Genomic DNA, 1,083,779 nt, shown 5'->3' with positions numbered 1-1,083,779 from the left:
AAGTCAGGAGCCTCTGGCCTTTGTTAGTCTTGTATGAATTTTAATTTTAGTTTCTTGTGTATAATTCGGAGTTAAGTATGACATCCATTATCACTGAACTAGTATACATATTTTAAGGGGCCAGCTATAGGACGCCTCCGGGTGCGGGAGTTTCTCGCTACATTGAAGACCCAATGGTGGCCTTCGGCTGTTGTCTGCTCTATGTTCGGGTTGTTGTCGCTTTGGCACATTCCCCATTTTCTTTCTCAATTTTATTTTAATGTTCATTAACATGATTAGTGGCCATTGCATGGTGTTCATGAAGCGTGTTGTAGTTTATGTATTATATGTATAGATTTTTTTTTTCTTATTACTCTAAAAATTTCATTGCTTTGTTATCATGTTATTCAAATTGTAAGCATTCGTTAACAATAATTTCATTTGAACGTTTATTTACTATGATTATTCATCATGAGTCTTTGTCCTTTTATATACTTTTCTGCGAACTTTGAATTCATATTTTTGTAATAACAAAAATAAATCAATCTCCATGGTTGACTCAGTCCAAATAAATCAATCTCCATGGTTGACTCAGTCCTAGCTATACTTATCCTGTGATATTATAATACTAATCAACACAAAAGGTTTTGCATATAGGTGTTACACAATCATGATGACTTTATTCATAAGTTTTGATTAAAAAGAGTAAAATATAATTTACCAGTGAATTAAATGTTGACGTCAAGATGTATATTTGTTTTTTGTTATATTGTATATCTATAGATGATTATTGTAACTTCAAGCAGATTTCTCAATATCTTAGTTTTTGTCGAGCCTGCAACTTTTGTTGCAGAAAGCTCGACATAGGGATAGTGATTCGGCGGCGGCGTTAGCTAACTTTTTAAAAGCTTTATATTTTAGAAGGTGGAAGACCTGGATGCTTCATACTTTGTATATAGATGCCTCATGTTACGAAGTTTCCGTCAGTCACATGTCAAATGTCCTTGACCTCATTTTCATGGTTCAGTGACCACTTGAAAAAAAAGTTCAGATTTTTTGTAATGTTGAATTCTCTCCTATTATAAGTAATAGGATAATTATATTTGGTATGTGCGTACCTTGCAAGGTCCTCATGCCCGTCAGACAGTTTTCACTTGACCTCGACCTCATTTCATGGATCAGTGAACAAGGTTAAGTTTTGGTGGTCAAGTCCATATCTCAGATACTTTAAACAATAGGGCTAGTATATTTGGTGTATGGAAGGACTGTAAGGTGTACATGTCCAGCTGGCATTTTCATGGTTCAGTGGTTATAGTTAAGTTTTTGTGTTTTGGTCTGTTTTTCTTATACTATATGTCATAGGTCTACTAAAATTGGTGTATAGAATGATTGTAAGGTGTACATGTCTAGCTGACAGGTGTCATCTAACCTTGACCTCATTTTCATAATTCAGTGGTCAAAGTTAACTTTTTTAGTTTTGGTCTATTTTTTGAATACTTTATGCATTTGGTCAACTATATTTGGTGTATGGAAATATTTTATGATCTATATGTCAGTCGCGCAGGTTTAATTTGACCTCGACCTCAATTTCACGGTTCATTGCTCAGTGTTAAGTTTTTGTGTTTTGGTCTATTTTTCTTAAACTATAAGTAATAGGTCAACTATATTTGTTGTATGGAAGCATTGTTAGCTGTACATGTCTGCCTGGCATGGTTCATTTGACCTTGACCTCATTTTCATGGTTCATTGGTCTTTGTTTAGTTATCTTGGTTAATGTTAAGTTTATGACAGTTTTTAATAAAGCTTTATACTTGGGACTATCAACATAATATCAATGATTAGTAAAGAAGGCGAGACATTTCAGCGTGTGCACTCTTGTGTTATTAACATACCTGAACGGTACCAATTTTATGTTACTATTCACAACCATGTAAGTGTAATTTATCAGCCTGGCAATAGCAATCAAAATATGATGAATATAATTAGATGACAGAAAGCATGTATTTTTGTGGTGCCCTTGATAGCTTGCTGTTTGATGCGAACCAAGGCTCCGTGTTGAAGACCGTACTTTAACCTATAATGCTTTATGTTTACAAATTGGGACTTGGATGAGAGAGTTGTCTCATTGGCACTCATACCACAACTTCTTATCTATACTATTTAACGAGAAGACCTCATTTTGTGTGTCGCTTTTCTTCCTTCCACAATAAATTAATCATCATGCCTGTGTGTCCTATAGGTACCATGCATAATCGCATTTGTTATCATCGCTTATAATTATTCCGTTTGGGTTATTTTAGAAGAAAAACGATACATATCCAGAAATTAATGCCACTTTGCTTATTTGAATATTATACTAAAGAAATCAGATACGGGTCATGGAAATTATATTAAAATGATAGGGATTTTTTTTAAATGATTGTTTTTACTTAAATTTAAGTGATAGACAGGTTGCTGGGGCAGAAAATAAATATACACAACAATATACACTATTTAAACGAAACACAATGACTGTTGTTGCAAAAATCAAGGTTCCTGGGCTATTTCAAAAATCGAAACGAAAGGATTTCAACGTTGCAGTACTATAAAATACAGGCAAAAATGACTGAAACCTCAAATTTGCAAACTTCGTGTTAAAAATTGGCTAACAAGGAATTAGGAAATCAGGTTGCCGGTTAAAATTTGAATCTTGAATTTCCAAAGAATAAGCAAGTCATAACCTGGTATGTGTATTCGTTGAACTCGTTGAAAGTTAAAATGTCCCTATTTCAAGAAGAATAAACCCATGAAATCCTTGTTTTAAAGATTTGAATGATATCAAGCGAGTCCAGTTCAAACTATTATCACGTGATACAATTCTCATTTACATATTATGAATATTAATGAGCAAAAACACTACTAATTTCTGGCTATGAGTAAAGGCGTCCGGATATTGTTTCAGTCATCTGATGGACTTTTAAGTAATAGACTAGACTTCCGTTTACGACGGTTTATAATTACACAATCGTAACTACTCGGCCATTCTCGCTATGCAGTAGTAATCTCTTCTTGCAACCGGAAAGACTGAATAATTCCGATTGAAAATTACACGTTTTTTTCATGAGGGTCGTTATGGGGATACTTTCATGACGACAACGGTAAATATTCTTGCCAAATGACGTTAATGATATTTGTTGGTGTATGACGATAACATGTAAATTTTGTTTTAGACGATTAAACATCGACTGATTTTGACGAATCACGTTAATTTTGTCCCCAAATTACGGTATTAACGATAATTATTTTGGACCTCCGACAAATCACCATAAGGATATTTTGACGAATTATGGTAAATTTTGGACCAATTTGACGCTAATGGTGGCCGAAAATGTTATTGATGTAAAGTTAACGTTATGGACTTTGGCGCCCATAATTGGAAAATAAAATATCTTCTTTTTCTTCGATCATATAGAGATTATAACATATGTGTGTTCATAGTATATGGAAAATTAATAGACAATAAAAATAAACCAAAAGTTAAGGGAGGAGGGCTTAGATAAATTGCTCTGCTACAAGTTCTTTTGATATCTTTCCTGAATTTATCCAGTTATAAAAGCTTTTACAAATATTTACCATACAATGGTTTACATACTTTCAACTACGCTCTAAATGCCCGCGATTTCGCTGGTTTGTTCTAGTATCTATTAATTGAACCATGTTGTTAAGAGTACATTGTCTCTGTATTGTTTATAAATGATCAACTTATTTATTGTTGCCATGTATATAAAATGATTCTTCTTATGTATTCTATCAAGATTTGCATTGTATAATTTTATAAAAGTTACTCCAGTAATAAATATATTTAGTAAAACATATCTTTGTTACAGTCGTTTCATGACATGACAATTTATCGGTCTCACTAATTACTATACAAATCCTTGCTTTTCCTTTGTTTAGAACATATTATTTATCTTATAATTTGTTTTTTTAAAACAATGAATTATACTGTTAGAATCAAAATATTATATTCCATTATGCCCGCTCCATATATATCGCCATTCGTTTATTCATACTTTGACTTTGATGAAAACAGATACATACATTATCTCACGGGGGGGGGGGGGGGGGGGTAACTTCGATATTTTTTTGGTAGGGGTGTGCCATTTTTGTCTCAAAAAACGTACCCATTTTAATATAACATTCACTGAAATTCAGTACCTATAGTTATATAAATATTTAAGAAAGAATGACATATACTTATATACAATATTTAAAATATGACCCATGCTTATATAAGCACTAACTCATCATCACTCATAATTCATAAATATACCAGCTACCCTTAAGTTTTTATATATGAATTGACATCGTTTGGTGCACATATCGATAGCATATTTATATATGATATGTAGATCATACCCCAAATCAATATACAATTATCAAACGTAAATGCATTTTAATATAGGATATCATTAAAAAGGAGGGTCATTTTTATATAAAATCTCGCAAAATTATGACCCATATTTTTGGCATATCCCCGTATACCCAATAATAGGAAGTTACCCCCCCCCCCCCTCCCCCCCTGTACATTATCTTATACATATTCTTCATATTTAAAAATAAAAAAAAGAAGCTCAATCTCTTTCTTCTTCACAAATGTTAAATTTCTTAATCTACCAATATAATAAAACATTTTAATTAGACATATCTGCTCGTATATTTAAAAAAAACAACATTAAATACAAATTTTTTTATATCTTATAAAAAAAAATGTTTTCTTGTCGCTAAATAGTCTTCTTGTCTCTTGTTGTCGCTAAAATAATTCTTGTTGTCGCTTCTTGTCGCTTGTTGACGCTTGTTGTCGCTTCTTGACGCTTGTTGTCGCTAATTAGTGAGACCCCCAATTTATGAATATTTATTGTTTGGTATGGGGCATGGCACGACCCCTAAATCCAATCCCTACAGATCACAAGAAGGGTTTATTATTGAATATATATTGAGTTTATTTAAATTTGAGGTAAAAGGTATTGTTAAAAAGTCTTCTGCAATGAATCATGTTAAATTGTATTGAGGTATGTTGGATATAACGAAAAAGATAAAGAAATGTAGATTCGTCTGCCTCTTTGTGATCTTCATGATATCGTTATGAGATATATCTTGCTCCCGATGAACGTAATGTAATTGGTATAGATGACTTGAATTAGTAATAAAGTGTCCAAGTTTTTTTTCCTAACGATACAAGACAAATACTAGCCATTGTTTACTTGTTTTGTTTTAAAAAAAGTGTCCAAGCACTGTTTCCTATCGCTAAAAGATAAATTATAGCACTGTATTACTTACCATACTGTATTGGTAGAAGTGTCCAAGGTCAGTTTAGCGATACAAGATAAATACTAGCCATGTTTTAGAGTACAACCAGTTTTTGCGAACCTTACAGAGCACTTAAGGGCATACGATACAGTTTTGAATCTGTATTTACAAGTTGATGAAAATTTGCATATAGGCTATTTTTTACCTGATTAAATCAAATATGTCATAAAAAATATACCTTCATGTGCTACTTTTTGAGTAAAATGAGGTCGAAATTTTGTATATTTGCTCAAAATTCAGATTTGTGTCCGTATTTTTTTTGCTTTAAAAGACAAACACAAATTGTTTTTTGTTAAATAATCGGTAATTTCTGTATTTTATAAGTATCATTAAAAATTATGAAATTTTTATTCCGAAATAACTCTATATTTATCAAATGTTCATGAATAGAGGAAAAAACGTAATTTTTTGCTGCATGTTTATTAAAATTAAAAAAATTGCGCTATTTACAGTTTTATAAAATTTGGGTCACATAATGTCGTTGCAAAATGAAACAAATTGCTGTTTTAAAAAATAGGGGTCCATGCACTCGTTTTCAAATTAAATCAGTTTGAATGACAAAAATCAGTCTAAAAATGCATCTTTTCCCGATATGTCATAGCTTGACGTCGCGAAAATAACATTTTACGTTAGTAACGTCATCACCTTCCCTGTAACTGTATCGTATGCTATTAAGACCAAACCAGTTTAGACAAACCTAACGAAACACTTAAAGAGTATACCCATTTTTTGTAAACATTAAGAAGCACCTAACATTACACATAGTTTTGGTGAACATAAAGGACCACTTTAGAGTACAACCAGTTTTGGTGAACCTTCCGGAGCACTTTAGAGTTCACCCAGTGTTGTTGATTCTTAATGAGCACTTTAGAGTACACCAGGTTTTGGTGAACATTAAGGGGCACCTTAGAGTACAACCAGTTTTATTGGTCTTTAATAACTAATGTAGAGCACACCCAGTTTTGGTTAACCTTACAGAGCACTTTAGAGTACAAACAGTTTTAAAGAACCTTAAGGAATACATAAGAGCACACCCAGTTTTTGTGAACCGTAAGGAGCACTTAAGGAGTAAACCCAGTGTTGGTGAACCTTAAGGAACACGTTAGAGTACACCCAGTTTTGCTGAAACTTGCGGAACACTTTAGAGTACACCCAGTTTTTATGAACCTTAAGGAAGACTATAGAGTACATCCCCTTTTACTGGTCTTTAATGAGTACTTTATAGTACATCCAGTTTTGACAAACCTTAAGGCGCACTTTAGAGTACATACAGTTTTGATGAACAATAAGGACCACTTTATAGCACACCCAGTTTTGGTGAACCTTAAGGAGCACTAAAGAGCACAGCCAGTTTGGGTGAACCTTACTGGGCACTTTAGGGCACACCCAGTTTTGCTGAACTTTGGGGAGCACTTTGGAATGAATACCTCTGGTTTTGCTGAACTGTAAGGGGCACTTTAGAGTTCACTCAGTTTTGGTGAACATTATGAGGCACTTTAAAGCACACCTAGTGTTTGTTAACATGAAGGAGCACTGAAGATCGCCCCCACTGGTGGTTGGGTTCGTGTTGCTCAGTCCCTAGTGGAGCACTTAAGATCACACCCAGTGTATGTGTGGTTCATGTTGCTCATTCTTTAAATGTTCATGTTCTTTTTTGGAAAGTTTGCTATAGCTTGCTATAGCTACTTTCCTTAGGCGTCGGCCTTAACTTCCGGTGAGACAGACTATTGCAATGTTCTGCTCCAAGATAATGTAGTACTAGTGTTCGAATTCTGATTCTTGGATATTTTGAGTTGTTACTCTTTTCAAAAGATTACAGCTTGAATAAAAAAGGAATGAATGTTCACCCACAATTCAGATGAATTTAACTTCATTTTGAAAATAAATATCACAAACACTACTTTGCGGATCGGCCATTGGCTGAAGAGAAAATCAAAAGAAATCTACGCGAGACAGCGTTTCATTAACAAATATTTCATGAATGAACATTTTCCCGCACTATTTTTTTCTATGTACGATATTTACAGCTGTTTATTATTGAATAAGTAAAAGCCCGAGTGTACCGAAAGAGTCCGGTATGCGAGTACAAGTTGATATTTGACCAAGTTGTCGGATAATTGACAAGTGATGATGGTTTGATTTATTTTAACAATACACAGGTGATAGAATATAAAATAATCGATAATTATATGGCTTATGTCTCACGCCAAGGACGAGTAAAGGTAAATACCGGCTTTAATAGAAAAGTGCATCGTTTTTGTCAAACTGACATCGATCTGAAAGTTTTGATGCCAAAAATCATTTGAAAACTTTTAATTGCGTTATTTAAATACTAGCTGTTTCAAATTCCAATATAATGGTGGATATAAGGACCTTTACTCGTTCAGCATGCTCAAGTGGATCAAACTGAGAAGAGAAAAATATTGTCTTAATGACAATTAGTATCATAGCATCCGTATATTTTAAAAGCAACCGAGTCATCATATCAAGACTGAGATCAAGCTAAAGACAAGTGCTGTAGAAATTATTAAAATGATTTAATAACATTTGTACATGTTACTGACATGTACTAGCAAAATGGCTTTCTTAGTGCTTAACAATGCAATGGCGGATCCTGAATTTTTTATCCTCACACTTTATTCCTGGGGCAGTATGATTCTTTAAGATTGACCTATAATTAACTATGTGTCGTCCTTACACAGAGGCAATGATTACTAGTATATCAAATAAATGACTTAAAACAAAAATCTCAAATATCATTGCCTCAATGGTAATTACACAGCAGCAACTGAAATGTGTTACATGGTTATAAAGCACATCAGATCAACATTGTATGAATCTAGTGTATGTAAACTTTTCATTCCTGAGGTCATACTACTATTTTTATGCCCCCATCATATTGAGTTATCATCCTTGTTTTTTCTGTAAGTATGCGCATCCCTTACTTGTACGTACGTCCATACATCCCAACATTGATTTCTGTTCTCTTACTTTAGTTTGCCTGTACCAAATTTTATGAAGTTTATACGCAATGCTTATATTAACCACAAAACACAAGTCATGTTTGAATTTTGTTGGCGTCACTTTTACCATTCTAGATGTAAAGGGGTGAAATTTTCAGTATACCATATCAAGTATATATACCCTTATATATAAGTTTGACTTGTAGCTTTCTTCGGTTATACATTTATCAGGTGAACATAATACGGTCTTTAGATTTAGAAGTATAGATATATAAAACATGAATGTGTCCGTAGTACACGCATGCCCCATCTGCCGTGACTATCATTTTCTATGTTCAGTGGATCGTGAAAATGGAATCCGATACCGATACCGATACCAAGAGTATATTCACCTGTTACCTATTACCTTATCTGTACGTTTCTCATCTGACAGCTGAACCACCAAATTGTATTTCGGATTTTGCTATGTACACGGGTTATAATCACAGGGTTGACACTATTAAATAAATTCAATCATTGTCAAATTGTTCCCTATTTTAGTATTTTAAGCAGTAAGACTTTCTAAGATGATAATACGAATACTAAAAATCTGGACTTAAAATAAGGCGTATAGGTACAGTTTTCAATTTGTTAGCGGGCATGACATAAACCAGTGAATCAAAGAATTCAACTTTATTTATACCTAAATTAATAAATATAGGACAATGCTGTTGATTAAAAAATACTCCATTTCAAACCTTTTGTTTTCCGAATGATTAATATTACCAATAATTGATAAGTTTCAGGTCGACGGGTTCAATCAGAAAGATTAGAAAGCAGAGAAAACTGCATCTTATAATCGTCATGACTTTATCAGATGACAATCCCAATACTAAAATAAGGCTCGCGCATAGTTATATACTTTAATTCAGTCACGGACCCGCAATATGACGGGTGTGTTCTAAGTTTCAAATTGATTGGACTTCAACTTCATCAAAAACTACCTCGACCAAAAACTTGAACCTGAATGGGACAAACAGACGAACGGACGGATGAACGGTCGTACAGACCAGAAAACATAATGCTCATGAATGAGGCGTAAAAGGTGATTTTTTTTTAAATTGCAGGCGAGACAATGGATTAGTTTGAAAAATCAAAACTGTGATCAAATACATATTTGAAACAATACACGTCTATAACCTATTTGAAATAATACACATATACAGTTGCAAACTTTCCAGAGGTGCTATCCAGCACTTTGATTAAAGACTTTTGTTTGTCATTTGGTTACTACCTTTTTTCCATGAGTGGCGGATCCATAAATTGTCAAATAAGGGGGACTCCAGTCATGCTTCAGTGATTCCCTATTTAATCCATTATTTTTTTCCCACAAAATGAAGGCCAGCTCCTTGCCCGCTATCCTAAATCTGCCTTTGACCATGGCGTTGTCCGTTTGTCTCCTACTTGTAATTTTCTGTGTCATTTTGGTTTCTTGTGGAAGATTGTGTCATTAGCAATTATGAGTTATATTATATATATATTTGATATCTTTTCTTTACCATTGAGTTATCAGTTTGTTTTGACTTGTGAGTTTTAATATACATTTGGTATCTTTTTTAACCATGATATTGTCAGTTTATTTTGACTTGTGAGTTTTAATATACATTTGGTATCTTTTTTAACCATGGCATTGTCAGATTGTTTTGACTTGTGAGTTTTAATATACAATTGGTATCTTTTTTAACCATGGCATTGTCAGTTTATTTTGACTTGTGAGTTTTAATATACATTTGGTATCTTTTTTTACCATGGCATTGTCAGTTTGTTTTGACTTGTGAGTTTTAATATACATTTGGTATCTTTTTAACCATGGCATTGTCAGTTTGTTTTGACTTGTGAGTTTTAATATACATTTGGTATCTTTTTTAACCATGGCATTGTCAGTTTGTTTTTTTAATTATGAGTTTGAATATAGATATTGCCATTTTGTTTTGACTTGTGAGTTCAAATTTATATTAATTATCTTTTCCTTACCATGACATTGCCTGTTTGTCTGTGACTTATGAGTTTGAATATACATTGATATATTTTCTTCACCATGGGATTGTCAGTTAGTTTTTGACTTGTGAGTTTGAATATACAATTGGTATTTGTTTTAACGTAAATGCATTGTCAGTTTGTTTTTGACTTGTGAGTTTAAATCATTATTTCAGTGTATCTTTGCTTTACTATGGCGTTGTCAGTTTGTCTCCGAGTTAGAATATACATTTGGTATCTTTGCTTTCCAATGGCGTTGTCAGTTTGTTTCCGAGTTAGAATATACATTTTGTATCTTTGCTTTCCCATGGCGTTGTCAGTTTGTCTCCGAGTTAGAATATACATTTGGTATCTTTGCCATCCAGTTTGTCTCTAAGCTATAATATACATTTGGTATCTTTGCTTTCCCATGGCGTTGTCAGTTTGTCTCTAAGCTATAATATACATTTGGTATCTTTCCTTTCCCATGGCGTTGTCAGTTTATCTCCGAGTTAGAATATACATTTGGTATCTTTGCTCTACTATGGCGTTGTCAGTTTGTCTCCGAGTTAGAATATACATTTGGTATCTTTGCTTTACTATGGCGTTGTCAGTTTGTCTCCGAGTTAGTATATATATTTGGTATATTTGCTTTCCCATGGCGTTGTCAGTTTGTCTCCGAGCTAGAATATACATTTGGTATCTTTGCTTTACTATGGCGTTGTCAGTTTGTCTCCGACGTATGAGCTAGAATATACGTATGTTATATTTTTGTTTATCATAGCATTGTCAGTTTGTTTTCCAATGGCGTTGTCAGTTTGTCTCCGAGCTAGAATATACATTTGGTATCTTTGCTTTCCCATGGCGTTGTCAGTTTGTCTCCGAGTTAGAATATACATTTGGTATATTTGCTTTACTATGGCGTTGTCAGTTTGTTTCCGAGTTAGAATATACATTTGGGATCTTTGCTTTCCCATGGCGTTGTCAGTTTGTCTCCGAGCTAGAATATACATTTGGTATCTTTGCTTTATTATGGCGTTGTCAGTTTGTCTCCGAGTAAGAATATACATTTGGTATCTTTGCTTTCCCATGGCGTTGTCAGTTTGTCTCTGAGCTAGAATATACATTTGGTATCTTTGCTTTACTATGGCGTTGTCAGTTTGACTTCGAGTTAGAATATACATTTGGTATCTTTGCTTTCCAATGACGTTGTCAGTTTGTTTCCGAGTTAGAATATACATTTTTGGTATCTTTGCTTTTCTATGGCGTTGTCAGTTTGTCTCCGAGTTAGAATATACATTTGGTATCTTTGCTTTACTATGGCGTTGTCAGTTTGTCTCCGACGTATGAGCTAGAATATACATATGTTATATTTTTGTTTATCATAGCATTTTCAGTTAGTTTTGACTTTTGTGTTTGAATATGCATTTGGTATATTTTCTTTACCATAACTTTGTCAATTTCTTTGTGACTTTTAAATTTGAAAAATACATTTGGTATTTTTTCTGCACCATGGCATTGTCAGTTTGTTTGACTTGTGTGTTTCGATATACATTTGGTATATTTTCTTCACCTTGGCATTTTGTTTCAGACTCGTAATTTGAATTAACATTTAGTATAATCATGGCATTGTCAATTTGAATTTGACTTTTGAGTTTTAATATACATTTGGTATATTTACTTTTTTACCCTGGCAATGTCAATCTGATTTTGACTTGTGAGTTTAAATGTACATTTTGTATTTTTGCTTTACCATGGCATTGTCAGTTCGTTTTTGACTCGTGAGCTTGAATATACATTTGCTATATTGTTTTTACCATGGAGTTGTCAATTTGATTTTGACTTTTGACTTTGAATGTACATTTTGTCATTTTGTTTGTGACTTGTGAGTTCAAATATACATTTTGTATCTTTGCTTTACCATCATGGACCTTAATGTAGACCAATTTGAAAACAGGACCAACAATCAAGAATCTAAAGACACGGTTAGGTTTGGTATATAAAAAAAACAACAATAATTCATTTTTTGAAGAAATCAAACAAAGTTTAATTTTGGACCCTTTTGGCCCCTTATTTCTAAACTGTTGGGTCCAAAACTCCCAAAATCAATCATAACCTTCCTTTTGTGGTCATAAACCTTCTGTTAAAATTTCATAGAGTTCTGTTTACTCATACATGTACTAAAGTTATTGTGCGAAAACCAAGAAAAATGCTGTTTTGGGCCCTTTTTGGCCCCTAATTCCTAAACTTTTGGGACCAAAACTCCCAAAATCAATCCCAACCTTCCTTCTATGGTCATTAACCTTGTGTCTCCGACGTATGAGTTTGAATATATTTGGTATACATGTGGTATATTTTCTTCGCAATGGCATTGTCGGTTTGTTTTTGACTCGTGATTTGAATATGCATTTGGTAAATTTTTTACCATGGCATTGTCAGTTAGATTGTTATGCCCCACCTACGATAGTAGAGGGGCATTATGTTTTCTGATCTGTTGGTCCGTTCGTCCGTCTGTTCGTTCGTTCGTCCCGCTTAAGGTTAAACATAATACACATATAAAAAAAGAAGATGTGGTATGATTGCCAATGAGGCAATTCTCCACAAGACACCAAGTGACACATAAATTGATAACTATGGGTCACCGTACGGCCTTTATCAATGGGCAATGCCCATACCGCATAGTCAGCTATACAAATCCGTGAAATGACAATGTAAAACGAGAACACTAATGGCCAAACTTACAAAAAATGAACGAAAACAAATGACAACACCTGAATTACAGGCTCCTGACTTGGGACAGATACATACATACAGAATGTGGCGGGGTTAAACATATTGACAGGATCTTAATCATCCCCTAACCTTAGACAGTGGTGTAACAGTACAACATAAAACAAACTATTAAAAAATACCAATAACAACAATATTCAATGATCTTATTACAGTGACTTGGTAACCTTTAAGAATAAGTTTATATAAAAGATCGATAAGTCTACCAGGTTTAGTCAATTATCAGTACTGTTCAATCTACATATCTCGAGACGATCTTCAGAGCAATAGGGTTTGAACACAGGTTTCCATATCAACTGAGTTAACGTGGTTGTTATTTTTCCTGGCCGGCGGGTTCGTTTATGACAGAGTAAATAAAGGCAACAGTAGTATACCGCTGTTCAAAACTCATAAATCTATGGACAAAAAACAAATTCGGGGTAACAAACTAAAACTGAGGGAAACGCATTAAATATAAGAGGAGAACAACGACACAACTTTAAATTGTAACACACACAGAAACGGACTAAGCATTAGACAAAATCCTATGATAATAACAAATATAACATCAAAACCAAATACATGAATTTGGGAAAGATAAGTACCGTGACATGTCTTATAGTAATGTGAATTCACACTCAAAAATAAGAGAAAACAAACGACACAACGGAAACACAACGTTAAAATGTAACACACACAGAAACGAACTATAATATAACAATGGCCATATTTCTGACTTGGTACAGGACATTTTTAAAGGATAAAATGGTGGGTTGAACCTGGTTTTCAAATTGTATGGACAGTTTAAAGACTGTTTACATATATAAATGTTTTTTTTTCGTGAAATTAGTATGTGCAGAGAAAATAGATTCCTCTTAGTTTGGGGAAATTCGGCAATTGTAAAATGTGTTTGAGATACCGGTATTTTGGCATATACACTGGTATTAAAGAGATAATAGTAACTGCAATTACGATTATCCCAATATGGCGACGGTAGATATAGGTAAAATCTTTACACTCATTTTTCTTAAATGTAGCATGATTTTGTCAATAGTTACTCAGCTGCAAGGTTTATCTATACCAGTACATCATATTTGAATCGTAACGGTGCACTGGAATTGTCTGAGCGCTTTGAAAATTGCCGTTGAAAAATTCGGTATGATAATCGTAACTCTATGGTATTTTCCTTCTTTGATAATCGTAATTTTCTTTATCGGATAATAGTAACTAAAACATAATAAATGTGTCTTTCAGCATTTCAATGGTATTTTGTGTGTTAAAAATGCAAATGTCAAGTTTAACGATGACATAAACGCATATAAAAATAAATGAAGAAACTTACAGGTTAATATCTAGGACAAATTTACCTATATATATATATATATATATATATATATATATATATATATATATATATATATATATACAGTCATGGGACTAAAGTGAGTTCCCAGTAAAAAAAAGTCCTATCATTTCAACTTGTATATCTATTTATAACTGACAACAATATGCATAACCTTTTAGTTTAAACATATTTTACTTGCAAAAGTAGCAAAAGGGATTGGACACAAGTTATAACAACATTAGAGACGTCCTCTCCCAATATAAATATATAAACACAAAGTACATTAGATAATGGCGAAAAAAAACACAACATAGTAGTAATGCATGTAATACATACTTCAAACAAAAATTAGAAATAAAAAGAAAAAAGAAAAAAAAATACAATATAATAAGGAATAATAATGAAACAACTAGACTGAAGTGAAAGGTTGTAAAGTAGAAATTTAGAATGTTAATTGACTGCTTTAAATCTTTGTGTTATTCTGATATAAGATTGTACGGACTCAAAATGTCTTTGTTTTGCTGAAAAGAAAGGTCACCGTCACCAGCTAAAAGAAGCTCAATGGATATAGCATAACTTTCTAATTTTGAAAACAGTATTTCTCTGGCTTCGTTGTGAAGAGCGCACTGTAAAAAATAGTGTATACTATCCTCAACAGGGTGGCCACAGCTGCATGCGGGACTGGGTTTAATATTAACACGATGTAAATCTGAATTTAAAGAACTGCACATATTTCTCAAACGTGTATGAATGATATTAATTTTCTATCCCCACAACTAAAATAGGAAGGTGGCTGTATCAATTTGGACTTCATCTTTCGTTTAAAAATATTTATGTTTTGGACGTACGTATGTCGGGGGGAAGGCTATTCCATTCAAAAGTAGTGGATGGGAAAAAGGATTTTCTAGTTATGTCTAGTCTATAACCGGGTACTACATGATTATTACTGTTTCGCAAATCGTAGTTAGATACTTGACGAACAAGCGGGGGCATTAAATCACAGAGATAATCAGGGGCAGTCTCATTATGTATAGAATAGAACATATTGAGCATTCTGGATTTTCTTCTGTTCACAAGCAATTGCCAGCCAGTTTCAAAATATATAGCTTCCCGACTAGCAAACACGGGCAACCCAGTTACTAACCTCCCTGCTTCTAACTGAACATGTTCTAAATTGTCGGCTTCTTGTTGAGTACAACCATCCCATAACTCACATGCATATTCCATAACGGGTCTTATAAAAGTTAAATATATACGAACAAGATAATTTCTATTCAATACAATTTCAATTTTTTAAGAACATTTAATCTCGTGCTTGCACACTTTAAAATATTTTCTATATATGTATGGAATTTATCATTGGAATCAAAAGTAATCCCTAAGTGTTTATGATAGGAGAAAAATTCTACTAATTTGTTTTGAAATTCTATTTCAATATCATCTGGGGAAGTATGGCAGGAGAATATCATAGCCTTTGTCTTATTAGGGTCAGAGTTAATAAGCCAATCTTTAGACCATACTGAAATTTGTTCTAAATCGCTGTTTGAGACATCCTCTATAGTGAAAGGGTTATTGCTGGAATAAAAAAGAGATGTATCATCAGCAAACAATCGAGTTAGACTTGTCAAATTATCAGCTATGTCATTTACATAAAGAAGAAATAGTAGGGGACCTAATACAGAGCCTTGCGGAACTCCTGCATTAGTATTATCAAAAGGCGAATAGGCATTTGAAACGAAAACGCTTTGTTTTCTATTTGAAATATAACTTTCAAACCATTTATACAGATTTCCATCAATACCATACGCTTTTAGTTTTATTAAGAGGCCACTATGCCATACCCTATCAAAAGCTTTCGAGGTATCACATAATATAAGAGATGTTATACAGCGATCATCAAGTGACATGCATATCCTATATTAAATTTCTATTAGCTGGTGAACCTTTTGATATATACATGTACCTGTTAAAGATACGGAAAATGAAGCAGCTGTCGAGACAGCTATTGTGGTAAGTAGATATTTTGATTTTTTTCAAAGTTTCAATGTTGTGTGCGCGTTTAAGTCCGTTTTTGTTTGTTTTTTAAGGGGGGAGGGGGGGATTAGCTATATCCCATATCCCAAAAGTGCAATCCTTTCAATTCATTGCTCAAAATGAAAGTCACGTATACCACATTTTCATATGTCATATATATGTTTTGCCTCCAATATCACGTTTATATTAAAATTCTGCGCGAAATGAACAAAAGTTTCCGTCAATAACTTTATAACTGCATTATCGGATTTAACAGTTGATACCTTTATCGGTAGATATGAGTGTTCATATTTCCCTTTTCCTTATAATTCAATAAATATAGCCGTCCATTTTTTCCCCTTTGATTCCCTTTTTTCTATTTTATACTGATATAATATATGATTTTAAAAATTTACTTCAAATGTTTCGATCAAATACCCATGTATTTTAGGACGTTTCTTTAAACAGTGTGTATGGTAAAGGATCTAAAATAGTTACAGTTTATTGTTACTATTGTTTATTGTTACTTTTTTTTATTGTTACTTTTGTTTATAGTTACTTTTGTTTTTTGTTTTTTTGTTTTTAGCCTTACCTATAGTCTTAATACGAAGCACTTGACGGACTGAAAAAAACACACACAAATATGTATATTGATAAATTACATCAGAAGGCATAACATGTACATCATCACAGTCGGAACTTGTTTAATTACAAAGATTTTTATAGATTTTACAACAAATATTTTGTGCTTCAGAAAAATACATGACAATTAGGTTAGGCTAATTTTTGTTTTCATTTAATAGAAAATAACTTATTGTATGGCAAGTATGCAAATACAAAAATGTTCCTTGTTTAGTACCTTCAATATTTGTCTCTACAATATCTTCCATGCATGCATATGTATGCATCATACTTTTCATATACCGAGTATTTATGAGTTTTTGAATTAGTTTGTTTCTTATATTGCGGAATATGCGTTATTTTATTCTCCACTTTGCAGTCATTCTTTGAATAAGTATTCCTTGTAAGACAATTTAAAGCCACATCAACTTCAATTCTTCATTTTCGGGCTTTTGGCCAAACTATAAGAGAACACAAATCCATGTTTGTCAAAGAACTCCACGTTACTTAATTTCATAATACACAAAAAATCCCAACCTTTCTCTATTTTTATATAGCATTAACTGTTTAAAGGATGTCATATTGTTATAATTCAAAATTAAATTTGTGTTGTTTATAGTTATTTTCTGAGATATCGAAATTTCAGTGACAGTCATGAAGTAGCTAAAATGCCAAAAAAATATGGTATGATTAACAACGAGACAACTTTCCACAAGAGACCAACATGACTCAGATATTAACAAAAATAGGTCACCGTACGGCCTTCAACAATGAGCAAAGACCATACGGCATAGACAGCTATAAAAGGCTCCGAAATGACAATGTAAAACACTTTAGACGAGAAAACTAACGGCATTATTTATTAAAAAAACTAAATTTTATGATATACTAGTATGTAGATATAGGAAGATGTGGTGTGAGTGCCAATGAGACATGCAACTCTCTATCCAAATAACAATTTATAAAAAGGTAAACCATTATAGGTCAATGTACGGCCTTCAACACGGAGCCTTGGCTCACACCGAACAACAAGCTATAAAGGGCCCCAAAATTACTAGTGTAAAAAAAACAATAGCATAACATCACAACACAGAAAAACACACGTTAAAATATCAATTGGCAGACTTAACTCAATCAAAAAACATAAATTAATACACATATGTAGCTGTTTTCCTAAGAACTGTTAATAATATATGCATAAAAAGAAATGTCATAAGATGTTGGAACGTTTCGTAAATAATTCATCCACATAACTTCATTATATGCTATTAGATATATGTTTTAAGTGTCAATATCAATAAAACACTTTCCAGTTACGATTATCTTTCCATTTTTAAATACAATAATTACCATTATCTTTTTTTCCGAGTTACGATTATCATCCCGAATTTTTCGACGGCAATTTTCAAAGCGCTCAGACGATTCCAGTGCACCGTTACGATTCAAATATGATGTACTGGTATAGATAAACCTTGCAGCTGAGTAACTATTGACAAAATCATGCTACATTTAAGAAAAATGAGTGTAAAGATTTTACCTATATCTACCGTCGCCATATTGGGATAATCGTAATTGCAGTTACTATTATCTCTTTAATACCAGTGATATATAAGTATAATGTGTACGAACATATTAATATACCCTAGTCACCAATTTGGATCCTTTGTAAAGTGACCAAGGGATGACAATATATCTATTCCATAATCACACCTTGAGTTCCGGTGTAAAGTGACCAAGGAATGACAATATATCTATACCATAGTCACCCCTTGAGTTCCGGTGTAAAGTGACCAAGGGATGACAATATATCTATACCATAGTCACACCTTGAGATCCGGTGTAAAGTGACCAAGGAATGACAATATACCTATACCATAGTCACACCTTGAGTTCCGGTGTAAAGTGACCAAGGGATGACAATATATCTATACCATAGTCACACCTTGAGTTCCGGTGTAAAGTGACCAAGGGATGACAATATACCTATACCATAGTCACACCTTGAGTTCCGGTGTAAAGTGACCAAGGGATGACAATATACCTATACCATAGTCACACCTTGAGTTCCGGTGTAAAATGACCAATGGATGACAATATATCTATACCATCGTCACACCTTGAGTTCCGGTGTAGTGACCAACAATCTAATTAAAAACCGATCTCTCATCGCTCCTGTTTCTGATATGTCGCGTGGGAGATCTAACGAAACCGACTTTGAAGTCAAATGTGAGTGAACTAAAAGTTGTGAATTTATAAAGATATGCAAATGAGTTGACGACATATTAATAAGCCAATCAAAAAAAGTTAAACAAATTGTCTGCAAATCCATGTATTTACCAGACATTTCGAAATATGTTCAAAGGCTTTTGATATGTTCTGATTTGACATACATTTCAGCCGACAATAGACTAACAAAGTTATTCCTTTACAATACATTTGACAGGTCTCTGTAGATTAAAGGAAATGATGCTTTACACCCCCTATAAAGTTCTCGTTTTGAATTGGTTTACATACCAGGAAAATGTAGATGCACCTTACACTTTATAACCCATATAAAATCATTTGAATGATGATGCTTTGCTACCTAGACAAAGAAACACATTTGCGGATAAATTTACATCATAGAAAAATACATCACAAAGGTTTCCATTTGCAGAGGTATACAAATACATAAGTTTGCAAAAGTTTTGCGACGGTCATAAATATATATAAATTCTTAACTGCAAAATGGTTTGATTAGATGTTAATATATTTTATAAACCGCGGTCTCTCATAACCGCCCATAGGAGGGTATAGCACAAGAAATATTAATATTTACATCATGTAAAGACAAGATAAACTAAATGCAGCGGTTTATAAATATATTTAAATGTCGGTCTCTGAATACATTTACATAACATTTGCATACCTCTTCAAATCCGGGATTTCGTGTAGTGACTGTACAATTATATTAGAAGATATAATGAACATTCTTTGGTTATTCATCCTTAACCATGTTAAGCAAAGTAGTCTATCAAGATCTTAAATTACTAGCATTATGTATCTTTTTTATACACTTCTAGGTTTACTAGACAGTGCCTTAAATCAAATTCCGAGTGATGTTGAACTTTATCGATTAGCAGCAGGATGTGACGAAACCACAATACGAGAGTTGGCCATATATCTTGGTATGACTCTACAAGATTGGGATACACTTAGATCTGATAATGCTCGGATTGAGATTGTTAAGTATAGAATACTGGTCAACTGGCGGGAAAAATACTCAGGAAAATTTAGCAGTATATCCAAGGCTTTAACAGATATGGACTTACCGGTTCATACACTGTGTCAGGTAACTAGTTTAGATACATTGCACATACATTATTATACATAGATGCTTTTCCCACCATTTTGTTTAATTAAATATCTCGAAAAGGAGCTTGATAACTTTTCTGTATTTTTAGCTTATTTTGTTCCTTAATAAATGGTCTTCTGACTTATAGTATCAATCTTAAATTCTTGACTTTTTGTTATTTCATATCAGTATACCCTTAAGGAAGACTACTGATACCCTACTAAACATCCATTACAAAGAATTCAAAACTGCTGCAGTTTGATAATGTATAAGAAATGTAGAGGAAAATGTCTGAATTTCCTCGGGATCTTCCTTTGTTTCAATCAGTAGGCTCTTCGCAATTTCGTTGTTAATGGTCATATGCGGTTGGTCACAGTGGCTCCCTATCATTTAGTTTTCTGTTTGTCCTACATAATATAGTAAGGGTTACAACTTAGAACAAATGATTATATTTTTTTTTAATAGTTATTGTAAACACTTCAGTTCATTTTAGTAAAGATATGTACAAATATTTTATGAAAACAAATGTCTCCCTTAAAGCCCAGTATACCATAATTGATAGGTTTAGTTCTTTTATGATAATAAATATAACGAGTTATTCAATTTTGATTTACAATGTTCCGAATATGTAAAAAAAATCACTACACAATCTTACTATTTCAAAATCATCATGTGCTTGTAAGTTTAAGTTGTCGGGAAAATTATGGTTTTAATCGATACAGTTTTTGTTCATTGGACATTATAATGTGATTTTGAGTCTGACATTTTGGCTTTGTTTTACACTTTCTTATATCAATATCGTTATATATGATATGTGTATGTCAAAGTGAGCTCAAATAAATTGTTTTACTAATGCACATAGTATTACACAAAAGCCCACATAATAACATATGAATACATTTGATTCAATGAATATAAAATGGTTAGCCTGAATATGTTCAAGGTAATCATTCTGATACCAAAACCTTTGGCTTTGAATATAGTTAAGATTGATATGCAGTTATCATGGTTATGGTAGACCTCCAATCCCATCTATGTTGTATTTGCACAATACGTTTGTCACCTTGGAGACTATTTTAAAACAACAACTGAATTAACACATGAAAGTATCTAGGACTTTTAGTATTCCTTTTAAATATTTAAAGATCTGTTAAAAGAGAGATTAAACTATGTAAATTCATTGCTATGTCTATATAAAACAAGGATCTGTTAAAAGGAAGATTAAACTATGTAAATTCATTGCTATGTCTATATAAAACAAAGAGGGAGATTAAACTATGTAAATTCATTGCTTTGTCTATATAAAACAAAGATCTGTTAAAAAGGAGATTAAACTATGTAAATTCATTGCTATGTCTATATAAAACAAAGATCTGTTAAAAGGGAGATTAAACTATGTAAATTCATTGCTATGTCTGTATAAAACAAAGATCTGTTAAAAGGAAGATTAAACTATGTAAATTCATTGCTATGTCTTTATAAAACATAGATCTGTTAAAAGGGAGATTAAACTATGTAAATTCATTGCTATGTCTGTATAAAACAAAGATCTGTTAAAAAGGAGATTAAACTATGTAAATTCATTGCTATGTCTTTATAAAACATAGATCTGTTAAAAGGGAGATTAAACTATGTAAATTCATTGCTATGTCTGTATAAAACAAAGATCTGTTAAAAGGAAGATTAAACTATGTAAATTCATTGCTATGTCTTTATAAAACATAGATCTGTTAAAAGGGAGATTAAACTATGTAAATTCATTGCTATGTCTGTATAAAACAAAGATCTGTTAAAAAGGAGATTAAACTATGTAAATTCATTGCTATGTATTTATAAAACATAGATCTGTTAAAAGGGAGATTAAACTATGTAATTTCATTGCTATGTCTATATAAAACAAAGATCTGTTAAAAGGGAGATTAAACTATGTAAATTCATTGCTTTGTCTATAGAAAACAAAGATCTGTTAAAAGGGAGATTAAACTGACTTTTGTTAAGTTATCTATGAATGTTCTCCATTAAAATTTTCATACAAATAACGCGTTCACCTGGAAATTGAATACACTTATAACACTATATCCTGATCTCATTTTTCAACAATCAACAAAAGATGATAAATCAAATTTAGTCATTGTTGATACTGCTCTTGGCATGTATATGGTGCATGTATCGTCTTAGTATGTTTATGGTGTATGTGTCTTTTTGGAATGTAGATTGTGTATGTATCATTTCGGTATATATATGGTGTATGTTTTGTCTTGGTATGTATTTGGTGTATGTATCGTCTTGGTATATATATGGTTCACGTATTGTCTTGGTATGAATTTTTTATGTATCGTCTTGGTATGTACATGTATATTGTACTGTCTTGGTATGTGTTTGTGTATGTGTCGTCTTGGTATTTATATGGTTTAAATGTTGTCTTGGTATGTAGTTTTGTATGTATCATCTTGGTATGTATATGGTGTATGTTTTGTCTTGGTTTGTATATGGTATGCGTAATTGTCTTGGTATGTATTTATGTATGTGTCCTCTTGGTATGTAGATGGTGTATGTGGCGTTTTGGGTATGCACATGGTGTACGTATTGCCTTTGTATGTATATGGTGTATGTGTTGTCTTGGTATGTATATGTTGTATGTGTTGTCTTGGTATGTAAATTGTGTATGTGGACTTTAAATTTCAATTTCCTTGGAGATTGTAAGTCTTGTTAATTTACTTTTTTTATGGTAAATGAATTGTCATAATTGTATTTGTTGTAGGTAAAACGGGAAAGAAGAGCAGAGACAGGTATGTATGGATGTTGAATGGTAAACATGGTACACTTCATGTTTTTTCCTTCGAAATATAACTCGGACAATTACATTTCCATAGGTGTAAACTATATTCGTCTTGAAAACATGATATATGACCATTTAAACTAACCTATAAATGCAAGTATATAGTGGCTCAATCTGTCCATTTGATATCAAAAAGGCATGTTGTCGCTTTGTCTACCGATAATAAGGGAATATAAAACTGATAAAATCATTACAGCGGATTCCATTGAGTGTGTAGCCAAAGGTAATATCTTTGGTTAGCTTGCTTGTTTGCTGAACTGTGAAGTCATTGTTAGGTTAGGTAAACTACCCTACTTTATAAATAGACTAGTCCTACAGAAAACCAATCTATCTGTCTGTTGGACTATGCTACTTTGAAAGGAAGGTAGTATACCTCACCTAATAATGACTTCACGGTTCAGCTAACAAACAAGCTAACCAAAGATATTACCTTTGGCTACACACTCAATGGAATTCGCTGTAATGGGAATGATGACTTACTGTTTGAGTTTGTGTTGCATTCAAAATAACACATTGCAAGGCTTTTTGTCTGTAAATGTTTAACCCATTTTAGCTTACAAGGATTGGTATGCTATGCATGCTTTTGTCATCACTTGGTGTCCATTGTTGTACTCTAGTCGGTCTGTTTAATTTAAAAATAAGTCTCATTTAACCTGATTCTTTAGGAATTATTGCCACGCTTTGGTTAAATATTTCTCGGGTGTCTGGTTTAAAATTTGTTTACCTGGGATTTTTTTCATCATTAAATATGACCCCTGTTACGTCTTTTTTTGGGGTCATATTTATTGACCAATTTCATTGTTTGTATACTATATCATGTTGCTGTTGTTGCACACAATATATGCTTGAGTGTATTAGTAATAAACTTTGTGATATATAGATATTAAAAAATGTGGTATGAGTGCCAATTAGACAACTCTTCATCCAAGTCAGACTTCTGCAAAAGTAAACCATTATAGGTCAAAGTATGGTTTTTAACAATGAGCCTTGTCTCACATGGAACAGCAAGCTATAAAGGGTGTAAAAAAATATGTGTAAAACCATTCAAACGGAAAAAAACCAACAGTCTACTAATCTCTGTGAAAAAAAAAGGCAACGAGAAACACATATGAACCACTTTAAAACGCGACAATTTCTGAACAACATATTCCATTCTAAGCACAGGTGCAAATAATTGAAGCGGGTTAAAACGTTTCCATAGGAAACACCCTTCAAAATTATATGAAACAATCTTGAAACATGATAACATCACAACTTACAAAAAAACGCTGTAAAATATCAATACCATAACGCTGTTTGTTAGAAAGAGAACATGGCTGGTATGCCGTTTTTGACTAATACCTCAAACTAAGAGAAGAGTTGATCAACATTTCAATTACTACCGGCGGAATTGAATTAAAAATTGAACAGACCATTTTGGAGTCCTAGAAACGGAGTTATTACCCCTAGAAACTTGTTTATCCTTTTTTTTTTTCGTTTGTTAAATGTCAATAATGCAATAACAGTAAACATTTTATTAAACTGAACAGTGATAATACTTACGTTTATATTGAGATATAATTACATTAGATGTATGTTTCATTATAATATTTTATTCTGATTGGCTAACTGCACATCACGTGTTATTCCGTAAGCAGTTGCAATGCTCAATACAACTTTTCACTCATGATAACACGTGCTCCAACAATAAAGTGCACAGGTGAATTAAATAATAAAATATATAAAATTCGTGTTTTCATGATCATAGCTAAAAAATGTAATTATAAGTATTGAATGCTTCTTTTTGTAACTTTATAGGGTTGTAAAAGCGTTGACCGTGCGTACATTTTTAGAATGAAGCGCTTCCGCGCTTCATACAAAATGTACTTCGGTCAACGCTTTTACACCCCAATAAATTTACAAAAAGAAGCATTCAATTCTTAAATGTGAGTTGTTTCAATTTGTAATTAAGTCATTGTACATGGTTAAATAAAAATGCATAAGTCAAGAATACTTCACGTTGATGTGAAAGACTAAAGTACATGTTCACTGTTACACTATATAAGTGAGATAAAGCTTATTGTGATATTTTTCTGGTCTTATATAAATCATTTAAGGGTATAAATATAGCCTAATAAAAAAATATCCAGACATGCATTCATTCATTTGATTGATCCTGTAATTATGTTATAGGTGTGTTTATCTACAATTTTTTTTTTAATAAACATTATTTATTACACTAGTCTTGCAGGTAGGCGCCTAATAACTTTAAATGCAAAACTATATTTTCATTATTGAATATGCAATATTTGAAAAATAATCTACTTCAATTTGTATTTAAATTTCAGACATTCCTTTGGAATTTCTAGATCGTATACCGACGGATGAGATACTAGATAAACTAGCACCACAAATTGGTCAAGTATATTTTCAACTTGGCGCTGCCATCGGGTTGTCGATTGGAACCCTGGAAAATATTCAGAGCAATAACCCTAGAGATCTAGCAGCTCAGAATAGAGAGGTATTATTCGCATGGAGAGAAGACAGAACAGTAAAACCTACAATACGGGTACTGGTACAGGCTTTAGTTAACATTGGGAGAGGAGTACTTTGTTTACAGGAAGTTCTAAACAATGTGGATCCTAATACACTTGGAGAATCAAAAGAAGTGAGAGATAAAGGTGCAATATCGAAGAAGAAATTAAACAAATGTGCAATAGCTTGAAAGTGCACACCACAGAGTACAGTTAAAACAATAATGCAATATGGAGAAAAAGTCGACTACAGCTAAGGTGAAACCAACTAAAGTGCATTCCGGCTTAAATGTTTCTAAAATACCTACACTTTTGCATTTTACTAGCTTGTTCAATATATTCCCGGTGCTGCTGAGGACATATGCAAAGTCCTTGCCTGTCTAATTGTCCCTCCATTTGATACAACAATGTTAAGAGACTGTCTGACAGAAAGCTATCGGGACATAGGTATAGTCTTTGCCTGTCTGTTGTCCTTACATCTAATACAACAATGCTAAGAGACTGTCTGACAGAAAGCTTTCATACATGTTCTTTATCATTTATTTTCATGTATTTGTTTTCCGTCCTATATTGTTATTTTGATTTGACAAATGAATGAGTCTAAATACGATTTTTTGACAATGTTACACAAGGAATTTTGTTTTGGAATATGTTTGCTCCATTAAGACAGAATACATTCGTGTTTACTGTTCCAGGGTTATGTTACTTGAATGTTTGAAAATTTTGAAAATTTTGATGTTCTGGATAATTAACATGATTAATTGAGTTAACCTTTTTGTTATTGATTCATAAAATTCTGGAACATTGGCAAGCTCGTGCATTATAAAACATGTACATGTATTTCAGCAGAAGCAAGCAAGACTCGGCTGTGTATTTCTATATTTCAACAAATAGAGACCTGTTTGTGTAATAATCACTGATCAGAATGAAAATAAGAAGATAGTGTGTGATTCAATGAGAAAGCTATCCACCAAATGGTAAAATCATGTGAATTTAAGCAACTAACGCCTACTGTAACGCATTTATAAAATAGCAAACTCGATTTATTGTTAGCTAAAAAAAGTGTCTAACTAAAATTGTGAAACAATTCAAACTGATTTATGATAAAACAAATAACTACAATGTGGTTTTTAACGACCTACACTTCCCATGAGGGTGCAACATGGTCAGTGTTCCCCCTTGTGTAATTTTTAGCTCACCTTGCCCGAAGGGCCAAGTGAGCTTTTCCCATTACTTTGCGTCCGTCGTCGTTGTTAACTTTTACAAAAATCTTCTCCTCTGAAACTACTGGGCCAAATTTAACCAAACTTGGACACAATCATCATTGAGGTATCTAGTTTTAAAAAATGTGTCCGGTGACCCGACCAACCAACCAAGATGGCCGCCATGGCTAAAAATAGAACATAGGGGTAAAATGCAGTTTTTGGCTTATAACTCAAAAACCATAGCATTTAGAGGAAATCTGACATGGGGGTAAAATTGTTTATCAGGTGAAGATCTATCTGCTCCAAAATTTTCAGATGAATCGGACAACCCGTTGTTGGGTTGCTGCCCCTGAATTAGTAATTTTAAGAAATTTTGCTGCTTTGGGTTATTAAGGCCCCGCCGACGGCGGGTCGCCCTATAGTGATCAGTCTGTCCGTCCGTCTGTCCGTCCGTAACACTTTTGTGTCCGCTCCATATCTAGAGAACCGTTATGATTTCATACTTAATACTTAACATGATTATTAACCAACACCAGCGGGTGTGTCATGTTGTATGTACAACTTCCTAGGTCAAAGGTCAAGGTCAAAAACTTTGGTTTCAGTTGACAACCCCGTGTCCTGTGGTGAAGATCGTGTCCGCTCCATATCTAGATAACCATTATGATTTCAAAGTTTATACTTGACATCCATTTTAACAACCACCAGAGGGTGTGTCATGATGTATGTACAACTTCCTAGGTCAAAGGTCAAGGTCAAAAACTTTGGTTTCGAGTTGACAATCCTGTGTCCTGTGGTGAAGATCGTGTCCGCTCCATATCTAGATAATCGTTATGATTTCAAAGTATATACTTGTCATACATTTTAACCACCACCAGAGGGCGTGTCATGATGTATGTACAACTTCCTAGGTCAAAGGTCAACGTCAAAAAAACTTTGGTTTCAGTTGACAACCCTGTGTCCTGTGGTGAAGATTGTGTCCGCTCTATATCTTGAGAACCGTTATGATTTCAAATATTATACTTGACATCCATTTTAACCAACACCAGAGGGTGTGTCATGATGTATGTACCACTTCCTAGGTCAAAGGTCTGTCTGTCTGTTCGTCTGTCCATCGCTAACAAATTTGATCCACATTATATTTTGAGAGGACAGCTGTTATTATTTCATACTTTATACCTGACAAACATTTTCAACTTAACATATATATTAACCAACACAAGAGAATGTGTCATAATGTATGCATCCTAGGTCTAAGATCAGTCTGTCGGTCTGTCCATCCGTTCGTTGTTCTTAACAAATTGTGTCCGCTCTACCTCTCGAGAACCATTAATATTTCATACTTTATACTTGGTGGGTCATAATATATTGAAGGCATAATTCTAAAAATATGTGACAAATATCAATTGGGCAGCACCTTTAAACATATTGTTCAAACATCAATCCATATATCCAGAAGTCACCTTAGAGTAGTAAACAATGAGTTCACATCATGCAGTCATATCACTATTATACTATGAAAGTAAGATGAGAATATTTATCAGTTTTAACTTAAAATCTTAGATCAAAATCACACATGACACTATGTAATAACTTCAAATAATGCTTCATATCAGATTATCAATACAACTTATTTACCCCACGTTATTGACAGCGGGGCCCACAGAGATGGCTCCCATCTCAATGATATCTAGTTATCTTGAATATTATTATGGATAAAGATAAACTGTAAACAGCAATAATGTTCAGCAAAGTAAGATTTACAAATAAGTCAATGTGACCGAAATGGTCAGTTGACCCCTTTAGGAGTTATTACCCTTTATTGTCAATTTTTAACCGTTTTTCGTAAATCTTGGTTATCATTTACAAAAATCTTCTCCTCTGAAACTACTGGGCCAAATTATTCCAAACTTGGCCACAATCATCTTTGGGGTATCTAGTTGAAAAAAATGTGTCCGGTGACCAGGCCATCAAATCAAGATGGTCGCCACAGCATAACATAGAACATAGGTTTTTTTTTGGCTTATAACTCAAAAACCAAGGCATTTAGAGGAAATCTGACATTGGGTAAAATTGTTTATCAGGTCAAGCTCTATCGGCCCTGAAATTTTCAGATGAATCAGACAACCTTTTGTTGGGTTGCTGCCCCTAAATCGGTAGTTTTAAGGAACTTTTGCTGTTTTTGGTTATCTTGACTATTATTATAGATAGAGATAAACTGTAAACAGCAATAATGTTCAGCAATGTAAGATTTACAAATAAGTCAGCATGACCGAAATGGTCAATTGACCCCCTAAGGAGTTATTGTCCTTTATAGTCAATTTTTATGCCCCACCTACGATAGTAGAGGGGCATTATGTTTTCTGGTCTGTGCGTCCGTTCGTTCGTTCGTCCGTCCGTCTGTTCGTTCGTTCGTTCGTCTGTTCGTTCGTCCGTCTGTCCCGCTTCAGGTTAAAGTTTTTGGTCAAGGTAGTTTTTGATGAAGTTGAAGTCCAATCAACTTGAAACTTAGTACACATGTTCCTTATGATATGATCTTTCTAATTTTAAAGCCAAATTAAACTTTTGACCCCAATTTCACGGTCCACTGAACATAGAAAATGAAAGTGCATGTTTCAGGTTAAAGTTTTTGGTCAAGGTAGTTTTTGATGAAGTTGAAGTCCAATCAACTTGAAACTTAGTACACATGTTTCTTATGATATGATCTTTCTAATTTTAAAGCCAAATTAAACTTTTGACCCCAATTTCACGGTCCACTGAACATAGAAAATGAAAGTGCATGTTTCAGGTTAAAGTTTTTGGTCAAGGTAGTTTTTGATGAAGTTAAAGTCCAATCAACTTGAAACTTAGTACAAATGTTCCCTATGATATTATCTTTCTAACTTTAATGCCTAATTATATTTTTTATCCAATTTCACGGTCCATTGAACATGGAAAATGATAGTGGGAGTGGGGCATCCGTGTACTTTGGACACATTCTTGTTATTAACATTTTCCACTGAAACTACTGGGCCAAGTTCATTATAGATAGAGATAATTGTAAGCAACAAGACTGTTTAGTAAAGTAAGATGTACAAACACATCACCATCACCAAAACACAATTTTGTCATGAATCCATCTGCTTCCTTTGTTTAATATTCACATAGACCAAGGTGAGCGACACCGGTTCTTTAGAGCCTCTAGTTATTTATTGCAAAAGTGCATATCTAAAAGGTTGTCTCCCTTTATATAGGACACTATCTATAAGTACACATAGTATTAATAATGAAATTTGTATATATATATATATATGTTCACCATAATTTTAACATATAAACAAGCTGTGTTTTGATTGTGTGATTCTCATTATGATTTATCATGTATAGTTACTGTATTATAAATGTATTAAATTGTCAACATTTTTCTTTTTTTTTTCTTTTAATAATATATCATTAATGCACCTGTATTTTAATAACAAACCCACATTTGCTTGAAAATACTTTCAACCGCTAACATGTTAAACCCTACCATTTGCTGTATGTTTACGCCTGTCCCAAGTCGGGAGCCTGTACATACAGTTTTATATATATATATAAAGGACACTCCACAGCATCAAAAATATTCTTAAACTGAAAAAGTTGCAGATCAAAGATACGGAAGGGCATTTAAAAGTTGTCTTAAAGAAAAGCAGACAGTGCAATGGCTATGAAGAAAAAGAAAATGAAAAAACAAACATCAGTACACACAACTCCACACAGAAAAGCTAAGACATGAGAAACATCAACTTTATCAAAAAACGGGTGATCACATGAGCTCTGGAAAGGTAAGAATGTTCTGGTCCACTAGTGACACATGTCATGTTTTTTCTTGGCAAGCAAACATTTGGTGAAAATTCACATACGTTGATGTCACTGTCAAAGAAAAGAAATAGATTGTGACTTAGACAATTAGACCAACTCTTTACACGGATTTTCTTAACAATAACATGTATGTTATAAGTAATGACTTCAACTAAATCATGTTCAATACTGACAATAGATTTATTTATTGCAGCAAGCCTCTTTTAAGGCAGTTCATGTCATTAGTGGAATCCCTCTGATTTTAGGGAGTTCATGTTATTAGTAGAATAGCTAGTTCCACCTCTGATGTTTTGGGAGTTCATGCCATAAGTGGAATAGCTAGTTCCTCCTCTGATTTTATGGAGTTCCTGTCATAAGTGGAATAGCTTGTTCCACCTCTGATTTTCGGGAGTTCATGTCATATGTGGAATAGCTAGTTCATCCTCTGATTTTAGAGAGTTCATGTCATTAGTGAACTAGCTAGTTCCTTCTCTGATTTAAGAGAGTTCATTTCATAACTGGAATAGCTAGTTCCTCCTCTGATTTTAGGGAGTTCATTTCATTAGTGGAATAGCTAGTACCACCCCTGATTTTAGGGAGTTCATGTCATTAGTGGAATAGCTAGTTCCACCTCTGATTTTAGGGAGTTCATGTCATAAGTGGAATAGCTAGTTCCTCCTCTGATTTTAGGAGTTCATGTCATTAGTGGCATAGCTAGTTCCTCATCTGATTTTAGGGGGTTCGTGTCATTAGTAGAATAGCTAGTTCCGCCTCTGATTTTAGGGAGTTCATGTCATTAGTGGAACAGCTAGTTCCTCCTCTGATTTTAGGGAGGTCGTTAGTGGAATAGCTAGTTCCTCCTCTGATTTTAGAGAGTTCGTGTCATTAGTGGAATAGCTAGTTCTTCCTCTGATTTTAGAGAGTTCGTGTCATTAGTGGAATAGCTAGTTCCTCCTCTGATTTTAGGGAGTTCATGTCATTAGTGGAATAGCTAGTTCCTCCTCTGATTTTAGGGAGTTCATGTCATAAGTGGAATAGCTAGTTCCTCTTCTGATTTTAGGGAGTCCATGTCATTAGTGGAATAGCTAGTTCCTCCTCTGATTTTAGAGAGTTCGTGTCATTAGTGGAATAGCTAGTTCCTCCTCTGATTTTAGGGAGTTCATGTCATTAGTGGAATAGCTAGTTCCACCTCTGATTTTAGGGAGTTCATGTGATTAGTGGCATAGCTAGTTCCTCCTCTGATTTTAGGGAGTTCATGTCATTAGTGGAATAGCTAGTTCCTCTTCTGATTTTAGGGAGTTTATGTCATTAGTGGAATAGCTAGTTCCTCCTTTGCTTTAAGAGAGTTCATGTCATTAGTGGAATAGCTAGTTGCACCTCTGATTTGAGGGAGTTCATGTCATAAGTTGAATAGCTAGTTCCTCCTCTGATTTTAGGGAGTTCATGCGATAAGTGGCATAGTTAGTTCCTCCTCTGATTTTGGGTGTTCGTGTCATTAGTGGAATAGCTAGTTCCTCCTCTGATTTTAGGGAGTTCATGTAATAAGTGGAATAGCTAGTTCCTCCTCTGATTTTAGGGAGTTCATGTCATTAGTGGAATAGCTAGTTCCTCCTCTGATTTTAAAGAGTTCGTGTCAATAGTGGAATAGCTAGTTCCTCCTCTTATTTTAGGGAGTTCATGTCATTAGTGAAATAGCTAGTTCCTCCTCTGATTTTAGAGAGTTCATGTCATTAGTGGAATAGCTAGTTCCACCTCTGATTTTCGGGAGTTCATGTCATTGGTGTAATAGCTAGTTCATCCTCTGATTTTATAGAGTTCATGTCATTAGTGGACTAGCTAGTTCCTCCTCTGATTTTAGAGAGTTCATGTCATTAGTGGACTAGCTAGTTCCTCCTCTGATTTAAGAGAGTTCATTTCATTAGTGGAATAGCTAGTTCCACCTCTGATTTTAGGAAGTTCATGTCATTAGTGGAATAGCTATTTCCACCTCTGATTTTAGGGAGTTCATGTCATTAGTGGAATAGCTAGTTCCACCTATGATTTTAGGGAGTTCATGTCATTAGTGGAATAGCTAGTTCCTCCTCTGATTTTAGGGAGTTCATGCGATTAGTGGCATAGCTAGTTCCCCATCTGATTTTAGGGTGTTCGTGTCATTAGTGGAATAGCTAGTTCCTCGTCTGATTTTAGGGTGTTCGTGTCATTAGTGGAATAGCTAGTTCCTCCTCTGATTTTAGGGAGTTCATGTCATTAGTGGAATAGCTAGTTCCTACTCTGATTTTAGAGAGTTCGTGTCATTAGTGGAATAGAAAGTTCCTCCTCTGATTTTAGGGAGATCATGTCATTAGTGAAATAGCTAGTTCCTTCTCTGATTTTAGAGAGTTCGTGTCATTAGTGGAATAGCAAGTTCCTCCACTGATTTTAGGGAGTTCATGTCATTAGTGGAATAGCTAGTTCCACCTCTGATTTTAGGGAGTTCATGTCATTAGTGGAATAGCTAGTTCCACTTCTGATTTTAGAGAGTTCGTGTCATTAGTGGAATAGCTAGTTCCACTTCTGATTTGAGGGTGTTCGTGTCATTAGTGGAATAGCTAGTTCCTCCTCTGATTTTAGGGTGTTCGTGTCATTAGTGGAATAGCTAGTTCCTCCTCTGATTTTAGGGAGTTCGTGTCATTAGTGGAATAGCTAGTTCCTCCTCTGATTTTAGGGAGTTCATGTCATTAGTGGAATAGCTAGTTCCACCTCTGATTTTCGGGAGTTCATGTCATTGGTGTAATAGCTAGTTCATCCTCTGATTTTAGGGAGTTCGTGTCATTAGTGGAATAGCTAGTTCCTCCTCTGATTTTAGGGAGTTCGTGTCATTAGTGGAATAGCTAGTTCCTCCTCTGATTTTAGGGAGTTCATGTCATTAGTGGAATAGCTAGTTCCACCTCTGATTTTCGGGAGTTCATGTCATTGGTGTAATAGCTAGTTCCTCCTCTGATTTTAGGAGTTCATGTGATTAGTGGCATAGCTAGTTCCTCCTCTCATTTTAGGGGGTTCGTGTCATTGGTAAATTTTTAATTAATTAAAAATACTTAATTCCATCTCGGATGCTTTCGACATTACTCGTTACCTGTTTGTACAAAATTTATCGTTCGTAATTTAACCGCATTTGATTGGTTAATAGAAATACCTGTTCACTTCAGGTAATTTTTCATACAAATATTTCCTGGTCATTTCGAATTGTGTACTGGTCAATTCAACACGTTAAATTTATGGTTTGGTTTACTTCTATGTTGGTGAGTGCTCTATGCATTGTGGTGTCCGAGCTGATAGTTACTCAGTTGGTAGTTGACAGGATTGAATGTTCATTTTCTCCCAACCTGAATGATGCAGTTGTAATGCCGTACGATACACGAAAGGTTCAACGCATTAACTACAACTCATTACATAATACTGGTACTACTGGTGCTCTGAATTCTTCGTCAGAAGAAGACATTCATAGTTCTGGGCTGTTTTCTCCATTAGGTTCTCCAGGGAAAGTGACAAGTTCAAGGCCGATTAGTTTGTTATCGTCAACATATTTTCCGGCAGAGGGCGACATGGATGAAGTCAAAGAAATAGTGTCCGGTGGTCTCGATTCTTATGACGAAAAGGAAGACGAGAAGATAGAGGCGGAATTGGCTTTGGTTTTAAAAGAAAAGGAGCTGATTAAAAAGAAGATGCGTAGTCAAAATTTGAAGGAGCAGTTAAAGCGAGAGAAGGCGGAATTAGAAGAATTAAAGAAACATGACGAGGCGGTCGGTGGCATGGATAAAGGGAAGAAAGGTGATAAAAAGGAGAAAGAAAAGAGGTCACAGAAAAAGAAAGAGTCAGGTAAATCTTTAATAAAGCAAAACTTTGATATAAACGACTTAAGGTCCGACAAAAAATTAATAAAGGCTGTACATGAACAATTAAAGGAGTATCAGTTAATATCCGATTCAAGTCAAACTAGTAGTTTCAGTTCGGGAGACTCCGATAGTGAAAGTTCTGTTTTATCAAAAAAGAAAAGGAAAACTCGCAGTAAAAAACACAAACAAAAGTCAAAGAGTTCTGATATTATTTCTGAAAGTTCTCTTTCCGATAGCAAAGATTCAAGTTCCGAATCGGACAGTTATACAAGGAGCATAAAAAAGAAATACAGAAAGAACAAGAGAAAGTCGGGATTAGTGGTATCGTCTAGACAAAAAACAAAGTATCCACAGGACTGTCCGCAGTCAAAATTACAATTAGAATATGCAAACAAAAAAATAAAGTTTGAAGATTTGAAATTCCATCAATTTGTAGCGGGGGAGATGGAAATAATTGTATCATGTAAAAGCGACAAAGAAAAGAATGGTCGATTAACTTTATTAAAGAAAATTTCGTATTATTATGAATTATATGATTGGAAAGCTTTGTTACAGTTCTATGCTGCCTGGATACGTCGGGTTGAATCTGGTCAAAATAAGTGGTCTGATGATACTGCGGACATTGAGACTCCTTTATTGGCCAGTTCCGTCAGATCTAGACAGAATAGAACAGGTAATAAATCTTCTACCATTGTAAAAGCACCATCTGTTTGGTTCTGCTCTGATTTTCAGAAAAAGAAATGTTCTTTTTCAAGTGCTCATGATAAGGTCATTAAGGGGGTCACAAGGCATGTGCAACATGTTTGTGCGTCTTGTCTATTGAAGGATAACAAGCAATTGCCACATGCTGAGTTAGATCTATCTTGTCCTCATCATGAGTCATGACTACATGGCAGTAAAATTGATAATGTTTGTGCTTTAGATTGTTGCAATATATGTGAAGGTTCAACATGTTTAAAACATATTTTTGGTGAACATGGTATTGAAAATCTTGTGCATTTTCATAATCAAGTTAAGAGTTCAGGCGTGCCAAATGTATTTGGTTGTAAAATTCCTGTTTACTCAAAGCTGAATGTCAATTTTTTTAGGTCTATGTTATCTATGTATCATGATTCAGATATAGCTAATTTTTTAGAGTATGGGTTCCCATTGAGTTGTGAAGGTTCATGTTCAGGTTTATCTGAAGAAAAGAATCATGCTGGAGCCAGAAGTCATCCAGATGATATGAGAAAATATTTGAAAAAAGAGTGCACATACGGTAGCATAATTGGGCCTTTTTTTAGTAATCCCTTTAATACGGACATGGTTATTTCTCCATTAAATTCTGTGCCGAAGAAGGATACTCTAGATCGTAGGGTGATTTTAGATTTGAGTTTTGGTGTTGATGGTGAGGACTCGGTAAACAGTCATATTTCTAAAGATTTGTATTTGGGTAATCCTATCAAGGTTTCTTATCCTTCAGTTGACTCTTTGGTGGAGTTAATAAGGAGAAAAGGTTCTGGTTCGTTATGTTTTAAGAGGGACTTAAAGCGGGCGTATAGACAAATTCCAATCTGTCCTGGTGACTGGCATTTGGTTGGATTTTCATGGGAAAATCATATCTTTTTTGATCGGGTATTGTCCATGGGATTAAGGTCAGCGGCATATATTTGTCAAAGGGTGACTAATGCTGTTAGGTTTATATTGGACGCTCACTATGATTTACAAATTGTTAACTATCTTGATGATCTAGCGGGTTGTGATGTACAAGAGAAGGCATTTGACGCTTATGCTATTTTGGGTGAAGTATTGGACAACTGTGGTTTAGAGGAATCGATAGAAAAGGCCGCTCCTCCTTCTGCATCTATGGTTTTTCTTGGTATACTCTTTGATACAGTAAGTTGTACTCTATCTATTACTAAGGATAGGTTGGAGGAAATACTTTGTTTGGTTAAAAGTTGGTTGCAAAAGGAGAGATGCTCTTTAAGAGATTTACAATCTTTACTCGGTAAACTTCATTTCGTGAGTTCATGTGTTCGCCCTGGGCGACTTTTTGTTTCAAGGTTATTGGTTTGGTTGCGGACTTTCGGTGGTCAAAATATTACAAAGCGTGTACCCAAGTATATCAAGTTGGATTTAGTTTGGTGGAGCAAGTTTCTAGACATATATAATGGAGTTTCTATGATGTTTCTTATTGACTGGTCTAGTCCTGATTGTGTGCTTTCTTGTGATTCAACTTTGATTGGTTGTGGAGGTATTTGTAATGGGATTTATTTTCATACAGTCTTTCCAGCATTTATTCGCAGGCAACAGTTGCATATAAATGCTCTGGAACTACTTTGTGTTATGGTGTGTCTGAAAGTTTGGGCAAGTGTACTTAAAGGTTCTAGGATTGTTATTTATTGTGATAATTCTTCATCTGTCACTGTACTAAATTCTGGTGCTTGCAGAAACACGTTCATGCAATCTTGTCTCAGAGAAATCTGTTTTCTGACAGCTAGTCATGAGTTTCAAGTAAAAGGACGGCATTTGAGTGGTGAAGCAAATAGAATTGCTGACATGCTTTCTAGGTGGGATATGGGTCCCGGTGTAAGCACAGAGTTTTTAAAGCTGGCTCGTGTCAATGCGTGGAAAGAAATTGAATTGGATGATGATTTGTTTCATTTTACGTCACCTTGGTGAATTTTTCTTTGATATTGTTTATTGTAGATACTGAGCTATGTAAGTTACAGAAAGACACGGAGTTGTGTAAAAAATCTGCTTTTGCAGAAGGAACTTACAAGAATTTGAAAGTGCAGTTTGTTTCTTATTTTTTATTTTGCACATATTTTAATATGTCACCTTTGCCTACTTCTGTAAATACTCTTTGTCTATATGGGAAATTTTTGAGTAGGAGTTTTAAGAGTGTAGCTTCTATTCAAAATTATATTAGTGGTGTCAAGACTTTACATTTGCTATTAGGAGTTGAGTTTCCAACGGAAGATTGGTTTTCAATAAAGTTATTGTTTAGAGGTTTGTCTCGTCAAAATCATCATATGCCTCGCAGAGCTCTGCCTATTACTCCACAGATTCTTTTTCAAATGTATGAATTTTTAGATATGTCTAATCCGTCAGATGTCACTATCTGGTGCTGTTTTCTGTTTGCTTTTTTTCTTATGGTTAGAAAGTCAAATTTAGTTCCAACTTCGGCAAAGAATTTTGATCCGCATAAACAATTATGCAGAAAGAACGTTATTGTTTTTAGTGATTATTTGTTGGTTAGAATGGAATGGTCAAAAACCATTCAATTTGGTAATAGGAAACTGGAGTTACCATTGGTCAAGATAAAAGAGTCTCCGCTTTGTCCGTACAATGCGTACAATCGTATGTGCACTCTAATACCAGCCGATGGTGATAAACCCGCCTTTTTAATTCCACAATCTAAAGGGTATAAAACTTTATGTTATTCATTTTTTCAGAAAAGACTAAGGGACATTTTAGAAATGTGTGGTTTAAATTCTTCCAAATTTTCCTCTCATTCTTTTCGCAGAGGAGGGGCTACATGGGCTTTTCACAGTAAAGTTCCTTCCGAGTTGATACAATTTCACGGGGATTGGCGTAGTGACGCATATAAAGTTTATTTAGAGTTTGACTTACAGGACAAATTGTCTATTTCACGAGCTATGGCTGATGAAATTCTGAATTAATATTGTTTGTTTACCTTATCTTATTTTATTTTTTGTAGACTTTGTGTCAAAAAATAAGGTTTTGTTGCTGTCAGATTCCACTTGTAAATATGTCAATAATATTAACTGGCTGGATTGCTATATCTGGTGCTAATATATACACTTTTCAACAATTTGTAAAAGACAACAAATCACTTTTAAGAAAATATACACATTTGTTATTGCATGTAGGCACAAACGATGTTGGGAATGGTTTATCTAGTAAATTGATTATTCAATATTATAACAACTTAATTGATTTTATTTTCAATGTTTTTCCTTCTTTAAAAATAATAGTTTCAGCAATTTTGCCAAGACCCATAGATTATGATGACACAAAACAAACTGTAATAGACTGTAATAAAGCTTTGGCTAAGTTGTCTTTGAAGAAAAATATTTTATTTGTCAAAACTTATAAGCAATTTGTTCAGCAACCTGGATCAATTTATAAAAGTAAATGTTTTTGTAAAGATAGATTACATTTAAGTTATTTTGGTGTTTCAGTTTTAAGGAACTTTTTTATAGGTGTAGTTAATCATTTGTAATTATAGAATATTGTATTTACATGTATTTTTGGTCAAGATACTTTGTGGTTTTTAATTTTATTTTTCAGAAGATGATGGTCAAGAAAGCTGGGCTAGACCATTACTTCTACATCTGGTTTACCTGTGAACCTATATTAGTTTGCAGGATTCCAGTAGTTGTTGTTTGTATTATCAGGTATGTTTATATTATAAATTAATGTAGTTTTTACTTTAACACTGAACACTTTATAGTGGCCGTTGGTTTGGTGCATTTATATATTTTGGAAATTAATAATTATCAAGAATATGGACTTAAAATGAGAAATTATTTATGACATATGTATGATTGTAATTTTTTTATTTATGCCAAAATATGATTATCATTACTTATGTGTTGAGTTTTGTTTTATTACATCGAAATGGGAGTGGAGGGAATTGGTAAATTTTTAATTAATTAAAAATACTTAATTCCATCTCGGATGCTTTCGACATTACTCGTTACCTGTTTGTACAAAATTTATCGTTCGTAATTTAACCGCATTTGATTGGTTAATAGAAATACCTGTTCACTTCAGGTAATTTTTCATACAAATATTTCCTGGTCATTTCGAATTGTGTACTGGTCAATTCAACACGTTAAATTTATGGTTTGGTTTACTTCTATGTTGGTGAGTGCTCTATGCATTGTGGTGTCCGAGCTGATAGTTACTCAGTTGGTAGTTGACAGGATTGAATGTTCATTTTCTCCCAACCTGAATGATGCAGTTGTAATGCCGTACGATACACGAAAGGTTCAACGCATTAACTACAACTCATTACATAATACTGGTACTACTGGTGCTCTGAATTCTTCGTCAGAAGAAGACATTCATAGTTCTGGGCTGTTTTCTCCATTAGGTTCTCCAGGGAAAGTGACAAGTGATTTTCGGGAGTTCATGTCATTGGTGTAATAGCTAGTTCATCCTCTGATTTTAGGGAGTTCGTGTCATTAGTGGAATAGCTAGTTCCTCCTCTGATTTTAGGGAGTTCGTGTCATTAGTGGAATAGCTAGTTCCTCCTCTGATTTTAGGGAGTTCATGTCATTAGTGGAATAGCTAGTTCCACCTCTGATTTTCGGGAGTTCATGTCATTGGTGTAATAGCTAGTTCCTCCTCTGATTTTAGGAGTTCATGTGATTAGTGGCATAGCTAGTTCCTCCTCTCATTTTAGGGGGTTCGTGTCATTAGTGGAATAGCTAGTTCCTCCTCTGATTTTAGGGAGTTCATGTCATTAGTGGAACAGCTAATTCCTCCTCTGATTTTAGGGAGGTCGTTAGTGGAATAGCTAGTTCCTCCTCTGATTTTAGAGAGTTCGTGTCATTAGTGGAATAGCTAGTTCCTCCTCTGATTTTAGGGAGTTTATGTCATTAGTGGAATAGCTAGTTCCTCCTCTGATTTTAGAGAGTTCGTGTCATTAGTGGAATAGCTAGTTCCTCCTCTGATTTTAGGGTATTCATGTCATTAGTGGAATAGCTAGTTCCACCTCTGATTTAAGGGAGTTCATGTGATTAGTGGCATAGCTAGTTCCTCCTCTTATTTTAGGGTGTTCGTGTCATTAGTGGAATAGCTAGTTCCTCCTCTGATTTTAGGGAGTTCGTGTCATTAGTGAAATAGCTAGTTCCTCCTCTGATTTTAGGGAGTTCATGTCATTAGTGGAATAGCTAGTTCCACTTCTGATTTTCGGGAGTTCATGTCATTGGTGTAATAGCTAGTTCATCCTCTGATTTTATAGAGTTTATGTCATTAGTGGACTAGCTAGTTCCTCCTCTGATTTTAGAAAGTTCATGTCATAAGTGGACTAGCTAGTTCCTCCTCTGATTGAAGAGAGTTCATTTTATTAGTGGAATAGCTAGTTCCACCTCTGATTTTAGGAAGTTCATGTCATTAGTGGAATAGCTATTTCCACCTCTGATTTTAGGGAGTTCATGTCATAAGTGGAATAGCTAGTTCCTCCTCTGATTTTAGGGAGTTCATGTGATTAGTGGAATAGCTAGTTCCTCCTCTGATTTTAGGGAGTTCATATCATTAGTGGAATAGCTAGTTCCTCCTCTGATTTTAGGGAGTTCACGTCATTAGTGGAATAGCTAGTTCCACCTCTGATTTTCGGGAGTTCATGTCATTGGTGTAATAGCTAGTTCATCCTCTGATTTTAGGAAGTTCATGTCATTAGTGGAATAGCTATTTCTACCTCTGATTTTAGGGAGTTCATGTCATAAGTGGAATAGCTAGTTCCTCCTCTGATTTTAGGGAGTTCATGTAATTAGTGGAATAGCTAGTTCCTCCTCTGATTTTAGGGAGTTCATGTCATTAGTGGAATAGCTAGTTCCACCTCTGATTTTAGGGAGTTCATGTGATTAGTGGCATAGCTAGTTCCTCCTCTGATTTTAGGGTGTTCGTGTCATTAGTGGAATAGCTAGTTCCTCCTCTGATTTTAGAGAGTTCGTGTCATTAGTGGAATAGCTAGTTCCACCTCTGATTTTAGGGAGTTCATGTCATTAGTGGAATAGCTAGTTCCACCTCTGATTTTAGGGAGTTCATGTGATTAGTGGCATAGCTAGTTCCTCCTCTGATTTTAGGGAGTTCATGTCATTAGTGGAATAGCTAGTTCCTCTTCTGATTTTAGGGAGTTTATGTCATTAGTGGAATAGCTAGTTCCTCCTTTGCTTTAAGGGAGTTCATGTCATTAGTGGACTAGCTAGTTCCTCCTCTGATTTTAGAGAGTTCGTGTCATTAGTGGAATAGCAAGTTCCTCCACTGATTTTAGGGAGTTCATGTCATTAGTGGAATAGCTAGTTCCACCTCTGATTTTAGGAAGTTCATGTCATTAGTGGAATAGCTATTTTCACCTCTGATTTTAGGGAGTTCATGTCAGAAGTGGAATAGCTAGTTCCTCCTCTGATTTTAGGGAGTTCATGTGATTAGTGGCATAGCTAGTTCCTCCTCTTATTTTAGGGTGTTCGTGTCATTAGTGGAATAGCTAGTTCCTCCTCTGATTTTAGGGAGTTCGTGTCATTAGTGGAATAGCTAGTTCCTCCTCTGATTTTAGGGAGTTCATGTCATTAGTGGAATAGCTAGTTCCACCTCTGATTTTCGGGAGTTCATGTCATTGGTGTAATAGCTAGTTCATCCTCTGATTTTATAGAGTTCATGTCATTAGTGGAATAGCTAGTTCCTCCTCTGATTTTAGGGAGTTCATGTCATAAGTGGAATAGCTAGTTCCTCTTCTGATTTTAGGGAGTCCATGTCATTAGTGGAATAGCTAGTTCCTCCTCTGATTTTAGGGAGTTCGTGTCATTAGTGGAATAGCTAGTTCCTCCTCTGATTTTAGGGAGTTCATGTCATTAGTGGAATAGCTAGTTCCACCTCTGATTTTAGGGAGTTCATGTGATTAGTGGCATAGCTAGTTCCTCCTCTGATTTTGGGGAGTTCATGTCATTAGTGGAATAGCTAGTTCCTCTTCTGATTTTAGGGAGTTTATGTCATTAGTGGAATAGCTAGTTCCTCCTCTGATTTTAGAGAGTTCATGTCATTAGTGGACTAGCTAGTTCCTCCTCTGATTTAAGAGAGTTCATTTCATTAGTGGAATAGCTAGTTCCACCTCTGATTTTAGGAAGTTCATGTCATTAGTGGAATAGCTATTTCTACCTCTGATTTTAGGGAGTTCATGTCATAAGTGGAATAGCTAGTTCCTCCTCTGATTTTAGGGAGTTCATGTGATTAGTGGAATAGCTAGTTCCTCCTCTGATTTTAGGGAGTTCATGTCATTAGTGGAATAGCTAGTTCCTCCTCTGATTTTAGGGAGTTCATGTCATAAGTGGAATAGCTAGTTCCTCTTCTGATTTTAGGGAGTCCATGTCATTAGTGGAATAGCTAGTTCCTCCTCTGATTTTAGAGAGTTCGTGTCATTAGTGGAATAGCTAGTTCCACCTCTGATTTTAGGGAGTTCATGTCATTAGTGGAATAGCTAGTTCCACCTCTGATTTTAGGGAGTTCATGTGATTAGTGGCATAGCTAGTTCCTCCTCTGATTTTAGGGAGTTCATGTCATTAGTGGAATAGCTAGTTCCTCTTCTGATTTTAGGGAGTTTATGTCATTAGTGGAATAGCTAGTTCCTCCTTTGCTTTAAGGGAGTTCATGTCATTAGTGGAATAGCTAGTTGCACCTCTGATTTTAGGGAGTTCATGTGATTAGTGGCATAGCTAGTTCCTCCTCTGATTTTAGGGTATTCATGTCATTAGTGAAATAGCTAGTTCCACCTCTGATTTGAGGGAGTTCATGTCATAAGTTGAATAGCTAGTTCCTCCTCTGATTTTGGGTGTTCGTGTCATTAGTGGAATAGCTAGTTCCTCCTCTGATTTTATGGAGTTCATGTAATTAGAGGAATAGCTAGTTCCTCCTCTGATTTTAGGGAGTTCATGTCATTAGTGGAATAGCTAGTTCCTCCTCTGATTTTAGAGAGTTCGTGTCAATAGTGGAATAGCTAGTTCCTCCTCTTATTTTAGGGAGTTCATGTCATTAGTGAAATAGCTAGTTCCTCCTCTGATTTTAGAGAGTTCGTGTCATTAGTGGAATAGCTAGTTCCACCTCTGATTTTAGGGAGTTCATGTCATTAGTGGAATAGCTAGTTCCTCCACTGATTTTAGGGAGTTCATGTCATTAGTGGAATAGCTAGTTCCACCTATGATTTTAGGAAGTTCATGTCATTAGTGGAATAGCTAGTGCCTCCTCTGATTTTAGGGAGTTCATGCGATTAGTGGCATAGCTAGTTCCCCATCTGATTTTAGGGTTGTCGTGTCATTAGTGGAATAGCTAGTTCCTCCTCTGATTTTAGGGAGTTTTTGTAATTAGTGGAATAGCTAGTTCCTCCTCTGATTTTAGGGAGTTCATGTCATTAGTGGAATAGCTAGTTCCTCCTCTGATTTTAGGGTATTCATGTCATTAGTGAAATAGCTAGTTCCACCTCTGATTTGAGGGAGTTCATGTCATCAGTTGAATAGCTAGTTCCTCCTCTGATTTTAGGGAGTTCATGTGATAAGTGGCATAGCTAGTTCCTCCTCTGATTTTGGGTGTTCGTGTCATTAGTCGAATAGCTAGTTCCTCCTCTGATTTTAGGGAGTTCATGTAATAAGTGGAATAGCTAGTTCCTCCTCTGATTTTAGGGAGTTCATGTCATTAGTGGAATAGCTAGTTCCTCCTCTGATTTTAGAGAGTTCGTGTCAATAGTGGAATAGCTAGTTCCTCCTCTTATTTTAGGGAGTTCATGTCATTAGTGAAATAGCTAGTTCCTCCTCTGATTTTAGAGAGTTCGTGTCATTAGTGGAATAGCTAGTTCCACCTCTGATTTTAGGGAGTTCATGTCATTAGAGGAATAGCTAGTTCCTCCACTGATTTTAGGGAGTTCATGTCATTAGTGGAATAGCTAGTTCCACCTATGATTTTAGGGAGTTCATGTCATTAGTGGAATAGCTAGTTCCTCCTCTGATTTTAGGGAGTTCATGCGATTAGTGGCATAGCTAGTTCCCCATCTGATTTTAGGGTGTTCGTGTCATTAGTGGAATAGCTAGTTCCTCCTCTGATTTTAGGGAGTTTTTGTAATTAGTGGAATAGCTAGTTCCTCCTCTGATTTTAGGGAGTTCATGTCATTAGTGGAATAGCTAGTTCCTACTCTGATTTTAGAGAGTTCGTGTCATAAGTGGAATAGAAAGTTCCTCCTCTGATTTTAGGGAGATCATGTCATTAGTGAAATAGCTAGTTCCTTCTCTGATTTTAGAGAGTTCGTGTCATTAGTGGAATAGCAAGTTCCTCCACTGATTTTAGGGAGTTCATGTCATTAGTGGAATAGCTAGTTCCACCTCTGATTTTAGGGAGTTCATGTCATTAGTGGAATAGCTAGTTCCACTTCTGATTTTAGAGAGTTCGTGTCATTAGTGGAATAGCTAGTTCCTCCTCTGATTTTAGGGAGTTCATGTCATTAGTGGAATAGCTAGTTCCACCTCTGATTTTAGGGAGTTCATGTCATTAGTGGAATAGCTAGTTCCACCTCTGATTTTAGGGAGTTCATGTCATTAGTGGAATAGCTAGTTCCACTTCTGATTTGAGGGTGTTCGTGTCATTAGTGGAATAGCTAGTTCCTCCTCTGATTTTAGGGTGTTCGTGTCATTAGTGGAATAGCTAGTTCCTCCTCTGATTTTAGGGAGTTCGTGTCATTAGTGGAATAGCTAGTTCCTCCTCTGATTTTAGGGAGTTCATGTCATTAGTGGAATAGCTAGTTCCACCTCTGATTTTCGGGAGTTCATGTCATTGATGTAATAGCTAGTTCCTCCTCTGATTTTATAGAGTTCATGTCATTAGTGGACTACCTAGTTCCTCCTCTGATTTTAGAGAGTTCATGTCATAAGTGGACTAGCTAGTTCCTCCTCTGATTTAAGAGAGTTCATTTCATTAGTGGAATAGCTAGTTCCACCTCTGATTTTAGGAAGTTCATGTCATTAGTGGAATAGCTATTTCCACCTCTGATTTTAGGGAGTTCATGTCATAAGTGGAATAGCTAGTTCCTCCTCTGATTTTATGGAGTTCATGTGATTAGTGGAATAGCTAGTTCCTCCTCTGATTTTAGGGAGTTCATGTCATTAGTGGAATAGCTAGTTCCTCCTCTGATTTTAGGGAGTTCATGTCATAAGTGGAATAGCTAGTTCCTCTTCTGATTTTAGGGAGTCCATGTCATTAGTGGAATAGCTAGTTCCTCCTCTGATTTTAGAGAGTTCGTGTCATTAGTGGAATAGCTAGTTCCTCCTCTGATTTTAGGGAGTTCATGTCATTAGTGGAATAGCTAGTTCCTCCTCTGATTTTAGGGAGTTCATGTGATTAGTGGCATAGCTAGTTCCTCCTCTGATTTTAGCGTATTCATGTCATTAGTGAAATAGCTAGTTCCACCTCTGATTTGAGGGAGTTCATGTCATAAGTTGAATAGCTAGTTCCTCCTCTGATTTTGGGTGTTCGTGTCATTAGTGGAATAGCTAGTTCCTCCTCTGATTTTATGGAGTTCATGTAATTAGTGGAATAGCTAGTTCCTCCTCTGATTTTAGGAAGTTCATGTCATTAGTGGAATAGCTAGTTCCTCCTCTGATTTTAGAGGGTTCGTGTCAATAGTGGAATAGCTAGTTCCTCCTCTGATTTTAGGGAGTTCATGTCATTAGTGGAATAGCTAGTTCCACTTCTGATTTTAGAGAGTTCGTGTCATTAGTGGAATAGCTAGTTCCTCCTCTGATTTTAGGGAGTTCATGTCATTAGTGGAATAGCTAGTTCCACCTCTGATTTTAGGGAGTTCATGTCATTAGTGGAATAGCTAGTTCCACCTCTGATTTTAGGGAGTTCATGTCATTAGTGGAATAGCTAGTTCCACTTCTGATTTGAGGGTGTTCGTGTCATTAGTGGAATAGCTAGTTCCTCCTCTGATTTTAGGGAGTTCATGTCATTAGTGGAATAGCTAGTTGCTCCTCTGATTTTAGAGGGTTCGTGTCATTAGTGGAATAGCTAGTTCCTCCTCTGATTTTAGGGAGTTCATGCCATTAGTGAAATAGCTAGTTCCACTTCTGATTTTAGGGAGTTCATGTCATAAGTGGAATAGCTAGTTCCACCTCTGATTTTAGGGTGTTCGTGTCATTAGTGGAATAGCTAGTTCCTCCTCTGATTTTAGGGTGTTCGTGTCATTAGTGGAATAGCTAGTTCCTCCTCTGATTTTAGGGAGTTCATGTCATTAGTGGCATATCTAGTTCTTCCTCTGATTTTAGGGAGTACATGTCAATAGTGGAGTAGCTAGTTCCTGCTCAGATTTTAGGGATTTCAGGTCACTTTTGGAACAGCTAGTTCCTCCTTTAGGAGCATATGTCATTAGTGGAATAGCTAGTTACTCCTCTGATTTTAAGGAGTTCATGTCACTTTTGGAACAGCTAGTTCCTACACAGTTCAAGTCCCAATTGAAGCAGCATGTCCTTCTACGTGTTTAAGAGAGTTTGTGTTTCAAGCGAAGCAGCTAGTTTCTCCACAGGTTTAATGGAGTCCATGTTCCTTGTAGAGCAGCTAGTTCCCATACTGGATTGATCGAGTTCATGTCACTTGTGGATCAGTTATTTCCTCCACATGTTAAAAATAGTTCGTCACTTGTGGAGCAGCTAGTTCCATCATTTGTTTAAAGGAGTTCATGGCACTAGGGGATCAGGAATACATTCAGATGCTGATGCACGATTTCGAAAGGGGCCGACGTTTGGTGGGACATGCAAAACGTCTATGCGTTAGCCATATATGTAGTTCTATAAAAGAATCTGCTCCCCCCCTTAACCTCCCCTTTATAGATGGTCCACGTTCACAGTCTGAGTGGTCTGATTAATATAAGAAACAAGATCTACCAAAAAATCAATCGGCTGTCGACTCCATATTGCCCCTAAATGACAATTTTTACCCATTTTTTTGTGTGTAGAAACTATCAGATAAAGCAAAACTGTAAAACTTAAAACCATCAGATAAAGCAAAACTGTAAAACTATTAAAACTATCAGATAAAGCAATACTGTAAAACTATTAAAACTATCAGATAAAGCAATACTATAAAACTATTGAAACTATCAGATAGAGCAAAACTGTAAAACTATTAAAACTATCAGATAGAGCAAAACTGTAAAACTATTAAAACTATCAGATAGAGCAATATTGTAAAACTATTTAAACCATCAGATAGAGCAATACTATAAAACTATTAAAATTATCAGATAGAGCAAAACTGTAAAACTATTAAAACTATCAGATAGAGCAATACTGTAAAACTATTTAAACCATCAGATAGAGCAATACTATAAAACTATTGAAACTATCAGATAGAGCAAAACTGTTAAATTATTAAAACTATCAGATAGAGCAAAACTGTAAAACTATTAAAACCATCAGATAGAACAATACTGTAAAACTATTGAAACCATCAGATAGAGCAATACTGTAAAATTATTAAAACTATCAGATAGAGCAAAACTGTAAAACTATTAAAACTATCAGATAGAGCAAAACTGTAAAACTATTAAAACCATCAGATAGAGCAAAACTATAAAACTATTAAAACTATCAGATAGAGCAAAACTGTAAAACTATTAAAACTATCAGATAGAGCAATACTGTAAAACTATTAAAACTATCAGATAAAGCTAAACTGTAAAACTATTAAAACTATCAGATAGAGTAAAACTGTAAAACTATTAAAACCATCAGATAGAGCAATACTATAAAACTATCAAAACTATCAGATGGAGCAAAACTGTTAAAACTATCAGAAATTTTGATCATCAACATGGTTGTCATGGCAACCAAGCAGCTCCCTTAGAGGTGATATTTTACACTGAAAATATTGAATTTTTCAAGGTTTTATGATGTTGACAGAATTTTTATAGCTTCACAGGCAATATAACGACAACAAACTACTGAAAGAATAACATTTATTGAACAAAATTGAATGGTACCTATATCAGTTCTGATTGAAAAGATTTTTTTTTATCCAACTTCAAAAAGCATCTACTTGTGGATATTTTGATACCCATTTTTCAGTATTTTGTTCATGCGCAATATACTAAAAGCAGAGGGCTTGTGTCAAAAATACTATTACTTCATGAGAAAATGTTGTTTATGATATCCAAAAATGTAAAAAAGTCAACGGGATCTGACTAAACAAAATTTTCAGACATTTTCAAAAATTGCCTTTTTCAAAGGGAGATAATTACAAAAATCCATAAAAATTGATTTTTTTAGAGAGTAAAAATCTTGTTTTTATATATATATCTAAGATATTTGATATGTTGTTGCATAGTCAGTTAACTAATGTGATTAAATATCATAACCTTGAATGACCTTGACCTTTGACCTTAATTTCAAGGTGAAATCTTTTTTTTTGCCATTTAGTTTCTTGGGTCATAAATTAAAATAATTAGTCAAAGTCTTGTGGTAATTTTTAGTTACATCATGTTTTGGTAATGAAAATGTCTCAAAAGGATATACTTAATGGACTTTGATCTCAAGTTTTAACCAGATGCTCCGCAGGGCACAGCTTTATACGACCGCAGAGGTCGAACCCTGAACGGTTGGGGCAAGTATGGACACAACATTCAAGCTGGATTCAGCTCTAAATTTGGATTGTGATTAAATAGTTGACACAGCATAGGTTTCTGACACAGAATGAATGTGGTCTAATGAACTTAAAATATTTTTTTTGCCTTTGAGCAATTCACTATGCTGTTGAATATTAATCCTCTCAAAAAAATGTTTGAAGAAATTTTCTTTTTATTTATGAAATCTGAAATGAGAAAAATTTAACCCCCACCCCCATTTGTTTTCACATCCCCCTTTCCCTTTTTCCAAAACTGATCTCAATTCAAATTTCTAATGGAGTTTGCAACAATAACTACTCATTTAAATACATCATAAAATATTAAAATGTAAAATAAAGTGCTTGTTATCACTGAATGGTAAAGATTGTTTTAATTTATCAGTTGGTAGAAAAAGTGAATATACATTGTATATTGTATAAAACAAAGATTTAAGTTGATTCAACTACTATTCTGGACAAAGAAAGATAACTCCAATTGAAATTGCAATTAGATATTTCTTGCTATTGCGCAATACTGAGTATTTGAAAATATTTGCTATTGCACAATACTGTGCAATTGAAGATTTCTTGCTATTGCGCAATACTGTGCAATTGAAAATTTCTTGCTATTGCACAATACTATGCAATTGAAGATTTCTTGCTACTGGTGAATACTGTGCAATTGAAAATTTCTTGCTATTGCACAAAACTTAATATAATAATTTTGGATCCTGATTTGAACCAACTTGAAAACTGGGCCCATAATCAAAAATCTAAGTACATGTTTAGATTCAGCATATCAAAAAAAACCCAAGAATTCAATTTTTGTTAAAATCAAACTTAGTTTAATTTTGGACCCTTTGGACTTTAATGTAGACCAATTTGATAACGGGGCCAAAAATTAAGAATCTACATACACAGTTAGATTTGGCATATCAAAGAACCCCAATTATTCAATTTTTGATGAAATCAAACAAAGTTTAATTTTGGACCCCGATTTGGACCAACTTGAAAACTGGGCCAATAATCAAAAATCTGAGTACATTTTTAGATTCAGCATATCAAAAAACCTCAAGGATTCAATTTTTGTTAAAATCAAACTAAGTTTAATTTTGGACCCTTTGGACCTTAATGTAGACCAATTTGAAAACGGGACCAAAAATTAAGAATCTACATACACAGTTAGATTCGGCATATCAAAGAACCCCAATTATTCAATTTTTGATGAAATCAAACAAAATCAAACAAAGTTCAATTTTGGACCCTTTGGGCCCCTTATTCCTAAACTGTTGGGACCAAACCTCCCAAAATCAAACCCAACCTTCCCTTTATGGTCATAAACCTTGTGTTTAAATTTCATAGATTTCTATTTACTTATACTAAAGTTATTGTGCGAAAACCAAGAATAATGCTTATTTGGGCCCTTTTTTGGCCCCTAATTCCTAAACTGTAGGAACCAAAACTCCCAAAATCAATCCCAACCTTCCTTTTGTGGTCATAAACCTTGTGTCAAAATTTCATAGATTTCTATTCACTTAAACTAAAGTTATAGTGTGAAAACCAAGAAAATGCTTATTTGGGCCCTTTTTGGCCCCTAATTCCTAAAATATTGGGACCAAAACTACCAAAATCAATCCCAACCTTCCTTTTGTGGTCATAAACCTTGTGTTAAAATTTCATCGATTTCTATTCACTTTTACTAAAGTTAGAGTGCGAAAAATAAAGTATTCGGACGATGACAACGACGACGCCAACGTGATAGCAATATACGACGAAAAATTAAAATTTTTGCGGTCGTATAAAAATAAAACAAACAAGAATGTGTCCTCAGTACACGAATGCCCCACTCGCACTTTCATTTTCTATGTTCAGTGGACCGTAACATTGGGATAAAAACTCTAATTTGGCATTAAAATTAGGAAGATCATATCATAGGGAACATGTGTACTAAGTTTGAAGTTGATTGGACTTCAACTTCATCAAAAACTACCTTGACCAAAAACTTTAACCTGAAGAGGGACAGACGGACGAACGGACGGACGAACGGACGAACAGACGAACGGACGCACAGACCAGAAAACATAATGCCCCTCTACTATCATAGATTGGGCATAAAAATAGCTATTGAACAATTCATGTTATTATGTTTTACCTCTGACATTCACAAAATAAAACCCCATAAACTGAAGGTTAACATGAATTGTTACGGATAAAGATGGAAGGACAGATAAACAGAATGATCACTTCTAGTTTGAGTGGGCTCTAATTATTGATCAATATATGTAAACTCTATGCTGGAGGTGACAAAAAATTGTAAGATAAATTGATGCTTCAAACTGTTGTACTTTGGTCATGGAATACCAACATCAAGTCCAAACATTTACAATAAACATAGAAATTTCTTCTTATAATAATCTTCATGTCAATCGAATATATGACAAAATATTGAGGGTCAATGTCAATAGTTTACCATAAACAGCAAGCAGACTTGGGGTAATTGTAATTGTAATCGTTAATCAGCTGTAATTGATTACAATTTTTCAAGTAATCATTGTAATCATTAATCAGCCAAAAATCTGATTACATGTAATTTAATTTAATCAATTACTTTTCAAAATACCCTGTAATCCTGATTACTTTTTGATTACATTCAGATTACAATGAAAAAAAATCTTAAACTGTGTTTACGGTCAATAAATGAACAATTTTGTTATACTTATTTAATAAATATTTACATGTTAAGATAGTTTGCTTTACTTTATAAAGCAATTTAATTGATTTGTATACTTCAGTAAAAAATAAACTGTTACAGTATTGAAAAGTCATCATTTACTTTAAGAAAAGACATATAATACAATTAGTAAAATATGTTGTACTGGCCTTAGTAAAAGATATTGTACATATATTCACAATTAAAGATGTACATATATATATTTGATAATAACTATTATAACCAAGTAATATTATACTTTTCTTTAATTCTGAATTATGATCTTTTGTTAATATGGTGATTTTTGTCAACTTTGAATTTACAGGTAGGAAACCAATTTAGGTTTGTTTTTATTGCAATTTCCAATTGAGTATAGCTGTAGGACAATGTATATGATAAAAGATTAATCAGACATGTGAAAATTGATCTAATTAGCACAAACTAAATTAAAAGTTGGACAAATATCTTGTTCAAGATAAGCAAATTTTTGTATTTTCTTAAACTGGACATGTAAAATGCAATGATTTGTAGGACTTGTATTTTGTTAACAATTTGATTAAACAATTCTATTAAAATTTTACATAGTTTTTAACTGGTAACTTTATTTCATCCATATTTTAACTTCCATAAACTGCACCTTGAAATACATATAAAGTCTCAAAGAGGTCAGGAGACAAACATCAAACTCTTTATAATGCCATATTCAATTGAAGTCAAAATAATTCAGAGATCAATGCTGATAAAGTGTAATGGGTAATAACCAGTGACACAATGTTCATGTATGTATGTTGTGAACTTTTGTGGTTTATTAAATAGATGAAGTTTGAAGTTATCATTTTCTAATATATAAAACAAAATCCTGTCTAAAATGTGCTTTAGTTGTATCAAATGTTAATTCATTCATATCATTCAAAATGTTTGTTTTTTTAAATTCATTGTAATCAGATGTAATCATGATTACTTTGCTAATGTAATGATTAATTTAATCAGACACTTTCAGAAATGATGTAATCATTAATTTAATTTAATCGTACAAATGACAAAGTAATTGTAATTTAATTAATTACATTGAAAGTAATCGGACCCATCTCTGTCAGCAAGCCTTAATTTTGATTGATGATAAACTTCCTGTCTATGGTTGTAAAAGCAATTACCAAGTTTTGAATAAGGTCATAAAAATTATCCTGTAAATTTTTCGTTCTTGAATGCCATAATCATATCAAAACATATGTTTGAATTGAATAATAATGAGCTGCATAACCATTATGAAACATACTGTTAACACACAAGGCATTATATGAAAAATCAGACTGTAAAACAGACTTCATATATCATAAAACCAAATATAAAAAAATCCATCTAAAGATATCAGAGGAGACATTTACAAAATATTTTGTTACAGATGGAAATATTCGCCGACAAAGTCAATGCAACATAAAAAGGAAATATTCACTGAAGAACACAATGCATTTGCTAGTCATTACAATAGTTCACATATTTTTCAGCCTGATAACTATCACAATATAACCATTTATAAGGATGTTTGCTACTCTATTTCAAAATAACTAGCTTTTGAAAATACTAATATAAATTGAGAGGATATGAAAAAAGAAACTAAATAATCAGAATAAAATGAAGGGTCTGTGTGCTTTTTTTTCAAAATCTAAGCTGTTGAAAAATTTGGCAGGTAGTGAATCTATCTAGATTTTTCATAAATATAACATTGACACTTACTTTCTTTCAAAAAGTATGAAAACAATAAAAAAGGATTTTATAACATTTATAATTATGACTATTATAACTATATGTTTTAAAAATATGGACAGAAAATTAGGGGTTTGCAGGCAAAGTTTTTAATGGTACTACATGATTAAAACCAGAGAATTACGAATATTTTGCAAAAATTCAAAAATAAGAGGAGCAAACATCCTTATGAATTGTTTTGTCATTATTTGTTCAATTTGTCCATTATCTCTTTTTTCAGTAATGTTTTCTGATCTTCTTCTTTGGCTGCAATTATGTCACCCAGATCTGCCTTTCTATCCAGCTGAGCTAGTCTTGAAAAAAAGCTAGCAATTTGCTGACCAGAAAGAAAGGTTTTCTTGTCCAATTGACTAAGCTTCCTCATTTCTTCAGCTGCATAAAACAGGTCAACTTTCTTCCCTGTTCTTTTTCCTATATGTCGAACTGTTCTTTCATGTACTGCTTTTGTGCAGTAGAGAAAACTGTCTTTTTCCTTTTGCTTTTTAAAGCCCAACCCATTGGATTTATATATCACCCTCTGTTGAAATATTATTTCCACACTCTGATCTCTGACCATGCTGACCTGATGTTGATGATGGAAAACCATCATTGATCTTTTTGGAATAAATTGTGATGGCAAGATCTGTCAAACATTGTTTTTCAAGTTTGTAATCACAATTTCCCAACAGTAAATGGTTGTCTAAGTTTGATTTTGTAGAAAATTCCCTGACACAACCTTCTACAGGACACATAAAAATAGCCCTCTTCTTTATCTGAGTATTCATGTCAGTACTTTCATTCTCATCTGAAATGGAAAAAAAATAACATTTGTAATAAGTCTGTCAGCAGCATATGATTTCTGTTTTATAGAAATAAAAATATCACAAAGGGTCAAAGACCTATATATAGTTCTCTAAGTTCATCTTTTTTTTCTTAATGTTTGTTTTTACCGTGGCAGAAATTTACTTTGCTTGTAAAACTGGTATGCCTGTTTTGGACAATTGAAATTATCCTATTTTTTCACTTTTATCTAAAAATTTCATGTGATTTTATAACATAACAATTAAACAAGGTGTGACATGAAAAATATTGTTTAAGAAATTGTTTTCTTGTATTGACTTCAAACATGACATTCTTAGTTGAAACACACATCTTATGCACTGATTTATACCACTTGTCAATTCCTAATCGATAGGTAACTACCTCTAAAATGACACCAACATATGAAATTTGCAACCAAGTTTAAACAGATGTTCAGCGGTAAGACATGTGCTACGTGTAAAGCAGGATTTGGCTACTTTTCAAGAGCATTTGCAATCAATCCATTTTTTTGTGGAGTTCTTGCTGCTCAGTTTTTAGATTGTTGTGTTATGTCGATTTCTATTTTTTCCTTTCTAAAATGTTTTAGCATCAAAATTCATTTTGTTTGCTAAATAAAAGTTTGATTGTGTTCAATTGGTATCTATTACCCTCTTTCAAAGCTCTAAATATAACATACCTTCTTGGAATCTAGTAAGAGCAACATCTCTCCAGTCTAAAACAACAGAGAGTTCTTTATTGTTATTGCTTTTGAGTTGTGTCCATAGAATCGTTTTACCTGTGTGATAAAAATAAATGATGCATGTAACTCCTTATATCTAAGACCATTTTCAATTCTAAACAATACATTTTTCAAATTAATTCACAAATGGAAATCAGTTTGCTGGTTATGGAGAAATGTCCGATCAGGAAAAATGTGACAATAAGGTAAACATAAAACCTTGTTTTTGCTATTCTTAAAAAGTTATATAAAGTTTCAAAATATATTATCTTTATTTACAAAAATGATTTAAGAGGATGTGTATAAAATATACAAACTTGTAGTTAATGAATTGGCAATCATACCACATTTACTTATTTTATTCTTATAATGTTAAATGCCATTTTTGGTCCAATTTATCTGATTCAAATGCCTCCACATTAAGAAAGATTTCTCTACTATCCTGAAACTAAAAGTCTGACAAAAGGACAATCAAGTGTATATTCCCTTTTTTATAATGCAGATTTTAAAATCATGTGAAATCTTACCCTCTCCAATGTTATATGCTTTCCAAACAACTACAGCATCTTCTGTAAACTTTAAGTTGTGCAAAGAAGTAATCTCTGGAATGTTACTTTTTATAATATTGGCTCCACTATCAAGGTTGGTCACAGCATTCACAACTTTCACTTTATATTTCCCTTGTTGGTTCTGGTCAATTGCCTATTACAAAATTCATCAAAAATATAATTCAAGAGTAACTTGGGAATGTGTCTTTAAAACATTTATTAGTTTTCTCACAAAGGAGATTACTGTAGGATCACCAGCTGTATGTTGAAGTAAAATGGGAGGTAACTCTGGTAACGGTAATAAGGGATTACATTAAATGTATAAGCTTTTGAAACATGATACCAAATCTTATTATTTATATAAACTAGATACTTGTACACCAATAAATGATGACTGCAACACCATTTTTATATAATTGGATCAGTTATTTACTTTATAACAATTGACAATTAGTGATGACAAGTACATCAGAGAAGGAACAAGTGAAACTGTGAGCTACTGCTCACTGATGATACCCCCGCCGCAAGTGGATAATATTAATAGTGTAAAAATATGCAAGTGTTCGGTAAACAGGAAGTTGTCGAGTGATGAATCTGAAAACGCATCACACGGTATAGCTGACTTATAAAAATCCTGAAACCAAATTTCAGAAATCCTTGTATAATATTGTAGTTCCTGAGAAAAATGTGACGAAAATTTTTAACTTGGTTATCATGTGTAAAATCATACAAGTGTTCGGTAAACAGGAAGTTGTCGAGTGATGAATCTGAAAACGCATCACACGGTATAGCTGACTTATAAAAATCCTGAAACCAAATTTCAGAAATCCTTGTATTGTAGTTCCTGAGAAAAATGTGACGAAAATTTTTAACTTGGTTATCATGTGTAAAATCATACAAGTGTTCGGTAAACAGGAAGTTGTCGAGTGATGAATCTGAAAACGCATCACACGGTATAGCTGACTTATATAAATCCTGAAACCAAATTTCAGAAATCCTTGTATTGTAGTTCCTGAGAAAAATGTGACGAAAATTTTCAACTTGGCTATCATGTGTAAAATCAGACAAGTGTTCGGTAAACAGGAAGTTGTCAAGTGATGAATCTGAAAACGCATCACACGGTATGGCTGACATATTTAAATGTTGATACCAAATTACAGAAAGGGTGGATGTGTAGTTCCTGAGAAAAATGTGACGAAAGTTTCATGGGACGGACTGACTGACGGACTGATGGACGGACTGACAGACGGACTGACAGACAGAGGTAAAACAGTATACCCCCCCTTTTTTAAAGCGGGGGTATAATAATACAAACTGAAATGAATAATAGTATATTATAACAACCTGCTTCATTTGCTGTGCAGTAATAACATCATTCCCTTCGTTCACATATCTTTTTATTGAAGACTTGATGTGAGATGCCTTCCTGTCACAGGGACCTGAAAACAAAAATAAAGAAATTTTAAAATCTTGGCAATTCCAATGATGTCATGCTTTACATAATTTCTATCAAATTTTTAGAGGTTGGTTATTGTAAAATAGTAAGACAATAAAATATCTTAGTACTGCTTACTCCAATGTAAGAATAAAAAAAAATACATTATTACTATAGTGTTTTAAAATTACTGATAGCTGTTATAAAACTATCATAAAATAGGGTAAAAATTATAATTTGGCATTAAAATTAGAAAAATCATATCAGAGGTAACATGTGTACTAAAATTCAAGTTGATTGGACTTCAACTTCATAAAATAAACAGCTGCGCCATGAGCGCATGATACACTCGACGTCTTGTGTGGAAGTTTTATGCAATAATCATCAATAGTTTCTGAGAAAGTTTTAAGCAATAACCATTTATTGTTTTTGAGACATGGTGGGACATGTGAAACCCCCCAATCCTGTTTTTTTTTTACAAATATCACTAAAATAAAATTTTGAATCAAACCAAAAGCTAAACAGATCTTAATTAGATTAATATAACAAAGAAGTGTGTAAAGTTTTAAGCAATAATCATAAGTCGTTTTTGAGATACGGCGCGACATGTAAAAAACCCTCCCCCTTTTTTACAAAATACTCAATAACTCAAAAATGAAATTTTGAATCATCACCAAAAAGTATACAGATATTAAGATTAATAGAACTAAGAAGTGTGTAAAGTTTTAAGCAATAATCAAGAATCGTTTTTGAGATACGGTGCGATATGTGAAAAAAACACACCCCTGTTTTAGTTATAAAGTGTCGTAACTCAAAAAGTTTAAATCTTTTTTACATAAAAAAGTATACAGATCATTTGACCATCATAAAAAACAGCTATACTAAGTTTCATGAAATTTAGATAAGTCGTTCTCAAGTTACAGTGCGACATGTTTACGCCGGACAGACAGACGGACGGACAGACAGACGGACGGAACAACAGACGGACGGACAGACATCGAACATTTGTATACCATAATACGTCCCGTCAAAATTTGGACCGGCGTATAAAAACTACCTCGACCAAAAACGAGGATAAATGGAGCATAAAAAATCTTTCATATTCACAGGACTAAATATTACATTGAAAGCTGGTGACATCTTTCAGATAAGCATGTCAAGTTCTACCCCATCTGTGAAATGGATATTCTATTGAATGTTTTTTTTAGGGATTGAATGCCATTTCCTATTGACCACCTAGAAATCATCAGACACAAAATTTGCTTGCAAAAAATACTTTGAAATGGTCATTTTATTAATTTTTGTATTGACTGGTCTACATGTAAGTTGGACTATTTTGTCTACTTGATTCAGCTTTATATGTATTTTCTTTAATTAAACAGACAAATAAAAAATTCTTGTCTCACCTTTCCCATTTTGAGCTTCTGAGAAATTATAAGTGTCCAATAAATTCCCCAATCCACTGTGAAGCTGAGTCAAGGTTGTTGAAGATTTGTAACATCCAACAGCAAATAGATGGAACTTGTTTAAAGTTGGAAGCACTTTTACCAAATCAGTTACTACATCTACCATTATTTGAGAAGTTACATCTGCATCTTGGGAAATTGGATTTTCAAAGATATGAACGTGTGTGATACTATCAAATGTAACACCTTTCTTCATAAGTGACACACTGATATGCCAGTTAATTCCACGTTTTGCATACCAATCCACCTGACCTTCTCGATATTTTCTTGGCAAGAACTTCATTGCCCAGTCAAATGTTATTAAGGCCTCATTTTCATTCATCTTATCAGTTAAGTTACGCCTTGCTTCCTCTTGATTACATGCCCTAACAAGGTGTTTTTTCCATTCCTTGATGTCATCTATAGTTTTTTCAACCTACAAATATTTCAAAAGATTAAATATGAACATCAAGATGTAGATTTGGATCTAGGATACTTAGTGCACACTTTTACAATGAGTTACAGATCATGTTTGACACTTTTTTTAGTGAATAATGGCTCTTGGACAAAGAAAATTTCATGAAACTGTTTCATGTTTTGACTGATTTTCTATTTTATCCTGTATTTAGATGATACTTAAAATGTGTAAGAATATAATTATGTAGGCAAATGAGTTATAGATCTATGTTCACATACTGCTAAAGAAATTATATTCAACATACAATTTTTTATTTTAAAAACAAATACATTTTTATTTTATGTTTTACCAGAAAAAAAATCAAATTTATAGTCCGTTTAACTCACTATTAACTTTTTTGATTTTCTATGTGACAAACGATATATTTTTATTATAAAATTTATCTGAAGTAAAGTTTCCCATTGGTAAACTTCAACATTTCTAATTCTAATTATACATAGAGATGGATTGGAACTTACTGTATAAAGCACCGAATCTCTATTCTCCCATGTGTTGGCAATAACTTTTGTTAGCAACATATCAAACAGATCTGCCATATCTGAGCAGCTGTTACATTGGCTGTCATGCTCATGGTCACATACTCCTTTAAAGCATGGATCACTAGTGCTCAAAGCATATGGTGCACAATGGTCAGCAACTGTTGAAGTTAGCCTCACATGAATCTGAAAATTTAAAGCTAAACTATATGTTCATGATAATATTTTGTGTAAGTAAATGACATTTATTGGTTGTCTAGTGTCCAGTGGCATGAAATATGCATATAAAGGACTTCGTTATGATTAAAGAATAATCGCCATGCTTTGTACTAGACCATTAAACATTAATTAAGCCAGATTTTTAATTTTCTAACGCACAGGACAACAGTTTACGGAGACATGTCGAACAAATCAATCTCTGGGCCAGCAGTCTTTGTTTTTTCTCCAAAATGCTATGCGTTAAAAATGTAGAATTTTTTAATGTGCTAACACATAACAGAAAAGTTCACAAAAAGACATATCTCCTCACCTGGACCTGGACACATTATTCAAAATCAGGTTATCAGTCTTTGTTCTTTTAATCCTTGATGCATGTATAAAGCAGAGATACAGCAAATATCATTTTTTAAGTTTTTGGACTGACCCTGCAAGGGTTCGAACCCACAATCTCTTGTATTTATGGTGGGCAATCACTGCTGTGATTTTAAAATGACATAAGAAAATGCTCAAATAATTAAAAAAAAACACTTACTTTCATATCTGTTTTTAAGTACTACTTTGCCTCCTGAAGTCTTGCTTTCAGTGCTTGTGTATCCTCAGGTAATAGGACAACTAATTTCTCCAACTCAACAAAAGCCCTGCCTCCCTCTGTTATGTAATTGTCAAGTCCTTCCATACTTTTTCTCACTGATGCTGCACACTCATCTAAAAGTTTATATAGGGTGCTTGTGTCTGCAAACATAATCAACATTTTAAAGATGTTATTGATAAATCTAAATCAAAAGCACATCAATGTGAAAATATTTTTTAATCTAATAAAGCCCATTGTACACTGGTAATGCAGATTTAGAGTTAAATTTTACATGTTCTGCATATGCACCTTACATGTATTATATAGTCCTCTTGTGCATAGAACATGTAGAAAGACATATAACTGTAGTCTGTATACCATAACGCATCCTTTTGTGGCATATAAGACTACATAATATTTAGAATGACAGTAATAAATTTTATTTTTTTACCCTATGTGTCTCAATTGGTGTGTACCATTTTATGACATGACAATGTTCCATTTTTTATCAAATTATTTCCCACAATATTCAGAGGTCAAGACTTCACTGTTTTTCAAATGATGATATAACTATAAAGCATATGCGGATGAAATCTATGATACTTATTATATATATATATATATCAAGTTCAATTGTAGGCTAAATTTGAATTTACCTTTAAAGAGTTATGCCCCTTTGTGTCTACAAGCGGGACAATTGGGTATCTGTATTAAAAGGATTGACTTTCTTTAGTTTAGGATAAACTTACCTAAAGGTTTAACCTGATCTTCTTCACACAATTGGTTGTACTGTTTGATGATGGAAACTGGTGCGATGGATCGAACTACATTTGGTATATTTCTGATTTCTCCAGTTGATAATCTTAGAGTTTTATCCCCAAATGGTAGGTCCTTGATGATTTGATTAGATGTTATAAAATCTATAAAATGTTCTAAACATTTAGCATCAAACTTCTATCTCTGTTGTTTTGAGGGCTGAACTGGCTGTCCTGCACCTGACTTGTCTGTGTGTCTTTTAGCCTCATAGTACCTCCATTGTGTAATATTGGGAATCATCTATAAAAAAAAAATTGACATTTTTTTCTTTTCAGATATTTTTGTGAAATCACGAAGAGCAGAGCACTCACTTAGAAGTTTTGCCTATTTCCCTTGCCTTATCATTGAACTTATTCTAAAGTTTGTAACATGAAGGTTTTGCAACTATCACACTAACTAAACTGAAAATAATGTAGTCTCAGATGCATGATTTTTTTATTAGTTGAACTAGTGGCTTTGAACTAGCTGTTGATGATTTTGAGTACTCTCAGATCAGTACTTAGGGTCTTTTGTTGTTGGGATATATATACAAGTACCCGGTGATGTGCACTCTGTGTTTTTGTTAGATGTATGTTATTTGTATATCCATCTGATAAGCCTTTTTCAACTGATTTTTATACAATTATAAAAAAAATTTGTATACATTTTGTATTGGTAATGTTCATGTTGTCGTTTCAATGGGATTTTATTTTTGAATTATTGGGGTTCTTAAATGTTGAATGTAACAATGTACTAAGTTTTTGTATATAAACTAGACTGTTTGTTTTCTCATTTGAATTATTTTACTTTTGTCATTTCGGTGTCTTTTATAGCTGACTTTGAAGTATGAGCTTTGCTCATTGTTGAAGGCCATACAATGAACTAAAGTTGTTAATTTCTGTGTCATTTGGTCTCTTGTGGAGAGTTTTCTCACTGGTAGTCATACCACATATTTTTTTATAAACAAAATCAATGTTGTATGATATATATAGTCAGAAGAACCAGGCCTGACAGACATTTGCCCCTTACAATCTTTCCAAACACTAAATACAATTGACCTGTTGCTTATAGTATCAAATGTAATGTAACAAACTGTCAAATTTAACAAAAAAATTTCAATGACCAATGAACCATGAAAATGAGTTCAAGTCAGATAATACTTTACAGACAGACATGTACACCTTACAATATTAATTGTTCCATACACTAAAAACAGCTGACCTATTGCTTTAAATATTTGGAAAACCAACCAAAGCACAAAAATCTAACAATGATTGAATGAATAATGAAACATAAAAATGAGGTCAAGGACAGATGATATTAGATGTAAGACATTTAGTCTAAAATTAACCTTCATGGAATTCTATCTAAGAATAATCCTTACCTTTCTTAATGCATCATAGTTTAGTTGCTCAGTGAGGATAGATAAGACCTGTCGTCTGAACATCCATGTATCAGCCTTAGTGTATATTTCTAGAAGTGTCTTCATGGTATTGTCTTTCAATAATTCTGGATAAAGTTCAGCTTCTAGAAATGGTGCCTCACCTGGAAAAATTGTTTCAAAAACAGAGTTAAGGCACTGCCTAGCCTTGAGTTTATATCTCTGAATGGTTCTTGCACTAGCACTCTTCAAAGGTCCCTGGATCTTCTTAACTGGACTAATTCCAGACAGGCTTAAAAATTCATTAAGTTTGTCTAATTTTTCAATTACACAAACTAACGCTTCTGAAACCTGACTACCCCCTGCAAGTGACTGGTCTGTTTCCTGACTGAGGACTAAATCATCTATGAAACTCTTTCGCCTGCAATTTACATTGTACATTAATTGAAATTGATCACTGTAGTGTAAAAATAAGGTTGAGTGACTAATAAACTGATCTTTTTATAAAAAAAAAATCCCAACAAAAATGTATCCATAGTACATGGATGCCCAATTTGCACTGTCATTTTCTATGTTCAATGGACAGTGAAAATGGGATAAAAACTCCAATTTGGCATAAAAGTTATAATGATCATATCATAGGGAACATGAGTACTGAGTTTCAAGTTGATTGGACTTCAACTTCATCAAAACATCTACATGTACCTGGAACAAAATATTTAACCTGAAGTTGGACAGTCAGACAGACGAACGGACACACAGACCAGGAATCATTATGCACATAAATGGGGCATAATTATTGTTTTACACTTTCAGTTGTATGTTAAACATGTACATGTCATCAAGTGTTTTTTTTAAAGAACTGACATACTCCATGTTCCTAAATTCAAGAGGAAAGCTTCAAGTAACTTGACATAGTTTTAAACTTGTGCTATAATCTAAAACAGTAATACATTCAACTAGATTGACCTTGACCTATTTGTACCTAAATTAGGCTGTTAGTTTTCTCGTTTGAATTGTTTTACATTGTCATTTCAGGGCCTTTTATAGCTGACTATGCGGTATGGTCTTTGCTCATTGTTGAAGGCCATACAGTGGACTATAGTTGTTAATTGCTGGGTTATTTTGGTATCTTGTGTAGAGTTGTCTCACTGGCAATCATACAACATCTTCTATTTTCAGGGATGATTCCACTATATAGTTTAGGCCCGCTAAGCCGCCCTTAAATCTGACAGCGGCCCCAAACAAATGTTTGTGAATAATAAATTCCCAATTCAGGAAAATAAAATAAAAATCGGTATTTCCGGAAAAGTTTCAGGTCACCGATTACGGCAACTATAATTTTTCATAGTTTGTCGTCAAAACGTAGTAAAATCCGGATAAGAATGCTGACTACGATCGCATTTTTATTAACAACGATTTAATTATGTCAACGTAAGGTAAACAATTTAAGCAGCCGGATTTAATTGAATAAAATTTTATGGGAGTATTTGAATTAAAAAAAGTAGATCGCTAAGCAGGTTGATCAAAAACATGCTTTTTTTCAAAATTGGTGTCAAAGCAGACCTCGGCAAAGAACAAATTCAAATTTTGATATAACATGGATGAATAAATTTTAATGGGCGCCGATCTTCTAAAAGTAGATCGCCCAGCAGAGCCGGTTATGTAACTTGATTAAAACTTGTTTTGTAAAAGAAGTTTGCTCTATTTCCTCAAAAGACAAAAGTTTGAGCGTTTTTGAAAATAATATTGATGATAGACCATTCCTGAAATGAGCCCCCCCCCCCTAAAATACGATGTCATCTTTATGGAACTGTTTCAAAAGATATAAAAATGATCCAAATAATTTTAAAGTTCACTGGTGTCTGGTGCAATTGCTTTAAATATCTTATCAATTAAGTATATACCTTTTGTAATTGCTTTTCTGATTTCGACAATTGGCCAGTTCAATTTGAAATCCATTTGAATCAAGGTAAGTTTATAAAGATGATCTGTTGAAAAAATACCCAATGGATGATTTTTTCAATGGTTAATATGGCAAGCCGTTTTGCTATTTAATCTGACTTCAAGATATCTTATATAATAGTTCATAAGATATCTTATAAAGTTTGTAAGATATCTTATAAAGTTTATAAGATATCTTACATGATAGTTCATGAGATATGTTATAAAATTTATGAGATATCTTTTATAGTTTATAAGATATCTTATATTTTTCTTATAATCGATATTAGATATCTTATATCATATAAGATATATCATTAGAGACATTGTATAGAAATTATAAGATAATTCATATAATATATGTTATAATATTTTCTTAAGATGATATCCAATAAACTATATAAGGTATCTTGTATAAAAAATATTTATAAGATATTTCATATACTTAATGAGATATCTTATAAACTTTAGAAGATCTTATAAGTATATAAGATATCTAAGTATAAAACATATAAGATATCTTATTAAATGTATAAGATATCTCATATAATATATAAGATACCTCATATAATATAAGATATCTCATATAATATATAAGATAGCTTTAAAAAAATTAATTATATAAGATATCTCATATATTAAATGAGATATCTTATAAAAATCGTATATGTTTTATAAGATATCTTATATGAGATAATTTGAGATAATTTGAAATTCGAATAAATATCTAAACTGCTTGCCATAGGTTTATGTTAGCTGGTATATATGCATTGTTTACCATTGTTTACCAAAGTTAAGATGATAGTGCATCATGTGCAATGGTATTCATGTATTAACTTCCCTGGTTTGAATCCAATAACTTCTTCAATCAGTGTACAGATGGAAATTCATATACATTTTCCGTTTTTACAGGTCGGGAAAATGATATTATTTCGTTTTAGATTGTATGCATAACAAATTCCCAATTGGGATAAAAATTCCCAATTTGATGTTCAAGGGACCCATTTGAAAACACCTGGAATCATCCCTGATTTTTATAATTAACATATTTTTGCTTAACACTGTTACAAGATGAACATTTTTTTTATACAACTTTGTAAATAATCACAGATTTTAGTGATTTAACTACATGTTACATGTAGCTTGAAAAAATCAAGGATGATGGGGCTAGTTGTTTTTAAATAATAGCTCATTTGTAAAGCTAAATATGGAAAAGTATGACATGTTTGATCTGATACAATATAAATCATATCTTTCAAAAACATTTCATGGTATTTATCTTTCTTTTTCTCCTGTTAGTAATAGACATACATGTATGCTCTTCATCTGCTTCAACCTGCAAACTTTCAATAAAGAAATGCATTTACTTTTAATATCAGGCTCAAACTTGCAAATTTTTTGGTTGTTGAAGGCCTTACTTTGACCTATGATGATTTAGTTTTACAAATTGTGATTTGGATGGAGAGTTGTGTCATTGGCAGTGACGGGCACTCTTCCATTATCTAGTGTAAAGTGTGTATGACCATCATGTACATGTATATGTATAATACGCAAGAATTACAGCTAATTTCCTAATGCTTGTAGAGTAAAACTTTGGCTAGCTTGTTTGCTTTGTTTGTATAAATGTTAGCTCAAACATCGTAATTAAGATTGACATCTGTAGACAATATAGGCATGCATTATTAAAGCAGTACATATTATATTTAAATTTGATTGCAAGTAATTCAATTAAAATTGTCAGTATACAAACAAAGCCAGCAAGCAAACCAAACTGAAAGTCTTACCCTACATGCATTAGAAAATTAGCTGTAAAGCTTTTGTTTGTCAGAATTTAGATTTGTCACAGTTATAGTATTTGGATTCCTATGATTATAAAAAAAATCTATTGTAGGAAAAAATAAAAATATATGCCTAAAATGGCAAATATCAGTTTAACTACATGCATGACATGTCTGGACATTTATATCTTAAATATTTTGGTAGCTTGCATTGGACATAAAAAGTTTTTTGAAAGTATACAACTGTAAACATACATGTACATGGTCAGGTTGACTATAGCTATCTACTGTAGTTCTGCTGCTGAATTCTGGAACATTATCTGTCATTTCATGGTCAGATATATGTGTCTCTTGTCTCAAATATGGTTGCTGATCACCCTGGAAAAAATGTGTATATTTTAACTGACTAAGTCCCTCTAGCTATTTTTAAACATGTATATCATTGCAGTTTGACATCAATCTTGTAAAGTTTTATAATTGTATACCTGGCATGAAGTTTCATAGAAGAACTCACAAATTAGAATCATGTACTGTCTCTGGTGGCCATATTTTTTTAAAATTTGGAATTGTATCATTATCTAAATTTCATATTTTTTCTGACATGCAGTCTATATATTTATGTACAAAAATGTACTTTTAAATACTCATAGGCGTATCCAGGAAAGGGGGGATTTGGTTGATTATGTGGGGAATCACTGAAGCATGACTGCAGAGCCCCTCCCCCCTTACATGTAGGTCAGTTCAAGGGCTTATGAAAAGTTCTGGATCCGCCACCTGATACATAAGAATAAAAGTGATTCGTAATACCCAACAGTAATTCAATTTTAATATCCACAAACTTGAAGAAGGTGTTTCAACATATACAGTACTACTAGCATATTAGAATTCCTTGAATTAAAAGTGCAGTGAATACATGTACATGTATACTTTTTGTATACTGCAGACAGTAGTCAATTGTTGTTTACTTTTACAAGAGTTTCCTTGAAAACATAATTATATATGATCTTACCTGCACTATTTTAGATACAGCTAATTTATAAAAGATAATTCCTCACACTGAGCTTGTTTCAATAGACTTTTTCTGCACTTTGTACAAAGACCTGAATTTAAAAAAAAATAATATCATTGAAGTTGCCTCAACAAAATCATACATGCAAATATTGTCATGATTGTGTATTTTTGAAATGTACATGTAATCTGAGACTTCTAATCACATACCCTGGTACATATGTGTAAAAAAAAATAGATGCACCAGTAATATCGTATGATATATAATTTTTCTTTTAGACTTAATCAAGTTTATTAAGTTTTGTAAGTGATTAAAAAGGCCAATTGATATAAAATATGTCTGCTAAATGTACAATGTAACATGCTGAAATAATTTAACTTCTTTTCATTGATTTTTTTTTCATAAGGCATTGTGACTTTATACTGAAGTAGGTATAGTAAAAAATACTTTGGGGTAGATGAAGGCAAGCTAAATGCATATACAGGATGAATACATATGATTTGTAATGATGATAAACAATGCATGAATAAAGACCTACTTTAGACATGGTAGGCATTGACACACTGAGACAGATTTTATAATTTGAAAGTTTACTCCAAATAAGTAACATATATGGTATTAGCAAATGGCTGTTGGTTTATAAAATTTGTATTTCTAGTAAAGAAAAAGGCTATTGTGTCGTCCGATCACAAATGTTTTGCTTAGGAGTGTTGTCCAATGCAATATCATGGCATATGGGACCACCATAAAAAAACATTGTGATAGAAAGGAGGTGCACAATGACAATTGTATGCTTAAAACATGAAAGATTTTATGCAAGTTTCATTGAATTTTGTTTTTCTAGGAATTTGCAGATAAGAGAAAGTGTTATGATGACCCCCTTTTTAATGGTATAGGGATCGTTCGCCCTGATTACATGTTCGCCCTAGGTTCGTTCGCACTGAGTTTGTTCGCCCTGGTAATCTGTTCGCCCTGAGTTCGTTCGCCCTATTTTCATTTATGATATGTACAATGCATATGTTACATTAATGAAAGAAATATATATTTATATATATTAAAATTTATGTATATCTATTAAAAGTTAAATACAGAATAATTAATGAAATAAAATTCTTGGCTGCATTGTTACACTTTATTTTATAATTACTTTTAATTACTGTTGATTGAATTTTGATTGCTGATAATTTGAAATCTTTGATATCACTGATTGTTATATGAATTGTCTTTGATGGATTAATAATGAAAATAACATTTTTCTCAAATAAAATTTTTACGAAGTTATTGCCAAACTGTACAAGCCGTCCGACAACCCACTAGACAACGTTCAGCCGCTGCAGTAAAGAATTTTAGATCAATTAACACTTTGAACTTTGAACACTTTCTTATGTATAACTTTAGTGCTCCTAATGTATCATTTTTATTGATCAAATCATGTGTGGAAATGTAAAGTAAAAGGATGTGTGATAGTGATTTCCTAGTAACGTAATTACATACAGATACTAACTTAGTTCTCAATAGTTCGTAAATATTCGGCGAAATTGTATACTGACTTCAACATATTCAATTAAATACACACAACACAACACTATAATAAAAAATAAAAATCAGGGCGAACAGGTATCAGGGCGAACGGTCTCAGGGCGAAACGGAACTAGGGCGAAAAGTAACTAAGGCGAACCGAAATCAGGGCAGACGGACCCGGATTCCTTTTTAATGGTCACCCCATGAAAACAATTAAATAAATTTCGTACTTACCAGTTCCAACAGGTAAAACAATTCCAGTGCAGTGGCGGATCCAGCCATTTTAAAAAGGGGGGGTTCCCAACCCAGAGTAAAAGGGGGGGGGGGGGGTTCCAGCTATATGCTCCCATTCAAATGCATTGATCGGCCAAAAAAAGGGGGGGTTCCAACCCCCGGAACCCCCCCCTCTGGATCCGCGCCTGCAGTGTTGTTGAATATAGCAGAGACATATGTGTATATATGTCTCTGAATATAGTTTTCACTTGAGGAGATGATATATATCTTTCTGTTTTGCAGTTCTGGCCTGAATGGTAACATACAACACTTGGTACACTGCAGATTCTTTTCATACATCGTTTCTTGTATGCATTTCGAAATTCATGTACGTGTGAAGAACAAATTAATGTTCTTAAACAATAAAAACCCAGTTCCTGGTGAAATACCACATGAAGTCAAAAAAATAGATTGATCCTCGGTATTGAAAGTGTCAATAGTAAACAGTTCAGATGAACATTCCAAATGGGGAAAATCTGGCAGGGAAGATTTAGAAAAATTACAAGTTCTGCACTCATTCAACCCTGCCATCATGCATGGCAAATCATACAAGGGCTGTTATAAGTTATACCACAGTTTTTAAATACTACATGACAATCATCATCAACAGTTTTCTCTGTTAAATTAAATTAACTGGATCTATCATCTGCTGGAACTTTGTTTATGTTTTCCCGCCTATTTGTACTTCCAACAGGAGAGTTCCAAAAATTGTTAAAGGGAGACAACTCAAACATAATTTTAGAGCAAATTTGACAGAAAACAGGTTATTTTAAAACCAGTTTTCTCGAAATGTCTTGATGATCCCATTTTATTTTTTTTACAGAAATAAAACCATATTTTTAGAGAACAATTTCATATAACTGATATAGGCAAATGCCCTCTGCTTTTTTAAATATACTTTCATATTTCAAGATGGCAACATATGAGATCCATATGACATATATTGATATAAATTGTCTTTATTCCTTTCATGCAGACAAATCTTTTGAAAATCTTATTACATAGAACTGATTCAAAGATTGGTTTAAATTCTATATAGTTGTGTCTTTGTTTTAAGTCCGTATTTTGATCCCAAGATTGGTCTAATTTCTGTGTAGTTGTGTCTTATGTTTTAAGTCCGTATTTTGATCTCTAGATTGATTTAATTTCTGTGTAGTTGTGTCTAATGTTTTTTAAAAGTCCGTATTTTGATCCCAAGATTTGTTTATTAAATTCTATATAATTGTGTCTAATGTTTTAAGTCCGTATTTTGATGCCATGATTGGTTTAAAATCGATATAGTTGTGTCTAATGTTTTAAGTCCGTATTTTGATCCCAAGATTGGTTTAAATTCTATATAGTTGACGTGTCTAATGTTTTAAGTCCTTATTTTGATCCCAAGATTGGTCTAATTTCTATATAGTTGTGTCTAATGTTTTAAGTCCGCATTTTGATCTCTATACATGTAGATTGGTCTAATTTCTATATAGTTGTGTCTAATGTTTTATGTCCGTATTTTGATATCTAGATTGTTTTAATTTCTATATAGTTGTGTCTAATGTTTTAAGTCCGTATTTTGATCTCTAGATTATCATGTGTGAGCTAGGTGTAGAATTGAGAATTGAAACGGGGAATATGTCAAAAAGACAACAACCAGACCAAAGAGCAAAAAATAGTCCAAGGCCAACAATGGTTCTTTAATACAGAGAGAAAATCTTGCACTCAGAGGCGGGCTTCAGCTGGCCCCCGGCCCTAAATAATAATGTATACTAGTTCAGCAAAATGGACGCTACACTTAACTCCGAAACATACAAATAAACCAAAAAAAAACCAAAAAAAACACAAGACTAACAAAGTCTACAGGTTCCTGACTTGGGACAGGCGCAAAAATGTGGCGGTTTTAAACATGTTTTGTGAGATCTTAACCATTCTCTATACTTCTTTCCAATGTGGAATAAACAAATGCACAGCAATACGCACAAAGTCCGAGTTAAAAAAGGTAACTGAAGAAACTATAAGCAAAATTACAATGATCAACATGAAATAACAAAAGACTAATGGCAGTTACTGACATGCCATCTCCAGACGTCAATAAAACGGACCGACAGATTAAGTCCTCATATGGATTGCAGATGGTTAACCATCTTGGATTTTTGAGAAAATTCTATGCAAAATTGAACTAGTTAAAATATGTATGTTTCAAAGAGCAGAAACGTCTTAAGTATTGGTACATCTAGTATGTAAAAATTCGAGGAAAGTAAACATTTTGGATATAAGGCTGTTGACACACGAAAATAGTAATTGAAATAGCGATCATCTGGGATTTTAGGTCAACCCTATGTGGAAAAAAATTGTAAACATTGGATAGATCTATGTTATTTAGGTCTATCCAATGTTTAGATATTTTTCTGGTCCTAGGACAAACTAGAACTCGGGGAGGATGTCTTCTTGAATATTGGAAATGTCTTTGTAAACTAAGTTTAGTAGCGGTCTACAACTTGAAAATGGAACTGATCCTTTGTAATATAAGCTTAGAGTTAATAAACACCAGTAATAAATCATGGCAAACTATAGGAACATTATAATAGAAGTGGTAAACATATTTGATATTCGGCAGATCCTATGTTCGTTAGTATCAGGAGCAGTGATGAAGTTCGTACGTTGACCTCTAGATGCCCGAGGCCGTGTTCACACCAAACGACGTGTACAGTAAACATGTTTACATTTGGTTTAATGTAATGTACACTAGTTTCACATTAAATTTGTTCACATCTATACACCTTATTTCGCTACCTGTACATAAGATTTGTTCACACTTGTAAACTATATGTCATTTAAATGTTCATTACGTAGAACCGAATTTCGAACAACTTTTCTAGCAGTTAGGGAACGACCACTTGACTTTAAAAAAAAGGTGGGATTGATTTTTCGACAAGTTGATTAAAAACAAATCGGATCATACAGATGATTAGAATGAACAAATATTCTGAATCCAAAGTTTCCCCATACATTATAGTGTTAAATATTGAAATTGTACCATCGAACAAAAAACTAAATGTAAACTTTCGCGCGAGAAAAAAATCTGACTCAGAACACCCCCCCCCCCCCTTTGCCCCCCCCTTTTTTTAAAGTTAAGTGGTCTTTTTTAATAAAGTAATTTTGGATTATTTATAGTAGTTTGAAGATGTATCGATTACGATTATTAAAAACGTAGGCTGCATCAGCGTGCTTACAGACGAAGAAAAAGAATTGCGATGTTAAGGATCACTACATTTCTATCTTTTCTGTTTGTTTCAAATGGGATTTTTTTTCCTCCAAGGAGTATTTGGCAAAGGGAGGGGGTAATGTTTTTTTTTATTTCTAATTTTATTTTAACAAGTCTGAGATACTACACAAACAAACAATTAACCTCACCCTTTTTCAGTAATGCATTTACGAGTGAATCGGTGTTTGAGTAAAGACCAGTGGCAAATATTTCTGTCAGTGAGTACGTCCAGTCGATTCGGGAAGACCATTTCAAATGAATTGAGTGTTCGGCAATGCTGATGCATGGATGAGTCTTGATAAGGGGTTGTTAAGGCTACGTAAAGTGTTTTTTATGACAAATAAATATATCAAGTTTAGAGAACTTTATTAATAAGTGTTATAAGTATCAATTTTATATAAAAATCGTTTCTTTGTTAAATATACATGGGAAAATTAACGTTCTGAATGCCTATTTTGTGTACACTTAACCTACACAAGGCCTACATCGACTATCGACTGCATGTAGACAAAACATGATTTAAACTACATGTAAACATTGAGTTTTATCAATGGGAACGTAATTATGTTTAGTTTATGTGTGAGTTACACTAACACAACACCGAGTTTCGGTCAATGTGAACACGGCCTGAGTTTGTTTGGTTGTGTGGTTGCTGTCTTACTAACTTTCGCCAAACTTTTACTTGTATGTATAATATGTAACGGTCAACATCATCAATTTAATTCTCAAATCCTTGATTCTTGCATTTTGCGGGATTAACTTTCAATCAGTCATTGACTGTTGTTTAAAAGTCAGGGCCGTAACTACATTGAGGCAAATGAGGCAAATGCCTCATGTTGGAAATTTCAAAAAAAAAAAAAAAAACTGAAACAAGATTGTCTTAATTCATATCAACCTGAATTGTTTTCACGGAAAGTGTCTTGCAAGAAGCAAGTTCTCTTCATTCTCTGATGTCGCCCCTGCATGTTTTTCGTGATCCATGAGTCATCCATGTTTCTATTTTACTTTTAGTTTTCAGAGTTGATGGTCTATTGTTTGTACTTCTGTGTCCAGGGTTTGTCTTTTGTTCATTTATTGTCCTACTTTATAACTATAGTCTGCAGAGTGTTGATTTTCATTTGTAAAGTGAGGTTTTGCAATGTTGCATGTCCACCGATGTCCAGACATTGTGCGAGAAAATATTTTAAGAATATACAATGCTACTGGACATAGAAAAAAATGTCGTTTCTGCATGGAGAATTGAACTTGATATCAAAGAATACAAAACTGGCTCTTTTTTTTGTAGATAAATCTAGATAGCTGACATGGTTTAAATCAAAGTAAAACAACTAATTTCCCGGTATCAAATCATCTTTAAAAAAAAACGTCAATGTATTGCCATATGACCTTTTACATTGAAGGGTTAAACTTGCATGAAGTCGTTTTCAGACCCTTAAACAGAAAATAAAAAAAATATGAAGTAAATTAAACGTGCACATGACCTTATCTCACACAAAGTCAATGCATAGAAAAAATACAAATCCTCAATGGCCAAAGTTTATTTTCCTGTTCTTCATCTTGATAGTTGGTGGAGGGTCTTCAACAATAAAAGAATCATTAATACCGAAAAACAAGGTCAATATGGTCCTTAGTGTCGACTTAAGCAGTACTAGTACTTAAAGTATAATACTGCACTGTCACTATATTTAAATCTAGTCATAATTAATCACCAAAGTCTCAATTATGCACTGAATACAAGACAAGAACAGACAGACATAATGATTATGAGAATTTCGGTTTTTGCTAAAATATCCTACATATCGGTCTACTTTTAATGTTTTCCCTGTAAAACCTAAAAGTATTAAATACAATGAATCTATGTTTTTGCTTTGAGACAAGAATATTGTCGAAAGAAATAGCTAAAAATTAATTGCGTTTCAATGTAAGAAAGAGTCTGGGAAACGCTCGGAATGCACGATTTTGCGTTATTTTTCTCAGGGCTTCTGGGGCCTTCAGCGGCCACCAGACCTCTCGCCAAAAAATTTTCGCCTCGCTACGCTCGGCGAATATATTTTGCCTCAATATTAAAAGAGGCTAGTTACGGCCCTGAAAAGGCTAAAATGCTAAAATGCTAAAATGTGTTTCTTTCTGGATTTGAAGTACACACATGTATATGTATGCACAAGATTTATTTTTAAATTTATACAAAATATTTGTAAAGACAAGCTTTTTTTTTAAATTTCTCATTTCCTTTGTGATATTTCTTACTTTCACCTGGATATTTTAGAATTAGAAGTTGTCATTGCTCACGTTCAAGTTAACATTTCTCACTTTAAGCTTTATCGGTTGTTTATCTCAGGAATCCACGACAGCTTTATCTGCATTAGGAACGGAACACATCGTGTTACTGCACGGGTTGTTTGTCTCATCCATAACTGATCACTCTGTATTCGGAACACAATATACTATTGCATGGGAAGAACATAACAAATGCATTTCGTTCGTATCCATGACAACGCCCTCTGCATTAGGAACACATCGTGTTACTGTACGGGAAAAACCTCACAACTGCGTTCGGATTCATGACATCGCCATCTGCATTAAGTGTCTCATCCATGATAGCTCAATTAGTTGTGTTCCTGATACAGATGGAGGGTCATTGATTCCTGACACAGACAACCATGCAGTTAAATGATGAGAACACAATGGATCTGTCATGGATGAGACAAACAGCTCATGCAGTAACATGATGTGGTCCTATTAATGCAAAACCTTACAACTGCACTCCGTTTTGTCTATGACATCGCTATCTGCAAAAAGAACACATCGTGTTATTGCTCTCGTCCATGACAGCTCCATTGTGTTCTTAAAACAGATGAAGCTGTCATCGATGAGACAAACAACTCATGCGGTAACACGATGTGTTCTTAACGCAGATAAAATTGTCTGGACAAGATCAACAACACATGTGTTCCTAATGCGTGTGGAGCTGTCACGGAATCATGTGAGAAACAACCTATTTGCCTATTATTCTCTATTCTTTATTATTTTTGTCTTTTTTTTCTAATGCATGTGGAGCTGTCGTGGATGAGACCAACAACCCATGCCGAAACACGATGTGTTCCTTATACAGGGGATGCTCTCATTGATGAGACAAACAACCCACGCAGTAGAACGATGTGTTCTTAACACAAAAAAACATTACTATCTGCCATTACTATTATTTAGATGCATATATTTTTTTTCAGGGTCCTCACTAATTCTTTGATGGCCAAAATGAACATCAGCGGGAAAAATGGCAAAATTTCAAAGTTGTTCAAAATGATTCTTGGCAATTTTTTTAAATTCTACATTAGCAAGTAACTTGCACAAGTCACTGGAAAACAAATTTGACACCCCGTCCATCCTAACCAACTTCAAGACTACTTTTGACTTATTCATAATCATCAGAGTAACACGATGTGGTCCTATTAATACAAAACCTTACAACTGCACTCCGTTCTGTCTATGACATCGCTATCTGCAAAAAGAACACATCGTGCATGGGTTATTTCTCTCATCCATGACAACTCCATTGTGTTCTTAAAACAGATGGAGCTGTCATCGATGAGACAAACAATTCATGCGGTAATACGATTTGTCCCTAACGCAGATAAAATTGTCATGGATGAGATCAACAACACATGTGTTCCTAATGCGTGTGGAACTGTCGTGGAATCATGTGAGAAACAACCTATTTGCCTATTATTCTCTATTCTTTATCAATAATTTATTTTTTTAAAATTTTATTTGTCATGTATTCTGTCCTTTTTGCTCATTATTCTCTATTGTGTAAATCCAAACAGATCTCCATACAAGTGGGTTTGAATTGCACCACTGACTCATGCCATGGACTTGTTCAAAAACCTCAAGTCAAATTTATAAATGGAGGGACAACAAAGGAGTTCCTGTGTAAACCATATTGAATAAGTATACAACGTGTTCCATATGAAGATTGAGCTGTCATGTATGACCCAAATAACCCATAACATATAATGTGTTCCTTTTGGAGATAGAACTGTCATGGATTCGTGAAATATACAACCAATGCAGTAACACGATGTGCTTCTTATGCATGTTGAGCTATCGTGGATAAGACAAACAACCCATGCAGGAACACGATGTGTTCCTTATACAGGGGTGATCTCATGGATGAGACAAACAACCCATGCAGTAACACGATGTGTTCCTTATACAGGGGTGATCTCATGGATGAGACAAACAACCCATGCAGTAACACGATGTGTTCCTTATACAGGGGTGATCTCATGGATGAGACAAACAACCCATGCAGTAACACGATGTGTTCCTTATACAGGGGTGATCTCATGGATGAGACAAACAACCCATGCAGTAACACGATGTGTTCCTTATACAGGGGTGATCTCATTGATGAGACCAACAACCCATGCAGTAACACGATGTGTTCCTTATACAGGGGTGATCTCATGGATGAGACAAACAACCCATGCAGTAACACGATGTGTTCCTTATACAGGGATGATCTCATGGATGAGACAAACAACCCATGCAGTAACACGATGTGTTCCTTATACAGGGGTGATCTCATGGATGAGACAAACAACCCATGCAGTAACACGATGTGTTCCTTATACAGGGGTGATCTCATTGATGAGACCAACAACCCATGCAGTAGTACGATGTGTTCTTTATGCAGATGGAGCTGTCATTTATTCGTGAGACTAACAGCCTATACAGGAACACGATGAGTTGCTAGTGTAGATGGAGCTGTGGTAGGTTCGAGATACAAACAACTCACACAGTAATACGGTGTGTTCCTAATACAAATGGGGCCGTCATGGATTTGTGAGAAAATAATCCATACAGTAAAACGATGTTTACCTAATCTAATGCACATTCAGCTGTCATGAATAAACATACAACTAACTGAGTACCACTATGTGTTCCTAATGCAGTTTTATTTGTCACCAATGAGACAAACATTGTTTTTTACCTAATGCACATTCAGCAGTCATGGATGTGACAAACAACCCATTCAGTAACACGATGTGTTCCTTATACAGATGTAGCAGTGATGTGTCATGGAGCCATGTTAGACCTCATTGTATATTTTGGTGAAAATTTAGTTTTCAGCAAAAACACATACCGTAAGTTTAAGATATTTCATTTATTTAAAGTCCATTTCGAAGCTGCAGTATTAATTAAAAGTATTTTTGTTTTATATTCGTTCATTACTGTTAAAGGAAATCATTTTTATATTCTCGATATATTTAAGATAAGAATTTCAAATCTAACAGATATTTGTTTTGGCATTTGTCACTTTAGATTTTCTCTTTGTTAGGCATTATTTTTTATCAATTGAAGATGTTTAGCGACAAGCTAAGTGGACACAATTAGACATGTGTTTTACTAATTCTATCGTCCGGTAAATACAAACAAGTTGTTGTGTAAACAACATATGCCTAGGTATATCCTGGTCAATTAGGGTTCTTTGTCCTGTCCATCAAAGACATTTCCACGACCCTTTTTACCCCAAAACATCAGGGTAACTAAGATAACGAATCTGATTGTACGAACCTGAAACAGTAACGCAAAATCGAACTCCCAAAATTGGCATTATCGAATGCGCTTTAGATAATATAAGATCTACAACCAAATTCACTGTGTTTGTTTTAACTGTTTTCAGGTGAGTCAAGTATTTTTATTTATTTTTTTATTTAATTGCATCATGAAACTTCGTCAAGTTACATTTCCATTTCATTTAGTAAAGTTGAAGTTAATTATCTATGAGTTCTGCAAAGAGAGAAATTAAGATCAAATTGTTGTTTCTCGATCAGTGTAAATAGATGTATATATGTTCCAAAAAAGGTTGGTTTATTCTTCACAAACTTTCTGTACTCAAAGGTATTTTTTAACGCGTTATAGAATTAAGTTTTACGCTCGCATGTTGGAAATAATAATAATAATAATAATAATAATAATAATAATAATAATAATAATAATAATAATAATAATAATAATAATAATAATAATAATAATAATAATAATAATAATAATAATAATAATAATAATAATAATAATATCTTTATTTAAAGAGAGTCACTCATTTCGATTAAACCAATTTTCAATAAGGCTCTCTACATACAATGTTAACAATATGAATAAAACATAATAAACTACCAGGCGCGTAGCTGCATATACGCTAACACGCAGTTGCGTGCACATCGATTCGGCATCCAAAAAAAAAAGCCCTTTCCTCCATAGTGACGCCTTTTGACGCCACCCCCTTTACTCCATAATGACGCCTTTTGACACCTGTGTAGTACCTCAGTTGAAATACTTTGACTACAAAGTGTCTGCTTCAGACTATATAAAGTTTGTATCCAATATGAAGAGGATATTTAAAAGAATATCTGACTTGAATTTATTTGATGAAATATTTGTTTTTTGCAATTTGTTTAAACTTTAAAGCATATTTTTAGCATTTTATTGAAAAATCCTATGCGAATCAAGTATGCAAAAAAAAAATGTCAATGGAGGAAAGGGTTAAGAAAAAATGACAAAATTAGGAACATAGTATATAAGAAACTCGCATAATCTAATTTTCAATTCACATTTAACATGTTTATTCTGTGGTTTGCCAGTTACTCAGAAGTCAGTTTGATCGAAAAATGGGATCAACTCTTTTTATTATAATTATGGTTCATGTATCTGAAAAATGTGTAAATGTTCTGTTGTTGGAAATATAACAAACGAAGAAATCTCTGAGACATACGAAACTGACCTGGCATGTAATTTTGACGAATTCAATTGGGAGGTCGCTCGATGGCGAACACGTACGTTGATTTATAACACCTCGCGAGTGCTACCGTGGAGATATATCAAGGTACTCAGGGCCGTAACTAGCCTCTTTTAATATTGAGGCAAAATATATTCGCCGAGCGTAGCGAGGCGAAATTTTTTTTGGCGAGAGGTCTGGTGGCCGCTGAAGGCCCCCAGAAGCCCTGAGAAAAATAACGCAAAATCGTGCATGCCGAGCGTTTCCCAGACTCTTTCTTACATTGAAACGCAATTAATTTTTAGCTATTTCTTTCGACAATATTCTTGTCTCAAAGCAAAAACATAGATTCATTGTATTTAAGACTTTTAGGTTTTACAGGGAAAACATTAAAAGTAGACCGATATGTAGGATATTTTAGCAAAAACCGAAATTCTCATAATCATTATGTATGTCTGTTCTTGTCTTGTATTCAGTGCATAATTGAGACTTTGGTGATTAATTATGACTAGATTTAAATATAGTGACAGTGCAGTATTATACTTTAAGTACTAGTACTGCTTAAGTCGACACTAAGGACCATATTGACCTTGTTTTTCGGTATTAATTATTCTTTTATTGTTGAAGACCCTCCACCAACTATCAAGATGAAGAACAGGAAAAAAAACTTTGGCCATTGAGGATTTGCATTTTTTCTATGCATTGACTTTGTGTGAGATAAGGTCATGTGCACGTTTAATTTACTTCATATTTTTTTTTATTTTCTGTTTAAGGGTCTGAAAACGACTTCATGCAAGTTTAACCCTTCAATGTAAAAGGTCATATGGCAATACATTGACGTTTTTTTTAAAGATGATTTGATACCGGGAAATTAGTTGTTTTACTTTGATTTAAACCATGTCAGCTATCTAGATTTATCTACAAAAAAAAAAGAGCCAGTTTTGTATTCTTTGATATCAAGTTCAATTCTCCATGCAGAAACGACATTTTTTTCTATGTCCAGTAGCATTGTATATTCTTAAAATATTTTCTCGCACAATGTCTGGACATCGGTGGACATGCAACATTGCAAAACCTCACTTTACAAATGAAAATCAACACTCTGCAGACTATAGTTATAAAGTAGGACAATAAATGAACAAAAGACAAACCCTGGACACAGAAGTACAAACAATAGACCATCAACTCTGAAAACTAAAAGTAAAATAGAAACATGGATGACTCATGGATCACGAAAAACATGCAGGGGCGACATCAGAGAGTGAAGAGAACTTGCTTCTTGCAAGACACTTTCCGTGAAAACAATTCAGGTTGATATGAATTAAGACAATCTTGTTTCAGTTTTTTTTTTTTTTTTTTTTTTTGAAATTTCCAACATGAGGCATTTGCCTCAGTTGCCTCAATGTAGTTACGGCCCTGGTACTACGTCTGTTGAAAACTTGCAAATGTACGATCAACAATGAACAACGACAGGTTATCATCGCTAGCATTACTGCATATTCACCGGGAATTCAGTGTTAATATTGACAAAGTAATAGAGAAGTTCGTGTCTGCCTAGACCCGAAGAGCAGATTTTGGACAATTTTGAGTAATTTCGGTATCACAAAAATGTGTTGTTTATGTATTCAATTTACCATGATTTACTCTATTCAGAAGATTAATTAATAGTTTTCATTCATAAATTGTTTATAAGTCCTTTCTACATGTAGCTCCTCTTTTATTCGTCCTATGACCGAAAACCGAAAAAAAAAAAAAAAAAATCTGCATAAAAGGCTCGGCGGTAGTTGCTTGCACATCGCTTCGTTCTAGCTACGCCCCTGACTACTATTACACACATGTAAACAATAGACGTATATAAAGTAATATAACAACAACAACAAAAACACCTATGGTATACACCTATGGTATAATTTAAACTTATCGCTTGTTCATACTTTATACGAATTAAGGTCAGTTCCGCAATTAATAGTTATCCCATAAGGACGCGGTGTGTCAGTGTAAGATCATGCCGATGGCCGGAGGCCAGAGGGTGATCTTACACTGACACACCAAGTCCGAATGGGATAACTATTTTACATCCCAGCTGTTTTAGATTAGACGGAAAACCATTTATAATTCATAAAATCTAGTTTAGAACGCCACACAACCATTATTATATACTTTATATATTACTATATGATGTATACCCTTTATGACCCCCTAACACGATGAGTAGATATCAAACAATGTCAACTCGCCCCACTGGCCAATCGGCCCACACTATATCGCCACTTTATGAAAAAATCGCCCCACTCTTGTAACCGACTCGCCCAACTTTAAAAAAGTGTAAAATCAAATTGAACAATCAGTCTGACAACTCATTTATTTAACGAAAAGGGTTTAAACCCCACTGAGTAAAGGTCTGCCAACTCGCCCCAGTTATAAAAATATCTTGCTTCCTTAAGTATGTTAAATTTCTGATAGTTCGTATCCAGTCGTCCTGGTGAAGTGGTATGTGTCGTGGCTTGATATGCTAAAGGTCTTGATTTCGAATCCCAGCATATATACTGGATTTTTTCTACGTGAATTTTGATAGATAGTCTTCTCCGTATAATTAATTATAAGTTTTATACTGGATTTGACATTCCCGCCAAAATGTTACAGAACAAAGGAAAGCATGCATAACAAAGAAACTTAAACTGGGGTGATCTGGTAGGGGTGATCCGGCTCAGATCACCCCTGTTAGAACAAAGGAGCTGGGATGTAAGGATAAAATATTGATTATTTTAATAAACGCGTTATGCGTAATTTTCACATGTGCAGTTAATTTAATAAGAAATTATTTATCGTAAACTATTCTTATCGTTTAGTCCTATATTATTACGATTCATATCATATTGTTTCATATTTATATTATTTGAATATTCACGATTAGTTTGGTAATGCTAAGTTTGCCTCGATTTCGAATATTTCTCAACCAATGATCATTGTAGGAATTGATTATTTTTGGATTGATATATTTATAGTTTCAGTTTTTGCAAGCGCCATATATGCGTTACCATGTTTATATTTCGAAAGATACCAGATCTCAATACGTTCTTACATGCCCCTTGTCAAAATATTATATATACATGTATTTAATATTTTTATGCTGTTCAACACGTGCTTTATGCTCTGTTAGGTTCAAATAGTCGGTCTCGCATTATGCTCATATATTTTTAAGATTAAGTCGGCATCTTGCTCATATATTTGAATGCTAAATAAGCTTTTAGTTTATAAGAAATATTATAAGCATACGTGTTCGTAAGTTTAAATGCATATGCTCATGCATTTACATAAAGTTTGTATACTATAGATATTATTTGATCATTTATATTGGAAAATTATATGAATTATATGTTTCTATTATTTGTATTATATACTATTATATTGTTGTACCATAACAGGCACACGACAGTCCATATAACCCAGCACCCGACAAACCCGATAACAGTCAGAATCCGGCCCAATTCTGATAACTATAGAAGAAACAAACAAACCACGAAGTAACACGATATGATCCTGATACAGATGGAGCTTACATGGATTCGTGAGCTGAATATGCAAAAAAAATACAAAAGCATTTTGTCCCTCCTTAATTGATTAAATGATTGTTCTTTGCCACACGTCCAGTAGGAAATATTTCAAGCATATTCAGTGCGAGAACAATAGACTGGTTCTTCAGAAGGAATTAAGAGAACAATAGACAGGTTCTTCAGAAGGAATTAAGAGAACAATAGACTGGTTCTTCAGAAGGAATTAAGAGAACAATAGACTGGTTCTTCAGAAGGAATTAAGAGATGTCAATAGACTGGTTCTTCAGAAGGAATTAAGAGAACAATAGACTGGTTCTTCAGAAGGAATTAAGAGAACAATAGACTGGTTCTTCAGAAGGAATTAAGAGAACAATAGACTGGTTCTTCAGAAGGAATTAAGAGATGTCAATAGACTGGTTCTTCAGAAGGAATTAAGAGAACAATAGACTGGTTCTTCAGAAGGAATTAAGAGAACAATAGACTGGTTCTTCAGAAGGAATTAAGAGAACAATAGACTGGTTCTTCAGAAGGAATTAAGAGATGTCAATAGACTGGTTCTTCAGAAGGAATTAAGAGAACAATAGACTGGTTCTTCAGAAGGAATTAAGAGAACAATAGACTGGTTCTTCAGAAGGAATTAAGAGAACAATAGACTGGTTCTTCAGAAGGAATTAAGAGAACAATAGACTGGTTCTTCAGAAGGAATTAAGAGAACAATAGACTGGTTCTTCAGAAGGAATTAAGAGATGTCAATAGACTGGTTCTTCAGAAGGAATTAAGAGATGTCAACCAAGTTGCATGAGTCGAAGAAAGACAATGCCAAAATAAATTTAAAAGAAATACAACAATTTAACGAGCAGACAAACAACGATGCTCAATGCACAGGACAGAAAGCTGAAGATTGACCTACGGAAATATAATCAATTCCTTTTTCCACTAGCAACATAGGTTGTGGTCATGGAAAGTAAAATTTCAGTGATTATTTGCATTCGGTGACAATCGATAATAATAACTAATTTTCAAGTTTGGTTTGACCCTTCCATAGATCAAATCCATAATCTCCCGAAAGCAAGGTGAACATCTACCTATATGAAAATAAGGAAATGTGGCATGGTTGTCAATGAAATAACTATCCACTAAATTTCAAATGAAGTGGATGTAAGGTAAAGAAATTATAGGCAACCATATAGTACTCAACAATGAGAAAAACCCATACCGTATACATGGTATAGTCATCTATAAAAGGTCCCGACATGAAAAATATGAAACAATTAAATTGAGAAAAGTAACGGACTAATTTATACATAAAATTATACGAAGAACATATATGACAGATATGACCCAACGATTACCACTGAACTACAGGATCCGGACCTGACGACAGACACATGAAGCATTTGGCGGGGTTAAACATATTTATGAGCACTTAACCCTGTGGCAGGAGGTTTGTCACAATTGCGGAAAAGAGGGTGTCATTGTTTCTATGATAAGTGAACATTTCAATGGTCAATTAGTTGTACAACGATTAACCAACTCATGGTTTTGTCCATAAAACTTCCAAAGGGCTCACATAAAATATTCTGTTTGAAAACCTTGCCGTTGTACGCATGAAATCCTATTCTGGCAATTAAACAAGAAACGCTTAAATATCGATTTACTTGAAAAAACAGAGTTTTTTTTTAATTCGACCCTTATCTGCGTGGACACACTGTATATTACTGAATGCAAACAAAACCAGGACTTGAGTACGTCAGTAGTAATGTCGGTTCAGTTTTGCCCCGCACCCCCCCAAAAAAACCAACATTTGCTACTGACGTACTATAGCGCGGTAAGATTAGATGTACAGCAGTCAACATTAAATCACCATAAAAACAATCAAAGAAAGAAAACAAAGACAAATAGTATGGCACTTTTGGTTGAACTACTGATGCAAAAATATTCTGATTTTGACAAAACGCTTTTTAGCTAAGGAAAAAGCGAATGTATACTTGAAAAATAAAAAGAATAAAATGCTTCGTTTTGTTCTGCATTGGAATTAATATATATATAAACAGGTTTGTTCATCGTGTATAGATATAAGGTCATCGTGGCTATTCACACTATTTATGACGTATAACAATGATAAATTCTACTGTAAAGTATAGCCACCGATTAAGGTGTCAGACGGCATGCTCCTTACGCTAACCTCGCTTTCAATAACTGTTAGCCGTCTTTGGTAGAATAACATTTATTAATGATTTGTTAGTTTTTGTGCTTTTGTTAATTACTATACTAAAATGTTCAATTGTTCATCAACTATCAGAAATATATAACTCCCTGGAAAAAAGGAAACGAGTTGTTTTGTTTTTAGCAATTTTTCAAAAGCCTTTCATAAAGTTTGGCATTATGCATACAATGAAGGTTTAAAGTATAAATGGTGACATTTTGACTTAGTTTAAAATCTATCTGAATGATAGAAAAAGGTGTTTATATAACAGTCTTCTTCAAAACTTTGCAATATTTCAGCTGAGGTTCTTCAAGGTTCTGTTCTCGAATCCTTGCTTTTTTTTTTTTATAAAATATGCATAAATGATATTGCGGAAAAACTCAATTGTCACTGCAGGCTTTTTGCAGATCACACGTCTTCAGCACTGTGGATCGTGATACAATACAATTATATGGAACGCCACAGCTGCCTTATTCTTTGTTATTTTGTTTGTATTTACCTCTTGTTACACATGTGAATGTGAAGGAGTGTTTTTTAATAAAGCATATATAATTATATTATTTTTCTAACGATAATCATATCATTAAGGTTGATATATTATAACATGAAGCAAATTTTCTTTACTATCATGACATTTGACTATACTACTTTGTAAATTTGCTATATCACTAAGACAGATTTATATACTATAAAGACTTTTTGATATAACATGGAGCTGCCTTTTCATATAATTATGTCATTTTACTTTGTCATGCAGACATTCTTTTATTCTTCATGTACTATGAAGACATCTTGATTTTTTACTATATAATGTTGCGATATTGCTTAATCATATTGATAAATTATACAAAAAAATAAATGTATTTGTATATTCCCTATTATGTTGCTATTTAACAGTAATTGGATATAACTCAGCATTATGTTTTGTACATGTATACTTGAATACAGGAAATGTAAGTTGTTTTCCTTAATGGAGAAAGAACACCAATTTAGATAAAGCCATATCGCAACATTATATAGCGAAAAATCAAGATGTCTTCATTGAGAGCCGTGGTGTAGTGGTTAGTGCATCGGACTACTAATACATAGGTTCCTGGTTCGATTCCCGTCTGGGATGAAAATTTCAGAAACTGAGTTTTCGGCTCTCCCTTGACACCATTTGCGAGTATGTTCTCGAGGTAACGATGATAGTCCATCGGAAGGGGGCGATTAATGGCTGACCCGTGTTAAGAGAGAGACATATCTCTTGCACGTTAAAGACACCCTTGTAGATTTCGAAAAAGAGCAGGTTAATGCCGCTACAAGACAGCACTTGCACCCGCAAAGTAGAAAGGGATTAATATATGTTGCAAAACTTGTTTCACAATCCACTATAAATAAATATGTTTAATCTAAAACCAATTTAGACAAACACAACAGTTATTTATTTTTGTTGTTGACAAAGTGCATTTGTAATGCATCTTTAGGAATTATTAAGCAAATTATTAGTAATGGCAAATAAAAATAAGCTCTACGTTTTAAGATTTCAAAATCATCGAATTTCAAATGTTTCACAAAAAATGTGTTACCAATCTGACAGTGCCTTCAATTGAAATACCTAAATAATTAAAAAATGTAGCGTCAATTTTGCACAATTCCCAATCTTTGGGCAATGGAATAGAAGTTTTACAGTGAGATTATGGAAATAAAAATAACAAAAGAAATATTGAAAGTATGGTAAGAAAACATGTCAGACTATAGCTACGAAATTGGCTGGATCATAACATCCACGATTGATGCCATCTCGCCGCCCATTCAACTTCAACCGCCCAATTTTGTTTGGAGTTAATATTATGTGTATAAAAAATAAAATTGAGAAAGGAAATGGGGAATGTGTCAAAGCGACAGCAACCCGACCATAGAGCAGACAACAGCCGAAGGCCACCAATGGGTCATCAATGTAGAGAGAAACTCCCGCACTCGGAGGCGTCCTTCAGCTGGCCCCTAAACAAATATTTTCTTTTATTTTTTGTACATAGATAAGTCCGTTAGTTTTCTCGTTTGAATTGTTTTACATAGTCATTTCGGGGCCTTTTATAGCTGACTATGCGGTATGGGCTTTGCTCATTGTTGAAGGCCGTACGGTGACCTATAGTTGTTAATTTCTGTATCATTTTGGTCTCTTGTGGACAGTTGTCTCATTGGCAATCATACCACATCTTTTTTTTTATATGTTTACTAGTCCAGTGATAATGGACGTCATACTAAACTCCGAATTATACACAAGAAGCTAAAATTAAAAATCATACAAGACTAACAAAGGCCAAAGGCTCCTGACTTGGGACAGGCGCAAAATTGTCGCAATAGGCATATATAGAATTTTCCAACCCGCCCGACTTGTTTAAAACAGGTGGATTATCATCTAAAATTAGCTTAATGTGGCCATACTAGAATTTACTGAAAATACAGAATAAGAAAAAAAATTGGAAAAAATGTTATTTATAGAATTGTCTTCTGAAAGTATGACGAAATGGTCTTGTATTGTAATCAAAAAGTCGACTGGTATATAAATGACACCTCGAGGTGTAAGAAATTGACAGCTTGATATTATTATATGTCTTCATAAGATAGTTATATGAAAAACAATGCTCCAAAGTTATTGTAAAAAAGATAGTAACATGACATACTAGTATAGTGAGGTGACACAATAGTATGAAAAAGTTGCTCTATGTTATATATAAAGATGTCTTTATACTATAAAATGTTTTTTTTTTATAAAACCGCAGTTCCACTAGGCCACGATCGCACTTCGATCTGTGAAAAAAATGCAAATTTTGACGATCGTAGCGCAATCGTGTAGATCGCAGTAAGGTCGTAATACGGTCGTGATGAGGTCTTCAAGATCGTGATGAGCGTGGCATACTTTGAACATGTTCAAAACAATCGCGGTGCAGTCGTGGCGAAATCATGTAGAGCGCAGTACGGTCGTGGTAAGATCGCAAAGGTCGCTGTACCATCAAAGCGAGCGCGTAGCAAAAGCGTGATTCTATTCAGAGAGACTGCGCTACGATCTCACAGCGACGTTACTACGACCTCACTACGACTATCACGTTCTCACTGCGACCCATCTACGCTTCCACTACGCCTATACTACGTTTATACCACGCTGTTCAAGACCATTGTACGATTCTAACACGTCTATGCCGTCCTCATCACGCTCTTCTTACGACCTGACTACATTCATACTACGACCATCATGGTCATTGTCATTTTCACATGAAATATATAAAAGCTCTACAGATTTTGTTTGTCGGTATGAATTTTGGACCTCTTGTCCTTTTATCCAACGGCTCAATCATGCTTGAGACATCTGTGTCATCCCTGCTATCGTTCACTAAAACATCGTCATTTGAGATTGATTGACCAGCAATAATTTGTGATTCAGGTTGCATTGGTCGGTCCGAAATCTCTGCTAGATCAGGATTCGTTACAATCAGAGCTCCCTTTGCCTCTGCGTCTACTCCTACCACCACGCCCACGTGTTCTGGTAGATTTTGGTGGTATGACTGTGTTGTTTCCGATAAATCTACGTATCAATCAGAAATATAAGGAATGGGACAGTATTTATATGGAACACGATGTTGACATTATTGCTGAGAGCGTAGTATCTGTAATGCGGGAAAAGGGGGAAGAATCGCTGTTCTGTCAGGTTGTCTCCCCTTTCCCTCCACAACGTTAATAATATTAAAATCGAGGGACTGGCATCTTTCACTTGGGGACTACTCTGATTCGCTTTTATCTATACGGGGGTTTTAGCTTCTTTCTATCAATCTGGGGAATACTCTAGCTCACTCATGTTCAGGTCTATGTAATACCTTCTGCTGGCGTGTCCCTCATCGCGGACACTTTCTCCTTCCGAGGCCCGGCGCTGGTGAATAAAATACAATGATGTTTCAATTATTTATTCCAAACAGCTATCTACATTGAAGTGTGATATGTGATCATGTGATCTATTGATTTAATCTTTGTTTTAACTTATTTCTGATAATAAAAATCTTTTATAAATTTAATTTAAGTTTTAAATATCAAAGTTATTAAATCAAAAGACAAATTCTTACTTTTAAAATTCAATAGAAAATAGTTAACATTTAAACAATTTACATACCTGGTGAATAAAATACAATGATGTTTCAATTATTTATTCCAAACAGCTATCTACATTGAAGTGTGATATGTGATGTTGGGAAGTTGCGGTCTTCCCTTTTTAACCCCAACATCACGTGCTGATTGGAATTATTTTATTCACCTATGAAATTTAAGCGTCAATTTTGAATTTTCTAAAGTTACTTTTTATTGGTCAAATATTCTCTTTTTATGTTATAGATGTTTATGATTGACATATATTTTATTTAGTTACGTAAAAGCAATTAAAGGATTATCAAAATCTTTACTTACTTTACAGAATTATTAAGTGGACAATAGAAAACACTTTAGGGTTATTTTCCTATGGCAAATTACAAATATTTTTATTCTTTTAAAAGATGACAGTTTATTTAATTTATTTCTCAACGTCAGTTTAATAGCTATGATCAAAAGAACTCTAGAAATGAGATTAACTATATTATTTATAAAAAGACGAAACTATTTATAACTTAATCTTACGTCACCTACTTTGTCTTGGAACTTTAGCATGTAATATAATTCAATTTTATTTATTTATTAGTTTATTTCTCTAAATTTAATTTATTTTATTTTCCTTTTCCAACATACAATTTTCCATCATTATATATCCCTGTTGTTCGAAAAAAATTGCTCCCGCAATTTTATTTATCAGTTTATTTGGCATTATCAATTTTTCATTCATTTTATTGTTTTAAGCAACTGATGATGTATACTATTTATATTTTTAAAACGCTTTCCAAAGGACGAGATGTTTCAAAGCTTTTTATTTTGAAGATGGATTCTATTTATTTATTTTCAACGGTGTTGATTTATGAATAACAGGCATAATGGCGTTCCTTGTTCAATTTGTTTTTCTCATATTTAAGCAGTTTTTATCCTCTATGTATTTAATCAAATTACTAGGTGATAAGCCCACATTCTTGATAGTTTGCTCGAACTCCAAATCTACCTAGGTGTCATACCCATTTTTCGGCGTATGCCCGTTTTCTTTGGTAGTTTGCTCCGACTCCAAATTCTATCGTGAGTCATACCCTCAAAGTACATGACTTAAATACTTCTTCTCAACTACTATACTGCTTTAGTTCTTATTTTAGACAAGTTTTAAACAAAGTGTATAATTATACTCTACAACATTTTGATTACCTATCAAGTTTTTCAATTTATATCAAAATTAATCTTAAAGAGACTATTTATGTTTGCTTCAGTCACGTTTTTATATGGATGGCGAATCCATACATAGCACTTATTTTAAGGGTGTCATGAATACCCAACAATTCTTACGACTCCAACAACCTTTATTTCTCTTAAAGGGAAATTTACATATCAATTTCAACTCAAAATTAAAATAATCGCTGCAGCACACAATGCCAAACTTTCACATTTATTCACATTTTCTATCAGATGTTTAATTTATGTACGTTTATCTTTTGTAAGTTAAAATTTTAGGCATTATTTTATGGTTCTCATCTAAACAGAGGCATTTCTTTTAATCCTTTACAGTTTAATGAATATTAACCGCCTGAACTTAAACTTCCAAATAATACTACATTTTAAATTCTTTAATGTTCTATTTCATATTTTCATGTACGAATCTTTGTACTTTCATTATTTATCAACGACCATTGCTGTAACATTATTTGCCTTCCTTGTTTTCTTTCAAATTGATTGTTTTTTTTTCAACACATTTATTCATTTTATTTATCTCATTTACTTATATTTTCCATCATTGCTACTTTTATAGCATGTTATTCTAACCGCTGCCCATGCAGTATTCACTTATACAAAAGGATTTTGCAAATCAACGTTTGCCCATTAAGTAAGAGGAATTTAGACTTCACCTTAAATTTTACTCATTTAATTTACTTTGTTAATTATTATTGCTCTAACTAATCTCATAAGTTGTTTAAAAGCATTTCTGTCCTATTTCATAAAAATATTCATTATTTAAAACAAAATTTTAAAACTTTTCTTTACACTCATATTCAGATTTTTTTTTATGTCGATGTAAAGCCTATTTCTAAAATTATTTCCAGCTATATTACGTTAACTCACATATTACATATTCATTTTCCATTAGTTTTACTTACTTAGGGAGCTACCATTTGATTTTTATGGGGGGGCTAGGATGAAAAATTTTGTCCTGCATTTTTTTTTAGCTGTAATCTCTGTCCTGCCTTTTTATTTTTCACTCGGTTCGGTCCTGCCTTTTTTTTTTAGTTTATCCTGACTTTTTTTTACCTAAATTGTCGTCCTGACTTTTTTTTTTTGCAAGTGTCTCATCCTGCCTTTTTTTTTTACTCAAAACTCCTGTCCTGCCTATTTTTTTCAAATTTCATCCTAGCCCCCCCATAAAAATCAAATGGTAGCTCCCTTACTTCACTCTTTTTGAAGATTTAGAATTATATTTAAATTTAGCAATTTTTTTTAAATCACACATACCAATAATATTTACATATATATACAACATCAATTCACACAATATTTTGAAAACATTATCACAATGGTCCGATAATTTAGTTTTTAGTCCAGTTTCTGTATTGTTCCGATTTTTCTTCATGTCTTCTCCACAACTTTGAATAACGATAGGTTCCGAAAAGCTAATCCAAATAAAACAGGTATAATGGTCAAGGTTCAAACTTTGGTAAGATCGCGGTATGAGTGAAGTATAATCTAGGTAAGAAATAGTCCGAGATTACTCTGACGTTCAACGGCTGTTTTTCCAGACAAGCTGGGGCCGTGGGACGTCAGAGCTCGTCCCATATCAAAAAGTGGACATTTGCCCACCCAAAATAGATGCGCTGCTTCGTCGCTTCTGGTGCCGATTGAGGGCCTTGGAATTAAATAAATCGGGCATCAATCTGTTCATTTTTCATTTATCTCTTCATTTATGTAAGTTTCACCTACCTGCCAACCTTTATTTTTTTTATATTTTAACAGTTTTCACAGAGACCCATTGATTTCTGCATTTTGACTTTCAAGGCGGGGAGTAGTTAGTGACACTATGGTTTTAGCTTCTTTCCATTTGCTAGAAATTGATTACATGATAAATAATCAACAGGGGAACATTTAGAAGGTCATATCTTAAATGCATAATTTTCATAAACAACAGGGGACCCTGTAGACCGTCCAGGGGATCATGTAGAACGCCCTATAGTATAGACTTGAAAAACAATCAACAGGGATCCTATAGAACGTCATATTGTAGATAAATAATGTTGAGAAAACAGGGGATCCTGCAGACCGCCTAGGGGGATACTATAGAACGACCTATAGTATAAACATGAACAACAAACAACAGGGGGCCCTTTAGAACGTCATATAGTAGATATATAATGTTGAGAAAACAGGGGATCCTGTAGAACGCCATATAGTATACACTTGAAAAAAACAAACAACAGGGGATCCTATAGAACGTCTTATAGTAGATATATAATGTTGGGAAAACAGGGGGATCCTGCTGACCGCCCAGGGGATACTGTAGAACGCCCTATAGTATAAACATAAACAACAAACAACAGGGGACCCTATAGAACGTCTTATAGTAGATAAATAATGTTGAGAAAAGAGAAGATCCTGTAGACCAACCAAGGGATCCTATAGAAAGCCTTATAGTATACTATACATGATAAACAGCAGGGGAACCTATTGAAAGTATTATCTTAAATGCATATTTTTTATAAACAGGGTATCCTGTAGATCGCTCAGGTATTCTGTAGAAAGCCCTATAGTATATACTTGAAAAACAAACAACATGGGATCCTGTGGAACGTCTTATAGTAAACAATAATGTTGAGAAAACAGGGGATCCCACAGACCGACCAAGGGATCCCGTAGAAAGTCTTATAGTATATACTTGATAAACAAGCAACAGGGGAACCTATAGAACGTCTTATAGTAGATATATAATGTTGAGAAAACAGGGGATCCTGTAGACCGCCCAGGGGATCCTGTAGACCGCCTATGGGATCCTGTTGAACGCCCTATAGTATACACTTGAAAAACAAACAACAGGGGATCCTGTAGAACGTCTTATAGTAGATATATAATGTTGAGAAAACAGGGGATCCTGTAGACCGCCTATGGGATCCTTTAGAACGCCCTATAGTATACACTTAAAAAACAAACAACAGGGGATCCTGTAGAACGTTCTCTTAGCCTAGTAGATACATCAAAAACAAACAATAAGGTATCCTATAGAACGTTCTATAGTTTATATATAATTTTGAGAAAACAGGGGATCCCACAGACCAACCAAGGGATCCAGTAGAGAGTCCTCTAGTATAAACATGATAAACAAACAATAGGGGATTCTATAGAACGTTCTCTTAGCCTAGTAGATACATCAAAAACAAACAATAGGGTATCCTATAGAACAGTTTATATATTATGTTCTATAGTTTATATACTATGTTCAGACAACTGGGGATCTGGAGAACACGCCCTTTAGTATGTACATGATAAACAAACAATATGGGATCCTATATATATTTTTTCCCAAAATTACAGGGCCCATAAAGGGCATAGAATCAGATACAATTGATTTACATAATTGGTAACAACAACAATAATAGAGGCATATACATATATATTTGGAATATAAGCATTGGTATGAATCAAGCCAAAAACCACATATATATTGTGAATAAAAGAATAATAAAATTACATTATATATGTATTTATTCTCAAATTGTTTAATTGACTTATATTAGTGTCAGTGTTCACATCTGATCTCCTTAATTCAAAACAGTCACCAATATAACAGCCCAGTTTTTCCATAAGAGTAACATTTTCCTGGGTCAAGAGCCATAACAATTAAGAAGATTTATTTAAATTTATAAAATTATAACAATTGTTAGAAATGTCTTGGAAAAAAATCGTCCCTTTGAATATCATAAAGAGAGCATTCTAATAAAAAATGAAGCTCATCTTCAATTTTATCGAGTGAGCAATTAGAACAAAGACGCTCAGATCTTCCTACATGTTTTTTTGAATATCTGTTTTCTCAATTTTTAAAGAGTGAGCGCTTATTCTTAATTTACAAATTGACTGTCTTTTTTTGAAGTCCTGTAATTCTAAATATTTTTCTTTTTTAAAACAATGTTTTCCCTTTTTCGGAGTTAATTGTTTGAAATTTCAGTTTATTCCAAAATGTGAAATTACTTTTTCATAGTTTATTTTTACCATACTGACATAAAGAACCAATTGATTGGTCAAAATTTGGTAATTCACTCTCTCTCTGAATATAATCTATACTAGTATACCATGTATTTACATTAGAACTATGTAACTGTATGTTTACAACATATAAATGCTTCAAATAATAATCCTTCTTTCAAACGTTCCAGTCTATGACAATATTTTAACATTGATAAAATTATAGTAAAATACATAGGAAATCTACCAATCTCTGACATTACAGCTATATTACTTGACTTTCTGTTTACACCAAGAATATATTTCATGAATTTGGTATGAGCTTTTTCAGAAGAATCCTGACCAAAAACTTGTTCCTATAGAACGTTTTATACTATAGTAGATATATATATATAATATTCAGACAACAAGGGATCCTGTGGACTGCCCAGGGGGATCCTGTAGAACGTCCATTAGTGTATACATGATAAACAAACAATATAAGGGGTCCTATAGAACGTTTTGTAGTAGATATATAAGGTTCAGACAACAGGGGATCATGTAGAACGACCAGGGGATCCTGTAGAACGCCCTAACAGTAGCTTTATTGTAACCAAGTAACAATGGTTCCTATAGAACGTCCAGCTATAGTAGAATGGTCAGACAACAGGGGGTCAGATTACAGATTCGTTTCTTTAAACGCAGACCAGTTTAAACACCCTCTCACACTCCTGTAAAGCCTTAGTACGTGTAACATGTTTAACATGTGTAAGCTACATCTTTTTCAATTTGCCTACATAAAAATACTCTTTTAAACGGATAATAAAAATATTATTAACTCCATAGTATATCCAAAGCCATGGGACCACGTGCATGTGACATTTGCAGGTCTTTACAACATAATTAAGGCACTAAGTCCTAATGTATTTATAAAGGTTACTCGGGAACACGTGTATTTGTTTACTTTTAACACGTGTGTTTAAATCAAAACATGTTTATGTTTAATTTGATTGGACCATCAGTAAGTTATTACTGGTTTAAGTTATATCAATCATGATAACTTCATGCTAGAATTTTAGCGCTAAAATTATAATAAGATATCTAGAATTGTCATTCGAGGTTCGCCTATCCGACAGAAAGGTTCGTTTCCCAACCACCCACCACTTTTATTAAGACTTCATAGGAATGTGAATCAGTATGTTATGTAGAAAATAGTTAATAAAATACATGTATGTAAATCGAAATGATTTTTTCTTCAACTTATAGAAATTTTTTCTATTGTAGATTGTTTTTATGTGTGATGGCAGCGGTCGATGACAGCAAATTGGACATTTGTTTATTGTATATAATAAAATAAGCTTTCTGTGCTGTCGGGGCGAGCTGATAACCAAAAACTGTGTTGAGTTTTTACTTTGTAAATGCTTTATGTTCGTTTGAAGTATTGAATAAGAACATTACTGTTTATCATATCTATATGAAATGTATCAGGAGGATTTGTTTTTGATCGGTTATTTATTTTTGCAAACTAAGAGGACAGATTATTCATTTTCTGCACTATTGAAGCAAGATTTTTCATTTTCATTAAAGCAAGGGACTGATTATTCATTTTCACAACTATATTTTTGATATTCGAAAACATACAATTTTTTAAATGTTTTGTTTATAAATAATACATATAGTATAGTCAAGTCATTATGTAACATTTAATTAGATTAACAATCCCCCTCTACAGAAATGAATCTTTTAAATTCCCAACTGCATATACACAAAGTATTAAGTTTAGTTTAACTAGGCACTTTTAAAAAAAAATTTTGAAGGGTTTTGGAGCCACTGAAGGCCCAAGAAGCTATAGAACAAATGATGCAAAATCATGCTTTCTGGGTGTTCGGATGACCCTTTCATAATCTGAAAATGAAGTTTTGTTTTAATAATTTTTTGACAATATTTTGGTCTCAAAGCAAAATGTATAAATTCAGTGTAAGACTGAAGTTTCTAGGGAAAACATCAAAAGACCAATGTGCATGATAAAGCAAAAATGGAATTCACATAGTTAAGCCTGTGGCTGCTGTTTTTTTTTTTTAAACTCGTGATCAAGTTCATAACAAAATTACTAGATTACAAAAGGAATGCAACACTAACAGAATACAGAAGGGCAATCAATGAACAAAAGACAAATAAATAAGAAATATTGATCCCGAAAAATCAGGGCTATAAGTCTGAGGGAAAACAGAACTTTCTTCTTGCAAGGCCGTGAACACAATTTGATATGGAGACAAGCGTTTGGTTTTGAAATTTCCTACATGGAGTTACGGCCCTGTTCATGCTGTTAAAATAAAGGTGAGGTAAGGTTTCCTGAGACAATATACTTCAAGTTAAATGAAACCAATTTTCAGACATTTCAAGTATATTTAAATAATATTTATACTTTTGTTATTAAAAAATTTGGGAAGTGTTTCCCGATTTTTTTTGGGAAAAAAGATGAATTTATGAAGAATCTGGTGCCATCTCATACTTTCGATTAAACCTGCTGAGTTATTTATTTTCTATACATTGCAAGTCAGGTAATTTATTTTCAAACTACCACAGAACAAACCATTTATTTTTGTGATTATCAAGGCTGAGTTATCTATTTTCATTTCTGGACAAACGGAAAATATTTTGAAAGATAACTTAGTCATCAGCAGTCTAACAATGAATATTATTGCACAATTACAAATATTTGTAAAATCCCTTTCGGAACATCTGAGATCATCCCAAAGTTTTTAGTTTTCTATATTATGTGGACTGCTGTTTGTCTTCTCGTCGGTTACCGTTTTTCGCTATGGCTGTGTCGGTTTGTTTTTTGACCTTTGAGTTTGATTGTGCCTTTGGTGTCTTTTGCCTCTCTTACAAAATGTTACCCCTCCTTGCAAAGTAAAGACACGTACTGTACATGGAGGAATTTTTGTACAGTTAAGAATAATGTTGCCAATATATATTTGCAGAAGCAGAGTTATGAGAGTTAATCAGATCTGAACACACTTTTAGAGAATCGTGTAGCAGCCATGTGTTCTCGTGTATGGTCGAGAAGAGATCGAAGAGTGGTCGCATGTGGTCGCTAAGGGATCTAGTATTGGTAGAGTTGGTCTGGGATAAAATAATTATACAAGTCGCAGTGATCTGGAAGAGATCGGGCAATGGTCGAGTTAATCTGGAAATGATCGGACATTAGTCGAAATGATCGAGTACTGATCGGTAAAAATTTTATATTCCGACCAACTCGATCTCTACACGATCCTTTCCCGATCAATTCGACCGCTACTCGACGAATTCTGGATCTCTTCTCGAGTGAATTGCTTCTCGATCCTTACTCGAATGTTTTTGACGTGTCAAAAACTCTCGGGTAGAAATTCAGATCGATGACGAGCAAGGTCGACTATCCCGAACATGCTTGTCGATTGAGTCAGATCAGTCTCCCGATCACGTAATTCGGCTATAACGGGCTTGATCGAGTTGATCTGATCGACAGTGTGAACCTAGCTTAAACTAATATCAGATTATAGTATAGTAAAATGCCAAAATAGTATGAAAAGGTAGCTCAATGTTATATCAAGATGTCTTCGTAGAATCAAATAATGTCTTCGTGACAAAGTAAAATGAAAGAATAGTATGAAAAGGTAGCTAGCTCCATGTTATATCAAAACGTCTTTATAGTATATAGATTTATCTTTAGTTTGTGATATAGCAAATTGACAGACTAGTATAGTTAAATGTCGTAATAGTATAGAAAATTTGCTTCATGTTATATATCAACCCTTAATAGGTCCGTGTAACACTTATTAATTCAAAGTTTTAAAAAGTTTTGAAATTTTAGATTTTTGGAATTTTGATCAAAGTTTTAAAATATCAAAATTTCAAATTGTGTTAAAGTTTTGAAATTTTGAAATTTTAACCAAATTATCAAAATATCAAAATTCTAAATATCGTTTATAAATTTGATAGTTTAGAAATTTGACCAAACTTTTAAAATACTAAACCTAACGCGCAATTTTGATTATTTCACTTTTTGAAAGTTTGATTTTTTAAATGTTTGCTTAAAATATCAAAATAGAAAAGGGGCAATAAGAGGGATACCTGAAAAAGCGAAACGAAATAAAAGCGGAACGAAACGAAACAATATGAATTAAAAACATACTGATACTTAAAAGTTTATGTATGAAATAAAACGGACAGTTGAAAGCGGTGAAAAGTTGGATGAAAAAATTAATATTTCTTAAAAGAAGATAATTCATTTAAAAACCAGACGTACGGCGCTGATATTGACCATTTTACCTGTTGGTTTTTCTAGCACCCATATTTTAGGAGAAATAGGAGTAACAGTAAAAACTGAACAACTCGCAGTAGGTCAAATAGTATGGTTATGTTGAGCATGTATATACATTTTCTACTAAACTCTAAGCCATAAAAAGGCCCAATACACGATGTATTATCTCTTTTGATTTCATTTTTTTCTGTTTTGCTTTACGACTTCTTACTTTCTGCAATCATGTTGGCTAAAGAATATATCATTTCATGTACAGAATGAAAGATCATCTTAAACGTTTTTATCTGTTCTTTGTAAGTTGTTTGCCCTAAATATTCAGCTTTAAGCGTTCCGTAAGGAGGTCGATCAAGAAAAGCGCTTCATGATACTGAATGCATGGTTTAAGGTTGTGCTAGTCCACAGTATGGGAGGTTTTTAATATAATCTTTTTTCGCTTTAATTAAGACGGAAATAGGATCCAATATCAGCAAATTGGAGCCAAGATACTGTTACAAGGTATCTACAAAAACTCATCATAGATGGATACCGGAATATAAATTTTGCCGGTTTTTTCGCGCCAGACGCGCGTTTCGTTTACAAAAGACTTATCATTGACACTGGAACCAAATAAAGTTAAAAAGGCAAATAAAGTCAAATAAAATTGAAAAGGCCAAATAAAGTAAACTTTTAAATCCAACGTATAGCTCTGGTTTTGTAAAAGTTGAAACCTTTCATATCATATATAAACGTATACCATAAACATTATTTTCACGAGCATTCATATTTATGTAATAATTACCGCTGTACTACATTAAGCACCCAACTTGCATTCATGTTTATGTAATAGTTGCCGCTGTACTACATTAAGCACCCATCTATCCAGTTGTAGGTGTCGGCATTTTGAAAGTTGAAAATTGTGTTCAAAAGTTTTTATCAGCGATAAATGGTAATCGTCTGGGGAACCAACATTTAGATAGTCCCTGTTTTTTACTTGATACTACCACTAGGGGCTTCGATAATGGTACATTAAAATATTCTGATCCCTAATTCAATGATATAATATTCTGTGCCAGAAGAGGACAAAAGAAAAATTATCCATGCCTTTTAGTGTTAAATTTTGAACCAGACAAGTTGATTAATGGCGATGAAAAACTTAATAAAATTGTTAGCGCTTCGACAAAACAACCTCATCCCACTTTTAAAGTTACATGGTTGCTACCTTAAAGACAACGTTTGGACTGGTTATCATACACGTAGCTCCATTATAGGTTCTAAATCAACCACTGTTTTATTATAGTAAACAAAAGGAATAGATTTTTTTGTATTAAAGGATATTACTGTCCCGTATTTGCATTTTGTTATTTGGGTATTTATATTTGAAGTTATCGTACGACAATCGACTTTTAGCAAACTAAACGTTCACATGTACACCCAGTCAGAATGGGGCGTGCAAAGAGAAGCCACACTGCCAGCTGCATGATAGATTTTTTCCATTTTTGGCCGTACACCAATGTCACTCTCGAAAAACCAGTACAATGTTAAACGCAGAATTTGAAGTAAAGAATTCACATATGGAACGCTGAAACTGAAATTTGAAATTCAAGCAAAATAAGAACGAAACAATTAAAGAGGTGTTTGACCAAAGTGAAGTTAAAACATATTTAAATCCATCTATAAGGGCAACTTTGTCCTCGGAAGTTGAATCTTACGTTTCTTCGTAATTTGTATGTAAACAACCTATTTTAAATTATCGATTTTTTGTTGTTGCCAGTGACAAATATTTCATGAATGTTCTGGAACAAATTAGCAATAAATGCAACAGGGAGAGAGTGTGCATAATGAGGACATATAAAACCTTTCAATTAGTTTAATTGAGGTCTGGAGCTGGCGTATGACAGTAACTGCTAGCCTTATGTATAGTAGTCCTTTGTCATTTTATTATCATTGTCATGCATGTTAATTAGTTTCTTAGTTTGTTTCCTATTCTGACATAGGACTTGTATTTCCTATTGAAGTGCGTTTTACTGTTCGTATTACTGTGTGTTTTTTTATTCTTTATTGGCTAGAGGTATAGGGGAGGGTTGTGATCTCACGAAACATGTTAAACCCCGCCGCATTTGTTCGCCTGTCCCAATCCAGGAGCCTCTGTCCTTCTAAGTCTTGTATGATTTTGATTTTAGTTCATTGTTATGTTTCGGAGTTTAGTATTACGTCTATAATCGCTGAACCAGTACACTTTTTTGTCTAGGGGCCCGCTGAAATACGCCTAGCACAACTTTTATTGCGACGCTATATTTAAGTATTCCTTCCGTATCATTTCTTGGAACTGAAATACATCATAAAAGGCAATATATTATCATCATGCAATCGATAAACAAGAAAGGAAAACGTTTAAAGTTGTATGCCAGCCCACCGAGGCGCTTTTTCTGGATCTACCTTCATCAGGAACGTCAAAAAGGCGAATTATACTACATGGTTTACTGCGAGTTGGTCATTTTTCACTGATACTTCTAAATGTTGGGCACTGGGAACACAAAACAGCTTTGAATTATTTATCTCAAACGCTAACCTTATATAAGAGATTCAAATCAACGTAGTTGATTCCGGTTTAAATAGGTTTAATTATATTTTTTTTTGATAGATGCACAACCTTAAAATTTCAGGATACTGTTATCCCATGTGATGTCTAATATGTTTCATAAAAAAAAACCCGACTTCTTCTTTTCATTATTTATTTTGTTATTAAGAATGATTTGATATATTTCATGCTATCTATTTATAACTAAGAATAGTTCTTATCAGAGCAGTGATTACAGGTACCCCTCTTGTCGCCCCTTTATATTTTTGATATTTTAAGCAAACATTTAAAAAATTAAACTTTCAAAAAGTGAAATAATCAAAATTGCACATTAGGTTTAGTATTTTAAAAGTTTGATCAAGTTTCTAAAATATCAAATTTATAAACGATATTTAGAATTTTGATATTTTAATAATTTGGTTAAAATTTCAAAATTTCAAAACTTTAACACAATTTGAAATTTTGATATTTTAAAACTTTGATCAAAATTCCAAAAATCTAAAATTTCAAAACTTTTTAAAACTTTGAATTGATAAGTGTTACACGGACCTTAATAATATTGTGATAGCGATAATTTGTGTAAATTATGCATCTTCATTTGGAACTATATGAAAAGTGTATTCTTCATAAATCTGATACTTTTGAACTTTCACTGACAAACTGTTCGGTCATAAATTGTCATTATATATTGTTTAACTATTCATTATTTTATCGAAATCATTTTATTTGCAACATTTGTCCGTCAAAGTAATTCCATTATGATGTAACTATTTTTCTTTATAGAGCTTTTATGTATTTCATTTCGTTTGAAATAGGCGGGTTTTTCCCGTTTGCTATTTGTAGTAATTATTTATAGATGGGAACTAATATAACTAGTTCGGATACTGGTTTTGTAACAGTAAGTACTATTTATAAATTTGATGTTAGGTGCATAAGGTGGTTTTTACGGGTGGGGTTAATTGGTACTATATAACATGTATAAAGTTTGGCATTTAAATGTATTAGTATCGAAGGTGCTCGCAGTTACGTCAAATTAAAGTTGGTCACATAGGTATGTATGCAGTTGCTGCTGTGTTTATTGTACGTACAGGCGTTGGAGGTATTTGCCGAAGAAAAAGAAACGATGCGAAAGAGGAACAATGTTATATGTCATGTATTTATATATTGTTTCAATCGAAGAAATATGTACAATAAAGTAAAATAAAATATTGTATCGCAAGAAAAAATAAGATGTTACTGCGAGCACCTAATCCTATATCTGTGTTTGTCTTGTTTATAGCCTATTGAATTTAGAGATTAAATACTTTAAATTCGGACGAGCAGGGCGAGGGAGAATTTAATGTGTTATAAGTAATATGTCAGTATATTTTCTCAAAGTCGGAAATTTGATTCAAGAGAATTCTTTATGTAAATAATAGATAAAGTCACAGCTTTACATGGTTCTTTTAAAGTTTTCTTATGTAATGAATAATTAATTCTTTAGTCATTTCAATTAGCGCTATTTAGCCTAAGACTCAAGCGACAGACTTTTGTTATATTCTTCAAACTTGTATTAATTCGTTAAGTGCTAATTGGATTATTTCATTGTCATTCTGTAATCTCGTTTCTATTATGATATTGACACCATGTAAATTCTTGATTTAAATATGTTTTCTGAAGTTCTTACAGGCAATCGTATTGGCAACATCCACTCAATTTGTATCATTTTGCAAACTACATGTATTCCATCCTGAATCATCAAATTGTTAACTACTGCAAAGGACTTTTGTCTTATTCTACAAGTGGAGTTAAAGCGAGTATTCTCAGTCAATTAACTAGATCCTAGTCATTGTCCAATGTTGGCATCACCAACATCTGCAACCGGTCGTGGGTTGCGGCTCGTTATCAACTTCAAATCAGTAGCCGGTCTCCCGGTTACAATATGATTATCGTCATCATAAGGCAGATGTGTCGTTCCATACTAATAATATCTGCTAAAAATCATGAGCTAAGAAAATGATACAAAAAGTGGTTTATGTCTTTTAATCATAATGAAACATAAATTATGCTATTTTCGATTATTTTTACATCATAAACACCTATTGCTTCATGCAATGTCCATACTTGTTTATGATTTATAAGTATTTTTCTCTTAAAATTTATTGTAAATGAGTCGCAGGAGCTGACAACACATTTGCCAAGTACTTTTGATACGACCTTTTGGACACTTTAAGCGAAATAGACCACGATGCAGTTCAAAGCAATACTGAAACAGTCAGGTCCTACAAATGTGCATAATGACTGCAGTGGTAGTGGTAAGTGCTACACATTTGTGTGACCAGAGAAAAAGCAGATTCATTTATTATTTAGGACTTTAATATAAAATTCTCAATTTTGATATTTTAGACTTTAGTTTTCTGTGTTTTATAATTTATTTTATTTTATGTTCGTTACTATTTACATTTCATATCCAGGACTTAAATCAACATGCTTTGATTCTCAGTTTGGACATTGAGTGACATGTTTTACTCTGTACTCTGACAATTTACCTTTTTCATAATTATATGTTTTTAAATATCATAATCAGATTAGAAATTTAACTTTGTTCTTCAAGTTCTAAAAATAGTATAATCCTTGACAGTGAACAACATCAATCAAATTGACAGAAGTGTGTTATGTTTACATGGTTTATTCTTGTCTATAGCTATTTAAATTTGTATAAATAATTGTTGATAATTTAATGAACAAGATTTAGACTCGAGACTCTACACAGAACACTGTCTATCTAAAATAAAAGTATTCCGTGCTGAATTATGAATTATTCATCGCGTATTCCAGAGTTTCAGTAGTTAGTTTGCACCAAAGTCATGAGAGTTTCATATTCAGAGTTCCAGACAACCAACTCAGTCAGTCACCAAGCCTGTCACTGTCATTCAGAGTATTCGTTCGTTGTGTAACTAGGAGCATCACGCAGTTTCAGTAACAAGAGGCCATTCGGTCAGGCTCTTGTTACACAAATCCAACAAGTCACCCATTTCCCCGGTGACCGATGCATGATAATCGCATTTTTTGTTGTAGTAAGGTTGCTGTCTTATTTACATATACCCATATATCCTGGTGTGTTTAAAACAATAGGGTTCCTATTTTTTTTTTAATTAGGCATATAGCTAAGTTTTTGAACATTAGAAAAAAAGTGCATTTACTATGAAAGTTTTCAGTTGTTGCTAAAATCCAAAGTTTACTATGAACATTACATAATTTGTTATGGTCCAGTGATGACAAGTTGTAATCATGCATAGTAAGAACTCTTGCTGTCGTTTCACATTTTACGATCCAGTGTTCATAAGTTGAAATGATGCCTGGATTTTACAGTTCGACGACCTACTGATCTCTCATGATTTTGTTCTGGTCCAGTGGTCACAAGTTGTAAGCATACATGGAATTTAATGTGGGAACCAAAGTAATATGTTATGGCCAAGTCGTCACAAGTTGTAACCGTGCATGAATTTTACTCGTGGATTTTCTGATATCTTCAACATTTTGTGGTCCAATGAGAAAATGCAGTAATGGTGCATGGGTTTTACCGAAAGAATCATATTCTAGCTTGTATACAAATAGTCTCATACACAATAGTTATATTTATCGAAGTACTGTCGTACTTGAAACTCGAATGACCCCAATATCAAACATTGTAAGATTACGGTTGTTCAAATAGTTCTAAATAGTTTTATTTTTAAATTTATACCTCCTCCTTTTTCTTAACCACTCCTTGATCTAACCATGAAATATAAACTAATTATTTTTTTTTACAATATTATGTTATAATAGCTATTGTTTTAAGATCTTAATAAATTGTTCTTACGGAAGCGTAATTTACAGGTTTGGTTCATAAAGCTTAATCAGTAGTGGTTCCAGGGACTATTAAAAGGGAACATTAATTACACGTTGATAATGGGAGTGGGAAGGAGCTAAACTACAGTGGAGATCACTTCTAACCTCTCATTAGAACTGTCAGGAGAACTGTCATAGAACTGTTCTAACCTATCATAGAACAGTTCTACCTAGAACAGTTCTACTCTAGAAGTGTTCTAAGTAGAACTGTCAGAATCAGTTCTAGGTAGAACTGACTAAATCAGTTCTAGGTAGAACTGTCAGGATCAGTTCTAGGGTAGAACTGTCTAAATCAGTTCTAGGTAGAACTGTCCAAATCAGTTCTAACCGTAGAACTGTCAGCAGAACTGACTAAATCAGTCAGGACTGTAGAACAGTTCTAAATTGACGTCACTGCAGTAAGGGCACTTTAGAATTTAGAAGAAATAAATCACTTCCAATTACTTTGCTATATAAATATTTTTATAAGATTGCATAGGAAACATCATTATTTACGTTTCTCCGTCCCCCGTTTTTAACAGTCTCTTCATGTACATGTCATAAATATATCTCTGCATTTAATTCATGGAATTTTAATCGTAATTTACCTTGTTTGCCTTGGATTTACATTCATTTAAGATTCTGTTTTGACAAATGTTGATACGAAAATTGTACAGTGGATGAATTATGGGATATAAATGATAAAAGTGTTGTATTATAACGTAAAAAAACTATATACATTTGCACCATCTCGTCAATTTAGCCAGACTTATCCATAACGATTATAAATGATATCTGGGAGTCTGAAACTCAGAAAAAATATACTCATCTGAACATGAATGAAGCATTTGCCACTGGACGTTCGGCTACAAACAAAATCATGCATTTTTCTTTGCCTTCTTTCATTTGTCTTCAAATTATATTAACAGTATACTATTCCAAGAAGAGAACTTCCCATACATGTACTTTTTATTTTAAAATAAAGTATATGAATCAGTTGTGTGAGTGTTGGATGATGCCGTAAAATAGTTTTGTTTAAAAAAAAAACCACATCACAAACTAACTGACTTTTAAAAAAAGTCACTTTAGTGACTGTTCATTATTATGGATACAGAGAGAAAATAAGGGTGCGCTAAATTTTTAGATATGGTATAAATACACCTTACCGCTATTTGTCTGCCATTACTGGATATCGCACAGGTTCCCGTAAAAATTTGACATCATCAAACAAAATATCTGACGCCACAATGGAAAAGTGATTGTTGTACATGTATGCTTCAAAAGTTCAAGAGGCCGGGTCAGCCAGGATTAGCAATATAGGTGTATTGTGTTCCAAAGTTGGTGTCATTTTTATCATACGATCCGTCCTGACAGAAATATTATTGGTTTACAATGAGGCCATATATATTTACATGATAAGTGTAAATAAGTTCAGTTTTTGTTGATATGGTCAAATAATTTTGTTAAAACGACTCAGTCTGATACATGTATATCGAAACTACTGAAATTTGTTTACAATTCAATATTTTGAATAAAAAGAGGACTTGCAGGAAATTGCTGGTACTCTAAATTGATGTGAAATTTTTTTTTTAGCCAATGTGTTACAATATTGCTGTCATTTGAATTATACAATCCATCGTGATATGTAACTACATGTATAAGTGATTTACTATGCGGCTATATATATATATATATATATATATATAGCATGGGTTCGAATCCCGGCGAGGGAAGAACCAAAAATTTGCGAAAGCAAATTTACAGATCTAACATTGTTGGGTTGATGTTTAGACGAGTTGTATATATATATATATATATATATATATATATATATATATATATATATATATATATATATAATATATATACGAGTCTAAATTGAAAACTACGTTCAAACCTATGACTGCGTTGGATAAAAACCGCAATTTTTATACGTGTGCATGTCAAACAAATTTCGTTGTAGAAGGGTCTAAAAACAGCACAAACAACATTTTCCAAAAGGCAAAAAGAGTGAAAAGTATATTTAAACAAAACGCATTTGACTAACAGGTCGAACAACTGATGTTCTTTAACCCTGCTGACTGCCATTGGCGATTGCCAAATAAAATTGATCACAGGTTGTAACAAAATGGATCTTATTATAAATTTAATACGTCACAGAAAAAAAAATTGTTAACTTGTGGACAGGATGTTGTGCCACAAACATTCGGTGTCAATATTTCTTTAGTACACCATATCCGGATTTCGACAATAAATGTCTCTTCAGTGATGTTAGGGATCGAAACGGTATTTGGAAGGCCTTATAAAAAGCACCCTCATTTTTAGAGAAAGTACCCTCATTTTTAGATTAACTCTTGAATTTTAAGAGTCAATATATAGGATGAACGGATCATATAAACCGGAGGGAAAATATGATACATGCCCAAACAAAAAATATAAACGAGTCTAAATTGAAAACTACGTTCAAACCTATGACTGCGTTGGATAAAAACCGCAATTTTTATATATATATATTAAGATTTACATTATAAAGTGTAAATATGGTCAGTTTTGGTTGATGCTGTCACATATGGTCAGTTTTGGTTGATGCGGTCAAATATGGTCAGTTTTCATGGTTTTGGTTGATGTGGACAAATAATTTTGTTATCATCCATGAGTCAGTCTGAGATATCAAAACTACTGAAATTATTAAAGTTTACGATTCAAAATTTTGATTAAAAAGAGACATGCTGGCACTTTAAACTGATGTGAGCATAATTTTGTTTTCCAATGTTGCTTTCCTTTATCATGTTTATATTGAACAATCCATCCTGATATAAAATTATAAGCATGCGCAATATAAAATTCTACTCGGAACAATATTCCCCAATATTCATGCAATAACCCTATAATATAGATCATTTGTATTATAATGATTATACACTCCATCCTTACATAAAAATATTACAGATTTACTATGCGACTATAAGAGTTGTATAAAAAAGAGCAAATATGGTCAGTTTTGGTTGATGTGGTCAAATATGGTCAGTTTTGGTTGATGCTGTCAAATATGGTCAGTTTTGATTGATACAGACAAATAATTTTGTAACATGAATCAGTCTGAGGTATGAAAACTACTGATATTTGTTTCTGATGCGATATTTTGAATAAAAATAGGAAATGCTGGCACCCTCAATTAATGCGAAAAAAAAATTGGGGTCATTGATTTCCAATATTGTAGTTATTTATATACCACAGTCCCTCTCGAACTAAAATTATAACTGAATTGCTGTGCAGCTATATAGATTTACATAATAAAAAGCAAATATGGTAAGTTTTGGTTGATGCAGTCAAAAGATTTTATTACACGACTCAGTCTGAAGTATAAAAACTACTGATATTTGTTTATGATTCAATATTTTGAATAAAACAAGGACATGCTCATTGGAGGATCAAGGGGAGGGGGTCCAGGGGTTGGAACCCCACTTTTTTTTTTAACATCAATGCATATGAATGGGAGCATATAGTTGGACCCCCAGCCTGGATCTAGCTGCCCCTGCATGCTGGCACTATGAATTGATGTGATCAATTACATTTTTTTTTCTAAAATTGCTGTTACTTGTATATTACAGTCCCTCTAGACCTAAAATTAAAACTGAAGTACTGTGCACCTATATAGATTTGCAGAAAGAAAAAGCAAATAAAGTCAGTTTAGATTGATGCGGTCAAAAGATTTTTGTTAAACAGGTCGTCCGAGGTATGAAAACTACTCGTAAACAGATATTATATTGGTTATTGAGGTCCGATAAATTTGTTATGTGATAATGAGCCATCCTGACTCCCGGAATAACAAATGTAAAACAATTCAAATAATAATGCCCCCCCCCTAATACTAACAGCCTAATTTATGTACAAAAATTGAGAGAAAAACAAAATGTTTTGTAACACATCAACAAAAGAAAATCACTGAATTACATGCTCCTGACTTGGAACAGGCACATACTTGCAGAATATGGCGGGGTTAACAGGTTGAACATGTTCTCCAAGGCAGCAACCATTTGATTTTCGAGGGGGGGGGGGGGGGGGGGGGGGCTCTGGGTTTTTTTTCTGTACAAACTTTTTTTTTCGACTTCGGCGAAGAACAATCTATTTTTTTAGCGACAAACCGAAAACAATTTTTTTCTTTCAATTTTAGCATTACATATAGTGGCAGCTGAGGATGAAACAAACAATGTTTTTCTCAGGGTCCAAAACAAATTATTTTTTCACCAAAAACTGGACACAAACTTTTTTTTCCAAAAAAAAACCATAGCCCCCCCCCCCCCCCCCCCTTCCGAAAATCAAATGGTTGCTGCCTAAGTCTTGCCGATTATAAATCTGAAATAAAACCGGCAAAATAGCAAACTCTATATAATTTAAATCGCTTTTTTACCCAACCCATTTATAAATCAATTTTAGCCGTAGAATTTATAAATGAATTCTGGCCGTAAAATTTATAAAAATCAATTTTAGTCGTAGAATTGTAAATCAATTTTAGCCGTAGAATTTATAAATCAATTTCAGCCGTAGAATTTATAAATCAATTCTGGCCGTAGAATTTATAAAAATCAATTCTAGTCGTAGAATTAGAAATCAATTCTAACCGAAGAACTGTTCTAGAAGTAGAACTGACCAAATATCTGGTCAGTTCTAGCTAGAACTGTCAGGATCAGTTCTAGGTAGAACTGTCCAAATCAGTTCTAGGTAGAACTGACCAAATCAGTTCTAGCTAGAACAGTTCTAACCTAGAACTGACTAAAAGGTGTCAGGCTGACAGTTCTACGTACTGTTCTAGAACAGTTCTCCTGACAGATTTAATGAGAGGTTAGAAGTGATCTCCACTGTAGATATCTTGTTTGTTTTAATCGATTTCATAACATTTATGTGATAATCCTGTAGTTTTGGACTTGTTTTTCTCTATTCTTAATGTCTCGATATATAATAACACAATTTGATTAATATATATAAGGAGATATTCAGTAAAAGTAAGCGGACAAGCAACCCAATATATATATATAGAGAGAGAGAGAGAGATATGCGATATTGAAACACATCTTGGTTTGTTTGACATCAGAAGTTGAAATAAATTACATGCCTTAAGTGATCTAAAACACTCGACTGGTGGAAAATACTTCTGATTAGACCTTTTTATGCAAACTGTTTTTATTTTTTATTTTAATTGACACCATGTTATTCATGTGTTATTTGGTTAGCTACTCCATCCAATCAAACTGCCGCTAACAGAGCTTTTCCGTAATTTTCGTCTCTTAATCTAATAAGTGTTGGAAAAAAACTCATATGTAAGTTTATCTTACCTCCTATACATTTCTATTGGATAAAAGCTACCGCGTGGAGGCCGTGTATATATCATATGGGGTTAGAAGGCGGGGCGTATTCTAATAGGAGGTTAGTTGTGGTGTGATTTTGGAAAATTTAGAAGGTTTCAACCGACGATGAAATTGATAATGAACATTTGAAATAAATGCAGAATACACGTTAAAAGCTAACAAGTTGTTATTGTTGGCATTTGTTTTTATATAGACAAATGGAAGTACAAATGTAGGTTCTTAATATTGAAGACTTGATTACTTTGATAGACCACAAGTCTGAATGCCACATGTTGAGGTAGTCGGTAAGATAAATTCGTTACACAGTGCGCTAGTGACCTAACACGATATATATGGGTCAATACATTCCAAATGGGGTTCAAGCTTCGCTCTTACTCCATATGGAATTTACTGACCCCATATATATCGTATTAGGTCACTTACACACATAATATCTATGACAATGTTTCAATGAATGTATTTCCCCATAAGGCCATTTCTAAAGCAGCAATGCTTTATTTACCATTTTAAGAATGACTTATTCTTAACAGTTGACCGAGTTATAAATGCCCGAAGATAAAACTGCAATTTTGCAACTTTTTAATATTTATATCTTCATCTTTAAACGCAAAAATTATAAAAAACGACCTACATAACCAAACCCGAAATTCTGTAGTAAGTTATGTTGATTATTGTACAAAAATGTATAGCGACTTCATATTTAAACATTGAACGTATAGTAGCGAAGAGTATTCAACTTTATATGATATTGCACTTGTGCAAATATATCGTTAAATTATGGACGTCTTCAGTGACAAAAATAACTTTTAAACAGGTTTGTAGAATAACAAGGTTATTGCATTATTACTACACATTTTTATTTAGTCCCAAAGTTACATTATCTTAGGTTTTTTTTCCTTGTTCATGTTGTTGCTGTTTGGTTTGTTTTGCATTTTCGATACAGATCATTTTTGTAAATTATATGACCAGGTTGTTGGTCACCTCTGTCATATTAGTTAGTTTCTGGGGGAAACTAGCGGTAGTTGAGATAAAGTCCAAGTCGCTGGAAAGTTTACATATTTATTTCACATCCATATATTTCAAATATTAAAACATAACTGCCTCACAACATAAACACAAATATAAAATACAAATTCAAAAGACTGATTGACATACGGAAAATGAACCAATCAAATATCTTTTTATTAAATAATATTAATTCGCGTTTTGCCGAAAGCGGGGATTACGGATTAAAAACATGCTTCGTATAAGTTTGTCAAGAATGGCTTTCGGCAGTTATCACTTAGTGTCAAATTATCTATATTCTTTATTACAAAACCTTTTATCTTAAAGACGGATATAAATCTTTGATAATTAATCTAAATGAAAGGATTATAGTTAAGTGTAAAATACAAGTAACTTTTGAATAGCGTAAAATACAATAAACTAATAAATTATTAAAACGCAATAAGGACTCGGAATAATAATAAAAAGCATAGATTAAAGAAATATACAAAATCCTAAACGTGAACTTTGAACGAACAATTGTCGGGTCATATTACCCCGTCGGTCCCTATCTGATACTCCCGTATCAGCATGTGTAAATTATGAACGAATAATATTTCAAAATGCATACAGGATAAATTAAAAAGAGCAAAATTTATTTACATTATTTACAAGCGCGCTATTACGAACATTTGTCGTCTAAAATTTTCTCTCTCAAAATATCTTTAAAGGACCTGTAATTAAATCTAAGTGTGTCTAAATACCAACACGAATAAATCACGAATCAATATGTATAAAACGAAGAGTCTGTAATATTTTCCACCATGCATATAACATATGAACATGCACTGTGTCTCTCTCACAGAAATTCGATACTTGAATCTATATGGGAATATAAAATAAATCGGTAAATATATATATATAAGCATTGTCATTGCATAAAGTCATTGTTCTGTCAAATAAATCTGTTTTCACCACCAACTCTATTTCGGCCTGAAATAAACACTAAGAATACCACGGAGATTCTCTTCAATCTGAACTTTGTTTCTACATATTTTAAGTTTCAGGAACATTTGTCCGAACTATTTCTGTAGCACTATACGAATATTTATGTACAAATTTTTGTACTAATACAGTCAGTACATCTATGTGAATGTAACCATTTATCAAAATGTCGCTTATACCTGATAACTATTATAAACAAAAACGCAAAATGTAGATCATTTTGGTACTTGAAAAGGCATTGTATGGAATATCGCAATACTGATTGTAAAGTTAAAAATATAAATTTGTAAGTAAATAATATCTCAACATACTCATCTAAAAATATTATGACCAATTGGCTACGGATACAAAATGCTGGTAAGAAATAAAGGGGGGGGGGGGTCAAACTGTTGAACTTCAAATTGAGAATATTAGAAAATAGAACATAAGAACGAAATAAGTATCAAACTCAAGTGTAAAAATCTTTCTGATTGTAAACATGTTGTGTTTTAAAACTAAACTGCAGGTTCTGATGGAAATTTTAAGACACTCTATTGTCTGAATAAAGAAGTTCCTTTTTATACTCTAGTATATGCGAATGAACTTGTGTCGTGGTGTTGTTTGAAAAAACTGCATGTTTTGAAATAAAATAAAAGTTTAACAATGGTTTCTTTGAATGCAAAAAGCAGTTAAAAGATTTTTCAAGGTTTGATCGTTTCAGCATAGGATCGTCACTCCTATATTGAAACTCCTTTGAACACGAATTGGGTGACGAGTCCAAGTCATGATCGAAAGGGGTCGAAAGAAATGCCAAAAGTTTGGTACGACTGTACCCGTTATACCATTGTTAGAATTGTTAGAACATGAAAATAACACCAATTTTGTAAAAATTGCAGTTACTTGATGTATGAACTGTCACTGATGTTTGTCTGATAATACGACCACTAACTTGTGTAAAAAAACACTAGGTCCAAATTTACGACAAACATACTATGACAACCCAATATAAATTTAAATGTTGTTACATGTATAGTATTACTAAATTACTATTGACAAAACTGTTTGAGGGAAAAAAAATATGACTTTATTTTTTTGTATATGAAGTACTTGATTATGTTACTATCTATGAAATTGCGATGTAAAAAAAAACCGGGCTTGTACATTGTACAGTATGTAAGTTAACTTTTGCTATTTAACTTGAAAAATGATGTGCAATTGTAATGTCTAATTCTACAGAAGAATACGGAGGGAGCTATTTCTATCACTTTGTTTTACGTGCTTTTATACGTTTAGCCTGATCCTTGCGAACTTTAAAATCATGTCTTAACTCTTGGGGAATATTTTCTTCCGGTTCATATGTATTATGTCTATGACTATATCCTAACCATTTTATTTTGTAATGCATTTTTTTATTTATACGTTTTGCGTCCACTATCCGTTCTACTTGGTACAGATCTGGATCATCGTTAGTTCGGATATCATCGGTATTTCGTTGTACTTGGCTCTCTGGCTGTGTATCGGTTTGAACATTTTCGTCGGCATCTTGGGCATTTCCCTCTTCATCTTCATCGTCTGACATTTCGTCGTCAGTTGGAACATCTACAGTGTTTGTAGGCCTATCTTGTGGATCGTGATGTTGTTTTAACCTATTTGCGTTAACGGGTCCTTTGATTGGTACATCGTCTGAACAGCGCCGTAGTTTGTATGTATTCTTTCCGGTTACCTCAGTTATGTAATATGGACCTTGCCATTTGTTACAAAGTTTTCTTGAATATCCAACTGGCGTAGTCTTTGTATCCATCCAAACCTTATCTCTAATTTTAAAAGTTGCCTCTCTCGCATTTTTATCATGCTGCGCCTTGTATTTCTGCTGTGCTTCAAGTGAATTTTCTTTAGCTATCTCTCTGGCTAATAAGACATTGCTATGTAGTCCATCGATGAACAGTCTTGCGTCTAGTCCAACATTTGTGGGTGCTGTCAAAACTGTATCAATCGGCGTTCTGCATTCTCTACTAAACACCATGTAATACGGGGTATACTGTGTAGATTCTGTACACACGCTTGTGTTCATTGCATGAGCAATACTGGACAATTTATCTGGCCAATCTAATTGGTTTGCGGCGATGTATGTACGAAGTTTCTCTGCTATTGTTTTATTATTCCTCTCGCAAGTACTATTTGTTTGAGGTCTGTAGCTACTGGTTCTCATCGTTTTGATCTCGAATATATTACAAACCTCTTTTAATATATTAGACATGAAGTTTTGACCTTTATCTGTAAGAATTGCATCTGGCGCGGAATATCGGCATATCCATTGGTTGTAAAATATGTTGGCTACATCTTTTGCACCTGTATTCTTCATTGGAAAGATTTCTACATATTTAGAGAACGAGTCTACGATAAGTAAAACATGTGAATATCCATCTGGACTCTTTCTAAATGGTCCTAAAATGTCCATGTGAACCCGTCTGAAAACGTCTAGTATTGGAAGTGGCTGTAAAGGTGTCGGTCGTTTGTGCGCAACCGGCTTAGCTCTTTGACACGGTATACACGTCTGTACGTATTGTTGAATGTCACGGTACATACCAGGCCAATAGTACTTATATCTTATGGTATGATAAGTTCTTTCAATGCCACCGTGTCCACCAAGTAAACTGTCATGGTATGACTTTATGATATCGTCTCGTAGAGTTAAGGGTACTGCTAACCGTTTGACTATTCTATCCGCTCTGTGACCTTTTCCTTTCGGGTAGTATAAATGATATAATACGTCATCGTCTATGATATAATCTTGGGATTCAATAACGGTTTTTCTTGCTTGTCTGGTCTTGTCGGGTAGTTCTTTATCCAAAATATATTTAATGACGTCTTTGAAATTTTCATCTGTCCGTTGATCGTTTACGACTTTTTCTTTTGGACTTGTGGTTATTTCGCAAATGGACGCATATGGGTTTAACTCGATGAAAGAGGCTTCTGTTTGTGTTGACGATTCGGCTGTAGCTGTTGTAATAGTCGCTATTTCGGTATCGTATGGTCTTCTACTCAACGCATCAGCGTTACCATTAGCCGTTCCCTTTTTGTAAATTATTTCATAGTCATAGCTCTGTAGAAACATAGCCCATCTTGCAAGTCGGCCTGTGATTTTGTCCTTCGTAAGCTTCTGGGTGTGTAGAAGTGCTTCATGATCTGTATATATTGTGAATTTTCGACTAGCCAAATAAACATGATATTGTTTAACTCCTTCAACCAAAGCCAAATATTCAAGATCCCTGATACAATAGTTCTTTTCGGCTCCTCTTAATGATCGTCCACCATAAGCAATGACTTGTTCTCTGCCTTTGTGATCTTTTTGTCCAAGAATGTAACCAATAGCGATCTGTGAAGCGTCCGTGTAGAGTATAAAATCTTTTGAAAAGTCTGGAAACGCGAGTATTGGAGATGAGATTAAAAGTTTCTTTATTTCTTCGAATGCGTTTTGACAGTCATTGTCCCATATAAATTTTGCACCTTGGACAAGTAATCTGTGTAATGGGCTAGCTATTTTGGAAAAACCTTTTACAAATTTTCTGTAATAGTTTGCAAGTCCTAAAAATGCTCTCACGTCTGTTATATTTTGTGGAATTGGAAAGGTCTTTACTGCATCTGTCTTGGTTGTGTCAACAGCAATTCCATCTTTTGACAAAACGTGGCCTAAAAACTTTACTTCTTTTGCAGCGAAAGTACATTTTGTAGGTTTAAGTTTTAGATTGGTTTCCCGTAGCTTTTGGAATAGAGTCGTAAGGTGTTGTAGATGCTCTTCAAATGTTCTTGAAAAAACGAGTACATCATCCATGTAGACTAGTGCACTTTTCCAGTTTATACCACGTAAAGCTTCGGACATGACTAATTGAAAAGTGTGCGGACTGTTAGAAAGGCCGAATGGTAGTCGGTTAAATTCAAATACTCCTTCGTGACATGTGAATGCGGTTTTATGTTTAGTCTCTGGATCTAACTTTATTTGATGGAATCCATTGAACATATCGACGGTACTATAGAATTTCGCCTTCGCCTCGCCTAACATATCAACAATATCGTCCATTTGAACAATCGGGTGCACTTTTTTTGTCGTTAAAGTATTCAGGAGACGAAAATCAACGCAAAACCTATACTGGGGCGTGTTGGGTGTTGACGATGCTGAATTTGGACTCTTCTTTTGGACTAAACAAATGGGACTGACCCATTCACTTTGTGACGGTTCTATGATATCGTATTTTAACATCTCTTCTACATGTTTGCTGGCCTCTCCTTTAACGGCTGGTGATTGCCTGTAGAACCTTTGTCTTACAGGTTGTGCGTCGCCTGTTTCAATACGATGGGGATGGAGATCTGTACAACCAAGTTCGGATAAATTCATAGCAAAAACGTCCCTATTTGTACCTAACATTACCATTAGTTTTTGTTTTTGTTCTGTTGTTAAATCAGAGTCAGAAAAATTGAAATTTAAACTTTTAGCTATTTCGATGTACTTTGCTTCATTATATTTATTTTGTGTACCCTTATCTATTGAATTTATTTCTACTGTGTCATCAGTGATTTCACTTGAAATTGAGTCTTCTATAATTTCACTGAACTTGCCTATTTTTGTGTGTTTTGATAACCGTACTTTGGCATTTGTAGGATTAAGAACTTGTAAAAATGTTTTATTGTTTCTTATTTGTACAAGACATGTGGCACCTACAATATTCTGTTTACCAACCAATGCTGGGTTCGGTTCAATAATACCGGTTTTAGATTTTATTCTTTTGTCAACAGTTTGAACGGGGATAATGACTTCTGACCTACTGGGAATTACTTCATCGTTAACTAAAGAAATAAAGCATATACTATTGTCATTATTATCACCATTAGTAAGGGGAACTTCAGTAACACCAGACTGTAGAACAAGGGTTTTGTCATCAAAATTAAGCCTAGCTTTTTGTTGATCTAAGAAATCTAAACCAAGAATAATTGAATGTGCGAAATTTTCAAAAATATGAAAAGTTTGTTGCATGGTCAGACGACCTATTTCTATAGGGACTTCAATTGTTCCTATTCCTCGTAAAGATGCTCCGCTTGCTCCGGTTGCAAGAAGAGATGCCTTTTTAAGTGTAATTTTCTTATGCAAATTTGCATAATAAAAATCTGCCGAAATTGCGCTAATAGTAGCTCCAGAATCAACCATAGCCATACCAAAATGATTTGCAACCCGAATTTTAATTAAATTTGATGCTTTTGTGTTATTTAAACCTGTTGCCGAAATGAATTTTGATGGTTGCGCCGAAAAATGTTTTGGTTTTGATCTACACATGTTTGCTTTGTGGCCTATGGATTTGCATTTATTACATTTTATTCTAATAAAGCGACATTGAGATGGTATATGGTCACACTCACCGCATCTGTGGCATGGGTTACGTCTGCGTTGTCGTCTTGGCGTTCTTGTACGTTGTTCAACTTGGGCCTTGCGATCAGCATCCGAATAAATAAGTGGCTCCACCATTGTAGGGCTGGTTGTAAGTTGTTTTATTGTATTGCTGTGAACGGCACTAATTTGTTGAAACATCATATCTATTTTAGGTTTCAGTTCTGACATAATTTTGTCTTCGGTTTCCTTCTTCTCACATTTTTCTAAATAGTTAGAGTTTGCTTCTACTGACCGCAAGCGCACTTCTGCCTCTTCGACTGTTTCCGGCCATTTACCTAGGGACATAAGTGTAACAAGTTCTGGTTTACATCTATACTGCAGTTTCGTCAATTTGAATTGTTGTCCCACATCTTGGTCTTCAGACAAAGCGTTAACTCGGTTAATAAATTCTGCAACAGATTCTGTCTCTTTTTGTTTTAAATCTATAAAGTCCGAAAGTTTTTGAAAGTTCTGTCCGTATGAAATTTGGTACTTCTTCAGAAATTCGCATTTTAAATTTCCACGAGTATTTGTTAAATCTTCCGGTAATCCATTAAACCATATTTGTGCGTTTTCTTCTAGAAATAGTGGAAATGCATTACAAAATTTAGATTCATCGTAATATAACGAAACGAAGTTTTCAAATAATTTCCACCAACGACTTGGGTTTTCGGTAAAGTCACCTTTGAATTTAGCTAATAATTTAGTAGGGTCCATTTTGAAATCAGTTGAACAGATCTATATTTATATTAAAAGTTCATCATAGTTGTGATAGGAATATGTCCAATGGAAACGGAAAACACATTTTTCTCTTCTTTCGTCGTTTCATTTCCTCGCTAAAATTTTGTCTTTAGCACTTATAACGAAATGTTGTTAAATTTAAAAGTACATTTTGTCACTCGCTTGGCGTTTGAGGTACACTTCTGAGATCACGGGTATTAATCCACCACATATGACCAGGTTGTTGGTCACCTCTGTCATATTAGTTAGTTTCTGGGGGAAACTAGCGGTAGTTGAGATAAAGTCCAAGTCGCTGGAAAGTTTACATATTTATTTCACATCCATATATTTCAAATATTAAAACATAACTGCCTCACAACATAAACACAAATATAAAATACAAATTCAAAAGACTGATTGACATACGGAAAATGAACCAATCAAATATCTTTTTATTAAATAATATTAATTCGCGTTTTGCCGAAAGCGGGGATTACGGATTAAAAACATGCTTCGTATAAGTTTGTCAAGAATGGCTTTCGGCAGTTATCACTTAGTGTCAAATTATCTATATTCTTTATTACAAAACCTTTTATCTTAAAGACGGATATAAATCTTTGATAATTAATCTAAATGAAAGGATTATAGTTAAGTGTAAAATACAAGTAACTTTTGAATAGCGTAAAATACAATAAACTAATAAATTATTAAAACGCAATAAGGACTCGGAATAATAATAAAAAGCATAGATTAAAGAAATATACAAAATCCTAAACGTGAACTTTGAACGAACAATTGTCGGGTCATAATTACATAGATCTTTTCCGCAATGGTTTCATGTGTAGGGTTGAATCAGTCATATATCATAACCTTCCATTTGTCCTATTGGCAATGATACAAATATTTTAGATACTTCTGGATAACGAAGTAGCCTTTATATCTTCTTTAGCACACATAATTAAGTTTAAAAAGCCCATATCATGCATCAACAATGAAGTAACAGGACACATTTAATTGTAATTCGGACTTTTAAACTTGAGGCGTTATTGAAAAAATTCCTCATTTGTTACTTACCCACCAATATATGACGACGCATATTCTAGGTGAGTAGATTTTCTTTCTTTGCCTACAAGTTTAAATTTGACATTTTACTTAAGTTTCTTAAATCATAATTAAGACTGCTAAAAGTTATCAATCTTATTTTATCTTAAAACACAAGGCGCAAACTGTTGCGAGAAGGTCATGCAAACAATGTTAAAACATAAAAAATCCACCTGAAAGATTAAGTTGCAACAAAAATATATCCCTTCTAAATAAATAGAACTATACAGTTTTTGATAACACTTGTAACAATTTCTAAATTAATTGGATAATAAAAACAATTTTTTGTTTGTCTGTATGCGCACTAAATATTAGAGAAAAATAAAGATAGAGCATAGTGGAATAAGACTGAGGCAAAACTGGTCACAAACATATGTCCCTTTTAAATAAAAGTCGTTGGTTTGTGATGCGTTCTCCGTAATAACACGATTAAGAAATATATTGACGATATGAGTTCACAAATATTCATGTGTATAGTAATAATATTCCAAATAACAATGAAACAAGGATATTATAAAGGGCAGAATCAATTTGCGCCAATTGCAGTTTTGAAAAGGCATTAATTGCGCCACTCTCTTTTATTTTGATGGTATTAATTGCGCCAATAAAGGAAATGAAATTGCGCCACATTTACCTGTTAATATTTTTTACCTATATCATACATGTACCTGTACATGTTTTACCTGTATCAAGACAAAACAAGACAAATACTTTATTAAAGTCTCGCCACTTGTTACATATAAAATATATAGCTTTTTAAAACACAAGTTAACAACAAGAACCACTCTATAAAGAGTTTTGAGAGACTATAAAACAATTTTTTCTTAAAATTATAATGCAAATACAAGTCAAGTATCACGAGTATAAAATACATTTTCGCCGTTTATTAAAATTTCATAGCAGATTTTGGCAGTATATAATACCATATTTTCATTTGTAAAAAGAAATATGATTTTTTCATTATCAGTGTCCAGAAATAAGAACGTCACATTTTGAAAACTGCGTGTAAAAGAAAAGCAACCAATGTGTTGTCAGAGCGACCTTCAAAAATAATAAATTAAGAGATCTTCAAAATTGAAGAAGAAAATTTAGAAAAGAAAGATTTAAAATATGTGTGTCCGTCTTTGTATAGAGAGAGTAGAAAACTGCGTCCGGCTTAATCTAAAAATCGAGCAGAATTTCACAGAATATTGGATGATATTGGTGTTGTTACAAACAAAGATGATGACTTTGTATTGTGTAACGATCCAGAAAGCGGTATAATTTCATTCGGATGCGAGGCTAATTTGAAATTTCAGTGTACAATGTCAGAGGAATTTTTTGCTGTTGGTACCTAGTCAATCATTAAGTTGTTATATATAAATAAAAATATATAAAATTGGCGCAATTAGATAATTATTTTATTGGCGCAAATGATATCTATAGTTTTGAAAATTAGGTGGCGCAAAAGAGGTATTGGCGCAATTAAGTTGTGGCGCAAATGAGTTACTTTTTGGCGCAAAAAGATATCGCCCATTATAAATATGTCATCATTTCCTCGACTTAATTATTAATAGTTACTGACCATAGATATTCGTGTTTTAAAACAGAAGACGCTAATTGATTTGATCATATCAGTTTAAAAGATATACAAATTGCAATAACCATAAAATAAAATGTGAAGTAATGTCTACGTGTATTGAACCTAGTGACCAAGACATTTGTTTTTACGAGAATGATTATCGTCTCCGCGGAGGCGATATTAAGAATTGAACGATGGACAGTCTGCGGGCTGAAAGCGTCTTTCTATCTGATTGGAACATATTGCTGACTCTATCCAGGTCATATATACTGTTCCCAGCTCTATCATAGCTAACGTTTGTTGATTGGTTGGGACAATTCGAAACCTAGTAAATGTATGTTGATCCCGTTAAGTGTCGGAATTGAACTCTTTATTTTAGCAATGAGATTTTGCCTGGTTACCAATATATATATATGTTACAGTAAATAGGTGAAATTAGGAATTACACGTAATTACTAAACATTTCAGTAAATACCTGTAATCACTAGTCAATTTAGTAATTACATGTATTTACTAGTTGTCTCAGTGATTACAGGTATTTACTGATTTTTTTGGTCATTTTTACAGCTATTTACTAAGCTGATATTTTTGTTTAAAAATTAAAGACATAATTCAAGATATCAAATTAGAAAGTAAAGGGTATGGATTTTAGGGCTTTAAGGATCAAGGACTATAAGGCACATTAAAAGTGCATACTCTTCAGTGTTTGTGAATTGAAACTGGAAAAGGTTGTTTTATAAGTTTTGAAACTCCCTAAAAATCATTTTGAGCATACTAGACAATGATATCAATCCAAAATTGAGAAAAACATTTTTGAGAAATTTATAGGCAATTTAGCCAGCTATTTTTTAAGATAGACATTAGATTATGGCAAACTTGGTTAAATGATCTTGATAATTCTTAAAATCTCATAATTTTGTTATATTAAAATCTCCACCAGGCATACTCTGCATATCAACTTGGCCAATAACATAAGTTAAATTCCTTTTACAAAATAGGTTTAACTACGACTTCTTTTGTCAGACATTTGCGATGAAGCTGACATTCTTCACAAACAAATTTATACAAATTGATGGCGGTCACATTTTCATATTTCCGTGTTTTTATGAGTTCTTCAAGACCTCCAAACTTAAGCTTATATACCTCCAACAAAATTTTATCATCGTTTCTTCCTGTATAAAATGATCTTTTTGTGGATTGACAAAGTCAACTAAATGGTCCATCCCTTTTGTTTTACTTTCAATGTTGACATTCTTTTCCTTTTCGTCGAGCCTGCGTTTTTTGTCGCAAAAGCGAGACATAGCGAACCAACCTCACTAATTCCGTCGCCAGCGGCGTCTACAAATATTCGCTATGTGGTTATATTTTTTTAATTTTGATAAGTTTCTCAAATTATCATGGATTTCTACCAAACTTGAACAGAAGCTTCAGTTGTTTATGACCAAAAGATAAATTTCAAGAAGTAAATTTTGTAAAAATAAAATCAAGTTTTTCCATACTTTCCTTATAAAGGGACTTAGTTTTTATGCCAGTTAACATTACATTCACACTGTGGTTAAATTTTTTAAATTTTAATAACTTTCTCAAAATATCCTGGATTTCTACCAAAATTGGACAGAAGCTTGTTTATGATCATAAGATAATATCTAGAAATAAAGTTTGTAAAAAAAACTATCCGTATATTACTTATTTAAACGGACTATTTTTTCCAGTTAACATAACATACACTCTGCAGTTAAAGTTTAGATTTCATAAACCATCCTGAATTTTTAACAAATTTTGATAGAAGATTCTTACAGAACTAGTCAAAAGATAGTATCTAGAGGAAAATTATAAATATTTTTTTTCCTATTTTTGTTGGGCCTGCGACTCACAGCAAAAATAGGCGAGACACTGGGTTCTGCAAAACCCTTAAAATTTTGATAGCTGAATACTCACTGATTTTCTAATTAGTATTACCATAACTTTTGATCAGTTGACCATATTACAACATTGTTTTAACAGTTAGTAAATAGGTGTAAAAATTCATTTTAAAATCAGTAATTACTGGTAATTACTGGGCAGTTTGAGGAATTACTTGTATTTACAAAGTGCATTGGGAATTACATGTAATTCCTAAATTTTAGTAATTACATGTAATTCCTAATTTCACCTATTTACTGTAACATATATATATATCGGTACACAGGTAACACTTATCTATAAATAGCCGAATCTCCTGACCTCAATTCTTGTCAACACAAATGTGATTATTTAACCTACTATTTTAACATTCTATCCAGTCTCTCACTGCTACGTACATCTTATACACGAAAGCATATGCATAGTTATGGAAACATCGGTTTTTTCTTGCCTAGATTATTAATGTGCATACATGGTAAGATAATACAAAAGCAAGAAACAAAAAAAAAGAATAAAAGGGAGATGTTCAAACCAATTATTTTCATTTCAATATCAATTTAAACGGGAGTTTTTATCTCGGAAAAAAGGGGGGTGCGATCTTTTCATGGTAAAAGCACCTATATGTCTCTGGTAAAGGGAAAAAACCCACATAAATCAATATTTTTTACAATCAGTATTTCTACACATAGCTATGATGCAAGGTTACGCTATTTCATCATAGTTGATATTTTTTGGACAAATATGCAAAGCATTAACGACAGATTCAATCTTCACCCTTGAGTTAAATAAAACCTAAATTTCTCGACCTTATCAAATATGAAGATCAAAATAAATTCCTATTCTAACGGCTCACCCCTACCTCTCTCTACTACAAACGATTATTATTTTAGGTCCTCCGATCTTTAGAGCAGGGTTTGGCTGGGTTGAACATTGTCTAGCTCTCCCTAGTTTTACCTATCAAAATAGCAGACGACGAAGAACAGAAGACCAAATAATCGATGGGTAAATATATTATATAAGGAGAATATAAAACTACTCTTAGATGATGAAAGCAATTATACATGTATGCTATCATATTTCAGCAATGCTTAATTTCTATCAACGATTTTAAAGGAGATATGAAGTAGACGTAATTAATTAAGACAGCAAACCAATTAAACAACTAACAAAACAATTTATTTCTAAAGTTCAACCTACGGTCTTCTACAATGGACATGTCATCAGTGGCGGATCCAGAAATTTTCATAAGTGGGGGCCCACTGACTGACCTAAGAGGGGGCCCGCTCCAGTCACGCTTCAGTGATTCCCTATATAAGCAACAAAATTTTTTCCCGAAAAGGGGGGGGCCCGGGCCCCCTGGGCCCCCCCTAAATCCGCCTCTGGTCATTACAATATTTTTTTAAAGTCTTCAATCTTCCCATAAGATATATAGAATAGTTGTTAATACATGTACATGTAAAAAATTATCTTATTAGCAAAAAAAAAAAAAAAATGATGTATTACTTAAAAACAATATTCAGATTTAAGAACAAACTTCAAATAGTTGATTTGAGGTTTATTGACTATTTATGCAATATACATGCCAAATTAGAGAAAGTGAAATAAAAGAAAATTACAAATTTCAAAGACGAAGATACTTGTGTTCCTATATGTTTAAAATTTACTATGTTTCAATCTCTACACATTTAATGCCTATCATGAACAAAAAAACATTCAGGCGAAAGCGCCACTTTTTTTCTAGCACAAAGAAGTAAACAAATAACCAAAACACCATACCGGTATCTAAAAAAGATAAAAAGATACAAACGATTAAGACCCGAGTTATGACATCACCCCTACCATCCCAGTGTTGACACATTATCCCCAAACACAAGTAAAATTGTATTAGACTTTTATAAGTTTGCATACACTTTCCAATTTTATCAGCTAAGAAACGACTAGCTTTTTTATGTTGTCATTTGCCCACTCTAAATTGTTTCCTATTTAAGATTATTTTCCAAAAGTAACATCAACTAGAAGTAAGACAAACTGTATCCTGCCTATAAAAACCTTATGAAAAGAGCATGTTTTGATAGGATAGATGTACAAAAGCTTTAATGAATTTCACGATTACGTAATCACTTTTTTATGCAACTGTAATCCATTTTTGCCATGCATGTGAAATACATGTACAAAGTAGAAAAAAATTGTAATCTCCACAAATTTAATATACTCGTTCCATTTGCTTTGTAAAGCCAGGAATAGTGTTAGCCCTACTTAGCTGTAACTTCCGTTTACAAAAACTAACAAAACCAGTTATTTGAAATTTATCAATTGAAAAAGTGAAAATTTTGTTGTTGTTGTTATTTTTTCAATTCTTAATCGCGTATTTTTGTTGCCACTGAGAAAAAGTAGTTCGTTGTGACATTTGCTTTAGTAATCATATCTAAACTAATAGCGAAGTGAAAGTCACAATTCCGTTTCACATTGCACAGAGATTCACTTTTTGTCGTGTATCGAGTTGCGAGTTGCGAGTATCGAGTTGCGAGTTAGTAAAGTCGAGTTGCGAGTTACGAAAGTCGAGTTGCGAGTTAAGAAAGTCGAGTTGCGAGTTACAAAAGTCGAGTTGCGAGTTACAAAAGTCGACTTGCGAGTTAAGAAAGTCGAGTTGCGAGTAACAAAAGTCGAGTTGCGAGTTACGAAAGTCGAGTTGCGAGTTACAAAAGTCGAGTTGCGAGTTACGAAAGTCGAGTTGCGAGTTAAGAAAGTCGAGTTGCGAGTTACAAAAGTCGACTTGCGAGTTAAGAAAGTCGAGTTGCGAGTAACAAAAGTCGAGTTGCGAGTTACGAAAGTCGAGTTGCGAGTTACAAAAGTCGAGTTGCGAGTTACGAAAGTCGAGTTGCGAGTTAAGAAAGTCGAGTTGCGAGTTACAAAAGTCGAGTTGCGAGTTACAAAAGTCGAGTTGCGAGTTAAAAAAGTCGAGTTGCGAGTTAAGAAAGTCGAGTTGCGAGTTACAAAAGTCGAGTTGCCAGTTAGGAAAGTTGAGTTGCGAGTTACAAAAGTTGAATTGCGTAAAAATGTGGAAACGAAACTATTCAAATTTTTTGGTGTAACTTTTTAACATTTTGGAATGATGATTGCTTATAGAATTATATACAGTATCGTTTATAGTGGGTTTTTTGGGGCAGCTGCAGAGCCGGGCAATATTCGTTAGGGACCGCAAAATTAAAGTCTTTGGCAGTGACACTCAACATTATGTACGTTAAATAGAGAATAATACATGGCAAAATCCGTATCATATGTCGTATCATCCCGAGACATCAATATCAGCCCAAGGGCCTTTAGGCCCGAGGGATGATATTGGTCGAGGGTGATACGGCATGTGATACGGATTTTGCCATGTATTATTCGCTTTATCATATATTTCAACAGAAGAGTATTATCTTATATGAACTGTTTTCTGATCCATAGCACTGGGTTACCTTCAATTCTGCTTTTGTCTTGTTTCAAAGCCTTTTAAAATAACTGCTCAATTATTTATACGAAGCACCTGGGTTACCTTACAATCTGTTGTTTTAAAAATATTTTTTTTATTATTGTATTTATTTGAGTGTTTTGTATTTTTTATAGTTGCATTTAGTGTGCCAAAAAATATGTTGTGAAAACTTGATGTTCGTGACGTCACATACAATATGAAAACTTGACGTTCGTGACGTTACATACCAAACAATGACGTCATTCAAAAAATTGACCTATTTTGAGGAAATTTTTTCTTAAGCAAAAAAAACCCAAAAAACTGACTTTATGTAAAAAAAAAAAGGTATGCGATACGGGAATATGCGATACGGGGTATGCGATACGGGTTAAGCTATGACGCAACGTCAGATATTGCTACCATTTAGTGTAACAGAAAAATAACGTTAAATTGGAAACGCGCTTTATCTAATTCTTCCTGCTTTCCTTTTTGGGTAAATGTAAAGTATAACATACAAGTATAAATGCCATGAGAATCCAATCCAATATGATTTTATAATTAACATAGGATATTCAATTTTACTGCTAGTAATTATGTGTTTTTGGAGGAATATTGCTGCATTATATATTCAAACGGAGTATGATTTTATTCAAGCAGTGACATTCAATAGCTTATACTTATGATACCGAAGTTTTCTTACTTTTTGATCGTATTATAGATGTGTATTTTTGTAATTTGTGCATCATTTCGTTTTGTTGAAAGCAGGACATTTATATTCAGTGGAAGAAGGAACACGCGAATGCAGTTCATACCGTCCCTAGCATATTACGCTTGTGGCGACGTCAAATTATGATAACGGACAAACTTGCAAGACATTTTCATTAATCCGTATTTTTTATAGATAACCCTGTAATCTTAATGCTATTTGGTGTACCAACTTCAAATTCAAAAGTACTTTTTATTGGTATAGTTATCAAAGCCGAAAAATAATCTTCTCGAAATCAAATCTCTGTTTTTTTGGCCGTAAAAGTTTTGTGAAGGCATGAAAGTTTAACTCGGACATTTCCGCAAGACATTGTAAATCTATTGTTTTGAATTGAATATGTAGCTCCATTTATTTTTCAATTCGAATTTCGGGAGCTAACACTTCGTACAAAACGATGGTGCTTACAATTTAATGATTTATCTCTCAAAATTTTATTTTTGAACTGAAATGTTTCAAGTTTCCAAATTAAATTTCCGATGGGACATTTCCGTACATCATATTCTTTTGAAAATATGCATGCAAATTTTAAATGGAGACAGCCATGTTAACCAATACTGAAATATATCACGTCATACAATGTTCATGCAAAATTTCGAAGAGTTGCGTGAACATTTCGCGAATCGTTCGAGTTTTATGTTTCGAGTTTGTTACATGGGACAACGCTAAGTTAACGTTTTTCGGATAATCTGTGTCTTCCTAAGCCTAGGAATATTATATTTTTATTCTTTCTCTATCATAATGTGAAAATTTAAGAATCAATCTTTATTTTCATGTGTAATTTGAAATATTTATTTCAGCATTTCTATAAAATTTTTCCCGTCAAATATTTACTTAACGCTATTTTTCGTGGTAGTACCAATATCTAACGTTGCGTCTATGCGATACGGGGTATGCGATACAGGGTAGGTGATACAGAATGGAAAAACGAACCTTTATTAGATATAAAAAAATAGCTGTCATTTATCATTTATCATATATTTAGTACAAAATACAGCTATTTTTTATATCTAATAAAGGTTCGTTTTTCCATTCTGTATCACCTACCCTGTATTGCATACCCCGTATCGCATAGCTAAACCCGTATCGCATACCCCGTATCGCATAGCTAAACCCGTATCGCATACCCCGTATCGCATGGTAAAACCCGTATCGCATACCTTTTTTTTTTTTTTTACATAAAGTCAGTTTTTTGGGTTTTTTTTGCTTAAGAAAAAATTTCCTCAAAATAGGTCAATTTTTTTAATAGATGATAGGGTTATACTTAGATGTCTATGTTCTGAGATATTTACTAACTGTGACGCAACGTCAGATATTGCTACCATTTAGTGTAACAGAAAAATGACGTTAAATTGGAAACGCGCTTTATCTAATTCTTCCTTCTTTCCTTTTTGGGTAAATGCAAAGAATAACACACACGTATAAATGCCGTAAGAATCCTATCCAATAGGAGTTTATAATTAACATAGGATATTTAATTTTACTGCTAGTAATTACAATGTATGTGTTTTGGGAGGAATATTGCTGCATTATATATTTAACCCGAGTATGATTTTATTCAAGTAGTGACATACAATAGCTTATACTTATGATACTGAAGTTTTCTTACTTTTTGATCTTCTTATAGACGTGTATTTTTGTAATGTGTGCATCATTTCGTTTTGTTGAAAACAGGACATTAATATTTAGTGGAGGAAGGAACACGCGAATGCAGTTCATGCCGTCCCTAGCATATTACGCTTGTGGCGACGTCAAATTATGATAACGGACAAACTTGCAAGACATTTTCATTTATCCGTATTTTTTTATAGATAACCCTGTAATCTTAATGCTATTTGGTGTACCAACTTCAACTTTAAAAGTACTTTTTATTGGTATAGTTATCGAAGCCGAAAAATAATCTTCACGAAATCAAATCTCTGTTTTTTTGGCCGTAAAAGTATTGTGAAGGCATGAAAGTTTAACTCGGACATTTCCGCAAGACATTGCAAATCTATTGTTTTGAATTGAATATGTAGCTCAATTTATTTTTCAATTCGAGTTTTGGGAGCTAATACTTAGTACAAAACGGTCGTGCTAACAATTTAATGAATGATCTGTCAAAATTATATTTTGGAACTGAAATGTTTCAAGTTTCCAAATTAAATTCCCGATGGGACATTTTCGTACATCATATTCTTATGAAAATATGTATTCAAATTTTAAATGGAGACAGCCATGTTAACCAATACTGAAATATATCACGTCATAGAATGTTCATGCAAAATTTCGAAGAGTTGCGTGAACATTTCGCGAATTGTTCGAGTTTTATGTTTCGAGTTTGTTACATGGACAAGGCTAAGTAAACATTTTTCCGGATAATCTGTGTCTTCCTAAGACTATGAATATTATATTTTTATTCTTTCTCTAAACATAATGTGAAAATTTAAGAATCAATCTTTTTTTTTCATGTATAATTTGAAATATTTATTTTAGCATTTCTATAATAATTTTCCCGTCAAATATTTACTTAACGCTATTTTTCGTGGTAGTAGCAATATCTAACGTTGCGTCAGTATCATCTGCAAACAGTTTAATTTTGCTTGTAACTACATCTACTATCTCAGTCACAAACAATAAAAGCAGAAAAGGGCCCAAGATGGACCCTTGAGGGACTCCTTCCTTGACAGTATTCCAATTAGAAGAAGAAAAAAAACATTTACTCCAACCCTTTGATTTCTTTCAGAAAGATAAATTTTGAACCAGTTAAACAAATAACCCTTTGTTCCATATTTTCTTAATTTATACAGACGTCCCATGTGTCAAACGCGATCAAATGCCTTTGACACATCACAAAAAATAAATCTGACATCTTTCCCTTTGTCAAGATTTTTTACAGTTTCATCATATAATAAAAGTAACTGATTTATAGTAGAATCCTTGATACGGAACCCTGACTGTTGATCAGTTAATATTGCATGATCGTGCATATAGTTATGTAAAGACTTGATGTTTTTCTAAATATAAAACAATTTGTAGCAGAGATAGGCCTGTAGTTTGAAACACTGTCCTGATCTCCTTTGTTAATATTTAAAATTTGGAAATGTTCAGTCACTTCCTGGTCTGTTATCATTATGTCAGACAGCTCATAGGGTGCAAAAGGTGGGACAATAGGCACTTGCGGTTCTGTATCAAATCTTGATATTGAGAAAAAATAATCATTAATGGCTGTGGCTTTTTCAACGGGGTGAATAAGAATCCCTCCATTTACTTTAATGGAAGAATTTTGACTCTCTTTATTTTTAAATTTGCAAACACTCTTAGCTATTCTACACCACTTTCTGGGGGAGGGGATTTTTCTACTAGGGAATCAGTGTGCAAATTAATCAGGTACTAACGTTTTTCCTCTCTTACTGGATCAATCACTTCATTTCTAAGTTCTTTAAATTTTTTCCAATCTGAAACTAAATTTCTTGATTTAGCTTTTTTGTAATCACGGTTACACTTTCGCATTTTAGCTTTAATGCAGGTTGTGATCCAAGGTTTGTCCCTGGGTATAACCAGTTCTTTTCTTTTTTGACATGATGAACTTCTTGGTTAAAAATTATACCAATTATTTTATTCGTGTTATGAAGATTTTTAAAACATTCATTCCAAATTTTTCCTTGTAAATACATATTTGCTGATGCATAATCACCTCTCTCATAATCAAAGACTACTTTTGAATAAGCCTTTTGTCTAGTAGCAGTGGAAAAATTTATCCCAATAAGTGTTAGACAGTGATCGCTACACAAACTTAGTAGTATCATACTATTTCTTAGTATACTAAGATTATTCATATATATATAGGGTCTGATAGTGCTGCAGTTGAGGAGGTTATTCGAGTAGGTTCCTGAACAACATTTTCTATGTCATATCTTTCACAGCTTCTTGATGTCCTACTAGTCGGACTTCCTTTTAGTAAATCTATGTTCTAGTCACCAAGCATTATTACATTTTTATCAGTATCTATTACATTATCTAATAAGTTTTCAAAATGGTACAGATAGTAATTTAATAGGTGTATTTGGAGGTCTATAAAAACATACAACTAAAGAATCTACCAGTTTTTGTTGTAATGTTTAAAAACGATGAATGGAATACGAAAAGTAAACATTGATTCCGCTATTTTTTTTATTATCTTCTAAATCGATAAGTTCTCATTACTTTGCTGCAAATCCTCATCTTCAAACGCATTGACTGTTATTTAGCGCTAGTCTACACACATGTGTTTGTTTAATGACTTGTGATGCATATGAACCCAAAAAAAATGATTAGTAAATCCATCCGAAATTCCAATGAGCAAACTATTTTCTCCATGATTTTACAGTGTGTTATCCGCGCGAGATGCAGAATTTCCTTTACTATTCTATTTTTAGGATTATTTGTTAACGAAATATTTAAGAATTGAATGCTTCTTTTTGTAAATTTATTGGGGTGTAAAAGCGTTGACCGAAGTACATTTTGTATGAAGCGCGGAAGCGCTTCATTCTAAAAATGTGCGCACGGTCAACGCTTTTACAACTCTATAAAGTTACAAAAAGAAGCATTCAATACTTATAATTACATTTGTTGGCTATGATCATGAAAACACGAATTTTATATATTTTTTTTATTTAATTCACCTGTGCACTATATTGTTGGACCATGTGTTATCATGAATGAAAAGTTGTATTGAGCAATGCAACTGCTTACGGAATAACACGTGATGTGCAGTTAGCCAATCAGAATAAAGTATATTATAATGAACCATACATCTAATGTAATTATAAGGTAATAAGGTAACTTATGGTCAGACCTGTTCTTTTTATGTTGTAGTGTAAACGCACTGGATCAAATAAGATCGATCTCGTCCTTTAATGATACAATATTTTTAGTAGTATTGGACTTAAAAAATAAGTATCACATATAACTCTTTCAAATCCCGCAATCACGGGAATAACTAAATTCGGGTAAATAGATATAGGAAGATGTGGTGTGAGTGCCAATGAGACAACTCTCCATCCAAATAACAATTTAAAAAGTAAACCATTATAGGTTAAAGTACGGCCTTCAACACGGAGCCTTGGCTCACACCGAACAACAAGATATAAAGGGCCCCAAAATTACTAGTGTAAAACCATTCAAACGGGAAAACCAACGGTCTAATCTATATAAACAAAACGAGAAACGAGAAACACGTATATATTACATAAACAAACGACAACTACTGTACATCAGATTCCTGACTTAGGACAGGTGCAAACATTTGCAGCGGGTTTAAACGTTTTAATGGATCAAAACCTTCTCCCTTTTTCTGAAACAATAGCATAACATCACAACATAGAAAAACACACGATAAAATATCAATTGGCAGACTTAACTCAATCAAAAAAATGCATCCTTTGTCAAAAATTATTTTTGTAACTCGCAACTCGACTTTCTTAACTCGCAACTCGACTTTCCTAACTCGCAACTCGACTTTTGTAACTCGCAACTCGACTTTCGTAACTCGCAACTCGACTTTCTTAACTCGCAACTCGACTTTCCTAACTCGCAACTCAACTTTTGTAACTCGCAACTCGACTTTCGTAACTCGCAACTCGACTTTCGTAACTCGCAACTCGACTTTTGTTACTCGCAACTCGACTTTCATAACTCGCAACTCGACTTTCGTAACTCGCAACTCGACTTTCTTAACTCGCAACTTGCAACTCGACGATAAGAAACCCTCCATTGCACAACAGGACAACCTAAAATTAAGACATTTTAGATAGTAAGAACTTACCCAGGTCACACCCCGTTTGCAGTGTGAAATGAGGAGTATCTTCCTGCAAGGAATGCGAATGTATATTACACAAAAAAAAAACATTATTCTTTGATTGTCATTTCCAAAAGTGTCACAGATAACCACGGGCATGTTCAATTAAAAGTAGTCACGTTATTCCTTCATTGTTTATATCGCCATATTTTCAAATAGCATAAACTACATGACTGGTGCCAAAATTTGAGCAGAAACTCATTATCTTTCAGAGCAAGCGAGTTCATATCCGGTATTTGGTTGTATGTGTTTTTCTCAATCTTAAGTTGTCTTCGTCTACAATAGGACGGGGGCATGAATGTACTCATAGTCAACCAATTCGCACTGCTAGATAGAATTTGTATAACCCGTTTACAATCCAATGGTGGCTAGTTTTCAAAGTAATTCATTCTAAAATGGAGAATGGAAGTTGGGAATGTGTCAAAGAGACAACAACCCGACCAAAGAGCAGACTGAATGCTAGGTAGAATTTATATGACCCATCATCAAAGAATTGGGCTTGATTGTACTCTCAAGTCAATAATTCTCACTGCTGGATGGCTTTTGTATAAAGAAATAAGAAAATGTGGTATGAGTGTCAATGAGACAACTCTTCATCCAAGTCACAATGTCAAACGTAAACAAGTATAGGTCAAAGTACGGTCTTCAACACAGAGCTTTGGCTCTCACCGAACAGCAAGCTACAAAGGGCTCCAACATGACTAGTGTAAAACAATTCAAACAGGAAAATCAACGGTCTAATCTATACAAAAATAGAGAAACGAGAAACACTTATGAATCATATCAATAAACGACAACCACTGAACAGACTCCTGACTTAGGACATACAAATGCATCGAGTTTAAACGTTTTAACAGGTGCCAACCTTCACAATAACCTGAAACAGTAACTGTAACATTATAACATAAAAAAAACACTATAGAATATCAATTGAAATGGCGATAAAAAAATAAAAATAAAAAAAATAAAATAAAAAACAATTAATCACAAACTGCTCAGATTCTGAAAAGATCATATTTTGTGCTCAGCCAGTAAAGTCGAGCACATATTTTACTTGACTAGTTTCGACATTATCTCGACAGTACTTAACTGTACTTAACTGTACTCGACTTTGGTCTCGACTTTACTTAATAAGTCTGATTCAGCACTTAATGGTCTTTGTTGTACTTTTTGGCTCTATGACCCATCTAAAATAGTAGTAGCAGCAGACATTTACAAGTACATACCATTTGTCATAGCGACAACGTTTAGAATATTTTAAACAGTTAAGAATAACGAAGTTACATTTATATCTATTTGACCACGAATAATTTAAATAAAGAGAAACATCTCACGAATTGGCAATAAGTAACAGGATAGATTTTAATGTAGTTCTGATATTTAACTCGGATAGGTATTCAACAATATCATTATTAAATACTTACAAACCAATACTTGAAACATTTTCTAAATGTAGGTCGTTTATCTATTCTAAAATCGGACTCGAACTTCTTTTGCTGTGTCCTTTTTTATTCCACAGAGGCTAGAGGTATATGGTGAGGGTTGAGATCCCACAAAACATGCAAAATGCCGCCGTATTTTTGCGCCTGTCCCGAGTCCGGATCCTATGGCCATTGTCAGTCTTGTATGGTTTTTTTTTTTTAATTTTGGTTCATTTATATGTTTCTGTTTTTAGTGTGACGTCCGTTTTCTATGAACTAGTACACATTATTGTTTAGGGACCAGCCCAAGCCTGCGTTTCGGTGCATGATTTCTCGCTGTGTTGAAGACTCATTGGTGGCCGATTTCTGCTCTTTGGTGTGGTTGTTGACTCTGACAAATACCCTCTTTCCATTCTCAATTTTAACACACGGTCGTAAAAAGTCCACTTAAAAACTAACATTTCAACAAAAATGTCCCTTAACTAAACGACCTTATTGCGGTGCCAATACGTCGACAGAGGCATATTTCGATGGAGAGGTCATTATACTAAAAATATGCGGATGCTCTAAATAAATAAAAAATCAAAATAAAATTACATAAAGATTTTTTTTCGAATCGAATGTTTATGCTACATTCATAACATTACGGGTTTAAAAGATCAAGCTTTTCCTTACTTGTTCTATGCATTTTTTTCTTAATGTAATCACGGGGAGCACGTACAATCGCATTTTAAGCAGAGATAAGATATTGCTTTTGAAATGCCTCGGCCAATCAAAATTACGAAATTGTATGAAACGTCTATGTGATAAAATTATTTTTGAAGCTTCCTCTTTCGGGAATCTGATAATGATATGAGTTCACATACGTTCCACTGCTGGTGGAATTTTAATTACCCGAGGGTTTCACCAGTCCAGTAGTCAGCACTTCAGTCTGTGCTGACAAGAATTATCATTGATATGGTCATAATTATAAATTAACTGTTTACAAAAATTTTGAATTTTTGAAATACTAATGCCTCTCTAGCTACCTCGGAATATATTATCTTAGCTGTATTTGGCAAAACTTTTAGGAATGATGAGTTTATTCTTGTATATGCTAATAATAAAAAAAAAATGAAGATTATACAGGGCTATCATACTTATGTCATCATTTTTCAAACATAAGACTATTCGTATAGACACATTGTTTGTCTTTATGTCCTTTATCCATGATTCAGTCTGTCTTTCCTCGATTTGTGTTTGTATTACCCCCCCCCCCCCCTCCTTTTTGAATATTCTTACTTTTTTCTGTATTTTTATATTTTCTATGCTTCAATATTTTTTATTGTATTCAGTAAAAGCGACGAAATAAGTCTTACAAAATTATTGATTCTCGCATTAACCTCCCCCTTCTTTGGGATCTTCAGTCAGCAAATTTTTATCATTTACAAAATGTAGTGTAAACGGTTACTTTATAATAATTAGTCAAAAAGATATATTGTACTCTAGTCACGCTATTGTTATGGCATGATTTTTATGTATAGAATATATTGTCGCTATACAATAACAAAGCTTACAGAATAATCTATAATCTTACTTAATAATAGACTAAAAAAACTCCACCTGTGTTCTCTCAATAACGTCGTGCTTTTTCAAAGTATTTCATAAAATAAAATTTGAGATTAAGATCAGTATTCCGTGTTCATAGTAATAATCTTGAAATCATTTAACTTTGTTTCAGTAGGTTTTATATTAACAAAGACTTGTGAGGCGTCGAACAAAATGTTTTAAATATAGCTACAATTTGTCATGCGAAAATTGTAATGAATCTATCTTAAATATTTCTTTCGACTGTAGATAAAAATAAAAATGTGTGAAAAAAATTCTTCAAAATTATGTCCGTGTAGCGTCAACCACTTCAGAAGGCTAGGGGTGGAGAGTTAAAATATTTTGTTTGATTCTAAATGTATTTAAAGAAACAGTTTTAGAAGGAGAGTGAACAAAATAATTTGTTTTCATTGAAAATTCGACAAAGTTTATGATACCAAAAGTACTTTTATTAATTTCATTAGATTATTACAATCATTTGTGCCTTTTTCTTCAAATGTCTTATTTCCTATACTACTCAAGAAAACCAGGGGTTATTTTTAGTGGTACATCCATTCGGAAGGTCTCTTCTTTCTTATATGGCTTTTAAAGGTATGTCGAAAATTGGCATGAAGAAAGGTGATACATGTACGATTCAGGACATACCTGGTTTGTAAGAGGTTAAACTTAAGATAAAAAATTTAGAAAGCTATGAAAATTGCAAAATTTGGTTGAACAGATAGGGACTTTTAATTGGTGGTCTGACACCAATACCTAAACAGGGTGATGACCTTTTTTTTTAAGTGCGTAAAAGCACCATATTGCATTATTTTTTATGAACATTTATAGTACACGGCCGACACTCGGCTAACCGAGAGTTTGGTGGGTTAATCTATATTGAGTATGCGGCTATATGGGCGGTTGGTCTGTTAATCGGGTTGGTTATACGTCTGTTAAGAGTAAAATGCACAATTTAATGTTAAACTCTGTTAAATATACAGATTTTTTGGCAAATTATAAGAACCAAATCAAAAAAAGAAAAGTGTCTGACAAAATGATATATATCATAGAACATTTTCAACCTGTAAAAAAATGTCATAGTCTGCGCAGTTTTCAGTAAAACTAATAGGCGTCGCGCAAGTATGCAGTATTTATGCTTATACGTATAGCATTTTTTTTTAATAAAAGGCGAAACAAACAATTTTAGATATCTTTTAAAGGACACAAAATAGTACTTTGGTTCAAAAAAAAAAATTGGCATTAGTAAATATTTCATAATTGTAAAATAACGTGAATGATACATGTAGCACGTTTTAGGGAAAAATTTGGGAATAAAGTCAGTTAATGGGTTGGACAATTAAAATTGTGTCAGTTAAGAGTTATTTATCCACGACAATAGTTTTGCTACCTTTATATTTTCCCATTGAAAAAGTTAAGAATGAGATGTTCTTGAGTATAAATAAATGACAATATGTTGCAACAGTATCATTCTAGTAAGAGCATTTTTATTTTGATTTTCTTTGCATTTTATTGAAGGGTGTGTCACTTCAATATAGCGTGAATATGGCCACTAGAATATGCATGAATTTATGTGTCTGCTCAAAGTAGCACGTTTTAAAATCCGACTGGAAGTGTCTATGCACATGCTACTTGTCACTGAACGTTAAACCCTAATTCGTCAGCATCATCCAATTGATTCTTTTCTTCTATAACTTCATCATAAGTTTTTTTTACAAATCATTCTAAAGAAGTATATGGAAAGGAGCGATATTTGGTTATCTTAAATTTTACTTCATTTTATTCCGTTTAGTTCCTTTCTACATACGTACAGAGGAACTGCAGTTGTCCGCATATAAACGTCTAGCATTTATCACCAATTTGAGAACATCGCAATCCGTTACTGTTTCAACACCCAGGGATGTTTCATGTCTGTATTCATAAACAATAATATTTTTTCTCTCTCATTTTTTAGCAATGCACCACTCTCTACTGTCCTTATATATTATTCTATATGATGCGTCTCCATCTAGATTCTCGTGTATACCATGAGGGTCTAGATTGGGGATGTTGTTTATTTTTGTATTCTTTAAATTTGTTTGTCACTTTTCCCTAGATTTTATTTATTTTACTCATTATTCTTTCTCTATTCTTTATATTTTAGCATCTCAATATATTTTACTTTCTGTTGTTTGGTTACATTACGACGTTTATCTCTGATTTATATACTGGTTACCAATGTAGATGACAAATTGGTGTCATTCATAACAATTAAACAAAATCCACATGATATATGCGACTATTCTTGGATGAAATTTATATTACTTTAATATTACACTTTTTGAAACCATTTTTATCAATTTTCAATTTCCATTGTCTAAATTTTTCGTTGTTCATGTGTTGTTTCTGTTTATTAATGTTTGGCTAGAGGTATAGGGGGAGAGTTGAAATCTCACAAACATGTTTAACCCCGCCGCAATTTTGCGCCTGTCCCAAGTCAGGAGCCTCTGGCCTTTGTTAGTCTTGTATTATTTTAATTTTAGTTTCTTGTGTACAATTTAGAAATTAGTATGGCGTTCATTATCACTGAACTAGTATATATTTGTTTAGGGGCCAGCTGAAGGACGCCTCTGGTGCGGGAATTTCTCGCTACATTGAAGACCTGTTGGTGACCTTCTGCTGTTGTTTTTTTCTATGGTCGGGTTGTTGTCTCTTTGGCACATTCCCCATTTCCATTCTCAATTTTATTCATTGTTTATGTATTATTTCCGTATATTCAGTTAGCCACTCGTCTTGAGCCTACCCATTTGATCCGATAACACCCCATATAACAATGAATTATACTTTTATTGTCATTCATAACTCTTATCAGACCAATTAACAGACCGGGTTTTATACATCCGATCCATTAACAGACCAGGTTTTAAATAAAAATTGATTAATGTCACCAAAAAACAGATTTTCGTGTAGATTTTTCACACAATGATATTAATATGCATGGTTAACACACCTAATGCCTGTCTTTTTTTGACGTTCAAAATATTGCATACAAGTACATTCAACCAACGTGTCATTTTGTGTACATTTTGTGTGTAAAATGTGTATAAATTTATTGATGAGTAACCCGCCTTTTCATTTTATAGATCGTTTATTGAAGCTAGAAAAAAAATTACACCACTGGATTCAGTACATTGAATTTTTTTGTCAGACATAAATATTTTTTATGATAAAAGTATATTTAAAAAGTTATACAATGAAACATACTGAACGTGCAATGATTTTTTCGATAACACCTGATTATCAGACTTTAGCCAACCCGATTAACAGACCAACCGCCGATATAGCCGCATACTCAATATAGGTTAACCGACCAATCTCTCGGTTAGCCGAGTGTCGGTCGTGTAGTAGACGTGTTAGAAAATTCAATTCGATTTCTTTTGCTGACGTTGAATACGAAAACTACTATAGGCTATGAGGGGACCATCTCAAAAACCAAATACTTTTAAAATGAGTAAAGTTACCCGTATAGATGTGTTTGATATTGCACAGATGATTTTTAAATAATTAAAAAAATATATACCACAATAAGCAGACGAGGATCCGGCATGAAATCTGGTCGTTATTTATATATATTTATATTATTCTTTCTTATTTATTTTCTCTGACTGTTAAGGTCGTCTTATTGGATGTTGGATGTGTACTGATTGATATTTAAACCTTAGATACATGATTTTTTTTTCTCCGACTGCATGTTAATGTCGTCTTATTGGATGTTGGATGTGTCGACTGATTGATATTTAAACCTTAGATACATGATTTATTTCTCCGACTGCATGTTAATGACGTCTTATTGGATGTTGGATGTTCACTGATTGATATTTTAGCTTTAGTTACATGATTCTTTTTATTAGTTGTTATTGGCTTTAACTGACTTTCATTAACTTGGAGTACTCTAAATCTGTACTTTGTGTCTTTAGTTGGTTTTTTTTTTTGTGCTCTGTATTTATATTATAAGTTAAGCGCTTTCAACTGATTTTGAAATTTAGTCTAATATCATTAAACATGTTGTGCTATACATGTTACGACACTATATCAGATAAGGATGGGATACAAAAACATGAATTGTGTAATACTGCCACATTCTGTACTGTGAATGTCACGAGTCAGGATTCAAGCCTCTTACTAAGTGGTTGTCGGGTGTTTATTTTTTTTTTTAATTTAAATTTTTTTTTCTAATTGCGTAAACCCTCAGGGGTTTACGCAGTACATATTGGGCGATGTCCGTAGACTTTCGAAACACCGGATGTTATTCGGAATACTTCTGTTCTTTCTATTGCCACCTTTATATACATGCGCAAGATCTTGTCAACTGACCTAGCTGTTGAATAAGCATTAGCATCTTAAGTTGCTACAGAGATATGTTACTTATGATGCGAAATTTATAATGACGCAAGCTACTTTAATGAGCATTTGAATGCTTCCTTGCACACAATTACAAGCTGCTAATATTTACCTTACATATACAGTCAGAAACCCGGTTGAAATAGAACAAAATAATCGAAGCTCTTTGTTAGAGAAGGCGATAAATGCTTACTGTAATGTTTACTATAGTGACAAAAATTTTAAAAGTCAATAGAAACACACAAAATTACAATTTTCTTCTCAATTACGAAGTGTTTTATTTTAAAAACACCTCTTGCATTAGTTTTCAATTTTCAAAGTCATGTTTTTCTCTGGCTGTTTATGACGTCTTTACACTAAATCCATTGGATGTTGGATGTGTACGGATTGATATTTTAGTCTTAGTTGCATGATTTTTTTTATTAGTTGTTAGTGGCTTTGAACTAGCTGTCAGATAACTGCGAGTACTCTCAGATCTGTTCATTTTGTCTTTTTGTGTCGGGATGTATAAGTACCGGGCCACGTCCACTTGTATTTTTGTCTATCTGATGAGTTAAGCCTTTTTCAACTAATTTTTATAGTTCGTTCTTATGTTGTACTGTTATACCACTGTCCCAGGTTAGGGGGAGGGTTGGGATCCCGCTTACATGTTTAACCCCGCCACATTATTTATGTATGTGCCTGTACAAAGCCTGTAATTCAGTGGTTGTCGTTTGTTTATGTGTTGCATATTTGTTTTTCGTTCATTTTTTTACATAAATAAGACCGTTAGTTTTCTCGTTTGAATTGTTTTACATTGTCTTATCGGGGCCTTTTATAGCTCACTATGCGGTATGGGCTTTGCTCATTGTTGAAGGCCGTACGGTGACCTACGGTTGTTAATGTCTGTGTCATTTTGGTCTTTTGTGGACAGTTGTCTCATTGGCAATCATACCACATCTTCTTTTTTTATATTTAGTACAAAGTTAAGCAAAACAATTAGATATCAAGTCGACGACATGAGTATTTTTCAAGTTGGATGTAGAAAATGCATAACCTCCGATTTTTTTTTAAAATTTACTACGGACGGAAAACATATCAATCAGAAGACATCACAGTTGGGTTGGCAGCAAGGTCCCAATGAAAACATTGAAAAACGTGTTTATACACGAGACCATAATCCATATCAGCAGACATCACAGGTCGGATGGCAGCAAGGACCCAATGAACACAAACCTAGAACAGAAAGGCCTGTTCCAGTCCCAAGATGTCATCAACGGTTAGAATCGCATACATCTTCAACTATAATCAGACGTAGAATACATTCACCTGAAATTCAACGCAGAATACGTACACCTTCACCAGAAATTAGACGAAGAATACCTTCACCTGAAATTCAACGCAGAATACCTTCACCACAGATATTCAGGGAACCAGAATATTCCTTGAGAACACCAAACCCAGCATATACTTCTACAATGAACAGAAATATGTATACACCTAGACAATGTTCAAGGTATTGTTACGGGACGGGGGGTTGTCCCATAAGTAGAGGTATTTATATGAGGTTGTAACACTGCATGGTTACTATATTCTTGGTAAATTCTAATATAGAACTGACAACTCTGGTATCGAGTTACAAACTAAGTAATACTGGTAGCGTAGCTGGCAAAATGATCAAGACGATGGTAGCGTAGCAGACAAAACAGTTAAGGCACTGGTCTAAATATGGTAGCACAGAAACTGATTAACATTGACTTACTAATTACATGTACAACAGATAACAAGATTAACAAAGCTTCACAATTTATTGTTTACAAAACATTCAATACTATTCCAAGTATAAATCAGATGAAAACCCAACAGAACACTTAATAAAATATACAGAGAACCCCCTTTTTGGTACGTTAATCGTTTGTCAACATCGTAGTAACGTAGTAAAACATCTAGGTCAATTATGGTTTGGTCCATTTATTCAACGGGGATGCATACAATAGCAAGGTACATGCATTGCATCGACTGCGGCACTTTTGGTTTGCCTTGGTAAGTTCCTTGGTATCAGGAGTGACTGCCCTGTGAAGCATGTAAAGCATTTAGAGATCTTCCCGACAATTATATGTACACACAAGCTATCTGGAAAATATGCCAGGGATGCTCAGATAAAGAAGCTGGTCAACATGGAGCCACAGCCAGACCAACATCTGTTGAAGCAGCAATCGATCAGATAAAATGGTTTCAACATAACCACACAGCTATATTTGGTAAACCAACAGGTAGACGTGACCCAACACCAAGTCAAGATGAACCTAGTTATGATTATGATAGCGACTTAGCTGTTCATGCTATTGGTAAGACGGACACAAAGTCCGAATTGTCTAAACAAATGGAAACATTGCTAGAAAAGATGACTGCCATGGAAGCATTTCATAAACAGGAAATAAGAGACCTTAAACAACAGTTTCAAAAACAACAGTAGGCAAAACAGTTTCCTGCTCAAAATGAAGTCCAAACAGCAGCACAACTATTTAGCCAGCAAACCAACAAGCAAGGTAATCGCCAACAATGGCGTAACAGAGATAATAGGCAAGATAATCAGCGTCAATCACCATTTAGAAGGCGCTGGGGACCTATACCGCCTGAGAAATTAGCAAATATGGCTTGCTATTTCTGTCATCAGTTTGGACACATACAACGGGACTGTCCTGAATTACAGTCGCCGACAGGAAATAATTATACAGATCCTTTAAACCAGAAAGAGTCGGGCTAAAGGGCGGAACCCTGACTCAGTCCAAAACTAACCGCCTAACATTGAACACTATTTCAAATGATATAAACAAGACACCTGTTTCGGGAATTACCCCGTTAAAAACATGTGACAATTCAACATCTACAGATACTTTGTCTAATTCACCATTGCACAAAACGCAGCCTGATAATGATGTACAGCAAGTAATTGACCTTCAGATTTGATTTTAAACATATTTTATTCATTAAGATATGAAAAGGATTGAGCAACAGGCACAGCCTATAAAAGCTCTCTCCATATTACATGTACAAGGTATAATTCAATCACAACAACTGTATTTAAAATAATGCAATATAGTGGAACATGCATGCTACTTGTGAGCACACACGAGCAAATATATGTTATCAGTGTTACTTACTAAATGCAAAATATATTTAAATATATAGGCAATTAATCATCAGTTATTTAAAGTACCTTGAAACATGCAAATATCCTTTATAAGTCATTAGAAATATATATATGGCTTGAAAGAGACACTAAGCTTGCTTAGTGGAATAAATGAATTAATGTTGGAGTGTAGAAAAAAAATAAAAAATAAAAATAGATGAAACAAAAATTAAAGTAAGTTTCAAACAAAACGTTGAGTGTCACTGATATATTTCTGAACAGATTTAAAAATAGCAATATTCATATCATATGAAAATAATCTGTTTCCAAAAAGTAGTAATTCAATATTTATGTCAACATTATCAACAATGGAGTAAATGGAATCAAGAAGGATCTGTCTTACATCATTATACTTAGGGCAAATAAAAAAGAAATGTTGGTTATCCTCAACAGGTTGGTTACAGTTTGTGCAAACCTTCAGATGCAAGATCCTGTACATTTAGGAGGAACTATTGCCAATTAGGTTCAGCATCTATGCTTCGTTTCACTTTAAAAGTACAGGGAAAGTCAGTAATTTCGGTAGTAGATACCGCAGCGGAAGTAACAATAATTTCTTACAAAGTTTTTGAATCTTTCATTAAGAAACCACCCATCAAAAGAAAAACAACAATGCAGGCAGCAGGGCGTGGTATGCACATGGATGCATTTGTAGTGGACCAGTCGAATTGAAAATTGGTGAAAGAACATATAGGACAGATATTTATGTTGCGCCAATTGATGACATGCTATTAGGACTTGATTTTCTAGTTAGAGCAAAAGTAATACTAGATTGCAGAAAATTGGTATTTTTCATCAATGGAGAAGCATTACCTATGGTTCATGGAGATGTTGGACTGGTACCGCCTGTAAAAAAAATAGCAAGAGTTGCTAAAATTACCGTTCCACATAGGACAGTCATACCTCCTAATTCAGTTGTACAATTAGAGTCAGATTTGTCGGCCGAGTTAACAGATTTTAGATTTGAACCTAATAAAGAGATAGATTTGTTAATCCAACGTGGTTATTACAACGCTAGTGTTTTGCCATGTGTCAGTTTACTCAATGTAACAAATAACAAGATAGTTTTGCAAAAGGGAACTCTTTTAGGCGAAGCAATTGAAGCTGATGTAGTTGAAACGGGGCCAGCCCCGTCAGTAGCAACAACTGGAATAGCCAGAGATAACATAAAATTGAGAAAGGAAATGGTGAATATGTCAAAGCGACAACCACCCGACCATAGAGCAAACAACAGCCGAAGGCAACCAATGGGTCTTCAATGTAGCGAGAATTCCCGCACCCGTAGGTGTCCTTCAGCTGGCCCCTAAAATATGCATAATAGTACAGTGATAATGGACGTCATACTAAACTCCGAATTATACACAAGAAACTAAAATTTAAAATCATACAAAACTAACAAAGGCCAGAGGCTCCTGACTTGGGACAGGCGCAAAATTGCGGCGGGGTTAAACATGTTTATGAGATCTCAACCCTCCCCCTATACCTCTAGCCAATGTAGAAAAGTAAAACAATAACAATACGCACATTAAAATTCAGTTCAAGAGAAGTCCGAGTCTGATGTCAAAAGATGTAACAAAAGAAAATAAATAAAATGACAATAATACATAAATAACAACAGACTACTAGCAGTTAACTGACATGCCAGCTCCAGACCTCAATTAAACTGATTGAAAGATTATGTCTTCATCATATGAATATCAGGTACAATCCCTCCCGTTAGGGGTTTAGTATCATACTATCATAAAATATATGAGAAGAACATAACCCGTGTCATGCCAACAACTGTTTTTTTAGAAATAAATGTGTTTAGTTCCGATGCAAAGACCCTATCAGTGAATCAATGTTAAAGCCAAAATATGCAATCTTTAATGACCTGACAACAGTATCGTAACTATATCCCCTTTTAATAAGTCTATTTAAAGGTTTTGTTAGTTTCTGAGGAGAATACTGACATTTTTGTGCTTTATAAAGAATATTTCCATAAAATTTTGGATGTGAAATACCTGAACGTATAAGATGTCTGCATGTTGAGTTATATTTACGAATTATTTCCTTATACCGGTGATAAAATTTAGTAAATGTTTTGACCAGTTTGTGATATCGAAAACCCTGGTGTAATAATTTTTCAGTAATACATAAATTTCTCTCGCTAAAATCTAATACATTGTTACATACACGAGCGAATCGTACAAGTTGAGATATATAAACACCATAAGATGGTGACAAGGGAACGTCACCATCTAAAAATGGATAATTAACAATAGGAAATGAAAAATCATCTCTTTTATCATAAATTTTTGTATTAAGCTTCCCGTTTATGATATAGATATCAAGATCGAGGAAAGGGCAGTGGTCATTGTTATCATTAGCTTTATTTAAAGTAAGTTCTACAGGATAAATTTCTTTAGTATACATACTGAAGTCGTCATTATTTAGAGCCAATATATCATCCAAATATCTAAAAGTATTGTTAAATTTTTGTATCAAATGTTGTTTTGATGGGTCTTTGCTAATTTTAGTCATAAATTGTAACTCATAACAATACAAAAACAGGTCCGCAATAAGTGGTGCACAGTTAGTCCCCATTGGAATTCCAATAACTTGACGATATACGGAATCTCCAAAGCGAACAAAAATGTTATCAAGTAAAAATTCAAGTGCATAAATAGTATCAAAGCATGTCCAATTGACATAGTTCTTTTGTTTATTGCTACTAAAAAATGATCTAAAAGAGTTTGAACATATGTACTCGCATTCCGACTTTTTAAATGCCCAGTTAATTAGGGATGTGAATTTTTTCTTAATAAGAATATGAGGCAAAGTGGTATATAGGGTAGAAAAATCAAAACTTTGAACAGATTCAAAATCACCAATATATGCATGCAATTTATCAAGTACTTCCAACGAGTTTTTGACACTCCAAAAGTAATTAATTCCACTATTTTCAAAGGCCTTATTTGAACAATTTATTATCAGGTTTTTTATTGTACCAAGTGTACTAGTAAGTAAAACAGACAATTTAGTAGTTGAACAATGGCTGGAAGATGAAATAAATCTATATTTGTAAGGTTTTTTGTGCAGCTTCGGAAGCCAGTACATAGTTGGGACTTTCATTGTGTTTGGTTCTGCTTGTAAAGAAGTAGCTAAAAGTTTATGTTTGTCACAGATGTCGTTTTCTGAAAATGAAGTCAGTTGGAATGTTGGTGAATTCGTGATTTCCTTTTGCAGAACCTCTATATAAAATTTACGTCAAACAATAATGATATTATTAGCAGCTTTATCAGCCGGGACAAAAACAAATTCCTTGGCTAGTTCTGTTAGTTTATTTTTGATACGCGAAATAGGGTTTTTATAGTTTTTGTTGAGGGTAAAATGTTCTTTAAAATGTTGTATTCGAATATCAACTATCTTCATTACTGAATTAAAAAAAGAGTCCAAAGATTTTTTGTCAGCTTTTTCCCGTTTTACCCATTTCAAACAGTAGGCGCGGAGTGAGTCGTTGATGATATTACGACACTCATTCCAGTTAACAGTTGACGGGGGACGATATTTAGGTCCTTTACTGAGGAATGATTTTAACTCTCGGTCGCGAACGATGTTAAGGTCTCCTGTTATAACATGGGAAATTGGTCCATAGGTGTATTCTGAATTACTGCAATTACACGACATAGGTGTATTTTCAGTGATATTTACATCTTTACACAATTGGCTATAATTAAACACATATTTTCGGGTAGATTTCTTGTAAATATAACAAATGAGAGGGAGTTCAGTATTATCAAAATATCCAGGAATTTTGTCTTTAACGGAATGGTCGACACACTACAGGAACAGTTACAGAACATATTGGATAAATCCAGTACACTCACCAAAGACCAACAGTCCAAAGTTGCGAATTTACTTCATGAATTTGTTGATGTTTTCGCACTAGATGATTTTGACTTGGGAACATTTAGTCACGTTGAACATGAGATTGATACAGGTGATGCGCGCCCTATCAAACAACGAATAAGACCAACACCCATGTGCTTTGCACACGAAGAAGAAAGCCATTTAAAGAAAATGTTAGATGCAGGTATAATAGAACCATCTATATCAGAATGGGCATCTGCGCCAGTACTTGTGCGCAAGTGCGATGGCAACGTGCGCTGGTGTATAGATTACAGGAAATTGAATTCCGTGACGAAAAAAGATGTCTACCCGCTTCCTCTGATAGACGAATGTTTGGACACTCTGGCGGAAAATGAATGGTTTTCAAAATTGGACGCAAACAGTGCGTATTATTAGGTAAAAGTGAAGGACTCAGACAAAGAAAAGACAGCCTTCATCACTAAATACGGATTATTCCACTTTGTCCGAATGAGTTTTTGGTCTTTGCAATGCCCCAGGGACATATTCAAGAGTAATGAATCTCGTTCTCCGAGGTTTAACATGGAATGTTGTACTTGCCTTTCTAGACGATATTCTAGTAATGGGAAAGACATTTAAAGACCATTTACAGAATTTAACATCTGTTTTTGAACGTTTCAGAGAGTATGGGCTGAAATTGAAACCCAGGAAATGTGATTTCTTTAAAAATGAAATAGACTTTTTAGGCAGAACAATCAATAGAGATGGCATGGCCATTGGTAGTGAATATGTAGAAGTTGTTAAGAAATGGAAAGTACCTACGACAACCAGAGAGGTTGAACAATTTCTAGGCTTTGCCAATTATCATAGAACTTTCATAAAGAATTTTGAGGATCTGTCCTACCCTTTGTATCAATTGACCGGTAAGAAACCGTACAAATGGGGAGATTCAGAGCAAGAGGCTTTTGACAGACTTGTAGAGGCATTGATAACTAGGACCACACACAGTGCTATCGAGTTCTTTGATTTCTGATGACAATTTACTGAAACAGGACAATACCCAACATACATATGTGATTATAGAGAATAATGCTAGACCAGACAGTTCAATATCACAAGATGCGGACCAGAACGTGACTGGTCACGTGAAGGAGAATTTAGGTACATCTCAGGTCCAGCAAAAAGTATTTGACAGTGCAAATCACGATACAGTCAACCAGAACCAAAATGTTTGTCACAGTTCAGTGGAAATAGTCACTACACCACTTGGTATGTCAGCTTACGCGACATATTTGGACCTCCCAAATGTAAAGGCCATTACTGAGACAGGTATAGAAGCTAGCACTTATTCACCAGAACAATTACGAGATTATCAGTCTAAAGACCCAGACTTGGAGTTAATACTGGTATGGCTCAGGGACAAAACAGAACCATCAGAAGCTACAATTTTCAGATGCAGTCCAACAGCAAAGAAATATTGGATAAACAAAGATATGTTCTATTTAGATGGCAATGGATTGGATTCCAGGAATATTGAGAAATTTGGACAAGAAAGACAGAACACCAAGACTTGTTGTACCTAGAGATCTTGTTGAACAAGTGATATCATTATGTCATGATATTTCTGCTGCAGGTCATCAAGGTATGAATAGGACCACATTGAGAATTAAGGCAAAATATTAATGGTATGGTATGACACAAAAAATAAGAGACTTTGTTAAAACATGTAGTACATGTAATCTACACAAGAAGCCAAACAGAAAGGCGAAATGTCCGCTTACCCAGTTTCATGCAGGTGCACCAATGGAGCGTGTCCACTTAGATTTTCTAGGACCACTGCCAGAGACGAAATTTGGGAATGCCCATGTACTAGTTATGGTTGACCAGTTTTCCAAATGGATGGAATGTATTCCGTTACCAGCACAAACCGCAGAGCATACGGCAAGAGCTGCAGTGAACGAGTTTTTCTCTCGTTTTGGATTCCCATTTCAGGTTTTCACAGACCAAGGACGCAATTTTGAAAGCAAGCTTTTCCAATCCATCTGTGAAATCTTGCAAATGCACAAAGCGAGAACTACTCCGTACAGACCATCATCAAACGGACAAGCAGAACGTTGCAACAGAACCTTAATGGATGCCGTCTGTTGCTTCGTGTCTAAACAACAAGACAATTGGGATGAACATTTGGCACAGTTGGCAGGAGCTGTTCGATCGTCAGTTAACAGAAGTATTGGTTTTACGTCAAACATGCTGATGCTTGGGAGAGAGGTTAACCAGCCTGTTGATTTATTGTACAGTGTACCTAGTGTTAAAACAGATGAGTCACAAGATGAGTATGTGATGAGACTCCATAACATCTGCACATGAAATAGCGCGCAATACGCTAAAAACTACTCAGAATACCATGAAACGTGATTATGATGTACATATTCTAGAAAGAGAATACAAAATAGGAGATTTAGTTTATGTTTTAGACACAGCTAAAATTAAAGGTAGAGCGAAGAAATTGGACCCACGTTGGAAAGGTCCAGGACTTGTATGTGCTAAATTATCTTCGTATGTATACAAGATAAAATTACAAAAAAAATGTACTGACAATAAATCATGACCGTTTAAAGCCATGTAAAGACAGAGAAGTACCACCCTGGTTAAAACAGTGCCAGCACCGGTTACAGGACGGTGAGGATGTGACTAAGGCGACTAACCCAGACTTGTGCAGAAAACCAGATGATGGACTGTTTATGATAGTGTGATTTCTGCGATGAGTGGTACCATGGAGCTTGTATAGATTTTACACCAGCACTTGCGGACACTATGGTAAAGTTCCAATGTCCATGGTGTCAGGACTCTGGTACCGCAAGATAATTTAAAAGAAATGACAGGTTCAGTCAGCAGTGTATATAGGATGTACTAGATCAGATTCATGTGGACATAGGAAATCAGCTGTAAATTTTAATTGGAAATTAGACCATCAGCAAAATGTTTACAATATATATATATATATATATATATATATATATATATATATATATATATATATATATATCAAGGAATGATATGCTAGTTTTGACATGTTTAAAGTGAATCCGCAAAGCGACAACGGAGAAATTGTGAATTTTGAAAATATATATATCATTGGAAAATATATATGATATTTGGAGGTTATTTTTTTTTATCCCCGTGGTGTGACCAGACGGGTGGACTAAAGGAATATAGTGATATTCAAATAGGAAGTAAACTCACTCTTTTCAAAGTTGGGTTCAGGGGCGGATGCAGGAATTTTCGAAAGGGGGGGGTGCTAACCCAGGGAACCCAGGGCAAAGGGGGGGGTGCAAAACATATGTCCCGATACAAATGCATTGATCGGCAAAAATAAAGGGGGGGTGCGCACCCCCGGAACCCCCCCCCCCCTGGATCCCAGGGCCGTAACTACATTGAGGCAAATGAGGCAAATGCCTCGTGTAAAAAATTTCAAAAAGAAAAAAAATGAAACAAAAGGTTGTTTTCATATCAAATTGTTTTTCACGGAAAATGTCTTGCAAGAAGCAAGTTCTCTTCACTCTGTGGTGTATCCTCTGGATGTTTTTTGTTATCCATGTTTCTATTTTCCTTTTAGTTTTCAGAGTTGATGGTCTATTGTTTGTACTTCTGTGTTCCGGGTTTGTCTTTTGTTCATTTATTGTCCTACTTTATGACTATAGTCTGAGTGTTGATTTTCATTTGTAAACGTGGTTTTGCAATGTCCACCGATGTCCAGAGTTGTGCGAGAAATATATCTTAAGAACATGCAATGCTACTCAGTGGACACAAAAAAAAATTGTCTTGTCTGCATGGATAATTGAAATTGATATCAAAGAATACAAAACAGTTTGTTTTATTGTAAATAAAGCTAGATAGCTGACATGGTTTGAATTAAAGTAAGGTCACATATTTCCCGGTATCAAATAATTTGAAGAAAAAAATGGTATTGCCATATATCATGTATATATATGACCTTTTACATTGAAAGGTTAATCTTGCATTAAAGTCATAAGAAACCTCAAATCAAAAAAAAATAATGCATATGATTTTAATAACTCAATGGATAGTTTTCATTATAAAACTTATGTACATATACTTTTTTCTGAAGAAAATTCTTTAATTTATTCATATTTAGAAGAAGTTTACTTTATTTGAATAGCTTCCTTCCAGCAAGCAATTCCCCCGAGATATTTTCCGTATGCAAGGTGACCTCAGTGTGACCCATCTCGTAAAAATCCGGTGACCACAATACGCATGGATGTCCTTAAAATAAACTATTATCTGAATTTACATGTTAAACACGTGCTCAATTTCCATGCTTTTTTGTTTATTTTTCGTCAATTGTTGACAAACAGGTGACAATCGTTAAACTTCGGCTTCAAGACACGAACTTTAATTACCTGCCATATTTTCACAACAACACTGACCGATTGAAAAAAAAATTGACAATTATACGAAATTTACACGAAAAAAATGATAAATTCGAGCACAGAAGACTAAGTTTATGATGTTTGTATGCATTGGTTCAAGAATTGGAAGAACATTAGTTTTCACCGGTCACTCGTTTCTTATGACTTTAAGTCGTGTTGAGACCCTTTAACAGATAATAAAGGAGTATTGGGACATAATCGCACACAAAGTCAATGCATAGAAAAAATACAAATGATCAATGGTCAAAGTTTGTGTTCCTGCTCTTCATCTTGATAGTTGCCGGATGGCTTTCAACAATACTTTTAAAGAATCATTAATACCGAAAAAGATCGTAAAACAAGATGAAGATGGTCCCTAGTGTGGACTTAAGCAGTACTAGTACTTAAAGTATAATACTACAATGTCACTATATTTAAATCTAGTCATAAAAAAATCACCAAAGTCTAATCACAATACAAGACAATTCAAGAACAGACAGACGGATACGGTATTAATAATTATGAGAATAACGATTTTTGCTTTATCCTATATATCGGTCTTTTAATGTTGTCTCTAATACCTAAAAGTCTTAAATTACAATGAATCTTTGTTTTTACTTTGGGACCTGATTGTCGAAAAAAATATCTAAAAAGTAATTAATCCGTTTCAATGCAAGTAAGAGTCTGGGAAACGCTCAGAATGCACGATTTTGCTTTATTTTTCTGAGAGCTTCTGGGGGACTTAAGCGGCCCACAGACGCCTCGCCAAAAATTTTTCGCCTCGCTCCGCTTGGCGAATAAATTTTGCCTCACTATCACAAGAGGCTAGTTACGGCCCTGGATCCGCCACTGGGGTTGGGGCGAGTGTTGTGTTATATAGTATAATGGACGTGACATTACTATGTAGACAGTACGGTAGTTAGATATACCGCGTAGCCCGGTTCCCCGGATGATCCATTGATAACTACCCAACTCAAGGTAAGATCTCGGATAGTTACCAGGTAACGAGAGTTGGCGTATTGGCGGGATTGAGAACGCAAGTACTAAGACTTAACCAGAGCGTATCAGAGTATATTTGGTGAGTTAGTACAACTAAGAGCATTGCATGGTATTACTGATAATATGAGGCAGGCATAACCTGTGAATGGGGACGAACGAAGTCTGTATGTATTATTTTTTTTCTTTTACCTTAAACATGTAAAATAAAGGAAACGGAAATACCGTAACGTTCCCGATTTCGGTTCTGTTGTAAGGGATTTAGCTGTGACGTTGTTTAAGTTATGACGTCATATCCAATGTAAACAAAAGAAACGCTTCCATCAGGTAACGTTTTTTTTTCAAATCAAACAATTATTAAAAATGAAATTGTATTGAGTTCCAATCTTATATTTTACTAGACTGATACATATAATTTTCTTTTCAAAGTCTCATGCAAACAAGACAGATTTCTGCGCAAATGCGGGGAAAACCGGAACAGGAACTAGATCTGAAAAAAAAGTTAACGATTTTGAGTTCATTAGTAGAATGAAAAATTCGGGAAATTTTCCCGATTATTTTTTTATTTTTTTTTTATTGATTTTTCTACCGTAATTGGGGACTTCGTCCCCATAATATGAGGCAGGCATAACCTGTGAATGGGGACGAAGTCTGTATGTATTATTTTTTTCAATTCAATCACGTTGATAAAAGAAACCGAAATACCGTACGTAACTTTCCCGATTTTGATTCTGTTGTTAGGGAATTAGCTGTGACGTTCTTTAAGTTATGACGTCATATTCGATGTAAACAAAAGAAACGCTTTCATCAGGTAACGTTTTTTCATATCAAACAATTATTAAAATTGAATTTGTATTGAGATACAATCTTATATTTTACTAGACTGATAAATATAAATTTTTTCCAAGTCTCATGCAAACAAGACAGATATCTGCGCAAAAGCGGAGAAAGCCGGAACAGGAAGTAGATCTGAAAAAAAAAGTTAACGATTTTGAGTTCATTAGTAGAATGAAAAATTCGGGAAATTTTCCCGATTTTTTTTTTTTTTAATTGATTTTTCTACAGTTATTGGGGTACTTCGTCCCCATATTAATATTAAGTGATAATATGAGGAAGGCGCTACCTTAAATGCCAGCTTTATACTAAGACAATGTCCTATATATTGATTGGTTGTTGGTTGTTTAATTTCCAGTGGCAAATATTTCATGCATGTTCAGAACGAATGTCCTAGGGTACATTTAAGAGATAACTGTATTGTATTTGAAGCTTTAAGGACGTCCATCGGTAGTTTTACTGTCGCAAATTTAGTTTACCTGGCGACGCGGAGCGGAGACAGGTAAACGGGTATTTGCGACAGTTAAACTACTGATGGAAGTCCGCAAAGCTTCAAATACAATACAGTTATCTCTATTCTAATGCAAAACAAGTTTATAATTAAATTTCAATCATTATTTCAGTGTAAAATGTTCATTAAAGAAAATTCCGCGAAAAGATGTTATGTTCTTTGGTCCCTACACTAGATGACGTCATAGGTATGCTTTCGGCGTCAAACATAAACACCGGCCGTTTTCTGGCTTCTGTGCCGCTTCAGAATGTAATAAAATTTGATAAAAAGAAGATTTTTAGGCGCAACAAGTTTTTTGTTTTTTATTGTAAAAATAACATGTCAATACATCTTCTTCAATCTTCAATCTTTGTTGTGATGACAGAGTAATCTCTCTTGTAAATTATCCTCTCTTGTAAAATAATTATCACAAATGTAGTTTCTCCTTTGTACTTATATATTGTAGGTGGCGCTTTAAAAATATTATAGAATTATTGTATGAAGTGAAATAAATTTAAAAAATGGTTTATTAGGTTATTGAAATGGCATGAAAAATTAAAAATATAAAAAATTTAAAGAAATTTGTATCAAATTATCCACTAAAACGGTTTGTTTCCTCTATGTACTCCGCTAATAGTTGATTGATATTTTCTGCATTTGGCAAATTGATTGTTAATAAATTGTCTAGATCTGTTGGAATTTGTCCTGTTATGAAGTATATTTGATGAAATAATTTGTCTCTGGCATCTGAATACACAGGTCACATTCAAAAAGGTAGTGTTGTACATTTTCTTTTTGTTTGCAGTGATGACAGGTTTCCGAGTTGATGTGCTGGTTTATTATAAATTGGTATGCATTTAATTTAGAATAACCTGTTCGTAAACTGTTGAATATGTTGTACTTTTTTTTTGACGGGAAGTCTTTTTTAACTTTATCTTTAACTTTAGGATGAAATCTGAAATAGTGACGTCCAGTATCACTATTTTCCCATCTGCGTTGCCATTTTTTTGTAACAGAATTTCTAGCTGCTTTTTTTACATCTTGTTTTGTAAACACTATGTCATCAACGGCTAGTGTTTCTGCTTCTTTAGCAGCTTCTTTTGCCAAGGAGTCTGCCTCGTCATTTCCTTTTATGTTGGCATGTCCTGGTGTCCAGTTTAAGTTTATTAAAAATCCATGTTCGTTTAAATTTTTAGCTCACCTGTCCCGAAGGGACAAGTGAGCTTATGCCATCACTTGGCGTCCGTCGTCGTCCGTCGTCTGTCGTCTTTCGTCGTCTGTCGTCGTAAACTATTTCAAGAATCTTTACCTCTGAAACTACTGGGCCAAATACTTTCAAACTTTAACTGAATTTTTCTTAGGGTATCTAATTTATAAATTGTATCCGAACTTTTGATCTATCAACAAACATGGTCGCCATTGCTAAAAATAGAACATAGGGGTCAAATGCAGTTTTTGGCTTATAACTCAAAAACCAAAGCATTTAGAGCAAATCTGACATGATGTAATATTGTTTATCAGGTCAAGATCTATCTGCCCTGAAATTTTCAGATGAATCAGACAACCCGTTGTTGGGTTGCTGCCCCTGAATTGGTAATTTTAAGGAAATTTTGCTGTTTTTGGTTATTATCTTGAATATTATTATAGATAGAGATAAACTGTAAACAGGAATAATGTTCAGCAAAGTAAGATTTACAAATATTAAAGTCAACATGACGGAAATGGTCAGTTGACCCCTTTAGGATTTATTGCCCTTTAAAGTCAATTTTTAACCATTTTTCGTAAATCTTAGTAATCTTTTACAAAAATCTTCTCCTTTGAAACTACTGGGCCAAATACTTCCAAACTTTAACTGAATGTTCCTTAGGGTATCTAGTTTGTAAATTGTATCCGAAGTTGTGATCTATCAACAAACATGGTCGCCATTGCTAAAAATAGAACATAGGGGTCAAATGCAGTTTTTGGCTTATAACTCAAAAACCAAAGCATTTAGAGCAAATTTGACATGGAATAGTATTGTTTATCAGGTCAAGATCTATCTGCCCTGAAATTTTCAGATGAATCAGACAACCTGTTGTTGGGTTACTGCCCCTGAATTGGTAATTTTAAAGAAATTTTGCTGTTTTTGGTTATTATCTTGAATATTATTATAGATAGAGATAAACTGTAAACAGCAATAATGTTCAGCAAAGTAAGATTTACAAATAAGTCAACATGGCGGAAATGGTCAGTTGACCCCTTTAGGAGTTATTGCCCTTTATAGTCAATTTTTAACCATTTTTCGTAAATCTTAGTAATCTTTTACAAAAATCTTCTCCTCTGAAACTACTGGGCCAAATACTTCCAAACTTTAACTGAATGTTCCTTAGGGTATCTAGTTTGTAAATCGTATCCGAAGTTATGATCTATCAACAAACATGTTCGCCATTGCTAAAAATACAACATAGGGGTCAAATGCAGTTTTTGGCTTATAACTCCAAAACCAAAGCATTTAGAGCAAATCTGACGTTGGGTAATATTGTTTATCAGGTCAAGATCTATCTGCCCTGAAATTTTCAGATGAATCAGACAACCTGTTGTTGGGTTGCTGCCCCTGAATTGATAATTTTAAGGAAATTTTGCTGTTTTTGTTTATTATCTTGAATATAATTATAGATAGAAATAAACTGTAAACAGCAATAATGTTCAGCAAAGTAAGATCTTCAATTAAGTCAATTTGACCAAAATTGTCAATTGACCCCTTAAGGAGTTATTGCCCTTTAAAGACTTTTTTCACAATTTGTTCATCATGTTGACTTACTTTAAAAAATCTTCTCCTTTGAAACTGCTGTATCAATTTCAGCCAAACTTAGGCTAAATGAGTTTCAGAGTATCTAGTATAAATTTTATATTTTATTTCCTTGTATGTCAAGAAACATAGCTCCTATGGCTAAAATAGAACATAGGAGAAAATGATTATTTTTTTTGGCTTTTGAAGAAAATAGGACGATCCAAAAAACATTTAAATAAATTGAAAAGCCAAAATAATCATTGATGAGAGATTTAACCAAAAGAATTAAGGTGAGCGATTCAGGCTCTTGAGAGCCTCTTGTTTATTTTCCCTTTGATTTCGTTAATGGTTTGATGATAGCTGTCACTTTTCCAATTGAGAGTTAAGATACCTAATGCTGTCTGACTGTCCGAAAATAAAGTTAAAGTATTAATTTGCTCTTTTGAAAAAGATTCTATGTAATCCAGAACCATTTTTATTGCTATAAGTTCAGCTAGCAAGATTGATCCTTTGTTAGAGACAGGTCTTTTTAATTTTTCTTCTTTATCATTAATGTAAATTATAGCTCCTGCACCGCAGGGGCCAGGATTTCCTAAACATGATCCATCTGTAAAAGCAACTGCTGTGTTTGGTGTTTGAGATTGGAGTTGTTCCGAGATGATTTGTTTTCCTTCCTCTATTTGGGTTGTTGTTCTGGATTTTGAGCTGCCTATGTTACGCCAGTAGTCAGGGGCTCTAATGACTGATACTAGACCTTGGTATTCATACTGCGGTTCTATCTTGTCTATATCCAGGGCTTTCCATTGAAATGGAAGTAGAAGGCTGAATTGAAAATATAGGCGGCTATAACATGCGTTCGGCGAAGCCGGACGCCCACCAAGCTGTAAGCTTGGTGCCTTACGGCAGGGGGTCTGGGGGCCGCTCAAGGCCCCCAGAAGCTCTGGCATAAATAGAACAAAATCCTGCATTCTCGCAATCTCCTGGCACCTAATTTAATCTTTCAAATGACCATTTTTTATGTATGAAATTAAAGAAAGAAAAATAAAAACTCAAAGAAATTTCATTTTTTTTTATGTGTTTTTTATTTTCATTACCTTGTATGCTTTAAATTCATTTACTTTTAAAGGAGTTTTATTTAAATAATCATCCGGTTTGTTAGAAATCTTGATCGATCATTTATTTTGCATAACTACGTGCATTTGTAAACAAATGACCCCCCTTTTCTCTCTAAAGACTGTTACGCGTATTTAAATCATACAATTACTTCTCAAGCATTGACAGAAAATTGATATATCCTCTGATTTTCTCTTTTTTTTGTAAACTGTTCAATAAGTCGGATACATAAATCATTTGGAAATGTTATTTATTTGAAGTCGAGTCGACAATATTCTACTTTCGTTTTTGACCTTGATTCTCTGAACACCACGTGGGCTTTGAAAAATGAACTTCAAAAGATACTGTTTTCCAGATTCTGAACAATATGATCTACTACACTTTCTTTAATTTGACTAATATTATTCATTAACATAAGATTGTCATCCTATCTGATTGTCTTCACGTTTTAAAAGCCAAAAAAAGCCAACGAGTTAATGACCATCGGAACATCTCTATTGTTATCGTTCAATGACCACCGGAACGTCTCTCTTGTTATCTTTGAAAAAAAAAACCAATTTGTGAATTCTTATCTGGAGCTCTGAATATGTTATGGGAGTATTGGATCTTGTAAAAGCAGATCCAGGGGTGTGGAAATGCTATGCCCGACTCGCCCGACTCGTACATTTGAACAACCGGACAAGTAATTATTTTTGTCTTGGTTGCCCGTGGACAAGTAAAAAAATATATATAAAAAACAAAGTTCAATTCCAACAAAAATATAAAACTGATTTCAAAACGTATAAAAATGTTTAATTTATGTAAAAGAAACCAATGGTCAGCAAGTAAAAACATCAATGTTCATGACGATAAATATTACATAATACCGGAAATTATAGATCGATTACCAAAATAAATCAAAATAAATCAAAATAAGTATACGAACCCGAAAAAAATTGCATTGGCTTTGTCCATTGAGACGGGATCATCGATTAGGTTTTATCCATCATTTACCGGAAGTGTCATTTCTTTAAATTTTGTATTGAAATTCAGATTGATAAATACTAAATAAAAAGCTGGGCAAGCAAGACAAAAAGATTAATGAGTCGAGTAGAAAACCTAAAATGCAAATGCAGAACACAGAGTATTTAAAATAAAAAAAAGAGAATTTCAGACATTGTCAATGATTGTGGATATCTTATTGCCCCTGGATATCTAAGGATAGAAATTCGCAAAATAAATTAAGTTTTTGTCTTTATTTATTGATGAAAGGTCAATATTATTTGTTGTTGTTGTCGAAGTGGTAAATTAAAAGGGACGCTTTAATTTCTCATCAAGACAATAAGAATTAATCAAGAACAAGAGTGTCAGTTGAGAGAAACACCACAACATCAATAGTTTATCTATTATTTACTAGTTTACATTTCTTCAATTACTGTCCACTCCTCACATTGAGTATATGTACCTTGAGTACTGGCTACAATCTTCATTCAAAAACTGCTGCAAAATAATGTCCTTTACATGTCATTTCATTGGTTGGTTTGCTGTTAGGTTTCTGTCCCATTGATGTTAACACATTTCTTACTTTACTAATTTTTACACATATAGACAAATGGCTTTCATTTGTTTGTGAGGCACAACAGTGCTTAGTAAGAATCACATATTAGCTAACAAGAAATACTTCAATATTTATTGGGATCATCAGGGCAAGTAAATATTATTCCGGGCAAGTAAAATTTATAGTTTTACTTGCCCATGGACAAGTGCTCACTACAAATATTTCCACAACCCTGCACTTGCGCTTTGATTGTACCTATTAAAGATCAATAAAGGGAGCATTTTGTTATGTTATATGAATACCACATCAAAATTCATTTTATTATTTCAGACTGAAGGATTATTTGCAAGAGTGAGCTCTCTGACTCATTGTCACTATCATGTGTTGATCATTAAATCATATCTCTTCCCATACCACTAGGTTCTCCTATTCATGGACCTATATTCATTCTGAAGTAGTGGTGTGGTTTAAACCAAATACACCTGGCACCTTGTTTATAAAATAAACCTTTTTAATTTATTGATGGTCATGATGGTGTCGAAAAAAGATTTTACTATTTATTTTGATTTTTACATACATTGATATATGATCATGTAGTACTTAAAACATTTTAGTATAAAATCGCCTTTTTAGATTTTATTTAATTTTTACATCTTAACTTATTATTTTAACATATAGATCTTATTAAATAAAACCTCTTTTAATGTATTGTTTTGCCTAAAAGCAAAATCAAATGATACAAACTTTAATTTAAAATTTTAAAGTTAAGGTAAAACTCCATATCATGCATATGGAGGTGCTTCTAATTCAAGGAGGCTTAAACTAAGAAGAAACATTAACATTGGTTTCCTTCCCCTTACTTATTTTCCCCTGGTCAATGCCAGCATGTACAAAATAGTTCAATCAGAGACATATAATACAAGTATTATATGTCTCTGGTTCAATCAATGAATATTTATTTCATTTTGTATGATCAATAAAACAATCATTCATATTTTTGGGAATGTATAAGTCTTGAATTATTTGATCTATTAACATCTGACATCGATTTTTTCACTTGTCTCATCGGACAAGTAGTATGATGAATCTACTTGCCCGACACCTATTTCCACTTGTCCGGGACAATCGGACAAACAGTAATGTCGAGCCCTGTAATAAGGAAATAATTGCACATTATACCTTTTTATCGCACCAAGGGTAAATTATGAAGTTGTGATTGGTTTTACGCCGTCACATGGTGACCTCCTATGGATCTGTATGGGGTCAGTAAATTTCATATGGGTTCATGACGTCTGTCTATTTTTAATGGTGACCTCATCTATTGATGTTGTTGTATTTCATTGTTTATTTTCATACAAAACACAGCAGGAAAAGTCCCATGTGCGATAAACTTGTTATATCGTATATATGGTTCACTACTTACCCCCTTCGACCTCAGCCCCTTTGGATTTTACTAACCCTCTAGGGGGTTAATAGCGAAGCATATAACTTATAACTGTAAGTTTATTTTATTGAAACAGGGAGATAACACACACACATTGATATGTTTATAAGAAACATTCATAACAAGTACGAATGAAGTATTTTTTACAGAGATGCAAACAGTTTTTTTTTCCTGTCAGACATTGGGGCCTACAGGGTACGAAGTTTTGCCAGACCCATCACATTTCTGCCAGACCTATATTTTCACTCAAAATAATCTATGTAAAAACTTTGTAATATGTCTATAAATAACAATGAAATGTAACTGTTTCCTGTTAAGGGGTTTTCCGAATTTTCCCGCTAAAAAGCACATGGCTTTCAACAATTGTAAACAAAGCATTCAATTTTTGATCATGGATTACAGCTTTAATTAATTGAATTTGGATATAGATATTCAACTTAAGGTACAGTCAGGCAATGTTTTTACTTTTTTCTGGATTAAAACTAATTTGAAAGAAAAGTTTAAAAAATAAAATATATATTGTGAATATTCAGTGACCCATAGATTTTTTGAACTCTGCTACGGAGGTTAAAGTTACGTCATTTTTCAAACCAATGGTGTGTATTCTCTGTTAAATAACTGCGTTTGATATAAATATTTCAATAAATTAACGATGTCAAACATACGATTTCAAAACTGAAATTTATACTGCAAAAGGTTTTATTTTTATTTTTTAAGGAAGGATATTTGGAAGGTGTCCGGCTATAATAGTTATCATTAAAACAGTTTGAACTCCCGATTTCTATTATGTAATCGAAGCCTTGAATGTTGTTCTATCTAATCATGCAACGTGGTTGTAAATTCACAATTTTATAAACAAAATACATATATATTGGGCTTAAACAAGTAAATATGATTTATAGTTATTTTTCACAGATGCTTTAGATGACGACAGAACGTTACTTATAAATTAGGCTGACCTCAGAAGTACATTCATCAGTATTTATTTATTAGTATGTATTGTATAATATATGTTTTTTTAAGAGAACAAAACAAATCAATCCATAAAGACTGTCTCGATGATCTTCACGGTGTTGTGGTATTGTGTTCACCTTTAGTGTGGGAGGTGGTGGGTTTGAACCCTGGACAGTTCAACCAAAGACTTGAAAATTAATATTTGCTGCTTCTCCAAAATGAGGTAAATCAATACAGAGTCAGAGTAAGTAGTTTTCACATATGCCATACAGCCACTTCCTTTTTTTCACATCTGCCATACAGTCACTTCCTGTTTTCACATCTGCCATACAGCCACTTCCTGTTTTCACATCTGTCATACAGTCACTTCCTGTTTTCACATCTGCCATACAGCCACTTCCTGTTTTCACATCTGCCATACAGCCACTTCCTGTTTTCACATCTGCCATACAGCCACTTCCTATTGGTTGATAGTTTGAACAACACTTATTGTACAATGAAAATTTCTTTTTCTTGGCTTCTATCCCCAAGGGTGAAATATGGTCACTTGGTCTTCTCCCGACCGGCAGTAAAACGCTTGCTGAAGTGGGGCGTCCGTTTGGCTGTGCGGGATGTATCAAGTTCACAGTCACATCCGGTCATAAGGGGGACGTTAAATCCGATGCCTCGTGTAAAGAGAGTGCCACGCTCTTTGCATGTTAAGAACCCTTGCAACAACTCTTTGAGGGGTCCGTAGGTGGCCTGTTGCAAGGCAAAATTTCTGTCCCTATCCAATATACCCTCATTTTCCAGTGGCAGTCCAAATTTCCCCGACCATCATCCTAGATGGCCTCTATTACAACAACCTACCTATTGTATTTATTGTGAACTTGTTCTCGTCCTGAATATGCATGAAATATTTGCCACTGGACGTTAAGCAACCAACAATCAATCAATCAATCTTGGCTTCTATGGAAGGGAATGATTTTATATTTGATGAACAGCTTGAAAATGTTGATTTGTAGAATGTTAGCAATTTTTATTCCCCTTTTTAATGGGCATTATGTTTTTTGATCTGTGGGTCCGTCTGTTCGTCTGATCTTCCGTCCGTTGGTCCGTCTGTCCTGTTTCAAGTTTAAGTTTTTGATAAACTTGAAGTCCAATCAACTTGAAACTTAGTACACATGTTCCTTATGATATGATCTTTCTAATTTTAATGTCAAATTAGAGATTACTCCCAGTTCACGGTCCACTGAACATAGAACATTATAATGCGGAATGGGCATTCCTGTACTTAGGACACATTCTTGTTGTTTATGCTGTGCAACTTCTTTCTGTTACCCAATAGTTTGAAATTATTCAAATTCATTGTATAAAGAAAATGTTCATGAAAGTTCATGTGATGATTAACAATGATACACGTATCCCTAGACTAAAGAATAATGATATCAACAATTACAGTTTGTCCAACAGCCTTCAACAATGAGCAAAACACATACCATATAATCATCTATAATAAGCCTTGGTATAATAAAATGTGAAACATTTCAAAAGAAAAAACGAACAGCCTACTACAACAATAAAGGAAACACAAATATGGTACACAGCTTCTAACTACAGCCACTACGTTATAGGTCCTGGCTGTGGACTGGTCTAGTTGATTATTGATAATGTTTTAAGAAACTGTTACTTGATATTTTTTATGTTTCTTAAATGCCGACCTTTTTATAAAACCCAAATCTTGAAAAGATCTCAAAATAAGGAGTTGTGGTATGATTAACCATGATACAATTAATCCTAACCCATAGGAAAAAGATATAAACAATTACAGGTCGTTCAACAGCCTTCCACAATAACCAAAACTCAAACCATATAATAATTAGGAGATGTGGTATGATTAACTGATTAACAATGAAGCAATTAATCCTAGACCATAGGACAAAGAAATAAACAATTACAGATCGTTCAACAGCCTTCCACAATGAGCAAAACTCATACCATATAATAATTAGGAGATGTGGTATGATTAACAATGATACAATTATTCCTAGACCATAGGACAAAGATATAAACAATTACAGGTCGTTCAACAGCCTTCCACAATAACCAAAACTCAAACCATATAATAATTAGGAGATGTGGTATGATTAACTGATTAACAATGATACAATTATTCCTAGACCATAGGACAAAGATATAAACAATTACAGGTCGTCTAATAGCCTTCAACAATGAGCAAAACCCATACCATATAATCATCTATAAAAGCCTTGGTATGATAAAATGTGAAACATTTCAAAAGAAAAACGAACAACCTACTACAACAATGAAGGAAAAACAAATATGGTACACAGCTTCTAACTACAGACACTACGTCATAGGTCCTTGCTGTGGATAGGCACATACAGAATAAAAAAAATGATTGAATTTAATGTGACTGGTATAGTTGATTATTGATAATGTTTTGAGAAGCTGCAATATGATATTTAATATTGTTCTTTATGTGTGTCTTAATGCTGGTAAATAAAACTTTTGAAATTTTTAGATCTGCAAAAGTGCAGTAGATGTTCTGGTGTTCGATGGAAAAAGTCACACCCTGCTTGTAGAATACATTTGTACCTCATTTAGGTATGTGATTAGATTTTTAAGGTTTTGAGTTCAGTTCATTAACTTTAAATAGTGCAGAAAAGTTGAAATAAATGACTGTTTCAATGCTATAATATATTATTTGAATGAAATAAAAAGATAAAAATATTAAGTCAGTATTTTACCACTCATAGTGATCATGTTTCAATTGGCAATACCACAAATATCTCAATTATAACTCAACAGTACAATGTATATATTGACTATAATTATTCTTTTCTATTTTTAGGCTATAATGGTAAGTTGGAATGATGTAAGTTTTACTTAATAGTCTCCTTGTCATATATAGTTTTGTTCCCCATTAGGCCAAATAAAAATATATGTGTGGTTCCAGTAACCCTACCGTTACTACTTTTTCGGCTTAAAAATAGCCTACCCTAAAGATTTTATTGTCATTTTTCATTAAGCACTGTTAAAGTCAGAATGTTGCTCCCATAGACTCAATGTAAAAAAAAATCCCGGCCTACCTACCCTAACTTATTTTCAGATGTAACTGGAACCACACATACTTTTTTATTTGGCCTTAGTGTACAATTAGATACAAGTATGTGATAACTTGAGATAAAACTAGTAGAATTCTAACTGAACTACCAAACTACTTATTCCAAAAAAAAAAAAAAAATACAAAACTGGGACAAAGCAAGGTGAACTCAAAAACATTTCTACTCATTACACTGGTGACACAAACAGCATTTGAATCAGTATTCAGTAACTAAACAAAACAAACAAAAATGCAGTTTAAGAAATTTAGCGAATATTTTTCAAGTATGAATGTACATGATGTAGGAGGGGATGAACAGCTTTTGAGGGAGGTGGGAAGGGGGGGGGGAAGATTTATAAAGTGGGAGATCGTGTATTATTTATGTAGTACAGTACCTTCAGAATCCTTGTTTATTTGTAACTCTTTAGGTCTGTAGAGTTTTTTGAAAAAAATATTGGGACAATTTTCTACATAAAAAAAATAAAATACAGAAGTTATCTCCCCTTGCCATTGTTAAGTTCATGTGAGTTGAATACGACCTATCTATTTTATGGTATAAAGAGCTGACTGATGCAACACACTTTTTGTCTTGTTAGGTTACATTCTCATTGCTTTATTATATCCCACATCTACATTTATTCAGTCTACATACATTTATATATGTATCTCTTTAAGTAAGTTAATAGAGAGATTTCTACTAGCTGATATGAAAAAGGATGAGAAAGTACCTAGGGGCAAAGTGAACGAAACACAACTACATGTCTTTAAAAGGCAATTAAAGGACTTAGTGAATGAAAAACACAACTACATGTCTTAAAAAGGACAAAAGAAGGGGCAACTAAAGGACTAAGTGTATTACATGTCTTTAAAAGGACAAAGGTCAAAGTCCAGAAAATACTACAAGAAAGAAAAATCAAGGATATGCCAAATCTAGTCCATGATTCTATAAAAAAATTATTTTTTGAAGGTTAACAATTTTTGTCGAGGCCTGTGACTTGAGTCGCAGAAAGCTCGACATAGGGATAGTGATCCGATGGCAGATAACATCTTAAAAGCTTCATATTTTAGAAGGTTGAAGACCTGGATGCTTCATACTTTGTATATAAATGCCTCATGTTATGAAGTTTCCGTCAGTCACATGTCCAATGTCCTTGACCTCATTTTCATGGTTCAGTGACTACTTGAAAAAAATATTTTTTGTAATGTTAAATTCTCTCTTATTATAAGTAATAGGATTACTATATTTGGTATGTGTGTACCTTGCAAGGTCTTCATGCCTGTTAGACAGTTTTTACTTGACCTCGACCTCATTTCATGAATCAGTGAACAAGGTTAAGTTTTGGTGGTCAGGTCCATATCTCAGATACTATAAGCAATAGATCTAGTATATTCAGTGTATGGAAGGACTGTAAAGTGTATATGTCCAAATGGCATGTGTCATCTGACCTTGAACTCATTTTGATTGTTCAGTGGTTACAGTAAGGTTTTTATGTTTTGGTCTGTTTTTATGCCCCGCCTACGATAGTAGAGGGGCATTATGTTTTCTGGTCTGTGCCTCCGTTCGTCCGTCCGTCGTCCGTCTGTGCCTCCGTTCGTCCGTCCGGTTAAAGTTTTTGGTTGAGGTAGTTTTTGATGAAGCTGAAGTCCAATCAACTTGAAACTTAATACACATGTTCCCTATGATATGATCTTTCTAATTTTAATTCCAAATTAAAGTTTTGACCCCAATTTCACGGTCCACTGAACATAGAAAATGATAGTGCAAAGTTCCGGTTAAAGTTTTTGGTCGAGGTAGTTTTTGATGAAGCTGAAGTCCAATCAACTTGAAACTTAATACACATGTTCCCTATGATATGATCTTTCTAATTTTAATGCCAAATTATAGTTTTGACCCCAATTTCATAATCCACTGAACATAGAAAATGATACTGCAAAGTTCAGGTTAAAGTTTTTGGTCAAGGTAGTTTTTAGCTCACCTGGCCCGAAGGGCCAAGTGAGCTTTTCCCATCACTTGGCGTCCGGCGTCCGGCGTCGTTAACTTTTACAAAAATCTTCTCCTCTGAAACAACTGGGCCAAATTAAACCAAACTTGGCCACAATCATCATTGGGGTATCTAGTTTAAAAAAATGTGTGGCGTGACCCAGCCAACCAACCAAGATGGCCGCCATGGCAAAAAATAGAACACAGGGGTAAAATGCAGTTTTTGGCTTATAACTCAAAATCCAAAGCATTTAGAGCAAATCTGACATGGGGGTAAAATTGTTTATCAGGTCAAGATCTATCTGCCCTCAAATTTTCAGATGAATCAGACAACCCGTTATTGGGTTGCTGCCCCTGAACTGGTAATTTTAGGGAATTTTTGCTGTTTTTGGCTATTATCTTGAATATTATTAAAGATAGAGATAAACTGTAAACAGCAATAATGTTCAGCAAAGTAAGATTTACAAATAAGTCAACATGACCAAAATGGTCAGTTGACCCCTTTAGGAGTAATTGACCTTTCAATTTTTAAACATTTTTCGTAAATCTTAGTAATCTTTTACAAAAATCTTCTCCTCTAAAAGTACTGGGCCAAATTAATCCAAACTTGGCCACAATCATCTTTGGGATATCTAGTTTAAAAAATGTGTGCCGTGACCCGGTTAACCAACCAAGATGGCTGCCATGGCTAAAAATAGAACATAGGGGTAAAATGCAGTTTTTGGCTTATAACTCAAAAACCAAAGCATTTAGAGCAAATCTGACATGCGGTAAAAGTCTTTATCAGGTCAAAATATATATCTGTCCTGAAATTTTCAGATGAATTGGACAACCTGTTGTTGGGTTGCTGCCCCTGAATTGGTAATTTTAAGGAAATTTTGCTGTTTTGGTTATTATCTTGAATATTATTATAGATAGAGATAAACTGTTAACAGCAATAATGTTCAGCAAAGTAAGATTTACAAATAAGTCAACATGACCAAAATGGTCAGTTGACCCCTGAAGGAGTTATTACCCTTTATATTCAATTTTAACCATTTTTTCGTAAATCTTAGTAATCTTTTACAAAAATCTTCTTCTCTGAAACTACTGGGCCAAATTAAACTAAACTTGGCCACAATCATCATTGGGGTAACTTGTTTAAAAAATGTGTGGCGTGACCTGGCCAATCAACCAAAATGGCTGCCACGGCTAATAATAGAACATAGGGGTAAAATGCAGTTTTTGGCTTATAACTCAAAAACCGAAGCATTAAGAGAAAATCTGACAGGGTTTAATTGTTTATCAGGTCAAGATCTATCTGCCCTGATGTTTTCAGATGAATTGGACAACCCGTTGTTGGGTTGCTGCCCCTGAATTGGTAATTTTAATGAAATTTTGCCGTTTTTGGTTATTATCTTGAATATTATTATAGATAGAGATAAACTGTAAACAGCAATAATGTTCAGCAAAGTAAGATTTACAAATAAGTCAGCATGGCCAAAATGGTCAGTTGACCCCTTTATAGTTAATTTTCAACATATTTCATAAATTTTTGTAAATTTTTAGAAAATATTTTCCAGTGTAATTACTGGGCCAAGTTCATTATAGATAGAGATAAATGTAGCAACAAGAATGTTCAGTAAAGTAGGATCTACAAACACATCACTATCCCCAAAACACAATTATGTCATGAATTTATCCGTGTCCATTGTTTAATATGCACAAGACCAAGGTGAGCGACACAGGCTCTTTAGAGCCTCTAGTTGATGAAGTTAAAGTTACATCAACTTGAAACTTAGTACACATGTTCCCTATGATATGATCTTTCTAATTTTAATTCCAAATTAAAGTTTTGACCCCAATTTCACGGTCCACTGAACATAGAAAATGATAGTGGGAGTGGGGCATCCGTGTACTATGGACACATTCTTGTTCTTATTCTGTATGCAATAGGTCTACCATATTTGGTGTATGGAATGATTGTAAGGTGTACATGTTTAGCTGGCAGGTGTCATCTGACCGTGACCTTATTTTCATGGTTCACTGGTCAAAGTTCAGTTTTTGAGTTTTGGTCTTTTTTTTTAATACTTTATGCAATATGTCAACTTTATTTGTTGTATGGAAATATTTTATGGTGTATATGTCAATCGCACCGGTTTTATTTGACCTTGACCTCATTTTCACGGTTCATTGCTCAGTGTTAAGTTTTTTTGTTTTGGTCTGATTTTCTTAAACTATAACCAATAGGTCAACTATATCTGTTGTTTGGAAGAATTGTTAGCTGTACATGCCTTGACCTCATTTTCATGGTTCATTGGTCAATGTTTAGTTTTCTTGGTTAATGTTAAGTTTATGTGACAGTTGTGATAAAGCTTTTTATTTAGGACTATCAACATAATATCAATGATTAGTAAAGAAGGCGAGACATTTCAGCGTGTACACTCTTGGTGTTTTTCTTGATAATATAAAATGCATAAATCCCAACAATAATATGCTATTAAAAAAATTCCTCTCTGTCTGTTATTTGAAGGAAGGATACTACTGATTTATGTAGTCATTGCTAAACAGAAGAAAACATAATTATTACCTAATTTAACAGTAAGGACATTCATTTCAATATATTTTTATTACGGTTTACTTACAGAAACTTACTACAGCTGCTGGGAATAGAGATATAGAAGCCTTAAAATTATGTCTACAGAATGGTGCAGACATTGATTATCAAGATTAAATGTAATTTTTATGTTTTACTTACAGAAACTTACTACAGCTGCTAGAGATGGAGATATAGAAGCCTTAAAATTATGTCTACAGAATGGTGCAGACATCGATTATCGAGATGTAAGTATTATATTCACATTCAAAACTACCTTATTTTAATAATTCATAGAAAAATCATTTGAAGATACAGCCTTTTATGGTACATGAACAAAAATAGACACAAAACTACATGTTACTTAAAATTAAAGCACAGTGAAACAGTGAAAACTACAAGTAACTTCAAAATGTTGAATATTGTACATAAACACACGACAACAATTTACTTTAGAACTATAATAACAAAAGTATAAAAAATAAAAAAACAAGTTGCTTCAGAACATAACAGATTGTACATAAGCAGTATAAAACAAACAAAGTTCTACAAATTACTTCAGAACAGAACAAATTGTACACCAGCAGTATAAAACACACAACTACAAGTTACTTCAGAACATAACAAATTGTACATAAGCAGTAAAAAAACAAACAACTACAAGTTACTTCAGAACAGAACAAATTGTACATAAGAAATATTCATATACAATTTGTCATATCTAATAAGACTTTATTTACAAAATATAACACATGAGTAAAAAAATCAGAAAAAGAAGAGCCGCTATAAAAAAGAATTATTTAAAAAGTGGGACACCAAACATAAATAATATTTCATGGTAGAATTTGACATCAAAATAACAAATAATAATTATAGCAATACAAACAAAACATAACTTAATTACAATGTTCCCATTTCGCCTTAGTTAATTCTTATGTACCTGAAAATTTGTACTAAGGCAAACTGGGATTAATTTTATATAATTATTTTGACAGCTAAGGCGAAATGAGAATAAGCCGTTAATTAGACAGTTTTAATGAACAAATATTTGTAATAATTATATAAAGTGGGGTCTCATTTTACTCGTATTATTGTTCTGAATCAGAAAATATTCCTCCTTTTCATGTTTCTTAAAAAAAATATTTTTATTGAAATGATCAATTATACTGAATCTACACTAATTCCTGTTGTTTATCAGACAGTTTTAACGAACAAATATGTGTAATAATCATATAAAGTGGGGTCTCATTTTACTTGTTTTGTTCTACTGAATCCATTGATATAATTATTTTACACATTTCTTGAAAAAAATATTTTTTTAAGATATCAGGTTTTATGGAAGTCTTGACATTTCACAACAAAACATGTTTATTTATTGTTTATATAGAATATAAATACAAGTGTGACTGGTCATTTTATTCAGTTTTGACTACTGATTCATGTGATATATATTTTGTTTATATTTATTACACAACATTGTCCAGTTTATCAGACAAGTTTTGATGTCAGTTGTATTATTCCAGGGGTTTGGATGGACAGCATTAATGAAGGCTGCCAATGGAGGACACCTGGAGATCTGTAAACTCCTCATTGATACAGGATGTAAGATCGACATCACAGATGTATGTTATCTACTTAGTCTGATCACATTACTATTAATCTACACTAAATCATGTTGTTAATTAGACAATTTTAATGGACAAATATTTGTAATAATTATATCAAGTTGGGTCTCATTTTACTCGTTTTATTGTTCTGAATTAGAAAATATTCCTTTTTTTCATGTTTCTTAAAAAAATATTTTTATTGAAATGAATGATGATACTGAATCTACACTAATTCCTGTTGTTAATCAGACAGTTTTAAAGAACAAATATTTGTAATAATCATATAAAGTGGGGTCTCATTTTACTTGTTTTGTTCTACTGAATCCATTGATATAATTATTTTACACATTTCTTGAAAAAAATATTTTTTTAAGATATCAGGTTTAATGGAAGTTTTGACATTTCACAACAAAACATGTTTATTTATTGTTTATATACAATATAAATACAAGTGTGACTGGTCATTGTATTCAATTTTGACCACTGATTCATGTGATATATATTTTGTTTATATTTATTACACAACATTGTCCAGTTTATCAGACAAGTTTTGATGTCAGTTGTATTATTCCAGTATGGTGGACAGACAGCATTAACGATGGCTGCCATGAGAGGACACCTGGAGATCTGTAGACTCCTCATTGATACAGGATGTAAGATCGACACCACATCAGTATGTTATCTACTTAGTCTGATCACATTACTATTAATCTACACTAAATCATGTTGTTAATTAGACAGGTTTAATGAACAAATATGTGTAATAATTATATCAAGTGGGGTCTCATTTTACTCGTATTATTGTTCTGAATCAGAAAATATTACTCCTTTTCATGTTTCTTTAAAAAAATTTTTTTTATTAAAATGAATGAGTATACTGAATCTACACTAATTCCTGTTGTTAATCAGACAGTTTTAATAAACAAATATTTGTAATAATTATATAAAGTGGGGTCTCATTTTACTTGTTTTGTTCTACTGAATCCATTGATATAATTATTTTACACATTTCTTGAAAAAATGTTTTTTTTTTAAATATCAGGTTTTATGGAAGTCTTGACATTTCACAACAAAACATGTTTATTTATTGTTTATGTAGAATATAAATACAAGTGTGACTGGTAATTTTATTCAGTTTTGACCACTAATTCATGTGATATATATTTTGTTTATATTTATTACACAACATTGTCCAGTTTATCAGACAAGTTTTAATGTCAGTTGTAGGATATGTTGTATATTATTGATATTGATAACAAAGTATTGTACATTATAGTTACATGTTATTTGGTTATATTATAGAGCGATGGATACACAGCTTTACATTATGCTGCTAGGGAGGGATATCTACAGATCACAAGATGTCTGGTAGAACAAGGAGGTGCCAGTCCCTTGATTAAATCACATCAGGTAATATTTTATAGTATATGACCAGTGTTCAACTATTAAGTAATGAATCACTAAAATGATGTATAAGATATGGTTGGATTCTATTTAAAGGCTATAGTTAAAAGTCATATGATTATTTGAATTGAACTTAAGAAGTTTGCTGTAATTAAAGTCTGTGTAAACAAACAAACTGTCAAACAAAACTTACACCTGTCTGTTGTCATGACAATTATAACAAAGTTATGTGATAATATCAAAACAGTCTAAGCAATGCATTGCCATTCGTTCACCATGTGTTTATATATTTAAACAGATGCGAGGTGGGCAATGACAGATAATCTTTAAGATGGGTGAAACAAACTTAAACACTACTAGGCAATATTTATATGGATTCAATAAGGGGGAAAACATGCTTAATCATTTCATATTGTTGGCAGTAGGAAATTATTTAATGCAATAATTTGAAAGAGATGATCCTATGGAAATTTCTACAAATCTGTCTAGAGGCAGAGATAAATGTCATGGATGGGGTATACATATATAGGAGGGTGATATAGGAGGGTGTGGATGGGGTATACAGATATAGGAGGGTGTGGATGGGGTATACAGATATAGGAGGGTATGGAGGGGTACACAGATAGGAGGGTGTGGATGGGCTATACAGATAAATAATTTTCAAGAGTAAATCTCAAATAAAATCAAATTTTCCGTATTTTTCTCATATATCCCTGCTTAACATGATATATCTGTTTACAAATGGGTTTAGATAAATTGAGAAAGGAAATGGGGAATGTGTCAAAGCGACAACATTGCCAGTTGACATTACATTACATTCAGACTGTGATTAAGTTTTTAAAATTTTAATAACTTTCTCAAAATATCCTGGATTTCTTACAAACTTGGACAAAAGCTTGTTTATGATCATAAGATAATCTCCAGAAGTAAAGTTTGTAAAAAAATCCTTTTTCGTATATTCCTTATAAATCATGGACTTTTTTCCAGTTAACTCTACATACTCCATGTACACTCTGTGGTTAATTTTTTTAACCTTTATTAGATTTTATAAACCATCCTGGATTTTAACCAAATTTGGACAGAAGCTTCTTATAGTACTAGTCAGAAGATAGTATCTGGACGAAAATTTTAATATTTTTTTGCCATATTTGTTAAGCCTTGCAACTAACAGCAAAAGTAGGCGAGATACTGGGTTCAACGAAACCCTTACAATTTTAAATCTGGATTCATTGGTTACCTATCTCCAGCTAGGGGTTGAATTGGAGCTGAATTGAATGTCAAATGACTACGTATTCAATGAGGTCCAATTATTCACTTACAAGTGCACAACTCATCAACCAGGTTTCTCATCTTATTTTATTAATAAAAAAAATCCTATTTATTTTTAGCTCACCTGTCCCGAAGGGACAAGTGAGCTTATGCCATCACTTGGCGTCCGTCGTCGTCCGTCGTCTGTCGTCGTCTGTCGTCTGTCGTCGTAAACTATTTCAAGAATCTTCTCCTCTGAAACTACTGGGCCAAATACTTCCAAACTTTAACTGAATGTTCCTTAGGGTATCTAGTTTGTAAATTGTATCCGAAGTTTTGATTTATCAACAAACATGGTCGCCATTGCTAAAAATAGAACATAGGGGTCAAATGCAGTTTTTGGCTTATAACTCAAAAACCAAAGCATTTAGAGCAAATCTGACATGGGGTAATATTGTTTATCAGGTCAAGATCTATCTGCCCTGAAATTTTCAGATGAATCAGACAACCCGTTGTTGGGTTGCTGCCCCTGAATTTGTAATTTTAAGGAAATTTTGCTGTTTTTGGTTATTATCTTGAATATTATTATAGATAGAGATAAACTGTAAACAGGAATAATGTTCAGCAAAGTAAGATTTACAAATAAGTCAACAGGACGGAAATGGTCAGTTGACCCCTTTAGGAGTTATTGCACTTTATAGTCAATTTTTAACCATTTTTCGTAAATCTTGGTAATCTTTTACAAAAATCTTCTCCTCTGAAACTACTGGGCCAAATACTTCCAAACTTTAACTGAATGTTCCTTAGGGTATCTAGTTTGTAAATTGTATCCGAAGTTGTGATCTATCAACAAACATGGTCGCCATTGCTAAAAATATAACATAGGGGTCAAATGCAGTTTTTGGCTTATAACTCAAAAACCAAAGCATTTAGAGCAAATCTGACATGGGATAATATTGTTTATCAGGTCAAGATCTATCTGCCCTGAAATTTTCAGATGAATCAGACAACCTGTTGTTGGGTTACTGCCCCTGAATTGGTAATTTTAAAGAAATTTTGCTGTTTTTGGTTATTATCTTGAATATTATTATAGATAGAGATAAACTGTAAACAGCAATAATGTTCAGCAAAGTAAGATTTACAAATAAGTCAACATGACGGAAATGGTCAGTTGACCCCTTTAGGAGTAATTGCCCTTTATAGTCAATTTTTAACCATTTTTCGTAAATCTTAGTAATCTTTTACAAAAATCTTCTCCTCTGAAACTACTGGGCCAAATACTTCCAAACTAACTGAATGTTCCTTAGGGTATCTAGTTTGTAAATTGTATCCGAAGTTGTGATCTATCAACAAACATGGTCGCCATTGCTAAAAATATAACATAGGGGTCAAATGCAGTTTTTGGCTTATAACTCAAAAACCAAAGCATTTAGAGCAAATCTGACATGGGATAATATTGTTTATCAGGTCAAGATCTATCTGCCCTGAAATTTTCAGATGAATCAGACAACCTGTTGTTGGGTTACTGCCCCTGAATTGGTAATTTTAAAGAAATTTTGCTGTTTTTGGTTATTATCTTGAATATTATTATAGATAGAGATAAACTGTAAACAGCAATAATGTTCAGCAAAGTAAGATTTACAAATAAGTCAACATGACGGAAATGGTCAGTTGACCCCTTTAGGAGTTATTGCCCTTTATAGTCAATTTTTAACCATTTTTCGTAAATCTTAGTAATCTTTTACAAAAATCTTCTCCTCTGAAACTACTGGGCCAAATACTTCCAAACTAACTGAATGTTCCTTAGGGTATCTAGTTTGTAAATTGTATCCGAAGTTATGATCTATCAACAAACATGGTCGCCATTGCTAAAAATAGAACATAGGGGTCAAATGCAGTTTTTGGCTTATAACTCAAAAACCAAAGCATTTAGAGCAAATCTGACGTTGGGTAATATTGTTTATCAGGTCAAGATCTATCTGCCCTGAAATTTTCAGATGAATCAGACAACCTGTTGTTGGGTTGCTGCCCCTGAATTGATAATTTTAAGGAAATTTTGCTGTTTTTGTTTATTATCTTGAATATAATTATAGATAGAAATAAACTGTAAACAGCAATAATGTTCAGCAAAGTAAGATCTTCAATTAAGTCAATTTGACCAAAATTGTAAATTGACCCCTTAAGGAGTTAATGCCCTTTAAAGACTCACAATTTGTTCATCATGTTGACTTACTTTAAAAAATCTTCTCCTTTGAAACTGCTGTATCAATTTCAACCAAACTTAGGCTAAATAAGTTTCAGAGTATCTAGTATAAATTTTATATTTTATTTCCTTGTATGTCAAGAAACATAGCTCCTATGGCTAAAATAGAACATAGGAGAACATGATTATTTTTTTTGGCTTTTGAAGAAAATAGGACGATCCGAAAAACATTTAAATAAATTGAAAAGCCAAAATAATCATTGATGAGAGATTTAACCAAAAGAATTAAGGTGAGCGATTCAGGCTCTTGAGAGCCTCTTGTTTTGTATATATCTGATAGCTAATGCTCCTATAACAAAATTTAGGCTGATCAATTTTTGAGAGTACTCACTGATCTTCTATAGTTTGTACGCAGGTAGGTTAAGGCACTTTTAAACGTAAATAGGGGCAAAATATGATATTTCAAGAATAAAATTGTTTTAACAACAATTCATTAATCTTAGTTGTTAACACTTTCACTACTGAATTTATTTTTTTCGTGGGATTCCCTGGCCGAAATTTATTTGCACGAGCCGTTTGCCTGACCGGGATTAATTTCACATGTGCTTCAGCAAAAACGACCTCGTAGTTTTGGTCATTGAAAACTCGGGAACCGTAGCGAGTTGTATTTAGAGAGTTGTACGGTCAAATTTTAATAAAATGTAGATAAATATCATAGGTTGAGCGTCCGTAACCTTTTCATAGAGTGAGAAGCAGTTTACCTTAAAAACGCGTGTTGAAAACGTAAATTGATTGAGTCGGAAGATAATTTTTGTCATTGCCTACCGTATATCACTTTCACTTCCATTCGGCAACATTTCTTAAGCACACGTGTGTTTCAAAATTCTATTTCTATGAGTTACTGAATTATTTTCTTTCTAAACCCGTTTCCGTTTTCGTTTTCTTGGCAATAATACTTGTAAAGTTGTTAATCTATAGATACTGACGACTATTGAATGCTAACCACAGTAAAGAATATTTGTTTGAAACTTTTTAACACTTACTCAGAAAAATGCTCGAACTACTCGACTTTCAAAGCTCATAATTAACGTGTTTACACACTGATATAATATGGTTGTTAAACATTACAAACCTGTAATCGTATAAGACACTATACACCTCGTGTGCTAGCATTAACTTATCCAAAAATATATTTATTTCAAGCCTAAATATTTCGACATGTTGACATTTAATAAATTTTAGAATCACAATTTCCAGTTAAGATTTGACTAAATACCAAATTCTTGATATCGTCAGGTAAATATGCTACATATAATAACTCCATAGTTTTTACACATTTATTCTTAGGTCCTATTTTTTCCAGATCAACACAAATGGTTAAGCTCAGTCACTTGTTAAAAATTGAAACATGTCCAATATCACTACACAGAGATTTTTTGTTTACAAACACCTTTTGTGTTTCTCAATCAGAGGCGCATTAGGGATATAAGAGGGTGTGGATTTGGTATACAGATAAAGGTGGATCTGGATGGGGTATACAGATACAGGAGGGTGTGGATGGGGTATACAGATATAGGAGGGTGTGGATGGGGTATACAGATATAGGAGGGTGTGGATGGGGTATACAGATACAGGAGGGTGTGGATGGGGTATACAGATATAGGAGGGTATGGATGGGGTATACATATATAGGAGGGTGATATAGGAGGTTGTGGATGGGGTAAACAGATATAGGAGGGTGTGGATGGGGTATACAGATACAGGAGGTTGTGGTTGGGATATACAGATATAGGAGGGTGTAGATGGGGGTATACAGATATAGGAGGGTGTAGATGGGGTATATAGATATAGGAGGGTGTAGATGGGGTTTACAGATATAGGAGGGTAAGGATGAGGTATACAGATATAAGAGGGTGTTGAGGGGTCATAGAGATATTGGAGGTTGTAGATGGGTTACACAGTACTGGAGTTTGTGGAGGGGGTATACAGATATAGGAGGGTATGGATGGGGGATACAGATATAGGAGGTTGTGGAGGGGGTATATAGATATAGGAGGGTGTGGAGGGGGTATACATATATAGTAGGGTGTGGATGGGTTATACAGATGCATATTATTTCAAATGCGTAGAAAAAGCACAGGCATATTAAAATACACGCAAAGAATTACTAAACTACTCATCTAAACATGCCAGAACTGAAGCATAATTGAATAATTTACATTTAATAGATCATGTAAACAGACAGGTGCTAATTTATTAACTATATAAAAAGTTTTAATTGCCATTTATCTTTGTCTTTTAATATGCAGTGAAGGCATCTTAGCCTTTTCAAGCAACTGTTGATATGAGCTTGAATGATCTTCATACACAAACTTTAGTGCTCTTTCTTGTACTTTCTTTAATTTTTGGAAAATTTCTTCGGTACAACAGAAAAGGGCAGAAATTGAAATTTGACAAAATAAATGTATGGAAAATAGTAAGCTTACTTAGCTTGTTCAAATAAGTTCCCAAACGTTTCAAAATATTTAGTTGCTGCGATGCCTTTCTGCATATTTTACCAATATGATTATCAAAATTTGGCTGCTAATCTCTGTCCATGCCGAGTAGTTTGACAGTTGACTCACACGAAAGATCAGCACTTTGTATACATATACATGGATTTTTGTTATATGTCTTTTTCCCAACTGCTAAAACCTGAAATTTGTCAGGGTGTGGAGGGGGTATACAGATATAGGAGGGTGTGGATAAGTTATGCATATATAGGAGGGTATGGATTGGTTATGCAGATATAGGAGGGTTTGGATGGGGTATACATTTGTAGGAGAGTGGATGAGGTGAACAAATCTAGAAGGGTGCGAATAGGGTATACAGATATAGAAGGATGTTGATGGGGTATACAGGTATAGGAGGTTGTGACTGGGGTATACAGATTTAGGAGGGTATGGATTGGGTATACAGATATAGGTGGGTGTTGATTGGGTATACATATTTATAATTTAAAATGAAGACCCCAAGAATCCAACACTCCTCATGTAGACATTATAAAGGATGCATTTGCCAGTCTTCAAACTGTAAAGAAAATTACGAAGACCAAATGGTGACAGATGGAATTTTTATTCATATGCTTTATAATGAAAAGTAAAGAGCCCATTTAAAGTCCTCATTGAAAATAATCTGAATGGTAAGAATGAAAATAAAACGGTTAGCATCTGTAAAAATAGAATAATACGGTTAGCATCTGTAAAACTAGAATAAAACACTGCTACTGGTCTCACTTATTGTGAGATATACGTTACAGAAGCCTTCTTTGTCAGATGAAAGCAATATAGCGATTTATCCTGCAATTGGGTGTTCTACTATACAGATACAGCCCTACAGATATCGCTATGCTGTATCTGTATACTATACAGATACAGATATCGCTTCAAAGCTCCGCCCACTGCCGGACTGAGTATTGTATGAACCTGCGTGACCTCATGTAAGCTGGTTCTCGACTGACTACTACACTTTGTTTATAGACTGAAGCGTAATACAAGCGGATTCCAGTTTAGACCTCAGGATGTGTATTGCTATCGCATTCCAATGATGTAGCAATTGCTAATTAACGATTACTTTTATACGTTCTGTTTGTTTTCAAGCATTTTTTAGAGCAATAAGAACCTCACCAATTTTCTTATAACATACACACATGAACAACAGTCTTTTCTATCGATGTCTAAACTTGAATGTGTATGATTGTGTTACAAATACAACCATGTCAATTTCAGCATGCATGTTTAGCGAATGTCGAGTCTGAAGCGAAGGATAACTCGTACACTCCTGTTTCAAATTGGACAATGTTTTTTTATTTGTTTTTACTGTTGAAATTAAATGTTATGTTAAAATAGATAATTATTCACCTTGAGCTATGTATTATTGTTGACCATTCGAGATTCTTTTTTTGCGAACCCGTCTTCAGCTGAATGTGTGATTACTGTATATCGTATTACTACACGGGCCTCAAGGGGGTTCAAATTGAAAATAAATGCAAAACATGTGTTTTTGTGTCTTTCAAAACACAAATAATATACAGAATTAATTGCAGGATAAAGACAATAACTATTTAGTGTCTTTAAATATCAGCTGTATTTGTACTCGGCTCGAAACAGGTGTAATAGCTCGCTTAAAGCTCGCATACACCTTGTTTCCTAGCCTCGTACAAATACAGCTGATATTTAAAGACACTAAACAGTTATTGTCTATGTATCTGTATTTCAGGGTAAGATTCCTTACGATCTAGCAGCAACATTGAAAATGAGGCAGTATAAAGAGGTGAAGAAATACTTAAAGGTACATATATAGTGATAGATATGGTGTTGAATTACACATGTTTACACCTTAGAATGATTCAAGTAGAAAATAAGTTACAAAATATAAAGAAATATTTCAAATATTTTGCTTTGAGCATTCCTGATGAAGTTTAATCTAGAAAAGTGCTTCAAACGCATGAAATTATTTTACCTGTTTTTATACGACCGCAAAAATTTTTAATTTTTCGTCGTATATTGCTATCACCTTGTCGTCGTCGTCGTCGTCCGAATACTTTTAGTTTTCGCACTCTAACTTTAGTAAAAGTGAATAGAAATCTATGAAATTTTAACACAAGGTTTATAACCACAAAAGGAAGGTTGGGATTGATTTTGGGAGTGTTGGTCCCAAAATTTTAGGATTTAGGGGCCAAAAAGGGCCCAAATAAGCATTTTCTTGGTTTTCGCACAATAACTTTAGTATAAGTGAATAGAAATCAATGAAATTTTAACACAAGGTTTATGACCACAAAAGAAAGGTTGGGATTGATTTTGGGAGTTAAGGTCTGAACAGTTTAGGAATTAGGGGCCAAAAAGGGGCCCAAGTAAGCATTATTCTTGGTTTTCGCACCATAACTTTAGTATAAGTAAATAGAAATCTTTGAAATTTAAACACAAGGTTTATGACCATAAAAAGAAGGTTGGGTTTGATTTTGGGAGTTTTGGTCCCAACAGGTTTTTAGGAATAAAGGGCCCAAAGGGTCCAAAATTGAACTTTGTTTGATTTCATCAAAAATTGAGTAATTGGGGTTCTTTGATATGCCGGATCTAACTGTGTATGTAGATTCTTAATTTTTGGTCCCGATTTCAAATTGGTTTACATTAAGGTCCAAAGGGTCCAAAATTAAACTTAGTTTGATTTTAACAAAAATTGAATCCTTGAGGTTCTTTGATATGCTGAATCTAAAAATGTACTTAGATTTTTGATTATTGGCCCAGTTTTCAAGTTGGGCCAAATCGGGGTCCAAAATTAAACTTTGTTTGATTTCATTAAAAATTGAATAATTGGGGTTCTTTGATATGCCAAATCTAACTGTGTATGTAGATTCTTAAATTTTAGTCCCGTTTTCAAATTGGTCTACATTAAATACCAAAGGGTCCAAAATTAAACTAAGTTTGATTTTAATAAAAATTGAATTCTTTGGCTTTTTTGATATGCTGAATTTAATCATGTACTTAGATTTTTGATTATGGGCCCAGTTTTTAAGTTGGTTCAAATCAGGATCCGAAATTATTATATTAAGTATTGTGCAATAGCAAGAAATTTTCAATTGCACAGTATTCAGCAATAGGAAGAAATCTTCAATTGCACAGTAATGTGCAATAGCAAGAAATTTTCAATTGCACAGTATTACGCAATAGCAAGAAATCTTCAATTGCACAGTATTGTGCAATAGCAAATATTTTCAATTGCACAGTATTGCGCAATAGCAAGAAATATCTAATTGCACAATATTGTGCAATAGCAAGAAATTTTCAATTGATTGGAGTTATCTTTCTTTGTCCAGAATAGTAGTTGAATCAACTTAAATCATTGTTTTATACAATACACAATGTATATTCACTTTTACTACCAACTGATAAATTAAAACAATCTTTACTATTCAGTGATAACAAAGGGAAAGGGGGATGTGAGAAAAAAAATGGGGGGGGGGGGGGTTAAACTTTTCTCATTTCAGATTTCATAAATAAAAAGAAAATTTCTTCAAACATTTTTTTGAGAGGATTGATATTCAACAGCATAGTGAATTGCTCAAAGGAAAAAAAAGTATTTTAAGTTCATTAGACCACATTCATTCTGTGTCAGAAACCTATGCTGTGTCAACTATTTAATCACAATCCAAATTTAGAGCTGAATCCAGCTTGAATGTTGTGTCCATACTTGCCCCAACTGTTCAGGGTTCAACCTCTGCGGTAGTATAAAGCTGCGCCCTGCGGAGCATCTGTTTTTTTGTTTTTTTTTACATCACTGGGTCGATACCTCTGCTGGTAGACTATCAGTCCTTGAGCGTATCATCATCTCAGTAGTCAGTACTTCGGTAGTAACAGTAACATGATTAAAAACAAACCTTTCCAAAATTGTCCGTTTATAAATTTTGTAATTATAAAGAAACTAAGGTTTCAACTCTCTTAGGCATAGTTGACCTTAGATGGATATGACTACTTTTTATGTCCGTTTTAGCTCACCTGGCCCCAAGGCTCAGATGAGCTTTTCTCACCACTTGGTGTCCGTCGTCCGTCTTGAAAATCTTTTACTCTGAAACTACTGAGACAAATTTTACCAAACTTGACCACAATTATCATTAGGGTATCTAGTTTAAAAAAATGTGTCCGATGGCACCGGATGCCAACCAACATGGCTAACATGGCTAAACATAGAACAATCTGACTCAAAGGGTAAAAATGTTCATCAGGTTTAAATCTATCTTCCCATTAAATGTTCAGACAAATCAGACAACCCGTTGTTGGGTTGTTGTCCTGAATAAGTAAAATTTTAAAGAAATTTTGCAGTTTTTTTTTATTTTGAATATTATATATATAATTTTAGATAGAGATAACTGAAAACAGCAATAATGTTCAGCAAAGTAAAATCTACCAATAGGTCAAAATCATCAATTGACATCTTATTAGAGTTATTGTCCTATAAAGTCATTTTCTGCAATTTTTTGTAAACTTTTTTTAAAAATCCTCTGCTTTTAATTAAACTACTAGGCTAAATTAAACCAAACTTGTGCCTCAATTATTATTAGGATATCTAATACTATTTATTATGATTTTCAACTTATTTAAAAAGGTGATTTCCAAAACCACAGTAGATACAGGTGAGTGACACCGGCTCAGCCTCTAGTTTGGTCATATTGCTCTCCAACTGTCTTGGTTCTTGTACATTCTGACCTCGCATTTCAAATATTTGGCTTTGAGCATTCCTGATGAAGGTAAATCCAGAAAAACACTTCAGACGCATGCAAATATTTAACAAGTTGTTTTCTTTTTTATGCCCCATGTACCTAGGTGCATTATGTTTTTTTCGGTCTGTGTTTCTGTTAGTCCATTCATCACTCCGTTCGTCCGTTTGTCCGTCCGTCTGTCCCGCTTCATGTTAAAGTTTTTGGTCAAGGTAGTTTTTGATGAAGTTGAGGTCCATTCAACTTGAAACTTAGAACACATGTTCCCTATGATATGATCTTTCTAATTTAATGACATATTAGAGTTTTAACCCTAATTTAACGGGCCACTGAACATAGAAAATGATAGTGCGAGTGGTGCATTTTTGTTCTATGGAATCAATCTTGTTTCTAAGAGATTAAATGCTGCAAAACCAAGATACTTCTGGAGAGACAAACATCATATATTTGAGGTGCTATATTCCAAGCTTTACTGGCATTTAACTACGCTTAGCCGTCATTTTTTTCAATTCGGGAAATTATTGTTATGTGATTTCTTCAATAATCAACTAAATTAGCAGATGTCTTCTATTTCATTCAAGAGTGAAAGAGACTAGATCAAGATTTTAAAATTTCAATTGAAGAGATTCTTACACCGACAGTATTTTGATCATTAAATGCTTTGATAATTTTGTATTAGAATGCATAAAAATGGAGATAACTGTATTGTATATTTAGCTTGAAACTTTGTCCTACTTTAACAAATATCCTTTTACCTAGTTTATGTATGTTTTACCTAGATAATTTCTGCATCACAAGCCTTCTAACACTCAGGTTGTGAGTTTGAGTCCCTCACATGGAGGGTCAAAATTCACGCAAGTTATAGTTTTTCACACTTTTTTTCATCATGCTTGAAGGTATTGATTTGATATTTGGTATATAGTTTTGTCATGACAAATTACAGATCAAATTCAGATTTTGTTCCAGGCTGATGATTTTGTCCAAAGTTTTGGTCCTTGAAATTCACTCAAATAATCAGATTTTCGAAGAATTTTTTTTTTTTATGCTTCAAGATATTGATTTGATATTTGGTATATAGTTTTACAATGACAGGTTACAAATTAAGATTGCATTTTTGTTCAGTTCTGATGATTATTTTGCAGAGTTATGTTCCTTGGACTTTAAACATTCACGCATAATAAGTTTTACACATTTTTTTCTTTCATGTTTGAAGATGTTGATTTGATATTTGTTATATATATTATTAAGATTACAACATGACAAGTTATATATCAAGTTATGTATGTTACTAATTCATAACTTCAAGCGAACATAAATTATTTACAAAATAAACTCAACACCTTTGTATGGGATCAGCTCGCCTGACAGTGTGCAGCAAAGCTTTAATTTTATTAAAGACAAATGCAACGTAAAAAATGTTCATCAGTTTTACTGTCTGCCTAGGCCGCTGCAGGTAACAAACACAAAAACCAATCTACAAAAATAAAAACAATTTTCATTATGTACGAAAATACATATTATGAATCAAATAAAGATTCTGTTCTTACACACATTATTTTTCACATTAAAAAAAAATAACACAAATAAAATACATTAAGTCGGGTGGGAGGGTGGGAAACTTTACTGCACCAAAAGCGAACCTCGAATGACAATATCTTTAATTTACAAAACCGCCAAAAGTATAGCACGAAATATTTGAAATGACCTTATTCAAATATAATGGTCAGTTCTACCTCGACCAATGAAAAACATTTAACCTATTATATACTTTCAAACACGTGTAATTTCATAAACAAATACACGTGGTAATGTTTACATACCGGTGTTCATAACTTTAATAAATATATTTAACATTTTGTTTTAGTGCAATGAATGTTTAACCTGTAAGGGACTGTTTTGCTCTTCAATACTCTCAAAATGCTTATTTTCACTTTTATACGCCCGTTTACGTATCATGGTAAACTGTTGACTGTCTGTCCGTCCATCCTACCGTCCGTCTGTCGTCAACATGTCGGACATTAACTCAAAAACGCTTTAACCATTATGCATGAAACTTTAGTGAATTGTTTATATCTATTGACGTGAGCTCGTTTTCATTTTTTATAAATTTTGGATATACCGACTCCGATTTTTTGGGTTTTATTCCGTAAAAAAGGGGGGATTTTCCAGTTTTTGGACAATAACTCAAAAACAGTTTCATCAATTTGCAAGAAAATTTTGTGAATTGTTTATTTCTATCGACATGAGCTCCTGTTTGATTTTTATGAATTTTAGACTATACGTTTCCGATTTATGGGGTTTTATTTATTACAAAAGGGGGATTTTCCAGTTTTCCGACAATAACTCAAAAATGCTTTTGGCATTTTTTATAAAACTTTGGTAAATTGTTTATATCTATTGTTGTAAGCTCCCTTAGATTTTTATAAATTCAAGATTTTACGTTTCTGAGTTATTAAGATCTTATTCATAAAAAAGGGGTGATTTTCAAGTTCTTGGACAATATCCTTAAAGTGCTTAGAGCAGTTTTTATTAAACTTTTATGTCTGATTTATATCTATTAAGATAACCTCCCTTTAATTTTTTTTTTTATCAATTTCTGATATAACATTGATAAGTTATTGTTTGTTTATAGTCTGACAACAAATTTACTAAGTATTGCGCAATAGTACAGTGTATTGCACAACAGCGAGAAATCTTTAATTAAATATATAAATTCAATTCATATAACCAATTTCAAGTTCTTTGACTACATTTATTCAGAAACCTATGATATGTCAAATATTTAATGACAATCTAGATCAGACCTGTATCAAGCTTGAATATTCTGTCCATTTTTGCCCCAACTGTTCAGGGTTGGACCTCTGCAGGCGTATCCAGTTGTGCTCAGCGAAGCAGTTTATTTGTCTCTTATCTTAAAAAACTTACATGACTTAAAGATGTACCTCTGAGGAGCAAAAAATTTCTAGAATTAAACTGTTTTTCTTAACCTGATTTTTTGGTTTATAAGACTGTAACAAAATGATTGGTGAAGAAAAAAACATATATGGTGGTGCAATTCTTTTTTTGCTACAACCCTTTGAAAATGGCAAATGTTGATGATTTTCCCACTTTTCATCGATTTTTACCTATTTTTGGGCTATTATCGTGTAAAAAAATCACAGTTCCACAATTAAACTATTTTTTATACTCTCTATAAAGATGAAGTGGACCAATCTGAATAAATTTTACTTAAAAAAACTATAGGTAGGTGTTAATATAAGAAAGTTTTATCATATTTTGACGCTTTTTTGTCTAAAATTTACCATGCTGTCAATTTTGTATTTTTGTGATTTTTCTCTGTTTTAAGAACAAAATGCATATTATTTCAACTTTTTTGTTATAAATGATTGAAAAAATACATATCTAAGAAATTTGAAAAGACCAAAATGACATGGGATGTACATGATTCTTGTAAAATCATTTTTTGTATCCCTAAATCATTTTCTCAGAATTTTGGCTAAAAATACTGACTTGATTGGTCGTAAAATTTGAAAAGTGGATTACTCAAAAACCATTCATTGTAAATACATAATTTTTTCACAGAGTTATGTTAGATTATAATATTTTTGAAATTCATTGATATTTTCCACTTTAATCACATGTTTTGGAAATAATTCAAAAACGAGATTTCAACGAGACTGAAAAGTCAGAGGAATACATCCTTAATGAGATGGGTAAAAACTGTGTTAAGCAAAAGGGATCAGCAATACATGATCTACAATAATGTCAATGTGACCAAATACAATGGATCATAGGAATTATTGACCTTAATTTTTTTTTACTAATTTTAGTGCTGTTGTTCATTACTTGAAAAATATAATAGAGAAGTATAAACTGTAACAGCAAAAATAATCAGAAATGCAAGATTTATATAATTGAAAATACAACCTAAATAACTAGATGACTTCCAAATGAGTTACAGCCTTAAAAGACAAAACATGGTAAAAAAAAAAGAACACAAGAGTAAAATGCATTAATTGTCTTATATCTTGAAAACCACAATAGATAAAAAAAAAACCTCTCCGGACTGAAAATGCTCTGATTGTCAAGATCTATTTACCTAATAATCTTGTAACATAGCATCCAACTCTGAGCTTGTGAGGTGCATTTGTCTCCACGCTGATTTCTGCTCTTTGGTCGGGTTGTTATCTCTTTGACATATTCCCAATTTCCATTCTCTATTTCATTAACTGACCTGCCAAATGTTGTGGTTCTCTCAGGGCACTCAGTCTCCATCCACCAATGAAAACTGACTGCCACAATAAAGCCAATATAGTAGTGTTAATCATCAACAATCAATCAATCATTGAATAAAGTAATCAATACAATTTAGTGTTGGCAAGGCGTGCGATACAAGTTCTTTTGAGACTTTTGTTTATTTTATTCGTTTCTGCTTTATGTTAGCTCGCCGCTCACCTGGCCAATTGGCCAAGTGAGCTTTTCTCATCACTTGGCATCCTTCGTCCCTGCTTGCCAACCAACATGTCAGACATGGCTAAAAATAGAACATAAAGGTCAAATGCAGTTTGTGGCTTATATCTCTGAAACTAAAACATTTAGAGCATATCTGGCAACTGTTAAAAATGTTTTTCAGGTGAATATCTATCAACCCTGAAATTTTCAGAGGAATCAGACAACCCGTTGTTGGGTTGCTGCCCCTGAATTGGAAATTTAAGGACATTTTGCAGCTTTTGGTTATTATCTTGAATATAATAATAGATATAGATAAACTGTGAATAGCAATAATGTTCAGCAAAGTAAGATCTACAAATAAGTCAACCTGACAAAAATTGTCAATTGACCCCTTAAGGAGTTAATTCCCTTTAAAGTAAATTTTTAACCATTTTTTGTAAATTTTTGTAATCTTTTACAAAAAATTTCTACTGAAACTACTTAGACAAATTTAACCAAACTTGGCCACAATCATCATTAGGATATCTAGTTTAAAAGATGTGTCCGTTGACCCCCCCCCCCCCCTGTCAACCAACATGGCCGACATGGCTAAAAATAGTACATAGGGTTAAAATGCAGTTTTTGGCTTATATCTCTTAAACTAAAGCATTTGAGCAATCTTACAATTAGAAAAAATGTTAATCAGGTCAAGATCTATCGGCCCTGAAATTTTCAGACAAATCAGACAACCCGTTGTTGGGTGGCTGCCCCTGAATTGGTAATTTTTAGGAAATTTTGCAGTCTTTGGTTATTATCTTAAATATTATTATAGATAGAGATAAACTGTAAACAGCAATAATGTTCAGCAATCTACAAATAAGACAATATGACCTCTATTGTCAATTGTAGTTATTGCCCTATATAGTCAATTTTTCGAGAAATTTTGTAATCTTTTACACAATATTCTCTTCTTATTCTACTGGGCCAAATAGCATTAAACTTAGCCACAATTTTCAATTGGGTAGTGATCTTGATTGAAAAATGTATCGGATTACCCTGCCATCTAACCAACATGGCTGCCATGGCTAAACATAAAACAATTACATCCATAGGGGTTTACTATAGAAGAGAGGCGAAAGATACCAGAGGGACAGTCAAACTCATTGATTGAAAATAAAGTGACAACGCAATGGCTAAAAATAGTACATAGGGGTAAAATGCAGTCTATCGGAAAATTGTAAAAAAAACAATTTCAAATGGTCACTACTTGAAAACTAATTTAAATAATGATAAGGGGTCTTCAGTAAATATTGTAAGACTACAATGGGATGACCTGTTCTTGTTTAACTACATGGCCAAATTAAACCAAACTTGGCCTCAATCATTATAAGGATATCTTATACTATTTGTTATGATTTAAACCTTATTTTACATGATTTTCAAACCACTGTAGATACAGGTGAGCGACACAGGTACTTGATTGCCTGTAGTTGTTAAAACTATAAAACTTGGTCAAGCCAAAATGAACAACAAGACAGGTTTTGGACCACAGATTCCATTAAACACTAATGTTCTTGTTGGATTGTATTTTTTTGGTGGGACAACAAATACCTGCAAGGGTATTTTACAAATGCAAAAATAACCTGTACACTTTAAACTATATTTCTTTGTTTACTCTGGGCCAAACATTTTCCTGATAAATGTGAAAATTTGTTCAATATACATTATATAATGTTAAACATTTGTATTATATGTTATTTTTTTTAGTTTATATTTTAGAAATTTAATAGTTTTACAAGTGACATGAATGAAGATATATTTACAATGCATATTCCTCCTTTTGTAGACTGTCATGTTAGAGAAATCTTCAGGTGTGATGGATGGACTCGAGATAGAAGGTTATTTTCTTAAACTTTATTTCATTATTAGTTTAAACACTTTATATGCTATATCTCCGCTCTAGGAATTGTAGAATAACAATATATTTTCTGTACGAAGTCATGGCATTAAGTGCAATGTATTGAAGAGATTAATCACTATTATAAATAATAACAAACTAGTATAGGGAGCTATATCATTATCAGCTTTCACATATAATAAATACCTGACATACATGTAGCTAGTATTATCATGGTCTTCTGTAAGATGCTGTAGTACATGTTTATCCATACCCTGCAATCACAATCAATATTCTATTATGCTAGAAATATTTCCCCAAGAAAAAATGGTCTGGAGCTGGCATGTCAGTTAACTGCTAGTAGTCTGTTGTTATTTATGTATTATTGTCATTTTATTTTTTTTCTTTTGTTACATCTTTTGACATCAGACTCGGACTTCTCTTGAACTGAATTTTAATGTGCGTATTGTTATTCTTTTACTTTTCTACATTGGCTAGAGGTATAGGGGGAGGGTTGAGATCTCATAAACATGTTTAACCCCGCCGCAATTTTGCGCCTGTCCTAAGTCAGGAGCCTCTGGCCTTTGTTAGTCTTGTATGATTTTAAATTTTAGTTTCTTGTGTATAATTCGGAGTTTAGTATGACGTCCATTATCACTGTACTATTATGCATATTTTAGGGGCCAGCTGAAGGACACCTACGGGTGCGGGAATTCTCGCTACATTGAAGACCCATTGGTTGCCTTCGGCTGTTGTTTGCTCTATGGTCGGGTGGTTGTCGCTTTGACATATTCACCATTTCCTTTCTCAATTTTATTGTATAGATGACATTTCCCCAAGTAAAAAGGTAGGCATTGTATAGACGACACGCTGACACAATAGCTGTAAGAAACCATTAATTTTTGTCTCACTTGCAACAAAAGTTCTTTTATGTGAGACAGTCATGGAATCAGTGATCAAGGTTTTCCTTGTCAAGTCAATACCTCAGATACTATAAACAGTAGGTCGACTATATTTTATGTATAGGATGATTGTACGATGAACACGTCTGTCTGGCAGTTTGCAGCTGACCTTCACTTCGGTTTAATGGCTTATTGGTCAATGTTAAGTTTTTGTGTTTAATTCGTTTCTGGGATCCTGTAACCAATAGGTCAACTATACTTTGTGTTTGGGATGATTGTAAGGGGTACAAGTCTGTCTGGCAGGATTCCTCTGGCATTGACAACATTTTCATGGTTCAACAAATATATAAACCAATTGGTTGACACCTTATAGGAGTAATTACCCTTAATGACGATTTTCTACTAACTTTTGAGTTTTTACTTATTTCAATTTTTGCAAGGTGAGAGATTCAGTTAATTTTTCTAACTAATTTTTCTGTCTGTTGTGGCAGGTTTTTTGTTGTTCATGTTTGTTTTTTTCTGTGGTTTTTATTCAGTTGTGTACCCTTCATTGGGCCTCTAGGCTGTTTATAGGTAAATTCAGATTTTACCCGTGCTTGTTGGGCTTTTGCAACTTTGTTCCCAATAAAACCTTAGTCAGGCATTAAGACTTATTATACCCCACGCAACAAAGTTGCGAAGGGTATAATGTTTTTGACCCGTCCGTCCGTCAGTCCTTCAGTCCTGTTTCTTGTCATCACAACTCCTCTAAAACCACACAACAGAATTTTATGAAACCATTTTAGATTATAAGGACATACTATGTAGATGTGCATATCGACAGGAAATTATGATTTTATTTTTTTTCTAGGAGTTACGCCCCTTAAAACTTATTTGCCCCAATATACTACTTTAACAGTTTGTCATCGCAACTCTTCTGAAACCACACAACAGAATTTCATGAAACTTAGTAGATAGTAAAGACATACTATGTAGATGTGCATATCGACAGGAAATTATGATTCAGGTTTTTTTTCTAGGAGTTACGCCCCTTTGAACTTATTTGTCTCAATATATAATACTGAAACAGTTTGTCATAAATACTCCTCTGAAACCTCCCAACAGAATTTCTTGAAATCTTTTAGATTATAAGGACATACTATGTAGATGTGCATATCTACAGGAAATTAAGATTAATTTTTTTTTCTTACAGTTATTTTATTTGTCCGGTGACAATGTGGGGTATGTGAACGCGCTCGCTAAAGTTCTTTAATTTACTTATACCACTGTTTCCCTTTATCAATCGTGGTTTCTGGCTCATCTTGCTAAAACTTCTATATTATACTACATGTACTATGTCTTTTTTTATCCAAATTCAAGAAAATTTTCGGTTTATCACTATTCAGTGATGTTTTGGTAAAGGTGTTGGTATCATTAAATAGATAGTGCGTACTTGTGCGCTTTCTTTGGATTATATGAATATGGGCAAGTCTTAAAAGAAGTTTTTGTCGGACCAATAAAAATTCAATTTCTATATAAAAAAAAAAATAATATCTTAATAAGAATGTTAATAAATGGCTAAGATTGGCATCAAAATATATGTCATTCGTCTTTTATGTACAAAATGTACTACATATATATGTTCTTGAAAAAATTGTCATCTTAATATTTTGTGAAAATCGTAGATAAGGCTGTTTATGTGTGTAACGGCCTTATGAGATACAAAGGATATCAAAACTTATTGTTATCCATTTGTTTGATGTGTTTGAGCCTTTGATTTTACCATTTGATTAAGGACTTTCCGTTTTGAATTTTCCTGATGGGACAGTATAAATGTTAATAGACTTCAATGTCATTTGATCTTTTATTGAAATTTGCAATCATACCAAATCTTCTTATCTTTATATTGATCCAAGCTTAGTCAAGATAATGCATGACATGTGAAATATTGCCTTAAATTTAACAGTTAAGCACATCACTCGAAAGAAAAAAAACCATACATAGCAATTTTCCAAATTAAGAGGGAGCTTACTTCAATTAAACCCATCAACAGCCGAAACTAATCCTAGCTAAAGTAAAATAACAGAATCAATGTCTGGACGAACCTATGGACGGACAGACAGACATACGGACAAGGGTAAACCTTAACAACTTATTGGTCTTTGCTTTTAAATTTTCAAGTGTGCTATGATTTTGTGTCTTGAATTGATACCCCATATATTATCTATAAGAAATTATCATAATAAAGAAGTATTTGTCCTTTGTACATGTTGTAATCTGTGACATATTGAAATTGGTGAAAGAATTTAACAGAATATTGAAGACATTAAATCAGACTCTGAAACGCGCTAGTTAAGGAACAAAAGAAGCTAAAAATATTGGTAAGTTATGGAGCTCCTTTTTGAGATATTTGATTTTTTTTAAAATGGGAGGAAAATGCTGACTTAGACTTTTACCTTATATTAAGCATTGGCATTATTTGGGTCTCAAATTGTAAGAGAAAAGTCTAGAATCTTCTTACATTTTGGTAATGAGCTTTTATGAGCTTTTGAAGTCTTCTATGAAAATAAAAGTGGGTGATATGGGCCAAAATATTTTAAACTGGTTCATATGAAAAACCCCAAGGAGTCAGAACATCTGACACAAAATCATAAACCTGACCTGACTACATCATTAAGTAAAGCACATACTGTGGAATCATTTATTTTCGTGGGTACCAATTTTCGTGGATTGGGAAATCTTGTATTTTCTTGGATAATTAATTCCATGGTTTTTCAAAAATCTGCATATAATCAAACAGCAAATTTGTAATTCGTTGAACATTTAAATTCGTGGTTTCCCTGTACCCATGAATTCCACAAAAAATGGTATCCAAGGAATAATAATGAATCCATGGTATGTCAAGATATATATGATAGATAAATTGACAGTGAATCACTGGACACAATTACCTGTGAATAAGATATCATAGGCGGCTTTATTTTTGTTCCTCATATATTTCATATTTCCATACAGTGATAACAGATAAAGTCAGATAAACAAAAGAATAAAGTAAATAGGTCTTTCAAATATCTTTGTAGATAATAAAGTTCCAACTGAAATCAAATTAATGGCTGACAAAAGATCTGTACCTTTGTACCTCAAATTACTTGAGTCAGGCTCTGAGATAAAGAGAGACATACGTTTAGTAATAGTTGGGAAGAAAGGTGCGGGTAAGACCTCATTGGTTAAAAGATTATTCAACGAAGGAAAAAAAGGTGGTGGACTAATATCATTTTTTAAAAGATTGTTTGGAGGAAGTAGTGCAGATGTTACAAGCACAAATGGAATAGAAATTCATATGATAAAATGCAAAACAAAACCTGGTGATAGCATTTGGAATATATTAGAAGGTATGTATGGTATTCTAAACAGTTTAACCTTACTGTTTTTCCTTTCTCTACAACATACAGGTAGTTTAAGTCTATGAATTAACCATTACATCATTTTTTGTCGAGCCTGCGACTTTTGTTGCAGAAAGCTCGACATAGGGAAAGTGATCCGGCGGCGGCAGCGTTATCTAACTTCTTAAAAGCTTTATATTTTAGAAGGTGGAAGACCTGGATGCTTCATACTTTGTATATAGATGCCTCATGTTACGAAGTTTCCGCCAGTCACATGTCCAATGTCCATGACCTCATTTTCATGGTTCAGTGACCACTTGAAAAAAAAAGTTCAGATTTTTTGTAATGTTGAATTCTCTCTTATTATAAGTAATAGGATAACTATATTTGATATGTGCGTACCTTGCAAGGTCCTCATGTCTGTCAGACAGTTTTCACTTGACCTCGACCTCATTTCATGGATCAGTGAACAAGGTTAAGTTTTGGTGGTCAAGTCCATATCTCAGATACTATAAGCAATAGGGCTAGTATATTCTGTGTATGGAAGGACTGTAAGGTGTACATGTCCAACTGGCAGGTGTCATCTGACCTTGACCTCATTTTCATGGTTCAGTGGTTATAGTTAAATTTTTGTGTTTTGGTCTGTTTTTCTCATACTATATGCAATAGGTCTACTATATTTGTTGTATAGATTGATTGTAAGGTGTACATGTCTTGCGGGCAGATGTTATGTGACCTTGACCTCATTTTCATGGTTCAGTGGTCAAATTTAAGTTTTTTAGTTTTGGTCTTTTTATCTAATACTATATGCCATAGGTCAACTATATTTGGTGTATGGAGATATTTTATGATCTTTATGTCAGTCGCGCAGGTTTTATTTGACTGTGACATCATTTTCACGGTTCATTGCACAGTGTTAAGTTTTTGTGTTTTGGTCTATTTTTCTTAAACTATAAGTAATAGGTCAACTATATATGTTGTATAGAAGCAATGTTAGCTGTACATGTCTTCCTGGCATGGTTCATCTTACCTTGACCTCATTTTCAAGGTTCATTGGTCTTTGTTTAGTTATCTTGGTTAATGTTAAGTTTATGTGACAGTTGTAATAAAGCTTAGCTTTATACTTAGGACTATCAAGTTTGAACATAATATCAATGACAAGTATAGAAGGCAAGACATTTCAGCGTGTGCACTCTTGTAAGCAGTTAAGCTGCCTTATGCAAGCACCCTAGATTTGTATTCTACCCATAAAATGTTGAAATACGTGCCATTGTTATTATCTAGCTGGTTATTATGTTATTAATAACTAATTGGACACTTTTTTCATTCTTTTAATTCTAGATTACAAAAAATATGACCAGAAAAACCTTAAATGATCGGCGAACCACCCAAAAGTTTTGAAGTTGCACATAGGAAGTAGTGCTCAATAGATATCCTTATGTAGTTTATTTTCCCCTGTGCCTTTGGCTAAGATGTCAAAGAACAATTGTATGAAATATTTAATCGCCGAAAATCTCTAAAGACAAGTCGTTTATATTTCCCCAAATGACAAAAGTCGTAGTAATATTGTTTGTTGTCAATACGTATTAAACACGTCAGTAGTCTATTAATAATTATATAAGTTGGCGGCAATTTCAAATTCAAAGAAATTTACATACCTTTTTTTTTTGAGAATTCTGATGATAGAAAGGTAATTATTGTTAATCATGATATTCTTTTATTTGAGATGAGTGTTAATAAATTGAGTATTCACATTTGAATTTCATTCTTTTATATTACTTCGTTTTTCACATATAAATGACCTTGTCAAGTAATGCACCAACATATGCATGGTACGTGTTTACAATAGAATAAAACCGGAAATCTAGAAGGTCTTAGTAATTACCGACAAGAAGATTGTAGAGACAATAAGCGAAAAGTAGAAAAAAAGCTTAGGCCACTTAGCGACAGTAACAACGAATTTGCGACAAAAAGATAAATTTAGAGACAAGAAAAATTATACACTATTAGAATAATAAATTTATTACAGTTGATTATTTTCTGTTGTGTGAAGTTTAATATTATGTTACATTTAGTAGCCATAACGTTTTACGTTTCTTGACGCTTCTTGTCCGTAATTAGTGAGACCTTGTAAATATGTCAAATTTACAGAGAATGACAGTAGTATGTGATATATATGGATTTTAGACTCAGAAAGATCGTGTGATAATAGAAATTAGTCTTGCCCTGAAATGTTTTTTTCTCACTGACGCTTTAATCAAAGCTGGGTTCAAATGCAAATTGTGTGATCAATCAATAAAAAGTGAAAGGAAATATAAAAACAAAATGTCAAGCCATCAGTTGTTGTGGTTTCGGCTCAATGCAGAGGACAGGCAATCATTGAACAAACGGCTATCACCTGTTTGTCATCATTTACATATCTTTTATGCAGCCAAAAAGGTAACGTCTGTCAATATTTCGATATCAAACACATAGAAACTCGTCAACAGCCGTCGGTATCACCTATCATAGTCCAAGATTACTCTGACGTCCAACGGCTGTTTTGCCAGAAAAGCTGGGACTGGCGCTTGTCTGGCAAAACAGCCGTTTGACGTCAGAGTAATGTCGAACTACACCTATCAATGAGGGCACTGACATAGATATTTCTATGTTGGGATAGTTGAACTGTAAATTTGTGAATTTTGAAATAGATAGAACACGCTCCGATCCAAGCAATAATTTAAATGAATTACCCACAGGTCCCCCAATCTGTTAATGAAAAAAACAATAGAACTTCCTAAACAACCTAAAACAAAATCGTGTGAACAGGGCAAGGAGATATTGATAAGCCCAGAGAAACTGTTGTTTGACCTCATTGACCTGGCTAGTACTATAGAGTGTTGGTGGCCTTCAGAAACTTTAGAATCAGGGACAATTGTGCAGAATAAACTTCAAAAAGCTTTGCAGTTTGTGGTATATAGACAACATCCATATAAAAGACTGCAATTTACTATGAAAAATGTCAAAATCCTACTATCAAAATATAATCTATCCGATATAACAAATGTATTCATTCCAAGAGGTCATCTTACAATTCACAGTAGTAGCTAGTTTTGATGAGAACACATATCCTTCTGTTTGTCTTTTAGTTTTCATGCACAGCTCTAAAATAACAATAAGGAGGTGTGGTTAATTGCCAATAAGACAACTATCCACCAAAATTCAAAAGAAGTAGATGTAAGCAATTATAGGCAACCAAAAATTCTTTAACCATGAGAAAATCACATGTTTTGTTTAGGCCCATTCCAGAATTAATTGCATGGGGTAGGAAGGCACCTGTATTAAAATTAGATGGGTGGTATTTAAGAAAGATTGCTTGAACATTCAAATGAAATATCCAATTGAAATATATGCATGGTGGGGTAAAAAAAAAGTGCCTTCCTTCCCTCTCCCCCCCCCCCCATTACATTTATTTTTGGAAAGGCTCTTGGTGGAATTTAACCTTAAACATTGTCAAAAAAGGCTATTCATAAAAAAGTTACAAACTGAAGTATCAATTTAATAATTGTCATGTGTTTTGCATGCTCTTTACATTTGTGAAGGTCATTGGTATTGCCACATTTAAGAGATTTTTTTCAAATATTTGCTTCTGCAAGGTGAAATAGTCTACAGTTGTTTGCATAGAGTCAGAATAAAGTATTCAAATGGGATAAAAGGCCTTATGCATCAAAACATCAGTGTTTTTCCTTCTGATTCTGTTTGATAAAACTAGCATGTAACAATTTAAAAAAAAAAAAGGTATCGCTCGCTCCTCTTGCAGACGGTGAGACCACTCGCCTGTCAAAAACTCATTTTCAAGAATTTTTTAAAAACCAAAAAAAAAAATTCGCTCGCTCGCCCCATATTTTTTGAGCAAATGTCCGAAGAACTATTTATCAAATTGGTGTGGCCTTACGATATTTTTGGCCCATTTTAAAAAAGATATATCTTTCAAGAAGTATAAAGTCCAAGAATGTTTTTCCAAACTTTTATTTATACAAATATTGGTATAGATCTCGAGTAACATCATGGACTTAGAGGGGGCGGATCATTTACATTTACTAAAGTCAGGTTAATCAGACCTCACCTTTGATTTCGGTTTTCAGTAATGAGAACAGGACGTTAAAAAAAAATCAAACAGAATTTAGGGTGAGTCCCTGGGGGTCATCCCAACCCCCTTCAATTTGAAAATGTACTTTTATCTTGTAAACTGTCGTGATCCCCACCTCTAAACAGTATATATACTTGTATGGGACAATATAACAAATCAAATTAAAATAAATTTTGGGGGAGTCCCCGGTGTCATCCAACCCCCTCCTGTTTGAGAACTTGGAAATGGTCGAGATCCCCACCCCTAAACCATATATATTCATGTATGGGACAATAAAACAAATCAAATGAAATATAGGGGGAGTCCATGTGACACTCCAGCCCCTCCTGTTTGAGAACGTATAAACAGTCAAGATCCCCACCCTTAAACCATATATATTCATGTATGGGACAATATGAAAAATCAAATGAAATATTTGGGGAGTCCCTGGGGTCACCACATCCCCTCCTGTTTGAGAACTTGGAATCGGTCGAGATCCCAATCCCTAAATCATATATATTCATGTATGGGACAATAAAACAAATCAAATGAAATATAGGGGGAGTCTATTTGGATCCCCACCCCTAAACTATATGTATTCATGTATGGGACAATATAACAAATCAAAGGACATATCACCCACCCCCTCCTGGTTGACAACTTGTAAATGGTTAAGATACCCACAACTAAACCATATCTATTCCTGTTCGTCATTTCAAAAAAGATTTGAATGACATACAGTGTAAATCTCCTTGGTGTCGCATATGCATATCACTTTACTAGACCAAACCAATATGAACTGGACTTTGCCCAATGCCAGGCGACCATGAGAATGACGAATTATTGGGGCTTTGTTTGGGACACTTCGTAATGGCATCCTGTTACAATTATTTCTTGTTTATTATAAATTTTTATTGATGCAAAAAATGTGTCTAGGTTAATTGAATTTACTTTAATTATGTATTTAACTATTTCTTGGCCTATAATATTTTTCATTTATGGCTCAGTTTAAAGAAAACATATAAATCTTTCAAGATGTGTAAAGCCCAAGAGTGTTTGACCAACTGTTTTATAATCACCTGTCATTTTATTCCAAACTTGGTATGGAGTGACATCATGGACTAGGGGGTGAAGATGGGGGTCATTTACATTGATATATGAGTTGCTTTTGAAAACCTTGATGAAATATTAATAGACAACTTTCGAGTTCGATGCATTTCCGTCAAAAACTCTGGTTTTAGTGAACATCATTTGTGGGTTAAAGGTCGTCGTCACTTCTGTTCTCATGTTGAGCGAGTGGTTGGAAAACTATAAAGCTATATGTATTACATGAATTATTCGGCAAATTGAATTCTCAGAATTGTCTTTCTGCAATGCTGTCATTAGGGAATTGTGATTAAGTACCTACAGAACAAGTATTATTTCTAGTTTAGCCTGCACAATAACGATCACTAAGATGCTTGATGAACGTTAATAGTGCAGGGATACAGGCGATCCCCTCTTTCTGGTATCTGACGTCATAAATGGTCTTAGTTTTTTATGCCAGTTACATTACATTCACTCTGTGGTTAAAGTTTTAAAATGTTTAATAACTTTCATAAACTATCCTGGATTTGTCCAAACTTGAACAGAAGCTTGTTTATTATCAAAAGCTAGAATCTAGAACAAAATTTGTAAAAAAAAAAATATATGTCTGTTTTTCCGCATTTTACAACATTATAAAGTTAACATTACATACACGGCCTAGCCAAGATCAGATGTGCATTTCACATTGGGACGGTCTATGTTATAGGCTTGTAAAGACAAGAAGATAAACTTTACATAAGTAATACATCTTTGAACGGAAGAAGAGAATGTAGGGTTTCACAATAAATGTCAAATATCATGTATAAGTGTTACCGTTTTGAAAAAAAACACTAAAATACACACTGAAAATTATTAAAATTTCACGTTATGTTGTTTCTTATTTTTAATAAATAAATGGTAATTTAAGTGTTATCAATTTTTGTAAAATTACTTTACAGGAGTAGATTTTAAAAAGTGTCAGATTATCAGTCATAAAAAGCATACCTTATTTTACTTCAATGTTGTTTATTCCAGTTGCTGCATACCTTAAAAGATTAACTAAATCAATTGAAGAAAAAGTATTTCTCTCTCTTTTACTTTATCTTTTGCATTTCAGTATTAACAGCAGATGAGGAAGTGTCTCATACAAGACACTTGTACATAACAAGTATTAAATTCAATTATGTGTCTGCTATGGAAGTTCCCAACTTAAATCTTATTTATAGGTGATGAAAGTTATCTATTCAAATTAAAACCCAGTATTTTCAACATATATATAGTCACAATTAATTCTAACAGATTTTTATACGACCGCAAAAAATTTAATTTTTTGGTCGTATATTGCTATCACGTTGGCGTCGTCGTCGTCGTCGTCCGATTACTTTTAGTTTTCGCACTCTAACTTTAGTAAAAGTGAATAGAAATCAATGAAATTTTAACACAAGGTTTATGACCACAAAAGGAAGGTTGGGATTGATTTTGGGAGTTTTGGTCCCAACATTTTAGGAAAAAGGGGCCAAAAAGGGCCCAAATAAGCATTTTCTTGGTTTTCGCACTATAACTTTAGTTTAAGTGAATAGAAATCTATGAAATTTTGACACAAGGTTTATGACCACAAAAGGAAGGTTGGGATTGTTTTTGGGAGTTTTGGTTCCAACAGTTTAGGAAATAAGGGCCAAAAAGGGCCCAAATAAGCATTATTCTTGGTTTTTGCACCATAACTTTAGTATAAGTAAATAGAAATCTATGAAATTTAAACACAAGGTTTATGACCATAAAAGGAAGGTTGGGTTTGATTTTGGGAGTTTTGGTCCTAACAGTTTAGGAATATGGGGCCCAAAGGGTCTAAAATTGAACTTTGTGTGATTTCATCAAAAATTGAATAATTGGGTTCTTTGATATGCCGAATCTAACTATGTATGTAGATTCTTAATTTTTCGTCCCGTTTTCAAATTGGTCTACATTAAGGTCCAAAGGGTCCAAAATTAAACTTAGTTTGATTTTAACAAAAATTGAATCCTTGGGGTTCTTTGATATGCTGAATTTAAAAATGTACTTAGATTTTTAATTATTGGCCTAGTTTTCAAGTTGGTCCAAATGGGGGTCCAAAATTAAACTTTGTTTGATTTCATCAAAAATTGAATAAATGGGTTCCTTGATATGCCAAATCTAACTGTGTATGTAGATTCTTAATTTTTGGTCCAGTTTTCAAATTGGTCTACATTAAGGTCCAAAGGGTCCAAAATTAAACTAAGTTTGATTTTAACAAAAATTAAATTCTTGGGCTTATTTGATATGCTTTATCTAAATATGTACTTTTGTGCAATAGCAAGAAATTTTCAATTGCACAGTATTACACAATAGCAAGAAATATCTAATTGCACAATATTGTGCAATAGCAATTAATTTTCAATTGGAGTTATCTTTCTTTGTATAGAATAGTAGTTGATAATATATGTTGGAAATTTGCCAGACATGACTATGATGTCATTTTCTATTTTTATTTGCCAATATCTTTATGTAAATAACTTCATTGGAAATTTGCCAATATAAATTGTTGCTGATGAAGGCTTTTTTCCTTATCTTATCTAAAATGTTTTTAGATAATGTATGTTGGACATTTGCAAGACATGACTATGATGTCATTTTCTATTTTTATTTGCCAATAACTTTATGTAAATAACTTCATTGGAAATTTGCCAATATAAAATGTTGCTGATGAAGTTTTTTTATTGTTTTATATAATAAACAATGTATATTCACTTTTACTACCAACCAATCTTTACCATTCAGTGATAACCAGCACTTTATTTTACATTTTAATATTTTATGATGTATTTAAAAGAGTAGTTATTGTTGCAAACTCCATTAGAAATTTGAATTGATATCAGTTTTGGAAAAAGGGAAACAGGGATGTGAAGAAAAAGGGGGGGGGGGGTTTAAATTTTTCTCATTTCAGATTTCATAAATAAAAAGAAAATTTCTTCAAACATTTTTTTGAGAGGATTAATATTCAACAGCATAGTGAATTGCTCAAAGGCAAAAAAAAACTTTTAAGTTCATTAGACCACATTCGTTCTGTGTCAGAAACCTATGCTGTGTCATGATCAACTATTTAATTTTAGATTTAAAAAGTTTGAAGAAGAAATCTTTAATTGATTTGTAAAATCTTGACATTTGTTTTGTGTAAAAAAAAAATGTAATGTCAAAAATTTGATCACAATCCAAATTCAGAGCTGTATCACGCTTGAATGTTTTGTCCATACTTGCCCCAACTGTTCAGGGTTCGACCACTGCGGTCGTATAAAGCTGCACCCTGCGGAGCACCTGGTTTTTAACTGAAATTGTCTTGTCCGTAGACATTACCACAATATGTTTGTATCCGAATTTCCTTGTGTTCAGCCTAATTTGATAGGTAAAATGTATGTTATTTTTTCAAGAGAATGTCAAAATTGAGTTTTAATAATAGTTTGATTGTTTTAAACAGTCAGATATAGGAATTTCAATTAAAAGAATGTGTCTTCATTTTGACTTAATCAATAAATTATTGAGATATGTAAAGAATTATGGGTACATTTTTATATTTTACAAAATTTAAAACACACAGCTTAAAATTTAATTGGTAACTTTTAATCTTAACTTTAACAATCTTCTTTGAAAGCATTTAATTGAATATCAATAAAATGTCTTGTCCGTAGACATTATCAAAATGTATTTGTTTCCATTTTCATCGAAGTTAAGCATCATTTGATAAATAAACCTGATAAAATGTATGTTTTTTTTTCAAGAGAACACTTTCAGCTATATCAAAATTAGGTTTTAATAATGCATTTCATTAAATATGAATACAATGTCTTGTCCGTAGACAAAAAATATAAATTGTATTGCTAAGTTTGATGTTTATTGTAAGAATATGCATCAAATTATTTTAATGGTTTATACACCAAAAGAAAGGTTTTTTATGAAGTTTTGTTATTTAAAGATAAGTTTAGATACAGTTTTATCAGATAAGATTAATGATCAAAGAAAGCTACTGTTGTTCGAAATAACTGTGAGTTAAACATGTTCTTGTCAATTTTTTTTTTCAATTAAAATGTTCGATGTATTCAATAATTCTAAACATATTTTGTTGTCTTTGTCATTTACCAAAAATCTGACACTGGTGACCATGTCTTGAAGGCAACCATTAAAGAAAATTATACAGTTTTTAAACACCATTTATTTAATAAAAATATTAAATATTTTTTCCAAAAACTGCATGTAATTATATAAATGCTTCCAGTGTTAGCCTAACGATGGCATTTTTTTATAATTTAAACCATTTTTGAACCAAAATATCAAAAGAGTTTTTCCCTGAGGTGATACTCATTTTTGACTTTATGTGAAACACAAAATGCACATCTGATTGTGGCAAGGCCGACAGTTTGCAGTTAAAGTTTTCAATAATTTTTGTTGAGCCTGCAACTAACAGCGAAAGTAAGCAAGAAACTTGGTTCCGCGGAACCCTTTCAAATTTGTTTGTGTTTTTGTCTATTTAATATAGAACCTATAGACTAAATAAATCGGATCAATACTGAATTTCACAGTAGCAACTTAAAAACATGTAAAGGGGGTATTAGTCCCACTATGCGGAAGCTCTAGTCTTACCAAGTGATTACCGGGCTCTTGGTTTTAATTTCTTGGGAGCCTCTTGCCTCAAATAGTTTGACTATGTAAACAGCATATAGAAATGTTTTTTTTTTCAAATTTTTATATATTCCTTGTTATTTATCTTAGGGTGTTAACTCTATTCACTGTACAATCTTGTTCGAGATTCAAGAGGAAGAGAGAAAAAGCTGTTTTTTAATTTTAAGAATGACTTCCCCCTCCCTCTAACCTACATGGCATCAGTCACTAAGAATATAACAATAAAAAATCAAAAGAGATGTTACCAAGGGGTCAATGGAGTATCATAAGTCAAGAAATGCTACTATACAAGTAATAGTTATATTATTAGGAAAAATGTTTGAAAATATTTGAAATAAAATTAAAATATGCTCACAATACAAAGAGATATATCTACAACCAACCAAATGTGTTAGACAACTCCTTGTAGAAGTAATTGTTCTTTAAATATAAATGATTGAGTCTCACATGCACAAACATGAAATTTGGAGACTTATCATATCCCATTCTAGCAAATATTTTGTATATCTTTCAGTCAGATTAGTTTTGAAATGCCAACTCAAATACTTTATATTGGGTTGCAGCCGTACTTGACACCAATAATGATCAGATCATCCTTATTGATTTTAGGTCAATATCATAGACGAAATAGACCATTTTTTGTTCACATATGACACATACTGAAAGTTTGGGGCGCATATGGTGTTACCCCTGTCCGTCCGTCCTATTATGGGTATATAGTAATTCCACATAACTCCTCCTACAGTTTGAACGCTAGGAAGTTTTCACTTTGCTGGCTGGCTGCAGCAAAAGTACGTACTTGTAGAGGACTAGTTACCACACGACCAATTGTGAAATTATATCCATTAGAACTATAGTAACTGTTTAAGGATTTTTTGATGTCATTCTGTCTAAGATCAAGGTCAAAGTCAAACAGGCGACAAATTGTGCAGAAAACTGGTTTCCAGATTCTAAATCATCTTCTGTAAATTTGATTAAAATTTTACCTGGATGTAAGGTCACGTATAAAGGGAAAAGATTCCTATTACTTTAAAGGACATGTGACTATAATAAAGTTGCTTAATTATATATAGGAAGATGTGGTATGAGTGCCAATGAGACAACTCTCCATCCAAATGACAATTTATAAAAGTAAACCATTATAGGTCACGGTACGGCCTTCAACACGGAGCCTTGGCTCACACCGAACAGCAACCTATAAAAAATTACTAGTGTAAAACCATTCAAACGGGAAACATGTTAAAATATATAAAATATATGTATACATGTTGTTTCCGGATGCTTAATCAAATATCACAGATCACTTGAAATGGAAATCGATATTTACCTACATTTACAACATACCGTGTCCCATGGACACATTCCCTATTTATTTCACTTTTACTTTTAAGTCAGATAGACTTTAGGTTCTAGAGTATGTTAGACTTACATCATGTACATGTGTGGTTATGAATGTGGTGCTTTGTTTTATGCATGGGGATCTATTTAGAGATTCTTTGAGAGGCAGAAATGAAGATAAGGGTTCACAGTAGAACCTTTAAATTAAGAAACTTTTATTTTCGTGTTTAAATGGTTGTTACTTGAGCACCGTAAGTGATATGAGGTCATCAGTTATGATCAAAGTATTAAATGACATACTTAATGATTAAAAGGTCAATGGTTAATATGACCTTGACCTTTGACTATGATCCTTTTTTTCAAAATATCACAAAAAAAGATGGAACATGGTAGACACGACGAGACAGATCAAATGAAATATAGAAGGAGTCCCAAGGGATTATATCCAACCCTTGCTGTTTAAAAAGTTCAAAAATCTTATATAGTGTTGAGATCTCTTCCCCTGAACCATATATTTTCCTGTTTGACACATCACGATGCATTGAATGATAGATAGGATAAGTCATCAGGAGTCATCTCAACCTTTTCATTAGTAAATGTTTAAATATATTCTAATAATTTGAGATCCCCCACCCTCAATCATATATTTTCCTGTTAGTGATATCAAGAAGAATTGCATACTATAATGAGTCCAAGAGTAACATGTGTGACTTTGTTTAAAAGACTTTGAAACAGCATTCTGCTACAATCATTACTTGTTTTGAATGTGTCCATCGTGCACAAATGTTCACTCCTTTTACATCATTCTATCAAAACTTTTATCGATCCTACAACTGAATAAGGATTAAACCTTTCTGATTCTGTTAGATCTGCAGGATGTTTTATAGAATTATCGATTAATTTAAACTGAAAGGACAAATGTATTGTGGAGGTGCATTTTTTTATGTCTCTGCCATTAGGCGAAGACTTACGCAGTAAGAGTTTATGTGTTTCCGCAGTCTAACTTCAGTTTTTCTATTCCAAATTTTATGGAACTCCTACATAATGGTGAAGACCAAAACTTGCACACAGAGCTTGAATTTGGGTAGTGATTCGATTACCATTCTAGAGTTATGCCCTTTATTACTTGGAAAATTGCCATTTTTTTCGTTTCCGCTCTCTAACTTAAGTTTTCTTATTAAATTTGTTTATGAAACACAAAAACACAATGGTAAGAACCAAAACTAAGAACCGTGCGAGATTTATGCCCCTTTATGATTTTGGAAATTGTTTTTTTTTTCGTTTTCACCCTCTAACTTATGTTTGTCTCGTGCAAATTTTAGGAAACTTGTGCTAAATTCCAAAACACGCAAACAGAGTTCGAATTTGAGCAGTTAATTATTTACTGTTATCAAGTTATGATCCTTTTTTTACTTGGAAAATTGCAAAACTTGACCAGGGGCATTTGTGTCCTTAGACATATTCTTCTTTTACATTTTTTAACGAATAATTTATTTCCTATCTTTTTTAACACATTTTAAGTGAAAAAACATATTACATGTAGTTTCATTTTTTTTTTAAATTGTAGGCAACTATGAAGAAACTGAACTTCATGCAAGATTATTAAAACCATACGAAGAAAAAATAGCCAGTGAGGACAGCTCAGCCATCATTGAAGAAGCAGCCCACAAGACGTTTACAGACACCACTTCACCAACAGGTTTTGATGAATCAAAGGAACCAAGAACAGTATTTCAGCCTAAAAAACTTAAACCTCCAGTAGCCACTGAACATAAAACCCAACCTCCAGTAGACACTCAAATTATACGCCCTGTAGCCACTGAATATAAAGAAAAAACCTCAGAAGACACTAAATTTAAATTTTCAGAGGGAGCTCATGACACTATCAAAGACAACACCCTCATAACTATTTTGTACAGACGTGTTGATGAATCAACGGAATCAAAGACTTTATCTCAGCAGCCTGAAAAAATAAAACTTCCAGTAGTCACTCAAGTTGAACCTCCAGTAGTCACTCAAGTTGAACCCCAAGCATCTCAAGTAGCCAATATTTATCAAGAACAACAGCAAAACCTATCATTAGAAAAAGCTCATAAAGATATCAAATCCATGATGGAAAAAATGAAAGTTGATTTACATGACAAAGAGGAGTATGCCAATTTGTTATTATGGGATTTTGCTGGCGATGAAGAATTTTACCACACACACCAAACATTTCTGTCCCAAGATGCAATTTATCTGGTTATGACAAAACTTAACGAGGCTGATGACAAAAATGCACAAGGTAAGTATTGATATGATACATTTATATTTTTATACGACCTCAAAAAAATTCTTGCATTCGTATATTGCTATGATGTCGTTGTCTGCGCCAGCGTCGTCTAAAAACGCATTTGGTTTCCGGGCAATAACTTAAGTTTAAGTGTATGGATCTCTATGAAATTTTACCAGAAGGTTCAATACCATAGAAGATAGGTTGGGATTGATTTTGGGGATTATAATACCACCAGTTTTAAAGAAGTAGGGGCCAAAAACAAGCATTTTGTAGTTTCTGGACAATAACTTTTTTGTAAGTATTGATCTCTCTGACCTTGACCTACTTTCATGTTTCATTGGTCAGTGTTAAGGTTTCCTTGTTAAGTTCGTTTCTAAGAAACAATAAGCAATAGGTCAACTATATTTGGTCTATTGAATGATTGTTAGGTGAACATGTATTTCCAGTTTGGTTTATCTGACCTTGACTTCATTTTCTTGGATCATGATAAGTTCATGTGATACTTGTAGTAAAACTCTTTTTTTAGGACTATCAACATAAAATCAATGGTCAGTAAAGCAGGCGAGACATTTCAGCGTGTGCACTCTTCTTTATGTATGCCCCTGCCGTAGAGGAGGCCTCAGGAGGGGGCACTAGGTTTTACCCTTGTCTGTCCGTTAATACGTACGTACGTCCCAAAGTTGTTTTCCGTTCTTTAACTTAATTTAGCCTCAACCAAATGTTATGAAACTTGTAGACAATGCTTATTACCACAAAATACTGATGAAGTGTGAGTTTTGGTGGTGTCACTCTTACTATTCTAGAGTTATGTCCCTTTACAAATGGACAAATTGCTGAATTTTTCGTTTCCGTTCTCTAATTTAAGTTAGGTATGCCATGTATGCACAATACTTATTACCACAAAACTCAGATCAAGTACAAATTTGAGTAGCGTCACTTTAACTGTTCTTCATGGACACATTCCCCATTTATTTTTTTTGCAATTAACAGACGGCCTGGGATTAATTTCTTTTTACGTGATAAATTTGTAAACTTTAATAGATTGTTATGAAACTTGGAAATAAGCGAATCTTCAAGATCAAGAAAAAGCATTTAAAACAAAGTTCGATTTTTTTTAAATCCTGTATTTGATTGATAAATGGATAAAATCTTTTAGAGTCATTATTACACTTCTACACTGACATCAGCAATCCTAGGTGAGACACATGGTTCCAAGGAACCCTTTACAAATTCTTATATTACTCAGGGATGTTTCCAGGTGTTTTCAAATGGGTCCCTTGAATATCAAATTGGGAATTTTTATTCTAATTGGGAATTTTTTAAGCATAAAATCTAAGACGAAATAACACATTATTTTCCTGTAAAAACGGAAAATGTGTATTATTAAGTTTAACCTGTACACTGATGTTCATGTAAGTTGTAACATTTTGAATAATTCTGGATGGGCTACTGTTATTACATGAATATCATTGAACATGATGCACTAGTCTATTACTTAGCTATAGTTCCCTAGGCCTATTACAAAAACATATATTTCAGCTAACCTAAACCACTGGAAAAAAACTATTCATCAGGTATTTATTCAACAGCAGGAAATCTCTATAAATTTACCTTGATTCAAATGGATTTCAAATTGAACTGGTCAATTGTCGAATTTGACAACAAACTATGAAAAATTATAGTTGCCTTAATCGGTGACAGAAACTTTTCCGGAAATATCGATTTTTATTTTATTTTCCTGAATTGGGAATTCATTTTCACGTACATTTTTTGGGGGCCGCTGGCCAATTTAAGGGCCGCTCACCGACCCTAAACTATATAGTGGAATCATCCCTGATTACACCTGGCCATTTATGAAAATTAAATAGTTCATGTGTCCATTAACAAAATATTTTGCTATTGATGAGTATTTAATGACAGAAATGCACTTTCTAGATAATTCGTGAGCTTCCGGGGGGGTTAAATTTGCCCCTTGAACTTATCAGGAGGTTTTTTGCCATTGACCCTCTAAGGGCTCACAGGCCTCACAAATTTTGATTTTCTTGTAACATTCCTTTGGTCATACACTCTTTAACTTTTCTACATATTTATGTATATCCCTTAGTTTCATATGATTAGGTTGGAGTGTTCCTGATGAAGATATATCCCTTAGTTTCAAATGATAAGTTGGAGTGTTCCTGATGAAGATATATCCCTTAGTCTCAAATGATTAGGTTGGAATGTTCCTGATGAAGATATATCCCTTAGTCTCAATAATTAGGTTGGAGTGTTCCTGATGAAGATATATCCCTTAGTTTCAAATGATAAGTTGGAGTGTTCCTGATGAAGATATATCCCTTAGTTTCAAATGATAAATTGTAGTGTTCCTGATGAAGATATATCCCTTAGTCTCAAATGATTAGGTTGGAGTGTTCCTGATGAAGATATATCCCTTAGTTTCAAATGATAAGTTGGAGTGTTCCTGATGAAGATATATCTCTAAGTTTCAAATGATTAGGTTGGAGTGTTCCTGATGAAGATATATCCCTTAGTTTCAAATGATAAGTTGTAGTGTTCCTGATGAAGATATATCCCTTAGTTTCAAATGATGAGTTGTGGTGTTCCTGATGAAGATATATCCCTTAGTTTCAAATGATAAGTTGTAGTGTTCCTGATGAAGATATATCCCTAAGTTTCAAATGATAAGTTGTAGTGTTCCTGATGAAGATATATCCCTAAGTTTCAAATGATTAGGTTGGAGTGTTCCTGATGAAGATATATCCCTTAGTTTCAAATGATAAGTTGTAGTGTTCCTGATGAAGATATATCCCTAAGTTTCAAATGATAAGATTGAAGTGTTCCTGATTAGGTTGGAGTTTCCTGATGAAGATAAATCCTGTAAAGTGCTTCTGATGCACCTTAAAGTGTTGTTTCATTTATCTTGGGACATTTGCTTTATGGATTAATACATGTACACCAAATATCTTTTCTGTACAATTATATTCATAGGTTTGCCTCTTATCTTGTGTAAATTAAGTATAAACATGAAAAACTTTTTTCCTGCTTGAGCTGTCTTCAAAGATCTTGACCGATTTTTTCATTTTTTTTAAAAATATAAACGATGCTTGAAGATACTTTGCATTTATGTATTATTGGACGTAATTTGAAACTTCTGCATTCTACAAGCTTAAGAGAACCTTGATCTATCTTTGTACCCCTACTCAGAAGGAGTGAATGTATATGGATGTATATGGTGTATTTCCTATCGCTCTGTTAGTCGTCCCATGAAATTATAAGGTTCCAGTAATTTGGTATCCGACTTCAGTATTTATGTATGATATACTGCGTAATATATTTCACATTCATGATATACTGCATGATGTTTTTATAAGACCGCAAAAAAACTTTGCATTTGTATATTGGTATCACGTCGTGGACAACGTCCACATCGTCCTAAGACATTTGGTTTTCGTACAATAACTTTAGTATAAGTAAATAGAAATCTATGAAATTTAAACACAAGGTTTATGACCACAAAAGGAAGGTTGGGGCGTAAAGATTTTGGGGGTTATTGTCCCAACAGTTTAGAAATAAGGGGCAAAAAAGGGGCCCATTAATAAGCATTTTTCTAGTTTCCAGACAATATAACTTGTGGAATGGTGTATGGATCTCTGAAATTATACCACAAGTTTCCATACCACAAAGGGATGATAAAAATTGGCTTATGGCGGTTATGGCTCAAACCGTTAGGAATTAGGGGCAAAAAAGGTGGAAAACAAGGGTGTCCTGGTAAATGGACAATTACTTAAGTACAAAACATAAGTTAAAAGCAGTTTAAGGGAGGTAATTCAACCACAACATTTTGAATTTCCTCCCTTACACTGCTTTAAAATTATGTATAAAGAAATGTTGTATTGTCTTGAGGTGATTAGCTGTCAATTTATTTTTAGAAGTTACTATTTTAAATATGCTGATGCAGGCAATTTAATTTTAGCCATGATTATGTATGTCATTTTCTATTTTAAGACTTTTATGATGTATTTAAATGGGTTATTATGATTGCAAACTCCATTTGAAATTTGAATTGTGATTATGACCACTACTTTGAGAGAAAGATTTTTTTTTGGAAAAAGGGGGGGGGGACAATTTGTTCAGAAAATTTGGGGGGGTTGGGGGTTGAGGGGGGTCAATGAGCAACAGCATAGTGTATTGCACAAAAGCAAAAAAAAAGAATATAAATTCAAATCACATAACCATTTCAAGTTCTTTGACTACAGTTATTCTGTGTCTGAAACCTATAATGTGTCGAATATGTAATTACAATCCAAATTCGGACCTGTTTCAAGTGCGAAATTTGTGTCTATTTTTGCCCCAGCTGATCAGGGTTTGACCTCTGCAGTCATATCCAGCTGCGCTTGGCGAAGCAATTTATTCACATTCTTTGCATTTCAACTTTACAACTATGGAGCGCATTAATCCTCAATTTTTAATGCAAACTCATAGACAAGTAAACTTTGGCTCAAAATGATCTAGATATATTTCTCTTTCACCAAAAGTTTCATTTCTGCAAATTTGTTGGTAAGTTTAAGTAAACAAGGACATCAAAAGCACTATTTTGTGTCAGAGTAGGGCTACTTTTACATACGTTCTAAATTGGAGGGAGTAATTGGTGGTCTGACACCATAAGGGTAATTTCGAGTTTGCGGATCAAATACAATGAACAAATAATAATTCCAGGCAGTTGACAAAACACATCTATGATGATGAAATATAAATACAAGAATTAAAAACAAATAGATATATTGAAAATAACGAAAAAGCAGAAAATATTTTATACAGAAACTCAAAATTACTTCTGTTCACAAATTTTGAATTACATGTAAAAATCAGACTAAATATGACAGTAATTTTCTTTATTCATAAATAAATGTTGATATTACTTGTAGATTTTTATACGCCCGTCAAAATTATGGTATACAAATGTCCGGTGTCAGTCCGTCCGTCTGTCTGTCTGTCCGTCCGTCTGTCCGTATGTCCGGCGTAAACATGTCGCACCGTAACTTGAGAACGACTTATCCAAATTTCATGAAACTTAATATAGTTGTTTCTTATGATGGTCAAATGATCTGTATACTTTTTGGTGAAAATAAGATTTAAACTTTTTGAGTTACGGCACTTTATAACTAAAACAGGGGTGTGTTTTTTTCACATGTCGCACTGTATCTCAAAAACGATTCTTGATTATGACTTAAAACTTTACACACTTCTTAGTTATATTAATCTCAATATCTGTATACTTTTTTGGTGATGATTCAAAATTTCATTTTTGAGTTATTGAGTATTTTGTAAAAAAGGGGGAGGGTTTTTTTACATGTCGCGCCATATCTCAAAAACTATTTATGATTATTGCTCAAAACTTTACACATGTCTTTGTTATATTAATCTCAATATCTGTATACTTTTTGGTGATAATTCAAAATTTCATTTTTGAGTTATTAGTATTTTGTGAAAAAGGGGGAGGTTTTTTTTTACATGTTGTGCCGTATCTCAAAAACGATTTATGATTATTGGTTAAAACTTTACACACTTCTTTGTTCTATTAATCTAAAAATTTGTGTACTTTTTGGTGATTATTCAAAATTTTATTTTTGAGTTATTGAGTATTTTGTAAAACAGGGGAGGGTTTTTTACATGTCGCGCCGTATCTCAAAAATAAGTTATGATTATTGCTTAAAACTTTACACACTTCTTTGATATATTAATCTAAAGATCTGTATACTTTTTGGTTTTGATTCAAAATTTTATTTTGGTAATATTTAGTTTTTGTAAAAAAAAAAACCAGGGTGGGGGGTTTCACATGTCCTGCCGTGTCTTTAAAACAATATATGGTTATTGCTTAAAACTTTCTCATAAACTATTTATGATTATTGCATAAGACTTCCACATAAGACGTCCGGCGTATCATGCGCTCATGGCGCAGCTGTTTATTTTTATAGTGTGAACATTTTACTACAATTTCAAGAGGTAATTTATGTTCTCAGTTTTCAGAAGGGCCAATAAAAATCTAGAAGTTTCTTACTTTATTTTCACAGAGAAACTAATATATTATAATATATCAACTAGATATGATCTTGGACTATTATATTATTAGTATAATAGTCCCAGATATGATACACTTAAACAGCTTTGAATTTGAACTGTTTAAAATAATGGTACAATTAGTAATTAATGACCAATAGTTGAGACAACACACCCACCCACAGTGACACCCTCCCCACTACCAAAAAAATTATATTTCAATTAATAACATGAATAATATACAACTACAAGACAATTACATTTATTATTAAACCTGTTATACAACAGTGGTTTTGACAATGAAGCAAGCTAAAACTAACCTAACACCAAAAGCACATTACTTTTGTATCTTACTGAGTTAGGAAATATTTCAAGTAAAAGTAGGACCTGGAGTTTAGGTTGTGGACCTTTCAGTTTGGAGTGTTAAAGGTCCTGGACCTTCCCGTACCAAATGGTAATTTGAACCCCTGATGCTAATGCATGTGAGATGCTTTTAATGTGTAAACATATTACTGCAATTTTGAAGGGGTATATTTTTCTCAATATTTAAAGGTAAAAAAAAAGTAGCTGGAAGTTTCTTACTTTATTTTCACAAATAGTGCAACTATATTATATAATACCTGAATGTAAGCAAATCAAATGATATATAGGTGGCGTCCTTTGGGCCACTCTACCCCTCCTGTTTGATAACTTGGAAACGGTCGAGATCCCCACCCCTTAATTAACCATATATTAAAGTATAGGACAATATAATAAATCAAATAAAATATAGGGTTATGGAGTCAACCCCCTCTTGTTTGAGAACTTGGAAACAGTCTAGATCCCCACCCCTTAACCATATAGATTCATGTTTGTGACAAAATGAAAAATCAAATGAAATATAGGGAGAGTCGCTGTGGATCACCCCATCCCTCCTGTTTTAGAATTTAAAAACGGTCGAGATCCCCATCCCTAAACAATATATATTCATATATGGGACAATATAACACATCAGATGAAATATAGAGGGAGTCCCTTGGGTCACACCACCCCTCCTGTTTGATAATTTGAAAAACGTTGAGATACCCACACCTTAACCATATATATTCATGTATGGGGCAATATAACAATTAAAATGAAATATAGGGAATCCCTGGGGTCAACATACACCCTCCTGTTTGAGAACTTGTAAATGGTCAAGATCCTCACCCCTAAACCATATATACTCATGTATGGGACAATATAACAAATCTAATGAAAAATAGGGGAAGTCCCTGTGGTCACCCCACCCTTCCTGTTTCAGAACTTGGTAAGGTCGAGGTCCCCACACCCAAACAATATATATTCATGTATGGGCCAATATTACTAATTAAATTAAATAAAGGGGAGTCCTTGATGTTACCCTATCCTCTTCTGTTTGAGAACTTAGAAACCGATGAGATCCCCACCCCTAAAGCGTATATATTCCTGTATGGGACAATATAACAAATCAAATGAAATGTAGAGGAAGTCCCTATGGTCACCCTAACCCTTCCTGTTTGAGAACTTGAAAACCATTGAGATCCCCACCCCTAAACAATATATATCCATGTATGGGACAAAATAACAAATCATTTACATTTGCTTTTGGCAGGTCAGTCAGACCTCACCTTTGACCCCCGTAGTAGTGAACATTTGTCTGATTCATGTCTCATAACTTTTGTACTATAGAACACAAACTCAGTTTTATTTCCAGGGAAACCAGTCCATTCATACTTTTACATGTTCGTACTAAGTCAATTTGTACTAATAGCAGTCAACGAGAACCAACGTTAACTACCAAATAGAACAACTGCAATCATTGCGAACTTGTACCACTGCAGACTCACCATAAAAAAATTACATTGATATATGCATTGCTTTTGAAACCTTGATAACATAAAATTATTTGCCTTATTAATTAATTCATTAGATAAGCATAAATGTACTATATATGAATGTTCATGTTGAAGCACCACAGTTTTCAAATTACGTTTGCCTTGGTGTTTGGTTAACTGCCTTCAGCCCTTACAGCGCTTTGATTTATTAGTTGTTATTGGCTTTGAACTAGCTGTCAGTAACTGAGTACTCTCAGATCTGTACTTAGTGTCTTTTTGTTGTTGGGATATACAAGTACCCTGCCACGTCCACTCTGTGATTTTGTTACTTGTTTTTGATGTGTATCTATCTGATGATTTAAGCCCTTTTTTATAGTTCGTTCTCATGTTGTACTGTTACACCACTGTCCCAGGTTAGGGGAGGGATGGGTGCTTACTAACATGTGTAACCCCGCCACATTATTTATGGATGTGCCTGTCCCAAGTCAGGAGTCTATAATTCAGTGATTGTTATTTGTTGCTGTATATTATATTTGTTTTTTGTTTATAAATCAGGCCATTAGTTTTCTCGTTAGATTAGTTTTACATAAATTTTGTCATTTCGGGTCTTTTATAGCTGACTATGCGGTATGGGCTTGCTCATTGTTGAAGGCTGTACGGTGGCCTATAGATGTCAATTTTTTGTGTCATTTGCATTCTACAAGAGAACATTGATCTATCTCATGTATCTGTGTACCCCTACTCAGAAACAGTGAATGTTTACGGTGTATTCCCTGTCACTCTATTAGTCGTCCCTTGAAATTTTTATAAGGTTCCTGTAATTTGATATCAGACTTGCGTAATATATTTCACATTCTTTGCTCGTCAAATTCCTGTTAACAGAATAGTCATATATTTTTACACATACTGTTCATGTGTAATGAAATTTTCATATTTTTTTTTTGCGGGAAATACAAGTCAGAGATTTCTGGTATTGTAATCAGGCTTCATGTGAAAACGGGTAAATGAAAATCTCGAAAATAAATTCCACGAAAATTTATGCGGTATAGGTTAGTTTTAACAGCATAAATGCCAATTAAAGGGCATTGCACATACATGTATTTTATAAAATGACTGTCAAGTGTGTATACCCTTATCAATTAGTGTCAAATAGATTAAGAGTGTGAGGTACTTTATCAGGTAATTACCCTTATTAATTAGTGTCAAATTACATAAGAGTTGTAAGTCACTCTTGATAATTCTATAATCTTATTAGTAAGTACATCAAAGGGCCGGTCAATTTCGTAACTAATCAACCATGAAATTTAAAGAAGTGTGTATACCTGTGACAAATATTTAAGTTGCCTGTATTCCATTGATTAACTGTATCAGAATATAATCAATAAATAAGACCTCATTCTGGTAAAAGAATTAATCATAAAATATAGACACTTGCTTCTCAATTTTTACAGCTTTTTATCTGCAACAATTTCAGTTTCCCCCAAAATATTTAATTTAAGAATCCACCAAAATAAAAGCCGCAATTTTTTTTTGTATACTTTGTTGTCTCTATATATATATATATATAAATCGCAAAATTTTACACCCACGAAAAATAAACCTCTATACGGTATTTTGTGCGAGGTATTTCCCAATTTGTTGATTTTAAACTTCCTGTATAACACATACCTTAATACAGGTTTTCTTAAACATAATTATATATAATGACCATGCAAGAAATGTTTGTCTCATTTATCAGAAAATACAATTGATAGCCTCTGAAAATTTCAATCAACATTTACATAAGCATGCTAAAATATGTGAGGTTTTTTTCATATTTATTGCTTTTTAAATTTACACATGATAGACTATAAAGTGGCTTATACATTTGAATGCACCTGTCCTAAGTCAGGAGCTAGTTGTTCATCGGTTGTCATTTGTTGGTGTGGTTCATAAGAGTTTTTTGTTATACCTCTGTTTATAAAAAAAGTGGGGGTATACTGTTTTACCTCTGACTGTCCGTCAGTCCGTCCGTCCGTCCCATGAATATTTTCGTCGCATCTTTCTCAGGAACTACAGTACAAGGATTTCTGAAATTTGGTTTCAGGGTTTATATAAGTCAGCTATTATGTATGATGCGTTTTCAGATTCATCACTCAACAACTTCCTGTTTACCGAAATGCGCATCTGGTGCCAGAAAATAGGTACCGTTAATTTTATTTCTACCACTGGGTCGATGCCTCTGCTGGTGGACTATTAGTCCCCGAGGGTATCACCAGCCCAGTAGCCAGTACTTCGTTACTGGCATGAAAATACGGAATTTTTTGTGTTATTAAAATTTGCTGTTACAAAATATTAGAAATTATTATAAATTAAGGAATGTATCTCCCTCATGCAAAGTTCTGATTCCTTTCACGGATTTGGCTATACTTTTTGGACCTTTTGGATTATAGCTCTTCGTCTTTTATATAAGCTTTGGATTTCAAATATTTTGGCCACGAGCATCACTGAAGAGACATGTATTGTCTAAATGCGCATCTGGTGCAAGAAAATAGGTACCGTTAATTTTATTATACCGAACACTTGTATCATTTTACACATGAAAACCAAGTTGAAAATTTTCGTCACATTTTTCTCAGGAACTACATTACAAGGATTTCTGAAATTTGGTTTCAGGGCTTATATAAGTCAGTTATACCGTGTGATGCGTTTTCAGACTCATCACTTTACAACTTTCTGTTTACCGAATTATTTGGGCGGGGTATCAGTGAACAATAGCTCGCAATTTCACTTGTTTTTCCTTTTTTTTTTATAGATTAGAAGGTTGGTTTCCCTGTTTGAATTGTTTACACTATATATACATATATATATATATATATAGTCATTTTGGGGCCCTTTATAGCTTGCTGTTCGGTGTGAGCCAAGGCTCCGCTCCGTCTTGAAGGCCAAACTTTGACCTAAGGCTATAATTGTTTAAATTGTACACATTGTGAATTGGATGGAGAGTTGTCTCATTGGTACTTATACCACATCTTCTTATTTATATTATAGCAGGATATCATTAGTGAGCAGTAGCTCACAGTTGAAAGTGTTACTTAGTAATCTTATTTTAGAACAATTGAAATTGATGCAGCGGCCATTATAGGATGCATTTAAGATGGATTGAAACATTAACATTGATATACATGTTGCAATCACTATTTTGTAGAAATGTTTCAGTTGTGGATGAATTCAATACATTGCTACTGTAGACTTGATGATCAGCAAAAAAACCCTGGAAGTTTCACTGCTAAATTAGATGAGAGTTCTAAGACACTGGAAACAAATGTTCTTGATCCACCAGTGATTCTTGTTGGTTCACATAAAGACCAAGTCAGGCATTCAAAGGGAGAAAAGGTGTGTAAAGATCCCGTACAAATATATATACAATATAAATTTACCCATATCAAGTGAAAGCAGAAAGAAATTGTTATTACTGTTAAAACAGATTTAAGTATACAGGAATGAAGAAGACTTAAATTACCATGATGGCTGAACCATAAACTCAATATGACCCCATCAGTGGGAGGGGTAATTGTAATTCAATTTATATCCAATGAAACACATAATGGAATTGGCTGTCTATATTTTACTGGATCTAGATAATGTTAGGGTTGCAAGATATTTGTAGTGAAACCTTGATCTTAAATTCTTTCAACCTATCTGTAATCGTTGGTAAGGAAAGCATGAAATCTCAGGATCTGCACACCTGTTACTAACGGTAGATATATCAACAAATTAATTAAAAACTGCACCTATCGAACACAAGTCTTGATTATATATCCATAAAAAAAGATTCTCGATCTTGATATCTATATCACTAATGGAAAGCTGAATACTAAAATTTATGATAAAAGGGATGATTTTTCATTTCCTATCGTTAATTATCCGTTTTTAGATGGTGACGTTCCCTTGTCACCATCTTACGGTGTTTATATATCTCAACTTGTACGATTCGCTCGTGTATGTAACAATGTTTTAGATTTTAACGAGAGAAATTTATGTATTACTGAAAAATTATTACACCAGGGTTTTCGATATCACAAACTAGTCAAAACATTTACTAAATTTTATCATCGGTATAAAGACATCATTCGTAAATATAGCTCAACATGCAGACTTCTAATATGTTCAGGTATTTCACATCCAATTTTTTATGGTAATATTCTTTATAAAGCACAAAGGTGTCAGTATTCACCTCAGAAACTTACAAAACCTTTGAATAGACTTATTAAGAAGGGATATAATTACGATACTGTTGTCAAGTCATTAAAGATTGCATATTTTGGCGTTAATATTGAGTCACTGATAAGGTCTTTGCATCGGAACTAAACACATTATTTTTAAAAACAGTTGTTGGCATGACACGGGTTATGTTCTTCTCATATATGTTATGATGGTATGATACTAAACCCCTAACGGGAAGGATTGTGCCTGATGTTCATATGATGAAATCATAATCTTTCAGTCAATTTAATTGAAGTCCGGAGCTGGCATGTCAGTTACAAAAATGTAACTGCTAGTAGTCTGTTGTTATTTATGTATTATTGTCATTTTGTTTATTTTCTTTGGTTACATCTTCTGACATCAGACTCGGATTTCTCTTGAACTGAATTTTAATGTGCGTATTGTTATGCGTTTACTTTACTACATTGGTTAGAGGTATAGGGGGAGGGTTGAGATCTCACAAACATGTTTAACCCCGCCGCATTTTTGCGCCTGTCCCAAGTCAGGAGCCTCTGGCCTTTGTTGGTCTTGTATTATTTTAATTTTAGTTTCTTGTGTACAATTTGGAAATTAGTATGGCGTTCATTATCACTGTACTAGTATATATTTGTTTAGGGGCCAGCTGAAGGACGCCTCCGGGTGCGGGAATTTCTCGCTACATTGAAGACCTGTTGGTGACCCTCTGCTGTTGTTTTTTATTTGGTCGGGTTGTTGTCTCTTTGACACATTCCCCATTTCCATTCTCAATTTTACAAATATGTGATCTTTCAGAATAATGATGCTTAAGCCTGAAAAGTGGTCACAATATGCATATGGGTGTTGGGGTCAAAGGTCAACAATTACATATTTACAAATATTGTCGTAAATATAACTTTTGGGTTTATTTCAGGAATTAGAAATATATATAAAAATCATTATTCGATTCATAAAGCCTAAAGAAGATATCAAATTAAAAAAAAACTTTTTTTGTACCTTAAAATTCACTCTTTTCTTACAGAAATTATGTTTATTAATGGCTCCCTTTTGTTTCCATACAAGAATAACTTCGATTATAAATATATTAATTAAGGATATCACGGATATGTTGCCTAGTCTTCTTTTTAACTTTTTGTCATATATTCGGAATCCTCTGGTTTTATTTATGTACAATGTATAATTATAATGCAATTAAAAGTTTTGCCCTTTAACCCCTAATTTTCTTTTCATATTTGGACTGTATAAAGTTTACTAAACACATTTTGTAAATCTTAAAAATATACGTGTAATTTTTTCATAGTTTTTAAAAGAAAAAAGGTGCCAATGTTAAATGACTGAAAAATCTAGAGAAAATCTTTTCCCGCCAAATTTTGAATGGCTGATACATATATCTCAAAAACAAGGTCACAGACCTCTCACTTTTTTCTGCTTTTTAAGTTCAGTTATTTACAGTGGCGGATCCAGAAATTTTCATAAGTGGGGGCCCACTGACTGCCTAAGAGGGGTCCGATCCAGTCACGCTTCAGTGATTCCCTATATAAGCAACCAATTTTTTTTCCCAAAGGGCCCCCTGCCCCCCCTAAATCCGCCTCTGATTTATATACTATCAATTCATTAAGTCTTTTAAAAAGCTTGATATTTCGAAACAGAAGAGCCAACATTCTTAAGTCTTAAAATGACTTGCCATACATTTTGTAATTCAAAACTTTAACTCCTACGATTCATAAGAAAAGGAAATGGCTTTTGGATAGTCAATCATTGCTTACATCCACTTATTTTGAGTTGTGTTGGATAGTTGATTCATTTGCAATCATACCACATCTTCTTATTTTTATATGTTGTGTGCTTACTAACATAATTGTATTAATAAAGAAAACAAAAATTGTCAAAAAACTCACCATTGATACCGGGATTAAAATTGGTACACCAGAAGCACTTTATGTCTACAAAAGATCATTAGTGACGCTGGAATCAACAAAGTTAAAAAGGTCAAACAAAGTACGAAGTTGAAGTAGGTATATCCTATTTTTGTCGAGCCTTCGACTTTAGTCGAAAAAGCGAGACTAAGCGATCCTACATTCCGTCGTCGTCGGCGTCGTCGTCGGCGGCGTCCACAAATATTCACTCTGTGGTTAAAGTTTTTGAAATTTTAATAACTTTCTTAAACTATACTGAATTTCTACCAAACTTGGACAGAAGCTTGTTTATGATCATAAGAAAGTATCCAGAAGTAAATTTTGTAAAAATAAAATTCCATTTTTTCCGTATTTTACTTATAAATGGACTTAGTTTTTCTGCGAGGAAACATTACATTCACTCTGTGGTTAAAGTTTTTAAAATATTAATAACTTTCATAAACTATCCTTGATTTGTACCAAACTTGGACCGAAGCTTTTTTATGATCATAAGATAGTATCAAGAAGAAAATTTTGTAAAAATAAATTTCCACTTTTCCGTATTTTACTTATAAATGGACTTATTTTTTTGGCCAGAAACAAAACATTCACTCTGTGGTTTAAGTTTTTAAAATTTTTATAATGTTCTTAAACTATCCTGGATTTCTACCAAACTTAGACATAAGCTTGTTTCTGATCATAAGATATTATTCAGAAGTAAATTTTGTGAAAAAAAAATCACTTTTTCCGTATTTTACTTATAAATGGACTTAGTTTTTCTTCCGGTTAACATTGCATACAGTCTGCAGTTAAAGTTTATAAAACATTTATTAGATTCATAAACTATCCTGGATTTTTTACCAAACTTGGAAGCTTCTTATAATCAAACGACAGTATCGAGAGGGAAATTTTTATTGATGTTTTTCCTCATTTTTGTTGAGTCTGCAATTAACAGCAAAAGTAGGCGAGACATTGGGTTCCGTGGAACCCTTACGAATTTTTTTACTTGTATAATTGGATTTTTTTTCTTCTGTCAACAAAGGGGATCTTCTCGGTGGCTCCCTTGTATCACCTTCCAATTTTATCCACGATTTGTCTTTGTTAATTATTAACCTTTGCTATTTAGTCCTTTTTGTCGAGCCCTCGACTTTAGTCGAAAAAGCGAGACATATCGATCCTACAATCGTCGGCGGCGTCCACAAATATTCACTCTGTGGTTGAAGTTTTTGAAATTTTAATAACTTTCTTAAACTATTCTGGATTTCTACCAAACTTGGACAGAAGCTTGTTTATGATCATAAGATAGTATCCAGATGTAAATTTTGTAAAATTAAAATTCCATTTTTTCCGTATTTTACTTATAAATGGACTTTTTGTCCATCTGATGAGTTAAGCCTTTTTCATCTGATTTTTATGGTTCGTTCTGATGTTGTACTGTTATACCACTGTCCCAGGTTTAGGGGAGGGTTGGGATCCCGCTAACATGTTTAACCCCGCCACATTATTTATGTATGTGCCTGTCCCAAGTCAGGAGCCTGTAATTCAGTGGTTGTCGTTTGTTTATGTGTTACATATTTGTTTATCGTTCATTTTTTTTTACATAAATAAGGCCGTTAGTTTTCTCGTTTGAATTGTTTTTCATTGTCTTATCGGGGCCTATTATAGCTGACTATGCGGTATGGGCTTTGCTCATTGTTGAAGGCCGTATGGTGACCTATAGTTGTTAATAACTGTGTCATTTTGGTCTTTTGTGGGTAGTTGTCTCATTGGCAATCATACCACATCTTCTTTTTGTCGAGCCTTCGACTTTAGTCGAAAAAGCGAGACTAAGCGATCCTACATTCCGTCGGCGTCGGCGGCGGCGGCGTCCACAAATATTCACTCTGTGGTTAAAGTTTTTGAAATTTTAATAACTTTCTTAAACTATACTGAATTTCTACCAAACTTGGACAGAAGCTTGTTTATGATCATAAGAAAGTATCCAGAAGTAAATTTTGTAAAAATAAAATTCCATTTTTTCCGTATTTTACTTATAAATGGACTTAGTTTTTCTGCGAGGAAACATTACATTCACTCTGGTTAAAGTTTTTAAAATTTTAATAACTTTCATAAACTATCCTTGATTTGTACCAAACTTGGACAGAAGCTTGTTTATGATCATAAGATAGTTATCAAGAAGAAAATTTTGTAAAAATAAATTTCCACTTTTCCGTATTTTACTTATAAATGGACTTATTTTTTTGGCCAGAAACAAAACATTCACTCTGTGGTTTAAGTTTTTAAAATTTTTATAATGTTCTTAAACTATCCTGGATTTCTACCAAACTTAGACATAAGCTTGTTTCTGATCATAAGATATTATTCAGAAGTAAATTTTGTGAAAAAAAATTTCACTTTTTCCGTATTTTACTTATAAATGGACTTAGTTTTTCTTCCAGTTAACATTGCATACAGTCTGCAGTTAAAGTTTATAAAACATTTATTAGATTCATAAACTATCCTGGATTTTTTACCAAACTTGGAAGCTTCTTTCAATCAAACGACAGTATCGAGAGGGAAATTTTTATTGATGTTTTTCCTCATTTTTGTTGAGTCTGCAATTAACAGCAAAAGTAGGCGAGACATTGGGTTCCGTGGAACCCTTACGAATTTTTTATATTAGTTTTTCTGCCAGGAAATATTACATTCACACTGTGGTTAAAGTTTTTAAAATTTTAATAACTTTCTTAAACTATCCTGGATTTCTACCAACCTTTGACGGAAGCTTGTTTATGATCATAAGATAGTATTAAGAAGTAAATTTTGTAAAAAAATAAATTCATGTTTTCCTTATTTTAATTTTAAATGGACTTAGATTTTCTGCCAGGAAACAACACATTCACTCTGTGGTTAAAGTTTTTAAAATTTTAATAACTTTCTTATACTATTTCGGATTTGTACCAAACTTGGACAGAAATTTGTTTATGATGAAATGCTAGTATCTAGAAGGAAATTTTGCTTTCTTCCAGTTAACATTACATTCAGTCTGCAGTTAAAGTTTTTAAACATTTATTGAATTCATAAACTATCCTGGATTTTTACCAAACTTGGATAGAAGCTTCTTACAATCAAAAGATAGTATCAAGAGGAATATTTTTATTGATTTATTTCCTCGTTTTTGTTGAGCCTGGGATTAACAGAAAAAGTAGGCGAGACACTGGGTTCCGCGAAACCCTTAGAATTTTTTTGGTAATATCCTTCTCACGTGGCTCTGTACTTATACATCCCGCCATAGTGTTATTGTATTATAGTCCTTTTTTTTATGTATTCTTGTTTTTCATTTTTTGCTTATGTGCTTTGTCTATATGCCATTTTGTTTTTCATTGATGACATATTTGTTTGTTTTTATAGTGATTGGAATTGTAACAAAATGTTGACTGCTGTACCCCTATTTTTGATATGTTTTCCCATTTTGTTTGTTTGTTTTGTTCACACGTAGTTGTTAATATACCGGTAATGGAATTTTAAGCGACTGTCATACAAGTTAGAGGTTTAACTAGCTATGAACCATGTTTAATCCACCATTTTCTACATAAGGAAATGCCTGTACCGAGTCAGGAATATGACAATTGTTTTCCATTCGTTTTATGTGTGTGCTTTTGATTTTGCCATTTGATAAGGGACTTTCCGTTTTAAATTGTCATTGGAGTTCACTATTTTTCTTATTTTACTTTTTTCCAAAGTAAACATTCTTTTCATTTAAAGACGAATCCTTCTATTCAGATCTACCAATAATATCTTCTTTGTATTCTATTTTTACTTTAGGTTAGGTAAAAGCTTCAAAATAAGCAAATAAAAAAATGGGGTCACCGAATTCGTGTTCGATTTAAAACGCCATATTTTTCATGGAATTTTGAAAATCGGGACTTCTAGTCAATAGCAGTGTAATATTTTTTTAAAAGTCCGTATCCAATAAAAACTTGTTTGTTCTGTTAACCTAGTTGTTAATACAAACTATTTTAATAACATTACCATTGTCTGAGTGGAAAAAAATAACGATAAGTTGCTTTAATAGTTTTCCCGAATTTTTTATTGTGAAATATCAAATAAAAAAAAATAAGTTTAATAAAAATTGACCAATAATTTCTCTTTGAGTATTCAACAAAATAAGCGCTGTTTATATCTAAATAAAGTCATGAAATAAAAAGATGGGGTCACCGGAATGGAAATAAAGATATTTCTAAAAAAGGTTTAACAATTTGAATTGGCGGTAATACATTGCGCCAATTCTAAAACAACGTCGAAAGACGTTTGGCCGGTTTGGGGGATATTCTTACAAATTACGGACAACACAGATCTCGTAATTTGCTGTTTTGTTGGGTGTTTTTTTTTCAACTACAACAAATGCACATTAATTTACACATCATGATAGTACTTAGTTTTCAGTCAGTTTCACAGACACGTAATATAAATGCGGTGGTTGAAAAACAATGCAATGTACAGATGTACTCACGAATACTTCTATAAACAACATTTCTATTTATAGTGCTTACATGTCTGTCTTGGACAGAAATTCTTCTTAAAATAGTGAATACATTGTTTATATCATTTCATAGTTCAGTCAAAGTATATCTGAAAGACAAGACAGAACTTTGCCTACGATATCATGAATTCTAATTTCGGTTAAGAATTATGTTCCTTTTTTTTATGGCAATTACTTAAAATCAATAGAAATCTAAGACCCCGCTTCCACTAACAATAAAGATCGCCGATCTTTAGTAGTTCAAAAATGAGAAGGATCGATCTCCATCGGACTTAAAAATACCACCTCCTGGATTGCGTTCAACATCGTAGCGGATATATATATATATATATAAGTACGTCTGAGTCAGTGACAACTCTACAACAGATGTATCCATCGGATCGCCATCAATGATGGTGATACATGGCTGTGTACATAATGTATATACAACTCGTCTAAAACGTTTACATGGCTGTGTACATAATGTATATACAACTCGTCTAAAACGTTTTAGACGAGTTGTATATACATTATGTACACAGCCATGTATCACCATCATTGATGGCGATCCTATGGATACATCTGTTGTAGAGTTGTCACTGACTCAGACGTACTTATGAATATAATTATTTTCTGTGACTGTATCTTACATTAATTTGTAGGATCCTTTACTATAGATAATTTAGCTGATCTGTAACCATAACATCTTCATGCCTTATATATCATGTACTGTAGTACGCCGCTAGATTAAAACTGACGTGGAAAGGTAGCACATGGCCAGCGAAAGCTCTTTTTTGGAGAGCCCAGGTGGTCGTGTGGTCTAGCGGGACGGCTGCAGTGCAGGCGATTTGGTGTCACGATATCACAGTAGCATGGGTTCGAAGATCTAACATTGTTGGGTTGATGTTTAAACGAGTTGTATATACATTATGTACACAGCCATGTATCACCATCATTGATGGCGATCCGATGGATACATCTGTTGTAGAGTTGTCACTGACTCAGACGTACTTATGAATATATATATATATATGTATATACACAGGGCTACGTAGATTTTTGACTATTGAACGAGTAGCTAGTCTAGCTTTTATCAATATCTATGTAGCAGCTAGGCTAGCTACACGTTCAATAGTCAAAAGTAAGTAGCCCTACGAAATTGAACGCAACCCTGGGCCCGTATGCATAAAGCTACTTAAGTTAAGATTTTCCTTAGTAAACACTTAAGTTAAGGAAACTCCGCCCTTTTTATCTAAGTGGTATGCATAAAAAATCTTAAACTAAGTATTTCCTTAGTAAAATCTTAGTTGTTTCAAGTCACGCCCACAAAACTTAAGTGGTATGCATAAAACTCCTTATACTAAGAAAACGCATAAGAATTCACTTAAGTCTAAGGTACCTATAGAGCAACCTTAAATTTTCAAAAATAGTTAAAAATCAGTTGAAAGTATGATTTTTTTGCAGAACATTAATAGCATAGATACGATTTAATTGATTAAATAATTATATCAGTAATAAAATATTAACAATTCGTTTGTTTGCTGCTGAATATTAACGATCATCGTAATTTTCTTAAAATCACGTATAATCAATTGATCAAGTGATAACAGAGGGTAGATATAACAATTACGGTAATAATAAAAGACAATGGGTGACAAAACGCCGAAAAAACAATCCAGTGTTGTTGTTATGATTGTAAAGTGTACATTTTCGACTTCTGCAAGGTTTCAACTAACATCGAACTCATTATCATGCATCATTCGGCAATGTTTGTTTTAAGTTGGTTGTCCTTTTGAATATATACCTGAATGCTATAGCGCCGAGGTATTTCGTGTATGGTATACATGTCTATCTGCATGTTTCATATATGACAATGGTGATGTCAATTGTATTTGATATATTGAATGATAGTAAGATGTCTATGTCTGGTTGTCGGTCAGGGTTCATATACTTTTGTCCTTATGTTCCGAATTAATTGGCCAAGCATAACTTTTACATTTGTCAGTTTCTAAGGCACTGTAAGGATTGGAACACAATTATTTGGTGTACGGGATATTTGTAGAGATCTGTATGGCATGGTTCATCTGACCTTGACCTCTTTTTATGAACCAATGACAACCTTAAGCGCATTTGACACTTCTAGTAAAACCCTTGATATTATAGACGTTAAACAAATATACTATCATAAGTAAAGCAGACATTACAGCATTTGCGGTCTGGTATTCTACAGTCTGTAGTATATAGTTAAAGCAATCCACATCTGCGTTGTATATAAAGAACTTAAGAAAGTACTGTTGCACAAAATATTGGTTATCGTTCAATCTCAAATTACACATGAACGATGCCGTTTTTGCTGTAATTTTTTGTTTGATGGATAACATTTTAGTTTCAACGTTGCATATCCTTATTATTGGCTAAATAGTGTCGGTCTGCCTGAATTGCACTAGACCGATTCACAGAGCTGAATCTTTCACACTTATTAAGACACGTTTTTAGTTGTTTTTTATTTTTAACTTTCGAGTTAAAGTGTTGAATAGAAAAAAAAATAGCTTTAATGTTCAGCCTAATCAAAATAGTTACAGGCTTCAACCAGTTGCAGGTTTATCAAATGGTAGAAGAAATACTGATTTCTGATTACTAGTATTAAGTCTGGTCACGCATTTTCTTTAACGATCAAAATATTACGTTGCCTGATCTTTCACGATCAAGTTTGATGGAAATTCAACAAATTCAAGGTTTTCATAAACAAATTAACGCTTTTAAGGGAAGAACATACTTTAATTTTACTGTACTATCAGATACATCAAAGATTAAATTTCAAATATATCATGATATTCTGAAATATGAACATTATAGGTACAAAAAGCGTGTTATTTGTAATTAATTTCATAGACACGCATTGCGCCTTTTGTGTTTTTTCAAAAAGTACTTCATATTTTCTTTATCTTCTTTCACAGTTATGTTGGGAAAGTTAAACCATTTTGACAGACATATTTTTTTTCTTCGGATTTGTTCCGCATTTTGAAAATTAAGCGATTTTTTCAAAGATTCTGAACTAGAATGTACATTAAATGTCTTTCACGTTCCGTTACCAGAACTTTCACGATCGTCTCTCAATACTTGACCGCCGTTAGATATTCTTTCACGATCGTTTCTCTCGATAAACCGAATGACACCCGTGAATTCCATCCTACCCTTATTTCTCAATCTCGTTGTTGTGTATACCGAAAAGTACTCAGTTTTTAAACGCATGGAATTCATGCTATTATTTTTTTTTACTCTGTATTTTGCTTGTTTACACACATAACTTATAACGTTGATCTGATAAAAACACATCGTGGTATCAATTGTTAGTAAAAGAACAGTATGAAAAGGAAGAGAGAGAGATGAAGACTGCATGCACACAAAACCTTGTTTTCTGTGTGCGTGTGTGTGTGAGCGGAATCGGTTGAATTTTCAATTATTTGGTTTTATTCTAAAGATGTAAGTAATAGTTATCCCACGAGGACGCGGTGTGTCAGTGTAAGATCACCCCGATGGCCGGAGGCCAGAGGGTGATCTAACACTGACACACCAAGTCCGAGTGGGAAAACTGTTTAACATCCCAGCTATTTCATTTTAGACTAAAAACCATTTACAATTTATAAAATCTACTTTAGGACGCCACACAACCATTATTATATACTTTATATTTTACTATATAATAATATACCCTTTATGGCGAAAGTACATGTGATACATCCTCATTCTTTCAATATCCAAGTGGTGGTTGGTTGATTAGACAATAATTCTTATATGATTTGCATATCTATAAATACTTGAATTGCATTTGTCAATTAGAATTTTTCTCTAAGTTTACACTTCGATAAACCATATTTCCGAAACTACTTTTGTAACCTATTCATGCGTGATACACAAGCTTGCAGTGATCCCGGGATTTTCAGCAAATTGAGATTAAAAAACAATTGCATAACAGTTGTGACTATTCTAGTGCATATATAACAAAAAAAGAAATAAATTTATTGCACTAAAGCTTCGAAAATGTACAAAAATTAAATTTAATAAAATTCCGCGAAATTTCATGAAGGATTTGGCGAATTTACGTCATGGCAAAACACGACGTCATACGAATGGAAATTTTCAAGGTAATAAAAGATTATTTCGTTACGTGTACGCTTCAAATTCGGATAAAATTTAATTAAAATGAATATTTTGAGGTAGGTGCTGTTTCATTGAAGATTCCGTTGTATTTATCGGACATTTATGGTTTTTAGAAAGTCAAGATGGCGGCGTACTCCTTAGTTACGACTTGCCATTGTGCTTTTGATGGTAAATATATATAGTAGCCATCAACAAAAAATATGTTTGGCTGAAGAATTATAAGGATTAAACACATTTTTTCTAGAGGTTATTGATGTGTAAACCGGGGCTCTTACTCACAAACTCAACATTATTCAGTTTGTGAGTTAATCGCCCGGTTTACACATCAATAACCTCTAGAAAAAATGTGTTTAATCCTATAATATACGTATAGTGTCTTGAAATATGAAATTTATTTGTATGAGGCTTAGAAACGGTAAAAATGCGAGGTTTTACCGAGCATTTTCCCGTTTCGTGCCGAATACAAATAAATTATATATTTCAAGACACTATACGTATATTGTTTTTATACTGAAATCGATAAAAAAAAAAAAAAAATTAAAAAAATATGTAACAAATATTGTTAAAAAAAGTGTTTTGAATTTCCCTCTTGTGGTACCATTTTGGGGTATTTCCCTATGAGCGTAGTCCAGGCGGTAAGACGGAATTAGGAAGGGAAAATGAACTTAATTAATAACATTTGATAAATATGGTATATAAATAACCAATTTGAAGACATAAAAGTTTAAATTCATAAAAGTTTGACCATTGTTACTTTACGTTGTCATGGTCGTGACGTGACGTTGTTGATGAAATACAGTAGTTCCGGTAAGGAGGCAGGGCTTATAGGTTAGTTGAGGTCATTGACGTATAAAGCTAACGTTTATACGTATAGCTTTATCTGTATAGTAAAATAGCTGATTGCAGTATAAAGGGCTATATTTGGTCACGAAATACATATTGACTGTTTGGGTTGATGAGGTTCTTGATAAGCTCCCCCTCTCCCACCTATTAGTACCAAAATGTGGATAGGTTTTCATATTTAGATTTTGATATTGGTATTACATGTATGCATTTTTGGGTTGATGAGCACGAAACAACATTAGAAAAACATAAGAATTACCATGAGATCATGTTGACGGAACACACCTTAATTCGCTTAAGCTATTTACAAGGGAAAGGTCAATTAGGGCAAGTGGATAAGTATGTTTGTGCTTGTTATTTTATTACAATGGTAAAAATACGATTATAGATCTCAGATGATGATAATGTTGATTATAATGCTTCATTTTTGATCTCCAGAGTAGTTATAAAGGAAACAACTCCGCACTATATCCAGTGAGCTCCTATGCATACCGTTGTGCACAGTAGTCCACATTTTGGTTTCTGAAACGTATAGATATTATCTTGTATTCGGTTCTCTCCTCTTAGAGTTTTCTATGCCCATAACTTAACATGAACTGGATGCAAGATTATATTAATCACTGAGGATATGGGTAAAATCGGAAAGTTTTAAGACCTACCCAGTTGTGGATTTAAGGGTGAGAGGGGGTGGTGTAGGGAACAATTTGTTGATTATTTATGAAATCATTGGAGCTCTTATGCCAGTCAGTTGGCCCCATTCTTTATAAACATTTTTGGATCCGCCACTGTTAACCCATGCAGGGTCAGATCCAGCCATTTTTAAAAGTTGGGTTCCCAACCTAGGATAAAGGGTGGAGCGAAGGGAGGGGGTCCAACTGTATGTTCCCATTTAAATGAATTGATCGTCTAAAAAAAGGGGGGTTCCAACCAAAAGGACCCCCTTCTTTGACCCGCCACTGCCATGCAATTCGAAGTTGATAAAACGTATTTATGATACCTTAACCGTATTTTTCATGTGTTCTTATATATGCAGTGATATTTTGCTGTTAATGAAAATATTGATAATCACATTATTTTGTTGAGTATGCCTTGCCATGAATATATCAATCTACTCCCGTGTCTTAGTGAAGATTGTATGACTTTTTTGAAAAATGCCCTTGTATTTATATGGATTCGTGAAAAATTGATCCTAACCCTTTTTTGGTTTAAAAAGGGAAATGATAAAAATGTGTATTTCAAATTGAAAAAGATTTTTTAAAACCCAAAAAGATACATCGCGATAAACCCATCTACAATTCAAAGTGTTTTATGTAGATATGAAAATAAATCTGTGCATGATCAGTTTAAAATATTCTTATAAGTAACTGATTTCAGTGTTTTAGCCATATTCTCAAATGATTTGAAAGAACATGGAGATAAAAAAATGTAAACGACATTTTTGCGTCATCACGGCCGACACTCGGCTAACCGAGAGATAGGTCGGTTAATCTATATTGAGTATGCGGCTATATCAGCTGTGGGTCTGTTAATCGGGTTGGCTAAAGTCTGTTAATCAGGTGTTATCGTGAAAATCAGTGCAAGGTCAGCATGTTTCATTGTATTACTTTTTAATTATATTTATATCATAAAAACTATTCATGTCTGACAAAATGATTTGGAGTACTGAATACAGTGGTGTCATTATTTTTTTTCTAGCTTCAATAAACGATCTATAAAATGAAAAGGCGAGTTACTCATCAATAAATTTATACACATTTTACACACACAAAATGTACACAAAAATGACAAGTTGGTTGAGTTTACTTGCATGCAATCTTTTGAACATCGAAAAAAGACTGACATTATGTTTGTTTACCATATTAACATCAATATGTGAAAAATCTACACGAAAAACTGTATTTTGGTGACATAAATCAATTTTTGATAAAAATATGGTCTGTTAATGGGTCGGATGTATAAAACTCGGTCTGTTAATTGGTCTGTTAAGAGTTATGAATGACATTACAAGTATAATTTAATTGCTATATGTGATGTTATCTGAATAAAGAGATAGGCCAAAGATTAGTGGCTAGAATAAATGGAAACAACACAAGAACAATGAAACATAAGTTTAGACAATTGAATCTGAAAATTGATAGAAATGATTTTAAAAAGTGTAAAATCAAAGTACTATTAATTTCATCAAAGAATGGTCGCATATATCATGTGGATTCTGTTTCATTGATATAAATGGCACCAATTTGTCATTTACATAGTTAACAAGTACATACATCAGAGATAAACTTCGTAATGTTTTGATTTTTTTATCAAAAGAACTGAAATATGTTTATAATGCAAACAAATATAGACAAACCTTTCAACATCAACCTTTCTCTACACCACCTTGAAGGTCATTCGATAGAAAAACAAGCACGTTTGCGGACTGCGAGTCGGCTAAATGACTTACGATATCATAGGAATACATCATTACTCGAAAAATAAAATTAATATTATGCATTTATTGTGATTTACAGGAATATAAAATTGTCTTGTTGTTACACATTAAATCAGCACCCAACACTAATATGAAAAAAAACTTACTAATGTCTATTTCTTGTTTAGAACCACGGTTTAGAACTTGGTACAGACATTTCCTTAGGCAGCAGAAAATGAGAATGATGACTCGGTACAAAGGAAAATACATACCGGAAATAAACTTCTCATAGATACCAGGATTGAAATTTGATATTCGCGCCTTATATTTACGCCAGACACGCGTTTCGTCTACGAAAAACTCATCAGTGACGCTCGAAAAAGATGTTTAAAAGGCCAAAAACAAAGTTGAAAAGCATTCAGGAAATACAACTAATACCGGCGTCACACATCAGCGTATATATATAGCTCCGGCGTGTAAAAAATCATTTACGCTGCCAATATGCTTTAAGCGTGTATTGGGCGTACTAGAAGCGTACCTAAGGCTACGCGTTTATCTGGCGTTCAAGAAACGTATGTTGGCGTATGTTGTATGTTTTTTATGCTGCATACACATTTCCTCGGGTTGTAGCGTTCATCAAGAGTATTTACTTTCCTTCAGTGGCTAGAGGTATAGGGGGAGGGTTGATATCTCATAAACATGTTTATCCCCTCCGCAATTTTGCGCCTGTCCCAAGTCAGGGGCCTCTGGCCTTTGTTAGTCTTATATGATTTTTAATTTTAGTTTCTTGTGTATAATTCGGAGTTTATTATGACGTCCAATATCATTGTACTAGTATGCATATTTTTTAAGGGGCCAGCTGAAGGACACCTACGGGTGCGGGAGTTTCTCTCTACATTGAAGACCCATTGGTGGCCTTTGTCTGTTGCCTGTTCTATGGTCGGGTTGTTGTCGCTTTGACACGTTCCCCATTTCCTTTCTCAATGTTACCTTTGTTTTTCGACGTACTTCAAACTTATGCAACGCGCTTTGAACGATTGCTAAACGTTCCTATGGCGTGCAACTAACGTATACCGACTTTGTCAGTTTTCTCTGTACGTTTGATGCACGCTGGTCTATCCGCCAATGTGTGACTCCGGCATAAGGTAATCTATTCCTAAGGTAGAAAAGCCTTAGTATTTCAAATAAAACGCATGGAATTTAACCAGCTGAATTGCAACACATGACAGATTCATAGATGTTACAGACTTTGAAAAGACAAAAAAATAAGGCTGATTGATAACTTGGCGTAAATAATAAATTCATGCGAATTTGAGCGGCCAATCAGTCCATATAACGCTAATTTGAAATGACACACCTTTTTAATGAAATGCAGAGATTTTTTTTTAAAAAAAAAGTGCTCTTTCTATAAGGATACTGTTGCACCGTATTGTAATTTTTTCGTTATAAGTACATCTCATTTTTTTTCAATGTGAAAATGTAAACTCAAGGTAGTAAGACTATTGTCGTGGCTAAATAACTCTTAACTGACACGATTTAAATTGTCCAACCCATTAACAGACTGTATTCCCCTAATATTCATTAAAATGAGGTATTACTCAACTTATATAACAATTATGAAATATTTATCAATGACAATTGATTTTTTAGAACCAAAGTACTACTTTGTGTCCTTTAAATCATATATAAAAATGGTTTTTGGCCTTTTATCTAAAATATTGCTATGCGTACAAGCATAAAAACCACATACTTGCGCGACGCCTTTTCGTTTTACTTAAAATTGCGCAGACTATGCATTTTTGTTAATGGTGGAAAATGTTCTATGATAGATATCATTTTGTCAGACACTTTTCTTTTTTTGATGTGATTCTCATAATGTGCCAAAAAATCTGTATATTTAACAGAGTTTAACATTAAATTGTGAGTTTTACTCTTAACAGACGTATAACCAACCCGATTAACAGACCCACCGCCGATATAGCCGCATACTCAATATAGATTAACCGACCTATCTCTCGGTTAGCCGAGTGTCGGCCGTGGTCATTCTTCTGAAAGATAAATAGAAAAAATGAGATGTGATATGATTGCAAATAACACAAATTTCCACAAGAGACCAATTGACACAGGAAATATAGGCCTACGTACGGTTTTTAACCATGAGCAAATCTCATACCGCATATACAACTATAAAAGGTTCAGAAATGACAAATGTTAAACAATTCAAACGAGAAAATAACGGCTTAATTTATGAACAAGACAAAAATAAATGAAAAACCGATATGTAACACTTTAACAAACGACAACCACCTAATTACAAGCTCCTGGCTTGGGACAGGACCCGTTTCAGTGCTCGACTGATGCCGTTACTTATTCGTTCCTTATTTGCTAAATACACGTTGTAATACATTGAAACTTTTAAGAAAAAAATAATAGTTTTCTTAATTGATTGTTGGTTGTTTTACGCCACATTAGCACTATAGCTTGTCTCTGGTGTAAACTATGTTTTCTTAAAGGTTAAACATCCCTATTAGTGCATATGTACCCGTTTCAGCGCTAGACCGATGCCGTGTAACTTATTTGCTTATAATACGTGTGTTATATCTTTTCAAACTAATCTTTTCCATTTTTCTTGCGTCTAGTGCTAGCTTTTGGTTCTATTAGGTACTGTAAAATAACCCTATTAAGGCGTAAATACTCGTTTCAGTACTTGCCTAATGCACTGTTACTTATTCGTTCCTTATACGTGTGTTAATCGGTGCACATTTAAAAAAATATCTTTTCAATTGTATTTATTCATCATGTTACCCATCTCCAGCTTAGTCTTTCATGAATAAAAGGTCACATGAATACAGATTCAAATGAGGTTGACCTGCAGACTTGCAATGTTGTGGGTTTTTTTTTGTTTGTTGTTGCTTTTTTTACCAAAATTGAACCAAACTGAAACTGCAATTTATTTCTATATTCCGTTTTTGCATGTTTGAAACAAAACAAAATCGTGTTTGATTTGTTTGTCTTAATCGTAGCTTATACGCACCCCTTAAAGACATTATTATTATCAACAAGTAGTGTTTAAATAGTTTTAAGTATTAATTGTTTTAATTTTCTTCAAGATACCCAACAATTTAGTAGTGCCAAAGGCGAAAAATAAAGTTCAGTGGTTCGATGTTAAGAGGAAAAGAGTTCACTTCTATGTATTTAACTGCACACTAGGGACAGTCAGGGAACATTAAAACAATTAATACTTAAAACTATTTATTAAACACTATTTGTTGGAAAAAAAAAATAATAATAATAATATCATTAAAGTACATATCGAAGAATTAAGCAACAAAACTATAGAAGGTTAAAATTTAATAAATCTAACATAACAATAACACAACGTAACCGTAGACACATATATTATTGTTACTTTCGTAATTCATCGGTTCCTTACCCAACCCTGCATTCCGGCAATTAGTTTCCAATGTACCAATAACTTTTTAGCTCACCTGGCCCAAAGGGCCAAGTGAGCTTTTTTCATCACTTGGCGTCCGTCGTCCGTAGAGTTTAAACAAAATCTTCTCCTCTGAAACTACTGGGCCAAATTCAACAAAACTTGGCCACAATCATCATTGGGGTATATAGTTTAAAACGTGTGTCCGATGACTCGGCCAACCAACTAAGATGGCCGCCATGGCTTAAAGTAGAACATAGGGGTAAAATGTAGATTTTGGCTTATATCTCTGAAACCAAAGCATTCAGAGCAAATTTGACACCAGGATAAATTTATTTATTAGGTAAATACCGAAGTACTGGCTACTGGGCTGGTGATACCCTCGGGGACTAATAGTCCACCAGCAGAGACATCGACCCAGTGGTAGTAATAAAATTAACGGTACCAATTTTCTTGCCCCAGATGCGCATTTCGACAATACATGTCTCTTCAGTGATGCTCGTAGCCAACATATTTGAAATCCAAAGCTTATATAAAAGATGAAGGGTAATCCAAAAGGTCCAAAAAGTATAGCCAAATCCGTGAAAGGAATCAGAGCTTTGCATGAGGGAGATACATTCCTTAATTTATAATAATTTCTATCATTTTGTAACAGCAAATTTTAATAACACAAACAATCCGTATTTTCATGCCAGTACCGAAGTACTGGCTACTGGACTGGTGATACCCTCGGGGACTAATAGTCCACCAGCAGAGGCATCGACCCAGTGGTAGTAATAAAATTAACGGTACCAATTTTCTTGCACCAGATGCGCATTTCGACAATACATGTCTCTTCAGTGATGTTCGTAGCCAAAATATTTGAAATCCAAAGCTTATATAAAAGATGAAGGGTAAACCAAAAGGTCCAAAAAGTATAGCCAAATCCGTGAAAGGAATCAGAGCTTTGCACGAGGGAGATACATTCCTTAATTTATAATAATTTCTATCATTTTGTAACAGCAAATTTTAATAACACAAACAATCCGTATTTTCATGCCATATATATCTTATATGTATTATATTGTATGTATGTCATGTATATGTTGTAATTGTTGGAAATAAAAAAATTCAATAGTTAAAAAAATTTTTTTTACAATTTTTCATACTTTTTGGTAATCTTTTACAAAAATCTTCTCCTCTGAAACTAGGTAGACAAATTTAACCAAACTTGTCCACAATCATCATTAGGTTATCTAGTATAAAAAATGTGTGCGATGACCCTGCCCGCGAACCAAGATGGCTGACTTGGCTAAAAATAGTACGTAGGGTAAAATGCAATTTTTGGCTCATATCTCTGAAACCAAAACATTTAGAGCAAATCTGACAAGAAGTTAAATTGTTTATCAGGTCAAGATCTATCTGCCCTGAAATTTTAAAATGATTTGGAAACCTCTTGTTGGGTTGCTGGCCCAGAATTGGTAATATCAAGGAATTTTTTGCTGATTTTGGTTATTATCTTGAATATTATTATAGATAGAGATAAACTATAAACAGCAATAATGTTCAGCAAAGTAAGATCTACAAATAATTCAACATGACCAAGATGGTCAGCTGACCCCTTAAGGAGTTTTTGCCCTGTATAGTCAATTTTTACAATTTTTCATACATTTTGGTAATAATTTACAAAAATCTTCTCCTCTGAAACTAGGTAGACAAATTTAACCAAACTTGTCCACAATCATCATTAGGTTATCTAGTTAGAAAAATGTGTGCGATGACCCTGCCCGCGAACCAAGATGGCTGACTTGGCTAAAAATAGTACGTAGGGTAAAATGCAGTTTTTGGCTCATATCTCTGAAACCAAAACATTTAGAGCAAATCTGACAAGAGGTTAAATTGTTTATCAGGTCAAGATCTATCTGCCCTGAAATTTTCAAATGATTCGGAAACCCGTTGTGGGGTTGTTGCCCCAGAATTGGTAATTTTAAGAAAAAATTGCAGCTTTTGGACTGGTTATTATCTTGAATATTATTATAGATGGAGATTAACTGTAAACAGCAGTTGTGTACAGCACAGTATGACCTACAAATAAGTAACCATGATCAAAAATGGTCAATTGACCCTTTAGGAGTTATTGCCCTTTTACAGTGAATTTTTAAAAATTTTCATAAATTTTGTAAATTTTTGTAAATTTTTACAAAATATTTTCCACTGTAACTACTGGGCCAATTGCAAGTTCTTTATAGATAGATTTATTGAAAGCAGCAAGAATGTTCAGTAAAATAAGATCAACAAACATATCACCATCACCAAAACACAATTTTGTCATGAATCCATCTATGTCCTTTGTTTAATATGCACGTAGACCAAGGTGAGCGACACAGGCTCTTTAGAGCCTCTAGTCTCTTTAGAGCCTTTAGTTTATTATTGTTACAAATCAATGTAACCGTAGCCAGTGCCTACAAATTATTCAGCATTTTCAAAATTGTCGGTCAATTTTATATGAGTTTTTGTCCTTGAAATCCATTTTGATAAAAATAAAGAGATGTGGTATGATTGCCAATGAGAGAATTATCACCAAACTTCAAATAAAGTGGATGTAAGCAATTATAAGCAACCGTACGGCTTTCAACAATGAGAAAAACCCATAACGTATGTTTGACTATAAAAGGCTCCGACATGAAAAATATGAAACAATTCCATTGAGAAAACTAATTTATAACAAAACAATCTACGAAAAACAAATACGACAGACATAAAGCAATGACAACCACTGACCTACAGGCTCCTGACTTTGGACAGGCACTTAACAAGAATGTGTCGTGGTTAAACATGGTTGTGAGTGCTCAACCCTCCCCTAACCCATTTTACCCATTTTTGTGTATTTTTGTGAAAACATAATTGATAGAGAGAAATTGTATATAGAGAAATATATAATCCATGAGAGACCCTCATCATTAAACTTCTGTTGAGAGGACATAATCGATCTATTTAGTGGAAAGTGAAGTTAAAGGATAATTCTGGCTTCTTTTCATTCTTCCTGAGAAGGTCAGGTATGAATTACGCCTCATATGAATTAAGGAACAAGTTTTCGAGAAAAGGAACTTAGTTGGTTCCCATGGGAATGCCAATTATGTGTTGGAAAACATGTCCATCAAATCATTTTATGTAACAAATATGTCGTCAATCTAGAAATCAAGCATCTTGACGTCAGTTTGAGAGATTTTTTTTGTTTGAAACATTGATGGTTTACTGGGTAGAAAAGTCAAATGATTTAATACATGTATTATTCCAAGATGAACTAGTCTTAGATTATATGTACTTTAATGGGCAATAAATTGAGTTTCCAAGTGAATTGTCAATACCTATTTCAATTATCAAGCAACTTATGTAATGTAATTTACGCAAGAAAGGTAATTGCTTTCGGCATTATCTGTGGGAAGAACAAGCTATTTTTCATGGAGGTAGGACATAAGTCATACAATTTTGTGTTTTAATTTTTTGCAACATGATCATTTTAGCCATCTGTCAACGTCCCATATACAGTTGGTATTATAATCAAGTGCTTTTGAGGGCAATGAAGGACATTTTGTAGAAGACCTCACCAGTTATGTGATTTTTTTAATATTCAATTAGGTATTACTTTTGAAATCAACAGGTTAATATCCAAGAATACTGACTGTTTCCTTCCCATGAAAATTCAAATATAGTTACCTCATTATACATGTTATAACACTGTTTAAAATCATATGAAACTTCAATTTTTTTTATAACTAAATGGCTAGTTTTTATTTAAAACTTATGTACATATACTTTTTTCCAAATTTAGAAGAAATTTATCTTTTTTTATTATTGGCTTCCCAGACAATAATTAGCCGACATGTTTTTCGTATGCAGTTACCTCAGCGTAACCTTTCTCATAAAAATCCGGTGATCGCAATACGCAAGTGCGAAGTGGAAAACCAAATCGGCAGAGATAGTCAACAAACGTAAACATCGCTCCGTCATCAAAATAAACTATATCTTATTGTACATGTTATACACATGCTGAGCTCAAAATCCATGCTTCTTTGTTAATTGTTTACAAAGGTGACAATCGGTAAACTTCGGCTTCAAAACACGACCATTAATTAGATTCATTTTCACAACAACACTGACCAAGTGACATATTTTTTTGACGATTATACGATATGGATGCGTAAAAAATGATAAAATCGTGCACAGAAGACTAAGTTGATGATATGCATGCATTGGTTCAAGAATTGGATTAACATTGTTTTTCACCGGCCACTCGTTTCATATGACTTTAACAATGATAAATTAGTATTGACATGTTTTTTTTTTCAGTTTCCTGTGTCAGACCTATTAAAGAAAAACATTCTTTTATTACAGATAGGGATTGAATGCAAGAAGCAGCTTCAAAGCTATGTGAAAGATGTTTCAGATGATGCCTGTAGACATATACGATCTGAATACTTCATTTCAAATACAAAAGATGATGATGTTGAATTCCAGAAAATAAAACAGGACATCTTAAACTTAGCCAGAGGAATGAAATCGTGGAATAAAGAATATCCATTGAAATTTATTCAACTGGAAAAATGTCTTCAAGAGAGGAAGAGAGGGATATCAATTCCAATTATAACCTTAAAAGAACTTGAGCAAATCTCTCTTGAAACACCAATGCCAATGAATGCTGAAGAACTAATGTTGTTTTTGAAATTTCACCACGAAATCAGAGCTATAGTTTATTTTGAGGATCTTCCCGAATTCATCATCCTAGATACACAATGGTTGTCTGATGCATTTAAATGTATAGTTACCGCGGAGAAATTTCAATCAGATGTAAGCAGACATAGAATTAAGGAAAAATTGAAAGATTTAAATTTTAGAGGAATATTACATAGTGCGGTTTTAGATGATATCTTTAGAGATGAAAAAACAATTTTGTATAAATATGATCAACATAAAGATGATATCCTAAATATTATGGAAAAGTTTGATATTATTATACCTGCAACCAGAGAAGGTGCTGATGAAAAACCTTGCTACTATGTACCTTGCATGGTCAAATCAAAACCAGAAAATGACATATATGAGATGTTTAATGTAACCAACAAAACCTGTCAGAAATCCACCTGGTTATGTTTCAAGTTCAGGTTTCTACCACCCCATCTAATTAATCATTTGATTGCCTCACTGAGCAGGAAGTTTAAAGTTGCAGAGGTGGATGCAACTGAACAGGAGAAAAGTCCAATTGCTTTTTTCAGAGGTACTGTTGTCTTTGAATTACAGAAAGCCACAAAGTTAAGAAAACTAATTTTAATGGCATGTCCGAATTTTATTCAGATTCAGGTTTTGGAATTTAAAAAAGAAATTAAAAGAGGCATGTACAAATACATTGCTGCCTTTTTGACAGAGGAAATAATCAAGATAATAGATACAAGATTCAAGATGTCAAATGTAAAATTTGAGAAAAAGTGGAAATGTGGTCTTAACAAACCAGAGTCTGTTACAGGATTACATGATTTTAGTGAAAAACAGATTATAGAATATCATTGTGAGAAATGTAAAGCAATCCACAGGTTCACTGGTGAATGGTCAGATCTACAAAATGAATCACTATGTGTAAGTGAAATATTTGAATATTACATAGAAACATTTGATTGTAATTCTCTCCAGAGAAATTCATAAAAGACACCATATATGTTTATAAAGCATTAGACAATAGTGGCATCCTAAGTTTATAACAGATCTAAAAATACCTTTTAAATCTAAACCTTGCATACAAATGCCATACGGTTAAAACTTCTGTCTTTGATGTATCCACAACTCTTGATCTCCTTTTCAATGTTCAACATCTGCAATGACAATAATATTGATATTTAGTTTTTTCTGATTAGGTTATAATGATTCGTTTACCATTTGTGATAACTAACTATACCTTGCCTCTATGATAACAAAATTTCATTTCAGCCTGACATAGTTTACTCGATAAACATATACCATATGAGTCTATTTGTCGTAAACACAATATGTAAGGCTCTTAATCTTGTATTGTATCTAATTAACTATTTTTTTCGGATTCTGCTAATTAAAAGATAAATATCATTGACGTATATTCCAAATGTAGTAAAGTAAGTATTCCCACATTTAATTAACAAAAATAATGTAAGCTTTATCTTTGTAATAATGGTCATGTTTCAGTGACTTATGAAGTTTTAAGGTGGCTTAAGGGTATTATAACTATGTCCTAAAGCCCTTTTTTTCATATTTTAAACTTTGAAGTAATGCATCACATTTGTTGAAAGAAAAAAAAAAACAAGCGGGTCACCATTCATCTAAGCTACAAAATCTGCTGTCATAAAAGCATGTGAAGCTTCTGATATATTCAAATTCAAATTCAAAAAAAGTTCTGTAAATTTACCCATATTTCTAAATAGGGAGTAGATTACCTTAGCCGTATTTGGCACAACTTTTGGGAATTTTGGGTCCTCAATGCTCTTCAACTTTGTATTTGTTTGGCTTTTTAATTATTTTGATCTGAGCGTCACTGATGAGTCTTATGTAGACGAAACGCGCGTCTGGCGTATAAAATTATAATCCTGGTACTTTTGATAACTATCTTAATCAACCAGCTGAAATACAGATTAGTATAATAATATAATATAAAATGTAGGTCACCAATGAGTTCAAGTTTAGTTTAAACGCAAATACCTGAAATTACAGCTGGAAAGAGGAGCTGCTTCTGTTCTATATGAAATGGAAAAAAAATCGTCATATGGATATCAATACATGTACCTGTCATACATCATACTAATTAGACCAGCTAGTGATGAATTACAAATTTCACCAAATTTCATTTTTGAAATCTTGACGATTGTCATCACATGAATTGTACAAATAATTGAAAAAAGATGGAAATAAATGGAACACCTCATCGTTTAACACTGTTAATCAATCAAAACAATAGAAATTTTAATTTTAACAATATCTAATCTTTTTTTATCATGTTTATTGGATTTAGGTTAAAGATTCAGAAGTGTTTTCCCTACACTTTTTTTGGACCTCACAGTTGAAGTCCATACATGTTTTATTTAGCATTGTTAAAATCCAGACTATTGTCCTATATAGTTTATAAAAAATATTTGAAAAATGAAGAATAAATTTATGTACCTACCAGCCCTAATTTTTGTCCTTATATGACAATATGCACAGCGGGCGAGAAATATAATACCAACACACCATATGATTATGAGTCCAGTGGCATTAACCTAATGTGCATTGTACCTTGACTGCTTACAACATGTACAAAGTCTATACATATATTTTTTTATTCAAACATGCTGGATCTATGTGATCATTCCGGATTTGGACATAATGCAGAATTCTAAGTTGAAGACATATTCTGTGTTTTTATGACTTCCAGAAACTTTATACACTATTTTGATCACGTATTGCCAACTTTTGACGTGTTATTTGCCCTTAAATTAAGAAAAGATTGGTCAAACAGCTATTTTATTTTAGATATACACTTGTATAAAGTTAACCTTTGTAAATCAAAATTTATAATAAATTACTATTTATCAATTAACGTGAAAAAGAAATTTTTTTCTTAAAATGTCCTGTACCAAGTCAGAAATATGGCAGTTGTTATCAAATAGTTCGTTTCTATGTGTGTTGGCGTTTGTTTTTGTTGCACTTCGGTTTTCATGTTCCTTTGTTTTCCTCTCATAGTTGATGTGTTTCCCTTGGTTTTGGTTTGTAACCTGGATTTGTTGTCTCTCTATCGATGCATGACTTTTGAACACCTGTAAACTACTATTGCATTTATTTATTCCAATTCTTTTCTTAAGGCAAATAAGAGTACTAATACAATACAACTGTCATTATTTACCAAAATAATTTCTCTTGAAAGTGTGAGTATTAATTGGAATCAACTCCACTCTAATGCCAATCTTAACTGACCACAGTTAATATCTAATGTATTACGTAATTGAATACACAATACTATTGACCTCACTAGACCTTTTTAACATCTCTCGACAACGACTAATGACACCTACAGTTTACAGGTAAAATAGATGGGTCGTCTCAAAGACAAAAACCATCATGATTATCAATACGTAACATATTGGATTGACGGTTATATACTGTCTTGACTATATAGCTTCAGAATATATGTCAACCAAATAAATAAATAAATATACGTCTCTGTCATATAATATTCTTATTTTGTATGTATTTACATGACATTTCATGTTGAATTGTTTTAAAGTAAATACAGCACCCATTCTGCATCCTGATCCGCATTCTCTTCAATTTTATGATTATGAGTCTTTTATCAAATATTTGCCGCATGTAAACAACGATTAATTTGTTGGTGTAAAAGCTTTTATGAAATTTTCAAAAATTTATGAAAGATAATTACTAGACTGTCCGTACGTCCGTATCACACTTGTGAACACGACCACATTGGTATTTTTCAACCGATCTTCACCTTAGTTGATGTACATATTCAATTTCTGGAGGGATAATTACACATGTTGATTTTGAAGGTCTAAGGAAAATATCGCATCTAATTTTTTTTTTATCAATGGCGGACTTCTCCGTTTCAAGATATTTTGTTAGAGTTGATGTTTTTCCTGATAAATTTTGATAAAAAAAATATAATTGACTTCTCGTTTTAATGTTACAACATCCTAAGCAGTGCATTTTTTTTTACATACCTTCGTATGGCATTTATATTTCAAGTTGTTAGTTTATACTATAGAGCTTATTGACATTGCAAAATTAATATGGACAGTGCTAAGCAGGGGTTTGGAGACCAACGACTGATGTCCCGAAAACAACATACCTTGTCCCTTCGTTATAGTGTCCTTCCCCTGTTCCTGAAAATGACCTTTGGGTTTCTTACCAGAAGTTGATAAAATTTCGTTGATTTTATTTATACACTGTCACTGCTTTTATATTTTGTTTTGTTTTCATCGGGTCAGAATTTATTTCTCTATATCCAATTTCCGGAACAAAGTTTTGTACCTTTTTCAAGTTTTTTCGTACTTAAGATTTTTTTGTATCTCATCTATGACCATGCATAAGAGAGGTTTTCAATCAAAATAGGGAGAAATAATCCGCTGCGTTTCCCTGAGGACTGTGTTCTCCTTAGAGACAAAGTTTATTTAAATCGTCATCCTTTAGTTACACCTCAAAATAATCGTAAGCCATAACATTTGAGAGAAAGAACAGAAAATTTAATCGCGTGATTGGTGAATACAGAATTCAAGTGGAACAACAAATTGGTGAATTGAAAATATGCAAAGTATTCAGTAGATTATGAAGGCACACAAGACCAAAACTAACAGACATTTTGTAAACAAGTGCCGACCTTGTCAACAGACATAAAACATTGTTTAATTAAGTATTAACTACAATTAAACATTCTTAAGTTTGTTTTTTTTCATTTTCCAAATTCCACCAGGACAATATCGTTAGTAATGCGTAAAATGGTCTTTCGTTAACATATATACGAATAATTATTTAGTTATATGTTAAAACACGACTTGTGTTTTGGCAACTCAAATGTTACCTGTGCATACTATTAATAGATACTCGATTTATATAAATTTTGAGCGTCTGGAATAAACACGATACAGATCCGGAATACCGCTAAATAGTGCAGATTTTAGAGAAGTCGTCAAACATTTATTATCCGTCATTGAGCTTCGATGTGTGTCCCAATCTTTTCAAGGTATATGGAATTTATAAAAAAAAAACAAATCATGAGAGTTTTAATAAGTCATTGGCACTGACAATCTTAAAAAAATTGGATATTTTTTTTACATTTAAGGGTTGGTCTGACAGATGCCTCTGAATTAACTAATTTTTCATAAAATCTTCTTTTCTTTTTTGATTCGATGTCTTTTTAGAATGTACTCAAAGCTATCTAAGATAAAAATGAATAATATATATACAACAATGCAGATATATTCAATGTTAAATTTCGTCGTATAATCCAAAGAATTTCGACATGTCTGTGTTCTCGTGAGATTTACAAGAAACATGACCATAGGGAACTTTGACGACCACCCAAATCGTATGCTCTAGAAGTTTTTCTTTCAAATGATACCAAAATAAGCTGTGTGTTAGATAGGTGCATTAAAAACCTTAACGAGAGGCTTTTTCTCAAATCGGCGCTCGCCTATAATATTTCAGTTAATTATTTATTCTTCTGTGTGTCTTTAAAATGTAAAAAGAAAAAAAAGTTACTTGAGCCGGTGATTTCTATCTGATCAAAAATATCACTTTAAAACTTAAAGGTGATTAAATCATCAGAAAGAGACACCCATCGTACATTGCTTCGTCGTCTGTACTGTGGAAAACAAACAATATTATTTGCATGATCTTATTTCTTTTATTTTGAATGATTTATAGAACTCAATAAAATTAGTAAAGTGATTTACTTTAATTTGTATTAAGCATCACTGTTTTTCTTACCTGTTCGGGATTTTTCTTACCTATTCATTTAACCTTCTTTCAGATCTCGAAGGAAGAGTTTAATTTTACAAAAATGGGAATGATTGTGCTAAATATTCTTGCTGATGTTTTATATGATTTACTCAAACAAGATAAACCCAACCTGCCTCTTAGGAGTGATTGTGATATAACATACTTGTACAGTGAACACAGGAAACTTAATAAACATATTCCCAGTAATTCAAGTAACCGACGATCTGGACCATGGGGAGGGACTTGGCAAGATATACAGGTTACAGACATAGCTATTGGAGATGATATTGAGCGCATACGACTTACAAGAAATGAACTACAACACTCTAGGACATTTAATCTTGATGATAATCGTTATATTGGATTATGCAATATCATTGGTCATCTTTTAAAACGGTTTGATCAAAATATCAAACCAGTGAGTCTATACACAGATCGACTGAATGAAACATTAGCTAAGACTTGCTCTGATGAGGAAATCATATCAATTGCAAATGAAATATAAGATCTTGTAAGTATGCGATGTATAGTAAATTTCGAAGCCATGCTAAAAGTCTGTCCAAAATGAGAGAATGTTTTGACATATTTTACAGAATTTTGACTGACTTGAACTTTATGAATATTGACTCTTTTTTCAAATTTGTTAGTCTACTTTTTGTAATAATCGGATTGGTTACCAAATTTTCAGTATGGTAAGTGACACTTACTAGTCTTATTGATAGCCTATGGTGTTAAACAGTAAAGTACAGGTAGATATCAGCTCAAATAAATCCAACCTATCTCATTGCATTTAGTTTCAACCTTCAAGCACATACCATACAGACTGTCCACAACGTCTCAACATTAAATGTCTCAATAACATAGATAGTTTTATATGACGATGAATATGTGGCTATCTAATGTATGTAAAGTTGACATAAAAATGAAAAAAAAACAGAAGTAATTGACTTGTTCCACTGTTGTTTTTTTTTGGTTTTATTCAGCATGTTCAGTGTGAAGAATGAAATAAAGCATAATTTGACAGTTATAATTTTTATGGCGATTATTCAATGACGGTTTCCTTTGCATTTTAAAAACTACACAGGTTTTATTTGCTTGTATAAATGGATTTTTGTTTTACATTTTATCTCTAGCTGTCTATTGTTAAAGACCGCATGTTGATCACTAGATGTCTATCGTTAAAGACCTTATGTTGACCTCTAGATGTCTATTGTTAAAGACCGTATGTTGACCGCACCCATCCCTAGATTTTCCATGCAGTTCAACCATGAAAAAATAATGGAAAATGATGGAAACATCGTTTTTTTCCATGGATTTCCATGGAATTTCATGGAAAATATTCAATCACAGATGGAAAACTTATATTTGTTACTTATTCCATAATTTTCCATGATAAGATGGAAAACTTTACATGGAATTCCATGGAAAAAATACTTTTTGGATGGAAAATGAGATGGAAAGTAGACTAATAAAACTTTGTAGATGGAAAGGAGGATGGAAAGTGGGCTTAGAATATTTTTGAGATGGAAAAGAGGATGGAATCTTGACTTAAAATATTTTTAACATGGAAAAATTATAGAATCTTAACATAGAATATTTTTGAGATGGAAAGTCATGGAAAAAATGTACACACAAATTACATACATTAATTCTTTATCATCAATTAGACATGTGAGCCAGTGAAAGAAATGCCATCTGTTTTTCATTAGTCTTTGTGAAGAAGAGAGGAAGTGATATGACCATACAGTTTGAGACCAAATGTAGGGTAACACATGGATTTATACATTTTTGTGCAATTATTATTACTTAACATAAAAAATGTAAATAAACAATAAATGGATAATCTTTTATTAAAATATATATAAAATATTCAAGATATAGGTAAATAACAGTATTCAATTGGGGCACTTTTAAAAGAAATCAGATAACTCCTCATACAACCCCAAACACATTGAAAATTTGAACTTGCAATGGATATGCAGGCAACACACAAAGATGTCTCCTCTCCTGAACAAAATGTCAAATTTATATTGGACGTAGATTGAATAGTTCCGAATAGTTCTTGACATCTAATAGTGCAGATTTATTCTCTGATGACTTGAGTTGAGTGTTGGATTTAGGAGCATATTTTTTGGTAAGTACACTGAATTAGATTCTACCATTTTGAATGTGTCCAAGCTCCTTTAGTTCAACAATAACAGAATGAAAACACCTATAGTAGATTTTTCACTTATAATTATAATGATTGGGTATTAAGACAAGACAAACTGTATATAGTAAGTGTATTATAATAACTAATAATCCACGCATGAATTAATTTGATTATAACATTTAAGTGCCAGTCTTTGTAAGAATCAGGCAATTTAGGTAAAAATTAAAACATGATCAGAAAAAACCCACCGAGCTAATCATGCTATTTAAGGTGGTATGGGAGTCTAAAATAAAAATGATAGAATTTTTTCATACTTTGCCAAAACGTTGTATCTATTGATACATGTTGAAAAATATAATAAAAATGATAGGTCACCGCGCATTTTCTCAAGCTACAGGACGGGACAAAATGACACATTTTGTATGGATTATACAGTAAAAAACACCATTTTGTGATTAGAAACTAAACAAAATGATAGAATTGTGAAATACTTCAGGAAAAGATAGCTTTCAGACACTGCTTTGAGAATATCAAAAGAAAATATAGGGTCACCGTACGTTTTTTCCGGCTAAAATACAAAATAGGAAAATTCCATACAGAATCCTTCAGAAAATGCACTTATTTAGAGTTACCTCCCCTTAAAATGCCAATTTAAAAAAAAAAAAAATTAAAACAACCAAAAATAATTAACATTTGCAAAAATATCAATATTTAGAAGTTATATTCTTATAAATTGGTACTTTTGAATGAAAATGTACATTAAACATCTGCATTCCTGCATCAAATTTTGCAAACTTGATGGAAAATCTGGACCTTTGATTCTCTGTTTTTTACAATCCAAGATGGAGGAAGACACCCATACCACCTTAATACTAACCATCATCCTGGGTTAAAAAGTATTACTCTTTCGTTTGTGTGTGTCTGACAATATCAAATAACTTGGTTAGAAAATTGGTTGAATGATAGCAAATTACAGAGTTATCTCCCCTTATTCGTTAATTTCTAGTGCATTTCAACCAAATTGTATCTTCTATTACCAGAACAGAGAATGGAAATGAATGTTATTTTTGTGCATAACTACATATTTTGAACTGAAATCAATGTCAAATAGGGTGGGATTTTTTGGTCATGTTTTCACCACTGCCTGATTCTTAGGCAGACTGGCACTTAAGATCTATTGAAATTGATTGCCAATGAGAAATAGATCCATAAAGTTTAAAAAAAAGAGTATCTTTGCAGCAAACTGCAGATCAAAACTAAGTTCTAAAGATATGGACAACACCAATGCAGACATTTATATACAATAATTATGAAGAAAAAAATATTTAGGACAAAGACTAAAGTTTTTAACCAGTATTGTGTTAAGGACATTATTTAAAGAATATCTCTTTATTTATAACAGTAAAATTATTTTTAGGTATCATGAGGAAGAAATGTAACTCCAAATACAATGGTTAATGCTGCAAGATGGATCTACTGAAGCCTGGTGATGAATAAAGTGACATTTATAACCTTAATTTCTTGTTAAAAAGGCAGTGCAAACATATACCAATTTTGAAAGTTTTTGCTTGTTTGTTGTATTATTTATAATACATCAAATGAATTTGAATTCAAGGTTAAAATGATGGTTGAGTTTTATTGCTTATTACTGACTAGTGCAAGACTCAAAAGACCTTACCAAACCGAAAAAATCATGGCACCTAGTTTCTATACCTTCATTATAAGAGATATGGTATAGCAGGGTATGCTGCCAAAAGGTTCATTTGAGCAATCCATTGTAAATGGAAATGATGGAAATATTTCCATGAAATTCCATGGAAAAAGAAATTCTATGGAATATATTTCCATGGAATTCCATGGAAAACATCATGGAAAATATTTCCATGGAATTCCATGGAAAATGTTTTGATGGAAATATTATTATTTCCTTTTTTTCTCTTTTTATTTTCCATGGAAAACAGGTTCCAATACTCCATGGAATTCCATGAAGTTTTCCATGATAGATGATGGAAAATCTAGGGATGTTGACCACTAGATGTCTATTGTTAAAGACCGTATGTTCATCTCTAGATGTGTATTGTTAAAGACCGTATGTTGACCACCAGATGTCTATTGTTGAAGACCGTGTGTTGATATCTAGATGTCTATTGTTAAAGACCGTATGTGAACCTCTAGATGTCTATTGTTAAAGACCGTATGTTGATCTCTAGATGTTTATTGTTAAAGACCGTATGTTGACCACTAGATGTATATTGTCAAAGATCGTGTGTTGATATCTAGATGTCTATTGTTGAAGACGGTATGTTGATATCTAGATGTCTATTGTTAAAGACCGTATGTTGACCTCTAGATGTCTATTGTTAAAGACCGTATGTTGACCTCTAGATGTCTATTGTTGAAGACCGTATGTTGATATCTAGATGTCTATTGTTGAAGACCGTATGTTGATATCTAGATGTCTATTGTTAAAGACCGTATGTTGACCTCTAGATGTCTATTGTTAAAGACCGTATGTTGACCTCTAGATGTCTATTGTTAAAGACCGTATGTTGACCTCTAGATGTCTATTGTTAAAGACCGTATGGTGACCTCTAGATGTCTATTGTTAAAGACCGTATGTTGACCTCTAGATGTCTATTGTTAAAGACCGTATGTTGACTTCTAGATGTCTATTGTTAAAGACCGTATGGTGACCACTAGATATCTATTGTTAAAGACCGTATGTTGACCTCTAGATGTCTATTGTTTAAGACCGTATGTTGACCTCTAGATGTCTGTTGTTAAAGACCGTATGTTGACCACTAGATGTCTTTTGTTAAAGACCGTATGTTGACCTCTAGATGTCTATTGTTAAAGACCGTATGTTGACCTCTAGATGTCTATTGTTAAAGACCGTATGTTGACCACTAGATGTCTATTGTTAAAGACCGTATGTTCTTTTTTGCGTGAACCCCTGAGGGTTTACGCATATTTTTTAGTTAGAAATATGGTCTATGGAGGAATATTCGGAAACTTTCTTTCTGTTCATTCGGAACATTTGTTCTTAACTGTATTAGCTTCCTGCAATTAAGAGCACCTCCATACGGGGTATTCAATATATTTAAAACATGACAATAAAGAACTTTACACTGGTCGCTAACTCACTTATTTGTTATATGATAATAAAATAGATAGTTGAAAATCTATAAAGAAAAAAAAAACGAAATAGCTATCCATACGTATAATTTTTAAAGAATGATAATGATTCAAAACATGGACACATGTACCTCAGTCTTCCAAAAATTCATAAAACTAATTTAGAAATAATAAATGAGGCATTGCGAACTAGTCAACAAGTATGATACAATGTACATTTATTAATGTTCCTTACTACCGATCATCAATAGGTGTAACTCTCCCACGAGATGGATTGAGATTGAGAAATTAATTGACCTAATTATATAAAACCATTATTGAAGAGGCATCACTTTTGAATTCTAGATACAACAGATTTCATTAATAAAATGGAGTCACACAAGATAAAAAGGGAATGCTTTCTTATTGCCTTATGATAATAATGATGATGTAACGTAAATGTACACAAATATAATCATTGTTAATTTAAAAGAAATTCAGATTTACATCGTTTTAATATTAAACCCAGTCCCGCATGCAGCTGTGACCGACCTGTTGATGATAGTATACACTATTTTTGAGAGTGCGCTTTTCATAACGAAGCAAGAGAAATACTGTTTTCAAAATTAGAAAGATATGCTATATCCATTGAGCTTCTATTAGCTGGTGACGGTGACCTTTCTTTTCAGCAAAACAAAGACATTTTTGAGTCCGTACAATCTTATATCAGAATAACACAAAGATTTAAAACAATCAATTAACATTCTAAATTTCTACTTTACAACCCTTCACTCCAGTCCATTTGTTTTCATTATTATTCCTTATTATATTGTATTTTTTTCTTTTTTATTTCTAATTTTCGTTTGTAGTATGTATTACATGCATACCTACTATGTTTTTCCCGTCATTATCTAATTTACTTTGTGTTATATTTGTAGGACTCTATAGTGCGATGGTGACAGTAAAGTACGATGATCATGCTAAAGTGCGATGGTCTACGCTAAAGTACGTTGCTTCCATACGCTATTTAAGCGCGATGGTCCGGGAAAATATAGACGTAAAAACGTAGTTTGATTATGGCGTTAACAGTCGTTTATACAAACTAAAAGTTAAACACGCCGGAAGATATATACAAATATTTCATTAACACCTTTAAAACCAAATGTCAATGACTGAATTGATTTAAACCTGACCGTGCTTTGTCGGCTGAGGCAAACTCTGTTTTTTTTCTGTAGCTGTAAAAACTTATCATGCAGTCGACTATTTACTACTAGTATATAGATCCAAAATAGGATTCGCATGGATATAATGTATCCTGCTTTTGTTGGAAGCAAACAGATACATTTGAATCATTGTTTATGTTGCAGTTTACTTTGCACTTCCCGTTAAAATATTGTCGATTTTATTGGAAAGTTAAACGTCGGTAAAAAAAAAGTAATTGTTTTCATGCGTAAATTATAATTTTATTTAGTCGGCTAAAACATTATAGTTAGTATATTGAAGGAAAATATAACATGTTTGTGTGGTCACTATGAAAAAGAAGAAAAGTCAGAGAACATCGCCTCTCTCTCTCGTTTAGATTGTATATAAAGCTTAAAAAAATGTTACATATTCCGACAATAATCTAATTTTGTATTTGTGATTTACAATGACAACTGTATGAGGAGGTGTTCCCATTAGTGATAGACTGTGTGAACGACAAGCTACACCAATTATCTTTTGTGAAAAGACTATTTTTCAACCTCGATGTTTAAATTCCTCGAATCTTACTGTTTTGGTCCATCGCACTTTAGCGTGATATACCATCGTACTTTAGCGAACAAACAACCATCGCACTTTAGCGTGAGACACCAACGTACTTTAGCGTAGACCATCGCACTTTAGCGTGACCATCGCACTTTAGAGTACCATCGCACTTTAGAGTCCTACATATTTTTATTGGGAGAGGACGTCTCTAATGTTTGTTATAACTTGTGTCCAATCCATTTTGCTACTTTTGCAAATAAAATATGTTTACACTAACGGTTATCAATGCACACGAATATCTTTTAAAGATTCCCAACAAAAAGGTTTAACTGCATTTGTTAAATTATTTCTAAGAATCGATGAATTTGGGTTTAATGGACAGTTATACAAACAAGTTATACATGTAAGAGCGCCCATGGGTGGTATATTTTCACCATTATCAAATTTATGGCAATTTTTTGTATTTAACAACAAAAAGCAGACACGATAATATTAAGCAAAAACAAAAAAAAACATGCTCCTGATTTTGGACAGGTATATTAAGTATGCATGAAAAAGCAGCAAATTGAATGTATTAGCTGGATTCAAACTCATTTCTAATGTGGAACAGGGTTTTACTGCATGCACAAAACAAATGATTAGTAAGTATATTTATATCTTACTGGTAGGAATAAACATTCCACATTCCACAGCCTGTCCTTAGTAATTGTCGTCTGTTTATGTAGTTCATACGTGTTTCTCGTTTTTCGTTTTAATATAGATTAGACCGTTAGTTTCCCATTATAATGGTTTTATACAGTATATACAAGTAATTTGTGGGGCCCTTTATAGCCAAGGCTCTGTGTTAAATACCGTACTTGACCTATAATAATGGTTTACTTTTATAAATTGTTACTTGGATGGAGAGTTGTCTCATTGGCACACATCTTCCTATATCTATTTAAAATGGTTTTTTTTTTTACAGAAAAGTAAATAAAATGACTGAGGGACTTAGGTGAAATATCACCGTGGAAATATTACCTCTAACAATAAGAACCCTAGAAGTGTCATCCATTGGTACATGTAGTAGTTTGATCGTTCACGTTGGTAAAAATTAATATCGAAATAAAAACAACATTTATCTCCTCACTTTATATTTAACACCACTCAACATACCCAAATTGTTATGATTTACAATAAAAAGAAAATATTATCCTCTACACAAATGATAATGAAAACACTGAGATATAATTCATAATTCATTTGAAATAAGAATAAGCATAAAAAAAAGTTCTAAGGTTCACGTATTGACTTTTTTTTTTAAAGCAACTTGTTTTTCAGTTGTTGAAAAACTTATCGGAAATAATACTTAAGATATGGATTTTTTCTTTGTTACAAAATTTTACTTGTAAAAAATTGAAGGAAACATAATATTTTAATTTATCCTCTGTTAGAGAAGTGTGTACACAGCTGAAACACGTTAATATTAATAAACCAGCATGTTTAGATGGAATGTGTCCCATATTTTTAAAGCTTAATACCGAGATTACATCTCCATCACTGACTGTTCGAATAAACAAAAGAATAACATCTAATTTTCCCCGAAAAATTAAAGCATGCTAGAGTAACTGATTTACATAAAGGAGGACTAACAGATGATCTCTCTAACTATCGTCCAATTTCTATTTTAAATACCATGTCTAAGATTTTTGAAGGACATGTATCTACACAGTTATATGAATAATTGAATAATGAAATAAATATAACATATAGCTACGTCAGGTTTCAGACGAGATGTTTCATGTCAAACAGCCCAAACTTAACTAATTGACGAATGGTTAACACGTTTAGAAAATGGAGAAATAGGTGGTACTGTTTTATTGGATTGCAGTAAGATTTTTTATCTCTTTAACCATGCCATACTCTTAGAAAAGCTAAAATTTTACATATCGGTTAACATATAATAAATTTGATTAAATCATATAATTTGACTGTAAAACAACAAGAAGAGCAATACGCAAATAACAAATCTGATAAAACGTTTGTAAAATATGGAGTGCCTCACGGTTCTATTTAAGGTCCTTTTATATGTTTACTTAATGTCAATGATTTACCACTTCATGTTAAATAATCCAACATGGATTTATATGCTGATGATTCAATATTGCATTTTCATGATAAGGAAATTGACAAAAAATTAACAGCATATCATTGAAAACATGATTTAAATGCTGTTCAATCTTAAAAAGTTTGTGTAACAATTTCAGTATGACAATTAATGGACAAAAACCAAAGGTTATAAAATTAAGTTCAAAACAAAAACTATCAGAATTAAAAACCGAAGTTCTTTCCACCAAAAACAATGTATTTTAATATGAAAGTTGTAAAATTAAGTTTATAATGTCATTTCAATCGTCAAATGATAGCTTATTGTACGCTGATTCCAAAAATATATGGTTTCTATACAATATTTTTAAATAAGGGAGATAATTTGTTACTTCCGGTTTGAAAAATGATACTTCCGATAATATTTGAATATTTACTTGACACTGATTCCAAAAATATCTGGTTCTATATACTTTTATATTAATAAAGTACAAAAAATAGCTACTTCCGGTTTACACAGGATCAAATGGTTTGATACCTTTTGCCAAAAGTCTCATGGCTTTATCATGTATACATATAAGGTAAAAGCAAAGGTCAAAATCTAGAACATCAAATAAAGCTATGACCTTGAGATCAATTTCAAGGTCATAAACCAAGGACCTCAAATCAAAAGACCATAGGTCTTAATTATATTTGGTTACTGAGTTATATCACCATACGCGTATTTTTAAATACAAAAGGGGAGAAAACTCCCTTTTACGTTCAACGTACCCTTGGGATCAAAATTTACGTGTTACGACATGTCGCAACTAACAATTTAGGTTAAATAATTTGTTTTTATCTTATACGGCTTTTGGTAATAAGTGAAAATAAGCCAAATTCAAAAATAAGAATATGACCTTGACCTTTGACCATGACCTTATTTTCATTTTTTTGGACCAAGGACCTCAAATCAAAAGATCCTAGGTCTCCATCACTTATGGTTTACAAGATAGAAATGCATATCACTTATATCAAATGCATAAGGGGAAATAACTCTCATATGGAGCGTTCATATTGCTTCGGTCAAAATAGAACAAATCATGCGAAGGATATAATGAGCAATTTTATAAAATGAATTTGTCGTAATCTTTTACCGTTGCAAGGGAAAGTGGACACAAGAAAAACAGTGTTTGGGGAGATAACTCCTACAAAGAAAAGTATTCGGTTACGCAGGGTAAATTTGAAAAGCGCATAAACTGTTCGATATCATATACCAAATATCTAAGCGACATATTGCAAAACAAATATGTATCGCAAGAACAAAATTAGGCGAAAAAAAAAATAATCAGAAGAAAAACAATAGGTCTTTCCACAGAAAAGTGGAAAGACCTAATTATGTTTTACTATAAACGAAACAAGTACTGAAAATGTCCATGTCCAATATTCCTTCAAATTACTTGGAATTGACAGTGATGAAAGGAGAAGGTCCGGTAAGGACTGATTTTGGCCTCAAATTTCAGGTTCATCTGACGAAAGATTTTGACCACTTTTTAAACACTTAAGTGTCTATTTTACTTGATTTAATCAGTTTATGTGAAAGATTTTTACTAATTTAGTCATTAAAAACCATCCGATTCAAGCTCAAATATGGAAAATCTACCAAATATGCCGAAAAATGTCACTTTATAGATGGTTTTTGTCAAAAATGAAAGTGGCCGCATCCGTGCTCATCCAAAACCTTTAGATATGTTATGTATTATCATAAAATACAACTTACATTTCAATATTAAGGATGAACACGAATGCGGCCACTTTTGTTTTACACGGAAACTGTCTAAAATTAAACTAAAATAGCATGACTTAATGGTGCTACAACACGATATATGTGCATTGTATTGTCAAAAACAGCCCATATTTATATAGCAGAAGCATTCTTCTGTCCAATAAATAACTAAAAATCTGTAATTTAACAATTTTGTAAAACTGCTATATTTTGGGGCCAAAAAGGGGTCTTACCGGATCTACTCCTTTTAACTTGGAAAGAACATGTTAATCTTATATGTAAGATTATCTCATCTAAACTATCACTTTTGTATAAACTTAAAGAATATATGTCTATAAATAGAAGAAAACTGTTGTATAATGCATATATTCTCTCAAATATAGACTGTTGTAGCTCAGTTTTGGGAAATTTATTACAAAAAGATTCAGATAGAATTATAAAACTTCGAAAAAGAGTAGCAAGAGTTATACTTGAATGTGATATTTCTGTTCCATCAAATATTATGTGTTCTTTTTTATTTCATTTCAGAAAGAGTAAAATACCAACAATATTCTAATGTATAAAATTGTAAATGGACTTACACCTGATTACTTATCAAGGCTAATTATTAATGATGTTCAACACTACAACTTACGATCTGTCTCTAATAACACTGAATGTGTAGCTATGGTTAAATCTGTGTATTCGTTTGTGCAACTTCGTGTTAATTCTGGAGGTTTGCTGTCAAATTCTTTTGAAAATCGGCTTAGATTTGAAACAAGGAGAACTTTATCTCCACCGTTATTTTTATTTTTCAAAAACGATATAGTCAATGATTTATCTATATTGATACAACTGATGATGTCGTAACTGTGAACGAATATTTGATATACCTCATCTTATTTGCAGACGATGCCGTTTTGTTGTCGAGCCTGCAACTTTTGTTGCAGAAAGCTCGACATAGGGATAGTGATCCGGCGGCGGCGGTGTTAGCTAACTTCTTAAAAGCTTTATATTTTAGAAGGTTGAAGACCTGGATGCTTCATACTTTGTATATAGATGCCTCATGTTACGAAGTTTCCGTCAGTCACATGTCCAATGCTTTTGACCTCATTTTCATGGTTCAGTGACCACTTGAAAAAAAGTTGAGATTTTTTGTAATGTTGTATTCTCTCTTATTATAAGTCAGAGGATAACTATATTTGATATGTGCGTACCTTGAAAGGTCCTCATGTCTGTCAGACAGTTTTCACTTGACCTCGACCTCATTTCATAGATCAGTGAACAAGGTTAAGTTTTGGTTGTCAAGTCCATATCTCAGATACTACGAGCAATAGGGCTAGTATATTCGGTGTATGGAAGGACTGTAAGGTGTACATGTCCAACTGGCAGGTGTCATCTGACCTTGACCTCATTTTCATAGTTCAGTGGTTATAGTTAAATTTTTGTGTTTTTGTCTGTTTTTCTCATACTATATGCAATAGGTCTACTATATTTGTTGTATGAAATGATTGTAAGGTGTACCTATCTAGCGGGCAGATGTCATGTGACCTTGACCTCATTTTCATGGTTCAGTGGTCAAAGTTAAGTTTTTGAGTTTTGGTCTTTTTATCTAATACTCTATGCCATAGGTCATCTATATTTGGTGTATGGAAATATTTTATGATCTTTATGTCAGTCGCGCAGATTTTATTTGACCGTGACCTCATTTTCACGGTTCATTGCACAGTGTTAAGTTTTTGTGTTTTGGTCTATTTTTCTTAAACTATAAGTAATAGGTCAACTATATATGTTGTATAGAAGCATTGTTAGCTGTACATGTCTGCCTGGCATGGTTCATCTGACCTTGACCTCATTTTCAAGGTTCATTGGTCTTTGTTTAGTTATCTTGGTTAATGTTAAGTTTATGTGACAGTTGTATTAAAGCTTAGCTTTATACTTAGGACTATCAACATAATATCAATGATTAGTATAGAAGGCGAGACATTTCAGCGTGTGCACTCTTGTTTGGGAAATCACCTGATATTTTTCACCCGCTACTTAATAAACCGCATGATTGCCAAAACAGACTGCAATGGGCGAGACAGAGGCATATGAGCAGGGACAAACAGGCCATTATTTACATGCAGCCATTGCCTTGGACGGTGGAGATACCCATTATTAAGAGGGAAAAAGGTTTTAGTGCATATCAAATGATTTGAACATTACAGGTGACCTAATCAATTCACCTACTGCACTTACTAAATTAGTAGATTGATTGATTGATTGTTGGTTGCTTAACGTCCAGTGGATAAATTAGTAGATGAATGGTTAACAAATATAGATAATGGAGAAATAAACGGTGTTATATTTTTAGATTTAAAGAAAGCTTTTGATCTGGTTAATCATTTAATGTTATTGAAAAAAACTTGAATATTATAATGTTTCAAACTATTCACTAGACTAGTTTAAGTCATACTTTTTTCAACGAAGTCAACAAGTTAAGGTCAATAGCGTCATGTCCGATACTAAAAACATAAAAACTGGTGTACCACAAGGCGCTATCCTTGGCCCTATGTTAATTATTTTATATATCAATGATCTACCACTGAACAAAGAAAATTCATTAATAGATTTATATGCAGATGATTCTACTTTACATAGTAAAGATAATAATGAACATGAATAAAATGCTAACCTTCAAATGATATTTATATTATTCAAAACTGCATGGTGTTCGCAAAATTGTATGAATATAAATGCAAAAAAATGAAAATCAATGGTGATTGGTTCAAAACAGAGGCTTTAATCAACTGGAAACAGTTTAGATATCAATATTTCAGATAAAGAAATAGAGAATGTAGATTATTAAAAAATTCTTGGTTTATATATTGACAAAAACCTAAATTGGAATGAGCAAATAGATAAAATGTCATGTACAATATCAAATAGAATCAAATTATTGCAAAAGATAAGAATTCAAAGTATTTACCTAATGCATATACGTATTATTTATTTTAATGCTTATATTCTGCCATTGTTTGATTATTGTTGTAATATAACAAGTTATCAAAGATATCTGCTAGGGTTAAAGTAGAAGCTGACATAATGAAATCCTCCAGTTTATTGTTTGATAGTTTAAACTGGTTAAATGTAGAAAAACGAATTCAATATCAAAAAGCAATACTTGTATTTAATTCATTAAAGAATATGGTTCCTAACTATTTACAAGTTACAGATAACCAAAATGATAATTTACGTTCATCTGATGAAAAACGATTAAATCTTCCGAAAACATAGACAGGCATCTTCTTTTGAAAAAAAAAACATTTACATATTCTGGTTCTAAAATATGGAACAGTTTACCACAATAAATAAAGATGAGTAATACACTTGTATCTTTTAAAACAAGTTGTTACAAATTTTTCATAAATTGTGCAAATTAATATGCTTTTTCATTTATATCTATATTTAATTATTATATTGTTGTATATATATCATTATAATTACATTAGATGTATGTTTCATTATAATACGTTATTCTGATTGGCTAACTAGCAATCTCGTGATATTCCTTAATCAATTGCATTAGACAATGCAACTTTTCATTCATGATGACACGAGGTCCCACAATAAAGTGCACAGGTAAATGAAATAAAAACTTTATAAAAGGCGTGTTTTCATGATCCTATAGGAAAAAATGTAATTATAAGTATTGAATGCTTTTTTTGTAACTTTATAGGGTTGTAAAAGCGTTGACCGTGCGCACAAAATGTACTTCGGTCAACGCTTTTACACCCCAATAAATTTACAAAAAAGAGCATTCAATTCTTAAATAATAGTGTACTTTATAAATATGTTATTATTATTTTGAGGACTCTCAGGAAGATTAGTTTTAAATAGTTTGATTATCCTCTTGATGTATTTATTAATGTATTTATCGTACTGAACATTTTATTTAGACGATGAAGTTAGAAATGATTGAAATTTATCATTATATATGTAAATTCAGAAATAAATACGTACATTTATAATTGCAATTCTTGATCGTTGACAAATATGCAAAATCTAATTGAATTATGATACGATTGCAAACATTGAATGAAGAAAATCACTACTGGAAATTTAGAATGCGAGTTTTCACTATTTCGAACCCGATACAGACGCAATTTTCACAATTAAAATAATTTCTGAATTTACAGTTCATATTTTACAAATATTGCAATTTTTGAAATGATGAAAAATTATAAAAATAATCTAGTGTTGCGTTTTTAAAGTCTGCTAGTATATTAATGTTGTTCATTCATATGTATTGAAGAAACAATGTCAAGTTCTTATGATAATCTTCTAAATGAAAAAAAAAGTATCTTCGTAATCAAGCCGATAATTTTCTCGTTTGAATTGTTTTTACATTTGTCATTTCGGGGCCTTTTATAGCTGACTATGCAGTATGGGTTTTACTCATTGTTGAAGGCCATACAGTGACCTATAGTTGTTAATTTTTATGTCATTTGGTCTCTTTTGGAGAGTTGTCTTATTGGCTATCATACCACATTTTCTTATTTTTTTATACTCGTAATAACATAAACTATTGACACAAAGATGTGTCTCGCCTGTAAGCATAACACATGACAATCTGATGGAAAGCATTATTTTTTATTAGTTCAAAGGTAATGGACCATGAACTATAATAGATAACTAAAATAATGTACATCAACATACGAAATACGTCAATTACGCAGCAACCGGACGATAGAGATAACTATATTTATCAACATGCGAAAATTGAAATACTTTAATTATACAGCAACCTGACCACAAAAATAACCAAAATACATTAACATATTAGATACGTGAATTCGATATCAACCTGACGACATAGATAACTAAATACATCAACATACAAAATACGTCAATTCGACAGCAACTGACAACAAAAATAACAAAAATACATCAACATATTAAATACTTTAATTAGACAGCAACCGGACAATATAGATAACTAAAATACAGCAATTATGAAAGAATTTCAAAATAGTATACTATTTCTCCATCAAAGTTGAAATTGAACAAACAAAGAGGTAGGGCCATTTTCCCCTGATTTTTTCTCATTGATTATGTTGGTAAATCATGTTTTTAAATAGCCCGATAAATACTAATTATAGTACATGAAAATACGTCACATCATCTATGTTCATACCTTGGACAGGTATTCCTACAATAAACAAGGCCAAACTATATTGATTTTTTGGTTTATTAAAACTGATATTGAGTTTCTTTGTTAATGCCCATGAGAAGCATTCAAATGTGAATTATCAACTAATAGATATTCAAAATTAATATTAAAAAAAATGTTGCTTCAGTTAGCGTAATAATGTTGGTAGGTGATTTGTAGAGTATATGCTATTGCTGTTCTTGGAGTTCTATTCGCCGACTTTTTCAATTTAAAATTGTTCCTTGGTGGTTCCGGTCGGGTTCAGAACATCTTTTTCCGTAAGCAAGTTTGGATCTTCGAAGTCTAGTCACTTTTTCTTTGCATGATATACCATACCACGAAACCTGTCAAGAAGCCAAATAATATAAGACGTATTTAACTGGGATGCTGTTTTACTCAATCTGGATGTATCTATCTTTGTCCCGGTTTTTAAGGTTTTACCGTCCATATGAACCGGACAACATACTACGCCAGTTGGTATTAGAATACCATGTGATACAAGCACGTGTAATTTGGACTTTTCTAGCATTGTAACAAATGGGCCCTTTGATGTGATACATATGCAATACTTCGACTCCGACCCGAGTCCGACTACGAGTCATAGCAAGACAGTTTATATGACGGGGGTTATGTCAAAACAATAAAAAATAGTTTAAACCTTGTGCTGTTATCATTATAATACTAATTGAAAAGTTCGTTCGGCGATTTACAAAACTCTCACAAACTTCAACAATGGCTTTTAGTTTGTGACAAGGATGCCTTTAAAGAGTTCCCATGACTTTATAGCATTTCAAAACGCCATTTACAAATTCAACTGACAACGGACCTTCGGTATTCTGTTTTAAGGGTACGGAAATGACATTTATATAATTATGTGAAGCAATCCAAACGATAAACTAAAACGTATTCCCTTTTGATGCACAGTTCCATTTTTTTATATGGCTATATATTATAAGTTATATGGTTCGCTACTGACCCTCTATGAATCCATAGGGGGTCAGTAGTTAACCGTTTAACGAATTTAGCGCACGCTGTACTTTTTTTTGTTGAAAAATAAACAATAAAACACAACAACATCAATAGATGACGTCACCATAAACACGTCATGAACCCCCTATGAAATTTACTAACCCCCTACGGGCTCATAGGAGGTCACCACGTGACGTCTTTAAACCAATCACAACGTAATAATTTACCCGCAGTGCGATAAAATCAAATGAAGTTTTTTTTCCCCTGAAGCCACACCCACGTCCTCCATCTTCCATCAATGTTTATCCCACACACTACACAGTCCCGTAGTTTTGGTTCTTTCTGCTGTTTCTATATCATTTTGATCTTTGATTTACCGGAATAAGTAAGTAAACAATTTTTATCAGTTATCAAAAATTCAGTGTGGCTACCGATGTTGTTGTGTTTTATTGTGTTTTTTTCAACAAAAAAAGTACAGCTTGCGATAAATTCGTTTTACGGTTAGCTACTGACCCCCTACGGATTCATAGAGGGTGAATAAAATCCATAGGGGATTTTACTAACCCTCTATGAATCCGTAGGGGGTCAGTAGCGAACCATATAACTTATAGTGTCAGTCACAGTTTGTATCGTTTGTTCTCAATTTTATGTTTTCTTTTTAAGATTTTTGGTTTAAAGAAAAGCTAACATAGGACACCCTTTAAAAAGGAAATAATGTTACTTCAAAAATAAAAAATAAAACAATAGTATTACCCAAAAAAAAAATTCATCAGTTAGAATAGAGAACATATAGAAATGATCAGATAACACGAGCAAAAGATTGTTGTGAAAGTATAAGATTCTAAAAAATCTGTTATAAAGAGAGAATGAAAAGCGTTTTCTTCAACCCTTCAGAAAAAAAATAACAATTTGATAAATTTGATGAATGGTTTTGTCCTATCACACTGCAACGCAAAGATTTAACACGGTAAAATTAATTAGTGTACAAATAGTTTTGAGATCACCCCTACAGCTTACCTGTAGCATTTGTAGTCTTAGTCGTACTCGGAGTCGGGTAGTTATTGTAAATCTCCATTAGTCGGGTATGATAAAGCATTTGACTGGTTATGAGGGTAATAGCTTCGCCTTGTGCAATAGTTGGTATCTCAGGGACAATAAACTTGCTATAACCCTCATAACAAGTCAATTATAATATACTATTCATTGTTATAACGCTTTTAATTATGATTTAGCGAGAGAAACCGAACTAGGACTTAGTATATGGTTATAATGAAAACAATTTTAAAAAAGGAGTTTAACAGATAACTTAACAAATGTAATAGTTTCGAGATAACTTTTATTCAGTGTGGCAACCGAGGTAAGAAAACTATTCGGTGTGGCTACCGAAGTAAAATTCAGCGTGCACGAGGCTACCGATGTAAGCAAATTATTCACTGTTGCTACCGATGTAAACAAATTATTCGGTGTGGCTACCAAGGTAAACAAATTAATTTCTGTGTCTACCGATATCTGTAAACAAAGTATTCGGTGCGGCTACCAAATTGAACAAACAATTCCGTGTGGCTACCGATGTAAACACTATTCAGTGTGGCTATCGATGTAAGCAAATTAATCACTGTGTCTACCGATATCTGTAAACAAAGTATTCGGTGCGGCTACCAAATTGAACAAACAATTCCGTGTGGCTACCGATGTATACTAACTATTCAGTGTGGCTACCGATGTAAGCAAATTATTCAGTGTGGCTACCAAGATAACCAAATTATTCAGTGTGGCTACCTATGTAAACACTCCATTCAGTGTGGCTACCGATGTAAGCAAATTATTAAGTGTGGCTACCGATGTAAGCAATTTATTCAGTGTGGCTACCGATGTAAAAACAAATTAATTTTGTTTTTAACCTTTATTTATTGAATAGTTGTTATTCTACTGTTCTAGAATCACTGCATGTTGTACGTGTACCTGTACCAAGTCAGACTATGTTAACCATGTATTGTTCCTTGTTGTTGATCTTTGTTTGTATAACTGGTTTAACCCCTATGTATCTTGTTCTTGTACCAACTCAGACTATTTCAACCATGCATTGTTTCATGTTGTTTATCTTTGTTTGTATAACTGGGTTAAACCCACTACATGTACAGTTGTACATGTTGTTTATATACCAAACCAAGTCAGACTATGTTAACCATGTGTTGTTTGTTGTTGTTTATCTTTGTTTGTATAACTGGTTTAACCCCCCTACATGTTGTTCCTGTACCAAGTCATACTATGTTAACTATGTATTGCTCGTTTTTGTTTATCTTTGTATAACTTGTTGAACCCCACTAAATGGTGTTACTGTACCGAGTCAGACTATGATAACAATGTGTTGTTTGTTGTTGCTTATCTTTGTTTGTATAACTAGTTTAACCCCACTACATAGTGTACATGTACCAAGTCAGACTATGTTAACCATGTGTTGTTCGTTGTGGTTTATCTTTGTTTGTATAACTGGTTTAACACCACTACATGGTGTACCTGTACCAAGTCAGGATATGTTAACCATGTGTTTTTGTTGTTTATCTTTGTTTGTATAACTGGTTTAACCCCACTACATGTTGTACCTGTACAAAGTCAGACTATGTTAACCTTGTGTTGTTCGTTGTTGTTTATCTTTATTTGTATAACTGGTTTAACACCACTACATGGTGTACCTGTACCAAGTCAGACTATATTAACCATGTGTTGTTCCTTGTTTATCTTTTTTTGTATAACTGGTTTAACCCCACAACATATTGTACCTGTACCAAGTCAGGGTATGTTAAACATGTGTTGTTTGTTGTTGTTTATCTTTGTTTGTATGACTGGTTTAACCCCACAAACATGATGTGCCTGTACCAGAGGCGGATAAAGGCATTTTATAAATGCATAGGGTTCCAAACATTGATCGTCCGAAAAAAAGGGCTTCAACCCCGACCCCCCAAATATGAATAAGCCACTAAGTACGCAAAAATTCAGGTAGGCTACAAACAAAGAAGAAGAATTGAGATGTTTAAGACCAGTGGCAAATATTTCAATGTACGTCCAGTCAATTCGGGAAGACATTTTCAAATGAATTATGTGTTTGGCAATGATGATGCTTTGAGTCTGGATTAGGGGTTAAGGGAATGATCATTCAACAAAAAAGGGGGTCGTTTTTTTCCCATAAAAAATATTCTAAAATTGATGAATAAATATTCTATTCAATTAGAAAAAAAAATCTGAATCCAGAATTTCTCCATACCGTATAGTGTTAAATTTTTAACAAAATTTTTTGATTGCTAACTTTGAAAAACTTAATAAAATTGTTCGTGCTATGCGCGAAAAAAATTCTGTGCCGAACATAACAACCATAACCCCTTTCCCGCATGTAGTTAAATGGTTGCTTCCTAATAAGGCTAAAGTTGTTTTTTTATATAACAAACCAATTAATATATCGAGATTAAACAGATAATTCGGTAAAAAAAAAATATATAAATATCAACTTTATTCAAAAAACGTTTCTTCTTTAAATATACATGGTAAAATGCATATTCTAAATACTTTGTTTTGTGTACACTGAACCACACAAGTTCTGCAGAAGATAGATAAGATAAGATAAATTTATTTTATTTAAGTGTCACGTATTGATCTTACACAATAGTAAAAAATTCTACATTGACTTCCGACTGCATGTAGACAAAACATGCTTTAAACTACATGTAAACATTGAGTTTTATCAATTTTAGTTTACGTGTGAATTACACTAACACAACACCGAGTTAAGGTCAGTGAGAACACGGCCTATGTTAACCATATGTTGTTTGTTGTTTTTTATCTTTGCTTGTGTGACTGCTTTAACCCCACAAACATGATGTGCCTGTACCAAGTCATGGTAAGTTAATAAGATGTTGTTCGTTGTTTGCTATCTTAGTGTTTATACATGTATCTTTTGTCCGAAGAGTCGGCCGTTGGAAGTTTGGTGTTAATGGAAAATCCTGTTATCTATTGTCAGAAGAGTCTGATGTTGGAAATATAAAAAAGAAGATGTGGTATAATTGCCAATGAGACAACTATCCATAAAAGACCAAAACGACACAGACATAAAAAAACTATAGGTCACCGTACGGCCTTCAACAATGAGCAACAATGGGCCGTACGGTGACCTATAGTTGTTAATGTCTGTGTCATTTTGGTCTTTTGTGGAAAGTTGTCTCATTGGCAATCATACCACATCTTCTTTTTATATTATAAAGCCCATACCGCATAGTCAGCTATAAAAGACCCCGATAAGACAATGTAAAACAATTCAAACGAGATTAGTAACGGCCTTTTTATGTAAAAATAAAATGATCGAAAAACAAATATGTAACACATAAACAAACGACAACCACTGAATTACAGGCTGCTGACTTGGGACAGGCACATACATAAATAATGTGGCGGTGTTAAACATGTTAGCGGGATCCCAACCCTCCCCCAAACTGGGCCAGTGGTATAACAGTACAACATAAGATCAAACTATAAAAATCAGTTGAAAAAGGCTTAACTCATCAGATGGATAAAAATACAAGTGGACGTGGCCGGGTACTTATACATTCCGATACAAAAAGACACAATGAACAGATCTGAGAGTACTCGCAGTTATCTGACAGCTAGTTCAAAGCCACTAACAACTAATAAAAATGTTTATGGTAAATCCTGTTATCTTTTGTCCAAAGAGTTGGTTGTTGAAAGTAGCAGGTGCACAACTTCATGTCCCCCCTAAAGAAGAATCAGTGTTAGTTTATGGGCTTATACGTCAATTTTGTTTTCGAGGAGTTCAACAGCGAATTCAGAAGGTCTAGTTGACAACGGTGCTTTGCTTTTGGGCCAATAGGCATTTCATTTGCACCAAAAAAATCTTTTATTTGTGCCATAAACCATATTTAATTTGCGTCACAATGATACATTTTATACGTGCATATGATGCAGATAAAAATATATTGCACTTTTCAAAAATTGGCGCAAATGCAATGCACCCGTTGACAGAGACCTAGGCTTAGAGCGTTTTTTGATGACAAAATAGGACGATATCTTTACAAAGTAGGCGATAAAAACGTTTGTTATTCATAAGCAAATAATAGCACAACTAATTAGTAACACATTATTTTTCTTTAAATCAACATAATTAAGAAGATGTGGTATGAGTGCCAATGAGACAATTCTTCATCCAAGTCACAATGTATAAAAAGTAAAACAATTATAGGTCAAAGTACGGCCTTCAACACTGAGCATTCAATTTGGCTCACACCAAGCATCAAGCTATAAAGGGCCCCAACATGACTAGTGCAAAACAATTCAAATAGGAAACACCCGTATTCAACGGACATGCGATTGCAAAAACAGGACATGAGCTTGACTGAATTGTCACTGTCATACCTTATCCTGTAACACAATCGTAGGTATCAACAAATCAACACTTCATTATATTTTGGCTAATTAACAAAAGGATAAGTTATGGAATAAAAAAAATGAGATTTGTTCAAACAAATTGATTTAAGTTTAGGTTTCAAACTGTTTCTGCTGTTAAACATGTTAAAGCCTGATTGGAATTTGTTGCCTTATAAAAACATTGAGATCAAATATATTTTGGATATGATAGTCAATGACCAAACCATGTAAACCAGTGTAATTGGTTTTCCAAAACGGTTTTAGTTCAGGATTATATAAACAAAAAAAATATAGCTTAGGGTTTTGAACTATTTTTAAACCGGCTACAAAAACAAATAATCATGATTCATTTCATTTATCTTCTTCAAAACAAAGACTGTACGTGGTTTATTCCTATTTAGCATGTAGTAATGTTATTTATCGGAAGAGAGGGGCTGGAGAGAGAGAAATAAATTCTTTAACAAGACAATTATGCCCCAAAACGGACAGCAGTTTCTATACATTTCATATAAACAAAATCCGGATCCTTATGTAACAATTATCTGTACTTTTAATTTCATAAAAACAGGCATTAATATTCACGATTTGATTTCTTTTGTTTAAAGAAAGCAACTTGTTTACATTTTGAATACACAACACGGAAGCTAACAACGCGGACCTCGACAAAAGCACCCATCAATATTTACACATCTCCACCAAAGGCGCTTGGGTACATAATACATATCTTTGATGAAGGGATGTCATTGTTGGACAGACTAGATATTTTTGTAAGACAAACGTCTTTGGTAGAAAAAGAATTTTGTTGAACAGATGTCGTCTTTGTTGGACCTACCCAATTGAACACATGTTTTTGTTGGTCATATTAGATATTTGTCTGTGTTTGTAAGTATTGTTTGGTGTACATGTCTTTGGTGGACAGGTGTCTCAGTTTTTGTTAATCAGATGTCTTTGTTGGACAGATGTCTTTGTTGGAAAGATTCTTTTGTTGGTCAGATGAGTTTTTCCACACTGTCCCAGGTTAGGAGGAGGGTTGGAATCCTGCTAACATGTTTATCCCCGCAACAGTATGTATGTTTGAGCCTGTCCCAAGTCAGGAGCCTGTAATTCAGTGGTCGTCGTTTGTTGCTGTCTTACATATTTGTTTTTCGTTCATTTTTTGTACATTAATTGGGCCATTATATTTCTCGTTTGAATTGTTTTACATTTGTTTTTATTTTAGTTAAACATATTCATTTATAGTGAATTTGGAAACAAGTTTTGCAACTTATATTAATCCCTTTCCACTTTGCGGGTGCGAGTGCTGCCTTGTAGCGGCATTATTTTGGGGCCTTTTATGGCTGACTATGCGGTATGAGTTTTGCTCATTGTTGAAGGCCGTACGGTGACCTAAAACTGTTAATATCTGTGTCATTTGGTCTCTTGTGAAGAGTTGCCTCATTGGCAATCATACCACATCTTCGTTTTTATAAGCTATTGACATTATCTTCTAATTTCCGTGAAACTAACAAATATCGTCTATAGAGCTGTTAGTTTTAAAATAATTTAATTGAATCCGATTTGGAGACTGTACGGCATAGAGCTTGAAATATTGTTAAGTTTCCCGTCGTCTGTTAATTGATTGATTGATTTCTTATAACGTCCAGTGACAAACATTTCATGCAGATGTAAGACGAGAACACTGTGTCTGTGGCCAGGGATGAAGGCTAAACACTGAGCGTTGCTCGCTAACAAGATAAATGCTAGACACTGTACTCTGCCCACTGACAGGAGGACTGCTAAACACTGTACATTGCCAACTACAAAATGTAACTGGATGAATACTTAACACTCTACTATGCCCACTAACAGGAGGATTGATTAACACTGTAAGATGCCCATTAACCGGATGATTGCTAGACACTGTATGTTACCCACTAACAGGAGCATTGAATAACACTGTAATATGCCCACTAACAGGATGATTGCTAGACACTGTACGTTGTCCACTAACAGGAGGATTGCTAGAAACTGTATGTTGCCCACTAACAGGATGATTGCTAGACACCGTATGTTGCCCACTAACATGAGGATTGCTAGACACCGTATGTGGCCAACTAACAGGAGTATTGCTAAACACTGTACGTTGCCCACTAAATGTCTATTGGTTATTTGTGTTGTTGGATTGTTATCTCATTGACATATATCCCACACTTCCTTTTACTCGTACGTTGTGTTTTCCACTAAATGTCCCTTGGTTATTTGTCTTGTTGGATTGTTGTGTCATTGACGTTTATCCCACATCTCCGTTTACCCGTACGTTGTGTGTTGTCCACTAGATGTCTATTGGTTATTTGTGTTGTTGGATTGTTGTCTCATTGACGTATATTCCACACTTCCTTTTACTCGTACGTTGTGTGTTGTCCACTAGATGTTTTTTGGTTATTTGTGTTGTTGGATTGTTGTCTCATTGACGTATGTTCCACACCTCCTTTTATTCGTACGTTGTGTGTTATCATCCAGATGTCTTTTGGTTATTTGTGTTGTTGGATTGTTGTCTCATTGACGTTTATCCCACCCCCCCCCCCCCCTTACTCGTACGTTGTGTGTTGTCCACTAGATGTCTCTTGGTTATTTGTGTTGTTGGATTGTTGTCTCATTGACGTATATCCCACACTCCCTTTTACTCGTACGTTGTGTGTTGTCCACTAGATGTCTTTTGGTTATTTGTCTTGTTGGATTGTTGTGTCATTGACGTTTATCACACATCTCCGTTTACCCGTACGTTGTGTGTTGTCCACTAGATGTCTATTGGTTATTTGTCTTGTTGTCTCATTGACGTATATCCCACACCTTCTTTTATTCGTACGTTGTGTGTTGTCATCCAGATGTCTATTGCTTATTTGTGTTGTTGGATTGTTGTTTCATTGACGTATATCCCACAGCTCCTTTTATTCGTACGTTGTGTGTTGTCCACTAGATGTCTATTGGTTATTTGTGTTGTTGGATTGTTGTCTTATAGACGTATATCCCACACTTCCTTTGACTCGTACGTTGTGTGTCGTCCACTAGATGTCTTTTGGTTATTTGTGTTGTTGGATTGTTGTCTCATAGACGCATATCCCACACTTCCTTTGACTCGTACGTTGTGTGTTGTCCACTAGATGTCTATTGGTTATTTGTCTCGTCTGACTCGTACGTTGTGTGTTGTCCACTATTGTCTATTGCTTATTTGTGTTGTTGGATTGTTGTTTCATTGCCGTATATCCGGCCACACCTCCTTTTACCAGTACGTTGTGTGTTGTCCACTAGATGTCTCTTGGTTATTTGTGTTGTTAGATTGTTATTTCATTGACATACATCCCACACTTCCTTTTACACGTACGTTGTGTGTTTTCCACTAGATGTCCCTTGGTTTTTTGTGTTGTTGGATTGTTGTGTCATTGACGTTTATCCCACATTTCCGTTTACCCGTACGTTGTGTGTTGTCCACTAGATGTCTATTGGTTATTTGTGTTGTTGGATTGTTGTCTCATTGACGTATATTCCACACTTTCTTTTACCCGTACGTTGTGTGTTGTCCATAAGTTGTCTATTGGTTATTTGTGTTGTTGGATTGTTTTCTCATTGACGTATATCCCACACTTCCTTTGACTCGTACGTTGTGTGTTGTCCACTAGATGTCTTTTTGTTATTTGTGTTGTTGGATTGTTGTCTCATAGACGTATATCCCACACTTCCTTTGACTCGTACGTTGTGTTTTGTCCACTAGATGTCTATTGCTTATTTGTGTTGTTGGATTGTTGTTTCATTGACGTATATCCGGCCACAACTCCTTTTACCCGTACGTTGTGTGTTGTCCACTAGATGTCTATCGGTTATTTGTGTTGTTGGATTGTTGTCTCATTGACGTTGATCCCACACCTCCTTTTACTCGTACGTTGTGTGTTGTCTACTAGATGTCTATTGGTTATTTGTCTTGTTGGATTGTAGTTTCATTGATGTTTATCTCACACCTCCTTTGACTCGTACGTTGTGTGTTGTCCACTATATGTCTATTGGTTATTTGTGTTGTTGGATTGTTGTTTCATTGACATATATCCCACAGCTCCTTGTATTCGTACGTTGTGTGTTGTCCACTAGATGTCTTTTGGTTATTTGTGTTGTTGGATTGTTGTCTCATAGACGTATATCCCACACTTCCTTTGACTCGTACGTTGTGTGTTGTCCACTAGATGTCTATTGCTTATTTGTGTTGTTGGATTGTTGTTTCATTGACGTATATCCGGCCACACCTCCTTTTATCCGTACGTTGTGTGTTGTCCACTAGATGTCTATTGGTTATTTGTGTTGTTGGATTGTTGTCTCATAGACGTATATCCCACACTTACTATGACTCGTACGTTGTGTGTTGTCCACTAGATGTCTTTTGGTTATTTGTGTTGTTGGATTGTTGTCTCATTGACGTATATCCCACACTTCCTTTGACTCGTACGTTGTGTGTTGTCCACTAGATGTATATCGCTTATTTGTGTTGTTGGATTGTTGTTTCATTGACGTATATCCGGCCACACCTCCTTTTACCCGTACGTTGTGTGTTGTCCACTAGATGTCTCTTGATAATTTGTGTTGTTGGATTGTTATCTCATTGACATACATCCAACATCTCCTTTTACTAGTACGTTGTGTGTTGTCCACTAGATATCTTTAGGTTATTTGTGTTGATGGATTGCTGTCTCATTGACATATATCCCACATCTCCTTTTACCCGTACGTTGTGTGTTGTCAACTAGAGGTCTACTGGTTATTTGTGTTGTTGGATTGCTGTCTCATTGACATATCCCACACCTCCTTTTACTTGTACGTTGTGTGTTGTCCACAGAGTGGTCTATTGGTTATTTGTGTTGTTGGATTGTTGTCTCATTGACGTACATCCCTCATCTCCTTTTACTAGTACGTTGTGTGTTGTCCGCTAGATGTCTTTTGGTTATTTGTGTTGATGGATTGCTGTCTCATTGACATATATCCTACATCTCCTTTTACCCGTACGTTGTGTGTTGTCCACAGAGTGGTCTATTGGTTATTTGTGTTGTTGGATTGTTGTCTCATTGACGTATATCCCACATCTCATTTTACTCGTACGTTGTGTGTTGTCCACTAGATGTCTTTTGGTTATTTGTGTTGATGGATTGCTGTCTCATTGATATATATCCCACATCTCCTTTTACTCGTACGTTGTGTGTTGTCCACTAGAGGTTTAATGGTTATTTGTGTTGTTGGATTGTTGTCTCATTGACGTATATCCCACATATTCTTTTACTCGTACGTTGTATTTTGTCCATTAGACGTCTATTGGTTATTTGTGTTGTTAAATCGTTGTCTCATTGACGTATATCCCACATCTCCATTTACTCGTACGTTTTGTGTTGTCCATTAGACGTCTATTGGTACTGGCAATTGATTGATGAACTTCATGGTAAGGAAAAGGATGATAAAAGTGCATTAGTCGCACCATTTGATTGGTTGAATCATTTTAAAAATTTGACAGAACCAAAAGATGAGTTTAAAGAACGACTGCAATTTTTGGAGGAAAAGCTAAATATTCTTGAAAAAAGAAAGTGCTTTAATGAACTTGATAGTAGGATCTCTGAAACCGAAATATCTACTGCTTTGTCATCTTTAAAAATTAATAAAGCAGCAGGGTTGGATAACATCTCTAACAGTATGCTAAAATATGGTCAAACCTCTTTGTTACCTTGTTTACTAAAAATTTTTAATAATTGCCTCTCTTATGGAAAATACCCAGAACCCTGGACTATTGGCTACATATTCCCAATTCATAAAGGGAATGATGCATCTGATCCTAATAATTATAGAGGAATAACTATTACTGATGCTTTGGGGAAGCTTTTTAATAAAATTCTTGACACCCGTCTTTGCAAATTTTTAGATAAATATCAGATCATTAAAGATAGCCAAATTGGCTTCACAAGCAAAGCGCGACCATCTGACCATATGTTCATACTTAAGACCATTATCGATAAGTACTGTCATACTAAAGAAGGTAGAGTGTTTGCCTGTTTTGTTGATTTCCAGAAGGCCTTTGACACGGTCATTCATCCAGGTATAAAACTCAAGTTATTAAGCATTGGGCTGGGTACACATTTTTATAATATAATTAAGAGTATGTATGCCCAGAGTAAATCCTGTATTCGATTAAAGAATAGAGTTACAGACCTTTTTCCAACTAAGGTGGGAGTGAAACAGGGAGATAATTTGAGTCCTAATTTGTTTAAAATATTTATAAATGATCTCCCTGATTATCTAGAAAAGTCACCTGATCCAGTCTTGGTTAACTCAAAGCCAGTTCATTGTTTATTATATACTGACGATATTGTCATTTTTTCTTCCTCGGAAAAGGGGCTTCAGTGTAAACTTGATCAATTAAATAATTATTGTAAAGATTGGTGTATGAAAATTAATCTAAAAAAAACTAAGGTTATGGTATTTAACAAAGCAGGCAGGCATATAAAACATAATTTTTATTTTAATGACATGTTGATAGATTGTGTTCAACATTGTAAATATTTAGGTATAACATTTAGTGCATCAGGATCTTTTTCCTTTGCTCAGAAGGAATTGTACAATAAGGCATTGAAAGCATACTACAAGCTACGAAAGGACTTTTTATCACTGAATCCCAATATTAAAAACAGCCTCCATGTATTTGATCATACAATTAAACCCATTCTTTTGTATAGTTCGGAAATTTGGGGCTTTTTTAATCCTTTCAAAAAAAAATTAAATTCTCAGACTTCTACAGTTGATCAAGCTTATCCTAAACTTTTTTCAGATAGATTACATATGAAATTTTGTAAATTATTACTAGGTGTGGGGAAAAGAGCAACAAACCTTGCCACTCTTTCAGAACTTGGGAGATTTCCTTTACATTTTGATATCACCAAATCTATGATCAGATACTGGCACCGGCTTGAAAATTTGGGTTCATCCTTTCCCTTACTAAAAGATGCATATTTAGAGTCAAAGCTATTATTTGAATCAAAAATTCCCTCTTGGTATGGATCTTTAAACTATTTGCCAAAAAAAATTAATGGGGTTGACAGCCTAACCTTTGCAAGCAACTTTAGATTCAAAATTTTAATTAAAAAGTTTTTGTATGAGCACTATGAAATACAGTGGAGAAACCAAATGCACAATTGTGCTGATGGGAAGCTTTGTAGCTATAGCACTTTTAAGACTCATTTTGGTCTTGAAAGATACCTTACTATATTACAATCACCTAAGCAGAGGAGAAATTTCACTCGATTGCGTATTTCTTCTCACAGACTAAGAATTGAACAAGGTCGCTATCAGGGTACTCTCCGACAAGACAGAATATGTCTCAGGTGCACCTCAAATGAAGTTGATGATGAAAAACATTTTTTATTCTCATGTACATCATCACAAGATAAGAGAAATTATTTGAATTCCACTATTGACTTACTATGCCCAAACTTTAAGCATTTGATTCCTAGTCAAAAAATGATATGGCTTCTTAATGTAGAGAATCTTGATATTTTGATATCTGTCTGTGAGTTAATTGATGAAGATAAAATATAACTTTAAAGATAAATATTTAATCAGGCTTTCTGCACTAGGCACAAGGTTGGCATGGTGGGGTACAGGACACATCGTACAAGTTCTATTACCTTCTTGTTAGCGATATTATTATTTTTTTTTATTAAACTGGTAATATTTTATCTTTTTTGTAATTTGTGCACTTTGGCATGTCAATTAGCATTGTCCCTTGGTGCCTCTTGCAGTTGTGTCACTTTAAATAGTACTGACTCCTCTGCACCAGGCACGAGGATGACATACCATTTATGTGCAACTTCTTACAATATCTTACCATATCATTAATGTCCCGAAACACATTTTAATATGCACCCACCATGCCATATAGCACCGTCCCTAGGTGCCTCTTGCAGTTCAGCTAGATATATTTAGCCTACTCACAGTATTCTTTTTTGTTACTTTCCAGAGGTGTGCCTGAGACAAAGGTTTTATATATATACTAATATGTGATAACTGTTGTTTCTTATTTGTGTTTGTAACTTGTGTTGTTTATTATATTTGTAAAAGAATATTATATTACAATGATATTATATTATGCTCCTTGTGAGCCCATTTTATGGAAATAAAGCATCTATTGACTATCTATTGTATTGTTGGATTGTTGTCTCATTGACGTTTATCCCTCACCTCCTTATATAGACTAAGTACGTTGTTTGTTGTCCACTAGATGTCTATTGGTTATTTGTGTTGTTGGATCGTTGTCTCATTGACGTATATCCCACACCTCCCTTTACTCGTACGTTTTGTGTTGTCCATTAGACGTCTATTGGTTATTTGTGTTGTTGGATTGTTGTCTCATTGACGTTGATCCGACATCTCCTTTTACTCGTACGTTGTGTGTTGTCCACTAGATGTCTATTGGTTATTTGTGTTGTTGGATTGTTGTCTCATTGACGTTTATCCCACACCTCCTTTTAATCGTACGTTGTATGTTGTCCACTAGATGTATATCGGTTATTTGTGTTGTTGGATTGTTGTCTCATTGACGTATATCCCACACCTCCTTTTACTTGTACGTTTTGTGTTGTCCATTGGACGTCTATTGGTTATTTGTGTTGTTGGATCGTTGTCTCATTGACGTTTATCCCACACCTCCTTTTAATCGTACGTTGTATGTTGTCCACTAGATGTCTATCGCTTATTTGTGTTGTTGGATTGTTGTTTCATTGACGTATATCCGGCCACACCTCCTTTTACCCGTACGTTGTGTGTTGTCCACTAGATGTCTATTGGTTATTTGTGTTGTTGGATCGTTGTCTCATTGACGTATATCCCACACCTCCCTTTACTCGTACGTTTTGTGTTGTCCATTAGACGTCTATTGGTTATTTGTGTTGTTGGATTGTTGTCTCATTGACGTTGATCCGACATCTCCTTTTACTCGTACGTTGTGTGTTGTCCACTAGATGTCTATTGGTTATTTGTGTTGTTGGATTGTTGTCTCATTGACGTTTATTCCACACCTCCTTTTAATCGTACGTTGTATGTTGTCCACTAGATGTATATCGGTTATTTGTGTTGTTGGATTGTTGTCTCATTGACGTATATCCCACGCCTCCTTTTACTTGTACGTTTTGTGTTGTCCATTGGACGTCTATTGGTTATTTGTGTTGTTGGATCGTTGTCTCATTGACGTTTATCCCACACCTCCTTTTAATCGTACGTTGTATGTTGTCCACTAGATGTATATCGGTTATTTGTGTTGTTGGATTTTTGTCTCATTGACGTATATCCCACACCTCCTTTTACTCGTACGTTTTGTGTTGACCATTGGACGTCTATTGGTTATTTGTGTTTTTGGATCGTTGTCTCATTGACGTATATCCCACACCTCCTTTTACTCGTACGTTTTGTGTTGACCATTGGACGTCTATTGGTTATTTGTGTTTTTGGATCGTTGTCTCATTGACGTATATCCCACACCTCCTTTTACTCGTACGTTTTGTGTTGACCATTGGACGTCTATTGGTTATTTGTGTTTTTGGATTGTTGTCTCATTGACGTTGATCCCACACCTCCTTTTACTCGTACGTTGTGTGTTGTCCATTAGACGTCTATTGGTTAATTGTGTTTTTGGATTGTTGTCTCATTGACGTTTATCCCACATCTCCATTTATTCGTACATAACATTGCAATACTGAATGAAATTAACATATATAGTTAATATTTATCAGTGATCCCAGCAATAATTATCGTTTTATTTTTGTATTATATATCATTTGTAAATTTTTGACTATAGATTAATTATCAGAAAGTTTTCTCCCTTTTTAATTGTATCAAATAAAATATTCTCAAACATCATTTACGGAACTAATGGTTAAAACTATTCTGCAAAAAATTTATTTGCTTAAGTAAAATTCGACCTAATAGGTATTAGTAATTTCTAAAGTAAAATTCGACCTAATAGGTATAAGTAATTAATTCAGAGTAGGATAGTCGACCATATACACACTCGTACTGGTAGATTTCTATGTCTGAGGTAAGAGAACTAAACACCAAACATATTTCGGAAATTCTTTCGGAAATATAAAAAAAAAAAAAGAAAAATAGTAATTTTTAAGAAATATAGTCATACGAATGTCCTGACAGTATTATTTAATAATAAATAAAAACATCTCTTACAGTTTAACAGGAAAAATTAAAAGTTAAAAATTGGTATCAAACTGTATGTCATATTTCCATTGTCCTTGGCCTCTTTTTCGTGGTTCAGCGACTGCTTAAACATGAGTACTTACACCGAATTGTTTTTTTCTGATCGTGATTGAACTTATGTTAAAAGTCTGTAACATGAAAGTTTTACTGCAAGCACACGTATCACATGAACTTAACATTATCAGTGATCGATGCGAATGCAACAGACAGACAGTTATTCAATCATACCGTACACCATACAAGTATATAAATAGCTTACAGTATCGGAGAAACCGTACACCATACAAGTCTATAAATAGCTTACAGTATCGGAGAAACCGTACACCATACAAGTCTATAAATAGCTTACAGTATCGGAGAAACCGTACACCATACAAGTCTATAAATAGCTTACAGTATCGGAGAAACCGTACACCATACAAGTCTATAAATAGCTTACAGTGTCGGAGAAACCGTACACCATAAAAGTCTATAAATAGCTTACAGTGTCGAAGAAACCGTACACCATACAAGTCTATAAATAGCTTACAGTATCGGAGAAACCGTACACCATACAAGTCTATAAATAGCTTATAGTATCGGAGAAACCGTACACCATACAAGTCTATAAATAGCTTACAGTATCGGAGAAACCGTACACCATACAAGTCTATAAATAGCTTACAGTATCGGAGAAACCGTACACCATACAAGTCTATAAATAGCTTGCAGTATCGGAGAAACCGTATACCATACAAGTCTATAAATAGCTTACAGTATCGGAGAAACCGTACACCATGTCCAGGCAATTATTGTTATTCGTAATATTCCTCAAACTTGTAATATTACAACAAATAGTAACATTATAGCATTGTGTAATATAAGGCCTATATTACAAAAAAGCGTAATAATCAATATTACGAATATCTGTAATATAGTTTTTCTATATTACGAATATTTGTAATATACAATTAACCGGCTGTATTGGAAAATTCGACGTGTCTTACCATGACATAAAGTAGTCTTTCTAAAAGATATACATACGGTAATCATTTTTACATAAGCAGAAAATTTAGTTTTAAAGTCGAATTTTGTTTTTTTTACAAAATTAATGATTTTCTTACGAAATTTCTAACTTACATTTGAAGTTTGGACAAACTGGTCATTCCCACAATCTTAAAACTAATTTCCTACGAAAGAATTACATTTTTCCTTAACAGAAACGTTTTATATGTTGTGGTTTGAATGCTAGTATCACGTCGAAAAATCTTTAAAGAAACATGTGTATCGATTCCAAACCACATTTCAGTGGAGATAACTCTAGGTCGCTTAGAAGTGGCTGAAAAGTAAAAATCGTTGTCTCCCTTAAAATTGATCTCGTGCACTTGAAATTACAATGTGTGTTAGTAGCTGGTAAAAATTAGGACACAACTGATGAACCAAATTGATTTCAAGTCTTTTTTGGAATAATTAAAATAATATAACATATCACAGAAAATGAAATAGAGGTGCATGACATCTTGCACACGAGACGAAGACAATCATGTCCTATGTAATAATATAAATTTAAATTTTCCGCAATAAATGATATTAGGCATCGACTTTTTTTTTATTAGGGTGGGATATGTTATTTTTTAAAGAATTGTTCAAATAAAAGTTTCTATAATATAAAACTTGTTTCAGAACGGAAATAAGAAGGAAAAAAACTGTTTTATATTTAAAAAAAACTTAGATGAGGGCCTTGATTAGGATCTTCATATCTGTATTCTAGAATTTGTGTCTATTATTCTCGCCCGTTTGTTGCCAGGACGTCTGCTAATGCCTGCATTTTCCCATTGATAGACAGCGACTTAAATTTTATTCTTTTAATTTTAACACTCGATTTTTGAGAACAAAAAAAAAAGATTTTGTCCTATTATATATTCTTTAAATTTGGTCTATTTTCCTCTTTTCGGTAAACCCGTTCTGATCATAATTTATTTAGATAAGTGTTGTTCGTCACACTGAGACCCCATCATAAAGAAAAAACAAAACACACAAATAAAAAAAAAAAAAAAAACACACACACACACACCGAAATGAATGGAAGTTGTCCGAGTCGAACCAAACAAATATTTTAGACACAATCTACAGGCATGCAGGTGTAATAACTGATAATTTTGATAAGAGGTTCTTACTTCCCACAAAGCTACCTATGTCAAACAATATTTATTTCTGATTACAGTAATATGAACAATCGTTTTAGTTCAAAATCCCACAAACCGATTGATTCATCGAAGTTTTTACCACTGAGAATTTTGTTCACACATAAATTATACACAGTATTTTTTTTTCTCATAAATGTTATATCAAAAGTATAATTTAGATACTTATAACGTCAGTCAATCATGCAATGCTTCCATCAGTCTTTAAAAGGAAATATAAATGGCAGTACTGGAATATAGTGTGTTACACGATTGAAAGGGTAGAAAACAGGTTGGGGGACTAGGTATCATCCACATTTTGGCAAAAGAAAATTAATGACAAATAAAAAAAAAATGGAAATAAAAGAGGACATAGACTATTATACTATAGAATATATATTTTAGATTATAGAAGACTTTTAAATTTTTTGTTTGCTTTCCAATGACAAAGCCTTGATCCCTCACCTTCATTCTATTCTTAGTAATTTCTTACGTATACGCCGCTAATATTTTCGTAACTTGAATTTGTCCCTTTGTTTATAAGCGGTGCTACCAAAAAGAAAGTTGAAGATGCTGGCTGGTAAATTGTTTTTGAAAAGATTGGAGACGTTGTAAATTTTCTTTTAACATGGTCAGCACTCGTTTACCCAGCTGTCATTCTGTATTATTTCATTAAGGTTTGGAGAAAAACTGTCATAAAACATTTAAGACACAACAAAATAAGTATTTGTATTTAGAATAATTGTGTTCTATTACAAAATACGGAACAAAAATATTGATTTGACGACTTCAATAGCTTATATAAGTGTTTCTATTAATGAATGTTTTTACATATTGTGTGTCGAGAATGATATATGATTTGTTTTGATTTGTGTTAACAAGACTTGTAAAGTTAATCACCTCCCATAAAAACCACACAAAAAAAAAACGAAACAAAAAGAAACAACGGCATACCGTAAAACCTGATATGGTAAGATGATAGGGTATGCGGTATGGTACAAATGCTACCATGACGTGGTTAAAATGTATGTTACGATGATATTGAGGTATGGCATGGTCATAAAGAATATACTACAATACCAAAGTAAAATTAAAAAAATTGTATATTAAGAAAGTTTTAGTATAAACTAAACTCATTTCAGATCTCTATAATGTTGATAGCAGAGATTGAAATTGATAATAACTTGTTGAATCCATATTTCCTGTTAAACAAAATCGAACATCGGAATGGTAATAAACTGTGGCGGATCAAAAAGAGGGGTTCGGGGAGTTGGAACCCCCTATTTGTTTGACCGATCAATGCATTTGAAGGGGGACATATAGTTGGAACACCCCCCTTTTTGCCCTGGGTTGGGACCCCATCATTTTCAAATGGCTGAACCCGCCCCTGATAAATGTTGAATTCGGTATACTGCCGTATATATTCATGATTCACAAGGGTTCCTATGAAGCTTATATTTAACATATTATGTGCCCTAAATAAGGTGCACAGATAACTTTACAAACGCACGGTGGTATTTGTACCATATCAATTGTGTATACATGCTACGATTAGATTTGTACCTTATAACCATTATATTGACGTTACAATACCACATATCATACCATTACCATACCATGTTTTTCAGTATGCCCCCAAAAAATGCATCAGACTGATTAATAAAAAGAACTGATTATCGCAGCTTCATTTTGTCATTCTAAATACATTTTGACACATGTTTTGAATTTGTGATCACCTACTTACTTACAACAACATATAACAAGGTTATTGCAAAACGATAGATTTCAATAATTTAGGAGGGGCTCTTCAGCAAAGCAACCTTATGTTATCGATGCAAGATATAAAGTTTTAAATAATGACATCTTGGTTTAAATACAATATTGTTAAAATAATACACATCAATTATATCACTTGATTCTCTTAGTTTTAGTTTGGTTCGTGTTGCTCAGTCTTGGGTTTTCTATGTATTTTGTTTGGCTGTGAGTCTTTTTTTTTTCTTTTTTAGTCATAGGGTAACGGTTGTCAGTTTATTTTCGACTTTTTGAGTTTGTCTTTTTGGTGTCCTTCGCCTCTCTTTTATAACTTAACTCGTGTGTTATATGTGTATATAACTGTAATTTATGTTAATATGTTTACTAGTTAACCCTTTAAGTTTTACTTTTATCAATCATTATAAATTATTGTTTTTTTTTTTTTAATCCGAACTAAAAGAAATATTCAGACACTAGACTAGGTACATGTATATCTGTGATAAAAATTGTGCTATGCAAGAAGAGTATTGATTGATTGATTGATTGATTGACATTTAACACCACTTTCAACACTATTGTGCTATTTTGTGGCGATCAGATTTTATTGGTGGAGAAAGCCGCAGTGCCCACCGAAAACCACCGACCTTCTGTAGGAAAACTGACAATCCTAGTCAATTAAGATTGGAGTCGAGTGCACCTGCTCCGTGCGGGATTCGAACTCACAACCTCAGTGTTGACTGGCTAGTGATACAGTAGTTCGACAACTTAGACCACTTGGCATCAAAGCCCCCTACAAGAAAAATAAAAAAGATTTTTTTTTTGGGGGGGGGACGCATAACAAAGTGTTCCATAAGAATAATTTAAGAAAAATTCGTAAAGGATTCCGTGAAACCCTGTGCTTCGCCAACGATTGCTGCTGTCCGATTAAAAGTGTAATATCGACATAAAAGTGAGTCAATTTATCAGTAAAAAAAAAGACTTTAAAAAAAAAGTTTGTCTTCAGATGCTATTTCTTGGAGATTAGCTTATGGCTAAGTTTCAACAATCCATCAAGTATTACAAACTTATCTTGTCCGGACTGTCTGTATATATATATTAACTACTAAATTAATTACTTGTTAACTGCAAAACTAAGTCCATTTATCAGTAAATGACGGAAAATGAAAATACTTATTATCAAAATTTGTTCTGGATACTGTTCTTTGGTCATTAAAAAGCTTCTGTCCACATTTAATAAAATTTCGTGAAAGTTTTGCAAGATTATTGAAGACTGAAAACCTTAACCTAAGACTTAATCTGAATGTTAAGTTAAAACTTACTGTATTTTGGTCATTGACAGCTTCTTTCATTTCTTAAAATTCTGAGAAGATTTGACTTAGTTATTGATGACTGAAAAGATTTAACTTCAGTCGGACTGAATCTAAAGTTAAATGAAATAAAAATTAAGTCCTACTCAATTTATTAGTAGAATACGGAAAATGAAAATAAATGTTTCAAATTTTGCTCTGAAAACAGTTACTCTATTCACAAAAAATCTTAAGAGTAAAAATACTCTTAAGTCATAAATATTTCATTTTAACTTACGACCAATTTTAATCCTAAGATTTTCGGGGAAAAGAGTCGCTGTATTTTGGTCACAAATAAGCTTCTGTCAAACATTTTACAAAATTCCATGAAAGTTTTATAAACTGTAACCACAGACAGAAACTAAATGTTGACGCCTCTGACGCCGACGACGAAATGTAGGATCTCTATGTTGCTTTCGCGACATAATGCTGCAGGCTCGACAAAAATAAAACTGAAACTAGAGTTACATGTAGTGCATGATCACTTCTACCCCGCCCCGTAGAAACATAGAGATCATGATTTTGTTAAGTGGTCAAAAATATATCATTTACATATCAATAAATTTCAAAAAGGATTTTCTATTTATAATTAGGAAACCACAAAATTAAAAGAAATCTCAACAAAAAAGTACTGTTACAATAACTCTGGAATGGTAACATTCAAAGAAAACCGAACTAGTCATTAAGAAACCACAACATTTGGATTTTTCAAACGACGATTTGTTCACATTAACGACCGATTTAAGAATTGTAATGAGCTTTTACGAGCTATATACGGTTTATTTTCAATTATTAAAAGTTATTACGATGTATTAATACCAATATTCTACGATTTGATACGAGTTGTCACGAATAAATAAGAGCAGCTTCGTTCAGTGGCTCCCGGGCATGTTTTGATAATATATTATAGCTAGTAACGTATGTACATATTACGAAATTTTGCTATTCATCAAATCTTTTACGTGTTAGTTACGACCTGTCAATGTGTTGTTAAGAATAGTAACGAGATAGTGTTACGAGTATTTACGAGCCCATACAATTTTGTAGCTTGTATACTAATACCTTACCAAAAATCGTAAATAGTACGCGAGAATATACGCAGAGAGAACGTATCTATTAGTAGTATTAACTACGCATAAAGTGCTCGTGATATAAACTCGTAGCAATCCATAAAGCCGTCGTAACATGAACCGAAAGAAATCGTAAGCAACACTCGTATTAATATTCCATCAATAATTTGTAAAAATATCGTTTAAAAAAAGAATTACGAGTCATAAACGGATTGCTACGTTCTGTTGCGAGCGGTTAACGTACGATACCTTCAGAAGGTTAATACCGAAAAATCGATCCATGGACAATCGTGAAAAGATTTTTGTCATGAATAAAAAAGTCCTCTCCTTATGAGTGTCTGCGAGTTGTTGTGAGTTCTAACCAGTTATTTACGGGTACCAGCGAGTCATTCACGGATGCTTACAATCGACAACTAGCAAAGCGTAAGGACTCGTTAAAAAATCCGTGTATGTGAGGGGGACATTTAAAAGTTTTCGACGGTTCTCAAGGACGACGGAAGCACATTTTGATATTTTGACTAGATGAGCTAAATATAAGAATGACATAATATTGGTATGCAATTATTCCATGTACATTACAAGTCAAATAATTACTTCAATTGGAAAAAAGTAAGCAAGTATCTCCAAAAAATAACAACAATGTGTTAACCAAGCATATTAACTAAGGTTATACTTCCCTAAAGCAAGGAGCATTTTTGTTTGATAAATATTGCGGCACCATATATAAAAATTATCTAGGAGCTTATATCATGGAAAAGTCATATCTTTTAATTTACTTTGACTTACAATGTTAAATATTTGACCAAATACAGATTATATATACACGCGCTAAAATGTATTTGCATTTGCGACCAGGATATGTTTATGACATGTTCTATAATAGTATTATTTTACTATGCCGGACGAGCACGCGTACCATATTCAAATCATTATGTAAAAAAATGTACAAATACACCACAAAAGGCTAAAAAGGCACGGAAAAAGAGAAATAGGTATTGCTTTTCTGGCGGGGTTGGCAGCGACAGAGGAGGATGAGTCAACAATTCTTTAGTTTTCGGCGTCAGTCAGTTTGATAGGAACTACTTGAACAATGACATATTTTTACAAAGTTGCATTAGTATCAGATCATGTAAGCTACTTCGAGACCCAGTCCCCTATGTCAAGGTCAGGCGAATTTTAATTAATAAGCAATTTTCAATATTTAAGTTGCCTGCTTATATGAGTTTGATAGAAACGACTTGTGATAGATCACTGACATTTTCTATAAAGTTGCAATACTATCAATACTTAATAATTTAAAGACTATTTTGAGGCCCTGTCTCTAAGTCAGGGTGCAGTGGTTTTAAATTGGGAAGCAATTGTCAATGTTAGCTTCTTTTCTGCTAAAGTCAGTCTGATATATTATGAACTACTATATCGGGTTGTTGTCGCTTTGACACATTCCCCGTTTCCTTTCTCAATTTTACTTGTGATAAATGAATAACATTTTCAAAAGAGTTGTGTTATTATCAGTACATACCAGTTTGACGACTATTTCGAGGCCCTTTCCCCTAGGTCATTGTCAAGCGACTTTGAATTGATTTGATTCTAAATTTCTGCAAATAGGTGAAACCTTTCTTAGTGTAAAAAGTTTTTTTTACTATGAAGATAAAAAGTCTCAGGCTAAAGCTTGAACGTCGAACGCTGAGGAATTAAAGTTCGGCGCTGAAATTTAATTAGTCTAGCGTTGAAATTTAAACTATACCGCCGGGGCTGTATATTTGCTCTGAAGATGTTAGGATCAGCGCTGAAGAATATAAGTCTAGCTCCGACGATATTGAGATCAGAACTGAAGATATAACGTACAGCGCTGAAGCTGTAAACTCAAGCGCTGCAAATATAAAGTTGGTCGCTGTAGATATATTTAGAATTTAGCAATGGATATGGAAAGACTGGCGCTACAGATGTAAAATGTGCGGTGGAGATAAAGTTCAGCGTTAAAGATATAAACCTATGCGCTGAAATTGAAAAGGCTAGTGCTGGAGATTTAAAGTCTAGAGCTCGAAATAGGAGTATGGTGCTCTAAATGTAACGCAGTGGCGGATTTAGGAGGGGTCCGGGAGTTAGATCCCATTTTTTTTGGACGATCAGTGCATTTGAATGGGGACGAATGGTTAGAACCCTCCTTTATCCTGGGTTGGGACCCCACCCCCTTTTTGAAAATTGCTGGATCCGCCCCTGTAAGTTGTAACGTCTAGCGCTAGGTAATTAACTTAATTTTTTCTAAACTGCAATGTATATGTTCCAGACCATATGAGTATTTGGACCGTACGCGTACGGTCCGGACCGTATACGTATACTCGTACGGTCCAACCATATGCGTACGGTCGGACCGTATGACTATACGAGTACGGTCCGGTATGAGCTGACCATACATGTTATTCTATCATATGGGTAATTAATTAAATTGAAACAAGCATTTTAATTTCACAATCTTTATTTTACTAGTGATTTTAGTTTTACAAATTGTTATTGATCATTTATTACAATTGAAATTAAGTATTTGTTTAATTGTAAATCAGAATCCTATTTTGGTACTATCGCCCAAGGTTACACAATTCAAGTAACGTAATATTTTTTACATTTTCATGTATGCAGTTCATGCATGTTCTTTTGCATTTGCATTTTGTGGTAAAGTTGCTAAATATTCCAAAACAATTGACCTCCCACATGATATTTTCTTCCGATAGCTTCAATTTCAGTGATCATAATTCAATTAATGTATTACGGGGGTCTATTACTGATCGACATGCTAGATACAAGAGATTAAGATTTAATAAGGGGGAATTTAAAAAAAAGTTAAAATATAAATTTTTTGTTTCAATTACAATTGAACTTTTTTATATTAATTTGATAGATAAGTTATGTTGATCTGCTATATGCATTTGTATCTAATAAACCTTACCATCTTTTTTTAATATTAGTCAGACCGTACGCGTACTGGTCCCACGGCCGACACTCGGCTAACCGAGAGATAGGTCGGTTAATCTATATTGAGTATGCGGCTATATCGGCGGTGGGTCTGTTAATCGGGTTGGTTATACGTCTGTTAAGAGTAAAACTCACAATTTAATGTTAAACTCTGTTAAATATACAGATTTTTTGGCACATTATGAGAATCACATCAAAAAAAGAAAAGTGTCTGACAAAATGATATCTATCATAGAACATTTTCCACCATTAACAAAAATGCATAGTCTGCGCAATTTTAAGTAAAACGAAAAGGCGTCGCGCAAGTATGTGGTTTTTATGCTTGTACGCATAGCAATATTTTAGATAAAAGGCCAAAAACCATTTTTATATATGATTTAAAGGACACAAAGTAGTACTTTGGTTCTAAAAAATCAATTGTCATTGATAAATATTTCATAATTGTTATATAAGTTGAGTAATACCTCATTTTAATGAATATTAGGGGAATACAGTCTGTTAATGGGTTGGACAATTTAAATCGTGTCAGTTAAGAGTTATTTAGCCACGACAATAGTCTTACTACCTTGAGTTTACATTTTCACATTGAAAAAAAATGAGATGTACTTATAACGAAAAAATTACAATACGGTGCAACAGTATCCTTATAGAAAGAGCACTTTTTTTTTTAAAAAAAATCTCTGCATTTCATTAAAAAGGTGTGTCATTTCAAATTAGCGTTATATGGACTGATTGGCCGCTCAAATTCGCATGAATTTATTATTTACGCCAAGTTATCAATCAGCCTTATTTTTTTGTCTTTTCAAAGTCTGTAACATCTATGAATCTGTCATGTGTTGCAATTCAGCTGGTTAAATTCCATGCGTTTTATTTGAAATACTAAGGCTTTTCTACCTTAGGAATAGATTACCTTATGCCGGAGTCACACATTGGCGGATAGACCAGCGTGCATCAAACGTACAGAGAAAACTGACAAAGTCGGTATACGTTAGTTGCACGCCATAGGAACGTTTAGCAATCGTTCAAAGCGCGTTGCATAAGTTTGAAGTACGTCGAAAAACAAAGGTAACATTGAGAAAGGAAATGGGGAACGTGTCAAAGCGACAACAACCCGACCATAGAACAGGCAACAGACAAAGGCCACCAATGGGTCTTCAATGTAGAGAGAAACTCCCGCACCCGTAGGTGTCCTTCAGCTGGCCCCTTAAAAAATATGCATACTAGTACAATGATATTGGACGTCATAATAAACTCCGAATTATACACAAGAAACTAAAATTAAAAATCATATAAGACTAACAAAGGCCAGAGGCCCCTGACTTGGGACAGGCGCAAAATTGCGGAGGGGATAAACATGTTTATGAGATATCAACCCTCCCCCTATACCTCTAGCCACTGAAGGAAAGTAAATACTCTTGATGAACGCTACAACCCGAGGAAATGTGTATGCAGCATAAAAAACATACAACATACGCCAACATACGTTTCTTGAACGCCAGATAAACGCGTAGCCTTAGGTACGCTTCTAGTACGCCCAATACACGCTTAAAGCATATTGGCAGCGTAAATGATTTTTTACACGCCGGAGCTATATATATACGCTGATGTGTGACGCCGGTATTAGTTGTATTTCCTGAATGCTTTTCAACTTTGTTTTTGGCCTTTTAAACATCTTTTTCGAGCGTCACTGATGAGTTTTTCGTAGACGAAACGCGTGTCTGGCGTAAATATAAGGCGCGAATATCAAATTTCAATCCTGGTATCTATGAGAAGTTTATTTCCGGTATGTATTTTCCTTTGTACCGAGTCATCATTCTCATTTTCTGCTGCCTAAGGAAATGTCTGTACCAAGTTCTAAACCGTGGTTCTAAACAAGAAATAGACATTAGTAAGTTTTTTTTCATATTAGTGTTGGGTGCTGATTTAATGTGTAACAACAAGACAATTTTATATTCCTGTAAATCACAATAAATGCATAATATTAATTTTATTTTTCGAGTAATGATGTATTCCTATGATATCGTAAGTCATTTAGCCGACTCGCAGTCCGCAAACGTGCTTGTTTTTCTATCGAATGACCTTCAAGGTGGTGTAGAGAAAGGTTGATGTTGAAAGGTTTGTCTATATTTGTTTGCATTATAAACATATTTCAGTTCTTTTGATAAAAAAATCAAAACATTACGAAGTTTATCTCTGATGTATGTACTTGTTAACTATGTAAATGACAAATTGGTGCCATTTATATCAATGAAACAGAATCCACATGATATATGCGACCATTCTTTGATGAAATTAATAGTACTTTGATTTTACACTTTTTAAAATCATTTCTATCAATTTTCAGATTCAATTGTCTAAACTTATGTTTCATTGTTCTTGTGTTGTTTCCATTTATTCTAGCCACTAATCTTTGGCCTATCTCTTTATTCAGATAACATCACATATAGCAATTAAATTATACTTGTAATGTCATTCATAACTCTTAACAGACCAATTAACAGACCGAGTTTTATACATCCGACCCATTAACAGACCATATTTTTATCAAAAATTGATTTATGTCACCAAAATACAGTTTTTCGTGTAGATTTTTCACATATTGATGTTAATATGGTAAACAAACATAATGTCAGTCTTTTTTCGATGTTCAAAAGATTGCATGCAAGTAAACTCAACCAACTTGTCATTTTTGTGTACATTTTGTGTGTGTAAAATGTGTATAAATTTATTGATGAGTAACTCGCCTTTTCATTTTATAGATCGTTTATTGAAGCTAGAAAAAAAATAATGACACCACTGTATTCAGTACTCCAAATCATTTTGTCAGACATGAATAGTTTTTATGATATAAATATAATTAAAAAGTAATACAATGAAACATGCTGACCTTGCACTGATTTTCACGATAACACCTGATTAACAGACTTTAGCCAACCCGATTAACAGACCCACAGCTGATATAGCCGCATACTCAATATAGATTAACCGACCTATCTCTCGGTTAGCCGAGTGTCGGCCGTGGGTCCGCCCGTATGAGTATTTTTTTAAAGTACGCATACTGTCCAGACCGTACGCGTACGGTCCAAATACTCATACGGTCTGGAACATATATTAAGTAGTTATATAAAATCTACAGTCCGAGTTTATACCGTGTTCCCTCATCACACCATTTGTTAAAAATCAAATAGTAAAAATCCATAAGTATTTTGTTGTTTGATTGCTGTTTCATCGATGTACAACCCACACCTTCTTTTATTTGGATCTGAATTCTGAACAAAATTGAAAGAAATATTTTTAATATTCTAAAAAGGTCCTGTGCATGAGAGGTCACCTTAAACAAATAAGTTAATAAAGAAATTAGAAATACAATTGCGAGATCAAGTGATTTAGTTAGTCATCGTGGTTTTAGATGGCATTTCCCAGTACAAAGTCTTGTGTAATACCCATATCCTTTTACACCAAAACGAAGCGGGAAATATAACTGCTTTAACCCAACTGACATAATTATTTAGATGGAGAAAGAAGCGGGAAATATAACTTTAAGCTATACATAACATGCTGATTATGCATTTCTCACGGATATTTGATACAGAGAAGGTCGTTGTTTTATCATCACACCTACATTCCATCCTCTAGTTTCCGCCGTAATTTATAATTAATCTGACAGTGCTCGACATCATTTTAAAGTCACTGCTACACCGACAAAGGAGTTTGTTGCATTTTAGATATGACATAAAAAAAAAAAACACTTTTTATCAAAATAATATTGTATACAGTTACTATTTTAAGACAACGACCATCTTTTAATTTTATAAAGGAACCATGAAGTTTCTAAAAAATGAAAAAAAATACCAGAAACAAGAAAATTGACTAAAAAAGTTTGTTCCTGTGTGTTTTAGAAAAAAGGTTTTTTCCTTTAAGTTGGAAAATAATGTGTGTCCACTGCAAGTATAACCATATCCCCTAGACTTGCTACAATGCCCTTGAGTTTCTTTTATTTCTTTCTTACTAATTTATATGTTTACGTCTACTGATTGCCTTCCTCCTTGCAGATGTCAGTATAATGGAAATCTCCTATAGTTATAGCAGAAAAAATGTTAAAGGGGCAAAATTGAAAAAAAAAATAATTAGGAAGGGACATGTAGCAAGTCTACATACCCCCTTAAACAGATGAATTGTCAGGCCATTTATGCACTGAGAAGATTAGCCCATATATATAAATATGATTCCGTACTACAATCAGTATCTTCTAAGGGACGACATATTCAAAAGATAGATGTAGGATAAAAAAAAACTTAAATCAAAAATTTTGGGGTTGGGGGGTGGGGGGGTTAAAATTCTGCAATTTTTGTATATCTAAAATCGATTTTTACATAGGGCCTATATCCCTATTGTTAAATCAATTTTTCCCAAATCAAGTTAAGAAGGGGGGGGTGGGGGTGGGGGGGGGGGGAGGGTTGTCAGTGAAAAAACTATGTGAATTAAGTTTTTTTCTACATTAAACTTTTGATGTCGTCCCCAAGGAAGCTAATTTAATATAGCGCAACACATATTTTTTTAATTTCTTCCTAGGTTTGCGATTCCAATTCTTAATTAAAAGTTTTTTATATGTTATAATCAGAAACTAAATTTGATTTACATTTACATTCATGTCAGATATAATTTTAAGTTTTATAAATTTAACAAGAAAATAGATATTGTATAGGCAAATTCTAATTGAAAGGTCAAGATTTTGAAAATTTTGATTAACAAAAAGCTAGGGGTATAGTATTAGATTAGAGCAAACATAATGTCATACAATTGTAAAATTATAAGTCAAATTGAAACTGATATTTTTGCTTTAAAATAAATTATTTAGAATAAACATTTTTTTAAATTTTGATGTAAGAAATCGTTTGTTGTTTCAGAATACTACAGATTCTTTGTTTTTTTGAAAATGTTTGCGTTATTCCGCAAAAGTTTGCGTTAGGCAACAACCATTTTCTTATCTGGGAAGGGGGGGGGGCTGGGATTTTTATTATGTTCATAAAAAAAAATTCAGAACCTTCCTCCGATAATTTTTTTTTTCTTATTAGAAGGAAAGCAAAAAAAAATTTCCTATAATGTGGAACAGAAATACTCAAAACCATAAAATTTACATAAAATTCATTTAAATTTTTAATTGACGTAAAATGTAAAGTGCATGGCTCGGTCTGTATCCTGGCATTGGCTGTTGTCTCTGTTGTTTTTTTTAGCCCACTTTCTACATTATGATATTCTCTGAGTCCGTCATACAGGTACCACAGTCCTTGAATTTTAATACTGCAATTGAAATGGCCACCATTGTCATATGTAATGGCAAAGAGTGAGTAGCTCCAAATTATAAACATCCACTGTTTCCAACTATGATAATTGACATTCCATTGAAAAAAAAGGTATAAAGAATGATACAGAATGATACAAAGGAAAATACTACCAGTATACAAGTCTGTGTCATACACAATCAGGGCTACTTTAAAAGACTGTTTTAATATGATACCATATCTATCCCTGTTATAAAATGACCATCAAGGCAGTTAAATGTTCTTAAAAGAATTGGAAAACATCTATCTAAATTGGGAAGGTTAACTATTTATCATTCATATATTATGTCTAATTTCAATTATTGTCCTGTGGTTTGGCATTTTTGTGGGGAGGGTAATACTAAAAAGATGGAAAAAATACAAGAACGTGCCTTGAGGTTCATATATGAAGATTTTGATAGTGATTATGAAACTCTGTTGTTAAAATCTGGTTTACCTTCTTTAAAAATAAGACGCCTAAGAATGATGGCAATAGAAACTTTTAAAATATTACATAAAGAATCACCGGTGTATCTCCATGATATCATTAATTTTAAAAATGTATCTTATACTTTTAGAAAACAACAAACTGTTGAAATTCCACAGGTGAGAACCACACATTTTGGCCTTCATTCATTAAGATATGCTGGAGCTACACTATGGAATGAGTTGCCTGACACGATCCGTGCACAGACAAGCCTAAACCAGTTTAAAAGTATGATCAACAACTGGAATGGCAACTCATGCAGGTGTGGCTCCTGCAGATCTTAATACCTTTATTTTATTTTGTGTTAAATGTTTGTTCCATGTAGCTTATAGAAATTAGTTTGCTTTATTTATTTCATTCTGCTTTGCATGTGCTTATGTTTCAGTTTTAGTGCTTTGCTTGCATGTGCTATGCTTTTTATTTATGAACTTTTTACTAGCAATATAGCTATCACAATTTGTATGTCTCATATGTGTGTTTTATGTATCTTAATATGTGTGTTGTTATTGTTATTAATGTCGGCAAAAAGCTCTACAGAGCTTATGTTTGTATTTAATGTAACCCGACTTGAAATAAAATTTCTTATCTTATCTTATCTTACCATATCATCTTTATAATAGTTGCAGTTTTAAGTATGTCTTAATGTAGTAGCATACATGTGGGAGATTTGGAATGCTTTTAAATATTTCCGGATCAAACACTATTACAGGAAAATACAAAAAGTAATAAGGTATAAATATAAATCTTAGCTTAATCTGTAGACTGGACAGATGTTTATAATCTGCTGTTCAACTGTTGTTATTTTCACTATTCTCAAATTCAGCAGTGCAAATTTTTTTTTTCAAGCAGGTGACAGCATAATTTTTTTTTCAGCTACAGTGCAAAACATAATTTTTTTTTCGTTCAGCTAGACCATCAAAATATTTTTTTCAAAAAAAATCCCAGCCCCCCCCCCCCCCCCCCCCAGATAAGAAAATGGTTGTTGCCTTATAATGCAAAGGTCTGCGTTATATCTCAAATGTTTGCGTTTATATTTCGCAAAGATTTACCGTTAAGCGCAAAGGTTTGCGTTAAAACGCAAACATACATGTAGGAAGAAATATAAAAAAAAAAATGTGTGGCGCTAATACGCGTCTGTAATCTTCCGCCTATACATTATATATTTATCATAGGGAAATTTCTCAACTGGACATTCAGTTTTAATTTTTTCCACTCACAAGTTTTTTATTACCTTTTAGAATAAATAAATGTAGATTGTGCGCTTATCCCAGGGTTTAAGACACAGATCCAGAGTAACCAACAGTTATAAATAATATAACGCTGCATTATATCAAAGTCGAAATATAAGGCGTGGCGAGCGACTTTTAAAAAGAGTTCTTATATTCAGTCATTGGCTGAAAAAGTTCAACCTCACTGATAATTTTTTGCTCTATAAATTTAAGCTTTGGTCAAAAGCATATAACATTAGTAAACACAAGCTTTACAAAATTAACTATTTTCATGACAGTATCGAATCGCCGAAAAAAGGAGGACTGCTGTTCTATAATCCCCGAGAGTAGCAACTGACATACTTTTCCAAAATTCGCCAATGATAAAACTTCGAAATTGTTTTAAAAGAAACTAGGGTTCCAACTCCCTAAGGGATAGCTGAACTTACGTATATTTTGCTATTCTTTGTATGTTCCTTTTGGTCATAAAGCTCCTAGCATATGCTAATATATCTATACATTGTAAAATTGAGAATGGAAATGGGGAACATGTCAAAGAGATAAACCCGATCAAAGAGTGAGATCAATAGTGGCTTTGAACTAGCTGTCAGTAACTGCGAGAACTCTCAGATCTGTACTTAGTGTCTTTTTGTTGTTTGGAGGATGTACAAGTACACGACCACGTTCACTTGTATGTGTATAGTATTTGTATTTTTATCCATCTGATTGATGCCTTTTCCAACTGATTTTTATATTTCGTTCATATGTTGTACTGTTACACCACTGTCCCAGGTTAGGGGGATGGATGAGATCCCGCTAACATGTTTAACCCCGCCACATTCTTTGTGTATGTGCCTATCCTAAGTCAGGAGCCTGCAATTCAGTGGTTGTCTTTTGTTTATGTGTTACATATTTGTTTTCGTTCATTTATTAAACGTAAATTAATCGTTAGTATTCTCGTTTGAATTGTTTTACATTGTCATTTCGGGGTCTGTTATAGCTGACTATGCGGTATGGGCTTTGCTCATTGTTAAAGACCGTACGATGACCTATAGTTGTTAATTTATGTGCCATTTTGGTATCTGATGGAAAGTTGTCTCATTGGCAATCATACCACATCTTTCTTTTTAATATCAGCCGAAGACCACCAATGGGGCTTAGTTTGCTTTCAAAGTTCTGGTTCTGGCTGTTCCTGATAAATGTCAATGAATTTAGGTGCTGTAGATGAGACTTTAAGTTTTTAAAGGTTTATATGACCCTCTAGAAGACTTTTAGTTTAATGTGTTGCTGGATTGGTATCTCATCTGCGTATGTCCCACGTCGCCTTTTATACATACGTAAAATTGAGAAAGGAAATGGTGAATATGTCAAAGCGACAACCACCCGACCATAGAGCAAACAACAGCCGAAGGCAACCAATGGGTCTTCAATGTAGCGAGAATTCCCGCACCCGTAGGTGTCCTTCAGCTGGCCCCTAAAATATGCATAATAGTACAGTGATAATGGACGTCATACTAAACTCCGAATTATACACAAGAAACTAAAATTTAAACTCATACAAGACTAACAAAGGCCAGAGGCTCCTGACTTGGGACAGGCGCAAAATTGCGGCGGGGTTAAACATGTTTATGAGATCTCAACCCTCCCCCTATACCTCTAGCCAATGTAGAAAAGTAAAAGAATAACAATACGCACATTAAAATTCAGTTCAAGAGAAGTCCGAGTCTGATGTCAAAAGATGTAACAAAAGAAAATAAATAAAATGACAATAATACATAAATAACAACAGACTACTAGCAGTTAACTGACATGCCAGCTCCAGACCTCAATTAAACTGATTGAAAGATTATGTCTTCATCATATGAATATCAGGTACAATCCCTCCCGTTAGGGGTTTAGTATCATACTATCATAAAATATATGATAAGAACATAACCCGTGTCATGCCAACAACTGTTTTTTTAGAAATAAATGTGTTTAGTTCCGATGCAAAGACCCTATCAGTGAATCAATGTTAAAGCCAAAATATGCAATCTTTAATGACCTGACAACAGTATCGTAACTATATCCCCTTTTAATAAGTCTATTTAAAGGTTTTGTTAGTTTCTGAGGAGAATACTGACATTTTTGTGCTTTATAAAGAATATTTCCATAAAATTTTGGATGTGAAATACCTGAACGTATAAGATGTCTGCATGTTGAGTTATATTTACGAATTATTTCCTTATACCGGTGATAAAATTTAGTAAATGTTTTGACCAGTTTGTGATATCGAAAACCCTGGTGTAATAATTTTTCAGTAATACATAAATTTCTCTCGCTAAAATCTAATACATTGTTACATACACGAGCGAATCGTACAAGTTGAGTTTTAGCTAAACGATATTAAACTATTAATTATAATAATAAAAAAAAATATAAAAATGGTAGTAGACACCGTTTTTGCATGAACATGCAGGTACGATGGTAAAGCCTTTCTTAGCTTGATTGGTATAAAATCATAAAATTAGAAATAATTTTAAATGAACGGACAATCGTTATACTTTTCATAAAATCGTTACACTTTAATACATTTCAATAATCATGATAATGCATGTAAGAGAAATGAGACAATAGCGTAGTCAGGGGCGGATCCAGCTATGTTAACGTTCCAACTACATGTCCCCATTGCAAATGCATTGATTCTCCAAAAAAGGGGGAAATTCCAACCCCCGGACCCCCCCCCCCCCACCCCACCCCACCCACACACACACATTTTTTGGATCCGGTACTAGTACTAAACTATGATCTATCGCCATTCGTATGTACTTGTTAGTTTTCAGTTTAATACGATATTGAACTCAACCCAGTAGTTTGTCCGAGACCACCATTATCGTCCCTTGATTTTCGTTGTTCAATATAGTCCCTAGTGTTGACAGAGGGTTACTTGCCATTAATTTAATATATACCCCTTCCAAATCGATTTCTCCATGTTTAATGCCTTAAATTGCAAGAAGGGGGAGGGGTGAAATTACACTGTAAAAAAATTTGGGTCCAGAATTTTAAAGGAAAGTAGTGATTTGGTCCAGCTGAAAAAGGTTTAAAATTAGCACTTCGGAAGCTGTCAAAAGATTTCAAGACGCCACAAACATAAAATTGTCCATATTTTGAGTTAGAGACGATGAAGTTTTCTATAATGTTGATATAATTTGTCCCAAACGTAGTACAACACACTGTAAAAGTTTCTTTGAGAAAGCGCAGGTGGGATTTTTTTTATTTTCATTTATGTTCTAAAAGAAATGCACTACGAAATAATTGTGGTCTCGGACCAGTTTATATTAGATAGACTTCAAAGTACAAATAACCCCTACTTTGTATGGGATATAGAAATATGGATTCACCTAAGCCACGTTCAATATCGTAGCTGCTACGTAGTGCTACGTAGATTTTGACTATTGAACGTGTAGCTATAGACTAGCTGTTACATAGATATTGATAGCAGCTATACGTAGCGGCTCTGCTACGATATTGATCTCAACCCAGGCTTTCACATTTCTTGATCGGTGTAATATCCCTGGGTTGTGTTCAATATCGTAGCAGCTAGCATTGCTACTTTGTCTTAGATATCTTAATATATCTATGTTGAACGATATACTATATATGTAGGTAGCAAAATGGCGTCATCAATAATAACCTTCCCATCGCCATTTTGTATTCGCTTGACAGCATGATTGTGTTGGGCCAGGGTTAAGTTCAATATTGTAGCAGCTACATAGCGGCTACGTAGCTGCTATCAATATATATGTAACAACTAGTCTACAGCTACACGTTCAACAGTCAAAATCTACGTAGCACTACTTAGCCGCTACGATATTGAATGCAACCCAGTGAGAATTGTGAAAACTGCAGTGTTGAGTTCAATATAGTAGCAGCTACGTAGTGCTACGTAGATTTTGATTTTTGAACGTGTAGCTATAGACTTGTTGTTGAAAACATCTACGTAGCCGCTACGTAACTGCTACGATATTGAAGTACGGCATTTCCATTGGCTAATCGTTAGCGAATTTTAAAGTTTAAGACGATGATGTTTCGTCCATGGCAACGGACATATATGATTTTTTCAATAAAAAACAATAAACACTCACACTATTCATCGGACAATCTTCTTTTTGTCAAATTTAATTGAATTCTGAAGGGTACAAATTGTCTTAAAATGTCTGATGTTAAAGTTCGACGACAAAGGCTCGTGAATTATTATATTGAAATCAAACAAGTGAATCTGTGAGCTATAGACTGCTCACTAAGGATATCTCCGTCCCCTAAAAGTATAATGTCAGCAGGAATTTGTTGAGTGATGAATCTGAAAACGATCATGTAGCTGACTCATAAAAACCCTAAAACCATATATTTCAGAGATCCTTGTAATGTAGTTACTGAAAAAGATGCGACGAAAATTCATATTGACGGACGGACATACAGAGGTAAAACAGTATACCCCCATTGTTTTGAAGCGGAGTATAATAACTCGAGGTGATATCAAGCGATATCATAAGTATTACACATTTTATATATCAATATGTATAGAACACGGTGATTATACATAGCTTGAACCTAGTCTACGTCTGGTCGGAATGGAAACGTAATCTCCGAAAGGTTTCACAGTCTCCTCACGTTAAAGAACCTTTACAAGAACTCTTTGAGGGATGTAACAAAGTTATGACTATTTTATATTTTTCTTATAGTATTTATTATGATATATTTAATAACAGTTGCATTATGAATTTGTGTACTTGTATTTTCAAATTTGCAAAAGTATCACCTCCTCCAAAACATCTTAATATATACATGTAGTCTTATAAAATATGAATGTTGTTTAAATTTCAATATTGTATGTTTGTAATGATTGTCATGTTTGTCTTGGTAACACTCCAATATTTAGATTTTACACCAATAAAATGATTTTATTTGATTTGATTATGGTGTATTATCCATAATGAAACTTTTCATGCTATAATGTCTGTTTATATTAAAAATGATGCAATGTATATGTTCCAGACCATATGAGTATTTGGACCGTACGCGTACGGTCCGGACGCGTACGGTCCGGACGCGTACGGTCCGGCACGTACGGTCCGGACCGTATACGTATAATCGTACGGTCCGACCATACGCGTCCGGTCGGACCGTATGAGTATACGCGTATGGCCCAGTACGAGATAACCATTTATCACAATCTTTATTTTTAGTTTTATAAATTGTTATCATTACAATTACTTTTAGATGGATAAAATGAACAATTGAACGATTGACATTAAATATTTGTTTAATTGTATATCTGAATACTATTTTGGTACTCTCGCCCAAGGTGACACTTACTACCACAATTAATGATATATTTTTTACATTTACATGTTTGCAGTTCATTCATGTTCCTTTGCATTTGCATTTTTTTGTAAAGTTTCTAATATTTTAAAATTGTCGCCCCACATCATGTTAACTTCCGATATCGTAAATTTCTATGATCATAATTAAATTAATGTATTACTGATCGACATACTAAATACAAGATATTAATAGATTTAATAATCGTGAATTTTTTTATTAGTTAACAAATAAAGCTTTTATTCCAATTACAATTGAACTTTTCCATATTAATTTGCGAGTTAAGTTATGTTGATCTGTACATGAACTTTACATGCATTTGACTTGAGCAACTTCTTAATGATATTAATCAGACCGTACGCGTACGCGTACGGTCCGACCGTAGGAGTATTTTGAAAAAGTACGCATACGGTCCAGACCGTACGCGTACGGTTCAAATACTCATACGGTCCGGAACATATATATAATCATATATATGCAATTAGGACTCAACTAATTTTGTTAATGAAAATACTTGTATTTGTATTACACGTACAAATTACCTACTTAAAATTTATATAGTTTGAATTAATGCTGTGTATTGATATTAATCTATTTATGAAATAATTACCACCTTTGAATCAATGATTGATTGATCGAGTGTTGGTTTCTGAACGTCCAGTGGCAAATATTTCATGCATGTTCAGGACGAGAACAAGTTAACAATAAATACAATAGGTAGGTCTTGTAATTGAGGCCATTCGGGATGATGTCGGGGAAATTTGGACCGCCACTGAAAATGAGGATATATTGGATACTGGGGCAGAAATTTTGCCTTGCAACATGCCCCCTAAGGATCCCTCAAAGAGCGTGGCACTATTTTTACACGAGGCATTGAATTTAACGTGCCCATTCTGACCGGACGTGACTGCAAACGTGTACATCCCGAACAGCCAAACGGACGCCCCACTTTGGCAAGCGTTTTACTGTCGGACGAAGACCTAGTGACAATATTTCTATTCCTCAGTCACCGGGGGAAAAGGGGGGTGGGGGTGTCAACGACACACGACATGTGATATTTATCAATTATAATTGGAGTGACAGTTTAATTTGAAAAATGGTGTTTTCTTTAGTGTTGCAGATAACAAGTTCAGATATACCGCCAACATCATTTTAATTGCGATTGATTGATTGTTGGTTGTCCAGTTTCAAAGATTTTGATGCTAATTCTTAGGAAAAGATGTAGGACTGTAAACCATGATAAAAATGTAAATCAAGCATAAAGACAGAATGCGTTATGCTTGATTAAGATTTTTGTCTCGATAAATACTATATATACAGTCCTACATATAGTATTAATTCTATTTTTAAGGTTTTTTTTCGAAGTACTTTGGACTTGTAGATAGGTGATTATCTAACAAAAAAAATATTCCAAACCTGTAGCGTTAACTATTGTTCAGTAAAATAACTGAATTCTTATTAAGAGGATGTTGATTTATAAGCAACAGATTGGATTATGGTGTATTAAATCTAAGACTAGACATGCTAAATTTCTGGGCCATTTTTTATATTATACAATCATTGACATTTGATCGTGGTTGATACTTATAGATTATTACATGGCATTTTTCATATTGCCCTGGTATCAGCCCTAGACTCCCATATCAAGCCAGAGGGCTTTAGCCCGAGGGCTTGATATGGGTCGTGGGGCTGATACCAGGACCATATGAAAAATGCCATGTAATAATCTATTTATCACATATTTTTAAGCAAGAGAAAACAAATAGCTTACACCAAATTATGTTTGATATTTCATCAAAAATCAAAAAGATATTTAACGAAAATAAAATAAACAAGAGGCTCTCAAGAGCCTGAATCGCTCACCTGGTAAACAATGCCTTATTGAACATATTGAACCATGCCAGGCAAACATGTACAGCTAACAATTCTTCAATATTACAAATATATATGACTTACTGTTTATAAATAAAGAAAATGAGACCAAAACACAAACACTTCCAAATCCATTCAGTAGTTTCAGAGGAGAAGATTTTTTAAAGTTAGCAAATATGATGAACAAATTGTGAAAAATTGTCATTAAAGGACATTTACCCCCTAAGGGGTCAATTGACAATTTTGGTCATATTAACCTATTTGTAGATCTTACTTTGCTGATCATTTTTGCTGTTTACAGTTTATCTTCATCTATAATAATATTCAAGATAATGACCAAAAACTGCAAAATTTCCTTAAAATTACCAATTAAGTGGCAGCAGCCCAACAATGGTTTGTTTGATTCATTTCAGGGCTGATAGATCTTGACCTAATGAACATTTTTACCCCTGTCAGATTTGCTCTAAATGCTTTCGTTTTTGAGATATAAGCCAAAAACTGCATTTGACCCCTATGTTCTATTTTAAGTAACGGCGGCCATGTTTTTTGACGGATCAAAAATCGAAGCACCCACTTTGTGCAGGATAATCTAAGGAACAATCATTTTAAGTTTCATTCAAATACATCCAGTAGTTTCAGAGGAGAAGATGTTTGAAAAATTGTTAACGACGACGACGACGACGACGACGACGACGACGACGGACGCCAAGTGATGAGAAAAGCTCACATGGCCTTTTAGGCCAGGTGAGCTAAAAATGTATCACTGTGAGTTTAAAAAAGTTCGTATCACAGTAGGTAAACAACGTTTTGTGAAAAGTTTCAGAAATGATTAACAATAAATATATTAATTCTAAGAATTGCAAATATTAAACGACTTAAAAATGTTACATTACAAATGTTAAAAATGCTTAAGAAGAATCCTATATCGCTACTCATTCCAGTGTGGCGTCATTTATTTTATAAATTCTTTATGACGTCAAAATTTTACGGGAACTTTTGTGATTTTCACTGTTGATTTCTACTTTTTTCTTCTACAGCAGATTCGTAACTTTCTAAATTTCTTTTCATTGTGTTCAACTTGTTTACAAATAGTGTTTGATTGACAGTTTACCGGAAGTTAAACTCGGGGGCTTGATATGGATTTCGAGGCTGATATCGATATCGGCCCCGAGGGCTGATAACCAACCTTGACTTCCGGCTATTATTGGCCATGCAAACACGTACATATCAGTACAAAATATGTGATAAATACTGTTACAGAATATCAGAAAAATGACAATGCTGAGATTATCAAGTTACTGTAAAACTAATGTGTAAAATTAAAGTTCCTTTTCTATGTCTTTTATTCTTTTAAATACATAATGTGTATCAATAATCTATTGAAGTTGTCTCATCAGCTCATATAAAAAAGAAGATGTGGTATGATTGCAAATGACACAGAAATTAACAACTATAGGTCATCGTACGGCCTTCAACAATGTGCAAAGCCCATACCGCATGTACATTTTTTGATTTCTTTGGATGGTTATCAGAAAAACTTAAAACCTCTATTAACTAACGTTTATGTTTATACTTTACTGTTTTAACATGCCGGCATAACTGATTTCTTTGGATGGTTATCACAAAAACTTAAAACCTCTATTAATAACGTTTATGTTTATACTTTACTGTTTTAACATGCCGGCATAACAGATTTATAGCTTTACTTTGCCATTTCAAAACTGGGATAAGATACGAATTGTAAGCTGTTACATGTAGATTTTGTTTTCACTCTCAACGGCTTAGCAAGACTGTATACCATTGAAAAGTAAAAATTTTCAAAATACTTGACAAATCACAATACTAAATTACATCACTTCGCTCCTTTGATGAAACTGTTGCATAATTATACAAAAATTTCAACACTGAAATGTAATTACCTTTGGCGTTTTTTTCTGATGATATAAGTGCGAGAAATACTAGACGGTGCATCATTTTTAATTTTAACTGAATTGACCTGCGTAGGCGTAAAGGCAATAAAGCTGTCATTTCACTTATCAAGCATTTAACCACTTAACCATTCCACATGCTTGCATGATGTTGAACACGCGCGTCTTATCGATCAGTCCCTTTAACAAATACCGCTGCTATAAAAGAATAAAGCTACATTTGTACTTTCAGCTATCATTTTTAATCGTTTTAACTAATATTTATTTCTTCCGAATTATTTTTTAAAATGCACTTGGTCTTTGTTATAGATTGAATTTCTGTTATCAAAAGGTTTTTGTGGGAAGCTACTAAAGTTAAATTCAACTTTTTTTTTTATTGCAACAGGCGATACACGTATTTTAATTAATAAACGTCTCTTGATATTATATAGAATGTGATATGACTATTGTTTCTCCCTTTTCTATATATATTTTCTTCAAATATTACATCAACCCGTTTTATAGCATTGTTAATGGTATATTTTCTATCTAATTTTCTACGATGAATGTTTAATTATTTTGAGAATTAATGTAAGTTTGCGGGTGGCAATGAACATTACCCTTTCCTGGATCATGATATCTATATCTTTAACGGGAAGCTTAATTCCAAAATTTATGACAAAAGAGATGATTTTTCGTTTCCTATTGTCAATTATCCATTGTTTGATGGTAACGTTCCTTTTTCACCATCTTATGGTGTTTGTATATATCTCAACTTGTCCGATTCGCTCGTGTAACGTATTTGATTTCAACGAAAGAAATCTCTGTATTACTGAAAAGTTATTACTCCAGGGTTTTTCGATATCACAAACTAGTCTACATAAGTGTAAATTAGTATGCTGATCAGAGCTGGAACCGCTTGGGGTTTTGGAGCCTCTGGCCTTTGTTAGTCTTGTATATCTTTAATTTTACTTCATTTATATGTTTTGGAGTTAAGGGCCAGTCAATCAAGGACCACCTCCGGGTGCGGGATATTCTCGCTGCGTTGAAGACCCATTGGTGGCCTTCGGCTGTTCTCTTATCTGGTCGAGTTGTTGTCTCTTTGAAATATTCCCAAATTTTCATTCTCAATTTTATCATAATATTAAAATAGCTATTCGTTTATTTATGATTAAATTGAGATTTTAAAAAAATCTAGTTTAGACCTTCAACATATTCCTGTGCCAGTCCTTACCTCGCCAGTTTTTGTCTTAATATGATATTTAATCCGGAGAATATGGTAATGATGATAGATATTTGATTGTCTAATTTATGTTTAATTACAAATTAACCTTCATAATACTGAGGTAATTTGCATGTGTAATTGTTGAAAAATCCTACATTGATAAAAGCTGACTGACGACTTATGTCGCGTATTGTTTTAAAGTATTATGTTGAAACACTATAAATCAAACACTGCTTATCATATTTTCCGAAATCAATCCATTATATTATGCATTTATCTTTTTTAAATTGTGAACAACAGAAGTTATTCTTTTTAAATTTCTGATAAACAACTTCTCTCATATACATACAATAATGTTCCCTACAGTAGGTATATACTAAACCCTCTTCCGTTAATATTTGCTTGCGACCCGTCAGATACTGACAATATCAAATCAGATAATGATATACGCTGCATTACATGTAACCTTTTATTGGCAGATCATAACGAAAAGAAGTGTTATATTTGTTAATTTTACTTGCTTTGTTTATCTGTACTAATATGTTTACATTTTAACCCGCCAGGGTTTCATGTTTTGTAATAAAGATTATTCATTTGATAAATTTCCCTTTTTTAACTTGCCTGTGTCTGTCGAAACATAGATGTAGTAGTCGAAACAATCTATGATTAAAGGGAGATAACACTTTCTACTCGTCTATATTACAAATATTCGTAATAAAGGTAAAATTACTTGTTTAAGTAATATTACCCATCCAAATAATATTACACGAATAAATAATTGCCTGGACATGTACACTATACAATTATATAAATAGCTTACAGTATCGGAGAAACCGTACACCATACAAGTATATAAAGAGCTTACAGTATCGGAGAAATCGTACGCCATACTAGTCTATAAATAGCTTACAGTATTGGAGAAACCGTACACCATACAAGTCTATAAATAGCTTACAGTATCGGAGAAACCGTACACCATACAAGTCTATAAATAGCTTACAGTATCGGAGAAACCGTACACCATACAATTATATAAATAGCTTACAGTATCGGAGAAACCGTACACCATACAAGTCTATAAATAGCTTACAGTATCGGAGAAAAAGATCTAATTACAAAACGTCACATTTAGCAATGAACAATAAAAATGGTGTATGAAATGATTCCAATGTATATGTCAGTCTGGCAGGGTTAACCTGACCTAAATATACAAATAAAGAGATGTGGCATGCTGAGGGGGTATGATTGCCTATGAGATATCTCTCCATAAGAGACAAAATGACGTAGAGTTAAAACCACTATAGGTCACTATACGGCCTTCAACCGTGAGAAAAACCCACATCATATTTACGTTAAGCACGATATTGTGTCTCAAATGGTAACGTCAAATTTTTACGTTTTACAGCGATAATTGATCATTTGGGATATTTTTTTTTTATTTTGCTGTCAATTTTTGTTTTGCACATCAATATGGATACTTCTTAATGTTTGGTTGTGCATGGAATATTTCCCGCTGAAAGTAACTTTAGCAACAAACAACAAAATATAGTATATTTGGGCAATACATAGGTCTATAGTTGAAGATATAGACATATATATGATGAGTGCCAATGCGACAACTCTCTACCAGAGACCAATTGACATAAAACGTAATAAATGCAGTTTTGTATCAAGAGAGGATAAAAAGTAATCTTTTTCAAATTAGGGATGCGTAAAACTGCGATTTTTTTTTTTTTTATTTCTCTGCAATAAGATTCATATGTATAGAACTTGCAAGTGAATAAAAATTTGGCCTGAAGCGTGGCTATATACCTCTCCACATCACACTGTCGCTAAGCTTGTAATCATATGAGATGAGTTTAAATTTACTTTGTTTTTCTGACAACCGTTTCATTTCTTAATCTAATTGTACCGTTATTAAAGAAAGTAAAGTGAATTTTATAAGCAAGACCCGTTTAATTTGTAATTCCCGACAAACTTTTTATATTAAAGCAAACTATATATCTTCCTCCTTTTCAGATCTAAATTGGGGAAACATTTCCATTCTCAATTTTAAGTTTTACGCTTCCCTAATTTGAAAAAAGATTACTTTTTATCCTCTCTTGATACAAAACTGTTTCACAACTTAAGAACCTCATCTAAACGAACAACCCTAGTCATCGGAATTTCTTTTTTTACTTTGTTGTCTTGTTGATAGTAACTGACTATCAAAAAAAATTATCTGAGGAAATATATACAGATGATCCACCATAAATAGCGTACCCCGAATCGACAATTTAACGTTGAAAACGTATGAAAATCGTCCAGTGTACAAACTTGTCGACATAACAACAAGTAAAACACATATCGAGTCATGCACACAACATTAAACCTATAAAGCAAGAGTTCATATCAGTATATAACCATGCAGCACAAAAGTTCTTTAAGCATCGTATAAGTTAAACACATACTGATACATGCAATTACGAGATAAAAACAAAAGCACAAATAAAATGGTTTGCACATAGAAAGCACATTAAAAGCACATAAAAGTTTCTAAAATTAGCACAAAGCAGCAGAAGCACTATAGTAAAGATAATAAAATAAATTTGCCATGCTGAAAATAAAGCAACAAACCAAAAAAATAATGAACATAGATTAAGTGGTTTTGCAGGCAAAGCATTGGCATGTGCTGCCAGATCAAGAATTTATCAAGTTCTTGAATTGATTTAAAGATGATTGCTTTCGAAGCTCATCTGGCAGCTCATTCCAAAGCCTAGCATCCGCATACCTGAAAGATTGTAGGCCATATGCAGTTGTTCTTACATGTGGTAGATCTGCTGTATTCTGGTATCTGAAAGAGTAAGTGTTTTCCTTTAAGTGAATCAAATCATGAAGATATACAGGACAATCTTTATTTATAATTTTGAAAACTTCAATCGCCAAAGATCGCATTCTTCTTATTTTTAAAGATGGTAATTTTGATTTGCAGAGTAGATCTTCATAACTTGCTGAATGGTCTTCATAGATAAACCTTAGTGCTCTCTCTTGAATTTTCTCTATCTTTTTTGTATTTACCTCCCCACAGAAGTGCCAAACTAGTGGGCAGTAGTTAAAGTTATTCTTTTTAATACATTTAATTGTTTGGATGCTTTTTTACATATTATAGAGACATGTTCATTGAAATTTAGTTTAAAATCTATTGTTAAACCTAGAAGTTTAACGTTATCTTCACACTCTATTTCATTACCTTCTAATTTAAGTTTTAGGTTTTTGTCTTTAGTTTTTTTACCTACAGCTATTGCTTGAAATTTTTCTGGATTTGCTTTCATTTTATTTATTGAGAACCAGTTTATCAAAATTTTACTTTCATCTTCTAAAGTTTTAATTAATGTATCTAAATCGTTATCTACGTATGAAAGGGTGTTGTCATCTGCATAATTATAGAGGTCACTTTTAAGAATAAAATAGAAAATGTCATTTAAAAAAATATTAAATAATGTTGGCCCTAATATTGACCCTTGTGACACCCCTTTAAACATTGTTTACCAATAGCTTGAATTAGTACCTACTTTAACACACTGTTTTCTATTAGAAGCCAGAAGCCGTTGCATTTTTATATGTGGTGCGAGTGCTGCAAACATTCGATTTTAGTATGGTCTATGTATGTACTTTTGTGAGCATAATTTATACAAACGAAATATCATATAATCTTACGTTTTTAAACCTATCAATTTTAATGACTTAACATTTTTCAAAATCTGACCATTATGAACACTTTTTGTTTTTGCCAAAAAATAGCGTTGGTCGTTACAGGAACGCAAATTCAGTAATATTGTAACATTTTATATATAAAGTATATCATTCAATCGAATTTTCGTGGATATAACACTGTTTTGAAGAACACTGTCAATAAGCCAGCCACCCAACGAGAACGAGGGTATACGTCAATAAGACAGCCACCAAACGAGAACGAGGCTAGACGTCAATAAGACAGCAACCCAACGAGAACGAGGGTATACGTCAATAAGCCAGCCACCCAACGAGAACGGGGGTATACGTCAATAAGACAGCCAGCAAACGAGAACGAGGCTAGACGTCAATAAGACAGCCACCCAACGAGAACGAGGGTATACGTCAATAAGACAGCCACCCAACGAGAACGAGGCTAGACGTCAATAAGACAGCCACCCAACGAGAACGAGGATATACGTCAATAAGACAGCCACCCAATGAAAACGAGGCTAGACGTCAATAGAAAATTGTCAATACAATACTGGAAGTTTTGTTTCCCGTTCTGGTGTTCATTGTTCCGGTTGTCTTCATAACTAGTTATACATGGACCTGTTTCCTATCTATTATATTTATATTTATATATCTATATATTATCTGTTTTAATATCTACTGAAAGCACAAAGTCAGTAAAATACTTACGAGTACATGGTTGTTCTGGTGTAAAAATCAATACAACCCAACGACACATATATCTAAAGACACCAGCAACCCAAACGACACATACATCTAAAGACACCAGCAACCCAACAACATATATATCTAAAGACACCAGCAACCCAACGACAGATACATCTAAAGACACCAGCAACCCAACGACACATACATCTAAAGACACCAGCAAACCAACGACATATACATCTATGACACCAGCAACCCAACGATACATATATCTAAAGACACAAGCAACCCAACAACACATATATCTAAAGACACCAGCAACCCAACGACACATACATCTAAAGACACCAGCAACCAAACGACACATATATCTAAAGACAACAGCAACCCAACGACACATATATCTCAAGACACCAGCAACCCAACGATCCATATATTTAAAGACAACAGCAACCCAACGACACATATATCTGAAGACACCAGCAACCCAACGACACATATATCCAAAGACACCAGCAACCCAACGACACACTTATCTGAAGACACCAGCAACCCAACGACACATATATCTAAAGACACCAGCAACCCAACGACACAAACATCTAAAGACATCAGCAACCCAACGACACATACATCTAAAGACACCAGCAACCCAACGACACATACATCTAAAGACACCATCAACCCAACGACACATATATCTGAAGACACCAGCAACCAAACGACACCTATATCTGAAGACACCAGCAACCCAACGACACATACTTGTAAAAACACCAGCAACCCAACGACACATACATCTAAAGACACCAGCAACCCAACGACACATATATCTAAAGACACCAGCAACCCAACGACACATATATCTGAAGACACCAGAAACCCAGCGACACATATATCTAAAGACACCAGCAACCCATCGACACATATATCTAAAGACACCAACAACCCAACGACACATATATCTAGAGACACCAGCAACCCAACGACAGATACATCCAAAGACAACAGCAACCCAACGACACATACATCTAAAGACACCAGCAACCCAACGACACATATATCTGAAGACAACAGCAACCCAACGACAGATACATCTAAAGAAAACAGCAACCCAACGACACATATATCTAAAGACAACAGCAACCCAAGGACACATACATCTAAAGACACCAGCAACCCAACGACACATATATCTAAAGACTAAAGACACCAGCAGAGCCAAACGACACATATATCTAAAGACACCAGCAACCCAACGATCGACAAATACATCTAAAGACACCAGCAACCCAACGACACATATATCTAAAGACAACAGCAACCCAACGACAGATACATCTAAAGACAACAGCAACCCAAAGACACATATATCTAAAGACAACAGCAACCCAACGACACATATATCTAAAGACACCAGCAACCCAACGACACATACATCTAAAGACAGCAGCAACCCAACGACACATATATCTAAAGACACCAGCAACCCAACGACACATATATTTAAAGACACCAGCAACCCAACGACACATATATCTAAAGACACCAGCAACCCAACGACACATATATCTAAAGACACAAGCAACCCAACAACACATATATCTAAAGACATCAGCAACCCAACGACACATACATCTAAAGACAGCAGCAACCCAACGACACATACATCTAAAGACAGCAGCAAACCAACGACACATATATCTAAAGACACCAGCAACCCAACGACACATATATCTAAAGACACCAGCAACCCAACGACACATATATCTAAAGACTAAAGACACCAGCAGAGCCAATGAGATGTCATTATCTCTAAATCGTTCCGAGTCAAATAAAGAGATCAATATACAGTTTTAAACAATACACAAGCGTCTATAAAAAATGTCAAGCTCTTAATCGTTCTTAATCTAAATAAAGAGGTCAACATACAGCCTTAAACAACAGACAAGCGCCTATACAATATGTCCAGCTCTAAATCGTGCCGAATCTAAATAAAGGGTCAACATACTGTCTTTAACAATAGACAAACGCCTATACAAAGTGTCTCGCTCTAAATCGTTAAGAGTCTAAATAAAGATGTCAACATACAGTCTTAAGCAATAGACAAGCGTCTACACAAAAATTCAATCTCTTACATGTTATCATCCCGAGTCTAAATAAAGAGGTCAATATACAGTCTTAAACAATAGACAAACGTCTATACAAAATGTCAACCTCTAAATTGTTTCGAGTCTAAGTAAAGAGGTCAACATACAGTCTTAAACAAAAGACAATCGTCTATACAAAATGTCAAGCTCTAAATTGTCCAGAGTCTAAATATAGAGGTCAACTTACAGTCTTAAACAATAGACAAACGTCTATACAAAATGTCAACCTCTAAATCGTTTCAAGTCTAAGTAAAGAGGTCAACATACAGTCTTAAACAAAAGACAATCGTCTATACAAAATGTCAAGCTCTAAATTGTCCAGAGTCTAAATATAGAGGTCAACTTACAGTCTTAAACAATAGACAAACGTCTATACAAAATGTCAACCTCTAAATCGTTTCGAGTCTAAGTAAAGAGGTCAACATACAGTCTTAAACAAAAGACAATCGTCTATACAAAATGTCAAGCTCTAAATTGTCCAGAGTCTAAATATAGAGGTCAACTTACAGTCTTAAACAATAGACAAGCGTATATACAAAATGTCAAGCTTTTAATCGTTCTGAATCTAAATAAAGAGGTCAACATACAGTCTTAAACAATAGACAAGCGTCTACACAAAATGTCAAGCTTTTAATCGTTCTGAATCTAAATAAATAGGTCAACGTACAGTCTTAAACAATAGACAAACGTCTATACAAAATATCAAGCTCTAAATCGTTCTGAGTCTACTTTTATATATTTGGATGATATTTTGGCTCTCAATAATGACGACTTCAGTATGTATATTAATGAAATTTATCCTGTTGAACTTACTTTAAATAAAGCTAATACTAACAATGACCACTGCCCTTTTCTCGATCTTGATATCTATATTACTAATGGAAAGCTGAATACTAAAATTTATGATAAAAGGGATGATTTTTCATTTCCTATCGTTAATTATCCGTTTTTAGATGGTGACGTTCCCTTGTCACCATCTTACGGTGTTTATATATCTCAACTTGTACGATTCGCTCGTGTATGTAACAATGTTTTAGATTTTAACGAGAGAAATTTATGTATTACTGAAAAATTATTACACCAGGGTTTTCGATATCACAAACTAGTCAAAACATTTACTAAATTTTATCATCGGTATAAAGACATCATTCGTAAATATAGCTCAACATGCAGACTTCTAATACGTTCAGGTATTTCACATCCAATTTTTTATGGTAATATTCTTTATAAAGCACAAAGGTGTCAGTATTCACCTCAGAAACTTACAAAACCTTTGAATAGACTTATTAAGAAGGGATATAATTACGATACTGTTGTCAAGTCATTAAAGATTGCATATTTTGGCGTTAATATTGAGTCACTGGTAAGGTCTTTGCATCGGAACTAAACACATTATTTTTAAAAACAGTTGTTGGCATGACACGGGTTATGTTCTTCTCATATATGTTATGATGGTATGATACTAAACCCCTAACGGGAAGGATTGTGCCTGATGTTCATATGATGAAATTATAATCTTTCAGTCAGTTTAATTGAAGTCTGGAGCTGGCATGTCAGTTAACTGCTAGTAGTCTGTTGTTATTTATGTATTATTGTCATTTTGTTTATTTCTTTGGTTATCTTCTGACATCAGACTCGGATTTCTCTTGAACTGAATTTTAATGTGCGTATTGTTATTCGTTTACTTTACTACATTGGTTAGAGGTATAGGGGGAGGGTTGAGATCTCACAAACATGTTTAACCCCGCCGCATTTTTGCGCCTGTCCCAAGTCAGGAGCCTCTGGCCTTTGTTAGTCTTGTATTATTTTAATTTTAGTTTCTTGTGTACAATTTGGAAATTAGTATGGCGTTCATTATCACTGGACTAGTATATATTTGTTTAGGGGCCAGCTGAAGGACGCCTCCGGGTGCGGGAATTTCTCGCTACATTGAAGACCTGTTGGTGACCCTCTGCTGTTGTTTTTTATTTGGTCGGGTTGTTGTCTCTTTGACACATTCCCCATTTCCATTCTCAATTTTATTTTTTACAGAGTTTGTCTTTAGTGCCGTGTGGAGGCAGTAGAGTGCCTCCCCGTGCTTCAGGTTTATGCTTTTATAATATACTAGATTATGGAGTGTGTGTCCGAGCGAGAACTGCTCTAATGCATTACTTTAGGAATATTTATCAAAAAGTAGTATTTCAATACTCAGCCCCATTCTACTATTTAATACTGATAGCGTTTGACATTTTTAGCCGAACAAATTTATCCATTTTATATAACTTCAATTATTGTATGCTGGTTCATATTCTGGACGCCAATCTTTGCTCCTTTATTATATAATTCACTAACAAAACAATTATGAAGCTTAGAAATGGAAAATTACTAAATACTAAACTTGTTCAAAGGGTATCCACACGTCTCAATCTTCAAAATCGGTTATCTAAAAATACTACCATCGCTAACATTTTTAACAATAAAAATCGTGGTTACCCTTCTATCGATAAGTGTCATGCCAAAAAATGACTTACATGTCCCCGTCTTTCCACCAACAATACGATAAGGTCCACGTTTAATGGTCGCACATTTTCTTTAAATTTTGAAACTGATATAACTTGAAAAACAAACAGTATTATTTATTTACTCACATGAAACAAACCGGGGTGTGGTATTCAGTACGTAGGAGAAACTGGACGATATTTATCTAAACGCACTCGAGAACATCTGTATCGTTTTAAAAGACCCAATAAATTCAAAAGTATCATTTACCAACACCTTAAGAAGCACAACCATCCTTTTAAATATTTAGCAGTTCAACCTTTAGAAGTAGTAAATAAGCAGCCTGGTGAATCGCATTCAAAGTTTGTACGATCACGGAAAATAATTGAATTAAATTGGATTAAAAAATTACAGACAGTTTACCCTCTCGGTCTAAATGATAATATCATGGGAATTGGTAATATATCTAGAACCAATTCCGTTAACATTTTGGATATAGTTTCTAAAACTGTTCGTAAAAAACGTTCCCACGGTCGTAGAACAAATCGCAATCAAAGAAAATTTCGGGCCAATCATACCAATATTTCGGACCTAATTTCTATTTCAAAAAACAACGGCAGACATTATCTGTTAACAAAACTCTGTTCGTTACCGGTTAATAAGTTAAATAAAATTTTGGAGGATTGCAACACAATTTCATATAGCAGTCCTAAGTATGAAATTGTTCAAATTATTATGGCATATTGTTATTCTAAATTATTTCCCAAAATTGATCGCCCTGAAGATCATAAAAAACATTTTATTAAAATTAAGTATGTCAATAAAGGCTTTGATTTTGTAAATATTGCCGGTATATTTAACGACCATTCTGTTAAAGAACAAATTCCTGGATATTTTGACAATACTGAGCTACCTCTTATTTGTTATATTTACAAGAAATCTACCCGGAAATTTGTGTTTAATTATAGTCAATTGTGTAAAGATGTTAATATCAGTGAAAATACACCTACTTCATGTAATTGCAGTAATTCCGAATATATTTATGGACCCATTTCCCATGTTATAACAGGAGATCTTAACATCGTTCAAGACCGAGAGTTAAAATCATTCCTCAGTAAAGGACCTAAATATCGTCCCCCGTCAATTATTAATTGGAATGAGTGTCGTAATATCATCCACGACTCACTCCATACTTACTGTATGAAATGGATAAAACGGGAAAAAGCTGACAAAAAATCTTTGGACTCTTTTTTTAATTCAGTAATGAAGATAGTTGATATACGTATTCAACATTTTAAAGAACATTTTACTATAAACAATAACCACAATAAACCTATTTCTCGTATCAAACATAAACTAAAAGAACTAGCCAAGGAATTTGTTTTTGTCCCGGCAGATAAAGCTGCTAATAATATTATTATTGTTTGACGTAAATTTTACATTGAGGTTCTGAAAAAGGAAATCACCAATTCACCAACATTCCAACTCACTCCATTTTCAGAAAACGAAATCTGTAACAAACATAAACTTTTAGCAACCGCTTTACAAGCAAAGCCAAATACAATGAAAGTCCCAACTATGTATTGGCTTCCGAAGCTACACAAAACCCCTTACAAATATAGATTTATTTCGTCTTCAAGCCATTGTTCAACTACTAAATTGTCTATTCTTCTTACCAGCACACTTGGTACAATTAAAAACCTGATAATAAATTGTTCAAACAAGGCCTTCGAAAATAGTGGAATAAATTACTTTTGGAGTGTCAAGAACTCGTTGGAAGTACTTGATAAATTGCATGCTTATATTGTTGATTTTGAATCTGTTCAAAGTTTTGATTGTTCTACCCTGTATACCACATTGCCTCACATTCTCATTAAGAAAAAATTCACACACTTAATTAAATGGGCATTCAAAAAATCAGAATGTGAATATATATGTTCAAACTCTTTTAGGTCATTTTTTAGTAGCAATAAACAAAAAAACTATGTTAATTGGACATGCTTTGATACTATATATGCCCTTGAATTTTTACTAGATAACATTTTTGTTCGCTTTGGGGATTCCGTATATCGTCAGATTATCGGAATTCCAATGGGGACTAACTGTGCACCACTTATTGCGGACCTGTTTTTGTATTGTTATGAGTTACAATTTATGACAAAAATAAGCAAAGACCCATCGAAACAACATCTGATAAACAAATTTAATAATACTTTTAGATATTTGGATGATATTTTGGCTCTCAATAATGACGACTTCAGTATGTATATTAATGAAATTTATCCTGTTGAACTTACTTTAAATAAAGCTAATACTAACAATGACCACTGCCCTTTTCTCGATCTTGATATCTATATTACTAATGGAAAGCTGAATACTAAAATTTATGATAAAAGGGATGATTTTTCATTTCCTATCGTTAATTATCCGTTTTTAGATGGTGACGTTCCCTTGTCACCATCTTACGGTGTTTATATATCTCAACTTGTACGATTCGCTCGTGTATGTAACAATGTTTTAGATTTTAACGAGAGAAATTTATGTATTACTGAAAAATTATTACACCAGGGTTTTCGATATCACAAACTAGTCAAAAATAAAGGCAACAGTAGTATACCGCTGTTCAAAACTCATAAATCCATGGACAAAAAACAAAATCGGGGTAACAAACCAAAACCGAGCGAAACGCATTAAATATAAGAGGAGAACAACGACACAACATCGAAACGCAACACACACAGAAACAGACCAATCATCAGACAAAACACCACGAGAATAACAAATGTAACATGAAAACCAAATACATGAATTTGGGATAGACAAGTACCGTGCCACGTCTTATCTCAATATCTCAAAAATAAGAGAAAACACAAACGACTCAACGTTAAAATGCAACACAAAGAGAAACGAACAATATATAACAATGACCATCTTCCTGACTTGGTACAGGACACTTTTAAAGGGGAATAAAAGTGGTGGGTTGAACCTGGTTTTAAGGCATGCCAAACCTCGCACTTTAATGGCAAAGTTAAATATAACATTGAAATGACAACATAATATTACAGGACTACAATACAAATAAATAGGAGAACATATTAGACACAGAAAAACATGATTAATAGATAACAAAAAGCATCAGGTTTAAAATTCAATACGCCAAAAACGCGCCTTGCCCACACAAGACTCACCAGTGACGCCCAGATATAAAAGATCGAAAGTGAAAAAAGTACAAAGTTGTACAGCACTGAAGATCAAAAGTTGAAAAGGTTTCGCAAAATACGGCATTGTTTTTATGCCCGGGATAAGAACATTCTTATTATATAGAACAATTCATGCTATTGCAAACAGTAAATTTTATCAAATGAATATGAAAGAGATATACACAAAGAAACTAAAGTATTTACTAATTACAGAAAACTAAACCTGAATACATAACGCCTAGATATAAAAGATCGAACGTGAAAAAGGTACAAAGTTGTACAGCACTGAAGATTAAAAGTTGAAAAGGTTTTGACAAATACGGCATTGTTTTTATGCACGGGATCAGAACATCCTTATTATATAGAATACTTAATGCTATAGCAAACAGTAAATGTTAACAAATGAATATGAAAGAGATATACATAATGAAACTAAAATATTAACTAATTACAGAAAACTAAACCCAAGTTTATCACAAAATAGACACACATCCGAATCAGTCCAAGCGTCAACGTAATTAAAAAAAATTGTGACGTCACATACGATGGCGAAAAGGCAGAAACGTTATGCCACATTTGAATTTATGAAATTTAGAAACAGCATGACGTCACATATGAAAAACTATCATTCAAAAATGAGATAGAATTAGGATTGATTTAGAACTAAATACTGATAATTCATTTAAACAAAATGCATATTGCAATACTTATTAATAGCAATTAACAGTAATATATATATGTCCAGTTTGTAATGAATCCAACTTCAAACGTAAATAATCGTACAAAATTTAATATAATTAATAAAGAGGAGGTGGTTAATTTTTCTATACGTCATACCTAAATATATAATAAGAAGACGTCAACACATTTGACAAAATCTGATGAGAATTACAAATATAACATTAAACATGTAAACTAAATACATGAATTTGGGATAAACAAGTACAGAAACACGTCTTATAGTAATGCGAATTCACATTCAGCAAAACGGTCACAATCGGGAATAAGTCACGTTTGGTAATTAAAAGATTAGACGACATAATGACAAACCACAATCTACCATGTGGTAAAAATGTCCTTAGCTAGTTTGGTTAAAGAGACATTATATGGATCAACCAATTCGTGATGGTGTCCATAAAATTTACGGAGTGTCAATTTTAATCTGTCCTCCTCATAACTTTGTTGGAGCAGTTTCTGCGTAAGGAGCACACTCCTGTATATGAAGTCCGTATAGTGTGAACAAGCACGTGAATAACGTATCAATTGTGATATGTAAACACCATACGAAGGGGCAGAGGGTATGTTACTGCTGAGAAATGGGAAATTGATAATTGGGAAATTGAAATCGTCCCGTTTATCATAGATTTTTGTGTGAAGTCGTCCATCTACGTCAATATTGAGGAAAAGATCAAGGTATGAAGCAGTCCTTCTAGTATCAGTAGTATCCTTAATTTCAAGTTCACTGGGATATATGAGATGTAAGTATTGGCTGAAGTATGGGTTGTTCAACGATAAAACATCATCAATATATCGAAAAGTAAAATTAAAGAATTTCGCAAGGTGCTTTTTCTTTTTGTCTTTTAGAAGGTTCTGAATAAATTCTGCTTCATACGAATACAAAAACAAATCAGCCAGCAGGGGTGCACAATTAGTACCCATTGGAATACCGACTGTCTGTTGAAATATAAATCCTCCAAACTCAACAAATATATTGTCGATCAAAAAGTCCAGCATTTTAATAATATCATCTTCAGTATATTTTCTGGAAGATTCAGTGTGATTCTTCACAAAATATGAAGTATTGTACCCCAAAACAAGAAATTTGTATCTACGATTCCCATTTTTATAGAAAAAGCTCTGTTTTATGAGTTGGTGAAGTCGATCTTTCAACTGAGCATGGGGAATAGTAGTATATAGCGTAGAAAAATCAAAAGTTTTTATGTTGCTGCAAAATTGCAAAGATTGTGATCGAAGGTTAAGCAGTAGATCTTTCGAATTTTTGAGAATCCACATCTGGTTAACACCACTGGTAGAATATATCTCCTCACAATATTTTTGAAGCCCATCTTTAACTGTTCTTCTCATATATGTTATGATGGTATGATACTAAACCCCTAACGGGAAGGATTGTGCCTGATGTTCATATGATGAAATCATAATCTTTCAGTCAGTTTAATTGAAGTCTGGAGCTGGCATGTCAGTTAAACATTTACTAAATTTTATCATCGGTATAAAGACATCATTCGTAAATATAGCTCAACATGCAGACTTCTAATACGTTCAGGTATTTCACATCCAATTTTTTATGGTAATATTCTTTATAAAGCACAAAGGTGTCAGTATTCACCTCAGAAACTTACAAAACCTTTGAATAGACGTATTAAGAAGGGATATAATTACGATACTGTTGTCAAGTCATTAAAGATTGCATATTTTGGCGTTAATATTGAGTCACTGATAAGGTCTTTGCATCGGAACTAAACACATTATTTTTAAAAACAGTTGTTGGCATGACACGGGTTATGTTCTTCTCATATATGTTATGATGGTATGATACTAAACCCCTAACGGGAAGGATTGTGCCTGATGTTCATATGATGAAATCATAATCTTTCAGTCAGTTTAATTGAAGTCTGGAGCTGGCATGTCAGTTAACTGCTAGTAGTCTGTTGTTATTTATGTATTATTGTCATTTTGTTTATTTTCTTTGGTTACATCTTCTGACATCAGACTCGGATTTCTCTTGAACTGAATTGTAATGTGCGTATTGTTATTCGTTTACTTTACTACATTGGTTAGAGGTATAGGGGGGGGTTGAGATCTCACAAACATGTTTAACCCCGCCGCATTTTTGCGCCTGTCCCAAGTCAGGAGCCTCTGGCCTTTGTTAGTCTTGTATTATTTTAATTTTAGTTTCTTGTGTACAATTTGGAAATTAGTATGGCGTTCATTATCACTGGACTAGTATATATTTGTTTAGGGGCCAGCTGAAGGACGCCTCCGGGTGCGGGAATTTCTCGCTACATTGAAGACCTGTTGGTGACCCTCTGCTGTTGTTTTTTATTTGGTCGGGTTGTTGTCTCTTTGACACATTCCCCATTTCCATTCTCAATTTTACATAAAGAGGTCAACATACAGTCTTAAACAATAGACGAACGTCTCTACAAAATGTCAATCTCTGTTATATGTAATCGTCCCTAGTCTGAATAAAAATGTCAACATACTGTCTTAACTTAGATCAGAAGTAAATATTTTTTAGACAGAATATTCTTACACTTAGCCAGACTGAAGATTTTAATATGCTCTTTTCAAAAATATAATAAAAAGGAGGGGTCACCGTGCTATTTTTCAAGCTATGAGTCGTTGAAAATTGCCTAATTTTGGTTAGATTGTTCATGGAAAAACACATTTGTTTGCATAAAAAAAAATTATGCGATAGAGTTTTGAAATAAATTGTGAAAAGATAGGTTTTGTTATATGCTTTAAGAAAATGAAAATAAAAAATGGTGTCACCGAACTTGTTTTCTTGCTACAAGTAAAAAGAAAAAAATCCCTATCTGTCCAGTATAATATTTTTACTAAAAGAGTTATCTTCCCTTAAATGGCTCGTTTGAAAAAAATGATTCTTAAAGCAAGAAAAATGATATTTGTTTAAATATTTTGGATTCTACAAGATATTGTCAAGTTTTCTTTATATTATTAGACAGTCTAACCATTAAATTGCAAATCTGTCTTCAAATTTGCAGATTGAGGCAAATAACTAGAGCGATTTTTTACTGTGATTGTTCAATCTAGGATGGCGGTATACCATGGATCTATCTTTAACTATAGACAAGCGTCTATACAAAATATCAAGCTCTAAATCGTTCCGAGTCTGAATAAAGATGTCAACATCCAGTCTTAAACAATAGACAAACGTCTATACATAATGTCAAGCTCTTAATCGTCTCAAGTCTAAATAAAGATATCAACATACAATCTTAAACAATAGACAAGTGCCTTTACAAAATGTCAAGCTCTAAATCGTTCTGAGTCTAAATAAAGATGTCAACTTACAGTCTTAAACAATAGACAAGCGTCTATACAAAATGTCAAGCTCTAAATCGTCCTGAGTCTAAATAAAGATGTCCACTTACAGTCTTAAACAATAGACAAGCGTCTATACAAAATGTCAAGCTCTAAATCGTTCCGAGTCTAAATAAAGATGTCAACATAGTCTTAAAAAATAGACAAGTGTCTATAGAAAATGTCCAGCCCTAAATCGTACCGAGTCTATTTAAAAAAAGTTGTCAGCATACAGTCTTAAAAAATAGGAAAGCATCTATACAAAAAGTCAAGCTCTAAATCGTACCAAGTCTAAATAAAGATGTCAACATACAGTCTTAAAGAATAGACAAGCACCTATACAACATGTCAAGCTCTAAATCGTCCCGAGTCTTAATAAAGAGGCCAATATACTCTCTCAAACAATAGACAAGTGCCTATACAAAATGTCAAGCCATAAATCGTACCAAGTCTAAATAAAGACGTCAACATACAGTCTTAAACAATAGGCAAGCGTCTACACAAAATGACAAGCTCTAAATCGTCCCGAGTCTAAATAAAGATGTCAACATACAGTCTTAAACAATAGACAAACGTCTATACAAAATGTCTAGCTCTAAATCGTCCCGAGTCTAAATAAAGAGGCCATCATACTCTCTTAAACAATAGACAAGCGCCTATACAAAATGTCAAGCTCTAAATCGTCCCGAGTCTAAATAAAGATGTCAACATACTGTCTTACACAATAGGCAAGCGTATATAAAAAAAATGTCAAGCTCTAAATCGTCCCGAGTCGAAATAAAGAGGTCGACATACAGTCTTAAACAATAGACAAACATCTCTACAAAATGTCAATCTCTTACATGTAATCATCCCGAGTCTGAATAAAGATGTCAACATACTGTCGTAATCAATAGACAAGCGTCTATACGCAATATCAAGCTCTAAATCGTCCCGAGTCTAAAAAAAGAGGTGAACAAACAGTCTTGAACAATAGACAAGCGTCTATACACTCTGTCTCACGTCTACTAGTATACAAACAGGCTCTTATAATGGCTTAAACAATAGACAATCGTCTATACCAAATGTAAACCTCTAAAGGTCTAGGTAAAGATGTCAACATACAATCTTCATCAATACACTCTCTCTCACGTCTACTAGTATACAAACAGGCTCTCATAATGGCTTAAACAATAGACAATCGTCTATACAAAATATCAAGCTTTTTATCGTCCCCACTCTGTATAAAGAGTCAATATAGTGTTTCTAATTGGCAATTGAATAATTGTATTTTTCTCAATCAAATTCAACATTTAAGACTGCACGTGATGTCAATGACAACGCCAGAACAATGCACAGGAAAAACAAACGAAAAGCTTGATATAACTCCTTGTAATGGCCTGACCATTAAGTTTAACCGACGATTGGGCTCAAGCAACAAGACTATCAGGTGCTGATAATTTATTCTCAAACCAATCTAACAAATGGTAAAAAGCTGAAAATACAAATAAAATACAATTTTACAATGTGTTCAATAAATGTTATTAACCGGACCTACTCCTTTGCATAAAGGGGGGGGCACTGACTGCCTAAGAGGGGGCCCGCTCCAGTCATGCTTAGGTGATTCACTGTATAATCAACCAAATTTTTACAACAAAAGAGGGGGGCAGGGCATATCGCCTCTGATATAGTTTATTTTCAAAACCCTTACTTGAAGTGCAACGAAAATAGTATCGTAATATATAACTGATGCGCTCGATTTTGCACTTTTAAAAGAAGAACGGTTCCTCAGTATGGTGTCACAACCCCAAATCATCAAATGAGAATTAAGAACAAGTAAAACCTACTCTGACAAAACTTGTTCAGTAAAACAGTTCCTCAGTTTGGTGTCACACCACCAAATCATCCAATGAGCATTAAGAACATGTAAAACCTACACTGACAAAACTTGTTCAGTAGAATGGTTCCTCAGTTTGGTGTCACGCCACCAAATCATCCAGTGAGCATTACGAACAAGTAAAACCTACTCTGACAAAACTTGTTCAGTAGAACAGTTCCTCAGTATGGTGTCACACCACCAAATCATCCAATGAGCATTACGAACATGTAAAACCTACTCTGACAAAACTTGTTCATTAGAACAGTTCCTCAGTTTGGTGTCACGCCACCAAATCATCCAATGAGCATTAAGAACATGTAAAACCTACTCTGACAAAACTTGTTCAGTAGAACAGTTCCTCAGTTTGGTGTCACACCACCAAATCATCCAATGAGCATTAAGAACATGTAAAACATACTTTGACAAAACAAATGAAAACATAGTGCTTTGGACGTTGTTGTTAACTATTACTAGCAATAAGAGGGACATCAATGAATCTTTACTGAATGAGAATTTTGGAGGCCAAATTTACTTTTCTACGAATACGAATGACATGCAGCTTTAGGGTAAATATGTATTTAATAATTTGCTAACATGTAGTCGAGATTTTTATTTAGTATTTCAAAAAATAGAAGTTCCTTCATAATATACGTTCCAAGTGGAAGAAATATTCTATAGTATTATTTCCACTGGAACAATTTTTACAGTATTTGTTCCTTACGAAATAAGGGTATATATAGACAATTGTTCCCACAGGAACAGATATTATGACATTGTTTATAACAAAGTTTCCAGGAGAACTTATTTATTAAGGTGGAACAATAATACATGTACGTTGAGGTGTCAGACCACCAATTACTCCCTCCAATTTAGAACGTAGCCCTACTCTGACACAAAATAGCGCTTTTGATGTCCTTGTTTACTTAAACTAACCAACAAATTTGCAGAAATGAGACTTTTGGTAAAAGAGAAATATATCTAGACCATTTTGAGCCAACATTTTCTTGTCTATGAGTTTGAATGATTAAAAATTGAGGATTCATGCGCTCCATAGTATACTAACTTAAGATTTCCAGAAAACCAGGGGTTATTTTTGGAGTATCTCTCTTTGAAGGTCATTTATTTTGTTAGAAGGCTTTATATGTATGCTGAAAATTGGCATGTAGAAAGCTGATACATGTACAATTTAGCATATACATGTACCTGGTTTCTATGAAGTTAAACTTAAGGTAAAAATTTTAGAAAGCTGTGAAAATTGCATAATTTGGTTAAACAAATACGGATTTTTAATTGGTGGTCTCACACCTTGACTAAATACGACTTGGGGAATGTTATTGAACTCAATTACCTCTCCCAAAATATGTGAAAGTCTACACATTTATATACTTTATGAAAATAAGGTGAATGTTCATGATGCAAAGTTATTATAAAAACTATCCAATAAGTTTTCGTTTACCCATCATTACAAACCAGATAAAGTATAAAATTAGCTGTACTCTACTGTACTGATTCTTACGTGACCATTCTGAATAAGTCTGAATTTTACTGAAAATCACTTGGTCCCAATCTTGACCACACTTAACTGTATTGATTTGTACTCGACCATGATCTTGACCATACTTATAAATCTGATTTAGTTCTCGACCAGTCTGAAACATTTGTAATTTCGGGAGCCTGTATAGCTTGCTATGTGGTATGCTGGGGTTTTACTCTTTGTCATAGGCCTTACGGTAAATATAGTTGCTACCTCCTTCGTATTTGGTCTCTGATGGAGAGTTCTCTCTTTGACAATACCTCATCTTCGCAGTATTTTCATAATTATGCCATGCAATTATCTAAAGTCATGAAAAAATGATTGATTGTTTCTCCTAAATCTGTCGGATTTGTTTTTACCTTCCGGTCATTTTTTTTCAAAAATGATAATTATAAATAATAATAAATTTCAGGGCCGTATCTCACTGACATGGGGCTAATAAGGCAAATGTCTCAGGCGGGAAATTAAAAAAAATAATAAGTCGAGACAAAAGCTTGTCTTCATATCAAATTGTTTTCACGGCGAGTGTCTTGCAGGAAGCAGCGTTGAATTTCATTAGTATTAGTAATTTAAATTTTAAACGTGAGTATTATTATATTTAAGGACCTTTTGTCTAATTTTAAATTGTAAAAATATTAGAAATTCGTACAATTAAGACTTGGAAAAGATCTCCAATGACGGGTGAACGGTTGTGTGGTTTGGCAATTTAACATGTCCACCGATGTCCAATGCTGTTTTGAAAAGATACGAAGCTACCGGACATAGACAAATTGGTCGTTTTCTCATGGAAAATTAAACTTTATATTAAAGAATACAAACTGGCTCTCTTTTCTGTAAATAAAACTAAAAGTCTGAATAAGTTAAATTAAAGTGAGACAACCAATCTCCCGGAATCCAATCATTTAAAAAATAGAAAAATAATGTATTGCCATATTACTTTTTACATTGAAGGATTAAACTTGCATTAAGCCGTGTACAGGACCTTAATAGAAAATAAACGGGGATATATGATGAAGACATAAACTTTCAGTCAGTTTAATTCAGGTCTGAAGCTGGCATGTCAGTAACTGCTATAGTAGTCCTTATATAGTAGTCTGTGTCATTTTAGTCTTTTATGGATAGTTGTCTCATTGGCAATCATACCACATTTTCTTACTTACTTTAACCCCGCCTGATTTTTGCGCCTATCCCAAGTCAGGAGTCTCTGGTCTTTGTTAGTCTTGTATGTTTTTTTAAATTTTGGTTCATTTATATCTTTCGGAGTTTAGTATGACGTCCATTATCACTGAACTAGTACACATTTTTGTGCAGGGGCCAGCTGAAGCCCCACCGGGTCACGCGGCGGGATTTTCTTCTGTGTTGGAGACCCATTGGTGAGTTGTCTGCACTTTGGTCGGGTTGTTGCCTCTTTGGCATATATATTCCCAATTTCCATTCTCAATTTGATATGGTGTAAATGTGCTTGGGACAAAATCGCACACAATTCATTGAAAAAATACAAATAATTCCTGTTCTTCATCTTGACAGGTGCTGGAGGGTCTTCATTAATGATCGAATTATTCATACCCTACAAAAGGGTTAACACAGCCCCATGCCAGTGGCGGATCCAGAGGGGGCGAAGAGGGCGTACCCCCCCTTTTTGCTTGGACTTTAATTTTTTTTATTTTTGTAGAAGTTTAATGATTAATCAGACTAGACGACGTGAACTTTGCCATTTCCTGTGTATTTATTTTATGTGACAATTCTTTACTTATAAAGATATTTTCCGCTAGTATACTAACTGAAAGTCATGTGATTCACTATGGTGGAGTTGACCAGTGCGTCGAAAAAACGTCACTCAGTCATTTTAAAATTTAAATTACTGTCACAACTTGCTTAGGATGAGCATGACAATCTTAACACCTTCAATGACTATTTCGCCGAACTGATTTATTGAATACTTTTTTCAAGACCAGACTACAACCTGCTGCTGGAAGTAGCCTTAGTGTCTACATGTTTCGACCGTCATTCATATATTCGTTGTCTTATGATTTCAGACTCATTCGTAGCTCAGTTTGGTTGATTTGGAATCCGTCAGATCCCTTAATTTGTTGTGTAAAACATATCAACCAACAGGTTTTTTTTTAGTTTAAACATATTTTATTTGCATAAGTAGCAAAAGGGATTGGACACAAGTTATAACAACATTAGAGACGTCCTCTCCCAATATAAATATAAACACAAAGTACATTAGATAATGGCGAAAAAAAGAAAAAAAAACATAGTAGTAACCAACAGGGGCGTAGCTAGGTTTCAGATCAACTGTAGGCACAAATCGGTCGGGGTCTGGGGGCCGCTGAAGGCCCCCTGCAGGTCCAGGGCGGAGCCATGGTAGGGGGTTCAGGGGGGGCGAAGCCCCACGACAGAAAACGGTTTTCTACATTTTAATTGCATAATTTTGTGTACAAATATATCATATTTACTGGTTTTTATCATGATAATATTCATGAAGAAAAGTTCGAAGAATTATGAATAATATAACATTAACACATGAATTAACTTAGTACAAACAAAAATCTGAAAAACAGAATTAAATATTTGCAATATGAGGGTCTGGATGGGGGTCTGTTATTCTGTAAACATTTAATTTTCACCCCTTTTTTCTCTAATCATTAAAAAATTAACCCCTTTTTTCTCTAATCTCCATATTTTTTTCCCGTTATTCTCTAATCTTCATTTTTAAGGGCATTATTCTGTAATCATTTAACCCCAGCCAAACCCTCCAAGTGTAGATCAGACTAGCTTTAGATAAAGGCCCACAGAGGGTCAAAGGAAAGGAATTGGTTAAACAAATTTTATATTTCTGAACTTTTATGAATAACTTTCAGATACACGTAACAGTTTCATACACAAAGACAATGATACATTTACTCAAAGTCAAGTCGACGGTTTTTTTTCTGCCGATAAAATCAGTTAAACTCGCATCAACATCAACATTGAGGTGTCGGTGGATATGAAAAAGAAAGATTTGAAAGTCGCTCGTCTACCATTGTCGATCTCAGGAAGGATCTGACGCGTCTCATCGCGCTGAAGGATCTTTCACTAGTTGCCGATGAAACAGGCATTGTCAATAAAATCCAAATAATCCTATACACTGATGGGTACAAGTCGGAGTTTGTTACGTTAAGGACACAAAGAAATCTATCATAATCTGGTCTGTTGTCTTCAATACGCCAACGGGCTTTCCATCATGCTATCTCATCTTCAAATTTTGTTTTTTTCACCTAAATCCGGCGAACGGTAAGAGTTGTTAATTTTTTCTGCTATTTCTGGAGTCAAGTTCCCTAATTTGGCAATAATACGCATTAAAATTCAAATGTTTATCTTTTTTTATTATTTTTTTCCAAAGGGTGTATAATCGGCAAATTTATGTATAGGCACGTGCATGCCTAGTCGAGCCTTAGGTAGCTACGCCCCTGACCAAACATTTGGATACATATTGCTTGTTTGTCTTTTTTAGCTCGTCACGTGTCCGTCGTATTGTAAATTTTATCGAATAGCCCGGCTTATATCTTGTTTACAACAAGAAATCTGTGAGGTTATGATAACTTAACTTATAGGGGGGCTAGAGGGGGTCGCATCCCGATTTCCCAGTTTTAATATCAGAAAATCCCGAAATCCCGGACATATTTCCATAAAAATCCCGATCCCGATAAACAAGAAATCACCATTTATTTATTAAAGAGGTCCTATTTTAGGTAACGAATAAACACACGATATGAAACAACTTTTTAAGGTGGCCGTCCTGGTAAACTTTGAAAATTAAACCCTCTGAGTAATGTTGTTCTTAATCATTTGCTTTCAATTTGTGCATTTTGACCAATATATTCAGTACGTACATTTAAAACAAGTCAAGTTGGGGTATTTGTTTTCTTCAAAATTGCAGAATGCCATAAATATTTTTTATATGATATTTGATTATAAAGAAGACTGTGTCTGTGAAATTATCTGTGTAGTAAGGCCAAGAAAAAAATACATGTGTTTCAGGTAACATCCCCTAAAAAATTAGGATCGGTAGGAAAACAAAATAGTATTTTTTTACGTTTTTCACTGGTTCATGTGTTCCTGTTCCAAATATGACTCATGTCGTATTACTCTTAAAATACAATGATGAGTCAAATCTACAATAATAGTGATTTGATAATGTCTCTTAATTTGTCTAACCTTAATTTATAGACGTCAACAAATACAACAGCTTTGGTATATGTTAATTTTTCAACCCAAAGACTTGAACGCAAGTTTTTGAGGTCGAATGATTCACGAAACTTTTACGGATAGGAAACATAGAAATTAAGGTTGGACGAAGTTCTTGTATGAAGTATTTGTATTGTGCTACACATATATCCAGAAAGGAGTAGGTACAGTAAGACCCCTTTTTGACCCCGAAATATAGCAGTTTTACAAAATTGTTAAAATGTAAACTTTTAGCTATTTTTTGGAAAGAAGAATACTTCTGCTACATAAATATGGGCTGTTTTTGGCAGTACAATGCACATATATCGGGTACTAGCATCATTAAGTCATGCTAAATTACTGAAATCTTCACAATTTTAGCATTTGAGTTAAATTTTAGACGGTTTCCGTCTTAAATGAAAGTGGCCGCATACGTGTTCATTCTTAATATTTAAATGTAAGTTGTATTTGATGATAGTATATAACATATATAAAGGTTGAGAGTGAACACGGATGCGGCGACTTTCATCTTGACAAAACCCATCTGAAAAGTGACATATTATGGCAGTTGAAAGATTTTTTTTATATCTAAGCTTGAATTTGGGCGTCTTTAATAACTAAATCAGTTCAAATCTTTCACATAAACTAATTGAATCGACTGAAGTAGACACTTAAGTGTTTAAAAAGAGTCCAAAATCTTTCATCAGATGAACCTGAAATTTGAGGCCAAAATCGGCCCTTACCGGACCTACTCCTTTGCATAAAGGGGGGGGGGGACTGACTGCCTAAGAGGGGGTCCGCTCCAGTCATGCTTCGGTGATTCACTGTATAATCAACCAAATGTTTACAACAAAAGAGGGGGGACAGGGCATATCGCCTCTGATATAGTTTATTTTCAAAACCCTTACTTGAAGTGCAACGAAAATAGTATCGTAATATATAACTGATGCGCTCGATTTTGCACTTGTAAAAGAAGAACGGTTCCTCAGTATGGTGTCACACCACCAAATCATCCAATGAGAATTAAGAACAAGTAAAACCTACTCTGACAAAACTTGTTCACTAGAACAGTTCCTCAGTTTGGTGTCACACCACCAAATCATCCAATGAGCATTACGAACAAGTAAAACCTACTCTGACAAAACTCGTTCAGTAGAACAGTTCCTCAGTTTGGTGTCACACCACCAAATCATCCAATGAGCATAACGAACAAGTAAAACCTACTCTGACAAAACTTGTTCAGTAGAACAGTTCCTCAGTATTGTGTCACACCACCAAATCATCCAATGAGCATTACGAACATGTAAAACCTACTCTGACAAAACTTGTTCATTAGAACAGTTCCTCAGTTTGGTGTCACGCCACCAAATTATCCAATGAGCATTAAGAACATGTAAAACCTACTCTGACAAAACTTGTTCAGTAGAACAGTTCCTCAGTTTGGTGTCACACCACCAAATCATCCAATGAGCATTAAGAACATGTTAAACATACTTTGACAAAACCAATGAAAACATAGTGCTTTAGACGTTGTTGTTAACTAAAACTAGCAATAAGAGGGACATCAATGAATCTTTACTGAATGAGAATTTTGGAGGCCAAATTTACTTTTCTACGAATACGAATGACATGCAGCTTTAGGGTAAATATGTATTTAATAATTTGCTAACATGTAGTCGAGATTTTTATTTAGTATGTCAAAAAATAGAAGTTCCTTCATAATATACGTTCCAAGTGGAAGAAATATTCTATAGTATTATTTCCACTGGAACAATTTTTACAGTATTTGTTCCTTACGAAATAAGGGTATATATAGACAATTGTTCCCACAGGAACAGATATTATGACATTGTTTATAATAAAGTTTCCAGGAGAACTTATTTATTAAGGTGGAACAATAATACATGTACGTTGAGGTGTCAGACCACCAATTACTCCCTCCAATTTAGAACGTAGCCCTTCTCTGACACAAAATAGCGCTTTTGATGTCCTTGTTTACTTAAACTAACCAACAAATTTGCAGAAATGAGACTTTTGGTAAAAGAGAAATATATCTAGACCATTTTGAGCCAACATTTTCTTGTCTATGAGTTTGAATGATTAAAAATTGAGGATTCATGCGCCCCATACTAACTTACGATTTCCAGAAAACCAGGTTTTTTTTTTGGAGTATCTCTCTTTGAAGGTCATTTATTTTGTTAGAAGGCTTTAAAGGTATGCTGAAAAATTGGCATGTAGAAAGCTGATACATGTACAATTCAGCATATACATGTACCTGGTTTCTATGAAGTTAAACTTAAGGTAAAATTTTTAGAAAGCTGTGAAAATTGCATAATTTGGTTAAACAGATACGGATTTTTAATTGGCACGTGGTCTGACACCTTGATTAAAGACGACTTGGGGAATGTTATTGAACTGAATTACCTCTCCAAAAATATGTGAAAGTCTACACATTTATATACTTTATGAAAATAAGGTGAATGTTCATGATGCAAAGTTATTATAAAAACTATCCAATAAGTTTTCGTTTACCCATCATTACAAACCAGATAAAGTATAAAATTAGCTGTACTCTACTGTACTGATTCTTACGCGACCATTCTAAATAAGTCTGAATTTTACTGAAAATCACTTGGTCCCAATCTTGACCACACTTAACTGTATTGATTTGTACTCGACCATGATCTTGACCATACTTATAAATCTGATTTAGTTCTCGACCAGTCTGAAACATTTGTAATTTCGGGAGCCTGTATAGCTTGCTATGTGGTATGCTGGGGTTTTACTCTTTGTCATAGGCCTTACGGTAAATATAGTTGCTACCTCCTTCGTATTTGGTCTCTGATGGAGAGTTCTCTCTTTGACAATACCTCATCTTCGCAGTATTTTCATAATTATGCCATGCAATTATCTAAAGTCATGAAAAAATGATTGATTGTTTCTCCTAAACCTGTCGGATTTGTTTTTACCTTCCGGTCATTTTTTTTTCAAAAATTATAATTATAAATAATAATAAATTTCAGGGCCGTATCTCACTGACATGGGGGCTAATAAGGCAAATGTCTCAGGCGGGAAATTAAAAAAAAAATAATAAGTCGAGACAAAAGCTTGTCTTCATATCAAATTGTTTTCACGGCGAGTGTCTTGCAGGAAGCAGCGTTGAATTTCATTAGTATTAGTAATTTAAATTTTAAACGTGAGTTTTATTATATTTAAGGACCTTTTGTCTAATTTTAAATTGTAAAAATATTAGAAATTCGTACACTTAAGACTTGGAAAAGATCTCCAATGACGGTTGAACGGTTGTGTGGTTTGGCAATTTAACATGTCCACCGATGTCCAATGCTGTTTTGAAAAGATACGAAGCTACCGGACATAGACAAATTGGTCGTTTTCTCATGGAAAATTAAACTTTATATTAAAGAATACAAACCGGCTCTCTTTTCTGTAAATAAAACTAAAAGTCTGAATAAGTTAAATTAAAGTGAGTAGTCCTTATATAGTAGTCTGTGTCATTTTAGTCTTTTGTGGATAGTTGTCTCATTGGCAATCATACCACATTTTCTTACTTACTTTAACCCCGCCTGATTTTTGCGCCTATCCCAAGTCAGGAGTCTCTGGTCTTTGTTAGTCTTGTATGTTTTTTTAAATCTTGGTTCATTTATATCTTTCGGAGTTTAGTATGCCGTCCATTATCACTGAACTAGTACACATTTTTGTGCAGGGGCCAGCTGAAGCCCCACCGGGTCACGCGGCGGGATTTTCTTCTGTGTTGGAGAACCATTGGTGAGTTGTCTGCACTTTGGTCGGGTTTTTGCCTCTTTGGCATATATATTCCCAATTTCCATTCTCAATTTGATATGGTGTAAATGTGCTTGGGACAAAATTGCACACAATTCATTGAAAAAATACAAATAATTCCTGTTCTTCATCTTGACAGGTGATGGAGGGTCTTCATTAATGATCGAATTATTCATACCCTACAAAAGGGTTAACACGGCCCCATGCCAGTGGCGGATCCAGAGGGGGCGTAGAGGGCGTACGCCCCCCCCCCTTTTGCTTGGACTTTTTTTTTTTTTTTTGTAGAAGTTTAATGATTAATCAGACTAGACGACGTGAACTTTGCCATTTCCCGTGTATTTATTTTATGGGACAATTCTTTACTTATAAAGATATTTTTCGCTAGTATACTAACTGAAAGTCATGTGATTCACTATGGTGGAGTTGACCAGTGCGTCGAAAAAACGTCACTCAAGTCATTTTAAAATTTAAATTACTGTCACAACTTGCTTAGGATGAGCATGACAATCTTAACACCTTCAAGGCGACACTGGATTGAGCAAGAACATATTGACTTCTATTTCATTAGTCCACAAAACAGTAATACTAGTATATATTAGTACACTCTCACCTACGAAAACATGTTTAACTCGTAACGCCCCATGGTCGGCATCCTATTTTAAAATAACAGCTGAATAATGATCCCCAGTCAGTATCATCTCTAGATAGATTTAAATTCTAAGGTACGAACCACTTGATTTGAGGAGGCAGTCTGAGATTTTTGAGAGATAAAAGAATGACTCTTATTTTTGCATTAAACAAAAATTCTGGCCGTATCTGGATTGAAATCAATAATCTTGTCCATTTTTTTGATATTAGAAACGAATATCCAACAAACTTATTAAGCATTAAATGAACATAATAGATACAAACGGGCGTATTTTTTTGGCCGGGGTTTGCATGTCTGATCCGAATGACTATTTCGCCGAACTAATATATATTGAATACTTTTTTCAAGACCAGACTACAACCTGCTGCTGGAAGTAGCCTTAGTGTCTACATGTTTCGACCGTCATTTATATATTCGTTGTCTTATGATTTCAGACTCATTCGTAGCTTTTGGTTGATTTGGAATCCGTCAGATCCCTTAATTTTGTTGTGTAAAATATATCAACCAACAGGGGCGTAGCTAGGTTTCAGATTAACTGTAGGCACAAATCGGCACGGGGTCTGGGGCCGCTGAAGGCCCCCTTCAGGTCCAGGGCGGAGCCATGGTAGGGGGTTCAGGGGGGGGGGGGCGAAGCCCCACGACAGAAAACGGTTTTCTACATTTTAGTTGCATAATTTTGTGTACAAATATATCATATTTTCTGGTTTTTATCATGATAATATTCATGAAGAAAAGTTCGAAGAATTATGAATAATATAACATTAACACATGAATTAACTTAGTACAAACAAAAATCTGAAAAACAAAATTAAATATTTACAATATGAGGGTCTGGATGGGGGTCTGTTATTCTGCAAACATTTAATTTTCACCCCTTTTTTCTCTAATCATTAAAAAATTAACCCCTTATTTTCTCTAATCTCCATATTTTTTTCCCGACATCAAATTTATCAGTAAATAGCTTGAAATCTGTACTATCATTTTATAATAGACAATTAATAGGGAGAATACAGTATCGAAAATGTCCAACCCTTACACCTTTCAGGAAATACAAAATATACATGCACCACGCCAGGAATCGTTTTAAAAGTACATATTATACTTATTTCATGTTTTTTAGCCAAAAAAGGGTCCCCAAATTTTTTTGCATCGCTCCGCTCGCCGAATTTAAAAACTTTGCCCCCTTTCCAAAATCATGGATCCGCCCCTGCATGCGTCGATTTAACCAGTACTCAAAGTATTGTGCTGTGAATAAATTTCAAAGTCAATGGTGTATACATTCTGTATTCTGTAGCACTGGTTGTTAGTAAAACAACAATGGTGTATACATTCTGTATTCTGTAGCACTGGTTGTTAGTAAAACAACAATGGTGTATACATTCTGTATTCTGTAGCACTGGTTGTTAGTAAAACAACAATGATGTATACATTCTGTATTCTGTAGCACTGGTTGTTAGTAAAACAACAATGATGTATATATTCTGTATTCTGTAGCACTGGTTGTTAGTAAAACAACAATGATGTATACATTCTGTATTCTGTAGCACTGGTTGTTAGTAAAACAACAATGGTGTATACATTCTGTATTCTGTAGCACTGGTTGTTAGTAAAACAACAATGGTGTATACATTCTGTATTCTGTAGCACTGGTTGTTAGTAAAACAACAATGATGTATACATTCTGTATTCTGTAGCACTGGTTGTTAGTAAAACAACAATGATGTATATATTCTGTATTCTGTAGCACTGGTTGTTAGTAAAACAACAATGATGTATACATTCTGTATTCTGTAGCACTGGTTGTTAGTAAAACAACAATGGTGTATACATTCTGTATTCTGAGGGGGGATAGGAGGGGTCCTGATCCCGAAATCCCGGGCTTAAAAACCAGAAATCCCGAGGTCCCGAATTTAAATAAAGTAAATCCCGACCTCCCGAAATCCAAAAAAAAAGAATTCCCGAATCCCGAAAGGGTCAATCCCGAAATCCCGAGCTTAAAAACACCTGATCCCGGAGTCCCGATAAAGGTCCTATCCCCCCTCTATTCTGTAGCACTGGTTGTTAGTAAAACAACAATGGTGTATACATTCTGTATTCTGTAGCACTGGTTGTTAGTAAAACAACAACTGGTTGTTAGTAAAACAACAATGATGTATACATTCTGTATTCTGTAGCACTGGTTGTTAGTAAAACAACAATGGTGTATACATTCTGTATTCTGTAGCACTGGTTATTAGTAAAACAACAATGGTGTATACATTCTGTATTCTGTAGCACTGGTTGTTAGTAAAACAACAATGGTGTATACATTCTGTATTCTGTAGCACTGGTTGTTAGTAAAACAACAATGATGTATACATCAAAATAATAAAACCAATCTACAGAAGGTCATATAACCCAAATAATTAGTCATTCATTTTACCAGCAAATAACTTTCTTAAAATTATATAAAACTAAAGTACTTGTTACAGAATAGTAGGGTCGATATATACAGTAACATTCATTACAGTTCAAAAATTTATCTGATATTTCAGTTTTCTATCTCATCTTTAGATTTTCCGGAAAAAAAGTCCCGAATCGAGTTGTATATTATGCTCACTAGTTTCGCGCCCCCTGTCAAAATAGGTTTGTGAAAGAAATGGCAAAGCAGACGGTTTTGGTCAAACATACTCAAAGATATGACCAAGATATTGTGAGAATGCATAGAAGTAAGTTATTAAGGTAAGACGTGCATTTTTAAAATGTTGAAAATGCATCTGAACGAGGGGTACAAGTCAAATCGGCACCTGGTCAAATCGGCACCTTCTTCTTCTTTCCTCCACTATCTGGAGTACCACTACTTTTGTAGTGTAGCACGATAAGCAACTGTGAGCATGTGCAGGCAGGGCCGTAAATTACATAGAGGCATGTAGGCAGTTGCCCTTAATCAAAAAAAGATAAATATCATGCTCACTGACAAAAAAAATTAAAAAATTGGAGGACAAAAACACTGAAAAAAATAGACGTATTTACACTTGTATGCAAATTTGTCCGACATTACGTAAAATCACGCAGGTTCCCGTAAACTTTGACATCATAATTTAAATTATTTGACGTCACAATTTAAAAGTGATTGTTGCTTGACGTCAAAAGGTGATTCGGATTAGATCTAAGGTCATTCGGAGGCAAGATTCAGCTAAATACCAAAAGTGAAAATACGTTTATGGTTAAGATCATGCATAATTTGTATAGGTGGCACGGTAGTATTTGCATTCCAGAATTTAGGTTGCTCTTTTGTGTACCCTACTTAGGTAAATGTATCTAAACAGTGTGAATGGACAAAAAATACAGTATCAACTGAACATACTTTCCCAAACTGAGGGATGAATCAGGTGTAGAAAAATATGAAATAATTTTACATACAGATGAAAATGAATTTTTGAGAATTTTTAAAAATTTTGTATTCACTGCACCATAAAAGACCTAAAATTACTAGTGGCCTTAGGTTTCTAAAAATAGCAAAAAAGTAAACGGTCATGATACATATTCAAATTCATTTCTGAATAGTAAAATGAAAGTACTTCAGTTAAGTGTGAATGTAGATTTTTTTGCAGTGTTAGAAAGTGGTGAAAATTCTAAAAAGGCTATCATTATCCCTATGGGCCAGGAAATACTACCGTGCCACCTTTATAAGGGGGATATATATTTTTACACTAAATCAATGAAGGAACTTTTTTTACCTATGCAATTTGTAAGTTTAACAATAAAAAGTTGATTAAGGGCAACTATGATAAAACAAGCCTTAAATTCCACCCCTGAGAGTAAAAATTGCTGATTCAGCAAATTTTGCCTGATCTGTAGGTAATAATGTAAAAATTTTCATAGAAAGTAGAACTTCATTATTTTTATGTAACTTGCAATACATTTTTAATTATAAATGCTCGCTTTAACTTTTCGCATTGTCTGACACATGTGCAACCACTGAAATTTGAGACGCGACATTCTACGGTTGCATGTTCATCCTATTATTTTCACCGAAATAAATAAATTGCATAATTTCTTATTTTTTTCAACATAAGTACAGCTATACTAGCTTTTTTAAGGTTTAATTAGTAGTTCTGATGTTACATAACACCAGTAGGAGCTTTTGGGGAACCAGTAAGTGGTTAAGGGGTCCTTACTTATTCATTTAGCTCTCATATTGGTATGAAATAGAGATAGAAATAGGGGTTTCTGTACATTGAATAGACATTATTTTTGACAAAGAATGTATTTATGATGCTATATCAGCAAGATTAAATGGTTTATTCATTTTCCATGCAAATGCCATTAGTTCAATGTTAAGATTTTCTGACAGTGAAAAGCACAATAAATGCAAATTGATTATGTAAGGGGACATAATTTCACTTAATGCATACATGAGAAATAGACAAACAGTCAACTTAGAGATGTATTCTAGTACATGTATTGTCAAACAGGTTACGGAATAATAGTTAACTGCAATCTAAAGACTCTTGTTGAATTGCCCTCATAATCTGAAAATGTTTAAAGTAATGTAAGGCATGCTGTAAAATGTGGAATGGACTTTAATATCAGTTTTCATGATTTGGTGATTAAACTGTTTCTTTTACTCAGATTAACCATAAACAGAGTTGGCAATCCAATAATTCCTCCTAAATCACCATGTTTGACTTCTGTGTTGATTTGAAACATAATATATTTGGGGCTTAAATTAAAAGATTTTTTGTTTGCCCTTTACCGACCGACCCTATAAATTCGTTCCGCCTGAAAATCTTTTATTTGTATTTATCAGCAAGATTTTATTTTATTTTATTTTTTCGTTCCTACCAAAAATCTTATATTTGTATTTCCCGCTCAAAACTTATTTTACCGGAATCCTCGGGTTTTACCTTTATCGTATAACGTCTAGTCCGTTTGGTATCACGTGAGCGTTTGACATGAACACTTGCATTTAGAGTTTCAAAGCATTTGTTTGAAATCGATGTTGAACGCTTTGAAATCGTGATATGATGTACGTTACTCTGTATCTTTAAACTTGAAGAGCAGGGTTCATTTACAAAACTATCAACGTGTGTACAAACTATTTTGTAAACGGACGTTGTATTCTATGTAGGGATGGCCTTTTGCAAGGACGTATAACTAACATACGTCCTTGGCCTTTTTGTGATCCGTAGATCAGGATGATTATGTTAACGATGCCTTTGCCAGTATTGCTATATTCATTATATCTGACATGAACCAAAGGTGACAAACGCCTTTAAAGTGGAGAATATTTGGCAGTAAAATCACCCAAGTTTTCCAGGAAGCAGGACAAGTCGCCCCACTGGCAAGTCGCCCCACACCTAGTCGCCCCACTTTTTCACCAACTCGCCCAACTTTTTAAAAAATCGCCCCACATGTTAAATAATGTTTAATATTACTCCTGCCTACTCGCCCCACTTAATGGAAAACGGTAATATTTAGATATAAAATTAAAATATAAAAACTCGCCCCACTTAAAAATTTTAGTTTAAGTTTAATTATTTTATTCGTAAGTGGGGCTAGTTTGTAGCCTTTAACTCTATTCATACTTGTACTATTCATAAGTGGGGCTAGTTGACATTCCCGTTACCGAAATATTAATACTCACTTCTTACTGCTATATTAAAAAAAGGAATAATATAAGAAGTTTCTATAAGGTTTTCAATGGGATAGCAAATAAGTGGGGCGAGTTGGCAGGAGTAATATTTACGGAATTTAACTTATATACAACGGGATAACATCTTTTTCCATAAGTGGGGCGAGTTGGCAGGAGTAATATTTACGGAATTTAACTTGTATACAACGGGATAACATCTTTTTCCATAAGTGGGGCGAGTTGGCAGGAGTAATATTTACGGAATTTAACTTGTATACAACGGGATAACATCTTTTTCCATAAGTGGGGCGAGTTGGCAGGAGTAATATTTACGGAATTTAACTTATATACAACGGGATAACATCTTTTTCCATAAGTGGGGCGAGTTGGCAGGAGTAATATTTACGGAATTTAACTTATATACAACGGGATAACATCTTTTTCCATAAGTGGGGCGAGTTGGCATTACTACATTCATCCTGGTTAATAATATGATATAAATCTAGATATTATCGTTTTCTTTCAAGTGGGGCGAGTTGGTAGGAGTAATATTCACGGAATAACATCTTTTTTCCATAAGTGGGGCGAGTTGGCATTAATACATTTATCCTTGTTAATAATATATTAATCTAGATATTATCGTTTTCTATAAGTGGGGCGAGTTGGCAGGAGTAATATTTACGGAATTTAAGTTATATACAACGGGATAACATCTTTTTCCATGAGTGGGGCGAGTTGGCTTTACTACATTCATCCTGGTTAATAATATGTTAATCTAGATTTTATCGTTTTCCATTCAGTGGGGCGAGTTTTCAGGAGTAATATTAACGGGATTTAACACATTTCACAAGTGGGGCGATTTTTTAAAAAGTGGGGCGAGTTGGTGATCCAGGTTGGGTTGTTTTTTTTAAAAGTGGGGCGAGTTGGTGAAAAAGTGGGGCGACTAGGAGTGGGGCGACTTGCCAGTGGGGCGACTTGTCATGGATTCGTTTTCCATACATATCATTTATAAATGCAATGTAAAATACGTGACAATTGAGTTTCAAGTCTTGTTGCATTTTTATTGGCAACATAGGCACAACCGAAAATTTAAACACTCTAGGGACTTTTTCTACTAGTAATGTATGTCTGCCTGGGCATATTTTACCAGGACAATATTAACTCTTACAGAAAACCTTTAGGTAGAGGTAAGCGAACAAGGTACGTAGTACAGAATATTAGTGCAAGTTAAAACTCTTCAAAGTTCCAGGCATATAAACGTTGAAAATATATTTTGATATTTGAAAACAAAATAGTAGTGCATATGAATTAACTTCACATTCTACATGATATATTTTTTTCAAAACTTCCTGGGACTATTATACAAATAGTCCCAGAAACTTTTTAGCAAAAGCAAAACAGACAAAAATGACATTATGAAGATTTTGTATCTATAAAATAAAATAGTATACCTACCTGCCTACCAATGACAAAAAATATACCGACCCAAGTTATTTTTTTTGGGGAAAAAATAAAATATTTTACCTACCTACCTACCCTGTTTCAAAACATAGGGTCGGAAAAGGGCAAAAAAACAATATTTTAATTTAGGCCTGGGTTTTGTTCACTTCTTAAGTAAAAATGGTGAGATGGAAAAAAGTGAAAATCTGCCAGATGGGGTAGGGATGTAATGTTTCATTTTTTTTTGGTAAGAAATGAGTGCAGACTAGTATTCTTTATTGTAATATGTTCCAAAGTAAGAAGTCTATGCATCATAGGTGTCATGACTGGTTTCAAGTTTGTTATGTCTTGGTTAAGGTGGCACGGTAGTATTTGCATTCCAGAATTTAGGTCATGTAGGTTGCTCTTTTGTGTACCCTACTTAGGTAAATGTATCTAAACAGTGTGATTGGACAAAAAATACAGTATCAACTGAACATACTTTCCCAAACTGAGGGATGAATCAGGTGTAGAAAAATATGAAATAATTTTACATACAGATGAAAATGAATTTTTGAGAATTTTTTAAAATTTTGTATTCACTGCACCATAAAAGACCTAAAATTACTAGTGGCCTTAGGTTTCTAAAAATAGCAAAAAAAGTAAACGGTCATGATACATGTACATATTCAAATTCATTTCTGAATAGTAAAATGAAAGTACTTCAGTTAAGTGTGAATGTAGATTTGTTTGCAGTGTTAGAAAGTGGTGAAAATTTTAAAAAGGCTATCATTATCCCTATGGGCCAGGAAATACTACCGTGCCACCTATAGCAGTGGTAGCTACTTCAGAAAACGACCTCCTTTCGTAGAGAGCATAAGGTAGGGTAGATAACTCCAGGAAAAAAATGACTTTAAAATTGCTTAGGTCATCACTCTTATTACGCACGGGAATCACGACGGTTGTTATACCTATTATCATTTATTGAACAACTTATTTGGACTTGAAAGGATATTGCACGAATATAAAACAATATTAATATAAATACAGGTAAAAAAAAAATTTAAAGCATGTTATTTGAGAAAAAGCGATTTCTTATGGAGAGTTTTTGCGGAAGAAGGTATGATTTTTTTTTTAAAGTTCAAAAAATGTAATAAAGAATTGATTATACCTTAAAGTACTTTTATTTTTCGTATATATAGGGACCAATATTCTTTGATGTAATAATTTTGACCAAAAAATGGTGTGTTAGTATGTGGGGAAAAAAAATCATTTTGAGTATGAAAATTTTGTCCCCTAGGCCACATTTAAAAGAAAGTCTGTTTCCTCTCCCCCGGGTCTACCCTTTGTAAACAGACCAGGAAGGCAGGTTCTTTTTTAACTGGATGTGATTGTCATAGCATGGTCACATGAATGGTTTGACTTGTCCAGTCCAGGCCACTTATCAGTTGTTTGTGCTCAATTTGAGTGTATTTATTTAGATTATCAATCCTTCTGCTTTCAAGCACTTTCCAAAAATGGAAACAAATTATTTTCAGGAAAAAAATAATTTCGATTTTTTTGTGGAAAATAATTTTTTGACCCGGGGGCTTATTTTTGACCCGGTTGGGGGGAGGGGAAACAAACATATTTTTAATTTTGGCCCTAGATCTATAGTCATTTTTTTTTTTTTTTTTCAAAGAATGATAAAGATTGCCCAAAAGGTTTTTATGGAGAATATCATTCAATGATGAAATCCTGTTTTCAAAATTTTATATAAAAACTTTGATATTGACAAAAGGAGGGGAAAAAAAGGGGGGGTGTAGTCATTCAAAACCTAACTGTCACCCTTAACTCATAATGAGGTCTCTGATTACAATCCTTTCTTTTACCTTACAGATTATCAAATATGATTAGCCTAATTGTAAGCTTTGCCTAAGCGTCACATAGATATATCTTTGCAGCAATCAAGGATCAATATCAATGATTATCATGAGTACAATTCAAAGCCATGATCAATTGTCCTAATTGTTTAATGATTTATTTAAAACTAAATGATCAATCTTCCATAGGCTTAGCCATAATATTACTAACTAGATACATGTAGGGATGTACATGTATATTGCAACAATTGACAACCACATATGAGTCATGTAAAGTTTTAATATACTGCAACAAATTACAACTTAATGTACTGTAAATATATAATGCAACAGATGACAACCAGAGTAAAACATTTATTAATTATATAGAGAATCACTGACGCATGACCAGAGCAGGACCCCTCTGAGCCAGTCAGTGGGTGCGGCACATAAAATTAGTTGATTTGCCACTTACAACTTCATGTAGTGTATATACATCTGTATACTGCAGCAAATTATACAAAATGGGATTCTTTCTCTACACATCACATTTAACAACACATTCACATTTTCTTAAACTAAATGAATGCATTTCTCAGAACATTATTGATGTATTGCCCTTATCATGATTATGCACTTCTCTTTTGAATTATATCACATAGAGATAATATACAATTATGGCCCGTTGAAGAGGTGAATATCCAAAATTGTAAACACGAGAAGGTTATTTCATTGAGGGCGCAGCACGAAGTGAAATAACTTTTGAGGGTTGACAATTTTGGATATTCATCGATTCTAAGGGGCCACGATTGTTTTATTATACCGAACTAACAGTGGAAGTGCATTTCGAACACAGACTGACGTTTGAAAATACATTTGTGTTCGATTTTCTCGAATATACAACAAAAGTAGAATCTTTTTGTAAAATATTGATGGCCCTGAAAAGGACCGTTTATAAGAGACATCATCGGCTGCTGCCACTCTCAGCTCTATAGATGTCCAATGCCGTATTTCCTCGTCTCTCGATGGGCTTCCAGTGTAACGTGAACGCTGCCATTTTGTTTATTTACGTTTGTGACATCATTTTTATGGGAGGTAACTCAAGTACAAATAAACAAACTCAAAAGGTTATTCACCGGTGAATAATTCTTTAGGGTTATTCGTCCTTCCTTCAATTGAATGAAAATTAACTGAATTATTCCATGTCACGTGATTACGTTTCACCCAATAGAATTGTTTGCAATATACGTAGGGTATAATAACACATGTTATTGCAGGTAGTTCCAAAAGCACATAATTATACAAGTAATTTTGAAAACAAACCAGAATTCTAATTGATAATATACAATTACTGTCTTTTGGTGAGGTAAATGTGTGGTTTTATTGACTTTTACATATTTACCGAAACAAAAGACAGTAATTGTTTTATTCCATATTCCGGTAGAAATGTATGTAAAGGAAAATATTTACCAAAATCAATTGTACATCAAACGTTTTTTTACCAAAATTATACACGTAAAATCACGCGACGTTTTGCGCGGTGAATATTCTTTTTCGCAGGTGAATATGCTTATTTATTCAAAATCCAATTCATATAGAAAAACCTACTAAAGTTTTAGCAATATGGAATAAATGTATTTATACTTTATTTGCAGTTGCCAGACTATAAACAACTTTATTTGTTTTACAGAGAATCAAGTTTAGAAGACCACATATTTAGATACCAGAAATTTACATTTATTCTCGCTGTAAAGGTTAGTACATGTACTTTAAGCTTTTACTTTTTTAATTATAAGACTAGTGAAACTAGCATGCAATGTAATTATATGCTGTATTTGCTTTCACATATTCATAGATATTTCTTATCTGTTCAAAGTAAGTAAAATTTGAATTCTTAAACACACTTATTGCCTACATTTAGTAATTGTTTGCAGATGCCAGACCCAAACAAAGAGTTATTGTTATTCAATATGACCCTAACTATTTACCTTAAGATACAGGAAATTTATATTTAATCTTGCTGTTGAGGTAAGTACTTAAATTTTTAGGGTTTTTAATTGTAAGATTATCATGACTATTCAATGGATAGATAAGTTAAACTAGCATGCAATGCAATACTACTTTATTTGATTGGAACCAAATACAAAGAATCCATCCTAACACACCAAAAAAATAAATACATTGAGTTACCTCCCTTTATCAATGAAGATCTGCATATATTCATAGATTTTTTTTTAACTGACGCAAGTTAAATTTAAATTCTTAAACACACTTATTACTTACTTAATCCTCTTCATCCTTTGATGCACATAAGGCAGACAAAACACAGTTATTGCATACATTTAGTAATTGTTTAATGTTGTTTGCAGTTGCCAGACTATAAACAAAGAGTTATTGTTCTTTAATATGTACTTTTTCAGATACTTAATCCACTTATTTATGTCCCACCTCACCTATGATAGTAGAGGGGCATTATGCAGTGGCCGATCCAGCCATTTTAAAAAGGGAGGGGAGGGGGGGGTTCCCCAACACAGAGTAAAGGGGGGTTTCAACTGTATGCTCCCATTCAAATGCATTGATCGGCCAAAAAAAAGGGGGGTTCCAACCCCTGGAACCCCCTGGATCCGCCACTGTTATGTTTTCTTGTCTGTGGCTCCGTTAGTGCGTTCGTTCGTTCATTTGTCGTCCGTTCATTCATCTGCGTCCATTCAGGTTACAGTTTTTGGTCAAGGAAGTTTTTGATGAAGCTGAAGTCCAATCAACTTGAAACTTAGTACACTTGTTGCTTATGATATGATCTTTCTAATTTTAAAGCCAAATAAGACTTTTGACCCCAATTTCACGGTTACTAAACATAGAAAATGAAAGTGGGAGTTTCAGGTTAAAGGGGCACTAGCTGTCAAATTCATGGTCACCTATTTGACTCAAATTCTCATATTTGATTTATAACAATGTAAAACATTTATCCAAACTATCAAAAGTCTAAAATTAACAGTTTACAGAGCATGGGGTAGTCAGATAATAAATAGGTTCGTTTCATGTGTATTTTAGTCCAGAGGCCATCTTATTACCTATCGAATTGACCGCAGATGACCAAATAAGAGATGTAAACATAAATAAAGATATGACTAGATTAAACCAACACGTGCAATTGGATTTTTATAGGTCTGTTTGGTTTTATTTTATAGATTAAAAATAGAAGTTTTTCATTGTTTTTAACCATATATATAAGAATGATTTTATGTGCATCGAATTAGCAATCAAATTATTTACCGTAGTTTCACTTTCATTGTTGACATTCTTTTTCTTTAAATAACCAGTACACGTACAATGCATGCGTTGTCAGTCTCTAGCTGTGGTTAAATTGAAGTTCACATGAATACGAATTTAAAGGGGTCGACTCATTCACTTGCAAGTGAATTTCTAATTATCCATGTTTCTTAGGCCAAATAAAAATATATGTGTGGTTCCAGTAACCCTACCGTCCCTACTTTTTCGGCTTAAAAATAGCCTACCCTAAAAATTTTAATGTCATTTTTCATTAAGCACTGTTAAAGTCAGAATGTTGCTCCCATAGACTCAATGTAAAAAAAAACCATAAAATAAAAAAAAATCCCTACCTACCTACCCTAACTTTTTTTCAGATGTATTGTAACTGGAACCACACATACTTTTTTATTTGGCCTTAGCGTAATTTGACAAAATTGAACCTTTTTGCTGCAAAAAGCGAATTTTTATTTTACTATTTCACTTTCATTATTGATTGAACAAAAAAAATATCAAACTTTAGATTTTTTATATATCTCGTAGCTAGTGGCCCTTTAAAGTTTTTGGTCAAGGTCGTTTTTGATGATATTGAAGTCCAATCAACTTGAAACTTAGTACATATGTTCCCTATAGGCTATAGTACAATCTTTCTAATTTTAATGCCAAATTAGATTATTACCCAATTTCACAGTCCATGGAACATGGAAAAGGATAGTGCAAGTGGGGCATCCGTGTACTTTGGACACATTCTTGTTACAAAATAAAGAAATGTTTTTTTTTTATTGTTTAAAATAAAATAGTGACATTCTAGAAACTTAAACAGGTTTTCTTTTGTGAATTAAATGGACAAAATATTGATAATAAATATTGTCATGATGGTCAGATGTACTACTTGTACAAGTTATTTTTATGCCCCACCCACGGAGGGGCATTATGTTTTCTGGTCTGTGGCTCCGTTCGTCCGTCCAGGTTAAAGTTTTTGGTCAAGGTAGTTTTTGATGAAGCTGAAGTCCAATCAACTTGAAACTTAGTACACTTGTTGCTTATGAGATGATCTTTCTAATTTTTAAGCCAAATCAGACTTTTGACCCCAATTTCACGGTCCACCAGTGATCGGGAAGGTCGTGCGCCCTGCGCCTATAGCGCATATTGACCAGAAATGGCGCATAGAGTGACAAATGTAAGCGCCCACGTGGCGCACGATATTTTTCACATCGTTTCGAAACGTTTAGATATCGTCAAATGGATTTCCGATCGTTTGCATGCCGCCATGTGTGTGTACACAACTGTATAATGTTCCTCCAATCATAGGAGCACCTATATACATTTTTGGGACGTCTCGGTTGTTTTCCTATGGTAATAGAACCATGAAGTTTAACGTCTCGGGTGTTTTCCTATGGTAATAATAGAACCATGCGGTTTAACTGATATCCCAAAAAACGTAATTAACCATCATTCATGATATAATTTTTTATAAAGAACTTTAAATTTGTGAAATTTGGCTATTACAGACGAGATTTAACTCTAATGATAATCTTTTAATTTAGTTTAGCTTGCTATTATTTCGATTGAAAACCCCCGAAGCCTTTTTATGAATATAGTTTTTGTCTCCATAAAAGGCGCTTAACTGTCCTTGCCTTTTTTTGGTCTTTGGCTCGTTTTGACATTTTGTAAACATGACTTTAGCGAATTATTGTTTTGTTCTATCAATTAATGGTACTCTCTACTGTTATTCTTGTCGTCGTGATAAAGTAATAATAATAATACAAGAAGTGCAGAGGAAGTGCCTGAAATGTCTTCTAATACGGAACGTCTGAAATAAGTATGATATCGACGATGACCCAAATTTATTGTTAAAAAACCCCCAACATAAACATGAACAAGTCAAGGCAACAGTACCAGTTTAAACATTGTAAATAAAGGTTATCTTTAATATTGTCCGTTTTGCAAGAAGTTATTGTATATTCATTGAAATTACAGAATCACAGGAACAATATCCATGATATTATTTAAAATCATAAAGATAAGTTACAACACCTCTTTGGCAAAAAATAATGATACTTTTTATTTTTTTTACAGAGGTCAATTCAAATGGCCCACTCATTTGACAACATGGCCCATTATTTTTTAAAATGGCCCATTGAATTTATTTTTGAGGGGCCCTGGGCCCATAGTGAAAAAAACCTTCCAGATCACTGTCCACTGAACATAGAAAACGAAAGTGGGAGTTTCAGGTTAAAGTTTTTGGTCAAGGTAGTTTTTGATGAAGCTGAAGTCCAATTGCAATCAACTTGAAACTTATGATATGATCTTTCTAATTGTAATGCCAAATTAGATAATTACCCAATTTCATGGTCCATGGAACATGGAAAAGGATAGTGCAAGTGGGGCATCCGTGTACTTTGGACACATTCTTGTTATTTACTTGAAGAAGTAAAACAAAATATACACATTTAAGTTAATTATAATCTTTAAATAATCTCCCCTTAATTTAAAAAAAAAATCACTTGTATATAAAGAAAATTTTTCTTACAGCCCCACAAATATTCTCAAGTTTTGCGATGTAAAATCATGCCTTTAATGATTTTTCCCAGGTTAGCTTATAATTGTTTATTAGAGTTCAATGTTTCAAGATAAGAACATATGGATGGACCCATCTTTAACCTGGGTTGGAACACCCTTTTAGAAATGGCTGAATCCGCCCCTGCCGTCTGTCATATGTCCGTTGTCCTTGACCTCATTTTCATGGTTCATCAGTCAATGTTTAAGTTTTTGTGTTTTGGTCTGTTTTCCAAATACTATAAGCATTAGGTCAACTATATTTAGTGTATGGAATTATTGTAAGGCAGTGCTCTAGCTAGAAATCAAAAGGGGCAGGGTGCCAGTGGAGGGCAGGGCACTTTTTATATAAGAAAAGGCACTGCTAATTTTTTTGTCTACGTTTCTGTGTGTATCACGAGTTAAGGAATCTCTTTTTTTTTTTTACTGTATATGTTGGTTTTTTGTCGAGCCTGCAACTTTTGTTGCAGAAAGCTCGACATAGGGATAGTGATCCGGCGGCGGCGGCGGCGGCTACGGCGGCTACGGCGGCGGTGTTAGCTCACTTCTTAAAAGCTTTATATTTTAGAAGGTGGAAGACCTGGATGCTTCATACTTTGTATATAGATGCTTCATGTTACGAAGTTTCCATCAGTCACATGTCCAATGTCCTTGACCTCATTTTCATGGTTCAGTGACCACTTGAAAAAAAAGTTCAGAATTTTTGTAATGTTGAATTCTCTCTTATTATAAGTAATAGGATAACTATATTTGGTATGTGCGTACCTTGCAAGGTCCTCATGCCCGTCAGACAGTTTTCACTTGACCTCGACCTCATTTCATGGATCAGTGAACAAGGTTAAGTTTTGGTGGTCAAGTCCATATCTCAGATACTATAAGCAATAGGGCTAGTATATTCGGTGTATGGAAGGACTGGAAGGTGTACATGTCCAACTGGCAGGTGTCATCTGACCTTGACCTCATTTTCATGGTTCAGTGGTTATAGTTAAGTTTTTGTGTTTTGGTCTGTTTTTCTCATACTTTATGCAATAGGTCTACTATATTTGTTGTATGGAATGATTGTAAGGTGTACATGTCTAGCGGGCAGATGTCATCTGACCTTGACCTCATTTTCATGGTTCAGTGGTCAAAGTTAAGTTTTTAAGTTTTGGTCTTTTTATGTAATTTTATATGCCAAAGGTCAGCTATATTTGGTGTATGGAAATATATTATGATCTATATGTCAGTCCCGCAGATTTATTTGACCATGACCTCAATTGCACGGTTCATTGCACAGTGTTAAGTTTTTGTGTTTTGGTCTATTTTTCTTAAACTATAATAAGTAATAGGTCAACTATATTTGTTGTATGGAAGCTTTGTTAGCTGTACATGTCTGCCTGGCATGGTTCATCTGACCTTGACCTCATTTTCATGGTTCATTGGTCTTTGTTTAGCTACTTGGTTAATGTTAAGTTTATGTGACAGTTGTAATAAAGCTTTATACTTAGGACTATCAACATAATATCAATGATTAGTAAAGAAGGCGAGACATTTCAGTGTGTGCACTCTTGTTTTAAATAAAGATGCATTTTAACTAGTCTTTATTTCATTGTTTGTGTAGTTATGAATTATATAGTATATCTTCATCAACATATTGTGTTTTTATAGTTTAATTTCACTCTACCCATTGTCAAAGAATTTTTTTTTTTATCTATATAAGAATTTCAGCTTTTTATACCAAACTAGAACACACCCGTGATATCACGGGTCCGTGACTGAATTAAAGTATATAACTATGCGCAAGCCTTATTTTAGTATTAGTATTGTCATCTGATAAAGTCATGCCCATTATAAGATACACAGTTTTTCTCTGCTTTCAAGTCTTTCTGTTTGAACCCGTCGAACTGAAACAATAATATTAATTATTTGGAAAACAAAAGGTCCTGGAATGGAGTATTTTTTAATCAACAGCATTGTCCTATATAAGTTATAGATAAAGTTGAATTCTTTGCTTCGCTGTTTTACGTCATGCCCACTTACAAATTGAAAACTGTACCTATACGCCTTATTTTTAGTCCAGATTTTTAGTATTCGTATTGTTATCTTAGAAAGTCTTACTGATTAAAATACTACAATAGGTAACAATTTGACAATTTAGTAGTGTCAACCCTGTGGTTATGACCCGTGTATATAGCATATTAATCCTTAATACAACGTTTGGTGGTGCGCCTGTCAGATGCAGAACGTACAGATAAGGTAATAGATAACAGGTGAATATACTATTGGTATCGGTAGCGGACTCGACCCGGAACTTCTTAATTATTGGCAATATTAATTACGTGGAAAACAAAAGGGCCTGGAGTAGTGTAATTTTTAATCTACACCTTTGTACTATATTAGTTATATATAAAGTTGAATTCTGTGATTCGTCGTTTTTACGTGATGACGGCTGACAAATTGGACCTCGTAATTTTAGTATTATAGATATGTCCAAGATTTTGTGTATTACTAATTTATTAATGTTTAGAACATGGATTGCTAAAAGTATAATTATCAAACAGAAATTGCAATATATTTTTTTAATATGTTTAAAGACAGTTAATATCCTTAAGGTAACATTATTATGTTATTATATATTCAATTGGTTCTTTATTCCTTTTTTTGAAACTAGATAATATTTTTAGAGCACAAATTTGTAATAAGCTAAAACAGGGGAAGTAACTCCAAAATTAATTTCCAACACGTTTGCGTTAATTAAAAACTGTGCTTGTCGCTAACAAGTTGAGATGGAAAGCATTTCTGTGAAGGCATAGTTTTATTTTGATGACTTAAATTCAATTCTAAAGTCATGAAAGTCTTCATTTATACACTCTTCCATTGTGACTTGGAAATCGAAAATGCGGACCCAAGCTAAACACTGGCACATTCATCAAATGTATGACAAAAAGATACATTGTCCTAATTAAATTACCTAGATATTAACACCTTTGAAGTCTTTATCATTGTAATTGATTGTAATGACATGATTAACCTGGGGGCAATCACACAGGTGTCATATATGTAATTAACTTGGAGATCAGAAATCGATGAAACAAAAGGCAATTTTACCAAAACGGCACAAGAGAATTTTGGAAAAAGACGTCAGGGCAGAAGGGCGCAGATGAAGGCACCCAGGGCGCGGCTGAGGGCACCCAGGGCGCTGCGCCCTTCTTTTTTGGGCTAGCGAGACCACTGTAAGGTGTACATGTCTGTTGGGCAGGGCAGGTATATTCCGAACTTGTCCTCATTTTCATGGTTCATTGGTAAATGATAAGTTTTTGTGTTTTTGATCTGTTTTTCAAATACTACAAGCAGAAGGTCAACTATATTTAGTGTATGGATTGATTCTAAGGTGTACATGTCTGTCTGGCAGGTATAATCTAACTTTGACCTCAATTTCATTGTTCATTGGTCAATGTTAAGCTTTTGTGTTTTGGTCAGTTATCATAAGCAACAGGTCGATTATATATTAATAGAATTTTGGATAGATCTCTGTGCTTGATGTATATATTTCATGTAAATGCTTTCTTTCAATTTTTTTATTAAAGTTGCTCAACTTTCATGACTTATATTTATCATGTTTATATATACATGATATATATCTTTTTAATCAGAAACAATGAATTTCATTAACATTATAAACAGAATAGTTTTTAAATTGAATTTAATTTCCTGTTTAATATAAAAAGAAAATTTAGTGCTAGATTTTTAGTTGGTACTTTATTACCAGAGGAAAAATATAATTGTCTAACTATAAATAATGGAACATTGTAGTGCCACGAGCGATCAAACACTTCATGCACTTTTCTTTTCAAGTCTCACCGCTTCTTTTATTTTCAATTTCAGTTTTAAAAATAGAAGTCTCTACATGCTCTATGATTCTAAAGTAGTGTGAGCCCTGCAACTACAAAGTTTGTGGTTTTTGGGATACAATTGCTTTCAAGCAATCTGTAGACTTATACCGGTGGCTCAGAGCAATTTCCCTTACGTCAATCGTTTTATTCTAAACATTAAGGAACATCTCAGATTCTTATGATTGTCTTGCTTTAAAAGGTAAAAATAAACAAAGGGATTGAACTTAATCAACTTTCCTATAATGTTCTTTTCATAATCTTCATGTTTGATAATTCCCTTGACTTCGATGCGTGTTTTTAACAACACGGAAAATCAGAATTAAGCAGTATTTATATTTAGTGAAGTTATAAATTTAGAAACACGTCAGAGGGAATTCCCAGTTTTGATAAAATGCGATAGTTCTCTGAATACCTTTAAATCTATTTCTGTCATATAAGAACTGAAGTGGAGTTTTTCTTATATGTTATCGTTATGAAACTGATATTTGAGATTGTACTTCCATAAAGAAATTGAGAACCATCTTAGGTCGTTTAATAAGCATTTAATATATCTTGCCCCAGGGTTTGATTTTGAAATTATGCGCATGCGTATAGTTTTCTTGGCTTTAAGGGGTTTTAGATTGAATGGTTGTTCTGGATTCCCCACTCAATTAATTAATTTATAATTCATGGGGTCTTTTCTATGTATGTCTGCTATTGAGGGTTATTGTTGTTGCATAATTTTAAATCATATGCATCATTTAGATTAAAATAAATATATTCCACATCGTAGAACACCCCTTCAGGCGAAATGGAGTCTTCCATATTATCGTTTCGTGTTGTCTCCCTTCCGGCAGTAACTTCATGAATTCTGAATATAAACAAGACGTCGAGTATTAGCTGGTTCTGTCAATAAACATCGAATTATATTAAAAACGAATGCAATTTAAACAGATAAATGTGTACGGAAAGGAGCCATGATGACTGACCCAAAGGAAATTAAATATTTAAAGAGTTAGGAATGGGGTTCCTCCTAGAATTAACGTAGGAAAAAGGTGATAAGATACGAATTGAAATCTACATCTACATCATACGACGATCGATCAGCACATTGATGACTATACGTCGGCGCATCGCTAACAGACACTTAATAAAATATAATGTAACCAATGAGTGAAATAAAATACCTTCTCTGACATCTCTCACTCTGAGTCAGTCAGTGACTGCTGTGGAAAGTAAACTTGGTATTGATAGTACAAAAATAAAACACAATAGACCTAATTACATTGTTCATACACTTTTATCCGGGTTTGGCTATTTTGTAAATATTTTACATGTCTGTTTGTCATTTGAATTAGTTTTGAAAATAATATTATCCAGCTACATGCATACATGTGTCAATGAAACAATGGCAATCGGATCCCTCAGAGCAATCTGCTCTTTGATTCTCTAGATTGATCAACCAATATGGCCTCCTAGTCTAAAATAGAAGACTGGCAGAGCTCCAGATAAGAATTCACAAATTGGGTTTTTAACCCACCATTTTCAAATATAATTGGGTGAAAAAGTTTTTTAATTGCATGATCAATTCCAATTCACCCCTCATGTTAATATCAAATTGGGTTTTTCACCACGAAGCTCCTTAATGCATTTGTAATGTATTGGGTTTCTCATCAACACAATATTGAATATTTAGGCAATAGCAACCCCAGATTTTTTCCATCTTAAATATGTTTCTTTTTTTGTTTAGCTGTTTTAGGGTTAGGGTTATTTGATAGCTGTTTTATTTGGTTTATTGACTGAGGAGCAATTGTAGGTTTAATTTGTGTTCCGTTTCAAACCTTCTGCCAATTTTGTATTTTCTCATATAAACTAAAAAAACGGATAGGTGTATTCACAGGCACTCGTCTTATACCTTTATTTAATAAATTCTGCATTTGTGTGTATTCATTAATTAACAGTAAAATGAAAAAAAAATAGTATATAAACTCTAATTATACTTGAACGGTTTTGTTTTATTCCAATTTTCATAAATCTGGGTTTAGTTGTCTTTTATTAGAACTTTTGGTTTCTGATGCTTTATCATGTCATAATTGATTAGGCCTTTCACTTTTTCGGTCTGATTTCGTTTTTGAGGAAACCCTGCCTGTTTTTATTAGCAATGTTCTCGTTAAGGTACGCACACACGCCCGTGTGTTCGATGGACACTTCCTAAAAACACTGGCTGAGTCTTGTTATCATCATAACTTTTCCTCAGCTTTTCAAAAGAAGCAGAAAACATGCTTCTATACAATATTTTTACCGGACATTCACTTTCGTTTTAATTCAATCTATGTTATGATAAATCCTGAGCAATGCGAAAAAAATATGACTACATGACACACGCTAATTGGATAAATGCCGAGAAGATCGAAATGTTTTCAAAAACACGTGTACCCTTTGAGCAACGGAAAACTCTAACAGGGACCCATTTCAGCTACTTGATGCAGGGATCTATTTTTAGAACGAAAGGAAATTTCCAATTATAAATATTATAAAAATAGTTTACGCGACGACTGTAAACAGATAAGGGTAAATAACGCAAATAGTAGCCAATAAAAGAGTTGAGAACTCATGGTTTTGGCATATTAGGCCTAAATTAAAATATTGTTTGTTTGCCCTTTTCCGACCCTATGTTTTGAAACAGGGTAGGTCAAAGGTAGGTAAAATATTTTATTTTTTTCCCAAAAAAAATAATTTGGCTCGATATATTTTTTGTCATGGGTAGCTAGGCAGGTAGGTATAATATTTTATTTTATATTGCAAAATCTGCATAATGTCATTTTTTTGTCCGTTTTGTTTTTGCAAATAAGTTTTCCGCTGGGACTATTAGTTTTGAAAAAAAATATATAAGAGATAACTTTGTACTGGTAAGATAATGTCCGGGCAGACATATATTACTAGTAGAAAAAGTCCCTAGAATGTTACAAATTTCGTGTGTGCCTTTTTTCCCAATAAAAATGCTATAAGACTTAAAACTCAATTGTCACGTATTTTGCATCACATTTATAAATGATCTGTATGGAAAACTTGGCGATTTTACTGCCAGATATTCTCCACTTTACAGGGTTTTGTCACTTTTGGTTCATGTCAGATATAAATAATTTAGCGGCATCGTTAACATAATCATTCTGATATGCGGATCACAAAAGGCCATCCCTACATAGAATACAACGTCCGTTTACAAATTAGTTTGTACACACGTTAATACTTTTGTATCAAACAAACTTTTTTGTAAATGAACCCAAGGTACAGAGTAACGTACTTCATATCATGATTTCAGAAAGCGTTCAACATCGATTTCAAACAAATGCTTTGAAACTTCAAATGGAAGTGTTCATGTCAAACGCTCAGGTGATACCAAACGGACTGGACCTTATACGTAAAGATAAAACCCGAGGATTCCGGTAAAAAAAGTTTTGAGCGGGAAATACAAATATAAGATTTTTGGTAGGAACGAAAATATAAAATAAAATAAAATCTTGCTGGTAAATACAAATAAAAGATTTTCAGGCGGAACGAATTGACAGGGTCAGTCGGTAAAGGGCAAACACACAATATTTTAATTTAAGCCTTATTGGGTTTTCCTTTGAATTAATTGGGTTATTGAACCCTGCAATGGGCAATTGCATTGGGTTTTTATTATTTGTATTGCGTGATCACGCAAATACGCAGCTTATCTGGAGCTCTGAGACCGTTCTCCCTATGATTCTAAAGTAGTATGTCAGGCCTGCAACTACAAAGTTTGTGGTTTTTCTCCAGATTGATCAACCAATATGGCCTCCTAGTCTAAAATAGAAGACCGTTCTCCCTATGATTCTAAAGTAGTATGAGCCCGGCAACTACAAAGTTTGTGGTTTTTCTCCAGATTGATAAACCATTACGCCTCCTAGTCTAAAATAGAACATTGAGCATATAGAGGTCAAACTAATATTTCTAAAATAATAACAAACCACACCGGTAGCCAAAGAGGGGGACGCAAAGTTCCCCTTTTGTGGAGAACAAAAGTATAATTAAAAGACTTATAAAGTTGAGATTCAGATTAAAAAGGTTGACTATTAACATTACAGTGACACAACACAAAAATAACTCCCATTAGACAGTCTGTCTAATAATACAGTGACTTGACACAAAATTACTCCCATTAGACAGCCTGTCTAATAATACAGTGACTAATGACACAAAAATAACTCCCATTAGAAAGCCTGGCTTACAATACAGTGACGTGACAACAAAATAACTCCCATTAGACAGCTTGGCTTACAATACAGTGACGTGACACAAAAATAATTCCCATTAGACAGCCTGTCTAATAATACAGTGACGTGACACAAACATAACTCCAATTAGACAGCCTGGCTTACAATCTAGTGACGTGACACAAAAATAACTCCCATTAGACAGCCTGTCTAATAATACAATGATACAACACAAAAATAACTCCCATTAGACAGCCTTGCTAATTACAGGCCTTCATGCTATTATGAATTTGTCCTAAAACTCTTACACTGGGCTATGTATGGTACTAAGGTTATATCTTACACTGAGCTATTTATGGTACTATGGTAGGTTATATCTTACACTGAGCTATTTATGGTACTATGGTAGGTTATACCTTACACTGAGCTATTTATGGTACTATGGTAGGTTAAACCTCTTCTTTTTTCATTCATGACAAGTTACTTGTCACAAGTATACACATTCAGAAATAGTTCAACTGATATTTATATAAATGTGAAGAACTGAAATTGAGCTATTTTATATTTTCAGTTTAAAGATCTACTGTTTGTTTTATTTGATTCAAGTCCAGTCAATTTATTACTTAGTAAAGGTAATTTAATATTATAGTCAAATTGTATTGGATTGTTAAGTTTTTTATTTTATCGAATGAAATTCAGAAATATCATGAATATATTTCAATTGTAAATGTTAGAATTCTTAAAGGGGTGATAATCAAGAGATCACTGGTTCATTCTAAGTAGCATTTCACCAGTGCTTTTTAGCTCACCTTGCCCGAAGGGCAAAGTGAGCTTTTCTCATCACTTGGCGTCCGTCGTCCTTCGTCGTTAACTTTTACAAAAATCTTCTCCTTTGAAACAACTGGGCCAAATTAAACCAAACTTGGCCACAATCATCATTGGGGTATCTAGTTAAAAAAATGTGTGGCGTGACCCGGCCAACCAACCAAGATGGCCGCCATGGCTAAAAATAGAACATAGGGGTAAAATGCAGTTTTTGGCTTATAACTCAAAAACCAAAGCATTTAGAGCAAATCTGACGAGGGGTAAAATTGTTTATCAGGTCAAAATCTATCTGCCCTGAAATTTTCAGATGAATCCAACAACCCGTTGTTGGGTTGCTGCCCCTGAATTGGTGATTTTAGGGAATTTTGCTGTTTTTAGCTCACCTGGCCCGAAGGGCCAAGTGAGCTTTTCCCATCACTTGGCGTCCGTCGTCCGTCGTCCGTCGTCGTCGTTAACTTTTACAAAAATCTTCTCCTCTGAAACTACTGGGCCAAATTAAACCAAACTTGGCCACAATCATCATTGGGGTATCTAAATTAAAAAATGTGTGGCGTGACCGGGCCAACCAACCAAGATGGCCGCCATGGCTAAAAATAGAACATAGGGGTAAAATGCAGTTTTTGGCTTATAACTCAAAAACCAAAGCATTTAGAGCAAATCTGACATGGGGTAAAATTGTTTATCAGGTCAAGATCTATCTGCCCTCAAATTTTCAGATGAATCCGACAACCTGTTATTGGGTTGCTGCCCCTGAACTGGTAATTTTAGGTAATTTTTGCTGTTTTTGGCTATAATCTTGAATATTATTATAGATAGAGATAAACTGTAAACTGCAATAATGTTCAGCAAAGTAAGATTTACAAATAAGTCAACATGACCAAAATGGTCAGTTGACCCCTTTAGGAGTTATTGACCTTTATAGTCAATTTTTAACCATTTTTCCTAAATCTTAGTAATCTTTTACAAAAATCTTCTCCTCTGAAACTACTGGGCCAAATTAATCCAAACTTGGCCACAATCATATTTGGGATATCTAGTTTAAAAAATGTATGGCGTGACCAGGTCAAGATCTATTTGTCCTTAAATTTTCAGATATATCGGACAACCCGTTGTTGGGTTGCTGCCCCTGAATTGGTAATTTTATGGAAATTTTACTGTTTCGGGTTATTATCTTGAATATTATTATAGATAGAGATAAACTGTAAACAGCAATAATGTTCAGCAAAGTAAGATTTACAAATAAGTCAGCATGACTGAAATGGTCAGTTGACCCCTTTAGGAGTTATTGCCCATTATAGTCAATTTTTAACCATTTTTCGTAAATCTTAGTAATCTTTTACAAAAATCTTCTCCTCTGAAACTACTGGGCCAAATGAAACCAAACTTGGCCAAATTCAGTTTTTGGCTTATAACTCGAAAACCAAACCATTTAAAGTAAATCTGACCATTAGTAAAATTGTTTATCAGGTCAAGATCTATCTGCCCTGAAATTTTCAGATGAATCGGACAACCCGTTGTTGGGTTGCTGCCCCTGAATTGGTAATTTTAAGGAAATTTTGCTGTTTTTGGTTATTATCTTGAATATTATTATAGATAGAGATAAACTGTAAAAAGCAATAATGTTCAGCAAAGTAAGATCTACAAATAAGTCAACATGACCAAAATGGTCCAAAATGGTCAGTTGACCCATTAAGGAGTTATTGCCCTTTAAAGTCATTTTTTAAGAATTTTCGTAAATTTTTGTAAACTTTTAGAATATATTTTCCACTGTAATTACTGGGCCAAGTTCATTATAGATAGAGATAATTGTAGCAAGAAGAATGTCCAGCAAAGTAAGATATCCAAACACATCCTGATCACCAAAACACAATTTTGTCATGAATTTATCTGTGTCCATTGTTTAATATGCACATAGACCAAGGTGAGCGACACAGGCTCATGAGAGCCTCTAGTTTTAAAATTCTTTTTAAGGTGGTACCTAACACTTTAACAAAATTTAATTTGGCTCGTTTAATTTTCTGAATATTTTGACAAATTATTTACTTTGACCCTTTGACAAAAATAAAAATTTCAAAAAATTTGAACCAACCGTTTAATCAGAAAAATTACACTGGTTATATATATATATAGCAGTTTGACAAACACTTATTTTGATCATTGAGAAGCTTGATACTCCCTTATAAACACAACGTCATTAAAACATTCTGCTGATTTTACAGAGTTATCTCCCTGTAGTGTCAGGTACCACCTTAAACAGGATTAACATTTTGCACTCATCTACTTTTGTTAAATAAATTGGAAACAAAAAATAACATGACATAATTTATACAAAATGAAGTGCATTTGTTAGTGAAAACTAAACATAACATTACAATCATTACAATGTGAGTTGCTTAAAGAGTAAGAATTTTGAAGAAGTCACTTGTGGTGTAGGAATGACAGATTGGATGTTAATGTCAATGAGACAGCAACCATTCAATGAAAGAGGTCAACATTGTATTCAACCATTAGAAAGTATCTTTAAATTAGAACTATCACTGAATTTGTACTTACATTAATGAGCAACACAAGTGCCACATGTGGATCACCTAAGATAACCCCTAACTTTTGATGGGTTTCCTGGCACTCAGTCTTTAATTTTTAGCTCTCCTGGCCCTAAGGGCCAAGTGAGCTTTTCTCATCACTTGTCGTCCGTCATCCGTCGACATTAACTTTTTACATTTTGAACTTATTTTAGAGAACCACTGAATGGAATGAAACCAAACATGGCATGCATGTTCCATATGAGGTGCTGACCAAGTGTTGTTACTTTGTAGCCGATCCATCATCCAAGATGGCCTCCAGCGGGGGACTTAGTTTAACATAGCCCTATGGGAAATGCATGCAAATGACTTCTTTAAGAGAACCACTGAATGGAATGAAACCAAACATAACCTGAATGTTCCTTATGAGGTGCTGAACAAGTGTTGTTACTTTGTAGCCGATCCATTATCTAAGATGGCTGCCATCAGGGGACTTAGCTTAACATAGGACCCTATGGGAAATGCATACAAATGACTTCTTTAAGAGAACCACTGAATGGAATGAAAACCAAACATGTCATGAATGTCTTATGAGGTGGTGACCAAATGTTGTTACTTTTTAGCCGATCCATCATCCAAGATGGCCGCCAGCGGGGGACTTAGTTTAACATAGGACCCTATGGGAAATGCATACAAATGACTTCTTTTAGAGAACCACTGAATGGAATGAAACCAAACATGACATGAATGTTCCTTACAAGGTGTTGACCCAGTGTTGTTACTTTGTAGCCGATCCATTATCTAAGATGGGTGCCAGCGGGGGACTTATTTTAACATAGGACCCTATGGGAAATGCATACAAATGACTTCTTTCAGAGAACCACTGAATGGAATGAAACCAAACATGTCATGAATGTTCCTTATGAGGTGCTGACCAAATGTTGTTACTTTGTAGCCGATCCATCATCCAAGATGGCCGCCAGCGGGGGGACTTAGTTTAACATAGGACCCTATGGGAAATGCATACAAATGACTTCTTTTAGAGAACCACTAAATGGTATAAAACAAAACATAGCATGAATGTTCCTTATGAGGTGCTGACCAAGTGTTGTTACTTTGTCGCCATTGCAACATCCAAGATGGCTACCAGTGGGGGGACTTAGTTTAACATAGGACCCTATGGGAAATGCATACAAGTCTTCTTCTAAAGAACCACTGAATTGCACTGAATTGAATGAAATCAAACATAGCATGAATGTTCCTTTCCTTATGAGGTGCCGGCCAAGTGTTGTTACTTTTAGCCAAATTTTATATTTTTTTATATGATTTCAAAAACCCAAGTAGAATCAGGTGTCAGAGTGATACAGGCTCTTGAGAGCCCCTAGTTAATTTTGTCTTTTGTGTACTGTTGTTTGTTTTTTTTCTTTTTAGCCATATTTTTATTTTGAACATCTATTATTTGTATTTATTAGATCCGTGTCCAGTCAATGTGATCCTTGTACAGTCAAGTTGTTATTATAGTCAATGTGATCCTTGTACAGTCAAGTTACTATTATAGGTAAGTGTACTTATATGTGAACTATATAAGATCAATTACTATTGAAATTTGTTTCAGATGTAAAATGTTCAAACTCTATAGGGGGAGATAATGTAAAATGTTCAAACTCTATAAGCATGGTAAGGGGAGATAATGTAAAATGTTCAAACTCTATAGGGGGAGATAATGTAAAATGTTCAAACTCTATAAGCATGGTAAGGGGAGATAATGTAAAATATTCAAACTCTATAAGCATGGTAAGGGGAGATAATGTAAAATGTTCAAACTCTATAGGGGGAGATAATGTTAAATGTTCAAACTCTATAGGGGGAGATAATGTAAAATGTTCAAACTCTATAAGGGGAGATAATGTAAAATGTTCAAACTCTATAGGGGGAGAAAATGTAAAATGTTCAAACTCTATAGGGGGAGATAATGTAAAATGTTCAAACTCTATAAGCATGGTAAGGGGAGATAATGTAAAATATTCAAACTCTATAAGCATGGTAAGGGGAGATAATGTAAAATGTTCAAACTCTATATGGGGAGATAATGTAAAATGTTCAAACTCTATAGGGGGAGATAATGTAAAATGTTCAAACTCTATAAGCATGGTAAGGGGAGATAATGTAAAATATTCAAACTCTATAAGCATGGTAAGGAGAGATAATGTAAAATGTTCAAACTCTATAGGGGGAGATAATGTAAAATGTTCAAACTCTATAGGGGAAGATAATGTAAAATGTTCAAACTCTATAAGGGGAGATAATGTAAAATGTTCAAACTCTATAAGGGGAGATAATGTTAAATGTTCAAACTCTATAAGGGGAGATCAGGTAACTGTAAAATGTTCAAACTCTATAAGGGGAGATAATCAACATATAGTTTTTACATTCAAAATACCATACCACCAATGTTTTTATAGTAAACATGGTAAACAAGACACAAAAATGTGATGACATCATTACAATGTCATTTGTCTTCAAATATAAAATTGAACTTGTGCTATAGAAAAATAAAGTGAGATGAGCAACCCAACAAAGCAAGAATGGAGATGTGTACAGGTTAATATATAGTCAACGATTCAAAAATAACCTCATATGATAAGGTCTTCATTTTTATGAAGCGGGCCATTAAATTTAGGATTTAATTGCACATTATACCTTTTTTTGTTTGGTTTTGTTTAATTTGGTTTAACGCCGTCACATGGTGCCCCCCTATAGATTTGGTTAGTGAATTTCATATGGGTTCTTGACCTCTGTCTATTGTTAATGGTGACCTCATCTATTGATGTTGTTGTATTTCATTGTTTATTTTTATACAAAACGCAGCAGGAAAAGTCCCATGTGCGATAAACTTGTTATATCGTATATATGGTTCACTACTTACCCCCTTCGGCCTCAGCCCCTATGGATTTTACTAACCCTCTATGGATCCGTAGGGGGTCAATAGCGAACCATATAACTTATAACTGTAAGTTTATTTTATTGAAACAGGGAGATAACACACACACACATTGATATGTTTATAAGAAACATTCATAACAAGTACGAATGAAGTATTTTAAGTCATACTTCAATTTTACATATATATCGGGCTTAAACAAGTAAATATGATTTATAGTTATTTTTCACAGATGCTTTAGATGACGACACAACGTTACTTATAAATTAGGCTGACCTCAGAAGTACATTCATCAGTATTTATTTATTAGTATGTATTGTATAATATATGTTTTTTTAAGAGAACAAAACAAATCAATCCATAAAGACTGCCTCGATGATCTTCACGGTGTTGTGGTATTGTGTTCACCATTAGTGTGGGAGGTGGTGGGTTTGAACCCTGGACAGTTCAACCCAAGACTTGAAAATTAATATTTGCTGCTTCTCCAAAATGAGGTAAATCAATACAGAGTCAGAGTAAGTAGTTTTCACATCTGCCATACAGCCACTTCCTTTTTTTCACATCTGCCATACAGTCACTTCCTGTTTTCACATCTGTAATACAGCCACTTCCTGTTTTCACATCTGCCATACAGCCACTTCCTTTTTTTCACATCTGCCATACAGTCACTTCCTGTTTTCACATCTGTAATACAGCCACTTCCTGTTTTCACATCTGTAATACAGCCACTTCCTGGTTTCGCATCTGTCATACATCCACTTCCTGTTTTCACATCTGTCGTACAGCCACATCCTATTGGTTGATAGTTTGAAATTATACAACACTCATTGTACAATGAAAATTTCTTTTTCTTGGCTTCTATGGAAGGGAATGATTTTATATTTGATGAACAGCTTGAAAATGTTGATTTGTAGAATGTTAGCAATTTAAGCCCCTTTTTAATGGGCATTATGTATTTTGATCTGTGGGTCCGTCTGTTCGTCTGATCTTCCGTCTGTTGGTCCGTCTGTCCTGCTTCAAGTTAAAGTTTTTGATGAACTTGAAGTCCAATCAACTTGAAACTTAGTACACATGTTCCTTATGATATGGTCTTTCTAATTTTAATGTCAAATTAGAGATTACTCCAAGTTCACGGTCCACTGAACATAGAACATTATAATGCGGAATGGGCATCCGTGTACTTAGGACACATTCTTGTTGTTTATGCTGTGCAACTTCTTTCTGTTACCCAATAGTTTGAAATTATTCAAATTCATTGTATAAAGAAAATGTTCATGAAAGTTCATGTGATGAATAACAATGATGCATGTATCCCTAGACTAAAGAATAATGATATAAACAATTACAGTTTGTCCAACAGCCTTCAACAATGAGCAAAACCCATACCATATAATCATCTATAAAAAGCCTTGGTATGATAAAATGTGAAACATTCAAAAGAAAAATCAACAGCCTACTACAACAATGAAGGAAAAACAAATATGGTACACAGCTTCTAACTTCAGCCACTACGTTAGAGGTCCTGTCTGTGGAAAGAGTCACACCCTGTATGTAGAATACACAGCTTCTAACTACAGCCACTACGTTATAGGTCCTGGCTGTGGACAGGCACATACAGAATTAAAAAAAAATCATTGAATTTAATGTGACTGGTCTAGTTGATTATTGATAATGTTTTAAGAAACTGTTACTTGATATTTTTTATGCGTTTCTTAAATGCCGACCTTTTTATAAACCCTTAATCTTGAAACGATCTCAAAATAAGGACTTGTGGTATGATTAACAATGAAGCAATTAATCCTAGACCATAGGACAAAGATATAAACAATTACAGGTCGTTCAACAGCCTTCCACAATGAGCAAAACTCATACCATATAATAATAAGGAGTTGTGGTATGATTAACAATGATACAATTATTCCTAGACCATAGGACAAAGATATAAACAATTACAGGTCGTCTAATAGCCTTCAACAATGAGCAAAACCCATACCATATAATAATTAGGAGATGTGGTATGATTAACAATGATACAATTATTCCTAGACCATAGGACAAAGATATAAACAATTACAGGTCGTCTAATAGCCTTCAACAATGAGCAAAACCCATACCATATAATAATTAGGAGATGTGGTATGATTAACAATGATACAATTATTCCTAGACCATAGGACAAAGATATAAACAATTACAGGTCGTCTAATAGCCTTCAACAATGAGCAAAACCCATACCATATAATAATCAGAAGATGTGGTATGATTACCAATGATACAATTATTCCTAGACCATAGGACAAAGATATAAACAATTACAGGTCGTCTAACAGCCTTCAACAATGAGCAAAATCCATACCATATAATAATTAGGAGATGTGGTATGATTAACAATTATACAATTATTCCTAGACCATAGGACAAAGATATAAACAATTACAGGTCGTCTAACAGCCGTCAACAATGAGCAAAATCCATACCATATAATAATTTGGAAATGTGGTATGATTAACAATTATACAATTATTCCTAGACCATAGGACAAAGATATAAACAATTACAGGTCGTCTAATAGCCTTCAACAATGAGCAAAACCGATACAATATAAAAATAAGAAGATGTGGTATCATTAACAATGATACAATTATTCCTAGACCAAAGGACAAAGATATAAACAATTACAGGTCGTCTAATAGCCTTCAACAATGAGCAAAACCGATACAATATAAAAATAAGAAGATGTGGTATCATTAACAATGATACAATTATTCCTAGACCATAGGACAAAGATATAAACAATTACAGGTCGTCTAATAGCCTTCAACAATGAGCAAAACCCATACCATATGATAATTAGGAGATGTGGTATGATTAACAATGATACAATTATTCCTAGACCATAGGACAAAGATATAAACAATTACAGGTCGTCTAATGGCCTTCAACAATGATCAAAATCCATACCATATAATAATTAGAAGATGTGGTATGATTAACAATGATACAATTATTCCTAGACCATAGGACAAAGATATAAACAATTACAGGTCGTCTAATGGCCTTCAACAATGAGCAAAACCCATACCATATAATAATTAGGAGATGTGGTATGATTAACAATGATACAATTATTCCTAGACCATATGACAAAGATATAAACAATTACAGGTCGTTCATCAGCCTTCAACAATGAGCAAAACCCATACCATATAATAATTAGGAGATGTGGTATGATTAACAATGATACAATTATTCCTAGACCATAGGACAAAGATATAAACAATTACAGGTCGTTCAACAGCCTTCAACAATGAGCAAAACCCATACCATATAATAATTAGGAGATGTGGTATGATTAACAATGATACAATTATTCCTAGACCATAGGACAAAGATATAAACAATTACAGGTCGTCTAATGGCCTTCAACAATGATCAAAATCCATACCATATAATAATTAGAAGATGTGGTATGATTAACAATGATACAATTATTCCTAGACCATAGGACAAAGATATAAACATTTACAGGTCGTCTAATGGCCTTCAACAATGAGCAAAACCCATACCATATAATAATTAGGAGATGTGGTATGATTAACAATGATACAATTATTCCTAGACCATATGACAAAGATATAAACAATTACAGGTCGTTCATCAGCCTTCAACAATGAGCAAAACCCATACCATATAATAATTAGGAGATGTGGTATGATTAACAATGATACAATTATTCCTAGACCATAGGACAAAGATATAAACAATTACAGGTCGTTCAACAGCCTTCAACAATGAGCAAAACCCATACCATATAATAATTAGGAGATGTGGTATGATTAACAATGATACAATTATTCCTAGACCATAGGACAAAGATATAAACAATTACAGGTCGTCTAATGGCCTTCAACAATGATCAAAATCCATACCATATAATAATTAGAAGATGTGGTATGATTAACAATGATACAATTATTCCTAGACCATAGGACAAAGATATAAACAATTACAGGTCGTCTAATGGCCTTCAACAATGAGCAAAACCCATACCATATAATAATTAGGAGATGTGGTATGATTAACAATGATACAATTATTCCTAGACCATATGACAAAGATATAAACAATTACAGGTCGTTCATCAGCCTTCAACAATGAGCAAAACCCATACCATATAATAATTAGGAGATGTGGTATGATTAACAATGATACAATTATTCCTAGACCATAGGACAAAGATATAAACAATTACAGGTCGTTCAACAGCCTTCAACAATGTGCAAAACCCATACCATATAATAATTAGGAGATGTGGTATGATTAACAATGATACAATTATTCCTAGACCATATGACAAAGATATAAACAATTACAGGTCGTCTAATAGCCTTCAACAATGAGCAAAACCCATACCATATAATCATCTATAAAAAGCCTTGGAATGATAAAATGTGAAACATTTCAAAAGAAAAAATCAACAGCCTACTACAACAATGAAAAAAAACAAATATGGTACACAGCTTCTAACTACAGCCACTACGTTATATAGGTCCTGTCTGTGGAAAGAGTCACACCCTGTATGTAGAATACACAGCTTCTAACTACAGCCACTACGTTATAGGTCCTGGCTGTGGACAGGCACATACAGAATTAAAAAAAATCATTGAATTTAATGTGACTGGTCTAGTTGATTATTGATAATGTTTTAAGAAACTGTTACTTAATATTTTTATGTTTTTCTTAAATGCCGACCTTTTTATAAAACCCAAATCTTGAATCTATCTCAAAATAAGGAGTTGTGGTATGATTAACAATGAAGCAATTAATCCTAGACCATATGACAAAGATATAAACAATTATAGGTCGTTCAACAGCCTTCAACAATGAGCAAAACCCATACCATATAATAATTAGGAGATGTGGTATGATTAACAATGATACAATTATTCCTAGACCATAGGACAAAGATATAAACAATTACAGGTCGTTCAACAGCCTTCAACAATGAGCAAAACCCATACCATATAATAATTAGGAGTTGTGGTATGATTAACAATGATACAATTATTCCTAGACCATAGGACAAAGATATAAACAATTACAGGTCGTCTAATGGCCTTCAACAATGAGCAAAACTCATACCATATAATAATTAGGAGATGTGGTATGATTAACAATGATACAATTATTCCTAGACCATAGGACAAAGATATAAACAATTACAGGTCGTCTAATAGCCTTCCACAATGCGCAAAACTCATACCATATAATAATTAGGAGATGTGGTATGATTTACAATGATACAATTATTCCTAGACCATAGGACAAAGATATAAACAATTACAGGTCGTCTAATAGCCTTCAACAATGAGCAAAACCCATACCATATAATAATTAGGAGATGTGGTATGATTAACAATGATACAATTATTCCTAGACCATAGGACAAAGATATAAACAATTACAGGTCGTTCAACAGCCTTCAACAATGAGCAAAACCCATACCATATAATAATTAGGAGATGTGGTATGATTAACAATGATACAATTATTCCTAGACCATAGGACAAAGATATAAACAATTACAGGTCGTCTAATGGCCTTCAACAATGATCAAAATCCATACCATATAATAATTAGAAGATGTGGTATGATTAACAATGATACAATTATTCCTAGACCATAGGACAAAGATATAAACAATTACAGGTCGTCTAATGGCCTTCAATAATGAGCAAAACCCATACCATATAATAATTAGGAGATGTGGTATGATTAACAATGATACAATTATTCCTAGACCATATGACAAAGATATAAACAATTACAGGTCGTTCATCAGCCTTCAACAATGAGCAAAACCCATACCATATAATAATTAGGAGATGTGGTATGATTAACAATGATACAATTATTCCTAGACCATAGGACAAAGATATAAACAATTACAGGTCGTTCAACAGCCTTCAACAATGTGCAAAACCCATACCATATAATAATTAGGAGATGTGGTATGATTAACAATGATACAATTATTCCTAGACCATATGACAAAGATATAAACAATTACAGGTCGTCTAATAGCCTTCAACAATGAGCAAAACCCATACCATATAATCATCTATAAAAAGCCTTGGAATGATAAAATGTGAAACATTTCAAAAGAAAAAATCAACAGCCTACTACAACAATGAAAAAAAACAAATATGGTACACAGCTTCTAACTACAGCCACTACGTTATATAGGTCCTGTCTGTGGAAAGAGTCACACCCTGTATGTAGAATACACAGCTTCTAACTACAGCCACTACGTTATAGGTCCTGGCTGTGGACAGGCACATACAGAATTAAAAAAAATCATTGAATTTAATGTGACTGGTCTAGTTGATTATTGATAATGTTTTAAGAAACTGTTACTTAATATTTTTATGTTTTTCTTAAATGCCGACCTTTTTATAAAACCCAAATCTTGAATCTATCTCAAAATAAGGAGTTGTGGTATGATTAACAATGAAGCAATTAATCCTAGACCATATGACAAAGATATAAACAATTATAGGTCGTTCAACAGCCTTCAACAATGAGCAAAACCCATACCATATAATAATTAGGAGATGTGGTATGATTAACAATGATACAATTATTCCTAGACCATAGGACAAAGATATAAACAATTACAGGTCGTTCAACAGCCTTCAAAAATGAGCAAAACCCATACCATATAATAATTAGGAGTTGTGGTATGATTAACAATGATACAATTATTCCTAGACCATAGGACAAAGATATAAACAATTACAGGTCGTCTAATGGCCTTCAACAATGAGCAAAACTCATACCATATAATAATTAGGAGATGTGGTATGATTAACAATGATACAATTATTCCTAGACCATAGGACAAAGATATAAACAATTACAGGTCGTCTAATAGCCTTCCACAATGCGCAAAACTCATACCATATAATAATTAGGAGATGTGGTATGATTTACAATGATACAATTATTCCTAGACCATAGGACAAAGATATAAACAATTACAGGTCGTCTAATAGCCTTCAACAATGAGCAAAACCCATACCATATAATAATTAGGAGATGTGGTATGATTAACAATGATACAATTATTCCTAGACCATAGGACAAAGATATAAACAATTACAGGTCGTTCAACAGCCTTCAACAATGAGCAAAACCCATACCATATAATAATTAGGAGATGTGGTATGATTAACAATGATACAATTATTCCTAGACCATAGGACAAAGATATAAACAATTACAGGTCGTCTAATGGCCTTCAACAATGATCAAAATCCATACCATATAATAATTAGAAGATGTGGTATGATTAACAATGATACAATTATTCCTAGACCATAGGACAAAGATATAAACAATTACAGGTCGTCTAATGGCCTTCAATAATGAGCAAAACCCATACCATATAATAATTAGGAGATGTGGTATGATTAACAATGATACAATTATTCCTAGACCATATGACAAAGATATAAACAATTACAGGTCGTTCATCAGCCTTCAACAATGAGCAAAACCCATACCATATAATAATTAGGAGATGTGGTATGATTAACAATGATACAATTATTCCTAGACCATAGGACAAAGATATAAACAATTACAGGTCGTTCAACAGCCTTCAACAATGTGCAAAACCCATACCATATAATAATTAGGAGATGTGGTATGATTAACAATGATACAATTATTCCTAGACCATATGACAAAGATATAAACAATTACATGTCGTCTAATAGCCTTCAACAATGAGCAAAACCCATACCATATAATCATCTATAAAAAGCCTTGGTATGATAAAATGTGAAACATTTCAAAAGAAAAAATCAACAGCCTACTACAACAATGAAAAAAAACAAATATGGTACACAGCTTCTAACTACAGCCACTACGTTATATAGGTCCTGTCTGTGGAAAGAGTCACACCCTGTATGTAGAATACACAGCTTCTAACTACAGCCACTACGTTATAGGTCCTGGCTGTGGACAGGCACATACAGAATTAAAAAAAATCATTGAATTTAATGTGACTGGTCTAGTTGATTATTGATAATGTTTTAAGAAACTGTTACTTAATATTTTTATGTTTTTCTTAAATGCCGACCTTTTTATAAAACCCAAATCTTGAATCTATCTCAAAATAAGGAGTTGTGGTATGATTAACAATGAAGCAATTAATCCTAGACCATATGACAAAGATATAAACAATTATAGGTCGTTCAACAGCCTTCAACAATGAGCAAAACCCATACCATATAATAATTAGGAGATGTGGTATGATTAACAATGATACAATTATTCCTAGACCATAGGACAAAGATATAAACAATTACAGGTCGTTCAACAGCCTTCAACAATGAGCAAAACCCATACCATATAATAATTAGGAGTTGTGGTATGATTAACAATGATACAATTATTCCTAGACCATAGGACAAAGATATAAACAATTACAGGTCGTCTAATGGCCTTCAACAATGAGCAAAACTCATACCATATAATAATTCGGAGATGTGGTATGATTAACAATGATACAATTATTCCTAGACCATAGGACAAAGATATAAACAATTACAGGTCGTCTAATAGCCTTCCACAATGCGCAAAACTCATACCATATAATAATTAGGAGATGTGGTATGATTTACAATGATACAATTATTCCTAGACCAAAGGACAAAGATATAAACAATTACAGGTCGTCTAATAGCCTTCAACAATGAGCAAAACCCATACCATATAATAATTAGAAGATGTGGTATGATTAACAATGATACAATAATTCCTAGACCATAGGACAAAGATATAAACAATTACAGGTCGTTCAACAGCCATCAACAATGTGCAAAACCCATACCATAGGATAACTAGGAGTTGTGGTATGATTAACAATGATACTATTATTCCTAGACCATGTAGACCATAGGACAAAGATATAAACAATTATAGGTCGTCCAACAGCCTTCAACAATGAGCAAAACCCATACCATATAATCATCTATAAAAAGCCTTAGTATGATAAAATGTGAAACATTTCAAAAGAAAAAATCAACAGCCTACTACAACAATGAAGGAAAAACAAATATGGTACACAGCTTCTAACTACAGCCACTACGTTATATAGGTCCTGTCTGTGGAAAGAGTCACACCCTGTATGTAGAATATACAACTTCTAACTACAGCCACTACGTTATATAGGTCCTGTCTGTGGAAAGAGTCACACCCTGTTTGTAGAATACACAGCTTCTAACTACATCCACTACGTTATAGGTCCTGTCTGTGGAAAGAGTCACACCCTGTATGTAGAATACACAGCTTCTAACTACATCCACTACGTTATAGGTCCTGTCTGTGGAAAAAGTCACACCCTGTATGTAGAATACACAGCTTCTAAGGCCTAAATTAAAATATTGTTTGTTTGCCTTTTCCGACCCTATGTCTTGAAACAGGGTAGGTAGGTAGGTAAAATATTTTATTTTTCTTTCCCAAAAAATAACTAAGCTCGGTACATTTTTTGTCAAGGGTAGGCAGGTAGGTATAATATTTTATTTTATAGATACAAAATCTGCATGATATCATTTTTGTCTGTATTGCTTTTGTTTAAGTATGCTTTTGCTTTTAAGTATAATAGTCCTAAGAATTTTAACTTACTAATATTCTGTACTACGTACATGTACCTTGTACACTTAACCTGGACCTAAAGTTTTTCTGTAAGAGATAACTTTGTCCTGGTAAAATATGTCCGGGTAGACATACCATGCATACTTTGTACATTACTAGTAGAAAAAGTCCCTAGAGTGTTTAAATTTTCGTGTGTGCCTGTGTTTCCAATAAAAATGCTACAAGACTTGAAACTCAATTGTCACGTTTTTTACATCGCATTTATATATGATCTGTATGGAAAAACTTGGCGATTTTACTGCCAAATATTCTCCCCTTTACAGACCTTTGGTTCATGTTAGATATAAATCAGAATATATCAATGCTGGTCAAAGGCATCGTTAACATAATCATCCTGATCTACGGACCAAAAGCCATCACTACATAGGATACAAAGTCTGTTTACAAAATATTTTGTACACACATTGATAATTTAGTATTGGAGGAACTTTTTTTGAATGAACCCAGCTCTTCAAGTATAAAGACACAGAGTAACGTTTGTTAAATCATGATTTCAAAGCTTTCAATACAACATCCATTTCAAACAAATTTATGCTTTGAAACTCCAAACGCAAGTGTTCGTTCATGTCAAACGCTCACATGATACAAAACAGACTAGACCTTATACGGGAAAGATAAAACCCGAGAATTCCGGTAAAAAAGCTTTGAGCGGGAAATACAAATATAAGATTAATTTTTGGTAGGAACAAAAAATAAAATAAAATAAAATCTTGCTGGTAAACACAAATAAAAGATTTTCAGGCGGAACGAATTTATAGGGTTGGTCGGTAAAGGGCAAACAAACAATATTTTAATTTAAGCCTAACTACATCCACTACGTTATATAGGTCCTGGCTGTGGAAAGAGTCACACCCTGTGTGTAAAATACACAGCTTCTAACTACATCCACTACTTTATATAGGTCCTGTCTGTGGAAAGAGTCACACCCTGTATGTAGAATACACAGCTTCTAACTACAGCCACTACGTTATTTGTCCTGTCTTTCGACAGGCACATACAGAATAAAAAAAAATGATTGAATTTAATGTGACTGGTCTCGTTGATTATTGATAATGTTTTTATTATACAATTACTGTCTTTTGATGAGGTAAATGTGTAGTTTTATTGACTTTTGAAAAACTGATATTCACTGAGACCAACAGCCGAAGTGAATATCAGTTTTTCAAAAGTCAATTAAACCACATATTTACCGAAACAAAAGACAGTAATTGTTTTATTCCATATTCCGAGAGAGATGCATGTAATTGCAATTATTAACCAAAACCAATTGTACATCAATCGTTTTTTTTTACCAAAATAGTGCAGGTAAAAGCACGCGACGTTATGCGCGGTGAATATCCTTTTTCCGCAGGTGAATATGCTTATTTATTCAAAATCCTCATTCATATAGAAAAACCTTCTAAAGTTTTATCAATATGGAATAATTAATACTGTTCTTTATGTGTGTCTTAATGCTGGTAAATAAAACTCTTGAAATTTTTAGATCTGGAAAAGTGCAATAGATGTTCTGATGTTCGATGGAAAAAGTCACACCCTGCTTGTAGAATACATTTGTACCTCATTTAGGTATGTGATTAGATTTTTAAGGTTTTGAGTTCAGTTCATTAACTTTAAATAGTGCAGAAAAGTTGAGATAAATGACTGTTTCAATGCTATAATATATTATTTGAATGAAATAAGAAGATAAAAATATTAAGTCAGTATTTTACCACTCATAGTGATCATGTTTCAATTGGCAATAACACAAATACCTCAATTAAAACTCAACAGTATATATTGACTATGATTATTTTTTTCTATTTTTAGGCTATAATGGAAAGTTGGAATAAGGTAAGATTTACTTGATAGTCTCCTTGTCATTTATAGTTTTGTTCCCCATTAGGCCAAATAAAAATATATGTGTGGTTCCAGTAACCCTACCATCCCTACTTTTTCGGCTTAAAAATAGCCTACCCTAAAGATTTTATTGTCATTTTTCATTAAGCACTGTTAAAGTCAGAATGTTGCTCCCATAGACTCAATGTAAAAAAAAACAACATTAAATAAAAAAGATTCCCTGCCTACCTACCCTAACTTATTTTCAGATGTAACTGGAACCACACATACTTTTTTATTTGGCCTTAGTGTACAATTAGATACAAGTATGTGATAACTTGAGATAAAAACTAGTAGAATTCTAAGTGAACTACCAAACTACTTATTCCAAAAAAAAAAAAAAAATACAAAACTGGGACAAAGCCAGGTGAACTCAAAAACATTTCTACTCATTACACTTGTGACACAAACAGCATTTGAATCAGTATTCAGTAACTGAACAAAACAAACAAAAATGCAGTTTAAGAAATTTAGCGAATATTTTTCAAGTATGAAGGTACATGATGTAGGAGGGATGGACAGCTTTTGAGGGAGGTGGGAAGGGGGGGGAAGATTTTTAAAGTGGGAGATAGTGTATTATTTATGTAGTACCTTCAGAATCCTTGTTTATTTGTAACTCTATGTAGGTCTGTAGAGTTATTTGAAAAAAATATTGGGACAATTTTTCTACATAAACAAAATAAAATACAGAAGTTATCTCCCCTTGCCATTGTTAAGTTCATGTGAGTGGAATACGACAAATCTATTTTATGGTATAAAGAGCTGACTGATGCAACACACTTTTTGTCTTGTTAGTTTACATTCTCATTGCTTTATTATATCCCACATCTACATTTATTCAGTCTACATACATTCATATAATTATGTATCTCTTTAAGTAAGTTAATAGAGAGATTTCTACTAGCTGATATGAAAAAAGGATGAGAAAGTACCTAGGGGCAAAGTGAATGAAACACAACTACATGTCTTTAAAAGGCAATTAAAGGACTTAGTGAATGAAAAACACAACTACATGTCTCAAAAAGGACGAAAAGTAGGGGCAACTAAAGGACTAAGTGTATTACATGTCTTTAAAAGGACAAAGGTCAAAGTCCAGAAAATACTACAAGAAAGAAAAATCAAATATGCCAAATCTAGTCCATGATTCTATAAAAAAATAATTTTTTGAAGGTTAACAATTTTTGTCGAGCCTTTTTCTAAATCACTGATTCAAGTAACATTATTTCCATAAAGGTTTCAAGTTAGAGTTGTCTTTCTTTAATAATCACCTATTTAAGTAGTACAAATTAATCACTAGAAGAAGTGATTAAATTTTAATGTAGCTTTAAATATAGAATACTAATGATCCAGGGGGTCGTTATGTTTCTAAACTTATCAGAACCAACATCTGTGTTGTCTAGATGACCAGGTCATTTCAGGTGATGACCTTGTACTGAATCTAGGATAATGACATAAAAATCACTTGTTTAAGTATCAGACCTCAATTTCCTTCCCAAAAATCACTTCTTTAAGTATCATTCTTTTAATAACCACCACTAATTTCAACACCCCCGAACAGTGAAATTTTTATCGCGAACAGTAGAATTGTATTACATAATCTGAAAGATGAAACCTTGAACTTCACAGGAAAAATACTCCCACTGCTGGGAAAAATCTTTTAAGAAAGTATCAGTTCATTATGTTAAGCCATTATTATAGCATTTTTTCAATTAAAATAGAATTTTCAGCTAAATGATAGCATCAAAGGTATAAACCTTGCTACTTAAAAGAAGCAAAAAGTTCATTTTTTTTTAATTTTACTAATTAAAAGATATTATTTAAACATATGTTTTTAAAATTTTGAAAAAACTACAAAATCCCAATTTGTGACAAAACCTGAAATTTGCTACTCAAATAAGTGATTTAAAAATCACTTACTTGTGTAAGTCCCCTGACTTGAAGACCTGGATGCTTCATACTTTGTATATAAATGCCTCATGTTATGAAGTTTCCGTCAGTCACATGTCCAATGTCCTTGACCTCATTTCCATGGTTCAGTGACTACTTGAAAAAAATATTTTTTGTAATGTTAAATTATCTCTTATTATAAGTAATAGGATTACTATATTTGGTATGTGTGTACCTTGCAAGGTCTTCATGCCTGTTAGACAGTTTTTACTTGACCTCGACCTCATTTCATGAATCAGTGAACAAGGTTAAGTTTTGTGGTCAGGTCCATATCTCAGATACTATAAGCAATAGATCTAGTATATTCAGTTTATGGAAGGACTGTAAAATGTATATGTCCAAATGGCAGGTGTCATCTGACCTTGAACTCATTTTGATAGTTCAGTGGTTACAGTATAAGGTTTTTGTGTTTTGGTCTGTTTTTTTGCCCCACCTACGATAGTAGAGGGGCATTATGTTTTCTGGTCTGTGCCTCCGTCCGTCCGTCCGTCTGTGCCTCCGTTCGTCCGTCCGGTTAAAGTTTTTGGTCGAGGTAGTTTTTGATGAAGCTGAAGTTCAATCAACTTGAAAATTAATACACATGTTCCCCATGATATGATCTTTCTAATTTTAATGCCAAATTATAGTTTTGACCCCAATTTCATGGTCCACTGAACATAGAAAATGATAGTGCAAAGTTCAGGTTAAAGTTTTTGGTCAAGGTAGTTTTTGATGAAGTTAAGTTACATCAACTTGAAAATTAGTACACATGTTGATATGATCTTTCTAATTTTAATTCCAAATTAAAGTTTTGACCCCAATTTCATGGTCCACTGAACATAGAAAATGATAGTGGGAGTGGGGCATCCGTGTACTATGGACACATTCTTGTTCTTATTCTGTATGCAATAGGTCTACCATATTTGGTGTATGGAATGATTGTAAGGTGTACATGTCTAGCTGGCAGGCGTCATCTGACCGTGACCTTATTTTCATGGTTCACTGGTCAAAGTTCAAATTTTGAGTTTTGGTCTTTTTATTTAATACTTTATGCAATATGTCAACTATATTTGTTGTATGGAAATATTTTATGGTGTATATGTCAATCGCACAGGTTTTATTTGACCTTGACCTCATTTTCACGGTTCATTGCTCAGTGTTAAGTTTTTATGTTTTGGTCTGATTTTCTTAAACTATAACCAATAGGTCAACTATATCTGTAGTTTGGAAGAATTGTTAGCTGTACATGCCTTGACCTCATTTTCATGGTTCATTGGTCAATGTTTAGTTTTCTTGGTTAATGTTAAGTTTATGTGACAGTTGTGATAAAGCTTTTTATTTAGGACTATCAACATAATATCAATGATTAGTAAAGAAGGCGAGACATTTCAGAGTGTGCACTCTTGGTGTTTTTTCTTGATAATATAAAATGCATAAATCCCAACAATTATATGCTATTCCTCTCTGTCTGTTATTTGTAGGAAGGATACTACTGATTTATGTAGTCATTGCTAAACAGAAGAATACATAATTATTACCTAATTTAACAGTAAGGACATTCATTTCAATATATTTTTATTACAGTTTACTTACAGAAACTTACTACAGCTGCTGGGAATAGAGATATAGAAGCCTTAAAATTATGTCTACAGAATGGTGCAGACATTGATTTTCAAGATTAAATGTAACTTCTATGTTTTACTTACAGAAACTTACTACAGCTGCTAGAGATGGAGATAAAGAAGCCTTAAAATTATGTCTACAGAATGGTGCAGACATTGATTTTCAAGATTAAATGTAATTACTATGTTATACTTACAGAAACTTACTACAGCTGCTGGGAATAGAGATATAGAAGCCTTAAAATTATGTCTACAGAATGGTGCAGACATTGATTATCAAGATTAAATGTAATTTTTATGTTTTACTTACAGAAACTTACTACAGCTGCTAGAGATAGAGATATAGAAGCCTTAAAATTATGTCTACAGAATGGTGCAGACATCGATTATCGAGATGTAAGTAAAATATTCACATTCAAAGCTACCACATTTTAATAATTCATAGAAAAATCATTTGAAGATACAGCCTTTTATGGTACATAAACAAAAAAAGACACAAAACTACATGTTACTTAAAATTAAAGCACAGTGAAACAGTGAAAACTACAAGTAACTTCAAAATGTTGAATATTGTACATAAACACACGACAACAATTTACTTTAGAACTATAATAACAGAAGTATAAAAAATAAAAAAAACCAAGTTGCTTCAGAACATAACAGATTGTACATAAGCAGTATAAAACAAACAAAGTTCTACAAATTACTTCAGAACAGAACAAATTGTACACCAGCAGTATAAAACACACAACTACAAAACTTCAGAACATAACAAATTGTACATAAGCAGTAGAAAAACACACAACTACAAGTTACTTCAGAACAGAACAAATTATACATAAGAAATATAAAACACACAACCACAAGTTACTTCAGAACATAACAAATTGTACACCAACAGTATAAAACACACAACTACAAGTTACTTCAGAACATAACAAATTGTACACCAACAGTATAAAACACACAACTACAAGTTACACCAGAACGTAACAAATTGTACACCAACAGTATAAAACAAACAACCACAAGTTACTTCAGAACATAACAAATTGTACACCAACAGTATAAAACACACAACTACAAGTTACTTCAGAACATAACAAATTGTACACCAACAGTATAAAACACACAACTACAAGTTACTTCAGAACATAACAAATTGTACACCAACAGTATAAAACACACAACTACAAGTTACTTCAGAACATAACAAATTGTACACCAACAGTATAAAACACACAACCACAAGTTACTTCAGAACATAACAAATTGTACACCAACAGTATAAAACACACAACTACAAGTTACTTCAGAACATAACAAATTGTACAACAACAGTATAAAACACACAACTACAAGTTACTTCAGAACATAACAAATTGTACACCAACAGTATAAAACACACAACTACAAATTACTTTAGAACATAACAGATTGTACACCAGCAGTATAAAACACACAACTACAAGTTACTTCAGAACATAACAAATTGTACACCAACAGTATAAAACACACAACTACAAATTACTTTAGAACATATCAGATTGTAAACCAGCAGTATAAAACACACAACTACAAGTTACTTCAGAACAGAACAAATTGTACATAAGAAATATAAAACACACAACTACAAGTTACTTCAGAACATAACAAATTGTACACCAGCAGTATAAAACACATAACTACAAGTTTCTTCAGAACATAACAAATTGTACATAAGCAGTAAAAAAAACCCACACAACTACAAATTACCTCAGAACATAACAGATTGTACATAAGCATAAAAAATATTTTTATTGAAATGATCAATTATACTGAATCTACACTAATTCCTGTTGTTAATCAGACAGTTTTAACGAACAAATATTTGTAATAATCTGATTTATCATATAAAGTGGGGTCTCATTTTACTTGTTTTGTTCTACTGAATCCATTGATATAATTATTTTACACATTTCTTGAAAAAAAATATTTTTTTAAGATATCAGGTTTAATGGAAGTTTTGACATTTCACAACAAAACATGTTTATTTGTTGTTTTATATACAATATAAATACAAGTGTGACTGGTCATTTTATTCAGTTTTGACCACTGATTCATGTGATATATATTTTGTTTATATTTATTACACAACATTGTCCAGTTTATCAGACAAGTTTTGATGTCAGTTGTATTATTCCAGGAGTATGGAGAGACAGCATTAATGTATGCTGCCCAGGGAGGATACCTGGAGATCTGTAGTCTCCTCATTGATACAGGATGTAAGATCGACATCACAGATACAGTATGTTATCTACTTAGTCTGATCACATTACTATTAATCTATACTAAATCATGTTGTTAATTAGACAAGTTTAATGAACAAATATTTGTAATAATTATATCAAGTTGGGTCTCATTTTACTCGTATTATTGTTCTGAATCAGAAAATATTCCTCCTTTTCATGTTTCTTAAAAAAAATTATTTTATTGAAATGAATGATGATACTGAATCTACACTAATTCCTGTTGTTAATCAGACAGTTTTAATGAACAAATATTTGTAAGAATCATATAAAGTGGGGTCTCATTTTGTTTGTTTTGTTCTACTGAATCCATTGATATAATTATTTCACACATTTCTTGATTTTTTTTTTTTTTTTAAATATCAGGTTTTATGGAAGTCTTGACATTTCACAACAAAACATGTTTATTTGTTGTTTTATATACAATATAAATACAAGTGTGACTGGTCATTTTATTCAGTTTTGACCACTGATTCATGTGATATATATTTTGTTTATATTTATTACACAACATTGTCCAGTTTATCAGACAAGTTTTGATGTCAGTTGTATTATTCCAGGGTGGATGGACAGCATTAATGAAGGCTGCCTATGAAGGACACCTGGAGATCTGTCGTCTCCTCATTGATACAGGATGTAAGATCGACATCACAGCAGTATGTTATCTACTTAGTCTGATCACATTACTATTAATCTACACTAAATCATGTTGTTAATTAGACAGGTTTAATGAACAAATATTTGTAATAACTATATAAAGTGGGGTCTCATTTTACTCGTATTATTGTTCTGAGTCAGAAAATATTACTCCTTTTCATGTTTCTTAAAAAAAAATATTTTTATTGAAATGAATGATGATACTGAATCTACACTAATTCCTGTTGTTAATTAGACAGTTTAAATAACAAATATTTGTAAGAATCATATAAAGTGGGGTCTCATTTTGTTTGTTTTGTTCTACTGAATCCATTGATATAATTATTTTACACATTTCTTGAAAAAAATATTTTTTTAAGATATCAGGTTTAATGGAAGTTTTGACATTTCACAACAAAACATGTTTATTTATTGTTTATGTACAATATTAAAACAAGTATGACTGGTCATTGTATTCAGTTTTGACTACTGATTCATGTGATATATATTTAGTTTATATTTATTACACAACATTGTCCAGTTTATCAGACAAGTTTTGATGTCAGTTGTATTATTCCAGGGTGGATGGACAGCATTAATATGGGCTGCCAGGAGAGGACACCTGGAGATCTGTAGACTCCTCATTGATACAGGATGTAAGATCGACATCACAACAGTATGTTATCTACTTAGTCTGATCACATTACTATTAATCTACACTAAATCATGTTGTTAATTAGACAGGTTTAATGAACAAATATTTGTAATAATTATATAAAGTGGGGTCTCATTTTACTCGTATTATTGTTCTGAGTCAGAAAATATTCCTCCTTTTCATGTTTCTTAAAAAAAAATATTTTATTAAAATGATCAATTATACTGAATCTACACTAATTCCTGTTGTTAACTAGACAATTTTAACGAGAAATATTTGTAAGAATCATATAAAGTGGGGTCTCATTTTGTTTGTTTTGTTCTACTGAATCCATTGATATAATTATTTTACACATTTCTTGAAAAAAATATTTTTATTAGATATCAGGTTTAATGGAAGTTTTGAATTTCACAACAAAACATGTTTATTGTTTGTTTATGTAGAATATAAATACAAGTGTGACTGGTCATTTTATTTTGTTTTGACCACTGATTCATGTGATATATATTTTGTTTATATTTATTACACAACATTGTCCAGTTTATCAGACAAGTTTTGATGTCAGTTGTATTATTCCAGGTGTATGGATATACAGCATTAATGTATGCTGCCAGGGAAGGACACCTGGAGATCTGTAGACTCCTCATTGATACAGGATGTAAGATCGACATCACAAATGTATGTTATCTACTTAGTCTGATCACATTACGATTAATCTACACTAAATCATGTTGTTAATTAGACAGGTTTAATGAACAAATATTTGTAATAATTATATCAAGTGGGGTCTCATTTAACTCGTATTATTGTTCTGAATCAGAAAATATTACTCCTTTTCATGTTTCTTAAAAATTTTTTTTTTATTAAAATGATCAATTATACTGAATCTACACTAATTCCTGTTGTTAATTACACAGTTTTAATGAACAAATATTTGTAAGAATCATATAAAGTGGGGTCTCATTTTGTTTGTTTTGTTCTACTGAATCCATTGATATAATTATTTTACACATTTCTTGAAAAAAAATTTTTTTTTTAAATATCAGGTTTTATGGAAGTCTTGACATTTCACAACAAAACATGTTTATTTGTTGTTTATGTAGAATATAAATACAAGTGTGACTGGTCATTTTATTCAGTTTTGACCACTGATTCATGTGATATATATTTTGTTTATATTTATTACACAACTTTGTCCAGTTTATCAGATAAGTTTTAATGTCAGTTGTAGGATATGTTGTATATTATTGATATTGACAACAAAGTATTGTACATAATATTTACATGTTATTTGGTTATATTATAGAGCAATGGAGAAACACCTTTACATTGTGCTGCTAAGGGGGGACATCTACAGACCACAAGATGTCTAGTAGAACAAGGAGGTGCCAGTCCCTTGATTAAATCACATGAGGTAATATTTTATAGTATATGACCAGTGTTCAACTATTAAGTAATGAATCACTAAAATGATGTATAAGATATGGTTGGATTTTATTTAAAGGCTATAGTTAAAAGTCATATGATTATTTGAATTGAACTTAAAAAGTTTGCTGTAATTAAAGTCTGTGTAAACAAACAAACTGTCAAACAAAACTTACACCTGTCTGTTGTCATGACAATTATAACAAAGTTATGTGATAATATCAAAACAGTCTAAGCAATGCATTGACATTCGTTCACCATGTGTTTATATAATTATTTAAACAGATGCGAGGTGGGCAATGACAGATAATCTTTAAGATGGGTGAAACAAACTTAAACACTACTAGACAATATTTATATGGATTCAATAAGGGGGGAAAATGCTTAATCATTTCATATTGTTGGCAGTAGGAAATTATTTAATGCAATAATTTGAAAGAGATGATCCTATGGAAATTTCTACAAATCTGTCTAGAGATAAATGTCATCTTGTCATAATTTATTTATTTCCTTATTTGAACAATCACTAAAAACTATGAAATGCTGTAAAAAAAATATATATACAGATCTAGGTGTACATGCCGGGGTATACAGATATAGGAGGATGTGGATGGGGTATACAGATATAGGAGGGTGTGGATAGGGTATACAGATATAGGAGGGTGTGGATGGGGTATACATATATAGGAGGGTGTGGATGGGGTTTACAGATATAGGAGGGTGTACATAGGGTATACAGATATAGGAAGGTGTGGATGAGGTATACAGATATAGAAGGGTGTACATGGGATATACAGCTATAGGAGGGTGTGGATGGGGTATACAGATATAGGAGGGTGTGGATGGGGTATATAGATATCGGAGGATGTGGATGGGGTAAACAGATATCGGAGGGTGTGGATGAGGTATACTGATATAGAAGGGTGTGGAGGGGTATACAGGTATCGGAGGGTGTTCCCTAAATTCCATTCTCAATTTTACTTAAAAATGTTTATTTATTGTGATTTTAAATAATTCCTCATAAATGTGTATGTTTCAGTTAAAAATGTTTAAGAATGCAAGTTCTTATTATTGCGATATTTACCTAGTCACATTATTCGCATTCAATTATTTCTGAATTTACAGTACTGTACATGTATAAAGTTTGAGTGGTTTACAATAGGCAATATATGTGTAATGGAACTTTACGGAAGAAAAATAAATAAGCGAAGACAATGATAGAAGTCTCATCTGTGTCTTATTTTGATAATGGAAATGGCAATACTTTATGATTACATGTATCTGTATATTTAACAGGACTGAAAGTATGTTTTTTATCCAAATACAGTCTAATCATCTATTAATGGAACATACTTGTACAAGTTTAACTTTTACTGGGATTCATGTTTAGTATCAAATTGTTGCTTTTATATATGTTTATTTTCTTTAAATATTTCTTTATGAGTCCTTGTGCATGTTTCGTGTGTTTTACACCAATCAAGTTTGATTGAGCTATTGATATATTTTTGTCTTTTTTTTTCTGCATTGTCTACAGAGTTTGAACTTGTCAATTGCTGGTATTCATTGATATCTACATGTCATGCATGTATACTTAAAAGCTAGTCACTCATGTTGACCGACACTCTTTGCCTTATACATGTAGTAGATTCTTTTAAATATATTGCAAGAATATAAAAATCCTAAATTTAGCTGTTGAATGTACATGAAACTATCCGTAACATTAGAATTAAAAGTACAAGGTACCACCTTCTATTGAACAATCTGCATCTCAAACTTTGAACCTGTATTCACCACTGCATGTTTCATTTATCATTATTTACATAATTTTCTAAGGATTTCTCAGGGTTGAATTTTTTTTCTGGTTTCTTTTTTATTGAATTTTGTACTGCAGCACCCTCAATTGTTAAAGGCAGTACAATTTTCAAGACGAGCATTTCAGCTAAATGACTATGTTGTATGAAATTTGCTCATAGTTGTAGGCCTTACACTGACCTTGAGTTTTTGACTTTTACGTCATTTAGTCATGTTAGTTGCTTACTCATGTTTGGGAGAGTTGTCTCATTAGCAATGAAACCACATTTTTTTAATTTTGTATGTACCCATACATGTACATGATATCTTATGCCCTTTCTTATTCTGATACATGTATATGTTAATGTCACAGAAAAACTCTCAAAAACATGATTAATATTGTCTGATTGGCAATCATACCACATCTTCTTTTTTATATTTACTATGTCACATTTTATGTCCCAGTCTCTCAACATGCTCAAGCTAAAGCTTATGTTGTTCTTATTTGGTTGTTGTCTGTCATTATTTGTTTATTTGTGTATTAAAGGTAGCATAACTCATGTACAAATGTAATTGTATGTATAAATGCAAATGATAAAGAGTTTTACTTATTGTTGAAAGCGGTACAGTAACTTATAAAAATTGTGATAAACATGATGAAAGAACCAAGAACTTTCATAAAAATCTGTAATCAAACTGGCCTAATTACTCACGAAATTGTAATGAAAGTACAGTGCATAAAAATAAATATTTAATCAAATTAATGTTTTGATACACACGCTTGACAAAAAATTAATGGATGAAGTTACTGTTCAAATGTTGATACTGCTGTTCTTATGAACATAATGTAAAATTACAGATATCTATAACAATTAGCCCTTTTATGTTGATCTTCTGTTCGTAATCAACTGCACATGTAATTTTTCCACTATACAGGTACAACATTGTACAACGTACATGTATATGTGCATAAATTCTTTTTAATCAAATTGTACTTGTTTAGATTAATCTCTGTCTGACATGTCTGTGTTCATGTTGAAAATAAGAACTGTTCATCTTTGATTATCCTTTACTAGTGTTGGATAATCGGTTGAAATTACCAACCGATTATCTATTACAATCGTTTGACAGCAACCAACCGACTATCGGTTATATTCGCATCAGAATACTTTGCCCTTTTTTTAAATGAAATCATGCATTTTAGTCTCATTGGTCATGTCTAATGTGCATATTCCATTTCATTGCAGAGTTTTATATGTTAATATTTGATCTTCTGTTTCCTTTTCATATTTTATTTAGCAATTATAAAAATGAATTAATTAGAATCCAGATTTAGATTGAACATATTTTATCTCATAATTACAACATTAATTACCAAGAGTGACACTAACTTTTCTAAATTTCAATGGTGTAACTCACATTATAATTTCAATAACTTAGCAGTATAAACATTTGAATGTTTCACAGTAAGAAAAGATATGTATAAAGTATTTTACTTTAAGAAATTTAAGATTAACAGAAAAAAATAAAACAATGCATTTGCATTGAAATATATACAGTAAACAAAGAGGATCCAGCCAATGTCTGTTAATTCGTGTAGAATGTTTTTTTTTCACTTTATGATCATCATTTTTCTGTCAATTGTGTCAAGCGAGCGTCTGAACTTATAATTGCAAAAATGCGGAATTATTACATAGTTGAACCGTATCCGATCCGTGATTCTAATGTATTTCAATGGCGGACAAATTTAAGAAAATTTACAAACATAAACGATGTTTGACAAGCAATTTGGGAAGGAATATGACGCTTTTGACGCTACTAATGGATAAAACATTAATAAAAGGCAATTTGCGACACGCTCTAATGAAGTAAGGAAATTATTTTGTCTAAAATCTGAAGGATTTCATGTACGCTCTCAAGTAACAAGTATCCGGAATGGAGAGAGTATTTCATACAAAGTTATTTATTTTAAAGATCAATCTGTATATATATAGTCAATACTTTTGTCACGTTTTAAAGGGGAAAAAATGGTTTTGTCTTTAATTATAGGATGTTTGACATTGTTATTGTCATCCACTGATATTTTTTGTTGCAATTTGTTTGACTGAGCAAATAAAATTCAAACCGCAAACGGACCGGAAGTTGAAAAAAGTCCGGAAACTATAGAAACAATCGATTGAACAAAATCCCAATCGATTATCGACATCGTGAGGCCCAACCAACTGATTTCCGACTTATTCCGATCATCGGAACAACACTATCCTTTACAGTTGTGGAACAATCTCTACGAGGCTGCTACAAGATATTGAATTACTTTATAGACTTGAGGGTTTTTGCTTTACACATGTTTCCATTTGTAGGTTCCAGGGATGGGGTAATCGTAATTTGTAATCGTAATCGATTGTAATTGATTACATTTTTTCCAGTAATCGACAGTAATCTGTAATCGAAGACATTTTCGATTACATGTAATTGTAATTTAATCGATTACAACAAAAAATATAATGTAATCATTGATTACTTTTCGATTACATTTCGATTACTTTAGTAAAATAGTTTGATGAAATATAACCTATTTTAAATGAAAATATGTATGTATTCTATATTTATCACTTTGTAGTACAGATGAAATAGAATGTATTGATATGACTTAAAGAGTTTTATATCAACTGCCTAATTTTTATTTATTGTCTCAAGCTGCATTATGTTCAACCACATCCCCTACCAAAATTTTGAAACAAAAGCATGCATGTGCTTGTCAATAATTCATGACCTTTTATATTAATATAAAAAATAAATTTGAAATAAGAAAATAGATTTAAAATAAGTAATGTTAGGTTCTGTACTACACTAAAGTAGAAAGGTAGTAAGCTTATTTCTTTAAAATTCCATAAAGCATAGAATAGATAAACAGTTGAATTCTTATAATATTATGATATACATATATATCAAAATTGAGAAAGTACACAATGAACGAATGGCTTTGCATTGAATTCATTTTAGAAATAGATACATTTATCTCTCTTTGACACTATAAATATATTTTGTTTGTACATGTAATTTGATTAGACAATAAAAAAAAGTCTTAAAAAACTTCTTGTCTTTACTAATTATCAAATGATCAATCTCTTCTAATCAATAAGATAAAGACTTTGTTTTTAGTTCAATAACTGCAAAAATCAATGTCTAATTAATTAAGAGGGATATTAACATTATTTTGCCCCAGGTTATAAATTGTACTCCATTAACAGTTTTATAACCTATAATTAGGGTGGTTATCCAAACAACAGGATTAAATTATGGATCTAATTATTAATTTTGATCTTTAAAATTAGGTGAACAAATACATTATTCTATCTTATTATTTTTTTCAGAGAAAACTTCCAACCTTGTAATTAACTATGCAAAAATGTACCTGTCTTTAATAAGTTAAAACAATAAAGCTAACTAAGTCAGTATAAAAGAAAAAAAATTGAGAGAAAAACTTTGATATAAATAAGTACTTAATGTCAGCTCTCATTCATGTTGAAAGAAAAAGTTTTTTGTTAATTTCTGATCCTCAGTAACAGATTCCTTCTAGAAAACAACTACCAACTTATAATTTGGAAACAATGCTTCAAATACTGATTTTGTAATATTTCCACTATACAAATGTTGAAGGATGTAATTGCCAGTAATTGAAAAGTAATGTAATTACTTTTGATAAAGTAATCGAGGGCAATCAATTACATACAAAAATCTGAGTTATCGATTATTAATTGATTGCACATAAATCACTCATGTAATTAATCGATTACATTTGTCAGTAATCGTGCCCATCCCTGGTAGGTTCCGTTAACGTTAATTTTACAATTTAACAGTCAATTAGCCATATCTTTCACTTTCTGCATTCTATTAATGGAGGGTTTTCTTTCTGTCCAGAAAAAACAGGCAAGAAAAGATGGGTGTCAATAACTGTGTCCTCCTTTCACCTTTAAGCTGAGTCTTACTAGTATTTTTAATCATTTTTAACATGCTGTTTGACATCTTCATGATCACACTGTGGAATGTCTGGTTGGAAAGTTAACTTTATTCCATTTCAAAAAGTTATGTTGCCCTAAACACATTGTTGTCCATGTTTTCTGGATGACAATAAAATATGTGTTGAAAAAGAGGAATTTTGACACAAAGCTTGTGGATTACCAACTGTTCATAGATCCTGCAGTCAGGTATTGCATTGTACATGTAAGGCTTATCTTTTGCACTTTTGTTCTCATCATTGTCATCTTGAACCTGTAATAAAAAAAAGTAACAATTGACAATTGTGTACACAAAAAAAAAATCCAGTAAGCAGTATAACAGTATTACTGATACAAATATTTTTCATATACATGATATATATATAAACATGAAGGACTTATATTGTAATCCAAGTTTTCATGCAAAAGTTCTGTGAAAAAAGATGTGTTAAAAACTTAACAATATCCACCTAACATTTTTGTAAAAGATTCATAAACTATCTATATTTTTAACAAGTTTTTGCAAAATAAAAAAAAACTCCGCCACATTATGTATGTATGTAAATATATGTTCCTGCCTCGTTTGAATTGTTTTACATTGTAAATTCAGTGTTTTTGATAGCTGACTATGCGGTATGGTCTTTGCTCATTGTTGAAGGCCCGTATCATGACCTATAGTTGTTAATTTGTGTGTCATTTTGTTCTCTTGTGGAGAGTTGTCTTATTTGCAATCATACCACATCTTCTTTTTTATATAGTTAATTTAATTTAATTCAAACCAAAACAAATTTAAATTATATGCTTGTTTCCAGCCTTCAATTTGAAACAAAAGTTTCAGGTAGGTAATTCGCCTTTTCCCGAATCTATATATAAGACCTGGGGTAAATGGTAATCTTATTGTTCGTAGACCAAAATGAAAATAAAGCCACATCATTGGATGGAATTCAAATATTTAGTATGTGTTAAGCCAATCACAACTTTTTGGTGAACGCTTTTAAAAATATTACCAAGAATACATAAGATTCCGAAACGACAAATCTATTTTATGTCTTATTTTTTTTAAATGATTATACAGGTACATTGCAGAACATTGAATCTTCTAACTTCAAAGCCCATACCAAATTAGCATTAAACACCATATAGTAACCCAGTGTTCACGTTCCGCAGGGTCTCTCAGTGGTGGATCCACAAATTTTCCCAAGTTGGGGCCCACTGCACTGACTAGTTACCTAAGAAGGGCCCTGCTCCAGTCCTGCTTCAGTGATCACCTATATAAACAAATAGATTTCCTCCAGAAAAGGTGGACCCAGAAGGTAGGCTGAATAATTATAATTTTAATTTTCCTTTTTAGGCCACACCAATTTAATGTCTTGTTCTACGGATTTTTGGACTCCAAAAGTTGGGGCGAGCGAGCGATTTGAAAATTTTAATAAAAAAATATTTAATTTGCAATTTTTGTCGAGCCTGCAACTTTTGTTGCAGAAAGCTCGACATAGGGATAGTGATCCGGCGGCGGTGATAGCTAACTTCTTAAAAGCTTTATATTTTAAAAGGTGGAAGACCTGGATGCTTCATACTTTGTATATAGATGCCTCATGTTACGAAGTTTCCGTCAGTCACAAGTCCAATGTCCTTGACCTCATTTTCATGGTTCAGTGACCACTTGAAAAAAAAGTTCAGATTTTTTGTAATGTTGAATTCTCTCTTATTATAAGTAATAGGATAACTATATTTGATATGTGCGTACCTTGAAAGGTCCTCATGTCTGTCAGACAGTTTTCACTTGACCTCGACCTCATTTCATGGATCAGTGAACAAGGTTAAGTTTTGGTGGTCAAGTCCATATCTCAGATACTACAAGCAATAGGGCTAGTATATTTGGTGTATGGAAGGACTGTAAGGTGTACATGTCCAACTGGCAGGTGTCATCTGACCTTGACCTCATTTTCATGGTTCAGTGGTTATAGTTAAATTTTTGTGTTTTGGTCTGTTTTTCTCATACTATATGCAATAGGTCTACTATATTTGTTGTATGGAATGATTGTAAGGTGTACCTATCTAGCGGGCAGATGTCATGTGACCTTGACCTCATTTTCATGGTTCAGTGGTCAAAGTTAAGTTTTTGAGTTTTGGTCTTTTTATCTAAAACTATATGCCATAGGTCATCTATATTTGGTGTATGGAAATATTTTATGATCTTTATGTCAGTCGCGCAGGTTTTATTTGACCCAGACCTCATTTTCACGGTTCATTGCACAGTGTTAAGTTTTTGTATTTTGGTCTATTTTTTCTTAAACTATAAGTAATAGGTCAACTATATATGTTGTATAGAAGCATTGTTAGCTGTACATGTCTGCCTGGCATGGTTCATCTGACCTTGACCTCATTTTCAAGGTTCATTGGTCTTTGTTTAGTTATCTAGGTTAATGTTAAGTTTATGTGACAGTTGTATTAAAGCTTTATACTTAGGACTATCAACATACATGTAATATCAATGATTAGTATAGAAGGCGAGACATTTCAGCGTGTGCACTCTTGTTTTAGGTCATGTACAATGTAGGTGAAGCATGAAAGATAAAAGGCGAACGATTATAATTTTTTTTTGTAAACATAAAATATTAGATTTTCTAAATATTAAAACTTGATTTAACACTTGTACTCTGACATTTCTTTAATTCATGAAGTGTTTTACCCTGTACACCAAGAAATAAATGAATAATTAGATGTGGTCTATGTACATGTTTGTGTGCCAAAGAGACTTTAACCATGTTAATGTTAACACATATCATTTACTTTTATATTATTCAGAATGTGTGGACCCCTCTTTTAGAAAAGTTGTTTCAAATATGATGTAGTTCTCCTCTTTTTAAGTAAAAAATTCTCAGCTTTTCCAAGGATTTGTATAGTAGCACTATACAAATCCTTGGTTTATTCTATTTTTCTTTTCTATAACAATAAAATAACCCCTGACTTTAGGGAGGGTTCCTCCCAACCTGATTATAACAAATTCAAGTCATTGTTCTGCCTTTTACACATACTAGGGCTATGACCCCGACTAAACAGCAAGCTATAAGGACATAAGCAACCCCAACATTACTAGTGTACACAATTCAAACAGGAAAACCAACAATCTAATATATATATACAAACTGAGAAATAACAGGCTATGAACCACATCAACATACTACTGAACAACAGGCCCCTAAATCAATCCTGACAGGTACATAAACAAGCAGCGAGTATGGGTAGTTTTGTTCTGCCAGCATACAATATATTTGCAATATATTTGCAACTGAAGCCAACTGTTCTTTAGAAGTTCTGACAACGAACATATTTTGATGTGGAATGTAAGTAAGGGGAAGGCAACCGACATACAGGCATGTTTTTCCTGTTATATATTTATATTGGAGTACTCCACACTTGAGCAATCTTACTAATAAACCAACAAACGTTTAGTCTATACTAATAAGTTAGTTTAAAAGATATACCAGACTACCAACGGGACAAATATTCACCAAGATGATTCATTATTTTACCTACTATCATTTAGGGGAACGAAACTTTGTTATGGATCTCAAATTAGCAATAAAAGCGTAAGGAATAGTCCAAATTTTGAAATGAAAAATGTTATATATCTTGATTATCATAAATCAACGAAGCAACGAATAAACAGTTAAAAGTAATTTTGGGTTGAATGATTGTTTAAAGAAACCAATGATTTATCACCAAGTGGATTTTTTTAATGCATTTTCTTTGACACTATGTTATGGGCGGGTTGAACATTCGAAAGCATGCCCATTCCTTATGTCTATATCTAAATATAAAACCTGTAAATCGGAAGATTTATTAAGTTCGTCCATGTTTGTTGTTCGTTCAATTCTTATTTAATCAATTGATTAACATGCTTGATCTGGTTCATGTGAATACATACCATATAGTGTTGGTTGTTATCAATGTTGAAAGGCCTTTGATGACCTTTTCTCACAAACTTCAAAATCAAGTATTCGGAAAATATCATCGGGATTTTTAACCAACAAAACTTGAGATAAACTGTCATCGATATGACAATAAAATCGAAAGAATGACTAACAGTATTTATAAACACGACACAGAGAACTAAAGACGCAGTAACACGAACCTTACCTTTATTAGTAAGTTTCATAAAAAAGGATCTGAATTAAAACTACAAAAATTAAAACAACAAGGGATGAACATCATCATGTAGACTTAAAGCGTTGTTAGTATCAAAATACGTAGTTTCCTGTGTTATGCGCTAACCATCAAAAGTGTCCTCAGTGGACATAGGCTATGCTTTTCTAACACAAACAAGAAGTTAAAAATAATGTTTGCATTACACCGTGTTAATTGTATCTATTCTTTGGACTGTAGAATTTCTTACCTGAACATTCTTATCTGAAATGTAAAACACATACCTTCAATGTATGAAAATAGGTATCAGAAAAAAACTTTCCGATGAATATTGTGTAAAACGATTTTTTGTGTCTGACGCAAATATAAGATATCAAGATTGTATCTATAATGAGTTTATTAACTGCAGATAATATTCTGTAATTGTATTGACTTCATTTTAATCGGCTTTCATAGCCGATTTTACGTACTGGATGATTTTATTGTTAAAGGCTGTATAGTTGCCTAAATTTGTTTATGTTCACTTCATTTAAACTTTGGTTTAAAGTTGTCTCATTGGCAATCATTCCACATCCCCTTGTTTCTATACTGATCAGTATATCTAAAATACAGTCATCTAGTGTCAGTATGAATCAAAAATATCTAGAATAAACAAAACAACAAAACAAAACAACAAAAACAAACCATCATTTATCATAAAGTTTGAATGCTTTTTTAGTGTTATCGCAAAATAAAAATTACAGTAAATTCTTGTAATCCAAGTTAACAAAACTAAAATTAGGAACATCGTCTTAAGTTCAAAAGGAGCAACACCGGTTGCGTAAATTGAGCGTCAATGTGTTTTTTGACAAATATTATAAATCAGTTTTATTGGGAAAAAATATTCTAAAAAAAGGGGATAATTCATTTGTAACCCAGCTTACTGTTCATGTAATTTGGATATTTTGTAAACTTACTTTTGATTGAAACAGTGCATGATGTGACAGCTGAAGTACTTCTGCAGACGTATTCTCCACAATCAATTTGAGACACGTTTTTAATAGTCAACCAATGTTCTTGTCTTCCTTTATTAGCTGTTTTCATTAGCTTTCCATCCTTGAACCATTCTACAGTCGCATCAACATTTAAACTGCATTTTAATTTGATAGTAGATTTTTGGTTTGCAGAGATATCTTGTAAAGAACTAGTAAATTCAGGAGAAATCACTGAAATTACAAAAAGTTATAACTAGAATGATGTTCGAATAATTAATGAGGGAATCGATAACGATAACGAAGTATATTTTAAAAATTCTTCCTATTTGTACTAACTATATGAGATGAGGGACAACGATTTAGATTTTTCATTATTACTCTGATCATAGAAAATCTTATAAAACTACATACTGTAAGGACAATCGAGCTTATGCACATACAAGCACAATCTTCAAATAATCTAAATACTAAACAATTTGGTCTTGATTCAAATAAAAAAAAATATGCAAAATATAGAGCAAAGACAACAAAAATATAGCTATGGCCTCATTCGTTCCGGTCTTACATTGGCTATGCCTGTTGCCCAATCCAAATCATTTTATTTGAAAAATATTCTATTTAAACTATATCTAGGTAGGCAAAAAGAGCTTTGAGATTAAACCTAGTCGACTGCTTTTCTTAAAAATTTGTCTGCATTACGTCTTTTAAGTTCTTTTTGATAGACATAACCTTGTGATTAGATCTCGGACTCAAAATAGTAAAGTAAAAATAAATTAAAAAAAAGATGCCATGATAGTTAACATTCTTTCTTTGCTTTAAAAAATACTTTTTTACTAGATTCTGTTAATGCAGTAATTCTTTTGAAGTGATTGATCTTTTCACACGTGCAATGTGCTTGTAGTAACAAGTATTCAGGTGCATATAAACACACAAAACATGATATCTCTTCTTTTTTCATATATCGAAAACATTTCATAATTGTTTGAATTAATGCGACTCTCAAGTGAGAGGTTTAGCTAGATATAAAACAAGGATCAATCCATCCTTTTCTAAATGAGAAAATGTCTGTACCAAGTCAGAAATATGGCAGTTGTTATCCAGTCATTTGATGTGTTTAAGCTTTTGATTTTTCCATTAAATTAGGGACTTTCCGTTTGGAATTTTCATCGGAGTTCAATATTTTTTTTATTTTACTTTTTGTTACGTTCTTTTCTGAAGAGAACGAACGGAACCCCCATCATACTGAATAGTACAGGCTTAACCTATTCACATATTTGAATAAATAATAAAAAAATGTTTTTCTTTAAACACTTTTAAAAATGTTCTACCAGTGGATTTTTCAAAACGATCTTAAATAAACCGATGATTTATTGTATATTTGTCCTTTTCTTATTCGCACGTGTAACGATCTGGCCACCGATGAGACCAAGCGCTTCAAACTACGGGAAGTTACTGGCGTTGTTACAATAGACTTGCTTATGTTTTTCGTCCACACTATTTCGCCATTTGATTTGACAGTCTTTTTATATAACTTAACTTGAGTGATTTACCATTTGGTAGTTTTGTATTCTTTTTTATACGATGCCTTTGTTCTTCGATGCACATGTCTAATTTTATAAGGTTTAAATCTTGACCCAAGTAGTGAACCAAGTATTAAATATGTATTTATGTGTATACAATACCATGTTTTGATTTATAAAAAAGAATAGATTGCATCTTTTAACATATATCTTGTAAGACATTATTTATGGGCTTTTACATCTGAAGTGTGATTTCAAACTTGAAATCCCTTAAAATTTTTATTTTGTCTAATTTGTTTAATTGGTTTCTATTATCAGAATAATTCAAAACACTGGTATTGATAAACTTAGTCAATTTGGATATAGAAGACGAATGACTTCAATATAAACAAATTAAGCGTTTGAGAGGCTCAATGAAGGGTATACCATGATATTAAACATTAATATGACAAAACATTATCTTCCGAACTTTATAAAAGCTGTAATTGTATAGCTAATTTTTTTTCTTTTACACTACCGGCACGTTCAAATGTTGTTTTCCTATAACGATTGCTAGAGATAATCTTAATTTAGTGACTATTTAATAAGCACAAGAAATGTTTGCATGGGAGTAAAAGACATTAAAGTCAAGGCTATTATATTCAAAGTTTCAACAGAATTTAAACCATTAACCATAGACGGATCAACAAAAGCTTTCAGTAATTTATAGCAGTACCTGGAATGAACCACTTTGTAAATAAACTCATCATAGATGATACCCTCGGGGAAATAAATCTCTACCAACAGTGGCATCGACCCAGTGATTGCAAATAAACTCATCATGGATACCAGGATTAAAATTTTATATTTACGTTAGACAGCGTTTCGTCTACATAAGACTCATCAGTTACGCTCGAATCAAAAAATGTTTAAAAGGCCAAATAAAGTACGAAGTTGAAGAGCATTGAGGACCAAAAATTCCTAAAAGTTTTACCAAATACAGCTAAGTTGATCTCTTCCTGAGGTAGAAAAGCCTTAGTTTTTCAAAAATTCAACGTTTTGTTAACAGTTAATTTATAATTATGAATATATCGATAATGACTCAAGTAAACACAGAAGAACTGACAATTGGGCTTGTAATACTCTCCGGGGAATAAATCTCCACCAGTAGTGGCATCGACCCAGTGGTTGCAAATAAACTCATCATAGATACCAGGATGAAAATTTTATATTTACGCCAGACGCGCGTTTCGTCTACATAAGACTCATCTGTGACGCTCGAATTAGACTTATATATTTGATTAGTATTTTAAGCTGCACATTCCTGTTAAGGAAACACGTAAAGTATATGTTCACAAGCGTATCTATTTGTCTAAATTATTTGTTTATTTATATTTTCACTTATTTATCTATTAGATTTGTATCTGAAAATCTTATTTTTTAATTAAAAATCTGATGTTATACGCGTATACCTAAATAGGATCGATGATACTATAATGTAAGCGTTGTAATGTGTTCACTATTGTGACAACTATCAAACTGATGTCAAATTATTTGGATTTAAGCTGAATAGAAACCAACTAAATGGGGTTTAGATAGCTAATAGTATAGAAATTTAAACCTAACGTAACCGTGAATTTCCAATTAAGAAAGATACCAAAATGGTAAAGCGATGTTAATCTCCTTTTTTTCATATATAATATTAAAAAAAAGGAGATTAACATCGCTTTACTATTTTTGGTATCTTCCTTAATTGGAAATTCACGGTTACGTTAGGTTTAAATTTCTATACTATTTATTTATAAACAATACATAGCCGGCCAAGAATGATTTCATATTTCATTTAAAAATCACGAATAACTTCATTAAGGATTTTCATATCCCAGGCATAGATTACCTTAGCCGTATTTGGCACAACTTTTTGGAATTTTGGATCCTCAATGCTCTTCAACTTGAGTCTTATGTAGACGAAACGCTCGTCTGGCGTACAAAATTATAATCCTGGTACCTTTGATAACTATTTATTCAAATACTTTATTTTTTGGATATGATGGCATAAAATGTCGATAAATATTCTGCATTTTTTGCAATTCTGACACGTTTTATGCATTTCATGACATTTCGTTCTCTATAAGTCAAAATTAGATTATTGTTCTTGCTTTCATTGTGATGTCATGAGAAAAGACAAACATGCCTGGTGACGTCTTATACATGTAGCAAGACCACATCTTTTTGCAGATTATTTGAAAGAGCGGAATAAGTTTGCCTACATATTGTTTAAAAATAAGTAGAAAACGGATTCCACCGTCATGTCTTGGTTAAAACGATTTGTTTCCACTGTCGACATTAAAATTCTAAATATATAAAACGCTCGTCGAACCTTTCATTATAAATTTGAAAATAATTTGTCTCGAGTGGAGAAATATCGTATCACACTCGATGCATTAAAAACGATTTTTTTGTATCAATAATCACCAAATATAAGTTTTTACAATTGGGTGCTATCATTCTGATAAGTTAATTTTAATATGATAGCATGATGGATAACAGTTTAATATGGCGTATTTTCCAATTAATCAAGTTTTGACAGAATAAGTCACATTTAGAAATATTGTGTGTTTGTGAATGTAATCAGATGACCTGAAGTTTTTAAAATAAGCGAATCAAACAACAGATACATGTAATCTAAATCAATTTTGTAAAAATAGTCATCATTTTAAATAAGATAATATCAATATGTGTACTCATCCGATTGTCAACAAATGTTATGAACCTATTGGCACATTCTTGAAATTAGGTGTTACAGTCTTGCAATTCCTTGTTAGAAGCTTACAATACATTGTAAGGGACATTGGGGTCATACATATCTATTCATATTGTTTATATATATGCCCCATCGTGATGTCAATCGTAAATCTATGTCCGTACAAAATTATTCGGCCTCAAATCTGTGTCCAATTTTCAATCGTGACGTCATTCGCAAATATGTGTCCGTTAAAAAAGATAAGGCCTCAAATCTGTGTAATGTTTTTGATCTTTTTCAAGTTTGTTTTGCAATGCGCAAATTATGTCTGTCTAATAAGTTCAGCCTTATAGGGTTTTTACAGTCGCTTGATTTTTAGTGATATATGTATGAATTTTTTTTTTTAAATTTCAAACATATATCACTTAAATTCAAGCAACTGTGTTTTTTTGTTTTATTAAGTCATTTCCCATAATTCAATATTAAGTTCTCCATGTGTGTGCAAGATATCAAGTATAGTAAACGTTTAAGTAAATCCGGTTAAACTATTTCGCTGGTATTTATAATATTGTTTAAAGTACATTCTTAAATGATTTTTGTTTTATCATGTCATTTTTCCATGAAACTACACATATTTATTTTACTTAAAAGAAAGTAAAGAATGAATATTTGTTTGCAACTTCAACGTACTTCGTTTTGTCTTTGAATTTGTTTATATCCCTGTTTCATTTGTCATTCATATCACTTTGTGATATCTATATTTTGTTTTGAATACTATTATCAAAAAATCATTTTAAATTGCTAAAAAAAAGCGTGTTTTATATTTTTAATTGAAATTTTGTGAATCACAATAGAACATATATCAATAGTTTAATTTGGTCTTAGCTGATATCTATTTGGTTCAAATGTAAAACTTGTACTTATGTCTTTAATAAGAATCATTCTTTATGTTTTGGCATATTCCTTCTCTCCAGAATTTTTACGTCATTGTTACAGCACTGACAGTTGACGTTTAATTTAAATAGTACAGTACAGCCTGTGACATCCTCTTAATTATGTCCACCCTCTTGCATGGTCAACATCCAATGGTGGCCATTTATTGGGGTATTCAATCTTCAGATGTTGGCCATTTATTGGGGTCATAAAACAAAGGTTGATGTTAAATTTGTCTAATTATGTTACCTGTTGAAATCAATCAAGGTTGAAGTTTTCAGCTTGTATGTTTCATTAAAATTTACCTGTACAGGTTACTCAGGTTTCTTGTTAAGAATGACAGATTCAGATTCAATATTTTATTAAAGTCTCACCTTTTTTTGAAAATGTAGAATAAAATATTGTTTTATTCTTTGTTAATTTACATTATTTATTGATTTATCTGTCTTTAAATTTATTCAAATTTATTTTTTTTTATTATTTTTTTTTATATTCATTTTTGTATGTTTTTTATGTCATTATCCTAGATTCAGTACGTACAAGGTCATCACCTGAAATGACCTGGTCATCCTAGACAACACAGATGTTGGTTCTGATAAGTTTAGAAACATAATTAGTCCCTGGATCATTAGTATTCTATATTTAAAGCTACAATTAAATTAAATCACTTCTTCTAGTGATTAATTTGTACTACTTAAATAGGTGATTATTAAAGAAAGACAACTCTAACTTCCAACCTTTATGGAAATAATGTTACTTGAATCAGTGATTTAGAAATCACTTATTTAAGTAAGTCCCCTGACTGATGAAGTGAATCTTATGAAAAAAAAATTGTCTTGCTTTTTTAAACAACTATGAACTAATTAAATATGTTATCTTTGGTTTGGCTAATTTCTGTCAGTTATTAAGGCTAAAATTTGACAAAAGTACACTTATATAGATGGTGACACTTTTATGGTCTATTAATTAAATCATTTTTTTGTGTGTACATTATATTGTTGAAATTGCTGGACTGGCATGATACATGTACATATTCTTGGTATACATTTGGAAAGAATATTTCCCTCAACCCAGGCCTTTGAGATAAAGTTAATAATTGCAGGGACTTGAATGAATTAAACCTTTTTAAAGACCTTGATGAAAAATTAAGAAAAATATAAGAATATTTTTAAAAATAGATTTAAGAATAAAAACCTTGATAAAAACTGTATATACTCAAATGTGTCACTAAAGTAGAGAGTTAGTGGTCATAATTTAGAAATAGAAAATAGTGGACAATATATAATTCCTAGAAAGGATAGAATATGTAAACTGTGCCACTTGCTGGACAATGGAAAACACTCCTTCCTTAATGGTAAAATTAACAAATGAAAATTGTTTACCTTGTCATAATAAAGTCTCTTAAGAACAAAAAATGAAAGAAATGCTAAACCTCAATATATGAAGTCAGAACATGCTTAAAATATTGGCTCCTTTATAAAATAGTCATAAATTAGAACTGAGGGCAGAAACCTAAAAAAAACCATTCCATGTGTTAATTTCTATTTCTTTGCATTATAATTGGTTTTTTTTTGGTCACAAACTAAATACAATATGTTTATATGACAATAAAAATATTATGAAATATTGTTGTAATGAATATTTCGGATATATTTATTCAATAGAGAAATAATGAATTGCCTTAATTTTATATAAGTCCTAAAAACATTTTTTTAACATTTGTAAAACAGTGTTGAGTGCAGATCAGTCTATCTACAATGATCTAATTATAAACCATTTTGAATTAAGAAAATTAATTTGAATAACACCTTTTTAATCGAAAAAGGCAGGCATTGGGAAAGTTTGCATTATATTAGAAGATGATATTCATTTATTCTTCTTACAATAAAGTACATGTAAAAAATAACTTTTAAAATTGATTAAAAGCTATTTAAAAGGTATATTGTCAAACAAATAGTCATGAGTCAATTAAAAAAGAAATATATAAAGCTATTTGTTCAAATAGTTTTATTATTTCATTTTGTTTTTGAATTTTTTGCCATACTCACATTAAATATGACAAACACATATACATGTATGTATATTTTACCTGAGACATATGACCTGTCCATTTTAACACTTCAATGCACCCAAGATTTCCCCTTATCCATGACTAGTTTATGATTAATACCTTGTGTATTGATTAAGCAACAGGGGGTATAATAATGGACATAAAGGGCCACCATGGTGGACATAATGTTAAGGGCCACCATGAATAAGATAATGTCACAGGTAGTACTGTACCTTCAACTTGATGCTTTCTCGTACAACAGGAAATACTGTACTTTGCAAACAGTCGTAAATTGCTTCATATTTTCTATGGTCCTTCATGTGGTTTTCGCTTATCATGTGAATAAGTTGCTCTTTGTCCAAACATTTCCTAAGATTGCTATTTAAATCTTGAGATTTTTTGTATATACATTTAGATTGTTGATCATAAATGTAAAGCGAAAAAAAACTGTTTTACTATTCTTTCCGAAAACAGCACTTTCAATTCGTCAACAATTTAGATTTTTTCTCCACGTTGTTTATGTTCGTCTTTGGCCTTCACAATCAGTACCATGTGAGGCATAGCCGCCCAAAACGCTTCTGGATTTGGGTCCTTTGAAATACCTTTTTGCGCTTATAAGATATATTGCATCCCTCATTTGGAATAGTGGCCATAGATTTGAGTAAATACAGGACATATATGTGAGACAATACAGGACATAAATTTGAGACAATAAAGGACATAGATTTGGGACAATAAAAGGCATATATGTCTTGACGCAATATTAAAAAGGACATAGATTTGCGGAAAGGACATAGATTTGAGGCTTGACATATAATTGAGGCTAACATATATATTAAAGCCTCGGACCTTTGTTAGTCTTTTATGATTTTAAATTTTAGTTTCTTGTGTATTATTTGGAGTTAAGTATGGCGTCCATTAACACTGAACTATTATATATATTTGTCTAGGGGCCAAATGAAGGACGCCTCCGGTTGAAAGACCTATTTGTGACCTTCTGCTGTTTTCTGTTCTATGGTCGGGTTGTGGTCTCTTTTACATATTCCCCATTTCTATTCTCAATTTTATTTTGGTATAAGTTGAAGGCAGACAGTATACTTCTAGAATTGGAGCCTTCACCAGTGAAGGTGACAATTGTTTCAAGGCCGCTTCATGTCGTCGTTATATTAGCTATGCTTCATGATATCATTGATAGAGTCGTTCTGTCATTTATCATGTTTATAAATAAGCTTTTGAGCATATTTCAACAATATTTCCACTTTCTGTTCCTCAAAACTATTTCACCATTTCACTTGACATTTTTTTTATGCGGCCATCATATTTCATGTATATACAAGGATTTAAGTGATCTACTATCTGGTAGAATTCGTACTATTTTATTTTAGATGCCTTTGTTCTCCTGTGAACATATCTGATTAAGTAGGGTTTTAATCTTGACCAAGGTAGTGATCCAAATGTTGAATATGTATATATGTGTATACAATGCCTTGTTTTGATTTAAAAGAAAAAAAATCAAATCAAATCCCTTAAAATCTAGAGTTTGTCTATTTTGTTTAATTGGTGCAGTAATAACAATTATGTGACCTACTGTTAACGAAATATTGAAATAATTCTAACCTCTGGTATTGATGCACTTAGTCAGTTTATATATAAAAGACGAGGCATTTTAGAGGCTTAATGAAGTGTGTACCATAGCATTATACAATATAAAGACGAAATTTCATCTTCCGAACTTTATAATAGCTGTAATGATATAGCTTAATACTTTTGTTAAAGGTGCAGCATGAACAATAACGTTACTTTGAAATGTTGCTTCCCTTTTAAGATTGCTAGGGATAAGCTGTGGACTATTTAGTTAAACAATAAATTTTTGCAAATTCACGAAAAATAAATTCGAATGTTTCCAAAAAAAATTAAACAAAAAAAAAACAACATTAATCTTGAAGGACCAACAAAAGCCTTAGGTTATTCATAGCGATTCCTGGTGTGAACTAATTTGTGAATTCAAAGTATGTCATACTCTACGTAATCAGTGTTTTTGTAAGCAGCACACAAGTGTTAAAGACATCTGTAGAGTATGAACATTAACTTGTGTATTTATTTATCTTGATATCTATTTATCTATTTATATTTTTTTCTATTTTTCTATTCATCTATGTATTCACTTATATATCTATTACTATCATTGTTGTTATTTAATTTGTATCGAAACCATTTCAAAATACTTATGTTTTCGCTTTTTACGCCTTGCTCCTTCTACGCCAAACAGTAACTTTTCTGGTACATGGTTTAGAGCCATTTTTTATAATGCAGATCTCGTAATGCCTTTTGTAACAAGTAAAATAAGAGAAATTTAGTAAAAGTGAAACATTACATTTTTGAATGAAATGTAACTTTGAATTACGATATGATAAAATGCATACTGCTAAGAATAACACTTACTCTTAAGATGACTTGCTCTTCTGCCTGCTGTTCTCTTAAATACAAAATAGATTAACATTGATTAACTATTTTTGTACCTTTTTTAATTGGAAATTTACAGTAACGTCATGTTTAAATTTCTGTCTATAGACTATACTATTTATTAATAAACTTTACATAGACAACCAAAATAAAGATAGTTTATTTCATTTACAAAATAACGAACACAATAATTCAAAAACTTTATTCAAAAAATTTGATGGTATTACATAAACTGTCTATCAATTTTCTTTATTTTTAGGATATAGGGATATATACTATATACTATACAAAGATTTTTGGTACGTTTTTCCACTGGAACTAATTTGAGTTTTTATAAACTTGTGCCTCTTTATTGATTTGGTTCATTTATATAATAGTGTGATGGATTACAGATCAAATGAAGGCAAAAGAAGTATACCGCTGGTCGAAATTCATAAATCGATAGGGAGAAAACAAATCCGGGCTACAAACTATAGATGAGGGAAACGCATCAAATATAAGAGAACTACGACACAACAGAAACACAACATTAAAATGTAGCACATACAGAAACAAACAATACTATACCATAGGCCATTTTCCTGACTTGTTCAATGAACAAACTTTTGACAGAAAAAGGCAAGTCATTCCAAAAACTTGTTCAAAAGTTTACTGTGGAATGTTTGCCTTTATGACTAAAAAGGACTTCAAATATCATAATCTAAAAGGAATTGGGAATCTCAATTTCTTACCATCTTAACTACATTCTTAAAATGACAGCAAATCATAATCAGAAACTGAATCTCTTTCCGTCTTACCTTAGATTATTTATTAAAAATTTAGACATTCGTGTAATTTGTGTGTGCTATGTGCAATCATCGATGACGATATCATCATTTAACTCTAATTCTTTGAAGGTGGTCATATGTAATCTTAGCAAAGCTTTCAAACAAAGTTAACAGTTTTTTTTTATTTCAACATAGAACATGTAGAATTATATATGTGCAAATTCAACATTCCCTCTAAAGAAAAGTACCCACATATAAAATTAAACATTATGACAAATTCAGTTAATTTCAAATAAGTATCTAAAATTATCTGAAAGTGAGTAGTGTAATTAGTTAATCTAATAATAATTGAAACTTGCATATTGATCATGGGAGTTTTCACTGCTTTTTTTTAAAATAAGAAATCAACTACAAAAGCCTCAGTGAATTCATAAGATCTGAAGTTAAAAAAGCAAACCAAACAACAAATAATCTGTTAAAGCAGTCATCATAATAGATTAAATAGCATGTGTAATCCACCGATCGAGATAAGCAATGGTTGTAAACTCTCAATGATTTTTATTTATCCAGATAGCAAGACTATACTAAAGAACAATCGGGATTCTGGAAAACTATCAATAATAGTAAACTCAGATCGGAGTCGATCAAACATTGACGAAGTGAGATTCAATCTGACAGCCAAAGTGTTACCAAGCTAGTTATCAATTTTAAGGAACTGATTTTTTTTCTTCTGACCTATTTATACCTCTCTATCATTGAGGTCGTACTATTAAATCATCATGGCTCTTTGTGGTGATACAATTTGTAGTTTATTCCTGTGATTTAAAAATGATGGTGTGAATCATCTATTCACTTACCATATTCGATATCACATTCAATTATCCTCCATGAAATGAAACGGCCTGTTTTCGGACAATTTATTCATATATTTCTTGTTGATTCTTTGTGAATCAAATAACTATGATATATTTCTTGGTGAAAGATTAACGAGTTCATAGGCACTCAGCATGATTTTTTATTTTTTTATGAAACTCATTCAATTTGGTATATCGGGATATTATTTTATATTCTATATATTTGCTGGTTGCATATCCACAAATTATAATCTCAAGGAAAAATTTCAAAAGGCTTTTATATTGTAAAGCACATTGGTTTCATAAATATTAGTTCATATAGTTTGGCATGACTTTAAATTGACTTCAATATAGATAATATACTAGTAGAATTGGAGCTTTCGTCAATATATGTGATGAATGTTTCAAGACTGATTCGTGTCGCTATGCTTCGGGATATCATTAATCAAGTCGTTCTGTCATTTATAAAGAGGATTTAGGAGCATATTTTACACTTCATTCTCACTCATCTTATAACTCCAATCCATGCAAAATTATGTTTAAAAAAACCTGCTATCTCAATCTTCATTGAAACCGAAACAAATTTAAGTTTATCATCTCTTAAACTGACATTCGGACATTATGGGTTTATTTTTAGTTCAAATTTGTTTTTGATTTGATATGTTTTGTCCCTTACAAATAAAGATTTAGTTTAAAAATAACACTGCATTATACCAACAATCGTTCTTCTATTTTATTAAGTAGAAATCAAAGGTGACTGGTATCATTTGTACTTAAAATGGAAATTATGGATTGCTTTGTTAATTTGGTTTCAATTTATAATCGTTTTGTCGCTCATTTTTATATTATACAATCCATTCCGTTCCAAATTAAGGTTTGACAATTTGTACACATTTTTCTGAGGCTGTGTTTCATTTCAATTTGAAAAGCATCACATACTGTTGGAAGTAAATAATTAACATATTATTAATCCTTAATTTTTTTTATAAAATTGAGAAAGGAAATGGGGAATATGTCAAAACGACAACAGCCTAACCATAAAGCAAACAACAGCCGAAGGCCACCAATGGGTCTTCAATGTAGCGAGAAACTTCCTCATCCGTAGGCGTCCTTCAGCTGGCCCCTTAAAAAATATGCATACTAGTACAGTGATAGTGGACGTCATACCAAACTCCGAATTAAACACAAGAAACTAAAATCAAAAATCATACAAGACTAACAAAGGCCAGATATCTTGTAATCTATAATTAGCTATAGTTTTACCTAGGTTTAAAAGTATCGTACTTATTGTCATTTCTTTTAGGTTCACTAAACATGTGTGTATGAAAACTTCCTTGTTTTAAAATGGAAATGGTATCTCAACATATATTCTGTTTTCTTGTCTTATTAACTAGTGTGGTAAGTCAAACATTCTTTATATAATTGAATGCAAAATTAAAAGGTAAATACTAAATAAAAACTACACTAATGTGTATAACTCATCAACAGCATAAAAAAATTAATAACAACTTAACTTTCGATTACCAAAGTAGAATTAGGAGGGAAAACCCATTAACACTGATATAACCAAACGATTTATTATGTCAACTGATCTAGAGGTGACGATACAGTCTGCGCCATAAATCAAGATTTCCTAATTTTAGCCATTGTAAAAAAAAAATGATAATCATGTATCTGTGACAAATAATATTCATCCGTATTGAATGTAGACTGTTTGACGTAAACAGCTGTAATCACTGATGAGGTTCCCAATGTTGGCTAGCTTCTCTCCTTCCTAAGGTCAACTATTGCAATGAGAAAAGAGACGAAAAATTAAATTAAAAAAAGAAGTCATTATAGAACACATTAAAAGCAAATTTAAATGTGAAACTAATGCGTAAATTTTAAAAAGAAATATTTAAATTTAATATTCGTTTAATAATTTATGACAACGATAAAGATTTCAAGTCATATGGACTTGACTTCTCCTTTGGTTTATCAATCACACCCTTTAGAATGCTTTAATTTTGTTTTTTGTGTTATGTATATACATGGTCATACTCGAATACAAAAGTTCCATATGTTCTTTTTGTGAGTATACATTCAGGATCTGAGGGATTCTGATAGATTTCGAAATGGTCAAGTGCAATCAGACACTAGAGGAGTGAATTAGGAATAACAAAGCCTCTATGTCATGTGTTGCAGTTACATGTAGTATGTTTATACAGGGTTAGGTAATTTCGAAATATATATTAATACTTTTTTCATGTAACATTAGGTTTTTCTACGTATTCAACTTTTGTATTTTCGTTTCAACCGTACAAGGAAATTTTTCTTCATGCTAATCGTTATTGGATTACACTTCATGGACTAAGCTATGCTTCAGTTATCATCCATTAACTAATTTTTAAATCCACGATGTTTTAACAAAAAATTACATAAACCCGTTTTATCTAATTTATTTTATTGTATTTGCGTTTGTTTGTATGTCAGTTTTGTAAGGAAGAATTCAAGTATGTGTAATTCATGTTAAGATCCTTTCTAAAAGAGAGACAAAGGATACCATAAGAGACATTCAAACTCACAAGTCGAAAATAAACTAAAATGTCATGATTAAAAAGATAATAATAAGACAAACAAACAGCTGTTCAACAAATACAACATAGAAAACTAAATTGAGCAACAAGAACCCCATCAAAACATCGGTTGATCTCTTGTAAACAGTCGTTCTGCATGCTGATTTGTTTAGTCTGTAGACTTCGGGCCAATAAGAGCTTTACCTTATCTTAAAATCTTAGATCCATTCCGTTCCGCTTCAGTTTGACGTTTTGTACAAACTTTTACTGAGCCTTTGTTCTATATCACGTACTGTTAGAAATAAAAAAAAAATAACATATCACTTTTCTAACCATGCATTTCTTTGGAAATAGTATACAAAAGTTGAATGATAAGTTCTAGATTGGCATATATTTTCGAAGTTTTATCGTCCATCAAGAGGACTAAGATACCTAAAGACTGATTAACATCATATATGCATATCAATGATGAAAAGTTCACCACCAACGCTTCACGAGCGTTAGTACAATAAGTGTATCTGTAGATTCGGGTGTGGGTGTAACTAATCTTCCAAACCAAAGCCTTCAATTTTGTTATATACTGCTTCTCTGCAAATGAAATCAAAAGAGGGACGAAAGATACAAGATGGACAGTCAAACTGATAAATCGAAAATAAACTGACAACGCCAGGGCTAAAAATGAAAAAGACAGACAAACATTACTAAACATGACACAACATAGAAAATTAAAAAATAAGCAACACAAACCCCACAAAAAATAAGGGGTGATCTCAAATGCTCCGGAAGGGTACGCAGATCCTGCTCCACATGTGACACCCGTCGTGTTGCTAATGTTATAATTAATCCGGTAAATAGTCTAATTCTGTAGGTCATTTTCATTAAAGGGAAGGGGATTGTAGTTACCACGTGAGGAACATATCTGATATCATTTGTGAAACAGTTATTCCATAACGGTCAACCAACTCGTGATGGCGACCGTAAAATTTACGAAGTGTTGATTTCAACTTCACCATTTGGAACCCTTGGTTTAATAGCTTCCTTGTGAGCAGCAACCCTCTATCAAGAAAATCATGATAGGAAATGCAAGCACGGGAATATTGTATCAATTGGGAGATATATACCCCGTATGCAGATGTTGCTGGAATGTTGCTACTTAGAAATGGAAAGTTCACAGTTTGAAAGCTGACATCATCTCTTTTGTCGTAAAGTTTTATTTTCAACCGACCCTCATTGTCAATTTCTAGATGTAAGTCAAGATATGAGGCCGACTTAACTTTATCTGTTGTATCCTATATATCTATTTCGATTGGATAGATGCCTTCAACATAGTCACCAAACTTTGAATTATTTAGTGAAAGAACATCATCTATATAGCGGAAAGTAGAGTTAAAGAATATTGCTAACTTCTTATATTTCTTCCTAAGAAGTTCCTGTATGAAGTCAGCCTCATAAGAATAAAAAAAACAAGTCGGCAAGAAGAGGGGCACAATTCGTTCCCATTGGCATGCCGACAGTCTGTTGAAAAACACGTCCTTCGAACATAACAAATATGTTGTCAATCAAGTCATGTCATTTTCAGAGAATCCTTTAAAGGTAGGATTTGTCCCTCCCTAAGACAAGATACTGTATCTACGTTGGCCATTCTTTTTTTATGAAACAGAGCAACACCAACTATTTCAATTTGTCCTTTAGTTTGAAATGTGGAATACATGTGTAACGTGTAGAAAGGTCAAATGTTTTTTATACTATTCCAAGATGAAAGAGAGTTAGATTGTATGTCCTCTAAAAGATCTTTGGAATTTTTAAGTATCCATAAATGATTCACGTCACCTCAAGAATAGGTAGTTTCACAAGCATTCGCCCTAATCAGAAATATGAGATTTAAAAAAAAAATCCGCTTATCTTGATGAGTCATTATCTGGATTGCTCAACGCCGAATAATTGAAATCCATGGATATAAAACTCTTAAAAAGTTGAAAAGCTATATATACAAGTTTAAGTTCAAGCTTAACGTGTTGCTACAGTATTTATACGGAGTTTAATTTCTAAAATACCATGATATGTTTCCAGTAATTCATCAATCGATAATGGGTACAATGTACACTGTAAAACTAATAAGCATTTTGAAATTATTTTTCTTTAAATTTGCACTTTTATTTTCCTTTTTTATTGACAATGTTTGAAATAAATATTTTTATACATAGTTATCTATAATTAGCATTAGTTTTACCTAGATTTAAAAGTATCGTACTTATTGTCATTTCTTTTAGGTTCACTATACATGTGTGTATATAAACTTCCTTGTTTTAAAAAAAAAAATGATAGCTCAACATATCTTCTGTTTTCTTATCTTAACAACTAGTGTGGTAGGTCAAACATTCTTTATATAATTGAATGCAAAATTAAAAGGTAAATACTAAATAAAACTTACATTGATGTATATAACTCATCAGTAGCATAACAAAAAACTTTACTTTCGATTTCCAAAATAAAATTTAAAAAGGGAATCCCATATACACTAACAAAACCAAACGGTTTATTATGTCAACTGATCTTAATATGACAATGCAGTTTGAGCCATCATCAAGATTTTCTAATTTTAGCCATTGTAAGAAAAATGATAATCATGTATCTGTCACAAAACAATAATCCGTACTGAATGTAGAATGTTTGACATAAACAGCTGTAATCACTGAATTTATTGTTGCAAATATCAGTTTAGCTGGGAAAACTCAATTTGCGACAGTAAAATCTACGTTTTACGAAAGCCAAGCTTCAAATACACTACAGTTATCTGCTAAATACCACTTGGATAAACTTGAATGATGGGGGGGGGGATGGTCTACATGTCTACTTTTTCATTGTTAGGTAATTGGCCGCTTGGGAACAATGTATTTGTATGAGCTATACCCATGTAACTTACAAGTTAAAATTCAAGCTTAATGTGTGGCTACAGTATTTATATTGAATTCAATTCCTAGGATTCCATGATATGTTTGAAATAAAAATTTGTATACCTGGTTATCTATAATTAGCAACAGTTTTACCTAGATTTAAAAGTATCACATTTATTGTTAAATATTTAAAGTTCACCATACTTCCTTGTTCTAAAATGATGCATTTCGGAATGAAAATGGTAGCTCAATATATATTATGTTTTCTTATCTTAACAACTAATAGGTAAATACTAGATGAAACTTATACAATTAGTTATCAAAGGTACCAGGATTATAATTTAGTACGCCAGACGCGCGTTTCATCTCCGTAAGATTAATCAGTAACGCTTCCATCAAAATAGTTATAAAGCCAACAAGTACACAGTTGACTAGCATTGAGGACCCAAAATTCCACAAAGTTGTATTTAACTCGTATATAACTCATCAATAGCATTCAAAAAACAAGTCCATAAACACTGACAAAACCAAACGGTTTATAGTGTCAGCTGACGGCATCTAGAGGTGAAGATTCAGCCTATGCTATAAATAAAATATATATCTGTCACAAAAACCATATTCCTTACTGAACGTATTTTCTTTTTATACTATAACTACAGATGCAGCTACCAATTTTGGTAGATCGTACTTCGCTAAAATTTAATGCAATGAGAAAAGAGGCGAAAAAAATAAGTAAAGAAGTGAGTAATAATAAAACATATTTAAAATCTCATTCAAATAATGTACTTTTGCTTTGTCTTCAAATCTTCAAAAAGAAACATCATTCAATGTAGATGAGTATCAACTTTTGTTATACAGGGATAAAGACGAAGTGTCATCTTGACATTTTCTCTGTGGTCATCAAACACGTCCTTTGGATGGATTTAACATTGTTTTATGTTTTTGTGTTATTTATATTTTTTCTCAAATACAAAGGTTCCATGTGTTTTCGATATGAGTTAGTTTATTCGGGATCTGCGGGAATCCGATATGATTCTAAATGTGTTGTCCATTCAAACACTAGAAGAGTAAATACTAAATAGGAATTTTGGATCCTCAATGCTTTACAACTTTGTACTTGTTTGGCTTTATAAATATTTTGGTATGAGCGTCACTGATGAGTTTTATGTAGACGAAACGCGCGCCTGGCGTACTTAATTATAATCCTGGTACCGTTGATAACTATTGAGAATATAGAAAAACCTTTTTGGAATACCATCAAAACAAGACTAAAAGATAAACGTAGTATTCATACAGACAAATACAAGAATACTATAAAACGTCATTAAGATGAGATAAGCAACTTAAAGACCATCTTGTTTTATTTTTGAAGTAGATACGGACTATCTATCAACACGGTCTTGGTAAATGATGTATTATAGTTATACAGTGCACACTAGGGGAACAGAAAATAAAAGTAAAAGCAATGTATCGGAATAGTCAGGGTTTTTTCCTGCAAGGTTAGGCAGATTTTGGGACAATTGAAATGTGATGGTTTAACAGGATGTTTGAATACTCAGAAATAGATAATTACGAAATATATATAATTAATTTCTTAAGACAACAATAGGTCTTCCTACACATTCAATGTTTACATTTACATCACAATCGTACAAGGAAATTTTTCCGTAATGATATTAATCATAATGTGAATATACTTTAAAAACTAAGCTATGTTTCAGTCATTTTCTTCAATCACTAATTTTTAAATCGACGACGTCTGAATAACAAATAACAAAAACATGTATATAGTATTTATTTTGTTGTGTTTGCGTTTGTTTTATTTTGTAAGAAAAATAGACCCGTTTGTGTTCTGTCCTCTATGAATGTTGGTGTTGAAAACTGTTTTGTTATTCTGTAAACCTTGGGAGAATTAGAGCTTCACATAATGTAGACATAAAAGATTTCTTGAATACTGTATGCTGACTTCAAATGGGTTTTTTATGCTTGTCATGGATTTGATTAGCAATGTTTTGGTTGTATTACAATTATAATTATCTCTTTTGCAGTACACGGTTGACGTACCAAATGATCTGTTTCTTAAATATACATTTTCCGAACTTTTTTTTTTACTTTTCAATCATTGGCGTGATAACCTATTCTCACTTGATCTGCATTTATGTTAGAATATTGATTATTTTTGTATGTAAGTAATACATTAGGCTGTCTTGTAGGACAAATTGGGCTAAAACTTTTTATACTTTTAATAATCTTGACCATCATTTTGTTTTGCTCCATAATACCCTTGTCAATTAATTTCTATAGTTTTGCTGTTAAACAACTTTCCCGGGTAATCGTACCACATCTCCTTATTTCCATATACTACTACTTGAAGGGGTCAATATTCGGATGAATCTTACATTTTTCTCTATCTGACTTATTATGCATGTAGTAATCTTTAATATTAAAATAACGAGGTCCAATTTGTCAGCCGTCAATGGGTAAAAACGCCAAATCAAAGAATTCAATTTTATATATAGCTGATATAGGACAATAATGTTGATTAAAAATTACACCACTCCAGACCCTTTTGTTTTCCACATACTTAATATTGCTAATAATTAACAAGTTCCGGGTCGAATCCGATACCGATACCAAAAGTATATTCACCTGTTACCTATTACCTTATCTGTATGTTCCGTATCTTACAGGCGCACCACCAACCGGTGTATTTCGATTTTGCTATGCACACGGGTCATAATCACAGCGTTGACATTACTAAATTCATAAATTCCATCATTTTCAAATTGTTCCCTTTTGTAGTATTTTAATCAGTAAGACTTTCTAAGATGACAATACGAATATTAAAATCCTGAAAATTAAATTTGGCGTACAGTTTTCAATTTGTTCGCGGGCATAATGTTAAACAGCGAATCAAAGAATTCCACTTTTATAACTAATATAGGACAATACTGTTGATTAAAAATACTCCATTCCAGTACCTTTTGCTTTTCAAATAATTAATATTACCAATAATTGATAAGTTACGGGTCGACGGGTTCAAACAGAAAGATTTTGAAAGCAGAGAACTGTGCGTCTTATAATCGGCATGACTTTATCAGATGACATTCTCAATACTAAAATAAGGCTTAGGCATATTTATATACTTTAATTCAGTCACGGACCCGTGATATCACAAGTGTGTTCTAGTTAAATATAAATTTTGCAAATTATCTTTTGACTTCTGCATTATCGGTCTGATAACCTATCCTCACTGGGACTGCATTCATGTTTGATTTTTTGTATTACTAATTATCTTTACCACGACTTTGTGTTATGTCTTGCTACTCTTCTGTTTAAAGTCGTAGACATATATTTATTGTGTGTTTTTGTCAAGTTTAACAATAAACTCATCATAGATACCAGGATTGTATTAACGAAAGACGCGCGTTTCGTCTACAAAAGATTCATCAGTGACGCTCGAATCCAAAAAAAAGTTATAAAGGCCCAATAAAGTACGAAGTTGAAGAGCATTGAAGACCAAAATTCCTAAAGGTTATGCCAAATGTAGCTAAAGAAATCCATTCCTGAGGTAGAACAAGGTGCATATAAAGGTATATTTTGAATTCATACCACATCTTCTTTTCCCTTATTGAACGCTAAAATCTATTAAGCATATATTGCTCATGAAATGTAGATAGGGAATTCAGGAAAGCACATTTTTGAAAATCCTTGTATGCTACAATATATGGAACGCCTATTCATATTTTTTCTATCCCATTTAGAGCAATCGAAACTATTCCATCGTATATAGTAAATTAGAAATAGAAAAATTATTGGTTTTAATTTATACTTTCTTTCCGATTTTTATTGTTACTGAACATTTGAGGTACGTGCTTAAACAGGACAAAGGTTATGTGCTTATTCCCCACGTTTGACTATACGTTTGTGTATCAGTCTGACATTTTTACGTACTTTTCATTCGAGTTTATTTCAATATGAAAAACATCACGTATAGTCAAAAGTTGGGAATAAGCACATAACCTTTGTCCTGTTTCTAACCATGCATTACATTAGGAAAACGGTCATTACACTGTAAATAGCTAAATTTAAAAGTTGAAGCTGTAGACTGGAACGTATTACGTAGGCTCTGTCATTCATCGACAGAAATAAGATATCTAAAGGGTGATTAACAAATAATTCATTCCAATTGATGAGGAAAACAAAGAGACCCCAAATTCAACAAAACAAGTGTGGTTTGGGTGTGGAAGACTATAAAAAAAACATGAATTCAAGGAAAACTGCATGCAGTGTAATAGATAACCATCAAATCCAAAAATAAATCTCCAATATAATATATTGTACATATGAAAAATTTGTGGATTTCAGGAAGATTGCATAAGAATTTGTAATTTGCTTCTTCTTCTTAAGAGAACTCAAACGTTGATCTGAAACAAACACATGTGTGGTTTTGAATTGACATGGATTATTGTGGACAACATGAAGGTTCGTGACGGGGACTCCTGTTTATATGATAACTGTTTACTTTTCAGCTCAATTGAACAGTCAGGTTTCAACGTCCACAGTACGTTGAAATTCTAGTTCAATGTGTTGATTGAATAAAAATAAAAGAGCAGATTTCCAATGTCCCCCGCCTTGCACTTATTGAGTAGTTTGAAGGGACATAACTCTTTTAATAAAATCGATCGTCCACCAGAACTTGCTGATATTTACCTATAGTATATTTCTTATAAAAATCTGTAAACATTTACCGTGAATGCGATAACGAGCCCATTTTCCATAAATTTAATATTCCCAAGTGACATGTATCTTTTTAATATAACTGTAGGTAGTTTTTTATTTTAACGGCAATACAATGAAGAGGATCTTATGTGATCATTATTCCATCTGTCAAAAACATGAAATAGCATATTTCTGATGTTGATATGATCGGACGGACATTTTGAATTTTATCTGTCAAGTTTGTATCAGAACTTGCAACTGCCGAAAAGTGCATAATCCTGTTTTCAGATCTTTTCTTTTATATTTATATATGAACAGCAGCCTTTGCCATTTTGTCTCAGATCTATTTTATCTGCGATCAGTTTATGAAAAAAAAATCTAATTAGTTTAAATATCGTTTTGGGTTAACCCACAAAATGGCTGTTAAAAAGTAAAATAACAAAAGTACCGCATTCCGAGGAAATTCAAAACTAAAAGTCCTCAATCAAACAGCAAAAGCTCAAAGAAAATAAACGAATTGATAACAACTGTCATATTCCTGACACTTGGTACAAACATTTCCTTATGTAGAAAATGGTGGATAAAACATATATGTTTCTTTACCTTGCTTCTATATGGATGTATCGTTGATTTTGTATTTGTACAAAATATCAAACAAACAAGAATAAAATTTAAACATTTTTTTTTTATATTTGCTTTAAATAGATAATAAACTCCTTTTAAGATTGAAATTGACAACAATTTCAGGAAAAGGAATAATATGATGTACTACTGTTTTTCAGATCCTGATAAAAAGTGTTCAACAGTGTGATGATACATCAATGAACCAGTCGTGCTGTTTTCCAAACCTTTTTCTTCAAAAATATGTCGACGCCTGCCCTGATTTGTTTTACATTTTGATGAATAACTCAAAAGTTGCATGCTCTGAAAAAGGGGATATGAATAACATTTCAAGTATGCATGAAACATATTCTGGTGAACCATTTTGTAGTAAAACATGTCCGGATAATTTTCAAGTTTGGGTTGATAAATCGATATCATTTTGCATGTTTTGTGCTGGCGGTTGTGATTTCAATGTATTGGCAAGATATAGCAATGATACAAAAAAGGATGATTCAAAAGAATCACACAAAGCAACGATAGCAATAATTTTGTCTGTTATTGCTATAACGTTCTGTGCAATAATAACAGCTATATATTGTTTAGTCAAGAAAATGCAAAGATGTCGACAAAGCCAAGAAAGATGCAAAAAGGTAAGTTATATATACATATTACAATATATGTATTCATGTTTTGTTGATCTGCATAGCAGTATTTCACACTTCAGGTGGTACCTAACAATTTCACTAAAATTAATTTGGCTCGTATAATTTTCATAAAATTTTGTCAAAGTTAATACTTTCACAAAAATATAAAAATTTTAAAAATTTTGAACCAAACGTTTTGTCAGAAAAATTACACTGGTTATATAGCAATTTGACAAATACCAATTTTGATCATTGAGAGGCTTAATATTCTTTTTACAACACAACGTAATTAAAACGTTTAGCTGACTTTACAGAGTTATCTCCCTGTAGTTTTAGGTACCACCTTAAGACTTAAAGTTTACAGTATGTGCAAGATGATAATCTTTAGCTAAACTAAACCTGAGAACGCCATGACAGTTGTGAAAAATCACTAATAGCAAAAAAAACCTAAAATATAACGTTTTGAATGTGCCTTGGAGTTCGGTATTTGTATTATACCTGTACATGTATACTACATGGAAAGCTGAAGACTTACAAACACCAACACCATATTAATCCTGCAGTAAACTAAGACACCATCTCTTAATATAGTTTAAAGTAGAAATCATGGTTAATTCAGTTAGATTGACTGTAAATGGAATTGTTTTGCTTAGAATCTATTGTTTCATATGTTTGATGCACTCATTTTACCTATTGTTTTGTGCAAAGCTTCAATATTCATATTTTTCGTTTACTCTCATTTACAAGTTAGTTTGGTCATACTTTTAATTATATCATCTTCACATGATTATAACAGTTAGATTTTGAATGCAGAAATTATACCTACTGAAAAAAAGTAGTGTTAGCAAACATTTCAACGATACTATTTATAGTTATTTAAGTAGACTAGATATATTTTTAGATTTATAGATGTGTAAGCGATTAAACGTCCACGTATGACACGGATGTTTCCATATAAATGTGCAGCATTCTAGTGTTGACAAATGATCAAAAAGAATAAAACAAAACTTTCTTTATGAAGTTCATTGATTCTACGAAAATGATTATATCTTGTCATGACTAATCCACAGTGATTATGAATATAATACGGAATGCATGTCTCAACAGTTGTTCTTATGTGTCCTTTCATGTCTTCAGAAAATAATAATCGTATAAGATTATAAAGGAACGAATATAGTTAATTCACTAACAAAATAACATAAAACTCAGGGGGAAAAAATTACTACCTATAAAAAATAATTTGAGCTTTTATCTCACGAATGTCATTCGGTTTATAGAAATAGTATCTTGAAAATAAGTTTTAAGAATCTTACTTCACAGCTTTTTATAGCAATCAGTTGTATTACCAAAAGACGAAATATTCGAGAAAGAAAGAAAATGAATGCTAAAATGATTCAACATTGTGATTTATATCGGAGACAAATAAAAGTTAAAACTACAAAAGTCAGATGGCTCATCAATATTTCAATTAATTTTAAAATGTACACAGACATGATTCTTTTCTTACTTAACTGATTTCTTTACCCATGTCGTTATTTATTACTGTTTCAATGAATCTTTAAATTAGTTTTCAAAAGCATAATCAGAAATATGGGAATTTTTTTAAAAGCAATACATTTTATATTTTTTTTTACGTGTAAGATCCGGTACCATAATGCAATGTTTGATTATCTGAACAGAATTGCAAATGATATGATGTTGCTCATTTGTTTTGTCAAATATTGGTAACCTTCAAATCAGTGACTACTTGTATGATGATTTATTTTTATAATGGGCAAAGTAAACACCGGTCTTGCATTACTTGTTCTTGTTTTCTTTTTTGTGAAAAATGCTTTACGTGTTAAATTCAAATGATTAATGGGCTATTGTCCTCTCTTTTCAGAGTGATCATGTCAAAGCTGTAACAGGGAATGCAGATTACGTAAATATCAGATTGGAAGTTCATTCAAAGGTGAGGTGTAAACTGATTATCATTATTTATATATTTTTTTAAACACAAAAACGCTTTCCAATAAATCTACATGCAATCCTATGATCGTCTAAGATATACAGAATTTACCACAAACAAAGATTATTAGTAAGACCATGTGTCTTTATTATCTCATTTATAAGTGTTTTAACCTGAATAGCTTTAAGATACCAAGAGGAAATTGAAACTCACTTATCTAATACCAAGCACGTTGTAGTTCACAAACATACAGTGTTTAAAAAAAAGAATCTTACACTTGATAAACTGCAAGACCTAGAAATTTCAAACTTCTGAAGCCGACATTAAGTCTGTCACAAGGCTCGTCCAAAAGCCTACACGACTGCAAATTTAGCTTGCCGTTAAAAACGATTGCACCGTGTCTCAGAAGGTTAACAAACAAGAAGACTCGGTAAACTGAAATAAATTGTTTTACATTGTCATATCAGAGCCTTTTATAGCTGACTATGCGGTTTGGGCTTTGCTCATTGTTGAAGGCCGTACGGTGACCTATAGTGGTTAATGTCTGTGTCATGTTGGTCTCTTGTGGACAGTTGTCTCATTGGCAATCATACCACATCTTCTTTTTTATATGAACAGCATTGGTAAGCGTATTAATGGTCTATTGAATTCTATTTATCGAAGAAAAGTTTCATTGTCGTTGGAAATATAACAGTATTCAAACTTGTACAATCTATTTTACAATGAAATGTTGAGGCAAAATCAACAATAGGTCTGTTGAGGAACGATCGTTTAAAAACTAATCCATTAATTTTTACGATGAGAATGATAGAACAGATGCGAACTTTATTTTCAAAAGACTGCCAAACTTTTGAATTTATGTCAGATAAAATCGCTTATCATATGAATTGGAAAGATTAAATAAAGATTTGTTTTAGTTTGTAACGCATCCAGTCATTTTCACAAAAGACAACAAAATCTATTAGAAAGTAAAATTATAACAAACATGCATATATATATATATATATATATATCTACCGAACTCCAAGGAAAATTCGAAACTGAAAGTCCCTTATATATGACATAAAAGCTAACAGCTATATGTCATCGTTCGGTCTTCAACAATGAGCAAAACACATACCGAATAGTCAGCACAAGTCTAAAACAATTCAAACGAAAAAACTAAAGGCCTGATTTAAGTCCAAAACAATGAGCTAAATAAACAAATACGATATACAGCAACAAAGGCCAACAATTGGATCACAGGCTCCTGACTTTAGATAGGCACATACAGAATGTGACGAGGTTAAACTATTTTGAAAGGCCCAAACCGCCCCTTAAATTGGATAGTGGTGTAAGAGTACAATCAATTAAAAAGGGCTTAACTCATCATACCGATACAAAGCGTATACTTATACATCCACCTCAACAAAAAGACCAAGATCTGAGAGTATTGAAAGTACTCTCAGTTACTGACAACTACTAGTCAATAACAGCTAATAGAAAAAAGCATGCATCTGAGACCAAAATCAGTACACATCAAACATGTGGATTTAGTGTAAAGAAGTCATTGACAGTCAGTGAATATACATGATCTTGTGCAAGGTATCGACGACATGTTGTGTGCACATCTATATCAAAAATAATAATTTATTTAGGTTTAATTAACGGATAACAATGTACTTTTTTAAGCAAGAAACAACTACAAATAAAAGCAAAGTGCAAATTAACTACGAAAATGTTGGCTTGGATGTGAAAACAGAAAGAATAGGAAATTATTATGGAAAAGATCCAACTACTAAGCCAAAGGTTCGTATTAAATAAACACGATACAGTGCAGTTTATTTTCATATATAGAAATGTTTTTAAACTTACAATTATAGTAGATATGATTTGTATTTGTTAGAACAATGTTATGTAATTTTGTTTTTAATCTTTGAACTGCCGACAAGACAAAAGTGTCAACCATTTTAGTATCAGTAGTCAGCACATCAGAGTTGACATGAATTATCGATGTTGTGGTTGTAATTATAGATTTATTGTTTACAAATCTTTGCTTTTTTTACTAAAACAAAAGGGAATAAAGTTGTCGGTATCATTAACGAAGTAAACCTCGTTTACGGTACAGAACTCGCCGACACGCTTTATCAATCATTTCCATAAATAAATTCGAAGCTTCTAAGATTACTTTATTTAACTTTTTACACGCATGCTTTCAAAGCATTGTTGAAACCGACTTCAGGTTCCAAGGCTTAACGCAGGTCTATCAATAATGAGTTATCCTTAATTATATGTTCACATAAAAAGGGAAATGCCTATGGATACATCAATGTTTTTATATATCTTCAAGGAAAATGTGTTTCATCTTTGACTTTGTCATTGCAGACCGTAACAGAGGACTTGGACGAAACAGAACAGAACAATATGGGTATTCAGAACAATGGCTACGAAATGATTGATGAATCTACAGATGAGTTTAGTAAAGAACATTATGAATTGCAAGAAGATGGAAAACAATATGAAAATATTGAAAATGAACATAGTTTGTATGTCAATCGACAATTTTTAGATGACCTGAATAAACCTGAAAACTTACAGAATAAAAATGGATGTGAATGTTTAGTTGAAAGCTCAGCTAAATATATAAATGCCGTAGATACGAGTAAAATTATTTTAGATTCATGTGGAACATTGAATGCTGTACGAACCGGAACACTGATTATAGGACAAGTTGACAATTTGACCGTCAAAACATACGAGAGTGGAATGCATGTAGAAAAAGATTAAACTTCATTATCTTTATTTTGATTTTGAGGTTTGTAATTATTAATTTTTGTATCAAAATAGAAAAAATACATTTTTATAAACAGAAAGGTAAGTTGAAACAGAATGTATGATACATTCACTTTTCCGCTACTTGAATTCCAAAATCACAACATTTTTACTATAAATAACATCCTTCCAGTGCTCACATGGTATTAGTCTGTTGGACAGCAATATCTAAAATTTTTAAATTTTGTCTTTCAGAAAATGCCTCAATAACATATTTTCGTGAATTTGTAATTAATTATTATACATGTGCAGCAGCTTTATAAAAAAAATGTGTACTACAAAAAAGTAAAACAAACAAACCGAACTCCTAGCAAAATCCAAAACGGAAAGTTTCTTAACAAATGACAAAATTAAGCTAAAACACAACAAACGAATGGAAAACATCTGTAAAATTCCTGAATTTGTAAGGTTTTTTTCACAAAAATATTTTTGGATTAAACCTGTTTACATTGCTAGGTAAACCTCTCACGTGTATGACAGCCGTATCTAATTTCTTTTCTTTTAACATGTTTAAAACAAACTGTATTTTTTAATTGTGATATCGAGTGTAAAATTTCTGTTTGGGTAAATTTGCTGCTTATCATTTGTTTTAATTACAAACCATGAGTGTTATAGCCATTTTGGGTTAATTTGCACATTTCAAAAATTAATGAATGGATGTCTCAGTAAATGCTTGTTGTTGATATTTGTGTTTTTAACGCCACTTTTCAGTACCGCTTTTTGGGCTATTTCATGGCGGTATAAAGCTTTAAGATTTCTTATGAGTTTTGTTAGATACGCCACTTTTTTTGCTCTTTACGGAAAAACAATGTACTATATAGCAACTTTTTCTAAGAAAACTGATAACCTAATTATTCAAAAAGATTGTTTTCTATTAAAGAATAAATTTGATTTACATGATATTAAAAAATAGACAGAAAGAGTACATGCAAAGTTTAAATATCTTCATTAAAATCAAAACTGTATTATTAAATGCATTTAAACAAATCTGTTATTACATTTATTAAGACCATCGAGAATAAGTTTTTTTAAATGTAAACCAGAACAAATAATATTAGTCAATGATAACAGTAAGCTGGAAGCCTACAGGAGAATAAATCAACTAAATAAAAAGATTTCAGCTCTACCAATGAGGTAAAAACAGAAGCATTTAAAACTAAATTTAAAATCTCCAACTAGGGTCAAAGCTGACAGGGGAATCAAAATGATAATGCTAATAGTAATGTAATTTATAATGATAAAACATGTTTTATGTGAATGTCAACGATATGCATACTCGCTAACAAACACTTTTACTGACGAATGGAACTAAAGGGTTGTTTATATGTCTCAGGAGTAAAAGATTTCATTGATGTTAGTTTCATAACAATATAGCATGCTAATTTATTGCCACATTATTATTATAAATTGCTTTTTTAATAATGCTGTATGTTAAGCTAAAAGCATTGTGACATGTAGTTGGTATGTGTATTTTTATAGTCTCTTGCAACTCGCACCGTTTTAAGTTATTGTGTAATTTTATTTATTATATTGAACTTTGTACTATGTTTGAATAAAGTATTTTTGTGTTCTTATTACGTACGTAGAAAAAATGTAAATAGATATGAAACTTAAATCAAAATTAGAAATGTTAAGATTCTTGTTTCAGTACAACTTTTTTACTTTGCATATATTATTTCTGTCATTACATGTACAACGGTATATTGATATTGACACAAATGTTTTAAACTTTGCATATCCGATAACGCATCATCAAACGACAGCAAGATACCAATTATGTTTGCCCACACAAGAGTCATCGGGGATTCTAAAACAATTACAAAATGAAGAACACAAAGCACACTGTGCCATATCTGTCTTTGGATATAATTATAAAACTTAGTTTTCGATAAAAAAAATAGCAATTTACGTATACGGTACAATTTTTTCTTAATTATCTGTTTAAAAGTCTCATAGTCTCCGAAATATATGATTTGGCTTTGCAACTGTTTTGATTTGAGCGCCACTGATGAGTCTTATTGTGAATGGCTAAGCACGTCTCTAGAGCACCAAAGAATAAGACTTGTATCTTTGATGAGCTTTTACAAAAAATAACATTATCGATGATATTCAAGTCAATACAGTGTTTACAACTGAGCTGGTGATACTTTAATAAAAGTGTTGACTAAGGACGCTTATAAAATATTCATAAAAGTTTAATGTCAAACAATTGTATATGTAAAGAAGATATATTAACTAGATTTTATGAAAATAGAAAAATGTGGTATAATTGTAAATGAAAGAAATTTCAATCAGAGATCAAATGACGTAAAATTTAACAACTATGTGTCAGCGTGCGGCCTTGCTAAGAACTAAGCAACACGATCCCCAAACATCTGGGAAGAAAACATGCACTATAAAAATGTAATTGGATCCTGCTTTATCTGTAGCACACATCGTGTAAGTACAAACTTATCGGTGATAAGACTAATTTGGTAAGTCACGTGTGAGGAAAAGACTAACTGCTTTAGTTTTTGAGAAATTAGTCAAAAAATTATGTTACCCATATTTTCTATCACCAGCGGTCATGTTTCTAAATTAATTAGGTGAAATTTGGTTACAATTGGCCCAATAGCTTCAGTTGAGAGAAAATTAATCAAAGATACAAGAATTGAAATTTTGTAGTTATGCCAGACGCTCGTTTCGTCTACAAAAGACTCAACAGTGACGCGCAAATCAGAACAAGTTAAAAAAAAATAAAAAAAAAATATATAGTTCGAAGTTGAAAAGTAAAGGACCAAAAATTCCTAAACAGTTTGCCAAATACAGCTAAGGTGATATACATCTGAGGTAGAAAAGCCTTATAGTATTTAAAAAATTCAAATTTATGTGAACAGTTAATTTATAATTGACCATGTCAATGACAATTCATGTCAACACAGAATTGCTGAATAGTTTTATTTAAGTTTACGACGGCAAACGTACGGATGACGGGTGACAAATTATGGCAGATCTTTAAATGACCAGGTGATCCAATAAATTTGATAAAAAGATATAAATAAAATGATATATCAAACTTCTTAACAGAACTTCCTGTATTTTGTCAAGTGCATCTCTAGACAATTAATGTCTCTTAAGTGATGCTACGGGTCAAAATTTGTAAATCCCAATTCTAATACAAAAATTTAGTACTTATTTATTAAGAGCAGTATCAATAGTACAGCAAATTACTTTTAAAAGTCTATGCACGAACTTTAAAGCGAAATTATGTTACGATTAAAAAGTTAATTATAAATAACGATACAGTCAAAAAAAAAATATCTGCACCTGTCTATACTGAGAAATATTTGTGAAAAAACGGCCATTTAATTTTCAGCTTGTCATATTCACATGAAACGAAGTCTTTATACTCCGATTCCCGAATTTTTTCCTCCAAGCTTTTATTGTTTAGTTTTGAAAACCGATCACGCCATTCGTAAGGTACTGAAAACACTAGTTCTTCTATTGGCAAATTATTTCCGTTTTTGAATTTTCGAATTTTCTTTTGGAATTCAAAACAGAATTTGAAAAAATCTTGTTCTAGTTCCGTTTTCATAATCATTACAATTTCGCTACCGAATATTTCAGAAAGAAATCGTTCTTGTTTATCTGTACTGTCATTGCCACACGTGTACTTTCCTGCTCTTCTAAAGGAAAGGTTCCTAAATGATCTTCTTAAGGATCTTCTGCCAAACGTTCCGTACTTGGACTTTGGTTCATTTGTGTTCGGATTTTCAATAAAACCATTTAAAATAGCTCCACGCATTACTGCCAATCCAGGATTTCCGGGGACAACTATATCAAGACCTTTAACGCTACTCCTCAGTTCATTTATTATTATAGATGACTCTGCGAATCCCCCAACAGCAATAATTGTTTTCACGTTTTTCATTTCTTCATAATGAAATAACTCATTCAATGCTCTTATCAATCCGTCAATTGAGTTGTCATAAAATGATCGAAATACATTTGTTGGAATCGCTAACTTCTGTGTTTTATTGTATAATAGAGATGCAGGAAGCCTGATCAGAATCTTTTCGACTTTGTTTAATTTTTCAGTTGTAAACTGTAATTTTTCCTGTTCGAAATTTTCCATTAAGAATAGATAGTCATCAGGATTGTTCACCCTTAAATCTGTGAAACCGTCTCCAAATAGTCCTAAACAATAGTCCTCAAAACATTCATTGACTTTCTTGCTTCCCCACTCTAACCCCATCACTTTCTGTACCTTCCCATGCCCTTTTTGGTGTACAGTTATATCTATCGTTCCACCTGTACAAAATAGTTATTATAATAAACAATAATATTTTTTACCTTACACCTTACTTTCTTTTAAAAACAAATCCTCGAAACATGACAGAAGACCATCACTTACAGGTTTAAACGTTCATATAAGCTCTGTAACAAGCATCGGTTGAACCAAGTTTTATTTTGTAACTGAACTGTCCTACGTTTAATATTCTGAAACTGGCTTATAAATTACATAAAAGAGCAAATAATAAAACAACAAATGTACAATGTATTGACAAAACATCTAACGTTCAAGTAATAATGCTATATGAATAGCTCTAAATGTGCTAAATGTAAAAATGTTAGTCATATACTACTGGGTTGGTGGCGATACATGATAAACTCATCATAGATACCAGGACTAAATTTAATATACATGTATACGCCAGATGCGCGTTTCGTCTACAAAACACTCATCAGTGACGCTCGAATCAAAAAAAGTTAAAAAGGCCAAATAAGTACGAAGTTGAAGAGCATTGAGAACCAAAATTCCTAAAAGTTTTGCCAAATACAGCTAAGGTAATATATGCCTGAGGTAGAAAAGCCTTAGTATTTTAAAAAATTCAAAAATTTGTAAACAGTAAATTTATAAATATAATCATATCAATGATTATATCAAAAATGATGCGACTTTACATAATGTTTGTTCTGCTTTTTATTGCCCTTATTATCATTTTTTCCATGTTACCTCCTAGGTCTGCTACCAAAAATGTATAATTTGAAGGAAGTTCTGACAAAAATGCTGCACCATCAGAGCTTTGCTGTATATCAAGTTCCTTCTGGCCACAGTAAAAAGCAGCAGCTTCTGCTTCAGGTAGAAGTTTCAATTGATGTTTTGGAATACCAGCCTGGAATGTGCAGATTTTTAGTCGATCTTTTTACACCGTCTAACTTGTATAGGCAGTTAAATTATATTTTTTAACATATCAATGATAATTCATTACTATAATTATCTTTTGTACTCTAGCCTTTCATTTTTGCTAATGTGCTATGTCTATATGGATTTTTGTGCTTCTTTGGTACATTTTAAATGGCCCTGTACTGTTACATCACGTCATTGTGTTATTGTGCTAGTGTAAATTTTGTATTCTTGTTTTTCATTTGCTCTAATGTGCTTGTATATATGCCTTTGTGTGCTTCTTTGTTACATACTCATTTGCTTTAATAGTGATTAACATTTTAACACAATGTTGACTTCTGTGCCCCTTTTTGTGACATTTTTACCCATAATGTCTGTTTGTTTTGTTCACACATCATTGTCAATATAATTGAATTTGATGCGACTGTCTTACCATTAAGAGGTAAAACCAGGTTTATTTTACCATGTTCGACATAAGTAAATGCATGTACCAAGTCAAAAGAATAACAGTTGATTTGTTTGACTTTTTGATTTCGCTTTTGAATAGGGACTTTCCGCTTTAAAATTTCCTCGCAGTTCAGTATTTTTGTGATTTTACACTTTATCATACATTAAATATGCATATGTGTATCACCATATAATTGTATTGTTTCTTCATTTACAAGAACTAGTAAAACAAGCTTAACCAAACTGTACATATAATACCAGATATGCCGTTTTTCTCATGAAATTGCGAGCTGTTAAGCTCCAAGTAACTGGAACTGTCAGAACCCACTGAATGAGACTGTCATCAAAATTAGTAAGCCTCTGGTTAAGACTGGATAGGAGATCTCCTTTGAGATATTTTATAATTTCCATTACAACATCAACTGCCCGCATTCTATTTTTCCGTCGTATATCATACAACATGAATGTATCATCTAATACTGCCTATATTTTATGATTTAAAAAAATATATATTAAATTTTACAATCACCAAGAATGATATTTTTGATATATGATAATTGTATAAGTAATTTAGCAAAATTCAAGTGATATACAATTACATGGATGTAAATATAGACAACGCAATTTCCTATAGGAACTCCCTTTACGACTAAAACTATGCCACTTTTACTATGAAGTTTCGTAAAAAAATATATACTAGAACGGAAAATTGATATGCACTACTCATTTTTATTCAAAGGTCAAAACATAGGGCTGTGCAGCATATTTTCAACATGTATATGACCCCGAACTTCTAAGTGTTTAAACCTATACTTTAATTCTGTACTAACTCTTCTTTCACTTTGGTCTTTCCGCAGAGGTCAAAATTTGCCGCAACCATGTGTTTATAAACTGGTAACATTCCCAAGTAATGTCTCTATGACTGAGGTAAAACTTAGACACCATATCTGGGAAATATTACGTAAACAAAACAAAATATCTACAAATGTTATATATCTCCCCAAAAAGAGGCGGGGTATGCGAAACGCTGTATTTTAGTGCAACCTTTAATAAACAAGTATTGCTAGAAAGGGAGGGAATACACGATGAATGTGAGTCACTTGCATTCTTATGAAGAGATAACTGGTATTTTTTTCTGAAAAAAAATTGTGAACGGTTGTAAAAGCACATATTTTATCTTCTTTTAAAAAAAAAACTTGTATTATATTTGCGTCATACATTTCTTTCGCTGTAACAATAAGAAATGGTACATCAATGTGAAAAGATGGTTTTGACTTGTCATAAAGTTTTAGTTTTTAATGTGCCGTAATAGGATTTGCAATCTAAATTGTATATCCGTTATCGGTTGTGCTCATACCACCGTGTTCGTCGTTATACTACTTCGTCAGTTAATAGTATTTGGTTTTTAGTTGGATTATCGATCTTCGCAAGTGATGGATTTATCCATTTTGAAGTCGACATTTAGGAAAAGCAGATGATTTTTAGCCATAGATTTATCTTCACCAACCCGCCCACCTTCCCTTAAATTAGTAGATTACATGCCAAACAAAATTTGACTAGGTTCTTGGGCTATAACAGCGAAATTGATGCGTGATAGGGTTAATTAGCTCTAAATATACTAGTAAGTAAAAGATGAAAATACAAAAAATAAGAAGTGCTTGTATTATATCTCCAAAAAAACACATCAATGATGGACGTGAAGTTAGCAGCTGGTTCGTTATTCGATATTCGATATTCAATATCCAACCGACTGCTAGCTCGATATTCAAATTTAGTTGAAAATCATAAAACAATATAATATTTGATAACATTAAAAGCATGCTTTTCATAGTTGAAAGGAGTAAAAAGATACATAGGAAATCGTTTTATGACCCCTTCAAGTAGTCTTTAACTCTCGTTGTCCTCAAATATAAACCCTTATCAATGCTAAAAATTGACAAAATTGCAGGACAAAGGGCACAGGGCAATGGCTAGAGCCCCTGATATCTCAATCTGACTAATATTAAGACCTACCTGATACCGCTTAAATGACGGTGACCCCCCCCCCCCCCTGTTCTTTCAATGTCAATAAAATTCGACGAATTCATAGACTCTGTATATATAAAGATTGTATCAGAAGGATTTCCAAGAATAATACCATCTTCGATATCTACGGAGGGCTATAGAAGACAGATAATGTATCCAAATTCCTTTTAGGCACGTGTGTATCTACCTATTAACTAAATGTCTGCATAATATAAGAAAAATTGAGAGATCAGGGGGCTCTCACCATTGCCTTATGCCCTTTGTCCTCAAATTTTGACAATTTTTTGCTGAAAAGTGACAATCTAAGCCCTCCGTAGATATCGAAGATGACATTATTCTTGGAAATCCTTCTAATACAACCCTTATATATACAGTCTATTATCTAGATGAGTTTTATGGACATTTAAAAACCAGGGGCGTCTCACCCTCATCTAAGCGGTTTTGGGTAGGTTTTCACTATAAACTTCTTTTCGGACTTTCCATAGATGTTTCTGTTTATATTCAAAATGTTTCTAGAGTTATCGATGTTTCTTTTTGTTGTAAGAAATATCATATATTAAATTACATCTTTGAAGTCATTTCATTGATAAAATCTATATTACTTAAAGACAACTATGTAACTTACAAAGGGTTTATATTCGAGGGCAACGACAATTTAAGATAGCTTGGGGTCTTAAACAATTTCCTACGAATCTTATCAGTTCTCTTAACTATGAAAACTATGCTTTTAATGTTATCAAGTATTTAATTTTATTATGATTTTCAACTAAATTTGAATATCGAACTGGCTGCTAGCCGGCGGTTGGATATAGAATATCGAATATCGAATAACGAACCGACTGCTAACTTCACATACATTAGTCAATGAGTAATGAAAACATTTTTTTCGTTGGTGATGTAGGACATTTTGTTGGTAGACCTTGAGTAATAAAAACTCAACGCATATTTTACAGTGTATTCTTTATCTTAGTAGCCCTCCGTAGATATCGAAGATGACATTATTCTTGGAAATCCTTCTAATACAACCCTTATATATACAGTCTATTATCTAGATGAGTTTTATGGACATCCACTTTAAAACTCCACTGCTTATATGTAATGTTGTGCAACACTTTAATTAGACTTTTTACCGAATTAGTAATAACATAAGCAACACGATGGGTGCCACATGTGGAGCAGGATCTGTTTACACTTCCGGAGCACCTGAGATCACCCAAAGTTTTTGGTGGGGTTCGTGTTTTTTAGTCTTTAGTTTTCTATGTTTTGTCTTCTGTACCATTATTTGTCCGTTTGTCTTTTTTTTTTTTAGCCATGGCGTTGTCATTTTTTTTTTTCAATCTATGAGTTTGACTGTCCCTCTGATATCTTTCGTCCCTCTTTTAAAGTAATTAGTCTATAACTATGGGCGGTTTTCTTAATCTTTAAAATACATAATGACTTACCTGTTTTGATATTTCCAACTTAAAATTTTGGAAGAAATACCATTTGTCTAACGATCCACTTTTTACATATTCATGAAAATGTTCTTCTGCTTCATATCCAAAAGTGTGGAAATGTTTCCATTCATCAAACAGAACTGATGTTGGAGCCTTGTGTCTCGTCCATCTATCAACACGCCAAGCCCTTGTCTCTATATGCTTTGTCTTTCCTTGGAACTCATCCTTACTCATGTATGCATAACCACTGAAGGTTGTTCCGAAATCAATCGTGCCAACAAATAATGGTAAATCGTCATCCTATAAGAGGAAAAAAAAGAAAGAACCAAAACTATCGAAAAAAATAGACTAAGGAACAATTTCGTTGATCTAGTACACATTTTTTGTTAAAGAGCCAGCTGAAGCCCGCCTACGAGTTCCGGTGTCCTAAAGCCATTCTTCCCCCATGCTAATGTTTTCGATGGGGGGGGACTGGATTGATCCAATGTTCCCCCTTATAACAGAAAAAGCTAATGTTTACCCTTTGTAATTATAAAACGTCTGCGACGTCAGACTGATTGTTCCTTAATAACGAAATAACTACGAACGATTTTTGTTTGTATGAGACAATGCTACAGTTCATATAAAAGTAGGCACGCAGAGACAGACATTAATGGTGAAAACATGTCTTTTAAGTATGGTTGCGAACCGACAGTTTTTCAACCGGAGATAGATCAGACTATTTAATTTTGAAGGTTTGCTTGCATCATTGAATTAAAAAGTTTACTCTTCATACTAGCCTGTTGTCAGAAAAAGCTAAACCTGTAACATGAATTGTTGTGGCGAAACATATTAAACTCCTTGGGTGATAATGAACCACACCGAAAACTGTTTGTCATTTCAAAGCATGAGTGTATTAGTATGTAGTTTACACCTACATGTAGTAAGTTGTCAGGTAAAATGCATGTAAATGTCAGTATGTTAAAGATTCGGACGATCAAACAAAACAACACAATACAAAGCAATTACAGAAGGGTAAAAATAAAGACGGACTGATGGACATATAGGCACTTTTTGATATCCCAAACTAGTCGAAACATTTAATAAATTTTATCATCGGTATAAGGACATCATTCGTAAATATAGCTCAACATGCAGACTTCTTATACGTTCAGGTATTTCACATCCAATTGTTTATGGAAATATTCTTTATAAAGCACAAAAATGTCAGTATTCACCTCAGAAACTGACAAAACCTTTAAGTAGACTTATTAAGAAGGGATATAGTTACGATACTGTTGTCAGGTTATTAAAGATTGCATATTTTGGCGTTAATATTGATTCACTTATATGGTCTTTGCATCGGAACTAAACACATTTATTCAAAAACCAGTTGTTGGCATGACACGAGTTATGTTCTTCTCATATATGTTATGATGGTATGATACTAAACCTCTTACGGGAAGGATCGTGCCTGATATTCATATGATGAAATCATAATCTTTCAATCAGTTTAATTTAAATCTGGAGCTGGCATGTCAGTTAACTGCTAGTAGTCTGTTGTTATTTATGTATTATTGTCATTTTGTTTATTTTATTTGGTTACATCTTCTGACATCAGACTCGGACTTCTCTTGAACTGAATTTTAATGTGCGTATTGTTATGCGTTTACTTTTCTACATTGGCTAGAGGTATAGGGGGATGGTTGAGATCTCATAAACATGTTTAACCCCACCGCATTTTTTCGCCTGTCCTAAGTCAGGAGCCTCTGGACTTTGTTTGTCTTGTTTTATTTTTATTTTAGTTTCTTGTGTACAATTTGGAGTTTAGTATGGCGTCCATTATCACTGAACTAGGATATATTTGTTAAGGGGCAAGCTGAAGGACGCCTCTGGGTGTGGGAATTTCTCGCTACATTGAAGACCTGTTGGTGACCTTCTGCTGTTGTCTTTTCTATTGTCGTGTAGTTGTCCCTCTGACACATTCCCAATTTCCATTTTCAATTTTATTTACAGTATGGTAGAAATATAGACCGGCTGGTAGTGTAAACATGTAGAAAGATTAATAGACACATACTCAGACTGGTGCAGATTGATGGATTCATACTCAGACTGGTGGATTTGTTGTTAGACTGTTGGAAATGTACACTGACTGGTAAACATGTAGATAAACTATTAAACACGAAGCATGTGGACATGAAGACAGAATAATAGTCACAAAGACGGAAATTCAACACAACAACGAAAACCCAAAGACATTCAAATATTAACATATGATTCCAGATATACAGTGCTATGTTATAGAAACAATTCTTACCCGAGGTTTCTCTTTCATTATTATATCAACGTCTTCTGGCGTATGGCTTTGTGTCTGGTGTTATATATAACAATAGAAAAAATAATGTTTCGTTATTTGCATCAAAATAAATAAAAACATGCATATTTGATTAACAAATTATGTTATCAAACATGGAAAACCATTTCAATCATTTTCAATCAAAAATAGTCAATGACATACAAGGTTAGCTTTATTTGAAGGACCAGGGGCCTTTAGAATTCCAGAAAAATGTGTATCAAAATCATGTCAAATCCGATGTGACTTACGACTGGGTTGATGATACCTTCAGGGACTTACAGTCGACTAGCAATTGTATTAACCCAGTGCTGGCAAATAAAATTTATATCATAGTAATTTCGTGCTTCTTACGTGTTTTTTTTTTTCTCCTTTTTTATTTGCTTTGTTATGACCGCTTACACCCAAACATTTGAAATCCAAGGAATTGTAATACGCAAGATGCACGAAATTACTATGGTGAAAAATATCCTACGGATGATATATCCGACAGATTGTGTACCTTATTTTCTTAAAGCTTTCTGATCTATCATCATAGAATTCAAGACCAAAGTGTTAAAAATCATGTGTATTCTGATTTTATCTTGATTTATCTTTGGTTGTTTCTTAAACCAAAAACGAGAACCAGGGTAAACATATTACCCTCGGTTACAATCAAATGTGTAAACCACACTTGTTCATACATTTTATCTAAGCCTATGAAAGCTGAGAGTAGAAAATATTCGTCCAAAATATACTTTTGACATGCTTTTTAGCAAAACAATATCTTACCCGATTAGTATTATCAAGTTGTAATTCATTGACTTCCTGTATTTGGCTTTGTGTCTGGTATAATATATAACAATACAGTAAATATTTTGAATCACAAAAACATTGTGTCCTCATTTACATCAGAAAATAAATTATAAGTTAGATATTAAAATTACATTATATCGGATAAAACATGTCGAAAATAAATTGTACTTTTTTTAATATTAATCATTGACCTTTTTTTTTTACATTTTTGACTCAAAATTCATAATTTGATTATTCTTTAACATTAAATACAGAGTTAAAATGGTCTTACACTGGAAAGGCAGCAACCATTGCCCATTGCTATTTCCTACAAAATAAAATACTTAGTAGTGTATATGTAACTTAAATTTTGTAAAGACATTTCTAATCTTTAAGTATTGTTTGAACAATCTAATATATGTAGCTTATGATCACAGGGTTATCAACAAGGAGTTATCAAATGAAAAGAAGGAGAGTTAAATTGTTTGTAAAACTTTAAAATAATTGATTTTTCTCTTTCTGAATATATCCTATACTTGATTGAATAATATATCGTGAAAACATAAGTTAACACTATAGTAACTTATAAAATTAGATTCGTGTCGTGGCATGTGCTTTAAATGTATTGATGATTTTGATGAAGCATATGTTTTACTCGATAAATACGTCTGCTTTGTTAAAAAAACATATACTAGTATATACTTATAATACGTCATAATGCTAGAGAGTTTTTGGAAATGCGTGTTTTGTAGACGATGTTAACAAAATTAACAACTTTTATATGTCATCGAAAGGCCTTCGACAATGAGCTAAGCCCATATCTCATAACCAGCTATAAAAGGTCCGAAATTACAAAAGTAAAAAAATCAAACGAGAAAACTAAAGGTCAACTGAATGTTCCAAAAATTTACAAAAAAAACAAGTATGTAACACAAAACAAACGACAACCCTTGAAATACAGGACGGGCACATACAGACAGAATGTGGCGGGGCTATACATGTTCATTGGATCCCACCTCTCCTTTTTTACCAGCTGGGAAAGTGTTGTAATGTACAACAAAAATACATGACAATCGTTATTTTTCTTTCATACCGAAAAACGTAAACAATTTGTTTTCTGTAGCAATTTCTTATGCCAGGCATAGATTACCGAGGCCGTATTTCGCAAAACTCTATAGAATTGTGGGTCTTAAATACTCTTCAACTTTATACTTAATTGGTTTTCTAACTATTTTGATCTGAGCGTCAACTATTTACACCACTAGCTATAGGTCGATGCCACTGCTGGTAGACGTTTCTTCCCCGCGGGTGTATTACCAGCCCTGTAGTCAGCACTTTAGTGTTAACATTAATATCAATTATACGGTCATTTTTGTATATTAACCGTTTGCAAAAGTAAGAATTATTCAAAATACTTAGGATTTTCTTATCCCAGGCATAGATTACCTTAGCCGTGTTTTGTGGTACTTTGGGTCCTCAATGCTCAGTTAATTTATATTTTCTAACTATTTTGGTCTGAGCGTCACTTATGAGACTTACGTAGACGAAACGCCCGTCAGACGTCTCAAATTATAAGCCTGGTACCTGTGATAACTATTTACAGAGCTAGAGATTTGTTGTTCGCTTACTTTTTGTTTTGTCACACCAGGATCGAACCGCTAAGTGATGCCTGTGTGCATGGTCTCTTTTCAAAGCAATGGGCAATGATAAAAATGTATGTAATATAATAAGAAGATTTTCATTGAGACTACTATCCGGCAGATTCAAGCAATTTTCTTTAAAAATTGTAACACGATGATGACTGCTGTACTCATATTTTGACTATTGTATTTGAAAATGCCTGTACCAAGTCAGGAATATGACAGTTATTGTCCATTCGTTTTTGATGTGTTTTATCATTTGATTTTTCCATGTGATTAGGGAATTTCTGATTTGATTTTCCTCTGAGTTCAGTATTTTTGTGACTTTACTTTTTCTAAATAACGTGGATTAAAGCACATATTGGTCTCTGTGTGTCTTTATATATTGATGGCATCACAAGGTACCATGTTTCATGCTTGTATCAATATACGTTATGTATTTAGTTTCGGTTAAACATGTTAAAATAAAGCAAAATTAGCTTTAAGCTCGGTGAATGCTCCGTTGTTTGGGTTTTTTTTTTCAGGTGCGAGATAATGTTGGTGATGCACTAACCATTACATTGAATACGATGACTTTATAAAGTTCATTCAGAAACTCGTCGTGTAGAACCAACTATTATTGCATGACAAATGAAAAAAAGTGTTGTTATACTCAATAAAATTTTACGTTCCAACGTTCATAGTTTTAGCATACTTTCAATCGAATTTTTCTTAATAAATTTAAATCTTTGCAATACTGTGGATCCTATTAGGATTAATTTGAAATGAAGATATAATTGATTATCATTTTCTGAAACAAAAACAAAATTTATTAAAAATACCGAAGAAGAAGTTGTAGCTATTATATATTTTCATGTTGATCAAAATACAATAAATTTAATGGTTATTTTGTATTTTTTAATTAAGATTGTTTCTTAATTGGATTTTTGAAAATAATTATTATTTTAAACAAAAACCATATCTAATTGCAAAGAAAAACCGAAGATATACTCATCAACAAAAGTAATGATACACAAATTTAAATTGCAATTGATCATAAATAATTATGCAATGAAAAAAAAAATAACAAAAATACCGAACTCCGAGGAAAATTGAAAACGCAAAGTCTAAAATCCGCTTGCAAAATCAAAAGCTCAAACACATCAAACGAATGGTTAACAACTTACAGAATTTGGTGGAGCCATTTTTTAGGCAGAAATGGTGAATTAAACCTGGATGTATAGCTTCATTGTAGCCTAAACCTCTCACCTGAATGACAGTCGCATCAAATTCCATTATCTTGACAACAATGCGTGAACAAAACAATCAGACAAGATAGGTAAAAATGTCTAAAATAGGGGTACAACAGTTAACATTGTGTTATGATCTTAATCACATTAAAATCAAACAAAAATGTAACAAATAAAAACACATAAAGACATATTGACAAATCACATAAGAAAAACAGAAAGACAAGAATAAAAAAACTTCTACCATAGCACAATGACGGAAGTTATATTAACAGAGCCACGTCATATTTAACAAAGAAACCCAAATAGGCATATAGACAAAGCACATGAGAAAAAAGGAAAGACAGAATAAAATTATTTTACCATAGAATAAGAACACATTGACATGTACAGAGCCACGTCAAATAGATATCACCAATATTCGAATAAACAGTTAAAGTTAAACATGTTATATGCATAACAACAAATAAAAGAATGCTATAACATAATGAAGATAATAAACAAAAGTAAAAATCTTACCAAGTAGGAAATTGGAAATATTGTATGTCTGAACACAGAGTAGAAATTTTTTTTTCGGAAAATGATGACAAAAATTTCAAAAGAATTTGAGAATGTATTCAAAATCTTATCCGACCATGGATTTGTTTCAAGTTTTCGGGTCTAACATCGATTGTTCTTAAATTTGTGTTTGTAAGAATGGTTGTTTTTAAAAATCAATCAAATTATCGATTTTCCTATAAATAAATGAATTGGATAATAAAAGAAAAGTCTTTATAAATCATATATTTTAGTATTGATTAGTACAAAATTTCTTTGTAATGACAGATGCATCTTTTTGTATTCTTTCGATGGTTGACTAGTATATTTAATCGGTTGAAAAGTAAGAATTACCTGTTATGACAATTGGATGTTAGTTATTTTCACTTATATATTTCATATAAAACAAAGAAAAAGAAAACACGATATTAGAAAATCGCTTAAGAAGGTGGCGAACCAATAGCATTGCAAGTATGATAGACATCCAGTTCAAAAGTGTTCTCTTAGTACATATCTTGATTTTGAACTCGCTGTTTTCACATGGGTACATACAATAGGGTCCTTTTTTTAATCGAAAATTGTTCGAAGCTGACATATTGTAATCTATAGACAATTGTGGACCGAGAATGTGTGTTGGAAATTGTTTTATACATTCTGGATGTGTTGCACTACATTATAATGCTAAACATTTAGAGTGTCATTTGTTGACAAGAGCTGTTATTTGTAAAAACAGGAAGGAATGGAAAAGGAAAAGATTATTGTTTGCAGACATAAAAGATTGGACTATGGTCAGACAATCTTTCTTTTTAACAACTATTTTCCGAGGCAAGTAGTGACGACATAAAAAATTCAATGAAGGATAAAAAAAAAACTAAATTCAAATAGTTTGGGGGTGGGAGTCAAATTTCCTGCAAGTTTTGTTTAATTGACATCGATTTTATATATATCCTTATTGGTCAATCAATTTTTCCCAAATTAAGTTAATAGAGGGGGTAGGGGGTCAGTGAAAAAAAACTATATGAATTAAGTTGTTTATCCTACATTTAACTTTTGATGTAGTCCCTTAATTGTCTTGTGTAACATAAGCAACACGACGGGTGCCACATGTCGAGCTTACCCTTCCGGAGCACATGAGATCGCCCCTGGTTTTTTGGTGGGGTTCGTGATGTTTATTCTTTAGTTTTCTATGTTGTGTCATGTTGTTTGTTTTGTCTTTTTCATTTTTAGCCATGGCGTTGTCAGTTGTGCTCCGGAAGGGTAAGCAGATCCTGCTCCACATGTGGCACCCGTCGTGTTGCTTGAATAATTTATCAAGGAGCCAGATTAATATAAGGTATAGAACCACTAATTCAGGCCCGGTCAGAAAGAACATACAAGAAAGTAGTACATATCTTAAACAAAGTAGTTCCTACGCATAGCTGTATCTTTGCCAATAGCGGGTATATTTGGTTAATTGTGGTAGTCTATGAAAGCTTGGGGACTTGGGATCACTGTACAAACCTTGTTGAAAGATCTGTTTGAATAATAAAGAAGTATATGAAATTTTGATAGAAGGGCACATTTGACCGGTTGTTCAGATCAGACATTCCTGTTTTTGTACTATCAAACTTCAGGGAACCAGAACGCTCTAATATGCAATTAAAGGTATGTTGATTTTTGCAGCACAAGTCAGGATAAGGTACAGTTTTGATAAGAAATAACTGACACTTTATTTGAACTTAGAACAAAGTAGCCATAATTTCTTGAAATTGCAGAATTTAACATAGAAAGCAATGGGGCTATAAATTAGTTGCTTTATACCATTTGTTGTTTATTTCTGAATCCCTATTGTGAATGTGTTTATAATTTTACTTGTATTTTTCATAATAAAATATTGTTTACACTAACTGTCTTTCGGTATCTAAGACAGGTCTTATACAAAGTTATATAAAAATTTCTTATAATTACATTGTATTGCTACTGTATATATATATTTAAGATATAACTATAATATTTTTTCTGTCTATGAAGAAATAACATAAAAAATGTGGTGCACACTGAATAACGCGCGTACCGGGTTAAATAGTGTGCACCACATTTTTTATGTTATTTTGAATAGACTGACAAAAATATTACAGTTATTTCTTATAATTTAATTCCAAATTCCAATGAAACCGGCATAAATCATTGAAAAAAAAACGTTGATGACGTCATGGTCACATGACAAATTGTGTCTATGATATGATAAACAAAACGACGTCAGCCAATCGGAAGACGCGTTACATCCAAAATTAAATTATATATCCGTATTTACTATTATATAGTTCCACAAATATAATGTAAAGAAATTACAAAAAAGACAAATCGTTTATAACAGAATGAGACATTGTAGGACGACACAACAGTTCAATCAATTTTTATCTGTAATACTTCTATCAGAGAAGAATGATCAATCTTTTAAAACGATAATCTATAAGGCCCTCTTACCTGGTAGTTACCATGATACACTATAATCTATAAGGCCCTCTTACCTGGTAGTTACCATGATACACTAAACCATTGTGTAGTTGATTGTATTATTTTGTCTAATAGATCTTCCACTCATACAGATCCTGAACATTTGGATTATTCTTTTAATGAACAAGACGTTAAAAAAAATTGTAGTTGAATCCTATTAATTTCGTTAATTAAAATTGTATACTATGTTTTGATTCATTTGAATATATAAAAAAAAGTTGCTATCGATTTCTCTCTCCCCCCCCCCCCCCCACACACTGTACTGCTACCAAATTGTTTAGAATTTTTTCTTATATTTTCAAAACTATAATCAATGAATCTTGTTCGTCAAATCACTACTTCATGTCGATTTGTCGTGCAATGAACAATAATCCCGGTCTAAGAAAATAGATTATAAAATATTCCCCTATACTTAGTATTGATAATTATATATATTTCTACTGTCATTAAAATATGGCCAGTAAGCAACATCATTAAAATTTTTAATTGTTTGAAAATATCTCAAATGGTTCTATTCCATTATCATATATATCGTCTTGTTAAATCATTTTTAAAAGAGCAAAAAATCAGTTTACATAATTTTCCATAATCAATCTCATTGTCTACTTCAAATATTTTCTCGAATGTTACAAAACATTTAGACGTCATGAATATGATGATAATGGTGGTCATAATGATTTGGTGTTTAACGTCCATTGGCAAATATTATTACACATGAGGACGAGATGCTTGTTTATGTGATATATATATGCTTTGTAAAAGACAAACACAATGAGCCGAATTTTGAACAGATAGTTTACACAGGATAAGTCCATTCGTCTCAACTCGGCCGATTCCGTACCCTCATCTAACATATCATATTACAGCCGAGGGATAGAAGGAGAGTATCGGATTCTCCCGAGGATTGCCGACTGAGGATAAGTCCACAGGAAGACATGTCATATTACCCAGACATATTATTCTGACTATGGATTGACCAAACTTTACTCTCATCACCGAATGCTGCCTGGTTATAGTTGAATTTGTGAAAATTGCCCCTCGAGCATGAAGCAAGCATTCATTTGAAATTTAATTTCGAATATTATAAAAGCAAATTTAGATAAAATAATATCATGTTTGTTCATGTCAGAAACACATATACATGTAGTAGTATTCAACATATGTATCTGATTAAAGTCCATACATAAGTATAATAAAAAAAAAATATCGACGAGGAAGGGTCTAAATATTATTTTTGATATTTCAAAATCCTCCGAAAAAAATCTCAGTGCTAAATAAGCAATCAGTTCTTTATTCTAATGGTAGAACATTGTATGTTGGTGCCACTTTAATACTGTATTTACGCGTTTTTATTTAGGGGACATATTATAAGTCTTGATGACATCCAAATTGATATTTATTTCAATTAGGTCCATGCCTTCAAAATGTTCTAGATTTTTTATTCCATTAATTGATGATACAGCGTGGATATTAGTTTTATTAACTTCTAAATGTATACAATAAATCTAAACGCTTATCTCCTTTGACAGATTTGAATTGTTAAAGCTTCGCAACAAATCATGAACTCGTTGTTGTAAAAGTAATATCTTTTGAAACTACATCGCATTTAAAAGTGCCGTTGAAGGTGAATTATCTGTTTTAGGATAAACTCAACTAGATAAGATGTCCCCCATTATAACTCTCTTGCAAACAGAATAAACTGGAAACGACGGGTCATCAAAGCCAGTATAAAGATAAGTGTACCTTCAAGTCATAATTGATATTGCAAATCTTCAAATGCAAAATTGTTATTACTCGTAATTGCTTAAATGGGATTGCATGATCGGAACACCTTTAAATTCATTATATGATCGGTTACATAAAAGTCTCGCTTTATAGACCGCTAATCATGGAATTGCTACCCTGAATATTGTTGTTTTATCCAATGAAATGGAAGCTTAAAAGACAATAGAAACTATTGTGGGAACGAATAGCATAAAGTAAAAAGATGTCAACTGATAATAAACCTTTTAAAACAATTTTCAAACTTACTGTATAAGAAGGAAAAAGTAAAATCACAAAAATACGGAACTCCGAGTAAAATTCAATCGGAAAGTCCCTTATCACATGTTTAAATCAAATGACAAAACACATCGAACGATGAAAAGAGGGAATTAAGTGCACACAATCTCCGTTTATAGATGAAAGTGTTTTAACAATATAAAGAAATACAAAATGGGCTTCAAGCTACGATGGTTTTATTTCATTGCTGTATCACACTGTTTTCCATTTGTTATGAGCATTGTGTGCAAACCCGGGATGATTTTTTGTGAAATTGAAAACTGGGCTTCGTGGGAACCATGCAATTCTACTTGTGGACAAGGGCTGCGAAAAAGACAAAAAATTATTTGTTGTCAAAATGATTTACTTACAAAATGCTTAGAGAGTTGTGGCATAACAAGAAGTTGGTGGCACGACAATGTCACTGAATTCATGTCTTGTGGGACATGTATGATTCAAGGAATATTCCATCTCTCTAAAAATAATTGCAATTGCAGCTCGGATTTTCGAGGTTTGTGTTTTAATTGTTGAGTATACATTAAGTTTATGATTTTCTCTGTATCTATAACTATCTTGTGGGAACGACATATTATCTTAATGGGAAGAAAAAGTATTTTGAGGGATCAACACATTTATTATTCTTTCATGGCCGCATTCTGCCACCGTACATACTCAATCCCCCTTTCAATAAAGTATTTTCTTTTATTTAATGTTCGCGACGAAACGCCTAATATTGGTAATATATAGAGACAGGTCCTATAATACTAATGTGTTTCAATACGTGTATATTGCGGACTTATTTGATCAAATTAGTTATTATACTAGACGACTGTTGATAGCGGTCATTTTATCAAGCGATCAATAAAGATGATGTCTTTAAAAATCAAGCAGAAGGCAAGGAATTAAAATAAAGGCTGTGTGTCTGAAAAACACACATGTGTACAATTTCAATAACATCGATTTACCTATTTTTTTTTCTTGCAGAAATATAATTCGTTAACTAAATGACCGTAACTGTTGAAATTGACATTGCAAATCAAGACCTAGAACCAATTTAAAAACTTAAAATTTTAAAATATGGACCTTGTTGCCATATTAATCCAGGAGACCTTAACGTTGCGCAAGATCATGAAGTCCTTAAGTGCACGTTTATAATGCTTGTCTTGACCCAAAACCATATAAAAAGGAGCAGGTCTAGTAAGACCTTTTTTTGTCTCCAATATATAGCAGTTTTACAAAATTGTTAAAATGTTAACTTTTAGTTATTTATTGGTAAGTAAAATGCTTCTGCTACATACATAAGGGCATTTTTTGACAATACAATGCACATATATCGGTTACTAGCATCATTAAGTCATGCTAAGTTACTGAAATCTTCATAATTTTAGCATTTTAGTTAAATTTTAGACGTTTTCCGTCTTAAATGAAAGTGGTCACATTCGTGTTCATTCTTAGTATTGAAATGTGAGTTGTATTTGATGATACTACATAACATATATTAAGGTTGAGGATGAACACGGATGCGGCCACTTTCATTTGTGAAAAAAAAAACCATTTGAAAAGTGACTTTTTTTGGCATATTTGATACATTTTGCATATTTAAGCTTGAATTGGAACGTTTTAAGTTGTTCAAATCTTTCACATAAACAAATTGAATCAACTAAATTAGACACTTAAGTGTTTAAAAGGTGTTCAAAATCTTTTGTTGGATGAACCTGAAAATTTACGGCCAAAATCTACCCTTACTCCTTTAACATTGCTAATAGAACAAGTTGTACAATTTAACGGAGCATACTAAAGATAAACGATTTTTTTTTTGTCTTGATAGATTATGTGATATCTAAAACATCCTTAACACCTTTAACCACGGCGTCCAGGTTTACGAAATTACCAAATCTGAACTCACATAAATGTGTCAGTAGATGGACACCATGGGTGAACAAGGACAAACCTTGGGTCAACAAAGACAACATGAATGTCGATATTGGAGAATCAGATCACGAATTTCTGACACCCGAGGAACTGGAAATATTTTGCCCTAGAGGAAACATAACAAAAGTGGAATGTATGGTTGACAGTGTACATCCCATCCCATACTACAGTACTGGAGATATTGTAAGGTGTGACAAACACCATGGATTAGTATGTAACAACGCAGATAATTTTCCTGTACCTTGCAATGATTACAAGATTAGATATTATTGTATATGTCCAGTAGAAACAAGTAAGTAGGGCCGTAAAAAAGAATATAATGGTTTGTTCTAACCATACTAAATATCCAGAAATAGGTGGCTTCTAAAAATCTGTTATTGGCTTGATGTGAAAGGTTTTTTTTTAATTAGATAGGCATAATTACTTAAAAGACATCTCATACTACAATTTGACTTTGTCGAAAAAAGATATGCCTAATTTATACAATACAATTTGAGAAAAGCATATTTGACAGACGTGAATAGGCAACCACTGAATGACAGGTACATACATAACTTGGCGACGTTAAACATGCTATTAAGCGCAAAAAAAAGTCTATTTATCACAAATCAGTAAAACACGGTAAAATTAAAAAGTAAATGAGAAATTTTGCTCTGGAAAGTATCTTTAAATCATAAAAAAAGCTTTTGCTACCATCTGATATTTGAATATAAAATTACAGATTAAAAAAAAATTACTTATGGATAAACTAAACATAATATTTAGGTTTTTTTTTATCTATAAGTCTTATTATTTTCCGATTTAGTAGTGGAACAATGGCTTAAAGACGAAATAAATCTATATTTGTAAGGTGTTTTGTGTAGTTTCGGAAGCCAATACATAGTTGGGACTTTCATTGTTTTTGGTTCTGCTTGTAAAGCGGTAGCTAAAAGTTTATGTTTGTTTTTTGAAAATGGAGTCAGTTGGAATGTTGGTGAATTGGTGATTTTTTTTTGTAGAACCTCAATGTAAAATTTACGTCAAACAATAATAATTTTATCAGCAGCTTTATCGGCCGAGACAAAAACAAATTCCTTGGCTAGTTCTTTTAGTTTATGTTTGATACGAGAAATAGGTTTATTGTGGTTATGTTTAAGAGTAAAATGTTCTTTAAAATGTCGAATACGTATATCAACAATGTTTATTACGGAATTAAAAAAAGAGTCCAAAGATTTTTTGTCAGCTTTTTCCCGTTTTATCCATTTCAAACAGTAAGTACGGAGTGAGTCGTGGATGATATCACGACACTCATTCCAATTAATAGTTGAAGGGGGACGATATTTAGGTCCTTTACTGAGGAATGATTTCAACTCTCGGTCTTGAACGATGTTAAGATCTCCTGTTATAACATGGGAAATGGGTCCATAAATGTATTTGGAATTACTGCAATTACATGAAGTAGGTGTATTTTCACTGATATTAACATCTTTACACAATTGGCTGTAATTAAACACAAATTTCCGGGTAGATTTTTTGTAAATATAACAAATAATAGGGAGCTCAGTATTATCAAAATATCCAGGAATTTGTTCTTTAACAGAATGGTCGTTAAAAATACCAGCAATATTAACAAAATCAAAACCTTTATTGACATACTTTATTTTAATAAAATGTTTTTTATGATCTTCAGGACGATCACTTTTAGGAAACAGTTTAGAATAACAATATGCCATTCTAATTTGAACGATTTCATACTTAGGACTGCTATATGAAATTGTGTTGCAATCCTCTAAAATTTTATTTAACTTATTAATCGGTAATGAACAGAGCTTTGTTAACAAATAATGTCTGCCGTTGTTTTTTGAAATAGAAATTAGGTCCAAAATATTGGTTTGATTTGTCCGAAATTTTCTTTGATTGCGATTTTTTCTACGACCATGAGACCGGTTTTTTCGAACAGATTTAGAAACAATATCCAAAATGTTAACAGGATTGGTTCTTGATATATTGCCAATTCCCATGATATTATCATTGAGACCGAGAGGGTAGACTGTCTGTAATTTTTTAATCCAATTTAATTCAATTATTTTCCGTGATCGTACAAACTTTGCATGAGATTCACCAGGCTGCTTATTTACTACTTCCAAAGGTTGAACTGCTAAATATTTAATAGGATGATTGTGCTTCTTAAGGTGTTGATAAATGATACTTTTGAATTTATTGGGTCTTTTAAAACGATACAGATGTTCTTGAGTGCGTTTAGATAGGTCCAGTTTCACCTACGTACTGAATACCGAATCCCGGTTTGTTTCATGTGAGTAAATAAATAAGACTGTTTGTTTTTCAAGTTATATCAGTTTCAAATTTTAAACAAAATTAAATGTGGACCTTACCGTATTGTTGGTGGAAAGACGGGGACATGCAAGTCAGTTTGTGTCATCACACTTATCGATAGAATGGTAACCACGATTTTTATTGTTAAAAAAAATAGCGATGGTTGTATTTTTAGATAAGCGATTTTGAAGATTGAGACGTGTAGATACCCTTTGAACGAGTTTAGTATTTAATATTTTTCCATTTCTAAGCTGTTTTTTGTTTGTGAATTATATTAGAAAGGAGCAAAGACTGGTGTCCAGAATATGAACCAGCATACAATGAATTAAGTTATGTAAAAATGATAAATCTGTTCGGCTAAAGATGTCAAACGCTATCCGTATTAATTACCCCGAAAAGATAGGGTATATCGGGGTAGCGACTGACGTCTGACTAAATAGTAGAAAGGGGCTGAATATTGAAGTACTACTTTTTGATAAATATTCCTAAAGTAATGCACTAGAGAAGTTCGCGCTCGGACACACACTCCATAATCTAGTATATTATAAGAGCATAAACCTAAAGCACGGGGAGGCACTCTACTGTCTCCACCCGGCACTAAAGACAAACTCTGTAAAAAATGAAATTGAGAATGGAAATGAGGAATGTGCCAAAGAGACAACAACCAGACCATAGAGCAGACAACAGCAGAAGGTCACCAACAGGTCTTCAATGCAACGAGAAATTCTCGCACCCGGAGGCGTCCTTCAGCTGGCCCCTAAACAAATATATATGATGTCTATATGTATTATATAGTTGATGGTCTTAGATGATGTATGACTAGGATGTCCCAAATGCCTGACTAGAGTGCTATGAGGGTATGACTGGGGTGTTAGATGTTGACATTATATATGTAGGTGTAAAAGATACAATAGAACAATTATTACAAAGATATGATGTTTGTTGGATTATGTAGTTTATGTTCTTTGATGGTGTATGACTAGGATGTCAAAAATGCCTGACTAGGGTGTAACAAAGGCATGACTGGGGTGTTAGATGTAGACATTATAGGTGTAGGTGTGATTGATACGATAGGACAATTATTACAAAGATATGATGTCTGTATGTATTATATAGTTGATGGTCTTAGATGATGTATGACTAGGATGTCACAAATTCCTGATTAGGGTGTTTCAAGGGCATGACTGGGTCGTTAGATGTAGACATTATATATGTAGGTGTAAAAGATACAATAGAACAATTATTACAAAGATATTATGTCTGCATGTATTATATAGTTGATGATGTATGACTAGGATGTCACAAATGCCTGACTAGGGTGTAACAAGGGCATGACTGGGGTGTTAGATGTAGACATTATAGATGTAGGTGTGATTGATACAATAAGACAATTATTACAAAGATATTATGTCTGTATGTACAGGCCTCGACAATAACGCTTGTCCGATTGTCCGGTACCAGAGGTAAAAAAGGTCGGACAAGTAAAAGCTATACCAAGCTTGTCCGATGGGACAAGTAGAATCATTCTGCAGAAAAAAAATTAATCCAACTTTGATGAACAAAGTATAATTATTAACAAAAAAACAAGAAAAGAAGATTTGTTTGACATCTTTCCTTTTTAAACTGAAACTAATTGAAACTTTTTATTTCTCTAGACCTCTCAGACTTGCAATCGATAATTTAAAACTGGTTCTTTGTCAAGTACTTTAAACAGGTAAAAAGCACACTTTTCTCGGAAACCAGTCTTACCGATCCCATTCAACCATGCGCTTTTTAGATAAGGTAACTTTAAAAGACAGTTCGTCACCAACTCGGAAATGATTCGGCTCCAAGTTTAATAGACAGTTGGGCACCGTCATGACCGTAGGAGACATATTTCATAGACATGATTAATAGACAGTTTGGCAAGGCAGCAGACATCTCTGGACCAAGACAAATCAGAACCTCTTTTCCTACCTTATTTTGTTGCTTTATAATAATTAATACCAATGTCAATATGTATTTTTTAAATAAGAATTTAAGGAAATTATTTACCAAAAAAAACATCAAATCATGTTTGATCTTTATGTAGAAAAAACAATACTTGCAATGCAGTGACCTATAGTTGTTAATTTCTGTGTCATTTGGTCTTTTATCTCATTGACAATCATGCCTCATATTCATTTTATTGATTGCATTTGAATAAACTTTTTTCAACTTTTAAAAAAATAGGATAAAAATCCAATAAGTGTTCATTAGAGGCCAATCAGATGGTGCCTCATGTGCAAAGTATGATGAGACTTTAGCATTGATAAAAACTAGAACCTTAAGTCCTGTGACACAACTAAATTCAGTTGTTCATGGCTAATATCTTTTAAAAGTATTTCAAAGGATATAAATCAAATTCTGTTTAACTTTTTCTTAACTCATTTTGTTCCTTGAAGTAACTTGAAATGCAAAAAAGGTTATTATTAAGATTTTTTTGGACAAGTTACAATTTCATTTGGACAAGTAAGTTTTGATATGTACTTGTCCTACTGGACAAGTTGAAAAAAAAGTTATTGTAGAGGCCTGTAATGTATTATATAGTTGATGATGTATGACTAGGATGTCACAAATGCCTGATTAGGGTGTTACAAGGGCATGACTGGGGTGTTAGATATAGACATTATATATGTAGGTGTAAAAGATACAATAGAACAATTATTACAAAGATATTATGTCTGCATGTATTATATAGTTGATGATGTATGACTAGGATGTCCCAAATGCCTGACGAGGGTGCTATGAGGGCATGATGGGGGTGTTAGATGTAGACATTATATATGTAGGTGTGATAGATGCAATAGAACAATTATCACAATGATATGATGTCTGTATGTAATATATAGTTGATTGTGTATGACTAGGATGTTCAAAATGCCTGACTAGAGTGCTATGAGGGCATGACTGGGGTGTTATATGTAGACATTATACATGGAGGTGTGATAGATACAATAGAATAATTATTACAAAGGTATAATGTCTGTATGTATTATATAGTTGATGGTTTTAGAGGATGTATGACTAGGATGTCACAAATGCCTGATTAGGGTGTTACCAGGGTATGACTGGGATGTTAGATGTAGACATTATACAAGGAGGTGTGATAGATACAATAGAATAATTATTACAAAGGTATAATGTCTGTATGTATTATATAGTTGATTGTGTATGACTAAGATGTCACAAATGCCTGACTAGGGTGTTACAAGGGCATGACTGGGTGTTATATGTTGACATTATATATGTAGGTAGTTTAGATACAATAAAACAATTATTACAAAGATGTGATGTCTGTATGTATTTATATATAGTTGATGGTCTTAAATGGTATATGACTAGGATGTCACAAATGCCCGACTAGGGTGTTACAAGGGCATGACTTGGATGTTAGATGTAGACATTATATATGTAGGTGTGATAGATACAATAGAAGAAGTATTACAAATATATGATGTCTGTATGTATTATATAGTTGATTGTGAATGACTACGATGTCACAGATGCCTGACTAGGATGTTACAAGGGCATGACTGGGGTGTTAGATGAAGACATTATACATGTAGGTGTGATAGATACAATAAAACAATTATTACAAAGATATGATATCTGTATGTATTATAAATAAAAGGATAAGGGGGCTACCCTGATATAACAAATTCGAAAATGAAGTATTGCCGGATGGCCAAACTAAAAAATTCTCCACGTGGGCAATAATACCAGAGGAAGAGGTGCTTATTGCCTTAAAAATGGCCCATAGTACTTATACCCTAGACCCGTACGAGTTTGTCAGAAGAGGGTTCAAAGGGGGATATGGTACCTTGTTTACAACGAATTCGAACTGAACTATTGCCGGCTGGCCAAACTAAGAGATTCTCCACATCGACCATTATACCAGAGGTAGAGGTGGGTTTTGCCTCTCAAATGGCTCATAGCACTTATGCTCTAGACCCATACGAGTTAGTCAGGAAAGGATAAGGGGGTACCCTGATATCACAAATTCGAAAATTAGTTATTGCCGGCTGGCCAAACTAAGAGATTCTCTAAGTGGGCAATTATACCAGAGGATGAGGTACCTATTGCCTTTAAAAATGGTCCATAGCGCATATACCCTAGACCCGTACGAGTTCGTCAGTAAAGGGTTTAAAGGGGGGATATGGTATCCCGGTTTACAACGAATTCGAACTGAACTATTGCCGGCTGACCAAACAAAGAGATTCTCCGCATCGACCAATATACCAGAGTTAGAGGTGGGTTTCGCCTCTCAAATGGCTCAAAGCACTTATGCTCTAGACCCGTACAAGTTAGTCAGGAAAGGATAAGGGGGTACCCTGGTATATCATGAATTCGAAAATGAACTATTGTCGGCTGGCCAAACTAATAGATTCACCACGTGGGCAATGATATCCAAAGAAGAGGTGGGCATTGCCTTAAAATGGCCCATAGCACTTATACCCTAAACCCATACGAGTTTGTCAGTAAAAGGTTGAAAGGGGGGACATGGTGTCCCGGTTTACAACGAATTCGAAATGAACTATTGCCGGCTGGCCAAACAAAAAAGATTCTCCCCATCGCAGGCCTCTACAATAACTTTTTTTTCAACTTGTCCAGTAGGACAAGTACATATCAAAACTTACTTGTCCAAATGAAATTGTAACTTGTCCAAAAAAATCTTAATAATAACCTTTTTTGCATTTCAAGTTACTTCAAGGAACAAAATGAGTTAAGAAAAAGTTAAACAGAATTTGATTTATATCCTTTGAAATACTTTTAAAAGATATTAGCCATGAACAACTGAATTTAGTTGTGTCACAGGACTTAAGGTTCTAGTTTTTATCAATGCTAAAGTCTCATCATACTTTGCACATGAGGCACCATCTGATTGGCCTCTAATGAACACTTATTGGATTTTTATCCTATTTTTTTAAAAGTTGAAAAAAGTTTATTCAAATGCAATCAATAAAATGAATATGAGGCATGATTGTCAATGAGACAAAAGACCAAATGACACAGAAATTAACAACTATAGGTCACTGCATTGCAAGTATTGTTTTTTCTACATAAAGATCAAACATGATTTGATGATTTTTTTGGTAAATAATTTCCTTAAATTCTTATTTAAAAAATACATATTGACATTGGTATTAATTATTATAAAGCAACAAAATAAGGTAGGAAAAGAGGTTCTGATTTGTCTTGGTCCAGAGATGTCTGCTGCCTTGCCAAACTGTCTATTAATCATGTCTATGAAATATGTCTCCTACGGTGCCCAACTGTCTATTAAACTTGGAGCCGAATCATTTCCGAGTTGGTGACGAACTGTCTTTTAAAGTTACCTTATCTAAAAAGCGCATGGTTGAATGGGATCGGTAAGACTGGTTTCCGAGAAAAGTGTGCTTTTTACCTGTTTAAAGTACTTGACAAAGAACCAGTTTTAAATTATCGATTGCAAGTCTGAGAGGTCTAGAGAAATAAAAAGTTTCAATTAGTTTCAGTTTAAAAAGGAAAGATGTCAAACAAATCTTCTTTTCTTGTTTTTTTGTTAATAATTATACTTTGTTCATCAAAATTGGATTAATTTTTTTTTTCTGCAGAATGATTCTACTTGTCCCATCGGACAAGCTTGGTATAGCTTTTACTTGTCCGACCTTTTTTACCTCTGGTACCGGACAATCGGACAAGCGTTATTGTCGAGGCCTGCATCGACCAATATACCAGAGGTTGAGGTGGGTTTTGCCTCTCAAATGGCTCATAGCACTTCTGCTCGTTTCACGTTCTACTCATGTTGTGTGGACAACGTGAATATCACGTGATTCTCATGTTAAAATCACGTTGGAAAATATTGCCTGTGTAGAATGGTGTTTTGATGTTAATTTTAAAAAGACAAAAAAGTATAATTTTTAACAAGCCAGGAAAATTTTCAAAATGCTATTTACATTTTGGAGGTAAAGAGATTGAATGTGCAAAATTATATAGATATCTTGGAATCACATTGACATCTAGTGGTATTTTCAAGCAGTGTAAAGATGATTTATACAAGAAATCTTTAAAAGCATGTTTTAAGCTATACAGTGATGCTTGTCATCATCTAACCCTAGAATTGCCACTTTTTTACATCTTTAAGATCATTAAACCCATACTATTATATATGGCAGTGAAATATGGGTAATGTTTTGTACTAATTCAGCTGCTTGTAAAAATGATAATGATTATTATATATTAGAAAAGTTTTTGGTCAGGGTTCTTCTGAAAAAGCTCATAACAAATTTATGAAATATATTCTTGGTGTAAACAGGAAGTCAAGTAATAAATCTGTAATGTCAGAGGTTGGTAGATTTCTTATTTATTTATGGTACTCTTGTATAGATTATGTCGTACTTGACTTTCAGCCTATGTCGTCTGGACTTTAACTGGCTTGGTAAAAACGAAGAATTCCAAAATAACTAGATATCATTACAACTGAAATCTCATGGCAACTCTTATAATACAATTTCAAATAAATGTATACAATATATTTCACAATATATAGTTCATCATACATAGACATGATAGATAATATTGTCAAGCTGTAATATATAAAATGTTTCTTTTGTATAACGTAATACGCAAATATTTCTTTTCTGGAGATCAATCCTGCATCGGTACGATTTCAAAATACACGAAACAACAACTATTTTCTTTATGTCAAGGTAAACCAAAGCGACAAACAAAGATTTCTCTAAATTTCGTTGATTATTAAATATAAGCAAATAACAGAATTATGCTTTACTACAAATAAATTATGCTCCGATTTCACAAATCTCTTGTACATACAAATTCGCATGGAATACTGAATATTTATAAAATAAATAACATTTACGAAATTAATGTTTACTGCATATTTTCACTTAAAAATTATCTATATTAATCGTAATGTAATAAACTAAAAACGCTCATTTTAAATAAATAAAACTAAATAAACAAAACTAAATTAGAAAGTAAATGTGAAATATAATTTTCGTAAAAGGTATGCTTTAAAATATTAAATATCAATTACCTGGTAAAAACGAAGAATTCCAAAATAACTAGATTTTATTGAAATCTCATGGCAACTGACGAATAGCCTCAAACACAAGCTTAAAAGGGTCGTTGCTCACGTGCTTTGAGATCGGGTTTCTTCGTTTTACCAATGAAAATTCTCGTTACATAATTTCGTAACTGACCACAACATTTTAATTGGTCACTCATAATTTTGTCTTGTCAACCAAGCTGACACTTTAATCTTAATTATTGATTTTCGTATACCTATGTTGCGACAATCTTAGTAATTTTGACAATAAGCCTAATTGCCTACACTCTTTCTTTTATTCAAAATATAGCATGTATAATTAATGAATGAATAATTATCAATATTTGTCAAACATCTGTAAAATCTATTTTCTTTTAAATTGTCCATTTTTACAAATTCATTTTGAGAATAAAAAATAAAATATTTAATAAAAGAAAGTTTGCAAAAATTCCGAATTTGGAAAATAGGAAATATAACAATTATATTCAGAGAGAGATTGAATTACCAAATTTTGACCAATCAAGTGGTTCTTTATGTCAGTATGTTAAAAATAAACTATGTAAAAGTTATTTAACATTTTGGAATAAACTGAAGCACCAAACAATTAACTCGGAAAAAGGGAACCTTGGTACTTATTTTTCAATAAAAAATTGTTTTGAAAAAGAAAAATATTTAGAACTACAGGATTTAAGATAAGACAGTCAATTTGTAAATAAAGAATAAGCGCTCACTCTTTAAAAATTGAGACAGACAGATTTTCAAAAAAACATATAGATAGATCTGAGCGTCTTTGTTCAAATTGCTCACTTGGTAAAGTTGAAGATGAGCTTCATTTTTGATTAGAATGCCCTCTTTATGATATTCAAAGGGAAGATTATTTTCAAGACATTTCTCACAATTTTTTAAATTATATAAATTTGAATAAATCTTCTAAATTTTTATGGATCTTGAGCCAAGAAAATGTAACTCTTATGGCAAAACTGAGCTGTTATATTTGTGACTGTTTTGAATTAAGGAGATCAGGTATGAATATTGACACTAAGTCAAGTAAATAATTTGAGAATAAATGCATACATAATGTAATTTCATTCTTTTATTCACAATATATATGAGGTTTTTGGCTCTGATTCTGACCAAAGCTTATATATAATAAATATATATTTATATGCCCCTATTATTGTTGTTGTTATCAATAATGTAAATCAATTGTATCTGATTTTATGCCCTTTATGGGCCCTGTGATTTGGGAAAAAAGATATTCTATTCTATTCTATTCTATTCTAATGACTGACTTTCTATCTATAGCCTTGTTATTCTAATGACTGATGTTCTAGATATATCTATAGCCTTGTTATTCTAATGACTGATTTTCTATCTATAGCCTTGTTATTCTAATGACTGATTTTCTATGTAGCCGTTATTCTAATGACTGATTTTCTATGTAGCCATGTTATTCTAATGACTGATTTTCTCTATCTACCCTTGCTATTCTAATGACTGATTTCCTATCTATAGCCTTGTTATTCTAATGACTGATTTTCTATCTATAGCCTTGTTATTCTAATGACTGATTTTCTATGTAGCCGTTATTCTAATGACTGATTTTCTATGTAGCCGTTATTCTAATGACTGATTTTCTATGTAGCCATGTTATTCTAATGACTGATTTTCTCTATCTACCCTTGCTATTCTAATGACTGATTTCCTATCTATAGCCTTGTTATTCTAATGACTGATTTTCTATCTATAGCCTTGTTATTCTAATGACTGATTTTCTATCTCTATTTATAGCCTTGTTATTCTAATTGTCTATTGTTTTAGATGTCTCTGTTAACATGGTTAAAATGATCTTAACTTGTCCAGACTCGGAGCAAGTTATATCATAAAACTTTATCTAGAAATTGTCTATTGTTATAGATGTCTCTATTAACATGGTAAAATGGTCTCAACTTGTCGAGACTCTGGGCAAGTTATATCATCAAACTTTGTATAGAAATTGTCTATTGTTGTAGATGTCTCTGTTAACATGAGTACGGTTATCTCAACTTCTCCAGACTCGGGGGCAATTTAGATCATAAAACTGTGTATAGAAATTGTCTGTTGTTATAGATGTCTCTGTTAACATGGTTAAGATTATCTCCACTTGTCCAGACTCGGGGCAAGTTAGATCATAAAACTTTGTATAGAAATTGTTTATTGTTGTAGATGTCTCTGTTAACATTGTTGAAATGATCTCAACTTGTCCAGACTCGGAGCAAGTTAGATCATAAAACTTTGTATAGAAATTATCTATTGTTTTAGATGTCTCTGTTAACATGGTTAAAATAATCTCAATTTGTCGAGACTCTGGGGCAAGTTAGATCATCAAAATTTGTATAAAAATTGTGTATTGTTATAGATGTCTCTGTTAACATGAGTAAGATGATATCAACTTATCCAGACTCGGGGCAAGTTAGATCATAAAACTTTGTATAGAAATTGTCTATTGTTGTAGATACATTGTATCTCTGTTAACATGGTTAAGAGTATTTCAACTTGTCCAGACTCTGGGGCAAGTTAGATCATGACACTTTGTATTGACATTGTCTGTTGTTGTAGATGTCTCTCTTAACACGAGTAAGATTATCTCAACTTCTCCAGACTCGGGGCAAGTTAGATCATAAAACTTTGTATAGAAATTGTCTGTTGTTATAGATGTCTCTGTTAACATTGTTAAGAATATCTCAAATTTTCCAGACTCGGGGCGAGTTAAATCATAAAACTTTGTATAGAAATTGCCTATTGTTGCAAATGTCTCTGTTAATATGGTTAAGAGTATATCAACTTGTCCAGACTCGGGGCAAGTTAGATCATAAAACTTTTTATAGAAATTGTCTGTTGTTATAGATGTCTCTGTTAACATGGTAAAAATGATCTCAACTTCTCCAGACTCTGGGGCAAGTTATATCATAAAACTTTGTATAGAAATTGTCTGTTGTTATAGATGTCTCTGTTAACATGGTTAAGATTATCTCAACTTGTCCAGACTCGGGGCAAGTTAGATCATAAAACTTTGTATAGAAATTGTTTATTGTTGTAGATGTCTCTGTTAACATGGTTAAGATTATCTCAACTTATCCAGACTCGGGGCAAGGTAGATTATAAAACTTTGTATAGGAATTATCTATTGTTATAGATGTCTCTGTTAACATGGTTAAGATCATCACTACTTGTCCAGACTCGGGGCAAGTTAGATCATAAAACTTTAGATACGAATTGTTTATTGTTGTAAATGTCTCTATTAACATGGTAAAAATGATCTCAACTTATCGAGACTCTGGGGCAAGCTAGATCATCAAACTTTGTATAGAAATTGTCTATTGTTATAGATGTCTCTGTTAACATTGTTAAGAGTATCTCAAATTTTCCAAACTCGGGGCAAGTTAAATCATAAAACTTTGTATAGAAATTGTCTATTGTTGCAAATGTCTCTGTTAATATGGTTAAGTACCTGAACTTGTCCAGACTCGGGGCACGTTAGATCATAAAACTTGAGAGCCGTGGTGTAGTGGTTAGTGCATTGGACTACTACCACAAAGGTTCCTGGTTCGATACCCGTCTGGGATGAAAATTTCAGTAACTGAATTTTCGGCTCTCCCTTGACACCATTTGCAAGTATGGTCTCGAGGAAACGATGATAGTCCGTCGGAAGGGGACGATAAATGGCTGACCCGTGTTAAGAGAGAGCCATATCTCTTGCACGTTAAAGACACCCTTGAAGATTTCGAAAAAAGAGCAGGCTAATGCCGCTACAAGGCAGCACTCGTACCCGCAAAGTGGAAAGGGATTAATATAAGTTGCAAAAACTTGTTTCCCAATCCACTATAAATAAATATGTTTAAACTAATCATAAAACTTTGTATAGAAATCGTCTATTGTTATAGATGTCTCAATTTGTCGAGACTCTGGGGCAAGTTAGATCATCAAACTTTGTATAGAAATTGTCTATTGTGGTAGATACATTGTATCTCTGTCAACATGGTTAAGAGTATTACAACTTGTCCAGACTCTGGGGCAAGTTAGATCATAAAACTTTTTATAGGAATTATCTATTGTTATAGATGTCTCTGTTAACATGAGTAAGATGATCTCAACTTCTCCAGACTCGGGGCAAGTTAGATCATAAAACTTTGTATAGATATTGTCTATTGTTGTAGATACATTGTATCTCTGTCAACATGGTTAAGAATACTGTGAAAGTACTTTTATTCGTGGGGTACCAATTTTCGTGGTTTTCGTGGATGACTTTATCCACGAATTTAAGTGTCCAACGAAATAAAACAACCATTATCCAAATCAAGTCATGGAAAGATCCCCATCGGTAGGTTTGACTATTGATATGATCTATAGAAATATTGAATAACGCCAAATCTGAGAATACTTTAATAGCAGTCACAGAACTACAACCGTATGCAGGATTATACCCATTTAATCTTTAATAAAGTAAACTGTACAACAGTTGATCTTTTTATTCTCATAAAAGATATTTTTGATCGACGAACGTCAGATTTCCGGTACTGATATGCCAGTATGATAAAGTGTTCATTTTATATCCTCATAGTTCTCGTACATATGGGAAATAATAATTTCATGCTGGGCTTGATTTTGATAAGAATTATTTGACAATTCAATGTACGTTTAAAGCATTTGTTTATGTTACTGTTTTCTTTAGGTGACATATTTATGGCCTAATTAACACCTTTGATGGTCTTTAATCTGTTGATCACTTTATCATGGGTTAATTAGTGTTATCACTACGATTTACACGGGTCAATGTTTACTTTGCAATTTCCTTCAATCAAGACTATTTGTAACCTTCGTTTCTAAAGGCTTTAGTTTTTCAATTATTTTTTTTATTGGCAAACTAAAATCCACGAATTTAAAAACCCACGAACAAGTTAATATTGATCAAACCACGAAAATTGATACCCACGAATTAAAGTACTTTCACAGTATTACAACTTGTCCAGACTCTGGGGCAAGTTAGATCATAAAACTTTTTATAGGAATTATCTATTGTTATAGATGTCTCTGTTAACATGAGTAAGATGATCTCAACTTCTCCAGACTCGGGGCAAGTTAGATCATAAAACTTTGTATAGATATTGTCTATTGTTGTAGATACATTGTATCTCTGTCAACATGGTTAAGAGTATTACAACTTGTCCAGACTCTGGGGCAAGTTAGATCATAAAACTTTTTATAGGAATTATCTATTGTTATAGATGTCTCTGTTAACATGAGTAAGATGATCTCAACTTCTCCAGACTCGGGGCAAGCTAGATCATCAAACTTTGTATAGAAATTGTCTATTGTTATAGATGTCTCTGTTAACATTGTTAAGAGTATCTCAAATTTTCCAAACTCGGGGCAAGTTAAATCATAAAACTTTGTATAGAAATTGTCTATTGTTGTAGATACATTGTATCTCTGTTAACATGGTTAAGAGTATTTCAACTTGTCCAGACTCTGGGGCAAGTTAGATCATAAAACTTTGTATAGGAATTATCTTTTGTTAAAGATGTCTCTGTTAACATGGTTAAAATGATCTCAACTTGTCCAGACTCGGAGCAAGTTAGATCATAAAACTTTGTATAGAAATTGTCTATTGTTGTAGATATCTCTGTTAACATGAGTAAGATTATCTCAACTTGTCCAACCTCTAGGGCAAGTTAGATCATAAAACTTTGTATACGAATTGTCTATTGGTATAGAGGTCTCTGTTAACATGGTTAACATGATCTCAACTTTTCCAGACTCTTGGGCAAGTTAGATCATAAAACTTTGTATATTAATTGTCTATTGTTGTAGATGTCTCTGTAAACATGAGTAAGATTATCTCAACTTGTTCAGACTCGGGGCAAGTTAGATCATAAAACTTTGGATACGAATTGTCTATTGTTATAGATGTCTCTATTAACATGGTAAACGTGATCTCAACTTGTCCAGTTCGGGCAAGTTAGATCATAAAACGATCGACCTTCTTTTAAGTAAGTTTGTTATAAACACTGGAGTGAAAAACAAAACAAATAACAATTGAGTATTTTGTCAAGGGGGGGGGGGGGGGGGGGGGGGGGGGGGAGGACGATCGTTCCATTTAGCATAAGTCTGTCATTAATACAGATAAGGATGACAAAATTCAGTTGATTATCTGGTTAGCGGGAGGGGGAGGGGCGGAGAACGATCGACCTTCTTAGCACATAATTATGTCTGTTATAAATACAGATAAGGAGTGAAAAAAACCAGTTGAGTATCTGGTCAGCGGGAAGGGAAACGAATGTCGATCCACCTTCTAAGCATAAGACTGTTATAAATACACATAGGATTGAAGAAAAACAGTTGAGTTTCTGGCCAGCGGGGCAGACGATCGTTCTTGAAATTTTCAGGTACAAATCGCACAATTTGGAGTATAACACACAGTCTTTTCTTTGTTTGGTACTCGTTGGCATTACCTGAAGAATATCACTTTGATATCTAGACATTTTCATATGAATATACAAGCAACAAGGTATACAATAATTACCAGAATTGGTAAATTAAACAGTCAATGTGTGTTACCTCTGAATAAAACCGAAAGGCAACAAGAAACCCCTTCATCACTGGCTAATAGAAAATTTACAAATAATAAAAATTAAAGGTGCGAATTACAGAGTGACGACGGATATGTTTTATTTGTCATATTAACCAAAAACCCGGCCGATTTCCCTCGAAATTAAATAAGACTTATCACCTGATTTATACTTACATGAGCATAACGACGGGTGCCATATGTGGAGCAAGATCTGCATACCCTTCCGGAGTACCTGGCTCTCTCAGTTTTGTTGGGGTTGGTGTTTTTCAGCCAATATTTTTGCATGTTTTGTTTTGCTTGTCTTTTCTTTGGTGAATAATAGGGTAATACGTTCTTAAACTTTATGAGACTCCTGAACTGGGAAAAAACCTGTTGTCCGTCCTAAAATTGTCTAGAGGACTAATCTACAATGTAGTAGCAGCAAATTAAAAAATTTTCTTACCGTAAGTAGTACATGCAGGTTTTACATTTGGAATGTCAAATACATTTGTTACATCTGAAAGAATATTTCGATTTTTGTTTCCATTGAATAAATCTAGTAAACAAACCGCGATCGCAAGTCATTAATAATTCGAAAAGTTTCAATTGCCATTGTTCTCATTCTTCTGACTTGCATCTCTTTTTATAGTTAATGATCATAGAAGCTAGACAAGACATCATACACAAAACATAGTGCTCTTTCTTGCACTGTTTTCAATTGCTTTTGGAATTTTTCTGTGTGAAGAAATGCCATGCCAAAGTTGACATTACTAAAGACCAATTATTAAAAAATGGTTCATTTGCACAGTTTGTTAAATAAAGTGCCTAAACGTTAGAGCATATTCATTTGATCGGATGCCTTCCTGCAAGTCTTACTTATATATAGAAAAATTCAGGACCCTAACTACTCAGATCAATGGACCCATGCTATACAATTCAGGACCCTAACTACTCAGATCATTGGACCCATGTTACACACTCATGACCCTAACTACTCAGATCATTGGACCCATGCTACACAATTCAGGACCCTAACTACTCAAATCATTTGATCCATGCTATACAATTCAGGACCCTAACTACTCAGATCATTGGACACATGCTACACAATTCAGAACCCTAACTACTCTGATCATTGGACACATGCTATACAATTCAGGACCCTAACTACTCAGATCATTGGACCCATGCTACACAATTCAGGACCCTAACTACTCAGGTCATTCGATCCATGCTACACCATTCAGGACCCTAACTTCTCAAATCATTGGACACATGCTACACAATTCAGGACCCTAACTACTCAGATCATTGGGCCCATGCTACACATTTCAGGACCCTAACTACTCAGATCAACGGACCCATACTACACAATTCAGGACCCTAACTACTCAGATCATTGGGCCCATGCTACACAATTCAGGACCCTAACTACTCAGATCATTGGGCCCATGCTACACAATTCAAGACCCTAACTACTCAGATCATTTGGCCCATGCTACACAATTCAGGACCCTAACTACTCAGATCAATGGACACATGGTACACATTTCAGGACCCTAACTACTCAGATCAATGGACACATGCTATACAATTCAGGACCCTAACTACTCATATCATTGGACCCATGCTACACAATTCAGGACCCTAACTACTCAGATCATTCGCCCCATGCTATACAATTCAGGATCTTAACTGCTCGTAGCAATGGATACATGCTACACAATTCAGGACCCTAACTACTCAAATCATTGGACACATGCTACACAATTCAGGACCCTAACTACTCAGATGAACGGACCCATGCTACACAATTCAGGACCCTAACTACTCAGATCAATAGAACCATGCTACACAATTCAGCACCCTAACTACTCAGATCAATGGACCCATGCTACATAATTCAGGACCCTAACTACTTAAATCATTGGACACATGCTACACAATTCAGGACCCTAACTACTCAAATCAATGGACACATGCTATACAATTCAGGACCCTAACTACTCAGATCATTGGACCCATGCTACACAATTCAGGACCCTAACTACTCAGATCATTCGACCCATGCTATACAATTCAGGATCTTAACTGCTCAGAGCAATGGATACATGCTACACAATTCAGGACCCTAACTACTCAAATCATTGGACACATGCTACACAATTCAGGACCCTAACTACTCAGATGAACGAACCCATGCTACACAATTCAGGACCCTAACTACTCAGATCAATGGACCCATGCTACACAATTCAGGACCCTTACTACTCAGATCAATAGAATCATGCTACACAATTCAGCACCCCAACTACTCAGATCATTGGACACATGCTACACAATTCAGGACCATAACTACTCGGATCAATGGACCCATGCTACACAATTTAGGACCCTAACTACTCAGATCAATAGAACCATGCTACACAATTCAGCACTCTAACTACTCAGATAATTGGACACATGCTACACAATTTAGGACCCTAACTACTCAAATCAATGTACCCATGCTACACAATTCAGGACCCTAACTACTCAGATCAATAGAACCATGCTACACAATTCAGCACCCTAACTACTCAGATCATTGGACACATGCTACACAATTTAAAGATGCAGATAAAAATATATTGCACTTTTCAAAAATTGGCGCAAATGCAATGCACCCGATGACAGAGACCTATAGGACGATATCTTTAGAATAAGGCGACACAAAAACGTTTGTATTAATAAACAAATAATAGCACAACTTAGTTACACATTATTTTTCTTAAAATCGACATAAATAAGAAGATGTGGTATGAGTGCCAATGAGACAACTCTTCATCCAAATCACAATGTATAAAAAGTAAAACAATTATAGGTCAAAGTACTGCCTTCAACACGGAGCATTGGCTCACATCGGGAAGCAAGCTATAAAAGGCCCCAAAATGACGAGTGTAAAACAATTCAAACAGGAAACACCCGTATTCAACGGACATGCAATTGCAAAAAAACAGGACATGAGCTGAGCTGTACTGAATTGTCACTGTCATTCCTGCTCATCCTGTCACACAATCGTAGAAATCAACAAATCAACACGTCATTATATTTTGGCTAATTAACAAAAGGATAAGTTATGGAATGAAAAAATGAGATTTGTTTTAAAAAATTGATCTAAGTTTAGGTTTCAAACTGTTTCTACTCTTAAACATGTTAAAGCCTGATAGGAGTTTGTTGCCTTGGGTATAAATAAAATGAGATCAAACATTTTTTGGATATGTTAGTCAATGACCAAACCATGTAAACCAATTGGTTTTCCAAAACGGTTTTAGTTCAGGATTATATAAACAAAAAAGAACATAGCTTAGGGTTTTGAACTATTGTTTTTGAACTGGCTACAAAAACAAATAATCATGATTCATTTCATTATCTCCTTCAAAACAAAGACTGTTTTCAGTACGTGGTTGCCTCCTATTTAGCATGCAGTAATGTTATTTATCGGAAGAGAAATGAATTCTTTAACAAGACAATTATGCCCAACAATGAGTTTCATTAACGAATCCGTCAGTCTTTATACATCTTATATAAACAAAATCAGGTGAAATCATGGATCCTTAAATAACAATTATCTGACTCTTTAAATTTCATAAAAAAAAACAGGCATTATTAATATTCACGATTTCATTTCTTTTTTTTTTTAAAGAAAGCAACTTGTGTTTATTGTGAATACACAACACGGAAGCTAACAACGCGGACCTCGACGAAAGCACCCATCAATATTTACATGTGGAATACACATCTCCACCAAAGGCGCTTGGGTACATAATACAGATTTCATATTAGTAATTTCTTAAAATATTCAATGTTCTATGTTATATATAGGCTGGGTATTAATCTTCGTTTCAAATCTTTTATGTATTGAACTAGAATATTTACTTTTAAGATCAATAGGAAACTAATATATAAATAACTATCTTATCAATAACCCAGTACGTCCGTCCCACATAGAGTATATTATGGCACGCCGTTTTTATATTTATTCAAATTTGAAGATATCTTATTTATTTAACAAGATATCTTATTAAGTATTAAGATATCTTTAATTTTTATAAGATATCTTATTTAATTTGAAAGTAAATAAGATATCTCTATTAGTTTATAAGATATCTCTATAAGTTAATAAAATATCTCTATTAATTAATAAGATATCTTATAAAGTATATAAGATATCTTACTTCTTTAGAAAGATATATTTTAAATACATACTTTATAAGATATCTTACTTCTTTATAAAGATATATTTTAAATACATACTTTATAAGATATCTTATTAATTAATAGAGATATCTTATAAACTAATAGAGATATCTTATTAACTCATGGAGATATCTTATTGAGTAAATAAGATATCTCTATTATTAACAATATAAAAGATATCTTATATAGTTAATAAGATATCTTATATAGTTAATAAGATATCTTATAAATTAATAGAGATATCTTATATTTTAAATAAGATATCTTATATATTTAATAATATTATTAATTCGTATATTTTAACAAATTTGATTCGTTTAGGGATAGTCACATGTTAAACTATATTTTCGAAGGCATATTGACCTGCAAAAATCATATTGCACGGTTATTTTTAGAATATCTAAAAACCAATATACTTTGTGACGTCATGTAATGAATTTTAGGATATTGTTTAACGTTTTGAAACACATGATATCTGTGATCGATTATTTGACGAAAAAAATATTCAAATACATAAGATGTCAAAAAAAAAGTAAATGAAATAACATCTAATATGTTGTTATTGTCAAGGAGACAATGTCATATCTTTAAAATTCCAACAAACCTAAATGACGATTTTGATACATTTTTGTACAAATATGGTCAGAAATTAATAATATAACAAATATAGCCTTTGTATGAGGTCAATAAGGATATATCGACCCAAAGAAGTATATCGACCTCGGACTTCGTCCTCAGTCAATATACTTCTCTCAGGTCAATATATCCTTGTATCGACCTCATACAAAGGCTATATTTGTATAAGATGTCTTTATAAACATTTTAATAAGATATCTTATTTAATATATAAGATATCTTATTTAATAAATCAGATATCTCAATTAATATATAAGATATCTCATTTTGTTATTAAGATATCTCAATTAGTTTATAAGATATCTTATTTAACTAAATAAGATATCTCGAAATTGATTAAATATAATAACGGCGTGCCATATTATATGGTTTGTCCGGCTAACTCCTCCTACGATTTATAAGTTTTTGTTGGTAAGCTGCCTTTGTAAGACAGATATCTTTGTTGGTCAGATATCTTTGTTGAAGAGATGTCATTGTCGGACAGACTAGATATTTTTGTAAGACAGACGTCTTTGGTAGAAAAAGAATTTTGTTGAAAAGATGTCGTCTTTGTTGGACCTTTGTCTTTTTTAGTCATATTAGATATTTGTCTGTTTTGGTAAGAATTTTTTGGTGGACATGTCTTTGGTGGACATGTCTTTGTTGGACATGTCTTTGGTGGACATGTCTTTGTTGGACATGTCTTTGGTGGACATGTCTTTGCTGGACAGATGTCTCAGTTTTTGTTAGTCAGATGTATTTGTTGGATAGATGTATTTGTTGGTTAGATGTCACTAGTGAAAAGATATCATTGTTGGACAAATGTCTTTGTTGGTCAGATGTCTTTGTTGGACAGATGTCGTTGTTGGACAGATGTCTTTGTTGGTCAGATGTCTTTGTTAGTCAGATGTCTTTGTTGGACAGATGTCTTTGTTGGACAGATGTCTTTGTTGGACAGATGTCTTTGTTGGACAGATGTCTTTGTTGGTCAGATGTCTTTGTTGGACAGATGTCTTTGTTGGACAGATGTCTTTGTTGGACAGATGTCTTTGTTGGACAGATGTCTTTGTTGGTCAGATGTCTTTGTTGGACGGATGTATTTGTTGGACAGATGTATTTGTTGGTTAGATGTCACTGGTGAAAAGATATCATTGTTGGACAAATGTCTTTGTTGGACAGATGTCTTTGTTGGACAGATGTCTTTGTTGGTCAGATGTCTTTGTTGGACAGATGTCTTTGTTGGACAGATGTCTTTGTTGGACAGATGTCTTTGTTGGACAGATGTCTTTGTTGGACAGATGTCTTTGCTGGACAGATGTCTTTGTTGGACAGATGTCTCTATTGGACAGATGTCTTTGTTGGACAGATGTCTTTGTTGGTCAGATGTCTTTGTTGGACAGATGTCTTTGTTGGTCAGATGTCTTTGTTGGACAGATGTCTTTGTTGGACAGATGTATTTGTTGGTGAGATGTCTTTGTTGGCCAGATGTCTTTGTTGGACAGATGTCTTTGTTGATCAGATGTCTTTGTTGGACAGATGTCTTTGTTGGACAGATGTCTTTGTTGGACAGATGTCTTTGTTGGTCAGATGTCTTTGTTAGTCAGATGTCTTTGTTGGACAGATGTCTTTGTTGGTCAGATGTCTTTGTTGGACAGATGTCTTTGTTGGTCAGATGTCTTTGTTGGACAGATGTCTTTGTTGGACAGATGTCTTTGTTGGTGAGATGTCTTTGTTGGCCAGATGTCTTTGTTGGTGAGATGTCGTTGTTGGACAGATGTCTTTGTTGGACAGATGTCTTTGTTGGTCAGATGTCTTTGTTGGACGGATGTATTTGTTGGACAGATGTCTTTGTTGGTCAGATGTCTTTGTTGGACAGATGTCTTTGTTGATCAGATGTCTTTGTTGGACAGATGTCTTTGTTGGACAGATGTCTTTGTTGGACAGATGTCTTTGCTGGACAGATGTCTTTGTTGGTCAGATTTCTTTGTTGGACAGATGTCTTTGTTGGTCAAATGTCTTTGTTGGACAGATGTCTTTGTTGGACAGATGTCTTTGTTGGACAGATGTCTTTGTTGGACAGATTTCTTTGTTGGACAGCTGTCTTTGTTGGTCAGATGTCTTTGTTGGACAGATGTCTTTGTTGGACAGATGTCTTTGTTAGTCAGATGTCTTTGTTGGACAGACGTATTTGTTGGGTAGATGTCACTGGTGAAAAAATATCTTTGTTGGACAGATGTCTTTGTTGGTCAGATGTCTTTGTTGGACAGATGTCTCTGGTGGACAGATGTCTTTGTTGGTCAGATGTCTTTGTTGGTCAGATTTCTTTGTTGGACAGATGTCTTTGTTGGTTAGATGTCTTTATTGGACAGATGTCTTTGTTGGACAGATGTCTTTGTTGGTCAGCTGTCTTTGTTGGACAGATGTCTTTGTTGGACAGATGTCTTTGTTAGTCAGATGTCTTTGTTGGACAGATGTCTTTGTTTGACAGATGTCTTTGTTGGTCAGATGTCTTTGTTGGACAGATGTCTTTGTTGGTCAGCTGTCTTTGTTGGACAGATGTCTTTGTTGGACAGATGTCTTTGTTAGTCAGATGTCTTTGTTGGACAGATGTCTTTGTTGGACAGATGTCTTTGTTAGTCAGATGTCTTTGTTGGACAGATGTCTTTGTTGGACAGATGTCTTTGTCGGACAGATGTCTTTGTTGGACAGATGTCTTTGTTGGACAGATGTCTTTGTTGGTCAGATGTCTTTGTTGGTTAGATGTCACTGGTGAACAGATGTCTTTGTTGGACAGATGTTTTTGTTGGTCAGATGTCTTTGTTGGACAGATGTCTTTGTTGGTCAGATGTCTCTATTGGACATATGTCTTTGTTGGACAGATGTCTTTGTTGGTCAGATGTCTTTGTTGGACAGATGTCTTTGTTGGACTGATGTCTTTGTTAGTCAGATGTTTTTGTGGGACAGATGTCTTTGTTGGACAGATGTCTTTGTTAGTCAGATGTCTTTGTTGGACAGATGTCTTTGTTAGTCAGATGTCTTTGTTGGACAGATGTATTTGTTGGCTAGATGTCACTGGTGAACAGATATCTTTGTTGGACAGATGTCTTTGTTGGTCAGATGTCTTTGTTGGACATATCTTAGTTGCATGGACAAACTATACTATTTGGTTCTACGTGTCTTTGTTGAACATGTGTTTGTTGGACAGACTATATTTTTTTGTTGTACGTGTCTTTGTTGTACATGTCTTTATTGGACAGCTATCTTTGTTGAACATATGTCTTTACTAAGCAGAAGTCTTTTTTGGACAGAAGTCATTTTTTGACAGATATTTTTGGTTGACTTATGTTTTTATTTGACAGATATCTTTCTTGGACAGATTAAATGCCTTTTCATTGAACGTTGTTTGGGTGCTTCTCGTTGGCGTATTCTCTTCGCTTATAAAACTATAGTTATTTTTGCAACGAAGCTCATTAAAAAAACGCCAAGCATCTGATGAGTTTTTAAATTGATTTTTATAGTTCGTTCTTAATATGTTGAACTGCTACACCACTCTCCCAGGTTAGGAGGAGGGTTGGGATCCTGCAATATGTTTAACCCCGCCACATTCTGTATGTTTGTGCCTGTCCCAAGTCAGGAGCCTGGCTGTAATTCAGTGGTCGTCGTTTGTTGCTGTCTTACATATTTGTTTTTCGTTCATTTTTTGTACATTAATTAGGCCGTTAGTTTTCTCGTTTGAATTGTTTTACATTTGTTATTTCGGAGCCTTTTATGGCTGGCTATGCGGTATTAGCTTTGCTCATTGTTGAAGGCCGTACGGTGACTTAAAGCTGTTAATATCTGTGTCTCATTGGCAATCATACCTCATCTTCTTTTTTATAATCTATTGAGATAATTTTCTAATTTCCGTGATACTAACAAATATCGTCTAAAGAGCTGTTAGTTTTATAATAATTTAATTGAATCCGACTGTACTGCATTGAGCTTAAAATATTGTTTAAGTTTCCCGTCTTCTGTTGATTGGTTGATTGATTGATTTCTTCTAACGTCCAGTGACAAACATTTCATGCAGATTAAAGACGAGAACACTGTGTCTGTGACCAGGGATGAAGGCTTAACACTGCGTCTGTGGCCAGGGATGATTGCTAAACACTGTACGTTGATCGCTAACAAGATAAATGATTGACACTGTACGTTGCCCACTAACAGGATGAATGCTAAACACTCTATGCTGCCCAATAACAGGATGAATGCTTAACACTGTACTATGCCCTCTCACAGGAGGATTGCTAAACACTGTATGTTGCCCACTAACATGAGGATTGTAAACACTGTACTATGCCCACTAGCAGGAGGATTACTAAACACTGTACTATTCCCACTAACAGGAGGATTGCTAAACACTGTACTATGCCCACTAACAGGAGTATTGCTAAACACTGTACTATGCCCACTAACATGAGGATTGTAAACACTGTACTATGCCCACTAACAGGAGGATTGCTAGACACTGTACTATGCCCACTAGCAGGAGGATTACTAAACACTGTACTATGCCCACTAACATGAGGATTGTAAACACTGTACTAAGCCCACTAACAGGAGGATTGCTAGACACTGTACTATGCCCACTAGCAGGAGGATTACTAAACACTGTACTATGCCCACTAACATGAGGATTGTAAACACTGTACTATGCCCACTAGCAGGAGGATTGCTAAACACTGTACTATGCCCACTAACAGGAGAATTACTAAACACTGTACTATGCCCACTAACAGGAGGATTACTAAACACTGTACTATGCCCACTAACAGGAGGATTGCTAAACACTGTACTATGCCCACTAACAGGAGGATTGCTTAACACTGTACTATGCCCACTAACAGGAGGATTGCTAGACACTGTACTATGCCCACTAACATGAGGATTGTAAACACTGTACTATGCCCACTAACAGGAGGATTGCTAAACACTGCACGTTGCTCACTAACAGGATGAATAATAAACACTGTACTATGCCCACTAACAGGAGAATTGCTAAACACTGTACTATGCCCTCTAACAGGAGAATTGCTAAACACTGTACTATGCCCACTAACAGGAGGATTGCTAGACATCGTATGTTGCCAACTAACAGAAAGAATGCTAAACACTGTACTATGCCCACTAACATGAGGATTGTAAACACTGTACTATGCCCACTAACAGGAGGATTACTAAACACTGTACTATGCCCACTAACAGGAGGATTACTAAACACTGTACTATGCCTACTAGCAGGAGGATTACTAAACACTGTACTATGCCCACTAACAGGAGGATTGCTAGACATCGTATGTTGCCAACTAACAGGAAGAATGCTAAACACTGTACTATGCCCACTAACATGAGGATTGTAAACACTGTACTATGCCCACTAACAGGAGGATTACTAAACACTGTACTATGCCCACTAACAGGAGGATTGTAAACACTGTACTATGCCCACTAGCAGGAGGATTACTAAACACTGTACTATGCCCACTAACATGAGGATTGTAAACACTGTACTATGCCCACTAGCAGGAGGATTACTAAACACTGTACTATGCCCACTAACAGGAGGATTACTAAACACTGTACTATGCCCACTAACAGGAGGATTGCTAAACACTGCACGTTGCCCACTAACAGGAGGATTGCTAAACACTGTACTATGCCCACTAACAGGAGGATTGCTAAACACTGTACTATGCCCACTAACATGAGGATTGTAAACACTGTACTATGCCCACTAACATGAGGATTGTAAACACTGTACTATGCCCACTAACAGGAGGATTGTAAACACTGTGCTATGTCCACTAACATGAGGATTGTAAACACTGTACTATGCCCACTAACATGAGGATTGTAAACACTGTACTATGCCCACTAACAGGAGGATTGTAAACACTGTGCTATGTCCACTAACATGAGGATTGCTAAACACTGTACTATGCCCACTAACAGGAGGATTGCTAAACACTGTACTATGCCCACTAGCAGGAGGATTACTAATCACTGTACTATGCCCACTAACAGGAGGATTGCTAAACACTGTACTATGCCCACTAGCAGGAGGATTACTAAACACTGTACTATGCCCACTAGCAGGAGGATTACTAAACACTGTACTATGCCCACTAACATGAGGATTGTAAACACTGTACTATGCCCACTAACAGGAGGATTGCTAGACACTGCACGTTGCTCACTAACAGGAGGATTGCTAAACACTGTACTATGCCCACTAACAGGAGGATTGCTAAACACTGTACTATGCCCACTAACAGGTGTATTGCTAAACACTGTACTATGCACACTAACATGAGGATTGTAAACACTGTACTATGCCCACTAACAGGAGGATTGCTAAACACTGTACTATGCACACTAACATGAGGATTGTAAACACTGTACTATGCCCACTAACAGGAGGATTGCTAAACACTGCACGTTGCTCACTAACAGGATGAATAATAAACACTGTAATATGCCCACTAACAGGAGAATTGCTAAACACTGTACTATGCCCTCTAACAGGAGAATTGCTAAACACTGTACTATGCCCACTAACAGGAGGATTACTAAACACTGTACTATGCCCACTAACAGGAGGATTCCTAAACACTGTACTATGCCCACTAACAGGAGGATTGCTAAACACTGTACTATGCCCACTAACAGGAGGATTGCTAAACACTGTACTATGCCCACTAACATGAGGATTGTAAACACTGTACTATGCCAACTAGCAGGAGGATTACTAAACACTGTACTATGCCCACTAACAGGAGGATTACTAAACACTGTACTATGCCCACTAACAGGAGGATTGTAAACACTGTACTATGCCCACTAGCAGGAGGATTACTTAACACTGTACTACGCCCACTAACAGGAGGATTGTAAACACTGTACTATGCCCACTAGCAGGAGGATTACTAAACACTGTACTATGCCCACTAACAGGAGGATTGCTAAACACTGTACTATGCCCACTAACAGGAGGATTGCTAAACACTGTACTATGCCCACTAACATGAGGATTGTAAACACTGTACTATGCCCACTAGCAGGAGGATTACTAAACACTGTACTATGCCCACTAACAGGAGGATTACTAAACACTGTACTATGCCCACTAACAGGAGGATTGTAAACACTGTACTATGCCCACTAACAGGAGGATTGCTAAACACTGTACTATGCCCACTAACAGGAGGATTGCTAAACACTGTACTATGCCCACTAACCTGAGGATTGTAAACACTGTACTATGCCCACTAGCAGGAGGATTACTAAACACTGTACTATGCCCACTAACAGGAGGATTGCTAAACACTGTACTATGCCCACTAACAGGAGGATTGTAAACACTGTACTATGCCCACTAGCAGGAGGATTACTAAACACTGTACTATGCCCACTAACAGGAGGATTACTAAACACTGTACTATGCCCACTAACAGGAGGATTGCTAAACACTGTACTATGCCCACTAACAGGAGGATTGCTAAACACTGTACTATGCCCACTAACAGGAGGATTGCTAAACACTGCACGTTGCTCACTAACATGATGAATGATAAACACTGTGCTATGTCCACTAACAGGAGGATTGCTAAACACTGTACTATGCCCACTAGCAGGAGGATTACTAAACACTGTACTATGCCCACTAACAGGAGGATTACTAAACACTGTACTATGCCCACTAACAGGAGGATTGCTAAACACTGTACTATGCCCACTAACAGGAGGATTGCTAAACACTGCACGTTGCTCACTAACAGGATGAATGATAAACACTGTGCTATGTCCACTAACAGGAGGATTGCTAAACACTGTACTATGCCCACTAACAGGAGGATTGTAAACACTGTACTATGCCCACTAACAGGAGGATTACTAAACACTGTACTATGCCCACTAACAGGAGGATTGCTAAACACTGTACTATGCCCACTAACAGGAGGATTGCTAAACACTGCACGTTGCTCACTAACAGGATGAATAATAAACACTGTACTATGCCCACTAACAGGAGAATTGCTAAACACTGTACTATGCCCACTAACAGGAGGATTGCTAGACATCGTATGTTGCCAACTAACAGGAGGAATGCTTAACACTGTACATTGCCAACTAACAGGATGAATGCATAACACTGTACTATGCCAACTAACAGGAGGATTGATTAACACTGTACTATGCCCACTAACAGGAGGATTGCTAGACAATGTATGTTGCCCACTAATAGGAGGATTGCTAGACACTGTATGTTGCCAACTAATAGGAGGATTGTTAGACACTGTATGTTGCCCCTTACAGGATGATTGCTAGACTCAAAATGTTGCCCACTAACATGAGGATTGCTAGACACCGTATGTTGCCCACTAACAGGAGGATAGCTAGGTACTGTATGTAGCCCACTTACAGGAGTATTGTTACTTGCTAGACACTGAATGTTGCCCACAAACAGGATGATTGCTAGACACGTATGTTGCCCACTAACAGGAGGATTGCTAAACACTGTACGTTGCTCACTAACAAGAGGATGGATTGCTAAACACTGTATTTTGCCCACTAGATGTCTTTTGGTTATTTGTGTTGTTGGATTGTTGTGTCATTGACGTATATACCACATCTCCTTTTACTCGTACGTTGTGTGTTGTCCACTATATGTCTATTGGTTATTTGTGTTGTTGGATCGTTGTCTCATTGACGTTTATCCCACACCCCCTTTTATTCGTACGTTTTGTGTTGTCCATTAGACGTTTATTGGTTATTTGTGTTGTTGGATTGTTGTCTCATTGACGTTTATCCCATACCCCCTTTTACTCGTACGTTGTGTGTTGTCCACTAGATGTCTATTGGTTATTTGTGTTGTTTGATCGTTGTCTCATTGACGTTTATCCCACACCTCCTTTTACTCGTACGTTGTGTGTTGTCCACTAGATGTCTATTGGTTATTTGTGTTGTTGGGTCGTTGTCTCATTGACGTATATCCCGGCCACACCTCCTTTTTTCTCGTACGTTGTGTGTTGTCCACTAGATGTCTATTGGTTATTTGTGTTGTTGAATTGTTGTCTCATTGACGTATATCCCACACCTCCTTTTACTTGACTAAGTACGTTGTGTGTTGTCCACTAGATATATATTGGTTATTTGTGTTGTTGGATCGTTGTCTCATTGACGTATATCCCACATCTCCTTTTACTCGTACGTTTTGTGTTGTCCATAAGACGTCTATTGGTTATTTGTGTTGTTGGATTGTTGTCTCATTGACGTATATCCCACATCTCCTTTTACTCGTACGTTTTGTGTTGTCTATAAGACGTCTATTGGTTATTTGTGTTGTTGGATTGTTGTCTCATTGACGTATATCCCACTTCTTCTTTTACTCGTACGTTGTGTGTTGTCCATCAGACGTCTATTGGTTATTTGTGTTGTTGAATTGTTGTCTCATTGAGGTATATCCCACACCTCCTTTTAATCGTACGTTGTATGTTGTCAACTAGATGTATATCCCACATCTCCTTTTACTCGTACGTTTTGTGTTGTCCAGTAGACGTCTATTGAAATTGAGAATGGAAATGGGGAATGTGTCAAAGAGACAACAACCCGACCAAATAAAAAACAACAGCAGAGGGTCACCAACAGGTCTTCAATGTAGCGAGAAATTCCCGCACCCGGAGGCGTCCTTCAGCTGGCCCCTAAACAAATATATACTGGTCCGGTGATAATGAACGCCATACTAATTTCCAAATTGTACACAAGAAACTAAAATTAAAATAATACAAGACTAACAAAGGCCAGAGGCTCCTGACTAGGGACAGGCGCAAAAATGCGGCGGGGTTAAACATGTTTGTGAGATCTCAACCCTCTATTGGTTATTTGTGTTGTTGGATCGTTGTCTCATTGACGTATATCCCACATCTCCTTTTACTCGTACGTTTTATGTTGTCCATTAGACGTCTATTGGTTATTTGTGTTGTTGGATTGTTGTCTCATTGACGTATATCCCACATCTCCTTTTATTCGTACGTTGTGTGTTGTCCATTAGACGTCTATTGGTTATTTGTGTTGTTGGATTGTTGTCTCATTAACGTTTATCCGACACCTCCATTTATTCGTACATAACATTGCAATACTGAATGAAATTAACATATATAGTTAATATTTATCAGTGATCCCAGTAATAATTATCGTTTTTATTTTTGTATTATATATCATTTGTAAATTTTGGACTATAGATAAATTATCAGAAAGTTTTCTCCCTTTTTAATTGTACCAAATAAAATATTCTCAAATATATCATTTACGGAACTAATGGATATGAGGATAACGTCCAGTCATTTTCGAAGCAGTATGCCTGGTCTTTCATTTGGGATAATTTAGTTTGATAGTTGAATCGCAGAATAGTATTTCAAGTTAACTTTTGTTCGTAAAAATAGTCTATGTCATCGGCTAAGGCAAACGGAGAGGAGTAATACATGTTTCATCTGAAATTGAACCTAGTGGAGTGATGGCTTCTCATTTGACTATAGCAACTAACAGCTAAAAATCGTTTCTTGCGACATTGTAAACGACGTGATAAAAAAAAATCTATTTGTAATAGATCTATCGTGATAAGTCCTAAGCTTATGAATTCCCGTTTCTATCTAGGTTCAAATACTAATTTTATTTTCATTCAGCAAAGAACAAAGATCCAATGTTCCCCGCCATGCACAATACATGTCATATTTTATCTATCAAAGGGCAAGGAACAAGGGAATGATAACTAAAAAAAAACCTTTTATTTCTTTTTCTTTTTTATTTTCAATATCTAAAGAGAAATAAAAGCTTCACAGCAAATGAAATGGGATTTCCATTACAATTGATATTTCAAAGGGTCATTACTGATTAAAAATATTTCATTACGAATTATTTTCCAAATTGTCAAAGACATTGCTTATGATATGAGTTTCACTTAATCTGACAAGAATTGTACACATGAGAGTGCCAACAAGACCGGACGATCGGACGCCCGGTATTTTTTTGTCTCCTGCATGCGTTTAGCTCAGTAATAAAAAAAAAACCAAGGTTGTAGACTCAAATTCCTGGAAAGAGAAGTCACTTCAGTTCCTATATTCCGAAGTTCCTAAATTATACAAAAGTGCCGCTGTAATGGGGTCCGTTTAAACGGTTTTTGATATGTCAAATAGAAGATTGGGTGGGAAACTTTACATCAAATATTTATGAATTGAATGATGGTAGTTTCAAGGAAACAATAAAATTTGGTTAAAAATATAAATATATGAATTGGTGGGTATTTTGAATTTAAACAAAAATCTAACTAGTGTCGGATTCTGGGGGAGTACATGTGCTTAGATAAAAAATATTTTTCTGCAAAAAAAAGGTCGAAAACATTTTTCGGCTCGCTCCGCTCGGCAAAACATCCACATCATTTCAACCCTGGCTACGCCACTGGAAACCGTACACCATACACGTATATAAATAGCTTACAGTATCGGAGAAACCGTACACCATACACGTATATAAATAGCTTACAGTATCGGAGAAACCGTACACCATACACGTATATATATAAATAGCTTACAGTATTGGAGAAACCATACACCATACAAGTATATAAATAGCTTACAGTATCGGAGAAACCGTACACCATACAAGTCTATAAATAGCTTACAGTATCGGAGAAACCGTACACCATACAAGTCTATAAATAGCTTACAGTATCGGAGAAACCGTACACAATACAAATCTATAAATAGCTTACAGTATCGGAGAAAAAGATCTAATTACAAAACTTCACATTTAGCAATGAACAATAAAAATGGTGAATGAAATGATTCCAATGTACATGTCAGTCTGGCAGGGTTAACCTGACCTAAATATAAAAATAAAGCGATGTGGCATGCTGAAGGGATATGATTGCCTATGAGATATCTCTCCATAAGAGACAAAATGACGTAGAATTAAAACAACTATAGGTCACTATACGGCCTTCAATAATGAGAAAAACCCACATCATATTTACATTAAGCACGATATTGTGTCTCAAATGGTAACGTCAAATTTTTACGTTTTACGGCGATAATTGATAATTTGGGATATTTTTTTTTTATTTCGATGGCAATTTTTGTTTTGCACATCAATATGGATACTTCTTAATGTTTGGTTGTGCATGGAATATTTCCCGCTGAAAGTAAAACCCCATTTATTTATTTACTTTTTTTTTTCTCACATGATTTTATAATATTTTGCTGAAAATGTATAAAAATAAAATATAAAATATAAAATAAATGATTGTTTAGCTGCAACAGACACCAAGGGACGATGCTCTAAGATTGTGATCTTAAAAGCTCTAACAATCCCCCTCGTATCTGATGCAGAAAAACAAACACAAATGGAAAAAGTTTATGTATATTCACAGCAAATAACATATACTGCAGTAAACAGGTATTGAGAATAGTGTAGGTTTCCCTACTGCAACAGACACCAAGGGGCGGTACTCAATGAGCTGTGGTATTTACACAGTCCTCCTCGTGTCTGAAGCAGACAAGAAAGCCACATAATTAACAATTTTTTTAAATAAATTTACATGCAGCAGTGAGAATAGACTTATCTTCTGTGTTCATAAGCCATATCAGTTTATCTCTTGCGTTAAGAGTTAAAAAGTTGGGGCAACTTTTAGTTATCTCTTGAAATTGATGATTGCGATCATCATTAAATTTAACACATTGGAATAAAAAATGATATTCATCCTCCACATCTCCGGAGTTACAACGAGTACAAGTTCTGTCATTTAGGAGAGTACCCTGATACCTTCCGGACTCAATTCTTAAGTGGTGTGAGGAAATTCTGAGCTTTGTTAAACTTCGTCTCTGTTCAAAATTCCCAATAAGGGAAAGATATTTTTCTCTTCCAAAAACTGATTTAAATGTAACATAAGTTCTAAGTTTACCATCTGAATGCTTTGCCAATTCCACAAGTCTATAAAATATGATTTTAATTTTTTTTTCATATTAGTTTTGAAGCTATTAATTTTTGGTAATGGTGAAGATAGATGATTGATGTCTGGGATCATTTCAAGAATTGACTTCATAGAGCCATACCAAGATATTTTTTTGAATGAGAAAGATTCTTTGATGTTACATAAGCATCTTTAAGAAGAGAAAATTGGGAATCAAGATTTTCCAAGCGATACCAGTAATTTAACATGGATTTAATCATATCATAGTATAGTGGGAATCGTCCTAGCTCGGATACAATTCCAAAATTCATGGATTTTTTTATGAACACCTAAAACCAGTTTACAAAATTTTATATGTAGTCGCTCACATTTTAAACTGGAATAGATTTTTTCAAATGGTAAAGTTCCATTTCTGATTCTTGCTGAGAATGGATTAAAAGTTCCCCATATTTCAGACCCATATAGGAGTATTGGTTTTATGGTATGATAAAATACATGTAAGCTGGTGCTTATGCTTGGATTAAGTGATAATAAATTCTTGTACAATTTATAATAAGCCTTCAAGGACTTTTTATACAGTTCATTTTGAGCATATGAAAATGACCCTGATGCACTAAAGTGCAAACCAAGATATTTATAATTATTAACACTATCAATCAGCATATTTTCATAAGTAAATTTTTCACAAATGTGTCTGCCTGCTTTGTTGAATATCAGAACCATACAAAATGTGGAGGGATTAAACATGTTAGCGGGTGTCCCCCCTTTAACCTCGGACAGTGGTGGATCAGTACAACACAAGAACAAACTGTACAAAACAATAATTGGAACAGGCAAATATAGAATGTTGCGGGATTAAACATGTTAGCTGGTGTCCCCCCCTCTTTAACCTCGGACAGTGGTGGATCAGTACAACACAAGAACAAACTGTACAAAACAATAATTGGAACAGGCAAATATAGATTGTGGCGGGAGTAAAAATGTTTGTGGGCGCCAAAACCTCCCCTAACCTGGTACATTGGTGTAATAGCACAGCAGAAGAACAAACTTTAAAATCAGTTCAAAAAGACATTAACTATTTAACTCATCAAATCGATACAAGCACTCAAACAACTAACAAAAAACACTAAAGACACAAAGTAAAGATCTGACTTATAAAAAAACACTAAAGACACAAAGTAAAGATCTGACTTATAAAAAAACACTAAAGACACAAAGTAAAGATCTGACTTATAAAAACACTAAAGACACAAAGTAAAGATCTGACTTATAAAAAAAACACTAAAGACACAAAGTAAAGATCTGACTTATAAAAAAACACTAAAGACACAAAGTAAAGATCTGACTTATAAAAAAAACACTAAAGACACAAAGTAAAGATCTGACTTATAAAAAAACACTAAAGACACAAAGTAAAGTTCTGACTTATAAAAAAAACACTAAAGACACAAAGTAAAGATCTGACTTATAAAAAAAACACTAAAGACACAAAGTAAAGATCTGACTTATAAAAACACTAAAGACACAAAGTAAAGATCTGACTTATAAAAAAAACACTAAAGACACAAAGTAAAGATCTGACTTATAAAAAAACACTAAAGACACAAAGTAAAGATCTGACTTATAAAAAAAACACTAAAGACACAAAGTAAAGATCTGACTTATAAAAAACACTAAAGACACAAAGTAAAGATCTGACTTATAAAAAAAAACACTAAAGACACAAAGTAAAGATCTGACTTATAAAAAAACACTAAAGACACAAAGTAAAGATCTGACTTATAAAAAAAACACTAAAGACACAAAGTAAAGATCTGACTTATAAAAAAAAACACTAAAGACACAAAGTAAAGATCTGACTTATAAAAACACTAAAGACACAAAGTAAAGATCTGACTTATAAAAAAAACACTAAAGACACAAAGTAAAGATCTGACTTATAAAAAAACACTAAAGACACAAAGTAAAGATCTGACTAATAAAAAAAAAACACTAAAGACACAAAGTAAAGATCTGACTTATAAAAAACACTAAAGACACAAAGTAAAGATCTGACTTATAAAAAAAAACACTAAAGACACAAAGTAAAGATCTGACTTATAAAAAAACACTAAAGACACAAAGTAAAGATCTGACTTATAAAAAAAACACTAAAGACACAAAGTAAAGATCTGACTTATAAAAAACACTAAAGACACAAAGTAAAGATCTGACTTATAAAAAAAACACTAAAGACACAAAGTAAAGATCTGACTTATAAAAAAAACACTAAAGACACAAAGTAAAGATCTGACTTATAAAAAAAACACTAAAGACACAAAGTAAAGATCTGACTTATAAAAAAACACTAAAGACACAAAGTAAAGATCTGACTTATAAAAAACACTAAAGACACAAAGTAAAGATCTGACTTATAAAAAAACACTAAAGACACAAAGTAAAGATCTGACTTATTAAAAAAACACTAAAGACACAAAGTAAAGATCTGACTTATAAAAACACTAAAGACACAAAGTAAAGATCTGACTTATAAAAAAAACACTAAAGACACAAAGTAAAGATCTGACTTATAAAAAAAACACTAAAGACACAAAGTAAAGATCTGACTTATAAAAAAAAAACACTAAAGACACAACGTAAAGATCTGACTTATAAAAAAAAAACACTAAAGACACAACGTAAAGATCTGACTTATAAAAAAAACCCACTAAAGACACAAAGTAAAGATCTGACTTATAAAAAAAACACTAAAGACACAAAGTAAAGATCTGACTTATAAAAAAAACACTAAAGACACAAAGTAAAGATCTGACTTATAAAAAAAACACTAAAGACACAAAGTAAAGATCTGACTTATAAAAAAAAACATCTATCGAAGGCAAAAATATCAAACAGTACACACCCAACATCTACTAATAGATTAAGTGTTAATAAAAGACGAGAAAAAAACATGATCTTGTGAAATGCTAACATATAGATATCGGTAGAATCCTCTCATTTTCCTGGTTCATTGGTCAATTTTAATGTTTTGTGATTAGCTCCGGTTCTTATGTATATACTATAAGCAACAGGTCAACTATATTTGCTGTATGGAAAGATTGTAAGGTGAACATATCAGTCTGACATGTTGCATCTGACCTTGATCTCATTTTCATGGTTCATATTAGCATGTGTTAAAGACTTAGTCTCTATCTTGATTTTTTTTAAGTTGATAAATTCGGACTTCTTTGGCACAACTCCTTTGAAAGGTTTTTTTGCATAAAACGGGCATGATAATATGACATGTTTTTCATCTTCTATTTTATCATTACACATAAAACACACTCTTTCTTCTACATTTTTATTTTACGATTACCTTCATAATTTCTTTACCTTGATTTAATATTTGTAGACCTACATTCAAATATGCCATCTACATCGTCCATGGCAGAGTCATTTCATACAATATAAGTACCCCTCCTCAAAAAAAAAAAAGACAAACTTCATGGTTTTGTAATGGAAATCCAAAATATAGATTAAATGAAGAAATACAGTAAAACAGGAGGTTCAAAAGTATATATTGTGAAAATTTCAAAAGATTCTGATACGAAATGCAAAGTTGTGACTGATGGAAAACGAACAAACTAACAAACAGATGCCTGTGTCATAATCAGTAGAAACAAATACAAATAGCTGAGAGGTTCACAGCAGACTGCTTATAACCCTCAAATAAAAAGATATTGTAAGAATCAGCTTTGCCTCGGTTGGCAATATGTTGTTCTAGGGGTATTAATCTGCTCTACATCCCTATCATCTGTAATTGACCTGGGTTGACAAGGTTTTTCTAGGGTTAATAATCTGCACTATTACCCTTTTATCTGTTATTGATCTGCTTTGCCTCGATTAACAACGTTTTTCTAGGGTTAATAATCTGCAGTATTACCCTTTTAATATCTGTTACTGATCGGCTTTGCCTCGGTTGACCACGTTTTTTCCCGTGGTAACAATCTGCTCTTTTACCTTCTCATCCGTTATTGATCGGCTTTACCTCGGTTGGCCACGTTTTTTCTCGTGGTAACAATATGCCCTATATTAACCTTATCATATATAATTGATAAGCTTTGCCTCGGTTGACAATGTTGTTCTAGGGGTAACACTCTGCTCTATAACCTTATCATCTGTTATTGTCAGATTTGACTCGGTTGACAATGTTTTTTCTCGTGATAACAATCTGCTCTATTACACTAGCTATAATCTGTAATTGATCGACTTTGCTTCGGTTAACAATGTTTTTCTATGGGTAACAACCTGCTCTTTTACCCGGCCTTTAATCTGTAATTGATCGACTTTGCTTCGGTTAACAATGTTTTTCTATGGGTAACAACCTGCTCTTTTCCCCTACCATCCATTATATAAATATAAAAGTGTCTCAGTATTAAGACGGTCACTTTTGTTTGTTTGTTCTTTTAAGTGTTACATGAAATGTGATCTAGATATCATACCTAAGAGAGGTACTTATCAAGTATGAATCAAGATATCAAATGTTAAAGAAAAAATAGTTGTCTATTTATTCTTACAGTTTCTATAGATTTTCTCTTCAGCTTTGCTAATAACTGGAGTGCATGTGTAACACGATTCGCTTCTTTAATTATTAGTCCTTTAGAGTGATATCATTGGTATAAATAAAACGAGAACTAGGCTAGACGTCAATAAGACAGCCACCCAACGAGAACGAGGCTAGACATCAATAAGACAGCCACCCAACGAGAACGAGGCTAGACGTCAATAATACAGCCACCCAACGAGAACGAGGCTAGACGTTAATAAGACAGCCACCCAACGAGAACGAGGGTATACGTCAATAAGACAGCCACCCAACGAGAACGAGGCTAGACGTCAATAAGACAGCCACCCAACGAGAATAAGGTATACGTCAATAAGACAGCCACCCAACGAGAACGACGCAAGACGTCAATAAGACAGTCACCCAACGAGAACGAGGCTAGACGTCGATAAGACAGTCACCCAACGAGAATAAGGTATACGTCAATAAGACAGCCACCCAACGAGAACGTGGAAAGACGTCAATAAGACAGCCACCCAACGAGAACGAGGCTAGACGTCAATAAGCCAGCAACCCAACAAGAACGAGGGTATACGTCAATAAGACAGCCACCCAACGAGAACGAGGCTAGACGTCAATAAGTCAGCAACCCAACGACAACGAGGCTAGACGTCATTAAGACAACCACCCATCGAGAACGAGAGTATACGTCAATAAGACAGCCACCAAACGAGAACGAGGGTATATGTCAGTAAGACAAAACATTGTTCCGGTTGTCTTCATAACTAGTTATGCATGGACCTGTTCCCTATCTATTATATTTATATTTATATATCTATATATTATCTGTTTTAATATCTGTTGAAAGCACAAAGTCAGTAAAATACTTACGATTACATGGTTGTTCTGGTGTAAAAATCAATGCAACAGCAACCCAACGACACATATATCTAAAAACACCAGCAACCCAACAACACATATATCTAAAGACACCAGCAACCCAACGACACATATATCTAAAGACACCAGCAACCCAACGACACATATATCTAAAGACACCAGCAACGCAACGACACAAATATCAAAAGACACCAGCAACCCAACGACACATATATCTAAAGGCTACAGCAACCCAACGACACATATATCTAAAGACACCAGCAACCCAACGACACATGTATCTAAAGACACCAGCAACCCAACGACACATGTATCTAAAGACACCAGCAACCCAATGACACATATATCTAAAGACACCAGCAACCCAACGACACATATATCTAAAGACACCAGCAACCCAACGACACATATATCTAAAGACACCAGCAGAGCCAAAAAGATGTCATAATCTCTAAATCGTTCCGTGTCTGAGTAAAGAGGTCAACCTACAGTTTTCAACAATAGACAAACGTTTATACAAAATATATAGCTCTTAATCGTCTGAATAAAGATATCAACATACAGACTTAAACAATAGACAAACGTCTCTACAAAATGTCCAGCTTTAAATCGTCCAGAGTCTAAATAAAGAGGTCGACATACAGTTTTAAACAATAGACAGACATCTCTACAAAATGTCAATCTCTTACATGTAATCGTCCCGAGTCTGAATAAAGAGGTCAACATACAGTCTTAAACAATAGACAAGCGTCTAAACAAAATGTCACCTCTAAATCGTCCCGAGTCTAGATAAAGAGGTAAACATACAGTTTTCAACAATAGACAAACGTTTATACAAAATATATAGCTCTTAATCGTCTGAATAAAGATATCAACATACAGACTTAAACAATAGACAAACGTCTCTACAAAATGTCCAGCTTTAAATCGTCCAGAGTCTAAATAAAGATGTAAACATACAGTCTTAAACAATAGACAGACGTCTAAACAAAATCTTAATCTCTTACATGTAATCGTCCCGAGTCTGAATAAAGAGGTCAACATACAGTCTTAAAGAATAGACAAGCGTCTATAGATACAAAATGTCAACCTTTAAATCGTCCCTAGTTTAAATAAAGAGGCCGACATACAGTCTTAAACAATAGACAAACGTCTATACAAAATGTCAATCTCTTACATGTAATCATCCCGAGTCTGAATAAAGAGATCAACATACAGTCGTAAACAATAGACAGGCGTCTATACAAAATGTCAACCTCTAAATTGTCACGAGTCTAAATAAAGAGGTCGACATACAGTCTTAAACAATAGACAGACGTCTAAACATAATCTTAATCTCTTACATGTAATCGTCTCGAGTCTGAATAAAGAGGTAAGCATACAGTCTTAAACATTAGACAAACGTCTATACAAAATGTCAACTTCTTAATCGTCCCGAGTCTCTAAATAAAGAGGTCGACATACAGTCTTAAACAATAGACAAACGTCTATACCAAATATCAATCTCTAAATCGTCACGAGGCTAGGTGTCATTTTGGTCTCTTGTGGAGAGTTATCTCATTGGCAATCATACCACATCTTCTTTTTATCAGAGACATATATATATGTCTCTGTTTTTATACATTAAAAAATAGACAATCGTCTATATAAAATATTAAGCTTTTTATCGTCCCCACTCTGTATAATAAAGAGTCAATATAGTGTTTCTAATTGGCAATCGAAAATCAAATTGTATCTTTTCTCAATCAAATTCAACATTTAATACTGCACGTGATTTATATGACAACGTCAGAACAATGCACAGAAAAAACAAACAAAAAGCTTGATATAACTCGTAATTATTTAGTTGTAGCATATTAATGTTATCAGTGGCGTAGCTTGCATGTATGCTCAGATGCTCAAGCATCCACATCTTTTTGACAAATTTTTTTTTTAACAAATATATAATACAAGAGTTGGCAGCATATACACATGATGGTATCCGAATGTAACAAGGGTGAATGAGGATATGAGAATAGCGTCCAATCATTTCCGAAGCAGTATGCGTGGTTTTTCCTTTCTGTAAACAAGATGGATAAATCCTGGGACTATTATACTAAGTATAACAGTTCCAGATCAATCGCAGAAAGTGTCCTCGACTTTTTCGTAAAAAATCTACTTCGTAGCGCGTCGAAGGCTACGGCAAGCGCAGATAATGATGATGAAACGCAGACCTGCGGACAAGTTTGGTCTGAAATTGAGCCAAGCGGAGCTATGACATAGCAATGCTACTAGTTTAATAAACATCTGAAACATCATATCCTGATATCGTTTTCTGGGCACGAAAGACGAAGTGATAAGAACTTTATTTGTAATGAAGTGTTTTTATTCCTGGGCTCATGAATACCTTTTCCCATCTAGGTACACATATTAATGTTGTTAAGAATTGCAAGCTTCTTTTTGTAACTTTATTGGGGTGTAAAAGCGTTGACCGAAGTACATTTTGTATTCCGCGCTTCATTCTAAAAATGCTTTTACAACCCTATAAAGTTACAAAAAGAAGCATTCAATACTTATAATTACATTTTTTTAACTATGATCATGAAAATACGAATTTTATATTTTTTTTATTTACTTCTCCTGTGCACTTTATTGTGGGACAACATGTTATCCTGAATGAAAAGTTTTATTGAGTAATGCAATTGCCTAAGTAATAACATGTGATGTGCAGTTAGCCAATTAGAATAAAGTATTATAATGAAACATACATCTAATGTAATTATTGTTCAATAAAAGATCAGAGTTCCAATGTCCCTTGCGTTGGACATATGTTATCTATCCAAGATACAAGGGCAAAAACTAAATATAGCACTTTTTTCTTTTTTTTTTTTATATCTTGAGAGAAATAAAAGCTTCCGAACAAATCCAATGGGATTTGCATTATTAACACTGGACACTTTAAATTTGCAAAACACTCATTTGCAAATCCGCCGCCGCCTCAAATAAGAGCTACAGTGTCATGTATATAACCAAAATGTGCGAAATTACATGGGATTCAATAATTTCATTGGTTTTCTACTGTTACTATTATATTTATTTTGCTATTTGATTTATAAAAACATGGGATTTTCAATATCCCATGGGACAGGGCAAAATCCCATGGGATTTTTTTTGGTCCCATGGGATAATTGTAGTCCCATGGGATATTTGTTGTCCCATGGGACAAAAAAAATCCCATGGGATTATTATTATCCCATGGGATTTTTAATATCCCATGGGACAAAATAAAATCCTATGGGATTCAAATTATAAATATATAGATATAAATATACAGTATGTGTATTTTGCAATGAATGCTGTTTGGTAGTAAAAAGTTTTAAATGTATACAAGTTTTTTTTATATTTTATTATATATATATATATATATATATATATATATAAATTTTTTTTCATTTTGTCACAAACATTTTTTTTATTTGTTAATATGACAATAAAGATTATAATTCTGATTTTGGAATGTATAATAAAATTTAAGGTCAAAGAGTAAAGTTCTTTCACTGAAACAAAATGATGACATGTTTGAATAAATGAAAAAATATTGTTTTGAAATCTTTGTCTTGTTTATTTTATAATGAAAAATAGAACTGAAAAAAAATACTTCATATTCTGACTGAATAGTTTACTCTTTTCATGAAGTAATGTTTTCTTTGTTATAGTTTCATTGCAATACATGAATATGCAAACAATTTGAATTATATACCTTTGTGGTGTACATAATATTATGCTTATATTTGCAAATTTATAATTTAAACACTTTTTGTGTTAAAGTTTTAGTTTTCTTTTTCGCTGCTTGCTATGTACAATTATTCAGTCCACTATATAAGAGTCAAGTCAATAAATTAATTCATCCACTAGAATATTCCTGCAATTCTTAGACAAAACATTTTTCAATCTGTTCTTCAAAGATCCTCCTCGGTACATCTTTATTGGATGGAGCGATTCAAATGAGAAGACAAAGCAGATTTATTTGGACAACAACATACTAATATTTTTTTCATTCGTTCCTTCTTTCAATTGATAATTACATTGTTGCATTTACATGATCAAGTTCTTGAGCATCTATGATCGTGATGATATGACTCCTTTTTGTTTATAGTCATTATGTTGAAATTTCCTTTTTCTATTAAATGTAGAAAAAAACATTCCATTTCAAATTAATAAAAAAAGTCGCACTGTTGAGAAAAATATCATCTTCCAAGTTTTCTGTTCAGTATTGATCTGTTGAATGATGACCATGAAGACCGAGATGTCTGACCTACAAATACACAAAACTCAAAAATTATCAGTGAAGAGAAATACAGCAATAAAATGACTATTTTATCATGTTTATGAACATTTTAATAAACTTTCATTTAAATATCTATTGTTAGTACTCTTATTTCAGTGCTTTGTGTCTATGATTTACATATTACTGGTTATTGTTTGGTTCCTTGTTGCAATCTTTTGAGTTAAGCCCATTGCAACAAATTTTTACTATTTGTTCAAATGTTGTGCTGTTATTAAAAACCACTGTCCGGTATAGCGTTTGCTCATTGTCAAAGGCTGTACATTGAACTATTTTTGTTAAATTAAGGGGGCTCACAGGTTTCAATCAATTTTTTTTCTTAATACATGAAATATAGGGTTACGCTATATTTTTCTATAAATGAACTTTATCTTATACTTTATAGAAAAATAGAAAAATTAAATTAAAAAAATGGGGACACCATTCATTCACACTCACAATCTGCCTTTGAAAGAAGCATATATATATACATTTTTGTAAAGGTACTTTTTTTTCTGTTGAACTAATAGGAGAAATAGAGGTAATTTTGAAATGAAAAAAGAACTTAATTACAGAAATCGCTTAAATTTTACAATAGTTTAGTTTAAGTAAAGTTAGTTGAAAATGATAATAAAAAATATAGGTCACTGATGAGCTAAAAAAGATGTTACAATTCTCATGCCAAAAAATGGCATTTCTTCACCAAAGGGAGATAATTTGGAGCTTTTTCAATGATATATACATTTTAAAAGTTGTCTGGGGCCAAAACAAATTGATTTTTTAGAATGATTTCTGTACCATATGAAAAAATAAAAAACTAATAAAGTTATAAATAAAATTAGTTATGAAAAAAAAATATTTAATATTTTTCTGAAATTTTTATACCCTCGAGCCTCCTTAAACATTGTTAAATGTCATTTTATCTCTATTGGAGAAAAGTCTTATTTGAAATCAGACTGCTTCTTATTTTTATATCAACCCAGCCATATTATGCCTGTCCAATATCAGGAGCTTGTACATAGTTCAGTGGTTGATGTTGGTTCATATCCGTCGTTTTTGTTTTTCATAATATTTTGTTTTTTTATAAATTAGTCTGGTATATTTGAAGTTTGAATTGATGCTTTGTTTCAAATTTTGTTAGCGTTGTCTTTTATAGATTACTATATCATGCATGTATAGGCCATAGGGTATGAGTTTTTTCATTACTAACAGGTCATCATTGGCCTCTAATAAGTAATTACAATGCTTACATCCACTTAATTGAACTCTGATGGATAGTTTTCTCATTTATCGTACCACATCTTATTTTAATAAATATTTAATCATTAAATTTACTCAAGGGCTAAAACTTTTTTCAACAGTGGACTTACCATTTAGGCTTTGTTGACCTTTGTAAATCTATTTTTGTTGATAATTTCTTCTGTTTATAGTTTCCCTTTTATATCTTTAATATTCTTGCCCTACACATAAAAGGGTAAATAATATCATTTAATGACAAAAATAACTACTAATACATAAAAAGTAGGCAACTGAAAATTTTGCCTCATTTGTATATAACTTTGACTTGATTCTCATTCTTGCTGTTTAATATTATCATTGTTTTATGAAAATGAGGTCTTAGTAAAATTAACCTTGGCAAACAGATATCTTCTTTTTTTATATGACACCTTCCATTCATTTCGTACAACAAGTAGACCTATGCTTATAATATCTGATAAAATGACAAAACCAAGAAAACTTAGCATTGACCAAAGAACCATAAAATGCGGTCATGGTTTTATGAATCTGCCAGAGAGACATGCACACCTTACAATTGTTACATATCCTACAAATATAATCTAAGTACCTGTAACTTTAAGCTTAATTATGATAAACAATGCAGTGTTTCATTGACCAATGAAAATGAGGTCACGGTCATATAAAATATGACAGACAGACATGTGCATCTTACAATCATTCCGTTCACTAAATAAAGTGACCTTATTGCTTACAGTATCTGGAAAATAAACCAAACCACAAAAGCTAAACATTTTCATAGTTCCTTATACCCTGTCACATTCATAATATATGTGCCTGTTCCAAGTCAGGAGCCTATAATTAAGTGATTGTCCTTTGTTTATGTGTAACATTTAACTGTTTTTCCATTTTTTGTACATAAATTAGGTTGTTAGTTTTCTGGTTTGAATTGTTTTCATTGTCATTTCTGGACCTTTTATAGCTGACTATGCAGTATAACTGGGAGTACTCTCAGATCTGTTCATTGTGTCTTTTTGTGTAGGGATGTACAAGTACCCGGCCACGTCCACTTGTATTTTTGTCCATCTGATGAGTTAAGCCTTTTTCAACTGATTTTCATAGTTTATTCTTATGTTGTACTGTTATACCACTGTCGCAGGTTAGGGGTAGGGTTGGGATCCCACTAACATGTTTAACCCCGCCACATGATTTATGTATGTGCCTGTCCCAAGTCAGGAGCCTGTAATTCAGTGGTTGTCGTTTGTTTATGTGTTACATATTTGTTTTTCGTTCATTTATTTATATAAATAAGGCCGTTAGTTTTCTCGTTTGAGTTGTGTTACATTGTCTTATCGGGGCCTTTTATAGCTGACTATGCGATACGGGCTTTGCTCATTGTTGAAGGCCGTACGTTGTTAATGTCTGAGTCATTTTGGTCTCTTGTGGACAGTTGTCTCATTGGCAATCATACCACATCTTCTTTTTTTTTTATATTTGTTCATTGTTAAGGCTGTAGGATGACCTTGAGTTGTTAATTTCTGTTTCATTTGGTCTCTCATGGGGAGTTGTCCAATCATACCCCATCTTCTTTTTTTATATTGTCCTATGAACTATGAAAATAAAGTAAGATGAAACTTCTCAGTCAGACATATGCACCTAGTTGACCTTTTGCTAATTTGAAAATAATAAAATAGAGAAACTGGCCAAAAAAAACAAAAAGGTAACATTAAGCAATGAACCATAAAAATGAGGTCAAGATTGAATAAAACATGCCAGTCTAACATGTACATCCCTAAAAATTTTCATACAACAAATATACTTGACATGTTGCATACAATATTAGAAAACCCGACCAAAACACAAAAACTTAACAATAACCACTGAACCATGAAAATGAGGTCAGAGGATAGAAAACCAGATAAATTGACACAAATCCCTGTGATAAGACAAAATGTGCCATAATATTACCAGTAGTCCAAATGATAATAAAGTCTTGCATGGCTATTCTGTTCTGTTCTGGTTTAGAAAATCCCTCCTTCAAAGGAGCACTTCCCACAATGACGAATAAATGTTTATATATATATATATACCTAAAAGACATACTAGGTACGACTTGTGAGATAAGTGTTAAAGACCCTTACGCTTGCTTGGCTGAAGGTTTTTAATTATGAAGACGAGTTCGTACCCCATGAAGAGCAAAGCAAAGCTTCCTTGTTATGTATTCTACAGTGCAGCAGGCATCCATGCATTTACATTTGCAACCACAAGCACATATAAAACTACTACATGTACTAGGGTCCAATATAAAGTTAGTGTCTAGCTATTTCAACTTTTTTCTTGGACTCTGTCATAGTAAAAAAAAATCCTTTCAAGGTGTAATAATTGTTTGTATTACAAAAAGAAGAAACCTAAATCTTACTTGTTAGTTGTTATGGGCTAACAAAAAAGATTTATTTAAAGTTGGTTATACATACAATACAACATAAGCTCTAGAGCTTTTATCCAACATACATATATGACAAGCACAATACATAAAACATTAAGTTCATCACTGAGATACATTGTAGTAGTCTCAGATAGAGGGAGACGGGGTCAACCAAACCCCTATTCAATCTGAATGTAGGACAGAAAGTCACAGGACAAAAAGTCACGGTCAACAAGTCACAGACAAAAAGTCACAATTCAGTTTAGAGATTATTTTTCTTTGAACAAGAAAATACTTTTTTTTGTATTTTTCTTGAAGTTTTATATAAGAAGCAACTTAGTAATTAAAATTTATTCAATAAATATCAATAATATAATAATCAAATAATTGTTATGAAAACAAAATTTCAAAGTGGCTTGGTACAATGTACTTAAATGGCTTCAAATTGCCAATAAATATGGCCCCATAAATATGGGCGATATCTTTTAGCGCCAAAAAGTAACTCATTTGCGCCACAACTTAATTGCGCCAATACCTCTTTTGCGCCATCTAATTTTCAAAACTATAGGTATCATTTGCGCCAATAAAATAATCATCTAATAGCGCCAAGTTTATTTATATATAACAACTAAATAATTGACTAGGTACCAACAGCAAAAAATTCCTCTGACATTGTACACTGAAATTTCAAATTAGCCTTGCATCCTAATAAAATTATACCGCTTTCTGGATCGTTACACAATACAAAGTCATCAAAGAAAGTCATCATAATAAAAAGAAAATATTTCAAGATCTTTTTCATATATATTCAAACCAATTGTCAACAATTTGTTTGTGACTTTTTGTCCTATCAAATTTGTGACTTCATGTCCTGTGACTTTTTGTCCTGCGACTTTCTGTCCGTTTACCTTCCATCTAAATCAGTAAACTGAATAATTGTTTTTTGCAGTAGTCCGGGTAACGAGTCGATATCTGTTATTAATCATGCAAATTGCGAGTCAACACTTACACACCTTTTTTCAGAATGTCAGCTAAAAACAAAGAATCACTAGTGATAGGGGAGTGTAACCGATGAATTGATCCTGAATCAGATAAGATTTCCCAAGTATTGATTACGGAGAACCTCTTTATTTGATCACACTCACCGGGAGATTTAATAATGAGGCTACTAAAAACATTTCATTTTCCCATGTTCGCTGTTTTTCGCTATAATTATTTAAAGCTGAATAAAGCTATTTGAAAAATACATTAATTTGTGTTTTTTACTGCTACAAGATATTTGAATAAAATCACGCGAATAAAATGCTAATTACGCACCAGTTGCTGAGCAGAGAATCATTCTAAGCCAGGAACAGTATATACTACCACCGTGTATAAAAGCCTAAACAGGATTCTACACGTACCACTACAGATACAGATACTAACTGTTAACAGTAAGAATAGAAATTCCCTGTAAAAAGACAGTCAAATCTTAACAGAACTGTAACTTAATGATACATGTATATCAAGTTCCAACACCTCACCCAGCACCCTGGCCCAGCACACTGAGTTAGCAAACTGGTGTGTGTCAGTCTTATAATATAAAACTGTGTAGGTTCATATCGTTAGATTTATCGTTTGTTTGGATATTTTTAAGATCGTTGTAAAATTATATATCTTAAACTTTGTTAAAATACTATTTTAAATTGTTCAATTCGCATGCGCGGATCCTAAAAGGGGGGGTCCCCCTTTTTTTTGGACGATCAATGCATTTGAATGGGGATATGTAATTGGAACCCCCCCCCCCCTTTTGTCCTGGGTTAGGAACCCCCCTTTTTAAAATGGCTGGATCCGCCCCTGATTCGTTATATTTCATAATTTTGTCAAAGTGTACTTTTTAAAGTTTTAAATTTTAAAGATATAAAAATGAATATATATATATATATATATATATATTCCATTTTGATTTGAGGAAAATCTGTTTGAGCTGTAATGACATGGTCAGTCAACTGATTTGTTGCAAAGCTGATTACAGGTAATTATAACATACAGCAATTTTCCATTACGACAGTGCGTGTACTCTCCGGTGTGTATAACAAGGATCAGTGTCTCATAAGTCATTTTTTGGCTGGATATTGATTGTTATTTGTATGTATATGAATATTGTGTGAATGATTTGTTTCAATCAATATGTGACACTATAATAAACAATTTTATTCTGTATTCTATTATTCTATAACGTAAAGTTTCTAGAGAACATCCTGTCTTACGTGTAATACAGATTGATGACATTACACAAAATTTCTTTTGTTAAATGTGCTTAGGTATCTGTGTCTATTCCCTATTTCAACACCACAAATTTTTCGAAGAAAAAAAAAATCAAAAAATAAATTATATGAAATAAAGAAGAAAAGTAGCAAATATCAACTTCAGTAACTAGTAACTGCGCATTGAGTAATCATAATTTCAATATTGCATGAACCAACAAATGGAAGTTTTTAACGACCTTGACTGGCTATACAGCCCTTGCACGGTCGGTAATGAACCAACCCTTGACAAAACGTATACATGTAGGCCTATGTAAAAGTGTAAAAAGACCAATTCCTATTGGTTATATTTCACACTAGGACCTTAAATAACTAGAACTAAGCAGTGGTTGATCGGTGTGTAGAAGTACCGCAAAGGACTTCTTAGTGCACTAAGAAGAAAGTTTTTGCACTAAGGACACTAAAACGATGTTTTAAGACCACAAAGAACATGGATATAAGAGGATATGAGTATATAACTAAGAAATAAAAAGTTTGGTATCAATAGATATTATAATTTTGAAGTAAAATTACTTTTTCAATCAGCGCGTGCCACTCGGCACGTGACCAACGGCTTATTGCAAATTCCCAATCATCAAGTTCAATCAACCATATCCAAATAACAATCGTCTTCTGATCGTTACTAACTGATTATAGTTAATGATATTTGTTGAATAAACATAACGGATTAGGGTGTATTAATTTCAAGCTGATGAAAGAAAAATAAAAAAATGAATTTTGTGTTTACTTTGCCTTTTGTTTTATTTTGCTTTGAAGGAAATTGCTAAGTAAACTTTTTTTAAGAAGCCAGTTTTGAGATATAAATTGAGAAAAAAATGCTTCTGAGATACCTTGAAAGACATTTGAGAGTAAAACATGTTCTTCAAAACCCGATTATAGAAGTGATAAAGAAAGACTTCAAGAGGTAAATACCAAAAAGAGAATAATCATATTAATCTGTCTTCTATAAAAGCTACATTTATTACGGATGTCATTGGTTTTTATTGTCATTCTCCGCCATATCAAGGCCGTAGCGCATGTCTATTTAAAGTGAGGCAAATCGCCTGGCGGAGCGAGGCGAAAAATTTTCGAGCCTTTTTTTTAGGGGTTCGGGTGCCTGAACTTGTGACGGGAGAAGCTTAATTATTTCAGCACTACTATTTATAATAAAAAACAAAAAAAATATAACAGAAATGCAGTTTTTTTTTATTAGCTAGCCTAGTAAGTAACAAAACAAGTTTCAATATTAAAGTTATTATAATCTCTGTTGGTCAACCAAAACCTTCCGATTCTCCTGTGACCTGTACTATCGAAAAGCTTCAACACACGTTCTTATGTATATATATGCCCAACACCAAGTTATAAGCTTCTAAAAGACGAGAACATGTTATGAGCATGATCAATTAGGATACATTTATTGTACATAATCATTAACCATAAGAATAGGTACAGAGAAGACTAGACCAACATTGTTACTTAACCGGATTTTTGACGTTCTAGTGACACACGTGATCACAAGTTATCTGTTTAAAACATTCCTCTGGAAGACATGTCAACCCACCTGGACACATTATTGTACCAATTTTTAAGTCATTGGTTTGACCTTGTTTCGAACCCACGTGACGACCTACCGAACTAGAATCAATGGAACACGTTAGCATACAACCAGACAATGCTGATCATAATCAGAAAAAGAAATACGAAAAAAAATATTTTCAAACAATACCAAAAATATATTTCATACTTTTATTAAAGATAAATAAAAATCACGAATTGCCTTTTACATTAAAGACTTCCATAGAAAAGGTGCTTCATTATTTTGTTTAGATTAATTATAAATAATTATTATATTGTTGGTCAATGAATTAATTTACCCATTAGCATTTGTTGTTCAGTGAGTTGATAGTGTAAACATTGGTAACTATCGCGTTATCGATTCAAAAAATAAACCAAGGAAAGTAATAAGCCAGCATACTTATAGGGGGCGTTTATACTCATGAGTTACCCTTTTCATCTTTTTTTCTCTTTAAAGAATCCTTCTTCAACCAGTTTTATAACGACATTAAGATTTGTTTCAATTTTTTTTAATTTTTTATTTGTATTCGGAACACTTATTTTTTTTACCGTCACCGCTATGGTAAAAGCTGCAATCGCTGCTGCAGATTGGGCACACTGTATGAAGTGTGCCGGTAGATAATTTGAAACTCGAAAGTCGCATATTGATAATGTAAAATACATGATTAAAAAAAATGCAATTCTAATGTTTGGTCGTCGTTTCAAAAGTGAGACATTTGCCTCATTTGCCTCCATTACGCTACGGCCCTGCATATGTGTATTTTGTATAATTATAAAATTCAATTATGTTATTAATGTAACACTGATGCGTTTTAAAAATAATATAAACCGTATATTCTTTAAGGATCTACTTGGGTGAGGTTTAGAATTTGTGTCAAATGACCCCAAGAGTGACTGGGGAAACGAAACATGATCACTTGGATTTCTCCCGATCGGAAGTAAAACGATAGCTATGGGGGGGGGGGGGGGCGTCCGTTTGGCTGTGCGGGATGTATCAAGTTCGCAATCCCGTCCGGTCAGAATAAGGACGTTAAATCCGATGCCTCGTGTAAAGACGTAAAGAGAGTGCCACGCTCTTTGCATGTTAAGAACCCTTGCAACAACTATTTGAGGGGTCCGTAGGTAGCCTGTTGCAAGGCAAAATATCTGCCCCTATCCAATATACCGTCGTTTTCCAGTGGCAGTCCAAATTTTCCCGCCCATCATCCCGGGTGGCCTCTATCATAACAAGGCCTTCCTGTTATATGTATTGTTAACTTGCTCTCGTTGAAAATGCATGAAATATTTGCCACTGGATATTTTAAATCTCAAATATCTCGACTAGAAGGTCCATGACCTATCAATATTATTAGGTTATTTTATCCTTAACATATGCTCTAACATCTTATAGTATCAATTTTAAATTCTTGATTTATTAATTTTAACCTTACCTCACCTAAATGTATCCTTAAGCTGTATTGCTTCCAAATAAAACTCTTATAATCTTTTATTAGTATTTCGGTTGAACAAAATTACTGTTCTATACCTAACTAAAATTTGGCCCAGATTTCAGATTTCAGAGGAGAAGATTTTTGTAAGAGCTAACGACGACGGACGAAAAGTGAGTTACAATAAGAATAGAAATACATAGAAGTAAAAAATATATCCGCCAGAAATACAAAAAACACCATATAACTGCATTGATCATGTCTATAAAAATATTTCAGGTCTGTTAAATCATCACTATCAATCAAGCATATAAAAAAAAAAACAATTTCTTCTACTTAGAATATTTCATCAGGTCTTGTCAACCACACCAAAGCAGTACTTTTAAAAAGATCTATAAACTTATCATCATCAGATAAAATACTAAAATCACCATTACTTCTTTTAACTTCATAAAATAAACTTTCACGTAAATCTGCACATAAAGGACAGTCTAATATAACATGTTTCGCATCTTCAATTTTACATGTGTAATCAGTATACAAAGTGGATTCGGTCATGGTTGAGCAAACATGAATTTCTATCGATTACACAGGTGACAGTCATCTGATTGAGGCGCGTGTCGATAAAACATAAAATAACTTTCTAATTACAAAAGATATGATCATAAAATTTGAAATTATGTATTTTTACAAAGTCTATTTCTATATGTCATGTCCTTTGTGACAGTTGTATCATTCCATCAGGTTCCTAGTGCACATTTTTCTTCTTAGTGCACTAAGGAGGTCCTTTGCGGTATTTCTACGGACCCAGTGGTTGATCCAGAAATTTTCACAAGTGGGGACCCATTGACTGCCTAAGAGGAGGTCCCTGCCAGTCATGCTTCAGTGATTCCCTATATAATCTCCCTTTTTCCAAGATTAGTGTGTGGGGGGTGGGGCTGGAAAAAAACCTAAATCCGCCTCTGCTAATTGGGAAGTCATTTTGTCACACACATATAAATACCTATTATGTACAAAATGCTTCAAATATATGTATAAATAATAATGGTACGTCTAAAAACCGTTAAGGATCTCCTCGGTGCACGCAAGACATAAAAAGTCACTTAGGACATGTATTTTAGTGTTGAGGGTATTCATTCGATTCATAACTTATTTCATAATCTTGTAATTTTTGTTTTGATAAAATTTGAGACATAAATACATGTATTGAGACATATAGTACATGTATTATATGTCTCTGATAAAATAAACCCAACTTTAAAGAAGTTATTTAAGTTTGAATCGGCTGTCACCTGTGTTTTGCATTGGGATGCCAAAACATTAATGTTATTTACAAAAATGCCAAAACCTGCAAATATATTTTAGGCAAAAAGAGACATTTATAAATCGATGATTTTTACACTAAACGTTTTTATAATTTGTTATAGAAATATTAATAAGTACATGTACATAGTTTTATCAAGGATTTGTATAGTAACTATACACATCCTTGGTTTTATAAAGTCCTTCATTGCTTCAACGTTAACCCCTTGGTGAAATTTAAATGGCGAGACGATAATTAATAAACTATCTATCTATCGACATGCGCCGTTATTTAGGATTTTAGAATACGTCACAGATGACCGATGATCATTTTCAATACCAATCATCATTTGAATTTTGTCAATTGATCTTTAATGATTAGGACTGATTGGTGATGGCAAAGAATGTGTCTCTGTTGATGGTTATAAACACATAGAAGTAAACTTTACAAAAAAAAGTTTACTTGGAAAAAAATATAAAATTATATGAATATGCTAAATAAATTTTTCTTTGGTATGTAATAATCGAAGACGTTTAGAAATATGAAAAATCTTCACATAGTTGGGAAATTTTCTATTCAAGTTATATCGTTTAAAAACGTTAAGAAATATAGATCTTTTTCGATGTACAATTTGGCCCGCTTGGAGATCTTAATAATTGTTTGCATACTTTCGTCTATTTATATTGCTGAAATTCTTTAATAAAAAATTTGTACAAGCTCTTGCTATAATATAATGAAACTCGTCGCCAATATCACCATAAATACTTAGAGAACAGATACAATCTTATCCTAAATAGTTTGCCATCTAACAATTCAAAAAGAAATTTTGAGTCGAAACTGAAGTACCAAATCTTTAAAAAGAATCACCTTTTTTTGTAACAGTATAGACGTCGAAAATTAAACTGTATATATATATTTTTTTCTTCAAAACTCCTGAAATAATTTAAAATGATCTTTAGACAGCTTTCATATGCAAATCTTTTTAGAAGTATGTGAGCGTATTACCCCCCCCTTTTTTTCCTTCTATAAAATTTATTTGTAAACGATTTTGTGTCTTAATTTGTGTTTGCTAATTAACTGCAGTTCATGCTGTCAAAAGTAAAAAATGTCTCCTTGTGTATAAGTTATTGATAAAAAATTATTTGAAGCCGCCAGAAGAATAAATCATTTCCTGAACTTAAATTCATTTATTTGTAAATAAAGACAATTTGCCTAAAACATATTCTCTCATATATTAAACAATTGTAAAATAATTAATTCAACGACTTTCTTTTACTTTTTACTTTTCTTCTTCAGTTTTTTTTTACCCATTGCTCTTCAATTACTGATCACAAATTTTTCGGATGCTTTTTATCCTATTTTCGTATCGAACTTACATGTTAGCAGTTGAACGGAATTAAGTACATTTTTCAGGAATTTACAACTTAAATTTTCAACAACAAAATTCCACACTTTTTTACTGGTATTTTTTTTTCCTGTTTTGAAGGCGCCACCAGTGACCCCGTAGCACACATAACCAACACCTCACATGGCGTATTCACGATGTTGAGGTATTGACATACAATCACAGTTATCAATATACAGCAAGTAGGTAATTTGGTGTTGAATGCCAGTAGGTCAGAATTTGTTAATTGAATTTTACCTGCAAAAGGGTCACTAGCTGTCAAATTCATGTTCATCGATTTTAATCAAATTCAGAGGAATTTACCCAAGATTAATTTTACGGCGGCTTATTTTATTTTGGATTAAAAATAAACACAATTGACAAGTTTCCTTCCCCTGCATTTTCGATCGCACATGTAAATAGCACGTTGGTCTCAAATAAGACACTGATACATTACAACACTTGCCGTCAGTATTTGAAAATATTAATTAAGAAGGTATAGAAAATTAATGCACGCACACTATTATCCACCACAGGCTTAAATCGTTAGTCCGCAAACAACGAGGGTGATAAAAAAAACCAGCACTTTGAACACAACCACCGGCATGCTATGAATTTGAAAGCTTCCCAAATTATCAACTATCAAGTTCTACTAACCATAGAAAACTTTTGTCCTTCTTTATCAAAAATGAAATTTAAATCAATTTATTCATATATTTGACCGACTAGAATTAATTGGGGGAATTTAAACCAATTCCTATTGTAAGTGATAAAACTATCAGATCATATCAGGGTGATTGAAATGAGGAAAGGGGGGGGGGGGGGTGGTGATCAGGTATTTTGGGGGGAAGAAAGAAGGGAGGATGAGTCCCTCGGGGAATAATCCCCACCCCTTCAATTTGAGAATATGCTATTATCTTGTAAACGGTTTAGATCCCCACCCCTAAACCATATATATTCTTGAATGGGACAATAAAATGAATCAATTAAAATTAAAGGGAAGTCCCTGGGGGGTCACCCCACCCCATTCAATTTGAGAATGTGCTATTATCTTGTAAACGGTTTAGATCCCCACCCCTAAGCAATATAATATATTCTTGAATGGGACTATAAAACAAATCAATTAAAATTAAAGGTTAGTCCCTGGGGGTTACCCATCCCCGTTCAATTTGAGAATGTGCTATTATCTTGTAAACGGTCCAGATCCCCACCCCTAAACCATATATATTCTTGAATGGGACGATAAAACAAATCAATTAAAATTAAAAGGAAGTCCCTGGGGGTCACCCCCGTCCCGTTCAATTTGAGAATGTGCTATTATCTTGTAAACGGTCAAGATCCCCACCCCTAAACCATATATATTCTTGTATGGAACAATAAAACACATCAAAAGAAATATAGGGAGAGTCCATGGGGGGTCACCCCCACCCTCACATGTTTGAAAAACTTTTAAATGGTTGAGATCCCCAGTGGTTAAGTGAAAAAAATTCCGGATCACAGGGGGAGGATTCTAGGGGTTGGAAGTTCAACTTGGAACCCCTCCTTTTTTTTGGACACTCAATGCATTTGAATGGGAACATATAGTTGGAACCACCCCTCCTAAATCTTGGGTTGGGAACAGGGAACCCCCTTTATAAAATGACTGGATCCATCCAGGCATACCATCTACCTAGCTATTAAGGCTTTAAAAATATGAAATAAATCAAACAAGGAAATTGGTGTAGGCAACTGTTTTGAGTTTAAAAAAAAACCTAAGTTATTAACAATGTTAAATTTTGTGTGCATTTATTTTTGCTTATTTTCAATAACAAATAAATAATGGACAGAATTGCGTGATTGATTATTGTAATTTACGAAAAATCTGCATACATGTTATAAAATGGGAAGTAGAAACTGGGAATTTGTCAAAGAGACAACAACACAAGTGACAACCAAAGAGCAGACAACGACCGAAGGTCACCTATGGGTCTTCAATGCAGTGAGGAAATTTTGGCACTGGTCTTCAGCTCATAAATATGTCTCAGAAATGAGAACGATATACAGCTCTCATTTGCATTAATAAAAACCTCACAATATGTTCTGAATATCAGAATATACAGTATTGCAAGATACTCTCATATTGTACACATGGAGCTGAGAAACTGTAAAATTAATCATGCTAATTAAACATTTAAATCCTCGGAATCAATCTTAATATGCATACTGTTGTACAAAGGAATATAAGTATGCAAAAGACATATATATGTATATATATATATATATATGGTCTTCAAAAATAAGAGTATCAATGCTATTAATTTATGACAAGATCTTAATCAAGTAATTATTTTGGTTTGTTTAAATATTTAGGAGGTTAGTATGACCTCCTTTTTTGTGATGATGTTTTCCTTTTAAGCTGGGAAAAATTGTTTGTATCAACAAAATTAAAAACACAAAGTTAATCTAGAATTATGTTTTTATCATTTTTTTATGTTTAGATCATGTAGATTGTCAGCAAGATGAAAAGAAAAAAAAAATATGCAGCTCAAAAGTCAAAATGTGGATAAGCTGAGGTTCAAGGTCCTACTTTTGCAGATTTTCATATTTTGCATGAATGAATTTAAAGTTTATACCATGGACAGCAGAGAAAGAAAAAAAAACTTTTCAATTTTCCTGCTTCTGAAGGATAAATGTAAAACATCTTGTTTTTGGTAAGTTTTATGCTCTGTTTTAATAGTGTTTGTGCATTCATCTGTCCAGTCCTTCCTCTAAATTGTATCCTCTTTAATTTCAGTAAGTAGCCTGTGGATTTACATATATATACTCAAAATTTAGTACTAATATTAAGGGATTTTAGCATGACATCCTGTCGAATGCTTGTTAATCATGTTTATGTTCCAGAACATATGAGTATTTAGACTACGCGTACGTCTGCCCAATTTTAAGAAGTTGGTCAAGTTTATTAGAAACAAATATACATTACAGATCAACATAACTGAAATCTTTAATAGATTAATACAAAAAGTTTAATTGCAGTAGAAATAAAAATACATGTTTGGTTGAGCTCTGGTATTAGACAGTACAAGTACCGGGTATACTCAAATGGTCTGATTGTATGCATATGGTCGGAATGTAAGAGTATACTTATATGTTTGGGACCGTAAACGTACGGTCCAAATACTTATATGGTCTAGAACATTTATACATGTCTTAAAATTAGTATCTGACAAACACGTTGGTGTTTGTGAACTTGGTAATAAGTTATTCTATAGAAATATAATGTTTTCAGATTATAAAAATAAAAAATATCCCATATTTACTTTTAATAAAGAAGAAGATTATTGATGTATGTATAACTGTAAAATGAGACAGCAAGCCAACAACACAAAAAAATAAGTATAAAACAATATATTTTTTTGTATCAATGTTATAATTTCCAATATGTCCGAAAATTTCAAGGTATTTTTACATTGAAATAAAACACAAATTGAACTCTGTCAGAACTTCAAAAGCTTAAAGATATATTGTTTCTGTTGTCTGCATTTTGTATAATATATTGAAATTCTAGTGAATAATGGAATATGTTATTATAACTGCCTAAAGTTTTAACATTGATCTTTATATATGATATATTTAACTTAGGAAAATACCCAAATGTTATAAAGCAGAATAAATTAATTGATTATTATATACCGGTAGTATTAGAATAGGAAGATGTGGTATATTGCTAATTTGACAACTCTCCATCAGAGACCAAAGGATGTAAGAGGTTAGCAACTGATGACATTGGACAACCTTTAGCAATCAGTAAAATCCATACCGCATAGCTATTTTTATTAAAAATCATATTATTGCTACATGTATGCAAAAAATTTTATATAATACTTCAGATTTTATTGGTTCTTTTTCAGAAGGATTGAAATTCATCATCTAGAATAAATGGAGAAAACATAGAAACAAGACCAGAATAAATTCAAAGACAAAAGTTGGATCAGCTATTATTTTCATCACTCAGTCAATGATTTGAAGTTCTTTTAAATACCAAAGATATTGAAACCACAATAATGTCAATGTTCTGTGCGCTGAATGACCAAAAAGTGGACTAAAAGATCACACAATGCTGGATGATAAGAAACTATTAATGTTTTGTGTGGAGGGATATTGTGAAAAAAATAGATTTACTTAAATAGCTACTGTAAATTCAAGAATTATTGTGAGGGTTTATATTTGCAAAAATTGCAACACAGATGTAAACGCAATAATTTAAACTCCCATTTAGAAATATTTTATATGAATTAAACTGATCTCAAAATCGTAAAAAATTAAAATCTCATATTAGTCTTAAATGACAAAAATCCAATAATAAATGCACACAATAATTTCTGAATTTACAGTACTAGTATGTTCAGCCTTATATTAGAGTTTTTCATTGATTTCAAATGGTAAATAATAGTGTTTCAAGAAAGTATTTTATATTTCATAAATAAACATATATTGATACTTACATTATCTACTTTGTTGTTTAAAAGTTTAGTTTTGAACAGTTATAGAACAATATGTTGAATTAACATTTCCAAAGAAAAAAGATATTCAATTAAAAAGATTCATCTTATAACAATTTACTACCAAATAGGATACATTGTAACATACACATTACTGTATATTTATATCTATATATTTATAATTTGAATCCCATAGGATTTTATTTTGTCCCATGGGATATTAAAAATCCCATGGGATAATAATAATCCCATGGGATTTTTTTTGTCCCATGGGACAACAAATATCCCATGGGACTACAATTATCCCATGGGACCAAAAAAAATCCCATGGGATTTAACCAAAATCCCATGGGATAATGGTAAATCCCATGGGATTTTGCCCTGTCCCATGGGATATTGAAAATCCCATGTTTTTATAAATCAAATAGAAAAATAAATATAATAGTAACAGTAGAAAACCAATGAAATTATTGAATCCCATGTAATTCCGCACATTTTGGTTATATACATGACACTGTAGCTCTTATTTGAGGCGGCGGCGGATTTGCAAATGAGTGTTTTGCAAATTTAAAGTGTCCAGTGTTTATAATTTATATTTCCAAGGGGCATAATTGGTTAAAAATATTTTATCAGGATTTATACTCTCGTGTGTGAAAAACATTGCTGCATGATGATGTAAGTTTTACAAAAATCTGGCAAGAATTGTACACATTTAATTTACAGCGCTAACAAGACCGGACGGATCAACGCTCGGTATTTCTATATCCCCACGCGGCAATATGAGTTAAGACAAGTAATCAAAAACCCCGTTGGGAGGCTCAAATTCCAGGATGGGAGGGGGTCACTTCGGTTCCTATATTCCGGAGTTCCATATACAGAAGTACCGCTGTAATGGGTTTGTTTTCGAAATGTCAAATATATTAAGATTTGGTGTGAAACTTTCACATCAAATATTTCTGAATTTAATGTTGGTAATCAAGTTCGAGAAAACAATAAAATTCTGTTGGAAATATGATGTATATTGATGGCTAATTTGAAATTAAACAAAAATCTAACCAGTGTCGGATTCTAGGGGAGTACACATGCATACAGGGACAACGTCCGAAAAATATAATTTTCTGCATAAAAAAGTCCCAAAATCTTTTCGTATCGCTCCGCTCGGCGTATTTTCGCATCCACATCATTACAACCCTGGCTACGCCACTGGTTATTATAAGAAAAGAATGCTTCCTTTTATTTTATTTTATAAGGTTGTGAAAGCGTTGATTTGCGCACATTTTTAGTATGAAGCGCCAGTGACTTTCTCATACAAAAAGTGCTTCAGTAAAGAACAAAATAGTTCCCAGAAAATTAAAGGGAAACTTCGCAAAAAAATCAAAAATTGATATTATGTTCATTCTGTATAAAAATGCTCAAATTCATAGATATTAAAGTTTTATTCCGCTAGATAAGCGATCACCATCGATTTTAAATTTAGAGTATCAATTCTCTGCGATCCGCCATTTTGTCTTCTTTCCCGATTAATAAAAACGATATGTCTATAAACCACAAAGAAACAGAACTACAGTAACCGATGTAGTCGTAATTGCGTGTCGATATCTTGTCAATCGTACGGTTGTTTTATCCGACTAACTAACTTGATACGAAAAATATTCTTACTTTTTTTAAATTACCATGGTCTGTTGTTTTTAAACTGTTGATATTGGAATTAGGTGAAAAGTCTTGATATTGGAATTAGGTGAAAAGTCAAAGTTGAAATCATAAATAAGTGTTCCGTGAAAATTGTTTTCGAAAATCTAATTTGTTCATAATTCTTTAAAGTAATAAACAAATATATTTTGATCTTCCCTCATCTGATCACCAGCATGGCTAAAGGTATTACTTCCAAAGGTATTGTGAGGGGTGTGAGGTGACACGTCCAGGTATTCAAGCGATTTCCTGTCGGGCTTGCAAGTGCATGCATCGTTTCACTTCTGCAGGTATTGATCAGTGTACACGGCTGATAACTTATAACTTTCCATTTGAACTATCAGATGAATAATATACAACTCTGTCTTACTTGTCATTACTAAACTCATACGCTTGTTTATAAATAACATTTCTGGTGTAAAGAATATAATTCATAAACATATAAATAATACCCAAAAAATAAGATTTGATGAAATTAAAATCTATTTAAATATTTTTTCCAACGGTGAATTTGGGAAAATGTAATATATAGTCATTGTCAATAGTGAAGGACAGATTGGAACAGACCAGAAATATTGATTTAAAAAAATGTACGCACTTGCCGACGATTCGTTTATACGACTGGATAGAAAGTTACGGAACTATAGCGCAATTTAAAATATATACATGTATACATTGAACATAAGAAAAAAACATATATTTTGAATAAATAGGGGTAAAAGTGTTGTAAATAGACTAGTCCACGTATGCCAACAGTATGTAATCATCGAATGTCGATAGACTATTGTATACCAGAAGAAGAAGAGAACCAATTTGATTTAAATACAGGTCGATGTATAACTTTTGCTTTGGTTCATTGAAGCTGTGGACCTAGTAAAATCACAGATTTATATTTCAATAAGATTGTTCTCGAACAAAGGAAGTAATTCGTCATCACAATTGTTATATATGCCACTGGACGAACACTAATTATCCCCAGGGAATGTGAATATTTTGCTGGGAAACTTTTGAGTATCAAAGTTTCAAATTAATTTCGGGATTTATTTTCTTTCTTGGTATTCAATAACAGAAAAAAGAATAAATTACTTGTTCGCTAAATAGGGGTATTCTTGTCAGATAAAAGACTTTTAGTTATATTTAAAAAATAGGGAAATATGACATTAAATTGGTTCTGTCTTTTTTTTAAACATCGTTAAAAAGATGTGTGTCTAAGGTAAACGCCACAAGAACCCTGTAATACTAGTACGAGAGTATAGCATGTAAACATTCCTTCTCAATAATATGGTTGCATTGAAAATCTTTTCATACAGATTGACAACTCATTGTCCGATATGCATGTAATATTTGCCACATGACGCCCATAGTTCTTTCTACCATCATCATCTTATTCTGTGATATTGCTGTAAACATCGATGGTTCACACCCAAACAAAATGGGAGTAATGGACCTTCAGAGCTTCTCCGTGTTATACACTTGTGAAATATATAGACGAAATTTCTGTATTGAAATGAATCTACATCTCACAAACAGGATTTTCAAATAACGATTGTGAGTAATCACCTTACAAACCAATATAAACGTATGGCAAGATATAAACATGAAGGAATTTAGTTTTTGTCAGACGCAAGAACTCATCACTATATATATCATAAACGTATACGTATATATATGCATACAGTTTCAAATATTAAGAACAAGCGGTCGATGTCGATAGTCTGTTTTCTAACTGTTCAGAGTTAGACATGTCACTTGTTCATTTTTGGAAGCCTTCATATTCCCCGTCTAACGATGGGAACTCTTTCTGATTGTGTTGACTATAAATGCTTGTATGGTAATTCTGTCGTTTATCTGTACAAGCGGTTGCATTTCCTCTCCTTTCCCAACAAACAAACGAACGAAACGCCACTAGTCTGATTTCTCTGGAGCTCATCCTCAATGGCTCTTATACGTCAGGAAACCTACATGTATACTAATAATGATTGTTTCAAGAACAACGATGTATGGACGAACTATTATAAATTCGTCAATATCAGTTATGCATGACTAAAATATAACTTTTATTACAACTACTGTATTACTTATTTGGATTAATGACGGCTATCATGTTCAACATTGCACAAATATTATCATAGAATTAAAAAAAAAAATCCTCAAAAATCCTCAAAAGAAATAATGCCTTAGCTTAGATAATTGATATTCTTTTCACAAAAAGTTCGTGTAAATCATTGTCAAATGAATTTAATTATGTAAGAATAAAATGTTAAAAAGAAACTAAAAAAAAATCATGCATGTTGTATGTTGTATTTTTTTGTCAATTAAAAACTTGAAAATTGCAATAGTTTTATTAGCATTTAAACACAGCCAGATTTGAATACAAGTTAAGAAATTCCGGTAAAGTCAATGATATCAAACAGATGTACACTGGTATATCAAATTGGGTAATATTGCATTTAGTTTTTATAAAAGATTAAAACTACTATTTTTTGCTTCATATTTGAATCTTTACGCCAATTGCCGCTAAGAAAGTAATCAAAAATTGTTTCCTTTTATTTTTATACACTTTCGGAATTACGAATCTGAATTTTATTTTCAATTAATTTACAAAATTTAATTATTGTATCTTTATTCTCATCGTGTATTAAATCTTAGTGTATTAACATCGTGACAGCATACTCTTTCTAATCCTTTCTCTTTATCCTTTCCAAATAACAACATTTATACCTGTGTACACTTGAACTCACACCTGCGGCTAAATAGCTACAAGGTAAACGAATTGACCTCAAGCCGAGAAATATACAGTGACCTTTACAAAATAATATACACACTCTGCTCACACATTAGTTGCATTGAAATGATTATCAAAACAATAACGGTAAATAGAACTGAAATATTTTCAGTTCAATATCAGTAAAAATGTTCAATAAATATTTTATGAAAAAAATCTCAACAATAATTAATTAAATTTATTCAAAAACATTTACTAGAGATAATTTTATAGGAGTTTAATTCAATGAATACAAAACGGTATGTGCATATTCATTTTCGTTCATTCTTATATTGTGTTCATAACTTCGACCATTCGTCAGCTGTGCGCTTTTAATTACGTATATGTTCGATAAGCTATAAGAGTTAAACAGATTTTATTTTTTTCCCAGAATTCAATAAATCGGGCTAATACGTCACGACCCACTCGAGAATTCAACCAAAAAAGTTACAAATACTTGATTTTCTCCGTTATTAGAAGGAATATAAATTTAAAACTTTGCAAATGTGTTTTTTATGTTAAGATGAACATAATTAGATGATAAGTAAAAAATCGCGGAATTTCCCTTTAACTTTGAGTACGGCATTGATCAATTGTTTAACGCCACTTTAAGCACTGTGGACTATTTCGCGGAGGTATTTTCTTATTGGTAGGGGCAGCTTTTACTGCTTTTAGGAAAACTGACATTTTGTGTTACTAGTAATTCAGATTGGAGTCAAATGTATCCGTAATGTGCAGGGGGTTGAACTCAGAATCACAGTCGGACTACTTAGACCACAAGGTCACGGAGACCCCGCAAGCCCCAGTAACACATCAGGTATGTACTCGGGTGCTCCTGAAGGCACAGGTGTTCCTGCTACAAATATGACTCTTGTCGTGTTACTCTTAAAATACATTGATGAGTCAAATCTACAAAAATAGCAAAAGGAAGAGAGTTTAGTCACCGATAAAACATTCCTTAAACGCTGGGAAATTAAACTCTTCATTAGTTTTCTCGTTCTCCTGCGGGGACGCTACTGGTCATAAGTGCACAAGAACCGTGACAATCTAGTAAAAATGAAAAGAAAAATTAAATTTCGTACAAATGTACAGATATATCATGTTAGCATTTCCCTCTTAACGACAAATTCGACATTTTGCTTTAAGAATTATGTGTTAAATAAATTTGAAATGGCGCTATGCAAATACATGTATTTGCGTACAAATCTCAATCGATGAGTCAACAGTACGTGAGTACTTTTATTATTGTCTCGTTTTCACTACATATATTCACTTCCTGTAAAACTTTCATCACTAATCGAACTCTTCCTTCAAACCGAGGCCTTTCAAGGCAATAAGGCGTTTTTTTCTTCTAACGAACTGTCCAGAACGGTAAGTATGATTAATTACATTGTATATATAAATATATATGATCATTTTCCCTCACTATGTTCAGATTTTATTTCCACTTTAAAGAACGATAATTAAAGGGCTTTTCAAGCAATGGTAAAAAAGAAAAATTAAGAAATGTACTGTTTTCAAACGTTTCTAAAAAAGCCTTAACATATGACTTTTAAACATATACATAATGAAATAAATATTATAATGATTTTTAAAATAAACAATATCACAATGAAATGGACAACCGGAAGATTTCATTAACGACATTATGTCAGGAAAAGAATGAATTATTTTGTTGAAGCCTATCGGATAAGGCAGAAATCAAGCCTTAAGCTTATAGTTCTGAAAAATATCAAACCCCTGTCAAAAACTGTATAGGAACATGATTTTCAAAAGAATTTTTAAGTTATAATAATTTGTTTTACTTCAATTCATGAGAAAAGAGCTAATTCCTAGAAAACGGAAACCTCTCATCATACATGTAGTAACATTGAGGAAGACGGAAATTCGAAATTAAGATTTAAACTTTGAACTGTGCTATAATCATTAAAACGGAAATATATGTACCAACAAAATATCAATTTTTAGAAAGGTCTATTTATTGGTGATTGGCGATTTTCGCCTATTTAATGTGGTTTCTACACGAATGTGTATCTCTTTTAAAAGATCACTTTAAATTAGTTATATTTCAGAAAATTAAACATAAATCCATAACTTTATTCCATTTTTAGTTATAGTTTAACGAGCCAAAGTTGTATGCAAAATGTTACCAAAATCTGTGACATACATGTACCTCATTTTAAATACTGTATGCCATCAGTATTAATTGAATGTATTGTTTATAAAAACTACCGACAGAGTGTTATGCATTAGTATTTGTATTGTGCATTGCATAACAATGTATTTTCAACATACTATTCAGTAGGTAAACAAGAACTGAATGTTGAAAGATATTTACAATGAAATAAAAAATAAACGCAGTATTTCGCTAGACAAACTAGCTTCACCGAGCGTGCATCTATCCAGGTGAAATCGGATGCAGATAAGAAACTGTTGTAGCTCATTGTACATGAATTTTGCTGCCTTGTAAATAATTCAAATTAAGGTTGGACGAAGTTCTTGTATGAAGTATTTGTATTGTGCTACACATATATCCAGAAAGGAGTAGGTACAGTAAGACCCTTTTTGACCCCGAAATATAGCAGTTTTACAAAATTGTTAAAATGTAAACTTTTAGCTATTTTTTGGAAAGAAGAATACTTCTGCTACATAAATATGGGCTGTTTTTGACAGTACAATGCACATATATCGGGTACTAGCATCATTAAGTCATGCTAAATTACTGAAATCTTCACAATTTTAGCATTTGAGTTCATTCTTAATATTTAAATGTAAGTTGTATTTGATGATAATACATAACATATATAAAGGTTGAGAGTGAACACGGATGCAGCCACTTTCATCTTGACAAAAACCGTCTGAAAAGTGACATATTATGGCATATTTGAAAGATTTTTTTTATATCTAAGCTTGAATTTGGGCGTCTTTAATAGCTAAATCAGTTCAAATCTTTCACATAAACTAATTGAATCGACTGAAGTAGACACTTAAGTGTTTAAAAAGTGTCCAAAATCTTTTATCAGATGAACCTGAAATTTGAGGCCAAAATCGGCCCTTACCGGACCTACTCCTTTACATAAAAGGGGGGGGGGGGCACTGACTGCCTAATAGGGAGCCCGCTCCAGTCATGCTTCGGTGATTCAACCAAATTTTCACAACAAAAGAGGGGGGCAGGGCATATCGCCTCTGATATAGTTTATTTTCAAAACCTTACTTGAAGTGCAACGAAAATAATATCGTAATATATAACTGATGCGCTCGATTTTGCACTTTTAAAAGAAGAACGGTTCCTCAGTATGGTGTCACACCACCAAATCATCCAATGAGAATTAAGAACAAGTAAAACCTACTCTGACAAAACTTGTTCAGTAGAACAGTTCCTCAGTTTGGTGTCACACCACCAAATCATCCAATAAGCATTACGAACAAGTAAAACCTACTCTGACAAAACTTGTTCTGTAGAACAGTTCCTCAGTTTGGTGTCACACCACCAAATCATCAAATGAGAATTAAGAACAAATCATCAAATGAGAATTAAGAACAAGTAAAACCTACTCTGACAAAACTTGTTCAGTAGAACAGTTCCTCAGTTTGGTGTCACACCACCAAATCATCAAATGAGAATTAAGAACAAGTAAAACCTACTCTGACAAAACTTGTTCAGTAGAACAGTTCCTCAGTTTGGTGTCACACCACCAAATCATCCAATGAGAATTAAGAACATGTAAAACATACTTTCACAAAACCAATGAAAACATAGTGCTTTGGACGTTGTTGTTAAGTAAAACTAGCAATAAGAGGGACATCAATGAATCTTTACTGAATGAGATAAAGTATAAAATTAGCTGTACTCTTCTGTACTGATTCTTACGCGACCATTCTGAATAAGTCTGAATTTTACTGAAAATCACTTGGTCCCAATCTTGACCACACTTAACTGTATTGATTTGTACTCGACCATGATCTTGACCATACTTAAAAATCTGATTTAGTTCTCGACCAGTCTGAAACATTTGTAATTTCGGGAGCCTGTATAGCTTGCTATGTGGTATGCTGGGGTTTTACTCTTTGTCATAGGCCTTACGGTAAATATATAGTTGCTACCTCCTTCGTATATGGTCTCTGATGGAGAGTTCTCTCTTTGACAAAACCTCATCTTCGCAGTATTTTCATAATTATGCCATGCAATTATCTAAAGTCATGAAAAAATGATTGATTGTTTCTCCTAAACCTGTCGGATTTGTTTTTACCTTCCGGTCATTTTCTTTTCAAAAATGATAATTATAAATAATAATAAATTTCAGGGCCGTATCTCACTGACATGGGGGCTAATAAGGCAAATGTCTCAGGCGGGAAATTAAAAAAAAATAATAAGTCGAGACAAAAGCTTGTCTTCATATCAAATTGTTTTCACGACGAGTGTCTTGCAGGAAGCAGCGTTGAATTTCATTAGTATTAGTAATTTAAATTTTAAACGTGAGTTTTATTATATTTAAGGACCTTTTGTCTAATTTTAAATTGTAAAAATATTAGAAATTCGTACACTTAAGACTTGGAAAAATCTCCAATGACGGGTGAACGGTTGTGTGGTTTGGCAATTTAAAACACTGTGCGGGACATATTTGCCATTCCAGGATTGGCAAATCTGACTTTGTCGGTTTACAAGATATCAAAAATATTTTTTGTCCAAGTGATAGATAATCAAAAATATTAAATTTCCCCATATGTCCCAACATGTCACCGTTGTCACTGTTGTCACCACAGCTGATTAAAAGTACATTTCCCATGGGAAATTTAAAAATTTACCATGGAAATATTGAAAGTTACCATGGGAAAAGTAAACGTTCCCATTGGAAAAAGTAATTTTCCCATGGGAATTTTAAAGTTCCCATCGGAACTACAATTTCCCATGGGAACATTGGTAGATAGTTTCTTCCCATGGGAAATTCTAAATTTCCCAAGGGAATTTTTCTTCCGATGGGAACTAATTTTTCTTTCCATGGGAACACCTTTTTCCCTTGGGAACAGTTATTTTTCCCATGGGAACTAAAATTCTTCCCATGGGAAGATATATTTTTTTTCTTCTTCAGAATTTGTAAAAGAGCTGTGAAATATCGCAATGGACTGACAGTCACTAGTAACAATGACTGGAACAGTTTAACAAGCATTCCATTTGATAAAATGGTGTTATTTCAACAAATTAAAAGTATTTATATCATTCTTTTACACTCAAAAAGTCTTTTATTATCGTTGAATGATTGATAGAAATTCTACCGTCCAGCGGCTGATTTTACAATTTGAATCTCTCACCTTTGTGTTCGGTCAATAGCATCGGTGTATTTCATGTAATATTGTTCGCTGAACTGTCAAGAATCAGAGCCATGCTAGCGCTTTTGTATTTCAGAATTTAATTTAAGAATAAAAATTATAATTCTGTTTTAATCTATATACATGGGGAATCACGAATCGTGATTAAGATTATTTTCTAATTAAAACCCTATAATTTCATGAAATTGACATCATAATTATTATTAATGTACTTATTCTCTTTCGTCGACGTAACTCAATATGCGTGGTTTTCGTCACTAGAAGTGCACTTATTTTTTAAAAGTTTATTTCATTCATTTGGTCAAATTTACTAATCATTCTAATGCAATGGTGTTACTCGTCTACACAAAAATCTTTTATTTTCTATTCATTTTTGACAAACTTTTGTAAGTCTTGTTAGATTTTTTTTTATGATCTCTCGGGTAAATATCAAAGAGAATCCAGAGTTTTCCATTTCCAAGGACGAATCAGGATTAAATATAATCTTTCTGCTATATTCACTTGTACTTTACTCGTAGGCTTTCTTCGTGTAATTTATAGTTTAAAGGAATTATTTGATGAGTTTAACTGTTGATCAACTTTAAAGATATTAGGGTTTGACTAACAGTAGTCCGTAAAAATTCCTTCTTTCTATAGTTAAAATGTTCTACAATTCATATTTGTAATGGTACTCGTCACCAATGTTGTTTGTGTCACAGAGACGGCAGATTATGTTTTCTCTCTTTAAATCCTGCCACCTTCCAGATTCAATCGGCAAGTGGCGACTGACTGCCACATCTATATGTGAATAATATATAAATGAATTTAGTAAGGTAAATATGTCATTATGAAAAGTAGTCATCTAATTATTAATTCTTTTTAGAAAAACGACAACATTAAGTTTAATGCAATTCTGTAATAACAGCAAAGCATTCTTGTTGAAACTCAGTGGTCTTTGGGTTTTTGTTTGATACATTTTGACACCCATTTATCTCAAACTGTGCATTATAATATTAGACTAAATCATACCGTAGATCAGACCGTAATTATCAAAAACATTTTTCATAAATGATATCCACTTAGTTTCTATTCCGTTGTTAGCATTATCAGAGACATATATACACAAGTGTATATATGTCTCTGGCATTATCAAGGATTTCGAAATATTTGTAATTTGCAAATCTTTTAAATTTGTATTTTTCCTCACTAGGTACGTGAAATAATGCATAAAATTTATTGAAAAATTGCATTACGGGCATATTCTATACTTCTATACTTCTAAGTTTGAATTAAGAGTCTAAACTTTTTTAAATATTGGATACGCAACAAATCTCTGTAAAGGCATTTGATTGGGTATTAGTTAAAGTAGGCGTGGTTTTCGGTAACTTTCCTCCAATCAACTGGCCTATTCGACAAACCTGTGTGCGCTGATGCGTGTAAACTGGCTATTGTAACGGCACGTGTCTTACATCGGAATCTGTCGTGCGTGACCAATGTTTATTGTATAATTTCTTGTCATGTGGTCAAATTATCTGACATGCACGTTTTAAAGGTTGAAACTTAAATTTGCCTTTTGAAAGATTATTAGCAGTGCCGATACACGGTGTATTTTAAGTGTTTAAGAAACACCAAGGATTTGTGTAGTAAGGAAACACAAGACTTTTAATAATAAAAGAAGGATGCATATTAACAGAGAATATAATCAGGGACTATTATACTAAAGTATTGTAGTCCAAGATATAAATTTACGACATATGTATATTACATGGCTCAGATATTAACAATACCGTGTTCTGGAAAAAAATTAAATGTCCGAGAATTTGAATTACCTAATAAGGGCATCTCGATCACCTTCGACAAAATATTATTGCATGAATGGTAAATCGCTGATTTATAATAGTAGAAGTGATTTGTGACTGTTATAAGTAGAGACATCTATACGCTTTCTGGTGTACGTTTATAATGAACACACTATACATGTTTCTTTGGTCCGTGTAACACTTATAAATTCAAAGTTTTAAAACGTTTTGAAATTTTAGATTTTTGGAATTTTGATCAAAGTTTTAAAATATCAAAATTTCAAATTGCGTAAAAATTTTGAAATTTAGAAAGTTTAACCAAATAATTAAAATATCAAAATTCTAAATATCGTTTTTAAATTTGATAGTTTAAAAATTTGATCAAACTTTTAAAATGATACTAAACCTAACGTGCAATTTTGATTATTTCACTTTTTGAAAGTTTGATATTTTAAATTTTTGATTAAAATATCAAAAATAGGAAAGGGGCGAAAAGAGGGAAACATATACACACGGCACCTATTTAAACCGGCATCAAAAAGGCCAGAGGCTCCTGAATTGGGACAGATGCAGGCCCACAAATGCACATGTTTCGTGAGATCACAACCCCCCCCTCTACCTCTAGAAAATGTAGAATGAACTAACATTCACACAGTTAATTAAACACACTTTAAAAGAAATCCAAGTCCTATGTCAGAATAGGAAACATAAGAAAGTAATCAAAATGACAATGTTAATAAATTAACAAAGGACTGCCATATATATATAAAGCCAGCTCCAGACATCAATTAAACTAATTGAAAGATAATGTCTTCATCAAATGAATAACAAACACAAATCCTCCCTGGTGTATTTATTGCTATCATTCATGAAATATTTGTCACTGACAACCAAAAATCGATAATTCAAAATAGGTTCTTTACATACAAATTTCCAAGAAACTCAGGATTCAGCTGGCTCGCGCAAAGTAGCCCTTATAGATGTATTTTGGTATGTTTAATAGATAAAGGAAGATGTGGTATGCGTGCCAATGAGACACTCGACATCCAAATAACAATTTATATAAGTAAACCATTATAGGTTAAGGTAAGGCCTTCAACACGGAGCGTTGGCTCACACCGAACAGCAAGCTATAAAGTGCCCCAAAAATTACTAGTGTTAATCATTCAAACGGGAAAACCAACGGTCTTATCTATATCAAAACGAGAAACACGTATGAACACATAAACAGAAGACAACCATTGCACATCAGATTAACTTCATTTTAGCGGAACACCTCTTCAATTGATTCGGTTCTTATATATACTTCACTTTCAAATATTCAGTTTTCAGTGTTCTGTAGGTGAATGCTTTACTTGAAATTCAGCATTTTACAATGTTCTGGTTTTTCGAGAGCAACATTGGTGTATGGCCAAAAATGGAAAAATCCATCATGCAGCTGACAGCGTGGCACTCTCTTTACACGTCCCATTCTAATTGGACGTACCTGTGTTCTTTTACTTTGATTAAAGTTGATTATCGTTCGATAACTTAAAAATGCATAAATAACAAATACGGAAAAATGATATCTCTTGATACCAAAAAAAAACCCTTTTCCTTTTATGTGCTATTTAAAAACAGAGGTTGATTTAGAGCCCCCAATGGAGCTACGTATATGAAAAATGCATATATTTTTTACAAGCATCAGTCCAAACGTTATCTAAGGGAGCGCCCATTTAACTCCAAAAGTTGTTTTATTGAAGTAAAAAAATCGTGCTAAGCTCTTAAAATTTAATTTATGAAGTTTTTTTTATCGCTATTGATCAAATTATTTGGTTCAAAATTTAACACTTTAAGGTATGGAAGGGAATATGGATTCAGATGATATTTGTTTTGTCCTCTGCTTGCACAGATTTTTCCCCTATCAAACTGGGGTTCAAAATATTTTTATGTACCATTATTGAAGCCCCTCGTGAATGTATCCAAGTAAAATAAAATAAAAAAAAAGTGTCACCTTAGTGACAATATTTATATATCAGATTCCCAAATAAGATTACCATTTATCGCTAATATAAAATATTCAAAATATTTTTTTTAATTTTCAAAATGCCGACGCCTACAAGTGGATAGATGGGGGCATAATGTACAGCGGCAACTTTTACATTAATATGAAGCCTGGACATAATGTGTATGGTATACGTTTATGATAAATATGATGAATGTGTTCAGCTTTTACAAAACCAGAACGATAAGTTGTATGTTAACGTTTCTTATTTTTTTACCTTTTTAATTTAATTTGGTTTTATTGGCTTTTTTTAAACTTAATTTGATTCGAGTGTCTTTGATTAGTCTTTTGTAGACGAAACGTGCGTCAGGCGCAAATAAAAAAAAATACACCCGGGCAACTATCTATGAAGAGTTTATGTAGAAACCTTATAAAAATTTCCTGACTCCAGGCTACCGATAATTGATTTTACTCTTAATTTCGGCGTAATAAGATAGCGAAAACCTCCCACATTCCAGATACCACAACGTTCATTGTGACACCATGAATTCAGATTTCCTACCGTACAAATACTTAGAACTGAAATTATTGATACAAGGCAATATACGATCGTCATGCAAACGATCAAAAAATGAAAACAAAACGTTAAAAGTTACGACCGAAGCGCTTTTCTGGATCAGGAACGCTCAAAGCTGAATATCTAAGGCCAACAATTTATAGCTGACTATGCGGTATGAGATTTGTTCATTGTTGAAGGCCGTACGGTGACCTATAGTTGTTAATGTCTGTGTCATGTTGGCCTTTTGTGGATAGTTGTCTCATTGGCAATCATACCACATTTTCTTTTTTATAATTAATAAAGAAAGGAAATTGTTGCTGATTAAAACGTTAAAGATGATCATTAAAGATTTATTCATCTACCGACATGATTGCAGAAAGTAAGAAATAGTAGAGAAAAAAAGAAAAAGTTGAAATCAAATAAGATAATACAACGTGTATTGAACCATTTTATTGCTTAAAGTCCAGCAGAAAACACATATATACTCAGCCTAACCATACTATTTGACCTACTGCGAGTTAATCAGTTTTTACTGTTACTCCTAAAATATGGGTGCTGGGTAAATCATCATGTAAAATGGTCATTATCAGAGCCGTGTGTCTTGGTTCAAAATGAATTCTCTTCTTTTGAGAAATATTTATTTTGTCATCCTATTTTTCACCTCATAGAACTGTCCGTACCTGTGGTTTTATTCTATACATTAACTTTTATGTATCAGGATCTTTTCATTTCATTCTGTTTCGTTTCGTTTCACTTTTATTTCGTTTCCCAGTTTACAGGTACCCCTCTTTTTGCCCCTTTTCTATTTTTGATATTTTAATCAAAAGTTTAAAAAACCAAACATTCAAAAAGTGAAAAAATCAAAATTGCACGTTAGGTTTAGTATTTTAAAAGTTTGATCAAATTTCTAAACTATCAAATTTAAAAACGATATTTAAAATTTTAATATTTTAATAATTTGGTTAAAATTTCAAAATTTCAAAACTTTTACACAATTTGAAATTTTGATATTTTAAAACTTTGATCAAAATTCCAAAAATCTAAAATTTCAAAACTTTTTAAAACTTTGAATTGATAAGTGTTACACGGACCGAGAATACAGCATCGAAAATGTCCAACCCTTACACCTTTCAGGAACTACAAAATATGCATGCACCACGCCAGGAATCGTTTTAAAAGTGCATATTATACTTATTTCATGTTTTTTAGCCAAAAAAGGGTTCCAATTTTTTTTCGCATCGCTCCGCTCGCCGAATTTAAAAACTTCGCCCCCTTTCCAAAATCATGGATCCGACCCTGCATACGTCGATTTAAGCAGTACTCAAAGTATTGTGCTGTGAATAAATTTCAAAGTCAATGGTGTATATGTTGTGTACAAGATGTAAGTTTGTACAAATTATAATTTGTACAGGGTTTTTGTACAAGTTATAAGTTTTTTTACACCTTCCTTCTTGCAACAGGTGATACAGGTGAATCTTATAAAATGTACCAGTGGAATGTTTTAAATTCAAAATATTATACTTCAACCTAACATTTAGTGCTATTCTCCTTGTCTTCAAACTGGAAACGAGGAAACCTGAATGGTTTAAATTCTGATTTATTTTTTTTCCTTATACAATATTCATATCCATACAAAATCTTTGTGTGGTCTTATAATGTTATTGTATCAATGCTCAGTATTAGACTGTATCATAAAGTTGTGAAAATACGACAGAAATATGCGAAGCAAAAGACTGTGTGCTCGCATCATCCATTTGTGTTCAGCAGGTCATAAAACACTAATAACTTGTACAAAAAATCTGTACTTGAAATTATAATTTGTACAACATTACAACTTGTACACAACATATACATCAAAATGATAAAACCAACCTACAGAAGGTCATATAACCCAAATAATTAGTCATTCATTTTACCAGCAATTAACTTTCTTGAAATTGAAATTTGAATAAAACTAAAGTACTTGTTACAGAATAGTTGGGTCGATATATACAGTAACATTCATTACAGTTCAAAAATTTATCTGATGTTTCAGTTTTCTATATATCTCATCTTTAGATTTTCCGGAAAAAAGTCCCGAATCGAGTTGTATATTATGCTCACTAGTTTCGCGCCCCCTGTCAAAATAGGTTTGTGAAAGAAATGGCAAAGAAGACGGTTTCAGTCAAAAATACTCAAAGATATGACCAAGATATTGTGAGAATGCATAGAAGTAAGTTATTAAGGTAAGACGTGCATTTTTAAAATGTTGAAAATGCATCTGAACGAGGGGGTACAAGTCAAATCGGCACCTGGTCAAATCGGCACCTTCTTCTTCTTTCCTCCACTATCTGGAGTACCACTACATTTGTAGTGTAGCACGATAAGCAACTGTGTGCATGTGCAGGCAGGCCGTAAATTACATAGAGGCATGTAGGCAGTTGCCTCCTATTGCGGGCTCACTGACAAAAAAATAAAAAATTGGAGGAAAAAAACACTGAAAAAAATAGACGTATTTACACTTGTATGCAAATTTGTCCGACATTACGTAAAATCACACAGGTTCCCGTAAACTTTGACATCATAATTTAAATGATTTGACGTCACAATTTAAAAGTGATTGTTGCTTGACGTCAAAAGGTGATTCGGATTAGATCTAAGGTCATTCGGAGGCAAGATTCAGCTAAATACCAAAAGTGAAAATACGTTTATGGTTAAGATCATGCATAATTTGTATAGGTGGCACGGTAGTATTTGCATTCCAGAATTTAGGTTGCTCTTTTGTGTACCCTATTTAGGTAAATGTATCTAAACAGTGTGATTGGACAAAAAATACAGTATCAACTGAACATACTTTCCCAAACTGAGGGATGAATCAGGTGTAGAAAAATATGAAATAATTTTACATACAGATGAAAATGAATTTTTGAGAATTTTTTAAAATTTTGTATTCACTGCACCATAAAAGACCTAAAATTACTAGTGGCCTTAGGTTTCTAAAAATAGCAAAAAAAGTAAACGGTCATGATACATATTCAAATTCATTTCTGAATAGTAAAATGAAAGTACTTCAGTTAACATGGTTAAGTGTGAATGTAGATTTTTTTGCAGTGTTAGAAAATGGTGAAAATTTTAAAAAGGCTATCATTATCCCTATGGGCCAGGAAATACTACCGTGCCACCTATAGCACTGGTAGCTACTTCAGAAAACGACCTCCTTTCGTAGAGAGCATAAGGTAGGGTAGATAACTCCAGGAAAAAAATGACTTTAAAATTGCTTAGGTCATCACTATTACGCACGGGAATCACGACGGTTGGTTATACCTATTATCATTTATTGAACAACTTATTTGGACTTGAAAGGATATTGCATGACGATAATATATATATATATATAAAACAATATTAATATAAATACAGGTAAAAAATTTTTTTAAAGCATGTTATTTGAGAAAAAGCGATTTCTTATGGAGAGTTTTTGCTGAAGAAGGTACGATTTTTTTTTTAAAGTTCAAAAAATGTAATAAAGAATTGATTATACCTTAAAGTACTTTTATTTTTCGTATATATAGGGACCAATATTCTTTGATGTAATAATTTTGACCAAAAAATGGTGTGTTAGTATGTGGGGAAAAAAATTCATTTTGAGTATGAAAATTTTGTCCCCTAGGCCACATTTAAAAGAAAGTCTGTTTCCTCTCCCCCGGGTCTACCCTTTGTAAACAGACCAGGAAGGCAGGTTTTTTTTTTTTTTTTTAACTGGATGTGATTGTCATAGCATGGTCACATGAATGGTTTGACTTGTCCAGTCCAGGCCACTTATCAGTTGTTTGTGCTCAATTTGAGTGTATTTATTTAGATTATCAATCCTTCTGCTTTCAAGCACTTTCCAAAAATGGAAACAAATTATTTTCAGGAAAAAAATAATTTCGATTTTTTTGTGGAAAATAATTTTTTGACCCGGGCGCTTATTTTTGACCCGGTTGGGGGGAGGGGAAACAATCATATTTTTAATTTTGGCCCTAGATCTATAGTCATTTTTTTTTTTTTTTTTCAAAGAATGATAAAGATTGCCCAAAAGGTTTTTATGGAGAATATCATTCAATGATGAAATCCTGTTTTCAAAATTTTATATAAAAACTTTGATATTGACAAAAGGAGGGAAAAAAGGGGGGGGGTGTAGTCATTCAAAACCTAACTGTCACCCTTAACTCATAATGAGGTCTCTGATTACAATCCTTTCTTTTACCTTACAGATTATCAAATATGATTAACCTAATTGTAAGCTTTGCCTAAGCGTCACATAGATATATCTTTGCAGCAATCAAGGATCAATATCAATGATTATCATGAGTACAATTCAAAGCCATGATCAATTGTCCTAATTGTTTAATGATTTATTTAAAACTAAATGATCAATCTTCCATAGGCTTAGCCATAATATTACTAACTAGATACATGTAGGGATGTTCATGTATATTGCAACAATTGACAACCACATGAGTCATGACATACTGTAAAGTTTTAATATACTGCAACAAATTACAACTTAAGGATGTTCGCTACTCTTGTTTTTGACTTTTTGTCAGATATTCGGAATCCTCTAGTTTTATCCATGTATAGTCATTAATTAATTTGCCCACTAACCCCTACTTTTCTTTACAGAATCTTATTACACATAGTTTAAAAAGCCATTTTTGAAAATATTATAAAATCCTTGTTATTTTTCCAATGATTTTTAAAGTGAAAAGGTTCCAATGTTAATTGTATGAAAAATCTAGAGAGAATTATTTCCCGCCAAATTTTCAATGGCTTATATCTCGAAAACAAGCACACGGACCCTTTATTTTTTTCTGCTTTTTTGGCTCCTTTATTTATATACTATCAATTTATAACAGTCTTTTAAAAAGCTTGTTCTTTTGAAGCAGAGTAACAAACATCCTTAATGTACTGTAAATATATAATGCAACAGATGACAACCAGAGTAAAACATTTATTAATTATATAGAGAATCACTGACGCATGACCAGAGCAGGACCCCTCTGAGCCAGTCAGTGGGCGCGGCACATAAAATTAGTTGATTTGCCACTTACAACTTCATGTAGTGTATTTACATCTGTATACTGCAGCAAATTATACAAAATGGGATTCTTTCTCTACACATCACATTTAACAACACATTCACATTTTCTTAAACTAAATGAATGCATTTCTCAGAACATTATTGATGTATTGCCCTTATCATGATTATGCACTTCTCTTTTGAATTATATCACATAGAGATAATATACAATTATGGCCCGTTGAAGAGGTGAATATCCAAAATTGTCAACACGAGAAGGTTATTTCATTGAGGGCGCAGCCCGAAGTGAAATAACTTTTGAGGGTTGACAATTTTGGATATTCATCGATTCTAAGGGGCCACAATTGTTTTATTATACCGAACTAACAGTGGAAGTGCATTTCGAACACAGACTGACGTTTGAAAATACATTTGTGTTCGATTTTCTCGAATATACAACAAAAGTAGAATCTTTTTGTAAAATATTGATGGCCCTGAAAAGGACCGTTTATAAGAGACATCATCGGCTGCTGCCACTCTCAGCTCTATCTATGTCCAATGCCGTATTTCCTCGTCTCTCGATGGGCTTCCAGTGTAACGTGAACGCTGCCATTTTGTTTATAAATTTACGTTTGTGACATCATTTTTATGGGAGGTAACTCAAGTACAAATAAACAAACTCAAAAGGTTATTCACCGGTGAATAATTCTTTAGGGTTATTCGTCCTTCCTTCAATTGAATGAAAATTAACTGAATTATTCCATGTACGTGATTACGTTTCACCCAATAGAATTGTTTGCAATATAGGTAGGGTATAATAACACATGTTATTGCAGGTAGTTCCAAAAGCACATAATTATACAAGTAATTTTGAAAACAAACCAGAATTCTAATTGATAAATGTATTTATACTTTATTTGCAGTTGCCAGACTATAAACAACTTTATTTGTTTTACAGAGAATCAAGTTTAGAAGACCACATATTTAGATACCAGAAATTTACATTTATTCTCGCTGTAAAGGTTAGTACATGTACTTTAAGCTTTTACTTTTTTAATTATAAGACTAGTGAAACTAGCATGCAATGTAATAATGCTGTATTTGCTTGCACATATTCATAGATATTTCTTATCTGTTCAAAGTAAGTAAAATTTGAATTCTTAAACACATTTACTGCCTACATTTAGTAATTGTTTGCAGATGCCAGACCCAAACAAAGAGTTATTGTTATTCAATATGTACTTTTTCAGATACTTAATCCACTTATTTTCTTCAGCTAAGCAATTTGAATTATAATTGATAAATGTATATATATTCTTTATTTATTTTACAGAGAATCTAGTTTAGAAGACCTTTACTATTTACCTTAAGATACCACAAATTTATATTTAATCTTGCTGTTGAGGTAAGTACTTAAATTTTTAGGGTTTTTAATTGTAAGATTATCATGACTATTCAATGGATAGATAAGTTAAACTAGCATGCAATGCAATACTACTTTATTTGATTGGAACCAAATACAAAGAATCCATCCTAACACACCAAAAAAATAAATACATTGAGTTACCTCCCTTTATCAATGAAGATCTGCATATATTCATAGATTTTTTTTTAACTGACGCAAGTTAAATTTAAATTCTTAAACACACTTATTACTTACTAACTTAATCCTCTTCATCCTTTGATGCACATAAGGCAGACAAAACACAGTTATTGCATACATTTAGTAATTGTTTAATGTTGTTTGCAGTTGCCAGACTATAAACAAAGAGTTATTGTTTTTAATATGTACTTTTTCAGATACTTAATCCACTTATTTATGCCCCACCTCACCTATGATAGTAGAGGGGCATTATGCAGTGGCCGATCCAGCCATTTTAAAAAGGGAGGGGGGGGGGGTTCCCCAACACAGAGTAAAGGGGGGTTTCAACTGTATGCTCCCATTCAAATGCATTGATCGGCCAAAAAAAAGGGGGGTTCCAACCCCTGGAACCCCCTGGATCCGCCACTGTTATGTTTTCTTGTCTGTGGCTCCGTTAGTGCGTTCGTTCGTTCATTTGTCGTCCGTTCATTCATCTGCGTCCATTCAGGTTAAAGTTTTTGGTCAAGGAAGTTTTTGATGAAGCTGAAGTCCAATCAACTTGAAACTTAGTACACTTGTTGCTTATGATATGATCTTTCTAATTTAAAGCCAAATAAGACTTTTGACCCCAATTTCACTGTCCACTGAACATAGAAAATGAAAGGGGGAGAATCAGGTTAAAGTTTTTGGTCAAGGTAGTTTTTGATGAAGCTGAAGTCCAATCAACTTTAAACTAAGTACAGTTGTTGCTTATGATATATGATCTTTCTAATTTTAAAGCCAAATTAGACTTTTGACCCCAATTTCACGGTTACTAAACATAGAAAATGAAAGTGGGAGTTTCAGGTTAAAGGGGCACTAGCTGTCAAATTCATGGTCACCGATTTGACTCAAATTCTCATATTTGATTTATAACAATGTAAAACATTTATCCAAACTATCAAAAGTCTAAAATTAACAGTTTACAGAGCATGGGGTAGTCAGATAATAAATAGGTTCGTTTCATGTGTATTTTAGTCCAGATGCCATCTAATTACCTATCGAATTGACCGCAGATGACCAAATAAGAGATGTAAACATAAATAAAGATATGACTAGATTAAACCAACACGTGCAATTGGATTTTTATAGGTCTGTTTGGTTTTATTTTATAGATTAAAAATAGAAGTTTTTCATTGTTTTTAACCATATATATAAGAATGATTTTATGTGCATCGAATTAGCAATCAAATTATTTACCGTAGTTTCACTTTCATTGTTGACATTCTTTTTCTTTAAATAACCAGTACACGTACAATGCATGCGTTGTCAGTCTCTAGCTGTGGTTAAATTGAAGTTCACATGAATACGAATTTAAAGGGGTCGACTCATTCACTTGCAAGTGAATTACTAATTATCCATGTTTCTTAGGCCAAATAAAAATATATGTGTGGTTCCAGTAACCCTACCGTCCCTACTTTTTCGGCTTAAAAATAGCCTACCCTAAAAATTTTAATGTCATTTTTCATTAAGCACTGTTAAAGTCAGAATGTTGCTCCCATAGACTCAATGTAAAAAAAACCCATCAAATAAAAAAACTCCCTACCTACCTACCCTAACTTTTTTTCAGATGTATTGTAACTGGAACCACACATACTTTTTTATTTGGCCTTAGCGTAATTTGACAAAATTGAACCTTTTTGCTGCAAAAAGCGAATTTTTATTTCACTATTTCACTTTCATTATTGATTGAACAGAAAAAATATCAAACTTTAGATTTTTAGCTCACTTGGCCTAAAAGGCCAAGTGAGCTTTTCTCATCACTTGGCGTCCGGCGTCCGGCGTCGTCCGTCGTCGTCCGTCGTCCGTCGTCGTCGTTAACTTTTACAAAAATCTTCTCCTCTGAAACTACTGGGCCAAATTAAACCAAACTTGGCCTCAATCATCATTGGGGTATCTAGTTTAAAAAATGTGTCCGGTGACCCGGCCAACCATCCAAGATGGCCGCCATGGCTAAAAATAGAACATAGGGGTAAAATGCAGTTTTTGGCTTATAACTTAAAAACCAAAGCATTTAGAGCAAATCTGACATGGGGTAGAATTGTTAAACAGGTGAAGATCTATCTGCCCTGAAATTTTCAGATGAATCGGATAACCTGTTGTTGGGTTGCTGCCCCTGAATTAGTAATTTTAAGGAAATTTTGCTGTTTTTGGTTATTATCTTGAATATTATTATAGATAGAGATAAACAGTAAACAGCAATAATATTCAGCAAAGTAAGATTTACAAATAAGTCAACATGACTGAAATGGTCAGTTGACCCCTTTAGGAGTTATTGCCCTTTATAGTCAATTTTTAACCATTTTTCGTAAATCTTAGTAATATTTTACAAAAATCTTCTCCTCTGAAACTACTGGGCCAAATTAATCCAAACTTGGCCACAATCATCTTTTAGGTTAGTAGTTTGAAAAATGTGTCCGGTGACCCGGCCATCAAACCAAGATGGCCGCCATGGCTAAAAATAGAACATGGGGTAAAATGCAGTTTTTGGCTTATAACTCAAAACCCAAAGCATTTAGAGCAAATCTGACATGGGGTAAAATTGTTTATCAGTTCAAGATCTATCTGCCCTGAAATTTTCAGATGAATCGGACAACCCGTTGTTGGGTTGCTGGCCCTGAATTAGTAATTTTAAGGAAATTTTGCTCTTTTTAGCTCACCTGGCCCGAAGGGCCAAGTGAGCTTTTCTCATCACTTGGCGTCCGGCGTCCGGCGTCGTCCGTCGTCGTCCGTCGTCGTCCTGCGTCCGTCGTCGTTAACTTTTACAAAAATCTTCTCCTCTGAAACTGCTGGGCCAAATTTAACCAAACATGGCCAAAATCATTATTAGGGTATCTAGTTTAAAAATTGTGTCCGGTGACCCGCCCAACCAACCAAGATGGCCGCCATGGCTAAAAATAGAACATAGGGTTAAAATGCAGTTTTTGGCTTATAACTCAAAAACCAAAGCATTTAGAGCAAATCTGACATGGGGTAAAATTGTTTATCAGGTCAAGATCTATCTGCCCTGAAATTGTCAGATGAATCGGACAACCCGTTGTTGGGTTGCTGCCACTGAATTGGTAATTTTGAGAAAATTTTGATGTTTTTGGTTATTATCTTGAATATTATTATAGATAGAGATAAACTGTAAACAGAAAAAATGTTCAGCAAAGTAAGATCTACAAATAAGTCAACATGACCAAAATGGTCTGTTGACCCCTTTAGAAGTTATTGCCCTTTATAGTCAATTTTTAACCATTTTTCGTAAATCTTAATTATCTTTTACAAAAATCTTCTCCTCTGAAACTACTGGACCAAATTAAACCAAACTTGGCCACAATCATCATTCGAGTATCTAGTTTACAAATTGTGTCCGGTGATCCGGCCAACCAACCAAGATGGCCGCCATGGCTAAAAATAGAACATAGGGGTAAAATGCAGTTTTTGGCTTATCACTCAAAAACCGAATCATTTAGAGCAAATCTGACTGTAGTAAAATTGTTTATCAGGTCAAGATCTATCTGCCCTGAAATTTTGAGATGAATGGGACAACTCTTTGATAGGTTGCTGCCCCTGAATTGGTAATTTTAAGGAAATTTTGCTGTTTTTGGTTATTATCTTGAATATTATTATAGATAGAGATAAACTGTAAACAGCAAAAATGTTCAGCTAAGTAAGATCTACAAATAAGTCAACATGACCAAAATGGTCTGTTGACCCCTTTAGGAGTTATTGCCCTTTAAAGTCAATTTTTAACCATTTTTCGTAAATCTTAGTTATCTTTTACAAAAATCTTCTCCTCTGAAACTACTGGATTAAATTAAACCAAACTTGGCCACAATCATCATTGGGGTATCTAGTTTAAAAATTGTGTCCGGTGATCCAGCCAACCAACCAAGATGCCCGCCATGGCTAAAAATAGAAGATAGGGGTAAAATGCAGTTTTTGGCTTATCACTCAAAAACCAAAGCATTTAGAGCAAATCTGACATGTGGTAAAATTGTTTATCAGGTCAAGATCTATCTGCAACAACAAAAGAAAGAGTTTTTCACGACCTCAGCTGGCTATACAACCCTTGCACTGGTGGCAAAGTTGGGGGGGGGGGGGGGGGGGGGGTTACGCAACAACAAAACAACTTCACAACTTTCTCATTACTTTGCATTTCTTGTTAGATAAATTTTACAAAAATTCTCCCCTGAAACAACTGTCGAATTTAAACAAACTTGGTTTAAATCACCACTAGGATATCCAGGGACCACTGTGTATGATGACCCTGCCTGCCCACATGGCTGAAATAAAACATAGGTTTCAAATGCACTTTTTAGTATTATATCTCTGAAACTAAACGACAGTACAACAGTTGCATTTATCATGCAACAATTGTAAATAAAAATATCAGGTGAGCGACACAGGGTCCTTGGACCCTCTAGTTGGTTATTATCTTGAATATTATTATAGATAGAGATAAACTATAAACAGCAATAATGTTCACCAAAGTAAGATTTACAAATAAGTCAACATGACTGAAATGGTCAGTTGACCCCTTTAGGAGTTATTGCCCTTTATAGTCAATTTTTAACCATTTTTCGTAAATCTTAGTAATCTTTTACAAAAATCTTCTCCTCTGAAACTACTTGGCCAAATTAATCCAAACTTGGCCACAATCATCTTTTGGGTTAGTAGTTTGAAAAATGTGTCCGGTGACCCGGCCATCCAACCAAGATGGCCGCCATGGCTAAAAATAGAACATGGGGTAAAATGCAGTTTTTGGCTTATAACTCAAAACCCAAAGCATTTAGAGCAAATCTGACATGGAGTAAAATTGTTTATCAGGTCAACATTTATCTGCTCTGAAATTTTTAGATGAATCGGACAACCCGTTGTTGGGTTGCTGACCCTGGATTGTTAGTTTTAAGGAAATTTTGCTGTTTTTGGTCATTATCTTGAATATTATTATTGATAGAGATAAACTGTAAACAACAATAATGTTCAGCAAAGTAAGATTTACAAATAAGTCAACATGACCGAAATGGTCAATTGACCCCCTTAGGAGTTATTGTTCTTTATAGTCAATTTTTAACAATTTTCATAAAATTTGTAAATTTTTACTAACATTTTCCACTGAAACTAATGGGCCAAGTTCATTATAGATAGAGATAATTTTAAGCAGCAAGAATGTTCAGTAAAGTAAGATGTACAAACACATCACCATCACCAAAACACAATTTTGTCATGAATCCATCTGCTTCCTTTAATATTCACATAGACCAAGGTGAGCGACACAGGCTCTTTAGAGCCTCTAGTTTATATATCTTTAGCTAGTGGCCCTTTAAAGTTTTTGGTCAAGGTCGTTTTTGATGATATTGAAGTCCAATCAATTTGAAACTTAGTACATATGTTCCCTATAGGCTATAGTACAATCTTTCTAATTTTAATGCCAAATTAGATTATTACCCAATTTCACAGTCCATGGAACATGGAAAAGGATAGTGCAAGTGGGGCATCCGTGTACTTTGGACACATTCTTGTTACAAAATAAAGAAATGTTTTTTTTTTATTGTTTAAAATAAAATAGTGACATTCTAGAAACTTAAACAGGTTTTCTTTTGTGAATTAAATGGACAAAATATTGATAATAAATATTGTCATGATGGTCAGATGTACTACTTGTACAAGTTATTTTTATGCCCCACCCACGGAGGGGCATTATGTTTTCTGGTCTGTGGCTCCGTTCGTCCGTCCAGGTTAAAGTTTTTGGTCAAGGTAGTTTTTGATGAAGCTGAAGTCCAATCAACTTGAAACTTAGTACACTTGTTGCTTATGAGATGATCTTTCTAATTTTTAAATTTTTTTTTACAGAGGTCAATTCAAATGGCCCACTCATTTGACAACATGGCCCATTATTTTTTAAAATGGCCCATTGAATTTATTTTTGAGGGGCCCTGGGCCCATAGTGAAAAAAACCTTCCAGATCACTGTCCACTGAACATAGAAAACGAAAGTGGGAGTTTCAGGTTAAAGTTTTTGGTCAAGGTAGTTTTTGATGAAGCTGAAGTCCAATTGCAATCAACTTGAAACTTATGATATGATCTTTCTAATTTTAATGCCAAATTAGATAATTACCCAATTTCATGGTCCATGGAACATGGAAAAGGATAGTGCAAGTGGGGCATCCGTGTACTTTGGACACATTCTTGTTATTTACTTGAAGAAGTAAAACAAAATATACACATTTAAGTTAATTATAATCTTTAAATAATCTCCCCTTAATTTAAAAAAAAAATCACTTGTATATAAAGAAAATTTTTCTTACAGCCCCACAAATATTCTCAAGTTTTGCGATGTAAAATCATGCCTTTAATGATTTTTCCCAGGTTAGCTTATAATTTTTTACTAGAGTTCAATGTTTCAAGATAAGAACATATGGATGGACCCATCTTTAACCTGGGTTGGAACACCCTTTTAGAAATGGCTGAATCTGCCCCTGCCGTCTGTCATATGTCCGTTGTCCTTGACCTCATTTTCATGGTTCATCAGTCAATGTTTAAGTTTTTGTGTTTTGGTCTGTTTTCCAAATACTATAAGCATTAGGTCAACTATATTTAGTGTATGGAATTATTGTAAGGCCTAAATTAAAATTTTGTTTGTTTGCCCTTTTCCGACCCTATGTTTTGAAACAGGGTAGGTAGGTAGGTAAAATATTTTATTTTTTTCCCAAAAAAAATAATTTGGCTCGATATATTTTTTGTCATGGGTAGGCAGGTAGGTATAATATTTTATTTTATATTGCAAAAAAACATGAAACCCTGACGGGTTGAAATGCAAACATAGTACATTGTATACACAAGTGACAAGAAACATAATATACAAAATCTGCATAATGTCATTTTTGTCTGTTTTGCTTTTGCTAATAAGTTGATGGGACTATTAGTATAATAGTCCCAGGAAGTTTTGAAAAAAACATATCATGTAGAATCTGAATGTGAAGTTAATTCATATGCAAGACTACTTTGTTTTCAAATATCAAAATATAGAGCTGTGCCACATATTTTCAACGTGTATATGCCTGGAACTTTGAAGAGTTTTAACTTGTACTAATATTCTGTACTACGTACCTTGTACGCTGACCTCTACCTAAAGGTTTTCTGTATATTATAAGCGATTACTTTGTCCTGGTAAAATATGTCCGGGCAGAGATACATTACTAGTAAAAAAAGTCCCTAGAGTGTTTAAATTTTCGTGTGTGTCTGGGTTTCCAATAAAAATGCTACAAGATTTGAACTCAATTCTGAATCTGAATAAGTACGTTGCAGGGCCAGTATATATGGCATCAGTGGCAATGGGAGAGAGGCGCTGGAAAATTAATCCAACGTTGTGAGAGCAACCGAAGTTTAAAGCTCTCAATTGTCTTAGCACAAACGAGATTGTCTGGTAGTCTATTCCATTCGGGTACGTATTCTACATCGCAATTTATAAATGATCTGTTTGGAAAACTTGGGAGCTTTTACTGCCAAATATTCTCCACTTTACAGGCTTTTGCCACCTTTGGTTCATGTCAGATATAAATAATACAGCAATGCTGGTCGAAGGCATCTTTAACATAATCATCCTGATCTAAGGATCACAAAAGGCCATCCCTACTGTACATAGAATACAACGTCCGTTTACAAAAAAGTTTGTACACACGTTGATAATTTTGTATTAAACGAACTGTTTGTAAGTGAACCCTGCTCTCCAAGTATAAAGATACAGAGTAACGTACGTCATATCTAGCTGCGAAAACGTAGCTCTATTGTCCTTTGATTTTTTTTTTTTGCCATAGATCTATGGTCCGCAAATATCAAAAATCATCAAAAGGACCTAAGTAAGAGCTACGTTTTCGCAGCTAACGTCATATCATCATGTTTTCTCAAAGCGTTCAACATCGATTTCAAACAAATGCTTTGAAACTCTATATGCAAGTGTTCATGTCAAACGCTCACGAGATACCAAACGGACTAGACCTTATACGGTAAAGATAAAACCCGAGGATTCCGGTAAAACAGTTTTGAGCGGGAAATACAAATATAAGATTTTTGGTAGGAACGAAAAGATAAAATAAAATAAAATCTTGCTGGTAAATACAAATAAAAGATTTTCAGGCGGAACGAATTGACAGGGTCGGTCGGTAAAGGGCAAACAAACAATATTTTAATTTAAGCCTAAGGTGTACATGTCTGTTGGGCAGGGCAGGTATATTCCGAACTTGTCCTCATTTTCATGGTTCATTGGTAAATGATAAGTTTTTGTGTTTTTGATCTGTTTTTCAAATACTACAAGCAGTAGGTCAACTATATTTAGTGTATGGATTGATTCTAAGGTGTACATGTCTGTCTGGCAGGTATAATCTAACTTTGACCTCAATTTCATTGTTCATTGGTCAATGTTAAGCTTTTGTGTTTTGGTCAGTTATCATAAGCAACGGGTCGATTATATATTAATAGAATTTTGGATAGATCTCTGTGCTTGATGTATATATTTCATGTAAATGCTTTCTTTCAATTTTTGATTAAAGTTGCTCAACTTTCATGACTTATATTTATCATGTTTATATATACATGATATATATCTTTTTAATCAGAAACAATGAATTTCATTAACATTATAAACAGAATAGTTTTTAAATTGAATTTAATTTCCTGTTTAATATAAAAAGAAAATTTAGTGCTAGATTTTTAGTTGGTACTTTATTACCAGAGGAAAAATATAATTGTCTAACTATAAATAATGAAACATTGTAGTGCCACGAGCGATCAAACACTTCATGCACTTTTCTTTTCAAGTCTCACCGCTTCTTTTATTTTCAATTTCAGTTTTAAAAATAGAATTTCTCTCTACATGCTCTATGATTCTAAAGTAGTGTGAGCCCTGCAACTACAAAGTTTGTGGTTTTTGGGATACAATTGCTTTCAAGCAATCTGTAGACTTATACCGGTGGCTCAGAGCAATTTCCCTCACGTCAATCGTTTTATTCTAAACATTAAGGAACATCTCAGATTCTTATGATTGTCTTGCTTTAAAAGGTAAAAACAAACAAAGGGATTGAACTTAATCAACTCTCCTATAATGTTCTTTTCATAATCTTCATGTTTGATAATTCCCTTGACTTCGATGCGTGTTTTTAACAACACGGAAAATCAGAATTAAGCAGTATTTATATTTAGTGTAGTTATAAATTTAGAAACACATCAGAGGGAATTCCCAGTTTTGATAAAATGCGATAGTTCTCTGAATACCGATAAATCTATTTCTGTCATATAAGAACTGAAGTGGAGTTTTTCTTATATGTTACCGTTATGAAACTGATATTTGAGATTGTACTTCCATAAAGAAATTGAGAACCATCTAGGTCGTTTAATAAGCATTTAATATATCTTGCCCCAGGGTTTGATTTGGAAATTATGCGCATGCGTATAGTTTTCTTGGCTTTAAGGGGTTTTAGATTGAATGGTTGCTCTGGATTCCCCACTCAATTAATTAATTTATAATTCATGGGGTCTTTTCTATGTATGTCTGCTATTGTCAGGGTTATTGTTGTTGCATAATTTTAAATCATATGCATCATTTAGATTAAAATAAATATATTCCACTTCGTAGAACACCCCTTCAGGCGAAATGGAGTCTTCCATATTATCGTTTCTCTTTTCCGGCAGTAACTTCGTGAATTCTAAATATAAACAAGACCTCGAGTATTAGCTGGTTCTGTCAATAAACGTCGTATTATATTAAAAACGAATGCAATTTAAACAGATAAATGTGTACGGAAAGGAGCCATGATGACTGACCCAAAGGAAATTAAATATTTAAAGAGTTAGGAATGGGGTTCCTCCTAGAATTAACGTAGGAAAAAGGTGATAAGATACGAATTGAAATCTACATCTACATCATACGACGATCGATCAGCACATTGATGACTATACGTTGGCGCATCGCTAACAGACACTTAATAAAATATAATGTAACCAATGAGTGAAATAAAATACCTTCTCTGACATCTCTCACTCTGAGTCAGTCAGTGACTGCTGTGGAAAGTAAACTTGGTATTGATAGTACAAAAATAAAACACAATAGACCTAATTACATTGTTCATACACTTTTATCCGGGTTTGGCTATTTTGTAAATATTTTACATGTCTGTTTGTCATTTGAATTAGTTTTGAAAATAATATTATCCAGCTACATGCATACATGTGTCAATGAAACAATGGCAATCGTATCCCTCAGAGCAATCTGCTCTTTGATTCTCTAGATTGATCAACCAATATGGCCTCCTAGTCTAAAATAGAAGACCGGCAGAGCTCCAGATAAGAATTCACAAATTTGGTTTTTAACCCACCATTTTCAAATATAATTGGGTGAAAAAGTTTTTTAATTGCATGATCAATTCCAATTCACCCCTCATGTTAATATCAAATTGGGTTTTTCACCACGAAGCTCCTTAATGTATTGGGTTTCTCATCAACACAATATTGAATATTTAGGCAATAGCAACCCCAGATTTTTTCCATCTTAAATATGTTTCTTTCTTTGTTTAGCTGTTTTATTTGGTTTAGGGTTAGGGTTATTTGCTAGCTGTTTTATTTGGTTTATTCACTGAGGAGCAATTGTAGGATTAATTTGTGTTCCGTTTCAAACCTTCTGCCAGTTTTGTATTTTCTCATATAAACTAAAAAAACGGATAGGTGTATTCACAGGCACTCGTCTTATACCTTTATTTAATAAATTCTGCATGTGTGTGTATTCATTAATTAACAGTAAAATGAAAAAAAAATAGTATATAAACTCTAATTATACTTGAACGGTTTTGTTTTATTCCAATTTTCATAAATCTGGGTTTAGTTGTCTTTTATTAGAACTTTTGGTTTCTGATGCTTTATCATGTCATAATTGATTAGGCCTTTCACTTTTTCCATCTGATTTCGTTTTTGAGGAAACCCTGCCTGTTTTTATTAGCAATGTTCTCGTTAAGGTACGCACACACGCCTGTGTGTTCGATGGACACTTCCTAAAAACACTGGCTGAGTCTTGTTATCGTCATAACTTTTCCTCAGCTTTTCAAAAGAAGCAGAAAACATGCTTCTATTCAATATTTTTACCGAACATTCACTTTCGTTTTAATTCAATCTATGTTATGATAAATCCAGAGCAATGTGAAAAAAATATGACTACATGACACACGCTAATTGGATAAATGCTGAGAAGATCGAAATGTTTTCAAAAACACGTGTACCCTTTGAGCAACGGAAAACTCTAACAGGGACCCATTTCAGCTACTTGATGCAGGGATCTATTTTTAGAACGAAAGGAAATTTCCAATTATAAATATTATAAAAATAGTTTACTCGACGACTGTAAACAGATAAGGGTAAATAACGCAAATAGTAGCCAATAAAAGAGTTGAGAACTCATGGTTTTGGCATATTATTGGGTTTTCCTTTGAATTAATTGGGTTATTGAACCCTGCAATGGGCAATTGCATTGGGTTTTTATTATTTGTATTGCGTGATCACGCAAATACGCAGCTTATCTGGAGCTCTGAGACCGTTCTCCCTATGATTCTAAAGTAGTATGAGGCCTGCAACTACAAAGTTTGTGGTTTTTCTCCAGATTGATCAACCAATATGGCCTCCTAGTCTAAAATAGAAGACCGTTCTCCCTATGATTCTAAAGTAGTATGAGCCCGGCAACTACAAAGTTTGTGGTTTTTCTCCAGATTGATAAATCATTACGCCTCCTAGTCTAAAATAGAACATTGAGCATATAGAGGTCAAACTAATATTTCTAAAATAATAACAAACCACACCGGTAGCCAAAGAGGGGGACGCAAAGTTCCCCTTTTGTGGAGAACAAAAGTATAATTAAAAGACTTATAAAGTTGAGATTCAGATTAAAAAGGTTGACTATTAACATTACAGTGACACAACACAAAAATAATTCCCATTAGACAGCCTGTCTAATAATACAGTGACTTGACACAAAAATAACTCCCATTAGACAGCCTTGCTAATAACAGGCCTTCATGCTATTATGAATTTGTCCTAAAACTCTTACACTGAGCTATGTATGGTACTATGGTAGGTTACAATGTATATCTTACACTGAGCTATTTATGGTACTATGGTAGGTTATGCCTTACACTGAGCTATTTATGGTACTATGGTAGGTTATATCTTACACTGAGCTATGTATGGTACTATGGTAGGTTATATCTTACACTGAGCTATGTATGGTACTATGGTAGGTTATATCTTACACTGAGCTATGTATGATACTATGGTAGGTTATACCTTACACTGAGCTATTTATGGTACTATTGTAGGTTATATCTTTCACTGAGCTATGTATGGTACTATGGTAGGTTATATCTTACACTGAGCTATGTATGGTACTATGGTAGGTTATACCTTACACTGAGCTATTTATGGTACTATGGTAAGTTATACCTTACACTGAGCTATGTATGGTACTATGATAGGTTATACCTTACACTGAGCTATTTATGGTACTATGGTAGGTTATACCTTACACTGAGCTATTTATGGTACTATGGTAGGTTATATCTTACACTGAGCTATGTATGGTACTATGGTAGGTTATATCTTACACTGAGCTATTTATGGTACTATGGTAGGTTATACCTTACACTGAGCTATTTATGGTACTATGGTAAGTTATATCTTACACTGAGCTATTTATGGTACTATGGTAGGTTATACCTTACACTGAGCTATTTATGGTACTATGGTAAGTTATATCTTACACTGAGCTATTTATGGTACTATGGTAGGTTATACCTTACACTGAGCTATTTATGGTACTATGGTAGGTTATATCTTTCACTGAGCTATTTATGGTACTATGGTAGGTTATATCTTACACTGAGCTATTTATGGTACTATGGTAGGTTATACCTTACACTGAGCTATGTATGGTACTATGGTAGGTTATATCTTTCACTGAGCTATTTATTGTACTATGGTAGGTTATATCTTACACTGAGCTATGTATGGTACTATGGTAGGTTATACCTTACACTGAGCTATTTATGGTACTATGGTAGGTTATACCTTACACTGACTGACTGAGCTATGTATGGTATGTTATATCTTACACTGAGCTATGTATGGTACTATGGTAGGTTATATCTTTCACTGAGCTATGTATGGTAGGTTATATCTTACACTGAGCTATGTATGGTACTATGGTAGGTTATATCTTTCACTGAACTATGTATGGTACTATGGTAGGTTATACCTTACACTGAGCTATGTATGGTAGGTTATATCTTACACTGAGCTATGTATGGTACTATGGTAGGTTATATCTTTCACTGAGCTATGTATGGTACTATGGTAGGTTATACCTTACACTGAGCTATTTATGGTACTATGGTAGGTTATATCTTACACTGAGCTATGTATGGTACTATGGTAGGTTATACCTTACACTGAGCTATTTATGGTACTATGGTAGGTTATATCTTACACTGAGCTATGTATGGTACTATGGTAGGTTATACCTTACACTGAGCTATTTATGGTACTATGGTAGGTTATATCTTACACTAAGCTATGTATGGTACTATGGTAGGTTATACCTTACACTGAGCTATTTATGGTACTATGGTAAGTTATACCTTACACTGAGCTATTTATTGTACTATGGTAGGTTATATCTTACACTGAGCTATTTATGGTACTATGGTAGGTTATATCTTACACTGAGCTATGTATGGTACTATGGTAGGTTATATCTTACACTGAGCTATGTATGGTACTATGGTAGGTTACAATGTATATCTTACACTGAGCTATGTATGGTACTATGGTAGGTTATACCTTACACTGAGCTATTTATTGTACTATGGTAGGTTATATCTTACACTGAGCTATGTATGGTACTATGGTAGGTTATACCTTACACTGAGCTATTTATGGTACTATGGTAGGTTATATCTTACACTGAGCTATGTATGGTACTATGGTAGGTTATACCTTACACTGAGCTATTTATGGTACTATGGTAGGTTATACCTTACACTGAGCTATGTATGGTACTATGGTAGGTTACAATTTATATCTTACACTGAGCTATGTATGGTACTATGGTAGGTTATACCTTACACTGAGCTATTTATGGTACTATGGTAAGTTATACCTTACACTGAGCTATTTATGGTACTATGGTAGGTTATATCTTACACTGAGCTATGTATGGTACTATGGTAGGTTATATCTTACACTGAGCTATGTATGGTACTTTGGTAGGTTATACCTTACACTGAGCTATTTATGGTACTATGGTAAGTTATACCTTACACTGAGCTATTTATTGTACTATGGTAGGTTATATCTTACACTGAGCTATTTATGGTACTATGGTAGGTTATATCTTACACTGAGCTATGTATGGTACTATGGTAGGTTATATCTTACACTGAGCTATTTATGGTACTATTGTAGGTTATATCTTACACTGAGCTATGTATGGTACTATGGTAGGTTACAATGTATATCTTACACTGAGCTATTTATGGTACTATGGTAGGTTATATCTTACACTGAGCTATTTATTGTACTATGGTAGGTTATATCTTACACTGAGCTATTTATGGTACTATGTTAGGTTATATCTTACACTGAGCTATGTATGGTATTATGGTAGGTTATACCTTACACTGAGCTATTTATGGTACTATGATAGGTTATATCTTACACTGAGCTATGTATGGTACTATGGTAGGTTACAATGTATATCTTACACTGAGCTATGTATGGTACTATGGTAGGTTATACCTTACACTGAGCTATTTATGGTACTATGGTAGGTTATACCTTACACTGAGCTTTTTATGGTACTATGGTAGGTTATACCTTACACTGAGCTATTTATGGTACTATGATAGGTTATATCTTACACTGAGCTATGTATGGTACTATGGTAGGTTACAATGTATATCTTACACTGAGCTATGTATGGTACTATGGTAGGTTATACCTTACACTGAGCTATTTATGGTACTATTGTAGGTTAAACCTCTTCTTTTTCATTCATGACAAGTTACTTATCACAAGTATACACATTCAGAAATAGTTCAACTGATATTTATATAAATGTGAAGAACTGAAATTGAGCTATTTTATATTTTTAGTTTAAAGATCTATTGTTTGTTTTATTTGATTCATGTCCAGTCAATTTATTACTTAGTAAAGGTAATTTAATATTATAGTCAAATAGTATTGGATCGTTAAGTTTTTTATTTTATCGAATGAAATTCAGAAATATCATGAATATATTTCAATTGTAAATGTTAGAATTTTTAAAGGGGTGATAATCAAGAGCTAGCTGGTTCATTCTAAGTAGCATTTCACCAGTGCTTTTTTTTAAATTCTTTTTAAGGTGGTACCTAACACTTAAACTAAATTTAATTTGGCTCGTTTAATTTTCTTAATATTTTGACAAATTATTTAATTTGACCCTTTGACAAAAATAAAAATTTCAAAAAATTTGAACCAACCATTTAATCAGAAAAATTACACTGGTTATATATATCAGTTTGACAAACACTTATTTTGATCATTGAGAAGCTTGATACTCCCTTATAAACACGTCATTAAAACATTCTGCTGATTTTACAGAGTTATCTCCTTGTAGTGTCAGGTACCACCTTAAACAGGATTAACATTTTGCACTCATCTACTTTTGTTAAATAAATTGGAAACAAAAAATGACATGACATAATTTATACAAGTGCATTTGTTAGTGAAAACTAAACAAAACATTACAATCATTACAATGTGAGTTGCTTAAACAGGTCGAGAACTCTAGATTTTCTGACGTCAGAATATATTTGCATAGTAATTTCCAAAACACAAGGCTTATATGGCCTTGAAAAACTGACCAATCGACTCAATGAACTACAATGCATTGTTGGCTACTACGAGTAAACTAGTACTTAAAACACATGGAATTAGTGGGAAAACAGTCAATTAATATATTGTCTGGGACTCTCATTACCAAAGTTTTTATTCTGCAAATATATTTAATGTAAAATATATAACGTAATCTTCAATTTGCATGCTCAGATTAAAAAAATATTGTTTATTGGCTTCACGATTCGACTTTCTTTTTCGCCTCGCAAAAGTAGTTGAACCGGTTTTGTGCATTGTTATGAATTGAACCTGCATTGATTTCACGACATGACACAGTGAAATATCCAATGAAGTGACCACTGTCCAGTAAGAAAATCATTTGAGCTCTTTTAAACCTGTATAATGTCATTGCAAAATCATTTCCTATAAAAACACGAAACTTTCATTGAAACACTTCTTTCTGTACTGAATGTGTATTTTTTTTTATCAGGACCTGAACTAATAGTAAGAACATCATAATATTCAGTATGCTAAAAAGAAGTGTTATGAAAGCGGCAGGGGCGGGTCCGGTCATTTTAAAAGGGGGGGTCCTAACCCTGGACAAAAGGGGAGGGGGGGCCAACTAAATGTCGCCATCCAAATGCACTGATCGTCCGAAAAAAGGGAGTCCATCCTCCGGAACCCCCGCCCCCTGGATCCGCCACTGAGCAGGTACGGTATATAGCTCAATACATTTTTTATAGTTTCATCCATCGATAATATCCGTTTGTTGCTAATTTTATCACAAAATATACCTCAGAGGTTTTTTTATCGTTCGGCTGCTGTCCTGTTGACATATGTAAAATATATCCAATATTAAAAGTCTCTGGATCATAGTGGGTGCCATATTACCTATTATTTTTTTTCTAAAACGTGCTTTGTATATAGAAATAAGAAGATGAGTCTGTATGAGTGCCAAATGAGACATCTTTCCAACAAAGACATAATTTAGTAAAGTAAGCAGTCATAGGTTCAATGCTGAAAAGTAAGCCATTAATGACCCAAAAATTACTTGTGTAAAACAATCCAAACCAAAAAAAACAAAAAAAACAAACGGCCCAATTAAATATATAAAAGGACAAGAAATCTATCCCATCAAAAAAAAATATATTGTATAGGAGCCTGTATTTCAGTGGTTGTCATTTGTTTATGTGTTACATATTTGTTTTTCGTTCATTTTTTTTTATATAATTAATGCCGTTAGTTTTCTCGTTTGAATTGTTTTACATTGTCATATCGGGGACTTTTGTAGCTGACTATGCGGTATGGGCTTTGCTCATTGTTTAAGGCCGTACGGTGATCTATGAATGTTAATTTCTGTGTCATTTTGGTCTCTTGTGGACAGCTGTCTCATTGGAAACCATACCACATCTTCTTTTTTATTATAAATCCAACGCTGCAATTTTCACAAAACATATCAAATTTTCCACCATGTCGCATATACATATGGATAAAATCATTACAGCTTATTTCCTAATGCATATGTGGAGCAAAACTTTGGTTAGCTTGCTTGCTTTGTTTGTATATTGTACAAAATATAAAATATACAAGTTAAACTATGCCTATATATATATATATATATTGTTTAAAGATGTCAATCTTATTTTCAAAGGTTGTGTAAACAACTATACAAACAAAGCAAGCAAGCCAACCAAAGTTTTACTTTGCATGTTTAAGAAATCAGCTGTAATGATTTTATTCAGTTTGGCAAAACTCTGAGCCCGTTAAAAGAAGAACAAACTGAAACTACAGTTGCTGACTTCACTACCTTCAACAAAAAGGGAACAGTTTGGAAGTCCCATATACTGAAATGTGACCAACAAAAATACTTATAGGTTTTGTTAACACTGCCATGTATGTAAATAGTTCTTCGCCTTTTTTACGAACACAAAATTCAAGGATCCCACATTTGCCTTTAATTATCGAAACGAACATTGCTGTATTCTTGAATATCAGCACCGGCTGCATTTTATCGACGGCTTACTTTACACCAGTAAGTTTGTCTCATGGGTAATTGTGTTTTTTCGCTGTTATTTCGTTGCTACTGGTGGACAAATACATGAAATGTCTGTGCCATCATCAATCATGTTAATGGCTATATATCGGGTAATTCAAACCCTTTTTTCTTCGCAAAGAAACAACTCTTCGTTAACCTGAGCATGGAAGTAATACTTTATATCACGAACTATAAAGGAGGATACACAAAATGAAAAACTACGCGAATTTGTGAATCCCGCATTACAGGAAAAAATGTGTTGTATTTCAGTAAATAACACGTGTTCTTGGTTGATTGTAAACACGTAGTAGTCCATCATGCATTGTGACTCATTTAGTGGATTGGTCAAAAACCTAGGTAAAAATAAATTGCGTCACATGTAAATAAACAATTACATGTGCGAGAACATAAGTATGCTAATTTATGCATTTCCATATAAGGTAGTGGTCCCGACCTGTTAAAGAGTAAGAATTTTTAAGATGTCACTTGTGGTGTAGGAATGACAGATTGGATGTTAATGTCAATGAGACAGCAACCATTCAATGAAAGAGGTCAACATTGTATTCAACCATTAGAAACTATCTTTAAATTAGAACTATCACTGAGTTTGTACTTACATTAATGAGCAACACAAGTGCCACATGTGGATCACCTAAGATAACCCCTAACTTTTGATGGGTTTCCTGTCACTCAGTCTTTAATTTTTAGCTCACCTGGCCCGAAGGGCCAAGTGAGCTTTTCTCATCACTTGTACTCCGTCATCCGTCGACGTTAACTTTTTACATTTTGAACTTCTTTTAGAGAACCACTGAATGGAATGAAACCAAACATAGCATGCATGTTCCGTATGAGGTGCTGACCAAGTGTTGTTACTTTGTAGCCGATCCATCATCCAAGATGGCCTCCAGCAGGGGACTTAGTTTAACATAGGACCCTATGGGAAATGCATGCAAATGACTTCTTTAAGAGAACCACTGAATGGAATGAAACCAAACATAGCATGAATGTTCCTTATGAGGTGCTGAACAAGTGTTGTTACCTCTGTAGCCGATCCATTATCTAAGATGGCTGCCAGCGGGAAACTTAGTTTAACATAGGACCCTTTTGGAAATGCATACAAATGACTTCTTTTAGAATTCCACTGAATGGAATGAAACCAAACATGACATGAATGTTCCTTATAAGGTGCTGACCAAGTGTTGTTACTTTGTAGCCGATCCATTATCTAAGATGGCCTCCAGCAGGGGACTTAGTTTAACATAGGACCCTATGGGAAATGCATACAAATGACTTCTTTTAGAGAACCACTAAATGGTATGAAACAAAACATAGCATGAATGTTCCTTATGAGGTGCTGACCAAGTGTTGTTACTTTGTCGCCATTGCAACATCCAAGATGGCTGCCAGTTGGGGGACTCAGTTTAACATAGGACCCTATGGGAAATGCATACAAGTCTTCTTCTAAAGAACCACTGAATTGAATGAAATCAAACATAGCATGAATGTTTCTTTCCTTATGAGGTGCCGGCCAAGTGTTGTTACTTTTAGCCAAATTTTATATTTTTTTATATGATTTCAAAAACCCAAGTAGAATCAGGTGAGTGATACAGGCTCTTGAGAGCCCCTAGTTAATTTTGTGTTTTGTGTACTGTTGGTTTTTTTTTCTTCTTTTTAGCCATATTTTTATTTTGAACATCTATTATTTGTATTTATTAGATCCGTGTCCAGTCAATGTGATCCTTGTACAGTCAATGTGATCCTTGTACAGTCAAGTTGTTATTATAGTCAATGTGATCCTTGTACAGTCAAGTTACTATTATAGGTAAGCAATGGTAAGTGTACATTATATGTGAACTATATAAGATCAATTACTATTGAAATTTGTTTCAAATGTAAAATGTTCAAACTCTATAGGGGGAGATAATGTAAAATGTTCAAACTCTAAAAGCATGGTAAGGGGAGATAATGTAAAATGTTCAAACTCTATAAGCATGGTAAGGGGAGATAATGTAAAATGTTCAAACTCTATAAGCATGGTAAGGGGAGATAATGTAAAATGTTCAAACTCTATAAGCATGGTAAGGGGAGATAATGTAAAATGTTCAAACTCTATAGGGGGAGATAATGTAAAATATTCAAACTCTATAAGGGGAGATAATGTTAAATGTTCAAACTCTATAAGGGGAGATCAGGTAACTGTAAAATGTTTAAACTCTATATGGGGAGATAATGTAAAATGTTCAAACTCTATAAGGGGAGATAATCAACATATAGTTTTTACATTCAAAATACTATACCACCAATGTTTTTATAGTAAACAAGGTAAACAAGACACAAAGAATGTGATGACATCATTACAATGTTATTTGTCTTCAAATATAAAATTGAACTTGTGCTATAGAAAAATAAAGTGAGATGAGCAACCCAACAAAGCAAGAACGGAGATGTGTACAGGTTAATATATAGTCAACGATTCAAAAATAACCTCATATGATAAGGTCTTCATTTTTATGAAGCGGGCCATTAAATTTAGGATTTAATTTCACATAATACCTTTTTTTGTTTGGTTTGGTTTGGTTTAACGCCGTCACATGGTGACCCCCTATAGATTTGGTTAGTGAATTTCATATGGGTTCTTGACCTCTGTCTATTGTTAATGGTGACGTCATCTATTGATGTTGTTGTATTTCATTGTTTATTTTTATACAAAACGCAGCAGGAAAAGTCCCATGTGCGATAAACTTGTTATATCGTATATATGGTTCACTACTTACCCCCTTCGGCCTCAGCCCCTATGGATTTTACTAACCCTCTATGGATCCGTAGGGGGTCAATAGCGAACCATATAACTTATAACTGTAAGTTTATTTTATTGAAACAGGGAGATAACACACACACATTGATATGTTTATAAGAAACATTCATAACAAGTACGAATGAAGTATTTTTTAGTCATACTTCAATGTTACATATATATCGGGCTTAAACAAGTAAATATGATTTATAGTCATTTTTCACAGATGCTTTAGATGACGACACAACGTTACTTATAAATTAGGCTGACCTCAGAAGTACATTCATCAGTATTTATTTATTAGTATGTATTGTATAATATATGTTTTTTTAAGAGAACAAAACAAATCAATCCATAAAGACTGCCTCGTTGATCTTCACGGTGTTGTGGTATTGTGTTCATCTTTAGTGTGGGAGGTGGTGGGTTTAAACCCTGGACAGTTCAACCAAAGATCTTCACGGTGTTGTGGTATTGTGTTTACTTTTAGTGTGGGAGGTGGTGGGTTTAAACCCTGGACAGTTAAACCAAAGACTTGAAAATTAATATTTGCTGCTTCTCCAAAATGAGGTAAATCAATACAGAGTCAGAGTAAGTAGTTTTCACATATGCCATACAGCCACTTCCTTTTTTTCACATATGCCATACAGCCACTTCCTTTTTTTTTCACATCTGCCATACAGCCACTTCCTTTTTTTCACATCTGCCATACAGTCACTTTCTGTTTTCACATATGCCATACAGTCACTTCCTGTTTTCACATCTGTCATACATCCACTTCCTGGTTTCGCATCTGTCATACATCCACTTCCTGTTTTCACATCTGTTGTATAGCCACATCCTATTGGTTGATAGTTTGAAATTATACAACACTCATTGTACAATGAAAATTTCTTTTTCTTGGCTTCTATGGAAGGGATTAATGATTTTATATTTGATGAACAGCTTGAAAATGTTGATTTGTAGAATGTTAGCAATTTTTATGCCCCTTTTTAATGGGCATTATGTTTTTTGATCTGTGGGTCCGTCTGTTCGTCTGATCTTCCGTCCGTTGGTCTGTCTGTCCTGCTTCAAGTTAAAGTTTTTGATGAACTTGAAGTCCAATCAACTTGAAACTTAGTACACATGTTCCTTATGATATGATCTTTCTAATTTTAATGTCAAATTAGAGATTACTCCCAGTTCACAGTCCACTGAACATAGAACATTATAATGCGGAATGGGCATCCGTGTACTTAGGACACATTCTTGTTGTTTATGCTGTGCAACTTCTTTCTGTTACCTAATAGTTTGAAATTATTCAAATTCATTGTATAAAGAAAATGTTCATGAAAGTTCATGTGATGATTAACAATGATACATGTATCCCTAGACTAAAGAATAATGATATAAACAATTACAGTTTGTCCAGCAGCCTTTAACAATGAGCAAAACCCATACCATATAATCATCTATAAATAGCCTTGGTATGATAAAATGTGAAACATTTCAAAAGAAAAAATCAACAGCCTACTACAACAATGAAGGAAACACAAATATGGTACACAGCTTCTAACTACAGCCATTACGTTATAGGTCCTGGCTGTGGACAGGCACATACAGAATAAAAAAAAATGATTGAATTTAATGTGACTGGTCTAGTTGATTATTGATAATGTTTTAAGAAACTGTTACTTGATATTTTTGATGTGTTTTTTAAATGCCAACCTTTTTATAAAACCCAAATCTTGAGACGATCTCAAAATAAGGAGTTGTGGTATGATTAACAATGAAGCAATTAATCCTAGACCATAGGACAAAGATATAAACAATTACAGGTCGTTCAACAGCCTTCCACAATGAGCAAAACTCATACCATATAATAATTAGGAGATGTGGTATAATTAACAATGAAGCAATTAATCCTAGACCATAGGACAAAGATATAAACAATTACAGGTCGTCTAATAGCCTTCAACAATGAGCAAAACCCATACCATATAATAATTAGGAGATGTGGTATGATTAACAATGATACAATTATTCCTAGACCATAGGACAAAGATATAAACAATTACAGGTCGTCTAATAGCCTTCAACAATGAGCAAAACCCATACCATATAATAATTAGGAGATGTGGTATGATTAACAATGATACAATTATTCCTAGACCATAGGACAAAGATATAAACAATTACAGGTCGTCTAATAGCCTTCAACAATGAGCAAAACCCATACAATATAATAATTAGGTGATGTAGTATGATTAACAATGATACAATTATTCCTAGACCATATGACAAAGATATAAACAATTACAGGTCGTCTAATAGCCTTCAACAATGAGCAAAACCCATACCATATAATAATTAGGAGATGTGGTATGATTAACAATGATACAATTATTCCTTGACCATAGGACAAAGATATAAACAATTACAGGTCGTTCAACAGCCTTAAACAATGGGCAAAACCCATACCATATAATAATTAGGAGATGTGGTATGATTAACAATGATACAATTATTCCTTGACCATAGGACAAAGATATAAACAATTACAGGTCGTTCAACAGCCTTAAACAATGGGCAAAACCCATACCATATAATAATTAGGAGATGTGGTATGATTAACAATGCTACAATTATTCCTAGACCATGGGACAAAGATATAAACAATTACAGGCCGTTCAACAGCCATCAACAATGAGCAAAACCCATACCATATAATAATTAGGAGATGTGGTATGATTAACAATGATACAATTGTTCCTAGACCATAGGAGAAATTTATAAACAATTACAGGTCGTCCAACAGCCATCAACAATGAGCAAAACCCAAACCATAGGATAACTAGGAGTTGTGGTATGATTAACAATGATACAATTATTCCTAGACCATATGACAAAGATATAAACAATTACAGGTCGTTCAATAGCCTTCAACAATGAGCAAAACCCATACCATAGGATAACTAGGAGTTGTGGTATGATTAACAATGATACAATTAATCCTAGACCATATGACAAAGATATAAACAATTACAGTTTGTCCAACAGCCTTCAACAATGAGCAAAACCCATACCATATAATCATCTATAAAAAGCCTTGGTTTGATAAAATATGAAACATTTCAAAGAAAAACGAACAGCCTACTACAACAATGAAAGAAACACAAATATGGTACACAGCTTCTAACTACAGCCACTACGTTATATAGGTCCTGTCTGTGGAAAGAGTCACACCCTGTATGTAGAATACACAGCTTCTAACTACATCCACTACGTTATATAGGTCCTGGCTGTGGACAGAGTCACACCCTGTATGTAGAATACACAGCTTCTAACTACAGCCACTACGTTATATAGGTCCTGTCTGTGGAAAGAGTCACACCCTGTATGTAGAATACACAGCTTCTAACTACAACCACTACCTTATTGGTCCTGTCTTTCGACAGGCACACACAGAATAAAAAAAAATGATTGAATTTAATGTGACTGGTCTAGTTGATTATTGATAATGTTCTGAGAATCTGCAATATGATATTTAATATTGTTCTTTATGTGTGTCTTAATGCTGGTAAATAAAACTTTTGAAATTTTTAGATCTGGAAAAGTGCATTAGATGTTCTGGTGTTCGATGGAAAAAGTCACACCCTGCTTGTAGAATACATTTGTACCTCATTTAGGTATGTGATTAGATTTTTAAGGTTTTGAGTTCAGTTCATTAACTTTAGGCCTAAATTAAAATATTGTTTGTTTGCCCTTTTCCGACCCTATGTTTTGAAACAGGGTAGGTAGGTAGGTAAAATATTTTATTTTTTTCCCCAAAAAAATAACTTGGCTTGGTATATTATTTGTCATGGGTAGGCAGGTAGGTAAAATATTTTATTTTATAGATACAAAATCTGCATAAGGGAGCTACCATTTGATTTTTATGGGGGGCTAGGATGAAAAATTTTGTCCTGTTTTTTTTTTAGGTGTAATCTCTGTCCTGCCTTTTTATTTTTCACTCTATTCGGTCCTGCCTTTTTTTTTATTAGTTTATCCTGACTTTTTTTTACCTTAATTGTCATCCTGCCTTTTTTTTTTGCAAAGTGTCTCATCCTGCCTTTTTTTTTTACTCAAAACTCCTGTCCTGCCTATTTTTTTCAAATTTCATCCTAGCCCCCCCCATAAAAATCAAATGGTAGCTCCCTAATGTCATTTTTTTGTTCGTTTTGTTTTTGCAAATAAGTTTTCCGCTGGGACTATTAGTTTTGAAAAAAATATATATAAGAGATAACTTTGTACTGGTAAGATAATGTCCGGGCAGACATATATTACTAGTAGAAATAGTCGAGTGTTACAAATTTCGTGTGTGCCTTTTTTTCCAATAAAAATGCTATAAGACTTAAAACTCAATTGTCACGTATTTTGCATCACATTTATAAATGATCTGTATGGAAAACTTGGCGATTTTACTGCCAGATATTCTCCACTTTACAGGGTTTTGTCACTTTTGGTTCATGTCAGATATAAATAATTTAGCGGCATCGTTAACATAATCATTCTGATATGCGGATCACAAAAGGCCATCCCTACATAGAATACAACGTCCGTTTACAAATTAGTTTGTACACACGTTAATACTTTTGTATCAAAGGAACTTTTTTGTAAATGAACCCTGCTCTTTAAGTTTAAAGGTACAGAGTAACGTACTTCATATCATGATTTCAGAAAGCGTTCAACATCGATTTCAAACAAATGCTTTGAAACTTCAAATGCAAGTGTTCATGTCAAACACTCAGGTGATACCAAACGGACTGGACCTTATACGTGAAGATAAAACCCGAGGATTCTGGTAAAAAAGTTTTGAGCGGGAAATACAAATATAAGATTTTTGGTAGGAATGAAAAAATAAAATAAAATAAAATCTTGCTGGTAAATACAAATAAAAGATTTTCAGGCGGAACGAATTGATAGGGTCGGTCGGTGAAGGGCAAACAAACAATATTTTAATTTAAGCCTTAAATAGTGCAGAAAAGTTGAGATAAATGACTGTTTCAATGCTATAATATATTATTTGAATGAAATAAGAAGATAGAAATATTAAGTCAGTATTTTACCAACCATAGTGATCACGTTTCAATTGGCAATAACACAAATACCTCAATTAAAACTTAACAGTATATATTGACTATAATTCTTCTTTTTCATTTTTAGGCTATAATGGGAAGTTGGAATAAGGTAAGATTTACTTAATAGTCTCCTTGTCATTTCTAGTTTTGTTCCCCATTAGGCCAAATAAAAATATATGTGTGGTTCCAGTAACCCTACCGTCCCTACTCTTTCGGCTTAAAAATAGCCTACCCTAAAGATTTTATTGTCATTTTTCATTAAGCACTGTTAAAGTCAGAATGTTGCTCCCATAGACTCAATGTAAAAAAAACAACATCAAATAAAAAAAAAATCCCTGCCTACCTACCCTAACTTATTTTCAGATGTAACTGGAACCACACATACTTTTTTATTTGGCCTTAGTGTACAATTAGATACAAGTATGTGATAACTTGAGATAAAAACTAGTAGAATTCTAAGTGAACTACCAAACTACTTATTCCAAAAAAAATTAAAAAAAATACAAAACTGGGACAAAGCAAGGTGCACTCAAAAACATTTCTACTCATTACACTGGTGACACAAACAGCATTTGAATCAGTATTCAGTAACTGAACAAAACAAACAAAAATGCAGTTTAAGAAATTTAGCGAATATTTTTCAAGTATGAATGTACATGATGTAGGAGGGGATGGACAGCTTTTGAGGGAGGTGAGAAGGGGGGGGGAGATTTTTAAAGTAGGAGATAGTGTATTATTTATGTAGTACCTTCAGAATCCTTGTTTATTTGTAACTCTAAGTAGGTCTGTAGAGTTATTTGAAAAAAATATGGGGACAATTTTTCTACATAAAAAAAATAAAATACAGAAGTTATCTCCCCTTGCAATTGTTAAGTTCATGTGAGTTGAATACGACCAATCTATTTTATGGTATAAAGAGCTGACTGATGCAACACACTGTTTGTCTTGTTAGGTAACATTCTCATTGCTTTATTATATCCCACATCTACATTTATTCAGTCTACATACATTTATATATGTATCTCTTTAAGTAAGTTAATAGAGAGCTGTTAATCTACTAGCTGATATGAAAAAGGATAAGAAAGAACCTAGGGGCAAAGTGAATGAAACACAACTACATGTCTTTAAAAGGCAATTAAAGGACTTAGTGAATGAAAAACACAACTACATGTCTTAAAAAGGAAAAAAGTAGGGGCAACTAAAATACTAAGTGTATTACATGTCTTTAAAAGGAAAAGGTCAAAGTCCAGAAAATACTACAAGAAAGAAAAATCAAGGATATGCCAAATCTAGTCCATGATTCTATAAAAAAATAATTTTTTGAAGGTTAACAATTTTTGTCGAACCTGTGACTTAAGTGGCAGAAAGCTTGACATAGGGATAGTGATCCGACGGCGAATAACATCTTAAAAGCTTCATATTTTAGAAGGTTGAAGACCTGGATGCTTCATACTTTGTATATAAATGCCTCATGTTATGAAGTTTCCGTCAGTCACATGTCCAGTGTCCTTGACCTCATTTCCATGGTTCAGTGACTACTTGAAAAAAATATTTTTTGTAATGTTAAATTCTCTCTTATTATAAGTCATAGGATTACTATATTTGGTATGTGTGTACCTTGCAAGGTCTTCATGCCTGTTAGACAGTTTTTACTTGACCTCGACCTCATTTCATGAATCAGTGAACAAGGTTAAGTTTTGGTGGTCAGGTCCATATCTCAGATACTATAAAACTGTATAAGCAATAGATCTAGTATATTCAGTGTATGGAAGGACTGTAAAGTGTATGTGTCCAAATGGCAGGTGTCATCTGACCTTGAACTCATTTTGATGGTTCAGTGGTTACAGTAAGGTTTTTGTGTTTTGGTCTGTTTTAATGCCCCACCTACGATAGTAGAGGGGCATTATGTTTTCTGGTCTGTGCCTCCGTTCGTCAGTCCGTCCGTCCGTCTGTGCCTCCGTTGTCTGTCCGGTTAAAGTTTTTGGTCGAGGTAGTTTTTGATGAAGCTGAAGTCCAATCAACTTGAAACTTAATACACATGTTCCCCATGATATGATCTTTCTAATTTTAATGCCAAATTATAGTTTTGACCCCAATTTCATGGTCCACTGAACATAGAAAATGATAGTGCAAAGTTCAGGTTAAAGTTTTTGGTCAAGGTAGTTTTTGATGAAGTAAAAGTTACATCAACTTGAAACTTAGTACACATGTTCCCTATGATATGATCTTTCTAATTTTAATTCCAAATTAAAGTTTTGACCCCAATTTCACGGTCCACTGAACATAGAAAATGATAGTGGGAGTGGGGCATCCGTGTACTATGGACACATTCTTGTTCTTATTCTGTATGCAATAGGTCTACCATATTTGGTGTATGGAATGATTGTAAGATGTATATGTCTAGCTGGCAGGTGTCATCTGACCGTGACCTCGTTTTCATGGTTCACTGGTCAAAGTTCAGTTTTTGAGTTTTGGTCTTTTTATTTAATACTTTATGCAATATGTCAACTATATTTGTTGTATGGAAATATTTTATGGTTTATATATGTCAATCGCACAGGTTTTATTTGACCTTGACCTCATTTTCACGGTTCATTGCTCAGTGTTAAGTTTTTTTGTTTTGGTCTGATTTTCTTAAACTATAACCAATAGGTCAACTATATCTGTTGTTTGGAAGAATTGTTAGCTGTACATGCCTTGACCTCATTTTCATGGTTCATTGGTCAATGTTTAGTTTTCTTGGTTAATGTTAAGTTTATGTGACAGTTGTGATAAAGCTTTTTATATAGGACTATCAACATAATATCAATGATTAGTAAAGAAGGCGAGACATTTCAGCGTGTGCACTCTTGGTGTTTTTCTTGATAATATAAAATGCATAAATCCCAACAATTATATGCTATTAAAAGAATTCCTCTCTGTCTGTTATTTGAAGGAAGGATACTACTGATTTATGTAGTCATTGCTAAACAGAAGAATATATAATTATTACCTAATTTAACAGTAAGGACATTCATTTCAATATATTTTTATTACGGTTTACTTACAGAAACTTACCACAGCTGCTGGGAATAGAGATATAGAAGCCTTAAAATTATGTCTACATAATGGTGCAGACATTGATTATCAAGATTAAATGTAATTTCTATGTTTTACTTACAGAAACTTACTACAGCAGCTGGAGATGGAGATATAGAAGCCTTAAAATTATGTCTACAGAATGGTGCAGACATCGATTATCGAGATGTAAGTAAAATATTCACATTCAAAACTACCTTATTTTAATAATTCATAGAAAAATCATTTGAAGATACAGCCTTTTATGGTACATGAACAAAAAAAGACACAAAACTACATGTTACTTAAAATTAAAGCACAGTGAAACAGTGAAAACTACAAGTAACTTCAAAATGTTGAATATTGTACATAAACACACGACAACAATTTACTTTAGAACTATAATAACGAAAGTATAAAAAATTAAAAAACAAGTTGCTTCAGAACATAACAGATTGTACATAAGCAGTATAAAACAAACAAAGTTCTACAAATTACTTCAGAACAGAACAAATTGTACACCAGCAGTATAAAACACACAACTACAAGTTACTTCAGAACATAACAAATTGTACATAAGCAGTAAAAAAACAAACAACTACAAGTTACTTCAGCACAGAACAAATTGTACATAAGAAATATTCATATACAATTTGTCATATCTAATAAGACTTTATTTACAAAATATAACACATGAGTAAAAAAATCAGAAAAAGAAGAGCCACTATAAAAAAAAATTATTTAAAAAGTGGGACACCAAACATAAATAATATTTCATGGTAGAATTTGACATCAAAATAACAAATAATAATTATAGCAATACAAACAAAACATAACTTAATTACAATGTTTACAGAAGTTCCCATTTCGCCTTAGTTAATTCTTATGTACCTGAGAATTTGTACTAAGGCAAACTGGGATTAATTTTATATAATTATTTTGACAGCTAAGGCGAAATGAGAATAAGCCGTTAATTAGACAGTTTTAATGAACAAATATTTGTAATAATTATATCAAGTGGGGTCTCATTTTACTCGTATTATTGTTCTGAATTAGAAAATATTCCTCCTTTTCATGTTTCTTAAAAAATTTTTTTTTATTGAAATGAATGATGATACTGAATCTACACTAATTCCTGTTGTTTATCAAACAGTTTTAACGAACAAATATTTGTAAGAATCATATAAAGTGGGGTCTCATTTTACTTGTTTTGTTCTACTGAATCCATTGATATAATTATTTTACACATTTCTTGAAAAAATTATTTTTTTAAGATATCAGGTTTTATGGAAGTTCTGACATTTCACAACAAAACATGTTTATTTATTGTTTATGTAGAATATAAATACAAATGTGACTGGTCATTTTATTCAGTTTTGACCACTGATTCATGTGATATATATTTTTTTTATATTTATTACACACCATTGTCCAGTTTATCAGACAAGTTTTGATGTCAGTTGTATTATTCCAGGAGGATGGACAGACAGCATTAATGTTGGCTGCCTACAGAGGACACCTGGAGATCTGTAGACTCCTCATTGATAGAGGATGTAAGATCGACATCACAAATGTATGTTATCTACTTAGTCTGATCACATTACTATTAATCTACACTAAATCATGTTGTTAATTAGACAGGTTTAATGAACAAATATGTGTAATAATTATATAAAGTGGGGTCTCATTTTACTCGTATTAATGTTCTGAATCAGAAAATATTACTCCTTTTCATGTTTTTTAAAAAAAAAATATTTTATTAAAATGATCAATTATACTGAATCTACACTAATTCCTGTTGTTAATTAGACAGTTTCAATGAACAAATATTTGTAAGAATCATATAAAGTGGGGTCTCATTTTGTTTGTTTTGTTCTACTGAATCCATTGATATAATTATTTTACACATTTCTTGAAAAAAAATTTTTTTTTAAGATATCAGGTTTAATGGAAGTTTTGACATTTCACAACAAAAACTGTTTATTTGTTGTTTTATATACAATATAAATACAAGTGTGACTGGTAATTTTATTCAGTTTTGACCACTGATTCATGTGATATATATTTTGTTTATATTTATATTACACAACATTGTCCAGTTTATCAGACAAGTTTTGATGTCAGTTGTATTATTCCAGAGAGATGGAATGACAGCATTAATGTTGGCTGCCAATGGAGGACACCTGGAGATCTGTAGACTCCTCATTGATAGAGGATGTAAGATCGACATCACAAATGTATGTTATCTACTTAGTCTGATCACATTACTATTAATCTACACTAAATCATGTTATTAATTAGACAAGTTTAATGAACAAATATTTGTAATAATTATATCAAGTGGGGTCTCATTTTACTCGTATTATTGTTCTGAATTAGAAAATGTAACTTTTTTTCATGTTTCTTAAAAAAAATATTTTTATAAAAATGATCAATTCTACTGAATCTACACTAATTCCTGTTGTTAATCAGACAGTTTCAATGAACAAATATTTGTAATAATTATATCAAATGGGGTCTCATTTTACTTGTTTTGTTCTACTGAATCCATTGATTTAATTATTTTACACATTTCTTGAAAAAAATATTTTTTTAAGATATCAGGTTTTATGGAAGTCTTGACATTTAACAACAAAACATGTTTATTTGTTATTTTATATACAATATAAATACAAGTGTGACTGGTCATTTTATTCAGTTTTGACCACTGATTCATGTGATATGTATTTTGTTTATTTTTATTACACAATATTGTCCAGTTTATCAGACAAGTTTTGATGTCAGTTGTATTATTCCAGGTTACTGGATGGACAGCATTAATGGTGGCTGCCATGAGAGGACACCTGGAGATCTGTAGACTCCTCATTGATAGAGGATGTAAGATCGACATCACAAATGTATGTTATCTACTTAGTCTGATCACATTACTATTAATCTACACTAAATCATGTTGTTAATTAGACAAGTTTAATGAACAAATATTTGTAATAATTATATCAAGTGGGGTCTCATTTTACTCGTATTATTGTTCTGAATCAGAAAATATTACTCCTTTTCATGTTTCTTGAAAAAAAATATTTTTATTGAAATGATCAATTATACTGAATCTACACTAATTCCTGTTGTTAATCAGACAGTTTCAATGAACAAATATTTGTAAGAATCATATAAAGTGGGGTCTCATTTTACTTGTTTTGTTCTACTGAATCCATTGATATAATTATTTTACACATTTCTTGAAAAAAATATTTTTTTAAGATATCAGGTTTTATGGAAGTTCTGACATTTCACAACAAAACATGTTTATTTATTGTTTATGTAGAATATAAATACAAGTGTGACTGGTCATTGTATTCAGTTTTGACCACTGATTCATGTGATATATATTTTGTTTATATTTATTACACAACATTGTCCAGTTTATCAGACAAGTTTTGATGTCAGTTGTATTATTCCAGGATATAGGAGAGACAGCATTAATGAGGGCTGCCTACAGAGGACACCTGGAGATCTGTAGACTCCTCATTGATACAGGATGTAAGATCGACATCACATCAGTATGTTATCTACTTAGTCTGATCACATTACTATTAATCTACACTAAATCATGTTGTTAATTAGACAAGTTTAATGAACAAATATTTGTAATAATTATATCAAGTGGGGTCTCATTTTACTCGTATTATTGTTCTGAATCAGAAAATATTACTCCTTTTCATGTTTCTTGAAAAAAAATATTTTTATTGAAATGATCAATTATACTGAATCTACACTAATTCCTGTTGTTAATCAGACAGTTTCAATGAACAAATATTTGTAAGAATCATATAAAGTGGGGTCTCATTTTACTTGTTTTGTTCTACTGAATCCATTGATATAATTATTTTACACATTTCTTGAAAAAAATATTTTTTTAAGATATCAGGTTTTATGGAAGTTCTGACATTTCACAACAAAACATGTTTATTTATTGTTTATGTAGAATATAAATACAAGTGTGACTGGTCATTGTATTCAGTTTTGACCACTGATTCATGTGATATATATTTTGTTTATATTTATTACACAACATTGTCCAGTTTATCAGACAAGTTTTGATGTCAGTTGTATTATTCCAGGATATAGGAGAGACAGCATTAATGATGGCTGCCGAGGGAGGACACCTGGAGATCTGTAGACTCCTCATTGATACAGGATGTAAGATCGACATCACAGATGTATGTTATCTACTTAGTCTGATCACATTACTATTAATCTACACTAAATCATGTTGTTAATTAGACAAGTTTAATGAACAAATATTTGTAATAATTATATCAAGTGGGGTCTCAATTTACTCGTATTATTGTTCTGAATTAGAAAATATTACTCCTTTTCATGTTTCTTAAAATTTTTTTTTTATTAAAATGATCAATTATACTGAATCTACACTAATTCCTGTTGTTAATCAGACAGTTTTAATGAACAAATATTTGTAAGAATCATATAAAGTGGGGTCTCATTTTACTTGTTTTGTTCTACTGAATCCATTGATATAATTATTTTACACATTTCTTGAAAAAAAAATTTTTTTTAAATTTCAGGTTTTATGGAAGTCTTGACATTTCACAACAAAACATGTTTATCAGACAAGTTTTAATGTCAGTTGTAGGATATGTTGTATATTATTGATATTGATAACAAAGTATTGTACATTATAGTTACATGTTATTTGGTTATATTATAGAACAGTGGAGAAACAGCTTTACATCTGGCTGCTAAGGGGGGATATCTACAGATCACAAGATGTCTGGTAGAACAAGGAGGTGCCAGTCCCTTGATTAAATCACGTCAGGTAATATTTTATAGTATATGACTATTTAAAAGTAATGAATCACTAAAATGATGTATAAGATATGGTTGGATTCTATTTAAAGGCTATAGTTAAAAGTCATATGATTATTTGAATTGAACCTAAAAAGTTTGCTGTAATTAAAGTCTGTGTAAACAAACAAACTGTCAAACAAAACTTACACCTGTCTGTTGTCATGACAATTATAACAAAGTTATGTGATAATATCAAAACAGTCTAAGCAATGCATTAACATTCGTTAACCATGTGTTTATATATTTAAACAGATGCGAGGTGGGCAATGACAGATAATCTTTAAGATGGGTGAAACAAACTTAAACACTACTAGACAATATTTATATGGATTCAATAAGGGGGAAAAATGCTTAATCATTTCATATTGTTGGCAGTAGGAAATTATTTAATGCAATAATTTGAAAGAGATGATCCTATGGAAATTTCTACAAATCTGTCTAGAGATAAATGTCATCTTGCCATAATTTATTTATTTCCTTATTTGAACAATCACTCAAAACTATGAAATGCTGTAAAAAAAATATATACAGATCTAGGTGTACATGGGGTATAAAGATATAGGAGGATGTGGATGGGGTTTACAGATATAGGAAGGTGTACATAGGGTATACAGATATAGGAGGGTGGGGATCAGGTATACAGATATAGAAGGGTGTACATTGGATATACAGCTATAGGAGGGTGTGGATGGGGTATACAGATATAGGAGGGTGTGGATGGGCTATATAGATATCGGAGGATGTGGATGGGGTATACAGATATCGGAGGGTGTGGATGGGGTATACAGATATCAGAGGGTGTGGATGGGGTATACTGATATAGGAGGGTGTGGTTGGTGTATAAAGATATAGGAGAGTGTGGATGGAGTATACAGATATAGGAGAGTGTGGTTGGGGTATACAGATATAGGAGGGTGTGGATGGAGTATACAGATATAGGAGAGTGTGGTTGGGGTATACAGATATAGGAGGATGTGGATGGGGTATAAAGATATAGGAGAGTGTTGGTGGAGTATACAGATATAGGAGAGTGTGGTTGGGGTATACAGATATAGGAGGGTGTGGATGGAGTATACAGATATAGGAAGGTGTTGGTGGGGTATACAGATATTGGAGGGTGTGGATGAGGTATACAGATATCGGAGGATATGGATGGGGTATACATATATAGGAGGGCATGAATGGGGTATACATAAATAGTAGGGTGTGGATGGGGTATACATATATAGGAGAGTGTGGTTGGGTATACAGGTATAGGAGGATGTGGATGGGGTATACAGATATAGGAGGGTGTAGATGGGGTATACAGATATAGGAGGGTGTAGATGGGGTATACAGATATAGGAGGGTGTGGATGGGTATACAGATATAGGAGGGTTTGGATGGGGTATACAGATATAGGAGGGTGTGGATGGGGTATACAGATATAGGAGGGTGTGATTTGGTGTATACAGATGTAAGTGGGTGTGGATGGGATATACAGATATAGGAGAGAGTGGATGGGGTATACAGATATAGAAGGGCAAGGATGGGCTATACAGATATAGGAGGGTGTGGATGGGGTATACAGATATAAGAGGTTGTGGATAGGGTATACAGATATAGGAGGGTGTGGATGGGGTATACAGATATAGGAGGGTGTAAATTGGGTATATAAATATGGGAGGGTGTGGATGGTGTATATATATATATAGGAGGTTAAGGATGGGGTATACATATAAAGTAGTATGTGGATGGGGTATATAGATATAGGATGGTGTGGATTGGGTATACAGGTATAAGAGAGTGTGGATGGGATATACAGATATAGGATGGTGTGGATGGTGTATATAGATATAGGAGGGTAAAGATGGGGTATACAGATATAGGAGGTTGTGGATGGGGTATACCGATATAAGAGAGTGTGGATGGGGTATACAGATATAGGAGGGTGTGGATGGTGTATATAGATATAGGAGGGTAAAGATGGGGTATACAGATATAGGAGGGTGTGGATGGGGTATACAGAAAAAGGAGAGTGTGTGATGATGTTTAATATAACTAAAGCATTTTTGAGAACGTATTTTATTTGATTCAATTATAAAATGATAACTTCAAATTAAATGACATCTATTTAAATAAACACGTCAGGACAAAGGACGAAGTAAGATTGAATATGCCTATAGTACTAGTGTAATTGATTAATTATATAAAAAATAGAGCCTTTCAAGACGACATAATTATTTGGACTACCTCTTAGGCAGTCAATGGGTCCCCACTTAGGAAAATTTCTGGATCTGCCAGTGCTTGGTCCTGTTCATCAACAATTTATTTTCCTCCAGCCCCAGGTGATTTATGACTATGTCAGACTATTTATTTTGTGTATAGCTAGATCTTGCTATATAAATCACTGATCTTTTGCTAAATAAATCCTTGATCTCAACATATTTAAATCCTTTCTATTAAATATGGATTTGTAAATTTATGCTAATAGTATGCATAAAATATTTAAAAGAAAACAGCAGTTCTGACATATTCAGTTGCAAGATATGTTTGAAAATCAGTAAGCGTGGTAAGACAAATCCATTCAGAAGTCTTGAAAAGTAAAGAGAACCACTTAATTTTAATTGGAAGGTAATTTGATATTCAGGCTGGGGCAACTTCAAAGTTTTCTATCGATTGTTGCTACACAGACATATTTTTTTCTGGGGGTTGCTCACTTGCTGTGTGAAAAATTATTTTCACTTTTCCCCTCTATTTTGTTTTTTTCCAATTCTTACTAGTCAAGGATATTCATTTCCAAAATTGATGTCCCAGTCAGTCCTCGCATACAATTACATTTCATCTATCATGTATTTTGTGACCAAAAAAGATATTTTGTGTTGTTGTTTTACAGTTTTAAAGGAACAGTGGCTTGCTTTAATTTGATTCATGTCTGACATATCTGTTTTTTATACATTTGGCTGTTAAGTTTCTCAATTGATTTTTTTTTTATGTCCAAGCTATATTTAGCCCACTATCCAGTATGAATTTTCTCATTGTCAAAGGAGGTACAAAATGTATATGCCTATAGTACTAGTGTAATTGATTAATTATATAGCTATTTCATTAGAACTTACAATTGGTGGATAGTTGTCTCTTGAAATGGCGATCATACTACATCTCCTTATATGATATAAAAACAGACAAATTGCATTAAAGTCTTTGTGTGACCATGTATCATGTGTATTGCTTACATGTTTTTTGTTGACCCCTTTTTAAAAAATCTGGATAAACTTAGAAATTATATAACCAACACTTACCAAATTAGATTTCACATATATATATGTCAATTTTCAACTTTATATTATTGAAAAACGATTCATAATTTAAATAAAATCAGTTTATAAAAGATGTAAAATCTGGATACCCAGCAATTTTTAAAAACTGTAAATACTGAAAGTTTTGCATGCATTTATTATACTATTTCCAGTATATGATCATTTATTATTGCAATTATTCAAGAATGGATGCCTTAGCTGTTATCTGCTCTTTGGTTGGGTTGTCTCATTGACATGCATATTCCCTAAATTCCATTCTCAATTTTACTAAAAAATGTTTATTTATTGTGATGTTAAATAATTCCTCATAAATTTGTATGTTTCAGTTAAAAATGTTTAAGAATGCAAGTTTTTATTATTGCGATATTTACCTAGTCACATTATTCGCATTCAATTATTTCTGAATTTACAGTACTGTACATGTATAAAGTTTGAGTGGTTTACAATAGGCAATATGTGTAATGGAACTTTACGGAAGAAAAATAAATAAGCGAAAACAATGATAGAAGTCTCATCTGTGTCTTATTTTGATAATGGAAATGGCAATACTTTATGATTACATGTATCTGTATATTTAACAGGACTGAAAGTATGTTTTTATCCAAATACAGTCTAATCATCTAATGGAACATACTTGTACAAGTTCAACTTTTACTGGGATTCATGTTTAGTACCAAATTGTTGCTTTTATATATGTTTATCTTCTTTAAATATTTCTTTATGAGTCCTTGTGCATGTTTCGTGTGTTTTACACCAATCAAGTTTGATTGAGCTATTGATATATTTTTTTCTTTTTTTTTCTGCATTGTCTACGGAGTTTGAACTTGTCAATTGCTGGTATTCATTGATATCTACATGTCATGCATGTATACTTAAAAGCTAGTCACTCATGTTGACCGACACTCTTTGCCTTATACATGTAGTAGATTCTTTTAAATATATTGTAAGAATATAAAAATCCTAAATTTAGCTGTTGAATGTACATGAAACTTTCCATAACATTAGAATTAAAAGTACAAGGTACCACCTTCTATTGAACAGTCTGCATCTCAAACTTTGAACCTGTATTCACCACTGCATGTTTCATGTGTTTCATTTGTCATTATTTACATAATTTTCTAAGGATTTCTCAGGGTTGAATTTTTTTTCTGGTTTCTTTTTTATTGAATTTTGCACTGCAACACCCTCAATTGTTAAAGACAGTACAATTTTCAAGACGAGCATTTCAGCTAAATGACTATGTTGTATGAAATTTGCTCATAGTTGTAGGCCTTACACTGACCTTTAGTTTTTGACTTTTACGTCATTTAGTCATGTTAGTTGCTTGCCCATGTTGGGGAGAGTTGTCTCATTAGCAATGAAACCACATTTTTTTAATTTTGTATGTACCCGTACATGTACATGATATCTTATGCCCTTTCTTATTCTGATACATGTATATGTTAATGTCACAGAAAAACTCTCAAAAACATGATTACTATTGTCTGATTGGCAATCATACCACATCTTCTTTTTTATATTTACTATGTCACATTTTATGTGCCTGAGTCTCTCAACATGCTCAAGCTAAAGCTTATGTTGTTCTTATTTGGTTGCTGTCTGTCATTATTTGTTTATTTGTGTATTAAAGGTAGCATAACTCATGTACAAATGTAGTTGTATGTATAAATGCAAATGATAAAGAGTTTTACTCATTGTTGAAAGCTGTACAGTAACCTATAAAAATTGTGATAAACATGATGAAAGACCTAAGAACTTTCATAAAAATCTGAAATCAAACTGGCCTAATTACTCACGAAATTGTAATGAAAGTACAGTGCATAAACATGATAAAAAGAAATATATTTAATCAAATTAATGTTTTGATACACACGCTTGACAAAAAATTAATGGATGAAGTTACTGTTCAAATGTTGATACTGCTGTTCTTATGAACATAATGTAAAGTTACAGATATCTATAACATTTAGCCCTTTTATGTTGGTCTTCTGTTTGTAATCAACTGCACATGTAATTTTCCACTATACAGGTACAACATTGTACAACGTACATGTATATGTGCATATTAAAATTCTTTTTAATCAAATTGTACTTGATTAATCTCTGTGTGACATGTCTGTGTTCATGTTGAAAATTAGAACTGTTCATCTTTGATTATCCTTTACAGCTGTGGAACAATCTCTACGAGGCTGCAACAAGATGTTGAATTACTTTATAGATTACATGAGGTTTTTGCTTTACACATGTTTCCATTTGTAGGTTCCGTTAACGTTAATTTTACAATTTAACAGTCAATTAGCCATATCTTTCACTTTCTGCATTCTATTAATGGAGGGTTTTCTTTCTGTCCAGAAAAACACAGGCAATAAAAGATGGGTGTCAATAACTGGGTCCTCCTTTCACCTTTAAGCTGAGTCTTACTAGTATTTTTAATCATTTTTAACATGCTGTTTGACATCACCATGATCACACTGTGGAATGTCTGGTTGGAAAATTAACTTTATTCCATTTCAAAAAGTTATGTTGCCCTGAACACATTGTTGTCCATGTTTTCTGGATGACAATAAAATATGTGTTGAAAAAGAGGAATTTTGACATAAAGCTTGTGAATTACCAACTGTTCATAGATCCTGCAGTCAGGTATTGCATTGTACATGTAAGGCTTATCTTTTGCACTTTTGTTCTCATCATTGTCATCTTGAACCTGTAATAAAAAAAAGTAACAATTGACAATTGTGTACACAAAAAAAAACCATCCAGTAAGCAGTATAACAGTATTACTGATACAAATATTTTTCATATACATGATATATATATAAACATGAAGGACTTATATTGTAATCCAAGTTTTTATGCAAAAGTTCTGTGAAAAAAGATGTGTTAAAAACTTAACAATATCCACCTAACATTTTTGTAAAAGATTCACGAACTATCAATATATTTTTAGCAAGTTTTTGCAAAATAAAAAAAAACTCCGCCACATTATGTATGTATGTAAATATATGTTCCTGCCTCGTTTGAATTGTTTTACATTGTAAATTCGGTGTCTTTTATAGCTGACTATGCGGTATGGTCTTTGCTCATTGTTGAAGGCCCGTATCCTGACCTATAGTTGTTAATTTGTGTGTCATTTTGTTCTCTTGTGGAGAGTTGTCTTATTTGCAATCATACCACATTTTCTTTTTTAACCGGATTTTTGTGACAAAAATGTCGGTTATTGATTTGGGGATGTACGGCGGGCGGGCAGTCGGGCTGTTGGGCGGGCGGCAATCAAATGTTGTCCGTGCATTAACTCGTGAACCGTTCAACCAAAGCTTTTAAAATTTTAATATGTTATTCCTGACAACTATACGAAGGTCAAGTTCAATAATGGCGATTTTGACTTTTACCGTTCAGGAGTTATGGTTCTTGAAAGATTGAAAAATGGAGTTGTCCGTGCATTTACGCATGAACTGTTCTACCAAAGCTTCCCAAATTTTAATATGTTGTTACTAATGAAAGAATGGAGGTCAAGTTCAATAATGACGAATTTGACTTTTACCGTTCAGGAGTTATGGTTCTTGAAAGATTGAAAAATGGCGTTTCCATTCAGGTTGTTTCATTTACTCATGAACCATTCAATCTAAGCTTTTCAAATTTTAATATGTTGATACTGATGACAAAATGGAGGTCAAATTTGATATTGACGATTTTCACTTTCACCTTTTATCAGTAATGGTTCTTGTGATATTGCCAGGACACAAATAAATGTTAATAAATCCGGTTTGCTGTCATTGTGACAGCCTCTTGTTATATAGTTAATTTAATTAATTCAAACCAAAACAAATTTAAATTATATGCTTGTTTCCAGCCTTCAATTTGAAACAAAAGTTTCAGGTGGGTAATTCGCCTTTTCCCGAATCTTTATATAAGACCTGGGGTAAATGGTAAATCACTTATTTAAATATAATTGGAATAGTCACAAAACAATTTGTAACGTTCTTTTGTTGGTAATTCAATGATTTTTAGATAGTTACAGCATTGTTGTTCACAAGATGAAGGCAGTGAACGGGCGTTGCCACCAAGGACAAATTGTGTCAAACTATGCAGGTTTTCAGTGCAATGCAATCGCCTTCTTGTAATTATATTCAGATGGAGATTTGATTAAAGAGGTCCTGCATCATTAAGTCATTGTGCTTCTGAAGGTTATCGAAATGATAGTTTTAAACATATACTCAAATTTAAATACATCGGATATCTTTTTTAAAGATAGTTCTTGTTTTTTATAATATGAATTGCGCCAATAAATGGAACTTGACACATTCCCCATTTCCATTCTCAATTATAATCCTGGTACCTTTGATAACTATTATTAGTTGTGTCATATTTACCTCGAAGCGATTTACCTATTTACACGTATATGTTACATTAGAATACTGACTTCAACTGTGAAATAACTTTAATTTTATAATTACTAAAGATATGATTATAAAATTTGAAATTAAGTAGTACTTAAAGAAAGTCTCCATTTTTATGTCATGTCATTCCATCAGGTCCTCAGTGCACTATTTTGTTATAAGTGCACTAAGGAGGCCCTTTGCTTGTACCTGTCAATAACGGAAAGTACCTCCTCAGTGCACTAAGAACAAGCATATGAAAACAAGTCTATAATATTTGCGCAATTAAATAATAATAATATAATAATAATTCTTTATTTAAAGAGGGTTACACAGTTAGCTATAAAGCTAATCTTCCCTCAGGCCCTCATGAAATACAATGAAATATAACAAACAATTACAAAATATCAAACAGACACACATACATGAATAATGAAATAAAAAATTGTTATGAAATACACAATTTTCAAAACAAGTAAAAGTTACAAAGTCATATATGACATGTATAGTATTGGCATCAACAATATCATAAGTTTGAGTAAGTGTGTGAAAATTATTATGCAAATAAAAAACGCATGTAGCTTCTTCATGTTCCATCAAGTAATTTTTTAAATCTTTTTTGAATGAGCTTGTACTTGAGGTTGATTTTTTCAGGGATATTGGTAAGTTATTCCATAAAATAGATCCTGAATATATAAAAGATTTCTTATAAAGCTCTGTTTTGGCTTTTGGAACTTGTAAATTTTTGCAAGAGGCATTTCTCAAACGATATTGGTTTATTTCTGGCATTTCTTTAAATTTTTCAGTGAGATATACAGGGGCTTCATTCTTAAGGCAATGCATCAAAACTGATTTGTGGTATGAGATTCTGTTCTCTACTGTCATCCATCCAAGCTGTTTAAACAGTGAAGCTGATGATGAAAGTGGATCAGCATCTAAAATAAGTCTTGCAGCCCTTTTCTGCAATTTTATTCTAACTAGCTCATTTTTAGCACAACCACTCCAAATAATACAACAATAATCTATCAGTGGGAGAATATAACCATTATAAAATAATTTTCTTAGATCAATATTCATGATATTTAGAAATTTCTTGATTTTAGAGAGTAAAAAAAGTCTAGATGAAATTGATGAACATAAGTAATTAATATGGCCTGTCCAGGACAGATTAGAGTCAATTCTAACACCTAAAGGTTTTTCAATTGATGATTTTTGAAGAATATTATTCTCAATAGTTAGAACTGGTTCTGCTTGATTTAAAGGCAGCCTTTGTCTTGTACCTATAACCATACATTTTATCTTATCCAAATTTATGAACATGCTATTTTCATGACACCATTTTTTGACACATTGGAGATCATCTTGTACTTTTAATTGCATATCACCAATAGTCTTTCCTGATGTATGCATAGTTGTGTCATCAGCATACAAGTCTGTATGGCAGTTTTTGATGTGTAATGGAAGGTCATTTATGAACAAAAGAAACAAAATGGGACCAAGTATTGAGCCCTGTGGAACACCAAAATTTATAAATATTTTATCAGAAAACTGATTATTTATATGGACTTGCTTTCTTTCACTCACATATCTATAATACTAAAATTACGAGGTCCAATCTGTCAGCCGTCATCACGTAAAAACGATGAATCAAAGAATTCAACTTTATATATAACTAATATAGTACAATGGTGTTGATTAAAAATTACACCACTCTAGGCCCATTTGTTTTTCACGTAATTAATATTGCCAATAATTATAAAGTTCCAGATCGAGTCCGACACCGATACCAATAGTATATTCACCTGTTACCTATTACCTTATCTGTACGTTCCGCATCAGACAGGCGCACCACCAAACAGTGTATTTAGAATTTGTTGAGTAAAAAATATTCCATTCCAGGCCCTTTTGTTTTCCAAATTATTAATATTACCAATAATTGATAGGTTCCAGGTCGACGGGTTCAAACAGAAAGATTTTGAAAGCAGAGAAAACTGTGCACCTTATACATGTTATAATCGGCATGACTTTATCAGATGACAATACCAATACTAAAATAAGGCATACGCATAGTTATATATCAGTCATGGACCCGCGATATCACGGGTGTGTTCTAGTGATTTTAAAAAATCAACAGTATCTTCATGGAAGCCATAAATTAGAAGTTTTTTACATAGAATTTCATGATCAACAACATCGAAAGCTTTCTTAAAATCCAAGAGGACGGCCAAATTGATATTTCCATTATTCATTTCATGTAGCCATTTATCAATAATATTAATGAGGGCAGTTTGACATGAAAGGTTGTTTTATTTGGCGCAAATGAATGCTGCAGTTTTTACAATAAAGCATGCAAAATAAGAAGTCTTGCGCAAATTCATTCTTTTTCAGTGAAACAACTAGATATCCAGTGGCAGATTCAGAGGGGGCGTAGAGGGTGTACGCCCACCTCTGTAATTTTTGATAGAAAAAAATGCATTTCAATATTGTATATCTTTTTAACTATACTAAATTTGCAGTTTTGTGATATGTGCATGTAGTTTTAACAATGTCGTCAATAGGTGTTAGAAAGAAGCTATCAAAAAATGATTTAGAACCTTATACTACACATACGAAGGTACAGGTATGATACCATGACGGGTGAACGTATGATATAACTGTGAAATAGCCATTGTTATTGGCACGTTATTTTATGGATTGTTGATTTTATTACCTTTGGATTATTGGCACGTGCCATCGAACTTAATCTTTATAGACCAAATATTAAAGCATACATACTTTACTTTTACAGTTTAGAGGGAGAAGACGAAGAAGAATTATTTATAATAGTGCAATCTGAATAAACAAATAAATACATATTTTATATTAAATAAGTTTTTTATTCAAATGAAAGAAAGGATAAGCGCATTTACAAACAGATGTACTAAGACATATACTCGATGCTGAACTTAAAATTAGGTTATTTTGTTTTAATCTATGAGGATCTGGAGGGGGTCCTTCATTTCTGTATTCTTTAATGTTTAGGCCGTTTTTTTCTATTCTTTATACTTTTTGTCTATATTATACCATTCTTTATATTCAAGCACCTTATTATTCTCTATTCTTTATTTTTTTCCATTTTCTCTATTATTCATATTTATAGCCGATCATTCTCTCAATTCTGTAAAACCCCATCAACATCCTCTTTCCGATGGTATGTTATTTTATAGTTTTGACACTCTCACTTCATGGCCTAAGAGCAGTTTCAGAAGCTTAGTTCAAATGGAGACATGGTTCCCTGATGCGGCCTTAAGAGGATAACGAAATTAACGATATAAATTATCTGACTTATAAAATATTTGTATTTTGCGTTCAGATCGTTCCTAATGAAGTAAAATCCAGAAAATATAAAATTTATAAGATGTTGTTGTCACTCTTTTGTTAGTGTTACGTTTAAAATTTGCAATTACTTTTTTCAAAGAATAATTAAATGTTTAAATTAACACCAGAAAATAAAAAAAAAAATAAAATCAGAAACACCGTTATTGGGGAATAATTTATTTCTACAACAAAACAAACTAGCAAAACTGTATGTATATAAATATATATTATTAATTCTCTAATCCCTTAAACAAAGACCAACAGAAATAAAAAGTCAACGAATGATTTTATGTTTAACAATTCAAAATGATACACGTTTTTTATTCTAGCATTTATAATACAATGTATCATCCACATGAAGGTGCGTAACTCCTAATATCATTCTGACACACTAATCTTAACTCGATCTGAAAGTTTTGAACGTTACTTTTTATGATTGGTCTTAATTTGTCCAAAACAGTCTTACAGCCCTTGGATGGTGTAAACTTCCCAAAACAACGTGTATGGTGTAATTGTATATGGCATATGGTGCAATGGTGTAAGGTGTATGGTGCTATGGTGTATGGTGTAAGAGGAATGGTGTAATGGTGTATGAGAAATGGTGTGATTGTGTAACGTGCGATCGGGAATTGTGTGAATGATAGTGTACGACCTATCATTGGTTGCAAACGAAATTTTTTTTATTTTATTTTTTCGGATTGTAAGCATAAACATAATAAAAATCTTAATACTTAAAATTTAATTGCATTATGAGTAATTTCGGATCCTGTTGATAGAATGGGGAATGGTGTATGGTGTAAAGTGTAAGGTGTATGGTGCAAAGGTGTAACGTGTATGGTGTAATGGTACAAGGTGTATGGTGTAATGGTGTTTGGTGTAATGGTGTATGGTGTTAGTGGGAAGTTTACACCATCCAAGGACTTTAACAGACTTGATTTAACGCTAGAGCCTTCCATCTTGATTAACTTGACATGACTGAACAGACTTGACACAATATATCTGAACAGTGTCTTTAAGTCTGAAAATTCTCAACGTTTTTCTCTAGCGGTAAATTAAGTCGATCAAGACTTGATCAGACCAAAATGACCGTTTCAGACTTAAATCTGGCTACTAGTGTTATGATGATATAGGAGAGAGTGGATGGGGTATACAGATATAGGAGGATGTGGATGGGGTATACAGATATAGGAGGGTGGGGATGGGCTATACAGATATAGGAGGGTGTGGATGGGCTATACAGATATAGGAGGGTGTGGATGTGGTATACAGATATAGGAGGGTGTGGATGGGCTATACAGATATAGGAGGGTGTGGATGTGGTATACAGCTATAGGAGGGATTGGAGGGGTATACAGATATAGGAGGGTGTAGATGGGGTGTACAGATACAGGAGGGTATGAATGGGTTTACAGATTAGAAAATCATGAATTAAAGAAGAAAAAAATGAAAATCATGAAAATGGAGAGAAATCGGTAAAAAATTAATGAATAGAAAAGAATTGGGTGCAGAAATATAAAAAATAGAGAACAATATTTGGGTGTTAAAAATATAAAGAACTGTCAATAATGTGTCCACAAAATTGGAAAAGATAGTTAAAGATGAAGACCCCAAGGTCCTCCACACCCTCATGTAGACATAAGGATGCATTTACCAATCTTCAAACTGCAAAGAAAATTATACAACAAAAAAAGAGTTAAAAGCCTATTTAAAGTCTTCACAAAATTGTGAAAAATAATCTAAATGTCATCTTATGAGTTGTATATATATATATATATATATATATATATGCAGTGCAGGCGATTTGGTGTCACAATATCACAGTAGCATGGGTTCGAATCCCGGCGAGGGAAGAACCAAAAATTTGCGAAAGCAAATTTACAGATCTAACATTGTTGGGTTGATGTTTAGACGAGTTGTATATATATATATATATATTATATATATGGTTAGCATCTGTTAAGATAAAATAAATCACCACTCATCTGCTACTGGTCTTACTAATTGTACGATATGTGTTACAGAAGCCTTCTTTGTGTCAGATGAAAGCAATATAAAGATTTGTCTGTATTTCAGGGTAAGACTCCATATGATCTAGCAGCAACAAGAAAAAAGAGACAGTATAAAGCAGTGATGGAATACTTACAGGTACATATAGTGATATAGAGTAACAAATGTTTACAGCTCCTACTGGTCTTACTAATTGTAAGATATGTGTACAGGTACACAGGCCTCTACAATAATTTTTTATGCAGTTAAGCTGCATTATGCGAGCACCCTAGATTTGTGTTCTACCCAATAAATGCTGAAATACTTGCCATTGTTATTATCTAGCTCGCTAGTTATATATAACTAATTGAACACTTTTTTAATACTTTTTATTCTGGATTACAAAAAATATGACCAGAAAAACCTTAAACGATCGTCGATTTATCCAAAAGTTTTGAAGTTACACATAGGAAGTAGTGCTTATAAAGAATCCTTGTGTAGTTCATTATGACTTGTGCTTTTGGCCAAGATGTCAAAGAACAATCGTATGAAATATTTAATCGCCGAAATTCTCTAAAGACAAGTAGTTTAAATTTCCCAAATGGCAAAAGTCGTAGGAATATTGTTTGTCATCAATACATAGTACAACTACGTCAGTAGTCTATTATATAATAAGTTCAACTGTTCATGCTGTTGGCGGCAATTTCAAATTAGAAAAAGAAATTTTCGTATCTTTTCAATTTGGAGGCAGGTGTGCAAATTAGCATTGGTCCGAGGTCCGCGACATTCCACTTTTGCAAGCGGAATTTCGACTAGGATAGTTGGTTTCTAGCTACGCCCGACGTAGTCACCTTCCACTTGAAAGAAAATAAGAATTAACTTTGCAAACCTGTTCACCAAAGTCTCCAATTATAAAACGAGCTAAAAACTTATTTTTATCATTATTATTCATGACAGCGATGTTCATTTTGTTCAACCGCTAGCTTTATACAGAAAATCGCCGATAAATATTGTATAAATTCGAGTAAAATCGTATCTGATTGACAAAAACAACATTGTAAACACATAACAATGGCGGCTGTATAGACACAACTTTACAATATCGGATCCGATTCCGGAAGCGAATAAGGATAATTCCGGGTTTGGCGGTTAATTACAAAATAAATCCAAGCGGGTGAAAAAATACATCCATGCATGGTAAATGAATATAAACACTAGAATTGTAAACCAAAAGATATATGTAAAAGAAAGAAAAAGCAGAAAAAATATTCAATACAGAAACTCAAAATTCTTTTTGACAAATTTCAATTTAAAAATCAAATACAACGTGACTGCTGGGAACAGTATAGAAGAACCAAGTATGCTCTAATGAACTCAGGTCTGCATGGAACCAACGGCTTAAACCCCAAAATCTCCGTTACAATATACAAAAGCTATGTATTACCTAGACTCTTGTTTGGCTTGGAATGGAACTACTGGAAAAGTTTCACAAAGAAACTCTCAGATCAATTCAATCTTTCTCTAAAAGAACGGCTATTCCTGCCATTTATTTACTACTGTGTGTCCTACCGGTAGAAGGAGAAATCCATAGAAAGAAACTAACACTCTTACATGCAATTCTGTCCTGTGACAACTCTAAATTAAAGGAAATTCTTAAAAGACAAATATCCGTCAATTCCGATAATCCTAAAAGCTTCTTTCATCAATCAATTTTACTGCTACAACAATACAACCTGAAATCCTGAGATCCACAATTAACAAATACTGGACCTATGAACTACAAGAAAAGGCAAAGTCAAAATCATCATTGAGTTCACTCAACACAACCATTTTAGAGATAGGTACTGTCCACCCAGTCTGGGAATCTGCATCACAGAGCTTGTTAGATGTACGGAAAAGCATGATCAAAGCTCGTATGCTCACTGGTACATACTTGGTACAGGCCGACAAATACAAATTTAGTCAATACAAGATAAATGCAACATGCCTGCTGTGTCAGAGGGAGGACGAAGATTTAACGCATGTCTTAACATTCTGTCCAGCTTTAAGGGAAACTCGTATGAAGTATTTCCTTCCTCTCAAAATCCTGGTCACAAATATCATAGGTTGCAAAGGATGGGAACAACTTTTTAACATTAACCAAAACATTGTAGCACTTTTGCTAGATTTCTCAGTTTTCCACAGTATGCAAAACCTCAGTAAAACCTAGAAGATGAATGTCGAGTCACTGACTAGAGACTTCTGTTACAAAATACATATCTGCCGCTTACAGCTTCTTAAGAACTTAGAAAACAAGTGAAATTCAAATGGAAGTATGTGAATGCTAGGAATGATTAGTATAGACAATGTACTTTAGTAACTTTTGTACCTAAGCAATTTTTACTTTTTTACTTATGATGGACAAGTTGGGTTTTAGATTTTATGCCTCCAAACATGTACATTTTCTTTTTCTAATCCTGTGAATATTTTTCCATCCTAAATTTTTTGTATTTTTATCTCTTAACCATGTTAACCTCTCCACCATATGTACAGAGCACGTCTACTGGCCCGTTTTTACATTATTAATTTTATCGATTATTTTTACCTTTTTTTTCTTTTTTTTTTTTTTACTTTTTAACCCTATTGTAATTAACTTTTAAAAATATAAAATAAATCTTTGATTAACCCACTAATGTAAATACTCCTGATTACCCATTGCGGGGTGTTCCTTAGATAGGAAGCTAATACACAAGAAAGAAAGAAAGAAAGTATATCTGACAATATACATGTTCATGGTCACAGTCTAAATTTTCTTTATCAGTGATAAATGATGATAATGCATGTGAGATGCTTTTTAAGTGTAAACATATTACAGCAATTTCGAAGGGTTATTTTTTTATCTCAATTTTGAAGGGTCAATTAAAGTAGCTGAAAGTTTCTTTCTTTACTTTCACAAATAATGCAACTATATTATATATACCTGAATGTAAGTAAATCATATGATATATAGGTAGCATCCTTTGGGCCACTCTATCCCCTCCTGTTTAATAACTTGGAAACGGTCGAGCTCCCCACCCCTAATCCATATGAGGGGCAGATCCAGGATTTTAGGTTAGGAGGGGCGCAAACTTAAATTTTCTCTGAGCCGAGCGAGGCTAAAAAAAAATTGAGGTAAAATTATCGGAATATTCTTTATTAAGCTGAGAACAACCCATGCTTTGCATACATGTATATATTCATGTTTGTGACAATATAACAAATCAGATGAAATATAGGGGAGTCCCTTGGGTCACCCCACCCCTCCTGTTTTATAATTTAAAAATGGTCGAGATCCCAACCCCTAAACCATATATTCATGTATGGGACAATATAACAACTCAGATGAAATATAGGGGGAGTCCCTTGGGTCACCCCACCCCCTCCTGTTTGAGAATTTGAAACCCGTTGAGATCCCCACCTCTTAACCATATATATTGATGTACGGGAAAATATAACAATTCAAATGAAAGATAGGGGAGTCCTGGGGTCACTGTACACCCTCCTGTTTGAGAACTTGGAAATGGTCGAAGATCCTCACCCTAAACCATATATACTCATGTATGGGACAATATAACAAATCACATGAAATAGGGGAAGTCCCTGTGGTCACCCTAACCCTCCTATTTGAGAACTTGGAAACGGTCGAGATCCCCACACCAAAACAATATATATTCATATATGGGCCAATATAACTAATTAAATGAAATATAGGGGGAGTCCCTGGGGTCACCCTACCCCTCCTTTTTGAGAACTTGGAAACCAATGAGATCCCCACCCCTAAACCATATATATTTATGTATGGGACAATTATAACAAATAAAATGAAATGTAGGGGAAGTCCCAAGGGTCACCCTAACCCCAGTGGCGGATCCAGAAATTTTCATAAGTGGGGGCCCACTGACTGACCTAAGAGGGGGCTCGCTCCCAGTCACGCTTCAGTGATTCCCTATATAAGCAACCAATTTTTTTCCCAAAAAAATCCTCTCCCCTTCTACCTGTTTGAGAACTTGAAAACCATTGAGATCCCCACCCCTAATTTATATATATTCATATGTATTGGACAAAATAAAAAATCATTTACATTTACTATGGGTAAGTCGGTCAGACCTCACCTTTGATCCCTGTTGTAGTGAACATTTGTCTGATTCGTGTCTCATAACTTTTGTACTATAGAACACAAATTCAGTTTTCTTTTCAGGGAAACCAGTCCATTCATACTATTACATGTTCATACTAAGTCAACTTGAACTTCTAGCAGTCAAATAAAACCAAGGTTAACTACCAAGTAGAACAACTGCAATCATTGGGAACTTGTACCACTGCAGACTCACCATAAAAAATATACATTGCTATATGCATTGCTTTTGAAACCTTGATAACGTATAAATTATTTGCCTTAATAAATAAATCATTAGATAAACATAAATGAACTATATATGAATGTTTAATGTTGAGGCAACTTTGCCACAGTTTTCATAATTACGGTTGCCTTGGTTTTTGGTTAACTGCCTTCAGCGCTTACAGCGCTTTGATTTTTCAACTTGTCCAGTAGGACAAGTACATACCAAAACTTACTTGTCCAAATGAAATTGTTACTTGTCCAATTTTAAAATAATCTTTTTACATCTTGAGTTGATAAAAGGAACAAAACGAACTGCAACAATAGAACAGAATTTGATCTTTTTCTTTTGAAATACTTTTCAAAAATATAAGTCAAGTACAACTGAATCTAGTCATGTCACAGGACTTAGGTTCTAGTTTTCATCAATGCTAGTCTCATCAGACTCTGCACACGAGGCACCATCTGATAGGCCTGTACACTCATTTGACATTTGTATCCTATATTGTTTAAGTTGAAAAAAGTGTATTCAAATACAATCAATAAAAAGAAGATAAGGTCTGATTGCCAATGAGACAACTCTCAGCAAGAGACCAAATGACACAGAAATTTACAACTAAAGGTCACTATATTGCAAGTATTGCTTTTTAGCTCACCTGGCCCAAAGGGCCAAGTGAGCTTTTCTCATCACTCGTCGTCCGTCGTCGTTAACTTTTACAAAAATCTTCTCCTCTGAAACTACTGGGCCAAATTTAACCAAACTTGGCCAAAATAATCATTGGGGTATCTAGTTTAAAAAATGTGTGGCGTGACCCGGTCAACCAACCAAGATGGCCGCCACGAAACCAAGATTCATCAGGAGAGAAATCTTAAAAAAATAGTTTTGAACAAACAATTTAAAATTCTAATGTAATTTATTTGTTATCACCATTTTGATTGGACATCATATATTTGAGGCACTAAATCCACACTTAACAAGCTTTTAACTAAGCTTAGTTGTCATTTTTCAAATCAGGAATTTATTATTATGTGTTTTCTTCAATATTCAATAAAATTAGCAAATGTCTTTTATTTCATATTCTAGAGCGAACAAGACAAGCGCAAGTTTTCTTGATTTTTGATATTTAATTGTTTTTGGTTATTGATTTAAGGATGTACAGCGGTGGGTGGACGGCTGCCAAACACTGTCCGTTCATTAACATGAAAAAGCTTTGACGAAATCTTTTCAAATTAAGATATGTCGTTTCCTGTGACTAAATGAAGGTCAAGTTCAATTTTCACGATTTGAGCTGTTTTCGTTGTTGAGTTGTTACCTTTCAGTAACAAAAGTGATTTTTACCATATGAATTTGAGTTATTTCCCTTTGAACAGAAATGGTGTAATTATAAGTATCTTATCAAAAATAGAATTCCTGGGTTTTTGTCGACCCTGCAATTTTTGTTGCAGAAAGCTCGACATAGGGATAGTGATCCGGAGGCGGCGGCGGCGGTGTTAGCTCACTTCTTAAAAGCTTTATATTTTAGAAGGTAGAAAACCTGGATGCTTCATACTTTGTATATAGATGCCTCATGTTACGAACTTTCTGTCAGTCACATGTCCAATGTCCTTGACCTCATTTGCATGGTTCAGTGACTACTTGATAAAAAAGTTCAGATTTTTTGTAATGTTAAATTCTCTCTTATTATAAGTAATTGGACAACTATATTTGGTATGTGCGTACCTTGTAAGGTCCTCATGCCTGTCAGACCGGTTTCACGTGACCTCGACCTCATTTCATGGATCAGTGAACAAGGTTAAGTTTTGGTGGTCAAGTCCATATCTCAGATACTATAAGCAATAGGGCTAGTATATTCGGTGTATGGAAGGACTGTAAGGTGTACATGTCCAACTGGCAGGTGTCATCTGACCTTGACCTCATTTTCATGGTTCAGTGGTTATAGTTAAGTTTTTTGTGTTTTGGTCTGTTTTTCTTATACTATATGCAATAGGTCTACTATAATTGGTGTAGGGAATGATTGTAAGGTGTACATGTCTAGCTGACAGGTGTCATCTGACCTTGACCTCATTTTCATGGTTCAGTGGTCAAAGTTAAGTTTTTTAGTTTTGGTCTATTTTTCTAATACTTTATGCATTAGGTCAACTATATTTGGTGTATGGAAATATTTTATGATCTATATGTTGGTTACACAGGTTTTATTTGACCTTGACCTCATTTTCACGGTCCATTGCTAAGTTTTAAGTGTTTGTGTTTTGGTCTGTTTTTCTTTATTTATAAGCAATAAGTCAATTATATTTGTTGTAATGAGGAATTGTTAACTGTACATGTCTGCCTGGCATGGTTCATCTGACCTTGACCTCATTTTCATGGTTCATTAATCAATGTTTCATTTTCTTGGTTAATGTTGAGTTTATGTGACAGTTGTAATAAAGCTTTATATTTAGGTCTATCAAGATAGTATCAAGGATTAGTAAAGAAGGCGAGACATTTCAGTGTGTGCACTATTGTTTTAATATGCTTATTCTAACAATGTACTTAGATATTGGACCATAATAGGTAAATGTCCAATTTCAAATTTTTCAGTTCTTTGACCACATTATTTTTGTTTCTGTTCTGTGTCAAATATTCATTTTTTTTTATTTTGTATAGAATGCATAGAAATGAAGATAACTGTATTGTATTAACTATTTTTTGCTTGGCCAACAATTAACTTTGTCCTACTTTAGCAAATATCCTTTCATGTAGCTAAAAACTATATCACTAGCCTTTTTACACTACGGTTATGAGTTTGAGTCCCTCACATGGCAGGTCCTTTGACTTCTTAAATTCATGCAAGTAATCAGTTTTCCTCACTTTTTGTCGTCATGCTTACAGAAGTTGATTTGATATTTGGTATACAGTTTTAGGTTTACCGTGACAAATTATAGAACAATTTCAGATTTTATTCCGGTCTGAAGTTTTGTGCAGAGTTATGTTCCATTGACTTAAACAATAAAGGAAAGTTATCAGTTTTCAGCATTTTTATACGTTCATATAATGCTATATGATGTCGTAGGTGTTGTCGTTGGCATCGTCCGAAGACACATTTGGTTTCCAGACAATAAATTTAGTTTAATTAATGATTCTCTATGAAATTTTACCAGAAGGTTCAATACCACAAAAGGAAGGTTGGGATTGATTTTTGGGGTTATGGTACAAACAGTTTAAGAATTAGGGGCCAAAAGCAAGAATTTTTGTAGTTTCCGGATGATAATTTGTGTTTTAGTATATGGATCTTTCTATAAAATTGTACTACAAGGTTCCATACCACAAGGAGAAGGCTGGGAATGAGTTTGGGGGTTTCATACTTTTTTTAAGTTTTTGAAAAATTGAAATTTTTTGAAAATTTTCAAGAAGAAATCTTCAAAAGCACCATATTGCAAAAAAGCACAGTATTGCGCAGTAGCACAGTATTGAGCAATATCACAGTATTGCGCAAATGAACAGTATTGTACAATAGCATAGTATTTGGGCAATAGCAAGAAATCTTTAATTGCACAGTATTGCACAATAGCATAGTATTGTGCAATAGCAGGAAAACTTCAATTGAAAATAAAGACAAACTTGTAACCAATTTTAATGGGATTAATTTAAAATCTTTAACTTTTTTCAAGGAGAAATCTTCAATTGCACATTATTGCGCAATAGCATTATATTGGACAATATCACAGTATTGCACAATAGCAAGAAATCTTCAATTGCACAGTATTGTACAATAGCACAGTATTGGGCAATAGCAGGAAATCTTTAATTGCACAGTTTTTCGCAAAAGCACAGTATTGCGCAGTAGCAAGAAATCTTCAATTGCAAAATAGCATAGTATTGCACAATAGCACATTTTTGTGCAATAGCAAAAAATCTTTAAGGTGGTTCCTAACACTACAGGGGGATAACTCTGTAAAATCAGCTAAACGTTTTAATTACGTTGTTTTGTTACAGGAATATCAAGCTTCTCAATGATCATAATAAGTGTTTGTCAAACTGCTATATCACCAGTGTCATTTTTCTGATAAAACGGTTGGTTCAAATTTTTTGAAATTTTTATATTTTTGTAAAAGGGTCAAGGTAAATACTTTGTCAAAAAAAAATTTAAGAAAATTAAACGAGCCAAATTAATTTTAGTTAAAGTGTTGGGTACCACCTTAATTGCACAGTATTGTGTAATAGCAAGAAATCTTCAATTACACAGTATTGCACAATAGCATAATATTGCACAATAGCACAGTATTGCACAATAGCTGGAAATCTTTAATTGAAAATAAAGACATTCTTTTATTAAAAGTCTTCATTTTTTTGGGTTTCTAACCTTGTATTCCTATTTTGGATATTGGGGCCCCATTTTTAAATTGGTCTACATTGAGGTCAAAAGGGTCCGAAATTAAACTTTGTTTGATTTCATCAAAAACTGAGTTATTGCGGCTTTATGATATGCTGAATCTTATTATGCATTGAGATTTTGTATTTTGGGCCCTGTTTTCAAAGTAGTACATATTAAGGTTTGAAGGGTCCAAAATTAAACAAAATTTAATTTCAACTAAAATAAAATTTTTGGTGTTTTTTTTATATGCTGAATCTAACCAGGTTTAACCATGTTAGATTTTGGATATCAGACCATTCTAGGAAAATTAAATGTCCCATTTTAAATTTTTAAGATCTTTAACCACATTTGTTAGTGTCAGAAACCTATGTTATGTCAAAAATTTGATCACAATCCAAATTCAGACAGTATCAACCTTGAATATTGTGTCCAAACTTGTCCGAACTTGCCCAAGCTGTTCACGGTTCGACCTCCGCGGTTGTATCAGGCTGCGCTCAGCGAATCATTTTATTTTATCTTGCTTTAAGATATTGATTTGATATTTGGTATATAGTTGTACCATGACAAGTTACAGATCAAGTTCAGAGTTTGTTCTGGTCCTTGGACTCAGAAAATTCGTTTGTATGTATTGGTGTAAACTATTGATTTTATTTGTACATGATTTGTGTCTGTACTTGTGTGTTTGATTATGATGAAGGACCAAAAAACATGGAGATTGAATACACAATCATCAAGTGTCATATCGAAAAAAAGGCACACTGTTCAAAGTATCTATTTTATACACATCTCATAACTTATTTCATGCATTCCAAATTTATGACAACACACTCGACCTCAGATGAGTTGAACCTCGGATAAGTCGAATACTTTGGTCCGTTTCCTTCAACTACGACATAATGAGGTTCGACTGTTTATAATGTGACACATTTTTATTGTATATTATTTTTCGGGGTAAATATTTTAGAAATTTAATAGTTTTACGAGTGACATGAGAGAAGATATATTAACATTGCATATTCCTCATTTTTTAGACTGTCATGTCAGAGAAATCTTCAGGTGTGACTGCTGGACAAGGGATAGAAGGTAATTTATTGTGGAGCCTGCGACTTTTGTCACAGAAAGCTCGACATAGATATAGTGATCTTGCGGTGGCAGCGTTAGCTAACTTCTTACTTTGTATATAGATGCCTTATGTGACAAAGTTTCTGTCTGTCCATTGTCCTTGACCTCATTTTCATGGTTCAATGACTACTTGAAAAAAAAGTCAACATTTTTTGTAATGTTAATTTCTTTCTTATTATGAGTAATAGGATAATAAAATTGAGAATGGAAATGGGGAATGTGCCAAAGAGACAACAACCCGACCATAGAGCAGACAACAGCAGAAGGTCACCAACAGGTCTTCAATGCAACGAGAAATTCTCATTCTGATTACTGCCATACAAGTTTGAGGCTTGACACACTTGACACCTGGTTCCCTCCTCTTGTATTCAATTGTGATTAATGTCATATAAGTTTGAGGCTTGACACACTTGACACCTGGTTCCCTCCTCTAGTATTCAATTGTGATTACTGTCATACAAGTTTGAGGCTTGACACACTTGACACCTGGTTCCCTCCACTTGTGTAAAATTGTGATTACTGCCATACAAGTTTGAGGCTTGACACACTTGACACCTGGTTCCCTCCACTTGTGTAAAATTGTGATTACTGTCATATAAGTTTGAGGCTTGACACACTTGACAACTGGTTCCCTCCACTTCTTCTATTCAATTGTGATTACTGTCATATAAGTTTGAGGCTTGACACACTTGACACCTGGTTCCCTCCTTTTCTTGTTTTCAATTGTGATTACTGTCATACAAGTTTGAGGCTTGATACACTTGACACCTGGTTCCCTCCACTTCTTGTATTCAATTGTGATTACTGTCATATTAGTTTGAGGCTTGAAACACTTGACACCTGGTTCCCTCCTCTTGTATTCAATTGTGATTATTGTCATATAAGTTTGCGGCTTGACACACTTGACACCTGGTTCCCTCCTCTTGTATTCAATTGTGATTACTGTCATATAAGTTTGAGGCTTGACACACTTGACAACTGGTTCCCTCCACTTCTTCTATTCAATTGTGATTACTGCCATACAAGTTTGACGCTTGACACACTTAACACCTGGTTCCCTCCACTTCTTGTATTCAATTGTGACTACTGTCATACAAGTTTGAGGCTTGACACACTTGACACCTGGTTCCCTCCACTTGTGTAAAATTGTGATTACTGCCATACAAGTTTGAGGCTTGACACACTTGACACCTGGTTCCCTCCACTTCTTGTATTCAATTGTGATTACTGTCATATAAGTTTGAGCTTTGACACACTTGACACCTGGGTCCCTCCTCTTGTATTCAATTGTGATTACTGTCATACAAGTTTGAGGCTTGACACACTTGACACCTGGTTCCCTCCACTTCTTGTATTCAATTGTGATTACTGTCATATTAGTTTGAGGCTTGACACACTTGACACCTGGTTCCCTCCGCTTCTTGTTTTCAATTGTGATTACTGTCATATTAGTTTGAGGCTTGACACACTTGACACCTGGTTCCCTCCACTTCTTGTATTCAATTGTGACTACTGTCATACAAGTTTGAGGCTTGACACACTTGACACCTGGTTCCTTCCATGTGTGTAAAATTGTGATTACTGCCATACAAGTTTGAGGCTTGACACACTTGACACCTGGTTCCCTCCACTTCTTTTCAATTGTGATTATTGTCATATAAGTTTGAGGCTTGACACACTTGACCCCTGGTTCCCTCTTTTTGTATTCAATTGTGATTACTGTCATACAAGTTTGAGGCTTGACACACTTGACACCTGGTTCCCTCCACTTCTTGTATTCAATTGTGATTACTGTCATATAAGTTTGAGCTTTGACACACTTGACACCTGGGTCCCTCCTCTTGTATTCAATTGTGATTACTGTCATACAAGTTTGAGGCTTGACACACTTGACACCTGGTTCCCTCCACTTGTGTAAAATTGTGATTACTGCCATACAAGTTTGAGGCTTGACACACTTGACACCTGGTTCCCTCCACTTCTTCTTTTCAATTATGATTATTGTCATATAAGTTTGAGGCTTGACACACTTGACCCCTGGTTCCCTCCTCTTTTTGTATTCAATTGTGATAACTGTCATACAAGTTTGAGGCTTGATACACTTGACACCTGGTTCCCTCCACTTCTTGTATTCAATTGTGATTACTGTCATATTAGTTTGAGGCTTGACACACTTGACACCTGGTTCCCTCCACTTGTGTAAAATTGTGATTACTGCCATACAAGTTTAAGGCTTGACACACTTGACACCTGGTTCCCTCCACTTCTTGTATTCAATTGTGATTACTGTCATATAAGTTTGAGCTTTGACACACTTGACACCTGGGTCCCTCCTCTTGTATTCAATTGCGATTACTGTCATACAAGTTTGAGGCTTGACACACTTGACACCTGGTTCCCTCCACTTGTGTAAAATTGTGATTACTGCCATACAAGTTTGAGGCTTGACACACTTGACACCTGGTTCCCTCCACTTGTGTAAAATTGTGATTACTGTCATACAAGTTTGAGGCTTGACACACTTGACACCTGGTTCCCTCCACTTGTGTAAAATTGTGATTACTGCCATACAAGTTTGAGGCTTGACACACTTGACACCTGGTTCCCTCCACTTGTGTAAAATTGTGATTACTGTCATACAAGTTTGAGGCTTGACACACTTGACACCTGGTTCCCTCCACTTCTTCTTTTCAATTGTGATTATTGTCATATAAGTTTGAGGCTTGACACACTTGACACCTGGTTTCCTCCTCTTTTTGTATTCAATTGTGATAACTGTCATACAAGTTTGAGGCTTGATACACTTGACACTGGTTCCCTCCACTTCTGATATTCAATTGTGATTACTGTCATATTAGTTTGAGGCTTGACACACTTGACACCTGGTTCCCTCCTCTTGTATTCAATTGCGATTACTGTCATACAAGTTTGAGGCTTGACACACTTGACACCTGGTTCCCTCCACTTGTGTAAAATTGTGATTACTGCCATACAAGTTTGAGGCTTGACACACTTGACACCTGGTTCCCTCCTTTTCTTCTATTCAATTGTGGTTATTGTAATACAAGTTTGAGGCTTGACACACTTGACACCTGGTTCCCTCCACTTGTGTAAAATTGTGAATACTGACATACAAATTTGAGGCTTGACACACTTGACACCTGGTTCCCTCCTCTTGTATTCAATTGTGATTACTGTCATACAAGTTTGAGGCTTGACACACTTGACACCTGGTTCCCTCCACTTGTGTAAAATTGTGATTACTGCCATACAAGTTTGAGGCTTGACACACTTGACACCTGGTTCCCTCCACTTCTTTTCAATTGTGATTATTGTCATATAAGTTTGAGGCTTGACACACTTGACCCCTGGTTTCCTCCTCTTTTTGTATTCAATTGTGATTACTGTCATACAAGTTTGAGGCTTGACACACTTGACACCTGGTTCCCTCAACTTCTTGTATTCAATTGTGATTACTGTCATATAAGTTTGAGCTTTGACACACTTGACACCTGGGTCCCTCCTCTTGTATTCAATTGTGATTACTGTCATACAAGTTTGAGGCTTGACACACTTGACACCTGGTTCCCTCCACTTCTTGTATTCAATTGTGATTACTGTCATATAAGTTTGAGGCTTGACACACTTGACACCTGGGTCCCTCTTGTATTCAATTGTGATTACTGTCATACAAGTTTGAGGCTTGACACACTTGACACCTGGTTCCCTCCACTTGTGTAAAATTGTGATTACTACCATACAAGTTTGAGGCTTGACACACTTGACACCTGGTTCCCTCCACTTCTTCTTTTCAATTGTCATTATTGTCATATAAGTTTGAGGCTTGACACACTTGACCCCTGGTTCCCTCCTCTTTTTGTATTCAATGGTGATAACTGTCATACAAGTTTGAGGCTTGATACACTTGACACCTGGTTCCCTCCACTTCTTGTATTCAATTGTGATTACTGTCATATTAGTTTGAGGCTTGACACCTGGTTCCCTCCACTTGTGTAAAATTGTGATTACTGCCATACAAGTTTGAGGCTTGACACACTTGACACCTGGTTCCCTCCACTTCTTGTATTCAATTGTGATTACTGTCATATAAGTTTGAGCTTTGACACACTTGACACCTGGGTCCCTCCTCTTGTATTCAATTGTGATTACTGTCATACAAGTTTGAGGCTTGACACACTTGACACCTGGTTCCCTCCACTTGTGTTAAATTGTGATTACTGCCATACAAGTTTGAGGCTTGACACACTTGACACCTGGTTCCCTCCACTTGTGTAAAATTGTGATTACTGTCATACAAGTTTGAGGCTTGACACACTTGACACCTGGTTCCCTCCACTTGTGTAAAATTGTGATTACTGCCATACAAGTTTGAGGCTTGACACACTTGACAACTGGTTCCCTCTACTTCTTCTTTTCAATTGTGATTATTGTCATATAAGTTTGAGGCTTGACACACTTGACACCTGGTTCCCTCCTCTTTTTGTATTCAATTGTGATAACTGTCATATAAGTTTGAGGCTTGATACACTTGACACTGGTTCCCTCCACTTCTTGTATTCAATTGTGATAACTGTCATGTTAGTTTGAGGCTTGACACACTTGACACCTGGTTCCATCCACTTCTTGTATTCAATTTTGCATGTACAAAGTCAGGTTAATACAAGTAAGTTGTCAATAGTTTGAAGAATTTTCACCGAATAATTCTCGTATATATTAACATTGATTATTAGAATTGACTATAAAAGTTAATATTGATAAGGTCTATGCTTTTCCAAAAGTTTAAATACAATAGACGGAGTTTCCGGTTATGTAATAAATGATTTACTTTCAATGGTGTTTATTTGTGTGACAGTATCAGGTTTAATCTGAGTGTTCTTTGTGACAGAAACTATAGTTCCCTCCACTTCTTGTATTCAATTGTGATTACTGTCATACAAGTTTGAGGCTTGACACACTTGACACCTGGATTCCTCCTCTTCTTGTATTCAATTATGACTACTGTCATACAAGTTTGAGGCTTGACACACTTTACACCTGGTTCCCTCCACTTCTTGTATTCAATTATGACTACTGTCATACAAGTTTTAGGCATGACACAGTTGACACCTGGTTCCCTCCACTTCTTGTATTCAATTGTGACTACTGTCATACAAGTTTGAGGCTTGAAACACTTAACACCTGGTTCCCTCCACTTCTTGTATTCAATTGTGACTACTGTCATACAAGTTTGAGGCTTGACACACTTGACACCTGGTTCCCTCCACTTCTTGTATTCAATTATGACTACTGTCATACAAGTTTGAGACTTGAAACACTTGACACCTGGTTCCCTCCATTTCTTGTATTCAATTGTGATTACTGTCATTAGTTTGAGGCGTGACACAGTTGACACCTGGTTCTCTCCACTTCTTGTATTCAATTGTGACTACTGTCATACAAGTTTGAGGCTTGAAACACTTGAAACCTGGTTCCATCCACTTCTTGTATTCAATTGTGCATATACAAAGTCAGGTTAATACATGTCAATCGTCAATAGTTTGAAGAATTTTCACCGAATAATTCCAGTATATATTAACATTGATTATTAGAATTGACTATAAAAGTTAATATTGATAAGGTCTATGCTTTTCCAAAAGGGAAATACCTTACTGTATTTCTTCTTATTGTTAACATTCTGCTGCCAAACTTTGACACAATTTCCCTCTGTAAGACATCACAATCAGGTTCATACTTAATAATGTTATCACAAATACCTATCTGGATCTCACCCTGGGAGTCTCAAAATTTTGTCAGTCCAGAGTTATCTGCCCAAAACCCAAACCAAAAAATCTTGTTAGTAAATAAATGCCTTAACTGTCATAGGAAGACCAAAACCGATGAGTGGAATTTGTTCAAGAACTCACCCTGTGAATTTGATTTATTTAAACCGGAAAGATTCAAAGACTCCTTGGTTGGGTTATTCCCCTTTGAAAATTAAACAAAGTCGGTTGGCCACTCTAAATCAGAAACCGTAAGTCGTAGACACTTGGGATCATGTGACCTTATAGATAACTGGACGTTACACAAACAACAATCAATCCATGTTTGACATACACTTTTAATGATTTGTTAATGAAAAATATTGAAAACAAACTTTTAAATTGGTTAACAAATCTTTATTAAACTTAGACTTAATGATATTTTTATAGAAAAAGTTATAATTACAGATCCAATCCACACACAGACAAAGTCCAATATGTTAAACAGGTTACTTGGCAGTGGGACGTATGTTTCCTATGACATGCGCTGTATGGTAACAGGCCAGTTCGCGGTCGGAAAATCGAGTCTTGTCAAGCTCTTAGCTGGTGATGTCGTCCCAGAAGGAAGACATCCTACCGATGGAATTTCCCTACTAGAAGGTCGCTGTGGCCTTGATGTTGAGAATAGAAGCTGGATTTATATTGATCCTGGTAAGAAAATCTACAACATAAAAACTTTTCATTTATATTTGAATTCCTCTTTGGTATCTTCAACTTCTCTATTAGGTTCAGAATCAGGTAATCTTTATAACATGAAAAGACAAAGACATAGATCATGTAGAAAAAACCTGCGGCTTATTGAACGAATTAAACGGTAATACGAACTCAATAACACTATTGTTGGGATTGGTGAATGTAGTTTCTCTTATGATTTAAACAAAATTCTAGTCTGATATTCAGAGATATTGTCCTTGTATCATGTTAATGGTCATATTATTGGCAATTTTTATATGCCTTAACCGATTTAAGATATTGTTGTGCATTTTTTTTCTACAGGGCCGTTATACTGACTTCTGACAAAAAACAAAAAAACTTTTGCATATAATATTTGATTCTTACAGCAAGTTCAAAAGGATATACTATAATGTACTCATTGCATAGCTCTTTATAAGTACCCTACCGACAGAGTCGAAGGGAACTTCAGGTTGCACTCTGTTCGTCTGTCTGTCCTTCTGTCAGTCCGGCAAATCAGTTTTCCACACTTTTTATGCCCCAGCCGTTGTGAAGGGGGCATTAAGTTTTACCCTTGTCCGTCTGTACGTGGGTACATCCCAAAATTGATTTCTGTTCTTTTACTTAGCTGGCCTTAACCAAATGTTATGAAACTTTATATACACAATGCTTATTACCACAAAACACAGATCAAGTTTTAATTTTGGTGACGTCACTTTTACCGTTCTAGAGTTGTGCCCCTTTTACAATTGGAAAAATTCCTGAAATATATGTGTCTGTTCTCAGTTAAACTTTAGTTTGCCTCCAAATGTTATGAAACTTATGCACAATGCTTATTACCATAAAACTCAGATCAAGTACAAATTTGGGTAGCGTCACTTTTACAGTTCTTGAGTTATATCCCTTTCCAGGGGCGGATCCAGGATTTTGGAAAGGGGGGGCGAAGAATTTAAATTTCGCCGAGCGGAGCGAGGCGAAAAAATTTTGGGACCCTTTTTGGGCTAAAAAAACATAAAATAAGTGCTTGGGGCATGTATATTTTATTGTTGCTGTAAAGTGTAAGGATTGGACATTTTTTATGCTGTATTCTCCCTATTAATTGTCTATCATAAAATGATAGTATTAATCCAAAGCTATGTACTGATATATTTGATGTAGGACTTGTCAGTAAAAAATAGACATGGAAATTCGACTCAATTTACAATACGACCGACACGAGTTAAAAAAGACAAACAAGCAGTTTTTATCCAAATGTTTGATTGATATGTTTCACCCAACATAACATAGGTCCACAAATGGAGACATAAAGGTCACACCCAGTAGGCAGGTTACAGTCTGGTCTTGAAAAAGTATGCAATATATATCAGTCCGGTGAAACAGACATTCCAGTAAGACATGCAAACCCCGGCCACAAAAAAACTACGTCCGTTTTTATTGATCATGTTCATTTCATGCTTCATAATTTTGTTGGAAATTTTCGTTTTTAATAGCAAAAAAGTGGATAAGACTATTGTTTTCAATCCAGATACGGCCAGAATTTTTGTTTTAGACAAGAATCAGAGTCAATTTTTTCTCTCTCAAATATCTCAGAATGCCTCCTCAAATCAAATGGTTTCGTACCTGAGACTTGAAATTTTTCTAGAGCTTATACTTAAATTGAGAATGGAAATTGGGAATGTGTCATAGAGACAACAACCCGACCATAGAAAAAACAACAGCAGAAGGTCACGAACAGGTCTTCAATGTAGCGAGAAATTCCCGCACCCGGAGGCGTCCTTCCGTGGCCCCTAAACAAATATATACTAGTTCAGTGATAATGAACGCCATGCTAATTTCCAAATTGTACACAAGAAACCCAAAATAAACTATGATAATACAAGAGTAACAGAGGCCAGAGGCTCCTGACTTGGAACAGGCGCAAAAATGCGGCGGGGTGACTGGAGATCATTATTCAACTTTTTTATTTATAAAATAAGCTGGTGCATTTGGGGTTAAACATGTTTTCGTAGGTAAATAATTTTGTGGAATTTTTTTTTCATGAAAGTGTAATAGTCTATAGAGTATTTAATATTACTTTCTGTTTGGTAGAATAGTGAAATAGAAGTCAATACATTCTTGCTCAATCCTGTGTCGCTTTGAAGATTTCCTGATTGTCATGACATCCTCAGCCTAAGCAATGTGTATTACTGTAATTTGAATTTCAAAATGACCGTGTGCCGTTTTTTCAACGCACTGGTCAACTCCACGATAGCATATCACATGACTTTGACAATCAGTAAATACCAGCGAAAAATATATTGATAAGTAAAGAATTGTCGTATAAAATTAAATACTCGGGAAATGGCAAAGTTCACGAAGTCTAGTCTGATTAATAATTTTCCAAAAAAAAAAAAAAAGTCCGCGCAAAGGGGGGGCGTACGCCCTCTACGCCCCCCTCTGAATCCGCCACTGCTTTCTAACGTTACAGTACGCCCAGAGAGTATGTAATCGCGAACTCTAATCACCGATTTCCGAGTGTAGCGGTGTGACACCGCGAATCACGGATTATACTCCCAATTTCCTCCAAAGATTCTCTCCCAACACCGCGTGGCTGTTTATTGGTTTATTGCCCATCGGATGTACTGAAAATTAATGACGCGTGACAACATCATCGGATTAGCCAGATTTATTACCTTTGTACATTTAATCGATCTTGATTGCACCTGTGTGCTTTAAAATACGTTATTTAAATGTCCTTTCATTGGCAGATAAAAGTGTGACTATTTTCATTTAAAATAAGATAATTATTCTTGTATGTATATGCCCATGTCATTGTCATATGTCATACAACGTACAAACGTATAAAAATACGAGTAAAACACTTATTTTGTATTTTCATAATGTCCGATCAGGTCATAATTTTTGTTTTTTCAACAAAGACGATTTTACCACAACTAGAACCTTTTATGACCTACTCAGTGAGCAATATTCGGTTCATTAATAGTTTAATATTAAATAATTAATATCAACTGGCTTAAAACAAAATGATGTTTTTACGGTAATATGTCCAATCTAAATTAAACCCAAGAGTTAATTTATCGGATCAACAAGTGAACTCTGTTACTTTCAATTTATTTTGAAATGTAAAATATTATGTTTCACTACCTCGGTAGATTACCGACTAGAAATATTTGAATTTAAAAAAGAAACTGTAAAGTGACAAATAGTTTTGTATGCAATGTGGCAGCCCTATATTCATAAATACTGAGATACATTCGCCGCCCAGACACAACACAATAATCACAACCTTTAAATATTTAATTATATGGAGAACAGAAATCATGTGTTTTTATCCGTTATGATCTGTTATTGATCTTTAATGATTTTAAATAAAATTGGATTGGCGCAATCCGTATTTTACTGCTCGTTAAAAGTCCTCAGCGAAATATAAAAAGAAGTTTCAACAATTATAAAATAGAATATTTAAATGAAATTATATCGTGTTCTACAAGAAAGAAATATGTGAAAAAAAAATGTGGATCGGATTTTTACGATCGGCAAATTTTCACAGAGGATCTCTACCAACACCCATCAGGAACTGAACGACATGCATCCTGTTTTCATCTACCATTAATATATAGTGTTGACTATGGACGTATAAAAAAACGGTCCGGTTTTATGTCCTCTGTTGACTGAGAAACGTAAAAATAAAAGGCTGATGTTGGTTAATTCAGAAAAGGAATACAATTTAGAATCCGGTTAATATCAATTGTAAAAGTACATTCAAGAGCCTCAATCTTAAGGCACACAAATTTATGTCAATCATTACAAAGCAAGTTTAAACCTTGACTGAATTTTCCCACGGTTATTCAGAAAGGTCACCTGAGTTTACTGTTACATGATACTATTTCCCGCCAAATAAAAATCTCGTGGACAAAATTGATGTCACTATTTTTAGCATTCAATATTGTGAGCAAAGTCAAGTTCAAGTTCAACTACGCACTGTTGATCACTGAGATGCGTATCGTCTTCCCACGGCAATTAATTGCTTTAAAAATATTTAAAGATCACTGTTCTAAATACAACACAAAAGTTTACATTCATTAAATGAATATTATGCAACGACGAGTTGATGCAGCTATAAAAATATTCCTGTTGTAGCTGAAATGTATTATTTATCCTAAAGTAATGTTAACAAATCGTGAAGAGAAAATGCCGTAGACTTATTAAGCATAAGGAATGGTGAAAAGTATTTTCTTTTTTTCTTGCCTATACAAGTTTTAAGAAACGTAATTTTCTTTCTTTCTCACATTTTATACCTTCAGCGTTAATTTCCGTTTATTTTCACATAAGTATGTCTCTTTTCGTAAGTTATATAAATTACCGATAAAAAAAAACCGAGGTCATAATCAAGTATAGATTTTTTTTTTATTAAACTTTAATGCAATTGAAAGCATTAACAACAACCTTTTGCTTTTTAAAACTTTTATTTTGTAATCGTAAAATGGAAATGGCGTAGATTTATTAGCATAACAGATAGTGAATAATATTTTCTTATTTACTTGTATAAAAAACTTTGAGACGTGTCACTTTTCTTTAAACTACCCTAATTTATTCAGCGTTAGTCTCCGTTTATTGTTACACAATTATATCTTTTTTAGTAAATTAAATATTTATTTACTGATAAAAAACGGAAGTCAAAAACAAATATAGTGATTTAAATGTACAGAGTAATTAAAAGAATTAACAACAACGTTTTTATGCCCCACCTACGATAGTAGAGGGGCATTATGTTTTCTGGTCTGTGCGTCCGTCCGTCCGTTCGTCCGTCCGTTCGTTCGTTCGTCCGTCTGTCCCGCTTCAGGTTAAAGTTTTTGGTCGAGGTAGTTTTCGATGAAGTTGAAGTCCAATCGACTTCAAACTTGGTACACTTGTTCCCTATGATATGATGTTTCTAATTTTAATGCCAAATTAGAGATTTTACCCCAATTTCACGGTCCACTGAACATAGAAAATGATAGTGCGAGTGGGGCATTCGTGTACTGAGGACACATTCTTGTTATTTTTATTTTAATCTTTCATTTGTTTCAAGCAATCAGATATAAACTGATAATCAATAGACAGGAAATACAATTGTTTAATTACATTAGAAATCTCGCATACCTTGACTGCCGTGTGCCGGCATAGATCAGAAGGATAAGGGCAATAAATTACCTGGTGTGACACCGCGTCACTCCAGACTGGGAGAGATGTCGCTAATACAATAAACAAAAGGTAACGGATTTACGCGGAAGTCGGAGGGAATACTCCCAAATTTCTCCGAGAATTTAGGGAGTGATGTCGGAGTTTCCTGGTGTCACACCAGGAAAAAACTCGGTGTATGGAGTTTGGGATGGCTTTCGCGAAAATGGTACTGTATATGCAAGCAGGGGCATCATCTGTGTCCCATGGGTACATTCCTGGCTGTTTGGTGTATAGGTTTATCATGACAAGTTACAGAGCAAGTTTGAATTTTGTTCCGGTCTGAAGATTTTTTGCAGAGTTATGGTCCTTTGACTTACAAAATTCACTCAAATAATCAGTTTTCAGCCTTAATGTTCGTCATGCTTGAAGGTATTGATTTGTTAATTGGTATATAGTTTTATCATGACAAGTTACAGATCAAGTTTAATTTGTTTTCCAGTCTAATGCTTGAGCGCAGATTAATAAATGGTCCTTGGACTTATTGACTTGATATTTGTTAAATAGTTTACATTATGACAAGTTATAGATCAAGTTAGAATTTTGTTACAATACAATGAATTTTAAACTGGTAGGGGACTATGTATTGCCATGCAATACTCACAGAATGCTTGTTAGCTATAAACTTTGAGTTTATCGTCTGTTTATCTACTGCTGTTCTGTTTGTAATTTTTTTTTTAAATATTTCTTCTTCTTAAACTGAACTTAAATCATACTTGAGGCTTCTAGCTTCAAATTCATTCCTGAATTTCCTGCTCAAAGTTAAAACACAGGAATAAAACAGACAAAATGGTAGTTTTTGTCTTGGCTAAAAAGACAGTACGACATATACATATAGGGACCTTATTTATTCTGTTGAGGCATATGTTAGGGTTTTGCTAAAAAATCATTCAATGCTTTTGGCCTTGAGCATGTCTTTTGATGGTATCAGTATAACAACAGCACATTATTAAACCAAAATATTTTTTTTTTTAATATTATCTATTCAAGTGATATATACTATTTTACAGAAACGTATGACGCTTTAGATGTGGTTTACAATAAGGTGTTGATGACTTCAATAGAAGAAGATGAAAGAAAAGAAGAAAAAACACCAAAGAAACCACATTTACCAGATTCAAACCCTGTTAGAAGTGATAGTAAAGTGATGACCACTGGTCCCTCCCAACAGCCCCTAGCAGCCAAACCTTTGTCACCTCAAATATCTGACAGTGAGTCCAAGACAATACCAGAGTTAAAAACACACATGAAATCAAAAATGACAAAAGAAGAAATAAGAAAGAGAATGGAAAAAGTCCTTAAAAGTGGAAACTACAAGATGAAAGTTGGAAGACTGATTTTTTGGGACTTTGGTGGACAGTATGTTTACTATACGACACACCAAACCTTCATGACGTTCAGAGCTTTGTTTCTTGTGGTATTCGACGGAAGCAAAGGATTACATGAAGTAGTCCCAGATGTTCTGTGTTTTCCAGGACAGCACATGACACCAACCCCAGCAGGTACTGTATGTTAGTTACAATACAAAGACTCATATATATTGAACATCATTTATTGTTTATTATGTTAAAAAAAACATCTACTTTATCATCAGTAAAAACAAGGCGTCCAGGTTACTGTGCCAATACTTACTTTAATATTGTGAAGACAATGAAAGCTTTCCCAATAATCAGTTGGAATTTACCTGTGATTTAAATTTTTGCAAAGTGTACTGTCCCATTGAATAGTAACCGTAGCTTTGTTATCTGTGTTAATCATGTTTATGTTGTTCAAGGGAAACTTTGAATTTCGAATTTTCATGAAAAAAAATCATTCATTGATTATAAATAGGGCTGTACAAAAACAATACTAGTGATAAAAAAAACATTAAGGTGGTACCTAACAGTACAGGGAGATAACTCTGCTAAATGTTTTAATTACGTTGTGTTGTTAAGGGAATATTAATGTTAAGCTTCTCAATGATCAAAATTAGTGTTTGTCAAACTTCTATACAACCAGTGTAATTTTTCTGATAAAACGATTGGTTTAAATATTTTGAAATTTTTATATTTTTGTCAGAGGATCAAAGTAAATACTTTGTTAAAATTTTATGAAAATTAAACTTGTCAAATTAATTTTAGTGAAAGTGTTGGGTACCACCTTTAAACTAAATAAATGATAAATATTACAAAATTATATTAATAATAGACTAGAATTGTATCGTAGATAATTTCGAAAATCAGTGCCAATTATTTATTTTTAGCTCACCTGGCCCGAAGGGCCAAGTGAGCTTTTCTCATCACTTGGCGTCCGGCGTCCGTCGTCGTCCGTCGTCGTCCTGCGTCCGTCGTCGTTAACTTTTACAAAAATCTTCTCCTCTGAAACTGCTGGGCCAAATTTAACCAAACATGGCCAAAATCATTATTTGTGTATCTAGTTTAAAAATTGTGTCCGGTGACACGGCCAACCAACCAAGATGGCCGCCATGGCTAAAAATAGAACATAGGGGTAAAATGCAGTTTTTGGCTTATAACTCAAAAACCAAAGCATTTAGAGCAAATTTGACATGGGGTAAAATTGTTTATCAGGTCAAGATCTATCTGCCCTGAAATTTTCAGATGAATCGAACAACCTGTTTATAGGTTGCTGCCCCTGAATTGGTAATTTTGAGAAAATTTTGCTGTTTTTGGTTATTATCTTGAATATTATTATAGATATAGATAAACTGTAAACAGCAAAAATGTTCAGCAAAGTAAGATCTACAAATAAGTCAACATGACCAAAATGGTCTGTTGACCCCTTTAGAAGTTATTGCCCTTTATAGTCAATTTTTAACCATTTTTCATAAATCTTAATTATCTTTTACAAAAATCTTCTCCTCTGAAATTACTGGGCCAAATTAAACCAAACTTGGCCACAATCATCATTCGGGTATCTAGTTTAAAAATTGTGTCCGGTGATCCGGCCAACCAACCAAGATGGCCGCCATGGCTAAAAATAGAACATAGGGGTAAAATGCAGTTTTTGGCTTATCACTCAAAAACCGAAGCATATAGAGCAAATCTGACAAGTAGTAAAATTGTGTATCAGGTCAAGATCTATCTGCCCTGAAATTTTGAGATGTATCGGACAACTCGTTGATAGGTTGCTGCCCCTGAATTGGTAATTTTAAGGAAATTTTGCTGTTTTTGGTTATTATCTTGAATATTATTATAGATAGAGATAAACTGTAAACAGCAAAAATGTTCAGTTAAGTATGATCTACAAATAAGTCAACATGACTAAAATGGTCTGTTGACCCCTTTAGGAGTTATTGCCCTTTATAGTCAATTTTTAACCATTTTTCGTAGATCTTAGTTATCTTTTACAAAAATTTTCTCCTCTGAAACTACTGGACCAGATTTAACCAAACATGGCCAAAATCATTATTAGGGTATCTAGTTTAAAAATTGTGTCCGGTGACCCGGCCAACCAACCAAGATGGCCGCCATGGCTAAAAATAGAACATAGGGGTAAAATGCAGTTTTTGGCTTATAACTCAAAAACCAAAGCATTTAGAGCAAATTTGACATGGGGTAAAATTGTTTATCAGGTCAAGATCTATCTGCCCTGAAATTTTCAGATGAATCGAACAACCTGTTTATAGGTTGCTGCCCCTGAATTGGTAATTTTGAGAAAATTTTGCTGTTTTTGGTTATTATCTTGAATATTATTATAGATATAGATAAACTGTAAACAACAAAAATGTTCAGCAAAGTAAGATCTACAAATAAGTCAACATGACCAAAATGGTCTGTTGACCCCTTTAGAAGTTATTGCCCTTTATAGTCAATTTTTAACCATTTTTCGTAGATCTTAGTTATCTTTTACAAACATTTTCTCCTCTGAAACTACTGGACCAGATTTAACCAAACATGGCCAAAATCATTATTAGGGTATCTAGTTTAAAAATTGTGTCCGGTGACCCGGCCAACCAACCAAGATGGCCGCCATGGCTAAAAATAGAACATAGGGGTAAAATGCAGTTTTGGCTTATCACTCAAAAACCAAAGCATTTAGAGCAAATCTGACATGTGGTAAAATTGTTTATCAGGTCAAGATCTATCTGCAACAACAAAAGAAAGAGAGTTTTTAACGACCTCAGCTGGCTATACAACCGTTGCACAATCAACTGAATTTTGCAGAAATCATTTATAGGATAGATTGCCCATATATGATAATTTTTTATTACCTTTTTGTTTTTTTTGGCAAAGGCGGGGGGTTGCGCAACAACAAAACTACTTCACAACTTTCTCATTACTTTGCATTTCTTGTTAGATAAATTTTACAAAAATTCTCCCCTGAACAACTGTCGGATTTAAACAAACTTGGTTTAAATCACCACTAGGATATCCAGGGACCACTGTGTATGATGACCCTGCCTGCCCACATGGCTGAAATAAAACATAGGTTTCAAATGCACTCTTTAGTATTATATCTCTGAAACTAAACAACAGTACAACAGTTGCATTTATCATGCAACAATTGTAAATAAAAATATCAGGTGAGCGACACAGGGTCCTTGGACCCTCTAGTTAAGCATTCATGCCCCTTTGAAATATTAAATATATCTAAAATAGCTTTACATTTGCATTCAAGTCTGTGTTTTCTAATTTTTAGCTCACCTGGCCCGAAGGGCCAAGTGAGCTTTTCTCACCACTTGGCGTCCGGCGTCCGTCGTCGTCGTCCGTCGTCGTCGTCGTTAACAATTTACATTTTGAACTTCTTCTAGAGAACCACTGAATGGAATGGAACCAAACATGGCATGAATGTTCCTTATGAGGTGCTGACCAAGTGTTGTTACTTTGTAGCCGATCCATCATCCAAGATGGCCGCCAGCGGGGGACTTAGTTTAACATAGGACCCTATGGGAAATGCATACAAATGACTTCTTTTAGAGAACCACTGAATGGAATGAAACCAAACATGGCATGAATGTTCCTTATGAGGTACTGACCAAGTGTTGTTACTTTGTAGCCGATCCATCATCCAAGATGGCCGCCAGCAGGGAACTTAGTTTAACATAGGACCCTATGGGAAATGCATACAAATGACTTCTTTTAGAGAACCACTGAATTGAATGAAACCAAACATGGCATGAATGTTCCTTATGAGGTGCTGACCAAGTGTTGTTACTTTGTTGCCGATCCATAATCCAAGATGGCCGCCAGCGGGGGACTTAGTTTAACATAGCACCCTATGGGAAATGCATACAAATGACTTCCTCTAGAGAACCACTGAATGGAATGAAACCAAACATAGCATGAATGTTCCTTATGAGGTGCTGACCAAGTGTTGTTACTTTGTTGCCGATCCATCATCCAAGATGGCCGCCAGCGGGGGACTTAGTTTAACATAGGACCCTATGGGAAATGCATACAAATGACTTCTTTTAGAGAACCACTGAATGGAATAAAACCAAACATAGCATGAATGTTCCTTATGGGGTGCTGACCAAGTGTTGATACTTTGTAGCCGATCCATCATCCAAGATGGCCGCCAGCGGGGGACTTAGTTTAACATAGGACCCTATGGGAAATGCATACAAATGACTTCTTCCAGAGAACCACTAAATGGAATGAAACCAAACATAGCATGAATGTTCCTAATGTGGTGCTGACCAAGTGTTGTTACTTTGTAGCCGATTCATCATCCAAGATGGCCGCCAGCAGGGGACTTAGTTTAACATAGGACCCTATGGGAAATGCATACAAATGACTTCTTCTAGAGAACCACTAAATGGAATGAAACCAAACATTGCATGAATGTTCCTTATGCCGTGCTGTCCATGTGTTGTTACTTTGTAGCCAATCCATCATCCAAGATGGCCGCCAGCGGGGGACTTAGTTTAACATAGGACCCTATGGGAAATGCATACAAATGACTTCTTTTAGAGAACCACTGAATGGAATGAAATCAAACATGGCATGAATGTTCCTAATGTGGTGCTGACCAAGTGTTGTTACTTTGTAGCCGATCCATTATCCAAGATGGACGCCAGCGGGGGACTTAGTTTAACATAGGACCCTATGGGAAATGCATACAAATGACTTCTTTTAGAGAACAACTGAATGGAATGAAACCAAACATTGCATGAATGTTCCTTATGCCGTGCTGTCCATGTGTTGTTTCTTTGTAGCCCATCCATCATCCAAGATGGCCGCCAGCAGGGGACTTAGTTTAACATAGGACCCTATGGGAAATGCATACAAATGACTTCTTTTAGAGAACCACTGAATGGAATGAAATCAAACATGGCATGAATGTTCCTAATGTGGTGCTGACCAAGTGTTGTTACTTTGTAGCCGATCCATTATCCAAGATGGCCGCCAGCAGGGACTTAGTTTAACATAGGACCCTATTGGAAATGCATACAAATGACTTCTTTTAGAGAACCACTGAATGGAATAAAACTAAACATTGCATGAATAATCCTTATGAGGTGCTGACCAAGTGTTGTTACTTTGTAGCCGATCCATCATCCAAGATGGCCGCCAGCGGGGGACTTAGTTTAACATAGGACCCTATGGGAAATGCATACAAATGACTTCTTTTAGAGAACCACTGAATGGAATGAAACCAAACATGGCATGAATGTTCCTTATGAGGTACTGACCAAGTGTTGTTACTTTGTAGCCGATCCATCATCCAAGATGGCCGCCAGCAGGGGACTTAGTTTAACATAGGACCCTATGGGAAATGCATACAAATGACTTCTTTTAGAGAACCACTGAATTGAATGAAACCAAACATGGCATGAATGTTCCTTATGAGGTGCTGACCAAGTGTTGTTACTTTGTTGCCGATCCATAATCCAAGATGGCCGCCAGCGGGGGACTTAGTTTAACATAGGACCCTATGGGAAATGCATACAAATGACTTCCTCTAGAGAACCACTGAATGGAATGAAACCAAACATAGCATGAATGTTCCTTATGAGGTGCTGACCAAGTGTTGTTACTTTGTTGCCGATCCATCATCCAAGATGGCCGCCAGCGGGGGACTTAGTTTAACATAGGACCCTATGGGAAATGCATACAAATGACTTCTTTTAGAGAACCACTGAATGGAATAAAACCAAACATAGCATGAATGTTCCTTATGGGGTGCTGACCAAGTGTTGATACTTTGTAGCCGATCCATCATCCAAGATGGCCGCCAGCGGGGGACTTAGTTTAACATAGGACCCTATGGGAAATGCATACAAATGACTTCTTCCAGAGAACCACTAAATGGAATGAAACCAAACATAGCATGAATGTTCCTAATGTGGTGCTGACCAAGTGTTGTTACTTTGTAGCCGATTCATCATCCAAGATGGCCGCCAGCAGGGGACTTAGTTTAACATAGGACCCTATGGGAAATGCATACAAATGACTTCTTCTAGAGAACCACTAAATGGAATGAAACCAAACATTGCATGAATGTTCCTTATGCCGTGCTGTCCATGTGTTGTTACTTTGTAGCCAATCCATCATCCAAGATGGCCGCCAGCGGGGGACTTAGTTTAACATAGGACCCTATGGGAAATGCATACAAATGACTTCTTTTAGAGAACCACTGAATGGAATGAAATCAAACATGGCATGAATGTTCCTAATGTGGTGCTGACCAAGTGTTGTTACTTTGTAGCCGATCCATTATCCAAGATGGACGCCAGCGGGGGACTTAGTTTAACATAGGACCCTATGGGAAATGCATACAAATGACTTCTTTTAGAGAACAACTGAATGGAATGAAACCAAACATTGCATGAATGTTCCTTATGCCGTGCTGTCCATGTGTTGTTTCTTTGTAGCCCATCCATCATCCAAGATGGCCGCCAGCAGGGGACTTAGTTTAACATAGGACCCTATGGGAAATGCATACAAATGACTTCTTTTAGAGAACCACTGAATGGAATGAAATCAAACATGGCATGAATGTTCCTAATGTGGTGCTGACCAAGTGTTGTTACTTTGTAGCCGATCCATTATCCAAGATGGCCGCCAGCAGGGACTTAGTTTAACATAGGACCCTATTGGAAATGCATACAAATGACTTCTATTAGAGAACCACTGAATGGAATAAAACTAAACATTGCATGAATAATCCTTATGAGGTGCTGACCAAGTGTTGTTACTTTGTAGCAGATCCATCATCCAAGACGGCCGCCAGCAGGGGACTTAGTTTAACATAGGACCCTATGGGAAATGCATACAAATGACTTCTTTTAGAGAACCACTGAATGGAATAAAACCAAACATGGCATGAATGTTCCTTATGAGGTGCTGACCAAGTGTTGTTACTTTGTAGCCGATCGGCCATCCAAGATGGCCGCCAGTGGGGGACTTTTGAATGAAATTAAACATGTTCCTTTCCTTATCAATGAGGTTGTGTTGTCACTTTTAGCCAAATTTTATATTTCTTCATATGATTTCAAAAACCCAAGTAGAATCAGGTGAGCGATACAGGCTCTTGAGAGCCTCTAGTTTATAACAAAAAGGTTATTTTTTTAAGAAACTGCCACTGGACCTTGCCAAGGTGAAATATGTGCTATGCAGCGGACAGTCGGTGTATTTTATTTCAAATGGATTTCCGTCATCAAAAATAAATTGTCTGTCAATTTGCTCCCTAATAAAATGTATTTCTTTGGTTTTTATCACTATCAATTATGTCATATCAGTTTCTATTTGTATTAAACTTTTATTTTATTTTTGTTGTTGTTTTTATATTTCAGTATTCCTTCAACATTGGGTTAACTCAATCCTAACGTATTGTAAGGTGGTATATGTAGGCATTCCGAGGATCTTGTTTGTTGCCACCCATAAAGACAAAATACCAGTGGTGAGTAAATTATTTAAAACAGGAGGCTGATCAAGTCAATCTTGTCCCGTGTCCTGTTATTTATTTATAGTTATTAACTAAATATTTAGATTGTCTTTTATTCTTTCGTAAGATATGACATAAAAATTTTGAACTCATGACAAAAGTCTTGTGCAATGGGTCATAATTTATTCGTTCTATTGACTCGTATGAATAAAAGCAGATATTTGTGTTGGTATTAAGTAAGTACGACAGCAGCCTAACATCATCAAAAACAAAAGAACATTAATAGTCAACAGTTATCAACAGTAGACAAATGATTTACAATTATCAAGCACTAAATCATCACAAAATTGTTTGAATTAAAGATCTGCTATTACGCTAATGTAACGTTAGAATACCATCTGCTCTATGGTCGGGTTGTAGTCTCGTTGACGCATTCCCCATTTCCACTTTCAATGTCATTTAACTGTATTGAGAGTAGATAACACCAACCTAGAATATTATGTACAACAAATATTCCAGGTTAGTGTACTCTACCATGTAAGATTAAGACCACACACAATAAATAATATGTTAATTGTCTGCAGGCCACACACAACAAATAGTATGTTAATTGTCTGCAGGTCACACACAACAAATAGTATGTTCACATAGGCGGATTTAGGGGAGGGGTCCCTTTTTGGGAAAAAATTTGGTTGCTTATATAGGGAATCATTGAAGCGTGACTGAAGTGGGCCCCCTCTTAGATCAGTCAGTGGGCCCCCACTTATGAAAATTTCTGGATCCGCCACTGGTTCATTGTCTGCAGCCCATATCAGTTAAGTTTACATGCAAGAATGACGTCATGGTCAAAAATAGAACATAAGGGAAAGTTTTCTCGTGTATCTTGTAAACCTGTGTATTATATAAAAAAGTAAATAAGTACTCTGAAAACACGTATTAGTATGGCGTTCATTATCACTGAACTAGTATATATTTGTTTAGGGGCCAGCTGAAGGACGCCTCCGGGTGCGGGAATTTCTCGCTACATTGAAGACCTGTTGGTGACCTTCTGCTGTTGTTTTTTTCTATGGTCGGGTTGTTGTCTCTTTGTCACATTCCACATTTCCATTCTCAATTTTATTGTTGTCAAGTCCGAGGTATTTTCAATATCATCATTTAGAAAAATTAATTTTAAAAGGAAGTTTAACGTCATATCTATAATTATCATTGTTTAAGGATGATGTGGAGTCCAGACGTGAGGAATTGTACAATGGAGTAGAGGAATTGTTCAAGGACCACGAGGGACGAAACCACCTAGTCCTAACACAACGGATATTTGTCAATGCACGGGATAACACAGATACAGAAATTGAAGTCCTGAAGAAAGCCATCACAGAACTTACGTTTGAACATCCTTGTTGGGGGGAGAAGATGCCCAATGCTTGTGTCCCCCTTGAACTCGAGATTGCAGAGCTGGTGGCAGAGGGAAAACAAATCTTGTCATTGAAGGATGTAGAAGAATTGAATGATATAAGCAATGTGTCTGTACTGTCCCCTAACCAACTTAAAGATTTCCTAAATTTCCACCACTCCTTGGGGAAAATTGTTTACTTTGATACTCCACACCTTAAAGATTTCGTAATCATCAACCCCTTACTCATGGTGGAGGTTATGAGGTCCTTTGTGACAGGTAGTTATGTCAATACTTATACGGAAACTATGATATTGTGGGACAGGTACCGTAAAGCGATTTATTTTCGCGGGGTGTAAATTTTTACTTATTTTCGAGGATAGAACTAAATCGCCAAAATAAATTTCGTCAAGTTATAAGTGTACATGCAAAGGTATTGATAAAAATTTTCAATCCGCAAAATTATTAACCACAAAAATTATTCATATACTGTGTATTCATTTATTTTCGTGGGTATCAATTTTGGTGGATTGCAGAAAACTTGCATTTTCGTGTGTATTTGATTTCGTAGTTTTACAGAGTCTATAGAAAGTTGTTAATCGTTAAACATTTCTATTCGTGGTTCATCTGTTCTTATGAAAACCACAAAAATTGGAATCCATTGAATAATATTGAATCCACAGTACAAATGTACCTTCTTCCGTTAAAATTGCGAAATTTTACACCCGCTATACGGTATTTATGTCAGTGGAAGTTACATGTATGAGATCCTTTTTGATTGGTATTTATGTCAATACTTTAAATTGTATAGTACATTCAAAGTTTTTTTAATATCAGGAAATTTATAAAAATGACCACATTATTGATATTCATGTCAACACCGAAGTGTTGACCACTTGGCTGGTGATACCCTTGGGGACGAAACGTCCACCAGCAGTGGCATCGACCCAGTGGTGTAAATAGTTTTCAAAGGTACCGGGATTATAATCTAGTACGCCAGATGCGCGTTTTATCTACATAAGACTCATCAGTTACGCTCAAATCGAAATAATTATGAAGCCAAACAAGTACAAAGTTGAAGAGCATTGAGGATCCAAAATTCCAAAAAGTTGTGCCAAATACGGCTACGGTAATCTATGCCTGGGATAAGAAAATCCTTATTTTTTTCGAAAAATTCAAAGTTTTAATAACAGGAAATTTATAAAAATGACCTCATTATTGATATCCATGTCAACACCGAAGTGTTGACTACTGGGCTGGTGATACCCTCGGGGACGAAACGTCCACCAGCAGTGACATCGACCCAGTGCTATAAATAGTTATCAAAGGTACCAGGATTATAATTTAGTACGCCAAACGTGTGTTTTGTCTACATTAGTAACCTTCAAGATTTGCTTAAGATAAGATGACAATTTGCCTTCAAGTGAACTTTGATTAATTACAGTATAACCTAAGATGACTTACATTCAAGTAGGTTTGTCTGTGGTGAATAGTTGTAACATTGGCAATCATACCACAGCATCTCATTTTTTAAATAGTTTTTTATGTTTTTTTTTATATTTTGTAGATAAAGTATTTTGGCCAGAGGAAACGAGAATTCAGGAAACTTTCAAACGAATGTCAACACGTGGGACCATAAGACGGGAAGACCTTTACTTGATTTGGGAGCAAAAAGATTTCTGTGCAATTTTACCATACAAAGAGTTTATATTTAACATCCTTATTTATCTAGATATCTTGGCAGAGCAACGGAGATATGATACAACTACAGGAAGTCGGTTACCAGTGGAAAACTTCTTTGTTCCCTGTATGGTCACAGAGCGAAATACCACCAGCTTCATGGACAAAGAATGTACAGCAGAGAGAGCTATATGCTTAGCGTTTTTATTTAAAGGCACTATTATACCACCAGCCCTACCAAATCGTCTAATCAGTGCATGTCTGAGCATGTGGACTTTAAAGCAGTACCAGGGAAGAAAGCTCCTGTTTTCAGGATTTATTGGTTTATCATTTGACAAGTCACATGATGTTGTTGTATGCGTTGAAGGCAACAAGATTCTCCTTTACATCGTTCACAGAACCTCCTCCGGGTTAATCGTACCAGATATAGCTACAGGTGTTAAAGAATGCTTGGTTACAACAATGGAAAGAATCTCAGATTTCTATCAGTCCACAATCCATGCAAAACGCAGCAAACAATCAATTTTCCATATTAAATATTCATGTTCAAAATTGCATTGTTTCATCAGTGAAGAAGAAGCTTTGCAGACCAGGGAATGGGTTTGTGACGAACATAAACTAACACACAGAGATGGAAACTGGCTTGTTTGGAATCAAGATAAGGTATGCACTATTTATAAGTATAAAGAAAATTTAACAATTTCAAGGCAATACAAAACAAAATATGACAAAGTCAGAAACTTGGTTCGTACTCTGAAAATGGAAAAACTTATAATAAAACCTAAATTAATATATGTGGGTTAATGATCAGGCAGACAATGACACAAATAACCTAAAGATATTTATAGACAATAAAGATATATCAATCAATATAAGGTCTTCAACAATAACCAATGGGGGTTCCAGAGTTTAACAAGCTACAATGCTCTCATATTTGTGCATACCCCTGTTTGAATAAAAACCTTATAAAGATCTAAAGGTTGACCGGGTAATCTAAAAAGCAAACATTTTTAACAGTATCATTTATGCTGTGACTGACGTGGTTCATGTATAGAAACATGTTGCGTATTTTACATGGTTACATATTGAAAACAAGAGTTTATGTTTTACGTGTCTTAGAATGAAGTTATATACAAGCATTACTTCATTTATTCCTGATGGTGAACTTCAAATTTCATTTATCAACATTCTAACAGCACCTGTATATGGAATCGTAGATAACATGTTCCTGAGTTCCTGTTTCTTTATAGAATTTCCTTGATACAAATTGTTTGCTAACGCATAGGTTTCTCTATTTATGTCGACCATTCCCGAAAAGTAATAAGGCATCCTATGAATGTAATGATGTTGACTGCAATAGAAATCATTGTTGTTTTGCACCATTTATAGAAACAAACTTGGTTTTTTTTTTACGAGTAACACAACTGGTGTCAATAGTCGTTCTATGTCTTTGCCGTCACTGAAACTCATTATGGATGTTGTTCAATATATTAAAAATAATTATATCTTGTTATCTTATTTTAACAGAAGAAAGTACAGTGTGAGCAGAACTGTCCAGGTTAGTATTCTGCTGGTTCATAATCTGTCAACCTACATGGCTAAAAATAGAACATAGGGGGAGCATGCAGTTTCGGCTTTCTAAATCTGAAACTAAGCAGTTAGAGCAATCTAAAAGTGGGTATAATATTCATCAGGCTAAGATCTATATGCCCTGATATGTGCAGATGAATCAGGCAACCAGTTGTTGGGTTGCTGCCCCTGAATGGGTAATTTTTTGGATTATTTTCATGTTTTAGTTAGTTAAGTATCTTTAATATTATTAAACATAGGGATAATTTGTACACAGCAATACTGTTCAGCAAAGTAAGATCTATAAATAAGTCAAACATGAACAAAATTATCATTTATTGACCTAATTAGTCAATTTTTAATAATGTTTTGTACATTTTTGTAATCTTTACAAATACACTTGGTGAAAGAAAATTAAATTTAGCCATAGTTTTCAATCTTGATTGAAAAATGTATCCAATTACCCTGTCATTTAACAAACATTACCGCCATGTCTAAAAATAGAACATAGTTGTTTACTATAGAAGTTAACAGGAAAATTGTAGAAAAACACAATTTCAAATGATCACAACTTGAAAGCTAATTTTGATATTGATGAGGGGTCTTTGGAAACTATTGTAAGACCATAAGATGACATGCTTTTTGGGGAAGTTTGCTATAGTAATACTTTCCTTAGGCGTCTGCAAGATAATGTAGTACTCGTGTTTGAATACTGATTCTAGGAAGATGCTTTTCAAATTTTGAGACCTTTTGAAAAGATTACAACTGGAATAAAAAAAGGAATGAGTGTTCACCTCCAATTCATGTGAAACAAACTTTATTTTGAAAATGAGTATCAAAAACATAACTTTGAGGATTTTCAATTCGCTGAAGAGAAAATCAAAAGAAATCTATGCGACATCGTTTCATTCATGAACATTTCATGAATGAACGTTTTCCCGCGTAATTTTTACTATTTACGATACTTACAAATGTTTAGTCTTAAATATAAAGTAAAAGCCCGAGAAAAATCGAAAGACTTCAGTATTCATGACTGACATTACTGAATGCAACTTGTTTATATTTTTACCAAGCCGTCGGATAATTGACAAGTAATAAAATTTTAATTGAACAAATATACACAGGTGACATAAATACTCGATAATCATATGACTTACATCACACGCCAAGGACGAGTAAAGGGAAATACCGACTATAAAACATCGATCGGAAGGTTTTGATGCCAAAAACATTGAAAACTTTTATAAATTCCGCTATTTAAATACTAGCTATTTCACATTCCAATGTGGATTTAAGGACCTTCACTCGTCCAGCATGCTCAGTCACATGGATCAAACTGACAGCTGAAAAACATTGACTCAACGACAGTTCGTACATAGCACAGCCTCCTCAGTGTTACGATTAACAATTACATTTGTACACAATTCGTTACAAGGATAAGGTAGACAAGTCAGCTTTTACATAGAATAACTCAGTGTATCAAGACAAGTGATGTAGCAATTATTTACATGACTAAATAAAATCTGTCCATGTAATAGGAAAATGACTTTCTTACTCTTAGTGCTAGTCCAAATAATTATGACGAACCAAAAATCTCAAATGTTATTGCCTCAATGCTAAATTTCACAGGATCAACTGTAAAATGTGTTACAGGGTTATAAGCACCTCTATGAATCTAGTGTATATAAACTTTTTATTCCTGTCATCACACTGCTTTTGTTATGTCCCCATCATATTAAATTTCACCCTTTTCCTCTGTAAGCATGTACATTTCTTACTTGTACATACGTCCTTTATTCCAAACATTTGTTTCTGATCTCTAACTTTTAGTTTTCCCTTAACCAAATTGTATGAAACTGATACGCAATGCTTATTTCCACAAAACACGGGTCAAGTTGAACTTTGTTGGCGTCTATTTTACAATTCTAGAGTTATGTTCCTTAACAAATTGGTTTCTGTTCTCTAACTTAAGTTTTCCTAAACCAAATTGTATGAAACTTATAGGCAATACTAAGTTCAACAAAACACAGGTCAAGTTGGATTTTAGTGGCGTCGATTTCTATGAGTTATGCTCCTTAACAGATTGAAAAGTTGCTTGAATTTTTTTGTTTGCTAACTTAAGTTTGTCTTAACCAAATGTTATGAAACTTATACACAATGCTCATTATCACAAGATACTGATTAAATTTGAATTATGGTTGTGTCAGTTTTACTGTTCTATAGTTATGCCCCTTTATAAATTCAAACATTGTGATTGTTGTCGTGCCAACGACATTTGTCGAAAAAGCTAAACATAGCGATCAGACATTTTGTCTGCAGCGTCCACTAACTTTCACTCATTGGTTAATTTTTTTGAAATTTTAATAACTTTCCTGGATTCCTACCAAACTTGGACAGAAGCTTCAATGTAGGATAAAAAAAACTGAATTCATATAGTTTCTTTCACTGACACCCTACCCCCTCCTCTCTTAACTTAATTTGGGAAAAATTGATTGATCAATAAGGATATATATAAAATCGATGTCAATAAATCAAAACTTGCAGCAATTTTGACCCCCCCCCCCCCAAAAAAAAAAAAAACTATTTGAATTAAGTGTTTTATCCTTCATTGATTTTTTGGTGTCGTCCCTAACCTATTTGAAATAATAAACATCTACAGTTGCAAACTTCCCAGAGGTGCTATGCAGCACTTTGATTATCATGGGAGGGGGCAATATTTTTGGGGGGAGAGGTGCTTATAATTTCTGCTTGATATGTTTCATTATATATCAGAACTTGTTCTATAACTTTTCTATAATCCATGATTATCATGTCTTTTTCGGCATCCTTATCTTGGGTGAATACCACCTTGCCAAAATTTATTTCAAATGTCTTTCCCAAAAATCATTTAAAGGCATTTCAAGCATTAAACAGGCCCTGGTGAAATTAATTTTTACTCAGATTATACAAGAGACTTCATAAAATCAAATAATTCTTTTAAAATATCTTGGTTGCTAAGGACATTTCAAATATCCTTGTGTTTTCGAAATGTCAAAACATTTTTGTAAGACCATTGTACACGAAATGTATATATAACAGGTCTAATAAAGCACATCCCCTCTTTTCCCCTAAAAACTTGGCATTGCACAAGGTGATGTTTTTCTCTGGCTGTTTATGACGTCTTTACACTAAATCCATTGGATGATGGATGTGTACGGATTGATTGTTTAGTCTTAGATGCATGATTTTTTTATTAGTTGTATGTGGATTTGAACTAGCTGTCATATAACTGTGAGTACTCTCAGATCTGTTCATTGTGTCTTTTTGTGTCGGGATGTATAAGTACCCGGCCATGTCCTCTTGTATGTTTGTCCATCTGATGAGTTAAGCCTTTTTCAACTGATTTTTATAGTTCGTTCTTATGTTGTACTGTTATACCACTGTCCGAGGTTAGGAGGAGGGTTGGGATTCCGCTTACATGTTTAACCCCGCCACATTATTTATGTTTTTGCCTGTCCCAAGTCAGGAGCCTGTTATTCAGTGGTTTTCGTTTGTTTATGAGTTACATATTTGTTTTTTCTTTCATTTTTTACATAAATAAGGCCGTTAGTTTTCTCGTTTGAATTGTTTTACATTGTCTTATTTGGGCCTTTTATAGCTGACTATGCGGTACGGGGTTTGCTCATTGTTGAAGGCCGTACGATAACCTTTAGTTGTTGATGTCTGTGTCATTTTGTTTTTTTGTGGATAGTTGTCTCATTGGCAATCATACCACATCTTCTTTTTTATGTTAATTACTTTGACATGTTTTCGTCAGATTAAATGTGATCGATAGAATCATTAGAAAGTACAAAATAAATTATTCTATTTGCTTCTTGGTAACATGTGTTCATGATAGAGGGACGAAAGATACTAAAGGGACAGTCAAACTCATAAATAGTCGGTAAATAGTCTTATTCAGTAGGTCACATTCATGAAAGGGAAGGAGATTGACGTAAGGAACATATCCAATATCATTTGTGAAATGGCGTCCTTAAAATTTACGAAGGGATGATTTCAACTTCACCATTTGGAACTTTTGGTTTAAAAGCTTCCTTGTGAGCAGCAACCCTTTATCAAGAAAATCATGATAGGAAATGCACCATACATTTTTGTCCGTGCATGTTTTTGGCATCTCTATTAAAGGATCATTTTCAGATCGAAATGATCGTGCTGGTTTGTAAAAATGTATGATTTCCCTCAGATACAAAGGTGCAAGTCCATGCAAGGCTTTAAATGCCTCAAACAACAGTTTGTACTGGAATCGGAATTTAAATGTCAGCCAATGAAGAATCATAAGTGTTGAAGTTACATGTTCAAACATTTCTAGCCTGGTAGCTGTGTTTTGAACACGCTGAAGTTTGTATAGGTTGGAGGCATTCACACCATACATCAAAGCATTACCGTAGTCAAGTCGCGACGTAACAATAGAGCATGCAAGAGTTTTGCAAGCGTCCTCTGTTATATATATGATCGAATCCATCCTATGTTACGAATCTGATGGAAACAGGATTTGTTCATTGCATTTGTCTGTTGCTGCATGTTGAGGGTTTGATCGAGAGAAACTTCTAGATTTCGAACACAGGTAGATTCACTTAGTATAGTTCCGTCAAAATTCAGTTGTAACTTATTAAGACATTTGGCTGTGTTTTGGAGCAAACAAAATCAATTTCTGGTTTAACTTTAACATATGTGTTCACATCCAAGTTTTAATATCTTCCAAGCAAGCTTCTAGGCTCTCGGTAATATCATTCCAATTAACTAATGGTTTGATGACTTGGTAAATTTGCGAATCATCCGCATAACAATGGTATGCCATACCATGTTTCCTACTGATTTCACTAACCCGGTAGGAACACATTCCAAGCACGGAACCCTGTTGGACACCTTATGTCAGAACCATATTGTCGTAGTGAACAGATCCAATGAAGACGTGTTCGATTTCCCCAAACGTGTCCACATAACGTCATTGAACTGCAAAACATGTCTAAATGTAACAGGTCGCCACAATGTGTCATTTGTAAGACTATTGTACACGAAATGTACGTGTACAGTCCCCCAAACTTGTCCATATCAAGCTTTTTTTTCTTTTACTGGAACTATCATTCGTGTCAATTTTATAAATACGTAGGTTAATTTGTAATTGGTAATTGTGTTTTTCCTTAACTTATAGCTGACTATGCGGTATGGGCTTTGCTCATTGTTGAAGGCCGTACGGTGACCTATAGTTGTTAATGTTTGTGTCATTTTGGTCTTTTGTGGATAGTTGTCTCATTGGCAATCATACCACATCTTCTTTTTTTATTTATTCTCATTTTACTATTTCATTAAAAAAAAAAATGTCAATTACTATATATAGATATAGGAAGATGTGGTATGAGTCCCAATGAGATAACTCCATCCAAGTAACAATTTATAAAAGTATCTATTAAATGTCAATGTACGGCCTTCAACACGGAGCCTTAACTCACTTCGAACAGCAAGCTATCAAGGGCCCCAAAAAATACTAGTGTTAACCCATTTAAAGGGGAAAACCAACGGTCTACTCTAATAAAAACGAGAAACGAGAAACACGTATGAACTACATAAACGGAGGGCAACTCCTGTTCATCAGATTTAACCCTGATAAAGGTGTTGGCGTCCGTTTGAATATGTTGGATGTAAATGTTAGCAGCAATGCTCAGTTAAATTATAGCTAGGTATTTTAAAAATAAGATACCTCGTGTAGATGAATGTTTCATTCTCTGTGCATAAAAACCTTTGTAGTATTTCACTTTTTTTATTGTGCCAGAAGTTGTATTTTAGAAGGCAGATTTTTTTTTTTAATTTCCGCAACTTTTAGTTTAATTGGCCTCTATCACATAACAGAGATTATAGCAGTTTCTTACTGAAGTCATAAAAAAACGATTTTCACTCGCTCTTGTAAATTTATTAGATAAAAATCCACTCTAGTGTAACCCCGAATAACGTAAAAATTACGGACCAAGAACAAATTCCCTATATGATAATAGAACCTGAAATATTTGACACTGGATGTTATATATCTTGTAAGTTTATATTGATTGGTGCTCGGGACCTACAATATATTTTCAAACATCATCAATCTTTTCCCTATCATAGCACTGCTGTAAATGTTATTGATGTGATTTAGGATGTTCGTGTGTTAGCGTTAAAAGACGTGTGACACGTTTCGGCGAATAACAATTATCGGACACGTTTGAGGATTATGAAATTGGACACGTTTTCGGCAAAATTGAATACTACAGACACGTTTAGGGAAAATATACATGTTTGGGGGAATCGGACACGTTTGAGAGTGTTAAATATATATCTACAGTAAGGCAGATGAATTTGTGATACCAATAACGAGAATAACCATTTTTTTTTTTTTAGGTTTAAGTGAAGATGCTTTAAACCAGATACCAAGTGATATTGAATTGTTGCGTTTTTCAATGAAATGTCCATCAAGCAAAATGTTTGAATTAGTTACATATCTTGAAATGTCAGAGGAATGGGATGATACCTCACACAATTATCCAAACGATATAAAACTAGCCAAGTTTCTGGTATTATCAAACATGAAAGAAAAGAAAAGAAAATTCAAAGCGTTGGAAGAAGCTCTGACCAAAATGAATTTATCAACACATGTGTTATGTCAAGTAAGATTTCGCAATTAAAAATTTGCATATCATTTATACTTTCTTAGCTGACCTGTCCCAAAGGGTCAAGTGAGCTTTTCCCAACATTTATGAAAACACATGTATTCTCCTCTTTAACCTCTGCACCAAATTAAACCACACACTGATCCACAATCATCATTTAAGTATCTTGTTAACAAAATATGTTCAATGACTTTACTTGCTTGTCAAATTAGCTTACATGGCTAAAGTAGAAAATAGAGTTAAAAGTCCAGTCTTAATACAAAAAAAACTGGAGCAAACAAGTCTCCACCAATTGTCCATATACATAAAAACTTTAAAAAAAAAGGATTCTGTTGGCTATTTGGTGAGAATTGTTTTTTTTTGCGTTCTGTCAGATATGATAAAAAATCTATTAGAAAAAAGATATTCTTATAGCACAAACAATGATCAGCAAGGCAAGTTATATTTACCTGTCAAATTTTGCCAGATACAGTTAGTAGACTATTACTCTATATACGAGTAATTGTCACTGAACGAGGATTTGTAAAAAGTTAAAGTTATCAAGATAAACTAAACCGACTAAAGGATTACAAGAACAAAACAGATTTCTCGTCATGAGTACTATTCTCTTCTTTGTTGAATATGCAAATATACCAATGTTATTTTATTTGGCCTTGCACCTTCGTGTACTAAGTTGTAAGGGTTTTACAAAATAATAAGTTGCAAGAACCAATATATAATAGTGGTTTGAGGTCAAACGCTGGTAATTCTGTGTTTGGTGCAGAACTTAAATTTTGAACACCAGTAAAAGGCAGGGCCGTCGATGTTCTTCCGCAAAGCGAACATGGATGAATATTACCATTTTAATTTCAATATTTATTACTTTATACTATTCAAATTACGCAAAGGAAACACATATCTTTGTGTGAACATTTAATTTTTATTTGCAGGTAAGAAGAGTCAGAAAAGCAGAAACGGGTATGTTAACTTTAATGGGAAGTATTAGTACAACATAAATAAGTTATATAATAGGATGTTGCATTTATTATATTTTCACAGATCAATGAATATACGTATAACAGTATATATTTCAAAATAATCTTATATAGATATAGGAAGATGCCGTTTGAGTGCCAGTGAGACAACTCTCCATCCAAATAATAATTTATAGTAAACCATTATACGTCTAGGTACGGCCTTCAACACAGAGCCATGGCTCACACGGAACAACAAACTATAAAGGGACGGAAATTACAAGTGTAAAAAAATTCAAACGGGAAAACCAACGGTCTAGTCTATATATAAAAAAAGAGAATATATGTTAAATAATTACTAATTCGTTTTCAGATATTCCTGTTGATTACTTGGACTTAATTCCAACAGACGAAATACTAGATACATTAGCTCCACAGATTGGTCAGGTATTTTTCCAACTTGGCACAGCAATTGGGCTATCCATTGCCAATTTGGAAAATATACAGAGCAATAATCCCAGAGACTTAGCAGCACAGAACAGGGAAGTACTATTTACATGGAAAAAGGAGAAATCAGTCAAACCTTCATTGCATGTGCTTGTTCAAGCTTTATTCAATATTGGAAGAGGGACCACATGTTTGGAGGAAATCATGCGAAATATAGATATAAACACACTTAAAGCTTCAGAAGAAAGCGGACATACAAGTAAAGGAGCAATTCCAAAGCAAATAACAGTAAAACATGTTCCTGCAACATTAAAATATGTTCCTGCAACATTAAAATCTGATAAACAGACACCACGTCAGGGAAACATTACTAGGCCGTCTAGGATACCTGTAGCAGTAAAGAAAGTGACACCAACTACAAAGAGAAACCTAGGACAAACTAATCTGCCACCGAAAGGAAAGAGAAGTGACAAATCGTAACTCTTTCAAGTGTCATTGCATCAAAGACTGTAAATGGCAACATATTTTTGAAATTATTTTATATATTTACCTAGTATAAACACAAAATGAAATCTTTAAAAATAATCAACCTATGTAAACAAAGTCAAACAAATCATTAAATGTTTAAAGATTTTTGGGGATGACCACTTGTGAAATAGTAATTTGGACGTCAATATTTGTGTGTCAAATTGTACTATCTTGTTAAGCTCATAAAGTTTTTATGATCATTTTATGACCGATGTGTATTAGATTTCTTGATAAGATTCACAGAATGAATTCACGTGTAAACAAATGAATTGGGGTCATGTGTGTTGTTTTAATTAGTTACCATGTAGTAGATTAAGAAATATGAGATCTGCAGACGATAATACTAGAATCAAAACGGAAGCACATTTGAGAAATAAAATAAATTTTATTTTTTGCATTTGTATATTTAAAGACAGATTTTTAATGAAAACGTAGATATTTGTAATTGGTTATATTCAAAAATCAATTTTTATATTAATATTTATTAATCTTAATAATTATTTTCCCGGGTTTTAATCACGTGGGTTAAGTGAAATTTTAGAGATTTTGGGAACTTGCGGCATACGCACGCTGACTGTTCAGATATCAAGAGGTATATTTTGTCAGTAGGAAAGATTCTCATGTAAAGGTCAGTTTGATAATTTTATTATATGTTACATAGTTACTTTATTGTATAGATGTTGTTTTATGTTATATTATTCTTGAAACTACATTTTTTAGAATTATATTGTTATGAAATGTATAAGAATTGCCGAGTAGAAAAGCCTTGAAATTAAGTTTCGTTGTTCGTATGCTTTGTGAATCTATTATTTAATTTTTTTATCTTTCCCGAATTTGTTAAATATTATCTTCGTACTTTTCGTAAGCAGAAAATTGAGTAATTAGATTTGTTTAATGTTAATTAATTAAGTCTTTAACTTGTAATCAATTTTATTGTCCATTTAACGGTAAAGATTATTTTCTTATCTTAATGTAAATTAAATAATGATCGGTGGTATTCCCTATTGTTAAGGGCATAAGATACAGTTTTGATCCTGTATTTACAAGTTCAGGCCTCGACAATAACGCTTGTCCGATTGTCCGGTACCAGAGGGAAAAAAGGTCGGACAAGTAAAAGCTATATCAAGCTTGTCCGTCGGGACAAGTATAATATTATATTCAGCAGAAAATAAATTTAATCCAACTTTGATGAACAAAGTAATAATAAACAAAAAACAAGAAAACAAATATTACTTCAACATGTTTTCTTGCAATCGATAATTTTCAACTGGTTCTTTGTCAGGTACTTTTTAACAGGTAAAAGGTAAACCAGTCTTACTGATCGGAATCAATGATGCGCTTTGTAGATAAGATAACTTTACAGGACAGTTTGTCACCTCGACAGGTTTAGCTCCAGAGACATTTCGGGACAAAGACAAATCAGTACCTCATTTTGCTACCCTATACTGTTCCTTATAACAAATACCATACCAGGAATTTTTTCACACAAATATTTTTTTTTTATTTACCATAAAATTCAGAAAATCATTTTTGATCATAAGTAGAAATAAACAATACTGACAATATGGTGACCTATAGTTGTTAATTTTTGTGTCATTTGGTCTCTTGTAGAGCGTTGTATCATTGGCAATCAGACCTTATCTTCTTTTTATTGATTTCATTTCAATAAACTTTTTTCAACTTAAAAAATACAGGATACAAATCCAATGTGTGTTAAGGCCTATCAGATGGTGCCTCATGTTTAGGGTCTAATGAGACTCGCATTGATTAAAAACTAGAACCTCTAAGTCCTGTGACATGACTAGATTCAGTTGTACTTGACTCATATTTTTTAAAAGTATTTCAAATCAAAAGAAATACATCAAGTCCTGTCTTTTGTTTAAATTCGTTTTGTTCCTTTGATCAACTAAAAATGTAAAAAGGTTGTTTTAAATAGAAATTTTTTGGACAAGTAACAATTTAATTCGGACAAGTAAATTTTAGTTTATACTTGTCCTACAGGACAAGTTGAAAAAAAAGTTATTGTAGAGGCCTGAAGTTCATGAAAATTTGCATAGTGGCTATTGTTTACCTGATTAAATCAAATATGTAATAAAATATATACCTTCATGTGCTACTTTTTGAGTAAAATGAGGTCGAAATTTTGTATATTTGCTCAAAATTCAGATTTGTGGCCGTAATAACTTTTTCGAAAGAAAGACATAACTTTTTTGTTATAAAAGATAAACACAAATTGTTTTTTGTTAAATAATCGTTAATTTCTGTATTTTATAAGTATCCTAAAAAAATATGCATTTTTTTATTCAGAAATAACTCATATTTATCAAATGTTCATGAATTGAGGAAAAAACGTCATATTTTGCTGCATGTTTATCAAAATTAAAAAAAAATCCTCTATTTACAGTTTTATAAAATTTGGGTCACATAATCTCCCTGCAAAATGAAACAAATTGCCGTTTTGAAAAATAGGGGTCCATGAACTCGTTTTCAAATTAAATCAGTTTGAATGATAAAAATCAGTCGAAAAATGCATCTTTTTCCGATATGTCACAGTTTGACGTCGCGAAAATAACATTTTACGTTAGCAACGTCATTACCTCCCCTGTAACTGTATCGTATACACTTAAATGATTATCTCAGGTCATTATTGTTCCTCACACACGTGTTGATAGTGATTAATGTAATCCGATTTTTCATGCGCTCAGCATGGGATACTGCTGAAACCTTCTCTTATCTTTGGTATGTTAGGAATACAATACGTCACGATGGTAATGACGTGCAATAGATGCCGGCGCATCCTACTTGTTGTAAACATCCGGTAAATTGTAAACAAACGCACGTGCATTTGTTGATAACAGTAGTTGGGAAAGTTTAAGTATTACAGTTGTATTGTATTTTATAGTTCTGTATATCTTTTGTAATCAGTTATGTTTAGTTATTATATTAGTTGTTATTTGTTTAAACAGGTATATAGAAATATTATTACGTAACAGAAGAAATTATATTTTTGATCAATTGTACCAGACGCTGAGGGTATGTTTTTGTTTGAAATATATCTTACATGAATAATGATTTGTCTTTTCACTTTATTTCTTTAATGATATTATTAATTTAAAATAACTGGATGATGGGTAATTATGTCATTTAAAATTAAAACAAACTCTTTGTTTCTTTTGTTTGTTTATATATTTTGTGTACTTCCGCTGCAGGCACACAACATTGATTAAACATTGAATCAATGTTTATTTTCTATGTTGAATCAATGTTGAATTATTATTAGATTTTGCAAATTTGTATCAACGTTGAAAGTCTATGTTGAATCAACGTTGATGTTCAACTTTGAATCAATATAGAATAATGGTTGCTTCAACATTGTTTCAACCAATAGCCTAATTTGAATTCAATTTGAATTCAGGGTGAATACAATATTCCACACAGAATCAAAATTGGTTAGTGGTTGTGTTTAACTGTGTTTCAACCTAAAACTTAAAGGTCATTCATCCTGTATTGTCTGTGTCTTGCAGTCCATAATTTTATGCTGTAGCAATACTCAAGCTAGTGACTTCTCAAGGCACTCAACATGCTAAATGCCATAGCAACATTCTGCCAAAGGAAACTTCGTCCAATTACTGCTCCATCAGACCCAAGTATAACAAATAATCACAATTTTTTTTTTTTAACTTTAAATAAAGTCATTGTCTGGTTATATTTGACATTGTGTGGGCTTTTGCTCATTTTTGAAGACTGTATGGTGACCTAAAGATGTATAAATTATAAATGTTCTTTGGTTGATGGCTGTCTTGTTAACAATAGGTACAACAATTAAAAGTGGTTGGGTGCACAAAACTTTGAATAGATGCAATTGACTGTCAATTACTTGTAAAAGATTACTATTTTTAACAATAAAACTGAGTGATCACATTCGTGTGATGGGAGCATGGCTTGACCATGATGATGTCAACAACCAATCATCTGAATAACAAATATGTGTGTCAAGGGCTTTCCTACGAACCATAATTTAACCACCAATACATATGCAAATAACAACACAAATTATCATCCAAGAGAATTATTGAAAAAAATCAGCAAAAAAAATATTTTCAATATTGAACTATTATACATGTAGCTGGGGCCCTTTATATCTTATTATGCGGTATGGGCTTTGCTCATTGTTGAAGGCTGTATGGTGACCTATAGTTGTTAATATCTGTGTCATTTTGGTCTCTTGTGAACAGTTGTCGCATTGGTAATCATACCACATCTTCTTTTTTATATCCTAATTTTCAAAAGCACACAATCCTTACAACACATTGTTTTGCCAAATGTCTATTTGAAATGTCTGAGTGATCAAAATATAAAACAAAGTTTGCTGTTCCTGTCTAATGTATTCTAATGTCCAACCACTGATAATAGAGAAATGTTCAATACGATAAAATTAAAATAAATATTTATTAATAATAATAGTGAAAACTTCAACTTCTTTCTTCTAACACCTGGTCTTTTTGGAGCCCATTTTAGAAAGTTTGTAGTTTTGTCAAACACTTGTTGTTCAGTGATTCCATCTAGGTCTTTATGATGACATCTACAACATCAAAAGTTATAACATTGTCAAGTTTTAGTCTGTTCAACACATTTGTCTATTAATAACTTCATAATGATATTATATTAAAGTATAAATCAAAAGCATAAGAAGCTGTGAAAACTAAATGACTGTTAAATTTCTCAACTAAGTCTCAACTACATTTCCTTTTATATATACCATGTATACCAGAAGGTATAATCTGCAAGAAAATCGTCCTAAATACTACATTTTAATTTGAACAAATTGAAGGTTTATCCACCAATATCTTTTTCTGTATTATTTGTGCTGCTGCATGGAATTCTGTCTAATTGACATATACGAGGGTGGTAAAGGGGGGTTCTTAACCGGGAAACATGTAAAATTCAAATTGGGGTGAATGAAGCACGAGAAATAAAATCGTATATATTAAGGAAAAAGTACTAGAAGTAATTAATCAGTCGTTATTCGAGATCACACATTTATGATAATGTACACGAAGACCCTCCAGTCACCTTTTCCCGTCTGCTAGTTGCATCCGATTCGGGAGAAAAAAAGTATTCATAACTTGATCGCAATTAATATCCTGGTAACACATAATTTAAAACAATCTCCAAACTGACTTCGAAATTGAGTCCCTTTTTTTATTATCTTGAATGTGGGACAAACACGAGAAATTAGGAGTACTAACACAAAAACACGGAAAAAGAATAAGGGGAAACAAAAATAACGTACATGTACGTTGAACCAAATACAAGAAAAAGAGAAATAAAACGTCAAAACATGAAAATATGTGAAATAAAAAGGCCAAAAACTCTTTACCACCCCATATACCCTTTATATATATTTACCTTGCCAAAACTCCACTTCAATTTTGACAATAAAATATTAAAGGTCCAACTTGGTATGTCATATAGGCATAGCTTCTGACCTTTCCATCCCAATTTTGTAAACAAGCCCCCCCCCCCCTTTTAGGAAAATTAGTGTAACTGAATTGATCATGTAAATAACGATTAAAATTTCTTTTTACTTTTGATTCAATGATAAAAATTCATGAGACCTTGGGAGATATCTTGGGAATGGGTAACATGCTATAAAACACCCCCCTTTTCCTCGTGTGAAATTTCAACTTTTCAGTACAGTTTTCATAACAACATGATTAGCTGATGATATGCTCACATTTCTTAAATACGATACCGTAATCACATCAATTACTTTAAATACTTACGATAAAAATGTAAAAGCTGCACACAGGAAAGATAGTGATGAAAACTCTGTAGAATCCACTGTGGTAGAATCACAATGATCTCGTTAGCGGATGTTCAAACTTTGGCAACAAAACAACTGCGCATGCGCATATTCTGAAAATAGAAAGGTTAAAAATGCCGCGAAAATTTAAATCACTATTCCAATAGATCTATCGGTTGTTTATATTACAAGTTTTCAAGCATTGTTTATGTACTGATGTACACCTCTTTGGATTGATAAAAAGAAAAGAAAAGAAGAAAAAAAGAATGAAAACAAGATATTTGACATCAGTAGCCATGGAAAAAAAGGGGGGGGGGCATATTTTAAGGGAAAGGGGTTATTCACAAATATTTATATTTACTGTATGATGATGTATACAAGCTGGTTCTATTATTATGTTTTGGTGAAATTTTTGAATTTCTATTATTTGGGGTGCAAAATTAATTTCTATGCTAATTTATGCTGATATACACTGCCATTGTTTTATATATAATTCTATAATCAGTGTGACAATTAAATATCAATCTACTAAATATTCTATTTTATGTGAATATCGTTGTCAATTTAAAAAGAATGGTGCCTAATATTTCTTTTTTGACAATTCTGGTATCCACAACTACTGGGTGTTATATAGTTTAGCCAACGTTGATTCAGTGTTGGTTTTTCAACACAATGTTAATTCAACGTTGCAACAATGTACTAACTTCAATGATGCATTGTCAACGTTGAATCAATGTTGAATATTTGTTGATCAATGTATAACCTAAAATCAACAATGATTCAACGTTGATTCAACAAAGTGTGCCTGCAGGGATATATATATCTATTATAGTAAAGTGATAGATTGCATTACACACTTTTTACTTTTAAATATTTTATTTCATAGTTTGTTACTTATTTAGTCTAGTAAAATTGTAGTTAAAAATAAATCAAATTATTTTTATGTTGACTAGGAAACATATTTACTGTTAATTAAATCGATGATAATTTCACACTAATTGATAGTTGTTAAGAAGATGCATACCTTATGTTGATAATAATTGCTACATGTATTTTGATATTTTCATTTCATGCCAATTAATTTATGTATTTACTATTGTGTCTTTGTAGGACTTTACTTGCTATTACGATTAAAACCATGTCAACGTAAATAGTTTGTTTTTCTGCCATGAAAGATCTCACTTTCACACACTTTTAAGGGAGTTAATAAAATTTCAAAATTTAGCACACACTTTTAGTAACTTTTGTATAATCATTTTCTTTTTCATTGTACTTTTTATATTTCCATACATTTACATGTTCATTAACACAATTGGTGGCCATTATATGGTGTTTATGAAGCATTTTGTAGCCATTTAAGTATAAAATGAATGATTTTAGTTCTCATTTATCTAAAAATGTCATTGCTTTGATATCATTTTCTTCAAATTTTAAGTGTTTGTTCAGGATTATATAACTAATTAGTAATTTTTAGTTTGCTTTTAATTTACTGATAACAAAATCAATAGTAATACCAACAAAAACAATATGCAATGATCTTATTACAGTGTTGAATTGGTAACATTTCTGAATAAGTTTGTTTTAAAGGGTCGATAAGTTTACCAGGATCGTTTCTAAATTTCCGGGCACGGTTAACAACATTTCCGTAAAAGTGAGGATGTGCTTTAAAAGAAACACTTTAGAGCACACCCTGCTTTGATGAACCTTAAGGAGCACACTTGAATGCGTATCCATTTGTTGCAAACCAAAAGGAGCACTTTAAAGTACACCAGAATTGGTGAACCTTATGGGGTACTTAAAGGGATAATTCGCGATTTTTCACTTTTCATCTAATTATGTTCATAATACCATAAAAAAACATATTCACCAAGTTTTATTTCGATATGAAAAGTAATAAAGAAGAAAATTGGGAATTATTAATTTTATTTTATCAAACTTCCTGACTTATGTGACGTAGTTTAAGTCTTTGAGCATGCCGGGAGTGAAATTAATCTGATTTAAGTCTTGTTCGTTAACCATCTAATAACGCTATTTAAAGTGCATCGACGACTTTTGGTGTAGCTATTAACCAACGAAAAGTAAGTGATAGCCATGCAACTTTTAAAATTAGATTGTAGGTCTGGATTCATGTGTGGATTTTTTATACGAATTCTAGTAAATAATACAATAGAACATTTTTATGATTTTTATTTTGTAAATACTTTAAACAAACATATGAAACTGACACAATCGATAGTGTATTAAAAAATACATGTTTGTATTCTGAACTTTTTGCTTCATTCCAGAAAACATTTTCACTTGCTTGTACTGTGGAAATTAAATGTGTATTAATTTGTGACACTTAGTGAATGTTGAATGCATAGTTCAACTCAAGGTTATTAAAAGGGTTCATTCTCATTTATCCAACTTTTTATACGCCCGTCAAAATTTTGACGGGACGTATTATGGTATACAAATGTCCGGTGTCCGTCCGTCCGTTTGTCCGTCTGTCCGGCGTAAACATGTCGCACCGTAACTTGAGAACGACTTATCCAAATTTCATGAAACTTAATATAGTTGTTTCTTATGATGGTCAAATGATCTGTATACTTTTTAGTGAAAATAAGATTTAAACTTTTTGAGTTACGGCACTTTGTAACTAAAACAGGGGTGTGGTTTTTTTCACATGTCGCACCGTATCTCAAAAACTTTTCTTGATTATTGCTTAAAACTTTACACACTTCTTAGTTATATTAATCTTAATATCTGTATACTTTTTGGTGATGATTCAAAATTTAATTTTTGAGTTTTTGAGTATTTTATAAAAAAGGGGGAGGTTTTTTTTACATGTCGCGCCGTATCTCAAAAACGATTTATGATTATTGCTTAAAACTTTACACACTTCTTTGTTATATTAATCTAAAGATCTGTATACTTTTTGGTGATGATTCAAAATTTCATTTTTGAGTTATTGAGTATTTTGTAAAAAAGGGGGAGGGTTTTTTTACATGTCGTGCTGTATCTCAAAAACGATTTATGATTATGGCTTAAAACTTTACACACTTCTTTGATATATTAATCTAAAGATCTGTATACTTTTTGGTGATGACTCAAAATTTTATTTTTGAGTTATTGAGTATTTTGTAAAAAAGGGGAGGTTTTTTTTTTAACATGTCGCGCCGTATCTCAAAAACAATTTATGATTATTGCTTGAAACTGTACACACTTCTTTGTTATACTAATTTAAAGATCTGTATACTTTTTGGTTTAATTCAAAATTTTATTTTAGTGATATTTGTAAAAAAAACAGGGTGGGGGGGGGGTTTCACATGTCCCGCCGTGTCTCAAAAACAATAAATGGTTATTGCTTAAAACTTCCTCAGAAACTATTTATGATTATTGCATAAAACTTCCACACAAGACGTCGGGCGTATCATGCGCTCATGGCGCAGCTGTTTATTAAAATTATAGACTATACGGGGGTAGAAAAAAAAAGTTGGATAGATGAGATCAAAGGTAATCAAGAACAAAGGGGTTTTTTAATTAGAGTTTGGGTTGAATGACAGATGAAAAATAATACTGAAAATTATACCTGGATTAAATTTTCTGTAGTCTAACATGTGCAACTGCTACATCAATGACATGCCGGAAGACGTTTCGTCAACAGTGAGGTTATTTGCAGATGACACCATTGCGTACCTCACTGTATCATCAGAAAGCAACATCCTACAAGAAGACATAAATCAGCTAGCCACACGGGAAGAAAAATGGATGATGCAATTCCATCCTGGAAAATGTGTTGTTCTGCCAATAACCAAAAAGAAGGACCCCATACACAATAATTACATCCTCCATGGCCTCAACAGCCAAATATCTAGGAGTCGGCACCATTACATCGGATCTAAAGTGGGGTGGTCATATAAATAACATCGGCCAGAAAGCGAATAGGACAATAGGATCCCTAAAACGAAATCTTAACATAGCTAACAGTGAGATCAAGGCATACACAGCTTTAGTTAGACCAACAGTTGAATATGCGAGTTCAGTTTGGGATCCTCACCTACAAAAAGACAAGCATAAACTAGACATGGTATATCGTAGATCAGCAAGGTATGTAACAAACAGGTACCACAACACATCATCACTTAATTCTTTGCTACACAAACTAAAATGGCCAACACTAGACGAGAGAAGAAAGAATGTTAGACTAACCCTCTTATATAAAATCTCACATGAGGAAGTAAAGGTTGATACCACCAGACAGATTATCAAGACATATGAATGCTCACTCTTTCCAAATACCATAATGCAAGACCAGCACCAGGAAAGAGTCCTTATATCCACGTACAATAAGAGATTGAAACAACTTACCTGCCTCGGTGACCGCTGCACAAAGTCTTGACTCGTTCAAGAGCCTACTGCATGCACATTAAATTTCAAGTCCCATGTTTTTATTTGCACCATGTATCAATGTTATGTTCAGCACAAAACTTTTCATTTTTGTTTAAATTATTCTTTGACTTGCAAGCGCACACCTAACAGTGACTGGATAGTCAACCTAATGACGGTGGTCACTTAGTGGTAGTAGAAGTACTTTCATAAAATGTTAATTTAAAAATATTACTGATTTGCGGGTTTCTTCGGTATAAACAGAGACATATAATATAATATAATATAAAAAATGTATTATATGTCTCTGGTATGAATGATGAAACATTCATTTATTATTAAAAATATACTAAATTTTATTTAAAAATAAAATAAAACAAGTTTACTATCGGCAATTTTATATATATTTTTAAAATAATATAAGAACATACAGGAACAAATTTACTGTCAAATTTTTTAGAAAGACACCTTATTATTACTAAACAACCAACCCAATAATTAACAAAAATAAAAAAAGTTGGCTTAATAAAAATACCTTATTTTAAAAAGTTGGATAAATAGGAAGACACAATTAAAAGATTAGCATTATGTAATTCTAATCTTTTGATCTTCATTCAGTGACACCTAGGCGTCACGGTTCACCATGTCAGGTGTGAACAACATTTCGTATGAATGATATACGGGAGTCAGTTATACTTTTAGACACAGAAATGTAAGAAAAAGAATTAAAATGAATTGACGGGAGAAATAAGGTCGCACAATAACTGGATAGCTGTTGTATATCTTTATATATTTTGCATAAGCTCACTTTTGAATGAATTATGACTTCTGATTACTTTTGTAACGATAAAATACTGAATTATTTTAATTGAATAAATTTATAAATAAAAATAGCCTTCTAAACACGAGTGTATGAACCAAAAATTGTACTTTTTTAAATTAGAATCGGCAACCTTTAATATTTCAAACAGATTGCAATTATATAATTTAGTCCATCCAAAGCGACCTTCATTTACCTATTTAGGAAGTAATGTTCTCATCAAAATATTTTAAATCTCTAAACGCATGAATACTTCAGCTATTTGAAAAAAAAGATGTTTTAAAACATTGACAGGAAATTTAAGGATCCTCTTGGAATGGAATCGAAAAATTACGAATAGATATTCGTTTCAAGTGTGAATAACGTCAACCAAATTTATTCATAATCGGGAGCGTCCTTATTAAAATAGTCTTCTTCTCACAACGAATAATACTTTAGCTATTTGACCAACGATGTTTAAAAAAAAAAGACAACAAATTTAATGTTATCTTAATTTCCCTATTTTTGAATGTAATTATAAGTCTGTTCAACCATGGGCAACTGGCAAGAATATCCCTAAAGCGGACAAGCAGTTTATTCTTTAAATTGCTGTCATTGAATATCAAGAAAGAAAATAAATCCCGAAATCAATTTGAAACTTTAATACTCAATAGTTTTCCTAGAAAATATTCACATCCCTTGGGGTTTATTAGTGTACGTCCAGTTGCATATGTTTTACATGAAATGTCGGAACAATTGTGATGATGTCGATTTTTTCCTTTATTGGAGAACGATCTAATTGATATATACATTTGTGATTTTACTATGTTCATAACTTCGATGAACCGAAACAAGTTATATATCGACCTGTATTTAAATCAAATTGGTCCTCTTCTTCTTCTTCTTCTTTTGGTATACAATAGTCTATCGAATTCGATGATTACATACTGTTGGCATACGTGGACTAGTCTATTTACAAAACTGTTACCCCAATTTACACAAAATGTATGTTTCTTTCTTATGTTCAATGTATACATGTATAGATTTTAAATTGCGATATAGCTCCGTAACTTTCTATCCAGACGTAGAAACGAATCGTCGACAAGTTCGTACATTTTTTAAATCAATATTTCTGGTATGTTCCAATCTGTCCTTTACTATTGACAACGAGTATATATTACATTTTCACAAATTAAACCTTGGAAAAAAAATGTAAATTGATTTTTATTTCATCAAATCTTTTTTTTTGTATTATTTATATTTTTATAAATAATATTATTTACCAGTAATGTTATTTATAAACAAGCGTATGAGTTTAGTAATGACTAGTATATTATATCACTTTCGGACACGAAAGACAGAGATGTATATTATACACCTGATAGTTCAAAATGGAGAGTTATAAGTTATCGGCCGTGTACACTGATTAATACCTACAGAAGTGAAACGATGCATGAACTTGCAAGCCCGACAGGAAATCGCTTGAATACCTGGACGTGTCACCTCACACCCCTCACAATACCTTTGGGAGTAATACCTTTAGTCATGCTGGTGATCAGATGAGGGAAGATCCGAATTTATTTGAATAAAATTTATTACTTTAAAGAATTATAAACGAATTAGATTTAAGAAAACAGTTTTCATGGAACACTTATTTATGATTTAAACTTTGACTTTTTAACTAATTCCAATATTAACAGTTCAAAAATAACAGACTATGGTTATTTAAAAAAAATAAGAACATTTTCCGCATCAAGTTAGTTTATCAAATAAAAACAACCGTACGATTGACAAGATATCGACACGCAATTACTACTACATCGGTTACTGTAGTTTTGGTCCTTTGTGGTTTATAGACATATCATGATTTTTAATCAGGGAAGACGACAAAATGGCGGAACGCAGATAATTGATACTCTAAATTTAAAATCGATAGTGATCTCTTATCTAGCGGAATAAAACTTTAATATCTATAAATTTGAGCATTTGTATACAGAATGGACATAATATCAATTTTTGATTTTTTTGCGAAGTTTCCCTTTAAGGGCATATCCAGTTTTGGCGGAAATGAAGGAGGACTGATGGTACACCTAGTTTAAAAAAAACATAAACGAGCACTTAAGATAACACCTTGTTTCGGTGAACATTACGGAACCTTTTAGAGCACACCCAGTTCTGGTGAACCTTCAGGAGCACATAAGATCACATCCAGGTTTGTCGGACATTACGGAAAACTTTGGAGTAAGCCCAGTTTTGGGAACATTAGAAAGCACTTTAGCCGTATTTGGCACAACTTTTTGGAATTTTGGGTCCTCAATGCTCTTCAACTTTGTACTTGTTTGGCTTTATAAATATTTTGATGTGAGCGTCACTGATGAGTCTTATGTAGACGAAACTCGTTTGGCGTACTAAATTATAATCCTGGTACCTTTGATAACTATTTACACCACTGGGTCGATGCCACTGCTGGTGGACGTTTCGTCCCCGAGGGTATCACCAGTCCAGTAGTCAACACTTCGGTGTTGACATGAATATCAATAATGTGGTCATTTTTATAAATTTCCTGATTACAAAACTTTGACTTTTTCGAAAAACTAAGGATTTTCTTACCCCAGGAGTAGATTACCTTAGCCATATTTGGCACAACTTTTTAGAATTTTGGGTCCTCAATGCTCTTTAACTTTGTACTTGTTTGGCTTTATAAATATTTTGATATAAGCGTCACTGATGAGTCTTATGTAGACGAAACGCGCGTCTGGCGTACTAAATTATAATCCTGGTACCTTTGATAACTATTTAGGGTACACCCAGATGTGATAAAACCTAAATGAGCACTTTAAAGCACACCAAATTTTGTTAAACCTTAAAATAAGCACTAAGGTGAACCTTATAAGGAGCAATTTAGAAAACACATCCAGTTTAAATGAACCTGGTGGCCCACTTTCGAGTACACCCAGTTTTGGTGAATCTTAATGCACACTTTCATGCACATCCACATTTGGCAAACACATTAAGGAGCACTTTAGAGCACGTCCATTTTTTGTAAACCTTAAGAAACACATAACAGTACACCGAGTGTTAGCAAAATCGTCAAGAGCTCTTTAGCATACACCAAGTTTTTGGCAAGCCTTAACGAGTATTTAGGAGCACACACAATTTTCGTGAAACTTACAGAGCACTTTAAAGTACACGTAGTTTTGATGAAACTCACGGAGCACTTAAACATACACACAGTGTTGTGAAAATTAACGAGTATACGTACTTTAGTGCAAACCCATATCTGGTGAACTTTACAGAGCATTTGAGAATACATGTAGTTTTGGTGATACTAACAGAGCATTTTAGTAAACACCCAGTTTTGGTGAATCTTAAACATGTTAAAGAACACTTTAGAGTACACCCACATTTTTCTAACCTTACGGAGCTCTTTAAAGCACACCGAGATTTGGTGGACATTATGGAGAACCTTAGAGTATACCCAGTTTTGTAGTACCTTCATGAGCACTTAGGGCACATCCAGATTTGGTGAACCTTAAGGAGCACTTGAGGGCACACCCAGATTTGGTTAACCTTATGGACCACTTTAGAGCACTCCCAGTTTTGGTTACATTGTAACCTTAAGGACCACTTAAGAGCACACCCAGTTTTGGTGAATCATAAGGATCACTTTAGAGCACATCCATTTTCTGTGAACCTTAAAGAACACTTACGTAGAGTACACCCATTTTTAGTAAAATCGTCAGGATCACTTGAGCTTACGCCAATTGTTGGTGAACCTTACAGAGCACTTTAGAGTAGAAGTAGTTTTAATAAAACTTACGGAGCACATAAGAGTACACCCAGTGTTGGTAAACCTTAAGGAGCACTTCACAGCACACTATAGTTTTGACGATCATTAAGAAGCACTTTAGAGTACACCCAGTTTGGATGAATCTTAAAAAACATTTTAAAGCACACCCGGTTTTGATGAACTTTAAGGAGCATTTAAGAGCACATCCAGTTTTGATGAACCTTAAGGAGCACTATAAAGCACGCCCGGTTTTGGTGAACATTAAGGAGCACCTTAGAGTACACCGAGTTTTGTAGGACCTTAATAACCACTTTAGAACATACCCAGTTTTGGTGACCCTTATGGGACACTTTAGAGCACACCCAGTTTTGGTAAACCTTAAGGAGCACTTTAGAGCACAACTAGTTTTGGTGAACCTTATAAGGAGCAATTTAGAAAACACATCCAGTTTAAATGAACCTGGTGGCCCACTTTCGAGTACATCCAGTTTCGATGAACCTTAATGATCACTTTAGAGCAAACCCAGTTTTTGTGAACCTTACGGAGCACTTTACAGTACAATTAGTTTTGAAGACTACACCGTTGTTTGTGAACCATAAGGAGTACGTTAGAATACACCAAGTTTTGATGAACCTTACGGAGCACTTTAGAGTACATGTACATCCAGTTTTATTAAGGCTTAAGGAGCACTATAAAGCACACCCGGTTTTGGTGAACAATAAGGAACCTTTAGGTACACCGAGTTTTGATGAATCTTACGGAGCACTTTAGAGTACTAGTACATCCAGTTTTATTAAAGCTTAAGGAGCACTATAAAGAACACCCGGTTTTGGTGAACAATAAGGATTACCTTTAAGTAAACCAAGTTTTGATGAACCTTATGGAACACTTACGCGTATACCCAGTTCTGGTGAACCTTAAGGAGCACTGAAGAGTACATCAAGGTTTGACGGAATTTGAAGAGCACCTTAGAGTACCCCCATTTTTGGCTACCTGTAAGGGACACTTTAGAGTACACCCAGTTTTGATGAACCTAAAGGACAGCTTTAAAGCAAACCCAGTTTGAGTGAACCTTACGGAGCATTGTAGAGTGCAATTAGTTTTGACGATCATTTATTACACCCTTGTTTGTAAACCATAAGGAGCACGTTAGAATTAGTTTAGTTAGTTTTGGTTAACCTTACAGAGCACTTTAGAATACACTCAGTTTTGGTGAGACTTACGGAGAACTTTGAAATACATTCAGTTTTTGTTAACCTTAAAGAACACTTTAGAGCACAACCAGTTTTGATAAAACTTACGGAGCACATTAGCATACACCCAGTTTTGTGAACTTGAACGATAATACGTACTTTAGAGCACAACCAGTTTTTTTATAAACCTTACAGAGCACTTCAGAGTACACCTAGCTTTGGTAAGCCTTAAGGGGCACTTTAGATTACACTTAGTTTTGTCGAACATTAGGGGGCATTTTAGAGTACACCAAGTGTTTTTGTACCTTACGGGGCACTTTAGAGCACACCCTGTGCCAGTAAGCAGAGACAACTATAACAAATGTGATCGTTAGATAGGCATATTTAATAATGATCGTGAGGCGGTAAACAGTAAATGGAAATAATCCATCAATCATACATGTATAATCATGACACATGGAGTAAGGGAGATAATACAAATCAATACATGTGACAATCAATACAATACATTGGCGCTGTGTTGTTGTAACACGAGGGACACTTTCGACTACACCCAGTTTTGATGAATCTTGAGACCACTTTAGAGCACACCAAATTTTGGTGAACCTTAAGAAGCACCTTAATGAACACCCAGGTTTGGGGAACATTAAGGAGCACGTCCCTTTTTGGTGAACCTTATGGACCACTTTAGTGTACACCTATATAGCACCTTTGGGTAAACCGTACGGGACACTTTAGAGTATACCAAGTTTTGATCAACCTTTAAAACCACTATAAAGCAAACCCAGTTTTGGTGAACCTTATGAAACATTTAGCGTACACCCAGTGTTGGTGAACCTTATGGAGCACTTTGAGGCATATCCAGGTTTTGCAGACATTACGGAGCACGTACATGTAAGATTACGCCCATTTTTGGGGGAAACTTACGGAGCACTTTAGCATACACCGAGTTTTGTTAACCTAAACAAGTATACGTCCCTTAAAGGACACCCAGTTTTTGATGAACCCTACGGAGCACTTTAGAGTACCACAAGTGTTTTTGAACCTTAATGAGCAAACCCAGTTTTGGTGAACCTTAAGGAGCACTTTATAGTTCACCCTGTTTTGATGAATATTAAAGACCACTTAAGAGCACACCCAGTTTTGGTGAATCTTAACTGCTTAAGGAACACTTAAATGCAGGTTTGGCGAATATTAAGGAGCACTTTAGAGCACGTCCCTTGTTGGTGAACCTTACGGACCACTTTAAAGTACACCTAGTTTTGGTGAACCATCAGTGGCAACTTAGAGTACACCCAGTTTTAATGAACCTTATTGAACACTTAAGCGTAAACCCAGTTCTGGTGAACCTTTAGGAGCACTGTAGAGCACATCTAAGTTTGGCGGACTTTAAGGAGCACTTTAGGACACCCCCAGTGTTGGTGAACCTTAAGGGGCACTTTAGAGCACACCCAGTTTTGGTGAACCTTGAGGAGCACTGTAGAGCATATCCAGGTTTGGTTGACCTAAGAAGCACTTTAGAGTACACCCATGTTTAGTGAGCATTAAGGACCACATTAGAATACACCCAGTTTTGGTGAACCTTAAGGAACACTTTATACAATGTAGCACACCGAGTTTAGGCGAACATTAAGGAGCACTTGATACTACACTACCAACAATTTGACTAGCGTTTACATGTACATTAAATGCCGCTATAAAAACAGTACTTTTAGGAAACATTACTAATCAGTACATTAAATGCCGCTATATAAACAGTACTTTTAGGAAACATTACTAAACAGTACATTAAATGCCGCTATATAAACAGTACTATTAGGAAACATCACTAAACAGTACATTAAATGCCGCTATATAAACAGTACTTTTAGGAAACATTACTAAACAGTACATCAAATGCCGCTATATAAACAGTACTTTTAGGAAACATCACTATTCAGTACATAAATTTTTATATCATTTTCAGTAATGTTGAGAAAAAGTTGTTTACAGTACTGAAAATTTCAGTCATTTATCAGTACTGAAAATTTCAGCCATTTTTCAGTACTGAAAATTTCAGCCATTTTTCAGTACTGAAAATTTCAGCCATTTTTCAGTACTGAAAATTTCAGTCATTTTTCAGTACTGAAAATTTCAGTCATTTTTCAGTACTAAAATTTTTTGTCATCTTTAAGTACTTCTACACATACAATATAAGGTCAATGTCAGAAAAATATAAAATGTTTTTATACTGCAACTAGTTGTGTTTATTTTATATAAAATATTGTAACAAAACTCTATTGTGTACGATGTCAATTTCATCATGGCACACTTTCTCCACAATCAGGGGTCCATGAAGGGATGAAAATAAGTCTTTCGTTTGTGTTACGATTTGAATAGCTATCAATTTATTAATTTATGTTGCAGTATAAAAGCAATATTAGGTCAATGACAGAAAAATATAAACTTTTTTTGTGCTTGGCGCAAAACTGGGGAAGGGCTCGGTAGAACCTCGTCCTTCCCCAGTTTCTTAGCCTCATACAAAAAATATGTATGAGACTGCGAAACTGGGATAGGGCAAGATTTAAATGCGCCCTTCATTTCCCCAGTTTTATTCAGAATACTAAAAAGTTTATATCTTTATGACATTGACCTAATATTGTTTTTTTCTTACTGCAACCTAAATTCAAATTGATTTTTAAATCGTAACTGTTATATATTATTAGCATGAATATCAAACTGTGTGTATCCCTTAATGAACCCCTGATTGCGGAGAAAGTATTGCATGATGAAATTGACATTGCATAAAATATAGAAATCAACGACAACGGAAGCCCACAATGAACGGTGTTTTAATCTTTTGCTGACGACAACTTCCAAATCTACATAGGACCAGGATTTTTTAAGGTAAAAAGTTACGAAATATATCAATGTAGTTCACATTTCATTTGGTTAGTTTGGTGATCACGAAATCAAATAACTTGTTCAAACTTGGGGCATTTTAGTTAGTTGCAGAACATGTCCGTCCTGGGACAACTCGGACCGTCTACAAAAGACAGCTAGGACCATCTATAATGACAACTCAGACAAAGACAAAAGGAACATGTTTACTAAGTTTCAAGTTGATTGGACTTCAACTTCATTAAAAACTACCTCGACCACAAACGTTTACCTGAAGTGGGACAGACAGATGGAGGAGTGCACGCACAGACCAGAAAACATAATGCCCATAATTGAGGCATAAAAAATTGTAAAGTAACAACTTTAGAAAATTATGTATCAAGTATATTGCAGCAAAATAGGCTAGAAAGGGCTAAAGAGAAAAACAGTATCAGCGAATACACTGGTTGACAGAAAATTAGACTTTGAAATAAATAAATAAATAAAAGATTTAAGGAAAAATAACGAGTCTGATGAGAAATATCTAAATTGATACTTCTTTTTTATTCCAATTTTGAGTATATATAAAATTATAACGAAAGCATAAAATTTGCCTCAATGTAGTTACTGCCCTGTAATAAAAGTGAGGTATGTGTATATGACACAATATAGCTCAAGTTAAATGAAACCTTTTTTCAGACATTTCAAGTATATTTTAAATAATATTAATAATTTTATTATATGAACTTTTCGGAAGTGTTTCACGACTTTTTTTGGGGAAAAAATGAATTTTATGAAGAATCTGTTGCCATCTAATACTTTCGAATAGACCTGCAGAGTTTATTTTCAATGCATTGTAAGTCAGGTTATGCATTTTGAAACTACCACAGAACAAACCATTTATTTTTGTGATTATCAAGCCCCCCTCCCCCGAATATTAAACAGTTGCCTCCTTAGAAGGACACTATATGGACAACTAGCTGGATAAATAATAAAACACACGGACAATAACAGTAAGGGTACGACCTTTTGTTATTCTAAGGATGGGAATGGGGCAGCACGATTTTTTGCGGATTTTTTTAATTATTTTTAAAGTCTTTTAAACTTGTCGCTAAGCATGCCTATTGATTCCAGCTCTTACCAGGCCACCATATTTACATTCAAAGACCTCCTGGCACCTCCCCCTTTTAACCCCAAAAATTAATTGATTTTCTACTTGATTGATTGTTAGTTGTTTGCTTTTAATGTCAAGCGACTAATATTTCATATATAGTTAAGACAGGACGCGAAATTTAAAGTCATGTACGAAAAATGTATACAATATCATAACAAGTAAGGAGATGTGGTATGACTGCCAATTTGGCAACTATCAACTGGAGATCAATGAAGTAGTATTATCAATTATAACCAACCGTGCGGCCTTTGACAAAAAATGACAAATACCCATACTGTATATCAGTTATAAAAGGCCACGACAAAAAAAATGTGAAACAATTCAGACGAAATAAACTAACGGCCTAAGGGACGACATCAAAAGTTCAATGAAGTATAACTAGAGGTTCTTAAGAGCCTGTGTTGCGCACCTTGGTTTATGAGTGTATTAAACAAAGGAAAACGATGGATTCATGACAAAATTGTTTTTTGGTGATTGTGATCTGTTCGTAGATCATACTTTACTCATCATTCTTGCTACTTACAATTTTCTCTATCTGTAAGGAACTTGGCCCTTTAGTTACAGAGGAACACATTTCGTAAAAACTTACCCAAATTTACAAAATTAATGAAAATTGTTAAAAATTGGCTATAAAGGGCAATAACTCCTAAAGGGGTCAATTGACCATTTCGGTCATGTTGAATTATATGTAGATCTTAATTTGCTGAACATTAATGCTTTTTGCAGTTTATCTCTATATATAATAGCATTCAAGGAAATAACCAAAAACGGCTAAATTTCTTTAAAAATTACCAATTGGGGGACAGCAACCAACCAACCAGTTGTACAATTCATATGAAATTTTTTAGAGCAGATATATAAAAATATACTTTAATAATGAGTTTGGCTCAGTTTGGTTGAATTTGGTCCAGTAGTTTCAGAGGAGAAAAAAATTTACGAAAAATTGGTAAAAAAAATGACTATTAAGTGCAATAACTCCTTAAGGGATCAACTTACCATTTCAATCATGTTGATTTTTTTGTAGATCTTACTTTGGTGAACATAATGGCTGTTTACAGTTGATCTCTATCTATAATAATTTTCAAGTTAATAACACAAAACGGACAAAATTTCCTTAAAATTACCAATTCAGGGACAGTACCCCAACAACCCATTGTCCGATTCATCTGAAAATTTCAGGGCAGATAGATCTTGACCTAGTTAACAATTTTACCCCTTGTCAAATTTGTTCAATGCTTTGGTTTCAGAGTGATAAGCAAAAATATACATTTAACCCCTATGTTCTATTTTTAGCCATGGAGGCCATCTTGGTTAGTTTGGTTAGTTTGGCGGGTCACCGGACACAATTTTTAAACTAGATACCCCAATGATGGTTGTGGCTAAGTTTGGTAAAATTTGGCCCAGTAGTTTCAGAGGAGAAAATTTGTTTATAAGTTAACGACGACGGACGCTCAAAATTCGGATTTGTGGACATATTTTTCCTGTCGACAGGAATACATAACTTTTTTGTATTAAAAGATAAACAGATAAACATTATCTGTTTTATGTTAAATTATTTGTAAATTCTGTTTTATATATAAAATGTTCTTTAAATGTGTGCAATTTGTTGTTTTTTTTCTTCAAATAATCCATATTTTTTTCACGAAAGTTTACTTTTGAACACTATTTTTATTTGTTTTTTTAAACTGAAAAAAGTTTTAAATGTCTGAATATCTATATTATTTCTTTTTATTAAACATAATTTGGCTAATTTATAAACTCTGCACTTTCCCTCTTTTTTGCCAAATTGAGTCCTGTTACCAGGAAATGGTAAACATATGGGGCTAAGGGAAGTAATATTTTTTTGTTAAGCTCTTGTGGCTCTATTCAACTAATAAAGTTTAATTCTGCGGTCACACTAGGCAACGATCGCACTACGATCTGTGAAAAAATGCAAATGTTGACGATCGTAGCGCGATCTTGAAGATGACAGTGAGGTCGTATCACGGTCGTGACGAAGTCTTCAAGTTCGTGATGAGCGTATACAACTTTGAACATGTTCAAAGCAATCGTGGTGGAATCAGGTATTAGTGAGTTCGCACTAAGGTCGTGGTAAGATCGCAAAGGTCGCTGTATCATTATAGCGAGAGCGTAATGAAAGTGTGATTCTATTCGAAGGGACCAGTACCATAGTGTGGAAACGGAACTGTACGGTTTTCTAATAATTTGGTCATTCGGGAGACTGTCAAAAGGAGCCCCGACATATGCAAAATAACAAGTTGCTTGAAGAAAATTGGATGAACTCTTATGTTACTATATATAGCTATGTAACGTTTCTGCTTCAGGTTTTGGTAGCTTAAATATTCTCATAAAGAACCAATAAAATAATAAGAAAGCTATGTGCATCCAAACGTTTTCCTTAGAATGATGGAGCTCCATGATGTGTGAAACGATCAAATTTGTCACACAACAGGGATCAAAAATGTATAAACAAAACGACGAAAAATGTCTAAAAAAACATCGAAAAATCAATGTTTGCTACCTGAATTTCCACATGTACCTTTTCTGATATATAGTCGTACCTGTCTGAAAGTTTTGAAGTCATTGTTCCAGTAGAAATCCAAATATATTCATTTTCTCCATGTCGGATATTTTTATTGACTGTACAATCGCTTGCAAGTTTACTGTACAATCACTCTGAGCCTTCCTGAACAATATCAATGAGAAGAATATAAACCGTGTACTATCTCTTCTGCCACATTCATGATTAGTGTATGTTTTCCATGATACTTCTGTCATATAAATATTTATTAAAACTACTGTAATCAAATGCTGCAACACATGTCTGGAATGATTTTCTCTCCTTTTTCTGTTACAATTTAATATCAGTTATTTATTTTGTATTGTTATCAATTTTTATACCCCCGCTTTAAAAAAGGGGGGTATACTGTTTTACCTCTGTCTGTCAGTCCGTCCGTCAGTCCGTCCGTCCGTCCGTCAGTCAGTCCGTCCCATGAAACTTTCGTCAAATTTTTCTCAGGAACTACACATCCACCCTTTCTGTAATTTGGTATCAACATTTATATATGTCAGCCATACCGTGTGATGCGTTTTCAGATTCATCACTTGACAACTTCCTGTTTACCGAACACTTGTATGATTTTACACATGATAGCCAAGTTGAAAATTTTCGTCACATTTTTCTCAGGAACTACAATACAAGGATTTCTGAAATTTGGTTTCAGGATTTATATAAGTCAGGTATACCGTGTGATGCGTTTTCAGATTCATCACTCGACAACTTCCTGTTTACCGAACACTTGTATGATTTCACACATGATAACCAAGTTAAAAATTTTCGTCACATTTTTCTCAGGAACTACAATACAAGGATTTCTGAAATTTGGTTTCTGGATTTTTATAAGTCAGCTATATCGTGTGATTCGTTTTCAGATTCATCACTCGACAACTTCTTGTTTAATGAACACTTCCATATTTTTACACTATTAATATTATCCACTTGCGGCGGGGGTATCATCAGTGAGCAGTAGCTCGCAGTTGCACTTGTTTATACCTAAATTACACACTCAAAAGTTGAGTCTGACTGAGCGGATCCGGCATGAGGGGAGAGGGAGTGTTGGTGATTGAAACCCCATTCAAGTTTTTCGATTTTATTTTTATTTTGTGGAATTTCAGGGTGTTCCGTGGTTTGGATCCCGCACCTGATCTGATATCGTCATTGATAGTATTGAATGATGATCCGATCATTCAACTGATTTTTTTTATAGTTTGGTCTTGTGTTGTGATAGGTTTTTTTTTTTTTTAGAAATTGAGCGCACACAGACATTTTTAACCCCGCCAAATTCTGTATGTACCTGTTTTAAGTCAAAAGCCCGTAGTTCAGTGTTTGTCGTTTTTTCGTGTATGTCTTATATGTTTTTCGTAAATTGTTTTATTATGAACTAGGCCGTCAGTTTGTGTATTAATTCTTATTTTTCATGTCGGAACCTGTTATTGCCGACTATAATTGCTTAAATCCATTTATTTTTTTAACTTTGAAAATCCTATCACATCTCCTTCTTTTTATATTGAAGAAATAAATAATTATGGTTTGATAAAATGTTGGTCTCCAATCCTTGATAACATTTAATTTTACTTGAGCTTTTTCTTCCAGTAGTTATAGCTTGTAGTAAACAGAAATCTCATTGGAAATTATACCACATCTTCTTATTTTAATATCGTGTTTATTGACATATAATACGTGTCTTTTCTTGGATCCGTGGTTAGCTACCATCATTTCACATTCGAATTCCTTTATCAAGTTACAATATCCCGATCCTATGATGAAAATTTTTTTTTTTTATTGTTCAAATATGTATTTATTTATTTTTAAATTGCTGGTCAAAACATATTAAGTAAAATTCGAAATATGCTAATTACCCTTGCAGAGCATCTAGTCACCTTTTTTATATATAAATATTTATTTTGTACGAGGATTATTTTCATTTTTATTTTAGATTAGATTCTTAACATATTTTGTACTGTCCTTTTCTTTTCGTCTTGTATACTTATTCAGTGGTTGTTTGTTTATGTGTTCAATTTGTTTTTCGTTCATTTTTTGTACATGAGTTAGCCGTTAGTTTTCTCGTTTTACATTGTTATTTCGGGGCCTTTAAAGTTTTATAGCTGACTATGCGGTATGGACTTTGCTAATAGTTGACGGCCGTGCGATGACCTATTGTTGGTAATTTCTGTCATTTTGGTCTCTTGTGGAGAGTTGTCTATTTGGCAATCATACCACATCTTCTTTTTTTATATCTATTGTATACATTTTGTTTTTGTCTCTGATATAGTCACCTTAAAAGGGTTCCTTGATAGGATCTTAATTGTTAAAATGACTGGTTTTGTGCTTATTTTCATTTCAAATACCATATATGAATATAATAGGACAGACAAGGAATATGGAACGCCATAGCTGTGTCACAGTGGAAAAATGGACAAAAATTTATTTTGATACTTTTTGGACATTTTGTTAAAGATTTTGTAAAACCAGTGATTTTGTTATATTTGCAATATTTCACTAGGGATTTTGATATTTTTATTGTGCAAGATTTAGGTCAAGTTTAGAAGATTAAGCTAATATAATTTCATGTTTTAATTTGGTTTTTTTTTAAATGGCGACATTTTACTTCAAAATGATCTATTATTCCTGAGACTACTATAACACGTGTTATAGTAGTCTCAGATTATTCGTATTTGACAAGCCAAGGCTTTAATCCCATAAATAATCCGTATGTTCTATAATCGTTAATTATTATCTACATGTATGTGTTAATTTTTCTGTTATCCCTTATTTGAATTTTCTCACTCATTTAGAGAAATATTTGTCAAGTACAAGTAGTTTTGGTTTGTTATATAAACTATGTTGTTATTTTGATGTGGCAAAATGGATTTAGTATTACACTGAGCAGTCCCAACTCTACTTCCATGCTGAACTTATTAAATTATACATCGCGCTAACCAGAGTCGTCTTTTGTTACAAGAGCTAGTCCCAGAGTCAGAGTCCGTACTGTTTATTGTGTGTGTGTGGTTCCATACCAACACATTTCCCAGTCACAGATACACTCAGAATCTATTTGTGATAGCTGTCTTTCGTTGTTCATATTTAGTATATGCTGTGAAAGTTTAATTATTTTCAGCGTTTTTTCTCGATTATGAATGCCCTTTTTATTATGTTCACATGGTTCAGTAGTATAACAATTATGTTGAGCAATAACATCATAATGATCAGTTACTGTAGAATAATCATTATATTGTGCAGATCTGGTATTATATTCAGCACTTTAATCAATATACTTTTGTCTTTATATTCAGTACTTTTGAAAATATCTTCTGTCAACATATTATTATATTATGTAGATTTCTCATTATGTTGATTACAGAAACCGAAATATTCAGTGGTCAAACACACTTTTTATACGCCCGCCGTCTTTAGACGGGACGTATTATGGTATACCGTTGTCCGTCCGTCTGTCCGTCCGTCGTCCACACTTCGGACAATAACTCAAAAACGCTTTCACCAATTTCCATGAAACTTAAGTGAATTGTTTATATCTATTGACGTAAGCTCCCTTTCGTTTTTTTTAATTTCAAATTTTAAGTTTTGGATTTATGGGGCTTTATTTATAAAAAAAAAAAAGGGGATCCGTTGTCCACACTTCGGACAATAACTCAAAAACGCTTTCACCAATGTCCATGAAACTTTGGTGAATTGTTTATATCTATTGATGTAAGCAAGCTCCCTTTCAATTTTTGTAAATTTCAGATTTTAAGTTTTGGATTTATGGGGCTTTATTCATAAAAAAGGGGGATTTTTAACACTTCGGACAATAACTCAAAAAGGCTTTCACCAATGTCCATGAGACTTTGGTGAATTGTTTATATATATTGATGTAAGCTCCCTTTCAATTTTTATAAATTTAAGATTTTACATTTCCGTGTTATGAATTTTTATTCTTAAAAAAGGGGGGATTTTCCAATTTTTGGACAATAACTAACACTTTTAAAAACAAGTTAAAAGAGCAACGGGCGTATCATGCGCTAAAGCGCAGCACTTTATTATCAGTACTGTTATCATTATGTTGAGTGAAATAAATATTATGTTCTGTAGACTGATCATTATGTTCAGTAAAATAAATATTATGTTCAGTTCAAACAACTTTATGATCAGTGGTCAAAATGTTTTATGTTTGGTTCAAAAAATATTATACTAGGTGGTTAATCAATTACTTTCAGTGCTTGTTTTCATTATGTGGTGGTGGTAGACTTCCGAAAATAACCAAAAACATGTATATTTTTTTCGGGTTTATTTTCATACTGGCAACATGTCGTCTGCTATACAACGTGCTCTTGTAGAACTTAATCTGCAAATCTTTCAAATTAAAATTTTTAAAGATGATAGGATAGAAGATGACTCTTTTCAGCACCTTACTGATCAAGACTTGATCAGACTAGGTGTTGAAACTATTGGTGATAGAATAAAGATTGAGGGAAGCAATGAGGATGACTGTGACTATGACACAAACATTAGCAACTATAGGTCATCATAATGCCCCCAATAATAAGAAAAAGCCCCCGCATAGTCAGCTATAAAAGAGGGGGAATGATACCAGAGGGAGTGTCCCCGAAATGCTGTGTGGTAGACAGTGTTATTAATTAATTATTAGCGCCCTTGGTAAAACTTCAAATTTCATAATTAATGTATTTCATTGTTAAATAATTTACATGAAGCATATAAGTATATATTTGTTAATTGCATAGCTTTTGCTATTTGAATTCGTTGGTTAAAGATATTTATTTATATTGTAAAGTTTAATATTTGCATCGTCGCAAAATCTTTGGTTACCCTCTTTGTATATGTTCCGGACCATATGAGTATTTGGACCATACGCGTATGGTCATGACCATATGCGTATACTCATATGGTCCGACCATACGCGTATGGTCCGACCGAACGCGTATGGTCGGACCATATGAGTATAATACTCGTTTGGTTATTAACGGGCCGGACCATATGAGTATTTGGACCATATAGGTATATTTATTTTTCCAAATTACATTATAAACGTTTCAATAATACAAGAACTTTATCTAAAAAAAACAGTGATGGTTTAAAACATGACAATTTTTTAATTTTATAATTAAAAAAACTACGTACAAATTTAATATTGATGCCATAGTTAGTTTTCATCGCTAGTTCCATTAGTTCATGTAGGCTTGGATGACATTCACTTCCACACGGTATCATAGCTTTTTTGCATTTGCAAGTTTTGTGCACGATCTTTTTCATTTACACATTTTGTTTGCGAGTGAAAAACAAGCCTTTTTTGCAGCTGCGTACAGTGATACCGAGGTCTTTGGCAATTCTGATGTCTACAGTGTTTTTAAGAAGCTCTAGATCTCAAATATCGTAAAATGGTTGACTGCAATACACCATCTTCACAACACAACTTAAATAAACTAATAGTATGCTACTTTCCAGTGACTTCTTATGTAACAGTTCATTAAGAAATTTTTGGAATTTAATTTTTTAGTCGACATATTGCCATTTACTCGTAATAACAAATCGGTTATGACCATCGGTAATGACCATCGGTATAAAATGTGTTTACTTTAAATTTGACAATTAAGTAAAATTAACAATGTGAAACTTCTTATTTCTATTTAGCTTATCTTTTTATTATAATATAACGATAAAATTACCTATATGATAGCGTCTTTTGAATGAACGGTCATACCATATGAAGAGTTTAGAAGTATTAAAAGTAAACTGTAACAGAGTGTTAATTACCCCGACCATACGCGTATGGTCGGACCATATGAGTATATACCCATATGGTCATGACCATACGCGTATGGTCCAAATACTCATATGGTCCGGAACATATACATTCAGTGAGAAAGTTACATATTTTATAGATCATACAGACACCAAAATAGGAAATTGATAATTCTTGTCTATCCTTTTATTGATGCGTTTTGTTATTTGATTTAGCCACGTGATTATGGATGTTCCGAATTGAGTTTTCTCTTATACCCCAGTCCCACTAAGCCACGATCGCACTACGATCTGTGGAAAAAATGCAAATTTTGATGATCGTGTAGGTCGCAGTAAGGTCGTACCACGGTTGTGGTGAGATCTTCAAGATCGTGAAGAGCGTGGCCATCTTTAAACATGTTCAAAACAATCGTGGTGCGGTCGTGGCGAAATTAGGTCGTGGTAGAAGCGTAGTGGAAGCGCATTAAGATCGTATAAGATCGCAAAGGTCGCTGTACAATCGTTGCGAGAGCGTAGCGAAAGCGTGTTTCTATTCGGAGAGATTGCGCTACGATCTCACAGCGACGTTATCACGACCTTAAGTTCAGTATTTTTGTGATTTTACTCTCTACTCTGTTACCGGCCACAAAAGAGCTCATCAACCTGAGAATTAAGTTAATAAACACAAAGCTGTAATAAATTCCAGTAATTTTAAGTTTTGGAAGCTCTTTGGTATTGTATTAGGTACTTTAAATGAAAAGAAAAGTTACAAGTAACATGTCAAATTGATATTAGTTTAAACGAGTAAACACTAGGGACTATATTCGTGAACAACGAAGCGAAGAAGAACAGACAATTGTGGTCTCGGTCGTATATTGGTATGACGTTGCCGTCGTCGTCGTCGTCGTCCGAAAACATTTGGTGTTTTCGCACTTTAACTTAAGTATAAGTAAATAGAAACATGTGAAATTTAAACAAAAGGTTTATGACCATAAAAGCAAGGTTGGGATTGATTTTGGGAGTTCTGGCCTTAAAGGCATAAAACTTTGCTCAGTGCTCGGAGCACAAAAATAATGCTCGAAACATGAAATCCAGCAATTTTATTGGTTGATTTTCGAGTCCAAGTACAAAAATCATGCTCGAAAGTTTTATGACCGTGAGGCCAGGTCCCAACAGTTTAGGAATTAGGGACAAAAAGGGCCCAAAATAGCATTTTACTTGGTTTTCGCACAAGAACTTTCAGTACTACTCCTTTAATAGAATTCTGTTTACTGAAAGACTCCGTTTTGGACCCAAAATATAGCAGTTTTACAAAATTGTGATAATGTAATCGTTAAGCCATTTTTTGGAAAGTAGAATGATTCTGGTACATAAATATGGGCTGTGTTTGACAATACAATGCACCTATATCGGGTACTAGCATCATAAAGTCACGCTAAATTACTGAAATCTTCACAATTTCAGCATTTTAGACAAATTTTAGACGGTTTCTGTCTAAAATCATCTTCGCTAGCCAAGGGTTACGAGAGAGCGGGAGTGGATCGTAACCCTTGGCTAGCGAAGATGGTCTAAAATGAAGGTGGCCGCATTCGTGTTCATCCATAATATTGAAATGTAAGTTGTATTTGATGATAGTACATACTATATATAAAGGTTGAGGATGAACACGGATGCGGCCACTTTCATTTTTGACCAAAACCATCTGAAAAGTGACGATTTTTGGCGAATTTGATAGATTTTTCATGTTTCACTTGAATCAGAGCGTTTTTAATGACTTAATCAGTTGAAATCTTTCACAAAAACTAATTGAATCAATTGAAATAGACACCTAAGTGTTTAAAAAGTGTCTAAAATATTTCGTCAGATGAACTTGAAAATTGATGTCGTTGTCGTCTGCGTCGTCCGAAGCCCAATTGGTTTCCGGACAGTTTCTTTAGTTTAACAAAATAGATCTTAATGATTTTTTTTCTAAAGGGTCAATACCACAAAAGGAAGGTTGGGATCGATTTTGGGGATGGTTGTCCAACCGTTTTAGAATAAGAAGCCCAAAACAAGGATTTTTCTAGTAAGGATAATAACTTGTGTATAAGTATTTCATTTGCTCTGAAATTGTACCACAATGTTTAAACCCACAAGTAGAAGGTTTGGATTCGTTTACGGGGTTATTGGTCAAAAGTTTAGGAATAAAGGGCCAAAAAGGGACCAAAAGCCAGCATTCTTCTAGTTCCAAGACAATAAATTGTGTGTAATTGTATTGACTTCTCTACAATTGTACCACAATGTTCCACATAACAAAGGGGAGGCTAGGATTAAGTTTTGGAATAATTGTCCAAAATATGTAGGAATTAGTGGGGCCAAAAAAGGGCAAAAAAGAAGCATGTTTCTAGTTTCCAAACAAAAATTGTTTAGGTGAATGAATCTCTCTGAAATCGTAATACAAGGTTCCATACTACAAGGGAAATGATGGGATTGAGTTGAAGGGTTATTGCTTAAAAAGGGGGTTTCAATAAGGTTTTTTTAGGGGGGGTTAAATTTTTTAAGGGATTCATTTTTTTCAAAAATTTTCGAAATTCGAATTTTGAAAATTTTCAAGAAGAAGCCTTCAATTGCACAGTATTGTATAGTAGATTTGTTAGATCTCTGGCCACATTTATTTTGTGACAAAAACCTTAATTATGACAAAAATTCGATCACAATCCAAATTCAGACAGTATGAAGCTTCAATATTGTGACCAAATTTTCTCCAACCGTTCAGGGTTGCACCACTGCGGTCGTATACAGATGTGCCCTGCGGAGCACCTGGTTGTTGTTGTAATTATAGTTTGTTTATTTAGATCTATTGTTTACATTTGTATATAAGAAAATTATTCATTTATGTAGTTGATATTTTATGTAGAGCGCCTTATTGAAATTTGGTTTAATCCTAATGAGTTTTATTATATTATTATTATAACTCGGGGTGAGGGTCCAGCCTCCCTTTTTGGGAAAAAAATCCTTCTTGCTTATAAAGGGAATCACCGAAGCTTGACTGGAGCGAGGCCCCTCTTAGGCAGTCAGTGGGGCCCCACTCATGAAAATTACTGGATCCGCCACTGGATGTTGCCATCAAAACTGTGTCACTTAAAATAATTTGTCTCCGGGTATATTGTTATGCAATCTGTAACTTTACTACAATGGTTCTTTTATGGTTGCCATGGTAATGGTTGTTTTGTTTTAAGGGGACAATAATTTGATGGTTTTTTTTGGGGGGGTTGACGAATAGATCTAATCATTTTGATCTGTTGCTACGCAAGTTTATATTTTACTACAGCAAAGCTTCATTTTTATTAGGCAGTTAAGCTGCCTTATGCGAGCACTCTGGATTTGTGTGCTACCCAATAAATGCTGAAATACGTGCCATTGTTATAATCTAGCTGGCTACTATATTATTTGTAACTTATTGGACAGTTTTTTTATACTTTTTATTCTGAATTACAAAAAATATGACCAGAAAAACCTTAAATGATCGTCGATTTTCCCAAAAGTTTTGAAGTTGCACATAGGAAGTAGAGCACATTAGGAATCCTTATGTAGTTTATTATCCTCTGAGCTTTTGGCTAAGATGTCAGAGAACAAATGTATGAAATATCTAATCGCCGAAAATCTCTAAAGACAAGTAGTTAAGATTTCCCAAATTGCAAAAGTCGTAGGAATATTGTTTGTCGACAATACGTAGTCAACTACGTATATAAGTTCAACTGTTGGCGGCAATTTTGAATTTAAAAGAAGACGAAATTTTCGTATCTTTTCAATTTGGACGCAGGGGTTTAAATTAGCGGTGGTCCAAGGTCTGTGACCTTCCACTTTTGCAGTCGGACTTTCTACTTTGTTACTAGCTACGCACGACATGCCCGACGGACCTTGAAATAATATAAAAAAAATAACTTTGCAAACATTTTTACCAAAGTTTCCTAATAAACGATCTCAAACTTATATTCATCATTACTATTCATGACAGCCATGTTCAATTTGTTCTACCGCTAGCTTTATACATAAAATCGCCGATAAATAGTGTGTAAATCCGAGTAAAATCGTATCTCACTATCTGTCAAAAACAACATTGAAACCAAAATGGCTGCCACGAGATTACAATATCGGATCCGATTCCGGAAGCGGATGAGGGTAATCCCGGATTTGGCTACTAAAAAAATCCAGACAGGTTACAAAATACATCTATGCATCTATGCATGACGATGTTAATAAATATAAACACTAGAATTAAAAACCAAAAGACTTATATGAAAAAGAAAGAAAAAGCAGAAAATATTTTGTACACCAATTTTAATGTGAAAATCCAATACATTGTGACAGCTGGGAACAGTTTATCTAACAATATATATGTTCCTGGTAACAGAATAATTTTTTTTCATCAGTGATAAATGTTGGTAATGCATGTTAAATGCTTTTCAAGTTGAACATATTACTGCAATTTCAAGGGGTATTTTTTCCTTCCCAATTTTGATAGGTCAGTTAAAATAGCTGGAAGTTTCTTATATAAAAAAAAAAGATGTGGTATGATTGCCAATGAGACAACTATCCACAAGAGACAAAAATGACCAAAACTTGGTAAAGGACAAGATCCCCACCCCTAAACCATATATATATATTCATGTATGGGACAATATAACAAATCATATGAAATATAGGTGGAGTTCGTGGGGCCACTCTGTTTGAGAATATATAATGGTCGAGATCCACAATCTTAAACAATATATATATTTATGTATGGGACAATATTACAAATCAAATGAATTATAAGGGGGTCCCTATGGTCACTGTACCCCCTCCTGTTCAATTGAGAACTTGGAAACATTCGAGATCATCACCCCTTTACCATATATACTCATGTATAAGACTATATAACAAATCAAATGAAATATAGGGGAAGTCCCTGTTGTCACCCTACCCCTCATGTTGAAGAACTTTGAAACAGTTGGGATCCCCAACTCTAAATTAAATGAAATATAGGGGGAGTCCCTGCAGTCACCTGATTAAGAAATTGGAAAGAGTCGAGATCCCAACCTTTAAATTAAACCATATATATTCATGTATGAGCACTAATCAAATGAAATATAGGGAGGGTCCTTAAGGTCACCCTACCCACTCCTGTTTGATAACTTAGAAACATTCATTCATTCATATCTTTATTTCCTTTATCCCCACCCCTCAACCATATATATTCATGTATTGGACAATTTAACAAATCGAATGAAATATAGGGGAAGTCACTGGGGTCCCCCACCCCTCCTGTTGGAAAACTTGATAACGGCCGAGATCCCCACCCATAAACCATATAATTATATTCATATATGGGACAATATAAAAAATCAAATGAAAAATAGGGATAGTCCCTAGGGTCACCCCACACCCTCTTATGTGTGTTTTTAAAACTTGCAAAAGATTGAGATACCAACTCCTAAACCATATTCATTCCTGTTTGTCATTTCAGAAAAGATTGAATGACATACAAGGTCAATCTCATATGTGACACATATGCATATCACTTTGCTAGACCCTAACACCTGTCATTTTATTCCAAACTTAGACATCGTTGATTTGGGGTGAAGGTGGGAGTCGTTTACATTTACTATGGACAGGTCAGTCAGACCTCACCATTGATCCCTGTAGTAGTAAACATTTGTCTGATTTGTGTCTCATAACTTTTGTACTGTACAACACAAACTCAGTTTGCTTTCCAGGGAAGCAAGTCCATTCATACTTTTACAAGCTCGTACTAAAGTCATCTTGAACTACTAACAGTCAACTAATACGAACAATTACGATCAACTAGAAGAGCTGCAATCATTGCAAATTTGTACCACTGCTGACTCATGAAAGACTCATGACCACGAATGGTCATGTGCGTTGCTATTGAAAACCTTAATAAAATATGAATTATTTGCCTTAATAATTAATTCATTAAATGAACATAAATGTACAATTATATATGAATGTTTAATGTTTGTTCTTTTAAATCTTTAAAAAATGTTGAAGCAACATTGCCACAGTTTTCGTAATTATGTTTGCCTTGGTTTTTGGTTAACTGCCTACAGTGCTTACAGCGCTTTGATTACTTTTTTATACGCCCGTCAAAATTTTGACGGGACGTATTATGTTATACAAATGTCCGGTGTCCGTCCGTCTGTCCGTCTGTCCGGCGTAAACATGTCGCGCCGTAACTTGAGAACGACTTATCCAAATTTCACGAAACTTATTGTAGTTGTTTCTTATGATAGTCAAATGATCTGTATACTTTTCGGTCAAAATAAGATTAAAACTTTTTGAGTTACGGCACTTTGTAACTAAAACAGGGGGGTGTTTTTTTCACATGTCGCACTGTATATCAAAAACAATTTTTGATTATTGCTTAAAACTTTACACACTTCTTAGTTATAATAATTTTAAGATCTGTATACTTTTTGGTGATGATTCAAAATTTCATTTTTGAGTTATTTAGTATTTTGTAAAAAAGGGGAGGGGATTTTTACATGTCGCGACGTATCTCAAAAACGATTTATGATTATTGCTTAAAAATTTACACACTTTTTTTGTTATATTAATCTTAAGATCTGTATACTTTTTGGTGATGATTTAAAATATTGTTTTTCAGTTATTTAGTATTTTGTAAAAAAGGGGGAGGGTATTTTTACATGTCACGCCGTATCTCAAAATCAATTTATGATTGTTGCTTAAAACTTTACACACTTCTTTGTTATATTGATCTCAAGATCTGTATACTTTTTGGTGATGATTTAAAATTTCATTTTTCAGTTATTTAGTATTTTGTAAAAAGGGGGAGGGTATTTTTTACATGCATGTCATGCCGTATCTCAAAATCAATTTATGATTATTGGCAATTTGCTTAAACTTTACATACTTCTTTGTAACATTAATCTTAAGATCTGTATACCTTTTGGTTTTAATTCAAATTTTATTTTATATTATTTATGATATTTGTTTTAGCCCACTTTGCTATATTCATAAATTTTTATCCGTTATCATTGTCCGTTAACTTATCTAGAATTGTAAAAAACTGGTTTCCTCTGCATACTAATGAGCTTAATTATTTTCCAAACTAGGGAACAAGAAATCTTCATAGGGATACATAGATTGAACATTTTCTAAATGAATCCACAGAACTCTGTGTCTCACCTGCAGTTGCTGCTGTTGGTGTAAAAGTGTGATGTTGACTATAAAAGTGAGTATATTTATCAGTAAAATACAGAATTTAAAAAATTATATATGTGCATGCATCATACTCCATCCATGAACTATGGATAATAAAAACAATGTTATAGCAATGACTAAAAAATATTCATAGATCTAATTTTAAGGGTTAACTTATTATAGCTCTTCATCTTTTATATACGCTTTGGATTTTAAATATTTTGGCCACGAGCATCACTGAAGAGACAAGTGTTGTCGAAATGCGCATCTGGTGCAGAAAAATTGGTACCGTTAATGTTATTATTAAATTTGTGTCGAGCCTGCAACTTTTGTTGCAGAAAGCTCGACATAGGGATAGTGATCCGGCGGCGGCGGCGTTAGCTAACTTCTAAAAAGCTTTATATTTTAGAAGGTAGAAGACCTGGATGCTTCACAAATTGTATATAGATGCCTCATGTTACGAACTTTTGGTCAGTAACATGTCCAATGTCCTTGACCTCATTTTCATGGTACAGTGACCACTTGAAAAAAAGTTAATATTTTTTGTAATGTTAAATTCTCTCTTATTATAACTAATTGGATAACTATATTTGGTATGTGCATACCTTGCAAGTTCTTCATGCCCGTCAGACAGTTTTCACCTGACCTCGACCTCATTTCATGGATCAGTGAACAAGGTTAAGTTTTGGTGGTCAAGTCCATATCTCAGATACTATAATCAATAGGGCTAGTATATTCGGTGTATGGAAGGACTGTAAGGTGTACATGTCCAACTGGCCGATGTCATCTGACCTTGACCTCATTTTCATGGTTCAGTGGTTATAGTTAGATTTTTGTGTTTTGGTCTGTTTTTCTCTTAATTTATGCAATAGATCTTCTATATTTATTGTATGGAATGATTGTAAGGTGTACATGTCTAGCGAGCAGATGTCATCTGACCTTGACCTCATTTTCATGGTGCAGTGGTCAAAGTTAAGTTTTTGAGTTTTGGCCTTTTTATCTAATACTATATGCCATAGGTCAACTATATTTAGTGTATGGAAATATTTTATGATCTATATGTCAGTCGTGCAGGTTTAATTTGACCTTGAACTCATTTTCATGGTTCATTGCTCAGTGTTAAGTTTTTGTGTTTTGGTCTGTTCTTCTTAAACTATAAGTTATAGGTCAACTATATTTGTTGTATGGAAGCATAGCTGTACATGTCTGCCTGGCATGGTTCATCTGACCTTGACCTCATTTTCATGGTTCATTGGTCTTTTTTTAGTTATCTTGGTTAATGTTAAGTTTATGTGACAGTCTTTAATAAAGCTTTATACTTAGGACTATCAACATAATATCAATGATAAGTAAAGAAGGCGAGATATTTCAGCGTGTGCACTCTTGTTTATCTTGTTCTAGTTTATCATGGAGACTGCAATGATAAATTATAAATCACAAAAAATCCTTAATCTCACCATTGCACGTGTCAGAAATACTAAATATATGGACTCATCTTAAAATTCCTTAATAATAACCCTGATTGGTAAGGTTACCGTAGTATTTGATGATTATTTAAGAAAATTGTATACCCTGAATTTTATTTTTAGATTTCAGCAACAGAATGAAGAATTCCAAGAGTCTAATACGGTTTATTAAACAGGATTTTATCATTGAATCAACATCCTACAAGAATATAACATACAAATAAGTAATTATGTGCAGGGAAGAACATTTAAACAAAACTGTAAGAGACATACAGTGGTGGTGTATTTTTAAAGAGACCGAAAGAACCTATAATAACTTGCCATGAGTGTATATTTTCAAAACCAGAAGCTCGTTCATAATAATATACAATTTAAATTAAAATTATTGTATGAACATTACAGATAAAGTCCCAAAAGAGAAAATTTAGTTTTAAATGAAACATTTAAGTAAAAAACATTGAAATAGTCCTTTCCATGTTGTGTGACATGTAGAAATTTTATTCTTTCACCATTCATTTAGCTCCATATAGAGGAAGAGGTTCCTGTCCACCTCCCCCCCCCCAAAAAAAAAAAAAAACGCATTCGTATCCGACAGCAATCAATCGATAAAAAACACCAAACAAAAATCAAAAGGGAAACATACCATCGACACTTGATACATGTAGCATGCTCTGCATTGTGAATGAAAACTAAATCAACAAAGATTTTTTTAATGTTTTTTTGGACATGAGACAAGCAATGAGAAGGTTCCTACCTTGGTACAGGCGTTTGAATAAATTATTTTTAGAATATTAAGTTGATAAATGGATTAGAAAAAAATCTTTCGTTCTGTCTTTTGCAAGTAAGACCCTTTTCCCTCAGTAATTTGTTTCAAAGTTGATCAACAAATACAACTAAAATCCAGGATGCGAGTCATCGATGTACATGACTTTGCTTGTCTTCTTGCTTTATGTCATGCCTGTGACATGCGAAAGATACAGATAACAATCCTACGGCGTTAGCTATTTGTATTGAGCTTGATATTTTATATGGTAATTGACTTTAACTGGAGGCTTCATACCTTGTGGCTTATACATGTATAACGAAAGTCTGCATTATGTCTGTTGGCCTTGACCTCATTTTCATTGTCAAGCAACTGCTTGAAAACAAATTTCTATTTTTATTATGTTATTTTCTCACTTACCTATTAATGAACTACCGAATTGGACTATTTAACGGGTTTGTAATAACATGAGCAACAGGATGGGTGCTACATTTATATGTGGAACAGGATCAGCATACCCTTCAGGAGCACCCGAGATCAAACCCATGGTGGGATTCGTGTTGCTTAGTCATTAGTTTTCTATGTGTCTTGTGAACTATTATTTGTCTAATTTGCACAGGTCATTAGTCAATGTTAAATTTAGTTTTTTTGTCTATTTCTTTTAGCAATACTAGTATATAAAACTAGATATAGTGTATGAAATGATTTTATGATTTAAATGTCTTGTCTAGCAGGGGTCATCTGACGAGTCACCTTGACTTTATTTTTTCATGGTTCATTGGTCAATATGTAATTTTCATTGTTTTGGCTGTTTCTTGTATGAGATAAGCAATAGAAAAACTATATTACGCGTGTATAATGATTGTCAGCTATACATGTCTTTCTGACTTAAATTGGTTTATCTCACATTGACTTCATTTTCATGGATCTTTGACAATGTGTGATGTATGTGACACCTGTACTAAAACTCTAACCTTGGTCTATCAGCATAAAATAATTCGTGAATATAAAAGCAGGCGAAACGTTTCAGCTTGAGCATTCTCGTTGCATCTTATAAGTTGTATTTGTCTGAGACATTATTGGTTAGAGCTTACAGGACTGACTTTAATTGTTGAGGACCAAGAAATTTGATCAATAAGAAAGAAAAAAAGATAGGTTGTATAAAACATGCTCACGACCAAAAAAAGTCATATTTACTTTCTATAATATTATCTACAATATGTTCAGTTACTGTTAAATTCTTGTGAAGACTCGATTCGTGTCCATTTCCAATTAAAAAAAAAATCATGTGATAGATTGATTCACTTTGGGTTCATAGGTAGAAAATTTGTCTGTAGTTTAGATCTTTTACACTAACCGTGATTTTTAAAGTGCTTTAGGTCAAGGACAAAAAAAAATCATTTTTTTGCACTTGAACACTCTTTTACTTGTAACGAAAAAGATGAAGAAAACCTAATAAGACTCCAATTAGTAATAGACTGAAATATCTTTTGTAGAAGTGTTACTGTTTTGTGGAGATTTAACTAACATTTCTTTTCATATTTAGAATTATGTATTTTAATTGGATTCTGCCTTACTACCCTAAAAATTAGTCCAGCTTTTCATTCAAAATCTACTGCTGTCAAAATTCTTATGCTATATTAAAACCACACAAAGAACAATACGAAGCAAAGTTCTATTTTCTTGCCGTTGAATAGAAAATATCAGTGTTGGTAAAAATAAGGAATGTTGTTATAATTTTCAATGATACAACTATAATAATTCACCAAAGTTTTAGGTAGATGTACGCAATTGTAGTCGACTGTACGACCTTCATAGAGTGAGTAAGAGTCGCTATAGAAGGTTTAAACATGTGAAATATGAATATGAAACAATTCATATCAGAATATTAACTGCCTAATGTACATGTATAACAAAACAATTTACAAACAACAAATATTACCGAAATGAACCAACCACAACCACTAGACTACAGGTTCCTGACTTGATCCAAGGTTAATGTTATAAAAATATCTTGAAACGTTTACTTATTCTTTTGAATTACTTTTAAATTATTACTGATAACAAACTGTCATGGTATCAACAGAATCTTTTCTATCTATAAGAGAAACGTGAACTATATTAAAGACGTCATTGCATTTCAAGTGCTACAAGAAAGTATGAAAGAGCAACAGTTTTAATATAGACGACTGCATATATATAATCTACATATTTAGTTCTATTAATAAAACAAGGAGATGTGGTATGCCTCCCACCGAACAACAACAGAACAAGGATACTATATAAATAACCATAATGTTCAACGTCAGACGTCGACAAAATCGGTTTAACTACGCCATATTTATATGCACCTCTGTCCCAAGTCGGACGAAGTCATGTTATAGATATGTCTTTGTGTAGTTATACATTTAGTTTGATGAACGATATTCTGACATTGTGCTTTACATCTAGATGACATCTATTTTTTTCTCTCGGACCTATTCAGAACTTCTTGTATGGTGCTGACTGCTTAATATTGAAAAACTGTATTGGTGACCCCTGTCTGATAGTTTTGTATTTGTTGCTAATGTGATTGAATTTGACTGTTTTTATGACAGCTCCTTTTCCGCCTTTCACATAAATCATCAATGAAAACATCATTGCGCATGGAAAGCTGTAAAAGTCATCTTGATAACTAGCGAAACTAATCGTCAGGAAAAAAAACCCGCACTGGTTTACGCCAAAAACATTGAATAACACCAGTTATGGCATACAACAAATAACAACAATCAAAAATGAGAAGTCGTGGCTTGAAACAGGCACATAACGAATGTGGTCATAAAGTTCATCAAAAGAATCCTCTTTAATGTATTAATGTGTTGAAATGAAAGATTAAAAATAGCCATGGAGTTTTAAAATAAAATTCTTGTTTTTATCCCAAACCAACTTATGATATTTGTTGATGATTAATTTTTATTGATTGTTGATTGCTTTATGTCCAGTGGCAAATATTTCACGATGGTTCTGGACGAGAACAAGTTAACAATAAATACAACAGGTACTAGTAGGTCTTTTAATAATAGAGGCCCATCCCGATGATGATCAGGGGGAATTTCGACTTCCACTAGAAAATAAAGGTATATAAGTAAGGGACAAAAATTTTGCCATGCAACAAGAAGAGTTGTTGCAAGGGTTCTTAACAGAGATCTTGTCACTCTATTTACTCGAGGCATTGGATTAAACCTCGATATATGCATTCTGACAGGACGTAGCTGCAAATTTGATACATCTTTCACAGCAAGACGGACGCCCCACTTTAACAAGCTTTTTACTGCCGATCGGAACAGGACCAATGCAAGTGAGCATATTTCTATTCCCAACTCACCCTTGGGGCTTATGATATTTGTGATAGGGCCCCTTGTGATAGCATAACCGAATTTTTTATTAGGTCTTGAATTTGACTACAACTTTCTGTACTTAAAAATGATTGAATTTTCAGTACTGTAAAATAATTAAATTTTCAGTACTGAAAAATGACTGAAATTTTCAGTACTGAAAATGACTGAAATTTTCAGTACTGAAAAATGACTGAAATTTTCAGTACTGAAAAATGACTGAAATTTTCAGTACTGAAAAATGACTGAAATTTTCAGTACTGAAAAATGGCTGAAATTTTCAGTACTGAAAAATGGCTGAAATTTTCAGTACTGAAAAATGACTGTAATTTTCAGTACTGTAATCAACTTTTTCCCAACATTACTGAAACTGATATAAAAGTTAATGTACTGAATAGTGATGTTTCCTAAAAGTACTGTTTATATAGCGGCATTTAATGTACTGTTTAGTAATGTTTACTAAACTTACTGTTTATATAGCGTCATTTAATGTACTGATTAGTAATGTTTCCTAAAAGTACTGTTTTTATAGCGGCATTTAATGTACATGTAAACGCTAGGCAAATTGTTGGTAGTGTAACATTTCTTTTCATATTTAGAATTATGTATTTTAATTGGATTCTGCCTTACTACCCTAAAAATTAGTCCAGCTTTTCATTCAAAATCTACTGCTGTCAAAATTCTTATGCTATATTAAAACCACACAAAGAACAATACGAAGCAAAGTTCTATTTTCTTGCCGTTGAATAGAAAATATCAGTGTTGGTAAAAATAAGGAATGTTGTTATAATTTTCAATGATACAACTATAATAATTCACCAAAGTTTTAGGTAGATGTACGCAATTGTAGTCGACTGTACGACCTTCATAGAGTGAGTAAGAGTCGCTATAAAAGGTTTAAACATGTGAAATATGAATATGAAACAATTCATATCAGAATATTAACTGCCTAATGTACATGTATAACAAAACAATTTACAAACAACAAATATTACCGAAATGAACCAACCACAACCACTAGACTACAGGTTCCTGACTTGATCCAAGGTTAATGTTATAAAAATATCTTGAAACGTTTACTTATTCTTTTGAATTACTTTTAAATTATTACTGATAACAAACTGTCATGGTATCAACAGAATCTTTTCTATCTATAAGAGAAACGTGAACTATATTAAAGACGTCATTGCATTTCAAGTGCTACAAGAAAGTATGAAAGAGCAACAGTTTTAATATAGACGACTGCATATATATAATCTACATATTTAGTTCTATTAATAAAACAAGGAGATGTGGTATGCCTCCCACCGAACAACAACAGAACAAGGATACTATATAAATAACCATAATGTTCAACGTCAGACGTCGACAAAATCGGTTTAACTACGCCATATTTATATGCACCTCTGTCCCAAGTCGGACGAAGTCATGTTATAGATATGTCTTTGTGTAGTTATACATTTAGTTTGATGAACGATATTCTGACATTGTGCTTTACATCTAGATGACATCTATTTTTTTCTCTCGGACCTATTCAGAACTTCTTGTATGGTGCTGACTGCTTAATATTGAAAAACTGTATTGGTGACCCCTGTCTGATAGTTTTGTATTTGTTGCTAATGTGATTGAATTTGACTGTTTTTATGACAGCTCCTTTTCCGCCTTTCACATAAATCATCAATGAAAACATCATTGCGCATGGAAAGCTGTAAAAGTCATCTTGATAACTAGCGAAACTAATCGTCAGGAAAAAAAAACCCGCACTGGTTTACGCCAAAAACATTGAATAACACCAGTTATGGCATACAACAAATAACAACAATCAAAAATGAGAAGTCGTGGCTTGAAACAGGCACATAACGAATGTGGTCATAAAGTTCATCAAAAGAATCCTCTTTAATGTATTAATGTGTTGAAATGAAAGATTAAAAATAGCCATGGAGTTTTAAAATAAAATTCTTGTTTTTATCCCAAACCAACTTATGATATTTGTTGATGATTAATTTTTATTGATTGTTGATTGCTTTATGTCCAGTGGCAAATATTTCACGATGGTTCTGGACGAGAACAAGTTAACAATAAATACAACAGGTACTAGTAGGTCTTTTAATAATAGAGGCCCATCCCGATGATGATCAGGGGGAATTTCGACTTCCACTAGAAAATAAAGGTATATAAGTAAGGGACAAAAATTTTGCCATGCAACAAGAAGAGTTGTTGCAAGGGTTCTTAACAGAGATCTTGTCACTCTATTTACTCGAGGCATTGGATTAAACCTCGATATATGCATTCTGACAGGACGTAGCTGCAAATTTGATACATCTTTCACAGCAAGACGGACGCCCCACTTTAACAAGCTTTTTACTGCCGATCGGAACAGGACCAATGCAAGTGAGCATATTTCTATTCCCAACTCACCCTTGGGGCTTATGATATTTGTGATAGGGCCCCTTGTGATAGCATAACCGAATTTTTTATTAGGTCTTGAATTTGACTACAACTTTCTGTACTTAAAAATGATTGAATTTTCAGTACTGTAAAATAATTAAATTTTCAGTACTGAAAAATGACTGAAATTTTCAGTACTGAAAATGACTGAAATTTTCAGTACTGAAAAATGACTGAAATTTTCAGTACTGAAAAATGACTGAAATTTTCAGTACTGAAAAATGACTGAAATTTTCAGTACTGAAAAATGGCTGAAATTTTCAGTACTGAAAAATGGCTGAAATTTTCAGTACTGAAAAATGACTGTAATTTTCAGTACTGTAATCAACTTTTTCCCAACATTACTGAAACTGATATAAAAGTTAATGTACTGAATAGTGATGTTTCCTAAAAGTACTGTTTATATAGCGGCATTTAATGTACTGTTTAGTAATGTTTACTAAACTTACTGTTTATATAGCGGCATTTAATGTACTGATTAGTAATGTTTCCTAAAAGTACTGTTTTTATAGCGGCATTTAATGTACATGTAAACGCTAGGCAAATTGTTGGTAGTGTATAGTAACACCTTAGGTTCCGATGTAAAAATGAAGTGACTTAGGGATGACAATACCTCTATACCATAGTAACTCCTTGAGATCCGGTGTGGAAAAAGACGAAACCAAGGGATGACTTTATTTCTATACCCTTGTCATCCCTTGAGATCTGTTGTGAAATGAGACGAGATGTCGCAATGTCGGGTAAAGCTCATAGAGCTTTTATCATATCCCCCTTTATAAATTATGCCTAAAGCTTATTTATTCAATAAATTAAGACAAATTATGAGCGCAAACGAATAAATCCTTTCTACAAACGGGGTAACAACCCGCATTGGCTTCTTAAAATAATGACGTGATAAAGGATTTATCACGTTCAGATTCAGGATTGATTTTGAAAAAGTGGGGGAAGGGGTCTGGTAAACCAAAGCTTGGATTGATACTTTGAAAAAGTCTATGCATTACTCATATACATGTGTCTTTGTATGGTGACATGGGCTGGATGCCATGTAAAATCAAACAGTGGACTAGTGTTTTTAGAAATTGGACACGTTTTAATAAAATGAATGATGATAGAGTAAATAAAAAAAGTGTGTATATGGGGTAACACATGTAAAAAAGTAAAATAATTGGCATTTTAGAGTAAAAAATAAGTTTAAAGAACTTGATATGAAATATTTGTGCAATGGTGCTATTTTAAACAAGGATTTAGTTAAGAATATTGAAAATGTATGTTTTAAAAAATTTAAGGAAGAATGATATGACAAGATTATGTCAGATGATAAAAATAAATTACGTACATATAGAATGTTTAAAAATGTATATGGCGTAGAAAATTATTTAATTTTTAATATACCAGGTAGATACAGGAGTGCTTTAGCAAAATTTAGATGCGGTGTCGCTCCCATCAGAATTGAAACTGGCCGTTATGAGAATATTGATATTGAAAATAGATTATGTTTTATCTGTAATGATGACGTTGAAGATGAAAAACATGTTTTGTTAAACTGTCCTGTATATTCAGATATTCGTAATGTTATTTTAAACCATGCTAGTATTGTTGATGAGAATTTTTTACATATGTCTAATAATGAGAAACTTATATTTCTTTTTACAAATGAAAATATGGTATTTTATACTGCCAAAATCTGCAATGAAATTTTAATAAAGCGAAAATGTATTTTATATTCGTGATAGTTGACTTAAGTTGTATTTGTATTATAATTTTTAAAAAAATGTTTAATAGTCTCTCATAACTCTTTATAGAGTGGCTCTTGTTGTTAATTTGTGTTTTAAAAAGCTGTATATTTTATATGTAACAAGTGGTGAGACTTTGATAAAGTATTTGTCGTGTCTTGTCTTGTGTGAAGCTCCAAAAGGGGAGTGGCACCGTGTCCCCTAAATACACCTCTGTTTACATACTACATAATTCCTCGATGTGGACAAATCGGAAAACCAATCCATGCTTCTCATAGAAGAATCATTAAGGAAGGAATTGAGTGGCTTTGTACGATATAAAGTTACTTAGAAATATTTTTGCCTTATTTTACGAAGTTTCCGTTTGTCATATGTCCATTGTCCTTGACCTTATTTTCATGGGTCAGCGACTTGAGCAACGTTAAGTTTTTTTGTAATGTTAATTTCTTTTTTATTATGAGTAATATGATAACTATATTTAGTATGTGCGTACCTTGCAAAGTCCTCATACACGTCAGACAGTTTTCATTGGCCTCGACCTATTTTCATGGATTAGTGAACAAGGTTAAGTTTTGCTGGTCAAGTCCATATCTCAGATATAATAAGTCTATTTTATTTGGTGAATGGAATTAGTGGTGTCATCTGACCTTGACTTCATTTTCATGGTTCAGTGCTTATAGCTAAGTTTTTGCAATAAGGTATGTAATACCGTTTACGTCTACTATATTTGGTGTATGGAATACTTGTAATGTGTACATGTCCGTGTCAGACATCCTCCTCATTTTCATGGTTTAGTGGATACAGTTAAGTTATTGTGTTTTGTTTATTTTTCTTGTACTGTATGACATAAATCAGCTATATTTTGTGTACATGTCAGTCATGTTGTATATGACCTTGACCTCATTTTTACGGTTCGTTGAGCAGTGTAAAGTTTGGGTTTTTGGTCTAATTCTGTTAGCAATAGGTCACCTTTATTTAGTGTATGAAATGACTGTAAGGTAACCATATCTGTCTGGGAGGATATATCTAACCTTGACCTCATTTTCATGCATGTTTCATTGATCAATGTTAAGTTTTCCTGGTTAAGTCTTTTAAGATATGCATGTTAATTTAAAGCCTGTTTTGTGTATGGTATGATTGTAGATGTAAATGTATTTTCAGTTTGGTTTATCTGACCCAAGACCTCATTTTCTTTGATTATGTTTAGTTAATGTGATAGTTGTAGTTAAGTTTTATATTTAGAACTATCAACATAATATCAATTGCTAGTAAAGAAGACAAAACATTTCAGCTTGTGCATTCTTGTTGAGTCTTGGTCTTTTTATCTTATACTATATGCAACAGGTGAACTATATTAATGTTTGGAAATATTTCAGGATGTTAATTTCAGCCTCGCAGGTTTTATGTGACCTTGACCTCATTTTCATGGTTCATTGCTGTGTTAATTTTTAGTGTTTTGGTCTGTTTTTCGTAATCTATAAGCAATATGTCGACTGTATTTGTTGTATGGAAGGAATGTAATGTGTATATCATAATGTCTGTCAGGCAAGTATTATCTGACCTTGGCCTCATTTCGATGGTTCATTGGTCAAATTTTGTTTTCTTTGTTAAGTGGCGTCTGTTTCGTCGAAATAATATATAATAGGTCAGATATATTTAGTGTAATAAATTATTGTATATATATGTATTTCTCGTTTTGTTTATATGACCTTGACCTCATTTTCTGCGATCATGTTAAGTTTATGTAATAGTTGAAGTAAAGCTTTCTATTTTGGAATAACAACATAATATCAATAAAGGTGGTGCACTTTTGTGTGTAATATAACAGTTTTGTGTGTATCGGAGCCGGGTATAGTATAATGGTTTTGTGTGTATTTGGGCGGGTAAAGAAGAGGCCCGGTTTATGCGAATTGCAGGATAATGTCAAGTTCAGAAAATTTAGTTGTTATGGCATTAATCAGGGCGAGGTTATATTAAAAAAAAGTACAGTTTCATTTAAATTTGATATATAGAGATTCAATAAATAATCAATTTTGTACAAGCACCACACAACATAAACAATGTTTGAACTGTGATTAAGTTCAAATGTTACAACAAATTAACAACAGTCAGTCTTTGCACACGACACATGATTTATATCGAAAATAGTCCAGAAAATGAAAAGTTTACAACGAGTTGTTTTTCTAGTCACATGATCATTTTGTACAGTATTTTGAATTCCTCATTCTATAGAGCATTATAAATAAATAATTATTCATCATATTTACATACAATCATACATATATCACTAATTATTCATCCGCGATAGTACTACTTTTCTCAACTAAAGTTTGTGTTTGGGACAATGAAAAACGGATTATGTCTCTGAGCAAATCTTCTTTGCATTGATAATACTGTTGAATAACTTTTCTGTAATCTTTGGCTTTGATTTTCAAGTCTTTCCTTCAGACTGGTCAATGTTTTCAACAACATTTGTTTCTTGTAACCAGGTAGATTGCGTCGCAATCGCTGAGTTTCTTTAAAACGAATTATATCGTCTTCTTGTGTTTCGCGGATCTTTTCCTCAACGATCATTTTTTTCAGCTCTAAGTTGACTCACTTTGTCTTGTAGACTATTTCTGATGTCTATAATCGTTCTAGCGGAATCACATTCTGCACATGCGCTATCAACAAGAGTCATATTTTTTTGCTTCTTCTTCAATGTCACTATCGGAATGTTCAGCATTATCGGAATCGGATGTCGAAGGGAACCGTGAGTCGCGGCTAAGACTTGAATAACGAGCATCGATTGATTCTTCCATTCGGTCAGGTCGTTCTGAAAACTTTGTCGAGTAAACCGGAAGTTGGTTTTCTTTGGAACCTTCACTGCTGTATGAGCCAGTAGAGCTGGTATTGTCTGAGATTTCCATGCTACTGTTAGATGTATCGGATGGTGCCTCACTATAGTCCTCCAATAAATAATTGACAGAAAGTCTTTTAGCAAGTTTTACCGCCATTTCGTCGTCTAGAATATTGTCAATATTTTCCTCGTATTTGAAATCAATGGCGTAATCTATGTTTGCAAATCGTTCATTCAGTTCTTCAATTGTAGGAGAATTGAGTTCTATATCAACATCACCTTCAGAGATAATAGACCATCGATTAATGTTCAGATCAGTTAAACTTAGTTGTCTTTTTACACGCGTTGGTATCCTGCTGTCAGGGTAGATTCTGTAGAATTATAAGATTTTCCCGCCTCTTCAGCTAGGATACAAACGTTCAAATAATCCTGAGCGTTGGTATCTTCTGGTACAAGATCAATCAAGTCTTCTTCGTGCACAGATTAACGCGGAGGGATCCAAGGATTTATTGTGATGCGTGTGCGCTCCTTACGGACTGAATTCAAAACTTTGTCTATATCGTCGAGTTCATATAGCACACCATTGTCGGTTTCTTCCTCGTCGTCTGAAATGGCTGTTCGCCGGTTTGTGATAATGTATTTGTTACGTGGAGTAACAGAGATGTTTTGTATCTACGAAAAGAGCAGCGAAGAGATACGTCCTGGGCGACGTCGAAATACTTGCATCTGTCGGCGGCTATTACGAGGTTGTCATTGTCGTCGATAGGTGTAGGTTGGTGCTCAATTGAAGCTTCCTTTGTCTTTTTCTTTTTACTTTTAGACTTCTGGAACGAATTGAAACTTATTTGACGAAACTTCATCCTGATGAGCGAAAGGCTGCCTCACGTTTAGAAGAATCTATCAATTCGAAATACTGAAATTATAAAATTATATTTGTTATGAATATATATAGTAAAAATTGAATGCATACAGAAAAGTATTTTTTATACAGGCGAAACATAAAATCCTGCAAATGTGTCGCATTAAGACATTATGGATGTCATTTATCTACTGCTGCAAAAACAAATCACTTTTAAACATCATTGTAAGTGCCATCAACACAAACGGTTAGATAGGTGTCGCTGTGAATTAATGTATGATTTGTCACAGGTAAGTGTCGCTGTGATTTTTCCCTAATTTGCTTTATATATATCCATGATATCATTTGCTTTCTATCACTTTCGCAATCATATTGTGCATACCCCTCTTGTTTCACGTCTTGTAGCGAACAACCTAATCAACGAAACTGCATCAACGATCAATCAAAGTGATGCACAAGAAAAGTTGGGTTATTTTAAGCCATAGGGTTAAACTACAAACCAATATCGTTGTGATTGGTGTCGACAAATACATAATTGCATTACCTAACTGCGAATGTGTTTGTATGTAAACACTAACATATCATAAGATGTTACAGAAGACCCCAGTAAATATGAATATGACACAAAAGCGCATAAAATTATCAGCTCTCAATCCTAAATGATTTTGATCAACGAACGCACACAGATTTCTCGTATGCTTAATATTTACGTAGCCTTAATATCGACGTGAAATTTGCGCCAGATAGTAGTCGTAATAGAATAAAAGAAGATATGGTACTACCATATGGTATGATAGTAGTCGTAATTGAATAAAAGAAGATATGGTACTACCATATGGTATGTTGTAAATGAGACAACTATACACCAGATACCAAATGATGAAGAAGTTCGCAACAATAGCGGTTATCGTACGACCTTCAATAATGAACAAAACCTATACCGCATGGTAAGGTTTAAAAGGCACCGAAATAGAAAACGTAAAACAAACGTGAAACCTGACGGCCTGATTTATGTTTATATTTTAGCTCAAAAGACACATTAAATGTTGTAATGACATTAACCATGGCGAGGCTATTTTTTTTTAAATATACAGTATCAATTAAATTTTTAATATAGATTCAATAAATAATTAATTTTGTACAAGCACCACACAACATAAAAAAGTTGAATCACTTTGTCTTGTAGACTGTTTCAGATCTGATGTCTGGAATCGTTCTAGCGGAATCACATTCTGCACATGCGCTATCAACAAGAATCATATTTGATTCCTAATTAACAAGGTTACAGTTAGCTGGTAGACATGTCATCCTATCTGGACACATGATACTGATTAGTACTAGACCGACACACAGACATTTACTATGCAAGTTCACAAGGTAACAATCTGCTGGAAGACATATCATCCTATCTGGAAACATTATACTATTTAGTACTGAACTAACATACAGAATTTTAACGTGTAATTTCACAAGGCAACAGTCTGCAGGTAGACATGTCATCATATATGGACCCATTATTCTGATTAGTACTATATCGACACACATACTTTTAACGTATTAGTTACCAAGGTTCAATTACAGTCTGCAGGCAGACATGTCATTCTTTCTTGGTACATTATACTGATTGGTGCAAGACCGACACGCACAGAACTTTTACGCGTAGTTCACAGTCTGCTCGTAGACATGTCATCATATCTGGACAAATGCTACTCATTAGTACTAAACCGACACGCAGACCTTTAACGTGCTAGTTCCCAAGGCAACAGTCTGTTGGTAGACATGTCATCCTATCTGGACACATGGTACTGATAAGTACTAGACCGAAAGGTAGACTTTTAACGTACAAGTTCACTAGGTAACATTATGCTGGTAGACATGTCATCATATCTGGACACATGCTACTCATTAGAACTAGACCGACACGCAGACTTTTAACGTACAAGTTCACAAGGTAACAGTCTGCTGGTAGACATGTCATCCTATCTGGACACATGATACTGATTAGTAATAGACCGACATGCAGACTGTTAACGTGCTAGTTCACAAGGTAACAGTCTGCTGGTAGACATGTATTCCTATCTGGACACATGATACTGATTAGTACTAGACTGACACGTCGACCTTTAATGTGCTAGTTCACTAGGTAACAGTCTGTTGGTAGACATGTCACCCTATCTAGACATACTATACTGATTATTACTAGACCGACATGCAGACTTTTAACGTGCTAGTTCACTAGGTAACAGTCTGCTGGTAGACATGTATTCTTATCTGGACACATGATACTCATTAGTACTAGACCGACACGCAGACTTTTAACGTGTTAGTTCACAAGGTAACAGTCTGTTGGTAGACATGTATTCCTATCTAGACATACTATACTGATTATTACTAGACCGACATGCAGACTTTTAACGTGCTAGTCAGTTCACTAGGTAACAGTCTGTTGGTAGACATGTCATCTTATCTAGACATACTATAGACTGACACGTAGACCTTTAACGTGCTTGTTCACAAGGTAACAGTCTGCTGGTAGACATGTCATCCTATCTGGACACATTATACTGATTAGTACTAGACTGACATGCAGACTTTTAGCGTTATAGTTCACTAGGTAACAGTCTACTGGTGGACATGTCATCCTATCTGGATACATGATACTGATAAGTAATAGACCGACAAGCATACATTTAACGTGGTAGTTCACAAGGAAACAGTATACTGGTACACATGTCATCCTATCTGGATACATGATAGTCATTAGTACTAGACCGACAAGCATACATTTAACGTGCTAGTTCACAAGGTAACAGTCTACTGGTAGACATGTCATCCTATCTAGATACATGATAGTCATTAGTACTAGACCGACAAGCATACATTTGACGTGCTAGTTCACAAGGAAACAGTATACTGGTGGACATGTCATCCTTTCTGGACACACTAGACCAACATATATAAAAAAAAAAATTATTACATATCTTATATAAAAAAAAATTATAATATTTTATATAAAAGATATTTATAAGATCATGAAGATATCTTATGTTAAACATTTTTATAAGATATCTTATATAAAAAATATATTATAACATATCATATATAAAAAATATATTATAACATATCTTATATAAAAAATATATTATAACATACATTTGTTGTATCTTATTTAAAAAATATTTATAAGATATCTAAAATACTTTATAAGATAACTTTTAAACTTTAGAAGATGTCTTATGATATCTTATCAAAGCTAGATAAAATAAGATATATTATATATTATATGAGATATCTTATATATTATATTATATAAGGTATCTTGAAGTAAGAATAAAAGGAAAAAACGGCTTGCCATATATGTTTCTGTACCAAGTCAGACTATGTTAACCATGTGTTGTTTGTTGTTGTTTATCTTTGTTTGTATACTTTGTTTAATCCCACTACATGTTGTTTCTGTACCGAGTCAGGCTATGTTAGGGAGCTACCATTTGATTTTAATGGGGGGCTAGGATGAAATTTGAAAAAAAGGCAGGACGGGAGTTTTGAGTAAAAAAAAAGGCAGGATGAGCAACTTGGCAAAAAAAAGGCAGGATGACAAGTTATGTAAAAAAATCAGGATACACTAATAAAATAAAGGCAGGACCGATTAGAGTGAAAAATAGAAAGGCAGGACAGAGATTACAATTACAAAAAAATGCAGGACAACATTTTTCATCCTAGCCCCCCCCCCCCTTTCCCCCATAAAAATCAAATGGTAGCTCCCTTAACCATGTGTTGTTCGTTGTTGTTTATCTTTGTTTGCTTAACTGGCTTAAACCCACAAACATGATGTGCCTGTACCAAGTCAGAGTATATTAACCTTGTGTTGTTTGTTGTTGTTTGTCTTTGTTTGTATAACTGGTTAAACCCACTACATGTTGTACCTGTACCAAGTCAGGATATGTTAACCATGTGTTGTTTATTGTTGTTTATCTTTTTTTGTATAACTGGTTTAACCCACACACATGATGTGCCTGTACCAAGTCAGGGTATGTTAACTATATATTGTTCGTTGTTTGCTATCTTTGTGTGTATATGTATTGTCCAAAGAATCGGTTGTTGGAAGTTAGGTGTTTATGGTAAATCCTGTTATCTATTGTCTGAGGAGACGGTTGTTGGAAGTTTGGTGTTAATGGAAAATCATGTTATCTATTGTCCGAAGAGACTGGTGTAAGAAGTTTTGTGCTAATGCAAAATCCTGTTATCAATTGTCAAAAGAGTTTGGTGTAGGAAGTTGGGAGTTAATGGAAAATCCTGTTATCTATTGTCCGAAGAGACTAGTGTAGGAAGTTGGGAGTTAATGGTAAATCCTGTTATCTATTGTCCGAAGAGACTAGTGTAGGAAGTTGGGAGTTAATGGTAAATCCTGTTATCTATTGTCCGAAGAGACTAGTGTAGGAAGTTGGGAGTTAATGGTAAATCTTGTTATCTATTGTCTGAAGAGACTAGTGTAGGAAGTTGGGAGTTAATGGTAAATCCTGTTATCTATTGTCTGAAGAATCGGGTGAAGGAAGTTTAATTATTGTTTATGGTAAATCTTGGTATCTATTATCCGAAGAATTTTCGGGTGTTGGCAGTTCATAATGAATACGCGTTTGAGTCCTATGAATAGTTATAAAGATATGAAACGATAAACAGACACACTGAGTGCTATTCTTTGCGGTATGTGGACCCCACCCCTCTTTCCCTAAACGCACACACACACACACAATCAGACTAAAAGTTGAAGTAACAGGTGCACAACTTAATGTCCCTACTAAAGACCAATCTGTGCTAGTTTATGGGCATTACGTCACTTTGTTTTCGAGGAGTTCATTTGCGAATTCAGAAGGTCTAGTTGACAGCGGTGCTTTGCTTTTGCGCCAATTGGCATTTCATTCGCACCAAAACAATCTTTTATTTGTGCCATAAACCATATTTAATTTGCATCACAATGATACATTTCATGCGTGCCAAAGATGCAGATAAAAATACATTGCACTTTTCAAAAATTGGCGCAAATGCAATGCACCCGATGACAGAGACCTATAGGACGATATCTTTAAAATAAGGCGACACAAAAACGTTTGTATTCATAAACAAATAATAGCACAACTTAGTTACACATTATTTTTCTTAAAATCAACATAAATAAGAAGATGTGGTATGAGTGCCAATGAGACAACTCTTCATCCAAATCACAATGTATAAAAAGTAAAACAATTATAGGTCAAAGTACTGCCTTCAACACGGAGCATTGGCTCACATCAAGCAGCAAGCTATAAAAGGCCCCAAAATGACTATTGTAAAACAATTCAAACAGGAAACACCCGTATCCAACGGACATGCAATTGCAAAAAAACAGGACATGAGCTGAGCTGTACTGAATTGTCCCTGTCATTCCTGCTCATCCTGTCACACAATCGTAGAAATCAACAAATCAACACGTCATTATATTTTGGCTAATTAACAAAAGGATAAGTTATGGAATGAAAAAATGAGATTTGTTTAAAAAAATTGATTTAAGTTTAGGTTTCAAACTGTTTCTATTCTTAAACATGTTAAAGCCTGATAGGAGTTTGTTCCCTTGGGTATAAATAAATTGAGATCAAACATATTTTGGATATGTTAGTCAATGACCAAACCATGTAAACCAGTGTAATTGGTTTTCCAAAACGGTTTTAGTTCAGGATTATATAAACAAAAAAGAATATAGCTTAGGGTTTTGAACTATTGTTTTTGAACTGGCTACAAAAACAAATAATCATGATTCATTTCATTATCTTAGCTTCTTCAAAACAAAGACTGTTTTCAGTACATGGTTGCCTCCTATTTAGCATGCAGTAATGTTATTTATCGGAAGAGAAATGAATTCTTTAACAAGACAATTATGCCCAACAATGAGTTTCATTAAGAATCCGTCAGTTTTTATACATCTTATATAAACAAAATCAGGTGAAATCATGGATCCTTAAATAACAATTATCTGACTCTTTAAATTTCATAAAAAAAAAAACAGGCATCATTAATATTCACGATTTCATTTCTTTTTTTTTTAAGAAAGCAACTTGTGTTTATTGTGAATACACAACACGGAAGCTAACAACGCGGACCTCGACGAAAGCACCCATCAATATTTACATGTGGAATACACATCTCCACCAAAGGCGCTTGCATGGGTACATAATACAGATTTCATAATATCTCTATTATTAACTATATAAAAGATATCTTATACAGTTAATAAGATATCTTATAAATTAATAGAGATATCTTATATTTTAAATAAGATATCTTATATATTTAATAAGATATCTTTATAAACATTTTAATAAGATATCTTATTTAATATAGAAGATATCTTATTTAATATATAAGATATCTTATTTTTAAATAAATCAGATATCTCAATTAATATATAAGATATCTCATTTTGTTATTAAGACATCTCAATTAGTTTATAAGATATCTTATTTAACTAAATAAGATATCTCGAAATTGAATAAATATGATAACGGCGTGCCATAGTATATGGTTTGTCCGGCTAACTCCTCCTACGATTTACAAGTTTTTGTTGGTAAGCTGCCTTTGTAAGACAGATATCTTTGTTGGTCAGATATCTTTGTTGAAGAGATGTCATTGTCGGACAGACTAGATATTTTTTGTAAGACAGACGTCTTTGGTAGAAAAAGAATTTTGTTGAAAAGATGTCGTCTTTGTTGGACCTTTGTCTTTGTTGGTCATATTAGACATGTTAGATATTTGTCTGTTTTGGTAAGATTTTTTTGGTGGACATGTCTTTGTTGGACATGTCTTTGGTGGACATGTCTTTGCTGGACATGTCTTTGCTGGACAGATGTCTCAGTTTTTGTTAGTCAGATGTCTTTGTTGGACAGATGTATTTGTTGGATCCCACACCTCCTTTTACTCGTACGTTGTGTGTTGTCCACTAGATGTCTATTGGTTATTTGTGTTGTTGGATCGTTGTCTCATTGACGTATATCCCACACCTCCTTTTACTCGTACGTTTTGTGTTGTCCACTAGATGTCTATTGGTTATTTGTGTTGTTGGATCGTTGTCTGATTGACGTATATCCCACACCTCCTTTTACTCGTACGTTGTGTGTTGTCCATTAGACGTCTATTGGTTATTTGTGTTGTTGTTGGATTGTTGTCTCATTGACGTTAATCCGACACCTCCATTTATTCGTACATAACATTGCAATACTGAATGAAATTAACATATATAGTTAATATTTATCAGTGATCGCAGCAATAATTATCGTTTTTATTTTTGTATTATATATCATTTGTAAATTTTGGACTATAGATAAATTATCAGAAAGTTTTCTCCCTTTTTAATTGTACCAAATAAAATATTCTCAAACATATCATTTACGGAACTAATGGTTAAAACTATTCTACAAAAAAATTATTTGCTTCATTTCGAGCAGATCCTCCGTCTTCCATCTTAGGTAAACAAAACATTACAAAAGTAAACATCTGGTAGTATTTAAAATCTAAGTAATTTCTTAAGTAAAATTCGACCTAATAGGTATAAGTTATTTCTTAAGTAAAACTCGACCTAATAGGTGTAAGTAATTTCTTAAGTAAAACTCGACCTAATAGGTATACATGGTATAAGTTATTTCTTAAGTAAAACTCGACCTAATAGGGAATAAGTAATTTCTTAAGTAAAATTAGACCTAATAAGTATAAGTTATTTCTTAAGTAAAATTCGACCTAATAGGTATAAGTAATTAATTCAGAGTAGGATAGTCGACCATATACATACTCTTACTGGTAGATTTCTATGTCTGACGTAACCATGGTAACAGAACTAAACACCAAACATATTTCGGAAATTCTTTCGGAAATATAAAAAAAAAGAAAAAAAGTAATTTTTAAGAGGGCATTTGAACTTTAGTCATACGAATGTTCTGATATCTGAAATATAGTCATACGAATGTCCTGACAGTATTATTTAATAACAAATAAAAATATCTCTTACATTTTAACAGGAAAAATTAAAAGTTAAAAATTGATATCAAACTGTATGTCATATTTCCATTGTCCTTGGCCTCTTTTTCGTGGTTCAGCGACTGCTTAAACATGAGTACTCACACCGAATTGTTTTTTTTCTGATCGTGATTGAATTTATGTTAAAAGTCTGTAACATGAAAGTTTTACTGCAAGCACACGTAACTATCACATGAACTTAACATTATCAGTGATCGATACGAATGAGGTCAAGGTCTACCAGACAGACATGTTTTACAATCAAACCGTACACCATACACGTATATAAATAGCTTACAGTATCGGAGAAACCGTACACCATACAAGTATATAAATAGCTTACAGTATCAGAGAAACCGTACACCATACAAGTCTATAAATAGCTTACAGTATCGGAGAAACCGTACACCATACAAGTCTATAAATAGCTTACAGTATCGGAGAAACCGTACACCATACATTTTTTGTACATGTATATAAATAGCTTACAGTATCGGAGAAACCGTACACCATACAGGTATATAAATAGCTTACAGTATCGGAGAAACCGTACACCATACACGTCTATAAATAGCTTACAGTATCGGAGAAACCGTACACCATACAAGTCTATAAATAGCTTGCAGTATCGGAGAAACCGTACACCATACAAGTATATAAATAGCTTACAGTATCGGAGAAACCGTACACCATACACGTATATAAATAGCTTACAGTATCGGAGAAACCGTACACCATACAAGTATATAAATAGCTTACAGTATCGGATAAACCGTACACCATACACGTATATAAATAGCTTACAGTATTGGAGAAACCGTACACCATACAAGTATATAAATAGCTTACAGTATCGGAGAAACCGTACACCATACGAGTCTATAAATATCTTACAGTATCGAAGAACCCGTACACCATACAAGTATATAAATAGCTTACAGTATCGGAGAAACCGTACACCATACAAGTATATAAATAGCTTACAGTTTCGGAGAAACCGTACACCATACAAGTCTATAAATAGCTTACAGTATCGAAGAAACCGTACACCATACAAGTCTATAAATAGCTTACAGTATCGAAGAACCCGTACACCATACAAGTATATATAAATAGCTTACAGTATCGGAGAAACCGTACACCATACAAGTCTATAAATAGCTTACAGTATCGGAGAAACCGTACACCATACAAGTCTATAAATAGCTTACAGTATCGAAGAAAAAGATCTAATTACAAAACTTCACATTTAGCAATGAACAATAAAAATGGTGTATGAAATGATTCCAATGTACATGTCAGTCTGGCAGGGTTAACCTGACCTAAATATAAAAATAAAGCGATGTGGCATGCTGAAGGGGTATGATTGCCTATGAGACATCTATCCATAAGAGACAAAATGACGTAGAATTAAAACAACTATAGGTCACTATACGGCCTTCAACAATGAGAAAAACCCACATCATATTTACGTTAAGCACGATATTGTGTCTCAAATGGTAACGTCAAATTTTTACGTTTTACGACGATAATTGATAATTTGGGATATTTTTTTTTATTTCGCTGGCAATTTTTGTTTTGCACATCAATATGGATACTTCTTAATGTTTGGTTGTACATGGAATATTTCCCGCTGAAAGTAAAACCCCATTTATTTATTTACTTTTTTTTTCTCACATGATTTTATAATATTTTGCTGAAAATGTATAAAAATAAAATATAAAATATAAAATAAATGATTGTTTAGCTGCAACAGACACCAAGGGACGATGCTCTAGGATTGTGATCTTAAAAGCTCTAACAATCCTCCTCGTATCTGATGCAGAAAAACAAACACAAATGGAAAAAGTTTATGTATATTCACAGCAAATAACATATACTGCAGTAAACAGGTATTGGGAATAGTGTAGGTTTCCCTACTGCCACAGACACCAAGGGGCGGTACTCAATGAGCTGTGGTATTTACACAGTCCTCCTCGTGTCTGAAGCAGACAAGAAAGCCACATAATTAACAATTTTTTTAAATAAATTTACATGCAGCAGTGAGAATATAGACTTATCTTCTGTGTTCATAAGCCATATTAGTTTATCTTTTGCTTTAAGAGTTAAAAAGTTGGGGCAACTTTTAGTTATCTCTTGAAATAGATGATTGCGATCATCATTAAATTTAACACATTGGAATAAAAAATTATATTCATCCTCCACATCTCCGGAGTTACAAAGAGTACAAGTTCTGTCATTTAGGAGAGTACCCTGATACGTTCCGGACTCAATTCTTAAGTGGTGTGAGGAAATTCTGAGCTTGGTTAAACTTCGTCTCTGTTCAAAATTCCCAATAATGGAAAGATATTTTTCTCTTCCAAAAACTGATTTAAATGTAACATAAGTTCTAAATTTACCATCTGAATGCTTTGCCAATTCCACAAGTCTATAAAATATGATTTTAATTTTTTTTTCATATTAGTTTTGAAGCTATTAATTTTTGGTAATGGTGAAGATAGATGATTGATGTCTGGGATCATTTCAAGAATTGACTTCATAGAGCCATACCAAGATGTTTTTTTTTAATGAGAAAGATTCTTTGATGTTACATAAGCATCTTTAAGAAGAGAAAATTGGAAATCAAGATTTTCCAAGCGATACCATGCAGTAATTTAACATGGATTTAATCATATCATAGTATAGTGGGAATCGTCCTAGCTCGGATACAATTCCAAAATTCATGGATTTTTTATCAACACCTAAAACCAGTTTACAAAATTTTATATGTAGTCGCACACATTTTAAACTGGAATAGATTTTTTCAAATGGTAAAGTTCCATTTCTGATTCTTGCTGAGAATGGATTAAAAGTTCCCCATATTTCAGACCCATATAGGAGTATTGGTTTTATGGTATAATCAAATACATGTAAGCTGGTGCTTATGCTTGGATTAAGTGATAATAAATTCTTGTACAATTTATAATAAGCCTTCAAGGACTTTTTATACAGTTCATTTTGAGCATATGAAAATGACCCTGATGCACTAAAGTGCAAACCAAGATATTTATAATTATTAACACTATCAATCAGCATATTTTCATAAGTAAATTTTTCACAAATGTGTCTGCCTGCTTTGTTGAATATTAGAACCATACAAAATGTGGAGGGATTAAACATGTTAGCGGGTGTCTTCCCCCCTCTTTAACCTCGGACAGTGGTGGATCAGCACAACACAAGAACAAACTGTACAAAACAATAATTGGAACAGGCAAATATAGAATGTGGCGGGATTAAAAATGTTTGCGCGTGTCTTCCCCCCCTTTTAACCTCGGACAGTGGTGGATCAGTACAACACAAGAACAAACTGTACAAAACAATAATTGGAACAGGCAGATATAGATTGTGGCGGGATTAAAAATGTTTGCGCGTGTCTTCCCCCCCCCCCCCGCCCTTTAACCTCGGACAGTGGTGGACCAGTACAACACAAGAACAAACTGTACAAAACAATAATTGGAACAGGCAAATATAGATTGTGGCGGGGTTAAAAATGTTTGCGGGCGCCAAACCCTCCCCTAACCTGGTACAGTGGTGTAATAGCACAGCAGAAGAACAAACTTTAAAATCAGTTCAAAAAGGCTTTAACTCATCAAATCGATACAAGTACTCAAACAACTAACAAAAAACACTAAAGACACAAAATAAAGATCTGACTTATAAAAAAACACTAAAGACACAAAGTAAAGATCTGACTTATAAAAAAAACACTAAAGACACAAAGTAAAGATCTGACTTATAAAAAACTAACAAAAAACACTAAAGACACAAAGTAAAGATCTGACTTATAAAAAACTAACAAAAAACACTAAAGACACAAAGTAAAGATCTGACTTATAAAAAAAACACTAAAGACACAAAGTAAAGATCTGACTTATAAAAAAACCCACTAAAGACACAAAGTAAAGATCTGACTTATAAAAAAAACACTAAAGACACAAAGTAAAGATCTGACTTATAAAAAAACACTAAAGACACAAAGTAAAGATCTGACTTATAAAAAAACCACTAAAGACACAAAGTAAAGATCTGACTTATAAAAAAAACACTAAAGACACAAAGTAAAGATCTGACTTATAAAAAAAACCACTAAAGACACAAAGTAAAGATCTGACTTATAAAAAAAACCACTAAAGACACAAAGTAAAGATCTGACTTATAAAAAAAACACTAAAGACACAAAGTAAAGATCTGACTTATAAAAACACTAAAGACACAAAGTAAAGATCTGACTTATAAAAAAAAAACTAAAGACACAAAGTAAAGATCTGACTTATAAAAACACTAAAGACACAAAGTAAAGATCTGACTTATAAAAAAACCCACTAAAGACACAAAGTAAAGATCTGACTTATAAAAACACTAAAGACACAAAGTAAAGATCTGACTTATAAAAACACTAAAGACACAAAGTAAAGATCTGACTTATAAAAAAAAAACTAAAGACACAAAGTAAAGATCTGACTTATAAAAAAACCCACTAAAGACACAAAGTAAAGATCTGACTTATAAAAACACTAAAGACACAAAGTAAAGATCTGACTTATAAAAAAAAAACACTAAAGACACAAAGTAAAGATCTGACTTATAAAAACACTAAAGACACAAAGTAAAGATCTGACTTATAAAAAACAAACATCTATCGAAGGCAAAAATATCAAACAGTACACACCCAACATCTTATAATAGATTAGGTGTTAATAAAAGACGAGAAAAAAACATGATCTTGTGAAATGCTAACATATAGATATCGGTAGAATCCTCTCATTTTCCTGGTTCATTGGTCAATTTTAATGTTTTGTGATTAGCTCCGGTTCTTATGTATATACTATAAGCAACAGGTCAACTATATTTGCTGTATGGAAAGATTGTAAGGTGAACATATCAGTCTGACATGTTGCATCTGACCTTGATCTCATTTTCATGGTTCATATTAGCATGTGTTAAAGACTTAGTCTCTATCTTGATTTTTTTAAGTTGATAAATTCGGCCTTCTTTGGCACAACTCCTTTGAAAGTTTTTTTTGCATAAAACGGGCATGATAATATGACATGTTTTTCATCTTCTATTTTATCATTACACATAAAACACACTCTTTCTTCTACATTTTTATTTTACGATTACCTTCATAATTTCTTTACCTTGATTTAATATTTGGTAGACCTACATTCAAATATGCCATCTACATCGTCCATGGCAGAGTCATTTCATACAATATAAGTACCCCACCTCAAAAAAAAAAAAAAAAAAAAAAAAAAACAATGACAAACTTCATGGTTTTGTAATGGAAATCCAAAATATAGATTAAATGAAGAAATACAGTAAAACAGGAGGTTCAAAAGTATATATTGTGAAAATTTCAAAAGATTCTGATACGAAATGCAAAGTTGTGACTGAAGGAAAACGAACAAACAAACAAACAGATGCCTGTGTCATAATCAGTAGAAAAAAATACAAATAGCTGAGAGGTTCACAGCAGACTGCTTATGACCCTCAAATAAAAAGATATTGTAAGAAGTAAGAATCAGCTTTGCCTCGGTTGGCAATATGTTGTTCTAGGGGTAATAATCTGCTCTACATCCTTATCATCTGTAATTGACCTGGGTTGACAATGTTTTTCTAGGGTTAATAATCTGCACTATTACCCTTTTATCTGTTATTGATCTGCTTTGCCTCGATTAACAACGTTTTTCTAGGGTTAATAATCTGCAGTATTACCCTTTTAATATCTGTTACTGATCGGCTTTACCTCGGTTGACCACGTTTTTTCTCGTGGTAACAATCTGCTCTTTTACCTTCTCATCTGTTATTGATCGGCTTTACCTCGGTTGGCCACGTTTTTTCTCGTGGTAACAATATGCCCTATAACCTTATCATCTGTTATTGGTCGGATTTACCTCGGTTGGCCACGTTTTTTCTCGTGGTAACAATATGCCCTATAACCTTCTCATCTGTTATTGATCGGCTTTACCTCGGTTGGCCACGTTTTTTCTCGTGGTAACAATATGCCCTATAACCTTATCATATATAATTGATTAGCTTTGCCTCGGTTGACAATGTTGTTCTAGGGGTAACACTCTGCTCTATAACCTTATCATCTGTTATTGGTCGGATTTGACTCGGTTGACAATGTTTTTTCTCGTGATAACAATCTGCTCTATTACACTAGCTATAATCTGTAATTGATCGACTTTGCTTCGGTTAACAATGTTTTTCTATAGGTAACAACCTGCTCTATTCCCCTATCATACATTATATAATTATAAAAGTGTCTCAGTATTAAGACGGTCACTTTTGTTTGTTTGTTCTTTTAAGTGTTACATGAAATGAGATCTAGATCTCATACCTAAGAGAGGTACTTATCAAGTATGAATCAAGATATCAAATGTTAAAGAAAAGATAGTTGTTTTTTTATTCTTACAGTTTCTATAGATTTTCTCTTCAGCTTTGCTAATAACTGGAGTGCATGGGTAACACGATTCGCTTCTTTAATTATTAGTCCTTTAGAGTGCTATCATTGGTATAAATAAAACGTGAACGAGGCTAGACGTCCATAAGACAGCCACCCAACGAGAACGAGGCTAGACGTCAATAAGATAGCCACCCAACGAGAACGAGGCTAGACGTCAATAAGACAGCCACCCAACGAGAACGAGGCTAGACGTCAATAAGACAGCCACCCAACGAGAACGAGGCAAGACGTAAATAAGACAACCACCCAACGAGAACGAGGCTATACGTCAATAAGACAGCCACCCAACGAGAACGAGGCAAGACGTAAATAAGACAACCACCCAACGAGAATGAGGCTATACGTCAATAAGACAGCCACCCAACGTGAACGAGGCTAGACGTTAATAAGACAGCCACCCAACGAGAAAGAGGGTATACGTCAATAAGACAGCCATCCAACGATAACGAGGGTATACGTCAATAAGACAGCCACCCAACGAGAACAAGGATATACGCCAATAAGACAGCCACCCAACAAGAACGAGGCTAGACGTCAATAAGACAGCCACCCAACGAGAACAAGGTATACGTCAATAAGATAGCCACCCAACGAGAACGAGGCAAGTTGTCAATAAGACAGTCACCTAACGAGAACGAGGTTAGACGTCAAAAAGCTAGCCACCAAACGAGAACGAGGATAGACGTCAATAAGACAGCCACCAAACGAGAACGAGGGTATACGTCAATAAGACAGCCACCCAAAGAAAACGAGGCTATACATCATTAGAAAATTGTCAATACAATACTGGAAGTTTTGTTTCCCGTTCTGGGAAGAGATAAACATTCGTTGGACAGGTGTTCATTGTTCCGGTTGTCTTCATAAATAGTTATGCATGGACCTGTTTCCTATCTATTATATTTATATTTATATATCTATATATTATCTGTTTTAATATCTGTTGAAAGCACAAAGTCAGTAAAATACTTACGATTACATGGTTGTTCTGGTGTAAAATCAATGCAACAGCAACCCAACGACACATATATCTAAAAACACCAGCAACCCAACGACACATATATCTAAAGACACCAGCAACGCAATGACACAAATATCTAAAGACACCAGCAACCCAACGACACATATATCTAAAGGCTCCAGCAACCCAACGACACATATATCTAAAGACACCAGCAACCCAACGACACATGTATCTAAAGACACCAGCAACCCAACGACACATGTATCTAAAGACACCAGCAACCCAATGACACATATATCTAAAGACACCAGCAACCCAACGACACATATATCTAAAGACACCAGCAACCCAACGACACATATATCTAAAGACACCAGCAACCCAACGACAGAAATATCTAAAGACACCAGCAACCCAACGACACATATATCTAAAGGCTCCAGCAACCCAACGACACATATATCTAAAGACACCAGCAACCCAACGACACATGTATCTAAAGACACCAGCAACCCAACGACACATGTATCTAAAGACACCAGCAACCCAATGACACATGTATCTAAAGACACCAGCAACCCAACGACACATATATCTAAAGACACCAGCAACCCAACGACACATATATCTAAAGGCACCAGCAACCCAACGACACATATATCTAAAGGCACCAGCAACCCAACGACACATATATCTAAAGACACCAGCAACCCAACGACACATATATCTAAAGACACCAGCAACCCAACGACACATATATCTAAAGACACCAGCAACCCAACGACGCATATATCTGAAGACACCAGCAACCCAACGACACATATATCCAAAGACACCAGCAACCCAACGGCACATATCTAAAGACATCAGCAACCTAACGACACATATATCTAAAGAAACCAGCATCCCAACGACACAAATATCTAAAGACACCAGCAACCCAACGACACATATATCTAAAGAAACTAGCAACCGTACGACACATATATCTAAAGACACCAGCAACCCAACGACACATATATCTATAGACACCAGCAACCCAACGACACATATATCTAAAGACACCAGCAGAGCCAAAAAGATGTCATAATCTCTAAATCGTTCCGGGTCTGAGTAAAGAGGTCAACCTACAGTTTTGAACAATCGACAAACGTTTATACAAAATATATAGCTCTTAATCGTCTGAATAAAGATATCAACATACAGAGACTTAAACAATAGACAAACGTCTCTACAAAATGTCCAGCTTTAAATCGTTCAGAGTCTAAATAAAGAGGTCGACATACAGTCTTAAACAATAGACAGACGTCTATACAAAATGTCAATCTCTTACATGTAATCGTCCCGAGTCTGAATAAAGAGGTCAACATACAGTCTTAAACAATAGACAAGCGTCTAAACAAAATGTCACCTCTAAATCGTCCCGAGTCTAGATAAAGAGGTAAACATACAGTCTTAAACAATAGACAAACGTCTATACAAAATGTCAATCTCTTACATGTAATCGTCCCGAGTCTGAATAAAGAGGTCAACATACAGTCTTAAACAATAGACAAACGTCTATACAAAATGTCAACCTCTAAATCGTCCCGAGTCTAAATGAAGAGGTAAACATACAGTCTTAAACAATAGACAGACGTCTAAACAAAATCTTAATCTCTTACATGTAATCGTCCCGAGTCTGAATAAAGAGGTCAACATACAGTCTTAAAGAATAGACAAGCGTCTATAGATACAAAATGTCAACCTTTAAATCGTCCCTAGTTTAAATAAAGAGGTCGACATACAGTCTTAAACAATAGACACACGTCTAGATACAAAATGTCAATCTCTTACATGTAATCATCCCGAGTCTGAATAAAGAGATCAACATACAGTCGTAAACAATAGACAGGCGTCTATACAAAATGTCAACCTCTAAATTGTCACGAGTCTAAATAAAGAGGTCGACATACAGTCTTCAACAATAGACAGACGTCTAAACATAATCTTAATCTCTTATATGTAATCGTCCCGAGTCTGAATAAAGAGGTAAGCATACAGTCTTAAACATTAGACAAACGTCTATACAAAATGTCAACCTCTTAATCGTCCCGAGTCTCTAAATAAAGAGGTCGACATACAGTCTTAAACAATAGACAAACGTCTATACCAAATATCAATCTCTAAATCGTCACGAGGCTAGGTGTCATTTTGGTTTCTTGTGGAGAGTTATCTCATTGGCAATCATACCACATCTTCTTTTTATACATTAAAAAATAGACAATCGTCTATATAAAATATTAAGCTTTTTATCGTCCCCACTCTGTATAATAAAGAGTCAATATAGTATTTCTAATTGGCAATCGAAAATCAAATTGTATCTTTTCTCAATCAAATTCAACATTTAATACTGCACGTGATTTATATGACAACGTCAGAACAATGCACAGAAAAAACAAACAAAAAGCTTGATATAACTCGTAATTATTTAGTTGTAGCATATTAATGTTATTATAAGAAAAGAATGCTTCCTTTTATTTTATTTTATAAGGTTGTGAAAGCGTTGATTTGCGCACATTTTTAGTATGAAGCGCCATGCAGTGACTTTCTCATACAAAAAGTGCTTCAGTAAAGAACAAAATAGTTCCCAGAAAATTAACTCTGAGTACGGCATTGATCAATTGTTTAACCCCACTTTAAGAACTGTGGACTATTTCGCGGAGGTATTTTCTTATTGGTAGAGGCAGCTTTTACTGCTTTTAGGAAAACTGACATTTTGTGTTACTAGTAATTCAGATTGGAGTCAAATGTATCCGTAATGTGCAGGGGGTTGAACTCAGAATCACAGTCGGACTACTTAGACCACAGGGTCATGGAGACCCCGCAAGCCCCAGTAACACATCAGGTATGTACTCGGGTGCTCCTGAAGGCACAGGTATTCCTGCTACAAATATGACTCCTGTCGTGTTACTCTTAAAATACATTGATGAGTCAAATCTACAAAAATAGCAAAAGGAAGATAGTTTAGTCACCGATAAAACATTCCTTAAACGCTGGGAAATTAAACTTTTCATTAGTTTTCTCGTTCTCCTGCGGGGACGCTACTGGTCATAAGTGCACAAGAACCGTGACAATCTAGTAAAAATGAAAAGAAAAATTAAATTTCGTACAAATGTACAGATATATCATGTTAGCATTTCCCTCTTAACGACAAATTCGACATTTTGCTTTAAAAATTATGTGTTGAATAAATTTGAAATGGCGCTATGCAAATACATTTATTGCGTACAAATCTCAATCGTGAGTACTTTTATTATTGTCTCGTTTTCACTACATATATTCACTTCCTGTTTTCATCACTAATCGAACTCTTCCTTCAAACCGAGGCCTTTCAAGGCAATAAGGCGTTTTTTTTCTTCTAACGAACTGCCCAGAACGGTAAGTATGATTAATTACATTGTATATATAAATATATATGATCATTTTCCCTCACTATGTTCAGATTTTATTTCAACTTTAAAGAACGATAATTAAAGGGCTTTTCAAGCAATGGTAAAAAGGGAAAATTAAGAAATGTCCTGTTTTCAAACGTTTCTAAAAAAGCCTTAACATATGACTTTTAAAGCATATACATAATGAAATAAATATTATAATGATTTTTAAAATAAACAATATCACAATGAAATGGACAACCGGAAGATTTCATTAACGACATTATGTCAGGAAAAGAATGAATTATTTTGTTGAAGCCTATCGGATAAGGCAGAAATCAAGCCTTAAGCTTATAGTTCTGAAAAATATCAAACCCCTGTCAAAAACTGTATAGGAACATGATTTTCAAAAGAATTTTTAAGTTATAAAAATTTGTTTTACTTCAATTCATGAGGAAAGAGCTAATTCCTAGAAAACGGAAACCTCTCATTATACATGTAGTAACATTGAGGAAGACGGAAATTCGAAATTAAGATTTAAACTTTGAACTGTGCTATAATTTTACATCATTAAAACGGAAATATATGTACCAACAAAATATCAATTTTTAGAAAGATCTATTTATTGGTGATTGGCGATTTGATAATTTTTTGACAAACTTAAGTACGTTTTCGCCTATTTAATGTGGTTTCTACACGAATGTATATCTCTTTTAAAAGATCACTTTAAATTAGTTATATTTCAGAAAATTAAACATAAATCCATAACTTTATTCCATTTTTAGTTATAGTTTAACGAGCCAAAGTTGTATGCAAAATGTTACCAAAATCTGTGACATACATGTACCTCATTTTAAATACTGTATACCATCAGACAGTATTAATTGAATGTATTGTTTATAAAAACTACCGACAGAGTGTTATGTATTAGTATTTGTATTGTGCATTGCATAACAATGTATTTTCAACATACTATTCAGTAGGTAAACAAGAACTGAATGTTAAAAGATATTTACAATGAAATAAAAAATAAACGCAGTATTTCGCTAGACAAACTAGCTTCACCGAGCGTGCATCTATCCAGGTGAAATCGGATGCAGATAAGAAACTGTTGTAGCTCATTGTACATGAATTTTGCTGCCTTGTAAATAATTCAAATTAAGGTTGGACGAAGTTCTTGTATGAAGTATTTGTATTGTGCTACACATATATCCAGAAAGGAGTAGGTACAGTAAGACCCCTTTTTGACCCCGAAATATAGCAGTTTTACAAAATTGTTAAAATGTAAACTTTTATCTATTTTTTGGAAAGAAGAATACTTCTGCTACATAAATATGAGCTGTTTTTGACAGTACAATGCACATATATCGGGTACTAGCATCATTAAGTCATGCTAAATTACTGAAATCTTCACAATTTTAGCATTTGAGTTCATTCTTAATATTTAAATGTAAGTTGTATTTGATGATAATACATAACATATATAAAGGTTGAGAGTGAACACGGATGCAGCCACTTTCATCTTGACAAAAACCATCTGAAAAGTGACATATTATGGCATATTTGAAAGATTTTTTTTATATCTAAGCTTGAATTTGGGCGTCTTTAATAACTAAATAAGTTCAAATCTTTCACATAAACTAATTGAATCGACTGAAGTAGACACTTAAGTGTTTAAAAAGTGTCCAAAATCTTTTATCAGATGAACCTGAAATTTGAGGCCAACATCGGCCCTTACCGGACCTACTCCTTTACATAAAAAGGGGGGGGGGGGGGCACTGACTGCCTAATAGGGAGCCCGCTACAGTCATGCTTCGGTGATTCACTGTATAATCAACCAAATTTTTACAACAAAAGAGGGGGGCAGGGCATATCGCCTCTGATATAGTTTATTTTCAAAACCTTACTTGAAGTGCAACGAAAATAGTATCGTAATATATAACTGATGCGCTCGATTTTGCACTTTTAAAAGAAGAACGGTTCCTCAGTATGGTGTCACACCACCAAATCATCCAATGAGAATTAAGAACAAGTAAAACCTACTCTGACAAATTTGTTCAGTAGAACAGTTCCTCAGTTTGGTGTCACAACACCAAATCATCCAATGAGCATTACGAACAAGTAAAACCTACTCTGACAAAACTTGTTCAGTAGAACAGTTTCTCAGTTTGGTGTCACACCACCAAATCATCCAATGAGCATTACGAACAAGTAAAACCTACTCTGACAAAACTTGTTCAGTAGAACAGTTCCTCAGTATGGTGTCACACCACTAAATCATCCAATGGGCATTAAGAACATGTAAAACCTACTCTGACAAAACTTGTTCAGTAGAACAGTTCCTCAGTTTGGTGTCACACCACCAAATCATTCAATGAGCATTACGAACATGTAAAACCTACTCTGACAAAACTTGTTCATTAGAACAGTTCCTCAGTTTGGTGTCACGCCACCAAATCATCCAATGCGCATTAAGAACATGTAAAACCTACTCTGACAAAACTTGTTCAGTAGAACAGTTCCTCAGTTTGGTGTCACACCACCAAATCATTCAATGAGCATTACGAACATGTAAAACCTACTCTGACAAAACTTGTTCATTAGAACAGTTCCTCAGTTTGGTGTCACGCCACCAAATCATCCAATGCGCATTAAGAACATGTAAAACCTACTCTGACAAAACTTGTTCAGTAGAACAGTTCCTCAGTTTGGTGTCACACCACCAAATCATTCAATGAGCATTACGAACATGTAAAACCTACTCTGACAAAACTTGTTCATTAGAACAGTTCCTCAGTTTGGTGTCACGCCACCAAATCATCCAATGAGCATTACGAACATGTAAAACCTACTCTGACAAAACTTGTTCAGTAGAACAGTTCCTCAGTTTGGTGTCACACCACCAAATCATCCAATGAGAATTAAGAACATGTAAAACATACTTTCACAAAACCAATGAAAACATAGTGCTTTGGACGTTGTTGTTAACTAAAACTAGCAATAACAGGGCCATCAATGATTCTTTTCTGAATGAGAATTTTGGAGGCCAAATTTACTTTTCTACGAATACGAATGACATGCAGCTTTAGGGTAAATATGTATTTAATAATTTGCTAACATGTAGTCGAGATTTTTATTTAGTATGTCAAAAAATAGAAGTTCCTTCATAATATACGTTCCAAGTGGAAGAAATATTCTATAGTATTATTTCCACTGGAACAATTTTTACAGTATTTGTTCCTTACGAAATAAGGGTATATGTAGACAATTGTTCCCACAGGAACAGATATTATGACATTGTTTATAACAAAGTTTCCAGGAGAACTTATTTATTAAGGTGGAACAATAATACATGTACGTTGAGGTGTCAGACCACCAATTACTCCCTCCAATTTAGAACGTAGCCCTACTCTGACACAAAATAGTGCTTTTGATGTCCTTGTTTACTTAAACTAACCAACAAATTTGCAGAAATGAGACTTTTGGTAAAAGAGAAATATATCTAGACCATTTTGAGCCAACATTTTCTTGTCTATGAGTTTGAATGATTAAAAATTGAGGATTCGTGCGCTCCATAATATACTAACTTAAGATTTCCAGAAAACCAGGGGTTATGTTTGGAGTTTGTTAGAAGGCTTTAAAGGTATGCTGAAAATTGGCATGTAGAAAGCTGATACATGTACAATTCAGCATATACATGTACCTGGTTTCTATGAAGTTAAACTTAAGGTTAATTTTTTAGAAAGCTGTGAAAATTGCATAATTTGGTTAAACAGATACGGATTTTTAATTGGTGGTCTGACACCTTGACTAAAGACGACCTGGGGAATGTTATTGAACTGAATTACCTCTCCCAAAATATGTGAAAGTCTATACACATTTATATACTTTATGAAAATAAGGTGAATGTTCATGATGCAAAGTTATTATAAACCAGATAAAGTATAAAATTAGCTGTACTCTACTGTACTGATTCTTACGCGACCATTCTGAAGTCTGAATTTTACTGAAAATCACTTGGTCCCAATCTTGACCACACTTAACTGTATTGATTTGTACTCGACCATGATCTTGACCATACTTAAAAATCTGATTTAGTTCTCGACCAGTCTGAAACATTTGTAATTTCGGGAGCCTGTATAGCTTGCTATGTGGTATGCTGGGGTTTTACTCTTTGTCATAGGCCTTACGGTAAATATAGTTGCTACCTCCTTCGTATATGGTCTCTGATGGAGAGTTCTCTCTTTGACAATACCTCATCTTCGCAGTATTTTCATAATTATGTCATGCAATTATCTAAAGTCATGAAAAAATGATTGATTGTTTCTCCTAAACCTGTCAGATTTGTTTTTACCTTCCGGTCATTTTTTTTTCAAAAATGATAATTATAAATAATAATAAATTTCAGGGCCGTATCTCACTGACATGGGGGCTAATAAGGCAAATGTCTCAGGCGGGAAATTAAAAAAAAAAAAATAAGTCGAGGCAAAAGCTTGTCTTCATATCAAATTGTTTTCACGGCGAGTGTCTTGCAGGAAGCAGCGTTGAATTTCATTAGTATTAGTAATTTAAATTTTAAACGTGAGTTTTATTATATTTATGGACCTTTTGTCTAATTTTAAATTGTAAAAATATTAGAAATTCGTACACTTAAGACTTGGAAAAGATCTCCAATGACGGGTGAACGGTTGTGTGGTTTGGCAATTTAACATGTCCACCGATGTCCAATGCTGTTTTGAAAAGATACGAAGCTACCGGACATAGACAAATTGGTCGTTTTCTCATGGAAAATTAAACTTTATATTAAAGAATACAAACCGGCTCTCTTTTCTGTAAATAAAACTAAAAGTCTGAATAAGTTAAATTAAAGTGAGACAACCAATCTCCCGGAATCCAATCATTTAAAAAATAGAAAAATAATGTATTGCCATATTACTTTTTACATTGAAGGATTAAACTTGCATTAAGCCGTGTACAGGACCTTAATAGAAAATAAACGGGGATATATGATGAAGACATAAACTTTCAGTCAGTTTAATTCAGGTCTGAAGCTGGCATGTCAGTAACTGCTATAGTAGTCCTTATATAGTAGTCTGTGTCATTTTAGTCTTTTGTGGATAGTTGTCTCATTGGCAATCATACCACATTTTCTTACTTACTTTAACCCCGCCTCATTTTTGCGCCTATCCCAAGTCAGGAGTCTCTGGTCTTTGTTAGTCTTGTATGTTTTTTAAATTTTGGTTCATTTATATCTTTCGGAGTTTAGTATGACGTCCATTATCACTGAACTAGTACACATTTTTGTGCAGGGTCCAGCTGAAGCCCCACCGGGTCACGCGGCGAGATTTTCTTCTGTGTTGGAGAACCATTGGTGAGTTGTCTGCACTTTGGTCGGGTTGTTGCCTCTTTGGCATATATATATTCCCAATTTCCATTCTCAATTTAATATGGTGTAAATGTGCTTGGGACAAAATCGCACACAATTCATTGAAAAAATACAAATAATTCCTGTTCTTCATCTTGACAGGTGCTGGATTGTCTTCATTAATGATCGAATTATTCATACCCTACAAAAGGGTTAACACGGCCCCATGCCAGTGGCGGATCCAGAGGGGGCGTAGAGGGCGTACGCCCCCCCCCCCCTTTTGCTTGGACTTTTTTTTTTTTTTTTTTTTTGTAGAAGTTTAATGATTAATCAGACTAGACGACGTGAACTTTGCCATTTCCCGTATATTTATTTTATGGGACAATTCTTTACTTATAAAGATATTTTTCGCTAGTATACTAACTGAAAGTCATGTGATTTACTATGGTGGAGTTGACCAGTGCGTCGAAAAAACGTCACTCAAGTCATTTTAAAATTTAAATTACTGTCACAACTTGCTTAGGATGAGCATGACAATCTTAACACCTTCAAGGCGACACTGGATTGAGCAAGAACATATTGACTTCTATTTCATTAGTCCACAAAACAGTAAAACTAGTTATATTAGTACACTCTTACCTACGAAAACATGTTTAACTCGTAACGCCCCATGATCGGCATCCTATTTTAAAATAACAGCTGAATAATGATCCCCAGTCAGTATCATCTCTAGATAGATTTAAATTCTAAGGTACGAACCATTTGATTTGAGGAGGCAGTCTGAGATTTTTGAGAGATGAAAGAATGACTCTTATTTTTGCATTAAACAAAAATTCTGGCCGTATCTGGATTGAAATCAATAATCTTGTCCATTTTTTTTATATTAGAAACGAATATCCAACAAACTTATTAAGCATTAAATGAACATAATAGATACAAACGGGCGTATTTTTTTTGGCCGGGGTTTGCATGTCTGATTCGAATGACTATTTCGCCGAACTGATATATTGAATACTTTTTTCAAGACCAGACTACAACCTGCTGCTGGAAGTAGCCTTAGTGTCTACATGTTTCGACCGTCATTCATATATTCGTTGTCTTATGATTTCAGACTCATTCGTAGCTTTTGGTTGATTTGGAATCCGTCAGATCCCTTAATTTTGTTGTGTAAAATATATCAACCAACAGGGCGTAGCTAGGTTTCAGATTAACTGTAGGCACAAATCGGCAGGGGGTCTGGGGGCCGCTGAAGGCCCCCTGCAGGTCCAGGGCGGAGCCATGGTAGGGGGTTCAGGGGGGGGGGCGAAGCCCCACGACAGAAACGGTTTTCTACATTTTAGTTGCATAATTTTGTGTACAAATATATCATATTTACTGGTTTTTATCATGATAATATTCATGAAGAAAAGTTCGAAGAATTATGAATAATATAACATTAACACATGAATTAACTTAGTACAAACAAAAATCTGAAAAACAAAATTAAATATTTATAATATGAGGGTCTGGATGGGGGTCTGTTATTCTGTAAACATTTAATTTTCACCCCTTTTTTCTCTAATCATTAAAAAATTAACCCTTTTTTTTTCTCTAATCTCCATATTTTTTTCCCGTTATTCTCTAATCTTCATTTTTAAGGGCATTATTCCGTAATCATTTAACCCCATCCAAACCCTCCAAGTGTAGATCAGACTAGCTTTAGATAAAGGCCCACAGAGGGTCAAAGGAAAAGAATTGGTTAAACAAATTTTATATTTCTGAACTTTTATGAATAACTTTCAGATACACGTAACAGTTTCATACACAAAGACAATGATACATTTACTCAAAGTCAAGTCGACGGTTTTTTTCTGCCGATAAAATCAGTTATACTCGCATCAACATCAACATTGAGATGTCGGTGGATATAAAAAAGAAAGATTTGAAAGTCGCTCGTCTACCATTGTCGATCTCAGGAAGGATCTGACGCGTCTCATCGCGCTGAAGGATCTTTCACTAGTTGCCGATGAAACAGGCATTGTCAATAAAATCCAAATAATCCTATACACTGAAGGGTACAAGTCGGAGTTTGTTACGTTAAGGACACAAAGAAATCTATCATAATCTGGTCTGTTGTCTTCAATACGCCAACGGGCTTTCCATCATGCTATCTCATCTTCAAATTTTGTTTTTTTCACCTAAATCAGGCGAACGGTAAGAGTTGTTAATTTTTTCTGCTATTTCTGGAGTCAAGTTCCCTAATTTGGCAATAATACGCATTAAAATTCAAATGTTTATCTTTTTTTATTATTTTTTTCCAAAGGGTGTATAATCGGCAAATTTATGTATAGGCACGTGCATGCCTAGTCGAGCCTTAGGCATACCTGCCAAGTTTTCAAAATGCCCATGGGGGTTTTGCGTGCAAGATGGCTGCCATGCTCATAAAAAACCTTCAAGGGGGCCTTCAAAAACAGTGTAATGTTGTTTTTTGGCTTCTTCATACTTTTATAAGCCTCAATTCATAGAAAAATTAATTGTTTTGTTAAAATTGTGGACAAAATTGCTCTTTAAAAATTTCAATTTGGGAGCCTCCATGGGGGAAATCCCCCGCAAATAGTGACAGTTGGCAGGTATGCTTAGGTAGCTACGCCCCTGACCAAACATTTGGATACATATTGCTTGTTTGTCTTTTTTAGCTCGTCACGTGTCCGTCGTATTGTAAATTTTATCGAATAGCCCGGCTTATATCTTGTTTACAACAAGAAATCTGTGAGGTTATGATAACTTAACTTACAGCAAACCAGCGAGAATTTTCCATGTCTTATTTAACTGAAAAGTCCCACATCAAATTTATCAGTAAATAGCTTGAAATCTGTACTATCATTTTATAATAGACAATTAATAGGGAGAATACAGTATCGAAAATGTCCAACCCTTACACCTTTCAGGAACTACAAAATATACATGCACCACGCCAGGAATCGTTTTAAAAGTACATATTATACTTATTTCATGTTTTTTAGCCAAAAAAGGGTCCCAAAAATTTTTCGCATCGCTCCGCTCGCCGAATTTAAAAACTTCGCCCCCTTTCCAAAATCATGGATCCGCCCCTGCATGCGTCGATTTAAGCAGTACTCAAAGTATTGTGCTGTGAATAAATTTCAAAGTCAATGGTGTATACATTCTGTATTCTGTAGCACTGGTTGTCAGTAAAACAACAATGATGTATACATTCTGTATTCTGTAGCACTGGTTGTTAGTAAAACAACAATGGTGTATACATTCTGTATTCTGTAGCACTGGTTGTTAGTAAAACAACAATGGTGTATACATTCTGTATTCTGTAGCACTGGTTGTTAGTAAAACAACAATGGTGTATACATTCTGTATTCTGTAGCACTGGTTATCAGTAAAACAACAATGATGTATACATTCTGTATTCTGTAGCACTGGTTGTTAGTAAAACAACAATGATGTATACATTCTGTATTCTGTAGCACTGGTTATCAGTAAAACAACAATGGTGTATGTATATACATTCTGTATTCTGTAGCACTGGTTATCAGTAAAACAACAATGATGTATACATTCTGTATTCTGTAGCACTGGTTGTTAGTAAAACAACAATGGTGTATACATTCTGTATTCTGTAGCACTGGTTGTTAGTAAAACAACAATGGTGTATACATTCTGTATTCTGTAGCACTGGTTGTTAGTAAAACAACAATGGTGTATACATTCTGTATTCTGTAGCACTGGTTGTTAGTAAAACAACAATGGTGTATACATTCTGTATTCTGTAGCACTGGTTGTTAGTAAAACAACAATGGTGTATACATTCTGTGTTCTGTAGCACTGGTTGTTAGTAAAACAACAATGATGTATACATTCTGTGTTCTGTAGCACTGGTTGTTAGTAAAACAACAATGATGTATACATTCTGTATTCTGTAGCACTGGTTGTTAGTAAAACAACAATGGTGTATACATTCTGTATTCTGTAGCACTGGTTGTTAGTAAAACAACAATGGTGTATACATTCTGTATTCTGTAGCACTGGTTGTTAGTAAAACAACAATGGTGTATACATTCTGTATTCTGTAGCACTGGTTGTTAGTAAAACAACAATGGTGTATACATTCTGTATTCTGTAGCACTGGTTGTTAGTAAAACAACAATGGTGTATACATTCTGTATTCTGTAGCACTGGTTGTTAGTAAAACAACAATGGTGTATACATTCTGTATTCTGTAGCACTGGTTGTTAGTAAAACAACAATGGTGTATACATTCTGTATTCTGTAGCACTGGTTGTTAGTAAAACAACAATGATGTATACATCAAAATGATCATAAAACCAACCTACAGAAGGTCATATAACCCAAATAATTAGTCATTCATTTTACCAGCAAATAACTTTCTTAAAATTATATAAAACTAAAGTACTTGTTACAGAATAGTTGGGTCGATATATACAGTAACATTCATTACAGTTCAAAAATTTATCTGATATTTCAGTTTTCTATCTCATCTTTAGATTTTCCGGAAAAAAGTCCCGAATCGAGTTGTATATTATGCTCATTAGTTTCGCGCCCCCTGTCAAAATAGGTTTGTGAAAGAAATGGCAAAGCAGACGGTTTTGGTCAAACATACTCAAAGATATGACCAAGATATTGTGAGAATGCATAGAAGTAAGTTATTAAGATAAGACGTGCATTTTGAAAATGTTGAAAATGCATCTGAACGAGGGGTACAAGTCAAATCGGCACCTTCTTCTTTATTCTTTCCTCCACTATCTGGAGTACCACTACTTTTGTAGTGTAGCACGATAAGCAACTGTGTGCATGTGCAGGCAGGGCCGTAAATTACATAGAGGCATGTAGGCAGTTGCCTCCTATTGCGTGCTCACTGACAAAAAAAATAAAAATCATGAAGGAAAAAAACACAGAAAAAAATAGACATATTTACACTTGTATGCAAATTTGTCCGCCATTACGTAAAATCACACAGGTTCCGGTAAACATTGACATCATAATTTAATTAATTTGACGTCACAATTTAAAAGTGATTGTTGCTTGACGTCAAAAGGTGATTCGGAGTAGATCTAAGGTCATTTGGAGGCAAGATTCCGCTAAATACCAAAAGTAGTTTAACTTTCATTGTTGACATTCTTTTTCTTTAAATAACCAGTACACGTACAATGCATGCGTTGTCAGTCTCTAGCTGTGGTTAAATTGAAGTTCACATGAATACGAATTTAAAGAGGTCGACTCATTCACTTGCAAGTGAATTACTAATTATCCATGTTTCTTAGGCCAAATAAAAATATATGTGTGGTTCCAGTTACCCTACTGTCCCTGCTTTTTCGGCTTAAAAATAGCCTACCCTAAAAATTTTATTGTCATTTTTCATTAAGCACTGTAAAAGTCAGAATGTTGATCCCATAGACTCAATGTAAAAAAAAACCATAAAATAAAAAAAGATCCCTACCTACCTACCCTAACTTTTTTTTAGATGTATTGTAACTGGAACCATACATACTTTTTTATTTGGCCTTAGCGTAATTTGACAAAATTTAACCTTTTGGGCTGCAAAAAGCGAATTTTTATTTCACTTTCATTATTGATTGAACAGAAAAAAAACTTTAGATTTTTTATATATCTCATAGCTAGTGGCCCTTTAAAGTTTTTGGTCAAGGTCGTTTTTGATGATATTGAAGTCCAATCAACTAGAAACTTAGTACATATGTTCCCCATAGTATAATCTTTCTAATTTTAATGCCAAATTAGACTATTACCCAATTTCACAGTCCATGGAACATGGAAAAGGATAGTGCGAGTGGGGCATCCGTGTTCTTTGGACACATTCTTGTTACAAAATAAAGAAATGTTTTTTTTTTTTATTGTTTAAAATAAAATAGTGACATTCTAGAAACTTAAACAGGTTTTCTTTTGTGAATTAGTTAGACAAAATATTGATAATAAATATTGTCATGATGATCAAAAAGTGGCAGATCCAGAAATTTTCATAAAGGGGGATGCCCACTGACTGACTAAAAAGGGGCCCGCTCCAGTCTTGCTTCAGTGATTCCCTAAATAATCAACCAAATTTTCCCCACAAAAAGCCCTTGAAAACCCTCTAAATCAGCCTCTGTCATAAACTAAGTCATTCGTCTATTAGACTTGTTATATTAAAGTAGGGCAGAAGAATCCAAATGGCTATCAAACTCGTCACAAAGTGTTAAAAATAGTTATCTTTCATTTTATTCATTAAAAGTCTTCATTGTTTTACTTATCATGCTTATACCAAGCTAACTACTTGTATTACAAACACATAACAATAATACCAAATTATCTTTGTTAATATCAATTTAAAACAGTATCATAATTGATATATCAGTCAGGTGTACTACTTGTACAAGTTATTTTTATGCCCCACCCACGGAGGGGCATTATGTTTTCTGGTCTGTGGCTCCGTTCGTCCGTCCGTCCATCTGTGGTTCCGTTTGTCTGTCCAGGTTAAAGTTTTTGGTCAAGGTAGTTTTTGATGAAGCTGAAGTCCAATCAACTTGAAACTTAGTACACTTGTTGCTTATGAGATGATCTTTCTAATTTTTAAGCCAAATTAGACTTTTGACCCCAATTTCACGGTCAACTGAACATAGAAAACGAAAGTGGGAGTTTCAGGTTAAAGTTTTTGGTCAAGGTAGTTTTTGATGAAGCTAAAGTCCAATCAACTTGAAACTTATGATATGATCTTTCTAATTTTAATGCCAAATTAGATAATTACCCAATTTTACGGTCCATGGAACATGGAAAAGCATAGTGCGAGTGGGGCATCCGTGTACTTTGGACACATTCTTGTTATTTACTTGAAGAAGTAAAACAAAATATACACATTTAAGTTAATTATAATCTTTAAATAATCTCCCCTTAATTTTCTAAAAAATTCACTTGTATATAAAGAAAATTTTTCTTACAACCCCACAAATATTCTCAAGTTTTGAGATGTAAAATCATGCCTTTAATGATTTTTCCCAGGTTAGCTTATAATTTTTTTATTAGAGTTCAATGTTTCAAGATAAGAACATATGGATGGACCCACCTTTAACCTGGGTTGGAACACCCTTTTAAAAATGGCTGAATCCGCCCCTGCCGTCTGTCATATGTACGTTGTCCTTGACCTCATTTTCATGGTTCATCAGTCAATGTTTAAGTTTTTGTGTTTTGGTCTGTTTTCCAAATACTATAAGCATTCTAAGGTCAACTATATTTAGTGTATGGAATTATTGTATTAAAGTTGTACATGTCTGTTGGGCAGAGAAGGTATATTCCGAACTTGTCCTCATTTTCATGGTTCATTGGTAAATGATAAATTTTTGTGTTTTTGATCTGTTTTTCAAATACTATAAGCAGTAGGTCAACTATATTTAGTGTATGGATTGATTCTAAGGTGTACATGTCTGTCTGGCAGGTATAATTTAACTTTGACCTCAATTTCATTGTTCATTGGTCAATGTTAAGCTTTTGTGTTTTGGTCAGTTATCATAAGCAACAGGTCGATTATATAAAGCCTCAGGTATATATTGTTAATGATTAATACCGGTAATGGTAAGATGTACTTGTCTGTCTGACAGGATTATCTGACCTTGACCTCATTGCCATGGGTATTTAGAATGTTAAGTTTATGTGATATTTGTAGTAAAACCTTTAAGAAAGACTTTCTACATAAAATCAATGGTCAGTACAGCAGGTGAGACATTTCATCGTGTGCACTCTTGTGTTTACTTTTTCTCAAAATTGTGATAACACAGAAATTGTAATATCATAAGACCAAATCATGAGTTGTCTACCCTTAATTTAAACTATTGATTAATAGTCTTTAGAAAAGTCTTTCTCACTAGTTAGCAACAAAGAGACTAATTTAGCGCCAAGAAACAACTAGAAAACAAATATCAAGTCAAGAAAATTTTCAATTTAATACTTAAAATAAACAAATTATTTAGAAACATTCATTAAAGTCATTCTTTAACATTGTTTAAAGTGGCATTGTTTAACTTAACCTTGTTAACTGAAGGTTTAAACTAGACTAGTTGAGTTAGGGAAAATTTTCTTTGGCTCAGTTGATTGCGCTGCCTTTGGATCCACAGATTGAGGTTTGGAATCCTGCTGGTACCATCCATGTATTTTTCACTATTACAGGTTGGGGAGGACCCTCATAAATTGGTATTATACATGTACCCCAAAACGGGTATCAATTTTCAGTGACAAAAATGTAAGCTTTGGATTTCTGTCATGGTGAAAATATTTAGGTAAAGCCTAAAAGACCAGAAATGGGTCTGATTACTTTCAATGTATTTAATTAAATTACAATTTGTTTGTCAAATTAAGATGGCTGACATGGCTCAAAAGGACTCTGTATTGGAGTTATTGCCCTTTAAATGACAATTTTTTACAAATTTTTTGTGTGTATGCCCAAAATCTGAAAAAAACTATATTAAATAGATATTCATATAAACTTAAATAAGCAAAAATTATCAGCAAGACAAGATCTACAAAAAAGTCTACATAGTTGAAATTGTCTGATGACCCCTTTATTCAAATGGCCCACTGGCACTCATTTGACAACATGGCCCATTATCTTTTAAAATGGCCAATTGAATTTATTGTTGAGGGGCCCCGGGCTCATAGTGAAAAAAACATTCCAGGTCACAGCTTTTTGGAGTTACATGTATTGCCCTTTATGAAGATTTTTATATTTTTTTTGCGTTTTTGCCAAATATCTGAAAAATCATAATACTATATATCATGTATATAGCTACATGTAGTACATAATTAGCAAAAATGATCAGCATGTCATAGGACACAGTTATCGTCCTTAAAGTTAAACTCCTTTACAAATATAGTACTTAGCTATAGTACTAGTGTGGACAGTGTATAAATTTTTAATATTTAATTTTTTCATACACTTAGCTTTCCAGTTTTTTTCTTTATATTTTATGCATAAGTATTTAGTAGAGGATGAAATAACATGTTAAAAAATGTTGGTGATAAATTTTTATGAAAAGTAGCTATAGTGATTCGGTCCAGTTAAAAACAGTCAAAAATTAGTGTGTCTGAACATGCTGAAACTGTCAAACTGAGTTATACAATGTAGCTTTACGTAGAATTGTCCATACATTATTTTGAGTAAGAGCTGGTAGACTTTTTTTTATAATTTTGATATTATTTGTCCAAAAAGTAATAAACTACAGTGAAAAAATACTTTTTAGAAAGTGCAGGTGCAATTTTGATGCGACCGCAAAAAAAAATTGGGATCGTATAACCTGATAACGGTATGTTGTCTTCGTCTGCGTCTGTGTCCAAAGACACATTTGGTTTCCGTACAATAACTTAAATTAAAGTGAATGGATCTCTATGAATTTTTTTTAAGAAGCTTCAATACCACAAAAGGAAGATTGGGATTGATTTTGGGGATGATGGTCCCAACTGTTTAGGAATTAGGGGTCCAAAAGGGGCCCCAAAACAATCATTTAACTAGTTTCAGGGTAATAACTTGTGTATAAGTATTTTGATTGCTCTGAAATTGTACCACAATGTTTAATACCACAAGTAGAAGGTTGGGATTTATTTTGGGGGTTATGATGCCAACAGTTTATGAATTAAGGGCCAAAAAGGGACCAAAAACAAGCATTTTTGTAGTTTCCGAACAGTACATGTAACTTGTGTGTGAATGTATAGATCTCTCTGACATACAGTATATGGACCATAATTTGCTATTGGGCTCGTTTCCTATAACGATAGAAAAGTGATAAAAATGTGTATTACTGTAAGAAAAGTTGTAACTACATCTAAAGATGCCTTTATTTTTATCAACATACAAGTGTATGCTACTCTTCCCTAGAAAAAAAAATTGAAATTAACAAATTTCAAAGATTATACAACCGTATTTTTGTGTCGTTTCTCGCGTTACTTTTCACTTCCGAAGTGCATAACGCTGACTGATTTATAGATAATCGTCACCGGCAAATTCGTAACTTTTGCTTTCAAATAATAAAGAACATCGACCAATAAGAATAGTCAGAAGAAAATGCTGAGAACTATAAGTATTTCTGTAGCAGGTGTAAGAACACTAGCGTTACTTCGGTTTCCGATTTCGTAACGCAAATTTTAGATGATGTAATCTTCTTTGTTGTACATGTTGTAATAGAATTCTTTATAACAATATATGCAAATATGAACTCTCGCGAGATGTTCAAACAGGTAAATCAGAGATGATTTACATTCTAGTTTTGTTCTTTGTAATAATTAAGTTAGAAAATGACGTTATCGTTATGCGTTACATTTCACACGAAACAGAAGTCCAGTTATTTCCTTTTTTTTATTAAAATTGTTTTTGTTGTTAAGTTTTAATCATTTCCGGTCATACGTGAAACATGTGACTAACATGTGATCACGCCCTTACGACCGGATATATGAAATACTAGGTCTAAACATTGTTTTTGTTTCCAACGGGATGTTAGCAAACATAATCTATAGACTTGTTTCGTCTTGTTTAAAAAAAGGAAAATACAATTTTCAAAGAGATTGCGACGGGGGTCTATTATTTTTCCTATGTGCATAATGTTACATACAATCTTGTGTGAAAATAAATGCCCAATGACTTGACAAAATCGATTTCAGATTTGACAGACGTTATAACACACTTCGTTTCCCGATAACGATGTAAAGGGTCCTTGGAAAATTCAATCGACATTACGTCTCTTATCATTGTGCCGATGCTCTTTGGATTGAGTTTGCTTCAGCAGTAAATATTACTGGATATTTTAGGTGAATAAAGATAATTTAATAAAAAATACATGTTAATATACCGTTACACTTGGAATGTACAAAAGTGGTATCTTTGTCACAATTTTTTTTTTTTTTTTTTTATTCATGTTCTGCAAACACTTTTCAGAAATGCAATAAACTTGTCAAAGGAGAAGTAAACTTTTACCATGCATGACTTGAAAGGAAGTACTTTATTGATTTTGGCCCACTAAAGTAGGTTAAAATGTGGAAACCATGTAGATGGTGTACAGGTCACAAATATCACATGGTGCCTATTTTAAAGGTTTTAATTACAAGTTAAAAGTTTTTTATGCCCCATTTATGGGCATTATGTTTTCTGGTCTGTGCGTCCGTCTGTCTGTTCGTTCGTTCGTCCGTTCGTCCGTCCGTCCGTTCGTCCGTCCGTCCGTTCGTCCGTCTGTCCCATGTCAGGTTAAAGTTTTTGGTCGAGGTAGTTTTTGATGAAGTTGAAGTCCAATCAACTTGAAACTTAGTATATATGTTCTGTATGATATGATCTTTCTAATTTTAATTCCAAATTAGAGATTTAACCCCATTTTCACGGTCCACTGAACATAGAAAATGATAGTGCGAGTGGGGCATTCGTGTACTGAGGACACATTCTTGTTCACCAATGTTTTGCGTTTTTGCCTAAAATCTGAAAAAACCTATATTAGATGTAAAGAAATTTCAATCAGCAAAAATGATCAGCAATTGACGAGATCTCAGTATTCCCCCCAGATATTTCATTTAGCATCCTGGTAAACAGGGACGTTTGAAATACCATCTTGTTTCTAAAAATTATTGGATTACATTCATAACATAACCTATATATATAAAAAAAAACAATTTAGATAGCCTCACTTTCAAGAAATATAGCATCACATTACCATGACATGCATGATGCTAAAAGGCCTGGGGGAGAACACTGGATCTGACAATCCTGATTGGAGTTTTCTTTTTAATGAGGATTTTTGATATTTTTTAAATTTGGCCTATTACTATCTTAAAAACTATATTAGATAATAGAATCTTAAATAACCAAAAACGATCAGCAAGACTAGATCAACAAAGATTTCTATTCTAGTCAACAACATGGAGAGTGTCCATTGTTGAAGACACACATAGACCTAGGTGAGCGACAGAGGCTCATTAGTTATATTATTTTCTGAAAATCGCAAAATTATGGTCTGCAGATCTGTAAACCAACAAATTTAAAAACTTGCCTTAAATCTTTTTACGTGTTTAGGTAAGCTTTTGCCTAATGTATTTTCACTCCCTTCCGATACTTGTTGCTCGAGAGTACATTAAAACATTCTGATTCATAATCAGCAAAATAAGTTTATAACTGCATTAGAACGTGATTAATATTGCCTGTAGTTCATGTTCCATCCATTTATTGCATTAATTGCATTAAAAGCGTCCTATTCCATATCCAAATCACTTGTCTAACACTGTTTAATTTTGAAGCGGATCAGCTACATGACATGTATGACAGAAATCCGTATCCGTACCATAATTACAGTTAAATATATTAACTACAGATACAGGAATGACACAGGCTGACAGCTAACAGAAGAATAATGATCCCAAAATGGAAAATTACACATTCCACACGCATTAACAGAATTTTGGATAGATCTCTGTGCTTGATGTATAATTATTTCATGTAAATGCTTTCTTTCAATTTATTGATTAATGTTGCTTAACTTTCATGACTTATATTTATCATGTTTATATATACATGATATATATCTTTTTAATCAGAAACAATGAATTTCATTAACATTATAACATGTATAAACAGAATAGTTTTTAAATTGAATTAAATTTCCTGTTTAATATAAAAAGAAAATTTAGTGCTAGATTTTTAGTTGGTACTTTATTACCAGAGGAAAAGTATAATTGTCTAACTATAAATAATGGAACATTGTAGTGCCACGAGCGATCAAACACTTCATGCATTTTTCTTTTCAAGTCTCACCGCTTCTTTTATTTTCAATTTCAGTTTTAAAAATAGAATTCACTTCTCTCTACATGCTCTATGATTCTAAAGTAGTGTGAGCCCTGCAACTACAAAGTTTGTGGTTTTTCTCTAGATTGATCAACCAATATGGCCTCCTAGTCTAAAATAGAAGACCCTTCTCCCTATAATTCTAAAGTAGTATGAGCCCTACAACTACAAAGTTTGTGGTTTTCTCTAGATTGATCAACCAATATGGCCACCTAGTCTAAAATAGAAGACCCTTCTCCCTATAATTCTAAAGTAGTATGAGCCCGGCAACTACAAAGTTTGTGGTTTTTCTCCAGATTGATCAACCATTACGCCTCCTAGTCTAAAATAGAACATTGAGCATATAGAGGTCAAACTAATATTTCTAAAATAATAACAAACCACACCAGTAGCCAAAAAGGGGGATGCAAAGTTCCCCTTTTGTGGAGACCAAAAGTATAAAAGACTTATAAAGTTGAGATTCAGATTAAAAAGGTTGACTATTAACATTACAGTGACACAACACTAAAATAAGTCCCATTAGACAGCCTGTCTAATAATACAGTGACTTGACAATAACTCCCATTAGACAGCCAAATTTTATATTTTTTTATAGGATTTCAAAAACCCAAGTAGAATCAGGTGAGTGATACAGGCTATTGAGAGCCCCTAGTTAATTTTGTGTTTTGTGTACTGTTGTTTGTCTTTTTCTTTTTAGCCATATTTCTATTTTGAACATCTATTATTTGTATTTATTAGATCCGTGTCCAGTCAATGTGATCCTTGTACAGTCAAGTTGTTATTATAGTCAATGTGATCCTTGTACAGTCAAGTTACTATTATAGGTAAGTGTACATTATATGTGAACTATATAGGATCAATTACTATTGAAATTTGTTTCAAATGTAAAATGTTCAAACTCTATAGGGGGAGATAATGTAAAATGTTCAAACTTTATAAGCATGGTAAGGGGAGATAATGTAAAATGTTCAAACTCTGGAGATAATGTAAAATATTCAAACTCTATAAGGGGAGATAATGTTAAATGTTCAAATTCTATTAGGGGAGATCAGGTAACTGTAAAATGTTTAAACTCTATATGGGGAGATAATGTAAAATGTTCAAACTCTTATAAGCATGGTAAGGGGAGATAATGTAAAATGTTCAAACTCTGGAGATAATGTAAAATATTCAAACTCTATAAGGGGAGATAATGTTAAATGTTCAAACTCTATAAGGGGAGATCAGGTAACTGTAAAATGTTTAAACTCTATATGGGGAGATAATGTAAAATGTTCAAACTCTATAAGGGGAGATAATCAACATATAGTTTTTACATTCAAAATACCATACCACCAATGTTTTTATAGTAAACAAGACACAAAGAATGTGATGACATCATTACAATGTTATTTGTCTTCAAATATAAAATTGAACTTGTGCTATAGAAAAATAAAGTGAGATGAGCAACCCAACAAAGCAAGAATGGAGATGTGTACAGGTTAATATATAGTCAACGATTCAAAAATAACCTCATATGATAAGGTCTTCATTTTTATGAAGCGGGCCATTAAATTTAGAATTTAATTGCACATTATACCTTTTTTTGTTTGGTTTGGTTTGGTTTAACGCCGTGACATGGTGACCCCCTATAAATTTGGTTAGTGAATTTCATATGGGTTATTGACCTCTGTCTATTGTTAATGGTGACGTCATCTATTGATGTTGTTGTATTTCATTGTTTATTTTTATACAAAACGCAGCAGGAAAAGTCCCATGTGCGATAAACTTGTTATATCGTATATATGGTTCACTTCTTACCCCCTTCGGCCTCAGCCCCTATGGATTTTACTAACCCTCTATGGATCCGTTGGGGGTCAATAGCAAACCATATAACTTATAACTGTAAGTTTATTTTATTGAAACAGGGAGATAACACACACACATTGATATGTTTATCAGAAACATAACAAGTACGAATGAAGTATTTTTTAGTCATACTTCAATTTTACATATATATCGGGCTTAAACAAGTAAATATGATTTATAGTTATTTTTCACAGATGCTTTAGATGACGACACAATGTTACTTATAAATTAGGCTGACCTCAGAAGTACATTCATCAGTATTTATTTATTAGTATGTATTGTATAATATATGTTTTTTTAAGAGAACAAAACAAATCAATCCATAAAGACTGCCTCGATGATCTTCACGGTGTTGTGGTATTGTGTTCACCTTTAGTGTGGGAGATGGTGGGTTTGAACCCTGGCCAGTTCAACCAAAGACTTGAAAATTAATATTTGCTGCTTCTCCAAAATGAGGTAAATCAATACAGAGTCAGAGTAACATAAGTAAGTAGTTTTCACATATGCCATACAGCCACTTCCTGTTTTCACATCTGCCATACAGTCACTTCCTGTTTTCACATCTGCCATACAGCCACTTCCTGTTTTCACATCTGTAATACATCCACTTCCTGGTTTCGCATCTGTCATACATCCACTTCCTGTTTTCACATCTGTCGTACAGCCACATCCTATTGGTTGATAGTTTGAAATTATACAACACTCATTGTACAATGAAAATTTCTTTTTCTTGGCTTCTATGAAGGGGAATGATTTTATATTTGATGAACAGCTTGAAAATGTTGATTTGTAGAATGTTAGCAATTTTTATGCCCCTTTTTAATGGGCATTATGTTTTTGGAAAATGACGCAGTCATTGTTCCATTACTGGCGACCTGAACTTCATTCCATTCTCTGCCTACCGCGCTTGGTTTCATATTTACTATTTTCTATACAAACTGGAATTTGCTTGTGTTATGCATGAGAGGTCATTGTGTAGTAATCAGCCAGGAACCAGTTTACAAACTAACTGGTTTCTGCTTGTATTCCACTACACTCGAACAAAGTGTTGTAGTTTGACGGGAACCAGTTTAGAATTTGTAAACTACAAAACGTAATCGGTTATTGTTCATTCCGTTTTGATGTTTCATACCGACTTTTATGGTTTGAATAAGCTTAAGACCCTTCAAACATTAATGTGATAGGTATATTAAAGACTGTTTTACAAAAGGATGGAACTGTTTTGCTTTCAAAGTCGTACTATAGTGATTTCTGTTATGTACGGATTTTCACTCTCACCGGTTAATTTCTTCTTTTACACGTGCTTTTGAAACTTCCTGTTTAAACATCGCAAGTTTTAAAATTGTTTTTGTCGAGCCTTCGACTTTAGTCGAAAAGCGAGACTAAGCGATCCTACATTCCGTCGTCGTCGGCGGCGGCGTCCATAAATATTCACTCTGTGGTTAAAGTTTTTGAAATTTTAATAACTTTCTTAAACTATACTGAATTTCTACCAAACTTGGACAGAAGCTTGTTTATGATCATAAGAAAGTATCCAGAAGTAAATTTTGTAAAAATAAAATTCCATTTTTTCCGTATTTTACTTATAAATGGACTTAGTTTTTCTGCGAGGAAACATTACATTCACTCTGTGGTTAAAGTTTTTAAAATTTTAATAACTTTCATAAACTATCCTTGATATGTACCAAACTAGGACAGAAGCTTGTTTATGATCATAAGATAGTATCAAGAAGAAAATGTTGTGAAAATAAATTTCCACTTTTCCGATAAATTTCCACTTTTCCGTATTTTACTTATAAATGGACTTAGTTTTTCTGCGAGGAAACATTACATTCACTCTGTGGTTAAAGTTTTTAAAATTTTAATAACTTTCATAAACTATCCTTGATTTGTACCAAACTTGGACAGAAGCTTGTTTATGATCATAAGATAGTATCAAGAAGAAAATTTTGTAAAAATAAATTTTCACTTTTCCGTATTTTACTTATAAATGGACTTAGTTTTTTTTGCCAGAAACAAAACATTCACTCTGTGGTTTAAGTTTTTAAATTTTTTATAATGTTCTTAAACTATCCTGGATTCCTACCAAACTTAGACAAAAGCTTATTTCTGATCATAAGATATTATTCAGAAGTAAATTTTGTAAAAAAAAAATTCACTTTTTCTGTATTTTACTTATAAATGGACTTAGTTTTTCTTCCAGTTAACATTACATACAGTCTGCAGTTAAAGTTTATAAAACATTTATTAGATTCATAAACTATCCTGGATTTTTTTACCAAACTTGGAAGCTTCTTTCAATCAAAAGACAGTATCGTGAGGGAAATTTTTATTGATGTTTTTCCTCATTTTTGTTGAGTCTGCGATTAACAGAAAAAGTAGGCGAGACACCGGGTTCCGTGGAACCCTTACGAATTTTTTGAGTGAATTTAACTTATTTTAACAATCATGAAGCGTTCCAGAATCATTTTCAAGCAGTTTCTTCTTCTCTTTGATGATGGAAAATAGGTTTTTCTCAAGAAAATACCGCAAACGATCGCAGAGGAATTGAAACGTACAAGTCAAGTCGGCACCTGGTTAAACTGGCATCTAGTCAAATCGGCACCTATTTGACGTCAATTCGGCATCCAATAATATTTGTTATAATATTTTCTATTCAATTAATTAATAACTGTTACCAAGTACATAGTGAATATGTTGTTGTGTATTTAGGTCAACAACGAAACCAAAGTGAAATTATGTTGTTGTGTATAAAGCCTTAAAGGTAAACAACGAAGCCCTTACCCAAGCTGTTGTTTTAACAATTAGACAATTATTAAAATAAAATGGAAAACTATGAGTCCCTTTCAATTAATCAAACTTTCATGCCAAATAATAAGCAAATTTAAGGTGTTTTTTTTTTCAGTAAAGTTTAAAAAGCATTAAACAAACAATCCTGTAAAATGCTCAACTGGTTTAAATAATGCATAAAAATATTCAATATCTCATGTATTAGTCCAAATAATTATGACGTCTGGCAAGGCTATTTTTTTTTTTCTGTGATGTCTTCCTACGAAGTTCGTAGGAAGGCTTCGTAGGAAGGCGTCCCAGAAAAAAATTAACAAAGCCTTGCGGTCATAGAAAGGTGTCCCAGAATAAAATTAAAAAAGCCTTGCCAGACGTAATAATTATTTTGACTACTCATATATATATCATTAAAAATACACCAAAAAAGTCATTAAGTTGAGAAAAATAAATATTTACAAAATGTACATGAACACCCAAAAATGTGAAAGTTAGTATTTAAACTCATTTTGCTCAAATATTGAAAAAAATTCTGGCAACCCCTTACTTATTTTTACTCTTTTTGCTTAAAATACTGTTAAAATTTATATTTAACATGGGTGACGAATTGACTATATCGGGTGTCGATTTAACCAGGTGCTGATTTGTCCAGGTGCCAATTTAACCAGGTGCCGGTTTGACTAGAATTCTTTGACAAATGTTTGAAATTACCTGAGTTTCATTAGACCTTTGATAACAGTAACAAAAAGATTATTTACTTAATATTTTGTGGGAGAAGGGGTTCAGACTATGTGGTATCAGGTCTGTTCGTGCCCAATACACTTTCGCACCCTACACGTTCGCACCTCGCACGTTCGCACCCAAGGTTCGTTTGCACTCTACTCATTCGCGCCCAATTTTAATTCAAATTCAAGTTGAATAATTGGAAAATCATGATTGTTGTTTTAAATTGATTTGGTGTAAATACTGAATGTATTTATAGCTTTGTATGAGTAAAACATTGAAGATTTTAAAGAAAAAACACAAAAGATAATTGTTTTTAACAGCTTGGTCCCTTTGATCTGAAACAACGAAACAATAAAATATAGGAACCAAAATATAGCAATCCACTATTATAACCAAAACATGATCAAATCTATTCAACACACAGAAAAAAACATAGTCAGAATCTCACTTCATTTTGAAAGAAGTCAATGAAACAAAGTTATAGCAATACACTAACCAAAACATGATTAAGAGTTATTCAACACAAAATAAACGTTGACAAAATACCACTTTATTTAGAAAGGATTATTATAATTTTTAACAATATGCTATCTAAAACATGATTAAGATTTATTCAACACAAAAAAAAATGCTGTCTCACTTTATTTTGAGACAATGACAACAATTATACTTATAAGAAAACACTTGCTTACAGAGTTATTAAACACAAAACCAATTAAGATTGGGTGCGAACATGTAGGGTGTGAAAGTGAAAGGGGCGAACATGAGTGGGCGCGAACGGACCCGGATTCAGACTATGTACCAGTGAGAAATATACAAGCCTTTCTACGGTATTTATTTGTACAATTCAGGTAGTCTTGACCTATTCATTTGTCTTAAAAACAGCCAGTTGTCACCTTCACTTCACACACACACACACATATAAGAATATCAATTATATGCTTACGAGACATGTTGCACTGTTAAACTAATTACGGTATGTGAAAATCAAGACTTGCATAAAAACTATCCCAATATTAGAGACAGTGGCGTCATTTTTCTTCAGAGCTTTCAGCTCTTTGATTTGATCTGTGGGTCCGTCTGTTCGTCTGATCTTCCGTCCATTGGTCCGCCTGTCCTGCTTCAAGTTAAAGTTTTTGATGAACTTGAAGTCCAATCAACTTGAAACTTAGTACACATGTTCATTATGATATGATCTTTCTAATTTTAATGTCAAATTAGAGATTACTCCCAGTTCACGGTCCACTGAACATAGAACATTATAATGCGGAATGGGCATCCGTGTACTTAGGACACATTCTTGTTGTTTATGCTGTGCAACTTCTTTCTGTTACCCAATAGTTTGAAATTATTCAAATTCATTGTATAAAGAAAATGTTCATGAAAGTTCATGTGATGAATAACAATGATACATGTATCCCTAGACTAAAGAATAATGATATAAACAATTACAGTTTGTCCAACAGCCTTCAACAATGAGCAAAACCCATACCATATAATTATCTATAAAAAGCCTTGGTATGATAAAATGTGAAACATTTCAAAAGAAAAAATCAACAGCCTACTACAACATGTACAACAATGAAGGAAACACAAATATGGTACACAGCTTCTAACTACAGCCACTACGTTATAGGTCCTGGCTGTGGACAGGCACATACAGAATAAAAAAAAAATGATTGAATTTAATGTGACTGGTCTAGTTGATTATTGATAATGTTTTAAGAAACTGTTACTTGATATTTTTTATGTGTTTCTTAAATGCCGACCTTTTTATAAAACCCAAATCTTGAAACGATCTCAAAATAAGGAGTTGTGGTATGATTAACAATGAAGCAATTAATCCTAGACCATAGGACAAAGATAAATATTATAAACAATTACAGGTCGTTCAACAGCCTTCCACAATGAGCAAAACTCATACCATATAATAATTAGGAGATGTGGTTTGATTAACAATGATACAATTATTCCTAGACCATAGGACAAAGAAATAAACAATTACAGGTCGTTCAACAGCCTTCCACAATGAGCAAAACTCATACCATATAATAATTAGGAGATGTGGTATGATTAACTGATTAACAATGAAGCAATTAATCCTAGACCATAGGACAAAGAAATAAACAATTACAGGTCGTTCAACAGCCTTCCACAATGAGCAAAACTCATACCATATAATAATTAGGAGATGTGGTTTGATTAACAATGATACAATTATTTCTAGACCATAGGACAAAGAAATAAACAATTACAGGTCGTCCAACAGCCATCAACAATGAGCAAAACCCATACAATATAATAATTAGGAGATGTGGTATGATTAACAATGATACAATTATTCCTAGACCAAAGGACAAAGATATAAACAATGACAAGTTGTCCTACAGCCTTCAACAATGATCAAAATCCATACCATATAATAATTAGGAGATGTGGTATGATTAACAATGATACAATTATTCCTAGACCAAAGGACAAAGATATAAACAATGACAAATTGTCCTACAGCCTTCAACAATGATCAAAATCCATACCATATAATAATTAGGAGATGTGGTATGATTAACAATGATACAATTATTCCTAGACCATAGGACAAAGATATAAACTATTACAGGTCGTCTAATAGCCTTCAACAATGAGCAAAACCCTTACCATATAATAACTAGGAGATGTGGTATGATTAACAATGATACAATTATTCCTAGACCAAAGGAAAAAGATATAAACAATTACAGGTCGTTCAACAGCCTTCCACAATGAGCAAAACCCATACCACAGGATAACTAGGAGTTGTGGTATGATTAACAATGATACAATTATTCCTAGACCATAGGACAAAGATATAAACAATTACAGGTCGTCCAACAGCCATCAACAATGAGCAAAACCCATACCATAGGATAACTAGGAGTTGTGGTATGATTAACAATGATACAATTATTCCTAGACCATAGGACAAAGATATAAACAATTACAGGTCGTCCTACAGCCGTCAACAATGAGCAAAACCCATACCATAGGATAACTAGAAGATGTGGTATGATTAACAATGATACAATTATTCCTAGACCAAAGGACAAAGATATAAACAATGACAAGTTGTCCTACAGCCTTCAACAATGATCAAAATCCATACCATATAATAATTAGGAGATGTGGTATGATTAACAATGATACAATTATTCCTAGACCATAGGACAAAGATATAAACAATTACAGGTCGTCTAATAGCCTTCAACAATGAGCAAAACCCATACCATAGGATAACTAGGAGTTGTGGTATGATTAACAATGGTACAATTATTCCTAGACCATAGGACAAAGATATAAACAATTACAGGTCGTCTAATAGCCTTCAACAATGAGCAAAACCCATACCATATAATAATTAGGAGATTTGGTATGATTAACAATGATACAATTATTCCTAGACCAAAGGACAAAGATATAAACAATGACAAGTTGTCCTACAGCCTTCAACAATGATCAAAATCCATACCATATAATAATTAGGAGATGTGGTATGATTAACAATGATACACTTATTCCTAGACCATAGGACAAAGATATAAACAATTACAGGTCGTCTAATAGCCTTCAACAATGAGCAAAACCCATACCGTAGGATAACTAGGAGTTGTGGTATGATTAACAATGGTACAATTATTCCTAGACCATAGGACAAAGATATAAACAATTACAGGTCGTTCAACAGCCTTCAACAATGAGCAAAACCATACCATATAATAATTAGGAGATGTGGTATGATTAACAATGATACAATTATTCCTAGACCATAGGACAAAGATATAAACAATTACAGGTCGTCTAATAGCCTTCAACAATGAGCAAAACCCATACCATATAATCATCTATAAAAAGCCTTGGTATGATAAAATGTGAAACATTTCAAAAGAAAAACGAACAGCCTACTACAACAATGAAGGAAACACAAATATGGTACACAGCTTCTAACTACAGCCACTACGTTATAGGTCCTGGCTGTGGACTGGCACATACAGAATTAAAAAAAATGATTGAATTTAATGTGACTGGTCTAGTTGATTATTGATAATGTTTTGAGAAGCTGCAATATGATATTTAATATTGCTCTTTATGTGTGTCTTAATGCTGGTAAATAACACTTTTGAAATTTTTAGATCTGGAAAAGTGCAATAGATGTTCTGGTGTTTGATGGAAAAAGTCACACCCTGCTTGTAGAATACATTTGTACCTCATTTAGGTATGTGATTAGATTTTTAAGGTTTTGAGTTCAGTTCATTAAATAGTCCAGAAAAGTTGAGATAAATGACTGTTTCAATGCTATAATATATTATTTGAATGAAATAAGAAGATAAAAATATTAAGTCAGTATTTTACCACTCATAGTGATCATGTTTCAATTGGCAATAACACAAATACCTCAATTAAAACTCAACAGTATATATTGACTATAATTATTCTTTTCTATTTTTAGGCTATAATGGAAAGTTGGAATGAAGTAAGATTTACTTAATAGTCTCCTTGTCATTTATAGTTTTGTTCCCCATTAGGCCAAATAAAAATATATGTGTGGTTCCAGTAACCCTACCATCCCTACTTTTTCGGCTTAAAAATAGCCTACCCTAAAGATTTTATTGTCATTTTTCATTAAGCACTGTTACTGTCAGAATGTTGCTCCCATAGACTCAATGTAAAAAAAAAACCATAAAATAAAAAAAAATCCGTGCCTACCTACCCTAACTTATTTTCAGATGTAACTGGAACCACACATACTTTTTTATTTGGCCTTAGTGTACAATTAGATACGAGTATGTGATAACTTGAGATAAAAACTAGTAGAATTCTAAGTGAACTACCAAACTACTTATTCAAAAAAAAAAAAAAAAATACAAGACTTGGACAAAGCAAGGTGAACTCAAAAAACATTTCTACTCATTACACTGGTGACACAAACAGCATTTGAATCAGTATTCAGTAACTGAACAAAACAAACAAAAATGCAGTTTAAGAAATGTAGCGAATATTTTTAAAGTATGAATGTACATGATGTAGGAGGGGATGGACAGCTTTTGAGGATGGACAGCTTTTGAGAGAGGTGGGAAGGGGGGGGAAAGATTTTGAAAGTGGGAGATAGTGTATTATTTATGTAGTACCTTCAGAATCCTTGTTTATTTGTAACTTTAAGTAGGTCTGTAGAGTTATTTGAAAAAAATATTGGGACAATTTTTCTACATAAAAAAAATTAAAAATACAGAAGTTATCTCCCCTTGCCATTGTTAAGTTCAGGTGAGTTGAATACGACCAATCTATTTTATGGTATAAAGAGCTGACTGATGCAACACACTTTTTGTCTTGTTAGGTTACATTCTCATTGCTTTATTATATCCCACATCTACATTTATTCAGTCTACATACATTTATATATGTATCTCTTTAAGTAAGTTAATAGAGAGATTTCTACTAGCTGATATGAAAAAGGATGAGAAAGTACCTAGGGGCAAAGTGAATGAAACACAACTACATGTCTTTAAAAGGCAATTAAAGGACTTAATGAATGAAAAACACAACTACATGTCTTAAAAAGGACAAAAGTAGGGGCAACTAAAGGACTAAGTGTATTACATGTCTTTAAAAGGACAAAGGTCAAAGTCCAGAAAATACTACAAGAAAGAAAAATCAAGGATATGCCAAATCTAGTCCATGATTCTATAAAAAAAATTATTTTTTGAAGGTTAACAATTTTTGTCGAGCCTGTGACTTAAGTCGCAGAAAGCTCGACATAGGGATAGTGATCTGACGGCGGATAACATCTTAAAAGCTTCATATTTTAGAAGGTTGAAGACCTGGATGCTTCATACTTTGTATATAAATGCCTCATGTTATGAAGTTTCCGTCAGTCACATGTCCAATGTCCTGGTCTGTGCCTCCGTTCGTCCGTCTGGTTAAAGTTTTTGGTCAAGGTAGTTTTTGATGAAGCTGAAGTCCAATCAACTTGAAACTTAATACACATGTTCCCCATGATATGATCTTTCTAATTTTAATGCCAAATTATAGTTTTGACCCCAATTTCATGGTCCACTGAACATATAAAATGAAAGTGCAAAGTTCAGGTTTAAGTTTTTGGTCAAGGTAGTTTTTGATGAAGTTAAAGTTACATCAACTTGAAACTTAGTACACATGTTCCCTATTATATGATCTTTCTAATTTTAATTCCAAATTTCACGGTCCACTGAACATAGAAAAATGTCATAACTATGGACACATTCTTGTTCTTATTCTGTATGCAAAAGGTCTACCATATTTGGTGTATGGAATGATTGTAAGGTGTACATGTCTAGCTGGCAGGTGTCATCTGACCGTGACCTCATTTTCATGGTTCACTGGTCAAAGTTCAGTTTTTGAGTTTTGGTCTTTTTATTTAATACTTTATGCAATATGTCAACTATATTTGTTGTATGGAAATATTTTATGGTGTATATGTCAATCGCACAGGTTTTATTTGACCTTGACCTCATTTTCACGGTTCATTGCTCAGTGTAAGTTTTTATGTTTTGGTCAGATTTTCTTAAACTATAACCAATAGGTCAACTACATCTGTTGTTTGGAAGAATTGTTAGCTGTACATGCCTTGACCTCATTTTCATGGTTCATTGGTCAATGTTTAGTTTTCTTGGTTAATGTTAAGTTTATTTGACAGTTGTGATAAAGCTTTTTATTTAGGACTATCAACATAATATCAATGATTAGTATAGAAGGCGAGACATTTCAGCGTGTGCACTCTTGGTGTTTTTGTTGATAATATAAAATGCATAAATCCCAACAATTATATGCTATTAAAAGAATTCCTCTCTGTCTGTTATTTGAAGGAAGGATACTACTGATTTATGTAGTCATTGCTAAACAGAAGAATACATAATTATTACCTAATTTAACAGTAAGGACATTCATTTTAATATATTTTTATTACGGTTTACTTACAGAAACTTAATACAGCTGCTGGGAATAGAGATATAGAAGCCTTAAAATTATGTCTACAGAATGGTGCAGACATTGATTATCAAGATTAAATGTAATTTTTATGTTTTACTTACAGAAACTTACTACAGCTGCTAGAGATGGAGATATAGAGGCCTTAAAATTATGTCTACAGAATGGTGCAGACATCGATTATCGAGATGTAAGTACAATATTCACATTCAAAACTACCTTATTTTAATAATTCATAGAAAAATCATTTGAAGATACAGCCTTTTATGGTACATGAACAAAAAAAGACACAAAACTACATGTTACATAAATTAAAGCACAGTGAAACAGTGAAAACTACAAGTAACTTCAAAATGTTGAATATTGTACATAAACACACGACAACAATTTACTTTAGAACTATAATAACAGAAGTATAAAAAATAAAAAAACAAGTTGCTTCAGAACATAACAGATTGTACATAAGCAGTATAAAACAAACAAAGTTCTACAAATTACTTCAGAACAGAACAAATTGTACATAAGAAATATAAAACACACAACTACAAATTACTTCAGAACAGAACAAATTGTACACCAGCAGTATAAAACACACAGCTACAAGTTACTTCAGAACATAACAAATTGTACATAAGAAATATAAAACACACAACTACAAGTTACTTCAGAACATAACAAATTGTACATAAGAAATATAAAACACACAACTACAAGTTACTTCAGAACATAACAAATTGTACACCAGCAGCATAAAACACACAACTACAAGTTACTTCAGAACATAACAAATTGTACACCAACAGTATAAAACACACAACTACAAAACTTCAGAACAGAACAAATTGTACATAAGAAATATAAAACACACAACTACAAGTTACTTCAGAACATAACAAATTGTACATAAGCAGTAAAAAAAACCACACAACTACAAATTACCTCAGAACATAACAGATTGTACATAAGCGTAAAAAATATTTTTATTGAAATGAATGATGATACTGAATCTACACTAAATCATGTTGTTAATTAGACAGATTTAATGAACAAATATTTGTAATAATTATATCAAGTGGGGTCTCATTTTACTCGTATTATTGTTCTGAATCAGAAAATATAACTCCTTTTCATGTTTCTTAAAAAAAATATTTTTATTGAAATGATCAATTATACTGAATCTACACTAATTCCTGTTGTTAATCAGACAGTTTTAATGAACAAATATTTGTAATAATCATATAAAGTGGGGTCTCATTTTGTTTGTTTTGTTCTACTGAATCCATTGATATAATTATTTTACACATTTCTTGAAAAAAATTTTTTTTTTGAGATATCAGGTTTAATGGAAGTTTTGACATTTCACAACAAAACATGTTTATTTGTTGTTTTATATACAATATAAATACAAGTGTGACTGGTCATTTTATTCAGTTTTGACCACTGATTCATGTGATGTATATTTTGTTTATATTTATTACACAACATTGTCCAGTTTATCAGACAAGTTTTGATGTCAGTTGTATTATTCCAGGGTAGAGGACAGACAGCATTAATGGAGGCTGCCAGGAGAGGACACCTGGAGATCTGTAGACTCCTCATTGATACAGGATGTAAGATCGACATCACAGATCCAGTATGTTATCTACTTAGTCTGATCACATTACTATTAATCTACACTAAATCATGTTGTTAATTAGACAGGTTTAATGAACAAATATTTGTAATAATTATATAAAGTGGGGTCTCATTTTACTCGTATTATTGTTCTGAGTTAGAAAATATTACTTTTTTTCATGTTTCTTAAAAATTTTTTTTTTATTGAAATGAACAATTATACTGAATCTACACTAATTCCTGTTGTTAATCAGACAGTTTCAACGAACAAATATTTGTAATAATCATATAAAGTGGGGTCTCATTTTACTTGTTTTGTTCTACTGAATCCATTGATATAATTATTTTACACATTTCGTGAAAAAAATATTTTTTTAAGATATCAGATTTAATGGAAGTTTTGACATTTCACAACAAAACATGTTTATTTGTTGTTTTATATACAATATAAATACAAGTGTGACTGGTCATTTTATTCAGTTTTGACCACAGATTCATGTGATATATATTTTTTTTATATTTATTACACAACATTGTCCAGTTTATCAGACAAGTTTTGATGTCAGTTGTATTATTCCAGGGGTATGGATGGACAGCATTAATGTTTGCTGCCTGGGATGGACACCTGGAGATCTGTCGTCTCCTCATTGATACAGGATGTAAGATCGACACCACATCAGTATGTTATCTACTTAGTCTGATCACATTACTATTAATCTACACTAAATCATGTTGTTAATTAGACAAGTTTAATGAACAAATATTTGTAATAATTATATAAAGTGGGGTCTCATTTTACTCGTATTATTGTTCTGAATCAGAAAATATTCCTTCTTTTCATGTTTCTTAAAAAAAATTATTTTATTAAAATGAATGATGATACTGAATCTACACTAATTCCTGTTGTTAATTAGACAGTTTTAATGAACAAATATTTGTAAGAATCATATAAAGTGGGGTCTCATTTTGTTTGTTTTGTTCTACTGAATCCATTGATATAATTATTTCACACATTTCTTGAAATTTTTTTTTTTTTTTAAATATCAGGTTTTATGGAAGGTGTGACATTTCACAACAAAACATGTTTATTTGTTGTTTTATATACAATATAAATACAAGTATGACTGGTCATTTTATTCAGTTTTGACCACTGATTCATGTGATATATATTTTGTTTATATTTATTACACAACATTGTCCAGTTTATCAGACAAGTTTTGATGTCAGTTGTATTATTCCAGGGTAGAGGATGGACAGCATTAATGTGGGCTGCCCAGGGAGGACAACTGGAGGTCTGTAGACTCCTCATTGATACAGGATGTAAGATCGACATCACATCAGTATGTTATCTACTTAGTCTGATCACATTACTATTAATCTACACTAAATCATGTTCAACTTGTTAATTAGACAGGTTTAATGAACAAATATTTGTAATAATTATATAAAGTGGGGTCTCATTTTACTCGTATTATTGTTCTGAGTTAGAAAATATTACTTTTTTTCATGTTTCTTAAAAAATTTTTTTTTATTGAAATGAACAATTATACTGAATCTACACTAATTCCTGTTGTTAATCAGACAGTTTTAACGAACAAATATTTGTAATAATCATATAAAGTGGGGTCTCATTTTACTTGTTTTGTTCTACTGAATCCATTGATATAATTATTTTACACATTTCGTGAAAAAAATATTTTTTTAAGATATCAGATTTAATGGAAGTTTTGACATTTCACAACAAAACATGTTTATTTGTAGTTTTATATACAATATAAATACAAGTGTGACTGGTCATTTTATTCAGTTTTGACCACAGATTCATGTGATATATATTTTTTTTATATTTATTACACAACATTGTCCAGTTTATCAGACAAGTTTTGATGTCAGTTGTATTATTCCAGGATGGTGGACAGACAGCATTAATGTCTGCTACCGAGGGAGGACACCTGGAGATCTGTAAACTCCTCATTGATAGAGGATGTAAGATCGACATCACATCAGTATGTTATCTACTTAGTCTGATCACATTACTATTAATCTACACTAAATCATGTTATTAATTAGACAAGTTTAATGAACAAATATTTGTAATAATTATATCAAGTGGGGTCTCATTTTACTCGTATTATTGTTCTGAATCAGAAAATATTCCTCCTTTTCATGTTTCTTAAAAAAAAATATTTTATTAAAATGAATAATTATACTGAATCTACACTAATTCCTGTTGTTAATTAGACAGTTTTAATAAACAAATATTTGTAAGAATCATATAAAGTGGGGTCTCATTTTGTTTGTTTTGTTCTACTGAATCCATTGATATAATTATTTCACACATTTCTTGAAAATTTTTTTTTTTTTGAGATATCAGGTTTAATGGAAGTTTTAACATTTCACAACAAAACATGTTTATTTATTGTTTATATACAATATAAATACAAATGTGACTGGTCAATTTATTCAGTTTTGACCACTGATTCATGTGATATATATTTTGTTTATATTTATTACACAACATTGTCCAGTTTATCAGACAAGTTTTAATGTCAGTTGTAGGATATGTTGTATATTATTGATATTGATAACAAAGTATTGTACATAATATTTACATGTTATTTGGTTATATTATAGATTAATGGAGAAACAGCTTTACATTGGGCTGCTGAGTGGGGACATCTACAGACCACAAGATGTCTAGTAGAACAAGGAGGTGCCAGTCCCTTGATTAAAACACGTCAGGTAATATTTTATAGTATATGACCAGTGTTCAACTATTAAGTAATGAATCACTAAAATGATGTATAAGATATGGTTGGATTCTATTTAAAGGCTATAGTTAAAAGTCATATGATGATTTGAATTGAACTTAAGAAGTTTGCTGTAATTAAAGTCTGTGTAAACAAACAAACTGTCAAACAAAACTTACACCTGTCTGTTGTCATGACATTTATAACAAAGTTATGTAATAATATCAAAACAGTCTAAGCAATGCATTGACATTCGTTCAGCATGTGTTTATATATTTAAACAGATGCGAGGTGGGCAATGACAGATAATCTTTAAGATGGGTGAAACAAACTTAAACACTACTAGACAATATTTATATGGATTCAATAAGGGGGAAAAAATGCTTTATCATTTCATATTGTTGGCAGTAGGAAATTATTTAATGCAATAATTTGAAAGAGATGATCCTATGGAAATTTCTACAAATCTGTCTAGAGATAAATGTCATCTTGTCATAATTTATTTATTTCCTTATTTGAACAATCACTAAAAACTATGAAATGCTGTAAAAAAAATATATATACAGATCTAGGTGTACATGGGGTATACAGATATAGGAGGATGTGGATGGGGTATACAGATATAGGAGGGTGTGAATGGGGTATACATATATAGTAGGGTGTGGATGGGGTATACAGATATAGGAGAGAATGGTTGGGGTATACAGATATAGGAGGATGTGAATGGGGTATACAGATAAAGGAGAGTGTGGATGGGTTATACAGATATAGGAGGGTGTAGAAGGGGTATACAGATATAGGAAGGTGTAGATAGGGCATAAAGATATAGGAGGGTGTGGATGGGGTATACAGAAATAAGAGGGTGTGGATGGGGTATACAGATATAGGAGGGTGTGGGTGGGGTATATAGATATAGGAGGGTGTAAATTGGGTATATAAATATGGGAGGGTGTATATTGGGTTTACAGATATTGGAGGGTGTGGATTGGGTTTACAGATATTGGAGGGTGTGGATGGGGTATACAGATATAGGAGGGTATGGATGGTGTATATAGATATAGGAGGTTAGGGATGGGGTGTACATATAAAGGAGGGTGTGGATAGGGTATACAGATATAGGATGGTGTGGATTGGGTATACAGGTATAAGAGAGTGTGGATGGGATATTCAGATATAGGAGGGTGTGGATGGTGTATATAGATATAGGAGGGTAAAGATGGGGTATACAGATATAGGAGGTTGTGGATGGGGTATACAGATATAAGAGAGTGTGGATGGGGTATACAGATATAGGAGGGTGTGGATGGTGTATATAGATATAGGAGGTTAAAGATGGGGTATACATATATAGGAGGGTTTGGATGGAGTATACAGAAAATGGAGAGTGTGGATGGGATATACAGATATAGGAGGGTGTGGATGGGGTATACAGACAGAGTAGAGTGTGGATGGGGTATACAGATATAGGAGAGTGTGGATGGGATATATAGATATAGGAAGGTGTAGATTGGGTATACAGATATAGGAGTGTGGATGGGGTATACAGATATAGGAGGGTGTGGATGGGATATACAGATATAGGAGAGTGTGGATGGGGTATACAGATAAAGGAGTGTGTGTATGGTATATACAGATATAGGAGGGTGTGGATCAGGTATACAGATATATGAGAGTGTGGATGGGGTATACAGATAAAGGAGGGTGTGGATGGGGTATACAGATAAAGGAGAGTGTTGGTGGGTATACCTGTATCGTGACCTATAGTTGTTAATTTGTGTGTCTTTTTGTTCTCTTGTGGAGAGTTGTCTTATTTGCAATCATACCACATCTTCTTTTTTATATAGTTAATTTAATTCAATTCAAACCAAAACAAATTGAAATTATATGCTTGTTTCCAGCCTTCAATTTGAAACAAAAGTTTCAGGTAGGTAATTCACATTTTCCCGAATCTATATACTGTGAAAGTACTTTAGTTCGTGGGTATAAATTTTCGTGGATTGAGCAATATTTACATGTTCGTGGGTTTTTAAATTCGTGGATTTTAGTTTTCTAAAAAAAAAATGCAGAATTAAAGCTTTTAAAAACGAAGGTTACAAATAGTCTGGATTGAAGGAAATTGCAAAGTAAACACTGACCCGTGTAAATCATAGTGATAACACTAATTAACCCCGCAGCTACATTAAGGACGCAATTTTGTAAATTTGACGAAAAAAGGGGGGTGGAAACGGAATTGTCTGAATCGGCTTAATGTCAAATATGTCATAGTCGTACATGGATTATAACGAAAGGCCGTCTGATTTCTCATCACTGAACATAAAATTATGACCCCGTGACCCTAACACTGTCACGTGACATGCCATTTTCATATGTTAAAACTGTCGTCTGTATTTGGCTCGAGCACAACCTTTTACCCTTCACCATTCTCATCCAAATTTTAACAGTAGGTTAAGCAACTACCAGTGTCACTTAAAAGTGCTGGGGGTTGAACAGTTTGTTAAAAATGTTTATTTAGAATGATTTTACGTCTTTGAAGGTCAAATTCCGTGATTTTGTCAACTTTGCTTACCTCGTATGACTCTCAGAAATAAAATTGGAGAAACCCCCAGCAAGATTCATGATCGTATTTCAATTCTTAAAATAATTTTCTTCAGTTTCTGGCATTTGTTTGAGATTAAAAGGTTGTGCTAGGCCAAAATATTGAAAATTAAACGAAAATTCTATTGTCGGCAATATTTTGAAGCGCAACAAAGATCGCGATTTTGAATCGGTACCGGGGAAAGCGAGGGTTGTTTCCGCGTTTAACGAGAGATGATATAATACGTTTTTTAAATATAAAAGCCGGTGTTTTTAACATTTATAAGAATATTTACACTTTGAGTGAGTGAATAAAAGTACTCAAGATACATACGATGTGTCCGTTTTTATTTATGGGACTTTACTTAAATCATTTCATTTATTTTATATCTGCAGGACACTTAAATAATGGAAGATTAACTATAAAAGATATTGATTTACTAAAAACGGTATAAAAGCTTTCAATCTACATTGATCTGCAATGATGTTAAATACAAGTTTATCAACATGTGACTTTTCATTTCAAAAGGACCTATAATCTTTAAATTTTTACCAAATACATTTAAGTGTACATACCATGTATACTCTGATGTATCTGAAAAAAATTGCAAGCGTAATATTCCAACAGAAATTAAGGAAGAACTCTACATTTTTAATGAACTTAGACAAAGAATAAATTTTACTTTTACAAACTTATGAGTTTTCAGTCTGTGATAATACATCTAACAAATCTAACAATGCAATAACAAAATCTCCAAATTTCAGTAGTAATATAACCCTTTTTTTTGCAACCCCATTTATACATGTACCAGTAATCAGTGTCAGATATGCAAGAATAAATTTACAGAAATTCTATTTGTTAAATTGTGACCGCAAAATCAACCATTGACATATTTGCAACATAAAAATACTACACAAAATATAGAAATAAATATATCTTTAACATCTCCTTAATGTTATAGAATTAATTTTGCACCCATTTATTGTATATTTGATTATTTTAAAATCTCACATGGTCAGATTGTATTCCAAGAATTTAAACAATTAATTAATGAAATAATATTGTTACAAATTTATGCTTTAGCACAAATTTAACTATCTTTTAAATCATAATGTATCTTTGATATACTGGTATAGGGGATCAAAGCAATATGTTTTTTCAAGTTTGGATATAAAAAAACTATCATGGTTCTATAATTTGGTTTATCATATGTTTAGTAGTAAATACTGTAGTTTTGCATATGTGATAAATAGCCTGCTGTTTAATCCATATCGCGCAACTTTGATGCACACCCTTTATCGCATACCCTTTATCACACCCCTATTTTTTTTTTTTTTAACATGAAGTTAGTTTTTATTTATGTACAAGCTTAATATAAAATTTCCTCAAAATAGGTCATTCGGGAGTGACGTAATTTATTGAATGACGTGATTGTTTGGTATGTGACATCACGAACGTCAAGTTTTCATAGTTTTCATATTTTTTGGCGCACTAAATGCAATTATAAAATTACAATAATAAACAAAATATTTTTAAAACAACAGCATGCAAATTGTAAGGTATAAACCCAGGTGCTTCAGATAAGTTCTTTTTATGCTTTTGAAGGAAGACAAAAGTAGAACTGAAGGTAACCCAGTGCTATGGATCAGCAAAATAGTTCATATAATATAATACTCTCCTGTTGAAATATATGATAAAGCGTATAAAACATGGCAAAATCCGTATCACATGCCGTATCACCCTCGACCAATATCATCCCTCGGGCTGATATTGGTGTCTCGGGATGATACGACATATGATACGGATTTTGCCATGTATTATTCTCTATTTAAATTAAAACGATATGAACTTACACGTATCTCAATTGTAACAGTTATCATTAACATATAAAAGATTAATGTACAAATGTATTAAATTCATTATCTGTTACCCTTACTTTAAAATGCAAACAGCTTGAGTCACCTAGGGAATATTGTGTTTTGTCATATTAAATAACTGTCCTTAATTTTTTATTGTCAGCAATAAGAACAAATAATTTTCATTCCTCACATATATCTTCTTCAGTTTAATTTTAATTTTGAATGTTACTGGTCTGTAGTACAATGTATGATGCTTTCTACGATTGAATACATTTATTACAGTGCTTACAATGAATTACCATGGTTTCCAAGTGATATAAAATTAATGCGTTGTTCGGTCACTTGTTGACTATTTTTCTCTATTTAAATTCTTCCATAAGTTTTTTTTTTTTAGCTTTTGATCATACACAACCTTCTGTCCAAGTTTCGTACAAATCCAGGATAGTTAAAGAAAGTTATTAAAAGTTTAAACTTTAGCTGCCACAGAGAAAATGAAATGTTTACTAAGAATAAAAACCCCATTTATAAGTAAAATAGTACAAAACTTTAACCGCAGAGTGAATATTTGTGGAAGCCGCTGCCAACGCAATGTAGAATCGTGATGTCTCCCTTCTATGACAAAAGTCGGAGACTCAACAAAATGAGATGTGGTATGATTGCCACACATGATCAGACACAAAATGAAGTGGCGATAAGCAATGATATGACTTCATACATTCTTAAATAAGTTAGTGCTAATAATATAAGTAAAACAGCATATTCCAGATAGTAAAACTTACAAGTACATGGTCAGTATGGACTTCTTTTACATCAACAATTGAAATAGGCAATGAACCAAGTAACTCATCATTTCAGTTTAATTTTTTCATGCCTCGTCTTCTTTATTGCTGCCATGTTCTTAATGCTGAGATATTTTAACCTACCCAGCAACTGTAAAGTGCTACAATTTTAATGTAAATAGCACATAAACAGTTACCAGCCAGGTAATATTGCATAATGCCAAGAGTTACCCTGCCTGATCTTCTAGGAAGCTATATATAAAAGTAAAAATAGCATGTGCATGTTGAATAAAAAAGTTTACATCAGCAAATACCATTAAATTACAAAACTAAATAACATAATGAATATTAACAAAAGTGGAAAAACTATATGGGTCATTTTCAAAAAATGTCGAATTTTGAAATTGAAAAAATTATTAAAAGTTACTTATTCAAACAACCCTCTACATAAGCAAATCATAACAAACAGTACTTTAAGAACAACATATTAAAAGATGCAATCTTAATGATGTCATACAAGAATATGTTGAAACATTTTTTGATCGGTGGTACATTATTTTGTCTATCCTGTTACCATTTTCAAAAGAAATTTTGGATTATTAAGAAAAGGTTTAGATAAAATGTTAAGCTTGTTTTACGTAGACAATTAGATGGTTTTCAAGAGAATAAACTTCTATATATATTCATTCTGTAATATAATAGATTATTTGCCAATTTTCCAGGTTGTACTGAAAAATGCCTCTAAAAATTGGTTTTCAAAGGTTGTAAAAATTACCACCAGTAATGCAAGTCTAAGATAGCAATTTATATTGTTTGGCATTTTTTCACCCTTTCAAATAAACCCAACATCAAGTAAATCCCTCATAAGTTAGTTTACTTTTCTCTATATTTCATTGGTAACAGGAACGTACGTTTCTGATATATTACTATATAAAAGTCTATCCTGTTACCTTTTTGTCTATCCTGTTACCGATATCAGTATTGCACCTGCGAATGCTTGAATTGGGAAGATTAAGACGTTATAACCTTAAGATGACTTCAAACAACGAAATATTTCATTCGTTTTGAACCTATATGTTAAGATAAAAAAATTAACGACGTTTTTGTCTACAATTGTCTATGCTGTTACTGTAACCATAGCAACCATAGTAACAGGATAGACATAACAGGATAGACAGATTTCTTCGTTTTTGATTGCTATTGTGAAATAACTACTCCCTTTGGTGAAGTGATTATGTTTTTCTATTGTGAATTTGGTTTCCAACACGTTATTGCACTTTTTACAAATATACTGTTGGTGTATTTAATCAAAATTGATGGTAACAGCATAGACATAAAAAAAAAAGTACGCTTTATTTTTTTCACTAAATGTCTTCAAATTTCTTTTCTCTACACTGTCGTTCAAGAAACGAGGCGTTTTAAATGTAAAGATTACTTTGCACTTTTGAAATCAACACTGACTGATTCAATATTCATAGGGAGAATAATTTCACGGCTGATTTAAGTAGCGGTAACAGGAAAGACATGAACCTCCTGTACGCAGATTCAATTTAGTTTGTAGATAATATGTTACATACAATGATATAGAAGCTACGAATTTTCGTTAGAGTAATATTCAACGTTCTTAAAAAGTCCCTTTTGTAGATATCAAGGCGATCAGAAAATCGCAAAAAAATCATTTGAAATGTGTTTTTCTGACACTGTACGCAGACAAATACCCCCAAAATGGGTCTTAAATGGAGTTTAATCTTATCAAAATAGATGCAAGGTGTGTTTATTATTAATGTTCTGAATCACAAATCCGACAAGCTTTCATTTAAACCATTACAACTGAAATTTCCATTAGAAATAAAAAAGTTAGCATGGGTGTACTGAAAATTCGACATTTTTTGAAAACGACCCATATAATGCCTATGTACCAGACCGTATGAGTAATTGGACCGTACACGTTTTAGTCCGTACTTTTTTTAAATACTCATATGGTCGACCGTACACGAACGATCTGACTAATATTAAGAAGTTAGTCAAGTTTATTGGATACAAATGCATATAACAGATCAACATAACTTTACTCTCAAATTAATATAAAAAGTTCAATTGTAATTGAAATAAGAAGTTTATATTCAAACTATTTAAAAAAAAGTCATGCTTATTAAATCTGTTAATCTCTTATATTTAGCATGTCCATCAGTAATTCATTACTTGAATTATGGCCACTGAAATTGAAGTTATTTGAAGTAAATATAATGTGGGAGGGCAATTGTTTTATAATATTAATTAAGCAACTTTACAAAAAGTGCAAATGCTTAGGATCATGCATGAATTGCAACATGTTAATATAAAAAAATATTACGTTACTTGTGGTAGCAAGTGTTACCTTGGGCGAGAGAACCAAAATAGCATTCAGATTTAAAATTAATAAAATATTTAATTTCAATTGTTCGCTTGTTTACTTTATCCATCTAATTGTTATAATTTCAATTTAACTCAAATGCGAGGTAAAGCAACCAACAATCAAATCAATCAATTTAACCCATATGATTCAAATACATGTATAGTCAGGTCCATATACTCATGTGGTCTAGAACACTGATATGGTTTTATAGCTGACTATGAGGTAAAGGCTTTGTTCATTGTTGAAGGCAGTAAAGTGACCTATATAGATAGGTGTTAATTTCTGTTACATTTGGTCTCTTGTGGAGTGTTGTCCCAATGACAATCATATCACATCTTCTTTTTTTGTATATAAAATCTTGCTTAAATAACTAGATCATTTTAGTAAGTTGGTAGTCATCCAGAACCCGCTTCAAATATATTATATTCAAGATGTACATGTATAATGTAGGTTTCATGTTGGTACAAATGTACGTACATGTACAATGAATGTATTTAACTCAAAGCTGACATGTCAACATAGCTGGCTAACTTAGCATACATTTGAATTTATATATTTATTTCTCACTTGCCTTCCTTTCTGGCATGCAATTTCTTGATATATATAGTAAAATTGTACCCAGTTATAGTGAAAGGACTGAAGCATTCATGGAGTCACTCTAATAGTGACATCATGACATGACAATCAGAGATCTATTGAAGTTTTTTAACATAGATGACGGGAAATGTTTATGTATATACAGTGTAGCTGGCACATGACTTCTTTTCTGGCATATATGTGCCTATGTATAGTATATTGATTTTTTTTGTCCTGTATGAAAATGAAACGCATTCAAAAATGATGATATATAAAGCAATATGTCCATAGGGTTTTATGTGATAATTTATAACTCAAACTGACTATATATATAGAGATCAATACATGATCTTTTCCATATCAGCCTGGGTATCATCCCGAGACCCCCATATCATGTGAATAAACTGGAAGTGTACTGCAGTCATGTTACGATATTGAAGATCTAAACACACTGCAGACACATCGGTATGGTTCGAGACCTTGTTATCACTGCACGCAGTTGCAAAGAATGCTAGTTTAATTGTCACTTACAAGCAAAAGATGTTAATGAAAAGATTCGTGCACAACCAAGACATGCAAATGCAAAAAAGCTATGATATAAACGTGTGAAAGTAAATGCCATCCTAAACATACATGCAAAAATAAAATTAGAGATGAAAACTTAGATCAGCTGACTGTGGTATCTATGTTCAATGTATATGTATAGCCTTTGATTTATAAAAATAATACATTTAAAATGTAACAAAGTTTATTGTATTATTGAAATGTTTCTAATGCATATTTAAAAAAAATACCTGTACTAAATGGTCAAAATACTCATATGGTCCGGCCCGTTCATACCCAAACGAGTATATATACTCATACAATGTGTGGTCCAGAACATATATTATATATATATATAATGTGTTTACCAATCTGTCTAGTAGCAATAATTTGAACCATGGTAACAGTATTACATGTCAACAAGGCTGAGCACAAGCATAGTGTGTTCACAAATCAGTCGTAGGAAAGTGTCATCTTATTACATGTATGTAAAAATAACATCTTTCATGTATCTCAAATATCAGTATTATTATTATTTGGAGTACTGTACAGCTTAACTAAGCTGACAAGGTCATGTTTACAATTAGTTGAAGATAAAGTCCACGTAAAATATTACACATAACTACGGTACATGTATATGTCACGTGTTACATTTTTAAAACAACGCTGATCAAATAGTGTTTACAAATCAGTTGAAGAAATGTATCAAACAGACATGACAGACAAAAGTGAAAATAACATGTACATGTATCTCAAATATCATTATCGTTAGAAACTACTGACTCAATACTGTACAGGTTTTAAATATATGCCTCAGTAACTAAACTAATTCATGTAATTATTGAGTCTATTCCAATCGGTCACAAGAAAGAGCCAAAGTAAAAATAACAAGTATTGAAAGCGTGACATCACAATTCTTAATAGGAAGAACAACCAAGAGACGAGGATAATATTGAGCTACGCCCATTAAACGATAATTTTTAGAATTTTGAGAGAAGCTTTAAGTTAATTGCTGCATAGCTAACACAAAATGAATGACTGAATGGGCTAGATCACACATTCAGCAAGATGGTCTGGGTAACTGCACCAATTCTGGTATAAATATATCACTTTCCTGGCTTGAAGACTATATGAACATGATAAAGGGGTATAATTTCACCTTCTTGTAACAAATGTGCCCCCCCTTTTTTTGTGTATATCTTCATTTGTAAAGGAAATGCATCAAACATTCATTAAAATCAACAAAAATGTGAAAACAATAGAATGGATCAGTGCAAATAACTTATTTTAACCGAGAGAATGCATAAATTAGGCTTGTTAGACACCCAACACTGTCGGAGGCACAAAATCGCAAGTCGGAGGCCTGATATTTGCAGACTACTCCCTTTAAATGTACCGTTTCCATTTTTTGTGATGTTGTTGGGTTAATTCTTACTAAATATCTATCTAGATTAACACAAATTCCACATTTCTGTCCATATTTCCTCTTTTTCGTCACATTACAGGTGCTCGAGAAAAATGTTGATGCAAGCTTCTAAATGAAGCCGGTATTTTTTGAAACTATAAGCAATAGGTCAACTATATTTGTTGTATGGAAGCATTGTTAGCTGTACATGTCTGCCTGGCATATGGTTCAACTGACCTTGACCTCATTTTCATGGTTCATGTTAAGTCTATGTGACAGTCGTAATAAAGCTTTATATTTAGGAGTATCAACATAATATCAATGATTAGTAAAGAAGGCGAGACATTTCTGTGTGTGCACTCTTGTTAAATAATTACCCTGACTTGGACCATTCCGCATCCTAAGGCAACGATTGCTGCAACGTTGTTTCATCAAAAACTGGTGAACTGAACATTTTTGTCTCCATCATGGCGTCGCGTGTACAACGACGCATGAATATTTAATGAGATTGAACGGAGTTATCTGCCCTTGTCGAAAGTAGTGTGAAAACGGCCTTAATGTAGCTGCGCCATGATAAAGTGATCAACAGATTAAAGACCATCAAAGGTGTTAATTAGGCCATAAACATGTCACCTATTGAAAATTGTTACATAAACAAATGCTTTAAACGTATCTTGAATTGTGAAATAATTCTTATCAAAATCAAGCCCAGCATGAAATTATTATTTTCCATATATACGAGAACTATGAGGATATAAAATGAACACTTTATCATACTAGCATATCAATACCGGAAATCTGACTTTCATGGATCAAAAATATTTTTTATGAGAATAAAGGATCAAAAGTTGTACAGTTTAGGTTATTAAAGATTAAATGGGTATAATCCTGCATGCGCTTGTAGTTCTGTGACTGCTATTAAAGTATTCTCCGATTTGGCATTAATAAATATATTCTCTAGATCATATCAGTGGTCAAATCTTCCGATGGGGATATTTCCATGTCTTGATTTGGACAATGGTTGTTTTATTTCGTTGGACACTTAAATTCGTGGATAAAGTCAATCACGAAAACCACGAATTGGTACTTTCACAGTATAAGACCTTATTGTTCGTAGACCTTTCGTGGTCCGGGAATATTTTTTTTCGAATTTCGGGATATGAATGTCTTTAAATTCAGCACCTCAGGATTTCATGTTTTTAAGCCCGGGATTTCGGGATGAGGATCCTTCCGTGCCGTGACCCCTCAAATTAGCCTTCGTCATTTATACAAGATTCAAATCCTCCCATTGGCGTGTGAATAGGGCTCTCAAAAGAAAAAAAACACTGATGGATTGTCCTAGAAGCATATTTATTTTTGTTAGAATAATAATGGTCTATAAGCAGTTACATTTATTTTATGTTTGAAGTGGTGCAAATTTTTAATTTCATAATTTGATTTGACTTTTACAAAGAAAATGCATTGTAGTAAAGGGGTAGAATAATTGTGGTTTAAGGCCAGAGACATGAACATAATTGAATTTAACAGAAAAGAAACACATAACGGACTTAGGAACAAAAGTGAGGGGGCTTTTGATACCTTTTATGAAATTCTCCAGACATAATATCTTTTACAAAAATTCATCCTACAATAGTTTACAACTGTGTATGCCTGCGATTTCGTTGGTGTGATCTAGTATAGGTTTAATTATTAATAAAATAATTTACACAATATATATTTACACAGTGTGGTGGGGTGCTTAGAGGTTTATATACAAACCTATTCTATTACTTTCCTCTGGGCAAATGCTTAAGAAAAATATATATTGAAACTGTAGGAGATTATAGTGGGTTTAACGACAACGAGACAGCAATTAAACAACAAAAAACACACAAGGACAGCTAGTGGGCAACATATATAGTGTTCACCAATAGATAGGTGTATACACAACATGCCAATTTCTAAATCATCCCTTATTTCTTTATCATTGTGAATAATTTATCCCAGATAATAGAATACATGTATTACATGTCTTTGATTTAACAGAACAAATGATAAAAGATCTGGCATTAAGGTCAAGTAACAGTAAATGAACGCCGTCTAGCGGATTCCGCGAAATATTGCGACGTTTTGTACGAATTACGTCCCTTTGACCAGATTTTGAAATGTTAAAATTTCACTCGGCGACTTTTCGTTGGGACAACGCCAATGGTAATTTTTACTGAAAGTGTTACTTCTAGGAGAATAAACTTGTTTTTCTAAAATTAAAAATTGGAAATTAAAATGAAATCAGTCATGAAGACGATCTTCAAAATGGAAATCAGGTGTTTGACTGGCGTCAGGGACGTCAGGGTGGTAGAGTTTGTATGTCTGCCGACCAGGTAAAACAAGTGTGAAAACTGTTGCTCGATCACTACTATTTCTACATAATTGTGATGAGAAAAAAACAGTGTGGTCTCGGAAGTATTCTATGTGTAGTATGTCAAAACCGTCCTTACAAAAACTCATATTCACAGGGAAAAGACATCGTCTAGCAGAAAATAAGCAGAAGGGGGTGCAATTTAAAACTTAGTATTGTACGATAAGACTATATATCCCATATTTTGAAAATATATATCACACGTGACCAGTCGGAACAAGTAAAAATATTTTCAAATAGGAGAAAAGGAAATGAACCACATAAACTAATACTGGTCATAAATTTGCCGCTGCTGTCAGTCAGTCGACTCATAGATGGCACTAAACTATAATACATTTAAATTAATTAACCTTGTACACGGTTGGAACAACAGCTTAATATTCATACACAGTTTTTAGACTATAACAAATTAAAAACAAACAAAAATGATGTTTCACGATCATTAATCCATCGCTACATTTTTGTATTCTAACGTTGTTGTTTTTTTTGTAATGGTGTTTTCTTTCACGTCCGCAATTTCGATGTTAAAAATAGAACACAAATCTTTAAATAGATACATGTATAAACAGTATATGGTTTGAAGATTTATACATGGCTTAATTAGTATCATAAAAGTATTGATTCGTAAGGTTATCTCCTCAAAGGAAATTGTTTTATATATATATATATGGGTAAAAATTAACCAAATAAAAAAAAATGTACCCTAGCTGAAAGTAGCATCTCAAATATAAAATAGAACTGTTCTCTCTATTTCACTCATAAAACTTGAAGGTTGAGAACAAGATTATATCGATCATCTCTATATTATACTACTACTATATATACCTACTGAAAAATATGCACAGTGTCACAGACTATCTGTACCTAAAGTAAAATGTAAATCCCGTAAGTAGTTAGTACTTCAATAAGACAGCAACCAGACAAAAACACAAGGCCAAAAGAAAGTTAAAAAGGAAAAGAATCTTATGATATGCATTTGTAAAAGGGGGGTGGCAGGGGTCCTGATCCCGAAATCCCGGACTTTAAAACATGAAATCCCGAAGTCCCGAATTTATAGAAATATAAAACCTGCCATCCCGAAATTCGAGAAAAGAATAGCCGGATCCAGATAGGATCAATCCCGAAATCCCGTGCGAACGAATAAGGGATACTGGCGAATGTCAAAATTGAACAAAAAGGTTTGCAAAGTTATAAAGAATAACCGGAAAATAAAATAATTATTTAATACAATAGTGTAGACCATGTACAGAATTAAGAAATCATGTAATGATAGAAGAATTTACAAAATCGTTAATTGATGATTTTTTTAGAATAAGCGTTATATTTAAAGATAACATTTAGGTCCACACTTAATATGGACCCTAAAAAAATGGATTATCTCGGTGTTGCTGGTCAGTAATGAATAAAAAATCACTGGTCAATTTTAAGGTTGTTGTAAGTGATGCAATATATTCTGACTTTACTGTTCCCCTTATGTAACTTCCAGCTTTATTGAAGTTTACATCCATCAAAGCCTTAGTTTAATTTAGTTTCCTGTTATTACTACCCCCCTTTATTTGTCGCATGTTGTGTATCATGTACTGATTCTATATATACTTCGAGCATACATGTGAACACTTATGGAACAATAACCATTATTTAAACTTTTTAAAACGTTTTTGTAGACTTATATACAAAAAAATTTATACAGAACAAAAAAGACATTAACAAAGCTGTCAGTTATATCTGCGTGTTTTACTTGTTAACTTGCAGATGTGTAAATAACCACACGACACTCTTTCGAGAATTTGTAGGATCATTGATATAATGTTTGTTTATATATGCGATGTTAAGCAGCAGTATATGGACAGAACACGTTCTGTCGTGATATATAGTACCAAAACACAAGCTATTACATGTTCCGCTGCTAAAGAAACAGTTTTTCCCAAAAGTGGCCAAATTATATATCGGAACGGAGAAAAGGTGTAAACAGATGACTTACAAGATAGTCTAATAGATTTATGAATTGGTTACCCAAAAATGACAAAGTTCAACTATCTCTCATTAGAGCAAATATTAATAAAGATCAAAACTCTGACCACATGCAAACAGACAGCAAAGTGAAAATGTTCTAGGTTTCAAACCGTAGATGTTTTGCGGAATAACAATAAAGGGGGACGGACGGCCAGACGGAATGACGGGCGGGCTGACGTACAGGGGTAGTTGAGGGAGAGTTAAAAAATAAAGCTTCAATAATATCTTTTCAGTATTGCGTCAACTTGTAGACAGTAACCCTGACGATTTCTATTTCTAAGTTTTTACCATTTTTGCGTTTATGTACCTACAATGTATTTTTGTCTCAATTAGTAATTGTTTTAGATATGTATATTGATAATGAACATACATGTTTCATATTTTTTACAACGTATAATTTCTTTTTAAAATGTTCCATAAAAGAGGGTCTGATTGGGTTTTACGGAATACAGAATAATGGGCAAAAATTGCAGAATAAAATGCAAAAAAGAAAAAAAAAGAAAAAGAGTATAATGGGGTGCTAAAATATAAAGAATAAAGAATATTGGTAATACTAATAAAAATTATTGATAATTATCCAGATTCTTATGATAAAAACAATCTATCAATACGAAACACATAATCATCGTGCAGAATCAACACGAAGAACGTTGGAAATTATTAGCATGATAACTTGACGTTATGTAATAAAAATTACGACGTCACGAATTTTATTGGTTTTTTTTGCCAAAATGTTGGGTTTGCGTCGCTTCTACAGAGAAAACGAAGTCGATGACCATATTTTTTTTTAATATCATCTAATTCGTAAGACAAAAAGGAAGAAAGTATTAATTTAAAAAAAAATTCTATGGAGCGGTTCACGTGATTTATACCGGAAACCGAAAATTGTAGAAGAAAAATATAGATTTCCCCTATATATTCAATGTAATTTAGTACCCTCTCGGACCATTTTAAAAATGGATTTTTCTTGAAAACGAAGTCGGTGACATATACTTTTTTCTACATTTTCTGATGTATATTTTCAATATCTAATTGAGTTCTAAATTTTAAAAAAATCTATGGACTAGTTCATTTACTGATCCTTGACCTTAAAACGTGACTTCTCAATATAATTTAAAAATTGAGGAGAAAGCCAGAATATGAAAGTTATACAATATAAAGAATACCAATCTTAAAGTTTTACTACTTAGAGGTTGATTGTCCCCCTTCTTTTAACCTACAAGAAAACTTCCTGAGAGCCGATGATTAAATATCTACCTTATTTTTCCGAAATGTTCATATATAATATGTATCAATATGGCGTCAAGTGTTTAAACACTTATCAAATCGGTGTGCACGTTAAATAAATATAAATAAATAAATGCTGAAAAATAATAATTTTATTATCAATCTAAAAATATTAATCATGAAAAAAATAAATATATATGCATATATTAAATGACTGAAGCAATTAAAATTCTTAAGGATATTGTTAAAATATTGTTGAAAACTGAGACTACTATAACTGAAAATAATACGTAATATTGATAATACTAGTATAAGCAAGTGTGACAAACCATAGATACCCAAATCAATCAAAAATTAGTTGTTTGGGATTATTCATGGTTGACTAGTTCCATATTTACCAGTGAAACGTGTCCTAATTATTAAGAAAAGGGACAGAAAAAGTATTAATCTAAAATAACACTATATGTTCAAAACTCACTGCATGATTTAAACTGCTTGAAAGTGTTTCATTTTATTTTATCTTTGTATGTGCATATACGAAAAATTGATAACAGGTTAAACATCAGTGTTCATGACTTGCGACTATTATATTTCTTGTGAAATTGATAGATGAGCGGATTTTCACAAATACTGAACTAAAGAATATAGCGTAAATGTCAATTAATGGACAAGCAATCCAACGAGAAAAATAAGATTTAAGAGGCATCTACATGTACATGTATTTCTAGTTTTGAGTTAAAGAAATCATTCAATGCCATATGATTCTATTCAGATTTGTGCGTTTTTCGATTTACATATAAGTCATTAAAGGTGTAATACCACCAAATCATGGTACGTCACATCCGGTTGTATACGAAAGTAGGTCTAAAAAAATATTCCCTTGAATTTGACAGTTGTAGGTAATTAATCCTACATCTTATTGCAGTAAAAACATTTCTGTGTCATAAACATATGTCTTGGGTATTTCAAAACACCATTATTTTTTTATTTGGAATTTCTATAGAAAATTTTGTAATCTTGAGGTTACATATGGTGACTTAACCTTGTACACAGATAAAATAAGGGGAGACATTTGATTGGTTAACTTCCAATGATGGTTATTTTCTTATATGCAATGAAATGTTATGTGAATTTTTTTCTATAGTACTGGACAGGATAAAACTTTACTCATGCCAAGTATTTCTTTATTTGAAACAAAGATAAATTCTGCACATTTTTTTGAAAAGTGCAAATTTAACAAAGACTAATAGGGGAAAATCAATGGTGGTATTACACCTAATATGGGAAGCTGTACATGCACCTTTGACCTTGTGAGTAATATCATGTGTTAAAATTTCTTGTTATTTAAGTGAAATATTACAAAAAATGAAATATTCTGAGTGGATCGAGTCTCCAAAACACATTTTATGAGAAAATTGTCTTGAAATAGGTCTCTTAGTAACCATGAATATTCAGTTGATAGTCTTTTTATTTTTTTGGAGGGAGGGGGGGGGGGGGGCTTTTTCTCCTTATTTCTTATATTCTGCTATGATTGAACATTATCCTAGGAAATACTTAAATAAATAAATAGTTATAAGTACATGAAATTATTTTTAATGCTGTAACGACAAATTATTCACTAAAAGAGAAGCCTTTTATGTCGCTGTCTGGAACGCGGCGTAAATTAAATTTTAACGTAAGGACTTATTGAAACCTCCTTGGAGACAGTAAACTTTTATATGAATTGTTCATTCTGCTAAAATTCTTCAATTACTCATTTCTTATAACATTTCTACCATAAATGAGTGAAAGTTGACCCATTATTTTTATTTATTAGCCTGAGAAGTTGAAATTTGAGGAAACAAGAGGTATAAATAGACCAAAAGAGACCTTATAAAGAAGACAAAGAGGTCCATTAGTGGTATTAATCTTCCTAAAATCATCTTGTGTATCATATTTAACTGTTTTTAGGTAGATCAGATATATATTTGATCATTTATTGGTCCACACTTTATTCTATCTTGATGCGGCTTGGTTTGGATTTGTCGAAGAAATTTTGCTCGAATCGCTGTAGATGTCGCCTTTCATTACACTAGATTTTTCTCAAACTATTGAACTGATTATGACAGAAATGCTTGAAATAACCAGTATAACAAAGGAAAAAAGTTAAATTCAGTTTATTTAACAATAATGTCTTCTTTAATTAAATTATTAATTATATTGGTTTATATATTAATAGCAAATTATGATAATATACAAATCATTCATTTAACAGAAGAAAAATTGTGTAATGTCATCTGTTGGAATATATATCATGTATATTAAGTATTACACATGGACAGGATGCTCCCCATAAAATTATTAAAGGTATTCCACACACCCAGAGTACACGCAACTGCCAAATAGAAATTACTGCTTTACCTGTAATAAGCCATACAACTTTTCAATTGACCGACCATGCCACTACAATTTATAAAAGTTTGTTCATAGACTAAAATGAAAATCATCATTTTGATGAAAAAAATGAATTGAAAATTAAATATTTCCTAAAGATTAAAAGAAAAGTATTATCTACCCCAGGAATAATAAAAAAAATGTATTTATAATGGGTCCATTTTCTATAAAAATCATTGGTCTTATGAAATGGATCCCAAACAGACATGCATAATATAGACCTTCACGAAACCCCCCTCTTATTTCAGCCACACAAACCCAAAAGATGAATTTTGGGGTCCAAAAGAGACGCAAGGTCACATTTTAAAACTGCCTTATAGACACCTATTTTAGTAAAGCAAATTTGACTGGCAGTTTTGCGAATGGCAAAAATCTAAATGCTGTTTGTCAGCAAGTTCAACTTATATTCCAAGTGAAAACAATTAATTAAACGTTTAATAAAAATTAATCAAAATCAAACTACATGGGGGATTATTCAGGGTATTCCAACTAAGTTGCACCAAAAGGGTATCTTACTACACAAAATTAATCCTTGATTCTTCAAAGTTTATTTTAGCCATAATAAGTATATAAAGCAAAAGAATGTCACAAACAGTGCAGAATAAGTCTGTTCACATTTTAAGGCGAAATTTATATAACTAATTATACTGTTGAGATAGTGTCAAAACATATTTAAGACTGTCAAGAATGTGTCTAGACATATTCAGACATTATTTAGAATGTCAAGAATATGTCAAGACATATTCAGACATTATTAAGAATGTCAAGAATGTGTCAAGACAGATCGAGACATTATTAAGAATGTCAAGAATATGTTAAGACAGATCGAGACAAATTTAAGACAGTCAAGAATTGGTCGAGAATAATCCAGACTCTTATCAGATGATACAGGAAGTGTCGAGAAATTTTAAGACAATGTTCATACTGTCAAGACACTTGTCAAGAAAAATCAAGAACCTTATGAGACAAATTCATACAATGTCAAGATTTTTTTAAAATTATTTAGACAAATCAAGAATGTCGAGTAAAAATTCATGCAAATTCAGACAAAAACTGGTCTTTTCAGACTTTTTGACTTTTGTAGTGATGGTGACTTAACCTTGTACACAGATAAAATAAGGGGAGACATTTGATTGGTTAACTTCCAATGATGGTTATTTTCTTATATGCAATGAAATGTTATGTGAATTTTTTTCTATAGTACTGGACAGGATAAAACTTTACTCATGCCAAGTATTTCTTTATTTGAAACAAAGATAAATTCTGCACATTTTTTTGAAAAGTGCAAATTTAACAAAGACTAATAGGGGAAAATCAATGGTGGTATTACACCTAATATGGGAAGCTGTACATGCACCTTTGACCTTGTGAGTAATATCATGTGTTAAAATTTCTTGTTATTTAAGTGAAATATTACAAAAAATGAAATATTCTGAGTGGATCGAGTCTCCAAAACACATTTTATGAGAAAATTGTCTTGAAATAGGTCTCTTAGTAACCATGAATATTCAGTTGATAGTCTTTTTATTTTTTTGGAGGGAGGGGGGGGGGGGCTTTTTCTCCTTATTTCTTATATTCTGCTATGATTGAACATTATCCTAGGAAATACTTAAATAAATAAATAGTTATAAGTACATGAAATTATTTTTAATGCTGTAACGACAAATTATTCACTAAAAGAGAAGCCTTTTATGTCGCTGTCTGGAACGCGGCGTAAATTAAATTTTAACGTAAGGACTTATTGAAACCTCCTTGGAGACAGTAAACTTTTATATGAATTGTTCATTCTGCTAAAATTCTTCAATTACTCATTTCTTATAACATTTCTACCATAAATGAGTGAAAGTTGACCCATTATTTTTATTTATTAGCCTGAGAAGTTGAAATTTGAGGAAACAAGAGGTATAAATAGACCAAAAGAGACCTTATAAAGAAGACAAAGAGGTCCATTAGTGGTATTAATCTTCCTAAAATCATCTTGTGTATCATATTTAACTGTTTTTAGGTAGATCAGATATATATTTGATCATTTATTGGTCCACACTTTATTCTATCTTGATGCGGCTTGGTTTGGATTTGTCGAAGAAATTTTGCTCGAATCGCTGTAGATGTCGCCTTTCATTATACTAGATTTTTCTCAAACTATTGAACTGATTATGACAGAAATGCTTGAAATAACCAGTATAACAAAGGAAAAAAGTTACATTCAGTTTATTTAACAATAATGTCTTCTTTAATTAAGATAAAAAAAAAAAAAGTAATTGAAGCCAAAAAAAAAAAAGAGATACATGAAATAAAGTAACAACATAAGTTTAGAAATACGTACCTAGATGCATTTAATAAAAACAACATTTGAACTCAATATTATTAACATTTTTTTTTCAATTGTAATTGTATGTGTATGTATATTAAATGTTTCCTGATATGGAGTTCTTCTAGAAATAAAAATCACTTGAATGGGTATTTCTGGTGTATATACATGTATCACACGTGTTATCTACATGTACAATATACGGAAATAACACGGCTGGGTATTGTAAAGTTACTGAAGGAAGATCAGTGTCAGGTGCATATCCCTGGGCGAAGAATTTACTGGTTTGTCAAAACGGTCAGGTGTAATATGTCAAATTGTAAAGGTTTGTATCGCGCCCATCTCTTCTTTTTCCAACGTAGTCGGTATAGTTTTGGTTTGTGCCCTTTGAACTTAAGGACGCTTAACTATGGCAACAGAATACGCATGCTCGAAAATTCTTTCTGTGATTGGACAAAATGCTGTCATGGTGGGTGATTTGGTTGTGTTTGAAAAAACGTCTCGTTAATAATTATATCGTGATGGAAAGCAAGTGAAAAACTATAAATATTTGAACTAGATCTTACAAAGATTTATATTTTTATTAAGCTAATTGTTTCTCCAATAGCTCTTTGCATCCATGACAGCTGTTTATTCGGAACAATTATATAATTGTTAATGTAAACTTTGTTGGACGAACGTACATGACTTTTACATGTTTTAGAACGCACATACACATGTGAGATTTCCGCGGGGTAACACAAACAGAGAAAACGTTATTTAAATGGTAAATCACTTATAAGGGAGGATTTTATATTTTGAGACTGTCTCATTTTCTCAAGAGTAGATTTTTTAAAGAAAATTGCAAAAAACTAAAATTTTACCTCAAAATTTTATAACTTTATCAATATTCAAAAACTTACCAATTTTTTCTTTATTCTTCTATATTTCTTCTTTCTGAACATTGATGAAAAAGAACAAAAGCTCAGGCAAAAATATCTCTGCACTTGTTTAACTATATATCAAGGACAAGAGATAATCCCAAATGAGCAATCATTTTTATTCTGCTGTACAATCTTCATCAGTCCTGAAGCAAAAAATAAAATTTTAGCTTAAATCAGTAAGTAATGTAAAGGAGAGCTAAAATTTTAGCTGGTTCTTTTTCAGACCAAAAGCTAAAATTTTAGCATCCACAACTTAGATAAAATTTTAGCTTTGCAGAAAATTGATAAAATTTTAGCAAACATGTATACAAAGATAAAATTTTAGCATTTGAAAAAACATTATATTGCAAAGAAAAATAGACTTTAGCGTAGTCATGGTAGTTACATGTATTTTAACACCACAGATGGCATTACCCCTGTTAACCTTAAGTTTAATTGATTGTTGGTTGTTTAATGTTCAGTGGCAACTAATTCATGCACTTTCAAGACAAAAACAAATAAATAGACAACAGGTAGGTCCTGTAATAGGACTTGATGAGGAGGAAATTTGGACTATCACCATGATCACTGGCTGGTAAATTGGATAGCCCATATGATCAGAAATTTGACCTTTCAAAAATCCACCTATGGACTGATCAGACATAAACAGTAATAAATGCTGAACAATTTCTCATGGTTATCATGGTTATTGGTAAAATACAAACAAGTGGTTATATGGGACTCTGGGCATAGGATCAAATACTGACTCAGAGAAATTAACAGAAATAAATGCTGAACAATTCCTCAGTCATGTCATGATTATTGGTATGAACAAATAAGTGCCTTAGTGTATGAGAAACTGGAGATAGCATTATATACTGATCCAGAGACAGTAATGATGGTAAAAATGCTGAACAATTACTCATGGTTGTTGGTATGAACAAACACTACTGGACTAAATGCTGAACAATTCCTCATGATTATTGGTATGAACAAACAAGTGGCCATATGAGTAATTGGACATCAGGTCATATACTTACTCACTGACATAAACAGTAACAAATAAAAAAGGGGGGTCCACTCCACAAGCGTCTGTGAGTTCACACGGACATATAATGTGAATTGAATGGGCATTCAAATGTGAATTGACGACGTCAAACGCTTTCACACAGACATCAAAGCGAATTCAATGCACATTGAAAATATTGAAATGTTAATCATTTTCTAATGCGCATTCGATAATGAGAATTAATTTGCATTACATGTGAACAAGGCATAAGTTCCAAGTGTACAATAAACTCCATTTGAACAGGTGAATTATGGTGTTCATAACTCAGACACAAGGAGGTTATGAACAAATGTAATAAACATTTTACATGTATAAACTACGTATTTATTCCATGGATTACAAATGCACATATTACATGTAAATGATGTATTATGATTTTATTTTATCATGTCACACATAAATTACTTTTGGCATTTAGGGTAAATTTTCAATGTTTGTATCATCAGTGTCCCGATATTTCTGTGTCTGTTGTTATGAACAATGAACAATATAGTTTCTCATTTGTAATTCTTAGCAATTAATAAATTCATAAATTAGTTAATGAAATTCAGGAAAGTTTCAATTGTATCATTTTAACATCAAAAGTTGTTTAAATTGCCTGAAATCTTTTAAAACAAGAGTGGACACGCATAATATAATTTATGTTGAAAGTATAAAAAAGAAGTTTATACCACAAGCATTACATTAAATAAGCTGTACATGAGATGAAGGTGAACTAAACCCTTTCAGACAGAAATGTAGTTTATAGACTCATTCCATACAACAAAAGTTTTCCTATTGTTAAAAGTATCTCGAATTAACCTCATTAAAAAATAAACTTGACAAATGAACCATGAAAATTAGGTTAAGATCAACTAACACCTACTTAACAGACATACACACCTTTACAATTATTGCCTTTACCAAATATAGTTCTACTATCCCTATAGTATCTGAAAAAAGACCAAATCATTGATGATTTAACATTGACCAATGAACCATGAAAATGAGGTCAAGGTCAGATGATTATTGCCAGACAGAATTGTACACCTTACAAACATTCCACAAACCAAATATAATAGACTTGATGCTTATAGTATCTGAGAAATAGACCAAATCACAAACTTTAACTTTGACTAATGAACCCTGAAAATGAGGTCAAGGTCAGATGATTATTGCCAGACAGACATGTACACCTTAAAAACATTCCATTCACCAAATATAACTGACTGGATGCTAATAGTATCTGAGAAATTGACCAAAACAAAAAAAAACAAAAATGTGTCCAAAGTACACGGATGCCCCACTCGCACTATCATTTTCAATGTTCAATGGACCGTGAAAATTGGTAAAAAATATAATTAGGCATTACAATTAGAAAGATCAGATCATAGGGAACATGTGTACTAAGTTTCAAGTTGATTGGACTTCAGCTTCATCAAAAACTACCTTGACCAAAAACTTTAACCTGAAACTCGCACTTTCATTTTCTATGTTCAGTGGACCGTGAAATTGGGGTCAAAAGTTTAATTTGGCTTTAAAATTAGAAAGATCATATCATAAGGAACATGTGTACTAAGTTTCAAGTTGATTGGACTTCAGCTTCATCAAAAACTACCTTGACCAAAAACTTTAACCTGAAGCGGGACAGACGGACGAACGAACGAACGGACGAACGGACGCACAGACCAGAAAACATAATGCCCCTCTACTATCGTAGGTGGGGCATAATTAACTAAGACCATTGAACCATGAAAATGAGGTCAAGGTCAGATAACACCTGCCAGATGACATTTACACCTTACAATCATTCCATACACCAAATATAATTGACTGAAAACTAATAGTATCTGGGAAATAAACCAAAACACAAAAATTTAACTTTGACCACTGAACCATGAAAATGAGGTCAAGGTCAGATGATGCATGTGAGTTGGACATGTACACCTTGCAATCATTCCACACACCAAATATAGAAGACCTGTTGCTTATGGTTTCTGAGATATGGACTTAATCCTGTAAACTTAACCTTGTTCACTGATCCATGAAATGAGGTCGAGGTCAAGTGAAAACTGACTGAAAGACATGAGGACCTTGCAAACATTCCACAAACCAAATATAATAGACTTGATGCTTATAGTATCCGAGAAATAGACCAAATCACAAACTTTAACTTTGACCAATGAACCCTGAAAATGAGGTCAAGGTCAGATGATTATTGCCAGACAGACATGTACACCTTACAAACATTCCATTCACCAAATATAATTAGACTGGATGCTAATAGTATCTGAGAAATTGACCAAAACAAAAAAAATTAACTAAGACCACTGAACCATGAAAATGAGGTCGTCACAATGGATACCAAATTTAGATATATTTTTATGAACGTTTATTTTTTAGTTGCATGTATTCATGATTTTCAGATTTTATTCACATAATGATAGCTGTCATGTCTTAAAGCTGTTGTATGGTATTGTTTGATGCAACTACTTCAACAAGGAAGTGATTGATATATTTGATCTTTCACACAGGGAACATAATGATAAGTTTTATGAACAAAAAATTGTTCATAACCTTGTCCAAAAATTGTGTGTTTTTCTTATTAGTCATGTTAGTCATCCCTTGCAAATACCTGGCATGACAAAATGGATGAGTGTGTTCAGGTTGTTGTTTTGAATAGTATAAAAGCCATTTCTTATAAAAACTTAACATGGTACTCGTTTAAATAAGCGAAAAAGGACACTGGTAAGAAAATATTATGACATTGATTAAAAGTTAAGTAGACAAAACTGGATTATCCACAGCTCTATTATTTTGGAAACCAAAACTTTGAACATTGCTAAATAAACAGCCCATAATATTTGGGGTTGAAAGACTTTTATTTTCCAGTTAATCTACAGTACCTACATGTAGATAACCCGAAAACAACCAAGGTCTACAGTGATAAAAAAGGGATTGAAAAAAAAAATGTCCGGCTGGCTCAAATATTTTTTGGAAGCCCTGTAAATTTAAAGTGACATTAAAACTCCCTGAACAATGTACAACAAACATTAAAAAGAAGCCAAAATAACTGGCTAAATATATGTGCTAATAACACAAAATGTGTTAACAGTTCTGTACAGTAATGTTTGATAAAAATGGTTAATTTTGAAGAATTTTAAAAGTACAATAAAACAACTTGTGACCGAACGCCGCTATGGATTTAACTCGTGATGCGCACTCGTTTAATCCATGTGTCGTTCGGTCACGCGTTGTCTTATTTTTGATATTCAAATACGGCAATTAGTTATACTATAAGTAATTTAAATGTTCAACTCCCCCTAAAATCATGTTGTCCCCTGTGTTTTTTTTTAAACTAAATCATTTAAATAATATCCAAATTAATTAAACAGGCGTCCGATCCTCACATATATGATATATTATATAATAAACTTGCCCCTCATTTGTCTTTTTATATTATCATGATTATAACTAAAGCAAGTAATAAAATTTTGCAAATTTTAAGAGAAAAAAAATTTGTCCCCAGGGGTGATTTCCCTCCTGTTACCACTGAGTTTTTTTTACTTGTGGAAACGTTTACAAGACCAATAGTTATTTTCCCATTATGTATTGTGAAGAGCATCATTTTCTGAATGCATTAGTACAAAGAAATAGTTTAAAAATTCAAGCCCATCCAACGTAAGAATTTATAGAAAAATACTTATTGGTGTCCTATCCTGTTATAGCCTTTTCTTACACTTTCTGAGAATATTTTTAAGTGTGCACCACAACATTAGGTGTGTTTTTATATCATCTTTTTAAAAGTTATATGTCACAAGAAATACACTTACATTTAATAATGTGATAAAAAGGACAAAAACTATCGGGTAATTCCTTTCTGTTACGTTCTGTCATGTTACCTGATAAAAAGTAACAGCATAACCATCATCAGTAACAGGAAGGATGTTTAAGACATTTTCACAGAAGAATCGAAAAGTTAATCTACTATATGCCAACCATTTCATTTAATACAAGTTACCACCACCATATCAAATAAATTTCAAAATAATATACAGTATATTGAATAAAAAAATAGGTTTTTTGCTTTTGATAACAGCAGAGAACATTGTGCAATTCTAGTATAGTAGATAGTAACAGAAAGGAATTTATATTAACATTTTTCATTACCTAGGCAGATTTTTCATCTTGCAAATACAGTTTCAAAGAATAAATGACATTGTTTGCTGTTATCTTCCAATTGTGACCAATCTAAAATGATGTATTTTTCTTAAACTTTAAAATAAAGCAGAAAAATCCTTTCTGTTACCAACTCTGTCCTGTTACCGTTGTCCTGTTACTCAAGATTCTTTCATGTTACCGACATATCTGACTATATTAAAGTATATTTCTAAACCTTTTGTATTGCAAATGCTAAAATCAATAATTGGCATTTGATAAACTATTGCAGGATATACTAGTAAACCACAAATAGTGTCTGAAACTTATTCTGTATTCCCAATAGAAACTTTTTTAAATTGATTCACTTTGGTAACAGGAAAGAACTGGTTTTTTTTATATTTTGTACTAATTTTAAAATTACCATTGTTTCCTTTTTAAACAATTGTTTGAATTACAGACAACAGTTCCTAGATCCCCAATGCGTGTTCTTCGATTTGTGCTATTAAAATACCCGGTCTAAAGATTTTTTTTTGGTTTTTTCTTATTGCCAAAAACTACTTTTTCAGATATTGTCTCATATATATTAAGTACAGGTCCATGTAAGAATCAGGCAAACAGTGATAAGTCCATGTTGGCAAATTGATCAAATTGCATAGTCTAGATATGGATTTACCCTATTAGAACTTGAATATGATTTTTTTTTTTTAAATAATTTTTGTGTTAAAAATATTCATTTTCAAATTTCCCCTTGATGGCCGCTAAAAATGAGCAAGAAAAACTACAAAAATGCACGTTTTTAAAGTAATTTATCTTGCTTAAATAATAGAATTTTTGTTGCAAGTTTATACTTTAAATAGAGTTCATATGTATAGTAATATGAAAACAGATTAAAAATTGATTTCAAATATTTTCTTCCCTAGCAACCGTAACCATGGAAATGTGATCAAAATGAATTTTAGAAAAATGCAAATTTCATCTAATTTCATTATATTTTTTTAAGAAACAGCAACAGTATACACACTTTTATTATATATTCCCTTTTAGTAGAAGCCCTATAGAATAAATCGAAACAAAAAAAGTTTGGAAATATTTCGCTGTTGTAGGTGGCAGCACCATCAAAATCGTCAATTTTTCAGAGTTATTTATGATTTTTACGCCCCATGTTGATCAAATATAGGTGAAATATTCACTTATGTCATGCCAATTCCTATACATATGATATATCAGGGTTTAAAGGGTTAATATTTTGCATTTTGAGTGGAACAATATATAGCGTGTTTGTGTATGATTGGGGAGGAGGGTCGCTTGAACTATTTCCATGGGGAAAAATGTTATGATTTACATTAGTAATGAGCCAAAGTCCACAATAATTGTGTTGTTATCTTGCAAGCATCAACAGGGTCTGAATTGATATAAATGAAGGATTTGATTTCTTAGAACCAAATAGTTTTCTCAATATATTGATCCAAATATCACACAGCACTTTAGTGTAGAAATTTTAGCAAACGATTACTATGTTTTGTGTCTCCCACATTGATTTTTTTTATTTAAGATGTGATAAACATGTACTCCTGCAAAATATTTGTTTAGTGTTACAAGCAGTTAAATCAAATATAAACAGGTGCCCCCATTTTCTTCGTCAATGTGTAAATATGCAAAAGTCAATGGTCTTGCATACTGAATTTTATCCCTTTAGTGAACTAACATGTATAAAGTGAAACCACCCTTATTTGCATATTGATAATACTGAACTTAAATTCAATGTTTACTACAAGCAAGAAAGTCAATTGGAGATAATGGAAGTAAAGAATAAAAAAAAGATAGATAATAAGTTGTTCAAATGTTTAATTTTCTCAAAACTAAATAATTATATGGTCATGATGGTACAAGCAAAATTGTTTTAACATATATTCTAATATAACTTAGTTTTCATTGATCAAATATTTATCTTAACCTTCTATTCAAAAGAGTGATTGCTTAGCATGCTTAGTAAAATGTACTTTAATAATATGTGACCAATACTTTTATAAAAAAAATAATTAGGAAATCTTGATATTCATGATATTCTCCTGTCTTTCTTTAAAGCCTATCTCCTATTACTTATAGAAAATTCATTTTCAGTCCCATCTGTTGATGTTGGTTTATTTTTTGGTTGTAAATACCACTTCATTTCACAACCTGGCCCACTAGTGTCAGGTTGTTTCCTGTTGCAACTGTTAACAATGCTTTCCTACATATATATATATATAGCTATCAATAGATGGTTTTCAAGTCAATTTAAGGTAGCAAATCTAATGACACAGCCAACTTTTGAGCAAAAGAACAGCATATAATCAGAACTTTCTGAGTGACGAGAGGTTAACTGGATGAGTCTTCACAATTTTCTGTTTTTTTATTTCTGGTCCTTCATGGAGATTAACTGCACCAACTGTTTTAGGCATTTTGATTTTTCCAGTTACATTAACAGGTAAATCAAATCCTGATATTATCACACATTATTCTGTTTTATTTTCCTGTCGTTTACCAAAATCCATTTGGTCTATGGATTTATTAGGAATAAATTTTACCTTGCCGATGTTGTAGGCTTTCCTCAGTAGTATACCATCTTTTTCAACTCACAACTCATTAAAATCATTTATTCCTTCTAACTTGTGTGTTATCAGTTTGTGTTATGATGTGTTGTTAGCACATTTAGAGACTTGACATCCAGCAACACCTGTGAACAGAAATAATAATGAGGGGAATTATAAACCGTTTCAAAGGTCATGTTTTCAACTTCAACAAAATGTGTGTACATTACAGCATAGATCAACATGATATTTTGAAGAAAAGAAAAACATTTTAAACTAGAGGCTCCAAGGAGCCTGTGTTGTGCACATGATATTTTTATTTACAATTGATGCATGGAATAATGCAACCTTTATACTTTTGCTCTAGTTTCAGAGATACATGTATGGAAAAGTCAAAAACTGCATTTTTTACCTATGTTCTATTTTTAGCCATGTCTGCCATGTTTTAGGCAGACAGGGTCACTGGACACATTTTACATTTTTTTTTAAATAAATACCATAATGTTTATTTGGGTCCAAGTACATTTAAATTTGTCTCAGTTGTTTCAGGAAAGATTTTTGAAAAAGATTGCAAAAATTTACGAAAAATTGTAAAATTTGACTTTAAAGTGCAATAACTCCTTATGAAGTCAATTGTCAATTTTGATCCTGTTCACTGATTTGTAGAGCTCACTTTGCTGAACGTTATTGCTGTTTACAGTTTATCTCTATCTATAACATTATTCAAACTAGAGGCTCTAAAGAGCCAGTGTCGCTCACCTTGGTCTATGTGAAGGAAGCAGATGGATTCATGACAAAATTGTGTTTTGGTGATGGTGATGTGTTTGTACATCTAACTTTACCGAAAATTCTTGCTGCTTACAATTATCTCTATCTATAATAAACTTGTACCAGTAGTTTCAGTGGAAAATGTTAGTAAAAATTTACAAATTTTATGAAAATTGTTAAAAATTGACTATAAAGGACAATAACTCCTTAGGGGGTCAATTGACCATTACAGTCATGTTGACTTATTTGTAAATCTTACTTTGCCGAACATGATTGCTGTTTACAGTTATTAATATCTCTATCTATAATAATATTCAAGATAATAACCAAAAAACAGCAAAATTTCCTTAAAATTACCAATTCAAAACGGGTTGTCTGATTCATCTGAAAATTTCAGGGCAGATAAATCATGACCTAATAAACAATTTTACCCCCATGTCAGATTTGCTCTAAATGCTTTGGTTTTTGAGTTACAAGCCAAAAACTGCATTTTACCCCTATCATCTATTTTTAGCCATGGCGGCCATCTTGGTTGGTTGGCCAAAATCCTGGACATACCCCACATCCCCAAATCATTTGCAAATTATCATTAAAGAAATATAGTAAGTGTAAGTAAAAAAAAATTGTGCAAGAAAAAATATTGAATCATAATTTCCTGTTGATATGCACATCTGCATAGTATGTCCTTATTATCTACAAAGTTTCATGAAGTTCTGTTGTGTAGTTTCAGAGGAGTTGCAATGACACTTTTGCAGAAGTACATTAACACTTTCGCTACTGAATTTATTTTTTTCGCGGGATTTCCTGGCCGAAATATATTCAGTGTTCTCCCCAGGATTTTGGGATAGCACCAGGGTAACGCGTGTCGAAATGATTTGTACAATATGTTGTGTCGCGTTGCATCGCTTATTTTTTCTTCTTGTTAGTTTTTGTGCCTTTTTGTCTTTTGTTTTGTTTACTGTTTTATGTAGACTTTGGGTAAAAAAAAAGTAAATCAAACAGTTTGTTTACTTAAATATCTTTTAAGAATAAATAACAGAAAGCACTTTTAGTCTTTAAACTAGTCACTTTTTATACTTTGATCAAGCCAAGTTTGTCCTGATACTTGTATAGTTACACTACACATTCCCCACACTCCCCATTTTTGTTAGATTACACCATAACAATTAACTTTAAACAAGATTAAATTTTAATGTAGAAGGTTTAGTAAATTAAATACTATTTTCCAAAGCTTTAGACATGATTTTTTTTAGACATCGATCTAGCTGTCATGTCTAGCTGAGTTCCAATCATTGTAAATTTATTTTGTAAAAGTTAATCATTAAATTTTTTTAATACTATTCAGCTATATGAACAGATGTTTTCAACAACCTTGTTTTACTTTACAGCCCTAACTCAGTCAGTAGATGTGAAAATGGATATACTACTTATTTAATATAATATGTCTGTGCTTTAATAAAAGTATGATTGTCAAAAATAATTTGCAATATATTTTTGTTGTATACTCAAAAAAAGTTTTTTTCCTTGAGGTAACATCCTTATATAATTTTGCATTCTATTTGTACTTTATTTCTATTTTAAATGATGGGTAATATTTTAGGAGCACATTTTTGTAATACGCTAAATCAGGGGAAGTAACTCACGTTTTTAAAAATACGCAAATCTTTTATGACCAAAGGCTGGAGTAATAGAGTTTATTAACAAATGTCTGCTTGTCCCTCAAAAGTCTCATAAGTCTGTGATCATTAAGTTATGATCTCTTAATTAATTAAAACACAAGAATCATGTACATCGATTAAGCCCAATCATCAAGGTTAACCTCAAAAGGTAAATCGATCACGTGGTGTAAACAATCTTGGTTGTCAGAACTGGATTGAACTGGTCAATTTTCATCTGAAATTTTATACCCCACAGAAAGGTTTACCGTTATATGATTTTTTTTACCGAAAATTTTAGCACCACGGTGAAAAATTATACATCGCGGCAAGAACGATACCACCACGGTAGAAAATTATACATCGCGGGCCCGTGGTCCTATAAGGGCCTGGGGAGAACACTGATATTTGCACGAGCCATTTGCCTGACCAGGATTAATTTGACATGTGCTTCAGCAAAAACGACCTCGTAGTTTGGGTCATTGAAAACTCGGCAACCGTAGCGAGTTATGCGGTCAAATTTTGATAAAATGTAGATAAATATCATAGGTTGATCGTCCGTAACCTTTTCATAGAGTGAAAATTAGTTTACCTTAAAAACGCGTGTTGAAAACGTAGATTGATTGAGTCGGAAGATAATTTTTGTCATTGCCTACCGTCATGACCGTATATCACTTTCACTTCCATTCGGCAACATTTCTTAAGCACACGTGTGATTCGAAATTTTATTTCTATGAGCTACTGAATTATTTTCTTTCAAAACCCGTTTCCATTTTCGTTTTCTTGGCAAAAATACTTGTAAATCGAGACTGTTGTTCACGTAGATTTTTGGCCGCCATTTGTTTACGGTTTCGAAAGAAGAAAGATAACTTGGGTTCGATAACGGACAATAACTCTTCCAGACGAGTTGTATAATACCCCCAGCGTTGATGTGCGATTACTGAACTAGTTAAAAATATTGTTTAACTGCAATAATAATCGATGGGACTTCTTTACTTTATGACTTAATCCCAGTAATGCCTTAATTCTTCCACATGTGAATGAGATAAAGCTTTCCAATAAATAAAAGTTAGTAAATAAACCCATTAAGTGATTTTTTCAAAGTTCTAAATCCATGAAATTTCCAAAAAAATTGATTTGGGTCATGGTGGTTTTATAATATATAAAAAATATTTAAGCATAAATAAATGTACAAGAAATAAGCAAATATTCAGCTGTATAGATCTCAAGATTAAGAGCCTACTGAATTATTTATTTTTTTGAAAATTGTTGAAACTAAGTAGTCAAAATTAAGGATGTATAAGATAACATGAAATTGACAAATACATCAACTGATGTTTGTTAAAGGGAAACTTCGCAAAAAAATCAAAAATTGATATTATGTTCATTCTGTATAAAAATGCTCAAATTCATAGATATTAAAGTTTTATTCCGCTAGATAAACGATCACCATCGATTTTAAATTTAGAGTATCAATTCTCTGCGATCCGCCATTTTGTCTTCTTTCCCGATTAATAAAAACGATATGTCTATAAACCACAAAGAAACAAAACTACAGTAACCGATGTAGTCGTAATTGCGTGTCGATATCTTGTCAATCGTACGGTTGTTTTATCCGACTAACTAACTTGATACGAAAAATATTCTTACTTTTTTTAAATTACCATGGTCTGTTGTTTTTAAACTGTTGATATTGGAATTAGGTGAAAAGTCAAAGTTGAAATCATAAATAAGTGTTCCGTGAAAATTGTTTTCGAAAATCTAATTTGTTCATAATTCTTTAAAGTAATAAACAAATATATTTTGATCTTCCCTCATCTGATCACCAGCATGGCTAAAGGTATTACTTCCAAAGGTATTGTGAGGGGTGTGAGGTGACACGTCCAGGTATTCAAGCGATTTCCTGTCGGGCTTGCAAGTTCATGCATCGTTTCACTTCTGCAGGTATTGATCAGTGTACACGGCTGATAACTTATAACTTATAACTTTCCATTTTGAATTATCAGATGAATAATATACAACTCTGTCTTACTTGTCATTACTAAACTCATACGCTTGTTTATAAATAACATTTCTGGTGTAAAGAATATAATTCATAAACATATAAATAATACCCAAAAAATAAGATTTGATGAAATTAAAATCTATTTTAATATTTTTTCCAAGGGTGAATTTGGGAAAATGTAATATATAGTCATTGTCAATAGTGAAGGACAGATTGGAACAGACCAGAAATATTGATTTAAAAAAATGTACGCACTTGCCGACGATTCGTTTATAAATACGACTGGATAGAAAGTTACGGAACTATAGCGCAATTTAAAATATATACATGTATACATTGAACATAAGAAAAAAACATATATTTTGAATAAATAGGGGTAAAAGTGTTGTAAATAGACTAGTCCACGTATGCCAACAGTATGTAATCATCGAATATCGATAGACTATTGTATACCAGAAGAAGAAGAGAACCAATTTGATTTAAATACAGGTCGATGTATAACTTTTGCTTTGGTTCATTGAAGCTGTGGACCTAGTAAAATCACAGATTTATATTTCAATAAGATTGTTCTCGAACAAAGGAAGTAATTCGTCATCACAATTGTTATATATGCCACTGGACGAACACTAATTATCCCCAGGGAATGTGAATATTTTGCTGGGAAACTTTTGAGTATCAAAGTTTCAAATTAATTTCGGGATTTAGTTTCTTTCTTGGTATTCAATAACAGAAAAAAGAATAAATTACTTGTTCGCTAAATAGGGGTATTCTTGTCAGATAAAAGACTTTTAGTTATATTTAAAAAATAGGGAAATATGACATTAAATTGGTTCTGTCTTTTTTTTAACATCGTTAAAAAGATGTGTGTCTAAGGTGAACGCCACAAGAACCCTGTAATACTAGTACGAGAGTATAGCATGTAAACATTCCTTCTCAATAATATGGTTGTATTGGAAATCTTTTCATACAGATTGACAACTCATTGTCCGATATGCATGTAATATTTGCCACATGACGCCCATAGTTCTTTCTACCATCATCATCTTATTCTGTGATATTGCTGAAACATCGATGGTTCACACCCAAACAAAATGGGAGTAATGGACCTTCAGAGCTTCTCCGTGTTATACACTTGTGAAATATATAGACGAAATTTCTGTATTGAAATGAATCTACATCTCACAAACAGGATTTTCAAATAACGATTGTGAGTAATCACCTTACAAACCAATATAAACGTATGGCAAGATATAACCATGAAGGAATTTAGTTTTTGTCAGACGCAAGAACTCATCACTATATATATCATAAACGTATACGTATATATATGCATACAGTTTCAAATATTAAGAACAAGCGGTCGATGTCGATAGTCTGTTTTCTAACTGTTCAGAGTTAGACATGTCACTTGTTCATTCTTGGAAGCCTTCATATTCCCCGTCTAACGATGGGAACTCTTTCTGATTGTGTTGACTATAAATGCTTGTATGGTAATTCTGTCGTTTATCTGTACAAGCGGTTGCATTTCCTCTCCTTTCCCAACAAACAAAGGAACGAAACGCCACTAGTCTGATTTCTCTGGAGCTCATCCTCAATGGCTCTTATACGTCAGGAAACTTACATGTATACTAATAATGATTGTTTCAAGAACAACGATGTATGGACGAACTATTATAAATTTGTCAATATCAGTTATGCATGACTAAAATATAACTTTTATTACAACTACTGTATTACTTATTTGGATTAATGACGGCTATCATGTTCAACATTGCACAAATATTATCATAGAATTTAAAAAAAAATCCTCAAAAATCCTCAAAAGAAATAATGCCTTAGCTTAGATAATTGATATTCTTTTCACAAAAAGTTCGTGTAAATGATTGTCAAATGAATTTAATTATGTAAGAATAAAATGTTAAAAAGAAACTAAAAAAAAATCATGCATGTTGTATGTTGTATTTTTTTGTCAATTAAAAACTTTAAAATTGCAATAGTTTTATTAGCATTTAAACACAGCCAGATTTGAATACAAGTTAAGAAATTCCGGTAAAGTCAATGATATCAAACAGATGTACAATGGTATATCAAATTGGGTAATATTGCATTTAGTTTTTATAAAAGATTAAAACTACTATTTTTTGCTTCATATTTGAATCTTTACGCCAATTGCCGCTAAGAAAGTAATCAAAAATTGTTTCCTTTTATTTTTTTTATACACTTTCGGAATTACGAATCTGAATTTTATTTTCAATTAATTTACACAATTTAATTATTGTATCTTTATTCTCATCGTGTATTAAATCTTAGTGTATTAACATCGTGACAGCATACTCTTTCTAATCCTTTCTGTTTATCCTTTCCAAATAACAACATTTATACCTGTGTACGCTTGAACTCACACCTGCGGCTAAATAGCTACAAGGTAAACGAATTGACCTCAAGCCGAGAAATATACAGTGACCTTTACAAAATAATATACACACTCTGCTCACACATTAGTTGCATTGAAATGATTATCAAAACAATAACGGTAAATAGAACTGAAATATTTTCAGTTCAATATCAGTAAAAATGTTCAATAAATATTTTATGAAAAAAATCTCAACAATAATTAATTAAATTTATTCAAAAACATTTACTAGAGATAATTTTATAGGAGTTTAATTCAATCAATACAAAACGGTATATGCATATTCATTTTCGTTCATTCTTATATTGTGGTTAATAACTTCGACCATTCGTCAGCTGTGCGCTTTCAATTACGTATATTGTCGATAAGCTATAAGAGTTAAACAGATTTTATTTTTTCCCAGAATTCAATAAATCGGGCTAATACGTCACGACCCACTCGAGAATTCAACCAAAAAAGTTACAAATACTTGATTTTCTCCGTTATTAGAAGGAATATAAATTTAAAACTTTGCAAATGTGTTTTTTATGTTAAGATGAACATAATTAGATGATAAGTAAAAAATCGCGGAATTTCCCTTTAAAGCAGCACAAATAAATACCAAACGCTGATAACTAATATTTTATAAATTTATTTTCATCATAGTTAAATTTATTAATCACATGCAGTAGAGGTAAAGGATAGAAAATATGCAGACAACTACTGGGTACTGTTTTATTTAAACTCATGGTATGTACACACAGATGCAAGTCGTTGAAAACAATTGCCAAAAGAGATTAAATTATAGAATAAAAATCAGAGTAGCAATATCCCTGTATATTGATCCCTATGAAATATAAGATATTCATTACTCTGCAATTTAAATATACACAAAATAACTAAAAAGTATTGTATAAAAGTTTTATCACATCAGATTAAGGCAAACTACAGAAATAGGAAGAAAACTAAAAAAAATAGCAATTTTACCATTTGTAAAGGGGCATAACTTTAGAATGACTAAAGTGACGCCCCCAATATTCAAACTTGATTGTGTTTAGTGGTAATAAGCATTGTATAACAGTTTACTAACATTTGGTTAAGGCAATCTAAAGTTAACTATAGTTGTTAATTTCTGTGTCAATTTGGTCTCTTGTGGCAAGTTATCTCATTGGCAATCATACCACATCTTCTTTTCTGTATAAATAGTTAGAGTACAGACATACAGTGGTTGTTGTTTGTTTACAGTCTGTGCCAAAAACTATTTGAATAACTAGCCCTATGGGGTAGTAAAAAAAAAATACTAGCCTGAATTTATATGTACTGGACCGGATAAAATCTGTGTCCCCGGTGAGGATCACGAAGTGATCCGAACCAGCTAGGGAGGTTTGGGGGCATGCCCCCCCAAGAAAATTTTGGAATATTAGATGTAAAATCCTGCATTCTGAGGTTACATTTTTGTGTAAATATCTTGTCAAAAATGTAGAGTTTTTTCTCCATGTTATATGAAAAATTCTACTTTCCTTCAATAAAAACCTTCTCAAAACTGTTGACAAAACTGGCGGATCCAGGGGGGGGGGGGAGTCTTGGGGTTGCAACCCCCCCTTTTTTTATGGCCGATCAATGCATTTTAATGGGGACATATAGTTGAAACCCCCCTTTTTAAAATGGCTGGATCCGCCCCTGATGTGTATGTGAGCCTCAGTCTGTGACTCGTCTAACATTTTGTCATTATCATGTCAGATTTATTTGTGAAATGAAATTTACTTAAGAGAATCAGACTGTCTCTGAAATTGTGTATAGAACCAGATTTGCTTATTTTAACAGGTCACATTTAGATCGCGGTGAGTTTGTGTTGTAATTATGTTTTCTGTTTGAACAATGTACATTTTGTTAATTTACCTGTTCTAGAGTCGAGGACAGTTTTCATATCAGCTGCTGTTACAATGTTTTTTTTCAACTTGCAACCCAACTTTTTATCTTTTTGCGCTTATTTGCCATCTTTGAATCACAATATGACTTTCCTGCATGGGCCTCAGAGTAGCAATATCCCTGTATATTGATCCCTATGAAATATAAGATATTCATTACTCTGCAATTTAAATATACACAAAATAACTAAAAAGTATTGTATAAAAGTTTTATCACATTAGATTAAGGCAAACTACAGAAATAGGAAGAAAACTAAAAAAAATAGCAATTTTACCATTTGTAAAGGGGCATAACTTTAGAACGACTAAAGTGACGCCCCCAATATTCAAACTTGATTGTGTTTAGTGGTAATAAGCATTGTATAACAGTTTACTAACATTTGGTTAATGCAATCTAAAGTTAACTATAGTTGTTAATTTCTGTGTCAATTTGGTCTCTTGTGGCGAGTTATCTCATTGGCAATCATACCTGTGTCCCCGGTGAGGATCACGAAGTGATCCGAACCAGCTAGGGAGGTTTGGGGGCATGACCCCCCAAGAAAATTTTGGAATATTAGATGTAAAATCCTGCATTCTGAGGTTACATTTTTGTGTATATATCTTGTCAAAAATGTAGAGTTTTTTCTCCATGTTATATGAAAAATTCTACTTTCCTTCAATAAAAACCTTCTCAAAACTGTTGACAAAACTGACTCCATTCTTTGAATTGAAGACAAACATGTAAATGTAAATTAAATGTATACATGTAGATATAAACCCCTTGCCATCACATATTGTTTATTCAAATTTGACTTTGGAAAGTTAAAGAGATCACCCTTTCTGATGCAGACCAAAAATAGAAGAAAGCTTATATCAATTGATTATATATTTATTCTTCATAATTTTTCATGATTTTTTTCAATTTGCTGAACAAAACCTGTTCAGCAAGTTCATTTTCATCTTCACTTTCTTCACCACTGTCCTCATCCTCATCTGTACTGCAATCTTCTTCTTGGTTGATAACAATCATCTGAAAAAAATATATATCAAAACCTTGTAATATTAATCATTTCAATTTGATGTGGATGTACATCATGGTTGAATACAAGTAAACTGCGAGCTACTGCTCACTGATGATACCCCCCCCCCCCCCGCAAGTGGATAATATTAAGAGTGTAAAAATATGCAAGTGTTCGGTAAACAGGAAGTTGTCGAGTGATGAATCTGAAAACGCATCACACGGTATAGCTGACTTATATAAATCCTGAAACCAAATTTCAGAAATCCTTGTATTGTATTTCCTGAGAAAAATGTGACGAAAATTTTCAACTTGGCTATCATGTGTAAAATCGTACAAGTGTTCGGTAAACAGGAAGTTGTCAAGTGATCAATCTGAAAACGCATCACACGGTATAGTTGACTTAGATAAACCCTGAAACCAAATTACAGAAATCCTTGTATTGTAGTTCCTGAGAAAAATGTGACGAAAATTTTCAACTTGGCTATCATGTGTAAAATCATACAAGTGTTCGGTAAACAGGAAGTTGTCAAGTGATCAATCTGAAAACGCATCACACAGTATAGCTGACTTAGATAAACCCTGAAACCAAATTACAGAAATCCTTGTATTGTAGTTCCTGAGAAAAATGTGACGAAAATTTTCAACTTGGCTATCATGTGTAAAATCATACAAGTGTTCGGTAAACAGGAAGTTGTCAAGTGATCAATCTGAAAACGCATCACACGGTATAGCTGACTTAGATAAACCCTGAAACCAAATTTCAGAATTCCTTGTATTGTAGTTCCTGAGAAAAATGTGACGAAAATTTTCAACTTGGCTATCATGTGTAAAATCATACAAGTGTTCGGTAAACAGGAAGTTGTCAAGTGATCAATCTAAAAATGCATCACACGGTAAAGCTGACTAAGATAAACCCTGAAACCAAATTTCAGAAATCCTTGTATTGTAGTTCCTGAGAAAAATGTGACGAAAGTTTCGTGGGACGGACTGACTGACGGACGGACGGACTGATGGATGGACTGACGGACGGACGGACAGACAGAGGTAAAACAGTATACCCCCCTTTTTTAAAGCGGGGGTATAATTTAAAGCGGGGGTATAATAATTACAACAACTTTGGACTATAATAATTTGCATGATATATAGTAATTAGTTCTCTACAAAGAAAAATAATTTATGCTGTGTTGTGTATTAGAATTAAGATATTGCAGAAATTTATATCTTTGCTGGTTCTCATTCTTAAAAGTATTTATGGTTTTTTTTTAAATTACAAATATTTGAATGCTTTTATGAACTATGTGATGTATTTTAAATACAATAAATACCTGGATGTCTTGACCAGCAGCTGGTGTATCAATCTCATCATGACCAACCACAACAGTTTCTTGGTCGACTGTGTTTGTTTGGAGTGTCTCGGTCAACCGTGATGGTCTGGAATAGCCAACTCTCCTTCTTCTGTCTGAAGGGGTAATCTGGAACAGTACAAATTATTTAAAAAAAATAAACAGTGTTTGTCAGAAATTTTAATTAAGTTTACAATTATTCAGACTAATATGTAATCAAAGAGGAAACTTAAACTTATTAAAACTTTGTCTTGAAAGAGCTTAACAGCATGGGAGAAAATACATAAGACATTAAGTATGTGTTTTAAAAGGCATACAATGATACAGTGAAATGAGGACAGTAAGTATTGAAAATAAGTAAACAGGAATAAATTCAACTTTGAGCTAATATTATCCAATTTTTTCTGTCATGCAGACAAAAAAATAATTTTGAATGAACAATTACCATCCAGCTTTGGGTCAAACTGCTCAACATTAGCAGTCTCAATTTCGACTTGGATCAAGTCCTTCAATGTGTCCGTCTTCAAATGACCCCGCATCTTGCCTTTGCTGAGTTTGGTTCTGCTGAATGTAGTTTCGTTATTGACACTTGTTGGTGGTAGACTGAGCAGAGCATCTATAACAAGCTTTATATTGTCAAGGCCATCCCTGAATGTTTCAAACACAGATCCCCATGTCAAGGCACCATCTATAAGTCTGTTACTGTACCTAAAAAATTAATACACAAAATTGTAAATATTCAATATCAGACATATATGGATATTTTATTTTTAAAAATATTAAGATGTTCAAGGCAAAAAATTGTAAATCTGTAAATGAATACAGATAGTGTTGGATAATCGGTTGAAATTACCAACCGATTATCTATTACAATCGTTTGACAGCAACCAACCGACTATCGGTTATAATCGCATCAGAATACTTTGCCCTTTTTTTAAATGAAATCATGCATTTTAGTCTCATTGGTCATGTCTGATGTGTATATTCCATTTCATTGCAGAGTTTTATATGTTAATATTTGATCTTCTGTTTCCTTTTCATATTTTATTTAGCAATTATAAAAATGAATTAATTAGAATCCAGATTCCGATTGAACATATTTTATCTCATAATTACAACATTAATTACCAAGAGTGACACTAACTTTTCTAAATTTCAATGGTGTAACTCACATTATAATTTCAATAACTTAACAGTATAAAGATTTGAATGTTTCACAGTAAGAAAAGATATATATAAAGTATTTTACTTTAAGAAATTTAAGATTAACAGAAAAAAATAAAACAATGCATTTGCATTGAAATATATACAGTAAACAAAGAGGATCCAGCCAATGTCTGTTAATTCGTGTAGAATGCTTTTTTTTCACTTTATGATCATCATTTTTCTGTCAATTGTGTCAAGCGAGCGTCTGAACTTATAATTGCAAAAATGCGGAATTATTACATAGTTGAACCGTATCCGATCCGTGATTCTAATGTATTTCAATGGCGGACAAATTTCAGAAAATTTACAAACATAAACGATGTTTGACAAGCAATTTGGGAAGGAATATGACGCTTTTGACGCTACTAATGGATAAAACATTAATAAAAGGCAATTTGCGACACGCTCTAATGAAGTAAAGAAATTATTTTGTCTAAAATCTGAAGGATTTCATGTACGCTCTCAAGTAACAAGTATCCGGTATTGAGAGAGTATTTCATACAAAGTTATTTATTTTAAAGATCAATCTGTATATATATATAGTCAATACTTTTGTCACGTTTTAAAGGGGAAAAAATGGTTTTGTCTTTAATTATAGGATGTTTGACATTGTTATTGTCATCCACTGATATTTTTTGTTGCAATTTGTTTGACTGAGCAAATAAAATTCAAACCGGAAACGGACCGGAAGTTGATACGCAAAAAGTCCAGAAAATATAGCGACAATCGATTGAACAAAATCCCAATCGATTATCGACATCGTGAGGCCCAACCGATTTCCGACTTATTCCGATCATCGGAACAACACTAAATACAGAGTTAGGAGTTGTTTACCCTATAGGTAACATTAAGCTAAAATTAGTTTTTATAGAATAGAGAATGGAAACATTGTGCCAAAAAGACAACAACCCAAACAATGAGCAGAAACATTAATTACCTTTGATATATTAAAGATTTCAAAATGGCCCACTCTGTGTTAACTTCCTCTATATCCATGCCTGACCCTATTAAGGTGGACTTGAGATTTTTCTTTACAAGATGAATCTCATGGTCCCCGTACTCTAAAATGACAAAAAAACTTATTCATTAAACATGTTAAAAAATGAGAAACATATTTTTGCTTGCACCATAAAACACAATTTGCTTATAGACTGAGATATTGATGATTACAGGTATTTATTTAATTACTTATTATAACCTGTACAATCAGAGACAGTTATGCTATGACATATATGCAATTACAAGATAACTTACTTGGGTTTGCATATTTTTAGAACTTTTGTAGTTGCTTTAATCTGTGCATGTCCATTATACAATGTTAGGTTCTGTTTCTGCAGAATCAAGGATAGTCTGTTCAAAGGTGATATGATTTCCTAAATGAAATGCAATTAATTAAAATTCAATACATATATAAGTTCGTCATATACATGGAAATTTAAATATGCAGTTCATATTCACATTCATTATTTGTAAAGCAGTAATTACATTGTACATATAAGAGTAGTAACAATTGTCAAAAATCAAAACAGACATGTCAAGATAAAGAAAACCAAAAATCAATAAAGCAATCTTAAAAATATTTTGACTTCTAAATGTATGTTTTTAATAATGATTTATTATTCTACATGTATACCTTTAAATTTAACATGAATGTGACAACCGCTACATCAGTTAGAATTTTGGCAAGTCCTTCAGCTTTTGGATTTTCATGTGAAGCACTTTCTAGGTGAGCTTTAAATCCCCTGTAACCTTTGATAATAACATTTATTGCTCTAAGCATGTGTGGCATCCAACGAGTTCCTCCTACACGGGTTGGAAGTATTTTCGTCATGTTAAGTGCACTGAAAGCTCGTTTTAAGGCTTTCTTCTGTTTGGGACCTCTGCGGTACAAGTAGTAAAGACCTGTAAAATAGTTATTTGAAAATTTGACTTAAGACATCTTCTGTAAGACAAATTTATGTAAATAAATTTACATGATTAATAAATAAGGGTACAATGTATGCCATGGTGTATATGTATAAATTTTTGACATTAAATTGCTATACATCATGATCAATGCATGACATACATTGCATATGCATAAATGTAAAATATAATAAGCTAAATGCATTTGAATTGAATGAACTAGGACTTTTTAATCATGATAATTATTAATTGTTTTATTGCCAAACATAATAACTTACCAAGAAGAAGAGTTATGGTTTTATCATACAATTTAGATGACTTAATATCATCCTTAAAGCTTAACTCAACTCTGTGAGCCAAGCAATGAGTAACAACTATTTCTGGGTTTTCTCTTTTCATCAAAGCAGCCACACCATTTCTTATGCCTGAAAAAAATATGTCTTTAAAACAAACTATTTTTGTAACATTACATTGACATTGTACATTAAATTAATTTTAATCATATACTGTAAAAATGTTTTAATTCCTTTATCATGTTTAGAATTTTTTCAAATTCTATATGTTTACCACGGTCCATGTTTACTTTAAATCAATATGAAGGTCTAGATTGAGGTTCTTTCATTACACATGTTTCAGTATAATATTCTTTTAATTTTTTAGGTCATTTGTCTTTTCTTTATACCCATTATTTTGTATTCTTTATATTATATGAACATGATGAATGAAGGATTTCATGTTTATAAACTAGTACGTACATACACTGTCACACATATAGCTACAGAGAACATACACATATTTGCTACGCACCAAGCACAGGTGAAAATAAATAACTGTATCTACACCTCATTATTTTATCTATATGGATAAGAAAATGTGGCATGAGTCAGAGTGTCAATGAGACAACTCTCAATCCAAGTCACAAATTGTAAAAGTAAACCATTATAAGTCATAGTACAGTCTACAACATGGATACCATTTTTTCTACTGTAAATATAAAAAAGAAGATGCGGTATGATAGCCAATGGGACAACTATCTACAAAAGACCAAAATGACACCGACAGTCATTAACAACTATAGGACACCGTACAGCCTTCAACAATGAGCAAAGCCCATACCAACCCCATCCACATTGTATATTACATAATAAATAAATTAAAAAATAAATTTACCTTGCATGTTTGATGCACCGTCTGAGCAAAAGCCAATAAGTTTACTCCACAGTTGGTTGGTATTGTCCTCTGAATTTTCAAAGCAAACAGCTTTCATGTAATTAAATATGTCCTGAGATCCTGCAGATTCAGCAGTACCCAAATCTAAAAACTTTTCAATTATCTTTCCATTTTGGGCACTTCTTACCCACAATGACTCATATTCATCCCCCATGAAGTCAGATGACCCATCACAGGTGAGGCTCAGAAATGGTGTTTTTTTCAAAAGGTCTCTGGTCTCATTTCTGGAAACACAGGCTATATTTTTGACAAATTCACAGGCCTTTTTGTCATTCAGGTAGCTATTGCCAACATCAAGACCTTTAGCTTGATCCAGTTTACATATAACGTTATAAGTTTTAAAGCTTAGATAATGTTTAGCAACAGCATGGGCATTACGAAAGAGAATGCTAAGTCTGTCATATTCAGTTTGTTTTATAGAGTTAATGGCCTTTGCAGCCAGTGAATTCTGAGGAAGTGGCCTCTCGGCAACAGATGTTGCACTGATGTGAGGCGAACTGACTTCATGATTTTGGATGGTGTCAATCCTAAAATTCGTACACCCAGATACGAATTTCCCTCCCTTTCCCTGCTCCTTACAGTATGTACAATACATAACGGAATTCTCATTATCATACTTGAGCCAGGGACGACCGTCCGTCCAATGGGTTTTGAACTCTCTGACGCGCTTGTCCTCGTATTTTTTCTTTGCTTCTGTAACTTGGTCAGAAGTGCGAGACGGTCTTTTTGGTGCCTTTCCAGGTCTCGCACTATCCAACCACCTCAACAATGAAGCCATGTAACGATGTAAAATTATGTGTGTACTTTTATCTTTCGATATGAAAACAAAACTGGCACCACTTCTTCATAAAATTAACGGTAACCAGTCACCGAGGTCGTCCTAATAACCAATCGTCTAAATACACAAGATGTCCAGCGGACAGTTACGAATTAATGTCTTCCGATGCAAAAATGAACATTTTTTTTTTATTTTCTGTTATGATTATATTTTATTTAGTTTATGCAACACAAATTAATCAATAACTACCGAAATTTGAAATTTTGAAAACACGTGGTACTGACCGTTTTTGCGCTTTTTTAAATTTATTTTGAACAATCGGTTATTAGGAAGACCGTAAAAACTGGTTTACGCTACTTTTGCAAGGAAGTGAGTATCAGTTTATTGATCTCGATGGCGTTGTATTGACACATTCGGCAGTTAACTTACGGTAACGATTAAAAAAATGCACACAGATATGCACTAGACCGGTCGGACTATCGGCAGTGTACTTTTACTAGTCCGAGCTTAATTAAACTCGACACGGGCTTCGAGCTACCGATTAACGTCGCAGACTGTGTTTATGTGTTACATATTTGTTTTTCTCTCATTATTGGTTCATTTATCAGGCTGTAAGTTTTCTCTTTTGAATTGATTTACCTCGCCATTTCCAGGCTTTTTATAGCTGACTGTGCGGTTTGGACTTTGCTCATTCTTGAAGGCTGTACTGTGACCTATAGTTGTTACTTTATGTGTCATTTGGTCCCTTGTGGAGAGTTGTCTTATTGGCAATCATACCACATCTTCTTTTTTTTTATAAACAAGGGTTAAACTTAAAGCACCTCCACTATGGCATGGGGCATAAAATAAGTTTATGAGTATACATACATGTACATTGTACGTAACATTTGTACATTTGTAAATCTAGAATTATATCAAGGTTATAACAAAATGCACCCAAATTTTCTTTAGAAAAAGAGCAATAACCCTTCAAGTGTTGTCTGATTAAATTTCTTGTTAGAAAGCTTTTGACATGGTGAACAATTTTACTACTTTAGTTTTCCCAAAACTATAATTATATTATTTTATAGATATAACTTAAATGATATCTCTAGGTTGTTTTTTCCAAAGCAATGTCTCAAGAAACATATGTGCTTTAATAAAAATAAAGATTATAGCTAATTTCCTACTGCATGAAGGGCAAGACTTTTTTTACTTTGTTTGTATATTGTACAATAGTAATTTAGATAACATCCAATTGCTTTTAACCATTATATTTACAGGTTTACGTTTGCCTATATTTATTGTATGAAGATGTCAGTCTTACGTTGTACAAAGCTTGGGTAAACGTTTCAAAATCAAAATTCTACGCTACAAGAAATTAGCTGTAAGATGAACATTAAACTACTGTCACTTAGCATGCTTAGGGAAAACATAAAAAAAATCAATGAAGGATAATAAACTTAATTCAAATAGTTTGGGGTGGGGGTAAAAATTGCTGCATTTTTTCTTTAATTGAAATGATTTTATACTTTCCTGTGGTCAATCTATTTTTCCCAAATTAAGTTAAGAGGAGAGTAAGGGGGTCAGTGTTTATCCTACATTGAACTTTTGTTTTCGACCCTAATCATGCTAATTCTCAATTGTTGTCTTCTGCTTTTACCATATAAAATTGAGAAAGGAAATGGTGAATATATCAAAGCGACGACCACCCGACCATAGAGCAGACAACAGCTGAAGGTAACCAATGGGTATTCAATGTAGCGAGAATTCCCGCACCCGTAGGTGTCCTTCAGCTGGCCCCTAAAAATATGCATACTAGTACAGTGATAATGGACGTTCGAATTATACACAAGAAACTAAAATTTTAAATCATATATTTACTTAGCACAACTTTTTCTGTAATATACATTGTATGTTACCTGTTCTTTTACTTCTCTTACTTCTTGTAAGCATAACCAGATATGTCCACAGTGGTACATGTAGCATGCTGCATTATCTGATAGAAGAACAACGTCTTACTTTAAAGAAGTTGATATTTATAGTCATTATAAAATTCTCAAGAAGTGAAGCCACACACGACCAATCCTGTTTCACAGATTCTAAAACATGGGTGAAAATTGTATGCTGAAAAAGAAATGCACAAGACAATTTTTATAGATGTAAATTGATACTGAATTCATTCCAAATAAAAGACTACATGTACATTTATTTATATTCATTTCATAAGAATCTATTCCATTAGAATCTTAAATCAAGGAATTTTTTGTTTTTTATAGTTAGTGTGATACATGTAAGAACACAATGAAAAATTATATAAAGTTCCAATTGATCATGTTTTATATATATAAAAAAATTGCTAAACAGTCTCAAACTCAGAACAACCTTATACATGATTTACAAATAAGCATATTTTGGTTTTCCCGTTTGAATGATTTTACACTAGTAATTTTGGGGCCCTTCATAGCTTGTTGTTCGGTGTGAGCCAAGGCTCTTTGTTGAAGACTCCAGTTGGTATTACTTATTGTGCAAACAGAGTGTGGGGACAGAGACAGCATATTGATTTACCTGAAAAAAACACATCTCAGCATGCTCAGTGATATCATAATCAACTCTCCTTCATTGGCATTGTCCACGGCTGGTTCATGGATAGTCTGGCAACCTCCATGCAGTCTGAGGTCTGTCAATGCCGCGGCGTTATGTCTTCATTACATTCAGCGAGCTTTTGTACACTTTTATCCTGATTACATACAGGATTAAATCCCACATGAATGGGTTAAGACAGACTTATACTGCCCTTCATGTCTGGCGGGACCATCTCGTCTGCCATTTGTTATTGTTGTTGTGCAGACTACGCGCCTTTTTTTAAAAAGAGGTAACCAAGCAAGGGAGATAAACAATACGGTGAATGATGCGTTTCGATGACTTTACTTTAGTGAATAACATTTTTCAAATAAAAATTTCCAAACTTTTTATTCATTGAAAGAGAAGATATGTATCAACTGATTTCAAATATAAAAAAAATTGTGTGCTAGCATCTGCTGTTTTATACAGAAAATCAAATATATCGATGTTGACCTACTTCATGTACTTTCAATGCCATTACACTGTTGTATATATGCGGACGGCGAATGCATTCAACCTATTTTTTTCAAGACAAATATGGCATACATCGATGTAAGACTATGGTTTTGTCACTTTTATAAATGATTACAAAGTTCCCAAAATTTCACCATATTCCGTGTTTATGGACTTATCAGTTTTTATTTGATTTGCCTCTTACACGGACCTGTACTTAAAAGGTCTTATTACCTCTCTAAAGAACAGCTTTCAGTCTTCAATCCTATTAATGGTAAAAAAAGGATAAATTTTGTAATTTAGCCACTTTGGTAAATGATACACAGATCAAGTCAGACGGAAGTAACTATTTTTGCGCCAGTTTTTTTGGGTTACACTAATGACTGGACCGAATGACAGGACCGAATGACAGGACCAAATGAAAAATGCTAATAACTTTTTCATTTCTTAAAGGATTGATCTCAAATTTGAAATATAATAAGATTTCATCATTTGATAAATAGATTTAAGAAAAAAAATAAAAATTTGGTAAGAAACTTTAGAAAACGTGACATGACCAATTCTGATAATGACAGGACCAACATCGAGAATGACAGGACCAAATAAAAATGCTAATAACTTTTTTATTTTTCAAAGAAATTATCTCAGATTTGAAATATAAAATGATATGCCATATTTTGAAACCAAAATGTTATAAAAAATATAGATTTATTTTCAAAAACTTTCGAAAACGTGACATGACCATGTCCTGCCTTTTTTTATTTGTAATCTCTGTCCTGCCTTTTTATTTTTCAGTCTATTCGGTCCTGCCTTTTTTTCTTAGCTTATCCTGACTTTTTTACAACAAAGGTCATCCTGCCTTTTTTTTTTTTGCCAAGTTACTCATCCTGCCTTTTTTTTACTCAAAATCCTGTCCTGCCTTTTTTTTTTTTAATTTCATCCTAGCCCCCCCCATAAAAATCAAATGGTAGCTCCCTAAGCTATTGTGCATAAAACTTTTCGAAGAGACACGTTTAAATCATCGTAAACACTTTAAACAGGTCGGGACCACCCAGATAGCAAACATGTGTTGGGCCAATATTGGCATTCTGTTGGCAACATTGTTGGGCCAATGTTGGAAAACTATGTTGGGCCAACGTCATTTTGCGCATCGGCCCTCAGTTGGCCCAACATGTTGGGTCTTTGTTGGCCCAACATCAGTTTGCCAACAAGGTTAACTATTTGCCAACAATCTGCCAACAATGTCAATTATTTACCAACAGTCTACCAACGTCGTCTAGTTTTAAAATTATGTTGGACCAATGTTGGTCGAACAGCAGTATGCCAACGATGGCTTCAGTCTGTCATACATGTTTTTCATGCATTTCATGTTATTTATTAACAAATATTTATCTCTAGTACATGATATATATTATATTGGCAGGTCAATCTCGGCTGTCATGTGGAGAGTGTGATATTACACTCGTGTCAAATGAGCAGCTGAGTTCAGTTGATTAGTTGAACAACTTGCAGAAACTATATTCAAATTTATTTGTTTTTTTGGGCTGGTTTTAAGTATTTTTTGTTTGTGCATAAACTTATTCAATCATTAAGATAAATACATTTAAATGACTACACAGATTTGAAAATATCAGATAAAGAGAATGAAGAGCACATTTTTTGGTTCGCACTTTGAAATAATATCTAAAAAAAAAAAAAAGAATCTGTGGTATAATACGGGGAGATAAGAACTTAATACGTTGGCATATTGTTGGCACAATGTTGGGTCATATTTCAATATTGTCATGAAATATCAATGATAATTTTATGTTGGTTTTTTTTTTTATAAATATACTGTTTTAAAAACTTTTGAATTATTCAAAATACTAAGAATTTTCTAGCTCTTGGCACAGACGGTTTAAAATAGTCCTATTTGGGAAGACTTTATTATTTGATTTTTTACTAAGTCCTCAATGCCCTTCAAACACAATCTATATATTCTCTACAATAACATAGAATCATTCAAATAAAGTTCGAATAAAATTGGTTCAGTAGTTTCAGTCAGAAGATCTTACACTGAACCAATGGATAACGTAAGTCAAATATCGTTGGGCAAGCTACTTTAAAAATAACAGTTGGTAAGAAAATGTTGGGCCAACATTGGGCCAATAACACCAAAATGACAGTTGGTGGACTTGGCGTTGGGCCAACAAGGGGCCAATAGTGTCAAAATAACTGTTGGCTGAGTTTTGTTGGGCCAACAAGGGGCCAATAGTGTCAAAATAACTGTTGGTTGAGTTTTGTTGGGCCAACGTCGGTTTCTTGTTGTGCTGCCAACGCCAACTATTTACCAACTGTGTCAACCAATCACCAATGTTGGCCCAACAAAGTATTGCTATCTGGGCACTACCTTACAATGTATATGGAAATGCATAAATTAGCATACTTATGTTCTCGCACATGTAATTGTTTATTTACATGTGTCGCAATTTATTTTTACCTAGTTTTTTTTACCAATCCAGTAAATGAGTCACAATGACTACGTGTTTACAATCAACCAAAACACGTGTTATTTACTGAAATACAACACATTTTTTCGTGCAATGCGGGATTCACAATTTCGCTTAGTTTTTTTATTTTGTGTATCCTCATTTATAGTTCGTGATATAAAGTATTCGTGTAATATTATTTGGATGGGTACTATTACTTAAACAAGTAATTTGACCTTTATTACGAATATTTGTAATATAGACGAGTAGAAAGTTTTATCTCCCTTTAATTAAATAGTTTCGACTATTACATCTATGTTTCGGCAGACATAGGCAAGTTAAAAAAAAAAAAAAAAATTATCAAATAAATAATCTTTATTGCAAAACATCTCGCAAAACATGAATTCCTGGCGGGTTAAAATGCAAACATATTAGTACAGATAAACAAAGCAAATAAAATTAACAAAATGTAACACTTCTTTCCGTTATGATCTAACAATAAAAGGTTACATGCAGCATATTTCACTATCTGAATTGATATTGTCAGTATCTGACAGGTCGCAAGGAAATATTAACGGAAAAGGGTTATACCTATATACCGACTGTACCTCTTGAGGTGGTTTGAAAAAGATTCTTATTTGAATCGATTATTTTTTGGTGTAAACGTTTAGATTGATTGCGATCGATCTTTTTTTTTCGGGTGAATGTTATAGTTAGATATGGAAATAAAGGTCAGATCGGTGCTTTTTATGTTATAGTGTAAACGCACTGGATTAACTAAGACGATCTTGCTTGTGAAATGTAAACGCGAACTGGTCATTTTAAGATCAATTCAAATAAAGATCGCTCCAATTTCGTTGCCAGTGTAAATGGGGTGTAAGAGAAATTGGTTATCAGAGATTTAAAAAAAAAGACTTCTGTTGTTCACGATTTAAAAAAGATAAATGCATAACATAATGGTTTGGTTTCGGAAAATATGATAAGCCGTGTTTGATTTATAGTGTTTCAACAAAATACTTTAATAATTTCTCGTTACATTGAAGGTTGGTGACCTTCTGCTGTTGTTTTTTCTATGGTCTGGTTGTTGTCTCTTTGATACATTCCCCATTTCCATTCTCAATTTTATTTAAAAGAATACACGACATAGGTCGTCAGTCAGCTTTTATCAATGTAGGATTTTAAACAATTACACATGCAAATTACCTCAAGTATATGAAGGTTATAATTAAACATAATTTAACATCAAATATCTATCATCATTACCATATTCTCCGGATTAAATATCTTATTAAGACAAAAACTGACGAGGTAAGGACTGTCACAGGAATATGTTGAGGGTATAAACTAGATTTTTTTTTTTTAATTTTAATTTAATCATAAATAAACAGATAACTCTTCTAATATTATGATAAAATTGAGAATGGAAATTAGGGAATATTTCGAAGAGACAACAAGCAGAGAACAGCCGAAGGCCACCAATGGGTCTTCAACCGTCAGCGAGAAAATTCCCGGTGCACCCGGAGGTGGTCCTCGACTGGCCCTTAATACAATTGTGTACTAGTTCAGTGAAAATGGACGTCACATATATAAATGTAGTAAAATTAAAAATATACAAGACTATCTTGAAAACAAACAGTATTATTTATTTACTCACATGAAACAAACCGGGGTGTGGTATTCAGTACGTAGGAGAAACTGGACGATATTTATCTAAACGCACTCAAGAACATCTGTATCGTTTTAAAAGACCCAATAAATTCAAAAGTATTATTTACCAACACCTTAAGAAGCACAACCATCCTTTTAAATATTTAGCAGTTCAACCTTTAGAAGTAGTAAATAAGCAGCCTGGTGAATCGCATTCAAAGTTTGTACGATCACGGAAAATAATTGAATTAAATTGGATTAAAAAATAACAGACAGTTTACCCTCTCGGTCTAAATGATAATATCATGGGAATTGGTAATATATCTAGAACCAATTCCGTTAACATTTTGGATATAGTTTCTAAAACTGTTCGTAAAAAACGTTCTCACGGTCGTAGAACAAATCGCAATCAAAGAAAATTTCGGGCCAATCATACCAATATTTCGGACCTAATTTCTATTTCAAAAAACAACGGCAGACATTATCTGTTAACAAAACTCTGTTCGTTACCGCTTAATAAGTTAAATAAAATTTTGGAGGATTGCAACACAATTTCATATAGCAGTCCTAAGTATGAAATTGTTCAAATTATTATGGCATATTGTTATTCTAAATTATTTCCCAAAATTGATCGCCCTGAAGATCATAAAAAACATTTTATTAAAATTAAGTATGTCAATAAAGGCTTTGATTTTGTAAATATTGCCGGTATATTTAACGACCATTCTGTTAAAGAACAAATTCCTGGATATTTTGACAATACTGAGCTACCTCTCATTTGTTATATTTACAAGAAATCTACCCGGAAATTTGTGTTTAATTATAGTCAATTGTGTAAAGATGTTAATATCAGTGAAAATACACCTACTTCATGTAATTGCAGTAATTCCGAATATATTTATGCACCCATTTCCCATGTTATAACAGGAGATCTTAACATCGTTCAAGACCGAGAGTTAAAATCATTCCTCAGTAAAGGACCTAAATATCGTCCCCCGTCAATTATTAATTTGAATGAGTGTCGTAATATCATCCACGACTCACTCCATACTTACTGTATGAAATGGATAAAACGGGAAAAAGCTGACAAAAAATCTTTGGATTCTTTTTTTAATTCAGTAATGAAGATAGTTGATATACGTATTCAACATTTTAAAGAACATTTTACTATAAACAATAACCACAATAAATCTATTTCTCGTATCAAACATAAACTAAAAGAACTAGCCAAGGAATTTGTTTTTGTCCCGGCAGATAAAGCTGCTAATAATATTATTATTGTTTGACGTAAATTTTACATTGAGGTTCTGAAAAAGGAAATCACCAATTCACCAACATTCCAACTGACTCCATTTTCAGAAAACGAAATCTGTAACAAACATAAACTTTTAGCCAACGCTTTACAAGCAGAGCCAAATACAATGAAAGTCCCAACTATGTATTGGCTTCCGAAGCTACACAAAACCCCTTACAAATATAGATTTATTTCGTCTTCAAGCCATTGTTCAACTTCTAAATTGTCTATTCTTCTTACCAGCACACTTGGTACAATTAAAAACCTGATAATAAATTGTTCAAATAAGGCCTTCGAAAATAGTGGAATAAATTACTTTTGGAGTGTCAAGAACTCGTTGGAAGTACTTGATAAATTGCATGCTTATATTGGTGATTTTGAATCTGTTCAAAGTTTTGATTTTTCTACCCTGTATACCACATTGCCTCACATTCTCATTAAGAAAAAATTCACACACCTAATTAAATGGGCATTCAAAAAATCAGAATGTGAATATATATGTTCAAACTCTTTTAGGTCATTTTTTAGTAGCAATAAACAAAAAAACTATGTTAATTGGACATGCTTTGATACTATATATGCCCTTGAATTTTTACTAGATAACATTTTTGTTCGCTTTGGAAATTCCGTATATCGTCAGATTATCGGAATTCCAATGGGGACTAACTGTGCACCACTTATTGCGGACCTGTTTTTGTATTGTTATGAGTTACAATTTATGACAAAAATAAGCAAAGACCCATCGAAACAACATCTGATAAACAAATTTAATAATACTTTTAGATATTTGGATGACATTTTGGCTCTCAATAATGACGACTTCAGTATGTATATTAATGAAATTTATCCTGTTGAACTTACTTTAAATAAAGCTAATACTAACAATGACCACTGCCCTTTTCTCGATCTTGATATCTATATCACTAATGGAAAGCTGAATACTAAAATTTATGATAAAAGGGATGATTTTTCATTTCCTATCGTTAATTATCCGTTTTTAGATGGTGACGTTCCCTTGTCACCATCTTATGGTGTTTATATATCTCAACTTGTACGATTCGCTCGTGTATGTAACAATGTTTTAGATTTTAACGAGAGAAATTTATGTATTACTGAAAAATTATTACACCAGGGTTTTCGATATCACAAACTAGTCAAAACATTTACTAAATTTTATCATCGGTATAAAGACATCATTCGTAAATATAGCTCAACATGCAGACTTCTAATACGTTCAGGTATTTCACATCCAATTTTTTATGGTAATATTCTTTATAAAGCACAAAGGTGTCAGTATTCACCTCAGAAACTTACAAAACCTTTGAATAGACTTATTAAGAAGGGATATAATTACGATACTGTTGTCAAGTCATTAAAGATTGCATATTTTGGCGTTAATATTGAGTCACTGATAAGGTCTTTGCATCGGAACTAAACACATTTATTCTAAAAACAGTTGTTGGCATGACACGGGTTATGTTCTTCTCATATATGTTATGATAGTATGATACTAAACCCCTAACGGGACAGATTGTGCCTGATGTTCATATGATGAAATCATAATCTTTCAGTCAGTTTAATTGAAGTCTGGAGCTGGCATGTCAGTTAACTGCTAGTAGTCTGTTGTTATTTATGTATTATTGTCATTTTGTTTATTTTCTTTGGTTACATCTTCTGACATCAGACTCGGATTTCTCTTGAACTGAATTTTAATGTGCGTATTGTTATGCGTTTACTTTACTACATTGGTTAGAGGTATAGGGGGAGGGTTGAGATCTCATAAACATGTTTAACCCCGCCGCATTTTTGCGCCTGTCCCAAGTCAGGAGCCTCTGGCCTTTGTTAGTCTTGTATTATTTTAATTTTAGTTTCTTGTGTACAATTTGGAAATTAGTATGGCGTTCATTATCACTGGACTAGTATATATTTGTTTAGGGGCCAGCTGAAGGACGCCTCCGGGTGCGGGAATTTCTCGCTACATTGAAGACCTGTTGGTGACCCTCTGCTGTTGTTTTTTATTTGGTCGGGTTGTTGTCTCTTTGACACATTCCCCATTTCCATTCTCAATTTTATCAAAGGCCAGAGGCTACAAAATCCCATGCGGTTCCAGTTCCGATCAGCATACTACTCTACACTAATGTAGACTAGTTTGTGATATCGAAAATCCTTGGTGTAATAACTTTTCAGTAATACAGAGATGTCTTTCGTTGAAATTAAATACGCTACACGAGCGAATCGAACAAGTTGATATATATAAACACCATAAGATGGTGACAAAGGTACAATGGTAACAATGGACAATTAACAATGGGAAATGAAAAATCATCTCTTTTATCATAAATTTTGGTATGACTGAGCTTCCCGTTAAAGATATCATGATCCAGGAAAGGGTGTAGTGTTCATTGTTAAAAGTGAGAATGGAAATGGGGAATGTATCAAAGAGAACACAACCCGACCATAGAACAGACAACAGCATTATCTTTATTTAAAGTCGGTTCGGCAGGATAAATTTCTTAAAGGTCTTTGCTTATTTTCGTAATAAATTGTAACAATACAGAAGCAGGTCCCCAATAAGCAGTGCACACTTAGTGCCGGCCATAGGAATTCCGTATAACTTGACGATATACGGAAAATTACGTGTGCGACAGAATTTGTTTGTCACCCTCAAAATAACATTTGTTCTCAAAATAATTAAACATTCATCTAAGAAAATTAGATCGAAAATATACCATTTACAATGCTCTTAAACGGGTTGATGCAATATACGAAGAAACTATATGTAGAAAGGGCAGAAACAATAGTTATATCACATTCCATATAATATGAACAACAATACTATTTGCTAATTTGCACCAGCCACGAGGAAGGACTTAACTCAAAGTGTTTTTCTTTTCTATAATTGATGTCATGCTGGTTCTAGTGCATGGTCAATAATCACTAAATATATAGATTTTGATATACATGTGACTACATGTACTATTAACTCAATTTATATTTCATGTTTTTGTCAAACGTATTTCTATTTTTATTTTTGTTTATTGTCTATTGCAATTGTGTGATAAAAAATCAATGCACTGATTATGCCTGTAATGGGTCCACTATTGGAAATAAAATATATCTTATCTTATCTTATATAAAGAGACGTTTATTAATTAATACGTGTATCGCCTGTTGCAATCAAAATGTTGAGTTTAACTATAGTCCGACAAAAACCTATTGATTGTATACATAACAAAGCATTTTTATGCCCTACCTACGATAGTAGAGGGGCATTATGTTTTCTGGTCTTACGTCCGTTCGTCCGTTCGTTTGTCCGTCCGCCCGTTCGTCCGTCTGTTACACTTCAGGTTAAAGTTTTTGGTCAAGGTAGTTTTTGATGAAGTTGACTGAAGTCCAATCAACTTGAAACTTAGTATACATGTTCCCTTTGATAAGATCATTCTAATTTTAATGCCAAATTAGAGAATTTATTCCAATTTCACGGTCCAGTAAACATAGAAAATGATAGTGCGAGTGGGGCATCCGTGTACTGTGGACACATTCTTGTTAATAATAATTCGGAAGAAATAAATATTTTAGTTAAAATTAATAAGAATGATAGCAGCTGAAAGAAGCTTTATTTCTTTTAAAGCAGCGGTATTTGTTAAAGGGGCTGATCGATAAGACGCGCGTGTTCAACATCATGCAAGCATGGTGAAATGATTAAGTGGTTAAATGCTTGATAAGTGAAATGGCAGCTTTATTGTCCGTTTACGCCTACGCAGGTCAATTCAGTTAAATGATGCACTGTCTATAGTATTTCTCGCACTTATATCATCAGAAAAACGCCAAAGATAATATTAGTAACATTTCAGTATTGATAAAAGTTTATATGCAACAGTTTCATCAAAGGAGCGAAGTGATGTAATTTAGAATGGTGACTTGTCAAGTATTTTGAAAAACTTTACTTTCAATGGTATACAGTCTTGAATTTAAGCCGTTGAGAGTGAAAACAAAATCTACATGTTACAGCTTACAATTCATATATTTTCTCAGTTTTGAAATGGCAAAGTAGAGCTATAAATCTGTTATGGCATGTAGATAGTAACATGCATAATTGGATTTCAATTATTTTGGCCACGAGCATCACTGAAGAGACATGTATTGTCGAAATGCGCATCTGGTGCAAGAAAATTAGTACCGTTCATTTTATTAAAACAGTAAACGTAATAATAATAGAGGTTTTAAGTTTTTTCTGATAACCATCCAAAGAAAGAAAATAATATACATGCGGTAAGGGCTTTGTACATTGTTGAAGGCCGTATGGTGACCTATAGTTGTTAATGTCTGTCATTGGCAATCATATACCACATCTTCTTTTTTATATGTGATGATGGGACAACTTCAATAGATTATTTATACACATTATACACTTAAAAGAATAAAAGACATAGAAAAGGAACTTCAATTTTACACATTAGTTTTACAGTAACTTGATAATCTAAGCATTATCATTTTCTATTAATCTGTATGTATCAACCTCAATCAAATGTCAATGATTGTATAATCATGTAATATTAAAATGGGCCCGAAATTCTAGAATGTCTAGTCTTAGATTTAACACACGATAATCCCACCTGTTACTTATAAATCAACATTCTCTTAATAAGAATTCAGTTATATTAATGAACAATAGATAACGCTACAGGTTTGGAATGATTTTTTTTGTTAGATCAAGTCGAATGTACTTCGAAAAAAACCCCGTAGAAATAGAATTATTACTAGATGTAGGACTGTATATATAGTATATTTCATGACAAAAATCTTAACCAAGCATTTTAGCATTCTGTCTTAACAATCAATCAATCGCCACAATCCAGGGGGTGGGGTGGGGTCCGGGAGTTGGAACCCCACCCTTTTTTCGGACGATCAATGCATTTGAATGGGAGCATATAGTTGGAACCCCCCTTTTACTCTGGGATGGGACCCCCCCCTTTTAAAATGGCTGGATCCGCCCCTGCGCAATGTTGGCGGTATATCTGAACTTGACGTTATCTGCAACACGAAGGAAAACACCATTTTTTCAAATTAAACTGTCACTCCAATTACAATTGATAAATATCATATGTCGTGTTTGATTACACCCCTCCTCCCACCCCCCCCCCCCCCACCCCCCGGTGACTGGGGAAAAGAAATATTGTCACTAGGTCTTCGACCGACCGGCAGTAAAAGGCTTGCCAAAGTAGGGCGTTCGTTTGGCTGTGCGGGATGTACAAGTTTGCAGTCACGATGCAATCGTCAGAATGGGCATGCCTCGTGTAAATAGATTAATACTTGATTTTTGAGGGATCCGTAGGTGGTATGTTGCAAAGCACAATTTCTGTACCTATCCAATACAACCTCATTTTCCAGTGGCGGTCCAAATTTCCCCGACCATCATCATTGTTTTTATTGTTAACTTGACGTTCTCGTCCTGAACATGCATGAAATATTTGCGACTGGACGTTAAGCAACCAAAAATCGATCAATCATTGATTCAAAAGTGAATTATTATTTCATAAATAGATTAATATCAATGCACAGCCGATTAATCCAAACTGTATAAATCCTAAGTAGATAATTTGTACGTGTAATACAAATACAACTGTTTTAATTAACAAAATTGGTTGTTGAGTCCTTAATGCATATATTATAATATATACACTCTAACACACAGCCCGTTACAACTAAAATTTTGTTATCAGTAGTGAACTACTGGATTTGTAATTATTTCTTGCCAAGCTAATAAAATCTGTCATTTAAAATGCACCTTCTGACATTTGAAAGTGAAAGAATGCAAACATGTGTACACACACACTTCATGACTTTCATGTATACATTGTATCATATAAACAGAGAAGTTTCATTATGATTCAAATCATTTTACTTGTGTAAAATCCAAATATTGGATAACATGACAATCATTACAAACATACAATATTGAAATTTAAACAACATTCATATTTTATAAGACTATATATTAAGATGTTTTGGAGGAGGTGATACTTTTGCAAAATTAATTTGAAAATACAAGAACATAAATTCATAATGCAATTGTTATACAATATGTCATAACAAATACTATAAGAAAAATATAAAATAGTCATAACTTTTTTCAGCTCTCAAAGAGTTCTTGCAAATGTTCTTTAACGTAAGGAGCCTGAGAAACTTTTCGGAGATAACGTTCCCATTCCGACCGGACGTAGACTAGGTTCCAGCTATGTATCACCGTGTTCTATACATATTGATATATAAAATATGTAATATTTATGTTATCGCTTGCTATCACCTCGAGTAATTATACTCCGCTTTAAAAAAAAAATGGGGGTATACTTTTTTACCTCGGTCTGTCCGTCCGTCCAATGAATATATTTCGTCGCATCTTTCTCAGGAACTACATTACAAAGATTTCTGAAATTCGGTTTTAAAGTTTATATGAGTCGGATATGTTTTCGGATTCATCACACAACAACTTCCTGTTTACCTTAATATACTTTTAGTGGACGGAGGTGTCCTTAAAGTGAGAAGTCTACAACTCACAGATTCACTTGTTTAATTCAATATAATGATTAACGAGCCTTTGTCCTCGAACATCAACATCAGACATTTTAAGACTATTTGTACCCTTGAGAATTCAATCAAATTTGACAAAAAGAAGATTAATCAGTGAATAGTGTGAGTATTAGCTATAGACTTTCAGTTACGTAGATATTGATAGCAGCTACGTAGATGCTACGATATTGAACTCAACCCAGCTAGTCCATAGCTACACATTCAATAGTCAAATCTTCGTAGCATTACTTAGTTTCTATGATATTGAACCCAACCCGGCATTTTTCACAATTCGCCCAGGTTGCGTTCAATATCGTAGCTGCTACGAAGCACTAAATTTACCTAGAAATTGGCTATTGCACGTATAGCTAGCCTAGCCGCTAAGTAGATTTCTATACCCCTTACAAAGTTATGGTCATTTGTACTTTGAAGTCTATCCAATATAAACTGCTGGGTTGAGTTCAATATCGTAGCGGCTACATAGTGCTACGTAGATTTTGACTATTGAGCTTGTAGCTACCTATAGCTAGTTGTTACATAGATGTTGATAGCAACTATGTAGCCGCTACGTAGCTGATACGATATTAAACTGAACCCTGGCCCAATTAACCAATCATTCTATTTAGCGAATACAAAATGGCGTCGGGAAGGTTATTACTAATGACGCCATTTTGCTAGCTACATAGCATTGTTGAGTTCAATATCGTAGCTGCTACTAGCGGCTACGTAACTGGGCTGCGTTCAATATCGTAGCTGCTACTAACGGCTACGTAACTAGGCTGCGTTCAATATCGTAGCTGCTACGTAGGTTTTGACTATTGAACGAGTTGCTATAGACTGATCATAGACTAGCTGCTACAATTGATAGCAGCTACGTAGCCGCTACGTAGCTGCTACTATATTGTATTCAACCCTGCTATCAATATTTATATAGTAGGGTTGCGGTCAATATCGTAGCGACTACGTAGTGCTACGTAGATTTTGACTATTGAACGTGTAGCTATATACTAGTTGTAACAAATATATTGATAGCAGCTACGTAGCCGCTACGTAGCTGCTACGAATATGGAACATAACCCAGCTAGTATATAGCTACACGTTCAATAGACAAAATCTACCTAGCACTACATAGCTGCTACGATATCTAACCCAACCCTGATCGTTCAACATAGATAGATACCCAAGACATAGTTAGTGGCTATGCTAGCTGCTATGATATTGATCACAAACCAGGGCTATTTCACAAGTGATGGGAAATATTTCTCTTACATCGATCAAGAAATGTGAAAGCCTGGGTTAAGATCAATATCATAGAAGCTACGTAGCAGCTAGTCTATAGCTACACGTTCAATAGTCAAAATCTACGTAGCACTGCGTAGCACTATGTAGCAGCTACTATATTGAACGCGGCTCAGGTGAAACCATATTTCTATACCCCTTACAAAGTTGGGGTTAATTGTACTTAGAAGTCTATCTAATATAAACTACTGGGTTGAGTTCAATATCATATAACAGCTACGTAGTGCTACGTAGATTTTGATTATTAAATAGACTAGTTGTCACATAGATATTGATAGCAGCTACGTAGCCGCTACGTACCAGCTACGATTTTGAAGTCAACCCTGGGTTGAGTTCAATATCGTATCGGCTACGTAGCTGCTATCAATATCTCTGTACCAACTAGTCTATAGCTACACGTTCAATAGTCAAAATCTACGTAGCACTACGTGTAGCTGCTACGATATTGAAATCAACCCTTGTAACTGAAAACTAACAAGTAAATACGAATGGCGATAGGTTTAAGTGTAGTACTAGTGGATTATCCCAAAATAGGGGGCGGGCGGGGTTTGGAACTTTCCTTTTTTGGAGAATCAATGCATTTCCAATGGGGACATGTGGTTGAAACATAGCTGTATCCGCCCCTGACTACGCTATTGTCTCTTTTCTCTTATTATCTTGATTATTGAAATGTATTAAAGTGAAACGATTTTATTAAAAGTATAACGATTGTCCGTTGATTTAAAATTATTTCGAATTCGATCAAGTTAAGAAAGGCTTTACCATCGTGACTGCATGTTCATGCAAAAACGATGTCTACTACCGTTTTTGTATTTTTTTGATATTATAATTAATAGTGTAATATTATTTAGCTTAAACACGTACATGTATAACAGGCATATAACAGGCGATGAGGGACATACCACGGTAGATGAGATACCAATCCAGCAACACATTAAACTAAAAGTCTTCTAGAGGGTAATAAAAGTCTACATCTGAAGCACCTTACTTCAATGACTTTTATCAGGAACGGCCAGAACCAGAACTTTGAAAGCAAACTAAGACCTATTGGTGGTCTTCGGCTGATATTAAAGAGCAGATGTGGAATGATTGCCAATGAGACAAATTTCCACCAGAGACCAAAATGACACAGAAATTAACAACTTTATGTTACCGTACGGCCTTCAACAATGAACAAAGCCCATACCGCATAGTCAGCTATATATATAACAGACCCCTAAATGACAATGTAAAATAATTCAAACGAGAGAACTAACGGCTAATTTATGTACTATAATTGAACGAAAAACAAATATGTAACACATAAACAAACGACAATCACTGAATTGCAGGCTCCTTGCTTAGAACAGGCACATACATAGAGAATGTGGCGGGGTTAAACATGTTAGCGGGATCCCATCCATCCCCCTAACCTGGGACAGTGGTGTAACAGTACAACATAAGAACAAATATAAAAAATCAGTTGAAAATTATAAAAGGATTACTGATATACAGTAGTTGTCGTGTATTTATGTAAATGAATTTATACTTGTTTCTCGTTTCTCGTTTTTTATATAGATTAGACCGTTGGTTTTCCCGGTAAAATGGTTGTACACTAGTAATTTTGGAGCCTTTTATAGCTTTTTGTTCGGTGTGAGCCAAAGCTAGGACGCATTGAAGGCCGTACATTGCCTAAAATGGTTTACTTTTATAAATTGTTATTTGGATGGAGAGTTGTCTCATTGGTACTCACACCACGTCTTCCTATATCTATTAACTCATCAGATGGATAAAAATACAAATACTATACATACAAGTGAACTTGGCCGTGTACTTTTACATTCCAACAACAAAAAGACACTGAGTACAGATCTGAGAGTACTCACAGTTACTGACAGCTAGTTCAAAGCCACTTTTGATGTCTGCTCTTTGGTCTGGTTGTTATTTATTTGACATGTTCCCCATTACCATTCTCAATTTTATAATGTATAGATATATTGGTATATGCTAAGCGTTATGACCAAAAGGAACATACAAAGAATAGAAAAATATACGTAAGTTCAGCTATCCCTTATGGAGTTAGAACACTAGTTTCTATTAAAATAATTTCGAAGTTTTATCATCGGCGAAATTGTGAAAAGTATGTCAGTACCGAAACACATGTGTTTTGATACTCTCAGGGATTATAGAACAGAAGTCCTCCTTTCATTAACGATTCGATACTGTCATGAAAATAATTAATTTTGTAAAGTTTGTGTTACTCATATTTTATGCTTTAGACCAAAGCTTAAATATGTAGAGCAAAAAAGTATCAGCGGGGTTGAACTTTTTCAGCCAATGACTGAATATAAGAACTCTTTTTCTAAAGTCGCTCGGCACGCCTTATATTTCGACTTTGGTATATTGCAGCGTTATATTATTTATAACTGTTGGTTACTCTGGATCTGTGTCCGAATCTCTGGGATAAGCGGACAATCTACATTTATTTATTCTAAAAGGTAATAAAATAATTGGGAGTGGAATAAATCAAACTGAATGTCCAGTTGAGAAAGGAGTAGGTTCAGTAAGACCCCTTTTCGGCCCCAAAATATAGCAGTTTTACAAAATTGTTTAAATGTAAACATTGAGTTATTTTTGGGAAGGTATAATGCCTCTGCTACATAAATATGGGCTGTTTTTTTGACAATTCACATATAACGGGTACTTGCATCATTAAGTCATACTAAATTACTGAAATCTTCACAATTTCAGCATTTTAGTTAAATTTTAGACAGTTTCCGTCTTAAATGAAATTGGCCGCATTCGTGTTCATTCTAGATATTGAAATAGAAGTTGTGTTTGATGATAATACTTAACATGTATAAAGGTCGAGGATGAACACAGATGCGGCCACTTTAATTTTTGACAAAAACCATATGAAAAGTGACAGTTTTTGGCATATTTGATAGATTTTTCATATTTAAGCTTGAATAGGAGCGTTTTTAATGAGTGAATCAGTTGAAATCTTTCACAAAAAAATAATTGAATCAATTGAAATAGACATTTAAGTGTTTAAAAAGTGTCCAAAATCTTTCGTCAGATGAACTTGAAATTTGAGGCCAAATCTGGCCCTTACCGGACCTACTCATTTCCCTATAATAAAGATTTAATGTATAGGCGGAAGATTACAGAAGCCTATCAGCGCCTCACATTTCTTCCTACATGTATGTTTGCGTTTGAACGCAAACCTTTGCGCTAAACGGCAAACCTTTGTGCTAAACGGCAAACCTTTGAGAAATAACGCAAACATTTGAGATATAACGTAGACCTTTGCGATATAACGCAAACTTTTGCGGAATAACGCAGACATTTTCGAAATAACAAAGAATCTGTCGTATTCTGAAATTTCAACAAACTTTTTCTAACATCAAAATTAAAAAAAATCTTTGTTCTAAATAATTCATTTTAAAGTAAAAACATCATTGTTTCTATTTGACTTATAGTTTCACAATTGTTTGTCATTATTTTTGCTCTAATCTACTATACCCGCGTCCTTTTTGTTATTTTGTCTCTTTCAATAAGAATTGGCTGTACCATATCTATTTTCTTGTTAAATTTATAAAATTTAAAATTATATCATGAATGTAAATGTAAATCCAATATTATAGTGTCTGATAATAACATATACAAAAATAAATTAAGAATTGAAAACGCAAACCTAGGAAGAAATTTAAAAAAAAATGTGTGGTGCTAATTAGCCTCCTTAGAAGATACTGATTGTAGTACGGAATAATATTTATGAGCTAATCTTCTCCGAGCCTAAAAGCTGAATCACCTTTTCATAAGGCATGATTAAAATTAAATAAATGAAAGCCAAATACAATTTTGGCCCGGCAGTTCATCTGTTTAAGGGGGTATGGTTATCCTTGCATGGGACAAACATTATTTTCCTATTAAAAATAAAGGAAAAACCTTTCTTTTTCCAAAACACACAGGATGAAACTTTTTTAAATCAATGTTCTTGTTTCTAATAGAAACAATTTATGTTTCTAATAGAAACAATTTATATTTATTTCAATTCACTTCAGAAATATGATTTTTTATTTTTAAGAAACGTCATGGTTCCATTGTCGTTGTCTTAGAATAGTTAATATATAAAATATCATATTGACAAAATGTTTTTTTTATGTCATATCTAAAATGCAACAAACTACTTTGTCGGTGTAGCAGTGACTTTAAAATGATGTCGAGCACTATCAGATTAATTATAAATTACGGCGGAAACTAGAGGATGGAATGTACATGATGTAGGAGTGATGATAAAACAACGACCTTCGCTGTATCAAATATCCGTGAGAAATGCATAATCAGCATTATGTATATAGCTTACAGTTATATTTCCCGCTCGTTTAACGATTTTCGACACCATCTAAATAATGTTAGTTGGGTTAAAGCAGTTATATTTCCCGCTTAGTCTAAAAATAAAACAAGGTGTTTGTATACGTGAATATAATTGGGAGAACAATTTCGTGTTGGTGTAAAAGATATGGGTTTTACACAAGACTTTGTATTGGGAAATGCCATCCAAAAACACGTTATATAACTAAATCTCTTGATCTGACAATTAAAGTATTTTAACAATTGCATTTCTTTATTAACTTGTTTGTTAAAGGTGACCTCTCATACACAGGACCTTTTTAGAATAATAAAAATACTTCTTTCAATTTAGTTCATAATTCAGATATAAATAAAAGAATTTGTGGGTTGTACATCGGCGAAACAGCACTGTGGATTTTATATAATTACTAAATATACATTGCAGTTTAAAAAAAAACATAAAGTTAAACACCGAGCGCTAGAAGTTACAGGGGCAGTCATCCAGCAATTTTTAAAAAGGGGGATGGGGGTCCCAAGTTCCCAACACAGGATAAAGGGGGTTTCAACCATACGTCCCCATTCAAATGCAATGATCGTACCAAAAAAAGGGGGTCCAACTCCCGACCCCCCCCCCCTTTTGGATCCACCACTGCGTTTCATTTAGAGCACCATACTCCTATTTCGAGCTCTAGACTTTTAAATCTACAGTACTATACTTTACATTTTCAGCCCTTGGGTTTATATTTTTAACGCTGAACTTTATCTCCACCGCGCATTTCACATCTGTAGCGCCAGTCTTTCCATATCCATTGCAGAATTTTAAATATATCTACAGCGATCAACTTTATATTTGCAGCGCTTGAGTTTTCAGTTATATCTTCAGCGCAAGACTTACCATCATCAGCGCTGGACATTAAATCGTCAGTTTTGATCTCAATATCGTCAGAGCTAGACTATATAATTCTTCAGCGCTGATCCCAACATATTCAGAGCAATACTATACAACCCCAGCGGTAAACTTTAAATTTTAGCGCTAATTAAATTTCAGCGCCAAACTAATTCCTCGGCGTTTGACTTTCCAGCTTTAGCCTGAGACTTTTAATCTTCATAGTCAAAAAACTTTTAACACAAAGAAATGTTTCACCTATTTGCAGAAATTAAGATGGGAATTAAATACAAATGTCTTCTTCTAGAGAATCACTGAATAGAATGAAACCAAATATGGCATGAATAATCATTAGAAGGTGCTGACTAAGTGTTGTTACTTTGTAGCAGATCCATCATCCATGGCTGTCAGTGGGATTTTGTTTAACATAGTACTCTATGGGTTATACATACAATTGTTCAAATAATCTTATCAAAGCCAGGTGAGCGATTCCGGCTCTCATAAGCCTCTAGTTTAATTCCAATATTAATAGGAATAAGTAAAGGTACAAGTTATGGTTGTGTTTATTCAATATGGTATGGATTTTAATTCAAGTAGCACAATCAAAATTTAACATTTACATTTCCACATATTGATAGTAAATGATAGTGATGGTTCATTATTATCCCTGTAGGTAACTAGAATGAGAGGGTATATATATTATATAGTATTGTTCATGCCAACAGATTGTCTGTCTATTCATTGTGGTTTCATTGGCAATCATACCACATCTTCATATATTTTTTTATGAATACTGATAGTGAATAGCTGATATTTTTCTTTACTTTAAATGTAACTTAATCATTGTTGAATTCAAATATGTCATGGACCATATAATATAAGAGGTGTGCCCATATTTTAATCACTTAATTCCTGTTTTTGATTTAAATGTTACATGTTTTAAATTGTTTGGGCTATGTTTTCTGTTTTTTTAATACCCAATTTATGCTAGATCTGTTCTTGTTTGTTTTAGGTAATTACAAAAAGAAGGAAGAACAAAACAGCTAGAAATACACAGAACTGACTTTCTGTAAATTCAACGAAAAAAATATGCTACTGCATAATAAGATTAAATATAGATATAATAATGCATGGCAAGGACTCATTTTGATTGAGATTCAAGAAATGGTTTTGATTTTTTTTACTAAAAATTGATTAAATGTCAGAAAGATAAGTTTTCTTATATTATGAAAGATGTTTAGTAATGATTTCGGATGTAACTTTCCTCATGCTGTTAGGGTCATTAGCCAGAATGTGGAAAGTAACACCAGAACTCACTTTGATTGAGATTTAGAAATGTTGACTTTATACTAAAAATTGATTTAATGTCAGAAAGATAAGTTTTCTTAGATTATGAAAGATGTTTAGTAAAGATTTCGGATATAATTTTCCTCATACTGTTAGCGTCATTAGCCAGAATGTGGAAAGTAACACCAGAACTCATTTTGATTGAGATTCAAGAAATGGTTTTGATTTTATTACTAAAAATTGATTTAATGTCAGAAAGATAAGTTTTCTAAGTTAATGAAAAAAGGTTGAATAAAAATTTTCGGATGTTTTTTTCCTTATGCTGTTAGCGTCATTAGCCAGAATTTAGTAAGTTATCTGAAACTTGTTCATTTGAATCCTTTCCTGCATATATATTTTTATATTTTAGCTCATCTGACCTAAAAGGTCAAGTGAGCTTTTCTCATCAATTTGCGTGCATCCTCCGTTAACTTTTTACATTTTTAACTTCTTCTAGAGAACCACTGAATGGAATGACACCAAATATGGCATAAATGTTCCAAGTGTTGTTACTTTGTAGCCAATCCATCATCAAAGATGGCCACCAGAGGGGGGCTTAGTTTAACATAGGACCCTATGGGAAATACAAATGTCTTCTGTTAGAGAACAACCAAATTGAATGAAACCAAACATGACATGAATTATCTTATGAGGTGCTGACCAAGTGTTGTTACTTTGTATCTGATCGATCACCCAATATGGCCGCCATCAGGGACCTAGTTTAATATAGGATCCCATGGAAAATGCATACAGTCTTCTTTTACAGAACCACTAAATGGAATGAAACCTAACATATAATGAATGTTCCTTATAAGGTGCTGACTAAGTATTGTTACTTTGTAGTCGATTCCATAATCCAAGATGGCCGCCAGCATGGGAATTAGTTTAATAAAGGAACCTATAGGAAATACATGCAAATCTCCTTTTTAGAGAAGCACCAAATGGTATGAAACCAAACATGAAATTGAGAATGGAAATGGGGAATGTGTCAAAGAGACAACAACCCGACCAAATAAAAAACAACAGCAGAGGGTCACCAACAGGTCTTCAATGTAGCGAGAAATTCCCGCACCCGGAGGCGTCCTTCAGCTGGCCCCTAAACAAATATATACTAGTCCAGTGATAATGAACGCCGTACTAATTTCCAAATTGTACACAAGAAACTAAAATTAAAATAATACAAGACTAACAAAGGCCAGAGGCTCCTGACTTGGGACAGGCGCAAAAATGCGGCGGGGTTAAACATGTTTGTGAGATCTCAACCCTCCCCCTATACCTCTAACCAATGTAGTAAAGTAAACGCATAACAATACGCACATTAAAATTCAGTTCATGGCATGAATGTTCTTTATGAAGTGCTGACCAAGTGTTAATTTGTATCTGATCCATCACCCAATATGGCCGCCATCAGGAACCTAGTTTAACATAGGATCCCATGGAAAATACATACATTCTTCTTTTAGAGAACCACTAAATGGAATGAAACCAAACATGTCATGATTGTTCCTTATAAAGTGCTGACTAAGTGTTGTTACTTTGTAGCCTATTCCATACTCCAATATGGCCTCAAGCGGGTGACTTAGTTTAACATAGGAACCTATAGGAAATACTTACAAATTTCTTCTTTTAGAAAACCGCTTCAGGAATTGAAACCAAACATGAAATGAATGTTTTTATGAGTTGCTGACCAAGTGTTGCTACTTTGTTGTTGATCCATCACCCAAGATGGTGACCAGCATGAGACTAAGCTTATCATATGACCCTAGGGGAATAAATTACAAATGTCTTCTTTTAGAGAGCCACTAAATGGAAACCAAACATGGCATGAATAATCATTATAAGGTGCTGACTAAGTGTTGTTACTTTGTAGCCGATCCATCATACAAGATGGCTGCCAGCAGGGGGAGTTTGTTTAACATAGGACCCTAAGGGTAATTAATACATACAAATGTTCAATTAATCTTATCAAAGCCAGGTGAGTGATTCAAGCTCTCATGAGCCTCTAGTTTATATTTACTAGAGTCAAATTAAATATGTTTTCTTGCGTTCTGTAAGTATTTGTCTCGCCTGCGACTTCTGTTGCAGAAAGCGAGACTTAGAGATAGTGATCAGGCGGTGAAGGCGTTGATGGCGGTGTTAGCTCTTAACTTAAAAGCTTAAAATTTTAGAAGGTAGAAGACCCAGATACCTCATACTTTGTATATAGATGCATTTTGTTATGAACTTTCCGTCTGTCATATGACCATTTTCCTTGACTTCATTTTCAAAAAAGTTCAATTTTTTTGCAATGTTAATTTCTCACTTATTATAAGTAATAAGATAGCTATATTTGGTATGTGCGTATGTTGCAAGGCCCTCATGTCAGTCCGTCAGTTTTCACTTGACCTCAACCTCATTTCATGGATCAGTGAACAAGGTTAAGTTTACAGGGTTAGGTCCATATCTCTGAAATTATAAGCAATAGGTCTTCCATATTTGATGTATGGAATGATTGTAAGGTGTACTTGCCCAACAGGTGTCATTTGACCTTGACCTCATATCCCTGGTTCAGTGGTCAAAGTAGTTTTTGTGTTTTGCTTTATTTCTCAGAAACTATAAGCATCCAGTCAATTATATTTGGTGTATGAAATGTTTTTAAGGTGTACATGTCTGTCTGGCAATAATCAACTGATCTTGACCTCATATTCATAGTTCATTGGTCAAAGTTAAATTTTTGTGTTTTGGTCTATTTCTCAGATACTATAAGCATCCAGTCAATTATATTTAGTATATGGAATGTTTGTAAGGTGAAAATGTCTGTCTGGTAATAATAATCTGAACTTGACCTCATTTTCATGGTTATTGGTCAAAAATATATTTTCAGATACTTTAGGGATAGTAGAACTACATTTGATGTAGGGAATAAATGTAGGATGATGTGTATGTCTGTTTAACAATTGTTAGTTGATCTTGACCTAATCTTAATGGTTCATTGGTCAAGTTAATTTTTTTATGAGGTTGATTTTGGTGATACTTTTAGCAATAGGTTAACTGTCTGTCTGAAAGGGATTATCTCACCTTGACCTCATGTACATTGGTCATTTAATGTTTGTGGTATAAACTTTTTTTATATACTTTCAACATAAATAATACTTCTTTTTAAATTTTCAACATAAATTATATTATGAACACTAGAACAGGCAAGACATTTCAGTGTATCCACTCTTGTTATGTTATATATACATCTTTAAAAGTGTTATTTAATTCTTGGGAATTGTGCCTTATACTGTATTATATATTTTTCATGTTTTGTGTTTACAAATAAAAATTATAACTTATATTAGAAGTAAATTATTGTGCCCAGCTGAGGATTGTGGTAAGGACAATACTAGGTTCATAAGCTCCCAAAGGGAGCCGGATATTATGGAAAAAAGTGTCAAGTAGCTACTGCACTTACACGATTTTTTTTTCAATTCCGGATGTACTCACTAACTGTAGAAACCACTTCTGGCAATTCGCACTATGACAAAAAGGTTCAATCGCACCAAGATACGTAGTTTGTCCCTGGATTTGTTCCCAACCTTTGTTAACAATATTGACAATTGTTGAATGAAAGGTTTCTTTTAAAAAAAACCTCGGGAGCTCTTCAGGTAACACCTGCCTATGTTACATGAACATGCATTTGATGTTTAACTTTCTTTTGGTTTCCTCTTTTCAGCTCACCTTTCCTAAAAGGAAATGTGAGCTTTTGCCATCACTTGGCGTCCGTCGTCGTCGTAAATTATTTCAAAGATCTTCTCCTCTGAAACTACTGAACCAATTACAACCAAACTTTAGCTGAATGATCCATAGGGTATCTAGAATAAAGTTTGTGTTTTATTTTCCATTTTGTCAAAAAACATGGCCGCCATGGCTAAAAATAGAACATAGGGGTAAAATGCAGTTTTTGGCTTATATCTCAAAAACTAAAGCATTTAGAGCAAATCTGACATGAGGTAAAAATGTTCATTAGGTCAAGGTCTATTAGCCCTGAAATTTGCAGATGAATCAAACAACCCATTGTTGGGTTGCTGCCACTTAATTGGTAATTTTAAGGAAATTTTGCAGTTTTTGGTCATTATCTTGAATATTATTATAGATAAAGATAAACTGTAAACAGCAAAAATGATCAGCAAAGTAAGATCTTTAAAAAAGTTTAATGACCAAAATTGTCAATTGACCCCTTAAGGAGTTATTGTCCTTTAATGACAATTTTGCACAATTTGTTCATCATATTTGCTAACTTACAAAAATTTTCTCCTCTGAAACTACTCAACCAAATTCAACCAAACTTCAACTGAATGATCAGTAGGGTGTATAAAATAAACTCTTTGTTTTGTTTTTTATTTCGTCAAAAAACATGGCCGTCATGGCTAAAAATAGAACACAGGGTAAAATGCAGTTTTTGGCTTATATCTCAAAAACTCCAGCATTTAGAGCAAATAAGACAAGAAGTTAAAGTATTAATTAGGTCAAGGTCTACCTTTCCTGAAATTTTCAGCCAAATTGGCTAACTGGTTTTTCAGTTATTGCCCCTGAATTGATGATTTTAAAGAAATTTGGCAGTTTTTGGTTATTATCTTGAATATTATTATAGATACAGATAAAATATAACAGCAAAAATGTTAAGCAAAGTAAGATCTACAAATAAGTCAAATGACCAAAATTGTCAATCGACCCCTTAAGGAGTTATTGCCCTTTAAAGACATTTTCACAATTTGTTCATCATGTTGACTTACTTTAACAAAAAATTTTACCTATTTTTCTTTGTATTAAAAAAAACCCTCATTACCTAAAACGGAATAATGACATATTCATTTAGTCCTTTGTAGCCAGGCTGATAGCCTAATTAATAAACAGGTATACAGCGGGGTTTTCTGTTTGACTTTTTCATTTTTAGCCATGGCGTTGTCAGTTTGTTTTAGATTTACGAGTTTGACTGTCCCTCTTTTAATGTGATTATGATATTTGTGTATATAACAGAGTCTTATGAAAACATGCCACTTTGATAATTAGATTTATTGCATGATATCAAATTTGAATGAAATTGATATTTGACCACGATGGTATACGGTTAGTTCACAAATTTTTGGTCAAAATATTTTTAAGATTTCCTACCGGGGGGGGGGGGGGGTTCCCGAACCCCCTACCCCCCTAAATCCGCTAGTGATGTATGGTCAAGACAAAAGGTCTATTTAACCAGAAATGTAGTAGAGTATCGTCAATAAGAACGAAATAACTATCAACAAACCACGTCCACGACACAGCCTATGATAAAAAAAAAAATACTTCTCGTATTCATAGATCAGTTTAGCAGCTTTTAGTGGAAAGACCTTCAATTCTCTACTAGTTTCAAATGTTCTTATAATTTTCTGTATGCCATAACCATTTAACCCTCTTAATGCCAAGGCGACATATATGTCGTTTCAGTGCTAGGATGAAACATTTTGTCCTGCATATTTTTTAGTTGTGATCTCGGTCCTGCCTTTTTATTTTTCACTATGTTTGGTCCTGCCTTTTTCTTACAACTTTATCCTGGGTTTTTTTCTGCCAAATTGCTCATCCTGCCTTTTTTTTTAAATTTCATCCTAGCCCCCCTAGTTAATCAAATGCATTAGATAAGTAATACACTCGTTTAATTAAAGAGATAATTCAGTAAATAACAAATTAACTGACAGATTCTATAAAATAAGCACTCGATCATGGTGAAACTTGAACTGAGTGAGAAATTATTATTATCAGAATCAGGGACCTATAATACATATACGTCCCTGTCAGAACGAACGATTAAATACAAATGATTTTTTTTTAAACGTAATATTATTTCTAACTATTTAACCTTGAAGTTCATAAATTACAGAAATGAATGCGTTCACACTTGAAAGCTCCGTGTTGAAGGTAGTACCATAAACTATAGTTGCTTAAGACTATCTTGGATTGAGAGCTGTCTAATTGCATGTCACTCATACTACATCTTCTTATTTTTATCACGAGCAGCACAAAAAAGCATCAAGCATTGAGGGGTTATATATATATCATATGAGGTTCACTTGGTACAGGTTCATGGTGGTATGATGACGATGTTTAATTGATAAGTAACCAACTATAAGATTTTGATTTTTTTTTTTTTGCTATGGCTAGTTCGATAGCTTTCAATCCTGGTTCATACTATTCTTAAGTTTGATAGTTATTTTTATGATCACTGTGGTTTTATTTGTACGTTTCTTATGTGTCGTTTTTCCTAAAAATATTGGAGTAGTGTTCCACGTACGGTGCAGGTTAAAGACGAATAACGGTAAGCTAAACTGACTGAGGCCCAAATTAACCATCATACTCAATCATCAACTGAGAGCACAATATCCAATATCCAAAATGACCACCAAATCAAATCATCAACCAGTCATCCTATAACAACAAATGTAATTCAAAAATCAGTCAATGAATTAGATCTGCTTAATGATTCAATACAAACTATGTCTCCTGAGAAAGATGTCGCTCATACCGATCCTACACATCATTTTTTTTATATCTTCCTCCATCGTAGAAACCACCAAATATAAACCAGTTCCAGTGGACAGGCACCCGGGACTTAGAATAATGACTCTCAACATTGAAGGGATAAAATCAAATTTTAACTATCTCCAAGACCTTGCTAAAGACCATAATCTTATTATATGTTTACAAGAACACTGGCTTTGGGGATATGAAACAAATTTCTTCGAAAAGCATTTTCCTCTACACACCATTTTTTCACGCTCCCATGACGACAATGATCCAATTCCTAATTTTAAAGCACGCAGAGGACAAGCAGGTACAGCAATCATGTGGCCTTCTTCTCTTAATAAATTTATTCATAAACTTCCAGATGGTAATTCAAGAGTAATAGCTATAAAGATAGAGTTAGAAAACCATACAGTATGTCTCATAAATGCATACATGCCAACCCTGGCACAAAATTCACAAATAGGCTATAGAGAACATCTAGACACAGTGTCACATATAACCGAAAAATATTCTGATCTTACTCATATCCTCTGTGGCGACTTGAACGGAACTCTCAAAACATCAAGGAAAAACCCCCATGATAAGCTTTTAAGAGCATTCAAAACTCAAGGCAAATGGATAAATAAAGGCAATCATTTGGATAACGATACTTTTTTCCATCACAATGGGTTATCTTCATCTCAAATTGACTATATACTGACTCAGGATTTGGATATAGTAGATAAAATCTTAATAGAAAACACTTATGGAAACAATCTATCAACTCATGTTCCAGTCTTCTGCGTCCTGGCAGCTAAAATACAATCTAACAACATTAAAAACAGTTCCAATTCAGGGAAAAAGTTTAAAATTGAATGGGATAGGGCGGATTTAAATAAGTACCAAGGAAAATTAAAAGAAACACTTCAAGAAAACCAATCTCCAAATTTAACCTCTACTGAACTGGTTGGAAATTTAATATACTGTTTAAAAAAAGGAGAAAAATTTGCCATTCCGTCAAGGATCATTAAACTAAATGGCCCCAAACTGAAGGTCTCAGCCGAAACCAAAATTTTGCTAAACATCAGTAAACAAAAACACAGGATATGGGATATTGGTGGTCGAAAAAGAGGCTTAGATGACTCCTTTAAACAACTTAAGGAAGCGAAATATAATGCCAGGAAAATGATCCGGAAGGAAAGAGCTATGGAGAGGGAAAACTTTTTTAGTCAATTAGAACAGAAACTCTCATCAAAAACCTTTTTCCAACTCATAAAAAGGAATCTAGGCAATAACAAAACTTCTGTAACCCAAGTCATCCGTCATGAAGAAAAAGACATTACTTGCCCAGATGAACAAAGAGAAGTCCTGGCCAAGTATTATAAAAATCTAGCCACGCCAAAAGATGATACAAATTTTAATGAGGAATATCTTCGTATGTGCTAGCTCCGTTGTAACATAATTAAGGAACTCTCAGGAAATAATATAGAAACTAAAATTAATTTTACAGAGGAAGAAATAATTCAATCTATTAAAAATCTTAATTCAGGAAAAGCTGGAGATGAATATGGCCTTTTTGCAGAGCATTTAAAATTGGCTGATAAAGTAATCATCCCATATATACAGAATCTTTTTAATCAAATATTAGCTGACAGAAAAACCCCAGAACATTTTAAATCTGGCATAATAGCACCAGTTTGTAAAAAAGGAAAAGACGGCAAAATTATGAATAGCTATCGTGGTATAACGGTTTCATCTGTTCTTGGAAAACTATTTGAACATGCACTTCTGGAAAAAATTATAGATCCAATCTCGAATGTATCTTCTCAACAATTTGGTTTTACCTCCGGTCTCTCCCCCACCATGGCTGCTCTGCTGATATCTGAGGCACATATGAATGCAAAAAGGATGAAGGAAATTCTCTTCTTGACAGCATTGGATACTCAAAAAGCTTTTGACGTAGTCAACCACAGCATCCTTCTTGATAAAATGTTCCAAAAAGACATTCCTCCTGAGATTTGGGAAACTATATATATACGAAATGTACAATGACCTTACTTCAAGGGTTAACATAGCAACAGCTTTCCAGTTCAACAGGGAGTCCGTCAAGGTGGTATCCTGTCCACGCATCTCTATAAAATTTATATTGAAGACCTTTTAAGACAGTTAGAAGATTCAAATATTGGTTTATATCTAGGCACAAACTATGCAGGATGTCCTACTTGCGCAGATGATATCCTACTCTTATCTAACTCGGATGAAGAAATGCAAATCATGCTCAATGTAGTAGACTCATATTCGAAAGAACATCAATATAATATCCACCCTGAAAAGAGTGTTCTCATTAAACAAAATGAAAACCCCACAAATTCTAGAAAATCATCCATATGCTCCTGGTCTCTTGGGGATAAGTCTGTTGCAGAGTCAGATAAGGCCTCAGATCTAGGTATTATAAGATCATCAAAAAATGAAAATATAATAAATGTGAAAGACCGCATTAGTTTAGCTCGAAAAACAACCTATTCACTCATATAATTATGTCAACAGGTGTACATGGTACAAACGGCTTGAATCCAAGGATTTCCTATAACATTTATAGAATCTACATATTACCCCGTCTGCTCTACAGTCTAGAAGTTTTGCCTCTTACGAACAGCCAAATCGACGACTTGAGTGACTTCCATTTATCCTTCTTAAAAAATATTCAGGCTCTTCCAACAAGAACAGCTTCTGCTGCAGTATTTTCACTACTGGGAGCCCTCCCTATAGAGGCCGAGCTTCACAAAAGACAATTAAGCCTTCTGCATTCAATCGTAGCGTCTGAAAATCAAAATCTTAGGGATATCTTGTTGCGTCAGTATCGGCTAGAAATCTGCAATGGAACTTTTCTACACAGAACTGAAAATGTCCTGCTTCAATATAGCCTACCAAGCATTGATGAGCTTCTAATATTTCTTCCAACAAAAATTAAGTGGAAACAATCCGTTAGACATGCTATCAATACATTTTGGAGTAATAAATTTAGGTCTCTAAGTAAAGAAAAATCAACCCTGATTAGGCTCTGTACTGACATTATCAATATAGGAGAAATACATCCAGTTTGGAAAACAGCAACAGAAATTCCGGGGGATACAAAGAAAGCCATAACAAAAGCTAGAATACTAACTGGGACCTACCTTTTACAAGCAACCAAAGCTAAATTTAATATAGGAAGTACAGACCCAATTTGCCCCCTCTGCAAACTCGAGGAACTTGAAAACCTTCTACATTTCCTAACTAGATGTCCATCTCTGGAAGGGGTCCGTAGGACTTTTTATGCCCCACTAAAACATGCTGTTATAAATAAAATTGGGATCGTTCAGTGGAAAACAAATTTTCAAAATAGGGAAACATTAAGCCAATTAATTGTTGACTGCAGAAAACTAGCGGGTTCTATACTTCCAAACGACAACATTTTTTTAAATATGGTTGAAACAATTTCTAGGAATCTGTGTGATAAATTACATCAACAGAGGTTAAGTCAGATTAATGCTCTATCATAATATATACATCCATTAACAATAACATGGAATTGAGCTTTCTTTCGATCCTTTTCAGAGCATAAAATAGTGAACATAAAGAACAGTTAGAAGTGAGAAGTACATGGAGGACAGTTGAGATATATATGTACTTGGGAATACGTTGATATTATCAATAATATACGGAATATACAGACAATTGCCGTATCAAAGTGGTAGCTGATGCCTTCTAGAATATAGAGTCATATGTAATAGTGTCAGACCACCGTTTTACTAATATCATTAAGTGAATCAGTGTCATTTTAGATTTTAGACTATTTTTAACGAAGTATCAAAGTGAATAACTTTTAATATCGTCCATGTAAAATAAGCCCATCGTCTTTTAATAGATGCAATTGCTTTTTATACTGTGAAATAACAAAGTGATTTTAGCTGTATAAGTCCGTGTAATATAAGCCCATTGTGTAAAATCAAGAAATTGATGTGCTCCTAACCACAGGAGGAAGTTACTGAAAGAAGAAGAAGAAGGTAAGAAATTAAACAACTTTAGATTTTTAAAACACTTGTCCGGAAATACCGTGGTGTTAGCAAGTTCCTGCACTTAGATGACACATCATTAATGTGATGGATATACAAATCCTTCATTAATTAACGAAAGAAGAAGAAGAAGAGGTAATCCCATTACAACCCTCGTAAAAGGACGACTTCGTTTGTGGCGACTCGTTTAAGTCGTTAAATACCGGTACGATTTGAAATCCTTAAACTTCCGTTATGTTGCTTGGCGCAAAAACCAGAAAACAGTACAATAGTCAATATGAAAACATACATATATGTCACATAAATAGAGCTGTTCACATTCAAAGGTATGTTATGTTAAAATCAAATTGTCATAAAATATAAGGTAAATCAATAGAATTGTTTTTTTACAGATATAAAAACAATACTGACAAATTCACGAGGCCACCCTTTAATAGTCCAAATAATTATGACGTCTTGAAAGGCTATTATATTTTTTTTCTTTGACGCCTTACTTGGAAATAATTATGACGTCTTGAAAGGCTGTAATGATTTTTTTCTTTGACGCCTAACTTCATAATTATTTGGACTAGGCCACCCTTAACAAACTTAACCTTGAACATATATCGTATTGGTTCGCATATTGGCCTCATTATGTAGCTATAGGCGTGCCTACTGTAGCTGACGACGTCACATTAGTTTCTAATTGTCCATATGAAATACAGACTATGCTAGTTTTACAAACTTCTCATGCAAATAAATTCAGTTATTTGATAAGCAATCAAAAATCTTGTGTACAGAATTACAGATGTCGGGACTCTCACGACTGGTCCATCAATGGAGAACTTTTGGATACTCCAGTTAATGCTGTTCATTTAGGAATTCAGTGAGATAAGCTCTCCCGTTCTGGAACTAAGAATGTAGTCCCATGTCGCATACAATTAGCTCGACAGACTGTTTATTCTCTCATGGGCGCTGGGTTATATGGACTCAACGGTGTTAATCCAAAAGTGTCCCTTCATTTAATCCGTTGCTACGTAATTCCAAGACTGTTATATGGGCTAGAGGTTATTTTACTCTCTAAAACTGACATTAGTTATCTCTCTACATACTTTATAAAATTTCTTAAGCGTATTCAACATCTTCCAGACCGTACAGCTAATGCTGCAGCTTATCTACTTTTAGGACAAATTTCTATTGAAGCAGAGCTTCATAAAAGAACACTAGGTATATTTAGAAAACATTATTGATAATAAAAATTCTGTTGAACGAGAATTAGCCTTCCGTCAACTGGCAATGAAAACAGAGTCGTCAAACAGCTGGTTTCGTGAACTCGTTACTATCACAGATCTCTATGATCTCCCGTCACCATACGACTTACTAAATCATCCACCATCTAAAGCTAGTTAGAAAAAATTGTTTGTATTATTGATTGCTCTGTAAATTATTACTGGTCTGCTAAACTAAAATCTGAGGCATCAGGAAAATCATCTCTTAATCTTTTGAACTGTGATGATGCTACATGTACATGTATTTGGAAATATTCATTCCATCTAGAATACATGTGGATCGGATCCTTATTCGACTCTTCGTGCTTGTATTAAATCTAAACTTGCGTGTAATGCGTATACACTTCAATGTGATAAAGCTAAATTTAGTAAATTTCAAGTGAACAATATATATGTCCGCTGTGCGGCTTGGAAAAAGAGAACCGTATACATTTTATTTTAAGGTGCTGTAAACTTGAGTCAACAAGATATAACTTTTTACAAAGCTTCAAATCCTTAATGAGTCAGTCAGTTTCAACACAGCTATATGATGAACTATTCTGTTCCGAAATTAACACTTTACAACTAGTAATCGACTGTAGTAAATTTCATTTTCTTTCTGTAAGCCAAATTTCCACAGTGGAAAGTATTTCAAGAGGACTTTGTTTCAAATAACATCCAGTGCGTTCAACCCTGCTGAGGTAGTACTGATTAAATTAAAAGAAAAAGAAAATTAAGTTAACTCATTGCCCCCTGAATCTATTTTTAGAAAACTGCACTGTATTCCTGATAAGATTTTCAACAGCAGCATCTCTCTCCCTGAAGGAAAATGGCTGCCATAGATTGTAAACATAGGGTGTATTTAAAAAAATAATTAAAAAATATTTATCAAATAGATATAATTGTTGTGTTTTGTTTTTTGTTTCAATAATATGTTATATTTTATAAATAAAAAAAAATAAAAATTAATACATTCTTACTTTTATTTTTATTTCATTGTTTATTGCACTCTATCGTAGTTTTGTACTGTAAAAATTTTTCATATATTTCTCCATTATTTCTTGTGAAATTCTCTGAAACAGCTCAGACAAAGAAACACATGACATCCTTTATGTTTAATTTTAACATCTTTTCTCCCTTAGTTAAAAAAACATTGTTTGCAACGTCCCCTTTTCTCATTTTCACAAGGGCCATTGTTTACGTTTCACAGATAGATGACTTTGTAGTAAAATTCCAATGTGTATTTTATGAATGAAAACTGTGCCACGTGTTAAATCTCATTAATATTCATTAGAGAATCATGTGACTCTAAAGCCATGCTCCTACTAGGAACCAATCAGAAGAGGTTTAACAAAAATGGGACCCAACCAAAATGACGCTTATATGCGTCATTCGGGAAATACAAAATGGCGGATTCAGACGCACATATGCGTCACCAGGGAGCAAAACGAAAGTAAAAATGACGCATATCCGTGTCAACAGGGGCCAATGAGTTAAATACTCATTTATAAGTTATTATAATGAATAGGCCAAAGTGAATTCATATCATGCTGAGTTACGCATGATACGCATTAACTAATTCGAATTAGTTTAATTCGCATTCGAAACGTTTTACGTCCTAACGTCAATTCTAATTCGAATTACAATGTGCGTCAAATTCGCTTTACTGTCCAAACGACGTTAGCTTTTAATTCGTATTAACAAAAACATTTCTAGTGCGAATTGACTAATTTGAATTAGTTAACTCGAATCAATTTGAATTAAAAAAGAAGAGTGTGTGGACGCGATAACAGGCCTCTACATTAACATTTTTTCTAACTTGTCCCTTTGGACAAGTGGCAAGAAAATCAGCTTGTCCGAACTCTGAACTCACTTGTCCGAATTCATAACTGAAAATCTAACATATTGATGATTTATGGCACACACACAATAATAACACTTGGGCTTTGATTGTACCTAATAAAAGGAGCATTTTGTAATGTTATATGAATACCACATCAAAATACATTTCATTATTTCAGAATGAAAGTTTTTTTGCAAGACTGTGTTCTCTGACTCAATGTCACTATCATTTGTCAATCATTAAATCATCATTTCTTCCCAAACCACTACGTTTCCCTATGGACCTATTCATTCTTTAGTAGTGGTATGGGTTAAACCAAAGATGTAAATACACCTGGCCACCTTGAACATGTATATGAGTTAACCTTTTTAATTTATTTTGATTTGTATATACATATATGATCATGAAGTACATACACATTTCACTAAAAAATCTGCCTTTTTAGATTTATTTTTTTTATCTTAAATTTTTATATCATAGATCTTATCAAATAAAACCTCTTTTAATGTATTGTTATGCATAAAAGCAAAATCAAATGAAACATACTTTAATTTAATATTTTAAAGTTTAGGTAAACTCCATATGGAGGTGCTCCTAATTCAAGGAAGCTTATACTAAGAAGATACATTAACATTGATTTCTTTCCCCTTCCTTATATCCCCCTGGTCAATGGCTGCCAGCATGTTCAAATACTCCAAATCAGAGACATATTATACAAATTTTATATGTCTCTGGTTCAATCAATGAATAATTATTTCATTTAGTATGATCAATAAAACAATCATTCATATTTTTGTGAATGTATAAGTCTTGAATTTGATCTATTTTTATCTGACCTTGATTTTTCACTTGTCCCATCGGACAAGTAGTATGGTGAATCTACTTGCCCGACATCTGTGTCGACTTGTCCCGGACAATCGGACAAACGTTAATGTCGAGCCCTGGATAAGCGAATTCGATTCGCATTCGATTCGAATTCAATTCGAATCAAATGTCCATGTGAACGAGGTATTAGTGATAGTGTACTGTTGTAGGAATCAAACATAATTTACTTGAATATTAACAGTGGATAGTGAACTTATATTAGTGACAGTGTATTGGAGTTAGAATCGAACATGAACTTGTCAAATGATTTTTGACCCTGTTCCCTATTCAGAAAAGGATGTACATAATATATCTTTATTGCAAAAAAAACATGAAACCCTGACGGGTTAAAATGCAAACATAGTACATTGTATGTATATATATACACAAGTTACAAAAAACAAAATAGTATATGATAAATGTTTTAAAAAAGTGAAGCTGATATTAATAACATATATATCAATATATATATATATAATTATTGACGAATGTGGACCTTATTTTCGCAATTCCATAGATTGCTTTATATAGTCTACAACACTAGACAAGGCCTGATTTTCAAACTTAAACAATTTGGCATATGTGGCTCACTTTTGTCTCTTGTAGAGAATTACCTCTCAGGTCGTACTAAAAGAGTCGTTATTAATGGTCAGACATCATCGAGTCAAAACACCTATGCTGGTGTACCCCAGGGCTCTATACTCGGTCCTTTGCTTTTTCTTATATATGTGAATGATATTAAAGATGGAATTGTCAGCAATATCAAACTGTTTGCTGATGATACGTCCCTTGTCAAACAAATTGATGACATCTCTGATTGTTTCCAAACTCTGAACAGTGACCTCGTCACGTTGAACACATGGGCCCAGCAATGGTGTGTAACATTCAATGCAGAAAAAACGGAGTATCTTATTATTTCTAAGAAGAAGCAAATACCACACTACCCTCCATTGATCTTAAATAATGTAAATATAAAGAGAGTTACATGCCATAAACATCTAGGTCTTATCTTGAATGATAAACTTTCTTGGACCGATCATATTGCTGATATTTGTAAGAAATGTCATAATAAACTGAACACTATCTTGAGGATGCGACATATATTACCTAGATTATGCATTGAAAAATTATATAAAACATTTGTTCGTTCATTGCTAGATTATGCAGATGTCATCTATGATAACTGCACTAGCGCCGATTCTGCAAACATTGAACATGTACAGAGACGTGCCTGCATTATATCTACTGGGGCAATCAGGGTCACAAAACATGTCACTTTATTGAAAGAGGTTGGTCTTGAGCTTCTCAAAACATGCTGTCAAGTTCATAGACTTACATACTTGTACAAAATTAAAAATCATCTTGTCCCAGATTATCTTTGTTATTTTCATCCATTGTTCCATCATAATACTGAAAACTATAACTTAAGACGACATGCTAACCTGATACCCATCAGGTCAAGAACAGTAGCATACTATAACTCTTTTCTTCTAGCTACGATTAGAGACTGGAATAGTTTGTCAGCTGAACTAATTACAGCAACATCTTTGGCGAGTTTCAAAAGGTTGTTAAAGAAGAATCTCAATTTGTGTAGTAAAAAAATATATTCACGAGGACATGGTTATGAGAAAAAGATTCATACTAGATTACGCTTAGGGCTAAGTGCTCTTAATGACCACTTGTATAAATATAATCTAACATTAAATAGGTTTTGCGATTTCTGCCCAGGTAACTGCATTGAAAACACTGAGCACTATTTAATTCATTGCGCCCGTTACACGAACTATCGGATTACTCTTCTACTTGGAATTAAGAATCTGCTTTGTCCAGATATAAATATAGCAATGTTGCGGGATCTATGTCCCAACTATCTGAGCAAAATATTAATAGAAGGTAGTGATGATTTGTCTGATGATACTAATTTAGAGTTGTTTGAGTGTGTGTTTCGATTTATTAAATCTTCGAACAGATTTTCTCGATAGCTTAAAAAAATTTTTTTGACCTGATTGTGCTCAAAATTGTCTTTCCATAATCACTATTTTATATTACTGAATCATACATGTTTGTTAATTCGTGTGCATGTGAGTAAGAATGAGCGAGTGATTGGATGGGTGTGTAGTATTTGTATGTCTTGTCCTGTACATATTGTCTTGTCTTGTGTTTAACATGTTTGTATTCAAAACTTTGATAATTGTGAATCTGTATATATCTATGTTGAGGAGATCCACGCGTAGCCTCTGGCTGTTGGCAATCCTCTTTAAATAAATAAAGAATTAGACAAAATATCCTTATTGTGATCTAGAATAGTTTTAAGTTTAGAGTTTAAGTCAAGCTGGTTAAAATTGGATAATCATGATAATGGGTTTTAATTGCATTTATAAGGGAATGTCTTACATTACTGTTAATTTTGGCAATGGAGGAAAAAGTTTTGCTCATCATCTAAAATTTTACAAACTTTGCACAGTCTGTGTTCTCTTTAAATTTTTTTATAACATCCTAATTCAATTTCCAAATTATTATCACTTACACGTAATTTTGTTAAAAGTTGACGACTATTAAAATTGTTTAGATTGTGCAAGAAGTCCTCAAATTTAATTTCATTTTTAAGTTTACTATAAAGATAGAGTTTTGAACTGTTATCAATATTTGAAAGTTTTTCAAGAGTGATGTTATTATACTTTTCCTTCACAATCTGTTTTAAAAGTTTTTTTGAGTGTATTTTTTATCAGTTTAAAAGGTTTATCAAAATCAACATATATATATTCTTCTTCATCAATATTAAATTCTTTAAAAATATGCTTGGCAAAAGTGTACCAAGTATATATTCCATCTTTAGTCATACATGTAGATTTATTTACTGCAAAAGCTTCTTTAACAAGAGGGTTTATTTCATGGCAGTTAATTCTACAAAAATATAATAAAACTTGAGTTTTAATAAAGGAGTCAAGCGGAAATCGTCCGAACTCAGACTTTGCAGCTACATGTATATTACATGAGGTTTTTTTAATTCCAAGAACAGTTTTACAAAATTTATGATGAACTTTTTCAAAGTTGATTCTATCTGTCAATGATAATTAAGTATCACAGTTACTTCCATGCAAAGTGGCTCTATTTATAAAAATTGAGTAATAATCTTCCATAAACCAGATCTCACTATTATATAAAATTATGGGTTTAATTAAGGAATCAAATAATTTACATGATAAATCAACAGAGACATGATGAAAATTAGACATATATTTTTTTTATGAAAATAATGCTTTAAGTGCTTTCTTGGATAGCTCATGTGTAGATCTCTTAAATTTTCCTTTATTATCAATAATGTTCCCAAGAAAGTTATACTCTTTAACTTCAGTTAACTGATTTTGTTTATAAATTTTTTTTTACTCAAAAGTATTTCTTAAATGAAAAATCATAATTTTGTTTTTATTTGTATTTACAGTCAGCTGCCATTTGTAGCAATATTTTTCCAGTTTATTCAAAGCAGATTGTAAACCGTTTTGTGATTCTGATAATATTAAAAGATTATCTGCAAAACTAAGACTACTTATTGGTGTTTTATCTAAATACACAGGATCACATGTCCCATCAAAAATTGAATGGAGATCATTAATAAAACAATTAAACAATGTGGGGCTCAAACTGTCCCCTTGTTTGACCCCTTTATTTATTTTAAAAAATTCAGATAATATAGAGGTGGTGGTAATGTGTATTAACGTGTGTAATATTGAAGTCGATGATTGGATTATATTCTACACTGAAAAGTGGGTCGCCTGATATAGGCGGAAATGTACGGACTGAAAGACTTATTTGTTTGGCATTGCGACCCACACTATCACATATGGATCATTTTATGTAAGACAGTCAGTTTTATTGATTTGCAGAGTTAACCAAAGTACCCAGAAAAAACACAGAACTCAGAGACAGGAAACTGACAAATTAACCATATAAAATGTATGATGCACGTGAAAATTGAACAGTAATTGTGGGACTGCCCATTGAACAGGAATCCGGATCCGTTCCGTGTTCGCTCTGATTCTCGTTCGCCCTAGGACCTGTTCGCTCTACTTCTTGTTTGCCCTAGGACCTGTTCGCTCTACTTCTTGTTTGCCCTAGGACAGTTCACGCTGATTTTTCATAGCATATATTTTATTATAGGATACATTTGTAACTAAGACAGACTAAGTTATTGCTTGTTGGAAATTTCGCCGACTATTTATCTTGTTTTGCTGTATATTTACTATCATTTAATTTATCTGTAAGTAATGTAATCACTCTGATTTTATTTTATATTATATAAATTGTTTTTAATGTATATAATTACCTTACACGTTTCATAAATTTGTCTTACTGTATTGAGACTTTAAATTAATTGAAAAAGTATTGAGAAATTAAGGTGTGCTGTGACTTATTGTGTTCTGTATTTGCTTACATTTATAAATTAATTCAGAGAGAAAAGACACTTTCCTCTTCCATATATATATCAAATTTGTCAAAACAAACTTGAGATAAAAGAAGCCAAGCTGTGAAAATACAGTTCCTTTTAATGTCTTTAATACAATCTTACATTCATTGTTTAAACTCCTACCAAGCAGACCTCTTTATTTTATTTTCATTAATAATGCATCATTAGCAATTAATACAGCAATAAAGTGATTTCAAAGACATAATAAATATACCTTAACATTATTCTAAATTGCAAACAAACCTAGGGCGAAGGAACCCACCACGAACGGACCTAGGGCGAACATGTACCTAGAGCAAATGGACCCGTTTTCATTGAACAGAGACCTGATGTCACATCTTGAAGATGTGGTCACAGTTTGGTATTAAAATAATCATATTTTAAGTGGCTCAACCACTATGGTTCCTTGTACAAATAGACAATGATTTAAAACTTTGATTGTTTGCTTTGATTTTATAAACATCACTTTCTACACCATATGGGTAATTTCATGGCAGTCAGTTTTTTTGACAGACTAAACCGTAGTACTTGAAGGAAAGCGCCAACCTGTGGGAGGAAACTGACTAACCTTATCACATATGACATGAAAATAGAATCTTAATTTGCAACTGTCCAACTAGGGCTCAAACCAACACCTAGAGGTACATGTAAGGTGTGACAAACTACCATAATATAAACACGCCTACTGCCCCTGATAAGTTTTGAGGATAAAGGATCTGTACCAAATCAGGATAGCAAAATATTAAAAAATTGGGAGGTTGGCACAAATAGACATGGTGTTTATACTGATATTATCCCAGTGCAATGTTTTTCAGAGCTAGGTTTAAAACGTACATGTATGATAAATTCAAAATGGAAATATATGCAGCAGGACAGACAATTGTTGCAGATTTACAGGTTTATAGTAGTTTTGTAACAGTAGACATGGTAGATGCTAGCCTGGTACAAAACATTCATATTTTGAAGACTAGCATCTTGTGTCATTTGAAGTACTTAGACAAAAAATTTATAAAAGAATAAAAGGATAACAATGTGCATTTGTCATGTTTGTTTTAATTAAAACACATATATTCCTTCCATGAATTGCATATACATTTATTTAATTTATTACAAATCTTTGTCAGTCAAATGTATGTTTATATATCTCAACTTGTACGATTCGCTCGTGTATGTAACAATGTTTTAGATTTTAACGAGAGAAATTTATGTATTACTGAAAAATTATTACACCAGGGTTTTCGATATCACAAACTAGTCAAAACATTTACTAAATTTTATCATCGGTATAAAGACATCATTCGTAAATATAGCTCAACATGCAGACTTCTTATACGTTCAGGTATTTCACATCCAATTTTTTATGGAAATATTCTTTATAAAGCACAAAGGTGTCAGTATTCACCTCAGAAACTTAAAAAACCTTTGAATAGACTTATTAAGAAGGGATATAATTACGATACTGTTGTCAAGTCATTAAAGATTGCATATTTTGGCGTTAATATTGAGTCACTGATAAGGTCTTTGCGTCGGAACTAAACACATTTATTCTAAAAACAGTTGTTGGCATGACACAGGTTATGTTCTTCTCATATAAGTTATGATGGTATGATACTAAACCCCTAACGGGAAGGATTGTGCCTGATGTACATATGATGAAATCATAATCTTTCAGTCAGTTTAATTGAAGTCTGGAGCTGGCATGTCAGTTAACTGCTAGTAGTCTGTTGTTATTTATGTATTATTGTCATTTTGTTTATTTTCTTTGGTTACATCTTCTGACATCAGACTCGGACTTCTCTTGAACTGAATTTTAATGTGCGTATTGTTATGCGTTTACTTTTCTACATTGGTTAGAGGTATAGGGGGAGGGTTGAGATCTCACAAACATGTTTAACCCCGCCGATTTTTGCGCCTGTCCCAAGTCAGGAGCCTCTGACCTTTGTTAGTCTTGTATTATTTTAATTTTAGTTTCTTGTGTACAATTTGGAAATTAGTATGGCGTTCATTATCACTGAACTAGTATATATTTGTTTAGGGGCCAGCTGAAGGACGCCTCCGGGTGCGGGAATTTCTCGCTACATTGAAGACCTGTTGGTGACCTTCTGCTGTTGTTTTTTATTTGGTCGGGTTGTTGTCTCTTTGACACATTCCCCATTTCCATTCTCAATTTTATTATAGGGTATATATACAGTTATGTACAATGTAATTTCTGGACTTCTGTTGATACTTTAAAATACTGTGTGATATGCTCCTTCCTTAAAGGGGTTGTCAGTGTATGACCTGATGCCCAGAGTTCCATATAGCCACTTGTTTGTTTTTACCAATAACGGTGAGGAATTTTTTAGCATTTATTTAATTATTGTTCATGTGTATACATATGACCTTATGTCCTGAATCCCCTATAGCCACTTGTTTGTTTTTACCAATAACCATGAGGAATTGTCTAACATTTATTACTGTTAATGGTTGTGAGTCAGTGTATGACCTTATGCCCAGAGTCCCATATAGCCACTTGTTTGTTTTTACTAATAACCATGAGGAATTGTCTAACATTTATTACTGTTAATGTTTGTGAGTCAGTGTATGACCTTATGCCCAGAGTCCCATATAGCCACTTGTTTGTTTTTACCAATAACCATGAGGAATTGTCTAACCCTTATTACTGTTAATGTTTGTGAGTCAGTGTATGACCTTATGCCCAGAGTCCCATATAGCCACTTGTTTGATTTTACTAATAACAATGAGGAATTGTTTAGCATTTATTACTGTTAATGTTTGTGAGTCAGTGTATGACCTTATGCCCAGAGTCCCATATAGCCACTTGTTTGATTTTACTAATAACAATGAGGAATTGTTTAGCATTTATTACTGTTAATGTTTGTGAGTCAGTGTATGACCTTTATGCCCAGAGCAGAGATGGGTCCGATTACTTTCAATGTAATTGATTAAATTACAATTACTTTGTCATTTGTACGATTAAATTAAATTAATGATTACATCATTTCTGAAAGTATCTGATTAAATTAATGATTACATTGGCAAAGTAATCATGATTACATCTGATTACAATGAATTTAAAAACAAAACATTTTGAATGATGTGGATGAATAAACTTTTAATATAACTATAGCATTTTTGAGAACGTATTTTATTTGGTTCAATTATAAAATGTTAACTTCAAATTAAACGTCATCTATTTAAATAAACACCAAATTTCACTACATATATATACATTACACTTTATCACCAATGTTCTCTAAATTATTTTGAATTAAATTTAATAAAGATATATCATAATCAAGAGTTTTTTTGTTTGTCTTCTGACCTCTTTCATAATTTATATGTATTCCAAGTTGCAGTTTATGGAAGTTTAGATATGGATGAAATAAAGTTACATTTGTACTAGTTAAAACTATGTTAAATTTTAATATAAATGTTTAATCAAATTATAAACAATATGTATTAAAGTACTAAAAACCATTGCATTTTACACGTCCAGTCCAAATACAAAAAAAGGTTTAAACAACATATTTGTCCAACTTTTAATTTAGTTTGTGCTTATTAGATAAATTTTCATGTCTGATTTATCTTTTATCATATATTTCCCTACAGCTATACTCAATTAGTAATTGCAATAAAAACAAACCTTAATTAGTCTCCTACCTGTCAATTCAAAGTTGACAAAAATCACAAAAATTAACAAAAGATTATAATTCAGGGTTAAAGAAAAGTATTACTTGAATATATAACAGTTATTATCAAATATTAATATGAAGATCATTATAAAACGATGAATATACATGTATGTACAATATCTTTTACCAAGATAAAAGGTATATAATTGTATTATATGTCTCTGCTTAGGCTAATGATGACTTTTCAATACTGTAACAGTTTATTTTTTACTGAAGTAGACAAGCTTAAAGTAACCAAACCATTTTAGTATTTTAAAAATTTATCAAATATGAACAAAGGTTCATTTAATGACCAAAAACACAATATTAGATTTTTTTCATTGTAATCAGAAGTAATCAAAAAGTAATCATGATTACAGGGTATTTTGAAAAGTAATTGATTAAATTAAATTACATGTAATCAGATTTTTGGCTGATTAATGATTACACTGATTACTTGAAAAATTGTAATCAATTACAGCTGATTAACGATTACAATTACAATTACCCCAAGTCTGGCCCAGAGTCCCATATAGCCACTTGTTTGATTTTACTAATAACCATGAGGAATTGTCTAACATTTATTACTGTTAATGTTTATGAGTCAGTGTATGACCTTATGCCCAGAGTCCCATATAGCCACTTGTTTGTTTTTACCAATAACCATGAGGAATTGTCTAACATTTATTACTGTTAATGTTTATGAGTCAGTGTTTGACCTTATGCTCAGAGTCCCATATAGCCACTTGTTTGTTTTTATCAATAACCATGAGAAATTGTTTTAATAGCGTTTATTACTGTTCATGTTTGTCAATCAGTGTATGACCTAATTGACCTTATGCCCAGAATCCCATATAGCCACTTGTTTGTTTATATCAATAAATATGAGGAAATGTTTAGCATTTCTTACTGTTCATGTTTGTGAGTCTGTTTATGACCTTATGCCCAGAATCCCATATAGCCACTTGTTGATTTTACCAATAAAGATGAGGAATTGTTTAGCATTTATTACTGTTAATGTTTGTGAGTCAGTGTATGACCTTATGCCCAGAATCCCATATAACCACTTGTTTGATTTTACCAATAATCATGAGGAATTGTCTAACATTTATTACTGTTAATGTTTGTGAGTCAGTGTATGACCTTATGCCCAGAGTCCCATATAGCCACTTGTTTGTTTTTACCAATAACGATTAGGAATTGTCTAACATTTAATACTGTTCATGTTTGTAAGTCAGTGAATGACCTTATGCCCAGAGTCGCATATAGCCACTTGTTTGTTTATAAACCAATAACAATGTGGAATTGTTCAGCATTTATTACTGTTGTTGTTTTTCAGTCAGTGTATGACCTTATACCCAGAGTCCCATATAGCCACTTGTTTGTTTTTACCATTAACAATGAGGAATTGTTCAGCATTTATTACTGTTGATGTTTTTCAGTCAGTGTATGACCTTATACCCAGAATCCCATATAGCCACTTGTTTGTTTTTACCAATAACAATGAGGAATTGTTCAGCATTTATTACTGTTGATGTTTTTCAGTCAGTGTATGACCTTATACCCAGAGTCCCATATAGCCACTTGTTTGTTTTTACCAATAACTATGAGGAAATGTTTAGCATTTCTTACTGTTCATGTTTGTGAGTCAGTTTATGACCTTATGCCCAGAGTCCCATATAGCCACTGGTTTGATTTTACTAATAACCATGAGGAATTGTCTAACATTTATTACTGTTAATGTTTATGAGTCAGTGTATGACCTTATGCCCGGAGTCCCATATAGCCACTTGTTTGTTTTTACCAATAACCATGAGGAATTGTCTAACATTTATTACTGTTAATGTTTATGAGTCAGTGTTTGACCTTATGCTCAGAGTCCCATATAGCCACTTGTTTGTTTTTATCAATAACCATGAGAAATTGTTTTAATAGCGTTTATTACTGTTCATGTTTGTCAATCAGTGTATGACCTAATTGACCTTATGCCCAGAATCCCATATAGCCACTTGTTTGTTTATATCAATAAATATGAGGAAATGTTTAGCATTTCTTACTGTTCATGTTTGTGAGTCTGTTTATGACCTTATGCCCAGAATCCCATATAGCCACTTGTTTGATTTTACCAATAAAGATGAGGAATTGTTTAGCATTTATTACTGTTAATGTTTGTGAGTCAGTGTATGACCTTATGCCCAGAATCCCATATAACCACTTGTTTGATTTTACCAATAATCATGAGGAATTGTCTAACATTTATTACTGTTAATGTTTGTGAGTCAGTGTATGACCTTATGCCCAGAGTCCCATATAGCCACTTGTTTGTTTTTACCAATAACGATTAGGAATTGTCTAACATTTAATACTGTTCATGTTTGTAAGTCAGTGAATGACCTTATGCCCAGAGTCGCATATAGCCACTTGTTTGTTTATAAACCAATAACAATGTGGAATTGTTCAGCATTTATTACTGTTGTTGTTTTTCAGTCAGTGTATGACCTTATACCCAGAGTCCCATATAGCCACTTGTTTGTTTTTACCAATAACAATGAGGAATTGTTCAGCATTTATTACTGTTGATGTTTTTCAGTCAGTGTATGACCTTATACCCAGAATCCCATATAGCCACTTGTTTGTTTTTACCAATAACAATGAGGAATTGTTCAGCATTTATTACTGTTGATGTTTTTCAGTCAGTGTATGACCTTATACCCAGAGTCCCATATAGCCACTTGTTTGTTTTTACCAATAACTATGAGGAAATGTTTAGCATTTCTTACTGTTCATGTTTGTGAGTCAGTTTATGACCTTATGCCCAGAGTCCCATATAGCCACTGGTTTGTTTTTACCAATAAAAATGAGGAATTGTTTAGCATTTATTACTGTTAATGTTTGTGAGTCAGTGTATGACCTTATGCCCAGAATCCCATATAGCCACTTGTTTGTTTTTACCAAAAACCATGAGGAATTGTTTAGCATTTATTACTGTTAATGTTTGTGAGTCAGTGTATGACCTGATACCCAGAGTCCCATATAGCCACTTGTTTGTTTTTACCAATAACAATGAGGAATTGTTCAGCATTTATTACTGTTGATGTTTTTCAGTCAGTGTATGACTCTTATACCCAGAGTCCCATATAGCCACTTGTTTGTTTTTACCAATAACTATGAGGAAATGTTTAACATTTCTTACTGTTCATGTTTGTGAGTCAGTTTATGACCTTATGCCCAGAGTCCCATATAGCCACTGGTTTGTTTTTACCAATAAAAATGAGGAATTGTTTAGCATTTATTACTGTTAATGTTTGTGAGTCAGTGTATGACCTTATGCCCAGAATCCCATATAGCCACTTGTTTGTTTTTACCAAAAACCATGAGGAATTGTTTAGCATTGATTACTGTTAATGTTTGTGAGTCAGTGTATGACCTTATGCCCAGAGTCACATATAGCCACTTGTTTGTTTTTACCAATAACCATGAGGAATTGTTTAACATTTATAACTGTTAATGTTTGTGAGACAGTGTTTGACCTTATGCCCAGAGTCCCATATAGCCACTTGTTTGTTTTTACCAATCACCATGAGGAATTGTCTTTATTTTATTACTGTTAATGTTTGTGAGTCAGTGTATGACCTTATGCCCAGAGTCCCATATAGCAACTTGTTTGATTTTACCAATAAAGATGAGGAATTGTCTTTATTTTATTAGCTCACCTGGCCCGAAGGGCCAAGTGAGCTTTTCTCATCACTTGGCGTCCGGCGTCCGTCGTCGTCCGGCGTCCGTCGTCCGTCGTCGTTAACTTTTACAAAACTCTTCTCCTCTGAAACTACTGGGCCAAATTTAACCAAACTTGGCCACAATCATCATTGGGGTATCTAGTTTAAAAAATGTGTTCGGTTACCCGGCCAACCAACCAAGATGGCCGCCATGGCTAAAAATAGAACATAGGGGTCAAATGTAGTTTTTGGCTTATAACTCTGAAACCGAAGCATTTAGAGCAAATCTGACATGGGGTTAAATTGTTTATTAAGTCAAGATCTATGTGCCCTAAAATTTTCAGACGAATCGGACAACCGGTTGTTTGGTTGCTGCCCCTGAATTGGCAATTTTAAGGAAATTTTGCCGTTATATGGTTATTATCTTGAATATTATTATAGATAGAGATAAACTGTAAACAGCAATAATGTTCAGCAAAGTAAGATCTACAAATAAGTCAACATGACCGAAATGGTCAGTTGACCCATATAGGAGTTATTGCCCTTTATAGTCAATTTTTAACCATTTTTCGTAAATCTTAGTAATCTTTTACAAAAATTTTCTCCTCTGAAACCACTGGGCCAAACTTATCCAAACTTGGCCACAATTATCTTTGGGGTATCTAGTTTAAAAAATGTGTCCAGGGACCCGGCCAACCAACCAAGATGGCCGCCATGGCTAAAAATAGAACATAGGGGTAAAATGCAGTTTTTGGCTTATAACTTAAAAACCAAAGCATTAAGAGCAAATCTGACTATTAGAAAATTGTTTATCAGGTCAAGATCTATCTACCCTGAAATTTTCAGATGAATCTGACAACCTGTTGTTGGGTTGCTGCCCCTGAATTGGTAATTTTAAGGAAATTTTACTGTTTTTGGTTATTATCTTGAAAATTATTAAAGATAGAAATAAACTGTAAACAGCAATAATGTTCAGCAAAGTAAGATTTACAAATAAGTCAACATAACCGAAATGGTCAGTTGACCCATATAGGAGTTATTGCCCTTTATAGTCAATTTTTAACCATTTTTCATAAATCTTAGTAATCTTTTACAAAAATCTTCTCCTCTGAAACTACTGGGCCAAATTAATCCAAACTTATCCACAATCATCTTTTGGGTATCTAGTTTAAAAAATGTGTCCGATGACCCGGCCATCCAACCAAGATGGCCGCCATGGCTAAAAATAGAAGATAGGGGTAAAATGCAGTTTTTGGCTTATAACTCAAAAACCAAAGCCTTTAGAGAAAATCTGACAGGGGGATAAATTGTTTATCAGGTCAAGATCTATCTGCCCTGAAATTTTCAGATAAATCGGACAACCCGTTGTTGGGTTCCTGCCCCTGAATTGGTAATTTTAAGGAAATTTTACTGTTTTTGGTTATTATCTTGAAAATTATTATAGATAGAAATAAACTGTAAACAGCAATAATGTTCAGCAAAGTAAGATTTACAAATAAGTCAACATGACCGAAATGGTCAATTGACCCCCTAAGGAGTTATTGTCCTTTATAGTCAATTTTCAACAATTTTTATAAAATTTGTAAATTTTTACTAACATTTTCCACTGAAACTACTGGTACAAGTTCATTATAGATAGAGATAATTGTAAGCTCAGGGCTCGACATTAACGTTTGTCCGATTGTCCGGGACAAGTCGACACAGATGTCGGGCAAGTAGATTCACCATACTACTTGTCCGATGGGACAAGTGAAAAATCAAGGTCAGATAAAAATAGATCAAATTCAAGACTTATACATTCACAAAAATATGAATGATTGTTTTATTGATCATACTAAATGAAATAATTATTCATTGATTGAACCAGAGACATATAAAATTTGTATAATATGTCTCTGATTTGGAGTATTTGAACATGCTGGCAGCCATTGACCAGGGGGATATAAGTAAGGGGAAAGAAATCAATGTTAATGTATCTTCTTAGTATAAGCTTCCTTGAATTAGGAGCACCTCCATATGGAGTTTACCTAAACTTTAAAATATTAAATTAAAGTATGTTTCATTTGATTTTGCTTTTATGCATAACAATACATTAAAAGAGGTTTTATTTGATAAGATCTATGATATAAAAATTTAAGATAAAAAAAATAAATCTAAAAAGGCAGATTTTTTAGTGAAATGTGTATGTACTTCATGATCATATATGTATATACAAATCAAAATAAATTAAAAAGGTTAACTCATATACATGTTCAAGGTGGCCAGGTGTATTTACATCCTTGGTTTAACCCATACCACTACTAAAGAATGAATAGGTCCATAGGGAAACGTAGTGGTTTGGGAAGAAATGATGATTTAATGATTGACAAATGATAGTGACATTGAGTCAGAGAACACAGTCTTGCAAAAAAACTTTCATTCTGAAATAATGAAATGTATTTTGATGTGGTATTCATATAACATTACAAAATGCTCCTTTTATTAGGTACAATCAAAGCCCAAGTGTTATTATTGTGTGTGTGCCATAAATCATCAATATGTTAGATTTTCAGTTATGAATTCGGACAAGTGAGTTCAGAGTTCGGACAAGCTGATTTTCTTGCCACTTGTCCAAAGGGACAAGTTAGAAAAAATGTTAATGTAGAGGCCTGAAGCTGCAAGGATGTTCAGTAAACTAAGATGTACAAACACATCACCATCACCAAAATACAATTTTGTCATGAATCCATCTGCTTCCTTTGTTTAATAGTCACATAGACCAAGGTGAGCGACACAGGCTCTTTAGAGCCTCTAGTTACTGTTAATGTTTGTGAGTCAGTGTTTGACCTTATGCCCAGAGTCCCATATAGCCACTTGTTTGTTTATACCAAAAACCATGAGGAATTGTTTAGCATTTATTACTGTTAATGTTTGTGAGTCAGTGTATGACCTTATGCCCAGAATCCCATGTAACCACTTGTTTGTTTATACCAATAACAATGTGGAATTGTTTAGCATTTATTACTGTTGGAGTTTTTCAGTCAGTGTATGACCTTATACCCAGAATCCCATATAGCCACTTGTTTGTTTTTACCAATAACAATGAGGAATTGTTCAGCATTTATTACTGTTGATGTTTTTCAGTCAGTATATGACCTTATACCCAGAGTCCCACATATAGCCACTTGTTTGTTTTTACCAATAACTATGAGGAAATATTTAGCATTTCTTACTGTTCATGTTTGTGAGTAAGTTTATGACCTTATGCCCAGAGTCCCATATAGCCACTTGTTTGTTTATACCAATAAGTGAATAACCATGAGGCATTGTTTAGCATTTATTACTGTTAATGTTTGTGAGTCAGTGTATGACCTTATGCCCAGAATCCCATATAACCACTTGTTTGATTTTACCAATAACCATGAGGAATTGTCTAACATTTATTACTGTTAATGTTTGTGAGTCAGTGTATGACCTAATGCCCAGAGTCCAATATAGCCACTTGTATGTTTTTACCAATAACGATGAGGAATTGTTTAGCATTTATTACTGTTCATGTTTGTGAGTCAGTGTATGACCTTATGCCCAGAGTCCCATATAGCCACTTGTAATAACGATGAGGAAATGTTCAGCATTTATCACTTTTTATGTTTGTGAGTCAGTGTATGACCTTATTTCCTGGAATCCCATATAGCCACTTGTTTGTTTTTACTAATAAAGATGAGGAATTGTTTAGCATTTATTACTATTAATGGTTGTGAGTCAGTGTATGACCTTATGCCCAGAATCCCATATAGCCACTTGTTTGATTTTACCAATAACCATGAGGAATTGTCTAACATTTATTACTGTTCATGTTTGTGGGTCAGTTTATGGCCTTAGGCCCAGAGTCCCATATAGCCACTTGTTTGTTTTTACCAATAACAATGAGGAATTGTTCAGCATTTAGTACAGTTAATGTTTGTCAGTCAGTGTTTGACCTTATTCACAGAGTCCCATATAGGCACTTGTTTGCTTATAGCAATAACCATGAGGAATTGTCTAACATTTATTACTGTTAATGTTTTTGAGTCAGTGTATGACCTTATGCCCAGAGTGCCATATAGCCACTTGTTTGATTTTACCAATAACCATGAGGAATTGTCTAACATTTATTACTGTTAATGTTTGTGAGTCAGTGTATGAACTTATGCCCAGAGTCCCATATAGCCACTTGTTTGTTTTTACCAATAAAGATGAGGAATTGTTTAGCATTTATTACTGTTCATGTTTGTGAGTCAGTTTATGACCTTATGCCCAGAGTCCCATATAACCACTTGTTTGATTTTACCAATAACCTTGAGGAATTGTTAGCATTTATTACTGTTAATGTTTGTGAGTCAGAGTTTGACCTTATGCCTGGAGTCCCATATAGCCACTTGTTTGTTTATACCAATAACCATGAGGAATTGTTTAGCATTTATTACTGTTAATGTTTGTGAGTCTGTGTATGACCTTATGCCTGGAGTCCCATATAGCCACTTGTTTGTTTTTACCAATAACCATGAGGAATTGTTTAGCGTTTATTACTGTTAATGTTTGTGAGTCAGTGTATGACCTTATGCCCAGAATCCCATATAACCACTTGTTTGATTTTACCAATAACAATGAGGAATTGTTCAGCATTTATAACTGTTGATGTTTTTCAGTCAGTGTATGACCTTATACCCAGAGTCCCATATAGCCACTTGTTTGTTTTTACCAATAACTATGAGGAAATGTTGAGCATTTCTTACTGTTCATGTTTGTGAGTCAGTTTATGACCTTATGCCCAGAGTCCCATTTAGCCACTTGTTTGTTTTTACCAATAAAGATGAGGAATTGTCTTTATTTTATTACTGTTAATGTTTGTGAGTCAGTGTTTGACCTTATGCCCAGAGTCCCATATAAGCACTTGTTTGATTTTACCAATAACCATTTATAAGGAATTGTCTAACATTTATTACTGTTAATGTTTGCGGGTCAGTGTTTGACCTTATGCCCAGAGTCCCATATAGCCACTTGTTTGTTTATACCAAAAACCATGAGGAATTGTTTAGCATTGATTACTGTTAATGTTTGTGAGTCAGTGTAAAGTGTAAAATCACAAAAATACTGAACTCAGAGGAAAATCAATTCGGAAAGTCCATAATCACATGGCAAATCAAATAACAAAACGCATCAAAAACGAATGGACAAGAACTGTCATATTCCTGACTTGGTACAGGCAGTGTATGACCTTATGCCCAGAATCCCATGTAACCACTTGTTTGTTTATACCAATAACAATGTGGAATTGTTTAGCATTTATTACTGTTGGAGTTTTTCAGTCAGTGTATGACCTTATACCCAGAATCCCATATAGCCACTTGTTTGTTTTTACCAATAACAATGAGGAATTGTTCAGCATTTATTACTGTTGATGTTTTTCAGTCAGTGTATGACCTTATACCCAGAGTCCCATATAGCCACTTGTTTGTTTTTACCAATAACTATGAGGAAATATTTAGCTTTTCTTACTGTTCATGTTTGTGAGTCAGTTTATGACCTTATGCCCAGAGTCCCATATAGCCACTTGTTTGTTTTTACCAATAACAATGAGGAATTGCATAGCATTTATTACTGTTAATGTTTGTGAGTCAGTGTTTGACCTTATGCCCAGAGTCCCATATAGCCACTTGTTCGTTTTTACCAATAACCATGAGGAATTGTTTAGCATTTATTACTGTTAATGTTTGTGAGTCAGTGCACATGTATGACCTTATGCCCAAAGTCCCATATAGCCACTTGTTTGTTTTTACCAATAACCATGAGGAATTGTCTAACATTTATTACTGTTAATGTTTGTGAGTCAGTGTTTGACCTTATGCCCAGAGTCCCATATAGCAACTTGTTTGATTTTACCAATAAAGATGAGGAATTGTCTTTATTTTATAACTGTTAATGTTTGTGAGTCAGTGTTTGACCTTATGCCCAGAGTCCCATATAGCCACTTGTTTGTTTTTACCAATAACCATGAGGAATTGTCTTTATTTTATTACTGTTAATGTTTGTGAGTCAGTGTATGACCTTATGCCCAGAATCCTATATAGCCACTTGTTTGTTTTTACCAATAAAGATGAGGAATTGTCTTTATTTTATTACTGTTAATGTTTGTGAGTCAGTGTTTGACATGATGCCCAGAGTCCCATATAGCCACTTGTTTGTTTTTACCAATAACCATGAGGAATTGTCTTTATTTTATTACTGTTAATGTTTGTGAGTGAGTGCACATGTATGACCTTATGCCCAAAGTCCCATATAGCCACTTGTTTGTTTTTACCAATAACCATGAGGAATTGTCTAACATTTATTACTGTTAATGTTTGTGAGTCAGTGTTTGACCTTATGCCCAGAGTCCCATATAGCAACTTGTTTGATTTTACCAATAAAGATGAGGAATTGTCTTTATTTTATAACTGTTAATGTTTGTGAGTCAGTGTTTGACCTTATGCCCAGAGTCCCATATAGCCACTTGTTTGTTTTTACCAATAACCATGAGGAATTGTCTTTATTTTATTACTGTTAATGTTTGTGAGTCAGTGTATGACCTTATGCCCAGAATCCTATATAGCCACTTGTTTGTTTTTACCAATAAAGATGAGGAATTGTCTTTATTTTATTACTGTTAATGTTTGTGAGTCAGTGTTTGACATGATGCCCAGAGTCCCATATAGCCACTTGTTTGTTTTTACCAATAACCATGAGGAATTGTCTTTATTTTATTACTGTTAATGTTTGTGAGTCAGTGCACATGTATGACCTTATGCCCAAAGTCCCATATAGCCACTTGTTTGTTTTTACCAATAACCATGAGGAATTGTCTAACATTTATTACTGTTAATGTTTGTGAGTCAGTGTTTGACCTTATGCCCAGAGTCCCATATAGCAACTTGTTTGATTTTACCAATAAAGATGAGGAATTGTCTTTATTTTATAACTGTTAATGTTTGTGAGTCAGTGTTTGACCTTATGCCCAGAGTCCCATATAGCCACTTGTTTGTTTTTACCAATAACCATGAGGAATTGTCTTTATTTTATTACTGTTAATGTTTGTGAGTCAGTGTATGACCTTATGCCCAGAATCATGTATAGCCACTTGTTTGTTTTTACCAATAAAGATGAGGAATTTTTTAGCATTTATTACTGTTCATGTTTGTGAGTCAGTTGATGACCTTATGCCCAGAGTCCCATATAGCCACTTGTAATAACAATGAGGAAATGTTCAGCATTTATCACTTTTTATGTTTGTGAGTCAGTGTATGACCTTATGCCCGGAATCCCATATAGCCACTTGTTTGTTTTTACCAATAAAGATGAGGAATTGTTTAGCATTTATTACTGTTAATGGTTGTGAGTCAGTGTATGACCTTATGCCCAGAATCCCATATAGCCACTTGTTTGTTTTTACCAATAACCATGAGGAATTGTCTAACATTTATTACTGTTAATGTTTGTGAGTCAGTGTATGACCTTATGCCCAGAGTCCCATATAGCCACTTGTTTGTTTTTACCAATAACCATGAGGAATTGTCTAACATTTATTACTGTTAATGTTTGTGAGTCAGTGTATGAACTTATGCCCAGAGTCCCATATAGCCACTTGTTTGTTTTTACCAATAACCATGAGGAATTGTCTTAACATTTATTACTGTTAATGTTTGTGAGTCAGTGTATGACCTTATGCCCAGAGTCCCATATAGCCACTTGTTTGTTTTTACCAATAACCATGAGGAATTGTCTAACATTTATTACTGTTAATGTTTGTGAGTCAGTGTATGAACTTATGCCCAGAGTCCCATATAGCCACTTGTTTGTTTTTACCAATACCAATGAGGAATTGTCTAACATTTATTACTGTTAATGTTTGTGAGTCAGTGTTTGATCTTATTCACAGAGTCCCATATAGCCACTTGTTTGTTTATACCAATAACCATGAGGAATTGTCTAACATTTATTACTGTTAATGTTTTTGAGTCAGTGTATGAATTTATGCCCAGAGTGCCATATAGCCACTTGTTTGTTTTTACCAATAACAATGTGGAAATGTTCAGCATTTATTACTGTTAATGTTTGTGAGTCAGTGTATGACCTTATGCCCAGAGTGCCATATAGCCACTTGTTTGATTTTACCAATAAAGATGAGGAATTGTTCAGCATTTATTACTGTTAATGTTTGTCAGTCAGTGTTTGACCTTATTCACAGAGTCCCATATCTATAGGCACTTGTTTGTTTTTAGCAATAACTATTTGCCACTGATTATTAAGCAACCAACAATCAATTAAACTTAAGGTTAACAGGGGTAATGCCATCATCAGTGTTTAAATACCTGTAACTCAACGTTTAACGCTAAAGTCTATTTTTCTTTGCAATATAATGTTTTGTCAAATGCTAAAATTTTATCTTTGTGTACATGTTTGCTAAAATTTTATCAATTTTCTGCAAAGCTAAAATTTTATCTTTCTGGATGCTTAAATTTTAGCTTTTGGTCTGAAAAAGAACCAGCTAAAATTTTAGCTCTCCTTTATATTACTTATTGATTTAAGCTAAACTTTTATGTTATTATACTTTTATTGCTTCAGGACTGATGAAGATTGTATAGCAGAATAAAAATGATTGCTCATTTGGGATTATCTCTTGTCCTTGATATATAGTTAAACAAGTGCAGAGATATTTTTGCCTGAGCTTTTGTTCTTTTTCATCAATGTTCAGAAAGAAGAAATAGAGACAAATGATAGAAGAATAAAGACAAATTTGGTAAGTTTTTAAATATTGATAAAGTTATAACATTTTGAGGTAAAATTTTAGTTTTTTGCAATATTCTTTAAAAAATCTACTCTTGAGAAAATGAGACAGTCTCAAAATTTAAAATCCTCCCTTTTATTTAAATATAATTGGAATAGTCACTAAACAATTTGTAACGTTCTTTTGTTGGGAATTCAATGATTTTCAGATAGTTAAAGCATTGTTGTTCACAAGATGAAGGCAGTGAACGGGCGTTGCCTCCAAGGACAAATTGTGTCAAACTATGCAGGTTTTCAGTGCACTGCAAACGCCTTCTTGTAATTATATTCAGATGGAGATTTAATTAAAGAGGTCCTGCATCATTAAGTCATTGTGCTTCTGAAGGTTATCGAAATGATTGTTTTAAACATATACCGGTACTCAAATTTAAACACGTCGGATATCTTTATTAAAGATAGTTCTTGTTTTTTAATTATAATATGAATTGCGCAAATAAATGGAACTTGACACATTCCCCATTTCCATTCTCAATTTTATTAGTTGTGTCATATTTACCTCAAAATAATTTACCTTTTTACACGTACATGTTACATTAGAATACTGACTTCAACAGTTAAATAACTTTATAATTGCTAAAGATATGATTATAAAATTTGAAATTAAGTACTTTAAGAAAGTCTCCATTTTTATGTCATGTTTTTTTTGTGTCAGTTCTATCATTCCATCAGGTCCTAAGTGCACTATTTTGTTATAAGTGCACTAAGGAGGCCCTTTGCTTGTACCTGTCAATACCGGGAAGGACCTCCTCAGTGCACTAAGAACAAGCATATGAAAACAAGTCTATAATATTTGCTCAATTAAATAATAATAATATAATAATTCTTTATTTAAAGAGGGTTAAACAAAGTTAGCTATAAAGCTAATCTTCCCTGAGGCCCTCATGAAATACAATGAAATATAACAAACAATTACAAAATATCAAACAGACACACATACATGAATAGTGAAATAAAAAAATGTTATGAAATATACAATTTTCAAAACAGGTAAAAGTTACAAATTCATATATGACATGTATAGTTTTGGCATCAACAATATCATAAGTTTGAGTAAGTGTGTGAAAATCATTATGCAAATAAAAAAACGCACAGCTTCTTAATGTTCCATCAAGTAATTTTTATACGACCGCAAAATTTGAAAAAATTTTCGTCGTATATTGCTATCACGTTGGCGTCGTCGTCGTCTGCGTCGTCGTCCGGCGTCCGAATACTTTTAGTTTTCGCACTCTAACTTTAGTAAAAGTGAATGGAAATCTATGAAATTTTAACACAAGGTTTATGACCACAAAAGGAAGGTTGGTATTGATTTTGGGAGTTTTGGTCCTAACATTTTAGGAATTAGGGGCCAAAAAGGGCCCAAATAAGCATTTTCTTGGTTTTCGCACTATAACTTTAGTTTAAGTTAATAGAAATCTATGAAATTTTGACACAAGGTTTATGACCACAAAAGAACGGTTGGGATTGATTTTGGGAGTTTAGGTTTCAACAGTTTAGGAATTAGGGGCCAAAAAAGGGCCCAAATAAGCATTATTCTTGGTTTTCGCACAATAACTTTAGTTTAAGGCGAAGTGTACGTAATTGCACGCCTCTAGCGGAATACGGGATTAAAAACGTTCGTCGTTAGTTACGCAAGTTATCTCCCTTACTCCAAGAAAGGACACACTAAAGAGAAACTACTTTCTGGTCTATAATGAATCCAACAAGCACGCCTGTGCTGTCTTAAACCTCATAGAAATTATCTCAATAACTCAAATTAGAAATCACAGCATTCTGTACGTTGTTCTGTGTGCACTGTTGTTTTTTTGGTTTTTTTTTTGTTTTAGACGCGTAGGAGAAGGCATTTCGTGTTTATGAAATCAACAGAAAGAAAACTTTGAACGCCTCACAACAACATTATAAACAAATAAACAAATAAACATGTAACAATTTTTCTTCTATTGATATCAAATTAATTAAAATGAAACCTGAATTGACCCAACAATATCGTTTTAAAAAGCCGTAGTCCTGAATGAAAAACACAGTACTCAACATAAAGTTTTATAATAGGTTACAAATAATTAATGAAAGACGTGTGAATTTAATTGTTTTATTAAAAAGACGTTGAAATGTTCGTATTTTGTTCAATTGAAAATTTAAGGACATGATTTATATTCATATAAGATATCAGACTATACCAACATGACCAAGAGAATAATTTGATCACTAGTGCAACACTTACAAGTCGGAAGAACAAAGACGGAAAACAAACAAAAAATAAACAAATTAGGCCCCAAAAATTACTCAGTAACTTAAAAGCTGTCTAATTCTAACATTTATCTTAAAATAAGTAAAAATTGTGTCATTCAACTCCCAGTTTTCAACTTTTTCTACATGTGCAGAAAATAGGTGTCTTCTATTCCGTCCGCAATTTATGGGAAAACTAAATCTAAATTTAGAACCATATTGAAATTGAAAGTACACATGTAAAATAAAATATAACATGTCATTTCTTCTTTCACAAATTCCAATTTCAAAGAGATATATAGCGAAATCTGTTTTCTTTTATTGTGGGCTGTGTGCATCATTCAAAATTAGAGAATGTAAGTATCAAGTCTCAATTCAAGATTATGAATGAAAAGAATATAGAATTACGGGGGGGGGGGGGGGATAGGACCTTTATCGGAACTCCGGGATCGGGTGATTTTAAGCTCGGGATTTCGGGATTGACCCTTTCGGGATCCAGGAATTCTATTTCCGAATTTCGGGTAGTCGGGATTTCATTTTTAGCTCACCTGGCCCAAAGGGCCAAGTGAGCTTTTCTCATCACTTGGCGTCCGGCGTCCGTCGTCGTCGTCGTCCGTCGTCGTCCTGCGTCCGGCGTTAACTTTTACAAAAATCTTCTCCTCTGAAACTACTAGGCCAAATTTAACCAAACTTGGCCACAATCATCATTGGGGTATCTAGTTTAAAAATTGTGTCCGGTGACCCCGCCAACTAACCAAGATGGCCGCCATGGCTATAAATAGAACATAAGGGTAAAATGCAGTTTTTGGCTTATAACTCAAAAAACAAAGCATTTAGGGCAAATCTGACATGGGGTAATATTGTTAATCAGGTTAAGATCTATCTGCCCTGAAATTTTCAGATGAATCTGACATTCCGTTGTTAGGTTGCTGCCCCTGAATTGGTAATTTTAAGGAAATTTTGTTGTTTTTGGTTATTATCTTGAATATTATTTCAGATAGAGATAAACTGTAAAAGCAATAATGTTCAGCAAAGTAAGATCTACAAATAAGTCAACATGACCAAAATGATCAGTTGACCACTGTAGGAGTTATTGCCCTTTATAGTCAATTTTTAACCATTTTTCGTAAATCTTAGTTATCTTTTAGAAAAATCTTCTCCTCTGAAACTGCTGGGCCAAATTATTTGAAACTTGGCCACAATCATCATTGGGGTATCTAGTTGAAAAATTGTGTCCGGTGACCCCGCCAACTAACCAAGATGACCGCCATGGCTATAAATAGAACATAAGGGTAAAATGCAGTTTTTGGCTTATAACTCAAAAACCAAATAATTTAGAGCAAATCTGACATGAAGTAAAATTGTTAATCAGGTCAAGATCTATCTGCCCTGAAATTTTCAGATGAATTGGACAACCTGTTTTTGGGTTGCGGCCCCTGAATTGGTAATTTTAAGGAAATTTTGCTGTTTTTGGTTATTATATTGAATATTATTATAGATATAGGTAAACTGTAAACAGCAATAATGTTCAGCAAAGTAAGATCTACAAATAAGTCAACATGAAGGAAATGGTCAATTGACCCCTGTAGGAGTTATTGACCTTTGTAGTCAATTTTCAATCTGCTTCCTTTGTTTAATATTCACATAGACCAAGGTGAGCGACACAGGCTCTTTAGAGCCTCTAGTTTTTTAATTCGGAACCTCGGGATTTCGGGATCTGGATCCCCCCCAAATTGATTGGATAAAATGAATGGATTGCCGCCCCTAATTCAAACTGAAGTCCTATAAACTGACTGGTATTCGAGTTTATTAAAAGAAATAATTGGTATCTCTGACTCATATTGATTCAATACCGTAATGCCGAAAAACAATCATTTGTTTCCGCGAATTTCGAACAGCTAGAAATATATTCCCCAGTTTCAATTTGAGTAACTTGAATAATTCAAGCCCTTTCCATGTCCGATTTTCTCCCACACGAGAAATGTAGCATTCGTACATCAGCTGAATAATACGACTGAATTATTCGGGTTACAATTTGTGTAAATCCCGAATGCACATAAAAGTAAAGGTCCAGTCTGACTTTCGGAAAAGGACTTTTGTAGATTTCAGATTGATTTCCAGAAATAAAAATCATACAAAAATGTTTCACGCAAATATTCGTCTTCAGACGTGTAAAGTTATACAACGGTTACTAGCCGGTCTGGATTGTAATAAAAAGAAGCGCATGCAATGCATAAAATATATAATGTCGTGGCTGAGGGATGTGTTGAATTATAGAGATGCGTATGCGGCACATAGATAAGATTAATTTACCCAAATGTACTAAGAATTACCACACAACTTAAAATTTACTTAAATATTGATTTGTTATCCTGTGCCAGACAGATGGCTGATATTCTGAGAAGAGACCTTGATGAAATGAAGATTTATGGGAACAGAGATTTTGAAAACACGTCGCAGTGTTTAGATTTTAACAAAAATAAGGCAACAAGGTCGAAAATAGTTCTAGTTCATAATGAAGAAAATGTCAACCGTTTTCTAGCTTGGCGATCTCCGCACGCACCCGAATATAATAGACAAACACAATACAATAGTACGCAAAACGTAAGATAAAAAACTAAAGACCGAGCAACACGAACTCTCAACAAAACGGTATATATTTCATACAAGTATAGAACTATATGAAGCGTCGTAACTGTTGCGTCGACGTCAATAACGTTGTCGTTGTTTTTTTGTTTTTTTACACTCAAGATTCAACTTTAACAGAGTATAGCTTGAAAAGTAGCACGGTTGCTAAGGACTTTCTTTGCACCAATCGATTCCTCAGACATTTTAGAATCGTCTTATAATTTAAAAAAAAAATCGATTGTCAAATATAATAGAAAATCTTGGAAATGTAACAATTCCTGCCGAATTTCACGATTTTCCCTATATATCCTTTGTAATTTTGGTGTATGATGCTGTTAACTTCAACAGCTCGTATCTCAAAAACGAAAACGGTTACCCCCTTTTTTTATTTTATTTTCCGATTTATTTTTACAAGCAGAATCTACATGTAAAATTTTTTTAAAATCCATTGTGTAGTTTAATTACGTACACTTCGCCTTAAGTAAATAGAAATCAATGAAATTTAAACACAATGTTAATGACTACAAAAGGAAGGTTGGTATTAATTTTGGGAGTTTAGGTCCCAACAGTTTAGGAATTAGGGGCCAAAAAGGGACCCAAATAAGCATTTTTCTTGGTTTTCGCACCATAACGTTAGTATAAGTAAATAGAAATCTATGAAATTTAAACACAAGGTTTATGACCATAAAAGGAAGGTTGGTATTGATTTTGGGAGTTTTGGTCCCAACAGAATAAGGGGCCCAAAGGGTCCAAAATTAAACTTTGTTTGATTTCATCAAAATTGAATAATTGGGGTTCTTTGATATGCCGAATCTAACTGTCATGACTGTGTATGTAGATTCTGAACTTTTGGTCCCGTTTTCAAATTGGTCTACATTAAGGTCCAAAGGGTCCAAAATTAAACTTAGTCTGATTTCAACAAAAATTGAAATCTTGGGGTTCTTTGATATGCTGAATCTAAAAATGTACTTAGATTCTTGATTATTGGCCCAGTTTTCAAGTTGGTCCAAATCGGGGTCCAAAATTAAACTTTGTTTGATTTCATCAAAAATTGAATAAATGGGGTTCTTTGATATACCAAATCTAACTGTGTATGTAGATTCTTCATTTTTGGTCCTGTTTTCAAATTGGTCTACACTAAAGTCCAAAGGGTCCAAAATTAAACTTAGTCTGATTTCAACAAAAATTGAAATCTTGGGGTTCTTTGATATGCTGAATCCAAAAATGTACTTAGATTTTTTATTATGGGCCCAGTTTTCAAGTTGGTCCAAATCAGGATCTAAAATTATTATATTAAGTATTGTGCAATAGCAAGTCTTTTCAATTGCACAGTATTGCGCAATGGCAAGAAATATCTAATTGCACAATATTGTGAAATAGCAATTTTTTTTTTAATTAGAGTTATCTTTCTTTGTCCAGAATAGTAAGCAAAAAATATCTAATTGCAAAATATTGTGCAATAGCAAGATTTTTTTTTAATTGGAGTTATCTTTCTTTGTCCAGAATCAACTTAAATCTTTGTTATATACAATATACAATGTATATTCACTTTTCACTACCAACTGATAAATTATAATAAATAACATTCAGTGATAACAAGCAGTTTTTTTTACATCTTAATATTTTATGATGTATTTAAATGAGTAGTTATTGTTGCAAACTCCATTAGAAATTTTAATTGAGATTAGTTTTGGAATAAGGGAAAGGGGGATGTGATTAAAAAAATTGGGTTCAATTTTTCTCATTTGAAATTTCATAAATAAAAAAGAAAATTTCTTCAAACATTTTTATGCCCCACCTACGATAGTAGAGGGGCATTATGTTTTCTGGTCTGTGCGTCCGTCCGTCCGTCCGTCTGTCCGTTCGTTCGTCCGTCCATTCGTCCGTCCGTCTGTCCCGCTTCAGGTTAAAGTTTTTGGTCAAGGTAGTTTTTGATGAAGTTTAAGTCCAATCGACTTCAAACTTAGTACACATGTCCCCTATGATATGATCTTTCTAATTTAAATGCCAAATTAGAGTTTTTACCCCAATTTCACGGTCCACTGAACATGGAAAATGATAGTGCGAGTGGGGCATTCCTGTACTGAGGACACATTCTTGTTTTGAGAGGATTAATATTCAACAGCATAGTGAATTGCTCTAAGAGAAAACAAAAATTTTAAGTTCATTAGAACACATTCATTCTGTGTCAGAAACCTATGCTGTGTCAACTATTTAATCACAATCCAAATTTAGAGCTGAATCCAGCTTGAATGTTGTGTCCATACTTGCCCCAACCGTTCAGGGTTCAACCTCTGCGGTCGTATAAAGCTACGCCCTGCGGAGCATCTGGTTTAAATCTTTTTTGAATGTGCTTGTACTTGAGGTTGATTTTTTCAGGGATTTTGGTAAGTTATTCCATAAAATAGATCTTGAATATATAAAAGATATCTTATAAAGCTCTGTTTTGGCTTTTGGAACTTGTAAATTTTTGCAAGAGGCATTTCTCAAACGATATTGGTTTATTTCTGGCATTTCTTTAAATTTTTCAGTGAGATATACAGGGGCTTCATTCTTAAGGCATTTATGCATCAAAACTGATTTGTGGTATGAGATTCTGTTCTCTACTGTCATCCATCCAAGCTGTTTAAACAGTGGAGCTGATGATGAAAGTGGATCAGCATCTAAAATAAGTCTTTTAGCCCTTTTCTGCAATTTTATTATTCTAACTAGCTCATTTTTAGCACAACCACTCCAAATAATACAACAATAATCTATCAGTGGGAGAATATAACCATTATAAAATAATTTTCTTAGATCAATATTTAGAAATTTCTTGATTTTAGAGAGTTAAAAAAGTCTAGATGGAATTGATGAACATAAGTAATTAATATGGCCTGTCCAGGACAGATTAGAGTCAATTCTAACACCTAAACGTTTTTCAATTGATGATTTTTGAAGAATATTATTCTCAAAAGTTAAAACTGGTTCTGCTTGATTTAAGGTGGTACCCAACACTTTCTCTAAAATTAATTTGGATCGTTTAATTTTCAAAAAATTTTGACGCAGTATTTACTTTGACCCTTTAACAAAAAAATTAAAAAAAATAAAAAATTTGAACCAACCGTTTAATCAGAAAAATTACACTGGTTATATAGCAATTTGACAAACACTTATTTTGATCATTGAAAAGCTTAATATTCACGTAACAACACAACGTCATTAAAACGTTCTGCTGAGTTTTCAGAGTTATCTCCCTGTAGTGTTAGGTACCACCTTAAAGGCAGCCTTTGTCTTGTACCTATAAACATACATTTTGTCTTATCCGAATTTATGAACATGCTATTTTCATGACACCTTTTTTCGACACATTGGAGATCATCTTGTACTTTTAATTGCATATCACCAATAGTCTTTCCTGATGTATGCATAGTTGTGTCATCAGCATACAAGTCTGTATGGCAGTTTTTGATGTGTAATGGAAGGTCATTTATGAACAAAACAAACAAAATGGGACCAGGTATTGAGCCCTGTGGAACACCAAAAGTTATAAATTATTTATCAGAAAACTGATTATTTATATGGACTTGCTGTGTACTTTCACTCAAATATGATTTTAAAAAATCAACAGTATCTTCATGGAAGCCATAAATTAGAAGTTTTTTACATAGAATTTCATGATCAACACCATCGAAAGCTTTCTTAAAATCCAAAAGGATGGCCAAATTGATATTTCCATTATTCATTTCATGTAGCCATTTATCAATAATATTAATGAGGGCAGTTTGACATGAAATGGTTGTTTTATTTGGTGCAAATGAATGCTGCAGTTTTTACAATAAAGCATGCAAAATAAGAAGTCTTGTGCAAATTCATTCTTTTTCAGTGAAACAACTAGATATCCAGTGGCAGATTCAGAGGGGGCGTAGAGGGTGTAATTTTTGATAGAAAAAAATGCATTTCAATATTGTATATCTTTTTAACTATACTAAATTTGCAGTGTTGTGATATGTGCATGTAGTTTTAACAATGTCGTCAATAGTGTTAGAAAGAAGCTATAAAAAAATGATTTAGAACCTTATACTACACATACGGAGGTACAGGTATGAAACCATGACGGGTGAACGTATGATATAACTGTGAAATAGCCATTGTTATTGGCACGTTATTTTATGGATCGTCGATTTTATTACCTTTGGATTATTGGCACGTGCCATCGAACTTAATCTTTATAGACCAAATATTAAAGCATACATACTTTACTTTTACAGTTTAGAGGGAGAAGACGAAGAAGAATTATTTATAATAGTGCAATCTGAATAAACAAATAAATACATATTTTATATTAAATAAGTTTTTTATTCAAATGAAAGAAATGATAAGCGCATTTACAAACAGATGTACTAAGACATACACTCTATGCTGAACTTAAAATTATGTTATTTTGTTTTAATCTATGAGGATCTGGAGGGAGTCCTTCATTTCTGTATTCTTTAATGTTTAGGCCGTTTGTTTCTATTCTTTATACTTTTCGTCTATATTATACCATTCTTTATATTCAAGCACCTTATTATTCTCTATTCTTTATTTTCCATTTTCTCTATTATTCATATTTATAGCCGATCATTCTCTCAATTCTGTAACATCAACATCCTTCTCTTTCCGATGGTATGTTATTTATAGTTTTGACACTCTCACTTCACAGCCTAAAAGCAGTTTCAGAAGCTTAGTTCAAATGGAGACATGGTTCCCTGATGCGGCCTTAAGATGATAAAGAAATTAACGATATAAATTATCTGACATATAAAATATTTGTATTTTGTGTTCGGATCGTTCCAAATGAAGTAAAATCCAGAAACGTGATTTGGACGTATAAAATTTATAAGATGTTGTTGTCACTCTTTTGTTAGTGTTATGTGGTTAAAATTTGCAATTACTTTTTTCAAAGAATAATTAAATGCATAAATTAACACCAGAAAATAAAAAATAAAAATAAAATCAGAAACACCGTTATTGGGGAATAATTTATTTCTACAACAAAACAAACTAACAAAACTTTATGTATATAAATATATATTATTAATTCTCTAATATCTAAAACAAAGACCAACAGAAATAAAAAGTCAACGAATGATTTTATGTTTAATAATTCAAAATAATACACCTTTTTTATTCTAGCATTTATAATACAATGTACGTATCATCCACATGAAGGGGCGTAACTCCTAATATGATTCTGACACACTAATCTTAACTCGATCTGAAAGTTTTGAACGTTACTTTTTATGATTGGTCTTAATTTGTCCAAAACAGTCTTAACAGACTTGATTTAACGCTAGAGCCTTCCATCTTGATTAACTTGACATGACTGAACAGACTTGACACAACATATATCTGAACAGTGTCTTAAAGTCTGAAAATTCTCAACGTGTTTTCTCTAGCGGTAAATTAAGTCGATCAAGACTTGATCAGACCAAAATGACCGTTTCAGACTTTAATCTGGCTACTAGTGTATATAGGAGAGAGTGGATGGGGTATACAGATATAGGAGGCTGTGGATGGGGTATACAGATATAGGAGGGTGGAGATGGGCTATACAGATATAGGAGGGTGTGGATGGGCTATACAGATATAGGAGGGTGTGGATGTGGTATACAGATATAGGAGGGTGTGGATGGGCTATACAGATATAGGAGGGTGTGGATGTGGTATACAGATATAGGAGGGATTGGAGGGGTATACAGATATAGGAGGGTTTGGATGGGGTATACAGATATAGGAGGGTGTAGATGGGGTATACAGATACAGGAGGGTATGAATGGGTTTACAGATTAGAAAATCATGAATTGAAGAAGAAAAAAATGAAAATCATGAAAATGGAGAGAAATCGGTAAAAAATTAATGAATAGAAAAGAATTGGGTGCAGAAATATAAAAAATGGGGGTGTTAAAAATATAAAGAACTATCAATAAGGTGTCCATAAAATTGGGAAAGATAGTTAAAAATGAAGACCCCAAGGTCCTCGACACCCTCATGTAGACATAAGGATGCATTTACCAATCTTCAAACTGCAAAGAAAATTATAGGACAAAAAAGAGTTAAAAGCCTATTTAAAGTCTTCACAAAATTGTGAAAAATAATCTAAATGTCATCTTATGAGTTATATATATATATAGTTGTATATACATTATGTATAATTATATTTATAAGTACGTCTGAGTCACTGACAACTCTACAACAGATGTATCCATCGGATCGCCATCAATGTCACTGACTCAGACGTACTTATAAATATAATTATTTTCTGTGACTGTATATTACATTAATTTGTATGATCCTTTACTATAGATAATTTAGCTGATCTGTAACAATAACATCTTCATGCCTTATATATCATGTACTGTAGTACGCCGCTAGATTAAAACTGACGAAGAAAGGTAACACACGGCCAGCGAAAGCTCTTTTTTTGAGAGCCCAGGTGGTCGTGTGGTCTAGCGGGACGGCTGCAATGCAGGCGATTTGGTGTCACGATATCACAGTAGCATGGGTTCGAATCCCGGCGAGGGAAGAACCAAAAATTTAAAAATTTGCAAAAGCAAATTTACAGATCTAACATTGTTGGGTTGATGTTTAGACGAGTTGTATATACATTATGTACACAGCCATGTATCACCATCATTGATGGCGATCCGATGGATACATCTGTTGTAGAGTTGTCACTGACTCAGACGTACTTATGAATATAATTATTTTCTGTGACTGTATATTACATTAATTTGTAGGATCCTTTACTATAGATAATTTAGCTGATCTGTAACAATAACATCTTCATGCCTTATATATCATGTACTGTAGTACGCCGCTAGATTAAAACTGACGTGGAAAGGTAACACATGCCCACCGAAAGCTCTTTTAAGAGAGCCCAGGTGGTCGTGTGGTCTAGAGGGACGGCTGCAGTGCAGGCGATTTGGTGTCACGATATCACAGTAGCATGGGTTCGAATCCCGGCGTGGGAAGAACCAAAAATTTGCGAAAGCAAATTTACAGATCTAACATTGTTGGGTTGATGTTTAGACGAGTTATATATATATATGAATATAAATATTCATATATATAATAGTAAATTACGGAATTCAAAAGGCACTGACAAGAGGACCAATTGTTACAGAATCACGGCGATCCGAAACTACCGAGGAATCATCGAACAATTTAAACAAAATTATTCCGTTTGTCACAACTTATAATCCGCGAGATTATGACATTTTTAGTTTCATGCGACAAATTGAAACAAATTTACACAAAAGTGAAAGAATGGACAAGGTCTTACAGAAAAAGAAGATTATCAACAGCAAAAGACAGTCGAAAAGTCTGAAACGATATTTAACATCTTCAAAATTTGACTTTAATGAAACTGTGCCAATTGTAAAAAAATGTACCGATAAACGATGTATGACTTGTCCAAATTTAATAGAAGAAAGTTCAATTTATTTCAAAAATGGAAAGAATTTTACTGTGAGGCAAAATATGTCTTGTAAAAGTTCAAACGTCATCTATTCTCTCATATGTTCAAATTGTGAGGAATTCTATGTTGGAGAGACAAAAAAATGAACTGCGGACTAGAATGACTTTACATAGACAGCAAACCAACCATGAAGATTTAACACTCATCAGGGCAAACAACCATTTCCATCGTTGTTCTAATGGACGATTTAAAATATTTCCATTGTACCGGTATATGGTCAATCGTCAAAATGATTTTCTCCGGAGGAAGAAGGAAGAATTATTCATAAACATTCTCAACCCGGGATTAAATGATAAATGATATTCTAATTTTAACGTAACATTTTAAAGTCTTAAAATGACATTAGTAGTCTCCCTTGTATTTGTTAACGTCATACTATTGTTAACGTCAATCAATTGTTTTATTTATATACAAGTCACATTACCTGAAGATCTGCGGAAGCAGTGAAAGTACTAGTAAAAAAAGTGATGCATTGAAACCGTTTTTATCTTTTAATAATTTTCTTATATATATATATATGGTTAGCATCTGTTAAGATAAAATAAATCACCACTCATCTGCTACTGGTCTTACTAATTGTAAGATATGTGTTACAGAAGCCTTCTTTGTATCAGATGAAAGCAATATAAAGATTTGTCTGTATTTCAGGGTAAGACTCCATATGATCTAGCAGCAAAAAAGAAAAAGGGGCAGTATAAAGAAGTGATGGAATACTTACAGGTACATATAGTGATATAGAGTAACAAATGTTTACAGCTGCTACTGGTCTTACTAATTGTAAGATATGTGTACAGGTACATATAGTGATATAGAGTAACAAATGTTTACAGCTGCTACTGGTCTTACTAATTGTAAGATATGTGTACAGGTACATATAGTGATATAGAGTAACAAATGTTTACAGCTGCTACTGGTCTTACTAATTGTAAGATATGTGTACAGGTACATATAGTGATATAGAGCAGGCCTCTACATTAACATTTTTTCTAACTTGTCCCTTTGGACAAGTGGCAAGAAAATCAGCTTGTCCGAACTCTGAACTCACTTGTCCGAATTCATAACTGAAAATCTAACATATTGATGATTTATGGCACACACACAATAATAACACTTGGGCTTTGATTGTACCTAATAAAAGGAGCATTTTGTAATGTTATATGAATACCACATCAAAATACATTTCATTATTTCAGAATGAAAGTTTTTTTGCAAGACTGTGTTCTCTGACTCAATGTCACTATCATTTGTCAATCATTAAATCATCATTTCTTCCCAAACCACTACGTTTCCCTATGGACCTATTCATTCTTTAGTAGTGGTATGGGTTAAACCAAAGATGTAAATACACCTGGCCACCTTGAACATGTATATGAGTTAACCTTTTTAATTTATTTTGATTTGTATATACATATATGATCATGAAGTACATACACATTTCACTAAAAAATCTGCCTTTTTAGATTTATTTTTTTTATCTTAAATTTTTATATCATAGATCTTATCAAATAAAACCTCTTTTAATGTATTGTTATGCATAAAAGCAAAATCAAATGAAACATACTTTAATTTAATATTTTAAAGTTTAGGTAAACTCCATATGGAGGTGCTCCTAATTCAAGGAAGCTTATACTAAGAAGATACATTAACATTGATTTCTTTCCCCTTCCTTATATCCCCCTGGTCAATGGCTGCCAGCATGTTCAAATACTCCAAATCAGAGACATATTATACAAATTTTATATGTCTCTGGTTCAATCAATGAATAATTATTTCATTTAGTATGATCAATAAAACAATCATTCATATTTTTGTGAATGTATAAGTCTTGAATTTGATCTATTTTTATCTGACCTTGATTTTTCACTTGTCCCATCGGACAAGTAGTATGGTGAATCTACTTGCCCGACATCTGTGTCGACTTGTCCCGGACAATCGGACAAACGTTAATGTCGAGCCCTGTAGAGTAACAAATGTTTACAGCTGCTACTGGTCTTACTAATTGTAAGATATGTGTACAGGTACATATAGTGATATAGAGTAACAAATGTTTACAGCTGCTACTGGTCTTACTAATTGTAAGATATGTGTACAGGTACATATAGTGATATAGAGTAACAAATGTTTACAGCTGCTACTGGTCTTACTAATTGTAAGATATGTGTACAGGTACTACATATAGTGATATAGAGTTACAAATGCTTACAGCTGCTACTGGTCTAACTAATTGTAAGATATGTGTACAGGTACATATAGTGATATAGAGTAACAAATGTTTACAGCTGCTACTGGTCTTACTAATTGTAAGATATGTGTACAGGTACATATAGTGATATAGAGTTACAAATGCTTACAGCTGCTACTGGTCTTACTAATTGTAAGATATGTGTACAGGTACATATAGTGATATAGAGTAACAAATGTTTACAGCTGCTACTGGTCTTACTAATTGTAAGATATGTGTACAGGTACATATAGTGGTATAGAGTAACAAATGTTTACAGCTGCTACTGGTCTTACTAATTGTAAGATATGTGTACAGGTACATATAGTGATATAGAGTTACAAATGCTTACAGCTGCTACTGGTCTTACTAATTGTAAGATATGTGTACAGGTACATATAGTGATATAGAGTTACAAATGTTTACAGCTGCTACTGGTCTTACTAATTGTAAGATATGTGTACAGGTACATATAGTGGTATAGAGTAACAAATGTTTACAGCTGCTACTGGTCTTACTAATTGTAAGATATGTGTACAGGTACATATAGTGATATAGAGTTACAAATGTTTACAGCTGCTACTGGTCTTACTAATTGTAAGATATGTGTACAGGTACATATAGTGGTATAGAGTAACAAATGTTTACAGCTGCTACTGGTCTTACTAATTGTAAGATATGTGTACAGGTACATATAGTGATATAGAGTAACAAATGTTTACAGCTGCTACTGGTCTTACTAATTGTAAGATATGTGTACAGGTACACAGGCCTCTACAATAACTTTTTTTTTCAACTTGTCCAGTAGGACAAGTTCATTCCAAAACTTACTTGTCCAAATGAAATTGTTACTTGTCCAATTTTTTTTTTACTAAAAATAATCTTTTTACATCTTGAGTTGATTAAAGGAACAAAACAAACTGAAACAATAGAACAGAATTTGATGTTTTTCTTTTGAAATACTTTTCAAAAATATAAGTCAAGTACAACTGAATCTAATCATGTCACAGGACTTAGGTTCTAGTTTTCATCAATGCTAGTCTCATCAGACTCTGCACACGAGGCACCATCTGATGGGCCTGTACACTCATTTGACATTTGTATCCTATATTTTTTAAGTTGAAAAAAGTGTATTCAAATACAATCAATAAAAAGAAGATAAGGTCTGATTGCCAATGAGACAACTCTCAGCAAGAGACCAAATGACACAGAAATTTACAACTAAAGGTCACTATATTGCAAGTATTGTTTTTTAGCACACGTGGCCCGAAGGGCCAAAGTGAGCTTATGCCATCACTTGGCGTCCTCCGTCGTCTGTCGTCGTAAACTATTTCAAGAATCTTCTCCTCTGAAACTACTAGGCCAAATACTTCCAAACTTTAACTGAATGTTCCTTAGGGTATCTAGTTTATAAATTGTATCCGAAGTTTTGAGCTATCAACAAACATGGTCGCCATTGCTAAAAATAGAACATAGGGGTCAAATGCAGTTTTTGGCTTATATCTCAAAAACGAAAGCATTTAGAGCAAATCTGACACGGGGTAAACATGTTCATTAGGTCAAGATCTATCAGCCCTGAAATTTTCAGATGAATCAAACAACCCATTGTTGGGTTGCTGCCACTTAATTGGTAATTTTAAGGAAATTTCACGGTTTTTGGTCATTACCTTGAATATTATTATAGATAAAGATAAACTGTAAACAGCAAAAATGATCAATGTAAGATCTACAAATAAGTTAATATGACCAAAATTGTCAATTGACCCCTTGAGGGGTTATTGTCCTTTAATGACAATTTTTCACAATTTGTTCATCATATTTGCTAATTTTAAAAAATCTTCTCTCTAAAACTACTCAACCAAATTCAATTAAACTTCAACTGAATGATCAGTAGGGTGTATAAAATAAAGTTTGTGTTTTATATTCTATTTCGTCAAAAAACATGGCCGTCATGGCTAAAAATAGAACACAGGGTAAAATGCAATTTTTGGCTTATATCTCAAAAACTCCAGCATTTAGAGCAAATAAGACAAGAAGTTAAAGTATTTATTAGGTCAAGGTCTACCTGTCTTGATATTTTCAGCCGAATTGGGTAACTGGTTTTTCAGGTATAATGCCCCTGAATTGATGATTTTAAAGAAATTTTGCAGTGTTTGGTTATTATATTGAATATTATTATAGATACAGATAAACTGTTAATAGCAATTGTATTGTGAATCATCAGATTGACCTAGACTGTATCTTAATCAAGTGTAGGGCGAACTCATGCCCATTTCTTTCCAGAGGTTCCTAAGAGGCTTTAAACGGTATTTCCAGGATAGTACATGGCCTTTGTTACTCTGTTTAATTTACAACAAACAAGGTTCCATACCACAAGGAGAAGGATGGGAATGAGTTTGGGGGTTTCATACTTTTTTTAAGTTTTTGAAAATTGAAATTTTTTGAAAATTTTCAAGAAGAAATCTTCAAAAGCACCATATTGCAAAAAAAAACCACAGTATTGCGCAATAGCAAGAAATCTTCCATTGCGCAGTCGCACAGTATTGGATAATATCACAGTATTGCGCGAATGAACAGTATTGTACAATAGCATAGTATTTGGGCAATAGCAAGAAATCTTTAATTGTACAGTATTATTGCACAATAGCATAGTATTGTGGAATAGCAGGAAAACTTCAATTGAAAATAAAGACAAATCTTGTAACCAATTTTAATGGGATTAATTTAAAATCTTTAACTTTTTTCAAGGAGAAATCTTCAATTGCACAGTATTGCGCAATAGCATCATATTGGGCAATATCACAGTATTGCGCAATAGCAAGAAATCTTCAATTGCACAGTACAATAGCACAGTATTGGGCAATAGCAAGAAATCTTTAATTGCACAGTTTTGTGCAAAAGCACAGTATTGCGCAGTAGCAAGAAATCTTCAATTGCAAAATAGCATAGTATTGCACAATAGCACATTTTTGTGCAATAGCAAAAAATCTTTAAGGTGGTACCTAACTCTACAGGGGGATAACTCTGTAAAATCAGCTAAACGTTTTAATTACGTTGTGTTGTTACAGGAATATCAAGCTTCTCAATGATCATAAGTGTTTGTCAAACTGCTATATAACCAGTGTAATTTTTCTAATAAAATGGTTGGTTCAAATTTTTTGAAATTTTTATATTTTTGTAAAAGGGTCAAGGTAAATACTTTGTCAAAAAAAATTTTAAGAAAATTAAACGAGCCAAATTAATTTTAGTTAAAGTGTTGGGTACCACCTTAATTACACAGTATTGCACAATAGCACAGTATTGCACAATAGCTGGAAATCTTTAATTGAAAATAAAGACATTCTTTTAACCAATTTCAATTGGATTAATTAAAAGTCTTTAATTTTTTGGGGTTATAACCTTGTACAAATGTATTACTATTTTGGATATTGGTGCCCCATTTTTAAATTGGTCTTCATTGAGGTCAAAAGGGTCTGAAATTAAACTTTGTTTGATTTCATCAAAAACTGAGTTATTGCAGCTGTATGATATGCTGAATCTTATTATGCATTGAGATTTTGTATTTTGGGCCCTGTTTTCAAAGTAGTACATATTAAGGTTTGAAGGGTCCAAAATTAAACAAAATTTATTTTCAACTAAGGCCACACCAATTTTATTCCTTGTTCGACGGACTCGCCCGCACCTATTTTTTTCAAAGCAGAATTTTTTTAATTTTTTTTATATTCCCGCTTCCCGCATCCGGAAATGTAATCGTGTCCATTTCCCCCACCGTTTTTTTTTTGTAAATATTATAAACAGATATTTGCACTTGTTTTTATAATCACAATCTAACATGTATTTATAACGATTTTAAACATATAAGCACCCAAGTACACTGTGTCAATGTCTGTGATAATATTTGATTCAGCATGAAACCCATTTATCCCAAATGGGAGTGCTCCGATATAAATAGAAAACAGAAGAAAATACCTGTACAGAACAAAACATTGGTTTTCTTCCCCTTACTTAGATTCCCTATCAAAATATGTTCGTTGTTAGTAATAAACTTCAAAGAACTTCGGAAAGAAATGCCTTCAACTGCAATATGATGGCGATACAAAACTATCCATACCCCCTGCATGTTTATGCACCTGTCCTGATTGATTCAGGGGCCTGTCGTTCAGCAGTTAGATATCGTTCGTTGATGTTCATAAATATTATTTGGTATTTTCCCGTTTGTATATATATAAATTAGATCGTTGGTTTTCCTGTTCGAATTGTGTACACTTCTATTTTTGGGGTTCCTTATAGCTTGCTGTTTGGTCTGGGTCAAAGCTCTGCCGTACGTACTATGACCAGATGACCTGTATTTGCTATTATCCCTCAGAAAGGCACATATGGGGTCATTTTACTGTTGTACCAATGATTTTGCATAGTGTTACTATACAAATCCTTTGAACAACTTAGAAAAATTAACTAAAAGAGAGGAGAAATACATCATATTTAAATAATTTTAAACAACATTACCATATTCTTAAAGAGAATTATTTATGATATTATTTATTTTGAATAATATTAAAGTAAATGTGTTAACATGGCCTAAGTCCAGGAATATTACAAAATTCGTGGGCATGTTTAAGTTTTGACCATTTAATACCCGATAGATATATAGTTCTTTGGGAAAATATGAGGCACTCTTTTGTACTAAAAAGTTTTATTTACAAAAAAATATATTGTAACTTATATTGACCCCTCATAAAAAGGATATTTATAAAATTGAGGGGTTGTTCCCAACCTGATTATGACTTGGATGGAGAATTGTCTCATTAATTGGCACACATATATATACCAAATCTTATTATTCAATTATTTATTGGTGAACAGGGAAAAATACTTCATAAATTAAAGAAATGTCAAAGTACAAGTGATAAATCAAGTTTAATATTGTCAAAACCTACTATTTTATGTTTACAAAAAAAAATATAATCACTCGCCTTTTAATACTTTCAAGCTTCGCCTCAAAAATTTGCAAAATAAATATTTTTTTATTAAAATTTTCAAATCGCTCTCTCGCCCCAATTTTTGGAGTCCAAAAATCCGTAGAACAAGAAATTAAATTGGTGTGGCCTAAAATAAAATTTTTGGTGTTTTTTTTATATGCTGAATCTAACCATGTTGTTAGATTTTGGATATCAGACCATTCTAGAAAAATTAAATGTCCCATTTTAAATTTTTAAAATCTTTAACCACATTTGTTTGTGTCAGAAACCTATGTTATGTCAAAAATTTGATCACAATCCAAATTCAGACAGTATCAACCTTGAATATTGTGTCCAAACTTGTCCAAACTTGCCCGAACTGTTCACAGTTCGACCTCCGCGGTTGTATCAGGCTGCGCTCAGCGAATCATTTTATTTTATCTTGCTTTAAGATATTGATTTGATATTTGGTATTTAGTTGTACCATGACAAGTTACAGATCAAGTTCAGAGTTTGTTCTGGTCTGTTGATTTGGTGCAGAGTTCTGGTCCTTGGACTCAGAAAATTTGTTTGTATGTATTGGTGTATACTATTGATTTTATTTGTACATGATTTGTGTCTGTACTTGTGTGTTTAATTATGATGAAGGACCAAAAAACATGGAGATTGAATACACAATCATCAAGTGTCATATCGAAAAAAAGGCACACTGTTCAAAGTATCTATTTTACACACATCTCATAACTTATTTCATGCATTCCAAATTTATGACAACACACTCGACCTCAGATGAGTTGAACCTCGGATAAGTCGAATACTTTGGTCCATTACCTTCAACTACGACATAATGAGGTTCGACTGTTTATAATGTGACACATTTTTATTGTATATTATTTTTCGGGGCAAATATTTTAGAAATTTAATAGTTTTACGAGTGACATGAGAGAAGATATATTAACATTGCATATTCCTCATTTTTTAGACTGTCATGTCAGAGAAATCTTCAGGTGTGACTGCTGGACAAGGGATAGAAGGTAATTTATTGTGGAGCCTGCGACTTTTGTCACAGAAAGCTCGACATAAATATAATGATCTTGCGGTGGCAGCGTTAGCTAACTTCTTAAAAGCTTTATATTTTATAAGCTAGAAGACCTGGATGCTTCATACTTTGTATATTGATGCCTTATGTGACAAAGTTTCTGTCTGTCCATTGTCCTTGACCTCATTTTCATGGTTCAGTGACTACTTGAAAAAAAAAGTCAACATTTTTTGTAATGTTAATTTCTTTCTTATCATGAGTAATAGGATAATAAGATTGAGAATGGAAATGGGGAATGTGCCAAAGAGACAACAACCCGACCATAGAGCAGACAACAGCAGAAGGTCACCAACAGGTCTTCAATGCAACGAGAAATTCTCGCACCCGGAGGCGTCCTTCAGCTGGCCCCTAAACAAATATTTACTGGTTCAGTTATAATGAACACCTTACTAAACTCCAAATTGTACACAAGAAACTAAAAGTAAAATAATACAAGACTAGTAAAGGCCTGTCAGAGGCTCCTGACTTGAGACAGGCGCAAAAATGCTGCGGGGTTAAACATATTTGTGAGATCTCAACCCTCCCCCTATACATAGAGCCAATGCAGAAAAGTAAATGCATAACAATACGCACATTAAAATTCAGTTCAAGAGAAGTCTGAATCTGCTGTCAGAAGATGTAACCAAAGAAAATAAACAAAATGACAATAATACATAAATAACATCAGACTACTATATATATATAGCTAGCAGTTAACTGACATGCCAGCTCCGGACTTCAATTAAATTGATTGAAAAATTATGTCTTCATCATATGAATATCAGGCACAATCCTCCCCGTGAGGGGTTTAGTATCATACCATCATCACATATATGAGAAGAACATAACCTGTGTCATGCCAACAACTGGTTTATTAATAAAAAATGTGTTCCGATGCAAAGACCCTATAAATGAATCAATATTAACACCAAAATGTGCAATCTTTAATGACCTGACAACAGTATCGTAACTATATCCCTTGACACCTGGTTCCCTTCACTTCTTGTATTCAATTGTGATTACTGTCATATAAGTTTGAGGCTTGACACACTTGACACCTGGTTCCCTCCACTTCTTGTATTCAATTGTGATTACTGTCATACAAGTTTGAGGCTTGACACACTTGACACCTGGTTCCCTCCACTTGTGTGTAAAATTGTGATTACTGCCATACAAGTTTGAGGCTTGACACACTTGACACCTGGTTCCCTCCACTTCTTGTATTCAATTGTGACTACTGTCATACAAGTTTGAGGCTTGACACACTTGACACCTGGTTCCCTCCACTTCTTGTATTCAATTGTGATTACTGTCATATAAGTTTGAGGCTTGACACACTTGACACCTGGTTCCCTCCACTTCTTGTATTCAATTGTGATTACTGTCATATAAGTTTGAGGCTTGACACACTTGACACCTGGTTCCCTCCACTTCTTGTATTCAATTGTGATTACTGTCATACAAGTTTGAGGCTTGACACACTTGACACCTGGTTCCCTCCACTTGTATTCAATTGTGATTATTGTCATACAAGTTTGAGGCTTGACACACTTGACACCTGGTTCCCTCCACTTGTATTCAATTGTGATTACTGCCATACAAGTTTGAGGCTTGACACACATGACACCTGGTTCCCTCCACTTGTGTAAAATTGTGATTACTGCCATTCAAGTTTGAGGCTTGACACACTTGACACCTGGTTCCCTCCACTTGTATTCAATTGTGATTACTGTCATACAAGTGTGAGGCTTGACACACTTGACACCTGGTTCCCTCCACTTGTATTCAATTATGACTACTGTCATACAAGTTTTAGGCTTGACACACTTGACACCTGGTTCCTCCACTTGTATTTAATTATGACTTCTGTCATACAAGTTTGAGGCTTGACACACTTGACAACTGGTTCCTTCCACTCTTCTTGTATTCAATTGTGATTACTGTCATATTAGTTTGAGGCATGACACACTTGACACCTGGTTCCCTCCACTTCTTGTATTCAATTGTGACTACTGTCATACAAGTTTGAGGCTTGAAACACTTGACACCTGGTTCCCTCCACTTATTGTATTCAATTGTGACTACTGTCATATAAGTTTGAGGCTTGACACATTTGACACCTGGTTCCATCCACTTCTTGTTTTCAATTGTGCATATACAAAGTCAGGTTAATACAAGTCAATCGCCAATAGTTTAAAGAGTTTTAACCGAATAATTCCAGTATATTTTAACATTGATTATTAGAATTGACTATAAAAGTTAATATTGATAAGGTCTATGCTTTTTCAAAAGTTTATCTACAATAGACGGAGTTTCCGGTTATGTAATAAATGATTTACCTTCAATGGTGTTTATTTGTGTGCCAGTATCAGGTTTAATCTGAGTGTTCTTTGTGACAGAAACTACAGTTCCCTCCACTTCTTGTATTCAATTGTGATTACTGTCATATAAGTTTGAGGCTTGACACACTTGACACCTGGATTCCTCCACTTCTTGTATTCAATTGTGACTTATGTCATACAAGTTTGAGGCTTGACACACTTGACACCTGATTCCCTCCACTTCTTGTATTCAATTGTGATTACTGTCATTAGTTTGAGGCGTGACACAGTTGACAACTGGTTCCCTCCACTTCTTGTATTCAATTGTGACTACTGTCATACAAGTTTGAGGCTTGACACACTTGACACCTGGTTCCCTCCACTTCTTGTATTCAATTGTGATTACTGTCATACAAGTTTGAGGCTTGACACACTTGACACCTGGTTCCCTCCACTTGTATTCAATTGTGATTACTGCCATACAAGTTTGAGGCTTGACACACTTGACACCTGGTTCCCTCCACTTGTGTAAAATTGTGATTACTGCCATTCAAGTTTGAGACTTGACACCTGGTTCCCTCCACTTGTATTCAATTGTGATTACTGTCATACAAGTGTGAGGCTTGACACACTTGACACCTGGTTCCCTCCACTTGTATTCAATTATGACTACTGTCATACAAGTTTTAGGCTTGACACACTTGACACCTGGTTCCTCCACTTGTATTTAATTATGACTTCTGTCATACAAGTTTTAGGCTTGACACACTTGACACCTGGTTCCTCCACTTGTATTAAATTATGATTTCTGTCATACAAGTTTGAGGCTTGACACACTTGACAACTGGTTCTTTCCACTCTTCTTGTATTCAATTGTGATTACTGTCATATTAGTTTGAGGCATGACACACTTGACACCTGGTTCCCTCCACTTATTGTATTCAATTGTGACTACTGTCATATAAGTTTGAGGCTTGACACATTTGACACCTGGTTCCATCCACTTCTTGTTTTCAATTGTGCATATACAAAGTCAGGTTAATACAAGTCAATCGCCAATAGTTTGAAGAGTTCTAACCGAATAATTCCAGTATATTTTAACATTGATTATTAGAATTGACTATAAAAGTTAATATTGATAAGGTCTATGCTTTTCCAAAAGTTTATCTACAATAGACGGAGTTTCCGGTTATGTAATAAATGATTTACCTTCAATGGTGTTTATTTGTGTGCCAGTATCAGGTTTAATCTGAGTGTTCTTTGTGACAGAAACTACAGTTCCCTCCACTTCTTGTATTCAATTGTGATTACTGTCATATAAGTTTGAGGCTTGACACACTTGACACCTGGATTCCTCCACTTCTTGTATTCAATTGTGACTTATGTCATACAAGTTTGAGGCTTGACACACTTGACACCTGATTCCCTCCACTTCTTGTATTCAATTGTGATTACTGTCATTAGTTTGAGGCGTGACACAGTTGACAACTGGTTCCCTCCACTTCTTGTATTCAATTGTGACTACTGTCATACAAGTTTGAGGCTTGACACACTTGACACCTGGTTCCCTCCACTTCTTGTATTCAATTGTGATTACTGTCATACAAGTTTGAGGCTTGACACACTTGACACCTGGTTCCCTCCACTTTAGTGTAAAATTGTGATTACTGCCATACAAGTTTGAGGCTTGACACACTTGACACCTGGTTCCCTCCACTTCTTGTATTCAATTGTGACTACTGTCATACAAGTTTGAGGCTTGACACACTTGACACCTGGTTCCCTCCACTTCTTCTATTCAATTGTGATTACTGTCATATAAGTTTGAGGCTTGACACACTTGACACCTGGTTCCCTCCACTTCTTGTATTCAATTGTGATTACTGTCATATAAGTTTGAGGCTTGACACACTTGACACCTGGTTCCCTCCACTTCTTGTATTGAATTGTGATTACTGTCATACAAGTTTGAGGCTTGACACACTTGACACCTGGTTCCCTCCACTTCTTGTATTCAATTGTGATTACTGTCATACAAGTTTGAGGCTTGACACACTTGACACCTGGTTCCCTCCACTTCTTGTATTCAATTGTGATTACTGCCATACAAGTTTGAGGCTTGACACACTTGACACCTGGTTCCCTCCACTTGTGTAAAATTGTGATTACTGCCATTCAAGTTTGAGGCTTGACACACTTGACACCTGGTTCCCTCCACTTGTATTCAATTGTGATTACTGTCATACAAGTTTGAGGCTTGACACACTTGACACCTGGTTCCCTCCACTTGTATTCAATTATGACTACTGTCATACAAGTTTTAGGCTTGACACACTTGACACCTGGTTCCTCCACTTGTATTTAATTATGACTTCTGTCATACAAGTTTGAGGCTTGACACACTTGACAACTGGTTCCTTCCACTCTTCTTGTATTCAATTGTGATTACTGTCATATTAGTTTGAGGCATGACACACTTGACACCTGGTTCCCTCCACTTCTTGTATTCAATTGTGACTACTGTCATACAAGTTTGAGGCTTGAAACACTTGACACCTGGTTCCCTCCACTTATTGTATTCAATTGTGACTACTGTCATATAAGTTTGAGGCTTGACACATTTGACACCTGGTTCCATCCACTTCTTGTTTTCAATTGTGCATATACAAAGTCAGGTTAATACAAGTCAATCGCCAATAGTTTAAAGAGTTTTAACCAAATAATTCCAGTATATTTTAACATTGATTATTAGAATTGACTATAAAAGTTAATATTGATAAGGTCTATGCTTTTCCAAAAATTTATCTACAATAGACGGAGTTTCCGGTTATGTAATAAATGATTTACCTTCAATGGTGTTTATTTGTGTGCCAGTATCAGGTTTAATCTGAGTGTTCTTTGTGACAGAAACTACAGTTCCCTCCACTTCTTGTATTCAATTGTGATTACTGTCATATAAGTTTGAGGCTTGACACACTTGACACCTGGATTCCTCCACTTCTTGTATTCAATTGTGATTACTGTCATACCAGTTTGAGGCTTGATACACTTGACACCTGGTTCCCTCCACTTCTTGTATTCAATTGTGATTACTGTCATATATGTTTGAGGCGTGTCACACTTGACACCTGGTTCCCTCCACTTTTTATACGACCGCAAAATTTGAAAAATTTTTCGTCGTATATTGCTATCACGTTGGCGTCGGCGTCGTCGTCGTCGTCGTCGTCGTCCGGCGTCCGAATACTTTTAGTTTTCGCACTCTAACTTTAGTAAAAGTGAATGGAAATCTATGAAATTTTAACACAAGGTTTATGACCACAAAAGGAAGGTTGGTATTGATTTTGGGAGTTTTGGTCCCAACATTTTAGGAATTAGGGGCCAAAAAGGGCCCAAATAAGCATTTTCTTGGTTTTCGCACTATAACTTTAGTTTAAGTTAATAGAAATCTATGAAATTTTGACACAAGGTTTATGACCACAAAAGAACGGTTGGGATTGATTTTGGGAGTTTAGGTTTCAACAGTTTAGGAATTAGGGGCCAAAAAAGGGCCCAAATAAGCATTATTCTTGGTTTTCGCACAATAACTTTAGTTTAAGTAAATAGAAATCAATGAAATTTAAACACAATGTTAATGACTACAAAAGGAAGGTTGGTATTGATTTTGGGAGTTAAGGTCCCAACAGTTTAGGAATTAGGGGCCAAAAAGGGACCCAAATAAGCATTTTTCTTGGTTTTCGCACCATAACGTTAGTATAAGTAAATAGAAATCTATGAAATTTAAACACAAGGTTTATGACCATAAAAGGAAGGTTGGTATTGATTTTGGGAGTTTTGGTCCCAACAGAATAAGGGGCCCAAAGGGTCCAAAATTAAACTTTGTTTGATTTCATCAAAATTGAATAATTGGGGTTCTTTGATATGCCGAATCTAACTGTCATGACTGTGTATGTAGATTCTTAACTTTTGGTCCCGTTTTCAAATTGGTCTACATTAAGGTCCAAAGGGTCCAAAATTAAACTTAGTTTGATTTTGACAAAAAATGAATCAGTTAGGTTCTTTGATATGCTGAATCTAAAAATGTACTTAGATTCTTGATTATTGGCCCAGTTTTCAAGTTGGTCCAAATCGGGGTCCAAAATTAAACTTTGTTTGATTTCATCAAAAATTGAATAAATGGGGTTCTTTGATATACCAAATCTAACTGTGTATGTAGATTCTTCATTTTTGGTCCTGTTTTCAAATTGGTCTACACTAAAGTCCAAAGGGTCCAAAATTAAATTTAGTCTGATTTCAACAAAAATTGAAATCTTGGGGTTCTTTGATATGCTGAATCCAAAAATGTACTTAGATTTTTTATTATGGGCCCAGTTTTCAAGTTGGTCCAAATCAGGATCTAAAATTATTATATTAAGTGTTGTGCAATAGCAAGTCTTTTCAATTGCACAGTATTGCGCAATGGCAAGAAATATCTAATTGCACAATATTGTGAAATAGCAAATTTTTTTTTAATTAGAGTTATCTTTCTTTGTCCAGAATAGTAAGCAAGAAATATTTAATTGCAAAATATTGTGCAATAGCAAGATTTTTTTTTAATTGGAGTTATCTTTCTTTGTCCAGAATCAACTTAAATCTTTGTTATATACAATATACAATGTATATTCACTTTTTACTACCAACTGATAAATTATAATAAATAACATTCAGTGATAACAAGCAGTTTTTTTTACATCTTAATATTTTATGATGTATTTAAATGAGTAGTTATTGTTGCAAACTCCATTAGAAATTTTAATTGAGATTAGCTTTGGAATAAGGGAAAGGGGGATGTGATTAAAAAAATTGGGTTCAATTTTTATACGACCGCAAATTTTGAAAAAATTTTCGTCGTATATTGCTATCAAGTTGGCGTCGGCGTCGTCGTCGTCGTCGTCGTCGTCCGGCGTCCGAATACTTTTAGTTTTCGCACTCTAACTTTAGTAAAAGTGAATGGAAATCTATGAAATTTTAACACAAGGTTTATGACCACAAAAGGAAGGTTGGTATTGATTTTGGGAGTTTTGATCCTATCATTTTAGAAATTCGGGGCCAAAAAGGGCCCAAATAAGCATTTTCTTGGTTTTCGCACTATAACTTTAGTTTAAGTTAATAGAAATCTATGAAATTTTGACACAAGGTTTATGACCACAAAAGAACGGTTGGGATTGATTTTGGGAGTTTTGGTCTCAACAGTTTAGGAATTAAGGGCCAAAAAAGGGCCCAAATAAGCATTATTCTTGGTTTTCGCACAATAACATTAGTTTTTAGTAAATAGAAATCAATGAAATTTAAACACAATGTTAATGACTACAAAAGGAAGGTTGGTATTGATTTTGGGAGTTTAGGTCCCAACAGTTTAGGAATTAGGGGCCAAAAAGGGACCCAAATAAGCATTTTTCTTGGTTTTCGCACCATAACGTTAGTATAAGTAAATAGAAATCTATGAAATTTAAACACAAGGTTTATGACCATAAAAGAAAGGTTGGGTTTGATTTTGGGAGTTTTGGTCCCAACATAATAAGGGGCCCAAAGGGTCCAAAATTAAACTTTTGTTTGATTTCATCAAAATTGAATAATTGGGGTTCTTTGATATGCTGAATCTAACTGTCATGACTGTGTATGTAGATTCTTAACTTTTGGTCCCGTTTTCAAATTGGTCTACATTAAGGTCCAAAGGGTCCAAAATTAAACTTAGTTTGATTTTGACAAAAAATGAATCAGTTAGGTTCTTTGATATGCTGAATCTAAAAATGTACTTAGATTCTTGATTATTGGCCCAGTTTTCAAGTTGGTCCAAATCGGGGTCCAAAATTAAACTTTGTTTGATTTCATCAAAAATTGAATAAATGGGGTTCTTTGATATACCAAATCTAACTGTGTATGTAGATTCTTCATTTTTGGTCCTGTTTTCAAATTGGTCTACACTAAAGTCCAAAGGGTCCAAAATTAAACTTAGTCTGATTTTAACAAAAATTGAAATCTTGAAGTTCTTTGATATGCTGAATCCAAAAATGTACTTAGATTTTTTATTATGGGCCCAGTTTTCAAGTTGGTCCAAATCAGGATCTAAAATTATTATATTAAGTATTGTGCAATAGCAAGTCTTTTCAATTGCACAGTATTGCGCAATGGCAAGAAATATCTAATTGCACAATATTGTGAAATAGCAAATTTTTTTTTAATTAGAGTTATCTTTCTTTGTCCAGAATAGTAAGCAAGAAATATCTAATTGCAAAATATTGTGCAATAGCAAGATTTTTTTTTAATTGGAGTTATCTTTCTTTGTCCAGAATCAACTTAAATCTTTGTTATATACAATATACAATGTATATTCACTTTTTACTACCAACTGATAAATTAAAATAATCTTTACCATTCAGTGATAACAAGCAGTTTTTTTACATCTTAATATTTTATGATGTATTTAAATGAGTAGTTATTGTTGCAAACTCCATTAGAAATTTTAATTGAGATTAGTTTTGGAATAAGGGAAAGGGGGATGTGATTAAAAAAATTGGGTTCAATTTTTCTCATTTGAAATTTCATAAATAAAAAAGAAAATTTCTTCAAACATTTTTTTGGGAGGATTAATATTCAACAGCATAGTGAATTGCTCTAAGAGAAACAAAAATTTTAAGTTCATTAGAACACATTCATTCTGTGTCAGAAACCTATGCTGTGTCAACTATTTAATCACAATCCAAATTTAGAGCTGAATCCAGCTTGAATGTTGTGTCCATACTTGCCCTAACCGTTCAGGGTTCAACCTCTGCGGTCGTATAAAGCTACGCCCTGCGGAGCATCTGGTTGTATTTGTATTCAATTGTGACTACTGCCATACAAGTTTGAGGCTTGACACACTTTACACCTGGTTCCCTACACTTCTTGTATTTAATTGTGACTACTGTCAAACAAGTTTGAGGCTTGACACACTTGACACCTGGTTCCCTCCACTTCTTGTATTCAATTGTGATTACTGTCATATATGTTTGAGGCGTGTCACACTTGACACCTGGTTCCCTCCACTTCTTGTATTCAATTGTGACTACTGCCATACAAGTTTGAGGCTTGACACACTTTACACCTGGTTCCCTCCACTTCTTGTATTTAATTGTGACTACTGTCATACAAGTTTGAGGCTTGACACACTTGACACCTGGTTCCCTCCACTTCTTGTATTCAATTGTGACTACTGTCATACAAGTTTGAGGCTTGACATACTTGACACCTGGTTTCCTCCACTTCTTGTATTCAATTGTGACATCTGTCATACACGTTTGAGGCTTGACACACTTGACACCTGATTCCCTCCACTTCTTGTATTCAATTGTGATTACTGTCATTAGTTTGAGGCGTGACACAGTTGACAACTGGTTCCCTCCACTTCTTGTATTCAATTGTGACTACTGTCATACAAGTTTGAGGCTTGAAACACTTGACACCTGGTTCCTTCCACTTCTTGAATTCAATTGTGACTACTGTCATACAAGTTTGAGGCTTGACACACTTGAGACCTGGTTCCATCCACTTCTTGTTTTCAATTGTGCATATACAAAGTCAGGTTAATACAAGTCAATCGTCAATAGTTTGAAGAATTTTCACCAAATAATTCCAGTATATATTAACATTGATTATTAGAATTGACTTTAAAAGTTAATATTGATAAGGTCTATGCTTTTCCAAAAGGGAAATACCTATCTGGATCTCACCCTGTGAGTCTCAAAATTTTGTCAGTCCAGAGTTATCTGCCCAAAACCCAAACCAAAAAATCTTGTTAGTAAATAAATGCCTTAACTGTCATAGGAAGACCAAAACTGATGAGTGAAATTTGTTCAAGAACGTCACCCTGTGACTTTGATTTATTTAAACCGAAAAGATTGAAAGACTTCTTGGTTGATGTTATGCCCCTTTGAAAATTAAACAAAGTCGGTTGGCCACTCTAAATCAGAAACCTTAAGTCGTAGACACTTGGGATCATGTGACCTTATAGATAACTGGACGTTACACAAGCAACAATCAATCCATGTTTGACATACACTTTTAATGATTTGTTAATGAAAAATTTTGAAAACAAACTTTTAAATTGGTTAACAAATCTTTATTAAACTTAGACTTAATGATATTTTTATAGAAAAAGTTATAATTACAGATCCAATCCACACACAGACAAAGTCCACTATGTTAAACAGGTTACTTGGCAGTGGAACGTATGTTTCCTATGACATGCGCTGTATGGTAACAGGCCAGTTCGCGGTCGGAAAATCGAGTCTTGTGAAGCTCTTAGCTGGTAATGTCGTCCCAGAAGGAAGACATCCTACCGATGGGATTTCCCTACTAGAAGGTCGCTGTGGCCTTGATGTAGAGACTAGAAGCTGGATTCATATTGATCCAGGTAAGAATATCTACCACATTAAAACTTTTCATTTATATTTGAATTCCTCTTTGGTTTCTTCCACCTCTCTATTAGCTTCAGAATCTTTATAACTTGAAAAGACAAAGACATAGAAAAAACCTGCGGCTTATTGAACGAATTTAACGGTAATACGAATTCAATAACACTATTGTTGGGATTGGTGAATGTAGTTTCTCTTATGATTTAAACAATATTCTAGTCTAATATTCAGAGATATTGTCCTTTTACCATGTTAATGGTCATATTTTTGGCAATTTTTATATGCCTTAACCGGCTTAAGATATTGTTGTGCATTTTTTTTTTCTACAGGGCCGTTATACGGACTTCTGATAAAAAAACAAAAAAACTTCTGCATATAATATTTGATTCTTACAGCAAGTTCAAAAGGATATACTATAATGTACTCATTGCATAGCTCTTTATTAGTATCCTACCGACGGAGTCGAAAGGAACTTCAGGTTGCACTCTGTTCGTCTGCCTGTCCATCGATCAGTCCGGCAAATAAGTTTTCCACACTTTTTATGCGCCAGCCGTTGTGAAGGGTGCATTAAGTTTTACCCTTGTCCGTCTGTACTTGCGTACATCCCAAAATTGATTTCTGTTTTCTTACTTAGCTGGCCTAACCAAATGTTATGAAACTTTATATACACAATACTTATTACCACAAAACACAGATCAAGTTTTAATTTTGGTGACGTCACTTTTACCGTTCTAGAGTTGTGCCCCTTTTACAATTGGAAAAATTCCTGAAATATATGTGTCTGTTCTCAGTTAAACTTTATTTTGCCTCCAAATGTTATGAAACTTATACACAATGCTTATTACCATAAAACTCAGATCAAGTACAAATTTGGGTAGCGTCACTTTTACAGTCCTTGAGTTATATCCCTTTCTAACGTTATATGCAAGCAGGGGCATCATCTGTGTCCCATGGGTACATTCCTCCATTTATCTACTCCATGCTTGAATATATTGATTGGCTATTTGGTGTATAGTTTTATCATGACAAGTTACAGATCAAGTTTGAATTTTGTTCCGGTCTGAAGATTTTTTGCAGAGTTATGGTCCTTTGACTTACAAAGTTCACTAAAATAATCAGTTTTCAGCACTAATTTTCGTCATGCTTGAAGGTATTGATTTGTTAATTGGTATATAGTTTTATCATGACAAGTTACAGATCAAGTTTAATTTGTTTTCCAGTCTAATGCTTGAGCGCAGATTAATAAATGGTCCTTGGACTTATTGACTTGATATTTGTTAAATAGTTTACATTATGACAAGATATAGATCAAGTTAGAATTTTGTTACAATACAATAAATTTTAAACTGGTAGGGGACTATGTATTGCCATGCAATACTCACAGAATGCTTGTTAGCTATAAACTTGGAGTTTATCGTCTGTTTATCTACTGCCGTTCTGTCTGTAATTTTTTTTTAAATATTTCTTCTTCTTAAACTGAACTTAAATCATACCTGAGGCTTCCAGCTTCAAATTCATTCCTGAATTTCCTGCTCAAAGTTAAAACACAGGAATAAAACAGACAAAATGGTAGTTTTTGTCTTTGCTAAAAAGACAGTACGACATATACATATAGGGACCTTATTTATTCTGTTGAGGCATATGTTAGGGTTTTGCTAAAAATCATTCAATGCTTTTGGCCTTGAGCATGTCTTTTGATGGTATCAGTATAACAACAGCACATTATTAAACCAAAATATATTTTTTTTAATATTATCTATTCAAGTGATATATACTATTTTACAGAAACGTATGACGCTTTAGATGTGGTTTACAATAAGGTGTTGATGACTTCAGTAGAGGAGGATGAAAGAAAAGAAGAAAAAACACCAAAGAAACCACATTTACCAGATTCAAACCCTGTTAGAAGTGATAGTAAAGTGATGACCGCTGGTCCCTCCCAACAGCCCCTAGCAGCCAAACCTTTGTCACCTCAAATATCTGACAGTAAGTCCAAGAGAATACCAGAGTTAAAAACACACATGAAATCAAAAATGACAAAAGAAGAAATAAGAAAGAGAATGGAAAATGTCCTTAAAAGTGGAAACTACAAGATGAAAGTTGGAAGACTGATTTTTTGGGACTTTGGTGGACAGTATGTTTACTATACGACACACCAAACCTTCATGACGTTCAGAGCTTTGTTTCTTGTGGTATTCGACGGAAGCAAAGGATTACATGAACTAGTCCCAGATGTTCTATGTTTTCCAGGACAGCACATGACACCAACCCCAGCAGGTACTGTATGTTAGTTACAATACAAAGACTCATATTGAACATCATTTATTGTTTATTATGTTAAAAAAAACATCTACTTTATCATTAGTAAAAACAAGGCGTCCAGGTTACTGTGCCAATACTTACTTTAATATTGTGAAGACAATGAAAGCTTTCCCAATAATAAGTTGGAATTTATCTGTGATTTAAATTTTTGCAAAGTGTACTGTCCCATTGAATAGTAACCGTAGCTTTTTTATCTGTGTTGATCATGTTTATCTTGTTCAAGGGAAACTTTGAATTTCGAATTTTCATGAAAAAAATCATTCATTGATTATAAATAGGGCTGTACAAAAACAATACTAGTGATAGAAAAAACATTAAGGTGGTACCTAACAGTACAGGGAGATAACTCTGTAAAATCTGCTAAATGTTTTAATTACGTTGTGTTGTTAAGGGAATATTAATGTTAAGGTTCTCAATGATCAAAATTAGTGTTTGTCAAACTGCTATACAACCAGTGTAATTTTTCTGATAAAACGATTGGTTCAAATATTTTGAAATTTTTATATTTTTGTCAGAGGGTCAAAGTAAATACTTTGTTAAAATTTTATGAAAATTAAACGAGTCAAATTAATTTTAGTGAAAGTGTTGGGTACCACCTTTAAACTAAATAAATGATATATATTACAAAATTATATTAATAATAGACTAGAAATGTATTGTAGATAATTTCGAAAATCAGTGCCAATTAATTATTTTTAAGCATTCATGCCCCTTTGAAATATTAAATATATCTAAAATAGCTTTACATTTGCATTCAAGTCTGTGTTTTCTAATTTTTTTTAACCTAAAAAGTAAAAAAAACAAAAAAAAGGTTATTTTTTTTTTAAATGCCACTGGACCTTGCCAAGGTGAAATATGTGCTATGCAGGGGACAGTCGGTGTATTTTATTTCAAATGGATTTCCGTCATCAAAAATAAATTATCTGTCAATTTGCTCCCTAATAAAATGTTTTTCTTTGGTTTTTATCACTATCAATTATGTCATATCAGTTTCTATTTGTATTAAATTTTTATTTCATTTTTGTTGTTGTTTTTTTATATTTCAGTATTCCTTCAACATTGGGTTAACTCAATTCTAACGTATTGTAAGGTGGTATATGTAGGCATTCCAAAGATCTTGTTTGTTGCCACCCATAAAGACAAAATACCAGTGGTAAGTAAATTATTTAAAACAGGAGGCTGATCAAGTCAATCTTGTCCCGTGCCCAGTTATTTATTTATAGTTATTATTCTTTTATTCTTTCGTAAGATATGACATAGTAAATTTTAACTCATGACAAAAGTCTTGTGCAATGGGTCATAATTTATTCATTCTATTGATTCGTATGAATAAAAGCAGATATTTGTGTTGGTATTAAGTAAGTACGAAAGCAGCCTAACATCATCAAAAACAAAAGAACATTAGTAGTCAATAGTTATCAACAATAGACAAATGATTTACAATTATCAAGCACTAAATCATTTGACTGAAACAAAATTGTTTCAATTAAAGATCTGCTATTACGGTAACGCTAATGTAACGTTAGAATACCATCTGCTCTATGGTCGGGTTGTAGTCTCCGCGTTGACGCATTCCCCATTTCCATTCTCAATGTTATTTAACTGTATTGAGAGTAGATAACATCAACCTTAAATATTATGTACAACAAATATTCCAGGTTAGTGTACGATTAAGGCCACACACAACAAATAGTATGTTAACTGTCTGTAGGCCATACACAACAAATAGTATGTTAATTGTCTGCAGGCCACACACAACAAATAGTATGTTAATTGTCTGCAGGCCACACACAACAAATAGTATGTTAATTGTCTGCAGGCCACACACAACAAATAGTATGTTAACTGTCTGTAGGCCACACACAACAAATAGTATGTTAATTGTCTGCAGGCCACACACAACAAATAGTATGTTAATTGTCTGTAGGCCACACACAACAAATAGTATGTTCATTGTTATAAATCTAAAACAAACTGACAACGCCATGGCTAAAAATGAAAAAGACAAACAGAAAAAATAATAGTACAAATGACACAACATAGAAAACTAAAGAATAAACAACACGAACCCCACCAAAAACTAGGGGTGATCTCAGGTGCTCCGGAAGGGTAAGCAGATCCTGCTCCACATGTGGCACCCGTCGTGTTGCTTATGTGATTACAAATCCGGTAAATAGTCTAATTCAGTAGGTCATATTCATGAAAGGGAAGGGGATTGTAGTTACGACGTAAGGAACATATCCGATATCATTTGTGAGACGGTTATTCCATAACGGTCAACCAACTCGTGATGGCGTCCGTAAAATTTACGAAGGGATGATTTCAACTTCACCATTTGGAACTCTTGGTTTAATAGCTTCCTTGTGAGCAGCAACCCTCTATCAAGAAAATCATGATAGGAAATGCAAGCACGGGAATATCGTATCAATTGGGAGATATATACCCCGTAATAATGTTTGCCTACAGCCCATATCAGTTAAGTTTACATGCAAGAATAACGTCATGGTAAAAAATAGAACATAAGGGAAAGTTTTCTTTTGTATCTTGTAAACCCATGGATTATATAAAAAAGTAAATAAGTACTCTGAAAACATGTATTGTTGTCAAGTCCTAGGTATTTTTAATTTCATCATTTAGAAAAATAAAATTTTAAAAGAAGTTTAACTTCATATCTATAATTATCATTTTTTAAGGATGATGTGGAGTCCAGACGTGAGGAATTGTACAATGGAGTAGAGGAATTGTTCAAGGACCACGAGGGACGAAACCATCTTGTCCTAACACAACGGATATTTGTCAATGCAAGGGATAACACAGATACAGAAATTGAAGTCCTGAAGACAGCCATCACAGAACTTACGTTTGAACATCCTTGTTGGGGGGAGAAGATGCCCAACGCTTGTGTTCCCCTTGAACTCGAGATTGCAGAGCTAGTGGCAGAGGGAAAACAAATATTGTCATTGAAGGATGTAGAAGAATTGAATGCTATAAGCAATGTGTCTGTACTGTCCCCTGACCAACTTAAAGATTTCCTAAATTTCCACCACTCCTTGGGGAAAATTGTTTACTTTGATACTCCACAACTTAAAGATTTCGTAATCATCAACCCCTTACTCATGGTGGAGGTTATGAGGTCCTTTGTGACAGGTAGTTATGTCAATACTTATTATGGAAGCTTTGATATTGTGTGACAGGTACTGTAAAGAGGGTTATTTTCGCGGAGTGTAAATTTTCACTTATTTTCGAGGATAGAACTAAATCGCCAAAATAAATTTCGCCAAGTTATAAGTGTAAATGCAAAGGTATTGATAAAAATTTTCAATCCGCAAAATTATTAACCACAAAAATTATTCATATACTGTGTATTCATTTATTTTCGTGGATTGATGAAAACTTACATGTTCGTGTGTATTTGATTTACTGGTTTTGCCAATCTCTGCTTACAAAGTCTATAGAAAGTTGTTAATTGTTTAGCTTTTCTGTCCGTGGTTCACCAGGCTGTACCCATGAAAACCATGAAAGTTGGTATTCAACGAATAATATTGAATCCACAGTACCTTCTTCCGTGAAAATTGCAAAATTTTACACCCGCAAAATGACACGCTATACGGTATTTATGTCAAAACTTATTATGGAAGTTACATGTATGAGATCCTTTTTTGACAGGTATTTATGTCAATACTTTAAATAGAATAGAGGTCATGCAGTCCTTCGTGACAGGTATTCATGTCGATACTTATAATGGATTTATGAGATCTTTTGTGACACTTATTTTTTTATACTTAGTATAATGGAAGTTACATATAAGAGATCTTCTGTGACTGGTATTTTTGTCAATACTTTAAATAATATAGAGGTTATAAAGTCCTTTGTGACAGGTACTTATGTCAAAACTTAGTATGGAGATAAGAAGACAGTTATCTATGTCAAAACTTATTATGGAGGTTATGAAATCCTTTGTGATAGATTTTTATGTCAAGACTTGTCATGGGGGCTGTGAGATCTTTTTTGACAGGTGATTATATCGAAACTTATTATAGAGGTTCTAAGGTCCTTATTGATACTGTCAATGTCACAATGTTTCTCAATTGCAGAATTTATCAAATCTGTAGTTTTCTCAAGAGACTTTCTATGCCTTTTAGCTCACAGTTGCACATATACCATGAACTTAGGATATATTTTGAGAAGGGCAAGGTGTCCTTTTGATACAAGTTCTAGCAAACCTTCAAGATATGCTTAGGATAAGATGACAATTTGCTTTCAAGTGAACTTTGATTAATTTCATGTTAAATATTAGATGACTTACATTCAAGTAGGTTTGTCTGTGGTGAATAGTTGTAACATTGGCAATCATACCACAGGATCTCTTTTTAGCTCACCTGGCCTAAAAGGCCAAGTGAGCTTTTCTCATCACTTGGCGTCCGTCGTCGTCCGTCGTCCGTCGTCGTCGTTAACTTTTACAAAAATCTTCTCCTCTGAAACTACTGGGCCAAATTAAACCAAACTTGGCCACAATCATCATTGGGGTATCTTGTTTAAAAAATGTGTCCGGTGACCTGGCCAATCATCCAAGATGGCCGCCATGGCTAAAAATAGAACATAGGGGTAAAATGCAGTTTTTGGCTTATAACTCAAAAACCAAAGCATTTAGAGCAAATCTGACATGGGGTAGAATTGTTAAACAGGTGAAGATCTATCTGCCCTGATATTTTTAGATGAATCGGATAACCCGTTGTTGGGTTCCTGCCCCTGAATTAGTAATTTTAAGGAAATTTTGCTGTTTTTGGTTATTATCTTGAATATTATTATAGATAGAGATAAACAGTAAACAGCAATAATGTTCAGCAAAGTAAGATTTACAAATAAGTCAACATGACTGAAATGGTCAGTTGACCCCTTTAGGAGTTATTGCCCTTTATAGTCAATTTTTCACCATTTTTCGTAAATCTTAGTAATATTTTACAAAAATCTTCTCCTCTGAAACTACTGGGCCAAATTAATCCAAACTTGGCCAAAATCATCTTTTGGGTTAGTTGTTTGAAAAATGTGCCCAGTGACCCAGCCATCCAACCAAGATGGCCGCCATGGCTAAAAATAGAACATGGGGTAAAATGCAGTTTTTGGCTTATAACTCAAAACCCAAAGCATTTAGAGCAAATCTGACATGTGGGGTAAAATTGTTGATCAGTTCAAGATCTATCTGCCCTGAAATTTTCAGATGAATCAGACGACCCGTTGTTGGGTTGCTGGCCCTGAATTAGTAATTTTAAGGAAATTTTGCTCTTTTTGGTTATTATCTTGAATATTATTATAGATAGAGATAAACTATAAACAGCAATAATGTTCAGCAAAGTAAAATTTACAAATAAGTCAACATGACTGAAATGGTCAGTTGACCCCTTTAGGAGTTATTGCCCTTTATAGTCAATTTTTAACCATTTTTCGTAAATCTTAGTAATATTTTACAAAAATCTTCTCCTCTGAAACTACTTGGCCAAATTAATCCAAACTTGGCCAAAATCATCTTTTGGGTTAGTAGTTTGAAAAATGTGTCCGGTGACCCAGCCATCCAACCAAGATGGCCGCCATGGCTAAAAATAGAACATGGGGTAAAATGCAGTTTTTGGCTTATAACTCAAAACCCAAAGCATTTAGAGCAAATCTGACATGGGGTAAAATTGTTTATCAGTTCAAGATCTATCTGCCCTGAAATTTTCAGATGAATCGGACAACCCGTTGTTGGGTTGCTGGCCCTGAATTAGTAATTTTAAGGAAATTTTGCTCTTTTTGGTTATTATCTTGAATATTATTATAGATAGAGATAAACTATAAACAGCAATAATGTTCAGCAAAGTAAGATTTACAAATAAGTCAACATGACTGAAATGGTCAGTTGACCCCTTTAGGAGTTATTGCCCTTTATGGTCAATTTTTTAAAAAATTTCGTAAATCTTAGTAATCTTTTACAAAAATCTTCTCCTCTGAAACTACTTGGCCAAATCATCTTTTTGGTTAGTAGTTTGAAAAATGTGTCCGGTGGGTTGGATGGCCGCCATGGCTAAAATAGAACATGGGGTAAAATGCAGTTTTTGGCTTATAACTCAAAACCCAAAGCATTTAGAGCAAATCTGACATGGGGTAAAATTGTTTATCAGGTCAACATTAATCTGCTCTGAAATTTTCAGATGAATCGGACAACCCGTTGTTGGGTTGCTGACCCTGAACTGTTAGTTTTAAGGAAATTTTGCTGTTCTTGGTCATTATCTTGAATATTATTATTGATAGAGATAAACTGTAAACAAAATAATGTTCAGCAAAGTAAGATTTACAAATAAGTCAACATGACCAAAATGGTCAATTGACCCCCTTAGGAGTTATTGTTCAGTGGCGGATCCAGAACTTTTCCTAAGGGGGGCCCGCTGACTGACCTAAGAGGGGGCCCGCTCCAGTCATGCTTCAATGATTCCCTATATAATCAACCAAATTTTTCCCACGAAAGGGGGGGGGCCCTGCCCCAACAGGCCCCCCCCCCCCTGGATCCGCCTATGTTGTTCTTTATAGTCAATTTTTAACAATTTTCATAAAATTTGTAAATTTTGACTAACATTTTCCACTGAAACTAATGGACCAAGTTCATTAAAGATAGAGATAATTTTAAGCAGCAAGAATGTTCAGTAAAGTAAGATGTACAAACACATCACCATCACCAAAACACAATTTTGTCATGAATCCATCTGCTTCCTTAAATATTCACATAGACCAAGGTGAGCGACACAGGCTCTTTAGAGCCTCTAGTTTAAATAGTTTTTTGTATTATTTTTTTTATATTTTGCAGATAAAGTATTTTGGCCAGAGGAAACAAGAATTCAGGAAACTTTCAAACGAATGTCAACATGTGGGACCATAAGACGGGAAGACCTCTACTTAATTTGGGAGCAAAAAGATTTCAGTGCAATTTTACCATACAAAGAGTTTATATTTAACATCCTGATTTATCTAGATATCTTGGCAGAGCAAAGGAGATATGATACAACTACAGGAAGTCGATTACCAGTGGAAAACTTCTTTGTTCCCTGTATGGTCACAGAGAGAAATACCACCAGCTTCATGGACAAAGAATGTACAGCAGAGAGAGCTATATGCTTAGCGTTTTTATTTAAAGGCACTATTATACCACCAGCCCTACCAAATCGTCTAATCAGTGCATGTCTGAGCATGTGGACTTTAAAGCAGTACCAGGGAAGAAAGCTCCTGTTTTCAGGATTTATTGGTTTATCATTTGACAAGTCACATGATATTGTTGTATGCGTTGAAGGCAACAAGATTCTCCTTTACATCGTTCACAGAACCTCCTCCGGGTTAATCGTACCTGATATAGCTACAGGTGTTAAGGAATGCTTGGTTACAACAATGGGAAGAATCTCAGATTTCTATCAGTCCACAATCCATGCAAAACGCAGCAAACAATCACCTTTCCATATTGAATACTCATGTTCAAAATTGCATTGTTTCATCAGTGAAGAAGAAGCTTTGCAGACCAGCAAATGGGTTTGTGACGAACATAAACTAACACACAGAGCAGGAGACTGGCTGGTTTGGAACCAAGATCAGGTGTGTATTATTTATGAAAAATTAATATTTATATAGTGAGACAAAATCCAAAACACTATGGTCACTTGATAAAGAATGTGTAAGGATTAGACTCATGCAGTTATGCAAGTCTGGTAATATGTCATAAAATAATAATTTCCAAAACTGCATTTAAGATAACAACTAATAAGACTAGTACTGGGGAAGTTAGTTATGAAACAATGAGATAAAAAAGATAGCTTAAAATTTTGTACAAAAAGAGCGAAAAGGCTCCTCAGTGATGCTCGAATCAAAAAAGTAAAAAAAAAAAGGCTAGTGTAAAAGTACAAAGTTCATTAGAAGAACATTGAGAACAATTGTGGAAAAACAGCTATTTATATATCCATCCCTAATCCCTAACAATAAAATAGACATACTGGACGTGCAGTGTATTTATACATCCACACAACAAAAACACTAAGTACAGATCTGAGAGTGCTTGCAATTATTGACAGCTAGTTCAAAGCCAATTACAACTAATAAAAAAAATCATGAATCTAAGACTGAAATATCAATCAGTACACATCCAATCTCCAATGCATTTAGTGTAAAGATGTCATGAACTGTTTAAGAAAAACATTCCTCTGCGCAATGCCAAAATCTAGGTATCGACAGATTGTAGTACTGTGAAAGTACAACTACATGCATACTATTTATTTGATTTAGTAAGGTTTTTATTTACTGATACCAAAATCAATATTTATACCAATATAAACAATATTCAAAGATTTAATTACAGTGTTGAATAGGTAACCTTTTAAAGATAAAACCTGGATCGTATTTTAATTTCCGGGCTCAGTTAACAACTTCACCATAGAATTTAGAATGTGCTGTTTTGTTTGAAATAAGTTCAGATCTGAGATGTATATGATAAGTGTCTTTTTACCCCTACGAGCTATTAACTCTTTGATCTGTTTTGGGATTTGTCTCATTGTTTCATATCCCACTTCTCCAAATCCTTGCAGTCACTTATTTTACATGAACAGCCTGTTTTAATATAGAGACCTGCCGTGCACTTGTTAAAAATTATATTCTATTTTTTTTAATTCAGCAAAAAGAACAGTGTGAAGAAAAATGTCAAGGTAAGTTTTCATCATCACTTTTAATTTAATATGCTTCTAACAGCCACTATGTTCCGGCTGAATTTTTCAACTTGTTATATCATTCCGATGGAACTTTCCAACTAGTTGTTTTATTCCGAGTGCAGTCGAAAAGTTCCAGAAAAAAGTAGCTAGTTGTAAAGTCCCGGAACAATGTAACTAGTTGAATAATTCTGGCGGAACAAAGCAACTAGTTACATTGTTCCAAATATATCATATTTTGTCCTTTTTGTAGGAAGAATAAGTATCAGTATATATAAGAGCAAATCATTAATTTTCACAAATACCCAACGCACTGAAAGGGGTTTCTTTGGGGACAAATATGAAAAAAGGGGCATGGAACTTTATTTTTGGGCAAATAATAAATGTATTAAATTTTGATGTACTGAGGGGGAAGAACAAACTCCTCAAGCAAAATTTAAGTTTTATGTCATAGCTCACATAAAACGGAATAAGTTGCCAAAACAAAAAGCGAACACAACTTATCAATTGGCAGAGAATATCAAATCATTGTTACAATCTAAGGTTTTAACAAATTTACACATTTAGTGACTTTCCAAATTCAAAGTTAAAAAATGGTCCATTAAGTGTTTTTTTCTAATTTCAATTTCACTGTCAGAGAAAAACTCCAATAAAAAAGACAATGGCAAAACAAATAAAGACGAAGAAATGAAAAACAACAAAAACCGAATATTACATATAGAACCAGACTAAGCAACAGGAACACAACCAAAAAGGGGGAGGGGGGAATCAGGAGATGTATTTTTCAACTTCTATACTAAGCAATGACCCTACTTTTTTTCACAGTCTACATAAAGGTAAAAAAAAGATTAAAACTTGCAAACCTAAATCTTAAGGGAATTTAAAAACAAACACACATTGCCAGAAGCTTCTTTATAGTAAACCATAAGATAGCACCCTCTGCAAATTACAATTCAACAAAAATCACCTATCTTTAAATCATTCAGTGAGATGACATCGCAGAACTTAATTTCCTATAATGATATTGCTAGGTTTTTCATATTGTTTAGAATGCCCAAAGTCAGAAACTTTAATCCAGCAATTGTCGCTTGTTGCTGTCTGCCAAACATTAATTCAGTTTTTCTTTCAAATCTGGTGCTACTGAAAAAACTATTTTCATTGTTAAAGACCTCGCAGTAACATGTAGTTGTTAACATCCTTTCCTATGATCTTTGATCAATTGATTGTTATTTACTAAACGTCCAGTGGCAGCTATTGGATGGAGACAGAAGTTCTGCCTTGCACAGGAACCTGCAAAGAGTTTGTAACATGCTAAGAGTGTTGCAGTTTCCTGCCATGAGACATCAGCTTGTTTGTCTCATTTTTACTGGATGTGACTGTTAATGTATGCATCGAGAACAGTCATGCCCTACTTTGACATGGTTTTAATGCTGGTCAGTAGATCACCAAGAGATGGACATTGGATGGCTTATGTCTTTGTGATAGATAGTTTTTGCATTGGCAATCATACCACATATCCTTTCATTCATTTAAAAAGGTATTTTCATGCCTGCCTTTGTTTCTAGTTTCATAAGTTTATTTGGTTTCTAAATTCTTTAGTCCTTTTGTTCTTATCGTATGATAATCGAATTTTTATTTAAAGTAGTTAAGTTCACATATTTATTCAAAGCGAACTTCTAAAATTTATGCCAGACATAGTTATAAAATATTAGTTAGTATGATGTCCAAATTCCTTTTTTTTAATGTTTATTTTATGTTTTCTTGGAAAATAACTTATATGTAGGATTTCAACATGAATCTTATGATATATTGCCGCAGGCTTTATCTGGTGATGCCTTACTGTTCAACACTTTTTGCCTTTCCATAGACTTTAACTTCCTGTTTGACAAAATGTATATCTTCAGAATGTGTAGATGGGTCATGAGTTACGATTCAGACATAAATTGTTGACCTTTGTATCTATATTTACGTAATTGTACTCTATCGAGTAAGTGTATTTCTTACAGTTAATTTGTGTAATTAGGGATAATATATAATTCCTTAAACTTTCATGGGTTATGTATATTCACAAGTATGATAAGGTATTATATATCATCTCTGAAACTTTCATGGGTTATGTATAATCACAAGTATGATAAGGTATTATATATCATCTCTGAAACTTTCATGGGTTGTGTATAATCACAAGTATGACGAGGGATTATATATCATCTCTGAAACTTTCATGGGTTATGTATAATCACAAGTATGACGAGGGATTATATATCATCTCTGAAACTTTCATGGGTTGTGTATAATCAAAGTATGACGAGGGATTATATATCATCTCTGAAACTTTCATGGGTTATGTATAATCACAAGTATGTCGAGGGATTATTTATCATCTCTGAAACTTTCATGGGTTATGTATAATCACAAGTATGACGAGGGATTATATATCATCTCTGAAACTTTCATGGGTTGTGTATAATCACAAGTATTAGGAGGGATTATATATCATCTCTGAAACTTTCATGGGTTATGTATAATCACAAGTGAGACGAGGGATTATATATTATCTCTGAAACTTTCATGGGTTATGTATAATCACAAGTATGACGAGGGATTATATATCATCTCTGAAACTTTCATGGGTTTGTGTATAATCACAAGTATGACAAGGGATTATATATCATCTCTGAAACTCTCATGGGTTATGTATAATCACAAGTATGTCGAGGGATTATTTATCATCTCTGAAACTTTCATGGGTTATGTATAATCACAAGTATGACGAGGGATTATATATCATCTCTGAAACTTTCATGGGTTATGTATAATCACAAGTGAGACGAGGGATTATATATTATCTCTGAAACTTTCATGGGTTATGTATAATCACAAGTAAGACGAGGGATTATATATTATCTCTGAAACTTTCATGGGTTGTGTATAATCACAAGTATGACGAGGGATTATATATCATCTCTGAAACTTTCATGGGTTTGTGTATAATCACAAGTATGACAAGGGATTATATATCATCTCTGAAACTCTCATGGGTTATGTATAATCACAAGTGAGACGAGGGATTATATATTATCTCTGAAACTTTCATGGGTTATGTATAATCACAAGTGAGACGAGGGATTATATATTATCTCTGAAACTTTCATGGGTTGTGTATAATCACAAGTATGACGAGGGATTATATATCATCTCTGAAACTTTCATGGGTTTGTGTATAATCACAAGTATGACGAGGGATTATATATCATCTCTGAAACTTTCATGGGTTGTGTATAATCACAAGTATTAGGAGGGATTATATATCATCTCTGAAACTTTCATGGGTTATGTATAATCACAAGTGAGACGAGGGATTATATATTATCTCTGAAACTTTCATGGGTTATGTATAATCACAAGTATGACGAGGGATTATATATCATCTCTGAAACTTTCATGGGTTTGTGTATAATCACAAGTATGACAAGGGATTATATATCATCTCTGAAACTCTCATGGGTTATGTATAATCACAAGTATGTCGAGGGATTATTTATCATCTCTGAAACTTTCATGGGTTATGTATAATCACAAGTATGACGAGGGATTATATATCATCTCTGAAACTTTCATGGGTTATGTATAATCACAAGTGAGACGAGGGATTATATATTATCTCTGAAACTTTCATGGGTTATGTATAATCACAAGTAAGACGAGGGATTATATATTATCTCTGAAACTTTCATGGGTTGTGTATAATCACAAGTATGACGAGGGATTATATATCATCTCTGAAACTTTCATGGGTTTGTGTATAATCACAAGTATGACAAGGGATTATATATCATCTCTGAAACTCTCATGGGTTATGTATAATCACAAGTGAGACGAGGGATTATATATTATCTCTGAAACTTTCATGGGTTATGTATAATCACAAGTGAGACGAGGGATTATATATTATCTCTGAAACTTTCATGGGTTGTGTATAATCACAAGTATGACGAGGGATTATATATCATCTCTGAAACTTTCATGGGTTTGTGTATAATCACAAGTATGACAAGGTATTATATATCATCTCTGAAACTCTCATGGGTTATGTATAATCACAAGTATGTCGAGGGATTATATATCATCTCTGAAACTTTCATGGGTTATGTATAATCACAAGTATGACGAAGGATTATATATCATCTCTGAAACTTTCAAGGGTTATGTATAATCACAAGTATGTCCAGGGATTATTTATCATCTCTGAAACTTTCATGGGTTATGTATAATCACAAGTATGACGAGGGATTATATATCATCTCTGAACCTTTCATGGGTTGTGTATAATCACAAGTATGAGATGGGATTATATATCATCTCTGAAACTTTCATGGGTTATGTATAATCACAAGTATGACGAGGGATTATATGTCATCTCTGAAACTTTCATGGGTTATGTATAATCACAAGTATGATGAGGGATTATATATCATCTCTGAAACTTGCATGGGTGTGTGTATAATTACAAGTATGACAAGGGATAATACATCATCTCGGAAACTTTCATGGGTTATGTATAATCACAAGTATGTCGAGGGATTATATATCATCTCTGAAACTTTATGGGTTGTGTATAATCACAAGTATGATACGGTATTATATATCATCTCTGAAACTGTCATGGGTTGTGTATAATCACAAGTATGTCGAGGGATTATATATATATCATCTCTGAAACTTTCATGGGTTTGTGTATAATCACAATTATGACAAGGGATTATATATCATCTCTGAAACTTTCATGGGTTATGTATAATCAAAAGCATGTCGAGGGATTATTAATCATCTCTGAAACTTTCATGGGTTGTATATAATCACAAGTATGATAAGGTATTATATATCATCTCTGAAACTTTCAAGGGTTATGTATAATCACAAGTATGTCGGGGGATTATATATCATCTCTGAAACTTTCATGGGTTATGTATAATCACAAGTATGACGAGGGATTATATATCATCTCTGAAACTTTCAAGGGTTATGTATAATCACAAGTATGTCGGGGGATTATATATCATCTCTGAAACTTTCATGGGTTATGTATAATCACAATTATGTTGAGGGATTATATATCATCTCTGAAACTTTCATGGGTTATGTATAATCACAAGTATGACGAGGTATTATATATCATCTCTGAAACTTTCAAGGGTTATGTATAATCACAAGTATGTCGGGGGATTATATATCATCTCTGAAACTTTCATGGGTTATGTATAATCATAAGTATGATAAGGTATTATATATCATCTCTGAAACTTTCAAGGGTTATGTATAATCACAAGTATGATAAGGTATTATATATCATCTCTGAAACTTTCAAGGGTTATGTATAATCACAAGTATGTCGGGGGATTATATATCATCTCTGAAACTTTCAAGGGTAATGTATAATCACAAGTATGTCGGGGGATTATATATCATCTCTGAAACTTTCATGGGTTATGTATAATCACAATTATGTTGAGGGATTATATATCATCTCTGAAACTTTCATGGGTTGTGTATAATCACAAGTATGACGAGGGATTATATATCATCTCTGAAACTTTCATGGGTTATGTATAATCACAAGTATGTTGAGGGATTATATATCATCTCTGAAACTTTCATGGGTTATGTATAATCACAAGTATGAGGAGGGATTATTTATCATCCCTGAAACTTTCATGGGTTGTGTATAATCACAAATATGATAAGGTATTATATATCATCTCTGAAACTTTCATGGGTTATGTATAATCACAAGTATGAGGAGGGATTATATATCATCTCCGAAACTTCCATGGGTTGTGTATAATCACAAGTATGTCGAGGGATTATATATCATCTCTGAAACTTTCATGGGTTATGTATAATCACAAGTATGATAAGGTATTATATATCATCTCTGAAACTTTCAAGGGTTATGTATAATCACAAATATGATAAGGTATTATATATCATCTCTGAAACTTTCATGGGTTATGTATAATCACAAGTATGAGGAGGGATTATATATCATCTCTGAAACTTTCATGGGTTGTGTATAATCACAAGTATTAGGAGGGATTATATATCATCTCTGAAACTTTCATGGGTTATGTATAATCACAAGTGAGACGAGGGATTATATATTATCTCTGAAACTTTCATGGGTTATGTATAATCACAAATATGACGAGGGATTATATATCATCTCTGAAACTTTCATGGGTTATGTATAATCACAAGTGAGACGAGGGATTATATATTATCTCTGAAACTTTCATGGGTTATGTATAATCACAAGTAAGACGAGGGATTATATATTATCTCTGAAACTTTCATGGGTTGTGTATAATCACAAGTATGACAAGGGATTATATATCATCTCTGAAACTCTCATGGGTTATGTATAATCACAAGTGAGACGAGGGATTATATATTATCTCTGAAACTTTCATGGGTTATGTATAATCACAAGTGAGACGAGGGATTATATATTATCTCTGAAACTTTCATGGGTTGTGTATAATCACAAGTATGACGAGGGATTATATATCATCTCTGAAACTTTCATGGGTTTGTGTATAATCACAAGTATGACAAGGTATTATATATCATCTCTGAAACTCTCATGGGTTATGTATAATCACAAGTATGTCGAGGGATTATATATCATCTCTGAAACTTTCATGGGTTATGTATAATCACAAGTATGACGAAGGATTATATATCATCTCTGAAACTTTCAAGGGTTATGTATAATCACAAGTATGTCCAGGGATTATTTATCATCTCTGAAACTTTCATGGGTTATGTATAATCACAAGTATGACGAGGGATTATATATCATCTCTGAACCTTTCATGGGTTGTGTATAATCACAAGTATGAGATGGGATTATATATCATCTCTGAAACTTTCATGGGTTATGTATAATCACAAGTATGACGAGGGATTATATGTCATCTCTGAAACTTTCATGGGTTATGTATAATCACAAGTATGATGAGGGATTATATATCATCTCTGAAACTTGCATGGGTGTGTGTATAATTACAAGTATGACAAGGGATAATACATCATCTCGGAAACTTTCATGGGTTATGTATAATCACAAGTATGTCGAGGGATTATATATCATCTCTGAAACTTTATGGGTTGTGTATAATCACAAGTATGATACGGTATTATATATCATCTCTGAAACTGTCATGGGTTGTGTATAATCACAAGTATGTCGAGGGATTATATATATATCATCTCTGAAACTTTCATGGGTTTGTGTATAATCACAATTATGACAAGGGATTATATATCATCTCTGAAACTTTCATGGGTTATGTATAATCAAAAGCATGTCGAGGGATTATTAATCATCTCTGAAACTTTCATGGGTTGTATATAATCACAAGTATGATAAGGTATTATATATCATCTCTGAAACTTTCAAGGGTTATGTATAATCACAAGTATGTCGGGGGATTATATATCATCTCTGAAACTTTCATGGGTTATGTATAATCACAAGTATGACGAGGGATTATATATCATCTCTGAAACTTTCAAGGGTTATGTATAATCACAAGTATGTCGGGGGATTATATATCATCTCTGAAACTTTCATGGGTTATGTATAATCACAATTATGTTGAGGGATTATATATCATCTCTGAAACTTTCATGGGTTATGTATAATCACAAGTATGACGAGGTATTATATATCATCTCTGAAACTTTCAAGGGTTATGTATAATCACAAGTATGTCGGGGGATTATATATCATCTCTGAAACTTTCATGGGTTATGTATAATCATAAGTATGATAAGGTATTATATATCATCTCTGAAACTTTCAAGGGTTATGTATAATCACAAGTATGATAAGGTATTATATATCATCTCTGAAACTTTCAAGGGTTATGTATAATCACAAGTATGTCGGGGGATTATATATCATCTCTGAAACTTTCAAGGGTAATGTATAATCACAAGTATGTCGGGGGATTATATATCATCTCTGAAACTTTCATGGGTTATGTATAATCACAATTATGTTGAGGGATTATATATCATCTCTGAAACTTTCATGGGTTGTGTATAATCACAAGTATGACGAGGGATTATATATCATCTCTGAAACTTTCATGGGTTATGTATAATCACAAGTATGTTGAGGGATTATATATCATCTCTGAAACTTTCATGGGTTATGTATAATCACAAGTATGAGGAGGGATTATTTATCATCCCTGAAACTTTCATGGGTTGTGTATAATCACAAATATGATAAGGTATTATATATCATCTCTGAAACTTTCATGGGTTATGTATAATCACAAGTATGAGGAGGGATTATATATCATCTCCGAAACTTCCATGGGTTGTGTATAATCACAAGTATGTCGAGGGATTATATATCATCTCTGAAACTTTCATGGGTTATGTATAATCACAAGTATGATAAGGTATTATATATCATCTCTGAAACTTTCAAGGGTTATGTATAATCACAAATATGATAAGGTATTATATATCATCTCTGAAACTTTCATGGGTTATGTATAATCACAAGTATGAGGAGGGATTATATATCATCTCCGAAACTTCCATGGGTTGTGTATAATCACAAGTATGTCGAGGGATTATATATCATCTCTGAAACTTTCATGGGTTATGTATAATCACAAGTATGATAAGGTATTATATATCATCTCTGAAACTTTCAAGGGTTATGTATAATCACAAGTATGTTGAGGGATTATATATCATCTCTGAAACTTTCATGGGTTATGTATAATCACAAGTATGAGGAGGGATTATTTATCATCCCTGAAACTTTCATGGGTTGTGTATAATCACAAATATGATAAGGTATTATATATCATCTCTGAAACTTTCATGGGTTATGTATAATCACAAGTATGTCGAGGGATTATATATCATCTCTGAAACTTTCATGGGCTATGTATAATCACAAGTATGACGAGGGATTATATATCATCTCTGAAGCTTTCATGGGTTATGTATAATCACAAGTATGTTGAGGGATTATTTATCATCTCTGAAACTTTCATGGGTTATGTATAATCACAAGTATGATAAGGTATTATATATCATCTCTGAAACTTTCATGGGTTATGTATAATCACAAGTATGATAAGGTATTATATATCATCTCTGAAACTTTCATGGGTTATGTATATTCACAAGTATGATGAGGGATTATATATCATCTCTGAAACTTTCATGGGTTGTGTATAATCACAAGTATGTCGAGGGATTATATATCATCTCTGAAACTTTCATGGGTTATGTATAATCACAAGTATGACGAGGGATTATATATCATCTCTGAAACTTTCAAGGGTTATGTATAATTCCTGGTAATATTGAGGGATTATATATCAATGCTAAACTTTTCAGGATCCATACATTGTCACTAGAAAAAATATCATGGATTATACATATTAATTGGAATTTAGAGACAGTTTTGTTTATATGAAAAATATTTTAAGTTATATGATTTATTCTAAGACTTCATATAGAACATGCATTAAATAATTGTTCAGTGCTCTTAACAGTCAGACATTTTTCATTTGGTAAGATGTACCTGTCAGTTAGGTAGGTTTCATTTGATTTTTACCTTATTTTCAATGTTCATAGGTCAATGTTAAGTGTTTATTTTTTTTTCTGTTTTTCAACTACATTTTGTACTGTAAGAAACTATATTTTATTTATGGAATGGTCAAATAGTGTATATCTCAGTCTGTCAATTAGCATCTGTCCCTGACCTTAATTGCATGGTTCAAATGATAATTTTTCATGGTTTGATCTTCATCTTTGCCTTATATGATGAAAATTATAATGAAAAAGGGAAATTTTAAATAACAAAAATTATCAGCAAAGCAAGATTCTCAAACAAGTAATTTTTTTTCTGATAAAGTTAGTAGACTGTATCTCTTCATAGGAGTGATTGTCTTTACATTAGGATTTTTGTTATCCTCTTTTGAGTTTTACAAAAGTTAAAGAAATAACTAAACAAACAAACTGATCAGCAATACAAGATGAACAAAAAATATTTTTGTCAAGAATTCTACTCGTCTACATTGTTGGAGATAGTCTATTAAGGGAATTATAGTACTGTAGTTGGAGAGTTGAAACCGTCAACTGGTTCATTTGATGGTCGCAAATTTCGACTCTACTGTCCAAGTATAACCAGTTTTTTTTTGCGACCGTTAATTCGTCAATTGACAGTGTCAACTTTTTAACTATATGGCAATTTAAAGAATTAAATTTAGAGTTTATACATATTTTGATAAATTCCTAAGGTCTGTATTTTCCCAGGTTTTCATGTTTATTTCATGTTAAGGTCAGCTTGTCAGTTTGTTTTAATTAAGAGATTAAGGGATAGGTATGAGATCATAGATAGGAAACAGCATGATGACAGTATGGGTGTTATCAGAGAAACATCTGTATATAATTTTGATAGGATGGTCAGTTGTTGTTTGAGCATTGCACCGTTAGCAGTCATATTTTTACTTGTTGAAAATTAATTCAGCTCACCCACCGTTCCCCAGCTACACCTTAAATTAATGTTAATTATTTTTCATTATTTTTTTTTTAAAGGGGCTACTCATAACAATTTGTGATTTTTTTGTTTGTTTTTAATTTTTGATTTTTGTTTGTATTGCCAACTTAATTTCAGTGAAATTATTTTCCCCCAATTCATTAATACATCTTGTAAATAATTAAGGCTTTGTTTTAATTAAGGGTGATAATTAAGTTAGTTTTTGTACCTGTTGGGATCTACCGCAGGAATTCTCATTTTTCAAAAATTTTACCTGTCTGGGTTCTACCAGTCAGGTACTAATTGTACCTGTTGGGATCTACCGCAGCAATTGTCATTGTTCAAAATTTATACCTGTCTGGGTTCTACCAGTCAGGTACTAATAGTACCTGTTGGGGTCTACCGCAGGAATTCTCATTGTTCAAAATTTATACCTGTCTGGGTTCTACCAGTCAGGTACTAATAGTACCTGTTGGGATCTACCGCAGGAATTCTCATTATACCCCACGCAACGAAGTTGCGGAGGGTATAATGTTTTTGACCCGTCCGTCCGTCCGTCCGTCAGTCCGTCAGTCCTGTTTCTTGTCATCGCAACTCCTCTCAAACCACACAACAGAATTTCACGAAACCTTTTCAGATAATAAGGACATACTATGTAGTTGTGCATATCGACGGGAAATTGCGATACAATTTTTTTTCTAGGAGTTACGCCCCTTTAAACTTATTTACTTTAATGTATTACTGCAACAGTTTGTCATCGCAACTCCTCTCAAATCACACAACAGAATTTCACGAAACCTTTTCAGATAATAAGGACATACTATGTAGTTGTGCATATCGACGGGAAATTGCGATTCAATTTTTTCTAGGAGTTACGCCCCTTTGAACTTATTTACTTTAATGTATTACTGCAACAGTTTGTCATCGCAACTCCTCTCAAACCACACAACAGAATTTCACGAAACCTTTTCAGATAATAAGGACATACTATGTAGTTGTGCATATCGACGGGAAATTGCGATTCAATTTTTTTTCTAGGAGTTATGCCCCTTTGAACTTATTTACTTTAATGTACTACTGTAACAGTTTGTCATCGCAACTCCTCTCAAACCACACAACAGAATTTCATGAAACTTTGTAGATAAAAAGGACATACTATGTAGATGTGCATATCAACAGGAAATTACGGTTCAATTTTTTTCTAGGAGTTATGCCCCTTTGAACTTATTTGCTTCAATGTACTTCTGCAACAGTTTGTCATCTCAACTCCTCTGAAAACACACAACAGAATTTCATGAAATTTTGTAGATAATAAGGACATACTATTCTCTTGAACTGAATTTTAATGTGCGTATTGTTATGCGTTTACTTTACTACATTGGTTAGAGGTATAGGGGGAGGGTTGAGATCTCACAAACATGTTTAACCCCGCCGCATTTTTGCGCCTGTCCCAAGTCAGGAGCCTCTGGCCTTTGTTAGTCTTGTATTATTTTAATTTTAGTTTCTTGTGTACAATTTGGAAATTAGTATGGCGTTCATTATCACTGGACTAGTATATATTTGTTTAGGGGCCAGCTGAAGGACGCCTCCGGGTGCGGGAATTTCTCGCTACATTGAAGACCTGTTGGTGACCCTCTGCTGTTGTTTTTTATTTGGGCGGGTTGTTGTCTCTTTGACACATTCCCCATTTCCATTCTCAATTTTATGTATATTGACAGGAAATTATTATTCAATATTTTTTCTTATACTTATTTAATTTCTCCAATGACAATGTGGGGACGTGGGGTATGTGAGCGTGCTCACTAAGGTTCTTTAATTGTTCAAAATTTATACCTGTCTGGGTTCTACCAGTCAGGTTCTAAAAGTACCTGTTGGTATCTACCGCAGGAATCCTCATTTTCAAAATTCATACTTGTCTTGGCTCTACCACTCAGGTTCTAAAAGTACCTGTTGGGAACTACCGCAGGTATTCTCATTTTTCAAATTTATACCTGTCTGGGCTCTACCAGTCAGGTTCTAAAATACATTTTTCACCTGTTCTTAAAATTGCATCATTTAGGTAATTTATTTTTATAAATTTAAAATTATGTTGAGTAGGTAGTGTTTTTAGCTCACCTGGCCGAAAGGCCAAGTGAGCTTTTCTCATCACTTGGTGTCCGGCGTCCGTCGTCGTCCGTCGTCGACCTGCGTTAACTTTTACAAAAATCTTCTCCTCTGAAACTCCTGGCCACAATCATCATTGGGGTATCTAGTTTAAAAAATGTGTCCGGTGACCCGGCCAACCAACCAAGATGGCCGCCATGGCTAAAAATACAACATAGGTGTAAAATGCAGTTTTTGGCTTATAACTGAAAAACCAAAGCATTTAGAGTCAAGATGTATCTGCCCTGAAATTTTCAGATGAATCGGACATTTCGTTGTTAGGTTGCTGCCCCTGAAATGGTAATTTTAAGGAAATTTTGCTGTTTTTGGTTATTATCTTGAATATTATTATAGATAGAGATAAACTGTAAACAGCAATAATGTTCAGCAAAGTAAGATCTACAAATAAGTCAACATGACCAAAATGGTCAGTTGACCACTTTAGGAGTTATTGCCCTTTAAAGTCAATTTTTAACCATTTTTCGTAAATCTTAGTAATCTTTTAGAAAAATCTTCTCCTCTGAAACTACTGGGCAAAATTTAACCAAACTTGGCCATAATAATCATTGGGGTATTTAGTTAAAAAAAGTGTCTGATGTCCCGCCCAACCAACCAAGATGGCCACCATGGCTAAAAATAGAATATAGGGGTAAAATGCAGTTTTGGGCTTATAACTGAAAAACCAAAGCATTTAGAGCAAATCTGACATGGAGTAAAATTGTTCATCAGGTTAAGATCTATCTGCCCAGAAATTTTCAGATGAATCGGACTTTCCGTTGGTGGGTTGCTGCCCCTGAAATGATAATTTTAAGGAAATTTTGCTGTTTTTGGTTATTATCTTGAATATTATTATAGATAGAGATAAACTGTAACAACAATAATGTTCAGCAAAGTAAGATCTACAAATAGGTCAACATGACCAAAATGGTCAGTTGACCACTTTAGGAGTTATTGCCCTTTATAGTCAATTTTTAACCATTTTTCGTAAATCTTAGTTATCTTTTAGAAAAATCTTCTCCTCTGAAACTACTGGGCCAAATTTAACTAATCTCAGCCATAATCATCATTGGGGTATTTAGTTAAAAAATTGTCTCGGGTAACTCGGCCAACAGACCAAGATGGCCACCATGGCTAAAAATAGAACATGGGGGTAAAATACAGTTTTTGGCTTATAACTCAAAAACCAAAGCATTAAGAGCAAATCTGACAGGAAGTAATATTGTTGATCAGGTCACAATCTTCAGATGAATCGGATAATCGGTTGTTAGGTTGCTGCCCCTGAATTGGCAATTTTGAGGAAATTTTGCTGTTTTTTTGTTATTATCTTGAATATTATTATAGATAGAGATAAACTGTAAACAGCAATAATGTACAGCAAAGTAAGAACTAAAAATAAGTCAGTATGACCAAAATAGTCAATTGACCCTCTAAAGAGTTATTGCCCTTCATAGTCAATTTTTAACAATTTTCTTAAAATTTGAAGATTTGCAATAACATTTTCCACAGAAAGTACTGTTATAGATAGAGATAATTGTAAGCAGCAAGAATGTTTAGTAAAGTAAGATCTACAAACACATCACCATCACCAAAACACAATTTTGTCATGAATCCATCTGTGTCCATTGTTTAATATTCACATAGACCAAGGTGAGCGACACAGGCTCTTTAGAGCCTCTAGTTTGATTTGGTTATTTTGATTATAGTATTATTGTAAGTTTTAATGAGTAGCCCCTAGAAAGCCAAATGATACTTTTATTATCATTTTCATATGTATTCAATGTAAGAGTTTTAATTGTTAGTGAATATGATACTAGTATACTGTGTATACAATTGTGTCTTAGTTTATTAGTTTGTTAATAAATTAGAATAGTTTATTATAAAGTTTTGCGTATGATATCAAAATATCCATTATGGCAGAATGAGTGTTCCATTCAAGTAGAACATTTCCCTTTCTACTCTTAGTATCTATATTAGTATAGCTGATTGTGGTATGATACATGAGACTTGTTTTTTGTCTATAAGGAGACATCTACTGTTCAATGTGGTATGGTATATGAGACTAGTTATTGTCTATTGGACACTTCTACTGTTTCACTGTGGTATGGTGTATGAGACTTGTATTAGGTTTTATTAGGAGACATCTACTGTTTCTATGTGATATGGTATATGAGACTTGTTGGTGTTATAAGGCAATCTACTGTTCTGATAGTAATAGGTATAAATTGATGTTATTCCCTAATAATGCATAAAGACCTAAGTGAGCGACGGTCACTATAGAGCCTCTAGTTTTTCAGGTAATTGTATAACAAATCAATAATTAATCTGTATTCCCCAAAACAGCTATTTAGACTTCAAATTAAACTTAAAGTGCATGGTTCATGCATCTACTACAACTTCAAATAAAACATTAGAAAAAAGTCAAAATTTATATTATAAACTTCATAGGTTTTCTGTATTTAAGTAAGTTGCATATGCGTAGGCCAATCCACAATGCTGGGTGTATCAGTTCAGCTTAGTGAATTGTTTTGAAATCATCCGTGTTAGTATTAGCATATCTTATTTTAAATGAGAAGATTTGGCTCTCACATTAATCTTCACTCACAGTTCATGATTGACTTTCAATGTTTTGCTTAGCTTACATTATATTTAGTTATTAAAGGAACCAGGATTATAATTTAGTACACAAGACGTGCGTTTCGTCTACATAAGACTCATCAGTGACGCTCAGATCAAAATAGTTGTAAAGCCAAAGAAGTACAAAGTTGAAGAGCATTGAGGGTCCAAAATTCCAAAAAGTTGTGCCAAATACGGCTAAGGTAAGTATTCCTGGGAAAAGAAAATTCTTAGTTTTGCGAAAAAAATTAAGTTTTGTGACCAGACATTTATATAATTGACCATGTAATTGATTTTCATGTCAACACCGAAGTGCCGACTACTGGGCTGGTGATACCCTCTGGGACGAAACGTCCACCAGCAGTGGCATCGACCTAGTGGTATAAATAGTTACCAAAGGATTATAATTTATTATCCCCGGCTTAGTATATATCTTAGTATATATCTAGGATTTTGATTGGTTAACGCACGTCGTTACAAAACCCATAGCCCCTGGGTGTTGCTAACCCATATCCCCGGACGTTGCTAACCATTATCCCGGGGAACTTCACGCAAGTCTTCCTTAGTTCCATGATTGCTCCTTGTGAAATATTGAGTTCTGTAGATTATCCATGATGTTTGTAATGAAATATTTAATTCATTAACGATTTTGTCCTATTATGCCGATCATTTACACTCATTTCATTAAATTCATCATTTGACTGCCACATTTTCAAGGAATGGGACTACTGACCTAGCTATGCAAATTAACCATGTTGACGCCACACCATCTATGGTGTAACGCTCACAACATTGAGCGCCAAATTTGACTCAATCCAGTTTCTCTGTCTCCGTATTAAAAAACGTCTTAATTATGTTTGACTACCTGTAGGGTTCTACCAAAGGTAGTACCCTACACCCCGTAGAAAATATGTAAAATTTCCAAATTTCAATAAAACTTTTTTAGATAATGAAAAAAACGTTGTTTTCGCGTTACACTTTGTACCCGAATTTTAAAAAACTCGCCCGATTCGGACTAAGACTGGGGATAAATTCCTTATCTACGTTCATATCCGTAGATATGGATATTTTAACACCCTTCAGTACCCTGTACACCCTTCAGATATGAACGTAGATAACTTATAGTACGCCAGATGCGCGTTTCGTCTACATAAGACTCATTAAAGTATTGCAATTTTTATACCACATTTGCATAATACTATAAATCTTGCATACAGACGTGTCACATATCTCTGTATCAGCTGTTTATACAAAAATAATCATTTGCATATATAAAGAAAAGATTAACAAGATAAAACTGTGATATATATTTGTTTCAGGTCTAAGTGATGATGCGCTAAGTCAGATACCAAGTGATAACGAATTGTTGCGCTTGTCAATTCACTGTGCATCAAGCAAAATGCACAGCTTCGTAACATATCTGGGAATGTTACAGAAATGGGAGGATATAACCTACAACTATCCAGATAATATAGAGGTTTCCAAGTTTTTAGTATTATCAAAATGGAAAGAACAGAATGTAAAGGGATGTTTTAAAGTCTTAGCAGAAGCTCTGAACCAAATGGAAATATCATCACATTTGTTATGTCAAGTAAGAATATAACACCAGTTTGTAAATGAATTTTATTAAACACAATTAAAATTTATGTGTTTGCATATCTGATATAATTTTAGAAGCCAAATTGGTGCAAAATGATAATTAGACCTTAGATTTATATTTATTTTTTGGCTTTTGGCATATCACCAGTAAACTCAAAGTTAGGTTTTTGTGGATATAAAGTTATCTATTTTCATCTTCTCAAAGACACAAGTAATGTTTCTGTCACTGTAAATACAACAACCATACTTTTAATGTTTTTATGTTCGTTAGATCACCATGATCACTGTTACCAACCTGTGTTAATAGTTATAAAAGGTACACACAGGATTATAATTTAATACGCCAGACGTGCGTTTCGTCTTCATAACGCTCAGATAAAAATAGTTATAAAGCTAAACAAGCACAAAGTTACCAAATTTTTTTTTAAAGACAGAAGAAATGTTGCTATTACTGTATTACAGCAACCATACTTTTCATGTACATAAGTTATTTCTTTCAACCCTAATTACATTTTAACAATGAATTCATACATTTAGTTTCAACAGCACTGAACTGATTGTGTTAAATATCTCAATGGCCTATATATATATATATCTCTATTGGGAAAATGACTATACCAAGTAAAATAACAGCTTTTGTTTAAAAAAAAATGTTAAAATCTAATAATAAGGATACTCGGACAAAAAGTCTGGTCACTGAAGGAGACATAAAATGTAAAAGTCAGTTGTGTCCCATAATGATGGGAATATTTGTTGTGATTATTATTTATTTTTTCTGATCAGATATTATCAATAGTTCTATAAAATAGATTGATTGATTTAATGATTGGTGTTTAATGCCACTGTTGAGAACTATTGGCCACACACTCCCTTGTTGACTACATTTCTACTTTTTCCTAATCATTTAGTGTGGAACATTTTGTCAAGGTCTGAGACATATTATTTTCAATATACTTTGACAACATTTTTATGCAACGCCTTGTCTTTTTTCAGGTTCGAAGAGTCAGAAAATCAGAAACAGGTAAGTGATACAGTATTTTAACTATTCAGACCACACAGCCACTAAATCCCCTCTTAAAAACACTATCACCAAAGATACAATCTTAAATTATATATCAAAGAAACACAGAATAGAGTCAAATGGATATTTTGAAAATCCAAACAACAATCTACATAACTTTTTTTCATTCGAAAATCACTGATGTGTCTTTTGTAGACAAAATGTGGGACTGGCACAAATACAAAATGTTATTCCTAATATATATGCTGTGTCATTACTACACAGAAAACACTAAAGACTGAACAACATGAGGTTACCCACTAAGAAGAGGGGATCAAAATTGCTTAAGAAGTATAAGACTGAACAACGTGAGGACCCTTCAAGAAAAGGGGGATCTGAATTGCGTAAGAAGTGTTAAACTGTAAAACGTGGGCACCCACAAAGAAAAGGGTGGGTCTTAATCGCATAAGAAGTGTAAGACTGAACAACGCGAGCAACCACGAAGAAGAGAGTGGATCTAAATCGCGTAAAGTGTAAAGCTGAGCACTCACCACAAAGTAGGGGGTCGTCTAAATCACATAAAAAGTATAAGATAAATAAACTCATCATATATAACAGGATTAAAATTTCATATTTACGCCAGACGCGCGTTTTGTCTACAAAAGACTCATCAGTGACGCTCGAAAAAACAAGGTTAAAAAGGACAAATAAAGTACGAAGTTGAAGAGTTTTTAGGACCAAAATTCCTAAAAGTTTTGCCAAATACAGATTAGGTAATCTATTCCTGAGGTAGAAAAGCCTTTGTATTTCAAAAATTCTAAATTTTGTTAACAGTAAATTTATAATTATTAACATATCAATGATATCTTAAGTAAGGACTGAACAATATGAGCACCCACCAAGTAGAAGCTAGGAGGTCTCAATCGCTTAAGAAGTGTAAGCAAATTATGATTCACAACAGTCACCGATTGTTTGTTCTTATTTGTTTATATTGTTAGCAAGTACTGTCCGTTTATTTAACAAACTGTTCGATAATTGCTAACTTACATACAAAGAAAAAGGAAATCACTTAAAAATAGAATTAGCAACCAACACCCTATTCCTAAAAAAATAGATGCCCAAAGACATCACATTGTTCATATAGCTAGTCTTAGTTATTTCAAGGCATACACGTGTTAACATATGCCCAGACCTTAACATGCTTAATATCCCTATTATAGTAATAACTTTATTTCAGATATTCCTAATGAATATTTGTGTGGTATTCCTTTAGTAATAACTTAATTTTAGATATCCCTGCTAATTAATTTGGGGTTTATTTCTTTAGTAATAACATTTTTTCAGATATAACTGCTGATTTATGTTTTCTTTTATTCTTTCAGTAATTACTTTTATATAAGATATCCCTGCTGACGGCATGTCATCATCTTAAATGTTTTAAGAGTTATTTTGATTTATTGTGATCATTACTGTATTTCAGATATTCCTGCCGATTACTTGGATTTTATTCCAACAGATGAGATTCTAGATAAGTTAGCTCCACAAATTGGTCAGGTATTCTTCCAACTAGGTGTTGAATTTGGATTATCAGTTTCCATCTTGGAAAATATAAAGAACAAGAATCCGAGAGACTTGGCAGCTCAGAATAGGGAAGTATTATTTGCATGGAGAGAAGATAGATCAGTAAAACCTACAATAAGGGTTCTTATACAGGCTTTAGTAAATATTGGGAAAGGAGCAAGGTGTTTGAAGGAAGTACTAGAAAATGTTGATCCAAGCACACTCAAAGCCTCTGAAGTAATGGAAAATATTGATCCAAGCACACTCAAAGCCTCAGAAGTAATGGAAAATATTGATCCAAGCCCACTCAAAGCCTCAGAAGTAATGGAAAATGTTGATCCAAGCACACTCAAAGCCTCAGAAGTAATGGAAAATATTGATCCAAGCACACTCAAAGCCTCAGAAGTAATGGAAAATATTGATCCAAGCACACTCAAAGCCTCAGAAGTAATGGAAAATGTTGATCCAAGCACACTCAAAGCCTCAGAAGTAATGGAAAGTATTGATCCAAGCACACTCAAAGCCTCAGAAGTAATGGAAAATATTGATCCAAGCACACTCAAAGCCTCAGAAGTAATGGTACACAAGAGTACAGGTGCAATTCCGAAGTTGCTTGCAGTAAAGCATTTTTCTGCAACAACAAAATCTGACAAACAGACACCACGTCAGCGAAACTTAAAAAGGCCATCTCGGATACCTGTGGCAGTAATGGAAAATATTGATCCAAGCACACTCAAAGCCTCAGAAGTAATGGAAAATATTGATCCAAGCACACTCAAAGCCTTAGAAGTAATGGTACACAAGAGTACAGGTGCAATTCCGAAGTTGATTACAGTAAAGCATTTTTCTGCAACAACAAAATCTGACAAACAGACACCACGTCAGCGAAACTTAAAAAGGCCATCTCGGATACCTGTGGCAGTAAAGCAGGTGGCATTAACTGCACAGAGAAAGCCCAGACCAACTGATCCGCCGCCGAAAGGAAAGAGAAGTGACAAATCTTAACTCTATCAAGCTTTATTGAACCAATGAATATAAATGACACCATGTTTTTAAAATTATTTATTGTGTCCAACTTTTTCTAGTTTAAAAAATATTCATGACTGAAAGCAAATAAAATACATAAATACTTCAAATTTCAAATCCATTATTTTTATCACAGATATTTAAAGCAAGGACATGTAATATGATAAACTATCCACAAAAGACAAAAAAAAAACATTTACACAAATAGATATACAAATTAAGGCTCTTTCTTACTCAATGTGCCTTATATACTGAACGGCAAAGAAATGTGGCAGTAATTTAAGGCAAAAATAATGGAAGAATAAATGCTATATTTTTTTATTGAATAGGTGTATAAATACCCTTGTTATTTAACATCATTTCAGTTCATTTAGTGTTCATTGATAAACTTTTTCACTACCATATCACAGATTTATTTAATTCAGGTCCACCATTAGCGTTGAGTACGTAAACTGTCTTTTGTACTGTTTGTTGCATTGTGGTGTTCATGCAGACGTTGGGTGGTGCATACATTGCAGTTAAATGCATTTGGAACGACTTTAAGTCGCTGTCCAGCATTCAAACGTTCTATTGCCTGTTCTCTTTATCGTGGGTCAAGTCGTGGTATCAGTACTGCATCAAACAGATTATGATGACACAAAAACTTCGTACCTTTAAAATACCCTTATAGAGGCACGGAGTCGACGTGCATCTTATCATCATGAAATGTGACTGCGAAACGTGTCCCACTGACCTATAAGAACGACCGAATTAATGAACGCAGTCAGCCATAACGGAGATTTAAACATACTCTTAGCTTCATTTAAAGGTAATTTACATAAACCAAAAGGAAATAGATATTTTGTTCAATGTATTTGAAAATTAAGGCTTTTGAAAATTACGACGTTTCTTTTGCGGTTCAGTATATATGCACTCAATAATTATCTATTGTACACAAATTTCGTGCACCTCTTAAATAAATGAAAGTCACCATCTTTGATTATATGTAAAGAGTTGATAATTATGTACACAAAACAAAATGCACATCAGCAATGTATGTTAGTATATGCTAGAAAGTTTGAAGGTTATGAATTGAAAAACTATATAAGAAATGTGCATTGTAAACACTGAGCAGGCGTAATAGATAGGTTCGTAATAAAAACAATTCATACTGACGTAGTATAATCCCACAAGAAATTCTTAAAAAATAATCCAAATGTGTAAACAACTTTTTCTGAATAAATAAACATTGATCAAATCTTTCAAGTTTTTGGGGTTGATCATGTTTAAGGGAGTTGATAAAACTACACTGTAGCATCTTTGCATTCAGACTGACCATCACAAATTGGTCTGATACACAATTTTGACTGTTCTTCTTAAAATGTAGCCTCTCAAAGGTTGTGTTATGCTGTTATGGCATGGGATCGTTTTTTTTGTGACGACAGGGGAGCTTAGGTAATTTTTCAACAAATGTTTCAAAATTAAGCTCAAGTTTAGCACAATTTTGTACAATTTTTTTTTTATGTTTCCATTCATTTTTATTTAAATTTTTAATTCACCTGTCCAAAGTCAGGAGCCTCTGGCCTTTGTTAGTCTTGTATGAATTTTAATTTTAGTTTCTTGTGTATAATTCGGAGTTTAGTATGACATCCATTATCACTGAACTAGTATACATATTTTAAGGGGCCAGCTATAGGACGCCTCCGGGTGCGGGAGTTTCTCGCTACATTGAAGACCCATTGGTGGCCTTCGGCTGTTGTCTGCTCTATGTTCGGGTTGTTGTCGCTTTGGCACATTCCCCATTTTCTTTCTCAATTTTATTTTAATGTTCATTAACATGATTAGTGGCCATTGCATGGTGTTCATGAAGCGTGTTGTAGTTTATGTATTATATGTATAGATTTTTTTTCCTTATTACTCTAAATATTTCATTGCTTTGTTATCATGTTATTCAAATTGTAAGCATTCGTTAACAATAATTTCATTTGAACGTTTATTTACTATGATTATTCATCATGAGTCTCTGTCCTTTTATATACTTTTCTGCGAACTTTGAATTCATATTTTTGTAATAACAAAAATAAATCAATCTCCATGGTTGACTCAGTCCAAATAAATCAATCTCCATGGTTGACTCAGTCCTAGCTATACTTATCCTGTGATATTATAATACTAATCAACACAAAAGGTTTTGCATATAGGTGTTACACAATCATGATGACTTTATTCATAAGTTTTGATTAAAAAGAGTAAAATATAATTTACCAGTGAATTAAATGTTGACGTCAAGATGTATATTTGTTTTTTGTTATATCGTATATCTATAGATGATTATTGTAACTTCAAGCAGATTTCTCAATATCTTAGTTTTTGTCGAGCCTGCAACTTTTGTTGCAGAAAGCTCGACATAGGGATAGTGATTCGGCGGCGGCGTTAGCTAACTTTTTAAAAGCTTTATATTTTAGAAGGTGGAAGACCTGGATGCTTCATACTTTGTATATAGATGCCTCATGTTACGAAGTTTCCGTCAGTCACATGTCAAATGTCCTTGACCTCATTTTCATGGTTCAGTGACCACTTCAAAAAAAAGTTCAGATTTTTTGTAATGTTGAATTCTCTCCTATTATAAGTAATAGGATAATTATATTTGGTATGTGCGTACCTTGCAAGGTCCTCATGCCCGTCAGACAGTTTTCACTTGACCTCGACCTCATTTCATGGATCAGTGAACAAGGTTAAGTTTTGGTGGTCAAGTCCATATCTCAGATACTTTAAGCAATAGGGCTAGTATATTTGGTGTATGGAAGGACTGTAAGGTGTACATGTCCAGCTGGCATTTTCATGGTTCAGTGGTTATAGTTAAGTTTTTGTGTTTTGGTCTGTTTTTCTTATACTATATGCAATAGGTCTACTAAAATTGGTGTATAGAATGATTGTAAGGTGTACATGTCTAGCTGACAGGTGTCATCTAACCTTGACCTCATTTTCATAATTCAGTGGTCAAAGTTAACTTTTTTAGTTTTGGTCTATTTTTTTAATACTTTATGCATTAGGTCAACTATATTTGGTGTATGGAAATATTTTATGATCTATATGTCAGTCGCGCAGGTTTAATTTGACCTCGACCTCAATTTCACGGTTCATTGCTCAGTGTTAAGTTTTTGTGTTTTGGTCTATTTTTCTTAAACTATAAGTAATAGGTCAACTATATTTGTTGTATGGAAGCATTGTTAGCTGTACATGTCTGCCTGGCATGGTTCATCTGACCTTGACCTCATTTTCATGGTTCATTGGTCTTTGTTTAGTTATCTTGGTTAATGTTAAGTTTATGTGACAGTTTTTGATAAAGCTTTATACTTGGGACTATCGACATAATATCAATGATTAGTAAAGAAGGCGAGACATTTCAGCGTGTGCACTCTTGTGTTATTAACATACCTGAACGGTACCAATTTTATGTTACTATTCACAACCATGTAAGTGTAATTTATCAGCCTGGCAATAGCAATCAAAATATGATGAATATAATTAGATGACAGAAAGCATGTATTTTTCTGGTGCCCTTGATAGCTTGCTGTTTGATGCGAACCAAGGCTCTGTGTTGAAGACCGTACTTTAACCTATAATGCCTTATGTTTACAAATTGGGACTTGGATGAGAGAGTTGTCTCATTGGCACTCATACCACAACTTCTTATCTATACTATACTTAAATGTAAGTGATAGACAGGTTGCTGGGGCAGAAAATAAATATACACAACAATATACACTATTTAAACGAAACACAATGACTGTTGTTGCAAAAATCAAGGTTCCTGGGCTATTTCAAAAATCGAAGCGAAAGGATTTCAACGTTGCAGTACTATAAAATAAAGGCAAAAATGACTGAAACCTCAAATTTGCAAACTTCGTGTTAAAAATTGGCTAACAAGGAATTAGGAAATCAGGTTGCCGGTTAAAATTTAAATCTTGATTTTCCAAAGAATAAGCAATTCATAACCTGGTATGTGTATTCGTTGAACTCGTTGAAAGTTAAAATGTCCCTATTTCAAGAAGAATAAACCCATGAAAACACGAAAAATTCACTTAATTCGCGTTCATTGTTTTGATTTTGACCGGCTGAAAACTTTACAGAAATATCAGAGTGATTATAAACAAGGACTCTGTGACGGGTAACTTATAATATCCTTGTTTTAAAGATTCGAATGATATCAAGCGAGTCCAGTTCAAACTATTATCACGTGATACAATTCTCATTTACATATTATGAATATTAATGAGCAAAAACACTACTAATTTCTGGCTATGAGTAAAGGCGTCCGGATATTGTTTCCGTCATCTGATGGACTTTTAAGTAATAGACTAGACTTCCGTTTACGACGGTTTATAATTACACAATCGTAACTACTCGGCCAGTCTCGCTATGCAGTAGTAATCTCTTCTTGCAACCGGAAAGACTGAATAATTCCGATTGAAAATTACACGTTTTTTTCATGAGGGTCGTTATGGGGATACTTTCATGACGACAACGGTAAATATTCTTGCCAAATGACGTTAATGATATTTGTTGGTGTATGACGATAACATGTAAATTTTGTTTTAGACGATTAAACATCGACTGATTTTGACGAATCACGTTAATTTTGTCCCCAAATTACGGTATTAACGATAATTATTTTGGACCTCCGACAAATCACCATAAGGATATTTTGACGAATTATGGTAAATTTTTGTCCAATTTGACGCTAATGGTGGCCGAAAATTTTATTGATGTAAAGTTAACGTTATGGACTTTGGCGCCCATAATTGGAAAATAAAATATCTTCTTTTTCTTCGATCATATAGAGATTATAACATATGTGTGTTCATAGTATATGGAAAATTAATAGACAATAAAAATAAACCAAAAGTTAAGGGAGGAGGGCTTAGATAAATTGCTCTGCTACAAGTTCTTTTGATATCTTTCCTGAATTTATCCAGTTATAAAAGCTTTTACAAATATTTACCATACAATGGTTTACATACTTTCAACTACGCTCTAAATGCCCGCGATTTCGCTGGTTTGTTCTAGTATCTATTAATTGAACCATGTTGTTAAGAGTACATTGTCTCTGTATTGTTTATAAATGATCAACTTATTTATTGTTGCCATGTATATAAAATGATTCTTCTTATGTATTCTATCAAGATTTGCATTGTATAATTTTATAAAAGTTACTCCAGTAATAAATATATTTAGTAAAACATATCTTTGTTACAGTCGTTTCATGACATGACAATTTATGAATATTTATTGTTTGGTACGGGGCATGGCACGACCCCTACATCCAATCCCTACAGATCACAAGAAGGGTTTATTATTGAATATATATTGAGTTTATTTAAATTTGAGGTAAAAGGTATTGTTAAAAAGTCTTCTGCAATGAATCATGTTAAATTGTATTGAGGTATGTTGGATATAACGAAAAAGATAAAGAAATGTAGATTCTTCTGCCTCTTTGTGATCTTCATGATACCGTTATGAGATATATCTTCCTCCCGATGAACGTAATGTAATTGGTATAGATGACTTGAATTAGTAATAAAGTGTCCAAGTTTTTTTTCCTAACGATACAAGACAAATACTAGCCATTGTTTACTTGTTTTGTTTTAAAAAAGTGTCCAAGCACTGTTTCCTATCGCTAAAAGATAAATTATAGCACTGCATTACTTACCATACTGTATTGGTAGAAGTGTCCAAGGTCAGTTTAGCGATACAAGATAAATACTAGCCATGTTTTAGAGTACAACCAGTTTTTGCGAACCTTACAGAGCACTTAAGGGCATACGATACAGTTTTGAACCTGTATTTACAAGTTGATGAAAATTTGCATATAGGCTATTTTTTACCTGATTAAATCAAATATGTCATAAAAAATATACCTTCATGTGCTACTTTTTGAGTAAAATGAGGTCGAAATTTTGTATATTTGCTCAAAATTCAGATTTGTGTCCGTATTTTCTTTTTCGAGAGAACGACGTAACTTTTTTGCTTTAAAAGATAAACACAAATTGTTTTTTGTTAAATAATCGGTAATTTCTGTATTTTATAAGTATCATTAAAAATTATGCAATTTTTATTCCGAAATAACTCTATATTTATCAAATGTTCATGAATAGAGGAAAAAACGTAATTTTTTGCTGCATGTTTATTAAAATTAAAAAAATTGCGCTATTTACAGTTTTATAAAATTTGGGTCACATAATGTCGTTGCAAAATGAAACAAATTGCTGTTTTAAAAAATAGAGGTCCATGCACTCGTTTTCAAATTAAATCAGTTTGAATGATAAAAATCAGTCTAAAATGCATCTTTTCCCGATATGTCATAGTTTGACGTCGCGAAAATAACATTTTACGTTAGTAACGTCATCACCTTCCCTGTAACTGTATCGTATGCCCTTAAGACCAAACCAGTTTAGACAAACCTAACGAAACACTTAAAGAGTATGTCCATTTTTTGTAAACATTAAGAAGCACCTAACATTACACATAGTTTTGGTGAACATAAAGCACCACTTTAGAGTACAACCAGTTTTGGTGAACCTTCCGGAGCACTTTAGAGTTCACCCAGTGTTGTTGATTCTTAATGAGCACTTTAGAGTACACCAGGTTTTGGTGAACATTAAGGGGCACCTTAGAGTACAACCAGTTTTATTGGTCTTTAATAACTAATGTAGAGCACACCCAGTTTTGGTTAACCTTACAGAGCACTTTAGAGTACAAACAGTTTTAAAGAACCTTAAGGAATACATAAGAGCACACCCAGTTTTTGTGAACCGTAAGGAGCACTTAAAGAGTAAACCCAGTTTTGGTGAACCTTAAGGAACACGTTAGAGTACACCCAGTTTTGCTGAAACTTGCGGAACACTTTAGAGTACACCCAGTTTTTATGAACCTTAAGGAAGACTATAGAGTACATCCCCTTTTACTGGTCTTTAATGAGTACTTTATAGTACATCCAGTTTTGACAAACCTTAAGGCGCACTTTAGAGTACATACAGTTTTGATGAACAATAAGGACCACTTTATAGCACACCCAGTTTTGGTGAACCTTAAGGAGCACTAAAGAGCACACCCAGTTTGGGTGAACCTTACTAGGCACTTTAGGGCACACCCAGTTTTGCTGAACTTTGGGGAGCACTTTGGAATGAATACCTCTGGTTTTGCTGAACTGTAAGGGGCACTTTAGAGTTCACTCAGTTTTGGTGAACATTAGGAGGCACTTTAAAGCACACCTAGTGTTTGTTAACATGAAGGAGCACTGAAGATCGCCCCCACTGGTGGTTGGGTTCGTGTTGCTCAGTCCCTAGTGGAGCACTTAAGATCACACCCAGTGTATGTGTGGTTCATGTTGCTCATTCTTTAAATGTTCATGTTGTTTTTTGGAAAGTTTGCTATAGCTTGCTATAGCTACTTTCCTTAGGCGTCGGCCTTAACTTCCGGTGAAACAGACTATTGCAATGTTCTGCTCCAAGATAATGTAGTACTAGTGTTCGAATTCTGATTCTTGGATATTTTGAGTTGTTACTCTTTTCAAAAGATTACAGCTTGAATAAAAAAGGAATGAATGTTCACCCACAATTCAGATGAATTTAACTTCATTTTGAAAATAAATATCACAAACACTACTTTGCGGATCGGCCATTGGCTGAAGAGAAAATCAAAAGAAATCTACGCGATACAGCGTTTCATTAACAAATATTTCATGAATGAACATTTTCCCGCACTATTTTGTACTATGTACGATATTTACAGCTGTTTATTATTGAATAAGTAAAAGCCCGAGTGTACCGAAAGAGTCCGGTATGCGAGTACAAGTTGATATTTGACCAAGTTGTCGGATAATTGACAAGTGATGATGGTTTGATTTATTTTAACAATACACAGGTGATAGAATATAAAATAATCGATAATTATATGGCTTATGTCTAACGCCAAGGACGAGTAAAGGTAAATACCGGCTTTAATAGAAAAGTGCATCGTTTTTGTCAAACTGACATCGATCTGAAAGTTTTGATGCCAAAAATCATTTGAAAACTTTTAATTGCGTTATTTAAATACTAGCTGTTTCAAATTCCAATATAATGGTGGATATAAGGACCTTTACTCGTTCAGCATGCTCAAGTGGATCAAACTGAGAAGAGAAAAATATTGTCTTAATGACAATTAGTATCATAGCATCCGTATATTTTAAAAGCAACCGAGTCATCATATCAAGACTGAGATCAAGCTAAAGACAAGTGTTGTAGAAATTATTAAAATGATTTAATAACATTTGTACATGTTACTGACATGTACTAGCAAAATGGCTTTCTTAGTGCCTAACAATGCAATGGCGGATCCTGAATTTTTTATCCTCACACTTTATTCCTGGGGCAGTATGATTCTTTAAGATTGACCTATAATTAACTATGTGTCGTCCTTACACAGAGGCAATGATTACTAGTATATCAAATAAATGACTTAAAACAAAAATCTCAAATATCATTGCCTCAATGGTAATTACACAGCAGCAACTGAAATGTGTTACATGGTTATAAAGCACATCAGATCAACATTGTATGAATCTAGTGTATATAAACTTTTCATTCCTGAGGTCATACTACTATTTTTATGCCCCCATCATATATCACTACTGGACGAAAAAACGTCTGTCCATACCAGTAACAGTCGTTCTAAGACTGATAATGTTTGTTAAAGTTGTAACAGTTGTTAAATTTCACTGCTGCAGTTTTTTTGTAACTGTCCCAACTTTAAAAGTGTTTGTCTACAACATAAATCGACTGTAACAACGCAAGAAATAACTGTCACGGTCATCAAAGGACTGATACAACTATTTCAAAGTTGTAACAGTTGATTTACAACTGTCCCAACTCGAAAAACGTTGCAACAGTCATAAATAAACTGATTAAACGCCTAAAAGGTTGTCACAGTCGTAATAAAACTGATGCAACCATTTGAAAGTTGTAACAGTCATTTAATTACTGCCCCAACACGGAAAACGTTGAAACAGTCATAAATAAACTGTTTAAACGCAGAAAAAGTTGTAACAGTTAAAATATGACAGCTACAACCATTGTATAGGCATAGCTAATTTTTAAGCGTAGCAACTTCCAAACATTGATCTCATGTACACTTAAAAGTCACAGATACTGTGACGAAGTCAATAATAGGATAAATATATTTTATTATGTAATTACAAAGTCAAGAATGTTTCTAAAGTTCAATTGTTCGAATGTTCACAAACTGTCTTTAAAGTTGAATTGTTCGAATGTTCAATATCTCACACGGGCACGTGATCGTATAGTGTATACTGTTCATTCCTGTTAGAGTATTTCGGATATTAAGCACATTAGTTCCAGCCTACCCACGAGGTGGGGGAGACCTTGGCGGAATCTCCGGTACCAATCTCTTGTACCAATCTCTTGTACCAATCTGTCCCCTTCAAGTCCAAAGCTGGATCTTATATAGTCCAGTCAGGTCCATAAACATCGGCCCATAGCTAATGGCCGGTTACGTATTCGTCTGGATGTTAAATAATTCTAGTCTATGGTTAATTGTCAAACCCTGAAGGATACATGTTATTTCACAGTAGACATGGTCATTTATTGGCTGCAGGGTATACATGGTATGTCTATAATATTTGAACAGATCGTTATTTAAAAGTGTCCAAAGTGTACATGATTGTTATTGAATTGTTTAATTCCTTTTTAATAAATTTCCTAATTAATACTCCTTGATAATTAATGATATGAAACACAATTGTGTTACATTTTCCTTTCCTCCTAAATAAAACGAAAGTTCAATAAAATACGGTAGTTTTTCGTCCTGTAGGTTATTGTGAAAGTTCATTGCAAAGTTTCCGGTAACCATCACCACACATCTAAAGTTTATAATAAGTTCATTACATTCACCCAGTCCAATAGCTGGATATATTTACACATAGTTCATTTGAATCACCAGTTAAATAGTTCGATATACATAGTTCATGTTTTATTTCCGTCACCATCAAAGTATAAAGTTCATCAACTGCTGGAAAGGGCGCACATCTTTGTACAAATGTCGTCATCATCATCTCCATTACGTAGTATTTGACGCATCTAGCTGGTTGGTTCGTCCTTCTTAAGAGGCTGTTAACATCGGCAATCGATTAAGTTTTGTCCATGACCAATGGTGCGAAGGAAGACATCTCTCTGTTATCGGTAACATCTATTCCAACCAATTGCGTTGACACCATGTTGTGCTAACTGTTCGTGGCATTAGAACTAGAACTCGCACCCTTCTTTTTGGCTAACCAAGATATATTCTTAATAAATTAACAGTACACACATATGGTTATTCCAATGAAGATCGCACCTTAACCCCACTGATAAATTAAAACTTATTTCAATTTAGAAGACTAAAAATTGTCAACTTCCCCTTTGTTTCTTTTTTTTTTTTTATTATCAATCGTCTGGTAAATCTCCTTTAGTTCTCTTGATTATTCAAGCTTAGCTAAATTTGATAAAACACTTTCTTTGTAAAAATAAAAAAAACTATCAAGTTATCTGGTTAAAACAAAAACAAAATAAATAAAAATAAATAAATCTTGTATACAACTTCGACAATTTTGAGAAAATCTACCTAATAAAAACAAGATATGTTTATTTATTCATTATTTAAGATATACATTTATATATAAATTTACAATCAAATAAGTTAATCAATCATTTAATGTAATCCCTACACCTACATGATACACATGCAATTTTTTTAATAAAAAATTATATTTTACCTTGTAAGCAATTGTAATACTTTTATTTCTTTAACCTTAGTGCCTCATTATTTAATCTTAACTCTAAATAAAGACCAAAGATTTATTCTGATCGCTCTTTAAAAAAAACCATTTAAGATTCCTTTGATAAAATTTCAACTACGTCTTGTTACTGACTATTTTTCATATTTGACAACAACAACACCAAAAACACCTTGTTGCAAAAAAAATGTTCTCCTTAATCTTTTACATTTTTCCAAAATAGTATAAAGTGTCCTTATCATAATGATCCCTTCCTTTTTTATATATCTAATAAATTTTTTTTTCCATTTGTTTTAAAATTTCCAACCTACTGCCTATCCCATTTATACATTTCAATACGGCTCAGCGTTAGGGTATAAATTGAAATCTGATTTTAAAACTGAACTAACATCTTAAAAACTAAAACAATTAAAAAAAATCTATGCCTACTTATGAACAAACTGACACATCGTTAAGATTCTTTCTTCAACTCCTTAATTAATTATTTCCTTATTCTTATCTTAATTTCTAATAATAATCCTCATAGTAAAGTGTTCATGAAAAATTTCAATTTTACTGTAAAGCTAGTTTTCCTTTAATATCAATTATCTATTTCACTTTAATTTTCTCGTTACGTTCGTATGTCTCTCTTTTTTTTTTTTTTTTTTTTTTTTTTAATATCAATCTACCACAACAATACTAGTATGTAAATCCCTTAGGGCAAAACATATTTATGTGCTATTTTCTGAAGATACGTCTCTTTTCCTATTTTAAAACAATATGTAAATATGGCGTAATCTAACACCATAAAAAAAAACTTGCACCATTTAATTACTAACATCACTTATGTTAATCAACCGAAGAAGGGGTTGGAATCTAAAATTATAGACTATTTGTTTTCTCTAAACAAATTGTGCGTACACACTACCAACCTACGTAAACCCATCATCAATGGCTAGAATACGCAAACAATGTATCCTCAATGTACCCTTAACTTCATCTACCAAAGGTTCTAATCCAACCTTCATTTACACCGGTGCTCTACTAATTTTACGTAAACATATGTTTTCTAGAATAATTGAGTGTATCTTCAAAAAAACAACCCATAATATGACCAAAAACCACCATTAAATACGGAACCAAAAAATTCTAATGTATCAGACATTTTATCTTTTTACAAATGTACTTTAAACGAAAAACTAGCTTCTCTATAACTTCACAAAAAAAAACCGGTTTATTATTTTTTTTAAGAATCATATGTGTAATCTATCCTATCTCTTAAACAACACGTACCGCATAAATATTAACACAAAAAAATAACCTTTCATTCTGATAAAAAAATGTGTATAATATTCATAATTTTTAAATTGACCTATAATACCTTAAAACACTCAATAAAAAGTTGTATTTGAACCACATCTCGTGAACAAACTTCAAATGTTAAGCCTTTTAAAAATACGGCCTCAATTCCTTAAAAATCAAAAACTTTACTTAATATGTGTGCCATCCCTTGAAAAGCCATTTCTACTTGTAAACTTCAGATTTTAAGCCTTTTACAAAAAATACGACCTTACTCCCTTTAGAATTAAAAACTTTACTGAATATGTGTGCCATCCCTTGCAAAGCCATTTCTACTTTTTGTACTGACATAGAAATATCTTGATTGTCCATTAAGAAAAATGAAAGTAACTGAGTTCTTACCTTTTATATTCCTTCGCGTTATTTTAGACAATCCAAGTCGATCGTGGTCAAACGGCACCAAATCGTGACTTATGTGACGAAGTCAGTAATAGAATAAATATATTTTATTACGTAATTACAAAGTCAAGAAAGATTCTAAGGTTCAAATGTTCGAATGTTCACAAACTGTCTTTAAAGTTGAATTGTTCGAATGTTCAATATCTCACACGGGCACGTGATCGTATAGTATAACGGTTTCGTCCTTATGGAGTAATTCGGATATTAAGAGCATATGTTCGAGCCTACCCACGAGGGGGAGACCTTGGCGGAATCTCCGGTACCAATCTCTTGTACCAAGCTGTCCCCCTCGTCCAAGTCCAAAGCTGGATCTTATATAGTCCAGTCAGGTCCATAAACATCGGCCCATAGCTAATGGCCGGTTACGTATTCGTCTGGATGTTAAATAATTCTAGTCTATGGTTAATTGTCAAACCCTGAAGGATACATGTTATTTCACAGTAGACATGGTCATTTATTGGCTGCAGGGTATACATGGTATGTCTATAATATTTGAACAGATCGTTATTTAAAAGTGTCCAAAGTGTACATGATTGTTATTGAATTGTTTAATTCCTTTTTAATAAATTTCCTAATTAAAAATATAATACTCCTTGATAATTAATGATATGAAACACAATTGTGTTACAATACAAAATGTCTAACAGTCAGGGATATAGGTTCAATTATTTGAAAAACAATTTTACTGTGTGAAATATAAGGTTGTGACATAGAGAAACAACTATTACTCCCATTAAATACATTAATTTTAGATAGATATTCAATAATTGATTTAAAAAAAAAATGTATTTTGAAATATTTGCCGCTGACCACAGTTTTGTATTCCTCGGTTATTTAGTGAATGTGCTGAATTGATATATATTTTTAACACTTCCTCGCCCTTATCTCTTCGAACAAATCAAATCGGAACCAGCACTAGATACCTGCAATTTCACTAGATAAAAGAGAACTACTAACAGAAAAATCGAAAAACGTTACCCAATATATTTGTAACCAAATGAATCTTTATAATTGAATTAAAAGTTGACAATTTTTAATATTATCTAAATAACAATTTAATTATTTTTTATTAAATTAGTTAGGTGTGAAATCATTCATGCATACACGGTTGTTTTCAATATATCTGTAGTTTTACGAATCACATTACTTCATAATAACGTTCAATATACATTATACATGTAGACTCTGAACCTAGCGGGGAACTCCTAATACACACACTTGTCAAACTTATCCCCATATAAAACTGCTTTATATTTTTTTTAGGGCTTATTTCACACACTTATTCTGAGCTTTTATTTGAGGCTACATTTTTTTCTTGTAAAATTATAAATATTACCGTATTAACCATTTTGATTTCAACATGTAAAAATAAAAAAATCGGACATTTAACACATCTTTTGCAGCTATGGAAAACAAATCTTAAATCTATCTGATTTTAATTCATTTTATTTTTGAATAGTTCAATATTAACTCGACTTTGTATTGTATTTTGTACGGAATTGTCTATTTGAAGTTCAGTTGTAATTCATACATGTAAATAGCACGTCAGCATGCATGATTGAGGTAAAAAAATATTATCACTCGCAAGAAAAATTCATATTTTCACTTTGCAAACAATTTACCATACATATGTAAATACTAGTAGATGGACGTACTGTACAATACCCCAATACCCGACAAAATAACTAGCGCCACGGCCCAGTGAAAGTTTAAATGTTCAAAACAAGAAAACTCGCATTGTTCATTTGTTGTTTCAGACAGGGAAATCAAATCTTCTTTTATTTTTTTCACATCACCGTTTAATAGAACTTGATGTATTCTTTAGACTCTGGTCTTATTAAAATCTAAAGACTGACGTCGGATTCTCTTTTGTGGTTTTAGTTGATCAGATGTACTAACGTTTATCCAAAATATTTCCCCATTTCAATTGTTCAAATTCAAATTATCTAATCCTATAAATGCTTGTACAATGACATATTATTCCATTAGTAAAGAAAACTTACAATGTTACTAGATGTACATGATGTACAGACAATATTTTGGGTCCCTTTATATTTTTTTGTTCGGTGTGAGCCGAGGCTCCATGTTGAAGGCCCAGGGGCGGATCCAGCCTTTTTAAAAAGGGGGTGTTCCTAACCCAGGACAAAGGGGGGTTCCAATTACATGTACCCATTCAAATGCCTTGATCGTCCAAAAAAAAGGGGGTTCAAACCCCCGGAACACACACCCCCTCCCCTGGATCCGCGCCTGAGGCCGTACATTGACCTATAATGGTTTAGTGTGTTATACATGTATGACTATGTAATGCTTTAACATTGTGTTTATGGAAAATAATGGGAAAATGTTGCTTAACATCTGGGGATATATATTTAGAAGGTACTTATTCAAAAGCAGATAGAATAGATTTGTAGAAAAAACATGAATAAGGGAAGATGATCAACTATTATAGTACAAGTCTTTGGTTAACCACAATATATTTGTAATCAATGACGTATCAATGTTGCTTTTGTATACATGGTATAAAAATCAAACTTTGGTTTCTCATCTAAACTTGTTTACATCATGTTACATCATCCAATATGGCTAGGCCTGTTATAGGTTTTTCATTATCACACTTATGCGGAACTGATTTTGCTCATTGTTGAAGGATGTACAGTTACTAACAATTACATCACTTGGTTTACGGTTGATGGTTGTCTTATTGAAATTCATACCACATCTCCTTATACAGTATACATGTTATACCACTGTCCCAGGTTAGGGGAGGGTTGTGATCCCGCTAACATGTTTAACACCGCCACATTATTTATATATGTGCCTGTCCCAAGTCAGAAACCTGTAATTCAGTGGTTGTTGTTTGTTTATGCGTTACATATTTGTTTTTTGTTCATTTTTTTACATAAATAAGGCCGTTTGTTTTCTCTTTTGAATTGTTTTACATTGTCTTATCGGGGACCTTTATAGCTGACTATGTGGTATGGGCTTTGCTCATTGTTGAAGGCTGTACGGTTACCTATAATTGTTAAAGTTTGTGTCATTTTGGTCTTTTGTGGATAGTTGTCTCATTGGCAATCATACCACATCTTCTTTTTTTATATGTGATACAAGACTACAATACCTAGTATTATCAAATGAATTATAACAACTTTTAATAGTTGTCAGACTTTTGTTATCAAAAAGCAGTTACATGTGTATAATCAATATGGTAGACATGATCACTGGTGTCAGATGTAAACAAGAGTGACTGTGCAAATGCTGAAATGTCATGTCTGCTTTGCCTACATGTATGAAGGTTTTACTACATGTACAAGTATCACACAAACTTTCAAATTTCATTAACCTTTGAAAATGAAGTTGCAGTCAAATTAACCATGTCAGACAGATGATCAGTGATTTTGCTAGCGCTCGTCACTTTCGTATTTTACGAAAGGGTTTTCTCATTGACGAAAGTATTTCAAATCAATTTCGTCACTTTAATTTTGAAAGTGTAAAAATTTTTTCGCAATAACAACTATAAATCTACCTGTCTTCATGTTTTTGACAAGTTTATGACCTCCAGGTAATTAACATTTTCAACAGGTGTTACAAGTTGTGATTACAACTAATCCGCTTATCACATCAGATGGGTCACTTATCCGTAATTTATTAATTAACCCTATAATTGAATGACCATCATAATTATTTCCCCAGGAAAATCAGTCAGTCGGCATTTCAACAACCAGGAGTATAATTTCGTCATTTAATCAAAAATGTAACCCGGACAGTTCGCATTTGAATTTCAATATTTCCCAAACGATCACAATCTGAAGTTAGTTTGTCGTAGATTCGTCATTCGTAGGCATTTTCGTCATATTTGATTAAAATTTTCATCAAAAACTTTCGACAATTTCCATTTAAAATAAAGAACTTTCATGTGTTTATTCAAAAAGTTCACGAGAAATGTTTTAAACAGGTGCTTCCTGAATTGTGTTCTACGCATGCGTGAAAGTATCCTTTTGACTATTTATAGACATTAAAAAACGTAAAATACGAAATCATTTAGAAACAATTAAACGAGAGAGACAAATATATATCTCTTACTAAAGGAATTTAAAACGAAAAATAATAATTTCCCGATGAATCCGGACTCGTTTTGAATTTATTATCCATGTGTCACTTCCCGTTTTCGTTTCATTTTAAAACCGAAAGAAGTAAACGTGATCTATTGTTGATTTGGATACAACCTCCTTTCAGTCATTATAATCGTTCCAAAAAGGATATAATACATTTCCAACTTGATAGAAATGATATCCAAATATCGACTTAGACGTTTTATAAGGGTAATGATTATACAGTGAAAAAATTATTGCAAATTAATTTCTGCTGTGATTCCTTGTTTAAAAAAAATAGAATCCAACTTTTGTTGTTCAGGAATGACCCCTGGAATAAACTGAAGAGAAATTGTGAACTAAATTTCTGGATTCCATGTCAGAATCTTTCATAATAATGGCCAATATAGTCAAATCATAAAATAACTGCCAATCATGCTGGTGCCTCAATCCCTTAAAATCTGACTGAGTCAAAAGATGAAGCAATATACATCATTGTTCTATTGCTTATACACAAAATAAGGTTGATTTTAATAGCGCGCAAAAGTGACTAAAGCCCTCAAAATCCTAGCTTAAACCCTGCAGATGATGTACACCCTACAAACTGACATTCCATACCCAAAATTTAGTGATTTATACTGTCTGTGAATAAACTCATCATAGATACCAGGACTAAATTTAGTAAATACGCCAGACGCGCGTTTCGTCTACATAAGACTCATCAGTGACGCTCGAATCCCAAAAAGTTAAAAAGCCAAATAAATTACGAAGTTGAAGAGCATTGAGGACCAAAATTCCTAAAAGTTTTGCCAAATACAGCTAAGGTAATCTATGCCTGATGTAGAAAAGCCTTAGTATTTCAAAAAATTCTAAAATTTGTAAACAGTAAATTGAAATAGACTTAACATTCTTAACATGACATGAACATCCAAACCATGAAAACTAACTTATGATTATCCAATAATATGCCAAAAATAGTGATCCTATACATGTCATACATGTACATGTAGTTTATACTGTACATAGCATAGATCTGAGAAACATTTGGAAATAGATCAAACCACAAAAACTAAGCATTGTTCAATGAACCATGACATTTCATTGAGGTCAAAGTCTGGTGTAAGTCTTGCAATTAGACATATTCACCTTACACTCATTTCATACACCAAATTATAGTTGACCTACTTTTCCTACTGCTTGTAGTATTTAACATGTGTGAGAAACAAACTTGATAAATTACATGTAACCTGGTAACTGAAGTAACCTTAATCACTGATCCATGAAATGAAGTCAGGATCAGGCCAACCCTGCCTGACAGACAATAAGACATGTACACCTTTCAAGATACCATAAAAATTAATCCAATAACTCAATTATTATACATATGTTATACATTTAAGACTTGGGAGTGTATTTCACTGTGACTGTTTAAACAGTAATAATTTTTTTTCAAACAGTTACATGTACATGTAGTGTACCATGAAAACTAGGTAAAGTGCAATGGACAAATCACCAACAGAAACTTCATAACATAAGGACGTATCCAGGCCTTTCAGCTTCTAAAATGTATCTGGTGAAGCTTAAATACAAAACGGTACGCTGTAGCCACTGCCAGATTGTAATACATATTTCTTGCATGCATGTACTTCAACTTTTGTTGCAGGAGGGATAATAAAATTATACTTAAAAGTATATGCATGGTTTATTTGTTTCAAATACTTGGACACTAACATGACTAATCCTGCTAATTAAGATTTTTATTTAATTCTAATTCACTTTCATAATTTAAGTACAGCAAGCAGTCATTTGACACTAAACAATTGACACGGACTGAACGAGACCCTCATAGATGGTTAAGATCTTTTTACACACCCTGGACACATGCTGGCGGTAGTTAACAATTGCAATGCCAACATCAACTTTAGATGTGATATACATGTACTGTTTTGTAAATTTCACTGGAACTAGAAATTCACATTATCCATATTGTTATTATATTAAAATGACTGACTATCCACTAATTAAAAGTATTCATGAATTCAGATATGATGCACTATTATATGTAGTATTCACTGAAACTATGCATTTTCATTATTCCAAATTGCTATTTCAAATGAATAACTATCCTTGGTATTCGTGGAATTCAGAAACAATGTACATGTATGATTACACTATTAATATTTACTGCAACTACAAATTTTTGTATTCCAAATTCACAATTGATCATGATAATCCAAGGTAAGTACAAATGTAAGTAGTCCACCAGTAATGTGGTGGACCCTCCTTTAATACAATTTGTAATTATCCTATTTGTACAACGGCACAATTTTCTTCTTGTCCAATTTAATCAGAACATCACATCATCATCATGGAATAATGCTGCACGCCATATTCATAATTTCCAAAAACAATAGATAACTAGCATTGAATAATGAATTTTAAAATCCATTGTTTCACAATTTGCAGCTATACGAGCGACTCAGTGACATCTATATTTCCTATGCATCAAAGTGCACATGTACTAGCAGGCGTCATATTCAAAGTGGGAATCATGGTCAAACCAATATATATTCAGTATAATTCTACAAAATAAAATATACATTTAGACTCAAGTACATTGTACTGTAAATGTTTAACTAATAATAAATATATAATACTACATGTATATACATCATTGTACATTGTGCAATAATAAGAAAATTAATTACAATAACTGTATTTACCTAGATAAAACTAGCACTTCTCATTTGATTGACCGCAAAATTCTAGAACTAATACAATTCTATTTTCAAGTCCCTATTAACAAGAAAAATACATCTTTTAAGGGGGTTTAAATTCTATATAGTGTTGTCTTTTTTCCTTCATTAATGATTTTTTAAGTGTGATTGTGTACTTTCATTGAAGGGTTACTGTCATATTGAGGCTCACACCATACTTTGTTTCATCAATTCTTTAAAGTCAGACATCATGGACATATAGTTTAATATTCCTCTCTAAAACACAACAGGTTATTTCTTTTGTTCATTTTAATTATGTTTATCATTTAATATGAAATATATATTGATACTACAAACATGACAAAGAAAAGTTTAAGGAATGAAAAAATAAAATAAATAAATAAATGCACTGTTACTATATACATATAGATGATATTGACTTTACCTTTGTCCAGTGCATATAATGAATAAACCTTTGTGATGTAAATATATTGTTCCAAGACTTAACCATCCCAGTTAATGTTTTAAATCCTTGAGTTTAATATTTTTTACATCTTTTGTGTTACCCTGGATACTTTTTACTTATTCATTTGTTATTACAGCTTGCATTAAATAATGCTTTGCAGCTCAGACAACACTTTTTTTAATTTAATTTAGTTATTTGCCCAATTTTATTTTAATAAATCAATATTCAGATTACTTTTAAAATTTGCATTTTTATATCCAAATTATAATAGTATATCCTGCTGTTTCATATTTTTCTTAAATTATAATTTGTTTTGAAAAAGTTATCAAAATTTTGAAGAGGACAATTTTGATAATCATGATAATTTGTGAACATTATCATAAAATCATATTATCATTATACCAATGACAGATTAAATGTTATCCCCCAGGGCAATAAACTATTGTGTCTTAATTTGTATATTAGCTACATCATTTTTGATTATTAGGCCACGGTTTTTTAATTTGTTGGTTTACGGATTTTCCCCATGAAAAAGTCGGGTCGGTCGGTCGGGGAAAAAAAGAAAAAAAAATATCTTTCAAGACAGAAAAAAAAATGCAAAATAAATATACATTTCACCATTCTAACAAAATGTTTTTTATGCTATTTTGTCATCATTTCAAATTTTAGTTCGATGAAATATTCTTGCTCAGCTGTCATAAATATCGCATGACATTGTCTAATGATTTGCCGTAAAAAAGGGGGTGTTCACAGACAAAGACGAAATTAAATCGTCTTTTCACAAACAGGAAAAACAAATTCGCGTAGCTCTTAATCAATTCCAGAAAACTTGGTGAGTAATGATCTTCAAAAACGAAAACTGATAAAGAAAAAAATGTAAAAAACGTCGTACGAAAATAAGTTTCAACACACGTGTCAAAAACGTAATAGACCCGTCCACGGAAAAAACGAGAATATCGGGTTTATAATCTAGTGTCATGCATTCCCATTTTTTATCCAAATGGACGATATTTTTTTTTTATTATCCATGAAACAAGAAAATTCTAAATGACTTGTTGATATTCAGAACTTTTACTTCCAAGGTGCTTTCCACCTGTCCACATTTGGACAAGTCTATTTCTATGAGATTATGCATCTTACAGACTGATGACAAATAAGGGAAACGAACTTATTGTGTAATGGGTTTTAAACACAGATTTCGTTCCGCAAAATTATTTGCGTAAACGACATTTCAAGGTCAGTTATAATTGATTTGTCTATTTTTAGAAACGTAAACTGGAAGTTTTATTTTTTCACAACAGAGAGTGTTATCAATTTTGTTAGTGATTCATGCATTTCATTTCATAAAAAAAAATCATTTAATTATTTTTCAGGGATAATGTATTTGTTTGGGTCGGCGGGAATAAAAAAGCATGAAAAGTCAATTTTATTTTTATTCTAGGAATCGGCAAAATCGGGTCGGCGGATCCGTAAACCAACAAATTAAAAAATCCTGGCCTTACCTATGGGATATCCAGAGTTAACATCCTGATTATTACCTATTTTAATGTCACATTTGCATGGTCATATTCAGTTAATACAAATATTTTATTTGTTTATTTTGAATGTGAATAAAAAAATTTTTATACTAAATTAGTAGATACAACATGTATAACGCAGTTAACACAGTAAATTTTATGACAACTTACTGGATAATTCTATATCTACAAAAAAATATTTTGAGCTTCATAAAATACTTTAAAAAAGTTTATACCATGTTAACATAAAAAAATATGCATGCAGATAGATTTTTTTGTCATGTTTTCCTGACATATATTGAATGTTAACATACAATAATTATCATGATTATGTAGAAAATGCAAAAAATCTGCAGTCGTATGTAAATGCAAATGATCAAAGGAGATGTGGGATATATCGATGATGCATCAACCCAACAGTTAGGCAACAATAAAGTAACCAAAACACAATTGAATACGTGCCAAAAAATATGACTCATGATTAAATAGAAGGTCCTTAATCATTGCGGAATAAATAAAAAGACCATTGAATGTTACTACTTATGAAGTTATGTAAGTTAGATAACATGTATGGCACAAATGAATTTTGAAAAACAATGCTAACAGGGCACAATTTATATAAAAATTTCACATGCAAATAATTATATATAGTTTAGGTTCAAAGTATTAACAAATTATAGTAATTTAATATAAATTCTATGTTAAATATAAAAAAAGAATAAAATTATGATGCTAGCTTTGCTCTTTTAATATGTGTTTCTTAAACAATGTAGTACATGATAAAACAATTACTTATTGAATTAGCACAATTTATTTAATCAACTGTGTTTAAATGGCAACTGTTTATGACTCTGTGCCTTGTTTCAGGAACATTAATTTAATAATATTGTTTTATTTTGATGATTAATGCTATTTTAAAATACCTATTCACTTCCAATGCCTGCTGTTATCAAATTGATATTATGTTCTAATTCGTTTCACTTAAATGAACATAAAATATTTATCAAATAAATTACTGGAACTCTCACATGGACCATAAACTATGTTTATGTCATAAACAAAAAGGAACGCTTATCGATTAATTTAAATTCATAATGTTTTGTTGTCTATGATTTGAGAATTATTTAAAATCTACATGAAAGTGGACACTTGCTAAATAAGTAACTATTTAATCTTAAAGGTAATAATTTTCATAACATTTTATGATCAAATCATATGTTTTTGTACTATGCATGGTTTTTTTTATGGAAATTGTGACGTCACAATGCATTTTAATAGAACAAAAACTATCAGCTGATAAAGCAAAACCAGGGAAATACTAGTAATCCAGCATAAGCATGATAAAAAACACATTTATATGGATGTACATGTAAAGATCGGTTGGTTGTTGGTTATAAAATGTCCAGTGACAAGTATTTCATGCAAATCTAGGACCCGAGTTAGCAATACATTAACATACAATATGTACACTTCATGATGTATAGGTCAGTGGTAGATCCAGAACTTTTCATAAGGGACAGGGCCGCTGACTGCCCTTAGGGGCACGGATCCAGTCATGCTTGAGTGATTCCCTATTAGTCCACATAATTATGACGTCTGGCAAAGCTATTTTAATTTTTTCTGGGACGCCTGTAGGAAGGCGTCCCAGAAAAAAAAATAGCCTTGCCAGACGTCATAATTATTTGGACTAATTCCCTATATAATTCACCAAATTTTTCCCACAAAAAAGGGGAAGATATACAGTAACCTTTTTTGTATTCCACTCAGGGTGATGTATGCAAAATAATTAAGGGAATACATGACATACACATGATAATAGGGGGAGGGGAACGGTGTCCTTTATGACTTTCAGTGATTTCATTTATAATGATGCACAACTTTAACATTGAAGCTCAAAGCCTATATTTTCCCAGGAATATGCAACTATGTGGTAATATAGAACGTCGATTCATAGCTATAAAGCCTATCGGAGTATCTCAATATAGATTCCGTAGATTCAGTGGCGGATCCAGCCATTTAAAAAAGGGGGGTCCATCCCAGGACAAAATAGGGGGGTCCAACTATATGTCCCCATTCAAATGCATTGAGCGGCCAAACAAGAGGGGGTTCGAACCCTCGGAACCCTCCCATCCCCTTGGATCCGCAAATGAGAACAAATATTGTAAGGTCTGTAACGTTAAGTGTAAGCCGACAAATGTGCACATTTTCCCTTCAAAATTATGAATCCATGATTATCGATAGACATGCTTTAAAATATTGAAAATTTCTACTCACCGATTGTAATTTCCAGTTCAGGTTATTGAACATGTGGTCTAACATCTGTAGTTACCTGTGCAAAAATATACTTTGCCGACCTGAGGTCCGGGTTTTTTTGCCGACAAAAAATTAAAATGGGTAAATCGTTTACGGTGAAGAATTGTTTTCCGTTCTTAATGAAACTTGACAGATCTTACTAATTAATTTTTTAATCATCGGAAATGTCCCTCTTGGTGTAATTCGAATTAAAACTGTTTTATTATGCTTTACAATATTGGTAACTTAGTCATAATCTTTAAATTTATTTCAGGTACACCCTTGTACATTTGTCTATTGCGCCGAATTATTCAAAACCTTTTCAAGTATAAATTTGAATGAATCCATTACCGACATTACCATCTTCTCATTCTTCTGCAATAATATTAAAACTCTATTTTAAACGAAAGCTTCTGGTTTTTAAAACCAGTTATGAACGAAAATGTTATAAAACAGATATTATAAAATAAAAAGTAAGGATATCAAAAGGATTATTTAAAGTCAAAGGCACATGACTGTTTAAAAAAATGAACGGACAATGCTACGGCAATAAATGGAAAAACGACAAAAGACAAACAACGATCGCAAAATAAATTAATGAATAAACAGCAAAACAAGTTTACAATCGCTCAATAGACGGTAATAGTATAAGTAATGGACTATTTCAGAACAAAATCAAATCTTGAGAGCCGGGTGAGACGGGATTTTTTTTTACACTGATGGACTACCATTACGCTAAAATATTTGTATTAAAACATTTACCGACTGTATCAACCTATTAAGTGTTTGTTTTAAACATTTAACGACTGTGTCAACCTTTTATAAGTTGTAATAAACATTTAATGACTGTGCCAACCTTTAGAAAGTTGTTACTAACACTTAACGACTGTCCCAACTCTAAAAATGTTGTGACAAACATTTTTTGACTGCATCAACGTCTGAAAAATTGACACAAACAAATTTTAACTGTCCCAACTATTAAAAGGTTGGGACAGACATTATGCAACTGCCACAACTATTAGAAAGACTGTAATAAATATATTTTGACTGTGACAACGCCGAAACCCACTGCAACAGTTCTGAAATGACTGATGGTAGCACTTTTTGACTTTCACAACCCGTAGAAAAGTTGGGACAGACATAAATGAACTGTTGCAACGAAATATGACAGATTTGACAGTCATTACTTGTCTTTTACAGACTAAGACAGTCGTACAACGACTGTTACTGGTATGGACAGTTGTTTTTTCGTCCAGTAGTGATATTGAGTTATCATCCTTGTTTTTTCTGTAAGTATGCGCATCCCTTACTTGTACGTACGTCAATACATCCCAACATTGATTTCTGTTCTCTTACTTTAGTTTGCCTGTACCAAATTTTATGAAACTTATACGCAATGCTTATATTAACCACAAAACACAAGTCATGTTTGAATTTTGTTGGCGTCACTTTTACCATTCTAGATGTAAAGGGGTGAAATTTTCAGTATACCATATCAAGTATATATACCCTTATATATAAGTTTGACTTGTAGCTTTCTTCGGTTATACATTTATCAGGTGAACATAATATGGTCTTTAGATTTAGAAGTATAGATATATAAAACATGAATGTGTCCGTAGTACACGCATGCCCCATCTGCCGTGACTATCATTTTCTATGTTCAGTGGATCGTGAAAATGGAATCCGATACCGATACCAAGAGTATATTCACCTGTTACCTATTACCTTATCTGTACGTTTCTCATCTGACAGCTGCACCACCAAATTGTATTTCGGATTTTGCTATGTACACGGGTTATAATCACAGGGTCCACACTATTAAATAAATTCAATCATTGTCCAATTGTTCCCTATTTTAGTATTTTAAGCAGTAAGACTTTCTAAGATGACAATACGAATACTAAAAATCTGGACTTAAAATAAGGCGTATAGGTACAGTTTTCAATTTGTTAGCGGGCATGACATAAACCAGTGAATCAAAGAATTCAACTTTATTTATAACTAAATTAATAAATATAGGACAATGCTGTTGATTAAAAAATACTCCATTTCAAACCTTTTGTTTTCCGAATGATTAATATTACCAATAATTGATAAGTTTCAGGTCGACGGGTTCAATCAGAAAGATTAGAAAGCAGAGAAAACTGCATCTTATAACCGTCATGACTTTATCAGATGACAATCCCAATACTAAAATAAGGCTCGCGCATAGTTATATACTTTAATTCAGTCACGGACCCGCAATATGACGGGTGTGTTCTAAGTTTCAAATTGATTGGACTTCAACTTCATCAAAAACTACCTCGACCAAAAACTTGAACCTGAATGGGACAAACAGACGAACGGACGGATGAACGGTCGTACAGACCAGAAAACATAATGCTCATAAATGAGGCGTAAAAGGTGATTTTTTTTAAATTGCTGGCGAGACAATGGATTAGTTTGAAAAATCAAAACTGTGATTAAATACATATTTGAAACAATACACGTCTATAACCTATTTGAAATAATACACATATACAGTTGCAAACTTTCCAGAGGTGCTATCCAGCACTTTGATTAAAGACTTTTGTTTGTCATTTGGTTACTACCTTTTTTCCATGAGTGGCGGATCCATAAATTGTCAAATAAGGGGGACTCCAGTCATGCTTCAGTGATTCCCTATTTAATCCATTATTTTTTCCCCACAAAATGAAGGCCAGCTCCTTGCCCGCTACCCTAAATCTGCCTTTGACCATGGCGTTGTCCGTTTGTCTCCTACTTGTAATTTTCTGTGTCATTTTGGTTTCTTGTGGAAGATTGTGTCATTAACAATTATGAGTTTTTTTGATTGAGTTAAGTCTGCCAATTGATATTTTATCGTATGTTTTTCTATGTTGTGATGTTATGCTATTGTTTCAGAAAAAGGGAGAAGGTTTGGATCCATTAAAACGTTTAATCCCGCTGCAAATGTTTGCACCTGTCCTAAGTCAGGAATCTGATGTACAGTAGTTGTCGTTTGTTTATGTAATATATACGTGTTTCTCGTTTCTCGTTTTGTTTATATAGATTAGACCGTTGGTTTTCCCGTTTGAATGGTTTTATACTAGTAATTTTGGGGCCCTTTATAGCTTGTTGTTCGGTGTGAGCCAAGGCTCCGTGTTGAAGGCCGTACTTTAACCTATAATGGTTTACTTTTTAAATTGTTATTTGGATGGAGAATTGTCTCATTGGCACTCACACCACATCTTCCTTTATCTATTATATTATATATATATTTGATATCTTTTCTTTACCATTAAGTTATCAGTTTGTTTTGACTTGTGAGTTTTAATATACATTTGGTATCTTTTTTAACCATGATATTGTCAGTTTATTTTGACTTGTGAGTTTTAATATACATTTGGTATCTTTTTTAACCATGGCATTGTCAGTTTGTTTTGACTTGTGAGTTTTAATATACAATTGGTATCTTTTTTAACCATGGCATTGTCAGTTTATTTTGACTTGTGAGTTTTAATATACATTTGGTATCTTTTTTTACCATGGCATTGTCAGTTTGTTTTGACTTGTGAGTTTTAATATACATTTGGTATCTTTTTAACCATGGCATTGTCAGTTTGTTTTGACTTGTGAGTTTTAATATACATTTGGTATCTTTTTTAACCATGGCATTGTCAGTTTGTTTTTGAATTATGAGTTTGAATATAGATATTGCCATTTTGTTTTGACTTGTGAGTTCAAATTTATATTAAGTATCTTTTCCTTACCATGACATTGCCTGTTTGTCTGTGACTTATGAGTTTGAATATACATTGATATATTTTCTTCACCATGGGATTGTCAGTTAGTTTTTGACTTGTGAGTTTGAATATACAATTGTTATTTGTTTTAACGTAAATGCATTGTCAGTTTGTTTTTGACTTGTGAGTTTAAATCATTATTTCAGTGTATCTTTGCTTTACTATGGCGTTGTCAGTTTGTCTCCGACTTAGAATATACATTTGGTATCTTTGCTTTCCAATGGCGTTGTCAGTTTGTTTCCGAGTTAGAATATACATTTTGTATCTTTGCTTTCCCATGGCGTTGTCAGTTTGTCTCCGAGTTAGAATATACATTTGGTATCTTTGCCATCCAGTTTGTCTCTAAGCTATAATATACATTTGGTATCTTTGCTTTCCCATGGCGTTGTCAGTTTGTCTCTAAGCTATAATATACATTTGGTATCTTTCCTTTCCCATGGCGTTGTTTTTTATCTCCGAGTTAGAATATACATTTGGTATCTTTGCTCAACTATGGCGTTGTCAGTTTGTCTCCGAGTTAGAATATACATTTGGTATCTTTGCTTTACTATGGCGTTGTCAGTTTGTCTCCGAGTTAGTATATACATTTGGTATATTTGCTTTCCCATGGCGTTGTCAGTTTGTCTCCGAGCTAGAATATACATTTGGTATCTTTGCTTTACTATGGCGTTGTCAGTTTGTCTCCGACGTATGAGCTAGAATATACGTATGTTATATTTTTGTTTATCATAGCATTTTCAGTTTGTTTTCCAATGGCGTTGTCAGTTTGTCTCCGAGCTAGAATATACATTTGGTATCTTTGCTTTCCCATGGCGTTGTCAGTTTGTATCCGAGTTAGAATATACATTTGGTATATTTGCTTTACTATGGCGTTGTCAGTTTGTGTCCGAGTTAGAATATACATTTGGTATCTTTGCTTTCCCATGGCGTTGTCAGTTTGTCTCCGAGCTAGAATATACATTTGGTATCTTTGCTTTATTATGGCGTTGTCAGTTTGTCTCCGAGTAAGAATATACATTTGGTATCTTTGCTTTCGCATGGCGTTGTCAGTTTGTCTCTGAGCTAGAATATACATTTGGTATCTTTGCTTTACTATGGCGTTGTCAGTTTGACTTCCAGTTAGAATATACATTTGGTATCTTTGCTTTCCAATGACGTTGTCAGTTTGTTTCCGAGTTAGAATATACATTTTTGGTATCTTTGCTTTTCTATGGCGTTGTCAGTTTGTCTCCGAGTTAGAATATACATTTGGTATCTTTGCTTTACTATGGCGTTGTCAGTTTGTCTCCGACGTATGAGCTAGAATATACATATGTTATATTTTTGTTTATCATAGCATTTTCAGTTAGTTTTGACTTTTGTGTTTGAATATGCATTTGGTATATTTTCTTTACCATAACTTTGTCAATTTCTTTGTGACTTTTAAATTTGAAAAATACATTTGGTATTTTTTCTGCACCATGGCATTGTCAGTTTGTTTGACTTGTGTGTTTCGATATACATTTGGTATATTTCCTTCACCTTGGCATTTTGTTTCAGACTCGTAATTTGAATTAACATTTAGTATAATCATGGCATTGTCAATTTGATTTTGACTTTTGAGTTTTAATATACATTTGGTATATTTACTTTTTACCCTGGCAATGTCAATCTGATTTTGACTTGTGAGTTTAAATGTACATTTTGTATTTTTGCTTTACCATGGCATTGTCAGTTCGTTTTTGACTCGTGAGCTTGAATATACATTTGCTATATTGTTTTTACCATGGAGTTGTCAATTTGATTTTGACTTTTGACTTTGAATGTACATTTTGTCATTTTGTTTTTGACTTGTGAGTTCAAATATACATTTTGTATCTTTGCTTTACCATCATGGACCTTAATGTAGACCAATTTGAAAACAGGACCAAAAATCAAGAATCTAAAGACACGGTTAGGTTTGGTATATAAAAAAAACAACAATAATTCATTTTTTGAAGAAATCAAACAAAGTTTAATTTTGGACCCTTTTGGCCCCTTATTTCTAAACTGTTGGGTCCAAAACTCCCAAAATCAATCATAACCTTCCTTTTGTGGTCATAAACCTTCTGTTAAAATTTCATAGAGTTCTGTTTACTCATACATGTACTAAAGTTATTGTGCGAAAACCAAGAAAAATGCTGTTTTGGGCCCTTTTTGGCCCCTAATTCCTAAATTTTTGGGACCAAAACTCCCAAAATCAATCCCAACCTTCCTTCTATGGTCATTAACCTTGTGTCTCCGACGTATGAGTTTGAATATATTTGGTATACATGTGGTATATTTTCTTCGCAATGGCATTGTCAGTTTGTTTTTGACTCGTGATTTGAATATGCATTTGGTAAATTTTTTTCCATGGCATTGTCAGTTTGATTGTTATGCCCCACCTACGATAGTAGAGGGGCATTATGTTTTCTGATCTGTTGGTCCGTTCGTCCGTCTGTTCGTTCGTTCGTCCCGCTTAAGGTTAAACATAATACACTTATAAAAAAAGAAGATGTGGTATGATTGCCAATGAGGCAATTCTCCACAAGACACCAAGTGACACATAAATTGATAACTATGGGTCACCGTACGGCCTTTATCAATGGGCAATGCCCATACCGCATAGTCAGCTATACAAATCCGTGAAATGACAATGTAAAACGAGAACACTAATGGCCAAACTTACAAAAAATGAACGAAAACAAATGACAACACCTGAATTACAGGCTCCTGACTTGGGACAGATACATACATACAGAATGTGGCGGGGTTAAACATGTTGACAGGATCTTAATCATCCCCTAACCTTAGACAGTGGTGTAACAGTACAACATAAAACAAACTATTAAAAAATACCAATAACAACAATATTCAATGATCTTATTACAGTTACTTGGTAACCTTTAAGAATAAGTTTATATAAAAGATCGATAAGTCTACCAGGTTTAGTCAATTATCAGTACTGTTCAATCTACATATCTCGAGACGATCTTCAGAGCAATAGGGTTTGAACACAGGTTTCCATATCAACTGAGTTAACGTGGTTGTTATTTTTCCTGGCCGGCGGGTTCGTTTATGACAGAGTAAACAAAGGCAACAGTAGTATACCGCTGTTCAAAACTCATAAATCTATGGACAAAAAACAAATTCGGGGTAACAAACTAAAACTGAGGGAAACGCATTAAATATCAGAGGAGAACAACGACACAACTTTAAATTGTAACACACACAGAAACGGACTAAGCATTAGACAAAATCCTATGATAATAACAAATATAACATCAAAACCAAAAACATGAATTTGGGAAAGATAAGTACCGTGACATGTCTTATAGTAATGTGAATTCACACTCAAAAATAAGAGAAAACAAACGACACAACGGAAACACGACGTTAAAATGTAACACACACAGAAACGAACTATAATATAACAATGGCCATATTTCTGACTTGGTACAGGACATTTTTAAAGGATAAAATGGTGGGTTGAACCTGGTTTTCAAATTGTATGGACAGTTTAAAGACTGTTTACATATATAAATGGTTTTTTTCGTGAAATTAGTATATGGGGAAATTCGGCAATTGTAAAATGTGTTTGAGATACCAGTATTTTGGCATATACACTGGTATTAAAGAGATAATAGTAACTGCAATTACGATTATCCCAATATGGCGACGGTAGATATAGGTAAAATCTTTACACTCATTTTTCTTAAATGTAGCATGATTTTGTCAATAGTTACTCAGCTGCAAGGTTTATCTATACCAGTACATCATATTTGAATCGTAACGGTGCACTGGAATTGTCTGAGCGCTTTGAAAATTGCCGTTGAAAAATTCGGTATGATAATCGTAACTCTATGGTATTTTTCTTCTTTGATAATCGTAATTTTCTTTATCGGATAATAGTAACTAAAACATAATAAATGTGTCTTTCAGCATTTCAATGGTATTTTGTGTGTTAAAAATGCAAATGTCAAGTTTAACGATGACATAAACGCATATAAAAATAAATGAAGAAACTTACAGGTTAATATCTAGGACAAATTTACCTATATATATATATATATATACAGTCATGGGACTAAAGTGAGTTCCCAGTAAAAAAAAGTCCTATCAATTCAACTTGTATATCTATTTATAACTGACAACAATATGCATAACCTTTTAGTTTAAACATGTTTTACTTGCAAAAGTAGCAAAAGGGATTGGACACAAGTTATAACAACATTAGAGACGTCCTCTCCCAATATAAATATATAAACACAAAGTACATTAGATAATGGCGAAAAAAAACACAACATAGTAGTAATGCATGTAATACATACTTCAAACAAAAATTAGAAATAAAAAGAAAAAAGAAAAAAAAATACAATATAATAAGGAATAATAATGAAACAACTAGACTGAAGTGAAAGGTTGTAAAGTAGAAATTTAGAATGTTAATTGACTGCTTTAAATCTTTGTGTTATTCTGATATAAGATTGTACGGACTCAAAATGTCTTTGTTTTGCTGAAAAGAAAGGTCACCGTCACCAGCTAAAAGAAGCTCAATGGATATAGCATAACTTTCTAATTTTGAAAACAGTATTTCTCTGGCTTCGTTGTGAAGAGCGCACTGTAAAAAATAGTGTATACTATCCTCAACAGGGTGGCCACAGCTGCATGCGGGACTGGGTTTAATATTAACACGATGTAAATCTGAATTTAAAGAACTGCACATATTTCTCAAACGTGTATGAATGATATTAATTTTCTATCCCCACAACTAAAATAGGAAGGTGGCTGTATCAATTTGGACTTCATCTTTCGTTTAAAAATATTTATGTTTTGGACGTACGTATGTCGGGGGGAAGGCTATTCCATTCAAAAGTAGTGGATGGGAAAAAGGATTTTCTAGTTATGTCTAGTCTATAACCGGGTACTACATGATTATTACTGTTTCGCAAATCGTAGTTAGATACTTGACCAACAAGCGGGGGCATTAAATCACAGAGATAATCAGGGGCAGTCTCATTATGTATAGAATAGAACATATTGAGCATTCTGGATTTTCTTCTGTTCACAAGCAATTGCCAGCCAGTTTCAAAATATATAGCTTCCCGACTAGCAAACACGGGCAACCCAGTTACTAACCTCCCTGCTTCTAACTGAACATGTTCTAAATTGTCGGCTTCTTGTTGAGTACAACCATCCCATAACTCACATGCATATTCCATAACGGGTCTTATAAAAGTTAAATATATACGAGCAAGATAATTTCTATTCAATACAATTTCAATTTTTTAAGAACATTTAATCTCGTGCTTGCACACTTTAAAATATTTTCTATATCTGTATGGAATTTATCATTGGAATCAAAAGTAATCACTAAGTGTTTATGACAGGAGACAAATTCTACTAATTGGTTTTGAAATTCTATTTCAATATCATCTGGGGAAGTATGGCAGGAGAATATCATAGCCTTTGTCTTATTAGGGTTAAAGTTAATAAGCCAATCTTTAGACCATACTGAAATTTGTTCTAAATCGCTGTTTGAGACATCCTCTATAGTGAAAGGGTTATTGCTGGAATAAGAAAGAGATGTATCATCAGCAAACAATCGAGTTAGACTTGTCAAATTATCAGCTATGTCATTTACATAAAGAAGAAATAGTAGGGGACCTAATACAGAGCCTTGAGGAACTCCTGCATTAGTATTATCAAAAGGCGAATAGGCATTTGAAACGAAAACGCTTTGTTTTCTATTTGAAATATAACTTTCAAACCATTTATACAGATTTCCATCAATACCATACGCTTTTAGTTTTATTAAGAGGCCACTATGCCATACCCTATCAAAAGCTTTCGAGGTATCACATAATATAAGAGATGTTATACAGCGATCATCAAGTGACATGCATATCCTATAATAAATTTCTATTAGCTGGTGAACCTTTTGATATATACATGTACCTGTTAAAGATACGGAAAATGAAGCAGCTGTCGAGACAGCTATTTTGGTAAGTAGATATTTTGATTTTTTTCAAAGTTTCAATGTTGTGTGCGCGTTTAAGTCCGTTTTTGTTTGTTTTTTTTTAGGGGGGAGGGGGGGATTAGCTATATCCCATATCCCAAAAGTGCAATCCTTTCAATTCATTGCTCAAAATGAAAGTCACGTACACCACATTTTCATATGTCATATATATGTTTTGCCTCCAATATCACGTTTATATTAAAATTCTGCGCGAAATGAACAAAAGTTTCCGTCAATAACTTTATAACTGCATTATCGTATTTAACAGTTGATACCTTTATCGGTAGATATGAGTGTTCATATTTCCCTTTTCCTTATAATTCAATAAATATAGCCGTCCATTTTTTCCCCTTTGATTCCCTTTTTTCTATTTTATACTGATATAATATATGATTTTAAAAATTTACTTCAAATGTTTTGATCAAATACCCATGTATTTTAGGACGTTTCTTTAAACAGTGTGTATGGTAAAGGATCTAAAATAGTTACAGTTTATTGTTACTATTGTTTATTGTTACTTTTGTTTATTGTTACTTTTGTTTATAGTTACTTTTGTTTTTTGTTTTTTTTAGCCTTACCTATAGTCTTAATACGAAGCACTTGACGGACTGAAAAAAACACACACAAATATGTATATTGATAAATTACATCAGAAGGCATAACATGTACATCATCACAGTCGGAACTTGTTTAATTACAAAGATTTTTATAGATTTTACAACAAATATTTTGTGCTTCAGAAAAATACATGACAATTAGGTTAGGCTAATTTTTGTTTTCATTTAATAGAAAATAACTTATTGTATGGCAAGTATGCAAATACAAAAATGTTCCTTGTTTAGTACCTTCAATATTTGTCTCTACAATATCTTCCATGCATGCATATGTATGCATCATACTTTTCATATACCGAGTATTTATGAGTTTTTGAATTAGTTTGTTTCTAATATTGCGGAATATGCGTTATTTTATTCTCCACTTTGCAGTCATTCTTTGAATAAGTATTCCTCGTAAGACAATTTAAAGCCACATCAACTTCAATTCTTCATTTTCGGGCTTTTGGCCAAACTATAAGAGAACACAAATCCATGTTTGTCAAAGAACTCCACGTTACTTAATTTCATAATACACAAAAAATCCCAACCTTTCTCTATTCTTATATAGCATTAACTGTTTAAAGGATGTCATATTGTTATAATTCAAAATTAAATTTGTGTTGTTTATAGTTATTTTCTGAGATATCGAAATTTCAGTGACAGTCATGAAGTAGCTAAAATGCCAAAAAAATATGGTATGATTAACAACGAGACAACTTTCAACAAGAGACCAACATGACTCAGATATTAACAAAAATAGGTCACCGTACGGCCTTCAACAATGAGCAAAGACCATACGGCATAGACAGCTATAAAAGGCTCCGAAATGACAATGTAAAACACTTTAGACGAGAAAACTAACGGCATTATTTATTAAAAAAACTAAATTTTATGATATACTAGTATGTAGATATAGGAAGATGTGGTGTGAGTGCCAATGAGACATGCAACTCTCTATCCAAATAACAATTTATAAAAAGGTAAACCATTATAGGTCAATGTACGGCCTTCAACACGGAGCCTTGGCTCACACCGAACAACAAGCTATAAAGGGCCCCAAAATTACTAGTGTAAAAAAACAATAGCATAACATCACAACATAGAAAAACACACGTTAAAATATCAATTGGCAGACTTAACTCAATCAAAAAACATAAATTAATACACATATGTAGCTGTTTTCCTAAGAACTGTTAATAATATATGCATAAAAAGAAATGTCATAAGATGTTGGAACGTTTCGTAAATAATTCATCGACATAACTTCATTATATGCTATTAGATATATGTTTTAAGTGTCAATATCAATAAAACACTTTCCAGTTACGATTATCTTTCCATTTTTAAATACCATAATTACAATTATCTTTTTTTCCGAGTTACGATTATCATCCCGAATTTTTCGACGGCAATTTTCAAAGCGCTCAGACGATTCCAGTGCACCGTTACGATTCAAATATGATGTACTGGTATAGATAAACCTTGCAGCTGAGTAACTATTGACAAAATCATGCTACATTTAAGAAAAATGAGTGTAAAGATTTTACCTATATCTACCGTCGCCATATTGGGATAATCGTAATTGCAGTTACTATTATCTCTTTAATACCAGTGATATATAAGTATAATGTGTACGAACATATTAATATACCCTAGTCACCAATTTGGATCCTTTGTAAAGTGACCAAGGGATGACAATATATCTATTCCATAATCACACCTTGAGTTCCGGTGTAAAGTGACCAAGGAATGACAATATATCTATACCATAGTCACCCCTTGAGTTCCGGTGTAAAGTGACCAAGGGATGGCAATATATCTATACCATAGTCACACCTTGAGATCCGGTGTAAAGTGACCAAGGAATGACAATATATCTATACCATAGTCACACCTTGAGTTCCGGTGTAAAGTGACCAAGGGATGACAATATATCTATACCATAGTCACACCTTGAGTTCCGGTGTAAAGTGACCAAGGGATGACAATATACCTATACCATAGTCACACCTTGAGTTCCGGTGTAAAGTGACCAAGGGATGACAATATACCTATACCATAGTCACACCTTGAGTTCCGGTGTAAAATGACCAATGGATGACAATATATCTATACCATAGTCACACCTTGAGTTCCGGTGTAAAGTGACCAACAATCTAATTAAAAACCGATCTCTCATCGCTCCTGTTTCTGATATGTCGCGTGGGAGATCTAACGAAACCGACTTTGAGGTCAAATGTGAGTGAACTAAAAGTTATGAATTTATAAAGATATGCAAATGAGTTGACGACATATTAATAAGCCAATCAAAAAAGTTTAAGAATTATTTTGACTGACGATTTCGTCGTAAATAAAATGAGTTACTTTCCTTTGCCTTACGTTAAACTTCCAAGATCGTGGAAGACTCAATTTCATTGGTTGAAAAAGACACACCTACGAGGTCACTCACATGTGACCTCAAAGCGGGTTTCGTTAGATCTCCCACGCGACATATCAGAAACAGGAGCGATGAGAGATCGGTTTTTAATTAGATTGAGTGACCAAGGGATGACAATATACCTATACCATAGTCACACCTTGAGTTCCGGTGTAAAGTGACCAAGGGATGACAATTTATCTATACCAAAATCACACCTTTAGGTCCGGTGTAAAGTGACCAAGGGATGACAATATATCTATACCATAGTCACACCTTGAAATCCGGTGTAAAGTGACCAAGGGATGACAATATACATATACCATAGTCACACCTTGAGTTCCGGTGTAAAGTGACCAATGGATGACAATATATCTATACCATTGTCACACCTTGAGTTTCGGTGTAAAGTGACCAAGGAATGACAATATACATATACCATAGTCACACCTTGAGTTCCGGTGTAAAGTGACCAATGGATGACAATATATCTATACCATTGTCACACCTTGAGTTCCGGTATAAAGTGACCAAGGAATGACAATATACCTATACCATAGTCACACCTTGAGTTCCGGTGTAAAGTGACCAAGGAATGACAATATATCTATACCATAGTCACACCTTGAGTTCCGGTGTAAAGTGACCAAGGAATGATAATATACCTATACCATAGTCACACCTGGAGTTCCGGTGTAAAGTGACCAAGGAATGATAATATACTTATACCATAGTCACACCTTGAGTTCCGGTGTAAAGCGAACAAGGGATGACAATATATCTATACCATAGTCACACCTTGAGATCCGGTGTAAAGTGACCAATGGATGACAATATATCTATACCATAGTTACCCGTTGTTATCCGGTGTGAAACGAGACGAGACCAAGGGATGATTATAAAAACCAAACTTTGGATTGATACTTTGAATAAGTCTATGCATTTGTCATATACATGTTTGAAGCTCCAATAGAAGAGGGGCACCGTGTCCCCCTAAGTCCGTCTCTGATGATATACTACATAATTCCTTGATGTGGTTAAATCTGCACTTTGTCTGACAGAAAGGCACATTCCTGTATAATTTAAATTGATTTTTTGAGGATAATCATTTTACATTTACAGTGGGGACTGTTAGGAGGATGCTCTGACAATATATATACAATGTTTGTTTTGAAGAAATGTAAAGGATTCTTAACTTGTAAATTTGTATCAAATCACGTGACAACACTCTTAAGCACCAGGAACTATCATTGTAATGAAATCGTCAACCCATAAGTTTCCTACCGACAGAGATATCTCCCCTTTTGTGTATGTAGAAAAACGTCATGTTTGCCAGTGACATTGTTTTCTCTGAGACATTTGAATATTTTGACCTGAATGAAACGATAGCCGAGTAAAAGGGTGTCGTTGGTCGGAAAACCAATCTATGCTTCTCATAGAAGAATCATTAAGGAAGGAAATGAGTGTCTTTGTAAGGTAGAAATTTACATAGAAATATTTTCAAATATTTTTTGTCGAGCTGACGACACCTGTCGAAGAAAGCTCGACAAACATAGGGATAGTGATCCGGCGGCGACGGCATTAGATAACTTCTTAAAAGCCTTATATTTTAGAAAGTGGAAGACCTGAATGCTTCATACTTGGTATGCAGATGTTTTATTCTAAGAAGTTTCCATCTGTCATATGTCCATTGTCCTTGACCTTATTTTCATGGGTCAGCGACTACTTGGAAAACGTTTAGGTTTTTTTTGTAATGTTAATTTCTTTTTTATAATGAGTAATACGATAACTATATTTAGTATGTGCGTACCTTGCAAGGTCCTCATACACGTCTGACAGTTTTCAATTGACCTCGACCTAATTATATGGATCAATGAACATGGTTAAGTTTTGGTGGTCAAGTCCAAGACATAATAAGCGATGGGTCTACTATATTTGGTGAATGGAATTATTGTGAGGTATACATGCCCAACTGATAGGTTTTTGACCTCATTTTCATTATTCAGGGTTATAGCTAAGTGTTTGTGTTATGGTCTATTTTTCTAATAGTGTATGCAATAGGTCTACTATTTTTGGTGTATGGATTACTTGTAAGATGTACATGTCCGACCGGCAGGTGTCATCTGTTACACATCGACCTCAGTTTCATGGTTCAGTGGATATACAGTTTAGTTATTGTGTTTTGTTTATTTCTCTTATACTGTATGACATAAATCAGCTATATTTGGTGTATTTTTCAGTCAGGCATGTTGTATATGACCTTGACATCATTTTTACGGTTCATTGACCAGTATAAAGTTTGTGTTTTTTGTTTAATTCTTTAAGCAATAAGTCACCTTTATTTGGTGTATGAAATTATTGTAAGGTAACCATTTCTGGCTGGGAGGATATATCTAACCTTGACCTCATTGATCAATGTTAAGTTTTCCTGGTTAAGTTTTTTTTTAGATATGCATGTTAATTTAAAGCCTGTTTGGTGTATGGTAAAATTGTAGATGTACATGTATTTTCAGTTTGGTTTATCTGATCCTAGACCTCATTTTCTTTAATTATGTTTAGTTTATGTTATAGTTGTAGTAAACCTTATATAGAACTATCAACATAATATCAATTGCTAGTAAAGAAGGCAAAACATTTCAGCGTGTGCACTCTTGTTGAGTCTTGGTCTTTTTATCGTATACTATATGCAATAGGTTCACTATATTTAATGTGTGGAAATATTTCAGGATGTTCATGTCAGTCTCGCAGGTTTTTCATGGTTAATTTTTAGTGTTTTGGTCTGTTTTTCTTAATCTATAAGCAATATGTCGACTGTATGTGTTGTATGAAAGGAATGAAATGTGTATATCATAATGTCTGTCAGGCAAGTATCATCTGACCTTAGCCTCATTTCGATGGTCCATTGGTCAAATTTAGTTTTCTTGGTTAAGTGACGTCTGTTTCTCAGAAATAATATGTAATAGGTCAGTTCTATTTAGTGTAATAAATGATTTTATATGTATTTCTCGTTTGGTTTATATGACCTTGACCTCATTTTTTTCGATCATGTTAAGTTTATGTAATACAGTGCAGATCACTTCTAACCTCTCATTAGAACTGTCAGAATATCTGTCATAGAACTGCTCTAACCTGTCCTAGAACAGTTCTACCTAGAACAGTTCTACTCCTAGAACTGTTCTAAGTAGAACTGTCAGGATCAGTTCTAGGGTAGAACTGTCTAAAACTGTTCTAGCTAGAACTGTCCAAATCAGTTCTAATCGTAGAAACTGTCAGCAGAACTGACTAAATCAGTCAGGACTGTAGAACAGTTTTAAATGACGTCACTGCAGTAAGGGCACTTTAGAATTTAGAAGAAAAAAATAAATCACTTCCAATTACTTTGCTATAGCAGATTTTCTATATTTTTTACTGACCAAACGTTACATGTACAAATATCGAAGTGAATAGAAGGTTATCCAACTCATCGGAGAAATATTTTTATAAGATTGCATAGGAAACATCATTGTTTACGTTTCTTCTTTCCCCGTTTTTAACAGTCTCTTCCTAAATATAACTCTGCATTTAATTCATGGAATTTTAATCGTAATTTACCTTGTTTGCCTTGGATTTACATTCATTTAAGATTCTGTTTTGACAAATGTTCAAACGAAAACTGTACAGAGGATGAATTATGGGATATCAATGAAAAAAGTGTTGTATTATAACGTAAAAAAAAACTATATACATTTGCACCATCTCGTCAATTTAGCCAGACTTATCCATAACGATTATAAATGATATCAGGGAGTCTGGAACTCAGAAAAATATACTCATCTGAACATGAATGAAACATTTGCCCCTGGACGTTCGGCTACAAACAAAATCATGCATTTTTCTTTGCCTTCTTCAAATTATATTAACAGTATACTATTCCAAGAAGAGAACTTCCCATACATGTACTTTTTATTTTAAAATAAAGTATATGAATCAGTCATGTGAGTGTTGGATGATGCTGTAAAATAGTTTTGTTTAAAAAAAAACCATTACGAACCTGAGACTACTATATACTATTATATAGTAGTCTCAGCACAAACTAACGGACTTAAAAAGTCACTTTAGTGACGGTTCAGTATTATGGATAATAATGGTAACGGCGCTCTAAATTTTTAGATATGGTATAAATACACCTTATCGCTATTTGTCTGCCATTACTGGATATCACACAGGTTCCCGTAAAAATTTGACGTCATAAAACAAAATATCTGACGCCACAATGGAAAAGTGATTGTTGTATGCTTCAACAGTTCAAGAGGCCGGGTCAGCCAGGATTAGCAATAAGGTGTATTGTGTTCCAAAGTTGGTGTCATTTTTATCATACGATCTGTCCTGACATAGAAATAGTATTGGTTTACAATGACTGAGGCCATATATATTTACATGATAAGTGTAAATTAGTTCAGTTTTGGTTGATGTGGTCAAATAGTTTTGTTAAAACGACTCGGTCTGATACATGTATATCGAAACTACTGAAATTTGTTTACAATTCAATATTTTGAATAAAAAGAGGACTTGCAGAAAATTGCTGGTACTCTAAATTGATGTGGAAATTTTTTTGTAGCCAATGTGTTACAATATTGCTGTCATTTGAATTATACAATCCATCGTGATATGTAACTATAAGTGATTTACTATGCGGCTATATATATATATATTAAGATTTACATTATAAAGTGTAAATATGGTCAGTTTTGGTTGATGCTGTCAAATATAAAAAAGAAGATGTGGTATGATCGCCAATGAGACAACTATCCACAAAAGACCAAAATGACACAGACATTAACAACTATAGGTCACCGTACGGCCTTCAACAATGAGCAAAGCCCATACCGCATAGTAAGCTATACATATATGGTCAGTTTTCATGGTTTTGGGTGATGCGGACAAATAATTTTGTTATATCCATGAGTCAGTCTGAGATATCAAAACTACTGAAATTAGTTTACGATTCAAAATTTTGATTAAAAAGAGGACATGCTGGCACTATAAACTGATGCGAGCATAATTTTGTTTTCAAATATTGCTTTCATTTATATTAAACAATTCATCCTGCTATAAAAATATAAGCTCGTGCAATATAAAATTCTACTCGGAACAATATTCCCCAATATTCATGCAATAACCCTATAATATAGATCATTTGTTTTATCATGATTATACACTCCATCCTTACATAAAAATATTACAGATTTACTATGCGACTATAAGAGTTACATAAAAAAGAGCAAATATGGTTAGTTTTGGTTGATGTGGTCAAATATGGTCAGTTTTGGTTGATGCTGTCAAATATGGTCAGTTTTGATTGATGCAGACAAATAATTTTGTTACATATGTCAGTCTGAGGTATGAAAACTACTGATATTTGTTTCTGATGCGATATTTTGAATAAAAATAGGAATTGCTGGCACCCTCAATTGATGCGAAAAAAAATTTGTGGTCATTGATTTCCAATATTGCAGTTATTTATATACTACAGTTCCTCTCGACCTAAAATTATAACTGAATTGGTGTGCAGCTATATAGATTTACATAATAAAAAGCAAATAAGGTAAGTTTTGGTTGATGCAGTCAAAAGATTTTATTACACGACTCAGTCTGAAGTATAAAAACAACTGATATTTGTTTATGATTCAATATTTAGGATCAAGGGGAGGGGTTCCAGGGGTTGGAACCCCACTTTTTTATTAACATCAATGCATTTGAATGGGAGCATATAGTTGACCCCCCCCCCCCCCCAGCCTTTTAAAAATGGCTGGATCTGCCCCGGCATGCTGGCACTATAAATTGATGCGAACAATTTTTTTTTCCAAAATTGCTGTAACTTGTATATTACAGTCCCTCTAGACCTAAAATTAAAACTGAAGTACTGTGCAGCTATATAGATTTGCAGAAAGATAAAGCATATAATGGCAGTTTAGATTGATGCGGTCAAAAGATTTTTGTTAAACAGGTCGTCCGAGGTATGAAAACTACTCGTAATCTGGTATTATATTGGTTAATGAGGTCCGATAATTTTGTTATGTGATAACGAGCCATCCTGACTCCTGGAATAACAAATGTAAAACAATTCAAATAATAATGCCCCCCCCCCTAATACTAACGGCCTAGTTTATGTACAAAAAATGAAAGAAAAACAAATAATTTATTTGACACATCAACAAAAGAAAATCACTAAATTACATGCTCCTGACTTGGAACAGGCACATACATGCAGAATATGGCGTGGTTAACAGGTTAAACATGTTCTCTTGCCGATTATATATCTGAAATAAAACCGGCAAAATAGAAAAACTCTATATAATCTAAATCACTTCTTTATCCAAGCCTTTATATTAAGGCAAAGAGTTCTTAAATCTTTTAAATCAACTCTAGCCGTAGAATTTATAAATCTGTTTTAGCCGTAGAATTTATAAATCAATTTTAGCCGTAGAACTTATAAATCAATTCTGGCCGTAGAATTTATAAAAATCAATTCTAGTCGTAGAATAAGAAATCAATTCTAACCGTAGAACTGTTCTAGAAGTAGAACTGACCAAATATTTGGTCAGTTCTAGCTTGAACTGTCTAAAACTGTTCTAGTGTAGAACTGTCAGGATCAGTTCTAGCTAGAACTGTCCAAATCAGTTCTAGGTAGAACTGACCAAATCAGTTCTAGCTAGAACAGTTCTAACCTAGAACTGACTAAAAGGTGTCAGGCTGACAGTTCTTTGAGGGCAATAGTAAAATCCTTTCATTCTAGATTACACTATAGACATAAGAGGATAGCCAGGACAGATGTGTCTGCAAATAAAATTTGGTGCATTTTTTTTTGTCTAAAAGACAACAACCAGACCATGGAGCAGACGACATCCAAAGGACACAAATACATGCTTTCAAAGTAGAGGATATATATTTAAAACATCAAAATGACATCCGCCTCATGCAATGATCTTGTAGTATATATAAAAAAAAATATTAATTTACATAAGTCATGCTGAAGGCCAAAAATGTTGAAGATTAGATCCAAAGATATTTATAATGAAGCGTGGTCCAATGAAAACTATTTCAGCTCTCTCTTGCTTTTACAGAGGCAGCATGTAAGACATTGTTTTAGTCTTTGCATGCTATAAAATGAAGGGGAGGAGTATTACCCCAAATTTTTAGGCATCGTTCTTAAAATTTTTGGAAGAATTTAGTTACTAGTATCTAATGTAATTGTCATTGAGGAAATGCAAGCTTTTAGTAAATAGTGTCACACTTATTTAAGCTATGATGGACTACATAAAACATACAATTACATGAAAACACATTTTGCCAACATAAGTCATGAAAGGTATATATATATACTTTGTGATCATTGTCCTCTACAGAAAAAGACACGTTCTGACCTATTTATTGTTGTTCTTTATGCATTGGTGAATTTAAATGTATATTTTACTTCATTTAGATTTATCTTGAATTTTGTACAAGTTAAAACCATTTTTAAGCAATATTTTGTACAGGTTATAACATGTATGAGGTACTTTTGTACATGTTATAACCTGTATTTTTGCATTATACAAGTTATAACATGTACAATATTTTTGTACATGTTATAACCTGTACAAAATCGCAACTTGTACACGACATATACATATTACAATATATGTGTTCATATTTTGTTGATATGCATAGCAGTATTTCACACTTAATGTGGTACCTAACACTTTCACAAAAATTAATTTGGCTCGTTTAATTTTCATAAAATTTTGTCAAAGTATAAAAATATAAAAATGTTGAACCAACCGTTTTGTCAGAAAAATTACACTGGTTATATAACAATTTGACAAACACCAATTTTGATCATTGAGAAGCTTAATATTCTTTTTACAACACAACGTAATTAAAACGTTTAGCTGACTTTACAGAGTTATCTCCCTGTAGTGTTAGGTACCACCTTAAGACTTAAAGTTTACAGTATGTGCAAGATGTAATCTTTAGCTAAAGTAAACCTGAGAACGCCATGGCAGTTATGAAAAATCACTAATCGCAAAAAAAACTAAAATATAACGTTTAGAATATGCCTTGGAGTTCGGTATTTGTATTATACCTGTACATGTATTAGCATATTAATCTATTGCAATAAAAAAAATCATAATATCTAATAAAATTTGTAGATTTAGCTAACTAAGTCCTTATATTTGTATAAAGTAACATTCGTTTATAGTGAAAAATAGTTTTAACGTTGATTCAGCTACAATAAAAAATTGCTTGTCGGTCCCTCTCTGTGATTATCATTAGATAACGCTGGTTCATTTCCCAATCAATCTATCATCAAGAGAAGATAAGTAATCTGATTTTCATTCATAGTCTTTTTCAAAAATGATGAACGGTTCTTTATATTGGTATGTAATCATTTTAAACGTTTCAAATTTATGAAATTATATTCGTGCATCAATGTTTTTGATACACCAATAACAAAAACTGAAATATATTGAATTGATACATTTTGTAATTATTCAAAATTTTATCAGAAACGTTAACTTAATTATAAAATAATGAACCTGTTAAGGGGAGAGAATACTCGCATAACTTTTTCGAATTGACACATAATACAACGAAATGTCACTCTTGCATACAAATGGCACATCAATAGAATATTTTAACTGTGCAATCGTCCGCTACCTTCAATGATGATTCTAAATTATTAGTATAACCAAAAAGTGTTAATCTATAGATAGTGAAGACTAATGAAAGCTAACCCAATGTAAAAATATTTTTTTGCAATTTTTTAAAACTTCCTCAGAAAAATGCTCGAGCCACTTGACTTTCAAAGCTTAAAATTAACGTTTTTACACAATATTTGAATAAAGTAGTTAAAGATTATTTGCTTCTCAAAATGTAAGACGCAATAAGAATCGTATGCTTGCATCTTCCTACCGAAATACGGATTTAATTAAGTCCTGAACATTTCGACATTGCTTCGTATATTTATATGAAAACCGGTTTTAACCAAATCACAAGTACGTGTTAAGATCCGACTAAATACCTATTTCCCGATATGGTCAGGTAAAATTGCTAAAATTTGTAGTTATATACTAGTCAGTTATATCAAAGAATGTGTGTGATACTTGTCGATTTATATCTTCCAGTCAGTTTTACATCATTTTCTCGTTTAAATCTTCTTTTTGGCTAAATAAGGTTTGTTTTGACTAGTTACAGTAAATTAACGGAAAATGACATTATCAATGACATATAAATCGACACAGGACTGCTGATTACTGTGGTTACAACATCAAGAACAAAGGATCGGGTAGCAGTTATATCGGATATTTCTGGTTTATTAATACATGTTGTAAATGTTTTAGGACGTGAAGATTTTAAACTTGTTGGCTTTTGCACTGTTTTGAAGTTTCAGTTGAAACTAGTGATGTCCGTCGCACAAAGCGACATAACTCATTTATGAAAAGTAAACATTTTTCTTTGTTTTGACAACTATGGAAACTCAACTATGTGTACATATTTAAAGAATAGTAATAGTAAAATTTTGATAAAGTGAATATCATAGCAGTACTTAAAATATACGTTACATTGAGAAAATTTTAATCTGCGCAATAATTTTAAATAACTGAAGGAAATCACAGCCATTTTTTTATACTTCATTTTAAAGTTTGAAGATATTGATTAAATGACCTATCGTAAGTTCATGTTGGACTGCTTTGATGGTCTGATGGTTAAATGTGTTCTAATGTAAAATATGGTGGATTGAATCTTGTTTTATAGCTAGCGTATACAAATTGTAGTAACATACTTACCTAAATACTTAGAATAAACATGGGTTAAAGGCGACACGACTACTAGACACAAGATACCTTCGTAAACGAAATGTTCACCATCAGTTGTATCGACCAACTGGGTGTTAAAACTAATCAAATATGCAATGTTTACCAGCAGAGATCGATTGGAATGACATATTTTCGAGGATAATTGAAGACCAAAATGAAAATTTAAACGGACCAAAAAGAAAAGGATAATGTGGAAAAAATCTTAATGTATTCCAAGTAACTAATCTAAGTAAAAAAGACAAGGCAATTTTGTATTTCGATTGTTAATTTTATTTCAGTATACATACATTACTTTGCAAGTGTCCTCGTGCTGTTTTTTCTTCCAGCTTGATATTAGATTGATATGATGCTCTTACAAAGCATTAGTCATAACAAACTTAACTCAAGTTAAAAGAGTGAAAACTGTACGTGTTTTAGAATAATATAAAAAGGACATTTGGATTAGTAGCAAAAAAAGGCAATTGTCTACAAAAGTTCATATGATGTGAATATTGATGTTAATTATAGATAATCAATGACCTTCAATTAAAACACAAATCATAAACACAGAAATTAACAACAATAGGTCACCATACAGCCTTCAACAATGAGCTATTAATAAACATCAATTTGAGATAGATTTTATACGATACATATTCGAAATGATAACATATTCAATATTTGATATGTGATAGCTGATGTTATATGTTTTTTTTCTGTTTTACGAACCCTAAGCAAAAAAAAAAGAAAAGTTGAACTTCTGGTATTCATAATAAATTGGTATTGTATACTCATACTACGGGGGGTTTCTATTAGGTGTTCTCCAATCGTATATTTCTGACTGAGCTACAGTCTGTGCATATTTTATTTTCTTAAAATCTGTCTGGAACTGTAAGCGGAATAGTTCATTTGATCCATCTAGCACAGTTTTCGACACTGGGTCGATGCCACTGCTGGTGGACGTTTCGTCCTCGAGGGTTTTACCAGCCCAGTAGTCAACACTTCGGTTTTGACAACAATATCAATAATGTGGTCATTTTTTTTTTATAGATTTCCTGTTTACAAAACTGAATTTTTCGAAAAACTAAGGATTTTCTTATCCCAGGCATAGATTACCTTAGCCGTATTTGGCACAACTTTTTAGGAATTTTGGATCCTCAATGCTCTTCAACTTTGTACTTGTTTGGCTTTATTAATATTTTGACATGAGCGTCACTGATGAGGCTTTTGTAGACGCGCGTCTGGTGTACTAAATTATAATACTGGTACCTTTGATAACTATTTACACCACTGGGTCGATGCCACTGCTGGTGGACGTTTCGTCCCCGAAGATATCAACAGCCTAGTAGTCAACACTTCGGTGTTGACATAAATATCAATAATGTGGTCATTTCTATAAATTTCCTGTTTACAAAATTTCGAAAAACTAAGGATTTTCTTATCCCAGGTATAGATTACCTTAGCCGTATTTGGCACAACTTTATGGAATTTTGGATTATCAATGCCCTTCAACTTTGTACTTGTTTGGCTTTATTATTAATATTTTGATATGAGCGTCATGATGAGTCTTATGTAGACGAAACGCGGTTCTGGCGTACTCAATTATAATCCTGGTACCTTTAATAACTTTTATGGAAAGGTAAAGTCTGGGGTTAGTTCTACCGTAGAATAGTTTCGACTGTTCTGACAGTTCAGCAGTTTCGCGCATGAAACATTCTGACTTATTAAGGTATAGAACAGGTTAAACAAAACATAAAATGACGTCGGAAATTCGTAATGTAAAGTTGTTGGGGTTTTTCTTTTTGGTTGGGAAAAGAAAAATCACAAATAACTGGACTCCGAGGAAAATTCAAAAATGAATTGTACGAAACGTTGACACCTTTATTCGGTTGTACAAATGAAGTGGCGTGGATTTCATTGATAAATTGGGCAAGATACTGCGACGTTGTTGCACTGATAGGTGACGACAATGCCTAATGTTTTCGACTATCAAGTTCTTTCCATAATTTAAACCAATACGATCAAAGAAAAAATATACAAATTGCCGAAAATTGTACTTATGTAAAATAGGTCGAAAAATGTATACAAAAATACAGACTGATGCTTGGAAAATATCAAGATTAAATTAGGAACTTGTTGGCTTAAGAATATGCTAGGACCCAGATGGCTCATTCATCATTTTGAAGACGTCATAAATTTATAAACCGCTACAGGTTTGCAATTACATGAGTATAACACAACGATGCTACAAGTAACGCAAGAACTGTTTGCCCTTCCAGGATGAATAAGTAAAGCCACGGTATATGTATCCAAGTCTTAAAGCTTCCTCTGAACAACAAATTTTTGACAGAACATTATAACATTTAGGATATATGATTGCATTGTCCTCAATAATGAGAAAAATGTAAAATCGGCTATAAAAGGCCACGTTATGAAAAAAATATGAAAGAAACCAATCTACGAAAAAAAAATATGACAGACATAAACCAACATTAACCACTGAACTACAGGCACCTCACTTGGATCAGGAACGTCAAGAATATTATGGGTTTTAACAGTTTTGAAGGTGCTAACCCTATTCTAATCTGGGACATTGGTTCAACACTATAGAAAATAATAAACGAAAAAACATACACAAATGTATGTAAAACAGCAACACGCGTCAACCACTAAAATACCGACTCTGAATTGGGATAGGCACATACAGAATGTGCCGGGGTTATACATGTTTGAAGGCGCCTATATTTCTCTTACCTAGGACAATGATTTAAAAGTTCAACTTTAGAACACACTATAAAATGAATACAAGGCAGACACATCTTACAAAACCGCAGCCCAGACGTGACAGGGTAACATTAAAAGAGACACAAAGTACACATCTGAGAATCATACTCACAGTTACAAACATCTACATGTAGTTCAAAACCAATTGCAACTTCTAGCAAAACATGTTTCTTTAACTAATATATCAATCAGTACAAATCTTACATCCAATTAATTAAGGGTTAAGATGAATGAACAGTCAGCAAAAAGTATTACCTTGTGAGTGCTAATAAAATACTCATAGGCATGCATGTAGGTGGTGCAAAAAGACCAACAGTTGGTATTTGGAAACGAACTTTTCACGGTAACACCAGTTTCGTAAAATATTTCATGCAAAACATGACAATTTTTACACTAAGTAATGTATTTATCTCTCCTGCAACGACGTCAATCAATATAATTTCTTGTGGTAGTAAGACAATGTGTTTGAGATCCTTTGGTATGAACCATCAAGGATGAAAACTTCTGTAATATTTGAACGTCATCGTTACCAAAATAAGTGGGAAGATGACAGATAATGTATGTATGTACCTTGTGTCTCAACACGTTAAAACATACAATCGGATAAATAATACAGAATGTGGGATGCGAAATTATACTTCAGTTAATTGTAAAGTCCTTAAATATTCAATGAGGTTCAAAATCACTGTATCCGGTATAAGTATTATATTTAGAAACAACGCCTTTTATGTAGTGTATGTGTACTAAATATATGTTTGTATTATCGGTTAATAATAATTGAGAATACTCTTCTTCAATTGTCACGTCCATCGTTTTCATCAGGGTTAACGTGATCAAAAATTTAAAAGAAAGGGTTTGGCAAATTCATCTGAATATGTTCTCATCAAATCAATTTTAAAACATCTCTAAGTTTATATATATACTCGCAATAGCATTCGTGTCATCGAAACCAGGTTATAACTGCATAAAAATAGATCAAACCGGTATATTTGATTGATTATTGCAAATATTTCAGTTTCTATATACCAAATGTAAAAAATGTACATATTTACTAGAATAACCTTAAGCAGCACAGCATTTATAATTTGCAAATGTCTAAGATTATGGTAAAAAAACTAATTATATGATGTAGACTCTATCATAATCAAAGTCCATATAGAGTGAGCGAACCAACTAAAGAGATAAATTTGCCTTTCCTTTTCATATTAATATCTTGTTATTAAGGGCTCAATCAAAAGCTCAAAACACATCACACGAATGGATCACAACTGTCATATTCCTGACTTGGTACAAGTATTTTTTTATGTAGAACATGGTGGATTAAAACCTGGGTTTAAAGCTAGATAAACCTCTAACTTGTATAACATTCACACCAAATGCCATTATATTGACAACGATGCCCCTCTTATATTTTAACCTCTTTTTTTTACTACACTTGAACTAATTAAACCAAAAAGCTGAATACAAACATACATGGAAATTGTCTAAAGTCATAAACCGGAGAAATCTGAATTTAAATTCAATTTTAATACTTCAATTTATGATTTGGCAATAAACAGACAAAAAAAATATAATTTGAATTTTGTAAACTGATGCCCTAGTTACTGGACTGACGGCATAACAGAAATAAAAAAAAATCCTTAAAAAGAAAAGTCCCTAAAAAGCCAAAAACTGAAACACATCAAACATGTGAAACGAATTGGAAACAACTGTTATATTCCTGACTTTAAATTTGTACATGCATCTCCTTATGTGGAAAACAGAATATAAAACCTGGCTTGATAGTTTTAGAAAACTATTACTTGTATGACAGTAGCATGAAATTATATTATATTGACAGCTTTGTGATAACATAATAAACAGACATAATATGAAAAATTTCAAAAAATTGATTACAGCAGTCAGCAATGCGTTGTACTGTTATACTTCTTATCACTATAAACACCCACAAATACATGTACATATACAAGTACCCGGTCACGTCCACTCTGTGTGTTTGTTAGATGTATGTCATTAGTATCCATCTGATAAGTTGAACTTTTTTCAATTGATTTTGCAGTACGTTCTTATGTTGTACTGTTACACCACTGGCCAAGGTTATGGGAGGTTTATGATCCCACTAACATGTTTAATCGTGCCACATTCTAATTCTATATGCTTGTCCGAAGTCAGGAGCTTGTAATTCAATGGATGTCATTTGATGATGTGTTTTATATTTGTTTTCCGTTTCATTTTTTGTACATAATTTAAGCCGTTAGTTTTTTCGTTTTAATTGTTTTACACATGTCATTTCGGGGCCTTTTTATAGCTGACTGCACGGTATGCATGGGCTTTGCTCATTGTCGAAGACCGTGCGTTGACCTATAGTAGTATACGTGTCATGTAGTCTTCTCATTGACAATTATACCACATCTTCATTCTTATATGGCATATTTTTCCAGTTATTTAAAGGAAATAAGAAAGTCAAGAAAAATATGCAAACCTAAAAAAAAAGAAAAAAGAATAATATGCAAAGCAGTTATTGTCCTAAAATTTAAATTGCTAGACAGTATTACATCGGATCAATAAAATGCTGACTGCACCTGTAAAGACTTTTCCTGATTCATTACAGTTTGGATTTGTTCCTGAACATGGTGCTATTTCCGCTCTATACATACTCACAGACTGTATTAACTAGTTCATAAAAAGTATATCTAGAAAGCGTGTGATAAAATCTGAAACGACGGACAAATTCTACAATTGACAGAAATCGGTGTTTTAGGATCGACAACCATGTATTCCATGTATCAAACAGTCTTTTAATATTTCTGAACTTCAAATGAAGCTTTGTCATGTTTTACATGTTTAGGTGAAAAACTTGCATGTGGATATGTTCAATATTCGTAAACACGGTATTTGTACGTACTCAATTATACTTCTAGTAACCGTTGCACAAACTGTTTTGATTAAGATTTATTTCTTATAAAATTGTACAGGGAAAAAGGCTAAACCCTAATACATGCATGTTTCATCAACTGTTCGCATGTTATATCGATAAAACAGTATTTAATGGGGGATAGGCCTTAGAAAACATGATAGAATTATAGCTTTTTAATATTGATTGACCTCATGGAAGATGTATTAATGAAAAAGATAGATACAAAACCTGTTCTGCAAATTGGTTGATGAAAAAAAAAGAATAAGTTTAAAGTATATACATATTAACACTACTGATGAAGTCTTTAAATATACATATACACGTTTATCATATACTTATAGAAAATAATGGTATAACTTTACCCCATTATAGAATTTATTTGTACTTATAGTTATTCAGTAAATTTGAAGAATTGCTTTAGCCTTGTGATATAACTTTTGTTATTTGGCTTCCGGTTTACATAAACTGTAATAGGATCCCAGTTAGGGCAACCAATCCGGTATGAATGTAGTTCTCAAAAAAATATATAACTTTTGTTATAAATTGTGTAGTGTTATTATTTCATTAGTACTGTAACTAAATGATGATTTATTTGAAAGGGTAGGCTTTCTAGTTTGAATTTCTGTAAAACTTTTGATTGATTTAAATGTAATCAGTACATAGAGTAAATTGCCTAAATTCTAGCCATTATTCTTCCCCAGAAGAAGACCGTCTGCCCCTGTTGTCAATAATAACAAAAAAAAATAATAACAATAGAATGCCGGTTATGAGGCACTGAGATTGTTGTCTTAAGACCTTGACTTCTCATGAAAGTCTTCCACGGCTGGTACAGAGACTTTAATACTAAAACTAAGGGTTGTTTAAAGACCTTAACTATTCATGAACGTTTTACACGTTTGATACAGAGACTTTAATAATACAACTAGTGATTTTTTAAAGACCTTGACTATCCATGAAAGTCTTCCACGACTGCTACAGAAATTTTAATATTATAAGTACATGTAAGGGTTGTTTAAAGACCTGGACTGTCTACGAAAGTCTTCCACGGCTGGAATAGAGACTTTAATACTATAACTAAGGGTTGTTTAAAGACCTTGACTATCCATGAAACTCTTCCACGCCTGGTACAGATACTTTAATACTATAACTAAGGGTTGTTTAAAGACCATGACTATCCATGAAACTCTTCCACGCCTGGTACAGATACTTTAATACTATAACTAAGGGTTGTTTAAAGACCATGACTATCCATTAAAGTCTTCCACGGCTGGTAAAGAGACTTTAATACTATAACTAAGGGTTGCTTTTGAATCTTGACTACTCATGAAAGTCTTCCACGGCTGGTACAGAGACTTTATTACTAAATGTAAGGGTTGTTTAAAGACCTTGACTATCAATGAAAGTCTACCAAGCATGGTACAGAAACTTTATTACTATATCTAAGGGTTGTCTAAAGAACTTGACTATCCATGGAAGTCTAACACGGCTGGTACAGAGACTTTAATAATATATCTAAGGGTTGTTTAAAGACCTTGTCTATCCATTAAAGTCTTCCATACCTGGTTCAGAGACTTTAATACTATAACTAAGTGTTGCTTAAAGACCTTGACTACTCATAAAAGTCTTACACGGCTAGTACAGAGACTTTGATACTATAACTAAGGGTTGTTTTTAGATCTTGACTACTAATGAAGACTTCCACGGCTGGAACAGAGACATTAATACTATAACTAAGGGTTCCTTAAAGACCTTAACTACTCATGAAAGTCTTACACGGCTGGTATAGAGACTTTTACACTATAACTAAGGGTTGTGTAAAGACCTTGATTATCCATGAAAGTCTTCCACGGCTGTTACAGAGACTTTATTACTAAATGTAAGGGTTGTTTAAAGACCTTGACTATCAATGAAAATCTAACAAGCATGGTACAGAGACTTCATTACTATATCTAAGGGTTGTTTAAAGAACTTGACTATCCATTAAAGTCTTCCACGGATGGTACAGAGACTTTTATACTATATCTTATGGTTGTTAAAAGACCTTGACTATCCATGAAAGTCTTACACGGCTGTTAAAGAAACTTTAATAATATATATAAGGATTGTTTAAAGACCTTGACTATCCATTAAAGTCTTCCACGGATGGTACAGAGACTTTTAAACTATATCTTATGAATGTTTAAAGACCTTGACTATCCATGAAAGTCTTCCATGGCTGGTACAGAAACTTTAATACTTTTATAACTAAGGTTTGTTTAAAGACCTTGAATACTCATGAAAGTCTTCCACGTCTGGTACAGAGACTTTAATGCTATAATTAAGGGATGTTTAAATACCTTGACTACTCATGAAAGTCTTACACGGCTGGTACAGAGACTTTTATACTATAACTGAAGGTTGTTTAAAGACCTTGACTATCCATTAAAGTCTTCCACGGCTGGTAAAGAGACTTTAATACTATAACTAAGGGTTGTTTAAAGACCTCGACAATGCATGAAAGTCTTACACGGCTGGTAGAGAAACTTTGATACTATAACTAATGGTTGTATTTAGATCTTAACTACTCATGAAAATCTTCCACGGCTGGTACAGATACTTTAATACTATAACTAAGGGTTGTTTAAAGACCATGACTATCCATTAAAGTCTTCCACGGCTGGTAAAGAGACTTTAATACTATAACTAAGGGTTGCTTTTGAATCTTGACTACTCATGAAAGTCTTCCACGGCTGGTACAGAGACTTTATTACTAAATGTAAGGGTTGTTTAAAGACCTTGACTATCAATGAAAGTCTACCAAGCATGGTACAGAAACTTTATTACTATATCTAAGGGTTGTTTTAAAGAACTTGACTATCCATGGAAGTCTTACAAGGCTGGTACGGAGACTTTAATAATATATCTAAGGGTTGTTTAAAGACCTTGTCTATCCATTAAAGTCTTCCACGCCTGGTTCAGAGACTTTAATACTATAACTAAGTGTTGCTTAAAGACCTTGACTACTCATAAAAGTCTTACACGGCTGGTACAGAGACTTTGATACTATAACTAAGGGTTGTTTTTAGATCTTGACAACTAATGAAGACTTCCACGGCTGGAACAGAGACATTAATACTATAACTAAGGGTTCCTTAAAGACCTTAACTACTCATGAAAGTCTTACACGGCTGGTACAGAGACTTTTACACTATAACTAAGGGTTGTGTAAAGACCTTGATTATCCATGAAAGTCTTCCACGGCTGTTACAGAGACTTTATTACTAAATGTAAGGGTTGTTTAAAGACCTTGACTATCAATGAAAGTCTACCAAGCATGGTACAGAGACTTCATTACTATATCTAAAGAACTTGACTATCCATTAAAGTCTTCCACGGATGGTACAGAGACTTTTATACTATATCTTATGGTTGTTTAAAGACCTTGACTATCCATGAAAGTCTTACACGGCTGTTAAAGAAACTTTAATAATATATATATAAGGGTTGTTTAAAGACCTTGACTATCCATTAAAGTCTTCCACGGATGGTACAGAGACTTTTAAACTATATCTTATGAATGTTTAAAGACCTTGACTATCCATGAAAGTCTTCCATGGCTGGTACAGAAACTTTAATACTTTTATAACTAAGGTTTGTTTAAAGACCTTGAATACTCATGAAAGTCTTCCACGTCTGGTACAGAGACTTTAATGCTATAATTAAGGGATGTTTAAAGACCTTGACTACTGATGAAAGTCTTACACGGCTGGTACAGAGACTTTTATACTATAACTGAAGGTTGTTTAAAGACATTGACTATCCATTAAAGTCTTCCACGGCTGGTAAAGAGACTTTAATACTATAATTAAGGGTTGTTTAAAGACCTTGACAATGCATGAAAGTCTTACACGTCTGGTAGAGAAACTTTGATACTATAACTAATGGTTGTATTTAGATCTTAACTACTCATGAAAGTCTTCCACGGCTGGTACAGATACTTTAATACTATAACTAAGGGTTGTTTAAAGACCATGACTATCCATTAAAGTCTTCCACGGCTGGTAAAGAGACTTTAATACTATAACTAAGGGTTGCTTTTGAATCTTGACTACTCATGAAAGTCTTCCACTGCTGGTAAAGAGACTTTATTACTAAATGTAAGGGTTGTTTAAAGACCTTGACTATCAATGAAAGTCTACCAAGCATGGTACAGAAACTTTATTACTATATCTAAGGGTTGTTTAAAGAACTTGACTATCCATTAAAGTCTTCCACGGCTGGTAAAGAGACTTTAATACTATAACTAAGGGTTGTTTAAAGACCTCGACAATGCATGAAAGTCTTACACGGCTGGTAGAGAAACTTTGATACTATAACTAATGGTTGTATTTAGATCTTAACTACTCATGAAAGTCTTCCACGGCTGGTACAGATACTTTAATACTATAACTAAGTGTTGCTTAAAGACCTTGACTACTCATAAAAGTCTTACACGGCTGGTACAGAGACTTTGATACTATAACTAAGGGTTGTTTAAAGACCATGACTATCCATTAAAGTCTTCCACGGCTGGTAAAGAGACTTTAATACTATAACTAAGGGTTGCTTTTGAATCTTGACTACTCATGAAAGTCTTCCACGGCTGGTACAGAGACTTTATTACTAAATGTAAGGGTTGTTTACAGACCTTGACTATCAATGAAAGTTTACCAAGCATGGTACAGAAACTTTATTACTATATCTAAGGGTTGTTTAAAGAACTTGACTATCCATGGAAGTCTTACACGGCTGATACAGAGACTTTTATAATATATCTAAGGGTTGTTTAAAGACCTTGTCTATCCATTAAAGTCTTCCACGCCTGGTTCAGAGACTTTAATACTATAACTAAGTGTTGCTTAAAGACCTTGACTACTCATAAAAGTCTTACACGGCTGGTACAGAGACTTTGATACTATAACTAAGGGTTGTTTTTAGATCTTGACTACTAATGAAGACTTCCACGGCTGGAACAGAGACAGTAATACTATAACTAAGGGTTCCTTAAAGACCTTAACTACTCATGAAAGTCTTACACGGCTTGTACAGAGACTTTTACACTATAACTAAGGGTTGTGTAAAGACCTTGATTATCCATGAAGGTCTTCCACGGCTGTTACAGAGACTTAATTACTAAATGTAAGGGTTGTTTAAAGACCTTGACTATCAATGAAAGTCTACCAAGCATGGTACAGAGACTTCATTACTATATCTAAGGGTTGTTTAAAGAACTTGACTATCCATTAAAGTCTTCCACGGATGGTACAGAAACTTTTATACTATATCTTATGGTTGTTTAAAGACCTTGACTACTCATGAAAGTCTTACACGGCTGGTACAGAGACTTTTATACTATAACTGAAGGTTGTTTAAAGACCTTGACTATCCATTAAAGTCTTCCACGGCTGGTAAAGAGACTTTAATACTATAACTAAGGGTTGTTTAAAGACCTTGACAATGCATGAAAGTCTTACACGGCTGGTAGAGAAACTTTGATACTATAACTAATGGTTGTTTAAAGACCTTGACTACTCATGAAAGTCTTCCACGGCTGGTACGGGGACTTTGGTACTATATATAAGGGTTTGTTTAAAGACCTTGACTATCCATGAAAGTCTTACACGGTTGATACAGAGACTTTAATAATATAATTAGGCTTTTTTAAAAGACCTTGACCATCTATGAAAGTCTTCCACGACTGGTACAGAAATTTTAATACTATAACTAAGGGTTGTTTAAAGGCCTTAACTATCCACGAAAGTCTTCCACGGCTGGAACAGAGACTTTAATACTATAACTAAGGGTTGTTTAAAGACTTTGACTATCCACTATTTCCACGGCTGGTACAAAGACATTTATACTATTACTAACGGTTTCGTAAAGACCTTGACTATCCATGAAAGTCTTCCACGGCTGGTACAAAGACTTTAATACTAAATATAAGGGTTGTTTAAAGACCTTGACTATCCATGAAAGTCTTACACGGCTGGTACAGAGACCTTTATACTATATCTTAGGGTTTTTTAAAGACCTTGACTATCCATGAAAGTATTCCACGGCTGGTACAGAAACTTTAATACGATAACTAAGGTTTGTTTAAAGACATTGACTACTCATGAAATCGTCCACGCCTGGTAAAGAGACTTTAAAATTATAACTAAGGGTTGCTTAAAGACCTTAACTACTCATGAAAGTCTTACACGGCTGGTACAGAGACTTTTATACTATATCTTATGGTTGTTTAAAGACCTTGACTATCCATGAAAGTCTTACACGGCTGTTAAAGAAACTTTAATAATATATATAAGGGTTGTATAAAGACCTTGACTATCCATTAAAGTCTTCCACGGCTGGTAAAGAGACTTTAATACTATAACTAAGGGTTGTTTAAAGACCTTGACAATGCATGAAAGTCTTACACGGCTGGTAGAGAAACTTTGATACTATAACTAATGGTTGTTTTTAGATCTTAACTACTCATGAAAGTCTTCCACGGCTGGTACAGAGACTTTAATACTATAACTAGGGGTTGTTTGAAGACCTTGAATATCCATTAAAGTCTTCCACGGCTGGTACAGAGACTTTAATACTAAAACTAAGGTTTGCTTAAAGACCTTAACTATTCATGAAAGTCTTACACGGCAGCCACAGAGCCTTTAATACTATAACTAAGGGTTGTTTATGGACCTTGACTATCCATGAAAGTCTTCCACGGCTGGTACAGAAACTTTAATACTATAATTAAGGGTGTTTAAAGACCTTGACTATCCATGACAGTCTTCCACGGCTAGAACAGAGATTTTAATACTATAACTAAGGGCTGTTTAAAGACCTTGACTAATCATGAAAGTCTTACACGGCTGATACGGAAACTTTAGTACTATCATTTAGGGTGTTTAAAGACTTTGACTATCCATGACAGTCTTCCACGGCTGGTACAGAGACTTTAATACTATAACTAAGGGTTATTTTAAGACCTTGACTATCAACAAAAGTCTTCCACGGCTGGTACAGAGACTTTAATACTATAACTAAGGGTTGTTAAAAGACCTTGGTTACTCATGAAAGTCTTCCACGGCTGGTACGGGGACTTTAGTACTATATATAAGGGTTTGTTTAAAGACCTTGTCTATCCATGAAAATCTTCCACGGCTGGTACAGAGACTTTAATGCTATAACTAAGTCTTGCTTAAAGACCTTGACTACTCATCAAAGTCTTACACGGCTGGTACAGAGACTTTAATACTATAACTAAGAGTTGTTTAAAGGCCTTAACTATCCACGAAAGTCTGCCACGGCTGGAACAGAGACTTTAATACTATAACTATGGGTTGCTTAAAGACCTTGACTATCCATGAAACTCTTCCACGCCTGGTACAGATACTTTAATACTATAACTAAGGGTTGTTTAAAGACCTTGACTACTCATGAACGTTTTCCACGGCTGGTACAGAGACATTTATACTATAACTAACGGTTTCGTAAAGACCTTGACTATCCATGAAAGTCTTCCACGGCTGGTACAAAGACTTTAATACTAAATCTAAGGACGGTTTAAAGACCTTGACTATCCATGAAAGTCTACCAAGCCTCGTACAGAGATTTTATTACTATATCTAAGGGTTGTTTAAAGACCTTGACTATCCATGAAAGTCTTATACGGCTGGTACAGAGAGCTTTATACTATATCTTAGGGTTGTTTAAAGACCTGGACTATCCATGAAATTATTCCACGGCTGGTACAGAAACTTTAATACGATAACTAAGGTTTGTTAAAAGACATTGACTACTCATGAAATCTTCCACGCCTGGTAAAGAGACTTTCAAATTATAACTAAGGGTTGCTTAAAGACCTTAACTACTCATGAAAGTCTTACACGGCTGGTACAGAGACTTTAATACTATAACTAAGGGTTGTTTAAAAACCTTGACTCATGAACGTCTTCCACGGCTGGTACAGAGACTTTAAACTATAACTAAGGCTTGTTTATGGACCTTGACTGTCCATGAAAGTCTTCCACGGCTGGTACATAAACTTTAATACTGTAACTAAAGGTTGTTTAAAGACCTTGACTATCCATGACAGTCTTCCACGGCTGGTACAGAGACTTTAAAGCTATAACTAAGGGTTGTTTAAAGACCATGACTAATCATGAAAGTCTTTAACGGCTGGTACAGAGACTTTAATACTATAACTAAAGGTTGTTTAAAGGCCTTGACTATCCATGAAAAGCTTCCACGGCTGGTACAGAGACTTTAATACTATAACTAAGGGTTATTTTAAGACCTTGACTATCCATAAAAGTCTTCCACGGATGGTACAGAGACTTTGAAACTATAACTAAGGGATGTTTAAAGACCTTGGCTACTCATGAAAGTCTTACACGGCTGCTACAGAGACTTTAATACTATAAATAAGGGTTTCCTGAAGATCTTGACTATCCATAAAAGTCTTCCACGGCTAGTACAGAGACTTTTATACTATAACTAAGGGTTGCTTAAAGACCTTAACTACTCGTGAAAGTCTTACACAGCTGGTACAGAGACTTTAATACGATAACTAAGGGTTGTTTATGATCCTTGACTATCCATGAAAGTCTTCCACGGCTGGTACATAATTTTTAATACTTTAACTAAGGGTTGTTTAAAGACCTTGACTATCCATGAAAGTCTTCCACGACTGGTACAGAGACTTTAATGCTACAACTAAGGGTTGTTTAAAGACCTTGACTAATCATGAAAGTCTTCCACGGCTGTACAGAAGCTTTAATACTATAACTAAGGGTGTTGAAAGACCTTGACTAATATATATTTTACTTCACTTAATTAATGATGTAAAGGACATTTGAACTGTATGAGACACCATAAGAAGAACACACATTAAACATGGCTTTTAGCACCTCTAAAAATATTAAGTTATTTTGCCATGAATGATGCTTGAAAGTATTGCCGGTATAATCATACAGGAGATTTCCTTTGTGTTAAAGTCGTATTGATTATAAATCTAACCAAATATAGGTTCGGTAGACACTAAACCGAGGTCGACATCTACCTCAGGCGTAACCCGAATAATTCTGGTCTTCCCAGGAATCGATCTTTATCACTTGTAAAATACGTGACATTAGCCATGCAGAAGCCCAATTTCGTGGTATGACTAGTATTATCTAAAGCTAGAGTATATTTTGAATATGCAGTTTAACGTTATATTAACTCTATAAGGTAATTAATATATTTTCATTGTATATACATTACATTATTTGCTATTTAGCTCTTAATCGCCATTAGTTTGTTTTTTTGGAATTAAACGAAACTAGATAATGAAGCTAAACAGTTTGTGTGAAACTTTAGGTATTTATATACCACTGTGAAATAATTATGATCTTAAATCAACAAATTTGAATTCGTGATGTTAACACATCTGAATTAAGGCATCTAAAAGGGAATACAAATGGATTGGTCGTTAATCATCTGTGGTTTTGGTATATTTCTGAAATTAATATACTTTTGGTTTTTTAAACCCTGTTTGCTAACATTGCCCATATGAAAAATTGTTTGTATAAACATTAAACGGCAAACATATGTGATATATATACAATTTTCTGACGTCAGACACGCGCATCAATGAATGTGTTTGTAGATGTTTTGTGTTCTGTTAAATTATTCCTTTTAAAATTGTTACACGATGATGACTCTGTCCCCATATTTTGACTATTTTTTTTTATTATGTCTGTTTAGTTCACACATCATTGTTAACTACACTTATAACAAAATATCATATTATCTGGATCATGGCGGGCGGAAGTGTATTATTTGAAAACTTTTAATTTGTTATGGGGTTGACACGAAACACATAAACATACATATAAATTAGGCCTGTATCTCTGAAATGATCTTTTTGTTTCAAAATTCTGAACTTGACACCTTCGTTTTGTGTGGGAAACCCGAGATATTTTCCAAAACGTTCGATTTATATAATCCGGAAATTTAGCTTTGTGAAATTTTGGTAGAGTTCTTTATTTTATATTTTCTCCCAAAATTAGGTCATCGTATATCGCCAGCTGGACATTTAACATTTGTTTTGGATATTTTGCATCAAAGAAAAGGTAAGCATTAGTATATATGCAAAGATTTCTAGCCGTAAGTGAAATTTTTTCTCAGTGGACCAGTGGAATAATCTGTCTCTTGACACTAAGATTTATCACAGGTGAAGGCAAGAACTCCCAGGTCGGAATGCTTTTTAATATGTTTTCAGTTGGATTTAATAATGAGAACTGGAACCTTACGCGAGAAGAAATTTTCACTATAGTAGAGGGGTATGTAGAAGCTAAACTTAGGGAACGGTCATTGTTTATCAGCTGAGGGGTGTATGTTCAAATTTTTTGACCCCCCCCCCCCCAAAAAAAAACATTATGAACCACATAATGACCCCCCTCCCCTTATCACATAGCTTCAAAACTTTGACCCCAAACAAAAATCCCTATCGATTGCCGTCAGTGAAATTTGTTTTTAGTGGACCAGTGGAATAACCTGTCCCTTGACTGTCAGATTTAACAGGTGAGGGTAAGGACTTCCAGGTCGGCATGCTTTTTTATATGTTTTCAGTCGGATTTATTAATGAGAACTGGAACCTTACGCGAGGAGAAATTCTCACTAAGTAGAGGGGTATCTAGAAACTAAACTTAGGAAACGGTCATTGTTTATCAGCTGAAGGGTATGTTCACATTTTTCACCACATAATGACCCCCCTCCCCTTAACACATATAGCTTCAAAACTTTGACCCCCAAACAAAAATCCCTATCGATTGTAAGAAGAAATTCTCACTATAGTAGGACATTTCCAAGATCCCAGATAAGGGGTCTGTAGAAGCTAAACTTAATATAGTTATATATAAATGTTCTTGAGAGCAACAAAAACAGTGTGCAAGAGGATTAGATCTGAGTACAGAGGTTTATGTAGTACATATAGGTATAAAGTTGAAAGGAAAGGGGATTATTCTTTGATTTTTTGGGGAGGATGATTTTGAAAATGAATATCATATCCACATGTCCACTTAATAAAATAAGCATAACAGATGAAAATGAAATTCAATTTAGAAAATATTACTTCTGGTCCCCCAAATTATCAAAAGGTCATCTAAGCCAAATAATTATGACGTCTTCACCATGTTGTAAGGCTATTTTATTTTTTTCCTGTAACACCTTGCTTTGGACTAATGGTCATCTAAGTATTTGTCAATTTATTATACCTTACATAAATGGAGAGACCTGCAATACATCCATTTCATTGGAATGTCTTTTAAATATAACGAAATTTAATGAGACTGTCAACAAAGTGAGAGGTTTAGCGCTATAAAACCAGGTTTAATCCACTATTTTCTACATTTGAAAATGCCTGTACCAAGTTAGGAATATGACAGTTCTTGTCCATTCGTTTTTATGTGTTTTGTCATTTGATGTTGCCATGTGATTACGGACTTTCCGATTTGATTTTCCTCTGAGCTCAGTATTTTTGTGATTTTACTTTTTACGAGTGGATATAAGAACCAAATTCAGAGAAGATGTTAGCATTGCTACAACAAATTGATAAAGGAATGAAGGATTAAAAGACAAAAAATTGTTGAATCACATGTAATATAAGTCACTAAAAACAAGCTTCCCAAAAAAACATGATTCTCATCCGGTTTACTACTGTGTGATATAATGTTTTTTTGGTTGATATAAAGTTTACTGAAAAACACCAACATCAAAATACATGTTCATGAATATTGATAGATATAGGAAGATGTGGTGTGAGTGCCAATGAGAAAAGGAATGGTGGGTTGAACCTGGCATGCCAAACCTTTTGTTCTTAGATACAAAAAAAAATGTAAAAAACTTTGATCTAGGGTAACATTAGCAATAGCATGAATAGCGTATGCCGTCAGAATTTTTTGAAATTGCCATTATTGGAGAAGTGTTAAATTTGTACAGTATATTTCGTCAAGCAAGTATTTGTTTCCGAGTAGAAGCTAACACATGTATTCTATGCAGTAACAAAAGTACCGTTGTTGAAATTACTTAATGGTAAAGCGCTTATTCCAAAAGATAGGAAGACATATTATGTTTTTATTATCAATTCTAGTTCAAACCGAATAAACATAATATTACGATTTAATAGACCTGCATATCTTTAAAGTTACAAGATAATTTCATTTTCTTAAAACTGTATTGATTGACCTCAAACAAAGTAGTTAGATACTAGACCAAGATAAACATCTACCTGAGAATAATTCAGGTCTTCCTAGTAATAAATCGATACTATTTGTGAGTTTAAATAAACAAACGTAGAGATACGCAATATAGCAACTGAAATATTCGGTTAACATGATAAGCAAAGTCAGTACAAGGTACTTGATAAACGTGTATTTTTAAAATACGTAAAATAATCCATGAAGCTACCGCGTGATCTGAACCAACTAAAGGTAGAGAATCATTTTAACCTGCAATGCAATATTAATCTAACCATAGCAGATCAATAGAATGGTGTCATGGCGTTTATTTAACATTAGTTGCTTGATAACATTATATTTATGACCAATATTCAAGCTTATTTCTAAATAGCTTCATTTATCTGGTTGATAGGTGTACTCATTGATGTCATATGTTTCAGGTTAAAGTTTTTTAAAAATGCTTAAAGGGATAGTAGCTACGATTTTGACAAAATTATGAACAAGTTTTAAAGCTGCTAAAATCAAAGATATGTACTAAATATAAGCAATAAGATCGCTAAAATGTTTTCATAAACTACAGAAGTGTTAATAATTGATAATTCATATCGTGTTGTGTGCCTATTCATCTCATTAATTATGCATCGGGTTTACTTCCCGAACTTTGCCGACATAGCGAGTGAGCTAACCAAGATATATATAGATACGAACACGTGCTTTTTGTTTTCTTACATATTTGATAATTACTCTTTATTAAACGTACATATTTGACGCCATTTATAAAATTATATAAATAAAAAATAAAACAAATACCGGCATATTATTCCAACCCAAGATTCTCCAACAATGGCGATATTATACACTTGTTATTACATTTGTATGACCAAACATTGCCGATAATGTAAACACGTGTTTGTGTGTTAAATCGGGGCCTCCATGAAGGATACACTTGAAGAATAATACTTAAGTTTAGGAAGTTGATTTCTTATTTCTTCTAAGGTGGGAGATTACTGCCCGTAAATTTATAAACATATTTTTGACAATTATGAACACGTTGAGATTTTTTTTCATGTGATCTGGAAAATTTAAGAACTGTAAACATTACGCAAACCGTCGGCTACTTTTGTTTGACTTTGCCTGCGTCGCAGGTGTTTCGAGTGATTTTAATGACCGATCTCATCGACGTTTTTGTATTTTTAATTTAAGATAATTAGTCTGCACCTCTTTTTTGTTTCTTTTCTCGCTGAAACTGCAAATTCGCGTACCATTTCCCCGATAACATTCCCCTGTTCGACCAATTTCCCTTCGAGGCACAATATGCGATTGCGCATTGGGAACTGACGAGTAAAGGTCATATGAATAAGGGTTGGGCTTAACATCGAATTATTATCTATAGATAATAAATAAATGTAGGTGTTAAACGTTAAAAAACTTCTAAATGCTTAATGGAACGTAACCAGTAATTGTTTTAATCATAATTATTTTACTTTTTGTACAAAATCCGGCATATAGATTTAACGGAAATCGTAGCTACTATCCGTTGAAATGTATATCATATTATGTTATTTACAGTTTTCCCTAAATTTCCCTCTTTGTTATTATGTCCCTCTTGACGTGCCTTCGTATTTATAAATCATGCTATCGTGTTTTTGACTTAGATCATTCGTTATGCAGTTGGGTCCCGATGTGCAATTCGAACAATAAAGGATTTCACAGTGCAGTTTTTATTTTTTTTGCCCTTGTATTTATATTTAACTTATTTTGTACTTTATCTAGAAAATGAAAGCTATTCTGTATGTACTATGAACAACACACACTTTGTTAAATTCTTTTGTGTTTTTTTTTTAAATTTTTACTAAATTTTGGATCCAAATTATTGTCACATTATTCCAGAATTCATGTTTGAATTGCTCACTTAATTTTTTCTATAATCCGTAACTATAAACAACTGTCATACTGTTTTAGCTAGCTATAAAATCAGAAAACAAATAGAACACAGCTGTTCCGACTTAACCGAATTGGGTAAAGAAATTTTCCAAAGAAAATAGCTAGTTCATTCTTGTTGTATAATTAATTCAAACAGTATGGCTGGTAAAAATACTTTTATACTACTACTAGGGGGTGTATAAAGAGATTGACTACTCATGAAAGTCTTCCATGCCTGGTACAGAGACTTTGATACTACTACTAAGGGATATTTAAAGAGATTGACTACTCATGAAAGTCTTCCACGGCTGGTACAGAGACTTTGATACTATAACTAAGGGATGTTTAAAGAGATTGACTACTCATGAAAGTCTTCCACGGCTGGTACAGAGACTTTGATACTACTACTAAGGGATGTTTAAAGAGATTGACTACTCATGAAAATCTTCCACGGCTGGTACAGAGACTTTGATACTATAACTAAGGGGTGTTTAAAGAGATTGACTACTCATGAAAGTCTTCCACGGCTGGTACAGAGACTTTGATACTATAACTAAGGGATGTTTAAAGAGATTGACTACTCATGAAAGTCTTCCACGGCTGGTACAGAGACTTTGATACTATAAGTAAGGGGGGTTTAAAGAGATTGACTACTCATCAAAGTCTTCCACGGCTGGTACAGAGACTTTGATACTATAACTAAGGGATGTATAAAGAGATTGACTACTCATGAAAGTCTTCCACGGCTGGTACAGAGACTTTGATACTATAACTAAGGGATGTATAAAGAGATTGACTACTCATCAAAGTCTTCCACGGCTGGTACAGAGACTTTGATACTATAACTAGGGGGTGTTTAAAGAGATTGACTACTCATCAAAGTCTTCCACGGCTGGTACAGAGACTTTGATACTATAACTAAGGGATGTATAAAGAGATTGACTACTCATCAAAGTCTTCCACGGCTGGTACAGAGACTTTGATACTATAACTAAGGGGTGTATAAAGAGATTGACTACTCATGAAAGTCTTCCACGGCTGGTACAGAGACTTTGATACTATAACTAAGGGATGTATAAAGAGATTGACTACTCATCAAAGTCTTCCATGCCTGGTACAGAGACTTTGATACTATAACTAAGGGATGTTTAAAGAGATTGACTACTCATGAAAGTCTTCCACGGCTGGTACAGAGACTTTGATACTATAACTAAGGGATGTATAAAGGGATTGACTACTCATCAAAGTCTTCCACGGCTGGTACAGAGACTTTGATACTATAACTAGGGGGTGTATAAAGAGATTGACTACTCATCAAAGTCTTCCACGGCTGGTACAGAGACTTTGATACTATAACTAGGGGGTGTATAAAGAGATTGACTACTCATCAAAGTCTTCCACGGCTGGTACAGAGACTTTGATACTATAACTAAGGGATGTATAAAGAGATTGACTACTCATGAAAGTCTTCCACGGCTGGTACAGAGACTTTGATACTATAACTAAGGGATGTTTAAAGAGATTGACTACTCATGAAAGTCTTCCACGGCTGGTACAGAGACTTTGATACTATAACTAATGGGTGTTTAAAGAGATTGACTACTCATCAAAGTCTTCCACGGCTGGTACAGAGACTTTGATACTATAACTAAGGGGGGTTTAAAGAGATTGACTACTCATCAAAGTCTTCCACGGCTGGTACAGAGACTTTGATACTATAACTAAGGGGTGTTTAAAGAGATTGACTACTCATGAAAGTCTTCCACGGCTGGTACAGAGACTTTGATACTATAACTAAGGGATGTTTAAAGAGATTGACTACTCATCAAAGTCTTCCACGGCTGGTACAGAGACTTTGATACTATAACTAAGGGATGTTTAAAGAGATTGACTACTCATGAAAGTCTTCCACGGCTGGTACAGAGACTTTGATACTATAACTAAGGGATGTTTAAAGAGATTGACTACTCATGAAAGTCTTCCACGGCTGGTACAGAGACTTTGATACTATAACTAAGGGATGTTTAAAGAGATTGACTACTCATCAAAGTCTTCCACGGCTGGTACAGAGACTTTGATACTATAACTAAGGGATGTTTAAAGAGATTGACTACTCATGAAAGTCTTCCACGGCTGGTACAGAGACTTTGATACTATAACTAAGGGGTGTTTAAAGAGATTGACTACTCATGAAAGTCTTCCACGGCTGGTACAGAGACTTTGATACTATAACTAAGGGGGGTTTAAAGAGATTGACTACTCATCAAAGTCTTCCACGGCTGGTACAGAGACTTTGATACTATAACTAAGGGGGGTTTAAAGAGATTGACTACTCATCAAAGTCTACCACGGCTGGTACAGAGACTTTGATACTATAACTAAGGGGGGTTTAAAGAGATTGACTACTCATCAAAGTCTTCCACGGCTGGTACAGAGACTTTGATACTATAACTAAGGGGGGTTTAAAGAGATTGACTACTCATGAAAGTCTTCCACGGCTGGTACAGAGACTTTGATACTATAACTAAGGGGTGTTTAAAGAGATTGACTACCCATCAAAGTCTTCCACGGCTGGTACAGAGACTTTGATACTATAACTAAGGGGTGTTTAAAGAGATTGACTACTCATCAAAGTCTTCCACGGCTGGTACAGAGACTTTGATACTTTAACTAAGGGGTGTTTAAAGAGATTGACTACTCATGAAAGTCTTCCACGGCTGGTACAGAGACTTTGATACTATAACTAAGGGGTGTTTAAAGAGATTGACTACTCATCAAAGTCTTCCACGGCTGGTACAGAGACTTTGATACTATAACTAAGGGATGTTTAAAGAGATTGACTACTCATGAAAGTCTTCCACGGCTGGTACAGAGACTTTGATACTACTACTAAGGGGTGTTTAAAGAGATTGACTACTCATGAAAGTCTTCCACGGCTGGTACAGAGACTTTGATACTATAACTAAGGGATGTTTAAAGAGATTGACTACTCATGAAAGTCTTCCACGGCTGGTACAGAGACTTTGATACTATAACTAAGGGATGTTTAAAGAGATTGACTACTCATGAAAGTCTTCCACGGCTGGTACAGAGACTTTGATACTTTAACTAAGGGGTGTTTAAAGAGATTGACTACTCATCAAAGTCTTCCACGGCTGGTACAGAGACTTTGATACTATAACTAAGGGGTGTTTAAAGAGATTGACTACTCATGAAAGTCTTCCACGGCTGGTACAGAGACTTTGATACTTTAACTAAGGTATGTTTAAAGAGATTGACTACTCATCAAAGTCTTCCACGGCTGGTACAGAGACTTTGATACTATAACTAAGGGGTGTTTAAAGAGATTGACTACTCATCAAAGTCTTCCACGGCTGGTACAGAGACTTTGATACTTTAACTAAGGGATGTTTAAAGAGATTGACTACTCATGAAAGTCTTCCACGGCTGGTACAGAGACTTTGATACTATAACTAAGGGATGTTTAAAGAGATTGACTACTCATGAAAGTCTTCCACGGCTGGTACAGAGACTTTGATACTATAACTAAGGGATGTATAAAGAGATTGACTACTCATGAAAGTCTTCCACGGCTGGTACAGAGACTTTGATACTATAACTAGGGGGTGTATAAAGAGATTGACTACTCATCAAAGTCTTCCACGGCTGGTACAGAGACTTTGATACTATAACTAAGGGATGTATAAAGAGATTGACTACTCATCAAAGTCTTCCACGGCTGGTACAGAGACTTTGATACTATAACTAAGGGATGTTTAAAGAGATTGACTACTCATGAAAGTCTTCCACGGCTGGTACAGAGACTTTGATACTATAACTAAGGGTTGTTTAAAGAGATTGACTACTCATGAAAGTCTTCCACGGCTGGTACAGAGACTTTGATACTATAACTAAGGGTTGTTTAAAGAGATTGACTACTCATCAAAGTCTTCCACGGCTGGTACAGAGACTTTGATACTATAACTAAGGGTTGTTTAAAGACCTTGACTACTCATGAAAGTCTTCCACGGCTGGTAAAGATACTTTTATACTATATCTATAGGTTGTTTAAAGACTTTGACTATTCATGAAAGTCTTCCATGCCTGGTACACATACTTTAATACTATAACTAAGGGTTATTTAAAGACCTTGACTACTCATGAAAGTCTTCCACGGCTGGTAAAGATACTTTTATACTATATCTATAGGTTGTTTAAAGACTTTGACTATTCATGAAAGTCTTCCATGCCTGGTACACATACTTTAATACTATAACTAAGGGTTGTTTAAAGACCTTGACTACTCATGAAAGTCTTCCACGGCTGGTACAGAGACTTTTATACTATAACTAAGGGTTGTTTAGAGACCTTGACTATCCATGAAAGTCTTCCAAGGCTGGTACAGAGACTTTAATACTAAATCTAAGGGTTGTTTAAAGACCTAGACTATTCATGAAAGTCTTCCAAGCCTGGTACAGATACTTTAGTACTATAATTTAAGTTTGTTCAAAGACCTTGATTACTCATGAAAGTGTTCCACGCCTTGTAAAGAGACTTTAATACTATATCAAAGGGTTGTTTAAAGACCTTGACTATCCGTGAAAAGCTTCCACGGCTAGTACAGAGACTTTAATACTAAAACAAAGGGTTGTTTAAAGACATTGACTACTCATAAAAGTCTTACACGGCTGGTACATATACTTTAATACTATAACTAAGGGTTGTTTAAAGACCTTGACTACACATGAAAGTCTTACACGGCTGGTACAGAAACTTTGATACTATAACTAAGACTAAGGGTTGTTTTTATATCTTGACTACTCTTGAAAGTCTTCCACGGCTGGTACAGAGACTTTAATACTATAATTAAGGGTTGTTTAAAGACCTTGAATATCCATAAAAGTCTTCCACGGCTGGTACAGAGACTTTAATACTATAACTAAGGGTTGTTTAAAGACCTTGACTACTCATGAAAGTCTTACATGGCTGGTACAGAGACTTTAATACTATAACTAAGGGTTATTTAAAGATCTTGACTACTCATGAAAGTCTTTCACGGCTGGTACAGAGACTTTGATACTATAACTAAGGGTTGTTTAAAGATCTTGACTATCCACGAAAGTCTTACACAGATGGTACAGAGACTTTTATACTATATCTTAGGGTTGTTTAAAGACCTTGACTATTCATGAAAGTCTTCCACGGCTGGTACAGAAACTTTAATACTATAACTTAGGTTTGTTTTAAGATCTTGACTACTCATAAAAGTCTCACAATGCTGATACAGAGACTTTAATACTAAATCGAAGTGTTGTTTAAAGACCTTGACTATCCATGAAAGTCTTCCACGGCTGGAACAGAGACTTTAATACTATAACTCAGGGTTGTTTAAAGACCTTGACTATTCATGAAAGTCTTCCACTCCTGTTACAGAAACTTTGATACTATAAATAAGGGTTGTTTTTATATCTTGACTACTCTTGAAAGTCTTCCAAGGCTGGTACAGAGACTTTAATACTATAATTAAGAGTTGTTTAAAGACCTTGACTATCCATAAAAGTCTTCCAGGGCTGGTACAGAGACTTTAATACTATAACTAAGGGTTGTTTAAAGACCTTGACTACTCATGAAAGTCTTACATGGCTGGTACAGAGACTTTTATACTATATCTATAGGTTGTTTAAAGACCTTGACTATCCATGAAAGTCTTCCATGCCTGGTACACATACTTTAATACTATAACTAAGGGTTGTTTAAAGACCTTGACTACTCATGAAAGTCTTCCACGGCTGGTACAGAGACTTTTATACTATAACTAAGGGTTGTGTAAAGACCTTGACTATCCATGAAAGTCTTCCACGGCTGGTACAGAGACTTTAATACTAAATCTAAGGGTTGTTTAAAGACCTAGACTATCCATGAAAGTCTTCCAAGCCTGGTACAGATACTTTAGTACTATAATTTAAGTTTGTTCAAAGACCTTGATTACTCATGAAAGTGTTCCACGCCTTGTAAAGAGACTTTAATACTATATCAAAGGGTTGTTTAAAGACCTTGGCTATCCGTGAAAAGCTTCCACGGCTGGTACAGAGACTTTAATACTAAAACAAAGGGTTGTTTAAAGACATTGACTACTCATAAAAGTCTTACACGGCTGGTACATATACTTTAATACTATAACTAAGGGTTGTTTAAAGACCTTGACTATCCGTGAAAAGACCTTGACTATTTCATTTGACTCTGTCTCCATCACGACTAAAATAAGGATGCATTTTTATTTATGATGTAAAGTCGTTCAGGTTTTTGTTCTATTATATAAAAAAAGAAGATATGGCATGATTGCCAATGAGACAACTCTCTTAAAGAGACAAAGTGACACCGGAATTAACTATAAAAAAAACCTTTAACAGATCACGGTACGCTCACGGTACAGATGTCTGTAAATTCAGAAATTTATGCGAGGTTTTTATTATTGCGATAATAATTAAGACTCGCATTTTGAAATATTGCGTTTGAAATAATCAGGATTTTGTCTTAATTTTAGTTGTATTCAAAATCTCATTTCAGGCTATACACTCATTGCATTAAATATTTAACAATTGAACGCAACAAATTTACATTCAAAAATTTGAGGTATAGTTCGTTTCAGTGGCCAAAAATTCCAAAATTAGTGTATTATTCTCCCAAGTTCATTTGTAAAGGTATAATTCCTCTATACAAATGACAAAATCTTCCATAAAATATCCAGTAAGTTGGATAAACATTTACCAAATCATCTCAATACAGTTTGATTTATATATTCACTTTGCTATTCCGTTCTTGCACAGTGATATAGTTCATTTTGCGTCATCCCATATTCTAGCAAAGGGAGATTATCTCAGCATCACCGTTACATTAGTAATAGCTCTCGTACATATAGTGGAGCGGCGAATGTTAAAAAAGTCGCTTAGTTAACGAGTTTAAATTACCTAAATACCTCATGGGATTTTAATGGCTTAAAATGTCTATCGATTATTCAACTTCTGAAAAATGTTTGTCGTCAAAATCAAATGTGGTACAAATGACGTTATAAATAGCCTTAACTGACGTTACCCAACTTGCATCGTATACCCCACTGCTGATTCGGTACTCATATTTCATATCAAACACGTTCTAAAAAATAATTTGTGAACGAAATTGGTAAATATAGTTATTCTTGAACGTCATAAAATTTAAGAGCATTTTCAAATAGTCCTATATGGAAAGCACGATGCATCTGAAAATGGTTGAAAATAACACTGAAAAATCATCGTTTTTCACCTAGCATTATTTGCACGTGCAGTATAGGTGTATTTTAAAGGCACAACAATAAAGCCGCCGTATAATACTACAATCGACTCGATTTACTTTTTGCAGTTAATTTCTTAAAAGATAAATATTTGGCTAAATATCTGCTTTTTATCGAGATTTAAGTCCGAATATTTGTCACAAATTTACCGACATTGTTGTGGTTTCTATTTATAGTCCAACATTTAGCAATTTTTCGAAGGTTGATTGTAGTCGTTTTCAAGCATATTTCTTATTCATTTTGTAATTTCCTTTGTTGAATTCAACGGGAAAAGTGAATATCATTGTAGGGTTGGTTTGGTTTTCAGGTGTGTTTGATTTGTTTTTTATTTCATCAAATGGACAATTTATCAGTCTCATTAAAACTAGTCCCGCCGGATACTAAAAAAAGGAGAGTGAAAGTTGGTGTTGACAATTGCATTATCTGCAGTTCTGTTGATGATGAAAATTTAATAACATCAACGGAATCTGGAAGAAAAAGCCTGATAAATGCTGCAGCAAAGTGACGTGATGATTTGTTCAGTTTTTTTAATGAATTCTGCAATGAAATATCTAGTGAATTACCCGTATTTAGGTGCCATAGGTCATGTTTTAAAAGCTACGCAAGTAAACATAATTTAGAATCAGTACCATGTTCTTCAGCTGAAAAGGAAACACCAGATATAAATTACGATTTATCTAATTCTTTGGTGCCTGGAAAAAATTATCACCCTCTTAATACATCAAAGTGTATTATTTGCAGCAAAATGTCACATAAAAGGGTGAAAACATTACATACCATTTCATCTGCGGAACGGTTAGCCAATCTTAAAGATGCTGCTGTTAGAGCATGCGACGCTGAAATGATTAATCGAATAGAGAAAGAGAATTTTCTCAATAAAGCAGTGTATCATGCAGCATGTCTGACTACATACTTGGCATATAGACCAAAATCAACTGATAAATCAGCGTATGATTTGGCATTTGAAAAAGTGGTTGAAATTATAGACAGAGACCTCATTTGTGACAAAAGGTCTCTTTTATTGTCATCACTCATGACAATGTACCAGTCTTTTTTACCTGATAAAATAAGTAAGACCTACTGTAATTCCTCCAAGCTTAAGGCATTTCTACCCAATGCTTAAAAATACAAAAGAATTATGGGTTCAAACTGGTTCAATAGGTAGCTTGAATGATAATAGACGTTTTATACCAGTTCACGACATTGTTTCGTCCATTGATCCAGTTGTCACCGGTATTCTGCCGGTCATGCTCTGGGTGGGTGTGATTCCACTTCAATTTTTTTTGGAATCGGTAAAAAGTCGGTATTCAACCTCCTGAGAACAAAACCAAGCCGTTTCAATAATCTTGTAGCCTTAACACACGATGATGTTGATAGTGCGGTAGTTTCTGCTAGGGAGTTTGTTGCTGCTTTATAAGACTCAAAGTACAAATTTTAGAAATATCACAACGATTTAAATTTGCTGAGACATCAGTTGGCTATCAATAAAGATAAAAGTCTTATAAAGCTTCCGCCAAGTGAATCCGTATTTAAGCAACACGTACTGCGTGCAATGTGGCAAAGCAAAGTTTGGGTGTCGGCAAATTTGGCCAACCCGAATAATGGATCCCCATGTGCTTTCGGTTGGAAAACTGCACAAAATGACAAGTTAGAGCCAGTTTTCTTTGAGGGACAAATGGCATCAGATTTTCTACAAGATCTTATTTGTTCGTGTAAGGGGAAAAACGCATGTCAGGAAGCATGTGTTTGCAAGGAGCAGGGTCTTCCTTGCACTGATTTATGTTTTTGCCAAAATGTAGGAAGTTGTAATAATGTCCAGTCAGTATCCGCTGACATAGCTGATGACACAGATGAAATATCATAAAAATAGTTCTTGTTACAATATTTGATAGCTTTATTTTGGTTTGCTATGTTTTTTTTCCACGTTTCATTTTTTATGAAATTAAACTCATCATAGATACTAGTACCAAAACGTTCATGTCTTAATGTTTGAATAATTTCTTCAAAGTGCTTGCTCTCATTGTGTAGTTTACCACTCCAATAACTATATTATATCAAAAAGTATCATGTATTGAGAAAGGAAAACTCAGTGACATGTCTAATCCTTGAAAACTGAAAAGAAATTTAGCACGGCTGCAAACTTTTATTGTTTGATTTATAAACTATGCATTTTGAATACTCTTTTAAAAACTTTTATCATAAAGTGTTCAAGAAATGCTATTTGTCTAGGTGAAATATTAAGGTTATTATGCTACTGGTTTTTATTAGGCTTTAAAATTTGTATACCACGGACTACCTTCAAAAAGTTAAATATAACGTTGTTTTGACGTCAAGTCCAAATAAAAAAACAAAGGAGTAGGTCCGGTAAGGACCGATTTTGGCCTCAAATTTCAGGTTCATCTGACGAAAGATTTTGACCACTTTTTAAACACTTAAGTGTCTATTTTATTTGAATTAATTAGTTTATGGGAAAGATTTTAACAGATTTAGTCATTAAAAACGATCCGATTCAAGCTCAAATATGGAAAATCTACCTAATATGCCGAAAAATGTCACTTTTCAGATGGTTTTTGGTAAAAATGAAAGTGGCCGCATCCGTGTTCATCCTCAACCTTTATATATGTTATGTATTATCATCAAATACAACTTACATTTCAATATTAAGGATGAACACGAATGCGGCCACTTCCGTTTTACACGAAAACCGTCTAAAATTTAACTTAAATGCTAGAATTATGAGGATTTCAGTAATTTAGCATGACTTAATGGTGCTAGTACCGGATATATGTGCATTGTATTGTCAAACACAGCCCATGTTTATGTAGCAGAAGCATTCTACTGTCCAATAAATAACTAAAGGTTTACATTTTAACAATTTTGTAAAACTGCTATATTTTGGGGCCAAAAAGGGGTCTTACTGAACCTACTCCTTTGTATGAACTAACACATTGATACATATTAATACTCATTTAATTTATTGAATAGATTATTAATTTTGAAAGTATCAATGGTATTGTTTCTCGAGATGAAAATATGAATATTTTAAGTGATGACCTTTGACCTTGATTTTCGGCATAATGGTACCAGCTTTCATATTGACGACACATATTTTCAAAAAGTACACGATTTCAGCTTTCCAATGAGCTATCAAAAATCCATGAGGTATTTAGGTAATTTAAATTTCTGAAATTGTCCTCTCCGCCGCTCCACTAATAAAATAGTTAGCTCGAACTGTATGATCCTGTGTGAATCTGATCTTTATATTAAAAGTGCATAAATGGTTCACATATAGGTCTTATTTAAACATTAAACAGTATCAAAACAATTAGTGCATTATAATATAACCAAATAGGCATGCAAAAAAGAATCAATAGGCAAAATATGCTTGTCTATCGTCTAATTCTAATTGCTAATAAATATTTACTGTATTGTACATAGCTCAATTCCATTCCATTCAATTCAATTTTATTTATTTTTTAATTTTCAGCAGAAAACAGTATTTCTAACAATTAAATTGAATTAATTTGATATGACGTTGACACACGGTATAATCACTCTCATGTTTTATTTACATCGCTGTCAATCATCCGGTAAAGATGAATATTCATTACTACCCTCGGTAGTTAACGTCCCTCGATGGTTAACTTTAAGTGCCCACCTTTTATTTTACCTATACTTCTCAGACAAACGGATTCATACTATTCGGGTTTTATTTTACCTTTGCTTCCCAGAATGAGATCAAAATACCAATACTATTCAGTTCAATGGACCCAAGCTACTAAGAGTTAGACCAACGGACCTACACTACTCATGCTCTTTGCAATACTTCTAAAATCAACGGACCCATACTACTCATGTTTTATTATACGTATACTTCTCATATTAACGGACTCATACTTCTCAGGGTTATCTGCTCAGATATTTGAAAAAATTCCACTTTGTCCATCAGATACTCTGTTACTCGGAACCATTCTACTCAGATCATCAGACCAATATTACTAAGATTATTGGACACATGCTACTCAGATCAATGGACCCATGCTACACAATTAAGGACCCTAACTTCTCAGATCAATGGACCCATGCTACACAATTCAGGACCCTAACTACTCAGATCAATGGACACATGCTACACAATTCAGGACCCTAACTACTCAGATCATTGGACACATGCTACACAATTCAGGACCCTAACTACTCAGATCAATAGACCCATGTTACACAATTCAGGACCCTAACTACTCAGATCAATGGACACATGCTACACAATTCAGGACCCTAACTACTCAGATCATTGGATACATGCTACACAATTCAGGACCCTAACTACTCCAATCGATGGACCCATGCTACACAATTCAGGACCCTAACTACTCAGATCAATGGACCCATACTATACAATTCAGGACCCTAACTACTCAGATCATTGGATACATGCTACTGAATTCAGGACCCTAACTACTCCAATCGATGGACCCATGCTACACAATTCAAGACCCTAACTACTCAGATCAATGGACCCATGCTACACAATTAAGGACCCTAACTACTCAGATCAACGGACCCATGCTACACAATTCAGGACCCTTACTACTCAAATCATTCGACCCATACTATAAAATTCAGGACCCTAATTATATAACTACTCAGATCAATGAACATATGCTACACAATTCAGGACCCTAACTACTCAAATCGATGGACCCATGCTACACAATTCAGGACCCTAACTACTCAAATCATTCGACCCATATTATATAATTCAGGACCCTAACTACTCAGATCAATGGCCCCATGCTACACAATTAAGGACCCTAACTACTCAGATCAACGGACCCATGCTACACAATTCAGGACCCTAACTACTCAGATCAACGGACCCATGCTACACAATTCAGGACCCTAACTACTCAGATCAACGGACCCATACTACACAATTCAGGACCCTAACTACTCAGATCATTAGACCCATGCTATACAATTCAGGACCCTAACTACTCAGATCAATGGACCCATGCTATACAATTCAGGACCCTAACTACTCAGATCATTCGACCCATGCTATACAATTCAGGACCCTAACTACTCAGATCATTCGAGCCATGCTATACAATTCAGGATCCTAACTACTCAGAGCAATGGATACATGCTACACAATTCAGGACCGTAACTACTCAGATCAACGGACCCATACTACACAATTCAGGACCCTAACTACTCAGATCAATGGACCCATGCTACACAATTCAGGACCCTAACTACTCAGATCATTCGACCCATGTTATACAATTCAGGATACTAACTACTCCGAGCAATGGATTCATGCTACACAATTCAGGACCCTAACTACTCAGATCAATGGACCCATGCTACACAAATCAAGACCCTAACTACTCAGATTATTCGACCCACTTAAAATCACTTATAACTATGAATATACAATAAAAGTCAAAAGTGTTGCATGATTCGACGATTTCTAGCTATTTATTTCTGAAAATTTGATATCCGCCACTGAGAGCACCAATAATCAAAAAGGTCGTGTAATTTTAACAGTGTTTTCAAGATAAATTAAGTAACAAATAACAATTAATTGATTTTAGAAAAAGAGTGGTGTACGAGCCTACGAAAAATAAATGAGTTTTACAGTAAAAATCATAAATTGTACAAAAAAACTGAAATTTTCGGCCAAGTCCCTTTTTGACGATTTGTAATACCCTGTCTGACTGATGACGGTCAGAAAAATGTCCGGTCGTAAACAGTTCAGTTGGGATGAGTTGTTATATACAACCGGTTAGATAACCTACCAGATTGCAAGATTCTTGTTTCATGAAATTCATATTTTTTTTGCATTGTGTATCTTACTGATTGTTCATATGCATTCGGTGACATCCCATAAGTCCGACAACCATTATTCCGACAGCCCATTCCTCCGACAGCCCACTATTCCGACAGCCCATTACTCCGACAGCCCACTATAACGACAGCCCATTACTCCGACAGCCCATTATTCCGACAGCTCATTATTCCGACAGCTCATTATTCCGACAGGTCAAAATTTCCCAATGCATCTGTCTTATGTGTATGGGTAAATTTTCTCTAAAAAGACCAACTCCGCTCTCTATACTTTTTTGTGGTTGTCCATTTTAATATCAATAATTCTTTTCATGTGGGATATTTCTTTCAGTATATTATATAATTATACAAATCCTTGAATTATCTAATTGTAAACAAAAACTTAGTAAGTTATGTGTTTTGGTTAAATATACATATTGGAATCATCTATTAAAAATTTCAAACAATGAACACTGACAAAGGCAAACTTGACACCTATTTCATTTAAAGATTGTTTCAAAACGAAAAATATTTAGATATCATTGATTTGTAAAAAGGCAGTTGGTGCTCACCCATTACATTAGGAATTAAAAATGCCAGATTCTCAAAAAATCTTATTGTACAGCTGATAAAGCTGAGGATGAGCGTCATTTTCCAATCGCATGCTCACTCTATAATATTTGAGGGATGAACTCTTTCAGCATATTTCTAGCACTTGTCAGAACTTTAAAAAGTTAAATAAACATGACGAATCTTCGAAATTTATTTGTTTTGATGTTAACACAAGAAAACTTTACTATTATGGGAAAAAAATCTTGTTATATTGATAGCTCTTTTGAATTATGAAGCACAAGTCTTGATACTGACTGTTATTTGATATCAATGTGTTAGTTTGGTTTTTTATATTTTGCTTTTGCTCCGATTCTGACTGAGGATTATGCTGCTATAAAGATAATTATATCATACTAGTATTGTAATGTCTTAATGTTGTCCCAATCATTATACCGCCGTTTCTCAAAAAAAGTGTGTGTGTGTGGGAGGGGGGTACTGTCCGCCAATCCGTCAGTAAGTCCGTCAGTTCGTCCGTCCGTCCCATGAATATTTTGGTTGCATCTTTCTCATGAACTACATTACAAGGATTTTTGAAATTTGGTTTCCGGGTTTATTGAAATCAGCTATATCGTGTGATGCCTTTTCATATTAACAAATCAGCAACTTCATGTTTACCGAAATATTTGGGCGGGGGTTTCATCAGTAGCTCGCACTGACTTTCACTGATTGTTCTTTATATGCTCTTTATAGACATTGTAATTTGGAAAATGAAATATTCTTTTCTGTTCTATTCTATATGCAGATTTCGAATTGAGAATATACTTAGAAAGTATTCGAACTACCTTAGTCCTATGTTATATATGTTGTGTACAAGTTGTAATGTTGTACTGTACAAATTATAATTTGTACAGATTTTTTGTACAAGATATCAGTGTTTTACTTACTATATTTTTAGTGGTAAAGGTGTGCCGCAAAACAGGTTTTTTTTTTAACAAAAAGTATTTGTCTAGAACAGGATCTCTTATTCAACTGTTGAAGATACAGTCTAGAACCCGGGTCTAGAACTGCATCTTATTTTATACGGTCTAGAACAGGGTATACATTTTCTGAGCATGTATAGAACAATGTTTTCTGGTTAGAACAGGGTATGATTTGGCAAGTGCTGTCGGCGCAGTTATACTCGAAAGATGAGTACCCCCTCCCCCCGGAATAATACAGACAGACACATTTTATTTGACCCTTATACCCTGATGAGTGTCGGACTTATGGGTTGTCGGATTATTGGGCTGTCGGAGCAATGGGTTGTCGGACTATTGGGTTGTCGAACTATTGGGTTGTCGGACTAATGGGTTGTCGGACTAATGGGTTGTCGGACCAATGGGCTGTCGGATTAATAGGCTGTCGGAATAATGGCGTGTAACCATGCATTCAACCCCTCGATGTATAAATGTGCATTTCTGTAATAAATAAACATAAGAAATAATGTTATTTGGACCCCACGCATGTAAATGTTTGGCACTGTTTAACATTTACAGTTCGTTAGATTAATGCAAACTTTTTTTTTACTGAAATCATTCCACAGTCACAATTTATTGCACGTGAACCAAAGACGACTTAAAACCCTGTTAGACTAATTAATAAGTTTTAAACGAATAAATATATGCATCTTACAAACCAGTTTAAGAGCCCCCCCCCCCCCCCCCCCCCCCCACGTAAGATGCACATTTTTGGAAATATGTTAATTATTTTCAGTTATGATGTATCAATTAGTTGTTGCTTAACGTCCAGTGACAATTATTTCATACATATTTAGAACGAGAAACCATTCCCAAATAGGGAGGGGTCGGAATGAAGGGCGGGAAACTTGAACCCCTTAAGATGTTACTTAGTACTTGAAGTGTTATTTCACAAGGGCCAACCTACTTTCTCTTCACGAAGCATCGATTCTGACCGGGTGTGGCAAGGTATTTATACATCCCCGCACAGCCAAACGGACGCCTCCCTTCATCACGGGTTACAGTTTCTGTCGGTGTTATATAGCCATTCTTCTCCCATGCCAGTTTTCCCCCGGGGAAAAACCTGGCATGAGCCATTTTTTCCCTTGGTAAAATTTTGGATCATTGCAGTTCTTCCCACGCGGAAATTTGGCAATACGTATACATAATAGTCACTTTTCCCCCATGCCAATCTTTCCCCCATATGATAGATTTCATTATTTTCATATAGTCTGAAAATTAAATCCAACAGAGTTAGAATTAGATTTTTATGCTGACAAATATTTAAATGTCAGTTTACATTTAAATTACACAATTGTTCGTCAGTCTGTCTATGTGTCCACTAGTCTGTCTTTATTTTCACCAGTCTTTCTAATAGTCCCATAGTTTGTCTACATTCTCCACAGTCTGGCTATGTGTTCACAAGTCTGTCTACATGGTTACCAGTCTATCTATGTCCACTAGTCCGTCTACATCTTCAACGGTCTGTCTATGTATCCATTAGTCTTTCTTCGTCTATATATGTAGTCGTGCTTCCCATGTATTTAAATAAACACAAACACGTTGATAGGTCTTAGGTTCTTTATTTCATCAGAATTGACGTTAATATTCTAACAAAAATGACCCTGAAATAATAACAATATAATTCTTATACAATTCAATCAGTAGTAATTATCAACTACTATAAAATCAATATATCTATATGCATAGAAGAAAACTGTAGATTTCCTTTGCCCTTAAAATAATAGTTTTACAAGCTACACAAAACGATATTACACCATTCCGAATTCTGTATTAAATAAGTACATTCTATATTTCTCTGTATTTAGTGCATTGTGAAATATGCAACGACAGACCAAGTTCACAGCTAATACATAGCTATGCTTGTAGTATCATACCAAAAATAGTTAGTTTAACATAATAATAACACGCAATTGTAAGTGCAAACAAGACATTCCGTTTTGCAACAGTTACACAAAGCAGACAATACATTTAAGCAAAGCAACATAAAAGTAACATGAACAATACAAACTGTATACATATAAACATACCTCACATGTAGTACAAAGGTCTTTTCACCAACTGATTGATTTAAATCAGTTTACATTCTGTTTCAATAATAGAACCTGAAGACAAAATATTAAAATCATAGAAACCTTATTTATACTGCTAGATTAGAATACTCAGAGTTATCTATCCTTAAATCTGGTTAATCAAATATTTACTTGTATTAACTTTAAAGAAGTATAAAATCATTTAATGCTCACTCATACAAACTGTTAAAATAGATTATATATTAATGTTACTAGAAATTAAAGTATAAATCATACTTTTACCAGTTTTATGTAGAATTTATATAGTTTATTAAATCTTACAAATAAAACTATATTATCAAGTTTATCTTTATTACTTTAAGAATGATGAATAGTTTACACATAACTTTACTATTTAATCAATCGCACACGCCTTTCATAATACGGTCACCTATTCATACAATTATACACTTGTATATCACTCACTCTTGGACATTAAAACTGGAATGTTATTGTAATGAATATATTAGTAATAAACTGACCTTATAAAAGAATATGAAAGTCCTAGACTATTTCAATATCAAATTAAAGATATAACAACTTCCAATAGAGCTGAAGAAAATGGCTACCACTTCATCTAAATATTTTAGCCAAGTGACCAGAACAAAGAATAGTTAAACAAAAGATTCCCGCCTAAATCATACTGACCAATAGAAAAGATATAAACAATAAGAAATGTTCTACCTGAGTAAACTAGCATATTACAAATTATAATAACTGTAAATAGAATATATCCAGTATATATTCTAATAACATAAAATCTTAAATAACATAAAACATAAAAATATAGCTCTACCACATATATTCTGTCTACATGTCCACCAGTTCTTCTCCGTGTTCAATAGTCTATCTACATGTTTACCAGTCAGTGTACATTTCCAACAGTCTGACAACATGTCCACCATGCAGTCCGTATATGTGTCCATCAATCTGTCTACATGTCTACCCTACCAGCCGATCTATATTTCTACCATACTGTGCTTACATGTCCATCAGTCCGTCTAAATTTTTAACCGTCAGTAATTGCTTTTATTGTGTTGTTTGTCTGATCGTCCGAATCTTCAACATGCTGACATTTACATGCATTCTTTTGACCTAAAAATTACTACATGTAGGTGTATACTCCATACTAGTACCCTCATGCTTTGAAATGCCAAAAAGTTTTCGTTGGGGTTCATTATCACCCAAGGAACATTTATAATATGTTTCGCCACAACAATTCACGTTGCAGGTTTAGTTTTTCTGACCACAGGCTAGTATGAAGAGTAAACTTGTATTTCAATGATGCAAGTAAAGCTTCAAAAATAATAGTCTTATCTATCTCCGGTTGAAAAACTATCGTTTCACAACTATACTAAATAGACATGTTTTCGCAGTTAATGTTTGTCTCTGCGTGCTTTTTTATATGAACTGTAGCTATGTCTCATACATAAAAAAAATCGTTCGTAGTTATTTCGTTATTAAAGAACAACAAGTCTGACGTCGCCGACGTTATATTACAAGGGGAAAAAATTAGCTTCCCGTGCTATTAGGGGGAAAATTTGGCCTAATCCTGGTCCCCCCCCCCCCCCCCCATCATGCTGAGGGGGGAAAGTTGGATCATGCCAATTTTTCCGGGGGGGATTGGATCAATCCAGTTGCCCCCCCCCCCCCCTCCCCGGAAAAATTGGCATGGGGGAAGAATGGCTATATATGACACCGGCACGGGAGAAGTCCAGGTGACCATATTTCCATGCCCCAGTCAACATTGTCAACCCTTGAGATGTTCATAGTTATGACTCAGCATTATGTGCAATAAATTATCAGAAATGCATGTTTTTCATCGGTTACCGCAGAACCCCCCCCTTTTTTTTTTAAATTAATGGCTATGGGACTTGCTAAAATCAGAGACATATATGTCTCTGCTAAAATATATAATCTCCTTTTCTTTTATGAATGAAATATTGTAATATCATCTGTTGCATGTATGTTCAATTATAATCACTTAACGGCATTTTTGAGTGGTTCAAATAAATATATATTTGTTTATTGTATTACATTCTAGATACCCGTATGTAAAAATGACTTGTCGACAGTCGATTATGTCTGTGTGTTTACATATGAAACGAAAGTGGAAATTCATTTTAACCAAGTGAACAATTGTTTTTTAAAGGTAATTTTAATTATTTCTGATAATATATGTATTGATTATTTAGATAGTAATTTAAGTATCTTATAATCTACATTTGTGTGTTACACGATTTAAACTTTTTACAAGAATATCATAGGCTCTGTTTGTACTGATTAATAAAAATGGGGCGTACCAAGGAGGCACCCTATGGCCGAACATTGGGGTTTATGTGCATTTCTCAGGCTTTTAACTGTCGGGTTCCCTGGTTTTTTTTTAATGTGCCCCTCTGGCCCCCGTCCATTTTTGAAAGTCCTGGATCAGCCACTGGTGAAAGGTATCATATTTTACACATGTAGGCCTTCCCTTTGGGGACCTCATTCGGAAATTTTAAAAAAACATATTGTATTGGTATATGTCACTTGTAACAAGTTAGCCTACTCTTTTGATCAACTTTCTTTAAGTAATTAAACATTGCTACATATATCTGATCGTACAGGCCACACTTCCTTGTAATGCTCAGCGGATTCAGTGGAGGGTTCCGGGGGTTGGAACCCCTCTTCTTTTTTGGACGATCAATGCATTTGAATGGGGACATATAGTTGGACCCCCTTCCTTTGTCATTTTAAAATGGCTGGATCCGCCCCTGTTTAAATCTGGTCGTAAGGGAATACTTCATTGTACTTGTGTCCCATATCTGTTTCCTTGGTATACAAAAATAAATATGTAATAGGATCAAAGACTATTGCCAAGACTAATTTACCAGTAGGAAAACGTTTCAAGTAATTATTTTACTAACTTAAAGTCATTTTACTCAATTAATAGTAAACCAAATAGAAAAGATGGACTAATCTTAATACAATCTTTTGGTGTAAATTGCACATATTTATTCGTTTAAAGAAATTTATTTATAAACTAGTCTAACAGGTTTTTCAATCGTCTTTGGTTACCGTCCCAATGATTTGTAATAGCTACAAGTATTCTTTCAATAGGAAGCTAACAAAGATAAATCTATTTAAATGTCCATCTAACAAAGAAGTAAGCATAACGTCCTTATTGATTGTACACGCACAGGTATCATTGACTCTAACATTTAAAACTGATCCAGTCAGGTGAACTAGACACAGATTATTGATTTATCATGTTTATTTCCTTTCAAAGTTTGCGTGTAACCCTAAACATCATATAAATCGTGAGTAGCATGAGAATTTTTTTTTTTCGATCAAAAGGGGAGAGATTGTACGCTCTAGACGTCCCCTCATGCCTGGGTCCGCCACTGAAACTTCTTCTCTTCCGTTTTAGTTTCCGCACTCCATCATAATATAGATGACTATATGCCGTGCATGCGTGGGTAAAATTTACAATTTTATATTTACATCAAAAAATTAAATAAAGAAATAATAACTTGTTTTTGATTTTCATGATCACTGTACATATTAAAGATAAAACTATTTACAAGGTGTTACATTACATGGTGTAGTATTGGTTGAGAACAGATATAGGAATCTGTTCTCTGAATTCTTCAACTGTGGTGCATTGGACAGCAGTAACTGGTAAAAGGTTCCATTGGACGATTGTCCTAGGATAGAATGAAAATTTATATTAGTCTTTTTTTGCCTGTATTTGCCTGAATGAGTGACTGTGAGTGTCTGATGGTATTAACAGGTTCGTGGGGTATATTGCTACTTGGTGGTGTATAATTTTAAAGAAAAATATAAGCCTTATTCTTCTTAGTTCAAGTGTTGGCCAGTTAAGATGGTTAAGCATGTTTGTCACAGAGCTGGTGTTATGATATCGATTACATATATACCTGGCTGCACGTCTTTGGACCATTTCTATTTGTGATTTTTGAAATTTTGTATGTGGGTCCCAGATGCAGCTACCATACTCTAGCTTTGGTCTCACAAGTGAGATATAGGCCTTTTCTTTAACTGACTGCGAGCTGACTTTAAGGTTTCTTTTGATAAAATTCAGTTGTCAAGTTAGTTGCATTTGCTGTGATGTTATCATTATGTGTTTGTTAAATTTCAAATCAGTTTGTATTGTTAAGCCAAGATATTTAGTAGATGTTTCTTGCTGCAACCTCTTCTTCTTCCAGTTAAGAAACCGGATTCAAAACTGAATGTGATTGGTTCCGGCATCCGCGCGAAAAAAAAACTTATCTGACTTAAGATTTTCCGGAGAAACAACTCCTGAAACGAGTTGTATATTATGCGCACCCGTTTCGCGCCCCTGACCAAAATATGCTTCCTGTGAAAGAAAGTGTAAAACTTACGATTTTGGTAAAACCTACTCAAAGATATACCAAGGTATTGTGAGAACACAGATAATCCAATTAAGATATAACACCAACAATACTTTATTTTATAAATATATTTAATTTTAAAACACTTTTTTCCTCGTAACTTGTTCTGTTCATGTCAGCCGCTTACGATCACAAAATGACTTTTGACCCCAATATCAGTGCCCAATATACCTAAAATATATATAGAATAATACATGGCAAAATCCGTATCGCATGCTGCATCACAACGAGAAACCAATATCAGTCCCGAGGGCCGAAGGTCCCGAGGGCTGATATTGGTCGAGTGGTGAGGGGGATAGGAAGGGTCCTGATCCCGAAATCCCGGGCTTAAAAACACGAAATCCTGAGGTCCCGAATTTAAATAAAGTAAATCCCGACGTCCCGAAATCAGAAAAAAAGAATTCCCGAATCCCGAAAGTGTCAATCCCGAAATCCCGAGCTTAAAAACATGCGATCCCGGAGTCCCGATAAAGGTCCTATCCCCCCTCAGTGGTGATACGGATTTTGCCATGTATTATTCTGTTTATCATATATTATCAAGTCAGAAGCATGGAGTCAGTTTCACTAAAAAAACACTTACGAGTAAGATTGATCGTGAGCCATGCACAATTCAGTATACTTACAATCATTCTTAGTCGTAAGTTTTTTTTGTGAAACTGACTCCTGTTATTTAGTGGTTATCGTTTGCTTATGTGTTACATATTTGTTTTTTTGTTAATTTTTGTCTGCATAGATTAGGCCGTTGGTTATCTCGTTTGAATCGTTTGACATTGTTATTTCGGGGCTTTTTATAACTGATGGTATGGGCTTTGCTCATGTTGAAAGCCGTAAGGTTGTTAATTTCTGTGTCATTTAGGTCTTTTGAGTGGAGAGATGTCAACCATACCACATCTTCTTATTTATAATAAATGCATTGAACAAAATGACTAAAACCACTAGACTCCTATCATTTTCTGGATTGCCCAAAGATAGATATGTTATTATTCTATTTTTTCATGATATATTCATCTTTTGTCTTAGATTAAAAATAAAATTGTAAAAGAACCCAAAGTCATCGCCTTCTATCCTCTCGGCCCCAGTTGAAAAATATCAATATGTACATCAATTTAACAATCACAGTGTACAATATGCACCAATTTACTCAATGTTGTAAATAATAATATGAAATTGAATGGTACTACTCTTTACTGCATAAAATTTATTTTACAACTAAAAGGTTTTAAAAAAAATGGACGTTTATGTAAATTTTGAATGTCAGCAGCTAAGTTTACACATCAATAATTTCTACTCTTATAATCCTCAACTATTTTTTTGTGCTCCACGTATGTAGTAAAGACGTCCTCTCAGTACCGGAGCAAGCATTAAGTTGTTCCCTTGTCTGTCTATAAATACGTACATACATAAATTGTAGGTCCGTCCGTCTGTACGTTCCAAAATTGGTTTCCGATCTCTAACTTCAGTTTGCCTCAACCAAATGTTAAGAAACTTATACACAATGCTTATCTACACAAAACACATGTCAAATGATATAAAACTTATACACACTGTTCATTACCACAAAACACAGATAGAGTTTGAATTTTGATGGTGCCACTTTTCCAGTTCAAGAGTTATGTCCCTGCACTAAAGCAAAATTGCTGAATTATTCGTTTCTGTTCTCTAACTTTAATTTGCTTCAACCAAATGTTAGGAAACTTATAAAACAATGCTTATTAGCACAAAACACAGACCCAGTATGAATTTTGGTGATTTCTTTTTTCTGTTCTAGGGATATGCTCCTTTACAAATGAAAAAAATGCTGATATTTTGTTTCCAATCTCTAACCTGAGTTTGTCTCAATTCAATGTTATGAAATGCATATACTATGATTATTGCCACTAAACTCAGTTTAAGTTCAAATTTTAGTAGCTTCACTTTTAAAGTTCTTGAGATATGTCTCTGTATAACTTTATATATTAGCGGGGGAATCAATTGAGTCCCTATGTCAATGGACACATTCTCCATTTATTTAAGTTAAATTATTCAATCTTTGGGTGAAGAAAAAAAATACGGAAATTAATTGAAACCTATAGTCATAAATAACATTCAATATGTCTATTCATCAGATCATGCACAATTGATTTTGTTTTGAAAATAACAATAGAGAAAAAAATGAACATTGTGAAAAGGAGGGGAGGGGTACATGTCATAAGGCTGTTGTTAGCAGCAAATAATATTAGATTATTATACAGTATGCAAAACTAAAAAAAATATGTATCTGCTGTCTCTCTTTTATATGAAAATACATACTTAAATAATTATGCATAAAAATTATTTTATCTAATTTGCAATGGTTGCTAAGCAAGATATTATATCATGGATACGCTCCTGTGTAACCATGGAAACACTGAATTCAGAATTATATTAGAATTGCACATCTGCACCATAGGTACTCATAAATATCTTTTAGTTCCACGTTTCAAGCTTAAAAGTTACACTCAGTGATACTAAACAGTTTTAAATGTTCTTCAACTGTTTTCTTAAAACTAACTATGCGTTGCTAAGGAAAACTCGGGTTGATTTGACGGATTATATAGATCTATAAAAAATCAAATTGTTTTTTTCATGCAAACATTGTTACTAAATATATTAATATGGAGTCGACTTAATATGAGTTGTATGAAGATATTTGAATTTTTCATTTTTTGTGTGGATATCATTGGATAAGAAAGTACTTGTGTGTGGTCACTAGGCAACATTGTGGTTGTTAGGTTGCTATTAAGAACTTTTAAAAATGAAAGACACAACAATAATAAATATTCAAGTGTTTGTTAACACATTAGCATTCATTTTAATAGATTCAGTAGTCGTTTCTTAGGGCAATTGCAATAAATATGGATATTATAGTTCGTTTTATAAAAGCCGTTGCTAGGCAACCAAATAATCACATAAACACAAAATGTTCCACATTTTTTAAAATCACTATGCATAGACTAATGATGGATTGAATATGAAGTCATTTGAAGAGGGGGCAAAAAATGCCCCTTATCATACCTTGTCCTTTGAAATATTTTTCATACATGTAGATAAAATTAGAAATAGTTTACTCATGTTTTAAAGTATTTTTTCAATTTTTTTCCCTCATATTTTTAAAATAATCATGATAATTGTCTCAAATAAAATTTTCTCCTATATGAAATAAGATTTTCGAATTTTCATTGAATAAATTATGTTTAATCATCACTGGTTTACAACGTAATGTTACGTAAACTTGGACGGACCAGAAATTACAAAGTTGGTAGTTTTATTTATATTTTTCACTTTTCAATAAACTTCAAATTAAAAAAAATTAAAAAAAAAATATTTCTGAAGCCACAACTCAGGCCTGAATGGGGAGTTTAACGACTTGAATGGACATCAATCTTATGGTTGGATTCATTTAAACATGTGAATTATTTATTCAATGGATTTCCTTCTTACTTTTTTAAAGTCGAGGCTAGTCATTTAATTAAAATCAATCAAGTTTTAAAGAATTATATGTTTGTAATAAAAAAAAAAAGATCTAATCCATAACATTAAAAGACATCAAAACAAGAAATTCTGTATATTTTTTTAAAATTTATTTATCTTCATAAGTAATCACTGTTTAATTGTATATCTGAATCCTATTTTGGTACTCTCGCCCAAGGTGACACTTGCTACCACAAGTAACATTTTATTTTTTACATTTGCATTTGAGTTTTATTGTAAAATTGCTAAATATTCTAAAACAATTGTCCTCCAACATTATGTTTATTTCCAATATCTTCAACTTCAGTGATCATAATTCAATTAACATGATTAATGTAGTACTGATCGACATGCTAAATACAAGAGATTAACAGATTTAATTAGCGTCAATTTTTTAAATAATTGAATTAAATATATATAAAGTTTTTATACGCCCGTTAAAATTTTGATGGGACGTATTATGGTATACAAATGTCCGGTGTTCGTCCGTCGTCCGTCTGTCCGGCGTAAACATGTCGCACCGTAACTTGAGAACGACTTATCCAAATTTCATGAAACTTAATATAGTTGTTTCTTATGATGGTCAAATGATCTGTATACTTTTTGGTGGAAATAAGATTTAAACTTTTTGAGTTACGGCACTTTATAACTAAAACAAGGGTGTGTTTTTTTCACATGTCGCACTGTATCTCAAAAACCATTCTTGATTATGACTTAAAACTTTAAACACTTCTTAGTTATATTAATCTCAATATCTGTATACTTTTTGGTGATGATTCAAAATTTCATTTTTGAGTTATTGAGTATTTTGTAAAAAAGGGGGAGGTTTTTTTTTACATGTCGTGCCATATCTCATAAACTATTTATGATTATTGCTTAAAACTTTACACATGTCTTTGTTATATTAATCTCAATATCTGTATACTTTTTGGTGATGATTCAAAATTTCATTTTTGAGTTATTAGTATTTTGTAAAAAAGGGGGAGGGTTTTTTTTACATGTTGTGCCGTATCTCAAAAACGATTTATGATTATTGCTTAAAACTTTACACACTTCTTTGTTCTATTAATCTAAAGATCTGTATACTTTTTGGTGATTATTCAAAATTTTATTTTTGAGTTATTGAGTATTTTTTTAAACAGGGGAGGGTTTTTTACATGTCGCGCCGTATCTCAAAAATAAGTTATAAATGATTATTGCTTTAAACTTTACACACTTTTTTGATATATTAATATAAAGATCTGTATACTTTTTGGTTTTGATTCAAAATTTTATTTTGGTAATATTTAGTTTTTGTAAAACAAAACAGGGTGGGGGGTTTCACATGTCCCGCTGTGTCTCTTAAACAATATATGGTTATTGCTTAAAACTTTCTCATAAACTATTCATGATTATTGCATAAGACTTCCACATAAGACGTCGGGCGTATCATGCGCTCATGGCGCAGCTGTTTATTATTTCAATTAAAACTTTTTTATACTAATTTGACAGTTAAGTTATGTTGATCTGTTATATGCATTTGTATCTAATAAACTTGGCCAACTTCTTAATATAAATCAGACCGTACATGTACGGTCGGACACTATCGTTACATTGACTTTATAGATTGGTTGTATGCTTCATGTATATTTCAAACAAACAACTTTGTATGAAGTATTTTCATTCACTTCCAATACTTGTTGCTCGAGAGCATACATGAAAACATTCTGACTATCAGCAAAATAAGTTTATAACTTCATTAGAACGTGATGAATATTGCCTTTAGTTCATGTTCCATCCATTTATTGCATTAATTGCATTAAAAGCGTCATATTCCATTTCCAAATCACTTGTCTAAATTATTTATTTTTGAAGCGGATTAGCTACATGTATGACAAAAATCCGTATTCGTACCATAATACCAGTTAAAGTGACATGACACAAAAAATAACTCCCATTAGACAGAGCCTGTCTAATAATACAGTGACGTGACACAAAAATAACTCCCGTTAGACATCCTTGCTAATAACAGGCCTTCATGCTATTATGAATTTGTCCTAAAACTCTTACACTGAGCTATTTATGGTACTATGGTAGGTTAAACCTCTTCTTTTTTCATTCATGACAAGTTACTTGTCACAAGTATACATATTCAGAAATGGTTCAACCGATATTTATATAAATGTGAAGAACTGAAATTGAGCTATTTTATATTTTCAGTTTAAAGATCTACTGTTCGTTTTATTTGATTCAAGTCCAGTCAATTTATTACTTAGTAAAGGTAAGTGAATATTATAGTCAAATTGTATTGGATCGTTAAGTTATTTGTTTTATCGAATGAAATTCAGAAATATATTTCAATTGTAAATGTTAAAATTCTTAAAGGGGAGATAATCAAGAGCTAGCTGGTTCATTCTAAGTAGCATTACACCAGTTCTTTTTTTTTTTAATTCTTTTTAAACAGGATTAACTTTTTGCACTCATCTACTTTTGTTAAATAAATTGGAAACAAGAAATAACATGATATAATTTAACAAAATGAAGTGCATTTGTTAGTGAAAACTAAACAAAACATTACAATCATTACAATGTGAGTTGCTTAAAAGAGTAAGAGTTTTTAAGAAGTCACTTGTGGTGTAGGAATGACAGATTGGATGTTAATGTCAATGAGACAGCAACCATTCAATGAAAGAGGTCAACATTGTATTCAACCATTGAAAACTATCTTTAAATTAGAACTATCGCTGAGTGTGTACTTATTAATTAGCAACACAAGTGCCACATGTGGAGCACCTGAGATAACCCCAAACTGTTGATGGGTTTCCTGTTGCTCAGTCTTTAACTGTTAATTTTGTGTTTTGTGTACTGTTGTTTTTCTTTTTATTTTTATGCCCCACCTACGATAGTAGAGGGGAATTATGTTTTCTGGTCTGTGCGTCCGTTCGTTCGTCCGTCCGTCCCTCGTTCGTTCGTCCGTCCGTCTGTTCGTTCGTTCATCCGTCTGTCCCGCTTCAGGTTAAAGTTTTTGGTCAAGGTAGTTTTTGATGAAGTTGAAGTCCAATCAACTTGAAACTTAGTACACATGTTCCTTATGATATGATCTTTCTAATTTTATAGCCAAATTAAACTTTTGACCCCAATTTCATGGTCCACTGAACATAGAAAATGAAAGTGCATGTTTCAGGTTAAAGTTTTTGGTCAAGGTAGTTTTTGATGAAGTTGAAGTCCAATCAACTTGAAACTTAGTACACATGTTCCTTATGATATGATCTTTCTAATTTTAAAGCCAAATTAAACTTTTGACCCCAATTTCACGGTCCACTGAACATAGAAAATGAAAGTGCATGTTTCAGGTTAAAGTTTTTGGTCAAGGTAGTTTTTGATGAAGTTGAAGTCCAATCAACTTGAAACTTAGTACAAATGTTCCCTATGATATTATCTTTCTAATTTTAATGCCTTATTATATTTTTTATCCAATTTCACGGTCCATTGAACATGGAAAATGATAGTGGGAGTGGGGCATCCGTGTACTTTGGACACATTCTTGTTTAGCCATATTTTTAGTTTGAACATCTATTATTTGTATTTATTAGATCCTTGTCCAGTCAAGTTGTTATTATAGTCAACGTGATCCTTGTCCACAACAAGTTGTTATTATAGGTAAGTGTACATTATATATGTGAACTATATAGGATCATTTACTATTGAATTCAAATGTAAAATGTTCAAACTCTATAGGGGAAGATAATGTGAAATGTTCAAACTCTATAAGGGGAGATAATGAAAAATGTTCAAACTCTATAAGCACGGTAAGGGGAGATAATGTAAAATGTTCAAACTCTATAGGGGGAGATAATGTAAAATATTCAAACTCTGTAAGGGGAGATAATGTTAAATGTTCAAACTCTATAAGGGGAGATAAGGGTAAAATGTTTAATATAAGGGGAGATAATGTAAAATATTTAAACTCTATAAGGGGAGATAATGTAAAATATTCAAACTCTATAAGGGGAGATAATGTAAAATATTTAAACTCTTTAAGGGGAGATAATGTAAAATATTCAAACTCTATACGGGGAGATAAGGTTAAATGTTCAAACTCTATAAGGGGAGATAATGTAAAATGTTCAAACTTTATAAGGGGAGATAATGTAAAATATTCAAACTCTATAAGGGGAGATAATGTAAAATGTCCAAACTTTAAAAAGAGAGATAAAATAAAATGTTCAAACTATAAGGGGAGATAATGTAAAATATTCAAACTCCATAAGGGGAGATAATCAACATATAGTTTTTACATTCAAAATACCACCAATGTTTTTATAGTAAACAAGACACAAAGAATGTGATAACATCATTACAATGTTATTTGTCTTCAAATATAAGCATTGAACTTGTGCTATAAAAAAATAAAGTGAGATAAATATCAATGAGCAACCCAACAAAGCAAGAATTGAGATGTGCACAGGTCAATATATAGTCAACGATTAAAAAATAACCTCATATGATAAGGTCTTCATTTTGATGAAGCGGGCCATTAAATTTAGGATTTATTCATTTTAACTTAAAGGAAATAATTGCACATTATACCTTTTTATCGCACCACGGGTAAATTATGACGTTGTGATTGGTTTAACGCCGTCACATGGTGACCCCCTATGGATCTGTATGGGGTTAATAAATTTCATATGGGTTCATGACGTCTGTCTATTTTTAATGGTGACCTCATCTATTGATGTTGTTGTATTTCATTGTTTATTTTCATACAAAACACAGCAGGAAAAGTCCCATGTGCGATAAACTTGTTATATCGTATATATGGTTCACTTCTTACCTCCTTCGGCCTCAGCCCCTATGGATTTTACTAACCCTCTATGGATCCGTAGGGGGTCAATAGCGAACCATATAACTTATAACTGTAAGTTTATTTTATTGAAACAGGGAGATAACACACACACATTGATATGTTTATAAGAAACATTCATAACAAGTACGAATGAAGTATTTTTTAGTCATACTTCAATTTTACATATATATTGGGCTTAAACAAGTAAATATGATTTATAGTTATTTTTCACAGATGCTTTAGATGACGACAGAACGTTACTTATAAATTAGGCTGACCTCAGAAGTACATTCATCAGTATTTATTTATTAGTATGTATTGTATAATATATGTTTTTTTAAGAGAACAAAACAAATCAATCCATAAAGACTGTCTCGATGATCTTCACGGTGTTGTGGTATTGTGTTCACCCTTAGTGTGGGAGGTGGTGGGTTTGAACCCTGGACAGTTCAACCAAAGACTTGAAAATTAATATTTGCTGCTTCTCCAAAATGAGGTAAATCAATACAGAGTCAGAGTAAGTAGTTTTCACATATGCCATACAGCCACTTCCTTTTTTTCACATCTGCCATACAGTCACTTCCTGTTTTCACATCTGCCATACAGCCATTTCCTGTTTTCACATCTGCCATACAGCCACTTCCTGTTTTCACATCTGCCATACAGCCACTTCCTGTTTTCACATCTGTAATACATCCACTTCCTATTGGTTGATAGTTTGAAATTATGCAACACTCATTGTACAATGAAAATTTCTTTTTCTTGGCTTCTATCCCCAAGGGTGAAATATGGTCACTTGGTCTTCTCCCGACCGGCAGTAAAACACTTGCTGAAGTGGGGCGTCCGTTTGGCTGTGCGGGATGTATCAAGTTCACAGTCACATCCGGTCATAAGGGGGACGTTAAATCCGATGCCTCGTGTAAAGAGAGTGCCACGCTTTTTGCATGTTAAGAACCCTTGCAACTCTTTGAGGGGTCCGTAGGTGGCCTGTTGCAAGGCAAAATTTCTGTCCCTATCCAATATACCCTCATTTTCCAGTGGCAGTCCAAATTTCCCCGACCATCATCCTAGATGGCCTCTATTACAACAACCTACCTATTGTATTTATTGTGAACTTGTTCTCGTCCTGAATATGCATGAAATATTTGCCACTGGACGTTAAGCAACCAACAATCAATCAATCAATCTTGGCTTCTATGGAAGGGAATGATTTTATATTTGATGAACAGCTTGAAAATGTTGATTTGTAGAATGTTAGCAATTTTTATGCCCCTTTTTAATGGGCATTATGTTTTTTGATCTGTGGGTCCGTCTGTTCGTCTGATCTTCCGTCCGTTGGTCCGTCTGTCCTGCTTCAAGTTTAAGTTTTTGATAAACTTGAAGTCCAATCAACTTGAAACTTAGTACACATGTTCCTTATGATATGATCTTTCTAATTTTAATGTCAAATTAGAGATTACTCCCAGTTCACGGTCCACTGAACATAGAACATTATAATGCGGAATGGGCATTCGTGTACTTAGGACACATTCTTGTTGTTTATGCTGTGCAACTTCTTTCTGTTACCCAATAGTTTGAAATTATTCAAATTCATTGTATAAAGAAAATGTTCATGAAAGTTCATGTGATGATTAACAATGATACACGTATCCCTAGACTAAAGAATAATAATATCAACAATTACAGTTTGTCCAACAGTCTTCAACAATGAGCAAAACCCATACCATATAATCATCTATAAAAAGCCTTGGTATGATAAAATGTGAAACATTTCAAAAGAAAAAACGAACAGCCTACTACAACAATAAAGGAAACACAAATATGGTACACAGCTTCTAACTACAGCCACTACGTTATAGGTCCTGGCTGTGGACAGGCACATACAGAATTAAAAAAAATGATTGAATTTAATGTGACTGGTCTAGTTGATTATTGATAATGTTTTAAGAAACTGTTACTTGATATTTTTTATGTGTTTCTTAAATGCCGACCTTTTTATAAAACCCAAATCTTGAAACGATCTCAAAATAAGGAGTTGTGGTATGATTAACAATGATACAATTAATCCTAGACCATAGGAAAAAGATATAAACAATTACAGGTCGTTCAACAGCCTTCCACAATAACCAAAACTCAAACCATATAATAATTAGGAGATGTGGTATGATTAACAATGATACAATTATTCCTAGACCATAGGACAAAGATATAAACAATTACAGGTCGTCTAATAGCCTTCAACAATGAGCAAAACCCATACCATATAATAATTAGGAGATGTGGTATGATTAACAATTATACAATTATTCCTAGACCATAGGACAAAGATATAAACAATTACAGGTCGTCCAACAGCCTTCAACAATGTGCAAAACCCATACCATATAATAATTAGAAGATGTGGTATGATTAACAATGATACAAACAGGGATGATTCCACTATATAGTTTAGGGCCGCTTAGCGGCCCTTAAATCTGCCAGCGGCCCCAAAAAAATGTTAGTGAATATAAATTCCCAATTCAGGAAAATAAAATAAAAATCGGTATTTCCGAAAAAGTTTCAGTCACCTATTACCGCAACTATAATTTTCGTCAAAACGTAGTAAACTCCTGATAAGAATGCTGACTACGATCGCATTTTATTAACAATTTTAGCAACCATATTCAATTGAATAAAATTTATGGGAGTATTTGAATTCGCAAAAGTAGATCGCTTAGCAGGTTGATCAAAAACATGCTTTTTGTCAAAATTGGTGTCAAAGCAGACCTCGGCAAAGAAAAAATTCAAATTTTGATATATCAGCAGAGCCGTTTATGTAACTTGCTTAAATCCTGTTTTGTAAAAGAAATTATTTTATGTTTTACTCTATTTCCTCAAAAGACAAAAGTTTGAGCGTTTTTGAAAATAATGTTGACGATGGACCATTCATTCATGAAATGAGCCCCCCCCTGAAATACGATGTCATCATTATGGAACTGTTTCAAAAGATATAAAAATGATCCAAATAATTTTAAAGTTCACTGGTGCCTGGTGCAATTGCTTTAAATAAAAGTATATAACCTTTTGTAATTGCTTTTCTGAATTCGACAATTGGCCAGTTCAATTTGAAATCCATTTGAATCAAGGTAAGCTTATAAAGATGATCTGTTGAAAAAATACCGAATGGATGATTTTTTTCAGTGGTTAATATGGCAAGCCGTTTTGTTATTTAATCTAACTTCAACATATCTCATAAACTTTATAAGATAGCTTATATAATAGTTCATTAGATATCTTATATAGTTTGTAAGATATCTTATAAAGTTTATAAGATATCTTACATGCATATGTTATAAAATTTATGAGATATCTTTTATAGTTTATAAGATATCTCATATAGTTTTCTTTATAAGATATCTTATAAATTGTATAAGATATAATCTTATAAACTATATAAAAGATATCTTATATAAAGTATATTTATAAGATATCTTATATACTATATATCTTATAATCGATATTAGATATCTTCTTTATTATATAAGATATCTATTTATATAAGATTTCAAAAAAAAAGTTTATTTAAGATATATCTTATTTCTCTAATTCTTCGTCAATTTATCCCTTTCTGCACCCATTGTATAAAAAAAATTTAATCAATATGTGGTTCATTTGATCTCAGTACTTCATTGGTTAAAATCCGATTATGACGTCGATTGTTCTTGCTTTCCTCTGAATTTCCTATTGTGTCGGCATGAAAAAAGGCGACCATGCCTGATGACGCCACATAGAAAGAACACATCTTTTTGCTGATCATTTGAAAAGAAGGAATAAGTGTGCCTGCATAATGTTAGAAAATCATTAGAGAAACAGATTCCACCACCAAATCTCGTGTAATACGATATTTATCCACTCTCGACAGTTAAATTTTAAATATTTAAAATGCTCGGGCAAGCCTTGCGTTTTAAATTTGAAAATTTAACTGTCTCGAGTGGATAAATATCGTATTACACTCAATGAAGTGGTAGAATCTATATATATTATATAAGATATATTATTAGAGGCATTGTATAGAAATTATAAGATAATTCACATAATATATCTTATATAATTTTTTTAAGATGATATCCAATAAACTATATAAGATATCTTGTATAAAAAATATTTATAAGATATTTCATATACTTAATGAGATATCTTATAAACTTTAGAAGATATCTTATAAAGTATATAAGATATCTAAGTATAAAGTATTTTAGATATCTTATAAAGTTTTTAAACTTTATAAGATATCTTATTTAATATATAAGATATCTCATATAATATAAGATATCTCATATAATATATAAGATAGCTTTAGAAAAATAAATTATATAAGATATCTCATATACTAAATGAGATATCTTATAAAAATCTAATATGTTATATAAGATATCTTATATATTATGAGATAATTTGAGATAATTTGAAATTCGAATAAATAGCTAAACTGCTTAAGTGCCATAGGTTTATGTTAGCTGGTATATATGCCTTGTTTACCAAAGTTAAGATGATAGTGCATAATGTGCAATGGTATTCATGGTATTTATGTATTACAACTTCCCTGGTCTGAATCCAATAACTTCTTCAAGCAGTGTTAAGGTGAAACTTAATATACATTTTCCGTTTCTACATGTCAGGAAAATGATATTATTTCGTTTTAGATTGTATGCATAAAAAATTCCCAATTGGGATAAAAATTCCCAATTTGATGTTCAAGGGACCCATTTGAAAACACCTGGAATCATCCCTGTACAATTATTCCTAGACCAAAGGACAAAGATAGAAACAATTACAGGTCGTCTAATAGCCTTCAACAATGAGCAAAACCCATACCATATAATAATTAGAAGATGTGGTATGATTAACAATGATACAATTATTCCTAGACCATAGGACAAAGATATAAACAATTACAGGTCGTTTAACAGCCATCAACAATAAGCAAAACCCATACCATATAATAATTAGAAGATGTGGTATGATTAACAATGATACAATTATTCCTAGACCATAGGACAAAGATATAAACAATTACAGGTCGTTCAACAGCCTTCAACAATGAGCAAACCGATACAATATAAAAATAAGAAGATGTGGTATCATTAACAATGATACAATTATTCCTAGACCATAGGACAAAGATAAAAACAATTACAGGTCGTCTAATAGCCTTCAACAATGAGCAAAACCCTTACCATATAATAATTAGGAGTTGTGGTATGATTAACAATGAAGCAATTATTCCTAGACCATAGGACAAAGATAGAAACAATTACAGGTCGTCTAATAGCCTTCAACAATGAGCAAAACCCTTACCATATAATAATTAGAAGATGTGGTATGATTAACAATGATACAATTATTCCTAGACCAAAGGACAAAGATATAAACAATTACAGGTCGTTCAACAGCCTTCAACAATGAGCAAAACCCATACCATATAATAATTAGAAGATGTGGTATGATTAACAATGATACAATTATTCCTAGACCATAGGACAAAGATATAAACAATTACAGGTCGTTCAACAGCCTTCCATAATGAGCAAAACTCATACCATATAATAATTAGGAGATGTGGTATGATTAACAATGAAGCAATTATTCCTAGACCATAGGACAAAGATATAAACAATTACAGGTCATCTAATAGCCTTCAACCATGAGCAAAACCATACCATATAATAATTAGAAGATGTGGTATGATTAACAATGATACAATTATTCCTAGACCATAGGACAAAGAAATAAACAATTACAGGTCGTTCAACAGCCTTCAACAATGTGCAAAACCCATACCATATAATAATTAGGAGATGTGGTATGATTAACAATGATACAATTATTCCTAGACCATACGACAAAGATATAAAAAATTACAGGTCGTCTAATAGCCTTCAACAATGAGCAAAACCCATACCATATAATAATTAGAAGATGTGGTATGATTAACAATGATACAATTATTCCTAGACCATAGGACAAAGATATAAACAATTACAGGTCGTTCAACAGCCTTCAACAATGTGCAAAACCCATACCATATAATAATTAGGAGATGTGGTATGATTAACAATGATACAATTATTCCTAGACCATAGGACAAAGATATAAACAATTACAGATCGTCTTATAGCCTTCAACAATGAGCAAAACCCTTACAATATAATAATTAGGAGATGTGGTATGATTAACAATGATTCAATTAGTCCTAGACCATAGGACAAAGAAATAAACAATTACAGGTCGTTCAACAGCCTTCCATAATGAGCAAAACTCATACCATATAATAATTAGGAGATGTGGTATGATTAACAATGATACAATTATTCCTAGACCATAGGACAAAGATATAAACAATTACAGGTCGTCTAATAGCCTTCAACCATGAGCAAAACCCATACCATATAATAATTAGAAGATGTGGTATGATTAACAATGATACAATTATTCCTAGACCATAGGACAAAGATATAAACAATTACAGATCGTCTTATAGCCTTCAACAATGAGCAAAACCCATACCATATAATAATTAGGAGTTGTGGTATGATTAACAATGATACAATTATTCCTAGACCATAGGACAAAGATATAAACAATTACAGGTCGTTTAACAGCCATCAACAATAAGCAAAACCCATACCATATAATAATTAGAAGATGTGGTATGATTAACAATGATACAATTATTCCTAGACCATAGGACAAAGATATAAACAATTACAGGTCGTTTAACAGCCTTCAACAATGTGCAAAACCCATACCATATAATAATTAGGAGATGTGGTATGAGTAACAATGAAGCAATTATTCTTAGACCATAGGACAAAGATATAAACAATTACAGGTCGTCTAATAGCCTTCAACAATGAGCAAAACCCATACCATATAATCATCTATAAAAGCCTTGGTATGATAAAATGTGAAACATTTCAAAAGAAAAACGAACAACCTACTACAACAATGAAGGAAAAACAAATATGGTACACAGCTTCTAACTACAGACACTACGTCATAGGTCCTGGCTGTGGACAGGCACATACAGAATAAAAAAAATGATTGAATTTAATGTGACTGGTCTAGTTGATTATTGATAATGTTTTGAGAAGCTGCAATATGATATTTAATATTGTTCTTTATGTGTGTCTTAATGCTGGTAAATAAAACTTTTGAAATTTTTAGATCTGCAAAAGTGCAGTAGATGTTCTGGTGTTCGATGGAAAAAGTCACACCCTGCTTGTAGAATACATTTGTACCTCATTTAGGTATGTGATTAGATTTTTAAGGTTTTGAGTTCAGTTCATTAACTTTAAATAGTGCAGAAAAGTTGAAATAAATGACTGTTTCAATGCTATAATATATTATTTGAATGAAATAAAAAGATAAAAATATTAAGTCAGTATTTTACCACTCATAGTGATCATGTTTCAATTGGCAATAACACAAATACCTCAATTAAAACTCAACAGTACAATGTATATATTGACTATAATTATTCTTTTCTATTTTTAGGCTATAATGGAAAGTTGGAATGATGTAAGATTTACTTAATAGTCTCCTTGTCATTTATAGTTTTGTTCCCCATTAGGCCAAATAAAAATATATGTGTGGTTCCAGTAACCCTACTGTCCCTACTTTTTCGGCTTAAAAATAGCCTACCCTAAAGATTTTATTGTCATTTTTCATTAAGCACTGTTAAATTCAGAATGTTGCTCCCATAGACTCAATATAAAAAAAAAGTCCCTGCCTACCTACCCTAACTTATTTTCAGATGTAACTGGAACCACACATACTTTTTTATTTGGCCTTAGTGTACAATTAGATACAAGTATGTGATTACTTGAGATAAAACTAGTAGAATTCTAAGTGAACTACCAAACTACTTATTCCAAAAAAAAAAAAAAATACAAAACTGGGACAAAGCAAGGTGAACTCAAAAACATTTCTACTCATTACACTGGTGACACAAACAGCATTTGAATCAGTATTCAGTAACTGAACAAAACAAACAAAAATGCAGTTTAAGAAATTTAGCAAATATTTTTCAAGTATGAATGTACATGATGTAGGAGGGGATGGACAGCTTTTGAGGATGGACAGCTTTTGAGGGAGGTGGGAAAGGGGGGGGAGATTTTTAAAGTGGGAGACAGTGTATTATTTATGTAGTACCTTCAGAATCCTTGTTTATTTGTAACTCTAAGTAGGTCTATAGAGTTATTTGAAAAAAATATTGGGACAATTTTTCTACATAAAAAAAATAAAATACAGAAGTTATCTCCCCTTGCCATTGTTAAGTTCATGTGAGTTGAATACGACCAATCTATTTTATGGTATAAAGAGCTGACTGATGCAACACACTTTTGTCTTGTTAGTTTACATTCTCATTGCTTTATTATATCCCATATCTACATTTATTCAGTCTACATACATTTATATATGTATCTCTTTAAGTACGTTAATAGATAGATTTCTACTAGCTGATATGAAAAAGGATGAGAAAGTAACTAGGGGCAAAGTGAATGAAACACAACTACATGTCTTTAAAAGGCAATTAAAGGACTTATTGAATGAAAAACACAACTACATGTCTTAAAAAGGACAAAAGTAGGGGCAACTAAAGGACTAAGTGTATTACATATCTTTAAAAGGACAAAGGTCAAAGTCCAGAAAATACTACAAGAAAGAAAAATCAAGGATATGCCAAATCTAGCCCATGATTTCCCAAAACAAAAATTTTTTTGAAGGTTAACAATTTTTGTCGAGCCTGTGACTTAAGTCGCAGAAAGCTCGACATAGGGATAGTGATCCGACGGCGGATAACATCTAAAAAGCTTCATATTTAGAAGGTTGAAGACCTGGATGTTTCATACTTTGTATATAAATGCCTCATGTTATGAAGTTTCCGTCAGTCACATGTCCAATGTCCTTGACCTCATTTCCATGGTTCAGTGACTACTTGAAAAAAATATTGTTTGTAATGTTAAATTCTCTCTTATTATAAGTAATAGGATTACTATATTTGGTATGTGTGTACCTTGCAAGGTCTTCATGCCTGTTAGACAGTTTTTACTTGACCTCGACCTCATTTCATGAATCAGTGAACAAGGTTAAGTTTTGGTGATCAGGTCCATATCTCAGATACTATAAGCAATAGATCTAGTATATTCAGTGATGGAAGAACTGTAAAGTGTATATGTCCAAATGGCAGGTGTCATCTGACCTGGAACTCATTTTGATGGTTCAGTGGTTACAGTAAGGTTTTTGTGTTTTGGTCTGTTTTTATGCCCCACCTATGATAGTAGAGGGGCATTATGTTTTCTGGTCTGTGCCTCCGTTTGTCCGTCCGGTTAAAGTGTTTGGTCGAGATAGTTTTTGATGAAGCTGAAGTCCAATCAACTTGAAACTTAATACACATGTTCCCCATGATATGATCTTTCTAATTTTAATGCCAAATTTTAGTTTTGACCCTAATTTCATGGTCCACTGAACATAGAAAATGATAGTGCAAAGTTCAGGTTAAAGTTTTTGGTCAAGGTAGTTTTTGATGAAGTTAAAGTTACATCAACTTGAAACTTAGTACACATGTTCCCTATGATATGATCTTTCTAATTTTAATTCTCAATTAAAGTTTTGACCCCAATTTCACGGTCCACTGAACATAGAAAATGATAGTGGGAGTGGGGCATCCGCATACTATGGACACACTCTTGTTCTTATTCTGTATGCAATAGGTCTACCATATTTGGTGTATGGAATGATTGTAAGGTGTACATGTCTAGCTGGCAGGTGTCATCTAACCCTGACCTCATTTTCATGGTTCACTGGTCAAAGTTCAGTTTTTGAGTTTTGGTCTTTTTATTTAATACTTTATGCAATATGTCAACTTTATTTGTTGTATGGAAATATTTTATGGTGTATATGTCAATCGCACAGGTTTTATTTGACCTTGACCTCATTTTCACGGTTCATTGCTCAGTGTTAAGTTTTTATGTTTTGGTCTGATTTTCTTAAACTATAACCAATAGGTCAACTATATCTGTTGTTTGGAAGAACTGTTAGCTGTACATGCCTTGACCTCATTTTCATGGTTCATTGGTCAATGTTTAGTTTTCTTGGTTAATGTTAAGTTTATGTGACAGTTGTGATAAAGCTTTTTATTTAGGACTATCAACATAATATCAATGATTAGTAAAGAAGGCGAGACATTTCATCGTGTGCACTCTTAGTGTTTTTCTTGATAATATAAAATGCATAAATCCCAACAATTATATGCTATTAAAAGAATTCCTCTCTGTCTGTTATTTGAAGGAAGGATACTACTGATTTATGTAGTCATTGCTAAACAGAAGAAAACATAATTATTACATAAGTTAACAGTAAGGACATTCATTACAATATATTTTTATTACGGTTTACTTACAGAAACTTACTACAGCTGCTGGGAATAGAGATATAGAAGCCTTAAAATTATGTCTACAGAATGGTGCAGACATTGATTATCAAGATTAAATGTAATTTCTATGTTTTACTTACAGAAACTTACTACAGCTGCTATAGATGGAGATATTGAAGCCTTAAAATTATGTCTACAGAATGGTGCAGACATCGATTATCGAGATGTAAGTAAAATATTCACATTCATAGAAAAATCATTTGAAGATACAGCCTTTTATGGTACATGAACAAAAAAAGACACAAAACTACATGTTACTTAAATTTAAGCACAGTGAAACAGTGAAAACTACAAGTAACTTCAAAATGTTGAATATTGTACATAAACACACGACAACAATTTACTTTAGAACTATAATAACAGAAGTATAAAAAATAAAAAAACAAGTTGCTTCAGAACATAACAGATTGTACATAAGCAGTATAAAACAAACAAAGTTCTACAAATTACGTCAGAACAGAACAAATTGTACACCAGCAGTATAAAACACACAACTACAAAACTTCAGAACATAACAAATTGTACATAAGCAGTAAAAAAACACACAACTACAAGTTACTTCAGAACATAACAGATTATACATAAGAAATATAAAACACACAACTACAAGTTACCTCAGAACATAACAAGTTGTACACCAACAGTATAAAACACACAACTACAAATTACTTTAGAACATAACAAATTGTACACCAGCAGTATAAAACACACAACTACAAGTTACTTCAGAACAGAACAAATTGTACATAAGAAATATAAAACACACAACTACAAGTTACTTCAGAACATAACAAATTGTACATAAGCAGTAAAAAAAACCACACAACTACAAATTACCTCAGAACATAACAGATTGTACATAAGCATAAAAAATATTTTTATTGAAATGAATGATGATACTGAATCTACACTAATTCCTGTTGTTAATCAGACAGTTTTAATGAACAAATATTTGTTAGAATCATATAAAGTGGGGTCTCAGTTTACTTGTTTTGTTCTACTGAATCCATTGATATAATTATTTTACACATTTCTTGAAAAAAAAATTTTTTTTTAAATATCAGGTTTTATGGAAGTCCTGACATTTCACAACAAAACATGTTTATTTGTTGTTTATGTAGAATATAAATACAAGTGTGACTGGTCATTGTATTCAGTTTTGACCACTGATTCATGTGATATATATTTTGTTTATATTTATTACACAACATTGTCCAGTTTATCAGACAAGTTTTGATGTCAGTTGTATTATTCCAGGAGTATATTGGATGGACAGCATTAATGTTTGCTGTTAGGGAAGGACACCTGGAGGTCTGTAGACTCCTCATTGATAGAGGATGTAAGATCGACATCACAGATGTATGTTATCTACTTAGTCTGATCACATTACTATTAATCTACACTAAATCATGTTGTTAATTGGACAGTTTTAATGAACAAATATTTGTAATAATTATATCAAGTGGGGTCTCATTTTACTCGTATTATTGTTCTGAATCAGAAAATATATCTCCCTTTTCATGTTTCTTAAAAAAAATATTTTTATTGAAATGAATAATTATACTGAATCTACACTAATTCCTGTTGTTAATTAGACAGTTTTAATGAACAAATATTTATAAGAATCATATAAAGTGGGGTCTCATTTTACTTGTTTTGTTCTACTGAATCCATTGATATAATTATTTTACACATTTCTTGAATAAAATATTTTTTTAAGATATCAGGTTTAATGGAAGTTTTGACATTTCACAACAAAACATGTTTATTTATTGTTTATATACAATATTAAAACAAGTGTGACTGGTCATTTTATTCAGTTTTGACCACTAATTCATGTGATATATATTTTGTTTATATTTATTACACAACATTGTCCAGTTTATCAGACAAGTTTTGATGTCAGTTGTATTATTCCAGGAGGAAGGAGAGACAGCATTAATGATTGCTGCCTACAGAGGAGACCTGGAGATCTGTAGACTCCTCATTGATAGAGGATGTAAGATCGACATCACATGTGTATGTTATCTACTTAGTCTGATCACATTACTATTAATCCACACTAAATCATGTTGTTAATTAGACAGTTTTAACGAACAAATATTTGTAAGAATCATATAAAGTGGGGTTTCATTTTACTTGTTTTGTTCTACTGAATCCATTGATATAATTATTTTACACATTTCTTGAAAAAAAATTTTTTTTAAAAATATCAGGTTTTATGGAAGTTTTGACATTTCACAACAAAACATGTTTATTTGTTGTTTATGTAGAATATAAATACAAGTGTGACTGGTCATTTTATTCAGTTTTGACCACTGATTCATGTGATATATATTTTGTTTATATTTATTACACAACATTGTCCAGTTTATCAGATAAGTTTTAATGTCAGTTGTAGGATATGTTGTATATTATTGATATTAATAACAAAGTATTGTACATTATATTTACATGTTATTTGGTTATATTATAGAACAATGGAGAAACAGCTTTACATTGGGCTGCTAATATGGGACAACTACAGACCACAAGATGTCTGGTAGAAAGAGGTGCCAGTCCCTTGGTTACAACACATAAGGTAATATTTTATAGTATATGACCAGTGTTCAACTATTAAGTAATGAATCACTAAAATGATGTATAAGATATGGTTGGATTCTATTTAAAGGCTATAGTTAAAAGTCATATGATTATTTGAATTGAACTTAAGAAGTTTGCTGTAATTAAAGTCTTTGTAAACAAACAAACTGTCAAACAAAACTTACACCTGTCTGTTGTCATGACAATTATAACAAAGTTATGTGATAATATCAAAACAGTCTAAGCAATGCATTGACATTCGTTCACCATGTGTTTATATATTTAAACAGATACGAGGTGGGCAATGACAGATAATCTTTAAGATGGGTGAAACAAACTTAAACACTACTAGACAATATTTATATGGATTCAATAAGGGGAAAAAATGCTTAATCATTTCATATTGTTGGCAGTAGGAAGTTATGTAATGCAATAATTTGAAAGAGATGATCCTATGGAAATTTCTACAAATCTGTCTAGAGATAAATGTCATCTTGTCATAATTTATTTATTGTCTTATTTGAACAATCACTAAAAACTGAAATGCTGTAAAAAAAAATATATACAGATCTAGGTGTACATGGGGTATAAAGATATAGGAGCATGTGGATGGGGTATACAGATATAGGAGGGTGTGGATAGGGTATACAGATATAGGAGGGTGTGGATGGGGTATACAGATATAGGAGGGTGTGGATTGGGTATACAGATATAGGAGGGTGTGGATGGGGTATACAGATATAGGTGAGTGTGGATGGGGTATACAGATATAGGAGGGTATGGATGGGGTATACATATAAAGGAGGGTGTGGATGGGGTATACAGATATAGGATGGTGTGGATTGGGTATACAGGTATAAGAGAGTGTGGATGAGATATACAGATATAGGAGGGTGTGGATGGTGTATATAGATATAGGAGGGTAAAGATGGGTATACAGATATAGGAGGTTGTGGATGGGGTATACAGATATAAGAGAGTGTGGATGGGGTATACAGATATAGGAGGGTGTGGATGGTGTATATAGATATAGGATGGTAAAGATGGGGTATACAGATATAGGAGGGTGTGGATGGGGTATACAGAAAAAGGAGAGTGTGGATGGGATATATACAGATATAGGAGGGTGTGGATGGGGTATACAGACATAGGAGAGTGTGGATGGGGTATACAGAGATAGGAGAGTGTGGATGGGATATACAGATATAGGAAGGTGTGGATTGGATATACAGATATAGGAGAGTGTGGATGGGGTATACAGATATAAGAGAGTGTGGATGGGGTATACAGTTAAAGGAGTGTGTGTATGGTATAAACAGATATAGGAGGGTGTGGATCAGGTATACAGATATATGAGAGTGTGGATGGGGTATACAGATATAGGAGGGTGTGGATGGGGTATACAGATATAGGAGGGTGTTGGTGGGGTATACAGATATGGGAGGGTGTGGATAAGGTATACAGATATAGGAGAGTGTGAATGGGATATACAGATATAGGAGGGTGTGGATATCTGTATACCCCATCCAAACCCTCCTAGATCTGTATACCCCATCCACACGCTCATATCAATGAATATTTCATGAATGAACATTTTCCCACACTATTTTTTACTATGTACGATATTTACAACTGTTTCTTATTGAATAAATAAAAGCCCGAGTGTATCGAAAGAGTACGGTATGCGAGAACAAGTTGATATTTGACCAAGTTGTCGGATAATTGACAAGTTTTATTTTAACAATACACAGGTGATAGAATATAAAATAATCGATAATTATATGGCTTATATGTCTCACGCCAAGGACGGGTAAAGGTAATTCCAGGCTTTAATAGAAGAGTGCATTGTTTTTGTCAAACTGACGTCGATCTGAAAGTTTTAAAGCCAAAAATCATTTGAAAACTTTTAATTCCGTTATTTATAAAATACAAGCTGTTTCACTTTCCAATGTGGATATAAGGACCTCCACTCGTTCAGCATGCTCAAGTGGATCAAACTGACAACAGAAAAACATTGTCTTAATTAAAGGATGCTTTTGTCCATACAGAGAAACTATACCATAATTATACCCCACGCAACAAAGTTGCGGAGGGTATACTGTTTTTGACCCGTCCGTCCGTCCGTCCGTCAGTCCGTCCGTCCGTCAGTACTGTTTCTTGTCATCGCAACTTCTCTCAAACCACACAACAGAATTTCACGAAACTTTTTCAGATAATAAGGACATACTATGTAGTTGTGCATTTCGACGGGAAATTGCGATTCAATTTTTTTTCTAGGAGTTACGCCCCTTTGAACTTATTTGCTTCAATGTACTACTGCAACAGTTTGTCATCGCAACTCCTCTCAAACCACACAACAGATTTTCATGAAACCTTTTCAGATAATAAGGACATACTATGTAGATGTGCATATCGACAGGAAGTTACGATTCAATTTTTTTTCTAAGCGTTACGCCCCTTTGAACTTATTTACTTTAATGTACTACTGCAACAGTTTGTCATCGCAACTCCTCTCAAACCACACAACAGAATTTCACAAATCTTTTTATATGAAAAGGACATATTATGTAGTTGTGCATATCGACAGGAAATTATGATTCAATTTTATTTCTAGGAGTTACGCCCCTTTGAACTTATTTGCTTCAATGTACCTCTGCAACAGTTTGTCATCGCAACTCCTCTGAAACTACATAACAGAATTTCATGAAACCTTTTCAGATAATAAGGACATACTATGTAGATGTGCATATCGACAGGAAATCATGATTCAATTTTTTTTCTAGGAGTTACGCCTCTTTGAACTTATTTGCTTTCAGGTACTACTTCAACAGTTTGTCATCTCAACTCTTCTGAAACCACAGAACAGAATTTCATGAAACTTTGTAGATAATAAGGACATACTACGTAGATGTGCATATCAACAGGAAATTACGATTCAATTTTTTTTCTAAGAGTTATGCCCCTTTGAACTTATTTGCTTCAATGTACTTCTGCAACAGTTTGTCATCTCAACACCTCTGAAAACACACAACAGAATTTCATGAAATTTTGTAGATAATAAGGACATACTATGTAGATGTGTATATTGACAGGAAATTATTATTCAGTATTTTTTCTTATACAATTTTTTTTTCTTATACTTATTTAATTTCTCCAATGACAATGTGGGGACGTGGGGTATGTGAGCGTGCTCACTAAGGTTCTTTAATTATTTTAAATTTTGATTTGGCAAAAACGGTTGAATCAATAGCGAGAGGACTGTGCATATTACCTATGCGTAATTTCATTGGAAATTATAACTAATTAAAAAAAAATTATCACCACAGCGAGACGCATTGCAGGGTACATAAAATATTGCACGTTCATTCCTCTGTCTGTCCTGGTCATTATGGTTAATTAGATTTTTCAAGTGTACAGTTCTTGTCAAATTTCTATTAAACTGATATCGTATGGACACGTTCGAAAATGAGTGCATATCAACTATCCTTTAAAAGATACAGCGCAGACTGTGAAAAAAAACCCCACCCCTGGTTTGGTTACTCAAAAGTTCACCAAAAAGAATACAGATCGTTTGACCATCATGAAAAAAACAACCATGACATTAGGATAATATGCTGTACCATGTTTACGACGGACAGACGGAAGCCGGACATTTGTATACCATAATACGTCCCATCAAATTTTTGCATGAACTATTTGCCACTGGATGTTAAGCAACCAACAATTAATCTATTTATAGGACATAGTCTTGGTATTAAGCTGGCATTTAAGGTCAGTGGCGGATCCAGAATTTTTCATAAGTGGGGGCCCACTCCAGTCACTCTTCAGTGATTCCCTATATAAGCAAACAATTTTTTCCCCCCTGACCCCCCCCCCCTAAATCTGCCTCTGAAGGTAGTGCCTTCCTCATATCAAAAATGATATTTGACAAGCATTATATTAGTAACACCAAAAGGGTCAGTCATCTTGAGATTGTAACTATATGATATTTTGTTGAAGATCTCACAGAAACAGTAATGTGTTTTATTTCTTATGGTTTTATTATACTGTTATCCTGTCAGAATCAAATCCACTAATATTAACGGGGTAGAAGTAAGTTGCAGGAGAAACAGAAATTAGGGCATCGAAAAATCCACATTTACGTTTCTAATTACGGAAAATTACACTCATTACGTGCCGAAAAAAGTGACGTTTTGTGGGAATTTAAACCCTTAACGTCGCGCCAAGAGTTAACTCCCTTGAAACTGTATCGGATGCCCTTAATTAATGACAATGATCATCATTGTATGAATTTAGTGTATATAAACTTTTTTATTCCTGAGGTCATACTACTACTGTTATGCCCCCACCATATTGAGTTGTATCCTTGTTTTTTTTCTGTAAGTATGTACGTCCCTTACTTGTACGACTACGTCCATACAATGATCCCAAAATAGATTTCTGTTCTCTTACTTAAGTTTGCCTGAACCAAATTTTATGAAACTTATACGCAATGCTTATAACCACAAAACACAAGTCAAGTTTGAATTTCAAGTGTTGGCCTCACTTTTACCAATCTAGATGTAAAGGGGTGAATTTTTCAGTATACCTTATCAGAGACATATAATACAGTATTATATGTCTCTGACCTTATCAAGTATTTATACCCTTATATATAAGTTTGACTTGTAGCTTTCTTCAGTTATACATTTATCAGGTGAGATTTTGAAGTATAGATATATAAAACAAGAATGTGTCCATAGTACTCGCATGTCCCATCTGCACTATCATTTTCTATGTTCAGTTGACCGTGAAAATGGAGTAAAAACTCTAATTTGGCATTTAAATCAAAAAGATTATATCATAGGGAACATCTATATATCTATAATACTAAAGTAACGAGGTCCAATTTGTCAGACGTCTTCACGTAAAAACGATGAATCAAAGAATTCAACTTTATATATAACTAATATAGTACAATGGTGTTGATTAAAAATTACACCACTCCAGGCCCCTTTGTTTTCCCCGTAATTAAAATAGCCAATAATTAAGAAGTTCGGATAGAGTCCGACACCGATACCAATAGTATATTCACCTGTTACCTATTGCCTTATCTGTACGTTTCGCATCTGACAGGCGCACCACCAAATGGTGTATTTAGAATTTTGCTGTATACTGTTGAGTAAAAAATACTCCATTTCAGGCCCTTTTGTTTTTCAAATTATTAATATTACCAATAATTGATAGATTTCAGGTCGACGGGTTCAAACAGAAAGATTTTGAAAGCAGAGAAAACTGTGCATCTTATAATCGGCATGACTTTATCAGATGACAATACCAATACTAAAATAAGGCATACGCATAGTTATATACTTTAAGTCAGTCACGGACCCGCGATATCATGGGTGTGTTCTAGTATAATACTAAAATAACGAGGTCAATTTGTCAGCCGTCATGGGGTAAAAATGACTAATCAAAGAATTCAATTATATATATATATATATATATCCAATATAGGACAAAGGTGTTGATTAAAAATTACACCACTCCAGACCCTTTTTTCCCCAAATAGATTAATATTGCCAATAGTTAACAAGTTCAGGGTCGAATCGGATACCGATACCAATAGTATATTTACCTGTTACCTATTACCTTATCTGTACGTTTCTCATCTGACAGGCGCACCACCAAACGGTCACGGTGCTTCAGAATTTGCTATATATATACACAGGTTAATTGATTGGACTTCAACGTCATCAAAAACTACCACAACCAAAAATTTTAACCTGAATGGGACAGACAAACAAACGGACGGAAGGTCGGATGCACAGACCAGAAAACATAATGTCCATAAATGGGGCATTAAAAGTGATATTTGGAAATTGCTTCCGAGACAATGGTTTTGTTTGAAAAATCCAGACTGTGATTAAATACATATTTGAAAATATACACGTCTATAACCTATTTGAAATAATACATTATACAATGTTATACAGTTGCAAACTTTCCAGAGGTGCTATCCAGCACTTTGATTTTTTTTTATGTCCAAGCCATATTTAGCCCACTATTCAGTATGAATTTTCTCATGGTCAAAGGAGGTATATGCCTATAGTGTAATTGATTATTTATATAGCTATTTAATTAGAACTTACAATTGGTGGATAAGTGTCTCAATGGCGATCATACTACATCTCCTTATATGATATAAAAACAGACAAATTGCAGTAAAGTCTTTGTGTGACCATGTATCATGTGTATTGCTTACATGTTTTTTGTTGACCCCTTTTGAAAAAAATCTGGATACACTTAGAAATTATATAACCAACACTTACCAAATTAGATTTCACATTTATATATATGTCAATTTTCAACTTTAAATTATTGAAAAATGATTCATAATTTAAATAAAATCAGTTTATAAAAGATGTTAAATCTGGATACCCAGCAATTTTTAAAAAGTGTAAATACTGAAAGTTTTGCATGCATTTATTATACTATTTCCAGTATATGATCATTTATTATTGCAATTATTCAAGAATGGATGCCTTAGCTGTTATCTGCTCTTTGGTTGGGTTGTCTCATTGACATGCATATTCCCTAAATTCCATTCTCAATTTTACTAAAAAATGTTTATTTATTGTGATTTTAAATAATTCCTCATAAATGAGTATGTTTCAGTTAAAAATGTCTAAGAATGCAAGTTCTTATTATTGCGATATTTACCTAGTCACATTATTCGCATTCAATTATTTCTGAATTTACAGTACTGTACATGCATAGAGTTTGAGTGGTTTACAATAGGCAATATGTGTAATGGAACTTTACGGAAGAAAAATAAATAAGCGAAGACAATGATAGAAGTCTCATCTGTGTCTTATTTTGATAATGGAAATGGCAATACTTTATGAATACATGTATCTGTATATTTAACAGGACTGAAAGTATGTTTTTATCCAAATACAGTCTAATCATCTAATGGAACATACTTGTACAAGTTCAACTTTTACTGGGATTCATGTTTAGTACCAAATTGTTGCTTTTATATATGTTTATCTTCTTTAAATATTTCTTTATGAGTCCTTGTGCATGTTTCGTGTGTTTTACACCAATCAAGTTTGATTGAGCTATTGATATATTTTTGTCTTTTTTTTTCTGCATTGTTTACAGAGTTTGAACTTGTCAATTGCTGGTATTCATTGATATCTACATGTCATGCATGTATACTTAAAAGCTAGTCACTCATGTTGACCGACACTCTTTACCTTATACATGTAGTAGATTCTTTTAAATATATTGCAAGAATATAAAAATCCTAAATTTAGCTGTTGAATGTACATGAAACTTTCCGTAACATTAGAATTAAAAGTACAAGGTACCACCTTCGAATTCTATTGAACAACCTGCATCTCAAACTTTGAACCTGTATTCACCACTGCATGTTTCATTTATCATTATTTACATAGTTTTCTAAGGATTTCTTTCTCAGGGTTGAATTTTTTTTCTGGTTTCTTTGTTTTTTTTGTGTTTATTTTGTTCAATAACTGCAAAAATCAATGTCTAATTAATTAAGAGGGATATTAACATTATTTTGCCCCAGGTTATAAATTGTACTCCATTAACAGTTTTATAACCTATAATTAGGGTGGTCTTCCAAACAAAAGGATTAAATTATGCATCTAATTATTAATTTTGATCTTTAAAATTAGGTGAACAAATACATTATTCTATCTTATTATTTTTTTCAGAGAAAACTTCCAACCTTGTAATTAACTATGCAAAAATGTACCTGTCTTTAATAAGTTAAAACAATATATATCAACCAAAACTGAACTTATGTACACTTTATCATGTAAATATATATGGCCTCATTGTAAACCAATAATATTTCTATGTGAGGACGGATCGTATGATAAAAATGACACCAACTTTGAAAACACAATAAACCTCATCGCTAATCCTGGCTGACCCGGCCTCTTGAACTTTTAAAGCATACAACAATCACTTTTCCATTGTAGCATCAGATATTTTGTTTTATGACGTCAAAATTTTACTGGAACCTGTGTGATATCCAGTAATGGCAGACACATAGCGACAAGGTGTATTTATACCATATCTAAGAATTTAGCGCGCCGTTATTTCCTCTCTGTATCCATAATAATGAACCTTCACTAAAGTGACTTTTTAACATGTTTAAGGTTATAAACTCTTATATAAACATGAAACATTATAAAGCATTCCGTATAAATTTTATATCATTTGGTAAAAGCAAACTAAAGTTGGAGAACAGAAACGAAAAATTCAGAAAACGACCTCATAAAATAACTCAGAGCGTCGTCACTACTTTATCATGATCTCTTATATACGGAGAAAAAATAAAAACTAACACTTTCCCGGATTTTATAGTGAGGCTGTGCATGTGTAGAGACACATATTACCATCCTTGTTTTTAGAAAAATTGATTCAAAGTTGACTGATATGCATAGAAGTTTTTTTTATTAGAGGTTGTAAAATGTCCAGTGGCAAATACTTCAGGCATGTTCAGGACGACATAATACAAAAGTTGTGTCGTAATGCATCCATAAACAAATATTATTAGAACAGTCCGTCAGTTGTAAAAGTGATTGATAAAAATAAAATACATTTCGAATGATGTAAATGTGTGGGTTGTGTGCGTATTTGCGTAAAAGACCAAGTTCAACATTCTGTCATTTGTAAAAATCATGCAATAAAAATATCTGAGAATTTATATATGAATCCTCTTTAAGTAAAACACATGGCGCATTATGTAAATTTTAAAACTAAATTGACTAAAAATGTCACTAAAATGTGCCGTTTTTCATTCAAGCCTGCGTTTCTATAATTTGTATTCATACTGCAAAAAAAATCGGAAACGGCGTGCATCAGACTTACAAATTCAATAAAAAGACAGCTTAGCAGTCAGTGAAAAAGTTACCGGGGTTCTTGAAGCAGAATAAACAACACTTCTATCTTGTGAAAGGACAAGACGGAGACAAGCCATAAAAACACAAGATATTAAACAGATTTCTATTGAATTCAGCTTCCCATACATTAGGGTTTTTTTAAGGTTTTATGGCGGGAGACAAGAGAAAGGGGACGGGAGAATGGAGAAAGGTATTTTTTGTTAGACCATTTATAAATCTAGAACTGTAAAAGTGACGACATCAAAATTCAAATCTATTCTGTGGTTTTGTGGCAACAACATTGTGCATAAGTTTTATATATCAGTTGGTTGAGGAAGGCTAGAGTTATAGTATGGAAATCAATTTTGTAAAAACGGACATACACTATAATACGTAAATTCGGATCAATGTACAAGCAGACAAGGATATAACTCAATGCCCTCTTTGCTACGGCGGGGGCATAAACATGTACATTTATGAAATAAAATAAAACTCCGCGAAACTTCATGCATTGTTTTTGCACAAAGACGTTATGGCTAAACGTGACGTCATATAAATGAAAACTAACAAACTGACGGTCATAACGTTACTTGTATGATTCAAATTTTGATAAAATTACATCAAAACGACGATTTTGAGGTAGGTGTTGTTTTATTTTCGATAATATTGTAGTTATCAAACATTGGTTAATCAAAGCAATTCAAAATGGCGGGTCCCTCCTTTTTTCATTATTTGAATTCGAGTTATCTCCCTGTGTACGCAAACCTTACCTTAAGTCAGTAGTTCATTTGTAGATTGTGATGGTTTTTTTAACAAAACTATTTAACGGCATCATCCAACACACACATGACGGATTCATATACTTTATCATAAAAATAAAATAAAAAGTACATGTATGGGAAGTTCTCTTCTTGGAATAGTATACTGTTAACAGGTTAATATAATTTGAAGAAATCAAAGAAAAATGCATAATTTTGTTTGTAGCGGAACGTCCAGGGGCAAATGTTTCATTCATGTTCAGATCGAGTATATTTTTCTGAGTTCCAGACTCCCAAATATCATTTATAATCGTTATTGATAAGTCTGGCTAAATTGACGAGATGGTGCAAATGTATATATAGTTTTTTTACGTTATACAACACTTTTTTCATTAATATCCCATAATTCATCCACTGTACAATTTTCGTTTGAACATTTGTCAAAACAGAATCTTAAATGAATGTAAATCCAAGGCAAACAAGGTAAATTACGATTAAAATTCCATTAAATTAATGCAGAGTTATATTTAGGAAGAGACTGTTGAAAACGGGGAACGAAGAAACGTAAACAACGATGTTTCCATATGCAATCTTATAATAATATTTCTCCAATGAGTTGGATAACCTCCTATTCACTTCGATATCTGTACATGTAACGTTTGATCAGTAAAAAATATAGAAAATCTGCTATTATATACAAAGTAGTTGGAAGTGATTTATTTCTTCTAAATTCTAAAGTGCCCTTACTGCAGTGACGTCATTTAGAACTGTTCTACAGTCCTGACTGATTTAGTCAGTTCTGCGGTTAGAAGTGATTTGGACAGTTCTACCTAGAACTGATTTAGATAGTTCTACCCTAGAACTGATCCTGACAGTTCTACCTAGAACTTATCCTGACAGTTCTACCTAGAACTGATTTAGTCAGTTCTACCTAGAACTGATTCTGACAGTTCTACTTAGAACAGTTCTAGGTAGAACTGTTCTAGGACAGGTTAGAACAGTTCTATGACAGAATATGACAGTTATAATGAGAGGTTAGAAGTGATCTCCACTGTACATGCTGTAGTTGTTAAATTCAATTGACTTTTAGATAACTAACTCCCAACTTTAATCAAATGTTTTGATTTAGAAGGTGCAGATCTCATTGGTCCAAATTGTCTCTATGATGAATTCTTGACTAACATACTAAGGAAATAAAATAACAATAAACAACAATTAGTTTCATTATTGTCAACCTTTCTATATGTTCTAGCTGTTCTTTTGCTCATTCTTTGTATGTAGACTATCAAAAGATACCCCCTTAAAAAATAGAAACAATGGCCGTCTTTTCCCTCAGAGCTCTTTGATTAAAAAAAGAGAATAACGGGGTGCTAAAATATAAAAAAAAAGAGAATAATTTGTCGGAAAAATCAAAAAATGAAATATAAATTAGTTAAAAAGACCTTCAAAACCCTACAACCTTTATGTAAACATAAGGATGTATTCATTATACTCCCTCTTTAAAAAAGGGGGGGTATACTGTTTTACCTCTGTCTGTCAGTCCGTCCGTCCGTCCATTAGTCCGTCCGTCAGTCAGTCCGTCCGTCCGTCCGTCCATTTGTCCGTCCGTCAGTCAGTCCGTCCCACAAAACTTTCGTCACATTTTTCTCAGGAACTACACATCCACCCTTTCTGTAATTTAGTATCAACATTTATATATGTCAGCCATACCGTGTGATGCGTTTTCAGATTCATCACTTGATAACTTCCTGTTTACCGAACACTTGTATGATTTTACACATGATAGCCAAATTGAAAATTTTCGTCACATTTTTCTCAGGAACTACAATACAAGGATTTCTGAAATTTGGTTTCAGGATTTATATAAGTCAGCTTTACCGTGTGATGCGTTTTCAGATTCATCACTCGACCACTTCCTGTTTACCGAACACTTGTATGATTTTACACATGATAGCCAAGTTGAAAATTTTCGTCACATTTTTCTCAGGAACTACAATACAAGGATTTCTGAAATTTGGTTTTTAGGATTTTTATAAGTCAGCTTTACTGTGTGATGCGTTTTCAGATTCATCACTCGACAACTTCCTGTTTACCGAACACTTGCATATTTTTACCCTATTAATACATTGTATTATCCACTTGCGGCGGGGGTATCATCAGTGAGCAGTAGCTCGCAGTTTCACTTGTTTATTAAGAAACAAAATGTAACAGATATGTGACAAACACTAAATGCTGTTTTATGGAGCATTATTTTATAATAAATAAATTTTGTGTATTTACTGTCTTCTGATTGGTTAAAAGAATTAGCTTTATTTTCAATGTTATCAATTTTTATGGCGACACACCCACTCTAACGTTGTGTATTCATACGCCAACATCTATGTACGTTGTTATAAGTTTGATATACATCTTTGAGCCTTATTTTTGATAGAAATTTATTCATAATGAATGGCAATAATTTATTTTGAATTTATTGAACCATAAAATTAATTTTTGACTCTTCACATTTAACATAATCCGCTTCACGGATTATTGAATGTGAAGAGTCAAAAATTAATTTTATGGTTCAATAAATTCAAAATAAATAACAGCCATTCATTAAATATTTTAGAAACACTTAAAGCTGTTTTAATGACCACAGCAAAAGTTCAAAAGGATTGGAATGATGTTGCATTAGTTATGCGTTATAAACTAGACATTATAAGTTGAGCACATGTAAAATAACATTAAAGCACCACTCAACTATTATGGTCTCAGTTACTCATAATGAGATATCAGATATACAAGTCTTATTTGTAATTAACAGAGAAAAGCAATACAACAATTTTTTGTGTTTCAGGGTAAGACTCCGTATGATCTAGCGGCAGCAGAAAAAAAGGGACAGTATAAAGAAGTGATGGAATACTTACAGGTACACATGCTTTTAAATTACATATGCTTATATCAAGAATATAGCAGGTACATGCACATCCACAAAACCAGGATACTCCAAGATAGTAGATTTCAAGCTTTAAACATTTTGTAAGGCTTGAAAAAATATCTTGAAATATAATGCAATCTATTTATTATTACAAGTTTGATTAGACAACCCAATTTGTTTGAGGCGCCACATTATAAGCTTTGTCGTCCTTCCACTAAGGTAATCTGCCATTTTTAATTCATTAATTTATTGATACGTGATTTTTTTTAAAGTAAACAAAATAAGTAGACGTCTGCCATTTTTTTCAAGCAAGTACGATAAAGAACAAGGTTTACGAATTTGTATATAAGAGATATTTACACAAACAATAGGTTTTAATTTTACTGCTTTGTCAATTCTACTGTAGATTCCATAAGAATTGAGATACACGAATTGAATGTTAACTTGTCCTGCAGAAAACTTTATTTTACTTCCTCTACTATCATGACATTGTTTTAACATAGCTCCGATATCAAGGAATATTCAGTATGTTGGTGTGAAACCTATATTTGTAGAAGGTCAACCTTAAAATACACTACAGTTATCACTAACTATCTACGTAAAATCATGACAGTGTCCTAAAATTTGCTACCAGGTTCGAGATATGCTCTGGTTCTAGTTTTTATAAAAACAGTGGGCATAACACTGCAGTAAATAGATATGGTTTCTTTTGTGTCTTGCAGGCATATATTTATTTATATATACCTCATACCTCAGCAGCACAAACTATTTGTATAAAGCTTTTGAATTTCAAAAGGAAGAATAACTGGATGTTTTATCACTGGGTTGCAGATGCCTTTGAAACAAAGTGGTAGGATGTCATATGTAAATTGTCCTTGACCTGATTTTTGTTAAGCCTGCAAAATTTATTTTGCGAAATGATAGCAAATATTTAGTTATATTTATTTGTATTTTCTGATAAATAAACTTAGTTTTTGTTGAAACTGGGACTTAAGTCACCGAAAGCTCGACATAGGCATAGCAATCTGTCTTGACACCGTTAGCTCACTACTCAAAAGCTTTATATTTTAGAAGGTGGAAGACCTGGATACTTCATACTTTAAATATGTCTAATGTTATGAAGTTTCCGTCGGTCATATGTTCATTGTCCTTAATCTCATGTTCATGGTTCAGTGACTACTTAAAAAAGTGAAAGAGTTTGTGTAATGTTAATATCTATTTTATTGTGTCATATGAACTATTAATGTCCTTCAATTTTGACGAGACTCATTTCTTTCGTTCCATGCACAGAAATAGAAATATTGTGCCCATTGTAACAACTCTTGTGATATACCTATTAAATCTTTTTTTCTGTAACTTTCTTTCTGTACAATGCGTCCAATTTAAAAGAGAAATTAAACAAGTTCGAGGCAATGTTCATCAATTCACCATTCATTTTTGCCTTTTCTTACCTATTTCTTCATTAATCTGGAACGGTTGTAGAAAATGTACAACTGACTATTGATAGCTGTGCTCAAATATGATAATAACAAATAAATACACACCAATTCTATCTTTTCTCTCTCTGTTGATGATCCGTCACCGTACCGTATATTATATAATATTGAGTTCATACATGTTTTGCTGGGATAGTTGAAGTGGCTAAGTTAAGGGTAATCATACCACATTCACAGTCTACAGAATGCAATGATATTGTTGATACTTCAATATTATACTTCTCGAGGTAGTGATATTATTATCCAAAGCCTTCACACTGCGTACGATTTCCAATTTTATCTTACAAGTATGGTTATACATGGTTGATTTTCTTAGGTACTCAAGCTTCCTTCAGTTATGAAAAGAGGGACGAAAGATACCAGAGGGACAGTCAAACTCATAAATTGAAAATAAACTGACAACGCCATGGCTAAAAATGAAGAGGACAAACAGACAAACATTAATACACATGACACAACATAGAAAACTAAAGAATAAACAACACAAACCCCACCAAAACTAGGGGTGATCTCAGGTGCTTGGGAAGGGTAAGCAGATCCTGCTCCACATGTGGCACCCGCCGTGTTGCTAATGAGATAACAAATCTTGTAAATAATCTAATTCAGTAGGTCACATTCATGAAAGGGAAAGGGATTGTAGTTACGACGTAAAGAACATATCCGATATCATTTGTGAAACAGTTATTCCATAACTATCAACCAACTCGTGATGGCGTGCGTAAAATTTACGAAGAAACATGACATGCTAGAAATAGGTCAGCGAAATGTATTTGCCACTAAAAATAAATCAATCACAATCAGTTTGTTGTCCATTACAGACTACGTTCGGTTGTTGGTGTTTATTTTTTAAACTTTAACATTTCTACAAGTTTCCAGATATACACTCAATACATTTTACTGTTTATTTCAGACTGCTGTACTTAGGACAAAAGGTATTTTTTTATTTCATTATTAGATGTGACACATTACGTATATAGTGTTACTTATGCCTTTTAATTATGATTATTTATTTTTTTAACTATTCTGTTCTTTTTGTTTTTTTATATGTGTTTCAAAATTTTATTTCATTCTTATTGCGTTGATTGTTTTGTGTTAAGCGCTTAGAGTAATTTTAATTAGATAATGCGCTATATAAATATTGTAAATAATACTAATAATAACATATCTGTGTCAGTGTGAGGTAGATCCCTATTCAATTTAATGTCACCAGGTCAGAAAGAGACTGGAATATGTTTAGAAAATGAGTCCAATTGGGTTATTGATTTTGTATTTATGTAAGCTTTTCCATGTGTACAATTATTTCCACATTTTTGGTTTTGTAGATTGTATCTGTGTTTCTGCAATGGAAAATTGGTACATATCAACTATTTTTTAAAATAACACCCCTTGGAAATACGGATTTTAAATAAATTACTATGTTAGCACGTGCACTCTCATATGTGCAATTATTATAATTTATTTATGAAATTCCTTTATATCAACAATGAATCGAAAAGATTCGAAATCAGTTCCTATCATTTGGGAGATGAATGTTTACCTTTATTATCTACATGTGTCCCTAGATCCCGAAATGCTTGTGCTTTCTTAAATAAAGTGGTTCTGGACAAAATAATAAGAACTTTTTACACAATATTTGTTACCAAAAAAGACAGACCAAATTCCAATTTTGGATCACCGTTTTCGAGTTGATATCTTTTTAGAAATTGAAAATTTTCTGAATCTGAATTTATGTCTCAAGGAAGATTTGTTGCGGTTGTTATATGCCTGTCTAAGACGGGATGTATTATGGTATACCATTGTCCGTCCGTCCGTCCGTTGTCCACACTTAAGATAATAACTAAAAAACGCTTCCATCAGATTTTATGAAACTTTGTTGAATTGTTTATATCTATTGATGTCAGTCCACTCCCTTTCGATTTTTGTAAATTTTCTGATTTTTCGTTTATATGTTATAAAGTTTTATCCTTGAAAAAGTTTGTTTGCAGTGACAACTTGATGGTAATCGTTCTCTCCGCCTATTGCAGTGCATTCCAAGTTCTGACTTGTACAATTACAGTTAGTTTTTATCAAATCTGTTCAGCTTGTCAAAAAATTTAAAAGTAGTCAATGATATAAGGTATGCAATTGTATGAGTATTGGCTCATGTTATTTCGATGGGGTTAATGTGACCTTTTAAATTCCTTAAGGGTGAGATATATCTTGATTTCAACAGTTTATTACGATTTGGTCTGTTGGATACACTAACACAATTTCCATGGAGACCTGCCCATTCAGTTATTGTTAATTGACTTTGAACGATTCGCATAGTTGACATTTTTAAAAATTGACATTTTTATTTCAACGTTTGCAATTTTCCACCTTTATTACAAAACATGTGAGGCAAATCTCTTTTCATAGTTTTGTTATGGTTTTGTCTATAATGAATACTTTAAGCAATATATTGATGCATATGGCTTAATATCTTTCGATCATTCAGAGTTATCTGACCTTGCCTTCAGTGTTATGGATAATTGATAATGTAAAGTTTTATATTCAATCATGGTCAGTAAGGCATGCAAACAATGCAAGTATGTGCCCCGTTTTTTTCCATAAGGGCAGCATTATGCATGATACGTAACAAAATTTTGAAATTAAAATCTAATGTAGGATTTAAATTATCTCTCCTGGAAATTTATTAACAACAAAGTGTATATTCATATATAATTTACTTAAAATCAAACTGATGTGTAATCTTTTGAATATAAAAGACAATTGGTAAAATGCAAATTATAAAAATTATTTGTATAGGTAAGCAATTGAATAGATACAATCTTATCTTTCAATGGCTTATTTTAATAAAATAAATGGGAAGCAGTTTTCAGGTGTAATTTTGAATGAAATGCAATCGGTGGAAAACAACGCTATGTGCTACGCTCAAGTCACAATAAAAAGCTTAACCCTAAAAAACTACGGAACAATATAGTACAAACCTGGTATGATTAAATAATGAGCTTTCCAGATTTGATAAGGTGCTAGTCTATCAACTTATATCAACTCCATATTGCAATTATTCTCCTTTATCTATCAACAGTTTAACTGGATTGCAGGGTAGACGTAACAAAAAAAGATATCACTTATTGCTGAAGAATATTATGATAATATGTAGGCACTATTCCTAAAGTGTATGCAACTATTTGTAAGAAATCAGCAATACATCATTTCTTAACCATTTAGGAAATTTTTATTCACAGATTCCATGTTGAACAAACTGCTTGGCAGCGGAAGCTACCAATCTTTTGACATGCGCTGCATGGTAACCGGCCAATTTTCGGTAGGGAAATCAAGTTTAGTCAAGCTTTTAGTTGGGGATAATGTTCCAGAAGGGCGACATGCCACTGATGGCATTTCCCTCGTTGAAGGTCGCTGTGGACTTGACATAGAGACAAGAAATTGGATCATGATTGATCCAGGTAAGAATACACATTTACATATATATGGTTTTAACATGAGGTAGATGAACGCAAGTTCGATTTTGTAAAGAAATGGTCGAAATCAGAATTTTTGTTGTTGTATGACATTCAATCCTTATCCCAAACGTTCTGTGTCAAATGATGCCTGTCGTAATACTGCAATGCAGGGTTGGTGTTGGTTGCTTTCTGTTACATCTGTTTTTCATGAATTATTTTGACATTAATAAGGTTTTTTGTTTCCTCTGTTTCACTGGTTTTAGATTTCTGGTCAAAACCTTTTTCTTAAATCTAGTCAACTGCACTTTACTGAGTAGTTGTCTCATATGCATTCATGACACATCAGTTTTGAAAAAGAATAACATTTGTTTTCCGGTTTTAATGATGAAAAACAGGTTTTCTGCTGTTCAATGTCAGTTTTTCAGTTACATTGAGTGATTTTTTGACTATATAGTATAAATATATCAAAGTTTATCTAGTTTGTATGTACTGTGGATTATTTTATTTTGGTTTATACCAATGTTCGTGGATAGGGATAATTGATTAAGTGGTTTCGTTACAAGGCAATAGAACACTTGAAATTTGTTGAACATTTGAATTTTTTGTGTGCATGTTCCTGCAAAATTGTTCTTACAAAAATATCAAGGATAATATTGCAACAATTTCTTTTTTTATATACAGGAACATATAATGCCTTGGATGTAGTATACAATAAGGTTTTAATGACCTCTGTTGAAAAGGATGAAAGAAAACAAACAAAAACAGCAGGAAAACATAAATCAGATGCAAAACTTGTTGAACTTCCAAATAAAGACTATATTCATTCTCAGAAGTCAGAAGCTACCAAGTCAACATATTTTCCTGTGAACCTCTCAGGTGAACCCACTACACAGCCACAAGCTACCAAGTCGACATATTTACCTGTGAACCTCTCAGATGAACCTTCTACACAGCCACAATCTACCAAGTCAACATCTTTCCCTCTGAACCTCTCGGGTGAACCCTCTCAGCAGCCACAAGCAGCCCATTCTTTGTCACAACAGATTTCCTCTATTGAGTCTAAAAAACAGCAAATGAAGAAGAAAATGACAACTAAAATGACCAAAAAAGAAATGAGAAAGAAAATGGAAAAGGTCCTCAAAACTGGTAAATATGAAATGAAAGTTGGCAGACTCATCTTCTGGGACTTTGGTGGACAGTATGTCTATTATACAACACACCAGACATTCATGACTTTCAGAGCGTTGTTTCTAGTAGTTTTTGATGGAAGTAAAGAATTGAATGAAGAAATACCTGATGTACTGTGTTTTCCAGGGCAGCACATGACACCAACCCCAGCAGGTAATATATCAATTACAATTGTAACACCTATATTACTGAAACTACTTCATTTACCAATGACATGCATAAGGACAATTAAAAACCAATTGTGGCAAATAAATAGATAGAAGGGACACTTAATCTAGTGCATTATCTAGTTTAATAGTCCAGTTTTCATTCCTTAACTGGTTTCAAAACTTAGTATATGTACCTTCAACCTAGCATTTTGAAACATTGAAAAATTGCCTTCTAGATTTCTTTGTGTTGTTTTACTGTCGGGTTTCTGTCTCATTGATGTTAATCCCATACCTCCTTTAATTCATTCAAATACACAAATATCACAAACATCATTTATATATATATGTTTCGTAACGAGTGAGAATGGGATGTTGGATATCAATTTTTATGTCTCGTCGTGACCTTTTAAATCTGACAAACAGATATTTGTCATTTGTCCTTTATAGCGCATTGACAGAATAGGAAAAAGTCGATTATTAAAGAAGTTTAATTTCACTTCATGGTACACGGCTAAAAGTTGGCACAATCCTAGAAAAATGATTTTACTTGAATTTAAGATTGGTCGTCAAAAAGTCGTATGGTGCATTTTTTATTTTATTTCAGCTTTTAGTCAGCAAATTTGACATCAAATGCAGATCATAAGTGGCATGCAATTTGGCTTTTTATTCAAAAGCTGCATCTTATATCTTTCTTTTTTGTTTTATTTAAACGTGATACATAATGTTCTATGCATTACGCAAAAAGGGTAATTCTCAAAGCCTTTTGATGACAAATTATGAAGGTAAAAAACTACTTATGTACTGTTAACGGGGAAATTTTGTGTGTTACCCGATTCCAACATCATACAACAAAGCGCTGATGAATGGATTATATCGTATTTACTATAAAGTAATTAAACTGCAATTTTACTTTGCATGTACACATGTTTTTATGAGGTCATATTGTTTAAAATGATATTTTTTTTAATTTAAAAAATCTCTTCTAATCAATCATTTACTTTAAAAAAATCCGGATAGTTGTGTCCCGTCCATGATTGGGCTGGGACATAGTTTTCCTGTAATATTTGGACTTGATATTACTTGTTTTTGTTGATGTTTTATTGTTTCGTTTAATTAGTTTGGTGTCCATAATTCTTTTTTAAGGTTATGTTATTTTGATTTTATTTATGTAAATAAGTTTTTCAATGGTTTATTTAAGAAATAGGGATCCGACAAAATCCCCAAAAGATAACAAAACTAGAAAGTTCGTTGAAACTTTGCGTTATCATTTCTAAGAAGCAAACATTCATTTTAATCTCTAAACAGGTCGAGAACTCTAGATTTCTTTACGTCAGAACTTATTTGCATAGTGATTTCCCAAACACAAAGCCAATACGGCCTTGAAAAACTGACCAATCGACTCAATGAGCTACAATGCATTGTGGGCTACTACGAGTTTACTACAACCGGAAAACACGTGGAATTAGTGGAAGAACTGTCAACTAATATAGTGTCTGGGATTCTCAAAATATATGTTTTTGTTCTGTGTATGTGGTTATTGTTAGATATATAACATAATCTTCAATTTGCATGCTCAGATTAAAAAAGTATTGTTTATGGGCTTCACTATGCGACTTTCTTTTTCGCCTTGTTAAAGTTGTTTAACAGGTTTATTTCCAGTTATGCATTGTACCTGTGCAATAATTTTACGACCTGAAATAGTGAAATTTCAGATGAAATGACCACTGTCCATTATGAAATTTTTTGAGCTCTTTTAAACCTGTATAATGTCATTCCAAACTCATTTCTGCCTAGAAAAACACGAAAACTTTCATTGAAACACTTCTTTCTGTAAGGATGTGTAAAATTTTTATCAGGACCTGAACTGAAAGTAAGAACATCATAATATTCAGAATGCTGAAAATAAGTGTTATGAAAGCCGCAGGGCGGATCCAGCCATTTTTAAAGGGGGGGTCCTAACCCAGGACAAAAAAGGGTTGGGGCTTCCAACTACATGTCTCCATTCAAATGCATTGATCGTTCAAAAAAGGGGGTCCAACCCCCGGAACACCCCCTTGGATCCGCCACTGAGCGGGTACAGTATATAGATTAATACATTTTGTATAGCTTCATCCATCGATAAAGTCCGTGTGTTGCTAATCTTATCACAAAATATACCTCAGAGGTTTTTTATCGTTCGCCTGCTGTCATGTTGACGTATGTGAAATATCTCAACTATTTAGCTTCAGAGCCTCTGGATCACAGTAGGTGCCATATTACCTATTATTTTTATTCTAAAACGTGCTTTGTATGTAGAAATAAAAAAGATATGAGGTATGAGTGCCAAATGAGACATCTTTCAAAAAAAAACATAATCTAGTAAAGTAAGCAGTCATAGATTCAATGCCGAAAAGTACGCTATAAATGACCCAAAAATTACTTGTGTAAAACAATCCAAAAAAAAAACAACAAAAAAACAACGGCCCAATATAATATATATAAGGAGAAGAAATCTGTTTAATAAATGAAAACGTATATAGCTTTGTATATATAGGAGCCTGTATTTCAGTGGTTGTCGTTTGTTTTTTGTGTTACATATTCGTTTTTCGTTCATTTTTTCATATCGTTCAGGCCGTTAGTTTTATAGTTTGAATTATTTTACATTGTCATATCGGGGTCTTTTATAGCTGACTATGCGGTATGGGCTTTGCTCATTGTTGAAGGCCATACGGTGACCTATAAATGTTAATTTCTGTGTCATTTTGGTCTTTTGTGGACAGTTGTCCCATTGGCAATCATACCACATCTTCTTTTTTTATATTAGATCCAACGCTGCAATTTTCACAAAACATATCAAATTTTCCACCTCGTCGCACATACATATGGATAACATCATTACAGCTTATTTCCTGATGCTTGTCGAGCAAAACTTTGGTTAGCTTGCTTGCTTTGTTTGTATATTGTACAATCATATTAGGATAAAAATCAATTAAATTTAAATATAAAATATACAAGTTAAACTATGCCTATATATATTGTTTAAAGATGTCAATCTTATTTTCAAAGCTTGAATAAACAACTATACACACAAAGCAAGCAAGCCAACCAAAGTTTTACTTTGCAAGCATTAGGAAATCAGCTGTAATGATTTTATTCAGTTTGGCACTGTGAATGTCCGAGCCCGTTAAAAAACGAAAACAAAATGAAACTACAGTTGCTGACTGCACTACCTTCAAAACAAAGGGAACAGTTTGGAAGTCTCATATACTGAAATGTGACAAAAATAAATACATTTGTACTTATAGATTTTGTTAACACTGCCATGTCTGTAAATATTTCTTCGCCTTTTTACGAACACAAAATTCAAGGATAACACATTTGCCTTTAATTATCAATACGGAAATTGCTGTACTCGTGAATATAAGCACCGGCTGTTATCAACGGCTTACTTTACACAAGTAAGATTGTCTCATGGGTAATTTTGTTTTTCGATGTTGTTTCGTTGTTGTCTGGTGAAAGAATGCATGAAATCTCCGTGCCATCATCAAACATATTAACGGCTATACATCGGGTAATTCAAACCGTTTTTTCTTCGCATAGAAACAACTCTTCGTTAATCTGAGCATGGAAGGAATACTTTGTATCACGAACTATAAATGAGGATACACAAAATGAAAAACTAAGCGAAATTGTGAATCCCGCATTGCACGAAAAAATGTTTTGTATTTCAGTAAATAACACGTGTTCTCGGTTGATTGTAAACACGTAGTAGTCCATCATGCATTGTTACTCATTGAGTGGATTGGTCAAAAACCTAGGTGAAGATAAATTGCGTCACATGTAAATAAACAATGAAAATAAAACAATGTGCGAGAACATAAGTATGCTAATTTATGCATTTCTATATAAGGTAGTGGTCCCGACCTGCTAAAATAGTGTTATTTTATTAAATGCAGTGGTAGAATAATTGATTTATTTTTACAAACTTTACAGTAAATTGAGGTATTTTGACACAGTTGATTGGTGTAATGATGGAATATACCCAAGATTGCGCATATAATTGTGACTTTAATTCATAGATGAACATCTATCATCGGGTTCATTCTATTCGCTTGAAAATTGTTTATAATAAAAATGGATACTAATGATGCATAAGTCTACATGACATAGTGATATCTGCAGTTCGCACTGCAATTTGAAATGCAGAACCTTTTAAAGACCTTAAGTAAACCTTTTTGCTTAGTTCTTTGATTTTAAAATTCAGATATATTGAAGATTACCTTTCTCTTTTTTATCTACATTTTAGTCAGTCAGTACTTACATTTCCCAGTTAGCTTGTGATAAAGGATACTACAGAAATTAGAATGTTCGCTTCATATCTTGACCTTTTTCTTTGATATTGAGACGGATTAACGACTACAAACAAAAATCTATGACAAACTTTGGAGGACGATTTAAACTTTCCAAATGTAAATTCCCCAGCTAGGTCTCAATGTACTACACTTCTCTGCGCCTTCGTAAAATATGCACATATCTCAAATGATACCTTACGCTGGTGCTTGTTGAGTCAATACAGTCTTCGTGGACAGGGGTGTACCTTTGACTACTTAAAACAGGCTGCAGAATTTTAAGGGATATTCAAATATATTAGTCGACGATAATATCAAAACGGCAGAAGAACGACGTAAATGACAAACAAAATTCTGCAAAACTCTACATAGACCACCAAAGATAAACACGAAACATACTGAAAGCAAGGGGTTATCTCGTGTGCCCCCGGCAAGTTTAGAAGATTCTGTTTCAATTGTAACACCTGAGTGTCGAACATGGAAATTTAATTTTGGTGTCATGTACTTAATTATGAAAAAAACTGAAATAGACACAAAATAGGTTTTTATATTACCGTATCACAAATAATGATACCTTTAAGCTCTGTCGTGACCCAACTCACTAGCACGTCTTTTTGCGGTTTACAATTTTTAGATACTAAGTGTCAGATCAGATCTCAAAATTTGCAATTAATTTGTGTTCCATTCCTGTTTGTAATATATTGATACTTTTGATTCGCATGACACGGGTGACATCTTGTTGACACAACCAAACTGAACTATTTATTTTTGTTTTTCCTGGAATTCCCCTAGCTAAATTGTTTAAAACACAACCATCGGTAACTTACGTACTGATGCCTGTAATGTTTCTTTGAGACATACAGACAAAATGGCAGCCGGCTCAAGTCAGAAACCGAATTCAGGGCTATCATAGGTTGTGTGATGTGTACTATTATTTGTCTGTTTGTCTTTTTCATTTTAAGCCATGGCGTTGTCAGCTTATTTTAGACTTATGACTTTTAATGTCCCTTTGGTATCTTTCGTCTCTCTTTCATATGCTTGCATCCATTGTAAAGGAAAACTACAACCAAGACGAGGAATTTCATTCTCTAAAACAGAACATTTAAGTAAAGGCTGTTTTATGCTTATTTGTCATATAGCCACTATAAACCTTTACTGGGAGTCAAACTGCTGTATTCTAAATTACAAGAACATTCACAGAAGAAAGTTTTTTTACCATCAGCAGTGTGATATAAATGCTATCCCTAGTTCATATATTAAATCACTTATACAGATCATAATGTAGGGCATAACGACCACGACAATCGGAAACAATGCACAGACTACAGTCATGTGATCATGGCTAGTGTATACTGTCGATGCGGATCACAAATGGGTATTTTTTTTTGGCTTTTGTTAACCGGATTTTTGTGACAAAAATGTCGGTTCTTGATTTGGTGATGTACGGCGGGCGGGCGGTCGGGCTGTCGGGCGGGCGGGCGGCAATCAAATGTTGTCCGTGCATTAACTCATGAACCGTTCAACCAAAGCTTTTAAAATTTTAATATGTTATTCCTGACAACTATACGAAGGTCAAGTTCAATAATGGCGATTTTGACTTTTACCGTTCAGGAGTTATGGTTCTTGAAAGATTGAAAAATGGAGTTGTCCGTGCATTTACGCATGAACTGTTCTACCAAAGCTTCCCAAATTTTTATATGTTGTTACTAATGAAAGAATGGAGGTCAAGTTCAATAATGACGAATTTGACTTTTACCGTTCAGGAGTTATGGTTCTTGAAAGATTGAAAAATGGAGTTTCCAGTCGTGTCCGTGCATTTATGCATTAACTGTTCTACCAAAGCTTCCGAAATTTTAATATGCTGTTACTGATAACAAAATGGAGGTCAAGTTCAATAATGACGATTTTGACTTTTACCGATCAGGAGTTATGGTTCTTGAAAGATTGAAAAATGGTTTTTCCCGTCGTGTCCATGCATTTTCTCAGGAACCATTCAACCAAAGCTTTTGAAATTTTAATATGTTGTTACTGATGACAAAATAGAGGTCAAGTTCAATAATGACGATTTTGACTTTTACCGTTCAGGAGTTATGGTTCTTGAAAGATCGTAAAATGGCGTTTCCATTCAGGTTGTTGCATTTACTCATGAACCATTCAATCTAAGCTTTTCAAATTTTAATATGTTGATACTGATGACAAAATGGAGGTCAAATTTGATATTGACGATTTTCACTTTCACCATTCATCAGTAATGGTTCTAGTGATTTTGCCAGGACACAAATAAATGTTAATAAATCCGGTTTGCTGTCGTTGTGACAGCCTCTTGTTTAGAAATATTTTGAGTTTCAAGCAGCAGGACAAGACGTTTCTTTCAATACAGGGTTCTTTTGACATTTGTCCTAGAGGTGCACTGATGTTTCAGTTGTCTTATGTCCCCCATAAAATAGAATGACATGACCAAAGTGTATTTAGTAATGACGATGATGTCCAATGGTGATGGGTAAAAGCTCGCTCTATGTGGTACACAAACATTTGACAACCACTCTATTGCAAGGCACAACACGTTAAATGTCCGAAGTTTAACATTGATATTCGCAATATAAATATAGGATTCGTGGCTTAAGAATTTTATTGTGTTCTTTAAACACTACGGACCAATACTGACATTCGAGATTTGCTAAAACTTCCACTTGCGAACATGCGTATTCCAGCCAATGGTCAGAACGTCGTAATAACGTTCCCACATTACAAAAGTCATTTGAGGTCTGAATTATTGATTAAAGTTAGGTATATTTAGTGCTATGTCAATATATTCCGCATTAAAAAGAATATGATCTTGCGTCACTTAGTTTGGGATTGAATAGAAACAATTTTCATTTTCAAACGAATAAAAGGCTATTTTTTCATAAAACATACCTTTTTAAAGTTGTAAGTTTATCTTAAAATGATTTATTGTCCTATTGATACAAATTTAATTCATAGAAATCGTCATGACATTTTAAAAACTATAAGCATGTTTTGAAATAATTTGTGTTGTCAGTTTTGCATGTCGTGTATTCAACGTATATGGCTAAAACTTAAAAGTTTTCACTTTCATTAATGTATACTATATATATAGCTAGATGGTTATATGAATAAATACATGTTTTCATAATTTTATACATATTTTTTCATAATGTTATATAAATTTTGTTAAGTTTTGACAGACGTTGTTCTTATTATTTGAAAAAAATACATCATTTAAAACTGAAAACTACCCCCCTTTTTGTACAGTCGCATACGTGTGTTCGGAAATCTCATATAATAATGGATTTCCACTTTTTGGATGAAAAATTGAGTAAGGAAGAAAATAGGAGTTAGATATTCAATTTTATTTTTCCTTGAAAACGACATATGATCAAGATTTATGAAAAGCTGCACCATTATATAATTGTCATTTGACGACCAGAAGAATCTCAAAGTACACATATTTCCGAATCCAATGATATATGATATAGCCGTGTACCATTTTTGACGATTAAAATTTTATAAATCGACTTTGGTCACTGGCCTATTTCCGGTGTCAAACTGTAACATCAGACATTTTAAGACTGTTTGTACGCCTCAGAATGTATTAAAATTTGAGAAAAAGAAGATTGTAAGGTGAAATGTGTTAGTATTTTTGTCGAGCCTGCAACTTTTGTTGCAGAAAGCTCGACATAGGGATAGTGATCTGGCGGCAGCTGGTACGGCGGCGGCGTTAGCTAACTTCTTAAAAGCTTTATATTTTAGAAGGTGGAAGACCTGGATGCTTCATACTTTGTATATAGATGCCTCATGTTACGAAGTTTCCGTCAGTCACATGTCCAATGTCCTTGACCTCATTTTCATGGTTCAGTGACCACTTGAAAAAAAAGTTCAGATTTTTTGTAATGTTGAATTCTCTCTTATTATAAGTAATAGGATAACTATATTTGATATGTGCTTACCTTGCAAGGTCCTCATGTCTGTCAGACAGTTTTCACTTGACCTCGACCTCATTTCATGGATCAGTGAACAAGGTTAAGTTTTGGTGGTCAAGTCCATATCTCAGATACTATAAGCAATAGGGCTAGTATATTCGGTGTATGGAATGACTGTAAGGTGTCATCTGACCTTGACCTCATTTTCATGGTTCAGTGGTTATAGTTAAATTTTTGTGTTTTGGTCTGTTTTTTTCATACTATATGCAATAGGTCTACTATATTTGTTGTATGGAAAGCTTGTAAGGTGTACATGTCTAGCGGGCAGATGTCATGTGACCTTGACCTCATTTTCATGGTTCAGTGGTTATAGTTAAATTTTTGTGTTTTGGTCTGTTTTTTTCATACTATATGCAATAGGTCTACTATATTTGTTGTATGGAATGATTGTAAGGTGTTCATGTCTAGCGGGCTGATGTCATGTGACCGTGACCTCATTTTCATGGTTCAGTGGTCAAAGTTAAGTTTTTGAGTTTTGGTCTTTTTATCTAATACTATATGCCATAGGTCAACTATATTTGGTGTATTGAAATATTTTATGATCTTTATGTCAGTAGCGCAGGTTTCTTTTGACCGTAACCTCATTTTAACAGTTCATTGCACAGTGTTAAGTTTTTGTGTTTTGGTCTATTTTTCTTAAACTATAAGTAATAGGTCAACTATATATGTTGTATAGAAGCATTGTTAGCTGTACATGTCTGCCTGGCATGGTTCATCTGACCTTGACCTCATTTTCATGGTTCATTGGTCTTTGTTTAGTTATCTTGGTTAATGTTAAGTTTATGAGACAATTGTAATAAAGCTTTATAATTAGGACTATCAACATAATATCAATGATTAGTATAGAAGACGAGACATTTCAGCGTGTGTACTCTTGTGTATAATCTAATTGAAGAAATCACAATGTCTATTGCCATGGATGAAATGTACATCGTCTCAACCTTTGAAAGTTATCATTGACCTAACGGATGACCAATGGTAATGCCGTAATATTGTTGTGCAATGCTAGATAAGCCAATCAAATTAACACTGGGTTTCATTTCACTTTTCTGTATCACACTCTGTGCAGTGTACTACGAGAAATATCTACTCATGCAAGACATAGGTAACAGGTCACAACCATAAGATAATGTGATACTAGAAATATTTACTCATGCAAGACATAGATAAAAGGTCACAACCATAAGATAATGTGATACTAGAAATATCTACTCATGTAAGATATAGACAACAGGTCACAACCATAAGATAATGTGATACTAGAAATATCTACTCCTGCAAGACATAGATAACAGGTCAAAACCATAAGATAATGTGATACTAGAAATATCTACTCATGTAAGCCATAGATAACAGGTCACAACCATAAGATAATGTGATACTAGAACTATCTACTCATGCAAGACATAGATAACAGGTCACAACCATAAGATAATGTGATACTAGAAATATCTACTCATGCAAGACATAGATAACAGGTCACAACCACAAGATAATGTACTACGAGAAATATCTACTCATGCAAGACATAGATAACAGGTCACAACCATAAGATAATGTGATACTAGAAATATCTACTCATGTAAGACATAGATAACAGGTCACAACCATAAGATTATGTGATACTAGAAATATCTACTCATGTAAGACATAGATAACAGGTCACAACCATAAGATAATGTGATACTAGAAATATCTACTCATGTAAGACATAGATAACAGGTCACAACCATAAGATAATGTGATACTAGAAATATCTACTCATGTAAGACATAGATAACAGGTCACAATCATAAGATAAAGTGATACTAGAAATATCTACTCATGTAAGACATAAATAACAGGTCACAACCATAAGATAATGTGATACTAGAAATATCTACTCATGTAAGACATAGATAACAGGTCACAACCATAAGATAATGTGATACTAGAAATATCTACTCATGCAAGACATAGATAACAGGTCACAACCACAAGATAATGTGATACGAAAAATATCTACTCATGTAAGACATAGATAACAGGTCACAACCATAAGATAATGTGATACTAGAAATATCTACTCATGTAAGACATAGATAACAGGTCACAACCATAAGATAATGTGATACTAGAAATATCTACTCATGTAAGACATAGATAACAGGTCACAATCATAAGATAATGTGATACTAGAAATATCTACTCATGTAAGACATAGATAACAGGTCACAACCATAAGATAATGTGATACGAAAAATATCTACTCATGTAAGACATAGATAACAGGTCACAACCATAAGATAAGGTGATACTAAACAGTTTTAAGAACAGTAAATGTTTACAGTCAAACACTTCAATATTTATTGAGAAATTCAGGTCAAGTAACTTTTTTCTGGACAAAGGATAAAGTTCTCAAAACGAATATTTCCTCACACCTGAAAATTCTGTTACAGAAAAAATTAAAACACAAATATTTTTAACTTTATTTTTCTTTCAGTCTTTTTACTGCACTGGGTAAACTCAATCCTGACCTATTGTAAGGTGGTGTATGCTGGCATCCCTAAGATCTTGTTCGTTGCCACCCATAAAGACAAGGTACCAGTGGTAAGTGAAAAAGATATAAAAAGGTCTTCTATAAAGGCTTCCCTAAGATCTTGTTTGTTGCTACCCATGAGGAATAGATACCAGTGGTGAATGAACAAGATATAAATATGTCTTTTATACAGGCAATCCTTAGATCTTGTTTGTTGTAATCCATAAGGGCATTGGTACCAGTGGTAAGTAAACAAGATATATAGGTCTTTTATACAGGTATTCTTTATATCTTTTTTGGTATCACCTGTAAGGGCATTGGTACCAGTGGAAAAGTGGAAAAGATATTAATTAGGTCTAAAATACAGGTATTCCTAAGATCTGTTTTGGTGTCACCCATAAGGACATTGGTAGCAGTGGTAAGTGAGAAAAATATAAATAGGTCTTAAATACAGATATTCCTCAGATCTGTGTTGGTGTTACCCATAAAAACAAGGTACCAGTGGTAATTGAACAAGATATAAATAGGTCTTTTATACAGGAATTCCTTGGATCTTGTTTGGTGTTACCCCTAAGGACAAGGTACCAGTGGTAATTGAACAAGAATTAAATATGTCTTTTGTACAGGAATTCCTTGGATCTTGTTTGGTGTTACCAATATAAAGGACAAGGTACTAGTGTTAATTGAACAAGAATTAAATAGGTCTTTTATACAGGCTTCCCTCATATCTTGTTTGTTGTAACTCATAAGGACAAGGTACCAGTGGTAATTGAACAAGATATAAATAGGTCTTTCATACAGGCATTCTTTAGATCTGTTTTGGTGTTACCCATAATGGAAAAATGTAGTAAATATGTAAGGAACAAAGAAACAAAGTACGCAACATGAAATAGGAATAGAAACGATTGCAGATCCAGTAATTTTCATAAGAGGGGGCCCACTGACTGCCTTAGAGAGGGCTGTTCCAGTCATGCCTCAGTGATTCCCTATATAATCAATATAATCAACCAAATTTCTTCCCTCCCCCTCCCCTCCCATCCGCCTCTGAGAAAGGGTTGTAGGTAATCTAGATTTTTTTTAAGCTGGAAATCCAATCCAAAAAATTGAAATGCTAGCCTAATAAAATTTACTCAAATATAGAAAAACTCTATTCCAAAGCTCCAAAATATGTGTACGATAAACAGGAACAGGCAAAAATATCCTCAATGCAGAATATGTATACTCCACTGGTTTTTATGTTTATGTTAAAATGTTATGGTCCTTGAAAATTGGGAAAAAAACACATCACTATGATCATGATGATAACGTTGGTAGTCTAAAGTTCAACAAGGTTTGTTTTGTTCATTTCTTTTTCCTGTTTAGATCTGTGTTTGTTTTGTCCGAGTCTAAAGCTGTAAGTGATATGTCAATATTATAATGTATATCGTTAAGCTATATCATGTATATATCTACCTATAATAAAACCTATCTTAAAACTTGAAATATAAATTAAACTGTAAAGCAGATGAATTATTTCAGTATTTACACCTTTTGGCATTTTTTTTTTTAAGCATTTAAATCATCATCATAATGCATTAATTTATATAGAAATAAAAGAAAAATTGATTATGACGTCAACTTTTTTTTCAACAGCATACTATTCAGCCTCAAAAACTGTATTCCATGATGATGCCTTTGTTTTAAAGTCTACTTTATTTTTTGGAAGGAGGATGTTGAAACCAGACGAGCACTGTTGTACAGTGAGGTAGAGGAATTATTTAAAGACCACGAGGGAAGAAATCATCTTGTTCTTGACAAACAAATATTTGTCAATGCAACTGATAAAGATGATAAAGAAATTGAATCCCTGAAGAAAGCCATCACAGAGCTTACGTTCGACCATCCATGTTGGGGGGAGAGGATGCCAAACGCTTGGGTCCCCCTTGAACTGGAGATTGCTGAAATGGTAGCTGCTGGAAAGCAAATCTTGTCATTGGTAGAACTTGAAGAATTGAATTCAATCAGCAATGTGTCTGTTCTGGATTTTGAACAACTTCATGATTTCTTACACTTTCAGCATTCTCTTGGAAAGATGATCTACTTTCATACCCTTCAGCTCCGAGATTATGTTATAATTAACCCGCTACTCATGGTGGAGGTTATGAGATCATTTGTGACAGGTAGTTATAAATTGTAAATTATTGTTATAGTCGAACATGGTGAAGGTGTCATTGGTGTCATCTCTGACATCAAACAATGTACAAAGAGAGACGATGTTAACAACTATAATTGGTATTAAAATAGGCAATGCTTTAACCAGAAAGAACACTGACAAATCAAAATGTATTTTTAACTTTTGATTTGTTTTCGTACTGATTTATTTTTCCTCTGATTTTCCTATATTAATTTCATTGTCAGTTTGTTTGTTGGTTTGTAATTCAGAGGTTTGTATACACTTAATTTGACAACAGGGAATTGAAATCAACCCAAATAGCCAGTCAAATAATGTTTTGTTAAATTTACAGGCACCTGTTTAATTTTACTGTTTGGTTTTTTTTTTTCAACTGAAAGCTTGTTGTTTTGAAGATTATTAACATGATTAATGTGTCTTGTTTTGAGAATGCGTGACATCTGGATGTGTCTTTTATTTTGGTGAAAATTCAGATTAAAAGTGGAGCAAAACTATTTTTCTGGTTAAAATAGCTTATTTTTTATTTATTTGCTTTGGGGATGTGTATTTTTTTATACGCTTTGTTAATACACCATTCCAAATTTATTCCTGGTGTCAATCAATTTCTATTAGCTTGATGCAAATGCACAAAACACGTTAAAATTCAAAACAAAACTTTGACATGCAGGTGAAATGACAAGATTTGTATCACATTGAAAAATATTTATTTTTTCGAAATTCAATGTTAAACAAAATCTTTAATCATACATCAAAAAGGGAAAAGCAAGGACGAATATTGGATTAAAAGGTGTAGAATAAATGTATACAATAAACATGGTGAAATTAAACAAAAGTGTTCCTTTATATTTTTACTGAAAATTCAGAAATGTTGTCTGCCTTTATTATTCCAATTTTTAAGAATGAACACAGATAAGGGATTATAATTGCGATATCAGGAAAATCTGCACAAAAATATTTGAATTTGATATAAAATAACTCGCTACAGTCGCATTATCGTTATCAATGAAAACTTATCACTAATTACTGAATTTACAGTTAACCCTTTGCCTTTCACACCGGTACAGCTCATAATCAATATGAATAAGAAAAATCATGCCGTCCTCAGAGGGTGATTTATCTCTGTATGTTACTTTCAGACATAGGATTTTGGCCAAAGAAAAGAAGAATGCAGGAAATATTCAGTAGAATGTCAGAAAGTGGAATCATACACCGAGAAGACCTGTATCAGATTTGGGAACAAAAGGATTTCCGTCCAATTTTACCGTACAAAGAGTTTATATTCAACATCCTCATTCATTTAGATATTCTGGCAGAGCAAAGAAGATATGACACAGGTACAGGAAGTCGGTTACCAGTAGAGAACTTCTTTGTTCCCTGTATGGTTACAGAAAGAAACACAACCAGCTTTATGGAAAAAGAATGTACACCAGAGAAAGCAATATGTCTAGCCTTTGTTTTTAAAGGAACTGTCATACCACCGGCTTTGCCCAATCGTCTGATCAGTGCGTGTCTGAGCATGTGGACTTTGAAGCAGTATGAAGGGAGAAAACTCCTCTTTTCAGGATTTATTGTAGTCTCATTTGACAAGGCACATGATGTTGTAATATGTGTCGAAGGCAACAAGATTCTTCTTTATTTAGTCCATAAAACCTCGGCTGGACTTATAGTACCAGATATAGCCACTGGAGTTAAGGAATGCTTGGTTACAACAATGGAAAGAATATCAGATTTCTATCAGTCCACAATCCATGTAAAACACGGCAAACAATTACCTTTCCATATTGAATATTCATGTTTTGAATTGAAATGCTTCATTAGTGAAGAGGCAGCTTTGCAGATCAGCGAATGGGTTTGTGACGAACATAAACTTACACACAGACAAGGAAACTGGGTTGTTTGGAACCAAGATAAGGTAAACATTATATATATAGTAAGGTCAGTAAGCAAATTGTAAATTAATTTAAAGGACGAACAAGATAGAAAACTAAAAAAACAGAACCCCAGTTTTTAAATTCTTATCTTGTGTAGTAACAAGTAGTTGTAAATAAAACTATAAAGAGTTATTTTTTATCAACATGCTAATTATCATTAGATAATACACTATTTTTCATATTTTAACTATTACTCAAAAACCATTTGACTGTACAACAACAAATGGCTGTGTTCGTGGTACAAATGTACATCATTGTGTTACTCCCTTTTTGTGTTGGAGTTATTTTCTTCACAAGGTCGAGATTTTCAAAACTGATAATGATAGAACATTTGGTGCATATTTTGATAAATGAAATATCTCCTATTCTATAGATGATTAAAATTATTGAATGTATATATGTTTTATTTTTACAGATAAAAGAACAGTGTGAATTACATTGTCCAGGTAAGATTTCTCAAACGTAGCTTCACATGATTTAAAACTTGAAACAAGTTACTTAGTGATTGCATGCTAATATGTACATAATATATTTACTTTTATGAGTTTAAACATTCGACAAAGAACTGATTGACGGTACATTTTCAATGGTTGTCACAAATCTGAACAAAGTTGTAAGCTAGGTGATTGCTTATAGAAGTGTGTTCCCTTAAATGCATTTGTTAGTATTTTCTTTATTGTAGATAAATGAAAAGTCACGTTAAAAAGTAAAAATATCTGCAAAACATGATCTATGAATAATTCGAACTGCTTAACTTGTCAAAAGGTTCAGCATTTAAGTACATCACAACATTTCCCTTGGTTTTAGCTGTAAGCTGTAGGCGAATAAATAACATAAACAGTGATATTTTAAAGTCAATTCAATCGGCAAGATACTGCCTACAAAAAAATCAGTGTACAAATTTTGATATGTATACAGACATAATCAGTCAGGGGCGTTACTTAAACAAGTTATTTTTTTTAATTACTTATGTAAGTAATTTTTTATTTTAAATACAATAAAATTACTTAATAGAGTTATTTTAATTTTCAATAGAAACATAGACTAAATGTAGTTTTCATGATTTTAAACTACATTTTATATCATAAAATAAAGAATTTATCAAATTTGAGAGGAGTATAGAGATGAAGGGTTTAATACTTTGAAAATAATAACAAAAATATTACTTGAATAAGTTATTTTAAACATTTTTGAAAAAAATAGCAATTACATCTAAGGCACATATGTAATTGATTTAGGTTACAAATTATAAATAACTTCAGGTCTTAATTAATTCACAAGTATCTATCTATTTATATCAGTCTACCTTCAAGATTTTAGAGGAAAATGATAATTTAATAGTCCCAAGAGACCAATCTTTGACCCAGAAGCGTCGGTATGAAAGATAAGTGCGTCGGAAAGTTAATTAGTGTTTCTGAAGAACTAGTTTTTATATATCAAGGGAAAAATAACCAGATAACTGTGAAAATTATTTAAAGCTAGTAAAATCTGTATTCTTGGACACCTATAAAAATAATATTCAGAAAAATAACTTATATAAGTTATATTTAAATAAGCCTCGTTTTCAACATTACTTGTATAGGTAATTTTAATTGTTACTTGTTTAAGTAATGCCCCTGACTGATAATATCTGAAAGTCTAGAAGAGTAGCAATTGACAATTATGGTTGTTTTAGAACAAGGAAACATTACAGATTATTTCAACAATCCAACAAGTAGCGGTCCACAGTCAATGAAGTTATTTACCTTAATCTGCAAATTTTGAGAGAGATTTGCAATTAATTAGTAAAACTAATTATGTCTATAAATATAACTAGTGAGTTATTAAGGTGATTGCATTATCCAAAATGTTTAAGCAAATACCAAATCTTGTGTTTTTTATTATAATTGTTCAACTTAGCTATTTACAAGAAGATAACTCTTATAGCAAAAATGTTAGACAGAAATGATAGTGACATTTTCATTTATAATTTACCTGTCCAAAAAGGACCAAGCGAGCTTTTCTTATATGAAGGCGTTCGTCATCTGTCGTCGTCGTTCAATACATTTTACACAAGTCTTCTACTCTCAAACTATAGGCCCATATACATATGGAATGTCTTAATTATCCTGTAGTTAATTCAAAAAATATATATATGATGACCCCTCCAATTAACCAAGATGGGTGCCATGGATAAAAGTAAAATATGGGGGTAAAATGAAGTTGATAGCTTATATCTCTAAAAGTAAAACATTGGTTTAAAAAGGTTCGTTAGGTCCTGATCTATCTGACCTGAAATATTCAGTGTTTTCAGATCACCTTGTTTTGGGGTTGCTGCCCATGATTTAGTAATTGTGAGAACATTTTAAAGTTTTGGGTTATTATGCTGAATGATATAGAGACAAAGACGAAACAGGAAATTGTTCAGCAAAGTAAAATCTACAAGTAAGTCAATATCATCAAAATTATCTAAAGTAAATATTTCATAATTTTTTTTAATCTCTTTTTAAAGATATATTCCTCTGAAACTTTTTAGGCAAATGAAATCAAACGTGCCCTAAATCATCTTAAGGATATTTAGTTAAAATGATGTTTTGGTCGACTTTGCCTATCAATCAAGATGGCCGTCATAGAAAAAAATAGATCATGGTCGTAAAAATCCAGTTAAGCTTATATCTATGAAACTGAAGTATTAAAAGCAAATCTTTTTTGGTGTAAAAATGTAAATCATGTCATGATATATCTGACCGTAAATTTGTAGACGCTTCAGACAACCCATTTTTTTGTTGCTGCCCCTAAATTGGTATTTCTAAGGAAATTTTGTAATTTCGGTTTTTATTTTGAATAGTATGACAGATAGAGATAAAAATGTACAACAAACTAATCTCTTCATTTAATTCATCATGATCAAAAGTGTCTGTTGACCCCGTTAGGAGTAATGGCCCTATCATGTAATTTTTTCACACTTTTCATAATTATTACAAAGTTGTCGGTGCCATATAGTTTACCCTTGTCCGTAATTCCATCATTCTGTCTTACGGAGTTTTTTCTAAACGCCTTCAGATATTGGGCTGATTTTTGGTATGTGAGTTAACCATGATGAGTTACAGATCAAGTTTAAGTTTCGTTCTGCTCCGCTAATTTTTGCCGAAATTATAGGCTATTTACTTTGATAAATTGTTGAAAATCACAATTATACAGACTTTTTTTCTAAACGCATTCAGATATAGGGCTGGTTTTTTATATGGGAGTTACAGATCAAGTTTAAGTTTTGTTTCACTCGGCTAACTTTTGCTGTAATGTTGTGCTTTGGACTTTGTAAATTTTTTGAAAAATTGCGTAATACAGATTTTTTTCTAAATGCTTACATATCTTGTGCTGATTTTTTGTATGTGAGCTTACTATGATTGAGTTGTAGATCAAGTTTAAATTTCGTTTTGCTCCACTAATATTTGCCAAAATGAAGGGTTAACAACTTCGAAAATTGTTGAAAATCACAGTTTTACAGACTTTTTTTCTATACGCCTCTAGATTTTGAGCTGATTTTTGACATGTGAGACTACCATCATGTTTGTGTCAACATGTGCTTTTGAAATTGCAGATCTTTTAAATTTTGAGACGGGACCATTCATGTCGCTTTGACACATTTAGTTTGTAATCTTTTTTCAAAAAATGTTTATGAATCTACTGAACCAATCTAACCAAACTTAGCCCAAATTATTTTTATATTATCTAGTTGCATGTGTCCGTTGACCCCATCTATCAACCAAGATGATCGTAATGGCTTTTAACCTTATTTTGTGTTATGTGTAAAAGCTGTAGACGATAGAGGGAAACATTTACATTTGTTATATCGCAAATCTTTACAATGGTGTTTAACATGCCTACATTTGTCGTCGGAATCATCTATAGCAATGCTACCAAAGTATGTCAATCGTAATAATTTTGCCAACCGCTAATGAATTGGCAATAAACGCGTCATGTCTGCTTATATATCACGGGTCCGATTGGTCAATTTTATGGGAAAGTCTAAATGATTATCAGAGTTATTTGATCTTGTTCCATTTTTATACGTAAAGTCAAGAGAGAGTCTGAATGACATTGATGTCATGGGAACATTTGTATCTAAAAAAGGAACCTCTGAACTTATTAGACATACCACAAAAAACACTTGTGAGGTTTTTTTCAAGGTATCTTATATAATTTTACTAACAGGGGGATAAGTTCTATTCAGACAAAAAATAACAGTTTTTTTCTGAAACAGTTTTTATAATTAATCATTTACTGTGAGACATTTATTTCCAAATTTACTTGAAAAGTCTTGAATAGGATTGCTTCAAATAATTCCGACAACAAATGTAGGCGTGTAATACACCATTGTAAAGATAAATCAATTTAGATTTACGATATAACAATTTTAAATTGGGTTGACCGACTAGAAAGTGGCATATAACGGAATTTCCTCACCGCCTGACATTTTTCTAAAATGCAAGTTAAGTACCTTGTGTTATATTAAGATAATATAGGGAAAAAAATTCTGAGACAATTGCCTGTGGAGAGAAAATATAAACAAGAAAAAGATCAGAAATACATTACAAAAGGTATTACCAAAAGAATAATTTTACCATGAATTATATTGTAGTCTACATAGTTAGCATAACTGAAGATGTACAAAGACCTAGAGGAGTCACACAGGCTCTGTATAGCCTCTTGTTCGTGTCTTTTTGTCAGTGTTTTTTCAACCAATGAATTTTGATATAATGGTTAGGTTTATAATTTTGCCTTTGATACATTTAGCCATCTATCCTTTGTAAACTGCACAATTATATTAGAAGATATAATGAACATTCTTTGGTTATTCATCCTTAACCATGTTAAACATAGTAGTCTATCAAGATCTTAAATTTTACTAGCATTATGTATCTTTTTCGTACAATTCTAGGTTTACAAGACAGTGCCTTAAATCAAATTCCGAGTGATGTTGAACTTTATCGATTAGCAGCAGGATGTGACGAAACCACAATACGAGAGTTGGCCATATATCTTGGTATGACTCTACAAGATTGGGATACACTTAGATCTGATAATGCTCGGATTGAGATTGTTAAGTATAGAATACTGGTCAACTGGCGGGAAAAATATTCAGGAAAATTTAGCAGTATATCCAAAGCTTTAACAGATATGGACTTACCGGTTCATACACTGTGTCAGGTAACTAGTTTAGATACATTGCACATACATTATTATACATAGATGCTTTTCCCACCATTTTGTTTAATTAAATATCTCGAAAAGGAGCTTGATAACTTTTCTGTATCTTTAGCTTATTTTGTTCCTTAATAAATGGTCTTCTGACTTATAGTATCAATCTTAAATTCTTGACTTTTTGTTATTTCATATCAGTACACCCTTAAGGAAGACTACTGATACCCTACTGAACATCCATTACAAAGAATTCAAACCTGCTGCAGTTTGATAATGTATAAGAAATGTAGAGGAAAATGTCTGAATTTCCTCGGGATCTTCCTTTGTTTCAATCAGTAGGCTCTTCGCAATTTCGTTGTTAATGGTCATATGCGGTTGGTCACAGTGGCTCCCTATCATTTAGTTTTCTGTTTGTCCTACATAATATAGTAAGGGTTACAACTTAGAACAAATGATTATATTTTTTTTTAATAGTTATTGTAAACACTTCAGTTCATTTTAGTAAAGATAGGTACAAATATTTTATAAAAAAAAAAAAATATGTCTCCCTTAAAGCCCAGTATACCATAATTGATAGGTTTAGTTTTTTTATGATAATAAATATAACGAGTTATTCAATTTTGATTTACAATGTTCCGAATATGTAAAAAAAAATCACTACACCATCTTACTATTTCAAAATCATCATGTGCTTGTAAGTTTAAGTTGTCGGGAAAATTATGGTTTTATTCGATACAGTTTTTGTTCATTGGATATTATAATGTGATTTTGAGTCTGACATTTTGGCTTTGTTTTACACTTTCTTATATCAATATCGTTATATATTATATGTGTATGTCAAAGGGAGCTCAAATAAATTGTTTTACTAATGCACATATTATTACACAAAAGCCCACATAATAACATATGAATACATTTGATTCAATGAATATAAAATGGTTAGCCTGAATATGTTCAAGGTTATCATTCTGATACCAAAACCTTTGGCTTTGAATATAATTAAGTTTGATATGCAGTTATCATGGTTATGGTAGACCTCAAATCCCATCTATGTTGTATTTGCACAATACGTTTGTCACCTTGAAGACTATTTTAAAACAACAACTGAATTAACACATGAAAGTATCTAGGACTTTTAGTATTCCTTTTAAATATTTAAAGATCTGTTAAAAGGGAGATTAAACTATGTAAATTCATTGATATGTCTATATAAAACAAAGAGCTGTTAAAAGGGAGATTAAACTATGTAAACTCATTGCCATGTCTATATAAAACAAAGATCTGTTAAAAGGGAGATTAAACTATGTAAATTCATTGATATGTCTATATAAAACAAAGATCTGTTAAAAGGGAGATTAAACTATGTAAATTCATTGCTATGTCTATATAAAACAAAGATCTGTTAAAAGGGAGATTAAACTATGTAAATTCATTGATATGTCTATATAAAACAAAGATCTGTTAAAAGGGAGATTAAAATATGTAAATTCATTGCTTTGTCTATATAAAAAAAGATCTGTTAAAAGGGAGATTAAACTATGTAAATTCATTGATATGTCTATATAAAACAAAGATCTGTTAAAAGGGAGATTAAACTATGTAAATTCATTGCTATGTCTATATAAAACAAAGATCTGTTAAAAGGGAGATTAAACTATGTAAATTCATTGCTATGTCTATATAAAACAAAGATCTGTTAAAAGGGAGATTAAACTATGTAAATTCATTGCTATGTCTGTATAAAACAAAGGTCTGTTAAAAGGGAGATTAAACTATGTAAATTCATTGCTATGCCTATAGAAAACAAAGATCTGTTAAAAGGGAGATTAAACTATGTAAATTCATTGCTTTGTCTATATAAAAAAAGATCTGTTAAAAGGGATATTAAACTATGTAAATTCATTGCTATGTCTATATAAAACAAAGATCTGTTAAAAGGGAGATTAAACTATGTAAATTCATTGCTATGTCTATATAAAACAAAGATCTGTTAAAAGGGAGATTAAACTATGTAAATTCATTGCTATGTCTGTATAAAACAAAGATCTGTTAAAAGGGAGATTAAACTATGTAAATTCATTGCTATGTCTTTATAAAACAAAGATCTGTTAAAAGGGAGATTAAACTGTGTAAATTCATTGCTATATCTATATAAAACAAAGATCTGTTAAAATGGAGATTAAACTATGTAAATTCATTGCTTTGTCTATAGAAAACAAAGATCTGTTAAAAGGGAGATTAAACTACGTAAATTCATTGCTATGTCTATAGAAAACAAAGATCTGTTAAAAGGGAGATTAAACTATGTAAATTCATTGCTATGCCTATATAAAACAAAGATCTGTTAAAAGGGAGATTAAACTATGTAAATTCATTGCTTTGTCTATAGAAAACAAAGATCTGTTAAAAGGGAGATTAAACTACGTAAATTCATTGCTATGTCTATAGAAAACAAAGATCTGTTAAAAGGGAGATTAAACTATGTAAATTCATTGCTTTGTCTATAGAAAACAAAGATCTGTTAAAAGGGAGATTAAACTACGTAAATTCATTGATATGTCTATATAAAACAAAGATCTGTTAAAAGGGAGATTAAACTATGTAAATTCATTGCTATATCTATATAAAACAAAGATCTGTTAAAAGGGAGATTAAACTACGTAAATTCATTGCTATGTCTATATAAAACAAAGATCTGTTAAAAGGGAGATTAAACTATGTAAATTCATTGCTTTGTCTATAGAAAACAAAGATCTGTTAAAAGGGAGATTAAACTATGTAAATTCATTGCTATGCCTATATAAAACAAAGATCTGTTAAAAGGGAGATTAAACTATGTAAATTCATTGCTTTGTCTATAGAAAACAAAGATCTGTTTAAAGGGAGATTAAACTACATAAATTCATTGCTATGTCTATACACAAAGCTGACTTTTGTTAAGTTATGCATGAATGTTCTCCATTAAAATTTTCATACAAATAACGCGTTCACCTGGAAATTGAATACACTTATAACACTATATCCTGATCTCATTTTTCAACAATCAACAAAAGATGATAAATCAAATTTAGTCATTGTTGATACTGCTCTTGGCATGTATATGGTGCATGTATCGTCTTAGTATGTTTATGGTGTATGTGTCTTTTTGGAATGTAGATTGTGTATGTATCATTTCGGTATATATATGGTGTATGTTTTGTCTTGGTATGTATTTGGTGTATGTATCGTCTTAGTATATATGTGGTTCACGTATTGTCTTGGTATGAATTTTTTTATGTATCGTCTTGGTATGTACATGTATATTGTGTATGTACTGTCTTGGTATGTGTTTGTGTATGTGTCGTCTTGGTATTTATATGGTTTAAATGTTGTCTTGGTATGTAGTTTTGTATGTATCGTCTTGGTATGTATATGGTGTATGTTTTGTCTTGGTTTGTATATGGTGTGCGTAATTGTCATGGTATGTATTTATGTATGTGTCCTCTTGGTATGTAGATGGTGTATGTGGCGTTTTGGGTATGCACATGATGTACGTATTGCCTTTGTATGTATATGGTGTATGTGTTGTCTTGGTTTGTATATGGTGTATGTGTTGTCTTGGTATGTAAATTGTGTATGTGGACTTTAAATTTCAATTTCTTTGGAGATTGTAAGTCTTGTTAATTTACTTTTTTTATGGTAAATGTGTTAATTGTATTTGTTGTAGGTAAAACGGGAAAGAAGAGCAGAGACAGGTATGTATGGATGTTGAATGGTAAACATGGTACACTTCATGTTTTTTCCTTCGAAATATAACTCGGACAATTACATTTCCATAGGTGTAAACTATATTTGTCTTGAAAACATGATATATGACTATTTAAACTAACCTATACATGCAAGTATATAGTGGCTCAATCTGTCCATTTGATATCAAAAAGGCATGTTGTCGCTTTGTCTACCGATAATAAGTGAATATAAAACTGATAAAATCATTACAGCGGATTCCATTGAGTGTGTAGCCAAAGGTAATATCTTTGGTTAGCTTGCTTGTTTGCTGAACTGTGAAGTCATTGTTAGGTTAGGTAATTATAAACTACCCTACTTTATAAATAAACTATTCCTACAGAAAACCAATCTATCTGTCTGTTGGACTATGCTACTTTGAAAGGAAGGTAGTATACCTCACCTAATAATGACTTCACGGTTCAGCTAACAAACAAGCTAACCAAAGATATTACCTTTGGCTACACACTCAATGAAATTCGCTGTAATGGGAATAATGACTTACTGTTTGAGTTTGTGTTGCATTCAAAATAACACATTGCAAGGCTTTTTGTCTGTAAATGTTTCACCCATTTTAGCTTACAAGGATTGGTATGCTATGCATGCTTTTGTCATCACTTGGTGTCCATTGTTGTTGTCTTGTCGGTCTGTTTAATTTAAAAATAAGTCTCCTTTAACCTGATTCTTCAGGAATTATTGCCACGCTTTGGTTAAATATTTCTCGGGTGTCTGGTTTAAAATTTGATAACCTGGGATTTTTTCATCAATAAATATGACCCCTGTTACGTTTTTTTTTTTTGGTCATATTTATTGACCAATTTCATTGTTTGTATACTATATCATGTTGCTGTTGTTGCACACAATATGTTCTTGAGTGTATTAGTAATAAACTTTGTGATATATAGATATTAAAAAATGTGGTATGAGTGACAATTAGACAACTCTTCATCCAAGTCAGACTTCTGCAAAAGTAAACCATTATAGGTCAAAGTATGGTTTTTAACAATGAGCCTTGTCTCACATCGAACAGCAAGCTATAAAAGGTGTAAAAAAATATGTGTAAAACCATTCAAACGGAAAAAAACCAACAGTCTAATATCTGTGAAAAACAAGGCAACGAGAAACACATATGAACCACTTTAAAACGCGACAATTTCTGAACAACATATTCCATTCTAAGCACAGGTGCAAATAATTGAAGCGGGTTAAAACGTTTTCATAGGAAACACCCGTCAAAATTATATGAAACAATCGTGAAACATGATAACATCACAACTTACAAAAAAACGCTGTAAAATATCAATATCATAACGCTGTTTGTTAGAAATAGAACATGGCTTAATGTATGCAGTTTTTGACTAATACCTCAAACTAAGAGAAGAGTTGATCAACATTTCAATTACTACCGGCGGAATTGAATTAAAAATTGAACAGACCATTTTGGAGTCCTAGAAACGGAGTTATTACCCCTAGAAACTTGTTTATCCTTTTTTTTCGTTTGTTAAGTGTCAATAATGCAATAACAGTAAACATTTTATTAAACTGAACAGTGATAATACTTACGTTTATATTGAGATATGTGAGTTGTTTCAATTTGTAATTAAGTCATTGTACATGGTTAAATAAAAATGCATAAGTCAAGAATACTTCACGTTGATGTGAAAATCTAAAGTACATGTTCACTGTTACACTATATAAGTGAGATAAAGCTTATTGTGAGATTTTTCTGGTCTTATAAATCATTTAAGGGTATAAATATAGCCTAATAAAAAAATATCCAGACATGCATTCATTCATTTGATTGATTCTGCAATTATGTTATAGGTGTGTTTATCTACAATTATTTTTTAATAAACATTATTTATTACACTAGTCTTGCAGGTAGGCGCCTAATAACTTTAAATGCAAAACTATATTTTCATTATTGAATATGCAATATTTGAAAAATAATCTACTTCAATTTGTATTTAAATTTCAGACATTCCTTTGGAATTTCTAGATCGTATACCGACGGATGAGATACTAGATAAACTAGCACCACAAATTGGTCAAGTATATTTTCAACTTGGCGCTGCCATCGGGTTGTCGATTGGAACCCTGGAAAATATTCAGAGTAATAATCCTAGAGATTTAGCAGCTCAGAATAGAGAGGTATTATTCGCATGGAGAGAAGACAGAAAAGTGAAACCTACAATACGGGTACTGGTACAGGCTTTAGTTAGCATTGGGAGAGGAGCACTTTGTTTACAGGAAGTTTTAACGAATGTGGATCCTAATACACTTGGAGAATCAGAAAAAGTGAGAGATAAAGGTGCAATATCGAAGAAATTAAATAAATGTGCAATAGCTTGAAAGTGCACACCACAGAGTACAGTAAGAACAATAATGCAATATGGAGAAAAAGTCGACTACAGCTAAGGTGAAACCAACTAAAGTGCATTCCGGCTTAAATGTTTCTAAAATACCTACACTTTTGTATTTTACTAGCTTGTTCAATATATTCCCGGTGCCGCTGAGGACATATGCAAAGTCCTTGCCTGTCTAATTGTCCCTCCATTTGATACAACAATGTTAAGAGACTGTCTGACAGAAAGCTATCGGGACATAGGTATAGTCTTTGCCTGTCTGTTGTCCTTACATCTAATACAAAAATGCTAAGAGACTGTCTGACAGAAAGCTTTCATACATGTTCTTTATCATTTATTTTCATGTATTTGTTTTCCGTCCTTTATTGTTATTTTGATTTGACAAATGAATGGGTCTAAATACGATTTTTTGACAATGTTACGCAAGGAATTTCGTTTTGGAATATGTTTGCTCAATAAAGACAGAATACATTCATGTTTACTGTTCCAGTGTTATGTTACTTGAATGTTTGAAAATTTGAAAATTTTGATGTTCTGGATAATTAACATGATTATTTGAGTTAACCTTTTTGTTATTGATTCATAAAATTCTGGAACATTGGCAAGCTCGTGCATTATAAAACATGTACATGTATTTCAGCAGAAGCAAGCAAGACTCGGCTGTGTATTTCTATATTTCAACAAATAAAGACCAGTTTTTGTAATAATCACTGATCAGAATGAAAATAAGGAGATAGTGTGTGATTCAATGAGAAAACTATCCACCAAATGGTAAAATCATGTGAATTTAATCAAGTAACGCCTACTGTAACGCATTCATAAAATAGCAAACTCGATTTATTGTTAGCTAAAAAAAAGTGTCTAACTAAAATTGTGAAACAATTCAAACTGATTTATGATAAAACAAATAACTACTTAAAATGTGGTTTTTAACGACCTACACTTCCAATGAGGGTGCAACATGGTCAGTGTTCCCCCTTGTGTAATTTTTAGCTCACCTTGCCCGAAGGGCCAAGTGAGCTTTTCCCATTACTTTGCGTCCGTCGTCGGTGTTAACTTTTACAAAAATCTTCTCCTCTGAAACTACTGGGCCAAATTTAACCAAACTTGGACCCAATCATCATTGGGGTATCTAGGTTTAAAAAAATGTGTCCGGTGACCCGGCCAACCAACCAAGATGGCCGCCATGGCTAAAAATAGAACATAGGGGTAAAATGCAGTTTTTGGCTTATAACTCAAAAACCAAAGCAATTAGAGGAAATCTGACATGGGGGTAAAATTGTTTATCAGGTGAAGATCTATCTGCTTCAAAATTTTCAGATGAATCGGACAACCCGTTGTTGGGTTGCTGCCCCTGAATTAGTAATTTTAAGGAAATTTTGCTGTTTTGGGTTATTATCTTGAATATTATTATAGACAGAGATAAACTGTAAACAGCAATAATGTTCAGCAAAGTAAGATTTACAAATAAGTCAAAGTGACCGAAATGGTCAGTTGACCCCTTTAGGAGTTATTGCCCTTTATTGTCAATTTTTAACCATTTTTCGTAAATCTTAGTTATCATTTTCAAAAATCTTCTCCTCTGAAACTACTGGGTCAAATTAATCCAAACTTGGCCACAATCATCTTTGGGGTATCTAGTTTAAAAAATGTGTCCGGTGACCAGGCCATCAAATCAAGATGGCCGCCACAGCTAAACATAGAACATGGGGGTAAAATGCAGTTTTTGGCTTATAACTCAAAAACCAAGGCATTTAGAGGAAATCTGACATGAGTAAAATTGTTTATCAGGTCAAGGCCTATCTGCCCTGAAATTTTCAGATGAATCAGACAACCTGTTGTTGGGTTGCTGCCCCTAAATCGGTAGTTTTAAGGAACTTTTTCTGTTTTTGGTTATCTTGACTATTATCATAGATAGAGATAAACTGTAAACAGCAATAATGTTCAGCAAAGTAAGATTTACAAATAAGTCAACATGACCGAAATGGTCAATTGACCCCCTAAGGAGTTATTGTCCTTTATAGTCAATTTTTATTAACATTTTCCACTGAAACTACTGGGCCAAGTTCATTATAGATAGAGATAATTGTAAGCAACAAGACTGTTTAGTAAAGTAAGATGTACAAACACATCACCATCACCAAAACACAATTTTGTCATGAATCCATCTGATTCCTTTGTTTAATATTCACAGAGACCAAGGTGAGCGACACAGGCTCTTTAGAGCCTCTAGTTATTTATTGCAAAAGTGCATATCTAAAAGGTTGTCTCCCTTTATATAGGACACTATCTATAAGTACACATAGTATTAATAATGAAATTTGTATATATATGTTCACCATAATTTTAACATATAAACAAGCTGTGTTTTGATTGTGTGATTCTCATTATGATTTATCATGTATAGTTGCTGTATTATAAATGTATTAAAATTGTCAACATTTTTCTTTTTTTTTTTTCTTTTAATAATATATCATTAATGCACCTGTATTTTAATAACAAACCCACATTTGCTTGAAGATACTTTCCACCGCTAACATGTTAAACCCCACCATTTGCTGTATGTTTACGCCTGTCTCAAGTCGGGAGCCTGTACATACAGTTATATATATATATATATATATATATATATATATATAAAGGACACTCCAAAAGCATCAAAAATATTCTTAAACTGAAAAAGTTGCAGATCAAAGATACGGAAGGGCATTTAAAAGTTGTCTTAAAGAAAAGCAGACAGTGCAATGGCTATGAAAGAAAAAGAAAATGAAAAAACAAGCATCAGTACACACAACTCAACACAGAAAAGCTAAGACATGAGAAACATCAACTTTATCAAAAACGGGTGATCACATGAGCTCTGGAAAGGTAAGAATGTTCTGGTCCACTAGTGAAACCTGTCATGTTTTTTCTTGGCAAGCAAACATTTGGTGAAAATTCACATACGTTGATGTCACTGTCAAAGAAAAGAAATAGATTGTGACTTAGACAATTAGACCAACTCTGTGGTCCTCCTTTACATGGACTTTCTTAACAATAACATGTATGTTATAAGTAATGACTTCAACTAAATCATGTTAAATACTGACAATAGATTTATTTATTGCAGCAAGCCTCTTTTAAGGCAATTCATGTCAGTGGAATAGCTAGTTCCTCCTCTGATTTTAGAGAGTGAATGTCATTAGTGGAATAGCGAGTTCCACCTCTGATGTTTTGGGAGTTCATGTAATTAGTGGAATAGCTAGTTCCACCTCTGATTTTCGGGTGTTCATGTCATTAGCTATATAGTGGAATAGCTAGTTCATCCTTTGATTTTAGAGAGTTCATGTCATTAGTGGACTAGCTAGTTCCTCCTCTAATTTAAGAGAGTTCATTTCATTAGCGGAATAGCTAGTTCCTCCTCTGATTTAAGGGAGTTCATATCATTAGTGGAATAGCTAGTTCCTCCTCTGATTTAAGGGAGTTCATGTCATTAGTGGAATAGCTAGTTCCTCCTCTGATTTTAGGGAGTTCATGTTATTAGTGGAATAGCTAGTTCCACCTCTGATTTTAGGGAGTTCATGTCATAAGTGGAATAGCTAGTTCCTCCTCTGATTTTAGGAGTTCATGTGATCAGTGGCATAGCTAGTTCCTCCTCTGATTTTAGGGTGTTCGTGTCATTAGTGGAATAGCTAGTTCCTCCTCTGATTTTAGGGAGGTCATTACTGGAATAGCTAGTTCCTCCTCTGATTTTAGAGAGTTCGTGTCATTAGTGGCATAGCTAGTTCCTCCTCTGATTTTAGGGAGTTCATGTCATTAGTGGAATAGCTAGTTCCTCTGATTTTAGGGTGTTCGTGTCATTAGTGGAATAGCTAGTTCCTCCTCTGATTTAAGAGAGTTCATTTCATTAGTGGAATAGCTAGTTCCACCTCTGATTTTAGGGAGTTCATGTCATTAGTGGACTAGCTAGTTCCTTCTCTGATTTAAGAGAGTTCATTTCATTAGCGGAATAGCTAGTTCCTCCTCTGATTTTAGGGAGTTCATGTCATTAGTGGAATAGCTAGTTCCTCCTCTGATTTAAGGGAGTTCATGTCATTAGTGGATTAGCTAGTTCCTCCTCTGATTTTAGGGAGTTCATGTGATTAGTGGCATAGCTAGTTCCTCCTCTGATTTAAGGGTGTTCGTGTCATTAGTGGAATAGCTAATTCCTCCTCTGATTTTAGAGAGTTCGTGTCATTAGTGGAATAGTCTGATTTTAGGGAGTTCATGTCATTAGTGGAATAGCTAGTTCCACCTATGATTTTAGGGAGATCATGTCATAAGTGGAATAGCTAGTTCCTCCTCTGATTTTAGGAGTTCATGTGATTAGTGGCATAGCTATTTCCTCCTCTGATTTTAGGGAGTCCATGTCATTAGTGGAATAGCTAGTTCCTCCTCTGATTTAAGGGAGTTCATGTCATTAGTGGAATAGCTTGTTCCTCCTCTGATTTAAGGGAGTTCATGTCATTAGTGGAATAGCTAGTTCCTCCTCTGATTTTAGGGAGTGCATGTTATTAGTGGAATAGCTAGTTCCACCTCTGATTTTAGGGAGTTCATGTCATAAGTGGAATAGCTAGTTCCTCCTCTGATTTAAGGGAGTTCATGTCATTAGTGGAATAGCTAGTTCCTCCTCTGATTTTAGGGAGTTCATGTTATTAGTGGAATAGCTAGTTCCACCTCTGATTTTAGGGAGTTCATGTCATAAGTGGAATAGCTAGTTCCTCCTCTGATTTTAGGAGTTCATGTGATTAGTGGCATAGGTAGTTCCTCCTCTGATTTTAGGGTGTTCGTGTCATTAGTGGAATAGCTAGTTCCTCCTCTGATTTTAGGGAGGTCATTACTGGAATAGCTAGTTCCTCCTCTGATTTTAGAGAGTTCGTGTCATTAGTGGCATAGCTAGTTCCTCCTCTGATTTAAGGGTGTTCGTGTCATTAGTGGAATAGCTAGTTTCACCTCTGATTTTAGGGAGTTCATGTCATTAGTGGACTAGTTTGTTCCTTCTCTGATTTAAGAGAGTTCATTTCATTAGCGGAATAGCTAGTTCCTCCTCTGATTTTAGGGAGTTCATGTCATTAGTGGAATAGCTAGTTCCTCCTCTGATTTAAGGGAGTTCATGTCATTAGTGGAATAGCTAGTTCCTCCTCTGATTTTAGGGAGTTCATGTCATTAGTGGAATAGCTAGTTCCACCTCTGATTTGAGGGAGTTCATGTCATAAGTGGAATAGCTAGTTCCTCCTCTGATTTAAGAGAGTTCATTTCATTAGCGGAATAGCTAGTTCCTCCTCTGATTTTTGGGAGTTCATGTCATTAGTGGAATAGCTAGTTCCTCCACTGATTTAAGGGAGTTCATGTCATTAGTGGAATAGCTAGTTCCTCCTCTGATTTTAGGGAGTTCATGTCAGTAGTGGAATAGCTAGTTCCACCTCTGATTTTAGGGATATCATGTCATAAGTGGAATAGCTAGTTCCTCCTCTGATTTTAGGAGTTCATGTGATTAGTGGCATAGCTATTTCCTCCTCTGATTTTAGGGAGTTCATGCCAGTAGTGGAATAGCTAGTTCCTCCTCTGATTTTAGGGAGGTCATAAGTTGAATAGCTAGTTCCTCCTCTGATTTTAGAGAGTTCGTGTGATTAGTGGAATAGCTAGTTCCTCCTGATTTTAGGGAGGTCATAAGTGGAATAGCTAGTTCTTCCTCTGATTTTAGAAAGTTCATGTCATTAGTGGAATAGCTAGTTCCTCCTCTGATTTTAGGGAGTTCATGTCATTAGTGGATAAGCTAGTTCATCCTCTGATTTTAGGGAGTTCATGTCATAAGTGGAATAGCTAGTTCCTCCTCTGATTTTAGGGAGTTCATGTCATTAGTGGAATAGCTAGTTCCACCTCTGATTTTAGGGAGTTCATGTCATTAGTGGAATAGCTAGTTCCTCCTCTGATTTAAGGGAGTTCATGTGATTAGTGGCATAGCTAGTTCTTCCTCTGATTTTAGGGTGTTCGTGTCATTAGTGGAATAGCTAGTTCCTCCTCTGATTTTAGAGAGTTCGTGTCATTAGTGGAATAGCTTGTTCCTCCTCTGATTTTAGGGAGATCATGTCATTAGTGGAATAGCTAGTTCCTCCTCTGATTTTAGAGAGTTCGTGTCATTAGTGGAATAGCTAGTTCCTCCTCTGATTTTAGGGAGTTCATGTCATTAGTGGAATAGCTAGTTCCACCTCTGATTTTAGGGAGTTCGTGTCATTAGTGGAATAGCTAGTTCCTCCTCTGATTTTAGGGAGTTCATGTCATTAGTGGATAAGCTAGTTCATCCTCTGATTTTAGGGAGTTCATGTCATAAGTGGAATAGCTAGTTCCTCCTCTGATTTTAGGGAGTTCATGTCATTAGTGGAATAGCTAGTTCCTCCACTGATTTAAGGGAGTTCATGTCATTAGTGGATTAGCTAGTTCCTCCTCTGATTTTAGGGAGTTCATGTCATTAGTGGAATAGCTAGTTCCACCTCTGATTTTAGGGAGATCATGTCATAAGTGGAATAGCTAGTTCCTCCTCTGATTTTAGGAGTTCATGTGATTAGTGGCATAGCTATTTCCTCCTCTGATTTTAGGGAGTTCATGCCAGTAGTGGAATAGCTAGTTCCTCCTCTGATTTTAGGGAGGTCATAAGTTGAATAGCTAGTTCCTCCTCTGATTTTAGAGAGTTCGTGTCATTAGTGGAATAGCTAGTTCCTCCTGATTTTAGGGAGGTCATAAGTGGAATAGCTAGTTCCTCCTCTGATTTTAGAAAGTTCATGTCATTAGTGGAATAGCTAGTTCCTCCTCTGATTTTAGGGAGTTCATGTCATTAGTGGATAAGCTAGTTCATCCTCTGATTTTAGGGAGTTCATGTCATAAGTGGAATAGCTAGTTCCTCCTCTGATTTTAGGGAGTTCATGTCATAAGTGGAATAGCTAGTTCCTCCTCTGATTTTAGGGAGTTCATGTGACTAGCGGCATAGCTAGTTCTTCCTCTGATTTTAGGGTGTTCGTGTCATTAGTGGAATAGCTAGTTCCTCCTCTGATTTTAGAGAGTTCGTGTCATTAGTGGAATAGCTAGTTCCTCCTCTGATTTTAGGGAGTTCATGTCATTAGTGGAATAGCTAGTTCCTCCTCTGATTTTAGAGAGTTCGTGTCATTAGTGGAATAGCTAGTTCCTCCTCTGATTTTAAGGAGTTCATGTCATTAGTGGAATAGCTAGTTCCACCTCTGATTTTAGGGAGTTCGTGTCATTAGTGGAATAGCTAGTTCCTCCTCTGATTTTAGGGAGTTCATGTCATTAGTGGATAAGCTAGTTCATCCTCTGATTTTAGGGAGTTCATGTCATAAGTGGAATAGCTAGTTCCTCCTCTGATTTTAGGGAGTTCATGTCATTAGTGAAATAGCTAGTTCCATATTTTAGGGAGTTCATGTCATAAGTGGAATAGCTAGTTCCTCCTCTGATTTTAGGGAGTTCATGTGATTAGTGGCATAGCTAGTTCCTCCTCTGATTTTAGGGTGTTCGTGTCATTAGTGGAATAGCTAGTTCCTCCTCTGATTTTAGAGAGTTCGTGTCATTAGTGGAATAGCTAGTTCCTCCTCTGATTTTAGGGAGTTCATGTCATTAGTGGAATAGCTAGTTCCTCCTCTGATTTTAGAGAGTTCGTGTCATAAGTGGAATAGCTAGTTCCTCCTCTGATTTTAGGGAGTTCATGTCATTAGTGGAATAGCTAGTTCCACCTCTGATTTTAGGGAGTTCATGTCATTAGTGGCATAGCTAGTTCCTCCTCTGATTTTAGGGTGTTCATGCCATTAGTTACATAGCTAGTTCCACCTCTGATTTTAGGGAGTTCATGCGATTAAAACTATCAGATAAAGCAAAACTGTAAAACTATCAAAACTATCAGATCAAGAAAAACTGTAAAACTATACTGTAAAACTATTAAGACTATCAGATAGAGCAAAACTGTAAAACTATTAAAACTATCAGATAAAGCAAAACTGTAAAACTATTAAAACTATCAGATAAAGCAATACTGTAAAACTATTAAAACTATAAGATAGAGCAAAACTGTAAAACTATTAAAACTATCAGATAGAGCAATACTGTAAAACTTTTAAAACTATCAGATAGAGCAAAACTGTAAAACTATTTAAACTATCAGAAAGAGCAAAACTGTAAAACTATTAAAACTCAGATTAAGCAATACTATAAAACTATTAAAACTATCAGATAGAGCAATACTGTAAAACTATTAAACTATCAGATAGAGCAATACTGTAAAACTATTAAAACTATCAGATAGAGCAATACTGTAAAACTATTAAAACTATCAGATAGAGCAATATGGTAAAACTATAAAACTATCAGATAAAGCAAAACTGTAAAACTATTAAAACTATCAGATAGAGCAAAACTGTAACACTATTAAAACTATCAGATAGAGCAAAACTGTAAAACTATTAAAACTATCAGATAGAGCAAAACTGTAAAACTATTAAAACTATCAGATAGAGCAATACTGTAAAACTATTAAAACCATCAGATAAAGCAAAACTGTAAAACTATTAAAACTATCAGATAGAGCAAAACTGTAACACTATTAAAACTATCAGATAGATCAAAACTGTAAATCTATTAAAACTATCAGATAGAGCAAAACTGTAAAACTATTAAAACTATCAGATAGAGCAATACTGTAAAACTATTAAAACCATCAGATAAAGCAAAACTGTAAAACTATTAAAACTATCAGATAGAGCAAAACTGTAAAACTATTAAAACTATCAGATAGAGCAATACTGTAAAACTATTAAAACTATAAGATAGAGCAATATGGTAAAACTATAAAACTATCAGATAAAGCAAAACTGTAACACTATTAAAACTATCAGATAAAGCAAAACTGTAACACTATTAAAACTATCAGATAAAGCAAAACTGTAAAACTATTAAACCATCAGATAGAGCAAAACTGTAAAACTATTAAAACTATCAGATAGAGCAATATGGTAAAACTATAAAACTATCAGATAGAGCAAAACTGTAAAACTATTAAAACTATCAGATAGAGCAATACTGTAAAACTATTAAAACTATCAGATAGAGCAATACTGTAAAACTATTAAAACTATCAGATAAAGCAATACTATAAAACTATTAAAACTATAAGATAGAGCAAAACTGTAAAACTATTAAAACTATCAGATAGAGCAATACTGTAAAACTATAAAAACTATCAGATAGAGCAAAACTGTAAAACTATTTAAACTATCAGAAAGAGCAAAACTGTAAAACTATTAAAACTATCAGATAGAGCAATACTATAAAACTATTAAAACTATCAGATAAAGCAATACTGTAAAACTATTAAAACCATCAGATAGAGCAAAACTGTAAAACTATTAAAACTATCAGATAAAGCAAAACTGTAAAACTATTAAAACTATCAGATAAAGCAATACTGTAAAACTATTAAAACTATCAGAAAGAGCAAAACTGTAAAACTATTAAAACTATCAGATAGAGCAAGACTGTAAAACTATTAACTATCAGATAGAGCAATACTGTAAAACTATTAAAACTATCAGATAGAGCAATACTGTTAAACTATTAAAACTATCAGATAAAGCAAAACTGTAATACTATTAAAACTATCAGATAGAGCAAAACTGTAAAACTATATTAAAACTATCAGATAGAGCAAAACTGTAAAACTATTAAAACTATCAGATAAAGCAATACTATAAAACTATTAAAACTATCAGATAAAGCAATGCTGTAAAACTATCAGATAAAGCAATGCTGTAAAACTATTAAAACTATCAGATAGAGCAAAACTGTAAAGCTATTGAAACTTTTAGAAATTTTGATCATCAACATGGTTGCCATGGCAACCACGCAGCCTCCTTAGAGGTGATATTTTTCAAGGTTTTATGATGTTGACAGAATTTTTATAGCTTCACAGGCAATATAATGACAACAAACTACTGAAAGAATAACATTTATTGAACAAAATTGAATGGTACCTATATCAGTTCTGATTGAAAAGATTTTTTTTTATCCAACTTCAAAAAACATGTACTTGTGGATATTTTGATACCCATTTTTCAGTATGTTGTTCATGCCCAATATACTAAAAGCAGAGGGCTTGTGTCAAAAATACTATTACTTCATGAGAAAATGTTGTTTATGATATTCAAAAATGTAAAAAAAATTCAGACATTTTCAAAAATTGCCTTTTTCAAAGGGAGATAATTACAAAAATCCATAAAAATTGATTTTTTTTAGAGAGTAAAAATCTTGTTTTTATATATATATCTAAGATATTTGATATGTTGTTGCATAGTCAGTTAACTAATGTGAGTAAATATCATAATCTTGAATGACCTTGACCTTTGACCTTAATTTCAAGGTAAAATCTTTTTTTTTGCCATTTAGTTTCTTGGGTCATACATTCAAATAATTAGTCAAAGTCTTGTGGTAATTTTTAGTTACATCATGTTTTGGTAATGAAAATGTCTCAAAAGGATATACTTAATGGACTTTGATCTCAAGATTTAAAAATAAAACAAAAAATAGCTATTGAACAATTCATTCACAAAATAAAACCCCAAAAACTGAAGTTTCACATGAATTGTTACAGATAAAGATGGAAGGACAGATAAACAGAATGATCACTTCTAGTTTGAGTGGGCTCTAATTATTGATCAATATATGTAAACTCTATGCTGGAGGTGACAAAAAATTGTAAGATAAATTGATGCTTCAAACTGTTGTACTTTGGTCATGGAATACCAACATCAAGTTCAAACATTTACAATAAACATAGAAATTTCTTCTTATAATAATCTTCATGTCAATCGAATATATGACAAAATATTGAGGGTCAATGTCAATAGTTTACCATAAACAGCAAGCAGACTTGGGGTAAATGTAATTGTAATTGTTAATCAGCTGTAATTTATTACAATTTTTCAAGTAATCATTGTAATCATTAATCAGCCAAAAATCTGATTACATGTAATTTAATTTAATCAATTACTTTTCAAAATACCTTGTAATCCTGATTACTTCAGTTTTTGATTACATTCTGATTACAATGAAAAAAAATCTTAAACTGTGTTTATGGTCAATAAATGAACAATTTTGTTATACTTATTTAATAAATATTTACATGTTAAGATAGTTTGGTTTACTTTAATTAGTGATCGATTTATAAAGCAATTTAATTGATTTGTATACTTCAGTAAAAAATAAACTGTTACAGTATTGAAAAGTCATCATTCATAGCCTAAGAAAAGACATATAATACAATTAGTAAAATATGTTGTACTGGCCTTAGTAAAAGATATTGTACATATATTCACAATTAAAGATGTACACATATATATATTTGATAATAACTGTTATATTCAAGTAATATTATACTTTTCTTTAATTCTGAATTATGATCTTTTGTTAATATTGTGATTTTTGTCAACTTTGAATTTACAGGTAGGAAACCAATTTAGGTTTGTTTTTATTGCAATTTCAAATTGAGTATAGCTGTAGGACAATGTATATGATAAAAGATTAATCAGACATGTGAAAATTTATCTAATTAGCACAAACTAAATTAAAAGTTGGACAAATATCTTGTTCAAGATAAGCAAATTTTTGTATTTTCTTAAACTGGACATCTAAAATGCAATGATTTTTAGGACTTGTATTTTGTTAACAATTTAAGTAAACAATTCTATTAAAATTTTACATAGTTTTTAACTGGTAACTTTATTTCATCCATATTTTAACTTCCATAAACTGCACCTTGAAATACATATAAAGTCTCAAAAAGGTCAGGAGACAAACATCAAACTCTTTATAATGCCATATTCAATTGAAGTCAAAATAATTCAGAGATCAATGCTGATAAAGTGTAATGGGTAATAACCAGTGACACAATGTTCATGTATGTATGTTGTGAACTTTTGTGGTTTATTAAATAGATGAAGTTTGAAGTTATCATTTTCTAATATATAAAACAAAATCCTGTCTAAAATGTGCTTTAGTTGTATCAAATGTTAATTTATTCATATCATTCAAAATGGGTTTTTTTTTAAATTCATTGTAATCAGATGTAATCATGATTACTTTGCTAATGTAATCATTAATTTAATCAGACACTTTCAGAAATGATGTAATCATTAATTTAATTTAATCGTACAAATGACAAAGTAATTGTAATTTAATCAATTACATTGAAAGTAATCGGACCCATCTCTGTCAGCAAGCCTTAATTTTGATTGATGATAAACTTCCTGTTTATGGTTGTAAAAGCAATCACCAAGTTTTGAATAAGGTCATAAAAATTATCCTGTAAATTTTTCGTTCTTGAATGCCATAATCATATCAAAACATATGTTTGAATTGAATAATAATGAGCTGCATAACCATTATGAAACATACTGTTAACACACAAGGCATTATATGAAAAATCAGACTGTAAAACAGACTTCATATATCATAAAACCAAATATAAAGAAAATCCATCTAAAGATATCAGAGGAGACATTTACAAAATATTTTGTTACAGATGGAAATATTCGCCGACAAAGTCAATGCAATATAAAAAGGAAATATTCACTGAAGAACACAATGCATTTGCTAGTCATTACATAATTCACATATTTTTCAGCCTGATAACTATCACAATATAACCATTTATAAGGATGTTTGCTACTCTATTTCAAAATAACTAGCTTTTGAAAATACTAATATAAATTGAGAGGATATGAAAAAAGAAACTAAATAATGTGTGCTTTTTTTTCAACATCTAAGCTGTTGAAAAATATGGCAGGTAGTGAATCTATCCAGATTTTTCATAAATATAACATTGACACTTACTTTCTTTCAAAAAGTATGAAAAAAATAAAAAAGGATTTTATAACATTTATCATTATGACTATTATAACTGTATGTTTTAAAAATATGGACAGAAAATTAGGGGTTTGCAGGCAAAGTTTTTAATGGTACTACATGATTAAAACCAGAGAATTACGAATATTTTGCAAAAATTCAAAAATAAGAGGAGCAAACATCCTTATGAATTGTTTTTCATTATTTGTTCAATTTGTCAATTATCTCTTTTTTCAGTAATGTTTTCTGATCTTCTTCTTTGGCTGCAATTATGTCACCCAGATCTGCCTTTCTATCCAGCTGAGCTAGTCTTGAAAAAAAGCTAGCAATTTGCTGACCAGAAAGAAAGGTTTTCTTGTCAAATTGACTAAGCTTCCTCATTTCTTCAGCTGCATAAAACGGGTCAACTTTCTTCCCTGTTCTTTTTCCTATGTCCAACTGTTCTTTCATGTACTGCTTTTGTGCAGTAGAGAAAACTGTCTTTTTCCTTTTGCCATTTAAACTGAAATATTATTTCCACACTCTGATCTCTGACCATGCTGACCTGATGTTGATGATGGAAAACCATCATTGATCTTTTTGGAATAAATTGTGATGGCAAGATCTGTCAAACATTGTTTTTCAAGTTTGTAATCACAATTTCCCAACAGTAAATGGTTGTCTAAGTTTGAGTTTGTAGAAAATTCCCTGACACAACCTTCTACAGGACACATAAAAATAGCCCTCTTCTTTATCTGAGTATTCATGTCAGTACTTTCATTCTCATCTGAAATGGAAAAAAAATAACATTTGTAATAAGTAGATCTGTCAGCAGCATATGATTTCTGTTTTATAGAAATAAAAATATCACAAAGGGTCAAAGACCTATATATAGTTCTCTAAGTTCATCTTTTTTTTCTTAATGTTTGTTTTTACCGTGGCAGAAATTTACTTTGCTTGTAAAACTGGTATGCCTTTTTTGGACAATTGAAATTATCCTATTTTTTCACTTTTATCTAAAAATTTCATGTGATTTTATAACATAACAATTAAACAAGGTGTGACATGAAAAATATTGTTTAAGAAATTGTTTTCTTGTATTGACTTCAAACATGACATTCTTAGTTGAAACACACATCTTATGCACTGATTTATACCACTTGTCAATTCCTAATCGATAGGTAACTACCTCTAAAATGACACCAACATATGAAATTTGCAACCAAGTTTATACAGATGTTCAGCGGTAAGACAGGTGCTACGTGTAAAGCAGGATCTGGCTACTTTTCAAGAGCATTTGCAATCAATCCATTTTTTTGTGGAGTTCTTGCTGCTCAGTTTTTAGATTGTTGTGTTATGTCGATTTCTATTTTTTCCTTTCTAAAATGTTTTAGCATCATTTTGTTTGCTAAATAAGAGTTTGATTGTGTTCAATTGGTATCTATCACCCTCTTTCAAAGCTCTAAATATAACATACCTTCTTGGAATCTAGTAAGAGCAACATCTCTCCAGTCTAAAACAACAGAGAGTTCTTTATTGTTATTGCTTTTGAGTTGTGTCCATAGAATCGTTTTACCTGTGTGATAAAAATAAATGATGCATGTAACTCCTTATATCTAAGACCATTTTCAATTCTAAACAATACATTTTTCAAATTAATTCACAAATGGAAATCAGTTTGTTGGTTATGGAGAAATGTCTGATCAGGAAAAATGTGACAATAAGGTAAACATAAAACCTTGTTTTTGCTATTCTTAAAAAGTTATATAAAGTTTCAAAACATATTATCTTTATTTACAAAAATGATTTAAGAGGATGTGTTTAAAATATACAAACTTGTAGTTGATGAATTGGCAATCATACCACATTTACTTATTTTATTCTTATAATGTTAAATGCCATTTTGGGTCCAATTTATCTGATTCAAATTCCTCCACATTAAGAAAGATTTCTCTACTATCCTGAAACTAAAAGTCTGACAAAAGGACAATCAAGTGTATATTCCCTTTTTTATAATGCAGATTTTAAAATCATGTGAAATCTTACCCTCTCCAATGTTATATGCTTTCCAAACAACTACAGCATCTTCTGTAAACTTTAAGTTGTGCAAAGAAGTAATCTCTGGAATGTTACTTTTTATAATATTGGCTCCACTATCAAGGTTGGTCACAGCATTCACAACTTTCACTTTATTTTTCCCTTGTTGGTTCTGGTCAATTGCCTATTACAAAATTAATCAAAAATATAATTCAAGAGTAACTTGGGAATGTGTCTTTAAAACATTTATTAGTTTTCTCACAAAGGAGATTACTGTAGGATCACCAGCTGTATGTTGAAGTAAAATGGGAGGTAACTCTGGTAATGGTAATAAGGGATTACATTAAATGTATAAGCTTTTGAAACATGATACCAAATCTTATCATTTATATAAACTAGATACTTGTACACCAATAAATGATGACTGCAACACCATTTTTATATAATTGGATCAGTTATTTACTTTATAACAATTGACAATTAGTGATGACAAGTACATCAGAGAAGGAATAATACAAACTGAAATGAATAATAGTATATTATAACAACCTGCTTCATTTGCTATGCAGTAATAACATCATTCCCTTCGTTCACATATCTTTTTATTGAAGACTTGATGTGAGATGCCTTCCTGTCACAGGGACCTGAAAACAAAAATAAAGAAATTTTAAAATCTTGGCAATTCCAATGATGTCATGCTTTACATAATTTCTATCAAATTTTTAGAGGTTGGTTATTGTAAAATAGTAAGACAATAAAATATCTTAGTACTGCTTACTCCAATGTAAGAATAAAAAAAAATACATTATTACTATAGTGTTTTAAAATTACTGATAGCTGTTATAAAACTATCATAAAATAGGGTAAAAATTATAATTTGGCATTAAAATTAGAAAAAAATCATATCAGAGGTAACATGTGTACTAAAATTCAAGTTGATTGGACTTCAACTTCATAAAATAAACAGCTGCGCCATGAGCGCATGATACACTCGACGTCTTGTGTGGAAGTTTTATGCAATAATCAATAGTTTCTGAGAAAGTTTTAAGCAATAACCATTTATTGTTTTTGAGACATGGTGGGACATGTGAAACCCCCCAATCCTGTTTCTTTTTTACAAATATCACTAAAATAAAATGTTGAATCAAACCAAAAGCTAAACAGATCTTAATTAGATTAATATAACAAAGAAGTGTGTACAGTTTTAAGCAATAATCATAAATTGTTTTTGAGATACGGCGCGACATGTAAAAAAATCCTCCCCTTTTTTACAAACACATACTCAATAACTCAAAAATAAAATTTTGAGTCATCATCAAAAAGTATACAGATCTTTAGTCTAAGATTAATATAACAAAGAAGTGTGTAAAGTTTTAAGCAATAATCATAAATCGTTTTTGAGATACGGCGCGACATGTAAAAAACCCTCCCCCTTTTTTACAAAATACTCAATAACTCAAAAATGAAATTTTGAATCATCACCAAAAAGTATACAGATATTAAGATTAATAGAACTAAAAAGTGTGTAAAGTTTTAAGCAATAATCAAGAATCGTTTTTGAGATACGGTGCGATATGTGAAAAAAACACACCCCTGTTTTAGTTATAAAGTGTCGTAACTCAAAAAGTTTAAATCTTTTTTACACCAAAAAGTATACAGATCATTTGACCATCATAAAAAACAGCTATATTAAGTTTCATGAAATTTAGATAAGGCTTAAATTAAAATATTGTTTGTTTGCCCTTTACCGACCGACCCTTAAAATTCGTTCCGCCTGAAAATCTTTTATTTGTATTTAGGCCAATTAAAATTAAATGGTAGATTTTCATCCCCGCCCGCCCCTTTGAAATCTTCCCGCCCCGATTTTTTTTATTTTTGAAAAAAATACGATTTCCGGATTTTGTTCATTTCCGATACCAGTAACCGTCGATAATTTCGTTTCATCTAAAACTTCCTGTTTCAGATTTCGGTTTTCGTATTTCTTAGCGTATTCTTACTGAATGATTTAGTCGATATATTCTGCTGATCTTTGATGACAACATCATTTACCGAGAACAGAGATTGATTACGAGAAGGGCGTGAAATATTCGGGTTACGAGTAATACGCTGTGCCCAAGAACGCAAATTGCCGTATGTCACAAATGTTTGTGAGTAAAACAACTTGGATTTATTTTATTTATGCAATGACTTTGTGTCAAGAAATTTGGACTGTGAATAAAACACAAAAACGTTAGAATCGTGGAACACATTTGACTGGAATAAAGAAATTAGCACAAGCATGAACTTTTTAGATTGGTGACCGTATATTGAGTTAAACAAATCGACAAACATACGCATTTTTAATTTATTAATTGATAGCAAGCTCTTAGATTTAGATTTAGCCTTAGTTTCGTTTTTTTGCAGAAATAGAGAAAACATCCTCTGTCCAATACCCACGATAGAGTCATTAAACAACTTCATTTTCTACATTGTAATTATATTTGCATCTTGCATATTAAGGACCAATCCTATTATTTAAACACTGTTTGAGTTTCATTTTATTCTGTACTTATAGTACTTGTGTTGCATACCAATGCATTTGCTTCATTTTATTAGGACAACAAAACATTGCTTAGAAAGCAAAATATATTTGATGTAGGTAGTCCAACTGAAGAGAACATTTCTCCACACTTCTGCTGTTTACTATAAAATAGGTTTCTAAACGGCAATTACATGTAGAACAGATCAGAGATATATATTTATGAATTTGAAAAAAGCGGCACCAGCATATGGAGTATATGTGTCTCAATTGATATGTTACTCTAGAGCTATAGCTCAAAGTACGTTGATTCTGTTGAACGAGGAATACTGCTTTCTCAAAAGTTGCGAAGACAGGGCTATGAATCAATCAAATTAAGGTCATCACTCAAGCAATGTTATGGTGGCCATCATGAGCTGATTGGCCATTATGACAAAAGTGTGTCAGAAATCATATCTCAGTGATATTCTTCCTCAGTCATAACAACCTTTCATCATTACCGAACTGAACAAAGAAATAACATGACGGGTGCCGTATACGGTGCAGGAAATGCTTACCCTTCCGAAGCACCTGATTTCACTCCTGGTTTTTTAATAGTGGAGTTTGTGTTGTTTCCTACTTATTATTTGTAACTGTTGATGTAAATGTCTTTTGGTTTTTTGTGAGTCTTTGGTTACTCCTTGGTTTTGATTGTTATTGTCTTATACACGATACCTTATGAATGTATTTACATGATATAAGCTTATTATTACACTTGCATATATGAATAACACCTGACAAGAAAGTTTCATATGAAATAAAATTTAAAAAATAAAATCCTCCCACCCTCCCCATTTTTTTCAAAAATTTGGATGAAAATCTACTAATTAATTTTAGTTGGCCTTATCAGCAAGATTTTATTTTATTTTATTTTTTCGTTCCTACCAAAAATCTTTTATTTGTATTTCCCGCTCAAAACTTTTTTACCGGAATCCTCGGGTTTTATCTTTATCGTGAAAGGTCTAGTCCGTTTGGTATCACGTGAGCGTTTGACATGAACACTTGCATTTAGAGTTTCAAAGCATTTGTTTGAAATCGATGTTGAACGCTTTGAAATCATGATAAGACGTACGTTAACTCTGTATTTTTATACTTGAAGAGCAGGGTTCATTTACAAAAAAGTTCGTTTAATACAAAATTATAACGTGTGTACAAACCGTAGTATTTTGTGTAAACGGACGTTGTATTCTATGTAGGGATGGCCTTTTGTGATCCGTAGATCAGGAAGATTATGTTAACGATGCCTTCGACCAGCATTGGTATATTATTTATATCTGACATGAACCAAAGGTGACAAAAGCCTGTGAAGTGGAGAATATTTGGCAGTAAAATCGCCCAAGTTTTCCATACGGATCATTTATAAATGCGATGTAAACTATGTGACAATTGAGTTTAAGTCTTGTACCATTTTTATTAGAAACATAGGAACACACGGAAATTTAAACACTCTTATTATAATAGGGAATTTTTTACTAGTAATGTATGTCTGCCCGGACATATTTTACCAGGACAAAGTTATCTCTTACAGAAAACCTTTAGGTAGAGGTAAGTGTACAAGGTACGTAGTACAGAATATTAGTGCAATCTAAAACTCTTCAAAGTTCCAGGCATATTTAAACGTTGAAAATATGCGGCACAGCTGTATATTTTGATATTTGAAAACAAAATAGTAGTGCATATGAATTAACTTCACATTCTACATGATACTTTTTTTTGAAGCGTAGTCCCACAAACTTATTAGCAAAAGCAAAACAGACAAAAATGACATTATGCAGATTTTGTATCTATAAAATAAAATATTATACCTACCTGCCTACCCATTGAAAAAAATATACCAAGCCAAGTTATTTTTTTGGGGAAAAAAATAAAATATTTTACCTACCTACCTACCCTGTTTCAAAACATAGGGTCGGAAAAGGGCAAACAGACAATATTTTAATTTAGGCCTAAGTCGTTCTCAAGTTACAGTGCGACATGTTTACGCCGGACAGACAGACGGACGGACAGACAGACGGACGGAACGACAGACGGACGGACAGACACCGAACATTTGTATACCATAATACGTCCCGTCAAAATTTTGACCGGCGTATAAAAACTACCTCGACCAAAAACGAGGATAAATGGAGCATAAAAAATCTTTCATATTCACAGGACTAAATATTACATTGAAAGCTGGTGACATCTTTCAGATAAGCATGTCAAGTTCTACCCCATCTGTGAAATGGATATTCTATTGAATGTTTTTTTTAGGGATTGAATGCCATTTCCTATTGACCACCTAGAAATCATCAGACACAAAATTTGCTTGCAAAAAATACTTTGAAATGGTCATTTTATTAATTTTTGTATTGACTGGTCTACATGTAAGTTGGACTATTTTGTCTACTTGATTCAGCTTTATATGTATTTTCTTTAATCAAACAGACAAATAAAAAATTCTTGTCTCACCTTTCCCATTTTGAGCTTCTGAGAAATTATAAGTGTCCAATAAATTCCCCAATCCACTGTGAAGCTGAGTCAAGGTTGTTGAAGATTTGTAACATCCAACATTGTCAGAAAATAGATGGAACTTGTTTAAAGTTGGAAGCACTTTTACCCAATCAGTTACTACATCTACCATTATTTGAGAAGTTACATCTGCATCTTGGGAAGTTGGATTTTCAAAGATATGAACGTGTGTGATACTATCAAATGTAACACCTTTCTTCATAAGTGACACACTGATATGCCAGTTAATTCCACGTTTTGCATACCAATCCACCTGACCTTCTCGATATTTTCTTGGCAAGAACTTCATTGCCCAGTCAAATGCTATTAAGGCCTCATTTTCATTCATCTTATCAGTTAAGTTACGCCTTGCTTCCTCTTGATTACATGCCCTAACAAGGTGTTTTTTCCATTCCTTGATGTCATCTATAGTTTTTTCAACCTACAAATATTTCAAAAGATTAAATATGAACATCAAGATGTAGATTAGGAGCTAGGATACTTAGTGCACACTTTTACAAGGAGTTACAGATCATGTTTGACACTTTTTTTAGTGAATAATGGCTCTTGGACAAAGAAAATTTCATGAAACTGTTTCATGTTTTGACTGATTTTCTATTTTATCCTGTATTTAGATGATACTTAAAATGTGTAAGAATATAATTATGTAGGCAAATGAGTTATAGATCTATGTTCACATACTGCTAAAGAAATTATATTCAACATACAATTTTTTATTTTAAAAACAAATACATTTTTATTTTATGTTTTACCAGAAAAAAATCAAATTTATAGTCTGTTTAACTCACTATTAACTTTTTTGATTTTCTATGTGACAAACGATATATTTTTATTATAAAATTTATCTGAAGTAGTTTCCCATTGGTAAACTTCAACATTTCTAATTCTAATTATACATAGAGATGGATTGGAACTTACTGTATAAAGCACTGAATCTCTATTCTCCCATGTGTTGGCAATAACTTTTGTTAGCAACATATCAAACAGATCTGCAATATCTGAGCAGCTGTCACATCGGCTGTCATGCTCATGGTACCATACTCCTTTAAAGCATGGATCACTTGTGCTCAAAGCATATGGTGCACAATGGTCAGCAACTGTTGAAGTTTGCCTCACATGAATCTGAAAATTTAAAGCTAAACTATATGTTCATGATAATATTTTGTGTAAGTAAATGACATTTATTGGTTGTCTAGTGTCCAGTGGCATGAAATATGCATATAAAGGACTTGGTTATGATTAATGAATAATAGCCATGCTTTGTACTAGACCATTAAACATTAATTCAGCCAGATTTTTAATTTTCTAACGCACAGGACAACAATTTACAGAGACATGTCGAACAAATCAATCTCTGGGCCAGCAGTCTTTGTTTTTTCTCCAAAATGCTATGCGTTAAAAATGTAGAATTTTTTAATGTGCTAACACATAACAAAAAAGTTCACAAAAAGACATATCTCCTCACCTGGACCTGGACACATTATTTACAATCAGGTTACCAGTCTTTGTTCTTTTAATCCTTGAGGCTTGTATAAAGCAGAGATACAGCAAATATCATCTTTTAAGTTTTTGGACTGACCCTGCAAGGGTTCGAACCCACAATCTCTTGTATTTAAGGTGGGCAATCACTGCTGTAATTTTAAAATAAAATAAGAAAATGCTCAAATAATTAAAAGAAAACACTTACTTTCATATATCTGTTTTTAAGTACCGCTTTGCCTCCTGAAGTCTTGTTTTCAGTGCTTGTGTATCCTCAGGTAATAGGACAACTAATTTCTCCAACTCAACAAAAGCCCTGCCTCCCTCTGTTATGTAATTGTCAAGTCCTTCCATACTTTTTCTCACTGATGCTGCACACTCATCTAAAAGTTTATATAGGGTGCTTGTGTCTGCAAACATAATCAACATTTTAAAGATGTTATTGATAAATCTAAATCAAAAGCACATCAATGTGAAAATATTTTTTAATCTAATAAAGCCCATTGTACACTGGTAATGCAGATTTAGAGTTAAATTTTACATGTTCTGCATATGCACCTTACATGTATTATATAGTCCTCTTGTGCATAGAAAGACATATAACTGTAGTCTGTATACCATAACGCATCCTTTTGTGGCATATAAGACTACATAATATTTAGAATGACAGTAATAAATTTTATTTTTTTACCCTATGTGTCTCAATTGGTGTGTACCATTTTATGACATGACAATGTTCCATTTTTTATCAAATTATTTCCCACAATATTCAGAGGTCAAGACTTCACTGTTTTTCAAATGATGATATAACTATAAAGCATATGTGGATGAAATCTATGATACTTATTATATATATATATATATATCAAGTTCAATTGTAGGCTAAATTTGAATTTACCTTTAAAGAGTTATGCCCCTTTGTGTCTACAAGCAGGACAATTGGGTATCTGTATTAAAAGGATTGACTTTCTTTAGTTTAGGATAAACTTACCTAAAGGTTTAACCTGATCTTCTTCACACAATTGGTTGTACTGTTTGATGATGGAAACTGGTGCGATGGATCGAACTACATTTGGTATATTTCTGATTTCTCCAGTTGATAATCTTAGAGTTTTATCCCCAAATGGTAGGTCCTTGATGATTTAATTAGATGTTATAAAATCTATAAAATGTTCTAAACATTTAGCATCAAACTTCTCTCTCTGTTGTTTTGAGGGCTGAACTGGCTGTCCTGCACCTGACTTGTCTGTGTGTCTTTTAGCCTCATAGTACCTCCATTGTGTAATATTGGGAATCATCTATAAACAAGAATGTGTCCCCAGTACACGGATGCCCCATCCGCACTATCATTTTCTATGTTCAGTGGACCATGAAAATGGGGTTAAATCTCTAATTTGGAATTAAAATTAGAAAGATCATATCATACAGAACATATATACTAAGTTTCAAGTTGATTAGACTTCAACTTCATCAAAAACTACCTCGACCAAAAACTTTAACCTGAAGCGGGACAGACGGACGAACGGACGAACGGACGAACGGACGAACGAACGAACAGACGGACGGACGGACGGACGCACAGACCAGAAAACATAATGCCCCTAAATGGGGCATAAAAAAAATTGACATTTTTTTCTTTTCAGATATTTTTGTGAAATCACGAAGAGCAGAGCACTCTGACACTTAGAAGTTTTGCCTATTTCCCTTGCCTTATCATTGAACTTATTCTAAAGTTTGTAACATGAAGGTTTTGCAACTATCACACTAACTAAACTGAAAATAATGTAGTCTCAGATGCATGATTTTTTTATTAGTTGAACTAATGGCTTTGAACTAGCTGTTGATGATTTTGAGTACTCTCAGATCAGTACTTTGGGTCTTTTGTTGTTGGGATATATATACAAGTACCCGGTGATGACCCCCGTACGAAATAAGTAGTAGGATTCCACCCAGACACTAGTAGGAATGAAGTAGGAATCCACCTAGATTCAAAGATTCTACATAGAAAGTAGACGGACATGGAAAATGAACAAAAGTCTGACTGGATTTTTTAATATTCCTACTTCAAAAATCCTACTACCTAGGTGGAATTGTTAAAGTCTGTATAGACTTTTTTTCTGTTTTGAATCTGAGTTGATTATTTATTTTCCTACTACATGCTTAAGATTCCTACCAAAATTTATTTATAAATTCCTACCAGAAAATCTTTCTACCTGGAAAGTTATCTTGAACTGGATTCCTGTTTGCAAATGACACACATTTTGCAATGTTAAATGCAAGCAAGTTCCAGTTCACAAATTCAAATGTTGGAGGGGAAAGATTGAAAAGTTGTGTTGGAATACAATGATGCAAGCTAGGGTCACACAACGTAACAATGTAGAAATGTAAGAAAATATCATGGCTAATCAAGACTAAAGGTAATTCTTATACATTCAAGATGATTTTTTTTATCTGCCTGCCAAAAATATTTAGTATTCAATTAATAATTCCTTAATAGTTCATAATCTTACTCATTATTTGTTCTTTAAACTAATTTGGATCTACACGTACTTTATGTATAACACTTTCTATAGCTTGCATATATTGCATGCAGTTTCCTTAAACATTTCAAAAGTCTATTTTTTTTAAATGAATTGATTCCATGAATTTCCTTTGTTCTTTGTTGTTGAGATTCAAACTTATCATTGACCCAGTTGTGTATTTTTGAATATACACTTACATTTTGTATATTTTTAGATTCCTACCAGAAAATATTTTTTCTGGGTGGAATTTTGAAAAATTCCTACCAGGTTTTCTAGTAGGAATTTTATTTTCCTACCAAAATTATTCCTGCTAATTTGCATATTCTGGTAACAATATTCCTACTAAGAAATTCCTGCTAATTTAAATTTTTCGCCGATTTTCCGTGTGGATTCCTACTACTGTCTGACTGGAATATCACTCTTTTCTGGTAGGAATTCAAAACAATTTTCCTACTATATTCCGTGTACATTCCATACAGATTGTTTCATACAGGGTGCACTCTGTGTTTTTGTTAGATGTATGTTATTTGTATCCATCTGATAAGCCTTTTTCAACTGATTTTTATACAATTATAAAAAAAATTCGTATACATTTTGTATTGGTAATGTTCATGTTGTCGTTTCAATGGGATTTTATTTTTGAATTATTGGAGTTCTTAAACGTTGAATGTAACAATGTACTAAGTTTTTGAATATAAACTAGACTGTTTGTTTTCTCATTTGAATTGTTTTACTTTTGTCATTTCGGTGTCTTTTATAGCTGACTTTGAAGTATGAGCTTTGCTCATTGTTGAAGGCCATACAATGAACTAAAGTTGTTAATTTCTGTGTCATTTGGTCTCTTGTGGAGAGTTTTCTCACTGGTAGTCATACCACATATTTTTTTATAAACAAAATCAATGTTGTATGATATATATAGTCAGAAGAACCAGGCCTGACAGACATTTGCCCCTTACAATCTTTCCAAACACTAAATACAATTGACCTGTTGCTCATAGTATCAAATGTAATGTAACAAACTGTCAAATTTAACAAAAAAATTTCAATGACCAATGAACCATGAAAATGAGTTCAAGTCAGATAATACTTTACAGACAGACATGTACACCTTACAATATTAATTGTTCCATACACTAAAAACAGCTGACCTATTGCTTTAAATATTTGGAAAACCAACCAAAGCACAAAAATCTAACAATGATTGAATGAATAATGAAACATAAAAATGAGGTCAAGGACAGATGATATTAGATGTAAGACATTTAGTCTAAAATTAACCTTCATGGAATTCTATCTAAGAATAATCCTTACCTTTCTTAATGCATCATAGTTTAGTTGCTCAGTGAGGATAGATAAGACCTGTCGTCTGAACATCCATGTATCAGCCTTAGTGTATATTTCTAGAAGTGTCTTCATGGTATTGTCTTTCAATAATTCTGGATAAAGTTCAGCTTCTAGAAATGGTGCCTCACCTGGAAAAATTGTTTCAAAAACAGAGTTAAGGCACTGCCTAGCCTTGAGTTTATATCTCTGAATTGTTCTTGCACTAGCACTCTCCAAAGGTCCCTGGATCTTCTTAACTGGACTAATTCCAGACAGGCTTAAAAATTCATTAAGTTTGTCTAATTTTTCAATTACACAAACTAACGCTTCTGAAACCTGACTACCCCCTGCAAGTGACTGGTCTGTTTCCTGACTGAGGACTAAATCATCTAATAACTCTTTCGCCTGCAATTTACATTGTACATTAATTGAAATTGATCACTGTAGTGTAAAAATAAGGTTGAGTGACTAATAAACTGATCTTTTTATAAAAAAAAATCCCAACAAAAATGTATCCATAGTACATGGATGCCCAATTTGCACTGTCATTTTCTATGTTCAATGGACAGTGAAAATGGGATAAAAACTCCAATTTGGCATAAAAGTTATAATGATCATATCATAGGGAACATGAGTACTGAGTTTCAAGTTGATTGGACTTCAACTTCATCAAAACATCTACATGTACCTGGAACAAAATATTTAACCTGAAGTTGGACAGTCAGACAGACGAACGGACACACAGACCAGGAATCATTATGCACATAAATGGGGCATAATTATTGTTTTACACTTTCAGTTGTATGTTACACATGTACATGTCATCAAGTGTTTTTTTTGGTTCCTAAATTCAAGAGGACAGCTTCAAGTAACTTGACATAGTTTTAAACTTGTGCTATAATCTAAAACAGTAATACATTCAACTACATTAACCTTGACCTATTTGTACCTAAATTAGGCTGTTAGTTTTCTCGTTTGAATTGTTTTACATTGTCATTTCAGGGCCTTTTATAGCTGACTATGCGGTATGGTCTTTGCTCATTGTTGAAGGCCATACAGTGGACTATAGTTGTTAATTGCTGGGTCATTTTGGTATCTTGTGTAGAGTTGTCTCACTGGCAATCATACAACATCTTCTATTTTCAGGGATGATTCCACTATATAGTTTAGGCCCGCTAAGCAGCCCTTAAATCTGACAGCGGCCCCAAACAAATGTTTGTGAATAATAAATTCCCAATTCAGGAAAATAAAATAAAAATCGGTATTTCCGGAAAAGTTTCAGGTCACCGATTACGGCAACTATAATTTTTCATAGTTCGTCGTCAAAGCGTAGTAAAATCCGGATAAGAATGCTGACTACGATCGCATTTTTATTAACAACGATTTAATTATGTCAACGTAAGGTAAACAATTTAAGCAGCCGGATTTAATTGAATAAAATTTTATGGGAGTATTTGAATTAAAAAAAGTAGATCGCTAAGCAGGTTGATCAAAAACATGCTTTTTTTCAAAATTGGTGTCAAAGCAGACCTCGGCAAAGAACAAATTCAAATTTTGATATAACATGGATGAATAAATTTTAATGGGCGCCGATCTTCTAAAAGTAGATCGCCCAGCAGAGCCGGTTATGTAACTTGATTAAAACTTGTTTTGTAAAAGAAGTTTGCTCTATTTCCTCAAAAGACAAAAGTTTGAGCGTTTTTGAAAATAATATTGATGATAGACCATTCCTGAAATGAGGCCCCCCCCTTAAAATACGATGTCATCTTTATGGAACTGTTTCAAAAGATATAAAAATGATCCAAATAATTTTAAAGTTCACTGGTGCCTGGTGCAATTGCTTTAAATATCTTATCAAGTATATAACCTTTTGTAATTGCTTTTCTGATTTCGACAATTGGCCAGTTCAATTTGAAATCCATTTGAATCAAGGTAAGTTTATAAAGATGATCTGTTGAAAAAATACCCAATGGATGATTTTTTCAATGGTTAATATGGCAAGCCGTTTTGCTATTTAATCTGACTTCAAGATATCTTATATAATAGTTCATAAGATATCTTATAAAGTTTGTAAGATATCTTATAAAGTTTATAAGATATCTTACATGATAGTTCATGAGATATGTTATAAAATTTATGAGATATCTTTTATAGTTTATAAGATATCTCATATTTTTCTTATAATCGATATTAGATATCTTCTTTATTATATAAGATATCTTATAAAAACAGATTATTTAAGATATCTTATATCATATAAGATATATCATTAGAGACATTGTATAGAAATTATAAGATAATTCATATAATATATGTTATATAATTTTCTTAAGATGATATCCAATAAACTATATAAGGTATCTTGTATAAAAAATATTTATAAGATATTTCATATACTTAATGAGATATCTTATAAACTTTAGAAGATATCTTATAAAGTATATAAGATATCTTATAAGTATATAAGATATCTAAGTATAAAACATATAAGATATCTTATTAAATGTATAAGATATCTCATATAATATATAAGATACCTCATATAACATAAGATATCTCATATAATATATAAGATAGCTTTAAAAAATTTAATTATATAAGATATCTCATATATTAAATGAGATATCTTATAAAAATCGTATATGTTTTATAAGATATCTTATATATTATGAGATAATTTGAGATAATTTGAAATTCGAATAAATATCTAAACTGCTTGCCATAGGTTTATGTTAGCTGGTATATATGCATTGTTTACCAAAGTTAAGATGATAGTGCATCATGTGCAATGGTATTCATGTATTAACTTCCCTGGTTTGAATCCAATAACTTCTTCAATCAGTGTACAGATGGAAATTCATATACATTTTCCGTTTTTACAGGTCGGGAAAATGATATTATTTCGTTTTAGATTGTATGCATAACAAATTCCCAATTGGGATAAAAATTCCCAATTTGATGTTCAAGGGACCCATTTGAAAACACCTGGAATCATCCCTGATTTTTATAATTAACATATTTTTGCTTAACACTGTTACAAGATGAACATTTTTTTTATACAACTTTGTAAATAATCACAGATTTTACTGATTTAACTACATGTTACATGTAGCTTGAAAAAATTAAGGATGATGGGGCTAGTTGTTTTTAAATAATAGCTCATTTGTAAAGCTAAATATGGAAAAGTATGACATGTTTGATCTGATACAATATAAATCATATCTTTCAAAAACATTTCATGGTATTTATCTTTCTTTTTCTCCTGTTAGTGTTAGTAATAGACATACATGTATGCTCTTCATCTGCTTCAACCTGCAAACATTCAATAAAGAAATGCATTTACTTTTAATATCAGGCTCAAACTTGCAAATTTTTTGGTTGTTGAAGGCCTTACTTTGACCTATGATGATTTAGTTTTACAAATTGTGATTTGGATGGAGAGTTGTGTCATTGGCAGTGACGGGCACTCTTCCATTATCTAGTGTAAAGTGTGTATGACCATCATGTACATGTATATGTATATGCAAGAATTACAGCTAATTTCCTAATGCTTGTAGAGTAAAACTTTGGCTAGCTTGTTTGCTTTGTTTGTATAAATGTTAGCTCAAACATCGTAATTAAGATTGACATCTGTAGACAATATAGGCATGCATTATTAAAGCAGTACATATTATATTTAAATTTGATTGCAAGTAATTCAATTAAAATTGTCAGTATACAAACAAAGCCATGGCCAGCAAGCAAACCAAACTGAAAGTCTTACCCTACATGCATTAAAAAATTAGCTGTAAAGCTTTTGTTTGTCAGAATTTAGATTTGTCACAGTTATAGTATTTGGATTCCTATGATTATAAAAAAAATCTATTGTAGGAGAAAATAAAAATATATGCCTAAAATGGCAAATATCAGTTTAACTACATGCATGACATGTCTGGACATTTATATCTTAAATATTTTGGTAGCTTGCATTGGACATAAAAAGTTTTTTGAAAGTATACAACTGTAAACATACATGTACATGGTCAGGTTGACTATAGCTATCTACTGTAGTTCTGCTGCTGAATTCTGGTACATTATCTGTCATTTCATGGTCAGATATATGTGTCTCTTGTCTCAAATATGGTTGCTGATCACCCTGGAAAAAATGTGTATATTTTAACTGACTAAGTCCCTCTAGCTATTTTTAAACATGTCTATCATTGCAGTTTGACATCAATCTTGTAAAGTTTTATAATTGTATACCTGGCATGAAGTTTCATAGAAGAACTCACAAATTAGAATCATGTACTGTCTCTGGTGGCCATATTTTTTTTAAATTTGGAATTGTATCATTATCTAAATTTCATATTTTTTCTGACATGCAGTCTATATATATATTTATGTACAAAAATGTACTTTTAAATACTCATAGGCGTATCCAGGAAAGGGGGGATTTGGTTGATTATGTGGGGAATCACTGAAGCATGACTGCAGAGCCCCTCCCCCCTTATGTCAGTTCAAGGGCTTATGAAAAGTTCTGGATCCGCCACCTGATACATAAGAATAAAAGTGATTCGTAATACCCAACAGTAATTCAATTTTAATATCCACAAACTTGAAGAAGGTGTTTCAACATATACAGTACTACTAGCATATTAGAATTCCTTGAATTAGGCCTAAATTAAAATATTGTTTGTTTGCCCTTTTCCGACCCTATGTTTTGAAACAGGGTAGGTACTCAGTCTAGGTAGGTAAAATATTTTATTTTTCTTTCCCAAAAAATAACTTAGCTCGGTACATTTTTTGTCATGGGTAGGCAGGTAGGTATAATATTTTATTTTATAGATACAAAATCTGCATGATGTCATTTTTGTCTGTATTGCTTTTGTTTAAGTATGATTTTGCTAATAAGTTTCTAGGACTATTAGTATAATAGTCCCAAGTTTTGAAAAAAAAATATCATGTAGAATGTGAAGTTAATTCATATGCACTACAACTTTTTTTCAAATTTCAAAATATAAGGCTGTGCGGCATATTTTAAACGTTTACATACCTGGAATTTTTAAGAATTTTAACTTGCACTAATAGTACTCTGTACCTTGAACGCTTACTTCAAGGTTCAAACCTAAAGTTTTTCTGTAAGCAGGTAATAAATAACTTTGTTCTGGTAAAATATGTCCGGGCATAAATACATTGTACATCAGGCGCGGATCCAGAGGGGGGGTTCCGGGGGTTGGAACCCCCCTTTTTTTTGGACGATCAATGTATTTGAATGGGGACATGTAGTTGGAACCCCCCATTTGTCCTGGGTTAGGAACCCCCCCTTTTTAAAATGGCCGGATCCGCCCCTGGTACATTACTAGTAGAAAAAGTCCCTAGAGTGTTTAAATTTTTGTGTGTACCTGTGTTTCCAATAAAAATGCTACAAGACATGAAACTCAATTGTCACGTATTTTACACCGCATTTATAAATGATCTGTATGGAAAAACTTGGCGATTTTACTGCCAAATATTCTCCCCTTTACAGACCTTTGGTTCATGTCAGATATAAATCAGAATATATCAATGCTGGTCGAAGGCATCATTAACATAATCATCCTAATCTACGGACCACCAAAGGCCATCCCTCCATAGGATACAAAGTCTGTTTACAAAATATTTTGTACACACGTTGATAATTTAGTATTGGACGAACTTTTTTTGAATGAACCCTGCTCTTCATGTATAAAGACACAGAGTAACGTTCGTTAAATCATGATTTCAAAGCTTTCAACATCGATTTCAAACAAATGCTTTGAAACTCCAAATGCAAGTGTTCATTCATGTCAAACGCTCATGTGATACCAAACGGACTAGACCTTATACAGGAAAGATAAAACCTGAGAATTCCAGTAAAAAAGTTTTGAGCGGGAAATACAAATATAAGATTTTTGGTAGGAACAAAAAATAAAATAAAATAAAATCTTGCTGGTAAAGATAAATAAAAGATTTTCAGGCGGAACGAATTTATAGGGTCGGTCGGTAAAGGGCAAACAAACAATATTTTAATTTAAGCCTTAAAAGTGCAGTGAATACATGTACATGTATACTTTTTGTATACTGCAGACAGTAGTCAATTGTTGTTTACTTTTACAAGAGTTTCCTTGAAAACATAATTATATATGATCTTACCTGCACTATTTTAGAAACAGCTAATTTATAAAAGACAATTCCTCACACTGAGCTTGTTTCAATAGACTTTTTCTGCACTTTGTACAAAGACCTGAATTTAAAAAAAAATAATATCATTGAAGTTGCCTCAACAAAATCATACATGCAAATATTGTCATGATTGTGTATTTTTGAAATGTACATGTAATCTGAGACTTCTAATCACATACCCTGGTACATATGTGTAAAAAAAAAATAGATGCACCAGTAATATCGTATGATATATAATTTTTCTTTTAGACTTAATCAAGTTTATTAAGTTTTATAAGTGATTAAAAAGGCCAATTGATATAAAATATGTCTGCTAAATGTACAATGTAACATGCTGAAATAATTTAACTTCTTTTCATTGATTTTTTTTCATAAGGCATTGTGACTTTATACTGAAGTAGGTATAGTAAAAAATACTTTGGGGTAGATGAAGGCAAGCTAAATGCATATACAGGATGAATACATATGATTTGTAATGATGATAAACAATCCATGAATAAAGACCTACTTTAGACATGGTAGGCATTGACACACTGAGACAGATTTTATAATTTGAAAGTTTACTCCAAATAAGTAACATATATGGTATAAGCAAATGGCTGTTGGTTTATAAAATTTGTATTTCTAGTAAAGAAAAAGGCTATTGTGTCGTCCGATCACAAATGTTTTGCTTAGGAGTGTTGTCCAATGCAATATCATGGCATACGGGACCACCATAAAAAAACATTGTGATAGAAAGGAGGTGCACAATGACAATTGTATGCTTAAAACATGAAAGATTTTATGCAAGTTTCATTGAATTTTGTTTTTCTAGGAATTTGCAGATAAGAGAAAGTGTTATGATGACCCCCTTTTTAATGGTATAGGGATCGTTCGCCCTGATTACATGTTCGCCCTAGGTTCGTTCGCACTGAGTTTGTTCGCCCTGGTAATCTGTTCGCCCTGAGTTCGTTCGCCCTATTTTCATTTATGATATGTACAATGTATACGTTACATTAATGAAAGAAATATATATTTATATATATTAAAATTTATGTATATCTATTAAAAGTTAAATACAGAATAATTAATGAAATAAAATTCTTGGCTGCATTGTTACACTTTATTTTATAATTACTTTTAATTACTGTTGATTGAATTTTGATTGCTGATAATTTGAAATCTTTGATATCACTGATTGTTATATGAATTGTCTTTGATGGATTAATAATGAAAATAACATTTTTCTCAAATAAAATTTTTACGAAGTTATTGCCAAACTGTACAAGCCGTCCGACAACCCACTAGACAACGTTCAGCCGCTGCAGTAAAGAATTTTAGATCAATTAACACTTTGAACTTTGAACACTTTCTTATGTAAAACTTTAGTGCTCCTAATGTATCATTTTTATTGATCAAATCATGTGTGGAAATGTAAAGTAAAAGGATGTGTGATAGTGATTTCCTAGTAACGTAATTACATACAGATACTAACTTAGTTCTCAATAGTTCGTAAATATTCGGCGAAATTGTATACTGACTTCATTCAACATATTCAATTAAATACTCACAACACAACACTATAATAAAAAATAAAAATCAGGGCGAACAGGTATCAGGGCGAACGGTCTCAGGGCGAAACGGAACTAGGGCGAAAAGTAACTAAGGCGAACCGAAATCAGGGCAGACGGACCCGGATTCCTTTTTAATGGTCACCCCATGAAAACAATTAAATAAATTTCGTACTTACCAGTTCCAACAGGTAAAACAATTCCAGTGCAGTGGCGGATCCAGCCATTTTAAAAAGGGGGGTTCCCAACCCAAAGTAAAGGGGGGGGTTCCAGCTATATGCTCCCATTCAAATGCATTGATCGGCCAAAAAAAGGGGGGGTTCCAACCCCCGGAACCCCCCCTCTTGATCCGCGCCTGCAGTGTTGTTGAATATAGCAGAGACATATGTGTATATATGTCTCTGAATATAGTTTTCACTTTAGGAGATGATATATATCTTTCTGTTTTGCAGTTTTGGCCTGAATGGTAACATACAACACTTGGTACACTGCAGATTCTTTTCATACATCGTTTCTTGTATGCATTTCGAAATTCATGTACGTGTGAAGAACAAATTAATGTTCTTAAACAATAAAAACCCAGTTCCTGGTGAAATACTACATGAAGTCAAAAAAATAGATTGATCCTCGGTATTGAAAGTGTGAATAGTAAACAGTTCAGATGAACATTCCAAATGGGGAAAATCTTGCAGGGAAGATTTAGAAAAATTACAAGTTCTGCACTCATTCAACCCTGCCATCATGCATGGCAAATCATACAAGGGCTGTTATAAGTTATACCACAGTTTTTAAATAGTACATGACAATCATCATCAACAGTTTTCTCTATTAAATTAAATTAACTGGATCTATCATCTGCTGGAACTTTGTTTATGTTTTCCCGCCTATTTGTACTTCCAACAGGAGAGTTCCAAAAATTGTTAAAGGGAGACAACTCAAACATAATTTTAGAGCAAATTTGACAGAAAACAGGTTATTTTAAAACCAGTTTTCTCGAAATGTCTTGATGATCCCATTTTATTTTTTTTACAGAAATAAAACCATATTTTTAGAGAACAATTTCATATAACTGATATAGGCAAATGCCCTCTGATTTTTTAAATATACTTTCATATTTGAAGATGGCAACATATGACATATATTGATATAAATTGTCTTTATTCCTTTCATGCAGACAAATCTTTTGAAAATCTTATTACTTTTTTCATTCAATATGCATGGCAATTTAATAGGAAAAAAATTTGTGCCTTAAATTTTTTCCCAAAAACAGAAAATAGGCCCTATAAATTTTATTGTACCTGTACTTTTCAGGTACGCACATATAATGATTGGTAGCCATAGCAACAAAACATAACAAGAACCAAAAAGTTAAAAAAAAGTGATTTAATGGTTCATGAATTATTCCTGCAAATTTTTACGCAGTTTGCTGTTATACCCTGGCATGGGTTTTTTGGTGGTTAAAACGTTACATAGAACTGATTCAAAGATTGGTTTAAATTCTATATAGTTGTGTCTTATGTTTTAAGTCCGTATTTTGATCCCAAGATTGGTCTAATTTCTGTGTAGTTGTGTCTTATGTTTTAAGTCCGTATTTTGATCTCTAGATTGATTTAATTTCTGTGTAGTTGTGTCTAATGTTTTAAGTCCGTATTTTGATCCCAAGATTTGTTTAAATTCTATATAATTGTGTCTAATGTTTCAAGTCCGTATTTTGATGCCATGATTGGTTTAAAATCGATATAGTTGTGTCTAATGTTTTAAGTCCGTATTTTGATCCCAAGATTGGTTTAAATTCTATATAGTTGACGTGTCTAATGTTTTAAGTCCTTATTTTGATCCCAAGATTGGTCTAATTTCTATATAGTTGTGTCTAATGTTTTTTAAGTCCGCATTTTGATCTCTATACATGTAGATTGGTCTAATTTCTATATAGTTGTGTCTAATGTTTTAAGTCCGTATTTTGATCTCTAGATTATCATGTGTGAGCTAGGTGTAGAATTGAGAATTGAAACGGGGAATATGTCAAAAAGACAACAACCAGACCAAAGAGCAAAAAATAGTCCAAGGCCAACAATGGTTCTTTAATGAGGGCCCTCATGGGGTTTTTGATTATGTGATTACTTGGCCGTTTTTTTAATGATTATTTGATTATTAAGCCAAATATTTCATGATTATTTGATTACCTAGGACTGTATTTTTAGTTTATGATTATTTGATTACTAAAGATAAGCAAATATTTAATGATTATGTGATTATATTGGCAAAAAAATGGTGATTATGTGATTACTAGGACCCCCCCCCCCCCATGAGGGGCCTCTTTAATACAGAGAGAAAATCTTGCACTCAGAGGCGGGCTTCAGCTGGCCCCCGGCCCTAAATAATAATGTATACTAGTTCAGCAAAATGGACGCTACACTTAACTCCGAAACATACAAATAAACAAAAAAAAAAAAAAAAAAAAAAACCCAAGACTAACAAAGTCTACAGGTTCCTGACTTGGGACAGGCGCAAAAATGTGGCGGTTTTAAACATGTTTTGTGAGATCTTAACCCTTCTCTATACTTCTTTCCAATGTGGAATAAACAAATGCACAGCAATACGCACAAAGTCCGAGTTAAAAAGGGTAACTGAAGAAACTAAGCAAAATTACAATGATCAACATGAAATAACAAAAGACTAATGGCAGTTACTGACATGCCATCTCCAGACGTCAATAAAACGGACCGACAGATTAAGTCCTCATATGGATTGCAGATGGTTAACCATCTTGGATTTTTGAGAAAATTCTATGCAAAATTGAACTAGTTAAAATATGTATGTTTCAAAGAGCAGAAACGTCTTAAGTATTGGTACATCTAGTATGTAAAAATTCGAGGAAAGTAAACATTTTGGATATAAGGCTGATGACACACGAAAAAAAGTAATTGAAATAGCGATCATCTGGGATTTTAGGTTAACCCTATGTGGAAAAAAATTGTAAACATTGGATAGACCTATGTTATTCAGGTCTATCCAATGTTTAGATATTTTTCTGGTCCTAGGACAAACTAGAACTCGGGGAGGATGTCTTCTTGAATATTGGAAATGTCTTTGTAAACTAAGTTTAGTAGCGGTCTACAACTTGAAAATGGAACTGATCCTTTGTAATATAAGCTTAGAGTTAATAAACACCAGTAATAAATCATGGCAAACTATAGGAACATTATAATAGAAGTGGTAAACATATTTGATATTCGGCAGATCCTATGTTCGTTAGTATCAGGAGCAGTGATGAAGTTCGTACGTTGACCTCTAGATGCCCGAGGCCGTGTTCACACCAAACGACGTGTACAGTAAACATGTTTACATTTGGTTTAATGTAATGTACACTAGTTTCACATTAAATTTGTTCACATCTATACACCTTATTTAGCTACCTGTACATAAGATTTGTTCACACTTGTAAACTATATGTCATTTAAATGTTCATTACGTAGAACCGAATTTCGAACAACTTTTCTAGCAGTTAGGGAACGACCACTTGACTTTAAAAAAAAAGGGGGGATTGATTTTTCGACAAGTTGATTAAAAACAAATCGGGTCAAACAGATGATTAGAATGAACAAATATTCTGAATCCAAAGTTTCCCCATACATTATAGTGGTAAATATTGAAATTGTACCATCGAACAAAAAACTAAATGTAAACTTTCGCGCGAGAAAAAAATCTGACTCAGAACACCCCCCCCCCCCTTGGCCCCCTTTTTTTAAAGTTAAGTGGTCTTTTTTAATAAAGTAATTTTGGATTATTTATAGTAGTTTGAAGATGTCTCGATTACGATTATTAAAAACGTAGGCTGCATCAGCGTGCTTACAGACGAAGAAAAAGAATTGCGATGTTAAGGATCACTACATTTCTATCTTTTCTGTTTGTTTCAAATGGGATTTTTTTTTCTCCAAGGAGTATTTGGCAAAGGGAGGGGGTAATGTTTTTTTTTATTTCTAATTTTATTTTAACAAGTCTGAGATACTACACAAACAAACAATTAACCTCACCCTTTTTCAGTAATGCATTTACGAGTGAATCGGTGTTTGAGTAAAGACCAGTGGCAAATATTTCTGTCAGTGAGTACGTCCAGTCGATTCGGGAAGACCATTTCAAATGAATTGAGTGTTCGGCAATGCTGATGCATGGATGAGTCTTGATAAGGGGTTGTTAAGGCTACGTAAAGTGTTTTTATGACAAATAAATATATCAAGTTTAGAGAACTTTATTAATAAGTGTTATAAGTATCAATTTTATATAAAAATCGTTTCTTTTTTAAATATACATGGGAAAATTAACGTTCTGAATGCCTATTTTGTGTACACTTAACCTAAACAAGGCCTACATCGACTATCGACTGCATGTAGACAAAACATGATTTAAACTACATGTAAACATTGAGTTTTATCAATGGGAACGTAATTATGTTTAGTTTATGTGTGAGTTACACTAACACAACACCGAGTTTCGGTCAATGTGAACACGGCCTGAGTTTGTTTGGTTGTGTGGTTGCTGTCTTACTAACTTTCGCCAAACTTTTACTTGTATGTATAATATGTAACGGTCAACATCATCAATTTAATTCTCAAATCCTTGATTCTTGCATTTTGCGGGATTAACTTTTAATCAGTCATTGACTGTTGTTTAAAAGACTAAGGCTAAAAGGCTAAAATGCTAAAATGTGTTTCTTTCTGGATTTGAAGTACACACATGTATATGTATGCACAAGATTTATTTTAAAATTTATACAAAATATTTGTAAAGACAAGCTTTTTTTTAAATTTCTCATTTCCTTTGTGATATTTCTTACTTTCACCTGGACATTTTAGAATTAGAAGTTGTCATTGCTCACGTTCAAGTTAACATTTCTCACTTTAAGCTTTATCGGTTGTTTATCTCAGGAATCCACGACAGCTTTATCTGCCGATTAGGAACGGAACACATCGTGTTACTGCACGGGTTGTTTGTCTCATCCATAACTGATCACTCTGTATTCGGAACACAATATACTATTGCATGGGAAGAACATAACAAATGCATTTCGTTCGTATCCATGACAACGCCCTCTGCATTAGGAACACATCGTGTTACTGTACGGGAAAACCCTCACAACTGCGTTCGGATTCATGACATCGCCATCTGCATTAAGTGTCTCATCCATGATAGCTCAATTAGTTGTGTTCCTGATACAGATGGAGGGTCGTTGATTCCTGACACAGACAACCATGCAGTTAAATGATGAGAACACAATGGATCTATCATGGATGAGACAAACAGCTCATGCAGTAACATGATGTGGTCCTATTAATGCAAAACCTTACAACTGCACTCCGTTTTGTCTATGACATCGCTATCTGCAAAAAGAACACATCGTGTTATTGCTCTCGTCCATGACAGCTCCATTGTGTTCTTAAAACAGATGAAGCTGTCATCGATGAGACAAACAACTCATGCGGTAACACGATGTGTTCCTAACGCAGATAAAATTGTCTGGACGAGATCAACAACACATGTGTTCCTAATGCGTGTGGAGCTGTCACGGAATCATGTAAGAAACAACCCATTTGCCTATTATTCTCTATTCTTTATTATTTTTGTCTTTTTTTTCTAATGCATGTGGTGCTGTCGTGGATGAGACCAACAACCCATGCCGTAACACGATGTGTTCCTTATACAGGTGATGCTCTCATTGATGAGACAAACAACCCATGCAGTAGAACGATGTGTTCTTAACACAAAAAAAACATTACTATCTGCCATTACTATTATTTAGATGCATATATTTTTTTTCAGGGTCCTCACTAATTCTTTGATGGCCAAAATGAACATCAGCGGGAAAAATGGCAAAGTTTCATTTGGTACCTCAAAGTTGTTTAAAATGATTCTTGGAAAGTTGCAATTTTTTTAAATTCTACATTAGCAAGTAACTTGCACAAGTCACTGGAAAACAAATTTGACACCCCGTCCATCCTAACCAACTTCAAGACTACTTTTGACTTATTCATAATCATCAGAGTAACACGATGTGGTCCTATTAATACAAAACCTTACAACTGCACTCCGTTCTGTCTATGACATCACTATCTGCAAAAAGAACACATCGTGCATGGGTTATTTCTCTCATCCATGACAGCTCCATTGTGTTCTTAAAACAGATGGAGCTGTCATCGATGAGACAAACAACTCATGCGGTAACACGATTTGTCCCTAACGCAGATAAAATTGTCATGGATGAGATTAACAACACATGTGTTCCTAATGCGTGTGGAGCTGTCATGGAATCATGCGAGAAACAACTCATTTGCCTTTTATTCTCTATTCTTTATTAATAATTTTTTTTTTTAAATTTTATTTGTCATGTATTCTGTCCTTTTTGCTCATTATTCTCTATTGTGTAAATCCAAACAGATCTCCATACAAGTGGGTTTGAATTGCACCACTGACTCATGCCATTGACTTGTTCAAACACCTCAAGTCAAATTTATAAATGGAGGGACAACAAAGGAGTTCCTGTGTAAACCATATTGAATAAGTATACAACGTGTTCCATATGAAGATTGAGCTGTCATGTATGACCCAAATAACCCATAACATATAATGTGTTCCTTTTGGAGATAGAACTGTCATGGATTCGTGAAATATACAACCAATGCAGTAACACGATGTGCTTCTTATGCATGTTGAGCTATCGTGGATAAGACAAACAACCCATGCAGTAACACGATGTGTTCCTTATACAGGGGTGCATGATCTCATGGATGAGACAAACAACCCATGCAGTAACACGATGTGTTCCTTATACAGGGGTGATCTCATGGATGAGACAAACAACCCATGCAGTAACACGATGTGTTCCTTATACAGGGGTGATCTCATGGATGAGACAAACAACCCATGCAGTAACACGATGTGTTCCTTATACAGGGGTGATCTCATGGATGAGACAAACAACCCATGCAGTAACACGATGTGTTCCTTATACAGGGGTGCATGATCTCATGGATGAGACAAACAACCCATGCAGTAACACGATGTGTTCCTTATACAGGGGTGATCTCATGGATGAGACAAACAACCCATGCAGTAACACGATGTGTTCCTTATACAGGGGTGATCTCATGGATGAGACAAACAACCCATGCAGTAACACGATGTGTTCCTTATACAGGGGTGATCTCATGGATGAGACAAACAACCCATGCAGTAACACGATGTGTTCCTTATACAGGGGTGCATGATCTCATGGATGAGACAAACAACCCATGCAGTAAAACGATGTGTTCCTTATACAGGGGTGATCTCATGGATGAGACAAACAACCCTTGCAGTAACACGATGTGTTCCTTATACAGGGGTGGTCTCATGGATGAGACAAACAACCCATGCAGTAACACGATGTGTTCCTTATACAGGGGTGATCTCATGGATGAGACAAACAACCCATGCAGTAACACGATGTGTTCCTTATACAGGGGTGATCTCATGGATGAGACAAACAACCCATGCAGTAACACGATGTGTTCCTTATACAGGGGTGATCTCATGGATGAGACAAATAACCCATGCAGTAACACGATGTGTTCCTTATACAGGGGTGATCTCATGGATGAGACAAACAACCCATGCAGTAACACGATGTGTTCCTTATACAGGGGTGATCTCATGGATGAGACAAACAACCCATGCAGTAACACGATGTGTTCCTTATACAGGGGTGCATGATCTCATGGATGAGACAAACAACCCATGCAGTAACACGATGTGTTCCTTATACAGGGGTGATCTCATGGATGAGACAAACAACCCTTGCAGTAACACGATGTGTTCCTTATACAGGGGTGATCTCATTGATGAGACCAACAATCCATGCAGTAACACGATGTGTTCCTTATACAGGGGTGATCTCATGGATGAGACAAACAACCCATGCAGTAGTACGATGTGTTCTTTATGCAGATGGAGCTGTCATTTATTCGTGAGACTAACAGCCTATACAGGAACACGATGAGTTGGTAGTGTAGATGGAGCTGTGGTAGGTTCGAGATACACACAACTCACACAGTAATACGATGTGTTCCTAATACAAATGGGGCCATCATGGATTTGTGAGAAAATAATCCATACAGTAAAACGATGTTTACCTAATCTAATGCACATTCAGCTGTCATGAATAAACATACAACCAACTGAGTACCACTATGTGTTCCTAATGCAGTTTTATTTGTCACCAATGAGACAAACATTGTTTTTTACCTAATGCACATTCAGCAGTCATGGATGTGACAAACAACCCATGCAGTAACACGATGTGTTCCTTATACAGGGGTGATCTCATGGATGTGACAAACAACCCATGCAGTAACACGATGTGTTCCTTATACAGATGTAGCAGTGATGTGTCATGGAGCCATGTTAGACCTCATTGTATATTTTGGTGAAAATTTAGTTTTCAGCAAAAACACATACCGTAAGTTTAAGATATTTCATTTATTTAAAGTCCATTTCGAAGCAGTATTAATTAAAAGTATTTTTGTTTTATATTCGTTCATTACTGTTAAAGGAAATCATTTTTATATTCTCGATATATTTAAGATAAGAATTTCAAATCTAACAGATATTTGTTTTGGCATTTGTCACTTTAGATTTTCTCTTTGTTAGGCATTATTTTTTATCAATTGAAGATGTTTAGCGACACGCTAAGTGGACACAATTAGACATGTGTTTTACTAATTCTATCGTCCGGTAAATACAAACAAGTTGTTGTGTAAACAACATATGCCTAGGTATATCCTGGTCAATTAGGGTTATTTGTCCTGTCCAGCAAAGACATTTCCACGACCCTTTTTACTCCAAAACATCAGGGTAACTAAGATAACGAATCTGATTGTACGAACCTGAAACAGTAACGCAAAATCTAACAAGTGAAGTTCGGTCCCAAAATTGGCATTATCGAATGCGCTTTAGAAGATATAAGATCTACAACCAAATTCACTGTGTTTGTTTTAACTGTTTTCAGGTGAGTCAAGTATTTTTATTTATTTTTTTATTTAATTGCATCATGAACTTCGTCAAGTTACATTTCCATTTCATTTAGTAAAGTTGAAGTTAATTATCTATGAGTTCTGCAAAGAGAGAAATTAAGATCAAATTGTTGTTTCTCGATCAGTGTAAATAGATGTATATATGTTCCAAAAAGGTTGGTTTATTCTTCACAAACTTTCTGTACTCAAAGGTATTTTTTAACGCGTTATAGAATTAAGTTTTACGCTCGCATGTTGGAAATAATAATAATAATAATAATAATAATAATAATAATAATAATAATAATAATAATAAAAATAATATTATCTTTATTTAAAGAGAGTCACTCATTTGGATTAAACCAATTTTCAATAAGGCTCTCTACATACAATGTTAACAATATGAATAAAACATAATAAACTACTATTACACACATGTAAACAATAGACGTATATAAAGTAATATAACAACAACAACAAAAACACCTATGGTATATACACCTATGGTATAATTTAAACTTATCGCTTGTTCATACTTTATACGAATTAAGGTCAGTTCCGCAAGGATAAAATATTGATTATTTTAATAAACGCGTTATGCGTAATTTTCACATGTGCAGTTAATTTAATAAGAAATTATTTATCGTGAACTATTCTTATCGTTTAGTCCTATATTATTACGATTCATATCATATTGTTTCATATTTATATTATTTGAATATTCACGATTAGTTTGGTAATGCTAAGTTTGCCTCGATTTCGAATATTTCTCAACCAATGATCATTGTAGGAATTGATTATTTTTGGATTGATATATTTATAGTTTCAGTTTTTGCAAGCGCCATATATGCGCTACCATGTTTATATTTCGAAAGATACCAGATCTCAATACGTTCTTACATGCCCCTTGTCAAAATATTATATACATGTATTTAATATTTTTATGCTGTTCAACACGTACTTTATGCTCTGTTAGGTTCAAATAGTCGGTCTCGCATTATGCTCATATATTTTTAAGATTAAGTCGGCATCTTGCTCATATATTTGAATGCTAAATAAGCTTTTAGTTTATAAGAAATATTATAAGCATACGTGTTCGTAAGTTTAAATGCATATGCTCATGCATTTACATAAAGTTTGTATACTATAGATATTATTTGATCATTTATATTGGAAAATTATATGAATTATATGTTTCTATTATTTGTATTATATACTATTATATTGTTGTACCATAACAGGCACACGACAGTCCATATAACCCAGCACCCGACAAACCCGATAACAGTCAGAATCCGGCCCAATTCTGATAACTATAGAAGAAACAAACAAACCACGAAGTAACACGATATGATTCTGATACAGATGGAGCTTACATGGATTCGTGAGCTGAATATGCAAAAAAAAATACAAAAGCATTTTGTCCCTCCTTAATTGATTAAATGATTGTTCTTTGCCACACGTCCAGTAGGAAATATTTCAAGCATATTCAGTGCGAGAACAATAGACTGGTTCTTCAGAAGGAATTAACAGATATCAATCAAGTTGCATGAGTCGAAGAAAGACAATGCCAAAAAAAAATATTTAAAAAAAATACAACAATTTAACGAGCAGACAAATAACGATGCTCAATGCACAGGACAGAAAGCTTAAGATTGACCTACGGAAATATAATCAATTCCTTTTTCCACTAGCAACATAGGTTGTGGTCATGGAAAGTAAAATTTCAGTGATTATTTGCATTCGGTGACAATCGATAATAATAACTAATTTTCATGTTTGGTTTGACCCTTCCATAGATCAAATCCACAATCTCCCGAAAGCAAGGTGAACATCTACCTATATGAAAATAAGGAAATGTGGCATGGTTGTCAATGAAATAACTATCCACTAAATTTCAAATGAAGTGGATGTAAGGTAAAGCAATTATAGGCAACCATACAGTACTTCAACAATGAGAAAAACCCATACCGTATACATGGTATAGTCATCTATAAAAGGTCCCGACATGAAAAATATGAAACAATTAAATTGAGAAAAGTAACGGACTAATTTATACATAAAATTATACGAAGAACATATATGACAGATATGACCCAACGATAACCACTGCACTACAGGATCCGGACCTGACGACAGACACATGAAGCATTTGGCGGGGTTAAACATATTTATGAGCACTTAACCCTGTGGCAGGAGGTTTGTCACAATTGCGGAAAAGAGGGTGTCATTGTTTCTATGATAAGTGAACATTTCAATGGTCAATTAGTTGTACAACGATTAACCAACTCATGGTTTTGTCCGTAAAACTTCCAAAGGGCTCACATAAAATATTCTGTTTGAAAACCTTGCCGTTGTACTCATGAAATCCTTTTCTGGCAATTAAACAAGAAACGCTTAAATATCGATTTACTTGAAAAAACAGAGTTTTTTTTAATTCGACCCTTATCTGCGTGGACACACTGTATATTACTGAATGCAAACAAAACCAGGACTTGAGTACGTCAGTAGTAATGTCGGTTCAGTTTTGCCCCGCACCCCCCCCCCCCCCCCCCAAAAAAAAAACCAACATTTGCTACTGACGTACTATAGCGCGGTAAGATTAGATGTACAGCAGTCAACATTAAATCACCATAAAAACAATCAAAGAAAGAAAACAAAGACAAATAGTATGGCACTTTTGGTTGAACTACTGATGCAAAAATATTCTGATTTTGACAAAACGCTTGTTAGCTAAGGAAAAAGCGAATGTATACTTGAAAAATAAAAAGAATAAAATGCTTCGTTTTGTTCTGCATTGGAATTAATATATATATAAACAGGTTTGTTCATCGTGTATAGATATAAGGTCATCGTGGCTATTCACACTATTTATGACGTATAACAATGATAAATTCTACTGTAAAGTATAGCCACCGATTAAGGTGTCAGACGGCATGCTCCTTACGCTAACCTCGCTTTCAATAACTGCTAGCCGTCTAACATTTATTAATGATTTGTTAGTTTTTGTGCTTTTGTTAATCACTATGAAAAAATGTTCAATGGTTCATCAACTATCAGAAATATATAACTCCTTGGAAAAAAGGAAACGAGTTGTTTTGTTTTTAGCAATTTTTCAAAAGCCTTTCATAAAGTTTGGCATTATGCATACAATGAAGGTTTAAAGTATAAATGGTGACATTTTGACTTAGTTTAAAATCTATCTGAATGATAGAAAAAGGTGTTTATATAACAGTCTTCTTCAAAACTTTGCAATATTTCAGCTGAGGTTCTTCAAGGTTCTGTTCTCGAATCCTTGCTTTTTTTTTTTTTTATAAAATACGCATAAATGATATTGCGGAAAAACTCAATTGTCACTGCAGGCTTTTTGCAGATCACACGTCTTCAGCACTGTGGATCGTGATACAATACAATTATATGGAACGCCACAGCTGCCTTATTCTTTATTATTTTGTTTGTATTTAC

General features: G+C 33.3%; 10 protein-coding genes and 5 long non-coding RNA genes across 19 annotated transcripts; 8 read left to right on the top strand and 7 right to left on the bottom strand.

The window, feature by feature from the left end:
* Positions 1–20,074: 20,074 nt before the first annotated feature.
* On the top strand, positions 20,075–26,252 carry LOC143054683 (uncharacterized). The gene is made up of 3 exons (XM_076227705.1): positions 20,075–20,365; positions 23,130–23,157; positions 25,535–26,252. The coding sequence occupies exons 1-3, from the start codon at positions 20,204–20,206 to the stop codon at positions 25,909–25,911; spliced, it is 567 nt and encodes a 188-aa protein (XP_076083820.1). The 5' UTR covers positions 20,075–20,203; the 3' UTR covers positions 25,912–26,252.
* A 27,269-nt stretch (positions 26,253–53,521) lies between these two features.
* LOC143053747 (uncharacterized) lies at positions 53,522–62,655 on the bottom strand. Its single transcript, XM_076226525.1, has 9 exons — positions 62,325–62,655; positions 60,895–61,201; positions 60,107–60,306; positions 59,338–59,541; positions 58,363–58,837; positions 56,866–56,960; positions 55,501–55,675; positions 54,932–55,030; positions 53,522–54,238 (listed from the first exon to the last, which is right to left on the bottom strand). The coding sequence occupies exons 3-9, from the start codon at positions 60,110–60,112 to the stop codon at positions 53,958–53,960; spliced, it is 1,335 nt and encodes a 444-aa protein (XP_076082640.1). The 5' UTR covers positions 60,113–60,306; positions 60,895–61,201; positions 62,325–62,655; the 3' UTR covers positions 53,522–53,957.
* Positions 62,656–171,538: 108,883 nt separating this feature from the next.
* On the top strand, positions 171,539–180,300 carry LOC143054674 (ankyrin repeat domain-containing protein 22-like). Its single transcript, XM_076227692.1, has 3 exons — positions 171,539–171,616; positions 172,246–172,353; positions 180,056–180,300. The coding sequence occupies exons 1-3, from the start codon at positions 171,542–171,544 to the stop codon at positions 180,137–180,139; spliced, it is 267 nt and encodes an 88-aa protein (XP_076083807.1). The 5' UTR covers positions 171,539–171,541; the 3' UTR covers positions 180,140–180,300.
* Positions 180,301–189,331: 9,031 nt separating this feature from the next.
* LOC143054673 (uncharacterized) lies at positions 189,332–247,495 on the top strand. The gene is made up of 6 exons (XM_076227691.1): positions 189,332–189,379; positions 193,340–193,651; positions 206,407–207,123; positions 218,194–218,381; positions 240,848–242,083; positions 246,993–247,495. The coding sequence occupies exons 1-6, from the start codon at positions 189,334–189,336 to the stop codon at positions 247,464–247,466; spliced, it is 2,973 nt and encodes a 990-aa protein (XP_076083806.1). The 5' UTR covers positions 189,332–189,333; the 3' UTR covers positions 247,467–247,495.
* Positions 247,496–358,031: 110,536 nt separating this feature from the next.
* On the top strand, positions 358,032–381,186 carry LOC143054669 (uncharacterized). 2 transcript variants are annotated; one of them, XR_012971774.1, is made up of 7 exons: positions 358,032–358,102; positions 362,290–362,375; positions 364,099–364,252; positions 374,965–375,047; positions 375,288–375,311; positions 378,991–379,300; positions 381,090–381,186. It is a non-coding gene; the product is annotated as an uncharacterized LOC143054669 (long non-coding RNA). The 2 variants fall into 2 exon arrangements; XR_012971775.1 differs by lacking the exon at positions 364,099–364,252 and adding an exon at positions 363,991–364,067.
* Positions 381,187–383,795: 2,609 nt separating this feature from the next.
* On the top strand, positions 383,796–616,081 carry LOC143054667 (uncharacterized). The gene is made up of 12 exons (XM_076227688.1): positions 383,796–383,897; positions 571,662–571,733; positions 581,318–581,369; positions 587,636–587,878; positions 594,130–594,621; positions 601,857–601,963; positions 603,164–603,617; positions 604,906–605,681; positions 606,546–606,576; positions 612,999–613,264; positions 614,197–614,224; positions 614,594–616,081. The coding sequence occupies exons 2-12, from the start codon at positions 571,719–571,721 to the stop codon at positions 615,145–615,147; spliced, it is 3,018 nt and encodes a 1,005-aa protein (XP_076083803.1). The 5' UTR covers positions 383,796–383,897; positions 571,662–571,718; the 3' UTR covers positions 615,148–616,081.
* Positions 425,560–433,726, bottom strand: LOC143053535 (heat shock 70 kDa protein 12A-like). Its single transcript, XM_076226330.1, has 5 exons — positions 433,678–433,726; positions 431,388–431,681; positions 428,179–428,403; positions 427,303–427,462; positions 425,560–426,596 (listed from the first exon to the last, which is right to left on the bottom strand). Exons 1-5 carry the CDS (start codon positions 433,693–433,695, stop codon positions 425,617–425,619), a joined length of 1,677 nt encoding a protein of 558 aa, XP_076082445.1. The 5' UTR covers positions 433,696–433,726; the 3' UTR covers positions 425,560–425,616.
* On the bottom strand, positions 487,109–492,902 carry LOC143054659 (uncharacterized). The gene is made up of 3 exons (XR_012971770.1): positions 492,505–492,902; positions 489,306–489,395; positions 487,109–487,926 (listed from the first exon to the last, which is right to left on the bottom strand). It is a non-coding gene; the product is annotated as an uncharacterized LOC143054659 (long non-coding RNA).
* On the top strand, positions 499,900–504,003 carry LOC143054658 (uncharacterized). Its single transcript, XR_012971769.1, has 3 exons — positions 499,900–500,066; positions 502,048–502,260; positions 503,461–504,003. It is a non-coding gene; the product is annotated as an uncharacterized LOC143054658 (long non-coding RNA).
* LOC143055150 (uncharacterized) lies at positions 524,126–884,373 on the top strand. Its single transcript, XM_076228292.1, has 22 exons — positions 524,126–524,216; positions 524,528–524,599; positions 539,988–540,048; positions 544,460–544,565; positions 545,872–546,104; positions 549,120–549,202; positions 550,719–550,742; positions 713,733–713,816; positions 715,821–715,919; positions 716,482–716,580; positions 717,875–717,982; positions 834,484–834,555; positions 841,997–842,048; positions 852,599–852,841; positions 854,628–855,119; positions 856,211–856,317; positions 857,858–858,311; positions 862,000–862,775; positions 863,845–863,875; positions 880,529–880,800; positions 881,802–881,829; positions 883,289–884,373. Exons 7-22 carry the CDS (start codon positions 550,725–550,727, stop codon positions 884,371–884,373), a joined length of 4,020 nt encoding a protein of 1,339 aa, XP_076084407.1. The 5' UTR covers positions 524,126–524,216; positions 524,528–524,599; positions 539,988–540,048; positions 544,460–544,565; positions 545,872–546,104; positions 549,120–549,202; positions 550,719–550,724.
* Positions 756,402–765,273, bottom strand: LOC143054653 (uncharacterized). Of its 4 annotated transcripts, none has more exons than XM_076227675.1 (8): positions 762,558–765,273; positions 761,666–761,812; positions 761,116–761,384; positions 760,737–760,855; positions 760,420–760,543; positions 758,722–758,984; positions 758,259–758,405; positions 756,402–756,942 (listed from the first exon to the last, which is right to left on the bottom strand). In XM_076227675.1, the coding sequence occupies exons 5-7, from the start codon at positions 760,476–760,478 to the stop codon at positions 758,296–758,298; spliced, it is 432 nt and encodes a 143-aa protein (XP_076083790.1). In that variant the 5' UTR covers positions 760,479–760,543; positions 760,737–760,855; positions 761,116–761,384; positions 761,666–761,812; positions 762,558–765,273; the 3' UTR covers positions 756,402–756,942; positions 758,259–758,295. The 4 variants fall into 4 exon arrangements, with proteins under 4 accessions (XP_076083790.1, XP_076083791.1, XP_076083792.1 ...); XM_076227676.1 differs by having other exon boundaries at positions 758,722–758,978; XM_076227677.1 differs by lacking the exon at positions 758,259–758,405.
* Positions 884,374–969,349: 84,976 nt separating the features above from the next.
* Positions 969,350–1,040,658, top strand: LOC143054665 (uncharacterized). Its single transcript, XM_076227686.1, has 20 exons — positions 969,350–969,460; positions 977,409–977,469; positions 978,782–978,848; positions 980,377–980,530; positions 987,241–987,323; positions 987,571–987,594; positions 990,594–990,677; positions 992,432–992,530; positions 992,988–993,092; positions 1,005,592–1,005,663; positions 1,008,079–1,008,100; positions 1,010,399–1,010,617; positions 1,011,296–1,011,955; positions 1,022,763–1,022,869; positions 1,024,504–1,024,957; positions 1,026,105–1,026,880; positions 1,027,315–1,027,345; positions 1,031,821–1,032,089; positions 1,035,790–1,035,817; positions 1,037,827–1,040,658. The coding sequence occupies exons 6-20, from the start codon at positions 987,577–987,579 to the stop codon at positions 1,038,198–1,038,200; spliced, it is 3,318 nt and encodes a 1,105-aa protein (XP_076083801.1). The 5' UTR covers positions 969,350–969,460; positions 977,409–977,469; positions 978,782–978,848; positions 980,377–980,530; positions 987,241–987,323; positions 987,571–987,576; the 3' UTR covers positions 1,038,201–1,040,658.
* A 10,993-nt stretch (positions 1,040,659–1,051,651) lies between these two features.
* LOC143054670 (uncharacterized) lies at positions 1,051,652–1,053,444 on the bottom strand. Its single transcript, XR_012971776.1, has 3 exons — positions 1,053,158–1,053,444; positions 1,052,589–1,052,687; positions 1,051,652–1,051,898 (listed from the first exon to the last, which is right to left on the bottom strand). It is a non-coding gene; the product is annotated as an uncharacterized LOC143054670 (long non-coding RNA).
* A 200-nt stretch (positions 1,053,445–1,053,644) lies between these two features.
* Positions 1,053,645–1,059,388, bottom strand: LOC143054668 (uncharacterized). The gene is made up of 3 exons (XM_076227690.1): positions 1,059,135–1,059,388; positions 1,058,157–1,058,637; positions 1,053,645–1,053,792 (listed from the first exon to the last, which is right to left on the bottom strand). The coding sequence occupies exons 1-3, from the start codon at positions 1,059,192–1,059,194 to the stop codon at positions 1,053,710–1,053,712; spliced, it is 624 nt and encodes a 207-aa protein (XP_076083805.1). The 5' UTR covers positions 1,059,195–1,059,388; the 3' UTR covers positions 1,053,645–1,053,709.
* Positions 1,059,389–1,059,921: 533 nt separating this feature from the next.
* On the bottom strand, positions 1,059,922–1,063,882 carry LOC143054671 (uncharacterized). The gene is made up of 3 exons (XR_012971777.1): positions 1,063,529–1,063,882; positions 1,060,687–1,060,993; positions 1,059,922–1,060,105 (listed from the first exon to the last, which is right to left on the bottom strand). It is a non-coding gene; the product is annotated as an uncharacterized LOC143054671 (long non-coding RNA).
* Between the last annotated feature and the right edge of the window lie 19,897 nt (positions 1,063,883–1,083,779).

This window comes from Mytilus galloprovincialis, chromosome 12 (assembly GCF_965363235.1).
Source record: "Mytilus galloprovincialis chromosome 12, xbMytGall1.hap1.1, whole genome shotgun sequence".
Taxonomy (NCBI): Eukaryota; Metazoa; Mollusca; class Bivalvia; order Mytilida; family Mytilidae; genus Mytilus; species Mytilus galloprovincialis.
The sequence above is the reverse complement of the archived record's forward strand: the minus strand, read 5'-3'. Positions and strand labels throughout refer to the sequence as shown.

Coding starts and splice junctions, on each gene's coding strand:
- LOC143054683 (XM_076227705.1), top strand. CDS start 20,204: ATGACTCTACAAGATTGGGATACACTTAGATCTGATAATGCTCGGATT. Junction 20,366..23,129: donor CGGTTCATACACTGTGTCAG/GTAACTAGTTTA, acceptor TATTTGTTGTAG/GTAAAACGGGAAAGAAGAGC. Junction 23,158..25,534: donor GGAAAGAAGAGCAGAGACAG/GTATGTATGGAT, acceptor TTTAAATTTCAG/ACATTCCTTTGGAATTTCTA.
- LOC143053747 (XM_076226525.1), bottom strand. Junction 56,961..58,362: donor AGAAGCTCAAAATGGGAAAG/GTGAGACAAGAA, acceptor TTTTGTTTTCAG/GTCCCTGTGACAGGAAGGCA. Junction 54,239..54,931: donor TCTTACTAGATTCCAAGAAG/GTATGTTATATT, acceptor TTTCCATTTCAG/ATGAGAATGAAAGTACTGAC.
- LOC143054674 (XM_076227692.1), top strand. CDS start 171,542: ATGGCTGCCATGAGAGGACACCTGGAGATCTGTAGACTCCTCATTGAT. Junction 171,617..172,245: donor GTAAGATCGACACCACATCA/GTATGTTATCTA, acceptor GTTATATTATAG/AGCGATGGATACACAGCTTT. Junction 172,354..180,055: donor CCTTGATTAAATCACATCAG/GTAATATTTTAT, acceptor TCTGTATTTCAG/GGTAAGATTCCTTACGATCT.
- LOC143054673 (XM_076227691.1), top strand. CDS start 189,334: ATGTTAGAGAAATCTTCAGGTGTGATGGATGGACTCGAGATAGAAG. Junction 189,380..193,339: donor GGATGGACTCGAGATAGAAG/GTTATTTTCTTA, acceptor ATATCTTTGTAG/ATAATAAAGTTCCAACTGAA. Junction 193,652..206,406: donor CATTTGGAATATATTAGAAG/GTATGTATGGTA, acceptor TTTAAATTGTAG/GCAACTATGAAGAAACTGAA.
- LOC143053535 (XM_076226330.1), bottom strand. Junction 428,404..431,387: donor AGTTGGAAATATCAAAACAG/GTAAGTCATTAT, acceptor CATAAAATATAG/GCAGTATTAGATGATACATT. Junction 426,597..427,302: donor TTTGGTAGCAGACCTAGGAG/GTAACATGGAAA, acceptor TATTTTGTACAG/GTGGAACGATAGATATAACT.
- LOC143055150 (XM_076228292.1), top strand. Junction 713,817..715,820: donor CAGACATCGATTATCGAGAT/GTAAGTACAATA, acceptor GTATTATTCCAG/GGGTATGGATGGACAGCATT. Junction 856,318..857,857: donor ATAAAGACAAAATACCAGTG/GTAAGTAAATTA, acceptor TCATTTTTTAAG/GATGATGTGGAGTCCAGACG.
- LOC143054667 (XM_076227688.1), top strand. Junction 605,682..606,545: donor TTGTTTGGAATCAAGATAAG/GTATGCACTATT, acceptor TTATTTTAACAG/AAGAAAGTACAGTGTGAGCA. Junction 606,577..612,998: donor GTGTGAGCAGAACTGTCCAG/GTTAGTATTCTG, acceptor TTTTTTTTTTAG/GTTTAAGTGAAGATGCTTTA.
- LOC143054653 (XM_076227675.1), bottom strand. CDS start 760,478: ATGGATATAGAGGAAGTTAACACAGAGTGGGCCATTTTGAAATCTTTA. Junction 758,985..760,419: donor AAATCTTTAATATATCAAAG/GTAATTAATGTT, acceptor TTAATTTTTTAG/GTACAGTAACAGACTTATAG. Junction 758,406..758,721: donor GTTTGACCCAAAGCTGGATG/GTAATTGTTCAT, acceptor GTACTGTTCCAG/ATTACCCCTTCAGACAGAAG.
- LOC143054665 (XM_076227686.1), top strand. Junction 1,022,870..1,024,503: donor ATAAAGACAAGGTACCAGTG/GTAAGTGAAAAA, acceptor ATTTTTTGGAAG/GAGGATGTTGAAACCAGACG. Junction 1,027,346..1,031,820: donor GTGTGAATTACATTGTCCAG/GTAAGATTTCTC, acceptor GTACAATTCTAG/GTTTACAAGACAGTGCCTTA.
- LOC143054668 (XM_076227690.1), bottom strand. CDS start 1,059,194: ATGTTGCTAACAAAAGTTATTGCCAACACATGGGAGAATAGAGATTCA. Junction 1,058,638..1,059,134: donor GAGATTCAGTGCTTTATACA/GTAAGTTCCAAT, acceptor AAATATTTGTAG/GTTGAAAAAACTATAGATGA. Junction 1,053,793..1,058,156: donor AGAAGCTCAAAATGGGAAAG/GTGAGACAAGAA, acceptor TTTTGTTTTCAG/GTCCCTGTGACAGGAAGGCA.